This window comes from Leptodactylus fuscus, chromosome 7 (genome assembly GCF_031893055.1).
Source record: "Leptodactylus fuscus isolate aLepFus1 chromosome 7, aLepFus1.hap2, whole genome shotgun sequence".
Classification (NCBI taxonomy): Eukaryota; Metazoa; Chordata; class Amphibia; order Anura; family Leptodactylidae; genus Leptodactylus; species Leptodactylus fuscus.
In genome coordinates this window covers 35491988-36645420 of record NC_134271.1, presented here as the reverse complement: position 1 = coordinate 36645420, position 1153433 = coordinate 35491988, and the positions used below count along the sequence as shown (strand labels likewise).

Sequence of the window (1153433 nt, the reverse complement as noted above, 5' to 3'; positions counted from 1 at the left end):
ACGTTGCCTGGTCTGATGAGTCTCGATTTCTGCTGCGACATTCGGATGGTAGGGTCAGAATTTGGCGTCAACAACATGAAAGCATGGATCCATCCTGCCTTGTATCAACGGTTCAGGCTGGTGTTGGTGGTGTCATGGTGTGGGGAATATTTTCTTGGCACTCTTTGGGCCCCTTGGTACCAATTGAGCATCGTTGCAACGCCAAAGCCTACCTGAGTATTGTTGCTGACCATGTCCATCCCTTTATGACCACAATGTACCCAACATCTGATGGCTACTTTCAGCAGGATAATGCGCCATGTCATAAAGCTGTAATCATCTCAGACTGGTTTCTTGAACATGACAATGAGTTCACTGTACTCCAATGGCCTCCACAGTCACCAGATCTCAATCCAATAGAGCATCTTTGGGATGTGGTGGAACGGGAGATTCGCATCATGGATGTGCAGCCGACAAATCTGCAGCAACTGTGTGATGCCATCATGTCAATATGGACCAAAATCTCTGAGGAATGCTTCCAGCACCTTGTTGAATCTATGCCATGAAGAATTGAGGCAGTTCTGAAGGCAAAAGGGGGTCCAACCCGTTACTAGCATGGTGTACCTAATAAAGTGGCCGGTGAGTGTATATGGTGTATATGGTGAGGAGAGGGAGAGAGAGAGAGTGAGAGAGGGAGAGAAAGAAAGAGAGAGAAAGAGAGAGAGAGAGAGACAGACAATGAATGAGAGACAATGAATGAGAGACAATGAATGAGAGACAATGAATGAGAGACAATGAATGAGAGACAATGAATGAGAGAGAATAAATGAGAGAGAGAATGAATGTATATAATAAATAAGAAAGACAAGCCAAATGAATCTTCATAATGCAGATGATGTCATCCTATAGGAGACTGCACTACAATTATCTGCTACATGACTGCCAAACAACCACAAAAATGGCAGAAAACACATCTAATTACATATGCAAAAATCCAGCCAATCAGCATGACGGGTTTAGAGTTAGGGTGAATACTTAGCATTGATTGGACACTCTACTTGTCCAAAAAGATGGCTACTTAAGCTTATGGAGATTGTCATGACTAAGTAAAAAGCCACAGAATAAGTGTGTAGAAATATCTACGGTGCTAATGGGGAGAGGAGAGAGACCCCCTCCCCCGGGAGGCGGCTTCCCTGTAGAACAGCAATAGTACACCTTCCAGCTCTTCCAGGTGTTGGGAAATTGAGCCAGGCCTTTATTCTGACTGTTAGTTTGCAGCAGCAATGGATGGACAATATCCTGATTTGCTGTACTGTACCTTATGAGGTATTTACCTATCTCTGGATGGGGGAGGGGGATTGCAGGTTGAACAGGATGGACATGCAGTGTGTCTCTTTTGATGCCTGCATTTCTGCGACATTTTGGGAAAATCCCTCAATGTTGAGACTCTATGCACACAGTGCAATTCAAGGCAAGTAGGTGTTGAGAAGAGGGGGGGGGGGGGGGGAAACGGAGAAAAACGACAACTCCGAAGAATCTCAATATTGTAGGTGATGTCAGCATTATGCGTACATGCCTATTGTCACTTATATATGCTGTTGTCTCTCCTTTGTGGTCTGCACATACAGTAGGAGTCAGCTGCTAAGGGAGAGTTGGCTACAGAAACCCAAGATGGCAGCCCCCAGCGAAAATTGAGGCGAAATTGCATAGGTAGAAGACTGAGAGTGTCACAATAAAACTGACTTTAACTCTGGGAGATGCCTTACTAGATTTCTGCTGCCAGCCCGCTGGTTGCTAGGTAGCTTTACTGTGATGCTGCTCAGTGTTCCAACATATGCAAATTAATCTTACTTATCTGTGGGGCTGGCAGCTAGAATTTCAGCAACAAACCTAAGGACTATGCAAGCTTATTGCATGAGCCCTATCTCGTATGGCTGCCGTAAGAGTTGAATGGCTCCTTCTAGATTTATACTCATGCATGACAGCAAAAAACAAGGTTGAAAATAAATGAGAGAGAATGAATGAGAGAAAGAGAGAATGAATATAATAATTAAAAAAGACAAGACAAATGAATCTTCATAATGTAGGTGATGAGTCTACATTACAATTATCTGCTACATGACTGCCAAACAACCACAAAAATGGTAGAAAACACATCTAATTACATATGCAAAAATCCAGCCAATCAGCATGAAGGATATAGGTGTAAGCAGAATGCTTAGCATTGATTGGGCGCTCCATTTGTCAGTCAAAGATCAGCCCTCAAAAGAAAGAAAATTTAGGCTCCATTCACACTGAGTAACGCTGGCGTTTTTTGTACTTATTTTGGCACATAGCGCCACGTAAACGCCGCGTTTGCGCTGTACAATGCAACTGCAAAATAGCGCGGCACAAACGCGGCGTTTACGCGGCGTTATGTGCCACAATAAGCACAAAAACCGCCAGCGTTACTCAGTGTGAATGGAGCCTTAAGCTTAGGGAGAAATAATGTCAACATTTCTAAATCTTTCCCAAAGAAGAATTAAAAATGTCATCCTTTATGAGACTGCACTACAATTATCTGCTACATGACTGCCAAAAGACCATAAAAATGTCAGGAAACACATCTAATTACATATGCAAAAATCCAGCCAATCAGCATGAAGGGTTTAGGGTTAGGGTAAATACTTAGCATTGATTGGACACTCTACTTGTCCAAAAAGATGGCTACTTAAGCTTATGGAGATTGTCATGACTAAGTAAAAAGCCACAGAATAAGTGTGTAGAAATATCTACGGTGCTAATGGGGAGAGGAGAGAGACCCCCTCCCCCAGGAGGCGGCTTCCCTGTAGAACAGCAATAGTACACCTTCCAGCTCTTCCAGGTGTTGGGAAGTTGAGCCAGGCCTTTATTCTGACTGTCAGTTTGCACTTCTTAGGGCCTTTTTAAACTCTGTGTTTGATACAATACAATACAATACAGTACAATACACAGAGCGCCCCCTGACTACTATTAGACAGTCATTAGTAACAGCAATTGCAGGCAAGTCTGAATACAAACAATGTGTAGAGTATTGATCCATCTACTGACACTGACCTCCCCCTCCTTCTAATACACAGATATCAGGACACTGTCCTCTCCCCTCCTCCTAACACACAGATATCAGGACACTGTCTTCTCCCCTCCTCTAGACCACACATACATACACACTCACACACAAACACACACACATTCTCCATCCTGCATCTCACACTTTTTTATTCCAAAGGACTTCTTTTTTTAAGCAGTGTTTGTCTACTTGGGACCTTATCCTAAGACTGCTTTTGGACGGGCCACTTCACCCATCCTGTTTTTGTCATACAACTTTGGATGACGGTGCATGCACACAACCTCACACACTATGCTGTACACTGTATGGCATTCGGCCAATCAATGCTGGTCAATGCATTCCTATGTGAAAAAGTCAGCTCCTGCATTATTAGTGGCGTAATACAGGGACCTGGGCATGTTAGATGCCCCAGGCATGCTTCCCCTGCTGTCCCAGTTGCATTCCAGAGGTGTTGTCAATCATCATTTGCTGAGGTTTCATAGTGAACTTGGTGACCCTCCTGAGTCTTTTTGGATAGAAATAATTTGTTTTTGCACTGCCATATTGTCATGTCATTGTGTGTGTGTGTGTGTGTGTGTGTGAGTATATATGAATGTATATGTATGAGTGTGTAGGTAACTGTTGCAGCTTTTAGAAATCGCAGCACTTATTCCTACGGAAACACCTACAGGGTCCCTATAGGTATAATGGAAGCAGAAAGTCCTCAGAGCAAACCTCTGTGGAGATTCTGCAAAAAGCGCTGCAGGAAAAACTGATGTGTTGCCGCCGGGGGTTTTCCTGCAGCACTTTTTTGCTGCAGGACGCTGTGTTAGGTCTTATCCTTATAGTGTGATGTACAGTATATTGAGATGTTAAAGAGGACCTTTCACCTCCTGGGGCACATGCGGTTTTATATACCGCTAGAAAGCCGACAGTGTGCTGAATTCAGCGCACTATTGGCTTTCCCATTCAGTCAGGAATGTTCATCTTCCCAGCAGCACCTATTGCACTGTACTGTGAGATCGGAGAGGAACGCTCCCTTCCCTCCTGATAATGCTCATCCATGGACGTGTACTGGGAGGAGGTAGCATTCCTCACCGCTCAGCGTCATCACTAGGTGGTAAGCAAAGCCCCCTCACACAGTACAGCGCAATAGACGCTACTGTGAGGAAGGGCGTTACTGATTGACTGTCAGAAACGCCCTTCTGACAGTGAAGAGCTATGGTACCGGCACCGATAGCTCCTCACCCGGGGCACAGAACGGGAAAGCTGCACTGAATTCAGCACACTGTCGGCTTTCTAGCGGTGTATTAAACCGCATGTGCCCCAAATGGTGAAAGGTCCTCTTTAAGGATTAGGCACAACAGTGAGACGCAGTGCTTTTCATTGAGCTTTTGTCCCCAGCACCTCGTTGTCTCCTGCCTGTGTCTGTTCGGTCTCATGGCCTTATTTCTGGAAATCCTGTATCTAATTGGTTTCAGTGGTCCCATGAGGTGCAGGACTCCCAGCAAGGAGGTACTGGCACGAGACTAAATGGACACTGGAGGCTGACAATGGAGCAATGGGGACAGGTGAAGGCACTTTTTATTTATTTTTTATTTTACATCTCCCGCCAGGCGCATGGGTTGATCCAATTCTTGGACAAATCTTTAAAGGGTTTATCCATCTTTATGATATTGGTGGTCTGTCCTTAGGATAGGCCATCAATATTACATCTGTGATGATACAACAGCCAGGACCTCTGCAGATCATCTCTTCCAGGACAGTGTGGCTACAGGTAATGGTAACATTTCTAGGAGCTGCGCTGTTCACTTTCCATACAGAGTGTAGCAGTAGGTTTAGGTAGTATATTGTTGCACATTGTATAGCGGGTGACCAACATGGCTCCCGAGATGGTATTACCTTTAGCTGCCCTATCTCGGTATCGCTGGTCTGCAGGGTCCTGGTGGTGGCCCCCTAGAAACAATTCCACTGGTGGGCCCTAGACACCCCAGTCCGACAATGTATACAATATTTGTTAGCCCATATTGCCATGTGAAAGAGTCCTATGACTGTTTCCTATCTGAGTTTACTTTTTGTACAACAAGGCTCAAAAGAGAGATGTAAAGTATAATATTAGTTTATTTATTAAAGCATAAATAACTTTTTTTTGTATTTTTTGCGTAGGGCATTTGTTAACATTTATTGATATATTGCCTCTGTAGTTTTCTCTTATAAATGCTCTAAGGAAAATAAGATAAGAGATAAGATAAGATAATCCTTTAATAGTCCCACAGTGGGGAAATTTCAGCATGTTACAGCAGCATAGTAATACAGATACAGGATAATACACAGTAATATATTACAGACGTAGATACACATATACTGAGAAGAGAAGATATACTAGGAGTCCATAGCAGCTAAGGAACAGAAGAGAAAGAAGGAAGACTTCATAGTCATAATCATTAGTTTTCTGTGTGGAGAGATCTTCGATTGGACTGATGTAAATTATACAGCCTGATCGCGGTTGGAATGAAAGACTTGCGATTGGGTGAAGCAGACGGTCAATTACAGTGCTGCCAAGTCCCATCAAGGTCCTATACATGGGGTGGGATTTGTTCTCCCGCATGGAAGTAACCTTCTGTCCTTCTTTCACCCACCACCTGTACTGGGTCCAGGGGGCTCCCCAGGACAGAGCTGGCCCTTCTGATCAGCCTGTCAAGTCTATTTCTGTCCCTGGTTGATACACTGCTCCCCCAGCAGGCCACCGAAAAAGATGGCTGAATCAACCACAGAGTTGAAGAAGGCCCTAAGAAGTGGCCCCTGGACTCCGGATACCCTCAGCCTCCTGAGCAGGTAGAGCCTGCTGTGGCCCTTTATGTGCAGCACCTCCAGGTGATCAGCCCAGTCTAGTTAATTGTTGAGGAGCACAATCAGTGGCGGATCCAGGGCCCTGGGCAATTGATTTTGGCGGGGCCCTACGCGCAGCGCGCCGCAGCAAATTAGGCCCCGCCCACTTTTATGCTGACTCCGCCCATTCTCATTAATTTCTCATGTGATTCCACACAGTATAATCCTCCTACAGTCACCCCTAAATTATATGTCCCCCCTCCATCTCTCCCCATTTTCATATACACCCTTCATCTTTCATGTCCCCCCCTCTATCTCTGTCCCCAGTTTCATGCCATTCTCCCCCTTTATCTGCCCAGTTTCATGTCCCCCCCGTCTCTGCCCCAGTGTCATGCCGTTCTCCCCCCTTCATCTGCCCCAATGTCATGCCATTCTCCCCCCCTTCATCTGCCGCAGTATCATGCCATTCTCCCCCCCTTTATCTGCCCCAGTGTCATGCCATCCCCCCCTTCATCTGCCCCAGTATCATGCCATTCTCCCCCCTTCATCTGCCTCAGTGTCATGCCGTTCTCCCCCCCTTCATTTGCCCCAGTGTCATGCCGTTCTCTCCCCCTTCATTTGCCCCAGTGTCATGCCGTTCTCTCCCCCTTCATTTGCCCCAGTGTCATGCCGTTCTCGCCCCTTCATCTGCCCCAGTGTCATGCTGTTCTCCCCCCTCCATCCACCCCAGTGTCATGCTATTCTCCCCCTTCATCTGCCTCAGTGTCATGCCGTTCTCCCCCTCCATTTGCCCCAGTGTCATGCCGTTCTCCCCCCTTCATCTGCCCCAGTGTCATGCTGTTCTCCCCCCTCCATCTGCCCCAGTGTCATGCCGTTCTCCCCCCCTTCATCTGCCCCAGTGTCATGCTGTTCTCCCCCCTCCATCTGCCCCAGTGTCATGCCGTCCCCCCCTCCATCTGCCCTAGTGTCATGCTGTTCTCCCCCCCTCCATCTGCCCCAGTGTCATGCTGTTTTCCCCCCCTCCATCTGCCCTAGTGTCATGCTGTTCTCCCCCCCTCCATCTGCCCCAGTGTCATGCTGTTTTCCCCCCCTCCATCTGCCCCAGTGTCATGCTGTTCCCCCCTCCCCTTCATTTGCCCCCCAGTTTCTTTGGGCCCCCTCCATCTCTGTCCCCAGTTTCATGCCGTTCTCTCCCCACCCCCTTCATCTTCCCCAGTGTCATGCCGTTCCCCCCCTCCCCTTCATTTTCCCCCCAGTTTCATGGGCCCCCTTCATTATGTTCCACCGTAATATTTAATACAAAACAAACACTTACACTCACCTTCTATCACTCACCTTCCATCGTTCCCCCGATGTTCCTCTCTCTGCTCTCTCACTCCAGTCACATACGCGATGCAGGAGCTGTGACCTCAGCTCCTGCTTAGCTGCGGCCCGGCTTGCGTGTGTAAGCGTGATGTGATGACGTCATCGCGCCTACACACGCAAGCCGGGCCGGAGCTTTAAAGCAGGAGCTGAGCTCACAGCTCCTGCTTTAATCGCGTATATATTCAGCTCATCGGCGGACGGACGCCGGAAATCGTGACAGGCAAGTGCCGGGGGCCCCCAGAGGCTCTGTGGGCCCCGGCACTTGCCCGACTATGCCGAGGCTGACCGGGACCATTTTGTTAGGGCCGGGCCACGGGGCCCAGCTAAGCGTGGGGCCCAGGGCGGTTGCCCGGCTCGCCCGGCTCTGGATCCGCCCCTGAGCACAACCAGGTGCTTATAGGTCCTGACTATCTCAATACATGTTCCTTGGATCTCCACCGGGGTCGGAGCACTTCTCCGTTTACTAAAGTCCACCACCATCTCCTTGGTTTTCCCAGCATTAATCCTGAGGTGATTCTGCTGGCACCATTCAACAAAATCCCGGTTTAAGTCTCTCTATTCCCTATCGTTGCCATCAGTGATAAGGCCGACTATAGCAGAGTCATTGGAGTACTTCTATAAGTGACAGCTGGATGATTTGTGCCTAAAGTCAGCAGTGTACAGTGTGAAGAGAAACGGGGCAAGAACTGTACCTTGTGGTGCCCTCATACTACAGATCACAGTGTCAGACACACACTCCTGGGCTCTCACATACTGAGGGCGGGTTGTCAGGTAGTCTAGGATCTAGTTGGACAGGTGATGGTCCACACCACCAAGGTTCAGCTTCTCCCTCAGTAGAAAATCTGTATTTAGCATGTGATTTAGATGCTGAATAAGGCTGTTACTTAGCCTACATCTTCTCTTCATGTCTGCTCTGTACCTACATATACAGATGTGGCGTAACTAGGAAATGACCCCAAGGCAAACATTTGACATGGAGCCCCACCTGACCCCTTCCTCTTGCACAAACTGCATTCCTGTACACACTATTGTGCCCAATAATGGCCCCTACACCATATCTCCCAAACATACCTCTTCCCACACACAGTATAAATCTCCTACAGTCACCCATAAATTATATGTCCCGCCTCCATCTCTCTCCCAGTTTCATATACCCCCCTTCACATACACCCCCTAAATTGACATGCACTTCACCCATCCTGTTTTTTTTCATGCAATTTTGGATGACCATGCATGCACACAACCTCATCTTTTGCTGCCATGCATGACTATAACACTTGAAGCCATTAGCTATAGGCCTGTTGCAGTAAGTTTGCCTGTTTGCAGCTAAAATCCAAGATGGCAGCCTCCAGAGAAAGGTAAGGTTGATTTGCATAGAATAGAACACTGAGCAGCATCACAGTAAAGTTACCTAGCAACCAGAGGGCTGGCAGCAGAAATCTAAGATGACAGATCCCAGAGATGAAGTCAGTCTTATTGTGACACGCTCAGAGTTCTATTTATGCAACTTAGTCTCAATTTTCTCTGCCATCTTGGGTTTCCCTTGCACTGAACTCTCCCTTAGCAACTTGCTTCTATGTGCAGACCACAAAAGGGAGACAGCACCATACAAAAGTGACAATTCGCATGTGCACATGGTGCTGACATCACCTACAATATTGAGATTTTTTTGTCTTGTCATTTTTTGTCGTTTATTTTTATTCTCTCTTCTCAACACGTACCTGCTTGAATTCCACTATTTTCACTTTGTCTAAACCTTGAAGGATTTTCGTAAAATGTTCAAAAAAATAATAGGGTGGGAATGGCATTTCTAAAAATGATTTACAATTCTAACTTGATTTACAGTCTCACTGCAACATAGTTTCTAAGGCTCCAAAAGAGACACACTGCAAGTCCATTCTGTTAAACCTTATATATTACCCTGCAATCCTCCCCCCGCTCCAGAGAATGATACAAACCTCATAAGTTACAGTGCAAGTCAATTATCCATCTTTCTCTGCTCCAAACTACAGTCAGAATAAAGGCCTGGATCAACTTTCTAACACCAAATATCTATTAACCCCTTCCCGCCGATGGCATTTTTTGATTTTCGTTTTTCGTTTTTGACTCCCCTCCTTCTAAACCCCATAACTTTTTTATTTCTCCGCTCCCAGAGCCATATGAGGTCTTAATTTTTGCAGGACAAATTTTTCTTCATGATGCTACCATTAATTATTCTATATAATGTACTGGAAAGCAGGAAAAAAATTCAGAATGGGGTGGATTTGAAGAAAAAATGCATTTCTGCGACTTTCTTACGGGCTTTGGTTTTACGGCGTTCACTGTGCAGCCAAAATGACACGTCCCCTATATTCTGTGTTTCGGTATGGTTCCAGGGATACCAAATTTATATGGTTTTATTTACATTTTGACCCCTAAAAAAAATTCCAAAACTGTTAAAAAATGTTTTTTCTAAAAGTCGCCATATTCCGACGGCCGTAACTTTTTTATACGTAAGTGTACGGGGATGCATAGGGCGTCTTTTTTGCGGGGTCGGGTGTACGTTTTAGTTCTACCATTTTCGGGAAATGTTATTGCTTTGATCACTTTTTATTCAAATTTTTATCAGAATCAAAACAGTGAAAAAACGGCGGTTTGGCACTTTCGACTATTTTTCCCGCTACGGCGTTTACCGAACAGGAAAAATATTTTTATAGATTTGTAGAGCGGGCGATTTCGGATGCGGGGATACCTAACTGAGCTTTACTAGTGGGGTATTCTTATGTTATACCCCTTGAACATAACCAGGAAGTTTATTGGGCTGTGACCCAGGCATTTACCATTGTCCAGGTCGCAGCGCCAAAAAAAAAGTCGCACCAAACACTTACAACATATACATATACATAAAGTCGCAAATAAAGTTTACATTTCATCCAATCCCTGTCCTGTCTATACCTGAGCTTTCTACAGTAAAATACGTCTCTAGTGATATCCGTTACACGCTAAAATAATAGTAATAACGATTATCACTAGAGATGAACGTATACATTGCTAAAATTATTATAGGGGGGTGGAAAATAACATTTTTAAGTAAAGTCCTATGGCGCATTTCTGCGATTTTGGCGATTCTTTAACACCCGCCCCTGTAAATATATACATGTATGATATGTATGAACTCCTCACATATTGCAGTTTTATGTACAGTACATTATGTTTGCAGAAAGGGATTGCTTGAGCCGCACTTTAGTGGCAAATTTGAATTTTTGCGCAATTTTTGCTAGTAATCTCTGTTTGTAGCAAAGTTGAATGAAGGTGGTTGTATATATGAACTATTAAATTGTGTTTTTATATACGGTATGCTGTGTACTCTGAAAAAAGTTAGATTTTGGTATCACAGTCACAGTTTGGTAGGTGCAGTATAGCTTTTTAACATATTAGTGAACAACAGCAAAATCCTGCTTGTCTTCTGTATTTGTGTTTTAGGGAGTCCGAGCTCTTGTTGTAGTTGATGTTTGCGGTACATATAGTGTATATACACATTGTATACACCATAAGCTATTATTTTAAAAGTATTTTGTATATGAATGTGATATTGAACATGAGTTTTAGGTGCAAATATATTTTTTAGCGTATTTTTTCAAAAAATTATTTGTGTTGGTCGCAAAGTTGCATGAAGGTGGATGTGGCTATCGATGACCCATTAAGATATTTGTAATCTTCAGGTTGTCTACTTTAAAAAAATATATAGGGTTTAGGGGTTCACTTACTTTTCATGGTGTGTAATCCCTACATTTTATAGGATGATACTTTTTTAACATTTATAGCTTCAAAGCAGATTTTTGTTCCTTCCAGTTCTAGCGATTTTCTGAAGACACGTGCATGCAGGTTCAGGCCATAGTGATATGTATGAACTCTGCACATGTTGAATTCTTATTTTTAGGAGGTTTGGTGCATTTAATTTTTTGTTTAGTTTCCGCTTTTAACAACTGATATACATTTATTTGCATTTTTTCATAAAACATTCACTTTAAATCAAAATTGCATGAATGTGCCTGTTCGTATACAGTACCAAGTGGCATTCTGACAATGCTGCAGGTGTCTACTTTAAGAAAATATATAGGTATGGGGGGGTTGGATGCTTTTTTAATGTTGCAATTTAGGTTTGATTTGTTCATCTCAAAACTGTGAAAATTGCTCTGGCTACTGGAGGTGCAAAATTTCCAGAGACCCTTGGCAGTGAAAAGGTTAAGCAATGTTTGTCTACTTGGGACCTTACGCTAAGACTGCTTTTGGACGGGCCACTTCACCCATCCTGTTTTTGTCATACAACTTTGGATGACGGTGCATGTACACAACCTCATCTTTTTCTGTCATGCATATTACATTCTGATTCATAACAGTAGCAAAATTACAGTTATGAGGGAGCAACAAAAATAATGTTATCGTTGGGGGTCACCACAAGATAAGGAACTTAAAGGGTCACGGGTACAGGAAGGTTGAGAACCACTGCTCTAGACCATCTAAGTAAAGTTACACTCACAGGTGACTTTTGTTTTGTTTGTAGCAACTCTTCCTTCTTTATTCTTCTTAGTTTTCCATGTTGACTTCTCCTATCTTGCCCTAGGAACTGAGTGTGTAGGTTAGGGTGGCAGAGTGGAAGCAAAAAGTTGTGTTTGTAATATCACCACACATCCTCATATCCACTGGGCACGAAATGTAAGGAAACTGCAGCCTGCAACTATTTATCATTGCATAGAATTCTTCTAGCCAGCAGGTTGTGTGCCGTGTCATGCCATATTCTGACTGGTGTAATGCGATGATGTCATCATGTCAGCCAATATGGGAGAAAGTAGAGGTGGCATAACATTTCTTGTGGGAATAAGGATAGGTAGGTACTGTAAACTGTAATGGAGGGAATTATCTAAATAGCATATTAACATGGGACAGTTTATATATAGGGCACTCTTTAATGGCAGCACATTATATTTACCACTATATCATATACACTCACCGGCCACTTTATTAGGTACACCATGCTAGTAACGGGTTGGACCCCCTTTTGCCTTCAGAACTGCCTCAATTCTTCGTGGCATAGATTCAACAAGGTGTTGGAAGCATTCCTCAGAGATTTTGGTCCATATTGACATGATGGCATCACACAGTTGCCGCAGATTTGTCGGCTGCACATCCATGATGTGAATCTCCCGTTCCACCACATCCCAAAGATGCTCTATTGGATTGAGATCTGGTGACTGTGGAGGCCATTGGAGTACAGTGAACTCATTGTCATGTTCAAGAAACCAGTCTGAGATGATTCCAGCTTTATGACATGACGCATTATCCTGCTGAAAGTAGCCATCAGATGTTGGGTACATTGTGGTCATAAAGGGATGGACATGGTCAGCAACAATACTCAGGTAGGCTTTGGCGTTGCAACGATGCTCAATTGGTACCAAGGGGCCCAAAGAGTGCCAAGAAAATATTCCCCACACCATGACACCACCACCACCAGCCTGAACCGTTGATACAAGGCAGGATGGATCCATGCTTTCATGTTGTTGACGCCAAATTCTGACCCTACCATCCGAATGTCGCAGCAGAAATCGAGACTCATCAGACCAGGCAACATTTTTCCAATCTTCAATTGTCCAATTTCGATGAGCTTGTGCAAATTGTTGCCTCAGTTTCCTGTTCTTAGCTGAAAGGAGTGGCACCCGGTGTGGTCTTCTGCTGCTGTAGCCCATCTGCCTCAAAGTTCGACGTACTGTGCGTTCAGAGATGCTCTTCTGGCTACCTTGGTTGTAACGGGTGGCTATTTGAGTCACTGTTGCCTTTCTATCAGCTCGAACCAGTCTGGCCATTCTCCTCTGACCTCTGGCATCAACAACGCATTTCCGCCCACAGAACTGCCGCTCACTGGATGTTTTTTCTTTTTCGGACCATTCTCTGTAAACCCTAGAGATGGTTGTGCGTGAAAATCCCAGTAGATCAGCAGTTTCTGAAATACTCAGACCAGCCCTTCTGGCACCAACAACCACGCCACGTTCAAAGGCACTCAAATCACCTTTCTTCCCCATACTGATGCTCGGTTTGAACTGCAGGAGATTGTCTTGACCATGTCTACATGCCTAAATGCACTGAGTTGCCGCCATGTGATTGGCTGATTAGAAATTAAGTGTTAACGAGTAGTTGGACAGGTGTACCTAATAAAGTGGCCGGTGAGTGTATGAATCAATTTTATCGAGGTAGCACTATACTGCATAAGTTATATGGGACGTATATGGGAAAATGTTTCTATGGTGATTCACCTTAATGGAGAAAATAAGTACACAATGCTTGTGATTAAAGGGCACAAACTGTATTAGAATGTTCATTATGAGACACTTTATACATGTGACAAACTGGTGCTATTAGTTGGGTGTAACAGAACACACTCTGCAGTAGATATTTCCTGCTGGGGTTTACCAGTAGCAACAGGACACCCTGGATAAACCTGAGTAGTAGCATATTCTTCCTTGACTCTGTCTATAAAGTGACAAATGCTTTAGCATAGTCTCAATCCATTCCTGCCTTACAGCAATTTGTCACACAGTTTGACAATGGCTTAGTACACACTTCACATATAAGACAAATAGAGATGAGCGAACACTAAAATGTTCGAGGTTCGAAATTCGATTCGAACAGCCGCTCACTGTTCGAGTGTTCGAATGGGTTTCGAACCCCATTATAGTCTATGGGGAACATAAACTCGTTAAGGGGGAAACCCAAATTCGTGTCTGGAGGGTCACCAAGTCCACTATGACACCCCAGGAAATGATACCAACACCCTGGAATGACACTGGGACAGCAGGGGAAGCATGTCTGGGGGCATAAAAGTCACTTTATTTCATGGAAATCCCTGTCAGTTTGCGATTTTCGCAAGCTAACTTTTCCCCATAGAAATGCATTGGCCAGTGCTGATTGGCCAGAGTACGGAACTCGACCAATCAGCGCTGGCTCTGCTGGAGGAGGCGGAGTCTAAGATAGCTCCACACCAGTCTCCATTCAGGTCCGACCTTAGACTCCGCCTCCTCCGGCAGAGCCAGCGCTGATTGGCCGAAGGCTGGCCAATGCATTCCTATGCGAATGCAGACTTAGCAGTGCTGAGTCAGTTTTGCTCAACTACACATCTGATGCACACTCGGCACTGCTACATCAGATGTAGCAATCTGATGTAGCAGAGCCGAGGGTGCACTAGAACCCCTGTGCAAACTCAGTTCACGCTAATAGAATGCATTGGCCAGCGCTGATTGGCCAATGCATTCTATTAGCCCGATGAAGTAGAGCTGAATGTGTGTGCTAAGCACACACATTCAGCACTGCTTCATCAAGCCAATACAATGCATTAGCCAGTGCTGATTGGCCAGAGTACGGAATTCGGCCAATCAGCGCTGGCCAATGCATTCTATTAGCCCGATGAAGTAGAGCTGAATGTGTGTGCTAAGCACACACATTCAGCACTGCTTCATCAAGCCAATACAATGCATTAGCCAGTGCTGATTGGCCAGAGTACGGAATTCGGCCAATCAGCGCTGGCTCTGCTGGAGGAGGCGGAGTCTAAGGTCGCTCCACACCAGTCTCCATTCAGGTCCGACCTTAGACTCCGCCTCCTCCGGCAGAGCCAGCGCTGATTGGCCGAAGGCTGGCCAATGCATTCCTATGCGAATGCAGACTTAGCAGTGCTGAGTCAGTTTTGCTCAACTACACATCTGATGCACACTCGGCACTGCTACATCAGATGTAGCAATCTGATGTAGCAGAGCCGAGGGTGCACTAGAACCCCTGTGCAAACTCAGTTCACGCTAATAGAATGCATTGGCCAGCGCTGATTGGCCAATGCATTCTATTAGCCCGATGAAGTAGAGCTGAATGTGTGTGCTAAGCACACACATTCAGCACTGCTTCATCAAGCCAATACAATGCATTAGCCAGTGCTGATTGGCCAGAGTACGGAATTCGGCCAATCAGCGCTGGCTCTGCTGGAGGAGGCGGAGTCTAAGGTCGGACCTGAATGGAGACTGGTGTGGAGCGATCTTAGACTCCGCCTCCTCCAGCAGAGCCAGCGCTGATTGGCCGAATTCCGTACTCTGGCCAATCAGCACTGGCTAATGCATTGTATTGGCGTGATGAAGCAGTGCTGAATGTGTGTGCTTAGCACACACATTCAGCTCTACTTCATCGGGCTAATAGAATGCATTGGCCAGCGCTGATTGGCCGAATTCCGTACTCTGGCCAATCAGTGCTGGCCAATGCATTCTATTAGCTTGATGAAGCAGAGTGTGCACAAGGGTTCAAGCGCACCCTCGGCTCTGATGTAGCAGAGCCGAGGCTGCACAAGGGTTCAAGCGCACCCTCGGCTCTGATGTAGGAGAGCCGAGGGTGCACTTGAACCCTTGTGCAGCCTCGGCTCTGCTACATCAGAGCCGAGGGTGCGCTTGAACCCTTGTGCACACTCTGCTTCATCAAGCTAATAGAATGCATTGGCCAGCGCTGATTGGCCAATGTATTCTATTAGCCTGATGAAGTAGAGCTGAATGTGTGTGCTAAGCACACACATTCAGCTCTACTTCATCGGGCTAATAGAATGCATTGGCCAGCGCTGATTGGCCAGAGTACGGAACTCGACCAATCAGCGCTGGCTCTGCTGGAGGAGGCGGAGTCTAAGATCGCTCCACACCAGTCTCCATTCAGGTCCGACCTTAGACTCCGCCTCCTCCAGCAGAGCCAGCGCTGATTGGCCGAATTCCGTACTCTGGCCAATCAGCACTGGCTAATGCATTGTATTGGCGTGATGAAGCAGTGCTGAATGAGTGTGCTTAGCACACACATTCAGCTCTACTTCATCGGGCTAATAGAATGCATTGGCCAATCAGCGCTGGCCAATGCATTCTATTAGCGTGAACTGAGTTTGCACAGGGGTTCTAGTGCACCCTCGGCTCTGCTACATCAGATTGCTACATCTGATGTAGCAGTGCCGAGTGTGCATCAGATGTGTAGTTGAGCAAAACTGACTCAGCACTGCTAAGTCTCTGCATTCGCATAGGAATGCATTGGCCAGCCTTCGGCCAATCAGCGCTGGCTCTGCCGGAGGAGGCGGAGTCTAAGGTCGGACCTGAATGGAGACTGGTGTGGAGCGATCTTAGACTCCGCCTCCTCCAGCAGAGCCAGCGCTGATTGGTCGAGTTCCGTACTCTGGCCAATCAGCGCTGGCCAATGCATTCTATTAGCCCGATGAAGTAGAGCTGAATGTGTGTGCTTAGCACACACATTCAGCTCTACTTCATCAGGCTAATAGAATACATTGGCCAATCAGCGCTGGCCAATGCATTCTATTAGCTTGATGAAGCAGAGTGTGCACAAGGGTTCAAGCGCACCCTCGGCTCTGATGTAGCAGAGCTGAGGGTGCACAAGGGTTCAAGTGCACCCTCGGCTCTCCTACATCAGAGCCGAGGGTGCGCTTGAACCCTTGTGCAGCCTCGGCTCTGCTACATCAGAGCCGAGGGTGCGCTTGAACCCTTGTGCACACTCTGCTTCATCAAGCTAATAGAATGCATTGGCCAGCACTGATTGGCCAGAGTACGGAATTCGGCCAATCAGCGCTGGCCAATGCATCCCTATGGGAAAAAGTTTATCTCACAAAAATCACAATTACACACCCGATAGAGCCCCAAAAAGTTATTTTTAATAACATTCCCCCCTAAATAAAGGTTATCCCTAGCTATCCCTGCCTGTACAGCTATCCCTGTCTCATAGTCACAAAGTTCACATTCTCATATGACTCGGATTTGAAATCCACTATTCGTCTAAAATGGAGGTCACCTGATTTCGGCAGCCAATGACTTTTTCCAATTTTTTTCAATGCCCCCAGTGTCGTAGTTCCTGTCCCACCTCCCCTGCGCTGTTATTGGTGCAAAAAAGGCGCCAGGGAAGGTGGGAGGGGAATCGAATTTTGGCGCACTTTACCACGTGGTGTTCGATTCGATTCGAACATGGCGAACACCCTGATATCCGATCGAACATGTGTTCGATAGAACACTGTTCGCTCATCTCTAAAGACAAAGTGTCTCACACTTTTCTCCATGAAAAGTCTACGGACCTCTAATGCTGGGGTGACATTTGTGTTTGAGTGTCAGTATGACACTCCATCCTCCATTCTGCATAAAATAGGCAAAGAGAAAAGTACTGCAAAGAGGCAACTGGGCGGAAACCCAGCAGACTCCATTATAGTCTAGGGGTTTCCGTGTGTAAATGCTTTTTAAGCAGATAGGCTTTCCGTGTCCCCAAGCAGACCGGAAGAACCCGAACCCGAATGCTAGTGTGAACCTACAGAAAGGTGCATTTTAGTATTAGCCCTGCAGTGTTAGCAGTAAATAGAGATGGATACTGGTACTAGATATTGGTAACAGCAATAGCTATAGTATACTTCAAATCTATTCCCATGAAACCTTGCATAAAAAAACAACAAAAACATAGATCAACACTGTGACACAGAGTCTTAGCTAGACACTGTTGAATGGCTCTTGTTTTTTATGTGATAAAATTACATAAAAACCACAATAATATAACATGCTGCAGGAAGACAGGCTACATATGTACATCGTACTTGGTGATACAACCACTACAACAGGGAAGATATATCCAATTTTAAGGTAAGTTGGATGACATACACATAATCACAGGGCTAAAGGGTAACCCACATCAATAATTCAAGGATATAAACAGTCATGGCCGTAAGTGTTGGTACACTTGACATTTTTTGTCCAGAAAATTAAGTATTTCTCCCAGAAAATTATTGCAATTACACATGTTTTGCTGAAGACATGTTTATTTCCTTTGTGTGTATTGGAACAACACAAAAAAAACAGGAAAAAAAAAAGGAAAATTAGACATAATTTCACACAAAACTGAGCTGGATAAAATTGTTGGCACATTTTCAAAATTGTGAGTAAATAACTTTATTTTACGAAAGCGATGGGATGGTCGTTCAAACTCACCTATGGGTAATACCTAAACCAGATAAAAAGGAGAGAAGTTGACTCAATATTTCCGTTGTGTGTCTTTGTGCACCACACAGAATCATGGAGAACAGAAAGAGGAGATGTAAACATTTAGAACCCATGGCACTGTAACTAATCTTCCTGGATGTGGACAAAAAAAAAAAAATGATGAAAGGATATTCTGGATAGTGGATAAGCAGCTCCAATTAAGTTGTACAGAAATTCAAGTTGTGCTTCAGGCTCAGGATACATCAGTGTCAGCACAAACATCCATCCATCCATCCATCCATCGACATTTGAATGCAGTGAAACACTATGGCAGGAGACCCAGGAGGAACCCACTGCTGACACAGAGACATAAAAAAGCTAAAATGTACTTGAGTAAGCCAAATCCTTTTGGGAAAATGTCTTGTGGACAGATAAGACCAAGATAGAGCTTTTTTTTTTTATAAAACACATCATTTTACTGTTAGCCGGTCGCTACATTGGCTGCCTATTCATTATAGAATAAAATATAAAGTTATCACCCTCATCCACAAGGCTCTCCATAATGCTTCACCTCCCTACATTTCCTCCCTCATCTTTGTCTACTGCCCAACCCGTGTTCTCTCGTTCACTCAATGACCTAACACTTACATCCTCTATTATCAGAACCTCCCACGCTCGTATACAAGACTTCTCCCGAGCTGCACCACTTCTCTGGAATACTCTACCCCAGACAATCAGATTAACTCCCAATTTCTACAGTTTCAAATGTAAACTAAAGACACATCTTTTCAGACAAGTGTATCACAATTTCTAACGTAAACCCTTCCGTACTATAATTAGAATCCCCAAAATTTAACCCTTCTCTGTCCCCGCTCCCACATTTCCCCATTTGATATGATGTCATCTCATGCTAACTTTATAGGTCCAAGCTCCATCCACATGTCAAAGGACACGACTAGTGATGGCTCATAAAGTTTTATGTTTGTGTAATGACAGTAACCTCTATTACAAAATTGTCTGAGCAATGCCGCCCCTGCTATCTCTTGTGTCACCCCCTCTACCTCATAGATTGTAAGCTCTTGCGAGCTGGGCCCTCAGTCCCATTGAGTGAAATGACTTTCTTTGTAATGCATCTTTCTGTCTGTATTTGAACCCTACAAATTGTACAGCGCTGCGGAATATGTTGGCGCTGTATAAATAACATTTATTATTATTATTACTGTTTACCAAAAACATAATGAGGCCTCAGAAAAAAATAAAATAGTACCAACAGTCAAATATGCAGGAGATTTAGAGATGTTTTAGGGTTGTTTTACTGCCTCTGGCACTGGGTGCCTTGACTGTGAGCAAGGCATTATGAAATGTAAAGATTACCAAAGGATTTTGGATCTCAATATAGGACCCAGTGCCAGAAAGCTAGGTTTGCCTCCTTGGTTATAGTTCTTTGGATCTTCCAACAGTATAATGGCCCCAAACATTTTTCAAAAAGAACCCAGAAATGGATGGAAACAAGTTCTGAAGGGGCCAGTAACGAGTCTGGATCTAAATCCCATTGAGAGATCTTAAAATTGTTGTTGGGAGAAGGCACCCTTCATATATGACAGGCCAGGAGAAGGCTGCAAAAGAAGAGTGGTCCAAAATTCCAGTTGACAGGTGTAAGAAGCTTGTTGATGGTTATAAGAAGGGATTAATTTCAGTTATTTTTTCCAAAGGATATGCAACCAAATATTAAGTTGAGGGTGCCAGTAATTTTGTTGGACCCATTTTTGGAGTTTTGCATGAAATTGTATAATTTTTTAAAACTTTTTTATGTATTGTTCTAATACTCACAAAGGAAATAAACATGTGCAAAAAAAAAATATTGTAATTGCAATAATGTTCTGGGAGAAATACTTCATTCTCTGGAAAATTGTCAGTGGTGCCAACACTTATGGCAATGACTGTATATGGTGGAGGGGAAGACTGACAGGTTTTATCATGATTCAACCCTCTCACAAGGGTAAATACACAAACTGCAGATATGTTGTAAAACTTTCCATGATTGTCCAGTTCATCTGAAACACCAAAGGTTGTTTTTCAGTATTAGAAACTTTATATTATTTAATTATATAAATTTATATAATATTTATAAAATTTAATTCTTATTTTTTGCGCTATTGTTTACAGAAATTGTATTAATAAATCCATTATAATATACTATATGTTTTTCACTTATCTTTAGTCCCCTGTGCAGCTGGTTGAGTGTTCTATAATAACTCAAGGTCTCTGATAGAGGGTTTAAAAAAGACTTATAAACATGACTGTCAGATAACAAGCTGTCATCTGATTGGTGGTTTGATACTATATAAGCCTGACAAATGTATTGCAATGCCACAGTCCCACAGTGAATCAGAATGGCATTCCTTTGGCTTCTTTCGTGCCTTGCCCTGCTTGGGGGCACTTTTGGTAAGTTGGATAATACCATTATTATAACATTTTATTATGCATAGGAACTTGTTAGAGAATTTTTTTTAAAAAATTTTTTTTTATATTTAGGCTGTGGTGTGCCAAGTATTAGGCCTGTTGTTACCGGTTATGCCAGAATCGTGAATGGTGAGAATGCAGTATCTGGTTCCTGGCCATGGCAAGTGTCACTCCAGGTACTGTAAAAGCTTTCAACATATTTTAAGCATGTTTATTCATATGAGATTATACATCAGCAACAGAAGCAATATGAAGAGCTTACTATGGTGAATTAAACATGACCACAGAATTAGTAACTTAGTTATAAAACTCTAAAAAAATAAAAACAATAAATAAAAATTATATATAACGATGGTCACAGGAAGATTCATTCCTCACATTCGGATTTTTGGAGATTGTAGCATGTTTACTTTGTTTTATTTAATGTCGTTGTAAATTGAAAGGTATAGTCTAGACAAAATTGACTAAAATTATGTTATGCATAGTAAATAGCCTGAGGAGTAATTGCTGTAACCCAATTTCACACGAACGTCGTACAAAACAACAGTGCAAAATGTGCACGGAGACAAAATTAGGACATAGACTATTTTCACGGTCTATTAAAACGGTCATGTGGGTATCCCCCATTTTCTTAGGAAGTAATTCACACAAAATAGAAAAGTCATTTGACTATTAGACAGAGGAGGGGATTTATTAAGACTACCATTAGTTTTAGGCAGTTTTAGCGAATCCATTCCACACATAGCAGAAAAAAAAACGCACATAGGAAATGCTGCGGTTTCCAAAACCATTGCGTTTTTTATTTACTGTGTATAAATGGCGTTTTAAAAACTTCTTGTACTGTATTTTGCACATTTCAGTTCAGCCATGTTCAAACAAAGCCTAAAGGGTTCTAGTTAGATAATAACGCAAAATGTAAGTTTCCAAGGGTATTAACAGGCGAAGTAGTGACTGGTATGGTTACACCCCACAGGACAGCACTGGATTCCACTTCTGTGGTGGTTCCCTGATCAACAGTCTCTGGGTTGTCACTGCTGCTCACTGTGGTGTCACGTAAGTATATACTGTATAATTGTGTAGTAAAGCTCATCTAAAATGGGTTTTATGTGTTTAGGTCCCCAGAAGTTATCAACTATGACCCCCTACAAATTGTCAGAATAAATGTGCCAAACGTTGTGCCATTTTACTACCCTTTCAGTTGTACATCACGTCACCTATTATACATAATGAGCATGCAGATGCAATAGACAATCCAGTTCTCACTGAAGTTAACTGGATGGGAACAATCACTAACTAGTGATTTATCACAAGTACAACCATAGAAACTTTGCTGTATCTCCCCAGCCTGATATAGCTGAAGGCTATTTATCAGAAAACAATTACCATTCTGATGGAATGACTATGTTTTTTTGTGTTTTTTTTTAATAAAAGAATCTTCTATGTATGTAAATGGAGGAAAAGTACAACAATGGGCCATATTTACTAAGCCCCTATGCCCAAAAGGCAGTGTAAAAAACTTTTTAAACTGCACTTGTGACATAAATTGTCTCAAATTTAGTTTTTACTTCACTTTCACCACTTTCCAAAAAGGGGACATGGCTAGTGAATGATGTGGGCAGGCCACAGGCTACAACAGTTTCGTCATCATTTATGTCAGTTTTCTGTCTCAATCTTACACCAGCTCTGAGGTCTGGGCCTCATCATAAATCCTCCACCGGAGCAGGGATCATTAAGACCTACATACAATATGGCAGTCTTGATATATCATTGATTGATGGTAGACAGTGTTAAATTGTTTTCATGGATTATGTTAGACGTTAAAGTACAGTAGAATTTGTCATTGCCGTATAACTCAAGAAATCTTACTAAAGGAGCTAAAATGCTTGCACGTGTTTCACATACAGAACATCCCACCGTGTCATTCTGGGTGAATACGACCGTTCTTCCAACGCTGAGCCAATTCAGACTAAAACTATTTCCAGGGTAAGTAGAAAGAATGGAAATATGTCCTTAAGACTGCCCATTTTGTCTCATAAATACCATTTTCTAAACAGTGATTTTCTAACAGGTCTTCAGACACCCCAACTACAGCTCCTTTACCATTGTAAATGATATCACTCTTCTGAAGCTCACCAGCGCTGCTACCTTCAACGAGCGTGTGGCTCCCGTGTGCCTCGCTGCCTCTAGTGATGTATTCAATGGAGGAGAGAGATGTGTGACCACTGGATGGGGCTACGTAAATGCTGCATGTAGGTTTTTACAATTGTAGGAAGTAGGCATATTGGAAATTATGGATAATTGTGTAGTTTTCATTTGCAAGAAGACAAAAGCATTATTGACAACATAAAAGCATTTTTTTTCATTACACTTTTTATTTTTAAAATCATCTTTTTACTTTTCTTAGCACAAATAACTCCAAGCAAACTGCAGCAGGTCGCTCTGCCTCTTCTGACCACTGCTGACTGTCAGAGATACTGGGGAACCAGAATCCAGAGCACCATGATCTGCGCTGGAGCATCTGGAGCCTCCTCCTGCATGGTAGGTTATACATTGCTGGGACACTAGGTTGACCTTGTTTACCTGTGGCTTCTGCGCGCATTCGGTGACAGAAAAAATCTGCTTGCAGGAGTCTTCTCTCTGCATACTTTAAGCAGAATATAGGACGCAGTCCTCGAATGGTCACACAACACTGTATAACCGCAGCCTTAGGCTGTTTAAACATGTCTGTATTGACCACTTTTTTTCAGGCTGTATGTATGGCATTTTTAGGGGAGAATACCTATTGTTATATAGCATCTAAAATACAATGCTAAAGAACTTTCCCAGAACTAGAATGCACTTATGTTTATGTTTTGTACATTTGTACATTGTACATTTTATTTTGCATTATGTGATGTATAATATGTTGTTTACTGCTGTACATATGCTGATGACTTATTGCTCTGTATATATAACATTTTCTGGAGGAGGACAGCAAGATGCTGTATTGTTGGCTGTGCCTTTTTTGTGCCATCTACACAAAATACGACACCTGACATGACCTTATGCATTGTAGTCACACTGGGCAGGAAAGTTCCCATTTAAAGAGGACCTTTCATCAGATCGAGCACATGCAGTTTTATATACTGCTGGAAAGCTGACAGTGCGCTGAATTCAGTGCACTGTCGGCTTTCCTGATCTGTGCCCAGTGTAAAGCGCTATCGGTCCCGGTACATGAAACGATGGAGGGACTTTACCAAGGCATCTATATTAGTTTGCTGGAGCAGATGGATGTAGATATGGCACATCTTTGGCAAACATTCTTTTCTTGCGGCAAACATGTTCTATATTATTGGTTCTGCACCCTGCTCCCACTTTTTGTGAAAATGGGAAAGGGGAAGTGGAGATCAATGGAGACCAGAAACCTGGTGTGAGGTATATCAGAACGCTTCTTAATAATTCAGGCTCATTTAACACCAGTGGGGTATGGATTACAAATAGCGTACAGAATGCCAGTCTTTGTGAAATCCCCCCAATATTTTGCTGACATGTTCTTTTCATTGTTCTTTAGGGTGACTCCGGTGGACCTCTCGTATGCCAGAGAAATGGAGCTTGGACCTTGGTTGGTATTGTGTCCTGGGGAAGTTCTTCCTGTTCTACTACTACTCCCGCTGTATATGCTCGTGTGACAGCTCTTAGATCCTGGTTGGACCAAACTGTTGCAGCTAACTAAATGGATTTTCATGTGTAATACCAAATAATAAAGTTACTACAACAAGATTATATTTTGTATCATTTTATTGTGTGTTTTGCAACATGTAGTCAAGAAAGAAATATATGAGTATATATGATTGTGAGAAAGTGACAGGCAAAGTGCTGGAGTCCCGCTATATCAGCCTCAGATTCTTGACTTATGTGTGGTCTACTGCATGCCTGGAATAGGTTTCAGCCCCAGGTGTGGGTCGTAAGGCTTATTACTGGCTCATAAAAGGTTGCTGAGCCTACATTTTAGGGCAGATCCAGGAATTAAAGAAGTGGCTGGGTCTGTCCTGTAACCGACTCCAGTGAGACCAAATTGTGCTTGTTTTTTCATGTTGCTGGTAGTAAGCCACACATATGGTTAGGTTGTTACTTTGGTTTAGTTAGTCGCTCAGATGAGCAGGAATTTGATTTGTTTTTGCCTGGAGTTAAGGCTGTAGTTTGTTTTTGCTCATTTGTGCATGAAGTGAAGGTTTATTTTCCTGTTTTTCTAAATAAACCTGTTTGATGCATATATTGTATCCCTGTCTTGACTGGGTCTGCCCCACTGTTTCTACGAACTATACCTTCCCTACATATGTGGCGGATGCGGTGCGGGCATACCAAGTTACGCAGTCTTAAAGAGACATACATCTATTTTTTCCCCCTCTCCTATGTCCTGGGTGAAACCTGAAGGAGAGATTAAAAAGGAAACCACCACATGGAGGACTTTGTAAAATAGTTTGAGCAGGTGTTAGGGAATTGCTAGGGCAGCAATTCCCCAGAAGCTGCTGAAACCCTGGAGAAAGGGGCACAAGAGACAGTGAGCCCTAAGCTGAAGCCCCCACTGTCCCTTCCTCTTGCCTGGCCCTATCCTAAGCGGCAACTTGGAGACGATCCCTACCTATATACATGGCACACAAAACGCAGACAATACAATAACAACAAAGGGAGGTCAGCTAGCCAGGGGTCAGTAACAGTTGAGCAATGAAGTGTCAAAATCGGAATCCAAAAGAATAGTCAATAGGGAAAGCCAGAGGTCAAGAATCAGAATAACAGCAAGAGAAAAAGCCAGCACGCACAAGGCAATAGCAAGCACCAGTGTGAATGTGAGCCAAGCATAAATAGGGAGGAAGAATCCACCCTGGAGTTAATAGGTAGACAGGCTGACAATCACACGGCAAGACCAAAATTAACCACTTCATGAACAGCGGCAAACAAGGGCAGAAGACGGGTGTGGTGGAAATTCAATCACAGAACTAGAGCCATGTTCACACAGTGCAACCAAAGACTTTAAGCAAGGATCCAAACTGCACACACCTCCTGCACCGCTGCATGCGAGCAGAGGGTGGCGCAGTGACCCGAACAGGCAGAGACGTTACAGCAGGTCATCCTACAGCAGCAAGCTCTGGCACAGCAGCAAAAATCCCTGATGGAAGCCAAGAGGCAACAGCAGCAAGCGCAAGCACAGCAGTAGGAGGTGAACTTGCGGCTTATGGAGATGCTGACACAGCTCAGCAAGGCTCTGGTCTACCAGACGATGGCAATAGAGAGTACTGGTGTAAGAGAGACCCAGGCTGCTGCCTGAGATGTAATTTAGAGGACCCTGCAAAAGATGACATCCACAGACGACGTGGAGGCATATCTTCGGGTCTTTGAGTGAGTTACCGAGCAAGAGAAGTTGCTGAGAGATCAGTGGGCCGATGTGGTAGCACCTTTTCTGGGGAACCTCAGATCACCTACTATGACCTAATATGACCTCTGTGAACAGGAGGCTAAGGACTACACTATACTGAGAGGTGAGATCTTGGCATGTCTTGGTGTCAACATGTATGTATGTGCTGAAAGATGATGGAGAAAGTGGTACTTGACAAATACAGTAGGTCACTGCCATCTAAGATTCAGCGCTGGGTTGGACAAGCAGGACCTACAACAGCTGACCAGTTGGTGTGTTTGATGAAACGATACCGAGCCACCGAGGAGTTACTACAGGCGTCTCCAGGATCTACTAATCCCAAGGCAAGTAAGACTGCACCTACTACTGTGGGGGCTTAGAAAGGTTGTGAGGGGAGGACGCTCGGGGGGAAAAGGCAGCTAGGACTAAGTGTTAAGCCCAGATCTCAGAATGGAGACTCATACTTCGTCAGGTGTTGGCAGTGCCATGAACCGGGTCAAACTGTAGCAGTTCAAGGTGGTTGTCCTTATTTGCCCAACCCGCTTGTTTGGCAGAAACAACAGATATGTACTGTGACTGTAGCAGAGCACGCTGTACTGGCTCTCCTGGACTCTGGGATCCTGGTAATCCTTGTGTACATGATTTGGCCGACCTTGCACTGTACAATGGACAAACTGTTGGGGTCTTGTGTATATATGGTGAAACTAGAGAGTATCCTGTTACAGAGGTCACTATAAGAACTACCACTGGCGTCGCCCACTGTAAAATGGGCGTGGTTTTATCTATTCATATATTTTCATCTATTTTGGGATATGTTGAAAAAGCAGAGTTTACCATATCCTAAAAATGTCAATGTTAATGATTAGAGATGAGCGAATACCGTTCGATCAAGTAGGTATTCGATCAAATATTACAGTATTCGACATATTCGATTCCGATAGAATACCACGCAGTAAACACAGTAAAAATGTGTATCCCCTCCCACCTTCCCTGGTGCTTTTTTGCACCAATAACTGTGCAAGGAAGGTGGCACAGGAAGTAGGAAAACGTAGGCATTGAAAAAAAATAAGAAAAAGTCATTGCCTGGCTAAATCAGATGACCTTGGGTTTATAAGAATAGAGGCAGCCATATTTGTGTCAGATGCAGTTTTGTGAGATAGGGAGAGATATCATTGTGAGGGTCAGATAGCGATTTTTGCTTTTGCTAGGCAGGAAAACTGAAAACCAAAAGCTCTTTTCAGAGTTAAACTGCAGGAAGAGAGTATACACCTCCAACATGTCAAAATTTCACAAAAGCCCTTTTTTAGGGCTCAAATTCCCTACCACTGGTATACATTCTAACTGTCCCATAGGGGTGTGAAGAAAGCTGTATACTGTCATCACCTGTACATATCTGAAAATGCATCAGGGTAGCACCAAGAGATGGGGATGTGGAAATCCAGCTGGGGACCCAGGCCGCAGTCGAGCTACTGTGGATCCAATGGCTACTGGAGAGGGGTAGCCAGCAGTGTGCTCATCCACAACGTCCCGAGCACCAGGAATCAGTGTTACAGTGGATAGCGGATATTGCTTCCAGTGGCATTTGCACCAGCCATTCAGCCACTATCTCCAGTAACACAAGAGTCTGCCTCTCCTGGCAATGTAGTGATTGTGGACCCGCAACCAGCATGTTCTGTCCTCAGTGCTAATGACGAGACACAGTTCCATGTTTCTGTGCCAGCTCACAAGTTCCTCGTCCTCCTCCTTCTCCTCCACCACCACCACCATCACCGTTGAAAACCAATTAAAATCACCCCATTAAGGCTCACCCCAAGGGCCTTACAAATAATTTTTTAGGGCTCACCTCAAGGGCCTGAAAAATAATTTTTTAGGGCTCACCCCAAGAGCCTGAAAAATATTTTTTTTGGGCTCACCCCAAGGGCCTGAAATTTTTTTTTTTTTTACGGCTCACCCCAAAGGCCAAAAACTAAAACTCTGCTGGTAAAAGGCTCAACTCACCCCAAGGGCCAAAAACACTGTTGGTTAAAGGCTCAATTCACCCCAAGGGCCAACAAAGTAAAACACTGCTGCTGCAAGGCTCAACTCACCCCTAGGGCCAAAAACTAAAACACTGCTGGTACAAGCTTGAACTCGCCCAAGGGCCAAAAACTAAAACACTGCTGGTTAAAGGGGTTCTACCATTAAAACCTTTTTTTTTGTGGATAAGACGTCAGAATAGCCTTTAGAAAGGTTATTCGTCTCTTACCTTTAGACGTGGTCTCCACTGCACCATTCCTTAGAAATACAGTTTTTTACCGGTATGCAAATGAGTTCTCTTGCAGCGATGGGGGTGGGCCCCAGCGCTCAAACAGCAATGGGGGCGTCCCCACCACCGCCAGAAGTGTCTCCAAGTGCCGCCTCCTTCTTCGTCCGCAGCGTCATCTTCAATGTCTTCTTCCGGCGCAGGCTCATAACTTCTAGGCCTTGGGCAGAGCAAACTGCGCAGGCACACAGGTCTTGGGAAAATGTCCGCTTGCACAGTATTGTTAGCAGCCATTTTCCCGTGGCCTGTGCGCCTATGCCGTCTGCTCTGCTAGAAGTTACGAGCCTGCGCCGGAAGAAGACATTGAAGATGATGCTGCGGACGAAGAAGGAGACAGTGCTGGAGACACTTTTCTGGGGGGGTTGTAATGGTAGAATCCCTTTAAAAGCTCATCTCACCCAAAGGGCCAAAAACACTGCTGGTTAACGGCTCAATTCACCTTAAGGGCCAAAAACACTGCTGCTACAAGGCTTAACTCACCCAAAAGGCCAATAACTAAAACTGTGCTGCTACAAGGCTCAACTCACCCAAAGGGCCAATAACTAAAACTCTGCTGCTACAAGGCTCAACTCACCAAAAGGGCTAAAATCACTGCTGGTTAAAGGCTCAATTCACCTTAAGGGCCAAAAACACTGCTGCTACAAGGCTCAACTCACCCAAAGGGCCAGTGACTAAAACTGTGCTGCTACAAGGCTCAACTCACCCAAAGGGCCAATAACTAAAACTCTGCTGCTACAAGGCTCAACTCACCAAAATGGCTAAAACCACTGCTGGTTAAAGGCTCAATTCACCTTAAGGGCCAAAAACACTGCTGCTACAAGTCTCAACTCACCCAAAGGGCCAATAACTAAAACTCTGCTGCTACAAGGCTCAACTCACCAAAATGGCTAAAACCACTGCTGGTTAAAGGCTCAATTCACCTTAAGGGCCAAAAACACTGCTGCTACAAGGCTCAACTCACCCAAAGGGCCAAAGAAACAAATTCTCCCAGAAGCTTTGTCGCTTGTCAACATGTGATTTGGCAAATTTCAGTCTGGCTTTTTTATCATTTGTTTTCAACAATGGCTCCTCTTTGGTAGTCTCCCAGAAAGTCCACTTAGGCTCAAACAATGACGAATGATGTTCCTTGAACTTGAAGTTCACCTTTAATCTCTTTAGAAGTTTTTCTGCGCTCTTTTGTTACTATTCATGTTATCTGCCTCTTTGATTTGTCATCAATTTTCCTCCTGCAGCCACATCCTGGGAGGTTGGTTACAGTCCCATGGATCTTAAATTTCCAAATAATATGTGCAACTGTAGTCACAGGAACATCAAGCTGCTTTGAGATGGTCTTATAACCTTTACCATAAACATGTGTGTCTATAATTTTCTTTCTAAGCTGCTGAGACAACTCTTTCCTTTGCTTCCTCTGGTCCATGTTGAATGTGGTACACACCATGTCACCAAACAGCACAGTGAGTATCTGTAACCCTATATACAGGCCCACTGACTGATTCCAAGATCGTAGACACCTTTGATAGTGGGTAATGTCCCTTTGGTCACATTATTTTCAGGGTTAACATAATTTCTGTCCAGGCTTGTTTCATGAGTTTTATTTGTTATTTTAAAATGTGTTGAAGTATGGTTGAAAAGCAATGTCTAACTTTAATTTGCTCATTTCCATAAATTGTATTTATTTATTATTACTTTTATCAGATTCAATTTATTTCTGTGACCATTGTAGGTTTGTCTTTCATTAAACGAGGGGTGCCAACAATTTTGTTCACACGTGTAGATGACTGTTTATCTTTTGTCCAATCCTGCACAAGTCTAGACAATTCCCATAGACTTCAGGGCTCCAGTCAATTGCAACCTATGTCCATGAAACTGATGTATCCCACAATGCTGTTAACAGGTCAAAGGAGAAGCTCAAACAAGAAGGCAGCACTCATAATCATGTACATAAGCAGATTCTAAAAACTGTACAATCAGAAAAAACAGATTAGAAAAAAGTGAAATAGTTCATCTTGTCTTAACAAATACATTCATTATCCAATAATTGTCCACCATTTACATAATGTTTTATTGGCTAATACATAATTATGAAATTCGTTTCCATAGTCCAGAAACTTTCTATTCATCCACATTAACATTAATTTGCCATTTCCTACCCAAGTTATCAGTTTCCCCAAATCCCACTGTGATGCTGTATTGCACTATTCTCCTCTGGGTTGACTACAGAGCTTAGTATCAACTGCAAATTTTGAGATTATCCACTGTAAACCCATTACTAGGTCATTCATACAAAAAATATTACAATAAAGTAGGTGCCACGAAGAATATGCATGGGCTGCGCCATATTGGATTTGACTGTTGTCCTCCACAATGTGAATGGTTGCTATTAGAGATGAGCGAACACTGTTCGGATCAGCCGATCCGAACAGCACGCTCCCATAGAAATGAATGCAAGCACCTGGCACACAGACTTTGCCGGCGGCCGCTTAACCCCCCGCGTACGGGCCGCTTCCATTCATTTCTATGGGAGCGTGCTGTTCAGAACGACTGTTCCGAACAGTGTTCGCTCATCTCTAGTTGCTATCATAGTTGGGAATCTATCAAAGACTCCCAGGCAAGACATAAGTAGAAATAGCATTTTTGATGATAAGGATAGTGTAATCTCCAGGGATATACGTACCAAAAATCTTATAACCTCAAAGTTAGTGAAGTCTGTAAGTAAATGCCGGAAACTTCTAGGAAAATGACTTTGCCAGTAGTCATGGGTCTAATATGACAATAAAATGTTAATATGTTTTTAGTAAAGTTCAACAAGGTATGTAAGCTTGATATAAAGTAAAACAAAAAACAACAAAAAACATATAAGAGCAATGCACATGATACCTTCTTTAACTTGCTGTACTAAATATAACTTTAATCTTTTTCTTTTTTTACTTGAATTACAATATCTATCTAAGTGTTTACTTTTGTCCCTGGGATTTTGATGTAGCTCATTTTCACCTGCTTTCTTCCTAACTATTCTCACAAATTTTTCACTCTACAATGTTTACTATATGTTGCAATCTCCAACAGATGTAGATTGATCTCTTCATAGTCACTTAGCTGCAGTATTGTTACCCACATGGATCATTTGCATTTGTAAATTGTTTATCATGCAAATGTAAGCGATCTTAATGCTCATAAAATATGCCTTTATTTATAAAACAAGATTTCATAAATTAATAGTGCAGGAGTATTTCAGAAATCTGCAACAAATTCTATTAAATAACACAATTTCTTTTCCATTTAGCATTTTGTTTTCTATATCCTTTCCTTCATTCAGACTCTTATCTCTATTTATAGCCTCACACACAGAAGTATATGGAGAATAGAGATGAGGACCCTTTGGGTTGGGTTTATCGGTTTGAGCCTAAAGTACAGTTCGGGTCTGAATCAGGTCATTTCAAATTAGTAGTGCAGATTTCTTTAAAACATTGTGCGTAGCAATCTGAGGACTCCTAGAGCTCTATTTAACCTCTCTCTAGCTCTTTAACCCTTTCCCAACATCCAGCGTACTATTAAAGATGGCGCCCACTCTGCTGCAGAGCGGCCAGCATAGCTACTGGGTTTCCAATGTAATCTGCTAATGCCTGTAACCTCGCTAATGTCTGTGATCAGAGTGCATTTTGTTTGTGGGCAGTGCACATCACTGTGACCCTCCAAAGTAAAAAAATGGAACCTGGGGCTGGTCCCCACCTACCCTGTACTTTTACCATGGCATGCTGGTTCCCATGCTGAGAGATCTCGGGAGCCAACCTGTTCCTATGACAGACAATAGCCATATAAAAGCTCCCAGGCTTGTCATAGGGATATTCCTATTGAGGCTGGTCATACACCAGCTTCAATAGTAATGTAGTGGATCTCCAAAAGCCTGCAATACAGTTGTATTGCATTCTATGGGACTTGCAATCAAACAATTGCAGATTCAGGGGCCAATATGGTAGCTCAGTGGCTAGCACTGCAGCCCTGCCGGGCTGGAGTGCTGGGTTCGAATCCTGCCAGGAACAACATCTACAAGGAGTTTGTATGCTCTCCCTGTGTTTTCGTGGATTTCCTCCCATACTCCAAAGACATGCTAATAGGAAAAAATGTACATTGTGAACCCTATATGGGGCTCAGAATCTACATAAAAAAAAACTATTGCAGGTTCAAGTCCCGCTAGAGGGGCTAATAAAATAGTACCATTATGGCAGATGCTGTGTGCCCAGCAGCCACCATAGCCGCCAGATGTCTACTGTATTATACAGTAGACACTCAGCGCTAATGCCCATGATCGGTGCCCGCACCGATCGTGGGCATTAACCCCTTTCGATACCTCGATCAAAGCTGACCGAGGCACCATTTTCCTGGCAGCACTTGGGCAGCGCCATTTTTCCTGTGATCCCAGGCACCCAGAGTAATCTCCGGGGTCGGCATCACGTTGCTATGACAGCCGGGAGCCTCATGAAGGCTCTCTGGCCTGTCATTCTATCGGTATTTTTCAATGCATTATTGTACATTGTACAATGTACAATGTTTCAATGTATTGTAATACATTGCATTAGTGATCAGACCCCCTGGGGTTCAAGAACCCTAGTGGTTCTAACAAATACAAAAAAAAGTTTAATAAAAAGTGATACTAGATATCCCTGTGTCTGAAAACTCCCGGTCTACTAATCTCTAAAAATATTTTTCCCGTACGGTAAGGGCTAGTTCACACGTGAACTGCCCGCGCGGGTTTTGACACAGAGAGAGACGCGGCGAGCCGCGTCTCTCTCTTGTCAAAACCCGCCGCGACCATCGCTGTCGCGGCTTAACCCTCTGCTGTTGGCTCAAATGAATGAGCCGACATAGGAGGGAGCTGCCGGGGGCGGAAGCCGCGCGGCTGAGCCTGCGCGGCTTCCGCCTGAAGAAAGGACATGTCCTTTCTTTTCTCCGCTAGCAGCAGCCCGCCGCTAGCGGAGAACAGAAGCCCGGCGGTCTCCATAGACCACCATTATAAGGGGAGGTTTTGGACACGAAATCCGCTGTCAAAAACCTCCCCTTATACTCACGTGTGAACTAGCCCTAAATGCTGTAGCAGGAAGAAAAGTCAAAACTGCCAAGCTGCCGTTTTGCCTCTGATAAAAATTTGAATAAAAAGTGATCAAAGAAATAGCAGTTCCCCAAAATGGTATAACTAAAAAGTACACTTGGTCCCGCAAAAAAAATAGACCCTATGCATCCCCGTACACTGAAGTATAAAAAGTTACAGGTGTCAGAAGATGGCTACTTTTAGAAAAAAAAAATTTAACACAGTTTTGGATTTTTGTTAAGGGGTTAACATGTAAATAAAACCATATAAATTTGGTATCCCTGGATTGTACCGAAACATAGAATACAGGTGACATGTCATTTTGACTGCGTAGTGAATCCCTTAAAACCAAAGCCCGTAAGAAAGTCACACAAATGCACTTTTTCTTCAAATCCACCCCATTCTGAATTTTTTTCCAGCTTCCCAGTACATTCTACAGGATAATTAATGGTGGCATCATGAAGAAAAATTTGTCCCACAAACATTAAGACCTCATATGGCTCTGGGAGCGGAGAAATAAAAAAGTTGTGGGGTTTGAAAGGAGGAGATTCAAAAACAAAAAGCGAAAATCAAAAATGTCCTGGGCGGGAAGGGGTTAAATATTATTCTTTTAGAAAGTAAAGAAATGGTGCAAAAATTATCTATTTTTGGGACATAGCAACAAATTTGGCAATAAAAGCAGTACAGTTTTGAACATGATGGTTGGACAGGCAGACTGCGGTACTGGCATTATCCCCATTGTCAGCAATGGAAGATCTATTCATTGGCATTAGTTGAAGCTATGTAACACTGATCCTTGCCTTTCTACAAATGAATTGTTTTCCACATTTACTGTTGGATGTAAAAGTCCTGAGGTGTGACCGGTTGATGCTGCAGATGAAATTTCTGTTACCTAATGCAGGGTCGGCGTTAGGAAGGGCAAACTGGGCAATTGCCCAGGGCCCCAGCAGCTTAAGGGGCCCCCTGGCTCCAGCACTGCACCACCATAAACTGAGCCAGGCTATGAACGATGGTCCGGACTGTCAGATTGACAATCAGAATGGACGGTGACAGAGCTAGGGCGGCAGCTATGGAGTGCTGATAAAACTTTATTTACTTTCCCTTTGTAGTAGCAGCTCAGCTGCTGAACAGAGATTCGGGGGATTGGCTTCCTGGCTGTGTTATTTGTAATTCCGCCTCCAGCCCAGCAGGGGGCGCAGGAGCAGTCCTGACCTGCATATTACATACTTAGACTGAGGCAGGAGACACTGGCTGTGTGCTCTCATCTTGTACAGTACAGTAAGAACAACATGAAATGGCAGCTATAAGCTTTACAGACAGAGAATACAAGTCAGTCTGCTACAGCCAAGTGTAAGGCTGGGTTCACACGGAGTTACGTCCCGCGAGATTTGGCACGTAGACGCCGCGTGACCCTTTGCGTGCTGTACACGCTCCCATTCATTTCAATGGGAGCGGGGAGCGTATGCGCCACGCTAGTTTGCGGCCGTGAATAAATGCACGGCCGCAAACTAGCGTGGCGCATACGCTCCCCGCTCCCATTGAAATGAATGGGAGCGTGTACGGCACGCAAAGGGTCACGCGGCGTCTACGTGCCAAATCTCGCGGGACGTAACTCCGTGTGAACCCGGCCTAACAGATAAAGGGGTTTTCCCCCTAAAGCAAGTTATCCCTTATACATAGAATAGGGGATAACTTGCAGGTCAGTGGGGATCACTGAATGGAGCAATGATTCTGGGCAGCACATGTGGCTTCATTCATTTCAATGGGAGTGCCAAAGATAGCACTGCACTTCAGCATACTGCCAACCATCACTCCATTCAGCATTCTCCTGATCAGTGGGGATCAGATCCCCACTGACCTGCAAGTTATCCCCTATTCTATGTATAGGAGATGAAAAGAACCCTTTTAAAGAGGACCTTTCACCTCCTGGGGCACATGCGGTTTTATGTACCGCTAGACAGCCAACAGTGTGCTGAATTGAGCGCACTATCGGCTTTCAAGTTCTGTGCCCCTGGTGAAGAGCTATTGGTGCTGGTACTGTAGCTCTTCACTGTTAGAAAGGCATTTCATACAGTCAGTCAGGAACGCCCCTCCTCACAGTAGCATCTATTGCACTGTACTGTGAGAGCGATGAGGAACGCCTCCTCCCCTCCTGATAGTACTCGTCCATAGATGAGTACTGGGGCGGTGTTCCTCACCATTCTGCGTCATTGCCGGACAGTAAGCGGCGCCCCCTCTCACAGTACAGCACTATAGACACTACTGTGAGGAAGGCCATTCCTGACTGACTGTTAGAAATGCCCTTCTGACAGTGAAGAGCTACGGTATCAGCACCGATATCTCTTCACCAGGGGCACAGAAAGGGAATTCTGATTGTCCACTTTCCAGTGGTGTATTAAACCGCATGTGCCCCAGGAGATGAAAGGACCTCTTTAAGTAATAATTGCAATGTGATGTCCCCTGCACATAAAGAGGACCTTTCACCGATTTGGGCACAGGCAGTTCTATATACTGGTGGAAACCTATACGCATTAACCCCATAGACTATAAAGGGATCTGTGTGTTTTCCATGTGGTGTGCGCACAAATCATGTGGAGAGAAAAGTATTGTATAGTATTCCACTCCTTGGAATTTAGGGCCCCACTTGTAAACTTGCCCAGAGCCCCACTTTGTCTAAAACCGGCCCTGAATATAGGCCAGGGAAGGTGGGCTTCCAGTGTGGCTCGTCCTGCTTCTCTGGTGTCTTCTAGAAATGAATCATCCCAGATCCCTTCAGAGGCTGATTGGCCTCAGCAGTCACATGCCCCCTGAGGCCGATTAGCATCATCATAAAGTGACCCCTGGATGTCACAGGTAGCGACATCATGTGTCCTTCAGCTGCTGATTGGTCTCAGTGGTCACATGCGGTGGGGCCATCCGCCAGAAGACAACAATGGAACGTGCCACACTGGGAGGCACCAGTGAAAGGTGAGGATATTTTCTTCAATTATATATCAAAGATCTTGAGTAAGGCTTCTTGCTTTCCAACATTATTTCCACCTTGGATGTCTTACTTTTTTTAAGCCACTTTCTCAATTTTTGAACTTGGTACATTTCCTGATTTTTCTTTTCTTTTTTTTACCAAACCTGTTGCAACTGTAATTCCCAAAATGAGATAATTTTTGGAGCACTTGTAAAAGCCATTACTTCATCTAATACAGCCACCACGTGTAAAATAAATAAATAAATAAATGAGCAGACAGACTTCTTCTCCTAAATTTTTAGAGCATTTTTAATTTTAATAGCAGTGTGTGGTTAAACAAGCTGTTTCACATGTATGTTATTAGACATATATGTTATTTTCTTTATGAAACTATTTTTACTGTGTTTGCCAGGGTCATAGCTCGGAAAGCCTTGGCTCTACAGCAAACTCCCCTGACCACCGCACAACATAGCACCCCATTAAGTGGCTCTCACACAGTAAATTGCCTCATTTACACACAGTATAATATCTCCCAGTGGACCCTTCATCTAATATAGGTTCCCACAGTGCCCCCTCCACACAGTATAATGTCTCATAGTGACCTCCATACAGTATAATGTCCCATAGTGGCTCCTCCACACAGTATAATATGTCTCAGTGTTCCCTGCATACAGTATAATGTTCCATAATGGCCTTCACATATTATAATATCATCAATGGCCCATCTACTCTGTATAATATCCCATAGTGTATTCCATACAGTATAATGTCCGAAAGTGGCTCCACCATACAGTATAATGTCCCACAGTGACCTTCATACAGTATAATGTCCGACAGTGACCCCTTCACACTGTAGAATGCCAAATTGTGTGTTTGTTATGAATTAAGTAAAGATTTCAGGTTTTTTCATGTCTTCAATTGTTACTCACCTCTCCTCGACTCTAGCTTGGCTCTTCAGGTCTCTTCAATGATATCTCACCTAATGGGCCTCTGCAGTCTTTGACATCATTGCCAGAGCCCAGGAGAGGTAAGTAACACTATTTTTTTTTAATGTTTACTCCCTTTGGGGATCCATTCATTATATATTATATTCTGAAGAGACCCCAGAGAATAATGATAGCAATTTTGTTTTGAACTTATTCAGTTCGAATGATACCAATTGGGCAAACAGTGCAAGAGAATCTCGTGAGGTTTGCCCAACAAATACTCCAAGTGCTGCCGTCTTACTTACTGATCCCTGCTCCTGCCCATGGCAACCTTCCTGTCTTCCATCAGGTTAAGAGACGTAGTTAAAAACGAGAGTTTTTAACCATCATAATGCACTGGAAGGTAGTCATGGCAAGGATGCTTTATATAATAAGTAGAGATGAGCGAACAGTGAAATATTCGATATTCGTTTCGAATAGCCCCTCTATATTCGACTATTCGAACGAATATCGAACCCCATTATAGTCTATGGGGAAAAACCTTTTGTTTCAGGGGAAACCACAATTCGACTCAGGAGAGTCACCAAGTCCACTATGACACCTCAGCAAATGATAACACCTCTGGAATGCAACTGGGACAGCAGGGAAAGCATGCCTGGGGGCATCTAACATGCCCAAGTCCCTATATTACGCCACTAATAATGTGGGAGCTGACTTTTTCCCATAGGAATGCATTGCCCAGCGTTGATTGGCCAAATGCCATACAGAGTACAGCATTTGGCCAATCAACGCTGGTTCTGTCGGAGGCTCGTCTGTGAGGAGGCAGAGTCTAAGATCGGTCTACAGCAGTCTCCATTGTGGTCTGATCTCAGGTATAGCAGAGCTGACACAGCTCTTCTACATCTCAGGTGTAGCAGAGCTGTGCGCTCAACACTGCTACATTTGAGATCGGACTACAATGGAGACTGCTGTGGACCGATCTTAGACTCCGCCTCCTCACAGACGTGCCTCTGGCAGAACCAGCGTTGATTGGGCGAATGCTGTACACTGTATGGCATTCGGCCAATCAACGCTGGTCAATGCATTCCTATGAGAAAAAGTCAGCTCCCGCGTAACGCAAGCTGACAGGGATCCCGACTAGCATATAATGGGCTGCCACGAGATAAAGCCCCAAAGAGCTGTTTGAGTAACATTCCTACCTAAATAAAGCTAATTCCTAGTTAACCCTGCCAGTACATCTATCCCTGTCTCACAATCACATAGTTCACAGTCTCATATGAACCGAATCTGAAATCCACCATTCGTATAAAGTGGAGGTCACCTGATTTAGTGAGCCAAATACGTTTTCCAATTTTTTTTCAATGTCTACGTTTTCCTACTTCCTATCCCACTTCCCCTGCACAGTTATTGGTGCAAAAAAAGCACCAGGGAAGGTGGGAGGAAATACAAATTTTTAGTATGTTTGCCGCGTGGTATTCGATTGGAATCGAATATCTCGAACAGCCTGATATTCGATTGAATACAAATTCGATCAAACACTGTTCGCTCATCTCTAATAATAAGAAAACTTATGGCACAGAATTGGCTGGACAAAAAAATGTCCAACAGTGAAAGACTTTGCCAATAGAATAAATTGTCTGCTGTGTCTGGAAAAGAGGGTATACGGTACATAAAAAGTGGGGTCATTCCTAAATTTGAGATGTTGGGACTTTGGGAACTGGTTTCCAGGGAACTATTGAGGTATAGATGAGATTATAAAGGAAAATGAATCATGGCTTAGGAAAAAGAAGACTGGTGGTGATTAGTTACAGTCTTCTTACCTTTTATGACTATATGCACTGAGATTATTGGTCAAGCTGCTACAATCTTCTAAACTGGTATCCAACAATATGACCAGATCTACAGCATAACATTTTATTTTTGCTACCAAGAAAGAAACAAGAAGAAGACTATAGAAAATAGAAACAATAGAAATCTCAAGACACCTTTTATTCTTGGATGGGGTCTTAGATGGGGTTTGGGGGGAGGGGAGAAAGGCCTTTTGTGTTTGTGGGGTTTTACAGGGGATTGTTTACAGTACCTTTAATAAAAACACCCGACCACATACACATTTGCTAGAACCTCTATGTATAGTGGAAAAAAAGTGGTGCTGGCCTTCCTAACTATTAAGCCTGAATGCAATCATTTTCAAGGAAACTTGAAAGGAAATATGCCGCGTATTAAAAATTAGAATCTAAATTTTCAAATTTAACTTAAAAATTGTGACATAGAAATTCCAGATATCAGTTTTATTCTTAGAAAATATTATTTTTGTACTGGCAAATGTCCAACTTAAAAAGATAAGGGTCATTCTTAGAACACTGAAGCTTGTGATATAGAACTATTTGTTCAGCTTTCTTGGTAAATTTTAACCAGTCATGAAGCAAATCCATATCTGGCCGCTTACGTTCCTTTACTATATAAGTTCTTAATGTGAAAACAGAAATCATTCACCATGGCTTTCCTTCCGCTTGTCTTCTGTTTGGCTTTGGCCACTGCAGCTCATGGTAAATTTCACGATTTTCATTGTATGACTGAATCTATTATCTGTTATCAAGGGTATTACATGTAAATCATTATTTTTGTATTATGAGTAAGCACTAAAAAAAATTTAGTCTGTACAAGGATAGACACACTGCATGTGCAGAAGGTCCTGGGGGGCTACGTATCTGATGTGTGGGCCTAGTCAAGCAGTCCTATAGGATCTCTCTATGAATCAAAATATATGTTTCACGATAATTCTGCTTATATATTTTATACATTAATGCATTCTCATGATTACATGTATGTATATTTGATAAATATTATCTAAGAATTTACATACATATGTGGACACTTCACATGGATAGAGGAATGTTTACCAAAACCAGTGTTTCAGATATTGGTTTTAGTTTAAGGTTCGCTTTAAAAATTTACAAATGTATTATAAGGCATAGGCCTGGTAGTAAGTTTATTGCATTTTTTACTGGCAAGGAACAAGGGGCTAGGCCTACTACTGTTGCACAAAGGGTCCTCTGCTACCTATCTCTGTACCTGACACAATTCTAATTGCATAAAAACAACCTGAAAAAAGAAGAATTCTAGGGTTATAAATTACAAAGGATTATAAATATGTATATCTTCTCTTCTCAGCATATGTGTGCCTAGGTCTGTAATATATTACTGTGTATTATCCTGTATCTGTATTCCTATGCTGCTGTAACATGCTGAAATTTCCCCACTGTGGGACTATTAAAGGATTATCTTATCTTATATCAAAATCCTTGTTCTTATCAGGCTGCGGGGTTCCCAGTATTGCCCCTGTTGTCACTGGTTATGCTAGGATAGTCAATGGCGAGGAAGCAGTTCCAGGATCTTGGCCCTGGCAAGTTTCTCTTCAGGTAACAATACATATTAATGTAGTATTTATGGAGCTTTTGGTGGGGTTTATGGTAAATAAATTTTCTGTGGTACACAAACTATATAACTTATTGCCTACCTTGCCTGCATAGCATGCATTATTCGGAGCAACTGGAGGAGGATTTCAATGTACGTGATCCTTTATTTTCATGGGAAATGAGCTAATGCTAAGGGTATAAGATAACATCTTAGTCCCCTGTCCCCAATGAGAACATGTACATGCTTAGCTCCATGTGTTCTTTGCATAGATTTAACTTGGAATATGTCCTGTACTATTGTTTTATATGATACAGGACAACACTGGATGGCATTATTGTGGTGGTTCCCTCATTAGTGAGAAATGGGTGGTAACAGCAGCTCACTGCAGTGTTTCGTAAGTATACTTGTTCATATGAGCCATAAATTATTTCTTTTGTCATAAAGTGGTATTTTATGCGAAAGGCACAAGTATCATTAAAAAAAATACTCTTGATAAAAATCATGAAACCTCAAGTCTATTAGAGCAGAATCCATGCTTAGAGTAACATCATACAGAATTTCATACACATGCTGCAATAACCCAATTCAGTATCAAATGGACAATATCACATGTATAATATTTACTTATCAAGCTAGGGCTACATGGGACAAATGTGCTACATAATTTACACAATATTAGGAAAAAGATGTAAGGAGGTGGTACTAGCGCCGATGTAGAGGTAATGCAAGAGTCGCTGGTGGTTATCAAATTGTGCTTTACTGTCATAGCTGGTCATGATCTGAGGAATGCACTCGTCCATTGATAAAACGCATAACCAGGACTGGGATTAAAGCACCATTTGATGACCCCACAGCCATTCGTGCATTACTTTTTCTGGCATCACCTCCCATGTTATTTATTTTTTTTTTTCTGTTTCCTGTTGTGTCCCTGCAGACGTTTTTCAAGATCTATTATTTTTTTTCATTTCTCAGTAAATAAAGTTGTTGGTGCTTATTTTTTGCAGAATGTTTTTTTTATTTTGCCATTGTTTATGTGTTACGGCACCCAATATGTTTTTTTTTTTTTGTTTGTTTGTTTTTTGTTTTGGGTCACCTGCAAGTTTTTCTGCAGGTAAAACTTACAGAAATAATTGATATGATGCAGATTTAAAACTCGCAATGTAATTCACTTTGTGCTGCATGTTATATTCATGTTATATGTTATATTTATTTGATATATTTTAGGTGTTTACATTTTATTCACCATGTGCTACATTTCAGCAGCTAAGGCCTGGTTCACATCTGCGTTCGGTATTCCATTCTGAACAGAATACCGAACACATTGATAAGCAGTGAGCAATGAAAGCACACGGATCCCATAGACTATAATGGGATCCGTGTGTTTTCCACATGGTGTCCGCATTGAACATGCAGAGAGAGAAGTATTTCATGAACTACTTTCCTCTCCGCATGACTCATGTGGACACCCCTCAGAAAACACATGGACCCCATTATAGTCTATGAGGTCCGTGTGCTTTCATTGCTCACTGCTTGTCAATGTGTTCAGTATTCTGTTCGGGGTGTGTGTGTGTCTCCATGCGGAATGCCGAACACAGATGTGAATCAGGCATAAACTGTTTTGAACCATCCCCATGTATCCCTGGCTTAAAGGTTTATTTCGTAATATAAGAATTTGACAAATTGGTTATGTGATGTATTTCGCTGTTATCTGTAGTGCAACTGACCGCGTTGTTGTTGGAGAACATGACAGAAGTTCATCAGCTGAACCAATCCAATCTCTGGCAGTAGGACAGGTGAGTTTACATTTCGTTTTATTTCGTTTTAATTAATTAATTAATTCAATACAATTTCTATATATTTAGGGAGCAGTAGAAGTAATCTAGTTAAATCATTGTATTAATTTGGCTATATGCACTCTTGAGTCATGGTTTCTGTTTAGAAACATATCTGTGAACAGCAATATTAGTAATTTAGTAATTTACTATAGTAATATTTAGCATCACTTTTTGATTCACAGTAAAGCATAATAATTTGGTATTATTTTAACTAATAAGATATTAATTCTAAATAAATTTTCTCTTTTTAAGGTTTTTACTCATCCCAGTTGGGATCCCAACACTATCAATAATGACATCGCCTTGGTAAAACTTGCCACACCAGCTGTTCTTGGCAGGACTGTATCCCCAGTGTGCTTAGCTCACCACGGTGAAGTATATGATGATGGCCGCATCTGTGTTACAAGTGGATGGGGAAAGACAAGATGGTTTGGTGAGTTAATAGATTTATTTAATCAAAATTGTATGTCGGTGGGAAGCAGCATAGTAATTATACCTCTAGGAGTTCCTCTCCCTGTATAAGGTGCAGGTAAATAAATTCAGCAAACATATGGACTGAGTTTCAGGGCTGAAGCCCAGAAGGGGCTGTTTATATGGAATTTCTCTCCATTTTCGTCTACCCCCAGCAGAATGCTGGTGCACATCATCGCCATTCCATCGCAACTAGACGTGTGATGGACCTAATCAGCAAGGAGTCTTGAGCTTTCCACAACAAGGACACTTATTTGTTCACCAACCTGCTGCAATCTCTGCCTACCATTGAAAACAACAAGAGGCAAAATCTGGGAGCATCAAATTCCTATGTTCACTGGCAAATACTCTGCTGAGCTGGTGCTACGGTGATCGTACCTTTCCAGTTCAACTGATTATTGGCAGCACATCCCTGGATATACAGGAATGGTAGAGAATTTTTTTTAATGTACAACAGATCAGTTTTCTGGCAGATAAGACATATGAGTCTATCAGATCAAGTGGCCATTTATACACACCTATTGATCTGTATACTGACCTGATTAGCCTGATTATAAATGAAGTAAATTGGGAAATTAAGTAAATTCCTATTGTTAACTATAAATTATTATCATTTAGTTGAATGACAAAGCAAAATATGATTTTGTAACATTGCTTAATATATATATATATTTTTTAACAGCACTTAGCACCCCCAGCAAACTGCAGCAGACTGCTCTGCCCGTATTGTCCAATGAACACTGTAAGACCTACTGGGGTAGTAACATCAGTGATCTCATGGTCTGCGCTGGAGCTGCTGGATCATCTTCCTGCATGGTTTGTATTATCAGATCAACAAATTCTTGCTTGTTTTTAGGCTATAATGCTAGGAATGGGAAACATGTTTCTCTACCATATATGGAAAAGTTACAATAAGTGGGTGAAGGATATTTACATTTAGAACTACATTTAGTTTCAAAGGAAATGTCTCATGTCATATATTTAATAATAGTATCAAATATTCGATGTCATGAGATACAAGATAAATAGATTAGATACACTCATGAAAATGGCTAAAATACTATGAAACATACCTTAAACCACATGTATTAAAGTGGTATTTCCATCTTGGCATTTATGGCTATGCAATCTGCATATATCTTGAGAACAGGCTGCAAGTGAATGGAGAGAGGCTGAACAAGTATAAGTCTCTCAATTCACTTGTACTGGAGTTCTGAAAATAGCTGAGCAGGCAACCCAGAGGTGAGACCTACATCTATAAGAATTATGGGAACAGACAAGCAGTGATGTTCTGTGCTGTCTCCGTATCTAATGGGGATGCAGCAGTAGCTAAAGGGCTCTGGACTCTGAAGGGACCCCAAAGGGCCCTCTGTTACATAAAATATACCCCTATTCTAAATGGCACAAGATGGGTAAGGGCCTAATTATACAGATTCTGCAGTGGGGCCCTAAGACCTTAAAATGCTACTCTGCCCACCTCTGACATAATAGTATGTCACGGGGTGTGAAGTGGTTGATTTAGTATTTAAGAAGCAAATAAACAATAAAAACTTCCAATACAAATTAAAAAAAAATCATAATTGTTTGCATATACGTCTTATAAATATGAAGTCTTTGATATGAATACTAAATTATATTATTTCCAATACAGGGTGATTCTGGTGGACCCCTTGTGTGCCAAAGAAATGGTGCTTGGACACTGGTTGGTATTGTGTCTTGGGGAAGCAGCACATGCTCAACATCTACTCCAGGTGTCTACGCTCGTGTCACTGAGCTTCGTAGCTGGGTGGACCAGATTGTTGCTTCCAATTAATGTAACAAAGCAATTATTCTTAGAAAAATAAATAAATATTTTTTGTTTATATGCCTTGACTATTTCTTTTGTATGTTATTCTCAAAGTGTTACGGTCACAATGTGTCTATAGGCATACAATAGATAAATCGCATCACTTATATCTGATTGGACGGTAGACATTCAAATATACAACAGTACTCTAACAAAAGTTTCTGAATGTCATTGGAAAAGTCAGGCTATGTAGGGCCACCATTATCCTCAATTTTTTAAAGAAGCATTCGGTTTCATTTAGGAACCTCTCACTTAAGTGCAGAAGATGTATGAAATGTCAGTCTTGATAAAGTCACCCCACTGATTGTTTCAGCATCCAATGGACAAATTGGGTTAAATTTGGGTAAATATAAAATTATATCTGGATACTAATAATTCATTTGCATGCAACATGTACTATATGGATAAAGGTATTGGGGAACCATAGGCATTAATATGATGTTGGTTGCCCGTTTTACAGCTAAAACAGCTTCCACTCTTCTGACCTTCTACAAGATTTTGGAGTGTGTCTCTGCTGATATAAGACTTGCATGCAACTGCCTGTACATAGAAACCTATGACATGAAACACCCAGTACATAGTCTTTGTGCTGACATTTATACCCACGCTGGTTTGGAACGCTGATATTATTGAGCCCGCAGAGCAACAATGACTTTTATGCAGTGTGGGGGAATTTATTCAGACTGGTGATTCTTAAGCCAGTCTTAATTCATTCCCCAACAGGCACAAGATGAGCCAGAATTACTACAAGACTCTTAGTAACTCTAGTGGAATGTAGCAGTGCACCATCTCAAGTCTCCGGCTTGCGTATATTTTTGGTGTAACTCATGTCAGTTTTCTTGTGTATTTAGGTGTGCTTGATCTCAAGTCTATGACTGGCCAGTGTTTTGGTGTGAGTTATAGTAAATTTGGAAGCGGATATTGTCCCTGCCTGTCTAGATACCTCTTCTGTCCAAACAAATGGCAAGCAGGGGAAAGGAGTTGAGATGCACTGGTGTGCCAAAAACGCACCAAGCTGAGGTCCATTGTGAATACCACTCACAGTTTTTAACTCATTTTATTGAATAAAACAATACTAAAGTACAGACTCAGAACAAAATAATACAAGTGTACACAGCTGTGACAAACAGCATATGTTCAGACAGTTGAGAGGCAGTAAATATGAGGAATAATCTTACAAACTGACTTTTTGTGCCATCCTACTGCATGATCAAATTCAGCAAGCACTTTAAGGCGGGGGCCTCACGTAGCATAAACGCTGCAATTTGGGAATTAACTGCAAAGTAGATAGGATTCTGGTAAATCCCATTCACACATTGCAGAAATTAAACCACAGCGGAAATGCTGAAATATTAAAAACGCTCGCATTATTGCAAATCGCAACATGTCAGTTATACCTATGGAAATGCTGACAGTTTCTGTATAGGTGTAATGGAAGCAGAAAGTCCACAGAGGAAAACTCTGCAGACTTCTGTGGAAAGTGATGCGGAAAAAAGTGATTTTGTGTTTCCACTGCATTTTTTTTTCCACATTGCTTTATGGCTGCAGCCTGCTATGTGGGGCCTCAGCGTAAAAGGAGCCTAATGTATGTAAAGGCAGACTACATTGCTAAGGTAATGGGAATGAATCAAATAGCTAGACTTAATGAAAAAGAGTTGTCATTACTTTTGTCCATATAGTGTATGATCAGTTCACTACATGATCACTAATGTTCCAATAGCATTTAAGACGCACAGACTGCCAGCCATCAAAGGAAATGAGAAAGGAGATAAAACAAGTTTAACCAGTCTTAGTGTAGTGAGTGTGACCTGCAAGCCCACTTGGCTTATGTGACCCACCCTCAAAGTTTCCTGAGCCTAGGTGCAACTGCTGGCTCCTTGGTTCCTGCTGCCCCTGTGATGTCACAGGCCACAAGAAAATGGCCACTTACTTACTGTGTAAGCGGCCATTCTTCTTGTGGCCGCAAGCAGGTGTAGTGGGCTTTGCCTGAGACTCGAGGCCTAGAAGTTTGAACCCTGGTCCGAAAGAAGACGCGTAGAGAGGCCATTCCTGAAGAAGATGGAGGCGGTGCTGAAGATTTCTCTCGCAGCATTGGGGATGCCCCCAGTGCTGTGAGAGAACTCATTTGCATACCGTCAAAAGCCGGGATTTCTACCGAACGGCGGCACAGAGAAGACTTCTAAAGTTAGGAGAAGAATAGCCTTTCTAAAGGCTATTCCTACGTGTGAACAACAAAATCCCTTTAATGTGCCCTCCTAATTCCCCACACACTTTATTGTCCATCCCATAGGATATTGGCCCCCATTATTGACCCCATAAAACATAATATGCCCCACAGCAGGCCCCCTGAAGGTTTGAAGAAGAAAAGCAAGGCTGCAGTGGGCAGATTTCTGTAAGTTAATAGAGGCTGTTAAAGAAGCAGCAGTGGCACAGGGTTAACCTAGTGATTCACCATGGTTGACCAGTCCGAGCTTGAATAGAAAAGTTGAGCTTAGTACCTCTCTTAAGCACCTGCTCATTTTTGAGATCTTCACACACCGGTATGATGGGAATAGTGGTGTGGGGCTTTCTAAATATGGAGTTAGCCCAATATTTTGCAAGGTTAAAATGGCAAACATGTCCCTATTTGTAAATAGAAGTTAGAATCTACATTTCCATATGCAACTTCACAGTTGCTACATGGAAACTCCTGATAATAGTCTCAGTGTGTTTTTAGTTGTAGCCTAGCAGATGTCAAATGTAGAAAGAGCTCATATATAAAGGTCAATGTTAGACATTGAAGGTTGTGTGAATTCAAACTATTTGTTCACCTTTCCATGTAAATTTTAACCAATTGATAAGCAAATATATATATTACAGCTTATATTCTGGAGAAAGTCTTGTCGTCACTATGGGTTTCCTTCTGCTTGTCTCCTGTTTGGCTTTGGCCAGCGCAGCTTATGGTAAATTCAACTGTTATTTTTCCACTAGTGATTGTATGACTAGAATATAATAAATGTATCATTCTTTTTGTATCATCAGTAAGCACTAAAACAATGCATATTTTATATTTATTAGCATAAACAAAACTAGAAAACTAAAATAAAACTACGGTTGAAATGTTTCAAGCGTTATAAAATAAACTTATTTGAATATTTTATAACTTAAATTTTCTTATACTTATCAGGCTGCGGAATTCCCACTATCACCCCAGTTGTCACTGGTTATGCCAGAATAGTCAATGGTGAAGAGGCAGTTCCCGGATCTTGGCCCTGGCAAGTCTCTCTTCAGGTAACAACAAGTTAAAGCAAATGCCCCAAGTTGCAGAAATGCAGCTTTTTTGTTGCAGATTTTGCATTATTTTTTTGAGCCAAAGTCAAGGAATGGGAAATATATAGGAAACTCTTATATTTATTCCTTTTGATCAATCCACACCTGGCTTTGACTCCAAAAAAAATGCAGCAAAATCTGCAATATGAAAAGCTGCATTTCTGCAACCTGGGGACTTTGGTATTTGGAATTTAGTGTCTCTTCCCGACTGTATTATTCTGCTAAATAAAAGCATATTTTATGGGAACAAATCATTTTGGGGATGTCACTTCTAAAGTGCCATAATTTTATAATGTTCCATCCATATAGCTGAAGGGGGGCTTAGTTGTTTTGCAAGATGAATGATAGTTTCTGGGAAATGTTGGAGTACATATATATATATATATATATATATATATATATATATATATTAACTTTTATACATTGCTCAACTTAACAACCTATAACATTACAGTTAAATATGTTTTTTATGATTATGGTAATACCATATATGTGTCTTTTTTCAACTTGTTTGAAAAATAAAATTGTTTTTTATTTTAACTCTATTATTATTATTATTATTATTATTATTATTATTATTATTACTCAGTATAGTTAGTATACTTAGGTAATACGGACTCCCTGTTGAGTGTATATGCATGCTTGGTTGAATGTGTTCACTGGATAGAGAAATAACCTGTAACAGTTCCTATATTTTTGCCTTATATGTTACAGGAGCCCAGTGGATGGCATTTTTGTGGTGGCTCCCTTATTAGCAGCAGCTGGGTGGTAACAGCAGCTCACTGCAGTGTTTCGTAAGTATATTACTTCGAAAATAAGTTTTTATTTATTATAATTTATTTAATGTATAGGTCACAAATATCACTAGCTCAAAAACCCTTGAGAAGGTGATTTATAAGATCAAAATATAATCTTATTAATTTTATCCAACCACACCTAATGTTGCCTAAAGACATATTTTATGTTGCTTAATTTAAAGCGTACCTCCAGTTATAAACAACTTACATAAATAAATAGAACAGGTGAATATTTTTCAAGAAGCGTTACTTTCTACATATTAGTTTTTTAAGAGGAGAAAATGAGGAAAAGGCTGCTAGAAAAGACACTCAAATATTTGCTGCTGCACTCTGCTCTCTTTTAACACTACTATGCTTGTAGGCTATAACAGGCTTAGGTTATGTTCACACAGACTTGTTTGCAGGCGGATTTTGATGCTGAATCTGCCTCAAAATTCGCCTGCAAAAACGCCTCCCATTCATTTCAATGGGAGTCACTCGCAGTTTTTTTCCGCTAGTGATTTTTTTCAGCTAGTAGAAAAAAATGTGACATGCCCTATTTTCTCATGGATTCCGCAGCTGAGTCAGCAGCGTCTGCGGCTCGAGACTCCCTCCTAATTAGGCTAATTCGTCCGGGCCTAATCAGGAGCGGAATTCCGCGAAGTTGCAGCTAGCCATGCAAAAAAGCCGGCAGCGGATAGGGAACTTTTCAGTGAACTTACTCTAACAGTGCTTAACTTGCCAGCAGCTACCTTCTTCATATAGCTCTGTGTGTAAGGATGGACATGTAAGTAATAGTCATACAGAATTCAACTCTATTGAAAATGCAAGAATCCAGGCACATGCTGCAAAAACAACTCAGATATACAGTACTGAGTAAATATAAAGTATTAGTGATAAAAAAAATTTGTAACATATCTGTCGGGTATAAATGTATACAGATGTATGTAAATGTATGTCATGTTACAGAAACGTGATAAGATTACATCAGTAAGTTTCATTTAGCTTTCCTGCCTCCCCCCAACTAGTTATAATATTAAGGGGCAATAGGGCAAGCTTTATGTCTAAGAAGGAAATTGGTTGCTTTACTGTGGGGTATAACTTATACAATTTAGAACTTCTGAACTGGACAATATGACATGTATTAAAGTGAAATTCCCTTATAAAGTTTATTTGTAGACATGAGCGAGTAGTACTCAATCGAGTAGGCATTCGATCGAATATTACGGTATTCGAAATATTCATATATTTGATTCCCCTCCCACCTTCCCTGGCGCTTTTTTTTTTTACACCAATAACTATGCAGGGGAGGTGGGACAGGAACTAGGGCAAAGAAGGCATTGAAAAAAAAACGTATACAGTCATTGGCTGGCTAAATCAGGTGACCTCCACTTTATAAGAATAGTGGGTGTCAGTTTCAGTTCAGATGCAACTGTGAAGTAGACAGGGATAGATGTGCTGCTAGGGTTAGCTAGGAATTAGAATTATTTAGGCAGGAATCTGACACAAAAACTCTTATAAGAGCTAAACTTAGATCTACCATTGCTTGAAGATTGTATATACACCATCTGTATATACAATCTATTTGCAAGTAATTTTCCCAAAAGCCCTTGTTAGGGCTGCAATTCCGTACCACCTTGTCCCCCAATCTACCTTTCCCATCTCCTGTCCTATACCTGTTGTAAGCCTATAAATGTCAGTCATTTGGGGTGATTAATTTAGTTTCAGTAACTCCATGTGCCTCACATTAATAGCAGTTAACCCCATCATGTCCCTCATATTAACCGCTGTGTGCCCCATATAAGGGTTACTAATATGTGAGACACATGGGGATACTAATGAAGGACCTTAATTATAAAGATACCTAATTATTACCTCCATATGTCCCACATATCAGTAACTCTTATGTGAGGGACACAGAGAGTTATTGTGAGGGACATGATGGGGTTAACTGCTATTACTATGATCCCCATGGAGTTACTAAGCTGCAATGCGCATGACCAGACTTTATATCTGCAATAGTGGATTTCCCCCCTTCGGCTTATACTCGAGTCAATAATTTTTGCCATTTTTTTGTGGTGAAATTAAGGGTCTCGTCTTATATTTGGGTCGGCTTATACTCCAGTATGTATGGTACGTGTTTTAAGCTCAGTATATACTTCTAACATACAGAGGTATTTGGGCGCTATATACCTTCCCCATCTCCAGTTATATACATGTTTTAAGCTCAGTATATACTTCTAACATACAGAGGTATTTGAGCGCTATATACCATGCCCATCTCCTGTTATATACTACAAATGCATAAGGCTAGCATAAAGTGACGAGGACGGGGGCATGGAAATGCAGCTGGGGGCCAAAGCCCTAGTCAAGCTACTGTAGATCAACTGCCTACTGGTGAGGGGAAGCCAGCATTGTGCTCATCCACAATCCCTAGCTTGATGGCAACGTTAAGCAGGGTGCATGATACAATGCTGACAAGGCCCGAGCACCAGGAACAGGTATTACAATGGCTAGCAGATAATGCTTCCAGCTGCATTTCCACCAGCCACTACCTCCAGTCATGTTCCTAGCCAAGAGTCTGCCCCTCCTTCCTCCCAATATGCCCAATCTTCCCAGCAGAGTCATCCCACCCTTGCCCCCACCCAGCAGCTGTTTTTGGGCCTAAAACTCTACTGCTACAAGGCTCAACTCACCTCAAGGGCCTCAATCTCTGCTGGTACAAGGCTCAACTTACCTCAAGGGCCTAAAACTATGCTGCTACAAGGCTCACCTCACCCCAAGGGCCTGAAGCTATGTTTGGGAGGGCTCACCCCAAGGGCTTGAAAAGTAATTTTATTATGGCTTAGCTTAAAGAGGACCTTTCATGGGTTTGCGCACAGGCAGTTGTATATACTGCTGGAAAGCCGACAGTGCACTGAATTCAGCGCACTGTCGGATTTTCCGATCTTTGCCCCGGGTAAAGAGCTAGCGGTAGCGGTACAGTAGCTCTTTACAGTCAGAAGGGCGTTCCTGACAGTCTGTCAGGAGTGTCCTTCTCCACAGCAGCGCCTATCCTCCCTGCTCACACTGTACAGCGCGATAGGCGCTGCTGTGGAGAAGGACACTCCTGACAGACTGTCAGGAACGCCCTTCTGACTGTATAGAGCTACTGTACCGGTAACGCTAGCTCTTTACCCGGGGCAAAGATCGGAAAATCCGACAGTGCGCTGAATTCAGTGCACTGTCGGCTTTCCAGCAGTATATAGAACTGCCTGTGCCCAAACCTATGAAAGGTACTCTTTAAGGGCCTCTAACTTAATTTGGAAGGGTTCACCTCAAGGGCCACAAAAGTAATTTTTGGAGCTCTCACCACATCACACACACACATAAACAATAACAATTAACCCCTTCCCGCCGATGGCATTTTTTGATTTTCGTTTTTCGTTTTTGACTCCCCTCCTTCTAAACCCCATAACTTTTTTATTTCTCCGCTCCCAGAGCCATATGAGGTCTTAGTTTTGGTGGGACAATTTTTTCTTCATGATTCTACCATTAATTATTCTATATAATGTACTGGGAAGCAGGAAAAAAAATTCAGAATGGGGTGGATTTGAAGAAAAAATGCATTTTTGCGAATTTCTTAGGGGCTTTGGTTTTACGGCGTTCACTGTGCAGCCAAAATGACATGTCCCCTATATTCTTTGTTTCGGTATGGTTCCAGGGATACCAAATTTATATGCTTTTATTTACATTTTGACCCCTAAAAAAAATTCCAAAACTGTGTTAAAAAATTTTTTTTCTAAAAGTCGCCATATTCCGACCGCCGTAACTTTTTTATACGTAAGTGTACGGGGATGCATAGGGCGTCTTTTTTTGCGGGGCCGGGTGTACTTTTTAGTTCTACCATTTTCAGGAAATGTTATTGCTTTGATCACTTTTTATTCAAATTTTTATCAGAATCAAAACAGTGAAAAAACGGCGGTTTGGCACTTTCGACTATTTTTCCCGCTACGGCGTTTACCGAACAGGAAAAATATTTTTATAGATTTGTAGAGCGGGCGATTTTGGACGCGGGGATACCTAACATGTATATGTTTCACAGTTTTTAACTACTTTTATATTTGTTCTAGGGAAAGGGGGGGTGATTTGAACTTTTAATTCTTTTTATATTTTTTTATATTTTTTTTTAACTTTTTTTTTTTTTTTTTTTTTTGCATTTATTAGACCCCCTAGGGGTGTTGAACCCCAGGGGGTCTGATCACTAATGCAATGCATTACAATGCTAATGCATTGCAATGCATTGCAAAAAAGCATCCTTTCTTTTGCAGGCTGCATAGACCAGCCTGCAAAAGAGAGGCTTTGCAGACAAGCCTGGGAGCCTGTACAAGGCTCCCGGCTGTCATGGCAACGGGACGTCAGCCCTGGAGCATGCTCCAGGAGCCGGCGATCCCGGCCAAAATGGCGGCGCCCATCCGGGGACTGATCAGAGGCATTAGAGCCGGTTGTCTACTGCTTAAAGCAGTAGACACCCGGCGGCTATGGCGGCCGCCCGGCTCCCGGGCGGTCGCCATAGTTACAGACCCGACATGCGCCGTACTGTTACGGCGCATGTCGGGAAGGGGTTAAGGGTGGGTACTGTTTGATTTTCCCCTTGCCTATGCCATCTGTGGTTGTCATGGGCAACGTGATTTAAAGTGGTGCATGCTAATGTTTCTTTAGCTAAAAATTTGTCATTCTTTCCATACTAATGTAAAGGAAAGAAGGCTTCCAAGTATTTTCTCACTTTCCATAGAGGTTATATTGCGTTTGAAAAGTGTCTAGTTGATAGGCTGTGATAGTGGGGTAATCCTGGGACTTGGGCGTGTTAGATGCCCCCAGACATGCTTCCCCTGCTGTCCTAGTTGCATTCCAGAGGTGTTGGCATCATTTCCTGAGGTGTCATTGTGGACTTGGTGACTCCAATTGGTCAAATTTTGATTTCCCTGAAACAAGCATTTTTTCCCATAGACTATAATGGAATTCGATATTCGATTGAATAGTCGAATATTGAGGACTACTCGAATCGAATTTGGAGTTTTCGAATATTTCACTACTCGCACATTTCTATTTATTTGTTATAATTTAATACAATTATTTGACAAGTTAGTTACATGATGTGTTTTGGTGTTATCTGTAGTACAAGTCACCGTGTTGTCCTTGGAGAACATGACAGAAGTTCATCTGCTGAATCAATCCAATCTCTGGCAATTGGACAGGTAAGTTTTCACTCTATTTTCAGTATTGGACTGGGGTGCTTAGGACCCACTAGTTACATTCACTCTGGGGGCCCACTATATAACCACATGCCAATATTACTTGTAGTGTTGCCAACCTACATTTTTTTCTTCCAGTATTAGATCCTTGCTAGTCCTTGCTTCTGATTGTTAGTGTTCTGAGGTTCTCTCCGTAGCCTGCTGCCCAAACTAGGGCCCTTTTAGCACCTTGAGCCAGGAGTATATACCCACACAGCAAACAGCAAAGTTTCTATGGCTCTAAACTGGAGTTTTCCTCAATAACAATTATAATGATCTAAATAAGCAAGTACACTTACCTCTGGACAGCACAGATAACACTACAGCCCAAAAGACCCCACTGACTTCCAATCAGGTCTGTTGGTGTGATATGTATGATTTTGATGGGAAATAAAGGGCTACATGCATCACTATTGGTCTTCTCAAATTTGATGGAATATGAAATGGGGACTCATAATGCAAGTGTGAACAGTGACTGATTTTTCTCCTCAATTTTTTTGATCGACAATAAAATATAACAGTTTGGCACTATGTTAACTAATCAGTAGAAAAAATACAGGAATTTTAAATAAATGTTCTTTTTTAAGGTTTTTACTCACCCAAATTGGGATCCTAATGCCATCAATAATGACATTGCTTTGATAAAACTCGCCACTCCAGCTGTTCTTGGCAGCACTGTATCCCCAGTGTGCTTAGCTCACCGCGGTGAAGTATATGATGATGGCCGCATCTGTGTTACAAGTGGTTGGGGAAAGACAAGATGGTCAGGTGAGTCAGTTTATTGTAAATGTGGGAATAAATATGATTGCCAATATATCATAAAAATACCATGAAAAGCCACCCAAATGAATGAAAATAAGTAATCAAAAATGCTTGTATTAATGTATGCTCATATTTACAGCAAAAGGACAAAAAAATTACTTGTTTACTCAGTACTTTATTTTCTGCACAGCACTTAACACCCCCAACCAATTGCAGCAGACTGCTCTGCCCGTATTGTCCAATGAACAATGTAAGACCTACTGGGGTAGTAACATCAGTGATCTCATGGTCTGCGCTGGAGCTGCTGGATCATCTTCCTGCATGGTTTGTATTATCAGATCAACAAATTCCTGCTTGTTTTTAGGTTATAATTAGAGATGAGCGAACAGTGTTCTATCGAACACATGTTCGATCGGATATCAGGGTGTTCGCCATGTTCGAATCGAATCGAACACCGCGTGGTAAAGTGCGCCAAAATTCGATTCCCCTCCCACCTTCCCTGGCGCCTTTTTTGCACCAATAACAGCGCAGGGGAGGTGGGACAGGAACTACGACACCGGGGGCATTGAAAAAAATTGGAAAAAGTCATTGGCTGCCGAAATCAGGTGACCTCCATTTTAGACAAATAGTGGATTTCAAATCCGGGTCATATGAGAATGTGAACTTTGTGACTATGAGACAGGGATAGCTGTACAGGCAGGGATAGCTAGGGATAACCTTTATTTAGGGGGGAATGTTATTAAAAATAACTTTTTGGGGCTCTATCGGGTGTGTAATTGTGATTTTTGTGAGATAAACTTTTTCCCATAGGGATGCATTGGCCAGCGCTGATTGGCCGAATTCCGTACTTTGGCCAATCAGCGCTGGCTCTGCTGGAGGAGGCGGAGTCTAAGATCGCTCCACACCAGTCTCCATTCTGGTCCGACCTTAGACTCCGCCTCCTCCAGCAGAGCCAGCGCTGATTGGCCGAATTCCGTACTCTGGCCAATCAGTGCTGGCCAATGCATTCTATTGGCGTGATGAAGCAGTGCTGAATGTGTGTGTTTAGCTCAACTACATCGGTGGAGTAGTTGAGCTAAGCACACAGATTCAGCTCTGCTTCAATCAGCGCTGGCCAATGCATTCTATTAGCTTGATGAAGCAGAGTGTGTACAAGGGTTCAAGCGCACCCTCGGCTCTGATGTAGCAGAGCCGAGGCTGCACAAGGGTTCAAGCGCACCCTCGGCTCTGATGTAGCAGAGCCGAGGGTGCACTTGAACCCTTGTGCACCCTCGGCTCTGCTACATCAGAGCCGAGGGTGCGCTTGAACCCTTGTGCAGCCTCGGCTCTGCTACATCAGAGCCGAGGGTGCGCTTGAACCCTTGTGCACACTCTGCTTCATCAAGCTAATAGAATGCATTGGCCAGCGCTGATTGAAGCAGAGCTGAATCTGTGTGCTTAGCTCAACTACTCCACCGGTGTAGTTGAGCTAAACACACACATTCAGCACTGCTTCATCACGCCAATACAATGCATTAGCCAGTGCTGATTGGCCAGAGTACGGAATTCGGCCAATCAGTGCTGGCTCAGCTGGAGGAGGCGGAGTCTAAGGTCGGACCTGAATGGAGACTGGTGTGGAGCGATCTTAGACTCTGCCTCCTCCAGCAGAGCCAGCGCTGATTGGTCGAGTTCCGTACTCTGGCCAATCAGCGCTGGCCAATGCATTCTATTTGCCCGATGAAGTAGAGCTGAATGTGTGTGCTTAGCACACACATTCAGCTCTACTTCATCGGGCTAATAGAATGCATTGGCCAATCTGCGCTGGCCAATGCATTCTATTAGCGTGAACTGAGTTTGCACAGGGGTTCTAGTGCACCCTCGGCTCTGCTACATCAGATTGCTACATCTGATGTAGCAGTGCCGAGTGTGCATCAGATGTGTAGTTGAGCAGAACTGGCTCAGCACTGCTAAGTCTCTGCATTCGCATAGGAATGCATTGGCCAGCCTTCGGCCAATCAGCGCTGGCTCTGCCGGAGGAGGCGGAGTCTAAGGTCGGACCTGAATGGAGACTGGTGTGGAGCGATCTTAGACTCCGCCTCCTCCAGCAGAGCCAGCGCTGATTGGTCGAGTTCCGTACTCTGGCCAATCAGCACTGGCCAATGCATTTCTATGGGGAAAAGTTAGCTTGCGAAAATCTTGCAAACTGACAGGGATTTCCATGAAATAAAGTGACTTTTATGCCCCCAGACATGCTTCCCCTGCTGTCCCAGTGTCATTCCAGGGTGTTGGTATCATTTCCTGGGGTGTCATAGTGGACTTGGTGACCCTCCAGACACGAATTTGGGTTTCCCCCTTAACGAGTATATGTTCCCCATAGACTATAATGGGGTTCGAAACCCATTCGAACACTCGAACAGTGAGCGGCTGTTCAAATCGAATTTCGAACCTCGAACATTTTAGTGTTCGCTCATCTCTAGTTATAATGCTAGGGATGGGAAACATGTTTCTCTACCATATATGGAATAGTTACAATAAGTGGGTGAAGAAGATTTACATTTAGTACTACCGTATTTTTCGGACTATAAGACGCACTGGACTATAAGACGCACCTAGGTTTTAGAGGAGGAAAATAGGGAAAAAAAAAATTTGAAGCAAAAAATGGTAAAATATTTAATATATGGGAGTTGTAGTTTTGCACCAGCTGCAAGGCCACATTGACAGGTGACCCTGCAGCTGTACGGGGATGCATAGAGTGTTTTTTTTTTTTGCGGGGCCAGCTGTACTTTTTAGTTATACCATTTTGGGGAATATCTATTGCTTAGATCACCTTGTATTGAAAAAAACCCGGTGGTTTATGATATATGATTTTCTACTTTTATATATATTCTAGGGACAGGAGGTGATTTAGAACTTTTATTTATTTCATATTTTTATTATATATTTTTAAAGCTTTTTTTTTTTTTTTTTTTTTTTTTACTATTTTATTCCCCCCCGGGGGCTTGAACCTGCGGTCACTTGATTGCAAGTCCCATAGACGGCAATACAACTGTATTGCCGTCTATGGGACAATCTGTCTATTAGTATTACGGCTGGTCATAGACCCAGCCGCAATACTAATATAGCAGTGACAGGCCTGGGAGTGTTTTTTTTGCGGGGTCAGAAGTACTTTTTAGTTATACCATTTGGGGAATATCTATTGCTTAGATCACCTTGTATTGAAAAAAAAACCCGGTGGTTTATGATATATATATATATATATATATATATATATATATATATATATATATATTTTTTTTTTTCTAGGGACAGGAGGTGATTTAGAACTTTAATTTATATTTTTAAAGCTTTTTTTTTTTTTTTTTACTATTTTATTCCCCCCCGGGAGCTTGAGCCTGCGGTCGCTTGATTGCAAGTCCCATAGACGGCAATACAACTGTATTGCCGTCTATGGGACATTCTGTCTATTAGTATTACGGCTGGTCATAATACAGCAGTGACAGGCCTGGGAGCCTCATTAGGCTCCCGGCTCTCACCCGAACAGGTCGGCTCCTGCGATATCGCCGCGCAGGAGCCGGCCTGCAACTTCACAGGTACGGGGCCGGTGGGGACCGGCCCTGGGGGAGAAGGGGCCACCGATACTGACCCGGCATCCGCTGTACTAGAGAGGCGGATGCCGGGGAGGGATAGACGCTGGCACAGGAGCCGGGCCTGAGACATCGCTACGCTCCACTGTCCTGCATGACGCCAGCGGCGGGGGGACGGAGGAGCGGAATAGCATCACTCCTCCTGCTGCTGGCTTCATGCAGGGCAGAGGAGCGCAGCGATGTCTCAGGCCCCGGCATCTATCCCTTGCCGGCATCCGTCTCTCTAGTACAGCGGATGCCAGGCGCCACATTCGGACTATAAGACGCACTCTTCTTTTCCCCCCAAATTTGGGGGAAAAAAAGTGCGTCTTATAGTCCGAAAAATACGGTAATTTAGTTTCAAAGGAAATGTCTCATGTCATATATTTAATATTAGTATCATTTATTCAATGTTACAAGATAAATAGGTTAGATACACTCATGAAAATGGCTAAAGTACTATGAAACATACTTTAAACGACGTGTATTAAAGTGGTATTTCCATCTTGGCATTTATGGCTATGCAATCTGCATATATCTGCACTTCAGATAACTCAAAGCGATGGGGTACCAAGGAGTTATGTTCATTATATCAACCCACATTATCAATCAGAAAGTATATTTTCCATTCCTATTCTGTTATCAAAGCTAAATCCTAAGTCATTTTACAGAAAAAAAGTAAAAGTAAACTTTTTTCCCTGTTTATTAACCCCCCACAAAATAGGTATCCCCACATCTGCAACAACCCCTAAAATAAAATCAATATGTAATTCACTCTACATAATATACAACATAAACCTTAAAATTCAGACTCCTCAATTCATGTTTTCTGATCATCTGACCATTCAAAAACAGAAAGCAATAAAAACTGATAAAAAATACCCCTCCAAAAAATACCCCACAAAATTCTCTCTAAAAGCTACATTGAAATACAATGTAAAAAGTTATGAAAATAGGAATACAGAGAAGGATAAAATATTACTGGTTGATGGTTAAAATGTGCTAGATTGCTAAAGGATTAAAATGCACATAAGGTATCAGACTGCCAGTAATATTTATTTGAGCCATAAAATCAAAATGCGCAAAAAATACGGAAATGCGGAAAAAAGGGACATTTTTGAGTTTATCCCATCTCAGTAAATCACTTCCATGATGTGAATAACTGCACCTAAGTCCCAACCCAGAGGGTGGGACTTATGGAAACAGACAAGCAGTGCTGTTCTTTGCTGTCTCCGTATCTAATGGGGATGCAGCAGTAGCGAAAGGGCTCTGGACTCTGAAGAGACCCAAATGGACCTCTGTTACATAAAATATACCCCTATTCTAAATGGCACAAGATAGGTAAGGGCCTAATTATACAGATTCTGCAGTGGGGCCCCAAGACCTTAAAATGCTACTCTGCCCACCTCTTACATAATAGTACATCATGAGGGTGTGAAGTGGTTGATATAGTATTTAAGAAGCAAATAAACAATAAAAACTTCCAATACAAATTTTTTAAAAACCATATTCGTTTGCATGTACGTCTTATAAATATGAAGTCTTTGAATATGAATGCAGACCAAAAATCAATCAACTAATTTATTATATTATTTCCAATACAGGGTGATTCTGGTGGACCCCTTGTGTGCCAAAGAAATGGTGCTTGGACACTGGTTGGTATTGTGTCTTGGGGAAGCAGCAGATGCTCAACATCTACTCCAGGTGTCTACGCTCGTGTCACTGAGCTTCGTAGCTGGGTGGACCAGATTGTTGCTTCCAATTAATGTAACAAAGAAATTATTCTTATAAAAATAAATAAATATGTTTTGTTTATATGCCATGAATATTTCTTTTGTATGCTATTCTCAAAGTGTTATGGTCACAATGTGTGTTACAGTCACAGAGTATGAAATGTCAGTATTTATAAATTCACCCCATTGATTGTTTCAGCATCCAATGGACAAATTGGGTTAAATTTGGGTAAATGTAAAATTATATCTGGATATAATAATCTGCATGCAACATGTACTATGGATAAAGGTATTGGGGAACCATAGGCATTAATATGATGTTGGTTGCCCATTTTACAGCTAAGGGAGGGTTCACACGGTGTAACGTGCCGCGTGATGTGGCACGTCTACGCCGCGGGAGCTTTTGCGGGCCGTACACGCTTCCATTTCACAAAATCACGGCCCCAAAATAGCGCGGCGTATACGATCCCCGCTCCCATTGAAATCAATTGGAGCATGTACGGTCCGCAAAAGCTCCCGTGGCGTAGACGTGCCACATCACGCGTGCCGTGTGAACCCTCCCTAAAACCGCTTCCTACAAGATCTTGGAGTGTGTCTCTGGTGATATAAGGCTTGCATGTACATAGAAACCTATGACATTAAACACCCAGTACATAGTCTTTGTGCTGATATTAATAACTGAAGGGGTTTGAAACTCTGACATTATTCAGACTGGTGATTCTTAAGACAGTCTAAATATTATATATATATATATATATATATATATATATATATATATATATATATAATTTTTTGTGAAAAACATAGAACAACAAAGTAACGAAAAGCAAACAACAACACATCAAAAAGTAGTGGAGCATGCATCACCAAAGAGTCCGGAAATGCATACACAGCACAAAAACATTAGTACAGGTGTAGGGGAAAGGGGGACGGGAAGGAGTCAGAGACAAATAATTCAAATACAATTCACATCCCAGGGTGACCATATGTAAGAACAGCATGTAGGGTGGAAGAAGTTTGGTGGTCGCGCAGAGTCTTAGCAAGAAGGGTATGAACCTTATTGACCCTTTCATAATAGCTTTGACGACTATACAGGAGAAGGCGTTGGGTAGCCTGAGTATCCAGATCTCTCAAATCCACCCTAGCCGCTACAAGGCAGCGAAGGATGGAGACAGAAGGGGCGTGACCTAAACTATCTGATAAGGACTGAATCTGAGATACCAAGGCCTTCTCCCTAGCTATCCTATCCTTTTTAAGTCGAGTGGCCAAGGCAATGCAGTGGCCCATCATGACCACGTTGTGGGCCTCCCATAGAGTGGAATCAGAAGAAACCGAGCCCACATTATTAACAAAATATTCCTGAAGCTGAGTACGCAGGGTGGCACTAGAGGTCAGAGAGTGGAGGACAGATTCATTTAAACGCCAGTGACATCTCTTGGAAGTACCTGGGGCGGAGGACAGCAAGAGTAAGACAGGGGCATGATCGGACCAAGATATAGGGCCAATTTTCACATCAGTTAAAAGCCTAAGAGTCAAGGTGTCACCAAAGAAATAATCGATCCTGGAATGCGTTTTATGGAGATGGGAGTAAAACGTATAAGACTGAGCTGTGGGGTTATAGACAAGCCAAAGGTTTTATAAGGCAAAGGAATAAGGGCATTCGGGGCACCAGCCGATAGAGTCAGCTTATCGCAATGTTCAGAAAAAACATGGAAGTAGTGACGGGCAAAATTAAAGTTACCAGTGTGATCAAAATGAGTTTCCTGCAGGAAAGCTACATCCACCCGGAGGGACCAAAGCTCACGGAGCACCATACACCTTTTAGTGTTGGAGCCCAGACCCTTGACATTCAGCGTGACACACTTAGCCATGGGGAAGTAAAATAGGAAATACCTGCAAATGAACAGTGATGGGAACAAAGGCAGATCTCACCCAACCCAGAAAAAGCAAGTATGGCCATGGGAACCAGCAGCAGGAGTCAATGTACTCTGTAATTAAGGGGAGAGGAGGGGGAGTAGGAAAGGCATAATATACATGAGCAAAAAATAAACATAACTACAAAAATGAACGATGAATGTATCAAGGACAGGACTAACTCTCCTGCCCAGGGGCAAAATGCAAAGACTGAAACAGACCATAGCATAACAACCAAAAGGGTCCAATACCAAGACCCACAACTGAATAAAGTCCCTATAATATGGAGGCGGGGAGAGACCGTCAGTAGACGGACCAGTGACATGCTGCAGAGAGAATTGGTAACAGAGAGAGCAGAGAGGAAATGGGGGGTGGGGTGGAGCGGATAGCTCCCAGTCAGCCAAATCCGGATGAGGGGCAGCAATGTCCAACGTAGAGCAAAAAGACTGTAAGTCTGAAAAAGAGCACAAAGTAACAGAATGGCCATTAGATCTAGCGGTCAAGGCAAAGGAGAAACCCCACCGATACAGGATCAGGAGTTGAAGTAGTGGCCGTAGGAGGCGTCGTTTCTGCAAAGTAATCCAAGAGAGATCCTGGAAGAGCTGGATCTTAGCACCGTCAAAGTCAATTTCTCTCATAGCTCTGGCCTTAGACAGAATAGCTTCCCTGAGAGCAAAATAATGCACGCAACAAAGGACATCTCTTGGAGAAGGCCCCGTCCCATTAGGTTGCAAAGCTCTATGTGCACGGTCCAGTTTGATTTTATGGGTGGGGGGCTCCTGGAGAACAGAATTAAAGATTGCCTCAAGGGTAACATCAGGGAGTCTCTTAATTCTAATATTGTTCTGCTTGCCTCTGTTTTTATCCCATTTTATTGAATAAAACAATACTAAAGTACAGACTCAAAAAAATACAAGTGTACACAGCTGTGATAAAAAGCATATGTTCAGACATTTGAGTGGCAGTAAATATGAGGATTAAAATCTTACAAACTGACTTTTTGTGCCATCCTACTGCATGATCGAATTCAGTAAGTTCTCTATGGCGGGGGCCCCACATAGCACAAGCGCTGCAATTTGGGAATTAACTGCAAAGTAGATAGGATTCTGGCAAATCCCATTCACACATTGCAGAAAATAAACCACAGTGGAAATGCTGCAATTTGAAAAAACGCTCACATTTTTTTTTTTTTAATGTAGATTGTGAGCCCCACCTAGAGCTCACAATGTACATTTTCCCTATCAGTATGTCTTTTGGAATATGGGATGGAAATCCATGCAAACACGGGGAGAACATACAAACTCCTTGCATATGGTTTTATGCCCTTGGCGGGATGATATTTTTGCAAATCACAACATGTCAGTTATACCTATGGAAGTGCTAGCAGTTTCTGTATAAGTATAAAGGAAGCAGAAGGTCCACAGAGAAAAACTCTGCAGACTTTCTGTGGAAAGCGATGCGGAAAAAACTATGATGCGTTTCCGCTGCATTTTCTTTTCCGCTGCGTTTTGCTTTTTGGCTGTGGCCTGCTATGCGGGGCCTCAGCCTAAAAGGAGCCTAATGTATGTAGCTGTGACTAAGAAAGGACTTCCTTTGGAAAAGCGTCAGCTATTAGCTTGATCTATTACTATGGATATACCATCTCTGTCTGTGACCATCCCAACATTGCATTTTAATGTATTGAATTAATAAAAGAAATATTTTAACTGAGAGGGTTCGCTGGATTTCGCTTTTACTACAAGTCTTTGATGTGTGAACACATTCCTATTCAGAGGATTTTTTTCTGGAGATTCGCGCGTCTAATCCTACTACTTGGAAAGTAAGTGTTCCTTTCTACATATACTTTTCATTGAAAGTGAATATTTTGAATTATATTAGTGGGCTGTGTTTTCCTTTCCCTAACCCTAGTTGTTTAATTTTGTCAACTGGTTACAGATTGGCCACTTCATTCTACTGTAATGTGACTGCTTACCACAGTTATCCCATTTGCAAATGAAACAGCAGTACAAGGTATATCCAAGCTGCAATCCAAGCACCAGTGTCAAGTCTGAGAACATGAATCAAGTTTCATATACTTTATATGTATGATGTGTTTTGGAAATACTAATTTTTCCTACAACTCTGAGACAAAGGACTTTGAATCCAAAATGGAGCTTAGTTCTTGTTTGCCATGCCTCATGGTGGAATTCTTTAGGTCAGAGGAGGTGGTGCCCAGCTGGATGTCAGAGGTCTGAAGCCAATGAGAGATGGACAACACTCAGGAATTCCAAAGGATGCATTAACCCCTCCTTTCTTTGTCTCTAAAGTGTGTGTACTTTCAATAAAGAGCCAGTAATGCGGAGGTGGGCGAAGAGCATGGCTGGTTTGATACGGAACTCTGTGTCTGTCTCATTATTAGCGATTTGTGCACAAACATGCTCATTTAATTTGGACTGACTGATTGATCCATGATATAGTCAATATTTTGGCTTTAACACCAGTGCCACTAGTTTTACATCTCCACAGATGGTCCAATTGTAGTTGTTGTACTTGATGTGTTCCAACAGCAGTTCCATGTTCTCGTATGTTTTTTTTCTTGTGTGCACCAAAGCCAACGGGTATCGAAGGATGAAAACTACCTGTGTGTAACAACACAGCCTTAAAACTTAAAGGGGTTGTCCCATGAAAAGCATCCTATCTATACTGCTAGTTTATGTGGATTTAAGACTTTTCCTAAATACCTGGCTTTATCAAAACTGCTTTGTTTGGCCACTATCTTAATTTATTCACTTCATTGTTGACACTGTGTTTCTATGGCCCCTGGGCTTATCTGCTCACTTCCCAAGTGAAGTAGCTGCCTGCTCTCAGGGGGGGAGGGAGGGGCTGACAAGCAATAGAGTTCCTCAGATAAGGGAGGGGGGAGGTGAGAGCTCCGGGATTACTGTGCTGTCTGCTCTTCAGCTTTTCCACTTATCAGCCGGTTTAATTTAATTTGGCTGATAAGGGCTGAGATAAGGAGTCCCTTACCTCTGTATGTAATGCAAGCTGACTCAAATCCAGCTCTGCTACATCAGCTTCTACATCAGCTTCATACTGTGGTAATGCATTTACAACCAATCCCTCATTACTGACTACAAACATAGCAGAGCAAGTGAAACCACGCCCACCAATGTGCCAAGAAATCCAGGAAGTGAAGAGAGCACAGAGCCCTGCAGGCTGCAGAACAAGAGTTATGGGTATACCCCTTTAAGACTGATGAGTCAATAAAGAGATGCCACTGATTTGGTTAATGCACACAACCCAAAACTGCAAATAACCATTCATTGTCTGTGCAGAAACAAAGATTGTCAGCTTGTTCAAAACACTGCATTAAGTCACCTTGGCGGTTTCAAAAGACAGAAATTTTTATACCAGGTGACAGCAAATGCTATCCTTGAAATCAGTAACTCTGCATTTGATTTGAACAATGTTGTTGTCGTTACTCATCTCTGACCTATGGACTATGGACTATCTTCATCGGCTGCCTGCTCTAGGCTCCATGTCTCTGATGCCTTTGGTACTGGAAGAGTGTCATCATGTGGCACTGGTGTCATAGCTGAAGGCAGATTGGGATATTCAATGCATTTTTTATTTTTAGTAGAAAAACCAGAATCATCGGTGAGACAAGCAACAGTCGGTCACATGATCCTTCAGTTTGGACAGCAAATGGCATTGACTTGTGAAAACCTCTCAGCTAAATCAACAGCACATCTTGCAGAACAGATGTGAGGAGCCTAGGATTTTTTGATCACCAATCTTGCATCCAAAGTACAGCTCATAGGCTTTCATGATAAGAGCTGCTAATGTGCGTCTTTGAAGCTTAAGCTTGTACTCACCCCAAATGTAACAGAAAGTCCTGTGACTGTTCTGATCCTGACAAGACATTTTATTTATACCAGATTGTACTGGAAAAGTTTATAGCTGCTTATATTTGAAATAACTTGCAGAATCTTTGCAAGCAGATATTACAGCCTCTGCAGGCAGCGACCAGACATGTGTAGATGTGTGTAGTCTATAACAGTTCCACTGAAGTTTTGCAACTTCAATGAAGTGCAAGGAACTCATGCCTTTGCTTGCCATAAATTACATAACACCATAGCACATATATTATGGGTAGAGATGAGCGAACAGTGTTCTATAGAACACATGTTCGATCGGATATTAGGCTGTTCGGCATGTTCGAATCGAATCGAACACCGCGTGGTAAAGTGCGCCATTACTCGATTCCCCTCCCACCTTCCCTGGCGCCTTTTTTGCTCCAATAACAGCGCAGGGTAGGTGGGACAGGAACTACGACACCGGTGACGTCGAAAAAAGTAGGAAAAACCCATTGGCTGCCGAAAACATGTGACCTCTGATTTAAAAGAACAGCGCCGCCCAGGTTCGCGTCATTCTGAGCTTGCAATTCACGGGGGACGGAAGTTTCCGTCCAGTTAGCTAGGGCTTAGATTCTGGTAGGCAGGGACAGGCTAGGATAGGAAGGAGAAGACAACCAACAGCCAAGAGCTAAATTCCAGGGAGAAGCTTGTCAGTGTAACGTGGTACTGACGGGCTCAATCGCCGCAAGCCAGCTTTCCCAGGATCCTGAATGGAATACACTGACAGTGTATTCCCATATACCCTATATATACCCCCGATCCACGTTCCAACGGTGTGCCCCCCCACCTTCACCCCAGAAATACACTGGAAGTCCTCTAGCAATAGAATTGGGGCTATATACACCCACTATTTTTGCTACTTCCATATAGTGCCATTGTCTGACTGGGAATTCAAAGACTATATTGGGGTTACGTGCACCCACAATTTTTGCTACTGGTATATAGTGCCATTTTCTGACTGGGAATTCAAAGACTATATTGGGGTTACATGCACCCACAATTTTTGCTACTGGTATATAGTGCCATTTTCTGACTGGGAATTCAAAGAATATATTGGGGTTACGTTCACCCACAATTTTTGCTACTGGTATATAGTGCCATTTTCTGACTGGGAATTCAAAGACTATATTGGGGTTACGTGCACCCACAATTGTTGCTACTGGTATATAGTGCCATTTTCTGACTGGGAATTCAAAGACTATATTGGGGTTACGTGCACCCACAATTTTTGCTACTGGTATATAGTGCCATTGTCTGACTGGGAATTCAAAGAATATATTGGGGTTACGTGCACCCACAATTTTTGCTACTGGTATATAGTGCCATTTTCTGACTGGGAATTCAAAGACTATATTGGGGTTACGTGCACCCACAATTTTTGCTACTGGTATATAGTGCCATTTTCTGACTGGGAATTCAAAGACTATATTGGGGTTACGTGCACCCACAATTTTTGCTACTGGTATATAGTGCCATTTTCTGACTGGGAATTCAAAGACTATATTGGGGTTACGTGCACCCACAATTTTTGCTACTGGTATATAGTGCCATTTTCTGACTGGGAATTCAAAGAATATATTGGGGTTACGTGCACCCACAATTTTTCCTACTGGTATATAGTGCCATTTTCTGACTGGGAATTCAAAGACTATATTGGGGTTACGTGCACCCACAATTTTTGCTACTGGTATATAGTGCCATTTTCTGACTGGGAATTCAAAGAATATATTGGGGTTACGTGCACCCACAATTTTTGCCACTGGTATATAGTGCCATTTTCTGACTGGGAATTCAAAGACTATATTGGGGTTACGTGCACCCACAATTTTTGCTACTGGTATATAGTGCCATTTTCTGACTGGGAATTCAAAGAATATATTGGGGTTACGTGCACCCACAATTTTTGCTACTGGTATATAGTGCCATTTTCTGACTGGGAATTCAAAGACTATATTGGGGTTACGTGCACCCACAATTTTTGCTACTGGTATATAGTGCCATTTTCTGACTGGGAATTCAAAGAATATATTGGGGTTACGTGCACCCACAATTTTTGCTACTGGTATATAGTGCCATTTTCTGACTGGGAATTCAAAGACTATATTGGGGTTACGTGCACCCACAATTTTTGCTACTGGTATATAGTGCCATTTTCTGACTGGGAATTCAAAGAATATATTGGGGTTACTTGCACCCACAATTTTTGCTACTGGTATATAGTGCCATTGTCTGACTGGGAATTCAAAGACTATATTGGGGTTACGTGCACCCACAATTTTTGCTACTGGTATATAGTGCCATTTTATGACTGGGAATTCAAAGACTATATTGGGGTTACGTGCACCCACAATTTTTGCTACTGATATATAGTGCCATTTTCTGACTGGGAATTCAAAGAATATATTGGGGTTACGTGCACCCACAAGTATTGCTACTGGTATATAGTGCCATTTTCTGACTGGGAATTCAAAGACTATATTGGGGTTACGTGCACCCACAATTTTTGCTACTGGTATATAGTGCCATTTTCTGACTGGGAATTCAAAGACTATATTGGGGTTACGTGCACCCACAATTTTTGCTACTGGTATATAGTGCCATTTTCTGACTGGGAATTCAAAGAATATATTGGGGTTACGTGCACCCACAATTTTTGCTACTGGTATATAGTGCCATTTTCTGACTGGGAATTCAAAGACTATATTGGGGTTACGTGCACCCACAATTGTTGCTACTGGTATATAGTGCCATTTTCTGACTGGGAATTCAAAGACTATATTGGGGTTACGTGCACCCACAATTTTTGGTACTGGTATATAGTGCCATTTTCTGACTGGGAATTCAAAGACTATATTGGGGTTACGTGCACCCACAATTTTTGATACTGGTATATAGTGCCATTTTCTGACTGGGAATTCAAAGAATATATTGGGGTTACGTGCACCCACAATTTTTGCTACTGGTATATAGTGCCATTTTCTGACTGGGAATTCAAAGACTATATTGGAGTTACGTGCACCCACAATTTTTGCTACTGGTATATAGTGCCATTTTCTGACTGGGAATTCAAAGAATATATTGGGGTTACGTGCACCCACAATTTTTGCTACTGGTATATAGTGCCATTTTCTGACTGGGAATTCAAAGACTATATTGGGGTTACGTGCACCCACAATTTTTGCTACTGGTATATAGTGCCATTTTCTGACTGGGAATTCAAAGAATATATTGGGGTTACGTGCACCCACAATTTTTGCTACTGGTATATAGTGCCATTTTCTGACTGGGAATTCAAAGACTATATTGGGGTTACGTGCACCCACAATTTTTGCTACTGGTATATAGTGCCATTTTCTGACTGGGAATTCAAAGACTATATTGGGGTTACGTGCACCCACAATTTTTGCTACTGGTATATAGTGCCATTTTCTGACTGGGAATTCAAAGAATATATTGGGGTTACTTGCACCCACAATTTTTGCTACTGGTATATAGTGCCATTGTCTGACTGGGAATTCAAAGAATATACTGGGGTTACGTGCACCCACAATTTTTGCTACTGGTATATAGTGCCATTTTCTGACTGGGAATTCAAAGAATATATTGGGGTTACGTGCACCCACAATTTTTGCTACTGGTATATAGTGCCATTTTCTGACTGGGAATTCAAAGAATATATTGAGGTTACGTGCACCCACGATTTTTGCTACTGGTGTATAGTGCCATTTTCTGACTGGGAATTCAAAGACTATATTGGAGTTACGTGCACCCACAATTTTTGCTACTGGTATATAGTGCCATTTTTTGACTGGGAATTCAAAGACTATATTGGGGTTACGTGCACCCACAATTTTTGCTACTGGTATATAGTGCCATTGTCTGACTGGGAATTCAAAGAATATATTGGGCCTACATATACCCTCAATTCTTTCTACTGCCATATAGTGCCAGTTTCTGAGTGGAAATTCCCCAAATAATTTGGGGATACATTCACCCTACATCTCAGGCTCTTTCCATATTCACCCAGGTTGTCAGTGCTGCACCAGCTCGTTCCCATACAGCTCGGCCCAAAAAAAAACATTACCTATATAGAGGATTTTGACAATGAAGACAACATGTTCTAAATCTAATCTGTCTGCAACTTTGTTGACTTTATTAACAGCTATAGAAGCTTTAGCCAGGTTGTGACGGTGTGTAACTCCAACAACACTAAGTGGGATACACATTAATAGTCAGTCTATGTACGCTAAACGCATCACTTAAGTAATTTTTTGTTCCTCTCCCCTAATATAAGAAAGGAACAGACATTAGACCTAGATCGTGGTTCGAGGCTTGTAAAAATCCTGTATTATTTGTTCTCCATGATGTGAAGTATGCGTTAGACTCTTGAAAAGCAACCCAACATGAAGTCAGCCATGTGTGCCAGTGTGTTACTTGGCATGCCTTTGCTGGCCCCAACTGTAAGGGTCACTCTCCATTTCCTCCATTTTCCACTCCCCTTCACACCATTTGTGGTGAAACAATGGGATGCACTGAAGTGCACCCTCTAGCCTCGTGTGGGACAGGGACATCAGATTCCACTCCTTTCCCCTCGTCTTCCTCCGCCAGCCAACGGTACGAAGATGAGAGGAGTGTGCTCTGAATGTTTTCTGCCTAGCAGAGGCTAGTTCTCACTTACGAAAATGGCCCCACTTTGACCTGTATATCAGGCACAATGGTGTAGGTTTCAAAGAAACATGGCACCAACAAGTTGAAAACGTGGGTCATGTGTGGAACGTGTTTGAGTCTGGCAAGCTCCAGATCTGCTACCAGGTTCCAGCCATTATCACAGGCGCAAAAATGCCAGGCCCCAGGTGTAGCAGGGAAAAAAAAATGCCATCTCAGCCAGGATGGCATCCCTGACCTCGGAGGCACTGTGCTGTCTGTCCCCCAAGCTGATGAGCTTGAGCACGGCCTGCTGACATCTCCCCACGCCAGTATTTATACAGCATTTGCCGCTAGTAGCTGGGGTGGAGGTTGCAGCGTAGTAGGGTTTCAGTCTACTCCTGCCATGAATTTTGGCCTGGGAGAGGAGATAGGCCACCCCAGTTTGCACCCAGGGACCAGACTCCACCACATTCACCCTGCCTGTCATTAAAGATAAGCATTGCAGCATCCCTGACCACAGGCGCTTGTCCATGTGTCGGTGGTCAAGTGGACCTTGCAGCAAAGCGCAGAACTCTGGACCCGACTGATGTTATGGGACACATGCAGGTGCAAGTCAGGGACAGCACACCAAGAGAAGTAGTAACGGCTAGGCCCAGCATAGGGAGGTGCCCCAGCTGCCATCTGCTGATGGAAGGCCTGGGTATCCAGAAGCATAAACAAGCACCAACATCTCCAGGGCCAGCAGTTTATCGATGAGGCTGTTAAAGGCTTGGGCATGGGGGTGGGTTGTGTTGTACTTCTGCCTGCAATGAAAAGCTTGGGAGATGTGGAGTGGCTCGGAAGAGGCGCATGATGGTGCAGGCCAATAGGGCGCATGAGGGTGAACTCCCCAATGTGTCAGAGACAGATGTGTAGGTGTCCTTGCATCATATACTTGCACCATACTTGGCTTTGGAATTTAATTTTGTGCCAAAAAGTGGTTAAGACAGCGATCCCTCAGCTAATCCCGTTACACTGTCTATTGACAACTCCAGCACTGAAGTTACCAATCTCTTGAAGTGGACCACCACTTCTGAGATCCAAAAGGAAGTAGGCAAGAGATGTGCAGTGCAGAAAAAAAGATGAGAAAATAAGTGCACAGAGCACATAGGGATCGGAGAGGACAGAGCTGGGGTCGGCCAGGTATTCCCACAACATGTGACTATACTTGTCCTTCCTGGTGACACTAGGCCCCTGAGTGGCAGTAATTTGTCCAGGGGGGCCATTAACATGTCCCAGACCTAGGAATAAGTCTTCCAACAGGGTAGAGTTTTGCATGCCTTTGCTTCTACACACTGTTTTTGCTGCTTAGCTTCCCTCCACATCTACACTGCTTTCGCCCCTAAACATCACCCCAGTTTATGCCTTTGGTCCCACCCAGGTTTTTTGTTGAATTATCTTCCCTCCACATCTACAATGCTTTAGCCCCTAAACATCACCCCAGTTTATGCCTTTGCTTCTACCCAGGTTTTTTGTTGATTTAGCTTCCCTCTACATCTACACTGCTTAGACATCACCCCTGTCCATGTGGGGTCGGTGGCCTCGTCATCCACCAACTCCTCTTCCAATTGCGCACTGTCCCCTTACTGCAAACCGCACATGACCACAGCTTTCCCTGATGGCAACTGTGTCTCATCATCCTCAAACGTCGGTGGCGGGTCCACAACCACAAAATTGGAAGGAAATGGCGGATGCTGCAGTATTTCTAACACCTGTTCCTGGTGCTCGGGCCTGGTCTGTGTTGTACCCTGCACCCTGCTTAACGCAGCTACCATATCCAGAGTTGTGATGAGCGCATGCTAATGTTTCATGTCCACTGCAATGGATGGGATAGGATTTCACATAAGTCTGCCACCCATGGCCACTCATGGTTGAGCAACTGAGGGAGCTGAATTTGACGAATCCTAGGGTTTTGCAGTTGGAACTCCATCAAAGGTCTGTGCTGCTCACACACTCTGCACAAGAGATGATATGTTTAGTTCCAGCAGTGTGGAGACGTAGCACAACAGCCATTGTTCGGGCAGATACCGGCGTTGTAGGAGTGCATAAAGGCTAGTGGCGGCAACTATAGACTTTCAAAACTATCCGCACAAGCACTTTCACCAGTAGCTCAGGAACATTGGGGTATTTTTAAAAAAAAGATTAGCAGCAATGAGTTAAAAACGTGGCCCAGGCATGGAACATGTTGCGGGCTGCCAAGCTACAGAGCCGATCCCAGGTTACGGCCATTATCACACATGACAACATGCCTGGGCCCAGGTGCAGTGGCCAAAACGACATTGCCGTCTCATCGAGGATGGCATGACTCACTTTGTAGGCAGTGTGCTGTCTGTCCCCCAAGCTGATGAGCTTCAGCACGGCCTGCTGACGTCTCCCCACACCAGTGTTGCAGCGTTTCCAGCTCGTAGCTGGGGTCCACTTAACGGCAGAGGAGGAGGAGGAGGGTGGTGTTTCAGCCCTCCTCCCAGGAATGTTGTGTGGGGACAAGTCAGTCCACCACGGTAGTTTGCCCAGGGGGTGCCATTAGCGTGTCCCATACCTAGGGAAAATTCTTGAAACAAGGGAGAGTTTTACATCTTTGCCCTTGCTGCCTCTGGACATCCCTTTGCCTCTAGCCACCTTTTTTCCCTGCTTAGCTTGCCTCCACATCCACACTGCTTTTGTCCCTAGACATCACCCCAGCCCATGCCTCAGCTTTTACCCCCAGTTTTTTCTGCTTAGCTTGCCTTCACATCCACACTGCTTTTGCCCCTAGACATCATCCCTATCCATGCCTCTGCCTCTAGCCATAACTCTGCCACCCCTGGAAACTCATGGTGCAGAAACTTTGGGAGCTGACTTTGAGGAACCCTTGGGTTTTGTAGATGGAACTCCATCAAAGGTCTGTGCAGCTCACACACTCTGGTCAAGATATGGTATGTAGCGTTTCAGCGTGTGTGGACATCAGACAGATGTAGGCCTTGCTGGAGTGTTTTGAGGCTAGCAGCGGCTCCTGTACACTTGCAAAAGTGGGCGAACAAGCGCCGCATTTTCACCAGTAGCTTCGGTACATTTGGGTATGTTTTCAAAAAATGTTGCACCACTAAGTTAGACGTGGGCCAAACATGGAACGTGTTGGAGGCTGGCAAGCTCCAGAGCCGCTACCAGGTTCCAGCCATTATCACAGGCGCAAAAATGCCAGGCCCCAGGTGTAGCAGGGAAAAAAACATTGCCATCTCAGCCAGGATGGCATCCCTGACCTCGGAGGCAGTGTTCTGTCCGTCCCCCAAGCTGATGAGCTTCAGCACTGCCTGCTGACGTCTCCCCACGCCAGTGTTTTAGCTTTTGCCGCTAGTAGCTGGGGTGGAGGTAGGCGCAAATATGCCAGGCCCCAGGTGTAGCAGGGAAAAAAAAATGCCATCTCAGCCAGGATGGCATCCCTGACCTCGGAGGCACTGTGCTGTCTGTCCCCCAAGCTGATGAGCTTCAGCACGGCCTGCTGATGTCTTCCCACGCCAGTGTTTTAGCGTTTGCCGCTAGTAGCTGGGGTGGAGGTTGCAGCGTCGTAGGGTTTCAGTCTACTCCTGCCATGAATTTTGGCCTGGGAGAGGAGATAGGGTACCTCAGTTTGCACCCCGGGACCAGACTCCACCACATTCACCCTGCCTGTCCTTAAAGATAAGCAGCATCCCTGACCACAGGCGCTTGTCCAAGTGTCAAGTGGACCTTGCAGCAAAGCGCGGAACTAAGGGCCCATCAGATGTTGAGTGACACGTGCTGGTGCAAGGCGGGGACGCCACACCGGGAGAAGTTGTGACGGCTAGGGATGGCATAGCGAGGTGCCACAGTTGCCATCAGGTTCGGGAAGGCCGGAGTTTCAACAAGCCGGAATGCCAACATCTCCTGGGCCAGCAGTTTAGCGATGTTGGCGTTCAAGGCTTGCCTGGGTGGGTGGTTAGCGGTGTATTTCTGCCGGCGCTCCAATGTCTGAGAGATGGTGGGTTGTTGTAAAGAAGCACCTGATGGTGCCTTTGATGGTGCAGGAGAAGGAGATAAGACAGGAACAGGGGAGGATGAGGGAGAAGTCAACAAAGTGGCGGAGGCAGATGAAGTGATGTCCTGGCTCGTCCTCTGGAGTGCATCGCCAGCACTGTGAACAGAGGCAGTGGCATGAACGGCGGGCGACGTTTGTCCTGCCGTTGCTGCCTGCCACTGATTCCAGTGCTTGGATTCCAAATGAAGGTGCATTGAAGTGGTGGACAGGTTGCTCTTCTCAGAGCCCCTACTCGATTTCGAGAGGCAAATTGTGCAGACGACACTATATCTGTCCTCGGCGCATTCCTTGAAAAAACTCCACACCTTCGAGAAACGTGCCCTCGAGGCAGGAGTTTTTCGGGGCTGGGTACAAACTGGAACATCTTGGGAGATTCCGGGTGTGGCCTGGCTTCGCCTAAGCTGCTGACGTCTGCCTCTAGCTACCCTTTTTGGTGCTGCACCTGCCTCAACATCCACACTATTTTCCCAGCTTGACATCCGCCTTGTCCAGGTGGGGTCAGTGTCCTCGTCGTCCACCACCTCCTCTTCCAACTCCTGTCTCACCTCCTACTTCCTGCACAATGCGCATGTCAACTGGCTGCCCTGACAGCAACTGCGTCTCATCGTCGTCGATGAGGGTGGGTTGCTGTTCATCCGCCACCAAATCGACCGGAGATGGAGGAGACTCTAGTGTTTGAGCATCTGGACACAGATACTCGTCTGTTAGGTCCGTGGAATCGCAAAATGGAGGGGCAGGTTTCGGTACAGTCAAAGGAAGGGAGAACAGCTCTGGGGAGAAGGGACAGTTGGGGTTATTGTTCTGGGAAGATTGGGAATTTTGGGTGAAAGGAGGACAAGACTGTTGGCTAAGAGGAGGAGAGGAGGTAGAGGCTGACTGGCTGGTGGACAATGTGCTTTAAGCGTTATCCGACAGCCATTGCAAGACCTGTTCCTGGTTCTCAGGCCTACTAAGGTTTGTACCATTCAGCCTAGTTAATGTGGAACTTTTGTGCAAAGCGCAGAACTTAGGGCCCGCCTGATGTTAAGGGACACACGCTGGTACAAGGCTCAACTCACCCTAAAGGCCAAAAACACTGCTGGTGCAAGGCTCTACTCATGCCAAGGGCCTCAATCTCTGCTGGTAGCTCAGCTTAAGGTCCTGTAACTTTGTTTGGAAGGGCTCATGTTAAGGGCTATAAAAGTGAATTTTGGAAGGTCTTACCACATCACACACACACACACACACACACACACACTCAAAATGACAGTTAAGGGTGAGGGCTTTTGGATTTCCCATTGTCTATTCCATCCGTGGTTGTCATGGGGAATGTGATTTAAAGGGGTGGTTGTTACTGTTTGTTGAGCTTAAATTGGGGTTTGTGTCCATCCATTTGGGGAGTAAAGAAGGTTTCCAGGTATTTTCCCACTTTGATAGAGGTTTTTTGGAATTTGTAAAGTGTGTAGTTGTTAGGCTGTGATGTTGGGGTAATAGAGGGTCTTTGGTGTGTTAGATGCCCCCAGACATGCTTCCCCTGCTGTCCCAGTGTCATTCCGGAGGTGTTGGCATCATTTCCTGGGGTGTCATAGTGGACTTGGTGACCCTCCTGAGACGGATTTGGGTTTCCCCCTTAACGAGTATATGTTCCCCATAGACTATAATGGGGTTCGAAACCCATTCGAACACTCAAACAGTGAGCGGCTGTTCGAATCGGATTTCGAACCTCAAACATTTTAGTGTTCGCTCATCTCTAATTATGGGTAATACTTAAATAGTCTGGAAAAAAAAAAAAAGGTAAAATAGAAGATATCTGAAAAATGGTTCATTACAGGAACATTTTGAGGTGATTTTCATGATCAGCAGTTCAAATTACAAAAGAAACACTCAAAAGTGTTCAGGAAACAAAATCTTCGTTGCCCAGTTTTACAGGCCATTTCTCAGTATGTCAGACAGACAGGTGACATGCATGCACAGGGAAAAGTCATAGGCCTAGATGTTTCTGGCTCAGGCATAGTTCGCAGCTGAGTGAGGGAGTGTGGCAACAGGGATCAGTTACAGAGGCCTGAGCTCCTAGTGTCAGCTAGTGGTCGTGTCTTGACCAGGAACTCAACGGTTGAAGACTAGAGATGAGCGAACAGCGTTCGATCGAGTACATGCTCAATCGGACATCACGCTGTTCACAATATTCGATTCAATACGAACACCGTGTTGCAAATGCACTTAAAGTTCAATTCCCTTCCCACCTTCCCTGACACTTTTTCTGCACCAATAACAGCGCAGGGGAGGTGGGACAGGAACTATGACAACGGAAGTCATGAAAAAACTAGGAAAAAGCCATTGACTGCCGAGGACATGTGACCTCTGATTCAAACGAACAGGCAGCATCACCTCTGATTCATGTACGGCTTGCACTGAGTTACAGAGAGACATCTGCTGAGGGCTAGTTAGGTTTTAGATTCTGCTAGGCAGGAATAGCAAAGAAGAAGAACCACAACAGAGCTACACTAAAGGAAGAAGCTCAAACAAGCTTGGCACAGTGTCTACCCACAAACGCTAAAGTGGAATTCACAGCAATTAAGCCAGGCTTTATCTGCGCAACCCAGCTTTCTGCTTCATCCAGGTTGTCACGGTGTGTACCCCCCCCAAAAAATCAGTGGGATATACATTCTAATTCTCAGGCTATAGACCAGGGGTAGGGAACGTATGGCTCTCCAGCTGTTGCAAAACTACAACTCCCAGCATGCATACTGGCTCTGCTGTTCTGGGAACTCCCATGGAAGTGAATGGAGCATGCTGGGAGTTGTAGTTTCACAGCAGCTGGAGAGCCAAAGGTTCCCTACCCCTGCTATAGACGCTTCATCCAGGTTGTCACGGTGTGTACCCACAAAAAAATCAGTGGGATATACATTGTAATTCTTAGGCTATAGACGCATCATCCAGGTTGTCACGGTGTGTACCCACAAATAAATCAGTGGGATATACATTCTAATTCTCAGGCCATATACGCTTCATCCAGGTTGTCATGGTGTGTACCCACCAAACCATCAAAACCATCTAAAAATGCGCAAGGCTACCGGTAAGGGACATGGACGAGGCCGTGGGCGAGGCGTGGGAATGCTGCTGGGGAGCAAGGTCACGGTGAAGCCACAGCGCATTCCGTGCCTACTCCTCAGGGGCAGCAAGCATTGCGCTTCTCCACAGTCCCTGGCTTGCTGGCCACATTAAGTAGGCCCGAGCACCAGGAACATGTGTTACAATGGCTGGCGGATAATGCTTCCACCACATTATCCACCAGTAAGTCAGCCTCTATCTCAACTCCTCCTCCTACACAACATTCTAGTCAGCCTTCATCCCAAAAAGCCCAATCTTCCCAGCAGAGTAATCCCAACTTTCCTCCCAGGAGCTGTTCTCTGGTCCTTTAACTGTCCCTCTCCCTGTCTCTTCATTTTCCGATTTCACGGAGCTACCAGACGACTTTCTGTGTCCAAATGCTGGAGTCTCCTCAATCTCCTGTTGATTTTGTGGTGGTTGACCAGCAACCCACCCTCAGTGACAATGACGAGACACAGTTTCCATCAGGGCAGCCTGTTGCCATGTGTGGTGTGCAGGAGAAGGAGGCATGAGAGCAATTGGCATAGTAGGTGGTGGACGACGAGGACACTGACCCGACCTGGACAGGGGGGATGTCAAGTACCAAAGCAGGTAGCTAGAGGTAGAGGCATGTCCAGAGGCAGAGGTTAGCTGCTTCGCCGAAGCCAGGCTATACCCAGAATGGCCCAAGATGTTACCTATCATAGCCAGCCCAGAAAAACTCCCCCATCGAGGGCACGTTCCTCGATGGTGTGGAGATTTTTCAAGGAATGCGCGGAGGACAAATATAGAGCGGTTTGCACAATTTGCCACTCAAAACTGAGTAGGGGCTCTGAAAAGAGCAACGTTTTGACCACTTCCATGTGCCGTCATTTGGAATCCAAGCACTGGACTCAGTGGGAGAGAGCAAACACAGGACAATCATCGTCCGGCGTTGCCGCCACTGCCTCTCCCACTGCCACTGCCACTGTTGCCAGTGCTGGCGCTGCAGTCCAGAGCACCAGCCAGGACACCGCAAAATCTGGCTCTGCCACTTTGGGAACTTCTCACTCATCCTCCTCTGTTCCTGTCTCAGCTCCTTCTCCTGCACCATCATGCACCTCCTCCCAGCAATGGGTGAATGTTGTTGAGGCTGGGACTGGGTCACAAACTGTACATCGTCTCCCCGCCTATCATTCCTGGCAGGGGCTCTGAAACAACACCCTCCTCCGCCGCCGTTAAATTGACTCCAGCTACGAGCTGGAAACGTTGCAGCACTGGCGTGGGGAGACGTCAGCAGGCCGTGCTGAAGCTCATCAGCTTGGGGGACAGACAGCACACTGCCTTCAAGGTGAGACAGCAATGCAATATGGTTTGAGCTGCTGCACCTGGGCCCAGGAATGGTCGTGTCTGATAACGGCAGGAATCTGGTAGCAGCTCTGGAGCTTGCCAGCCTCCAACATGTTCCATGCCTGGCCCACGTCTTTAACCTAGTGGTGCAACGTTTTTTAAAGACATACCCAAATGTGCACGAGCTACTGGTGATAGTGCTGCGCTTGTGCACCCAATTTCGCAAGTCTACAGTAGCCGCTGCTAGCCTCAAAAAACTCCAGCAACGCCTACATCTGCCTGAACACCGGCTGTTGTGCGACGTCCCCACACGCTGGAACTCAGCATATCATATGTTGAGCAGAGTGGTTGAGCAGCAGAAACCTTTGATGGAGTACCATCTCCAAAACCCTAAGGTGCCACAAAGTCAGCTCCCTCAGTTTCTCAACCATGAGTGGCCATGGATGGGAGACCTATATGAAATCATACGGATGTTTGAGGAGTCCACCAAGAGGGTCAGCTGTGACGACACACTAGTGAGCGTAATAATCCCGCTCTTGCATCTTGTGATGCAAGAATCCCTCCGTTACAGCAGGAGAGTAGTTCCACACACCTGAACGCTTCACAGCATTTAATGACGGAGGAGGAGGAGGGTGAAAACATGGCAGATGATATGATTGTGACACAGGAGGCTACCTGGGAAGTTCAATGCGTCCCATTCTTGCAGCGCGGATGGGGTGAAAGGGAGGAGGAGGAAGATGAGAAAATGGAGAGTGACCTTTCCGGTTGGGGCAGCGAAGTCATGCCAAGTAACACTCTGGCACACATGGCTGACTTCATGTTGGGATGCTTTTCAAGTGACAAGCGCATAGTCAAAATAATGGAGAGCAAACAATACTGGATATTTGCAATCCTTGACCCCCGGTATAAAAATAACATCTCGTCTTTTATTAGAGGGGAGGGCCATTCACATTAATGATTGCCACAAGCAATTGGTGCAGAACATGATGGAGATGTTTCCATCAAGTGTCGTTGGTGGCAGAAAGGACAGTTCCTCCATGAGGTGAACAAGTGCCGTCCAGTCCACACCCACAAGGGGTAGACTGTCTAAGCTCTGGGACACGTTAATGGCACCCCCTCGCCAAACTCTCGCCACTGAGGGGTCTAGTGTCACCAGGCGGGAATACCTGTCCTACCACAGCCCTGTCCTCTCCAATCCCTCTGTGCCCTACACGTATTGGGTGTCGAAGTTGGACCTGTGGCTTGAACTTGCCCTATACACCTTGGAGGTGCTGTCCTGTCCTGCCGCCAGCATGCTATCTGAAAGGGTCTTCAGTGCAGACGGTGGTATCATCACGGATAAGCACAGCCGGCTGTCAGCTGAGAGTGCCGACCGGCTGACTTTCATCAAAATGAACAGCCACTGGATAGACCCATTATTTTCGTGCCCACCAGTGTCAAGCACCCCAACATGAATTGTCATGTCTGTGCTCAACCTCTACAATTCCTCTTCATATTCCTCCACCATCTGCGTTGCACAATTCTGATCCTTCTAGGCTCAATCCATGCTGATTTCCCCAAACTCTGCTGGTTAGAGGCTAAATCCACCCTGATTTCCCTAAACTCTGCTCGTTAGAGTCTCAATCCACCCTGATTTCCCCAAACTCTGCTGGTTAGAGGCTCAATCCACCCTGATTTCCCCAAACTCTGCTGGTTAGAGGCTCAATCCACCCTGATTTCCCCAAACTCTGCTGGTTAGAGGCTCAATCCACCCTGATTTCCCCAAACTCTGCTGGTTAGAGGCTCCACAACAAAAAAAAGTGCAAAAGACTAAGCTAGCCCAAGGCTCAACTCCATTGAAGGTGCAATGTTTAGATCGGTTCTTTCCAAACCAAGGGTGATACCTTTCGGAAAGATCTGATGCATCCCAAAACTAAGTGGGATACACTCAAATTGTCAGCCTATATACCCTATATACGCTTAATTCAGGTTTCACCGGTGTGTACCCACCCAAAACTAACTGTGATACACATTATTTGTCAGCCTATTTTCAGGCTTAATCCAGGTTTTAACTGTGTTTTACCCACCCAAAACTAAGTGGGAGACACATTATTTGCCAGACTATTGGCAGACTTAATCCAGGTTTTAACGGTGTTTTACCCACCCAAAACTAAGTGGGAGACACATTATTTGCCAGACTATTGGCAGGTGTAATCCAGGTTATAACTGTGTGGTTTAGAGAAGCCATGATTACTTAATTCTGGGAAGAATATGCAAATGTGTTGAGGCTGGGACTGGGTCACAAACTGTGCCGGTGTACCTCCTCTCCCCACCTAACATTCCTGGCAGGGTCTCTGAAACTACAATATTCTCCTCTTCCTCCTCCTCCGCCGCCATTAAATCAACCACAACTACAAGCTGAAATCGTAACAGCACTGGCGTGGGTAGATGTCAGCAGGTCGTGCTGAAGCTCAGCAGCTTGGGGGCATGACAACACACTGCCTCCGAGGTGAGGGATGCTCACTAAGTGTAAGGCTCCACTCACAGAAAGGGTCTAATACTCTGCTGCTGCAAGGATCCACTCACAGGAAGAGCCTAATACTCTGCTGGCGCAAGGCTCCACTCACAAAAAGGTGCAAAACTCTGCTGCTGCAAGGATCCACTCAAAGAAAGGGCCTAACACTCTGCCGGGGCAAGGCTCCACTCAAAGAAATGTGCAATCCTGGTTGAACTTGTAAAGTGTGTAGTTGTTAGGCTGTGATAGTGGAGTAATACAGGGACTTGGGCATGTTAGATGCTCCCAGGCATGCTTCCCCTGCTGTCCCAGTTGCATTCCAGAGGTGTTGTCATCATTTTCTGAGGTGTCATAGTGGACTTGGTGACTCTCCTGAGTCGAATAGTGGTTTCCCCCTTAACGAGTATTTTTCCCCATAGACTATAATGGGGTTCAATATTCGATCGAACAGACGAGTATTGAGCAACTGCTGGAATCGAACTTCGAACATTTCACTGTTCGCTCATCTTTATTTAAGACTAGTTGTCATCCACTTCATCCCAAGTCACATCAGACACCCCCAGTCAGTCAGTTGCCATGGACCGGGAACAGGCCCTGTGGATGTCCCTCAAGTGTCCTGAACCTGCCTCTGTCTTTTCTATTCCCTCAGCTAGAGAATTACTCTATGCTGTGGGCTCAGATCCACTATACTGTGAGGATGAGCTACTACTGGACAGTCAGCAGTTAGTGCCGAGCCAAGAGGAAGAGACATCCAGCATTTTGGTGTCATTTTGTTGAGCCTCCTCTCCCCCCAGGTGAGCTTTACAGGTAGAGGTATGTTTTATGAAATTCTATGTGTTATTTTTCTACCAATTTATGTTTATTTGAGCTGCATGTTTTCTACCTTCTATCTATTAGGACATAGGTAGTTTGTATGCCATTTGATCTATGGTTTGGACACCTCTTATTGACTTTTTTTGTACTATAATTGCAGTTTGTGTCTATTGACATATTGTATATAATCAGTTTTTTTTTAATGATATGGCTAATTATTTAGTTTTGCTATGGATTATTTTTACTATATCCTTTTATTTGTGTATAAAAACCGATATTTTGCATTGCAAAATATCAGCAGTTCTATTGCAGGCTACATAGAGTAGCCTGCAGTGGACCAAAGAGAATGACAGGCCTGGGAGCCTTCACAAGGCTCCCGGGTGTCTTAGCAACAGAACGCTGGGCCTGGAGCTTGGTCCAGGTGCCAGCAATCACTGGAAAAATGGTGGCTCCCACACGCCACCAGTAAAATGGCGCCTCAGACAGTTTTAACTGAGGTGCCACAGGGGTTAATACAGCAGCAAGACAGCAAGACCAAACACAGAATGGGACAGTGGGAACACATGAGTATTTTTCATATTTTTTCATTTTCCTGGCCACCACAGGGGTCACTTCAGTTCATGGATATCCCTCTTTAACCCCTTCCCAACATGCGCCGTAATAGTACGGCGTGTGTCGGGTCTGTAACTATGGCGACCGCCCGGGAGCCGGGCGGCCGTCATAGCCGCCGGGTGTCTACTGCTTTAAGCAGTAGACAACCGACTCTAATGCCTCCGATCGGTCCCCGGACCGATCGGAGGCATTAACCCCTCCGGCGCTGCTGTCAAAGGAGCCGGAGGCGCCATTTTCCCGGCGGCGCATGGGCGCCGCCATTTTGGCAGGGATCGCCGGCTCCTGGAGCATGCTCCAGGGCCGACGTCATGTTGCCATGACAGCTGGGAGCCTTGTTAAAGGCTCCCAGCCGGTCTGCAAATTCTCTCTTTTGCAGGCTGGTGTATACAGCCTGCAAAAGAGATGATGATTTTTTGCAATGCATTGCAATGCATTAGCATTGTAATGCATTGCATTAGTGATCAGACCCCCTGGGGTTCAACACCCCTAGGGGGTCTAATAAATGCAAAAAAAAAAAAAAAGTAAAAAAAAAAATATAAAAAAATATAAAAAGTATTAAAAGTTCAAATCACCCCCCTTTTCCTAGAACAAATATAAAAGTAGTTAAAAACTGTGAAACATATACATGTTAGGTATCCCCGCGTCCGAAATCGCCCGCTCTACAAATCTATAAAAATATTTTTCCTGTTCGGTAAACGCCGTAGCAGGAAAAATAGTCAAAAGTGCATAACCGCCGTTTTTTCACTGTTTTAATTCTGATAAAAATTTGAATAAAAAGTGATCAAAGCAATAACATGTCTCGAAAATGGTAGAACTAAAAAGTACACCCGGCCCCGCAAAAAAAAAACGCCCTATGCATCCCCGTACACCTATGTATAAAAAAGTTACGGCCGTCAGAATATGGCGACTTTTAGAAAAAACATTTTTTAACACCGTTTTGGAATTTTTTTTAGGGGTCAAAATGTAAATAAAATCATATAAATTTGGTATCCCTGGAACCGTACCGAAACACAGAATATAGGGGACATGTCATTTTGGCTGCACAGTGAACGCCGTAAAACCAAAGCCCGTAAGAAAGTCGCAGAAATGCATTTTTTCTTCAAATCCACCCCATTCTGAATTTTTTTCCTGCTTCCCAGTACATTATATAGAATAATTAATGGTGGCATCATGAAGAAAAAATTGTCCTGCAAAAATTAAGACCTCATATGACTCTGGGAGCGAAGAAATAAAAAAGTTATGGGGTTTAGAAGGAGGGGAGTCAAAAACGAAAAACGAAAATCAAAAAATGCCATCGGCGGGAAGAGGTTAAAGTGCCCTCCTAATACCCCGCACACTGTACTGTCCATCCCACAGGATATTGGCCCCCATTATTTCCACCATAAAATATAATGGTCCCATCACGGGTCCCTCATACAATGGCCACATCACTGGTCTCCATACAGTATGGTGTGGAGCAGGGACTGGGCAGCAGACAGGTAAGTACTTACTACTTATGCCGCACAACTTGTAGGCTACAGGCTTAATGTGTCAAGTTGAAGAGTGGTAGACCAGATAGCATGTGGCTTCCTGCTCTATCAGAAGCAGAACCATGTATATGCACATTTCTCCCCAATTCTGCAATTCAGTTGTATTTTTAACAACTGGATTGGCAGAACTGGAGACAACCGACTGCATCCTTCACTTATCAATCCCAGCTCCTGCCCACAGCCTGCCCTGCTTCCCACTTCATCCTTCAATATGCCCTGTGCACCTCACACCAAATTGCGACACAATGATGTAATATGCCCCACAGAAGGCCCCCTGAAGGTTTGAAGAAGAAATGCAAGGCTGCAGTGCGCAGACTTCTGTAAGTTAATAGGGGCTGTTAAAAAAGCAGCAGTGACACAGGGTTAACCTGGTGATTTGACCAGTCCGAGCTTGAATAGAAAAGTTGAGCTTAGTACCTCTCTTAAGCACCTGCTCATTTTTGAGATCTTCACATACTGGTATGATGGGAATAGTGGTGTGGGGCTTTCTAAATATGGAGTTAGCCCAATATTTTGCAAGGTTAGAATGGCAAACATGTCCCTATTTGTAAATAGAAGTTAGAATCTACATTTCCATATGCAACTTCACAGTTGCTACATGGAAACTCCTGATAATAGTCCCAGTGTGTTTTAGTTGTAGCCTAGCAGATGTCAAATGTAGAACGAGCTAATATATAAAGGTCAATGTTAGAACATTGAAGGTTGTGTGAATTCAAACTATTTGTTCACGTTTCCATGTAAATTTTAACCAATTGATAAGCAAATATATATATTACAGCTTATGTTTTGGAGAAAATCTTGTCGTCACTATGGGTTTCCTTCTGCTTGTCTCCTGTTTGGCTTTGGCCAGCGCAGCTTATGGTAAATTCAACTGTTATTTTTCAGCTAGTGATTGTATGACTAGAATATAATAAATGTATCTTTCTTTTTGTATCATCAGTAAACACTAAAACAATGCAGATTTTATATTTATTAGCGTAAACATGAAGCTGATAAAAAGAAATCTACGGTTGAAATGTTTGAAGTGTTAGAAAATAAACATATTTGAATGATTTTATAATTTAAATTTTCTTATACTTATCAGGCTGCGGAATTCCCACTATCACCCCAGTTGTCACTGGTTATGCCAGAATAGTCAATGGTGAAGAGGCAGTTCCTGGATCTTGGCCCTGGCAAGTCTCTCTTCAGGTAACAACAAGTTAAAGCAAATGCCCCACATTGCAGAAATGCAGTTTTTTTTTTTTTTTTTTTTTTTGTAGATTTTCAGGTTTTTTTGAACCAAAGCCAAGGAATGGGAAATATATAGGAAGCTCATATATTTCTCCCTTTTGATCAATCCACACCTGGCTTTGGCTTAAAAAAAAAAACAAACAAAAAAAAACCCCACAGCAAAATCTGCAATATCAAAAGCTGCATTTCTGCAATGGATTTTGATATTTGGAATTTAGTGTCTCTTCCCGACTGTATTATTCTGCTAAATAAAAGCATATTTTATGGAAACAAATCATTTTGGGGATGTCACTTCCAAAGAGCCATAATTTTAAAATTTTCCATCCATGTAGCTGAAGGGGAGCTTGGTTGTTTTGCAAGATAAATTAGAGTTTCTGGGAAATTTTGACTTTGACTTTTTTTGACTTTTATACACTGTTCAACTTGACAATCTATAAAATTACAGTTAACTATGTTTTTTATGATTATGGTAATACCATATCTGTGTCTTTTTTCAACATGTTTGCAAAATAAAATACTTTTTTATTTTAACTCTATTATTATTATTTTCTTTCTTTTTTTATAATTGCTACTCAGTATAGTTAGTACAGTCTAATAGACAATTTAGCCATGGTGGGCCTGGGTCCTTTTGCCCCCCCCCCCCCCCACACACACACCTGTCTAAACACTTAAGTAATACGGACTCCCTGTTGAGTGTATATGCATGCTTGGTTGAATATGTTCACTGGATAGAGAAATAACCTGTAACAGTTCCTATATTTTTGCTTTATATGTTACAGGAGCCCAGTGGATGGCATTTTTGTGGTGGCTCCCTTATTAGCAGCAGCTGGGTGGTAACAGCAGCTCACTGCAGTGTTTCGTAAGTATATTACTTCGAAAATAAGTTTTAACTTATTATATCTTGTTATTTAATGTGTAGGTCACAAATACCACTAGCTCAAAAACCTTTGAGAAGGTGATCTATAAGATCAAAATATAATCTTATTAATTTTATCCAACCACACATAATGTTGCCCAAAGACATACCGTATTTTTCGGACTATAATACGCACTTTTTTTCCCCCAAATTTGGGGGGAAAAGAAGGGTGCGTCTTATAGTCTGAATGTGGCGCCTGCACCCGCCGTAATAGAGAGGCGAATGCCGGCAAGGGATAGACGCTGGGTCCTGAGACATCGCTGCGCTCCTCTGCCCTACATGAAGCCAGCGGCGGGAGGAGTGATGCTATTCCGCTCCTCTGTCCCCCCGCCGCTGGCTTCATGCAGGGCAGAGGAGCACAGCGATGTCTCAGGCCCCGGCACCTGTGCTGGCGTCTATCCCTCACCGGCATCCGCCTCTCTAGTACAGTGGATGCCGGGTCAGTATCGGTGGCCCCTTCTCCCCCGGGTCCGGGTTGAGAGGCTCCCGGGCACTGTTTACCCTCCCGGTACGTTGCGACATTAATTGGCAGGATTTGCAGTTTGTAAACTCACTGTCAGTCTCAGCAAACAGAGAGCACAGTCACTACACCGACATATGAAGATTCCCAAGAACATGCGGAAGATTCGCCTGTAAGAGAAGCATGGTGCCAACTTATAGGACACTCGTACCTGTGAAGTTGCAGGCCAGCTCCTGCGCGGCGATATCGCAGGAGCCGACCTGTTCGGGTGACAGCCGGGAGCCTAATGAGGCTCCCAGGCCTGTCACTGCTATATTAGTATTGCGGCTGGGTCTATGACCAGCCGTAATACTAATAGACAGAATGTCCCATAGACGGCAATACAGTTGTATTGCCGTCTATGGGACTTGCAATCAAGTGACCGCAGGCTCAAGCCCCCGGGGGGGAATAAAATAGTAAAAAAAAAAAAAAGCTTTAAAAATATATAATAAAAATATGAAATAAATAAAAGTTCTAAATCACTTCCTGTCCCTAGAATATATATATAAAAGTAGAAAATCATATGTCATAAACCACCGTTTTTTTTTTCAATACAAGGTGATCTAAGCAATAGATATTCCCCAAAATGGTATAACTAAAAAGTACTTCTGGCCCCGCAAAAAAAACACACTCTATGCGTCCCCGTACAGCTGCAGGGTCACCTGTCAATGTGGCCTTGCAGCTGTTGCAAAACTACAACTCCCATATATTAAATATTTTACCATTTTTTGCTTCAAAATTTTTTTTCCCTATTTTTTTACATATTAGTTTATGAAGAAGAGAAAATGAGGAAAAGGCTGCTAGAAAAGACACTCAAATAATTGCTGCTGCTCTCTTTTAACACTACTATGATTGTAGATAACAGGCTCAGGATATATTCACAAGGAGTTGTTTGCAGGCGGATTTTGATGTGGAATATGCCTCAAAATTTGCCTGCAAAAATGCCTCCCATTTATTACAATGGGAGTCACTCACAGTTTTTTTCCACTAGTGATTTTTTTCACCTAGCGGTAAAAAATGCAACATACCCTACACGGATTCCGCGGCTGAGTCGGCAGCAACTTCTGCAGCTTGAGACTCCCTCCTAATTAGGTTCATTCGTCCTGGCCTAATCAGGAGCTAGCCTTGTGAAAAAGCCGGCGTCAGAAAGTGAACTCTTCAGTGAACTTACCCTAACAGTACTTAGCTTGCCAGCAGCTACCTTCTTCTTATAGTTCTGTGTGTAAGGCTGGATATGTAAGTAATTAGTCATATAGAATTCAACTCTACTGAAAATGCAAGAATCCAGGCACATGCTGCAAAAACAACTCAGATATACAGTACTGAGTAAATATAAAGTATTAGTGATATAAACTTTTGTAACATATCCGTTGGGTATAAATGTATACAGATGTATGTAAATGTATCTTAAAAGGAATTTCTTCCAAGGAAAACCAGCAATCTTCAGTTATATAAAAATCGGCATTGCTTTATTCTTTACAGATTGTTTTTTTTTAAAAAAAACATGTACAAAAATTTTTTTTAGTGCTTCCAAAAACGACACACATGACACACATAGCATAGTATGACTCACATAAAGCGTAGAGGAGCGCTGGAACTGACGCGTTTCGGTACCGTGTGTACCTTAGTCTTAGTAAATGTATGTCATGTTACAGAAATGTGATAAAATTACATCAATAAGTTTCATTTAGCTTTCCTGCCTCCCCCCCCCTCACTAGTTCTTATAATATTAAGGGTGCATTAGGGCAAGCTTTATGTCAAAGTACTCCAGTGATGGAAATATCTAGCTAGATAAGAAGGAAATTGGGTGCCTTACTGTGGGGTATAACTTATAACATCTGAACTGGACAATATCACATGTGAAATTCCCTTATAAAGTTTATTTGTTATAATATAATACAATTATTTGACAAGTTAGTTACATGATGTGTTTTGGTGTTATCTGTAGTACAAGTCACCGTGTTGTCCTTGGAGAACATGACAGAAGTTCATCTGCTGAATCAATCCAATCTCTGGCAGTTGGACGGGTACGTTTTCATTCTATTTTCAGTATTGGACTGGGGTGCTTAGGACCCACTAGTTACATTCACTCTGGGGGCCCACTATATAACCACATGCCAATATTACTTGTAGTGTTGCCAACCTACATTTTTTTCTTCCAGTATTAGATCCTTGCTAGTCCTTGCTTCTGATTGTTAGTGTTCTGAGGTTTTCTCCGTAGACTGCTGCCCAAACTAGGGCCCTTTTAGCTCCTTCAGCCAGGAGTATATACCCACACAGCAAACAGCAAAGTTTCTATGGCTCTAAACTGGAGTTTTCCTCAATAAAAATTATAATGATTTTAATAAGCAAGTACACTTACCTCTGGGCAGCCCAGATAACACTACAGCCCAAAAGACCCCACTGACTTCCAATCAGGTCTGTTGGTTTATATTGTGATATGTATAATTTTGATGGGAAATAAAGGGCTACATGTAGCACTATTCGTCTTGTCAAATCTGATAGACTAGGGTATTGGGACTCAGTAAAATATAACAATTTGTCACTGTTTTAAGTAATCAGTAGAAAAAATACAGGAATTTTAAATAAATGTTCTCTTTTTTTAAGGTTTTTACTCACCCAAATTGGGATCCTAATGCCATCAATAATGACATTGCTTTGATAAAACTCGCCATTCCAGCTGTTCTTGGCAGCACTGTATCCCCAGTGTGCTTAGCTCACCACGGTGAAGTATATGATGATGGCCGCATCTGTGTTACAAGTGGATGGGGAAAGACAAGATGGTCCGGTGAGTGAATCTCCCTATCTTATAAAAATGAATTCTTGTCTGTCTGTCTGTCTGTCTGTCCGTCTGTCTGTACTCTAATGCGAACCAAACGACTGGACCGATCTTCACCAAATTTGGTACAGAGATACTTCAGGTATCCGGGAAGGTTTAAGACGAGACTCCAACTCGCTTGGACATACCGTTGCTGAGATACAGCATTCCAAACACAGTGCCCCCCCCCCCTTAGCCAATACAAACCTGCAAGTCTTTCACTCATATTCCAACTGCAATACACACAGTCACTCCACATGCACAATACAACACTGATATCCAAACTGAGATACACGTATCAGAGGATTAGATACACAGATCAGCACACAGTATCACACGCCAGAGGATTAGATACACTGGTCTGCACACAGTCCCACACACCAGAGGAATAAATACGCATTTCTGCACACAGTTCCTCACACTGAAGGATTTGATACGTGCATCTGCACACGGTTTCACATGCCGAAGGATTAGATACAGGCGTCTACACACAGTTCCACACTCCAGAGGATTAGATACGTGCGTCTGCACACATTTGTACACGCCATAGGATTAGATACACGCGTCTGCACACAGTTCCACATTCCAGAGGATTAGATATGCGCGTCTACACATAGTTCCACACGCCAAAGGATTAGATACGCGCCTCTTCACACAATACCACACAAGGGAGGATTAGATACGTGTGTGTGCACACAGTACCACACTTTGGAGGATTAGATACATGCCTCTGCACACAGTACCACAAGCCAGAGAATTAGATACGCGTCTCAGCACACAGTATCACACGGGGGAGGATTAGATATGCACGTCTGCACACAGTACCATACGGGGGAGGATTAGATACGCGCGTCTACACACAGTACCACATGCCATAGGATTAGATATGCGCATCTGCACACAGTACCACATGCCGGGGGATTTGATACACGCGTCTACACACAGTTCCACACGCCGTAGGATTAGATACGCGCCTCTTCACACAATACCACACAGGGGAGGATTAGATACACGTGTCTTCACACAGTTGTACATGCCATAGGATTAGATACACGCGTCTACACACAGTACCACATGCCATAGGACTAGATACACGCGTCTGCACACAGTTCCACATTCCAGAGGATTAGATATGCGCGTCTGCACACAGTTCCACATTCCAGAGGATTAGATACGCACGTCTGCACACAGTTGTACATGCCATAGGATTAGATACACGCGTCTGCACACAGTACCACATGCAGTAGGATTAGATACGCGCGTCTACACATAGTTCCACACGCCAAAGGATTAGATACGCGCCTCTTCACACAATACCACACAGGGGAGGATTAGATACGTGTGTGCACACAGTACCACACTTTGGAGGATTAGATACATGCCTCTGCACACAGTACCACAAGCCAGAGAATTAGATACACGTCTCAGCACACAGTATCACACGGGGGAGGATTAGATATGCACGTCTGCACACAGTACCACACAGGGGAGGATTAGATACACGCGTCTACACACAGTACCACATGCCATAGGATTAGATATGCGCATCTGCACACAGTACCACATGCCGGGGGATTGGATACACGCGTCTACACACAGTTCCACACGACGTAGGATTAGATACGCGCCTCTTCACACAATACCATACTGGGGAGGATTAGATACACGTGTCTTCACACAGTTGTACACGCCATAGGATTAGATACACGCGTCTGCACACAGTACCACATGCCATAGGATTAGATACGCGCGTCTACACACAGTACCACATGCCGAAGGATTAGATACAAGCATCTACACACAGTTCCACACTCCAGAGGATTAGATACACAGATCAGCACACAGTATCACACGCCAGAGGATTAGATACATGGGTCTCCACACAGTCCCACACACCAGAGGATTAAATACGCATTTCTGCACACAGTTCCACACACTGAAGGATTTGATACGTGCGTCTTCACACGGTTCCACACGACGAAGGATTAGATACAGGCATCTACACACAGTTCCACACTCCAGAGGATTAGATACGTGCATTTGCACACATTTGTACACGCCATAGGATTAGATACACGCGTCTGCACAGAGTACCACATGCCGTAGGATTAGATACACGCGTCTACACACAGTTCCACATTCCAGAGGATTAGATACGCGCGTCTGCACACAGTTGTACACGCCGTAGGATTAGATACGCACGTCTGCACACAGTACCACATGCCGTAGGATTAGATACCCACGTCTACACACAGTTCCACATGCCGTAGGATTAGATACGCACCTCTTCACACAATACCGCACAGGGGAGGATTAGATACGTGCATCTGCACACAGTACCACACGCCAGAGTATTAGATACGTGCATCTGCACACAGTACCGCAAGCCAGAGTCATTAGATATGCACGTCTGCACACAGTTTCACTTACTGGAGGATTAGATACGCGCCTCTTCACACAATACCACACGGGGAGGATTAGATATGTGCATCTGCACAAAGTACCACACCAACAAGGATTGGATACTTGCATCTAAACACAGTACTACACGGGGAAGGATTAGATACAGCTTTACTCCAGGTATCCATAACAACTGATCACAGGTTTTTCACTGACATCCAAAATGAGATACACATAATCACATGACGCTTATGGACATACACACAAACAACATACAAAATACATCAGTGCAAAACTGGACAATTCTTATGGGGCCACTACACAAACATAAAATGTAATATACCCGTGCGAAGCCGGGTCCTCCCTCTAGTTTATTATAAATGTGGGAAAAAATACCATTGCTAATCTCCCTATATTATAAAAATGAATTTCTGTCTGTCTGTGTGTCTGTCCGTCTGTTCTCTAATGCGAACCAAACGACTGGACCGATCTTCACCAAATTTGGTACAGAGATACTTCAGGTACCCGGGAAGGTTTAAGACGAGACTCCAACTCACTCGGACGTACCGTTGCTGAGATACAGCATTCCAAACACAATGCCCCCCCCTTAGCCAATACAAACCTGCAAGACTTTCACTCATATTCCAACTGCAATACACACGGTCTCTCCACATGCACAATACAACACTGATATCCAAACTGAGATACACACATCAGAGGATTAGATACACAGATCAGCACACAGTATCACACGCCAGAGGATTAGATACATGGGTCTGCACACAGTCCCACACACCAGAGGATTAAATACGCAATTCTGCACACAGTTCCACACACTGAAGGATTTGATATGTGCATTTGCACACGGTTCCACATGCCGAAGGATTAGATACAGGCGTCTACACACAGTTCCACACTCCAGAGGATTAGATACGCGCGTCTGTACATAGTTGTACACGCCATAGGATTAGATACACGCGTCTGCACACAGTACCACATGCAGTAGGATTAGATACGCGCATCTACACATAGTTCCACACGCCGAAGGATTAGATACGTGCCTCTTCACACAATACCACACAAGTGAGGATTAGATACGTGTGTCTGCACACAGTACCACACTTTGGAGGATTAGATACATGCTTCAGCACACAGTACCACAAGCCAGAGAATTAGATACACGTCTCAGCACACAGTATCACACGGGGGAGGATTAGATACGCACGTCTGCACACAGTACCACACGGGGGAGGATTAGATACGCGCGTCTACACACAGTACCACATGCCATAGGATTAGATACGCGTGTCTGCACACAGTACCACATGTCGGGGGATTGGATACGTGCGTCTACACACAGTTCCACACGCCGTAGGATTAGATACGCGCCTCTTTACACAATACCACAAAGGGGAGGATTAGATACACGTGTCTTCACACAGTTGTATACGCCATAGGATTAGATACACGCGTCTGCACACAGTACCACATGCCGTAGGATTAGATACGCGCCTTTTCACACAATACCACACAGGGGAGGATTAGATGCGTGCATCTGCACACAGTACCACACGACCGAGGGTTAGATGTGCGCGTCTGCACACAGTTACACATGCTGAAGGATTAGATACGTGTGTCTGCTCTAAGTACCACACGGGGGATGATTAGATACGCACATCTGCACACAGTTCAACACGCTGTAGGATTAGATACGCATGTCTTCACATAGTACCACCGCCAGAGGATTAGATACGCGTTTCTACACACAGTATCACATGGGGAAGGATTAGATATGCGCACATGCACACAGTACCACACGCCAAAGGATTGGATATGCACATCAGCACACAGTTCCATACGCCGGAGGATTAGATACACACGTCTGCACACTGTACCACATGCCGTAGTATTAGATACGTGCGTCTGCACACAGTTTCACACGCCAAAGGATTAGATATGCGCGTCTGCACACAGTACTATACGCCGGGGGATTGGATACATGCGTCTGCACACAATACCACAGGCCAGAGGATTGGATACGTGCATCTGAACACAGTTCCACACACCAGAGGATTAGATAAGCAGGTCTGCACACAGTACCACATGCCATAGGATTAGATACGTGCGTCTGCTTACAGATCCACATGCCAGAGGAATAAATACATGCATCTTCACACAGTTGTACACGCCATAGGATTAGATACACATGTCTGCATACAGTTCCACACGCCGTAGGATTAAATACGCACCTCTTCACACAATACCACACAGGGGAGGATTAGATATGTGCATCTGAACACAGTACCACACTTTGGAGGATTAGATACAGGCCTCTGCACACAGTACCACATGCCAGAGAAGTAGATACGCGTCTCAGCACACAGTACCACACGCCAGAGTATTAGATACGCGCATTTGCACACAGTACCACACGGGGGAGGATTAGATACACGCGTCTACACACAGTACCACATGCCATAGGATTAGATACGCGTGTCTGCACACAGTACCACATGTCGGGGGATTGGATACGTGCATCTACACACAGTTCCACACGCCGTAGGATTAGATACGCGCCTCTTCACACAATACCACAAAGGGGAGGATTAGATACACGTGTCTTCACACAGTTGTATACGCCATAGAATTAGATACACGCATCTGCACACAGTACCACATGCCGTAGGATTAGATACGCGCCTTTTCACACAATACCACACAGGGGAGGATTAGATGTGTGCATCTGCACACTTACCACACGACCGAGGGTTAGATGTGCGCGTCTGCACACAGTTACACATGCTGAAGGATTAGATACGTGTGTCTGCTCTAAGTACCACACGGGGGATGATTAGATACGCACATCTGCACACAGTTCAACACGCTGTAGGATTAGATACGCATGTCTTCACATAGTACCACCGCCAGAGGATTAGACATGCATTTCTACACACAGTATCACATGGGGAAGGATTAGATATGCGCACATGCACACAGTACCACACGCCAAAGGATTGGATATGCACATCAGCACACAGTTCCATACGCCGGAGGATTAGATACACACGTCTGCACACTGTACCACATGCCGTAGCATTAGATACGTGCGTCTGCACACAGTTTCACACGCCAAAGGATTAGATATGCGCGTCTGCACACAGTACTATACGCCGGGGGATTGGATACATGCGTCTGCACACAATACCACAGGCCAGAGGATTGGATACGTGCATCTGAACACAGTTCCACACACCAGAGGATTAGATAAGCAGGTCTGCACACAGTACCACATGCCATAGGATTAGATACGTGCGTCTGCTTACAGATCCACACGCCAGAGGAATAAATACATGCATCTTCACACGGTTGTACACGCCATAGGATTAGATACACATGTCTGCATACAGTTCCACACGCCGTAGGATTAGATACGCGCCTCTTCACACAATACCACACAGGGGAGGATTAGATACGTGCATCTGAACACAGTACCACACTTTGGAGGATTAGATACAGGCCTCTGCACACAGTACCACATGCCAGAGAAGTAGATACGCGTCTCAGCACACAGTACCACACGCCAGAGTATTAGATACGCTCATTTGCACACAGTACCACACGCCAGAGTCATTAGATACGCGCGTCTGCACACAGTTTCACTTACTGGAGGATTGGATACGCGCCTCTTCACACAATATCACACGGGGAGGATTAGATACGTGCATCTGCACAAAGTACCACACCAACAAGGATTGGATACTTGCATCTAAACACAGTACTACACGGGGAAGGATTAGATACAGCTTTACTCCAGGTATCCATAACAACTGATCACAGGTTTTTCACTGACATCCAAAATGAGATACACATAATCACATGACGCTCATGGACACACACACAACATACAAAATACACCAGTGCAAAATTGGACAATTCTTATGGGGCCACTACACAAACATAAAATGTAATATACCCGTGCGAAGCCGGGTCCTCCCTCTAGTATATCATAAAAATACCATGAAAAGCTACCAAAATGCATCAAAATAAGTAATAAAAAAATGCTTGTACTTTAAAAAAATCTATAGTAAGGAGCTTGTAGGGAATGTCCACAATGGGTTTCCCTTTCTCAAAATATGGAAAATAGTTCACAGATTGTTGCAGATATTGTATGTAATGGTTTTGACTTAGATTTCACCCTATGTATAGCAAAGTGTAAAATCCACAGTGAAAATAAACAGTGAATAGAAATGCTGTAAGTTTAATATTTACATCATAGGTCACTGATATATAGGGAGTTACCTTCCACACAGTGACAAAAGAGCAACAGTTATCCCTTGTCCTTCATATATCACTTGCATATTCATATTACAACATTCTTAGCAGACCCTGCATGGTCTATAAAACTGTGCACACGTATGCAGTATACATATTTATTTAGTATACTTAGTATATTTAGTATTTAATAAGTACATCTATTTATTAGAGATGAGCGAGTATATTCGATCGAATACCTCCGCTGCATAGTAGATTTTCAGTTAATTCAATGTACTGTAGTTTTCGGACTATAAGACGCACCTAGGTTTTAGAGGAGGAAAATAGGGATAAAAAATTTTGAAGCAAAAAATGGTAAAATATTTAATATATGGGAGTTGTAGTTTTGCAACAACTGTAAGGCCACATTGACAGGTGACCCTGCAGCTGTACGGGGATGCATAGAGTGTTTTTTTTTTTTGCGGGGCCAGAAGTACTTTTTAGTTATACCATTTTGGGGAATATCTATTGCTTAGATCACCTTGTATTGAAAAAAAAAACCCGGTGGTTTATGATATATGATTTTCTACTTTTATATATATTCTAGGGACAGGAGGTGATTTAGAACTTTTATTTATTTCATATTTTTATTATATATTTTTAAAGCTTTTTTTTTTTTTTTTTTTTTTTAACTATTTTATTCCCCCCCGGGGGCTTGAACCTGCGGTCACTTGATTGCAAGTCCCATAGACGGCAACTGTATTGCCGTCTATGGGACAATCTGTCTATTAGTATTACGGCTGGTCATAGACCCAGCCGCAATACTAATATAGCAGTGACAGGCCTGGGAGCCTCATTAGGCTACCGGCTGTCACCCGAACAGGTCGGCTCTTGCGTTATCGCCGCGCAGGAGCCGGCCTGCAACTTCACAGGTACGGGGCCGGTCCCCAGAAGGGGAGAAGGGGCCACCGATACTGACCCGGCATCCGCTGTACTAGAGAGGCGGATGCCGGCAAGGGATAGACGCTGGCACAGGTGCCGGGGCCTGAGACATCGCTGCGCTCCTCTGCCCTGCATGAAGCCAGCGGCGGGGGGATGGAGGAGCGAAATAGCATCACTCCTCCCGCTGCTGGCTTCATTCAGGGCAGAGGAACGTAGCGATGTCTCAGGCCCCGGCGTCTATCCCTTGCCGGCATCCGCCTCTCTATTACGGTGGGTGCCAGGTGCCACATTCGGACTATAAGACGCACCCTTCTTTTCCCCCCAAATTTGGAGGAAAAAAAGTGTGTCTTATAGTCCGAAAAATACGGTATTAATGTATGCTCATATTTACAGCAAAAGGACAAAACAAACTATTACTTGTTTACTCAGTACTTTATTTTCTACACAGCACTTAACACCCCCAGCAAACTGCAGCAGACTGCTGTGCCCGTATTGTCTAATGCACAATGTAAGAACTACTGGGGTAGTAACATCAGTGACCTCATGGTCTGCGCTGGAGCTGCTGGATCATCTTCCTGCATGGTTTGTATTATCAGATCAACAAATTATATATATGTATACAAATATATATATGTATGTGTATGTATATATATATATATATATATATATATATATATATATATATATATATACACTCACCGGCCACTTTATTAGGTACACCATGCTAGTAACGGGTTGGACCCCCTTTTGCCTTCAGAACTGCCTCAATTCTTCGTGGCATAGATTCAACAAGGTGCTGGAAGCATTCCTCAGAGATTTTGGTCCATATTGACATGATGGCATCACACAGTTGCCGCAGATTTGTCGGCTGCACATCCATGATGCGAATCTCCCGTTCCACCACATCCCAAAGATGCTCTATTGGATTGAGATCTGGTGACTGTGGAGGCCATTGGAGTACAGTGAACTCATTGTCATGTTCAAGAAACCAGTCTGAGATGATTCCAGCGTTATGACATGGCGCATTATCCTGCTGAAAGTAGCCATCAGATGTTGGGTACATTGTGGTCATAAAGGGATGGACATGGTCAGCAACAATACTCAGGTAGGCTTTGGCGTTGCAACGATGCTCAATTGGTACCAAGGGGCCCAAAGAGTGCCAAGAAAATATTCCCCACACCATGACACCACCACCACCAGCCTGAACCGTTGATACAAGGCAGGATGGATCCATGCTTTCATGTTGTTGACGCCAAATTCTGACCCTACCATCCGAATGTCGCAGCAGAAATCGAGACTCATCAGACCAGGCAACGTTTTTCCAATCTTCAATTGTCCAATTTCGATGAGCTTGTGCAAATTGTAGCCTCAGTTTCCTGTTCTTAGCTGAAAGGAGTGGCACCCGGTGTGGTCTTCTGCTGCTGTAGCCCATCTGCCTCAAAGTTCGACGTACTGTGCGTTCAGAGATGCTCTTCTGGCTACCTTGGTTGTAACGGGTGGCTATTTGAGTCACTGTTGCCTTTCTATCAGCTCGAACCAGTCTGGCCATTCTCCTCTGACCTCTGGCATCAACAACGCATTTCCGCCCACAGAACTGCCGCTCACTGGATGTTTTTTCTTTTTCGGACCATTCTCTGTAAACCCTAGAGATGGTTGTGCGTGAAAATCCCAGTAGCTCAGCAGTTTCTGAAATACTCAGACCAGCCCTTCTGGCACCAACAACCATGCCACGTTCAAAGGCACTCAAATCACCTTTCTTCCCCATACTGATGCTCGGTTTGAACTGCAGGAGATTGTCTTGACCATGTCTACATGCCTAAATGCACTGAGTTGCCGCCATGTGATTGGCTGATTAGAAATTAAGTGTTAACGAGCAGTTGGACAGGTGTACCTAATAAAGTGGCCGGTGAGTGTATATATATATATATATATATATATATATATATATATATATATATATTTTTTTTTTTTTTTTTAAAAGGTCTATTTTATTATGTTTATATTTTTTATATTACTATTATATTTTTTCCTTTACAGGGTGATTCTGGTGGACCCCTTGTGTGCCAAAGAAATGGTGCTTGGACACTGGTTGGTATTGTGTCCTGGGGAAGCAGCACATGCTCAACATCTACTCCAGCTGTCTATGCCCGTGTCACTGAGCTTCGTAGTTGGGTGGATCAGACTGTTGCTTCCAACTAAAGGAACAAAACTCAATCATTTCTTAAAAAAAATAAAATACTTTTGTTTGCATTTCAGGATTATTTTTCATCATTCTTTTTCAAAATGTTACTCTCAGTACTTTTCAGTAGTCATCCAATAGACAGACGATATCACTCTTATGATTAGACAGTAGAGACAGATATTTCAATGTTTTGGGAGATATATGTGACTGCAGATACACTATTATTGTACTTGAAGAAAAATAATCTGGCCAGCAACCGGGTATAATACAGAGTAAAATCCAAAAGTATTTATTTATCTATCTCATATTAAGATCCATGATGAAAGGGGCTTAAACAGAATAATACCTATGTATTTCATACACAATTTGTGTCTTTAGTCATGGCATGGCCTGTTAGTTGTGATCACATCAATCATGGATTAGGCTAAATGCACATCTGTGGCGGAGTCTTGGTGGAAAGAAAAGTCCTGTAAGGAGGACTTTTCTCTCCGCCACTTTCACATGAAGATGGTGGCCACCCGACAGCCACCATTACAGTCAATGGGGTCTGCCGTTGTCAACGGGTAACATCTGTTTTAGCAGCCTGCTCCCTGGAATCCTGCAGGTTCCCTGGCGCACCCAAACGATGGAGAACCCGGGGCACATGTAAACCTAGCCTAAGTAGGTTATTCTGACTGGAGTGATATAGGAAAATCAAATATGTACACAGATTAAAACCAGTGGTAATGTCATGTAATGCTCTAATATCTTATACAGTCATCCAATCATCGTATACGTATTATATTTACAGGTGACTATTAGACTATTGAAGCAATATGCAAAATTAAACAAGATTATTTTATCAGTTTAATTCTGAATAAGTAGCTGACAGAGGCAAATTCTAATAATGCAGATTAATATTTAAACCCTGGAGGATTCTATAACCTCCCGATTTAATAGGGTGCATCTGATCTCTTTCTATGCCTAAACTTTGAGGGACTTAAAAGGGTTGGTCACTTTCAGACCAATATTAAGAGACAAATTTCATTGTTTGTATATTAAAAGTTGTACAATTTTCCAACACACTTTTTGTATCAATTCCTCAAAGTTTTCTAGATCTCTGCCTTCTGTCATTCATTCTGCTTACCTCTAGAGGATGAAATTCTGACTATGGTCATGTGATATACGGTCCATGGTCATGTGATGAACACATAGGTGTACAGCTCGTTATAGTCACAGCACAGTAATCAGACATTAGTATGGTAACGAGCTGCGTACCTGTGTGCTCATCACATGACCATGGGTCGTAAATCACATGACCATGGTCAGAGTTTTATCCACTAGAAGTAACAGAATGAATGACAGCAAGCCGAAATCTAGAAAACCATGAGGAATTGATACAGAAAGTACATTGGAAAATTGTATATCTTTTTATTATACAAACAATAACATTTATCTCTTAATATTAGTCGGAAAGTGGTCAATCCCTTTAACCCTAAAATTATGTTCAGAGATGAAATGGCATGGTACATGTGAAATATTCCAGGCATTAAGATAAGATGTAAATATACCTCAAATAATTCAGAACACAAAATTGTAATCTTCTTGATGTACAGCCAGTGTATATTTTTTGCACACACAGTATATGTGATTATACTGTATATTTTAAAAAAAATTGGAGCAATTTATTATCCTAGATATGCTTAGAGTGATGTGGCTCATCTTTGGCATAAGTCCTTTTGGCACAAGTTGCGCCACAATCCTGTTCAGCCCTCACTCGTCCCTTTCTGTGAAAGTGGGTAGAGTGAGGCAGACAGCGGGGCAGACGGGAATAGGGGCGCATTAGCCTGGCATATTTATTTTTAAAAAGTAGAGAAGAAGATGAACAGCGGCACATAACCAGACTTCACCGCTTCTTTATTAGGATCAAATAAAAACAGGCATACCAGGGACAAAGTGAGCAGCAGTGACGGCCGTTTTAATGCAGCAAGCGCTTCTACAGGTAAGGGTTGGTTCACACTAGCGCTTGTATTCCGTCCGCAAGGAGTCCGCATGAAGACCCCCCCGAAAGGAATACCAACGCTAATGCAAGAGCTGTGCAGTTAAGCACATGGAGCCCATAGACTATAATGGGCTCCGTGTGCTTGCTGCGCACTGCCCACACAGTTCATTCATGTGGGCAGTGAGCGGCAAGCACACGGAGCCCATTATAATTTATGGGCTCCATGTGCTTTGCAAGCACATCGCTAGCAATTGCGATTGCATTCCGTCCGGGGGGGGGGGGGGTGTCTCCATGCGGACTCCTTGTGGACGGAATACAAGCGCTAGTGTGAACCAACCCTTACCTGTAGAAGCACTTGCTGCATTAAAACGGCCGTCACTGCTGCTCACTTTGTTCCTGTATACCTGTTTTTATGTTATTATTTGATCCCAATAAAGAAGCAGTGAAGTGTAGTTGTGTGCCGCTGTTCATCTTCTTTCTCTGTGGATAGTTGGACTATATTAATTTCAGCGTGCCTCTGGACTATCTTCTGCAGCATTAAAGCAACAGCACCAGCTAAGTATCCTGTTTATTGACATTGTGCAGTTTTGTAGTGCCCACATTCCATATTTTCTTTTTTTTTTAATGTTATTAAAAAAGAGTTAGAGAAGGAAACATAAAGTTCCTGACTGGTGTAATTTTCCATATTGATGCATGGAGACAAGCTCATGATTTTTTAAGAGGCTGAAGCTTAGGAGTTTGGAGGCTTGATAATTCAGGCATAGGGCCCAAGTGGAACCTTTATTAAGACTGCCGTAGGGAATGAGTTTTAAAATTTCCCCCCAGTGTTCTTTATGACATTCTAAAAACAATTGATTCAGAAATTTTCTGTATTTGCATCCTGGTCGTCAGATGCAATATTGGAGATGTTCTTCATGGATGTACCCCATACCTATTAAATTACTTTTGGTAAAGCTGGATCCTTTTAAATGTATCTGACTTACAAAGAATGCTTGAAAGCATACTGCCTACAGATGGTGGTATGCTCTATATAACTTCAGATCCAGATCCCAAAATATGATATGGTGTACTATCATCAAAGAATATGGGGAGAAATTTAGTAGCGATATTCTGGATCTGATTGAGGCCCGGTTCACATCTGCATTCGGTATTCCGTTCGGGGAGTCCGCTTGGGGACCACCAGATGGAATATCGAACGCATTGACAAGTGTTGAGCAATTAAAGCACATGGGGTCTGTGTGCTTTTACAGAGCAGCGTTTGCAATTGCGTTTGTATGCCATTCGGGGGGTCTCCGCGTGGACTCTCTGCGGACGGAATACAAAAGCAGCTGTGAATCACCCCTAAGACTAACATCCTCAATTATCAGAACCTACCACTCCAATCTGCAAGATTTTTCCCAAGCTGCACCAGTTCTCTGGAATGAGCAGCCCTGGACAGTCAGGTTAACTCCCCACTTCTACAGCTTCAAGTGTATCCTAAACATGCATTTTATCAAATATTCTACTCTAACAATTCTGCATTTATGCTCTTCAAACTAACCATCCACTGTTCACGCTCCCCTTTCCTCAAATTGGTCATATAACTTTATTTCTCTGTGTAATTAAATGTAACCTTTTTCATATAAATGGAAGGACCAATGTATAAGCAGTTCTACATCATACATTGTAAGCTTTCTCGAGTCCCAAGTTCTATTGTGTGAATTGCTTTTTAACCCTGTAATTTCTCATTTTATCTGGATTTGAACTCTATGCTTTGTAATGTTCTGTGGAAATTGATGACCCTATATAAATAAAAATGAATTATTATCATCACTTCCGGTTAGGACCAAAAAATTTTGATCCGAAAGAAAACCTGTGGGCGAACCTCACAAATATTCCCAAAATTAATTTTGTAAAGTTCAGCTTTTCCTATTGATCTCTCATCATTTTAAACTGACTGATGGGTTCTAACCATCGCAGTCCCTTCGGGGTACTATAAATCCATTCAGAGAAAATCTCTTTGCGGGAATATAGCACAATATTCCAATACAAGACCTACTTTGTCATCAGACTTAATTTCCAACCTGGACACTGAGGATACATGTTCAGTATTAGTTATGAAGCCAAGTGGGGCTTAATCGGAATACAGATTTCTGACACATTTGAATTCTTGAGAAATATTCACCAGTTCACACACAAGTTGAAATCGGCTGCAAGTATTACTTAGTAAGGATAAGGAGACCTTAAAATTGGCCTCTCTGACCTGGAAGAGATTAGAACGTTCATTCACTTAATACAGAGCAGCCATTCCCAACTGATGTACCAATGCACTTAAGAGGGCTATACCTGTAGATTATAGAATATGTACGACAGCCGGAGACTGAGTCAGGTCCCTGTAAACCCTGTTAAGTTTTTGAGAACTGCTGAGCATTATGTACAATTTCAAAAGTTGCAAATAGGTTTTTTTTAAAAAAAATTCTGCACCAAATGCTTTCAAAGAAACCTAAGGCTGACTTCAGACGGGGTTTTTTGGTCTGGAATTTGACGTGGAGGCCGCCTAAGGTTCCAGACCAAAAAACTGCTAGCCGCACCTCCATGGCGGTGCAGTGCACTGGCATCCAGTCGCAGCATTCCGGATTAGGCCCAAATGAATGGGCCTAGTTGGGAGGGAGGCGTGCCAAAAATCCGCCTGAAGAAAGGGCATGTCGCTTCTTTTTCCCAAACTGCTTGCGGAATAAGGAAATGACCAACTCCCATTGATTTCAATAGGAGCCATTTTTTTAAAAAACCCCGTCTGAACTCAGCCAAAGGGTATAATTTGGAAAGAACACTGATGATGATAAACCTCAAAACAGATGTTTGTGGATGAGAACCTCTCCCTATTTAAAGAGTTATTCTGGCTTGGCTACTATACCCAGGTTATGCCTTCTGTCACAGGACAGAGTCGCAATAGCCAATATTCTGGCGTGGCTACTATACCTAGATTATGCCCTTAGGTTTCTTTGAAAAACAGGTTGTAAAACAGCGCAATTTCCTAGTGCTGCTGTTGAAACCAAGAAGAAGGGAAGACAGAGACAATGAGACTTAAACTCGACCCAGCCCCTGTCCCTGCCGAGTTGTCTGAACTGTTCTAGGCGACAGGCATATATAAGTGTCACACGGAGCAAACAGACAGGAGAAAACAACAAAGAAGCAAAGTCTGCAAGCAAGGGTCAAAGCCAGAGAGACAAAGTGATACAACATCGTAATCCAAAAGAGTAGTCACAAGGGAAGCCAAGCAGTCGCTTCAGGTCGCCTCATGGGAGGTGCGGCGCTGCCTGTATATGACCAGCACCTGCCCCAGACTTGATTGGTAGACCGGCTATAAATCACACAGGCAAGGCTAAGGGTAAGTTCACACAGAGATTTTTGGTCAGGATTTTGAGGTCGTATCCTCCGAACTAGGCCCATTCATTGGGCCTAATCTGGAGCGGAGTGCGCGGCTGGATGCCGGTTCACCGGCTTTCAGTCGCAGATACCCGCCTCAGGTTCGGAACAAAAAAATTAGTTTGAACTTACCCTAAGTTCAACTATACAATGAACATAGGGAAACAAAGTTTAGGAGATGGGTGTGGTGGAAATTCTATTATAGAGGAGAGGTACTAGAGCAGTATTCAGACAAAGCAACAAAAAACTCTAAGCAAAAAAATCAAATTGAACACCCCTCCTGCACTGCAGTCTGCGAGCAAAGGGTGGCGCAAAGACCTGAACTGACAGAGACATTACACATGTATTAATCAATAGGGAGATATCTTCCTATAAGTGCACAAGAAGCAAATCCATCTTTTTCACTAATGAGACATATTAACATGTTCTGAGTATAATTTCACATTCACTCTGTATAGTCAAACTGTCATCCAAAGTGATTTTTCGCCCTCTAGTGACCAATAACACCATTACTGTTTTCATATAGACAGCACTATATCTTATACAATGGTTCCATCTACTGGCTAATTTCAATAATGCGGATAAACGCAGATACTCAGCTGGAATGCATCATCAGGGCATGAGACTGACACTTGGACTAGGTGTACTAAAAACACTATTGGATCTGTATGAACAAACTATGGCATCATTTACTGATAGTTTTGGTAACCAAGATCTGGATAGATCCATTTGTCAGTTACCCTTTAATATGACAGTTTAGTTTATTGTCTTTGCAAGTTATTTATTTGGTTGTCCCATTTTGTGGCTCAGTCTATACATTATGACTTACAGTTACTGTGAAAATGAAGTATGGTTTATATCCTGAATGTATGAGTTTAATGATTTCATTAAATGTCTCTTTTAGGGTAATTCCCTAATTTTCTGAGTTAGCTTTTTAAGCCATTTTATAAATTATTTGTCACATTAGCAGTGAAATTCTTCATTGCATTTTTTTTTTATCTCTATCCTTACTATGTGCAATATATCTCTAAATGTCCTTAATGTTTCATTCTCAAACTACTTTGAAGTCTTATTCAAATGAGGCAGTTTACTGGTGGTGGGCCTTTAGCTCCCTGGAACACTGCATTTGCTATTCAGACCCCTACCATCACCTCCTTGTCCAGGTTCCTCCATCACCCATCCTGTTAAAGAAGCAAGAGCAGTGCTCCCAGTGCTGAAGGCCCGCCTCTAGCGCTCCAACTGCCTAATTTGCATAAGACTTCAAAATTGTTTTCTCCAAATCTACAAAAGCACCATATACTGTATATGTTGTTTATCACTGAAATGTGCTTTGTAATGACTTTACAAGAGTAAATATGCTTGGGGGAGGTGGTACACACTCATCAAATAAAAAAAAGGAAAAAACCCAAATGGTATACCATATCGCATTTTGTACTTGAATTCTGGACTCCGTCCCACAGTTTCACTTGGATGAATAGTGAGACTCCTCTCTACCTCTCTTTTTAATGGCCTTGATAGCTTAAAATACAGATGTGTCATTCCTTACCTTTCCTCTTGTGTAGTCACTAAATGTGATTCCAGCTGTTTAAGGCCGGGTTCACACGATGACTTTTGGCACGTAATGTGCCACGTAGACGCCGCGGGAGCTTTTGCAGGCCATATACGCTCCCATTGTTTTCAATGGGAGCCGGTACCGTATACGCGGTGCTATTTTGCGGCCGTGTTTTTGCGGTGGCCGCAAAATAGCGCCGCATAAACGGTACGGGCTTCCATTGAAAACAATGGGAGCGTATACGGCCCGCAAAAGCTCCCGCAGCGTCTACGTGGCACATTATGTGGCAAAAGACATTGTGTGAACCCGGCCTAAAGGGGTTGTCCCATCACAAGGATCCTATCTATACTGCTTGTTAATGTGGATGTAAGACTTTTCCTAAATACACTGCTTCAGCAAAACTGCTTTGTTTGTCCACTATCTTACTTTATTCAATTCATTGTTGACACAGCCCTTGACTTATCTGCCCAAAAGTCAAGTGATGTATCTGCTGCTCTCAGGGGGGAGGGAGGAGGGGCTAAATGCACGGGAGCCAGCCTGTGTTTCTAGCTATTCCTGTGTCTACACCATGTGACCTACCTCCCTGCTCTCAGATAGGAGAGAGGAGCTGCTTTCATTTCTGAACTTAACACACCAACGTTTCCTCGTATATCAACACCAAAAAGCCACAAAAGTAGCACTCAAACACCACAACAACCAAAGATATGTGGCCATAAATAATTGAACAGTAATAGGTAAAATACAAAATATTTATTTAGTCATATATCATAAAATGACAGCAGATGGTAAAGAACATGATCCGGACAACACAACACCAGAGAAATATACAAGGCAGGTGAGAATATAGATAGATATCATGCATAATATATCATAGAATGTATAATTGCAGACACAGTAGGCATGACAGGTACACAAATTCAAATCTATACACACACAAAGTCAAACAGTAAAATACTGGACAGATGGATGTGGAATAGATGAATAGTAAATGAATATGTAGCTAGTTCCAAAGACAACCAGCTGGACATGTACCTAACTCCTTCAATAGTTTATCCACAACAAGTAACAGAAAGTAGATAATACCAAATGGTATCTAAGCCAAATAACAAGGAGTGAATACAGGTACACACTATATCTTTTTAAATAACATGCCCATAAGCCGTATTAGAGTATACATGCCTAGTCAATAAAGAGCCAGCAACAACCATAGATCCAAAAGTATTAAGGGGTTAAGTACCTGTAGCCATATCTGCAACACTGCAACACCTGCCCTGAAAGAGATGCACCACAAATGCGGGTACCCGGAGGGTCGCCTCAACGCGTTTCGCCAGACGGCTTCCTCAGGAGGCATAACCATACTCCATACACGCAGGGTATATATAGAGGGGAGAAGGAGGAGGGGCCGATCGTGCGTCCGATCGTGCGTCCAAGCAGGTGTGTGAGCACGCCAGCATACGTGATACTGTCGCACGAGCCGGGCTGCGCATGCGCACATGATCGGCACAGTCAAAGACGTGCCGATCATGTGACACAGAGGCACATGACCGGGTCATACGAGAGCAGCGCACGCACGCTGCGCGGCTCACCTGAAAGGACACCAAAAGAGATGGTAGTAATATATGTATGTGCATATAGATGTAACAATGCAATGGGAACGTAGCAGTTCATTTCTGAACTTGTCTTCTGTTCTCCCAGTTATCAGGCTAGCTAATTCAATTGTGTTCATTATGGCAGAGACAGGCAGTCTCTGTATGTAACACAGAATGGAGTTGCTCCTGCCTGTACTTCATAGTCCAATATTGTGCATATAGTGTTTTTTGAGGACTTTTGATGACATCACAGGCCCTTCAGCCACCCCATAGGATCACACTATGTGGTGGGTGGAGCTACACACTAATTTGGGGGTAGAGGTAAACGGCAGGTTGCATTTGAAACCCTTCCCACCAAATGATGCAAGAAACCAGGAAGAAAGAAGATTTTACAGCAGTGAAGACTGGTGAGTATGTGACGTGGGAATACCCCTTTAATGTTATGTGATGCCATGCTGATGCAACATATTGGAACGGTTGGCTAGATATGTTGTCAACCATCTCTGGTTAATAGATCATTTTACTAGCAACAATTGAAGTAGAAGAAATAAGGAAAAAGTGTGCAGTGTACTTGATCACTCCTTATTAGAGATGAGCGAACACTAAAATGTTCGAGGTTCGAAATTCGATTCGAACAGCCGCTCAATGTTCGTGTGTTCGAACGGGTTTCGAACCCCATTATAGTCTATGGGGAACAGATACTCGTTAAGGGGGAAACCCAAATCCGTGTCTGGAGGGTCACCAAGTCCACTATGACACCCCAGGAAATGATGCCAACACCTCTGGAATGACACTGGGACAGCAGGGGAAGCATGTCTGGGGGCATCTAACACACCAAAGACCCTCTATTACAGCATCACATCACAGCCGAACAACTACACACTTTACACACTCAATACCACCTCTCTGACAGTAGGAAAACACCTTGAAACATGTGTATTTGGCACTTGCAGTGAGGAGAGCTTGTCACCAGCAGTGAATTTGGCCCTTGTAGTAAGTTGAGGTTGGCACCAACATTTGTTTTGAAAATCAGGGTGGATTGAGCCTCTAACCAGCAGAGTTTGGGCAAATTCATGGTGGAGGGAGCCTCTAAAAACCCCAGTTTGGACCAATTCATGGTGGATTGAGCCTCTAACCAGCAGAGTTTGGGCAAATTCATGGTGGAGGGAGCCTCTAAAAACCCCAGTTTGGACCAATTCATGGTGGAGGGAGCCTCTAAACAGCCCAGTTTGGGCAAATTCATGGTGGAGGGAGCCTCTAAACAGCCCAGTTTGGGCAAATTCATGGTGGAGGGAGCCTCTAACCAGCCCAGTTTGGGCAAATTCATGGTGGAGGGAGCCTCTAACCAGCCCAGTTTGCACCAATTCATGGTGGAGGGAGCCTCTAACCAGCCCAGTTTGGACCAATTCATGGTGGAGGGAGCCTCTAACCAGCCCAGTTTGGACCAATTCATGGTGGAGGGAGCCTCTAAAAAACCCAGTTTGGACCAATTCATGGTGGAGGGAGCCTCTAACCAGCCCAGTTTGGACCAATTCATGATGGAGGGAGCCTCTAAAAAACCCAGTTTGGGCAAATTCATGGTGGAGGGAGCCTCTAAAAACCCAGTTTGGACCAATTCATGGTGGAGGGAGCCTCTAACCAGCCCAGTTTGGACCAATTCATGGTGGAGGGAGCCTCTAACCAGCCCAGTTTGGACAAATTCATGGTGGAGGGAGCCTCTAACCAGCCCAGTTTGGACCAATTCATGGTGGAGGGAGCCTCTAACCAGCCCAGTTTGGACCAATTCATGGTGGAGGGAGCCTCTAACCAGCCCAGTTTGGACCAATTCATGGTGGAGGGAGCCTCTAAAAAACCCAGTTTGAACCAATTCATGGTGGAGGGAGCCTCTAACCAGCCCAGTTTGGACCAATTCATGATGGAGGGAGCCTCTAAACAGCCCAGTTTGGGCAAATTCATGGTGGAGGGAGCCTCTAAAAACCCGTTTGGACCAATTCATGGTGGAGGGAGCCTCTAAACAGCCCAGTTTGGGCAAATTCATGGTGGAAGGAGCCTCTAAACAGCCCAGTTTGGGCAAATTCATGGTGGAGGGAGCCTCTAACCAGCCCAGTTTGGGCAAATTCATGGTGGAGGGAGCCTCTAACCAGCCCAGTTTGCACCAATTCATGGTGGAGGGAGCCTCTAACCAGCCCAGTTTGGACCAATTCATGGTGGAGGGAGCCTCTAACCAGCCCAGTTTGGACCAATTCATGGTGGAGGGAGCCTCTAAAAAACCCAGTTTGGACCAATTCATGGTGGAGGGAGCCTCTAACCAGCCCAGTTTGGACCAATTCATGATGGAGGGAGCCTCTAAAAAACCCAGTTTGGGCAAATTCATGGTGGAGGGAGCCTCTAAAAACCCAGTTTGGACCAATTCATGGTGGAGGGAGCCTCTAACCAGCCCAGTTTGGACCAATTCATGGTGGAGGGAGCCTCTAACTAGCCCAGTTTGGGCAAATTCATGGTGGAGGGAGCCTCTAACCAGCCCAGTTTGGACCAATTCATGGTGGAGGGAGCCTCTAACCAGCCCAGTTTGGACCAATTCATGGTGGAGGGAGCCTCTAACCAGCCCAGTTTGGACCAATTCATGGTGGAGGGAGCCTCTAAAAAACCCAGTTTGGACCAATTCATGGTGGAGGGAGCCTCTAACCAGCCCAGTTTGGACCAATTCATGATGGAGGGAGCCTCTAAACAGCCCAGTTTGGGCAAATTCATGGTGGAGGGAGCCTCTAACCAGCCCAGTTTGGACCAATTCATGGTGGAGGGAGCCTCTAACCAGCCCAGTTTGGGCAAATTCATGGTGGAGGGAGTCTCTAAAAAACCCAGTTTGGACCAATTCATGGTGGAGGGAGCCTCTAAACAGCCCAGTTTGGGCAAATTCATGGTGGAGGGAGCCTCTAACCAGCCCAGTTTGGGCAAATTCATGGTGGAGGGAGCCTCTAACCAGCCCAGTTTGGGCAAATTCATGGTGGAGGGAGCCTCTAAAAACCCCAGTTTGGACCAATTCATGGTAGAGGGAGCCTCTAAACAGCCCAGTTTGGACCAATTCATGGTGGAGGGAGCCTCTAACCAGCAGAGTTGTGGGAAAGCAGGGTGGAGGGAGCCTCTAACCAGCAGAGTTGGTGGAAATCAGGGTGGAGGGAGCCTCTAACTAGCAGAGTTGTGGGAAAGCAGGGTGGAGGGAGCCTCTAACCAGCAGAGTTGGTGGAAATCAGGGTGGAGGGAGCCTCTAACCATCAGAGTTGTGGGAAAGCAGGGTGGAGGGAGCCTCTAACCAGCAGAGTTGTGGGAAAGCAGGGTGGAGGGAGCCTCTAACCAGCAGAGTTGGTGGAAATCAGGGTGGAGGGAGCCTCTAACCAGCAGAGTTGTGGGAAAGCAGGGTGGAGGGAGCCTCTAACCAGCAGAGTTGGTGGAAATCAGGGTGGAGGGAGCCTCTAACCAGCAGAGTTGTGGGAAAGCAGGGTGGAGGGAGCCTCTAACCAGCAGAGTTGTGGGAAAGCAGGGTGGAGGGAGCCTCTAACCAGCAGTGTTGTGGGAAAGCAGGGTGGAGGGAGCCTCTAACCAGCAGAGTTGGTGGAAATCAGGGTGGAGGGAGCCTCTAACCAGCAGAGTTGGGGGAAATCAGGGTGGAGGGAGCCTAGTATTAGCAGAATTGTGCAACGCTTATGGTGGATGAGTATGAGGATGCGGAGGAATTGGAGAGGTTGAGTACAGACATGGAGTTTCATGTTGGGGTGCTTTACACAGGTGGGCACAAAAATGAAGGCTCTATCCAGTGGTGGTTCATTTTTATCAAAGTGAGCCGGTCGGCACTCTCAGCTGACAGACGGGTGCGCTTGTCAGTGATGATGCCACCGGCTGCACTGAACACCCTCTCAGATAGGAAGCTGGCGGCAGGACAGGACAGCACCTCCAAGGCATATAGGGCAAGTTCAAGCCACAGGTCCAACTTCGAAACCCAATACGTGTAGGGCGCAGAGGGGTCGGAGAGGACAGGGCTGTGGTCGGAAAGGTATTCCCGCAACATGCGCCTATACTTCTCACGCCTGGTGACACTAGGACCCTCCGTGGCGGCACTTTGGCGAGGGGGTGCCATCAAGGTGTCCCAGACCTTAGACAGTGTGCCCCTCGTTTGTGTGGACCGGTGAGAACTTGGTCGCCTACTGGAGGAACTGCCCTCCCTGCCGCCAACGTCACATGCTGGAAACATCTCCATCATATTCTGCACCAATTGCCTGTGGCAAGCATTGATGCGATTGGCCCTCCCCTCTACCGGAATAAAAGACGAGATGTTGTTTTTATACCGGGGGTCAAGGATAGCAAAGATCCAGTACTGGTTGTCCTCCATGATTTTGACAATACGCTTGTCGGTTGTAAAGCACCCCAACATGAACTCAGCCATGTCTGCCACAGTGTTAGTTGGCATGACTCCTCTGGCCCCACCGGAAAGTTCAATCTCCATTTCCTCCTCATCCTCCATGTCTACCCATCCGCGCTGCAACAATGGGACGATTCGAAGTTGCCCGGAAGCCTCCTGTATCACCATCACATCATCGGACAACTCTTCTTCCTCCTCCTCCTCCTCCTCCATTAAACGCGATGAAGCGGACAGATGTGTGGACCTACTCTCCAGCTGTGACGGATCGGATGCTATCCCTGACTCCTCTGTGTGATCTGAGTTATCCCTGATGTCAATCAGGGATTCTCTCAGAACACACAAGAGCGGGATTGTAAGGCTCACCATCGCATCCTCAGAGCTCACCCTCCTTGTGGACTCCTCAAAGACCCGTAGGATGTCACAAAGGTCTCTCATCCATGGCCACTCATGGATGTGAAACTGAGGCAGCTGACTTTGTGGCACCCTAGGGTTTTGTAGCTGGTATTCCATCAAAGGTCTCTGCTGCTCAACCACTCTATTCAACATCTGAAACGTTGAGTTCCAGCGTGTGGGGACGTCGCACAAAAGCCGGTGTTGTGGCACATGCAGGCGTTGCTGGAGAGATTTTAAGCTAGCAGCGGCTACTGTCGACTTGCCAAAGTGGGCGCACATGCGCCGCACTTTCACCAGTAGCTCTGGAACATTGGGGTAGCTCTTTAGGAAACGTTGCACCACTAGGTTGAAGACGTGGGCCAGGCATGGAACATGTTGGAGTCCGGCAAGCTCCAGAGCTGCTACCAGGTTCCGGCCGTTATCACAAACGACCATGCCTGGGCCCAGGTGCAGCGGTTCAAACCATATTGCCGTCTCATCGAGGAGGGCATCCCTCACCTCAGAGGCAGTGTGCTGTCTGTCCCCCAAGCTGATCAGCTTCAGCACAGCCTGCTGACGTCTACCAACGCCAGTGCTGCAACGTTTCCAACTCGTAGCTGGGGTCAATCTAACAGCGGAGGAGGAGGCGGTGGCGGAGGAGGAGGAGGAGGGGGGTGTTCTTCTCGTGTCCCTGCCAGGAATGTTAGGCGGGGAGACGAGGTACACCGGGCCAGTTTGGGAAGCAGTCCCAGCCTCAACTACATTCACCCAGTGTGCCGTCAGTGAAATGTAGTGTCCCTGTCCGCATGCACTTGTCCACGCGTCGGTGGTCAAGTGGACCTTTGTGCAAAGCGCGGAACTAAGGGCCCGCCTGATGTTGAGTGACACGTGCTGGTGCAAGGCGGGGACGGCACACCGGGAGAAGTAGTGACGGCTAGGGACGGCATAGCGAGGTGCCGCAGTTGCCATCAGGTCCAAGAAGGCGGGAGTTTCAACAAGCCGGAATGCCAACATCTCCTGGGCCAGCAGTTTAGGGATGTTGGCGTTCAAGGCTTGCGCGTGTGGGTGGTTAGCAGTGTATTTCTGCCGCCGCTCCAATGTCTGAGAGATGGTGGGTTGTTGTAAAGAAGCGCCTGATGGTGCCTTTGATGGTGCAGGAGAAGGAGATAAGACAGGAACAGGGGAGGATGAGGAAGAAGTCAACAAAGTGGCGGAGGCAGATGAAGTGGTGTCCTGGCTCGTCCTCTGGAGTGCATCGCCAGCACAGTCAGCAGTGGCAGTGGCAGAGGCAGAGGCAGTGGCAGTGGCGTGAACGGCAGGCGGCCTTTGTCCTGCCGTTGCTGCCTGCCACTGATTCCAGTGCTTGGATTCCAAATGACGGCGCATTGAAGTGGTGGACAGGTTGCTCTTCTCAGAGCCCCTAATCAATTTCGAGAGGCAAATTGTGCAGACAACACTATATCTGTCCTCGGCGCATTCCTTGAAAAAACTCCACACCTTCGAGAAACGTGCCCTCGAGGTGGGAGTTTTTCAGGGCTGGGTACGAACTGGAACATCTTGGGAGATTCCGGGTGTGGCCTGGCTTCGCCTAAGCTGCTGACCTCTGCCTCTGCCTCTAGCTACCCTTTTTGGTGCTGCACCTGCCTCAACATCCACACTACTTTCCCCGCTTGACATCCCCCCTGTCCAGGTCGGGTCAGTGTCCTCATCATCCACCACTTCCTCTTCCAACTCCTGTCTCATCTCCTCCTCCCACACAATGCGCCGGTCAACTGGATGCCCTGACGGCAACTGCGTCACATCATCGTCGATGAGGGTGGGTTGCTGGTCATCCACCACCAAATCGAACGGAGATGGAGGAGACTCTAGTGTTTGAGCATCTGGACACAGATGCTCCTCTGTTAGGTTCGTGGAATCGTGACGTGGAGGGGCAGGTTGAGGGACAATGAAAGGAGCGGAGAACAGCTCTGGGGAGCAGGGACAGTTGGGGTTATTGTTCTGTGAAGCTTGGGAATTTTGGGAGGAAGGAGGACAAGACTGTTGGGTAATAGGAGGAGAGGAGGCAGAGTCTGACTGGCTGCTGGACAATGTGCTGTAAGCGTTCTCTGACAGCCATTGCAAGACCTGTTCCTGGTTCTCGGGCCTACTAAGGTTTGTACCCTGCAGTTTAGTTAATGTGGCAAGCAACCCTGGCACTGTGGAGTGGCGCAATGCTTGCTGCCCCACAGGAGTAGGCACGGGACGCCCTGTGGCTTCACTGCTACCTTGCTCCCCAGAACCATTCCCCCGACCTCGCCCACGGCCTCGTCCACATCCCTTTCCGGGAGCCTTGCGCATTTTAAATTCCCAGTTAGAAACTGGCACTATATACCAGTAGCAAAAATTGTGGGTGCACGTAACCCCAATATATTCTTTGAATTACCAGTCAGAAACTGGCACTATATGGCAGTAGCAAGAAATGAGGGTATTTGTAACCCCAATATATTCTTTGAATTCCCAGTCAGACAATGGCACTATATACCAGTAGCAAGAAATGAGGGTATTTATAACCCCAATATATTCTTTGAATTACCAGTCAGAAACTGGCACTATATACCAGTAGCAAGAAATGAGGGTATTTGTAACCCCAATATATTCTTTGAATTCCCAGTCAGACAGTGGCACTATATACCAGTAGCAAAAATTGTGGGTGCACGTAACCCCAATATATTCTTTGAATTACCAGTCAGAAACTGGCACTATATGGCAGTAGCAAGAAATGAGGGTATTTATAACCCCAATATATTCTTTGAATTACCAGTCAGAAACTGGCACTATATGGCAGTAGCAAGAAATGAGGGTATTTGTAACCCCAATATATTCTTTGAATTCCCAGTCAGACAATGGCACTTTATACCAGTAGCAAGAAATGAGGGTATTTATAACCCCAATATATTCTTTGAATTCCCAGTCAGAAACTGGCACTATATACCAGTAGCAAGAAATGAGGGTATTTGTAACCCCAATATATTCTTTGAATTCCCAGTCAGACAATGGCACTATATGGCAGTAGCAAGAAATGAGGGTATTTATAACCCCAATATATTCTTTGAATTACCAGTCAGAAACTGGCACTATATACCAGTAGCAAGAAATGAGGGTATTTGTAACCCCAATATATTCTTTGAATTCCCAGTCAGACAATGGCACTATATACCAGTAGCAAAAATTGTGGGTGCACGTAACCCCAATATATTCTTTGAATTACCAGTCAGAAACTGGCACTATATGGCAGTAGCAAGAAATGAGGGTATTTATAACCCCAATATATTCTTTGAATTACCAGTCAGAAACTGGCACTATATGGCAGTAGCAAGAAATGAGGGTATTTGTAACCCCAATATATTCTTTGAATTCCCAGTCAGACAATGGCACTATATACCAGTAGCAAGAAATGAGGGTATTTATAACCCCAATATATTCTTTGAATTCCCAGTCAGAAACTGGCACTATATACCAGTAGCAAGAAATGAGGGTATTTGTAACCCCAATATATTCTTTGAATTCCCAGTCAGACAATGGCACTATATGGCAGTAGCAAGAAATGAGGGTATTTATAACCCCAATATATTCTTTGAATTACCAGTCAGAAACTGGCACTATATACCAGTAGCAAGAAATGAGGGTATTTGTAACCCCAATATATTCTTTGAATTCCCAGTCAGACAATGGCACTATATACCAGTAGCAAAAATTGTGGGTGCACGTAACCCCAATATATTCTTTGAATTACCAGTCAGAAACTGGCACTATATGGCAGTAGCAAGAAATGAGGGTATTTATAACCCCAATATATTCTTTGAATTACCAGTCAGAAACTGGCACTATATGGCAGTAGCAAGAAATGAGGGTATTTGTAACCCCAATATATTCTTTGAATTCCCAGTCAGACAATGGCACTATATACCAGTAGCAAGAAATGAGGGTATTTATAACCCCAATATATTCTTTGAATTCCCAGTCAGACAATGGCACTATATACCAGTAGCAAAAATTGTGGGTGCACGTAACCCCAATATATTCTTTGAATTACCAGTCAGAAACTGGCACTATATGGCAGTAGCAAGAAATGAGGGTATTTATAACCCCAATATATTCTTTGAATTACCAGTCAGAAACTGGCACTATATGGCAGTAGCAAGAAATGAGGGTATTTGTAACCCCAATATATTCTTTGAATTCCCAGTCAGACAATGGCACTATATACCAGTAGCAAGAAATGAGGGTATTTATAACCCCAATATATTCTTTGAATTCCCAGTCAGACAATGGCACTATATGGCAGTAGCAAGAAATGAGGGTATTTAAAACCCCAATATATTCTTTAAATTCCCAGTCAGACAATGGCACTATATACCAGTAGCAAGAAATGAGGGTATTTATAACCCCAATATATTCTTTGAATTCCCAGTCAGACAATGGCACTATATACCAGTAGAAAGAAATGAGGGTATTTATAACCCCAATATATTCTTTGAATTACCAGTCAGAAACTGGCACTATATACCAATAGCAAGAAATGAGGGTATTTGTAACCCCAATATATTCTTTGAATTCCCAGTCAGACAATGGCACTATATACTAGTAGCAAGAAATGAGGGTATTTGTAACCCCAATATATTCTTTGAATTCCCAGTCAGACAATAGCACTATATACCAGTAGCAAGAAATGAGGGTATTTGTAACCCCAATATATTCTTTGAATTCCCAGTCAGACAATGGCACTATATGGCAGTAGCAAGAAATGAGGGTATTTGTAACCCCAATATATTCTTTGAATTCCCAGTCAGACAATGGCACTATATGGCAGTAGCAAGAAATGAGGGTATTTGTAACCCCAATATATTCTTTGAATTCCCAGTCAGACAATGGCACTATATACCAGTAGCAAGAAATGAGGGTATTTATAACCCCAATATATTCTTTGAATTCCCAGTCAGAAACTGGCACTATATACCAGTAGCAAGAAATGAGGGTATTTGTAACCCCAATATATTCCTTGAATTCCCAGTCAGACAATGGCACTATATACCAGTAGCAAAAATTGTGGGTGCACGTAACCCCAATATATTCTTTGAATTACCAGTCAGAAACTGGCACTATATGGCAGTAGCAAGAAATGAGGGTATTTATAACCCCAATATATTCTTTGAATTCCCAGTCAGACAATGGCACTATATACCAGTAGCAAAAATTGTGGGTGCACGTAACCCCAATATATTCTTTAAATTACCAGTCAGAAACTGGCACTATATGGCAGTAGCAAGAAATGAGGGTATTTATAACCCCAATATATTCTTTGAATTACCAGTCAGAAACTGGCACTATATGGCAGTAGCAAGAAATGAGGGTATTTGTAACCCCAATATATTCTTTGAATTCCCAGTCAGACAATGGCACTATATACCAGTAGCAAGAAATGAGGGTATTTATAACCCCAATATATTCTTTGAATTCCCAGTCAGACAATGGCACTATATACCAGTAGCAAAAATTGTGGGTGCACGTAACCCCAATATATTCTTTAAATTACCAGTCAGAAACTGGCACTATATGGCAGTAGCAAGAAATGAGGGTATTTATAACCCCAATATATTCTTTGAATTACCAGTCAGAAACTGGCACTATATGGCAGTAGCAAGAAATGAGGGTATTTGTAACCCCAATATATTCTTTGAATTCCCAGTCAGACAATGGCACTATATACCAGTAGCAAGAAATGAGGGTATTTATAACCCCAATATATTCTTTGAATTCCCAGTCAGACAATGGCACTATATGGCAGTAGCAAGAAATGAGGGTATTTATAACCCCAATATATTCTTTGAATTACCAGTCAGAAACTGGCACTATATGGCAGTAGCAAGAAATGAGGGTATTTGTAACCCCAATATATTCTTTGAATTCCCAGTCAGACAATGGCACTATATACCAGTAGCAAGAAATGAGGGTATTTATAACCCCAATATATTCTTTGAATTCCCAGTCAGACAATGGCACTATATGGCAGTAGCAAGAAATGAGGGTATTTAAAACCCCAATATATTCTTTAAATTCCCAGTCAGACAATGGCACTATATACCAGTAGCAAGAAATGAGGGTATTTATAACCCCAATATATTCTTTGAATTCCCAGTCAGACAATGGCACTATATACCAGTAGAAAGAAATGAGGGTATTTATAACCCCAATATATTCTTTGAATTACCAGTCAGAAACTGGCACTATATACCAGTAGCAAGAAATGAGGGTATTTGTAACCCCAATATATTCTTTGAATTCCCAGTCAGACAATGGCACTATATACTAGTAGCAAGAAATGAGGGTATTTGTAACCCCAATATATTCTTTGAATTCCCAGTCAGACAATAGCACTATATACCAGTAGCAAGAAATGAGGGTATTTGTAACCCCAATATATTCTTTGAATTCCCAGTCAGACAATGGCACTATATGGCAGTAGCAAGAAATGAGGGTATTTGTAACCCCAATATATTCTTTGAATTCCCAGTCAGACAATGGCACTATATGGCAGTAGCAAGAAATGAGGGTATTTGTAACCCCAATATATTCTTTGAATTCCCAGTCAGACAATGGCACTATATGGCAGTAGCAAGAAATGAGGGTATTTGTAACCCCAATATATTCTTTGAATTCCCAGTCAGACAATGGCACTATATACCAGTAGCAAAAATTGTGGGTGCACGTAACCCCAATATATTCTTTGAATTCCCAGTCAGACAATGGCACTATATACCAGTAGCAAGAAATGAGGGTATTTATAACCCCAATATATTCTTTGAATTCCCAGTCAGACAATGGCACTATATACCAGTAGCAAGAAATGAGGGTATTTGTAACCCCAATATATTCTTTGAATTCCCAGTCAGACAATGGCACTATATACCAGTAGCAAAAATTGTGGGTGCACGTAACCCCAATATATTCTTTGAATTACCAGTCAGAAACTGGCACTATATGGCAGTAGCAAGAAATGAGGGTATTTGTAACCCCAATATATTCTTTGAATTCCCAGTCAGACAATAGCACTATATACCAGTAGCAAGAAATGAGGGTATTTGTAACCCCAATATATTCTTTGAATTCCCAGTCAGACAATGGCACTATATGGCAGTAGCAAGAAATGAGGGTATTTGTAACCCCAATATATTCTTTGAATTCCCAGTCAGACAATGGCACTATATGGCAGTAGCAAGAAATGAGGGTATTTGTAACCCCAATATATTCTTTGAATTCCCAGTCAGACAATGGCACTATATACCAGTAGCAAGAAATGAGGGTATTTATAACCCCAATATATTCTTTGAATTCCCAGTCAGAAACTGGCACTATATACCAGTAGCAAGAAATGAGGGTATTTGTAACCCCAATATATTCTTTGAATTCCCAGTCAGACAATGGCACTATATGGCAGTAGCAAGAAATGAGGGTATTTATAACCCCAATATATTCTTTGAATTACCAGTCAGAAACTGGCACTATATACCAGTAGCAAGAAATGAGGGTATTTGTAACCCCAATATATTCTTTGAATTCCCAGTCAGACAATGGCACTATATACCAGTAGCAAAAATTGTGGGTGCACGTAACCCCAATATATTCTTTGAATTACCAGTCAGAAACTGGCACTATATGGCAGTAGCAAGAAATGAGGGTATTTATAACCCCAATATATTCTTTGAATTACCAGTCAGAAACTGGCACTATATGGCAGTAGCAAGAAATGAGGGAATTTGTAACCCCAATATATTCTTTGAATTCCCAGTCAGACAATGGCACTATATACCAGTAGCAAGAAATGAGGGTATTTATAACCCCAATATATTCTTTGAATTCCCAGTCAGACAATGGCACTATATACCAGTAGCAAAAATTGTGGGTGCACGTAACCCCAATATATTCTTTAAATTACCAGTCAGAAACTGGCACTATATGGCAGTAGCAAGAAATGAGGGTATTTATAACCCCAATATATTCTTTGAATTACCAGTCAGAAACTGGCACTATATGGCAGTAGCAAGAAATGAGGGTATTTGTAACCCCAATATATTCTTTGAATTCCCAGTCAGACAATGGCACTATATACCAGTAGCAAGAAATGAGGGTATTTATAACCCCAATATATTCTTTGAATTCCCAGTCAGACAATGGCACTATATGGCAGTAGCAAGAAATGAGGGTATTTAAAACCCCAATATATTCTTTGAATTCCCAGTCAGACAATGGCACTATATACCAGTAGCAAGAAATGAGGGTATTTATAACCCCAATATATTCTTTGAATTCCCAGTCAGACAATGGCACTATATACCAGTAGAAAGAAATGAGGGTATTTATAACCCCAATATATTCTTTGAATTACCAGTCAGAAACTGGCACTATATACCAGTAGCAAGAAATGAGGGTATTTGTAACCCCAATATATTCTTTGAATTCCCAGTCAGACAATGGCACTATATACTAGTAGCAAGAAATGAGGGTATTTGTAACCCCAATATATTCTTTGAATTCCCAGTCAGACAATGGCACTATATACCAGTAGCAAGAAATGAGGGTATTTGTAACCCCAATATATTCTTTGAATTCCCAGTCAGACAATGGCACTATATGGCAGTAGCAAGAAATGAGGGTATTTGTAACCCCAATATATTCTTTGAATTCCCAGTCAGACAATGGCACTATATGGCAGTAGCAAGAAATGAGGGTATTTGTAACCCCAATATATTCTTTGAATTCCCAGTCAGACAATGGCACTATATACCAGTAGCAAAAATTGTGGGTGCACGTAACCCCAATATATTCTTTGAATTCCCAGTCAGACAATGGCACTATATACCAGTAGCAAGAAATGAGGGTATTTATAACCCCAATATATTCTTTGAATTCCCAGTCAGACAATGGCACTATATACCAGTAGCAAGAAATGAGGGTATTTGTAACCCCAATATATTCTTTGAATTCCCAGTCAGACAATGGCACTATATACCAGTAGCAAAAATTGTGGGTGCACGTAACCCCAATATATTCTTTGAATTACCAGTCAGAAACTGGCACTATATGGCAGTAGCAAGAAATGAGGGTATTTGTAACCCCAATATATTCTTTGAATTCCCAGTCAGACAATGGCACTATATACCAGTAGCAAGAAATGAGGGTATTTATAACCCCAATATATTCTTTGAATTACCAGTCAGAAACTGGCACTATATACCAGTAGCAAGAAATGAGGGTATTTTCTAACCCCAATATATTCTTTGAATTCCCAGTCAGACAATGGCACTATATACCAGTAGTAAGAAATGAGGGTATTTGTAACCCCAATATATTCTTTGAATTCCCAGTCAGACAATGGCACTATATACCAGTAGCAAGAAATGAGGGTATTTATAACCCCAATATATTCTTTGAATTCCCAGTCAGACAATGGCACTATATACCAGTAGCAAGAAATGAGGGTATTTATAACCCCAATATATTCTTTGAATTCCCAGTCAGACAATGGCACTATATACCAGTAGCAAGAAATGAGGGTATTTGTAACCCCAATATATTCTTTGAATTCCCAGTCAGACAATGGCACTATATACCAGTAGCAAGAAATGAGGGTATTTGTAACCCCAATATATTCTTTGAATTCCCAGTCAGACAATGGCACTATATACTAGTAGCAAGAAATGAGGGTATTTTTAACCCCAATATATTCTTTGAATTACCAGTCAGAAACTGGCACTATATACCAGTAGCAAGAAATGAGGGTATTTATAACCCCAATATATTCTTTGAATTCCCAGTCAGACAATGGCACTATATACCAGTAGCAAGAAATGAGGGTATTTGTAACCCCAATATATTCTTTGAATTCCCAGTCAGACAATGGCACTATATACCAGTAGCAAAAATTGTGGGTGCACGTAACCCCAATATATTCTTTGAATTACCAGTCAGAAACTGGCACTATATGGCAGTAGCAAGAAATGAGGGTATTTGTAACCCCAATATATTCTTTGAATTCCCAGTCAGACAATGGCACTATATACCAGTAGCAAGAAATGAGGGTATTTATAACCCCAATATATTCTTTGAATTCCCAGTCAGACAATGGCACTATATACCAGTAGCAAGAAATGAGGGTATTTATAACCCCAATATATTCTTTGAATTACCAGTCAGAAACTGGCACTATATACCAGTAGCAAGAAATGAGGGTATTTGTAACCCCAATATATTCTTTGAATTCCCAGTCAGACAATGGCACTATATACCAGTAGCAAGAAATGAGGGTATTTATAACCCCAATATATTCTTTGAATTCCCAGTCAGACAATGGCACTATATACCAGTAGCAAGAAATGAGGGTATTTATAACCCCAATATATTCTTTGAATTCCCAGTCAGACAATGGCACTATATGGCAGTAGCAAGAAATGAGGGTATTTAAAACCCCAATATATTCTTTGAATTCCCAGTTAGACAATGGCACTATATACCAGTAGCAAGAAATGAGGGTATTTGTAACCCCAATATATTCTTTGAATTCCCAGTCAGACAATGGCACTATATACCAGTAGCAAGAAATGAGGGTATTTATAACCCCAATATATTCTTTGAATTACCAGTCAGAAACTGGCACTATATACCAGTAGCAAGAAATGAGGGTATTTGTAACCCCAATATATTCTTTGAATTCCCAGTCAGACAATGGTACTATATACCAGTAGCAAGAAATGAGGGTATTTGTAACCCCAATATATTCTTTGAATTCCCAGTCAGACAATGGCACTATATACCAGTAGCAAGAAATGAGGGTATTTGTAACCCCAATATATTCTTTGAATTCCCAGTCAGACAATGGCACTATATGGCAGTAGCAAGAAATGAGGGTATTTGTAACCCCAATATATTCTTTGAATTCCCAGTCAGACAATGGCACTATATACCAGTAGCAAGAAATGAGGGTATTTGTAACCCCAATATATTCTTTGAATTCCCAGTCAGACAATGGCACTATATACCAGTAGCAAAAATTGTGGGTGCACGTAACCCCAATATATTCTTTGAATTCCCAGTAAGACAATAGCATTATATACCAGTAGCAAGAAATGAGGGTATTTATAACCCCAATATATTCTTTGAATTCCCAGTCAGACAATGGCACTATATACCAGTAGCAAGAAATGAGGGTATTTGTAACCCCAATATATTCTTTGAATTCCCAGTCAGACAATGGCACTATATACCAGTAGCAAGAAATGAGGGTATTTATAACCCCAATATATTCTTTGAATTCCCAGTCAGACAATGGCACTATATACCAGTAGCAAGAAATGAGGGTATTTATAACCCCAATATATTCTTTGAATTCCCAGTCAGACAATGGCACTATATGGCAGTAACAAGAAATGAGGGTATTTAAAACCCCAATATATTCTTTGAATTCCCAGTCAGACAATGGCACTATATACCAGTAGCAAGAAATGAGGGTATTTGTAACCCCAATATATTCTTTGAATTCCCAGTCAGACAATGGCACTATATACCAGTAGCAAGAAATGAGGGTATTTATAACCCCAATATATTCTTTGAATTACCAGTCAGAAACTGGCACTATATACCAGTAGCAAGAAATGAGGGTATTTGTAACCCCAATATATTCTTTGAATTCCCAGTCAGACAATGGTACTATATACCAGTAGCAAGAAATGAGGGTATTTGTAACCCCAATATATTCTTTGAATTCCCAGTCAGACAATGGCACTATATACCAGTAGCAAGAAATGAGGGTATTTGTAACCCCAATATATTCTTTGAATTCCCAGTCAGACAACGGCACTATATGGCAGTAGCAAGAAATGAGGGTATTTGTAACCCCAATATATTCTTTGAATTCCCAGTCAGACAATGGCACTATATACCAGTAGCAAGAAATGAGGGTATTTGTAACCCCAATATATTCTTTGAATTCCCAGTCAGACAATGGCACTATATACCAGTAGCAAAAATTGTGGGTGCACGTAACCCCAATATATTCTTTGAATTCCCAGTCAGACAATAGCATTATATACCAGTAGCAAGAAATGAGGGTATTTATAACCCCAATATATTCTTTGAATTCCCAGTCAGACAATGGCACTATATACCAGTAGCAAGAAATGAGGGTATTTGTAACCCCAATATATTCTTTGAATTCCCAGTCAGACAATGGCACTATATACCAGTAGCAAAAATTGTGGGTGCACGTAACCCCAATATATTCTTTGAATTACCAGTCAGAAACTGGCACTATATGGCAGTAGCAAGAAATGAGGGTATTTGTAACCCCAATATATTCTTTGAATTCCCAGTCAGACAATGGCACTATATACCAGTAGCAAGAAATGAGGGTATTTATAACCCCAATATATTCTTTGAATTACCAGTCAGAAACTGGCACTACATACCAGTAGCAAGAAATGAGGGTATTTATAATCCCAATATATTCTTTGAATTACCAGTCAGAAACTGGCACTATATGGCAGTAGCAAGAAATGAGGGTATTTTCTAACCCCAATATATTCTTTGAATTCCCAGTCAGACAATGGCACTATATACCAGTAGTAAGAAATGAGGGTATTTGTAACCCCAATATATTCTTTGAATTCCCATTCAGACAATGGCACTATATACCAGTAGCAAAAAATGAGGGTATTTATAACCCCAATATATTCTTTGAATTCCCAGTCAGACAATGGCACTATATACCAGTAGCAAGAAATGAGGGTATTTATAACCCCAATATATTCTTTGAATTCCCAGTCAGACAATGGCACTATATACCAGTAGCAAGAAATGAGGGTATTTGTAACCCCAATATATTCTTTGAATTCCCAGTCAGACAATGGCACTATATACCAGTAGCAAGAAATGAGGGTATTTGTAACCCCAATATATTCTTTGAATTCCCAGTCAGACAATGGCACTATATACTAGTAGCAAGAAATGAGGGTATTTTTAACCCCAATATATTCTTTGAATTACCAGTCAGAAACTGGCACTATATACCAGTAGCAAGAAATGAGGGTATTTATAACCCCAATATATTCTTTGAATTCCTAGTCAGACAATGGCACTATATACCAGTAGCAAGAAATGAGGGTATTTGTAACCCCAATATATTCTTTGAATTCCCAGTCAGACAATGGCACTATATACCAGTAGCAAAAATTGTGGGTGCACGTAACCCCAATATATTCTTTGAATTACCAGTCAGAAACTGGCACTATATGGCAGTAGCAAGAAATGAGGGTATTTGTAACCCCAATATATTCTTTGAATTCCCAGTCAGACAATGGCACTATATACCAGTAGCAAGAAATGAGGGTATTTATAACCCCAATATATTCTTTGAATTCCCAGTCAGACAATGGCACTATATACCAGTAGCAAGAAATGAGGGTATTTATAACCCCAATATATTCTTTGAATTACCAGTCAGAAACTGGCACTATATACCAGTAGCAAGAAATGAGGGTATTTGTAACCCCAATATATTCTTTGAATTCCCAGTCAGACAATGGCACTATATACCAGTAGCAAGAAATGAGGGTATTTATAACCCCAATATATTCTTTGAATTCCCAGTCAGACAATGGCACTATATACCAGTAGCAAGAAATGAGGGTATTTATAACCCCAATATATTCTTTGAATTCCCAGTCAGACAATGGCACTATATGGCAGTAGCAAGAAATGAGGGTATTTAAAACCCCAATATATTCTTTGAATTCCCAGTCAGACAATGGTACTATATACCAGTAGCAAGAAATGAGGGTATTTGTAACCCCAATATATTTTTTGAATTCCCAGTCAGACAATGGCACTATATACCAGTAGCAAGAAATGAGGGTATTTGTAACCCCAATATATTCTTTGAATTCCCAGTCAGACAATGGCACTATATGGCAGTAGCAAGAAATGAGGGTATTTGTAACCCCAATATATTCTTTGAATTCCCAGTCAGACAATGGCACTATATACCAGTAGCAAGAAATGAGGGTATTTGTAACCCCAATATATTCTTTGAATTCCCAGTCAGACAATGGCACTATATACCAGTAGCAAAAATTGTGGGTGCACGTAACCCCAATATATTCTTTGAATTTCCAGTAATACAATAGCATTATATACCAGTAGCAAGAAATGAGGGTATTTATAACCCCAATATATTCTTTGAATTCCCAGTCAGACAATGGCACTATATACCAGTAGCAAGAAATGAGGGTATTTGTAACCCCAATATATTCTTTGAATTCCCAGTCAGACAATGGCACTATATACCAGTAGCAAGAAATGAGGGTATTTATAACCCCAATATATTCTTTGAATTCCCAGTCAGACAATGGCACTATATACCAGTAGCAAGAAATGAGGGTATTTATAACCCCAATATATTCTTTGAATTCCCAGTCAGACAATGGCACTATATGGCAGTAACAAGAAATGAGGGTATTTAAAACCCCAATATATTCTTTGAATTCCCAGTCAGACAATGGCACTATATACCAGTAGCAAGAAATGAGGGTATTTGTAACCCCAATATATTCTTTGAATTCCCAGTCAGACAATGGCACTATATACCAGTAGCAAGAAATGAGGGTATTTATAACCCCAATATATTCTTTGAATTACCAGTCAGAAACTGGCACTATATACCAGTAGCAAGAAATGAGGGTATTTGTAACCCCAATATATTCTTTGAATTCCCAGTCAGACAATGGTACTATATACCAGTAGCAAGAAATGAGGGTATTTGTAACCCCAATATATTCTTTGAATTCCCAGTCAGACAATGGCACTATATACCAGTAGCAAGAAATGAGGGTATTTGTAACCCCAATATATTCTTTGAATTCCCAGTCAGACAATGGCACTATATGGCAGTAGCAAGAAATGAGGGTATTTGTAACCCCAATATATTCTTTGAATTCCCAGTCAGACAATGGCACTATATACCAGTAGCAAGAAATGAGGGTATTTGTAACCCCAATATATTCTTTGAATTCCCTGTCAGACAATGGCAATATATGCCAGTAGCAAGAAATGAGGGTATTTGTAACCCCAATATATTCTTTGAATTCCCAGTCAGACAATGGCACTATATACCAGTAGCAAAAATTGTCGGTGCACGTAACCCCAATATATTCTTTGAATTACCAGTCAGAAACTGGCACTATATGGCAGTAGCAAGAAATGAGGGTATTTGTAACCCCAATATATTCTTTGAATTCCCAGTCAGACAATGGCACTATATACCAGTAGCAAGAAATGAGGGTATTTATAACCCCAATATATTCTTTGAATTACCAGTCAGAAACTGGCACTACATACCAGTAGCAAGAAATGAGGGTATTTATAATCCCAATATATTCTTTGAATTACCAGTCAGAAACTGGCACTATATGGCAGTAGCAAGAAATGAGGGTATTTTCTAACCCCAATATATTCTTTGAATTCCCAGTCAGACAATGGCACTATATACCAGTAGTAAGAAATGAGGGTATTTGTAACCCCAATATATTCTTTGAATTCCCAGTCAGACAATGGCACTATATACCAGTAGCAAGAAATGAGGGTATTTATAACCCCAATATATTCTTTGAATTCCCAGTCAGACAATGGCACTATATACCAGTAGCAAGAAATGAGGGTATTTATAACCCCAATATATTCTTTGAATTCCCAGTCAGACAATGGCACTATATACCAGTAGCAAGAAATGAGGGTATTTGTAACCCCAATATATTCTTTGAATTCCCAGTCAGACAATGGCACTATATACCAGTAGCAAGAAATGAGGGTATTTGTAACCCCAATATATTCTTTGAATTCCCAGTCAGACAATGGCACTATATACTAGTAGCAAGAAATGAGGGTATTTTTAACCCCAATATATTCTTTGAATTACCAGTCAGAAACTGGCACTATATACCAGTAGCAAGAAATGAGGGTATTTATAACCCCAATATATTCTTTGAATTCCCAGTCAGACAATGGCACTATATACCAGTAGCAAGAAATGAGGGTATTTGTAACCCCAATATATTCTTTGAATTCCCAGTCAGACAATGGCACTATATACCAGTAGCAAAAATTGTGGGTGCACGTAACCCCAATATATTCTTTGAATTACCAGTCAGAAACTGGCACTATATGGCAGTAGCAAGAAATGAGGGTATTTGTAACCCCAATATATTCTTTGAATTCCCAGTCAGACAATGGCACTATATACCAGTAGCAAGAAATGAGGGTATTTATAACCCCAATATATTCTTTGAATTCCCAGTCAGACAATGGCACTATATACCAGTAGCAAGAAATGAGGGTATTTATAACCCCAATATATTCTTTGAATTACCAGTCAGAAACTGGCACTATATACCAGTAGCAAGAAATGAGGGTATTTGTAACCCCAATATATTCTTTGAATTCCCAGTCAGACAATGGCACTATATACCAGTAGCAAGAAATGAGGGTATTTATAACCCCAATATATTCTTTGAATTCCCAGTCAGACAATGGCACTATATACCAGTAGCAAGAAATGAGGGTATTTATAACCCCAATATATTCTTTGAATTCCCAGTCAGACAATGGCACTATATGGCAGTAGCAAGAAATGAGGGTATTTAAAACCCCAATATATTCTTTGAATTCCCAGTTAGACAATGGCACTATATACCAGTAGCAAGAAATGAGGGTATTTGTAACCCCAATATATTCTTTGAATTCCCAGTCAGACAATGGCACTATATACCAGTAGCAAGAAATGAGGGTATTTATAACCCCAATATATTCTTTGAATTACCAGTCAGAAACTGGCACTATATACCAGTAGCAAGAAATGAGGGTATTTGTAACCCCAATATATTCTTTGAATTCCCAGTCAGACAATGGTACTATATACCAGTAGCAAGAAATGAGGGTATTTGTAACCCCAATATATTCTTTGAATTCCCAGTCAGACAATGGCACTATATACCAGTAGCAAGAAATGAGGGTATTTGTAACCCCAATATATTCTTTGAATTCCCAGTCAGACAATGGCACTATATGGCAGTTGCAAGAAATGAGGGTATTTGTAACCCCAATATATTCTTTGAATTCCCAGTCAGACAATGGCACTATATACCAGTAGCAAGAAATGAGGGTATTTGTAACCCCAATATATTCTTTGAATTCCCAGTCAGACAATGGCACTATATACCAGTAGCAAAAATTGTGGGTGCACGTAACCCCAATATATTCTTTGAATTCCCAGTAAGACAATAGCATTATATACCAGTAGCAAGAAATGAGGGTATTTATAACCCCAATATATTCTTTGAATTCCCAGTCAGACAATGGCACTATATACCAGTAGCAAGAAATGAGGGTATTTGTAACCCCAATATATTCTTTGAATTCCCAGTCAGACAATGGCACTATATACCAGTAGCAAGAAATGAGGGTATTTATAACCCCAATATATTCTTTGAATTCCCAGTCAGACAATGGCACTATATACCAGTAGCAAGAAATGAGGGTATTTATAACCCCAATATATTCTTTGAATTCCCAGTCAGACAATGGCACTATATGGCAGTAACAAGAAATGAGGGTATTTAAAACCCCAATATATTCTTTGAATTCCCAGTCAGACAATGGCACTATATACCAGTAGCAAGAAATGAGGGTATTTGTAACCCCAATATATTCTTTGAATTCCCAGTCAGACAATGGCACTATATACCAGTAGCAAGAAATGAGGGTATTTATAACCCCAATATATTCTTTGAATTACCAGTCAGAAACTGGCACTATATACCAGTAGCAAGAAATGAGGGTATTTGTAACCCCAATATATTCTTTGAATTCCCAGTCAGACAATGGTACTATATACCAGTAGCAAGAAATGAGGGTATTTGTAACCCCAATATATTCTTTGAATTCCCAGTCAGACAATGGCACTATATACCAGTAGCAAGAAATGAGGGTATTTGTAACCCCAATATATTCTTTGAATTCCCAGTCAGACAATGGCACTATATGGCAGTAGCAAGAAATGAGGGTATTTGTAACCCCAATATATTCTTTGAATTCCCAGTCAGACAATGGCACTATATACCAGTAGCAAGAAATGAGGGTATTTGTAACCCCAATATATTCTTTGAATTCCCTGTCAGACAATGGCAATATATGCCAGTAGCAAGAAATGAGGGTATTTGTAACCCCAATATATTCTTTGAATTCCCAGTCAGACAATGGCACTATATACCAGTAGCAAAAATTGTCGGTGCACGTAACCCCAATATATTCTTTGAATTACCAGTCAGAAACTGGCACTATATGGCAGTAGCAAGAAATGAGGGTATTTGTAACCCCAATATATTCTTTGAATTCCCAGTCAGACAATGGCACTATATACCAGTAGCAAGAAATGAGGGTATTTATAACCCCAATATATTCTTTGAATTACCAGTCAGAAACTGGCACTACATACCAGTAGCAAGAAATGAGGGTATTTATAATCCCAATATATTCTTTGAATTACCAGTCAGAAACTGGCACTATATGGCAGTAGCAAGAAATGAGGGTATTTTCTAACCCCAATATATTCTTTGAATTCCCAGTCAGACAATGGCACTATATACCAGTAGTAAGAAATGAGGGTATTTGTAACCCCAATATATTCTTTGAATTCCCAGTCAGACAATGGCACTATATACCAGTAGCAAGAAATGAGGGTATTTATAACCCCAATATATTCTTTGAATTCCCAGTCAGACAATGGCACTATATACCAGTAGCAAGAAATGAGGGTATTTATAACCCCAATATATTCTTTGAATTCCCAGTCAGACAATGGCACTATATACCAGTAGCAAGAAATGAGGGTATTTGTAACCCCAATATATTCTTTGAATTCCCAGTCAGACAATGGCACTATATACCAGTAGCAAGAAATGAGGGTATTTGTAACCCCAATATATTCTTTGAATTCCCAGTCAGACAATGGCACTATATACTAGTAGCAAGAAATGAGGGTATTTTTAACCCCAATATATTCTTTGAATTACCAGTCAGAAACTGGCACTATATACCAGTAGCAAGAAATGAGGGTATTTATAACCCCAATATATTCTTTGAATTCCCAGTCAGACAATGGCACTATATACCAGTAGCAAGAAATGAGGGTATTTGTAACCCCAATATATTCTTTGAATTCCCAGTCAGACAATGGCACTATATACCAGTAGCAAAAATTGTGGGTGCACGTAACCCCAATATATTCTTTGAATTACCAGTCAGAAACTGGCACTATATGGCAGTAGCAAGAAATGAGGGTATTTGTAACCCCAATATATTCTTTGAATTCCCAGTCAGACAATGGCACTATATACCAGTAGCAAGAAATGAGGGTATTTATAACCCCAATATATTCTTTGAATTCCCAGTCAGACAATGGCACTATATACCAGTAGCAAGAAATGAGGGTATTTATAACCCCAATATATTCTTTGAATTACCAGTCAGAAACTGGCACTATATACCAGTAGCAAGAAATGAGGGTATTTGTAACCCCAATATATTCTTTGAATTCCCAGTCAGACAATGGCACTATATACCAGTAGCAAGAAATGAGGGTATTTATAACCCCAATATATTCTTTGAATTCCCAGTCAGACAATGGCACTATATGGCAGTAGCAAGAAATGAGGGTATTTAAAACCCCAATATATTCTTTGAATTCCCAGTTAGACAATGGCACTATATACCAGTAGCAAGAAATGAGGGTATTTGTAACCCCAATATATTCTTTGAATTCCCAGTCAGACAATGGCACTATATACCAGTAGCAAGAAATGAGGGTATTTATAACCCCAATATATTCTTTGAATTACCAGTCAGAAACTGGCACTATATACCAGTAGCAAGAAATGAGGGTATTTGTAACCCCAATATATTCTTTGAATTCCCAGTCAGACAATGGTACTATATACCAGTAGCAAGAAATGAGGGTATTTGTAACCCCAATATATTCTTTGAATTCCCAGTCAGACAATGGCACTATATACCAGTAGCAAGAAATGAGGGTATTTGTAACCCCAATATATTCTTTGAATTCCCAGTCAGACAATGGCACTATATGGCAGTTGCAAGAAATGAGGGTATTTGTAACCCCAATATATTCTTTGAATTCCCAGTCAGACAATGGCACTATATACCAGTAGCAAGAAATGAGGGTATTTGTAACCCCAATATATTCTTTGAATTCCCAGTCAGACAATGGCACTATATACCAGTAGCAAAAATTGTGGGTGCACGTAACCCCAATATATTCTTTGAATTCCCAGTAAGACAATAGCATTATATACCAGTAGCAAGAAATGAGGGTATTTATAACCCCAATATATTCTTTGAATTCCCAGTCAGACAATGGCACTATATACCAGTAGCAAGAAATGAGGGTATTTGTAACCCCAATATATTCTTTGAATTCCCAGTCAGACAATGGCACTATATACCAGTAGCAAGAAATGAGGGTATTTATAACCCCAATATATTCTTTGAATTCCCAGTCAGACAATGGCACTATATACCAGTAGCAAGAAATGAGGGTATTTATAACCCCAATAAATTCTTTGAATTCCCAGTCAGACAATGGCACTATATGGCAGTAACAAGAAATGAGGGTATTTAAAACCCCAATATATTCTTTGAATTCCCAGTCAGACAATGGCACTATATACCAGTAGCAAGAAATGAGGGTATTTGTAACCCCAATATATTCTTTGAATTCCCAGTCAGACAATGGCACTATATACCAGTAGCAAGAAATGAGGGTATTTATAACCCCAATATATTCTTTGAATTACCAGTCAGAAACTGGCACTATATACCAGTAGCAAGAAATGAGGGTATTTGTAACCCCAATATATTCTTTGAATTCCCAGTCAGACAATGGTACTATATACCAGTAGCAAGAAATGAGGGTATTTGTAACCCCAATATATTCTTTGAATTCCCAGTCAGACAATGGCACTATATACCAGTAGCAAGAAATGAGGGTATTTGTAACCCCAATATATTCTTTGAATTCCCAGTCAGACAACGGCACTATATGGCAGTAGCAAGAAATGAGGGTATTTGTAACCCCAATATATTCTTTGAATTCCCAGTCAGACAATGGCACTATATACCAGTAGCAAGAAATGAGGGTATTTGTAACCCCAATATATTCTTTGAATTCCCAGTCAGACAATGGCACTATATACCAGTAGCAAAAATTGTGGGTGCACGTAACCCCAATATATTCTTTGAATTCCCAGTCAGACAATAGCATTATATACCAGTAGCAAGAAATGAGGGTATTTATAACCCCAATATATTCTTTGAATTCCCAGTCAGACAATGGCACTATATACCAGTAGCAAGAAATGAGGGTATTTGTAACCCCAATATATTCTTTGAATTCCCAGTCAGACAATGGCACTATATACCAGTAGCAAAAATTGTGGGTGCACGTAACCCCAATATATTCTTTGAATTACCAGTCAGAAACTGGCACTATATGGCAGTAGCAAGAAATGAGGGTATTTGTAACCCCAATATATTCTTTGAATTCCCAGTCAGACAATGGCACTATATACCAGTAGCAAGAAATGAGGGTATTTATAACCCCAATATATTCTTTGAATTACCAGTCAGAAACTGGCACTACATACCAGTAGCAAGAAATGAGAGTATTTATAATCCCAATATATTCTTTGAATTACCAGTCAGAAACTGGCACTATATGGCAGTAGCAAGAAATGAGGGTATTTTCTAACCCCAATATATTCTTTGAATTCCCAGTCAGACAATGGCACTATATACCAGTAGTAAGAAATGAGGGTATTTGTAACCCCAATATATTCTTTGAATTCCCAGTCAGACAATGGCACTATATACCAGTAGCAAGAAATGAGGGTATTTATAACCCCAATATATTCTTTGAATTCCCAGTCAGACAATGGCACTATATACCAGTAGCAAGAAATGAGGGTATTTATAACCCCAATATATTCTTTGAATTACCAGTCAGACAATGGCACTATATACCAGTAGCAAGAAATGAGGGTATTTGTAACCCCAATATATTCTTTGAATTCCCAGTCAGACAATGGCACTATATACCAGTAGCAAGAAATGAGGGTATTTGTAACCCCAATATATTCTTTGAATTCCCAGTCAGACAATGGCACTATATACTAGTAGCAAGAAATGAGGGTATTTTTAACCCCAATATATTCTTTGAATTACCAGTCAGAAACTGGCACTATATACCAGTAGCAAGAAATGAGGGTATTTATAACCCCAATATATTCTTTGAATTCCCAGTCAGACAATGGCACTATATACCAGTAGCAAGAAATGAGGGTATTTGTAACCCCAATATATTCTTTGAATTCCCAGTCAGACAATGGCACTATATACCAGTAGCAAAAATTGTGGGTGCACGTAACCCCAATATATTCTTTGAATTACCAGTCAGAAACTGGCACTATATGGCAGTAGCAAGAAATGAGGGTATTTGTAACCCCAATATATTCTTTGAATTCCCAGTCAGACAATGGCACTATATACCAGTAGCAAGAAATGAGGGTATTTATAACCCCAATATATTCTTTGAATTCCCAGTCAGACAATGGCACTATATACCAGTAGCAAGAAATGAGGGTATTTATAACCCCAATATATTCTTTGAATTACCAGTCAGAAACTGGCACTATATACCAGTAGCAAGAAATGAGGGTATTTGTAACCCCAATATATTCTTTGAATTCCCAGTCAGACAATGGCACTATATACCAGTAGCAAGAAATGAGGGTATTTATAACCCCAATATATTCTTTGAATTCCCAGTCAGACAATGGCACTATATACCAGTAGCAAGAAATGAGGGTATTTATAACCCCAATATATTCTTTGAATTCCCAGTCAGACAATGGCACTATATGGCAGTAGCAAGAAATGAGGGTATTTAAAACCCCAATATATTCTTTGAATTCCCAGTCAGACAATGGCACTATATACCAGTAGCAAGAAATGAGGGTATTTGTAACCCCAATATATTCTTTGAATTCCCAGTCAGACAATGGCACTATATACCAGTAGCAAGAAATGAGGGTATTTATAACCCCAATATATTCTTTGAATTACCAGTCAGAAACTGGCACTATATACCAGTAGCAAGAAATGAGGGTATTTGTAACCCCAATATATTCTTTGAATTCCCAGTCAGACAATGGTACTATATACCAGTAGCAAGAAATGAGGGTATTTGTAACCCCAATATATTCTTTGAATTCCCAGTCAGACAATGGCACTATATACCAGTAGCAAGAAATGAGGGTATTTGTAACCCCAATATATTCTTTGAATTCCCAGTCAGACAATGGCACTATATGGCAGTAGCAAGAAATGAGGGTATTTGTAACCCCAATATATTCTTTGAATTCCCAGTCAGACAATGGCACTATATACCAGTAGCAAGAAATGAGGGTATTTGTAACCCCAATATATTCTTTGAATTCCCAGTCAGACAATGGCACTATATACCAGTAGCAAAAATTGTGGGTGCACGTAACCCCAATATATTCTTTGAATTCCCAGTAATACAATAGCATTATATACCAGTAGCAAGAAATGAGGGTATTTATAACCCCAATATATTCTTTGAATTCCCAGTCAGACAATGGCACTATATACCAGTAGCAAGAAATGAGGGTATTTGTAACCCCAATATATTCTTTGAATTCCCAGTCAGACAATGGCACTATATACCAGTAGCAAGAAATGAGGGTATTTATAACCCCAATATATTCTTTGAATTCCCAGTCAGACAATGGCACTATATACCAGTAGCAAGAAATGAGGGTATTTATAACCCCAATATATTCTTTGAATTCCCAGTCAGACAATGGCACTATATGGCAGTAACAAGAAATGAGGGTATTTAAAACCCCAATATATTCTTTGAATTCCCAGTCAGACAATGGCACTATATACCAGTAGCAAGAAATGAGGGTATTTGTAACCCCAATATATTCTTTGAATTCCCAGTCAGACAATGGCACTATATACCAGTAGCAAGAAATGAGGGTATTTATAACCCCAATATATTCTTTGAATTACCAGTCAGAAACTGGCACTATATACCAGTAGCAAGAAATGAGGGTATTTGTAACCCCAATATATTCTTTGAATTCCCAGTCAGACAATGGTACTATATACCAGTAGCAAGAAATGAGGGTATTTGTAACCCCAATATATTCTTTGAATTCCCAGTCAGACAATGGCACTATATACCAGTAGCAAGAAATGAGGGTATTTGTAACCCCAATATATTCTTTGAATTCCCAGTCAGACAATGGCACTATATGGCAGTAGCAAGAAATGAGGGTATTTGTAACCCCAATATATTCTTTGAATTCCCAGTCAGACAATGGCACTATATACCAGTAGCAAGAAATGAGGGTATTTGTAACCCCAATATATTCTTTGAATTCCCAGTCAGACAATGGCACTATATACCAGTAGCAAAAATTGTGGGTGCACGTAACCCCAATATATTCTTTGAATTCCCAGTCAGACAATAGCATTATATACCAGTAGCAAGAAATGAGGGTATTTATAACCCCAATATATTCTTTGAATTCCCAGTCAGACAATGGCACTATATACCAGTAGCAAGAAATGAGGGTATTTGTAACCCCAATATATTCTTTGAATTCCCAGTCAGACAATGGCACTATATACCAGTAGCAAAAATTGTGGGTGCACGTAACCCCAATATATTCTTTGAATTACCAGTCAGAAACTGGCACTATATGGCAGTAGCAAGAAATGAGGGTATTTGTAACCCCAATATATTCTTTGAATTCCCAGTCAGACAATGGCACTATATACCAGTAGCAAGAAATGAGGGTATTTATAACCCCAATATATTCTTTGAATTCCCAGTCAGAAACTGGCACTATATACCAGTAGCAAGAAATGAGGGTATTTATAATCCCAATATATTCTTTGAATTACCAGTCAGAAACTGGCACTATATGGCAGTAGCAAGAAATGAGGGTATTTTCTAACCCCAATATATTCTTTGAATTCCCAGTCAGACAATGGCACTATATACCAGTAGCAAGAAATGAGGGTATTTGTAACCCCAATATATTCTTTGAATTCCCAGTCAGACAATGGCACTATATACCAGTAGCAAGAAATGAGGGTATTTATAACCCCAATATATTCTTTGAATTCCCAGTCTGACAATGGCACTATATACCAGTAGCAAGAAATGAGGGTATTTATAACCCCAATATATTCTTTGAATTACCAGTCAGAAACTGGCACTATATACCAGTAGCAAGAAATGAGGGTATTTGTAACCCCAATATATTCTTTGAATTCCCAGTCAGACAATGGCACTATATACCAGTAGCAAGAAATGAGGGTATTTATAACCCCAATATATTCTTTGAATTACCAGTCAGAAACTGGCACTATATACCAGTAGCAAGAAATGAGGGTATTTGTAACCCCAATATATTCTTTGAATTCCCAGTCAGACAATGGTACTATATACCAGTAGCAAGAAATGAGGGTATTTATAACCCCAATATATTCTTTGAATTCCCAGTCAGACAATGGCACTATATGGCAGTAGCAAAAATAGTGGGTGTATATAGCCCCAATTCTATTGCTAGGGGACTTGCAGGGTATTTCTGGGGTGAAGGTGGGGGGGCACACAGTTGGAACGGGTATCGGGGGTATATATCGGGTATACGGGAATACACTGTCAGTGTATTCCATTCAGGATCCGCGGAAAGCTGGGTTGCGGCGATTGAGCCCGTCAGTGCCACGTTACACTGACAAGCTTCTCCCTGGAATTTAGCTCTTATAAGAGCTGTTGGTTGTCTTCTCCTTCCTATCCTAGCCTGTCCCTGCCTACCCAGAATCTAAGCCCTAGCTAACTGGACGGAAACCTCCGTCCCCGGTGAATTGCAAGCTCAGAATGACGCGAAGCTGGGCGTCGCTGTTCTTTTAAATTAGAGGTCACATGTTTTCGGCAGCCAATGGGTTTTGCCTACTTTTTTCAACGTCACCGGTGTCGTAGTTCCTGTCCCACCTACCCTGCGCTGTTATTGGAGCAAAAAAGGCGCCAGGGAAGGTGGGAGGGGAATCGAGTAATGGCGCACTTTACCACGCGGTGTTCGATTCGATTCGAACATGCCAAACAGCCTAATATCCGATCGAACATGAGTTCGATAGAACACTGTTCGCTCATCTCTACTCCTTATTCTCCTCTCCGTCTATCCTCGTGCTCCTGCAGGTTTCTCCATGCTGGCCTACCACAGCTGGATTTTCTGAAAGCTCCTCTGCTGCCCTCCTCACTGCCTAAATTCTGGACATGATCTTACAAACATGATTTAGCAGGAGTAGAAAAATCTGATGGAAGAATTTATGGTTATCATGAAGAAGACCTCTCTTTCCAGGATTTTAACTGACACACAATCCCAAGACTTGTTTTACAGGATTTTACACAATTGTCCTATCCCATTCAGGTCAGGGGTCTTGTGGCGGTATGTACACATTTCAGGTCATAGACATTGTGGGGGCGCACAGCTATACAAATTGTTTTACAAGATTATCCATACTATCCAACCCATTTAAATCACTGTGCTGATAATCCAGCTGCACAGAGGGTACTTTAGCACATGTCCGACATGTTGAAAGCCCCTCTACATGATGAAGACTGAAGGAATAGCAGGGGACACCGATCAATGCTTGTAAAAGCAATATTTTCAGATACAATTTTTTAAAAGCAATTGTGAAAAGTAGTAGTCATCTAAGTAGTGATTTAATGATTTCATTCGTGGGACTACTGTTTTAAGTCTGTTTCTGTTATGTAATATTATAAATAAATCTGTTCCTTTAGCATTTAAAGGGAACCTGTGACAATGAACATGCTGCAGACAGTATGTTATAGAGCAGGGGGAGCTAAGCAGGCTGATATATAGTTTGTAGGAAGTGATTCAGTATAACTTGTCATTTATTCTTTTATTTCTCTGTTCATTGTTGGGATCACCCACTGGACTCAATTACTCCATCCAAACATGGAATGAACAGAGAAATACATTAATAAAAGACAAGTTATACAGAATCTCTTCCTACAATACTAAATATCAATTTGCTCGGCTTCTCCTGCTCTATAACATGATACCTGATGGCATTTTCCTAGTGCAGGTTCCTTTTAAGCATTCTTTTTGTCATAGCTACTTTTTCTTACTGTTACTACATCATATTATACCTATAAGTCTAGATTTTTATAAGCTTATAGGCAGGACTATAAGAAATCTGGACCACAACAACCAATATTTTACTCAAAGGATATGGAATATAAGTGTCATTTTTACACTGACCTCACTGTTGTCCAAAAGGGAAATGAAGAGGCATCCTCCTCCCATATTCATCATCTTTTACACCAGTTTGCTGGCATACATGATACCATCTTCATAGTTGGTGTCGATTTCATAGATTTCAGTGTTGGTGCACGGCAGGTTGGATGCACATGATTTAAAGGGGTTTTCCGGACAATTTTTTTTTTTTTTTAAATGTCTGTTAGTGCTATTAAGGGGTTAATAAATGCACCCATATACCTTTAGCAGTGTATTAAGTGATTTCTGGGTGTCTCTAGGAGTTCTTGGTATCTCCTGTATTTCTTATTTCTTATGGTAGAGTTGGAAGGGACCTCAAGGGCCATCGGGTCCAACCCCCTGCGAGTGCAGGTTTTCCTAAATCATCCCAGCTATATGTTTATCCAGATTCCGCTTGAAGATTTCCATTGATGGAGCGCCCACCACCTCTCGTGGCAGCCTATTCCACTCTCTCACTACCCTCACTGTCAGAAAGTTTTTCCTAATGTCTAATCTGTATCTCTTTCCCTTTAGTTTCATCCCATTGCTTCTTGTACTTCCTTGTGCTAATGAGAATAGGGTAGATCCCTCTGCACCGTGACTACCTTTCAGATATTTGTAGACTGCTATTAAATCTCCCCTCAGCCTTCTCTTCTGCAAACTAAACAATCCCAGTTCTTTTAGCCGCTCCTCATAGGACATGGTTTGCAGACCTTCCACCATTTTGGTTGCTCTTCTCTGGACTTGCTCCAATATATCGATGTCTTTCTTGAATTGAGGCGCCCAGAACTGTACACAGTATTCCAGGTGTGGTCTGACCAGGGAAGAGTACAGCGGAATAATGACCTCTCTTGATCTAGATTCAATGCTTGTCTTAATACAACCCAGAATTTTATTAGCCTTTTTTGAAGCAGCACTGCACTGTTGGCTCATGTTGAATTTGTGATCTACTATTATGCCCAAGTCCTTTTCCCCTATGCTATCACTTAGTTCTATTCCTCCCATACTATATGTGTTTTTTACATTTCTGTTACCCAGATGTAGAACTTTGCATTTGTCCCTGTTAAATACCATTTTGTTCGCCTCAGCCCATTGTTCCAGTGTGTCTAAGTCCTTTTGAATACACTCTCTCTCCTCTCTAGTTTTGGCTATTCCTCCTATCTTCGTATCATCTGCAAATTTTATGAGTTCCCCAATAATTCCATCGCCCAGATCATTTATAAAGTTATTAAAAAGTACTGGGCCCAGAACAGAGCCCTGCGGCACCCCGCTTTTGACTTTCTTCCGGTTCTATGTGTAGCCATTTAGTATTACTCGTTGTGCCCGATCATTAAGCCAGTTGTGAATCCACCTAACTGATTTTTTGTCAAAGCCATACTTAATCATTTTTTTTAATAAGAAGGTTATGTGATACTTTATCAAATGCCTTACTGAAGTCAAGCTATACTATGTCCACGGCATTCCCTTGGTCCAACCATTCAGTGATTTTGTTGTAGAAGGAAATCAGGTTAGTCTGACAAGATTTATTGGTCATAAAGCCGTGCTGGCTCTGGTTAATTAATGCCTTCCCATCCAGGTACCGAAGTAAATGTTCCTTGACAATTTGCTCAAAGATTTTTCCTGCTATCGAGGTCAGACTTACCGGCCTGTAATTTCCTGGATCGTCCCTTTTCCCCTTTTTGTAGATGGGGACAACATTTGCCCTTTTCCAATCTAAAGGGACCACTCCTGTTTCCCATGACTTACCGAAGATTATAGCAAGGGGTTCTGTTATTTCCTCTGCTATCTCTTTCAGGACTCTAGGGTGTAAATCATCTGGTCCTGGGGACTTGGTTTCCTGTAACTTGGCTAAGTGCTCTCTTACCAGACCTTTGCTTATAGTCAGCTTGGAGTCCTCCTTCCCCTCATCTCCATCACCATTAATGTCGATATTTCCATTAGTTTCTTGGGAGAAGACGGATACAAAATATGAATTTAGTAGCTCCACCTGCTGTTCCACCATGTTAACTGTTTCTCCTTTGTCATTCTTCAGGATTCCAATGGTCTCCTTCACTTTTCTTTTGCTTGTAACATATCCCCAAAATCCTTTTACCTTACTCTTTGCCTCTTTTGCAAGCTTCAATTCGTGTTCAGCCTTAGCTCCTTTGATGCTTGTCTTGCAGAGTCTGCAGACTGTTGTGTACTCTTCCTTAGGTATAGTTCCCATCTTCCACTTTTTGTATGTTTCCTTTTTCCTTTTTAGCAGGTTATGTAATTTTTTTGGTTATCCATCCTGATATTTTTAGGTGCTTCCCATTTTTCTTCCTTCTAGGTATTGTTAGTTCCTGTGCTTTAATGATTTCCCTACGGAAGATTTCCCACCCTTCATGTGCATTTTTGTGCTTAAGAATTTTGCACCATGGAATTCTGCTAACCCTTGCCTTCAGGCTCTTGAAGTCTGCCCTGCTAAAGTCGAGCCTTGAAGTCTGTGTCTTCTCAGGTCTTCTTCTTCTTGCAACCCCAAACTCAAGTATAGCATGATTGCTGAATCCCAGTGTCCCTGATACCCGTAGTCCCTTAACCATATGCTCTTTGTTGGTTAGGACTAGGTCCAAAATGGATGTTCCTCTCGTGTTTTCTTCTACTAGCTGGGCAATGAAGTTGTCTGCTAGAGAGGATAAAAATTTGATGGAGCCTTTACTCTTGGCTGTGTGGGTTTCCCAATGAATGTCAGGGTAATTGAAGTCTCCCATGATCACTATTTCATGTTTCTTTGAGAGCGTGGTCATTTGCTGTGAAAAAATCTCATCCATGTCTTCTGTCTGTCCTGGTGGTCTGTAATAAACGCCTAGTATGATGTCCTTATCATTGTTTTTCCCTTGAATTACTACCCAAATAATTTCCAGTAGATTATCATTCTGTAAAACTGTAATTTCTGTGGAGATGTGTTCTTTTTTAACATACAATGCAACTCCACCCCCTCTTTTATTAGTTCTATTCTTTTTGAATAAGTTGTATCCTTCCATCTGTATGTTCCAATCATGCATGTCGTTCCACCAGGTTTCTGTGATGCCGATGACGTCATAGTTTTCCTTGTGTATCATCAGCTCTAGTTCTCCTTGTTTGTTTCCCATGCTTTGTGCGTTTGTGTAAAAACATTTCAGATTGTGCTCTGTTGTATCCTTTTTCGTAATTTCCTTCTGAGTATCCTGTCTTGGGTCCTCTTTACCACATCTAGTAACCTTGTTTAGTATGTCTTTTAGCTGCATGTTCTTGTCTTTCTTTTTTCTTCCCATCCCCTCTTCTTATAGTTAAAGCCCTTCTGATGAGTGTTATGTAACTTCTTCACTAACCCCTCTGACCTTACTCCCATCTTCTTCCTCACTCCCCTCCCCCTTTGATTTTAGACGGGAAGGTGTACAGGTCTTGCGGTTACAAAAACACCCAAATATGTCGGATGTCAGGTGTTTAAATATGGTAGCCACTTGGGAGTCAAGCGACCACAATAGCTGCTGAGTCTCTGCTGTTTTATACAGCAGAGATCCAGCGCTAATGCCCACAATCGGTGCCTGCACTGATCATGGGCATTAACCCTTCAGGTTCCAGACTAAAAAACTCCATGTGAGCTTTCCTTTAGAGGGCACAGTTCAACCTTAAACATATTAGATGTTGAGTATCAATTCTCCTAATTTATCCAATCCCTGTAGTAATCCAATCCCTGCTAAGCATGCCCAAGTGATCACTGGTGGCCCAAATACAGGTGGCCCAAATACAGGCCTCAGCAGTGATCCCTGGGCCGAAGGTCAATGTAATTAAAAAAAAAAAAAATTATACCTCCCCTGAGTCTCCAACTATTATACTCTGGGGTCTGCAAAAAATCATCCTCTCTCTTTCCGGGGACCGATCGGAGGCATTAGAGCCGGTTGTCTACTGCTTAAAGCAGTAGACACCCGGCGGCTATGGCGGCCGCCCGGCTCCCGGGTGGTCGCCATAGTTACAGACCCGACATGCACCGTACTATTACGGAGCATGTCGGGAAGGGGGTTAAATAGTGGGGGTAGTTGGAAAGGGGGAATAAATTATGGCAGCTGAAGCAGGACATGAATTTGGGGGCAACTAGAGGCAAACAGATCCCCCTCCAGCTACTCCCATGGTTTAATGTCCTCCTCCAGTGACCCTCATTTTTTAACGTCCCCTGCAGTTGTCCTAATTTAAATGTCCCTCTTAATCCCCCGTTTAATTGCCATCTTCATCTGTTCCCAGTTTAATATCCCCCTTCATCTGCCCCCCAGTTTAATGTCCCCCCACCATCTCTGTCCCCAGTTTCATGCCCCCCTCCATCTCTGCCCCCAGTATAATGTCCCCCCTCCATCGCTGCCCCCAGTATAATGTCCCCCTCCATCTCTGCCCCTAGTTTCATGTCCCCCCTACATCTTTGCCCCTAGTATAATGTTCCCCTTCCATCTCTGCCCCCAGTATAATGTTCCCCTTCCATCTCTGCCACTCAGTTTAATGTTCCCCTTCCATCTCTGCCCCAAGTATAACGTTCCCCTTCCATCTCTGCCCCCAGTATAATAGCGTTCCTCTTCCTTCTCTGAGTTGATACCGCGGCATACATCCCGCCGACCGAGACTGCAGGACATGACCCTGAATCCAGGATTGTCCCGCAGAATCCGGGACGGTTGGGACGTATATTGCTGATATCATTCAGGAGGCTGAAAGAGGTGCCCTGCACCAGACATTGCAGGGGAACCCAGGATAGGTGAGTTTAACTGTTCGCTATATTTACATACCTCCCCTGGATCTCCAGTTATAACAGTGGTTCATGGGTGGGGAACGTAAAAAAAGTTAGAACATTTTTGGAGAATTCCTAATGAACCTACCAACTTAACTTATGAACCATTTTCCTCATCCCTACCTAATCCCCTCTATTTTTGCTAGGCCTGATCGGTTTCTTGCAGATTTTATTGGAATCCTATTAGTCAATATCATAGCTATATGAGTTGCAGCAGTAGAAAGTGCAGAGAGCAATACTTCATCTATAGAAGCATAAAGAAAGGCTCAGGGATCAGCTGTCTCCCATATGTACATTTTGGCATCATTTATATTTCCCTTTCCTCTCTCTATCTAGGTTCAGATCTCCATGAAGCCTTGTTCATAACATGTCTGTGCACACAAGCATCATTTCCATCCCCGTCAGTGCCCCCCACACAGTAATTATACCCCCTTCTTTGACACATCCTCCCCCACAACATCCCACCATGATTATATATGCTGCTAACTAACTGTTACTTTTTCCAGTAAAGAGTTAATTTTATCTTTTATGACAAGCTGTGAAAAGCTGTGTATCATAAACCTTCCTCACGCCTTTCACTCTAGTGCACCAGAGGGCGTCAGTAATAAAATTATCATGCACAGACTACTAGTGGGCAAAGAAAATCAGAAAGGAGATCACAGATGTTTAGTCAATCTTAGTGTGGTCAGGGTGACCCATGGTCCCTTCTGGCTTCGGGGCAGAGGTCATCACAGCTGTGACCACTGTCACTTCCAGTGGCGTAACTAGGAATGGTGGGGCCCCGTGGCGAACTTTTGACATGCCCCCCACTCCCGAAGATCTCGACCGAGCCCCTCCTACGTATTCCTGTGTGCTCTATTATGCTCCATAGTGGCCCCTGCACACAGTATTGTGCCCATAGTGGCCCCTGCACACAGTATTATGCACATAGTGGCTCCTGCACACAGTATTATGCCCATAGCGGCTCCTGCACACACTATTATGTTCCTTAGAGGTCCCTGCACACAGTATTATGTCGCATAGTGGCCCCTGCACACAGTATTATGTCCATAGTGGCCCCTGCACACACTATTATGTCCCTTAGAGGCCCCAGCACACAGTATTATGTCCCATAGTGGCCCCTGCACACAGTATTATGTCCATAATGGCCCCTGCACACAGTATTATGTTCCTTAGAGGCCCCTGCACACAGTTATACGATAGAAGAAAATGATTGCTTCTTACCATGTGTCCGTAGCTTGACGGAGTGCTAGACCGGCCTCTGGACTAACAAGGATCCTTAACAACAGGTAAGTATGAAGAACAATGGTCTATGGGACTCCGCTGCTACAAAAAATCTTCTTTATTTAATCCATGTTAAAAACGACATACAAAACGTTCAGAAAGCGGTGAAGAAAGGACACATAGTGCTGTAAAAATCGCTTACGCGTTTCGGGGTAGAGAGACCCCTTAATCATAGCATAACAAACGTACTGGTCTAACCCAGTTATATAGGAAGACCACTCACCAACACATACCACAAATACATTAATTAGTGTAATGGTTCACTGCTGTGGCTTCAAAAACCTGTTTCCAATAAAGTTTGTTGAAGTCTGTGTCTTTGTTTAATAAACTTGTTGAAAACTTCTTGATTTTTATTTTTATATTGTTGATCAATGCTTTTCTATATCCGTAATAAAATAAATTAAATTAAATCCAATTATGTCCGTTTATAATGTTTGTCAATATCTACCATCTTCCTATTGAACAAGCTTGTTTTTTTATTTTTTTTATTTTTTTAAAGAAGCAATTACTACGCTTGTAATTATGAATGGATCTATTTCGGTTGCGCTCCCTTGATCACGTGATGTTACCGGACCAATTAAAAACTACTACGCGGGTGGATCTATCAATGCCGACATTTCTCAATGAAGAAATGCATTATAACTTAGTTTACATGGTCATGTGGCACTTTTCAGATAGTCATAAAAGCACCTCTTATATATAAGCATACCCCTCCATATCGACACCATAATTTAGTATATCGGGATGTGTTAACTCTATATTGAAGAGAGTATATGAGGGGGTAGACGTATCCTCCATAACCAGGTGCATGAATAGAGGAACAAGGTAAGTGTTAATCCAAATATAAATACATGAATAAGAATAAGATTAAGGTAAATGAATAAATAAATACATAAGTAAGAGCTATCTTACAAGAAACATGAAATAGTGCTTCCGATGTAAGTTCCTATATATCATATAATGCAGCAATAAATTAGCTACGTGTGTTATGGCTATACATACACTATTTGTAGATAGATTATCATTATATTATGTATTAGATAGCTTTCACTAAAAATAATAAGCTGACTTTATGAAGAAAAATCTTTTAATAAATAAAAGAAAGGTCTGTTCTAACATTCATTCCTTGTGGACTTCTGCTGTTGAATTGGAGGATGAACCAAGCTTCTCTTTTAAACAAGAGGGCTTTAATGTCCCCTCCTCTAATGGATGTTTTGACCTCCTCCAAACCAAAAAGACGTAGTGTATGTATACTGCCCTTATGGTGAATAGCAAAATGTCTGGATACTCCAGACATGTTAGTGTTTTCCTCTTTATTAGCATCCCTAATGTGTTCCAAGATTCTAGTTTTTAAAGTCCTGGACGTACAACCAATGTAGTCTAATTTGCAGGTAATGCACTTTATACAATAGATCACGTTAGAGGTGTTACAGTTGATATGAGTTTTAACTTTATAGGAAAAATTCCCAACAAAACTAGATATTTCTTTTGCAGTAATGCAAAGACTGCATATTCTACATTTCGGAGACATACATTTGCTAAAACCGGATATTACAGTAAATTCGGAGATGCCAGAAACTACAGTTGATGGTAGGCAACTTGGTGAAAGCATATTTCCTAGAGTAGTTGCTTTTTTAGACACAAATTTGACCCCATTTTTTAATACTTCTTTGGTAATAGGGTCTACTTCCAAAATGGGTAAATTTCTCTTAATTATATCAGTGATATCCTTGAATTGTGGACTGAATTTTGTAGAAAAAACCAAATTGTCGTTACTGTTCTTACCTATAGCGTTCACCTGATTACTTACTGTATCATTTTTAGTGCCAAACAATAGTTCATCTCTATCTCTCTGCACACTGTATCATGTCCCATAATGGCCCCTGCATACACTATTATATCCCTTAGAGGCCCCTGCACACAGTACTATGTCCCTTAGAGGCCCCTGCACACAGTATCATGTCCCATAATGGCCCCTGCATACACTATTATGTCCCTTAGAGGCCCCTGCACACACTATTATGTCCCTTAGAGGCAATAATGGAGGTAATAATAAAGTATCTTCATTACTATTACCCCCATATGTCTCACATATCAGTAACTCTTATGGTGAGGCACACAGGGGTTAATGTGAGGGACATGAGGGGTTAACTGCCATTGATATGAGGCACATGGAGTTACTAAAACACAAGTAATCCCCCCAAATGCCTGATATTAATAAGTACAGTAACCCCAGTACGTATCTGTGTATCTTCAGTTTCATTTTCCTAGAGCAGCTTCTTCCTCTTCTTCTCTTGCAGGACGGCAGGGATAAGCCCCGCCTCCTCTCATTGGTGGGCAGAGGACAGGCAGAGAAAGGGAGGGGGGAGAGAGGGGGAGCGCCCTGAAGCACTGACAGGAGCCAGACCTGCAGCTCCTGTGTGTCAGCCGTTGCTGCAGCTTCGGGGCCCCCTGTTGGTGGAAAGTATTCCACCAACAGGGGGCCCCAATCATTATACTCGGGGGTCTGAAAAGACCTCCGAGAATAATGATAGCAGCGGTAGCAGCTGTCACCGGGCCCCTAATGTCCCGGGCCCTGTGGCAGCTGCTACCGCTGCTATGGTGGTAGTTACGCCACTGAATATAGAACAGTATGGAAATGGTAAAATGAATGAAAGGAAAAGTAAAAGGAGGGTGTTTAGGATACTAGTCACATAGAAACCTGGCGCGTTTCCCCAGAGCATACAGATTACCTTGGTACATCAGAGGTATATGAGTGATAAAGATATTTTTAGTTGGTGTGTTGGGAGCAATAACAGATTCTATGCTCCATACTAGTGCTCTAGCCCTGTAACCCTGAATCCCTGCAGATTCAGCTGATATATAAATGGATATATCGGAACGCTGTGATAATAGTGTACATTTATTTCATATAGAGCCTATCAGATTGGCAAGTAAGCAGGGTAAAGTGGAGTGCTGTAATAACAGCATTTATTTGTCTCGAACTATATTTCCAATGTTATAACGTGCTTGTTAGGAGCTATATGATTACATTGAGGCACTGTGATAGCTATATATATATATATATATATATATATATATATATATATATATATATACATATATATATATATACACACTCACCGGCCACTTTATTAGGTACACCATGCTAGTAACGGGTTGGACCCCCTTTTGCCTTCAGAACTGCCTCAATTCTTCGTGGCATAGATTCAACAAGGTGTTGGAAGCATTCCTCAGAGATTTTGGTCCATATTGACATGATGGCATCACACAGTTGCCGCAGATTTGTCGGCTGCACATCCATGATGCGAATCTCCTGTTCCACCACATCCCAAAGATGCTCTATTGGATTGAGATCTGGTGACTGTGGAGGCCATTGGAGTACAGTGAACTCATTGTCATGTTCAAGAAACCAGTCTGAGATGATTCCAGCTTTATGACATGGCGCATTATCCTGCTGAAAGTAGCCATCAGATGTTGGGTACATTGTGGTCATAAAGGGATGGACATGGTCAGCAACAATACTCAGGTAGGCTTTGGCGTTGCAACGATGCTCAATTGGTACCAAGGGGCCCAAAGAGTGCCAAGAAAATATTCCCCACACCATGACACCACCACCACCAGCCTGAACCGTTGATACAAGGCAGGATGGATCCATTCTTTCATGTTGTTGACGCCAAATTCTGACCCTACCATCCGAATGTCGCAGCAGAAATCGAGACTCATCAGACCAGGCAACGTTTTTCCAATCTTCAATTGTCCAATTTCGATGAGCTTGTGCAAATTGTAGCCTCAGTTTCCTGTTCTTAGCTGAAAGGAGTGGCACCCGGTGTGGTCTTCTGCTGCTGTAGCCCATCTGCCTCAAAGTTCGACGTACTGTGCGTTCAGAGATGCTCTTCTGGCTACCTTGGTTGTAACGGGTGGCTATTTGAGTCACTGTTGCCTTTCTATCAGCACGAACCAGTCTGGCCATTCTCCTCTGACCTCTGGCATCAACAATGCATTTCCGCCCACAGAACTGCCGCTCACTGGATGTTTTTTTCTTTTTCGGACCATTCTCTGTAAACCCTAGAGATGGTTGTGCGTGAAAATCCCAGTAGATCAGCAGTTTCTGAAATACTCAGACCAGCCCTTCTGGCACCAACAACCATGCCACGTTCAAAGGCACTCAAATCACCTTTCTTCCCCATACTGATGCTCGGTTTGAACTGCAGGAGATTGTCTTGACCATGTCTACATGCCTAAATGCACTGAGTTGCTGCCATGTGATTGGCTGATTAGAAATTAAGTGTTAACGAGCAGTTGGACAAGTGTACCTAATAAAGTGGCCGGTGAGTGTATATATAGCATATTATCTCATAGCAGTAGCCCAAAAAGAAACTGGCAAGGTAGCAGGGTATGTAGGGTGCTGTAACAACAGTGTTTATCCAACCCCCTCCCCCATTCCCAGTATTCTGCCTCAGGTTCCAATCCAAAAACCGGGTAGCTGCGACTGAAAGCCACTGCACCGTCATCCAGCTGTGCACTCTCCTCCGGATTAGGCCCAATGAATGGGCCTTGTCTGGAGTAGGGTGCATCTCGCTTCTTTTTTCCCGGGAGCCGGAACAAAGACCTGAGCAGCTCCCATTGATTTCAATAGGAGCCGTCTTTTTGGTCAAGGTTTTGAGGCAGATACGGCCTGGAAACAATGACCAAAAAACTCAGTGTGAACTTACCCTAACAGCCATAATCCATACATCAGCTATCAGGTATAGGGGTAAGTGGAGCGCTGTGATATTAGTGTTTATTGAACTCTCACTATTGCCCCCTTCTACCTGCCTATCGGTAGCTACTAGAGATGAGCGAATACCGTTCGATTAAGTAGGTATTCAATAGAATATTACAGTATTCGAGATATTCGATTCTGATCGAATACCGCGCGGTAAACTCAGTAAAAATTCGAATCCCCTCCCACCTTACCTGGCCCTTTTTTGCACCAATAACTGTGCAGGGAAGGTGAGACAGGAAGCAGGAAAACGTAGGCATCTAAAAAAATAAGAAAAAGTCATTGGCTGGCTAAATCAGGTGACCTCGGATTTATAAGAATAGTGGCAGCCATATTTGTGTCAGATGCGGTTTGGAGTTAGATAGAGAGAGACGTTGTGCTGACGGCTAGAGAGGATTTAGGTTTGGATAGGCAGGAAAAATTAACACCAACAGCTCTTTTCAGGGCTAAACTACTTCAACAGTGTATATACACCACTAGTATATATAATAATCTCCAGAAATTTCACAAAAGCTGAAATTCTCCACCACTGATATACACTATATACCTGTCCCATAGGGGGTGAGAAGAAGGCTGTATAATGTCATCCGGTATATAGGTCAGTATATATGCCCAATATATCTACCCGCTGTGTACACAAAAAAAAAATTGTATACAATCCATCAGTTTATGGACTCACTCACTCACTCACTCACTCACTCACTCACTTCTGTATACTGTCATACGGTATATACGCCAGTATATATCCTCAATATATCTACCCTCTTTGTATACAAAAAAAAAAAAAAAATGTATACAATCCATCAGTTTGTGAACTCACTCACTCATTCCTGTATACTGTCATCCGGTATATATGGCAGTATAATACACTCACTACATCTACCCTCTTTGTATACAAAATAATTTAACATTTGTATACATCTCAAGATGCGCAAGGCTAGCGCAAAGGGACGAGGCCAGAGGCGTAGAAATGCGGCTTGGGAGCAGTCAAGCTACAGCGCATCCAATGGCTACTGGTGAGGGGCAGCCAGCATCGAGCTTCTCCACAATCCCTGGCCTGATGGCTACATTAAGCAGGGTGCAAGGTACAACACTGACCAGGCCCGAGCACCAGGAACAGGTGTTACAGTGGCTAGCGGATAACGCTTCCAGCAGATTTTCCACCAGCCAGTCAGCCACTACCTCCAGTCGTCTTCCTAGCCAAGAGTCTTCCCCTCCTTCCTCCCAACATGCCCAATCTTCCCAGCAGAGTCATGCCACCTTTGCCCCCTCCCAGGTACTGTTTTCGGGTCCTGTTGCCATCTCGCACTCTGTTCAACCACTTCCCGAATCCCAGGAGCTAACAGACGACTTTCTGTGTCCTACTGCCAAACACTGGAGCATCCACCATCTCCTGGTGATTTTGTGGTTGTGGTCCCGCAACCCATCATCAGTGATGATGACGAGACACAATTGCCATCAGGGCAGGCTGTTGTCATGTGCGGTGTGCAGGAGGAAGAGCAGATTGAGGAATTGGAAGAGGAGGTGGTGGACGACAAGGCGACCGACCCGACCTGGGTGATTTCTAACGGGGAAAGCAGCGTAGATCTGGAGGCAAGTTTAGCACCAAAAAAGGTGGTTCCAGGCAGAGGCATGTCCAGAGGCAGAGGACAGCTGCTTCACAGAAGCCAGGCCAGACCCAGCAAGGCCCAAGATGTTCCCTGTCCTAGTCACTCGAGAAAAACTCCCCCATCCAGGCCACGTTCCTCGATGGTGTGGAGATTTTTCAATGTATGCATGGAGGATAAATTTAGTGTGGTTTGCACACTGCACAACTCCAAACTGAGTAGGGACTCTGAAAAGAGCAACCTTACCACCTCAGGCATGCGCCGTCATTTGGAAGGCAAGCACTGGACTCAATGGGAGAGAGAAAATGCAGTACAATCGTCGTCCACTGCCTCTTCCACTGTGTCCAGTGCTGTCGCTGCAGTCCAGACCACCAGCCAGGACACCTCCACATCTGCCTCTGTCACTTTGGGGACTTCACCTTCATCCTCCCCTTTTCCTGCCTCTGCTCCTTCTCCTACACCATCATGCGCCTCTTCCCAGCAACCCACCATCACCAGGCAAAAATATAGCGGAACCCACCCATATGCCCAAGCCTTAAACAGGCACATCTCCAAACTGCTGGCCCTGGAGATGTTGCCATTCAGGCTTGTGGAGACTCAGACCTGATGGCAGCTGCGGCACCTCGCTATGCCGTCACTAATTTTCCCGGTGTGCCGTCCCCGCCTTGCACCAGTATGTGTCGCGGAACATCAGGCATGCCCTTAGTTCCGCACTTTGCACTAAGGTCCACTTGACCACCGACGCGTGGACAAGTGCATGTGGACAGGGACGCTACATATCACTCACGGCACACTGGGTGAATGTAGTGGAGGCTGGGACCGGATGAAGTGGCAGATGAGATCATTGTCACACATGAGGCTAGCGGGGAAGTTCAGTGCGTCCCATTGCTTCAGCGCGGATGGGGCAAAGGGGAGGAGGAAGAGGAGGAAATGGAGAGTGACCCTTCCAGTGGGGGAAGAGAAGTCATGCCAACTAACATTCTGGTACACATGGCTAACTTCATGTTGGGCTGCTTTTCCAGTAACAAACGCATTGTTAAAATCCTGGAGAGCAACCAGTACTGGATTTTTGCAATCCTCGACCCCCGGTATAAAAATAATATATCGTCTTTCATTCCGGTAGAGAGAAGGGCCAATCAAATTCATTATTGCCACAAGCAACTTGTGCAAAATATGATGTAAATGTTTCCATCAACCCTTGTTGGCGGCAGAGAGGATAGTTCCTCCAAGACGCTAACAACTGCCAACCGGTCCACACCCAGCAGGGGCACACTCTCCAAGGTCTGGGACACCTTAATGGCTCCAGCTCTCCAGATCCTCCTCCTCCTCCTCCACCATCACAGTTGAAAAACAAAATTTAAAATCACCCCATTAAGGCTCACCTCAAGGGCCTAATATTATGCTCCGAAAAAACTCTGCTGTTGAAAGACTCACCCAAAGGGCCAAAAACTAAAACTCTGCTGGTTAAAGGCTCAACTCACCTCAAGGGCCAAAAACACTGCTGGTAAAAGGCTCAACTCACCCAAAGGGCAAAAAACTAAAACTCTGCTGGTTAAAGGCTCAACTCACCTCAAGGGCCAAAAACACTGCTGGTGCAAGGCTCAATTCTCCCAAAGGGCCAAAAACTAAAACTCTGCTGGTAAAAGGCTCAACTCACCTCAAGGGCCAAAAACATTGCTGGTACAAGGCTCAACTCACCCAAAGGGCTCCATATGCAGCCTCTCTAACTCTCCATCCACGCTCTTTGACCACAACCTGCTGACATTCTCTGCCCTCTCCTCTCCTTTAGACCCCCGACCTCTAAACCAACACGCCCCCGCAGGAACCTCAAGCGTCTTGACATCCGCACGCTCTCAGACTCACTCCTACCACTCGCTGACATATCCAGGACACAGATACCGCTGCTGCCTTCTATAATACCACCATCACCTCAGCCCTTGACTCTGTGGCCCCCTTCACAACCACTAGAGCCCGACCAATCAATAGGCAACCCTGGCACATTGACCTAACTAAAAGACTGAGACGTGCTGCGCGGGTTGCAGAGCGCCTCTGGAAGAAAAGCCACTTCCAGGAAGACTTCCTCAGTTACAAGGAAGCAGTTCTCGTATTCAAGAACGCACTCACCTCCGCAAAGCAGAACTACTTCAACGCACTCATATCTGCACTCTCTCGCAATCCCAAACAGCTATTCACCACCTTCAACTCCCTCCTCCATCCTCCTGTGCCCCCTCCAACATCTCAGTTGACGACTTTGCCTCTTACTTCAAAACTAAAATCGACACCATCAGAGACAGTCTCACCCTACTCCCACGACAACACCTCTACCAAACTACTCACTGCTCCTCATCCCTGACCTGTTTCTCCACTATCACTGATGAAAAACTCTCCTCCTTAATCTCTAAATCCCACCTCACCTCCTGCGCACTTGACCCGATCCAGTCACATCTCATCCTCAAACTCACTGAAGTCATTACTCCAGCCCTAACCCATCTCTTCAACCTATACCTAGCCAATGGATCCTTCCCCTCCGCCTTCAAACATGCCACAGTCACACCCATACTTAAGAAATCGTCCCTCGACCCGTCCTCTCCAGCCAACTACCGTCCTATCTCACTGCTCCCATACAACTCAAAACTGCTTGAGCAACACGTCCACTCAGAACTCTCCTCCTATCGCTCGTCCAACCTGCTCTTTGACAGACTACAGTCAGGCTTCAGACCCCGTCACTCTACTGAAACTGCCCTAACAAAAGTCAATAATGACCTGCTAACCACCAAAGCCAAGCGTCATTACTCTGTCTACCTCCTCCTTGACCTCTCCTCTGCCTTTGACACAGTCGACCACTCGCTCCAGTTAGAAATTCTCTCTTCCCTTGGTATCTCAGACCTGGCCCATTCCTGAATCTCCTCATACCTCACCGACCGCACATTCAGCGTCTCCCACTTGCACACCACCTCCTCACCACGCCCTCTTTCTGTAGGTGTCCCCCAAGGTTCTGTCCTAGGACCCCTCCTGTTCTCCATCTACACCCTTGCCCTGGGCCAACTCATAGAATCTCATGGTTTCCAGTACCATTGCTATGCTGATGACACCCAAATATACATCTCTGGACCAGACATTACCTCTCTGCTGGCCAGAGTTCCAGATTGTTTAACGACTATAGCCTCCTTCCTCTCCTCCCGCTTTCTCAAACTCAATATGGAGAAAACGGAGTTCAGCATCTTTACCCCACCCCTTATGGACCCTCCACGTGACCCATCTATCAAATTCAACGGAACCACACTTACCTCTGTCCCACAGGCCCGATGCCTTGGACCCCGACCTATCCTTCAAGTCACACATTCAAACCCTCAACACTTCCTGCTGCCTCCGATTCAAGAACATCCACCGAATCCGCTCCTTCCTCACCCCTGAAACGACTAAGAGGCTCGTCCAGGCCCTCATAGCTCTCATCCTCCGTCCGGAATGACCGTAATCGGCTGTGATCAGGCTGTCCGTCCTGGTCCTTTACTCCCGAAACAGTGGAGTCCGCATCAGAAGCTTCACTTGAGCTCTGGTAATCGCGTTCTCTTCAGGTAACGCCAGGTGCTCTGTACCAGAGTCTCCCCCAGATGAGCTCCCCTGGACAGGGAGGCATCTGTGGTCAACAGGGTCTAGGTAAACCTGACCGAGGACCTGCCATTGCGAAGATGGGTCTGCCGGGCCAATCATGGCCGGGCACTGATGGTTTACTGGATAGGCTCTTTTAGTCCCTAGGGACAGGGATTCCGGACTCGCAGCTTCTTCATATAGAGAAGGTGCCTCCAGGTAGGAGAGTCCCTGGTGAATCCCCGGAACTGGATTAGATTTGATGGAATCGTAAAAAATCCTAACGGGTCTTCCTTGATCCTGGCTCAGAGAAGCCTTCTGTCCCATTAAAGGGCTCCCCAGCCTTACTAGGGGGCTGGGGGAAGACCCGTGAATACTACTCCCCTGGAAATAGGGGGGGCTGAAGTTCTGCCGTCTGGGAGGGTGGAAACTTGAGGACAAGGTTTTCCATCTGGGTGTTCGTCCCTTTGATCTAAGGTCCTGGGCCGAGCTATGAGAGATCCTGCGAGTATACCTGGCCTGAAGGTCCCCTAAGGAAACCGCATCCCATGGCGGAAGCGGTCTAGGTCGAAGGTGAACCTGAGTCCTTCGCCCAAGATTCTGGAAACCAAGAAGCCTGGAGAGAGATCCTTCTGAACGGGTACTCAAAGATGAAGTTGTTTGGGGCCCTAAAAAGGGCAAGATGTTCTCTCGGCCGGTGGAGCCTTGATGTAGCAAATGACCTTGGGACCTTTGCATCGGGGCCCTAGATGGACGGGCCCGATTTCTCCCAGGATGGCAGACCACTGATGGGTCAGGGATCCTTCTTATGATCGCGGAACGTGCCGCGTCCTCTACCTCTGCCCTGGGGAGTGGAGCGTCCACGCCCCCTGAAGCCTCTGGTGGAGGAACCTCGGCCCCGAAAGGCAGTTCTTCTCCTTTCAGGCGGCTGCGGCAGATTTTTGGTTTTAGTGTCCGCCAGATCCTCCATGATCTTGTCCAGGGCCTTGCCAAAGAGCCTACCTGGCTCAAAGGGCAGGGTACAAAGCCCTAGTCTGGAGGCGTTGTCCACCCTCCATGGTTTAACCCACAACGGTCGCCTGGCCACAGTGGTGAGGGCCATAGATTTGGAGGCGAGTTTTAGTTGCGACCTGGAGGATTCAGCCAAGTGGTCCACCAATAAATTAATATCGGTCATAGCCGATAGGAGGTTGTCCCGATGGACCCCCGTGTCTATATCCCTAGCAAGGGAAGATAGTTCGGCCTGTAGGGCAGAGACCACTTCATTAGCCGATATGGCCACGGAGGCCTGTGACGAGGCGACAGAATATGTCCGCCTCAGGGACCCCTCTACGCGGCGGTCCAACGGGTCCTGCAGGCTTGAGCCGTCCTCGGCTGGCAGGACTGTCCGGCGGGATAGTTTGGCAACTGCCACGTCAACTTTTGGCGGTGGTCCACAGGCACCCTGCTGGGACTCTGACATAGGGAAGAGTGCCCTGAACCTAGCGGAAGGTGTAAATGCTTTCTCGGGACGCTTCCACTCGCCTTCCATTACCTGGACCAGGTCAGTATTAGCTTTAGAGGACTTCGCCCTCCTGCTTGGCCCTTCCCCTGCCTCCCGATCACATGATCTGAGGACTCTGAAAAGTCTGCCCATCTTCTCGAGGGGAAACATTTCCTTCTCCACCTCCACAGGGTCCTCCTCAGAGGACTCAACCTCCCCAATATGAAGCCTCTCAAGAGGCGGGAGGGAGGGCTCCGAAGCCTCCAGCCGGGGCCTCTTGGCGAGGTGGGAAATGGTCTTGTCCACCTTTCTCATGGACTGGGACACGAAGTCCTTAACCCAGGAGACCATCTCTCTGATCGGGGTAGCCTCAGAGGGAGGCGCTCTGCATCCCTGGCAGTACCTGTATTCACAGGCATCAGGGAGGGGGATTTTACATCGGGCACAAGACAAATGTCTCCTCTTCGCTGTGGTTTTCTTCTGAGGGAGGGTCGAGGATGATGAGGAGGACATACTAAAGGGAGGAAGGAAAAGAGACAAGTACCCAAGGAGTATAAAAAAAAAATCCGGACCTCAGTTACAGCCCCAGCCCACTCTCCCCTCCACCAACCTTGATAGCACGAACTAGCAGTTCCAGCTCTTGAGATTTTGAATCCTGAGGTAGCAATGCTCCAGAAGTACCTGTAACCGAAGTGACAGGCACCATCTTGTGGTGGAGGGGGGTTTAAATAGGCCGGCTGGGGGAGGGACAGGGGGCGGAGCCACACCCCCGCCATCTGGGTCCGAGCTACTTCCTCTTATAATCCTCATAAAAACTCACCCCCCCCCTCCCCGAGCACTAGGGGGGGGGAAGGGCTACATCACCAGCAGTGGCTTACCTGCTGATCTTCACTGTCTTCTGACAGCCGCGGCATCTAACTCTGGTCGCGCGGCCTGCGCATGCGTGGTTTCCCCGGAAACGGTCCCTGGCTCGGGCGGAACCCGGGAACCAAAAACTAGTTCCCAGGCCCTGCCAGCAGACGAACGTTCCTACCTGCCGGCTCCTGCTGTATCCAGACGTCCGCGATGCCGCCGCACTCACGCTTCAGCGGGGGACCCGGACCGGAGCAGGGGGAGAGACCTCATCAGGACCACGCAGCAAGGTAAAAACTTAGGGGGGGAGAGGGGACCCCTGTAAGAGGCCAGAGCACCTCTCCCCCCATCCACCTGTCCTGTCCCACAGGACAGAAAAAAACACAAAGGGGAGTTGGTCCTCTGACCTCTTATAGGGGTTGATTGCTGTTAGGTAATTAAATATTCCACCTGTCCTAACAGCTCATAGGCTCAGGATTACCCCAGTTGTGCTGCTGTTCGGCATAGGGGGAATGGAGATTTATACGAGTTAGGAAGTACTGCCATATATTTCCATTATCACTGCCGTTATAGGTGTGGTCCTGGCCTTAAAGAGGAAAGAATAGCCTCTTTCTCACACAAGTGTTTTGGGAAGAGATACAGCTAATACACATTCATTATTCTAGACTACAAGTGTAATAATCCAGAAATCTTTGCAATATGAAATCCTGGAACAGAAATCTCGCCATAATTTGCAAATGGAAGAATAAGATTTAGTGTTGCCATTTATTTTTATCCGTTCTCCAATTTGATTGGATGTCCCGAAAAAAAATATGTAAATTTATGCAAAGTAGGGCTGCTGTACATGGGATAGTAATTGGGGATTATAACTGTAATAGATGAACAGGAGGATATAATGAGATTGGTAAATAGATTGATTTTTGATCATTCTTTTATGGTGACACTGGGGTTGGGGAAAGTCCTAGCATAACATGCCAAAATAAATCTTCACTGGTGATCTCTTATGGATTCATGGAAACATATGTGTATATAATTTAAAGAATATTTAGAATTCAATATGGGGACAGCTGCAAAGGGTATGGTATGAGATACCATTCTAAATGGGTTATTGAGTGAATGTGAATATGAATTGCATACACCAAAAATCTCATATACACTAAAAGAGAATGAAGGAGGAAAGAGGAGGCAAGGAAAGGAGTGAATGATTCAGAAATGGAGTATCAGTTAAGGAAGGATATGGTTTTCAATGGAGTGATGGATATTTATAAGGAGGCGCTGTCTCAAAGGGTGGAGAATAGAGATGAGCGAACACTGTTCGGAACAGCCGATCCGAACAGCACGCTCCCATAGAAATGAAAGGAAAGCACCTGTGACGCCGGCCGGCCACCGGCAAAGTCAGCATCACAGGTGCTTCCATTCATTTCTATGGGAGCGTGCTGTTCGGATCGGCTGATCCGAACAGTGTTCGCTCGTCTCTAGTGGAGAACAACGCAAGGTTTCTAAATAAATAAGTTATTATAAAGGTGATATGCCTAAGAGGTTCTTAAGCAATATATTGCAGGGAGAGAATGGGAACTCCAGTTATTCAGGTGGGAGGGTAAACATTACATATAAAGTAGAAGAAACAATGATGGAATTTTAAAAACCATAAAACACCAATATCTCAAAATTTCAGGGGAATTAAATGATATCTACAGGATTTGCCACTACAATTCGTCTCACAGGAACAAGTATTGGATGCAAAGATTATGATAGAAAAGATGATGGGAGTAATTAAGGGTTCCCCTAACTTAAAATCTGCTGATCCAGATTCTCTCCCCTTTGAAGTATATTAAGTATGAAAACGTAATTTCTCCGCTCCTTGTAAAAATCTTCAGTGAGGCTTCACATAATAGACTCTCCTTGCCTCCATAAGAGACTCTTGTTGTTTTGCTAAGACAGATAATTTCTGATCAATTTCTTTGTTAAATTCAAATGCTGAATTCTATGTATGGCCCTGACTAGCACAGCACCTGGAAAAGGCTGTCTTGCATTTAAGATTAGTGCAGACAAGGTTGACCATAACTAATACTTGTTGGCTGTTTCGTATTACAGAATTTGGGGAGAGGGCGTTTTTTTTGGGTGGGTTTATAAGGGTTTATCTTTGTTACATATTTCTTATACCATGTATGTTTCAAATAATTGCCCATTTTGGGTTGAAAAAATGGTTTTGGATTATGGAACGTTTGGTTTGGAAGTTGTTTGAAGAGGTTAATGATTTAGGACAAAGCTAAATTTGCTAATGCTACCTGAATAAGGAGAGCTTCCCAACCTAGATTCTAGGGCTTATTACTATGTGGTTAGATGGAAAAAAAAAAAATGTCATGTTAAACAGGTTTTCCAGGGAGTTCAATTCCAGGTCTCATTCCCTCCAGCTCTCTGTGTCAAGTAGTATTAAATGAATATGAGGTTTGTAGACAGTAAAGCCAGTCCTCATATATACCACTGAATGCAGATAGATGGGAAGAGTAGAGAACGAGGCATCTAGTGCTGATTCTGATCACATGACCTAATGCCATAATCAACCCAGAAGCTCAATGTTCAACCTATAAAGGACCCTGGGCAGTATATATGTAGCAGAGACTCTCTGGAAAAACAACATTTCAGAGGGAATCAGTGTTATGTTTTAGAGACAGGATTACTTAAAGATGACCATTGACCACCTCTGCCAACTGCTGCTCTTCGCATCATTCAATAGGCACTGCTGCACTGATTCCAGCACAGTTGGAAGTTTTTATCTAGACCCCCTTTTCAGTTTTGGCACCTGATTTGCTATTTAGGTTTTGTACTAGGTACCGGTGGGTGGTATCAGATAGTAGCAAGAAGGGGTGGGTAGGTCTCTGATTCACACCCCTGCTCCTGCCTGACAATGTCCAGCAGACAGTATAGAGCCTTATCTAGCACCAAAACTAACTGCACTGAATACATGGAAACAGTGGGAGCTAGAGAAAAAAAAATTCAACTGTATTGGAATTAGGGAAGCAACACTGAGAACTGTAGTTGGAGGAATTGGTGTAAGGTTCTCTTTAAGGGCATGAAATATGGTGGATCAGTAATGGTCATGGGAATATGTAAGGCTTGAGAAAAAAAACTACAAAAATATGTGTAAGATGCATTATTTATGTGTGCAATTTATGGTGAGATTTTTTTCTGTTAATAATATATAACTATATGTGTATAGCATATGGCTCCTTCATTTATGTTTAATACGATCATGTGCATGAGTCCCTACTTGTGATATAAACACAGTTGTAAACTTTTAAAAATTTTGGTTTTGTCATAGGTGGTCAAGGGGTGGGGAAGCAGAACGTTTGCACAAGAGCCAATGAGCATTTAGCTGATAGCTTATGCAGCATCCTGGAGTAGCTGCTATTTATGTGTGTGTCTTTTGTGCCTCCAGGTTATGTTGTTATGTCCTATCTTATATATTCTTTGTTAAATATGATTGTTATGCAGCTTTCCCTGCTATTTTTTTCCCCCTTGTAGGCCACTGGGTGCGGTTGTGGGAAGACAATAGTCTTTCCTGTGACTGTTACAGGCCTGTCTAAAGTTAACAGCTACCCTGCACAGCTCAGGCAGAGCAGACTGAGTTGTGTAGAGGGAAGAGACGGAATAGACTGTAACAGCCGCCAGTACAGTCTCTAGGAGGATTTCTTCATGCCCCAGGTTCATCCAGAGACAGTCCTGAGTCAGGGAATTCAATTGTGCATCTCTGAGAGACGTTTGCCAGCCATGCCAGGAGGAGCAACAAAGTATCCTGCTCAGGCCTAGTCTCCAGCTAACCCGATCCCTGTCAGGACTCCTTGCTCTGCTACGACCCCCAATGGGAGTGGCACAAGAGGAGGAGTAGTGGAGGACTATTATTAGAGAGCCTGTAACATCCCTGGGCAGCCTCCTATGACCAAGGCAGAGAGATTGAACTGCAACTATTATCCCCATCTGCAAGCTGCTGGTTTACTGATTGTTCCATTTAATTAACATTTATCTGGTTTTCACTGCAACCTGGACTCCTGAGTCATGCCTGCATTACCATCATGACCCTACTGGACACCATCTCACCGGCTCAGAGAAAATTGGTCATCTCTCTAAACTAGAAGTGCCCCGGATTTAGTACTACTACTACTACTACTACTACTACTACTACTACTACTACTACCACTACCACTACCACCACTACCACCACCACCACCATCCAGTAGTGCTGCCGGACCCTCCTTGACTGTGTCCGGCCCTGGAGTGGGATTGGGGTGTATGAGGAGTGTGCTCGGCCTTGCAGGTGGCACAGCCTATGCCACTACTACTCCCATTCTCCAGTCTCCTCCACTGGCTTGCAGCACTTATAAAAGTAGTTTCTTTATCATCATACTCTTTATCTTCATACAATTTTAAGTGCTTTGTCTGTTACATTTATCGGATACGTTTTTTTGTAAGTAATGTAGGTTTAGATTTTACGTTTTTGTACTTACTTCCCATTGTGAGTGAATAGCATATACATACATATCACATATATATATATATATATATATATATATATATATATAAAACCTTCTTGGAAATTAACAGTTTTTATTTTGCTGAAAGGGTCCTATATCTTGCATCCGATATCAAAAGTAATTACCTTATGAAGGTCGCTATTTCCCGATCTTTCCACATTTGAGATTTGATCTGCAATGTTAGTTCTAAGATCTAACAGAGCACCATTTCTAGAAGAGGCCTCTACCAACTATCGTGAGCAATTTTCCTACAGTAGATTGAGGAAATTTCTTCACTTGGCTGTTCTACTAAAAACACTTTTCACTCTATATCAGTACAGCTTAAATCCCCTAAAATGATTAACCTTTCCTTTTGTGTAGTTTGTTCCATTTTCTTCCGAAGTGCAACCTCAGACAACTCATCTATGCTAGGGGATTTAAAACATATTCCAGTAATGACAGTGGGGGAGAACTAATACAGATGTAGCCTTCCTTAAGATCAAGTCTGGTGTGTTGCCATCACGATATCTTGCCCCAGAAGTCGTAGCAGAAGTGGCTGGTCAATTCAAATAAATTGCTGGGCAGCGCTGGCCTCCTGCACAGTCTCCTCACAAGCGACAACCAGCTTCTCGATGGTCGGTGAGGAATCATTACAAATCTCTTTAGGCATTCCTGAAACCTGTTTTGAAAGAATTTTTAGAATCACTAAAAGGCAGAGAAAGCACACGGCAGTTCCAGTTACAGATCCTTTTTAGTGATAGAACATTTAGAATTTTATCTGTAACATCCCCCAATAATTCAATTCTGGGAACCTTTAGGCTTTAGGGGTTTATCACTAGAGATGAGCGAACACTATTCGGAACAAATGAATGGAAGCGGCCGGTCGCTTAACTCCCCCGCGTGCCAGCTACGTCCATTCATTTCCATGGGAGCGTGTTATTCGAAACGGCTGTTTCGAATAGTGTTCGCTCATCTCTATTTATCACCATTTGAGAACATTTCTACTGTTATCTGAGCCTTTTAAATTAACTGACAGATTGTTTTTTTAGTGAAAAAAATTTATTTTTTATAGATAAGTGTTGTAGATGGTGATCCTTTATAGTATTGTTATATTGCCTAATAGGATCCCGAGGCACTGATCTCTCAGTAAAGAGGCTGTGGCTTATTGAGCATATGAACACTACATCCACTGGTGGGTTTGCTAGGCACATTTAGCCATCTTGACCTGTAACAGAACCCTACCACTCAGACAACCTGCAGGCCAATCAATGGAATGGTTACTGGACCCAATTTATGATTGACTCTCTATTTAAGTATGCTAAGCACTATCGCTGTGCCAGTTATTGAATACTGCATGCTGGTGTGCTATAATAGTAATATTAAACTATGTCTATTTCTATTTTCTGATCCTATTTTGTAGATAAAGACAAACTAACACCCAATGTACACTCTACATAAATAATATTTGTGTTCACGGAGATCTCGGTATTGTTTTAAAGCAAGAATATTGGCTTTAAAATAAGATCAAGATCATGTCAGTAGCCTACCTGGAATATGAAATATCACTGGTTAAAGTGGAGCTGCATATACTCGCAGTCTCATTTTAACCAAAGTGTAGCTAACAGGGTTCAGGAAAAGGAGAAGGATTTTATTATTCTCCTGTCCCTGTCACTTCAGATGACTCAAGGGGAGTACCATGGACTTTTGCATATGATATCACCGCCTCCATTATCAATCAAAAGCATACTTACCATTTAACTCCAGTCAATACTGACCATTGTTTTACATAAAAAAAAGTCTTTGATCTGTGGCAGAGATTCCAGAACATCCAGCATCTTCTTCCTTCTTAGAAGAAGGATTCTGGCAAAAAGAGATCAGACAAATTTCTTGCTGACAGTGGAACATCCTTAGGAAAAGAATGGGCAATGCTTCTGAATTATACAGTCATCCATGTTGGAGAGGTTTGGAGGTTTACAAGAGGTTTGGAGGTTTACAAGAGAAGGCTTGAATATCTCCTATTGTCTATTCTGATGATGAAAAGAAAGTGGCTTTGAAAGTGAGAAATGTTATAGTTACATAGTGGATGAGGTTGGCTGAAGACACAGGTCCATCAAGTCCAACCTATATCCCTATAGTGTTGATCCAGAACAAGGCAAAAAAAAAAAAATCCTTCCTGACTCCAATCAGCAACTAGCAATCAGTATAAAACCCTGGATCAACATGTCTTTACCAAAATCTAAAAACCATAACCTGTAATATTTTTCAAACCAAAAAGGCATCCAGGTCCTCTTTGAACATGCACAATGAATCCACCATCACCACTTCCATAGCCTTCTACTGCTCTTATAGGAAAGAATCCCCATCTGTGTTGCTGGTAAAACTTTCTTTCCTCCAGACATAGAGGATGTCCCCTTGTCACTGTCACTGGCCTAGGAGTAAAAAGATCATTAGAAAGTTGTTGTTTTTTAATGTCCCTTCATTTGTACATTGTTATTAGGTTTCCATAGACATCTTTTTTCTAAACTGAAAAACCCCAAGTTTGTTAATCCTTCACCATACTACAATCCATCCACTCCACTAATAGTTTGGTCACTCTGTTCCAGTTATGTCTGTCATGTATACTTGAACAAAAATTGTACGCAATAGTCTATGTGTGTCAGTACAAGGCAATATCTCGAAGCAGTTCAAAGGGAGGACTAGAAAATACTGAAAAAACTAAGTTCAGCTTTAAGGAAAAAAAACATAGAATGGATCAAGGGATGTAACTTGGAAGCCCCTTTAATAATTTTTTTTAATTAGAGAGTGATCAGCCAGTTTCGACTCTAGGAAAGCACTTAGTGCTGCCACATGAATTATATCTAACCATCTAACTTAACTGAAGTAACAAGAATAGAGGTTAATTAATACATTTTATTTCCACTTTAATACAACTAGAAACTGACTCACATACATCTCTCTGGTAGTATCCACAAGTCTCTCCAGTATCCTCCCTACTTTAGTGTCCAGGTTGTGAGGTTCTAGGAAGCCTTCACTTCTCCTCCAAACTAGGTACTTCTTTTTTTTTTTTCTTTTCAATGTAGATTGTGAGCCCCACATAGAGCTCACAATGTACATTTTTCCCTATCAGTATGTCTTTGGAATATGGGATGGAAATCCATGCAAACACGGGAGAACATACAAACTCCAAGCAGATGGTTTTATGCCCTTGGCAGGATTTGAACACCAGGACTCCAGCGCTGCAAGGCTGCAGTGCTAACCACTGAGCCACCGTGTGGCCCTCTAAACTACCTACTTCTGTCCCTTCATTGAGCCTGACAGCAATTCTTCCCTGTTTCAGCAAGTGGCTCTGAAATGATACCAACACTCATCCCTCAGGGGGCTGCATGGTCTCTCAGCAAGGTCTGACTTGTGTTACAGCCAGGACTAAACTAAACTAACTGACTCTGGAGACTTTCATGCTCCCTCCCTTAGCCTGAATAGGCCTAGTCCTCATTCAAACAAAGGGGTATAACAAGCCATAGTGGAATACACCATAATTTAGGAAGAAACACATATGGGAAGCTGCAAAACATATAAAAATACAATGCAAACAGAGTATATACAGACACACTAGCACAGAAACAATAAAACAATGAGAAAACAATTTAGCAATGTTCACTGGGATGCTGCATATTCAGTCCATGGAGTGACTTTCTACTAAATTTGTGCCATACTTGTGAGAAGGCAGAACTGAAGAGGGAGGGAGAGAAGAGCAACAGAACAAATACTAAGGTGTGTCTCAGACTACCTCCGACTCCCTGTAGGCACTGTAGCTAAGCTGTAATCATTATTGTAAGGCCTGGTTCACATCTGTGCATGGGTTTCCATTCAGGGAGTCTGCTTGAGGACCTCCCCAAACAGAAACATAATCAGCATAAAAAAGCCTGAGGGCCAGTTCACACGGAATTAACGCGCGTTCATTCTGGCACGTATACACGTGTAGTGCCGCACCTCTAATGAGGCGACGTGAGGCGGCCGCTTCGGGCGGCACATGGGAGGGGGGCGGCGCATGGGCGGCTTTTTTTTTTTCTTTTATTACTTTTTTTTTTTTTTTACTTTGAACCAGCGCAGGAGAGTTGCTTCTCTCTGCGCTGGTTCAGACATCTGCGTAGACGGCGTCACTAGGCCGCTAGACACGCTGATACGTACTCAGACGTCTAGGTATCAGCGTGGGCGGCGTCACACGTGATGACGCTCGCTGATACCTAGACGTCTGAGTACATATCAGTGCGCGTAGGCGGCCTAGTGTCGCCGCCTACGCAGACGTCAGCCTGCAGGAGAAGAGGATCGCGGAGGCGGCGGGAGCAACAACAAGATCGGTAAGTATAAAACTTCTTTTTTTGTTTTATAATAGGCCGCTACCTGCTGGAGTATCTCCAGCAGGTAGCGGCCTATTTACCTACCTCCCCAGACCTGCTCACTGCCGCCCCCGCTTCCCCTTGTACTATAGGCCGCGGAGGCCGGCAGTAAGTAGGCCCGGGCAGGCCGCGATCCCACTACCGCCATTACTATACCCGGGGGTCTTTTCAGACCTCCGAGTATAATAATCGGAGCCCCAGGGGAGGTGAGGGGACATAATAAACAATGTTACTTACCTCTCCGGGATCCGATGTTACTCCTAGCAGGCTTCGGGCCTATATGGTAATGCCCAGACGTCACATGGTCTGGAATATTACCATATAGGCCCAAAGCCTGCCCTAGTAGTACCACATAGGCCCGAAGCCTGTGCTAGTAGTAATAGCCTGTTACTGCTAACACAGGCTTTGGCCTGTATGGTACTGCTAGGGCAGGCTTTGGGCCTATATGGTAATATCCCAGACCACGTGATGTCTGCGCATTACCATATAGGCCCGAAGCCTGCTAGCATTAAAGAGGACCTTTCATGGGTTTGGGCACAGACAGTTTTATATACCGCTGGAAAGCTGACAATGCGCTGAATTCAGTGCACTGTTGGCTTTCCCGATCTGTGCCCTGGGTGAAGAACTATTGGTGCCGGTACCGTAGCTCTTCACAGTCAGAAGGGCGTTCCTGACAGTCTGTCAGGAATGTCCTTCTTCCCAGCAGCGCCTATATCGCTGTACTGTGTGAGGGGGAGGAACGCTCCCTCCCCTCCTGATAGTGCTCTTCTATGGACGAGTACTGTGAGCAGAGGGAGGGGGCTCACACAGCACAGCACTATAGGCGCTGCTGGGAAGAAGGACGTTCCTGACAGACTGTCAGGAACACCCTTCTGACTGTGAAGAGTTACGGTACCGGCACCAATAGCTCTTCACCCGTAGCACAGATCGGGAAAGCCAACAGTGCACTGAATTCAGCGCACTGTCAGCTTTCCAGCAGTATATAGAACTGCCTGTGCCCCACATCATGAAAGGTCCTCTTTAACATCGGGTCCCGAAGAGGTGAGTAACAGTGTTTATTATGTTCCCTCATCTCCCCTGGGGCTCCGATTATTATACTCGGGGGTCTGAAAAGACCCCTGAGTATAATAATAGTTCATGGGTGTGCAACTGTGGGGCATAATAGAGCTTGAAGGTTCCACTGTGGCCCCTGTATGACCTCTGTGTGACCTCTGTGTGACCTCTATTATGCCCCACAGCAGCCCCCCTGCAACCTCTATTGTGCCACTGTGGGGTATAATATAGGCTGCAGGGGCCGCTGTGGGATATATATATATATATGTGTGTGTATATATACATATATAGGGGTTGGGTGCGTGGAGAATTGAGGAGTCAAAGATATCTATGTTTCAAACTTTACAGAGTCAAGTCACAGCTGAAAGAAGTGGTCATGGCGGTCCAAAGGGAAGAGACTGGAAATGTGGGGAGACGTTTCCTGTGAGTATTACTGCATTGTATTTATTGTAATGTCGTCGTCCCCCACTGTCTTTGGCTGACGATCAAAAGATGAACATCACCGACCCCCCCCCCCCCCCCGCCTCAGGCAGCAGAGAGGCTAGGTTCACCACTGTACACGTGTCAGAATGAGAGCGCTCAAAACAGATCACATTCATTTTAATGGGTTGTTACGGGCGTATAACAGCGTGATTTTGCGCACGTAATTTTGTGAACTGGCCCTTAGGTAACCCATGGACCCCATAGACCATAATGGGGTCTGTGTGGTTTCCGCTCAGTTGTCATACTTGCAGGACTTTCCTTTCTGTATTTTTCATGCAGAGAGGAGAACGGAATGGCCCAAACGCAGATGTGAACCGGGCCTAAGTGAGCTACAAAAGCAGCAAAGGGGCAAGTTTTGAAGATAATAAATAGCAGGTAGGTGTAAGCGTCTCCTGTAGGAACTGACTTACACATAATATTTGAGCTCCTGAATGGACAGTCACTTCAATGTGCTGCTTCATTAGGAGCTTTGGAGCAGAGACATCCTGCTGGCTACTGTTGCCTAGGAGACATATTGCAAGGCTTTGTCTGCTGCTGGAACTTTACTGTCAGATGCAGAAGTGAGAAGAACAGGTGTCTGCTTCTAGAGCTCAGAAAGAAGAAAGACTTAGGAATGGAGGAACAGTTTAAAGTGAATGTCTAGCCTTGGTTTGCTAATCTAACTAGATCCAATATTCAACATTTCTTAACAAACCTTTTAAGGATTCAGAGCCCCATATTTTAACCCCAAATCTCATAATTCTCAAGTTAAATAAAATTCTAGCTGCCTGAACCCATCACTAAGAGTAACCTCTAGGTTACTGCTAGAGAAGAGCAAAGTTTTTAAAAATTTGATTCTGCCGCTTTGCTGGATTTCACTAAAAATTTGCTTCTATGTGAATTAATTTGCGGCAAATTGCATTAAAAAAAACAGCTATTTTCTGGCTGCAGAGAGCCTGTGTAGTGGTGTAGGACACTGTGCCTTGCAGTAACACACATAGGGAGTCTAGTATGGTAGTGAAACACTACAGTGAGTCAGTATGATACACACATGACAGACTTCACTCTTAAGGGTGCATTCACACGATGTATTTTGGCTCGTAATCTGGCACGTCTACGCCGCGGGAGCTTTTGCGGGCCGTATACGCCCCCATTGATTTCAATGGGAGCCGGGATCGTATTTAGGTAAATGACTGTACCTAAAATGGCGGAGGGTTTTTATAGGGCTGTGACATCATAGGGCTGGCTGACTGCTGATTAGCTGTATGCTTGGCATTATGGGTGATCCCGCGTTCCCAGAGTTCCTTGCCCCTGCGAACCAGTTTCTTGGTGAACTGAAGATTTCCTGAAATTTGGATCGAATTCCACTTCATCAGCTTTGATTCGCTCATCTCTAGTTACTGTATACTGTTTATACACTGATATCAATGCCGTAAGTGGCAGCTACAGGCAATAAAAATGAGAATAAAAAACTAGGGTTTTTAAGGTATATTTTGCCTTTTGATTTCATACTATGTCAGTAAAGCAGAGGTTTTTGATTTAATGGCTGTTAGGATACAGATGAAGTACATAGTACATAGAGATGAGCGAACAGCGTTCGATCGAGTACATGTTCGATTGGACATCACGCTGTTTGCAATGTTCGATTCGATACGAACACTGCGTTGAAAATGCACTTAAAGTTCGATTCCCCTCCCACCTCCCCTGCGCTGTTATTGGTGCAGAAAAAGCGCAGGGAAGGTGGGACAGGAACTATAACAACGGAGGCATTGCTTCCCCTGCTGTCCCAGTTGCATTCCAGAGGTGTTGGCATCATTTCCTGAGGTGTCATAGTGGACTTGGTGACCCTCCTGAGTCGAACATTGGTTTCCTCCTAAACAAGTATTTTTCCCCATAGACTATAATGGGGTTCGATGTTCGATCGAACAGTCGAGTATTGAGTGGCTACTCGAATCGAACTTCAAACATTTCACTGTTCGCTCATCTCTAATAGTAACATATGTGAAGGATTACTGTACTTAAGAACTGTATGGAGTCCTTTACTTAAATCCCACATGTAAATTAATAGACTATTCTAAGTGGTTGCACTCTCACCAAGTGTCTATTCACACTACAGGGTTTCATGGCCGCATGCCATCCATTTTGTAAGAAATGAATGGATCTATTCACATGACTGCTTTATCTAATGGTCCATGTTTCCAATCTGTGAAAAAAAATAGAACATGTCATATATCAGCCCCTTTTCATGAACCATTCAAATCAATGGAGCCGTGAAAAAATTGGCATCACTCTGAAGTCATCCAAGTATCTTATGATTTGCCAGGAGACCTGGGGAAGGAGATGGTGCCCTTGTGTTTGTGTAGATTTCCTCCCACACTCTAAAGGCATGCACATAGGGAATTCAGATTGTGAGCACTAATCAGAATGCCAAACCAACAAGGTTTTGGTAATGGAAATTTTTTGTTTTTGTTTTTTTTGTTTGTTTTATTTAGTTTCTGTCATGCCAACAGTGTGCATATGGCAAGTGGCATTTATATATTGTGAAATCAAATTTATGGCAGAGTATCAGTGTGTTTTGTATTAAAAAATGGGAGAAATGGCTTTTAAAAAGGCCAAACGTTATCCCTTTTGGAGAGAAGATACTACACCAACAAAATTGTACGAATAGTCCCATTTCACATATCAACATGTCAGATAATTAATAAAAAAAAAAGAATATGGAGAGAGGAATGGTTGGGTGGAACCATAAGAAATGACCACTGCATCTCGATAATCTTTGTGTATGCCAGCATTGGCAACATACTTAATTGTTGATATAACTGCATCATTGTTACACACTGGCACAGATTTACTAATAGCTGGACAATGTAAATTTAGGGAGTCTAAAAATATGTCCGATTTATCACCGTTTCTAATTCTGTGTCTGTAGACTGCCTAATCTACATTTATACTACCTTTTTGTTGGCTTACTTTAAGCCAGAATTTAAAGACAACTTTTGATTTTCTGATAAACTTTGCAGTATACTTTATTAACAGATTGTGTCTCCTCTCTGTGATGTTCTGCATCTCTTTATTCTTCTCGGTGTCTGTGTATTAACAACTGTTCCTCTCACTGAGAGAGGGTCACTTCAAACTGTTATACCTTGGACATTATAAACCGTGGAAACATGGTTTTGAACACAGTCGAGATTAGGACAACTCTATTATATAGAGATAGAGATGGTGCGATATTGTGGGGAAGGTAGCTCAGTAGAAGCAGTGGTGCGGACCCAAACAGTGAAGTCAGGGACACAAAATATGCAGCAAAAAAACAGTTTATTTAGAAAAACAGGAAAATAAATAAACCTTCACTTCAGGCACAAAATGAGCAAAACAAAATACAGCAAAAATAAAACAAAATACCCAAAAACACACGTGGTAACCAAAAGTCGTATAAAATTATTCAACTTTATTATTACAAAATATCAAACAATCATATCGTATTATATGGTACTTGAATGTAAACATACAGTGTAAAGGTCACAAAACTTTAACCATCAATGGAAGGCTGTTCATGATATTTTGAAACGTCGTTGGAATGTATTGCTTACTGACCATGACCTTGCACGCAACTTATCTTCATTTCCACAGATCACACGGCGTCGTGGCGACAATTTACGTGATTTGCTTACCACCAGCCATTATGTCCCCCCCAACTCCCAAATATATTTTTGGGAGCCGTGGAGCTATTGTCCACCGTGGGGTACATTTAGTTGCGGTAATTGCATGCATTGTATATCCTTCTGTGCTCTAATCTTACTAACTCTAGAGGGGATAGACAATATAAGATTGTGCATTACATTTCATGTAACACCGAGTCAGTGAACTATTTTGCCACTTGCCCATGTGGATTAATTTATGTGGGAATGACCAGTCGAGCTTTTAAAGTTTGGATATTGGAACGTCAACAAGATTATAGCAGCACAAAATGTTAGTTTGAAAAATTACAACCCACACCACGTCACTTTCATGAATATCACTCGTGATCCACATAGATTGTGATTCAGAAGCATCTATTGGGTTCATCTAGGTAGTAAAGGGGGTCATATCTTTGAAAAAAGAGACACGTTGGATTGTTGAACTTGACACGGTGCCACCTCTTGGCCTCAATGCGGCAGTGAGCTTCAACCCTTTTTGGTAATTATGCGCCCTTTTTAGGTGGTTTTTGTGTTTATTTATCATTATTTTTTTTGTTTTTCATAGCTAGGATGTCTTCCATATTTTGTCACCTACGTGATTGCTTGATGTCCTTGCCTTCTCAGTTGGAGATTTCTTCTAAGGGTCCATTCACATGGAGTAACTTGCCGCGTGATGTGGCAAATATATGGCGTGTGAGACTTTGAGCAAAATCATGGCCGCAAAATAACACGGCGTATACGATCCAGGCACCCATTGAAATCAATGGGAGCGTATACGGCGCTCAAAGCCTCACACGCCATATATGTGCCACATCATGCGGCACGTTACTCCATGTGAATGGACCCTTACATGCTGCAATTGTTTATTTCGTTGTTAATTCTGTATGCTACAGCTTTTGTGTTCGTGCTCCATGTCTTGTTTTATTTACCGTTATTTTCATTGGCACATATTACGTGTTTATCATATATATATTTTTGTACACTTTGTCATTTATTTATTCATCCATGATCTGTATAATTAGTGTCATTGTTTGGTTCACTTATTATGTCATGTTGTTTTTTATATTTTTATATCTGTTGCTTCACTTATTTATATATTCATTGTTGTTTTTGTTTTTGTTTTTTTGCTTTTATTTGTGTTTGTTCATTGTCTTCACTGTCTTTTGTTTTGTGTTGCAATTTTTTACACTTTGTTTAATTTTTTAAAAACATTTATTTATTTATTTTTTTGCATTGTCACTTTGCACTTATTCACTCTATTGCACTCATGCACTGCACATGTTTTGTGTGCATTATTGTCTTGTATTATTTATATATTTTTTGTTTATTTCTTGTGGCATACATGGTTCCATTTTATGTTTCCTTGACTGTTATTTGTTATTCAGAGCTGTGCTCTCCCCCTTCCCCTCTTCTTCTCTCTCTCCTCGTTCCCCCCCCCCCCCCTTTTACTTGTCCTCCTTTGCCTCTTCCCCGTTCCCTCCTCACCTCTGCTGTTTTCTGGCAGAGTTTGTGCCTCTCTTGGACTGCCGTTTCCTGAGAGGTCCTGTCTCTGTGTTAACTGTTTAGTTTTGATTTATTGGGCCTTGCTGTTTCTTTGGGCCCTTTTTGTCCTGTTCTTATACCGTTTGTTTGCTGTTGCAATTTACTGTCCTTTTGTTTGTTCTGTGTTTAATAAATAAAGAATTAATTAAAAAAAAAAAAAAATACATGTGTAAAATGTCATTGAAGTCAATGGGAGTCTTATTTTACACGTGTATTTTTTACATGTGTATTTTGCCAAAATACACGCGCGTTTACTCTGTGTGAAGGGGCCCTTACTACACAGAAATGTTAATCTAACTATACGTCTGGCAGCCACACGAACATAACAAGCACAATATTGTCTCACCGGATTCAGGGTTACAGGGCAGACCCAGACGCCTCCCCTCACTCCATGGATCTGCATTAGAATACAGGATCTGGTGGCAAGGACTCACACCTGGAACTGAGGCCTATTCAGGACCTGCACTTGGCCACACATAAGTTAAAAACCTAGAAGAGATATAGCGTGATTCCAGCACTCTGCCTGTCACCTTCAGGTTTTATATATATATATATATATATATATATCCCTACCCAAACTATGTTTTTAGCAAGTGATCTCTCTGGAAATAACATAAATGGCGCTACAATCTTGGCGTCATATGACTTCAGAGCTATATCTGTTTGAAGTGACTTACCCTTACCCACATTTTCTTTGCACAGTCAGTACTCCATACAGTACTCCATCTCTCAATACGTATGCAAGGGAGAAAATAAAGAGAGGCAAGATTTCACAGAAAGGAGCCCAAATTTGTTAATAAAGTGAATTGTATTTACAGAAATACTGCCAGAAAATAAAAAATTGTCGGAAAGTTAAGTTGCACTTGAAGCCATGCTTACTTTTTCTGAGAAACCATATCCATTTATCCAGCAAAATAATTCAGCATAAACACGCCATGTTTACACCAGTGTCTACTCATAACTTTATTAGTATATCTGAGCCACTGTGTTTTATTTCCTGGTATTCAGCTACAAAGAAACTATGCAGTTTAAAAAAAAGTTTGACTTGTTCAATCACAACTATTTATACTTGTAAATATAAAACAGCCTTATTTGTCAGAATGTGGTGACTCTCAGAAATTTTTATTTATTTAAAATGTTTGTAAAGGTTTTAAAACATAGCAAAGACCCGATGAAATATGTGTTGTTTTTACTTTTGTGTTGCAATACTGGGGTTTTGATTCATGTGTCAGCACAGCTCCTGTGTAATCTGTATGGTAATTTCAATCCACAAGACAAAGTACAGGTGGTCAAATAAGTCAATATTTTAATGACTTTTAAATTATTATTTTTTTCTTGTGTGCTAAGATATGAAGGCAAACAAGAAAAAAGATTGCACGTAAAAAGATACACATCATAAAAATATACAGAATAAAGTCGTTTATTAAACGCACATAAATATATTAAAATAAAAAACAACAAAAAAAAATGATAAGAGACAACACAAGAGTCTGGATGATCTTAACATGCAACATTATTATGTGTTTCTTACTCCTCTTTCTGGCCCTTCTCATGAGCCCCCAATTACAGCTGCCATATTATACAGTATGGCCCTCCTTCAGGCCTTTTTTACAGCTGTTATTCTCTCCATCTGGACGTTCCTACCAGGGCCGTTTTAACATATTGGTGGACCCTGTGCAAGTGTTTCATAAGTGGGACCTCCCTATCACCACCTCCTAGAAATACCTGACCTGCACAAATTCGAATGCTCCCTTGATGGCCAAACATAGTGTAATGCCACTTAGAGACCCCATAATTCCCCTCATAATGTCACCTTCCAGGTTGTTCCCTCATTTTCACGTCCCCCTCACAGGTTCATATCCCACAACCCCCTGGTTGCACCCACATTGTGAATTACTCCCCCCCCCCCCCAAGGTGCCCTCTCACTGTCCCCCCTCCAGTTTTCCCCCACAGTATTGTGTCCTCCCAATTTGCCCCCACAGTATCATATCCTCCCAATTTGCCCCCACAGTATCATATCCTCCCAGGTTGCCCCCACAGTATCATATCCTCCCAGGTTGCCCCCACAGTATCATGTCCTTCCAGGTTGCCCCCACAGTATCATGTCCTCATAGGTTGCCCCAACAGTATTATGTCTCCCCAGGTTGCTCTCACAGTATGTCCCCCTCCAGGTTACCCCGACAGTATCATGTTACTCCACAGTAAGGCTCACACAGAATGTCACCTACAGTGTCATGTCCACCTTAGGTTGCCCCCACAGTATGTCCTCTCACCCCCCAGATTGCTTCCACAGTTTCATGACTTTAACTGTATATAAGCAAAGAAAAAAACAATCATTAATTCTCGCCTTTCCCCATCCCCCCATCCCCTCTGGTCCCAGAGTCTTCAAGGAGTGACAGGTGTGATGTACTGTAAGTGACATCATTACATTGTGCTTCTTGCTTCCAGGACTCCGGTTGCAAATACAGTGGCCGGGTGGTGAAGCAGGGTACAGATGGCTCCCTACTTCATCACAGGTTTCAACTCATCAGTGTCCTTTAGATGCCGATGAGTTGGTGCAGACCAGACCCACTGCCTTGGACAGTGAGACAGAAAATGCAGGACTATCCCGCTTCCCAAAGGGGGCCCCTCTACCATAAGGCCTGGTGCAAGTGCACCATTGGCGCTATGGTTAAAGCAACCCTGCTTCCTACATGTATACCAGCACACATTCTGGGCAACATAACATTAGTCATTCTGAACCACAACCCAAATGATATTCTAGACCAGGGGTCCTCAAACTTTTTAAACAGTGGGCCGGAGGCAGAGCAGGTCGCACAGACATCGGGAGCGTTGCCCTCCAATAGGTAAAGTGAAGTGCGCTCTATGGCCTGGCCCGAGCTCCCCAGGAGCTTCATTGTAAATGCACGCCTGCCGGCGTTGTTGGCGGGGCCAGACAGAAGTGCTTGGCGGGCTGCATGTGGCCTGCGGGCCGCAGTTTGAGGACCCCTGTTCTAGACCTTATTTTGAGTGCAACTAGCTCATCCCTGAAGCTTTATGATCTTAAATTGTTATTTTTGTATTTTGTTTGTTACATTTGTAAATGTTTCTTTTTCTTTCTTTCCTTTTTTACTTTAAGAGAGTTGATGGGAGTGGTGGTGTAGATAGAATTTCTTTTTTGCATCAGTCATGATTAAAGAGAAGCAAATCGTTTTTTCATAATTAAACAGGTTTGTTACAATTTTTTCAAATATTTAAGGTTCCTCTGAGTCCAAAATGTTTGGTGACCCCCCGCCATACAGACTACCGAACGCATTAGCAAGCGGTATGAAGTGAGGTATAACAGTCCGTGGAGTCTCATCTTCCTCTTGTTTGGTGACAGCTGGACACGTATTGGGCAGCGATCTCCACAGTGGCCTCTTCTTCTCCCAGTAGGATGTAGAGATTCCTCTTCTCGTCTGCAGATATGAAGTCTGGGATGTGGGCAGAGAGTCTTTGCTAGTAGATGGCCCTCACAGCTGAGTATTTGGTGCAGTGTAGCAGGAAGTGGGTCTCATCTTCTAGGGCCCCCAGGTCACAGTGCTGGCACAGTCTGTTCTCCCGTGGCTTGTACATTTGCCTGTGTTGCCCCATATCCATCTCCAGGTTGTGGGCTCTCAGTCTATACCGGCTCAGGGTCTGTCTGTGTTTGGGGTGGCGTATTCTCTCCAGGTAGGTGGCCATGGTGTAGTCCCTTTGTAGGGACAGAATATTGAGATGATAAGGATTAGGTCCAACAGCAAGACACAGCTAAAAAACACAGTGGAAAAAAATAGCAGTGAATCTCAATGTATTTTTTCCAGTGTTTTTCATTGAGCTTTAGATGCATTTTCCTGGCACTATCTCCCGATTGCGCAGCTGAAAGTAACCGCCCATGTTTTTTGAGACCGAATGGTCACTGGCAGCGGACAACGGAGCGCCAGGGACTAGAGATCAGCGAGTAGGGAAATATTCGATATTCGTTTCGAGTAGCCCCTCAATATTCGACTATTCGACCGAATATCGAATCCCATTATAGTCTATGGGGAAAAAATGCTTGTTTCAGGGGAAACCACAATTCGACTAAGTAGAGTCACCAATTCCACAATGACACTCCAGGAAATGATGCCAACACCTCTGCAGTGCAACTGGGACAGCAGGGGAAGCATGCCTGGGTGCATGTAACACGCCCAAGTCCCAGGATTGCCCCACTATCACAGCCTATCAACTAGGGTTGAGGGGATATCATCACTCCATAGGAAGAGACCACCATATAGGTGTGTGGAGTCTTATTAAGCCATGAGCGCTCCACTGCAAAGGAACATGGGAAGAATATGCAAATCTGACTTCCATGATGTAATTAGGATGCCAGTGCCTCAAGTATACCCACCAATAGAGGGTGCTGACTGAGAATGTGCAAGTCTATCTTCCATGATGTAATTAGGAAGACAGTCTCAGTCAAGCAAGCCTATAGAGGGCGCTCCTTTTAACATAATGCCGACCTTCTCAGAGGCATTTGTTTGCAATGATGTTGAGATTTAACATCATTTGAGATGTTGGCGTTTCTGCTTGTGGAGACTCAGGCCTGATGGCAGCTGCAGCACCTCGCTATACTGCACCTAGCCGTCACTATCTCTCCTGGTGTAGCGTCCCCATAACATCAGGCGGGCCCTGAGTTTCGCAGTTTGCTCTAAGGTCCACTTGACCACCAACACCTGGACAAGCGTATGTGGACAGGGACGCTGCATCTCTGTAATGACAGGCTGGGTGAATGTAGTGGAGGCTGTGACCGGGTCACAAACTGGGGCGGCCTATCTCCTCTCCCCACCCAAGATTCCTGGCAAGGGTTCTCACAAAGCCTCCTCCGCCGTAACATCAACCCCAGCTGCGAGCTGGAAACGTTGCAGCACTGGTGTTTGGAGACGTCAGCAGGTCATGCTGAAGCTCATCAGCTTGGCCGACAGAAAACACACTGCCCCCGAAGTGAGGAATGCCATCCTAGATGAAACAGAAATGTCTTTCTCGCCGATGCACCTGGGCCCAGGCATGGTCATGTGTGATAATGGCCTGAAATTGGTAGCGGCTCTGGAGCTCACATGGCCCACGTTTTCAACTTGTTGGTGCAAAGGTTTTTAAAAACCTACCCCATTGTGCCTGATATACTGGTGAAAGTTCGGCCATTTTCGTAAGTCTAAAGTAGCCACTGCTAGCCAGAAAACATTCAGAGCACACTCCTGGCATCTTCTCACCGTTGGATGATGGAAGAAGAGGAGAAGGATTAAGTGGTATTTGATGTCACTGTCCCACACAAGGCTAGCGGGGAAGTTCAGTGCATCCCATTGCTTCAGCGCGGATGGTGTGAAGGGGAGTTGAAAGTGGAGGAAATGGAGAGTGACCCTTCCTGTGGAGGCAGCAAAGTCATGCCAAGTAACACTCTGGCAAACATGGCTGACTTCATGTTGGGCTGCTTTTCCAGAGACAAAGGCATTGTTCACATCATGGAGAGCAACCAACGCTGGATTTTTGCAATCCTCGACCCCCGGTATAAAAATAACATCTCGTCTTTCGTTCTGGTAGGGGAGAGGAACAATCGCATAAATGATTGCCACAAGCACCTGGTGCAGAATATGATGGAAATGTTTCCGTCAACCCTCGATGGCGGCAGAGAGGAGATTTCCTCCAAGAGGCTAACAATTGCCATCAGGTCCACAACCACCAGGGGAACACTCTACAAGGTGTGGGACACATTAATGCCCCCCCCCCAGCCAAACTACTGCCACTGAGGGGCCTAGTGTCACCAGGAGGGAAAGGTATAGGCGCATGTTGCGTGAGTACCTGGCCAACCACAGTCCTGTCCTCTCCGATCCCTCTGCGCCTTACACGTATTGGGTGTAGAAGTTGGAACTGTGGCCCTTGGGGTGAGTGGAGGCTTCCCCCAGCTGAGGTTTGGGTGAGTTTGGCAAGGGGGTGCAAGTACGCCCCCCAGTTAGCCTTTTTGATGGCATAGAGTGTACACAATGAACCCCAACTGTCACTTGCTGAGCCACTCTTCTACCTATAACATCATGATAGAACCTGCATGTCTATGCTTTCTTTTGAGTTAGGGGGCGTTCACACTACCGTCAGTGTCCGACAGGTAGTGTCCGCTCCTATTGTCCGTTCAAAATCTCGCACGGACATTAGGAGCGGACACTAGCTGTGTCCGTGGCACTTTTCATTCATTTAAATGGCGATCGGGTGCGTTCTTTTGCGCTCCGTGCCTGTCCTTAGCAGTCCATTTGTAAAGATGTCCGACTTTTCAAGCGGACAGAAAAACCTACATGTCGGAGCGGACACTACCTGTCGGACACTGACGGTAGTGTGAACGCTCCCTTATTGATAGATTGGGGCACCTGCATTTTAAGTTTATGACCCATTCTGTTGCTTCAGTCCACAAGCAGAGATCTTTTTTTGTGCCAATTCAGCCCTGCCACCCCCAGTAGTAATTCTTTCACCAGTGTTTAGAGTGTCAGGCCCAGTCTGTTGCTTCAGCCCACAAGCAGAGATTTTTTTTTGTGTGCCCCTTTGTGCCAATTCAGCCCTGCCACACCCAGTAGTAATTCTTTCACCCCTATCTTGAAGTTGTGACTTGCCCCAGCAGCGTTTAGAGTGTCAGGCCCATTCTGTTGCTTCAGCCCAGGTATATACTGTATACCAGTGGTACGGAATTTCAGCCCTAAAAAGTTGTTTTGAGAAATTTCTGCAGGATGAGCCAATAAGCTGATGGTGTTTATAGACTCAGTGCTGCTGTTTTCAGAATATTTCCTGCCTAGCAGAAACTAAAATTTCTCTCTGACCCTCAGCACAATGTCTCTCCCTATCTCTCCAAGCCACAAATGACACAAGCATGGCTGACAGTATTCTTATAAATCCGAGGTCACCTGATTTCACAGCCAATTACTTTTTCCTATTTTTTTTCAATGTCTACATTTTCCTCTTTCTTGTCCCACCTCCCCTGCACAGTTATTGGTGCAAAAAAAGCACCAGTGAAGGTGGGAGGGGATACAAATTTTTACTGCGTATGCCGCATTCGAAATCGGATATGTCAAATAGCCTGATATTTGATCGAATACCTACTCGATCGAACGGTGTTCGCTCATCTCTACCAGGGACAGATGAGTATTCTCTTTTATTTATTTGTTTTTTATTTTACACCTCCCACCCAGCACGAGTTGCTCCAATTCCTGGACAACCACTTTAAAGGATTTATCCATGTTTCTAATATTGATGGCCTGTCCTTACGATAGGATTTCAGTATTACATCTGCGATGATACAACAGCCAGGACCTCTGCAGATCAGCTTTTCCAGGATAGAGCAGCTACAGGTAATGGTAACATTTCTAGTAGCCATGCTGTTCACTTGCCATACAAGGTGTAGCAGTGGGTTTAGGTAGTGCACATGGCATAGTGGGTGAGCAGCATGGCTCCTGACATGTTTGTTACCTTTATCCATCATGTCTCGGTACCACTGATCTGCATGGTCGTGGCAGTGGGCCCCTAGAAACAATTCCATTGGTGGGCCCTAGACACCCGGGCGGTTGATGTTATTTGTTTAGCATGCTGTAGCTGTTATAAATTCAGGGATCATTTAAGCTAGTAAAGTGACACAGATGATCATAAATCTGACAAGATCGGTGGCCTCGCCATCTTTTAGGAAATCGTCAAAGTTACCATAAGAAAGACACCTGCAACATTTTTGTTATAAATGGTGTTTAAAAAGTCACAAACTCAAGTATTGCACTTTTTTAACGCTCAAAAGTGGCGTAGAAATAAAGTTTTCATGTTTTATCTGTCTCATCATATCTTGCGGAGTGCTAGGATTACCAAAAAGGTTATGTTTGACTACTGATTTTGCTTATTCAAAAGGTTAATCTTGACGGAAATCCAACCACATGGCTATATGTCATGTGATTCTAAAAATGTCAGTTCTATTGATTCTTTACCAGATCAAACAAAAGACAAAAAAGGTCATAGATATAGGATTTTATAATTAACCAATATGTGAAAAAGCAGAGAAGTCATGCCCCAAAGAGCAGGAATTAAAGGGATTGTCCAGTGACTTTTAATTTGTTCTGGCCATGTCATGACCCCCGAGTCATGTGATCTGAGGCACCTTTAGCCTCCGGGGTCACTCCGTCTCCTTAGAGACCCAGGCTGCTTTGGATCACATGACCTGGGAGTCGTGGCTGGAACCCTCAATTCCATCAGCTGCAAAAACCTGGGACAAGTAAGTAAATTAACAATCCCTAGACAACCCCTTTAAACAAGTGAGCTGCACTGTTCTGTTGTTAAGGTCTTTAGAGGTGAATTGGAGATTTGGAATGAGCATAGCACAGCTAAGGTATACCGCTCTACAGCTCCATAGCAACTGAAAAAGCATACCTCAACTGTGTTAGGTCTGGTTCACATTTGCATTTGGTATTCCATTTGGGGAGTCCGTTGGGGGACCCCACGAATGGGATATTGAATGCATTAAAAAGTGGTTAGCTTGGTATGGGATCCACGACAATATGATATAGAGGACTTTTTAGGATAAATCATCCATAATTCTTTTTAAACTTCAAATGTTAGAGTCTATTAAGATGTTAGAGAAAAAGGAGCTGAACACATGAATATATATATATATATATATATATATATATATATATATATATATATATATAGTTTATTTACTGTAACAGCCAAGCACTACTACTTTAAGGCCTGGTTCACATCTACGTTTGGTATTACATTCAGGGAGTCCACTTGGGGATCCCCCCCCCCCCCCGAAATGGAATACTGAACGCATTAAAAAACAGTTAGCTAAGTAACCACACGGACCCCACAGGCTATAATGGGGTCCATATTTTTTCCGTGCAGTGTCTGCATGAAACATTATAGTCTATTGGGTCAGTGGGATTGCTTAGCTGTTTTTTAATGCGTTCGGTATTCCGTTTCGGGGGGTCCCCAAGCGGACTCCCTGAATGGAATACGAAACGCAGATGTGAATTGGGCCTTAAAGTAGTAGTGCTTGGCTATTACAGTAAACAAACTCTCTCTCTCTCTCTCTCTCTCTCTCTCTCTCTCTCTATATATATATATATATATATATATATTATATATATATATATATATATACAGTCCTATGAAAAAGTTTGGGCCCCCCTATTAATCATTTTTAGTTCTAAATATTTTGGTGTTTGCAGCAGCCGTTTCAGTTTGATATATCTAATAACTGATGGACACAGTAATATTTCAGGATTGAAATAAGGTTTATTGTACTAACAGAAAATGTGCAATATGCATTAAACCAAAATTTGACCGGTGCAAAAGTATGGGCACCTCAACAGAAAAGTGACATTAATATTTAGTAGATCCTCCTTTTGCAAAGATAACGGCCTCTAGTCGCTTCCTGTAGCTTTTAATCAGTTCCTGGATCATTGATGAAGGTATTTTGGACCATTCCTCTTTACAAAACAATTCAAGTTCAGTTAAGTTTGATGGTCTCCGAGCATGGACAGCCCGCGCTGAAATGATCTGAAAACAAAGATTGTTCAACATAGTTGTTCAGGGGAAGGATTCAAAAAGTTGTCTCAGAGATTTAACCTGTCAGTTTCCACTGTGAGGAACATAGTAAGGAAATGGAAGACCACAGGGACAGTTCTTGTTAAGCCCAGAAGTGGCAGGCCAAGAAAAATATCAGAAAGGCAGAGAAGAAGAATGGTGAGAACAGTCAAGGACAATCCACAGACCACCTCCAAAGAGCTGCAGCATCATCTTGCTGCAGATGGTGTCACTGTGCATCGGTCAATAATACAGCGCACTTTGCACAAGGAGAAGCTGTATGGGAGAGTGATGAGAAAGAAGCCGTTTCTGCAAGCACGCCATAAACAGAGTGGCCTGAGGTATGCAAAAGCACATTTGGACAAGCCAGTTTCATTTTGGAAGAAGGTCCTGTGGACTGATGAAACAAAGATTGAGTTGTTTGGTCATACAAAAAGGCGTTATGCATGGCGTCCAAAAAAAACAGCATTCCAAGAAAAACACTTGATACCCACTGTAAAATTTGGTGGAGGTTCCATCATGCTTTGGGGCTGTGTGGCCAATGCCGACACCGGGAATCTTGTTAAAGTTGAGGGTCGCATGGATTCCACTCAGTATCAGCAGATTCTTGAGAGTAATGTTCAAGAATCAGTGACAAAGTTGAAGTTACGCCGGGGATGGAAATTTCAGCAAGACAATGATCCAAAACACCGCTCCAAATTGACTCAGGCATTCATGCGGAGGAACAATTACAATGTTCTGGAATGGCCATCCCAGTCTCCAGACCTGAATATCATTGAACATCTGTGGGATGATTTGAAGCGGGCTGTCCATGCTCGGTGACCATCAAACTGAACTGAACTGGAATTGTTTTGTAAAGAGGAATGGTCCAAAATACCTTCATCCAGGATCCAGGAACTGAATAAAAGCTACAGGAAGCGACTAGAGGCAAAAGGAGGATCTACTAAATATCAATGCCACTTTTCTGTTGAGGTGCCCATACTTTTGAATCGGTCAAATTTTGGTTTAATGCATATTGCACATTTTCTGTTAGTACAATAAACCTCATTTCAATCCTGAAATATTACTGTGTCTTTCAGTTATTAGATATATCAAACTGAAATGGCTGTTGCAAACACCAAAATATTTAGAACTAAAAATGATTAAGATTAATAGATTAAACTTTTTCATAGGACTGTATATATGTGCATGTGCTCAGCTCTTTTCTCTCTAACATCTTAATAGACCAGTGGTTCTCAACCTTTCTAATGCCGTGACCCCACAAAACAGTTCCTCATATTGCGGTGACCCCAAACAAAAAAAAATATTTTTCACATACAGTCTGCATACCTCCCAACTTTCGAACAACAGAAAGAGGGACAAAATGTGCGCACCCTGGCAAATTTAGCTCTGCCCATTTTTATATTAAACTCTGCCTATTCTCATTCATTTTTCATGTGCTTCCACACAGTATAATCCTCCTACAGTCACCCGTAAATGATATGTCCCCCCTCCATCTCTCCCCCAGTTTCATATACACCCTTCATCTGCCCCCGTTTCATGTCCCCCCGTCTCTGCCCACAGTTTCATGCCATTCTCCCCCCTTCATCTGCCCCAGTGTCATGCCGTTCTCCCCCCCCATCTGCCCCAGTATCATGCCGTTCTCCTCCCCCTTCATCTACCCCCAGTTTCATGGGCCCCCTTCATTATGTTCCACCTTAATGTTTAGCACAAAATAAAAACCACTTATACTCACCTTCCAACGTTCCCCCGCCGCTCTCTCCGCAGTCTCACTCACTCACATAGTTGTAGGCGTGATGTGACATCATCACATTGCGCCTACAAATGCAGAAGCCAGAGCACAGCGTTAAAGCAGGAGCTGAGATGTGACAGCTCTTGCTTTAATCGCCTATGTATTCAGCTCATCGGCGTCCGTAGGATGCCGATGAGTTGAAATTGGGACATACCTCCTGCCCTGCTGCAAACGGTAACGCGGCTTCTCAGTGACTAAAGCCATCAGAAATATGTATTTTCCAATGGTTTCGGCGACCCCTGTGTTTTGGTCATTTGACCCCCGCCGGGGTCGCGACCCACAGGTTGAGAACCGCAGTAATAGACTCTACTATTTGAAGTTTAAAAAGATTTATGGATGATTTATCCTAAAAAGGTCCTCTATAATCATATTGTCATGGATCCAATACCAAGCATCCACATAAATAACCACACCACCGCAACAGAAACATGAAGACTGGAACTGACTTTTCCATGTTCCATTCTCTGTATCAGAAACTGAAAACAAATAATCGATTGGGATGCCAGGTGGCAGTTACACAACAACTGATCTTGATGATTTATTATTATGATAATATGAAGCTTGCAGAATAATCGACAATTATTGGTCTATACCAGAATAGAATGGAGCATACGCTATACGGTAATACTCACCAGTCTGCTGTGTTCTCCCCACTGCTATTTCCTTAAACTAAAACAGAAAACAAAGCCTGAAGCTGATGATGCCAAACTTTGTGTAGTCAGCTGTTGGCATTACTGGGATTTATATCCTGTTTAGTAGCAGCAAGGAGAACATCTAACTAATCGGTTGTTGTCTCCATGTTTTTAAGACCTTTAGTACACAACAAAAAAAACTGCCTTAAAGGGGTTGGCTACTTTCAGACCAATATTGAGATACAAATGTTTTTGTTTGTCTAATAAAAAGTTGTACAATTTTGCAATATACTTTCTGTATCAAATTCTAATGGTGAACACAGCTTTCACAGATTTTATTAACATTAGGACGTTAAATTGAAAAATTACTTTTTACCCAATAAAATGTCATTTTATCCTTGAATTTTTCACAAAGGAGAAAAGGTGCCCCAAAATTTAATAGGTAATTTCTCCTGAGTACAGAAATACCACTCATGAGGTTATAAACAGGGCCGGCGTCAGTGCACGGCGTAGTCGGGCAAGTGCCGGGGCCCACAGAGCCTCTGGAGGCCCCCCGGCACTTGCCCGCCCCAGCACTTGCCTGTCCCGATTTCAGCTCATCGGCGTCCGACGGAGCTGAATAGGCGACAGCTGTGACAGCTCAGCTGTGACAGCTCAGCTCCTGCTTTAATGCTGCGGTGTGTGTAGTCGCGATGTGATGACGTCAACTATGCCTACAACTATGTAAATGGCGTGAGAGCAGAGAGAGGAGTGGTGGGAGAGTGATGGAAGGTGAGTGTAAGTGTTTGTTTTTTGTGTTAATCATTAAGGTGGAACATAATGAAGGGGCCCATGAAACTGGGGGGCAAATGAAGAGGAGGGGGGGAACGGCATGACACTGGGGCAATGAAGGGGGGGGACAGCATGACACTGGGGCAGATGAGGGGGGGAGACCGGCATGACACTGGGGCAGATGAATGGGGGGAACGGCATGACACTGGGGCAGATGAGGGGGGGGAGAATGGCATGACACTGGGGCAGAGGAAGGGAGGGGAGAATGGCATGACACTGGGGCAGATGAGGGGGGGAGAACGACATGACACTGGGGCAGATGAGAGGGGGGAGAATGGCATGACACTGGGGCAGATGAAGGGAGGGAAGAATGGCATGACACTGGGGCAGATGAAGGGGGGGAGAACGGCATGACACTGGGGCAGATGAGGGGTGGAGAACGGCATGACACTGGGGCAGAGACGGGGGGACATGAAACTGTGGGAAGATGAAGGGGGAAGAACGGCATGAAACTGGGGACAGAGATGGAGGGTGGACATGAAACTGGGGGCAGAGGAAGGGTGTATATGAAACTGGGGGAGAGATGGAGGGGGGCATATAATTTATGGGTGACTGTAGGAGGATTACACTGTGTGGGAGCACACGAAAAATGAATGAGAATAGGTGGAGTCAACATAAAAGTGGGCAGAGCTAAATTTGCTGCGGTGCGCAGAGCACGCCGCATATTTTATCCCTATTTCTACTCTTCAAAAGTTGGGAGGTATGGCGTTGGTGATGCCACACTCACTTCATCTACGCGCGTATTACATTGAAAGAAATAGGCAAAAAAGCCTCCCATTCATTTCAATGGGTAGCGCGCGTATGCCAGCACGCCGGCACCCATTCAAATCAATGGGAGCTGCTTGTTACGCGCTCATTCTGAACAAATTTTACGTTCAGAATGAGTGGAACATAACATCATGTGAATGCTCCCTTAGATGTTGTGTTTTGATCAATGCTAGAACAAGGTGATAGCTGTACATTAGAACTAACACCCCTTCTGGAAGCCACTAAATCAGTGCTGTAATTGTACAGCGGTTTGCTATATCACTAAGGACTTAATAGATGTATTTTCTAATTATCTCCAGAAAAAGAGACATACATACATAATTTTCATATATAAATTATTATTTTTTACAGGCTTGCATAATGAGGTAATTGATATTGTAGCCCAAAAATATTATTAAAAAAAATTATAAAATCATAGAACTAGAGGAAAAATTGCCTCAAAAACAAAGAAAGCCAATAAAAAAATATCGACAATATTTTTTAAAATGGTTTGGGGGCAAAAATACATAAGCTCACAAACCACATCAAGGGTCTTCATTGTCTTACGTTTCCCTACACTAATCCAAAGAAACTAGAACTAACTAAAGAGGAAGCAAAGGCAGGAACCGTAGGCTGTCCAATGGTATAACAATACAAAATAACGGTTACGATCCTGATACCTGATGCCATGGAAACAACTGCCTCAGATGTCATAAAGTAGTCCACATACATATTCCGAATTGCAAGGCCTACAAACAACCCCCAATGGCATATGGCTCAAAGCAACAGAAGAGGAAGAAGAAGGAAACTCCTCTTTATCAAGATCAAAAGGTGAGATTATGCATGTTCATGATATTGTGGAGACAAACAAAGACTTGGATGAAAAAGTCCATGTTCTCTATATACATCCACATGGCAGAATGAAACACCTTCCACTTGTTTCAAGGATTCTGAATGCCCACTCAATATGTGGGCGTTCCTTGGTGAGCTGGTAGTTGAATCCGCACCTCCAGTTGTCCAATCCTTGTCTGGAAAAATGATGCAAAACATTGGCAAACATTGTCAGCCACAATCACAAAAGATGCACATGGTCCAGAACAACTTGCAGGGTTCAGGTAGCAACAGCTGGTTGTTAAGAGGCCACTGACCCACTATGAAAGATGCCAGTCCCATAGACTCTAATATCCATAGTCACAAACTGGTAATTGCAGTCAGCCAAGGTGACTACATGCATGGCAGAAGCCAAACGGTCAATTATACAGAATGGAAGTACTAGCATCCAAACAAGCAGTCGGAGACTAGATAAAGCAGACACGGAAAAGTAGCATCCAAACAGTGAAGTTGGAAGGACTAGTGTACAAAACATAGTTCAAACATAGCAGACCAAAGATCAAGCATCCACAATCATGACTCCAACATGAGGCATAAGCAGAACTCAAATAACGTACATGAGTCCGAACAGATCCTGAACAGATAACTCAAAGATTGCAAAGGGTGAGGCTACAGAGGAAGACTTTTATAAACACAGGCAGACCGGGATTGGCAGAAGGAGGCTTAGCATGTGAACACACTGATCCTTAAAGTGTACCTCCAGATATAAAATACTTTTCATAAATGAATAGGACAAGTGAAAATAAGAAACTTTTGTAATATATCTTATTAAGGAGATCTGTTTCACTTAATAAGGCTGTTCTCCTGCTCCTTATCTTCAATATGACTCCCTGTCGCAGTAGCCACAGTTGAGACAAAGCCCCTAAGCCAGTGGGATCACCACCTACTTCATTGTAAGATAAAACAGCTCTAACAACATCCTGTAGGTACATTGACAAGTCACTATTACAGAAACCCTCACATGGTTAAGGGGATATCGTCACTCCTTAGGGAGAGACCACCATATAGGTGTGTGGAGATTTATTAAGCCTTTAGCACTCCACTTTGCAAGGGACCATGGGAAGAATATGCAAATCTGTCTTCCATGATGTAATTAGGAGGTCAGGTGCCTCAGTGTTGCAAACCAATAGAGGGCGCTCACTGGAATGTGCAAGCCTGTCTTCCCTAATGTAATTAGGAAGACAGAATCTCAGTGATATAGCCCAATAAAGGCCGCTCCCTTTAACATCATGCTCGACCTTCCAAGAGGCCTTTTTTTTGCAATGATGCTGGGATTATTACCAGTTATAGTCTCTCAACCGAGGATGGCCGTTTCGATGTTATTGCATCTCGTCAGCCCGGTGTAGAGAAGATTAACCTGGTAGAGGTGAGATGCTTAGACAGGGTTAAGGGGATATCCTCACACCTTAGGGAGAGACCACCATATAGGTCTGTGGAGACTTATTAGGACATTAAGACAATAAGTCTCCACACACCTATATGGTGGTCCTCTGTCCTGGATATTGAGGATGAACAAAGCCTCGTCTCCTATCATCTGTTTGTTCCCACATAATAACGCTGCTCCAAGTTCTAATGTCCTGGATTTGGTTCCTGCTGAACTTTTGCATTAGGGCCCATGAACCTATAGCTACACCCCTGTAAAGGGTCATTGGTAAAGCTCTCTTTATACTAATTGTCAGATTTACAAAATCTATATTTTAATACATAAACCTGAAAAATCACCATTATGTTAGTCAGAAGGGCAAAACTAAATTGGTAATATTCTTACTTTGTTTATATCAGAAATATGCACAAAAAGTCAGATAGACCTCAGTTCTCTCGACATTTGGCTTATGGCTGTGTAGACCTTGAAAGATGTTTTTACCTGCACTTAAAACTGATTTTTTATTTTTTATTTTTTTCATTTTGATTTGACCTGAGTCACATTTGGTTTAATTCATTCATCCCCCAGAATTAAATGTGAATTATGACTATTGATGTTCATGTAAAATGTTCATGTACATAATAATAGATATATAGAAAATACTTCTAAACACTGCTGGCAATTACTTGCTAATATTTCACATTATGGAGTATCGTGAGGAGGACGGTATCTAGATTTCACTCATGTGCTAAATTATGAGAGGAGGAATGGTGAAAACAGCAATCTCACAACCCCCCTAGGAACCTCAGATATCTACTTATGTGAAGATAAGGTTGTGGCAGCATTGAAAGAGCTCAAAAGGGTCCTTGACCAGTGAGTGCACCTGGGAACAGAACTGGACTGGTAGTCCACCATGGAGTTGCATTAAGTCATGAGATGGACACACGAGAAGAAGGGACACTTTCTACCTGAGAAGACGTTTGTCTTGTTACTATCATCATCTACAGTAGACTACCCTACTGACTTGCAGGGGTTACCAAAATTGTGGTTTGGTGAGGATGCAGGAACAGGAACTCTGGTGTTGTTTGGGATTATGAGCTAACGTCACTTGAATTACAGTTCTTTGGGAGAGTCGCTGCAATACATGCCTTGACCATTATTACAAGCATGCCTTGAACATTGTGGATGAAGAAGAAGAAGAAGTATTACCTGGGCCATGAAAAACAAAGAATAGACAACCGCCATGTCTTTGGGAGATGCAGAAGAGGTGAGTATTTTCATGAAAGGTTCTGACCATGAAACAAAGAGACAGAGATGTGATTGGTACGAGGGGCTGTTGAGGTGATCAAGTAGCAAAGTGACCAAAAAGGGCCTTTTTATACAGTATTCACTGTGTTGGATCAGTTATGCAGTACTTTTATAGTAAGGGTGGTTATGAATGTAGTAATACCTAATTTATATAGTATTTTTTAAGGTTTGGATAATTGTATACAATATAAATCCTTTTTTTAAAAAAAATAAAATGTTTCTGCATCTCCATTTTATAGCCAATTTCTTAATAATTCCAGTACCTAAGCAAGGTTAAGGGCATCAAATATATACATATATATGTATAAGCAAGCATGACTTATATTGGTAATGTGGGTCATAATGGATGTGTCAATACCAAATATACAGTATATTGTTTCTTCTTTTATACATAATTTAGCATCTTACATGGTAAAAGTTAGAGATGAGCGAACAGTAAAATATTCAATATTTGTTATTCGTTTCGAATAGCCGCTCAATATTCGACTATTCGAATGAATATTGAACCCCATTATAGTCTATGGGGAAAAATGCTTAGTTTCAGGGGAACCCACCATTCGACTCAGGAGGGTCACCAAGTCCACTATGACACCCCAGGAAATGATGACAACATCCCTGCAATGCAACTGGGACAGCAGGGGAAGCATGTCTGGGGGCATCTAACAAGCCCAAGTCACAGTTTTACCCCAACATCACAGCCTATCAACTACACACTTTCCACATTAAAAAAAAAACCACTATGAAAGTGGAAAAATACCTGGAAACCTTCTTTCCTCCCAAATTGGATGGACAGAAACCCAAACTTAAAGCTAAAGAAAAATTAACAAGAACCCCTTTAAATCACGTTGCCCATGACAACCACAGATGGAATAGGCAATGGGAAATCCAAAAGCCCCCACCCTTAACTGTCATTGTGGATGTGTGTGTGTGTGTGATGTGGTAAGACCTTAAACAATTAACTTTTCTGTCCCTTAATGTGAGCCCTTCCAAATTAAGTTACAGGCCCTTAAGCTGAGCTACCAGCAGAGATTGAGGCCCTTCAGGTGACTTCAGCCTTTTACCTGCAGAGTTTTAGCCCTTTAACTTAGTTAAGCCTTGCACCAGCAGAGATTTGTTGGTCCTTTGGGTGAGTTGAGCCTTTAAACAGCAGAGATTTAGTTTTTGGCCCTTGGAGTGAGTACAGTCTGGCTGGACTGAATTGCTCTGTATCCCCATTAGGTGTTTGGGGGGACACTGTCTGTAAAGCTGGGTTGAGCGTATATCGCTGGACTGAATTGCTCCGTATCCCTGATTTGGGGAGACACCCTGTTGAAATCTTGACTCCTCTCCCTGCAGTGTATAGCTCTGAAAAGAGCTGTTGTTCTGTTTTTCCCTGCCTACTAGAAGCTAATCCTCTCTAGCCCTCAGCAGATCATTCTTTCTCCCTATTTCTCACCACAAATGACACAAAGACGGCGCTGGCTATTCATATAAATGGGAGGTCACATGTTTTTGGCAACCAATGGGTTTTTTCAATTTTTTTCAATGCCTCTGTTGTAGTTCCTGTCCCACCTCCCCTGCACAGTTAATGGTGCAAAAAAAAAAGCACCAGGGAAGGTGAGAGGGGATACGAATTCTTATTGCATATGCCGCGTGGTATTCTATTGCAAATGAATACCTCGAACGGCCTGATATTTGATTGAATACCTATTCGATCGAACGGTGTTCGCTCATTTCTAGTAAAGGTGTGTTTTTTTTTCTTTTTACTCATGTTCTGCTGTGTATTAAGGTCCATTCACACGTTGTAAACGTGCCACGTGATGTGGCACGTATACGGCGTGTGAGACTTTGCGCGCCGTAAATGCTCCCATTGATTTCAATGGGAGAGAGGATCGTATACGCCGCGTTATTTTGCGGCCGTGATTTTGCGCAAAATCACTGCCGCAAAATAACACGGCGTATACGATCCAGGCTCCCATTGAAATCAATGGGACCTTTTACGGCGTGCAAAGTCTCCCATGCCGTATACGTGCCACATCACGCAGCACTTTATTCCCTGTGAACTTACCCTTAGGGTTGTAATAAAAGCTTATTGTCAGGATAGTATATCGTGCCTCCAGTAGGTTCTACACAGTTAATATCTTGAGTGTTTCAGGTCTTGATCAAGTGGTCCATGCAGGGGATTTAACTATTCTGAAGCCCTGAAGCCACCTGGCAAAATGGCTCAGGTTCTGGCGCGATTCCGCGCGGAATTCACACAGTGTCTGCACAAATTCCTTGAGGGATTGCCGCCACAATCCACGTGGTTAGGAGATACTTTTTAACCACGCGGATTATGGTGGCAATCCCACATGGCATTTGCGCAGTCACCGGGTGACTTTCCACGCGGAGTCACACCATTTTGTCCCATGTGAAAGATCCCTTAGTTGCTGCAGTCTCTACTGACCAAGATATCTAAAGGATGATCTAAAACAAGCAGCTTTTCTGCAATGTGGGGCCTTATGGGGGTTTCTCATGTCACCATTTCACCAGCTTACCAGCTCTCTTCTCTTCTGACTTCCTCTTTCCTCCGACAAGATGGTGGACGAGCTCGAGAATTGTTGATTGGAAGACAAGGAGAGACAAAACTTCCAAGCTTTTCTTTAACATGTGTTATGATTTCTATTCACCCGGTATATACTGCTGTCCGTGGTTTGGCACAGGAACAAGATAATGATTTTTTTCTGATTATACGGCACGGGTTCTGTGTGGTGGTCACTAAGGAGTCATGGGCTGGGTTAGGGGAATAGCTTAACACAAATAAATCTGAAATAACGTGCACCACTAGACTTCGTCCTCTTTGTGTCCACACATCACAGTTAACCCCTTGTCAACATCCAATATAATAGTACAGGGAGACTGGCACTTTAAATATGTTAAATATGGCACATGCACAAGAGAACCCTGCGAAAAGGGTTAATGCCCATCATCAGTGTACGCGGGCATTAAACCTTCAGATGCTAAAAAAGATGCTTTTTACAGCTCCATACACAGAAATATGAATTAAAAAAAAAAAGTTCCAGGTGCCAGAATATGGTATCTCAAAGATTTTTTAGTAAGGTGTTAAAACATAGCAAAAACTAAATAAATTTGGTTTTGATGTGATTGTAGCGACTCGCAAAGTATAGCTAACATAACATTTTGGCTGCAAGGTGAATGATGTATTAACAAAACTCATATGAAAATAGTGCTGATGCACTTTTTGTCTAATTCCACTCCATTCTGAAATTTTTCAGTACATTGATGGGTATTGATGAGAGCAGAAAAATGTGAAATATAAAGCATTACTTGCCTCTTCCCAGTGGGATCCAGTCCTCTCCATCAGTCTCTGGTTCTGCCACTAAAGTAATGACCTCAGTGACCCCTTCTGTGCTCACAGGAACTAGTCGCTGGCCTCAGCATTCCTGTATGGTAGTTACTTACATCATCACTGCAGTGTTGGAACCAGAGACTGGTGGAGAGGACCAGAGGTGAGTAAGAGGTTTTATACAATCTATTGTAGCCAATTTTTTTTTACCCTGAAAAAACTCTGTGTTAAGCCATACCCCAAACCATGTAACCTTTCTACCATTAGGGTGAGTTCACACGGAGTAAAGTGCCGCGTGATGTGACACGTATACGCCGAGTGAGATTTTGCGGGCCGTATATGCTCCCATTTATTTCAATGGGAGCCGGGATCGTATACGCGGCGCTATTTTGCGTATATGGCCTGCAAAATCTCATGCGGCGTATATGTGCCACATCACGCGGCACTTTACTCCGTGTGAACTCACCCTAACAGTGAACCAGAGGTTTTCAATATAAGGGAATTGTACCAAGTTCTGAAAATATACTCTATCAATATGACAGGGAATACTGTCATGATTGGTGGAGACCTGACTGTTGGGATCCCACAGATCTTAAGAACTGAGGGGCTGAAAACTGGCCCCTGGACCAATCAGCTGTACTGAGCCACTTCCAGCACTCATCCTATGCACTATTTAGGGCAATGTTCCCTATATGGTGACAGGACATGGTCACTGCAGCTCACCCCACAGTTAAGTCAGTTTCCAGCCCTGTATAGCGTATAGGATGATTACTGGAGGTGGTTCAGTATTGCTGATCGGTCCAGGTATCTGCTATCAGCCCCAAATGATCAGGAATTTATGGCCTATCCTGAGAATAAGCCATATAAATCTTAAGTCTGAACAACCCTTTTAACATATAGCACCCATAAAGCAAAGCAGTTGGTATTTTGGTAATATCAAGTTAATCTATTTTCAAATTTCTGAAATAGTGATCTCCAAAATGGAAGTCTCATGTTTTGAGCTCTCCACAGGAGACGTTGAGTGCTTTGGGGTATGGGGGAGTATATGTGCAATTCCATTTAACTCCATGGGACTGCTATCTCTGACCAGTCCCATGGAGTTGAATGGAAGTGTACAGTACATGTGCACTCTATTCAACCCCCCTAGTTCTAATGACTGTTTTGGGTCCCCACAGTCAGATCCCCATCGACCTTACAGCTATATTGATATTACTGGAATACCCCTTTAATAAACAACAGTCTTACCCCCATTTTGCCATTCACTTTGTTATCCAGCGATGACCACAACATGATACGTTTTCTGTGCTTATTCCTTACTTTACGTCAAGGGTGGTTACCCTTCTTTCATATATGTTGTGCATCACTTTTTTTTTACCGTTAAAAAAACCCTAATGAAATGCATTATTACATAACCTATTATAGTATATTGGCATTCAGGAGACTTGTACCAGAAATTTTTGTGACTAAAAGTCAGTTCTATTCATCTAAATGGGACTGATTCACCACCAAGCACGAGAATTTCTGCTGTCCCATTCAGTTGGAGGGTACAGTCACAGAAATGTATGCAACACATCTACTAATGTGAATATACAACTAGGCCAAGGCCATGTATTCAACAAACAGCAGGATAAAAACTGCATTTTACAATTCCTGCAAAGTGAATGAGATTTCATTACATTTCATGGATATTGCTGGATAAACTGCAGTGGGGAACACAGCACTTAAAAAAATGGCAAATATTTCAAACTCAGCAAAATTGTGCTGCAGGTTTTGAACCCACAGCATTCCAGGTATCGCTTCACCCACTGCTTTAACCTTTACAATGCAAAAGTTTATATAGTAGTTACAGGGAAACATGTAGGTGAGCCATAGAAACTCTCTTAGGCTGGGGCCCCACGTGTGTAAAGACCACGGAAAACAATGCGGCATTTTACAGTCCCCGAAAAGTGGATGAGATTGTTGCTAATACACACAGTCATGGTCTATAAGGGGGTGTTCATACTACCATTGGTGTCCGCTCTGCAGTGTCCGTGGCTATTGTCCGTACAAGATTTTATCAACGGACACTAGCTGGTTCGTTTGTAATTTCCATTCTTTTCAATGGGATTTTCTCTTGTGTCCTTTAGTGTCCATTTGTATCCATGTCCTTTTTTTCAAGAGGACGAAAAAATACTATATGCAGGACTTTTCTATCCATTTGAAAAAATCGACAAAAAGTGTCCGTTTTTTTAACATTGAGTTCTATGCACAACGGACATATAATGGACAGTAACTGATAGCCATCAGTTACTGTCCATTATGATAGGTGTCCGCTTTTTTTTTTTTTTTTAACGTACACCTTCTGAGCGGACACCAATTGTAGTATGAACCCTACCTTAGCTAGCATGTCAATTATACATACGGAAATGCCGGCGGTTTCCTTGTAGGTATAATTGAAGCAGAAAGCCCACAGAGGAAACCGCTTCATGGGACCTTAGTCTAAATGCCATGTTTTTTTTCACTGTTGCAACTTGCAGAAAAACATGACATACAATTTGCCTGCAAATAATTCTGCAACATATATGCCCCATGTGACCCTGGCTAGGGTAGGGCTTCATGATGCTGCATTTTTTGGTGCAGATTTTGCTGTGGTTTTTTTGAGCCCAAACCATGAGTGTACTGAGCAGAAGGTAGAAGTATAAGAACTTCCTATATATATTCCATTCCTTTTGCAGCCATTTTTGGCTTTTACAACTTTTCCACAACGTGGGGCCTCAGCCTCAAGTAGCATCTTTCTGGGTGTTTTTGACACTTTTTGCTTTAAGAAAAAAAAAAGAAAAATCACAAATGTTAATTGTGAGTCTGTGAGGCTTCAAGCATAGGTTTTCTGTGACTTTTTTGTTGCTATTGTGCATATTTATAGTTTTTCTACAAATACGGTTCTAGGTGTGATACTTTTTCATAGATTTCTTAGATGTCATAGGAAGAAATAGTCTGATAGAAAATCCAAGAATGAAAGATCAAAAATGATACCTAAAAAAATACTTGTGAGGCACACTTTGGTTAAAAAAAGCATTTTTTCAAGCTAAGAATGCGGAAACGCATTGAGATTTTTTCCCGCAATGTTCTTCATTACGTTCTTGCAGAGTTTTCCTCGGCAGACTTTCTCTCCTGATTATATCTATATGGAATATGCCAGTGTTTACACATACTGCAATTTACAAAAATGTTTTGCACTGTGCGGATTGGATTTACCAGAATCCCATTCACTTTGCAGGTATTGTAAAATGCAGCATGAAAAAATTGCCAGACCCAGAACACATTGGGGCCAAGTAATCATGAGAACATTTTTTTATACCACTTCTCTCTTAGTGGAATGTGCTAGCACAAAACATTTTGTGACTTTTTAACCCTTTCCTGCCGATGGCATTTTTTTATTTTCGTTTTTTGTTTTTGACTCCCCTCCTTCTAAACCCCATAACTTTTTTATTTCTCTGCTCCCAGAGCCATATGAGGTCTTAATTTTTGCGGGACAAATTTTTCTTCATGATGACACCATTAATTATTCTATATAATGTACTGGGAAGCAGGAAAAAAATTCTGAATGGGGTGGATTTGAAGAAAAAATGCATTTCTGCGACTTTCTTACGGGCTTTGGTTTTACGGTGTTCACTGTGCAGCCAAAATGACATGTACCCTGTATTCTGTGTTTCGGTACGGTTACAGGGATACCAAATTTATATGGTTTTATTTACATTTTGACCCCTTTAAAAAATCCAAAACTGTGTTAAAAAAATTTTTTTTCTAAAAGTTGCCATATTCCGACAGCCGTAACTTTTTTATACGTCAGTGTACGGGGATGCATAGGGCGTCTTTTTTTGCGAGGCCGGGTGTACTTTTTAATTCTACCATTTTCGGGAAATGCTATTGCTTTGATCACTTTTTATTAAAATTTTTATCAGAATCAAAACAGTGAAAAAACGGCGGTTTGGCACTTTTGACTATTTTTCCCGCTACGGCGTTTACCAAACAGGAAAAATATTTTTATAGATTTGTAGAGCGGGCGATTTCAGACACAGTGATACCTAACATGTATGTGTTTCACAGTTTTTTAACTACTTTTATATGTGTTCTAGGGAAAGGGGGGTGATTTGAATTTTTAATACTTTTTTTTTTTTTTTTGTATTTATTAGACCCCTTAGGGGTGTTGAACCCCAGGGGGTCTGATCACTAATGCAATGCATTACAATGCTAATGCATTGCAATGGATTGCAAAAAATCATCCTTTCTTTTGCAGGCTGCATAGGCCAGCCTGCAAAAGAAAGAGCTTGCAGACAAGCCTGGGAGCCTTGTAAAGGCTCCCGGCTATCATGCCAACATGATGTCGGCCCTGGAGCATGCTCCAGGAGCTGGCGATCACCGGCAAAATGGCGGCGCCTATGCGCCGCCGGGAAAATGGCGCCTCCGGCGCCTTTGACCATGCTGCCGGAAGGGTTAATGCCTTAGAGGCATTAGAGCCAGTTGTCTACTGATTAAAGCAGTAGACACCCGGCGGCTATGGCGGTCGCCATAGTTACACACCCGCCATGCGCCGTACTATTACGGTGGATGTCGGGAAGGGGTTAAACAGCCACATAAAGTGAATTAGGTGTACAACTGTTCCATCCAAACCGTGCCCATATAAGTCACTAGGGAAAAAAAAAATTAAAACTGGTGCACATCACAATATAAATTAAGCACCAACCAAAACAGACACCAAATAAGAGAAAGTGGCGCAAATACTGTGTTTGAAAAACATGATAAAAATTCCAAGAAAACAAAAAAGTGCAATGTCTCTAAGGCTATTCATAATTCCTTATTAAATAACTGTAACATCAATTTTTCAGAAATAAATATGAAATTCATTATGTGTGTTAAAGGGGTTGTCCCATCTCAAGGATCCTATCTATACTGGTAGCTTATGTAAATGAAGACTTTTCCTAAATATATTGTTTTAGAAGTGCTGCTTTGTTTGACTGCTACTGTTTACACATCGTTGTCTTAACCACAGAGCTGTGAGATAGGACAAGTGACGTCATTTACTCACTGCTCTTGCCAGCAGGACAATCAGTTCAGCTAATTACAGTTTGTTGATAAAGTCTGTTATCTCTCTATGTAAACACACAGATAACACTGAGTCCCTTCTGTACAAGTATCTGCATAATATCTGATCTGCATAAGTATTGTCCCCTTCAGGAAGTGAGAAGAAGAGATAGCAGGCAAACTGCTGAAACAGTGAGACGGGAAAACCCCTTTAAGTCTGAAAAAACACAATACTGTGTGTAAGTGAAGACTTAGAAGCAAAGTAACACATATTTGTATTTTAGAAATGTTCCTCTTTTGCTGAGATTCTGTACCTTGCATTAAAAGTGACACAATGGATCTTCTGAATTTCCACCTTAAAACAGCACATTAAATTTTTGATAAACATACAAAACATTTTCCGGTCATATATAATCTGTTTAATTGTAAATAATACATTTTTTAAAGTGCACCTTGAAAGTAGAACTGTTGTCAGATGTATTCATACAGTGTTCTTTGGAGACATTATTAAACCATGCTTTTGCTTAGGTATAGCATTTTAAGTGACACTACCCAAGAACTTCCAAGAACTTCATGAATTGTTCTTTAATATATAATTATCTGAATTTCTTCTCTTATCCAGCTGAGTGGTGTAGAAATATAGACACATGAATCCAAAAATCTGTACTAGCCCCCGAACTATAATGTTTTGTTTATAGTAATGCTCTCCTCATATTGAGAAGAGACCCCTATGGTTTCTGGCCTGGGTGTGACTGCACCTTTATGCACCTCCTCAAGTTACATCCCTGGTCACATATGGCAAACCTCTAAAAAAATCAGTTCCATTTATCTGAATGGGGTTGTTTCTGCAACACATACATTGATATCTGCCTGCATCATTCAGATGAATGGGACAGACACAGGAAGTTTTACGACATTCTTGTTGCGTGTGAATAGCAAAAAATAAAGGCCCAAATGTCCATCATTTGTCTCCTTGTAGATATATTACCGTATTTTCTTTGCAAGTTTCCTTATCCACCATTCTTGCCTTGTAGATCTGTTAGATAAAGGCTGCTATGTATGAGTGCTCTGTACACAATTCTTTTATTGCTTGGCATTTGGTACCTTTTTCCTTTTTTCAGAAATTGAAACAAATTTTCTTCACTGTTTCATCCATTTGTTCTTGAATTTGATATAAATTTAACCCTAAGTTCACACATGTTTGTGGCAAGCCCTCAGTGATATTCCAAGAAAGTTTCCCAAAATAAATTCTATGAAATACAGCATTGTATACATTTTGTCGTGATGGGCATCACTATGTTGTGAATCTAGTTGGTTAGTCATTGCAATTTGTGTATTTAAGGGAAATGTTATTGTCTGGTTTTCTAAATCTCGGCTTGCTGTCATTTATTCGACTGACTTCGAGCGGATAAAAATAAATCCATGACCTTGTGGCACATGCTCTTCTGTGTCCATCAAATGACCATAGACTGTTCTTCACATGACCATGGACTGTTCATCACATGACCATAGACTGTTCATCACATGACCATGGACTGTTCATCACATGACCATAGACTGTTCATCACATGACTACGGACTGTTCATCACATGACCACGGACTGTTCATCACATGACTATAGACATCATCACATGACCGTGGACTGATTTTTTTCCACTGGAAGTATACAATGAATAACAGCAAGCAGAGATCTAGAAAACCGTGAGACGCTGACAAAGAAAGTATATTAGAAAATGTTAAAACTTTCCATTATACAAACAATAACATTTGTCTCTCACAACCCATATAATATACTCTTTAAAGTTGCTCCAACGCTGAAGCTTCCCTTTAATGTAGACTATATTTTAACTATACTAGTGGGGTATTCTGCACTTCTATTATGTTTTATACTTCTTATCACTAAAGAATTTTTTAACTAGTTGGAGAACTTCTTTAAGTGAAGTTTAGTTATATAACTTACCATACTGTTTTACCATCACTTAAAGAAGTTCTCCAAGAATAGAGTGGATTAAAAAAAACTGAAAGCAACATTGCTAACCTGACAAATACACTGCTGCTGCCATTCTGGTGCATAGCGGGTCCCCTGTTACAATCTACTTCCTAGTCACAGGAAATGACACACAGGAAATGACACACAGGAAATGACACCTTATTGACTGCATCAGGGTGCTAACTTAGCAAATCTTTCCTGAGATTTCCTGTGTGTCTCGATGGGACCAGAATAGAGATTAGGAGGCACATGGTAAATGAAGGAATGCAGCAGCAGAGTACCACTAAGGAGAGAAATGCTTAGTTGACATTTTTAACCAATTTAATCGCCCTTTTATCAAAAAACTTTTATCCCAGTTGATAAATCCTTTGCATTAAAAACAATAGAATCCGGATTACCTAATACTTTATTTCCGATATCTTCTCTCTTTCAAAGACATAGCGGCCCCAACTGCTTCACGTCCATTCGTTGCACGAAATTGGACTAGGTATTGAAATCTTGCAGCAGGATACAGAGACATTGCACTAGTTTTATGTAAAGGTTTGGGATCTTTGTGGCTCTGTACTGATCAAGAAATGTGTTTCAATAATTCAATTATTTCAAAGGAGCAGGATTCTGGTTTTCATCTGAATTATGAAATCAATGTTAGCCTGGAGTCTTGTATACTCTATGGAGGATTTCGCTTCCCAGTGCAAGCTATGATCAACAGCTTTTTATCACTGTACTCAGTAGCTGGGAGGAAGCCTGTGTATACACATACTGTGCCAGCTCACTGAACTAATTTCAGCTTGTTTAAGTAAAAACAAGAAATCAAGATTAAAACTGAGAATTGCCCAAACACTTGAAAAAATAACAACTATGTTTTATATTATTAATAAATTAATTTAATGAATTTCCAAGTAAAAACTATACTGCAAAATATGAGAAAGAGAATTCCATCATAAAATATAATATCACTGGATTTGTTTTTTGCAATTTCTATTCTTTTATACAGTATGTTTTTCAGCAGTTTAATCTATTTAGTCTTCTGTAAGGAATGAACTTTCCGTGTGCCTATGGCTTTGTCTCCCACTGCAAGATTCCAAAACGTTATACCCAATATGGATTATGGATTGGTAAACAGAAGGAATTTATTGTGTTACTTGGGGCCTATTAACTGGTGGAATATATTGATTTATCTAAGATTGTTGGCATTAGACTCAGACTTGTCCCATTTAATATGCAGAATGTCAAAATATGGAAAACCTCCATTAATATAATATTAATGGTTATTGTTATCATTATTATTCAGTGGTGTATAATCTGAATTAAATTGCATGTGAAGAATTGAAAGTACTATGAGTATAATCTGAATTGAATGTAGAGAACGATGGTACTATACTGAAGTATAGGCTAAACCTCTTCATGAACAGTCTCAACACTCTTATACAAGGCCGTAACATTTGCTTTATTGATATTCTGATACTCTCTTTGCCCCAGTAGCCCAAACCCCTTATTACAAGTCCATTTTATTTCAAGGGGTATGTGGAGAAAGCCTGGGGTGATAAAATGGGTTTTGATTTCTTGAGGGGGTGTGGGGCAGTAGATTGAGTCCACGAAGAAGTCAAACGCACGGCTCAGCGTTCAAAAAACCAAGACAACACCACACAAACCAGAATAGAAATAACCTTGATCTTTAGGAGGGCATAGAGGAATTTGAGGGGCAATGAGGATAAGGGAGGGGAGAGCATAACCAAGGCCAGTCCTTTTAGCCCTCTATCAAATTTTTTTAATGAGTCTTTGTCTCTAAAAGTGGTTTTCTGAACACACTTCCATCCTCTCCCCTCAATGGCTCCATGTTGTTAAAAGATTATAGTTGAATATTATTGACCATCTCTCCTAATTTCAGCATTTTTGTCCATGGAAGGAGATCTCCATACTACATTCCCTTTCTCAGTACTACCATACTTTGACAGGAACCAAGTTTTTGGATCTTTTATTATTTTTATATATTTCCAGGAGTTGCCAACATAAAAGATCAGTGAATCTTGGCTTTTTTCCTTAAAACAGGAGGAGGAAGAGATGAGCAGGAATGAGCAAGAGATGTATTTCCTGTTTAAGGTTAAAGTAAAAAGTTTAGCTGAGAGACTGGGCACAGGATTTTTTCAATAGATGGTCAGATCATGGTCAATTAGTAGAAGACTGGTTGGTGTTCATCCACTGCTAGATGATTTTGAGAAACAGTGGATATGTCCATGAATGCTTCCTTGGTTACTGTAGATACAGTACAGTAGGTTGACTAATTTTGACATTCAAATGGCTGACCAAAGGTTAATGTCTGGATAACCCTTAACTGGGTTTTTAACAGTTGGCAGTTGTTTAAGCATTTGAATAGTTGATTAAGGTGACAGCCAACTGTTGACCTGGGGCTTAGTCACTTTTGCTTAGTCAATGATTGGTCACAGCATGGGGTCAGTCTGGTATCTCCATTAAATGGCTGGTTAGATGTTGCCCAACCATACTCCCATATTTGGGAGAGTCCATTTTATACTTTCACACATAATACTCCTTGTCCTTATTTTTCTTACTCTTACCAACTGTTTTAGTGGCAGGTGCTGTCTTTTCTTTAACCACAGCACCATTACTCTGTGCTGAGTTGCTGATGTAGTTCCGGGTTTGGTCCACCTGGTAAGACCCTTCATCCCTGTTCCTGTACTTGTACATTGCGTAGAGGAGAATGAGGATGCAAAGAGCAGCTGCTGCCACGATTCCCACAACCATTCCTGTTGTGCTGCTGGACTCCCTGATAACTTCCACTGCTCCAGGGGACCCTTTCTCCCCTGAGCCTGTAGGATTTGCTGTAGGGAAATTATGGAAATTAGGGGAAGAAGTTATAGATGGAAACCTCTGTTTGTTCAGCTTATCCAGCTGGAAAGAGGTAGGAATATGGGGAAATTGGTCTATATTAGGTTTTGGGTGCTCCCTGTTATTCATTTTGCCGGCGGGGATGTTCCGGACAAGATCTGGGGATGTGGTGGAGGTGAGAAGGTCATAAGGGGAGGAGGTTGAACCTCCTGCCCTGGTATTTGGCCGAGAACCTGGAGGTCTCCGTGCTGCACTATCTGGTCTGGATAGCAAGGTTCTATCGGTTACCAATGGAAAACTGGTATAGAAGTCCTCGTCATCAGTAGGAGGGAAACTCGATTCAAATACCTCCCCTGAGGCATAACCAGAGACCTCTATCCCCTCCTCGCAATCACTATCTTCTTGCTCAGAAGGGCATGGTGGCCTCAAGTTGGAAGGAACACTCAAGGAATCTTTGGTGGTGTCCAATGTGAGGACAGTTCGGTAGGTGGGGGGAGGAGGTACAAAGGGGGATCGGGTGGCAATGGGAGGGGTATCTAAGGAATCTTCGGTTATTATGGGTAATATTAACTCCCCTCCTGTAAACAAGACAAAAAAACAGAGAAAACAGCAAAGAATATTGTGTGAATAAAAACCTCAGAATATAAACATACAGTCAAGACAATGCTAACTTCTAACTCTAACATAATATCTAAAATTACTAGATGGCTCTAAATCAACCCAGAAATGCTCTTCCATATAAAATAAACTATCTAAGCTATATATAGTAATATTATTTTAATTCTATGTAATACACAACTGAATAGTAATTATTTAATAGCTAAGTTTCCTATGTGCCCTGCTTATTTGTAACAATTTCTTGTAATTTGTACATATTTCTTATATACTATTTTTATGCTATATATAGTTTTAAAATCATAACTGATATGTAGCCTCATGATTCAAACAACCCAACATTTTATATTAATATGCTAAATCTATTAATATGCTTAAACTATTTTATGACATTAATTTTTATCTATCTTTGAAACTCTTTATCAATTTTCTTTTCTTAAATTACTTAAAACTATGCGGTTTCCATAGTTCTCAGACAACTCCATATTTTTCTACGTTAATTTTGAGACAAATTCTCTTATTTATAAATTTATTTTATTTTTAAATATCATTTTTCATTCCATAATTTTTCGATGTCAGTTTAACCTGATGTATATTCTACTCCCCGATGAAATATTTTTCCTAATTTTTTTTGCCATAAATACCTAGTTTAACACCCATTTTTATTTCTAAAGTGAACACTAGCTGTCCTGTCTAATATACCTCCCACAGTTTAAGTTTAACATTCTTCCCAATTATCTACTATCTGTTTATTTCAGCTGCTCTGTGCTCAGCAAATAAAATTGATTCAGAATATTTAGACAACTTACATCAAACAATTGGCCACATGTGATTTTAGCATGAAGACAAAAAAAAATTACAAAAGAAACTGTGAAACCTCTGGGTAAAAAAAAACACTTTCTTGTTTAATTTACTTTACTGTTTCACGGTCACTTTATAGTTTAAAAATTTCACTTATTTTACTCAAACATCATATATAAAATATGTTTATTAATAATCGATTTGAATGTTTTCGGCCTAGCATAGCTTAGTGAGCGTACCTCTATAAGATATGCTGACCTTTAAAAGACTTTTAAAAAAAGGAATTATGACCATGAACAATCAAATTATATAGAGATTATGTTACAAAAAAGATGAAAAGAAAAATAAAAGCAAAGCAAAAATAAAAGGAAATTATTGAATAGGGGCAAGGGAGACAGAAATACCCCAGAATATAAAGCTGGCCTTCAATACAAAAACAACTTGCTTTGTATAACAATTATAAAACAGTTCATTAAACTTCAGCAATGTTTGGAAGTGTTTCTTTATATAAGTAGTTAGATATATCTATTACTTTATATATAACTTACCACACGCTATCCCCAAAGCAATATTAAACATTAAATATTACACTTTAAAGATACAAGAAAGGGGATAAGTGTCTGGTGGGTGTTGAACTGCTGGGATCCCCGCCAGTCTTGAGAATAGGATCCTATTGACCTCCCATGACCTCCCATCTTAATGCTACAGGGCCACTCAATTTACTTCTATAGGCATGTCAGAGATAACTAGCATTCTCATAGAGTTGGTTGGTTCTCTACTGCAGTCCCATAGAAATAAATAGAGCAGCAGAGTTACATAGGCACTCTATACAGACTCCATACGGACCCCATTCTCATGACTGGTAAGAGTTAGCAGCCATACACCTCGATTAGACACTTATCCTCTATCCTGTGGGTGAACTTGGAAAAACCCATTTAAATGGTAACTAATTTTTCAGACAACTAAGGCTCAGTAAATAGACTAAGTGATTCTGAACTGAAATGTAATGCACTTAAAAATGTGGCTGTGTCCTGCCTGAAAAAGACTCTCTTAAGTTCCTGCCACTGTGTCTCCTTTCTTGATCATTGAATGATCAAACTGTATTACTAAGAAAGTACCATTTTTATTAACCAGAAGGCTCAAGACAGTAACACAGTGAGTGGAGGAGAGAAGTGCAGGTCTATGTTTCCAGTCTGTATATGTCTATGAATATTCCCTGCCTGTATACTGCTCAGTGAAGTCTATGGCTTCTTACAGAGCCCACAGCTGTACAGAAATGAGTGCAAGAAGAGTCTTCCTAATACTATATATATATATATATATATATATATATATATATATATATATATACTATATACTTCTGATTAGCTGTTTGTGTTACTGATTATTGATAAGATATTAGTCATAGATATCTTAGCACAATAAGGACAGCTGCTTGCTTTCTCTTGTTCTGTCTCAGGGATCATTTTAGCTGGGCCATAACCTAGATTTGCATGCCAGTGTCCCTGGATCTCCTAGGTCATGTTTTTATTTTTGGCTGTTCTCAGTTGTTTGCTATTTTAGTTACTCCTGGCAGAAATACATGTAAAGAAACCAATAGTAGTAACAATAGAAAGGGTCAGCCTGCTCTGTGTTGTACATGCCCCCTGTCTTTAGGAGAAATGTAAAATGTGCTGCAGCCATAATGGGGCTATTAGCAGCAGAAAAACTAATAGGATACCACGTTTAAATAATAGGTTGCTCAGCAAGACCCTGAACATATTTCAGCTTTTTATTAAATCACACCAACACCCTTTCCCTTGTACATGAAAATCCTTTTCTCTAATAATTAAAATTCAGTTCAGTATACTTCTAGATCCATGTGAAGAAATAATTACACTTTAATTGAAATACAAAAGTTAGGCCTTGGAGTTGTACAAGCTCAGGCCACTGAGGTCACTTTGCATTTATTAATAATACATACCATAGTACAAATATGCACTGATGGTTGATCATGGAGTATTGTAGGTATAACTAGTAAAGTATAATTAGTTCCAATATGAATTATTACTAGAGATGAGCGAGTAGTATACGATCAAGTAGGTATTCGATCGAATACTACGGTATTCGAAATACTCATACTCGATCGAGTACCACTCGCTATTCGAATGGAAAAGTTTGATGCAGAACCAGCATTGATTGGCCGAATGCTATACAGTCAGCCAATCAACGCTGGTTCTTCTCCTACCTTTAGAATTCTTCTCCATGCAGCTTCCCCGCGGCGTCTTCTGGCTCTGAATTCACTCTGCCAGGCATCGGGCCTGGGCAGAGCCGACTGCGCATGCCCGCTTGTAGAGCCGGAAGACGCCACAGGGATGCTGCACGGGGAAGACTTCTCAGAGGATCCAGCCCGACCCTCACTCATGGACTTGGTAAGTGTAATTTGATCGAACGTTGCCTACCCCTGAAACGTGCATTTCCCCCCCCATAGAGTATAATAGGGTTCAATATTCGATTCGAGTAGTCGAATATTGAGGGGCTACTCGAAACGAATATCGAACCTCGAACATTTTACTGTTCGCTCATCTTTAATTATTACATTTTGTGTTTCACTACACAAAATATTCTATATATACATACAGTATATAGTAAAACTAATTCCTAATGGAGATCTGCAAACCACATTGATATGAGTTAGGTTTAACCCCAAATATCCCAAATTGCAATTTTATTTTTTTTAACAAATTCAAACATTTTGGGATTTGTCTTGGGTTAACTAAAATTGGCATGGTGAAATGCATTGCTATAAATTAATATAACTTGAGGACTCTTTAGACCTAAGACTATACTAGGTGTAGGCCCAGGGGAGGTATCTGATGCGCTCCTTGTGATGTCACACACCTGGGGGTCACTGATGAGGCCTGTGATTGGGTCACAGCATTCATATGGGCATGCACATGTCATCACTGAGGGTCAATCACAGATGTCCCAAGCATATGACATCACCAGGAGACTGAGAGGAAGCTTCAAAATAAGAAATGTAAGTATCAATGTTTTTTTTATATATGGGTCTCCATGTATTATAATCTGGCGTCTGAAGAGGCCCCCAAGTATAATAAATTCACTTCTGATTATATCCCAATAAGTATGAATTGAAACAATCTGAAAGATTGCTTCGTCCAAATCAAAGACAAAATGAATCTTCAGATGTTCGCCCTTCTCTAACATCTAGCACATAACTATTTCCTGTAATTGGTTGCACATCCACTTTTTTGATAACTGCACATGCACTTGACCCGGAATATGCATTTTAACACTGTAAGAAAGTATTCCTATAGGACTATATGACACTGCCCGTGCTCATATGAGGTCATGTGTTTGCAATATCGTGGCCACAAGTGATACAATAATGTTAACTTTTTTGAATAACCTTTCCCTACTTACTAATAATGCAGGTAGTGTATTGCATGGAAATTAAAGCTATTTCTAGTGTGTATGCCACCATGAAGCCCTGAACTAAAGTAAATATCTCTTACATGGGCTACTAAATACAGCCTCAGGGCTCGTTCACATCTGCGCCCCGCTCTCCGTTCTGCAGGTTTCCGTTTCCTGCATAAAACAGAGGCAGGATACGGAAACCTGCAGGACTCTTTCTCACCCATTCATTTGAATGGGTGAGAAAGATGTCCGGCCGTGAGCGGCGGTGAGCGTTTTATGCTGTCCGCCGTGAAACCGGGTTTTTTAATCCGGACACAGAGTCGGATATGCAGTACTCTGTGTCCGGATTTAAAAAACCCGGGTTCCCGGCGGAGAGCATAAAACGCTCACCGCCGCTCATGGCTGGACCCGGTCTGTGGTTTCCGTCTTCTTGCATGCAGACGACGGAAAGCTCAGAACGGAGAGTAGAACGCAGGTGTGAACCTAGTGTTAGATGCTCAAACAATGAAACAGAGGGGAGAATAGACTAAAGGTAAAATATGTCATGTTCATACAGGCATCCCGCATAAGAAACTAATACATTTTGTCTTGTAGATAATAGACTAGCAATGGCCATAGCCTAGAGACTGTTATTAGGCCTCAAGGTCAGGGACCATTCTGCAGCGTGGCTTAATTTCAGTGTCAAATAAATTATTTTATGAAAAACGGCTTTTCTAAGAGTTAGGCCTGGGACCTGCTGTGGTCACTGCAATGTGGATGGGATTCACATTGCAGAAAAAAATGCTGCCATTTCTAAAGCCAATTAGAAAGTTTGCAGAGGAAACCTGCAGTGATTTTATGCTGTGGCCTACTAAGTGAGGCCTTAGCCTTAAAGTGACTAAACTTTTGATTTTCTGCAAGTATTTATGACTATAATATATTTTATAATTTACTTTATTAAAGGGGCTCTATCACTGGGAAAAGTCATTTTTAACTAATCACATCCTTGCATAGGCTTTATAAAGGCTATTCCACACTTACCTTTAGGCTGTTATTCACACAGAGTAACGCCAGGCGTTTTTTGTGTGTTTTTTGCACATAGCGCCGCGTTAACGCCGGGCAACGCCACCACAAAATAGCGCGGCGTTAACGCGGTGCTACGCGGCGTTAACGCGGCGCTATGTGCAAAAAGCACACAAAAAACGCCTGGCGTTACTCTGTGTGAATACAGCCGTAGTATGTAGATTGCCTCAGTGGTTTCTGAATAAGTCTGTTTTTATTCATATGCTAATTGACTGGTGCACGATACATCGTGCACCTCTTTGCTATTGTTCCCTATGGGAGACTGCTGCTAATGATGACGATGACTCAGCTTCCTGTTTGCATAGAGATAATAGGAGAGACGAGTGCTGCTAGGAACTTCCTGTGCTGGCTGGAAGCTCATTAGCATATGAATAAAAACGGAGTGTGGAATAGCATTTATAAAGCCTATGCAAGGATGTGATTATTTAAAAATGACTTTTACCAGTTATAGAGCCCCTTTAATGTATTCTGGCTGTTTTTGGTGAAATTCTGCACTGAAATACACTCTCTGTCCCTGCTTCTCTATTGGCATTAAATATAACCAGTTGTAAACACAGTCAGGATATAGAACTGCATGTAAGTATATGTAGTTTGTGCTTCCAACTGGTGATATATCTAGAAATAATACAGGTAAAACTGAGAATCTCTTCTTTCACATGGCACCAGAAGCATATCAATATTATAATGTATCGCTCAATATGAACATAATTAATAGTTCACTCTCAGGAAATCCCTTTAAAGGGGTTTTACATCAATAGAAAACCACAATTTTCATAAAAACATTGCCACACTTCTCTACAGGCTGGGATGAATGGACCTCAGATGCAATATTACAAACAACTAGTGTTGGTGTTTTATTTCAATCCTGTACAACCCCTGTAAAGGAGACCATTCACCAATATCACCAACTTTAATTCTTTACATTCTTTAATAGGTTCCAACTCATCTGATTATAGTTCAGTTGGACAAATGTTCTAGTCCCCACCATTCCTGAGCAATTAGCACTGTGTTAATTCACTCAGCTGAGTGGGCGGGAGCAAACACCCCGACATTGCCCAGCTGACAGTAGAGTCTGATCAGCATATCTGTGCCGAAACCAAAAGAAATGACTACCTGGGAACAATAGGGACTAGAGAAAAACTGTGCAGGTTGGTGAAGGTGGTAAAAAGTCCTTTTTAACTGATGAGATACAATATCATGCCAACTCTTCTACGCACTGCTTTTGCCGTTGATAGTTTACTGCCATCTGGTCATATGTGTCTGTGTTTTGGTTATTCTACAAGTATGCACTCTTAGGGGGCATTCACACGGAAGAAAATGGGGAGGAATTTGTTGTAGAATTTCAACAGAAAAAGGAACCCATTGAAGTCAATGGGAGGTTTTTTTTAGTGCTGAAATTCCACACCAAATTCTTCACCGTTTTCACACTTCACACGGAGTAAACGCGCGTGTATTTTTGTAAAATACATGTGTAAAAATACACGTGTAAAAATAAGACTCCCATTGACTTCAATGACATTTTACAGGCGTATTTTTACACATGTAAAAAATATCATTGAAGTCAATGGGAGTCTCATTTTTACACGTGTATTTTGCAAAAATACACACGCGTTTACTCCGTGTGAAGGCTCCCCTAGGTATCAGACATTACTATGTGTTACTACATTGCCAGCACTACTATGAGGACACTGTTTTGAGGATAGTTATACATAAATTATCATAGGTGTTACTACTGTACACGTAGCCAACTACTCTGTTCATCCTTTTGTATGGGACAAGTCTAACCTACGTATTAACTATATAAATTGTTGCTTCAAATGATAATTTGTTTATTGAAAAAAAAAACCCAAAGGTTTATAAACAGTCTTTAGAAGATTTTCAGAATGAAAACTTCTACTTATTACAAATGTATTTTCCTATATGAAATTAACTCTATGCTGAACCATCTAATAATGGTAATACCAAATATCTGCCTTTATGACCATACACGTGTTTGCATCTTTTTTTAATAAACATGAATTGCTTGTATTTTGAGCTAAAACATATTCCTCATTGAGTTTTTTTTTTTAATTGTTGCATCATTTAACAAAATAAATGTAGCACACATACAGAATGTCAGAGATGGGCTACAGAACTATTGGAAAGCTCATCTGGTCGATTTTGCATTGAGTTGCTTGCTATTTAGTGGAATACATCCAAACAACCGATAGCACAAAATACATTCAATTCAATGAAAAAAAAAAAATGCAAATATTGCTTTTTAGTAAATTGTGGGTACCAAAGTGCCAGCCTGTTCATCCTATAACTGCACATATGAGCCAGACCCGTTGCTAAGTCTGTATCAAAAATTAATAAGAAATAAGTGAAGCTTGAAAGAAAAACCCATGTTCTAAATATTTGTCAGAAACTCTAATTTTGAGTGTTTTTATCATTTTAATCTCACCTACATTGCTTGCACTGCTTCTGCACAATATCTTAACAGTCCCAACACATATTATCCTATCTTTATTGCCCGCCCTGATATGACTGCATGCTAGAGCTACTCTGTAACTATGACATTAATCAATGTACCCTAAATTCACCCGTACAGCTGAAATATATCATATATTGTATTGTATAGCTAACACATCAGATCCCTGAATTCTTCCTCCATTAGCTGTCTGCCTATCTAATATTTCAGCTATTTTATTGAGTTGATCTATGTGCTACATTGCCCTATTTTCATATTTTGTATGATTCAAGGGAATTCCCTCTAAGTAATTTTTGGTGGGTATTGGATTAAGTCTTACCAGTGTTGGGCTCGCATTCTTCCAAATCTTCATCATCGCTGGGACATTCAGCTGAGGCTACAAGTAGATCATCAGAATTCTGAAGGAAACAAATAGGAAATCGTTTTATTATTCCTATCTTTGAAAAGGAGAGCCATCGCATTACTTCACTGACATCATTTGTGACAGATATCACTAGTTTTCCAGTAGTCGCTTGTTTGCGCCAAATCTATTGAAGCTGTATTTACATCTCAGAACTTTATGACACATACAAACCAATATATATGGGTCTGCCATGGTATGGCTATAGGGGGTGCAGCAACAGCAGCTGCTACCATATCCTGAACCCTGAGGGGGCCCAAAGGTCCCTTTACCATTTAAAATATGCCAATATTCTGGTGCAAAGCTTATGTCCCTGGTCGCAGGAAATGTTTGATAGCTGTGAGACCCATCTTTGGAACCCACATCTGTTTTGAAAACCAAGTTTTTACTACCATTCGTCTTGCAACTATTGTGAGCTAAGAAGTAGGAAGGCTACACTATTCTCAGAATTCCCATAGAGGTGAATGGAGAGAGTCACATATGCATAGACATCTCTCTTTAAAAAGAAGTGCCAACCTCGACATGCCTATAGAGTGGGGTATTCCTTTAACCAAAACATATACAGTTGGGTATGCTGTAATTTGCATACAGCTGATTCGCCTCTTGCCGTTAGACGTGATCTCCGCGGCGCCGTTCCTTAGAAATCCCGGTTTTTATCCATATGCTAATAAGTTCTCTCGCAGCAATAGGAGCGGGCCCCAGTGCTCAAACGGTGATGGGGGCGTCCCCACTGCTGCCCGAGAACTCTGTCCAGCGATGCTTCCTTCTTCAGCTGCATACTCCCCTTCTCCCCTCCCCGTCTTCCTTTTGTGTCACCTCCGACGCCTGCGCAATCGGCTCTGCAGCGAGACACTAGTAGAGCCGACTGCGCATGCCGCCCGGCGGCCATATTTTCGAGGCCACAATTGCGAAGTCTTTGCCGAACAGAGCGTACTGCGCATGCTCAGTAAGGTCTATACAGACCCTCTGAAGCCTGGATGACTTCACTCGTGTGTCAAAGACCTTGTATAGACCCTGTACAGACCTTACTGAGCATGTGCAGTACGCTCTGTTCAGCGCAGACTTCGAGGAGCGTACTGCGCGTGTGCGCAATTGCGGCCTCGAAAATATGGCCGCCGGCTGGCATGCGCAGTCGGCTCTACTATTGTCTCTCTGGCAGAGCCGACTGCGCAGGCGTCGGCGCTCACGCAGAAGGAAGACGACAGAGAAGGGGAGGATGCAGCTGAAGAAGGAGGCTTGGCTGGAGAGCGTTCTCGGGCAGCAGTGGGGACGCCCCCATCACCATTTGAGCGCTGAGGCCCACCCCCATTGCTGCGAGAGAACTCATTAGCATACCGCTAAAAACCTAAGGAACGGCGCCGCGGAGACCACGTCTAAAGGTAAGAGTCGAATAGCCTTTCTAAAGGCTATTCCGACGTCTAAAGCAGAAAAAATAGCTATTTAGTAGTAGAATCCCTTTAAATTCTGCAGAAAACATGTATATTCATTTCCTTCGTTCCGTTTTTTTTTTGGCTGGCAGGTTGCTGGGGCAGAACTTTTTTAAGTGGTCATGGCTATTGCTCCTGAGCTCCCATAGCAGACAGATCAGTGGAGAAAGATTCCTGTTGCAACCAGTTGCCTTACAGTAAAAAGAGATGGGGAACAGCAGCGGAAAACAATGTTAATTTCCTGGGACACAGACAGAAAACGTATTTATATTTTTTAAAGAACAGGAGGATTGATGATGGATATAGCTGAAATCTATTGCAATACTAAATGCTTTTTCTACATTGGTATTCCTTAGGAAAATCCTGTTCGCACAATGCAGTTTGAGATTACAGATTTTGAGGGCGGGTTGTGGTGTAATAAAACTGTGATGTGTCCTAGTTTTTCACCTGCTAGAATAAAACTAATGCAATAAAAACTGTTAGTAGAACTGCAATTGTGGTGTTAGGGCATGGTTCTGTAATTTCTTTTTCTATCTGCTGCTAAGCAGCAGGAATAAACATTACATTTATCAAAAATGTCTAAGGAAAATATCAACCAATCGCAGCACAACTTCACTTTTTCCAGGAAAGTTCAATAAATGAAAGCGGAGCTCTGTCGCTATTACAAACAATATCTCCTATTTGTATCGGACGTCTTTCTCCATGCCTTCAATGTCCTCATTGAGGATCATGACATGCCTGCAGACTATATATCACATCTCAGATCACATCACATTTTTTTTCAAAAAAAGGAAAGATCAGTTGTATTGCGCCAATTTCCACCCTATTTCTCTCCTAAATGTTGAAGCCAAACTCTTTGCTGAAATCAAAACCTCTAGAATCACCCCCACCTTCAACAATGAATACACCAACACAAGGTTGGATTTTACCATCTCGGGAGGCGAGGGACAAGCTTGGACATGTTTTGCCACGCTTGTACCAAAGTCCTACAAATGCTTCTACTCTCCACTGAAGCCGAAAAAGCTTTTGACTGGGTTGACTAGGAGTTCCTTGCTCAGTCCTGGAAACATATAGGATTCGGCTGCTCCATGCTTTCATGGGTTATGTCCCTCTACTCAACCCTTACAGTCATGTTTAGGATCAATGGGTTCCTTTATTCCCCATTTACTATCCCAGATGGTACCCCACAGGGATGTCCAATCTCCCTACTTCTTTTTATCCTCTCCTTAGAACCATTCCTCTGTCTTAAATCCTAAATATCTCTTGCCCCTCAATCAACATATTGTTTTTCTTACTTAAAGGGGCTCTATCAGCAAAATCATGCTGATAGAGCCCCACATATGCGTGCATAGCCTTTAAAAAGGCTATTCAGGCACCGTAAAAGTTATATTAAACTACCCCCCCCCCCGTTTTAAAATAATACCCTAAAAAAGAATGTGATCTACTTACCGAAAGTGCACGCTGGGCGGGCATTCAGGGTGTGTTTTCATCTTCATCCCCGCCTCTTCTTCCTCCGATGTCCTCCGGTCCCGTCTTCCTCCAGCGCTCGCGAACGGACGTTGATAAAAAAAAAATAGCCTGGGCGATGCGCAGTAGCCGTAGTAGAAGCCGCATGCTACTGCGCATGCGCCCAGGCTATTTTTTTTATATCAGTGTCCGTTCATGAGCACCGGAGGAGGACGGGACCGGAGGACATTGGAGGAAGAAGAGGCGGGGATGAAGATGAAGACACACCCTGAATGCCCGCCCAGGGTGCACGATCCGTAAGTAGAGCACATTCTTTTTTAGGTTATTATTTTAAAACGGGGGGGGGGGGGTAGTTTAATATAACTTTTACGGTGCCTGAATAGCCTTTTTAAAGGCTATGCACACATATGTGGGGCTCTATCAGCATGATTTTGCTGATAGAGCCCTTTAAGCCCATAACTAGTTCCAAGTTCCTTGAGTACAGCCGCGTCTCTATTTTTGAAATCAACTACAAAAAAAGTTTTTCTTGAAATTGGCTACATCGATCACAAAACAAAAGGTATGTCTACAATAGCCTTTCTAAAGATTACATGAAGATAGGTTTAGTTAAAAATGTAAAATCCCAATGATAGAATCCCTTTAAAAAAAAAAAATAATAATTTTCATTATTTGATTAATAATGAAATGTATGATGGCTTGTTTTTTTCTAGAACAAAATGTATTAACTAATGGAATCATTTAATATTCTGTACAAAGTTGAAGCTGGAAAAATTCAACCATTATTCTGCGAGTCCATACAGTCACCATGATGTTACAGTGGATATCAAAGTGATAAACAATATTCTTTCATTATATTTGTCACTTTTGTGTGAAGAAGACCAGGTTTGAAGTCTTATACAAAGGAGACAGTTGGTGCACTAGGGGAGACACTGCTCTAGCGACTCAGACCCCTACAATCTCATGCCTGGACCACCCCACGCAGTGAGGGCTGAACTGCCCACTGTTATAACATCACCCATTCTACTTAAGCAATAACAGCAGTGATCTCAGGGCTGAAACCCAACTGCCTTTTTTCATGAGACTTCAAACTTGTTTTTCTCCAAATCTACAAAAATAGAGAAAAATGGTGCCACACACTCAATTCTGTTTGTGGTGCTATGTGGTAGGTTTCTCCAAACCAATCAGGATCAAGAAAAGGACCACAACACACACAAATATTTGTGGTGATCATGAAGAGCAGCTTATTGCTTCAAGAGAACTTCAACATTTGGAAGACATTCACCAGTGAAACAATCCACCAGTGAAACAATCCACCAGAACATATACCTAGGGAGCGCATCTTTGCCTTAATCTATTTTACACATATCATCAGATTTGGCTTAAAAAAGGTCTGTCAGAGACCAAAAAGTTGCCTCCCTGATCTGACTACTACCTAAACTAGTGGACCTTCCAAATGTTGAACCTCTGTTGAGCCAATAAACTGCACTTCATAAGTTCAATGAATAATCGTGTGTGTTGGGGCTTTCTTCTGGATACAAATCTACAAAAGTGACACTCTGTAATGCAGTCTTAACAGTTGTATATGATTGGGGGAGTTGAAAGACTCATTTTTGTTGACACGTGTCTCCTCCAGACAAAGCCGATAATGAAACGCTTGTGGAGGCGCGTGCCTGGTGTGAGTCTTTGCTTGCACTATTGTGACTCCTAGCCTTAGCTGGGTTCACCGACTTGTATGGACCTTTATTGAGGCATGTCTAGGAATTTATAAGTGTTTGACAGCTAAATTCTTCATTCTAGGTTATATATTATTGATGCGACCATACCTACCCAGGGTTACTTCTTTCTTGGGTGTTCCTTACTCCTATATATATGATTGTGGATTTTTTTGTACTTTATGAATTCCAATGAAGATGCGATATACATTTTTTATTATCCCGTGTGCTTTCACGTTATTGGTGTTGTTTTGCATTAAATTCGGCCTTAGGCAAGGTTTTATATGAAACTAGCATTGACATGCCTGGGAGCCCTTGGATGATTTTTTCAAAGTTTTGGATTTTCCTTAAGGTGTTAAAACATAACTAAAGTTATATAAGTTTTGCTTTTTGTGTAATCATACCAACCTGCAGAAAATGCTAAAATGTGATTTTGGATGCAAAATAAATGCCACAAAAATAAAACCTACAACAAAATTATGCAAATGTAGTTTTTTTGTAACTTCACCCAATGCTGAATATTTTTCCAGCTTACCAGTACATCTTATAGAATATTCAATGTTACCATTATGGAGTATTGCTTACAGCTCTGTGAATGGGGAAAAAAAGTTATGACTTTTGGAAGGTAGGGAGCAACAAAAGTGAAACATAGCTGGATGACCTCATCTATAGTTATGGTGCAGGAAAGTCAAAACTTAATAAATCCCCCCCTATTATTCTTTTCTGATCAAATCAGCGTGTATGAAACTCTCAGAATTTGGCTGCCAGGGTGCTACATGTATAGTCTGTATCATATAGAGACGATGTATCAATCGATGTATCAATAGTCTGTATCATATAGAGAGATGTATCAATCGATGTATCAATAGTCTGTATCATATAGAGAGATGTATCAATCGATGTATCAATAGTCCGTATCATATAGAGAGATGTATCAATCACCATCTGATTCTATTTGTTCTAAGATAAGGACATCAATTTTATTCCTTTTACCTTGCTGACTATTAGGTCCATTCACTTTATTTGATACCTATTTTATTTCCATAACCAAATAATAGATATGTATTCTGAAAAGAGATATTCTCTGCAGCCATATTTTGCAAATAAACTCAGAAAATTGCAGCAAGCCTTACTGATGTCTATGGAAATTTTGCTTTTACAGATAATTATGCCTCTTGGGCGCAGTTCATCCTTAATAAGTACAAGTAAAAAAAATATGTACACAAATTTGTTGCAGTGAAGACCAATATTGTCTGAAATATCCAGTCAAAAATAATTGTCTAAAAAGGTATTAATGAAAGGAAACCATAAAGAAAAGCATCTCTGCATGCAAAGAAAATGATCATTGCTGCAATAACTTCCCTGGAGAGTCAGGGTTTATAACCTAAAGTGTTTGGAAGTCTTATTAAGAAGGCATTTGTTTCCTGCCTGTAGACATGGCCAACAATGAATAACACCTGAAAGTACCATAGCAGCTGTGAGTCAGGGCCATAAGACATAGAAGATAAGGTAATAGGCCCGGGATCAGCAACCCCTTATACATACATATATACACTGCTCAAAAAAATACAAGGAACACTCATATATAACACATAACACATCCTAGATCTGAATGGATGAAATATTCTCACTGAATACTTTGTTTTGTACAAAGTTGAATGTGATGCCAAACAAAATCACACAAAAATCTTCAATAAAATCTAATTTATTAACCAATGGAGTCCTGGATTCAGAGTCACCCCCAAAATTAAAGTGGAAAAACACACTCTAGGCTGAAACAACTGTGATGTAATGTCCTTAAAACATGTCAAAATGAGGCTCAGTAGTGTGTGTGGCCTCCACGTGCCTGTATGACCTCCTTATAACAACTGGGCATGCTCCTGATAAGGTTGCGGATGGTCTCCTGAGGGATCTCCTCCCAGACCTGGACTAATCTCCTCCCAGACCAGACCAGTCTGTGATGCAACGTAACCTGCTGGAGGCACTAACAGGAGACAGGCCAGTACACCATAAGATCTATATGACATAAGAGCACCAGCAACAGTGCTTACATTTGCTTCATTATGTATTTGTTTCATGTTGTTCATGAAAATGCTCATGATCCAATATTATACAATTTTTAATTCAGCTAATGCACAATTTTTAGGTATAGTATAGCTACCGTCATCTCAGGTCCTACAGTGGAGGCAGAGAGAATGTTCGCAGTCACGGTCAGGGTACCGGGTGAGTGTGGGACCTAAGAAGTAGCCTATTGTTCCTTCCTAGTGAATATCTAGGTATGTATGAAATCTGACCTAAATCCGTTCAGCCGTTTGGCTGTGATTGAGGAACAAACATCCAAACATCCAAACACACAAACCCACAAACATCCAAACTCACAAACTGGATATCCCACTATTATTCTATATAGATCCATTTCAAGTACAATGGGCATTGTAGTAAGCATTTCCTAGTTTGTAAATTACCTGCAGATTCTCTATGTATACTCAACATAGCAAAACCAGGAAGGAAGGAAAAGTCTTCCCACGGTGCAGTCTTCGACTGCAGTGCTTCGTGCCAACTAGTAAACTTCATTTGTGCGCAAACAATACATCTACATGCGAATATTAGGTGCCACTCATTCACAAATTCCAAAAATGTCATACTGAAATGTATTTTTCAGTAATCGCTTGCTGCCTAACCCTTGTTTCTGATTGTTTCTATCCTGGGATCCTGTCGGTAGCCGGCTGTCTGGCTCTTGCATTACACCAGGTCCCTCTTAAAGGAGAACATGATGGACTGACGCCTTCTCTGTATGCAGTGTAAACATTTTACTGCCAGTTGTCACCGATACCAGAGTAAAATCATTAGGTTACAGATAAGTTTATGTATCATCTGCTCTTTTCATGTTTGATCACTAACAGGGAATCTTTGTCAAGTATAAATCTATATTTTTCCATCACTGCAATGAATGGAGAGGTTTCCCAAGTTTTAGATTCTATCGGATCTATATTGCCAGATGTACTATCTCTCCAATAGTTGTGCATTTATAGCTACCCTGTGTCCACAATGTTGATAATCTGCCTATTTGAGATCATACTTGCATTTATGCAGTATACTGGGCATTGATATAAATGGCAATGAGACTTTTCATTTGAACAATCCTTAGATTAAGGCTTCACATAGACTTTGCTTGAGCAAGAGATACATCCCTGTAAACTCATTGCTAGCAATATTACGACAATTAACCTCATAGTCTTAACACAAGAGGAGGTTTCTACAGCACAGGAGTACCGGCACAAACAGGAACCATCTGGATTTTATGGGATAAAGATGCTTGCATCTGCACCCTTGTATACAGAACTCAGCAGTATCAACATATACTGTAAAATATCTGTGTCATGGCAAACACAGGAATTGCTCTCAATAGGACATGATCACAGGTTCTATCATTCATCCTTAAGTATAGACATTGTTCTAGAGATCTCTAGGAGGGGCCTCACTAAAGGGATTTTCTGGGAAAAAAAAAAAAATATTTGTAAAAAAGGTCTGTTATTGCTATCAATGGGTTAATAAGTGCACCCAAATACCTTAAACAGTGTTTTGAGTAGTTTCTAGCTTTCTCTGGGAGCTCCTGGTGTCATCTGCATTTGTTTACATGTGAAGTTAATAATAATAATAATAATAAAAAATTTTATTTATATAGCGCCAACATATTCCGCAGCGCTGTACAATTTGTAGGGTTCAAATACAGACAGAAAGATACATTACAAAGAAAATCATTTCACACAATGGGACTGAGGGCCCTGCTCGCAAGAGCTTACAATCTATAAGGTAGAGGGGATGACACAAGAGGTAGCAGGGGCGGCATTGCTTATGCAGAGGTCAGACACTTTTGTAATAGAGGTGATTGTCATATCATGTGGGGAAATGTGGGAGCGGGGACAGAGGAGGTTTAAGGGTTTATGTTAGACATTGTGATAGGCTTGTCTGAAAAGATGTGTCTTTAGTTTGCGTTTGAAACTATAGAAATTGGGAGTTAATCTGATTGTCTGGGGTAGAGCATTCCAGAGAAGTGGTGCAGCTCGGGAGAAGCGTGGGAGGTTCTGATAATAGAGGATGTAAGTGTTAGGTCATTGAGTAAACGTAGAACACGGGTTGGGCGGTAGACAGAGATGAGGGAGGAAATGTAGGGAGGTGCGGCATTATGGAGAGCCTTGTGGATGAGGGTGATAACTTTATATTTTATTCTATAATGCATAGGCAGCCAATGTAACGACTGGCACAGACCAGAGGCATCGCTGCAGCGTCTAGCCTGATAGATGAGCCTGGCCGCTGCATTCAGAATAGATTGTAGAGGGGAGAGTTTAGTGAGGGGAAGGAGTTACAGTAGTCAAGGCAAGAATTAATCAGAGAAACAATAAGTGTCTTTAGTGTATCTCTGGTAAGGAAAGGGCGTATTCTGGAGATGTTTTTGAGGTGGAGGTGGCATGAACGTGCGAGTGATTCAATATGCGGGGTGAAGGAAAGGTCTGCGTCAAACATGACCCCGAGGCAGCGGGCCTGCTGCCTAGGAGTTATAGTGTTATAGTAAGGCCTGAGACTACAATGGATATATCAGGGACAGATCCTGATATATAGTAGTCCTGTAGTCGTATCCTACAACTACCATGATGCATTGCAGTTCACTTAGATCCCCTATCTCACTTCCTCCCTCACCCCCCCCCCCCCCCCATTTCCTTAGCTAGGCTGTGAACTACTAGTCCTACCTAGCTAACTAACTCAGTTCCCCAACCAATCATACTTACCTGTCTTCTCATCCTGGAGATGACATTCGTCAGTGCCCACACCTGGGTGTCAGAGCTGGCGACTGCACAATAGAACGCTGGCAGAAGCGAAGAGAAGCAGCGGGCCAATCATGCATGTGCAATAGAACGCTGCTTCTCTTCACTTCTGCCGACGTTCTATGGCGCAGGTGCCGACTCCCTTGCGAAGTAAGCGACGCCCAGCAGAAGAAGAGGACATGAGCATTGATGAGTATGATGGGGACGGAGGAGGAGGGGGGAGAGAGGACCAGCAGGACTGGTGACCTCCCATATCCGGAAACAGCAAAACAGAATGTCATCAGGAAATCAGAAAATGGCAGTTATGGAGATACATTTCTCATGCCATGTCTTAGTACTTGCACCTTCAGTACAAAAAAAGGCAGAAAATCCGAATAACATGTTAATATGTGGATCTATGTTATTGCCGTGTAGACAAATCAAGCTGCCAGTATATCCTGCATTTAGCTGAAGAGCTTTGCATCTTAGCAGCCCACACACCTGGAAATAAACAGCACCTATTACAGATTGTTAGGAATCAGGGACCCTCAATTATAACCATAGGAGGTAATGCAAATCAGCTGTCATTGAATAGGATTCTATCAAATGAAATTATTCCTACAGAGAGGAAGAGACAAAAATAGATTCTGACAGCTTGAAAAGTATCACTAAAGTATATCACTTAGGCCAAACTTGGTTTATATTACATTTATCTATGATATTACAGTATTAAGAAAATGATAAAGGCTTTGTGTATATGCTTGTAAAGGAGCCCTTAGATGGTGTGTGCTGGCTGCAACTGTCATGTGTGACTTGCCGACACACCTGTACTCTGTCAGCTGAAACAGCAGCAACAGTACAGGTGCGGCCCAGCAATTGGCAATGAGCACATGCAGCCTGGCAATTAGCAGCCGCATGTCCTTACCCATAACTACCAGGCTGCAATTGTAATGTTACTATTGATTCAAATGGAAGACGACAGGTGCCCCTCAGCAACAGCACATGGCAAATGCAGCTGTAATACACTGTCTATGAGCACTCTAAAGCTATATTCACCCAGGTGAATGGGGGCTAGTCACATGACAATTATTTTGACAGTCCGCTAGGTCGTGTTCTATTCTTCTCTATTTTCTCAGATTCCTACATACACTATATATATTTATATATGAGGAATCTGTGAAAAAGGCTGCCACTCTGGTTCTAAATGGATGTTTTTCAAGGCCATTTTGCACTTGTACTCTGTAAATGTAGACTAAAGCTTTCCACAATTTGGTTAAGGACTTATATATTGTAGTGCACCACGCTCTCCTGGTTCTCCTCTTATCTCTCAGACTGCACTTTCAGTGTATCATTTTCAGGCTCTGTTTCTTCCTCTCTTCCCCACTCAATGACCTAAGACTAACGTGTTATTATCAGAACCTCTCACGCTCATATACAAGACTTCTCCCGAGCTGCACCACTTCTCTGGAATGCTCTATCCTGGACAATCAGATTAACTTCCAATTTCTACAGCTTCAAGCATAAACTAAAGACACATCTTTTTAGACAGGCCTATCACAATAACTAATGTAGACGCTTCCATTCCGCAGTTAGAATCCCTAAAACAAACCCTCCTCTGTACCTGCTCCCACATTACCCCACACAATGTGATGACATTTCAGGCTAACTTTATATGTCCAGCACCATCTGCATTTTAAAGGACACGAATGGTGATGGCTCATACAATTTTCTGTTTGTGTAATGACAGTAACCTCTATTACAAAATTGTCTGACCACTGTATAAGCAATGCTACCTCCGATGCCACCCCTGCTACCTCTTGTGTCACCCCCTCTACCTCACAGATTGTAAGCTCTTGTGAGCAGGGCGCTCAGTCCCATTGAGTAAAGTGACTATTTCTTTGTAAGGTATCTTTTTTGACTGCACATGAACCCTATAAAATTGTACAGCGCTGTGGAATATGTTGGCGCTATATAAATAAAATTTATTATTATTATAATTACTACTACTACTACTACTACTAATAATAATAATAATAATAATAATAATAATTTTATACAAAGCTGTATTATATTATACACATTTTGGGATACCAATGCAGCAAGAGCCAACTTAAAGGGATCCTATCATAGAAACACTTTTTTATTAGTAACATGTCAGAATAGCCTTAAGAAAGGCTATTCTTCTCCTACCTTTCTTTGTCTTCTCCGTGCCGCTGCCGTGGCAGACTGCGCATGCCCACAGGCCACGAGAAAATGACTACTTACACAGTATTGTAAGCGGCCATTTTCTCGGGTCCTGTGGGCATGTGCTGTCTGCTCTGCCCAAGGCCTAGAAGTCGGAAACCTACGCCGGAAGAAGAGGATGAAGAGGACTTTGCTGATGAAGATGGAGGCAGCGCTGGAGAGAGTTCTCTCGCAGCATTGGGGATGCCCCCAGTGCTGTTTGAGCACTGGGGCCCAACCCCAGTGCTGCGAGAGAACTCATTTGCAAACAAGAACCTACGGAACGGCAGCTCGGAGAAGACAATAAAAGGTAGGAGAAGAATAGCCTTTCTTAAGGCTATTCCGACATGTTACTCATGAAAAAAAGGGTTTCTATGATAGGATCCCTTTAAGGAAAAACATTTAGATGAAAGCGCACGGCAGGATGACACATCCAGGCAGAAGGCTATCACAGAACTTCAAGTCACAGACCTATGCATAGAGGTGATGCAAACAAAGGCCCAACCAATCCATACGTTGCTCAGTTTAATAATAGTTTCACAAAGGATCAAAGCTCATTTCATGAAAGATTGATTCATATTTCAGTGGGAAACATCAAGAATCTAAGGGTTGTCGATTTATGGCATAGTTCTGTTCATAACTCATTATTCTCTTCTATTGTGAGGATTTTACTGTACACTGGAAGTACTGCACACCCACTGTTTGTAACTAAAAGGGTCACAGTGGTCGCAGCTAAGTGCAGAATCCAAGGGGGCCCAAAGGTGAACCTCACAACACTAGGGATGGTTAAACTTCATTGATTTCCTTTCCTATTTCATTTGATCGACTGCAATCTATGCATTGTAAATGTATGACCCTGATACTGTTTAGGGAGTTGGAGACCTGTAAGGGAGGCTATAGGACAAAATTGGGCATGTCTGCTATATGGATGGCAATGAAGGGAAGCTTGAGTACAGACATGTTGTGAAAAAGTCTTCATGGCAGTCTGAGACCAGATAGAGAAGAAACGGGAAACGTAAATGCTTATAAAATTATGGAGAACAGCCAACGGGTGTGAGGGAAGCTGCGACGGGGACCCAAAACAAGCCAGGAGCCTTTACTTACACTCAGGTGTACAACTCCAATGGAAGGCTGCAGTACATTCAACAGTACATTCAACATAGAGCACCCAATCCATATAAATCCCATAGTCAAAACAAACTTATAATGTTGTTTAGAAAGAGTCAATGAAGGAGAATAGGATGTGCGTAGGATTTTTTATTTTCTAGCAGAATTCAACTAAAGGTTGAGAAATATGTATAGCCTAATCAAAATGCACATTTATATTGGTCATTTTATACAGTAAAACACAATTTAAGGAGAACAAAAGACAGCGCTAAGCACTTCTAATACATTACAAATATTATTGGCAAGTTTACAAGTTTAATATCTGGAGCAGCAATAGTACAGCTAGGGATTTAGGAATTATATAGATGTATTCCATCATCATATGGAAGATTTTAAAGGGCTTTGAAACTAGTTCAGAAGCTATATTTAAAATGCTATTTGTCATTTTACATTTTCTTTATCCGTTAACATAACTATATAAATCAAAGCAATAAGAAATTGTGACATTAGATAAATATGTGATACAAATATGTTACATATTCATGCTATGGGATTTATCTGATGGCAAAAATCATGTGGACTAGGCCTATAAGTTATGTATAATATTCATTTAAAAAAGCCTATGACAAGGCCATACAAATGAAAAAATATAGCAAATGTATGTTGTATGCAAATCCGCCTTTCTGTATGGGAACAATTTGATACCCCCATAACTTGCTGCAGTACATTTCCAATGAAATCACCCCTTTGTAGGTTTTAATAATTCTTATTCCTCTGCTGTTAGTGTCTCACTATATTGGTGACCACACACTCTAATCATTATCCCTTGCTGTTAGGGGCTCACTATAGTGGTAACCACACGCTCTAATCCTTATCCTCTGCAGTTAGTGTTTCACTATATTGGTGACCACACACTCTAATTCTTATCCCTCTGCTGTTAGTGACTCACTATAATGATAACCACACACTGTAATCCTTACCCCTCAGTAGTTAGTGACCTACTATAGTGATGACCACACACTTTAATACTTACCCCTTTGCCATTAGTGGCTCACTATAGTGGTGAACTGACACTCTAATCCTTATTCCTCTACTGTTAGTGACTCACTATTGGGGTGACCACACACTTTAATCCTTATTCCCCGAATGTTACTGGATCACTATATTGGTGACCGCACACTCTAATCCTTATCCCTCTGCTGTTAGTGGATCACTATAGTGGTGACCACAGACTAATCCTTATCCATTGCTGTTAGTGGCTCACTATATTGGTGACCACACACTAATCCTTATTCCCTTGCTGTTAATGCCTCACTATAATGGTCACCAAACACTCTTTACATGGAATAGAGAAAACATCTGTGATTACTGGCATTTAGGTCAGTAGCTATTCTATGCAGAGCAGAGGATCACCCTTAACTCCACCACAATGATAGATAATAAACTTAAAAATAAAAAATGCACTGCAGTAAGGTGGCAAAGATTTAGTGTTTTGCACTACTAACTCAGTTTAATTCACACAAATTTCTAGTGAAAGTGATTTCATTGCACAATAATACTTTTATCATTGAATACACAAAGCCATATCATCAACCAGAAATCATAGATTATTTGTAATATAGTCCAAAAATTGAGAAATCAGTCCAATATGTGATTAACTAATACATGCTCCTTTACAGACCCTCATTGATCTTGAAGGGGTAGCGTAGGAACATGATATATAAATCTGGACATACAGCAGAGAGAAGCTCATTAACCAACCCATGAAATGTTACTTAAATCCCCTACAAGCTTCCTACCAGGAAAATATGTAACAAACCTACTGAACTTTTTTATGTTGAGAGTATTTTGGTATCTTTAAATATTCTAAAAGCTCACCATAACTAACCTCATGTATTGTTAAAGGGAATTAAGTTTGTTTATAGAAAGTATACTTATCTCCTTATGAATTTCTTTATTTATTAAAGAAAGGAAACAAGTTTATTTAGAGATGAGCGATTAGTACTCGATCGAGTAGGCATTCGATCGAATACTACGGTATTCGAAATACTCGTATTCGATCGAGTACCACTCGCTATTCGAATGTAAAAGTTCGATGCAGAACCAGCATTGATTGGCTGAATGCTATACAGTCGGCCAATCAACGCTGGTTCTTCTCCTACCTTTAGAAGTCTTCTCCGTGCAGCTTCCCCATGGCGTCTTCTGGCTCTTCATTCACTCTGCAAGGCATCGGGCCTGGGCAGAGCCGACTGTGCATGTCCGCTTGTAGTGCGGACCCGATGCTTGGCAGAGTGAATTCAGAGCCGGAAGATGCCGTGGGGACGCTGCAGGAGAAGACTGCTTGGAGGATCCAGCCCGACCCTCACTCGTGGACTTGGTAAGTATAATTTGATTGAACGTTGCCTACCCCTGAAACGAGCATTCCCCCCCCCCCCATAGACTATAATAGGGTTCAATATTCGATTCGAGTAGTCGAATATTGAGGGACTACTCGGAACAAATATCGAACCTCGAACATTTTACTGTTCGCTCATTTCTAATCTCTATTAATGATATTGGTCAGATATTTGGGATTGTATTCATAGTTATACACGTGGTAGTCCAATGTGAATTAGCTGAATTAAAGGCCATATCAGTTACCTACGGAAGTGGTGTAGTGCTATCTTTTTGGTAGATGTTTAGGGGGTCCTGCAAGACAGGCTAATATGGTGGTGTACACATTAGTAGCAGGATTCATCTAGATATCTATTTATGACTCATATACCGGAATATCCTTGGCATTTTGCTATTTTCTCTCTGCAGTCCCATAATACGGTGATAATTGTTGTTCTGTAGAGGAGATCGCTTATTATCGTCACAGGCAGGATTACAATGAATGTATCATCTATTTATAAATATAGATATAGATAAATATGTGGATATGGATAAAACAAGATTCCAAATCAACAGGTGATGGGAACGGCTCATACCTCCTTACCCTTGTACAATGTCCTCTGAATGACCTCACAGATCATGCATAAAACACCAATATAAAAATTGTCATTGTTGCCCATAGCAACCAATGACAGCACAACATTCATTTCATATTCTTCTGCCATGATTGGCTGCTATGGCAGCAAATAATGTCTTTCTTTTTGATAGTGTGCATAAATGTTCCCCATTTCCAAACTACACGTTCAAGTGGTCCATATTCAGAGGCAGAATTAGGGTACCATGGGCCCCAGGCTGCTCAGAAAGCCCACTTCACACCAAAGATCCCTGTGACAGAATAAAGACCCATAGCAGCTATACACACAGTATAATGTCCCACAGTGGCCCCTCCACACAGTATAATGTCCCACAGTGGCCCCTCCACACAGTATAATGTCCCACAGTGGCCCCTCCACACAGTATAATGTCCCACAGTGGCCCCTCCACACAGTATAATGTCCCACAGTGGCCCCTCCAAACAGTATCATGTTCGACAGTGGCCCCTCCACACAGTATAATGTCCCACAGTGGCCCCTCCACACAGTATCATGTCCCACAGTGGCCCCTCCACACAGTATAATGTCCCACAGTGGCCCCTCCACACAGTATCATGTCCCACAGTGGCCCCTCCACACAGTATAATGTCCCACAGTGGCCCCTCCACACAGTATAATGTCCCACAGTGGCCCCTCCACACAGTATAATGTCCCACAGTGGCCCCTCCACACAGTATAATGTCCCACAGTGGCCCCTCCACACAGTATAATGTCCCACAGTGGCCCCTCCAAACAGTATCATGTTCGACAGTGACCCTTCCACATAGTATAGTGTGCCATAATGACACAAACATAGGAATGACCAAACAGGTTCTCAATACGAATTTTCCAAAATTTTCAGGTTTGGCCATACACAAAATTTGTGGGGTTCATCACCCACAAACTACTTTTATGTTCTGGGCTCTGTTCAAACACCAGAGTATAACAAGCAGAGGCCTAGAGAAGGTGAGCAAACATAACAAACCGTGTTCTCTCCCCTGCACTCTGGCGCATACTCTTCGGGCATCTTCTGGCCTCCAGAATTCCTCAGCAGTCCCTGATGTTATTCAGGAGGCCAGGAGAGGACCAAAGAGGATGCAAGGGGAGTAACACTGTTTATGTTTACTCTTCTTCTCTGGACATCCGCATACTTTACTTTGGTATCCAAAGAGACCCCAGAGTATAACAATGCAGTTCAGGTTTGGATGTGTTCAGTCCAAACGAAACTGCTAGCCGAACCTCGTGAATATTCATGAGACAAATTTTTAAAGAATTAATGGGGTTTTTCAAGCCTTTTTCATTTGACCTATCCTTAGATTCATCATCAACTGAAGATCTGTTTGAAGAGACCATAGGATTTAGGTAAGCACTGCAACCTCTTCGCAGAAAACCATGCACAGTGCCATACATTTGTATAGTATTTATGCTTGGTACTGCAGTTCAGTCCATTCACTTGATCTTGTGGATGTAGGTTTGCTCAAATCTTTCTGCCTCTTCATGTAATCCCAATCAGACTTGATGGTTTTGAAATTAAGGCTCTGAGGGCACAATATCATCATTTCCAGGGCTAATCCTCCAATGACACTGAGCAGTGAAGAACGCCCCCTCCCCCTCCTGACAGTATTCTTCCATAGACTAGTAGGGGGGGAGGGCATTCCTCACCACTCATCGTCATTGGCTTTTTAGCGGTATATAAAACCATAGGTGCCCAAGGACCTGAAAGGTCCTCTTTAACTATTACTTAAAAGACAGAAGTAAAATAGTTAAGTAAACAAGTTACAATATGGAGACAAATAGTAATATCTAATTACAAAATCAGCCCTATTAGAATTGTCAGGCAGTAAATAACTGCTCCTTGTAATCTAACCAGCTGGAGACCTACAAAGAGACCACAAACCAACACAATCTTCTTAAAACTCACTTTATATTTAACATCTTGGTCATAGGATTATTCCCATTACTGAACACTGCCTCCCATTGTCTCTCTGACCTTTACAAGACATTGAAATATTTGTTTCTATGGATTTAGAAGCATTACAAAAATAAAAATGTTTTGATGTCTCTATTTCATTACAAAGATGGATAGACTGTAATAGGCTTAAAATGTAAACATGACATGATGCATCAATAGTAAATCAATAGTGATTCTTCCATATGGTCAATATTTTCTGTGACGATGTTTAAAAATCCCCATTTGCCACATTTAATAGGGTACAAAACATGTATTCCACTAGAAGGGTCTCCAATAAAGCAATCGATAATTGTGTTACATAAGGCTTGTATAATGGCCTACACACGTCATTATTGTATTATTCACTGCTACCTTCTGACTCTTTAAGACATCTGACTCACTTGCATGTTTTATCACATATGAAGGAAATGCCCTTGATCAACTACAAGTCTAAAAATAAAGTCTACCAAAATCTGGGAAACAAGATGGATTTTTACCCATGTAACATGCAAATTACACATACCCCTAAAATCAAAACATTGGAAGGGCAACTGTAAGGGAATTTCTAGGACAGCAATTCCCAGTAACTGTTTAAACCCTGGGAGGGGCACAAGAGACAGTGAGCCCTAAGCTGAAGCCCCCAACTTTCCCTTCCTATTGCCAGACCCTATCCTAGGTAATAGGCGGCAACCACGAAGACAGTCCCTCCCTGAATATGTGAAACACAAAATGCAGGCAAGACGAACAACAACAATGGGATGTTAGCTAGCCAAGGGTCAGTAACAGTTGAGCGATGCAGTGCCAAATCGGAGTCCAAAGAATTGCCAGTAGGGAAAGCCAGAGGTCAAGGATAATAGTGTAAGCAAACAGGGACAGTAAAGAGCAAGTATGCACACAGCAATAGCAAGCACTGGTGTGAATGGGAGCCAAGGCTATATAGGGAGGAAGAACCCACCCATGGAGTTGACAGGAAGGCAGGCTATCAATCACCGGCAAGACAAAACTAACCAGTTAATGGACAGAGGCAACAAGGGCAGAAGACAGGTGTGGTGCAATCACAGAACTAGAGCAGAGTTCACACAGTGCGACCAAAAACTTTAAGCCAAGACCCAAACTGCACCCGAGCACACGAGCAGAGGGTAGTGCAGTGACCCGAACAGGCAGAGATTTTACAGCAACAATTTAAGATTATTTACTTATAAGTAAGACACAGATATGTCTACCCTTATCTTTAGCTTGAATGGTTAAGAACTCATGAAACCATCCATGCAACATCCCAACTTGAAAGACTGCAATTCACAGTACAAGAATGGGTGGCCACATATAGACACATATAAGATATCACTTTATTTATTACCACAATATTATTTTAAAAAGCTAGTCATCTCATAGAAAAAATGTATGTGCATGTACAGCCAAGAGGAAAGGTAAGGAAGGACATATATGTATATTACTTTGTAACACAATAAGGCCTAAGAGCTAAAGCTGTGGAAAAGTAACCTTGTCTTAAATAATATGGTCCTCTACTGACCAGAGATGAGCAAACCTCTTTTTGTTTCAGGTTCCAGGTTTGTTTCAAGTCATTCCATTTGCTTTTAATATTTAGAACACTCCAAAATTTTCCCTTTTGGGAGGAAAAGGCGCCTGTCCAGGGTTTTAAGACACACTGCGGTTATGTTGCAAAAGGAAATGGTTTTGTAGAAAAATTTGTTTGTTTTCATGACTTGTAAGTGTTGCAGGCTTGTTGCTATTCAGGAGATAAGTTTCTGGCAGTAAGCCTATTGAGTTTTTTTTTTTTTTTTTTTTTAATGGCAACACTGTGGCAGCAACATTATGGTTTAGAGAATGTGATGGACCATGTCCAGTGCCAGCAATGGTGGTAATTGTTTAGGAGTAGCAGGCAGCATCAGCAGTACAGGGAGACGGTGGCACCACTATTCAGTGACATCAGCTGGAGCAGTGTGAAAATCCTCACAGATATGTGTCTGATTTATTTTGACAAAAGTCATTTTTATCACATTATCTGTGGACAGTTTTGTCTTACGTGTTATAACACCACCAGCAACACTGAACACCCTTCAGCCATTGAGGCCAGACAAGATAAAACTCCCATGGAAAACTGAGCCAACTCCTTCCACTGTTCTAACTTATTAGACCAGTTATTTGCTGCAATTCAGGTGCACTCTAGGTACTACTGTACCTGTTGGTGCAGCCAGTGGGTGTCAGTTGCCTGTTGTGGCTTTGAAATGAAAAAATTACGGTCAAAATACTGTACTGGTTGCTATCGCTGCTGCTTTTACTTGACGCTTGTAGTTGTGGCACTGAGTTTGCCAATCATCAACCAACTTGCGCTGTGTTCTTTTTTTTTAAAAAGCGACAACTAAACTGCTCCCCTTATTGGTCAGTATGGCTGTTAGACTAGGGCCACATAGTGACTTTGACCATGTTAGTGAATGTTAGTGAATGGAGTCATATTGTATAAGCCCTCACGGGCAGGGCCCTCTACCCCACTGTGCCAGTCGGTCACTGTTAGTATTATATCTACCTGTATATTCTGTGTACTGTATGTAACCCCCAAATGTAAAGCACCATGGAATTAATGGTGCTATATAAATAAACAATAATAATAATAATAATAATTGTGATCCGAGGGTCCTACGACCACTGCAAAAGATTAAACAATGTTCAATATGCCGCGTTCATGGCACCCTGGGGTGCACTGATCCGTTTTTTTTTATGGCCATCACTTGAATGAAAATCCATTTTAGTGGCTATTAAAAATGGACTAATTGACTTCAATGTGAGCTATTTTTGTCAAAATGGACAAAAATGGAACATGACTATCAACATGTCCACATCCTATTACTTTTGTGTTTGAACTTGAACTTTTGTCTCTTTTCAACTGAACTAACAATGCAACTATGTAATAATGTACTCGGTACTAGTTATAGACTTCCCAACATGATTGCTAGATCAAATCTCGGTTTAGCTAGGATTTACTTTTTCTAGGTCTTTAATAGCATATAAATATTTCTGTATTTATTGGCTAAAGCTGTTCCTTTTAGATGTCCTACTCTGCAAAGCATACACAATGCACATAATAATGGTAATAATGAAGAAAATAACAGTTCTGGTATCTTAAATAACACTTAGAATTATATATTATTTTTGTAGACATATCTAGAGTTGCATTTTTAAGATGTTCTCCTTTTTAGACAGTCTTCCCATGTGCCTTATTAGATACCTATCTTGAGCTACTAGAATCCTTCATCCTTCAGTTTACGAAAGGGCTCCCAGGCCAAACAACCATTTTACAACTCCAGGCAATACTTTATCTACTCTCTGTAGCTGCGAAGTTTCACTTACCTGAAATGTTTTTTTTACCTAAACCCCTCCACTTACACACTTTTATTAACTAGGGGTACTGTATGCCAAAAGCATTTCTTTTTTGCATACATTGGGCCATATACTGTACTGTATGAATTGGCATACTATTGTCACAATTGCATTGAAATATATATGTAACCAAACATTTTTAAAGGTGTTAAAGAAAATCAGGTGAATCCTATGTCTTGGTAGGTACTATAAGAACCTTAATCCATTTTGCTAATTAGGTGGCAAGTTCCATAGTTGTGGTTCTATTTCTGGCAAGTGCTCCAGGACTCACTTCAAAGCCCTGCTTAAATAACTCACTTGTGCACTGTGTCGCTGAAATATTGCACATGTAGCATATACTGTATATATATATATATATATATATATATATATATATATATATATATATATACAGTATAGACCAAAAGTTTGGATACACCCTCTCATCCAAAGAGTTTTCTGTATTTTCATGACTATAAAAATTGTAGATTCACACTGAAGGCATAAAAAAACTTTGAAAGTGTCCCCAAGTGCAGTTGCAAAAACCATCAAGCGCTTCCAAGAAACTGGCTCACATGAGGACCGCCCCAGGAAAGACCAAGAGTCACCTCTGCTGTGGAGGATAAGTTTATCCGAGTCACCAGCCTCAGAAATCGCAGGTTAACAGCAGCTCAGATTAGAGACCAGGTCAATGCCACACAGAGTTCTAGCAGCAGATACATCTCTACAACAACTGTTAAGAGGAGACTTTGTGCAGCAGGCAACAAGCAGAAGAGACTTGTTTGGGCTAAAGAACACAAGGAGTGGACATTAGACCAGTAGAAATCTGTGCTTTGGTCTGATGAGTCTAAATTTGAGATTTTTGGTTCCAACCACCGTGTCTTTGTGCGATGCAGAAAAGGTGAACAGATGGACTCTACATGCCTGGTTCCCACCATGAAGCATGGAGGAGGAGGTGTGATGGTGTGGAGGTGATTTGCTGGTGACACTGTTGGGGATTTATTCAAAATTGAAGGCATACTGAACCAGCATGGCTACCACAGCATCTTGCAGCGGCATGCTATTCCATCCAATTTGTGTTTAGTTGGACAATCTTTTATTTTTCAACAGGACAATGACCCCAAACACACCTCCAGGCTGTTTGATCAAGAAGTAGAGTGATGGGATGCTACGCCAGATGACCTGGCCTTCACAGTCACCAGACCTGAACTCAATCGAGATGGTTTGGGGTGAGCTGGACCCTAGAGTGAAGGCAAAAGGGCCAACAAGTGCTAAGCATCTCTAGGAACTCCTTCAAGACTGTTGGAAGACCATTTCAGGTGACTACCTCTTGAAGCTCATCATGAGAATGCCAAGAGTGTGCAAAGCAGGAATCAAAGAAAAAGGTGTCTACTTTGAAGAAGCTAGAATATAAGACAAATTTTCAGTTGTTTCACACTTTTTTGTTAAGTATATAATTCCACATGTTAATTCATAGTTTTGATGCCTTCAGTGTGAATCTGCAATTGTCATAGTCATGAAAATACAGAAAACTTTTGGTCTGTACTATATATATATATATATATATATATATATATATATATATATATATATATATATAGTAGTTTCAAGTGGCAAAAAAAGCTACATTTGAGGAAGCACCCCTCGAAGCTAGCTATAGTAATCACTGAGGTTGCAGCTGCGACCGGACTCCAAAGCCACAGGACCCACAGGCCTCCATGCACCACATTATTGTTATGTGTCATTAATGGCTATCCTGCTAAATAGACAGAATACTAGACTGCTGTAACTTAACCATTATATGGCATATCAGCAGCAAGTTTATTAGACGGCGGCTTTTGATGTATTTGGTAGGGCAGGTTACTTTTCGCCTAGGCAGCAGAAAGGCTAGCTCCACCCTTGGATGTTAGGCAGGGCTCTAAAGCAAGAATGGAGTTATCCTCGTGGCTTTTGCCACTTGACTGGCATAAAGGAGTACATGGTTTCCTTCACTGTAAGTTTTTCAGGTTTAGGACATAGTTGAGCTTTCTTAGGATTAATGATCTATTGCAGATCAGAATTGCTTTCTTTAGCTTATTTTCCCTGTTTACTATGATTTGGAATGACTACAGGATTTCAGTGATTCTTCTCTTCAAAGCCTAGTCCCTTAGTAACATTGCAGCAGAATAACATTGTTATTTCCATAGAATTTGATTACTGCATAGGACTTCATCTATCAAACCTCTGCCTGAGAAACAATAGTCTAGCGCCCAATATTGCATATGATCTTTGCAATTGCCATCCATTTTGGTTTCGTATTTCATGAATACTTGTGACTATGGGACATATAATAGCTTCTGTGCTCTTCGAAAAGCTAATAGTGATTTTTTTTTCTGCTGCAATGTTGCATGGCATACATCACGTGTAACTACTTTATTTGTATAAAGTGATCTAAGATTCATTTAGAAATGTCCTGCTGCTGGCGATTTAGTACTAAATTAGCAATGTTAACATTTCGGAATGGATAGCTTTTGCTACGTTTCATGCTTGTTATCATAACAAGTAGCAAATATTTAATTGTTACATGAAAATGGAGATTATGTCACCTCGGGCAGGCAGAAAGTCTAGTCACAATGTAATAAAAGAAAAAAAAAATCACTAACTATTAATGATGAGAGTACACAATTATGAAACTGAACAAATTAAATATGCATCTAAAACAAATGTATAAAACAAGTGAAACCAACAGGAAAGCAGAGTTCTTTATTTATATCAGATTAAGTGAGCCCCGAGAACTGTATTATAGAACGGCCTATAATTAACACTTATTTAATGGAATTGCAATAAACAAAACCACAGTGGAAAATGGAATATGACAATATTTATAGCATAAAATAGTAATAAACTCATAATAATAGCTCTGTACAAAGGGCTTGTTATTTTTCAGCAGATTTCCAGTAACTAGAACAAAAACACACATGCAACACACAGCATACACAATGTTTATAAAAATCCTGTGTCTTACCATTCTTGTCATGCTGTTAAGCAGTATATTCATTTCCACTTAAATCCAAATAGAAAGAGACGCTGACTACTGATGTTACTACTGAACCAAGCATTTACTGTTCTGCCCATTGTTATAAAATAAGTCTAACCATATATCTATAAATTATATCAGGTCAAGCGTACAGGGCAAAGCTGTAATATACTTCACAGCCTATACTATCTATATGCTGTATAAAGAGAACACAGCCAAAAATCTACATTGATGGTCTAACCTAAGCTATTGATAGTGTGAACTCCAAAAACTCTTTAAGGACTCTATCCTGAATCACTCATCTTCTTTGAACAAATGATGGATGAAAAAAAAAAAACTTTAGTGTTTAAATAGTATTTTTATGGTTTTATCTTTTTTCGATTTAAGCGAAAATCTGCAGCAAATTACCCTACAATACATGTACTGTATGTGGAATCCCAAGGAAATGCAATAGATGTATGATAGCTATGGGTCCCACGTCTGAGAGTCACAGGCATCTTTAGATCGGCGGTCCTCTGACCTCTGTCATGTCTGGTGACTAGGGTTGAGCCGATCTTGAGATTTCAAGATCGATTTTAAAATCCGATTTCCGATCATTTTCCAGCCGATCTCGATCCTGATCGCGATCGTGAAATTTGCTCGATCGCCGATCGGAATCCGATCCTTTCCGAACCCGATCCTCAACCCTAGTCAATGCTTCTCTATGGGAAAAGTCACTTTTAGGGTTTAGCCGATCTTGAGATAACCTCCAATCTCGATCCCGCTGGAAAAGATCGAGTCGGAATTCCGATCGTGATCGTGAAATTTACTCGATCGCCGATCGAAATCCGATCTTTTCCGATCCCGATCGCTCAACCCTACTGGTGACTGATGGCCATCCCATCTTGCTGGAGAATGTAGTAGTGACTATATGTGTTCATAGCTTTCTCTATTGACTTCTATGGAAGCCATTTGTATATAGGCCAGCCTCTTCATAACTCTGTAGGATGTTCCTGTGCCAGAATGGAAATCTACGCCAGGTAGGAACTGGCATAGCTTTCCATTCTAACTCTCTCCAGCATACTGGCATGAGTTATAATAATTCAGTATAATAAACCATCCCAATTCCTGCTCCACCTACATCTTCACAATGTGGCAGGTGAGGCGTGGATCAGGGCTTGTGTTGAATGTTTGGCGCAAGAAAGGTCCTTGCCCCAAACGTACTTCTCAATATTATCCCTCTATGCCAGAAAGCTGCTGTAGAGCGAATGATGAATTCACCCTATTGTGTGTCTAAGATAACACCCAGGTGTCACAATGTGGTCAGAGTGTCTTACTCCTTCTTGCTTTGTAAGCAGAAATCCCTGGCTCAGAGAGCAAAGATCACCTTTCTCCAAAGCAATGGACAGGCTACTGACAGGGTGGTAAGACTAGTACAATGCAAAGCACAGGCTAGATAGCAAGCTATTTCTTATAAAAATTGTATGAGCGCAGCTTTAGAAATATGAAAATGGGTCGTATCACTGGACGGGAGCTGAAAAGATGGCCCGTAGAATGAATTTTAGTGGTAGGTCTTTATTGGTGGAAATTTTATATATGCAAAAAAATGAAACTACTGTATATACTCAAGTATAAGCCGAATTTTTCAGCACAGTTTTTGTGCTGAAAAAGCCCCCCTCAGCTTATACTCGAGTCAAGCAGAAAAAAAAAACATAATTTTTTTTGGCGGGGTCTATGACCAGCCACCATAGTAATGTATAGAATCTCCCATAAAATAGTGAGAAAAAAAAAAGAAGCTTTAAAAATAATATAATACAAAAATAAAGTAAATAAAAGTTGTAAATCACTCCTTTCCCTACAATACATGTATAAGTAGAACATTACTGTAAAACACACATTACACATTAGGTATCCCTGTGTCTGAAAGTGCCTGGTCCACTGAATATATCTCCAGTGCTCCTGTCGGGAAGGGGTTAATAGGAGCACTGCAGATACCCTATATTCAGCCAGACTGAATTCCAAGTGGGTGAAGAAAAAAACAGTCCTCAAGCTCAGGGAAGGGGCAGACAGACAACCAAAACACCCCTCCCCTTCCCCAGCAACTACTGCACCCAAAAACTCTGATCATTTTAATTTTTGAAATTTTCCAGTAGCTGCTGCATTTTCCCCCTCGGCTTATACTCAAGTCAATAAGTTTTCCCAATTTTTGGTGGTAAAATTAGGGGCCTCGGCTTATATTCGGGTCGGCTTATACTCGAGTATATACGGTACTCTATTTTTCCAAAATTATTTTAATATGCTGGATAAGAATTAGTTTTAAACTCCATGATTATATAATGGCATCTCGTCCAGTTATTAAACTTTAGTTTCTCATACACTCGTTGCTTTGTAGGAAAAAATTGATGGGAGTATCTCTTAACCTTAGAAGAAGATGCCATCCCAGTCAGTTTAGAAAGTTGAAAAGTAATATCATTATTTTACTTTAGCCAGGGGCCAAGAGCAATTGCACTTTGCTTCAAAGATTAAAAAAATGCCTGTTTAAACCTTGTCTGACACCCCTCCGAGCCACACACTTGATAACCTACAGACTACATTGATTTCACTTATTCAGGGGAATTCACGCTATTACAATACCATGTTTGGACTTGCTAATCCCATCAGAAATTATTTCAATGTAACAGATGCCACGCTGTGATCAATCACAACATACTGTGTTTCGAAAGCATCAGTAGCCATAGAGAACAGATATTTGGTAGCATTTTTCACACTGAATAAAACAAGCCCTTTGCCATGGATGCTTCAGTCTAACTTTTTTTTCACTTACTAACGAATCAAAAGAGGCTTAATCCAATGGGCTCCATGTTAAATTAAGAAGATTAACTGGGATATTTAATTAACAGGATTTACTTAGATAATATGGTTACCTGTCTGCTGAGATAAAGGAACCTACTGTAGTTGCCAAGAGTCACAGATCTGGCATATCTGTCCTGACATACAGTGACTGTCCTGTTGTCCACTCACATGTTCTAAAAAGAGCAGGGTGGACCAACCAAACACGAAACAAACCCGGTATCTGAGCCATTACTAGTTTACTATAATGCTATCACTTAAGGGCTTTACAGTATGGGGATTGTATGACAATTTCTCTCTTCACATTCCTGTTATTCTTGCCTTTTATGGACTGATACATTGGTGTACATACATGAGGGTAACCTGTATCTTTAGATAAGTAAGCATAGAGCGCCCATGTCTTGTAGTGTTCTACTTCCTCCCTTTCGCATTGCTCTCAGGCCATTGTCGGCCATTCATGGGAAAAAAAACCTGAAATGTCATTTTATAGGAGGTGAAAGCTAGACTTCATATATTTCTATTAAATGAAAAACATTTTAGTCTACTGTTAGACTAACACGTCAAATATGTGAAGATCTGGCAACCAAGGATAGATCATACCATACCCCATTATCTTCCGCTCAGATAGCCCACGTCTAATATATTACCCATACATACTGCTTTCATCTCATATTCATTCTGAAAGCTCAAGCAAAGTTCCGCTGACCTCTTCCTTTTTCCTCTGCTCCTCTATTCTGGTTGTGTCCAAGGCGGTCTATTACGTTACCCATGTCGTCCTCTAACAAGGGCTATTACCTCATTTCACTAGGGTTACATTTTGACCTTCAATGTAAATTGTCTCGTCTATGAAAATATAATCTGAGACCAGGTTATTATTCTGGTGATTTATTTCACTTACATGCAAAATGAATGTCTTATTCTCTTGAGTACCTTTGTATCTGTATGACAATGCAATGCACTTTATTATATACAGTATTAGAGATGAGTTATCTGATTTGGAACAAACCAGATTTGACTTGAATTTACCAGTTTGTTTGTTTGTTTTTTTTTTAAACAAAACCGAAACTTTTGCACTTTGTCTCGAACAAAAATGGCTTCTACCACATGTAACATGAAGTAGAAGAATAGAGGAGGATCACGTGATCTCTGTGACCTAGATGAGCTTCTGGCAACACTTGAAAGCATGCATTCATGAGTGATAGGTAGATTGTGCTGATATATCAGTATATAGGATACACAGGAAGAACCATATTGTGATACTGCAATCTAGGGAAAAGACATGTTATCACTGTATGATCCGAAGCAATTACTGCTAATACATTGGCTATACTGCAAAAACACCAAATCTCATTTTAAGTCTTTTTGCAATAGAGTATTTTTTAAATACAGTATCAGATCTACCATTAGTGTTCCTGCCATGTGATCTGTGAGTGTTCACTGAATATCTTACATTTTTTTGACAGTCAGTGCGAAATCTCATTTTGTTAGGTTTTTGGAGGATTGCTATTTTATTTATTTATTTATTTATTTTAACAATGTCAGATCTGCTATTAGTGTTACTTCACTGTTACCTATCTGAATGTCCACAGAACGTATTACATTGAGAGTCATTCCTTTCAGTGCAAAATCTAGTTTTGTTAAGCCTTTTTTTTTTTTTTTTTTTTTTTGAATAGTGTTTTTTGTTCTAAATACTGAAAAACTTCCATTATCAATACACAATTCCAAACTAACTCATTAGTCAAGGATTGTTTGACCTGGTTACCTTTTTAGGACTAAACTCTTCCTTTTGTCACACAACACAAAAACCCTGCCATTATCACTGCAAAATCCCAGCTTACTCATGCAGTGTGTTCTAGACTAGCAATTAAAGGCCAAGGTACTCTTTCAATGATAAATCTGATTTCTCTCCTAATTTTCTTCAAATAAAGGGTTTTTTGGTAATAAAAAAAGAAACAAAAACAAATATACATACTGTCAGAATCGTCGTCAATCACTAGTAACATTAAGTCATAAAGTAAAATAACTAGAAAAAAATAGGGCAGGAGACATGCTAAAGGAGGAGGAGAAAAGATTTGTTTTAACAGTAAAACTGTTGGTGGCAACAGTAACACAACTTGTGATGTTGGCAAGTGCCTCCAACCACAGGGCTGTTGTATTTTCTGACAAACTGTACTTCCTGATACTAAACATGAAGTTATTGATAACTTTTCTCACTCATCTTATTCACAGCAGGATAGGAGACCTGACAGCAATAAAACTCAAGTGTTGATTCAGGGTTCTGTGTGTTCCTCTTCCTCCTCTGCTGTTGTATCATGCTGTATTACTGCACTGCCAATCATATACACTGACACAGATGCCATTCTCTAGTAGTCATGTGGCATCTGCTAGGACAGATATTACACCTAGCCCATGAACAAGCAAACAGATCAAGTTGAAATCAGAGGAAGAAAGTGGTGGCAGCTGCTATAGTAACAATTCAACCCAATGTGCAACATAAAAATCATCTGCCTGCTTGGGTGATGGTGGTGATGATGGCAGTGGTGGTGCAGCTGCTGCTGTGTCACTTAAGCAGCTTCCAATGATGGCATGTGCTCAGTCTAGATGGAGAATACCTAGCCACCATTAATTCACCAGGAAAGGTGTACCTGCTTGATATCGTCATGTGGGCATTTCTTTGGATGTGTCAATGTAGGAAGGGTGCATGCCACCATCGCCACTGAAGCAGCAGTTATGGGCAGGGACAATACATAGCTTTGATGGCTCACTGGGTCAAAGTTTTAATGGCAGCAGCCACCATCCAAAACACAGCAAGACCAGGTGCTAATACTGACACCACCCTGTGGGTGTATGTTCAGTACCAACGCTAAGAGGGACCCATCTGACTCCAGTTCTTCCTTACTGGACAATTTCCTGCCACCAACTTCAACAAAGCAAGCCATTGCTTCCACTCCTCCTCCCTTATTTCATGGCTGTAAGGTGAAGCACACATGGTGTGGCACATGCTTGAGCATTTGCTTGAGTGGCAGAAGTCGATGAATGATTATTGAATGCAGCAAATCTCAGGAACAATGTGTTACTTTGAAGATCCTCCAATAAAGGCTCATGAGAAAAAAGTGTCGACTTCTGAGAGCTCTTTGAGGAGGCTCAAGTCATTAAATGTGTCAGGAGCAAGGAAAACTGCAACATCAGTGATGTCATCTCCTTGATATATATCTTACAGAAAACACAGTCATGCAATCAAGGTTGCAAGAAAAATAAAAACTTCTACCTTATGGTCACTGGATGAAATGAAGGAAGAAGGAAGACATTCCTTTGGGTGCAGAAGGGGGGCCCTTGATTTTTCCCAGCCGGGGAGGAGGCTAAACCTTACCTTATTTTATTTTCTTGAAATTTTGCAAATTGTCACTCTGCAAATGTTATGTTGCTGTAGTATTTGCTCCCATACAGGGATAATAGATAGGACAGTGACATTCCAGGTTTTCTATATCCTAAGTTTTTTTCTCATCAAAAGAAGATATTCAATTTTATCAGCTGGCAGGCCAGGCACACTAACCATGTGCCAGAAATATTTCTTGAAATTTGGTAAATTGTCAATCTGGCAATGCTATGTTTCTGTGGCATTCTCGTCCTTTAGGCTAAGGCACCACAAGGCATCACGCAGAAAAAGAGCACTGTGGGACCGTGGCTGCAACACATCACAGCACTTTAGACAGAAAGTTTTCAGACGTTTCCTTTGCGGACTTTTTGTTTCAATTATAGCTATGGGGAAACCACTGGCGTTTCCGTAGGTATAATTGACATGCTGTGATTTCCAAAACCATGCTGGATTCCCATCCACTATTCTTTGACTGTAAAACACAGCTATTTTTTTGCCATGCAGGGCTCCGGCCTTAAAGAGGTTGCATGCTGGACAGCCCAGGTTTTCTTCTGGCTCCCAAGTGTTGCTCACATCAGGGTACATATTCCAGCATTTTCAACTAACAGGCAAGGCACACTATATTTTTCTTGAAACTCTATAAATTCTCATAAAGGTATGATTGGTAAGTCACTCCTGTTTTTCTTTTGGCTCTTGTTCTCATCATAGAAGATATTCCAGCTTTATATTTGGCAGGCCAAGCACGGACAGCGTGCCAGAATTTTTTATTGAAATTTTGTAAATTATTAAATTGTTCAATTGTAAATTTTTCAATTGTAAATTGCCCCAATAATGCCCATTTTTAATGGCTGTTTTGCATCCATTCCCTTCAATTTTTCCATTTCTGATGACAGACTGTCACCCATTTTTGCATTAGTGAAAAAATGGATGAATTTCTTTTGATACTCATTACTGACCCAACCCGTTGATATATTTACAGATGTAAAATGGACATCTGTTTTACATTAGTTGATCCATTGATTTCTACTGGGTCTGTGTGCCAGTGAAAATGCACAAACATAGAGCATGTCAGTTTTTTTGACGGCCGGTAAAAAAACTATCAGTCAATAAAACAGACATGTGAATGGAGACTTTGAAATTCTACCGTGGAGATTTTGTGTTTGTATTTTGAATTATTATTGTATTATCTATACTACTGTAACACAGTGAATTTCCCCATGGTGGGACTATTAAAGGAGTATCTATCTATCTATCTATCTATCTATCTATCTCCTATCTATCTATCTCCTATCTATCTATCTCCTATCTATCTATCTATCTATCTATCATCTCTATCATCTATCTATCTATCTATCTATCTATCTATCTATCTATCTATCTCCTATCTATCTATCTATCTATCTCCTATCTATCTATCTATCTATCTATCTATCTCCTATCCATCTATCTATCTATCTCCTATCTATCTATCTATCTATCTATCTATCTATCTATCTCCTATCTATCTATCTATCTATCTATCTATCTATCTATCTCCTATCCATCTATCTATCTATCTCCTATCTATCTATCTATCTATCTATCTATCTATCTATCTATCTATCTATCTATCTCCTATCTATCTATCTATCTATCTATCTATCTATCTATCTATCATCTCTATCATCTATCTATCTATCTATCTATCTATCTCCTATCTATCTATCTATCTATCTATCTATCTATCTATCTATCTATCTATCTCTCTATCTATATTAACGTGTTCTCAAAACGACCATGTGACAGACTTTGCAAGGACGGCTATCAAACGGCTGTTTTTCACTGTTATGTGAATAGGCCCTAAACCCTTTAGTTTTTTCACTATAATCACGTGTGTGTATCAAAAACTCATAAAAAGCATGTCCCAAAAAATGGCTAATTTTTAAGCATTTTAACTGTTAAAACATGTACAGGAAAGTGGCAGCGCAGGGTATCAAACTAACAGTTTGTATCCACTGCCTACCATCCGTTTTTCCATAGACATACATGCCACTGTCACGTCGATGGTCCACTTTGGCTGTTGTTTGTAACAAATTTATTTATTTAAATGTAGATTGTGAGCCCCACATAGAGCTCACAATGTACGTTTTTCCCTATCAGTATGGCTTTGGAATATGGGATGGAAAGCCATACAAACACGGGGAAAACATACAAACTCCTTGCAGATGTTTTTTTGTCCTTGGCGGGATTTGAACACCAAGACTCCAGCACTGCAAGGCTGCAGTGCTAACCACTGAGCCACCATGTGGCCTTGTAAAAAATTTATTTGACCAGGTTTAGACCGAACCACTAAACCTGAAATGAAACAAATCTTTAGAGGTTCGCCCATCTCTATACAGTGTATATTGCATTTCATTGAATATTATAATATTGCAATTACCCATTTATATGCAACATTTTTTCTTAAAAAAAAATAAACATAGAACAAATAAAAAGTAGGATAATTGTATTGTCTTTATTGGATTCTCATCTGGAGGTCGGTTTAAATTTTCTATTTAAATATCCACCCTGATGTACCATCCTAATAATAGTTCTTAGTTTATAGATTACATCAGAGCAAAGATTTATTGGATAAGGCTTCAATTCCAACAAATCGTATCTAATCTAATACCTCGAGACATGTATGTCTATGGAACACACATATAACCATTTTAGATGTTAATTTGTGGTTTATAGTGTGGCCAAGTTTCAATGAATACAATTAATAATGTAATTCCAGCTCCTCTGCTATTATGAACATTGTCTGATGGAAGTAATTCATTAGGCTAATGCAATAACCTAGTAAAATGCTAGACTGTTAAACAATGCTCACGTGGCTAGTGATGGCAATGCTACTGACACATAATCCCGGCCTGAAAGGAATATTTCATTGATATTTGACTCGAAAGCTAAATCTAGTAACATTTGCAAGGCTTAGGAGATAAATATCAAAGGGTTAACCAAAGATTTCAACGGCATTGAGCTTGAGAAAAGAGGAAAAAAAATAAATACATCTCAATTCTCAGCGGCTTCTCCCAACCCGGGTAATTACTGCGCCATCACCATGGCAACCCCTAGACGGCTCTGTCAGCATTTTGTGCTGGGATTAGGATGTGACCTGAGGGGGGGAACAGATTCTGCATATCAAAAGACCACGAGCGAGCGGGAGGAGGGAAGAGAGCAGGAGACCGAGTGTGGGGGTAGAACATCTTGTTAGAGGGACTCTAACTGCGTAGGTAAGGGAGCTTAGAAAAATAAAAACACGATGACAAAGATCACAGACATTATGTCAGGAGGACGTTGTGGGAAAATCCCACTGTCACAAAAACGGGGGAGATTATCACTCCAAAATGATCCAGATTACCCAGCAAGAATCCCTCCCTTATGTATAAGACTTTTTGAGTGTTTTTTATTTCTTCAATGTCAAATCAAGATCACGTTGTGGATCTATTTTATGAGGCTCTATATTATTATATACTGCACTTTACTGCTTCATAATTCACATTTCGGAATTCTGCAATGGGATTAAACCAAAGAAATCAAAGTCAAATTCTTTCGAAAAAATATATCCGTTTCATCAGGAATTACATTACCGTGGTCTATGTCAAAGATTGCACTGTGATTCTGCTGCTGACTTCCCCAGATTATGTATTTTGTAATAGCTCTGTGTGTTCTAACATCGGTTCCCTGGTGTGCTTGTGTGTTGTCTTACTCCTCAGAGAGAAATGCCAGCATGTGCTCTGTCAAGGATTCATATAAAGGCATCTGAATGACACATTTGTTACACTGAGCTTTTAGATGTTTACTTTCAGTGATCGGTCTACCGATCCATTTTCTTCCTAACGTTGTACCGTAAGATAATACCCCCGGTGCCTTACAAGGATTTTTATCTCCATTCTTCAATTACAACATTCTAACATGCTCAGTATAAACCAATCTTAATAAAATTCTTCAACTAGAAATTTTGTTTAGGGTTATTCCATAGTCACCTTAAACAAAAGTTTTTGTTCATAAACATTTTCACTTTTTAATACAAATGAGTAAAAAACGTGGCCTTTCCACAACAGATAAAGAGTGTTTTAATACCCACAGAGGATGTCTGACTTAGAAAAAACATGTTCATATACCCCATAGAGCGGTAAACATAAAAAATACCCTATATACCCCATAGAGAGGTAAAGATAATGTGCTGTGTGTGACAATACATAGAACAACCCATAGACGGACACCGTGTAATACTTAATTTTCCCTGTAGTAATGCCGAAAGGAAATTGAACACTTACAGCCAGGTTTTTCACAGATTACTACTGATCCTGGAGACCCAAGAGGGGAAAACTTTGTTACTAGCTTATAGTCTTTGGCTCTAAAGCAGACAAATCCTTTAAAATGATTGTATCACCAAAAAGCTAAAGAATTCTTGATTTTTTTTGTCATTTTACATGCCACTATCAATATTTAAAAGAAAGTACTAAATATTATCACTATGGCCACTAAGCCAAATAATAGACTACCACTTGCCAATTCTGTACAAGTTTTCTTTGCAGCAGTCACCTCATTTACTACTCATTCACTCAATGTCGTTTACAATGCAGAGGAGAAGCTCAGGCAGCGCCGCACCTCCCATGAGGCGACCTGAAGCGACGCTCCAGGCGGCGCTATGTCAGGGCCTCAGGGAGGGCGGTATTTTTGATTACATAACACATTACATAGCACCGAGCGGTGGATTGGGGAGGCCACTGAAGCAGCGCTGCTCCAGCAGCCTCCCCTCACGTTCAGGCAGAGAGCAGGTTCACTCACTGCCTGCTCTCTGCCTGCAAACACCGCTAAGCCCCACCCCCTTTGCTTCGCTCTGCCCACTTGCGCTCTGCCACGCCCCTTCCGCTCCGCCCGGGGCTTTTTCTGTAGTTCGCCTCGGGCGGCGAAAGGGGCAAGTTCACCCCTGAGCTCAGGCAAGATAGTAATCCGCATAATCATAACAGAATAAAAAAAATCAGTAAATAAAAACTTATTAGAAAAAAGTGATATATTTTATTATCTGGTTTTCAACAGATAAATAAATAGAGAAACATGCTTTTCTTCCACAGCATGTGAAAAGAGATTTCTAAAGCCAGGCATGTGTTGTGGAATTATGGTATATCTTAATTTGCCCATAAATTTAATATAAAATAAGATAATCCTTTAATTTCAAAGGTTTCTTCAAATCTTCACTTACACTCTGAAAATATTTTTAGAAATGTTTAGTGTAAAAAGTTAGCTAACGTTAATAAAGGAATAAGTGTGGAGATAAGTGCAGTTATACACTTTCTGATGTCTACGACATTGTATTAAAAAGGTATCACGACTTAGCCAACAAGTACCAACAAATTTTCCATTCTGTTTCCCAGTAAACAGACATCCATGCCGGCAACTAACTAACATAGATTTCAGAGTCTTCTCACAAACATCCTGAGATGCAGCACATTTATTAAGAGACATGCCACTTAATAAGTCTGACTCATCTCATGCCAGCACAACAAATAATTCAGGCAATTCTTAATACATGGGTCCCAATGGTCCCTGGAGAAGAAGTACAGAAAATAGCTCTCCTCCAGAAGGAACACAACAAAATAGAGGTAGTTATAATCTCAAACTCAAAGAGATACGAAAAAAGTCAAAGCAACCAGGTACAAAAACTGTAAAAATAAATCTGAAAGTCTACTGTACTTATAGAAGTCTATGGTTTAACTAATATCCATAGGGTTCAAAACCCTACAATGAATCAAAAATGGCTGACAAGGTTACCACGTGTTATCGTGTAACTGTGTTATCATTTTTGAAATTTTTCATAAGAAATTTGAACCACACTTATTTCAGGAATATGTGGACTTATGTGCCCATATTATGGTTCTGAGGACAGCCTTATACCCTGTCTACCAATAAGTATTTGGACACCAGTGGTAGAATAGAAAAACATTTATTCATATTGAATAGTTGGTAGAACCCAGCAGATGCTTCCTTATGGATGGTGTTGATCACCACAATACTCCCGGATGCCTGTTGAAACTCCTGGTGTATGGGTGAGGTTTCTCTGGCCAGCACTTGTTGGTCTCTATCTCCCAGTTTCGGGAGTCTGCTGACTCTGGGCACATTCCAACAATCACCCTTCTCCTTCCTCTTTGTAATCACATAGGCCACTGTCTATTCTGGGTTATTCAGTTTCCTTGCTATGTCCCTTAAGGTTCGACCATTTCTGTGGTACCCCACAATTACCCCTTTCTCGAAATTGGACAACTCTGCACTTTGTGGCATCTTGCATGCGACTAATGCCAATTTAACGGTAGAAGGAGTGACGTCCATCACGACCGCAGATATCTTCATTTGCATGGGTGTCCAAATATTTATTGGTAGACAGTATATTTGATATGCTACGTATATCACAGGAAACTTTTCTAAAAAATCACTTCAAAATTAATATCTATAAAATTGTGAAAAAACAAGCTAAGTCATCAGACTGAATGATATAATATAGATCATATGAAACAGAGCTTAACACATATCCTGAGATATCGCAAACCATATGTTCTCCGGCAAAAATGTAGGAGTATTATTACTGAGGTATTATTCTAATGTGCCTCAGTATGCTAAGAGTGTCAAGAATAAGGACTCTTCATTGAGAAAATAGAAATTCCTTCTATCCCAAGATATTCCAAAATATAAATATACGACTTACTTTCATGCGATGAAGCTTATCCGGTGCCCACACTAATGTGAAAGTACACTGCGTGGGAGTAAATCTGTGTCATTAAGTTTGGGGAGAATTTGAGGTTAGGTTCTAAGTACTGAGGTGCATACAATGCACGTGTAAGCGTGTGTCCATGTAAGCGATCATGGAGCTGCCATGCCACTAATGTCCTTTAATTAGAGTGGGGCTAACTCTATTCTGCGCCTACTTTTAGAGTGAAGCCAAGTTTTTGAGAAGGGAACCTGTTACCTGTATTTTATACACAAAACTGCCAGCGCCATATTATTCTTCTCCTCTCTTTACATAAATGCTCTCATGCAATTTAGCAGAAAAATTCATAGCGTAAAAAACAAACTTCATGCCATAGGCAAAATTACTCTTCGGTAGTAGAGATGAGCGAGTAGTGTTCGATTGAGTAGGTGTTCGATCGAATACTACGGTAATTGAAATACTCGTATTCGATCGAACTCTGCTAGCTGTTCGAAGTTTAAGGTTCGATGCAGAACCAGTGTTTATTGGCAGAATGCTATACATTGCCAATCAACGCTGGTTCTTTTCTTACCTTTAGAAGTCTTCTCCGTGCAGCGTCCCCGCGGCGTCTTCTGGCTGGAATTCAATCTGCCTAGGCATCCGGCTCTGCTCAGGCGTCGGGCCGGGCAGAGCCGACCACGCATGCGCAGTCGGCTCTGCCTAGGCCCCGATGCCTAGGCAGAGTGAATTTCAGCCGGAAGAAGACGTGATTACGCTGCGCCGGGAGAAGACTTCAAGGAGAAACCAGCCCGACCGTCACTCGTGGACTTGGTAAGTATAATTTTATCGAATTTTGCGTACCCCTGAAACAAGCATTTCCCCCCATAGACCATAATGGGGTTCGAAATCCGTTCGAACAGTCGAACAGTGTGCGGCTGTTGGAATCGGATTTCGAACCTCGGACATTTTAGTGTTCGCTCATCTCTATTCGGTAGTTATCTGAATGGGCCATACATGTGAATAGTCATGGTCACCTTGCCATAATCATATTCAATGAGACGCAGCTGAGGATTCAAAGACGGCCTTATGTCAGCAGACCACTTCTATAATGTTGTTCATGCACTGGAGATTCCTTGCTTCTGGCCTCACGCAGTGAAGATGGCAGTACTAGCCCCAGCTTTATCTGTACACTTCACATGGATAGGGAGAAAGGAATGATGGCTGAGTGGCAGCTCCATCACCTACTAACAACCCAGGACACTAAGGTTAAAGGCACAAGTGCAAGATTTCAGGAGCGATTCATCAATGATGCCTCAGTGGCCTTGATTTTGTAAGGAGATGAAGGGTTAACCTCCTTGATAAGCAACTGTAGGTGGGGATTTGTAAATGGATATGCATGGAGTTCCTGCCAAAGTGTGGTTCTCAACTATTACTTTTGTTTGTTTTTGTTTTTTATGTAATTTTTGGAGTGTGAATGTGAGTCATATGTTGATTAAAAGTTAAGTTTTAAGGATTTTTGATATCAATTCGCATAGTGCTGGATTTTTTATTCTTTTCTTTTGGAACAGCACTTATTAACAGATGCAGGGAGAAGCAGGACCCTTGTTTTGACAAAGTGCCCATTATCTGAGTTGTTCCGACATAGCTAAATAGGAGGTGTTGTGACCTGGCACCCATTACATGCCCTGCCATTAACAGCTAACCACCGTTGCCTTCATTGAAAGTGGTATTTTGAATGAGAAACTTGGAGTGCTACAGACTGGTACCATATCGTCTTTAAGGACAAATCCAGATTCAATTTGGAATTTGATGACTGTGAGATTTGAGCATGGAGGCCTCATGGTTCAATCCTGCCTTTGCTATGGAGTAACACACATCCCCAATTGCTGATCTTGGGAGCCTTAACATATGACAGTCAGTCAACCCTATCATGGGCCCGGGACACCACCAGCTCAGCAATATGTGCAGGATATCCTGTGGACATGTTTTGTGTCTCATGGCAGGGATTCCAGCTGGAATTTTTCTGCTAGATAATGCTTAACCACATACACTAGGTTTTTCCTAGGTTTCCGCAACATTTACTTGGACTGCACAGTTACCAAATTCCTTGCCAATCAAGTATTTATGTTACCAGCTAGTATGCCATATTCAGCAACCTACATGTGTGCAAGATCTACAGGTCCAGCTGCAATATCTGTGAGCAAATGTGTCACAGGATACCATATGGAAGCTGTATGCCTCCATGCCCAACTGTATCTCATTTTGTATTCAGGATCGAAGTTGCCCAACAGAGTACTAGATTCTCCTTTCAATTGTCCATTAATCCTAATGACCTTATTCTTTTTCTTTAGTATTGTCATCACTTATATATATCTTCACGCATAGAAGATTTCATTCAACACCAAAAACTCTTCCTTGGAACGTTATTTTTTTAACTTTTATGGCACCGAGTGTATACAGAATATATTACAGTAAATACACACTTCTCATCATTGAAACTGCATCCCTAAGAAAGACAAGCTGTAAGGTTGTCTCCATTCTGTGTCATGTGGGAGGGGCATAAAAGACAGATTGAAAGTTTTTTAACCACATGAAACGTCAAAAATGGAATCAAGTGGTATGGAATGAATGTGCGATACCTCCTGTTTGTCAAAGTGCTAGTTATTTCCACTTTTCACAAATTGAGAGTGACAGAATCCATGAAATGAGAGACCTTGGTTAAGCCTTCCGGCAGATCATTACGCGCCTTGGCCAAGATGTCAGCACTGTAGCGCTGTCTAATGTTTTGTGTCCTGACAAACTGGAATGACAGCAAGAGGTGTGTGGAGGCAAACCTGTGCAGGGATGGATGATCTGATTCAAGGAATGGCGTGTAGTGACCCATTCAGTACTGCACGTGAAATTGGACTTGTCTCCCTATGAGAACATCTGCAATGTCAAGGAGAAAGCAGCCAATCTTGATGATTTTTGTTCCTAAATGCAATATGGCATAACATTCCTCAGACTACCATTATTAACTTCATTTATAGTATACCGTGCATGTAAGTGCGTGTCTTTCTGTGCATGGCACTCATACTCGATACAGAATATATCAAGATGATTTGGATCATTTTTTCTGTGTTTTGTCATTTGCAAATTATCAATATGTCTATTGAATCCTGTAATTTCAGTCATTCCAAGAGTTTCCCATCTCGTTGCCATTTCAATGTTGAGGAGTGTAGATATAAATATATACACACAGATATACCCTTGTCGCACTCTTTCTTGGCTTTACATACTGTATCCTTAAATATGTGACATGATTTTGTAATGCTTGGTCACAAGACGCATTGGTTATATTTGTCTGTGCTTTGACAGATTGTGATGTGAGAGCCTGTTGAGGGGTTTAATATTATGTCAAGCACCGATAGCGCTTCACCGGGGGCACAGAACATGAAAGCCGATAGTGTATTACACCGCATGTGCCCCAGGTGGTGAAAGGTCCTCTTTAATAAAATGTTGGTGTTAAGGTTTAAAGGTGGACAAATCTTTTACGGGGGGGGGGGGGGGGGGGGAGGAGTTTAAATTGACTTACCTGATCCAGCAGATGATGATGGAGTCAGTCAGACAGCCAGTCATAGCATAGGTAATTAACTACCTGTGAGATCGGGGAAGGAGGGAGGGGCAGAGTGATTCAGGAATCGGAGTGCGGGGTCCAATCATGTGAACCCCGGGGTTGTGATGAGGTTGGACCCTCAGGGTTCATTATCATCATTGGCCAAATCAGGTAATTCAATTTGTACTTCCTGGACAGCCCCTTTAATTACTATACATACTTTATTCCCCCTTTAGTGAAAGACTTATAAGCAAGGTGGTGACACTAATAGTGTTTTATTCAGAAGCTTTCAGGAATGAGCAAAGAAAAAAATGCAAACAGTATTGTGAAGAAGGAAATCTCAGCATAACACAGATTTTCCTAGAAATATCAAGTACAGAACAGTATGATTGCAAAGAAATTTACAGCAATTTAGTGAATACTTGAGATTTTAAGATGTTATTTGCTGGGACAAGCATGTTCCTTAGTAACAGGTCATCTTTCTATTACATGTTTAAATAGAAAAGAAAAAAAGTGAGGCCTTCATGGCTACTAAACTGGGTGAAAATGAAACAGTTATATAAAGCACCACTGGCATTGAGCGGGGCATTGGCAATAGAAAGCATCAGTGCAATTGTGGGTCAGAATAGGGGCTCATTTAGGACCCCGTTAGGTGTACAGGGACCTATTAAACCATACATGTAATCTACAGATTTAGCAAAGTTTAACTTGACTATCTTATAGTTCAGTAAATCTGCAATTTTACCAAGACATAACATGTTGGCCAATATCCTATATTCAAGCAATATAAGGCCTTAGTACCACTATATTAAGGATTGTGCTCCTCCTCCTCCTTCTTATTCACCGCCTCCAGCGTTGTCCTTCCCGGCGGATTCTATTGAAATTTCGCGCGTGCAAAATTTCAATAGAAACCGCTGGGAAGGACAACGCTGGAGGCGGTAAATAAGAAGGAGGAAGAGGAGTTTTGAAGCACAAGCAAGAGGGTGCACGGAACGCCCACCGTGCACAGAGAGACTGATTTGCATAACCATTTCAAAGGTAATTATCAAAAACGGGGGAGGTCTTTTTAAAAACGACTAGCAGCACTTTTTAAAGACTAATCAGGCATACCTTTATCTCAAAACCCTAAAATCCAATGATAGAGCCCCTTTAAGGTAAAACCCCTTTAGGCTAAGGCCACATGTAGTGAGCCGCAGCTAAAAAACACTGCATTCTCATCAAAACCAGTTTTGCCACAGACAGATACAAAACGCTCATGGGTACTCACTTTTCAAACCCATTCATTTGAATGGGTTTCAAAACTGACCTCTGGGTTTCTGTCCCCTGTCCAGTATCTCAAGGCAGAAGATGGAAACCCAGTATGATTGCCTAAAGTGCGCACGGGCACAGGTGTGAACCTGCCCTAAGGTGTCTTTATTAGGAGGCCAGATGTCCTTTTTATTTATACCATTTCGGAGAATGTCTGATGCTTTGATCGCTTTTTATTCCAATTTTTATGGGAGGTGAGATAGCAGAAAAATGGTGGTTTGCGCTTTTGATTATATTTCCCACTACGGCTTTCTCCCTATGGGAACAATATGTTTTTTAGCTCTGGCATTTTTGGACATATTATTTATTTCATTATTTTATTTCAAATCTAAGGAATTTGGATTTTTATTTATTTGTATATTGTAACTAGAGATATGCAAACCAGTTTGTAATAATCCAGAATTTGTGAACTGTCACAACTGACTGCAGTCACGTGAAACATGGGGAAGAACAGCATAGGAGAGCATCATATGATCTGACTGTCACCTTGAAGGTCTTCACAGCCACTTGGCCAATAGGTGATGGAGAGGTTACAGTGATGATGTCATAGGCACTATATAAGATTATCCACATAGACTAGCCATTAGCAGGAAAAGAGGACAAACAGATCTCAGCTCAGTCAGTATGATCTACAGTCATTCATTCAGTCAGTCTTTGAGTACCAATTTATACCACTTTTTGCCGTTTTACCTGTGTTTTTACATTAAGTCTGTGTGACCTGGAGGCAGTCCTCTCAGTCCAATCACTTTTTGTTAACCTCAGCCTGCTGTGCATTTGTGTGACCTACATCCAGTCCTTTGAGGGCAAATTGAAATCACTTTATTACCACTGTATTTTTTTTCCATACAGTCTGTCTGACCCACAGCCACCCTGTTTAGGCTGCATTTACCAGAAAATGTTGCATACTGTCCACACAGTAATTTATTGCAGTCAAGTGCCAGTTGTGCAGACCATATTTAACAGTAAATTTTGGATACTATCCACATAGTAATTTCTTGCAGTTACGTGCCAACATAGGCCACATTGAACAGAATTTTTTGGACACTGCCCACAAAGTAATTGCTTACAGTTATGTGACATTTAGCAGGACATTGTGAATACTGTCCACACAGTAATTTCTTGTTATTACATGCTAGTTGTGTAGAGCACATTTACCAAAAAATTTTGGAGACTGTCCACACAGTAATTTTTTGCAGTTAAGTGCCAGTTGTGTTGTGCACATTTAACGAGACATTTTGGATAATGTGCACAGTCATTTTTTGCAGTTGCACGCCAATGTAAGCCACATAAAAAAAAAAACAACTGATATTTGCCACACAGTAATTTCTTGCAGTTATAAGACATTTAGCAGAGATATTGGATACTGTCTGTACGAATATTTTTTGAATCTATGTGCCAGTTGTGTAAAGAATATTTAATAGGAAATTATGGATACCATATACACTGTAATTTCTTGCATTTATGTGCTAATGTAGGTCACATTAATCAGAACATTTTGGATAGAATCTGCACAGTAATTTTTTTTATAGTTATGTGCCAATTGTGTAGGACTCATGTAACAGGACATTTTACTTCCACATAGTCATTTCTTGCACAGTTACATGTGACATTAAACAGACAAGTTTTAGTACTATATCCGCGCTGTAATTTCTTAGTAGTTACATGATGTTTAACATGAAATTTTTGATACTGTCCACACAGTAATTTTTTGCAGTTAAGTGCCAGTTTTATAAGCCTCAGTTACCAGAAAATTTTGGATACCATCTGTCTGGTACTTTGACACATTTGCATGCCAGTTGTGTAGAATAAATTTTACAGAAATTTTTGAAAAGCTTTCACAATGCAATTTCCTGAAATGATGTATCACTGTAGGCTACAGTAACATAGTAATTGTTATCGTAATTTCTACACTCAGGCTGATGAGAAGAATGTTCCTCCTAGTCCTATTTTTCCTTATCTTGATGGAATAAATAATCCTTTTGATGTGAAGGAGACAGAGTTGGAAGACATGATATGCTCATCGTGGTCATAAGTCTGAAAAGGGTGCTAGGAAATACGATCTTAGACAACATCAAAAAAACTTCCCTGGTCCAGACCTAAGGCAGGCTTAACTGGTGGTACTATTATGGCTCTGTGCAGTCACCTCAAGTGTGCCCCCTAAAAGGTATTATCCCCCCCCCATACAGATTATAGGCCCCCCCCCCAAAGGTAATTAAGTAATAGAATTACTTATATGGGGGGACAATTACTTGTGGGGGGATGTGACTCCCCCACATAAGTAATACTATTGTTACTTATGTGTGTGGGGGGGGCAATGTTACTGTAATTGTGCCCCCCACCCCCAGATAGTAATCCACTGTTGAACTGTATAGGGCAGGGAGTCCCCTGTCTACTTTAAAGTTCTGCAGGACCCAGGATGAGAATAAAGGTACACACCGGCTGGTTACAAGGGCGGGTTTTGGGTGCCGCATTGGTCATTACTAGAAGATACAGTAGCCTGCAAACTAGGAATAAGAAAAAATTACTCCACTACCATTATGCCCCTCCCCCCAAATAACTACGCTTTTGATATAATACGTATACAAGGTACAATTGTCATGTTTTGTTCTGTGAATGTATAATTGTGTTTTTGTTTTTGTAAGCCACTTTTTCGCTTTTCAACCAAGCACGCCACCGTTTTTTCTGTTACAGAATAGCATCTGTTACACCTGCAAGTCCCCAAAACAGGATCATGTTTGGAGTTTCATGCTACGTGTGCATGAAAACACGGGCAGACACCTCCCTCCCCAATGGGCTAATTTTTAGAAATTAAAAAAGTGCCAGTGCAATGTGTAGTTAATCAGGACTCGTTCACATCTGCGCCCCGGTCTCCGTTCTGCAGGTTTCCGTTTCTTGCACAAAACAGAGGCAGGAGACGGAAACCTGCAGGACTCTTTCTCACCCATTCATTTGAATGGGTGAGAAAGATGTCCGTCCGTGAGCGGCGGTGAGCGTTTTATGCTCTCCACCATGAAACCAGGTTTTATAATCCGGACACAGAGTCGGACATGCAGTACTCTGTGTCTGGATTTAAAAAAAACAGTTTCGCGGCGGAGAGTATAAAACGCTCACCGCCGCTCACAGCCGGACTCGGTCTGTGGTTTCCGTCTTCTTGCATGCAGAAGACGGAAAGCACAGAACGGAGAGTAGAACGCAGGTGTAAACCTAGCGTTACTGCATGTCCGACTCTGTGTCCGGATTAAAAAACCCGGTTTCACGGCGGAGAGCATAAAACGCTCACAGCCGCTCACGGCCGGACAGCTTTCTCACCCATTCAAATGAATGGGTGAGAAAGAGTCCTGCAGGTTTCCGTCTCCTGCTCTGTTTTGTGCAGGAAACGGAAACTTGCAGAACGGAGACCGGGGCACAGATGTGAACGAGCCCTAAGCTGTTTATGTGTACGGGCTCCATCTGCTTTCCCATAGACGTGTATGTCACTGTCACTGGTTTCCCATCAATAATTGTGACTACACATCCTTGTTGCTAGCTTGCTGGGCTTTTGGGTTTTTAGTTCTGACTCCTGATTAGTAAGAGGTCTAAGGGGGGGGGGGGGGGGGGCTGGAGGATGTGACTGTTAGGATTAGAGGAACATGATGAGTGGTGAATCAAAAGAATTGGGGATTATAGTGAGGGGCCATGTCTAAATTTGAGTAGGAAAAGAGAAGAATTTTGAGGGAGGTGTGTGGAGATATCCTGGGGACACATGAGGAGTATGGTAAAAATAATATATATTTGCTTTTATCAGTCTATATTCTATAAATGTGACATACACCCCGAACAGCTATAACCCATAAGCACACAGAAGTGTTTCACATTCACTACACAGCATGTGGGCTTTCAAATGCCAGGACTGAATTTCAGCCCCAGTTCAGCTCTGATCACTGGAGAAGCAAAGTGGACGAGCGCAGGGAAGTGTACAGGAAATTCTCAGTATCAATAGGATCTGTCATATATTTACTTCAATAAAACAGTCTGCTACATAAATAGTAGACATAGAGGATTTCTTGTAGTCATGCTAGTTATAATTTTATCCCACTTATAAAAATAATTGTTATTATTATTATTAGTAGAAGTAGTAATAATAATAATAATATTATTAATAATAATAATTAGAGATGAGCGAACACTAAAATGTTCGAGGTTCGAAATTCGATTCGAACAGCCGCTCAATGTTCGTGTGTTCGAACGGGTTTCGAACCCCATTATAGTCTATGGGGAACAGATACTCGTTAAGGGGGAAACCCAAATCCGTGTCTGGAGGGTCACCAAGTCCACTATGACACCCCAGGAAATGATGCCAACACCTCTGGAATGACACTGGGACAGCAGGGGAAGCATGTCTGGGGGCATCTAACACACCAAAGACCCTCTATTACCCCAACATCACAGCCTAACAACTACACACTTTACACACTCAATACCACCTCTCTGACAGTAGGAAAACACCTTGAAACATGTGTATTTGGCACTTGCAGTGAGGAGAGCTTGTCACCAGCAGTGAATTTGGCCCTTGTAGTAAGTTGAGGTTGGCACCAACATTTGTTTTGAAAATCAGGGTGGATTGAGCCTCTAACCAGCAGAGTTTGGGCAAATTCATGGTGGAGGGAGCCTCTAAAAACCCCAGTTTGGACCAATTCATGGTGGAGGGAGCCTCTAACCAGCCCAGTTTGGGCAAATTCATGGTGGAGGGAGCCTCTAAAAAACCCAGTTTGGACCAATTCATGGTGGAGGGAGCCTCTAACCAGCCCAGTTTGGGCAAATTCATGGTGGAGGGAGCCTCTAACCAGCCCAGTTTGGACCAATTAATGGTGGAGGGAGCCTCTAACCAGCCCAGTTTGGACCAATTAATGGTGGAGGGAGCCTCTAACCACCCCAGTTTGGACCAATTCATGGTGGAGGGAGCCTCTAAACAGCCCAGTTTGGGCAAATTCATGGTGGAGGGAGCCTCTAAAAAACCCAGTTTGGACCAATTCATGGTGGAGGGAGCCTCTAACCAGCCCAGTTTGGACCAATTAATGGTGGAGGGAGCCTCTAAACAGCCAAGTTTGGACCAATTCATGGTGGAGGGAGCCTCTAAAAACCCCAGTTTGGACCAATTCATGGTGGAGGGAGCCTCTAACCAGCCCAGTTTGGGCAAATTCATGGTGGAGGGAGCCTCTAAACAGCCCAGTTTGGGCAAATTCATGGTGGAGGGAGCCTCTAACCAGCCCAGTTTGGACCAATTAATGGTGGAGGGAGCCTCTAACCAGCCCAGTTTGGACCAATTAATGGTGGAGGGAGCCTCTAACCAGCCCAGTTTGGACCAATTAATGGTGGAGGGAGCCTCTAACCACCCCAGTTTGGACCAATTCATGGTGGAGGGAGCCTCTAACCAGCCCAGTTTGGACCAATTCATGGTGGAGGGAGCCTCTAAAAAACCCAGTTTGGACCAATTCATGGTGGAGGGAGCCTCTAAACAGCCCAGTTTGGGCAAATTCATGGTGGAGGGAGCCTCTAAAAAACCCAGTTTGGACCAATTCATGGTGGAGGGAGCCTCTAACCAGCCCAGTTTGGACCAATTAATGGTGGAGGGAGCCTCTAAACAGCCAAGTTTGGACCAATTCATGGTGGAGGGAGCCTCTAAAAACCCCAGTTTGGACCAATTCATGGTGGAGGGAGCCTCTAACCAGCCCAGTTTGGACCAATTAATGGTGGAGGGAGCCTCTAACCAGCCCAGTTTGGACCAATTAATGGTGGAGGGAGCCTCTAACCACCCCAGTTTGGACCAATTCATGGTGGAGGGAGCCTCTAAACAGCCAAGTTTGGACCAATTCATGGTGAAGGGAGCCTCTAAAAACCCGTTTGGACCAATTCATGGTGGAGGGAGCCTCTAACCAGCCCAGTTTGGGCAAATTCATGGTGGAGGGAGCCTCTAAACAGCCCAGTTTGGGCAAATTCATGGTGGAGGGAGCCTCTAACCAGCCCAGTTTGGACCAATTAATGGTGGAGGGAGCCTCTAACCAGCCCAGTTTGGACCAATTAATGGTGGAGGGAGCCTCTAACCACCCCAGTTTGGACCAATTCATGGTGGAGGGAGCCTCTAAACAGCCAAGTTTGGACCAATTCATGGTGGAGGGAGCCTCTAACCAGCCCAGTTTGGACCAATTAATGGTGGAGGGAGCCTCTAAACAGCCAAGTTTTGGGAAATTCATGGTGGAGGGAGCCTCTAACCAGCCCAGTTTGGACCAATTCATGGTGGAGGGAGCCTCTAAACAGCCCAGTTTGGGCAAATTCATGGTGGAGGGAGCCTCTAAAAAACCCAGTTTGGACCAATTCATGGTGGAGGGAGCCTCTAACCAGCCCAGTTTGGACCAATTAATGGTGGAGGGAGCCTCTAACCAGCCCAGTTTGGACCAATTAATGGTGGAGGGAGCCTCTAAACAGCCAAGTTTTGGGAAATTCATGGTGGAGGGAGCCTCTAACCAGCCCAGTTTGGACCAATTCATGGTGGAGGGAGCCTCTAAACAGCCCAGTTTGGGCAAATTCATGGTGGAGGGAGCCTCTAAAAAACCCAGTTTGGACCAATTCATGGTGGAGGGAGCCTCTAACCAGCCCAGTTTGGACCAATTAATGGTGGAGGGAGCCTCTAACCAGCCCAGTTTGGACCAATTAATGGTGGAGGGAGCCTCTAACCACCCCAGTTTGGACCAATTCATGGTGGAGGGAGCCTCTAAACAGCCAAGTTTGGACCAATTCATGGTGGAGGGAGCCTCTAAAAACCCCAGTTTGGACCAATTCATGGTGGAGGGAGCCTCTAACCAGCCCAGTTTGGGCAAATTCATGGTGGAGGGAGCCTCTAAACAGCCCAGTTTGGGCAAATTCATGGTGGAGGGAGCCTCTAAAAAACCCAGTTTGGACCAATTCATGGTGGAGGGAGCCTCTAACCAGCCCAGTTTGGACCAATTAATGGTGGAGGGAGCCTCTAAACAGCCAAGTTTGGACCAATTCATGGTGGAGGGAGCCTCTAAAAACCCCAGTTTGGACCAATTCATGGTGGAGGGAGCCTCTAACCAGCCCAGTTTGGGCAAATTCATGGTGGAGGGAGCCTCTAAACAGCCCAGTTTGGGCAAATTCATGGTGGAGGGAGCCTCTAACCAGCCCAGTTTGGACCAATTAATGGTGGAGGGAGCCTCTAACCAGCCCAGTTTGGACCAATTAATGGTGGAGGGAGCCTCTAACCAGCCCAGTTTGGACCAATTAATGGTGGAGGGAGCCTCTAACCAGCCCAGTTTGGACCAATTAATGGTGGAGGGAGCCTCTAACCAGCCCAGTTTGGACCAATTAATGGTGGAGGGAGCCTCTAACCACCCCAGTTTGGACCAATTCATGGTGGAGGGAGCCTCTAACCAGCCCAGTTTGGACCAATTCATGGTGGAGGGAGCCTCTAAAAAACCCAGTTTGGACCAATTCATGGTGGAGGGAGCCTCTAAACAGCCCAGTTTGGGCAAATTCATGGTGGAGGGAGCCTCTAAAAAACCCAGTTTGGACCAATTCATGGTGGAGGGAGCCTCTAACCAGCCCAGTTTGGACCAATTAATGGTGGAGGGAGCCTCTAAACAGCCAAGTTTGGACCAATTCATGGTGGAGGGAGCCTCTAAAAACCCCAGTTTGGACCAATTCATGGTGGAGGGAGCCTCTAACCAGCCCAGTTTGGACCAATTAATGGTGGAGGGAGCCTCTAACCAGCCCAGTTTGGACCAATTCATGGTGGAGGGAGCCTCTAACCACCCCAGTTTGGACCAATTCATGGTGGAGGGAGCCTCTAAACAGCCAAGTTTGGACCAATTCATGGTGAAGGGAGCCTCTAAAAACCCGTTTGGACCAATTCATGGTGGAGGGAGCCTCTAACCAGCCCAGTTTGGGCAAATTCATGGTGGAGGGAGCCTCTAAACAGCCCAGTTTGGGCAAATTCATGGTGGAGGGAGCCTCTAACCAGCCCAGTTTGGACCAATTAATGGTGGAGGGAGCCTCTAACCAGCCCAGTTTGGACCAATTAATGGTGGAGGGAGCCTCTAACCACCCCAGTTTGGACCAATTCATGGTGGAGGGAGCCTCTAAACAGCCAAGTTTGGACCAATTCATGGTGGAGGGAGCCTCTAAAAACCCCAGTTTGGACCAATTCATGGTGGAGGGAGCCTCTAACCAGCCCAGTTTGGACCAATTAATGGTGGAGGGAGCCTCTAAACAGCCAAGTTTTGGGAAATTCATGGTGGAGGGAGCCTCTAACCAGCCCAGTTTGGACCAATTCATGGTGGAGGGAGCCTCTAAACAGCCCAGTTTGGGCAAATTCATGGTGGAGGGAGCCTCTAAAAAACCCAGTTTGGACCAATTCATGGTGGAGGGAGCCTCTAACCAGCCCAGTTTGGACCAATTAATGGTGGAGGGAGCCTCTAACCAGCCCAGTTTGGACCAATTAATGGTGGAGGGAGCCTCTAACCACCCCAGTTTGGACCAATTCATGGTGGAGGGAGCCTCTAAACAGCCAAGTTTGGACCAATTCATGGTGGAGGGAGCCTCTAAAAACCCCAGTTTGGACCAATTCATGGTGGAGGGAGCCTCTAACCAGCCCAGTTTGGGCAAATTCATGGTGGAGGGAGCCTCTAAACAGCCCAGTTTGGGCAAATTCATGGTGGAGGGAGCCTCTAACCAGCCCAGTTTGGACCAATTAATGGTGGAGGGAGCCTCTAAAAAACCCAGTTTGGACCAATTAATGGTGGAGGGAGCCTCTAACCAGCCCAGTTTGGACCAATTAATGGTGGAGGGAGCCTCTAACCACCCCAGTTTGGACCAATTCATGGTGGAGGGAGCCTCTAACCAGCCCAGTTTGGACCAATTCATGGTGGAGGGAGCCTCTAAAAAACCCAGTTTGGACCAATTCATGGTGGAGGGAGCCTCTAAACAGCCCAGTTTGGGCAAATTCATGGTGGAGGGAGCCTCTAAACAGCCCAGTTTAGGCAAATTCATGGTGGAGGGAGCCTCTAACCAGCCCAGTTTGGACCAATTAATGGTGGAGGGAGCCTCTAACCACCCCAGTTTGGACCAATTCATGGTGGAGGGAGCCTCTAACCAGCCCAGTTTGGACCAATTCATGGTGGAGGGAGCCTCTAAAAAACCCAGTTTGGACCAATTCATGGTGGAGGGAGCCTCTAAACAGCCCAGTTTGGGCAAATTCATGGTGGAGGGAGCCTCTAAACAGCCCAGTTTGGGCAAATTCATGGTGGAAGGAGCCTCTAACCAGCAGAGTTGTGGGAAAGCAGGGTGGAGGGAGCCTCTAACCAGCAGAGTTGGTGGAAATCAGGGTGGAGGGAGCCTCTAACCAGCAGAGTTGGGGGAAATCATGTTGGAGGGAGCCTAGTATTAGCAGAATTGTGCAACGCTTATGGTGGATGAGTATGAGGATGCGGAGGAATTGGAGAGGTTGAGTACAGACATGGAGTTTCATGTTGGGGTGCTTTACACAGGTGGGCACAAAAATGAAGGCTCTATCCAGTGGTGGTTCATTTTTATCAAAGTGAGCCGGTCGGCACTCTCAGCTGACAGACGGGTGCGCTTGTCAGTGATGATGCCACCGGCTGCACTGAACACCCTCTCAGATAGGACGCTGGCGGCAGGACAGGACAGCACCTCCAAGGCATATAGGGCAAGTTCAAGCCACAGGTCCAACTTCGACACCCAATACGTGTAGGGCGCAGAGGGGTCGGAGAGGACAGGGCTGTGGTCGGAAAGGTATTCCCGCAACATGCGCCTATACTTCTCACGCCTGGTGACACTAGGACCCTCCGTGGCGGCACTTTGGCGAGGGGGTGCCATCAAGGTGTCCCAGACCTTAGACAGTGTGCCCCTCGTTTGTGTGGACCGGTGAGAACTTGGTTGCCTACTGGAGGAACTGCCCTCCCTGCCGCCAACGTCACATGCTGGAAACATCTCCATCATATTCTGCACCAATTGCCTGTGGCAAGCATTGATGCGATTGGCCCTCCCCTCTACCGGAATAAAAGACGAGATGTTGTTTTTATACCGGGGGTCAAGGATAGCAAAGATCCAGTACTGGTTGTCCTCCATGATTTTGACAATACGCTTGTCGGTTGTAAAGCACCCCAACATGAACTCAGCCATGTCTGCCACAGTGTTAGTTGGCATGACTCCTCTGGCCCCACCGGAAAGTTCAATCTCCATTTCCTCCTCATCCTCCATGTCTACCCATCCGCGCTGCAACAATGGGACGATTCGAAGTTGCCCGGAAGCCTCCTGTATCACCATCACATCATCGGACAACTCTTCTTCCTCCTCCTCCTCCTCCTCCTCCTCTATTAAACGCAGTGAAGCGGACAGATGTGTGGACCTACTCTCCAGCTGTGACGGATCGGATGCTATCCCTAACTCCTCTGTGTGATCTGAGTTATCCCTGATGTCAATCAGGGATTCTCTCAGAACACACAAGAGCGGGATTGTAAGGCTCACCATCGCATCCTCAGAGCTCACCCTCCTTGTGGACTCCTCAAAGACCCGTAGGATGTCACAAAGGTCTCTCATCCATGGCCACTCATGGATGTGAAACTGAGGCAGCTGACTTTGTGGCACCCTAGGGTTTTGTAGCTGGTATTCCATCAAAGGTCTCTGCTGCTCAACCACTCTATTCAACATCTGAAACGTTGAGTTCCAGCGTGTGGGGACGTCGCACAAAAGCCGGTGTTGTGGCACATGCAGGCGTTGCTGGAGAGATTTTAAGCTAGCAGCGGCTACTGTCGACTTGCGAAAGTGGGCGCACATGCGCCGCACTTTCACCAGTAGCTCTGGAACATTGGGGTAGCTCTTTAGGAAACGTTGCACCACTAGGTTGAAGACGTGGGCCAGGCATGGAACATGTTGGAGTCCGGCAAGCTCCAGAGCTGCTACCAGGTTCCGGCCGTTATCACAAACGACCATGCCTGGGCCCAGGTGCAGCGGCTCAAACCATATTGCCGTCTCATCGAGGAGGGCATCCCTCACCTCGGAGGCAGTGTGCTGTCTGTCCCCCAAGCTGATCAGCTTCAGCACAGCCTGCTGACGTCTACCAACGCCAGTGCTGCAACGTTTCCAACTCGTAGCTGGGGTCAATCTAACAGCGGAGGAGGAGGCGGTGGCGGAGGAGGAGGCGGTGGCGGAGGAGGAGGCGGTAGAGGAGGAGGAGGAGGGGGGTGTTCTTCTCGTGTCCCTGCCAGGAATGTTAGGCGGGGAGACGAGGTACACCGGGCCAGTTTGGGAAGCAGTCCCAGCCTCAACTACATTCACCCAGTGTGCCGTCAGTGAAATGTAGCGTCCCTGTCCGCATGCACTTGTCCACGCGTCGGTGGTCAAGTGGACCTTTGTGCAAAGCGCGGAACTAAGGGCCCGCCTGATGTTGAGTGACACGTGCTGGTGCAAGGCGGGGACGGCACACCGGGAGAAGTAGTGACGGCTAGGGACGGCATAGCGAGGTGCCGCAGTTGCCATCAGGTCCAGGAAGGCGGGAGTTTCAACAAGCCGGAACGCCAACATCTCCTGGGCCAGCAGTTTAGCGATGTTGGCGTTCAAGGCTTGCGCGTGTGGGTGGTTAGCAGTGTATTTCTGCCGCCGCTCCAATGTCTGAGAGATGGTGGGTTGTTGTAAAGAAACGCCTGATGGTGCCTTTGATGGTGCAGGAGAAGGAGATAAGACAGGACCAGGGGAGGATGAGGTAGAAGTCAACAAAGTGGCGGAGGCAGATGAAGTGGTGTCCTGGCTCGTCCTCTGGAGTGCATCGCCAGCACAGTCAGCAGTGGCAGTGGCAGAGGCAGAGGCAGTGGCAGAGGCAGTGGCAGTGGCGTGAACGGCAGGCGGCCTTTGTCCTGCCGTTGCTGCCTGCCACTGATTCCAGTGCTTGGATTCCAAATGACGGCGCATTGAAGTGGTGGACAGGTTGCTCTTCTCAGAGCCCCTAATCAATTTCGAGAGGCAAATTGTGCAGACAACACTATATCTGTCCTCGGCGCATTCCTTGAAAAAACTCCACACCTTCGAGAAACGTGCCCTCGAGGTGGGAGTTTTTCGGGGCTGGGTACGAACTGGAACATCTTGGGAGATTCCGGGTGTGGCCTGGCTTCGCCTAAGCTGCTGACCTCTGCCTCTGCCTCTAGCTACCCTTTTTGGTGCTGCACCTGCCTCAACATCCACACTACTTTCCCCGCTTGACATCCCCCCTGTCCAGGTCGGGTCAGTGTCCTCATCATCCACCACTTCCTCTTCCAACTCCTGTCTCATCTCCTCCTCCCGCACAATGCGCCGGTCAACTGGATGCCCTGACGGCAACTGCGTCACATCATCGTCGATGAGGGTGGGTTGCTGGTCATCCACCACCAAATCGAACGGAGATGGAGGAGACTCTAGTGTTTGAGCATCTGGACACAGATGCTCCTCTGTTAGGTTCGTGGAATCGTGACGTGGAGAGGCAGGTTGAGGGACAATGAAAGGAGCGGAGAACAGCTCTGGGGAGCAGGGACAGTTTGGGTTATTGTTCTGTAAAGCTTCGGAATTTTGGGAGGAAGGAAGACAAGACTGTTGGGTAATAGGAGGAGAGGAGGCAGAGTCTGACTGGCTGCTGGACAATGTGCTGTAAGCGTTCTCTGACAGCCATTGCAAGACCTGTTCCTGGTTCTCGGGCCTACTAAGGTTTGTACCCTGCAGTTTAGTTAATGTGGCAAGCAACCCTGGCACTGTGGAGTGGCGCAATGCTTGCTGCCCCACAGGAGTAGGCACGGGACGCCCTGTGGCTTCACTGCTACCTTGCTCCCCAGAACCATTCCCCCGACCTCGCCCACGGCCTCGTCCACGTCCCTTTCCGGGAGCCTTGCGCATTTTGAATTCCTAGTTAGAAATTGGCACTGTATACCAGTAGTAAAAATTGTGGGTGCACGTAACCCCAATATATTCTTTGAATTCCCAGTCAGACACTGGCACTATATGGCAGTAGCAAGAAATGAGGGTATTTGTATTCCCAATATACTCTTTGAATTCCCAGTCAGACAATGGCACTGTATACCAGTAGTAAAAATTGTGGGTGCACGTAACCCCAATATATTCTTTGAATTACCAGTCAGAAACTGGCACTATATGGCAGTAGCAAGAAATGAGGGTATTTATAACCCCAATATATTCTTTGAATTCCCAGTCAGACAATGGCACTGTATACCAGTAGTAAAAATTGTGGGTGCACGTAACCCCAATATATTCTTTGAATTCCCAGTCAGAAACTGGCACTATATGGCAGTAGCAAGAAATGAGGGTATTTGTATTCCCAATATACTCTTTGAATTCCCAGTCAGACAATGGCACTGTATACCAGTAGTAAAAATTGTGGGTGCACGTAACCCCAATATATTCTTTGAATTACCAGTCAGAAACTGGCACTATATGGCAGTAGCAAGAAATGAGGGTATTTATAACCCCAATATATTCTTTGAATTCCCAGTCAGACAATGGCACTGTATACCAGTAGTAAAAATTGTGGGTGCACGTAACCCCAATATATTCTTTGAATTCCCAGTCAGAAACTGGCACTATATGGCAGTAGCAAGAAATGAGGGTATTTGTATTCCCAATATACTCTTTGAATTCCCAGTCAGACAATGGCACTGTATACCAGTAGTAAAAATTGTGGGTGCACGTAACCCCAATATATTCTTTGAATTACCAGTCAGAAACTGGCACTATATGGCAGTAGCAAGAAATGAGGGTATTTATAACCCCAATATATTCTTTGAATTCCCAGTCAGACAATGGCACTGTATACCAGTAGTAAAAATTGTGGGTGCACGTAACCCCAATATATTCTTTGAATTACCAGTCAGAAACTGGCACTATATGGCAGTAGCAAGAAATGAGGGTATTTGTATTCCCAATATACTCTTTGAATTCCCAGTCAGACAATGGCACTGTATACCAGTAGTAAAAATTGTGGGTGCACGTAACCCCAATATATTCTTTGAATTACCAGTCAGAAACTGGCACTATATGGCAGTAGCAAGAAATGAGGGTATTTATAACCCCAATATATTCTTTGAATTCCCAGTCAGACAATGGCACTGTATACCAGTAGTAAAAATTGTGGGTGCACGTAACCCCAATATATTCTTTGAATTCCCAGTCAGAAACTGGCACTATATGGCAGTAGCAAGAAATGAGGGTATTTGTATTCCCAATATACTCTTTGAATTCCCAGTCAGACAATGGCACTGTATACCAGTAGTAAAAATTGTGGGTGCACGTAACCCCAATATATTCTTTGAATTACCAGTCAGAAACTGGCACTATATGGCAGTAGCAAGAAATGAGGGTATTTATAACCCCAATATATTCTTTGAATTCCCAGTCAGACAATGGCACTGTATACCAGTAGTAAAAATTGTGGGTGCACGTAACCCCAATATATTCTTTGAATTCCCAGTCAGAAACTGGCACTATATGGCAGTAGCAAGAAATGAGGGTATTTGTATTCCCAATATACTCTTTGAATTCCCAGTCAGACAATGGCACTGTATACCAGTAGTAAAAATTGTGGGTGCACGTAACCCCAATATATTCTTTGAATTACCAGTCAGAAACTGGCACTATATGGCAGTAGCAAGAAATGAGGGTATTTATAACCCCAATATATTCTTTGAATTCCCAGTCAGACAATGGCACTGTATACCAGTAGTAAAAATTGTGGGTGCACGTAACCCCAATATATTCTTTGAATTACCAGTCAGAAACTGGCACTATATGGCAGTAGCAAGAAATGAGGGTATTTATAACCCCAATATATTCTTTGAATTCCCAGTCAGACAATGGCACTGTATACCAGTAGTAAAAATTGTGGGTGCACGTAACCCCAATATATTCTTTGAATTACCAGTCAGAAACTGGCACTATATGGCAGTAGCAAGAAATGAGGGTATTTATAACCCCAATATATTCTTTGAATTCCCAGTCAGACAATGGCACTGTATACCAGTAGTAAAAATTGTGGGTGCACGTAACCCCAATATATTCTTTGAATTCCCAGTCAGACACTGGCACTATATGGCAGTAGCAAGAAATGAGGGTATTTGTATTCCCAATATATTCTTTGAATTCCCAGTCAGACAATGGCACTGTATACCAGTAGTAAAAATTGTGGGTGCACGTAACCCCAATATATTCTTTGAATTACCAGTCAGACACTGGCACTATATGGCAGTAGCAAGAAATGAGGGTATTTGTATTCCCAATATATTCTTTGAATTCCCAGTCAGACAATGGCACTGTATACCAGTAGTAAAAATTGTGGGTGCACGTAACCCCAATATATTCTTTGAATTCCCAGTCAGACACTGGCACTATATGGCAGTAGCAAGAAATGAGGGTATTTGTATTCCCAATATATTCTTTGAATTCCCAGTCAGACAATGGCACTGTATACCAGTAGTAAAAATTGTGGGTGCACGTAACCCCAATATATTCTTTGAATTACCAGTCAGAAACTGGCACTATATGGCAGTAGCAAGAAATGAGGGTATTTGTATTCCCAATATATTCTTTGAATTCCCAGTCAGACAATGGCACTGTATACCAGTAGTAAAAATTGTGGGTGCACGTAACCCCAATATATTCTTTGAATTCCCAGTCAGACACTGGCACTATATGGCAGTAGCAAGAAATGAGGGTATTTGTATTCCCAATATATTCTTTGAATTCCCAGTCAGACAATGGCACTGTATACCAGTAGTAAAAATAGTGGGTGTATATAGCCCCAATTCTATTGCTAGGGGACTTGCAGGGTATTTCTGGGGTGAAGGTGGGGGGGCACACCGTTGGAACGGGTATCGGGGTATATATCGGGTATACGGGAATACACTGACAGTGTATTCCATTCAGGATCCTGGGAAAGCTGGGTTGCGGCGATTGAGCCCGTCAGTGCCACGTTACACTGACAAGCTTCTCCCTGGAATTTAGCTCTTATAAGAGCTGTTGGTTGTCTTCTCCTTCCTATCCTAGCCTGTCCCTGCCTACCCAGAATCTAAGCCCTAGCTAGCTGGACGGAAACCTCCGTCCTCGGTGAATTGCAAGCTCAGAATGACGCGAACCTGGGCGGCGCTGTTCTTTTAAATTAGAGGTCACATGTTTTCGGCAGCCAATGGGTTTTGCCTACTTTTTTCAACGTCACCGGTGTCGTAGTTCCTGTCCCACCTACCCTGCGCTGTTATTGGAGCAAAAAAGGCGCCAGGGAAGGTGGGAGGGGAATCGAGTAATGGCGCACTTTACCACGCGGTGTTCGATTCGATTCGAACATGCCGAACAGCCTAATATCCGATCGAACATGAGTTCGATAGAACACTGTTCGCTCATCTCTAATAATAATAATAATAATAATAACTCTTGTAAGCAGGGTCCTCACTCCTATTATTTGAATTGATTTAATACACTGTACTGTTTCACTTTGTCTGTACATGCCGTACAGTGCTATGATCTATAAAGTGCTGCGGAATAAGGTGGTGCTATATAAATATAAAATAGTCATGATAATATATTAATATCTTTTATGCAATATCATTGTAAACAGGTCACAAATTGATGATAAATGTGGAGTTGTGGTTTTGTAGAATCATAACAATTTACAGTTTGTCCTCCACTTTCTGAACACGTTCTTGAACTATTCAGAATTAGAGATGAGCGAACACTAAAATGTTCGAGGTTCGAAATTCGATTCGAACAGCCGCTCACTGTTTGAGTGTTCGAATGGGTTTCGAACCCCATTATAGTCTATGGGGAACATAAACTCGTTAAGGGGGAAACCCAAATTCGTGTCTGGAGGGTCACCAAGTCCACTATGACACCCCAGGAAATGATACCAACACCCTGGAATGACACTGGGACAGCAGGGGAAGCATGTCTGGGGGCATAAAAGTCACTTTATTTCATGGAAATCCCTGTCAGTTTGCGATTTTCGCAAGCTAACTTTTCCCCATAGAAATGCATTGGCCAGTGCTGATTGGCCAGAGTACGGAACTCGACCAATCAGCGCTGGCTCTGCTGGAGGAGGCGGAGTCTAAGATCGCTCCACACCAGTCTCCATTCAGGTCCGACCTTAGACTCCGCCTCCTCCAGCAGAGCCAGCGCTGATTGGCCGAATTCCGTACTCTGGCCAATCAGCGCTGGCCAATGCATTCTATTAGCACGATGAAGTAGAGCTGAATGTGTGTGCTAAGCACACACATTCAGCACTGCTTCATCACGCCAATACAATGCATTAGCCAGTGCTGATTGGCCAGAGTACGGAATTCGGCCAATCAGCGCTGGCCAATGCATTCTATTAGCCCGATGAAGTAGAGCTGAATGTGTGTGCTTCATCACGCCAATACAATGCATTAGCCAGTGCTGATTGGCCAGAGTACGGAACTCAACCAATCAGCGCTGGCTCTGCTGGAGGAGGCGGAGTCTAAGATCGCTCCACACCAGTCTCCATTCAGGTCCGACCTTAGACTCCGCCTCCTCCGGCAGAGCCAGCGCTGATTGGCCGAAGGCTGGCCAATGCATTCCTATGCGAATGCAGAGACTTAGCAGTGCTGAGTCAGTTTTGCTCAACTACACATCTGATGCACACTCGGCACTGCTACATCAGATGTAGCAATCTGATGTAGCAGAGCCGAGGGTGCACTAGAACCCCTGTGCAAACTCAGTTCACGCTAATAGAATGCATTGGCCAGCGCTGATTGGCCAATGCATTCTATTAGCCCGATGAAGTAGAGCTGAATGTGTGTGCTAAGCACACACATTCAGCACTGCTTCATCACGCCAATACAATGCATTAGCCAGTGCTGATTGGCCAGAGTACGGAATTCGGCCAATCAGCGCTGGCCAATGCATTCTATTAGCCCGATGAAGTAGAGCTGAATGTGTGTGCTAAGCACACACATTCAGCACTGCTTCATCACGCCAATACAATGCATTAGCCAGTGCTGATTGGCCAGAGTACGGAATTCGGCCAATCAGCGCTGGCTCTGCTGGAGGAGGCGGAGTCTAAGGTCGGACCTGAATGGAGACTGGTGTGGAGCGATCTTAGACTCCGCCTCCTCCAGCAGAGCCAGCGCTGATTGGCCGAATTCCGTACTCTGGCCAATCAGCACTGGCTAATGCATTGTATTGGCGTGATGAAGCAGTGCTGAATGTGTGTGCTTAGCACACACATTCAGCTCTACTTCATCGGGCTAATAGAATGCATTGGCCAGTGCTGATTGGCCAGAGTACGGAATTCGGCCAATCAGCGCTGGCCAATGCATTCTATTAGCCCGATGAAGCAGTGCTGAATGTGTGTGCTTAGCACACACATTCAGCTCTACTTCATCGGGCTAATAGAATGCATTGGCCAATCAGCGCTGGCCAATGCATTCTATTAGCGTGAACTGAGTTTGCACAGGGGTTCTAGTGCACCCTCGGCTCTGCTACATCAGATTGCTACATCTGATGTAGCAGTGCCGAGTGTGCATCAGATGTGTAGTTGAGCAAAACTGACTCAGCACTGCTAAGTCTCTGCATTCGCATAGGAATGCATTGGCCAGCCTTCGGCCAATCAGCGCTGGCTCTGCCGGAGGAGGCGGAGTCTAAGGTCGGACCTGAATGGAGACTGGTGTGGAGCGATCTTAGACTCCGCCTCCTCCAGCAGAGCCAGCGCTGATTGGTCGAGTTCCGTACTCTGGCCAATCAGCACTGGCTAATGCATTGTATTGGCGTGATGAAGCAGTGCTGAATGTGTGTGCTTAGCACACACATTCAGCTCTACTTCATCGGGCTAATAGAATGCATTGGCCAGCGCTGATTGGCCGAATTCTGTACTCTGGCCAATCAGCACTGGCTAATGCATTGTATTGGCGTGATGAAGCAGTGCTGAATGAGTGTGCTTAGCACACACATTCAGCTCTACTTCATCAGGCTAATAGAATACATTGGCCAATCAGCGCTGGCCAATGCATTCTATTAGCTTGATGAAGCAGAGTGTGCACAAGGGTTCAAGCGCACCCTCGGCTCTGATGTAGCAGAGCTGAGGGTGCACAAGGGTTCAAGTGCACCCTCGGCTCTCCTACATCAGAGCCGAGGGTGCGCTTGAACCCTTGTGCAGCCTCGGCTCTGCTACATCAGAGCCGAGGGTGCGCTTGAACCCTTGTGCACACTCTGCTTCATCAAGCTAATAGAATGCATTGGCCAGCGCTGATTGGCCAGAGTACGGAATTCGGCCAATCAGCGCTGGCCAATGCATCCCTATGGGAAAAAGTTTATCTCACAAAAATCACAATTACACACCCGATAGAGCCCCAAAAAGTTATTTTTAATAACATTCCCCCCTAAATAAAGGTTATCCCTAGCTATCCCTGCCTGTACAGCTATCCCTGTCTCTTAGTCACAAAGTTCACATTCTCATATGACCCGGATTTGAAATCCACTATTCGTCTAAAATGGAGGTCACCTGATTTCGGCAGCCAATGACTTTTTCCAATTTTTTTCAATGCCCCCGGTGTCGTAGTTCCTGTCCCACCTCCCCTGCGCTGTTATTGGTGCAAAAAAGGCGCCAGGGAAGGTGGGAGGGGAATCGAATTTTGGCGCACTTTACCACGCGGTGTTCGATTCGATTCGAACATGGCGAACACCCTGATATCCGATCGAACATGTGTTCGATAGAACACTGTTCGCTCATCTCTATTCAGAATACTTGACTTCTATGATATTGGTATTGCAAAATTCATAAATCTCAAGGACAATGTAAACATAAAAAAATGAATAGAGAATGTCTGAGATAATAGAAAATATATAGTATATTACTGAAATGAGACCAAAGATAAAGAAACTCTGCTTCAGTTCTGAGATAATTTATCTGTAATAAACTATTTTAACCACATGGTGTCAGCAGTGAGTACTTTCTCAAAGAAGAAAAAAATGACAGTAGAAGTGGCCATGTTTAATAAATGAAAACAGCAAATTAGTAGATTATGCAAGCTAATATCAGAGCCTCTGTGTCATGTGTAATACTTCTGCCAACCTTACGCTACGTTCGCATCTGCACTTTCGTTTTCATTCTTCTGGTCTATTGGACAAATAGACAAAAATGGATTCTGACTATGACGGACGAGAAGTGAGCCCCAGGGACTGCATTGACTATAATGGGGGCCATTGGGTGTCTGTTTTTTTTAATTAAAATCTCTGGAGAAAAAAGTCAGGCTTGCAAGCACTTGCTGGCTTACCTGCACCGGAAAGCCACCCAGTGCAGATGTGAACATAGCCTAAATGACATGCATATTGAATATAAACAGGTTCTCTTTAATTGTATCATATTTGTTGCTGTTATTGTGGAATTGGTGTTATTGCACACAAGTATGATAACATAAAGGGGATTGTAGGGGACTAAAGGGTTATAGGCTGGACTTGATGGACTGATGTCTTCATCCAACCTCATCTACTACGTAACTATGTAAATGATTACTACTAAGCTATTTTGTGAAATTACCAAACAAGTGACAGATGGAGGGGCTAATGCCAAAACTCTTGGATGCCCAGGGCACTGATGGGGTCAATGTCAGAATCCATGGTTGTCTATGGCAGTGAGGAGGTTAACGTGAGAGTACCTAGTGGTTTAGGACATTGAATTGGTTAAAGGGATTGTACCATTAAAACCTCTTTTTTTGTGGATAAGATGTCTGACTAGCCTTTAGAAAGGCTATTCGACTCTTACCTTTAGATGTGATCTCCGTTGCTCCGTTCCTTAGAAATTACCGTTTTTACCGGTATGCAAATTAGTTCTCTCACAGCGATGGGGGCGGGCACAGCGCTGAAAATGCGATGGGGGCGTCCCCACTGCAGCTTGAGAACATGATCCTGCGACGCCTCTATCTTCGGCTGGATCCTCCCCTTCTCTGTCGTCTTCCTCCTGCGTCACCTCCGACGCCTGCGCAGTTGGCTCTGCCAGTGAGACACCTGCATAGCCGAGTGCGAATGCCGGCTGGCGGCCATTTTTGGGAGGCCGCTCCTGCATTGAACTACAAGAGCAAGAGCGGCCTCCCAAAAACGGTTGCCGGCCGGCATGCGCAGTTGGCTCCACTAGAGCCAACTGTACAGGCGTTGGAGGTGACGCAGGAGGAAGACGACAGAGAAGGGGAGGATCCAGCCGAAGATAGAGGCGTCGCAGGATCGTGTTCTCGAGCAGCAGTGGGGACGCCCCCATCGCATTTTCAGCGCTGGGGCCCGCCCCCATCGCTGCCAGAGAACTAATTTACATACCGGTAAAAAACGGTATTTCTAAGGAACGGCGCGGCGGAGATCACATCTAAAGGTAAGAGATGAATAGCCTTTCTAAAGGCTATTCTGACATCTTATCCACAAAAAAAGAGGTTTTAATGGTAGAATCCCTTTAATGTAAGGATCTCTGGTGGTTCAGGGCAGTGATTGGTTCAATGTAAGTATCCGTGTTATCTATGGGATTCGAATGGCAAGCACTGAAGGGATCAATGTAAGGATCCCTGGAGATATAATGGCAGTGAAAGGATTAAGTTTTGTTGGTGGTCTAGGGCGGCTAACCTTCAATATCCCTAATAGGGGGCAGCGCAAAGATGAATGCTATATAACTGTGTTCCAAAACTGACCTCTTCAGGCTTCTGAATCATAGAGATAAGTGCAGTGAATAGAGAGAACTATGCAGCTGCAGCTGTACAGCTCCACAGTTTTTTCTATCATCAGGCAGTGACATTCAGAAGTGTTCTGGACAATGAAAAAGTAGGCGAGTAAGCCTGTGGTTAGGGGACCCTGTAGATCCAGGCACAAGTGCACCCATCTCTGACCACTATAGATACTCCACATATTCTAAGATTAAATAAAAAATAAATAATAAGGACAAATCTATTTACTATTTCTACAAGGATTATGTATGTTAGTTAAAGATCAGTGAAGTCTGCTAATTAATGGATTATCCTTAGGACAGGTCATTATTTTTGGATTGGTAAAAAATTGACACTTGGGTCCTGCGCTGATCAGCTGTTTTTAGCAGCGTGCACAGAGCCCCACTCATCTCACATAAGGAAAGGTCATTAATTGTCAGTCTAGGACAACCCCTTAAAGGGGTTTTCTGGGCAAAACATATATATATATATATATATATATATATATATATTTTTTTTTAAGTATGTCTATTAGTGTTATTAATGAGTTAATAAATGAGCCCATATACCTATGTAACTTCCACACTAATCTGTCTCTCCTTACTCACCCCTCCTTCCTCACTCCCTCTCCTTCCTCTCTGCCTCCCTTCCATACACTTTCTCCCTGTCTCTCTAGCTATTCCGCCCTTCCCTAACTACTTAGCCCATCCCCCGACCCATGTTATATACTTACCCTCCACATTAAGGCCCACTTATGGTGCCCAGTTTTAAATATAAGGATCCCTTTATAAGAGATCTAACAAAAACTTTATGTTAAGGCTAAGGCCCCATTTAGTGAGCCACAGCCAAAAAGCACTGCAGAAAAAATAGTGGCAGACGTTTGTCCCTTTTATACCTATACAAAAAACCATTAGCATTTCCATAGGTATAATTGACATGCTGTGATTTACAAAAATGTCTTTTTCCCTGCAATTTGTGGATGAACCCCATCCACTTTGCAGATACTGAAAACACAGTGTTTTACAGTACAGGGGGCCTTGGCCTAAAGGCGTTTTCTGAGCTAAAATTATAGGTAGGTCATGATATATTGTACTAGTGCGAGTCTGACAATTAACACCCATCAGCTGTTCTCAGCAAGTGATCCACTGTGAATAGAGCAGGAAGCAGACAGCTCTGATCACTGAAGCTTAGCTCCAGGTCAAGTGAATAGGAACTGATCTGCAATAACCTGGTGTGACCACTACACAGAGAAGGTTTATCCACTGCTGAGAACAGATGATCAGTTGGAATTGTAGGTGTGGAGCCCCCACTGATCTAATATTGATCCTTTGTTCTGCTCAGACATCATATCAGTTTTTAGATTTTTTCTTTATGCTCCTTTATCGATTCCATAACTCCTTTACACAACATCACATGGACAGCTAGAGACTAAGCCATCTCTGTCTGCACAAGGGACAGTGATTATCCTTCTCTCTATAGTCTACTATATAATTTAAGAGCCAAATATATATATATATATATATATATATATATATATATATATATATATGAACGTAAGTGTTACTTCAGTATATTTCATACATCTTTTAAATATCTCATTCCTGTGTTGATGTATCAAGCTACAAGTCTGCTTCCAAGAAGAAGAACATCTGTAGACGTGTCAATAAATTCTTCCTGTGTTGTGTAGGTCTCAGTTATTATTCGGTCACTGGGCTTTAGAATGAAGTTTATTTCTTACATTCACTAAGAATAAAATAAAGGTGGAAGTGACCTGTGACTGTTTGCTATGAAGCCTTATGCCTGGGAGTGATATCATGTGGACACAGATTCAGAAGTCCTTTTCATTGGCAAAGAGTAATTTAGCCTTTGATTGCTAATAAAAGAAACAAATCCATCAAAAAACTCTTTATGTTTTTGAAATATACCAAAAGGGGTTTTACTGTAACTCCCCTAGTATTTCTCCTTGAACACCGGTCATGCTGTAGTATAGCCAGATACAGTAATGGAATGAAGGCAGACATTTACATTACAGAATAATGAGGGGGCAAAAGTATAATATCTACTCTGTTCTAAGCCGTCTTTTTATGACCTTTCCTATCTTATAAATGGATGTCCTAAATAACCAAGCATAATGCACATACATGACAGCTCAAATACATATGTTTGCTTAATTCTTTTAGCTTGATATTGATATAAATTGCATACCATCACCCAGAATAGGATGCACCATATGGCTTTAGAATGCTTAATTGACTTTATAAGTAGATTTATTTGAAAAAAATATGGTTTCCTACAACATCTGTCTTTATCGGGATTTACCACTTCTCTGTCCTCAGACCTGTCATTAAAGTATGGTTAGTTTCAAATTTCCATATCCCAGAATCACCATAAAGCAGTATTTTCGAAGATATCAATATAGTCATTTTGAAGATAATTATATATAGAGAACCTTTTTAAGCAACAGACAGGCATTATTAATATATATATATATATATATATATATATATATATATATATATATATATATGAAGATGTTGCAAACAGGACTACATTATGGGGGTGGGGCAAGAGAGGCAAATTCCAAGGAGCCTCAAACACTCCACCCCCTTAGACACTAACAGAAACAAGTTATCAACACATTATATAGCAAGTATCAATCAATATCCCTTTGTTATTATGGAGGCCCGCACCAAACCTTAATCCAACCCTGGTTGAATTGGTCCAAGGCATGCATGGTTTCCTTTTTATTGCATGTCACATTTAGCTTACCTGTGTGATGCTGTCTCTCATAGTTGGGGATCTCCCTTTCCTTGTGGTTGTGGTGGCCATAGTCGTAGTTGTCTCCATTATAGTGGTAGACATGTCAGCCAATAGTGTAGTGGCTGTAGTCTCTGTGGTCATGACTGATGGAACTTCACCAACAAGCATTAGATTGCCTTCTGTCCTGACATTGGGGTCACTTTCTGCAGCGAGGGACAGCACTTTTAAGCCATTGTAATACAAGCCCGATATCTGACCCTGGAATGGACGTCCCTGGTCCTTTCCTCCAACCTTGATGACCGCCTGGCTGTTGAAGATGGTGAGCTGCCGACCTAGTGAGCAACAGGAAAGAAGTTTTATCCAGTTACATTAATAAGACATACTAAGATACTATATGCTATTGTACAGACAGAACAGTCTTACAGATAATAAGTCTTACAGCTGATAAATAATGAGCACTGCACAGTTACAAGACATAGGCACACCATAGGAATAGGAAACATTTTTCTTTTCAATGGTTTCTGATAGATTTTTCTCATTGAATCTATAGTGAACACAAGTTATATGTTTTAGTTGGTGAATGTAAATGTAAGTAAAAAATATTCAATAGCAGCTAGTACCCGCCATTCCTTGGACCTGGAAATCCATTCAGGTCCCCACCATTTTCAAATGGTTTCAAGGAATTTACCACTTCCATCATATGGAAAGCTAGATGTCTGAACATAGGCCATCATCCTACAGAACACATAGATTATGGCAGTCCTGGGTCGCTTTTCACTTGCCATTCTACTTAGTTATTCCCTGATGTGGTATGTAACTCAGTGACGTTGGGTGATATGTACCTTGTGTTTTGGGTGTGGTCTCCTCCCTATATCAGGGCATCATATAACCTTGAGATTTCCCCTTCCCAGGTTGGGCACAGAGAAACAAAATTATCCTTCCTTACCATTCTCCTCAATTTTGCCTACCATCTACCTTCTACCTCTTTAGTTACATTTTGTTTGTTAATCAGTTTTTTTTTTGTTTTTTTTTAAGTCCACCATTAATGCAATGACTGCTTCTGCTTTGGTGATTCTCTATAGTCTGGATTTGTGCACTAATACAGAATATTCATATGAAGCTGCAGCTGCTCCCAGTCACAACTGTGTCTTCAACCGATGATATCTCTGGAAATAATACAGCTAGAACTGCCATTGTGCTATATTATAGGTGAGAAAGTCTTCTTTTATAGGACACCAAAAACATGTTTCTGGTGTCCATGCCCAATATATAACTCTCCACTCTTATTCTTCCTCCACTACACACAAGTCTGTACGCTATACACAGTAAGAAGCTGAGGACAGCTCTCAAAAGAGAAGCAAGGGGAAGAGTAAATGAATACAGAATTTCACAAAAAAGAGGCAAACTTTGTTACTAAAGTATTAATGGCACAAAAGTTTTTCAAAAGTTTAGTTGCACTTTAAGGCTCATCTAGTCTCTGCGCTATATTCCTTACTAGAGATGAGCGAACACTAAAATGTTCGAGGTTCGAAATTCGATTCGAACAGCCGCTCACTGTTCGAGTGTTCGAATGGGTTTCGAACCCCATTATAGTCTATGGGGAACATAAACTCGTTAAGGGGGAAACCCAAATTCGTGTCTGGAGGGTCACCAAGTCCACTATGACACCCCAGGAAATGATACCAACACCCTGGAATGACACTGGGACAGCAGGGGAAGCATGTCTGGGGGCATAAAAGTCACTTTATTTCATGGAAATCCCTGTCAGTTTGCGATTTTCGCAAGCTAACTTTTCCCCATAGAAATGCATTGGCCAGTGCTGATTGGCCAGAGTACGGAACTCGACCAATCAGCGCTGGCTCTGCTGGAGGAGGCGGAGTCTAAGATAGCTCCACACCAGTCTCCATTCAGGTCCGACCTTAGACTCCGCCTCCTCCGGCAGAGCCAGCGCTGATTGGCCGAAGGCTGGCCAATGCATTCCTATGCGAATGCAGACTTAGCAGTGCTGAGTCAGTTTTGATCAACTACACATCTGATGCACACTCGGCACTGCTACATCAGATGTAGCAATCTGATGTAGCAGAGCCGAGGGTGCACTAGAACCCCTGTGCAAACTCAGTTCACGCTAATAGAATGCATTGGCCAGCGCTGATTGGCCAATGCATTCTATTAGCCCGATGAAGTAGAGCTGAATGTGTGTGCTAAGCACACTCATTCAGCACTGCTTCATCACGCCAATACAATGCATTAGCCAGTGCTGATTGGCCAGAGTACGGAATTCGGCCAATCAGCGCTGGCCAATGCATTCTATTAGCCCGATGAAGTAGAGCTGAATGTGTGTGCTAAGCACACACCTTCAGCACTGCTTCATCACGCCAATACAATGCATTAGCCAGTGCTGATTGGCCAGAGTACGGAATTCGGCCAATCAGCGCTGGCTCTGCTGGAGGAGGCGGAGTCTAAGATCGCTCCACACCAGTCTCCATTCAGGTCCGACCTTAGACTCCGCCTCCTCCGGCAGAGCCAGCGCTGATTGGCCGAAGGCTGGCCAATGCATTCCTATGCGAATGCAGACTTAGCAGTGCTGAGTCAGTTTTGCTCAACTACACATCTGATGCACACTCGGCACTGCTACATCAGATGTAGCAATCTGATGTAGCAGAGCCGAGGGTGCACTAGAACCCCTGTGCAAACTCAGTTCACGCTAATAGAATGCATTGGCCAGCGCTGATTGGCCAATGCATTCTATTAGCCCGATGAAGTAGAGCTGAATGTGTGTGCTAAGCACACACATTCAGCACTGCTTCATCACGCCAATACAATGCATTAGCCAGTGCTGATTGGCCAGAGTACGGAATTCGGCCAATCAGCGCTGGCTCTGCTGGAGGAGGCGGAGTCTAAGGTCGGACCTGAATGGAGACTGGTGTGGAGCGATCTTAGACTCCGCCTCCTCCAGCAGAGCCAGCGCTGATTGGCCGAATTCCGTACTCTGGCCAATCAGCGCTGGCCAATGCATTCTATTAGCTTGATGAAGCAGAGTGTGCACAAGGGTTCAAGCGCACCCTCGGCTCTGATGTAGCAGAGCTGAGGCTGCACAAGGGTTCAAGCGCACCCTCGGCTCTGATGTAGGAGAGCCGAGGGTGCACTTGAACCCTTGTGCACCCTCAGCTCTGCTACATCAGAGCCGAGGGTGCGCTTGAACCCTTGTGCACACTCTGCTTCATCAAGCTAATAGAATGCATTGGCCAGCGCTGATTGGCCAATGTATTCTATTAGCCTGATGAAGTAGAGCTGAATGTGTGTGCTAAGCACACACATTCAGCTCTACTTCATCGGGCTAATAGAATGCATTGGCCAGCGCTGATTGGCCAGAGTACGGAACTCGACCAATCAGCGCTGGCTCTGCTGGAGGAGGCGGAGTCTAAGATCGCTCCACACCAGTCTCCATTCAGGTCCGACCTTAGACTCCGCCTCCTCCAGCAGAGCCAGCGCTGATTGGCCGAATTCCGTACTCTGGCCAATCAGCACTGGCTAATGCATTGTATTGGCGTGATGAAGCAGTGCTGAATGTGTGTGCTTAGCACACACATTCAGCTCTACTTCATCGGGCTAATAGAATGCATTGGCCAATCAGCGCTGGCCAATGCATTCTATTAGCGTGAACTGAGTTTGCACAGGGGTTCTAGTGCACCCTCGGCTCTGCTACATCAGATTGCTACATCTGATGTAGCAGTGCCGAGTGTGCATCAGATGTGTAGTTTAGCAAAACTGACTCAGCACTGCTAAGTCTGCATTCGCATAGGAATGCATTGGCCAGCCTTCGGCCAATCAGCGCTGGCTCTGCCGGAGGAGGCGGAGTCTAAGGTCGGACCTGAATGGAGACTGGTGTGGAGCGATCTTAGACTCCGCCTCCTCCAGCAGAGCCAGCGCTGATTGGTCGAGTTCCGTACTCTGGCCAATCAGCGCTGGCCAATGCATTCTATTAGCCCGATGAAGTAGAGCTGAATGTGTGTGCTTAGCACACACATTCAGCTCTACTTCATCAGGCTAATAGAATACATTGGCCAATCAGCGCTGGCCAATGCATTCTATTAGCTTGATGAAGCAGAGTGTGCACAAGGGTTCAAGCGCACCCTCGGCTCTGATGTAGCAGAGCTGAGGGTGCACAAGGGTTCAAGTGCACCCTCGGCTCTCCTACATCAGAGCCGAGGGTGCGCTTGAACCCTTGTGCAGCCTCGGCTCTGCTACATCAGAGCCGAGGGTGCGCTTGAACCCTTGTGCACACTCTGCTTCATCAAGCTAATAGAATGCATTGGCCAGCACTGATTGGCCAGAGTACGGAATTCGGCCAATCAGCGCTGGCCAATGCATCCCTATGGGAAAAAGTTTATCTCACAAAAATCACAATTACACACCCGATAGAGCCCCAAAAAGTTATTTTTAATAACATTCCCCCCTAAATAAAGGTTATCCCTAGCTATCCCTGCCTGTACAGCTATCCCTGTCTCATAGTCACAAAGTTCACATTCTCATATGACCCGGATTTGAAATCCACTATTCGTCTAAAATGGAGGTCACCTGATTTCGGCAGCCAATGACTTTTTCCAATTTTTTTCAATGTCCCCGGTGTCGTAGTTCCTGTCCCACCTCCCCTGCGCTGTTATTGGTGCAAAAAAGGCGCCAGGGAAGGTGGGAGGGGAATCGAATTTTGGCGCACTTTACCACGTGGTGTTCGATTCGATTCGAACATGGCGAACACCCTGATATCCGATCGAACATGTGTTCGATAGAACACTGTTCGCTCATCTCTATTCCTTACAAATCTCTGGTTTCTAATTGCCATAATAATTGGCCATAAAGAATATTATCACAAAACAATAAAACTCTAATCTTTATCAATTATAACACTACAAGAATTATCGTTATGTGCCTCATGGTCGTCGGTTATAATATCTCGCCATGCGCCATTGATTTTCGTTGGACCTGATTGTGTTCTCTACCTTTCTGCTCTTCACAGTGAATCTGCCTGGAATGCCAAGTAGTTCTCCTGGCCAATGAGACTACGGGCAAGGTATTTAAATCTAACAACAATTTCACTAAAACAAGCAAACCCTATATGCCCTATACCTTCATCTATACCCCTTTTGCCAGTATTTGGCCAGTTGTTTGTACTCACTAGGCAGTTTGCCAACTTACAGACTATTCATTGCTACCAGCAACCAATGGCTCTTAAACATTTCCCTCCCTGGTTTATGTACATTATAGACAATGTGTTACAAGCAAGTATATGTACTTTATAAAATGCCTACATATATGATATAATGCCTAGCATTCTTTTTCGTTTCATTTCGGGCTTAGCCTAGAGATTCTAGCTGAACAAGTCATAATATGAGATGAGCAGCTATTAACAATATAATATCACAAAGTAGTATCTTACCACAAGCTAATATGCTACCTGTTTTGTATGTGCACCTCTCCAGTGCTAGTATTGCCAATTGTAGCCTCTTAAGGGTTTTGCTAGTATGCTACAATATTGTATTCAATTGGTTTAATGAGAATTTGGAGTCCTTAAACAAATTATAGCTAAATTAAGGGTGAACAAATCTCTATATTCATGTTCTGGGCTGCAGGTTTTTCACTTGTATAATTTTAGACTTTACTTTATTTGGGTTTGTGTTGGGAAATGTGAACAGATTAGATTATTTGATTCATTTCCTTCCAGTTTTAGGCATTCTATGGTGTCTGTGTTTTACACACAGCCTGTAACATATACTGTACACTTTCCATAGACTTAAAGGGGTTGTCCCATCTCAAGGATCCTATCTATACTGCTAGCTTATGTGTATTTATGACTTTTCCTAAATACATTGCTTCAGCAAAACTGCTTTGTTTGGCTGCTATCTGAGATTATTAGACAATACTAAAGAGGATAATGAGGGTTGCTCCCATTAATATTAACAAAAAAAGAAAAAAAATGGTCTACCTCTAGTCTAATTTATGCATCATCGTAGTATATACCATATAGGTGATGGGAAACATATTACCGTATTTTTCGGACTATAAGACGCACTTTTTTTCCTCCCAATATGGGAGGAAAATGTGTGTGCGTCTTATAGTCCGAATGCAGCGTGCGCAGCGTCTGTGTCCCGTCTGTGCGAATGAAAAGAAGAGCAGCACGGTGCCTGCCTGCTCTGCCCCTCCTTCCCTGTCTGTGTCGCGTGTTTGCAGGAGCGAGATATGAGAGGCAGGGAAGTAGGGGCGGGCCAGACAGGTGAAGGAAGCGTGGTTTCAAGCTTGCCGAGAAAACCACGCCTCCTTCTCCCGTCTGGCCCGCCCCTCCTTCACTGCCTCTCAGATCTGGCTCCGGCAATGAAACCACACAGACAGGGAAGGAGGGGCGGGCCAAACGGGAGGAGGAGGCGTGGTTTTCTCGGCAAGCTTGAAACCACGCCTCCTTCACCCGTCTGGCCCGCCCCTATTTCCCTGCCTGTGTGGCATCATTGCAGAAGCGACATCTGAGAGGCAGTGAAGGAGGGACGAGCCAGACAGGTGAAAGAGGTGTGTTTTCAAGTTTGCTTAGAAAACCACACCTCCTTCACTCGTCTGGCCCGCCCCTTTTTCTCTTCTTACATAGCTTCACTGCAGGGTGTCTCTTTCCATCCATGGATGAGATTAGATAGAATAGATAGATAGACAGACAGACAGACAGACAGACAGACAGACAGACAGACAGATAGATAGATAGATAGATAGATAGATAGATAGATAGATAGATAGATAGGATAGATTAGATAGATAGGATAGATTAGATAGATAGATATGTTCAAATCACCCCCATAGCCCTACAATACATATAAAACAAAAACATTACTGTGAAACACATACACATTTGGTATCCCTGTGTCCGAAAGCCCCCGGTTCTATTTACATTGGTGAAATATTATATTATTAGGTTATTAAATATTTCACCAATTTTTTTTCCTTAAAATTTTTTTTTTCCCTATTTTCCTCCTCTAAAACCTTAGTGCGTCTTATGGTCCGGTGCGTCTTATAGTCCGAAAAATACGGTATCTTAGAATAAATGGGACGAGTTACACATTGGTGCAACAAATAGAGTGGATGAGGAATTTCATTTCTACCAACCATGCACCTTGAGCAGATTGGGCCTGTATATTTATCCTACACCCACTATTACACTATTTTAATATAAATATTTATTAAAAGTTATATTTTAGCTCATACATTTTTTTTGTTTTGTTGTATCTGAGATTATTCACTTCATTGTTTACACTGTGTTTCCATAACCACAGACATGGGGATGATCTTATCTCTCTGCCCAGGACAAGTGATGTAGCTCCCTGCTCTCAGGGAAGGGAGGGGGAGCTGAGTGCTCGTAGCGAGCTTGTATTTCTGAGCTGTTAATCTCCCTCTTCCAGTTATCAGTTGGCTAATTGAATTTTGCTGATAAGGGCTGAGACGGAGTTCATTACCTCTGTATGTAAACACAGAAATAAAACCGAGTTTATTGCAAGCTGACTCTTGGTCCTGTATTGTGTACGTTTGGGATTCTCATCACCTATCAAATCCAGCTCTGCTACATCAGCTTCATATTGTGCATCTCCCAGTGATACTGTGCTAATTTATTTACAACCATTCCTCATTACTGACTGCAAACATACACTGCTATGAAGAGAGCTAGCAGAGCAAGTGAAACCCCATCCACCAATTTACCGAGACAACCAAGAAGTGAACTGAGCATACAGCCTGCAAGGTGGTGAGTCGGTGAGTTGGGTATACCCCTTTAACTACCTGAAAACCAACACATGCTAAAGTCATTGGCAAGTGTACCAAGTGAATGAAATTGCAGGACCTATAGATAAATTGTACAGTCCAATTTAGCACTTTCTATGTGCAACTTAGTAACAGTTCTGTTACAGGGGTCTGCAAGTAAATCTACTGCATTATTATGACTATTAAAATAATGATATTCAAAACATATTTATTATTAATCTAGCTAAGATTACGCTTTATATAGCTGACTTCTGCTACCAATTCTTTTACTTTTACTCTTGTCAGCACAATGCCAATCCATCTGTGAGCTGGCAAGTTGATTTATTTGAGGCGTAGTGTTACAACCTTTTAAATGGGGTTATCCTTAGCCACCAGCCGGCCTCAGATTACTAACCTTTACGGTTCAAAACTAAATTGGCATTGAGTAGATAGCAGGGACACGGACGCTTGGCAGTCCTCGAGCGGAAGATTCTTACCTTTTCACTATACACAGAGATTAAATAACATGTTCAGCTCTATATTACAATATATGAGACAGTGAAACTATATCCTTTACCTGTTGGTAAGAATACCATATGCCTGCTGTTATTTATCAATATTGTTTGTATGCAAGACCATCTCCTCACTTTTTGTTAAGCAATGCAGGCTTGTACATTTGTATTATGCTTTTTGTAATATTTCCTATTATTCTGTGGCATTACTGTCTCAAACATAGTCATGAAAAAGTATGAGCCTAAATGATAGTAGAATAAACTTTCTATTTAGCGTTTTTTTAAGAAACGATATCAACCTATTTATGATATGAATTTATAATATGAATATTTACAGATATGAAGTTCTTTGGTAAAGTAGAGCTCTGGACATACAGAGGTATGCACAGCTTCACAGCTCTGTATTCAGGAACCATAGGCACTCTTCTGGTCTCCATATTGTTGCCCCAGTAGTGCAATGTATAAAAGATATATTCTCCCCTAGAAATAATACGTATAGTTTCTACTTTGTCATATAAGAAAGGCTGCCAAACATTTTGCCTACGTTACTTAGTAAATCGGAGGCATACACAGATAAAGTAGGGCCCCAAAGAACTTTATGAGCTCTGTATTATGGCTCAGAGGTTTATATCGAGACATAATATGGAACACAAATTACATTTTTCATGTAATAATTATTATGAAAATTCCAGTAAAAAAAAATAAAAATCAGTTTTTACCATTTGTAAATAGCTTTGCTCTTATACACAAGTTGTTGCATAACTTGTCTTAGACAAGTCTTGTCTTTTGTAGGATGAATTTAATATTCATTGGAAATCATAAAAAAATGGGTTATCAGGACTATGATTGAGAAGCATTGATCTGTTTAATTCTTCTAGATGACGATATCACTATTACATGCACTATACAGTATGTACTAGATGGGTCACATTCAGCACCCCAGCTGTTTCCAGCACCATGGGAGATGTAGTTCATCAGCAGCTGGCACGTTGCAGATTGCCTCACATTGACTTAATGCAGCATTTGATTTAAATGAAATATGTTCTCATTCAAGTGGAATAATAATTCTCTGGACAATAACTGAGCAAATATTATCAGGCCATTTTAACGGCACGTTTAAAGTATGGAGCACAGAGCCGAATGCAGAGTCATTTCACATTCGCTGAAAGATTGGCTTCAAAATTAGCTTTCTTTTTATTACTATTTTATTACTGTTATAAATTATTATCCGTCTTTTTCCATTTTTGATCACCCAATAACATGATGAAACATTTGGTCATACAATGTCAAAGCTTTTCTTCCAACTATGAGTGAGACATCAAGTAAAGATGCCGTGCATACATGATGTATGGTATGTATATACACAGATATATAGTATATATCTTTAACCACTCCTTTACTTCTTTTAGCAGTGAAACTAAACAAACGCCCACATAAATCACTGAACCACCTTCTGTCTCTGTCCATTTTACTCGTCCTAGCTTGCTGGGGACATCTCTCCTAACCCCGGCCCTCCTTATTTCACTAATAGAGATGAGCGATTACTGTTCGGATCAACCGATCCGAACAGCACACACGCATTGAAATGAATGGACGTAGCCGGCACGCGGGGGGTTAAGCGGCCGACCGGCGTCAAAGCGGAAGTACCAGGTGCTTCCATTCATTTCAATGTGTGCGTGCTGTTCGGATCGGCTGATCCGAACAGTACTCGCTCATCTCTATTCACTAATTCTTCTTCTTCCTGCACACATAGAAGGCCTACAAACCTCATCAATATTTACCATGTTCCTTCCCCTCACCTCTCCCCTGTCTCTTTTAATGCTCTCTCTGGAACGCCCGCTCAGTGTGTAACAAACTAGAATATACAGTATTAATGACCTATTCCTTAGTAAATCCCTCAGCCTGCTTGCCCTTACTGAAACTTGGATCCAGCAGTCAGATACGGCCTCCCCTGCTACTCTGTCTCATGGTGACCTATCTACCTAGGTACCTACCTCTAGGCTTGACAATGGGCAGGGTGGTGGGGTAGGCTTACTTCTGTCACTACAGTGCATTTTTCAGTCCATTCCTCCAGTACCGTCACTCACATTCTCCTCATTTGAAGTCCATGCTATCAGACTTTTCCGCCTACTCTCCTTACATGTAGCCACGATCTACCGTCCACCTGGCTCACCCTACCAATTTTTGGACCACTTTGCTTCTTGGCTTCCCCAGTTTTTATCCAGTGAAATTCCTACTCTCATCATGGGTGACTAACATACCTATTGACACCCCTGTGACCCCAGTTGCCTCACAGTTTCTCTCAATAACCACTTCTCTTGGTCTTTCACAATGTTCTTCTTCTGCCACACATGTAGGTGGAAACACGATTGATCTCATCTTCCATCGACTCCTCACAGTTTCTAAATTTACCAACTCTGCTCTGACCCTCTCTGATCATAACCTTCTATCTCTCACCATCAGTGCTCTCTCCCCTTCACAAGATACCCCTACCATCACACATATAGGAATTTGCGTGCTATCGACACCCAACACCTCTCAGATATTTTACAGTCCTCTCTACTCAGACCTTTCCTTCATCCCTCATATTGAATCACTCGCACGTTCATGTCACCTCCACCTCAAAAACATCTCCAGAATATGCCCGCTCCTTACCAGAGATATATTAAAGACAATTATTGTTTCTCTGATTAATTCTCGCCTTGATTACTGTAACTCCTTACTAATCGGTCTTCCCCTTACTAAACTCTCCCCTCTACAATCTATTCTGAATGCAGCAGCCAGGTTTATCTATCAGTCTAGACGCTACAGCGATGCCTCGGGTCTGTGCCAGTCGCTACATTGGCTGCCTATTCATTATAGAATAAAATATAAAGTTATCACCCTTATCCACAAGGCTCTCCATAATGCCGCACCTCCCTACATTTCCTCCCTCATCTCTGTCTACCACCGAACCCGTGCTCTCCGCTCACCTAACACTTACATCCTATATTATCAGAACTTCCCATGCTGGTATACAAGACTTCTCCCGCGTTGCACCACTTCTCTGGAATGCTCCACCCCGGGCAATCATATTAACTACTAATTTCTACAGTTTCAAACGCAAATCTAAAGACACATCTTTTCAGACAGGCCTATCACAATGTCTAACGTAAACCCTTTCGTACTATAATTAGAATCCCCCAAATTTAACCTTCCTCTGTCCCTGCTCCCACATTACCCCACATCATACCTCCCAACCGTCCCGATTTCCGCGGGACAGTCACAATTTGGGTGACATGTCCCGCGGTCCCGGTTGGAGGGAGGTATGTCCCGATTTCAACTCAGATCTGCGTCCAGAGGACGCAGATCTGAGTTGAACACATATGCGGCTGAAGCAAGGAGCTGACACAGGTCAGCTCCTCGCTTCGCCGCTGCCCGCCTCTCTCCCTGACACATGCGGCTGAAGCTGCTCGCGTGCTCGCTTCACCGCTGCGTCTCTCTCTCTCTCGCTGACACATGCAGCTGAAGCGAGGAGCTGACCTGTGTCAGCTCCTCGCTTCGCCGCTGCCGCCGGCTCCTGGCTTGTAGACGCGATGTACAAGCCAGGAGCCGGCGGCAGCGGCGAAGCGAGGAGCTGACACAGGTCAGCTCCTCGCTTCAGCCGCATGTGTCAGCGAGAGAGACACGCAGCGGCGAAGCGAGCACGCGAGCAGCTTCAGCCGCATGTGTCAGCGAGAGAGGCGGGCAGAGAGCGGCGAGGGAGCGGAGGAGAAGGTAAGTTTAATGTGGAGGTGGAACGTCACACTGGGGGCAGAGATGGAGAGGACGGCATGACAGTGGGGGCAGAGATGTGGAGATATGAATCTGGGGGCAGAGATGGAGAGGACATGAATCTGGGGGCAGAGATGGAGGGACATGAATCTGGGGTCAGAGATGGAGGACATGAATCTGAGGTCAGAGATGGAGGGACAGGAATCTGGGGGCAGAGATGTGGGACATGAATCTGGGGGCAGAGATGGAGAGGACATGAATCTGGGGGCAGAGATGGAGGGACATGAATCTGGGGGAAGAGATGGAGGGACATGAATCTGGGGGCAGAGATGGAGGGACAGGAATCTGGGGGCAGAGATGTGGGACATGAATCTGGGGGCAGAGATGGGGGACATGAATCTGGGGGCAGAGATGGAGAGGACATGAATCTGGGGGAAGAGATGGAGAGGACATGAATCTGGGGGCAGAGATGGAGGGACATGAATCTGGGGGCAGAGATGGAGGGACATGAATCTGGGGGCAGAGATTGAAGAGGGACATGAAACTGGGGGCAGAGATGGAGGGACATGAATCTGGGGGCAGAGATGGAGGGACAGGAATCTGGGGGCAGAGATGTGGGACATGAATCTGAGGGCAGAGATGGGGGACATGAATCTGGGGGCAGAGATGGAGAGGACATGAATCTGGGGGCAGAGATGGAGAGGACATGAATCTGGGGGCAGAGATGGAGAGGACATGAATCTGGGGGCAGAGATGGAGAGGACATGAATCTGGGGGCAGAGATGGAGGGACATGAATCTGGGGGCAGAGATGGAGGGACATGAAACTGGGGGCAGATGAAGGGTGTATATGAAACGGGGAGAGATAGAGGGGGGACATATAATTTACGGGTGACTGTAGGAGGATTATACTGTGTGCGGGCACATGAAAAATTAACGAGTGGGCGGAGTCAACACAAAAGTGGGCGGGGCTAAATTTGCCGTGGCGCGCTACGCGCGCCGCACATTTTGTCCCTCTTTCAGTTCTTCAAAAGTTGGGAGGTATGCCCCACATGATATGATGCCATTTCAGGCTATCTTTATGTCCAAGCTCCATCCACATGTTAAAGGACACGACTGGTGACGGCTCATAAAGTTTTATGTTTGTGTAATGACAGTAACCTCTATTACAACATTGTCTGACCTCTGTATAAGCAATGCCGCCCCTGCTACCTCTTGTGTCACCCCCTCTACCTCATAGATTGTAAGCTCTTGCGAGCAGGGCCCTCAGTCCTGGTGTGTGAAATTACTTTCTTTGTAATGTATCTTTCTGTCTGTATTTGAACCCTACAAATTGTACATATATATATATACACTGTATATGTGTGCATAAGGCAGCACTCTAGAAAAGATCCAGAAAGAGTGAAGTGGAACTACTCAAAGTGTAAGCAATTTTTTTTTCTTGAGCTGATCTTTGCATGGTAAACTACCCTAATTTTCACTGGATGTTTTTTTGAGTCGCATTTTTGGAATCAGACCCTTTCCACAAGGGTTTCTCCCTCCTCTTCTATTTTACTTGTAGCTACATGTGATATGCGGGCTGGTTGACTGTAGTAAAGTCACTCTCCATAAGGCTAAGGCTTCATAAGACTTTGCTGCAGTTTTTTGAGCCAAAATCCAGACCTGATTTAACAGAAGGGAAACAAATAAGCACATAAGTGCTTCCTTATACCTTTAACCATTCCTATTCAGGTCACTCATGACTTTTGCTCAAAAAAAAAAAAAACACAGCAAAATCTGCAACAAAAAAAAGCAACTTTTTCGCAATGTGGAGACTTAGCCTAACACAGGTAACAAACTAGAATAATGTAAGAGCCCTCCTTAGGTAGAGCAACCTGGGAAATCGGGACTGGTTCAGATCATGTGACGCTGGGTCAGAACCCTCAGGTCCAGCTATATAAAATCACTGGAGGAAAGGAAGATTTAATTCCCAGGACAGAAATCTGGCTACGATGCTACACGGTAAATTGTGTGCAGTACCCTGAGCTCCTTTGTGGACTGCATACGCTGCTCAATAGCAATAATTATAATAGTCCTTGAAGAAGTATTTATGTAGACCCAGTCTACAGGCCTATTGTGGTTTTCTTATAGACTTTTTATGTAATAAATATCTGTGGATGACAATTTTATAATTGCCTATAGAAAGTTACAAACTATGCCCTTAATCTCCAGCATTATTGACTGTGTCTCATGTAAAGGAACTTACCAGTTCATAAAATCCATTGTTCCCTATAAATAGTAGGGTTTGAGGTGAATTATTTATGCATTTTTAATTTTATGAGCTTCAGAACTGGCAAATATGTTGCTGAAGTAGTGAGTTCTTCCGCTTCTGCATCTGTTGTTCTATGAGCATCAAAAAATCATTTTACCCCTCAACTTAAAGATGTCCCGATGGTTGTCTTTACTTTGAAAATGATTAAGTAAAAGGCAAGATGGTGACAGCAGGTTGCACATTATGAGAATGACTGCCATGTGTGTCTTTCTCTTGTACAACTGTTACTAAGTGGCAATACTCCCAGTCAAATAGCAGACAGAGCAAGAATCTGTTATCTAACCTTTAGAAGTTCCAGCAAAGGAACTGTCATATGGCTTTATTATACCTATTTATTCATGCATTTTCTGCATTAGATTTACCAGATTGCTTTCTGTGCAGCAGTACATGAACATATGTATACTATGCATATCTATGAATCACACACCTTATATTATCTGACGTTACAGTTCATACTGTTAGAATTCTAAGTTTTAAAAACTAGCACATTATTCATATGAGGCTTTTTTTCTGCTTAGGAAGTAATGAAGTAATGTACCCTAGTCTAGATAAAGTATATTTGCTTACAAATGACCCGTCTTCACTAGAGATGATCGAGTAGTACTCGATCGAGTAGGTATTCGATCGAATACTACGGTATTCGAAATACTCGTACTTGATCGAGTACCACTCGCTATTCAAATGGAAAAGTTCGATGCAGAACCAGCATTGATTGGCTGAATGCTATACAGTCGGCCAACCAACGCTGGTTCTTCTACCTTTAGAAGTCTTCTCCGTGCAGCTTCCCCGCAGCGTCTTCTGGCTCTGAATTCACTCTGCGGACTCTGCGGACATGCACAGTTGGCTCTGCCAAGGCCCGATGCCTGGCAGAGTGAATTCAGAGCCGGAAGATGCCGTGGGGACACTGCACGGAGAAGACTTCTCGGAGGATCCAGCCCGACTCTCACTCGTGGACTTGGTAAGTATAATTTGATCGAATGTTGCCTACCCCTGATACGAGCATTTTCCCCCCATAGACTGTAATAGGGTTCGATATTCGATTCGAGTAGTTGAATATTTAGGGGCTACTCGAAACGAATATCGAACCTCGAACATTTTACTGTTCGCTCATCTCTAGTCTTCACCTTATCAATTCATGTTGTGTTGTTCCTCTAATATTCCAACAATTTATTTATGGCTAAAATGGCAGTTGGGCATCCCCTGTTGGGGACCCTGCACACTCTCGCACTGTCCAGTCACTGTCACTCCCTTTTATCAAGCTGTATTATAACATTGAGGTTTTTTTAGGAGAAATAAAAAGAAATGATACAATGCAGAGTTAGAAGAGAATTTTCTCTACAATTATTTTGCAGTGAATAAATTTGCCCCTTCCTTTTGAAAATGAGCTTGTGTTCAATACAATGTTATTGAATAACTTGCTGACAGCTTTATTGTGGAGTTATGTGCTCCCCTCTAGAGCACTGACCTCCTTTCTGCTCCTCTAATTCACACAAATGTTTCCTATATGAGCAGGATGTCAAACTCACAATGTAAGTCTGTGAGAGTCTCGACCTGACTCCCTCAGACCTGCATTGAAAGGAAATGCTGGGTCAGGGTCATTTAACAATAGACAGTGTAAATTTAGACAGGCAGTCTGAGAATACACCAGATATATCACTGTGGTTGATGTCTGATGATAAATGTGGTGTATCTTTAGACTGCCTAGTCTACGTATATGCTATCTTTTGGATGGCTTACTTTGACAAAACATTTTCCAACACTATTTTGCTACATTTGTTTACACTGAGGTGCAGTTAAGCCAAACTTCCTTTTTCTTAAAGAGGACCTTTCACCATTTTGCCCACAGGCGGTTCTATATACTGCCGGAAAGCTGACAGTGCGCTGAGTTCAGCGCACTGTCGGCTTTCCCGATCTGGGCCCAGTGTGAAGAGCTTACGGTCCCGGTACCGTAGCTCTTCTATGGTCAGAAGGGCGTTTCTGACAGTTAGCCAGAGACGTCCTTCTTCACAGCACAGCCAATCGCGCTGTGAAATCAATGGGAGCGTGTACGGCCCGCAAAAGATCCCGCGGCGTACACGTGCCACATCACGCGGCACGTTACACCGTGTGAACTCTCCCTAAAGCTGGAAGTAAGTTACTTAGCATTACTCTATCCTCAGGCTCATTTTGAAATGTAGGGGAAAAAGTTTTTTTTTTATTTTTTTTTACTGTGCTTATTTAATGCTGATGCAGAATTTTAAAACCATCTAAGGATAGCAAGAAGACAATCGCAGTCTTTTAAAGGTTTGCAATATCGTATTCAATTTTAGAAACTGGAGCTAATTTAAAAAAAAGAAAATATAAATGGTGTAAAGCTGTGAAACTACAACTCCCAGCATGCTCCATTCACTTCCATGGGAGTTCCAAGAACAGCAGAGCAAGTATGCATGCTGGGAGTTGTAGTTTTGCAACAGCTGGAGAGCCGAACGTTCCCTACCCCTGGTGTAAAGCATACAAGGAGCACTTGGGACACAGAGGTCATGTGACACATCACAGCTGCCTCCATCACTGTGCTACAATTGTTTACATGCTATCCAGTCCTGCAACACATGCAGCAGATCAGACAAGGGAAGCACATTTTACAGTTGCAGAAATGTGTTATTTTTGGTTGCGGGCACATGATGAAAAAAAAAGTGCTGCTTTTTACAGTATCAGCAAAGTAAATGATATTTTGTTTAATCCCATCCACATACAGTGGGGGGCGAAAAAGCTGCAGAAAATTTTGCTTTCAAAATTGCATATGGTTTTGAAAAATGTGGCATGTTAATTTTATCTGCAAATCACAAACATTTTCCCTATATATTTAATATGGGAAGAAATACGCAGAGAAATCCACAGCAGATATTCAATGCCAAATGCTGCAGGAGAAAAATGCAGCATATTTTTGCAGTTTTTTTCATAGTGTTTTTTAGCTGCATTTTTCTACTTGGGGCATTAGGCTATGGCCCCATGAGATGTCCCACATCAAAAAAGCGCTGCAGGAATAAACACGATGGCAAAGCGTCACGCTTTAGACAGAAAGTTTGCAGAGTTTTCCTCTGCAGACTTTCTGTTACAATTACACCTATAGGAAACCGCCGGCATTTCCATAGGTATAATTGACATACTGCGATTTCCAAAAACGCAACGCTTTTGGAAATCGTGGCGTGTCCGCACAACTGTTTTTCCCGCAAAGTGGGCATGGGATTTGCTAGAATCCCATCCACTTTGCATTTACTGTAAAACACAGCGATTTTTACAGCGTGGCATTCTGACCCATTGGGCCCTGGCCTAAGGGTATGTTTCCAAATTCAGGTTTTCTGATGTAGTTTTTGAAGTTAAAACCAAGAGTTTGCTATAAAGAGAGAGAGTATAAAATAACAGATGGTAATTCTCCTATTTATTTTTACTGGTGATGGTTTCAATAACCTGATGTAGAAACACATCCTTAAAGCAAAGAGATTTTTAGATTTACGTTAGAGATGATAAATCCTGATTATTATAATAATAATTATTATTATTCTTCCAACCACCAATCATCAGTTAGGAGATTATCAGTTAATAATATGCCTCACTGCAGTTCCCTGAAGAATGGCCTTTATCAAACCAAGCAAAATCTTGTGTTTATCAGCCAGATCACTTTCAGATTTAATGGAACCTGTTAATGTTATCAGAAAATGACCAGACAAGATACAGTAATATTAGGTTCTATTACAACTCTTATTTCTATCAGACTAGTAATGAGATAATGATCCTATTGATTTAACAAGATTATCATCTGGCATTATATCCTTTCTTGTGCACACACATGCTGCGGGATCTGGCCAATTGCCTGGTATCATCTGTATCATTCCAGTGCCTGGGAATTTGGCTTGACAACTCTTTGGGGGTGGGGAATTAATGTCTTTTCATTTTTTACTGTCAAAAAAGGTTTATTATGAATAATGTTTAGAGAATTTGTATGCCGCGATTGTGAATATTTAGGTCAAGGAGAACAACCGACCCTTTCTGTTTCATGCCTGTTTGTTAGAAAAGTTGTCAGTTGTTATTCACACATCAGTGTTTGGTCAGTGATTTGTTGTATGCCAAAATCAGGAGCTGACCTGTAAGTAAGACCCCAGATGACAGTATTAGGAAGGCTGTTTTCTCTTCTGCTGACAACCACTCACCATCTTAGTATAATAGAAAAATAGAAGTGAATGTAATTGAGTTGCGATACTGGACTCGACCAATGACTATTGAGCCCTGTCTAACCTCATATCAGTCACAGGCTCCATGCTAACCCCTACCCACTGCCTAAAGTAAATCAGAACTGGACCATGGAGGAAAGAAATAAAGTTGTCTGTTCTGATGAATGATTCTTTTACATTGCATGCATAGCCAGATGCAAATGTGCCAATTACTTGCAGAGATGATACCATGGGTATACAATAAGCCAGTTGTAGCTGTAGGTAATGGTTTGCTGGTAACCCTTGAAGCCTGGCACTCATGAGATGCTACTAAATACTGTTTGGCTGTCACCAGATAATTTGGCAATGCTATTTACACCATCTGCATCTATGCCAACCAATGGAACTTTTTGTGGGAACTCTTTTTTATGGACAATAAATGTATGGCTGCTAGGCATGTAGAAGTGTACCAGATATGGCATACGGAAGTTGATAACTCATGTGCGTCTCCTTCTTGGAGGAAGGCTGTATATGATAGCTGTTACATATATTATACCACATATAACCTGAATGACATTAAATATACATTGTAGCAGAGTGACTGCTACTGTAACAGCAAGTTAAAAGTATACATAGTTACATTTTAGATGAGGTTGGATGAAGACATCAGTCCATCAAGTCCAACCTATAATCCTACAATCCCCAACAGTAGAAGTCAGTATTGTAGTTCTTAGCTGTGCTCCCTATGGATTACAGAGACATTATGACCAGAAGCAGTCAAGCCCAAGGCATGAGCACCTAGGACAGGATTTATAAACATATTTGACTTTCCTCTGGGCTCTACAATCTACATCGATTAGGAGGAGTTAAATATATAAGGGCTAAATCAAATTCTTTTTCACTGTATATGCACTACTACTGTCTGTACTTCTGGTCTGATACTGTGTAATAATGGATAGCAGTCATAGTGGAACCGAGCACAGAATTCTAAAGGACAGATGACATGAGATGAAAGCTTAGGAGTAGGGGCCCTGTTCACCCTCATCCTTAATCTCCACATGAAGCACATACCATGTTTTTCCAAAAATAGGTCACTCCCCAAAAGTAAGGCATGTTTTTTTTTTTTTTTTTGTTGAATTGCCTAATATAATGCACCTCCCGAAAATAAAGCGTCCCCAAAAATCATTGCAGCCGGCTGAACACTGTGCACGATGTTCCGTGTGCACACGGGCTTTCATCTCTGTACCTGTGCCTACCATCAAGGCACGGGGAACGGTGGTTTTAACTGCCCATCTTAAATATTGAGGAAGTGAACTATTATGCTCGTAAAAAACCTATGAGGGTGCCGTGTCTTGTGAGAGATTATTGAGAGGCGCGGTATACCTATATGTCTGTAGACGAAACAGAGGGTCTGCAGACTCTAGTAGTCATTTAGTCTCCTGATGAACTCCTTAGTAGAGGAGAGAAACGCGTTGAGACAGGACTGTTAAATGTGAACGGAGACCTAGATCTATTTTTATATAGGATCTCCGCTAGCAATTACTTTTAGCTATCACTTTGACTAAATATTTAATTGGAGGAATGGGTCAACAAAGGAGTATGCGCTACTAAGTTAGCCATATTAAATCCATTTCCACCATATATGGACAGCATTGTATGGAAACTGTCTTCTTTTAGATATCAGTAAAGACATCTGTTTATTGGTTGCTAAATTAGGGATTATACAATTTCTTCCAGTTTAGCAAAATATATACCCTATCATCGTTGGTATAAGGAGTTAGATATATCTTGAAAATTACTTTTGTTTTCTGGGTGAACAGGTGGGAAAAATAAATGAGACAACAATCTTCACCTCTTAGGATTAATACCCAGTATCTCTAACTCAATAGAATGTAGGGTATAGAGTTTCTTTATTTTATTTAATTGTCTGATACCCGGGGTAATATTTTATTAAATTAATAATAAAAGTTATATTTTATGCCTTTTTTTTGGAGAACACAGTTTGCATACAGTTAGGGCCAGAAATATTTGGACAGTGACACAATTTTCGCGAGTTCGGCTCTGCATGCCACCACATTGGTTTTGAAATGAAACCTCTACAACAGAATTCAAGTGCAGATTGTAACGTTTAATTTGAAGGGTTGAACAAAAATATCTGATAGAAAATGTAGGAATTGTACACATTTCTTTACAAACACTCCACATTTTAGGAGCTCAAAAGTAATTGGACAAATAAACATAACCCAAACAAAATATTTTTATTTTCAATATTTTGTTGCGAATCCTTTGGAGGCAATCACTGCCTTAAGTCTGGAACCCATGGACATCACCAGACGCTGGGTTTCCTCCTTCTTAATGCTTTGCCAGGCCTTTACAGCCGCAGCCTTCAGGTCTTGCTTGTTTGTGGGTCTTTCCGCCTTAAGTCTGGATTTGAGCAAGTGAAATGCATGCTCAATTGGGTTAAGATCTGGTGATTGACTTGGCCATTGCAGAATGTTTCACTTTTTTGCACTCATGAACTCCTGGGTAGCTTTGGCTGTATGCTTGGGGTCATTGTCCATCTGTACTATGAAGCGCCGTCCGATCAACTTGGCAGCATTTGGCTGAATCTGGCCTGAAAGTATATCCCGGTACACTTCAGAATTCATCCGGCTACTCTTGTCTGCTGTTATGTCATCAATAAACACAAGTGACCCAGTGCCATTGAAAGCCATGCATGCCCATGCCATCACGTTGCCTCCACCATGTTTTACAGAGGATGTGGTGTGCCTTGAATCATGTGCCATTCCCTTTCTTCTCCAAACTTTTTTCTTCCAATCATTCTGGTACAGGTTGATCTTTGTCTCATCTGTCCATAGAATACTTTTCCAGAACTGAGCTGGCTTCTTGAGGTGTTTTTCAGCAAATTTAACTCTGGCCTGTCTATTTTTGGAATTGATGAATGGTTTGCATCTAGATGTGAACCCTTTGTATTTACTTTCATGGAGTCTTCTCTTTACTGTTGACTTAGAGACAGATACATCTACTTCACTGAGAGTGTTCTGGACTTCAGTTGATGTTGTGAACGGGTTCTTCTTGACCAAAGAAAGTATGCGGCGATCATCTACCACTGTTGTCATCCGTGGACGCCCAGGCCTTTTTGAGTTCCCAAGCTCACCAGTCAATTCCTTTTTTCTTAGAATGTACCCGACTGTTGATTTTGCTACTCCAAGCATGTCTGCTATCTCTCTGATGGATTTTTTCTTTTTTTTCAGCCTCAGGATGTTCTGATTCACCTCAATTGAGAGTTCCTTTGACCGCATGTTGTCTGGTCACAGCAACAGCTTCCAAAATGCAAAACCACACACCTGGAATCAACCCCAGACCTTTTAACTACTTCATTGATTACAGGTTTACGAGGGAGACGCCTTCAGAGTTAATTGCAGCCCTTAGAGTCCATTGTCCAATTACTTTTGGTCCCTTGAAAAAGAGGAGGCTATGCATTACAGAGCTATGATTCCTAAACCCTTTCTCCGATTTGGATGTGGAAACTCTCATAATGCAGCTGGGAGTGTGCACTTTCAGCCCATATTATATATATAATTGTATTTCTGAACATGTTTTAGTAAACAGCTAAAATAACAAAACTTGTGTCACTGTCCAAATATTTCTGGCCCTAACTGTAGGTATGCCGGCTGCTGCCTCTGCTGTTGTATCCACTGTTCTGGCTGCTGTAGGATGAGCTAGGAGGTGCCTGCTGTGCATATGCTGCGGGGAGTTCACTCTCCCAGCTCATCCCAGAGGCAGAGGCAGCAGCCGGAATACAGCAGAGACAGCAGCCGGCTTTATTGTGCACACGGAGCACAGAGCACAGCGTGCCCATGAAGTGAGGCTCTCCAGTGCAATCTCCGGAAGCCTCGCTAAGCCCCGCCCACAACTTCCATGACAAACAGCTGCACCAGCGCTGCTACGAAGATAGAGAAGGTAAGTAGGATACCTTCCCCTCCCCCCACGCTACCTACAACCGACAGTCATGCCGGCGCTCCACTAAGGAAATGCCGGCATGATTAATGGTTGTCAGCCACTCCATAATAAGACATCCCCAGAAAATAAGACAGGTCCTATATTTAGGGTGAGAATTTATTATAAGACACTGTGTTATTTTTGGGGAAACACAGTAGCTGCATATTCATTGCTGGGGGGGCCCAGCCAAGTAAGTTAATGAAGAGCTGTTTCTCACTGGGGCCCCCACCCACCTAAACTTATTTAATCACAATACCAGGCTATATGAATGGATGTGTGGGGACCGGACAGCAACCTCTTTCATTAGAATAATCTTACAATCCAAAAATTGTTCAACAATGGTTTATGAAACATGAAAAAGAGTTTGAGGTGTTGATTTGACCTATATATTCCTCAGATCTTAATCCATTTGAAGATTTGGGAGAAGTGCTGGAAAAACAAGTGTAATCCATAGAGGCCACACCTTGCAATTTACAGGACTTAAAGGGATTGTACTACCAAAAAATTACTTCTAATCTACTGATATGGTTTTAAAGAGCCTTTTCTGACATACTGAACTTTTTTTTTTTGTAGGAAGGGTGTGTCCTATACCATTTAAAAAGGTTCACTTTATGTCCCCCTCTGTGTTGAGAGAGTTTGTATCTCCAAATATGTCAGTGTAACTGTCCCCTCTCTGTATGTTCTCTGTGTTAGTGGCATGGTTGAAGAAGAGCTAAAGGGGTAGAAGTTAGGGAGCATTCACACTACCGTGTGTGTCCGACAGCTAGTGTCCGCAGCTAATATCCGTTCAAAATCTTGTGCGGACATTAGCAGCGGACACTAGCTGTGTCCGTGACATATTGCATTGATTTAAATGGACATCGGGTGCGTTCTTTTACTGTCCGTGGGTGTCCTTAACTGTCCGTTCCCAAAGATGTCCGACTTTTCAAGCGAACAGCAAAAACCTACATGTTGGGTTTTGCTGTCCGCTTGAAAAGTCGGACATCTTTGGGAACGGACAGTTAAAGACAGACACGGACTGTAAAAGAATGCACCCGATGTCCATTTAAATCAATGCAATATGTCACGGACACAGCTAGTGTCCGCTGCTAATGTCCGCACAAGATTTTGAATGGACATCAGCAGCGGACACTAGCTGTCGGACACCGACGGTAGTGTGAACGCCACCTTAGAGGATTAAGTTATGGGGAGCCAGTAGCGGCTGGTGAGGAGCCATCTTCAGGTGTGTCAGAGAGAACTGAATCCCTGAGTGAAATTGACTGCGGCATGTGGGAATACCTCAATTTTTGCCTGAGATTCTGATAACATGTGGAAGGAGAACAGTAGAGCTGTGCTCGCAATGTCCGTAGATCCAGGTTGGCCTTTTGCAAGGTTGAGTACCCTGAATTGGTTTGTACACTTCAAGTTCAAGTGTCTGACAGTATTCACACAGATACTGCAGTGTCCTGGGTGCCTTTTTTCCAGGCAGCAAGATAGTGCTAATACACAAAAAAGGTACTATGGCGCTAACCGCCCCTACGACAGCGGACATGTGGTTTAAGTGCTTGTGGTAAAGGACCTGCTGCTAATGTCTTGCAGCCAGACACATACAGAATTCTCCTTCAGTATAAGCCTCAGAGCCGGTCAGAGCTGTTTTGGTGGCATAGGAAGGCCCTACATAATATCATGTTTTAATGTTATGGCTGATCGGGGTGTTGATAAAATTCCTAGTTACGCAGTTTAAGTGGCTGAGAATGTATAGGACACCATAAAAGAAAACCCATTCCACATTTTGCATTCAGGTAATAATAATGCATCATGTGCCAATGGTAAAGAAACATGGGACACATAACAGAAATTGGAAAGGAGAAAATGCTGCAAGATATGCAAATTAAAGCCATTATTTGAGATTTCACGCATCTGTGTTAATGAAGCATGTTGTGTAAGATGTGCATCCACTACATAAAAGCCTGCGCCGTCTTTATATCATTAAAAGGAGAATAATCTGAGACATACCGTAGGTAGGGTACGGAAAAAGACTAATACTATAAAGCAAAAAAGTATTAGATTCTTCTCTCTTTTCCTGTAAAATAAAACTGAAATACAAATTTTACCTTTTCAAAGCTCTTTGAAATGTATTTATTAATAGCTTTGTAGAGGGCTTACAGAGTAAAATTTCAATATTTGCAGAAGATATTAAGCTCTGCAGCGTAATTAATAAAGAGAAGGATAATATTGCAGAGGGATTTATAGAAGTTGGAGGCTCGGGTGGAGAAATGGCAAATGATGTTTAATGTGGAAAAATATAAGGTTATGCACTCGTAGCAGAAAAAAATCACTTTACAATTACTGTATGTTTAAGGGTTATAGTATTGATGGCCTAGCTGTAGTACAGGCCATCAATATTAGATCTACGGGGTCCAGCACCGGGGACCCCCACAGCTCACCTGTAATAAGACATCGTAGTTCTCAGTAGTGTGTACATACTGCACTGCAGTATCTATGTATACTCGCCTCTGCAGTTTGTAGGCTTGTGGAATGTAAATAGTACTGAGAGCCATGCTGTACAATACAGGTAATCTGCAAGAGTCCAGGGGTCCTAAGGATAGGTTATAAATACTAGAAATCGGATAAGCCCTTTAAATCAGTGGGAAGCCCTACAACTGAAAGGGATATTAGTGAACTTTAGCAACCAGTGTCAGGCAGCAGCCTGAAAGCCAACCAAAATTATAGGACTGAGATGTATAACTAAAAATAATATTGCTTTGTGTAGTTTTAGGCACTTGTGTATAAGAACAATGGTGTAGAAGTAGGAGTTATTTAGTATGGACAGAATAGAGTCTTTGGCTCCATTGACACTGAGTTTTTTGGCAAGGATTTTGGCACTGAATCCGTGTCAGAATCCACGTGGAAAAAAACGCCTCTCCATATAGTTCTATAGGTTCCGCTAGATCTTTTTACGCTAGCGTATTTTTTTCCACTAGCAGAAAAGAGCTTCCTTCAGGTGGATTCCATGTGGAGTTGGCAAAAACCGTGTGGAAAAACCATTAGTGGTTTTATCAAAGTCCATACGCTGTGCTGGAGGAAAAAAACATTTCCTAATTCCTGATGCAGATTTTTTTTGCTCGCCAAAAAACCCAGGGTGTGTGGACCCTTAGGGTGCATTCACGGAGGAAAATGGTGAGGAATTTCACGTGGAATTTCAGCGCTGAAAAAAAAGCCTCCCATGGACTTCAATGGGTTCCTTTTTTCAGCACTGAAATTCCACACTAAGTTCCTCACCATTTTCCTCCATGTGAATGGACCCTTAGAACTACTAAATATAAGTATATATTTAGTAGTTCTATATTTTATTGGTTTATAGGTTGATAATGTTTGCGCATTGCAGCAAGTAACCTCTAAGGGTCCATTCACACAGAGTAACGTGCCACGTGATCTGCCACATATACAGCGTGTGAGACTTTGAGCGACATAAAAGCTCCCATTGATTTCAATGGGAGCCTGGATCGTATACGCCACATTATTTTGCGGCCGTGATTTTGAAATCTATGGAGCTCTCAAAGTCTCACACGCCGTATCGTATACGTGCCAGATCACGCGGCACGTTACTCTGTGTGAATGGACCCTTAGAGGTTACTTGCTTCAATGCGCAAACATTATCAACCTATAAACCAATAAAATATAGAACTACTAAATATATACTTTCACCATACGTTTTGTTATGTACGCTGTAAGAGAAAGTAATTCTGCTTCAGGATATTTCTAAAGAATTTTAACAGGGGACTGATTACATTTCTTTCACACTTGAACAGAATAGATTGTTCTTTTTAGTCTTTAGGCCATTTTCTTTTTTTAGAACCTTATTACTACAAAGTACTAAATATACATTAAGTGTGAGCTTGTAATACAGTTATAAGGATACAACAGATGTCAACAACTGGTGGCTTGTGTCTTGTGTTTTGGAGCTGTTTTTATACATACACATATGGAAAACACTAGTCATTCCACACCGAAAAGTAACCTGCTGCATTTTTCAAAATATTGCTTTTCCGCTAATTATATCCACAGATTAAAAAAAAATCTCATTCACTTTGATGGTAATGTAAAATACTGTGTTGGAAGCCGCCAAAAACGCTGCATTTAAACAATGTGCGGCCTTACTTTAGGATATGTTTTCTGGATTTTTTTGGAAGAGTTATTTGAAGCCAAAACCAGGATTGTATTGTATTGAGAGAGATACTATGAAGGACAGATGGGATGTCTCTATTTTTCAAACCAGTCCTTGTTTTAGCTGCATCAGAAAACTGAATGTGGAAACATACTCTAATAACAAGCTGTTTTTCTCTGTAGGGGACTTTCTAGCCTTAGGACTAGTTCAGTTTGAAGTCGTATTCTACATAGACTGGAGAGCAAGGAGGAAAGAGGGGGAAGCTATAAGACTTGCAAGATCTGCAGCTCAGTTCTTTATCTGGACATATTAGAACATTTTATTAAATTAATGATTTACTAATAAGTTACTAAATTATTAGGAAGGAGAGGCCTGCAGCACAAAGAGCTTGAAGTGTTAAGGTGGTATTTTAAAGTGCTATACATAAGGATCTAAAAATACTATGATGTTTTTGCGTTCCAGTAAAAGTAGGCTTTAAAGAGAGTCTGTCAGCAGGAATAATTACATAAATCTAATCACGGTACCTTCTAGGGCTTCTGATGCTCTTTCCAAGTATGCCTGTGTTATTTGGGGCTGCTGCTCAGTTGCTGAGAATTTCGGGTGTTGTATAATTCTTCTAATAATTGACAAGGGTTTTAGGGGTGTTTACTCTGCAGTGTGGACTTCTATGGGTATGTTCACACAGAGTTTTTTTGCAGGTGGATTTTTGGATTTTCCGCCTACAAAAAAGACTCCCATTCACTTCAATGGGAGCTGCTTGCTTTTTTTTATTGCTAGCCACTCGAGACTCCCTCCTGATTAGGCCCATTCATTCAGGCCTAATCAGAAATGGGATGCCGCGACGTAATGCCAATGCACTGCATTTCACTGTTTTCCTGGTGACAGACTCCCTTTAAGATTTTCCTTTATGTTTCCTCCGCTCCTGTTGTAATTTTGGTTATTTTATAATACCTATATATTATTATTATATTACATATTTAATTATGTATATATAAAATCTATAATATATATATATATATATATATATATATATATATATATATATATATGTCATATTATACTATATAATTTCTGTAAATTGTTGTCCATTTGACTAGGTTGATAGTTATTGCATATCTGGAAAGAACTGCTATTATTATTGAGAAATGACAGAACCAAACTTTGGATACTCTTTTCATTTTACTAAATTAAAATGTTATATTTTTGGTGGTAAGCCAAAATATAAATAGAGTTTGTATTCATCTTAGTACAGTATGTAAGGCTTATTACTAAGAATATCATCTAATTGTTTGCTTCTGTTCCATGTTCCCCCAATGGTTCTTTATGAAGATTTTGCTTGTGTTGCTCATTGTCTAAAGGAATCTGTAGCCAGACACTGTACTACTTATGGATACCAAGTTAAAGAGCTTCATCTTAGAAGACATAGTTTGGGTTTCTCAAAGATGGTTTGCTCAGCTCCCTTGTGTGTGTTCTTAGCAAACATTTGGCAGCAAGGTATATATGACATGCGCTTGTCTATTTCATTGAGTAGACAGAGCAGGCCAAATAGCCATAGAAGTGGAACATGCAGTAGAACATTGGACAGAAATAAGTTGCAATAACAATTTTTATATAATTTTTAGTATTAGGCTGGGTTCACACTACCATTGGCTTCCGTTCAGAAGTTGTCTGTCTAACCCACCCTCCCAAAAAAAACCCCAAAAAACGGACACCTATCATAATGGACACAAACTGATGGCTATCTGATGGTTACTGTCTGTTAGAAGTTTGTTAAAAACAGACTTCAATGTTAAAAAAATAACATTACAATTTTTTTGTCCACTTGAAAAAATGGACATGTGTGTAAATGGACACTAACAGACACAGGACAAAATCCCATTGAAATGAATGGAAATTTCAGATGAACCAGCAAGTGTTCGTTGCTAAAATCTACAGACAATAGCCATGGACACTGCTGACAGAATCCAACGGTAGTGTGAACGCCCTCTTAGAAGGTATATTCAGCTATGTATATATTTATTATGTTATTGGAGGTATACTTTACATACTGTAAAAATATATTGGTAGCTAGACATATTTCAAAATTCTTAAACATAATAGCTCTATTTAACTCGGCACTGTAACAGACAGCAGGCTAGCTCTATATACGGTGTTCTCTGAATAGCGGGTCATGTATAAAAGGGTCTGAGCAAGGTCATCAAACCCTAGCTAGGAAATGAAAATAAATTCAGACCAGAACAAGAAAATCTCTTTCCTTCCCTATACATTGCATTAACTCCTGTGGCTCCCAATACATTGAATTAAAGAGGACCTTTCACATCCTTGGGGCACATGCAGTGTAATACACCACTAGAATGCAGACAATGCACTAAATTTAGCGCACTATTGGCTTTCCCATTCTGTGCCCCCAGTGAAGAGCTATTGGTGCCAGTATCATAACTCTTCGTTTCTGTCTATTGCGCTGTGCTGTGAGAGGGAGCGTTGCTTACCACCCAGCGATGACGCTGAGCGGTGAGGAACACCTCCCCTACTAGTGCAGAACCCAACAAGAGGCGAGGCACTCTTAGACCTAATTTTAACAAATGAACCTGACACACTGTCAAAAGTGGAGGTTGGAGGACATCTGGGTAATAGTGACCATAACATAATAAGTTTTCTTGTACACAAGTATTAAATGCCTTCTCTACAGTGTTTACAAAAGAAAATCCATTGGTCAGCAACATGATTAGGGGTAATGTTAACCCTCAATTAAATGTCACCCGTTTAACCCAAGAAGAAGTGTGGTGGCGCCTGCAAAACACTAAAATAGAGAAATTACCAGGTCCAGATGGAATACACCCCCGAGTTCTGAGGGAATTAATCACGGTGATAGACCCTTATATTTAATATTTAAGAATTCAGTAATGACTGGGTCTGTTCCACAGGATTGGCGCATAGCTAATGTGGTGCCAATTTTCAAAAAAGGGTGTAAAAGTGAAACTATAGGCCAGTAAATTTGACTTCTGTGTTGGGAAAGATATTTGAGGGCTTTTTAAGAGATGCTATCCTGGAGTATCTCAATGTAAATAATCTTATAACACCCAATCAGCATGGGTTTATGAGGAATCAGTCCTGTCAGACTAATCTGATCAGCTTCTATGAGGAGGTCAGTTCAAGACTGGACATGGGTAATGCAGTAGACGTGGTGTATCTGGACATGGGTAATGCAGTAGACGTGGTGTACCTGGACATGGGTAATGCAGTAGATGTGGTGTACCTGGACTTTTCAAAGGCTTTTGATACTGTTCCACATAAACAGTTGGTATGCAGCATGAGAATGTTGGGACTGGGGGAAAACATATGCATTTGGGTTAGCAACTGGCTCACTGATAGGAAACAGAGGGTACTTGTTAATGGTAAATATTCAGACTGGGCCACAGTCACCAGTGGGGGGCCACAGGGGTCAGTATTAGGTCCTCTCTTGTTTAATATCTTTATTAATGACCTGGTAGAGGGTTTACAAAGCAGGGCGTCCATATTTGCAGATGATACTAAACTTCGTAAGGTAATCAATAATGAGGAGGATAGTGGACTAATACAGGGGATCTAAGGAAACTGGAAGCATGGGCGGAGACTTGGCAAATGGTTTAATGTTGACAAATGTAAGGTAATGCACTTTGATCGACGTAATAAAATATATGATTATGTACTTAAAAGTAAATTACTGGGTAAGACTGCTAATGAAAAAGACTTAGGGATTTCGGTGGACAGCAAGCTTACCTTTAGTGACCAGTGTCAGGCAGCTGCTGCCAAGGCAAATAAAATTATGGGATGCATCAAAAGAGGTCTAGATTCTCATGACAAGGACATAGTTATGCCTCTATACAAATCACACGGCCACACTTAGAATATTGTGCGCAATTTTGGGCCCCAATATACAAGAAAGACATAAGTGAACTTGAAAAAGTTCAACCAAAATTATTAGGGGAATGGGTGGATTGGAGTACAACGATAGATTAACAAACTTGGGGTTATTCAGTTTAGATAAAAGATGTCTACAGGGAGATCTAATAACAATGTACAAATACATGAAGGGACAATACAAAGAACTTTCTAAGGATATTTTTACTCCTAGGCCAGTGACAGTGACAAGAGGACATCCTCTACGTCTGGAGGAGAGAAGGTTTCACCAGAAACATAGAAGGGGATTCTTCACAGTAAGAGCAGCGAGGCTCTGGAACTCTCTGCCCCAGGAAGTGGTGATGGTGGATTCATTAAACAAGTTCAAAGAGGGCCTGGATGCCTTTCTTGAAGAGCAAAATATAACAGGTTATGGACTCTAGATTTTAAGGACACGTTGATCCAGGGTTTTTATACTGACTGCCAGATTTGGAGTCGGGATGGAATTTTTCCCCCTGAAATGGGGCAATTGGCACGAGCCTCATGGGGTTTTCTGCCTTCCTCTGGATCAACACTGTAGGGATTGTAGGGTTATAGGTTGGACTTGATGGACTGATGTCTTTATCCAACCTCATCTACTATGTAACTATGTACTCCTGATAGTACTCGCCCATATTACACTGCATGTGCCCGAGGACGTGAAAAGTCATCTTTAACCTCTTTATCCCCTATATATTGTACTAGCTCCTGGGCCCATATATTCATTGTATTAACTCCTGTGTATCCCAATACATTGAATTATCCACTTTATCCCCTATATTTTGTATTAGTTCCTGGGTCCATCTATATATTGTATTAACTCCTGTGTCCCTAGCTTCTAAACCTCCTTTCCATGACTACACCCGGATATTTGAACTTCAAGTTAAGGTGTTTGCCAATTGTATTAATCCTTAAACCCAGCGGAAGGCTTTACTAATAGCCCCTAACTCTTTATATACATTGTATTCACCCCATAATGTCACTTGTGGCTGCACTATCTTCAATGTTTTCCTGTATGGTAGAAAAATATTCACTAACTTCTACATATACTCCATCTAATCTCCTACTATCTACACTTGTCCCCGCTCCTCCTGTGACTGCAGTCTTGCAGTTTCTTAGTTGGGGGTCAGGAAGATCACACACAGATAATGCACTGCTTAAGAAATTATCTCTAGAGCCTTCTGTAGGAAAAGGGCTTCTACCTATGCTCAATGCTCATATCACTGCTGTTTAGACACACACAGACTGCTATGGGCCATCCCTGTTATCTATTTAATGGACTGCCAGGATCCTGGGTGAAAACTGTCAAGGTAACTATGTGAGTTGACCTCGCCATCCGTGTAGGTCACTTTCTAGTAGAAATACATTAAGTGAACACCATAACTCTGAAGCCTCTCAGCTACTTCTTCTGATGTAGTCAGCTGTGTTGTAATTTTCTCTGTCACACCGGGTGTAACCACATAACATTAGCTCTGCATTGGGGCCAATTCAAAATTTTGGCACTAATTTCTGTTATGACCCCTGTGCCATCAAATTAAAAACAATGTTTCTTTTAAGTCTCTAGCCATGTAGACATAGATCTATAGATGAGTTCAGTACAGCTAAGCCTATTTGTAAAGTTGCTTTATTTTTTTTATTTTATTTTTTATTTTTATTTTATTTTTTTTTTTTTTTACAACTGACTGCATAGCCCTTAAATATAGATTATTTTCATGTTCTTCCAACTGGTACAATAAATATTCTGCCATATGCCTCTGTCCATTCCACCATATAATATCCTACAGTATTTCTAGACGTTTATTGAAAGGGTAGTTGCGTCAATAGATTCCTAAGAGCTATTTGGTACATAAAGGCCTGATTTATTACTATAGTGGAGACAGATGCATGACATACTGCGACAAATCAAAGTGAATAATTATCACATTCTAGTATCTGTGATAGATAAAAATTACAACAGATGTATAACTAATTCATTATAGAAACACGGAGTTGGCAGGACTGGTTGCATGTTAAAATATTGAACAGACTATTCCTCCCCTGGGATCTGCTCTCTTCCAGAGTTCAAATACTTTCTTTAAGGAGTTGTCTAGTTTTTTTTTCTAATAGACTTTGACTGAATGAAGTCGGACCATCAGAATGGAAGCAACGGTGCTGGAACTGGCAGGTCCATAGCACTTCTTTTTTTTTATATTAAAACACACTGGACACTTGAAAAAAGAAGCAGAACTAGTGTCGTAACTAAAGTCTTGTGGGCCCCGATGCAATCTTTTGTCCAAGGCCCTCAAGCACATCCCTACAGCGAATTCTTGATAGTGATGGTTACGGATGGAAGTTTAATCAGTCTCAGGGTAAGTTCAGATGGGTAGCCACAACTGAAAGCCGGTGCACTGCACAGGCATCCAGCCGCGAACTCAGCTAAGGATTAGGCCCAATGAATGGGCCTAGTCCAGAGGAGCGTGTGTCTTCAAGCCGAATCGGAGGCGAAACAGCCTGAAGAATGAGCATCTCGCTTCTTTTTCCGGGAGCCGGTTTGATTTCAATGGGAGCCATCTTTTTGGTCAGGGTTTTGAGGTGGATACGGCCTCAAAATCATGACCAAAATACTCTGTGTAAACTTACCCTTAGTGTGATTAGGGTAATCTGTGCATCTCCTTAGCTTATGGGCCAGATGGAAGCTGCAATCTCAATACTGATGCCAATGATTATGGGCCCCTAAGGTTCCTGGGCCCCGGTGCGACTGCACCCTCTAAACCCCCTCAAGTTACGCCCTTGTGCAAAACTCAAATAACCATTTTTCCAACTCCTGGTCCTCTATGACAACGCCTTAGTTTACACTAGCATTTGGGGATTCTATTCCACATTCTGCTTATAATATGCAGAAAGAAAAATCCTGTAAGTATTATAATTGATGAAGTCTAGGGGTTTCCATGAGTAACCCCCTTTTAAGCGAATAGGGTTTTCCATTCCAGGTCCCCAAGTGGACCTGTTGAACGGAAACCTGAACGCTAGTGTGAACCGAGCATTAGAAACAAAAAGAATCCATCAAAATAATAGATAATCCCCACTCCATCAGCTGTTATTATTGGAGGTTTTATCTGGTTACACATTTCCTCTGCAGTGGCCACTGCATATCACATGTGCTATTTACATGGTGCTCTTATAAAAGGGCCAAATCTGAAAAAGTGGGAGACTCTCTTGCTTAGCTGGTCTTCACTAATGGTGCAACCCTTGTATGTCAACCATTAGCCCTCATGTGAAGAGACCATCTCTAAATAAAGGATATTAAAAGTGAAAACATATTGAGGGATAATTTATCAAACATTTTTAGAAGTGAAACTGTTAAACAGATCTCCATAGAAGAACCTCAAGTGCTGGATCTAGCAAGTAAAGCATATCTTTTAATAAACAATTATTGTATTTGTAGATAGCTATATTGGGGCTATATAGTCACCTCCTAAAACAGGCAATAGGAGTTCATAGTTGATTAATAAACCAATGCATTACTAATTATGGAGTCACATTTATTGTATAATGTATTTTCTGCAGCAACTGCTTCAATTTTCCAGCACAGGGTGATTGATATCTATTATATAATAGGTTTTTCTTGCCTTTATGTTATTCCCCGCCTTGAGACTTAAGTGATTCCTGCGACTTTGACTCTAAACATTTCTAGCTGCTGCTTGTGGTACTTGACCATGGATAGACTGGCTTATTTCTCCTGTTGTGTGACACAGCTCGGCAATCGCCCTGGTTTGCATAAAGCTGTATCCAGGAAACAAATATTATTGTAATAGAAAGTAAGGCTCTGAAGCATTAAAGGAATCCGGGAAGATAAGACATTAATGTATTTAGGTGAATGCTTCAGCATGAATTTTAAAGGCAATGAATTTAATTATTGCATGATGGTTCAATAACATTTAGTGATAAATAACACAGTAATTTGCAAAAAAAAACTTGATTAAAAATTATTATATAACATTAGTATATAATGTTATATTGACATAGTGGACACCCATAGCATAAGCTTGGCATTGGCACTGCTATTTTTCTGAACGACCCTACAGTACTATGTGTTTAGTTTAATCGAATGCAAAATGGATTTGCTACAAAACCCATGGCAGAAAACCAAGCCTGACCCTCTGTCAGATAGTTTATAATGTTGTGGATTAACTCCGTTCATTGGGGCTAATCCGTGTCTGACTACCCGCCACAGTTTCTGTTCAGAGTTTGTTTCAATAAATGATATGTCCTAAATTTTCTTTCAATGAAACCAATTTTTTTTTCAATGAAAACTACTAGAAAATTTCTATTCATAGATCCCAATAGGACATATGGATGTCATTGTCACTCACTCAAGATGTCCTCCCTTAGTCTGATCAAAAACACAAAAACATCTGTTATTTCTACCAGAAATTTAGGAATAAAGTGATATCTGGGTGTTACCAGTTGGAGATGCGGCCCACCAGGGTACAGTCAGTGCTGACAGTACCACATTGTACAGACAACCACTCTTTATTACAGGGGAATGGTAATACCCAGTGGTCAGTTTTTTCCCAAAATGTCAAGGAGGAATAGAAAAGGATTGACGCAACATACAGTTATGGGAAATAATGTGTTAGTGCTTTACAAGTAATATTTCATAATTTCAAAAGTATGCACTAAAACAGTGAATTTACTGGTGTGAACTTGATCTAATAGGTATACTGGCATTCTGTATTTCCAAATAATTTGTATGCAATCTCTCTTTTCAGGCCTCCAAGATTTTGGAATCTAAATTTTGTCGTCGATTCCACAAGAGAGTCTCAGGAGTCTGCACTTCTTCGGATGGTACAATGGTATGACTGCTTCAGTGGTAGGTCTACAACTGCATCTGGCACATCCAATTGTGTTCGCCTGTATTCATAATTTAAAATGTCTCCCCTCTTAAGATTATTGCAGCAAGATAGCAAATCACTAGAAGGGCTGCAATTCACTACATAAAAACTGGGTGACCACACAAAGACAAATATAGGATATCGCTTGGTGATACAAAATCTCAAAACAATATTGTCTTGAAAGGCCATACATCTTGTTATCTACATTGTCAGCTTACAGCTATTCCCACACAAAAGGAAAAGAAACAATATTATCTACTCATAGGCAAGCAGTTTTAGACTTTGTTGTTGGCTTCTAGATTGGAATAAAACCAATGTATTGCTGTTAGCAATTTGTAATATATATTTTATTATTGATAATAATCAGCCTTATTGGGGCCAGCCCTACAGTAGCAATAGATACTGAAATATTCCATATAAATAAGTCATTCAATTTAAGCTGAATCTTCCTTTTATTTAAGAATCTGTTTTTATTAAAGTGAATTCTGGTCCAAAAGGCTTGCCAAAAAAATCACACATAAAGACATCTGTTTAATCATATGTTGACATCCGGCTTGAAGAACATCCTTTTCACTTGCTATGAGGAAGTGCTATCCAAGATATATTTGGAAAGTAAAGTCTTCTTAAACAACTGTGGCAATTTAGCAAAACCTTAAGTATAAGGTGTTATACATTATAATGATCCAGACTTGTTGCTAAAGTTATATACAGTAATCCTTGTTCGTAAGGAAAATATGAAAGATATGAAATATCATCCACTGAACAAACTAAGAGACTGATTTATAAGTGGTTATATTTTGAGTCTTTGATTTTTTTTTTTTGATTTTTTTTTATGTAGATTGTGATGCCAATATAGGGCAATTTACATTTTTCCCTATCAGTATGACTTTGGAGTAGGGGAGGAAATCCACACAAACACAGGGAGAACATACAGACTCCTTGTAGATGTTATCCTTGGCAGGAACCCAGGACTCCAGTGCTGCAAGGAGGTAGTGCTAACCACTGAGCCACCATGTTGCCCTGACAACCCCATCAATTCACCTCAGTTATGCTCTCTGCTGTCTGTTGGGCAGTCCCAGTCTCTCTGCTTGAGACCAGGACTGTCACCTGTGCTGAAATCAGTGGAGTAATGTCTTTTGAAGGGTGCAATGCGTTGGAGTTGGTGGAGGTAGTGAAAGATCCCTTTTTGTTCGCAAGGCCTTCTGTATCTGAGAACCCCAGTGATCACTGATTGTTTATGTAGGGACCTTGCTCAAAAAGGCTAAGTGTTCAAATGCCGTATAGCAGAAACAAAACATTACAAAATTTGCGCTGGAACTACATCATATAACTACATAACATATGGACATCCAAGGTGCTTCCGTGAGAGAGGTGCTCACTTATAGATCTATCTTCTGGCTTATAGGTTATCCAGAGAGTTCTGAATTTTGGCTTTTCATCTATAAACTCAAAATTGACATATAGGTATTAGAGATGAGCGAACACTAAAATGTCCAAGGTTCAAATCCGATTCGAACAGCCGCACGCTGTTCGACTGTTCAAACAGATTTTGAACCCCATTATAGTCTATGGGGGGAAATGCCCGCGCATGCGCAGTCGGCTCTGCCTAGGCGGGATGCCTAGGCAGAGTGAATTCCAGCCGGAAGATGCCGCGGGGATGCTGCACGGAGAAGACTTCTAAAGGTAAGAGAAGAACCAGCATTGATTGCTTTCTGCCAATCAACGCTGGTTCTGCATCGAACCTTAAACTTCGAACAGCTAGTAGTGTTCGATCGAGTCCGAGTATTTTGAATACCGTGGTATTCGATCGAACACCTACTCGATCGAACACTACTCGCTCATCTCTAATAGGTATACATCTACTTTATGGAGACATTGTGACGAAGAATAGAACCAAGGTGAAGTAATTGTACATTGTACTGGATTCAGGCTGAAGTGACATCACTGTGATTGCTTCTATTTTCCAAACAATTTATAGAGTTAATCTCTGTATTCTTACAGACTGCAAGATGGAACATTGAATAAAGATTTTCCAATACGATACAATTTTGCGTTTAGTTGCGTAAACAAATATATGAAGCGTAAACACGACCTGCAACACTCGCCTAGAAGCTAGTAGATTTTATCTGAGCTTAATACAGTCCAGTTTGTACACACTAAACTCATAGACTAATAAACCAGCATCTAGCTGCTTCTGTAGGCCCAGTACTGTATGTACTGGAAAAGTGAGAAGTAGGCAGTGGACTGTTAAAAAAAAACACGAAGATGTGAGTAATCTTCACAGCATAAAAACTGAAAATTCCGTTTGGATGAATAAAACACTACAATGCTAAAAAAAAAGTTGCCATTTATGATCCTATATTGTGTTACTTTCTTTATCCAACCTTATAAATTAAGCACTTTTCAATATCCATTTTCACAAAATCATTTATATTCTACTATCAATCATCCTATCATTTGGAGAATGAACATCAAACTAAGGTTGAAGTGTATATTGTATAACGTTATGTAAATTATACTGATAACCTATCCAAAGAATGGGTCTTCAATATCTTGATATTAATATCTAGAAAACATCTTTCATAGTACAGGAACATTAGAGGGGTATCTATCAAACCTCTTGTTATTTTCTTGTAATATTGCACCTTTTTTGTCTGGGGACAATGGACGTGTTTTATCAGTAGTAACATTTTCCAATGTATTTATGATGTGCACCTTTTTAATAAAAAAAAAAAGATGCAAAAAAGGGGCAACTGAACTCCTGTATATGGGCACCTACTCTGATAAAAACCCATGTTCACAGGAAAGATGGCTCTTCAGCTTCATTCAAAGATCAGGCTACAGATCTATAGAAGCCTATGGAGAGTGAAGGGGTGGAAAGGGAAGGAGAAGAAACAAAGATAGGGATACATACAGAAATATGAACATCTAAATAATCTAATAACCTTTTTCCTATATTATTCTAGTGCTGACTTTACAGTAAGACTGATCATTATTTCTACATTATGTCTTTCATGCTTCTACTTCTAGCTGTGTGATACAGAAAGTTACGGTAGTTTACAAAGACTTAAGTAACATTTCTGTGTCTTAACCTGTCTCTCACTTTCATATATGCATATATGGGGAGCTGTAACCTGATCCTTCAGTGAAATTAAAGAACTCTTCTCCCTAAATATGGATTCCATCATTGAATTCCAAGTGACTTAAGCATTGGCGGCAGCCGGCACACAAAGAGTTATAAGTCAGAATCAGGAGTGCGTGGTCACTGGAGTATCTGAGAGCTGTGCTTAACAATGAGGAGAAATTTCATGCTATTTGGAACCTGTGGGATGCGTCCTGGACTACCCAACCTCTTTGACCTGATAACAACTGGACTTTCCCTTTCCCTGTTGATGTTTTTCTCTTGTCTTTTCTGCCCTTGTGTTTTCCTGTCTAGTCTTTCCCCTTCTTGTCACTGTCTGTTTTCTTTGTCTGGATTGTTTCCTTATGACCTTTATTACCTGATATTGTTTATTGGTGTATTGTACTGCTACCTTATTTGCATTTTTTCTTGGAACAATAAAGCTTTATCGTCCTTGTTATTTCTCTTTATTGATAAAATCCTTTAAATAAACATTAAAGAAAAAAGAATTCCAAGTAACTTAATTAAGAAAGAACAAGAAATAGGCCTGTTTAGTGGAGAAAGTGGCATTTGTCTCAAAATATATAGCAACATTTCTTATCTGTCCTTGTGCTATTGGTCTATAGAAAGCGGTTTATAATTTAAGAAACACTCTAAAGTAAAATTACTAATTACTGGAATATAATGGTAAAAGCTTCATTTTGATGTACATAAGATTTCTATAATCGGGAATATAACAAAACAGATAAATCAGCTAAAACAGATAAATCCCAGAACTGTTCTAATAATTTGTAACATGTTAGATTATATATAGCAGTGACAGAATCACGTTTGCGAGAAGTCTTGTGGTGCAGCAAAGAAATATAAGCTAGTAGTGAAAGCTGTTATTAGTAAAACAGTAAAGTACACAAATATGTTTTAATATTGAAGTCATGTCTCAATAAAACATCATATAAATATACATAGAATGTATTCAGGCTATAATGTTAAAGAACACACAAAGCAATTGTTCATCACAAAATAGAACTTACACAAAACTCTTCACCCAACAAATGTTGAAAAGAGGGAGAGAGTTATGACGCTCCGCATCAGGGAAATCTGGTTGCCTGAAAATTGTTCCCCAAGAAAAGTAAACATAAAGCTCTACAAGAATGTCTTGAGGAGCTATAGAATAGAAATACATAATCATTGTCTGTCTCTGATGTCTTTAGACAACACTACAGGTGCTTGAGTCAGGGACTGAGATGCTTGCAGATTCCCTGGTTAATGCCTCTGGTGTTTCCTCCTTCTGCAGTAGCACAATCCTCATATTTGCCTCGAAAGATTCTTCGATGCTACTGCAGAAGTAGTGAATACTCTACAACCCAATGATCTGAAACCTGTCCAATGATACATGAACTAAGGGCTTCAGAATGATTGTGTAATTATCTTATATTCACATATATTATACATGTACCATTGCATTGTTTTCACATACAAATGAGGTATACATTCTCACAACCACACACAAATATGTGCAAGGGGAGCAGCCTTATCATTAGTCTTACCCAATGACTGACCGAACCTCTAATCATACAATCTACAAGTCTATCGCCCATTAAATCCATATACCTTACACAATATACCCGGTGTCAAGGAACCCTAACGGTATGATGTCTTCATCTGGCATCAATAAAAATATCCTGCACTAATTTCCTTACCTAACACACAAAACATTCTTATGAAAAGCCCTGCACTGTTTGCTATACAATAATTCCAATGTACTTACTATTTAGTACACAAATAACACATTACTCACAATCGTACTTCATCCTTTATATGCTCATTGCTTTGCTTGTGTCTGTCTCCTGAAGCAGCATGATTCCTTGCGCAATTTTCAATTTCCTGATACTTAAATAAGAGAAATCTAAAACATGTCTGTGTCGTGTGAAGAAGCAGTGCATTGTATAGCAAATAAAACTCTCAATGACCACTTTTGCATATGTCGCTACAAGTTTGGAATGTGTGGTCATTGCTTGGCAACCTAAATTTGGCGTAGCCTGCAGAATAAAATAAAACAAGTGTGGGGGCTGCAATAAAGAAAAAAACAGATTTTGCAAACCAATGAAATATTTGTGTGAATGTGATAACTGCTGCTGTTTTAGACCTTAGTAATCCAAGATAAGGGGAAAAATTTTAAAAAGTTGATATCTCAGCTGATGTCTTGGACGCCAATGGACCAGATAGCCAAGAACAATCCCAAATGTGTGGAAAAGGCCTATTATAAAGTTTTGCCCATGGTAATGTACTAGCCAGGCACTGAAATATATTTCTCCGTTTCCACACTTCAGGCCTTTGAAGTTCATATTTATTTAACACGATTAATTTAAATGCAAATGATATGTTATAAAGAAGCTCAGTAACCATTCCAAGACGAAGACTGCAGCGCGACATGGTTTCCAAGGCGCTGTAATGCATGCTAGGCTTAGACACAAAAGCTGAGCCGCAAGCTTTAAATGGAAGTTATTTTAGAAAGTTGGCATCTATGTTACATACGGTATATACTTAAAACATTTATAAACATGGCAGCTTCATTGCTGGCGCTCGCAAAGACCCACTCAGCATTTCTCAGTCAGAAACCGAGCCAAGTGTTTCCACCAGGGAGAAAGCTACCAGATAAATGGACGAGCTTCTTACTGTAAATGTAGGAATATTTTATGTACTGTAGGTTATCATATTCATCTGCAGTTCAATGAACTTGCCATGTATACTACCGATGCACTTTTGTCGTAGCCCTAATAGTGTTTTTTGGGTAACAGAGGCATTAACTTTGCTTTCACGTCACCAGTAACCACTCATACATATCATACCTCTTAACAGACAAAGCAGAGGAATCCGCAGCACCAAGACAATGCTTTCTACAGTTTGCTTTTTCGTTATTTTTCACCCTGGTTATTAATGGTTGTCTTACCCCAATTTTCATCCTTCCAGGCAGAAAATGTTAAAGGGACTTCACATCCTTGAATCGGTATTGCTCCCGTTTCCTGCCTTTTGTTGGCACCACCTCCCCCCACCGGTCTATTATTGAAACAGGTTTATGAATGAATTTATTTTTTAACCCTCTGTAGTTAGCGTTACTGTTCTATTTACCAATTGGGATTGGGAGTAGTTCATAAAGCAATAATTATTGGTTAGTGTATTATTTAGTAATTGGTTAAGAATTCTCAATTATTATTTTAAGCTTTGGTTAGTCTTTTTTTTATTTAGGTTGTTGTTTTTAGTTTTAGCTGTTAAATTCCTCCATTTTTGCCTTTAAAATCGTGGATTTTTTTTTTCCTGGAATTCTGTTGATGTTTCATTTTCTTGTTCAGTTTTATAGTTCCGTTTTCTTGTTCAGATTCTATTAATATGTCAAAATAGGAGTCATGTTAAATGAGGAGCACTAAAGTGAAGAGGAGGTGTTTCTTCAATATGCTATATTATTGCATCAAGGGATAGTTTCTACAACAGACCACTTCCACCACACATCGCTAGCTATTAAGTGGTTCTCGGAGCTGTCCTCTTCCGTAGTTCCCATGGAGATTTATTGGAGATAAAAGCAGTAATCACTTCTACATAGATAACGGAACATAGTAAAGGACAAATTATAAATATATATGGCATAAGGTGTATGGAGTGCATTACTGTAATTATAGTGACGCTCGTAACACTTGCCTAACCCTGGCTGCTTCTTAGCTTGTAATTTTTAATGTTTTTTTTTAATATGCAATGCACTATGAGCAACTTAACAAGCGCAGCACGTAAAGGGCAAAAGAAAACTTGTAGAAAAAGATCATGGATCAAAGGACAGACGAAAAGGCAAACGTAATTTTCTCGGTGACCTCTTATATATCATATCAGAGGTTGGATTCCAATTATTCAGGTGATACTGACAATTAGGAAAGGTGATCTCTGTCGATCAGAACACATTTAATAGCATTGGAATAAAGAGAATATAATCAAAGATTAGCATGCTAGTCTAACATCTTGTTTTATGGCTGTGGCCCATAGCTCTAATATTAGGAGTCTTCCATCTGTACACATGCTCTAGTTGTAAAATAGCAAGAGCATATTTATATGGAAAAACATTCATTTTCTTATACAATGGGGCAGATTTATGAAGACTGGTGTTACTAACAACATCCTTCATAGGCCCGAGCGGAGAATGCACCTCATATATGACAAGGCGTATACCTACCCATAAATAAGGAGCACCCTGGGGGAAATGTACAATAACATGTAGCTTGTGTACATTTCTACATCATTTACACCAGATTTTTGATGCAAATGGTGATAAATCTGGCATGGCTGATGGTCCCACCTCCTGCACACTTTGTGGAAAAGTGGTGAAGGTGGCACAAGGTCAGAAAAGTGGTGTATAAGGGATAACAAATCTGGGCCGATATGTTTTTAACTTATAATATTTGAATTCAATGTTACTACTTGTATATTCATATATATATATATATATATATATATATATATATATATATATATAAATTGAAAGTGTTTCATTAAACACTATTCTGTTCCTTATATTCAAAATAAGTCCAACATTTTGTGCTGACCCCAATGGAAGCAGAAGAAAATCTCCATAGACTTTGCTCCTCCTAGTGGAGACAGCATGAGAATCCACTAAATTTGGGTCATGAAGGGGAAGAGATCAGCATTGGGCCCACTTAACCCACAAGCCCCCATAGCAGCTGCATGGTCTGAGTACATGGTAGGTATGCCACTGAAGGCTTATACTTTTCCAACACAAAGCTCCAAAAGAACCTATACTCACTTGATGAATCCTCCATCACTTCAGAGTCTTCTCCAGTTGTCCCACAGGTCTTTGGGAATCTTCCTGATACAGTGCTTTTTTTCACCATCTACCCACATGATCACTCTAGCCAATCACTGACCTCAGTAGTCTCGTGCCAGATTTTCCAGCATCACCAATGAGGTTAGTGATTAGCTTCTGTGACCACATAGGTAGACCACTGATGCAGGAAAATTAGTGAACCCCAGCAGAAAACACAAAAGCGTGAGTAGAGGTTCTTTTGTAATTTTATGGAATTTCCTCCCTGTAGGCAATTTGCTCATAATCTCAGAAAACCCTGGTTAAAATCTGATCTGGCCGCCTGCATTCACCATACTACATACTAAGATATCATTGAGGTCAATGTATAAGCAGTATGCTGCAGGCTCCTGTATCCCCCTAGTGATACATTCTGAAATTCAGATTGGTTTCTTTTAACTCTATTTTTATGCAGGGGATTCAGAGTTCTGTAAGATACATCAGAGATTCAACCACTATAAAGATATATGAAGAAATAAGTCAGCACAATGCTGCCAATGTTGGACTTAAATGTTGGACTTAAAAACCACTTGGTGTTAAAAGTGAGATGTCCGCTTAGAAGTTGTTGGCATGAATGGTTGCTAGTTCTAAGACATTCTGAACATATCATTTTATGCTTATCATAAGTGTAAAGACTGCTGGTTCCAGCTTCTATAATAGCTACGGATTAAAGCATGTTATCCTCATTGCTTTAACGTACCTGCACTCAATGCACATATGCCATATAAGAATATATTTTTCTAATTCCCTTGCCCCCCAAAATTGCACATATGTAGATTTGTAACCATGTACGTGTTACATAAATTATCTTGTAGAATATGAGCAATAACTTGAACATATCTATACAAGTTATATATAAGATGTTGTTCAGACCTAAATGTTGTTCCTTTCCAATCAGTTTACTTCTTTAGCTCGGTGGTTGCAAACATATCAGCAATACTGCTCAGTACTAAGTGAATAGCTGAAAGTGCTATTCTCATATGTTTCTGTCTAGAACAAGGATGCATAAAATAATCTGTTATCAATGACATTATTGAATCCACTTTTCAGTGTAGAGGTGCTCATACACTTTAGATAGCTGTTGGCTGAACACTTGACTGAGCATGTTGGGAAGTGTTTTCATTTGGAAGCGGTGTATAAGACACTGCCATACTTCTGCTCAAGAACAAAGGGTTGGGCATAATGAAATTCATCTCAGCCAATTCTTCTTTACTTCTTTTGTTAGTGAGGCGGAGAGAGCTTCAGGACATTACTATTCATATAAGATTAGTAGGTTCAGTGACATCTTAAAGGAACAATAAACCCAAAAATGAAAGCTAAAATTACTGAATATACAGTATGTAGTAGCCCTAGTTTGACGAATAATTAGTACTAGTTTGAAGAATGGACCTTAAGATTCTGACACATACAGTTTTATATAAATCCTGCCCGGTTGCGTAACTAAGTTCTTTTGGGCCCAATGCAATCTTTTTTCCGGGGCCCCCTACCTCATCCCTACAGCGAATTCTTGACAGTGATGGTTACAAGTGCTAAGGAGTTTAATCAATCTTAGTGTGGTTAGGGTAATCTGTGGGTCTCCTTGGTCTATGGGCTAGAAGGAAGCTGCAATCTCAATACTGATGCCAGTGCTTATGGGCCCCCTAAGGCTCCTGAGCCCAGGGTGACTGCACCCTCTGCACCCCTTCAAGTTACACCCCTAATCCTGCCAAGAACCAAGGTGGAAATCTTTTTCTGTGTTGGTCTATCTTCATCAAGGGGCAAGGTTTAGCCAAAGGGGCAGGGCTTAATGAGAATTTGTACAACTGCAGATAGGGCACAATAGGGAGGCTCCTTATTTTAACAACAGTCATATGATTGTGAGGAGGAGGAGGACAAGGAAGAGGGGTGGGCATGTCAGAGCTCATCGGACATTCAGAAGAGATTTATTTATATATTTCTCAGTTTTAATTGTAATATGAGACAAAATAGACAAAATAGAACCAAGGAAAAGATTAATGAAGAAAGGGCTAAAATTTTATTTCTTTACTATGCATTTTTTGGGGGGCGGGGGGGTATTGTTCCTTTAAGACTCATCTTTCGTGCATCGCTGAGAAATAGAAATGTTAGAAATTCTTAGAGAAATCAAGTGATTTTTTTCTATAAAGAGTTAATACTAGTAAAGGAATGTTCTTCACGGGTTTTATTTTTTATCAGACCCAGAATATTACTATGTTACATTCTTAAATGTTTGTCATGAACATCAGCAGAATTCCATACCCCTAGTCCGTTTTTTTTTTTGTTTTGTTTTTTTCATTTTTGGAGGATTTCATTGTTTATTTTCAGCAAAGGGTTAAAAATCATTAATTCAATTTCCTGCATTTGAGGTCATTAATATTAGTCCCTTTAACGTTTTTTTTATTCGTAGGTTTAAAATCTTTAGATTCTCTCTCACTCTTTCCTAGGATTTTCATTTTTATACCAATGACGCAAGTAAGAAAAATGTTTATCAGCTGTTTAGCAGAAATTATTAGATGATTAAATTTAGGTTAGACTTCAATTTGTACACGTATATATAAATGTCATAGGATTTATATATAAGTATACCTTAAATTTAGGTGTTCAAGGATTGAGAAGGAAAAGAGAATTCATTGCATTCTGTCAATAACATCACATTAGAAAAAGATTTGGAAAGATGAAAGAAATGAATGTAAAGAAAAATGCAGAAAGTGAGAACACATCATAAACCAAGTGACTCTGCGAAATCGGAAATGATCATGGTCTTAGCATCTGGCACACTGGCCACTGTACTGTAGTGAATCATGTATACATATTCTAGGTGCCTAGCATTAGTATTTTAGCTTATAACTTATTGATGTGATGCGGCCTTGCCATGTATACAGTTTTAGGGACAGACTGCTTGGAATAGAACTATTAGATATTAGTCTATTGCCTACTAGTGTCAGAAGCAGGTTAGTACAGCTGGTACTGCTATCGGGGCTTATTGATATAGAAAAACTGGCATCCTGGTTATCTTCTTGCATTGACAAATAAACAGGTGCTCTACATTGCCTTGTTCCAGAATGCTAGACAACATGGCTGCATTGGGTGCTGAAATCTCTGAATAGTCCTGATCTGTGACTTTCCCATTTATATGCTATATCTCAATTGGGTTCATATCAAAGACCACTTATAGCAGTTGAACTACTGAAGTGGGTATGTGGTAAACGTTTTGGTACGTCTTTAAGAGATCCCTTGCTGAAGGACACGACACACATTTCTCCAGGAGTTGCTGACTATCTTATGTGTAGGGGGACTCTCTCAGACATAATTTAGAAGGAGGCAGGATGAGTCAGGCATGATAAATCTTATTATACTCAATCCTTTGTGCTGTCAGGAAATAAGCTACTGCCAGATATATATCTGTGTGTGTTTGTGTCATCATTATTGTTAGCAGATTGAGCTAATAGTTTCTTAATTGTGTCCTTCAGAGAAGGGAATTGGCAGACTCATAGCCTATTGTCTCCAGACTCATACATATATATATATATATATATATATATATATATATATATATATATATATATTGATATATAATTATTGAGTATAATTTCAGTGTATAGCTTATATCCTCAACAATACCAAGGCCAGGAATCTAAATATAAAATATCAACGCCTCCTCCAATGTCTACCATCATTGTAACATGTTGTTACTAATACTGCAGAAATGTCCATTGATATGATTGCTTTTCTAGAAGTTTAACCTTAGTACATGCAGTATGTTCTAATCTTTACCGCAGGCGAGTTCTGGCCATAACCCGTACCATAGAGATTCACTATAAACTGCTGTGATCAGCTCAGGTTATACAATCAGTTAATTCAATAGCAACACTAACGTGTATTTCCACCACAGTGCACAGAGTCTATTTACTAGGGAGCAAAAGCTTATATGTTCAGCACTTTCAATAGAATGTTTCTGTTTGATAAATAGACCATCTGACATATGCAAACAAAGCTGTATGATTCAGCAAAACTAATATTCACGGCTTTACACATTCCAGAATTCTGCAAATTGAACTAGGAAATGAATTCAGAAATGTGTAAAAAAAAAAACAACCAAGCATAGAAGGTGACCTTAAGCTCAACAGCCTGAACATCCAATGTACACATCTCTAGCCTTCTACACTTGATATGTGCCACAGGACATGCGTATCATTACTAGAAGGAGATATAGAACGTTTTTGCAAATATTCTATCTATAGATCAACTTTTTATTTTGTCTTCTCCTCTTAAAGACCTCAAACAGGAACATGTTCTATCCCATTAAACGGTATGCTTTCCACGGGATCAAATGTTACTGGAAGGTAGAATGTCAGTCCTGCAGAATGTCATTTCAATGAGTAAAGAACTTAATGATATCAGAAACTGGTACAATGAGATATTTAACTTTACATGCCAGAGGGAACATCAGCTTGCCAAGTGGACTCATGTATATGAGCACTAAAAGGTTACAGTATCTTCCCTGCCTGGTAAGGTTGTACACAAACTGCTTGTCAGACCTAATAATCATTAGGCCTACTTGTCATTGACATTGATTCATAAACCTCTGGGAAAAGTTCATTTTCTTCAGTATCATGTATCATCATCTTTGAAGACTATCACTAACTAAAACTTAAAGACATTCATGGAACTTTCATATCTGAATGTGGTCTCTTTTGCCCATCACCCCTTATTTCTTCTACCTATTTTATGGGAACATGTTTTACCATCTCAGTCATTAATGGCAGATCCACAGAACATGACATAAATGTCTTACAGATATGGGTCCATCCTCTGGGACCAATACCTATTTAGAAACTGTGGGTTGGATCCCAGATGCTGAGGCTGCTGTGAAAGGAGAGGCGGCCATGTATGCACATCTCTCTTCATTTATATTTCCTTGGCATTTTCAAAAACAGTTTCTGTTGGAAATCCCATAAAAGAGAATGGAAATATCTTTGTATACACAGGCACCTTTGCCATAAATGTGTGAAATGTGAAAACCCCTTTAAAGCCCTATCAAGTATGTGATCATTTGGTATCGAAGAACGCCCCCTTGGCAGTAGAAGCCAGTGATAATGGACAGAGACTGGCCAGTTGGTAGTACACTGGTATTGATAGTCGACCATCCGCACTTACGTCTCTGTAACAGGGATGGCTGCCGGCAAACACAGTGAGGGACACAACAGGGCAGTTACTCTCTAAAGGTATATTCCTCTTTTCATGCTTCCTTTTGCCTTACTGAAAGGGATCTTAAGTCTGAAAGAAGAGGCGCTATCCTGTACACTACATAAAAGTGAACAAGAAATAATATGGTAGTCTTTCAGATACCAATTATTTGATTATTAGACAACCTTGGGTACCTCAACCTGCAAACAGCATACACTAAAATAATCATATCAGCATGTAACACAATTAAAAAAGTCCAGGACAGACTGAGACATAACAAGGCGAATTTCCTATTAAGAAATGCGCCAGTATTTGTATATGCTTTACACCGCATTGTTTTAGACACTTTGTGGGAGTTTCAGCACCTTGCACAACAGGTAAGCAGGACTTATCAAAAGGGGCATGGTTTACTGGGAAAGGGGATACCACGTTGGACCTTTTTATATTAACTAAGTCTACTTGTACAGTAGATGGTATGAACTTAGTTTAGACAGTCTAATAATGTGCATAGGTCATTGCGATAAATCTCCTGCATTTAAAAAAAAAAAAGTCTTGGCCATACTCATGAATTCCATGCATTTTATTAGCCAGCTCACTGGGACAATATAAGAATATTATGAAATTTGGGTTTTGGTTCTAGCAATCCATGATGTTTCATACTGCTAGAAAAATGATACCTTCTTCTTTTAGTAAGTCTATGATGTGAATACCAAAACTTGAAGAGTATTTAACTGGATGCTAGAAATGAAGTTTAACTATGGCGCTAGGGGATGGCCTAAAATGTTCTCTAAAATCTGTAAATCTTTAGGATAATTACATAATGCTAATATACAAAGGCGTATAGTAGGGGGAATTTATCAAGTGCCGTAATTTCACAGTCAGATTGCTGAAGGCATTCATGTTATTATTGGCGACCAATTTATCAAAATGTCACAAAATATTGATGATTAGTTTTGTATTTTTACATATTTAGTGATGTTTCTCCATTTTTAACTCCATCCACCTACTGGATTGAGGTTGCATAAAAATGTTGCAAAATTGGCCAAGCACTGCAAGCAGCAAGCTATGCCACTTTCCACTGAACTTTTATAAACTCAAGTGCATGGTGCAAATGGCGCCAATTTCTGGCACACATGCTTAACAAATGTGTCTCCCAGTAGTATGGCATAAAATGCAGCACAAAAAGGAGCCCACACATTGATAACTGCAGGCTATCAGTGTCATATATACAAGAGTGGGGGCCCCATAGCAATCAATGACTAAGCTCTATTTTTCCTTGGTGCAGGGGTAAACCTGCCCTTTCCGCCACCCCCTCCCCCCCCAGGAGGAGGGGGCGGAGCGGAGGGGTGTGGTGGAGCGAAGGGGTGGGGCTTAGCGGCATTCGCAAGCAGAGAGCAGGCAGGAAGAGGACCTGCTCTCTGCCAGAGCGTGAGGGGAGGCCGCTGGAGCAGCGCTGCTCCAGCGGCCTCCCCAATCCACCGCTCAGTGCTAAGCCAGTCCAGGACAGCTTGCCCTGGACTGGCTTAGGTAAGCAAAAATTCCATCCTCCCTGGGGCCCTGGCATAGCGCCGCCTGAAGCGGTTGCTTCAGGTCGCCTCATGGGAGGTGCGGCGCTGCCTGGGTGCCATAGCCTCCACATGGTCTGTCGTTAGGTAATAAACTAGAAAGTTTCTACAAATCGTTTTTTTTCTACTTGTTCCACTTTGTAGTTTTATTCCTTTTTAATTTGATGTTGTGAATCAAGCTATAATAAATATACCTCAGTCTTTTCTAAAATACTCAACTTTGCATATGTCAGATAAAACTATAAGCCCATTCCAAAATTGTCTTAACATTCCTGAGAATATGATATAGCCTCTACAATATTGAATATCATAACTGCCCCATTATTCTTGTAGTGTCTAGTCTAAGTGTGAAAACTGCAGTCTTAAAGATGGATTCAGCCGGATGAAATATCACTGAAAAACCAAAAAAAAAAAAAAATAGTAAAAAGTAAATGTTACAATGAATGTAAATGTCTTCAATGGACGTTGAAATGTGAATTTACTAGCATCTACAACATTGGTTCTTAGAACTGAATTATGACAAAAGAGTGGACAAAAATAACACAGAGCAAAGGGAAAAGAAGACAACTTTTCTGATAATGTTTAGGTGATCTAGATATAATTTGCCAGTTTTATTATGAAGAATTCTCTTCACCTTCTCACTCCACCATTTTTTAAACCAACCTCCCAATCCCCCACAGAAATTACCTTTGTCTAGCAGCCATTCGTCTACAACACGACCCAGGCGGTAGGGGATGCGCTGACGGGCAAGCGCCAATCTTTCACTATCTGGGTTCCCTTTATAGAGTTTTAATAAAAGAACATTAGATGCATTAGAATCTGAAAGGCGAAAGATTAGAGGTTAACAGTTCATGGAACAGTTACAATAGTTAGAAAATGGTTAAGAGAGATTTATAAAGATTAGTCCCATTATGCCCCCATTTACTAAAACCACTGCAACAGGTCAATATAAATAGTATGGATTGCAAAATCTGGGAAACCAACTATAGATTGTACTACTTACATACTCATTTCCAAGGTTTATAGCCTTATACTGTAGGTTATAACACTATCATACCACCTCTAATCTACATAGGGTTGTCTGTCCCCTTGACTAGATGGGATCAGTACATTCGGTAACAACATACGAAAGACCAATTGGTAGATCGATACCTATTACTTTGCCATAACAGAATTTACTAATAAATGCCTTTAGATTTCCAGTTATTGTTCTTCATTATAATCATATTTACTCTTGTTGATTTCATTCATAGTCTTTCAAGAAGATCTAGGTCTTCCAAGGAATTATAGAAGATTACATTTTACCAAACTTATGGGGAGTTTGCAAGCCAGTTATTAGGGTATGTCCTTATATAAACGCAACGAAACAATAACCCTAATATTTCAGAGGTTACTATAAAACATAACAGTGAATGAGTACAGAAATAATGGAGGTTTGTCATTTCTGACGGATATCAATGCTATTGGGGAAAACAAAGAAAACACAAGGTAAGTAAGCTTACATGACTATGATAGAGTAGAGGGATCAAGCATTATGTTGAGTAGTTCAAAACACCTATGGACTTAAATCCTGGATTTATGGACACAGGGAAATGAATGACATGCTGGATATACACACGTAGACAAAATTGTTGGTACCCCTCGTTTAATGAAAGAAAGCCCCACAATGGTCACAGAAATAAACTGAATCAGACAAAAGTAATAATAAATAAGAATTGTTGACAAGCCACAAAGCTTCTGGGAGAATATCCTATGGACGGATGAGAGAAAAATCTAACTTTTTGGTAAGACACATCAGCTCTATGTTCACAGATGAAAACATGAAACATATGTTGAAAAGAACACTGTCCCTACTGTGAAACATGGAGGAGGTTCTGTTATGTTCTGGGGCTGCTTTGCTGCATCTGGCACAAGGTGTCTTGAATCTGTGCAGGGTACAATGAAATCTCAAGACTATCAAGGGATTCTAGAAAGAAATGAGCTGCCCAGTGTCAAAATGTTTGGTCTCAGTCACAGATCATAGGTCTTACAACAGGATAATGACCCAAATCATACAACTAAAAACACCTAAGAATGGCTATTCTGAAGTGGCCATCTATGAGCCCTGACCTAAATCCTATTGAGCATCTTTGGAAGGAGCTGACACATGCTGTCTGGAAAAGGCACCTGTCAAACCCGAGACAACTGGAGCAGTTTGCTCATGAGGAGTGGCCCAAAATACCTGTTGAGAGTCTCATTGACAGTTACAGGAATCATTTGATTGCAGGGATTGCCTCAAAAAGTTGTGCAACAAAATATTAAGTTAAGGGAGCCATCATTTCTGTCCAGGCCTGTTTCATGAGGTTTATTTTTTTTATTTTTTTTTTATTTTTATTCTATTGAAGCGAAAAGCAATATCTGACTTTCATTTGTTCATTTTCATAAAATGTTTATGTATTATTACTTTTGTCAGATTCAAGTTATTTGTGTGACCATTGTGGGTTTTTCTTTCATTAAACGAGGGGGAATAACAATTTTGTCCACATGTGTATGCAAGACTCTAGCCATAAAGATGAGAGGCAATAATCTGGCGCTTTAACATCATATCTTGCTAAACTTTAAGAAGTGCAAATAAACAACCAGTTTACCATTGCTGAAAGGTTTAGAAATCTTCATGCAGAAGCAAAAAAATAGCCAGATAAAAATTGCAGATGTCACTTAGAATAGAGCCAATTATTTTCACTCTTCACAATGTGCAGTTTACAAATCAATTTCTCAGCCATTAATAGATATTCACTGATATGGAGACAAATTACTTTGCCAATGCTGAGCAAATGCACAGGTAATAAACACTGAAAGACAGTTATCAAAACGGGTGCAAGGAGAAGGCAGAGCATTTGTTATCAGTATCCAATAAGATTCCAGAAAATGACAAAAGCAATGGGATTGGCTGCTACCTTTCCACTTTGTGCTGGTTTTGATAAATATCCTCCATAGTGAATATTTTGCAAGCCGTAAAGTCAATACATTTCTTCATATTTCCATAGAATGACTAATATTTGGAGCCTGAACTAGAGCGGAGTCCATGCTATAGAGTCAGTAGCACAGAGAAGAACCAGCTTATTCAAGGAAACAAACATGTATGGCAGATACTGAGTACACTTTTCCCAAATCTTGCATTCCAATTATATTCTCCTATAGAATTGATATGGTTGCAATGAGGGCAGAATGGATTAAAAGCTAGGCTCTAGTTAGTTTAGTTTAGAAATTGGTTAAAGGGATAGTAGGGATAGTTTAGACTCAAATTACCAGTAGATTTTAGAACTAGGTTTATCAGTACTTATTGTTAAGTCATATTTTCTCATTATTTATTCAGTCAAGATTCAACATACACCTTAGAGAAAAAAAACAATTTCTTAGATGCTTTTATTGACCCTTTATTATAAAACTATGGCTTATACAAGGAGCAATAGAGAAGACAGCTTAATGAGAGGAGAAAACTGATCCAATGTTTCCTTTGTAAGATCTCAGTGCAGGTAATTCTGATTCGGTTAGCTGAAAGAGTCTTATAAGACCATAAAAGATTTCATCTACATGTGTATAAACCATGACTGGCATGTAAATTCTATGACTCTGGTATATTAATATGACAAGATTCTTGTCTGGGACTTTTTAATATGGAATAGGGGAAAGGCGTGAAAGAAACCGGAGCCGACTTAAAGAATGGGACAAAACAGTACCAAATAGAGGAAGGGGTAGGAAGCCCGGGGTAGGAGGGAACCTTTCCCCACCTCATGCACTTAGAGTAGATGGGATTGAGGATTATCTAGGTATGGAAACTATATGTCCAAACTGTGCTTTGTGCTTGCATTTGGTTGTTTTCTGGTGCATCCATTGGTAACTGTGAAGTCTACCACGCTAAACCTGATTCACCAGTATTTTCTTGTAAGATACAGACTTGTGAGAATATTATTCTGTAATTCTATATACTTATATGGCAGTCATAATTTAAACCAATAATTGGCATTTAGAGTGCAGGGTGACCATCATATAACAACAAAGAAAGGAAGGGAAAAAGCTTTAAAGAAAAGATTCCCAGTCTACAACAGAACATGGACCCTCAGGGAAGGGACTTTTCATGCACATTATTTGTACTATGGTTCCTCACCTGCAGGATACCTTTCATTGACTGGCCAGCTGTCCACCTGCAAGGTAGCATTACCCCCACTACGGGTAAATCGCACCACATGATACTTCCCATCGCTCACCAGAGCTCCCGGCTCTTCGATAGTTATATCATCTGTACCCACGTTAAATATCACCCCCACCGTGCCCTGGTCCTAGAGAAAAAAAGACAGAGAAATAAATTAAATTATTGGGCAATAAATGAAACCTGCTACATTGTGCAGCTTAATACAGAGTTAGCTTCCACTTGAGCAAAATAAAACATATTCTATAGAAATTCATTCAACAGAGCAGCTAGAAAATACTTCATGAACATTTCAATAATTTAAGGCTATGGCTGTCAACTCTAATGTCGGGTGAAACAAAGTTAAGAGCTGTTTCCACAATTATCTTAAATATAAGGTAGATCTATGATTCAATGCAGCATTGAATAGCGTTCACCATCCACTCTTACTGACAGAATCAACATCTCAAGTAAATCAGCTTATAGTTTGCACAGAATACATGTGTTGCATTTTGTTTTTATAAAATTTGCAAAATATATTTTATAAATGCAGTTAGAAAAAAATAAAGGCATTATGTGGAAACAAATTTCATTTTGGAGCTAGATATCAAATATATTTACCCCCTTTTCCCTATTTTGCACATGTGCACTATACTTTGTCACACAGTTCCTGCACATGTGTGTCCATCACATGATCATGGACCGTCCATCACATGACCATGGACAGTATATCACATGACCATGGACAGTATATCACATGACCATGGACAATATATCACATGACCTTCGACTGATTTTTATCCTCTGGAAGTAAACAATGAATCACAGCAAGCAGAGATTTAGAAAACCATAAAGAATTGATATCTGAAAACTGTACAACTTTCATTATATAAACAACTAGTAGAATACATGCGGCTTCGCTCACGAAAAATATGTTAAATTGTTGCTTATGCCATCTAAAATCATCCGTTTCTTTTCAAGCTGCGAGTCACTTTGTTTACTTGTTTCAGCTCTTTGACACAATTTTGCGCTCTTAGCTTTTGGATGAACTTGCCCAATAGGGGGTCGTTTTTTTGGGCGGCATTTTAAAAAAACAGTCCTTAGTATTATGAGCCTTTAGTATTCACCTGACACTGATAAGAGATGTAATAGGATGAATAGTAATACAGAGCAGCCCTCACACAGTATTACTATCACATCTCAGTATAAGGAAAATGTTCATTCTTGTACCGTGTTAGCCAGTGGGTTGGAAATATAAAAGAAACAAAAAAACTTAATAGTCTTCAGTAGTTGATACCTTTTTAATTGCTAACTCATAATGATGACAAATTACTGATCTTTCGGAACCTCTTGGGTCCTTTATCAAAGTAAATTTAAAACATTTCTGAAGGATGCATATATATATATATATATACAGAGAAGGCACAACGGGTGTTAGAATTCCAGGAGGAAGGGGGGGGGGGTCTGTTCGTAATTGGTAGAGACAATGTAAACACACCTGTAAGTGTTTACATTGTCTCTACCAATTACTAACAACCCCCCCCCCCCCTTCCTCCTGGAATTCTAACACCTGTTGTGCCTTCTCTGTATATATATATGCATCCTTCAGAAATGTTTTATATTTACTTTGATAAAGGACCCAAGAGGTTCCGAAAGATCAGTAATTTGTCATCATTATGAGTTAGCCATTAAAAAGGTATCAACTACTGAAGACTATCAAGTTTTTTTGTTTCTTTTATATCATATCTCAGTAATGAAATCGGCCTCACAGGCAGGCTTGTGTAGTCGCCCATAACAACCAATTAGAGCCCAGCTTTCACTTTACCTCAGCAGCTTCAGTGATGAAAGCTCCTGTATAGTAAGCAATAATGACAATCTTACTATCAAGTAGTTTACGACTGACCAATATTGCTGCTCAGTAAGGCTGCTTGCACACTACAGTATTTTTCAGTTGTCTCCGGGCCTTGGATTCTACATCTCCATAGACTTCTACGGAACCTGCAAAATTCACAGCTTTGTGCACAAAGAAGTCTATGGAACAACCAAATCCATGGCTCGGAGGCCCGAGAAAAAGGATACCAGACATGTTTTGTCAGTGCATGCGTGTTTGTGTGTGTGTGCATACATGTGATCCATGTGTATGTATGCACATGTGTGGTCCTTGTATATGTATGCGTGTATGGTCCGTGTATATGTATGTGTGTATGTGCGCATGTGATCCATGTGTTTGTGTGTCCGCAATCCAAGTGTCAATGCATGCGGTAGTTGTGTGTAAGTATGCATGTGCTCTGTCTGTCCGTGTGCGTAGGGTGCACCCATCTGAGTGCGTTTGCATGAGTGCATGCATATGTGTGTGTGTTGTGTATGTGGTATTTGTGGGGTGGTATTTGTGTTGTGTGTCTAGAGTGGTCTGGTGTTTGTGTAGTATATTGAGGCATGTTTGTGGTGTTGTGCTTGTGGGTTGGTGTATGTGTGCTGTCTGTGTGATCTTTATATGGTGTTTGTGAAACATTTGTGTGTTGTGTGTGGTGGTGTGGCCCCTTTAGCAGCGACTCTTTGGCGCCGTCGCTTTAATCTGTCCTTGTCAGTCACAACTGTTGTTTTCCCCTCAGTACTTTTATCTTCATATTACCCCATTATATGTATAGGGCCTAACTTCGGGGGCCCTAATCTCATGACGGTGGTAGGCTAGCGAGATGTAACTTGCTCAGTATTCTGTTCCTGTGGGTGGAGAGGGGGTGTGCCAAATTTTACCCAAATTGGGTGAGAACTGTGGATTTGTATAGAGCAGGCTACTACAGATTTTGAGTTTTATATATATAGATAACATTTATTTGCTGAAATTGGACAACCTCTTTAATAACATGACTGTAAGAAGGGAACGAAGAGATAAGGCGTTCTGAGTCAGTTATTAATGTGAGTGTGCTGTCATTAATGTGAGTGCGCTGTCATCAATGTGAGTGTGCTGTCATTAATGTGAGTCTGCTGTCATCAATGTGAGTGTGCTGTCATCAATGTGAGTGTGCTGTCATCAATGTGAGTGTGCTGTCATCAATGTGAGTGTGCTGTCATTAATGTGAGTGTGCTGTCATTAATGTGAGTGTGCTGTCATTAATGTGAGTGTGCTGTCATTAATGTGAGTGTGCTGTCATTAATGTGAGTGTGCTGTCATTAATGTGAGTGTGCTGTCATCAATATGAGTGTGCTGTCATCATTGTGAGTGCGCGGTCATCAATTTGAGAGTGCTGTCATCAATGTGAGTGTGTGTCATTAATGTGAGTGTGCTGTCATTAATGTGAGTGTGTGTCATTAATGTCAGTCTGCTGTCATCATTCATGACAATAGCACTGACCATTTTCCAGTATATGAAATATTTGGAAGTATGAATGCAAATATTTTCAGAATGTAAATGTAGTCCTGACCCAGTGATACTTTCATCCTTAAGCCCAATTTGTGCCCTGGGCATTGAAATCAATGGATATCAGTTGAACAAGCAGCCTGTGCCACATATCTAGAATTAAATCTTACATGAAAGAAGTAAAAAATTGGCTAATTAGGGAAAGTAATATTTTCTACACATCAATTTAAGATAAATACTTAAATCATGAACAAGTCAAGGAAAAGCTGATTCCATCCAAAATGCAGCACTGATGAACAAACTTTCAAGAGTACTGAATGTGATTTTGTAAAACATGGATTTTATCAAAAGGATGATTTTCTTGAGACAATTTTTCATAAACTGCAGATGTGCTTGAAATTTTAGAGTAAATACATTTAGATTTTTGTGAAATGATTTGTAAATGTGAGATATATGTTGTAACCATGAATTAAGTCTTCCAAATGGGAAACAATGCTGGCACCAGAATGCGCTATGAAAAGAAGGCAAGCTGGCAGACGCTTATAAAGCTCTCCGCAATGTTCTGTGTATTCTGGCATTTACACTCATGTTACATTGACATGTATCATCTATCTAAATATTGTTTCAGACCATGTACAACTCTACATGGCAATTGTATAACCTGAAAGCAGTTGCCTATTTCAATAGAATAATGCACCCTGCCTCACTGTAGATATTGTTCTGGCATCTGTGTTATTAGGTAGAAAAACATGTCTGATCCATGTAGGCCCTAGCTTGCAATTTATTTGCCTTACATTCTATAGACCCCTTTGTATATTTTTTATTTGTGTTCTACATGCAAAATTAGGAAACTTTTTTTTTACAATTTTGTACATTGTAGAGTATGCGCATACTCTTCATGTAGTTGGTTACCCTGTTGAATATGACATAAACAGACATGGCACCATTCTTTGCTTTGTCCACTCTCTTTGCTATCCCATCTTTTCTCTTAGTGTTAGAGATAGCAGAAGGGAGGGGGAGAAGGCTGCGAAGATGGTTGAGAATGCAGAGGGAATAAGGCATCCAAGTGATTAGGGAGAGCGAATCACAAAGGATGTAGATACTGTAGGTAGAAATACACACACATAACATAGCTTGCAGGAGGAGAAGGGCCAATCACATAGGCTGTGCACAAGTGTATGAGAGAGATAGGGAGCCACAAACCTCCTCAGCATCAAAGTCTTTCAGAACAGGAAAGTAGAGAAGGACATAGGCAATAGAAGGAGGAATCAGAAACGTCTCAAAGTAACAGTAGGTTGCAAACAGCTTATCACAATACAGCATGTGTAGGGAAATATTTTAATATATAGATGTACTGGGATGACATCTCCTGTAGATGCAGAACGATCAGAATCTTATTTCTTCATGGTCTGCTTTCTCAGCATCACCGTGGGAGCTTCAGTTATCAATCCTCATGCAGGTTCGTGCTGCTGATAGAATCTTGTACGTATTCCCATGTCAAGACCTAACTCAAGACATGAGCGATTCGGCCTCCTTTTGAAAACAATGGGAGGCAGAATTGTGGCGGAATCTGCAGCTGATTTGGGGGCCTAAGACAGACTTTCTTTTAGACAGTTCAATATGTCCGCCTCAATGCACCCAATTCTTTCCTAGTTTTTGATAACATTGCAATTCATGGTCACACTACCATTTGTACAAAAATGATCTCCCTTTTTGAGGAAACAATATAGGAAAACTCAAAGTGATTTCATCCTCAGTCGGTAAATGCTGAGAACGTGTGATTGTTATGGCATAACAAAAGTCAGCCATGTTATGTCACACTGGCACAGAATATGATAGAGAACAAACATCATATCTATTATTGATCTATATAATGTTATACAGTCCTAAAAACGACAAAGCTTATTTTGTGCACAACATGCATTTTTTTTTTTACTTTGTTGTGGCTCAAGATATATGGTGAAATAACAGCAGAAACATCTCAGTGGCTAATATTCCATTATACTCTACCTTTTTGTAAACCTATGATAACATCCTGACATGTCAGGTATTGTGGCAGAAAACTTATACTTTATTTTACCTATTTTAGTACTTTAAAAAAAATTTTAAAAAAATGTGTCCTGTTGTTTATTATAGAAATAATACAAATATTATATAAAATGTATTCATTTTTGTGGCAGTATGCAATAATGTACACTTTTCTGTAATATGTAAAATATGTAAAATAATAATTAGAGATGAGCGAACAGTAAAATGTTCGAGGTTCGATTTTCGTTTTGAGTAGCCCCTCAATATTCGACTACTCGAATCGAATATCGAACCCTATTATAGTCTATGGGGGGAAAATGCTCGTTTCAGGGGTAGGCAACGTCCGATCAAATTGAACTTACCAAGTCCACAAGTGAAGGTCGGGCTGGATTCTCTGAGAAGTCTACTTCGTGCAGCGTTCCCGCGGCGTCTTCCAGTTCTGAATTCACTCTGCCAGGCATCGGGCCTGGGCAGAGCCAACTACGCATGCCTGCACTACAAGAAAATGGCTGCTTACAGTCAAAGCAGTCGGCTCTGCCCAGGCCCGATGCCTGGCAGAGTGAATTCAGAGCCGGAAAACGCCGCGGGGACACTGCACGGAGAAGACTTCTAAAGGTAGGAGAAGAACCAGCGTTGATTGGCCGACTGTATAGCATTCAGCCAATCAACGCTGGTTCTGCATCAAATTTTTCCATTCGAATAGCGAGTAGTATTCGATCGAGTACGAGTATTTCGAATACCGTAGTATTCGATCAAATACCTACTCGATCGAATACTACTCGCTCATCTCTAATAATAATTATCAATCGCCCCAAGTTACCCCGAGCATGTCCACGTTTGGCCTGTAACACCTATATTCCAATGAGACCCTTCCAATACTGTTCCTATAAATTTTACTAGCAATGTTGGCAGGCTTATATTACAGAAGCGGGAATTATTTACTAGCATGATTAAAGTGGAGAAAGAAAATTGCATCATTATTCACCTATTATCAAGGGATATTTGAAGAAAAAAAACATTGAAAAGCAGAAAATCTACCTTTATTAAATATAATTTAGCTAGAAAAAAAAACTTTGGACCAATATTTTGCAGTTGATATAAAGTATAGTTCAGGGATATCCATTTTCTTATTTGTTTCCATGGTTAGAGTCGACATGTATGAGGACATTTAGTCTAAGTACAATCTGTTGGTCGTAGTTCTGCTCCCGCAATGATATTCCTGCTCTTAATGTCGGTAGTTAACATAAGCGATTTCATGGCTTTTTTTGTTTTTGTCAGGGCTTTCATTACAATATTAATTCTTCTTGGATTCCAGTGCCGGGATACACATGCTACATTTAATTGTGCGTCACTGCAGTCTGCCATTATAATTTTATGTAGTAATACTCCCTTGCATCCATAAAATATGAAAGGCGACCTGTACATATCTACCATCAGCAGATTCTCAGCACCGTGTTTAATATTCATTTCCATAGCTACCTCAGTAAAGTGCCTGACTTCTCTCCTTATAGTCATTTCCTGTAGTAGGTCACCGCACTATTTATAGAAGGACTGAGGTGAAGTTGTTATTTTCTCGCCGAGAACCATTATTTTGTCCTGCCTTATCGCTAATATACCTCCGATCTTTCAGTGCACTTCAGTATTCCCAGCAATGTTATGAGTCCAATGTAGTGTTTATTATCTGGTGTTATATATAAGATGTGAGCACATATAGACACAGGCAACTAGGACAAAGAGATGACCTTGAGCTCTTCCATTACCACAAGCCTGTCTTCAGAGGGTCCACTAAATCTTGTATGCACTATTTATGCTAGGTTCACACCTGCGTTCGGCACTCCGTTCTGTGGTTTCCGTCTTCTGCATGCCAGAAGACGGAAACCACAGACCGGGTCCGGCCGTGAGCGGCGGTGAGCGTTTTATGCTCACCGCTGCAAAACCGTTTTTTTAAATGCAGACACAGAGTACTGCATGTCCGACTCTGTGTCCGGATTATAAAACACGGTTTCACGGCGGAGAGCATAAAACGCTCACCGCCGCTCACGGCCGGACGGCTTTCTCACCCATTCAAATGAATGGGTGAGAAAGAGTCCTGCAGGTTTCCGTATCCTGCCTCTGTTTTGTGCAGGAAATGGAAAACTGCAGAACGGAGTGCGGGGCGCAGATGTGAACGAGCCCTTATCTGGATGTGGTATGTGCTATCCGTGTATGTTCAGCAGAAATAGAAGAGGAATTTGAGTTGGACCTCTATCTCAAATTCCTCTTCATTTTCCTCACCTCCCGCTTCCTGCCAAGGCTTAGGGGGTGTTCACACATAGAAATTTGATGTTGATTTGGGGGCGGATTCAGTGCCCAAAATCAGTGGCAGATTCTGCCAAGATTCTGCCTCCCATTGTTTTCAATATGAGGCAGGACACTGAAAAAATAACCAATCTGCTTGATGTTTCCGAGGATGCCGCAAATGATTTAGCTGCGTAGTCTGCGGCTCGAGAATTCGGCTGATTAGGCCTGTTCATCTGGGTCTAATCAGTTGTGGGAATCCAAAACGCAATGCCAATGCTCTGCATTGACAGTCTGGTGCGGGGACCTGGCGGCTGGAAAATGAAGAGGAATTCCTATTCAGTTTCTGGTATGTGAACAGTCCTTACACTTTCTGATGAATCAGTGGACTAGCTGGCACCACGGAATCTGCAGATTCATTTTTCAGCGTCCTGCTTTGGTTTCTGCCTCCCATTGGGCAGCTCTACATCAAAATCAATGACAAATTCTTCCAAGTGAGCATACCCTAAGCGCTAGTCTACACAGGGAAAGAGGGGGGTGGATGTTGACGCAGAATCCGCCTCGAAATCCTCCCCCTCACAATAGAAGTCAATGTAGACCATTAGCTTTTTTTTTCCCACTAGTGGTGTGTTCCCGCTTGCGGAAAAAAGAAACGAGCTGACCTTTCTTCAAAACACAGCCCCCATTCTTTTCAATGGGAGTCAGTACCAGATTTTATCTCTAGTTGATTTTTTTTTAAGAAAATCAACATGACCTATCTCCAGGAGGATTCCACCTCAAAAAACCAATTGAGGGACCTTTCACACGGGGCTGTTTATGGCACCGAATTTACCGTGCGTAAAAAACAGCTTCCCATCGATTTCAATGGGTGCTGCTCGCTTTTTTTCTACGCACGGAATTTATAGAAAGGCAAAATTTACCACGCAGTAAATTCCGCACATAGAAAAAATGAGCGGCATGCATTGAAATCAATGGGACACTTTTTTTTATGCGCGGTAAATTCAGCGCCATTTTGCCCCATGTAAAAGGGCCTTGAGGCAGAAAAAAATGTGACTCTGTTTTTTATGTGGTTTTTGTAAAAACTGTAAGTAGTTTTTAAAGGGAAGTTTACAGGTCCATATAGTGTGCTGGAACAAAAAAACGCAGCAAAAACCATGATGAAAAAACATGACAAAGAGGTTGCCTAAAGAGGTTGCAACTGGGCCTCTAGATCCTGCACACTTGTAGTTTGTCAAAGCTGGCATCCCAGTTGGTCTTGTAAATGTTCAATTGGCTATAAACCTGCGTACAAGGCAGGCCAAGGAAGTGCTGCAATTTGGCAGAGATATTCCTGCAAAACCCTTGCTGACTGGGGGCGAGCATTATCTTGCTAAAAAATGCCAGTTGGAAGCCCTGCCATGAGAAGCAACACATGAGGCCAGAGGATATTGTGCACATATTACTAAATTGTTAGTGTCCATCATATCACTACTAGGAGTGACTCACTGTTATATGTAATAGCTTAACAGAATATCACACAAGCAGTTTTGGCAGTGCGTCGCTCCACAGCAAACACAGAATGGGGGCCTCCATAATTGAACCCAACTGTCCTCAGATCCCAAACAGAACCTGGATTTGTCACTTAAGATAATTTAGTACCATCTGCAGCAGTCCAGGTTTTTTATTCACAACACCACTGCACATGGGAGCCATGACGCCAAATGTTTTTCTGGTGAGTGTCTGGGAATGGTTCAGGAAGAGACAGGGATTCAATGTGCCAACTGTGTCTGCAGAATGGAAAGGAAACTGTGGAAGTTGCTTGTGCTTGTAAGCAGAGTAAGGGATACTTTCTTCCAGAAGTCTGTGCATGTCATGTAACCACCTCTCCTAACACCTCCTAACAGATAGCTCAGAATGGCGTTGATGATGGGCAACTTGTCAAAACAACCATCTTGCTTATCTCACCCTCTCAAAGTCTGTCAAGTGGGCAAAATCTCCTGGAGTGCATTGTAGAGGCATGGTTTTGCATATCTCAAGAGGTATCCTACCCAGAAGTAGCTTCTGAGAGCCTTTTTATAGGGCACTGGCGGAAGAACTTTTATGCTCTTTTATAGCAAGACCCAGTGTCAAATCCAACCAAATCTGTAATCATTCACATATCTTCTGACATGAAATATCTAAACTGTATGGTGAGTTTTGCAGGAATCCAACATTTCTATCTCGGTGCGTTATTATTATTTTTTTTTGTCAATTACTCTATATATTTTATATCTTTAAACTGTGTATTGTAATTTAACAATGCAATATAGAAATAAATATGCTTTGTACACGATTTATTCCCTCCTGCCAACAACAATAGACTGTGTTAGGTTCTGAAACTGTATATTACCAAGCTTGAAATCCCTGTAAACAAAGTAGAACATATTACTTTAATCAGGGACACAATATAAAATAAAATTAAAAGCTTTTTTTTTTTTCTCATTGAAATTTCTTCTTCTTTCAAAATGAATATTGTTTTCCATGTATTGTCATTGGTTCAATACTTCATTCAATGTAGCATTTCATTTTTTTTCCCACTTCCAAATATCACCATTTTGTTCAATATTCCAGATATAATGCATAATGTTTAGTAACTTGGTAGCGCCAAGCATTACAAACCATATCTTTTAGGCATACCATCAAGTTCAGTTGGGGAATCAAACAAAGAATTGGTGGATGAGTGACTTGTATCATCCATGATAGCACTAAAGTCTTCCAGGAGACTACCATATGGAAGTCCAACAAAAGAAAGAATTTATCAGGATCCAAAAAAATCTTATCTTTATTGACTCCAATACATAAACAATACTGGACACTGGAATGGCATATTCATATAACCAGTGATCTGTTACTATTTAGACAGGATACTCCAATTAAAGGGTGTCTATCTCCACCGAACCAACTTATATGTGGTTGTAGGGGCCATTGCTTACATACTAGTATATAAGCTTATCAATTTTGCTGCAGACAAATGTTACTTTTATTCCATATGCAAATGAGCTTTTTGGATCCCACCTAGTGCTGTTTAGGGGCAGCACTAGGTGGGATCCATAAAAGGAAACAGCTGCATGTATAGTGATGTCAATAAAGACAAAGTTTATTTGGACGCTGGCAAATTCTTAAATTTTTGGACATTGCGGAATATGGAATGACAACAGGACATATTTGCCAATGTATGCCTGAACTGCCCACACTGCGGCTATTCTTCGATATGAAACTAGAACAGCTTACAGCTATGAGACAATATAAATATGTACCAAAGGCAGTGGTCTATTCTGTTGTCTGTTCCGCATCAACAATGCAGTGTTATTCTGTATCATTTTCGACAAGCCAGTCTACAACACTTGAAATGAAAAGGCTTAAAGCTGGTTCCATAGATAATGGACATGTGAACTGTTCTCTGTTGCTCTATGCACATGTTAAGTTTCCATATCAGGAAAACAAACGATTCTTAAATTCCAGGTCTTGGATTATTCTGATATTAAATTTATTCTTCCTTATTTTTTGCTGCCTAAGCTGTTGACAAGCAAAGTGAAGGTTTATGGCGAGGCAAGTAGGTGGTCGATTTGCTCAACTATTTACAAGCTGTGGGTGTGAAGGACAAATGGTTCTAGGTGTTTGTTGGGTTGAGAATTTTTTTAAAATTTTTTATAACAGCTCTGGTCTAGAAAGCAAACATTTTTATTTAACTACATTGTTTCAATAATGAACCATCGAAACATATGAGAGCCCTTGTAAAGGTAAGAATGGCAGCTGTTAGGCAAGCAGTATAATATAATTTATGTTCATTATTCCTTCTATATTCACCAATACTAATTCCTTTCTATTAAACAGGGTCTGTCATCAGGTCTGAAAAGTCCAATGACTTACATCATCTGATAGGTGCTGTCACCCTGAGCATTTTGGCATTTCATTCATCTGAATCCGTTCAGCCATTTTAGTCTTGATGCCAAATAGGGTATACGAGCCAAGTGAGTGGGCAGAAACACTAAAGGGCTTATATCTTTGGAATGGCTGAATGGATTTGTATAAACAAAAGACCAAAACGCTCAGGCTGACTGGGCCTATTATATGATGTATGTTGTTGAGCTTTTCAGATCTGATGACAAGTACTTTTTAAGTACAACGGTCCTGTTTGGCTTGTTTTCTAACAACTTAAATATATGTTGATTTTTATGTAAAACCTGCATAGATATTAGTTGTTTATTCATAAAAAAAATATCATTTACACACATTTCATTTTTATATTAGTAATATTTTATTATATTATTTATTATTTTATTTTATTTTATTATATTATAATATATTCATTAACTGTATAATTCTCTATTTTCTTACCACAATCCTACCAGTGTGTTAGTGTCAGCTAAATGGCTTAATGATTTATTTATCACAACTTTGTATACCGGCTTGCCCTTGACGTGTTATGTGTTAGGAGTATTTAGCAGCTTGAGGTTCCTCAGTGTCTACATCAAGACTTAATTGTCATTTGACATATTTACTTGCTGTTGGATTCTTAATAACATCAAGGCTTCAGACAATTCATCAATCAAACCTGAAGAGTAGACATGTGGAACTTGTTCATCAGTTTACTTACACGTCTCCAACAAAATCCTTGTCGTTTAATTGACAGATAAGACATAAAATCTCCAGCAAGGACTTAAGTATGATACTATTATGTTTATCACTATAACATTTTAGTGACTAGTAAAATGGCTGTTTAGAAGAAAATCAGTTGTTTCTCCAGACAGATGGAATGATACAGTAACTTTAAAGAATTGCCATCTTCATACTGTGGAGATAGTTGCAGTTCTCAGGCAGATGGGTTTTTGATACCTGTCTTCTTGTCACTGATGAAAGATCAGTTGGATATTGCAGATGTAAGAATTTAGATGCTGCTGAGATAACGTACAAAAATCTCAGCTACTCCATAGCAACGATACAAAGTGAGACTGGTGAAGCGGAATAGAAGACTAAACTACTGTTGCAACATTGTTGCAAGAAGCCATTTAAGGTCAAGGTGAGAGTAGCAGTATTGACAGGTAGTCAATGCTATTTTTATTTTATTATAGTATTTTAAGCAATGAGAACCCATAGAACATATATATATATATATATATATATATATATATATATATATATATATACACATGTATAGGAATTATATTAACAGCTCACATTTTTATGCTGTACTTTATATGCATTGTAGTTTTGACATACTGGTTGATAAACCAATATCTAGTCATTAAACTAGTATAATATTCTTAGATCTGAGAATTGATACGTGATTCAATTATTTCTGATATTAGCCAGACAAATTTTTCTTTGAGACTTTAATGTTTTCATCCAGAAAAAAACTGTCTCTTTAGTTCCACCAAATGGAGGCAACTACTAGAGATGAGCGAAACGGTTTGGATCAAACGAGATTTTACATGAATTTTCCAAAGTTTTGGGTTCAACCCGAACCAGACACTAGAAGTGAAATTATTATATCCTGTGGTCTCTTCAAACCGCAGATTATAATATGTGAACAAGGGGAGATGTAAAAGTAGCATACAGTTATACTCGCCTTCCTTTACCTCTTCTGGGCCTGCTCACAGCGTTCAGCAATATCTCAGGGTCCTATTCTGGCCTCCTGAGTGACATCATGTGCCCCAGGGTCACTACTGAGACCCAATGAAGGGCACGTGATGTCACCCAGGCAGCCAGAAGAGGCCAAAACAGGACCCAGAAAAGGAAACTGGAAGATGCAAGGAGGCCCAGAAGAGATGAAGGAAGGTAAGTAAAACTGTTTTATAATTTTTTACACATCCCCGGGGTCTCCACCTACTATACTCTGGGGGATGAAGAGACTTCAGAGTTGAACAATTTCACACTTTCACTTTGTAACAAACTTCTTCGGCCAAAACTGAATCAAGTACCTAGTAGCTTCCCTATAATTTAATGTGCGGCCCTTTAATATATAGGCCAAGTAACATGACCTATAAGCCAAACTGGAATTTTCTCCATAAGGAAAAACACCCATATGCAGGCAACTGTTTGGGGATCTTATTGCTTTTACAACACACACGGTTCAACCTCTTCTACATGGTAGATGTCAGACATGGAAAAGAATTTAGCAATGACAAGTTATAAACACTAGGCTAGCTGAGACACTCATGTAGAGGATTTCACAGCTCAGGAACTAGTGGTGAAATCTTACTTTAAATGCTGTAATAGAAATTATAGCAAAAAATTCTGGAGCATAACAATTTTTTGCATGTAAAGCCATCTTTTGTAGCCTATACAATCATGTTTTGCAACAAACCCATCTCATAAGTGAATAAAATTCAATAGTGGTTGAAACCCTAGCAGTTATTGACCGTGGTTCTCAACATTACTAATACCGCGACCCTTTAATACAGTTTATCACGTTGTAGTGACCCTCAACCATAAAATTACTTTTGTTTCTACTTCATAACTGTGATTTTGCTACTGTTATGAATAAATATGCAGGATCCTATAGTATATCCTATAGTAGGCCCCCTTATATATAATGGTCCCACCTTATAATAGTGCTCCTTAAATATAATAATTCCTCTCCTATAGTAGTGACCCCTTATATATAACAGTCTCAGCTTATAATAGGGCTCCTTATTAGAGATGAGCAAACACTAAAATGTTCGAGGTTCGAAATCTGATTCGAACAGCCGCACACTGTTCGACTGTTCGAACGGGTTTCGAACCCCATTATAGTCTATAGGGGGAAATGCACGTTTCCGGGGTAGGCAACATTCGATCAAATTCTACTTACCAAGTCCATGAGTGAGGGTCGGGCTGGATTCTTCTCCCTGCGCAGCGTCCCTGCATCCTCTTCTGGCCTTGAATTCACTCTGCTAGGCATCGGGCCTACTCAGAGCTGATTGCGCATGCGCAGGCATGCGCAGTCGGCTCTACCCAGGCCCGATGCCTAAGCAGAGTGAATTCAGAGCCGGAAAAGGACGCGGGAATGCTGCGTAGGGAGAAGACTTCTAAAGGTAAGAGAAGAACCAGCGTTGATTGGCAATGTATAGCATTCAGCCAATCAACGCTGGTTCTGCATTGAACTTGTGCTCAGCTTACCGCGCTCCCATTATGACTGGAGCAGCCAAAGACTTTCCCTGTAGTAGTGGCACAGTTGGCACAATGCAGTGATGTCATGACACCACCTATCTTGTGACGTCCTGTGTGCTACCAGTGTTCTTCTATGGCAGAGCAGATACCTTTCAGCTCCCTGCTCTGTCAAAGAATTAAACAGTATTAGTGTGCACAGCATGCCAATACAGCTGTGGGTTTTCCAGAAGCCCCTTTGGGGATGAGGGCCCTGGGCAATTGCCCAGTTTGCCCAACCTAACACCAGCTCTGGTGGGGAAATGGATAGAAGAGCGGTGTTTAGGTTCCTAAGACCATCGTAAATATGTGCTTTCCGATGGTCTTAGGCAACCCTTGTGAAAGGATCGTTTAACCCCAATGGCATAACGAACCACAGGTTCAGAACTGCTGCCTTAGATGGACCTTCAATACAGAAATCCTTGTTGTTCTACTTACCTAAAAGCAAATTGTATCACTTCCTTTTGTTTATGTGTGTGTGACCATGTGGAGCTTTGATTTCACTTATATCTTATCTAGTTCCCTTGACAACCAGAGTGAAAGTTTATTCAAGAGCAATGATACTTTCAAAGAAATAATAGTCTTTACATTCGGAAGACCTCAATTTCCCAATGGCTTCTAGAAAGGTGTGTCACACTGAATGGTTGGTGATTTTAAAGCTAATTTTGTATTGGACAAAGGAAATATTATATATATATATATATATATATATATATATATATATATATATATATGTTACAATCTGTTCCAACTAAGTTTCAGCTATTGAAGCTCCATCCGTGTGTTGGCCAGATTTACTGGCCTGAACAGTATAGCGGGAGAGGGACTCTTACCAACACAGTTATCTATGATGCATGAAGTCCCTGCCTCTCAGCGCCATACTATCCCATACTATAATATAAAAGCAGTATCAGACAGTAGTTCACTGGGATGCAGAGACTACCAGCATTGTAGATAACTATTATACTAGGAGTCTTTCTCCCAGCATACTGTTCAGGCCAACACACAAACGGTCATGTGAATGTTGGGTTACTCATTATCCTCAAACACAAAGAGGAAATCTGGTATCGAGGTTTTTCTGTCAGTATACTTTCAATCATTTTCAATGTTCTCCCCTATGGAACGTGCATGTCAAATGTATGTCGCACATCAATGATGCTGTTAAGATTGAAATGGGAATATAGTGCAGAGAGCTTCTAACTTTTTCAATAAAAGAAATTCTATTCTATACACTCATAATTGTAAAAAGAACAAATGCTTTTTATAGTAAAAACACATGGCCTGCTGAGCGTCGCCTGCCCTTGGATTGTAACGTCACTGGTTTCCTCTGTTGAGGAATTACTTTGGAACATGAAATAAATGTACAGTAGAACTTTTTTGGTGTCAAATTTTCTTTCACAAATGAATTGTCAAAGAGAAGAGATTAAATAGGGGTGTTGGCATGGGTGGGGTTAACTCTATGAGATTTCTGAATTCAGTAGTTAGCAGAAACTGTAAGTAGATTGAGGCTGGGGCCCCGCGTTGTAAAAAAAGCAACATTTTGGCTTTGGCGAAAATGCTATGATAAAAAATATAGGGTTTTACAATATCTGCAAAGTGAATGTGATTCTGGCTATTCCCATCCACACATTGCAGGGAAAAAAAACCACTCAAAATCTGCAGAGGAAAACTTTGCAGAAAAATGCTGTGGAAAAAAAGCGCAGTGCATTTCCACCACAGTTTTTTCCGCAGGTTTTTTTTTTCGCAATAATTCACTGCATAGGGCCTTTCAGGAGCAGACCAAACTTCAGATGGAGATGGTTATGTAACATTGCTCTTTATTTAAAGAACTTTTAATACAAGGTGATAATGTCACAAATGATTGTCAAAACATTCCCCATGGTTGTGCTGTGTAAATATAAGCAGCCAGTGAACGATCAGGGACAATTCGCTTATTCATCATTGACTGCATTCTTTATGCTGCCCTAAAAACTTGCTTGTCGGCAGTACATCAATTCATGCAAACAGGCATTTGTCTTCCATTTGTAATGGAAACAGCAGGAGAAGAGGGAAGACAAGCGATCGCACAACTGACAATAGTTATTGTAATATACAGTATAAAAGCAATTCTTGAAAACGTTAGCAACTTGCTATTATCAGGACTCAGCACTCATTGTAGTAATTTGTCTTTCCAAGTAAAAGGATCCTAACAGCTGAAGAGCTATTATTTGTTTTCTCAGCTTCTATAATGTTATAAAATACTGTAGATCTGAGGTTGAAGAAGGATATTTTTCTGTCTCTAAATCCTGGCTATAAATCATTTTTATTTCTGGTAACAAAGTTTATAGGGTAAAATTAGTTCACCAATCCTAGACAGGTTAGGATATGTAAATAGAAGGGATAGGGTGGGAAAATCCTAACCAAAAGGTACATATAAAATAGAATTCTTTATTGATATAATTAAAAGAATGTAGAAAAAATTAGGGTCACTTGACCACAAAACATACAGACACACAAAGGATCACAAATGGAAAAGGGTTAAATAACAACCACCCTTTCCATTCAGCATAGATCGACCCTACTAAGATAGAACCCACCAACAATACGTAGACAAGTGGGTTCTATTCCCCCAAGGGACATCAGCCAACAGAGCCTTGAGATAAATAAATATTCAGGGCATTAGGATGATGACTCCCTGACCCTAAGACACCACAACCTGTGCATAGAATATGTGATGGTGTCTTAATAGCTGGACAAAAGTCCTACCTAGCAGAGTCTATGAAACTGCTAAATTCTATCATCTGACACGTTTCTACAACTGATTAACTGTCAGAAAGAGGTATTTAGAATAGGGGAGGATAATCTGGCATTCTAAGGGTTAATTTCTAGAGACCCACTTGTGCAGACCCTCCCGCTCCCCCTTGGCTATGATTAGGGCCGGGTATTTTAGAGAAACAATTTTCACCGGTTAGAAAAAAATGTGCATTCTTCTATTGCTTATATTATATTGCTTAGATGAGCGAGTAGTGAAATATTTGATATTCGATATTCGTTTCGAGTAGCCCCTCAATATTTGACTATTCGACCGAATATTGAATCCCATTATAGTCTATGGGGAAAAAATGCTCATTTCAGGGGAAACCCAAATTCGACTAAGAGAGTCACGAAGTCCACAATGACACCTCAGGAAATTATGCCAACAACTCTGGAATGCAACTGGGATAGCAGAGGAAGCATGCCTGGGGGAATCTAACATGCCCAAGTCCCTGTGTTGCACACCTAATGAACTAACACTGGTGTGGTTGGGGGGGTTTATATTCTTTATTCACCTTATCTGTAATCATAAGGGACATGCATCAATATGGAGAGTAGGACCTCCCTTCTTCTTGCTATCTGAGGTGCACTACAATAAGTGTCCTTACATACTATCTAGTAGTTATACATTAGCATCAAGTTCTCAGTCATTCCTAACATCAGTGACTGTATCAACATATACTGAACAATACAATATGAGAATATAACAACAACATGGCTGCAGCAATTAATCACTGTACCTGTAATCATAAGGGACATGCATCAATATGGAGAGTAGGACCTCCCTTCTTCTTGCTATCTGAGGTGCACTACAATAAGTGTCCCACCAGAAACACACCTCTGAGATACATGGTCCCACTCTAGTGTCAGATTACAGGACCTGTAAACTGCTAGTCTGACACTAGGTAATATCCAAATTTTTGTGTGGTGGATCTTTCTCTATATATATCTCACACCTGTATTACCCCAATATCACAGCCTATCAACTAGACACTTTCCAAACTCAATAGAACCTCTATGAAAGTCGAAAAATACTTGGAAACCTTCTTTCCTCCACAATAGTATGGACAGAAATACAAATTTAAAGCTAAATAAACATTAACAAGCACCCCTTTAAATCATGTTACCCATGACAACCACAGATGGCATAGGCACTGGTAAATCCAACAACCCCCACCCTTAACTGTCTTTGTGTATGTGTATTTGTGTGTGTGTATGTGTGTGTGTGTGTGATGTGGTGAGACCTTCAAAAATTCACTTTTCTGGCCCTTAATGTGAGCCCTTCCAAATTAAGTTAGAGTCCCTTAAGCTAAACTACCAGCAGAGATTGAGGCCCTTCAGGTGACTTCAGCCTTTTACCAGCAGAGTTTTTTGCCCTTTGGGTGAGTTGAGCCTTGCAGCAGCAGAGTGTTAGCCCCTTTAAAATTGATAGCCCCTAAAATGGTGGTTCCAAAACCATCACTCTCATTGTGTGGGATTGATGCAGTGGATTGGACATTGATGTTGATTTTGATTGTGAAATTGATAACATTTTGACATTAAAGGGGTTGGCCACTTTCAGACCAATATTGACAAACAAATATACAATAAAAAGATACACAATTTTCCAATATACTTTCTGTATCAATTCCTTACAGTTTTCTAGATCTCTGCTTGCTGTCATTCATTCTGTTACTTCTAGAAGATAAAACTCTGACCATGGTCATGTGATTTACGGTCCATGGTCATGTGATGAGCACACAGGTGCGGCTCGTTATAGTCACAGCACAATAATCAGACATGTGCCTGGTAATCAGTTGTGCACCTGTGTGCTCATCACATGACCATGGACCGTAAATCACATGACCATGGTCAGAGTTTTATCCTCTAGAAGTAACAGAATGAATGACAGCAAGCAGAGATCTAGAAAACCATGAGGAATTGATACAGAAAGTATATTGGAAAATTGTATATCTTTTTATTGTACATTTGTTTGTCAATATTGGTCTGAAAGTGGCCAACTCCTTTAAGTCCTGGCGGTAACTTTTATTTAGAGGACCACAAAGGTGGGGAATTGGCTGCAACCACTACTAATGGTCCTCTAATATCGGACTCTACCTTACCTCTACAGGGTTCTGATCAGGTGTTAATAGTCCAAACAACATGCTCCAGTACTTTAGTTGTAGATCAGAAACCACTTTGCCTTCCGACACCAGATTTAACCAAGGTTCATCATCATCATCATCATCATCATCCTGCTGAGATGGAGCTACTAAAGGAAACCTTGCCTTCCAAGTCATGTTCTGTAGCTGTGACTGAACACAGAGTCATTTGGAGTAGAGCCTTGCACCAGCAGTGTTTTACTTTTTGGCCCTTGGGGTGAATAGAGTCTTGCACCAGCAGTGTTTTATTTTTTTGGCTCTTGAGGTGAGTAGAGCCTTGCACCAGCAGTGTTTTACTTTTTGGCCCTTGGGGTGAGTAGAGTCTTGCACCAGCAGTGTTTTATTTTTTTGGCCCTTGAGGTGAGTAGAGCCTTGCACCAGCAGTGTTTTATTTTTTGGCCCTTGGGGTGAGTAGGGCCTTGCACCAGCAGTGTTTTTGGCCCTTTTGGTGAGTTGAGCCTTTAAGAAGCAGAATTTTAGTTTTTGGCCTTTGGGGTGAGCCCTAAAACATTAATTTTCAGGCCCTTGGGGTGAGCCCTAAAAAATTATTTTTCAGGCCCTTGGGGTGAGCCCTAAAACATTAATGTTTTTTTTTTTTTAAACTATTTGTTAACGGTGAAGGTGGTGGTGTTGTAGGAGGAGGATGAGGAACTTGTGTGCTGGCACAGACACATGAAACTGTGTCTCGTCAGTACTGTGGATAGGACATGCTGGTTGCGGGTCCATAATATCTGCTATCCACCCTAGCATAGGTTCCTGGTGCTCAGGTTTCATCAGCGGGGTACCCTGCACCCTGCTTGATGTTGTGGCAATGCTGGCTGCCCCTCTCCAGTAGATAATTGGATCTGCAGTTTAGCTACTGTGGCCTGGATCCCCAGCTGGATTTCCTCGTCCACGTCACCGTCCTCGTCCCCTTGTGCTAATGACGAGGGGCACTGCTGGCAGCCCCTCTCCAGTACCTGGACTGTGGACTGGATCCCTAGCTGAATTTCCACGTCCCCGTCCCTTGATGTTACCCTGACACATCTTTGGCAGGTTCAGTGTATGTGTAAACTGTTCCTGCAGTGTAGCTCTGAAAAGAGCTGTTGATTGTAATTTTTCCTGCCTAGCAGTGTCTAAACTCTATCTCACCCTCAATACAATGTCTCTCCCTATCTCACCAAAATGCATCTCACACGAATATGGCTGACACTATTCTTATAAATCTGAGGTCATTAGATTTAGCCAGCCAATGACTTTTTCCTATTTTTTTTTTTTTTATGCCTACGCTTTCCTGCTTCCTGTGCCACCTTCCTTGCACAGTTATTGGTGCAAAAAAGCGCCAGGGAAGGTGGGAGGGGGATATGAATTTTTACTGCGTTTACCGTGTGGTATTCAATTGGAATCGAATATCTCGAATACCTTAATATTCGATCGAATACCTACTTGATCGAACGGTATTCGCTCATCTCTACTTATTATTATTATTATTATTATTATTGTCTTATAGCATAGAAGATCCCTGATCGCAGTATCATAAAACATTAGTGACTGGACACTGGATGGAGCCATTTTTTGTGAAACAATTCTACGGTTTGATTTCAACTATTATAAGGTAGGTATTTTATGTTCCTAGACATCGCTGTATAAGCATATAACCATTCTCAGGATCCCTTTGCTACATGTTTATCTCTTTTAATTACACTTCCGCACAATGCAAGTTTTTAGTTGATGGATGGATATGAAACACTCAGAGCATTCATGCACTTAAGCCAAATTTAACAAGGGATGATCTTTTTTTTGCCAGTGGCAATGTAAATTTTTACATCCCCACAAATAGTGACATCTTGGCACACACACCCTTACTTGCTCCAAGGCAAAAATGCTAAAATTTAGTGTTTTCTTCAAGGCAGATTACTTTTATATTGCCAGAAAATATACAAATTATCAAAGTATTTTTTCATTGCTAATACTGGAAGCTAATTTGCTATATAATTTGCTAGATGGAAAAATTCACATTAATTTTCATTTATTATGAAAATCATGAAAGATAGTTAAAATTCATTTGTACTGTGATTCATACCCAAATCCCAACTGCTTATTACATATCACTGTATTTCAAGTTAATAAGGCAATTATTGCAACATTTACATAAACACTTAGGGGGTGATTCATTAAGGGGTGAAGTAATGAGTATGATTAAATTCTGCACTTGAACTATACACAGCCTCAATCTCTCCCACGATATAGGGCACAAATACATGAATTCTAAAATAAAGATAAATCTCCACGTATAGTGCCACTAAACAGTATGATAAACTGCTTCCCCAGACCTTCTGACCTTTAATAATATAGGTAGTTTGACTGACACTACATAAGTAGTCACTCCCATTACCAACTATTCTATTATAATCACAACCATAATCATGACGGTCAGACATGAAATTCTGTCTGGACATCCCCTTCCATTTAATCAAAGCCTCTTCAATCATGTGTTAGTACAAGGACTTTGACTTTGCTGTAATTGTACTTTCTTTACCAGAGGTGTTCTGGTCAGAGACATCTATCACCTATACACCAAATAGGTTATAAACGCCAGATCAATGGGGCTTTACCAATGGGACTGCCACCACAATGTGGGCCTCATTCCCCCAGCCCCAAGGCTTGGATCCTTCATTCTGATGATCAATTGGGTCCCAGTTCCCGGGGTTGGATGCCTACCAAACCAGTAGTAATCACTTATCCAGTCGATAAAAGGCAAAATGCTTTGAGTTTGAATACCCTTTTAAAGAAACACTTCAGGCTTGAGCCCAATGTGGCGTAAAAATCCTTGGTTTGGCCACAGTGGAAACGCTGCAGCAAAAAATGCAATGTTTTACAAAGTTGAGGGATCCACACATTGCAGAAAAATACCCGTATTTGGAAATCACTGGCAGTTTCCATATAAGCTTAATTGAAGCAGGAAAACTCTGCGGACTTCCTGTGAAAAGTGCTGTGGGAAATAACACAACGTGACTCCACCTGACCCATCTATCATAGTAAATGGAACCCCACTTCCCCCTGTCCCACAGGCCTGATGCCTTGGGGTTACCCTGGACTCTGACCTATCCTTCAAGTCACACGTTCAAACCCTCAACACCTCTTGCCGCCTCCAGCTCAAGAACATCCATCGAATCCACTCCTTCCTCACCCCTGAAACTACCAAGATGCTCGTCCATGCCCTCATAATCTCCCGCTTAGACTACTGCAACACGCTCTTCCATGGACTCCCAGCAAACACCCTCGCCCCCCTCCAGTCCACCTTAAACTGCGCTGCCCGCTTATTTCACCTCACCCCCCAATTTTCATCGGCTGCTCCCCTCTGCCAGTCCCTCCACCGGCTACCCATAGCCCATCGAATTGAGTTCAAGCTATTAATGTTAACATTCAAAGTGATCCACAACCTGGCCGCTCCATATATCTCCCGCTACCTGCCCACACGTAACCTCAGATCCTCCAACGACCTCCTACTCCACTCTTCTCTCATCCACTCCTCACACAACCGCCTCCAAGATTTCTCCCGTGCATCCCCCATACTCTGGAACTCCCTACCAAGACACATAAGACTGATCCCTACAATCACAGGATTCAAGAAGGCCCTGAAGACTCACCTATTCAGGAAGGCCTACAACCTCCAATAACACTATCACCGCACCGCCATCTGAACTGTCTCCCCCCCTTTCCTTCTGTCTCTACCCCTTCCCCTATAGATTGAAAGCCCTCGCGGGCAGGGCCCTCTACCCCACCGTGCCAGTCGATCACTGTTAGTATTATATCTACCTGTATATTCTGTGTATTGTATGTAACCCCCAAATGTAAAGCACCATGGAATTAATGGTGCTATATAAATAAATAAATAAATAAATAATAATAATAATAGTAATAATAATAATAATAACAACTAGAGATGAGCGAACACTAAAATGTTCGAGGTTCGAAATTCGATTCGAACAGCCGCTCAATGTTCGTGTGTTCGAACGGGTTTCGAACCCCATTATAGTCTATGGGGAACAGATACTCGTTAAGGGGGAAACCCAAATCCGTGTCTGGAGGGTCACCAAGTCCACTATGACACCCCAGGAAATGATGCCAACACCTCTGGAATGACACTGGGACAGCAGGGGAAGCATGTCTGGGGGCATCTAACACACCAAAGACCCTCTATTACCCCAACATCACAGCCTAACAACTACACACTTTACACACTCAATACCACCTCTCTGACAGTAGGAAAACACCTTGAAACATGTGTATTTGGCACTTGCAGTGAGGAGAGCTTGTCACCAGCAGTGAATTTGGCCCTTGTAGTAAGTTGAGGTTGGCACCAACATTTGTTTTGAAAATCAGGGTGGATTGAGCCTCTAACCAGCAGAGTTTGGGCAAATTCATGGTGGAGGGAGCCTCTAAACACCCCAGTTTGGGCAAATTCATGGTGGAGGGAGCCTCTAAAAACCCCAGTTTGGACCAATTCATGGTGGAGGGAGCCTCTAACCAGCCCAGTGTGGGCAAATTCATGGTGGAGGGAGCCTCTAAAAAACCCAGTTTGGACCAATTCATGGTGGAGGGAGCCTCTAACCAGCCCAGTTTGGGCAAATTCATGGTGGAGGGAGCCTCTAAAAAACCCAGTTTGGACCAATTCATGGTGGAGGGAGCCTCTAACCAGCCCAGTTTGGACCAATTAATGGTGGAGGGAGCCTCTAAAAAACCCAGTTTGGACCAATTCATGGTGGAGGGAGCCTCTAACCAGCCCAGTTTGGGCAAATTCATGGTGGAGGGAGCCTCTAAACAGCCCAGTTTGGGCAAATTCATGGTGGAGGGAGCCTCTAAACAGCCCAGTTTGGGCAAATTCATGGTGGAGGGAGCCTCTAACCAGCCCAGTTTGGACCAATTAATGGTGGAGGGAGCCTCTAACCAGCCCAGTTTGGGCAAATTCATGGTGGAGGGAGCCTCTAAACAGCCCAGTTTGGACCAATTCATGGTGGAGGGAGCCTCTAAAAAACCCAGTTTGGACCAATTCATGGTGGAGGGAGCCTCTAAACAGCCCAGTTTGGGCAAATTCATGGTGGAGGGAGCCTCTAACCAGCCCAGTTTGGACCAATTCATGGTGGAGGGAGCCTCTAACCAGCCCAGTTTGGGCAAATTCATGGTGGAGGGAGCCTCTAAACAGCCCAGTTTGGACCAATTCATGGTGGAGGGAGCCTCTAAACAGCCCAGTTTGGGCAAATTCATGGTGGAGGGAGCCTCTAACCAGCCCAGTTTGGACCAATTCATGGTGGAGGGAGCCTCTAAACAGCCAAGTTTTGGGAAATTCATGGTGGAGGGAGCCTCTAACCAGCCCAGTTTGGACCAATTCATGGTGGAGGGAGCCTCTAAACAGCCCAGTTTGGGCAAATTCATGGTGGAGGGAGCCTCTAAAAAACCCAGTTTGGACCAATTCATGGTGGAGGGAGCCTCTAACCAGCCCAGTTTGGACCAATTAATGGTGGAGGGAGCCTCTAAACAGCCAAGTTTGGACCAATTCATGGTGGAGGGAGCCTCTAAAAACCCCAGTTTGGACCAATTCATGGTGGAGGGAGCCTCTAAAAAACCCAGTTTGGACCGATTCATGGTGGAGGGAGCCTCTAACCAGCCCAGTTTGGACCAATTAATGGTGGAGGGAGCCTCTAAACAGCCAAGTTTGGACCAATTCATGGTGGAGGGAGCCTCTAAAAACCCCAGTTTGGACCAATTCATGGTGGAGGGAGCCTCTAACCAGCCCAGTTTGGGCAAATTCATGGTGGAGGGAGCCTCTAAACAGCCCAGTTTGGGCACATTCATGGTGGAGGGAGCCTCTAACCAGCCCAGTTTGGACCAATTAATGGTGGAGGGAGCCGCTAAACAGCCCAGTTTGGACCAATTCATGGTGGAGGGAGCCTCTAAAACCCCAGTTTGGACCAATTCATGGTGGAGGGAGCCTCTAAAAAACCCAGTTTGGACCAATTCATGGTGGAGGGAGCCTCTAACCAGCCCAGTTTGGACCAATTAATGGTGGAGGGAGCCTCTAAACAGCCAAGTTTGGACCAATTCATGGTGGAGGGAGCCTCTAAAAACCCCAGTTTGGACCAATTCATGGTGGAGGGAGCCTCTAACCAGCCCAGTTTGGGCAAATTCATGGTGGAGGGAGCCTCTAAACAGCCCAGTTTGGGCAAATTCATGGTGGAGGGAGCCTCTAACCAGCCCAGTTTGGACCAATTAATGGTGGAGGGAGCCGCTAACCAGCCCAGTTTGGACCAATTAATGGTGGAGGGAGCCTCTAAACAGCCAAGTTTGGACCAATTAATGGTGGAGGGAGCCGCTAAACAGCCCAGTTTGGACCAATTCATGGTGGAGGGAGCCTCTAAAAACCCCAGTTTGGACCAATTCATGGTGGAGGGAGCCTCTAAAAAACCCAGTTTGGACCAATTCATGGTGGAGGGAGCCTCTAACCAGCCCAGTTTGGACCAATTAATGGTGGAGGGAGCCTCTAAACAGCCAAGTTTGGACCAATTAATGGTGGAGGGAGCCGCTAAACAGCCCAGTTTGGACCAATTCATGGTGGAGGGAGCCTCTAACCAGCCCAGTTTGGACCAATTAATGGTGGAGGGAGCCTCTAAACAGCCATGTTTGGACCAATTAATGGTGGAGGGAGCCGCTAAACAGCCCAGTTTGGACCAATTCATGGTGGAGGGAGCCTCTAAAAACCCCAGTTTGGACCAATTCACGGTGGAGGGAGCCTCTAAACAGCCCAGTTTGGGCAAATTCATGGTGGAGGGAGCCTCTAACCAGCAGAGTTGGTGGAAATCAGGGTGGAGGGAGCCTCTAACCAGCAGAGTTGGGGGAAATCAGGGTGGAGGGAGCCTAGTATTAGCAGAATTGTGCAATGCTTATGGTGGATGAGTATGAGGATGCGGAGGAATTGGAGAGGTTGAGTACAGACATGGAGTTTCATGTTGGGGTGCTTTACACAGGTGGGCACAAAAATGACGGCTCTACCCAGTGGTGGTTCATTTTTATCAAAGTGAGCCGGTCGGCACTCTCAGCTGACAGACGGGTGCGCTTGTCAGTGATGATGCCACCGGCTGCACTGAACACCCTCTCAGATAGGACGCTGGCGGCAGGACAGGACAGCACCTCCAAGGCATATAGGGCAAGTTCAAGCCACAGGTCCAACTTCGACACCCAATACGTGTAGGGCGCAGAGGGGTCGGAGAGGACAGGGCTGTGGTCGGAAAGGTATTCCCGCAACATGCGCCTATACTTCTCACGCCTGGTGACACTAGGACCCTCCGTGGCGGCACTTTGGCGAGGGGGTGCCATCAAGGTGTCCCAGACCTTAGACAGTGTGCCCCTCGTTTGTGTGGACCGGTGAGAACTTGGTTGCCTACTGGAGGAACTGCCCTCCCTGCCGCCAACGTCACATGCAGGAAACATCTCCATCATATTCTGCACCAATTGCCTGTGGCAAGCATTGATGCGATTGGCCCTCCCCTCTACCGGAATAAAAGACGAGATGTTGTTTTTATACCGGGGGTCAAGGATAGCAAAGATCCAGTACTGGTTGTCCTCCATGATTTTGACAATACGCTTGTCGGTTGTAAAGCACCCCAACATGAACTCAGCCATGTCTGCCACAGTGTTAGTTGGCATGACTCCTCTGGCCCCACCGGAAAGTTCAATCTCCATTTCCTCCTCATCCTCCATGTCTACCCATCCGCGCTGCAACAATGGGACGATTCGAAGTTGCCCGGAAGCCTCCTGTATCACCATCACATCATCGGACAACTCTTCTTCCTCCTCCTCCTCCTCCTCCTCCTCCTCCATTAAACGCAGTGAAGCGGACAGATGTGTGGACCTACTCTCCAGCTGTGACGGATCGGATGCTATCCCTAACTCCTCTGTGTGATCTGAGTTATCCCTGATGTCAATCAGGGATTCTCTCAGAACACACAAGAGCGGGATTGTAAGGCTCACCATCGCATCCTCAGAGCTCACCCTCCTTGTGGACTCCTCAAAGACCCGTAGGATGTCACAAAGGTCTCTCATCCATGGCCACTCATGGATGTGAAACTGAGGCAGCTGACTTTGTGGCACCCTAGGGTTTTGTAGCTGGTATTCCATCAAAGGTCTCTGCTGCTCAACCACTCTATTCAACATCTGAAACGTTGAGTTCCAGCGTGTGGGGACGTCGCACAAAAGCCGGTGTTGTGGCACATGCAGGCGTTGCTGGAGAGATTTTAAGCTAGCAGCGGCTACTGTCGACTTGCGAAAGTGGGCGCACATGCGCCGCACTTTCACCAGTAGCTCTGGAACATTGGGGTAGCTCTTTAGGAAACGTTGCACCACTAGGTTGAAGACGTGGGCCAGGCATGGAACATGTTGGAGTCCGGCAAGCTCCAGAGCTGCTACCAGGTTCCGGCCGTTATCACAAACGACCATGCCTGGGCCCAGGTGCAGCGGCTCAAACCATATTGCCGTCTCATCGAGGAGGGCATCCCTCACCTCGGAGGCAGTGTGCTGTCTGTCCCCCAAGCTGATCAGCTTCAGCACAGCCTGCTGACGTCTACCAACGCCAGTGCTGCAACGTTTCCAACTCGTAGCTGGGGTCAATCTAACAGCGGAGGAGGAGGCGGTGGCGGAGGAGGAGGCGGTGGCGGAGGAGGAGGCGGTAGAGGAGGAGGAGGAGGGGGGTATTCTTCTCGTGTCCCTGCCAGGAATGTTAGGCGGGGAGACGAGGTACACCGGGCCAGTTTGGGAAGCAGTCCCAGCCTCAACTACATTCACCCAGTGTGCCGTCAGTGAAATGTAGCGTCCCTGTCCGCATGCACTTGTCCACGCGTCGGTGGTCAAGTGGACCTGTGTGCAAAGCGCCGAACTAAGGGCCCGCCTCATGTTGAGTGACACGTGCTGGTGCAAGGCGGGGACGGCACACCGGGAGAAGTAGTGACGGCTAGGGACGGCATAGCGAGGTGCCGCAGTTGCCATCAGGTCCAGGAAGGCGGGAGTTTCAACAAGCCGGAACGCCAACATCTCCTGGGCCAGCAGTTTAGCGATGTTGGCGTTCAAGGCTTGCGCGTGTGGGTGGTTAGCAGTGTATTTCTGCCGCCGCTCCAATGTCTGAGAGATGGTGGGTTGTTGTAAAGAAACGCCTGATGGTGCCTTTGATGGTGCAGGAGAAGGAGATAAGACAGGACCAGGGGAGGATGAGGTAGAAGTCAACAAAGTGGCGGAGGCAGATGAAGTGGTGTCCTGGCTCGTCCTCTGGAGTGCATCGCCAGCACAGTCAGCAGTGGCAGTGGCAGAGGCAGAGGCAGTGGCAGAGGCAGTGGCAGTGGCGTGAACGGCAGGCGGCCTTTGTCCTGCCGTTGCTGCCTGCCACTGATTCCAGTGCTTGGATTCCAAATGACGGCGCATTGAAGTGGTGGACAGGTTGCTCTTCTCAGAGCCCCTAATCAATTTCGAGAGGCAAATTGTGCAGACAACACTATATCTGTCCTCGGCGCATTCCTTGAAAAAACTCCACACCTTCGAGAAACGTGCCCTCGAGGTGGGAGTTTTTCGGGGCTGGGTACGAACTGGAACATCTTGGGAGATTCCGGGTGTGGCCTGGCTTCGCCTAAGCTGCTGACCTCTGCCTCTGCCTCTAGCTACCCTTTTTGGTGCTGCACCTGCCTCAACATCCACACTACTTTCCCCGCTTGACATCCCCCCTGTCCAGGTCGGGTCAGTGTCCTCATCATCCACCACTTCCTCTTCCAACTCCTGTCTCATCTCCTCCTCCCGCACAATGCGCCGGTCAACTGGATGCCCTGACGGCAACTGCGTCACATCATCGTCGATGAGGGTGGGTTGCTGGTCATCCACCACCAAATCGAACGGAGATGGAGGAGACTCTAGTGTTTGAGCATCTGGACACAGATGCTCCTCTGTTAGGTTCGTGGAATCGTGACGTGGAGAGGCAGGTTGAGGGACAATGAAAGGAGCGGAGAACAGCTCTGGGGAGCAGGGACAGTTTGGGTTATTGTTCTGTAAAGCTTCGGAATTTTGGGAGGAAGGAAGACAAGACTGTTGGGTAATAGGAGGAGAGGAGGCAGAGTCTGACTGGCTGCTGGACAATGTGCTGTAAGCGTTCTCTGACAGCCATTGCAAGACCTGTTCCTGGTTCTCGGGCCTACTAAGGTTTGTACCCTGCAGTTTAGTTAATGTGGCAAGCAACCCTGGCACTGTGGAGTGGCGCAATGCTTGCTGCCCCACAGGAGTAGGCACGGGACGCCCTGTGGCTTCACTGCTACCTTGCTCCCCAGAACCATTCCCCCGACCTCGCCCACGGCCTCGTCCACGTCCCTTTCCGGGAGCCTTGCGCATTTTGAATTCCTAGTTAGAAATTGGCACTGTATACCAGTAGTAAAAATTGTGGGTGCACGTAACCCCAATATATTCTTTGAATTCCCAGTCAGACACTGGCACTATATGGCAGTAGCAAGAAATGAGGGTATTTGTATTCCCAATATATTCTTTGAATTCCCAGTCAGACAATGGCACTGTATACCAGTAGTAAAAATTGTGGGTGCACGTAACCCCAATATATTCTTTGAATTACCAGTCAGAAACTGGCACTATATGGCAGTAGAAAGAAATGAGGGTATTTGTATTCCCAATATATTCTTTGAATTCCCAGTCAGACAATGGCACTGTATACCAGTAGTAAAAATTGTGGGTGCACGTAACCCCAATATATTCTTTGAATTCCCAGTCAGACACTGGCACTATATGGCAGTAGCAAGAAATGAGGGTATTTGTATTCCCAATATATTCTTTGAATTCCCAGTCAGACAATGGCACTGTATACCAGTAGTAAAAATTGTGGGTGCACGTAACCACAATATATTCTTTGAATTACCAGTCAGAAACTGGCACTATATGGCAGTAGCAAGAAATGAGGGTATTTGTATTCCCAATATATTCTTTGAATTCCCAGTCAGACAATGGCACTGTATACCAGTAGTAAAAATTGTGGGTGCACGTAATCCCAATATATTCTTTGAATTCCCAGTCAGACACTGGCACTATATGGCAGTAGCAAGAAATGAGGGTATTTGTATTCCCAATATATTCTTTGAATTCCCAGTCAGACAATGGCACTGTATACCAGTAGTAAAAATTGTGGGTGCACGTAACCCCAATATATTCTTTGAATTACCAGTCAGAAACTGGCACTATATGGCAGTAGCAAGAAATGAGGGTATTTATAACCCCAATATATTCTTTGAATTCCCAGTCAGACAATGGCACTGTATACCAGTAGTAAAAATTGTGGGTGCACGTAACCCCAATATATTCTTTGAATTCCCAGTCAGAAACTGGCACTATATGGCAGTAGCAAGAAATGAGGGTATTTGTATTCCCAATATATTCTTTGAATTCCCAGTCAGACAATGGCACTGTATACCAGTAGTAAAAATTGTGGGTGCACGTAACCACAATATATTCTTTGAATTCCCAGTCAGACACTGGCACTATATGGCAGTAGCAAGAAATGAGGGTATTTGTATTCCCAATATATTCTTTGAATTCCCAGTCAGACAATGGCACTGTATACCAGTAGTAAAAATTGTGGGTGCACGTAACCCCAATATATTCTTTGAATTACCAGTCAGAAACTGGCACTATATGGCAGTAGCAAGAAATGAGGGTATTTGTATTCCCAATATATTCTTTGAATTCCCAGTCAGACAATGGCACTGTATACCAGTAGTAAAAATTGTGGGTGCACGTAACCACAATATATTCTTTGAATTACCAGTCAGAAACTGGCACTATATGGCAGTAGCAAGAAATGAGGGTATTTATAACCCCAATATATTCTTTGAATTCCCAGTCAGACAATGGCACTGTATACCAGTAGTAAAAATTGTGGGTGCACGTAACCCCAATATATTCTTTGAATTACCAGTCAGAAACTGGCACTATATGGCAGTAGCAAGAAATGAGGGTATTTATAACCCCAATATATTCTTTAAATTCCCAGTCAGACAATGGCACTGTATACCAGTAGTAAAAATTATGGGTGCACGTAACCCCAATATATTCTTTGAATTACCAGTCAGAAACTGGCACTATATGGCAGTAGCAAGAAATGAGGGTATTTGTATTCCCAATATATTCTTTGAATTCCCAGTCAGACAATGGCACTGTATACCAGTAGTAAAAATTGTGGGTGCACGTAACCCCAATATATTCTTTGAATTACCAGTCAGAAACTGGCACTATATGGCAGTAGCAAGAAATGAGGGTATTTGTATTCCCAATATATTCTTTGAATTCCCAGTCAGACAATGGCACTGTATACCAGTAGTAAAAATTGTGGGTGCACGTAACCCCAATATATTCTTTGAATTACCAGTCAGAAACTGGCACTATATGGCAGTAGCAAGAAATGAGGGTATTTGTATTCCCAATATATTCTTTGAATTCCCAGTCAGACAATGGCACTGTATACCAGTAGTAAAAATTGTGGGTGCACGTAACCACAATATATTCTTTGAATTACCAGTCAGAAACTGGCACTATATGGCAGTAGCAAGAAATGAGGGTATTTGTATTCCCAATATATTCTTTGAATTCCCAGTCAGACAATGGCACTGTATACCAGTAGTAAAAATTGTGGGTGCACGTAACCCCAATATATTCTTTGAATTACCAGTCAGAAACTGGCACTATATGGCAGTAGCAAGAAATGAGGGTATTTATAACCCCAATATATTCTTTGAATTCCCAGTCAGACAATGGCACTGTATACCAGTAGTAAAAATTGTGGGTGCACGTAACCCCAATATATTCTTTGAATTACCAGTCAGAAACTGGCACTATATGGCAGTAGCAAGAAATGAGGGTATTTATAACCCCAATATATTCTTTGAATTCCCAGTCAGACAATGGCACTGTATACCAGTAGTAAAAATTGTGGGTGCACGTAACCCCAATATATTCTTTGAATTACCAGTCAGAAACTGGCACTATATGGCAGTAGCAAGAAATGAGGGTATTTGTATTTCCAATATATTCTTTGAATTCCCAGTCAGACAATGGCACTGTATACCAGTAGTAAAAATTGTGGGTGCACGTAACCACAATATATTCTGTGAATTACCAGTCAGAAACTGGCACTATATGGCAGTAGCAAGAAATGAGGGTATTTGTATTCCCAATATATTCTTTGAATTCCCAGTCAGACAATGGCACTGTATACCAGTAGTAAAAATTGTGGGTGCACGTAACCCCAATATATTCTTTGAATTACCAGTCAGAAACTGGCACTATATGGCAGTAGCAAGAAATGAGGGTATTTATAACCCCAATATATTCTTTGAATTCCCAGTCAGACAATGGCACTGTATACCAGTAGTAAAAATTGTGGGTGTATATAGCCCCAATTCTATTGCTAGGGGACTTGCAGGGTATTTCTGGGGTGAAGGTGGGGGGGCACACCGTTGGAACGGGTATCGGGGTATATATCGGGTATACGGGAATACACTGACAGTGTATTCCATTCAGGATCCTGGGAAAGCTGGGTTGCGGCGATTGAGCCCGTCAGTGCCACGTTACACTGACAAGCTTCTCACTGGAATTTAGCTCTTATAAGAGCTGTTGGTTGTCTTCTCCTTCCTATCCTAGCCTGTCCCTGCCTACCCAGAATCTAAGCCCTAGCTAGCTGGACGGAAACCTCCGTCCTCGGTGAATTGCAAGCTCAGAATGACGCGAACCTGGGCGGCGCTGTTCTTTTAAATTAGAGGTCACATGTTTTCGGCAGCCAATGGGTTTTGCCTACTTTTCTCAACGTCACCGGTGTCGTAGTTCCTGTCCCACCTACCCTGCGCTGTTATTGGAGCAAAAAAGGCGCCAGGGAAGGTGGGAGGGGAATCGAGTAATGGCGCACTTTACCACGCGGTGTTCGATTCGATTCGAACATGCCGAACAGCCTAATATCCGATCGAACATGAGTTCGATAGAACACTGTTCGCTCATCTCTAATAACAACGTGTTTCCACTGCAGTTTTGTTTTTGTTTTTTGCAGCGATTTTGGCTGCAGCCCTTCATGTAGGGCCTTAGCCTGAAAGAACTTTTGCTAGAACTGTGTAGAAAACTGGTTATTCCCATGTAAAAAGTTTACATTTAGAAAATCTTATTTGCATATGTTTATGCTAATGAAAACAGAAAGATTAGACTTAAGAGCAGAAAAATCCTATCTCTTCTAACTGCCTTTCACTACATTTTCCTATCACTATCTCCTATATCAGTAAATCACAGTCCATAACCTAAGCTCCCCTAAACCCTAAGCAGCTACCTAAGCTTCAGGTAGGAATAAGTTGGGTAGAAAGCTTTAGACTGGAGCTTTTTTTTGTTGCAGATTTTGCTGAGTTTTTCGGAGCCGAAACTAAGAATGACTACAAAAGGAATGGGAAATATATAGGAAGTTCTTATACTTCTTCCTTCTGCTTAATCCACTCCTAGCTTTGGTTCAAAAAACAGCAAGAAAATCTGCAACAAAAAAAGCTGCGTGTGGCTTTAGCCTTAAGCTGAGAGGCTGAAGGGATGTCAGCTGTTTTATCTATATAAATGTTTTTATGGATTCCATATAATATTAGCACATTAAAGTTATGGCGCAATTTGATACACAATAAAAGTATTATTAATATAAAAAAGTATGTAAATGTTCTTACTATGTGAAGCTGCAAATAGTCTCCCAAACCAGAAGCACTGTCCACCCGAAGTAACACTGCATCCTTTTGCTGCGTGGTGAAGCCAACTGCAAGCCGATCAGCTCTTGTACTTGGCCGATCATTTGGAGGCCAGGTGTATGTTATGAGCGCTCCCCCTTTTCCAAATATATATGTGGTACCAGCTGAAAGAGAAGAGGTTAGAAGCTGAGAGTCCATCCATTACTGAGCTAATAGAAAACAAACATTTGCATTCATTAACAATATGTTTAGTAAAGAGTACAATGCGCAATTCCAAAGCAATAAATTAATAAAACAAAAAACGTAAATGGTTTCACAATGTTCTGCAATTACACATGTAATATCCAAAATTCACTTAGTTAGCAACCAGAATGATAAGTCTCTCTAAGCACAATCTACATGAACCTGGAGATAGCGTTGACTGCAAGACATTAAACATTTGTAACCACTAGCAAAGTAAAAGTCCAAAAAATACTTAATATAAATTAACCCACAAATCCTTGTTCCAAGTCTTCCTTGCCATACTGTGCAAATGTAAGCAGAGCGTATCTCTGGCATGAGTTATAATAAAAATCTATGCCTGTTCCTAAGCAATGTACATTTCCATACTGGTGCTGGGACGTGCAGGATCCATTATTCTAGAGAGATAGATGCATGGGAGAATTCATACAGGTCTCACATTTCCCATTATAATAGTAAAGTTAGCAATACCATGATTTCTTATTGAACCTTTGCAGACTACAATTCAAAACACATCTCCTGAATAGTGCACATAGACACATATGAAACAGACATCTGGTGACTGAATGTCACTTAGCCTTCTTTCTTTAAAGGGATTCTATCATTAGAATCCTGTTTTAAGCCAAACTCAGGTTGGAAGAGCCTTAAGAAAGGCTATTCTTCCCCTACCTTAGATGCCTTCTCCTCGCTGTCGTTCTATAGATATCCTGGTTTTCTTCCATATGCTAATTAGTTCTCTCACAGTACTGGGGGCGGACCCTAGTACTCAAACAGCACTGGGGGCGTCCCCTGTGCTGCAAGAAAACTATCCAGCACTGCCTTCTTTTTGTTCACCGCCTCTTCTTCCCTGTCCCGTCACGTCTTCTTCAAAAAGAGATGAATGCGCATGTCCGTCACCATTTTCCTGTGGCCGAACGGGAGTGTCGACATGAAAATGGCCAATGGACATGCGCAGTGGGCTCAGTCAGCCATTTCCCTGTGGCCGAACAGTGGCGGTGAACAAGAAGAAGCGGTGCTGGATATTTTTCTCGCAGCACAGGGGACACCCCCAGTGTTGTGAGAAGACTCATTAACATATGGACAAAAATCGGGATATCTAAGGAATGTGTGGAGAAGACATCTAAATTTAGGGAAAGAATAGCCTTTCTTAAGGCTATTCCAACGTGGTTTTAGCTTAAAACTGGATTCTAAAAATAGAATCCCTTTAAAGTTGTTCATCTTGTACCAGACATCTTGGCAAACGTTGAACTGAGTGGTAAGGTAAGGAAAGGCACAATCATATCAAGTTGAATACAGCTCACATGATACAAAATGTTGATATCCAAGGTCTTTTTAATATGAATACAAAAAAAATAAGATATCCAAAGCACTTGAGGTCACTTGGGTATTCACACAAAATTAAAATTCTGTATCATACTGCCATAAGGATTGTGACCTTAAGTACGAGAGTCTATGGCTGCTATTGAGACACATAGGTAGGAATTTGACTATTTATCAATGTATAAATGGTTTTCTTTCTTAAATAAAAGTTATCAGTCATTTCTTGCACTGCTTTGATCCGAAGCCGGGAATCACGTTGCCTTTGTGTAAATTTCACAAATGCATGCTGTTTCAGTATGAACATTATACTATTACCCACTCAACATAAATGCCTTCAGAACATGACATAACAATACAGGGTTGCCTTTTATGTTTCTAATTTGTAAGATTTTTTTTTTTTTACAAAGGTTGATCTTAAAAAGCTGAATCACTGGAACAATTATAAGGAGCATTCATGAGTCATAACAGCAGAGAAACTACTACATTTCTCCAAATCAAGATTTCCTGAACCGGCCTCAATGAAATCTGACAAATTAGGTCACAATTGTCCAATAATGAACAACACTCAGGGGAGAACCAGAGCAAGTCTCTAGCTGTACTGTTCCTATTTTTATAGACTAGTTACTCTCCGCTAGTGACAGGAATAGCATGTGTCTTTATACTACATCACCACACTGTAGGACTTGAAGAATATTTTTGGTATTTTAGCAAGAGTTGTCTTTGAACCATGTATCTTGTTTATTAAGATGCATTGATGCATCCTGTTAAAGGAATATTTTTGGCAAAGACAGACACGAAACCCATAATGTAAGGGACCCAAAATCATCAAAAAGACATACTGATAGGGAACTTAGATTGTGAGCCCTATATGGGACAGTGACTGTCAATGTCTGTAAAGCGATGCGGAATATGATGGCGCTATATAAGTAAGCACAATAATAATAATAATAATAATTTACTTTTGCAAATAAAAAAAAGAGGAAAGTCATCCAAGGCCCACAAATCTCTATTGTTGGAGGCTCAACAAGCACCATCCTATTCTGTTAATAGGACAACATGGTGGGATGAACCAGCATCAGGAATGGGTTCCATTTTTCACTTATTATGGGCTCCATGCTCATCTATATCCACCGCGGTTGAGATGTGGATTTGATTATTCCAAATGTATTGGGCAACCATAGAGCTCACTTGAATTATTTCTCAGTTATATTCATCGTGAAACATTCTGTAAGCTACCACTTTTCCTGAAGATCCTTACTGTGCATCTACACACTGATACAAGGACTTTGTGACACTCTATTTGCTTAATTCATCTAAATCCTTAATCCTACTAAAATGGAAGTCTTAACAGCCACCAACAGGGACTAAATCAGGAAATAAAGCATCATGGTCCTATCATTTGACAAACAACCAGATTGCAGCAAATCTAATTATGAACTCTCCGGTGACTACTTCTCTTCCTCCTGACATGAATATTTGGTATCAGAATAAGGAATATTTTAGTATTAAGATATTAATATTGATGTTCTATATTAAAATATGCGTGTTATACTGCATTGGTGCGTTTTTATTTTCAGGAGCATGGTACTTCAAATATGATTTCCCATTATCAGGCTTAACATAAAATAGAAATTATTAAAATATACTCAGAACCCCTGTATAATATTAGCAGGGGCTTTGACTAGAGTTGTCACCAGCAGGTAAAGCACTGATACAGCCAGTATGCAGAAGACTGGTGCCAATAAATGTCCATAACTAACAATCATACATGCGCACATAGCAATGACTATGGATTGCACTTTTTGCTGCAAAAAATGTGATGAGGCTGCAACTCAAGATACACTTGAGAGCAGGAGTTGTTGAGGGACCTTCAAGACATTGTCACATGTTAATACTGTACCTTGTCACATGCTTAAGTCAGGGGGGTTGAAACAAGGCTTTACAACACCTAAATAGTTGGATATATAAGGCTCCATGTAGCGTACATGTTGTGATTTTGCCTGGTCGGAAATGTTTTACATTGCATTATTACAATGGTCACTAATGATTAGAGATGAGCGAACACTAAAATGTTCAAGGTTCGAAATCTGATTCGAACAGCCGCTCACTGTTCGACTGTTCGAACGGGTTTCGAACCCCATTATAGTCTATGGGGGGAAATGCTCGTTTCAGGGGTAGGCAACATTCGATCAAATTCTACTTACCAAGTCCATGAGTGAGGGTCAGGCTGGATTCTTCTCCCTGCGCAGCGTCCCCGCGTCCTCTTCCAGCCTTGAATTCACTCTGCTAGGCATCGGGCCTTGGCAGAGCCGACTGCGCAAGCCCACGCCCGCGCGGACATGCGCAGTCGGCTCTGCCCAAGCCCGATGCCTAAGCAGAGTGAATGCAGAGCCGGAAGAGGACGCGGGAACGCTGCGCAGGGAGAAGACTTCTAAAGGTAAGAGAAGAACCAGCGTTGATTGGCAATGTATAGCATTCTGCCAATCAATGCTGGTTCTGCATCAAATCTTAACTTCGAACAGCTAGTAGTATTCGATCGAGTACGAGTATTTCGAATACCGTAGTATTCGATCCAACACCTACTCGATCGAGTACTACTCGCTCATCTCTACTAATGATCACTAATTCTGTGTAAAGCTGCAACCCTAACAAACTCCTTTTTTTCTCATATTAACCCGGCTGGAATTTTATAATAAGAAAGGTAACATCCCTAGCTGTGAACTATGCACAGCAGATATCAGGTCATCATTCCTAAATCTGTAGCGTAAGGTGGAATAATACCCAGATCTGCTAGACAAACCGACACTAAAAATAATTCCTACAGTGCGTCCCTGGGGTAGTCATAAAGCGGCCGTCACAGTAGAGCAGGTAAAGAACAGTTAGGATTTTCCCTCAAACATATAATGAGTATTTTCTTGTCTAATTCATGTTCCTTCTACATCAATATCAATATCAATATTGCATAGAAATAGGACTGGATGAAAGAATCAGAAATGACTGAAAATCAATTTTGCCCAAAAAAGGATTAGCACACAAGGATGGTGCTCACACATTACCGATGATATTGATTCCTGTTAAACAGCAACAAACAAACCTAAACGTCATACCCCTCCCTCATTCTGCTGCTTGAGACCTGCACGTCTACATTGTCCCTACAGCAAGACACATTGGTTTTGCCTCTGCCTACGCATCCACCGCTCCATCCAGCTGTGGGAACACTATAAACAGATGTTACAAGGCTCCACAGAGATTATACTCTGAAAAGTGAGTGGGTGAATACAAATTAACCTTACATGTTCCACAACAGTGCAACAATCCTACATGCACTAACACATTATAGGTCACAATCCAGGGAATCTGCAGTCAGGCAGACATTATCATTCCACCATCATACACGGCCATGTCCTGCAGTCCCACTTCTGCAGTGCTGTGAGATGCCAGACATTAGAATAAGGCATTATGTTAACATGCAGCTCCCGGCTTATGTTTGCTTACCATAATTAAGAGATTGGTTTTACTGCTTTCTGTAGTGTCTTAATAAGGGAGCTGACAAGGTTAGATGAATGCGTTCTATGTTTATCACCTAAACAGCAGTATGAGCTTTAAGAGCTCATTTTGCCAAAACTAAGACTATCAGGCTGGGACAGATTAATGGAACGCAAGAATACAGCCATAGATCAATAACCACAGTTGCTATAGTAATGCCATTTATGTTCTATCTGCACCCTAGCACTGTAGTTCTACACATTGCTGATTTATAATACACAAGTCCATTCTAAAAACATTTATCTTAAACCCACAAAGTTGTATTCATCTATACAAAGCCGGCAGAATTGTTACTTCTTTCCCTTTTCTGGATAATAGTTTTTGCTAACCTCCCTACCTAATAGAATTCTCCCCAGTTAATTAGTGGCCCCCGTTGTGAGCACAGTGATGTAGGGAAGAGAGGGAAGAGAAGCTCGCCTTTAATTAAAAAATGATAACGAGCTCTAATTTTGCATGGAGAAATGGGGGAGGAGGTGGGAGGAGAAAATGAGAGGAAGAAAATGCAAAAAAGGCAGAAATCGCGGAAGAGAGAAAAAATAAAGGAAAACAGCAAGACAAGAAAGGCAGAAGAATAAAGAATTCAAGAGTTAATGACCTCTAGTACGAGAATAAAAAAGTGGAATAACACAAAATAGTGACCGATAAAGTGGTTCTTAAAAGGGTTGTTCCATTCTTAGAAAATGATGCCGTATTGTTAAGATATGTCATCTTACGACAAGTGAAGATTTGACGTCTGAGACCCCTACTGATTCAGAGACGGCAAGGACTGCAATGTTTGTACAGTGATTCATCCCTTTCACTGATTTACCTTGCATAGCGGACCCCAGGCCACCCCCTGTGTAGGGGAACTGCATCATAGTTCTATTCAAGGACTAGCTGCAGTTCCCTCTTAGAATAGGGAACAATAATAAATCAGAGTTTCAGTCTCTTCATTCTCTAAATCGGTGGGCGTCCTAGACGGCAGATCTCCACCGCTACGGCCAATGGTTATTACAGTAAGAACTGGCAAAATGAACAGCATAATGCAGACAAAACTCAAATTTCTGGACACTAGCGATTATAGAATAATATCATTGTTTTTGCAAACATTTTACAAAGTGAGTGTGCAAGACATTTAGTAGGAAATCGCTGGCACGAGGGTATTAGTACAGGCGTCACAGAGTCTACTATAATGCACGGGATTTTGGCACCCTAAAGATTCTAAACTGCCCTTGTAAACATCCCTGTAAAGAACAACTTGATCAGAAGGCAACCTCTCTAATGCATTTCACAGTATGTGCGGTCTTCAGAGAGAGTCAGATTGTGGCAGTGTAATGTATAGACATACTGTAGTAATGGCATTGTGGCCACATACACTTGGAAGTCCAAGTATTATAAACCTAGAAGACAGGCCACCAGGGATGTGTTATAGCCGCTGAGCGGAGAGATTCATTTCTTACAGCGTAATGCTGCACCTCCTTTGTATTACCAAACAGAGTCTTTCCCTGGGCAAGGTGAGTTTTCTAGGGGACCTAGGGTGTGCATTGGCTTCACTGGTTGGAACGCTACACAAAGGAGTGCTGATCTGTGCAAAGCTATTCAGTTATTCATACAGCAGATGTAGATCTGATCACAAGGACAACACTATCAGCATGCCCTGGGATCGAATGTTACGATATGATTGCATGTATAGACATGTAAGCAATAAAAAGGCTGCAGTGCTCATCTACCAAGGCCCCATCAGCCATATAAATTGGACTGCCATTGATTCAATACTGATGGGCTATCATATGGAGAGGCCACCAATATTGTAAGCCTGGAAATCCAAATCTATTAATACAATGCATGTAAATTAAACAAGACCCCATATAAGATAAGATAATCCTTTATTATTCCCACCATGGGGAAATTCAGTGTATTACAGCAACTTAGATAATACAATAATAATAGAAAATACAAATATAAAAGCTCCACGGTAGAGGCATTACAGTGACAGCAGGTACAGATAAAAAGATAAAGGTAAAAAATTGTAGAATAGAAGGGATATCGTAACTTTCAGCTCTCTGTATGGAATGATCTCCGCTTAGCTCGGTGTTGGTTGTACAGCCTAACCGCAATGGGGAGGAAGGACCTCCAATAACGCTCCTTCTCACACTTGAGGTTAAGCAGTCGGTCACTGACATTACTGGCCAGTGCTATCATGGTCACATACATGGGATGGGAGTTATTTTCCAGCATGGAGTTCACCACAGACAGCATCCTTCTGTCACCTACCACCTGTACTGGGCCCAGGGGGCTCCCCAGGACAGAGCTGACCCTTCTAATCAACCTGTCAAGTCTATTCTTATCTGTAGCTGGTATGCTACTCCCCCAACAGGCCACTCTGAAGAAGATAGCTGATTCCACTACAAAGTTGAAAAAGGCCCTAAGAAGTGCCCCCTGGAGTCCAAAGGCCCTCAGCCTCCTGAGCAGGTACAGCCTGCTGTGGCCCTTTCTGTACAGTGCATCTATGTGATCAGCCCAGTCCAGCTTATTATTGAGGAGCACACCCAGGTACTTATAGGTCTTGACTATCTCAATGCCCATGCCCTCCCTAGATGTTAACTGGTTTTGGAGCACTTCTCCGCTTACTAAAGTCCACCATCACCTCATTGGTCTTCCCAGCATTAATCCTGAGGTGGTTCCAGTGGCACCAATCCAACCAATATAAACATAGTTAAAAAATCTGAGGCTTGCCTAACCATAGATTTCTTTTGGGATTGCCAGGGATTTCCCACATTGTACAAAATGAACACAATTTGTTGCATTTTACTATTTACATCCAACTACAAAAGAATTTGTTTGCAAACAGGTTTAATCCATGAAACCCAAATCTGACTATGATAACTAATAGAGATGCTGAATCAGAAATAAATGTGCTAATCTTTGCAGCCCAGGACTACTAAAAACACCATAAAGGGAATCTGTCAGGTCCAAAATATTTCCCAAACCAATAATTGTGCTATGTAGAGGCTTTTAATAGGAACAGAAATGTTCCTTTGTGGCCACAAACCAAAGAAGCAATGCAGAGATTATCATCTTTTTATGGATATTAACATCGGCCTTCAAGTGCACCGAGGGTGGTCCAGATTTACCAGGTTTCCCTACAGGCAGTTGCAAATCTTTTGACTCCTCTGAAATTTGTGCCCACTGTTGTTCTTTTGTCTTTGTGGCGACAAAGACACTATTGTTGGTTTGGAGGGCATTTTGTACCTTAGACTCCTGTAAAAACACTAATATATGAAATTGTAACTTTGGTTAATTTTAAATTCTATAATAAATTTTGGAATCACTTTTATTGATATTAAAATATCTTGAAAAAATAAGTCATGATTAATTGGATATAACAATCTGTCTATAACAGGAGATACAAGATGAAAGAAGGTCACATTTCGTGACTTTAGGTACTATGCCTTTATCATTAGTTTAACCTCTTTGGCTATTGCAGAAAACATGATGGAGCTATCGAAAATTTCTATTTAGCCTTTGCTTATCTCCAGTGAGTTATTCTGTGCCTGCTCATTGAACTGCGTCAGCTGCAGAATTTACCAGCCCACAGACCCTCTAAGGATTGCTTCGGCACACCCATACAAATTAGTCAGCAAAGTTTCAACATATTACATTTCCCGGTCCCTTGGAAACTGAGCACTGTACAGGCAAATAATGTTACAGAACAGAAGTATCTGCTTTTACAATAATGGTAATATTATGAAAATTTAATAAAAACTGCCATGGTCATAATGCTGTATTATAGCGATTATATTTCTATATACAGTGTACAATGTGTACATGCATTTCTGTAGTGTATTTAAAACCTTTAGACGATGCGCTCTTAAGGTAGTTTCTGGGTCAGAACAGGACAAGGAACACAACATGTTATAAAACTCTATAACTGCAGTTAGTACTTCTGTAATGTCTTCAAAGGCTGTAATGCTTTATCCTTTATAGAATTGCTTTTCTCTAAGAGCTTTAGCCTGTACTTGGCTGAACCTGGATCTAACTGTTTCATTATATATGGATATATGGTGAGTGTGCAAACAAACTGTAGTGGGTGTATACACTGTGTGCATCACTCTTAATACTGTGTATAGTAACTATGCAGACTATTACAGTATATAATGTGCATTGTACTAGTCAGTCTGCATATTGTATGTAGCGAATATACTGCATTTAGTAAGTATGTGATTACTGAAGGTTTACTGAATACATTCAGTAAATATATAGACTGCATTATATTCAATGTGTGGGGTATTAGAAGGTATATTACATGTAGTGTGGACTGAGAATCAGATTTGATGGTCTGGCAGGGGATGGTGGGGGATCAGTTAATGTATATAAAGTTTTAAGCTATAATTAATGTACATGAAATAAGCAATGAATAGGCTTTCTTTCTTTTAAAGGGATTGTATCATTGGGAAAACTAATTTTTAACTAAGCACATACTTGCATAGCTTTTAGAAAGGCTATTCTACACATACCTTTTATATGTAAATCCCCTCTGTCATTTTTGAATGAGTCCACTTTTATTCATATGCAAATTAGCCTCCAGAGAGCAGGGAGGCTGCTGCTGCTGCTGATGATGATGACTCATCAGTAGAGATGAGCAAATACTATTCGAAACGGCCGTTTCGAATAGCACGCTCCCATAGAAATGAATGGACACAGCCGGTGCGCAGGGGGTTAAGCAGCCGGATGCCAGTGCCGGCTGCGTGATAGCTGCATCCATTCATTCCTATCCATTCGAATAGTATTCGCTCATATCTACTCATCAGCCTTCCCTGCTCTCACACACAGCAGACAGTGCTCACTGAGACTTCTGGTACACACTGGAGGCTAATTATGAATAAGAGCGGGCTCATTCAAAAACGACTGAGGGGATTTTCTAAAGGCTATACAAGTATATGTTTTGTTAAAAATGAGTTTTCCCAATGATAGAAACCCTTTAATGTTACTCTTGTAAAATGTGCTTAAAGGGGTTGTCTAGGAAACAGGAAAACTACCCACGGCAGGTGTAACACAAAAAAATAATAATACATGTCCTGGTGCTCTATCGTCTGTTTTAGGCTAAGACCCCATGTTTTCTTCTTTTATTAAATCTATAGGGAAAATGCAAGCATTTCCGCAAGTAAAATTGATATGCGACATTTTTGTAAACACAGCTTTTCCGCAGTTCTTTCTTTTCCGGAAAGTGTGAATGGGATTAGCCAGGATCTCACTCACTTTGCTGGTACTGTAAAATGCAGCATTTCTTTCTGCTGCGTTTATGCAATGTGGGTCCTTAGATTTAAGAAGTAGGAGAACACAAGGTACATGAAGTGAAAAGGCAGACATTCCTGTATATACAGATGAAACAGCACTTTGCTCCTCATTTTTACAATTTCATTATATTAGGCAATTGCCGTATCAAATAATTATTATAATTAATATATTCTGAAAGGTACGTATACAATGAAGCACACATTACAATTTAATAAATTAATACAACTGCATAGAGATTAAAAGTGTGTTATCTTGTAATGGCTTGCAGTTTTCGACAACTTCCTTTGTGTAAATGTGCTGTACATTTTCTGCCTCTGTCATCAAAGGTAGCAATTAGGACACCTGCACTTGAGTTATTAGCAGAAATGAAGGGGGAGGGGGGCTTTAATACGTGGGTGTTTAGCTGATACATGAGTTGACGCGAGGCGTGTTGCTAACAGAAAGATATGTAAACCAAACTGTAGAAATATAAAAATATACTACATACATAATATATCTTAATAGGAACCTTCTAAGGAGAAACAATGAATATTGTATATTTAACACGGGGCTGCACGGACACTAACAAGCTAATAAATCTGTATATAGTTACAGCACTTACAGTAAATGTGAACAACCAGCTATTGATGGGAAAAGAATATGTAAAGAAGTCCTCCTTGGGAAAAGGTAGCACACTAACCCATTCATTTCTATGGGCCTGTACATATGGCCATGAATTACCTGGTCGTGTGTGTGGGTCAATAGTCCAGGCTGCAAAATATAGAACAGGACCTATTCCTGTATTCCTATATTGGTTCTATGGCTCCTATTCATTTAAAGAAAGGAGGTGAGGACGAGAGGTCTATGCCAGACGACACAAAGGGGACATCCGTGTGTCCCCCGTGTGCTGCCCGTGTCTTTAACTCATGGTCGTGTGCTACCGGCCTTATGCCACTTTTGAAAGATACCTCGTTCTTAATTTTCCACAAAGTAAAATGTATTTGCACATTCTTCTCCCAGAATACTTGGCAGGACATGTATGGTCCAATAAGTCCCTGTACACTGAAAGGAAATGTTGTGAAAACGCTGCATTTTACAGTACCTGCAAAGTGGATGGGATTCTGTATAATCCCATCTACACATTGCAGAAAAAAATCTGCAGCTGAAATTAATTTATTTACTAAATTTATATTGTCTCCACATGTTTAGGTAAATTTCATTAATTTGCCTCCCATTATATATAAAATGCCAGTATACTTCCTACAAAATTTGCAACGGTGAGGAAAAGATAAGAAAAATTATTGTAGATTTTCAATGGGGGCATAGACTGGTGTAACCCTATACAAAATGTAACAGTATATACATTGTAAGATCATGTTTTAAAAATAAAAAATAAAAAATCCGAAACGCAGCTTTTTTTGTTGCAGATTTTTTTGTGTTTTTTTGAACCAAAGTCAGGAGTGGATTGAGCAGAAGGGAGAAGTATATTTCCTATATATTTCCTATTCCTTTTGTAGCCTTTCTTGACTTTGGCTCAAAAAAATGCAGTAAAATCTGCAGCAAAAAAAGTTGCATTTCTGCAACGTGGGGTCCCGGCTTTATAAGAATTTTACTATTTAGTTAAACATTTATGTCAATAAAAAATGCATAAACGTTGGCTGTCCATAGTATTACATGATTTGTCTTTCCTAGGCAATGTATGTCCAAGAGGAAGTCTTTTATGAAGGAGTTTTATTCTGTTTACGTCTATACTGGGCTGTACGTTCCGGCATCACTCCTACTTCTTCCTGTCAGTGTACTCAGCCATTAAGAGCAGTAAGTATCAGCTGGCAGAAGGATGAACAGATCTGCAGAAGAATCCTCTGCTCAGCATTAAACAGAAGTAAACAAGAATCATTCTGTGTCCCTATAACACTGCCTCCATCCTACACGTCATGGCTTGCAGCATTGCTTCTGGCTACAGAGTGTAATGGGGTCCACAATGTAAACAGTGCTGCAAGTAAAATATGTAGAAAAAAAAATGCTAACTATACAGTAGTAGGCCTATCCAAAATATAACCTATCTATGTACTGGTGAGATTATATTAGCTATAGGAAAGATAAAGAGTACAAAAGCATATAAAAAAAAATTATAAGGAGAAGCTTATAAACTTTATCTGTATAGCCTTGAGGAAAGAAGGGAATGGGAAGACACAACTGATCCCTTTAAGTATTTTAAAGGTATAAATAAGATTCAGGAAGGAAGTGTTTTTAATAATAAAAAAGTAAGCCCAAGAACAATTGGGAAGAATCTGAAAATAGTTGGGGGAAAGGGTGGTAGAGTAGTTGAGCCTTGGAACAAACTTCCAGCAGATGTAGTAGGGAACTCTACAGTAAGTGAATATGAGCACGTCTGGGGTAAACATGTCTATCCTAAGATAAAGTGGACCAGATGGACCAGATGGTCTTTTCTTTCCATCGGTCTTCTGCTTTATGTTTATGTCTTATGTTTATATACCCCAGCTTTCCCCTTGTCCTATTTTATATCATCTTACAACTGAAATCAAGAAATATATAAAGAGATTTTGTCATGTCCTCCTCACTGTCCCGTATCTGGCTGTAAGTCAACAAGCTGGTGAAGGAATTTCCCTGCTGAGCTTTGTCTTACAATATTAAGTCCTTCCTAGTTTGATACCCCCACCCCCACCCTCCTGTCAGACAGCAGCTGCTTTGATATTTATATCATTTTATTTCTGTTTCCTTTTGTGAAGCCAAGTTTTGTCATGTAGCCCATGTCTTTTGAACCTGTAGCTATTCCAAAATTTGACACACTCTCAAACACAGAATTACATATGGTGAGATGTTCCCTTTAAGCATTGTTAACAAATATCATACACAAAACAAAGTTTTTCTGAGGTCACTAGCCCATTATCACATTTGGGTACCCTTCTTTCATAGCAGAGACTCACTAATATGCTATAGTCCTTGCTTTAGCATTAAAGGGATTTTTCCCATCTCAGGGTTTCACCTGCTCTCTTATCTCCTCTTGCTTTCACTTCCTGGTTTTGGCAAAAAGCTGGCGGACAGGCTTACATGTAGAGATGATAGAGATAACTGATGAACTCACTCTTCTTGCCCTTCTCAGGGCTCAGGAGCTAGGTGCACGCTTAAGAGCTAACAGAGGGCTCTACAAACTGTCCATTATAGTGAAGAGCAGAGAATAGAGATGGCAGTAATAGGGACAAGCTCACCAACCCGGCTGCTGATAGATGGCAAAGGTGGTCTGAAACCTGGATAGATAAAACAATGTATTGGGTGAAACACCTCAGTTAGCTTAAACTACAACTTTAAAGATGATCCTGGAGATGGGAATACCCATTTAATGTACATGAATGACGACTTTTTTAAATGTTTCCATCCTTCACAAGAAATAAGCTTACAATTTCCCACCACAAAATCAGCCACTCTTTAATAAAAGTGGTATTACAGATCTTAAAAATTGCTGACTTATCCCTATACATATAGAAGTTTTGGAATATCCCTTTAATCCCTTCCTGACATCCGTTATAATAGTAAGATGGATGCTGGGTACATAAACATGCCTGCTGTTATACACTCAGGGACTTGGCAGCAGTGCCTGCAATCAGAGACATCACTGATTGCAGGCACTTAACCCCTTACATACTGTGATCAGATGCAACCAAACACATATTACACAAGCATAGGCATTCCCACATCACAAAATCCTTGAATATACCAATATCAAATGATTTATCCTGTATGATAAGCGCTGTAGCAAGAAAAAATAAATCTAAACGCATGAAACATTGTGCATTCGCTTTCTCAGCTCCCCAAAAATTTGAATAAAAAGTGATCTAAATGTCACTCATTCCCCAAAATGGTATCACTAAAAACGGCATCTTGGTCCATGGAAAACCGTGTGAATCGCACATACTGCAATGAATGTTCTTTGGATTCTGTATAATGTCATTTTTCAGTTTTTAAGCACACACAGGATTTATTTTACTCATTGTATTTGGACATACAGGATTTGTATCAATTGATGCAAGCTGCCATGTATTTAATCCATTTTTATTTAGTCACCAGACTGCTAACATTGTTATATTATTAGAGTTGGGTATGTGTGGCATGTGAAATAGGACAAGGTATCAGCATAGAAATTATTGATAGACAAATCTGATATTGATTGCTCGGAAGCTTTTTAAAGGAGATAGAAAATAGCCTTACTCCAACCACTTCCCAAGCGTCCCAAGTGCTTAGCCAGTGATTTACCACATCCTATAATTTGCCTTTCTCGCTACCTTTTTGTCTTTCTCTTCAAGGCGTAACATGTATTAATAGTGACTGCCGTATTGGATGCCTTTAGAAGAATATCTCCTTGTATTTGTAAGATGTTTTCCATTTTCCAGCATTAAGTCTAATAAGTACCCATAATACAGTAGTTATGTCTTAATTTCTGATCTTAAAAAATAATGATTAGCGAAATAAGGTGTAATCTTTCTAATTAGCTTTATGATTGTATAGACATATATTCTGGGCTCTTACAAAGGTTTGTAGAAGCTATGTGTCATTGCCAAGAATGACCTTCATTATTCAAAGGATTCCTTCCTGAGAAGGCTGCAGACATCGCTGTGGTGGGAGGTGATGATGTCAATATCTGCTGTAATAGATGATTGGATGCCTGGCGTACACAGGATATATTAATAATTAATACTGCCAGGGTTACCGCTGCACTGCTGCTTTGTATAAGTGGCTGTATTTATATGGTCGCCATCTCTATCATTTTTATATCTTTTTAATTTTGTTTTTGAATAATTCATTAGCCTCTATAATGTGTAAATTGGACGGATAGTTTAATTTGGAAACTTAGTTTCATTGCTAAAGCCAAATGCTGAGCATATACAAGAGACTATTGTTCAGTCAACCATCTAATGTATATGAGGTCATCCTGACGCTAGGTTCACACCTGCGTTCGGGTCTCCATTCTGTGGTTTCCGTCTTCTGCATGCAAGAAGACAGAAACCACAGACCGGGTCTGGCCATGAGCGGTGGTGAGCTTTTTATGCTCTCCGCGGCAAAACCGTTTTTTTTAAATCTAGACACAGAGTACTGCATGTCCGACTCTGTGTCCGGATTTTTAAAAAATGGTTTCGCCGCGGAGAGCATAAAATGCTCACCGCCACCGCTCACGGCCGGACAGCTTTCAAACCTATTCAAATGAATGGGTGAGAAAGAGTCCTGCAAGTTTCCGTCTCCTGCCTCTGTTTTGTGCAGGAAACGGAAACCTGCAGAACGGACACCGGGCGCAGATGTGAACGAGCCCTGATTCTGTCCTAATTGTAGATGTTGGATAAGGATAAAACTATTGGATTTCAAGGGACATAAGCCATCACTAGTGAAGTCAGGCAGAGGCTTATTACCCTCTTCCATTCAGTACACATACAGCTGACGCTAGATTCACATTAGCAATGCCTTTCCATCTGTCGGGGAACCCAAAAAATGGAGAAGTGGACTACTATAACAGCAGTAGCACACAGAGTCCAAAGAACCCCATTTACTGTAATGGGGTCTGTTGGTTGTCCATTGTTTTTAAACTGAAAATGGAGGAGGAAAAAGCCCGCTGTGCTGGCTTTTTTCCTTTGGTGATTTTTGGCGGACACTGTGATGGCGTCTCCAATGGGGACTCTGGCATACATATGTATGCATGTATATGTAGCCTGAGCATGCATGGGTATAGGAGTTGCTGTTGACCATACACTTCCCTTGCCGTGGCTACTCATATCAATGGTCGAATCAAACATGGAGGGCTGAAATACTGTATATCAGAGTTAGAGGTGCTGTTTGTCACTGGGTCACGGGTTGTTTTTGTTAAACAATTCCTTATAGTATGAAGATTGTTTATTGCAAACTATATCATTCTATATGTAATACAAGTTTACCAAAACTAAACTAAATCCATCCAGGATTGCAAATAGCTTACATACATGTTTATTAATTTACATAACATATGTCCTATTATCTGTGTCCCCGATTCACTAAGAAACCTTTTTTTTTTCTTTTTTTAAACTATAATTTATATTTAAATTTTGAAACACAATAAATAACATTGACAAAGAAACCTTTTAATGATACTGAGCATGATCAACATACAAAGCTCTTGGTTTACTGGGTCCGTACTATTTACTTTACAAGAAATCTTTCTTATTTGCTGTAATCTGCATGGAGAATTGTGCATCACGTCATTTAGACATGTACTTGAAGAAATCAATGGACACCTCACTTTGTTACTGGCACAATAAAGATAGCGGAGTATGCAGTCTCCCTAACACATTTATTTCAGAGTAATTTGCTTTAAATCTATAGACAAACTCATTTTTCTCTGTAATAGGTCTTTTGTATGGATTCTTAAGTCCTGTGGACACAAAGGCACAAGAGTGAGTGGATACAGTTGAAATTCCCATTTACGCGAGTACAGTACATAGTAGTTATTCTATGCGCTGAAGGATATTCAAAGGTGTTCTGTCATATGAAAAGGTCAAGTGGCGCAAGTACAGTAAGTTTTTATGTTAAACATATTTTTTATATATTATAAAATTGTCCTGAAATTCTGATTCCCGGTTGTCTGCTTTTGTCCTCTTTGCAGGACTTTTCTCTCCGACTATTTTTTGGTATTTTGTCAACCGAACCTTAGAAAAATGCCTTTAGGCTAAGGTTCCACGTCGCTGGCTGCAAAAATCACTGCAGTAAATACCACGGCGGAAATGCATTGCGGTTTTCCCCACATCGCTTTTCACAGAAGGTCTGCAGAGTTTTCCTATGTGGACCTTCTGCTCCTTTTATAACAATGCAGAAAACAGCAACGTTTCTGTAGGTAGAATTGACATGATGTGATTTCCAAAACCGCAATGATTTTGGAAATTGCAGTATTTCCAATGCATTTTTTTTTCTGAAATACGTGGATGGGATTTGCTAGAATTCACTTTTCAGGAACTGAAAAACGATGAAGTTTTTGCTGCAACGTTTACAATAAGTGGAGCACCAGTCTTAAATGGGTTGTCTGGCTTAGGAAACTCCTTTTAACCATTTCACTGCAGGACCCCATTTTATTTATATGAGCAACATATATTGCTTCATTGCCTTATTAGGATAAGTTCACACGGCGGAAAACTTTACCGCCGTGTGGCTTTTTTGTGTGGTTAGCAGCGACAGGATGCTGATACAGTGCATTGCAACCCGCTCCTGGTTAGGCCCAAATGCATGGGCCTAAGCAGGAGGGTGTCTCAAGCCACGGATGCCACAGCTGACTTAGTTGCAGAATCCACGGGAAGATAGGTCATGTTCCTTCTTTTTCCCACTAGCTTAAAAAATTCGCTAGCTGGAAAAAACTGCTAGAGACTGCCATTGAAATGAATGGGAGTCGGTTTTGCAGGAAGATTTTGAGGCGGATTCTGCGTCAAAATCCACCTACAAAAATCTCAGCGTAAACATACCCTTATACTGCTGCAGGAGAACACTTGCTGCCAGGTTCTCTCACAGGTTGTGGCTGGTTGACTAAGATACATATTTAGTATAAGTTAAGTTAAAAACCTGTGTTTGTTCTGACAGTCAACATTAATCTTAAATATAAAAAAAATAAAGTTTTGTTAGTTTTAACAATGTAAAGTAATGCCATCTATCTAGTATTTTCAGTCTCTATATCACTCCATCATCCATGTACTACTCATTTAAAGATGATAGATAATATAGCTGCAGGTTATCTGTGATATACACAGTAGAATGGAGAGACATTTTTCGATGTATTACTTTTCATTGGTCAATGGCTGATTACCTTAATATAACATTATTAGAGCAGAAAGAGAGGTGAAAAGGACAAGAATGAAGGGAAGATATGCCGAAGTATATGAGCTATAACGTAAAAGATGATATTTCGCTGAGTTTCCCAATGAGCACAATAGGGGTAATGACAGTGGCATTTTAATTTCCAGTGAACTAGGAGACTGGTTATGCCCTATGGTGTTCTAATAAATCTCTATATTCTTTCTAATTACATATATACCGTATATAATATATATCATAAAAATACAGCTTAATTGGCCAATTATAGAGCCTTTTTCGCTGCAATGCACATGAATACTCACATGATGTTAATTCAGGATTCCTATTATACAGGTCCTTTTGACATGTAAGTGGTTATGATGCAACCCCACTAAATGACTGCCCTTTCACAAAGCTAAAATGTGCCTGATAGATTTCATTACCTTTAGAAACCTAGCGATGTCCAAGTTGGGAACTGAAGATGAACCTGACTATGTCAAACATTATATAGAAACTCTGAATGTCTAGCTTAAAATAATTAAGAAGTTGGGGAAGATTAATGCTTAGATATGCCCACTTTCCCTCTAAGCCATGATTGATTGTCAAGCAAAATGCAAAAGCTATGTAAGGGAGCCTTCACATGGAGTAAACGCACGTGTATTTTTGCAAAATACACGTGTAAAAAGAAGACTCCCATTGACTTCAATGATATTTTTTACACGTGCAAAAATACGCCTGTAAAATGTCATTGAAGTCAATAGGAGTCTTATTTTTACATGTGTATTTTGCAAAAATACATGCGCGTTTCCTCCGTGTGAAGGCTCCCTTAAGGGCCCCCTCACACTACGGATACGCTGACTGATTCTGAACGTTAAAACACGTTCAGAATCAGCATGTATAAAGCAGATCCCATTCATTTCAATGGGAGCCGGCATACGAGCGTTCCCCATTGAAATGAATGGGCTGCTTTTTTCTCTACGAGCGCTCCCATTGAAGTGAATGGGAAGCACTCGCGTGTACAGCTCACTCGGCTCAGCCGAGTGTGAAGGGGCCCTAAGGCAGAAATGTGGTGATTTTGTGACATTTTTGTCGCTGTTTTTGGAAAAAATGCAGCATTTTATATTCTCAGCAAAATGGATGTGTACACAAGGTGGAAATGCTATGTTCAGCTGCATTATGGACACTGCCCATTACCAGCAAAGTGGAAGAAATTTTCTATTTCTTAATCTTATTCACACATTGCTGAAAAAATCAGCACCTGAAAATGCGTTTTTTTTTTTTTTTTTTGCACTTTAAACCTCACAGACTAACCTGGGAGCAAAAGACATTGCGATAGATTTTGTATTCATTGTGGGAACCCTCAATATCACAGTGAAAATGCAGGTAGAATAAAGTTCAGCTTCAAAGTATAAATCAAAAGAGGAAAAGAGAAATTTTGGATGAATAAGTAAAATATGTAGAGAGAAAATATTTATGCAAACCAAAGCAAAAATGCAACTATAAACGCAAGAATTTGGTGAAATTTTATCCCTTTTTTTTTTATCTGCAACTGGTTTTTTTTTAGGCTGAAGCCCCATGTTACGGAAATGCAGCTTTTTTTGTTGCAGATTTTACTGCGTTTTTTGAAGTGGATTGAGTAGAAGGTAGAAGTATAAGAACTTGATATATATTTCCCATTCCTTTTGTAATTCCTTTTTCCCATTCCATTGTAAAAAAAAATGCGTTTCCGCAATGTGGAAATCATCTTAATAAATATGGTAGATGCCATAAGCTGATTTCCATGGGCTGCTATATTCTTATGTCTGAAGGAATTGTACTGTCTCTATCTCCTACCTCTATTGTTTCTTCCAAAAAAAAAAAACATACACAGGTGGAGTTACAGATGGTGAACTTAGAATCCGACTGGACGGTGTCACGGCAGAGGTCAATGTTATTTATCATCTCACTGATCTATATATTTCATTAAGAAGCTGTTCAAAGACTCTACACATTTATCACGGAAACCATAAAGCAAAAATAACTTATTTTATTATTATGAAAGATAAGCAACGTTTCTCTATACAGAATACTGAGGTTCATTGGATTGAAAACTGAAAATTCTTGTGATCACACGTAATTGAACATATTGGAAAATGTATCCATATTTGGCATATAAACTTATAATAACCATGCCTTCATTGCTGTTTTACCCTCCTCCCCCCTTTTTTAGGGGTGGGGCCACTTAGATTTTGATCAGAAATTAAAGGGTGGAATTATGCATATCACCTATTATACTACGGCATTATCATTCTCATTTCCTTTTTTCTCCTTTGTTAATGTGTGAAGACTAAATGTAGCTCAGCATCTACAAACCTCACACTACACTAAAAAGCTGCGATATTTTATAAAGGTGACACCATTGTCATCATTCATTTGGGATTACATATTGTTATTTATAGGGCAAAGAGCGTTATGGTACAACACTAAAACTGCTGGAAGAAGGTCAGGTTTGGGGGTAAAATCTCCACTCTCCAATATCTAATAATAGGGAAGAAAAGGGGAAAGTCTAATCTCAACAAAGCCTTTTTGAAGTTAACCTGGCCCATTTTCTGCTGATTTTCACAAGACCTCAGTAGATCAGCTGTTTATGTTGAGCAGAGTTAGTTATACATTTGCTGTACATCTCTAATAGGACATATAGAATGTGTCAGAAAAATACTGACTTCGAGGCCGGGGCACCACGGGTCGGAAACAGCGCGGGAAAAATCACTGCGTTTGACAGTACAGGCAAAGCGGTTGGGATTCTAGCAAATCCCATGCCCACTCTGCGGAAAAACCGCAGTGAGGACATGACGCGATTTCCAAAACCAGCATGATTTCGGAAATCGCAGCATGTTAATTGTATCTACAGAAATGCCAACAGTTTCTCCATAGATATAGTTGTAACAGAAAGTTCGTGGAGGAAAACTCTGCAAACCTTCTGTTTAAAGCGCTGCGGGAAGAACCACGATGCGTTCCCACAGCGCTTTAGCTCCGTGTATCGTTCTGTAGGGCCTTAGCCTAAGTCTGAGGCCCCATGTTGCAGAAACGCAGCTTTTTTGTTGCGGTTTTTTGAGCCAAAACCAGAAGTGGATTAAGCTAAAGGTAGAAGCATAAGAACTTCCTATATATTTCCCATTCCTTTTGTAGTTACTCTTGGCTTTGGCTCATAAAACCGCAACAAAATCTGTAACAAAAAAAGTTGCGTTTCTGCAACATGGGGCCTTAGCCTAAAGCATACCTCCAATAATAAAGCCACCTTTCATAAATACATCAATATTACAGGTGAATATAAGGAACTCTGTAATATATGTTATTAAAGAAATAGCTGTATGTTTCCTTCTGTACTTATTGGGCTATCTTCTTTCACTTCTATTCACTCTGTTATCCATGTTCAGTCTATGGAGAGGGGAGGGGAGGAGAAGGCTGCTGCCAGCTGCTTCATATTTGCCTCCTTTGTTGCAGTGCTAGCGCTACCTTCATCTTCAAAGACTTAGCAGCGTCAAAAGTGTTTCAGAGCTTGGCAGCTACAGTTAGTTGTGTGACTTTTCCAGCAGCTTCATACCTTCCTTTCTCTCTCTATAGCCTTAAAGAAAAATTAAGAAAAATGTATTCTTTGCTGAGATACTACAAGCTCAAACCTTCACTGAACTACCCAGTGATTTCTATGAAGCGATTTCTGTCAAAATCACAGAGAAGTAGCCTTTATTGTAACAATGAGAACCCTGAGCCTCACAGAAATAGGAAAGGGTCATGTTATCCGCAATATCTCACAGTAATGCAGCCTCAGGGTTCGGGCCTGTCACCACTAGCTATTATATTCACATTTTTATTTACTTGAAAGGATCTTTTTATTTTCTTCAGTCTCAGTTAAAAAAAAGGAAACACATTTACAGTACCTTATATCTAACTGAATGAATGAGACATTCGATCCAAGGAAATTGGTTGACTGTCCTTGTGGGGTCAGGAAATTTTAGTTTTCCCATTGAGTCAGAATTGACCACATTTGCCTAGGGGGTTTTGTTTTGCCTTTCCCTAGATCAAATACCCAGGTCTGAGAAATACTGAGTTTGAGTGGCATATCTTTTTTATACTATGGCACCAATAAAACATATTGGATTAGTGATATTATATTGCTATGTACTTTATACACAAGAATATAACATATACACAATTTTTATAACATTATGATATTGGTAATAGAAGTCCTTTTATTCATATTGAAATAGTATATGTGTAACATCTCTGCCTGTTCGGGTCATTGCACCACCTTCTGCTCGCGTGCTGCGGTGCAGGAGGCGTGTGCAGTTTGGTTCTTGGCTTAAAGTTTTTGGTCGCACTGTGTGAACATGGCTCTAGTGCTGTGATTGTATTTGCACCACATCTGTCTTCTGCCCTTGTTTGCCTCTGTTCTTGAAGTGTTAATTCATGTGATTGACTGCCTGCTTTCCTGTCAACAACAGGGGCGGGTTCTTCCTCCCTATTTAGTCTTGACTCTCATTCACACCAGTGCTTGCTATTGCCTTGTGCATACTTGCTCCTTACTGTTACTATTTCTGCTTGAACGACTCAGTTATAAAGTCTTTTAATCATGATGTGGATTTAATTGCCAAATCAGTATTTCTGTCCCAAAATGGAACAGATTCCTTTTGGGACAGAAATACTGATTTGGCAATTAAATCCACATCATGATTAAAAGACTTTATAACTGAGTCGTTCATGATGTTAAGGATGCTGCCCTCTATAGGGTGGTGTACACAGTGCACTCTGTTCTCCTAATTCCATCCAGGAGAATAGATTTGCATATTTTTTACTCATAATTCCTAGCGCAGCAGGAATGACTTGTAAGTCTCCGTACTGCCTATGTAGGCAAACACTCTCCCTGATGTGGACGAGTGTCCCAAAACCCTATTTCTGCTTGCATTCTTATCCTTGACCTCCGGCTTTCTTCACTGACTAGTCTTTGGACTCTTGGCACTGCATCGCTCGACTGTTACTGACCCTTGGCTAGCTGACCTCTCTTTGTTGTTGTCTGTCTTGTCTGCGTTTTGTGTCTCACATATCCAGGAAGGGACTGTCTTCGCGGTTGCCGCCTATTACGTAGGATAGGGCCTGGCAATAGGAAGGGTCAGTTGGGGGCTTCAGCTTAGGGCTCACTGTCTCTTGTGTCCCATATATATATATATATATATATATATATATATATATATATAGTGGGGAAGTTAGCTCAGTAGAAGCAGTGATGTGGACCCAAACAAGACAGGTACACAAAATATGCAGCAAACTGATTTATTTAGAAAAAAACTGGAGAATAAAATAAATAAGCCTTGACTTCAGGCACAAAATGAGCAAAACAAAATACAGTCTTAACTTCAGGCAACAATAAAATAAAAAAACCTGCTCGTCTGCGCAACTAATTAAACAGAACTGATAACCTAACTATACGTGTAGCTTACTTCCAACCACACGAACAAAACAAAACAAGCGCAATCTAGACTCAGGGTTACAGGACAGAACCATACATCTCCTTTCACCTCATGGAACTGCACATAATGCAGGAGCTGCAGCCTTTTTCTGGATCTACACCTGGGCCAAGGCCTGCTCCAGATTCGCCCTGGACCACACAAACGTCAGAAATCTGGGACTGCCATCACCTTCTCACTATATATATATATATATATATATATATATATATATATATATATAAGTTTCTGGTTAAGGTCTCTTGATAATAAGTTGATCACAAACTATCCCCATGCTATGACCCTCAGCTGTAATATGTTTAGGAATCTAACAGTAAAGTTTAATTTTCCTTTAGTGCCACCACCTACCTTGTGTGTTACCCAGCGCCGCACCTCCCATGAGGCGACCTGAAGCGACCGCTTCAGGCGGCGCTATGCCAGGGCCACGGGGAGGGCGACATTTTTGCTGACCTAAGCCAGTCCAGGGCAAGCTGTCCTGGACTGGGTTAGGGTCACCGTCACTGAGCGGTGGATTGGGGAGGCCGCTGGAGAAGTGCTGCTCCAGCGGCCACCCCTCACGCTCAGGCAGAGAGCAGGTTCTCTCCCTGCCTGCTCTCTGCCTGCTAAAGACGCTCGCTCCGCCATGCCCCCTCTGTACAGTCCCGCCCCTTCTCCTTCCACTCGGCCCCGCCTGCTCCTCCGGGGGGGGGGAAGGGGCAGCTTTCTGACATCTGCTTCAGGCGGCAGAAAGCCATGGTTCACCCCTGGTGTTACCTGCCTTAACATTTGACACCACCAAGCATGCTTCTACCAATAGGGTGTGTATAATGCATGTGTAAGTGCTCAGCTCCTTTCAATAAGGGTAACATGGAGCATATTAATATAATCTGGGTTATGCTATGTTAAACCAAAGTATTTCTCCCCCTTCTTTTCTGGCAGCTTTGACGGATCCATTCCAAGTATTCACCATGAGAGACAAAATCCTTTGCGAATTTTGTAGCCAATATCCGGTCTGTACATTCATCACTGCTCTTTTTGTCTGTACATTCTTTTCTATGAATTCCATGTTAGCGCTCAGGCACTCCATGTCATTTGCTCAAGCCTTCATTTTCTCTTTCTCCCTTTCTCTGTCCTGGTTTTATCAGCGTGGGAAGCTGAAAATGTGTCTGTACTAATTTTATCAGCAGCAACAGAGACAAAAAACCCAGGGAGGGAGAAAGGAAAAGACAATACAATGCGGAAAGAGAGCGAGAGAGGGAGGAGAGGAAAGATATCTACACACGCTCTACATTGTACATATTCAAAAGTGGATATATTTTAATATCTGAATAGAGCTGGTATATCGTAAGACCATATATTACATTAGCCATGTGGGTCGCACTTTATAAGGCCATATATTACACTGGCCATGTGGGTAACACTTTCTAAGACCATATATTACAATAGGAACATTGGAGTGTAAATAATAAGGCCATTGCTTATGCTGTGAATATTGGAATGTACATTATCAAGGCATATGTTAACATTGTAACACAGGAGGATGCAGTGTCTCAGAACAAGATGTTAATGTTCTATTTAAAAGGTCATTATGTCACCATATTGTCTCTTATATTGTCAGGTGGTGATCTCTAATGTCAGCCATTCTATTTGTGTGCTGTATATTGTATTGTATTGAATTACTTAGCATACAGTTAGCATTGTCTGCAGCAGTGTAGAGGTTAACTAGCTTTGCACCTTGTTTTAACTTTCCAAACCAACATGTTTTGCAAACCCACATGTTTTAGCATCTTGCAACTTCAGTCACATGTTTTGCTTTCAGCCTATAGGAGCACAAGCTGCTTCTAGGGCGAGCAGAGACTTGTCCCCAATCCAGCCCCTGCGTTCACAGAAAGAGGTGACTGCAGAATGGAGTCTAAGCCTGGCTTCCAACCAGTCCACATGTCTGCCAGCATTGCTCCAGGCTGGTCAGAACCTCACATGGGCTACATACAGCTACCAGTCCATCCCAACTACTGAATTCCTGCCAGTCCACGCCTTGGAGATCATCTTAAAATCTAATCCTATTCTATTGGCCTAAATCAGAGGAATAACCTGTTGGATAAAGAAGTCCTCTGCCTGGATCTACGCTTCTCATGGGTTCCCCAGCTGGATCCAACCTAAGTGGCTTCCACGTCGCTGATTCATGGCTTTAGCACCCTGCTATAGGGCATTGCTCTAGCACCTATTCTGTAAGTACTCTCTTGCACCACATTGCACAGTATAGCCAAGCTGTGTTGAATCTCCCAAGGTAGAGCTAAAACTGCACTGGACTGTATATAAATTCACTATTACCTACCCCAAATCTGTATACCTGCTATTCCAGTGGATATGGGACTGTGACTGAAGTGCTGCAATTACTTGTGATAACTGTAAAAGCTATACTGCTATTTGCTACTAAAGAGACTGATATCTGTACTTTGAATGCACAAGAGATTTTTCAAGTAAAGTTCTTCAAAACCGTTGTTCCTGGATTCTTTGTCACAGAAATCATTCCAGCATGTACACTGTAGAAAAGTAACAGCTAAAGTGAAAGGAAAGGTCCATGTATGTGACAGGGGAACAGGGTTGTATAGCACTCAGGCCTGTGACACAACCGTGACTACTACCCCATCAGCCCTGGACTATCACTGCCATCGTGCACCCCCTTGCCCACTACAAGGATACATTCTAAAATAATTTGATACTGTATGTGTTGGACCATATATTATAAAATAATGTGCTCAGTTTTGCTGTATAGTGTACAATTTAACATGACATATATACTAGAGATACTGGAATGAACATTATATACAGGGTTGCACCTAAGCTCCTGCCTGAGGTGAAAAGTGAACTAGAGCCGCCCACATAATATCAACCCAACCATCCGCTGACTAAGAGTAGATACTGAGAATTACACCCAGCATATAATGCAGCAGAAGTGGTACTGTGCATATACAGACGGCACATATATATATTCACAGCATGCACATACACTCACAAAACACATATACACTCACAGCTTATATGTACAGCAATTATATACTCACAGCATGTATATGCACTCATAGCACAGATATACACTCACAGTATATATACACAGCACACACACTCAGCACTTGCAATTATACACTCACCGGCCACTTTATTAGGTACACCATGCTAGTAACGGGTTGGACCCCCTTTTGCCTTCAGAACTGCCTCAATTCTTCGTGGCATAGATTCAACAAGGTGCTGGAAGCATTCCTCAGAGATTTTGGTCCATATTGACATGATGGCATCACACAGTTGCCGCAGATTTGTCGGCTGCACATCCATGATGCGAATCTCCCGTTCCACCACATCCCAAAGATGCTCTATTGGATTGAGATCTGGTGACTGTGGAGGCCATTGGAGTACAGTGAACTCATTGTCATGTTCAAGAAACCAGTCTGAGATGATTCCAGCTTTATGACATGGCACATTATCCTGCTGAAAGTAGCCATCAGATGTTGGGTACATTGTGGTCATAAAGGGATGGACATGGTCAGCAACAATACTCAGGTAGGCTTTGGCGTTGCAACGATGCTCAATTGGTACCAAGGGGCCCAAAGAGTGCCAAGAAAATATTCCCCACACCATGACACCACCACCACCAGCCTGAACCGTTGATACAAGGCAGGATGGATCCATGCTTTCATGTTGTTGACGCCAAATTCTGACCCTACCATCCGAATGTCGCAGCAGAAATCGAGACTCATCAGACCAGGCAACGTTTTTCCAATCTTCAATTGTCCAATTTCGATGAGCTTGTGCAAATTGTAGCCTCAGTTTCCTGTTCTTAGCTGAAAGGAGTGGCACCCGGTGTGGTCTTCTGCTGCTGTAGCCCATCTGCCTCAAAGTTCGACGTACTATGCGTTCAGAGATGCTCTTCTGGCTACCTTGGTTGTAACGGGTGGCTATTTGAGTCACTGTTGTCTTTCTATCAGCTCGAACCAGTCTGGCCATTCTCCTCTGACCTCTGGCATCAACAACGCATTTCCGCCCACAGAACTGCCGCTCACTGGATGTTTTTTCTTTTTCGGACCATTCTCTGTAAACCCTAGAGATGGTTGTGCGTGAAAATCCCAGTAGATCAGCAGTTTCTGAAATACTCAGACCAGCCCTTCTGGCACTAACAACCATGCCACGTTCAAAGGCACTCAAATCACATTTCTTCCCCATACTGATGCTCGGTTTGAACTGCAGGAGATTGTCTTGACCATGTCTACATGCCTAAATGCACTGAGTTGCCGCCATGTGATTGGCTGATTAGAAATTAAGTGTTAACGAGCAGTTGGACAGGTGTACCTAATAAAGTGGCCGGTGAGTGTAGACTACAACTTATACAAATGTGTTATGGTATGAATTATATTTTAGCAGCAGAATTTGGAAGTTTTCTTGCATCTATTTTAGCCCTTTTTTAAGAGAAAAAAATCAGCTTATGGCTAAGGCCCCACATTGCGGAAACACTGCTTTTTTTGTTGCAGATTTTGCTGCGTTTTTTTTTTTTAGCCAAAGCCAGAAGTGGATTGATCAGAAGGGAGAAGTATAAGAACTTCCTATATATTTCCCATTCCTTTTGTAGGCTTTCTTGGCTTTGGCTGAAAAAAATACAGCAAAATCTGCAACAAAAAAAGCTGCATTTCCGCAACATGGGGCCTCAGCATAAACACTACTATAGAGTTCTTTTCATTTCAATGGTAGTTGGAGATGGAGCAGTATCTGCTAGTAAAAAAAAAATCTGCCATTATTTTTCATCAAAATGAATGGGAAACAGATTGCAGGCATTCTTTAAGGCTAAGGCCCCACATTGTGGAAAAGCTGCTTTTTTTTGTTGCATATTTTGTTGTAGATTAAGCAGAAGGTAGAAGTACAAGAACTTCCTATATATTTCCCATTTCTTCACACAATCTGGGACCGCCAGTCCACTCCACCGTTTGGACCAGGCTAAAGTGTTGCGAGCAATTCATAGGGGCTTCGAAGCCCAGAATTTGTTAAAGGTCTGCCCCACCACAGAGAAAAAGTGCGACGGCAGAATCCCAGGGACTGTCTGAAAGAGGTACAACAATCGAAGGAGAACATTCATTTTCAACAAGTTGATGCATCCCAGCCACAAGAGACCTATGGCGTCCCAGCACTCAAGATCAGCCCGCAGGGTACGTAACAGCTCCCATTCCTTTTGTAGCCATTCTTGGCTTTGGCTCAAAAAACCACAACAAAATCTGCAGCAAAAAAGCTGTGTTTCCGCAACATGAAACCTCAGCTTAATAGTCTCTTTGGAGAAACACAGTAGATGAATTAGGCTACAGTAAGTGAAAATTCCAGTACATTGGAAGTGTTTCAGAAAACTTTTGCCCGCTCAGGAAAGGTTCATTGGTTAATGGGGAGCATGTTTGTTAAAGAGGATCTTTCACCACTTTTGGGCACATGCAGTGTTATATACTGCTGGAAAGCTGACAGTGCGCTGAATTCAGCGCACTGTCGGCTTTCCCGATCTGTGCCCGCTGTAAAGAGCTTACGGTGCCGGTACCGTAGTGCTCTATGGTCAGAAGGGCGTTTCTGACCATTAGCCAGAGACGTCCTTCTGCCTCGCGGCGCCTATCCCGCTGTGCTATGTGAGCGGGGAGGAACGCCCCCTCCCTCTGCTCACACAGCTCGTCCATAGACGAGCATTATCAGGAGCGGGAGGGGGCGTTCCTCCCCGCTGCACAGCGCGATAGGCGCCGCGAGGCAGAAGGACGTCTCTGGCTAATGGTCAGAAACGCCCTTCTGACCATAGAGCACTACGGTACCGGCACCGTAAGCTCTTTACAGCGGGCACAGATCGGGAAAGCTGACAGTGCGCTGAATTCAGCGCACTGTCAGCTTTCCAGCAGTATATAACACTGCATGTGCCCAAAAATGGTGAAAGGTCCTCTTTAAGGAACAGGACAAGATGCCCAAAATTATGTCAAAACTAGAGATGAGTGAGTAGTACTCGATCGAGTAGGTATTCGATTGAATACTACGGTATTCAAAATACTCGTACTCGATCGAGTACCACTCGCTATTCAAATGGAAAAGTTCGATGCAGAACCTGCATTGATTGTCCGAATGCTATACAGTCGGCCAATCAACGCTGGTTTTTCTCCTACCTTTAGAAGTCTTCTCTGTGCAGCTTCCCCGCGGCGTCTTCCGGCTCTGAATTCACTCTGCCAGGCATCAGGCCTGGGCAGAGCCGACTGCGCATGCCTGCTTGTAGTGCGGACATGCGCAGTCGGCTCTGCCCAGGCCCGATGCCTGGCAGAGTGAATTCAGAGCCGGAAGACGCCGCGGGGACGCTGCACGAAGAAGACTTCTCGGAGGATCCAGCCCGACCCTCACTCGTGGACTTGGTAAGTATAATTTGATCGAATGTTGCCTACCCCTGAAACGAGCATTTTCCCCCCATAGACTATAATAGGGTTCGATATTCGGTTCGAGTAGTCGAATATTGAGGGGCTACTTGAAATGAATATCGAACCTCGAACATTTTACTGTTCGCTCATCTCTAGTCACAACCAATAAGTAAAACAGCCTCTAAAGATACACCAAATGTAACATCCAGAATGAGCCACTGTGATAAGTCTGCTACATCTAGTCTAGTTCTAATCTGTCTACATTTATGACAATATTAATAAATCTGTCCCAATGTCTAATAATAAAAAGGAATGCTGAAAAGGAAATAAAGCAGTAAGATGAGGAAATATTCAGTTATCCAATATTCATGACTTGGTGCAGTTTTCAGGAGACCTTTACGACTCCCTCTGGGACTAAATCTTCCTTGCTATCTGTCATTCCCCTCCTTGCCATATAAAAACCTCCTGTGTACTTTCTCCTTCTGTCTTCACCAGACTGTGTCTCACGTATCCTTACATCACGTACTATGTGTCCTTCAAGCTTTTCTTCTCTCCCACCCTTATATTTGTGCTCTTACCATGACAGAGTTTCACTATCAGCTACACTGTAAGCCTTTGCCCCTAGTCTAATCTTTAACGGTTCCCATTTTCTATTTTTTTTTTCATTTCTTTACTCCATATATTATTTTCCTGTCTTCTTATCTCATCATATCATAAAGTGATATTCTGCTGCTGTTTCAGAATCATAAGATCCATATCATATTAACAGTGTAACACAACGGTATTTCTAGGTGTGTGAGAAGCCGACATCGACATATAGCTTATAATACAGCTTCATAAACTGAACCACAGTACAGTACATGCTAAGGTTAATATAGGACTATGTATGTATTGAATATTTGTAATCTCTCAAATATTCTACAAAAGCAGCATAGTCACTTATCTGATATTTCAGTGAACTGTATTAAGGAAGTAGCAAATTAGAAAAGAAATAAAAATAAAATAAAAAATGCAAATATGTTCTTTGTATATAAGAATGAGAGATTAATGTAGATGAGCGATGTATCTCACATATTCACCATCTTCCATCATCATTATTTATTGCCATAGTAACAGGTATGTCCTATGTCATATATAACAAATTATTTTCCTGCTATGAGATTATTTGCTGCGTTTGCAGTTTCCATTTTAACGGAAAGTGCGCCAACAGAAAAACAACTGGTGAAAGTACAACATTTGTCTAGATGTCCTAAACTGACACAACCATCTTAGGGAGAGCTCAAGAAAAGAAGAAAAATGGGAGGGTTGAAATTATAAAAAAAATAAAATAATAATAATAAATTTTATTGATATAGCGCCAACATATTCCGCAGCACTGTACAAATTGTATGGCTGTATGTGGGTGATCATTACATGATGGTCAGGTCTATGGACATAGAGTCTCACAGCATTGACAGAAGATAAATCAGCTCTTAATTAGTTATTATCCCATGACAGACGGAGTATTACCGAGAAGGATGCTTAGAAATCGTGCGGTTCTTGGTATGACAAAACTGTTATCTCCTCCAACACACCAGATAACAGGTCCACAGAGGCTTCCTGCTGTACATACAACAAAATGATCCCACAAAAACACCACAGGATTACCTTATAATTAAAAAAAAAAAGACTACAAACATGGCGATACACGGACTGGTAATTAAATGTCAATGACCATCTTTTTTGTGTTCGCTAAAGTGCTGCTTCTCTGCTTCAGTTGTTTAGGGCTTTGTTTGCCATTGTGAAATTAAAAGCTGTATATTAGAAATTGTTCCCATCCTCCAGATCATTCCTGATCATAAATTGCAGAGAAACGCATAAGGTTCTGTATTTTGGTTGACTGACCTCATGCCGCTTTATTCATCCTATCTATCTTTGCCAAGTTGTATCTCATGTAATCCAGTGATTACAATAATCTGTGCCCTACCGATATATTCTATACCACTTCACTCTCACTATACTTCGAATAACTCTTCTACATAGATTAGATATAACATGGTTTGCAGGGCCTATAAGATTGTGGCCAAGATTGACAGATCCTTATTAATGTCATGGATCTTTGTCTATACATAGCTAGCTTTATTTGACCAATTACCTTTCTATATATTATACCAAGTTCAATCAGATATGGCAGGTCCATGTAAAAAAAACAACCAAGCCCCAGGTCCCTAATAAAACTAAAACTGAAGGAACTGTCTATAAGTAGTATCTTGAGATTTCAATATTGTTCGACAATTGGAATTGTAGATGTTTAATTTTCAGTAAAAAATTGTGAAATAATTTACAAACAAATAATAACAACTACATGATTATAAGTATTATAGTATTATATGATTTTGAAGGCATTATATATATATATATATATATAATATATTATATTATTATTATATATTATACTATATAGTATATATAGTATATTATATATATTATATTATATTATACAGTATCCAAATATATATATTTGGATACTGTAATAAATTATTGTCATATAAAAAATAGATTATCATTTCTTAAGAAAAGTAAATTGATGTCTACCGTTGTCACATGGACATAAACAACAGACACACAGCATCAAAAAGGGGATGATTAGGATTCTTGAGCCTGCAATGTGAAGCACTTGAAGCTGTCATGTGTATGGCTTCTGCCCCATTAATCTGTTCTCCTGGTCAGGCTAGCCTGTGAAGAGGCACTTAGTGAAGAAATATGATCCCTGCTGGCCTCAAAGACAAGTAAAAAAGGGCAGTGGGAGCTCGCCTTCTGAACGCCAGTATGCATTCTGTATTATATGAAATGCACTACAAGGTTTGCTTATACAGACAGTTGAAGATGTGACATTATATACAGCTAGGTGTTCCTTGGATCTCAAACCCAGTCCGAACCTTCTGTATGGAAGATGGGAAATTTTACTAAACATACAGCTATCACTTTCCTGTAGCAGTTTACAGAAATTTACAGTCACTGTCCAACGTAGGGCTTACAATCTATTTTCCCTGCTTGTATGGCTGTGGAGTGTGGAAGTAAACCTGTGTAAACAAATGGAGAACATACAAACTCTTTGCAGATGTCCTAGGATCAAGGACTCTAGTGCAGCAAGGCCTCAGTGCTAACTCCATACTCTGTACATTGTACTGGCAGATATCACTATATACCAATACTTTATTCATGTAAAGGAATATACTATTGAAGCTTTTGTTCAGAGAAATTCTCTCAATGAGAATAGTTGGGACTCGGAGTCAACTCTTAGGGTCTCTGCCTTTCATATACAAGGACCTGGGACAGAGTTAATAAAAACAAGATATATAGTTACATAGTTGATGAGGTTGGATAAAGACATCAGTACATCAAGTCCAACCTATAACCATACAATCCCTACAGTGTTGACCCATGGGAAGGCAAAAACCCCATGAGGCTCATGGGGAAAAAATTCCTTCCCGACTCCAAATCTGGCAGCCAGTATAAAAACCCTGGATCAACGTGTCCTTAAAATCTAGTGGGATCTCCAAGCAACATCTTCCTTAGTATTCAGTGCAATAATGTCACTGTGCAGAGAATAGTAATGAAGTGGCTGGCCGCCAGGTTAGGGGGTCAGAAAATTGGGAGACTCCCGGTAGAAACGGTGAGTTGACATGTCTGTATCTTTTGAGTGGTTTAGTCCAGTCATTGTAGACTTGTATGGTCAAGTGTAGACAATATATAGCACTCACATGAATTAGCCATAAAATGTACAATAATTACCTTTAATATGAGAGAAAAGGGAGCGTTCAACGAGCTCACTTTCATTCATTTCAGACAGCACATTACTTCTCATCCCTTCCTTTCTAATCTTGTCATTATTGACTGATGTGTTACCTGAAGACCTTTTTCACAAGCTTGAAGTAAGTGGAGTCTACCGTCATTTACCTCATGTCATGTCCGTTCTTCTTAATATTTGATCTTTATGTTTGTCCTCATCCATCTATAGAATGGTCCTAATATTTTATCAGGGGTTCTACGGAGACCGCTACCATAATTATAAGATGATAGTTGAGTTATCTGTTACAGATTTTGCCATTTGTGAGCTTTGAGTTACTCTCAGTATCTTGTTCTCACTATTTCCTTTATTCCTTATTCACCGTGGTACTATTCACTTGACTCAAGGGGCAAGGAAACAATACCTGATATATATTCTCATTAGATGGCTGCTGAGACAATACCAATACTTAAATGAAGCCGAATCTAAGTTTCTTTCCCCATTACAGACTATGAATTCCCTGAACACGGGAACATGTCAGGTTGCTGATAGATAGCGTTAGCTTATTATTTAATTTAAGCTCTATTGGCCATTTATCACTTTTCCTTGCCGTTATACTATACATTCTATTTTTGTCAGGACAGGCCTATATCTGGAATTCTCTGTGAACCAATATTTCATGACAATATTCAGGTCCCCATAATTGGCACAATTTAAAGTAAATGATAAAATATTTGGTTTTTATAAATACCTTGTGAAAAAAATAAATTTGGACTCAACTACAGTTTAATGAATAGAACATTCATCCTTACAGACAATCCAGTCAATAGCCAGTTATTAGAGGATGCCATTTATAGCTCTATGGTGCTCAGCTAAGGAATCACACTATTCTGAAGACACAAATAATTAAGAAGAAAAATAACCCTTCAGCATTGCATAAGGTTCTATAAAAAGTCACTTCTTACCAAAACACTTAAGACTGTATGTCTCACAGCCTGCTATAGTATAGCCCATGGAGGCCACAGCCAAAGTCTTACAACATACAGACCGGGTAAAAGGTTACCAAAGCATAAGACAGAAGAGGACCTCCATTTCGTCTTCAACGGTAGAATGGTTTTGTTGGAGTTAGTGAGTGGCTGAAGGAAGTCACTATATAGTCCATAAAGGACTGTCAGTTCTGCTAGTACCATATACTCATCAAGCCAAGCCCAGAGGTTTCTTTTTTGGCCATGTGGCTACAAGGGCATTACATGAGTAGATTTTACTGAAATTGTAAATTAATATGTGAATCTCATTATCTGTGTAGATAAGTATGGATTGTATGCTTATAGAGTGGCTGTCTACTCCTTTTAACCTAATTCCAGTCTTGGGTAGAAGACTTAAAGGGGTCGTCCAGGATGTACATTTTTTTTTATATGCGGTCAAGGGAGGTGAAAAAAACCCCCCAAAAAACCATACTCACCTGTTTTTGGTCCTCCGATGTCTCCCAACGCGGTTCGGTCATGCTGCTCCAGTGTCATCTTCCAGGAGAAGTCCTTGCTGCACATGACTTCAGAAGCCAATAAGTGGCCTCAGCAGCCTAAGAGAAAGGTATGGGAAGTCCCATGCAGTGGGGACTTTGGCCAAAACAAGACAACGGAACAGCAGGACTGGCCCACTTTGGGAGACACCAGAGCACCGGGGAGAAGTGAGTATGAGCTTTTAAAAAAATTTTCATCTTCCCCTCCCTCATATAAAAACAGTATTTTTCCAGACAATCCATTGAAATACTTTTACAATCTCACTTTTATGTCCCTGGACTAAAATCAAACCCCTGAAAAGAACTCAGGTACATAATGAAAGTCAGTTTAAAAGCCCTGTAACTGCTCCAGATTTTCTCATCCTGCCTCACATCAGACCCTTAGTATTGACTGACAGCTTGTCTCCCCTCCACATGTGCAGTATAGTCACTGATACTGATGCCCATGAAAAGTACTGTTCATGTAAATCTCAGGATTGTACCTGACATGTGAGTGATTTTAATTCAGAACAATTGACATTGGAAAGTTCTGAACCTGATCAAGAACAATGGGGTGATACAGGGCAGGGTTTAGTAAGAAGACGACTCCAGTGACCACTTGTAAATGTATTTGCATAGCGCATCAAAGTTCAATTTGTCTGCAATTGGCCCTGTCCACAACAAGGTAAACTTGTGAATCTTCATTACACGACATTTAGTTAGCAAGTTTACCAATGGCCCAGTTCATCCTTATTTGCACATGACACTATCAACCACATTGTCAGTTTGTTAGTGAATAAAACTACTAATAAATAGTACTCTTGATTATGAGGATACAAGACTGGACAAATACAAGAGAAATCTGTTCAGCCTCTGTTGACATTGTCACATTTTAGTGTTATTCTAACATATGAGAAAAATGACACCGGGAGTCTAATGTATGGCTCAGTGAAGCAAGATGCACATTGGATGATGAATTCTCCCATGTTTCTCACTTGACAAAGGCATTAGTTAAAGGGTCAAAGCATTGCATGGGTCAGAATAAGATCTATATGTTAAGTGAATGTGGCTTGCTGCTCATCTCCTTTCAGCATATATGCATTCTGCTTTAATACTGATGTTTTGGTAAAGTCTGTTTTAAGTGATTCATAGGTTATTCCCATCTTGACAAATTGCTGCCAAGATTGGAATATCTGCTTCCCATTCCAGCCCCTAGGACAGGACTTGCTTAAGTGCTGCTTCATGCTGTTCCTGTAACTCCCTTAAAGGGATTCTATTATTAAAATCCCGTTTTAAGCTAAACCCACATTGGAATAGCCTTAAAAAAGGCTATTCTTCCCCTACTTTTAGATGTCTTCTCAGTGCCACTGTTCCTTAGATATCTCAGTTTTCGTTCATATGCTAATTTGTTTTCTCGCAGCACTGGGGGTGTCCCCTGTGCTGCGAGAAAACTATCCAGCGCCACCTTCTTCTTGTTCACCGCCTCCGCCTCTACTTTCCTGTTCAGCCACAGGAAAATGACCGAATGCGCCCAATGCGTATGTCCGTCGGCCATTTTCCTGTGGCTTCTCCCGTTTGGCCACAGGAAAATGCCAGCTTACATGCGCAGTCGGCGCTTTTTGAAGAAGACATGACAGGACAAGAAAGAAGAGGCGGAGGAGGCGAACAAGAAGAAGGCGGTGCTGAATAGTTTTTTCGCAGCACCGGGGACACCCCAGTGCTCTTTGAGTGCTGCGGACCGCCCCCAGTGCTGCGAGAGAACTAATTAGTATATGGACGAAAACCGGGTGTGGAGAAGACATCTAAAGGTAGGGGAAGAATATCCTTTCTTAAGGCTAATCCGATGTGGGTTTAGCCTAAAACGGGATTCTATTGATAGAATCCCTTTATGGAGTATTAGAGTTTTAGAGACAGCACAACTGAGCTACACTGTTTCTGTAGCTTCACAGTTATGGAAAATTTGCTCTGCTGTTTCCGTAGCCCCCATTCTCCTCTAAGGGAGTTACAGGAAGATCATAGAGCAGCACGGCTTAGAAGAAGGTATTCCCATCCTGGCAGCAATTTTCCAAGATAGAATAACCTTTAAAAGTAGGTGCTCACATATATTTACTTCATTTCACACAAAATTTAGAATCTTGATGAGTAACCCGCTATCCGCTAAGAACCCAATGATAATTAGATTAGCAAAAATGGAGGAAAAATGCAGCCCAACTCAACTTTACCTTTGTTCAGATTTGGTCAGGGACTTTAACTTCATATAAAAACAATTAATACAATATCTCAACGTGCTATCAATACCCTTGGCTAGCTGCAACTCACAGCATAACCAACATCATAACATAATTACCCGTACACAAATAGACATCTTGTGACAGGTCATCTTGTGATAACCAAGCCAAGACAAAAGGTAAGGAAGGATATATCTATAGATTCTATCAATGATGAATATATGGCTTTACAGAATCATTTCTTCTTCCTTAGAAAGCGGTTTTGTAGTTTGTAGATGTTCTCTTTGGCTGGGCATGTCCAAATACATGTATCAGTAAACACTTTTACTAAACTCAACATGGTTTCATGACAAGCTATCACAAGGTGATACGCACACTATCCTATTTGTGTCTATGCATGATCACCCCATTGTGTGTGTGGAAGGTGGGTGTGAATTGCAGCCTCCCAAGACGTTTATTAGCATGTAGTGATATTGTGCTGAACCAGCTAAGTGTAGACACATCCATGTGTATCAAAATGCAATTTCACCCTTACACAGAGATGCAAATATCCGTTAATTAAAAAAAACAAACATGAATTCCTTATTTATTAATGATTATCCTGTGTAAACGCTGTTTAATTCAATGTGCAATTCACATGTTTGTCTACAAAGCCGCTCTTCAATGCATTGTGTGGCTGTCCTCAAGGAGTAGTTAGCTAGGTGAAGAGTTCACACAGCATGAAGACATCTCTGTGATTTACACCACACTTTGAGAAATGCTTTTTCTATATTAATTATAATATACAGGGTTGTGGTATTGCATAATGTTAGACGGAATGAACCTGATCAGTACCTAGGGGATCTGCTTTTATTTATTTGCTGTATCCCTGTCCATGGTGCTTAATCTCCTAGCAGTATGCTGAGAAGATTGCTCTGCTCCACGCACAGGGAGAACATATGATTTTGTAGAAATTGCACTGATACCAATGCCTGTTATCACCTTGTTTGCACCTTATGAAGAGAGTTGCACTTGAGGCACTTCTAGCTATATAACCCATATTAAGCATAAATAAATTCTGAGATTGTTCTTTGTAAGCCTATAATAATGTGGTATAAAATACAGAACAGAAGATATGGAACGGTCACTTTTATTGATAATCTAATGGTCACTGTCAAGCAGGAAAATGAGAGAAGGGTTTATTAATGCAAACATTAAAGACAGGGGTCTGTGGAAAACCCGATACAATAGCTAGAAGTGAAGAAAATAGAAATTATTGAACTAGGTGAATTGCTGAATGGAATATCAAACAAACCCTGTAATCTACTCTATTTACAAAGAATGCAATCGAATTCTTATGGAAGCTCGTCTGTTTAGGCTGCTAAAGAATGTATCTATTTAAGCAATAAAGAAATAGCACAGTAAATGAGCTACAATCTAGACAAAGCATAATCCATAATGATATACTTGATATGGTGTTAGAAGGTGAAAGGTGGAAGTCTTGGCATGCCTATAGCTGAGAAGGGAACAATGGCTGTATTTACCAGGCTGAGAGATACATAAAAGAGGCAAAACTGAAATAATCTGCAGAACATCATATTCCTTTCATATTCCTTGGTTCAGCCGTTAAGTATGTGCCTTGTGTCCCCAAACAATGGTGAATTAATTTTTTTTTTTTTTTACCTTTTCACTGTCATTAAAAACGGACCCTTCGGCTCTGACGGGGGCCATGTGATGTCAAAATGGAGAAAGATAGAATTGATAGAAATGACTATTCCCTCTATGCCAGTGTTCTGATAAAGAGGGATGATATTGAGGTGCATGTTTAGCACAAGCCCCGATGCATGCCTCGTCCACCACACTATGTGAATAAATTTATTATAACATTCTGGGGTGAGTTATAATGGAAATCTATGCCAGTTGCAAACTAATGTAGATTTCCATTCTGGTGCAGGGACATCCAATAGATTTATGAAAGTGTTGCAGCCTCTTCAGATATCTCCCTTTCCCTGGGTCAGTTGGAAAACAAAATAAATTTGACCCAATATGTCTACAATGTTCACAGACCTGTAAAACTGACTGTCAAAAAGCAGACATGAATAGGCTCATTCACTCTCTGCATGACAGATGTACAGAAGACAGTTTTCCATTGTCGTGTGAATGAGCCCTATATAATGGGTTTTTTAAAATAATTTTATTGATGATTGAGTCCTGCGGCACAATATGCCAAACTCATGAACCATTATTACCAGTAAAGTAGGGCAGCTTAATACTATCCAGGACTCTCTCTAGGAGACTATGGTCCTGCATCACACTGCTATGAGTATTCTGTCCCTTATTTAAGAAGGTGCTCTGGATTCACAATATTCATGGCATAAGTAGCCTATTGGCCTCTGTTCTGCTCAAAGTTTCCTTTTTACTTTATGGGATAGATCATTCAGTAAAGAAAAACATCTAATATTTATATATATTAACATGCATGATGTATTCTACCCTGTTTTATAAGGCACAACATGAACACAACATAGGTACATGACCTTACCCATGAACAAAGAATGTAATGTGAAAAGAAACTTTGGTGCAAGTGGAGAACAACTCCTTGATATGAGGCTACACAATGCACCATTTGCTGGCATACTGGGAAAATACAGGACTCGGTATGGGACTGTGAAGTTTCCTGCAGAGCTTTGATCCTTGCATGAGGCCTTGAGAAGAAATGCGTCTTGATTTCCTTCTCCCGCTGCTGCTCAAACCCCACTTCACTCGGCCAGTCTCTCCACCAGCTATCCACTTCATTGCATTGTGAGACTGTAACTATGTATTGTAACAGTGCTTTATATTAATATAGTATTGGGTTGTTACTATATTATTATTGTATTAGTTATGTATGGAACATAACCTGTAATAATAATAATATTGCTTGATTTGCAGGAATAGAAATCAGATCTCAAATCTTCAGGCACATTATAAAAGCATCATGAGTGGTCTTGAAATTCTGTTCTATTAGCCACTAAAAAATGATCCATCTGCTTATACTTTTATTTCCTGTTATAACCAGATGGCGTTCTAATGCGGGACACATAGAAAAATGCAGACTGCTGGGATGCATTGTTTGCAGTTCAGCCCTGCAGAATTAATTTTTCATAAGCATCATGCATTTACAAAGAAGTCTGCTCACCTTCCCAAGGGCGATGTTCATACTAAAAGCAGTGTACCCAGGTAAATGTGTCAGATTCTCAGCAGGCTTGGACTGATTTACTAGACTACATTACTTTATCCTGCAGCACTATTAGAAAATCCTTGCTTTTTAGTTCTTATAAAAATTAGTATTGTCATAATCGTTGTTGGAAAGTGCTTTCACTGTGATAATATGCGAGATGTTTGTGGCACTAAAGAGAAATAAGTGGGCACCAGTCAGGTCACTTGTCACTTAAGTGGCCTCTCGGAATAATTTAATGAGGATCTCACATAATTTACAACCATTAATATCTGCTTTCCAATTAACAACACTTACTTCCTATACACATGATAGTGGATAAATATTTGATCAGAAAAATGGGGGTCCTTGAGAGGGGACTTGGGGAATCTCCATTCTTAGTATTGCTCGGGGTCATGGTTGTTGGATTCCCAGCAATCAGATACTCTCTATCCCAAGGTTAGGGGATAAGTGTTGTAAGTTGGAAACCCCTTTAAGAGTACAATTCACTTTACATTGAAAAGCATTCTTAACTATCCATATAACTGTATTGTACACTGGTTTTACCGATACACTGGTTTTACTTTTTCAATGAGCGTATGCCATAGGGATACATAGGGATAGTCCAAAGACCAGACAACATACTATATTGTTTGAATACAAAATGAACCCAGCCGTAGAAATTTTTGACATGACACTAAAGTATTACTACATTTTGTAACTTTTCCATGTAGACGAAGGAAACTAATTGTTGTGAATTATTCTGAAGCTGAAGTACTGTAACTATTGTAAGGTGCGAACAGGCAACCAACAACCTGGGTTGATGGCATTATGGCTACTTCCCATGGGCTCATCTCATCTGAGCAGGCACCAACATGGTTAACACATCGCTGTTTCTGTGCGTTCTTCTCCAAACTGCTACCAAGATATAGACCTTCAGTGTCACCTGACGTCTATCACAGGCAATGATGGACACACATGACACTCGACTCCTCACTCCTGTCTCTTCTCTCTCCTCAATAGATGTTGAAATATAGTGTATAGAACTCTTCAATGCCATTACAGTTGACAGATCAGAGATAACAGTTTGTTAGGATTAGCTTTACCAAATTCCAGGCCACAGTGGCAAACAACTTCTATAGATATGGGGGATGAAATGCCCACCACTGGAGAACCTGTCCTATCACTTGTTAGAGTCTTGATGGTGTATTGGTTCACAGAACCGATTAGGGTCTCTATGGCAATGAGTCTGCTCCATTAAACAAGCTTGTATGTCTCCACAAGGGTCCCTCAAGATGTCTTTCTCACTTACAAGATCTGCTGCAATCGGGGGGACAGGAAAGGGCCCTTAAAAATTGAGCCATTGCTGACCTTGATAACCTGGGAGACCCATGATGTAAATGGATCCCACCACAGATCAGCAACGAAAAAACTTCTCCAGTGATGCACATCATTGCTAAAGGTTTTCTCCACATATAGGCAGTCTCCAGTAAACACCAGAATGCACAATGACCTGCACACATATAAAGTGACACCTCACATGTAACACAACACATAATTAAATGCAAATAATTTACAGAGCAAAAGACAATGAAGCAGCTATAAATGTTCTTATATGCTAAACCTCTGCACTGAACCTTATTAGTGCCGTGTCGCCGTTATAGCTGTATGCACAATCTGACCAGGGACTTAACTCCTCCATGCACCTGACTCCTAAACCATGAGATACAGCCAATCAGGAAGCTTCAAAGCAGCAATAGAAACCCTGAAAGCAAAAGCCTGCAGAACCTTCTACGCCACCAGAAGACAACTGTACCACCTCAAGCCACCGGTGAGGGTCTGGCTGAAGATATTTGACGCAGTCATCACTCTGATCCTTCTCTATGGCAGTGAGGTTTGGGGCCCAGCCACCTACCCAGACCAGCCAAAATGGGACTCTAGCCCAACAGAAACCTTCCACCTGGAGTTCTGCAAATACCTCCTCCATGTCCATCGCACCACCTCCAACATGGCCTGCAGGGCAGAGCTAGGTAGACTCACCCTATGGCTCACCATACAGAAGAGGGCGCTAGCTTTCCAGGCGCACATCCAAGGGAGTAACCCTGACTCCTACCACCACCAAGCATGGCTAAGCCACAGAGACCTCAGCAAACCCAGCACCCCCCAACCAAATAACAGCCAACCACCAAACCAAAAACACCAACAGATGATAACCAAGGCCGAAATAAAGGCGACCACAGAGGAAAACAGAGAGCAGTACATAGAAGAATGGAGAAATGAAATAAATAACTCCAAGAAACTCACTGTGTACCAATCCCTACAAAGGGACTACACCATGGCCCTCTACCTGAAGAGAATACCCCACCCCAAACACAGACAAGCAATGAGCTGGTACAGACTGAGCGCCCACAATCTAGAGATGGAGACGGGGCGGCACAGGCAGACGTACAAGCCACGGGAGAACAGACTGTGCTAGCACTGTGACCAGGGGGACCTAGAAGATGAGACCCACTTCCTACTACACTGCACCAAATACTCAGCTGTGATTGCCGTCTACTACCAAAGACTCTCTGCCCATATCCCAGACTTCACATCTGCAGATGAGAAGAGGAAACAGTACATCCTATTGGGAGAAGAAGAGGCCACTGTGGAGATTGCTGCCCAATACGTGTCCAGCTGTCACCAAACAAGAGGAAGATGAGACGCATGGACTATCAAACCACCCATCCCACATGGACTATTAAACCCCCCTAAGCCCCCCCATCACCTATCTACCCCATACCCACCGACACCCAAACACCCCAAACAAGAACGAGGAGACCCTAAAGACACTCAAACCCCCAACCCACAAACCCCGTACCCATCCCCCTCCACCACCTCCAACCTTCTTTCTGCTTTGGCAACACCAATCATTCTATTCTATGGTAATGCTAATAAAGCTCATTTGTATCTTGTATAGCCAATTATTCAAGGTATACATTTGCACCACTACATTATCATCAACCAAAAAGCAATGAGGGTATACATCTCAATTAATCACTGTATATACATTACTATATAATTCCTCTATGAATCAATTTTTTAAGATAAAGGTAAACTATGTTTCACATAACATAGTGAAATATTTATTGACTATTGCCTGGTATTTATTATCAGCAATATGGTTTTGCGGTTTTGCGCCACTAACAAGAACTAAGAAATAATCAATATGGCGTTTATCATCGCCTTAGGATCGCCTCTTTACCCTTAGGCTGCTCATAGACAGTGCGTTCTGGAATTGCACGTATCCACTAATTCCTGGGCTGCACCTGCACTTGACATTGTTTCTAAATAGAAAGTACAAGACAAGTACATCCTGTCAACGCATGACAGATGTGGCTGGGATGTCCTCGGCTTCTACTGCAGATTTTGTTCAGATTTTTTGTGTCTGTATTCAACCACGAGCGGATTGAATCTAAACTTGGATTTGGTTACAAAAATAGAAAGAAAAAACCTGAACAAGCTTGAATACGGCAACCCAGCTTTAGGCTACATGAATACGACCTTGTGCATTTGACAGGGCCAGGGTTGAAAGGAACAGATAACACATGGTGATCATGTGGCCTCTGTGGACTCATTCACTTTCTTCAGTGAGCCCATGTTGCAATATGGACAAATGTAGAACCTGTCCTGAGTTTTTCCTAGGTTCACAACCCCATACATGCATCCATGATAATACACGGGTGTGTGTATAGGGCCATAACAATATAATGGGTCAATGTGCTTAGCACACTGACAAGACACACTTTTGACAATGCTTCTTCGCCTAAAGCTGCCCTCGCACGATTCATTTCTGCATTAAGTCTTCTGATGTAGTTTTCATGTTAAAACTGGGAGTGGATTAAAAAAAGAGGAGGAGTATTATCTGGTTCCTTCCATCTATGAAACACATCTGATTTCAGTGTTAATGCTGCAACAGAAAAACGTGCAGAAACAATGCAATCATATGAGGGCCCGTATAAATGTAGTGGCTGCTGCATGTGGACGAAACCTGCCCACATGAGACTGCCAATGCTTGTTCTATTATATGGGTGCTTCCTGTATAATCATACTATCATTGGCAGCTGCATGCGGAAGATGCTTTGTTCACATGTGTCTGCCACTATGTTGGAAGTGACCCAAAGGGCAGCTTGAGAAAATACTTAAATAGCAATTATACGATATAAGGAAAAAAAATGTTTTCATCAGCAATTGGACTGACCCAAATCTACTGCAGTGCTGTCCAGGGAGTATTTTCTGTTGATAACACATGAACGGTTACATTGTAGATAGCATGAGCTCATAAAGTAATATTATTCAAGTAATAATATGATGTGTATCCAAAGATGGAGCTTTGCTTTAATACGGCAAAAATATCATTCACAAAATTGCAACTGTTTACATTAAAGAATCTTTTCACTTATATTTTACTAAGCAATGCTTATACTGGGCAGCAAAACATAGCTGGCGTCATTTAGTGTATGCAAACAACATCAGCCTGCTGCATTCTGCATTATACATGTCTTGCTGGGAGCTGTCATAATGGCCTTGTGAAAGACAAACATGACAATCCTCTGTAGACTGTTGCAGTTTCAATAAAGACCCTGAACCTTTGCACCTATGCCTTGGAGGTTGGCTGTGTGCTATCATTTGGTTATTAACTGTGAAGAAGCTGGCTGTATAGTAACAGTATATGCTAACCAAGCTCACAAAGATGGATACAATGCTGTACTAAATGGCTCTGTCAAAACGGTTATCAGCAAATTTTCCCATTTCCAATGAAACATGAAACTAAATTATTATGTGTCAAAATATTTACCCCAGCTGTATGACTAAAAGCATCCAAAGTGTCTAGGCCTGTATGTGACATGTGGGTGTGCCTTAGGCCGCCCATCTGTCACATGCCTTTATACAGTAGTTCTATCCTCTTAAGTAGCAGAGGGTCCCAGGAGCCCAGTTAGATGCGACTACTTCTACGGTTATTGTTTGTGCCGTTTACGCCAAGGGTTGAAAGAAAAGACCTTACCAGCCCCTGTTTATCTATAGAAGGCCAAAAGCCACTTGAAAATTGCCTTACCCTGCTGGCATTCTGACAGAACCCTGGACCCAGTGCCCCAGGGCAAGCAGCGGTAGGTCCCAAAGATAAAATATCCCACTAATCTAAATGGCATAAAGTACGTAGTGGCCCCATTACAAACTTTGCACAAGGGCTCAGGAACTTCAAGTTGGGCCTCTGCCTGGATCACCGTCCTATGTTAATACCGGTAGCCCTGTATGTTGTTTTTTATAAAGTAGAAGTCTAATCCTTTATTACAGAACATCTAAAACATTTTGCAGCCTATGCCTTGCCATTTACTGTGAGAGCAGCCCCCTTTCCTGTCCTTGAGTCAGCCATGATGGAAATGGAGCTAGTAAAGCTATGGAGCAACAGTCAGCGCCTTCATCACGTCACTAACACACAGAGTAGAAGAAAACATCATAGGCTAGCAGAAGAAGATCCATGAGATGGCATTGAAATAGGACCATCCATGAAGTTTTCAGAATTAACCTTCAAAAAATTACATGAAATGCTGTTGGTTGCAGTAAAACTAAGCAGGGATTCTGATATGTATATGATATGATATGTTCTGTTATGTACTGGAAAACTGCATTTTGTATGTGATGACAACTTTTTCTCAGGAGACTTGTGTCAGGTTACATTCTGATATCTATATTCCACATAATTTATCATATAGGGTTTACTAGGCAAATGTTTGGTTTCCTAACCTTACTCTGTATGTAAATACATAGAAGTGACTTGTTGCCCATACCCATTCCACCGATAGCCACAACCTAGTTGTTTCTCCTAGCAATGCCACTGGTCTCTATGATCATGTATCCTTGTAGTAAGGATAAAGGTCATTCTGACATTTTATTGTTTTTATAGCATAATTTTGTAATTTAGTATATAACATTGTGACAATATCTTTACCATATTTGTTTTTGGGAAAGAGGAAGTATCAAGTTTCAAAATATATTCTAGAATGAGTTTTCATTAAAAAATAGTATAAATACGAAGGGGTCTCTTGGGTTATGGATATTGATGAACTATCCTTAGAGTAGGCCATCAATATCAGATTAGTAGGAGTATCGGGTATGAGGCCAGCTGTTCTCAGCAGCCACTGGCGCCTTACGCTAATACGGAGAATGGGGCCAAAAGCACAGCTCTAGGAAATGATGCTCCAGAACTAGTAAAGAGGTTATACCATAAATTAAACCGACAGGATACAGGACAAGTGTCTGGTTGGTAAGGGCCTGACCACAGATCTCAAGAATGGTGGTCTCAAGTCCTACCAGATCAATGGATCATGAAAACTGCCAATTCTACTGGCAACGACTTCCGCAGTCCCCTAGAGAAGAATGGAGCTTCACTGTTTATGTACACCTGATGGTCCATTCAGTTGGGTAGGCTCAGTATCCCCAATTCTCATGATTGCTGGAGGACAGAGCCATCAGACCTTAATTGACCATGGAAAGTTTTATAACCAAAGCTGAATATTATATTAAAAGCTGAAACATCTGAAACATAAACAATACAGTTTAGAATTGCATTATGGGGATTTTAATGGCACTTTATACGCCTTACTAAAGGCATGGAATTTGTAATAAATGTAGAGTGTTTTGCAGCAATCTATGCACCAGAACAACAAATCGGTCCCATATATGAGCTGATATAGACTTCCCTATATTTTATACCAGTCTTGTATTAAATATAGTAAATCTGTTGGGCTGCTTGAGGCCCTGCCAACATTCTGCCCACTTTTGGAAAAAATTTACACCTTTTCTTTTGGCACAGTGAATAGAGCAATTCCTCTCAATGACTTCCATCAGGATGATCTGTGTCCATTCCAAACCAGGAGCCATGACACTGAAGACATGACACTGAAGCCATGACAATGAAGCCAAGACACTGAAGCCATGACACAGAAGCCAAGACACTGAAGCCATGACACTGAAGCCATGACACAGAAGCCAAGACACTGAAGCCATGACACTGAAGCCATGACACAGAAGCCAAGACACTGAAGCCATGACACAGAAGCCAAGACACTGAAGCCAAGACACTGAAGCCATGACACAGAAGCCAAGACACTGAAGCCATGACACTGAAGCCATGACACTGGAGCCATGACACTGGAGCCAAGACACTGGAGCCAAAACACTGGAGCCATGACACTGAAGCCATGACACTGGAGCCATGACACTGAAGGCATGACACCGGAAGCATGACACTAGATCCATGACACTGAAGCCTTGACACTGAAGCCATGACACTGGAGCCATGACACTGGAGCCATGACACTGAAGCCATGGCACTGGAGCCATGACACTGAAGCCATGACACTGGAGCCATAACACTGAAGGCATGACACCGGAAGCATGACACTGGAGCCATGACCACTGAAGCCATGACACTGGAGCTATGACACTGAAGCCATGACACTGGAGCCATGACACTGGAGCCAAAACACTGGAGCCATGACACTGAAGCCATGACACTGGAGCCATGACACTGAAGGCATGACACCGAAAGCATGACACTGGAGCCATGACACTGAAGGCATGACACTGGAGCCATGACACTGAAGCCATGACACTGAAGGCATGACACTGGAGCCATGACACCGGAGCCATAACACTGAAGGCATGACACCGGAAGCATGACACTGGAGCCATGACCACTGAAGCCATGACACTGGAGCTATGACACTGAAGCCATGACACTGGAGCCATGACACTGGAGCCAAAACACTGGAGCCATGACACTGAAGCCATGACACTGGAGCCATGACACTGAAGGCATGACACCGGAAGCATGACACTGGAGCCATGACACTGAAGCCATGACACTGAAGGCATGACACTGGAGCCATGACACTGAAGCCATGACACTGGAGCCATGACACTGGAGCCATGATACTGAATCCATGACACTGGAGCCATGACACTGGAGTCACCATAGCTAATTGTCATTTGGGACTACAATTGTCAAAACTGTATAAATATAATTTTTACATGGCTTTTGAAATCATTAGATATGTAGATACCTCAGTGGTCTTGTGTATGCACTAAATATTTCATTTGTCTGATATACAGCAAGCTATATTTTTAGTTTTAGCCATTGCAAAGTTTAAACTATGTAATGGTAATACATGTATAATTCCTGCACTTGGCCATTTATAAAATTCCTATAGTTCTTTGGCAAGATGATATGTATAATGTGACAAAATACCATAATGCTATGCTAGCATCAAATAAATATGCTTTATATAACCAGCCTGAATTGAGCATGCTCCTAGTCCTTCTCTCAAAATCAATAACTATTCCACTCATATGGATGCCATGTAGAGTATAAAATTGTTAATGTATAATTATTTGTGTAATATATATATCTATATATATATATATATATATATATATATATATATATATATATATAAACGTTCATCAGCTCTGCGTCTCCATGTAAAAAAAAATGTCCTAGTTCTAATCGGGTTATTTGGTTAGAGAATATAGACAGGTGCACACCAAGAGTTTTCTGCTCACATATCATGTGACAGACATCATTTCACTGTCATCTCCATAGGATGGATTGGAAGAGGACAAAGATCTAAAGGAGTTTATTAGGACCAACATCTTGGTCCAGATAGAAATAATTACAGTTATGAATTTGGCACAGAAATCACATTTGCATAAATCTCTAGAAAGCCCCTTCTAAATACAGACAATGCAGTAATCCCTTATAATATCTGTTTCAAAGACAGAAGTATTTAGCATAAGATTCAGAACTGAATGTATCCATTTTAAAATGGACACCAGGGAACATGGATCCATCTTAAATAGACTTTACATTTGTAGTACCATGACATTACCTTCGCTGTTCTCCCAAAATAAAAGCACTAAGAGATCCTGAAATATATTGCATTAAACCATCATTTTAACACACTCAATGCACATCATAGCCATAACCTGTAATAGGATAAGAACAGCAATACACAGAAGCTAAATATCAGTCACAAAATCTGTATCTAAAGATAAGACATATCAGCTGTAAGCTGGACATGATTCCTGCTAAAATGCAGAACAACCTCCCGTATACAAATCATAGCAGCCTGACACTGCAAAAACCTTGTATTACATTATTTAGTCTAAAAGAACTGATGTTACAGTCGCCCAATTAATCCTCCCCGTCTCCTGTTCAGTGGCCCTTACATCAAACCCATGTTCCCAGCATTGTATAAGGGACATAACAGCAACACAGTACCAGTGAGGCTTCTAATATTGAGAATATGCTTTAATTTTGGAGAAAAGGGAATGGTCACAATAAAATACTCACCATGTCCCACTCTTGTTAAGAATGGGGTCCTGTTAATGGCGATAGGGACTGTTCCATGCTTGTTATGGAAATGGTGCACATGGTGAGTGGTACTGAGGCTGGATGATACCCGTGCTGTGTCCGAGACCCTGGCCAGTGTAAGAAGGCCAAGGGGCAAAAGGGTCCGAACCCAGTGGCCGAAACTGGCCATGACCCCCAGGGGGCTGTCCGATGCTCCTCTGGGGGCCAGGGGAAAGGGCAAGCACAAGCCTTTCCTTTCCCAAATCAGCATGTCATGCTGACCCCCATTGCCTGTCTCAGACTATCTCCCCCTCTGGTACCCAAATGAGGAGGTAGAATTCTTCTGTCTGGGAAGAAAATGAAGGGTATTACATCTGTGGGCTTTAGCCTCCTCCAGCATCCATTGATTCCCTACAATATCCAGACTAAAAAGGTTGCACAAGTAAAAGCAAAAATGAATAGAATTGATTAAAAAATCCTTTATGTTTGGGGGGATCCCCCCCCCAAAGGCTTCCAAAAAATCAGTCCGTCTTCTTGTGTTAGCAGAAATCCAAAAAATGACAAAGCAGAGGGATAGAGAAGTACCCTGGTTTATTTCAGAAAGCCCTCAGTGTGGATAAATCTCATCCGGTAAAGCTGTAGAGAATTCAACATCATGGACAGCGAAAGAGAGAAATGGAGGAGGAAAGGAGGATTGTGGCATAGAGAAAAAACAGATTCACCACACAAATATTCCGTTTCAGATGCTCCTGTGTTTTTTTCCGAGAAGGTCTACTAGAATTCCTCACCCCCAGCCAGAAAATGCACTCTATCCAAGCCCTATATGCATTTCTTCACCCAAAAAATAAAAACAAAGGAGGATTATAAAAAAAAACGAGATAAGAATAATCAACAGCAGAGGAAAGAGAGAGAGAGATCTGCCTGTGTGTGCTGCAGAGAGAAAGAGGAAGGAGGGAGGGAGGGAGGGAGGAAAGAGGGGGGAGGGGTGAGAGAGATGAGAAGAGAGAGAAGGTGGGGGGAGAGCGAGAAAGGGAGAGAGAGAAAAAGAGAGAGATACAGAGGTAAGAGAAAGAAGAACACATAGCACCGAATGAGACAGGCCAGAGACAGGTGCATGCATGGGGACACCGAATAGGAAGAGCCAGCAAAACGTAGGCGACAAAGAAAAAGGGGGAGTCACAGGGCAGACGATGACACCAACCCAAACAGAGTGGGAAGCAGAGAGTGGGAATATAGAGTTGAATGGGGAGAATGGGTAGAAGATATAGAGACAAGGATGAACAGGTGGAGGATGCAGCACAGAGAAGATGAACAACACAGCAAAATGACATAGGTCGAAACACTATAAAACACTGCCATATAGAGCAGAATAATGGGCAGAGGATTCCAGATGACAGCAAGGTGAGAAGGAGCAATCTGTGACTGCATGAGCTAAGAACATAATTGGAGAAGGAGGGATTTTACCAAATATAAACACAGTGGCAATATACACAAGTGAACCGATGAATGGAGCTCATAGAGGTTTATATAATCAGACCCTATACGAATTTAGGGTTTATAGAAGTACAATAAAAACAAGGAGAAACTGCCAAAAGTGAACAGATAGTGTAAGGCTAAAATAATGACTGATAGTGGAGAAAGTGATAAATCCAATATTTCCTCAACACACTCTCACCTGGAAGACACTAAATAATGCAGCGGGATATATTTTAGGAGGAGGAGAGAAATTATCACCCTGTGATCCTTCACACCAATACCCTCCTCCATCAGCACCAAGAAAATGTTTCCTCCTACGCAATTATTCTATAGATACACCCTTATAAAATTAGAGCGAAAAGGTGGAGGTAGAAGAGAGGGAGGCTTAAAGAATGTATACTCGGTAAAGGCAAGAAACATATAATGGGTATAAATAGACTATCATGTTATGGCGATAGGTGGAAGGGGAACATATAGTTAAACCGATTGAAATGGAAAGAAAACTGATTGAGTCATAGAAGGACTATCAGACGTGTTACCATGGAATGGTGGTGGAGAACAGGAATATAGTCACGGCAAAACTAAAAAACGTGGGAATGTTAACGTAAATTATCAGCGCCAGAGGCAAAATCGTAATGTATAGGATGTATAGAAAATATCCCTTATTCCCAATACATTAATAACACCCACGAATATAAGAATAAAAGATGAAGAAGACGATGAAAAAAGGCTAGTTTATGGCTCTTATTATCATCGTTATTAGTTATGATCAAGATGGTGACTCAAATTTCAGATAAAAATGTCCCTGGTATTGATAGAAAATTCTTTATTGAAATATTCTGAGAAAGGCAATTTAGCCAGATTCTCAGCGCAGCTTTAAATCTTGTAGACCATTGCCACCATTTTACGTTGAGGGACGAATATTGAATAAAAATGTCTAGTTAAACAGCACTGTTCACATGAGAATAAAAGTAAAAAATATATGCTTCCATTCTCATCTTTTTATTTCTATTTGAAATCAGTTTTATAAAAACTACATTATTGGAAAGGAAAATAATCAAACAATTTCTGATATAAACAGTTTGTTAAAAAATTTAATAATAACTATAATAATTAACATTTATATGGTATCTGTAAGTTTTCTTTCCTTCCTTCATGTTAACTTTCTATTTGGTCCTAATGTGTATGGAAGTAGATAGATAGATAGATAGATAGATAGATAGATAGATAGGAGATAGATAGATAGATAGGAGATAGATAGATGATAGATAGATAGATAGATAGATAGATAGATGATAGATAGATAGATAGATAGATAGATAGATAGATAGATAGGAGATAGATAGATAGATAGATAGATAGATAGGAGATGATAGATAGATAGATAGATAGATAGATAGATAGATAGATAGATAGATAGACAGGCATATACTATAGACAGGAAAGTGTTATAACTGTAAAGCAGCTTATTGTGGATACTCAGTTATGATACCACTGTATTACAGGTCCCTTTGATAAAGCTGGAATGATACAGATGTGTCACAAGTTAAATACATACTAGCCAACCCATCGACAGGCTGCAATTATCATTACACATGATTGGGAGGCTACATATAGATAAATACACTATATAAATGCATATGATATTTATCTGAAGGTTAAATGGTCAGTAACTTTTTAGATATCTCAGTCTCATTTAATAGAGTATGTGATTCTGGGCAAAATGTAATATACTTTATTTTAACATTGCTGTTTTCTGCCTGAAAACCTCTTTAAAGTTTATTTTGCTTCTATCTCCTTCCTTGCTAGTTACTCCCTATTCCTAGGGCAAGTGCAGAGGCATAGCTATAGAGGTTCCAAAGGAGTTTCTACAAAATTGTGAGTAATTGTCCCATATAGGGCTCACAATTTATATTCCTTATCAGTATATCTTTGAAGTGAGGGAGGAAATCCAAGCAAGCAAGGGGAAAACATAAAAACTCCTGCCTGATGTTTTCCTTGGTCAGATTTGATACAATGATTTGAAGGGGTCTCATTACTGGTTTTGCATTGGGGTCCAGGCATTATGCCTCTGGTAAGTCAGTCCATAAAACTCCAAAAGCTAAAGACAGGAACACAGGAGGTGGAAGTCAGAGGGACAGGTCTCTTTTCACAGCCTTTCCAGTCTTCCCAGCCTGTACATCGTACAGACGGGTGACTGAAGTTTGTCACAGCTAACAGTGAGTGTAAGGAAAGTCTATGTACTTCTGACTAGCTGCTTGTGTTACTGCTGATGGGATGTTAGCCATAGATGATAAGCAGCTTTCCTGACTGTGCTCTAATTTCGCTTTTTCTGTGTCCTATAGTCGGTTCACTTCAGATTTTCCCATCTATTTGTTTGTAAAGCTACATGTAAAGAATCCAGTAATAGTAATATTGGATGGGGGGGGGGGGGTGGACCGACTGGCCTGCACTGCATATGCAACCTGCCTAAGAAAGAAATGCAAAAGGTGCTGCAGCCATAATTGGACAGAACTGATATGACATCATATATAAAGATATATACAGCCAGATTGCCCAACAAGATCCTGTGTTTCAACTTTTGTTGAAAACTAGGAAACTCTTCAAGAACTCTAATGTCCCATATAAATCATTCAATACTTTGACAAGCTATCAAAGCCCTAGAAAGACCCAAAACAAACACTGGGCAGCCACACATTGGATATCACTTTGTGATCATGGAAATGTATTGTCTTCAAATGTCTAGCCAAGAGAAAAGGTAAGACACTTTTGTAGGTAAATGGGGACACTCACTTCAGGGACCGTCTGATCTCTTCCGTGACCTCAGCTCATTGGAGATGGAAAATAAGCTGTATTATGGAAAACAAAAGCTGCCATAGCAGTACAATATAGCATGTCAGTGAAAGCCATGAGAGGAGCATGATATACCATTGCCGAGTAATCCCTAATGTAGATGTGACCCCATCCCTTATCATCTCAGTCCCTATTTCTCCATTCCTTATTTCCCACTTCTTTTAGCAATGCTAATGTGTATTTGGTCTTGCCAATAAAGCTTCGTTGCGATCACCTGAAGCTTTATTGGCAAAGACTTTTCAATGAGACTTGTCATGTTATGTGATAATACAGTATATCGTGTTGCAGAAAGTTATTAGTGTAAAGTTATCCAATGGCTAAAGCCAATGGATCACACATAATATGATAAAAAATTAACATGTCAGTATTAAAAAAATAGAAAAAGTATGGCATCTTGGGCTAATAAAGTCCTTTATTTTTCTGTTTTTAGAGTGCACACTAAACACATTTATTACTAATTCACATACAACATGAGGAAAAGCACAATTATAGTAAATGCTTCAGGAGGGAAAATAGTATTTTTAGTTGTCAAATATTGGTAACATTTTAATTTCAATGTTAACCAGAGATGTTTCAATGTTAATACGGAGACTTAAACTGGGATTTTGTTGAATGGTGCCAGCAGAACCCCCTCAGGATTAATGCTGGGAAGACCAAGGAGATGGTGGTGGACTTTAGTAAACGGAGAAGTGCTCCGACCCCAGTGGAGATCCAAGGGTCATGCATTGAGATAATCAAGACCTATAAGTATCTGGGTTTGCTTCTCAATAACAAACTGGACTGGGCTGATCACCTGGACCTTTGGAGTCCAAGGGCCACTTCTTAGGGCCTTTTTCAACTCTGTGGTTGCTTCAGCCATCTTTTTCGGTGTGGCCTGCTGAGAGAGCTGTATATCAACCAGGGACAGAAACAGACTTGACAGGCTAATCAGAAGAGCCAGTTCTGTCCTGGGGAGCCCCCTGGACCCAGTACAGGTCGTGGGTGACAGAAGCATACTGTCAGTGGTTGGCTCCATGCGGGAGAATAAATCCCACCCCATGTATGAGACCTTGCCGGCACTTGGTAGCAATGTCAGTGACCGACTGCTGCACCCCAAGTGTGAGAAGGAGCGCTATCGGAGATTCTTCCTCCTAACCGTGGTCAAGTTACATAACCTACATCTGACCAAGTGAGACCACTCCGCACAGAGAAGTAAATGACTCTGAAGTCTTCCTTCTTTCTTTTTCTTCCTTAGCTGCTATGGATTCCTAGTATTTTTTTTTCTATTCTCAGCTTATGTGTGTCTATTTCTGTAATGTATTACTGTTATCCTGTATCTGTATTATCCATGCTGCTGTAAAACACTGACATTTCCCCAAGGTGGGACTATTAAAGGATTATCTTATTTCTTATCTTATCTTATAAATGCACTCTAATGCTATCAATGCAAATTAAAATGTGTTCATTTTGAGATGTTGGTATACAGGATAGGTATCTCAATGTGGAAATCATGGAAAACATTGTAAAATTCTACTTTCAACAAAAATGTTTATGAAGATAAAATATAAAATTATTAAACTATTATTAAAATATAATATAATTTATTAGAGGGGTTTTCTATTTTTCCTAGAACAGGTTATCAATTCCAGACTCCTTAAACCCCCCATCAAAGCAAATGGTAGAGAGCTCTTGTACTAGTCACGACAACTATAGCCTGATATAATCAGCTGATGGGTGGGTTTGACAAGATTAATGCCAGGGCCCCACATTGTGAAAACACCACATTTTACAGTACCTGCAAAGTGGGAGGGGTTCTGGCTAAACCCATCCAAACATTGTAAAAAAAATATCTGCAGTGGAAATGTTGCGATTTCAAAAAACATTGCGTTTTGTAAATCGCAGCATGTCAATTATACCTATGGAAATGCTGGTGTTTTTGGTCTATGTATGATTGGGACAGAAATTCTGCGTAGGAAAACTTTTCGGACTTTCTGTGAAAAGCCGTGCAGAAAAAAACTGCAATGCGTTTCTGCCGTGGTCTTCTCCTTAGTACTTTTTGACAAGGCCTTAACCTTAATGCCTGAAAAATTCTTTTAATACTTGCTAGTTTTATGCTGAAATGTTCAATCTAATGGTATTACCTTGTCCCTCTCTGCCACAGACAGACACGATAAAACAAGTCACCTTCTCTGACCTTAGTGAAGTAAGGGGGTAAGATGCAAGCAATAAAAAACTCAATTAAATCACATTTACCAAACAATGTCCATCTTTTGAGCACAGGTTTTATGATTTTAAGCCTTTATCTACTATGAATATGTGGCCAGGACACACTAATTCTCTTTATAAGACTCCTATCAGATTCATCGGCATGGCGTGGAAAGGGTTACATTAGCCATTGATCACTGAAGTGTTTGTAGTACTGTATAATCAGACCAATAGAGTTGTCTGTCTTGTGATTCATGCCTATGAAGCTGCATATGCAATCAATGTCTTTGTGCTTTCCACAAGCATTGCTTTTATGAAAACAGGAATATCCTAAAATCGCAGCATTTTGTACGGTCTAATCTACCAGTAAATGTTTTGCAAGTGTATGCAGATCCTATCTCTGAAAGCAACACTCACATTTATCACATATAAAACAAAATAATAAAAAATAGGTGTGCATGTTTACATCTGAATCGTAATGCTTGGTACTGCTGCAATGAACTTCTAAGTCTGTTACTCCAACGATATTGTGTGGATGATAAGGCCAAATTTGCCTTTGAAATATAGTGCTTTATTATTGTTTTTATCTTGTAGTGGGTACACAAAGAGGGCACACATGCCCTGAATATAGATGAGATCTCACAACACTGAACTGCTGATAATACTATGCTTTGAGGTAGGTACCAAGATTAAGGATAGGTCATCCATATGTACAGTACTGTGCAAAAGTTTGAGTTGGTCTTTTTCTAATGACATTTTGGCTGTATTTTTGAGGTCAAATAAATTAGAAGCCACTGAAATGCCCCCTTGTTGCTACGAAGTGCCTTCTGTTATATCCACATTTGAAGAAGTATTGAGAAATGGACCGTAGACGCAGCGGTCAGCCAATTTCCATATTTGCCTAAAACGTATGCACATTACTATATGTTACAAAAAACACCTTTAAAGGGGTTGCCCAAGGCTAGATATTGGTGGACTATCCTTAGGATAAGTCACCAATATCACATTGGTGGGGATGTGACACCCAACACCCTGGTCGGTCAGCTTCTGTTGGATCTGCACAAATTACAGAGGTACAGGCAGCTCTTTACACTGCTTAATGGCTAAGCTGAGCAGCAATAGCACAGCATAGCCATTATACCGTGCTTGGGCTGTCTGCATATTACTCTGTGCATGGGCTGTCTGCATGTTACACCGTGCATGGACTGTCTGCATCCTGTTTCATACCCTGTGCAAGTTCAGGGAGCACAGCAGGTCATCATGGGGCACCAGGTGTTGGACACCCACCACCCTCATATTGATAACCTGGATAGGCCGTCTATATCTAATTCGGAATAGCCTTTTTAAATCTAAGCTATTATTTTTTTATATTTTTTTTAGGTCCCCATTAATTCCATGGTGTTGTACATTAGAAAAGGGTTTATATGCCATATATACTCGAGTATGAGCCAACCCGAATATGAGCTGAGGCCCCTAATTTTACCACAGAAAACTGGGAAAACTTATTGACTCGAGTATAAGCCTGGGGGGGGGGGGGGGGCTTATACTCACCATTGCAGATAAAAAGTCTGGTCATGTGCAGTGCAGCTTAGTAACTCCATGTGCCTCATAGTAATAGCAGTTAACCCCATCATGTCCCTCACATTAACCCCTTGTGTGCCTCACATAAGAGTTACTGATATGTGGGACATATGGATGTAATAATGAGGTATCTTCATAATTAAGGTCCTTTATTAGTACCCCCAAGTGTCTCACATATTAGTAACCCTTATATGGGGCACAAAGGGTTTAATATGAGGGACATGATGGAGTTGCTCAAACTAAATTAATAACCTCAAATGCCTGACATTAATAGGCATAGTACTTGTGTTTTACTTTCCCTTTACTGTAGCTTCCTCTCCTCCATACAACAGACATCTTCTATAAGACACAATGAATCCTGGCCACTGACTTACCGTATTTTTCGGACTATAAGACGCACCTAGGTTTTAGAGGAGGAAAATAGGGAAAAAAAATTTTGAAGCAAAAACTGGTAAAATATTTAATATATGGGAGTTGTAGTTTTGCAACAGCTGCAAGGCCACATTGACAGGTGACCCTGCAGCTGTACGGGGATGCATAGAGCGTTTTTTTTGCGGGGCCAGCTGTACTTTTTAGTTATACCATTTTGGGGGATATCTATTGCTTAGATCACCTTGTATTGAAAAAAAAAAACAGGAGGTGATTTAGAACTTTTATTTATTTCATATTTTTAAAGCTTTTTTTTTTTTTTTTTTACTATTTTATTCCCCCCCCCCGGGGCTTGAACCTGCGGTCACTTGATCGCAAGTCCCATAGACGGCAACTGTATTGCCGTCTATGGGACATTCTGTATATTAGTATTACGGCTGGTCATAGAGACCAGCCGCAATACTAATATAGCCGTGACAGGCCGGGGAGCCTCATTAGGCTCCCGGCTGTCACCCGAACAGGTCGGCTCCTGCGATATCGCCGCGCAGGAGCCGGCCTGCAACTTTACAGGTACGGGGCCGGTGGGGACCGGCCCCGGGGGAGAAGGGGCCACCGATACTGACCCGGCATCCGCTGTACTAGAGAGGCGGATGCCGGGGAGGGATAGACGCCGGGGCCTGAGACATCGCTACGATCCTCTGCCCTGCATGAAGCCAGCGGCGGGGGCACGAAGGAGCCCCTGCCGCTGCTGGCTTCATTCAGGGCAGAGGAGCGCAGCGATGTCTCAGGCCCCGGCACCTGTAATGGCGTCTATCACTTGCCGGCTTCCGTCTCTCTATTACAGCGGATGCCAGGCGCCACCTTCAGACTATAAGACGCACCCTTCTTTTCCCCCAAAATTTTTGGGAAAAAAAGTGCGTCTTATAGTCCGAAAAATACGGTATCTGCAGATTTACATTCTAGTGGCTACAGGACCTTTGATGACATCACAGTCACATGACCTACATGACAAGCCAATCACAGAGCAGTAGCACTAAAGGACCTCCCCCTTCATTTGATTAATGCGGGTCCTTGCAAGTCTTTGTGCTCCATGGACCCTGACTAGAGTATAAGCTGAAGGGGGCTTTTTCAACATAAAAACTGTGCTGGAAAAGTCGGCTTATACTCGAGTATATACGGTAATACAAAAGCAAGTGCAGTAGACAAACTTAGTGACTAACTGGTAGAGTAGGAAAGAGGACCCGTTCAGCAGATCCGTATTTTTAGTAGCAAAAATGGACACAAGTATGCATCTGATTTTACTTTAAAAAACAGATCCCTTTGTTCAACAGGGGCATGAATACTGGTGTATATGGTGCTATTATTATATTATGGGGTTCCTCAGACTATAATAAGCTGAGGTCTAGGACATACTCACCTCTCCTGGGGTTTCAGTGACCCTGGGGCACATGATGTCATCCAGGGGCCAGAAGAGCCAGAAGAATATGCCAGGAGACTGTCTGACGCCCAGAAGAACTGACTACTATTGTATTTTATTTTGCCTCACCTCCCCTGAGCATCAGCTTATTATACTTTGCAATCTGACCCCATAGTATACATTTCCAGGTTAGTATGCCAAGCTTTTCTGTCCATTAAATGCAACGGATTATAATGTCATGGAGGTAAAACAAGTCAAAAGCATGCACTTTTGACATCCATTTTCCCATCTGGCCATTTGCTTTTCTGTGTCAAAACAAATCTACTCAGTAGACATAAAAATGTGATAGTTATGTTGTTAACCAAATTAATTGAACCTGTTATTCTTTAAAGCAGCCATATTAATTACATCAACCTAATATTTATTTTACAGGTTTTTTTTGTAGGGTCTTGCTGGGCAGTCTGTTCTATGGCTGTATATGCCATCATACATGGTGTCCTATATGTTTTTCTACTGCTAAAAATCTAATTATGACTTAAGTACAGTTGACATTTCTGTCTCAGGCTGTGAGCATGCACAATAAAAGCAGACTGCTCCCCCTCCCCTATCCATTGCAGATACTGTTCTACCATACCGCCAGGAGTAACTATACAACTGCAAACAAATATCTGAAAAGAGCACAAGGTACCATAATATAGGGGATCCAGGACACTGGATTATGAATATAGGGCAAATATATGCAACCAAGCAAATAAAACAGAAGAAAAAAACAAGCTATGAGCACAGTTAGTAAAGCTGCTTGCTGTTTGTGAATAGTGTCCCATCTCTAACCACACAAGCAGCCAGCAGTACATACAAGAACACAGAAGACTTTTCTCACATTGTAAGCTGTGAGATTTGCGGATTCCTTTTGCACACAGTAAATGTTTTCAGACTTGTCTGTGCAGGCTGAGAGCAGAATGGCCCCCTCCCATCTCCATTCACTGTGTATAGAGAGAAAAGAACCCCTACGTTCACTGATGCTAGGTTCACACTAGTACTCAGGCAGCGTTTTATTTGGATATAATTTCTTTCAGGTCCCCATGTGGTCCCGAAGGAAGGAAACCTGACTCTAGTGTGAACCTAGGGTGAGATAAGCAAGACAGAACAGAATATATCTAGGTTTGGACTTCTTTAGTAACAAAAGAGTGAACAGTAAATTAGCTAGAAGAGTGACACCTAGTGGCCTAGTGAAGCTTCTTCAGACAGAAAGCAGTCATGTTAAAGTGTTGTACATTTATATTATATTACTTGCTGTATGAAATGAAACTAGGTTGTCTGAAAAGTTAGTGACCATTTAAACATTAGCAGTATTTTATTCATATGTTGCACGTATTCAATGGTTGACACAAATGTTCTCACTGTTACAGAAATAGCATATGACTTTGTGTTAATGTGATACAAAATAATGCTGTTTTTATAAAAGCCGTTAAAAGGGAACCGGGCAATGTGTGACACTAACTATACTCACCCTGGAGCTGTTCTTCAATGAAGCCAGAGGAGCACACCAAAGCTTGAGTGCACATGCACAGTGAAACTGGAGTGTACATCCCCAACTTCAGTGCACATCCCCCTCTTCAGTGCACATCCCCAGATTCAGTGCACATCCCCTGCTTCAGTGCACATCCCCAGCTCCAGTGTACATACACAGTGAAACTGGAGTGTACATCCCCAACTTCAGTGTACATCCCCAACTTCAGTGTACATCCCCAACTTCAGTGCACATCCCCAGCTTCATTGCACATCCCCAGCTTCAGTGCACATACACAGTAAAACTGGAGTGTACATCCCCAGCTTCAGTGTACATCCCCAGCTTCAGTGCACATCCCCAGCTTCATTGCACATCCCCAACATCAGTGCACACCCCAGCCTCAAGGCACATCCCCAGCTTCAGTGCACATCCCCAGCTTCAGTGCAGAACTGTACAAGCACTGGGAGCACCAGAGATGAGTCTAATGAGAATCATTTCTAGGTAAGTAAAATGTGCTTTGTTTAATGTGGGCACAGATGGCTTTATAACAAGGTGCTTTGGGACATTAAACCCCTGCTTTATAATGACCTGTCCTATTCCCTGGAGAAACTGCATAGGGGATGGCTTCCTGGCGGTCACTTTTAAAACCCATTACTTTGAATGGGTTTTAAAAGCAAACTGGCAATGTCCATATGCAGTCTCTCCGCAGGAAAATCGTCTTTTTTGGCCGGATACAAAGTCGGACATGCAGGGCTTTGTGTCCGGCCAAAACTAATGGTTTTCTCGCGGAGAGGCTACATACGGACACTGGCGGTTTGCTTTTAAAACCCATTGAATGAATATAAAAAAACAAATAAATGGGAAGCTGTTCCCTATGGAGTTTCTCCGGGGCTTAGGACAGAAACCTGGCGGACTGACACAGGACACACAGGGGCGCAAGTGTGATTGCCCCCTAACTTGTTACCCATACAGTATCTAGGAATATCCAGTAAGGAAAACAAATAAGGAAGGATACATCTGTATGTGCAGGAATGGCTTCTAAGCCAAGCAGCCACATTGCAGTGGAGTTTAGATGGAATATTGGTCGCTGCCATGTATTGTTGTTTGACAGTTTCTGGGTATAACAAAACTTGTCATGTCCAGCTTCTTTTTAAGGCAGACAGAGAAATGTTACAGATACCAAATATTCCACTGATGTTTATTATTTGTTAATAACTTTAATATGTAATTTGGACTATTAACTTTAGTTACTGAAGTATCCATAACCTACTAGATGGCATTTAGCTATTGGGATGAGGTGGGGGCTTATACCACTGACCTTACATTTCAAGCTAATGTGTTTTAAATATTGAAAATACTTCCATTTCTTTAAAAGAAATGAATCTTACAGTATATGTACAGAAAAGGTAGGGACTGTGACAAGTGGTATCCTGCTATGACGGTTTGTTTGTTTCTGCTACCATTCAGACACCCTGGAAGTCATAGATATAACACAGCAGGACAGTTTTAATGTACACTATTAACAAAGTTGCATTTTTAGATGCAATGGATCAATAATGTGAAGGTGAACACAGTCCTTAAATTAAAATAAAATAAGTAAACCAGAGAGATCTAGAGAAATATTGACGAACAACATAAGAGATTTCTCTGCCAAATCGTTCGTGCAGAGACCTGGGATTGAAAAGTTACATTCTCGCTGCCAACAAGACATATTCACTTTGAGGGTACGCACACTATTGAATCCACTTTCATGGTTGGCAGCGAAGAAAGACATCAAAATTTCCAGAGAGTGAATATAATATTAGAATTAGACAAATTTTTAGAATTTACTGTTCTCCGTTGCTTCTGTGGGTTGATCTCTCCTGACATTGGCCTCATTAATATTACACACTGATAATAATTAACATTTTTAATTTTTAGATTCACGTAATAAACTCATATCCAAAGTGTATTGCTTGAGAAACATACTGAAAAGGTTAACCGGCGCTGTTGTCTTGTGTGGTATATCTGATGAGTATAACCTTTTATCTGTTGTCTCTTTGCTCTCTTCGTACTCATTGCCAGCAGTTACCTCTCTCATTACTTTTCTCATCGCTCTCCATTATGTTTCTCCTTGACCCTCTCCACAATTGATTTATTTTACATTTACATTGTGCCTCAATTTTACCTTATTGAGATGAAAAAGCTTTCTATAGCAAGAACATAAGTGAAATATCTTATTTTATATGAAAAGGACAGGCAAAGATAAATTGTAAGTATACTCCACATTTTCCGAAAATATTCTTGACACTGAAGGAAAATTCTAGGCCGCTGTTTACTTTTTCATACTAATTAAATTCTCTTACATTTGCAGGTTCTTATTCTTGTCCATGCGGAACAGTACAATAATAGTGATGTTACTGTCGAATCATTTGGTTTAGATTTTAGGACCATAGCAAAATGGATTGGATTATGATGAGCACTTTGATGGCCCATAAACCTCTACTCGGTAGATGAGATAGAAGAAGATGGGAGTACAAAATTTTGGAGCTCAGTTGATAGGATGAAAAAAGAGATTAGAAAGCTATAGAAACACGTTTTTGGACTGAACAAGTCCCTTCATCAGCCAGTTACCAATGGCCTGGCAAAAAGGCTGAAGTCCAATAAATAGTTTTGGGTTAAATTGGCTGTAATTTCCGCACATCGACTTATAGTAGATTCAGCACTTGGTATCTCTTTATTCATATCCTCCACCAATGCTTATCTCTAGCTAAAAGACCATCTCGAGCTGCTGTACCAAATTGTACTGTACCTTCTATTATTACTGTTCCTTGAGTTTCGCCTCTTAGAACAAGGAGAGTAATTAGAATCTCATCTTCAGACAACCTGCTTTTGATTTTATAACTCTATGGGGCACCTCTTTTGTGTGCTCTTTTACGTAAACTTTCTTCAATAAACATTCTCAGAGTATGTGACACACCAACACTACCCACTCAATAGGCAAAGACAATAAACACAGCAGAAGTCAATTCCAAGAATACAAAGAATTTGTGAATTTTGAATGGTTGCTCCATTCTGAGACATGGAATGAATGAGTCTTAGAAATGCTTACTGTAACATTTTAATATTGCTTGTGCTTTGGTTTTTGGTCTTTGCTGTAACCAGATACAGCTGCATTGTTAAGAGTTGTGGTTTATTGGCTACTGATGGACCCCCACAACCAATACGGCTCATTTTTTCGGACTGTTATACCCCAAATCAGCCCCCCCCCATACTCTCCCCCTCGACTCCAACTCCCCACCACCACCACCACTTTACTAGCTTTGGCAATGCCAAATATCTATTCGGACGTGCCAATAAAGCCTATTTGATTTGATTTTGTTCTCCTGACTGGTAAAGGAACCGACACATCACATCTTTACCATTCACCCATTCCTGAAGATCAGCCATTATGTTGAAGGAATTCTGTCTGATCCAAAATACCTTTGTGTCCATAAATCAATAAAGCAGTGCAGATATAATCATCTTTTTATGATATTATGGCTATGTAAATCCATAAGGTCTGCAAATACATAGGTAAATTGGGCAACATAGGGTAGAGTATAGGGAATTATTCAACTAAGGTCAACCCTGGACATGGCGACAGTAAAAGTCCTGTATGTACCTTTTTGGCAGTTTTGTTGTTAGCCTATGGAAAACTAAACCATATTGTGGTCTTTGCAGGAATCCTAAGGGTATGTTCACACAGAGTTTTTTGCAGGCGGATTTTGATGCAGCCCTCAAAATCCACCTGCAAAAAAGGCTCCCATTCAGTTTAAGGGAGCCTTCACACGGAGTAACGTGCCACGTGATCTGGCACATGTACGGCGTGTGAGAGTTTGTGCGCCATAAAAGCTCCCATCGATTTCAATGGGAGTTAGGATCGTATACGCCGCGTTATTTTGTGGCCGCAAAATCACGGCCACAAAATAACACGGTGTATACAATCCTAACTCCCATTGAAATCAATGGGAGCTTTTGCGGCGCACAAACTCTCACACGCCGTATACGTGCCAGATTACGCGGCACGTTACTCTGTGTGAAGGCAGCCAAATGGGAGCCGCTGGCTTTTTTTCTACTAGAATTTTTTTTCAGCTAGTGGGAAAAAGAAGTGACATGTCCTGTCTTGCCACGGATTTCGCGGATGAGTCAGTTGTGGTTTCCGCAGCTCGAGACTCACTCCTGAATAGGCTCATTCATTTGGGCCTAATCAGGAGCAAGATGCCGCAACGGGATGCACTTCTAGCCATGCAGAGAAAAGGTTTCTGCCGCGTGAACATACCCTAAAACTATCTCCTGTTCCTCAACTTACTATGGCATATATATATATATATATATATATATATATATATATATATATATATATATATTACAAAATGTGCAATCTGTTATTTTATGCTGAATAATAGTAATGAAGAAAGATGATATTATATTAAATACATCTTCACTATGACATCAAATATTCTTTTTTGGATGATCAGCGTGAAAATATAAAATAAACATGTATAGTGAGGGACGGGGGTGTAGTTTATTTTTATAAACCCTGTCTTTAGTAAAAGGACCATTTCAGTTGAACGTTTGCAGTTACAAACTTTCCGAATCTTAATCTTAATAAGAGAATTTGCCAGACATAATGTTAACACTCAGTGTTCTATGTTGTCATGACATAACGATAATGGAAAAATGAAAGGCATCTAAAAATTGCTCACAACAGTTCAAAATGTGGCAAGAAATATATTTCCTGCAAGATGTAAATATATACAATGCATTGCAACCAAGCATGAACAGTTTCAAGTGTGGAAAAGTTTAATCTTACAAGCTAGCTAGGAAGCCAACAAAATAGCTTTTCATCCGTGCAGACAGGTTTAAGAGGCGCACCAATCCACTTTGTAAGCACAGCTGCAGCCATTGCATCACTTGATAACTAATCACTTAGTTAGGTTACGTGAATTCATGGGAAGCCGCGCTGTAGCTTTTCTGTGCCGCAATAAAAATATATGTCCTTATCCGCAACGTAGAGAAAAGATCAGCAAAAGAAATCATTTATTGTTAACAATTGCATTTATAAGTAGAATGCATTGGTTTATTTTTAATTCACTTATTTTGTTATATTATGCGACTGAATGTACTGAACAACAATTTCCCAATAAACATCCCTTATCCAAACCATTATTTCCATTAGGTTGAGCATATATGATGCAGGTAACAGTATATGTGAATTGGCCACCATAGATGGGCATGGTTTTGAGTGCAGCGAGGATACAGCCAGTACAACTTTGTATGTGTTCACCCTTAGTGCTTTCCATTAAGGCTCTCAGCCTTGACACTTTACGATTTACTCCAAATTCTCCATAGCCTGTGAAAGCTATACTTTCTAGGAACACTCACTGATTTCTTCTGTTAAAGGGGCATTCCTATTTGTTGATTTTTTTTTACTTTCCTTGGAAACTGCTGGCCTCCTCTTTTGGGACTGCAGTATCAGTCCAATCGAAGAGCGGTCCGCACAGAGAACTAAATGATCCTGAAGTCTTCTTTCTTTTTTTCTTTAGCTGCTATGACTCGTAGTATTTTTCTCCAGTATATCAACCAGGGACAGAAATAGACTTGACACGCAGATCAGGAGGGCCAGCTCTGTCCTGGGGAGCCCCCTGGGCCCAGTACAGGTGGTGGGTGGCAGAAGGATACTGTCCGTGGTGACCTCCATGCGGGAGGACAAATCCCACCCCATGTATGGGACCTTGATGGGACTTGGCAGCACTGTAAGTGACCGTCTGCTTCACCCCAAGTGTGAGAAGGAGCGCTATCACAGGTCCTTCCTTCCAACCGCGACCAGGCTGTATAATCTACATCAGTCCAAGCGAAGATCACTCCGCACAGAGAACTAATGATTATGACGATGACCATGAAGTCTTCCTTCGTTCTCTTCCGTTCCTTATCTGCTATGGACTCCTAGTATATCTTCTCTTCTCAGCATATGTGTATCTACATCTGTATTGTATTACTGTGTATTATCCTGTATCTGTATTACTATGCTGCTGTAACATACTGAAATTTCCCCACTGTGGGACTATTAAAGGATTATCTTATCTAATCTATCTGCTATTCTGAGCTTATGTGTGTCTCCTTCTGTAATATATTACTGTTATTATCCTGTATCCGTATTAACATGCTGCTGTAACACACTGAAATTTCCCCATGGTGGGACTATTAATGGATTCTTATATAATCTTATTTCCTAGTTTGTTGACTTGGTGATGTCATTGCACTACTCGCCTGGACAAGCACATGCCTCTGATGCTGTAGTTTTTGTTTCTGTGCTCAGAAGTTCTTTTTAGACGGCTGCAGGACTCCTGCACATGCCCTGGAGTCATCCATAGAATATAACTGGTATGGAGCGAGGAGGCCGGGCAGACAGGAAGCATGTGTGCACTAAGAACAGATCCCGGCCACCCATTTCTTAAATGCATCAAGCGTCCAAGTGCAGTCATAGCTCCTATTTAGAGCCTTGCCCATAACCATATGCAACAAGCAGTAAATAACAGAAAACATTATCTGGAGAATGGGGGAGCTGCAAAAAATGAAGGTATTTGAGAAGATGTTTATTATAACAAATCTAGTGGATGGGATTTGGTTACCTCTTATTGCCAAAACAATTTTTTTGTTTTGCATTTGTTTCCTTGCATTCTAAAAGTCACATATTAATCTTACAATTATGGCAAGACGAAATTCACTGAAATACATATTTTTTCCTTGGTTTAATACATTAAAAAAACATGAAAAAAACTAAATTTGGACTACCATATTGTGACATGCATGACTTTTTTATATTTCCATGTACAGAGCTGTGTAGGATGCTTTTTTGTGAATAAATATGTAGCTATTATTGATACTATTTTGCAGAGTTTATGATATTTAAGTCACTTTTTTTATTTTAAAGAAGTGAAACGGAAAAGAAACAGCAATTTGGCAATCCCAATTTTTTCCCCCTGCTATTGTGTTTACCATATCTGATAAATCCTTTTACATTTTTATAATCCAGCCATGTTGTAACATGAAGATGTCTCATGTGTTTCTCTAGATCACTTACATCATAGTTTGCTATTCTACTGTATTGCAGTCTGTGGTAAAATTGCTGCATTGCTATAGAGCTCTGCCATAAGCAATGTTATCATAGTAGGCCTGGGAGCCTTCAGAATACAAACAGCTGCCTGAGCAACCAAATGGCTCCCGTGATCTCATTCTACAGGCGCCGTTTGGAGCCCCTAAACTAAATTTGAAACAAAAAAAAAAACCTCTTTAGATGGCAGTAGTCACATCTGACCACAAAATGGGTGTAAGGGGTAAAGCGTCTGAGATTAGAGTGGTCCCTGACTGCAGGCAATGCTGGGGGTCTCTGTTGTGTGAAACTCTAGTCTCTGAGATTATGGTGTCAGCGTCATGGTTTAATACCAGACATCCGCTGTAATAGTATGGCAGGAAGGGATTATTGGAAACATCTCCTTAACCCTGTTCTGTAGAAAGTTGTGTAATATCTTCTTTGCAATTTTTTGAGTATTAGGGCCACAAAGTATGAACATTTCACTACTTGCCTTCTCCTGTCCGAAAAGCTTCACACATTTTAAGTATTCACATTTTTAATACAAACATTGTCAAAATTCAGTCAATTGAAGGTTTTGGGGACCTTACTGAGAAGGGGACAGAGCACAATGGTGTCAGTTGCCATTGCTAGAATGTGTCTTGGTCTGGTTAACGCCCTGGAAAGCTCCTTATCCATGGTCCTCCACTATACCTGAGTATTACTACAACACTGGACTTCTGTATTTCCACCAGACTATACATCTATACCTATAAATCTATACAGGGCCACTTTTAAAACAATACTACTACTATGGCCCTATGATGTCTAGTCACAACACTAATAAAAGGGGTCTGCTGTAGTTTTAAGGTTCGTGTAGTTCTAAAGTTCGTAAGTTCTAAGCATAGTATGCTCAGTTCCCTTAAAACTACATGAGCGTACGGCGCATGCGCCGTACGCTCGCAAAATGCCACTGATAAAAATGGCGCCGAAGCCTGCGCATTTGCGCTCCAGAGGGAAGCGCTACTACGAAGGCACGGGATTTCAAGCAATCCAGCCGGAAGAAGACGAGGACGAAGCTGCAAAAGAGCTGGTACCAGAGGGCGTCGCTGCAAGAAGAATGAAAAGGTATGCCAGAAGATGACGTTGGATCGTGCATGACCGCCCACCGTGCACGTTCGGGTATGATTTACATATATCTTTTTATAGTTTTATTTTAAAACGGGATCGGGGTTTAAAATAAGATTACCGATGCCTGAATAGCCTTTTTAAAGGCTATTCACACATATGTGGGGCTCTATCAGCATCATTTTGCTAATAGAGCCCCGTTAAGTAGTTAATGTTTCTGCCTCCCCTCTCAGAGCTTTCACCACCTTATCATCTGTTGTCTACCTTCACAGTACTCCAACTACCTTATGCACACCCTCCCCTGTGTTACCATCTTTTATTTTCCATGTCCCCAGCCATCCTTTGCACAACTTCTGGCAGTATGGATCTTATACATCCCCAATCACTTTCAACTTCCATTTACTCGTAACCCCCTACACTAAGAAAACCCTTTTATAGAATCCCGGCACCTCTGATCACTACCTCCTATCCCATATCTGCTACAGTACCCCCTTCACGTCCCCTATTGTCATATATATCATATCCCTCACAGAACTACAGGCAACTTTTGAACAGTAATGTCTCCTCTGCAGGTCTCAGAGACCCCGTCCACCAATTCCTGTCCACTGAATTCTCACATATATTTAGTGGAGACATGGTTGAATTGTATGGCCAATACAGTGGAGAACAGGGTCAGGTAATAATGATATTTAGCTGAGAATCCATTTTACTGGTGGACCTTAGACTTAGACATCCATTGTTTTACGAGAAGTGCAGACAAACCAGGCACTGGTGCTTACTTTTATGAGCAGTAGACATAATCTGCTTTACTTGAGGAGCAATACATTTACATTTACCAATTCTCCAGAGATTCATACATCATTTCTTTTCTTTTTTCTTTGCATGAGTCTGTCTGCAAGTCCTGCCATATCTTTACTAGCTTTCTAGATGAGATAAAAACATCATCTACTTGGTTATTTTGTTCATTACCAATTGTCTCAGAAATGAAGGATTATATTTTAATGTCACAGTGAAAAGACATAACGAAATTCTATATATGCTAATTTTATATTTTAATTGTTCTTTAAGGGACAGACCAACAGGTTTTTGGATGAGGATTAGTCACAGCACCATGGAGGCGCAGATAACATGAGCAATATAATGCTCAGCTGTTTAATCATAAGAATGTAAAAGTTGTGTATCAATGTGAAAAGCATAGGCTGTACTTACTATAAGAGTAGGAGGAAGAGGGGGGGGGGGTCACAAAGCAATCATCACTTTCAGAAAAGTATGCAAGCGCTGTTGGATCAATTACCTGGATCAAATTAACACTCGCCCCTATAGTTTATAACTTTCAAGGCCAATAGCAAGTGCAGAAGCTACCTGACAATTGGGGAGGGGGAGGAAATGTGTTTGTCTTTAACCGTAGGGCAGCATGTGTACTTTCTATTGCTTTACATGTGAAAGTCTAATTGCAATTAGCACATAGCATATATAGCTGAATGCACTGTGTAAAGACAGCATTACATTCAATTCAAGTGACTGGCGGCTAGTCACATGACCGTAATTTTGGTGGTTCGTTGCAACTTGTTTAAATAAAAAATATATCTCTTTTAGATTAAGGCCCCATGTATTGAGTCACAACAAAAAATTGATGTGGGAAGGACCGCGGCGGAAATGCATGAAGAAAAAGTGAAAAGAACTTCAGTTATACCTATAGGGAAAATGTCAGTGTTATCTGTACGTTTAGTGGACAGGCTGCAATTTCCAAAAATGCAACGGTGTTGGAAATTGAAGCATTTCCGTTGCATTACTAAAATCTCATCAACTTTGCAGGGACTGTAAAATGCCATGGCCAGACTGCGGTGGAAACGCCACATGGGCTGTGGCCTGGGAAAAAAACACGGCAATGTGTTGCCACCACGGTTTTTCCCGCATCACTTTTGGGGCCTTAGCACATGGGAACCGGAATGGCATATTTTGGCCCTGATTGTGATGCGGGAAGCCGCATCAGAATTGGACCAAGATGCACCTGCCACGACAGTTGCGGCTTCCGACTGTCGCGGCTTCCCCCTCTGGAGTAGACTCAAATGAATGGGCCTAGTCCGGAGGGTGCTGCCGCGAGGCAGACTCCGGGGCTGAATCAGCCGCAGAATCCGCCTGAAGAAAGGGCAGCTCACTTCTTTTTTCTGTGAGCGGGAACATGCCGCTCACACAAAAAAGTAAGCTAGTGGTCTACATAGACCTCTATTGTGAGGGGGCGGATTATGATGTGGATTCAGCGCCAAAATCCGACCCTTTGGCCCCGTGTGAACGAGCCCTTAAGGTAATTTATTGTAGTTCCTCTAACATGTTTATATTTCAAGACAAATTTATCAATTTATCCTACTCAGACCTGATTTTTACATTGACTGTTAAAGGGTTGTCTCCACCTTGGCAAAATACTGCCACATAGGGAATAAGTGGCTGTAAATTCTGACCACCAGGTTAGGACTTGTGGATTCAGACATACAGAGCTGCTATAAGCTGTTTCTGTAACCTCCTTAGAGGCAAAATAAATGTACAGAAAAAGAGAAGCCCAAGTAAAAATGAGCAAAACAATTCATAACAAACTAAATTCTATCAAAATTTTTCAAAAGTTTTGAATTCATTTGAATGTAAAACCTTTGGGAGTCATTTACACAAATCAACTAAATAGTCATGGCCATGTTGAATGCAGAGAAGCAGAAGGAAGAAGGATCACATGACCTGGAGAATTTTGGGATGCTTCCCCATAATGCATCACAAGAAACCTCTCAGCCAATCATGGGACATTATGGTCATGACGTTGTGTGGATAGAGGCATGAGATATAGGCTAGAGGATCAGAACTCAGCCATATAAAGAAAGAAAAATCACAGAACACAGGTGCAGAAAGATAATAGTGTGTAAAGAGAATAGATAGATAGAATTCCCACATTTTAGCAAGAGAACTTCAGCATCAGGCAGGAGCAAGGGACGGAGACGGACAGCGGCCATTACAGCATGTCAGAGTACTGCTGCATCAGTTTTCACATTCAATCTGTTGCAAACTCAAGTGACAATTTAGTGTCACCCCAAATTAGTGTATTATTCTAGAACAGTTATTACACCACCGTATATAATTATTTATACTACATTTCATTGTTTATCTATGAAAAAAATAAACTGGCCTATTGCACCAGAGCAACATTTATGAGACTACTATTAAACGTTATTTATACTGCAATTTAGTTATTGCAAATGCTACAGTAAACTGAAGTATTTGACCAGCGTAGCTGTTATATTGCCATAGTCATACTCCAATTCAGTGTTTAGTTATGAATAATTAGTATAGAATTATTATGTATTACTAAGAATTATTATTAGAATAAATAGCAAATTGGTATATTGCACCAGAACCACAGTTATTATACCACCAACAGTAATTCCATTTCCATATTTAGTTAAAAAAATTTTTTTTACAGTAAACTGTCTTATTGTATCATAGTAATAGTTATTACCGCTCCTTTGCTAACTATTTATACTGAATATCAGTGTTTTATTATGAAAAATTCTTCAGTAAAATAGGCGTATTGTCTGCGCCAAACCTAAAGTTACAGTACACACCTCATTAATAAAACTGAAGTGTGACAATTTAGTGGGGTACGTGGCACACATTTATGTGCATTTATTACAGCCACAATCGATGTGTTGTGTTTTGTACCACAATACCCTTTCTTTTCCCCATGAATTCTCAATTCAATCTGTCCGACAATTTCCTGATACATGGCACAAATTTAGTTGTATAAAGTGCCAGCCAAAATTGATGTATTCTCTGCTGTGTTTTCACCACCACTTTGGTTAAGTCTGTGTCCAAGTAAATTTTTTAGCTAAATTGGAATTAAAATTGAAATCCTCCTCCACTGGCTTCCCAGTGCTGACAGTATGCCACGCTATCTATTGACTAAATGATCTCTTCTGGTGGCCCAAGGAATGAATTATATTGAAATTTAAACCCTTTCTATCCTCCCGTTCCCGACCAATGCTGAAGTGATAGCATGCCACACTGCCTACTGGCTAAATGACTTCTTCCAGTGTCCCAGAGCATCATCCTCTCCCTCCCAAACCAGTGCTGACATGACAGCGCGTCACCGCCACACTGTCTACTGAGCTGAATAAATTCATTCTTTCATTGCCCCAGAGCCTGATTTTGTGAAGCAAATTTCCATTGAAAATCTCTCTCCTCCTCCTGATCCAGTGCCAAATTTACAGTGTATGACACTGCTTGCTCAGCTGACTAAATGATTTCCACTGTCCCAGAGCATGATGTGACAATTTTTTTAAAAATAAACTTTCATTGAAATTTAAATATTCAGAACTTAACTTCTTACAACACAATACAGCAATGCAATATTATCTTGACAAGCTGGTCATCTTGAGACACGCATAACTAGACATGTGCAGCCAAGTGGAAAGGTAATGAAGGACACATCTATATCTATGTGTAATGATATCTAGAGCACTGTATACATAGCAGACGATTTGATGCTAATGTAATCCTGTAGTTCAGAGGAAGTCAGTCTCACGAGCGAGACTTACTTCTGGTTTACAAAAAGCTGCAGTACTTCTTATATTCTTTTAGAATAATCTTTCTCTGTGGCCAAATATTTTCTGTTCTTACAATGCTAATATTCTTATATCTTAAGTATGTACATTTTTTTTGTTGGAGAAAGTGAACTGTTATAGAGTATTATCATTATTATTAGAGATGAGCGAGTAGTATTCGATCGAGTAGGTATTCGATCGAATATTACGGTATTCGAAATACTCGTACTCGATCGAGTACCACTCGCTATTCGAATGGAAAAGTTTGATGCAGAACCAGCATTGATTGCCCGAATGCTATACAGTCAGCCAATCAACGCTGGTTCTTCTCCTACCTTTAGAAGTCTTCTCCGTGCAGCTTCCCCACGGCGTCTGCCGGCTCTGAATTCACTCTGCCAGGCATCGGTCCTGGGCAGAGACGACTGAGCATGCCCGCACTACATTTTCTTGTAGTGCGGGCATGCGCAGTCGGCTCTGCCCAGGCCCGATGCCTGGCAGAGTGAATTCAGAGCCGGAAGATGCCGTGGGGACGCTGCACGGAGAAGACTTCGCGGAGGATCCAGCCCGACCCTCACTCGTGCACTTGGTAAGTATAATTTGATCGAATGTTGCCTACCCCTGAAACGAGCATTTTCCCCCATAGACTATAATAGGATTCGATATTCTATTCGAGTAGTCAAATATTGAGCGGCTACTCGAAACGAATTTCGAATATCGAACATTTTACTGTTTGCTCATCTCTAATTATTATCAGTATTATTATGTATCCAATTACATGTGTATAAGAATATTTTCTAGTTTGTGTTAAACTGGGAATTCAGCTGCTGATACCTATTGGGATAGATGTATGAATACTGTCTACATTGCAAAGAGTGCAAACTGAGACAAATATATATACATCACTATCTGTCCAACACTGAATGACTGATATGAAATGTCCCAAAACCTTTTATAAATCAGCCCAAAAGAAAGAACTTTCTATAAAAGTGATCAATGGCATGCAGTTTGTGCAGGAGCAGATGAGATCTATTATCATGTATTAAAAGGCTTCTTTTTTTGGGGGGGGATAAAAAATACCAGATGGAAAATGCTATAATGCCAGACATTCATTGGCAGTAAAGTTATGGTAAAATTTTGCCATCCCAATTCCTAGGATAGGTTATTAAATAACCTAAAAAAATGGATCTTAATAGTAAGAAGTGAAAACATTTTGGAGTGAATACACAAGAAATCTCCATTATCTGGGGAGGACTGGGTTAGGGTTATTCTACTGTATATGTTTTACTACACTAGTATCATTATTCTATTTAAAACAATCTACAGACACTGGCATACAATCCTGCTCCATATTATATTAGAAAGACACAGAAATCTGCTCTTATTTTACCAGTCTTCCAGAAGAAGAGTCGCACAGATCATCACTAAACCCCTAAGCTGACACATCCTTGCAAGCTAAACAAAACTGCTGTTTCTCAAAAGCCATTCAAATAATGACTTAGTTCCATTGTCTGCCTGCTTGGCCTCACAGAGCATTGCTATGTCCTTTCAAAGTACGGTATTGTTTAACCCCTGAAAGGGTGACCTGTGCCATTTCTGCCAATTCCCCGTGCAGTATAATTTTACTAGACTATCGTATTATTTCTGTCATTTACCACATCACTGCTGATGCTACAGCTACGAGGAACATTACCCTGTCCTTATCACTATCCTGAAACATGTAACTTACATTCATTTTCATACTGTATAGTAAGTCACATAATCCTTCCTTGGGGCGGAATGATCACTATTCTATAATGTACTAGGTAGCTGAGCTGCTTCCCTATATAAGACAGGACACCTCTTCATCTCTAGTGCCAATCTCACTTGTATTGTCTCCGTTTCTCTCTCTTCCTATCCTCACATCCTTCTCCCACCATATGTTCTACTCTGTTCTCGACTCTATTTTAGTCTCTTTTGCCTTCCCCCTCCAATTTTCTGACGCATGACTTACATTAGCATAGCAAATTGTCATCACACCTACCCGAAAATCACAATGTATAAACAATTGTATATATTTATATGTACACATTGTACACCGTCCAGCCAATAACGCTATAAGGCAATGATGAGCCAACTGTACTAGGAAAGGGTTCTTATTCTTGAGTTGAGGATTGATGAGTTATAATGCACGCTACTTTTACACCTTTTTAAAGGATGGTTTATGCCCAATAAACCAATAAAAGAGTCGGGCAGGAGTTGGCAATAGATGTAGAAGGACCTTTGTAAAATTGCCTAAAAAAAGCAAACTTTTACCACACATTCAAATGAGCTTGCTATTGACCAGTGAGCCGTTCTGATCCAGGCACGTCCTAAAACTCAGTAGGCCCTGGCCGATGCCTACGCCCTGGCATTGTCCTAAATCACTGTTTGGCATAGATCTCCTCCTCTAGCTGTGTAAGCTTGGCATACACAGACCTCTCCCTGCTGTGGATAATGGTCTCAGTGATGTCCTTATTATGCTCCACCTGGGATCACACAGCGCGGGCAAGAAACCCCTTATTTATGACCCCTATCCAAAGCTGCAGAAAACATCTGACAGGCTTGAAAAACAAATTTGATAGAGTGTTTGTCTCATATAATATTTTCAATGACATTTCATCCTAAATCTCATCTCCCAATTTTTCAATCACAAATCACGACAATTAGAAAGGTTTCCAAAAACTCTCTAGAAATACCTCTTATAGGTAAATCTATACAATCTCTCCTTTTTTGCAGTCAGTTGCTGGAAGCAATTCCTAAATTGAAAAATTAAAAAATAAATAAATAAAAATCTTCAATTTCCCTGCTCTTCCAGGGCATGATCTCAAAAAATTAGTGAAATACTTGTAAAGGCTTTCATGAATTCCTATGGAGATCACTCCTATATACAGTATACAGGAAGGAAAGGCTGCCAAAGTTGAAAGTGTATATAGGATTCCATGGGGGAAAGGCAGATGAAGATTTACATACATGGCTGCCATAATGTTGAATAATTTGCCATCTCTGTCTAAACAGCAAGACACAAAAGATTAATGATTTATAGCTGGAAGTGAAATCCACCTGCTTACAAGTTGAAATGGAACATACACAAACTATTACCCTGTATTCACACAAAAAACAGCCGTGTGACCTCCGTTTTTTTAAGGGCTGGCACATAGCCGTATTCATTTCAATGTCTGTTATGTAAAAGCTGCTTTTTTTAGTCGATTGGTCCCTTTTGTATATCTAGATGGCGCAGACAGTAGAGATTGGAGGGGCACCTGTAAAGCAATGCAGATTAGCTAATGGGACTATAACTTGTTTTATTTTTAACTTTTCCTTTATTTAGATCCGCTGGGGGATCCAAAAAACAGGGGGCCAGATCACTAAAACAGCGGTTACATGCGGACTCTGGAAGACCCTATTGACTACAACGGAGTCTGCTGGTTGTCCACCATTTTCATACTGAAGCGTCAGAGAGAAGAGTCCTCAAATTCAGAATCTAGATCAATAGCTATATGCCACATGACTCGGTTTCAGAGAGATGGACAGCACATTCCAGTCTCAGAGACATCCAAGAGTAAATGGACCTTCGAACGTTCTTCAAAAATTTGCTCAAGACTTTCATTTTGGGGGTATTCATCAATCTCCAAACAATGAAGAAAATAAAAATAATGGTAAGACTAATTAGCTTTGTTTTGTAATGTCTGGAGAACAACAGCAAAATTACTTTGCATTATTTGATGAGCGTTTCCGTCATACAGATCCATGAAGATGCCTCAAAGATGTAGTCACAACATGCATTTCAGAAGAGAAACGCCTGTCATTGTATACAAAAATCATTTGCATACTCCGCTCTTGATACGGTAATGTAAATGGTGTATGAAAGCATTCCACAAGGAAATACACTTGTGCTCAATACAGATTGTGATGTAGACTGCTTTTTGACTGAATAACTACATGCAGTTTTTAATTGCAGCAATGAGCAGTGTATTTCTACTAAGCCAGTAAATTACAGATTTAAACCTTAAAGAGGTTGTCCTAGCTAAACAGAATTTTATAAATAGGCCAGCGGAGGTGAAAAAAACCCCAAAACAAAACATACTCACCTGTCCCCGATGCTCTGGTGTATGGTATAAATATGAGATCAACATTATTATGTTTATTTTATAGTAATATGCAAATTGGTAAGAAGATGAAGGCAACTATTTACATGTTTTGGTTTGTTTTCTCCTCAATATTTAGCTGTGCAGGAATTATAACTAACTCTGTGCCTATTTGTAGGAATAAGCCGTCCCGAGACGATAAGTGATATCACGGTACAAAATATATGAATATTTTTATTTTAGTTCAGACAAGTTCTTTTTGATTTAATTGACATTTGTTTTGTTCTGTCTGGAGCTCCAGTGTGACGTTGCATGTTTGTATGGAAGGTTCAGAAAAGTGAATGGGCCCATATATGTGTGTCAGTTATATGTACGTGTTACATGTGTCTGCTATGTGTACATGTTCTGTTTGTCCATGTCTGTATTGTTACATTTTCAGTCTCCACAGCAAGCAGATATTGAATGCTGATAACCACAGAGGGTGGTGACAAGTAGATATGAAAGGGAGGCATAAAAGTTCTTTCCATTGTTGAATACATATATGTGTGTTCTGGTGTAAATGAGATGTACTTGATATACCATGTACATGTATTATGTACTCAGTGTGTATTGGTGCGTATGTGTTTCAAATATATCACATGGGCTTTACACTTGTAAACATAGTATAAACAAGTAAATATCAGCAAGTTGTAGTAAAAATCTTATGTTCATTTTGTTTGTTTAATACAAAACATATACAAAAGGATGAGCAGACCAAGATATAAAAGGCCAGAACTATGATTGAGATTAGGTTAGAATACAGGAACATATGAGGGGAATCTGGTAAAGTCCGGCAGTAGACATTAGGTCACTGAAGTACCTAAATATGAATTCCTGTATTCAGCCATCTCAAAATGGGGGAATGTTAGAGTCAAATCCTCCATCTTTGTATTTTGTCAGTCATCTTATAACCTTTCACACATAAACTGTGTAAGTAAGTCGCAGCTGGCTATTTGTATATCTTATCTTCATGGTATATGGAGGTCACTGAGACTCATTTAGCACCAACATGACATCTTATCTCTGTTTACATGATATATGCATATAGACATAGTGTGAGCTGCTAGTTCACACATAAGTGTTTTTGAAGCTTTCTTTGTTTAAGGACAAAGTACAAAGTCCATTAAGCTGTAATGATATGCAAAATACATAAGGCCTCAGCCAATAGTCATGTGCCAGGTTTATCTTATAACCAATTATTTTATGCCAACTATGTTAGAATAGTCCAACCTGCTCTTGTCTGTATTGTATTTAAACCACCTTTGTGCACCATTAAATTAGAACTCACTTGATACACCATCAGTTGTGTGTGTGTGGCTTCTCCAGACCTGATAATGGGCGTAATTACTTCAGGCCTGATATTTAATTTGGAACTCAGCAACATACTCTATCATGGGGACCCCTTAATGTCCCTAACACCATCCTGCAGCTCAGCTATCTTCATGCTCTGAAATGTCTCGCTGGCTGTGACCTTCCCAATTCCAATTGGCCTCAGCGGTCTGATGTGGTGGGTGCTTCCGCCAGAAGATAACATCAGAGCTGCAGAACCGGAATGTGCAGGGAGTGTCCAGAGCACTGGGGACAGGTGAGTATGTTTTTTGGTTTTTTTTTTACCAAATAAAATTTTAGCCTGGACAATCGACAACCCCGTTGTGATCCCCATCTGCTTTTGACTTCAAAATCTGGTTATAAAAATAGTGAAAGTGTAAAAGAACTGAGTCTGTGTTCTGCTGTTGCTGTATCTGCATGCAGCCACCAATAATCACATTATTATATAGGTAAACACCACATGGGGCCAGGTTTTCCTCCGCATGCGGCTGCTGTGACATTAGAATGCAGTGTAATGCCAGACTTGCACATTTGTTTCGTAATACAAGGCTATACAGTTTCATATGTACATCAAAGGTTATGCTTTAGCTGAGCAGAACTATACGCTGCAGAAACTAAAGAAAAAATGTAGAGATATTCTGAGACGGAACAATTATTAACCACAATGGTCACTTCACACATAGACCTGAAATTATCTATAGAAGATAAAAGAATACAATGTTAAATTGTGATTTCTATTTCTATTCACCTCAGACATGCCAACACGGCACACACATGATGACAGCGATAATGGCATGTGACATACCATGTTCTGGAAGGCCAGTGACAATAGGAAGCGGCTCCTTCTGCAGAAGATAAATCGCTTCTAAGAAAACAGACAAAGAATGATTCAAAGGTGATTCAGCCTAGGCCTTTCACTCCCATTGTGCACATCAGAAAGGTGTCTATGTGAATAATCTGGAGTAATCAGGCTTCTGGGCTTTAGCTGCGGTTGTTTCCATGCTGAGTAGGCCAGAACTACATTCACAGTCTGCTCCGGGAAACTGTTTTTAGTAACTTTTTAGAAAACATAAAATTTATCACCAAGTGCTGCTCCACCCAAAAAATAGCACACCAGACTTCTTCAAAACTAAAAATACTATATAATTTGTAAAATCATATAAAACATGTAGCTAGTACATTTGTGTACTAGGCATCATCTGCACTGCCAATATGGCTATAGTCATAGGTTAAAAACTGCTGCAATATTAAGACTGGCATATCGTAAGCCATTTCTAATAAATGGCCCAACTGGTGCAAAGAAGGAGAGATTACATGAGGAGAGGACATGATACTGGGAGGACATGATACTGGGAGGACATGATACTGGGAGGACATGATACTGAGAGGACATGAATACTGAGAGGACATGATACTGAGAGGACATGATACTGGGAGGACATGATACTGGGAGGACATGATACTGAGAGGACATGATACTGAGAGGACATGATACTGAGAGGACATGATAGTGGGAGGACATGATACTGGGAGGACATGATACTGAGAGGACATGATACTGAGAGGACATGATACTGAGAGGACATGATACTGAGAGGACATGATACTGAGAGGACATGATACTGGGAGGACATGATACTGAGAGGACATGATACTGAGAGGACATGATACTGAGAGGACATGATACTGGGAGGACATGATACTGGGAGGACATGATAGTGGGAGGACATGATACTGAGAGGACATGATACTGAGAGGACATGATACTGGGAGGACATGATACTGGGAGGACATGATAGTGGGAGGACATGATACTGAGAGGACATGATAGTGGGAGGACATGATACTGGGAGGACATGATACTGGGAGGACATGATACTGAGAGGACATGAATACTGAGAGGACATGATACTGGGAGGACATCATACTGAGAAGACATGATACTGGGAGGACATGATACTGGGAGGACATGATACTGAGAGGACATGATACTGGGAGGACATGATACTGGGAGGACATGATACTGGGAGGACATGATACTGGGCGGACATGATACTGAGAGGACATGATACTGGGAGGACATGATACTGGGAGGACATGATACTGGGAGGACATGATACTTTCGGTCCACAGAATATTATTCTAAAAGTCTTGGGGATTATCAAGATGGATTTTGGCAATTTTGAGATGGGCCTTTGTGTTCTTTTTTGGTCAGTTTTACACCTTGGAACTCTTCTTTGAATACTATTTTTGCCCAGTCTCTTTCTTGGTGTTGAATAATGGACACTGACCTTAGCTTAGGCAAGTGTGCCCTGTAGTGCTTTAGATGCTTATCTGGGTTCTTTTGTAACCTCCTGGATGAGTCGTCAATGCTTTCTTGGAGTAATTTACGGTAGGCCAGCCACTCCTTGGATGGTTTACCATTGTTCCATGTTTTCTCCATGTGTGCTTCACTGGAGTTCTAGAGCCTTAGGAATGGCTTTGTAACCTTTTCCAGACTGATAGATTTCAATGACTTTGTTTCTCATCAGTTCATGAATTTCTTCAGATTGAGGGCATATGACATCTTTGAGCCTACTTCATGTTATCAGATAGGTTCTATTTAAAGAGGGCCTTTCAGGTCCTGGGGCACATGCAATTTTACATATCGCTAGAAAACCGACAGTAAGCTGAATTCAGCGTAATGTCGGTTTTTCCGTTATGTGCCCCGGGGGAAGCAATATTGGTACATTAACAATACCTCTTCACTGTCAGAAGGGCATGTCTAACAGTCTGGGAGGAACGTCCCTCCTGATAGTCTGTCCATAGCGCTATACTTTCCTTACAGCCCAGCAATAACACTGAGCAGTGAGGAACATCCCCCCAGTACTAGTCTATGGACGAGTACTGTCAGGAGTAGGGGGGCATTCCTCAAGGCTAAGCATCATTGCTGGGCTGTAAGGAATGCCCCTTCTGACAGTATAGTGCTATGGACAGACTATCAGGAGGGGTGTTCCTTATAGACTGTCAGAAACGCCCTTCTGACAGTGAAGCACTATCAGTAAATGCACTGATATCTCTTCCCCCAGGGCACCATAACAGGAAAGCCAACAGTGTACTCAATTCAGTGCACTGTCGGCTTTCTAATGGTATATAAAATCGTGTGTATCCAAGGACATGAAAGGTCCTCTTTAAGTGATTTCTTGATTCTACAAGTATGCCAGTAATCAGGCCTGGGTGTGGTTAGTGAAAGTGAATTCAGACTTCCAAAAGATGTTGTTAATTACATTTTGTTAATTACATTTAATTCTTGGGGGGCAGCCCATTATTTTTTCACATAGGGCCATTAAATCAATGTGGCATAGCCGTTATCCCTTAATAACTGAAATTATCATTTAAAAAAACTACTTTCTGTATACAGTCAGGTTTGATAATCTAAAAAAATCCCCATTTAATTGTGAAAAATATTCCAAAATAAAATAAATACTTTTTCACAGCACTATATATATATATATATATATATATATATATATATATATATATATATATAACAATAGATGAGATACCACACCAGGAAAAGTATAAGCTTTGGTCTGCTGTTTATTGAATATATATATGGAAAATCTGGAGAAATCCATTTGCACAAGGAAAAAGGTCAACAGACAATATAGGATGTTCATGATCTATGGGCCCTCAGGCGGCACTGCATTAAAAACAGGCATGAACTGGTAATGCAAATTACAGCATGGGCTCAGGAATACTTCCAGAAATCATTGTCTGTGAACACAGTTTGCAGTGCAATCCACAAATGCAAAGAAGAAGCCATATATCAACATAGGAGACAATGGAGAGGTACCATCCAGCTTGTTATCTGCACACAGAGCCAAGCCTTCATCTCTGGTGATCTTGGATGGGTTGTATTAGTGCCTATGATATGGGCAGCTTACACATCATGAAAGGCTCTATCAATGCAGAGCAGGATATACAGGTTTTAGAACAACATGCTGCCAGTCTTCTTCAGGGATGGCCTTGCATATTTCAGCAAGACACATATTGCATCCATCACAATTCACAACAGCATGGCTTCAAGAGTTTGAGAGCTTAAAGGGGCTCTCTCAGCAAAATTATGCTGTATGAGCCCCACATATGCCTGAATATCCTTTAAAAAGGCCATTCAGGCACCGCTAATCTTATTTTAAATCCCCCCATTTTAAAATAATACCCTAAAAATGAATATGCAAATGACACTAAACCGTGCACAGTGGGTGGTCATGCACTGTCTGACGTCATCTTGCTGTCACGCCTTCCTCTTCTTTCTTCTTCCAGTGACGTCCTCCTGTCCTGGCTCTTCCACGTCTTGATCTTCAGTTCTTCTTGAATGAAAAAGTTTGCTAGTGTGCTGTGCATGCGCAGTACGCTCGCGTAGTTCTAAGGGTTACTTTGGACTACTACAAAAATGGCCCCGGAGCGTGCACAATAGTGCTCTGGAGGGAGCAATACTGCACACACGAGGGATTTGAACCAAACCCGCCGGAAAAACAGAAGATCAAGGCGGGGAAGAGCCAGGACAGGAGGACGTCCCTGGAAGAAGAAAGAAGAGGAAGGTGTGCAAGCAAGATGACGTTGGACAGTGCACGACCACCCACCGTGCACAGGTAAGTATCATTTGCATATTCGTTTTTAGGCTATTATTAGCCTTTTTAAAGGCTATTCAGGCATATGTGGGGCTCATACAGCATAATTTTGCTGATAGAGCCCCTTTAACTGTCCTACTTCCTGTCCAGGACTTTCACCATGATAAAGCATTTGGTGCATTAGGAAATTAAAAACTCTGAAAAAAGACCCAGGACTACTGAGCAGCTAGAACATTCCTCTCCCAAAACTTCATCAATTGGTCTCTTCCCTTCCCAGGCGTTTACCGGCTGTTGCAAAACAAAGAGGGAGGGCTACAAAATGGTAGACTAGACCCTATCGCAATCTTTGTTGCTGCCATTACTTTCTAAATTAGTTACATTTTTGAAATGCAAAATATTTGTCCTATATTCTATTGTGAATAAAAGAAGGTTATGTGAGATTATCAATCATTTGGAAGTGGGGGATATACAGTATATACACACACATATATATATATATATATATATATATATATATATACTGTATATATATATATATATATATATATATATACTATGTATACTCTGTATATATGAATACATACAGTATATAGATATGTAGTATACACACACATATATTCAAATAAAACAGACTTAATCTAATCTTCTGCAACTGGTTAAACTGTTGCAGCACGATAATTTAGTGCAGACAACAACAAAAACCAATGAAAAATAATTGGAAAACATTTTTTTGATGACTTTTCATTGTTCGTTTTTTTTGTTGTCTTCTGTTATAAGATATCACACTGTAGCGGTTTAACCGATTGCAGAAGTTCAGGATATATATATATATATATATATATATATATATATATATAGATAGATATATAATTTGCTTATTTGTGTATGTATCGTGTGAGTGTATATTTATGTGTGTCTTGGCTGGTTTCACATACTGTACAGATTTTAGTTGTATATTCAGTATTTTTTGAATGTTTAAGGGTATATGGAAGATTCTGTTATCGACATTTTTGCAACTTTACTTCTAGTCATCTTAATGGAGCTTGCAGAAATCCATATGCAGGCCTCCAAGACAACTGTATTCAGATGAATGAAACTGATTTTCAGTAGCAGAAATTACTGCACAAAAATCTGTCTCGTGTCACTGCACCCTTAGAGCACTGCAGACATCTGCTTGACGAATCAGTCAAAGATATACAGAAAAATGGTATATAGCTGGTAAATATGTACAGCTGAGGATAGTTAGTGTTCATTTTACAGATAAGGGTTTTCCTAATAATTGGGTGGTTCCAATGTATACTACACAAACCAGTGCAAGGATATATACAATCAATCAATCAATCAATCAATCAATCAAAAATGCTTTATTGGCACGTCCGAATAGGTATTTGGCATTGCCAAAGCTAGTAAAGTGGGTGGGTGGGGGGGGGAGTTGGGTTGGGTGGGTGGTGGGTGGGTGGTGGGTATGGGTGGGGGGGGTTCGGTTATAACAGTCCATGGAGTCTCATCTTCCTCTTCGTTGGTGACTGCTATATGGGGAGGTGGGGGTGGGTGGGGCGGGTGTATTGGGATAAATATAACAGTCCATGGAGTCTCATCTTCCTCTGGTTTGGTGACAGCTGGACACGTATTGGGCAGCGATCTCCACAGTGGCCTCTTCTTCTCCCAGTAGGATGTAGAGTTTCCTCTTCTCGTCTGCAGATATGAAGTCTGGGATGTGGGCAGAGAGTCTTTGGTAGTAGACGGCCCTCACAGCTGAGTATTTGGTGCAGTGTAGCAGGAAGTGGGTCTCGTCTTCTAGGGCCCCCTGGTCACAGTGCTGGCACAGTCTGTTCTCCCGTGGCTTGTACGTCTGCCTGTATCGCCCCGTCTCTATCTCTAGGTTGTGGGCGCTCAGTCTGTATCGGCTCAGGGTCTGTCTGTGCTTGTGGTGGCGTATTCTCTCCAGGTAGGTGGCCATGGTGTAGTCCCTTTGTAGGGATTGGTACACGGTGAGTTTCTTGGAGTTATTTATTTCGTTTCTCCATTCTTCAATGTACCGCTCTCTGTTTGCCTCTGTGGTCGCCTTTATTTCGGCCTTGGTTATCATCTGTTGGAGTTTTTGGTTTGGTGGTTGGCTGCTGTTTGGTTGTTGAATGTCTGGTTTGCTCAGGTGGCTTAGCCATGCTTGGTGGTGGTAGGAGTCAGGCTTGCTCCCCTGGATGTGTGCCTGGAAAGCTAGCGCCCTCTTCTGTATGGTGAGCCATAGGGGGAGTCTGCCTAGCTCTGCCCTGCAGGCCATGTTGGTGGTGTTGCGATGGACATGTAGCAGGTATTTGCAGAACTCCAGGTGGAAGTTCTCTGTTGGGCTGGAATCCCACCTTGACTGGTCTGGGTAGGTGGCTGGGCCCCAAACCTCACTGCCATAGAGAAGGATCGGGGAGATGACAGCGTCAAATATCTTCATCCAGACCCTCACCGGTGGTTTGAGGTGGTACAGTTGTCTTCTGATGGCGTAGAAGGTTCTGCAGGCTTTTGCTTTCAGGGTTTCTATTGCTGCTTTGAAGCTTCCTGATTGGCTGAGCTCCAGCCCCAGGTAGGTGTAGCTGTTGGTTTTCTCCAGTGTGGAGCCGTTCAGTGTGAATTGTGAGGTGGTGGAGGCTTTATTGTGGCCCTTCTTCTGGAATACCATGACTTTGGTCTTCTTCTGGTTGATGGGTAGGGCCCATGTGGTGCTGAATTTTTCCAGCACTGACAGGCTTTCTTGGAGGTCTTTCTCGGTGGGGGCCAGGAGTAGGAGGTCATCGGCGTATAGCAGGAACTTCACCTCTCGATTGTTCAGGGTGAGGCCTGGGGTTGGTGAGGCCTCCAGGGCTGTAGCCAGTTCATTGATATAGATGTTGAAGAGCGTTGGGCTCAGGCTACAGCCTTGTCTGACCCCTCGGGCCTGTTGGAAGTATGCTGTCCTTTTCCCATTCACCTTCACACTGCACTGGTTTCCGGTGTAGGAGCTCTTGATGACGTCGTACGTTCTTCCTCCTATTCCACTCTCTAGGAGTTTTAGGAGTAGGCCTGGGTGCCATACTGAATCAAACGCCTTCTTAAAGTCCACGAAGCAGGCGAATATCTTGCCTCTTCTGGTGTTGTGGACGTGCGTCTTGATGAGGCTGTGCAGGGTGTAGATATGGTCTGTGGTGCGGTGGTTTGGCATGAACCCTGCTTGGCTCTTGCTGAGGACCCCTGTTCACTAATCGGTCATAACATTAAGGTAAGGTCAATAACATAGATTTTCATGTTAGTACCTACCATAATCACATTTAATGAAAGGATAACCGTTTATGGACATCAAAAGCTCATTCATGTTTTTAGGAAGTAAAGCTGTTAACTATAGATTTACTCCAATAGATAACAGATGATATTTTACTCCCTAATTCCCGCTCCTGCCCAGACACTCCTTGACTTTGGCCCCAGGGAACGCCATACTGTACATTCCAATGCCAAACAAGCTCTGTCATTCTGACATTGTTCAGAATTCACATGTTCTAGAGGAGACAAACTTGGACAGCATGAAGGATCAATGACCTATTGGACTAATGCAGTCTTGCTGGGCAGTATGATAGCCTTTGAGAGCTATGACAGTGTTGTGTAATTGGATTGTGATGGTTTGTGTTGACACTGTTTACTGCGCTAGGCTTGGGGTGTGATGTCCAATTTCACTTGCCTTACAAAATAGATCACTATGCCATTCTTCCAGTCAGATAACCTGTCCATGCAGAGGTTCACTCCTGTGCTCCACTTACTGTCATTCCAGTTTACCATTGTTCACCCGTTTCTTTCAATTTGCTGAACATTTGCTTTCAATCTGGATTCTATGCCACAGACCGGAGCTAGGTGCTTGGAACGTTCATCATTTAAGGATCTTAGCGACAACTGCTACTTGCAGCTTTTCCTTTTAGGTGTTGCCATTTCAATGTTGAGGAGTGTAGGAAAGTATAGTACATAGATCTTTGTAATGATTTTGTTTTTTTACACCTAGGCCTATACCCATGACTAGAGAGCATCCTCTACATCTAGAGTAAGGATGGAGTAACTGTCATCATTATTGAAAGAGCAGCAAGACATTCGAACTCTCTGCCATAGGATATTGTGATGGTTGGTACGTTGCACAAATATGAAAATATCATATGTTATGGGAACTTGATTTTTGGGATGTTAGATTGATCATGCTAGGAATGTTTTTTCTCCACCACTATGGTTGGCCTCCCTGGGGGGACTTGCATTATGATAGGGTTGTAGATTGGACTTGATGGACCTTTGCCGTTATTTAACATTAACAGATATGTAACTATGTAAGGTTTATGGTAGTGCTATAGTTACTGTTTTCGAAGACCACATGTTAGTGTACAGCTCTGATTCACTACATCTGCTGCCACACCATCAGAATTAGCGGCCAGAATTTATCAATTCCTCTACTCCATATTTTGGTACTGTGGCAAACGTTTGGCACAAAGCCCTTTCTTGTGACAGGTTTTCTGGGGTGAGTTATAATGGAAATCTACACCAGTTCCTAACTGCCATAGACCTCCATTCTGAAAGAGGGGAGTGTGTCTGATTTATGAAGAGGGTGGAGGCGCTGTACCCATAAACGTCTTAATAAATCTGTCCCATTGAGTGAGGAGAGCTTGCCAGGGAGCAGAATAGATAACAGGAAGAGAAGAGGATATAGGATATACAACAGAGCACTAAACACTAGGAGCATGTTCATATAACGGCACGCTAGACTGGCTTACAGAGATATATCAGCTACAGATTGCACATTGGTATGTCATAAATCATAATGCATTTAAATGATTTCCATACATTTTTTAAAGATCAGAAAAACCCTTTAAGCTTAAGATAAAGGATAATTGATCTTGATAAATGAACCCCTTCCCACTCACCATCATAATAGCACGGTGTCTGCACAAGAGCTGCTGGACTTGGACATAACTCTGATATTGGCCGACTAACCCTTTCAATACCATGATCAATAAATGCTTAGAGGGGGCTTCCTTCTCTCACTTCCTCTCTTACGCTTACCCTTTCCCTGCAATACAATTCCGAGGTGCCAATGGGTTGCCAATGCAGTTGGAGGCCACAATCATTGCACTATATTGTACAAGAAAGCAGGTAAATACTTATTTAGATAAATATTATTGTTACAAATTACTTATTTCCCCATTTTTACTGAAAAAAATACCAAGTTTGTTGCTTTTGGTCATGTTGCCTCTACAGAAAAAGAATACTATTTTTGTGGTCACCGCTAATTTCTGTCCATGGACGTGTCAGTCTTTCTGTGTAAGTTGTCTGACCTCGAGTGCACCAAACAGTCCGCTTGTATATTAAATAACAGCTTAACATCTCAGTAGCGACATTGCACTTTGACACAAAAAAGATATGTCCACTATGTCACTGTAAGTAGTTAAAGAGGAGATATTGATGGCAGTAAGATGTCCTTTAATAACAACTAAACATTATAAGCAGGAGTGAACCTACCTTTTTTGCCGCCTGAGGTGGACGACAGAAAGAGGAACGAAGGGGGTGGGGCAGAGCGGCGTTAGCAGGCAGAGAGCAGGCAGGGAGAGGACCTGCTCTCTGCCTGAGCGTGAGGGCAGGCTGCTGGAGCAGCGCTGCGTCCACAGGGCCTCCCCAATCCACCGCTCGGTGACGGTGACGCTAAGCCAGTCCAGGACAGCTTGTCCTGGACTGGCTTAGGTAAGCAAAAATGCCGCCCTCCCCGGGGCCCTGACATAACGCCGCCTGAAGCAGTCGATCCAGGTCGCCTCATGGGAGGTGCGGGGCTGTGTATATGTACTCCTTAATAAGTACCTAATAAAAAAGCACTTATATGGCTATGTTGACTCAGAAATAAAGAATATAGTGCTGAAGTGATGAAAAAAACACATGAAAGCTATCCCTACACTACCTCTAGTGGTAATATAAGATTGTACCATATTATTACATTATGTATCAGTAATTCATTCTTTTGTCTTTGCTGTTATTCAAAATGAACCTTCATTGTTTCCTAATAGTGGCAGTGTGTGATAGACTCTTAGCAATGAAAAGCCTGGGAGTCTTCAATAGGCAGCCAGCTGTCATGATAACTGATCAAGTCCAATATGGTGGCGCACATGCACCAATGCGGTTTAGGTGCCTTGGTCACGAAAAAAAAGCGCAACAAAATTTGCAACAAAAAATAGCAGCTTTTATGCAACGTGAGGCGTCAACCTGAAGTAGACTTATCAGACGAGTCTAAGAAGTCCCTGTTATAGCATTGCTCAATATTAAGGCTCTAACTATATTCACAGCGACGGGGACAGTCACAGAAATTCCAAACCTGTTATATTTTCTCACAAGCGACAAGCAACTTTTTCTTGCTGCCAAATAACAGCCCTAAATGTTGTGTGACAATAACTCACTTCTGTGCCAGGTATCCTAGCCTAAAGGTTTGGACAGATTGATAGCCATGTAAGAAGGAAAAGACAGACACAAATATATATTGCAGGTGGGTTACCACCGACAATGTATGGAGTCATGACTTACCATATGAGTTAGCAAAGAGTGACGCATTTTATTCACATCTAAGCAATCTGAAAACTGCTGCATTAATCAATGGAAATGTATCACTGGGTATTACACAAGCCATTTATAAAATTACCCGCTGTACGGATTATTCTAGGCTAAGTGCCTTATTACAGCAAATATTTTTGCACCACATAGTTCAGGATTTGGGCAGTTCTTTCTACTTATTATTATGCATAATGATTCATTTCGCCTATAATATCAGATGTTGCTTCTTTACTTATCTATTTATCTAGTATACATTATTATGCAAAGAAGATGAAATCTGTTCACAAGGCATCCAGCAATGTATCTCTGCGAATTAAAAGAAAATCTATAGAATCTAATTAGATATTTGGATCTAGGAGAAGCCACAATTTCACCTTGCTGGACATGATTTACTGGCAGACTACTAATGAATTACCAGCCTGGATCCAGAGGAAAAAAGCGCACAGATGGTTAGTAACTACACAGTTGTTTTTTGCCTATAATAAAAATAAGAACAACATGGTTGCCCCTCTGGATACAGATGTGTGGCTTTGTAACCCCAATTTGCAATCTTCTTCATAAGAGACATGTTTATTTAGCTAATTTGTGAATTATTATTCTCCTGAACTACGTAAAAAGCCTTGACTAAATATAAATCCTTGTCTTTCCGATGAGTGACAAGCATGGACCATCTACAGGGGTTGTTATCCTGTTATTCACAGCAGCAAATCTCACGACACAGCATTTTAGGTTAAAAGATAAAAGACACCGAAAGAATCAAAATAACCCCCCACTAGGCAGCCGGGGCCACATGTGGCCCGCAGAAGAAACAATCAAGTTGACTTGGTAGTTTATTAAAAACTTTGACTTCTCTTAGGAGTCTTTGTACTTGGTTCACCAACCATATAGAGGTGCCATGGCTGTCTATAGGGCACCTAAAGGTCTGATATGATGAAGAGTGAAATATCTCCTAAAATATCACACCTACAGCATGATGCATTTTGGAAAAAGATCAAAACATACAAAATGCCAATAAAAAGAAAAGACAAAATGTTGCATTTGCTGGGGAATCCATATCTGCTATCGACTACCAGCAAACATTTGGCTATTGTGTTTTTTAATTATTACAACACCATGCAAAGCTGACCTAAACACTGTGTGTGAATTCAGCCTTGCCCTGCCAGAAGTTTTGAGTTTTAGAGATTGAGTCTGGGTTTAAAGGGATTCTACCATTAAACTACCTTTTTTTCTAATGAACACCTCGGAATAGCCTTAAGAAAGGCTATTCGTCTCCTACCTTTAGACGTGGTCTCCGCCGCGCTGTTCCGTAGAAATACCGGTTTTAACCGGTATGCAAATGAGCTCTCTGCAGCAATTAGGGCGGGACCCAGCGCTGAAACACCGATGAGCGCGTCCCCATTGCTGCCCAGAGCTCTTTCCTGCGCCGCCTCCTTCTTCTGCAGCAACTCCGCCTCTTCTGGCTTTTCTTGCTCTTGTAGTTCTATACAGGAGCATAGAGAGGCCATTTTGGGGTAGCCGCTCTTGCAGTTCAATACAGGAGTCGGCGGCCATTTTGGGGTGGCCTCTCTATGCTCCTGTATAGAACTACAAGAGCAAGAGAAGCCAGAAGAGTTGGAGTTGCTGCAGAAGAAGGAGGCGGCACAGGAAAGAGCTCTTGGGCAGCAATGGGGATGCGCTCATCAGCCTTTCAGCACTGGGGCCTGCCCTCATTGCTGCAGAGAGCTCATTTGCATACCGGTTAAAACCGGTATTTCTAAGGAACGGCACGGCGGAGACCACGTCTAAAGGTAGGAGATGAATAGCCTTTCTTAAGGCTATTCCGACGTGTTCATTAGAAAAAAAGGTAGTTTAATGGTAGATTCCCTTTAAAGACCCCCCCATCAATATTAGTGTTATGTTCATGTGACACATCAGAAACAAATAAATATTTCAATTATATGAATTTCTAATTTTTTAAGTCAGATATGACTAATAAGAATACACGTTATGCATATGCTTTTTTGTTGTACATATGAAAATGGGAACAGGCATCATATTTTTAGATCACTTGCCTTGACAGTGTTGCCCAATTTGTTGACCTGGTCATATATAATTCATGCGGCATCCTCTCTGCAGTCCGTACTTGTTGGACCAGATTTTATAATGGGCAGGGCTGCCACCACATTGACCCATATCTTTTATTATGCCATTATAAACGTGCCCTTATATATTATATAGATTGTGGAAGAGAAAACAAAGTAATAATTTAAAGGGAATAATTAAACTTTACTATACTCCAACCACCTAAGCAGGAAAACAAAACATCGAGCTGTCTGTGGCCATAAAGCATTAAAATCTACTATAGATAGTCAATAAAGTGTTTGTAGAAGATCTTCTTATCGTGTTGGTGAAACAGATCTCCCAGTAGCCCATGAATAAATTAGAAGCAAAGTGAATCCCCAGTGGCCTGCTGCTAGAAAAATGCCTTCACATACAAAATAAATGTCTTCTAAATTTAAAGCGGAACAGCCTCAGTGCACAGCTGCATGTTAAACAGGTGTGCGACAAACAACGGTAAACCTTTTCCACGTTCCTGTCTCCTCTGGTTTGTACTCTCTCTTTATCCACATCTGTTCTGTAGCTATGAATATTCATCGGTGGTAATCTATGTCCATGTGTTACTAAGGATCGGCTCAGATTTGATGTTACCTAATACTTTGGCTTATACAGAATTACAGAAATATCCGATTATAATAACTAATAATGGAATTAATATCTGAATTATTTTTAACACCTTATGATATCATGGAAAAAAGAAGGAAAAGAAAAGTAAACAAGACAATATGCATATACATCCTAATATTTAGAGAGGCTCATGGGTTATAAAGCTGAAGTGTGACACAAGTAAATAAAAACCACATTTTTGTCTACTTTCTACTTTGTTGTGCTACTGTATTTTGGATCTGTTTATAAGAGGAACTTTTGCCAAACTCCCTGGGCATGCAACCAATTTTGAATGGTGCTGGGGTGGACTGCGTTGTTTACTAGATATAGATAGACAGACAGACAGACAAATAGATAGATAGATAGATAGATAGATAGAGCATTTTACGGTTCCAAACAAGTCATATTCTCTGTGGACATTCTTCCTTATGTTATAGCAAAGCACCAATAGCCCTATGGGCTCCTTGTGGCTACAAACACCCCATGTGCACACAGCCCTGCCGTATGCATAAGGCTACAGTCAAACCTTCATCCTATTATGGGTTAGTTTTTCAAAATATGAATCAATCCCATATGTAGCAAATCATTAAAGGGATTCTATGATTAGGGCCCGTTCATACAGTGGAAACCTTTTCTACCGTGTGAGTTCTCTGCGCGGTTAGCCACAACGGGATGCCGATGCAGTGCATTGGTATCCCGTCACTGGATCCCGCTCATGATAGGCCTGAATGAATGGGCCTAATCGGGGGTGAGTCTCGAGCCGTGGACGCCGCAGCTGAGTCAGCTAAGGAATCCGTGGGAAGATTGGGAATTGCTCGCTTTTTTTTTCCCGCCAGCGATTTTTTTCTGCTAGCAGGAAAAAAAAAACGAGCAACTCCCTTTGAAATGAATGGGAGTCATTTTTGCAGTCGGATTTTGAGGCAGATTCTGCCCACACTCACTGCCCACGCTCTCCTAAGCCACAACAAGCCCCGCCTACTCCTATTATGTCTAACACTAGCCTAGGGAGGTAGGGGCGCACACGGCGCTCTGAAGGCATGTCAATGAGACAGGACCGGACCAAGAAGAACGGAGAGTGGCAGCAGATCTGTGCAGGTAAGCGGACACCAGGGGGGCTAAGTAGCCGGGGGATTTTTATTTTTTTTTAATCACTACACAGCGTGGGGTCCAAAAATTGAATAACATGGCCATACCAAGCTATGGTTGGGTTTCTGACAAATGCCAGACCATACAAAATTTCTTCATTGATGGTCATATCAATTGGTGAACCAATTAAAATAAAATATTGTTACCACTGAATGGGGAGAGAAAAACTTTAAACTTACCAAAATGTTTAATTATTTATATTTGAAGACATGTTTTACTTTTAATTGTCTGCAAATTACAATATGGTGATGTTCATGGGAAAACCCTTAACCACCTATTTTGCTAATTATACTCAATACTGAAAATTAGCTATTTTGTAAATCGCTATAATGTGTGAAAAATTTGTATCAACATCCCCACATGCTGTTTATTGCCTGTTTTATTTGTCTGAGGAACAAATTGTCCATATGCTGAAGTGTTACCCCTCTCTTGTAATGGCGTTTCTACTTCTCTTCTATAATGTGGCTTTGATGCTGTACTGCAATTTTGCTAAGACTAAACTGTTCTCACTATGTCAGTAAAGAACATGCAGATTGCAATAAGTTATGTCAAGTCTCTGGTAATGGGAGTTGCATTATGTAAAAAACGGCAAATTTGTATCCATCATCTTTTTCCTTACTTTCTAATGTGTTTTTTGTAGCATGTTACTTTTGCATACTGTACTTCGGATCGTCTCCAGTAACAGTCTTCAATAAGATGGAGGCGAAGATGAAATTGTCACCACTGCCGGACATCTCATGGAAGCTAGCCAATAGCAAAGAGTTCTGCTAATTTACAGGCATCACTTTAAGATGTTAGTGCTCATGTCTGAAGAGCCACGTGAAAAATCTTCTGTCTAAAACAGTGAAGACTTCATGCACTGTGACCAATCTCATTTCATGGACATTACACTATCCATCAACTGGAACTGTGCCCAGTCCAGTATCATGGATAAGATACTGACACTATACAACGCTGCAGACAATATACTTAATTTGTTAAAAGTCTATATCTGAAGAATGGACATTAGTTGAATGGGATCTAAGAGCAGAATCCAGCATATCAACCCAGCCACAGATAGATAGGTCAGGGTCACTTAAAACAGTGATTTATCCTTGTGAATGGTGCCTTTATTGCTGAGAAATCGCTGCTTTTGTCTATAGCAATAGCAAATGAACTCTTTCAAGCCATAAGGAGGATGTCTCCACCTACTTCCATGGAACAACAACAATGTCCTCCTTGCACCAAAATTTCATTTGCATATTGACAAAAATATATCTGAGATGACGATTCACAAGGGGAAAATATTGTTTGGTTCAGATGGATCTAAGTTAGCTATCTGCAGGGTTGGTTTGACCTGCTGGGTTCTGGTTACAGACCCCCTTTATAGGTGTTGTCCCACTGTATCATGTAGCCACAGAACAGGCAATAAGTGATCCATACAAGACCATAACTTATTATAACTAACATTCCTGTATCCATAGAGGGAGCGTTTCATTTGTAAATGAGCTATTATATATATAACAAGTACTGTTTCTTTCTCTGTTTTGTTCTACATAGTCTTACACTACCCAGGTGGTTTAGACACTATGCATTAATGATTGGACTCTCAGCATCTGGAGTCCATGCATTTTTAATTCTTGGTATGTTAGATGTTTTAATTGTTTTAATGTATCTGCAGGATTCATCTTGAGGGAGTCTAGTATTGCTTTGTCTTGTCATTATGACTGCAACAATCTGTAATAAAAACGTAAAAAGAACAGAAACAAGAATACTGCACCAAATCTAATGTTCCAAAATTACCCCCAGCACTTGTGTGTTTAATGTTTAATATATGGAGTTAAACTACCCGGACACTTTAAAGCTGACTTATGCATTATTATAAGACAGTATATTACTGGTCAATGGTGAAGCTGCTGGTCATCTGCATGTGGACGCGACTGCAAACAAACAGACCTTGCTGTAGGTATACAGGATCATGGTATCATGAGGGCTGGCCTCTCAGCCTAAGGGTCTTCTTTTTCGTCTAAAAAGTAGACCAATACAACAACCAAGATGCTGACTGTACCCGCTTCACAATTTGCCCTACTAGAAGTAGTTACTATCAGTGTGGACTGACTACAACAGGATGAGAAATGGGAACCAAATAAGCAGCATAACAACACACAATAGATATAAAGAATCTGCAGTAGTCAGAACAGACAGCCGAGCCTAGAAGCATCATGGAATAGGTTCGTAAAAAAAAAAAAGACAATTCCAAATCATGACTAAAGACATCAATGGCAACGCATGGCTCAACATGAGTGGTAAAGCACTTAAAAACTGTATGAATTGAGGCTCTTAGATGAGGCCATACTGCATTTGACAGTCCCAACACAGTAAATGGGATTTTGTTTAATTTCATCCAAACGCTGCAGAAAAAACAAAAAGAAACACCATATTTTATTCTGCAGTATTTTTAGCAGTATTTTCCTACATGTGGCCTTAACCTTGGGACGGTACTGCCCACCTATAAAGGCCCATGTTGAAACAAAGCTTTTTGTTGTTGTTGTTGTTGTTGCTGCTGCAGGTTTTTTTTTTTAGCCAAATCCAGGAGTGGATTGAGCAGGCATATGTATAAGAACTTACTATATATTCCCCATTCCTTTCTTAGCCATTCTTGGCTTTGGCTCAAAAAAAGCAGCAAAATCTGCAACAAAAAAAAGCCATGTTTCCACAACGTAGGGCCTCAGAATAATGGAGAGTGATCACACATGGGAAGCAAGTTTTCTATTCTGAGAACAAGGATTGAGCCTCCAGTGTATATGCCATAAAGTACCGTACATACTCGAGTATAAGCCGACCCGAATATAAGCCGACCCCCCTTATTTTACCACAAAAAACTGGGAAAACTTATTGACTCGAGTATAAGCCGAGGGGGGGAAATTCACCAGCTACTGGAAAATTTCAAAAATTAAAATGGTCGGAGTTTTTGGGTGCAGTAGGTACTGGGGAAGGGGAGGGGGTGTTTTGGTTGTCTGTCTGCCCCTTCCCTGAGCTTGAGGACTGGGTTTTTTTTTCCCCCACTTGGAATTCAGCCTTGCTGAATATAGGGTTAATAATGACCTATTAACCCCTTCCCGACGGTACAGGAGCACTGCAGATCCCCTATTTTTTAGTAGACCGGGCACTTTCAGACACAGGGGTACCTAATGTGTATGTCTATCACAGTAATTTTCTACTTTTATATGTATTCTAGGGAAAGGAGTGATTTGGAACTTTTATTAAAAATTTTTTTTTTTTTTTTTGCTTGACTCGAATATAAGCCGAGGGGGGCTTTTTCAGCACAAAAACTGTGCTGAAAAACTCGGCTTATGTTCGAGTATATACGGTAACTGCTGTAGAAAACGACAATAATAATAATAATACAATAAATAATAAGGATTATGGTTTGGGAAGAAGCATAAAGCAGCCAAGCAGAGTACGAACCAATCCCAGAATAACAGCACATATAGGAGCCTTATAATGAATACCTCATCTTACATAGGGGTTGGTGATACATTGCCAAGATAAAATAGCTCTAATAAGCAAATAGGATATAAGCGAGGGAATGTGGCTATTATTGTATCCGATTCATATACTTGTATCTCTGACAGTCACATTATAGACTAACATATATAAGTCTTATTGAATAATTGCAGTTGCTTCTTAGCGCCATTGCACAGTTAGCGACTAGTTGCCATGTTCATCATTTGCTGATCATTCATTGCTTGTTCTGAATATTTAAGCAGTATATTCTCACGTAATGATGTCCTAAGAGAAAACCTACTTTTACAGAATAAGAATCAAACTGGATCCTTGTACCCTGCACCTCACTCTCAAAATTCTGTTCTAAGACTCCAGCTAGTTTACCAGTGGGATAGTCAGTTCTGAACTGCCAGTTTCCAATAGTTTCCTACCTAGACACTTTGAATGATATCCGCTGTGCATGTGAAGTTGATGTGGATTGTGATATGGGGTCTGTGATGTTGTATGGCCTCTGAGCAATCACAGCAATGCACTTATCAGCAAACCTCTGATACGCAGCAGGCTCAGAAAATTGATTGCCGCGTTCATGGAAAATTATGCAAGAGTGCCGGCTAACTGGACGCCATGCTGCGTAGTCCACATATCGTTTCACCACAGTCACAAGGTTTTTTACTGCTTATTCATTTTAGGTAGATGGGATTTAGGTTTATTTAGTTGTATTAATAAAATCTAAGCACCACTGCTACACTGAGGAAATATACAATGAGAGTGCTCACAGCTGTCTTTTAGCTGGACCATATACATATATTTTTAATTGAATAAGAAGCAGATGGTTGGAGCCAAAGGCATGCATATGTGATGTAAGCTAAAACTAAACACTTTCAAATTTGCTTGTATAAACCCAGATGACTGATGGATTAAAGGGTGGCATGAGAATAGAACAAAGAGTCTGCGTCTTGCTCTCAAACAGTGACACTTGTATCCAGGGGCTCCAGTTGTCATTGCAATCAACCAGAATAAGTTATGGAACCAGCAGGGTCAATGAACTATCCCATTAAATATGGCTAATGATCACAAAGTGCAAGTACCGAGTATTAAAATATATTCCTGTGTGATATACAGATACTGTACTAGCAGAAATGCAGGTGTAGTACAGCCTCAGTTCAATGAAGTGAGCAATAATTAGGCATGGGGGTGCCAAGAGTCAGGCCACCTCCTATCTGATATTGGTTACCTATCCTAAGGATATGTTGTCAATATGCTGATCTTCTTTAAGACTGAGGTCCTTTCAAATGAAATAGCGGGAGTGCGAAGACTCAGACCACCTCCTTTCCAATAGAGGTAACCTGTCTTAAGGATATGTTGCCAATATGCTGATCTTCTTTAAGGCTGAGGTCCTTTCAAATGAAATAGCGGGAGTGCGAAGACTCAGACCACCTCCTTTCCGATAGAGGTGACCTGTCTTAAGGATATGCTGTCAATACGCTGATCTTCTCTAACGCTGAGGTCCTTTCATACTGAAGAGTGAGAGTGTGAAGAGTCAGACCACCTCCTATCTGATATTGATGGCCTTTCCTATGGATAGGTTGTCAATATTCTAATTTTCTTTAAGTCTGTGTTCACTTTCTTATATTCTATCTCTATTTTGGCTAAAAAATAAAAAATAAAAAAAAATCTACACCAAAAAACACAGATTTTCCTCTCAACATGTGGCCTTAGCCTAAACTAGAGAAAGCAGGTAGACCACTTTGTTTTTACCGGTAATTCAAATGTCTCACAGATTCACCGTACATTCTGCCTTACATGTTATAATATAGAGGGGAATTTAGACCAGCATTTTTTACATCAGTCTTCATGAAGTCCCCAGCTGGCGCTGAATGCGACTGTATTAAGGATTATAGTAGCTATAACAGCTCTTCCCACTGTCTCAAAATGGGGCAAGTGGAGCAAGAGAAGGAACAATGTGGCGCATCTTTCATTCAAAAAGGGTTTGTGTGCCAAAGATTTGTCACATTTACACCGATATACACCAGAAAACTGGCAGTGTTGGATTAGTAAAGTCCCCCAATAAAGTCCATAAACAAAGGACAATACTTGCAATGACCTGGCATGACAAATAACAATACTGGCAATGAGCTCAAGAGGTATACTGCTGAACATGTCTTCCCACACTTTAATTGGGATAGAATATAAATGGCTGTAGAGTAAATGTGTGTGTGTGTCTGTGTTTGTGTGAGTGTGTGTGTCTATGCGTGTGTGTGTGCTCTATGTGTGTCTGTGTATGTGTGTGCATCTGTGTGTGTATGTGTACTGTATGTATGTGTGTATATGTTTGTTTGTATATGTATGTATGTATGTGTATGTGTGTGTGTGCCCGCTTGTATATCGTGACTGTGGGGCTATAATAGCTTCTCTACCACATAACGAAACACTAGTATTATAAAAAAAAACAAAAAACTTGAGAGTCTTCAGTACTACTGAAGACTCTCAAGTTTTTTGTTTTTTTTATATTTCCTACCCACTGGCTAATACGATACAAAAACAAACATTTTAGTATTATAAATGGCACAAGAAGAGTTGAAGCCCTGTTACAGATTTTGCAGGTTTTGAAAAAATGTGTTCTGTCTACAGATTTGTGCAAATTGTTAATTATATAGGAATCCTGAGTGTGCATATTTCTGGGAACTAAGAAGGGCACCAAGAAGTATATGTGAGTATAGTCAGTTTGGCACCATTGTAAATAAGCAGTCTTATTGGACCAGAGATGTACTTTTGGAACAATTCTTACCATGTACACGAATTTAACTTCTCGACACTCACATTCTAAGAATCCCCAACTACTACTGCACCATCTTTGTTCTTTGTCCTTGATACTGCTAAATATTTGTATTAATTTTTTTCTTTATAATTTCAGTGCCATTTATGTAAGTATCTGCTGCTACGTTTTGTAACCATTTAGAATAACTCTGGTTACAATTCATAAAGTGGAATATAAAGGTTTTCAAACATTTGGTCTTTATAGTCATCACATTTGTCTTTTAAACCGTAGAACATAAGAGCGCATTAAATTGGAGGAAAGCCCTGAGAGAAATGAGTTGAGAACGCTCCACATTCTTCCGCCTCTGCACACTATCAGTACAGAAGTGGCTCCATTCCTCCAGCAGATGTCTCCAGAGTGCTCATTTTTATACACTTTACCTAAACTACTTTGGAGAATTGAGCTGGAATTTCAGGAGGATCGGAGGGGTTTAGTTGCTGGATTACATAAAATGTGTGCAGACAGGTGATTCCCTGTGTATAAATCCCACCGCCGGGATGGACTGACTAGTATTGCTGTGCTAGGTTTCGGTGCTGCACTGGGTATTTTTTAATGATACAACAATATTAATGTAGTAAATAGTATAAAGCTAGAATTCAGTATAATATATTGATCTCATTTTCTCATTTTCTACCATGCTGTGGTGTGATATGTCACAATATTATAGAAACCCACAGTATACAATACACCATTCACCAAATGAATAAATACAACTACAACAGTAAAGAAGCGTCCGTCTCTTCTCCACATTATCAACCAGATGGCTATACCAAGGGCTATAATACAGAGAGAGCAGGCGTACCCAGGCCCTGAGCAGAGCAGGCCAAAAGGCTTGTGTATATAAAACATACTAACATTATAACTGACCCGTGAAAGAGTCAGGGCCCTTTTCACACACTTTGCATTTGGGATCAAATTATTATTATTATTATTTATTATTACAGCACCATTAGTTTCATGGTTCTGTACATTTGAGGATTTACATACAATACACAAAATACACATTGCAAGTACTATACTGACAGTGCCCAACTAGAACAGGGGCCAAGAGGGGGTGGGGCAGGGCTTTGGTTATATGGAGGCGGGGTTATAGGCGGGCTCCCACTGAGTGGAAGGGAAGGCTCCCTGCCAGGATGCTCTGTGGGGCAGGGCGGCATGACACGAGCATCTGAGTGGACATAACAAATGGCTGGACACTGAGGCTGGATACTTCACGCTAGGCCACATTACTATGGTAACATCTATCGTAAAGTCTCGGGTAGTGTGGCATCCTTAGCAGCTACAGAATGCAGTGCGAAGTATCCAGGTAAGACTGAGGCCAGCCTGCTGCCCTGCCCCACGGACTGGCAAAAAACCAATTGCCCTGGACCAGTGGTTGGGGACCCCTTATAAGTAAGGAAAATTTAAAAACATCCATTGAAGTTCAGGAAAACTAATATTCATCCAAAAGGATGGCCAAAAGACAACACGTTTGGTTTTCTGCGATTGTGGTGTTGCAGTCACAGGATACCATGCGTTACATGTGTGACAACATGAAGAAACATTGTAAATTTTCATTGTGTGATTTCTGTACAACATTTTATCACTAGACATATATCGCTGTGTACCCTTAGCCCTGTATGACTACATAGAAAACATCTCAGAAGAATGTAACTTCAATATGGCTTGCAGTCCTTGACCTTTCTTATGATAAATGCATCACATACAAAAGTATCAAGACAAGGGGAAGATTTACCATGAGGGGAAGATTTAAAGCCAGTTTTTCCGGTATTGCTGAAATTTTCTCCCTATTTATAAAATGTCTAACACTTTCACACCACTTGTTTACTGGAGCGAGAGTATATCCAGTTTTGCATTACCTCTACTCTACTCTGCAACTTTTTGGCCAGAATTCTCGAATGCAATATTTGATCAATTCCCTCAATACGATCTTTCAGACTCCCTCTGGAATGCCTTATAGGATGTGGGAGGGCCAGGATCAACATCCCATATGAAACGTGGACTATTTTAATATGTAATGGCCTTCCTTTTTATTTTAACCTCTTCCATGCCTATAGCTAATTTGTTTTGCGAACCCTTTTCATTCCAAGCTGATTTATAAAAGCTAATATACTTACAAAGGCATATATGCTGGCTGGTAAAAGATTAGTTCGCTAAAAGTAGATTCTTTAACTTGTTCCTGTGACCATTATAGATATTTGTTTATTTTTTTAAAATATAGATTGTGAGCCCCATATAGGGATCACAATGTACTTTTTTTTTCATGTAAGGATGCATTCGTGCAGAGTAAATGTGTGAATGCACCCTAAGTATGTTTTTTTTTTAGAATGGGGGGAAATCCACACAAACACGGGGAGAACATACAAACTCTATGTGGATGTTGTTCCTGGTGGGATTTGAACCCAGGACTCCAGCACTGCAAGGCTGCAGTTTTAACCACTGAGTCACCATGTTACCCACTCAATATAGATGTTTGTTTAATGCAACTCAAAGATTTAATGCAGAGGCAGCATTGGCATACCAGTACGTTGTTTGTGGAAATATTGAAGTTATACAATGTAAGGTCCATTATAATTTATACCCATACATTATAAATAAGTCCATTCCACTGCTTATTATATTGTGGCATTTCCCAATGAACTTTCCTGGTCCAGCTAAAGAGAATACAGATGTGTCTTTCCTTTTAGCTTGACATATCGACATGTGTATTAGGAGATGACAGATATTAAGTTGTCTAGCCCATATATGTGTGGCCACCCAGTGGTTGTGTTGTGTATTCCGGCCTATCATTTGCATTGATTTGTAGAGATGAGCGAACACTAAAATGTTCGAGGTTCGAAATTCGATTCGAACAGCCGCTCACTGTTCGTGTGTTCGAATGGGTTTCGAACCCCATTATAGTCTATGGGGAACATAAACTCGTTAAGGGGGAAACCCAAATTCGTGTCTGGAGGGTCACCAAGTCCACTATGACACCCCAGGAAATGATACCAACACCCTGGAATGACACTGGGACAGCAGGGGAAGCATGTCTGGGGGCATAAAAGTCACTTTATTTAATGGAAATCCCTGTCAGTTTGCGATTTTCGCAAGCTAACTTTTCCCCATAGAAATGCATTGGCCAGTGCTGATTGGCCAGAGTACGGAACTCGACCAATCAGCGCTGGCTCTGCTGGAGGAGGCGGAGTCTAAGATCGCTCCACACCAGTCTCCATTCAGGTCCGACCTTAGACTCCGCCTCCTCCGGCAGAGCCAGCGCTGATTGGCCGAAGGCTGGCCAATGCATTCCTATGCGAATGCAGAGACTTAGCAGTGCTGAGTCAGTTTTGCTCAACTACACATCTGATGCACACTCGGCACTGCTACATCAGATGTAGCAATCTGATGTAGCAGAGCCGAGGGTGCACTAGAACCCCTGTGCAAACTCAGTTCACGCTAATAGAATGCATTGGCCAGCGCTGATTGGCCAATGCATTCTATTAGCCCGATGAAGTAGAGCTGAATGTGTGTGCTAAGCACACACATTCAGCACTGCTTCATCACGCCAATACAATGCATTAGCCAGTGCTGATTGGCCAGAGTACGGAATTCGGCCAATCAGCGCTGGCCAATGCATTCTATTAGCCCGATGAAGTAGAGCTGAATGTGTGTGCTAAGCACACACATTCAGCACTGCTTCATCACGCCAATACAATGCATTAGCCAGTGCTGATTGGCCAGAGTACGGAATTCGGCCAATCAGCGCTGGCTCTGCTGGAGGAGGCGGAGTCTAAGATCGCTCCACACCAGTCTCCATTCAGGTCCGACCTTAGACTCCGCCTCCTCCAGCAGAGCCAGCGCTGATTGGCCGAATTCCGTACTCTGGCCAATCAGCACTGGCTAATGCATTGTATTGGCGTGATGAAGCAGTGCTGAATGTGTGTGCTTAGCACACACATTCAGCTCTACTTCATCGGGCTAATAGAATGCATTGGGCAATCAGCGCTGGCCAATGCATTCTATTAGCTTGATGAAGCAGAGTGTGCACAAGGGTTCAAGCGCACCCTCGGCTCTGATGTAGCAGAGCCGAGGGTGCGCTTGAACCCTTGTGCAGCCTCGGCTCTGCTACATCAGAGCCGAGGGTGCGCTTGAACCCTTGTGCACACTCTGCTTCATCAAGCTAATAGAATGCATTGGCCAGCACTGATTGGCCAGAGTACGGAATTCGGCCAATCAGCGCTGGCCAATGCATCCCTATGGGAAAAAGTTTATCTCACAAAAATCACAATTACACACCCGATAGAGCCCCAAAAAGTTATTTTTAATAACATTCCCCCCTAAATAAAGGTTATCCCTAGCTATCCCTGCCTGTACAGCTATCCCTGTCTCATAGTCACAAAGTTCACATTCTCATATGACCCGGATTTGAAATCCACTATTCGTCTAAAATGGAGGTCACCTGATTTCGGCAGCCAATGACTTTTTCCAATTTTTTTCAATGCCCCCGGTGTCGTAGTTCCTGTCCCACCTCCCCTGCGCTGTTATTGGTGCAAAAAAGGCGCCAGGGAAGGTGGGAGGGGAATCGAATTTTGGCGCACTTTACCACGCGGTGTTCGATTCGATTCGAACATGGCGAACACCCTGATATCCGATCAAACATGTGTTCGATAGAACACTGTTCGCTCATCTCTATTGATTTGGTTTCATGAGAAACTGGAATTTTTTTGTCAATAATGTTTTATTGAATTTTTAAAATGACAACAATGAACATATATATCGTTGATAACAGAAACTGGAATTTTTAAGCAAATATGAGCTAAGGTAAGGATGGACGCATTTATATGTACAGGCTTGTAAAACACTATATTGCATAACAGCAGGACAGACTTTACTGCATCCTCAAATAAACCTTTACATAACTGGTATCCAAATGGAAATGTTTTCCAGTTACATACAAAGCTGTATAATGATTCACAGTGTTAATAAACCTATAGAAAAAAGCTGACCTGCACCTCTACATTAAGTCGTAATTAAGAGGCCTAATTAGCTGTGACAAAGAGTTCTTTGTGGTATTGGCATTAATAAATGCATATTAATGAACGATCCGTATTAAAGAAATATACTTCAAACAACATATAAAAAGGATGTAGCACAGGTCACCATGGTAACTTTACAAAAGTAGCAACAAAAAGGGAAATCCGCACTAATTCTCCATGTAACAACTTTCTATTCCAAAATCTTTGCCATATATCTTAGAATTCCATTGTAGGTGTCAAATTTACAAGATAATTTTGTATTATATTGCCGCAATGCTTTAGTTTTTACAGTAAAGCCAAATAACTGTCTAAGGCTAAGGCCTCACGGGCCGTATTCGCAGCACTAAAGCGCTGCGGGAAGAACCGCTGCGTGAACGATTGCGGTTCTTTCCGCAGCGCTTTTAAGAGAAAGTTCACAAAGTTTTACTCTGCTGACTTCCTCTTAACATTATATGTACAGGAAAGCCGCGGGCGTTTCCGTAGAAATAATTGACATGCTGCGATTTGCAAAGCTGCAATGGCTTTGCAAAGCGCAGCGTGTCCGCGCTGTGAACTTTTCCGCAAAGTGGGGATGTGATTCGCATGAATCCCATCCACTTTGCCTGCACAGTACAACACCACAAATTGCGCAAATCGCGGCGTTTCCGGTCCGTGGGGCCCGGCCTAAAGGAAATTACCGGTGTATAGTTTCCATAAGCCCCAATCACAGGCAACTTTCATTTTACCAAAGCAGTTTAAGTAATGAGTCATGACTATAGATGAGCGAGTAGTAAGGTATTCGAGTAGGTATTCGATCGAATACTACGGTATTCGAAGTACTCGTACTCGATCGAGTACCACTCGCTATTCCAATGGAAAAGTTCGATGCAGAACTAGCATTGATTGGCCGAATGCTATACAGTCAACCAATCAATGCTGGTTCTTCTCCTACCTTTAGAAGTCTTCTTCGTGCAGCTTCCCTGCGGCATCTTCCGGCTCTGAATTCACTCTGCCAGGCATCGGGCCTGGGCAGAGTCGACTGCGCATGCCCGCTTGTAGTGCGGGCATGCGTAGTCGGCTCTGCCCATGCCCGATGCCTGGCAGAGTGAATTCAGAGCCGGAAGACGCCACGGGGACGCTGCAAGGAGAAGACTGCTCAGAGGATCCAGCCCGACCCTCACTCGTGGACTTGGTAAGTATAATTTGATCGAACGTTGCCTACCCCTGAAACGAGCATTTTCCCCCCATAGACTATAATAGGGTTCGATATTCGATTCGAGTAGTCGAATATTGAGGGGCTACTCGAAACGAATATCGAATCTCGAACATTTTACTGTTCGCTCACCTCTAGTCATGACATCTTTCTTTTAGATGTTATTCATAAATGTGGTCCTCAAAGGGGTATTCCCACAAACATAACCATATTTCAATTTGTAGATAATTAAAAATTAATAGTTATATTTTGCAAATATAATAATTAAAAATTTAGCAGTTTTAATGATTTTCTGTGACCATCTAAGGCTGGGTTCACATCTGGGCCAGAGTGTTCACTGGAGGCTCCATAGCACAAAGCACTGAAAATCGGTGGAGAGAAAAGTCTGGCATGGAGGACTTTTTTTCAGCGAAACTTTCAGTGTTGAAACATCCCACAGACCCCATTATAGGAATGGGGTACTCTGGTCTCCATGGGTAACTGCTGTTTTAATGGTCCAGTTCTCTGCCATTCAGATCTCACAGAAGACAACAGAGGCCATGATGCTAGTGTAAATCTAGCGTCAGTGGTGACAGTCTTTTGTATTGTTAGGTTGCTAGTGGATACAACCATGAATATAGAAACTTTCTATGAGAAAGCTCTAAGAGACTGATCAGAGACCCAGTCCATAATCTTGGCCGAGTGCATGTTCCTGCACAAAATGATAACCCCAGACACATTAAGGAAATACTAGGTCATAGAAAGATCCTGAAATAGTTTTTTACACTTAGGGCGAGTTCACACTGATTTTACGGGTGCGCATTCTGGCATATATACATGTTTCAGAATGTGAGCGCTCAAAACAAATTCCATTCATTTCAATGCATCATTATGGGCGTATAATGCGCGTAATTTTGCACGCATTATTTTGCGGGCGCAAAATTACGCGCGTTATACGCCCATAAGATACATTGAAATGAATGGGATCTGTTTTGAGCGCTCACATTCTGACACGTGTATACGTGCCAGAATGCACGCCCATAAACTCCGTGTCAACTCGCCCTTACATTTGTAAAAATGTTTAATTTTCAATTGTCAACAAATTTAATTATGATTATGTTTGTGGGAGATCCCATTATCACAGCTCGAGCAGAGAGGTAGGGCAGTCAAGGAAATTGCCCATGTTATAAAAAAAAGTACCCTACTTAAAACTTAGAGATTTTCCCTCAATTTTATTCTGCAAAATTAGTAGCGCATATAAAAAAACATGCTGTATGATGAATGGCAACAAATTTACATTTTAAAAGCAATGTCTGATTTGATATATATGGTTGTTGTAACACAGAAAAAGTTAATGAAATTTAGTAAATACGTTCTAGGCACCTCAAAATGGTGTAATTAAAAAGTGCATCTCATCCCACAAAATAAAAACCCTTATATAGCTATATCACCAGAAAATAAAAAATATATAGCTTAAAATGCCACATCTTTAGTACATAACTGGTTGCGGCAAGGAGGGAAATGCGTAAGATATGTGAGCATACATCAGGCTACACCCCAGAGTTTAAGAAAGTAAAAACACCAGAACTGACCCCTCACCCCACTCATAGGAGATAATGGGAAAATAGCCTGGGATTTGGCGTACCCATCAACTCCACACAGTTTACATATTCACTTCAGGGAAAATGCTCAATACACCTCTTCATAAATTCCTTCAATATAATTTTAAATATCGGGTCTCTTTTTCTGGGATTTAACTTTACTGGCACCTTAGGAGTTCTGCAAACATGACATAGCCCCCCAAAAAAACCACACCACCTAAATCCAGACTCTGAAAAACAAACAGCACTACTTCTTTTGTGGCCTGCTTTGTGCAAGATTTCATTGCACAATATGGTGTGTCCAGCTTGCAAATGCTCCAAAAGCTGTTGTAACTGGAACAACTGCTTAACAGTATTTGGGGGGTGTGTCTCTGCTGACACAAGGTGGCTACAAAATGTTTGGCACCGGGCCACATGGTGGCTCAGTGGTTAGCACTGCAGCCTTGCAACGCTGGAGTCCTGGTGTTCAAATCCTGCCAAGGGCATAAAACCATCTGCAAGGAGTTTGTATGTGCTCCCTGTGTTTGCATGGAATTCCATCCCTTATTCCAAAGACATACTGATAGGGAAAAATGTACATTGTGAGCTCTATGTGGTGCTCACAAGCTACAGAAGAAAATATATATATATATATATATATATATATATATATATATATATATATATATATTTGGCACTGACATGGAATCTGACTGAAAAAAATGCAGCTGCATGTTCAACATTTGGGGAGTAAAATTTCTCACTGCATCCCTTTATAGACTCCAGTACTATTCCAGAAAAATTATTTCAGTAAAATTTGCTCTCCAAAAGCCAAATAGGGCTCTTTCCATGCCATGTGCCCCAACCGCAGTTTACCACAGCATATGGGGTATTGCTGTACTCAGGAGAAATTGTATGATGAACTGTGGGTCACTTTTTCTCTTTTAACTCTTTATGAAGATGATAAATTGTGGAATTTTATTTGAATATTTCATTTTCACCTCCCAATGATAACACCTTCTGTGAAAAACCTATAGGAACACAATGCTCACGGCAAAACCTTGATAAATTCTTTGAGGGGGTGAGTTTCCAAAATGGAGTCACTTTATGGGGGTTTCCACTAATTTGGCAACTCAAGGGCTTTACAAATGCTATTAAGCCTGAAACTGATCACAGCAAAATCTGTCTTCCCTTTTGCGTCTTACCATGAGACTATATCATCAGTTTATATTCACATATGGGGTACTATGGTAGTCGAGAGAACCTGCATAACATATTGTGGAATGCCTTTGATCCCTTGTGAGTATGTGAACTCTAGGGCTACATGAATGAATTAGTAAAAGACATTCAAATGTGTAAATATCACCTCCATTTTGTTTTAATTCATGTGAAAGGCTTAAAGGGTTAACAAACTTCCAATATGCTGTTTTGACTGATGTAAGGGGTGCAGTATTGAAAATGGGATGATTTATTGGGGTTTCTAATACAGAGGACTTTCAAATCCCCTGAATTAGTCCTTTGAAAAATGGGTTTTGGAAATATTTAGAAAATTTGGAAAGTGCAGTTATAAGCCTTACAATGTCCAAAAAAAAGTTACAGTATGTTGAAAGTTTGATGCCAACACAAAACAGAAATATGATAAATTAGATTTGTGAACTAATTTGAGCGATAAGACTATCTCTATGAAAAGCAGATAATTTTAAACTTTTTAAATTACATATTTTTCAAAGTTTTCACCAAATTTTCTATTTTTACATAATTAAAACCCAAAATATATCAACCAAAATTTACAATTAACACAAAGTACAATGTGTTACGAAAAAACTGTCTCGAGATCACTTTAGTGAGTTAAAATGTTCCAAAGTTAATATTGCATAAAATTACATGTCAGATTTGAAAAATGGAGCTTTGTTAGGAATCAAAACTGGCAGCAACGGGAAGGGGTTAAAGGCAATATACATAATTAGGAACTTATATATTGGGAAGAGTTTGCTATTCCATCTACACCGGAAAACTGACATAGATGGGAACAGTTGAGCCCTTTTTTTTTTGTTACAAAGATACTCCATTTCCCTTTTTTCTATGCCCCACTCATTACTTTTTACTAAAGTGGGTAGAACAGGGTGGAGACTAAGGTGGGTCAGGATTGGGACACCTTGACAGAACAAATTTACTTTTACCTTATGCTACTGAGATAACATGAGGTGAGCCCCCGCGTTGCAGAAACACAGCTTTTTTGTTGCAGATTTTGCTGAGGTTTTCTTGAGCCAAAGCCAGGGGAGGATTGAGAAGAAGGGAGAAGTATAAGTACTTACTCTACATTTCCCATTCCAATTCTAGTCACTCTTGGCTTTGGGTCCAAAAACCTCAGCAAAATCTGCAACAAAAAAGCTGCATTTCTGCAACTTGGGGCCTCAGCCTTAGGGTCCATTCCCATGGAGTTTTTTGGTGAGGATTTTGGTGCTGAATCCATGTCAGAATCCACATGGAAAAAAAAAAACGCTTCCCCATAGTGTTCTATGGGTTCCGCTAGCTTTTTTGTTTCCACTAGCAGAAAAAAAGCTTCCTTCAGGTGGATTCCGCCTACAAAATCTAACGCAGTCAATGAGAGGCGGATAATCCATGTTGAATTGGCAAAAAAATTCATGGAAAAACCGCTATCGTTTTTTTCAAGGTCCATACACTGTACTGGAGAAAAAAAAAACATTTCCTAATTCCTGAAGCATATTTTTTCCTCGCCAAAAATCTCAGTGTGAATGGACCCTTAATCTACACCAGCTCCTGACTTGTATAGATTTCATTTCTGGAGCCCAGTAGAAGCGACTTGCACCAGCAGGGGAATTTTGGCATACAAAACCTGATCTTAATAAATTCCCACCATTACTTAAATCGAGATATATGTTGTAAATATGTTTAAACATTTTCTGGTTGCATTTCTTCTAACTTTCTACAGTATGTGACTAAATCTACATTTAGAAACAATCCTGAAATATTGCAGTTTTCACGCTGACTACTGAGCCTCACAGTAGGCTCACATTTCTTTCCCAGCAGTCATCTCATTATCATCACAAGCTATATTACAATGAAAGGTAACACCTCTGTTAGACCTCATTCACAGACACTGTTTTTGAAGCATGCTCAAACTATACTAAAAAAAAAAAAACACTGTGCATTTCAATCATTAATATATAGTGATTTTTTAGTTATATTGGTTGTGTTTTTTCCATTGGTAACATTTACAACTTTTCTTTCTTGTGGTTTTCAAATTTCAAGAGAAGCATATAAGAAAATGCCTGGAAAAATACATATATTACCAAGTCTGACAAAAACACCATGTTTGTGAATCCAGTCTAATAAGCTGGAGGCCTTATTCATTTATTTTTAATCTTCAAAGTGTCACATCTGCCACTGAAGTCAGGGTGGAAATAGACATAGGTAAATAGTAACACTAGAGCAGATGGTTACCTGGAGGATTTGGGTTATAACTGCTGAAAATGTGTTAAAGAAGATGTAGAAAAGGCTGGTTGCCAGTGAGTCCAGAAAGAAAGTTAGATTAAGGCCAGGGGTGGGCAATTAATTTTCCCATGGGGCCGCATAAGAAATTGAAACTATGCTAGAGGGCCGCGTCACGGCAAATTTAGCTCCACCCACTTCTACGTTGACTCCACCCATTCCCAATCAAATTTCCATGTGCCCCCACAAAGTATAATCCTCCTACAGTCACCCGTACATTATATGACTCCACATTGTAATGTTCCCTTCCAACTGCCCCACAGTATTAGGTCCCTCTCCTGGTGCCCCAGTATAAACTGGTGGAAACTAGAGGGGACACGAAACTGAAGCAGCTGGAGGGGGACATTAAACAGTGGGGGTAGTTGGAGGAGGGCAATAAATTGACAGCTGGAGCGGGACATGAAACTGGGGGCAACTAGAGGGGGACATTAAAATCGGGAAGCAGACATTAAACCGTAAGGGTAGCTGGAGGGTGACATTAAACTGGGGGCAACTAGAGGCAGTCAGATCCCCCTCCAGCTACCTCCATGGTTTAATGTCCCCCCCCAGTCTAAGCGCCCTCTTCATCTACCCCCAGTTTCATGTCCCCCCTTCCTCCATTTCTCCCTCAGTTTCATATCCCCCTTTATTTTCCCCATTTCATGTCCCCCCTCCATCTCTCCCCCAGTTTCATGTCCCCCCTCCATCTCTCCCCCAGTTTCATGTCCCCCCTCCATCTGCCATCTCTGCCCTAGTATAACATTCCCCTTCCATCTCTGCCTCTAGGTTGCTGAGACACACACATACAGATAGACACATATAGACACACACACACATATATATAGACAGACACATAGACAGACAGACAGACATAGACAGACACATATATAGACACACACACATATAGACATACACACAGACACACACATAGACAGACACACATATAGACAGACACACATATAGACAGACACATATAGACAGACACACATATAGACACACACACACATATAGACACACACACATATAGACACACACATATAGACACACACACATATAGACACACACACATATAGACACACACACATAGACAGACACACATATAGACACACACACATATAGACAGACACACATATAGACACACACACATACAGACACACATATAGACACACACACACACACTCTCTCTCTCCCCCCCGCAGCTCACCTTACATCTCTCAGTACTTTATGACACGCTCCACATCTCCATCTTCGGCCGGCACTAAGGCACGCCCCCTAGACACGCCCCCCTAGACAGAGCTGTGCGGGCCGGACTGAATCAGTCAGAGGGCCGGATGTGGCCCGGGGGCCGGGCTTTGCCCAGGTCTGATTAAGGCTAAGGCCCCACGTTGCGCAACTTTTTTTTTTTTTGTTGCAGATTTTGCTGTGGTTTTTTGAGCCAAAGCCAGAAGTGGATTGAGCAGTGGGTAAAAGTATAAGAACTTCCTCTATATTTCCTATTCCTTTTGTAGCCATTCTTGGCTTTGGCTCAAAAAAATGCTGCAAAATCTGCAACAAAAAAGCTGCATTTCCACAACATGAGGCCTTAGCCTAAAAGTACCCAAAAGACTATAAAAAAATAGCCACTTGCTCATGTGGGGGGCTGTAGAGACCTGCTGGTTTTTATTTCCCCATGTCTTGACACTTAGGAGATGTCTACTCAGATGGGTATCTACTTTGAATAGTGAGGGGTTGTGCATGTATTTCCATATACTGTATTTCTAGTGTTTTGAGAAACACCAGAAACTAAAGACCACCTGGGATCCATGGAGAATCTGAATCAAATTGGCATGTGATTGGAAGGACGTAAATAGGACTTTTGTAAAAAAAAAAAATAAAAAAAATTTGCTCACGTTATACTGTGTTAATTATATTTTCATCCTAAGAACCCCCCTAAATATATTTTTTAATGTCTCACTGTAAGACTTGGACATTTCTTGAAAAATTAACCATACACAAGTTACTTTTTGGACGAGTATTATACTTCTGGATTGAGATGGATGTAAATTCAGTAACTTCTTTATACATTAGAAATAAAGAATATGAACTGAGCAGTCATTGGAGTGCAGGTTATTTTAAGTCAGAAAAGAGTAAAACATAGAGCAAGCAAGAAAATAGCTGTGCTACTGAGATAACATAAAACAGATACAAGTCTAGAAATGTACGGTAATTGTACGGAAATTAGGACAAAACAAGTGAGACTTTTCATTGCGCGGCAGTCCAGGACTTCATATCTACATTTGAGAGAATCAGGTTTGATACAGATAAATCTGAGAACATTACACATAAAAGAAAATTGTGAAACTTATAAAAGTCTCCCAAGGTGCATACCCACTTTTTTAATGGTAAATGAAACATGAGCATTTTCAACAAATCCGATATCTTAGTAAATGAAAGAAGATTCCAATTTTATTAATTTCACCAACCCTACTAATCTTTGAGCTATCCGACTAAATTCAGTTGCATCCAGTGATAGTTACTGTGTTTAAGATTAGACGTACTGTATGTCGCCTAACCGTGACCATCTACTGTGTGTGAAGATCTCATGATTCTCTCCTGTATGTGTATGGGGGAATTGGGAGGTATTTCGGGTGTATGGCCAGGTATCTCAGGCAGCCTTAGTGACTACTTTCCATTGTGAATTAAGTTATTTGATCATGTAGACCGGCCCGATGTTGCATGTAGATAGTTAATAGAGATGAGCGAACACTAAAATGTTCGAGGTTCGAAATTCGATTCGAACAGCCGCTCAATGTTCGTGTGTTCGAACGGGTTTCGAACCCCATTATAGTCTATGGGGAACAGATACTCGTTAAGGGGGAAACCCAAATCCGTGTCTGGAGGGTCACCAAGTCCACTATGACACCCCAGGAAATGATGCCAACACCTCTGGAATGACACTGGGACAGCAGGGGAAGCATGTCTGGGGGCATCTAACACACCAAAGACCCTCTATTACCCCAACATCACAGCCTAACAACTACACACTTTACACACTCAATACCACCTCTCTGACAGTAGGAAAACACCTTGAAACATGTGTATTTGGCACTTGCAGTGAGGAGAGCTTGTCACCAGCAGTGAATTTGGCCCTTGTAGTAAGTTGAGGTTGGCACCAACATTTGTTTTGAAAATCAGGGTGGATTGAGCCTCTAACCAGCAGAGTTTGGGCAAATTCATGGTGGAGGGAGCCTCTAAAAACCCCAGTTTGGACCAATTCATGGTGGAGGGAGCCTCTAACCAGCCCAGTTTGGGCAAATTCATGGTGGAGGGAGCCTCTAAAAAACCCAGTTTGGACCAATTCATGGTGGAGGGAGCCTCTAACCAGCCCAGTTTGGGCAAATTCATGGTGGAGGGAGCCTCTAACCAGCCCAGTTTGGACCAATTAATGGTGGAGGGAGCCTCTAACCAGCCCAGTTTGGACCAATTAATGGTGGAGGGAGCCTCTAACCACCCCAGTTTGGACCAATTCATGGTGGAGGGAGCCTCTAAACAGCCCAGTTTGGGCAAATTCATGGTGGAGGGAGCCTCTAAAAAACCCAGTTTGGACCAATTCATGGTGGAGGGAGCCTCTAACCAGCCCAGTTTGGACCAATTAATGGTGGAGGGAGCCTCTAAACAGCCAAGTTTGGACCAATTCATGGTGGAGGGAGCCTCTAAAAACCCCAGTTTGGACCAATTCATGGTGGAGGGAGCCTCTAACCAGCCCAGTTTGGGCAAATTCATGGTGGAGGGAGCCTCTAAACAGCCCAGTTTGGGCAAATTCATGGTGGAGGGAGCCTCTAACCAGCCCAGTTTGGACCAATTAATGGTGGAGGGAGCCTCTAACCAGCCCAGTTTGGACCAATTAATGGTGGAGGGAGCCTCTAACCACCCCAGTTTGGACCAATTCATGGTGGAGGGAGCCTCTAACCAGCCCAGTTTGGACCAATTCATGGTGGAGGGAGCCTCTAAAAAACCCAGTTTGGACCAATTCATGGTGGAGGGAGCCTCTAAACAGCCCAGTTTGGGCAAATTCATGGTGGAGGGAGCCTCTAAAAACCCCAGTTTGGACCAATTCATGGTGGAGGGAGCCTCTAACCAGCCCAGTTTGGGCAAATTCATGGTGGAGGGAGCCTCTAAAAAACCCAGTTTGGACCAATTCATGGTGGAGGGAGCCTCTAACCAGCCCAGTTTGGGCAAATTCATGGTGGAGGGAGCCTCTAACCAGCCCAGTTTGGACCAATTAATGGTGGAGGGAGCCTCTAACCAGCCCAGTTTGGACCAATTAATGGTGGAGGGAGCCTCTAACCACCCCAGTTTGGACCAATTCATGGTGGAGGGAGCCTCTAAACAGCCCAGTTTGGGCAAATTCATGGTGGAGGGAGCCTCTAAAAAACCCAGTTTGGACCAATTCATGGTGGAGGGAGCCTCTAACCAGCCCAGTTTGGACCAATTAATGGTGGAGGGAGCCTCTAAACAGCCAAGTTTGGACCAATTCATGGTGGAGGGAGCCTCTAAAAACCCCAGTTTGGACCAATTCATGGTGGAGGGAGCCTCTAACCAGCCCAGTTTGGGCAAATTCATGGTGGAGGGAGCCTCTAAACAGCCCAGTTTGGGCAAATTCATGGTGGAGGGAGCCTCTAACCAGCCCAGTTTGGACCAATTAATGGTGGAGGGAGCCTCTAACCAGCCCAGTTTGGACCAATTAATGGTGGAGGGAGCCTCTAACCAGCCCAGTTTGGACCAATTAATGGTGGAGGGAGCCTCTAACCACCCCAGTTTGGACCAATTCATGGTGGAGGGAGCCTCTAACCAGCCCAGTTTGGACCAATTCATGGTGGAGGGAGCCTCTAAAAAACCCAGTTTGGACCAATTCATGGTGGAGGGAGCCTCTAAACAGCCCAGTTTGGGCAAATTCATGGTGGAGGGAGCCTCTAAAAAACCCAGTTTGGACCAATTCATGGTGGAGGGAGCCTCTAACCAGCCCAGTTTGGACCAATTAATGGTGGAGGGAGCCTCTAAACAGCCAAGTTTGGACCAATTCATGGTGGAGGGAGCCTCTAAAAACCCCAGTTTGGACCAATTCATGGTGGAGGGAGCCTCTAACCAGCCCAGTTTGGACCAATTAATGGTGGAGGGAGCCTCTAACCAGCCCAGTTTGGACCAATTAATGGTGGAGGGAGCCTCTAACCACCCCAGTTTGGACCAATTCATGGTGGAGGGAGCCTCTAAACAGCCCAGTTTGGACCAATTCATGGTGGAGGGAGCCTCTAAAAAACCCAGTTTGGACCAATTCATGGTGGAGGGAGCCTCTAACCAGCCCAGTTTGGACCAATTAATGGTGGAGGGAGCCTCTAAACAGCCAAGTTTGGACCAATTCATGGTGGAGGGAGCCTCTAAAAACCCCAGTTTGGACCAATTCATGGTGGAGGGAGCCTCTAACCAGCCCAGTTTGGACCAATTAATGGTGGAGGGAGCCTCTAACCAGCCCAGTTTGGACCAATTAATGGTGGAGGGAGCCTCTAACCACCCCAGTTTGGACCAATTCATGGTGGAGGGAGCCTCTAAACAGCCCAGTTTGGGTAAATTCATGGTGGATGGAGCCTCTAAAAAACCCAGTTTGGACCAATTCATGGTGGAGGGAGCCTCTAACCAGCCCAGTTTGGACCAATTAATGGTGGAGGGAGCCTCTAAACAGCCAAGTTTGGACCAATTCATGGTGGAGGGAGCCTCTAAAAACCCCAGTTTGGACCAATTCATGGTGGAGGGAGCCTCTAACCAGCCCAGTTTGGGCAAATTCATGGTGGAGGGAGCCTCTAAACAGCCCAGTTTGGGCAAATTCATGGTGGAGGGAGCCTCTAACCAGCCCAGTTTGGACCAATTAATGGTGGAGGGAGCCTCTAACCAGCCCAGTTTGGACCAATTCATGGTGGAGGGAGCCTCTAACCAGCCCAGTTTGGACCAATTAATGGTGGAGGGAGCCTCTAACCACCCCAGTTTGGACCAATTCATGGTGGAGGGAGCCTCTAACCAGCCCAGTTTGGACCAATTCATGGTGGAGGGAGCCTCTAAAAAACCCAGTTTGGACCAATTCATGGTGGAGGGAGCCTCTAAACAGCCCAGTTTGGGCAAATTCATGGTGGAGGGAGCCTCTAAAAAACCCAGTTTGGACCAATTCATGGTGGAGGGAGCCTCTAACCAGCCCAGTTTGGACCAATTAATGGTGGAGGGAGCCTCTAAACAGCCAAGTTTGGACCAATTCATGGTGGAGGGAGCCTCTAAAAACCCCAGTTTGGACCAATTCATGGTGGAGGGAGCCTCTAACCAGCCCAGTTTGGACCAATTAATGGTGGAGGGAGCCTCTAACCAGCCCAGTTTGGACCAATTAATGGTGGAGGGAGCCTCTAACCACCCCAGTTTGGACCAATTCATGGTGGAGGGAGCCTCTAAACAGCCAAGTTTGGACCAATTCATGGTGAAGGGAGCCTCTAAAAACCCGTTTGGACCAATTCATGGTGGAGGGAGCCTCTAACCAGCCCAGTTTGGGCAAATTCATGGTGGAGGGAGCCTCTAAACAGCCAAGTTTGGGCAAATTCATGGTGGAGGGAGCCTCTAACCAGCCCAGTTTGGACCAATTAATGGTGGAGGGAGCCTCTAACCAGCCCAGTCTGGACCAATTAATGGTGGAGGGAGCCTCTAACCACCCCAGTTTGGACCAATTCATGGTGGAGGGAGCCTCTAAACAGCCAAGTTTGGACCAATTCATGGTGGAGGGAGCCTCTAAAAACCCCAGTTTGGACCAATTCATGGTGGAGGGAGCCTCTAACCAGCCCAGTTTGGACCAATTAATGGTGGAGGGAGCCTCTAAACAGCCAAGTTTTGGGAAATTCATGGTGGAGGGAGCCTCTAACCAGCCCAGTTTGGACCAATTCATGGTGGAGGGAGCCTCTAAACAGCCCAGTTTGGGCAAATTCATGGTGGAGGGAGCCTCTAAAAAACCCAGTTTGGACCAATTCATGGTGGAGGGAGCCTCTAACCAGCCCAGTTTGGACCAATTAATGGTGGAGGGAGCCTCTAACCAGCCCAGTTTGGACCAATTAATGGTGGAGGGAGCCTCTAACCACCCCAGTTTGGACCAATTCATGGTGGAGGGAGCCTCTAAACAGCCAAGTTTGGACCAATTCATGGTGGAGGGAGCCTCTAAAAACCCCAGTTTGGACCAATTCATGGTGGAGGGAGCCTCTAACCAGCCCAGTTTGGGCAAATTCATGGTGGAGGGAGCCTCTAAACAGCCCAGTTTGGGCAAATTCATGGTGGAGGGAGCCTCTAAAAAACCCAGTTTGGACCAATTCATGGTGGAGGGAGCCTCTAAACAGCCAAGTTTGGACCAATTCATGGTGAAGGGAGCCTCTAAAAACCCGTTTGGACCAATTCATGGTGGAGGGAGCCTCTAACCAGCCCAGTTTGGGCAAATTCATGGTGGAGGGAGCCTCTAAACAGCCCAGTTTGGGCAAATTCATGGTGGAGGGAGCCTCTAACCAGCCCAGTTTGGACCAATTAATGGTGGAGGGAGCCTCTAACCAGCCCAGTTTGGACCAATTAATGGTGGAGGGAGCCTCTAACCACCCCAGTTTGGACCAATTCATGGTGGAGGGAGCCTCTAAACAGCCAAGTTTGGACCAATTCATGGTGGAGGGAGCCTCTAAAAACCCCAGTTTGGACCAATTCATGGTGGAGGGAGCCTCTAACCAGCCCAGTTTGGACCAATTAATGGTGGAGGGAGCCTCTGAACAGCCAAGTTTTGGGAAATTCATGGTGGAGGGAGCCTCTAACCAGCCCAGTTTGGACCAATTCATGGTGGAGGGAGCCTCTAAACAGCCCAGTTTGGGCAAATTCATGGTGGAGGGAGCCTCTAAAAAACCCAGTTTGGACCAATTCATGGTGGAGGGAGCCTCTAACCAGCCCAGTTTGGACCAATTAATGGTGGAGGGAGCCTCTAACCAGCCCAGTTTGGACCAATTAATGGTGGAGGGAGCCTCTAACCACCCCAGTTTGGACCAATTCATGGTGGAGGGAGCCTCTAAACAGCCAAGTTTGGACCAATTCATGGTGGAGGGAGCCTCTAACCAGCCCAGTTTGGGCAAATTCATGGTGGAGGGAGCCTCTAAACAGCCCAGTTTGGGCAAATTCATGGTGGAGGGAGCCTCTAAAAAACCCAGTTTGGACCAATTCATGGTGGAGGGAGCCTCTAACCAGCCCAGTTTGGACCAATTAATGGTGGAGGGAGCCTCTAAACAGCCAAGTTTGGACCAATTCATGGTGGAGGGAGCCTCTAAAAACCCCAGTTTGGACCAATTCATGGTGGAGGGAGCCTCTAACCAGCCCAGTTTGGGCAAATTCATGGTGGAGGGAGCCTCTAAACAGCCCAGTTTGGGCAAATTCATGGTGGAGGGAGCCTCTAACCAGCCCAGTTTGGACCAATTAATGGTGGAGGGAGCCTCTAACCAGCCCAGTTTGGACCAATTAATGGTGGAGGGAGCCTCTAACCAGCCCAGTTTGGACCAATTAATGGTGGAGGGAGCCTCTAACCACCCCAGTTTGGATCAATTCATGGTGGAGGGAGCCTCTAACCAGCCCAGTTTGGACCAATTCATGGTGGAGGGAGCCTCTAAAAAACCCAGTTTGGACCAATTCATGGTGGAGGGAGCCTCTAAACAGCCCAGTTTGGGCAAATTCATGGTGGAGGGAGCCTCTAAACAGCCCAGTTTGGGCAAATTCATGGTGGAGGGAGCCTCTAACCAGCCCAGTTTGGACCAATTAATGGTGGAGGGAGCCTCTAACCAGCCCAGTTTGGACCAATTCATGGTGGAGGGAGCCTCTAAACAGCCCAGTTTTGGCAAATTCATGGTGGAAGGAGCCTCTAACCAGCAGAGTTGTGGGAAAGCAGGGTGGAGGGAGCCTCTAACCAGCAGAGTTGGTGGAAATCAGGGTGGAGGGAGCCTCTAACCAGCAGAGTTGGGGGAAATCATGTTGGAGGGAGCCTAGTATTAGCAGAATTGTGCAACGCTTATGGTGGATGAGTATGAGGATGCGGAGGAATTGGAGAGGTTGAGTACAGACATGGAGTTTCATGTTGGGGTGCTTTACACAGGTGGGCACAAAAATGAAGGCTCTATCCAGTGGTGGTTCATTTTTATCAAAGTGAGCCGGTCGGCACTCTCAGCTGACAGACGGGTGCGCTTGTCAGTGATGATGCCACCGGCTGCACTGAACACCCTCTCAGATAGGACGCTGGCGGCAGGACAGGACAGCACCTCCAAGGCATATAGGGCAAGTTCAAGCCACAGGTCCAACTTCGACACCCAATACGTGTAGGGCGCAGAGGGGTCGGAGAGGACAGGGCTGTGGTCGGAAAGGTATTCCCGCAACATGCGCCTATACTTCTCACGCCTGGTGACACTAGGACCCTCCGTGGCGGCACTTTGGCGAGGGGGTGCCATCAAGGTGTCCCAGACCTTAGACAGTGTGCCCCTCGTTTGTGTGGACCGGTGAGAACTTGGTTGCCTACTGGAGGAACTGCCCTCCCTGCCGCCAACGTCACATGCTGGAAACATCTCCATCATATTCTGCACCAATTGCCTGTGGCAAGCATTGATGCGATTGGCCCTCCCCTCTACCGGAATAAAAGACGAGATGTTGTTTTTATACCGGGGGTCAAGGATAGCAAAGATCCAGTACTGGTTGTCCTCCATGATTTTGACAATACGCTTGTCGGTTGTAAAGCACCCCAACATGAACTCAGCCATGTCTGCCACAGTGTTAGTTGGCATGACTCCTCTGGCCCCACCGGAAAGTTCAATCTCCATTTCCTCCTCATCCTCCATGTCTACCCATCCGCGCTGCAACAATGGGACGATTCGAAGTTGCCCGGAAGCCTCCTGTATCACCATCACATCATCGGACAACTCTTCTTCCTCCTCCTCCTCCTCCTCCTCCTCCATTAAACGCAGTGAAGCGGACAGATGTGTGGACCTACTCTCCAGCTGTGACGGATCGGATGCTATCCCTAACTCCTCTGTGTGATCTGAGTTATCCCTGATGTCAATCAGGGATTCTCTCAGAACACACAAGAGCGGGATTGTAAGGCTCACCATCGCATCCTCAGAGCTCACCCTCCTTGTGGACTCCTCAAAGACCCGTAGGATGTCACAAAGGTCTCTCATCCATGGCCACTCATGGATGTGAAACTGAGGCAGCTGACTTTGTGGCACCCTAGGGTTTTGTAGCTGGTATTCCATCAAAGGTCTCTGCTGCTCAACCACTCTATTCAACATCTGAAACGTTGAGTTCCAGCGTGTGGGGACGTCGCACAAAAGCCGGTGTTGTGGCACATGCAGGCGTTGCTGGAGAGATTTTAAGCTAGCAGCAGCTACTGTCGACTTGCGAAAGTGGGCGCACATGCGCCGCACTTTCACCAGTAGCTCTGGAACATTGGGGTAGCTCTTTAGGAAACGTTGCACCACTAGGTTGAAGACGTGGGCCAGGCATGGAACATGTTGGAGTCCGGCAAGCTCCAGAGCTGCTACCAGGTTCCGGCCGTTATCACAAACGACCATGCCTGGGCCCAGGTGCAGCGGCTCAAACCATATTGCCGTCTCATCGAGGAGGGCATCCCTCACCTCGGAGGCAGTGTGCTGTCTGTCCCCCAAGCTGATCAGCTTCAGCACAGCCTGCTGACGTCTACCAACGCCAGTGCTGCAACGTTTCCAACTCGTAGCTGGGGTCAATCTAACAGCGGAGGAGGAGGCGGTGGCGGAGGAGGAGGCGGTAGAGGAGGAGGAGGAGGGGGGTGTTCTTCTCGTGTCCCTGCCAGGAATGTTAGGCGGGGAGACGAGGTACACCGGGCCAGTTTGGGAAGCAGTCCCAGCCTCAACTACATTCACCCAGTGTGCCGTCAGTGAAATGTAGCGTCCCTGTCCGCATGCACTTGTCCACGCGTCGGTGGTCAAGTGGACCTTTGTGCAAAGCGCGGAACTAAGGGCCCGCCTGATGTTGAGTGACACGTGCTGGTGCAAGGCGGGGACGGCACACCGGGAGAAGTAGTGACGGCTAGGGACGGCATAGCGAGGTGCCGCAGTTGCCATCAGGTCCAGGAAGGCGGGAGTTTCAACAAGCCGGAACGCCAACATCTCCTGGGCCAGCAGTTTAGCGATGTTGGCGTTCAAGGCTTGCGCGTGTGGGTGGTTAGCAGTGTATTTCTGCCGCCGCTCCAATGTCTGAGAGATGGTGGGTTGTTGTAAAGAAACGCCTGATGGTGCCTTTGATGGTGCAGGAGAAGGAGATAAGACAGGACCAGGGGAGGATGAGGTAGAAGTCAACAAAGTGGCGGAGGCAGATGAAGTGGTGTCCTGGCTCGTCCTCTGGAGTGCATCGCCAGCACAGTCAGCAGTGGCAGTGGCAGAGGCAGAGGCAGTGGCAGAGGCAGTGGCAGTGGCGTGAACGGCAGGCGGCCTTTGTCCTGCCGTTGCTGCCTGCCACTGATTCCAGTGCTTGGATTCCAAATGACGGCGCATTGAAGTGGTGGACAGGTTGCTCTTCTCAGAGCCCCTAATCAATTTCGAGAGGCAAATTGTGCAGACAACACTATATCTGTCCTCGGCGCATTCCTTGAAAAAACTCCACACCTTCGAGAAACGTGCCCTCGAGGTGGGAGTTTTTCGGGGCTGGGTACGAACTGGAACATCTTGGGAGATTCCGGGTGTGGCCTGGCTTCGCCTAAGCTGCTGACCTCTGCCTCTGCCTCTAGCTACCCTTTTTGGTGCTGCACCTGCCTCAACATCCACACTACTTTCCCCGCTTGACATCCCCCCTGTCCAGGTCGGGTCAGTGTCCTCATCATCCACCACTTCCTCTTCCAACTCCTGTCTCATCTCCTCCTCCCGCACAATGCGCCGGTCAACTGGATGCCCTGACGGCAACTGCGTCACATCATCGTCGATGAGGGTGGGTTGCTGGTCATCCACCACCAAATCGAACGGAGATGGAGGAGACTCTAGTGTTTGAGCATCTGGACACAGATGCTCCTCTGTTAGGTTCGTGGAATCGTGACGTGGAGAGGCAGGTTGAGGGACAATGAAAGGAGCGGAGAACAGCTCTGGGGAGCAGGGACAGTTTGGGTTATTGTTCTGTAAAGCTTCGGAATTTTGGGAGGAAGGAAGACAAGACTGTTGGGTAATAGGAGGAGAGGAGGCAGAGTCTGACTGGCTGCTGGACAATGTGCTGTAAGCGTTCTCTGACAGCCATTGCAAGACCTGTTCCTGGTTCTCGGGCCTACTAAGGTTTGTACCCTGCAGTTTAGTTAATGTGGCAAGCAACCCTGGCACTGTGGAGTGGCGCAATGCTTGCTGCCCCACAGGAGTAGGCACGGGACGCCCTGTGGCTTCACTGCTACCTTGCTCCCCAGAACCATTCCCCCGACCTCGCCCACGGCCTCGTCCACGTCCCTTTCCGGGAGCCTTGCGCATTTTGAATTCCTAGTTAGAAATTGGCACTGTATACCAGTAGTAAAAATTGTGGGTGCACGTAACCCCAATATATTCTTTGAATTCCCAGTCAGACACTGGCACTATATGGCAGTAGCAAGAAATGAGGGTATTTGTATTCCCAATATACTCTTTAAATTCCCAGTCAGACAATGGCACTGTATACCAGTAGTAAAAATTGTGGGTGCACGTAACCCCAATATATTCTTTGAATTCCCAGTCAGAAACTGGCACTATATGGCAGTAGCAAGAAATGAGGGTATTTGTATTCCCAATATACTCTTTGAATTCCCAGTCAGACAATGGCACTGTATACCAGTAGTAAAAATTGTGGGTGCACGTAACCCCAATATATTCTTTGAATTACCAGTCAGAAACTGGCACTATATGGCAGTAGCAAGAAATGAGGGTATTTATAACCCCAATATATTCTTTGAATTCCCAGTCAGACAATGGCACTGTATACCAGTAGTAAAAATTGTGGGTGCACGTAACCCCAATATATTCTTTGAATTCCCAGTCAGAAACTGGCACTATATGGCAGTAGCAAGAAATGAGGGTATTTATAACCCCAATATATTCTTTGAATTCCCAGTCAGACAATGGCACTGTATACCAGTAGTAAAAATTGTGGGTGCACGTAACCCCAATATATTCTTTGAATTCCCAGTCAGAAACTGGCACTATATGGCAGTAGCAAGAAATGAGGGTATTTGTATTCCCAATATACTCTTTGAATTCCCAGTCAGACAATGGCACTGTATACCAGTAGTAAAAATTGTGGGTGCACGTAACCCCAATATATTCTTTGAATTACCAGTCAGAAACTGGCACTATATGGCAGTAGCAAGAAATGAGGGTATTTATAACCCCAATATATTCTTTGAATTCCCAGTCAGACAATGGCACTGTATACCAGTAGTAAAAATTGTGGGTGCACGTAACCCCAATATATTCTTTGAATTCCCAGTCAGAAACTGGCACTATATGGCAGTAGCAAGAAATGAGGGTATTTGTATTCCCAATATACTCTTTGAATTCCCAGTCAGACAATGGCACTGTATACCAGTAGTAAAAATTGTGGGTGCACGTAACCCCAATATATTCTTTGAATTACCAGTCAGAAACTGGCACTATATGGCAGTAGCAAGAAATGAGGGTATTTATAACCCCAATATATTCTTTGAATTCCCAGTCAGACAATGGCACTGTATACCAGTAGTAAAAATTGTGGGTGCACGTAACCCCAATATATTCTTTGAATTCCCAGTCAGAAACTGGCACTATATGGCAGTAGCAAGAAATGAGGGTATTTGTATTCCCAATATACTCTTTGAATTCCCAGTCAGACAATGGCACTGTATACCAGTAGTAAAAATTGTGGGTGCACGTAACCCCAATATATTCTTTGAATTACCAGTCAGAAACTGGCACTATATGGCAGTAGCAAGAAATGAGGGTATTTATAACCCCAATATATTCTTTGAATTCCCGGTCAGACAATGGCACTGTATACCAGTAGTAAAAATTGTGGGTGCACGTAACCCCAATATATTCTTTGAATTCCCAGTCAGAAACTGGCACTATATGGCAGTAGCAAGAAATGAGGGTATTTGTATTCCCAATATACTCTTTGAATTCCCAGTCAGACAATGGCACTGTATACCAGTAGTAAAAATTGTGGGTGCACGTAACCCCAATATATTCTTTGAATTACCAGTCAGAAACTGGCACTATATGGCAGTAGCAAGAAATGAGGGTATTTATAACCCCAATATATTCTTTGAATTCCCAGTCAGACAATGGCACTGTATACCAGTAGTAAAAATTGTGGGTGCACGTAACCCCAATATATTCTTTGAATTCCCAGTCAGAAACTGGCACTATATGGCAGTAGCAAGAAATGAGGGTATTTGTATTCCCAATATACTCTTTGAATTCCCAGTCAGACAATGGCACTGTATACCAGTAGTAAAAATTGTGGGTGCACGTAACCCCAATATATTCTTTGAATTACCAGTCAGAAACTGGCACTATATGGCAGTAGCAAGAAATGAGGGTATTTATAACCCCAATATATTCTTTGAATTCCCAGTCAGACAATGGCACTGTATACCAGTAGTAAAAATTGTGGGTGCACGTAACCCCAATATATTCTTTGAATTCCCAGTCAGAAACTGGCACTATATGGCAGTAGCAAGAAATGAGGGTATTTGTATTCCCAATATACTCTTTGAATTCCCAGTCAGACAATGGCACTGTATACCAGTAGTAAAAATTGTGGGTGCACGTAACCCCAATATATTCTTTGAATTACCAGTCAGAAACTGGCACTATATGGCAGTAGCAAGAAATGAGGGTATTTATAACCCCAATATATTCTTTGAATTCCCAGTCAGACAATGGCACTGTATACCAGTAGTAAAAATTGTGGGTGCACGTAACCCCAATATATTCTTTGAATTACCAGTCAGAAACTGGCACTATATGGCAGTAGCAAGAAATGAGGGTATTTGTATTCCCAATATACTCTTTGAATTCCCAGTCAGACAATGGCACTGTATACCAGTAGTAAAAATTGTGGGTGCACGTAACCCCAATATATTCTTTGAATTACCAGTCAGAAACTGGCACTATATGGCAGTAGCAAGAAATGAGGGTATTTATAACCCCAATATATTCTTTGAATTCCCAGTCAGACAATGGCACTGTATACCAGTAGTAAAAATTGTGGGTGCACGTAACCCCAATATATTCTTTGAATTCCCAGTCAGACACTGGCACTATATGGCAGTAGCAAGAAATGAGGGTATTTGTATTCCCAATATATTCTTTGAATTCCCAGTCAGACAATGGCACTGTATACCAGTAGTAAAAATTGTGGGTGCACGTAACCCCAATATATTCTTTGAATTCCCAGTCAGACACTGGCACTATATGGCAGTAGCAAGAAATGAGGGTATTTGTATTCCCAATATATTCTTTGAATTCCCAGTCAGACAATGGCACTGTATACCAGTAGTAAAAATTGTGGATGCACGTAACCCCAATATATTCTTTGAATTACCAGTCAGAAACTGGCACTATATGGCAGTAGCAAGAAATGAGGGTATTTGTATTCCCAATATATTCTTTGAATTCCCAGTCAGACAATGGCACTGTATACCAGTAGTAAAAATTGTGGGTGCACGTAACCCCAATATATTCTTTGAATTCCCAGTCAGACACTGGCACTATATGGCAGTAGCAAGAAATGAGGGTATTTGTATTCCCAATATATTCTTTGAATTCCCAGTCAGACAATGGCACTGTATACCAGTAGTAAAAATTGTGGGTGTATATAGCCCCAATTCTATTGCTAGGGGACTTGCAGGGTATTTCTGGGGTGAAGGTGGGGGGGCACACCGTTGGAACGGGTATCGGGGTATATATCGGGTATACGGGAATACACTGACAGTGTATTCCATTCAGGATCCTGGGAAAGCTGGGTTGCGGCGATTGAGCCCGTCAGTGCCACGTTACACTGACAAGCTTCTCCCTGGAATTTAGCTCTTACAAGAGCTGTTGTGGTTGTCTTCTCCTTCCTATCCTAGCCTGTCCCTGCCTACCCAGAATCTAAGCCCTAGCTAGCTGGACGGAAACCTCCGTCCTCGGTGAATTGCAAGCTCAGAATGACGCGAACCTGGGCGGCGCTGTTCTTTTAAATTAGAGGTCACATGTATTCGGCAGCCAATGGGTTTTGCCTACTTTTTTCAACGTCACCGGTGTCGTAGTTCCTGTCCCACCTACCCTGCGCTGTTATTGGAGCAAAAAAGGCGCCAGGGAAGGTGGGAGGGGAATCGAGTAATGGCGCACTTTACCACGCGGTGTTCGATTCGATTCGAACATGCCGAACAGCCTAATATCCGATCGAACATGAGTTCGATAGAACACTGTTCGCTCATCTCTAATAGTTAACTGAAGTTTTCTAACACAGGAATGAAAGGAATCCAATTGTTAAATGTTAGAATAGAATTGCAGCATGTAAACGCAGCCTCACACCACTTTCCTTGTCACAATTTTTACATTACACCTTTAACATACAATTGCTAGGATGTGCAAAATGTTGTACTTACCACTTATTAGCGATTGCTCATATAATTCACTATTATACCATAACGAATAAGTTACATTCATTTTTATTGAAGGTGTATTCCACAGAATATGCCAAAAATGTAACGGATGTGGGTCCAGCCTCTGGGACCTGCACCTAAGCTGAAGATTGGGGCTGTATTCAATGCAGCTGCAGTAGCTTTGTAACTCTGAGGTCTTATAGGTGGCAGCCACATCTATAATACGTTCCTGGCATATCCATTGAATGTTAATGTCTGAGATAGGATTACTTTTAGGCTGAGGCTCCACGTTGCGGAGATGAAAATGCTGTAAAATCTGTAACAAAAAGCTTCGTTTCCACAACATGAGGCTTTAGCCTTAACGTAAGAAAGGACTAGTGCAACATAAACATCGTGTAAATAGTTCTAGAAACCAAAGACATAAAGCTGCTAAATTGTATTAAAGCTATACGGTCTGTTCCATCCCTATATACATAACATGTAGTGTATTTTAGTCTAGTTTAGCAACTGCATTCAGCATAAATGACTTCAATATCGCTAAACACATTTGTCGAATATGCCTGTGGAATTTTATTAAATGTAGTTATTTATTTATTTATTTTTTTTTATTTTATTTTTTTTGGGGGGGGAGTTTTGACAGTTTGGGTATATATTGCAATGGTTGCTGGTTAAAACAAACTTCCAAATATAAAACAATGAATGGTACAGGTGGATATAAGACACTTCATAATATATTTTATTAAATAAATATGTTTCCTTTTCAACTCATCAGACTAAATTTCTTTTAAGAAGAACTCTATGTAGAGGGGAGGGGGAGGCTGAAAGAAAAGACACAAATAGCAGCAACTGCCAAGCTCTGTTACATCGTGAGTCACCACAAATATGGAGACAGACTCTACGTAAATAAAGAGACTGAGTAAAGTCAAGGAGGAAGAGAACGTCCTGATAAGCGGATAAGACAACATATTTATCTAATAAGATATACTACTCAGTTTCTTATACTAAAGAGAAATCAAACATTCCAATTAATATATCTTTTGCTTATTTATTGAGTGCAATATTTCAGACTTATGGCCTTTTTTCAAACACTAGTCACACCGAGACACCCTGAGGTACAGTTGGCACAGTGGATAGTGGTGAAAAAATAGAACCAAAATGTCCATAAGAAATTAAACTGCATTTACTGAACTCAATAAATGAGCAAAAGATTTATTCATGCATATGGTGCAAACCCAGTCACAGGCCTCTGCCATTACTCGGGGCACATGACGTCAGACACAGGCTAGAAGAGGCCTGAAGAGGATGTCGGGTTACCGTCGGGAGCCCATGAAAGATGAGTATAACTGTTTGTTGTTTTTACTCACCTTCCCTGGGACCGCATATATTTGGATGCTACCTATTTGATTACTCCAACTTGAAGTAACTGATATTTTACTCAGGGCTTGTTCACATCTGCGCCCAGATGTCCGTTCTGCAGGTTTCCTTTTCCTGCATAAAACAGAGCAGGAGACGGAAACCTGCAGGAGTCTTTCTCACCCATTCATTTGAATGGGTGAGAAAGATGTCCGGCCGTGAGCGGCGGTGAACGTTTTGCGCTCTCCACCGCGAAACCGGGTTTTTTAATCCGGACACAGAGTCGGACATGCAGTACTCTGTGTCCGGATTAAAAAAATCCGGTTTCGCGGCGGAGAGCATAAAACGCTCACCGCCGCTCACGGCCGGACCCGGTCTGTGCTTTCCGTCTTCTGGCATGCTGAAGACGGAAAGCACAGAACGGAGAGTAGAACGCAGGTGTGAACCTAGCGTCATTGTTACTTGTGTCGTGACTGACCACCGCTTCTGCCTCCAGGGCACGGATGCTGAAGAATGCTACAGCACCCTCTGTAGGAAAAGTGGAGGCGGGACAGCAGTGTGGAGTGGTGAGTAAAATATCGTCCGCCACATGTTGGAATAATCCAATAGCTAGCGGGCAATTTAAGAAAAGCTCCGAGCCCCCCCTCAGTTTATGCCAGGAGGCCGAGGTTAGCGCATGGAGTGCCTAGGGCTCTGCAGTCTTCATAATGCTTAACTTTTATTTTGTAATCTGCTCCTGAAAAACGGGCGGCAAGGACAATTTTTCTTTTAGTCAGTTTAATACATATAACCCATTACTGAGTTTATTTTTATCATCTGCACAGATGACACCTCCACAACAGTTCACGTGGATTTCTCTAGGTTTCTCTAAGTGTCTTACTAAAATATTACTTGCTAATATATCGTCTTTGCAGGTTTTGTTAGTTTAACAGCTTGTCGTGATTACATTAATGATTGTTAATTAACAGTAGTATGTTTAACTAGACTGAAGTCAATAAGCAGATGTAACTGAAGATGAATCGGTGACTCAGGGAAGAGCCACACAGGGCATCACTGACACAGCCATGAAACTATGGAGACATGCGGCTATTGTGGTTTAGAAATGCATTGCTAATAGACTACATGAATTTGACGTAAATCAGCTGTTTTATCCACAGGCGGCCACTTATTCGATGTATAAAGTGACAGCAGATGCACTCTGTCGCTGTTTTCACAGTATTATAGCCACATTAGTGACGCCCTTGTGACCCCACCCACACAGAATACCTGACAATATATCTCATTGTATGCACTGGTTGAGAATGGAACCTGTTATACAAACTAAGATGAGATTTTATATAAAATATACCAGTTTATGTGTCTGTAATTTTTGTATGTATCTTAGCAGACTTACGATCATTGCAGACGGGTCCTCCATAGGAGGTCATAGTGCAGTCACATATGAAGCCATCCCACTGTTGTAGACATACACCAAGATTACCACAAGACTCCTCTGAGCATGTGGTGCTGGGACCTGCAAGCAAAATAGACAGATGGTATTCTTATTAAGAATGCTGTAGTTTCTTGTATTATCACTATGATTTCTCAAGTGGAATGTACCTTCAATGCATATTGTATACAATACATTTTATTATTCTTCGCTTTACCAGGATTGTTAATGGGGCCACTAAACTAATGTTGATGAATTACACTTTTATAAGCCTTCTTGATAAAGTAAGGTTGCTTTTAGAAATATATTACACATTGGCAAGCCCTATTCCTACATCTGTGGTGTTAGCAAGGCTGTGTAGGACAGCTATACTAGAACTGTGCTGCCATGCATACGGGACCCACGTGACCATCACATCACTCACTGCATAACCACTGCAGTGTGAAAAACAGTACCCCCTTGTAATATACTGTATATAACCAACACAGGCTGTAACAGGACTAATGTATGATATCTAGACAGAGATCTAGATATAGATCCATAGCCCTTTATATTGAACATTCATAGAATGACTCAAGACTAGAGATGAGCGAGTAGTATTTGATTGAGTAGGTATTCGATCGAATACTACGGTATTCAAAATACTCGTACTCGATCGAGTACCACTCGCTATTCGAATGTAAAAGTTCGATGCAGAACCAGCATTGATTGGCCGAATGCTATACAGTCCGCCAATCAACGCTGGTTCTTCTCCTACCTTTAGAAGTCTTCTCCGTGCAGCGTCTCTGCGCCATCTTCCGGCTCTGAATTCACTGTGCCAGGCATCAGGCCTGGGCAGAGCCGACTGCGCATGTCCGCTTGTAGTGCGTGCATGCGCAGTCGGCTCTGCCCAGGCCCGATGCCCGGTAGAGTGAATTCAGAGCCGGAAGATGGTGCGAGGACGCTGCACGGAGAAAACTTCTCGGAGGATCCAGCCCGACCCTCACTCGTGGACTTGGTAAGTATAATTTGATTGAATGTTGCCTACCCCTGAAACGAGCATTTTCCCCCCATAGATTATAATAGGGTTTGATATTCGATTTGAGTAGTCGAATATTGAGGGGCTACTCGAAACGAATATCGAACCTCGAACATTTTACTGTTCGCTCATCTCTACTCAAGATCTATTAATAAATCTATACAGTAGTTATTTCAACATCTATGCACGTCTTTTTTTGTCACTTCTAAAAGTAAAACCTGATGGCATATGTCCGCACCGAATATATAACTAGACTGAACATTATGTATTAATTTGTATATCATGTGAATTTATACATTAATTAGTTTATCCCATCGCTGTGCAAGAAAGCAGAGGATGCCAAGAAGGAAGGCTACAAAGGGTGTCCAAAGTGTGACTTGCTCTGCACTGTCCTCCTTTGTCCTTCCTACTTGATAGATAGACATCTATCAAGGGTATCAGTGGCGGATCCAGGTTTTGCGGGGCTCTGGGCAATTGACTTTGACGGGGCCCTACTTACTGGGGGGTCTCGCACTTCTAACCTGTACTTCCCAACTGTTGAAGACTAGAAAGAGGGAACAAAACGTGCGGCGCGCGCAGCGCGCTGCAGCAAATTGGGCCCCGCCCACTTTTATGTTGACTCCACCCATTCTCATTCAATTTTCATGTGATTCCACACAGTATAATCCTCCTACAGTCACCCGTAAATTATATCTCCCCCCCATTTTCATATACACCCTTCATCTACCCCTAGTTTCATGTCCCCCCCCTCTATCTCTGTCCCCAGTTTCATGCCATTCTCCCCCTTTATCTGCCCACAGTTTCATTTCCCCCCCGTCTCTGCCCCAGTGTCATGCCGTTCTCCCCCCTTCATCTGCCCCGGTGTCATGCCGTTCCCCCCCCTTCATCTGCCCCAATGTCATGCCATCCCCCCCCCTTCATCTGCCCTAGTGTCATGCCGTTCTCCCCCTCCATCTGCCCCAGTGTCATGCTGTTCTCCCCCCCTCCATCTGCCCCAGTGTCATGCTGTTCTCCCCACCTCCATCTGCCCCAGTGTCATGCCGTTCTCCCCCCTCCATCTGCCCCAGTGTCATGCCGTTCTCCCCCCTCCATCTGCCCAAGTGTCATGCCGTTCTCCCCCCTCCATCTGCCCCAGTGTCATGCTGTTCTCTCCCCCTCTATCTGCCCCAGTGTCATGCCATTCTCCCCCCTCCATCTGCCCCAGTGTCATGCCATTCTCCCCCCTCCATCTGCCCCAGTGTCATGCCATTCTCCCCCCTCTATCTGCCCCAGTGTCATGCTGTTCTTCTCCCCTTCATCTGCCCCAGTGCCATGCCATTCTCCCCCCTCCATCTGCGCTAGTGTCATTCTGTTCTTCCCCCCTTCATCTGCCCCAGTGTCATGCCATTCTCCCCCCTCCATCTGCCCCAGTGTCATGCTGTTCTCTCCCCCTCTATCTGCCCCAGTGTCATGCCATTCTCCCCCCTCCATCTGCCCCAGTGTCATGCTGTTCTCCCCCCTTCATCTGCCCCAGTGTCATGCCGTTCTCCCCCCTCCATCTGCCCCAGTGTCATGCCATTCTCCCCCCTCCATCTGCCCCAGTGTCATGCCATTCTCCCACCTTCATCTGCCCTAGTGTCATGCCGTTCTCCCCCCTCCATCTGCCCCAGTGTCATGCTGTTCTCCCCCCTTCATCTGCCCCAGTGTCATGCCATTCTCCCCCCTCCATCTGCCCCAGTGTCATGCCATTCTCCCCCCTCCATCTGCCCCAGTGTCATGCCATTCTCCCACCTTCATCTGCCCTAGTGTCATGCTGTTCTTCCCCCTCCATCTGCCCCAGTGCCATGCCATTCTCCCCCCTTCATCTGCCCCAGTGTCATGCCGTTCTCCCCCTCCATCTGCCAAAGTGTCATGCCGTTCTCCCCCTCCATCTGCCCCAGTGCCATGCCGTTCTCCCCCTCCATCTGCCCCAGTGTCATGCCGTTCTCACTCACACACACTCACACACACACTCACCATTCCTCGTTCCCTCGCAGCTCTCTCCCTCAGACACATATTGTAGCCGCGATGTGATGACGTCATCACATCGCGGCTACAAATGCCGGAGGACGGAGCTCAGCGTTAAAGCCGGAGCTGAGCTGTGACAGCTTCGGCTTTAAACGCCTATGTATTTCATCTCATCGGCGGTAGGATACATAGGCGTTTAAAGCAGGAGCTGTGAGCTCAGCTCCTGCTTTAACTCTGAGCTCTGTTGGAGTCGGGACATGCCGACCGGGACCATTTTGTTAGGTCCCAGCCGCGCCGCGGGGCCCCGCTAAGCGCAGGGCCCCGGGCGATTGCCCGGCTCGCCCGGCCCTGGATCCGCCCCTGAAGGGTATCTTAGAAAAGGGTGGCAAGACAGACCAAATAGATGTATAGTGGGTTAAATGATCATCTGGTGATCATTTGCAGCCATACACATTTTAGTCATACATGTTACAGTTGTAGAAATTTACCTGCATATGTTAATTGAAACTGGCAATAGACTAAACATATTTTTTTTGTAAAAATTCTTTCAAGAAAAAACTGTTTGCTGAAAATTTCCAACACTGCCAACTTCCATAACAGCCAGGGAAAGAAATAGACTTGACAAGCTGATTAGAAGGGCCAGCTCTGTCCTGGGGAGCCCCCTGGACCCAGTACAGGTGGTGGGTGACAGAAGGATACAGTCTGTGGTGAGCTCCATGCTGGAGAACAACTCTTATCCCATGTATGAGACCGTGACAGCATTGGGCAGTACTGTCAGTGACCGACTGCTTCACCCCAAGAGTGAGAAGGAGCGATATCAGAGATCCTTCCCCCAAACCACAGTCAGGCTGTATAATCAACATCAGGCTAAGCGATGATCACTCTGCACAGAGACCTAAATGATCCTGAAGTTTTCTTTTCTTTTTAGTTGCTATGACTCCTAGTATCATTTCTATTTGCTATTCTAAGCTTGTATGTGTTCTTTCTTGTAATATATTATTGCATTATCCATGCTGGTGTAACACACCGAATTACAATTAAAGGATTATCTTACCTTATCTTATCTTATGATGGTTTATTGTTAAATTTCACATGACGAAAACATGTAATATTTGGAAGCATTTGCTTTCACCAACTTTAGTACATGGGCACTTTAAGGGGCCGGATATATCTAAAGGCTTCCTCAGATGAAAATCTGGTACTGGGCCAAAGAAAATATATATGTAACAAGACTAGTTGTGATTCCTTCTGTATCTGACTCTTACTTACATTAGCTATTTGCAGTTACAAAGATCTATGTTCAAAGCCGTTTTTGAGAAGCCCTGAAACCAATGAATATTACATCCATTTTTAATGTCAGATTTGCACAGGAATGCAGTATTTAATTAATACTAAATTTGGCATTATTAATTTTAACAGAAACACAGTAATATTTAATTATTAGAGATGAGCGAACACTAAAATGTTCGAGGTTCGAAATTCGATTCGAACAGCCGCGCAATGTTCGTGTGTTCGAACGGGTTTCGTACCCCATTATAGTCTATGGGGAACAGATACTCGTTAAGGGGGAAACCCAAATCCGTGTCTGGAGGGTCACCAAGTCCACTATGACACCCCAGGAAATGATGCCAACACCTCTGGAATGACACTGGGACAGCAGGGGAAGCATGTCTGGGGGCATCTAACACACCAAAGACCCTCTATTACCCCAACATCACAGCCTAACAACTACACACTTTACACACTCAATACCACCTCTCTGACAGTAGGAAAACACCTTGAAACATGTGTATTTGGCACTTGCAGTGAGGAGAGCTTGTCACCAGCAGTGAATTTGGCCCTTGTAGTAAGTTGAGGTTGGCACCAACATTTGTTTTGAAAATCAGGGTGGATTGAGCCTCTAACCAGCAGAGTTTGGGCAAATTCATGGTGGAGGGAGCCTCTAAACAGCCCAGTTTGGGCAAATTCATGGTGGAGGGAGCCTCTAAACAGCCCAGTTTGGACCAATTCATGGTGGAGGGAGCCTCTAAAAACCCCAGTTTGGACCAATTCATGGTGGATGGAGCCTCTAAACAGCCCAGTTTGGGCAAATTCATGGTGGAGGGAGCCTCTAAAAACCCCAGTTTGGACCAATTCATGGTGGAGGGAGCCTCTAAAAACCCCAGTTTGGACCAATTCATGGTGGAGGGAGCCTCTAAAAACCCCAGTTTGGACCAATTCATGATGGAGGGAGCCTCTAAACAGCCCAGTTTGGGCAAATTCATGGTGGAGGGAGCCTCTAAAAACCCCCAGTTTGGACCAATTCATGGTGGAGGGAGCCTCTAAAAACCCCAGTTTGGACCAATTCATGGTGGAGGGAGCCTCTAAACAGCCCAGTTTGGGCAAATTCATGGTGGAGGGAGCCTCTAAAAACCCCAGTTTGGACCAATTCATGGTGGAGGGAGCCTCTAAAAACCCCAGTTTGGACCAATTCATGGTGGAGGGAGCCTCTAAACAGCCCAGTTTGGGCCAATTCATGGTGGAGGGAGCCTCTAAAAACCCCCAGTTTGGACCAATTCATGGTGGAGGGAGCCTCTAAAAACCCCAGTTTGGACCAATTCATGGTGGAGGGAGCCTCTAAACAGCTCAGTTTGGGCAAATTCATGGTGGAGGGAGCCTCTAAACAGCCCAGTTTGGGCAAATTCATGGTGGAGGGAGCCTCTAACCAGCCCAGTTTGGGCAAATTCATGGTGGAGGGAGCCTCTAAACAGCCCAGTTTGGGCAAATTCATGGTGGAGGGAGCCTCTAAAAACCCCAGTTTGGACCAATTCATGGTGGAGGGAGCCTCTAAAAACCCCAGTTTGGACCAATTCATGGTGGAGGGAGCCTCTAAACAGCCCAGTTTGGACCAATTCATGGTGGAGGGAGCCTCTAAAAACCCCAGTTTGGACCAATTCATGGTGGAGGGAGCCTCTAAACAGCCCAGTTTGGGCAAATTCATGGTGGAGGGAGCCTCTAAACAGCCCAGTTTGGGCAAATTCATGGTGGAGGGAGCCTCTAACCAGCCCAGTTTGGACCAATTCATGGTGGAGGGAGCCTCTAAAAACCCCAGTTTGGACCAATTCATGGTGGAGGGAGCCTATAAACAGCCCAGTTTGGACCAATTCATGGTGGAGGGAGCCTCTAAAAACCCCAGTTTGGACCAATTCATGGTGGAGGGAGCCTCTAAACAGCCCAGTTTGGGCAAATTCATGGTGGAGGGAGCCTCTAAACAGCCCAGTTTGGGCAAATTCATGGTGGAGGGAGCCTCTAACCAGCCCAGTTTGGACCAATTCATGGTGGAGGGAGCCTCTAAAAACCCCAGTTTGGACCAATTCATGGTGGAGGGAGCCTCTAAACAGCCCAGTTTGGGCAAATTCATGGTGGAGGGAGCCTCTAACCAGCCCAGTTTGGACCAATTCATGGTGGAGGGAGCCTCTAAAAACCCCAGTTTGGACCAATTCATGGTGGAGGGAGCCTCTAAACAGCCCAGTTTGGACCAATTCATGGTGGAGGGAGCCTCTAAAAACCCCAGTTTGGACCAATTCATGGTGGAGGGAGCCTCTAAACAGCCCAGTTTGGACCAATTCATGGTGGAGGGAGCCTCTAACCAGCAGAGTTGGTGGAAATCAGGGTGGAGGGAGCCTCTAACCAGCAGAGTTGTGGGAAAGCAGGGTGGAGGGAGCCTCTAACCAGCAGAGTTGGTGGAAATCAGGGTGGAGGGAGCCTCTAACCAGCAGAGTTGTGGGAAAGCAGGGTGGAGGGAGCCTCTAACCAGTAGAGTTGTGGGAAAGCAGGGTGGAGGGAGCCTCTAACCAGCAGAGTTGTGGGAAAGCAGGGTGGAGGGAGCCTCTAACCAGCAGAGTTGGTGGAAATCAGGGTGGAGGGAGCCTCTAACCAGCAGAGTTGTGGGAAAGCAGGGTGGAGGGAGCCTCTAACCAGCAGAGTTGGTGGAAATCAGGGTGGAGGGAGCCTCTAACCAGCAGAGTTGTGGGAAAGCAGGGTGGAGGGAGCCTCTAACCAGTAGAGTTGTGGGAAAGCAGGGTGGAGGGAGCCTCTAACCAGCAGAGTTGTGGGAAAGCAGGGTGGAGGGAGCCTCTAACCAGCAGAGTTGGTGGAAATCAGGGTGGAGGGAGCCTCTAACCAGCAGAGTTGGGGGAAATCAGGGTGGAGGGAGCCTAGTATTAGCAGAATTGTGCAACGCTTATGGTGGATGAGTATGAGGATGCGGAGGAATTGGAGAGGTTGAGTACAGACATGGAGTTTCATGTTGGGGTGCTTTACACAGGTGGGCACAAAAATGAAGGCTCTATCCAGTGATGGTTCATTTTTATCAAAGTGAGCCGGTCGGCACTCTCAGCTGACAGACGGGTGCGCTTGTCAGTGATGATGCCACCGGCTGCACTGAACACCCTCTCAAATAGGACGCTGGCGGCAGGACAGGACAGCACCTCCAAGGCATATAGGGCAAGTTCAAGCCACAGGTCCAACTTCGACACCCAATACGTGTAGGGCGCAGAGGGGTCGGAGAGGACAGGGCTGTGGTCGGAAAGGTATTCCTGCAACATGCGCCTATACTTCTCACGCCTGGTGACACTAGGACCCTCCGTGGCGGCACTTTGGCGAGGGGGTGCCATCAAGGTGTCCCAGACCTTAGACAGTGTGCCCCTCGTTTGTGTGGACCGGTGAGAACTTGGTTGCCTACTGGAGGAACTGCCCTCCCTGCCGCCAACGTCACATGCTGGAAACATCTCCATCATATTCCACACCAATTGCCTGTGGCAAGCATTGATGCGATTGGCCCTCCCCTCTACCGGAATAAAAGACGAGATGTTGTTTTTATACCGGGGGTCAAGGATAGCAAAGATCCAGTACTGGTTGTCCTCCATGATTTTGACAATACGCTTGTCGGTTGTAAAGCACCCCAACATGAACTCAGCCATGTCTGCCACAGTGTTAGTTGGCATGACTCCTCTGGCCCCACCGGAAAGTTCAATCTCCATTTCCTCCTCATCCTCCATGTCTACCCATCCGCGCTGCAACAATGGGACGATTCGAAGTTGCCCGGAAGCCTCCTGTATCACCATCACATCATCGGACAACTCTTCTTCCTCCTCCTCCTCCTCCTCCTCCATTAAACGCGATGAAGCGGACAGATGTGTGGACCTACTCTCCAGCTGTGACGGATCGGATGCTATCCCTAACTCCTCTGTGTGATCTGAGTTATCCCTGATGTCAATCAGGGATTCTCTCAGAACACACAAGAGCGGGATTGTAAGGCTCACCATCGCATCCTCAGAGCTCACCCTCCTTGTGGACTCCTCAAAGACCCGTAGGATGTCACAAAGGTCTCTCATCCATGGCCACTCATGGATGTGAAACTGAGGCAGCTGACTTTGTGGCACCCTAGGGTTTTGTAGCTGGTATTCCATCAAAGGTCTCTGCTGCTCAACCACTCTATTCAACATCTGAAACGTTGAGTTCCAGCGTGTGGGGACGTCGCACAAAAGCCGGTGTTGTGGCACATGCAGGCGTTGCTGGAGAGATTTTAAGCTAGCAGCGGCTACTGTCGACTTGCGAAAGTGGGCGCACATGCGCCGCACTTTCACCAGTAGCTCTGGAACATTGGGGTAGCTCTTTAGGAAACGTTGCACCACTAGGTTGAAGACGTGGGCCAGGTATGGAACATGTTGGAGTCCGGCAAGCTCCAGAGCTGCTACCAGGTTCCGGCCGTTATCACAAACGACCATGCCTGGGCCCAGGTGCAGCGGCTCAAACCATATTGCCGTCTCATCGAGGAGGGCATCCCTCACCTCGGAGGCAGTGTGCTGTCTGTCCCCCAAGCTGATCAGCTTCAGCACAGCCTGCTGACGTCTACCAACGCCAGTGCTGCAACGTTTCCAACTCGTAGCTGGGGTCAATCTAACAGCGGAGGAGGAGGCGGTGGCGGAGGAGGAGGCGGTAGAGGAGGAGGAGGAGGAGGAGGGGGGTGTTCTTCTCGTGTCCCTGCCAGGAATGTTAGGCGGGGAGACGAGGTACACCGGGCCAGTTTGGGAAGCAGTCCCAGCCTCAACTACATTCACCCAGTGTGCCGTCAGTGAAATGTAGCGTCCCTGTCCGCATGCACTTGTCCACGCGTCGGTGGTCAAGTGGACCTTTGTGCAAAGCGCGGAACTAAGGGCCCGCCTGATGTTGAGTGACACGTGCTGGTGCAAGGCAGGGACGGCACACCGGGAGAAGTTGTGACGGCTAGGGACGGCATAGCGAGGTGCCGCAGTTGCCATCAGGTCCAGGAAGGCGGGAGTTTCAACAAGCCGGAACGCCAACATCTCCTGGGCCAGCAGTTTAGCGATGTTGGCGTTCAAGGCTTGCGCGTGTGGGTGGTTAGCAGTGTATTTCTGCCGCCGCTCCAATGTCTGAGAGATGGTGGGTTGTTGTAAAGAAGCGCCTGATGGTGCCTTTGATGGTGCAGGAGAAGGAGATAAGACAGGAACAGGGGAGGATGAGGGAGAAGTCAACAAAGTGGCGGAGGCAGATGAAGTGGTGTCCTGGCTCGTCCTCTGGAGTGCATCGCCAGCACAGTCAGCAGTGGCAGTGGCAGAGGCAGTGGCAGAGGCAGTGGCAGTGGCGTGAACGGCAGGCGGCCTTTGTCCTGCCGTTGCTGCCTGCCACTGATTCCAGTGCTTGGATTCCAAATGACGGCGCATTGAAGTGGTGGACAGGTTGCTCTTCTCAGAGCCCCTAATCAATTTCGAGAGGCAAATTGTGCAGACAACACTATATCTGTCCTCGGCGCATTCCTTGAAAAAACTCCACACCTTCGAGAAACGTGCCCTCGAGGTGGGAGTTTTTCGGGGCTGGGTACGAACTGGAACATCTTGGGAGATTCCGGGTGTGGCCTGGCTTCGCCTAAGCTGCTGACCTCTGCCTCTGCCTCTAGCTACCCTTTTTGGTGCTGCACCTGCCTCAACATCCACACTACTTTCCCCGCTTGACATCCCCCCTGTCCAGGTCGGGTCAGTGTCCTCATCATCCACCACTTCCTCTTCCAACTCCTGTCTCATCTCCTCCTCCCGCACAATGCGCCGGTCAACTGGATGCCCTGACGGCAACTGCGTCACATCATCGTCGATGAGGGTGGGTTGCTGGTCATCCACCACCAAATCGAACGGAGATGGAGGAGACTCTAGTGTTTGAGCATCTGGACACAGATGCTCCTCTGTTAGGTTCGTGGAATCGTGACGTGGAGAGGCAGGTTGAGGGACAATGAAAGGAGCGGAGAACAGCTCTGGGGAGCAGGGACAGTTGGGGTTATTGTTCTGTGAAGCTTGGGAATTTTGGGAGGAAGGAGGACAAGACTGTTGGGTAATAGGAGGAGAGGAGGCAGAGTCTGACTGGCTGCTGGACAATGTGCTGTAAGCATTCTCTGACAGCCATTGCAAGACCTGTTCCTGGTTCTCGGGCCTACTAAGGTTTGTACCCTGCAGTTTAGTTAATGTGGCAAGCAACCCTGGCACTGTGGAGTGGTGCAATGCTTGCTGCCCCACAGGAGTAGGCACGGGACGCCCTGTGGCTTCACTGCTACCTTGCTCCCCAGAACCATTCCCCCGACCTCGCCCACGGCCTCGTCCACGTCCCTTTCCGGGAGCCTTGCGCATTTTGAATTCCCAGTTAGAAATTGGCACTATATACCAGTAGCAAAAATTGTGGGTGCACGTAACCCCAATATATTCTTTGAATTCCCAGTCAGACAATGGCACTATATACCAGTAGCAAGAAATGAGGGTATTTATAACCCCAATATATTCTTTGAATTCCCAGTCAGACAATGGCACTATATGGCAGTAGCAAGAAATGAGGGTATTTGTAACCCCAATATATTCTTTGAATTCCCAGTCAGACAATGGCACTATATACCAGTAGCAAGAAATGAGGGTATTTGTAACCCCAATATATTCTTTGAATTCCCAGTCAGACAATGGCACTATATACCAGTAGCAAAAATTGTGGGTGCACGTAACCCCAATATATTCTTTGAATTACCAGTCCCATTATTGGGTTATTTCACTGGAATCCTGTCTTAAGACAGGCTTGCACATTCCAGTGAGCGCCCTCTATTGGTTTGCAACAATGAGGCAGCAACTGTCTTCCTAATTACATCATGGAAGGCGGATTTGCATATTCTTCCCATAGTTCCTTGCAAAGTGGAGTGCTAAAGGCTTAACAAGTCTCCACACACCTATATGGTGGTCTCTCCCTAAGGAGTGACAATATCCCCCGAACCCTGTCTAAGCCTCTCACCTCTACCAGGTTATCGTCCTCTCCACATCGGGCTGATGAGATCCAACCAGATCGAAACAGCTGTCCTCGATTGAGAGACTATAACCTGGTAATAATCCCAGCGTCATTGCTAAACAAAGGCCTCTTGGAAGGTCGGGCATGAGGCTAAAGGGAGCAGCCATTATTGGGTTATTTCACTGGAATCCTGTCTTAAGACAGGCTTGCACATTCCAGTGAGCGCCCTCTATTGGTTTGCAACAATGAGGCAGCAACTGTCTTCCTAATTACATCATGGAAGGTGGATTTGCATATTCTTCCCATAGTTCCTTGCAAAGTGGAGTGCTAAAGGCTTAACAAGTCTCCACACACCTATATGGTGGTCTCTCCCTAAGGAGTGACAATATCCCCCGAACCCAGTCAGACAATGGCACTATATACCAGTAGCAAAAATTGTGGGTGCACGTAACCCCAATATATTCTTTGAATTACCAGTCAGAAACTGGCACTATATGGCAGTAGCAAGAAATGAGGGTATTTGTAACCCCAATATATTCTTTGAATTCCCAGTCAGACAATGGCACTATATACCAGTAGCAAGAAATGAGGGTATTTATAACCCCAATATATTCTTTGAATTCCCAGTCAGACAATGGCACTATATACCAGTAGCAAGAAATGAGGGTATTTATAACCCCAATATATTCTTTGAATTACCAGTCAGAAACTGGCACTATATGGCAGTAGCAAGAAATGAGGGTATTTGTAACCCCAATATATTCTTTGAATTCCCAGTCAGACAATGGCACTATATACCAGTAGCAAGAAATGAGGGTATTTGTAACCCCAATATATTCTTTGAATTCCCAGTCAGACAATGGCACTATATACCAGTAGCAAAAATTGTGGGTGCACGTAACCCCAATATATTCTTTGAATTACCAGTCAGAAACTGGCACTATATGGCAGTAGCAAGAAATGAGGGTATTTGTAACCCCAATATATTCTTTGAATTCCCAGTCAGACAATGGCACTATATACCAGTAGCAAAAATTGTGGGTGCACGTAACCCCAATATATTCTTTGAATTACCAGTCAGAAACTGGCACTATATGGCAGTAGCAAGAAATGAGGGTATTTGTAACCCCAATATATTCTTTGAATTCCCAGTCAGACAATGGCACTATATACCAGTAGCAAAAAATGAGGGTATTTATAACCCCAATATATTCTTTGAATTCCCAGTCAGACAATGGCACTATATACCAGTAGCAAGAAATGAGGGTATATGTAACCCCAATATATTCTTTGAATTCCCAGTCAGACAATGGCACTATATACCAGTAGCAAGAAATGAGGGTATATGTAACCCCAATATATTCTTTGAATTCCCAGTCAGACAATGGCACTATATACCAGTAGCAAAAATTGTGGGTGCACGTAACCCCAATATATTCTTTGAATTACCAGTCAGAAACTGGCACTATATGGCAGTAGCAAGAAATGAGGGTATTTGTAACCCCAATATATTCTTTGAATTCCCAGTCAGACAATGGCACTATATACCAGTAGCAAAAATTGTGGGTGCAGGTAACCCCAATATATTCTTTGAATTCCCAGTGAGACAATGGCACTATATACCAGTAGCAAAAATTGTGGGTGCACGTAACCCCAATATATTCTTTGAATTCCCAGTCAGACAATGGCACTATATACCAGTAGCAAAAATAGTGGGTGTATATAGCCCCAATTCTATTGCTAGGGGACTTGCAGGGTATTTCTGAGGTGAAGGTGGGGGGGCACACCGTTGGAACGGGGATTTGGGGTGTATATATGGGGTATACGGGAATACACTGTCAGTGTGTTCCATTCAGGATCCTGGGAAAGCTGGGTTGCGGCGATTGAGCCCGTCAGTGCCACGTTACACTGACAAGCTTCTCCCTGGAATTGAAGTTATATGTAAGCCCAATATATTCTTTGAATTCCCATTGAGACAATGGCACTATATGGCAGTAGCAAAAATAGTGGGTGTATATAGCCCCAATTCTATTGCTAGGGGACTTGCAGGGTATTTCTGGGGTGAAGGTGGGGGGGCACACCGTTGGAACGGGTATCGGGGGTATATATCGGGTATACGGGAATACACTGTCAGTGTATTCCATTCAGGATCCGCGGAAAGCTGGGTTGCGGCGATTGAGCCCGTCAGTGCCACGTTACACTGACAAGCTTCTCCCTGGAATTTAGCTCTTATAAGAGCTGTTGGTTGTCTTCTCCTTCCTATCCTAGCCTGTCCCTGCCTACCCAGAATCTAACCCCTAGCTAACTGGACGGAAACCTCCGTCCCCGGTGAATTGCAAGCTCAGAATGACGCGAAGCTGGGCGTCGCTGTTCTTTTAAATTAGAGGTCACATGTTTTCGGCAGCCAATGGGTTTTGCCTACTTTTTTCAACGTCACCGGTGTCGTAGTTCCTGTCCCACCTACCCTGCGCTGTTATTGGAGCAAAAAAGGTGCCAGGGAAGGTGGGAGGGGAATCGAGTAATGGCGCACTTTACCACGCGGTGTTCGATTCGATTCGAACATGCCGAACAGCCTAATATCCGATCGAACATGAGTTCGATAGAACACTGTTCGCTCATCTCTATTAATTATGTGAATCTTTTTGCTCTGATTTTTATGTATATATGTGATTTCATCACTATGAATGAATATGCTTTGTTTTAGCCATACTTCAAGTACTTGGACATCTTATAGTAGCAGAGTACTGTAATGTGCAAGGTGAATGGACACTATCACAACAGGATTTGCAATTTTGCTAAAAATTTTTTAGTAACTCTGGAGAAAAATTCATAGAGTAAACAGATTGGAACAATTCAAAGTGAAGAAGCAAGCTTCTTTTATTCTTGGTAAAGTGATTAAACAAATAAAATTAAGAACAAGTCTCCCTCACAGGCTTCAGCCATCTACCTTGTGGGAGGGAAGACTCCCTCTCCCTTGCACATAGCTTGTTGTTCTTCTTGAGTAGCTGTCAGCACTAAAGCCACCAATGTGATCCACACCTGAGGCACATCTATCTAGACTCAAGCCTGTGGTTTGGGCTACTCTAAGCTCTGGAGTTTAGTCTCCTCTGAAATAGCTTTCCCAATCTCTAAGCCACACTCAGGTCTATGGCTTTTTGTACTCAAACTGATCCTTGTTCACCAAAATGCAGGTCTCCAGCTCACCATACAGCTTCTCCTTCCTACATTGGTCATAAATTTATACCTTATAGACCACTACAATGGCATCCAGCAATCTACAATCCAGCATACCCCCCTTCTTACAGCTCTGGGGTCTCCTCTCTACTCCAGAGGTCCATCACGCTAGACATGTACTACTACACGTGCACGCAGAAAAAACGCCATTCCCTTTCTCTACCAGAAATCTCTCCTTATTATGGTCCATTAAAAGACAAGCTTGTCTTGGGCCCCCAATAGACATAGAGCAGACCAATCCCCACCCCAACAATCTGGCCTAGGCACACTTTCTCACTACGAGCCTAGGAAGCAGGCACAACATTGACACCTAATGTCAACAGGTAAGACTACAAACTATAGAACATTGCCTATCAAATGCATATACACTCCTGCACATAAGTGAATAACTTGTGGGTGAGGGATCACCTTTTTTTAGAACATGCCAGGTGGGAAACCACGCAATGACTCAGCAACAACAGTTCACGCAGCAGCATACAAATATACAACACAGTTAAAGTGATAGTGTTACATCATACACTGCTATATATATATATACAGTGGGTACATAAAGACCTCTTTAAATTCTCCACTCTTTGTTTCATTGCAGCCATTTTCTAAAATAAAAAAATGTCATTTTATTTCTCATTAATGTACACTCAGCACCCAATCTTGATAGAAAAACACAGAAATGTAGATATTGTTTGCAAATTTATTAAAAAAAATAAAAACTAAAATATCACTTGGTCATAAGTATTCAAGACCCTTTGCTATTTAACTCACATGCTGTCCATTTCTTTCTGATCCTCCTTGAGATGGTTCTACTCCTTCATTGGAGTCCAGCTGTGTTTAATTAAACTGATTGGACTTGATTAGGAAAGGCATACATCTGTCTATATACAGTAAGACCTCACAGAGCATGTCAGAGCAAATGACAATCGTGAGGCCAAAGGAACTGCCCAAGGAGCTCAGAGACAGAATTGCAAAGCACAGATCTGGCTAAGGTTACAAAATAATTTCTGCAGCACTTAAGGTTCCTAAGAGCACAGTGGCCTCCATAATCCTTAAATGGAAGAAGTTTGGGAGGACCAGAACTCTTCCTAGACCTGGCCGTCCAGCCAAACTGAGCAATCGTAAGAGAAGAGCCTGGTGAGAGAGGTAAAAAAGAACCCAAAGATCACTGTGGCTGAGCTCCAGAGATGCAGTAGGGAGATGGGAGAAAGTTCCACAAGGTCAACTATCACTGCAGCCCTCCATGAGTCGGGGTTTTATGGCAGAGTGGCCCGAAGCAAGCCTCTCCTCAGTGCAAGACATATGAAAGCCCACACAGAGTTTGCCAAAATATACATGAAGGACTCCCAGACTATGAGAAATAAGAGTCTCTGGTCTGATGAGAAAAATATTGAACTTTCTGGTGTTAATTCTAAGCGGTATGTGTGGAAAAAAACAGGCTCTACTCATCACCTGCCCAATACAATCCCAGCAGTGAAACATGGTGGTGGCAGTATTATGCTATGGGGGTGTTTTTCAGCTGAAGGGACAGGACGATTGGTTACAAAAGAAGGAAAGATGAATGTGGCCAAGTACCGAGATACCCTGGAAGAAAATCTCTTCCAGAGTGCTCTGGACCTCAGACTGAACCGATGGTTCACTTTCCAACAAGACAATGACCCTAAGCACACAGCTTAAATAACAAAAGAGTGGCTTTGGAACAACTCTGTGACCATTCTTGACTGGCCCAGCCAGAGATGGCTGTCCACCAACGTTCACCATCCAACCTGAAGGAACTGGAGAGGATCTGCAAGGAAGAATGGTAGAGAATCCCAAAACCCAGACGCATGGCTGTACTAGCTCAAAAGGGTTCAAATACTCAATACTGAAAGGGTCTGGTCAAAGGATCTGGATACTTATGACCATGTGATATTTCAGCTTTTCTTTTTTAACCCCTTAGCGACCCTTGACGTAACTGTACGTCATGGGTCGCATGGGGATGTATGGAGCGAGCTCACACGCTGAGCTCGCTCCATACAGGGCAGATGCCGGCTGTATAATACAGCCAGGACCTGCCACTAACAGCAGCGGTCGGTGCCCGAGCCGATCGCTGCTGTTAACCCTTTACACACTGCGGTCAAACGTGACCGCAGTGTGTAAACGGCGCCGGCGGCACGGGCGCCGCCATGTTTCGCCGATCGCGAAAGTCTATAATAGATCTAGTCTCTGCACTTGATCTATTAGACGATGCCAGAGGCATCGTCTAATAGAAGTGCTGGGATTTTGCTATTCACTGCAATACTGTAGTATTGCAGTGAATAGTATGAGCGATCAGACCCCCTAGGTTTCAAGGTACCTAAGGGGTCTGATCATAAATGTAACAGAAGAAAAAAAAAGTTTTTAAAAGTATTAAAAAAATAAAAAAAATATAAAAGTTCAAATCACCCCCCTTTCCCTAGATTAGCTATAAAAGTAAATAAAGAACATTAAACATAAACATATTAGGTATCCCCACGCTCCAAAATGCCCGAACTATTAGAATATTAAAACATTTATCCCGTACTGCGAACGGCGTAGCGGCAAAAAAAATAAAAACAGCCAAAAAGAGTTTTTTTCAACACTTTGCCTCCTATAAAAAATTGAATAAAAAGTGATCAAACCATCGGATCTTTCCCCAAATGGTATCAATAGAAACGTCATCTTGTCCTGCACAAAAAGACACCACAACCAGCTCCATACATGGAAATATGAAAAAGTTACAGGTGTTAGAACATGATGACACAATTTTTTTTTCTATTTTGCAAAGTTTATCATTTTTTTTAAAGTATCAAAACATTTCAAATACTATATAAATGTGGTATCACCGCGTTCGTACTGACACGTAGAACACAGGTAACATGTCATTTGTACCAAACAGTGAATGCTGTAAAAATTAAACCCATAAGAAAATGGCACAAATGCATTTTTACTCCAATTGCACCTCATTCTGAATTTTTTTCCAGCTTCCCAGTACATTGCACAGCATATTGAATGGTGCCATTACAAAGTACAATTTGTCCCACAAACAATAACCCATCATGTGACTCTGTGAACTGAAAAATGAAAAAGTTATGGCTCTTGAAATGTGAGGAGGGAAAAACGAAAATGCGAAACCAAAAAATGGCCTGGTCCTTAAGGGGTTAATAAATTTGCAAGAATATCTACATTTGTTTTTTTCTGTCAAGATAGGAGTTAAGTGTACATTAATGAGAAATAAAATGAACTTTTTTGATTTGGAATAATTTGTTGTATTTTGGGCACCTGTGGGGACTGAGGGGCTTTAAAAAGGGGGCAACTAGAGTAACAAATCAAAATGATCAAAACTAGAGTTATTTAGTTTTAGAAAATGACGACTGAGGGTTAAAATATATCTATGAATAAATATGTTAAATGTTAGTACATAGATATCTGGATGCCTTTATTGAGAATAGCAATACTACAGGTTGTTATTCATTTTGATATTGGGATGTTGATCTAATGATTTATTATGATTGCAAGATTGGGAATCAGGAAGGAATGTTTTCCTAAATTGAGAACTTTGGCTTCTACCATTTGGAGTTTTTACCTTCTTCATGAGCAACTCTGCACAATCATAGGATGAGCTATAAGAACAGCATGCTGACTGTATGACAATGATAGGCCACATCACTCACCATAGCACTGCAGCTGCATTAAACAGCTGATCAGCAGGGGTGCTAAGGGTCAATGTAATATTGATGGCCTATCCTATCTAATGAATACTAATGCACAGCTAAATCACAAAAAATTAAAAATGAATGAATATTGTAGCAGGAAAGGGGGGGCACCAACTTAATAGTTAAGGATTCTCAACAAGAACTTATTACTGATATTTCAAATTACATTACTATGGTAGTTCTTATCTGTTCATGTAGTTATCTGGAAAAACACTGCACTTGTCTATTACATTGTATCTGCTGCAGCAAGGTTTTATCTGCAATAGTCCCCTGTTGAGATCAATCTCATTTTGTATATGTAATCTGATCCTATCTTTGCTGAAACTGACTGCAGTGGTTGTCTGAATAACCACATACAACGTTTTCCTTCAGTTCCTTCATATACCGTCTCATTACAAATCAATAAAGATATTCCTCTAACTTCTGTACAAGCCTGAGCTTACAGAGAGCAGTAAAAGCACCAACCAACAAATGGCTGGACAATTAAGGCTTGGTTCACATCTACGCGCAGGTTTCTATTTGGAGGACCTGCTTGGGGACCCCTCGAACGGAAACCTAATCCACATAAAAAAACAGTTACCTTAGTAAACACGTAGACCCCATTAGGGTCTATGTGGCTTCCGTTTGTTTTCTGCTCGAAAAAAGCGAAAAATGCGGAGAGAAAAGCGTTGCTTGCCGCACTTTTCTCTCCGCATTTTTGCTGCGGAGAGGTTAATGAAATGCCTGTACGGAGACCGGGCGCAGATGTTAACCCGAGCCATATAAATTAATCCATTAATATGAGTATAAGGAAAATGTTTGTCCTCGTACCGTGTTAGCCAGTGGGTAGGAAATATAAAAAAACAAAGAACTTGATAGTCTTCAGTAGTTGATACCTTTTTAATGGCTAACTAATAGAGATGAGCGAACACTAAAATGTTCGAGGTTCGAAATCCGATTCCAACAGCTGCACACTGTTTGACTGTTCGAACAGGTTTCGAACCCCATTATAGTCTATGGGGGGAAATGCTCGTTTCAGGGGTACGCAACATTCGATCAAATTCTACTTACCAAGTCCATGAGTGAGAGTCGGGCTGGATTCTTCCCCCGCGTCCTCTTCCGGCCTTACAGTGTAAGCAGCCATTTTCTTGTAGCGCGGACATGTGCAGTCGGCTCTGCCCAGGCCTGATGCCTAAGCAGAGTAAATGCAGAGCCGGAAGAGGACGCGGGGGCGCTGCGCAGGGAGAAGACTTCTAAGAGAAGAACTAACGTTGATTGGCAATGTATAGCATTCTGCCAATCAACGCTGGTTCTGCATCGAATCTTAACTTCGAACAGCTAGTAGTATTTGATCGAGTACGAGTATTTCGAATACAGTAGTATTCGATCGAATACCTTCTCGATCAAATACTACTCGCTCATCTCTACTAACTAATAATGATGACAGATTACAACGTTTCGGAACTCTAGGCTCCTTTCTCAAGTAAATTTACTTGAGAAAGGAGCCTAGAGTTCCGAAACGTTGTAATCTGTCATCATTATTAGTTAGCCATTAAAAAGGTATCAACTACTGAAGACTATCAAGTTCTTTGTTTTTTTATATTTCCATTAATATGAAGCAGAGTTTCCATATTACCACAGAAACAGAAGAATGTCCCTGACTTACTATAATACTGTTTTTTATGTTAGGAATTACCATTCAGATTACTGTTGAATACTATGATTTTTACGATGGTGGATTTACATCACATTGGTCAGGTCTGTGACATTAAACCGCCATCATTTCCAGAATTTAAAGACTCCACATAATATTCACAGCTATAGGGCACTGCTTATAGGTTCCTGTTTCTGTGAATTAACTTTATAGTAAGAGAAATCTATGGAGCACTATCTAGATCATGGTTATCTCCTCACATTATGTCATACAGCAAGATCATTTTTTACTATATTTCCCTATTAAAGTTTACAGTCGTAGTGACATGTGGGAATTTTTTATTGGTTATGGTCCTATTACTAAACTAAATGCACAGACATGCTCAGCTGAGTGATGTACCTGCTCAATTATGATTGGTTCTTCACCGCTCTCCTAGGAGAGTCAAGCAAGTTGCATAAAGGATCACGAAAAGTCTTGGAGTCTGTACACCGGGCACCGGGGTGCAGCAAAGCAGTTTCTAAAATGTTACACTTTATGCTGAAGCTAACAGTTATTACATCTGTCTCTATAAATGTATGGTTGTCATTGATTGGTTTACCAAGTCACATTAAGTAAAATTGTCCCTATAATTCAATATGTTTAGGACTGCACACTGAATTTAGACATCAGGCAGTGCTGGTCTCTTCCCTTCCCGCAGCATAGATAATTCAATAATAATACAAATACAAAAGCTCCATGGTAGAGGCCTTACAGTGATAGTAGGTACAGATAAAAGATGAATAAGCTAAAGAAGATAGTAGGAGGGATATCACAACTTAAGGATCTTTCAGTGTGACCAGGGACGTAACTTGAGGGGGTGCAGAGTGTGCAGTTGCACTGGGGCCCAGGAGCCTTAGGTGGCCCATAAGCACTGGCATCAGTACTGAGATTGCAGCTTCCATCTGGTCCATAAATCAAGGAGACTCACAGATTACCCTAACCACACTAAGGTGGATTAAACTCCTTAGCTCTTTTAACTATCACTATCAAGAATTCACCGTAGGGATGAGGTAGGGGGCCCCGGACAAAAGATTGCACCGGGGCCAACAAGTCTGTAGTTACATCACTGAGTGTGACTATAGTTAACTCTCCTCCTTGTGTAATTTGGAAGTAGCAAAACTGGTCAAAGGACCTGGGGAGTAGACAAAAGTTGTTCATTATTGCACTATATAGTGAACAGAGGCAGGGTCAGTGCTGCAGCTTCTATTGGACCCAGCGATCAAGTGATCCCTGGGTGTCCCCTGGTTTAGGCATAGGTTAAGGATGGACCACAGTGTGCTTTCTCTAAATTGTAGAAAGTGTATACATAATATATCACAGATTTCCACTCTTTGTACTTTACAGCCCCATGACGCGTGACATTAGAAAACAAGGTCTTCTGTTATTCCTTTGGATGTGGTATTGCAGTTAAGCTACAAGTTGAATAGAAACGACCTATAAAACCAGACATAGCTGGCCATAGGCTGACCATTCACATTAGACAACCGATTGATACATTATATTATATATATTTCAGACAGTTGACGATCAAGCAAAATTGGCAGGTTTAGCTAATATCCTTCTAATATGTATGGGCAGGGGTAGACAAAAGTGGTACTGCTTGTAGAAAAACAGCCTCTTCTAAATTGTGTTTCAATTCCATTCTGAAATGACTTTACATGAATGGCATCTACTAAAATGATTTGCTGCTTTATTTTGCATTGACTTCTGTACCCATTTTTGCTATTATAATAATGTTACATTGTATCATGTGAGGCAGCAGGTCCAGTTGAGGGCGTTTTCACACCTGCGCTTGTTGTCCAGTTTGTGCATTCCACAGGGTTTCTGTCTTCTGCCCCGACGAAACTGGACAGGGGACGGAAACCCAGCGGTCAGTTTGCAAACCCATTCACTTGAATGGGTTTGCAGAGGTGACCGCCCGTGTGTGTCTTTTGCCTGTCCGCAGGGAAACCGTTTTTTTACAAAATGTTTTGCATGTCTGACTTTGTGTCCGGCTAAAAAAAAGGTTTCCCTGCAGACAGGTGGAAGATGCACATGGGCGGTCACCTTTGCAAACCAATCCAAGACAGCAGGTCCAATTACAGACAGCTACTTCCTCCCCTTATGAACTATAACTTGCAGTTATTTGTGGTATTTTTTGTTTTCTATACCTGATCTTTATATATGTGATGAAGTGTCCCAACCATTGCAACACACATAGGGGTAGAATTACTAAGGATGGATTCACACAGAGTAACGCCAGGCGTTTTTTGTGTGCTTTTTGCACATAGCGCCGCGTTAACGCCGCGTATACGCCGCGTTAATGCCAGTCAACGCCACCGCAAAATAGCGCGGCGTTAACGCGGCGCTATGTGCAAAAAGCACACAAAAAAACCCTGGCGTTACTCTGTGTGAATACAGCCTAATAGTGTCTAAGTTCTAGTGCAAAGTTAAACTGTGCTAGATTTATAAAAGTCTCTGTTGCTGTTTGCTGTCTGGCATGTTGTTAAAATGTCTAGTCTAAAATTACAAAACTAGTCAGTTGGCCTAAAAAATGCTAGTGCATTTTTGGCGCACAGTGTCATGGTGCCATGCGCCAAAGTCCATGCCCCTTTTCATACAAGTTGTAAAAAGTGTCTAAAACACTTGAGAAATGCGGCACACAGCATATTAGACAGTTTTTTGGTGCAAACTGTCCCAGAATTCTGGCGCATTTTGCTAGTTAAATCTCATGCATATTATAGAAATAAACAAGTGAACTCATCTTCAAAAATCCATGGTCTTTGATTTTCTGATCTACTAGGCAACACTTATTTCTATGTACCCAGCTGTCCCAGTATAATTGATACATCTACTAAAATGATATAGTTTAGTACTGATAGGGAAATTAGATTGTGAGCCCATATGGGACAGTGCATGCTCAAATAAAACACAGAGACAGGGCCAAGCGGCACATGTGTAGCACCCAATGGTGAATAGAAATATAAACGTGTGGGTGTAAGAATACCAATCACCTTATAGGGTTGTGAAAACAGTCACAAGCACCATAGATAGGCACTGGTACTGATTTTATAGAGCGTCCCTCTCTAGGTGAATGACAGAAGCTGGTAGCTCGACACCCTAGGGTGTTTGATAGATGCACTGGAAGGACCGACAACCTGTGGCTGGGGTTGTAGCTGAAGGAACCGTGCTCCACCAAGACTTGTATCCAAGAAAACAACTTTATTTAACGAAAAACAATCACACGATGAGGGGTACAGCACTTTATCAAGTGTGTACAGCAAAAGGATTAAGTGCTGTTTTTATCCCTCTGATGTACACACTTGATAAAGGGGTGCTGTACCCCAAAATGCGTTGTGTGATTGCTTTTCGTTAAAGTCGCTTTCTTAGATACAAGTCTTGGTGGAGCGCAGTTCCTTCAGCTACAACCCCAGCCACGGGTTGTCGGTTCTTCCAGTGCATTTATATGGGACAGTGACTGACAATGTATGTAAAGCGCTGCGGAATAGGATGGCACTATACATGTAAGCAAAAAATAAATAAATAAATAGTTTAAGACTAGAAATGTTTCATTCTTACCATCACAGCCTCTATCAACAGGGCCTACTCGATGGAGAGCATCAGTCAAGAGATCAGGGAGACGACCATTGAGATCCACAGAGGCAAGACAGCCCTGAAAACCATCTCTAGATGCAACCAGCTTCGGAAGAGTGGCATACATATTTCTAGGCAGTCCACCAATATATAGTTCACCTGGATTTGAGAATGCAGACAGGGAGAAAGGACAAATTGAATTTAAAAAAAAAATCGAAGAGAGAGTATAGGAGAAAGAAATGTTTTAACAGTCGTTCTAAGGCCTGGTTCACATCTGCATTCGGGTTTCTGTTCGGGGAGACCACTTGGGGACCCTCCAAACGGAAACCTATATGCATTAAAAAGCATTACCGAAGGAAACCCATGGATTCTATAGACTATAATGGGGTCCGTGTGGTTTCCGCACGAAACATGTGGAGAGAAAAATCCTATAAGCAGCACTTTTCTCTCCGCATGTTTTATGCGGAAACCACACGGAACCCATTAAAGTCTAAGGGGTCCACAGGTTTCCTTAGGTAACCGCTTTTTAATGCATATAGGTTTCCGTTCAGTGGGGTCCCCAAGCAGACAGATGTGAACATGCCTCAAGCAAATAATATGTGCTAAAATGTTACAACACTGTCATCAGTACGGAGATATTAGATAGACTAACAAGATACCAGGGAACATTTACATTACACTGTAAATAAGTACAATGGAACGAGCAGAAAGCACCAAAATGTCAGGAAACTAGACTGTAACATATTGGGGTATTTCCCCCAAAATGCATAAGATTTGATAGGCAGATACCACCAAATAATAAACTTGGGGTGCAACTCGGCACAAGTCAACTAATGTAAGCAGAAAGGTACATACGTAACAAACAAAGCAAAGCGTGCAGACTCAAGGAATTATAAAAAATATACAAAATATTTTATTGTCACATATTGCATAAAACACTTACAGCCGTTTATAAGAGAATACAAGGCCATATACAAATGATAGAATACATGCCACTGCTGATCTATAGGGCATAAAGGTGAGAGATATAACATACAGTAGATGAGGTCCTAACCTCATTTCCACTCCCTCTGGATGATGTGATACGTGTGTGGCCACATTGCTTCATTCCCCCATCTCTTACTATAAACAGAAGCCGCTACCTGTCGTGCAGTACACGTAGGTTTTCTTCCTCCTGTATTCGTATTTATTCGCTGTCTGTGGTAGCGGCTTATTACAGCCAATCCTTTAATCTAGTCTATAAGAACTCTGACACTGCCTTCACTTTATATCACATTTATATGATTTAAATTGTGTATCTTTGTAGATCTACTTTATACTGATATTTCTCTTATTATAGCCAACTTGCTTTGAATATTCCATTTACATGGATAATCCGGCTTTAGCAAATATACATAAAAGATATGATAGAAAGGAAAAATATAAATGTGTAATGTGTAAATCCATGACAGACACATAAATAGACATATACTGTATAACTGTACATGCATTAATGGATAGATTCTGGAGCTAGCGACAACCTTCTGCCCTTCAATCTTTTTATTTTTTTATTTACCGTATATACTCAAGTATAAGCCGACCCAAATATAAGCCGAGCCCCCTAATTTTACCACAAAAAAATGGGAAAACTTATTGACTCAAGTATAAGCCTAGGGGGGAAATGCAGCAGCTACTGGAAATTTTCAAAAATTAAAATGGTCGGAGTTTTTGGGTGCAGTAGATGCAGGGAAAGGAGATGTGGAGGGGGTGTTTTGGTTGTCTGTCTGCCCATTCCCTGAACTTGAGGACTATTATTTTTTCCCCCACTTAGAATTCAGCCTGGCTGACTATAGGGTATCTGCAGTGCTACTATTAACCCCTTCCCGACGGAACAGGAGCACTGCAGATACCTTATATTCAGTGGTCCGGGCACTTTCAGACACAGGGATACCTAATGTGTATGTGTTTCATAGTAATTTTCTACTTTTATATGTATTCTAGGGAAAGTAGAAAATGTACAACTTTCTTTTAAATTTTTGTTTTAAAGCTTCTTTTTTCCCCCACTATTTTATGGGAGATTCTATACATTGATATAGCGGCTGGTAATAGACCCCCCACCCTAAAAAAAATATATATTTTTTTTTTGTTGACTCGAGTATAAGCCGAGGGGGGCTTTTTCAGCACAAAAACTGTGCTGAAAAATTTGGCTTATACTCGAGTATATACGGTAGATTAATTTTTGGGTACATTTATGGAGTATTTTTTAGCGGAGCACCTTTGTATATCTTTCTGTGGCATGCAGTTTTCTGGGATATTGTAGGCTAAGGACAGGTTCACAACTGCGCCCGGTCTCCAACTTTCACGTTTCTTTCTTCTGCCCGAAAAACTGGACAGGAGACAGAAAACAGCAGTCAGTTTTCAAACCCATTCATTTGAATGGGTTTGCAAAGTGTCCACCTGTGAGCGCCCGTGAGCGTCTTCTGGTCTCTGCGGCGAAAATAGTTTTTTTGTAACCGGACAGAAGGTTGGACATGCAGGACTTTGTGTCCAGATAAAAAGAAAAAGGGTTTCGCCGCGGAGACTAGAAGACGCTCACTGGCGCTCATGGGCGGACACTGACAGCCGAGTTTCTTGTCGGCAGAAGACGGAAACCCACAAAGCGGAGACCAGGCTCAGATGTGAACCCGCCCTTATTATTGTTTGTATTTGGGCTTATATTCCCTTTTTTTTTTTTTTTTTTTAAGTTTTTAAAGTTTATCAGCCCCAAAATGTCTCCCAAACCAATTTGAGCCTTTGCTGAGAGTAAAAAGATACCTTAGTGACTTGAAACATAGTCAAATACATACTCAGTACTGTTATGGTTTTGAAGGCATTTTGAACCTGACAGACTCCTTTTAAGTGTTTTATGCAATATGTGTGATTAGAAGATTTTGGACATTGGATGTGCAGTTTTTGCTCTGGTTTTTACGTGTGTACCAGTATTGCTTACATTTACCAAAAGGGTATTCCCATCTACAGGATATACCATAAATGTTTGCTAAATGTGGATAGTACATGTGGTAACTTCACCTGTATCAACAAGAGCGTCCCCCCCCCAACCTACTTAGATGGCCAACAGCTGTCACACACAGGGAAAGAATGAATGGAGAGGTATTAGCCTATGTACTCGACTTTCTCCATTTACTACTATGAGGGTTGTGGAAGCAGTCAAGCAATGAAATAGATGAAGATAAAACTGAATTACTTAAATGACTTCATTACGTCTTTAAAGCCAACTTCGTTCAATTACCATAAAGTTTAATATATGAGATTTTATAAGGTCATTCATTATTGCTTTTGATATCAAAAGGTTAAAGTCAAATGATACTAAGACATGTCACATATTAAAAAGTAGGAAAGGGCTATCGGGAAGCATTTGTCTACTGCCATTGTGAATAAAGTATCAAGCGGTGAGAAAAAAATGTGAAAGATTTCTATTTTTTGGATACTTTGATGAAATACAGTTAACCCTCTCTTCCTTATCCCCTCCGCATGTCAATCACATCTCGTATTGTACATGTGATATGCACAGAAGGAAACATTATCAAATAGAAAGATATGTATAAATAGAAAAATCATTCTGTATTATCCATGGATTCTCAAAATGCAGAGGGTTAATGGTGATGACAATAGTCTTCTTTCACAGTTTCCCATTAGATGTATAATCCTAAAAGCTGTGGTCCTTGTGGTAGAAGTGGCTCTTATTGAACTATCTACATTCCCGTGAGATGGGATTATCTGGTCCTTTAGTAGAGTCTCTGACACTACATCTGTACTGAGACCATTGCATCCATGGGAATGACGCTTCCCTTATTCATCAGCTCATACAGCAATGGGTATAGCTGAGGTTTTATTATAGGACTCTATAGGACTCTATTGGGTAAGTAGGAAAGGGAATTCTAGTTTACCCATGTTGATCTAGACTTCCTAGATATGAATAAATATAAATGAGTATTGAAAATACTGTGAATTGTAAACTCACTGTTACAGAAACATGGCTGAGATAGAAATAGATCATTGTAGTAACAAAATGTATTGACTATTTCTCTCAGGTTCAATAATGAATTGTAATTTTTTGAGACAAAGCCATAGGGCTCGTTCACACGGGGCAAGAGGGGGTCGGATTTTGGCGCTGAATCCACGTCATAATCCCCCCCCCCTCACAATAGCGGTGTATATAGACCGCTAGCTTACTTTTTTCCGTAAGCGGCATGTTGCCCCTCACAGAAAAAAGAAGCGAGCTGCCCTTTCTTCAGGAGGATTCTGCGGCTGATTTAGCCCCAGCGTCCACTTCTCAGCAGCACCCTCCAGACTGGGCCCATTCATTTGGGCCTACTCCGGAGTGGGAAGTCGCGACAGTTGGAAGCCGCGACAGTCGTGGCAGGCGCATTTTGGCCCTCTTCTGATGTGGCTGCCCGCGTCAGAATCAGGACCAAAATCTGCCTGTGTGAACTAACCCTAACTAATAAGAATGTCAAAGTCTAGTTTAGACTATAGTTTGAGAACTACACTTACAGTTTTATAGTTTTGCTAGATCCATACATAATCTATTGGGATATTTGAAATATTTAGGACCTGGTCACGTAATGTTTTTACAAATGCTATAATAGATATAGATAGATATAATGTCACTGTACAGCAAGATACCTGCTTTTGCACATTTTATAGACCTTCTGCACATGCTCAGGCTATGTACAATGACTGTAAAGTGTTGTTTGGAGAAAGTTCAACCATCTCAAGTATCACACTGAGACACAGTCACAGAAATGCTCCTCATGAGCCCCCTCCATCTACTTTCACTCCTTCCTGCTAATATGTTAGACCTGAAGGGCCTCATACAGGCAGCCCTGAAGGACAATGGATACGAGGAAAATCCAAAGAATGAGAATTCCAAAAAATATCAAAGTTTTCTTTTACCTCATCTTGATAAAAAATGCAACAATTCAGCTATGCAGGACCTTTTTAAAGCAATGACGTGACAAGTGGAGGCATAGCTTCAATATATAAAGGTGTTTTGCAGGGAAAAAAACCACCCTGCTCTCGATAAGCTTTATTACTAATACATAAGCAGGTTGTCTTGATCCTCAATGATTACTTTTGCAGAGTACAGCAGGGTGTCACAAGTCTTATTTCAGTTTCTTCCCTGCTGACGTTCTGACTCTTGTTAACATGAATGATTTTGCTTTATTATATGAACCTGTAGCAGGACTAGAGCTGAGTCAGTGATGTCACATAGAGCAGCGGAGGCAGCATGTCCAAGCTTCCATCATATCGCTGCTCTCTGATCTGAGCAGCATGTCCAGGCTTCCATCATATCGCTGCTCTCTGATCTGGAGGAGCATGTCCAGGCTTCCATTATACTGCTACTCTATGCTCTGGAGGAGTATGTCCAGGCTTCTATCATACTGCTGGTCTCTGCTCTGGAGGAGCATGTGCAGACTTCCATCATACTGCTAGTCTCTGATTTGGAGGAGTATGTCCAGGCTTCCATCATACTGCTGCTCTCTGATCTGCAGGAGTATGTCCAGGCTTCCATCATACCACTGCTCTCTGATCTGTAGGATCAAGTCAGGCTTACATCATACTGCTGCCTTCTGATCTGGAGGAACATGTCCAGACTGTTATGTCAGTCCAGGTAGCTGCAACGGGGCTAAGGGATAGCAGTAGGGAATCTCGCCCTGCACTACTCCCACTAGCTATCCCGGTCCCTGCCTCACGGGTGTGGGTCGGCTGTACTCAGGCTAAGCCTGACCCCGACAGCTCCTCTCTCACTGATACCGTAGGCCTAGAGGGAAGTGGGAGAAGGAATGCCCTATAAGACCTCTAGGGACTGGAGACTAAAGGGGGTCACCCCTAACGAACAAGTGAAGCTGCTACTGACAGGGACTGACAAGGGTGTGCGCTGACTAACAACACAAGCAGCACACAGGAAACATGTGGGAAAGGATTCCCCCAAACCAATATGGGAAGGAACCATACACTAGGAAACAAACACAGGGAAACTGAGTAGAAATCAAAGGATAAGGCAATTCACTCACACAGTCAATTATACACAGAGGAAGGATTGGTGAACACAGAAGGGAAAACACACAAACCAACTTGTTCACCCAAACCTCCCAAAAATCAACCACGGAACTTCCTCTATCCCAGAACACCACCTACTCCTCCTGCTAAGGCCTAGCTCTGTAAAAGCGACACTCAGCACAGAACCATGGGAGGTATGGGTTTAAATACAGAGTAGAGACCACTCCTCCCAGGTGCAAATGGGAGGACAGACTAATCAACCAGGAGATAAAGCTGCCTACCAGCAGTGCGCGCATGCAAGTCAGAAGGTGTGCACCAATACTCACGACAGGACAACCCCGCAGCGCCAGGATGCCACCCCAGACACCGCGCAGCCAAAAACTCCCCAGGTAAGAAAAATAGAAATTAAAGAACCTAAATACTCCTAACACAGACTCCCATCATACCGCTGCTCTCTGATCTGGAGAAGCATGTCCAGGCTTCCATCATACTACTGCCTTCTGATCTGGAGAAGCATTTCCAGACTTCCATCATACCACTGCCATGTCCAGGTTTCCATCATAAAGCTTACTTCTGATCTGGAGGTGCATGTCCAGACTTTCATCATACTGCTGCTCTCTGCTCTGTAGGAGCATGTCCAGGCTTCCATCATACTTCTGCTCTCTGATCTGGAGGAGTATGTCCAGGCTTCCTTCATACTGCTGCTCTCTGATCTGGAGGAGTATGTCCAGGCTTCCTTCATACTGCTGCTCTCTGATCTGGAGTAGCATGTTCAGGCTTCCATGATACTGTTGCTCTCTGATCTCGAGGAGCTCCTTTTCATTGAGTAAAGCTTTCCAGTGAAGGGAATTAGCTAGTAAGCTTTATTTTTTTTAATACCTGCATAAGCCCTTTAAACCTTCAGAGAGCTAACCAAACCACACCTTTATTTATCACCAGTGCACCAGATCTCCTGTGGAAGTGGGAACTGGTTACATTGGTTGCATCTGTCCACCTTGCTCCTGCAGTATGAGGCTGTATGCCCAATCCTTTCCCTGCTATAGTTCTCTCCCCTTTTAACCACACTGTGTTTTTTGGTTGGGCCCTGAAAGAGCATTCATTGCACAACCTGCAGTGCTGTGTAGTACACTGTGCTAGGAGCGGTACCCTGCTAGAGAAACCATGATATATCCCACTATATGCCTATACATGGGGATATTTCAGGTATGCAAGTGACTGTATAACATACTGTGAACAAGGCATTACAGAAGGTCTCTTCACTTGTTGCTAATTAATCTGCACGGCACCAATGTAGTATACAAATTCCCCAATAGCATTGGCTTTTTATTAACAAAAAATTTACTATTTTTAGAACACAGAAGTGAGCCGCTATGAAGTAGTTATCTTGTCAGACAGTAAACATTGCGCATTTTCAGTAATCTACAATGAAGAGTAGAATGTGTACGCACTTTTACGGTTTTAACTTATTTATGACCTTCGATGTAGCTGAAATGGGATGAAAGAAGTTCCGCTGTTTTGACATCAAGAATAGTGATGTCTTCTGCAGCCAACGCCATGCTGTAAACAGTACACAGAGTGTACGAAAAGACTTCTTAAGAAACCTATTTTAAGAACATCAATTACCATAGTTGCCAACTAAGATATCAAAGGATGGGTTTTCAAATATTGTACTTACTAACAAATATCTTGGGAAGTAATTAGGGAACAAGTAAATCTCTGCCAAGCCTGAGTTACTTATAAGTTGCATACATGAGGAATGTCGAATGTTTGACATAATAGAAATATCCAGATTCAGGTATTTGATACACTATTTATATAAATCTAAAATTCTAGGATCATAGATTTTCACAATGGACAAAAAAAATCTTCAACAGAGAAGGTGGGCCTACCTTTAACATCAGCTATTTTTAAGTTATACATCCTATATTAATTTTTAACTATTTTTTTACTTCTACATGGCAGACATAGAATAAAATGGTTACGTTCTGTCTGTTTAGCCACCACTAGGGGGAATTTTTTGAATACTATTTTTAACCCACTATAACCGTGGCCTATTTTGGACTTCAAAACGTGACACTTTCTTTTATTTCAGTTTTCCCACTCCACATTTCAAAGTTCATCATTTTTCTATTGCTCCATCATCATACGTTGTAAATGGGAGTTTGTGTTTTACAAGATGAGTTATATTTTTGATGCCAGTATGTAGGAGTTTCATCTTGTTTAGAGTTGTGTTATGTTAGACTATGGGAAGACTGTGTGCAAAGGCGTCACTTCTTTCATTGTTTATAGGTTTTATTTTTCATGAAGCTTTTTAAAATAATTTTTATTAGAAATATATTAACATGACAATGTCACACCACTGCACTACACATAGTCCAATAACACAGGACAACAAAGATTTTGCTTCCTCAACCCTTTTGAGTGTTTCTTATGTCATTTGAGCTGCTGATCATGAAAATCTCCTCGAAATTTTCCTGTCACATACCGTTTTTCATATATATATATATATATATATATATATATATATATAATCCATATTATCCACAATATATGTGTTGTGCTGTTATATATTTTATAGGCAAGCAAAGGCATGAGTTCGTTGCATTTCATTGAAGTTTCAATACGTCATTGGAACTATTAGACTACGCACACGTCTGGTCGTTGCCTACAGATGCTGTACATATCTGCTTGCAAAGATTCTGCAAGTTATTTCAAATATAATCTACTCCAGTACAATCTGCTGTAGCTAAAATGTCTTGTCAGTGTCAGAACAGTCACAGGACTTTCTGTTACATTTGAGGGGAGTACAAGCTTAAGCCATAAAGATGCACAATGACTCCTCTTATCATGAAAGCCTATGAGCTGTACTTTGGATACAAGATTGGTGATCAAGGAAAATCCTGGACTCCTCTGTTATGAAAGATGTGCTGTTGATCTGGCTGAGAGGTTCTCACAAGTCAGTACCGTTTGTTGTCCCAATGATATGGTGGCAACTGAAAGATCATCTGACCGATCGTTGTTTCTGTCTCACCAATGTCTCTGGTTCCTCTTGTGGAAATAAAAAATGCATTGAATTTCCCAATCTGTCTTCAGCTATGATACCAGTGCCACATGATAACACTCTTCCAGCGCCAAAGCCACCAGAGACATGGACTTAGAGGAGGCAGCCAATGAAGATGTTGCAGTCCATAGGTCAGAGATGAGGAACGACACTGATTCAGACTTTGAGCCATATATGTCTGGTGAGCCTCATTCAGCCAGAACTGAATGACTTGGTCCAGGAATTATGTTTGTGAAAAGCAAATGCAAAGTTTCTGATTTCAAGGATGGCATTTGCTGTCATGTGGTATAAAAGTTTCTGTCTTTTGAAACTGCCAAGATGACTTAACACAGTGTTCTGAACAAGAAGACAACCTGTGTTTCAGCACAGACAATGATGGGTTGTTAACAGCTTTAGGTTGTGTGCATGAGCCGAATCAGTGGCATCTCTTTATTGATTCGTCAGTGTTAAGTCTCAAGGTTGTCTTTTTACACAATGGTAATGTTCATCCTTCAGTACCTGTTGGTTCTGGTGCACACATGAAAGAAACATATGAAAACATAGAACTGTTGTTGAAACACATCAAGGACAGCAACTACAACTGGACCATCTGTGGAGATGTAAAAGTTGTGGCACTGTACCAAGTACTACTGTTTCATTTGTGAATGGGACAACCGTGCTAAGCAGTCACATTACAGTTGAAGGAAGTGGCCAATCCATAACCAGTTGACTCCTGGGCAGAAAAATGTTGCACATAGGGGCAACACGGTGGCTCAGTGGTTAGCACTGTAGCCTTGCAGCGCTGGAGTCCTGGGTTCAAATCCTGCCAGGAACAACATCTGCAAGGAGTTTGTATGTTCTCCCTGTGTTTGCGTGGATTTCCTCCCATTCTACAAACACATACTGATAGGAAAAAAAAAGTACATTGCAATCCCTACATGGGGCTCACAATCTACAAAAAGAAAAATGTTGCACATAAAGCACTTGTGGACCCAGCAATGATATTTCTACCTCCAATTTTTTCCAGCAAATCTTGTTGCACTCAGTGACGAACATGGCGAACGGTTTCATCACGATATTGCCATGATGGAAAAAGCATTATCAAGGCTACTGGAATCCATCAATGCTGTCTAGCTGATTATTGCTGACTATTGCTAGACACTAATACAAGATGCACCAGACATTGAGTACAAAAGAAGATAAGCAGCAAAACACTTTTCATTCATCTGACCTAATAAGTGGTAACATTTACACGCATCATAGTCACTAACACTTAATCTCATGTTTCTCAAAATTTCTACATGTTACAGACTATCCAAAATTATATTTCTGCTTAGCTTTAATGGGTTTATAATAATCACCTGAAATTTTCAAGGAAACAAAACTTTTGTAAAAATTTGTGGTCCAGTGTTATCTCAACCCACATAAGCTACCCTCCTATTAACCCAAACCCAACACTGTCATTACATAGGGGGGATGTTGCAAAAATAATGACCAAGGTCACTGGTACATAAGGTAAAAATACTTTCTTTTATTTATTTTATTTATTTTTATTTTTTTGTTTTTTATTTTTTTTTAGTAGAGTTCACCATATGGATTAAATTACTGTACTTTAAGTTACTCTTACGTTAGTCTACTAGGATCCCCTTTATAATATGGCTAGCACCCAGCAGCCATCGCACTAGCACAACTTATGCATAGCTTTTGCAATATAATATTTCAGCATGGAATGGGAAGGGAAGGAAAGAGTAAAAGTTAAATGAATAAGGATAAGAAATGAATATACTGTAAGTACAAATGCATGAAGAAAAATAATAAAACATTTATTGTTGTCAATGTTTATTCTCACCCTTTAGGTCAAGATTGCTGGCCCCTGTGGAGTGCTGTGTGACTGTTCTTCCATCAATTCTTAGCGTGTGCGCATTTCCTGGATCTCTGGAGACAGCAACACTGTGCCATTGGTTATCATTCAATGGTCGCTCTGAATTGCCTTTCATCAAGGAAGGCCCATTGCCAAGGTCAAAGACATAATGTATATACCTAGAAGATGCAAATAAGCACGCATATAAATCTACTGTGTAACAGTTCATGGTTATATATAAATAGACTTTAATGTTGTTTTAATGTAACATGTTTGACTTTCATTGGAATAGATCAGAACATGATATTGAAGTCCCTTGAAATTTCAGTAGAAGCAGTCTACAACTTTTTTATTGTAACAATTAGAGATGAGCGAGTACTATTCGAAACGCAGCCAGAACACAGGGGGTTAAGCGGCCGGCCGCCGGCAAAGTCAGCGCGCCGGCCGCTTCCATTCATTCCTATGGGTGCATGCTATTCGAAAAGGCCATTTCGAATAGTACTCGCTCATCTCTAGTAACAATGCAGCACATAAAAAAGAATGTGTTCATTTCTCGTGTCATGCTTCTTAAGAAATCTTCACTTTTGTGAACAAATTACACTCGACTATTAAATATAAAGTAATGGATCTGCCAACACATCCTTTCATATTCTGAGGATTAAAAAAAAGTGCAAAACTTGTGGCATAGGTCTCAACTGTTTAACCAGTATTGTTAGCAAAAAAGGATAATTTGTTTTAAGACAAAACTAAAATATAATGCGACTAAACCATCAGCTGTTCCTTGCAGCCCCATCCCACTGAAATGCCCCTCTGTTGCCCATCTACACTTGCCCCTCTTTTCCATATGACTGTGCCATTTGGCCAAAATTCTCTCTCCTTTCTCTGTATCTCTGTATATGCTATGGGTTTTTTTTTCCCAAATTTTAGTAATTGAGCTTGTTGTATTGACAGTTCCATTGCCTCGCTATCCCTGACAGAACACATTTATATAGAAGTAACAATTTCCGGCACTTAATGGTTTTAACTAATAGAAGTTTACTAAATAGTGTAATCCAAGTTTATAAAAGACACACTGTGTGACACTTTGGTCCAAAATTTTTCTCAGACAACCTGTGTACAATAAAGTGGAAAATAAAGAGCTTCAATATATTGTGTATAATCAATGGTGTAACTAGGAATACTGGGGCCGCAAGGCGAATATTTGACATTGGGCCCCTCCCACCCCATTTTTGACCACCCATGAACAATTATTATACTATGGGGTCTTTTCAGACCCCAGAGTATAATGATCAGAGACCCAGGGGAGAAAACAAACATAAAAAACAATGTTACTTATCTCTAATTGGCTCTGGCGTACTCCCCACTGATTTTGGCCATATTCAGTGTTGGAACAGATGTCATCTGACCCAGGCCAGCGTCTCGATGCATAATGACGCTGTCCTGGGTCACGTTCACCAAACAGTCCCAAAGCCTGCTGGAGCCCAGGAGAAGTAAATAAGAGTATTTTTATGTTATCTCATAACATAACAACGAGCATTATACTCTGTGCTCTGAATACAGGTTGTGCACAGAGACAGAAAAAATACTTCTGTGTCTCTGTGCACGCTGCAGGCTGCTCCTCCTCCCCCATTCCTGTTTCACTACTGCTTCCCGAGACAGGAGGGGGGGGCACTTTAAAGTCCTGTATCTCAGGACTCGTTTGGGCTATAATTTTAGACTCATTTTAAAGATGAAAATCTCATTTTTAAAACGATACCAAGTTCTTCATAATAGCCCTTACAGATTTTTAGTGAATTGCTGTTAAAAACGCTGTCAGGAATTGAGATCTTCAATGAGATCTCAATCCCCAAAAGCATTTTCAACAGTGAATAGCTTTGGCACAGTAGGGGTTAACCTGAAGACGTTGGTATCATTGTAAAGTGATCCAAATAACACCTACAATATACTAGCATTACATGTAAGACAAGCAAGAATATATACAAAAGTAAGAAACTGAATATTAATGGAACAGGTATATTGCCTATGTCATACATGGACTAAACAAAAATGTATCATCCATATTGTATACACAAATCATAGAACAAGTAAAGCAGAAATATCCCATTAAATAAGCAGGTATCTCTAAAATAGAGTAGGAGCCGGCCCAAGTTTCTATACAAGTATGTACATAAGTAGAGAGGCATTGGCTAATCGGACTGCCAGAAGTATATAGGACACTAGGAAAAAGAGAAAATGGCAAAATACTACTGTCAGGAAAGGATGGTATGGTGTGCAATGAAGAGGCATTGCGGTACTATAAAAAGTCTATCTCCTTGGTGAGGTACCAAGAGAAAAAGGAGACATGTCAGATGTCATGTGATCTTGTGAAATCTAGCTATATTGACCTGGTCCCTCTTGTCATGCCCCAAGTACAGCCATGTCATAAGAGAGGGGAAAGGGGGAAAGGAATGGAAAAAGCACACATTATAGGCATGCCACCCCTCTTTACATAGGACTGAGCTGTAGTATGGCCATGTGACCAATGGACATGATGTCACTTCCTGCGAAGGGAAATGGCGCTCAATACAACCACTTTACGTTCAGACTGTGGAAATAATAGGCAGTTTTAGTAAATCTACCCAATATTTTTGGGCCATTGGTTGAAAAGACCTGTCCTCATGACAGTAATGTCATTGAAGCAACAGTGTTTGGTGGCATTTCGCCATGCCACTGTAACTATTATACTGTATATTCACTTTCAGCGACTATCTGATGTGATTAGACCGTATTTCATGCTTATTTTCCCAATCAAAATTCATAGATATAATCAACGTTAAAATGTGCCAACATAAGAGCCACCGTGCAGTCCTTATACAGAACGTGTGTAACGATACATAGCTAACATGGTTACTACAAGTGGTAATGATTTAGCATGTCGTACTGTATTATGTGCCTTAGTGTATGAGTGGGGAGAGAAGAACCGGATACTGATGTAATGGCACTACCAGAAGCTGGTGATAATAGAGCTCCAATGTATCACAGTGTCAGCCTACTTTATGTATGCAAAGCTGCAAATTACAGAGACCTAAAAGTGCTACTGAAAGGAGAAAACAGAAAAATGCTTTTAAATTATACAGAAAAAGATGGTTATAATTACTAAGTGGAGGAGTAAGACATTCACATACTGTATAATGCATCAACCATTTTGTTTTAGGACTGCACAGTGCTATGTAATATACATGCTCTGTGGGCGCTTAATTCCTGGTGGAATTGCTCTTTAGCACTGCAGGATGTGAGCCGCGAGTATGTTACATGAAATATCAGTCACCTGCCCTGGATTTGCAGAAGTATGGCCTGGATCTGGGTCTGGATTTACATGTGACAACCCCATCCTCATTTTTGTGTTGCCAGTATAGTTTTAAAGTGTATAGGGAAGAGGAACTCCCAAGTTAGACAAAAATTCTTCCCTGCTATATTTTTTAAGGCTGTGGATTATGCGGTTGTGGCCACAGACACGACTAGCAGACTGAACCAGAGAACTCGTGTGCTTAGAAGTATATCTTATCATAGCTAACACTAGATATTATACATTCTCTACTGCTGATTCTTCTATTGATCTGCAAAAAAGTTACGTTGTAATAGCGTCTGTAAGACCTGGAACAACTGCTTTATTCATAGATTTCTGTTGCACCAAAGGAACCTGTCTGACTTACCGCTGTGTAAATCATCAATTGCACACTATGACAGAGAAGGATTTGGTTTGTATCATTACTTTATATTGTTCTGAAATTAGGCCCCTTCCAGAATCCAAGCACTGAAATAGCATTTACAGTTATTTATACCAGCCCGATCCTGTCCTTATACATGCATATTCACTACAGCAATTTATGAATATATTTGGGAATATCAAGTTTGTAGCTTACATTGTACTGTAAGACTGACAACGTGATATGTAATAGGATCAGCACAACAGTCCCCAAACCTCCTGTTGGGGAAATAAGAATATAAAACAGGTTGGGGTTTAAGCTGTAATACCCTGTTTCCATAAAATAAGTGGAACCATCAGTTGTCTATCTCCATGTCTTAAAGGGGCTCTATCAGCAAAATCATGCTGATGAGCCCCACATATGCATGAATAGGCTATTCAGGCACCGTAAATGTTATATTAAACTACCCCCCCCCCCCCCCCCGTTTTAAAATAATACCCTATAAAAGAATGTGATCAACTTACCCATCGTGCACCGTGGGCGGGCATTCAGGGTCCGCCGTCTTCTTCATCCACGCCTCCTCTTCCTGCGATGTCCTCGGGTCCCATCTTCCTCCGGCGCTCGCAAACTGACATTGCTAAAAAAAATGGCTTGGGCGCATGCGCAGTAGCCGTAGTAGAAGCCGCATGCTACTGTGCATGCGCCCAGGCCATTTTTTTTTAGCAATGTCAGTTCGCGAGCGCCGGAGGAAGACGGGACCCAAGGACATCGCAGGAAGAGGAGGCGTGGATGAAGAAGATGGCGAACCCTGAATGCCCGCCCACCATGCACGATGGGTAAGTTGATCACATTCTTTTTTAGGGTATTATTTTAAAACGGGGGGGGGGGGTAGTTTAATATAACTTTAGCGGTGCCTGAATAGCCTTTTTAAAGGCTATTCACGCATATGTGGGGCTCTATCAGCATGATTTTGCTGATAGAGCCCCTTAAGAGTAAGAACTAAAACCATATTTGTCACATAGTTCTCTTAGGTCCGTGTCCATGTTAAGGGGACTGTCTTATCTGGACAACTCCTTTTCTATATTAAGATTTGATGAAAAGTAAATTCAAGTGAAATATAAGGTTCTGCTGTCTCCTTCAGATATGGGCATATGTACTAATGGAACAACACCTACAAGATACAGTATATGGCTATGTACTGTAGCTGTTACATAAATGTTAATGGTATATTATAAACTGCCAAAAATCTGTTATACTTTGTGGTTATGTGGCAGTTTTTGAAACAAATTGTCACAAAAATAGTGACAAAACCGCCATGTGTAGCATATATGCAGGGGGTTCTAAGAGTTCATTCCACTGTCAAGGGGCCTCATATTGTGTGGGGTCACCAAGGATGCATAACGTCGGCATGTACTACAAAAGGGCATCAGAATGAGTGGAGGCACTAAGAGGACACTGGACTGTGCAAGGGCACTAAGGGGCATTGTACTTTGTGGAAGGCACTAAGGGGGCATTATACTGTGCGGGTATATTAAAGGGACAATGTACTGTGTGGGCACTAAGTGGACATTATACTATGTAGGAAGTCTAAAAGGGGCATGATACTGTGTGTCCATACTAGGAGTGTATCATATTGTGTAGGGGCACTAAGAATACATAATGTTGTGAATATTTCAAAATTTACATGAGCTACTAGGGGAATATTATATTGTGCAGGGCAACTAAGGGGTCATTGTACTGTGTCGGCACTAAGTGGGCATTATACTATGTGGGGGCACAAGAGTGACATTATACTACATGAGGGCACAAGACAACATACAAAAGCTCAGAATAGACAATAAGAAAAAATAGTACATTCATAACAAAAAGAAATTGTTAGTCCATTTAGTTCTCTGTGGTGAGTGATCTACACTTAGCCTGATGTTGATTATAGAGCCTGACCGCACTTGGGAGGAAGAACCTCCGATAGTGCTCCTTCTCACACTTGAGGTGAAGCAGTCGGTCACTGACAGTACTGTCCACTGCGATCACGGTCTCATACATGGGATGGGAGTTATTCTCCAGCATGGAGCTCACCACGGACAGTATGAGTTGATAGTTGATAGTTATTATTTTCAAGGGCACCCTTGTCATTTATGTTGGTGACATTTGAGGGCCACTGTGGTTTTGGTGACACTCTTAATGGATTAGTAAAAGTTATGCTGTTCAACTTTTTGGGTTTTGTGTTTAAATGAATTTCGCGTTCTAGGGTCTGAACATATGTTGCTTCAAAGGCTGGAGTCTGAAGTAATTAAGAGTCTGGTAATGTGGAAGCTGGGATTGGCTGCAGAACCAAAAGACCACTGGGCACTAAGTAGATATTATATTGTATAGGAACACTAAGTGGGTATTATATGTGTGGGAGTCCTAGGGGATAATTATGCTGTTTGATGGCACTTAGAGTTCCTAATGTATGGGACGTACTAATTGGGCATAATGCTGAGTAAGTATTTAATGGGCATTATAATGTTTGGGGGCACTATACAGTGTTATGGTATTATACTGTGTGGATCTATTAAGGGTGCACTGTACTGTCGGAGAGACAGAAGGGGACATCATACTATGAAAGGCACTGAGGGGCATCTTACTTTGTGTTAGGCACAAAGGGGTCATTATTAGAGATGAGTGAACACTAAAATATTCGGGATTCGAAATCCGATTCGAACAGCCGCACACTGTTCGACTGTTCGAACGGGTTTCAAACCCCATTATAGTCTATGGGGGGAAATGCTTGTTTCAGGGGTACGCAACATTCAATCAAATTCTACTTACCAAGTCCATGAGTGAGGGTCGGGCTGGATTCTTCTCTCTGCGCAGCGTCCCCGTGTCCTCTTCCGGCCTTGAATTCACTCTGCTAGGCATCGGGCCTGGGCAGAGCCGACTGTGCATGCCCGCACTACAAGCGGCCATGCGCAGTCGGCTCTGCGCAGGCTCGATGCCTGGCAGAGTGAATTCAGAGCTGGAAGAGGACACGGGGACGCTGTGCAGGGAGAAGACTTCTAAAGGTAAGAGAAGAACCAGCGTTGATTGGCAATGTATAGCATTCTGCCAATCAAAGCTGTTCTGCATCGAATCTTAACTTCGAACAGCTAGTAGTACGCGATCGAGTACAAGTATTTCGAATACCGTAGTATTCGATTGAATACCTACTCGATCAAGTACTACTCGTTCATCTCTAGTTATTATAATATGTGGAGTATTAAGTGCGTATCATACTGTGTTGGGACACTAAGGGGACATTATACTTTGTGGAGTCAAGAAGGTGTCATACTCTGTGGGACACATTAATGGAGCATCATACTGTGTAAGAGGCACCAAGGTTACATTGCTGTGTGGAGTCAGTAGGAGGGCATTATACTGTGAAAGGGTCCATTCACACGCAGTAAACGCGCGCGTATTTTGGCAAAATACGCGTGTAAAAAATACACATGTAAAAATAAGACTCCCATTGACTTCAATGACATTTTTTTACACGTGTAAAAAAACGCATCAAAAAACACATCAAAATACACGTGTAAAATGTCATTAAAGTCAATGGGAGTCTTATTTTTACACGTGTATTTTTTACACGTGTATTTTGCCAAATGAGCGCACGTTTACTCTGTGTGAATGGACCCTAAAGCTGTATCCCATGTTGTGGAACTAAGGTGGTATCATACTATGTGGGAGGCCATAAGGGAACATTATATTGTGATAGAACTCTAAAGGGGCATTATGCTCTATGGGTGCATTAAAGAATCAATATAATATGTAAGAGGCACTAAGTTGACATTATAGTTGGTGGATGCATTATGGGGGCACTGAACACGATTTTAGTTGGATAAAGGAAACTGGGCAGGTTTAGAGGCATGGTTGATATCCCACAAGCAAAGCAGGAACTGGGTTTTGTATTCTGGGATACTAATCTGAAGTCTGTATTAATTAAGAGGTTTGCCTTGGCCTTGAATTAATTTAGCAGTCTATGGTCTATGGTATGACTTCATTTTGGTCTGAACTTATTTGTGTTGCTATGGAAGCTGGGTCGGCTGCACAAGCGAAAGCCCATAGGCAGTCATTAGGAAAAATTGCCAAAGAAGTCTGGGTCAGACGGAGAAGAAAAGGAAAGAGAATTACAACAAAGACGAGTGTCACCTATGTGTCACTGGATTTATAGTGGATCACTTCTCCTGACATGTCTGTTATAGTAAATCCTTGTATGCCACAAAATGTCTCTGTGTAGTCTAGGCCTAATAGATAACTTAGAGTTACTATTCTCCATAGTCCATACACAGTCTCATATGGTCAGCAATGTTTGAACGCCGTCAATACGTAGGGGCAAAGCCCCTTGAAAAGGAGAATGTCAACTTCCAGTTATCAAGCAGTGACAGTGGAGAAGAGGTGGGAAATTTTGGGATATGGCCTAGGACCTAAGGTCTACTTAATGTGCCAATTGTTAATTGCCATTTGTTATAATTGATTTCGTGAATAATATAATATGTATATTGCTTTTATATAGGCTCAGTCTATTCTATCACATAATAATGAGACCCATTTGGTGACAACCCCATTAGGAATTCATGTTGGAGCCAATCACTTGTCACTATTGTTTTTTTCTTAGAGTTTGCTTTATAACCTATTAGACTTAGCTGATGGTACAGTATATCCTGTGCATAATGGAACCTAATAAACCCTAGTCCAAAACAAATGACATGCATTTCAAAATTGTGTTGATCTCTCCCAAAATATATATTGCATTTCACAGACCGTTTTAGCTGGAGACAAGCATTCTCCATTTCCTTATACATCCAATATTCAGATGTATTTTACCTATACGAAATAAATTCCATTTTAATTGAACCTGACACTTTTCCTTCGATATGCAAATTGCACTGTGGGTAACAGAACAAATGAGGACACATGAACAGGCTTTTACAGAGATATATTATAAATAGAGCTTACTATATCCATACTCCATCTGCGGTAATTCTATACTTGTTACTGACTTAGCCACAGATTTCAACCCATACATTGAAAAGAATGAAGTCTAAGGCTAATATTTTCATACTGATTATTTTGCTATTTGTGGGTAGGCTTTCAAAAACTGCCAACCACATGTTAATCTGCACCACAAATGTATAGCAACTTTGTCAGAACTTACTCTTAAACTAATGTATATGTGAAGCTTCTTTATATGAATACATTAAAGTTATAAAGGCTAAGGCCCCATGTAGTGGACTGCAGCCAAAAAGCGCTAAAATGGAAACACCACTTCAAACAAGGATTTCTCTGGGAATAAGATGGCTAAACCAGTGGGAATTGAAGTGCATCCTGAAGATGAACTGTTGAATGACATAGCCACCCAGTGATCCAGTTTACAGGAGAGCCATTTTGTTATAGCTATGTGTATGTCCCAACTCTATATGCCTTACTGTCCCCGATAACTTGCTGCACAATAATGTCTTATCACAGAGGACAACAAAAGTCATCGAGAAGAGTTGAGGAAACGTTGAGCCATAATGTTGTTAGCATGCTGTTAAACTTTGCTGCATCTGTTCATCAATAGATGAATTTAACCTTAAAAATATTACCACTTCTCAATACTAAATAAAGGATCAATACTAGAGATGAGTGAGTAGTACTCGATCGAGTAGGTATTAGATCGAATACTACGGTATTCAAAATACTCGTACTCGATCGAGTACCACTCGCTATTCGAATGGAAAAGTTCGATGCAGATCCAGCATTGATTGGCCGAATGCTATACAGTCGGCCAATCAACGCTGGTTCTTCTCCTACCTTTAGAAATCTTCTCCGTGCAGCTTCCCCGCGGCGTCTTCCGGCTCTGAATTCACTCTGCCAGGCATCGGGCCTGGGCAGAGCCGACTGCGCATGCGCATGCGCAGTCGGCTCTGCCAGGCCTGATGCCTGGCAGAGTGAATTCACAGCTGGAAGACACCACAGGGATGCTGCACAGAGAAGACTGCACGGAGGATCCAGCCCGACCCTCACTTGTGGACTTGGTAAGTATAATTTGATCGAACGTTGCCTACCCATGAAACGAGCATTTTCCCCCCATAGACTATAATGGGGTTCGATATTCGATTCGAGTAGTCGAATATTGAGGGGCTACTCGAAACGAATATCGAATCTCGAACATTTTACTGTTCGCTCATCTCTAATCAATTCTAATACTAAGTCGTAGCCCGAAATTTTTACTATTTTTTACTTATTTATAGTTATTTTATTACATTACAGTCCTTTTATTTTGTCCCTCAGTTCCTCTGACCCCCAATAAAACATTTTAAAAATGAAGTTATTCTCAAAAGTAACTTCTCTACACTTTGGATCCAATTTGCATTTTTCATCATTTTTATGTAATCACAAAATACTACAATTTCCAGTGGGAGAAGGTAGCCCTCACATGATAACAGGAGGGGATTGTTCAGGGCATTTCTAATATGCACCCAGGATTCTAGGCTGGTGTATTCTTCGCTAACATTGGACCACACAAATTGAAGGTTTTTCTGCCATCGTATTTTTCTTACAATTAAGACAAAAGAGTGAAGAGCAACAAGATGACATTTGTCTTATGCTGAGAATTGTATGACAAAATGTAAATGCTACAGTGGTGTTAAACGCTTAGCTATAGAGCCGAATGTACAATAGATCATATGTTGTTAAAATGTTATCCTTTCTTAAGCTTTTATCCTTTTATAAAGTGGTTTTGAAATGAATCCCTGTGAAAGAATGACACAATCATAGTTATCCTGTTCCTCACAGTATGATTGTCTATGAATGTTGAGTTGTGAGACATTGCCTACATCAATTTGTAGCTTTGCTCCATTACTTCACTCTGTACATGTGAACGTTGAGATTTTTTGCATACTGGCATCATTATATTGATTTCCATTCATTATCTGTCTGTGTTGAGACTGGTGGATAACCAATGTGATACTAAAGGGACAATAATGGTGATAATGTAGATTAGGCAGTCTATGTCCAAGAGTTGGTCAGTGGGAAGCTATCAACCTCAGTCTCTCACTTATCATAAGCAGCAGCTCATGATTATCTCTGACACATCATCGAAAGAATCCAAACTCCTTGATTTATTTGCCCTTCCGCATAAAGAATCAAAAAGTACTTGTGTGTTGTGTATTTGTAAGGGAATTGTTAGAGCAGCAATTCCCCAGTAGCTGATGGTGAACCCTGGGGGGAGGGGCACAACATACAGTGATCCCTAAGCTGGAATCCCCCACCCTCACCCCCCGCTGTCCCTTCCTGCTTGCTGGTCCTATTCTAAGCAATAGACGACAACTGGTCGATGGGCCCTATCTATATATGTGAAAACACAGAACGCAGACAAGACAAACAACAACAAAGGGAGGTCAGCCAGTCAAGGGGTAGGTAACAGTCAAGCAATGCAGTACAGAATTAAAATCCAAGAGAACAGTCAAAGGGTAAGAATAAGAATACAAGTAACAAACACCAAGAGAAATGCCGGCACGCACGAGGCAATAGCAAGCACTAATGTGAATGTGAGCAAACGATAAATAGGAAGGAAGAACCCACCCCAGACCTGAAAGGAAGATAGGCTGTCAATCACACAGGCAAGGATAATATTAACTATAGAGGGGCAGCGTGAAGCCAAGGTGAAGGAGATGGGTGTGGTGGTAAATCAATTACAGAGGTGGGGGAATAGAACAGAGTTCAGACAGAGAAAACAAAATCCTAAGCAAGAAATCAAATCTAAACATGCCTCCTGTGGCACAGCGTGCGAGTGGAAGGCGTAGAAGTTCGAATGGGTGCGGATGTAACAATATTCAGTAGTTGGCAAATCCTGAAAAATATTCCCCATTTAATCCAGAGTGAGGGGACAGGTATACTAGTGTTATCTTCCACCTACACATTTCAAACAGCCAAAAATGTTGAAAATTTAATAAGAATAATTTACTTTTTCCCATAAAATTGTTTGACTTCCCTTTTGACTTCAGCCATTTTTGGTGGGACCACATACTATAACCTGTTCTGTATACACCACAGAATATATATACTTTTATATCAGAGCCAGATTCAAATGTACATTGAATTTATGTAATAAAATAAACTAACACTGCACATACACTTTCAGTAGCTGTCAGTCCAACGCTTATTTGGTTGACAGCAATTCCTCCAGACTTTCCCAAGCACACTAGTTTTGATCAATCATCTATGTGTTCTGAACAAGAATAGGAGTAAGCAAATGATAGACACCTCTGGCGACATCTTGTCCATGCCGCGGCGTACAATAGGGTTTGTTATAGTCTAAACTGCCACATATTTGTATCTGTGAAGACACAGAACACAGACTGTGTATAGCAACCCCTGAGATGTGAAGATAATGAACACAAGAGAAAGGAAATAGTAGAATTAAAAGCCATTAAGCAAAATCCATTTTCTAAATAGCTTCAATATTTAACTTAAGGAAGTTTAATGTACCATTCATGTTATCAATTCAGACTGGCATACAGTCGCTGTTGAACGTGGGTAGGACAATGATTCAGCAAGCACAAGGTCAGATGGAATCCATTGTATCTGGAAATGTATTCCCACATTAATACACAATTGTCCTAGTTACAGAATTCATTTTCTTAATACAAATTCACCGTGCGTATGTTAGAACGTGGACAGGTTTATTGTGCTTGTGCATCCTTTGCTATGGTGTTGAAGGCTGTGTAGCTTTTCCAATTTTAACATGTTTAACCATTTCTATAATTACAAATGTAACACTGGCCGTAGTGGTCGACTGAATTCCTAGACCTAATACATGTTGCTATAACTACCGAGCACATCTAAAAATTGGTGAATAATCTCCCTGCTTGAGTGTATCGATAAACTCACTTCTCAACAAGCCAATCTCCATTACATGGGGGTAAAGCATTGGTTACCTGGAGGGCGGCCATTCCTTATTGTCCAGACTGTGTAATTAATTGCCTTGAGCGCATTTTCTCTGAGAGGTAGAGGCACCTGGTGTATGTGTGTGTCTATGTATATATATATAAATATATATATATATATATATATATATATATATATATATATATAGTACGTATATATTTATATATGTTTATGTATAACCATTTATACGTCTGAAGTTCAGCATAGTCTTAATGCATTCTTCAGCTTATCACGATAGGTAACACTGAAAATCTCACATGTAGACTCATGAAGATTGTTATTGAAAACTTAAATAATAGCAGTTATGTGTGTGAATATGTGAGGACATTGATGTATTTGGTAATTTGAGTCTGCTTAGGGTCTCTATGACAACACTGGATTGAAAGAAATCAGAAGGGTACATACTGTCATCATGCCGAATCTCTTGGTAATGTCGCTTTGGGCTTCTTATTTCAAGAAGTTATATTTGAGCATTAAGGTTCATTTGCATACTTCTCTTCCTACGAAGCTCTGCCTGAGAAATACATCCCTATATACAGTAGACCTCCAAACTACATTTGAGGCATCTCATGCAGCCAGTAACCATGATCTATATTGATGAAGGGCAAGACCCCAGGTAGGGTTTGCCTGGTAGGGCTTCATTTTAAGTCATAATTTTTCTAGTTATTTTTATTTTTGTTTACAAACATTTGTAATGGCCTAAGATGTTATATGAATTGTAACTATGGAGGATCATGACTGCGAGCTTTCTCTACTCCTCTGCTACAGTCACCCAGTTTTTGGTTCCAGCCAATCACCTCTATTCCTACAATATCTAAGGACAATCACCTATAAGAAAGTACCTGAACAATAAGGATCTTATTTTCCTAGGTCTTGTGATGCTGTTTTCTGTTTCTGCCTACCCACGTGCCAACCTCTGCCAGTTCATATGACCTGATACCTTTGCAGTAGTCTCCTCATTTAAATCCCAGCTAAGACAGGATTTTAATAGAAGATAACACAAAATAACACGCAGCATTGCATCCACTGCTGACAATGTCAGATGTAATCTATGGCCAGAGAATCCTCAATTAGTTCACTCTGGACCATTCGTGTAAATAAAGTCTTGTGGGCCTCGGTGCAAACTTTTGTCTAAGGTCCCCTACCCCCTCCCTACAGCAAATTCTTGATAGTGACTATTATGGGGCCCCCACACTGTATTATATGCTCGACATTGGCCCCCCAAACAGTATTCTATGCTCCACAGTGGCCCCCATACAGCATTATATGCTCCACAGTGCTCCCCCACAGAGTATAATATGCTCTACAGTGGCAGCACACTCAATATAATATGCTCCTCACAGTGGCCCCACACAGTATTATATGCTTCCCACAGTGGCCTCAACCCTGTATTATATGCTCCCCTCAGTGGATCCAACCCTGTATTATATGCTCCCCTCAGTGGCCTCCACTCATATTATATGCTCTCCACAGTGGCCCCCGCCCAGTATTATATGTTCCCCACAGTTTGGCCCCACCCGGTATTGTATGCTCCATAGTGGGCCCCACCCAGTATTATATGCTTCACAGTGGCCCCAGACAATATTATATGCTCCACAGTGAACCACACACAGTATCATATGCTCCTAACAGCCCCCTCTGCTTCGGTGCTATTATTATACACTGGGGTCTCCTCAAACCCCAAAGTATAATAATTGGAGGCCCAGGTAAGGTCTAAAAATAACAAACACTCACCTTGCCTCACCTTTCACACTTTGCCTCACCTTTCCTGGGCATCCTAGCTCCAACTGCTATCTTCAGATACTTCAGCCCTCTTCAGACATCACTACTGAGGCCTCAGCATGGCCTTAGTCACATGAAGGGAGAGCCCTGGAGAGGACGCTGAGCCCAGGAGAGGTGAGTATATATATTTACTATTTTCAGTCACCTTCCCTTGGCTGTCATCTAAATGCCAAGGCCCTTTTCCAATAACAGTATATATAGCGGTCAGGGAACCAGGCTTTCCCCAACTGCTATCATAATGGTCCAGGGCCCCAGCCATCTCCAGCTGGCTGCGGCCCCATAACCCGCCAGGATTAGTTGTACCCCCTGCAACCGCGATTGTTATGCCACTGCTCCGGACTAGACTTGCCACCTATGACCATAATAATGTCATAAGGCATCTTTCTAAATGCTGTTAACAGAATAAGAAGAGCTCAGGCAAGATGGCAGTCCAATTAATCATGTATATTAAATAGATTTTTTAAAAAGCTAAATATATATACATTTTAATTTTAATAAATAAATGTAAAAATAGTGATAAGTTCCTTTAAAAAGCCATTTAAAGAAACAAGTTAAGTTTGCTGCAGCTGTTCATTAGCAAGTTAACATTTGTGAAGAACACCTCGGAGGCCTCAGAGACACATTCTTGAGGCAGGGTTACCATCCTAGAACAATTGATAACCAAATCACCAGGGCCACCAGAATACCAAGATCGGAATTATTGAGATACAATATCAAACAAGAGAACAATCGAGTGCCCCTGGTTGTCACATATAACCCCCACCTGGAGGCGCTGAGAGGTATCACACGCAAATTACATCCACTACTACAAAAAGACAACCGTCTAACATCCATATTTCCGGACCCCCTTCTCCTGTGCTACAGACAGCCACCAAACCTCAGGAATATGATGGTCCGTAGCTCATTATCATCCCCAACCAACACAGGAACATTCCCATGTGGAAATAAGAGGTGCAAAACCTGCCCCCACATACTGACCACTGACAGGATAGAGATACCAAACTCGAACAGGGAATATAACATTCCAGGTACCTTCACCTTCAGCACTTCCAATGTAGTGTATTTAATTATGTGCACCAAGTGTCCCACTGATAATCTGTATGTTGGAGAGACCGGACAGCAGCTTAGACTGCGGATGAACTCACATCGCCATACAATTAGAGAACAAAGAACTGACCTTCCTGTGTCTAAACATTTCTGCAGGGGGGATCACAACATCACCAATGACATGAAAATTCTGGTTTTGAGAGGGAATTTCAGATCAAAGAGAGAAAGGCGCATACATGAGTATAAATTCATGACACTGGTTCAGACATTTGAGTGTGGACTTAATGCATCACAGGGGTTCATGTCTTTTTACAGTGTGAACTGATAAGGACCTGTAAGTGTTTACATTGTCTCCACCAATTACCACATTGTCTCTACCAAATGTCTTTACCAAGTGCTTACATTGTCTCACCAATTACTAACAACCAACCCCGCCCTCCTCCTGAAATCTAACACCCTTTGTGCCTGCTCTGTATATATATATATATATATATATATATATATATATATATATATATATATATGCATCCTTCAAAAATGTTTTTAAATTTGCTTTGAGAAAGGAGCCTAGCGTTCCGAAACGTCAGCCATTTGTCATCATTATGAGTTAGCCATTAAAAAGGTATCAACTACTGAAGATTACCAAGTTTTTTTACATTTGTACATCAGTAATACTAAAAGACTAAAGTGTTACCTGACAAGCTACATGGATTATGCTGGCCATGCTACTGGATACGTCATCAATCAATAAGTCATATGTAAATGAAATACTTAGTATACAATGTCACTCACCCTTTCACCAGCTCCACAGCAATAAAATCAGGCCCCTGGCCTCCATTGTAAAGTAGGAGTCCATCTGGGTGTCGTCCTCGAAACATGAACAGAAGATGCATAGACGCATACGCTTGAAGCCGCGGAAGTGCGAGGTACGCTGGTCCCGACCGAAAAACTACAGGATCAGCTAGCAGAGGGCGTAGACCACCAGCACGAGCATTGAGTTCACAACGTCTGCCTAATTCACCATCCTGACATAAGTCAAGATATGGGGCACCATTGTAACGGAGAGCTGTTAAGTGACCCAAGAAGTTTGAAGGTGGAGCTGAAAGGAAACGGCGTTCAGTCATTATGCCTGTTTCCAGATGGTGAAGCTCTAGTCGAGTATGGTCACCAGCCATATGTCCTACAACAGCAAGAAATGTAAAAGTTAATATATTCTATGTGAAAAAAACAAACAGTTCATATAAAATATATGTTGAACATACAATATAATTATGTGCGTTCATAATAAGAGAAACACTTGCCCTAGTATTCATGAAGGGACTATTAAACTATATAGCGTAACAGAATATTTAGAGTTATGGACTTAATGGAGCATAACATATTGCAAATGTAAGGTTTTTCCTTGGCAACTAACCATGATTACAAACATATAATGTTATGGTTCAATAGATATGTGAGGGCAGTCTAGTAATTATTAGAAGTCAGCAGAATGCATATGGGATTGCCGCTATCATTTCATAATTTCCCTGTATTATGAAGGAATTATGTTAACACGAAAGGTTAGGTCAACGCAAATAAACTGACCTAAAGGTTTTCCACTGTTATTATGATGAAATTGCTAGGCATTCTACAGTAGGAAGAAAATATTTATTGTTGACTCAATGGAAGGACTATCTATCTATCTATTCTCCTAATGACATATTAGGAGAACGCGTGGGTTCTCTTTAAGGCTAAGTGCTGTGAAAAAGACCGCAGTGGAAATGCATTGTGTTTTTTCTGCAGCGTTTTTCACAGAATCTGTAGAGTTTTCCTCTGCAGACTTTCTGTCCATCAACGTTTCGATAGGTATAACTGACGTGCTCCAATGTACAAAATAGCAGTGTTCTCTGAAATCGCAGCATTAAAGGGGCTCTATCAGCAAAATCATGCTGATAGAGCCCTACATATGCCTGAATAGCCTTTAAAAAGGCTATTCAGGCACCATAAATGTTATATTAAACTACCCCCCCCCCCGTTTTAAAATAAAACCCTAAAAAAGAATATGATCTACTTACGCATCGTGCATGCTGGGCGGGCATTCAGGGTGCGCCGTCTTCTTCATCCACGCCTCCTCTTCCTCCGATATCCTCGGGTCCCGTCCTCCTCCGGCGCTCGTGAACTGACATTGATATAAAAAAATGGCCTGGGCGCATGCGCAGTAGCATGTGGCTTCTACTACGACTACTGCGCATGCGCCCAGGCCATTTTTTTTTTATCAATGTCAGTTCGCGAGCGCCGGAGGAGGACGGGACCCGAGGACATTGGAGGAAGAAGAGGCGTGGATAAAGAAGATGGCGCACCCTGAATGCCCGCCCACCATGCACGATGCGTAAGTAGATTATATTCTTTTTTAGGGTTTTATTTTAAAACGGGGGGGGTAGTTTAATATAACATTTACGGTGCCTGAATAGCCTTTTTAAAGGCTATCCACGCATATGTGGGGCTCTATCAGCATGATTTTGCTGATAGAGCCCCTCTAACACCTTTCTCCGCAATGTGTACATGGGATTAGCCATAATCCTATCCACATAGCATAGTACTGTAATATGTGGTGTTTTCGAACATGAGGCCCTTGCATAAAGGAGATTTTGCAATTCCCCTCTCGACTGCAGAACAGCATTAGGAAACAGGGCCGGCGTCAGCGCACGGCATAGTCGGGCAAGTGCCGGGGCCCACAGAGCCTCTGGGGGCCCCCTGGCACTTGCCTGTCACAATTTCAGCTCATCGGCGTCCGTCCGCCGATGAGCTGGAATACATACGCGATGCAGGAGCTGTGAGATCAGCTCCTGCTTTAAAGCTCCGGCCCGGCTTGCGTGTGTAGGCGCGATGACGTCATCGCATCACGCCTACACACGCAAGCCGGTCCGGAGCTAAGCAGGAGCTGATCTCACAGCTCCTGCATCGCGTATGTGATTGGAGGGAGAGAGAGAGGAGCGTCGGGGGAACGATGGAAGGTGAGTGATAGAAGGTGAGTGTAAGTGTTTGTTTTGTATTACATATTAAGGTGAAACATGATGAAGGGGGCCCATGAAACTAGGGGGCAAATGAAGGGGAGGGGGGAACGGCATGACACTGGAGAAGATGAAGGGGGTGGGGAGAGAACGGCATGAAACTGGGGACAGAGATGGAGGGGGCCCAAAGAAACTGGGGGGCAAATGAAGGGGAGGGGGGAACAGCATGACACTGGGGCAGATGGAGGGGGGGAGAACAGCATGACACTGGGGCAGATGGAGGGGGTGGGGAGAGAACGGCATGGAACTGGGCACAGAGATGGAGGGGGCCCAATGAAACTGAAGGGGAGGGGGGGAACGGCATGACACTGGGGCAGAGACGGGGGACATGAAACTGTGGGCAGATGAAGGGGGAGAACGTGATGAAACTGGGGACAGAGGTGGAGGGGGGACATGAAACTGGGGGCAGAGGACGGGTGTATATGAAACTGGGGAGAGATGGAGGGGGGGCATATAATTTACGGGTGACTGTAGGAGGATTATACTGTGTGGGAGCACATAATAAATGAATGAGAATGGGTGGAATCAACATAAAAGTGGGTGGAGCTAAATTTGCAGCGGCGCGCAGAGCACATTTTGCCCCTCTTTCTACTCTTTAAAAGATTGGGAGGTATGGCGTTGGTGACATCACTTGCTTCATCTGCAACACACAGTGTCTCGACTCCCCCATCTCCTTTACAAGGGGGCCCACTGAGGCTCTGTCGCCCAAGGGCCCATAAAAACCTGGAGCCGGCCCTGTTAGGAAAGGTAAGGATACAACCTTTGAAACCCTCATTTGTAGGATAAACAAAGGGAACCAGGTCTCTGCAATGTTTTTCTGTATAGCGGTGTTCCCATGCTCCCACTGTGCAGGGAAGTGTGAATGGGGACATAGTTTCCAATATAGGGCTTTACAATGAAGTGAATTATTGTGAGGTAGCTGCAAAACTTAAAAGGGATGTCTAGGAATTTGACAACTCACAGATTGGCCTCAGCAGTCACGTGCAACACAGGACTTCTGGCAGCAACTCCATGGCTCGCACAGGACAGACTCTGGTGTGCCGGGGATAGGTGAGCAGGGTTTTTTTTAATTATTTGACCCTCCCTGGCCTCCTCTGTGATTTGTATGATTCTTGTACAACTCCTTTAACTAGTTATTTTGAGAATCAGTCGGGGTCCAATTGGTCAGGCCTCCATTAGATGATAACTAGGGTTGAGCCGATCCTGACTTTTCAGGATCAATTTTAAAATCCGATTTCCGATCATTTTTCATTCTAACCCGATCTCGATCCCAATTCCGATCCCAATGCAAGTCAATGGGATTTTTTTATTAATCGGAGATCGGATTTTAAAAGCAATCCTATTCACTATACAGCATGGAATCTAACAATTGTTAAAATCCACGCTGTGTAGTGAATCACTAAGTAGCCAGAGGATTTTTTTTTTAATCCTCTGGCTACTTACCTCTAGAGATGGCTGCTCCGCTGCTTCTCCATCTTCTTGTCCTCGCTGCCGCTCCAGCTGCAGCCTTCTTCTCCCTTCGCTGCCCCCTCCCTGCCAGGTTAGGAGAGTGTGGGCGGGTTAGGAGAGTGTGGGTGGGTACTGGGAGGGGAGACGTGACATAGGAGGTAAGTAGCTACTAGAGATGCTACTTTAGTCTCCCATTAGAATGAATGGAGGCAGCCAGCGCGCAGGGGGTTAAGGCTGTGTGCCGGCTGCTTCCATTCATTCCTATGGAACCACAGCGGAGCCTTCACACTGAGTATACGCTATATACTCAGTGTGAAGGCATTGTGGGAAATACTACTACTACTACTATCTCGATCCTACCTAAAAAGATTGTGTTCGGAATTCCGATCGCGATCGTGAAATTTTCTCGATCACCGATCGGAATCCGATTTTTTCCGAACACGATCGCTCAACCCTAATGATGACATATCTTAATGGTAAGAACTAAGTTCTAATGGCACAATATATTAGAGATTAACTTACTATGTGTCCTTTGTAGTATGTGCAGGTACAGTAAGTGAGAAAACTGCTGCAGGGTTATTTGAAGCTCTATTAGTATGATTGTTTATATATTTCTTTTATGTATTATTTTGCTTTACAACGCAGAAAGCAATAAACGAAAAATATAGAAAAATCTATTACTTACCTTCTACAGTGACATTGTCCACACTGAGCTGCAGGTATTTTCCTCTGCGGAGTACTCGTACTGTGTGCCATTCATTGTCATTTAGCTTTTGGCCAGCAAACAAAGTCTCTGGGCCCTTACCTGTAATGAGCAGGGGTGCAGTGTAAAGCTGTGCAATAATGTTTTCAGAAACACATACCTATATCTTAAAGTGATGCAAAGTGCAACAAATAAACATGTAAAATCTAATATGTTCTATTTTATCCATTCCAATTAAAATAAAAAAAAATTGCAATTACTCAAAAACCTTCTATACTACTGATATGTAAGAAAAATAGGCATGAAAAAAGCAGAGGATAAAGTAGTTCCTGATATTTTCTAATACCCTGTTCGAAATATTGCCCTTTAGAGGCACTAAAATAGGTGATCTTAAAGAGGACCTTTCATCAGATCGGGCCATGCAGTTTTATATACTGCTGGAAAGCTGACAGTTGGCTTTCCCGATCTGTGCCCGGTGTAAAGCTCTATTGGTCCCGGTACCGTAGCGCTTTACAGTCAGAAGGGTGTTTCTGACACTTAGCCAGGGACGCCCTTCTGCCCATCAGCGCCTATCGCGCTGTACTGTGGAGCAGGGAGGAACGCCCCATCCCTCTCCTGATAATACTCGTCTATGGCGATAGGAGCTGCTGGGCAGAAGGGCATCCCTGGCTAACTGTCAGAAACGCCCTTCTGACACTAAAGCGCTACGGTCCCGGGACCGATAGCGCTTTACACCGGGCACAGATCGGGAAAGCCGATAGTGCACTGAATTCAGCGCACTGTCAGCTTTCCAGCAGTATATAGAACTGCATGTGCCCGATCTGATGAAAGGTCCTCTTTAAGAAGACACTTAACATGTTTTTGAAAATATATATTTGCCAGGAGACTGAGGAAGGGGGCAAGGAGTAGAGTCCCCATCATACATATTAAGTGGTCAATGCCATCTTAAACGTATAACCACCTTAAATTATAGCCCAGTCGGCAGTCCCTTTTATGCATGATGCAAACTTTCCCCTCTTTACTGATACGTGACCTCTGTATCCGCAAACTCCAATGTGGCACATATTACATACTAGCCCTGCTATGGGAATTTTTTTTTTTTGTTCATTGAGGAAAACCCCCTTCTTATTATTGACATTCACCACTCAAGGTGACCTCACTAAGGTACCCTTAGCATGAGTGAAGCTGAAGAACCTTTTTTTTTTTTTTAATTGAACCTGACTACAAAGAAGATTGTTTGTTGTCAGTATTCATTAGTTAGGATGAGGATTCTCTATGCACATAGCAAATACACCCAAGAAAGTAAAAAGACTACGGAGTAAGTGATTTTGTTTTTTCAGGATTAGAAAAAAGTCTACTTTTTCCAGAAATAGCCCTACTGATGTCCATGGGCTGTGTCTAGTATAGCAAGCTAGCATCATTCAGTAGCCATTGTTTCTGGAAAATATTGGTTTACCCCCTACTAAAGGGGTTATATTTACATAGTTACATAGTTACATAGTAGATGAGGTTGGATAAAGACATTAGTCCATCAAGTCCAACCTATAACCCTACAATTCCTACAGTGTTGATCCAGGAGAAGGCAAAAAACTCCATGAGGCTCATGCCAATTGCCCTATTTCAGGGGAAAAAAATTCCTTCCCGAATCCAAATCTGGCATTCAGTATGAAAACCCTGGATCAACGTGTCCTTAAAATCTAGAGTCCATGCAGGCAAAATTTTTGTATTTTAAATAATCCAGGGAAGGTGAGAAAAACAAAAATCATACTCACCTTTCCTGGTGGCTCCCAGTGCGGTCCAGCCCTGCTGGTGCATTGCTATCTTCCAGCAGAAGTCCCCACCACCACATGTGACTACTGAGGTCAATCAGTGGCTTCGGTGAAAGGAATCTTGGACATCACAGCCAGCAAACAGCCCAGCAGAAGGACTGGACCGCGCTGGGCTGAGCGCGGGTGAGTATGATTTTCTTTTTCATCTCCTTTGACATATTTAAAAAATATTTTTTTCCAAAGACAACCTCTTTAATCTGAGACAACCCTTTTATTTCTATATATTGCCTAAAGGTAAATGTACACAGTATCTGTGTGTTCAGTCCTGATAACTGATTAAATAGGAATTAATAGGAACTATATCATTTGTGAGACTTGACAAAAATAAATAAAAATTAGAAGAAACAGAAATAAAACTAAACATATACGTAAAAACAGTATTGCAATATGTATTTAGCAATATTTGTGTTTGCTAGTTAAAAGGGATCCACGGACCAACGAAAAATAATATGCATATAAGATATTAAAAAAAACAACAGATATAACACAAAGACATTGATAAAAAAAAATGATTCCAAACAGAATACAAAAAAAAAATCATAAAGAGAGCATTTTGAAGATACAGTAAGTAACAGAAAGAAAGCAAGAGGAGAAAGTGTAGAGAAGACAGGAAAGAAGGTGAAGAGCAGAACAAGTTTGTTAGAAAGCATAGTCAGAGCAAAGATACAGCTTGAGACTTACTGGGCCCGCATACTATCCGTAAACAGTCTGAGGGGAAGAGAAAGAGACAGCTTGGGTTATCCTTCAGATCTTTCTGCAGACAGAACAATTCAGCACCCACATATTCCGGGGACGCACATGTGTCTCAGGGGCCATTTCATAACTGACACTATAACTTTCACTATGTAAAAAACACTTCTAAATATTTTAATGTAAGAAATGCTAAAAATTCTAAAATGCTTATTACTACTACTACTACTACTACTACTACTACTACTACTATTACTAATAATAATAATAATAATAATAATAATAATAATAATAATAATAATAATACTTTATATGTATGCATTATGATCTACACACAAAAGGGACAAACTATCCGTGCCCTAGTATGGATCATTTTTACAGTGATAAACCCACTGGGACTTATGTATAGAAACCGTTGCAAACAAAAGAAGAGTCGTTGCGAATAGCTTCTTCTCTCATTGCTTTGTATGTTTCTAAACTAAGCTGGGAATCGAAAACTGGAATTGGACTATGGGCAACACTTTCAGTTTTTGTTAGCACTAGTTTCCATACTTGAATCCTTTACTTCCTATTACTCAGATTTCGCGGTAACACACATACTTGTCCTTCATGAAATGGCCACCTTGCAAACTACAGCCAACAGCAGACATGAAAGGGGGTGGTCCCACCATGTTCACCCTCTAAGCTCTTACTTTTAGGCTGAAAGGTCATTTCAGAACATGCCACGTTCTGGTTACTAACCAATCTACCACAGAACTTAGAGGTGGGACCTATACTCCCCCATTCTGTCTCCTTCAGAAACAACCCAGCCCGTCTCCTAACAGGGAGAGAAGGAATTGATCTGGGGCTGATGGCTGTGGTCACCACATGTCGTCAACCGCGACGGAAAAGGGGACATGGACAAAAAAGAGGCAGAACCAGGCCCCACTTACATCTCTTTTTCTGAAGTAAGAAAGAACATGAAGAATGTAAATGAATTGGTATATAATCTTATTAGAGAAAGTCAGTGGTTCGGTGAAGGTGAGAATATGACATACTGTAATAATAGGAAAATAAAAAAAATTATATCGCCATGGGATTTAAAACTATTCTTTTTATAACTGTGTGCAGTCATTATCTGAGCTCAGCCATTTTTGCCCTACATTTTAGCTGTCAGCCATAGCAGCACTTTTTCTGTCACCCCAGGAGAATCGGGAAACACATAGCAGAGAAATCTTTGTAAGTATCGGATCTCATTGCCCTTAGCTCAGCATGGAACACCCCCTTTCCACTTATTTTTGGACTTTTGTTCCTGCTAACAATTCGGCAATGTGAGTTGTGAAAATTTATTAAATTCCTTATTTCATTCCAATAGACAGTGACTTTAAAGTAATTTTGGCTGTTCTAACCAATTGGGTGTTGCAGAAATGCACAGGTTGCACATATGTCGTACATTACCTACAGGGTGCTACTTCTCCCATATCTTCTACACTGTCTCTGTAGTAAAAAAAGGTTTCCTCTACACTAAGTACTCCTTCTGCATTTTAATTTATGTAGAACTTTAAGACCAAGGACCTGCATTGCGGAAACAGTATTTTTGGCTGAGATTTTGGTTATTCTCAACCACAGGAAAAAAAAGGTTGCAGAGGGCCAAGGCCCCACATTGCGGAAACACAGCTTTTTTTGTTGCAGATTGTTTGCAGGTTTTTGAGCCAAAGCCAGGAGTGGATTGAGCAGAAGGGGGAAGTATAAGAACTTCCTATATATATCCCATTCCTTTTATAGCCATTCTTGGCTTTGGCTCAAAAACTGCATCAAAATCTACAACAAAAAAGCTACTTTTTCAAAAAAATCATGAGTTTCCCCTATAGATTTACTAGGGGAAGGAATAAAACAGAGAAAAGTGTGGCAAAAACTCAATGAAAAACTACAATTTTTTTCCACTGCGTTTTTTTAACTGCATTTTACTACATGGGGCCTAAACTTCAGAATAGATTTTAGGAAAAGGAACTTAATGGCTAACATGCCTAATGTGCAAATGTATGAAGTAATAACAAACAATGACATAGTGACACATAAGAACAATGGTCTGGAACTGAATTGTTAAAGATTACTGTAAATGAAGACACATAGTCTAGCCAGTTTACAGATGTAGCAAAGCTAAAGTTGCTATTAAAGGGGATCTGCCAGCTTTATATGCTTCCTACCATAACAACAGCATATTATTTCTGTAGGTCCATATTGCTTGTACCTAACATGGCAAAAAAAAAAAAAAAAAATGGAGTCCTTAAAAAATTACACTGGACACATAGAACAAAATGTTTGGCCTTTTCGTATGCTAGTTGTGATCAATTGCACACCAAAATTATTAAGGGGCTCATATCTTCAGTGTATTCCTTAGGCTTCTCTAGTAGTCAACTGGACATTATTTGATCATTTTTTGGCTAACAGTTGTACTGCCCCATGGTTGCAATAATCTGCCATTACAGACCGTATAAGATGCTTTTTCTTTCAGGCCCGCGGAAACACTCGATAACATAATGAAGTGTGCTTAATGGCAATCCCAAGTAACTTTATCACCATCTAATATGGTGACAGCCGTCCTCACATGTATTTATAGTTTTACAATGAATCACTTGCTTTTGTTAATTGAATATTATTTTTCAGCTTTGTCTGATAACAAATGACTGCTCAGGAAATGAATTAGAAAATGAGAATAGAGGAAGCACAATAGGAATAATATGAGAATTAATGGGTGATTGTCTATGAAGAGTACAGTGGGGCAGGGCTTTGTCACTCTGAAATGTCCACTCCATGCCTGACAGACCAGATGTGTCTGAAGGTTTTCAGCAAAGCAAACACTGAGAGGATATTAACAAAAGTAATTTACTAATATAACACCATTCAATCATGCTTGAATTCATAAAGCATGGTGGACTGGTAAGATGGCGAAAGTCACAGAGACAAAGGATTGTATAATGAAGTAGAGTCATCCCAAAAAGTCACAATAATATATCATTTTTAGTCACTATTTTTAAGAGGAGAAATATTCTTATTCCAGGCTACGCACTGTGATTCACCATGTCAAGCTCGATAAATAACATAATGCATTTGTAATTGACATCAAATCCAACATGAATGCATTATGTAGAATAAGAAAACAAGGTCTACCACTGATCCTGCTCTGTGTATACACTGGAAATGAAGGACCTGCACATGTAATTTCGGTGTAGAATACCATTATGGTGAGTAAACGTCACAGTCATTGACCAATGTAATGTCTCCAACACACACAATTGCTCCAGAATTCACTTGTTTGACATTGATCAAATCTTTTATGATGGTCTGATGACAAGATAACCCTTCATAGAAACATCAGCTAGGGCAAAAAGCTAACAATCTCAAAGGCGATCAAAATTACAAAAGAAACCCCAAACAACTATTGTTACTTATAAATGAATGATTTTTGAATAGTGACAACCCAATAGACTGGAACCCGATTTTATAAATGTATCTTTACATGTAACGAAAAGAGACTTTAGGATTATAATGTGCAAAACTGTTACAAAATATAATAAGATGGTTATATATGACTGCCTGTATATATACCTAGACATATCATTTACCTACCTAGAAAACCTCTTCTCTAACTAAGGATCCCCTGGCAAACTGCTGATCACATTGGGTCCAGCACCTAGCAATGAACTGTCACTATAGAAGAAAACTATGACAGCTGCAGACGCAATGCTTTGTTTGCAGTGACTCTCCTCTCTGGTTAGTCGAGGGACGTCTCAAGTATGAGACCCTACTCTCTCTCCTAATGGGACAACTCCTTTAATTGGGGAGCCTTTTATTACATGAGCTTTTGATCAGAGCTCTGGAGTCAGTGGGCCAAAGCATCATCTTCAACTTCTTAAAAATCCTTACTCCGACACGGGATTTCAACTTTGACTCTTTCCTCAAAGGCTGACAGCCATGGGCAGACAGTGGTAGGCAAAAGTTCTCTAATTCAGTAAAGAAGTCATTGATTGTGATGATAACACAAGAGAAGGAGTGTCATAACCCTCAAGGAATGCATCTAATTAATTATACAATATTAATAAATTGTATAATTTAGTAACTCACCATATTTCCATTGTAAAGCATGGACAATGACAAGACCTGGTTCAGCTGGTTTCCACATGTGCCTGTTACCATCCCCCCAGCTAGGACAGCATGGCTCAACATGCGGCATGGAAGAGAAACCTACATGGAAATGTGGACTTCTTCGTTCAAGGAGATGATTTCTGGCGTCAATTGCTGATGTGTGAAGATGCTACAGCTGACTGGTATTTCTTTCTATTACTGTGGACACGTGGGACACTGTTACAACCTGGGAACCTACCATCACCTACCTACCCCAGGAGTTATGGAAGCTTGGCAAGAGAGCAGCACCATGTATACCTGGATGGTTTCTGACTTCCTTGGGGCAGTAGAACACAGTGGTAAGGAGGAGGAGGAGGGCTTGTGATGAAGGACATTTGGGGCATTTTTTGTGGTTAAAAGGACAATAGTGCTGATGCAAGATACCGAACTATCAGCTGTGAGCAGGAGATCTCACTACCTACCAAAGAACTACCACATGTTATCATGATAGCTGCATATGTCCCTCACCTCTGCAAAAATTTCTGCTTTGTTATATCCACATGCTGTGACCCCCCCTCCTCGTGTCCTACAACCAAGTCGGCTGTATTAGTATTATTATTATAATTATTATTATTAACATCAATCTGCACAGAGAACTAAATGATCCTGCAGTGTGTCTGTGTTTCTTTCCTATTTAGTTGCTATGATTCCTAGGATTTCTCTATCTGCCATGAGCTTCTATGTGTTTCTCTCCTGTTATATACTACTGTACCATCTATGAAACTGTATCACTGAAATTTCCCCATTGTGGGACTATTAAAGGAATATCTTATCTTATCTTATTATTTTGGACTTCACCCAAAACTGACCTGACTCTACGTCTCCGACTCCAAAGATCTGCATTATTTATCTTAGCTAACTTAGTTTCCCAGGTTTCAGAAAATCTGCTACAGAACAAACCGCACAATCCAGAAAAACAATCCCACAACTGCAAACGCACAACTAGGTAAATATTTATCTGCACGCTAAATGGCGACTCCTTTCTTGGAAACGTAATGTAGAAAGAAATGATTATCTTGTGACAATGTTCTTCAACAAAAGAAAGCTCTTCACCCTCTTCTATTATTCTATTCCAAGGAGCTTCATCTTTAAGCTGACAGCGTTTACACACCAATGATTAAGTCTTAAATAGAGATAGATGTCTCCTGAGATGAAGCTCAGAAAAGCTGCCTGTTAAATACTCCCCAATGCATGAAAAGGCGGATAAAGTCAAAGTGGCTAAGAAGAAGTAGAAATGATATGTAAATGAGACTGATATTTGACCACTTAAATCACTTCTTTTTACTGCTGTGTTGTGTTGTAAATCAATAATTTGTCTCTGTGACTCTAGCCATTGACCTAACAAGGTCATTTATTTTCTTGGAAAAACTTGGGATAGATACCTAGGTTTACTGTGAGCTTTACTTTGCCCCCATCAAGTTCTAGTCGTAATGTATCTGCAGACTCTTTGGAGGTAGTTGCCAGAAGAAGTCCGTAAGCTCGCTGGGACATAAAACGTAAAGAGACATCTTCTGCTTCTGTGTGAGTGACACCTGGGAGCAGGACCTTGAGGTACATGCTGCCATCATAGCTCAGGACTGCCGCTTCTGTAAAGAAGAGTACAAGAAATGAATGAGACAAGGAATACTCAGAATTTCACAAAGTCAGAGGGGGTGAAAATAGCAGTTGGGTTGTGAGGAGTCATTATTTCGAGAGAAAAACTAATTTAGGCCGGGGACCCATGTAGCAAAAATGCAGGAAGTTGGCCGCGGTGGAGATACCACATCAAAAAAACGCTGCGTATTACAATACCCGCAAAGTGGATGAGATTCGGGCTGATCCCATTCACACATTGCAGAAAAAATTTGCAGTGGAAATGCTTTTATTTAAAAAAAAACTGTTGTGTTTTTGTAAATCGCAGCGTGTCAATTATACTTACAGAAATGCTGGCGTTTTCCATATAGGTATAATAGAGACAGAAAGTCCACAGAGTAAAACTCTAAAGACTTTCAGTGGCTAACAGGATAAGTTTCTGCCACAGTCTTTTCTGCATTGATTTTTAGCTCGCTTACATTGATCATTGATCAGGTTGGAGATGTACCCATTATAGTGTATAGCCATAGAAACCAGAGGCTTGGTAAGAACCTGAACAAGCTGGTTAACGTACGTATTGAGCAACATATCCGTACAAGAAATGGTTTATTGTGGGGTTTATTGAACCCGTCATAAGTTTATTGGATATCGATTTCACCAATGTTTTTGGTGTTTTGTTTTTAAGGTATTCAATAACAGCCATATAAAAAAACTTCATTATGTCAATCAGTAATACGGAATTTAGGCTCCGTTCCCACGGATTAATGCGCCACGCATTCAGACACGTATACATGTTTCAGAGTGTGAGCGCTCAAAACAGATCCCATTCACTTCAATGTGTACCGGCTGACGAGCGCTACCCATTGAAATCAATGGAAGGCTTTTTAACCCATTGATTTCAATGTGTAGCGCGCGTGAGCAAGCACATAATGAAGTGAATGGGATCTGTTTTGAGCGCTCACACTCTGACACGTGTATACGTGTCTGAATGTGTGGCGCGTTAATCCGTGGGAACGGAGCCTAAATCTGAAAGGTTTTGGTTTGTAGACAACCTAGTTTTAGGCTAAGGTCCCCATGTAGTGAACCACAGCACAAAAAAAAAAAAATGTGGCGGAGAAGACTGCAGCAGAACTCATTGAGTTTTTTTCCGCAGTTTTTATCACAGAAAGTCTGTGGCGTTTTCCTCTGCAGACTTTCTGTCTCTATTATACCTATATGAAAAACACCAACATTTCCGTAGGTAAATTTGACATGCTGCAGTTTACAAAAACTCTACGACATTACAATGCATTTTTTAAAACAAATAGTACAGCACAGATATGACTTATAAGTACAACATGTAGTTGTTTCAGTCTTGTTAGTTGTCACCAGTGTTCTCTATAGACTGGGAAACTATTACCTTAAAACGTGACTCTGATAATACATATTTTATGTTTTCATATGTTTAATTTCACCGCAATGTGTTGGTGATGATAAAGAATGTTTATAGTGATGTATTCTTGAGATACTATAAATTGTAAGGTTATAACTCACCTCTCTCACATGTGTCCCCAAGGTATCCTGTCCCCACACAGTCACAGATAAACCGGTTCCAGCCTTCCCTACATTGCCCTCCATTTCTACATGGGGATGTTGTACAGTGGCGCTGGGTTTCTCGAGTACAGAAAGGCGCCACACCTTCACCCCGTGATAACTCAGCTAGTCTTCGAATGTCTCTACTTTTGCCATCAACAAAAAGGTCCCGTATGCAACCTACAAATCCCAAGCCCAGGGAAGCTGTCCAGACTTCAGGAGGGAGCTGAAGATCTTCTCTTGGTTCAGGAAGACCTCCTAGGTACATTTCTCCATCGAGGTCAAGAATTTCACTATCACCACCAACTTGGAAGGGTGTGTTTCTACTATTAACAGAGATAGAACCTGTGGAGAACAAAAGAAACTGTCATTTGTATAGTTAATTTTATTAAAACTAAAAGTACTAAATAAACATATATAGTGCACATACAATATACACGTACATATACAGTACACAGCAGATATAACATTACTCATGTTGAACTGTATGTTTTGGACTACATAGTGTTTCCATTGAAGTAGTCATAATGCAGCAGCATTTTAGAATCTACATTTTGGCACCAAGTACTGGTTCAACCAAGGGTGTATAGATTCTTAGAAAGCTTCTTATACGTCAGCTGATGTCCATTCATGGGGTCTGCATGGCAGACACAATACGGATAATAAAATGGGGCCACTTTGTGGCTATCTCAATGAAAAGTTTTATTAAAGAGGATTATCACAAAAGGTTCTCAAACTTTTTGCAAGACAATTTTTGTAATAACAGAATTTGTCCCTAAGCTGTTATGAATGTAATTTAAAGGTGATTCAATATGGCTGCACTTCCTGTGGTCAATATAGTTCTATTAGAGATGAGCGAGTAGTATTCGATCGAGTAGCTATTCGATCGAATACTACGGTATTCAAAATACTCGTACTCGATCGAGTACCACTCGCTATTTGAATGGAAAAGTTCGATGCAGAACCAGCATTGATTGGCCGAATGTTATACAGTCGGCCAATCAACGCTGGTTCTTCTCCTATCTTTAGAAGTCTTCTCCGTGCAGCTTCCCCGCAGCGTCTTCCAGCTCTGAATTCACTCTGCCAGGCATTGGGCCTGTGCAGAGCCGACTGCGCATGTCCGCTTGTAGTGCGGGCATGCGCAGTTGGCTCTGCCAGGGCCCGATGCCTGGCAGAGTGAATTCAGAGCCGGAAGATGCCGTGGGGACGCTGCAAGGAGAAGACTGCTCGGAGGATCCAGCCCGACCCTCACTTGTGGACTTGGTAAGTATAATTTGATCGAACGTTGCCTACCCCTGAAACGAGCATTTTCCCCCCGTAGACTATAATAGGGTTCGATATTCGATTCGAGTAGTCGAATATTGTGGGGCTACTCGAAACGAATATCGAATCTCGAACATTTTACTGTTCGCTCATCTCTAATCTCTATATAACACAAGCATAATCAGTAGTGTAACTTACTAGTGTTCATTGTTCACACTTACAGAATAATATAGCATTATCTGCCACTGCAGAGAGCAGCACACTCAAACACATATTCACTGCAGTTGCCCAAAGAGTCTTTCCTCTGACTATAGACTAGTATGAGTGTCGTATATTCTGGCATCACCTATGAGGGCAGTGATTATCTTCAATGGCGACATTACTGTACAGCATGCCAATGCTGCAGAAAATTCAACACATAATAAACCTTGGTGGGGATGCTGCACTAGTGGGATTTATCACATGACTAACGGTTCTTTTTTTATTTTAAGGCATTTCCATGTTTTAATTTTTTTTAGATCACAAAAAAAAATAATTTAATCCTGTTTAACTAGGCTTTCCTTTAATTGAGGCAACACATTATTCTGCTGCTTTAGCTTTGTTATTTATATTCTCTATAGGCAGATTGGCTTATAGACACCCCAGGGACATTCTCTTCTTGCTATACTCCTGTTGTATCATAATTTTTGCATCTGCCCCAGAAGAAAGTGTAAATCATGTATTTACACAGGAGGAATAAATAGATGATTTTCCTTACAATGGAGTTAGAAGTTTGTTCCCAAAGAAAGAAACTATACCTTTAAATATGTTTCCTTTTACCCAGTGACCAACTAATATATCAGATAAGAATATAACTTTGAAAGCAACTTATTTTAGTCCACACTTTGCATGGAGTTGGATAATTTTATTCATTTAAAGGGGTTTCTCAGTACATAAGAATTAAAAAAGGCTCTATGGAGGTTTTACTATAACAAAAGGTTACTCACCTCTCCATAATTCCCACTGCTCCTGCCTGGGTCCATGGTGTGTCCCAAAACACAGGAGATCCTTGCTTTAGTCAATCATTGGCTGAGGCAGTGGGGTCACTGCCTCAGCCAATGATTGACCTCAGCCAGTGATACCTTAGAGAGAAAATCTACGAGCATTTCCTTGGACAGTGTCTTAACTGGGGCAATATGAGAGTAAGTGGTGAGTAATAATTGTTAAATTAGTGCCCCCACAAATAGCCCTCGTTTTAGCTTTTATGCACTAGAAAACATTCCAAACATTCTGGTATAACACAAACCTTTTCTGCCATCTCTTTGTATGTCAACATGGCACCACTCTCCATCATTGACTTTTTTGTGACTTGCTTTCACTTTAATTCCTCCAGAACCAAGATCAAGCAAAAGGTATAGTGTTCCCTCAAGTAACTCCACTGCAAAGTAATCCGCTTTTGGTGGTCTTTCTGGCCTTCCAGTGGCTACTGATCCTGGAACAGCTGCTGATGGCCCACCACCAGTGCGTGGTCTTCCCTGACTGAAAAGTAGAAGACCATTGGGCTCTGTGGTCCTAAAGTCAAAAGATATCGATCCGGCTTTCTTAGTCTCCCATCGAGGAAGGCGCAAAAATGCTTCAGGAACTTGAAATGTTACAGGATCCAAGGAAGGAACATTTTCACAACGGAAGAGGAGATCACCACTAAGACGCATCTTTGGGTCACCATCGGCAGCAAGGCGGGACAGTTCTAGTTTAAAGTCATTATTTTTGTACACAACCTAGTTTAAGAAAGAGGGAAAAATATAAGTTTATACTAAATGTTAAAAAGTGTAGCCGGAGGAAGTAATTCTACAGTTTATCATTATGTTACCTGTAATCTCTGCTCTCCCCCCTCCAAACCACTACCTACACTATATGGATGTCACTGTAAACAGATCACATCACAAATACAATGGAGCCACTAGATCCGTAACTCAAGAACAAAGTGAAGGGGTTGGGAAAGTCTTACAGTCCAGTACACGGAAACAGATTAAGGCTTTGTGTTCCCCGTTATACTTCCACTTAGGTCAGTATCATAGGCATGTTTATTTTATTTATCGTGCCACATATCTAAAGGTAATGATAGATGTAGTAATGATAGATGCCCAATCTCTTAATGCAAAGTTCTGCAACTTTCTATTCTACTAAGTGAATTAATTCTTCACCATTTCCAATATTTCTGCTTACTTTGTGTAAGTAAGAACATTCATATGTATATCAGGAGGTCAAAAACTTCACCCCAGAATAGACCAGAGTTCTCTCTTTATTAGCAAATTTGGGAACAGGATATGACCCGGAAAAGGTTTGAGTCTCTGGATATAAACAGGTTTCCCGTTCGCTAAAAACAATCAGAAATCCTCAAAATATTGAGAAATGGAAGCAGAATGAACTGTAGCTCTATACTATAACCACACTATTCTAGTCTGCTTCTTTAGTATTCTAGAGTTCTTGTTTTTAGTTGCTGAGCTTTTTGAAGGCTGGTTAAGAGTCCTTTACAGTAAGGAGTGGGACGTAGTCCTTATAACTCTTATATGGAGTGCATTCAATGATATTAAATGTATATTATTTTGCCTTACTTTGTCTATCTGCATTAGTTGAGACTAGTTAAAACATATCTGTCCATTTCTGTATGGATATAATTTATGACATTGTTCTTATAGAACATCTATTGGAGATGAATATTGTCCAGCATACATAAGTACACTTTATAAATATTCTAAAGTGTGGATCACGACCCCATAGGGATAATTGTAAAGAGGTGGAGGAGGGAAGAGAAGAGGGTTTAGATATTTTGCATGCATCACTCAGCTTGTTTTAATAAATATGCTGCAGTCCTATAACCAATATGATACTTGTTGGGGAGTCCTGTGACTCAAGCAGTCCATTAGTGGCCTCCTTTGAATAATACTGATGCAACACTGCACATATACCAGTTTTCCTTGTTATGTGACGCATGTACAGTGCCACACCAGTAGTATTTAATGGAGGAAGCTGATGGATGGTTGGATCATAGGACCCTAAATCAGCAGCCATATTGGGACTGCAGTACAGCATCGCCACACAGCATAGCAAGAATACAAGTTAAACAAATTTGCAGCTAAGAGATGAATTCAAATCATTGGCCCTGGTTATGGCATGACTAGTTAGAAGTGAGTTCTTTTATGTTCTGATTCCAGAAAGGAACTTGCTTTCCATAAGGGAACTTACAGCTATTAAAGAGTAACCAGCCCCCAATGACTAGTAAAGGCTAGACACATTGTTATCGCATATATTTTTATGGTACCCACTGGTTTTGGTTAAAATGATCACTGATTTTTGATTTTATAGGGACTTTTATTATTCAAATGAGGTTAAGAACAGCAGTGGAGTGTCACAAACAAAAATCTCCAAACGTGGGTGACACGTTCAGTAAGGGTACACTTGCACCATGACAGTCATAATGGTTTTAGCTAGAGAGCTAAAAAGGTAGATTCAAATGTTCTTGCCCCAAAAGACTGATCCTTTTTAGAGATGAGCGAACACTGTTCGGATCAGCCGATCCAAACAGCACGCACCCATAGAAATGAATGGAAGCACCTGTGATGCCAGCCGGCCGCCGGCAAAGTCAGCGTCACAGGTGCTGCCATTCATTTCTATGGGTGCGTGCTGTTCGGATCGGCTGATCCGAACAGTGTTCGCTCATCTCTAATCCTTTTAGCTGCCCATAAGTCACAGACTATAAACACAATAATTTAATAACTTCAATCTTGTTGACTAACTTACATTGCTGCATGAATACTTGTCAAAGAACTAGAGTACCAACCATGTCAACTCCTGTGACTCAATCAGGATTAGACTGGACACTAGACATTGTCTGGTTTCACAATGATAGACATATCCAATCATACTTACATCCTTTAGGCAGCCCATAAAGTTATTACTGACTGGAGATCCTGGGAGATCCGCCGTGTTGGGACTGCCACCAATATAAAAGAAGTCATCACTCCCCAGCATGGTGTAATCCTCTTGAGTGTACCCAGTTGAAGTCAGAATCCCGTCAACTGAAATGGTGACCTGGAAGTTGATTTGGATGGGTGCAAAGAGGAAAGACAGAAAGAGGAAGCCAAGAGGCAGAGAAAGTTGGAAAGAATGGATCAAGAAAAGAGACAGATCCAAAGGAAGAAAGTGGGGAAAAGGGAGAGGAGGGTAAAAAGACAAAAGTTAGGTGAAGGCAAAAAAGCTGCTGATGTCTCACCATTTTCATGTCTGTTCTGTCTCTGAGGCAAGACCAGCTCTTCACCATAAGTGGGAAGAAAGGATATAGAGAGATTGATAACATACTGAAAGAGTTTGAGAATTAGAGAAAAATCCAGTTGGGAAGAAACATTTGGACCAAGAAAAATAGGTCTCAGATAAGGATGGGTAAAGGGGTAAATAAAAAAGTAGGGAGGGAATGGGGAAGTCGGCGTAAAAGAGAAGTGTGTGTTTTTGTGGGAATCCAGTGTATAGGGCAGAGGTATTTGTTTGATAAGCTCCACAGAAGATGTATGGCTGAAGTTGGGATTATTGGAACATCTAGGCTCCTTTTACTTATGACATTAGGCATACACCCTTGTTCCTTATGTCCAACCTTTAGCTTTTTCCTATATTGTACCCTCTATTTTTATTTATTATATTACATAATTTATTAATTTTAGTACCTTTAATGTTATTAGCTACGCTATATGTATATATTATTTGTCTAGACTTTTTTTTAATACTCAATTTTTTCTTCATTTAGTGGGAACCTAAAGCTAAGTGGGTCTCTATACAATTTGCTGTTTTAGTTTCTTTCCTGAAACCAAGTTCTACTCAAGAGTTTTATTTAATATAGTATAACGATCAATAGTCCATATCATCGGCCCTTAACATATTACTAATAAATAATTATTAATGACCAATAATCTATATTATCTACTTAGTTCCAATCAATTCAGTTTATTTTTAATTAAAATTTTAAGAGCAAATAGTAGTAGTAATTTTTTATGCAAAAATTGGGACATTTCAAAAAGGCTGGAACAGGGCTGAAATCTAGTTGGGCCAAAGCAGGGAAGACTCGGCGTAAATTACACCAAAAGTCTAAGCCTACAAATTGAATTTTTTGTCACATGGTATTCCCCATGGTGCACCAAATTATTAAAATCACAGAGTAATTTAATAATTTTGGAGCATTTTGTGATAATTGACTTGTGGATTAAGACCGGCGCATCCGGATCTTAAAGTGGACCTTTCACTGATTTGAGCACAGGCAGTTCTATATACTGCTGGAAAGCTGACTGGGCAATTCGGCTTTCCCAATCTGTGCCCCGGGTAAAGAGCTATCGGTCAGAAGGGTCAGAAGGGTGTTCCTGAAGGGTGTTCCTGACAGTCAGTCAGGTACGTCCTTCTTCACAGCAGTGCCTATCAGTACAGTGTGAGCGGGGAGGAATGCCATCTCCCCACCTGATAATACTTGTCTATGGACGAGCACTGTGAGCAGAGGGAGGGGGCGTTCCTCCCCACTCACACTGTACAGTGCGATAGGCGCTGCTGTAAAGAAGGACGTACCTGGCTGACTGTCAGGAACACCCTTCTGATTTTAAAGAGCTACGGTACCAGGACCGAAAATTCTTTACCCGGGGCACAGATCGGGAAAGCCGACAGTGCGCTGAATTCAGCGCACTGTCAGCTTTCCAGCAGTATATAGAACTGCCTGTGCCCAAGTCGGTGAAAGGTCCTCTTTAATAAATCAGCCTCAGTGTTTCCAGGCCCACAACATTATTTTCCATCCAGTTGATTGTGGGTTATATAATAAGTGAAATGATTGATTTGTGGGCCTCAGACACTTGTTACTATGGAAACACAATATATTTGTGGAAACACAATATATTTTATATATATATATATATATATATATATATATATATATATATATATTTATTTAATATTTATATTTTAATAGTTGTGTCCCCAAAGTTCACTTAAATGTTGGTAATTAAATGTAAAATGTATAATATATAAAGTTTTTCATTGCTTGACCGGAAGCACTGGGACTTTATAATTAACAGAAAAAATGCAAATGTTGCAAATTCTATGATTGAGATTTAGTAAAACTAAGTGCTAGTTCACACGGGGATTAGCGCCGCGCATTTTGGCCCTGATTTTGAGGCGGGAAACCAAAATGTGCCTGCCGTGACTGTTGGAAGCTTCCCGCTCCAGAGTAGGCCCAAATGAATGGGCCTTGTCCAGTGGGTGCTGCCGTGAGATGGACGCCGCTGCTGAATCAGACACGGAATCCGCCTGAAGAAGGGACAGCTCGCTTCTTTTTTCCGTGAGCGGGAACATACCTCTCACGGAAAAAAGGAAGCTAGCGATCTACATAGACCTCTATTTTGAGGGGGCGGATTCTGACATGGATTCAGCGCCAAAATCCGCCCCCTCTTGCCCCGTGTGAACGAGCCCTAACAAAAAACGTTAACTGTTGCCCATAGCAAGTAACCACCATGTCTTATTACATATAGTTTTCTTAAAATATTAATATGGTGCTATGACTGGTTGCTATGAGTAACAAAGACAGTAGGAGACATTCATCAAGACTGCCATATGTATGCCAATCTCAATTATTCCTCATAAAGCAGATACATCCTACAGCCAGCCCATAGCTTATAGGTTCTAGGTATCACTTATGAGAGAGAACTAGTGTAAATGATAAATCTGGCAGGGCTGATATGGCTCGCAACAGTGCACATGAGCCTCAAAGGGGGAAAGGGTGGTATAGAAAGCCATTTGCCAATTTTTTTGTCACAAGTGAAGTTAGGATAGTCCCAAACTTTTTATAAAGTGTAAAATTGATTCTGGATGTCAAAATGTTGCAATGTTTATGTTTTTGCTTAATAAAATAATTTATAATAATTCATTAATTCATTTTGTTTTGCTCTATAAGAACATTGTCCTTTCTAGGGCTCTTCAAGGAGTTGGCTGATAAAAATGATTCCTTCTACACTTGAGTTGTGATACTCCCCAAGGTCTTCTACTTCCCGGTTCCTCTCGACATGAAGAAAAAGATTCTCTGCCACACAATAGCTAAGGTGGATCTCCATTGTGGCCAGGTCATTGACTGAGCAGTTATTTTCTGTGTGCTAGGAGTGACCAGAAAGTAGAGACCAGCAGGGGGCCTAGGAAGCATTTCTTCTTATATTCTAGTTTGTTTGTTTTTTTATCCGTCTTTTCTAAATATTTTATTGACTGAATAACCTCTCTAAATATAGTCACAGAAATAAATGCCAGAAGCACTGAAATTTAGCAATTGTGGCTGAAATAAATGGCAGAAGCGCAGAGCATTTATATATTTATATAGACGTCAGACTAAACCACTACTGCTTAACAGGGTTTTAAAGATTTTCCTTTTTTGCTATTTATGAATTACAGTAATTTAGCTCCTAAATTTAGTGGGTGACTGTAAAGCGCTGCTGAATGTATATCGAATCGCAAAGTAAAGATAGGTTCACATCACATGGGGGTGCTATGTTTGGCTCTATTAACAGTTAATGTGTCCTCAGACCATCATTAGCCAAATGTATACATAAAAGAGAGTACTTTGTCATACACTCGGCCAGTTAACATCAGTAATCTTCTGCTTCATGTTTACATTTTTTGAAGCAACTACTATATATATATATATATATATATATATATATATATATATATATTATATATATATAATATATATATATATATATATATATATATATATATATATATATATATATATATATATATATCCTGGATAGAGTACACAGTCTCACCAAACATAGTGCCCAAACATAATGTTCACCTAGCCTGATAACAAAGATTATGGATTTATACGTAATAGCTTTGTATATATATATATATTTTTTTTTTTAAAAAAATTATTTATGTTTTGTATATCATAATAAACGGAGTTAGGATTAATACCATATTCTTCTTTTTTGCAACATTTTCTTGGTAACTATGAAAAATATCCTGGAAAAACCTGAAGAAATTTATATTATAAGTCTTATAAGATAAGGAACTTAAAAAAGTTGGAACCTGGTGCAGTTTTGTAAATTAGAGAACCACATGAAAAATTTAAGATGAATGCACGTAAAAACTGGGGACGATCTACCAAAGCGAGCGATTTAAGTCATTAGATAAACCAATAGATTTATTGTGGTGTGAATTATTGGGACAAGCTCCTGTATATTATTTAGTTGTCTTCTCTATTACACCATATAAATAAACTTGCTATACTACTTTTCCATTCCCAGTCATGCACCCCTAATAATATGGGAGGTATAGTAGTGTTGTTTTTTTTTTTTTTTTGGTGGTTATTCCTGTGTTGTGGATGGCCTAGGGTGACTTCTTCCAGCACACCCAGCTCATATATGGATAAGAACCTGTTCACAGCTTTGTTTCATTTATGTGTTGCTTTGCAGCCACTGTTAGTAACACATGGACATGCAGTTAGCAGATAAAGTAACACTGTGCTGGTGTTTTCATTTGAAGTAGCAGCTATAACCCGGGATAACATAAGATTACTAGTAACACAATTATATACATGTCATAAATCACACCTTTTGTTCACTTTCACCACCTCATTCTCTCATTACCAAATGTTCGTGCTATTATGAAAAAAAACATATAACAAATTTTACTGGGCTCCATTATCACAGAAATGTATTACATTGGCACTACCCTATAGCAACAGACTACATGCCAGCCAAGTTGCATGACTGCGCTGCAATAACAGGCACTAGCCAAGAACAGACCTTTGTTTCTGGCCTTCGAAAACCATTTTCAAAGGTTTAAAGTACTTCTAAAGCATTTATATATTAGGATTTATTGATGTATGCCTTTAAAGTGCCCAAAATATTCACACTATGTAAAAATATTCATGTCTGATCTCAGGGAACTGTGCCATGTTACACCATCTCAGAACATATCCAGCAAACCCAGTCCGTACAGACTGAATATATGAGCAAGTGCTGTATAAACAACCACCCACCATCCAATAGCAGTTGCCAAGATCAGATATGATCAATAAATATTAAAGCGATCCCCGAGTTCACACTTATGGTACGATTCATACTTATGGAAAGCCGCAATGGAATGACGAGGCTCTGTAATTTTAATTCCTCATTTTCTGCTATGTGAGCCTACCCTTAGGATAGGTTTACACATAAGAATTTGCCATAGATTTGGGGGCAGAATCTGCGGCAGTCAGCGCCGCACCTCCCATGAGGCGACCTGAAGTGACCGCTTCAGGCGGTGCTATGCCGGGGCCCCGGGGGAGGGCAGCATTTTTGCTGACCTAAGCCAGTCCAGGACAAGCTGTCCTGGACTGGCTTAGCGTCACCATCTCGGCAGCCCGGCACGGGAAGCGAGCGGTGGATTGGGGCGGCCCTGTGGACGCAGCGTTGCTCCAGCGGCCGCCCCTCACACTTAGCAGAGAGCAGGTCCTCTCCCTGCCTGCTCTCTGCCTGCTAACGACGCTCGCTCCGCCCCCTCCGCTCAGCCCTGCCTCCTTCGCTCAGCCCCGCCCCCTCCGCTTTCTGACGTCCGCCTCAGGCGGCACAAACCCTAAGTTCACCCCTGGCGGCAGTTTCCACCTCCTATTGTTTTCCAAAAGAAGCAGAGATGGCAGTAGGATGCTGAAAATATCACGTCAAGGGGATTAGGCCCATTGAATTCTTAAATTTCCCCCGCCGTATTTGGCTGCTGGATTCCTGCGACAGAAAGCTGATGCCTTGCAAAAAATGGGAGGCAGATTCAGAGCAGTATGTGCTGTAGATTCGAGGGTGGAATCAGCCCACAAATTTGCATTCAATTCCCATCTACCTGAAACATACATGTATTGGTTTACAGGCCTGCCAGAAGCTAGTTTGCTGCACTGTGAATCTAATAGTACAAGCTACCAGTGGTGCCAGTTCTCTATCAGCAATATGTCAATTTATTCAGCAGCATACTAATAGCGATTACCCAATAAATCCTATTTCGGCTAAAGCTCCACATAGAGAACCGAAGCTAAAAAAAACACTCCGACAAAAAGTGCAGTGGAAACACATTGCGTTTCTTCTGATATCTGTAAACTTGCCACTAGCTTTTTAGACCACCCTATGCATAATGTGCTTTGTTAGTCTGAAACACTTACTCCACTCTCAGCTGGTCCATCCAAGAGCAGAGGGAATGTCTCGTGCTACCTTATACACAATTCTGCATTTATTGTGACTTATTGTGAAGCACACACAATTTCTATAGTGGAAATCCATGAAGAAGACACATGTACGTATGGTGAATAGGATGAGTGGCAAAAACATTAGAAAAGCTGGACCAAAAAGAGTCTGATATCAAATGTGCGGGACGAGGCTTTATAAATATTACATTTTCCCTGAGACATCTTTCTTATTGTGTAACTTGACATATACAGTATTTTTCTTGCATTTTTTTGTAAATGAAATATTATACATTTCTTTACATGCTCACCGCTCAAATATAAATGCCCTATGAAAACTACAGATTTACTTTTGCATAGCGATTTATGGGCTTAATCTGAACACATTTTATTATCAATTAAATTTTACAAATGTTGTGTGAACTTTAGCAGTTTAACCCGTGTCCTTATGTCTAATATTTAAAGAGGACCTTTCATGTTCTGGGGCACATCAATTCAGAGCACTGTTGACTTTCCCGTTATGTGCCCCGAGGCAAGAGACATTGGTGCCATTACTGATATCTCTTCACTGTCAGAAGGGCGTTCCTGACAGTCTAACTGGGCTATGAGGAACACCCCTCCAACAGTACTGTCTGTAGCCCTGTATTGTCAGAGGGGGCGTTCCTTACTGACCAGTGATGACGCTAAGTGGTGAAGAACGCCCCCCCCCCCCAAGTGCTAATCTATAGACGGGTACAGTCAGATGGATCAGGTGTTCCTCACAGCTTAGCGTCATAGCTGAGCATTAAGGAATGCCCCCTCTGACTGTATGGAGCTATAGACGGGTACTGTCAGGAGGGGCATTCCTCAGAGCCAGAACTGTCAGAAACGCCCATCTAACAGTGAAGCGATATTGGCACATCATGGGAAAGCTGACAGTGTGCTGAATTCAGCTTTCTAGCAGTATATAAAACCATGTATACCCGAGGGCATGAAAAGTCTTCTTTAAGTGCAATGAGCAGGCCAGAGTCTACAAGGGTTCCGTGTTCAGGTTTTAAAACCCAAGACACTTCTACACCTCACTGCACTTAAGTGCTATTTGCATATTTTCAAAAATATCTTAAGGAGGTTCTCTGTCTATTTTTTTTTAATGGGTCAAAATGGCTTAAAAAATTGACACTCACTGATCCCTCTCCATTCCTGTTCCAAAACTTTCCCCTATCAGTCCCTCTGTGTAACTACTTAGACAATCACTTGGCTTGAGACTATTTTCTAAGATAGTGTATACAGTCACTGGTGAAGGAGAGAGAGAGAGAGAGAGAGAGAGAGAGCGAGAGAGAGAGAGAGCGAGAGAGAGAGAGAGCGAGAGAGAGAGAGAGAGAGAGTGAGAGAGAGAGAGCGAGAGAGAGAGCGAGAGAGAGAGCGAGAGAGAGAGAGAGAGAGAGAGAGAGAGAGAGAGAGAGAGAGAGAGAGAGATGAGGCTTTCTCAGAAACACCTATTACCTAACAAAAAGCAACTTCTGCAGGGCTGAACTAAATCTGTCCATGTATTGGATGGCCCGTAATATAAAAATACTGGCGCCGTGGAAATGTTTGGCTCTTTGGGGATTTCTGCCATTAGACTAACACAAATCACTGGGCCAGCTTCAATAAGAGAAGGATTTGTCTCCAGGCGGAAGACAGAGGATGAGGAATAGCTGCTCTTGTAGATGTAAATGTAAAGCACCATGGAATTAATGGTGCTATATAAATAAACAATAATAATAATAATAATAATAATATTAATAATAAACTTTGCTGTGTTTTTTGAGCCACAGACATGTACGGATTTAGCAGAAGGGAGCAGTATACGAATTCGCTTCATATTCCCATTTCCTTTTGACGTCATTCTTGGCTTTGGCTCAAGAGCAAACAGCGAAATCTGCAGCAAAAAAGCTCCTTTTCAGCAATGTGTACTGAGCCTTAAGGTATGAAGCTTGTGCCTGATACTGCAGGTTTCGTGATCACAGCTATTTGGGTATATTCTGACTGACATGCTTTGGACTGTGCTGGTTTAACCCTTTACTATTACGTGATGCTTTTAATGGATGTCATTCTTGGAACGTACTGTACTCTGCAAAGCAGCACTTGTGTAACTTGAGAACATTTGACATTGATACTCTGTCACTTATAATACACTACTGGGGCACGGATATTACAACACCTCAAGGCAGCTGAATTATAAATACATCTATGAAGCCAAGAGAAAGGTTTGATTTGTAGTGAAGTTGAACGTAACGTATGACACAAAGAAAAACGCTGCAATATATTTTATCATTTGATTTATGGGGAATGTTTCAGAAACAAAAGAATTTTCAAAAAAAAAAAAAAAAGGGAAAAATTTCAAATTACTGCACAAGTAAAAAGCAAGAAAAATTGTTTTCAAGAAAATAATGGCGAGTTCACTGACCGGCACATAAATTATCTCCATGGCAACTGTGTATAATGTGCATTCGGGGCCAAGGTTATAAGAATGATCTTGGAGGAGGAAGGAAACCTGCACCCCTTCCTCCGTCTGTATATTACTCCCCTATGAAACCTCATATTTATAGTCTTTAGTAGCGCTGCATAAACCAAGCTGTTAAACCTAACATATACATTCATATATTCTAATGATGTATACTAATTAAATTTAGACTCGTTTTCTGTGATGATATCAACAATTAGTATTGTTATTGCTAATAAATAATACGATGATGGAATACACATTTACCATTTTTATGTTTTTAAATTTGCTACTAGTTGTACTTGCTATCGGCCACCAGATGGTGCTGTTTGTTGTTTTTTTTTCTTATATACAGCAGACCTTATGAATTTTGCTGACTACTGATGACTGCATGTGAATGCTTCTCTCACAAACCAATGAAAATGTATATATATGTGTCAGTTTAGTGTTATGTAGCATGAAAGAAATCATTAGGAAACATAAGACGACAGTAACCATCTAGGTTAATGGTTTGTCTCGATAACACAGTACCTAAAGACTCGTATGTAAACAGAGTGATGGTTGCTGATAAATGCAGACTGTAGGGATGAATGATTTGTTCATCCCAGTATAGTATCCATGGTCTGGTTCATTTGAATGCAGCAAGAGGAGTGGGAATGAAAAGGAATGAAGGCTATTAGGATCGCTTGTTCCTAATCATTGCCTGCTGGGTCAGCACATGTAAGGCCGGGGCCCACGTGGCATGGTTTTTCCCGCAGCGCTTTTGTCCTATGGCTCATTGCATGGGGCCTTAGCCTAAAGAGGTCTTGAGAGTAGAAGAAAGTCAGAAGGGTTTGGTGAGATATTTGTCAACCATAAGAGTGTTCCCCTGACAGCTAGCTACAATGTGTGGTCAGATATACTGACCAGAGTGAAAAATGTCATGCAAGATGTCAGGATTTTTTATGGTCATATAGTCATATGTTATATTCAAGAACCATCTATGACAGTATGATCCACTTTAAAAAAAAAAAAAAAATCGACTGTCGTATTGTCGTCCTTTGACATCCTTCTGCACTGACACCTAGATGCTCGGCAATTGCCAATAAACAGCACGGATTATTAGGCATGGTTCACATTTGCGTTCGGTATTCCATTCCAGTATGCTTGGGGACCCTGCAAACAAAAACCTATACGCATTAAAAAGTGGTCAGCTAAGAAACCACACAGAGCCCATAGACTATAATGAGGTCCATGTGGTTTCCGCTCAGTGTCCACACTTTACTCTCGTGTGGACGCCGCATAGAAAACACACAGACCCCATTATAGTCTATAGGGTCTGTGTGGTTTCATAGCTAACTGCTTTTTAATGCGTATAGGTTTCTATTTGGAAGGTCCCCAATCGGATTTTCCAAATGGAATATCGAACAGAGATGTGAACCAGGCCTTAGACCAGGGGTAGGGAACGTACGGCTCTCCAGCTGTTGCAAAACTACAACTCCCAGCATGCATATTTGCTCTGCTGTCCTTGGAACTCCCATGGAAGTGAATGGAGCATGTTGGGAGTTGTAGTTTCACAGCAGCTGGAGAGCCGAAGGTTCCCTACCCCTGCCTTAGACTGTAATGGTATTAGAGTGTACTTGTACTGTTTGCTTACCCCAGTAGTCCATGTAAATGCTGGGTTTCTGTGAAATGAGATACACTCCTACCTAAAGCTGTCACTTGCCATAGGCGCAGTAACATGGGTCACTAGGAAAGCCGCAGTCTCCTGACCGGAAAACCACTGTGTTCTAAGGCAATGATCTGCTCAGTCAGCATAACATTAAAGAGAAAGGCTAATGTTGTTCTTCTGTAAAACCAGAGCGATTACGTTGTTAAAACAGTAGGCTCATCCTGTACTGACAGGGGAAAAGTGTTCCCCATTCAATTTAACATGAAGCTGACTGAGCACATAATCACTACAGAATGTCGAGGTTTTGTGATCAGAAAATTACAATTTTTCAAATCTCTCTAAAGAGAATTCCCAGGGTCAGCCGAAAAATCCAGCAAGCTTACTTCTGGCTCTCATCTGAGAGGTCACCTCCTTAAAAACAGCACAGGTCTCACCAAGCTGCTTATGTGACATGGCGTATTAATGTGACATCACATAGGGCTTTAAAGTAGCAATTAAAAAATCTCCAGCAACCCTCTAGCAGTGCAGTGTAGTATCCGTACATTATCTACCATTTCATTTTGGGCTCTAGTGTCATATATGATCCCCCAGTCTGATCACCAATCCTAAGCTAGCTCTTAAACAATATGTCGGTCTCTTCTGCGAGGCTGTCCTCCTGTCGACTACAAGATCATATTATTACCTGTAAAATACCGCCTTGCAACTCTCAAACACTTCCCCTGTTCACCTTTATCCACCCTCTGCATTCTGCTATACAGTATGTCTGCTGCTGAAGGCAGATTTATGAAGACTTTGTGTTATGAACACCAGTCTTCATAGAACCTGAACTGGTGGCAGATGTGCCTCAAAAATGACAAGGTGCATGTCTCCTCATATATGAGGTCCACATCATTTACACCAGATTTCTGGCACAAATGATAATAAAGCTGGCAAAGCTGAGGACCTTGCATGCCCTCACCATATCCCCTTTTTAGGAAAATGGTGAGGGCGCTACATAAAATTGACATATAAAGCATAATAAATCTTAACCATTGTTACTACTGCATGTAAGAACCCAGAAGAGCAATAATATAGCCGGTCAGTCCTTAGAGTTATAAAATTCCCCTGACTCACACTGACTGTATATACCACCTGCCTGTGCAGTGTGCAGAATCTCCTGTGTATCTTAATTGATTCAGCTTCTAGGATGCTTTCCCTGACTCCTGCATGAAAGAGCTGACAGGGAGACACCGATCATAATCAGGACACAAAGCAGACGGGCTGAAGCTGCATCACATACCATAGGAATAGCTAGAGAGTCTATTATTTCAGATAGGAGAGAGAAGTTCTATGTTTCATCTATCACTTGGTGCCCTGGGATAAAACTGACTATAGCCCACTGGAAAGTGCAATGAGATGAGATCTTATGCTCTCTGACCCAAACAAGTGTGATGCATTATGGGAAATGTAGACTACATTAGGGGAACCCTTAGATTCAACTGCAATAGCACAGAGGTGCAGTTTTGGGGGCCACACAGTGGCTCAGTGGTTAAGCAGTGCAGCCTTGCAGCGGCTGGAGTCCTAGTGTTCAAATCTCACCAAGGGCAGAAAACCATCTGCAAGGAGTTTGTATGTTCTCCCCATATTTGCATGGATTTCCATCCCATATTCCAAAGACATACTGATAGGGAAAAAAATGTACATTGAGAGCTCTATGTGGGGCTCATAATCTGAAGATTATACCTAAAACCCTTTCCATTATTCTCTAATAATAATAGCCTTGCGCACTCTATAGGCAAAAATATTTATAGAGACCTAATCCAATGTGTCCAATTTAAGACTTGGCTTATTTTTTTACTATTCTGACAAATTTATCAAAATGTCTCACACTCACAAAGCATTTTCGGCACATTTTTTATGCCAGGTTAGAAGTGGAGCGTACTTGCAAAAAAAGTGTCCCACTTTTTAAAAAATCTAAAATCTTGCTAATAAATATACCCACATTGACAGATGGTTTTGAAAAAAACGTGCCATAGGTGCAAATCACTGATAAATTTTGGACAAGGTGTAAAAAAAAGCCCAAACACCAGTGAAATATGTCACAATTCAGGCGCAAAATTAATAATCAATTGGCCCCTATGGCTGAAAAACTATTTTTTTTAACATATTTCAATGCAAATAAAGGAATGTACATAGCCTAAGTGAACTATTAAGTGTACTGACATGAAGTGAAATTGTCCATGAATCAATTATGCATTGCTTTAGTAACATGGCGTATAAGATTGTGCAATGATCTCCAAGCACAAACCATGCAGATAGATGTAGTTTTACAACAGCAGAGAAGCCACAGGGTAGAGGCCATTGCTATAGACTGCCTGTACACTATATACACATTTACATTTGGACCCAATTGTTGTGCCGTAGGTTTATTTTAATTGGTGCCATATATTGTGTTCAGATTTCACAGAATCTATGGGAAGATCCTATTAAAGGTCCATATTGCTAAGCTATTTAAAGCAAATGCCACATCCCATTCACTAGATAAATGTCAACAGAAGGCTTATATGGCACATTTAGTATGCAAGGTGCTCACATAGGGAGAGGATGGCACCTTGGAAAGCAAAGGAAGCTTGTAGGCATGAAAATATTAGCTTCTGGATTTGCTGTACAGGCACATACAATAATTATACTATGTCCTTACATCCAATATATTGCTTTACGCTGTCCTGGTCTTGTATTTAAAGGAAACCTCTCAGATAGGAAAGCTATCTGTGGTCAGCGTGATATAGCACAGGAGGAGCTGAACATACTGATCTTTAGCTTTGAGGGAAAAGATTAATTATAACTTTTTATCCTCTTTTTGCTTAACAGTCCCATGGGCAGCCCTTCTAAGTGATGTGCAGATGTCTCAGTCACACAGGGGATGCCCTAGATCACTGAGTAGATTTCAGGGATATAAATGGACCGATCCTATCATGTTTTCTAAAGTTATAGAGGTACATACTTATTATCAAATGTCGCACATTGTCAATTGATAGGGGGGGGGGGGTGTGATTTATTAAGCAAAATGTGCCCGAATTCTGCCGAGCATGCTGTATGCCAAATTGATCAAGTGTTTTAGAAATTTTTGGGACACTTTTCTGATATAAAAATCAGCATGGCCTTAAATGGAATAGGCATGGCTTTATAGGAAAGGAGCCTGACCTAACCTGCACCTCTGTGCTTCAAAAATATACCGCAAATGCACCAAGAACTTTTAAGACAACTAAACTAAGACTAAACAGTCTAACCTCTTGTTCACGTCTGCGTTGGTATTCCGGGGGAGTCTGCATGGAGACCCCCTGAATGGACTACCGAACGCATTTGTAAGCGGCGTGCAGTGAAAGCACACGGATCTCCATAGACTATAATGGGGTCCGTGTGCTTGCCAGCAGATCTTCGCAAGGAACATGCGGACAGGAAAGTAGTTCACAATCTACTTTACTGTCCGCATGATTCGTGCTGGCAGCGCAGCAAGTACACGGACGTCATTATAGTCTATGGGGTCCGTGTGCTTTCACTGGCTTGCAAATGCGTTTGGTAGTCCATTGGGGGGGGTCTCATGGTCCCAGATGTGAACCAACCCTAAGAATACACCAGATGTATCAAACAGCATCGGAAACTTTGATAGATCTGGTGCAGTTTAGGATTGTCTAGTCTGAGTTTCCTCTTTCTAGCTTTTAGACAGTATTAGTAAATCTGGGCCAGTGTTTGCAATACACTGGAAAATGCTACTTGTGACATTTTTCAGTTCAGCACAAAAACTTTGTATTTCTGCTTATTATTACATAGAAGGCAATGGAATGATAGATGAAAAACACAGATGTGACAGGTGGCAAGTAATGTCATCCATCACTTTTATTTATTACAGTACTTTATCTGCCCTGCCGTACATTATAGCATAGTTTGAAGTGATCAGAAAGTGGAGGACGGATAATGCTGACAATGATGGCGGTGTCTTTTCACAACACAGCTCTAAAAACTGCAAAAAATGCTTTTATCTGAAGAATATTTCCATCATTTTTATCTGCCTCTTTCTTTGAGGCTTTCAAAAAGAAGAAATGAGCGGGATACTAGAGAGATGCGTGTGAATGGGCCCCATCATGTGCAACCTGAAGTACCTCCCTTTCCATTGGTGCCCCCCTGTAATCTTTCCATTTCAACAGAATGAAGTTCTAAATGCTTTAAAGCATAGAAAGTCATTGTGAATTATCCTAAGTAGACACAGTGGGCGGGGAGCGGCTTCGGCCTACTCACATTATTCCTGACCCACCATGAATGTAAGGATACATAGAAAATATACTTCTTTAAGAAAGTATGTGTGCTTTAACTATAGTCCATAACCCACATACAATCTGACCTGGTCACAAACATGACTGTCCTGCTGTCCTTAACCACCTACCCATCTTACAACTTTCTTGACTTGATACTGTCTTCTGTTTGATACTGGTTGGGTGACTGTTCCATACAACTTTAATGATATATAATACGAGGGGCTGGATAGATTTAGTACTATGTCTATATTGTATCCTTCCATCTATTGCAGCTCTTACAGCTCCTCTGCTTTTGTCCCATTGATTGCTCTTTTGGTTTTCTTTACTTGTTATATTTTAAGTTCTCCAACTCCCTAGTCATAAAGGCAGATGACAGCAGTATGAAACATGAACTTCAGAGCTTACAGAAGATGCGTCACCTTTATTTTTAGCTAATTCTTACCAAATGCTCATAAATATTCTTTTTTGCGTTTATTTTTTCTAAGTTAAAATGGTGTGGGGGGGGGGCTGCTATCTTGCCTGAGTTTGTAATAGAATACAGAGATATGACTTTCAGCACCTTCATGAACCATAAGAACCTGTAGAGTGAAGATTTACTTCAATAGGTGAGCATTCTTGTCGATTTTGTGACCTGTGCAGAGGTCATTGGACTGGAAGGGCGGCAGGTAAGCTGTGATCATCGCTTATTGTCAGTTGTAAATCCTCTGCTGTCTATATATAGGTGCTACATTTATTGTAATGCTGCCTGTACTGATAGTTCCATAACTGTTCAAAAGTGATATATATATAGTACAGAAAGTTTCAGCAAATTCTGAGACACAGTAAAAGCCGCAGAATCTCAGGATTTAAAAAGAAAAAGTTTCAGATAAAAAACTTTAAACAGGTCAGTTTCCAAAGATATATTGAAAGGGAATACTATGTTTTAATGCTTTAAGAACTAAGCAGAAGGGGGCCTTGTTTTTTTTTCCTGGGTGAGTTGTATCTACTATGTGAGTCCCTCTGGAGAACACTTACCGGTATGTTAGAATTTAATTTCTATACATTTTTGCCTAGACCAAAATGATTTAATTTACTCTGGACTCAATGATTCTCATTTGTTGTGGGTCATTCCACCTATGACAAAAATTTTATTTTCCATTTGGTATATCAGATTGTGTAGGGAAACGCCTAAGGGCTTGTTCACATCTGCGCCCGGTCTCCGTTCTGCAGGTTTCCGTTTCCTGCACAAAACAGAGGCAGGAGACGGAAACCTGCAGGACTCTTTCATACCCATTCATTTGAATGGGTTTGAAAGGTGTCCGGCCCTGAGCGTTTTAGGCTCTCCGCCGCGCAACCGGTCTTTTTAAACCGGACACAGAGTCAGACATGCAGTACTCTGTGTCCAATTTTTAAAAAACGGTTTTGCAGCGGAGAGCATAAAACGCTCACTGACGCTCACGGCCGGACCCGATCTGACAGGTTTCTGTCTTCTACATGCAGAAGACGGAAACAACAGAACGGACTGCTGAACACTAGTGTGAACTTAGCGTTACTGACAAGGGCAATGGTAAGACCCAGTTGTCAATTTATTGACAAATTTCAGGCAGAGTGTCAATATTTCCACATGTATATACCGATTGTGTATAGATGCATATATATAGTGAGTGTAAGAATGTACATTGTTTAAATATATGCCCTTTGGGGAGTTTTATGTTTCTAAATCCCTTCTTGAATTTTTGTTCGTCTTCCTCCTTAAGACGGCATATTACTGTTTGACTTTCCATTGTCCTACAGTAATTGCAGGGGAAGCATGTGAAAATCCCAAGTCTAAATGAGTTTCATTGGCATGCTTTACTATATTTACTCAAACCACATCCCAAATATCTTTGTGTCCAGCAGTCTGCACTTCACTGGGAAATGGAGATTTAATAGAAGGTAAAAGTCTTGCTGTGTCACTTGAACATTTTCTGTTTATCACGGGCATCTACCTGTTTAGGGACAGTCAGCAACTACCATAGATAACTGAATTCTATCTACAGATGCTGCCAACTTTGGGAGGGTGAACTACAAATCTAATACATACTGGGGCTACAACCTCTATCCAAAGCATATTCAGCAGGTAAGATGAAAGTCCAAGCTTAATATTGTATATGTATAAGTATCTGAGTCTAAACCAAACACCGGCCAGGTTTTTTGTACTAGGTGTTTGGTGGTTACATAGTATACAGCACAGCAATAAATATGTGATTTGGGTAGTATATCAATGCATGCAATGCAAAATGGTATTTTTAAAAGTACTTTTAGATACAGTCTCTCAAGCATCACACCAAGCATACCATATTTGAATAGAAGCGAACTCAAAAGGGTATTACGGTTTCAAAAATAAAGTTTTTTGAATAGGTAAAAGCTGTGATTTCTCTGTATATAATTTCTATATGAATTTCACAATTGTCAAGCTCTCTGCTTACATTCATTTATTGGGAAATTTCTCTTCCCATCAGAGACAACTCCTTGCAGAATGGGCTCCTTGGATAATCACTTGTGCCACTAGCACCCACCATTGGTATCCCTGGCATACCATTGATTTTGCTTAAGAAAGTTTCAGCCTGATAGGAAATTTCCCTGCTTACTAACATTACATGGTGGGCCTGGGTCTGCTAGCATTGGAGATGCTGCTAAGAAGCGGCATAGTGTTGAGACCTCATCTTTAAAACAACCCCTTTAAGTCGATGAAAATGCGCCCCGCCATGTGATAGATACACAATTGAATGGCTCATTACAAGGCACAGCATTGATATTTGTACTGTAACTATAAGAAGCCAAGCAGCTGTGTCTCATCGCATGGCCTGGACAGATCCTCATCCACTGGGCGTATACAATAAATGAAATGACTGCAAGCGGAGAACTTGAAAATATCGTATAATTCGAATTAACAACCTATATTGTACTAAAGCCATAATATCCTTTTCACACATATTAAACAAAAAAAGAGTATTTCCTAATAGAACAAATCATGGTAATTACATCTGTTCTGTGAATTATTGGACTTAAATATATGGGATGAGATCATATATTTATTTTATTATCGACATTTGAGAAATAGCTGCCATATAGTCGCTGCATTACAAATCCCTTGTGATTCTATAGGAATGAGACCCACGTTAATAAAGATGTATACACCAGCACAGTGTCCTTCCAAAGTCTCCCCATAATTGGAAAGGATTACGGTTACAGGTTAGAGTTAGGAAGGGGGAGAAGCTTTGCGGTAAAAGGACGGGGGTGATAGTTAGGGAGGTACAGGGAGAGATGTATAGTATTAGTGAGAAGTTAGTGGACCCCCTCAGAGGAACAGACCAGACACAAAAATGTTGATTAGTAAACAAGTCATTAATTAGATTTCAGTTTATTAGTAATCAAACCTTAAGTTAAACATGTCACAGATCACAAGAGAGGGGACATGCAGGAGGGGGGTAGGATCATGCACTTAATACCTCCATGGACAAACAGACGCAAGAGATCTGTGACCAGGGAGGTATTAAATTGTCAGGCATGCAGTTAATGAAGTTAATGGAGGTCGGGGGAGGTCCATTCACTGCATGCTGAAGCCCCATGCTGGTTGAGAAACAGCGGCCAGGTGCATTAAAACAGTACAAATGAGTGAGATAGAGTCAGGTAGAGAGAAGAAAAAATGAGATGATAATATTACTATATATGAGAAACCTATGAATGTGAAATGTCTAATTTGTGAAGAGCTGCTAGAAAATATAGAAAATAAAAAAATAAAATGGACATGACAAGTAAATGGAAGAGATGTGTAGAAATTTACTGTAATAACAATGAAGATAGACTAAAAAACAAGATGGTGAAATGATTGTCTTATATAATGATTCATATAGAAGAGAAAGAAGATATTAGAGCATATGGGAAGGGCAAGGGGTTATGTTAGTGAGGTTAGAAGAGGGGTTAATGTGAAGGGAATGGCTTGTGTTAAATCATGCATTTGTTACAGCCCCCTCCCACTTATAGCATGCATTGTCTAAGAAGGAGGGTGATCTATAATGGCAGCCTATAGAGAAACAGCAAAAGAGAGGATGGGTTAGAAAAAGATGGCTTTAGGGGTCAGTGCAAAATATCTGGGTGACAAATCTGAGCAGAATGAGAAAACGACTGTTTATCTGAGGACCCACACCCCATATCCTACATGAAAGGCTGCCATGAGAGACCCCACCCTCCAACATCAGCCCATCCAGTAATACTGTAAGCAGTGTTTAATGCTGGGAGATTATGTGCATGAGTCAGTGAGGTTATTGAGAGAAAGGAGAAGAGCAATAAGGAAGAGGAGTGGAGAAAGGGAAGCAGCGGAGTGGAAACTAAAAATATACAAAATGAGACATGAAAAACAAAATAAAAAAACTACTGAAAACGAACATAGAACCCTATAGTGAAATACACTCTCTAGCCGTGCACTTGGTGCTTCTCCATTTGCTGCAGTTTCCATGCAATTCCAGTATGCAAAATCACCACATGATGTCACTCCAACCCTTAATCCAAACCGAAGCCTCCCTAGTGCACACTTGGATCGACCAATGGTAGATACTAGTCATTTATATACATATAATGGTATCCAGAAAGAATGCATACAATAACCCTTTATTACTCCCAACACAGCAAATTTACTGTTCATTTCCCCATATATTTGATCTTGGCTATGCAACAGCATAAAACAAATAACCTATCTCCAGAAATGGCTAGTAACTACGAAACACACAATACACCCAATACTGTGCACTGATAGTAACATAAATCCTGGCCATATATGCATGTAATGAAGCTTTTCTGCAACTCTACGCTACGCCACATGGTGTCACTACCTAGACAGCGATGTAAGCTTGGATTCAATGCTTCCATATACAGTGTGCAACGCATGATATTAGCCACATGGGGACACCATATCTCTACCAAGCTTCATACAACAGAAACCTCAGCCTACTACTGAAGTGACCAGTGGGTCGCCATCAGTCACCGACACCCACGATAACTATTAGTAGAAAATAGTAAGCAAATTCTCTTTATGTTCATAAGAGCATGTAATGTCTCCAAAAGGCACTGAATACAGAAATATAACACAGCCGCTCTCTTGTTAATCTAGACATTGTGCCACAAAGGGGATGGAATCTTAAAGGATTTTCCTAATATTATTTATTACTGAACGTACACTGTATCTTTGACATGGCCTTTGCTTTTTAGATTATAGATCTTTACATAAGCAGATACCCCTCGCCTTATATTACCCTACAACATATAAAATAATGAGAAACAGAAATATGAATAACGTTCAAATGGATTAAAATCTAAATTTACGATATAAAAAAAAAAATAACAGAAGGCACATGATAGTGAAAGATATAAAAATAATAAGATCATGATATTCTTTGCAAGAGAGGCAATAAGGATTTTGTAAAGAATAGAGTTTGAGGGTGGGAGGTGAAAGGGTACAGTGGTTGAGGGTCTTTTGGTATTTGAGCTGTGAACGGAACAGAAGACAGGAGCTGGAATAAACCCCAGGGGTACAATTGGAGTGATATCTACCAGGTAATGGAGTTTGTTTACCAGAGCATGTCCGATGCCTGCATGCTTTATCACGAGTGGAAAGAGAATAAAAAAAAAAAATAAAAATAAAAAAAAGATATAATACACATGGGGAGAAGGAAGGAGAGCTCCCCCTTCCCTTCATCCTCCAAGTTTCCCCCCGTCCCATCATTCACCTATCCACTTTAAGCTAATACAGGCTAGCATTAGAAAAAGGGAGGGTATAGCTCGACATTCCAGCTGGAAAATATCTTTAAAAAATTGGACGTGGGAACAAGTGAGAGAATTGAGGACAGAGGGGAGTGGAGCGAAAAGAATGAGGACTAAGGGATCTAGATTCAGAAATATTTAATATGGAAGGCTAAAAAGAAAGGTAAAAAGATAAAACGTAAGTGACAACGGACGTCTTCGCTTGTATTTGATTTAAAATATCACCATTTCAGGGTATAAATAATTCAGGCTATATAGAAGAGAAGGCAATTGTTATTGTCAAGCACTGAAACATTTACAATATCCTTATATGCAAAGGTTAAAAGCAAAACTACACATATATACATACACTGCGATCCAACGGGATGTGATATACTATTATACTAGTTCTATCATGTAATAACAGGATTTAATATCCAACGGGATGTGCTGTACTATTATACTATTTCTATCATGTAATAACAGGATTTAGTACTCAGGGGGATGTAAAATGGTTTATAAAATAAGAAAAAAAAACTTGGCTGCTTTCTTCCAGGAAAATTCTCCTTCTTTTCAATGGTCTGGACCTGAATACCAAGCCCAAAATCCAAGCAACAGTGATACAGAGCAGCCATGTTTTCTTAAGCGCATACAGTGTTGAAGTGAGAGAAGAGAACGAGTCTCAGAATACTCTGCAGATATTTCAGGGTTAATATTGTAAGAGCTACAGCACTCCAAGGATCTGTATTATGGCCATTTTGGCTTTTTGGTCAATCTCACAAGAAGATTCAGTGTAGACAGTGAAAAGAAGCTTTCCCTGTTCACTAGGATAATGGAGAAGAAGAAATAATGGGAGAATTAACCCATATTAATCTAGTTTTCTGGTGTAGATGAGTATAAATGTGGTGCACCCGGGGGATATAGCCCCTTCATGCGCCAATGATGCGCCATATTGTTGGTTTGGAACTCCTCTCGCCACTTTTACAAGCATGGCAGGGAGCCAGGATGGGAATACTTTGGCCGAACAAATTTAGAAATTTCCTGACTAGCATCAGTTTCAGTTCTAAAGCACGGGAATGAGTCTGAATTATTAAGATGCCGGAGCTTCTTAATAATTTAGGTGCATCTTGTGCCAGCTGGAGACTTCATTAAGACTGGCGTACAGAACTGTAGTCTTAATAAATTCTCCCCAATATGTGTATTACAAAAGTCATAATTTCTGATAATAGAGGTGTTTGCATTTCATTATCTATGAGGAATGAAAAATATGTCTTAAACCATCAATCTGAAGTGCCTGAGACAAAGAGCTGAGACAAAGACATTGTTGGCATATAGATAGGTGATACCATCAAACACCAAACTCATGGCGCATTGATAGCAGATCCCAGAAATATGTTATCAATGTCCAAAAGGAGAGCGAACACTGTTCGGATCAGCCGATCCGAACAGCACGCACCCATAGAAATGAATGGAAGCACCTGCGACGCCGGCCTGCCGCCGGCAAAGTCAGCGTCACAGGTGCTTCCATTCATTTCTATGGGTGCGTGCTGTTCGGATCGGCTGATCCGAACAGTGTTCGCTCATCTCTAAAGAGAACCCCTTTAAATATAAGATACATGAATGGTTTAAGAGTGTTTCAGAATTTTTTATCACCATTACTTTTCTTCTCTTTTCTCAGAAAAACAATGTTTATTTAATACTCATCCTATTGGGTGAGACTAAGTATAAAAATAATGACTCTTCAATTTCTTGTGTGACTTGCTAATGTCTGTATTATGGACTCCCATGTGCTATAATTGGTTTGGTTAGATTGAATAGGTTCCATACACATAATAGGCGAAATGTAAACTTAATCTCACCATGTATACCTGTAGTCAAAATATAAATTTTTAGCAAATCAACATTTCTTTGTCAATGTAGATTTCAGAATAACGTATCAATTTAAGCAGATAATGAAAATAATGGCAATTAAAACAATATGGCTATTAAAATGACACATACAAACATATAGATGTAAAGGATAGATATATAGATAGGTAGAACGATAAAAAGAACAACTCTGAAAGAAAATTTGAAATACAAACTTTATATGAAAAGTTAAAATTTAAAAATGCCAAAAAGTTTGAGAAGAGCAGGGGTTAAAATAATAATAAAAAAAATCCACGTCAGTATACTGCCACTATAGCAGCACCACTCTGCTGGTTCCTGCCGGTGTCTACATACTTCCTGCAGAGATCATGTGACATACACAAGTCTACTGTAGCCAATCACTGGTCTCGGTGTCCATGTCCTGTACATGTTACTATTACCAGTAAGGAAGTATAGACCAGTGGGGACAAATAAAACAACAGAGCTGGAGCTGCAGTGAGCAGGTGAGCAGAGGTTTTCTATTTTAACCCATTCTCCCTTTACTTATCTACTTGGAACTTTGCATTTGTGCCATACAACAGATATGTGGAAACCCTTCAAATAATTATTTTTGGCATACAAATCTAAGTAAAATAATTGTGACCAATAAACAAAATGGGCTCCATTTCTTTTACGTTGATGGCAACTTGTCTAGGGTGATGATAGGGTCAAAATGCACCCCAAGTAAGTTACCAAAAATAAATCCTCTTTTTATATACTTTATAGTCTTTTACATTGCCATGTGTAAGGGTGCATATGGTGCAGTTGTATTGGAGCCAGAACAGGTTGAAGATAGTTCTTCTTCTAAGAGGAGAACATAACAATGAATGACATCTAATAGTTTTGGGGCCCCTTTCTTGATTTTGCTCTGCATCAGGGGCTTCAAGTTACTTTTCTGACCATGTAAGTTGACTATAGTGCAATCCTGAAGTGATAGTAAGAATTATATGACCCTATTACTAGTCATTAAAACTTATAATGTTACAGTGGAACACTTTATGACAGTGTAGCTAATGAAATTATTCCAAAGCAAAGAAACCTTCAAACCATACCTGCCGCAGATTCCTGGTGACACGGACGTCATGCCAGCTGTTGTCGTTGAACTTGCCGTTGACGGGTTCCACTAGGGCTTCAAAGGCTCCAGATCCAAGGTTGATGACCAACCACACGGCACCACTCTTCAACGAAAGGTTGACATAATCTGCAGACTTTCCTGTATGAAGCATCAATCCATTACGCTGGAGGGTTTTAAAAGAGAGGGTAATTTCATCTGCGCTGCTCTGGATTGGGCTGTGGGACAAGTCATAACAGAAGAACTCATTTCCTCGGAATGTAGCTGCATATTCTTCTTTCCCTAGAAAGCATGGAATAGGAATGTGGAGGAAGTAAATACAAGAAAGCATAAAACAGTGAAAGTGTAAAGCTGTAATAATCATTATAAACTAGTTTTAAAAAAATGGTAAATTGACAAAGCAAAATAAAATGAGGAAAAAGTTAAAATTCACGATGACTTATTAGAGAGCTCGATAGAGAGAAGATACAGATAATAAATGCTATAAACATAAGAAAGGACCAACAAAACAGGAAAGAAGAATTCAGGAAGAAATAGAAGTACGCGGCTAACAAAAAGCAATTGAATTATTGTACTTTGCTGGTCATCATGCAAGAAAGCAGCATCTAATCCAATGACAGTACTGTAAGTGAAGCTCCAGAAATGGCCAATGCTCTTTCCAAGATAATCTTATCGTTCCTCTACCAACACATAACAATCACACATTCACAACTCATTATTCACACCTTTGTGTTTTAGCGGTTACCGTTCTAGAAGTGCCAATAGAGTTGAAAGTTCAATGGATAGATGTCTCTTTATATGTGGATCCATCTCAACTTTCTAGACGGTGTATAAGTGGTGAATTATGGAGAAACAAATCTAGAAGTCTGATAATGAATTTCCGTAGGATACTAAAACTAACCAATGGAAATGCAGGGGCAGGTTATAAATTATACTCTTCATTGCAGATGTTTACATGCAAAATATAACCTTTCAATGACATATTTTGAGTTATGGATAGATACTGGGATTTTTGAGTACAAAAGTGGCATATATCATGAAGGAACACTCTTCAATTATTCTAGATTCGGTCATGTGCTCTCTGTCATAGAAGGCCTCTCTATCTGAACTATATCTAAAAATTAAGGAAGGCCCACTGCGCACAACGAACTCTAGTTGTCAAGCATTGGATTCCAAAATGTCAAGATTCTGATTGACAATAGAAAGTACAAGATGGTTGGTGTCATGTAAAAAGGGCAGTGATGATGAGACATGGAGGGAATCACACTTCCTACTGATACATGGGGCCATATTTGGTTTTAGTATACCTCCACACCCCATCGCCTCAGATCACCTAGAGCCATGCCCCAAATTGTAATAAAATAAAAACTAACAATACATAAATTATCTAGTCTTGCAAAGGATTGAATATTTTTGGGGAAGAGGTAAAGGGCTTCATTCAGAAAGATTAGACTATTGATTTCCCTTTGAAACCAAAAATACTTGTGTTCCAATTTTTCATGGAGAACCGACCATCGTAATCGCAAAACATTGACTATTTCGCAGTGCCTCCAGCTGTTTGTCCCTTCCACGCAGGATGTTATTACCCAGACTAAGTATTTCCTCAGGCTGGAAACTAAACATTCAAAGAAAATTGGAGAACTTTTATGCCAGTTTTTGAATATTTGGAAGCAAACAGAATTTACAAAACTGTTCTGTTATTCTACCTGGTATCTGAGCTCAGATATAGCAGTTTCACAAGATTCATTGCATTTTTATGATCTATAGAGGGGAGGGGAGGGAAGGGAAGGGAAGGAGGAGGTTCTAGATCATTTATTGTATGCTATTGTTTTTAATTACTGTTTCTTTTGTCTCAGTTTTTTATATGAATATAAATCTCTATATGTCCCTGTTAACTGATTGATATTATTTCTATATTATCTTGTTCTATGTTTCTGATAAAATGCAAATAATTTTATATTTGCATCTTATCTTCTCAAGTTTGTAAATGGGCAATGCATTTTTGTATGCTGACACTGTAGGAAGAGAATTATGAAACAGTCTACATGAAAAGGGGTCTTTATTGCCCACTCACCAATCACAGCACGGTTCCCACTTCAATTCATAGTTGAGCTGTTATTGATCTATAACCCCCTTGTTCATTTATATTTCCGCAGGGAACTCTGATTATCCCCAAAACTCCAAAAATAATAAATTAAACTTTACACTTGAAATAACTGTTGGCCATGAATGTTTATTTAAAATGAAAGGGGGTAAAGACTCAGGGGACATCTTATCTTTCCTGGAAACAATGGATCGAGCACATTGAATTTCAATCCAGACACTCAAGAGCGGGCCAAGATAAGGCCCCCGTGCATAAAATATATGGGCTCTCCTACAACTCATCTATCAATAATTCTGAGCTAGCTAAGTTCTTTACATGCATACCAATAACTAGTAGGAGGCTGCTGTTGGTGGGCCGTGGACCCCCTTACTTCCTGGGCCACTGCACAGCCACACAGGTTGTATATAACATATGACCACCCCAGCAGAAACATTCATGCACATGAGATGGTCAGTCAATATTGCTGAAATTAGAAAATTGTGATTATTGCTATCTCAGGTACCGTATTTTTCGGACTATAAGACGCACTTTTTTTCCCCAAAATTTGGGGGGGGGGGAGGGTGCGTCTAATAGTCCGAATGTGGCCACCAATAGAGACCCGGCATCCGCTGTAATAGAAAGGTGGATGCTGGGGAGGGTTAGACGCCGGCACAGGTGCCGGGGCCTGCGACATCGCTATGCTCTTGCCCTGCAGGAAGCCAGCAGCGGCAGGAGCGATGCTGCTATTCCGGGGGAGGGGCGGAGAAGCAGAATACTTTAAAGTAACTGTAACTAGGACCTGCTAATCCCACTCTAGATTAATGCCCATTGACTGATCATCTAATGTGTATGGGGCTTCCTAATCAACCTTCATTGGCAGTTGTTTGAACCAGCCCAATTATTTCCTTTAGTGGAGATAAGCCTCCTTCCAAGTTGTCTGGTAGCATCTTGCTTCCCTCTCCCTACATGCTGACTTGGTTGAACCAGGCATGGGGGGGTCTTCAGGGAAAATAGCTATGACCGATTGAACAGCAGACAAAAAGCTATTTAAAATAAAAACACTCCAGTAAAATCGCATTTTTTCCATCATTGCACCCCTCACCCAACTGTCTTTTACACTATAGTTTATTTTATCTATACTGCACATAACCCTGTAATACAGCTTTTCTTCTGGTCCTAGCACCATTTTAGTTTTATATTTCTCCTTCTCTATGGTCTGCTATCAATCCCATCATTCCTAAGATCATCACATGGGAAGCTAAAGACGGTGCCATCTCTGAATAGCTCAGGACAATGCTTTCTTCCCTCTATAGTTTTCTAAATAATATAATAGACTATAAAGGTCTATTAAGATGGTGGAAAATGAAGAGGAATTGAGGCAGACTTAGATTCCTCTTCATTTTCCGTCCCTTTGACTTTTTGGTCTTCTGCTTTGGTCTGCGTTGATCAGCAACTCTGTAGTCATTACCAGTGGAAGTTAGTGATAGAAGTTGACCTCCGCTTGTGAACAGCCTATGTGGAACAATTTTTTCAGTAAGTGAAAGTCTGACTACCTGAAGCTATGTTCACACTAGTGTCACATGTCCGTTGTTCTGATCTGTTGAAGGGAACAGGAAAGAATAACTGGAATGCTTTTGTAATGTTTATGGCAAACCTATTTCTTAAACATCTCCATTGGGAATAAAAAAATAGTATTGATTTGCTTTAAACTTATCCAATCCATTATTTCTCAGAGATAATTAATTTTCTTCTTGTGCATATTCTAGGAACAATATAAAAAAATATATAGCTGCCATGAATGGGTATCTTTAGTGCAAAAACAAGATACAACAGTGTGAACTGGGCATGAACTCTGATGAGCAAGTTTATGTGGTTTTATTTGTAAAATAAATTGGCCCATATTTACTAAGAGTATATTCACATGGCGGAATCCAGATTCTGCCGTGTGAACTCCGCATAGCTATCCAAAATGGGATGCCGATGCAGTGCACCAACACTCAGTCGTGGTATTCCACTCCTGATTATACCTGAATGAATGGGCCTAATCAGGAGGGAGTCTCGTGCTGTGGACGTCACTGCTGTCTCAGCTGCGGAATCCGTGGGAAGAAGGGGCATCTCACTTCTTTTTCCCGCTAGCGGGGAAAAAAGCAAGCATTCATTTGAACGGGAGCCTTTTTTGTAGGCGGATTCCACGTAAAAATACGACTGCAAAAATCTCCGTGTGAACACACTCTTAGGCTGCTGGTCCTTGAAAGTGACCAAAAATGCATAATAATGCTTAATAATTGTGATGCATCTTGCAGGTAGAGAAAAAATTAAGACAGGTGTGAGAAATGTCAGTCTTAATAAATACCCATAATTTGGATGCCATATTCAGGTATGATTGAGGACATGATCCCACCCAAAGTTTAGTCAAGTTGTCCTTGCTGTCTGGTACCGTAGGTCTTTTTACATAAATGGGTCAAAGAAGGTGAAGAGACACCCAAGTCTAGAAGCCAAAAAGGAAAGTAGACAATTAAGGCTGGTGCCCCACGTTGCAGAAACGCAGCTTTTTTTGTTGCAGATTTGTCACAGTTTTTTGGGCCAAAGCCAAGAGTGGTTATAAAAGGAATGGGAAATATATAGGAAGTGCCTATACTTCTCCCTTCTGCTCAATCCACTCCTGGGTTTGGCTCAAAAAGCCAAAATCTGCAAAAAAAATAGCTGCATTTCCTCAATATGGGACTTTCGCTCAACACTGCTTCTGCCATATTTTGTAAGCAGGATGTTCTGCTGTTGCTTACAGGGGCTCTATCAGCAAAATTATGCTCTTTAGGAACATACGTCAGCTTGCCTAGGCTTTGGTCTCAGCTCTAGAATTTGCATATGAATAAAACAGCAATTTACATGAAAGTGGGGCTTCAAAGTAGAGTAATCTCTAATACCGGTATATTGTGCTTAGATATTTAGCAAATTTACTGCTGACAGACTCCCTTTTACAGCCAGGCATAGGTAGGGCTCCACAATACACCATATAACTAGAGATGAGCGAGTACTGTTCGGATCAGCCGATCCGAACAGCACGCTCGCATAGAAATGAATGGACGTAGCCGGCACGTGGGGGGTTAAGCGGCCGGCCGCCGTCAAAGCAGAAGTACCAGGTGCATCCATTCATTTCTATGGAGCGTGCTGTTCGGATCGGCTGATCCGAACTGTACTCGCTCATCTCTACATATAACCGTCTTGATTCACATGTGGGATAGTGTAGTGTGCGGCAACCAAACACCAATCGAATGCACTTTTGCTACATGGCCCACTACCACGATGTATGAACCTAGCCTAAAATCCATTTATATATAAATTAAAGAGAGAAGTTTCGCTGTGTGCAATGTTCTCCAAGGAGATGGGCATTAATAAGGATGTTATTTAGTCGTCTTTCGTAATTCCTTTAGAGACTAAAGTGTTTGTTCGTGGCGCACCCGGCTTTCTCCTGTACATTACTCTTAACTGTGTTAGTGGTATAAATTAATCAACCAGGCCTATGCAAAGTGGTGTCCTGGTACCTGCAATGTATAACTGCTATTGATATGGGAAGGTTATATAGTCTGAAACGTGTAGCCCTAGTAAGGATATTCGGTTTCCACTGTAGTTAATATCTCATCTGCTTTGCTGGTTAATGATTTCCTGAAGGACCTGAGTGGTTTTATAGTTCTTTTTTAACAAATATCACTAAATTAATTGAGAACATGCCATGTTCCTATCTCATAATACACTGTCTATTACAATTTGGTCTATAGACTCTGATTCCTGAAATCACAGCTGTGAAGAGCGATGCTGTTTACTTTTGCTCGAATGTAAGAGATGTCCACTGGGATCTATGGGATTTTTATTTCCTTGTGTAAAATGGATAATCGATGCAGTGAGTGGGAAGTCTACAGTGTTCCTCTTATTATATGTATTGTATGTTCAGTAAGCTTTTCTAGGTCCATGTATGGTTAGTTTAGCAGTATTTAGCCCCATTGGTTATAATAAAGGTCTGCACAATTTGAGGCTTGAGCGGCCATAACCCTAATTATGTTCGTGATTTCACCCAAGTTTGACATTAACCTGTCATGTACCTGAAAGAGTTCAGATCCAATGTTAGTGTGAAAAAATCTCCTGTTGCCTAAAACTGTAGAGCCCTTCTTACTAGAGATGAGCGAGTAGTATTCGATCAAGTAGGTATTCGAACGAATACTACGGTATTCAAAATACTCGTACTCGATCGAATACTACTCCTATTCGCAGTAAAGATTCGATTCAGAACCAGCATTGATTGGCCGAATGCTATACAGTGTACAATGAAGACTGCTGTGGTCCGATCTTAGACTCCGCCTCGTCACAGACGAGCCTCCGGCAGAATCGGTGTTGATTGGCCAAATGCTGTACACTGTATAGCGTTCGGCAAATCAACGCTGGTCAATGCATTCCTATGAGAAAAAGTCAGCTTCCGCATAACCACAAGCTGCTAGCTCTCCCGACTAGCAAAGATGAGCCTGCTGCAGAACCAGCAATGATTGGCCGAATGCTATACAGTGTATAGCATTTGGCCAATCAATGCTGGTTCTGCTGGACAAGTAAGGGCCGGTTCACATTAGCGCTTGCCTCATGTCCAGAAGGAGTCTGCAGGAGGACCCCCCCCCCCTCCGAATGGAATATCAGCGCAGCTGCAAGCGCTGTGCAGTTAAAGCGCACGGACCCCATAGACTATAATGGAGTCCATGTGCTTGCTGCACACTACCCGCACAAATCATTCGTGTGGGCAGTGTGCTGCAAGCACACGGACCCCATTATAGTCTATGGGGTCCGTGCGCTTTAACTGCACAGCGCTCCTCCTCAACACTCCTCAACTGCAATCCACTCCTCCTCGTTACTCGTGGACTTGGTGACTCTCCTTTAGTCGAATAGTGGTTTCCCCTGAAACAAGCATTTTTTCCCATAGACTATAATGGGATTCGAGTAGTCGAATATTGAGGCTCTACTCGAAACGAATCTCGAATATTTCACTACTCGCTCATCTCTACTTCTTACGATAGCTTTTGGTTATTTATCACCAATGTGACATTAGTGGAAGACGTGCAGAGCTGGGATCACCGGAGCAGGAGTCGTCCAGTAACGTTCACGTTGTTCTATAGTCACAGCTGTGGAAGGAGAAATGCATTGAATGTTTGTTACTATAGCAACTGCCTCTACCGCCTGCAACCGGCTGCATAAATCCTAGATGCGGAATTAAGTCTCATGCATCCCGTCCCATGATACAAGGCACATTCCTCGGCCTGGCCTCTCTTATGTAATGAAGCTCTCGGAGACATAAATATTACTAGCTGCTTATGCTTTCGTGTTGCGCTCTATGGCATCCGGTAGGGCAGTCTAACATAATCTAACGTTCCCTCTTTAATTCCAGATGTAATTAAATTAGATCTTATCACATTTTCAATGACACTTTCTATTGTTCACCGTGCTGCATTTATCCAGTCTCTTCATATTCTCAATGAATAATAATCTAATAGCGAAAAATAAAGTCAAGGACATACGTGCCACATGCAGATACTATCATGCCTATAGCATACGATGGAGCAAAGAAGATAAAATATCACAGCGCACACTAAAAATAGAAGTATGCATTACACAAATCATTCGCACTTATGGCTGTTCTAGGAAGCAAAGCTAACATGAAAACCCCCCATTGTGACACCCTCCCCCATGGTGTCAATCCAAGTGGCACATGCATAAACAAATAAATCATTTCATACATAGCATCACATGGAAGTCATATTTACATGAATGTAGAAAGATGTAAGTAGCGCTGTGCACAACATGCATGACATCTGGTGACAAACCTTCTCGCAAACCCATATACACTGCTACAAGCATCCGTAATAGGAGGGCCTATAAACTGTATGTGAAATGAATGGAACAAAACCTCTATCTGGTGCACAGTGCAAGGAATTTCCTTTTCATTGAAAATCCCTTAACAAGACTTGTATTATTTATTTCATCTATATGTATCTAACAATGTTTAATGGGGTAGGTCAGAAGAAAACCTAGAAATATAGGGTTATAGGCTCACCACACATCTAACAAGGTCTACTAAATCAAGTGTTTCTCCTAGACATCCCATTTCAGCTAATGGGGTTTTTGTGAATTGCAACCTGTCACAGATCTGGCTAGCATGTCACCTTAATGTATTTAGTTGGTTTCATGAGAAACAAAACCTGAGCTAGGGTAAGTGTGACTACATCTATATATGCTGAGCTGCCATCATAAATTCCCAGGAGCCATGTCTTTGCAAAACATTGATCCTATATTGTATATGTTATATGGAAACTATATTGTGTAGCACTGGAGATACAGCTCATTCTGGGCATAAGAATTGAAATGGACAAGGCTCATACACTCAACTGAGTGTATACAACTTTTCTTTAGAATAAGGTTTATGGATAACTGACTCCTGTGTTGTTTCTTCTATATAAAGGCATTGTAATACAAATAAACTATGGGGGGGGGTGTATTTTTTTTTTTTTTTTTTTTTTTTAAGTTTTAAAATGGTGTAAAGTAATCAAATAAGTCCATCCCAACAGTCTTGGTTGCTTATGTGTTCCCTATGTCCCCCACTGATCTGTAATTCCTGGTCTCTCTTGACATACAGGAAATGATCTTACAGCCAATTGCTGGCACTTATAGTGATCCTGTTTGTTATAAGAGTCCAGGAAATAGAGAACAGCAGTCCCGGAAAACACCAAAATGCTATAGACAAAGTCACTGACTTATTTTATTACTTCATAACATTCTTTTTCACTTAAATTGACTGTACAACCCCTTTAGCAAAAAATACCTTTATTTGTTAGGGTAAGTTCAAACGGGGTTTTTTGGTCCGGAACCTGAGTGGAGGCCGCCTCGGCTTCCAGACCAAAAAATGGGTAGCCACTAGAGATGAGCGAGTAGTACTCGATCGAGTAGGTATTCGATCAAATACTATGGTATTTGAAATACTCGTACTCGATCAAGTACCACTCGCTATTCGAATGTAAAAGTTCGATGCAGAACCAGCATTGATTGGCCGAATGCTATACAGTCATCCAATCAACGCTGGTTCTTCTCCTACCTTTAGACCTTTAGAAGTCTTCTCCGTGCAGCGTCCCCGCGACGTCTTCTGGCTCTTCATTCACTCTGCCAGGCATCGGGCCTGGGCAGAGCCGACTGCGCATGTCCGCTTGTAGTGCGGACATGCGCAGTCGGCTCTGCTCAGGCCCGATGCCTGGCAGAGTGAATGAAGAGCCGGAAGACGCCGCGGGGACGCTGCAAGGAGAAGACTGCTCGGAGGATCCAGCCCGACCCTCACTCGTGGACTTGGTAAGTATAATTTGATCGAACATTGCCTACCCCTGAAACGAGCATTTTCCCCCCATAGACTATAATAGGGTTCGATGTTCGATTCGAGTAGTCAAATATTGAGGGGCTACTCGAAACGAATATCGAACCTCGAACATTTTACTGTTCGCTCATCTCTAGTAGCCACGAATGAATGCCAGTGCACTGCAGCGGCATCCAGTCGCACACTCCGCTCCGGATTAGGCCTAATGGATGGGCCTAGTCAGGAGGAGGGAGTGTCTTCAGGCCAAGTCGCGAGGCGAATCGGCCTGAAGAATGAGCATGTTGCTTCTTTTTTTCCGGAAGCCAGAAGAAACGGCTCCCGAAAAAAAGAACTGACCGGCCCCCATTGAAATCAATAGGAGCCGTTTTTTTGGTCAGGATTTTGAGGCGGATATGACCTCAAAATCCTGATCAAAAAAACCCATGTGAACTTACCCTAAGTATGCACTAAGGGGTGTGGATCTCTGCACACATTCTCATCATCCATTTCAATAGGTTATTGAGCCAACTTAGTCTGGGTCCTCTGTTTCCATCGACCCCCGGTTTATCCATATGGTTGTCTTTTTACGATATAGATATATATATATATATATATATATATATATATATATATATATATATATACACACAAATCTTGGCACTATATGGTATATGTATACGGCATGTCAGTTTAACTACATTTTTGTTGAAGATCTTGTAATGTGTACCATGACCACAAAGTCTCACTGGGCAGATGAGACAATACTGCACAGTACTACCAGAATCATCAGCATATGAGTGGGATTTAGTTTTGAGAGCTGTGACAACTGCTCAAGAGAAAGCTGTAACTCAGATAGGGTGTGGCACTGGCTAGAGAGGGGCTGGAAGTCAGGATCACCCAGGTAAACTGGTTCTCCAAATGGCAAGGGCACACTCTGGGTGTATCAAACTGCTAATTTGAATACAGATTAAGGTCAGGGCTCCAGGATGCTTAAACGCCTGAGCGGAAACACTGCAGAAAAAAATGCGGCATTTTACAGCCACTGCAAGGTGAATGGAATTCTAGCAAATCCCATCCACACCTTGTGGAAACTACGCACAGCAAACATTTTGCAATTTCCAGCCGGTTTTGGAAATCACAGTATGTCAATTATACTTACAGAAATGCCGGTGGTTTCCCTGTAGGTATAATTCAAGCAGAAAGCACTAGGGGAAAATCCAGGATTCGTTGCTGCCACAGTTTTTCCCACTGCACGTTGTGCTACAGTCCGCTACGAGGAGCATTAGTTATAAAGTTTATATTGTCATTATCCTCTATGCATACTATCCCAGCAAAAATGTGTATATATAATGTGTGTAACAGCCCCTATAACACTCTGGGAACAGTTGAATAGGCATTTGGGAGTTGATAGTAAAGGAGTTATCCAACTTTTTAAAATTTGTGGACCATCCTTAACCCCATCCCAATGCAGCCATATTTCCATTTTAGTTTTTTACTCTCTTCCTCTCAAAAGCCATAACTTTTTTATTTTTCCATAGAGGTTTTTTACTGCTTAAGTTTTGTGGAACAAATGGTAATTAACAAAACCTCCATTTGTGCAACTTTCTGATGGGCTTCTTTTTTTAAAGCGTTCACTGTGTAACCACAATGACGCCACCGGTATTCTATGGGTCGGTACAATTACGGGGATATTTATCATGTTTTAACTCATTGAATGAATCCACAACATACATGTAAATTTTTTATAGTTCTACTTAAGGGGCTGCATAAAGTGTTTGGAGGGGGGGGGCACTTTTTATTTATAAAGTTCTGGTAAATAAAAAAAATGGCGTTCGGATCAGCAAAAAACGTCACATTTTATATTATCTGCAAAGTGGATGGAATTCTGGTTAAACCCATCCACACACTGCAGAAAAAAATCAGCATCAGTAATGCTGTGCTTTTAAAAATGCATGCGTGTTTGTAAATCGCAGCATGACAAGTATACCTACAGAAAAACTGGATTTTCCCATATAGGCAGAGGCAGAAAGTCTATTGTGAAAAACGCTGCAGAAAAAGAATGCAATGCGTTTCTGTCGCGTTTTTTTGGCTATGGTTCACTATGTGGGGCCTTAGTCTTACACTGCTTATTTATGTTTATTTATTTGTATATGTAATCTAGAGAAAGGGGGCTGATTTATACTTTTAATATTTTTTTATTACTTTATAATGCTTTAGAATTTTTAAGGGAAGAAAACTGATAACAAAAATGACAATTTGGCTATTTAGATTTTTTTTTGCTATGGAGTCAGCTGTATGGAAAAAATATTTTCACGTGTTTGTACAAAGGGCGCTTTGGACATGGGGATGCATAGTTTGGTTATGTTTCTCAATCTTTTTTGAAAAAGGGGGTGATTTCAATTTTTAAAAACTTTATTACTTTTTTTTTTCTTTTAAACTCCACTAATGACTTGAATCAGTATTGCAGTCTCTGAGCAAATCACTATAAGCCTACAGAGGCCTGACAAAGGCAAACCTCAATAGGCATATAATGAACACAGGCCGGGGAGCCTTTACAAGGCTCCCAGCTGTCATGATAACCAGGCGGCTCTCACAATCTCATGGCACGAGAGCTGGACTGGACCGGGGAAGGAAGGAGATGGCGGCTGCATTATAGGTATGTATACTTTTTTAAAAAAATTTGTAGGTCAAAATAAAAGTGTTAATACCCGCCAGCTCCTGAGCGGCTATCATATTTAAACACCCAACTTCAAGAGAGGTTTAACTTTTTAGATACTTAACCCTTTAGGCTAAATTCACACGCAATTCTGCATGTGCATATTCTGTCGCGGCAACGGGATGCTGTTGCAGTGCGTGGCATCCCGTCGCAGCTTTCCGCTCCGGATTAGGCCCAAATAAATGGGTCTAGTTCGGAGGATGCTGCCGTGAGATGGACGCCACAGCTGAATCAGCCGCGGATTCCGCCTGAAGAATGGGCAGCTCGCTTCTTTTTTCCACTAGTGGCAATATGCCGCTAGCGGAAAAAAGAACGCTAGCGGTCTCCTTAGACCACCTTTATGAGGGAACGGATTATGACGTGGATTCTACGCCAAAATGAGTGAACGTGGCCTAAATACTATCATGGTGTCAATCATACACCACTATCATACACATATCATTATGATAGACACTGTGATAGTACTTAAGGGTTAAGGGCCTTGAACCCCAGGGGGTCTGGTGCAACCTGTATTAGAAGTCTATAGCAGACAAGCTTGGAACCTTCAATAGTCTCTCAACTATTATATTAATGGATTGGCGGTTCATGCTAAATTGACAGCAACCAAAATAGTGCATCCATCACTGCTAGTGGACATTGCCACTGGGTTTCTGCTGTATAATACAGCAGAGACCTGGCGGCTATGGTGGCTGCTCAGTTCCTGAGTGACCACCATATTTAAGTACCCAACATCCACCATAGTACAGCGGATGGTTAAAGGGATTCTGCCATTAAAATCGAATTTTTTGTTGCTGACACGTAGGAATAGCTTTAAGAAAGGCTATTCTTCTCCTACTTTTAGATGTCTTCTCCGCGCCGCCGTTCGGTATAAATCCCGTTTTTCGTCAGTATGCAAATGAGTCCCCAATGCTGCGAGAGACCTCTCCAGCACCGCCTCCATCTTCTTCAGGAACGGCCTCTTCACATGCCGTAAGAAGACATGTGAAGAGGCCATTCCTGAAGAATATGGAGGCGGCACTGGCACGCTCCCAGTGCTGCGAGATAACTCATTTGCATACTGACGAAAAACGGGATTTATACCGAACGGCGGCATGGCCTTCTGTCTTGTTTTCATTGGGTATTGGCACTGCAGTGCTCGGGATCCCATATATTTAAAAGAAGCTGTTCTAGATATTATAATTAGAGATGAGCGAGTAGTGAAATATTTGAGATTCGATATTCGTTTCGAGTAGAGCCTCAATACTCGACTACTCGATCGAATATCAAATCCCATTACAGTCTATGGGAAAAAATGCTCATTTCAGGGGAAACCACCATTCGACTAAAGGAGAGTCACCAAGTCCACGAGTAGCAGGAGGAGAGTTTTTAGGAGGAGCGAAGTGCAGTTGCGCTGATATTCCATTCGGGGGGGGGGTCCTCCTGCAGACTCCTTCCGGACGGGAAGCAAGTGCTAAAGTAAACTTACTCATCCTGCAGAACCAGCATTGGTTGGCCAAATGCTATACAGTGTATAGCATTCGGCCAATCAACGCTGGTTCTGCAGCAGGCTCTTCTTTGCTAGTCGGGAGAGCTGGCAGCTTGCGTAATGCGGGAACTGACTTTTTCTCATAGAAATGCATTGACCAGCGTTGATTGGCAGTGTACAGCATTCAGCCAATCAACGTTAGTTCTGCCAGAGGCTCGTCTGTGACGAGACAGAGTCTAAGATCGGACCACAGCATTCTCCATTGTGGTCCGATCTTAGACTCCGCCTCGTCACAGACGAGCCTCTGACAGAACCAGTGTTGATTGGCCGAATGCTGTACACTGTATAGCATTCGGCCAATCAACGCTGGTCAATGCATTCCTATGAGAAAAAGTCAGCTCCCACATAACCGAAAGCTGCCAGCTCTTCCGACTAGCAAAGAAAAGCCTGCTGCAGAACCAGCGTTGATTGGCCGAATGCTATACACTGTATATATAGGAGTAGTATTCGAACAAGTATGAGTATTTCGAATACCGTAGTATTCAATCAAGTACCTACTCGATCGAATACTACTCGCTCATCTCTAATTATAATAAGTATGTTCAATGCTAAGCATAAACCTCCAATTGACTGAAGATCATCTTACAGGGAGTCTATTATTTCTCCATTAATTACATTAAGCCACTCCCATAGTGCTGTAGATACTGTTAACAGAATAAAAATGAGAATCTTGGAGGGGGAGTTTTCTTCTATTACTGAGCACTGCTGTATCATCACTTAACACGCCCATCCTGCCATCAGCTCCCCCCCCTGGGCAGTTTGAGGATCAACTGACGCGGAGGATAAAATCACACTACCCAGGGAATGCAGGATGGGCATGTTTAGAGATGATGCAGCAGTGCTCAGTAATAGAAGAAAACTCCCCTGTGCTCCAAGATCCTCATTTTATAAAAGTGCTTTTTCTACGCATCTCTGGGGCTCTGAAACTTAAGAAAGGTATGGTTTTTATTCTGCTAGAATCTGCAGCACTATGGGAGCTGTTTACAGGATGTCCGGAAAGTAAGCACAAAATGAAAGGATGGACTTTAGCCGGTATGTAAAGCGTTTTTTATTAACGAACATGTGACCGGAAATGCACCGTGGTGGCACTGCAGGTAGACTAACACAGTACATTTCTACAGGATGATTTGACGGTGTTGCTTGAAGATGTGCCTTTGAATATGAGGGAAAAGATATGGCTCCAGCAGGATGGAGCACCTCCCCATTTTGGTTGCATCGTCTGTGAACACATCAACAACCAATGACCGAATTGATGGATTGGACGTTGCGAACCTGTGCTGTGGCCCCTTCGCTCGCCGGATTTGACCCCACTTGATTTTTTTCTTGAGGGGACGTCAAGTCCATTGTGTACACAACACCTGTGCCAACCCGCAAAGAACCCGTGAACCTCATCTAGGCTGCGTTTGTCGCGATGAGGGCCATGCCAGGAATCTGTGAACGGGTGCCTCAGTCCATCTCCCAGCGTTACACTGCTTGCATCGAGACAGGCGGACAACATTTCAAGCAATTCTTGTAAATAAGTAACAGTGATTAAACAGATTTCCCATTAAAGTGCTTTCTCTTCTTCTTTTCTCCTTTCACATGGCGCAGCGAGGGATAGGAAACCGACATTTCTGTCTACCTGCACCATCACAATGGTACATTTCCGGTCACATGTTCATTAATAAAAAACGCTTCATATACCGACTAAAATCCACCCTTTCATTTTTTGGTACTTACTTTCCGGACACCCTGTATAGTAGCTGAGGGCAATGATAGACTCCCTTTAAGTATAGGCCTTCCAGTTTGCCATCAGGAAATTCAAAAGAAAACCAGCCAAAGTGTTTGATGATCATCATATCCTTCGATAGTTGATTAGATGCCTGGAAAGGCGGTTTTTAGAAACAGCAAATCAGGCTCAAGTGTAAACATCAGGAGCATGTGCAGGAATTTAACAAGCAGCATTATAGCTGCAGAATAGAAAATACTGTCAATCAAGTGCACAGGGACAGGTATTCAAACCTGAAGATGGAACCCCTGGAGCATCTGACCCCATTGCATTTTTGCCTCATTTGCATATTTCTAAAAAGCTTTTTTTAAGGTATGTTTTTATACACTAGACCAGGGGTGCTCACACTTTTTCAGCGTGTGAGCTACTTTATTAGCTGACCAAGGCAAAATATCTACTAGGCAGGGGTGAACCATGTCTTTCTGCCGCCTGAGGCGGACGTCAGAAAGCCGCCCCCCCCCCTCCCCGGAGGAGGGGGCGGTGCAGAGGGGCAGGGATGAACTGAAGGGGCGGGGCCACACGGAGGGGGCGGGGCGAGCATCTTTAGCAGGCAGGGAGAGGACCTGCTCTCTGCCTGAGCGTGAGGGGCGGCCGCTGGAGCAGCACTGCTCCAGCGGCCTCCCCAATCCACCGCTCAGTGACGGTGACCCTAAGCCAGTTCAGGACAGCTTGTCCTGGAATGGCTTAGGGCAGCAAAAATGCCGCCCTCCCCGTGGCCCTAGGCATGGCGCCACCTGAAGCGGTCGCTTCAGGTCGCCTCATGGGAGGTGCGGCGCTGCTACTAGGGCAGGGCCGGGGCGGGCATGTGGGTGGGCATATGGGCGGGACTGACGGGTTTGTGGGCGGGGAGGGCATGCCTGTGGGCTGGGTCGGGCATGTGGGCGGGGCCAGGCGGATCATGACAGCAGGAGACAGTGGCGTTCTGTGGCTGCCCAGGGATCCCCGCTGTCTGCTTGTTCACAGCGCAGGCTGACAGTTATCTCTGGACACTGGCAGGCTGGGGCCGCGACAGCCCCGCCTGCCAGTGGCCAGAGATGACTCTCAGCCTGCACTGTGAACAAGCAGACACCGGGGATCCCTGCATCCCGCGATCGACCCATACGTCCTTTGCAATCTACCAGTAGATCGCGATCGACGTATTGGGCACCCCTGCACTAGACTCGCTAAAGGTATGGATAATGGTACTCAGGATAATGTCCCCTAAAATCCTCTGTGGCAGGTTTGATATAGAGTTTTCTGATGACAGACTCCTTTTAAGTCTCCCTGTTTTTCACACATGTATTATCAAAGGTCTACTTATGGGGCTGTGATGAGCCCAGGGCAAAACTATATAATGGATATCATCCATGTGCTGTCCATGCCGATTTACCAGAGACTTGGCACATTTGTGTGTATGGAGACTAAAAGTCTATATATAATTTCATTTCCTTAACCGTTTTCTGCTACAACCATTTTTTTTTTTATTATTTACATTTTTTACTCCCTGCCTCCCAAAAGCCTTATCTTTTCTATTGTTCTATTCACATTGCGCATTTGTTTTTTTAATGGAAGTTGTATTTTCTAATGTACCATTTAAAGAGGTTGTCTGGGCAAAATAAATATTTTTAAAATGGGGGAGGTGAATAATTGGTCCTGGTGTTGTGGTGTGCTCCCAGCGCGGTCAGGTACTTCTGCTGGGCTGTCTTCTCAACAGAAAATTGCTCGCCGACTGTGATGTCCCAAATCCCTATCACTGAAGCCACTGATTGGGGAATTCTGGTGGAAGACAACATAGGACTGACAGGACTGGACCATGTAGGGAGGCACTGGAGCACTGGGAAAGGTAAGTATGATTTAAAAAAAAACAAAAACTTTCATTCCCCCCTCCCCCCATTTAAAATATAATCTTTTTGCCTGGACTACCCCTGGAGTAATATTCCATACAATGTATTGGAAAGTCGGAAAAAAATTATTAATGGGGGGACTTTTTCATACCTTTTTTGTCAATTTTTTGTGAGGAAAAGCAACGGAAATACTTTTATATTCTTACAGTTCGGGCATTTTTAGATGATGGAAATGCCTTTTAATTTTTTTGTTGTTGTAAATGGGAAAAAGAGGGTTGTATCTTAATCTTATTCTTTTATTTCTTTATATATTATATTATATATTATATATTCTTTATATTTTTTTTTTCAATCCTTTTAACTTTATCTTTAGCCCACCTATAGAGTTTCAACATGCGATCCTTAGATGCTTATAACAGATTAAATATGTGCATAATATAACATAAATAATGCTTAAAGGGATGTTCTGACTCAATATTTAATAGTTCTGCTGAAGGATCCTTAAACAGAACAAACCATTACTCACTTCGATCCGGGACTCCGTTTCCAGTGCCAACAGCGCCATTCGTCTGTATGGCGGTCCCCTGTCTGTTTGTGCCAGCGGACAAGCTGCAGGCAATCACAGGCATCAGCAGTAACCTCTTCACAAAAAGCACATTCCATCTGAGGCCTGTGATTGGCTGCAGTGATCCCCTACCACTGTTAATATCAGCCTGGGAACCTGTATACAGCACAACAAGTTGCCAGCGCTGGAAATGGAGACAGTTGACTAATGCTGCCTCAGCAGTAATAAATAATATAACTATCAGTGGCAACAACACTTTAATCCTTCATCTGCAGACCCACAGGTCAGTCACTGAGGACTAAACGGGAAAGGGATTATTCACTGTTAAAGCAATTTTTTTTATTTGTAAAATGTGGAAAGAGGGATGTTTCTAATTTTGATTTCTTATATACATTTATAAATATTTTTAACTTTATTTTCAGCCCACCTAGACAGTTTGAAGATTCCATATGGTATTGCCTGAAATACTTTTATTCAAAAGGCAGGCCCGGGAGTCTTTTGATAGTTCCTGCCTGTCATACCAACTGATCAACCCCACAATCTCAATGAGAGGGGTCAGTCACCAGAAGCACAAAATGACCTCTCAGATGCTGTAATTACAAATGGCCATGGCGACTGAGAGGTTAAATGTGCCCAATTATGGACACTGTTGACATGTCTGCTATATAAAACCGAATGCATATCAGCCATGTGTAAAGACCCCACCGGCATCCTATATGTAAAGTGACTCTTCTACTCATGGGGTTTTTTGCCTTCCCCTGGATCAACACTGTAGGGATTGTAGGGTTATAGGTTGGACTTGATGGACTAATGTCTTTATCCAACCTCATTTATTATACAGTATAACTATGTATGTGGCATCCTATGTGTAAAGTGACATTTAACATCTCTCTAATTGATATATATCATACATGTTTCTAGTAGTAGCAGAAAGTCAACAGCCCTTAAGCTTACCACAGTGCCTTTTTACCCTAGCTAAGGGTGCTTTCACATGGAGGAAAATGGTGAGGAATTTGGTGTGGAATTTCAGCGCTGAAAAAAAGCCTCACATAGATTTCAATGGGATCCTCAATGTGAGGCTTTTTTTCAGCGCTAAAATTTCACACCAAATTCCTCACCATTTTCCTCCGTGTGAATGGACCCTAATAGAAAGGGTCTTCCAATGTTTACTACCTAGGGCATATGGAAAGGGTGTGACAAAAGCAGATGTTTCACCAGTGATATAGAAGGGGATTCTTCACAGTAAGAACAGCGAGGCTCTGGAACTCTCCGCCCCAGGAAGTGGTGATGGTGGATTCACTGAACAAGTTCAAAGTGGGCCTGGATGCCTTTCTTGAAGAGAAAAATATAACAGGTTATGGTCTCTAGATTTTAAGGACACGTTGATCCAGGGTTTTTATACTGACTGCCAGATTGGAGTCGGGAAGGATTTTTTTCCCCTGAAATAGGGCAATTGGCACGAGCCTCATGGGGTTTTTTGCCTTCCCCTGGATCAACACTGTAGAGGATTGTAGGGTTATAGGTTGGACTTGATGGACTGATGTCTTCATCCAACCTCATCTACTATGTAACTATGTAACGATGTGACTAGGGCATATGTATGTAGTGTTCACACAATAATCTACAGATCCCTTTAACAATCAACATTATATTAAACTTGGGAATGTTTGTCCAAAAAGTGTATTTCATAAGCTCACCTTTGATCTACTTGTGTTATTAGGGTAAATTAGTATTTTTCTACACATATGAGCCTCATAGCGCAGCTAAAAATCAGCAATGCTGTTATATTCAGCCAGATGGATTCTTTCTTTTTTTTTTTTTTTTACAATAGTTAATGGTGATAAATGTTCCACTATTTATTTGCTGTTAATCTCAAACATGAGGCTCAATCTCAGGTTTGGTTGTAATCAGAATTTTTTCTGTAGAGGACCTTCCACCACCTCTACCAAATCCAGCTCTTAGCGTCTAAGTTGGCGGAGGTGGTAAAAATACCTGCCTTAGTACTAAATTCAGATGGATCGTCCGCTGTTAATTTCATTAGTTGCTCCCAATTCTTCAGTGATCGGCCCTTTTGAAGCAGGTGCTCTGATGCTAAATTCAATGGGTCAATGGGCTGGATCATAGCGGGGCTGATAGTTGCCAGTGGCATAGCTCTACTATGATTTTTTGTTTGTTTTTTACCATTGCCCACCAATGTTTTTATTATCCCTGTACTGGGACATGTAGGGGGGTGTGGGGGTGCTTTGGGGCATACTATTGTCCTGAGGGATAGAAAACTCGACCCAACCAGTGTAAGTCTACCATGCTCTGAGCATTGGCTAAGGAAGCAGCATGGTGGACACACAGCTTTAACATTACAAATCCATCTTACGTAAACCAGATTACATACCAGTCAAATGAAACGTATCCGATTCTTCTTAGAACATAGTGTAATTCATTAAGGATTTTATTTTACATCTTACAGTATTTTGTTTCTTTTTATTAATCTCCATTTGTGTCCCTTGCTGTCTCTATGATAATTTAATTACCTTTGCAAATTTTTAATTGATATCATACCCACAGAAACAATGCAATTTCCTTTTTTTCAGAAAGTTTTTGAATGTATTACTTGTTGAAGTTCTCCTAGCACGCTGTACATACTCTCACGCTTACAGTAAACCTGAAAACCGTAATAATTCACCAGAGACAGTAATGTTCAGTGACAAAGTGTAATCATACAGTGTGCCAGACACAATGATATTCTAAAACTGATGCCAAGTCAGGACAATGAGATTGTGTTTGAGAATAAATGCCCAGTGGTAGACAGAAAAATAAACAGCGGAATAGAGAATGTAGATTTTGGTATTTGCAGAATCTACATACATAGACATATAATAATGACACACTTGCACTTAGCAGAATATCTGTTTACATACATCTGATCAATGAAGATCTTGATAAACCTCCATTGCACACACATTTACTATTTGCCTCCTTTGTCCTATATATCTCCCATGTCCTTGAGCTGACCCTGTATATATTTATTGCCATTGTATCATATCCTTGCTCTCTATTTCCCTCCCCACTCTCTACAGTCTCTCTTCCACCTCCCGCTATCTCATTCTCTCCTTTGCTTCCTCCTATTCTCTCATTAGTCAGTGTACAGGGAGTATTTATCATGCTATTACAACATTGATTATTTTAATGAATGAGAGGTCAGAGGTCAGGTCATCGCTATAAAACTAGTCGGTGACTTTAAAGCCTAGAAATAATTTCATTGTGGGTTTAAAGGGCAAAAAGATTGTAAGTGATTCAGAACATCTCAACCATCTCAGCAATTTCTTAATCGCTAGCAAGGAAGTCGTACACATTGAATGCATAGACTCAACCGCTTCAAATACAGAAATGCACAATACAGACATGTATTTCATTATATTTTACACAGAACATACATGTGCTTCACACCATAGAGGTCAGACATTGGGTTTCATCAGTACAGTGTAGAACACAGGTGCAGTGATACAGATATGGGATCATTGACCTGATACCGCTTAATGTGATCCCAAACCAGCTGACGCTGCTCAGTGCTATAAAACAAACCAAGCAGAACTGCTGTAAGATCAATGGGAAATCAAAGCACAACATTTGGAGCCACTTTGCAAATGTAGCAAGGGTGAGTTTGCCATTTGGCGTTATGTATTTTGGATTTCACAGTAGTCTAGCTAAGTATGTTCTTATCGAAATGGAGAATCTTAGTAATAAAAAAAATGCTAAAGATACTTCCTGGGACTTTAATATTGATTACCTATCTTTAGCTTAATATCAGATAGATGGGGGTTTGGGCCCCTTCACACGGCGTAAGCGCTCGGCTCATTCTGAGCGGTACACGCGAGGGCTTCTAAACACTTCCCATTCACTTCAATGGGAGTGCACGTAAAGCCGGCTTTACGAGCACTCCCATTGAAGTGAATGGGAAGTGTTTAGAAGCGCTCGCATGTACGATTTGGATTGAGCCGAGCGCTTACGCCGTGTGAAGGGTCCCTTTGACTCCTGGCACTCTCACCTGTGCCGCAGCGCTCTAGAAGCTGGCACAGCTCTGTATTTACAAAGGGATCCTAGATTCTTCATTCAGCTGACTGACCGGAGTGTTGGTAGTCAGACTCCCATTAATAAAAGGCCCCGTTCACACGGGGCAAGAGGGGGTGGATTTTGGCGCGGAATCCACTTAATAATCCGCCTCCTCACAATGGTGGTCTATGTAGACTGCTAGCGTTCTTGTTTCCGCTAGCAGCATGTTGCCGCTAGCAGAAAAAAGAAACAAGCTGCCCTTTCTTCAGGGGGATTCTGCAGCTGAATCAGCCACGGTGTCAGCCTCACAACAGCACCCTCCGGACTAGGCCCAATCCGGAGCAGATAGCCGCGACGGGATCCCGTTGCGGAAGCCGCAACGGAATATGACACTTGGAATTCCCGTGTCAACACAACCTTATAATGATGACCCATCCCAAGGTTTTATTCACACAATTGGGGAAAAATATATGGGGGAAAACAGTTGTGGCGCATCTTTAGTGCACAGCCCCCTAGTGCACCCTGCTCACTACTTGTTATGTAAGTGGATGGAGTGGAGCGGAGATGCCTTAGGCCCATTGTAACAGATCCATCAATAGACTGATCGGATGTGTGAAAACTGCTGCTCCATGGATACAAAATACTCATGAAAATGAAAAAGATGTTTCATCTGCTGTATGTCTAAACAATCTATTGGGTTATGGAAAAGTTGCTCCAAATGTAGCTCTCTCCTGGAACAATCCCACTGTTTATTCTGTCCCATGCATATCTTGTTCACTGAGTAAAGCCAACATGGTCCATTAAAGCATATAGAGGAGCAAAGACAACTGTTAATCCACTGAAGCTTATCCTAATATACTAGATTTATGACAAACGCTAGTAGAAACAAGAGTATTGTGTTGTACCAGAGAGTGTGACTGTGGACACATAGACATAGTACACAAAGCACATGACAAAAAGCTAGACACTACTACTAGCACAAACATATAATTTGAAGACGTGTTAGGAGTCGGCCTAGTCATCTGCAGACCTTGTTGGCACACAGCTGACCACAGACAACCTCTATCTTGTACTGTTTGTGAGCTATTTGCAGTAACCGTAGCGTTTGCTCCATGACTGCACCACATAGATGGTTGTCAGTGATCATACATTATAGAAAACGGATGACATTGACCTGATGATGGACAGTTAAATAGACAAGGAATACATACATGCTCACATACACATATACACGATATTCTCAGACCTGCATGTGTACAATATGTCCTAAAAGAAGAGCTAGCAGAACATGCAAGTAGCAGCATATGATGAAGAAACCAGTGACAGGTGAGTGCATGGGAATAAGATCACACTTTTCTCGCAGCATGCAGAGTGGAAAATGAAGGATGACAGAGACACAGTGAACCAATGCTAGTAAGTGTTCTACATAATCCGCACCCAAGACAGTAAGATCAGAAGACAGATGTAAGGCAGGCTAGAATATGAAAGCAAGTGAAAAAAAAGTGACCCTTCCTTTCATGTGAAGAATGTTTGACATTGTTTTAGTAAGTAACATGTCTTGTCATATTTTTATCTGAGCCTCTATATAGGAGATTTTTTATTACTACAGTAAATGTGTAAATAAAACCACTTAATAAAGTGAATAGTACAGTTATTTCTATCTCCATTAGGCGTGGTAGGATAGAGTCATTCCCACTTCAGACTGAAGAGGGCTCCACTACTGGGAATATCTGATATCTACTGGAAAACGGATTATTTACTGCTTTCCCCTTAGAATAATGAAGTATAAGATGGAAACTTTTGTTTCCAATAGGTATATGTAAGTAGAGCAGGATCTTTGTCTAAATTAGGTAATATTAAATGGTAGACCACCTGCTTTTACCATAAAATATGATAAGGTGTCTACTTCTTAATCCTATGTCTTAGGTCCAATACTCTGTGCAGAATAATTTCTTAATAACTTGTTACTTTGGCTGCAGCCCTGTTGCTTGTTTGTTTTTTACTTGCAGTGCCTAATGTCCCCCATAAACATACAGTAGATTTAAGATATAAGATGAGGGATACCTACAGTCACCACTACAGGTGCTTAAAAGCTTACTGCCTACTGAGTTATTATTGAAGAAACGCGCCTTCTTCCCTTCCCTGGTTGGTAATGTACATGTTGCAGTGGTGTTGTGCCCAATTTTATTAACATCAAATTTATTTTGGAAATCTAAGCTCGATTCCCTGCTGCCACTCCATCAGGTGACTGATTTAGCAATTCAGCTGTAGGGGCCGAAAGTCAGTCTCTTTATGTATTGCTATGAGAGCCACACTGAAGAATAAATACTGAGACTGACATTCAGTCCCTGCGGCAGGCACTCTAGGCATTGACAAGTCTGAGTGGTGGTCACCCGATGGAGAGGCAGCCAGGAATACAGCAAATACGTCATAAATCAAGAGGCTGGTAATTGGGTACATCACTGTTATAACACATGAATTACAAATGGGGAGGTGGTCCTGTGGCTTTAGGTTTAATGTATAAGCACACCCTAAGCTCCTAAGGTGCCCCGGTGAGCAGTATTATAATTGTTTAACCTATGCTTAGTTTGGGGAGTTTAGTATAAAGAAAATGAAACCCCAACCTTAAAATGTATCAAGAAATATGGTTATGGGTTAGTTGTTCTTTTTTCTTTTCATTCACATTTTAAGCTTAAATATATATATATATATATATATATATATATATATATATATATATGTGTATATATATATATATATATATATATATATATATATATATATATATATATATATATAGTATTTATTTATTTATTTATTTTTAATTATTAATATACAGACCTGTGACAACTTTTGTTATCAGATAGATTTCTATAAATATGGGCATCTATTAGAGGGATATTAACATGCTATTGTATCCACCAGGCATCCTCCTAAGCTCACACATTAGCTTGCTGGATGTCAAACAGGCCCTTTTTAATTTATTACCCAAGAGGGATCATATCATTAGAATCATCTATTAAACCCCTTTCATTTACGAGTACAGGTATGTATAAAGTCTGTGGACCACATTTTATTTCTTTATTTTTTATTGTTATTGGTGTCCTGAGAGATGTTATTTTAAGCATCCTATGTACATAGAACTTTTATTGTGCTATATAACCACTGTATAGCAAGTTACACCCTTCAGGCCTCATTCACACATCTGCATCCACAGACATGTGAGGCCCATGCTATTCACACCCACCCATTTCATTTGTGGATGATCTGCGTTTCGCATCTATGAAAGGCAAGATCAACTTTTCTTTTTCATTTTCTGTACTTTGTATGTCTGGGCTCATAGACTTTCATTGTTGTGATGCATCCACATCAGTGAAAAAGAAAGGATGAGCTTCCATTGTTTTTCACAAACCTAAGGCCTATGAGACAATATGGCATTTCCTTAAATTTCCATGAAGTTATAAAAACAAATTATAATTAATTTGTTGCTCTTTCTAATACCAATAATGGATTTTAAAGAAACCCAAAATATAAAAGATATTTTGCTTGTATTTTTGTATTTAAATTTTATATTCATACCTTTGTATTTAAAATGTTTAAATTGTTTCCAGCCACATTGTTTATGTGTGTATATTATGTCTAAATCATTATTAGCCTAATAAAATGTTACAGTCTCTATGTATGTAGAGCTAAAAATTATTATTATTATTAATAACAATAATTATAATTATTATTGAAATTATTATAATTAATAATTAAGGATAATAATTAATTATTATCATTAATTAAACTTATTAAAATTAGGGTGCAAGTTATCTTTCTTCTTACCAAAACAGTAAAAAATATTTTATTTGTATTTTTTTAAAATTATAGTTTATATTTATACATTTGTATAATTTTTTTTTTTAGTTTTGCTTCCAGCCACAGAGCAGGAAATAAATTGTTTTGTCTAACTCATTATTAACCTAATAAAATGGTTTGGTGTCTATATATGTAGGGCTAGAAAAAGTAACATTAAATTAGAGATGAGCGAACACTGTTCGGATCAGCCGATCCCATAGAAATGAATGGAAGCACCTGTGACGCTGACTTTGCCGGTGGCTGGCCGGTGTCACAGGTGCTTCCATTCATTTCTATGGGAGCGTGCTGTTCGGATCAGCTGATCCAAACAATGTTCGCTCATCTCTAAACATTATTATAATTCTTAATTTTTCACTGTACAGAATCACAGTGCAGTTCATCTTACTTCTCTCTTCTTACTCCTCATAGAATGTAAGCTCTTGTGAGCAGAGCCCTCGCTACTTTTGTTTGATATATTCATTTCTTACCATTCAATAGTTCATTATCACACTGTAATTTCTCATATTGTCTATTCATGTGTCCTCTGATTTGTACATTGCTACGGAATATGTTGGCGATATATATGTAAAGATTATTATTATTATTATTATTAATACTTTCTGTATTGTGTTATCTGTTCTTTTATAAATTGTTTCTCGGAGATTGGTCACGTTCAATGTCTGCCTTCCTGCTCCCTTGCAAGGCAACAAATAAGAAAGAAGAAGGAAGGAAGGCAGATTGGATGATGGAAGTTCTGTGGAGAGTCAGGAGATCAAGGTAAATGAAGGAAGGGAGAGAGTTAGCAAGGATTGGAGAAAAGAAGGTAGGAAGAGAGAGCAGCAAAGAGAAGAGAATAGACAATAGGACGTAAAATCCAAAAGAATACACTCGCAGCCTGTCTCTTTCCCCAGTGTTATACATGATAGTGGAATGTGATTGAAACCAATGATGCATGAGACACATATGAAGGAAAGATAAAGAATATGAAAGACAGAAGATGAGATATTGAAAGAAGAGATAAAGACTGCATGAAGGGTTGAAAAATAAATCAAGGAATAGGGAAAGAAAAAAAAAGTGGATTAAATCCGTACCTTGGTTGCTTAACGTCAGATGTGCTGGAACTTCGGATTTTGGGGATGGGTTAAAAATCAGAACAGAGTGGGAGTGGGGAGGGGGATAGAGGAAGAAAGAAAGAAAAAAAACGAATAAACGACAAGTTTAGAGAAACGTCACAAAAAGAAATTAAAAATTATAAAAGAAGTTTTCTGAGGATTTTGTTTTAAATGCCACAATTTAAAAGTTTGGGTTCAAGGGGATGAATTTTATATTTTTTTTTTAATTTGTGACAGGCATCTCACCCCAATTATGGGTAGGATGGGAAAATGGGTAAGGGTGAGGAGTGGATATAGATAGGGATCAGCGAAAGGAGAGGGGGAGATGCCAAAAAAACAGAAATAAAAGAGAGAGATATGGAATTTTTGGCTTTGGTTTCATTGAAAAAAGAAAAAGCATTTGGAAGAAGGGGGTAGGGAAAAATAAAATATAATAAAAATATACAAAAAAAGATAAAACCAAGTAAAAAAAAAAAGCAAATATAAAACCTTAAAACAAAATAAAAAAAAAAAGAGCCAAATGCTTTTTCTTTATATATATTCATATATATACAGTAGGATGGAAACACACATAGAAAATATACAACGTAAGGCAAAGAAAGCCGAGTGTTGTATGCAATAGTGTAACAGCTACTGTCAAAAGATACATTATGCGTTACTTTAACAATAGACAGAAATAAAGTAAGGAGGAAGAAGAGATCCTGAATGTTTGTTTCATATAAGTGCACACTTGACATATTCACATCATAACACTGTGCAATGCACTGTCAATAAAAAACAATTGTCAGTGACAGATTTCTTAAAATCACTATCATTAGACATATATAAAACAGCAATAATAATCGGAAATGTATACCATTTACAAAATATGCACAGAATATATGATATATTTAACTGTGTGATAGATAAATGCAGCAATAAGAAATAAATACAATAACTTTTGAATAAATTGACACTGAAATATCCTTGTATATTCATATATATTCTGGGAAATCACTGTTATCTTTACATATACATAGAAACATAAATATATATATATATATATATATATATATATATATATATATATGTCAATACAATAGAAAGCATATAGTAGAAGCACAAACTTACCCAATGATAAACCAAATCAGTAAAAACAAAAACAAAAAAATAGATAATTGTGTTTTTTGTGCCAATTTTCCAGAATTAGAGTATAAAAACCACTTTTTGTCCAGAAACTGCGCAAATTTGATCATGGGTTGTGTCCTGTATCGCAGCTAAGCCCCAATCATTTGAACCAGACACAACCTATAGGCAAGAGAGGAGCTGTGGATTTACTTCAAGATTATTCTTCTTTTTACAGTACTTGGACTGCAGTACTTTGCCCCAGTTGAACAAAACTTAAGACCAAAACAAACAAAACATAGTAATGATATGTCTACAAAGAGAAAGCTAAGATCCTTTTCAAACTACCCTCCGAAGAAACTCCGGATAGACTTTACTTTGTAGTCTTTCTACTTCATTAGACATCTCAATGTATTATTAAAGGCTACTACAACACAGAATGTTTCAGTTCTCTCGTAGTCACTCCCAGCCATCTTGAAGTATATATCCTTATTTATGATACCAGGAATGCGGTGACAGTGATGGTGGATTATCCGGTATATTATTTTATAGTTTATTACATTATTTTTATGGTAATGTGAAGACTGAACCAAATTGTTGTACAGCTTGAAATTCAGTTTGCAGATTACTTGTTTATCTACAAGGCACGTGTATGGTATCTTGCATTGACATACCCTTTAGGCCTAGTGATAACATAGAAAAGTGAAATACTGTATGTTAAATGAGTGAACACAGGGGCAGAAATACCACCTAGGCAATTGCACAGGGGCCCAGAGGGAAGAAAGCAGTGGCCCACAATCAGGAGATCAGGCAATGTTATGGAACAAGTGAAGAGTATATGGAAATAATATACTCTTCAGTTTCTACCTTGTCAGTGCACAACAGGGTACAGGTTGGCTAGGTAAGATGGGAAAGAACCTTAACAAAGTTGTCTGAAAATGTATGATTAAGATAAGATAAGATAATCCTTTAGTAGTCCCACCATGGGGATTTTTTTTTTTTGTAAATGTAGATTGTGAGCCCCATATAGGGATTACAATGTACATGTTTTTTCCATTTTAAGTATGTTTTTTGTACAATCGGAGGAAATCAACGCAAACACAGGGAGAGCATACAAACTGCTTGCAGATGTCGTTCCTGGCGGGATTCAAACACCCAGGACTCCAGCGCTGCAAGGCTGCAGTGCTAACCACTGAGCCACCATGTTGCCCCCAACCATGGGGAAATTCAGTGTGATACAGCATCATGGATAGTACAGCAGTATATAGCAAGAGGGAACACATACAAGCTCATAGTAAACAGAGAGATAATAGGAGTCATAGCAACTAAAAAAGAAAGAAAAAACTTCAGGATCATTTAGTTCTCTGTGCGAAGTGATGTTCATAAAACAGCCTGACCGCGGTTGGAGGATATGAGGAGGGGGGCAAATCATGTACACATAACAGGCAGAATCAGCTTTTTGCAGAGGTGAGGGACATATGCAGCTATCACGATAACATGTGATAGTTCCTTTGGTAGGATCTCATGCTTACAGCTGATAGTTCGATATCTTGCACCAGCACATTATACAACTTGTTTCTGTGTTTGAATGCTATGTGTTCCTAATGTATCAGTGCTGTATAGGCATCATGTCTCTAATATGGGATTATATCTTTGAGCAGCTTTGTTGTCATTGAAGGAAAGGGACCCGCACAAGCATCTTCCACTGTGATCCTTTCCCCTGAGTGTCCACTTATGGTATAATTATATAAGACACAAAGGTCGCAAAGGCTCTGATTCTCTAGAGTGAGATGAGTCCAAAGAAAAAAGTCTGTTTAGCATGAGTAGACATATTGACAACTGACATACAATATTTAAGGGCCCCGTTACAGATCTTGCAAATATCACCTCTTTGCTAGATCTTATCTCTGGAGCAATTAGCAGGAATGTTTAAGCTTTACTGCATTGCAGCTACAGGCATTGATTCAATCAGATATGTCCCTGCTCAGTGAGAGGGCGAGGATGGGGAGGGCTGTGTCACAGTGATTAGCTGCCATTGAACCAAGAGGGAGAAAATTACAGAACCCTTACACATGTTTCATTACTTACTTAATCTTTTGGGTATACCTGTCGCTATATGTGTGGCATGAGATAACAAGCTTTTCAAAACTACATGATTTTTCTATACTGGGTCACAAGATTTGTATCCTATCTGTGTCTATGTGTGGGCATCCAGTGACTGTGTTTTGGCTGCAGCCTGTCAGGGGTGCCGTTAGCACCTTGTTATATTGTGTTCAACTAGTTTAAAGTGAAACTGGAGTCTTAAATCAAATCAAAGTTAACATAAGGGGTCAATACTCCAGTATTTACAAACACCGACCTATGACTAAGAGATCAAGATTTTGGTCCCATGACAATGAATTATGACCTATTATTGCTCTATAAATTTAAAATCTTAGATTACAAGAGGAAGACAACATATAGTTACTTCACCTATGAATTCTGTTACAAATCTCAGTACTGCTGTTGCTTTAAGGTTGCCGTACAGACATATGAAGCTTTCTGCAGCTATCAGAGCTCTGAGATGCTGAACCAATCGCCAGAAGAGAAGGGATATTGAGTCCGATTTGAACTCTCCATGTGCCTGCTATTAGTTAATTGTTACTAGTTCATACCTCTTTGTTTGCTCTACTACTGACCTTGTCTAGTTTCCCAGATACTTGGTTATTTTCTGATTTTGGCTTTGACTGTGAACTCTCGGATTGCCCTCAACCTGGACACATTTATTCCACTCTCCTGCTAAGATCTGCAGTGTGAGTATTTACTGTGTGTTCTGTCTTGATTTCACTTGGTAATGTGTCTATTTCTCACACTAATAAACCTATTTAAACCAAATTTAGCTCAAGTCCAACTAGCTTTGTGGTGGGGAATTGGTGAAAACATTTGGTGTGCCTTAGATCTATCTCTCAGTGCTTTGTGAGTTTTAGATAGTTCTCTGTTACCTGCCAGTTCCTGCATTTTTGGAGGCAAATTCAGTATTTAGAGTCACTGTCAAGCTGTTATTGTGAAGGCACATTTTAACAACCAAGAATAAAATGCACTAAAATTGCCATCACTGTTCGTACCTTGATCTGGGCATAGCATAAAAGCAGCTACCTATAAAATATGCAGCGGCCCCAATTTCCACCATCAAGTGAAGTTACAGGACTTAATAAACATCTGAAGTCTGGGGCATATTGTAAGGAGATACCATGTATAATATAAATTATCTTTACATTACGCTAAATGAACATCCGCAATAAAATTTTTATAGGTTATTATACTGTACTGGCATGCAATAAAGTTATAAAGCCTACAGCTGTGTGATTTAACAGTCAAATAAATGCTGAAGTGTATTATATAGCATAACCATAGCAATGGGACTATATTAAATTGGCTATCTTTACGTTTAGGACTTCTAATTAACAGGTACTTGGATTTATGGGATACGGAGTAACTGAAACTATAAACTGGTAAATTAGAGAACAGGGCAGAGAGTTGCTTCTGTAACTCTATCATTATTTCGTATATGACATGCTGAGATTCCTTTAATTATGTCAACAACAGTCTTAGATCATCTGACCTTAGGCGCTATGTCAGTGAGAAAACATACATAAAACACTGACATTCTAGAATATCATTTATATGTAACACAATACTATTACTTCTGCAAATTGAACCCTGATATGAAAACCACATAACTGATAATATAGATCACATTTATCCTAGCCACAAGAAATTTTTCAGATCAGATATTAGTCTGTATGAGTAAGTAAGATATTATAATATGCACTGCACAAAATCATAGCTAGCCTGGCGAAGAGTCCAGAAATAGGTTTTGCACTAGAGATGTATAAAAAAACCTTCAGAATTATTAAATTATAACTATTAGAGATGAGCGAGTAGTACTTGATCGAGTAGGTATTCGATCGAATACTACGGTATTCGAAGTACTCGATCGAGTACCACTCGCTGTTCAAATTACACTTACCAAGTCCACGAGTGAGGGTCAGGCTGGATCCTCCGAGAAGTCTTCTCCGTGCAGCTTCCCCGTGGCGTCTTCCGGCTCTTCATTCACTCTGCCAGGCATCAGGCCTGGGGGCAGAGCCGACTGCGCAAGTCCGCTTGTAGTGTGGGCATGCGCAGTCGGCTCTGCCCAGACCCGATGCCTGGCAGAGTGAATTCAGAGCCAGAAGATGCCGCGCGGACGCTGCACAGAGAAGACTTCTTGGAGGATCCAGCCCGACCCTCACTCATGGACTTGGTAAGTATAATTTGATCGAATGTTGCCTACCCCTGAAACGAGCATTTTCCCCCCATAGACTATAATAGGGTTCAATATTCAATTTGAATAGTCGATAGTTTGATAGTCGAATATTGAGGAGCTACTCGAAACGAATATCGAACCTTGAACATATTACTGTTCGTTCATCTCTAATAACTATCCTTTAAGTCATCTTCTTATATCATAACATTGTATCGCATAGCTTGAAGCACCATGGCCTCGCTCCATCTCATGGCATAGTCTGAATGTCCTCTTATATTTTATAGGAGGGGGCAACCTATAGCAATGTCAGTAGAGGTTACCAATCATCACCAATTAGTCCCACCAGGCCGTGCCCGTTTTATCAGGGTAATAATTAGCAGATTTATAAGCAGACGCCATTTATTCCCTCCTCTATAAATACCTAGTTGAAGAGCATAGCTGCTTATCACATGGTAATACTTCATATTACTTGGCGTCATACTAAAAGAATCTAATTGAATTATTTTATTCGCTGTTGGATAACGTAAGATTTATGTTGTTACCATGAATTAAGGGTTCAATTCCTCTGCAGCTCCTCTGCAGTAGAGAAAACACATTGCGTTTGCAAAGATATTTCATTTTCCATTAAAGAAATTGTGGCAAACATGGACATAGCCTTTTATTTCAATTATAAAGGACAAAAAAGGCTGCAGCGTTTCTTTGCCAAGCTTTCAAGTAACAAATCCCATCAGATGGTCTAGTTAAAGGATTGCAGGTCACATATTCATTAGGACCATAAAAGAGAAAAGGTCATTAATTTCTCCACTGAGATTCATCATGCTGGTCTTTACGTGGGCATCTTTGTTAGGATGAGAATGATCAAATACCGTTGGTATAAAATACTTTATTGTTTATGCACATTGCTGTACATGCATTTTCTCCTCTCATAGCTGGCATAACTATTCAATTATAGCTTTAATTATTAGCAAATGATAAAAAAATATTTAACTAGTTCTTCATGACTTATGATAGTTTTAGTGCCAGAAATATCATTACTAGAGATGAGCAAACAGTAAAATGTTCGAGATTCGATATTCGTTTTGAAGAGCCCCTCAATATTTGACTACTCGTATCGAATATCAAACCCTATTATAGTTTATGGGGGGAAAATGCTCATTTCAGGGGTAGGCAACATTCGATCAAATTATACTTACCAAGTCCACAAGTGAGGGTCGGGCTGGATCCTCCGAGAAGTCTTCTCCGTGCAGCGTCCCCACGGCATCTTCCGGCTCTGAATTCACTCTGACAGGCATCGGGCCTGGGCAGAGCCGACTGCGCATGTCTGCACTACAAGTGGGCATGCGCAGTCGGCTCTGCCCAGGCCCGATGCCTGGCAGAGTGAATTCAGAGCCGGAAGACAACGCAGGGAAGCTGCACGGAGAAGACTTCTAAAGGTAGGAGAAGAACCAGCGTTGATTGGCCGACTGTATAGCATTCGACCAATCAATGCTGGTTCTGCATCGAACTTTTCCATTCGAATAGCGAGTGGTACTCGATCGAGTATGAGTATTTCGAATACCGTAGTATTCGATCGAATACCTACTCGATCGAATACTACTCGCTCATCTCTAATCATTACAAGCTGACGGAAGAGAGTAGCTATGGGGTGTGCAGTCCTTGTGCCTTAAGGGTCCAAAAGCCTCTCTACTAAGAGCACAAATGACACATGGTAGGTGGGTACCTGTATCTGGAACAGATTATAAACGGAGTAATTCTAAAACCCTTAAATTATAATTTTTCCCTTAATAAGTCTATGTAAGGCCTGTTTTGTGGCCAGAATTTCAAAGTCGACATAGACAGAATTAAATGAATCTTTAGTTAAAGTAATAGGACCCGCCAGAATCACTTTCTTGTGTCATTTTCCAGTTAGAAGGATTGCAAAGTTAATATGCTGCCGCAATCCTTCAATTCAATCATTTGCAGAAAACAGGGTCACATCTTTTAGTCGATCAAAAAGACATATTTTGAGTAGGAGGAAAATTCAATCCTTTGTTAAAAAAGAAAGTTATATGTTCATTTTACAATTTGAATGCAGTTAAATCAAAAGTCTGAAATCCTCGATCCGGTAGTCCAATATCTGTAAATCTTTCTTCAAGCTTTGTGGATTTATAGCCTTTTGTTTTGTATTGGTTGACTAGGTAGATATTGTATTGGAATGAGTGATGGTCACCTTTGTATTCCCACTGTTCCCTATTTCTCAAGTTTATAGTGGTACATGTCCGACAAAATGGTGAACAATATTTATTGCCCCTGGCCTTGTTCTTTGCATTTTTACCTAATTCTGTACTATTAGAATTGCAAATATTTGTCCCTTCGTATACATCGTTGTATTATTTAGATCATCATTTAACATTCAACTTCATAATAGAGAAATTTCACAACATCAAACTACTTTATGGTGACATACTGTGTGTGCAACATTTATTGAAGGAAAACTCAGAAGACTGTTTCCGCAAACTTACAATTTTTCCAACTTCTGATGATATGGAGGGAAGTGAAGAATGAAGGTTCGCGGAAAAGTTCAAAATTGGGAATTTATATCAAAATGCCATCAGTATACTTTCTGAACTATTATCAGTTTGTTGTTTTTTTTTTTGTAATACTTTCTCCAAGGCTTTTGAATATTTTGGACTTCAAAGCGTTGTGATTGGAGAAGAGATTGAAACATCTACATATGAGGAATGTCAAGAAATTAAAGGGATATTCATGAAACGGCAACTTGTCCTTTACTATATTCATAGCATAGTTAATAATTGATAGGGATCTGATTTTTGGGGCTACAGTTGATCCCAAAAACCTTGGTTTCCTGTTTCCCTGTGTGAATGTGGTGGTAGTCACGAATACACACTGACAATCTGTTCAACTTTATGGTCTGGGGAAGAAAAACCAACTGTGCTCAGCTATCTCAAGCACACATATCCCCTCTGTATAGGCAGGAACCCACTGTCATTATGGGAACATCCCTTCAATTTTGAATACTAAAGTATACTGTACATTCTTGAGATAAGGTTAAGGTATCCTTCTTTGAACTTGATGGCGTACACCTTTGTTCAACCGTAGTGTGTAAAGTAGAAGGTATTCAGATCTACCATGATTGGAGCTCTGCATCACATCCCTTTGTCTGCCCCTGCCTGACACCATCCACCTGAGCATACAAAGTCTAAGTATTGCATTTATTGCTCAGGAATGTTGACGGCTACAGAATATTTACCAACCGTAATTGGGATCACTTGAGCATATGCTAAGAACTGAAGTTGGCGGAGATGGTGAAAGGTCCTCTTTAAATAAGTAAAGTGCTACTGTTACTTACTGAAACCCTAAACTGTGGGGGAAGGAAAATCAAGTAAAGTATCTTGGCTTCATCTGATCATAGAAGAAATGCAGTTTGGCTGTTTAATCACTGACGGTCCTCTGTATTCTTGCCCTGCTCTGATATCCGTGATTAGTGCAGGGAATGAAAGGAGAGATGAATGTGGTGAGCACAACATGCTCGGCTTCCTCTCAAGGAGATAAGTTATAGAAAAGAGTCTGGAGAAATAAACACCAGGAATTACCACTAGGGAAACAGGCTAGTCCTCAACTAACCTGGACCACCTAAGAAATGGGCAGCAAAAGGGAGTTAGATGTTAACCCTTTCATTATACCACTGGAATTAATGTCTTAACTCTATATCTCCAAACAGTTGAATCCCAAATTGTGGGACAAATCTAGTCTCACCCCCAATCTGTTTATGAATATCATTACTAGGTGGGCAGATGATTATGAGAGAAGATGGAGGAGCACTGGAAAATGGCGGCAAGGGACACCTCAGGGCCTATGGTTTACTTCATTCTTCACCGTGAAACAGAGAGTTCATTTGTGCATACTGGTTTGCACCTTACAGGTTCTTTCAGTGTGTTGCATATACTCATACTAAATGGCATTTTGATAAATACAAGTATTAGGTTTCTATCAGTGTCAGTGAGCGATCCCATTCTGTTTGCAGAGAGACACTATAATCACAGCCGTCAATCAGACTAGCAGTTTTGTGCCACAAGCAGATTAATTTTATAGGTGTTTATATAGCTGGTGATCTGAAATTTATGTTCTATTTTAAAAGATTCTCTCCTTAACATGGGAAACTTGCAGATTTTCCAAATTTAGAAATCTAGCATTAAATATGGAAATTATTTTTAACATGCTAAAAAAAATGCTAAGTTCCCAACAGTCAGTATTTAGTTTATTGCGCATGTTTTTGAGCAAGTTTTTATTTGGTTTAGAACTGACTTTTTGTATATGAATTTAATTGTAAATTCTAAATTTCTAAACTATACAAAAAGGTTTGGCTACTAATCAGGCTGATAAGGCCTGATAAGGCCTAACTATATGAAAAATGTATATGTATAAAATATATAAAATATACATTGTATTCTGTATTTGCATTATTCACCCACGTCAACAAATCTGCTAACATTGGAATGAATATATTATTTCTTCTGTATACTGTATAACAGGGTACTACTCTTTGACACACCATAGTATCAAATAGAAACAAGGAGGATACTCTTCTACCTCTAGCACTATCCCAGTTGATAATCGCCCATAAAATCTTCTGAATGTTAGAGGGTCTACAGTCTATCATTGTGGTGTGAATAGAAAAGTCAGATCTCTAGAGTGGAGCTGACTTCAGGAAGAGCAGAGACTTAATAGTCTGTTTCATATCCTAAAGAATTTGCTCCTTCCTCTACAATCACACAATGCTCACCCCAGAAACAGTAAAGAGATATGTGCCTTTGTAGATTTCATGCACAGTCTTTGGTAGCTATAAAGTATAGCACAAAGCTGCCACATACTCATGTATCTCTTGAGGAAGGAAAGTTACAATGCAACCATCAGGAAGCTGTTCAGTATTGATCTCCACTGAATTCATGGCCTAATAACTTGGGTGTTATCTAATAAACACAGATTTAAGCTTCCACATTGCTATCACATATCAAGTGATCAGTAATTATGGATGATTAATGTTGCAATAAATTGAGCAAAGGAGTTAATCATTTGATGGAAATGCATCACTTTCTATGAAATTTGTAGATATTTGTTTAAAGAATTGTCCATTAATAATAGGGCTAATCCACTTTTGGCATAGTGAATAAACTTTGTAATGCACACAGCTGTGTACATAGATTTTACTACATGTAGTTCATTTATGGACATCTATACGCGATACAAATATAGCGCTACATACCCTATTAACCATTGTAACATATATTACAATGTTTGTGGACTCGCTGTACTGAAGTTAAATTACTGGAGTAAATCATATTCCTAAGATCTCAGGAAAACCTTACAAATAATTATTAAGTTTAAGTATTTGATGTCCCCTTGAGGTGAGGTTTTAATATTCCATTCAGTGATTTATCTTTAGCTCTCTTCATAACATGGGAAGTAACTGCTAGGGTAGCAGACACAAAAGCTACTATGGGCCTGCTATGTGACCTTATTCCTCCCATTGTTTACACAGCATTGCTATAACCACAGACCTGGGAAACAGGACACGTGACATCACTTACTCAGTGCCAGCAGGACAATCATTCAGCTAATTGCACTTTGCTGATAAAGCCAAGTCTCTTATCTCTCTATGTAAACACATAGATAACACAGAGTCCATTCTGTACAAGCTTGTGCATATTATCTGATCTGTATAAGTGTTGTGAGCCTTCTCCGGCCCGTTTAGCAAGAGAGAGGGGAAGGGAGGAGAAATACAGAAAATGAGATGAAGAGAATTACAGGCAGAGCTGAAACAGTGAGATGGGAAAATCCCCTTAACTATGGAGTCCTGTCTTCACATAGCGATAGCTAAGTTAATCATAACTATGGATGATGGAAGAATTGGAAAACTCAACACTCCTCCATTTCTTTACTGGGACATCATCACTATTTGTATTATCCCTATCCCTATTATCCCTTGTGAGAGAGTGATGGGTGTGGTCTGGGTAGACAGGTATATTCCAGCCAGGCACCTAAAGGGTGTATGGTAAGGATTCACACCAGGGAGGTCAGCTGACTTATCAGGCCCTAATAACAGTCTGAGTGTGAAGACTAGCAGTGTGGCACCATAATGACAGAGTTGAACTGTCCAGACCGGACCTCCAAAGCAGGTACTGTGTCACCCGTTGTTGTTGCCAAGGTGGGAGACTGGTAGCCAGTCTCCTGTATAGTCAGGGAAAAGTCTCCTTACGTTTGTTAGTTTTCTCAGCCAAAAAGGATTTTGTTTTTTGTTTATCCTGTGGCTTTGCAAAAGCAGTGTATGCGTTACATGTGAATAAAGCCTGAACTTGTGTGCAATCCAGTGTCTGTGTCCCTGTTTCCTGCACTGCTACAAGCATCTACCTGAGCGATTCCCCACACCCTATATTATCATTGTGTTTGCTATCCCAATGCTGTGATATCACTGTATGCATTATCCTGGTACTGTGACATAACCGTATGCATTATCCCTGTACTGGATATCACTATATTTATTATCTCTATAGTGGACATCACTGTTGGCATTATCTTGGAACTGTGACATCTCTTTGTGCATTATTACTGTCCTTCGGCATCAGTGTGCATTATGTGTTATACACTTTTCAAGTTCTGAACTTGCTCCTTAGGTTGTACATGGTAAAGTGTGGCCCCATTTCAAGTATTACTATGGGGCTCCTGTATTTCTTGTTATGCCCCTTTTTCATGAGCATACTTGGTAACAAGTGTGAGAGATACATTAAACGATAGTCCCTGGACTATTGCTCAAACTTCCATTTTTATGTTATTTAATGGCCACTGTAAATGTTAAGAGTTTGATACCAAATATCTGTCTATAATTTTCTGGGTTTTTTTTTTATTTCAATCAAATATCGTAATAAAATGTACTACTAATCTTCCATTTGCATTTAGATTTGCATATTTAGATTTTGTTGCTCTTGTTTCATATACATTAATCTATAATGGGATTTTTATTACTAGGGTTAGGAAAAGTCATCAATAAAAGGTTTCTGGGGATCCTACAGCCGGCAGCCCCCCACCAATTATCACAGTGCATGGAGCTGGAAGCAGATGTGAATGAGAGCTGAGAAGTCATAGTGCCACTACTCCAGTGGTCTCCATACAACGTGAACTGTATATACAGTGCTGCTTACTGACGATAATTTATTTGTTTTCTTTTCATCTTACCATATAAATGATGTTTCTATTTGCTCTCCTACTACAAATTCATTCAGTTCAGTGTTATACTCTACTATGTGGGTAGAAACTATAATACTGTTACGTGATAGTTATAGTTCCAGAAAATAATCTTAAAAATACAATAAAAATGACACTTAACAATTTACCTTATGCTAACCATATCCATACTGAGATATAAAACCATCAAAATATTCTACTAGAAAATAGGGATCTTTTTAGTTTCTAGATCATTGGTGATCACTTTAGGTGATAATGAGTCTGCACCTTAATAGGTATTCTAGGGCTTATCCCTATTATCTACTATACATGCGTTCTTCAAAACAGCCCTATGCAACTTAGGTCTGTAAAAAGGGTATTTACCTCCCCAATACATTTCCTTTGATAAGAATAATCTTGGGGTTGTCAGACTGTGAGAACCAGATATGTGTCACCAGTGGTTGTTTTTACTATTGTCCCATCCTGTTGGACCTTTTCAACTATAACTTTACAAGTTATGGACTCTAGATTTTAAGGACACGTTGATCCAGGGTTTTTATACTGACTGCCAGGTTGGAGTTGGGAAGGAAATTTTTTGTCTGAAATGGGGAAATTGGCACGAGCCTCATGGGGTTTTTTGCCCTCCTCTGGATCAACACTGTAGGGTTATAGGTTGGACTTGATGGACTGATGTCTTCATCCAACCTCATCAACTATGTAACTATGTAACTTTACCTTGGTATAGATGGGCTAAAATCCAATAGTGTAACTCCCAGACAAAGGTAACACCAAAACATTTGGTTATATGTTGTCATATTTTATTTGGTTATGGGTATGTATTTGTCTAGCGGTTTTTCTACTATATTACTATTATGAATAGATCTGTTCTTTCACCCATACCCCAGGTTATAGTACAGGATTAATTTCTTTAGTAATTTCCCCATGGAATAAATACGTACACCGTTTAGTACTTGTAGTGAACATTTCCTTTTACTTACTTACTAACATTTTTTTTTTACTTGTTCTTCTACCGGTGTTTGACACTACTATTGCGCACTGTATGATCCATTGTTTGATTATATTAAATGTATTGTTTTTAATTATATTAATAAAGCTATTTCTTAATGTAGTGTAATATTGTGTTGTCTACCTTCCTATGTGCTGTATGCCTTATCTCGGAGGTGCCAGGTTAGACAAATGCAACCTAAGCAAATAATAATACTTGCTTATAAAGTGCTAACATATTCCACATAACTCTGTAATACAGAGTTCAGGGTACAATGATATATAATATAAGGACATTAGAGAATTGCCTTTGTCAAGTCAATCTTTTAAGGTTCTACTTTCTTTGCTTTCTTCAAGGTTACTTGTATAAACAGATGTTATATTTTGTCTGTCTTATATGCTTAAGATTGTCTGATCAATATCCCGAGTTGTCAGTGCCATATAGGAAGGTGTTGCACTATTCAATCGCTTCCCACAGTTTAACAGATACCCCACCTTGCTCCTAAGTGAGACATGTTTTTTTATTCCATTTGTCTATAGCTGTCTATGTCTTGCTTTACTACTCCTTATGTACATTGTACATCTTGTTTTGAGCCTACTTTCTTACTTCTCTAAAAATCCAACAGAAACAGAATAAAAGAATTGTATCACATATATTAAAGCACAGCACATGTCAACCTTAGGGCATTTGTATCACGTTCTTACAGTAGAGCAATTCTCCAGCGTCAGACAATAAGTAACCATTTATTCAGTAAAGAAAGATTAGCGCAGCCACTTGGTAATTACCGTTGGATCGATGGCTCGCAATGCTTTGATTCACAGCAAGATTTGACACCGAGACACCACGCAGATCTGTGTGCATTCCATAAACACTTTCCATTAAATATGTATGTAGTATTTGACAGATTAAGGACAATAGTGAACCAGCACTAGTGTCCTACTACTAAATTGTAATCCTAAAACAGGATATCAGGTTTGGATATCTATAGGCAAGATTCCACATTAGTCCAGTGTGAATGCAGGAAAAGGACAACAATAAGTGATAAAACAATAAATTACGATATCATCTGTAAAGGTTGGTGACTATTGCCTTGCCTGTGATAATGAAGCTTCTTCCCACCACCAGCAGAGATCATCCTAAGAGTAACATCCACCAGACCCTCAGGATTCATTTTTTACGCCACTAATTGTACAATGGATTGCATAATTTGCAATCCAATCAGGAAATATATTGGCCCACCTACATCATTTCGCTTCAATTGGATGTAGCAGCTCTGGCCATACAGTTTCTGTTCCCTTTGAATGATAAACTGGCAGTGAATAATATATATGTGTCTTAAGAACATTTTTGTCTTTTTGATATTTTTTTTAAAAGCACATAAAAGGCTATATGTTTCTTTAAACTTTCTACCTTAGGTTTGTTAAATGTCTTGGACTGTTTATTTTCTACAGCTTGCATGCATTCTAATACATAGCAAACTGCAAAATGCCATTCACTATCCAATTCACATGACTGGCTGTCTGACAGATGAGTGTCTTCTCTCCTCTCATGAATGACCTTGTAAGCTGATGTATTATCAAAGCAAAGTGGAACTTTGGTCACTTATCACATTCGGCTGTATTATTTTACATCACTTCACACAGAGAACTAAATGATCCTGCAGTGTGTCTGTGTTTTTTCTTTTTATTTGCTATGATTCCTAGGATTTCTCTATCTGCCATGAGCTTGTATGTGTTTTCTCTCTTGTTATATACTACTGTACCATCTATGAAACTGTATCACTGACATTTCCCCATTGTGGGGCTATTAAAGGATTATCTTATCTTATCCACAGGACAAGTGTATGACAGCTAGGGGTGCCACTGTGGGGACATCCACTGAAGTCATTTTATAGAGTCAACAAATATATCTAAGCACTGTACCACAACAGTCCCAAAGAGATCAAATGAAGTAGTAGTCCCCCACAGCCTTCATTTGATTTGTCCTATTTCTGTTTTGCAATTGTGGTGAATCTTTCAGGAAAAGGAACAAAAAGTTTAGGTTGTGTAGATCTTCACTTCGAGGGAAGCCAAGATTATTTTATACTTTGCCATATGTTCCTGTCCTCACTTTCTGCATGTGACAATGCCACCTCGTAGGAAGCAGATACTAACACCTTTATTCAGATATAATCTTTTAATAAAGTCCAATAAGGTCCTTGTTCACACAGCGACAAACAGAACAACCCTGATTATTATAACTAAAATACAAGACTAAAATCTCAAATAGCTAGGCAAATACATACATATCTGAACATCAAGTAAGTTTCAACTTTAACTAGTCATCTCTGTTACAGGAAAAGTAATACTTTGCTAACCTAAGGAAAGAGTATTGTACTGAAAGCAGATAAATCTGTCATATAGAAGAGCACTAATATTCCAAACCATTCACAATAGTTAGGTGCTAAATTACCAAAGCAATGACAATGGCAGAAATTTGTAATGTGCTTTTCTCACGGGAACTCAAAGTGCAGGGAATATTGTGGAGTAGGGGAGTTAGTGGCTGCCGTACAGGCGCTCATCCCCAACACCCGAGAGCAACAGTAAAATCATTTATTATTAATATGTATTTTTTGAGTGTGTGCCTTTTTTTCAATAATGTAAACCAAATGTGTGTAACTGTATGTAAATGAAGCAGATGTCATGTACACATGTACAGTACTAAGCTAGGTTCACACTAAAATATACAGTACCTGGCAAAATCCCAACATCATTGCAAACAAAGGCCTCTGAGAAGGTCGGTATGATGTTAAAGGGAGCGCCCTCTATTGGTTTGCTTGACTGTGACTCTGTCTTCCTAATTACATCATGGAAGACAGACTTGCACATTCTCAGTCAGCGCCCTCTATTGGTGTGCATTCTTGAGGCACTGGCATCCTAATTACATCATGGAAGTCGGATTTGCATATTCTTCCCATGTTCCTTTGCACAGTGGAGCGCTCATGGCTTAATAAGACTCCACATACCTAAATGGTGGTTCTCTCCCTATGGAGTGACGATATCCCCCCAACTAAAATAGTAGTTACTATAATGGAGTCTGTCACGTGTTCATTGTTTTTAAGCTGAATGTGGTACATCAAAAAGCAATGAGGGTAATAAAGGAAAAAGAAACAGTAAAATCTCTGTTTCAGGATTTCTGCCCCTTGTTAGTACAGAGTAGGGTACTGGTTAACTAGGTGAGAGACCATTGAGGTGGATCAGGAGGAATACTGTTTATTAGAGATGAGCAAGTAGTATGGTAGGTATTCGATCGAATACTACGGTATTCAAAATACTCGTACTCGATCGAGTACCACTCGCTATTCGAATGGAAAAGTTTGATGCAGAACCAGCATTCATTGGCTGAATGCTATACAGTCGGCCAATCAACGCTGGTTCTTCTCCTACCTTTAGAAGTCTTCTCCGTGAAGCTTCCCCACGGCATCTTCTGGCTCTGAATTCACTCTGCCAGGCATCGGGCCTGTGCAGAGCCGACTGCGCATGTCCGCTTGTAGTGCGGGCATGCGCAGTTGGCTCTGCCAGGGCCCGATGCCTGGCAGAGTGAATTCAGAGCCGGAAGATGCCGCGGGGTAGCTGCACAGAGAAGACTGCTCGGAGGATCCAGCCCGACCCTGACTCATGGACTTGGTAAGTGTAATTTGATCAAATGTTGCCTACCCCTGAAACGAGCATTTCCCCCCCCCATAGACTATAATAGGGTTCGATATTCGATTTGAGTAGTCGAATATTGTGGGGCTACTCAAAACGAATATCGAACCTCGAACATTTTACTGTTCACTCATCTCTACTGTTTATCCTTGTGGACACCACTATGTAGACATAGATTAAATTTGGGGGGAATGGCGATTATCAGCCCAATTGTTCCCTGTAACAAAGCATGATCAATATGCAAAAGCTGGAGGGGAGAACTTCCTAAAAATATTGCCACTGACATTCAAAATGTTCTAACAGTTTGTGCCCAATTTTTTCCTCCTCTCTCCAAAGGCCATATATAAGTATATGTTGTTAATTGTGGTATTATAAACTGAATTATATGGTGTTTTATAAATCTATATAGTAAAAAGGGAAAATGACAGTGTAAGAAAAAAATCATGTAAGGCTTGAGCTTTAAATGACTACATAAAGATCAAGTACAGGAGTGTATATCTCTGCCAGCTCCAGGGCACAAGAACGAGTGTCTGCATTGGGGAGCAGGTCTGACGCGGAACATAAAAAGCTTCATGCTGTACATTTTTTTCAGAGAAGTAGCAGGAATATGATTATTTCATGGCCTAAAAAAATATTTACTCATACCACATGGGGAATGCCTACTATACTGTGCCAGGGGTAGTGCAATAATTGCAGCATCAAAGTGCATACTGCTCTCACAGATCCGTCCTCAAGCCTCTGGACTTCCTTTCTGACATTTGTCCTCCATTTTCATTGTGATGCTACACAAAAGTATGATATAATGCTCTAGGCCTAGTCTTAAGTCAGGGTCTTTTCGAGCCTTAAGGAATAGACCTTGCCTACTCACCACCTACTTCATGCTCATAAGTGTTCTATATCCAGAGGTCCACCAGCAAACCCCCCCCCCCCCCCCCACAAACCACGTGCCAAAGGGAACATTCATTTCATTCAAAAAGACCAATAACTATTCAGGATTACTTGACTTCCATCTTAGACTTGCAACACAACTATATGGTGCAGGTATTAGAGACGTTTGTACCATAGCGGTACTTGTGTCTCAAGACACCAGACACCTGATTCATTTTAACATATTGTTACACACAGTTCACTTTTTTACATGTCACAATTACATTGCAACAACTTCTTGAAGCGCAATTAAGTGGCAAATATGACAGATAAATTACTGTTATGTTCTTGAAATACCAATTTGTTAATGTGTGATTTCACAAGTGACATTAAATCACTGCTCGAGATCATATGTTCAGCTCCCTGATTAAAGAGACAAGAAATAGCGTTTCTATTTGTTATAGGTAGGTAGAGAGATAGATAGATAGATAGATAGATAGATAGATAGATAGATAGGAGATAGATAGGTAGATGATGGATAGATAGATAGATAGATAGATAGATAGATAGATAGATAGATAGATATGATAGATAGATAGATAGATAGATAGATAGATAGATAGATAGATGATAGATAGATAGATAGATATGATAGATGGATAGATAGATAGAATAGATAGATAGATAGATAGATAGATAGATATGATAGGTAGATAGAATAAATAGATAGATAGATAGATAGATAGATAGATAGATAGATAGGAGATAGATAGATAGATAGGAGATAGATAGATAGATAGATAGATAGATAGATAGATAGATAGATAGACAAACAGATAGATAGATAGATAGATAGATAGATAGATAGATAGATAGATAGATAGGAGATAGACAGATAGATAGATAGATAGATAGATAGATAGGAGATAGATAGATAGGAGATAGATAGATAGATAGATAGATAGATAGATAGATAGATAGATAGATAGATAGACACAGAGAGGAATAACCATATGGCTTCTCAAAGTTCAAACAACACTTGATACCTAGGTGATAATAAAGAGGAAGGCTACAAATTCCCCTATTACTCAACTATATTCAGTATTGAAGGGAACTTCTTTCACAAACCCCAGACAATAATTCCCATATGTCAGGTTACCATGATTTATTGATATTTTAAGTTTATCTTCCAACGCCATAAATCATTAGAAAAATAATCGGCTTTTTACCACTATAGGTAAGATATTCCATAGTTTGACTCTAACTGTAAAGAACCCTTCCCTATATCGATGGTTGACTCACCCTACTCTATACGTCAAGAAATGTTAATAGTTCAGTACAGTATTTTTTGTAGTTTGGAAGCCCGTAGCTGGAGTCCGAGGGCTATTCTGTTAAAGCAATGTATATACTATTTAGTATTTAGTAATCACTCTCCGGGTCTCTCTTAAATGGCGGTATAATATAGGCAGAGGTTGCCGGCATATTGCCTTCGTCCCACAATCAGTCATTCTATTTCCTAAAGTTCTATTTTGACTCTCAGCAGAGGCTGACCTCCAGTAGGTTGGAAAATTGTTAAAAGCTTCTTTCAAAATGTGAAAATTAAATTTTTCGATGAGTTTATCTTTTAAGACAGATGTTGTATATGCCTTATATAGCTTTTTTTGGTCTTCATAACTCTTCTTTAAGCTCCCTCTAATAAATACGAAGCATATTGCTGTATAAATTAGGTAAAACTCAGGTATAGAAGGTTTGCCTGGTTGCTATAAAAAAAAACAAAAAAAAAAACAAAAAACAATGTACTGGTGGTATGTATACAGAAACATCTTGGACGGGCAACGTTATCTGGTCTTGTAGAAATGCAACAACTAAGAGTTAAGAGAAGTGGAAATAATACCACTTAGTCACAGATCACTACATTTTGTTGGTAAATTTATTGCAACAAGCTGACACAGGAATTGAACCAGGCGTTCAGGCTTTGGACTATGTGTCAAAGTCAGCAAAGTTACCAGCTGAGCTACGGAACAGCTAATTAAAATATCCAGAATCCGCGACATCTAAGAATGATCAAGGCTCGTAGGCTTGTTATGTCACATCAATGGACATTCTATAAGTAGCCTACTGTACTTATTATTGTACTGTACTGTACTTATATTGTTGTAGTACATAAGTACGGCAGCATTTATGAGGCCGACAATGCAACGTTATTGTTTCATCCTTTATATTACAAGGATACAATTTCTTGGCTAGCAGTTCCTCTTAGACCATAATGCATATATCCAGGGAGTTGAACAATAGCTGCAAGTATGTCTCTGGATGTACAATAAAGCTTCTACATCTCAATGTCAGTTTTATTGAATTCTATTCAAAAGCAATTAGGAAAAGTTAATTCTAGTCAACATATTACTAGACGTCCCGCCTTTTCTCATATTTAACCTTATTAAAAAAAAAAAGAAGAAAAACTGGTGCCTTATATGTCATGTAACAGAATAAGGGCCCCTTCACACGTCGTAAGCGCTCGGCTCATTCCGAGCCGTACACGCGAGCGCTTCTAAACACTTCCCATTCACTTCAATGGGAGCGCTCGTAAAGCCGGCTTTACGCGCACTCCCATTGAAGTGAATGGGAAGTGTTTAGAAGCGCTCGCGTGTACGGCTCCGAATGAGCCGAGCGCTTACGCCGTGTGAAGAGGCCCTAAAGGCTTGTATCTGTTTGTAAAGTATACATGGATATGGCCACTTACATGTTCGATATCTCTATAGGCATAGATGTTTTAAAGGGAATATATCATCAGTTGTTTTATTTAAATCTAAAAACAGATAAATATATATATAAAAAAATATACAACTTTTTATAACCTGTTTTTGTTTTCTGATTGTAGATATTTTTATTCCATTGTCTGTACATGATTATGGGAGTTGCCACCGAGCCTGAGTTTCTTCACTGCAATTAGTGATATGCTTTACAGCAGTCTCATGACCATCGGTAGCAAAAGGCTTTGGATATATTTTCTAGACAAATTTTGTAGGGAGCAGATAATCTGTGATGGAAATCAAACTCCTGCAGAATTATTTTTATTATTATTAGGCTTGATGGCCAGAGTAAAAAATTTAGGATTTAAAGGGATTCTACCATTAAAAATAATTTTTCTGTGGCTATCACGTCGGAATAGCCTTTAGAAAGGCTATTTGTCTCTTACCTTTAGATGGGATCTCCGCCGCGCCGTTCGTTAGTAATACCGGTTTTTACCGGTACGTAAATTAGTTCTCTGGCAGCGATGGGGGCGGGCCCCAGTGCTGAAAATGCGATGAGGGCGTCCCCACCGCTGCCCAAGAACAAGATTCTTCACCAACTCTATCTTCTGCTGGATCCTCCCCTTCTTTCTTTGTCTTTCTTCGGTGGCTTCACCTCTGTCGGCTCTGACACTAGTAGAGCCGACCGCACATGCGCGGCCATAGTTCCGAGGCCGCAATTGCGCGCATGCGCAGTCGGCTCTACTAGTGTCTCAGTGGCAGAGCCAACTGCGCAGGCATCAGAAGAAAGATGAAGAAAGAAGGGGAGGATCCAGCAGAAGATAGAGGCGGCACAGGATCATGTTCTCGGGCAGCGGTGGGGACACCCTCATCGCATTTTCAGCACTGGGGCCCGCCCCCATCGCTGCCAGAGAACTAATTTACATACCGGTAAAACCGGTATTACTAAGGAACGGCGCGGCGGAGATCCCATCTAAAGGTAAGAGACGAATAGCCTTTCTAAAGGCTATTCCAACGTGATAGCCACAGAAAAAAAGATTTTTAATGGTAGAATCCCTTTAATACTTTAAAAAAAAAAGATAGACATAGACATGGAAAGTTTGAAAAAAAAAAAACCTAATTCTTAAAAATGTAAAATAAAGCTTGGCATAAGAAATAGGTTTTTTTTCTAGTAACATATTCCCTTTAAAAATGTCTCTGAAAGTCAAGCGGAAAAGAGGAAGGAAGCAGCCTTGGGTATAGATATGAGACCCCTGATTTTTTTAGGTGCCATATTAACAATTTAGGACTTACAATTGGAGCCTAATGTTATTGGAGGTCCTTGAAATTTCTTTATTCAAATGTGATTTACCATGGTGACAACAACTCTGACCCAGTTCCCTATGCTTACGTCTCTTAACTTTCGTGAAAGGACATATTTGAAATAAGTTTAATTCATAGAGATATCAAATGTGTAAAAAAAACCTTCCAAAGATCTAAAGAATGTTCCTTTTTTCATCTATTACAATACTTTGGCTTGTGATGGAGACTTTTTTTATCCGTTACAGAGTTAATCAAAAGCAATGCATTTTCTTCCCACATTATTAATTATATGACATCATTATTGATGACAGGATTCCTAGGTATATAATAATCACGTGTCTATAGATGAGCGGAAAATATGGCCGTACAAGAATATGGTTACTATATTCTCAAGAGTAAAGGTTTTGTGTAATGAGCTGCTCCGCAGATTTATTGCTGCTCAGCACAGATTTTATAGGTTGTTAAACAAAGCTTAAAAATCATAACATTATCTAGGGCAATTATGGGGAAAAGAAAAAGAAAAAAAGAAATTAGCAGAGGAAGTATTTATATTTATCTCTTAAAGCAGCAAGAGTAGTGAATTGCAATGAGGGATATCAGAGCTAATTCACTACAACCACACCCAATATTCAGGGTACTCGGACGGTGGTTCCATTCTGAAGGTGCATTCACATGGAGGAAAATGGTGAGGAATTTGGGGTGGAATTTCAGCACTGAAAAAAAAGCCTCCCATTGACTTCAATGGGTTCCCATTGAAGTCAACGGGAGGATTTTTTTTCAGCGCTGAAATTCCACCCCAAATTCCTCACCATTTTCCTCCATGTGAATAGATCCTAAACCGTGGTCACAAGTTGCCTGAACCCATAATATTCAGACCGGGACCAGTGTCCTGTTCTAGCTGGATTTAGATATAACAATACTTATACATCCTCTTCTCAACTCTATCTAGTGCTTTGTACCAAGAGTGTCCAAGTGAACATATTCCACATATACCTTAAATCACATGATTTTATGTTATTTAGCGAACAGTAAGTAAATACTGAATATAGAAGAAGAGTTTCTTAACAGTAGTGAAAACAATTTTGATAGACGTTCTTCTACGCACTTCTACAATTATAACTATGTTCTTGCAAGTGATCATCCATTTACTATAAGGTGTCTTTAAAAACTGGATCCTTAATTTTGCTGAAAAAAAACCAAATTAGATCAATGGAAATTGAAAACATTACTGAATCCAGTAAACCTTCTTGTATTGAAGAGGGGCAAGAGTTGGAAATAGTGCTCCCCAAATGGGTACTTATGGTCTACCTAGTATGAGTGCATTTGGATAAGAAGGGCAACTGTGTCTCATTAGGGAGAGAAGATACAGGGACATATCACACCTTGCATGCCATGCTAAGAATTCTGGGTAAAGGATATGCAAATTAGTCCTCTTTGGTGAGATGAGGTATTTTGGAAGTTAGCGTCCGATTGATCAATACATGGTTTTCACAAAAAAAAGCCTAACAGCATAATCTAGGAATAATAGCCAAGAATAGTCATCAATAACCACAGAGTAATATCTGAAACAAGGGTCATTGTGAAGGTCCAGTCTTTTCATGATGGATACAACATGCTTTATTTTGTATCCGTTGAGTTAAGAAAATACTAAAGTGGCAAAAAGATTACACAGTGTTATAAAATGAGCGGCATATAATCCAAGTCTTGACATAAACTCACCTGAGTATTTTTTAGTCCAGAGCGAAAATCTTGCCGCCAATGCTAATCTTTTCTGATGCTAGTTAAACAGGCTTGAGTAACATTAACATAGGCTAGGAGAATAAAGCATTACTAAACGGAAGTGGCTGAAAGGTATATACCATACATGTATACATGCTACGTATACGTATGCTTCCGATCATACATGTATACATGCTACGTATACGTAAGCTTCCGATTATACATGTATACACGATATGTACACGTATGCTTCCGATCATACATGTATACATGATACGTATATGTAAGCTTCCGATCATACATGTATACATGATACGTACACGTATGCTTCCGATCATACATGTATACACGATACGTACACGTATGCTTCCGATCATACATGTATACATGATACGTACACGTATGCTTCCGAGTCTCTGTTTCGAGTCTGTTACAATGAAAAAGTCCTGCAGGCCGACTTTTCATCCAGCGATTTCAGTAAAAAAAATGGACATCCAACAGACCCCATTATAACTAAGGGAGTCACGTAGGATCTGTTTATGTTGGTCATTTTGTGGGATCTGTTGTTGTCTGTTTATCCATTCTGCTGGTCTTGTGATGGGCCAACACAACAGATGGGACAGCGCAGATGTGAACGTAGCATAACATGTCACATTGTATATTACTATACCACAATAAATATATATAAACGTCACCTAGTGAATATTGAGGTACAGCATTGACAAGCTTCTCTGACGAATATATTGCATCTGTTTATGTGAGACCGCTTCTCAAAGAGAACACGGGCAGCTGTTTTGCACCGTAAACCCTACTTGAATTACATTCATGGATATCTTGTACATAGAAGACATGCACGGCTATCTATCTGCCATACTGAAAGCCATTTCTTCCCGTGTGGACAAGAACAACCATTTTTATTGTCCAATGAAGAGCATATGAAAGTCACAGAGAATCTGACTCTTATCTGTAAAACACAGCATAGAGACAGCAAACAGAGAGACCCCGAGGGAGGTGAAGGAGCGAGGTGGAAAAGGGAGAGGAAGATCTGGTGAGCCATTGGGGTGTAGAATAAAAAAGAATGAATCAGGGCAGTAAAAGTGCAGAGGCAGGATGGGAAGAAAAGAGTTTACAATGAAATGGAAAGGGATAATAAGTCTTTACAAAGATAGAAGGTTTTGGTATAAAGTCCATTTATTTCTTCACCTCCCCACCTTACTGAAATAGCATAAGGAGCCTGTTATTTGAATGAAGGGCAGTGAAATATGTAGAGATTATATAGTACAACCAGACTACTGCCGGTGACCAGGTCAAAAGCTACAGGTTCAACTTCACAAGCAAGAAGTCTTTATATGTGACTCTGCACAGTGACAGGTTCGAGGTCTGGTGTAATGTCACCTGTCGTGAGACAATAAACCTAAAGGAAATTTCCAGAAAAGATGCTGAAACTGAAGACTATAGGAAGAAAATGCTAAAAGTCACACTTCACCTTGAACCCAATTTATAAAGAGAATTGTGTAATAAAGAGTTCTTCTGCTTATCTAATATCTATAAGTATTGCTTACTGACCACGGCATGGGAATAAAGTCATCAAATTGTAGGGATTGTAGGGTTATAGTTTGGACTTGATGGACTGATGTCTTCATCCAACCTCATCTACTATGTAACTATGGAAATTTTTGGACGTTTCCATGTAAGGTTCTGTCTTCAGAATCACTGCATTAAAGGTCCTCATACACGTTACACCATTGTTGACCAAGCCTGACATTTTTGCCAGAATCAATCATCTAATATGTATTAGGTCTTCCAACTCTTTCCCAACAGATGATGTCAGGCGTCAAAGCTCAATCCTTTTGTATTGACACCAGAGACTTATGTTGTATATACATTACAATAAGTAGTGATAGCTAGCTCAGGCGACACCAGAAATACAATGTGATCTCTAGTCCTATATTCCCTAGTGCTGCTGCATTTTCTGCATTTGTAACATTGCCATGATATTTTGTACCTGTTCACATTGGGATGTGCTGTCTGAATTTTCTCTATGCTTATTGGACGTGTACTCCTTTCAATTGTACAGGCCTATTTAATTGGAATAGAGTATACCTTTCAGTGTCCCATCTTTCCCACCATTTTGGAGTAGAGTATAAGTCTGAATCCTATTTGCCCATCACATTTGTAGACCTATTCTGGGTCCAATAGAGGTATGTTTACTTAGTCTAGGGCCCCATGGCATTTGTAATATTGCAATGGTAGCTTGTACCTGTTCACATTGGGATGTGCTGTCTGGATTTTCTGTTTGCTTAATTCAGGCAGTAGATATTTAAGATATATGGCAACCTCCCATCTGTCTCAATGCTATATTCATTCTGTTACCAATAATCCCTGATACATGTGCTGTCTAAAAATGAATTTAAGATATATAAGACCATGTCAGCCATGTGGCTCTTTTGTATTTCCTATAGATATTAATGGAGAGTAAACATTAATGAGACTTTTCTGCCTGTAATTGTGACTAAATTCACCAATTTCGGGGGATATTGACGGCCCCTCACAGTGCTGGTGTGTAGAGCCAACATGACTTCACTGGATACCCTTCTGTACAGTATAACGTATAGATATGTTATGTTTCCATTCCAAATAGAGGCCATAGAGCTATTACACCATTAATGAACAGTATGTGGCTAGGATATAACCTTCATTCTGTTTTTGTTCCCCAAAACTTCACCTCTTGAGTTGAATTTGTATCTGAGATCTTATTCCACCCCTCCTCTCATCTCTTCCACTCCTTTCACTGCATATTTTAACTTTATTCCATCTCACTCCCAAAAATGCTAATTTTATTCCCGTGAGTACTCTCTGTTCCTTTTAGTGTTCTAGGTACCAGTCTTTCTTCCATTCAACCACTTTTTTTTTTCCTTTTTCTGTCATGCTCATCCCTCCTTATTTCCCTTTCTCCTAAACATCTCTTGATTTCCAGTCCTGTGCTCTCCCATTAAAGTCTAATTAACATAATTTGCATAATGCTTGCTCATTATTATGTTCAGAGGAGTCAGGTGACAGAGAGAGCAAGATAATAGGGAGGGGGGTGAGCAGAGAAGAGGAGAGAAGGGAAGGGTGGTTGATAGAGCAAGTGAATGGTTGGAAGAAGAACCTGAGAAAGAGACGGGGAGGGGAGGAAATGAAATTTACACAGTGATACCTAACCCTTTCCATCACAGATCCCTGTGGAGTATCATATGATATTAGTTAAACAAGCAGCTACTCACCTTCAATCACACGATCCTCTGCATGAAAACAGGGAGAGAAAAAAAGACAAATGTGACAATTACTAAAGGAGATAAGAGAGCAGAAAATCACAATGATAGAAAGACACAGAGAGTGCCGCTGCACATTTTATTATTTCCCAGTCTTGTGTATTACTCATTTCTTTTTTTCGTTTCCATTATTCCTGGATTGTACTTTCAGCAATGTTTTACAGATCTGTGCATGCTTCCTTTCTCCATCACTTCCCCTCTACTATCTGCTTTCCATCCACACTCCGTCCCTCTCTATCTCTCAGTTCTGTTTTGCTATTGTGACCTTCATCCTCCTCCTTGCCCCTGGACTACCACCACCTCAGGCTAATGTTCATCCAGCCAGCTGAGCCCCCTGGAGGAGGCCTCCCCCCCTTCAATGGATATGAATAGACCAGTAGACCCCAGGCTGAGAGTCAGTGTCACTGCTGGTGACATCCACAAGGGACCACAAGGAGGGAGGGGGATTGCGAAAGTGATTGAGATGAAGGAAAACAGAGAGTCTCTGTGGAAGAGAGGGCTAAAAAGCAAGATGATGAAAGAGAAGAGAGAGTGCAATGTTGCACAGATAGAGAGATAGAGAAGGCATAAAAATAGAATAATGGCGACATAGCGGGAGCAAGGAGGAGGGCTACCAGTCAAGCAGTTGTCTGAAAGAAGACTCAGTGGAAAGGGTTGTGATAGCCAGCATGCTGGGAGCATTTATGTATTCTCAATTTATCTCAACTTCTTAGGTTTCTCAGATTTCAGAACGTTCTTAGTGAACTCAAGTCAAAATAAAAAAAATTGTACAATGACAATCTAACCACTGCACGATAATGTATATCCAAATCCCTAGGATTGTGGCTGGTCCAAGCCATTTAAAGTATAAACAATCCCTTCTCCTGAGACGTTCCCTAACAAAAAATAAAGGAATGGAAATGTCAACTTTATTTATTTGTGATATGTATATAGATATTTGTAGCAGTTGGAGATTTTTTTTTTTTTTTGCTCCATATCACCTCATAGACAAAGAGTTAAATGATATAATTTTGTCGGCTTGCTGCAGCCACTAGGGAGAGACTGGGATCTGAGTGTAATGTATAAATGCAGTAAACTCCTCTAGTGCAGGGAGCTAGAATGGTATACATTTAAAGGAACACCCCAGGCAAAAAAATACTGGCACTTTACTAATCCTTCTACATATAGAAAATGGCTAGAAATGCAGCCCCCTATTTAAAACAGTGGGCAGAGCAGGGGGAAATCTAGGTGGGCTGGGAACACCAGATTTACTACAACTCAAGCCAATCCCCATGTTTGCCACCAGTCAATTAGTAATGTCACATATGCCAGCCACTAATATACCCTCATTTATACATGGCAGACTGCAGTCTTCTGACACATGCATATTAAAAGACAGTAACTCAACCAAAATTTAACTTAAAGGGATCCTATCATTAGGATCCTAGAAGTTTGAAGCCACCGCCAGAAGAAGACATGAAGAGAGCCCAGTCCTGAAGAAGATGGAGGCAGCACTGGAGAGTTTTCTCGCAGCATTGGGGACACCCCCTGTGCTGTTTGAGCATTGGGCCCTGCCCAGTGTGCGAGAGAACTGATTTGCATACTGACGAAAACAGGGATTTCTACAGAATGGCGACACAGAGAAGATATCTAAAGGTAGGAGAAGAATAGCCTTATAGCCTTTCTTAAGGTTATTCCTACTTGTTAGGGGCAAAAAAATGAGTTTTAATGATAGAATCCCTTTAAAGCTGGCAAGATATACCCATAGCTTACATGACTTAACAATATGGGCCATCAAAGTCCGAAAATTTTTTATAGAAACTAGTGAGATGATTCAGGCTACTACATGCTCCCAAGTCCTGGGATGGCTCCTGCTAAGCCTTAGGAATTGGTTTTGTGTGGCAATGACTAAGGTCTTAACACAAGGAAACACATCCTTCCTCCAGAACACAAAAGCACATAAGGCATAAAATAACAGAAGATGACTGCCTATAAATAACAGCAGCAGCATATCTAACAAGGCCAAATAAAGAGTCTGCACTGTTAAAGGTTACCATATCTCAAATAAATATAAAAATCCTGCAACAATGAAGCAACTACAAAAACATTGCATGCAGAACCAATGCAGGTGCACACTCACATCCCTGATCCATTTCAATTGTAGCAATTCTATAATACTGCGATATAGTTTCCTAGTGACTATTGTGTTCTTAAAGAGGACCTCTCACCTCCTGGGGCACATGCGGTGTAATACACCGCTAGAAAGCTGACCCATTCTGTGCCCCCCATGAAGAGCTATCAGTGCTGGTACCACCCGTCCTCACAGCAGCGTCTATAGCGCGGTACTGTGAGAACAGTGAGGAACGCCTCCCTCCGCTCCTGATAGTACTCGTCCATAGTACGGGGGGCGCGTTCCTCACTGCTCAGCAACATCGCTGGGCGGTAAACAACACCCCCTCTCACAGTACAGCACAATAGACACTACTGTGAGGAGGGGCATTCCAGACAGACTGTCAGAAATGCCCTACTGACAGTGAAGAGCTACAGTACTGGCACCGATAGCTCTTCACCAGGGGCACAGAACGGGAAAGCCGGGAAAGTGCACTGAATTTAGGGCACTGTTGGCTTTCTAGCGGTGTATTACGCCACATGTGTCCTAGGAGGTGAAAGGTTCTCTTTAAGGACTGGCTGTCATTTGGAGCCATAGTTTGGCTAGTGTATATAGTAAATGTTTCATTTGCCATACTTATACTTGCACAACACAATGCAGATGTCTATAAATGTTATCATTTCACAATAGACATTCTGGACAGGAGCCTAAGAACTAAGGACTGCTGTTCTCCTTTTCAGCGGTATGGGGTAAATGGGGAAGGTTTGTGGACAATTACAACATTCTTATTCACTGCAGCAGACTTTTACTTTCATCCTGAGCCTGAGAACGTTTTTTCCACCATGGATGTCGTACTGACACTTATTACAACATAATATCCTGGGGCAAAGGCAGTATCGTGGGACAAAGGCAGTATCCTGTGCAGCACCAGGTAAACAAAGACCAGGGACCTGAATATAGACCCTCTACTGAGTCCCTGGTCAAACAGACAGGTAAGAATATAGTATTTGTTATTTTAAGCCTTGCTATGCAACTAAAAATAAGACTTTGAACACTCCTTTAATGCAAAAGCTCACCACATGGCTTCCACAAGAAGGAAATACAAAAAAACAGAGTTTTTACTAGTGTTTCCTAATTATAACTATAATCTTATGGTAAAATGTGTCATACAATTACATTTTGCAAAAGCAAGGTATACACATTTATTATTTTCTCAACTTGCTCTCATAATTTTCCACTGTATGGGAGTAAATAGTAGAAATGAACAGTTTTGGATTTTTTTTTTTCTGAGTTAGTAATTACAGTTGTGTCCCATTCCCTTGTACACGTATTACAATGTGCTGTGGCCCCTTCAAACTGCTGAATGGAAGGAGTGCCAAGAATCTGACCCCCACTAAAATACTGGAAAAAACTTTTTATACAACATTGAGGGGAATTTACTAACCCATGTAAACGGTTTTCTGTTTTGTCTGTTTTGGGTGTAAATGTGGCGCATCTTTGGCGCGTGGCCCTTTCTTGAACCAAAAATACACCTCATTGTTTCTGCACCCCACTTCCAATTTTTTTTTTTTTTTTAAAAAGTGGCCAAAGCAAGGCCAGAGATCAAGAAAGGCTGGTGAAGAAACACATCAGCCTGAGAAATTTTCTATAATTTTTGCAAGAAAGGTGGTATGAGTTATATATCAGATCTTTGCGAGTTCCTGACTGGTGCAGATTTTAATTATGGCAAACAGGATTGCACCTAAATTATGAGGCCAGAGGTAAAGGACCACCCCTAGTGCACCAACTGCCTCATTTAGGCAAAATCATGGCTGCAAAATAATGTGGCGTATATGATCCTAACTCCCATTGAAATCAATGGGAGCGCTTACGGTGCGCAAAGTCTCACACGCCATATACATGCCACATCACGCGGCACGTTACTCCGTGTGAACGCACCCTTAAATAAGAATTCTGACTTTAAAAAAAAATAAATCTACAAAAATTACATTCATAACAATGGTATGATACTTATTACTGTAATGTGCTCCATAATGAGGTGATGAGTATTGAATAAGCTTGGGTGATAAACCCTTAATAAATTCCACCCACAGTTTTTTGTTGTATTTCTAAGCACACGGTTGCACGATTTACCTGGGCCTAATCCTGGCATGTACATGGCCTTTGCTATTTATAGGTGTTTGATCCACAAAAAAAGGAAAAAATGATGTAATACTTCATATAAAGTAACGTTATTATTTATTATTAAACAATATTTGTGCTTTTTATGTTTTGCAATCGCGATATCTAAAAATTTGTGTGAATTTATGGTGAACAACCAAAATCAATGAGAATCTTACTTAGAATAGAACAAACCTAAGCAATGTTAAAGCCATAAAATCAGAAGGTTAGTAAGCAGGGAGTAGTATACACAATGAACTTATGTAAATATGCAAAAATAACAATAAATTCTTTGGAGAACACCTTTACAATTACAGGGTGAAAGGGCCACCAAATGTGAACAGCGGCATATACTCCATAGCAATTTTTACCATGTGCGATACAGTACAATTGTTAGTATTGTTCTCTTTATTGTTCTTTATCCTTTTGCAGTGATAAAGAAGGGAAATTGCAGGAATAAAAAACACAGGCTAGGTTGATACTCTAACCAAGGACGAGCCTTTAATAAGAAGCCTGTATTCTGCTGAAGCCACTATACTGTTTTAATAGTCACTTACTGTATATACTTACTGTATATTATAGAATATTTGTAATTGCATGTCTCTTACATATAAACATAAGTTTATGAAACCTTCTTGAAGGCAAATGTCATTCTTGGAAAAGGTATAAAATTGAAATGCAATGCAAATTTGAACTGAATATAATGTTTAGCAATTTTTGAAGAATGTAACATTTATCTTAATATACTTATCTGCCTAAAATCACTTAGTCATGTTTTCCTTTAGAAGAAATGATCATTTTGTATTTTAAAACTTTATATACTAGACTCAGTGACACTATCCAATGTGAGGATTAACAACTCCAAAGGGTACAACGCTCACCTTCAGAGCAGTTTTCTCCATGGTATCCAGTGTCCCGACAGTCACATCGTACATCCCCCTCCGCATCATCTCTGCATCTTCCTCCATTGAGACAGGGGTTTGCTCCTCTACAAGAATGGACCCTTTCCCGATCTTCCCCCCTCTCTTCCTCTTCTTCTGTTCCTCCTACTCCTTGACTGGCCAGTAGCTGAGCTGGCCTTCCCCCCAATCTGAGACCTTCCAATTCACCAAGAAAAGGTGGCTCATATTTGGCCCCACCCAAAGTTAGAGCTGATAAACGTAGATCAGATGGGAGACCACCAACAAAAAGGTCACTACGAAGAATCATTTCTCTACGCTTTGAACGGACTTCAGCTGCTTCTCTTTCTCCATCTACAGCCAACCAGCCTTCCCGGCCATTACCTCCAATTACTATACCATGCCAGAGCCCATCTGATACCACCCGAGGTAAACGCACAACTGCAGGCTCTGAACAAGAGATAGAAAACCTCAAACGTGGTCTTCCTCCATCAAGAGCTAACTCAAGGAAATCACAGTCACCTTCGTCATCTTGATAAAGGAGTAAGCCACGGCTGGCATTTGTTCGAAGCCGGAAGGTTAAATCTTCTCCCCACCCTCCATTACCACTAGCTAATGTAGGACGAGAGTAGCGAACCCACTGACCAGGGGCCCCATAGAATTGGAGGGAAAAGGAACAAAGGGGAAGGGAGAGGAGGGAAGACAGGCAAATAATGGACCACATGGAGAGAGAATGAAGAGAAATTAAATGTGAGAATATAGGAGAGGTGGAAAATAGAGTTTGGGCATGAGTACAAAGGTTAGTGGAAAAACAAAGCCATAGTAATTTTAAGGAAGACAAATAATGAATCAAAAATAATGCAAAAGAATAAATATTTAAAAGGAAGATATAACGAAAGTATAAGTAGATTTACAAAATCCGGATATGAAAAACAGGAATATATAAAAACACAAACTAATAAGGAGAAACAAAGAAGGAATTGAAAAGTTATAGATAGGGAAAAGGAGACAAGGAAGGGAAAGGTTTAATGGGAAGGACGGAAGGGGAAAGAATCAAGGGGGAAATTATCTTTACATTCCTGTCCTCACTGTTGTTCTATTGGAAGAGATAAGTGCAGTCTGGATACCCTAATGACAGAAAGACCCCCCTCTCCTCTTACATCAGCACTATATGATTCTATATCTGTAAAAAAAAAAAAAGAAATCTAACAAAAATATATCCCCTTTCCCTTCTCTTTCTGGTAGTCAATAGGAATGAAATGTCTCATTGAGATAGGAGCACTGTTAGGATGATGTCTCAGGCACAGTGGTGTTCTTGACTGCTGCAAAAAAAGAGAAAGAATTGTTATTAATAAAACATATGTAATCTGTTACAAAAATGTCACAATGATTTGATACTATGATTTCAGTCGTACCCATGTACTAAGAGGTAATTTCATATACAGTAAGTATACAGGTGTATATCAGGGGCTAAGACAGAACTCTGGATCTCTGCCCCAATTCCAAATTCTAAAATTAGTTATGTACAGAGTGGCCCAGATTTGCTACTGTGGTTACAACTAAACATTGGCATTAATATGGCGTATCTTTGGCGCTTCTCAGGAGCCGTACGACAGCCCGTCTAGACAGTGTAAAAATAGGTTGAAAAATAGGCATGTGGTTTATCATCCACCATCAGCCACTGTGATAAATCTGGGAATATTCAGACTGTCTAAGTATTAGTAAATCTGATCCTATGTTATTACATTTGTGAAACAACCACTTAGCCAGAATATTACTATGTCCAGTCATTTCATTACGCTTAATATTAGACTATCAATGAGCGTGTGTTGGGAATGCTTAACACTTTGCTTGCCATTTGAAAACATTATGGTTCGTGTGCTTAATCTGTTGCTGAAATGTGATACTTTTTTTTTTTCTCTGTGATTCACTCATTTGCTTCCACTGGGAATAACCCCTCCCATGACACACACAAAAAAAACCAACATTAATTCCCATCCATCCTTCTCACCCCCCTCCGTGATCTCTCTTTAAGTAACTGACAGAAAAGTAATTTGTATACAGACTCCAATCTTCATCTCCTTAAATGCGAAAGCGCTAATTATTTCAAAAAGAACAGCATGCCGAATATTATAGACGAAGGAGGGAGACGAGAGGGTTGGGGGTGGCAGAAGGGAGAGAACTGCAAAGATGATGAAATAGAAAGAGCAAGGATGCTAGAAGACGAAAACAGCCAAATGAAATGTCTAAACTGACATCAAATGCTTTTCAGCAATTTGCTTCTACTGAAATACACATTGCAGCGAATCTCTATTTCTGTCTGACCTTACTATCTACTGACCTATATGGCTGGGTGTAACTATAGGGGGTGAAGAGGTTGCAATTACACTAAAGTTCTGAAGCCTGAAAGCTCCCTGTTCTATATGGGAAGCCTAGTACTAGAATATACAGATTCCGCCTTCTACCTCTTCAAAAATAACTCAAACGACCCTCCATCAGAATGGAAAGCTACACCAGTTATGAACGAGCGTAGATTTCCATTACTATTCACACGCGAATGCTGTCATGAGTTAACAAATCTGTCAGGGCCACCCTGATGCCCATCCTGCCCAAATTTGCACAATGTGGTAAGTGTGGCACAGATCGGGCCTTGTAGTGGAAATGTGGGGAAACAAAGTGCCATGTGCCGAATGTGCGACACAATATCATCTCTCTACACCCTAAAACTGGTGTTGAAGGATTGAGGTAGCACGCTGTTAAAGATCTTGCACTGGGGCCCAGTACGTCTGTGTTTAATTATTACATAGTGACGCTAAGCCAGTGGTTCTTAACCACGGTTCGATCAAACCCTAGGCCCTGTGCACGGTTCATTTTGTGCACCAATAAAAAAACATATACCTATGTCTTGAGTTTGGAAAAAAATCATATTTGATTTATCACTAAAGAAGGGTTCGGTGAATGTGCATATGAAACTGGTGGGTTCGGTACCTCAAACAAGGTTAAGAACCACTGCGCTAAGTTCACACTAGCTTTCACTTGGCGACCAAATGAACGGAAACCTAATCCACTTAAAAAAGCTGCTACCCAGGGATCCCATAGATTATAATGGGGTTTGCCAGGTTTGCGCCCAATTTCTTCCCAAAAAGGGTGAGGAGAGAAAAGTCCTGCTTGACAGTGTAAACTTAGGGTCAGTACACAGAGTTTTTTGCAGAAGGATTTTGAGGCAGAATCCACCTCAAAATCTGCCTCAAAAATGCCTCTGGGGGCATTCACAGGGAGTAATGCGGCACTGATTCTGGCACGATAACTCACGTAAGAATTAGCACTGCAAAACACAATCCCATTGACTTCCGTTTAATGCACGTAACACATTGAAATCAATGGGTTATAAAGCCTTCCATTGATTTCAATTTTTTACGCGTGTCAAACTGAACCCATTGAAGTCAATGGGATTCTGTTTTGCAGCGCTGATTCTTACGTGAGTTATCGTGCCAGAATCAGCGCCGCATTACTCTGTGCCCCCTCCCATTCAATTCAATAGAAGTCAGAAGCGAATTTTTTTTTCCTCTAGTTCATTTCTTCAGCTTGAAAGAATGGATTATAGCCTATCTTCAGATGGATTCCACTTTGAAAAACCCATTGAAATGAATGGGGAAAAAATGCAATAGATTTTTTAACACTGTTTTTGATGTGGTTTTTGCAAAATCTGCATAAGAAATTGCCAGCGTTTGTGAAACTCACAGGTATCCAGTGGGCTGGAGAAAAATAGCATAAAAAAATGCGACAAACAACGTGTGAAAAACCATATCATGCAAAAAAAGCATTAAAAAACCCTTTTCCTAATTCCTGAAGCAGATTTTTTCAACCTGCAAAACACTTTGTGTGAACATACCCTTAAGGCTTGTTCACACGGCGGAAACCACAACAGTCAATCAGGCCCAGTGACTATTAAGATTTTGGGCAAAGGAAGAATTTAGGATATGGCTATACAAGCCTGATACATTGAAGATTTTCCACTGTGGAAATGGTGCTGTTTTTGACGCATATGGTTTGCTGCAGATTTCATCTTATACATTTATAAAGAGTCAAATCCACAGAGAAAATTCACAGCATATATTAATATGCAGCGGGATTAAAATCCACACTGCACGTCATTTTACGCTACAGTATTTTACCTGCAAAGGTGCGGATAAGATATTGTAAAATGTCATACATTATGATAGTACTCTAACATGAAGAAGATGCAGTGAAAATCAGCCATGTGATGGGTGGTCTTTTTAGCGGACGTCATACGGCAGCACTAATTTCACTTTAATTCACATGACAGATATATTGACATATCGTTGTAACACAGTGTAACAGTATATGGATCTCTCCATACACTGTAATATATGAGGAATCCATGAAAACGGAGCAAAATGGCCGTGGAAAATGTCCATTTTTCATGGTCGTCTTTACTGATACATTGAGTTTCATTGATGTGATACATCAGCATCAGTGAAAAAGATAACATGAATAAACAAATAGAAATGAATGAGTAAATGTGACGTTCATGAAAAAAATGGACACCACATGTACATGTGAATAAGGCCCAATGTGGTGGAAAATGCAGAGCACCTTCTACGTGTCAAAATATCTTATTAAAAAAGTCTGCATCCAAATAAAGTTACATTTCTTGATGTCAGCTAAAAACAGCAGCTCTTCACTAAATTTCATGCTTCATTCTGTTTCTTTTGTTTGACTACATTAATAACAGAACACAAAGAACTGCAGGTAAATATAGAAAAAGAAGAGGAACAATACATACATCTGTTAAAAAAAAAAAAAAAAAAACTGAGATGGAAGTGGTAGATATCTGCTGCTCAGTTGGCCTCAGTTGGCCTCAATGACACTGCGCTCTCCTGGTTCTCCTCTTATCTCTCTGACCGCACTTTCAGTGTATCATTTGCGGGCTCTGTTTCCTCCCCTCTTTCCCTTGCTGTTGGGGTTCCTCAGGGGTCAGTCCTAGGCCCCCTGCTCTTTTCTCTGTACACAGCCCCCACTGGACAAACCATCGCCAGATTTGGCTTCAGGTACCATCTTTATGCTGATGACACCCAATTATACACATCTTCCCGGGACATCACCCCTGCACTCATACAGAAGACCAGTGACTGTCTCTCTGCTGTCTCTAATATCATGTCCTCACTCTATCTGAAACTAAATCTCTCCAAGACTGAACTACTACTGTTTCCACCATCTAACAGATCTGTCCCTGATACATCCATTGTAGTCTCAGGCCTTACTATAACTCCTAGGCAGCAGGCCCGCTGCCTCGGGGTCATGTTTGACGCAGACCTTTCCTTCACCCCTCATGTTGAATCACTCGCACGTTCATGTCACCTCCGCCTCAAAAATATCTCCAGAATACGCCCTTTCCTTACCAGAGATACACTAAAGACACTTATTGTTTCTCTGATTCATTATCGCCTTGACTACTGTAACTCCTTACTAACTGGTCTTCCCCTCACTAAACTCTCCCCTCTACAATCTATTCTGAATGCAGCGGCCAGGCTCATCTATGAGTCTAGACGCTACAGCGATGCCTCTGGTCTGTGCCAGTCACTACACTGGCTGCCTATTCATTATAGAATAAAATATAAAGTTATCACCCTCATCCACAAGGCTCTCCATAATGCCGCACCTCCATACATTTCCTCCCTCATCTCTGTCTACCGCCCAACCCGTGTTCTCCGTTCACTCAATGACCTAACACTTACATCCTCTATTATCAGAACCTCCCACGCTCGTATACAAGACTTCTCCTGAGCTGCACCACTTCTCTGGAATGCTCTATCCCAGACAGTCAGATTAACTCCCAATTTCTATAGTTTCAAACGCAAACTAAAGACGTATCTTTTCAGACAAGCCTATCACAATTTCTAACATTCCACATTTCCCCACATGATATGATGTCATCTCATGCTAACTTCATAGGTCCAAGCTCCATCCACATGTTAAAGGACACGACTAGTGACGGCTCATAAAGTTTTATGTTTGTGTAATGACAGTCACCTTTATTATGAAAGTGTCTGACCTCTGCATAAGCAATGCCGCCCCTGCTACCTCTTATGTCACCCCCTCTACCTCATAGATTGTAAGCTCTTGCGAGCAGGGCCCTCAGTCCCATTGTGTGAAATGACTGTATTTGAACCCTACAAATTGTACAGCGCTGCGGAATATGTTGGTCCTATATAAATAAAATTTTTTATTATTATTATTATTCTAACACAAACCTGTGAGCGGATTTACATTCTTCAGGCCTGCTTGGTTACCCGGGGACGCCAGAGACTATAATGGAGTCCAATGGGTTTCCGCTGGGTTTCACCCCGAAAAATGTAGAGAGAAAAGTCCTGCTTGCACATTTTTTACGCAGATTCGGGGATGGAAAACCCGAACATACAGCAGGTACAGGTGTGAACCTAGCCTTAGGTAGGGGCTCCACATGATGTAAACGCCACGGTTTTGGGATGTGACCCAAAGTGACAAGGAGTGCATACTTAAAGTATAAATTAAAACAAGGAAAACTGCAATGCTTTTAGATCTTTCCAGGACTCTGTTGTTTTTCTAATGTATGCTTGCAGTGTGCGATAAATACCTCTACCACTTGGCACAAGTAAAAGATACTTCTGTCAGTCACATGGCTAACACTTGTCTACACTGGTGTTTCTCAAACGTTTCAAGTAAAATGCCCCCTGATGAGATCACGTCCCAACTGAGAACCCCCAACGTTAATAAGATAAGGCTTTGTTTGGAGCCTCTGTTATGGCCCCCTCAGTGCCCCCATATGTAATGGTCTCCACACTCAATGTCCCCATCAGTGCCCAATCATGCAGTATAATGGCTCCCAAACTCATAATGTCGCCATCAGTACCCTCACATGTAGTATAATGGCCCTCACACTCAGAACGGTGCCCCACATATAGTATAATGGCCCTCACCCTAACAGCATACTCATATTCAAGGAGTGAGTGGTAAGAAGCTTTCTCTCTGCTTTGGGGCTTTCTCTGATGTCAGCACTTGATGCTACCATGGCAATACCCTGGGGTTATGCATACTTTGTGTTGAGAGCCACTGGTCTACACAACTGGACACCTGTGGTTACCATATAAGCTAAAGAAAGGATTGACTGAGGTGGCAGTGAACAAGCCAATAATAGGAGTTGTGACAATAGGTGATGCTGCTAGTAGGGGCGAGTCAAAGGTTATGTTATTCAACCCAGTCAGTGTGTATCTTATTATTGCAAAATATAAGTTTCTCATGCTATCATTGGGGTATATTTTGCTATAACAAAGTTACCTGCTGAAAGTCTCTTCATTCACAGCTATTATCTTCAGTGTTTGGTTACATAAAGCCAGCCCCGCACCTCTAATGAGGCGAGGTGAGGCGGCGGCCTCAGGTGGCGGACCGGAGGGGGACGGCAGCCCGGGTGATTTTTTTTTTTACTTTCTTTTCTTTGAACCAGCGCAAGGAAAGCTGCCACTGCCGCTCTCCTTGCGCTGGTTCCGACATCTATGCATCAGCATAGGTGGCATCATCACACTCCCTAGGCTGAGACGCAGCATACTGCCGGGAGAAGAGGATGCGGCGGCAGTGGGACAGCGCTCATGTCGGTAAGTATAATAACTTTAGTTTTGTTTTATAATAGGCCGCTACTTGCTGGAGTGATGACGCCGCCTGCGCTGATACGTAAATAATCTCCAATAAAAGGACCTGTTTTCGATCAGTGAGCGCCACCAATATTCTTTCTTCTTTCTCCATTGTCGTTCCCGGGTTCCTTTTGGTTTACCGGTGGATATAAGGCGTGCTGCCCCCTCCATCTGCTCTTTCAGCCCATTATGGCAAAGCTCTAAACGTGGTTGTGAACGCAATTGTCACAACCGGAGCAGGTGAGAAGCCATCTGGTCTATTAATCTTTTTTTGTCTATATATTAGATCGTTATACAAAAATACTATACTATTATTGGTTTGCTCGGTGTCATTTTGTGTTCTCTTTGCGTGCGCTGATTCATAGACATCTGACTGCTGAGAGAAGAGGATCGCGGAGGCAGTGGGAGCAGCAGCAGCAGCAGCAAGATCGGTAAGTATAATAAGTTTATTTTTATTTTATAATAGGCCGTTACCTGCTGGAGTATCTCCAGAAGGTAGCGGCCTATTTACCAACCTCCCCGGACCTGCTCACTGCCGCCCCCGCTTCCTCTTGTACTATAGGCCGCGGAGGGCGGTAGTGAGTAGGCCCGGGCCTGGCCGTGATCCCACTTCCGCTATTATTATACTCGTGGGTCTTTTCAGACCCCCGAGAATAATAATTAGAGCCCCAGGGGAGGTGAGAGAACATAATAAACAATGTTACTTACCTCTCCGGGATCCGATGTTAATCCTAGGAGGCTTCCAGCCTATATGTTAATGTCCCAGACCTCACGTGGTCTGGGATATTACCATATAGGCCCAAAGCCTGTGCTTGCAGTACCATATAGGCCTGAATCCTGTGCTAGTAGTAATAGCCTGTTACTGCTAGCACAGGCTTTGGGCCTGTATTGAAACAGGCTGTTACTGCTAGCACAGGCTCTGGGCCTGTATGGCACTGCTAGCACAGGCTTTGGGCCTATATAGTAATATCCCAGACCACGTGACGTCTGGGCATTACCATATAGGCCCAAAGCCTGCTTGGATTAATATTGGATCCCGGAGAGGTGAGTAACAGTGTTTATTATGTTCTCTCAACTCCCCTGGGGCTCTGATTATTATACTTGGGGGTCTGAAAAGACCCCTGAGTATAATAATAGTTCATGCAGCTGTGGGGCATAATAGAGCTTGAAGGGTCCACTGTGGTCCTTTAACCTCTATTATGCCCCACAGTCTATTGTGCCACTGTGGGGCATAATATAGGCTGCAGGGGCCGCTGTGGGATATATAGGGGTTTGGTTCCTTGAGAAGTGAGGAGGCAAAGATGTCTGTGTTTCAAACTTTACAGGTGAAGGTGTAGTATTGGCTACTGGACCACAGACCTTGGGAGGACCCCATAACACATTAAATATAACACTATCTAAATGGCACAGGGTAAAGAGGGGCACCATTACATATTTTGTATCTGGGTCCTAGAGCTTCCAGCTTCTATCTATAGGGAGCCACCGTTCAAAGCTGGAGCTAGGAGAACATATGTGAACATTACTGTCCACACGTAGAAAAATGGTAGTAATCCAAACAGGAAGGCAAATGACTGATCAACAATCTGAACTACCAAAGCCTGCACAAGATGAGAAACATTCATTTTGCAAATGCAAATAATATTGTGAGCATATCATCGAAAATGGAGCTGAACACCGTGTTCTCAGAGCAGGCACAATTTTGACACTATTTTGGGTCACTCTCATGGCTTTTGCTCATGTGTACATCTCCAAGAAAACTACTATAAACACTTAACACTTTAGTGCACAGTTAGCTGAGGATAATCGCTGTTGGAGATTTTTCAGCTTATAAATGGTAGTCATGCCCCATAATCACCCAGTTTTAGGCTCAAGTTGATCAAATCATTTAGCAAATGTATGTCCCTGCTTTTACAATTAAGTTGGAGATGGTGGCATGTACTCTTGGAACTACACGCCATGCAAAGGACAATCTGGCAACACATCTGTTCACAAAAGTGGACTCTTTATTTCCAATGAAATGGCTACAGCACCAACAAATTTGTAGATTTGAGGAACCGTCTTAAAACAAACTTGGAACTCCCTGCAAAGTTTCAACCTTAGCATGCACCTGATATCGAGTACAACTGACAAGCTGGCTGTTCCATCACTTGCTCATTCTGACCTCATTGGTAGTCATGGCTGATATTATCCCCACCCCCCACCTAACTTCCCATTGTACCCTGCTACCTCTACCCTCTAATTTCATATCCACGACCCTATGATGTTATCTTACTGCTGATTCAAATCATTTCATAGTGTATCTGTTTCACTGTCTTGTCTATGATCTCTGACTTAGAATGAGATCAATGTAATGGCTTTGTTATGTAAAATAAAGAAATAATAATAAAAAAAAAAAAAAAAAAAAAAATAATATTATGTTTATATCACTCATTGTAGTTAGGTTTTTACTTTACATGGATTGTAATATATTCATCAGAAGGACCCAATAGAATTGCCATATTACAATGTTGTCAGTTAATGGAATCAAAAAGATAATTTTCACAAAAAAAAAATACTTATTCAATCTCTATACATTATACTACAAGATAAATAACTTGACTTTTAACAAAGCTGAAAGTCACATGTACTGTATGGCGAAAGGGGCTCAGACTAATCTAAAAAGAAACTAGAGCGTTCCCTGTTTTACTTAGGAACATAAATACACGATACACTGTAAGAAGTGGAATTTATTTTCTATACAGAACTCCAATGTTGTAACTTGTTTTCTGCATTTTATCTATAATCTTTCGTCTTAACACATAGTATAAGCTCAGGCTTCTTGAATTAGTACTCTGGAATTTCAATTTACGAAAAGGAGCTCATTGGGCATTATGTATGAAAATGTCATTGAAATGGAATAAATCAACTAAGATAAAATATGTTGGAACGATGACATTCTTCACATTTTCAATAGAGTCTCTTATATAAACTTATTTTAAGCTCTGTGACTCATGCAATATTTTATGTACTGGGGAGAACTGACACATCTGTCAAAGGAACCTCATCCTTGGATGTTATACACCATGTTGAAACAAATGTGATTATGGCTTATTAAAGGAACATGTTTAGGAACCGTGCACAGCTCTGTAGAAAACCTATATGGCAAAGAGTCTATATGTGTCCTACTAAACGCATCCATATTGGGCAGTACGCTTCTTACCTAGAGATCACAGAACACAGGTATATTCAATCCGTCTGATGTAGTAGCTCCTTTGTTTTTCCCTGCAGCTGTTTATGTTTCATTACGCAGAATATTTGTAAAGAAACTATTCTAGAAATATGTAATTTAGTGAATTTGTAACACAAATATAATATTGATAAAAGTTCCAGTTCAGAGCTCCACTTAAATAATAACCATCAAAATGTATTATTTTTTCGATGCAGTAATGCTAGAATTGTAATTTGGTGAATTGTTTCATACTGCCCCTCTGTCTTATAGGGCAGGAAAACCTGAACCGCACTAGAAGCAAAAAATTTAAAAAGTACATTTTCCATCTATTTCTTTTAATTATAAACTTGTATTACTTGTCTTTGATCGAATTTAGTTAACCTGCATATGGGTATAAAAGCTGTACCTGTAGGAACACCACCAGAGCCCACTACTGACTGACAGCCGCACCCTGACTGTCAATGGAAATGGGAATGCAGACATCCATCATCAGAGCGATTTAATGCCTTAGGTGTCACATGCAAAAAAAACATGCTATTAAAGGTGTTTGATAATGGAAGGCCTCCCTCTGTCGGCCTATTGATGTCATCCAATTTGATCCCACTCTCAGGACCACACCAAATCATACATGGCCTCTCTCCTCAATAGAAGGATAGAGACCCAACAGTATCTCCAGTTACCCACAATATCCAAGGAAAGGTGACCATCCAGTCGCCCAGATCATATGATGTAGTCACAAGAGTATAACTGGTTGGCAGCTTGTAAGAAAGCTCACTACAAGGCCCCACTATAGCAATAAAATTCATTTATTGATACTGTTGAGACAACAGTACTGACCAATCATCCGCTCACTGACAAAGGATGTCTTTAACTCTTTGTGCATAATGCCAAAAATCTCCCCTTTCTCCTTTATCTGCTGCCTGGAGAATTTCTAGGCTTCTGCCATCTCAGAGAGTAGGCACTCTCAGTCAGAAAATAAGAGAGGTTCCTAGCACACTGCGGAGGATATTTCTATCTATATCACTCCTAGTGTTAGGACAGGCTGGGGCCTCCGCTGTGCTGCACAGAGAAGCCCAACCCGGTCCCTGTCCAGCGCCAGTGTCGGCCTGTTCGAGCACTGGGGTAGGCCAGAAGCCTTCGCTTGAGCATGCGGAGGTTCCAGTTTCCCCTTAGCACTGGGACTTGCACTTCCGGGGTCAGGAGAGTCAACGGCGGACCTGAGGCTATTTAGGCCTTATTTTTATGTTGGCCCATCGCTGGTTATTTGTTTTTCCCCACGGTATCAGCTCGCCAGCAACGAGCCTCTCCTGCTTCCCTGTCACCTGTACCTGTCTCCTACCTCCTGCCTCCTCTCCCTGCTCTTGGATTCCTGGAATGTTTGACCTGGCTTGCTTTACAGACCTCTCCTCCATGATCCTCATTTGGCACCTTCCTGACCTCCTGTGTATGACCTTTGGCTTCCACCTGACCTCCCTTTTGGATAATGATTTGGCTACTCTGTTGACCTTCTTTCCTGACTTCACTTCTGCCTCTTCCTACTGCTACCACGTGACCTCCAGTTACCAACCTGGCTTCCTTGACCACGGATTTGCTCCTCGGGTACCTGGGTGTATTCCCTGAATTACCCTCCTGTTCATCTGCTACTCCAATCCTGCCTGCCCTCTTGGACTTCGCTCTAAGGATAGTGTCTGGCTCCTTCTGGGTCCTCTTACTTGTGCTTTGCTGTGTGTGCGTCGCTCTCTGGGCAGTTGCAGATCCGGGCCTCGGACTATTATCAAGTCCAACTCCACCATCAGGAGCTCTGGTGAAGAACTCCGGGACCTGGTTCTGCTCCATTTAGGAGAGCGTAGCACACCAGGACTGTTTTTGGCCTCAGTGCTTGGGGGTTCTAGTTGCCTAGGACTTACTGAGTTATTTGTTGCATCAGGTTCCTAAAACCTAGGCGTAGAGTGTTCTTTGGACTTCTTGATGTTTGCTGTTGTTTGGCCCAAGTATTCATTGCTATTGTTTCATGGATGATATTTGACATTTTGTTCTCTTGTGACTAAATATTACTAGTCCTTGGCTATGGATCCAAAACATATGACCACTGCTATTCATGCCCATTACCACTCACTAGATGTATGTCTAGCTGCCCTCTAGCACCAGGGGGCCCCCTATAAATTCTGAAAGTATTCACTTGGAGCAACAAAACACATCAAACAACTATGCAGAAATCTTGCCCTACTTCAGCACTCACCTCCAGGAGTTAGTTATGTAGAGAATGAAAAAATTGGTGGGTCATGTGTTTAGATCACTATATACAGATACAAAAGCATGATCTTTACATTGATTCCCAAAAACTTCCGATACACATTTATCTCCCATACCTGTAATAACAAAGGTAGAATCTCACACCTCTGTGTGTTCCCATACCAGTGACACATGGAATATTTATAATGGGGGATAACAATTCCTACTTCCAAAATGTTGGCCTATAGATCCATCATCAGGTTACCACTAGAGATGAGCGAACAGTGTTCTATCGAACACATGTTCGATCGGATATCAGGGTGTTCGCCATGTTCGAATCGAATCGAACACCACGTGGTAAAGTGCGCCAAAATTCGATTCCCCTCCCACCTTCCCTGGCGCCTTTTTTGCACCAATAACAGCGCAGGGGAGGTGGGACAGGAACTACGACACCGGGGGCATTGAAAAAAATTGGAAAAAGTCATTGGCTGCCGAAATCAGGTGACCTCCATTTTAGATGAATAGTGGATTTCAAATCCGGGTCATATGAGAATGTGAACTTTGTGACTATGAGACAGGGATAGCTGTACAGGCAGGGATAGCTAGGGATAACCTTTATTTAGGGGGGAATGTTATTAAAAATAACTTTTTGGGGCTCTATCGGGTGTGTAATTGTGATTTTTGTGAGATAAACTTTTTCCCATAGGGATGCATTGGCCAGCGCTGATTGGCCGAATTCCGTACTCTGGCCAATCAGTGCTGGCCAATGCATTCTATTAGCTTGATGAAGCAGAGTGTGCACAAGGGTTCAAGCGCACCCTCGGCTCTGATGTAGCAGAGCCGAGGCTGCACAAGGGTTCAAGCGCACCCTCGGCTCTGATGTAGGAGAGCCGAGGGTGCACTTGAACCCTTGTGCACCCTCAGCTCTGCTACATCAGAGCCGAGGGTGCGCTTGAACCCTTGTGCACACTCTGCTTCATCAAGCTAATAGAATGCATTGGCCAGCGCTGATTGGCCAATGTATTCTATTAGCCTGATGAAGTAGAGCTGAATGTGTGTGCTAAGCACACACATTCAGCTCTACTTCATCGGGCTAATAGAATGCATTAGCCAGTGCTGATTGGCCAGAGTACGGAACTCGACCAATCAGCGCTGGCTCTGCTGGAGGAGGCGGAGTCTAAGATCGCTCCACACCAGTCTCCATTCAGGTCCGACCTTAGACTCCGCCTCCTCCAGCAGAGCCAGCGCTGATTGGCCGAATTCCGTACTCTGGCCAATCAGCACTGGCTAATGCATTGTATTGGCGTGATGAAGCAGTGCTGAATGTGTGTGCTTAGCACACACATTCAGCTCTACTTCATCGGGCTAATAGAATGCATTGGCCAATCAGCGCTGGCCAATGCATTCTATTAGCGTGAACTGAGTTTGCACAGGGGTTCTAGTGCACCCTCGGCTCTGCTACATCAGATTGCTACATCTGATGTAGCAGTGCCGAGTGTGCATCAGATGTGTAGTTGAGCAAAACTGACTCAGCACTGCTAAGTCTGCATTCGCATAGGAATGCATTGGCCAGCCTTCGGCCAATCAGCGCTGGCTCTGCCGGAGGAGGCGGAGTCTAAGGTCGGACCTGAATGGAGACTGGTGTGGAGCTATCTTAGACTCCGCCTCCTCCAGCAGAGCCAGCGCTGATTGGTCGAGTTCCGTAGTCTGGCCAATCAGCACTGGCCAATGCATTTCTATGGGGAAAAGTTAGCTTGCGAAAATCGCAAACTGACAGGGATTTCCATGAAATAAAGTGACTTTTATGCCCCCAGACATGCTTCCCCTGCTGTCCCAGTGTCATTCCAGGGTGTTGGTATCATTTCCTGGGGTGTCATAGTGGACTTGGTGACCCTCCAGACACGAATTTGGGTTTCCCCCTTAACGAGTTTATGTTCCCCATAGACTATAATGGGGTTCGAAACCCATTCGAACACTCGAACAGTGAGCGGCTGTTCGAATCGAATTTCGAACCTCGAACATTTTAGTGTTCGCTCATCTCTAGTTACCACCTTAACCACCTTAAATAATGTACTAGACATCAGGATAGATAGGAGTTGTGCCTCCTGGATCCCAAGAAAATCTAGGGCAAATGACAAAGTGCTCCCTGCCTTCCTGGATCTTACAGACTCAGAAATGCATAGAGGGAAGTGAAGGCAAAGAATACATTCATTTGTCCCATTTGTACCAGATAGGGTCAAGAACTGGGTAAATAATGAATGAGAAAAACAATACTGGACCGCTCCATTAATGGGAATAAAAGTGTAGAATTGTATTCCTGGGACCAGCATACTTTTCAATAGAAGGCCAGGAAGGTGGTTTTTTTTCTGCTCTCAATCTATTTGGTTTAATGGTTAGAAAAGTTTGTACCCAAAAACCTATTCACATACATATCGCATGGTTAGCTTTATACAAAATATGCTTTTTTATGATTTGATCCCTATTTCACTAAACTTATAGCTTATATCATCTCTTTGCATACTTTATCACAAGCCATTCTATACAGTATATAGCTATGTATAGCACATACATGTTTGTAACAAAAAACAAAGTCGATTATCTACAGCCTGAATGTTCACTAAGTAAAAGCCTCAATTTTTTACTTGCAACCACAGGTCTCAACTAGTGAGGGAGCACAAAGAGGGACAACACGTGGAATGGCGACAAAGTGTTTAGCAGCGTTGGGTTGGTAAGTGCCATTTATTTTAACTCTCATCACCTTTCTAGTAAAAATAGACTTGTTTAACCCCTTTTTCATTTACCTTACAAACTCAATCCTATTCTTTGTGTGCCTATTGAAACTCGATGGAATACTTGTCACCAATATACAAATGGACATGACTGCAAAAAACTTACCCAGTTATTACAGTTAGTTTATGGCATTTATGTGATACAATAAATAGGATGGGCTTTCAGCCATCTTTAATACCCCTGAGGAAGCTGCCACGAGGAGCGGCAATGCAAGTGGGGCTCTTTGTCCTAGTCACCGCCTTTTCCCCCTGAACCTGTCATCTGGTCGATATTTTGTTATTACTAAGACAAGCCCTATACTTTGCTTTGAGTCTGGAATGCACAATTTGTAATTGTCTGTAAATTGATGTTATGAAACAATTGTTTTATTGTATTCATTGCATTTTTTGCTGGTATTTGTTGTGCATACAGTGGGGCAAAAAAGTATTTAGTCAGTCAGCAAGTTCCACCACTTAAAAAGATGAGAGGCGTCTGTAATTTACATCATAGATAGACCTCATAGATGAGAGACAAAATGAGAAAACAAATCCAGAAAATCACATTGTCTGATTTTGTAAGAATTTATTTGCAAATTATGGTGGAAAATAAGTATTTGGTCAGTAACAAAATTTCATCTCAATACTTTGTTATATATCCTTTGTTGGCAATGACAGAGGTCAAACGTTTTCTGTAAGTCTTCACAAGGTTGGCACACACTGTTGTTGGTATGTTGGCCCATTCCTCCATGCAGATCTCCTCTAGAGCAGTGATGTTTTGGGGCTGTCGCTTGGCAACACGGATTTTCAACTCCCTCCAAAGGTTTTCTATAGGGTTGAGATCTGGAGACTGGCTAGGCCACTCCAGGACCTTGAAATGCTTCTTACAAAGCCACTCCTTCGTTGCCCTGGCGGTGTGCTTTGGATCATTGTCATGTTGAAAGACCCAGCCATGTTTCATCTTCAATGCCCTTGCTGATGGAAGGAGGTTTGCACTCAAAATCTCACGATACATGGCCCCATTCATTCTTTCATGTACCCGGATCAGTCGTCCTGGCCCCTTTGCAGAGAAACAGCCCCAAAGCATGATGTTTCCACCCCCATGCTTTACAGTAGGTATGGTGTTTGATGGATGCAACTCAGTATTCTTTTTCCTCCAAACACGTAAAGTGGTGTTTCTACCAAACAGTTCCAGTTTGGTTTCATCAGACCATAGGACATTCTCCCAATACTCTTCTGGATCATCCAAATGCTCTCTAGCAAACTTCAGACGGGCCCGGACATGTACTGGCTTAAGCAGTGGGACACGTCTGGCACTGCAGGATCTGAGTCCCTGGCGGCGTAGTGTGTTACTGATGGTAGGCTTTGTTACATTGGTCCCAGCTCTCTGCAGTTCATTCACTAGGTCCCCCCGCGTGGTTCTTGGATTTTTGCTCACCGTTCTTGTGATTATTTTGACCCCACGGGGTGAGATTTTGCGTGGCGCCCCAGATCGAGGGAGATTATCAGTGGTCTTGTATGTCTTCCATTTTCTAATTATTGCTCCCACAGTTGATTTCTTCAATCCAAGCTGGTTGCCTATTGCAGATTCAGTCTTCCTAGCCTGGTGCAGGGCTACAATTTTGTTTCTGGTGTCCTTTGACAGCTCTTTGGTCTTCACCATAGTGGAGTTTGGAGTCTGACTGTTTGAGGGTGTGCACAGGTGTCTTTTTATAGTGATAACAAGTTTAAACAGGTGCCATTACTACAGGTAATGAGTGGAGGAAAGAGGAGACTCTTAAAGAAGAAGTTACAGATCTGTGAGAGCCAGAAATCTTGATTGCTTGTAGGTGACCAAATACTTATTTTCCACCATAATTTGCAAATTCTTACAAAATCAGACAATGTGATTTTCTGGATTTGTTTTCTCATTTTGTCTCTCATCTATGAGGTCTACCTATGATGTAAATTACAGACGCCTCTCATCTTTTTAAGTGGTGGAACTTGCACTATTGGTGACTGACTAAATACTTTTTTGCCCCACTGTATGTGCACTTTTGGCCAGCTGGTATATAATTTAGATATATACTTGAAATATATTTATAGAATTTTACACATTCTTAATGGATTGTTATTTATATACTATATAATGAAAATGACACCAGGGGCGTAACTTGAGGGGGTGCAGAGTGTGCAGTTTCCTTAGGGGTCCCATAAGGACTGGCATCAGTATTGAGATTGCAGCTTCCATCTTGCCATAACCACACTAAGGTGGATTAAACTCCATAGCACCCGTAATCATCACTATCATGAATTCGCTGTAGGGTTGAGGTAAAAAGTCCCAGACAGAAGATTGCATCGGGCCCACAAGACTTTAGTTACGCCACTGCCTGACACACTACATAGGACTCTAATAAGAAGGGGTAGAGTGCATTATTGTTACTGGCTGGTTTGGTTTCAATATTATTGGTCAACCCTGTTCACTGTTTTAATTTATTTTAGAATTATTTCGTTGTTGTGCTACAATAAAAAAATATATTTTTTGATAATTTTGGATGTGCATTTCTTTCATATTGTCTTTTTCTAATTTTGATTCTTATTCCTGTGTGTCCAATGTGTTTACAGCCTTCCAACTAGTATATTAGGGGATAGTGGTGCCCATCTTTTCTAAGTTTACAACTCAGCCTTCACACAGCCATTATTTACGTCATGTATATAAGACCTTTCAACAGGCTTCAATGGACTGACACGGCCATTTTTCAAGGACGTTAGGCACATGAATAACAGCACTGTCATGTGAATAAGGCCTTATTCGCCCAAAGCCCCTGACCAGTGGCGTAACTAAAGTCTTGTGGTTCCCAGTGCAATCTTTTGTCCGGGGCCCCCTACCTCATACCTACAGTGAATTCTTGATAGTGATAGTTACGGGAGCTAAGGAGTTTAATCCACCTTAGTGTGGTTAGGGTGATCTGTGGGTCTCCTTGGTTTATAGGCCATTGGTTGCTACTGTTATGACTTTCAGGATACGTTTTTTAATATGGTATTTGTTTGCAGAGTGAAGCTCATATTCTACTGTAGGTAGCAGAGAGTAAGGTATAAACCAGTATACACTATTCTCAGGCAATACATTTACACTCTTACCCTGTATAAGGTAAAGGTGCAGAACCAGAGCGATCCTCCAGTATCTCCACAAGGTAAGTATTGTCCAATTTCATCTTCAACATTTTAAATATTAATTAAACAGCTTTTAATTTCGAGCTTGATGCAAATTAGACACTGACTTATTTATAGTCTCCTTCCTCTCATTGGTGGATGGTTTTAATTAGCTTTCACAAGCTAATTATCCAATCAAATTAAAACAGCACCTGTTCTGATTCTTGATTACAGATCTGAATAGTAGAGGGGATCCCCCAGCATCCTAAAGTGTGCACAGGATCCAGGACTACAAAGCCCAGGATGCATTTTACATGCAGCATCTGTTACCTTTAACATACAGATCTAAATGCATTGCAAATAGAGATTACAGACAGTGGCGTAACTAGGAATGGCGGGGCCCCATGGGGAACTTTTGACATCCCCCCCCCCCCCGACGAACACCGACGCCGAAGACCTCGACCGACCCCTCCTCCGCATTTCTGTGTGCTCTATTATGCCCCTAGTGGCCCCTGCACACAGTATTATGTCCATTAATGCACCCTGCACACAGTATTATGCCCCATAGTGGCTCCTGTACATGGTATTATGTCCCTTAGTGGCTCCTGCACACAGTATTATGTCCGTCAGTGGCCCCTGAGCATAGTATTATGTCCCTTAATGGCCCCTTCACACAGTATTGTGCTCCATAGTGGCCCCTGCACACAGTATTATGTCCCTTAGTGGCCCCTGCACACAGTATTATGTCCCTCAGTGGCCACTGCACACAGTATTATGTCCCTCAGTGGCCCCTGCACACAGTATTATGTCCCTTATTGGCCCCTGCACACTGTATTATGTCCCTCAGTGGCCACTGCACACAGTATTATGTCCCTCAGTGGCCCCTGCACACAGTATTATGTCCCTTATTGGCCCCTGCACACAGTATTATGTCCCTCAGTGGCCACTGCACACAGTATTATGTCCCTTAGTGGCCCCTGCACACACTATTATGTCCCATAGCCGCCCCTGCACTCAGTTTTATTCTCCACTGTGGACACGCATAGACAATTATTATACTCTGGGGTCTTTTCAGACCCCAGAGTATAATAATTGGAGACCCAGGGGGAATAAAAACATAAAAAACCACTGTTACTTACCTGTCCCCTGTCTCTGATGCAGTCCTCTGCTGTCATCCTTCTTCAATGACGTCAGACGTCACATGACCCAGGACGCAGGTCGGGTTCATGTGATGTCAGAGACGTCAGACAACTAGGCCTGAAGCCTGCCCGGATCGTGGAGAGGTACGTAACAGTGTTTTTTATGTTTCTTACCTCTCTCCAGCCTCCGATCATTATACTCGGGGGTTTGCAAAGACCCCCGAGTATAATGATAGTCTTTGTGGGGCCCACGGTGTCACTTACCTTCCCGGCCCAGCCAGGATCAGTATGTAGATAGGGCCTGTCTAAGTTAACGGCCTATTAAGAAAAAAATGCAGCGGTAGTGGCTGTCGTCGGGCCCCCTAATGTCCCGGGCCCTGCGGCAGTCGCTACCACTGCTACCATGGTAGTTACGCCACTGATTACAGATCAGATACTGCCTAATAAGATCTAATGTGACTCCTGATAAAAAAAAGGTTAGAGAATCCTGCTCAGAGAACACTATTTGTAGCAGAACAAATGAAATAAGCCCTCCAATACTCTCCATTCTTATGCTCTTTCTGAAAGGATTAGTTCATGGCACATTGATGCTTTCCTTACAGCAAATCCATTACTAACTGATTCCTCTGTCATCCCCCCCAAACATTTTTTTTAGCTTAAAGGGGTATTCCATCAACATAATCATATCTATTCTTGTAGATAATTAAAAGTTAAACATTTTTGAAAATATAAGTAGTTAAAAATTTTGCAGAGTTTTAAAGATTTTCTCCCACTATCTTAGTGGTAACAGTCTGTTGTTTTGATCGGGTGCCAATGGATACGACCACAAATCTGGAAACTTTCTATGGTCTGGGACTTGTCAGGAACTCACTCATGAATTTCTTATTGTATCTGGGTTATCATGAAGGGACACTACATGTATCAGAAGATATCCCGGCCACATTACGGAACTCATGGTCGGTATTCTGTCATTAGAAAGGTCCTGCATTCATGGTCATTTCCACTGGCAACCGATCAGTACAACAACTGACTACAACATATATAGAGAAAATCTTTAAAACTCTGCAAAATATTTAATTACTTATATTTGCAAAAATGTTTAACTTTTAATTATCTACAAATTTAAAAAAAATGGTTATGCCCCTTTAAGTGGCAATGTTACTGTTTTGGTTACAACCATCGAGGTAAAGGGAGATAAAATGTGGCAAGTTTTGGCTCAGACAAGAGTATTCTTTTAACAGAAAAGTCTGATTTAAATACAAAAAATGTGCAAATTTAGACAATTTAGGGAATTTATTAAGATTGGCATTTCCTATACCTGCCTTAATTGAGGAGCTGGCGTAGATCTCAAGTATACAGTAACTGGCATGTCTATTCCCCTAAGGGCCAAAAGTAAACCAAATAATGTAGAAGGAAATTGGTCTTGACAGTCTAAAGATGCGCCAGAGTTATCATCTAACCTCACCAATTGTGATACATCTTTGCATAAAAAAAGAACTCTTTTAAGGGGCCATACAGTGGCTCAGTGCTTAGCACTGCAGCCTTGCAGCGCTGGTGTTCAAATCCCACCAAGGGCAAAAAAACTTCTGCAAGGAGTTTGTATGTTCTCCCCGTGTTTGCACGGATTTCCATCCCATATTCCAAAGACATACTGATAGGGAAAAAATGTACTTTGTGAGCTCTATGTGGGGCTCATAATCTACATTAAAAAAAAAAAGAACTCTTTTACTCTTTTTATAATGTAAGTTAAAGGGGTTGTCCAAGACCCATGGGTAAAGGATACTGATGACCTATCCATAGGATGGGTCACCAGTATAAGATGGGTGGGGGTCTGCCACCTTCAGCAGAGCTTCTTCCATTCAAAGAACTTGTTAGGCTGGGTTCACATCTGCTCACCGGCCTCCGCTTTCAGGTTTCCATCTTCTGCCAACAGAATATGGAAATCTGGCAGACGGAGTCTGGCCATGAGCGCCTGTGAGTGTTTTGTGCTAAAAGCACACGTGTAAAATGTACAGAATATACGGAGCGTAAACTCCGTGTGAAGGGGCCCTTACGTGCACTAAACGGAACCCATTGAAGTAAATGGATTTCTGTTTTGCAGCGCTGATCCTTACATGAGTTATTGTGCAAGAATCAGCGCCGCATTACATCGTGTGCATGCACCATAAGACTAAGGCCCTAAATAGCGAAACACAGTTTAGGTTTCCACGTTGCTTACTAGCAGCAAAAAACACTGCTTACTACTAGTGTTGAGCGATCGTGTTCGGAAAAGATCGGATTCTGATCGGCGATCGAGAAAATTTCATTCTGAGCGGAGTGTATACTCAGTGTGAAGGTTCTGCTAAGGTTCCATAGGAATGAATGGAAGCAGCCGGCCCCCAGCCTTAACCCCCTGCGTGCTGGCTGCGTCCATTCATTCTAATGGGAGACTAGCTAACATCTCTAGTAGCTACTTACCTGCAGAGATGGCTGGTCCGGTGTTCTCGTTCTTCTTCACCTCGCTGCCCCCGCCTCCCAGGTTAGTGTTAAAGAGCTAGAAAGAAGGCAGAGCTTGTGGCTTAGAAGAGTGTGGGCAGGTACAGGGCGGGGAGACATGACATCTCCCCTCCCAGTATCCGCCCACACTCTCTTAAACCGCCCACACTCTCTTAACCTGGGAGGCGGGGGCAGCGAGTTGAAGAAGAATGAGAACACCGGGCACCGGACAGCCACCTCTGCAGGTAAGTGGACACCAGGGGGGAGTAAGTAGCCAGAGGATTAAAAAAAAATCACTACACAGCGTGGATTCTAACAATTAAAGCGTTCAATTGTTAGATTCCATGCTGTATAGTGAATAGGATTGTTTTTAAAATCTGATCTCCGATTAGTAAAAAAAATCCCATTGACTTGCATTGGGATCGGAATTGGGATCGAGATTGGGTTCGAATGAAAAATGTTCGGAAATCGGACTTCAAAATCCATCCTGAAAAGTCAAGATCGGCTCAACCCTACTTACTACTCTACTTGCAGTGGAGTTCTGGCTAATCCCATCCATACATTGCAGAAAAATCTGTAACGGAAGTGCTCCGATTTCAAAAATGCTTCTCAGTTATACCTATGGAAATGATGGCGGTTTCCATATAAGTATAACAGAGGCAAAAAGTCTGCAGATAAAAACTAAAATTTTTCTACTGTGGCTCGCTACGTGTGGCCTTAGCCTAATACCACTGCGGTAAAAAAAACATATGTGGATGAGATTAAGAAAATCTCATTTATTTTGCAACTACTGTAAGACACAGGATTTTTTTTCCGCAACGTTTCCACTATGTTTCCACAATGGGAATTTGGTGAACTACATGTTGCAGACTGCCAGTATACAGTCCTATGAAAAAGTTTGGGCACCCCTATTAATCTTAATCATTTTTAGTTGTAAATATTTTGGTGTTTGCAGCAGCCATTTCAGTTTGATATATCTAATAACTGATGGACACAGTAATATTTCAGGATTGAAATGAGGTTTATTGTACTAACAGAAAATGTGCAATATGCATTAAACCAAAATTTGACCGATGCAAAAGTATGGGCACCTCAACAGAAAAGTGACATTAATATTTAGTAGATCCTCCTTTTGCAAAGATAACAGCCTCTAGTTGCTTCCTGTAGCTTTTAATCAGTTCCTGGATCCTGGATGAAGGTATTTTGGACCATTCCTCTTTACAAAACAATTCAAGTTCAGTTAAGTTTGATGGTCGCCGAGCATGGACAGCCCGCTCTCAAATGATCTGAAAACAAAGATTGTTCAACATAGTTGTTCAGGGGAAACATACAAAAAGTTGTCTCAGAGATTTAACCTGTCCGTTTCCACTGTGTGGAACACAGTAAGGAAATGGAAGAGCACAGGGACAGTTCTTGTTAAGCCCAGAAGTGGCAGGCCAAGAAAAATATCAGAAAAGCAGAGAAGAAGAATGGTGAGAACAGTCAAGGACAATCCACAGACCACCTCCAAAGAGCTGCAGCATCATCTTGCTGCAGATGGTGTCACTGTGCATTGGTCAACAATACAGCACACTTTGCACAAGGAGAAGCTGTATGGGAGAGTGATGAGAAAGAAGCCGCTTCTGCAAGCATGCCACAAACAGAGTCGCCTGAGGTATGCAAAAGGACATTTGGACAAGCCAGCTTCATTTTGGAAGAAGGTCCTGTGGACTGATGAAACAAAGATTGAGTTGTTTGGTCATACAAAAAGGTGTTATGCATGGTGTCCAAAAAAAACAGCATTCCAAGAAAAACACTTGATACCCACTGTAAAATTTGGTGGAGGTTCCATCATACTTTGGGGCCGGGAATCTTGTTAAAGTTGAGGGTCGCATGGATTCCACTCAGTATCAGTAGATTCTTGAGAATAATGTTCAAGAATCAGTGACGAAGTTGAAGTTACGCCGGGCATGGATATTTCAGCAAGACAATGATCCAAAACACCGCTCCAAATCCTCAGGCATTCATGCAGAGGAACAATTACAATGTTCTGGAATGGCCATCCCAGTCCACAGACCTGAATATCATTGAACATCTGTGGGATGATTGGAAGCGGGCTGTCCATGTTCAGCGACCATCAAACTTAACTGAACTTGAATTGTTTTGTAAAGAGGAATGGTCCAAAATACCTTCATCCAGGATCCAGGAACTGATTAAAAGCTACAGGAAGCGACTAGAGGCTGTTATCTTTGCAAAAGGAGGATCTAGTAAATATTAATGTCACTTTTCTGTTGAGGTGCCCATACTATTGCACCGGTCAAATTTTAATTTAATGCATATTGCACATTTTCTGTTAGTACAATAAACCTTATTTCAATCCTGAAATATTACTGTGTCCATCAGTTATTAGATATATCAAACTGAAATGGCTGTTGCAAATTCCAAAATATTTAGAACTAAAAATGATTAAGATTAATAGGGGTGCCCAAACTTTTTAATTTGACTGTATTGCCTATCCCCATAAAGCATGTGTTATGGGTAACATAAAACAATGCCTCTTGTTTTTATGGCACAGGATCTTCACAAATATGGCATTTGACCCAAGAAGGGGCATAAATTGATTTCTAAATGTGTTGCAGAAAATCAGTGCTGGAATACAAGCAAAGAAGCAATGCAGAGAAAAATGAGGTCAGGAATGCAGTCAGTGAATACAGCGAACATTTGATGAATATTTGCATGCTCAAGAGCTATAATGTACCTCAAATTAGTACACAAAAATGTGAAGTATCTTCAGTCTCTTCTAAATGTAGAAAATGAAATTGTAATCCCTTTGGAAGGTTGTGTGAATACAGCAATAATGTATAGAATCATGTATCTGTTCCTCTAAATTATAAGAATCAAGAAGGATTTCTGTGATATAAGGAGTTGACAAACATGGGGAAATGTGAGCTATTGTACATATGGGAGCAGGTGAAGTTATGGTATTCTCAGGTCTGGCAAACAAAATAAAAGGAGTTGTAGAGCTAAAAGAAAAAAATATAAATATTTTTGCCGCACTGTGTGATGTTAGAGGATGTATCCAGCATACAAATCGCCTCCCAAAATGTCAGCTCTCAACAAATAATCAATAGGATGCACAACAACAAAAACTCGGTCCAGAAAAAAGTATTCTTCTGTATGGTCACCTCCAGAGAAAGCCTGTGATAGCTCCCTAATACTATGGCATTATGACATTATGTGTATCGGTGATCAGTGATAGGGAATCTATATACCTGTATGAATTTTATGTGTGCAGCGATGTCACCTGCTTCACGTTGGTGTGATATATATTGTTACCTACACTGACATCAACACTAGTCAGATTTCTATGCCGATTGCAGACAGACTTCTAGACTGTTCTAATTATGCCCTGATCAGTGGCGTAACTACCTGGGTAGCAGGGATGGCGGCTGCCACAGTGCCCGGGACATTAGGGGCCCCGTGACAGCCACTACCGCTGTGTATTTTTTTTTCTTAATAGGCCTTTACCGGCTGGAGTATCAATCCTGGCAGGGGCCGAGATCGGTAAGTGATGCCATGGGCCCCTCAAACACTATTATTATACTCAGGGTCTTTTCAGAATAATGATTGGAGGCCCGGGAGAGGTAAGTGAACATAAAAAACTGTGTTACTTACCTTTCCACGCTCCTGGCACTCTTGGGCCTACTACTGTGAGGTCCCTGATGTCGCATGACTGGGGCGGCGACAGCCAATACCGCTGAGTTTTTTGTTTGTTTCCTCCCTTGGGTCTTCGACAACAAGTGATTATGAAGATAATCTTGTTTCCCTTAGTCCTAACAGCGGCACAATGTGGGGTATTTCTGCCCCTGTGTGCTGGTAGGACAGGCGGATTTTTAATTAGCCAATCAAAAAGCGTGGCTGGCCCTATAAGAGGGCACAAGAACCTCCCCTCTGCGTGTCAATACAAAAGTACCTCCATATTTATACACAGTTTTATACATAAGATATGATTCCCAGGGTGGGAAATCTTGTGCCGCTGTTAGGACTAAGGGAAACAAGATTATCTTCATAATCACTTGTTCCCTGTCGTCCGTACCAGCGGCACAATGTGGGGATATAGCAAGTAGGCCCCAAGATGGGTGGGATTATTCCATGACTGAGCTTAAAATGGTCTGGGCAAAGGCAGAGGAATCTGCCACCCGGTCCTTCAGGCGGTAATGCCGAATGAAGGTGGACTCAGATGCCCAGGAGGCAGCTGCACATATTTGATCTAAAGACAACGCACTCCTCTCAGCTCGAGAGGTGGACACTGCCCTGGTTGAGTGGGCATGAAGAAAAGATGGGGCCGGCAGCCCTTGGGCGGTATAGGCGACCTTTATAGTCTCGGAAACCCAGCGGGATATCGTAGCTTTGGCGGCTTTGGTGCCCTTGTTTTTCCCCGTATAGCTAATTAGCAGGTTTTCGGCCTGCCTAAAAGGGCGAGTGCGCTGCAGGTAAATTTGCAGGCATCTGACTACATCCAGCTTGTGCCATCTTTCCTCTTCAGGTGAAGAGGGGGAAGGACAAAATACTGAAAGGGAAATTGTTTGGTTCCTATTAACAGCGGATGGTATCTTGGGACGAAACCCTGGGAGGAACCTAAGCTGCACATGGTCCGAAAAGAAAATAGTATATGGCTCTTCAGCAGATAAGGCCTGTAGCTCACTAACTCTTTTGGCAGTTGTAACTGCCAATAGCAGTGCCATTTTGCCGGTCAGTAACTTAAGGGAGACATCCTCCAGGGGTTCGAATGGTTGGTCACAAAGAGCGTTCAGGACCGGAATAAGGTCCCATTGGTGGACAGGGGTGTTCACCACCGGTCTCAGCCTAGTTGCTCCTTTAATAAAGGTGCTCACTAAAGGATCCTGAGACAAACGCCTCCCCAGATAGGCGGACAGGGCCGCTACGTGTACCTTGAGTGTGGCCGCAGCAAGACCTCTGTCTAGTCCGTCTTGAAGGAAGTCCAGGATCGCCTCCGTCGGGGGATCAGTGGAGTCCACTTGATGCTGCAGACACCAGGCATTAAAGATGTTACCAATTCGACGGTAATTCCTGTTAGTCGAATCCGCTCTGGCGCTGGATAGGGTCTTCAAGACGGCTTGTGACAGTCCTCTATTCCTCAATAGGGACTGGTCAACCTCCAGGCTGTCAGGTTGAGTCTCCTCAGATCCTGGCATCTCAGCTCTCCTTGGGTTACCAGGTCTGGGAGAGGGGGAAGCCTCCAATATATGCCCTGACTCATTTGTATGAGCTGAGCAAACCAAGCCCTTTTTGGCCAGAACGGGATTATGGCTATTCCCGAGGCTTGGTCCTGTCTTATTTTGATCAATACCTTCGGTATGATTGGAATTGGAGGGAATATGTAAAACAGCCTGAACCTCCATGGGATGGACAGGGCATCCACTGCCAAGGGATTGTCCTCCTGGTATAGAGAGCAGAAGGTCCCTACCTTGGCATTGAGTCGGGTAGCCATTAGATCGACCTCCGGGAGACCCCATCTCTGGACGATCTGTTGGAATACGTCTGGATTGAGAGACCATTCTCCTGATACGGTAATACCCCGACTCAGATGATCCGCTACTATGTTCAGGGAGCCCTTTATGTGAACAGCGGATAACTGGACCAGATTCTTCTCTGCCCAGGTGAATATGAGATTCGTCTCTCTCAGTAAGGTTGGTGACCTGGTGCCCCCTTGTTTGTTTATGTAGACTACCACCGTCATGTTGTCTGACCTGATCTTGACAGACTTGCCTTTCAATTCCGGGGCAAAGTGTACTAGGGCCAGGTACACTGCTCTGAGTTCCTTGAGATTGGATGACCCCAGCTCCGGACATCTCCATCGTCCTTGTACAGTCTTGTCCTGGCAATGGGCTCCCCATCCCCACTGGGATGCATCTGTTGTCAACAGGGTCCACAATGTCGGGACCGTGGACCTTCCGTCTTTCAGGTGTATCCACCATCTGAGGGAAAGACGGGTAGCGGGAGAAAAGCAGATCTTCTTGTGCAGTCCCCGTGGAGACCTGTTCCAGGTTCTCAACACTTCCATCTGCAGGGGACGCAAATGCCATAAAGCCCAAGGGACTGCTCTGGCTGAGGATGACATTAGGCCGAGGACTCTCATGGCGGTGCGAATAGTTACCCGCCGGGTGTGTAATAGAAAACGTGCACTGGCCTGGATCCTTTCCTTCCTTGGGCTGGAGAGGAAGATCTGCATCGCTTCTGAATCCACTATGAACCCGAGGAATTTCCTCCGTGTGGATGGAACGATTTCGGACTTCTCCCAGTTGATGATCCATCCTAACTCTTGTAGGAAGCTGATGGCAAGGTTGAGCTGCTGGAGGAGAGCAGCAGGAGACTGAGCTTTCAGTAGCCAGTCGTCTAGGTAAGGAACGATGAAGAGACCCTGCAATCTGAGGGCCGCGGCGACCGGAGCGATCACCTTGGTAAATACCAGGGGGGCGGATGTAATGCCGAATGGCAGAGCTGTGAATTGAAAGTGCTCCCTGTGGCCGGCCATAGAAACGGCAATCCTGAGGAATTTCCTGTGGGAGTGAGCAATAGAGACATGAAGGTAGGCGTCCTTCAGGTCGAGGGTGACCATCACATCTCCTGGCTGGAGAAAAGCAGTCACGGAATCCACGGTTTCCATACGAAATGACCTCTTCCTGATAAAGCGATTGAGGTACCTCAGGTCTATTATCATTCTCCAGCCCCCGGTGACTTTGGGGACCAGAAAGACGGGGGAGTAAACTCCCCGACCGAGGTCTGAGGCTGGGACCTTCTCTAGGGCGCCTTTCACAACATACTCGGCGACCGAGGCCTCTAGACTGGCCTGTTGAGAAGGTGGAAGGGTTCTGGTGGCAACGAACCGATCTGGAGGTGGAAGCTGAAAATTGATAAGATACCCGTGCTGTATAATTCTTAACACCCATGGATCTTGAATATGGGTGACCCATGCTCTGAAGAAAGCGGAAAGACGTCCTCCCACAGGAAGGGGGGCCACAGGGAGCTGCCCCGCGTCAAAACTCCGGCTTCCTCTTGGTGTCTTCCCTGGAAGCACCTCGTCCAGTTCCCCTAGGGCGATATCTGGAACGCCTTTGCTGAGCCGGGCGTCTATAGTTGGAGGCCGAACCTCTGCCTCTAGAGGGGGCACGTCTGCCCCTGAAAGCTTGAGGTAAGGACTTCCCCTTACCTTCTGCTAATCCTTCCATGATGGTATCCAAGCCTCGGCCAAACACTCTTCCTGGCTCAAAGGGGAGAGCACAGAGAGCAGCCTTGGATGCGAAGTCTGCACGCCAAGGCTTTAGCCACAGGGGTCTACGGGCCGCAGTAGACAACGCCATCGATTTGGCTGAAATTTTTAATTGATGGCGGGAAGACTCCGCCAAAAAATCTGCAGCCCTATGAACATTCTTCATGGAAGCCAAGATGTCATCCCTGTCCACGCCGGAATCAATATCCCGCTCCAAGGTAGCTAGGCGGCTACGTAGAAAATCGCCCACAGTGGTAGAGGCTATGGCTACTGAAGCTTGGGCAGAGGAAGCAGAGTAAACCTTCTTCAATGTGGCGTCAGCCCTACGATCCAGAGGATCCTGAAGATTTGATCCATCTTCAAGGGGCACCAGGGTTCTACGAGACAACTTCGCCACGGCTAGATCCACCTTCGGGGGAGGCCCCCAGGAATCCCATTGAGCCGAATCCATAGGGAACAAGGTCTTAAAGATCCTGGAAAGGGAGTGTCCCTTCTCTGGCTGTTTCCACTGCTGCCCCATAAGGTCGGTCAGCGTGGCGTCCGCATGGAAGGCAATATGTCCCCCAGAGGCAGACGTAGAGGCTTCCCCGTCAACATCTCGGCCCACTGTAGACCGGATGGACTTCAGCAGCCTGCCTGTTTGTTCATAGTGGAACACAGGTCTGCTGGAAACTACTGAGTCGTCCTCGGAGGAATCATCCTCTGCCACCCGTAGATGTTCCAGGGGAGGGAGGGACGAGGAACGATGCTCAGTGCATGGTCTCTTGGTGAGCTGAGACAAGGTAGACTGTATGCCTTTAAGGGAATTATCCTGCAAAAAAATAAAAGGAGAGTACAAGCAAGGGAATTACATTTACCTGAGCGATGCCCAAACTCACCATCTCCTTGACCCAGGCCATCATATCTCTGGGAGAGGGCTCCTCTGGTGGAGGGCCTCTGCAACCGCGACAACGGGCCCATTCGTAGCCTAAAAATAATAGGCGGGTTATAGGACCAGTAGTACCCCAGAGAGGATGACCCTTTAAGCCGCTACCTACAATCAGGGAGCGGTGTGTCACAGTCAAAACAGGAAAGATGCTTCCTTTTAGCAGTAGCTTTCCTCCTAAAATCCCCCGGAGGGGTAGTAGAGGATGACATATCCTACAGAGAGAACAGACCATGCAAACCTTTGTACCAAGACATGTCAAGAATAAAAAGGGTAGATCTTACCAGGTCAGAAGACCGGATAGCAAGGTGACATCCAACAAGTTGGTAGAAACAGCAGTAGAAGCAACAGGAGCTTTAGGGTTACACAATACCCAGCCTTCAGCGCCACTAGGAAGCCGAAGGTAACTGCTAGCCGGCCGGCCTGACCTTTAACCCGGCCGGCCGGAAATGGGCGGAGCTACAGCTCCAAAAGTCTAACCCAAACAGGGTTAGAAAGGCAAGATTCCCCCCCCTCAGCAAGCCCCAACAAGGGCACCTACCTCAGCCTCCTAAGGCCAATTCCTGGCCCAAAACGCGGCCAGAGCCCTGCCGGAGCCTGGAGACCGCCGGCGCCAGTACTAGCAATGGCGCCGCCGTACTTCCAGCTTCCCAACCGGAAGTGCGCACCCGGCCAGCGGTCGCCGCGAAACATCGCCGGGAACTCTTAGTTCCGGCTGCCGCTCCATAGCTAATACAGCCACCGCATCAGCGAAGTGGCCGGAGGACGGGGATGCGGCGTAAGATGAAACAGACAGGTTCACCGGCAGCAGCAGAAGGCAGCCTAGGAGAAGAGAAGGTAGGAAGGAGGACGGAGGAAGGAGGGGGGGGGAGGGGGGGGTAAGCCACTTACAGGCTAATAACATTAATTCCCTCAACAGGGCCAGAAGATAGACCTTCAATCAAGAAGGGCCCTGGAGTAAGAAGCTAAGAAATGTGCTCAAAGGGTAAGTAACCCTAATGAGCCCAATAAGAGGACACAAGTCCTCCACCTGTCCTCTGTCCACACAGGACAGAAAAAAACACGCAGAGGGGAGGTTCTTGTGCCCTCTTATAGGGCCAGCCACGCTTTTTGATTGGCTAATTAAAAATCCGCCTGTCCTACCAGCACACAGGGGCAGAAATACCCCACATTGTGCCGCTGGTACGGACGACAGGGAACCATTGTTAATGGGTGTCCACAGTGGGCATAATACTGTGTGCAAAGGACACTATGAGGCATAATACTGTGTGCAGAGGCCACTATGGGGCATAATACTGTGTGCAGGGGCCACTATGAGGCATAATACTGTGTGCAGGGCCACTATGGGGCATAATACTGTGTGCAGGGGTTTATTTTGGGGCATAATACTGTGTGCAGGGGCCACTATGGGGCATAATACTGTGTGCAGGAGCCACTATAGGGCATAATACTGTGTGCTGGGGCCACTATGGGGCATAATACTGTGTGCTGGGGCCACTATGGGGCATAATACTGTGTGCAGGGACCACTATGGTGCATAATACTGTGTGCAGGGGCCACTATGGGGCATAATATAGAGTGCAGGAATGTGTGTGTGGGGGGGTCAGTTGTTGAGGTCTTCGCGTCGGTCGTGGGAAGGGGGGCCATGTCAAAAGTTCGCCATGAGGCCCTGCCGTTCCTGCCGTTACGCCACTGGCCCTGATTAATGTTACATAGTAGCTACATGTGATTATAAATGTATCTGCTACTTATACTGTGTATGTATCTATACTATGTATGTATCTATGTATACTATGTATACTATATATCTGCCTACTGTTATAGTATCCTATACCTGATTGCCATTTGATTTCAGTGCAATATCTAATATTTCATTATGCACTTTATAATACATATTAGGGAGACACTAATCCATAGCATTTAGCCTTGTATTAGTAGGATATTTATCTATTACATACGATTTGTCTCTGTAGCCCCATACATACGTGTTGAATGGGTTTGTCTGTTTATGGCAATTTAACATCTGCCCTGCTCTATTATTTTAGATTTTACATATATATTTTTGTGAATATACTAGTTTTCTATCAATAAATATTATATTTTTATAGATAATAAAATACTTTTTGTCTGGACCTTCTTATTGTGGTGCAGGTTAGGAGCTTCATATGGGCATATTTACAATCCATATTACATCTGTTTCTTGCAGAAAGGAATCCATTGCTAATAAGAACCTATGGTGTTATTCACAACTCCGCTTTTTTCCCATCTGCTTTTTGAAACATGCTCTAGTTTTAGGGTGAGACCCCACATTGCAGAAACGCAGCTTTTTTGTTGCAGATTTTGTTGCAGTTTTTTTTTAGCTAAAACCAAGATTGTCTATAAATGTCTGCTCAATCCACTCCTGGCTTTGGCTCAAAAACCACAACAAAATCTGCAACAAAAAAAGCTGCATTTCTGCAATGTGGGGCTTTAACCTTATACAGGGACTTAAATACTCCCATTATAGTGTATAAGAGAGCTTAAAAATACAGATGCATCATATTCTATGTTTCTTCAGTGATGGATCAGTATTTCACTTGTATTTACATTCATTGATATTAATATATTGGCAAAAAAAATGATCTGAACAGAAAATAAAATCAATTAATGTAAATAGATAGTACTGTATTCCCTGAAGATGCCAGGAAATGGTGAAACATGTCAGGGGGCTCCAGGTTATTCTTTTTTAATAGTGTCCTACCCTAATTGGATGTTTACTTGTTTCAGTGCATGACCGCAGCTGCACCGAAACTTCAATTCCAAATACTAAGGGTGAATTTTCATGGAGTAACGCTCCGCTCATTCTAAGATGTAAACACGTGTCAGAGTGACCGCTGTAAAACAGAATCCCATTAACTTCAATGGGTGCCAGTCTTACGAGCACTACACATTGAAATCAATGGGTTTAAAAGCCTCCCATTGATTTCAATGTTTAGTGCGCGTAAGACCGGCACCCATTGAAGTCAATGGGATTCTGTTTTACAGCGGTCACTCTGACACGTGTTTACGTGTCAGAATGAGTGGAGCGTTACTCCATGTGAATGCACCCTCACAATGACACAGCGAGGAATGTTTTCTGTATCTCTACGGTACACTACAGTATAGCGTATATATATATATATATATATATATATATATATATATATATATATATATATATATATACATTTATATACATGTATATGAGTGGAGCCGGTCCAATTTACAAATGCTCTCATAGATGTTTTTAGTATACTATAATAAGCAATGATATTTTATGATATGTGGAATTTGGGTAATTGTTGCCTGTGGGCAGTTGTTTTAATTGTACTTAGTAACTACCCTACCAAATCATGGACCTTTTGTTGGTATAATAAATGTAAATACAGATGAAATACTGAAGCAATATCAAAGGAATAATGAAGAGTCTTGTTCCTTAATACATCCGTATTCTGAATCCATAATATAGGCATATAACAATATGCCCATATATGAAATGTTGCTCCGGGACCACCATGTACAAAAAAAACCCCTTAGTTTACAAAGGTTGGTTGGAGCTTTGATATGTCCTCATTTAAAAAAAATTAATTTCTACAGCATAAGATTTATGAACATACAAGGTACTTCTACCCTCATCTACTGTATCTATTCCCTCTGGCCTCAAAGATTGCAAGCCCTTGTAGGCAAGGCCCTCTATCCAACTCTACCAGCTGGTCACTCTTAAGCTAAGGCCCTACTGGGCAGAAACCACGGCGTGAACGCATTGCAGTTCTTCCCGCAGCTCTTTCAAAAAAAGTTCACAGAGTTTTCATCCACAGACTTTCTGTTACAATTATATCTATAGGAAAGCCGCCGGCGTTTCTGTAGATATAATTGACATGCTGCGATTTTCAAAAACGTGATTTTTTCTGCAAATTGGGCACATGAATCCCATCCACTTTGCAAGTACTGTAAAACTCCGCAATTTTTACTGCGGGGTTTCTGCTGCGGTCAAATCACGTCGTTTCTGGCCAGTGGGGCCCCCCGCCTTCTGCTAGGTTCACACTAGCTCTGGATCTCTGTTGTTCGGGTCCATTGGTACTGAACAGTAGAGAGACAGACTAAAAAAGCCGTTACACAGAGCGCCAAGCGGACCTCATTGACTTTAATGGGGTCCATCGAGTGTTCATTGTTTTGAAGCTTCAACGGAGACTCCAACGGAGATGTGAACATAGCCTTAGTACTGTATTTGTTTTAACCCACAAATGTACGGCACTATGGAATCAATGGTGCACTAAAAATAAAATATTATATTGATAGTGGAGGCAGATATAACCACATCCAGTACATGGGCTTCGTTCACACTTCCACCTGGTGTCCGTCCATCGTGAATTTGCCTTAATATCAGAAAAACAGATTGGGAACAGTTTGCAAAAAGTCTGTTTAAAAGCCCATTCACTTCAATGGGTTCTTAAAGCAATCCACAGTTGTGTGTTAGCAGTCTCTCCGCCGTGAAACCGCTCTTTTAGATGGAGACCAAAGTCAGACATGCAGGACTTTGTTTCCGTCCAAAAGAAAAGCGGATTAATGGCGGAAAGGCTTCAAACGGACAACTGCGGATTGCTTTAAAAACCCATTGAAGTGAATGGATTTTTAAACAGACCATTTGCAAACTGATCCCAATCCCAAAGTGAATCCCATTCACACATTGCAGAAAAATATGTACAGTGGAAATGCTGCGATTTCTAAAACTGTTGCGTGGTTTCCCTATAGGTAAATTGAAAGCAGAAAGGTTTTCCCTACAGACTTTCTGTGAAAAGCACTGTGGGAAGAATCGCGATGCGTTGCTGCCATAGTTTTTCCATAGAGCTTTATTGCTCTGGCCCGCTATGTGGAGCTTTCAGCCTAAAAATCTGTTTCTTTTACTTTTTATTTTATCAGCAAAATCATCAATAAAAAAGAAGTGGACACAATATGGAACCTCAGAACCTCCATGGCGTATACTGCGTGTACTCTCCTTCTTTGCCTTCTGCCACTGTTTACACCCTTCTTTTACCCCGTAACTGCTACGTCCATACTTTGCTGTAATATACGTTTTCTAACCGAAGATTACTAAATTGTGCACCCATTACCACTCTCTTCTGACCTGGATCAATGTCCTGAGATTTCAATAGCTACATCAATTATATTTTGTGGCATGTGAGAACTGGCACTGTGTACGGGACTGGGGCTGTTATGAGGTTTCCAATATTCTATGTTACGAAGATTTATTTTACTTCCAAATTCCTCATTCCTTGTTAGCAATTGATAACACAGACACACTACATTGGCATTTACTCAGGTATTACTGTGCATGCAACCATTGATCCCCATGGATTGTCTCAAGCTGTAATAATTCAATGCACGCTAACATATCTGTGGTTGGTGACAAGACTCTGCAGAGATATTACTAATTCATGTTCGGCATCACGCTTCTGATATTCATGAATGTACAGTATATTGATTTGATCTATATTTATATTTCCCATATTCTTGAACCCTCTTACATCTTCAAAGTTCAGATTAATTATTAGATTCATTGTCGTATTGCAATTCACGATAGACTCTGCTTAATTGTATATTTAATAAAGACTATATACATTTACACAGAATTGACTGCAGAAGATCCAGTAGTTTAAAGTGAACAGGTGAATATAAGGATGTCTCTCTATCTTCACTCAGAATGTTAATTTATATAGAATCTGTTTTCATAATCAGTCACACACAGAAGCTTATGGAGAAGGGAAGAGTAGACTGTTGGATTTCCTGCCTTATTCTGTGCATTGACTCCATAGACTTCTATGTAATTGTCCGGGTTCTCTATACGGCTGCTGCACCTTTAACGTTACCTGGAAATCCTGGGAAGATTTTTCAGTTCCAGAGGTTTCCTGGCTTGGTCCAGTTAGCTGCAGAGGAGGTCTATAAAAGGCCACGCCCTCCTGACTTATATGTGGACTATTAGCTTAGTTTGTCATCTGCTAGTTTGCTACCTTAATTTGCTCCCGACTTTATATTCTTACTACTATACTGACCTCTGACTACATTCTTGGATTCCTCTCTGTCTGGTGATTTGGTTCTGGTATTCCCATTTGGTTATGAGTTGTGATTTGAAGATTATTCTCTGTTTTCTGACCCTGTGAGTAGTGTGTGGTTTCGCTGTTTGGTTCTTGCTCCAGTTCATCTATTTGGAGTACACTTTTCTGTTTTAGTGACAATTTCAGTCTCCAAATTCAGCTAAAGTCCATCTCATTTTGCAAGAAGCTCTGGTGAAGGCATCTGGGGCCGATCTTGGCTCGCAGAGATGTGTTGCATTTAGCTAGCATATTCTACTGCTCACAGTTGTCAGCCCATTTCTGCTGCTGCTCTCCTAAAGCCTGTTCTTAACCAACCTTGTTATTGTGGCCTTGCATCGGAATCCTAAGGCTCCGTTCTCACGAAGTAACGCGCCGCTCATTTAGACAAGTATACACGTGTCAAAGCGCGGCGCTTCAAAACAGATCCCATTGATTTCAATAGGTGCCAGCTTAAGCGCGTAACACATTGAAATCAATGGATTACAAAGCCTCCCATTGATTTCAATGTGTAGTGCGCGTAAGTCGGCACCCATTGAAATCAATGGGATCTGTTTTGAATTGCCGTGGATGCAAAATACATTGCACCTTTTCCCACAGCACTTTCCACAGAAAGCTTGCAACACTTTTGGAAATCACAGCAGTTTCTGCATTTATTTTTCAACAATGTGTAGATGTGATTTGCTAGAATTCTATCTGCTTTGTAGGGACTGTAAAATGCCTCGGTGAAGCCCAGGCCTAGGCCGGAGCCCACGGAACTTAAACGCGTAGACGCTGCGCCTGTACAGTGCAGGCAAAGTGGAAAAGCCATTGTGGCTTTGCAAATCGCAGCATGTCAATTATATCTACGGAAACGCCGGCGGCTTTCCCTTAGATATAATGTTAAGAGAAAGTCCGCAGAGGAAAACTCTGAACTTTCTCTTAAAAGCGCTGCGGAAAGAACCGCAATGCGTTCACGCAGCGGTTCTTTCCACAGCGCTTTAGCGCTGCGATTCCGGCCCATGGGTTCTTAGCCTTAGATAGGTTTTTTCCTTCTCCCGGCTCTATTTTTGATTCTCAATTATCCCTGAGCTAGTGTGTGGGGACTAGCTGCTATATTGTCTTCCATTGACAGCAGGTGGTCTAAGCAAGAGGATCTGATCTCTAACTTGCACACTATCAATGAGGCAGCTAATTGGCCTCAGTGGTCACATGTGACGAGGGTTTCTGCCGGCACTAGAGCCCAGGGGCAGGTATAATTTTTTTTTTTAATGTTTCACCTTCCCTACACTCCTGGATTCTTGGACAACTCCTTTAACAAGTGTTTGAAAAACTATGCCAATTTTTAGTTAAACTTGCTTTTTGCCACCATCATGGCCAGATGTAGGGTGATGGATTACTAATAAACATTTGACCATATCTTATAAAATATCTGTCTAATATCATAGCATATTTGTTTCACACAATGGTTCTTCTGATCTTAAACCTTAGACAAAAGGAACATTGCTAAACCCATGACACAATTTTTTTTTAAATTGTAGTTTTTATTAAAGATTTTGTATACATAACAAACAAGGAAGTCAGGTATTATCAAATCATCAAACAGTCAAGAAAAGGGTGTTTAAAAAGGAAAGGGAAGAAGTGGGGGAAGGGAGGAGTCAGAGACCTTGAAGGATACAATAAGGGTAAGTTCACACAGGGTTTTTTGGTGAGGGATTTGAGGCCGTAATCGACTCAAAATCCTGACCAAAAAGATAGCTCCCATTGAAACCAATGGGAGCCACTCAGGAGCTTTTTCCTGAGATGTTCATTCTTCAGGCCGAGTCGCCTCCACCCTCCAGACTAGGCCCATTCAATTGTGCCTAATCCAGAGCGGAGCACACGGCTGGATGCCGGTACAGTGCACCGGCTTTCAGTCGCAGCGACCTGGCTTTTGAATCAGAACCTGAGGCAGTTTGCGCCTCAGGTTCTGATCCAAAAAACTCAGTATGCTCTTACGCTAAGAGTCCCAGGGAGACAACACCGCCTGGAAGGCATCCAAAGTATGGTTGAGCGATGCAGTGAGGAATTCCATGCTGCACACAGATTTCATTCTGGCTATAAGATCAGAGTCTAGAGGGGGAGAGCGCCGCTTGTAGTGAAGAGCTGTAATGGTCTTAGTGGCTGTGCAAAGATAAAGGAACAGCTTCGAAGTCTGCTTCCCCAATAGTGTAGGGGTGAAGTTAAGCAAATAAACAAAGGGGTCTAACGGAATACACTGGAGGAAAAGGGCACCAGTAATAGACTGGATAGCAGACCAAAAAGGGCGGATACACGAGCAGTCCCAAAAGATGTGATACAATGACCCAATTTCTGTCTGCCACCGCCAGCACTGAGGAGAGATACTAGGGTTCAGGGAGTGCAGCAAAGCCGGGGTGTGGCACCAGTGCATTAGGGGTTTGTACTGGGTTTCACGAAATGAGATGCAGGTAGATGAGCTAGCCACGCGGGACCATATAATCTGCCACTGACCAGGCAAGATCTGCCTATCCAGGGCCACAGACCCCATGACACAATTTTTGAATTTTTACTCCATTTATTTAAGGAACAAAGTTATCCAACATGATATTCCTGCATTTACTCAATCAACTAATTAACCAAATTGAATTGATAATTATATTTCCCTGATTGAACACAGTCACACTTGATTGCAGCCAGCACTATTGAATCCAAGCCTTACTAACCTTACCCCTCGTTCACATCTGCATTGGTATTCCGTCTGGGGGAGTCCACATGGGGACCCCCCGGACGGAATATCAAATGCTGCGCAGTAAAAGCACACGGACCCCATAGACTATAATGGGGTCTGTGTGCTTGCCGCGAGCTGGCCGCATGAATCATGTGTACAGGAAAGTAGATTGTGAACTCCTTTCCTGTCCGCATGATCCCTGCAGAGCTCTGGCGGCGAACACATGGACCTCATTATAGTCTATGGGGTCCGTGTGCTTTCACTGGCACACCGCTTGCAGTTACGTTCAGTATTCCATTCGGGGAGGGGTCCTCATGTGGAATCCAAACACAGATGTGAACAAGGCCTTACTTGTTGCAGGTTTAGGAGTTCTGCGGACTGTTTGGACTCTGACTAGTTTACATGGCGCTTTTTCAATGAACAACTTCAAGTTTGCAGTTATGCGTAGCAAATGTCCACTGTGCCAGTATGCAGCAGTGAGCCCAGAGCAAAGCTCATGACAAGCCCTGTGTTTTCTGGCTCGGGATCGCTGAGAGAAGTGAATGGGACAATGGAGGTACAGACAGTACATGGATATCATTCTTGTGCCATCCATGCTGTTCAACCATAAACTGGCTACATACACAAGGTCCCCTATGGATTATGATTACATTTATTTCCAAAAGAGTGGGAAAAAAGGTGAAATATATCAGTCCATATGGTGACAAAACAAGGGGGTATAAAGGCACAAAAATGTGCAACTGTATTCCAAAGCATGGGCAGCGTACAGAATCTGACAGCATTGAAATCCCGATTTCTATTAGGTGAATCTTTCTTGCAAGGGCTCCTTTCTCATAAATTAGGCAAAAATATTGTCAAGGCAAAAAAAAGCACCAAATGAAAAAAACGCACAATAAAATTGCACAATTGATAAATAATCCCCATTGTGTACTCTGAGCTACAGTGTGATGAATTAATCTCCAAATTGAGTAGGCAGGTACATGGCAATGTAGATTGTCTGCCTTTCTATAACATATATTTGTAAGTATAAATAAAATCAACTTTTTTCCTTTTACCAGCTGTAGGTGACTGTCCTATGTTGCCATATTTCTCTTAAGAGAAATCCCACTCATGATTAGGCCTGGATGAATGGGCCTAATCAGGAGGGAGCCTTGACCCGCAGACCCCAAAACTGAATCAGCTGCGGAAAACGCAGCAAGATAGAGCAGGATACTTCTTTTTTCTGTGTTCTGCTGCGATCGCTCCCTCCCATGGAAAACAATGAGAGGCGGATTCCAGGAATCCACCACTATATCTGTGGCAAATTCATCCTTGTGAACAGGCTTATGGCCTCAAGCACATTGCAGTGATAAATCGCCATGTGATGGCTATTTTGTTTAACAGCCATCAGACGGCTGTTCTTGAACAATACAAGTCTATGGGAGCATTCATACAGAGTAACGCTGATTCTGGCACGATAACTCACGTAAGAATTAGAGATGAGCACGTAGTGTTCGATCGAATACTACGGTATTCGAAATACTCGTACTCGATCGAACACTACTAGCTGTTCGAAGTTTAAGGTTTGATGCAGAACCAGCGTTGATTGGCCCGAATGCTATACATTCTGCCAATCAACGCTGGTTCTTCTCTTACCTTTAGAAGTTTTCTCCGTGCAGTGTCCCCGCGGCGTCGGCTCTGCTCAGTCGGCTCTGCTCAGGCGTCGGGCCGGGCAGAGCCGACTGCGCATGCGCAGTCGGCTCTGCCTAGGCCCCGATGCCTAGGCAGAGTGAATTCCAGCCGGAAGACGCCGCGGGGGCGCTGTGCCGGGAGAAGACTTCAAGTAGAATCCAGCCCGACCGTCACTCGTGGACTTGGTAAGTATAATGTTATCGAATTTTGCGTACCCCTGAAACGAGCATTTCCCCCCATAGACTATAATGGGGTTCAAAATCCGTTCGAACAGTTGAACAGTGTGCGGCTGTTCGAATCGGATTTCGAACCTCGGACATTTTAGTGTTTGCTCATCTCTAGTAAGAATCATCGCTAATAAAAAGACTCCCATTGACTTCAATGAGTTTCGTTTTCCGTGCCGAACACATTGAAATCATTGGGAGGCTTTATAATAACCCATTGATTTCAATGTGTTCCATGCAGAAAACGAAACCCATTGAAGTCAATGGGAGTCCTTTTATCAGCGCTGATTCTTACGCAAGTTATCGTGCCAGAATCAGTGCCGCATTACTCCATGTGAATGCCCCCTATGAGTGTTTTCCCACGTCCACCCTGAATAATGTTTGTCAAAAAAAAGTCAATACAAGTCAATGGATGTGTTTTTGGCTGTCATTAATATGTATTTGCAGTGAAGTGAGAGACAGTGAAAACCAAGCAGTAACTTGGGTTAAAAAAAGACCAACAAAACTCATCCATTATTTTAAAAATGGATAACAAATGGATGTTAAAAAAAAACATTCAGATGATCTTGAAACAGACAAAAAGTATGTGACAGAGACAGAAAATATCAGTTTCATGCATTTTTACTTGCTGTTTTTTACAACGTTCACATACATGCAGCCTGAAGAAATGTTCTCGTTTCTAGTAGACCCCTGTCTACCGTGTAGCATTGATATTTTCTAATCTGGAAGAAGGCTACAGGGTTATATCTTAATGGTACCATGCTGGACTACATCTAATGCATTGAAAAACTTTTATTATTTTATTTTTGTGAGTAAGGAAATGGAAAAAACTGTTTTGTGCTGCTTCTATAACATTCACAATGTGAGATAACTTGGACTGAGTTGATGTTTTTATAGGACCATTTAAAACTTCACCTTTTTGATCACTTTTATGCTATTTTTTGTGAGGCTAGATGAACAAAAGATTCAATTCCATGTGAGTCTAAGAGGTTGGACACCCACCAATCAGAAAGTTATCCCATATGCTATATACAGTACACATGTGGACAAAATTGTTGGTACCTCTCGTTTAATGAACGAAAAACCCACAATTGTCACAGAAATAACTTGAATCTGACAAAAGTAATAATAAATAAAAATTGTTGACAAGCCACAAAGCTTCTGGGAGAATGTCCTATGGATGGATGAGACAAAAATCAAACTTTTTGGCAAGCTCTATGTTCACAGATGGAAAAATGAAGCATATCTTGAAAAGAACACTGTCCCTACTGTGAAACATGGAGGAGGCTCTGTTATGTTCTGGGGCTGCTTTGCTGCATCTGGCACAGGGTGTCTTGAATCTGTGCAGGGCACAATGAAATCTCAAGACTATCAAGGGATTCTAAAGAGAAATGTGCTGCCCAGTGTCAGAAAGCTTGGTCTCAGTCGCAGATCATGGGTCTTGCAACCAGATAATGACCCAAAACACACAGCTAAAAACACCCAAGAATGGCTAAGAGGAAAACATTGGAGTATTCTGAAGTGGCCTTCTATGAGCCCTGGCCTAAATCCTATTGAGCATCTTTGGAAGGAGATGAAACATGGTGTCTGGAAAAGGCACCTGTCAAACCCGAGACAACTGGAGCAGTTTGCTCATGAGGAGTGGCCCAAAATACCTGCTGAGAGGTGCAGAAGTCTCATTGACAGTTACAGGAATCGTTTGATCAACAAAGTTAGGACATGGAGGACACTTTGTTATGTTCTGTGGCTGCTTTGCTGCATCTGGCACAGGGTGTTTTGAATCTGTGCAGGGTACAATGAAATCTCATGTGTATATTTAATCCCAAGCTTGTATATGTCGAAGACTGAAAAGTAAAACTGCAAAACAGACACGTTTCATGTGGAAAAACATTGCTCAATGAAGTGTACCTTAGAGAGTCACATGAATATCGCTGCTTAAGGTAGTATGTGAGAAAAGATGATTTTTAGTACATTAGCCGGTACTTGCGATAGTGTTAAAATCCAAAATGCTAGAAATATATAGATACAAAATGGATCTTCAAAACCAGAATATAACAGACTGGTAAAGTAAAAAATGAGAGTTACTTACCAGATATGTCAGACAGATGTGAAGGTGTTGGATGCTCAGTGTTCTGATTCTTATAATGCATGGATGACTTCTAGGCTCTCAATATGTTTGTCCACCCCTGCAGGAAATCAAGATGAAATCACATTAGCACATTAGAATCACAGAACCAGTTGGAAGTAGGAATAGTAGAGACATAATACAGAAAATTCTGACATCGAATGCGGGTTTCAAACACGGAATGCAATTTAAATAGAAAAGTTATTAAAATGACCAATAATGCACCAATGTACCAAAAAAAGTCAATTAAGGGCTGCAGGGAATTATAAAATCTGAAGCGCCTTATACCTGAATCACACAAGGAAACTACGCTACAGATCTCCATCACTGAAGGGATTATATCATGAAAGTATTGCAGTTTTTTCAATAGCTGGAATATTAACATTTTAATTTCAAACACATAGAGCCTTGTGCTTAGAAATTGTTCTAAGAAGAAAGTGTCGGTAATGCCCATGGCAAACAGTCAGCGCACTCTTTCATTTGTTTCAATATATGCTCTGGGAATCTGACTGGCAGCGATAGATTTCATAGTGTCTATATGACAAACCTGCCAATAGTAAAGACGTTTGCAAATAATCTAGTCAATATGCAAACCCTTACAAACATGTCACCTGGAACGCTTTCATTTCCATCATAGAAATTGATAACCCTTCGTGTTTATTTGACTCTTCTTCACTTCTGCAAAATTACATATTAACAGCAGTCAGTTTTAATAAATATAATGGGGCTGCTTTATTAAGACTGGCGTACAGCACACCAGTCTTGATTAGAGATGAGCGAACACTGTTCGGATCAGCCGATCCGAATAGCACGCTCCCATAGAAATGAATGGAAGCACCTGTGACGCCGGCCGGCCGCCGGCAAAGTCATCTCTAGTCTTGATGAATGGCCACGCCTGGGGCGAGCTGTGCCAAAATACATCTCTTTTTAATTTTATCACATCTCAGGTGTCCCATGTGAAAGAAATGGAATTCTTTACCGGATTGTGGCTGGTGTAGATGTCAGCCATTATTCGTACCACTTTTCCATGGTAGTAACTTGATATTTGTCATGATGTGGAGCTTTATCCTCTTCTCACCCACTTTTAAGAAAAGTGGCAACTGTGCTGCAAATGGGGAAAAGTCACAAACTTTGCACCTTTTAAGATGCCTTATATTCCAGAAAACTGGTGTACAAGGCATGATAAATTGGCCCCATAACATATATTATAAGCTTGTCTTGAAATGTTGTCACAAATAATAGCAGAACTAACTCCTATGAGTTAAAAGCCAATTGTCTTTATTCTAAATCCTTTCCAACTTCAGATATGACGAATAGAATAAACTCCATGAACTTTCTCTTCAAAGTACTGCGGAAAGAACCGCAATGTGATCAAGCAGCGGTTCTTTCCGTAGCGCTTTGAAGAGAAAGTTCACAGAGTTTTCCTCTGCGGACTTTCTCTTAACATTATATCTACGGGAAAGCCGCCAGCGTTTCCGTAGATATAATTGACATGCTGCGATTTGCAAAGCCGCAACGGCTTTGCAAATCTCAGCGTGTCAGCGCTGCGATTTTTTCCACAAAGTGGGCATGGGATTCGCATAAATCCCATCCCCTTTGCTTGCACTGTAAAACTCCGTGCGGGCAAATCACGGCGTTTACGTCCCGTGGGTCGCCCGGCCTTACACAGTATTTCTGTATGAGAGCTATTTTTTGTGTGGTGAAGTGTAATTTTCAGTGGCATCATTTTGCAGTACATGAAAAAATATAACAGAGGATGTTGTGGTACCAAACTCAAACTAAATACACAAGGGGTTCCCTATACAAGGCTCCATAGTCGTCCCTTGCTAGTAGTCAATCCTTGGGACAAGAGTGGAGCAAACTGGTGGGGCCACAATTAAAGTGCAGGGTCAATGCCTCCAGTTATGGTGAGAGAGATTCATTTAAGGACCCCTTAACACGGAGTAAACGCGTGTGTATTTTGGCAAAATACACGTGTAAAAATACACGTGTAAAAATCAGACTCCCATTGACTTCAATGGCATTTTCTTTTACACGTGTAAAAAAACACGTCAAATGACACGTCAAAATACACATCAAAATACACGTCAAAATACACGTGTAAAATGTCATTGAAGTCAATGGGAGTCTTATTGTTACACGTGTATTTTTACACGTGTATTTTGCCAAAATACACACGCGTTTACTCCGTGTGAAGGGGCCCTAATTCACCTCTACCTTCCACACCATTCCCAGCAGTATTCCAATGTCTAGCCTGTTAATCAAATGCAGAAGTACGTGCAGGGAGAGGAGGTAACATCTCCATAGGACAAGCACAGTCACATTATCTAACTAGAGCACCCCTTAGGAGTATGTAGAAAGGTTGGTCAATCCATAGAGCTACAGCTCTCCTAGTAATAGACTCCAGACTCAGTACTCTTAATGAACAGCTAGCATGTCACCCCATGAACAGTACATGAAAGATGTAGTGATTAGAGATGAGTGAGTAGTACTCGATCGATTAGGTAATACTACGGTATTTGAAATACTCGTACTCGATCGAGTACCACTCGCTGTTCGAATGTAAAAGTTCGATGCAGAACCAGCATTGATTGGCCGAATGCTATACAGTCCGCCAATCAACGCTGGTTCTTCTCCTACCTTTAGAAGTCTTCTCCGTGCAGCTTCCCCGCGGCGTCTTCCAGCTCTGAATTCACTCTGCCAGGCATTGGTCCTGGGCAGAGTCGACTGCGCATGTCCACTTGTAGTGCAGGCATGCGCAGTCGGCTCTGCCCAGGCCCGATGCCTGGCAGAGTGAATGAAGAGCCGGAAGACGCCGCGGGGACGCTGCAAGGAGAAGACTGCTCAGAGGATCCAGCCCGACCCTCACTCGTGGACTTGGTAAGTATAATTTGATTGAACGTTGCCTACCCCTGAAACGAGCATTTCCCCCCCATAGACTATAATAGGGTTCGATATTCGATTCGAGTAGTCGAATATTGATGGTCTACTCGAAACGAATATCAAACCTCGAACATTTTACTGTTCGCTCATCGCTAGTAGTGATGTCCCACGTCCTTCGCTAAGCTGCTGATTGGCCTCAGCGTTCACGTGTGACAGAGACTTACACTAGAGGAAAACATGAGGCAGTAGGACCAGACCACACTGGGAGTCACTGGGGACAGAAGAATGTGTTTTGTTTTTTTTCACCTTTCCTAAAATAAATAAATATACAGTCCTATGAAAAAGTTTGGGCACCCCTATTAATCTTAATCATTTTTAGTTCTAAATATTTTGGTGTTTGCAACAGCCATTTCAGTTTGATATATCTAATAACTGATAGACACAGTAATATTTCAGGATTGAAATGAGGTTTATTGTACTAACAGAAAATGTGCAATATGCATTAAACCAAAATTTGACCAGTGCAAAAGTATAGGCACCTCAACAGAAAAGTGGCATTAATATTTAGTAGATCCTCCTTTTGCAAAGATAACAGCCTCTAGTCGCTTCCTGTAGATTTTAATCAGTTCCTGGATCCTGGATAAAGGTATTTTGGACAAACAATTCAAGTTCAGTTAAGTTAGATGGTCGCCGAGCATGGACAGCCCGCTTCAAATCATCCCACAGATGTTCAATGATATTCAGGTCTGGGGACTGGGATGGCCATTCCAGAACATTGTAATTGTTCCTCTGCATGAATGCCTGAGGATTTGGAGCGGTGTTTTGGATCATTGTCTTGCTGAAATATCCATCCCCGGCGTAACTTCAACTTCGTCACTGATTCTTGAACATTATTCTCAAGAATCTGCTGATACTGAGTGGAATCCATGCGACTCTCAACTTTAACAAGATTCCCGATGCTGGCATTGGCCACACAGCCCCAAAGCATGATGGAACCTCCACCAAATTTTACAGTGGGTAGCATGTGTTTTTCTTGGAATGCTGTTTCTTTTTGGACGCCATGCATAACGCCTTTTTTTTATAACCAAACAACTCAATTTTTGTTTCCAAAATGAAGCTGCCTTGTCCAAATGTGCTTTTTCATACCTCAGGCAACTCTATTTGTGGCGTACGTGCAGAAACGGCTTCTTTCTCATCACTCTCCCATACAGCTTCTATTTGTGCAAAGTGCGCTGTATAGTTGACCGATGCACAGTGACACCATCTTTAGCAAGATGATGCTGCAGCTCTTTGGAGGTGGTCTGTGGATTGTCCTTGACTGTTCTCACCATTCTTCTTCTCTGCCTTTCTGATATTTTTCTTGGCCTGCCACTTCTGGGCTTAACAAGAACTGTCCCTGTGGTCTTCCATTTCCTTACTATGTTCCTCACAGTGGAAACTGACAGGTTAAATCTCTGAGACAACTTTTTGTATCCTTCCCCTGAACAACTATGTTGAACAATCTTTGTTTTCAGATCATTTGAGAGTTGTTTTGAGTAGCCCATGATGCCACTCTTCAGAGGAGATTCAAATAGGAGATCAACTTGCAATTGGCCACCTTAAATACCTTTTCTTATGATTGGATACATCTGGCTATGAAGTTCAAAGCTCACTGAGGTTACAAAACCAATTTTGTGCTTCAGTAAGTCAGTAAAAAGTAGTTAGGGGAATTCAAATCAATAAAATGATAAGGGTGCCCATACTTTTGCACCGGTCAAATTTTGGTTTAATGCATATTGCACATTTTCTGTTAGTACAATAAACCTCATTTCAATCCTGAAATATTACTGTGTCCATCAGTTATTAGATATATCAAACTGAAATGGCTGTTGCAAACACCAAAATATTTAGAACAAAAAATGATTAAGATTAATAGGGGTGCCCAAACTTTTTCATAGGACTGTATCTATTCTAAACAAGCCCTTTAAGTTTAATAATAGAGATGAGCGAGTACTTTTCGGATCAGCTGATCCGAACAGCTCGCTGGCATAGAAATGAATGGACATAGCCGGCACGCGGGGTGTTAAGACGCCTGCCGCCGTCAAAGCGGAAGTACCAGGTGCATCCATTCATTTCTATGGAGCGTGCTGTTCGGATTGGCTGATCCGAACAGTACTCGCTCATCTCTATTTAATAACTGAAAAGATTGGGGAAAAAAAACTGGAATCCAACAGGTTTTAAATTTTGCGTTGTACACCATGCTGCAGGTCACTATGATTATGGCAATACCATATTTTTTATATTTTTTATACTGTTTTTACGTAATAAAAAATCAAAAGGAGAGCTATATGAGGGTTGTTGTTTTTTTTTTGTTTTTTTTTCCAGGTTGAGCTTTAGTTGGTGTTGGTACCGTTTTGGGGTAAATACAGCATTTTTATGAAGGTGGTTGTTATAGGCCAAAGAATAAAAGGCATTAAACGCCTACAATTACAGTGATTTTGAATCCTGGCTTGCAGCAGGGTATCAGCTATATGTGACAGCTGACATCCAGTGCTAATGGCCATCACTGTGTTGTAAAATGTAGGTCATGGAGTGGTGAGATGTTAATAAACAATAGTGTGTTATGATGGTCTCTCAAAGCAAATATCAGAAATAGCAGGAGCTGGCTGACAACAGAGAGCAGTAGAACAAGCTGTTTAATCTTGCACAAAGCTAAGAGATGGGTCCTGAGCACTCAAATGATTTTACCAATGCCAGCTGTGAAGCCAGATGGACTTGTGCTGAATTTGGAGCTCAAGTATCACCATAAAAATATACATTTCACAAACTGAATTCTAACCAAACCCACAATAAATTTACAAGGCAGATCATAACCAGGATGAATCACAGGAGTGAACATGTCCAAGGCAAAAGTCAGTCCAAGAGCCAGTAATTGTAACAGCCAAAATCTGGAAACAAGCAGATTTCTAGTAACAAGCCAAAGGTCGGTCAGTGAGGTAATGTCAGAGCCAAAATCAGAAGGCAAGTGTATTTCCATTAGTAAGCCAAAGGTCAATATAGAACAATCCCGCACAAGCGATCAGGAAATAGAAGCCACACTAGGTATAACCAAATAGCAGGCACCTAGATGAGCAGGAACAGGGTTTAAATATCCCTCCTCAGCTGCTAATTGGATCAGTTTAGGACAGCACTGAAAACTGCAGAAGTTTCACAGGTTGGCACAGAAACCTTAAAGTAATAACAGCTAAACTGAGATTCCTGACATAGTGTTTATATAGCAAACCTGGCAAGACTGAACTGTGCTCTGTGTTCTCAAAACAGCCTTGACAATACCCAAACTCTGCCATAAATATTTATTTCACCTGCTGCCACAATTAGTTCTTTCCATTGCTAAGATAGTAATTTAACGTTTACAACCATTTTGTCTACACATTCAGTTGTTACGTTTTAACAGATGCCACAGCCATTACCAAAAAAACTACAGCTGGAACGTTACTGTAAGCTCACTGCTGCTGGAACTAAACTCACAGACCCATTCCAGCCACTAAACAATGTATTGCGTGGTGCTACTTCAGGTGCACTGCAGCTGATGTAAACAGCAGATTAGTGGGGTTTCCAGAGTCAGATCCTTGCTATGGATGACTTATCCTAAGGATCAGTCATCATACACTGTATAATCCTGGACAGCCTATTTATGTTTAATCACTGTTTATTGAGGTTTTTGAAAATAAAAACATGAAAAGGAAAGTCAGAACAGAGGCATCAAATAAGGCAGTAGGAGGCACGCAGGCCACCCAATTGTGGATAAGTCACAGAGGAACGGTTGTGGTACAGGGCTGTCAACGCCCACAACAGAGAACCTATGAATGGGTGGCACAATAACAACATGGGGAAATACGTAATTGGGAGGTGATGGCAGGGAAAGCTACAGAACAGAAAGAGAAGTCCAGCTGTTAAAGGCCATCATAGTGCTACCCACGTACAAGGAGAAAAAGACAATTGCTGAATGGAAAGGGGAACATGGGGATACCACGGGTGTACAGAAATACATGAGAGCGCAGCAAGACCAGGATGGGGAAGGGCACACTGGTGCTACACTGCACCAAATACTCAGCTATGAGGGCCGTCTACAACCAAAGATTCTCTGCCCACATCCCAGACTTCACATCCACAGATGAGAAGAGGAAACTCTACATCCTACTGGGAGAAGAGGAGTCCACTGTAAAGATCACTGCCCAATATTTGTCCAGCTGACACCAAAGAAGAGGAAGATGAGACAGCACAGACTATCAAACCACCCATCCCCCATGGACAATTTAACCCCCCACCCACCAACAAAAGACCGTTAAGTCCCTCCCATCACCCATCTACCCCACACCCACCGATACCCACAAGCTCCAAATAAAAACGATGAGACCCCAAGGACACTCAAACACCCAACCCGATACCCACAAGCCTCAAACAAGAACGATGAGACCCCAAGTACACTTGAACCCCCATACTCCTCCCCTTCCCGCTAACCATTCTTTGCTTTGGCAACACCAAACTTTTTTTCTTTGGTAATGCTAATAAAGCTCTTTTGATTGATTGATTGATTGATTGATTGATTGATTGGAAAGAAAAGGGGAGGGGAAATTAGGGATTTGGCAGAAAGGAACGACCGAACTCCCTACGGTAAGAGGAGCAAGGCAACTCCAATTTAGCTAAGGAATGAAGAGAACTAAGAAGTCTCCTGGAACCTCACCCACGGCCGCCAGAGACACTCAAATTTAGAAGGGTCAGGCAAGTTCTCAGCCACCAGGGCCTCCATTGTCCTAGTTAGGAGAAGCTCGTATTGGAACTCAACCAGGGTGAGCACTGAACAGCCTATTTCATTGTAATGCAGTATGAAAAGAAAATACTCTGTTTAGAGTTGTTGACTTTTTTTAATTCACCTGTATATGGGATCTTCAGCAACTATGTGAGCAACGCACTATCCAAACTGTGAATGAATCATCTCCTTCTCTTTCACAGCAGGAAATCCAAGAACAGTTTCAGATAGGAATCAGCAGCTGAATGGTATTCAGCCATGATATCTATATTTGTGATATCTGTTCCTGTTATAGGGTCAGGAAGCATAGTGCCTTCATCTTGGTCTTCACTGCAATGTACTGTAATAAGTTAAACTAGATTGGATGTGCTTTTCTAACCTTTCCAACTACAATATGTTATTATATTGCTTTTACTCATTTGTTACACAAATCTTCATATTATAACCATGTACTTGCATTTCAGAAACATTATCTGATGGTGCTTATGAAAACTGAGCTTTTTGTTGATTATTAGAATTGAGCCTGTTGTCATTGGTCGTAAATAGAAAAAACTCAATTATTAAAATTTTGTATAAATTTGGCGTTAAGTAAGTGCCACTGTAGTCAGCAGGTCCAACTAGTTTCTTACAAGAATGTGACCATGGCTGATGAGTACCAAAGGCAGAAGACACAGAAAATAGTACCCCAGCAACTTCATGTTATCAGTCTGTGACTAGGCAAATAGGTGTTTATTGTATTTGTATATGACATATCTTGTTTTTATAGCAGAATCCATTTACTATTGTAGGATTTGTACATCAAACTTTAGTAAACCAAAAAAAAAAATGTTGCAACACTATCTGGGTACTCTGTTGGACTCTACTTTCTGGTCCCTTTCAAAACTTAAGAATAAAGCCTTTAGACAATCAGTGACTTATTGGCCAAAAGGAAATTCCTGGAAGTAACATCCAATAAGGAACCCGGTAGCGTTTGGACAGGAGTGGTAAGGGATCCTCTTCCAGATTATATTATCCTATGTATTACAAAGATCAACTTCTTTGCCTCTATTATATCCTGTTCTCAGATTGGGTTGGAAAAATTTCCTAATAGATTTGTTAAGGACCTCCACCAAAATCCCCAGAGCGTCTCTTTTGACCTTTCTTGATGACCTTGTCCACTATATATTACATGGCATTGAGACTGTGCAATGTAACACAAGTGTACTTTTGCACAGACTCACCCCTATAGAAACTGGAATTTATGCTGCACAAATGTGAAGTAATGGGCAGCACAGTGGTTCAGTGGTTAGCACTACAGCCTTGCAGCGCTGGGATCATGGGTTCAAATACTGTCACTGACAACACCTACAAAGAGATGATAGGGAATGTAGATAGTGAGCCCTATATGGGACAGTGATCACAATGTCTGTAAAAACATTATGGAATATGATTGCATCTATACAAGTAAGAAAAGTGAAACATTGGGCAATATAAAAATCTAATATGGGATGAAGCAAGGAGACAGTCAGGGTGTAAGGCAGTGTTGATCCTGCACGATAACTCGAGTCAGAATCAGTGCTGTAAACAGAATTCCATTGACTTCAATGGGTCCCGTTTAGCGCGCGTAACACATTGAAATTAATAGGAGGCTTTTTAACCCATTGATTTCAATGTGTTACACGCGCTAAATGGAACTCATTGAAGTCAATGGGATTCTGTCTTGCAGCGCTGATTCTGACGTGAGTTTACGTGTCAGAATCAACGCCGCGTTATATCGTGTGAATGCACCCTCAGAGTGCTGGAGTCCAGATATGTCAGCCCCAAGTTTCTGGCATATGTATGGTCCATGGCGGATCTGGAGTAGGCCTCAGCCCAGGTGTAGATCCTTGGCTTATTCCTTGACCATAAAAGGCTGCAGCTCTTGCAATGCAATTCCATGAGGTGAAAGGTGGTGTATGGGTCTGACCTGAATCCGATGAGACTATATTGTGCCTGTTTTGTTCATGTGGCTAGAAGAAAGCCACACATATAGTTAGGTTATCCGTTCTGTTTGGTTAGTTGCTCAGACGAGCAGGTACTTTTTTTTTTGCCTGAAGTTAATGCTGTATTTTGTTTTGCTCCTTTTGTGCCTGAACTCATGGTTTATTTATTTTCCTGTTTTTGGGGTTTTTTTTAAGTGTCCTTTTAAGGCTGTATTCACACAGAGTAACGCCGGGCGTTTTTTGTGTGTTTTTTGCACATAGTGCCGCGTTTACGCCGCGTAGTGCCGCGTTAACGCCGCGCTATTTAGCGGTGGCGTTGCCCGGCGTTAACGCGGCGTATACGCGGCGTAAACGCGGCGCTATGTGCAAAAAACACACAAAAAACGCCTGGCGTTACTCTGTGTGAATACAGCCTAAGGCTCTAACATGAGGTTTTCTACATAGGGAAAACTTGAGAGTCAGACATGACATGTGGACAATATTTTAATTACATGAACACAGATCATTGCAGTCAGAAGAGATAGGAATATAATTCCTTCTGACGATACAGTCACAGTTCTGTTCTGGTGCTGGTATGCCAAGTACAAGTGACATCCATCCAGTGGCATTTATGGAATTTGTTTATAACATAGATTTGTGATTTCATTTGAAAATGTATTAAAAGTTGAAGCACATCTAACTTTTTGGATGACTTTTCAGGATGAATTTCCAGGAGTAACAGGAAATGAGTAGCTGTTTTCACCTTTATTTCTTCCATTAAAAACCACTTGTAACATCCAAGTGATACTTATACTCCATGGACATTACCAGTGGTTTTTAATGGGAGGAATAAAAGTGAAATTTTATCAGCCATGATTGGTTTACAGTGGTGGACACTCATTTTCTAAGATATGTGGTTTCATCTAACTTGGATGGTCATGTGCATGGAACTAGACTTGGAGAGAAAGCAGAACATAGGATGCGCTGACTTATTCCTTTATAATATAGAAGTAACACGATTTATGACTATATATGACTTGTATCTTAAATTTTTTTAAATATTTCCCCATCTGTATGTTCTAGGTCTAAGGTAGGGTTCATACTACCATTGGATTCTGTTATGATAGTGTAAAAAAAAAAAAACCCAGACACCTGTCAAAACAGACAATAACGGACGCTAATTGATGCTAACTGATGTTAATGTGTCCGTTTACTTTAACTGATCCATTTAATGGGTCAATAATAAAAAATGGACACCTTAGCAACAGTTAGTGTCTACTGCTGTCAGTTAGTGTCCTTTGTTTTTTTGTTTGTTTCTGCTTTCTGAGCATACGCAGAAAAAACGGACAGTAAAAAATGGACACTTAAGGACATCTGTCCGTTACCCATAGAGTTTAATGTTAAAAAATAATGGACACCTGACATCCGTCATGAAACCGTTTTTCTTAACGGACACAAACATCCTGCATGTAGGATTTTTTGTCCACGAAAAAATAAAAACGGACATGTGACAGATTAGGTATAAACGGACGTTAGTGGATACTAATGGACATAAAATAAAATCCCATTGAAATGAATGGAAAATTTTACAGATTTATAATGGTTCAGCTAGTGTTCATTGTTAAAATCTTATAGCGGACGACACTACTGACGGTCACCAACAGTAGTATGAGAATCCTCTAATTCTCATGATTCTGTGACCTAGGGGGGTAGCGAAGACAAGCTGTCATCTTGTCTACTATAAAGACCAGCTAGAAAAACAGTATTCTGCTCCCTAACTCTCTTTCACTCATTGAAAAGCAGCAGCAGTATTGTTCATTTTCAGGGGGTTATTTGTGGGTTGCAGAATGGTGGGGACTTTGTGTAGATGAGTAAAATGAGCCAAAGAGACAAGTCACAGATGGCGCAAGTGGTCAGTAGGGTCAGGATAGTAAAGATGGGAAGTGTGAAAATTTCTACTCATCATCACCTATTATTCACTAAATAGTGGTAGTATCTACCACTATAGGGTCACTGTATAGTGATAATATAGCTATAATTGAGTTGAGAGCCCACTTGGATGTGGTTGCCCAACCCCCCTCCTTTCCCAGTGCTGGACTCCTAGCCTATGATATCTACGTGAAACAACTTATTATGTATTTGTTCTATTCTGTATCTGTAACCAGGTAGTTGAAACAATGACGAGCAAAGAAATTGGTCTTTCTGTTCTTTTTTTAAGAAAGTTTTAGGATAGCAATGTAAAGCAAATTTGATCAGAACCTGTGAGATTTCCACAGGTTCACACCTTTACAACAGATATAACTATGCAAAAAGTGACAAGATTGTAACATTGTGTTAGTCTGAAATCTGAATTATTCAGTTAGAAAAACCTCTATCTATCTATCTATCTATCTACCTATCTATTTTAATATGTGAAATAATGTGTTGTACTTATCAACACAAAGCCTTGGCATCCAAAATATAAAATGTCCTTGCATTTAGATACATGGGAAAACAAGAAAGTTGTAGCGCACAAAAGGTGACACAAGGCTACATGTTAGACAAACATTAAACTGACCTCACAACACTGACATGGTATGTTGAAACCATTTCTACAAAATGCCATTAGTACATGACAGATATAAATATATTTTATTAGAACATGTTTTACTTGTTTGTTCTTTATATACATCTCCATTTCGAATATAATTTTCCAGGGTCAGTGAGGCACAGAATGAGATGTACCAAGGCTAAGCGGATACTGTAAGAGAAAATTAGCTATTGTGCATAGATAGTGTCTACAAATACACTATAAATTATGACGGCTGAATAATAAAACATCCATCATTTGTTATTATAGTATTCTATTAAAATCTAGACTTAGTGACTCCCTTCCTGCGAAACAATTTTAACACTGACCATAAACCTTAGATGTGTATTAACTGAACCTGGTGATTTTGACAGGTTTGGTATGGTGGTCCCTGACTTCAGACATCAGGACAGATGAGGTGCTGAGCCAACTTGAGAGTAAATGTATATTGGAATACTGGATGAGATGTTATTATAGCAGATCGATGTGTTGCGTCAAGTCATCCTCTTTTTGGAATAGTTTGTTATTGTTATGGAATTTTAATGTATGCTATTCCCAGGTAGAGGTATTCACTAAAATGTCCTTCAGATTAGATCTGAATTCCATAAATTGCTACCTATTATCCAACAATCTTGGAATATGGAGTCTAAGGTACTCCCAATGTTTTCTCCAGAGCCCACTGAAAGACAGGATGGGCTTGGCTACTCTGGACCCAGGTCACTAAGTCTAGACAAGTATAAGACAACAGGTGAAATTGCAGATATAAAGAACAAGATCACCTTTAGTTTCCTTAGTACTAAGAGTAATAAGATGAGATTGTACCATTAGTGTAAGAAGTTGGCAAAATGAGTGCAGAGTCAGAGTCCAAGACAAAGTCGAATCCAAGAAGTCACAACCGAATCCAATCAGAGGTCGAGGGGGTTAACCAGGAGAACAAAGCCATAAAGCTGAACCAAGAGATTAGTAGTAAATATGTTTTCTCTAACAGAGTAAAGAGCCCAGCTGCATAAGACAATCACAGGCACAAGGCTGAGCCCTGGGTTTGCATCTTACAGTTCTGAGAGGTTTTGCAGAACCGAGCAGAGGTGGTCGTGGAATCCATAAGACGGTAACTGCAAACAGGAGCAAACTAGCATGCTCGTTTCCTGACATCTATCTTAGCGGGGATTTATTCCCGTAAATACCGCTCAGTCCTTCTAAAACATGCTTAAAAACTGCTAGAAATCAGCTATAAAAGTTCTACAAATCCTACTGTTTCTCTGCACATGTTGAGCTCTTGTTTTTAGGAGGTTTGGTACATATAACTTTTTGTTTGGTTTCCACTTTTAGCAACTAATATACATTTATTTGCATTTTTTCATAAAACATTCACTTTAAGTCAAAATTGCATGAAGGTGCCTGTTCGTATACAGTACCAAGTGGCATTCTGACAATGTTGCAGGTGTCTACTTTAAGAAAATATATAGAAAATATATAGGTATGGGGGGTTAGTATGATTTCTTAATGTTGAAATTTAGGTTTGATTTGTTCATCTCAAAACTGTGAAAATTGTTCTGGCTACCGGAGGTTCAAAATTTCCAGAGACCCCTGGCAGTGAATGTGAAAATCACATGGAAAATAGCGTAAGCAAAAAAATTCTTAATCCCCTAGAAACCTAAAGAAAAGTTTTTTGAGTGCTAATTTTTTTTTTATTTTCTGTAGTATAAAGGCTTATTTCTTGACAGACAAATTGTACTTCATAGTGGCACCATGTAATATTCCTTTTAATGTACTGCAAAGCTGAAAATAAAACAGAACGAGGTGGAATTTGGAAAAAAAACACTATTGTGCCATTTTCTTTTTGTTTTTTATGGCGATTATCATGCAACATGTTACTTATACTTTGTGGGTCAGTATATACAGCAGTACCAAATTTCTACAGTTCATTTCATTTTAATACCTTTTAAAAAGATGTATCACATTGCGAAAAAAAATTTTTGTCTCTTATGTGATCTGGCGTATGGTGTTGTGTAGATGAGCGAACAGTAAAATGTTCGAGATTCGATATCGAACCCTATTATAGTCTATGGGGGAAAATGCTCATTTCAGGGGTAGGCAACGTTCGATCAAATTACACTTACCAAGTCCACAAGTGAGGGTCGGGCTGGATCCTCCCTGCAGTCTTCTCCTTGCAGCGTCCCCGTGGCATCTTCCGGCTCTTCATTCACTCTGCCAGGCATCGGGCCTGGGCAGAGCCAACTGCGTATGTCCGCACTACAAGCAGGCATGCGCAGTCGGCTCTGCCCAGGCCTGATGCCTGGCAGAGTGAATTCAGAGCCGGAAGATGCCGCGGGGAAGCTGCACGGAGAAGACTTCTAAAGGTAGGAGAAGAACCAGCGTTGATTGGCCGACTGTATAGCATTCGGCCAATCAATGCTGGTTCTGCATCGAACTTTTCCATTCGAATAGCGAGTGGTACTCGATCGAGCACGAGTATTTCGAATACCGTAGTATTCGATCGAATACCTACTCGATCGAATACTACTCGCTCATCTCTTGTGTTGTGCAATGTAAGGTCTTTTTTTGAGCGGTAAGTTGTACTTTTTATTGACACCATTTTAGGGAATGCGTTAAGTACTTTCATCATTTAATTGTATGGGCATTTTCAGATGTAGAAATACCTTTTGCATTTACGTTCATTTATATATGTAATCTAGGAGAAGGGGTGATTAGAATTTATATATATATATATATATATATATATATATATATATAATTATATATTTTTTTAAACTTTAAAATTTTTTACAGCCCCACCTAAGGGCCTTTCCTTTAACTTAAGCACTTAAAGAGGACCTTTCACCACTTTTGGGCACAGGCAGTGTTATATACTGCCGGAAAGCTGAAAGTGCGCTGAATTCAGCGCACTGTCGGCTTTCCCAATCTGTGCCCGGTGTAAAGAGCTTACGGTGCCGGTACCGTAGTGCTCTATGGTCAGAAGGGCGTTTCTGACAGTCAGTCAGAGATGTCCTCCTGCCTCGCGGCGCCTATCGCGCTGTGCTGTGGAGCAGGGAGGAACTCCCCCCTCCCTCCCTGATAATACTCGTCTATGGACGAGCTGTGTGAGCAGAGGGAGGGGGCGTTCCTCCCCACTCACACTGTACAGCGCGATAGGCGCCGCGCGGCAGAAGGACGTCTCTGACTGACTGTCAGAAACGCCCTTCTGACCATAGAGCACTACGGTACTGGCACCGTAAGCTCTTTACACCGGGCACAGATCGGGAAAGCCGACAGTGCGCTGAATTCAGCGCACTGTCAGCTTTCCGGCAGTATATAACACTGCATGTGCCCAAAAGTGGTGAAAGGTCCTCTTTAAGCAACTTGCTGTATAAAACCCACTTCCAATGTAGTTACCCTGTAATGGGCTTGTTAAGGGGTTAAAATATGTTTAGTTATTTTATAACAGATTTTAAAAGTTTTTGTAATTTCTACAAGTTTTTTGAAAAACTTTCAGGTTAAGACCGCACGTAGCAAGCCAAAAGCCAAAGAGAACTGAAGAAAAGACCACAGCGCATTTCACAAAAAGTCCTCAGGGTTTTCCTCTGCAGACTTTCTATCTCTATAGCCAGCATTTTCGTAGGAATAATTGACATGCTGTGATTTACAAAAACGTTTTTTAAAATCGCAGCATTTCCGCTGCGGATATGTTTCTGCTTATGCCTAGCAAAAATTTTGACAAAACTTTTGAGTCTTTCATTGACTTCTACTGAAACAAGGGCTGATTCCTTGACAAAAATTGACGTAAATTTTTTTTCCTCACCTGGTTTAGAAAAACCTCATGGGAAAAACTAAAAATCTCATGTATCAAACAGATAGGTTTCCCATTGAAGTGAATGGGAGACTTCTTACAAGCCTTTTTCATGTGGATTTTGGCCTACCAGCAACCAGCTACATAAGTTTCAGCTATCGTTTGCACCAGCTTTCAGACATAAATTATAGGAAATTTGTTGGGCCGAGGTATCCCTAGTGTGACCTCCCTTCTTACTCTTTATGAAAAGTGGCAAAAAGGGACCATAATAAAAAACTTTTCTTTGCAGAAAAATCAGTAGATGTGGCAAAAATTTGCAACTTTTTTATACCATGCAAAACAGAAAACTGGTGTAAAATGCATGATAAATCAATCCCTTTGAGTTTTTGTTGCTTCTTTATTGGAATATTTCGCTGCAGTTTTTTGAACAAAAGACAGAAGTGGATTTAAAGGGAATGTGAAACATAAGAGAGTCAATGGCTCCAGATTTTATTTACTTTTTTGCGTCTTCAATCTCTTTATTAGGAGTATGAATAATATTTTAAGTATTGTACTCAAATGTTCTGAAGCCTAAGGCCCCACGTAAGGGGATACAGCAAAAAAGTGCTGCAGGAAAAAATGCGGTGGAAATGCATCATGTTTTTTCCCGCATTGTTTTTCACCGGAAAGTTTGCAGAGTTTTCCTCGGTGGACTTTCTGGTTCAAATATACCTATAGGGAAACCACCGGTGCTTCCGTGGACATGCTGTGATTTCCAAAAACTCCACGATTTTGGAAACGGCAGCATTTCCACTACATGTATATATATATATATATATTTTTTTTGTGTAGATTGTGAGCCCCATATAGGGATCACAATGTACATTTTTTTCCTATCAGTATGTAGAATGGGAGGAAATCCACACAAACACGGGGAGAACATACAAACTCCTTGCAGATGTTATTACTGGCAGAATTTGAACACAGGACTCCAGTGCTGCTAACCACTGAGCCACCGTGTTGCCCCTCAGCACACGTATATTTCTGCAATGTGTGGATTCTCTAGAATTCCATCCACTTTGCAGGGACTGTAAAAAGCTGCATTTTTTTTCCGCAGTGTTTACACTGCAGACAAACCGCGGCATTTGTGCCATGTGGGGCCTGCCCGAAAACAAGAAAATAAGCATAGGCACGATAATTCTCATTCAGGACAAAAAAAAACATACCAAGTAAAATCGTACTATTGTTTATAAAGTACAACATGGTAATTTAACATTGCTAAATCACCAGTATTGTGATAATACGATAATCTACAGAGTTGTTTGTGAAAGAGCGGGTAATGGGGTAACAGAGCAGCCTTTTAGCTGCATATGTCCAAGATTTTGTAAGATGAAACTTTTCAGAGCTGCTTCATATCCAAAAAATTGTTAAAAGTTTTAAGTGGTTAAAATAGACACATTAAGGTTGTTTAACTGAAGATGACCATTGCAACTTGAAACCACAACTACTTTAAATACTAGCAATTAGTCCCAAAATTTCCAAAATGTTAAAAAAGCATATAAATAATGCAAATACAGAGTGAATTTCTGGAACCTAGCGAAATGCTGTGTTTTTAGGATATGAGCATCTTTGGGGTGCTGTACAATACATGCAATGTAGACTAAACATAAAACAGACCTCTTTCACTGGTGCCCAAAGGCACACATCATATTGGCACAAGCAGAGAGTAGTACAGTATGTGTAGTATCTATAATATAGGTAAAGAGAAGTACAGTACATTTGAAGGGAGTCTACTGCCTCCTTAGGGTCCATTCACATGGAGGAAAATGTTGAGGAATTTGGTGTGGAATTTTCCACGCTGAAAAAAAAGCCTCCAATTGATTTCAATGGGTTCTGCTGGGTTTTTTTTCCAATAGTGGAAAATTCCACAGCACAAGTAGAAGGTAGTAAGTCCATGTAGCATTACAATGCACTGCAGAACTATTACTACTACTAGACAACCAATTAGCATGTGCACAACACTGGCTGATTGACTCTGGAATATAAAATGAATATACATTCACTTGACCCCCCCATTTGATGATGGAAATATTCTAACCTAGTCATTTTGTAGAGAGAAAATCTTTCAAAGCATTTGTCGCCATGGATTCTCCACAATGTAAATCAATTAGATGCTCTATGAATCTCAAACCCTGAAAATGATTTGATTCTTCACTTTCTACCATTGTACTCTTTACTTTGATGGTATATTACATATAACTATAACAACTATATAATTATTTTATATGTTTCCCAAGAGCTTATCCTTTTCCCCTTTACTCCTCTACACAGCTGGCTGCAGCAGGAGCCTCCCCCCCACTACTTGGTGTGCAATAGGAAATAATAAAATGTTAAATTCAACCATAAAATGCCATCTAAAGTAAGTGAGCAGTAGGAAGGTAACATCTGTATCCTGTGAAAGATCTATTAGACTGATTGGTTTGAGAACATACAAGTATCTTGCCATCATTGCAGACAAGTGTATCTCGGTTTATCATATATTTCTAAATTTAGTACCCCTATCTTATCAGTAGATTTGTCCACAGTAAACCTCCCCATGTACACAGGGATGTGCTGCTGGTATTAATGAAACTATAAGGGAAGTTACAATCATACTAATGTACAGTCACAATGATTGTTCCATGTCAATGGAATTACTAAGAATCAAGTCACTTGCTAAGAACTTGGTGTATATTATGGGCATAAAATCTACATGTAAAATAACCTTTACATACTCCTATTGCCTACCTAAAAAGGATATGTGAAATGAAAACAAATTGTCCATAGGGTCCTAGTGAGTGACCCATTCTGACAAAATCAAGACGTCTTTGCATTTCATCTGACTTTCTGCTATGTTATACTATTTCAGTGGCCGCTGTATGGGTACATGTCTGACTGGTGGTGGCTTTTCTCAATATAATCCCCCGTGTGCCAGGAGCTGATCACAGCAGTGACCACATACTAAAAAAGTGTTCTCTGATGAGACAATCCTTATATAGATACTGCAGAAGATGTAGTCCACAAAGTGCATATATCATGGTAGATCCAATACACAGAATTAGGTGCCAAGTTGAAGTCCCAAGAGAGAACTGAGTAACAAGCATATTCCCAAATATAATATTATCTCGACAGACTCTGACAATATGTCATTAGGAGTACACTGGCTGCCATAAAGGACTGAAATCTGCCTGTATTCGGCTGATGTTGCTTACAGGCCAATGGTGATAAATTAAACACAGGGAACATCAAAAACACAGGGCACATTGTTATCAAAGGGGTTGTCCAAGATTTTGGAAAAAGTGGCCAAGAGCAAGTAACATTATAAAATTAAAATCCCTACACTCTCTTGACCTATTACTTGCCTTTTCAGTGGCGCCTGCTAGGGTCTGCTGACTGGTCCTAAAGTCCAAAAGTCATTTGAGGGAATTTAACCTGATGGAAATTTTTATAAATTTATTTTACTTCAGTCAATGCAGTGACCAAACTTATCAAATGTTGCATAATGTTTGATAAATTTGCTACATTAACACTGCTCTGATATGTTAATCCCCTTTGTACACTCCCCCTTACATAAATGAGATGGCAACCAAATTTGATGTACAGACAGCTAGATAGGCAAATTGTGCTCATTTCCCACCAATTTTTCAACAATAGTGTGAGTGGTATAAAAATACTAAATATTGCAAAAAGTTAACATTAAAAATGTATAAAATTTGATAAATTTCCCCATTGGCCTTAGCAGTCACGTAATACATAGATTCTAGCATCACTTCTGGCTGCAGTGGTCATAATAAAAGCACTGCAGGATACATTTGCAATTATACTTTCTGATGGGTAGATACGTTCTGTAGTGGGGCCACATGGTGGCTCAGTGGTTAGCACTGCAGCCTTGCATCGCTCGGTCCTGGTGTTCAAATCCCGCCAAGGGCAAAAAAACATCTGCAAAGAGTTTGTATGTTCTCCCCATGTTTGCATGGATCTTCCAAAAAAAACATACTAATAGGGAAAAAAATGTACATTGTGAGCCCACATATGGGCACATTATAAAAAAAAAAAAAAAGTAGGTTTTGTACAGAAAGATTGTTGAACTTTCTAGTGGGTCCAATATAACCTATGACTGTTTTCATCCCGGTTCTCATGACTATGTCTAGGAACATGAATGTATTTGTTTTTTAAAAATGTATTTATTTGCAGGCAGTATAAATCTCGGTGCTAGATACCTTTCATACATGATATCCTGCATTATCTATACATCTAGTTCAGGCTATGCTCTGACGTCATCCATCATGCCTACAGACTACAAAAGAAAAGGCACCACTGTATATATGTTATTGAATGTAGCCAAAAGAAGCGGTAAAAACAAGGTAGGCTAGGTTCACATCTGTGCCATACTCTCCATCGTTTGTATCCGCAGGTGGACCTGAACAATGGAGAGCCAGCTGTTACCTGTGGATATCGGTGGACCCTCATTAACTCTATTGGGGTCTGCTGGGTGTCCACCATTTGAATGAGTCGGAGAGAAATGGCCTCCTTGAAGAACTGTTTTGTCTGTTTCTGACATTTTCTATGGCTTGAGTCTCCGGCACAGATGTGAATTTAGCCTTTACAAAAGTAGTTTGTTTCCATTTCACGATAAAATAAAAGTTTAGCGCTCCTTTAAGAACGAACAGTTGGAGTTTATTTCTTTTTTTTATACATTCATTTTGGACAGATGTTTATAGTTTCAGGTTTACAATGTAAAAATGAAGCAATTCTATCATGAATGAATTTGACTTAGGGCTGTCTTAAGTTAGACATTGTTCACTCTGCTATTAAAAGATAGCCATCTCCATTATTAATAATTAGTTAATATTCTCGTCTATAACCCTGATAGTCTGAGCTAAGCCAATTAACTAAACTGTGCAAGTGATAGCTCCAATTCCTGCCGTTGTCTTGCATGATTCGTGGTAACGTATGCTACCAGAAAATATTGCCTATTTTATAACACGCTGCCTAAAGGATACCATCTAAACCATCTGTAAAAAACCCTTTGTATCTTAACACAGTTGCACAATAAATTATATAGTAAAGCTCGACATCCAGACACAATGCTGCAGACTTTAAAAGCATTTGACAAGCAGCACAAAAATGTATGACTAACATGTATAAAATGTTTTACAGTTAAAGGGATCATTGCTGAAGAGGCCATAGTACAAAGCAAATGTTAGAAACTGAATAATAACTGTACAAATACAATTTACAGAAAAACTGCAGTGAAAGTACTCAAGGCAATAAAAAAGCACATCAGGTTACATATAATATAGTCTATGTGTATATCTATTGTATCAATGCATACTCCATTTAAATCATGCCCATTGCCTATTTGATGCCATTAACCTGAGCTACTTTCCATCTAAATAAAACAACCCTAGAAGGTAGAAGGCGACTTCTGTGCTGATCTTCCCCTTCTTCCTTCCTTAGACATGTCTGCATTAATGATTATTGGTAATTTCAGATGGTGCAATAGCAGCGCTGAAACAAGTGTGACTGTTATACCCCAAACCACCCACCCCACCCCATATAGCGGTCACCAACTAAGAGGAAGAGGAGACTCCACGGACTGTTATACCCCAAATCAACCACCCCATCCCCCCATACCCACCACTCACCCCCCCCACACACACACACACTTTACTAGCTTTGGCAATGCCAAATATCTATTCGGACGTGCCAATAAAGCTTGTTTGATTTGATTTGATTTGAATGATGGTGACCGCAGAAGCTTAGTCATGTAGGGCAATGTAGCAATTACTACTGGGGTATTGGTGCCTAAGGGAGCCCAAAGACTCATCCATCACATAAGAAGGCACTAGTATTATAAAAGAAACATGGTAATGGGACACATACACACAAAGGTCCAGGAGCTTCAAGTGTTGTATCTAGTTGACCACACTGGTCTCGAAAAGAGACTCCAGACTTTCCCTAGAGTCTTTCCTGGAGAAAGGAATGAGGGCATCATTATCTAATATCTTTCATTTTTATATCTACATTTTATTGCATTTTCACTGTTCATTTAATTACGTTATATTATCTGCTATTACAAACAGCTATAAATGTAATATTATTCATCACAGTATAGCGTTTGAAATAAAAAAAAGTCTGTCCTGTAGTTCTTTCTCCTTTAATTTTCATCTAGTCTTAAGATGTATCTAAGAGCTACCTGAATATCTCATCTTAATACCTATAACCCCGTTTTCTAATTTTCAATTACTACTAGTTAATATCAAATGAGGTATACCGAGACTAATAATCAAAATTTCTTGGTTGTTCATTGTGTAATCCAACAACTTACTTTATTACTTGTTTCCTTCCTCTTCTAGCTTTGTTACGTAGCATATTATGGTGCCAAAACCTGCAGTGGTCTCCCTTCTCATCATGTGCGTTTAAGCCACTTTTGATGCATCTCATGATAGCATTGGATTAGGAAGCAGCGTCCTACCACTGGTTCCCATATTTTAATGTGCAAGTCCAGGGGAAAGTATTATGGAGATAGAACCGTGGGGGGGCCTAAGATGCCAGATGGTCTCTCTCTCCCTAGTCACTGTCGTTTTGACACCAACACCTCTTACCATGTCTAGGATAGAAAAATGATGAGGGGGATAAACCTTTGTGGTAATTGGTAGAAGTTTCCCCTCAGGCACTCCCAAGTTTTGGGGTACTCTTGATGTTAGGTGCAATTAAGACACATGAGAGTGAAAGTTGAACAGACATTGCTCACAACTTTTTTTTTTTTTTTTTTTTAATGTAGATTGTGAGCCTCATATAGGGCTCACAATGTACTTTTTTCCCCCCATCAGTATGTCTTTATAGTATGGGAAGAAATCCACGCAAAAACAGGGAGGACATACAAACTCCTTGCAGATGTTGTTCCTGGTGGGATTTGAACCTAGGACTGCAGCATTGCAAGGCTACAGTGCCAACCACGCTCACAACTTAGTTACTTAGACAAATCTTCCAGTCACAAGTAACATGGAGGCAAATCTCTTGGGCATACAATAGCCACTCACATGACGCTCTACGACCACAGATAAGTATGAGGACTGCTCTTCACCCCAAACTCCAAAACCCTTTTCCCGAACTCTACTTTGGTCAATGCTTTCAGCCACCTATTACCAATACCTCAGATAGTTATTTCTTGACTGATAGGCAGTGGGGATGATCCAAACAGCAGCAACAAGATTTATTCTTCAAGTTTTTTAGTCCAAATTAGCGGGGCAACCTGTCTCAAGTTTCTGACAAAACTGCCACTAAATTGCAGCTCTGAGCTATTCTCAAAGAAGTCTGAACACTTCTCCAGCTACCTGCACATTAAGGGTGCATTCACACTGAGTAAACGCTAGCTTATTTTGTAGAGTAAAATTACACTTGTAAATTTTGCTATCCCATTGACTTCAATGATATTTTTTTACAAGTGTAAAAATACGCCTGTAAAAAATACGCCTGTAAAAAATACGCCTGTAAAAATACGCCTGTAAAATGTCATTGAAGTCAATGGGATAGCAAAATTTACAAGTGTAATTTTATTCTACAAAATAAGCTAGCGTTTACGCAGTGTGAATGCACCCTAAGGGTGCGTTCACATGATGTAAAATGGAGCGCAAGCTGGCATGTATACGCGTGTCAGCATTTTGCGCGCTCAAAAAGATCCATTTGATTTCAATGGGAGTTATAAGCGTATACGTCGCATTATGTAAAATGTGCTGTAAGAAAGTGTCACATAATTTTCCAACCCTTATAGTGAATAACCCTTTACTTACTATAAGGCTAAGGCCCCATGTAGCGGGCAAAAAAGTGATGCAGGAACAACTATGGCAGACGGAGACTGCCTTGGTGTATTTATCTTGTATATCTTACATGATCCTTATTAAACCAAGTTGAACGGCTTGTTATTTGAAAAGCAAAGTCCGTCTACTTCAATCTTTCATTTACGAATGCAGTTGACAGTAGAGCAGAAATAACCCGTGTATCACATGAACCATAAATTTGTTACAGAAGTTTCCAGGGATTTTTAAAAATGGCTTATGAACACGAAGTGATAAAATAATAAAAACCATTACTTGACCTTTAAATGCCCGACTGGTTTTGCAGTGATGATGTCGCATACATCTTTCGTATTACCGCTGTAGCCAATCATTGGCCTCAAGTGCCGTACATGCCAATGTGGCAACTGACTCTGGTGACTTGTCTGAAGGGGTCATATTAAAGACGTAAGTGATGTCACAGCTGAAGAACCAATTAGGAGCTATGGAGGTCAAAGCTGTCATGCTGGAACAGCTGAATGTTCAAAGGGCAAATAATGTTTTTTCATTATTTTATATAATTTCCTGTCCAAAAAATCCTAGAGAATCGATTTTATCTGGCTGTTCACCATTGCTCAAAACACAAAAACCTGAGTATGTATTCTTCATCTCTTATCAATATTGTTGAGCATTACAACCTTTCCAACTTCAGAGCATCCCTTTAAAATATATGATCTGGAGTCTCTTTACAGCAGCTATAAGATAACTCCAGCAAAAAGAGAGAGTCCATAAGTGTAACAAACAATGGTCTGTCTATAGCAGATCAGACCCCACTAATCTTTTATCAATTAGCTATCCTAAGGAAAGATTATCAATTATTAAGCTTAGAAAATCTCTTTGTGGAGGTCCCTTGTTGCAGAAAAACAGCTTTTTTTGTTGCAGATTTTGCTGTGGTTTTTTTTGGCCAAAGCAAGGAGTGAGCAGAAGATAGAAGTATAAGAACTTCCTATATAATTCCCACGAGCCTCTGCCTGTGACTTCATCTGCGTGTTGTTGGCATTGATGATCGCCTATATTTAGGAAATTCCTGCTGTCGATAGTTTGCCTGCTCCAACGTTTTGGCAGCTGTCTTGCTGCTGAACTTGTTCCTCACGCCGTGCTTGTTCTGGCATCTCAGCAGCTCGCTGGGACGCCATATAATGAGCATGTTGTTGGCATCAATGATCCCCCTTTGAGCTCCGCTTGAGGAGAACTCTGTGACTTTTGGCTACCTTCATAGCTTCCATTGTTTTAGAATTTGGCGACAAATTAGATTTTCTTTTTCCCGGCATGTTTAAAATTAGCAAACTGACACTTTGGATTAAAGATCTTTTCCTATCCAGTGTGTCAGCATGCTGCCTGGAGCAGATCAGATAATATGCAAATGTATGTACACAATGGACTGAGGGTTAGCTGAGTGTTTACACAGAGAGATGACAGACCTGGCTTTATCAGCAATCTCAGATAAGCTCCTGAAAATAGCAGTTTAATATAGTATGTGAACATAAATTCATAACAGTCGTGAAGCCATGTGTTAGGTACCTGATGCAACAAACAGCTCTGTAAGGTCCTGGACAACTAGAATCCCCAAGTGCTTAGGCAAAAACAGTCCTGGGTGTGCTACGTTCTCCTAACAGGAGAAGAACCAGGTCCCGGAGTTCTTGACCAGAGCTACTGATGATGGAGTTCGGGGGCCCAGATCCGCAACTGCCCAGAGAGTGACACACACCCAGCAAACCCCAAGTAGGAGGACCCAGAAATACTCAGACGCTAACCTTGGAGTGAAGTCTGGAAGAGCAGGATACTTCAATAAGGCAGGAGTGCAGGAAGGTAATCCAGGGAAAGCACACGTAAACCAAAGGAGCAAATTCATAGTCAAGCAAGCTGAGTCATTAACTGGAGGTCACGTGGTAGCAGAGGGAAGAGACAGAAGCAAAGTCAGGAGAGCCAGGTCATACACAGGAGGTCAGGAAGGTGCAAAATCAGGATCACAGAGAGAAGGTCTGTAAAGTAAGCCAGGCCATACACATCCAGGGAATCCAAGTACAGGGACAGGAGGCAGGATACAGGTGACAGGGAGCAAGGAAGAAAACAGGAGAGGCTCATCGCTAGAGAGCTGATACCGTGGGGTAAACAAATAACCAGCGGCGGGTCAGAACCAGAATGAGGCTTAAATAGCCTCAGGCCTGCCACTGACCCCCATGCCCCCGGAAGTGTCGCTTCTGGCGCTAGGGGGAAACCTAGCCTCCAGACTCATCCTGGTGCTCCTCGAACCACGCACATACACTACGAGTTTTATGACACGTCATATTGTCCTGCTGGTAGATGCCATCATCCTGAGGAAAAACTATTTGCATGTAGGGGTGAACATGGTCTGCAAGGATAGATGCATACTTGTGTTAATCCATCGTGCCTTCCACAATGATGAGTGCACCCAGATGGCTGATGACACTTGCCTTCTGCGATTGGTTATTTAGGCGGCGGTCACATTAATATGACTGGACTGTGTACTTTCTTACAGAGTGTTTCACTTTATTTTCCTCTATAAACTCAGTTGAAGACATCCAGTGAGTAAGCTTTTGGCTCAGGTCCCTTAACTACCCCGCTCCTGGTTATTTTTGAGAAGGCCAACAATCATAGTTTGTATGTTTTCTTTTATCACTCCATATAAATAACTGTTACAAACTGAAGTTGATTCATATTCATTCTTCATGTATATTTAAAATCCCCGAACTTCCTTTTCTATTTTCAGTTTAATATTTCATAAATGTAACAGTATTACAGCCCAGGGCAGAATGTATACATTAACACCACTAATTAGCCCATAAATTAGGATGCAATGCTTACTGCTTCTTTTTGGAACAACACACATGCACATTTGAGAGATATCTGGAAGCTTATTTTGCAAGACACACTTTTCTCATATTGTAGCAGCTTATTCTTATCTTTTGTGTGTTCTCTGTCTCACTTATCTACGTTTATAGGCCTTGGTATTAAATCCTTGCCTTGACATTAAAAGGACATCCTCTTTGTAATTATTCATTAATGTTTTTTTGACATTGTAATAAAATGATAAGTGTTGATGTATGAAAATGAAAGCCTTCAATCTCCCGACAAGGGTTTCTAAGTGCGATTTTCATCATCTAAACAGCGCTGGCAGTCCCTTTGTTTATGTTCAGAGGCCTGGCAAAGCAGTAGTGTTTGTTATTCAGCTGTCACGTGAGTCTTCCTGAAGCTTCCATTCCTTCGTGTCTCACATCCTTTGCAGCTCTGCTCCATTACAATCCTATAAAAGTGCCTTAGCAAAAGAGGACTTTGTAGTATTTGCACAGCAATACGCTTGTGAAATTCTCTAAATTCTAGGGTACATAAAATGCACAAAAAGGAAAAACATATGGTAATAAAAAAAAAACATTTCAAGGAAACCAAAGGGACAGCCCCTAAAGATCTAGGGCTTCAGGATATCTATGCAAATGAGATAATCTGGCCCCAAGTCATGTGCAAACATTGCCGAGTGTATTGTATAAGGGGAAATACAGGCAATACTTAATAAAAGAAAGCTTGAGATTATTCAGATACAGTATTTTAGCAGCACATATCTAAAATCTATGCTTAAACTTCCACAGACCAGTACTCTGCAGCACAAACCCAAAGATAGAGGTCCAGTATATAGAAGTTGGACCTCCATCCTTGGGTGTACTACATAAATATTTGTATTGGACTTAAAGGGGTTTTCCAGGCAGAACATCTTTATTTTTTTCTAGACAGGTCTGTTAGTGCTAGTAATGAGTTAATAAGTACACCCATATACCTTTAGCAGTGCCTGGAGTGATTTCTGGGTGTTTCTGGGAGCTGCTAGCATCCTCTGCATTTGTTTACAAATATGCTGCTTCCTGTGTACCTTCCACACTAGTGCGCTCTCACTCTGTTCCACCACCCCTCCCTGTCTCCCCAGCTAAGCTCTCCCATTCACTAATAGCCCCTCCCCCTGTCTCACTAGCTAATCTATCCCGCCTATTACTAGCCACCCTTCACTTTCTCCCCAGTCTTCTTAGCTAAGCTATCATGCCCACTACTAGCTATTCCCCATCGCACTACTAGAAAAGAGGAAGAGGGAAGGAGCCGATCCCGGACACATGAAGGTTTGGTAAGTATTGATGGGGATTGGGGGGGAATGGAGTAATGGTGATGTTCCGTTTTGAAAGTGGTGAAATGGAACGTCACCGGATTATCAGAAAGTGTCCCTGGGGCCGTCACATGACCACTCCAGGGATATGGGTAGTTATAGATTTTTTTTTTTTTTTAATTAAAGTTAGGTGGGGGAGGGGGGTTAGTTTAGCGTTTCTTTGTTTATCCTGGACAACCCCTTTAATACAATAAATTCTTATATAATGAATACAGAAATACATATTATTATTATCAGTATATTTTATAGTCACAAACTTATTAGAAAATTCTACTTGCGGCTCTAATATCAATGCTACGTATATCAGTCATATTTTAATTAGGAACCAATTAATCAAATAGTAAAAAGAGCATAAAATAAAAAAAACCCACACAGATAAGCACCCTCAGTCAAAAGCAACCCAAATTCCCGGTGCCTTGAGGCAGTGAAGCTAAATGCTGTGATTAGTAGTGTGTCCAATAATGTACTCCTTCTAGAGGTCTCTGTGTGCCTTATCCAGGATTCTAATCCTCTTAGACTTTGGCAGTGTGAAGTTATGATAAGAGTTATATACATACAGTGCAGAGCTCACAATGTTCAAAAAAGAAACAAATCTGTCAAGTCCATCATTATATTCTCTTTCTATTTCACAGGAAGGCTAAACAACAAAACCCCACTGTGGATAAATGACTATTGGCACCATGGAGAGAAAACAACCTTAATGGCTTCTTAAACGGTATTCTAATGAAATGCCGCACAAGCAACGCCTTCTCACAATCGCTATTACTTGTAACTGGTCAACATATCTTTGTTTTCCTAAAATGATGCAGATATCTCTCCCAGATTTACAACATCAAGAAAGTTGAATGCAAAACCAGCTTCATAATTTGCATGGCTGAAAGGGGGTCAGATTGTTACCATGACCTAGGGCAGCATCACATCTGGGTACCTCCAGTTATGTATGAAAGAAAGCTGTTTCTTTAATGACCAAGCCCATAGTTACACAAAAAGTGTAAAAGACACTTACATGTTTCCAACCAGTATGCTATTGTCAAATGCTTAAAGAGGACCTTTCATGTCCTCATGGATGTGTGGTATTATATACTGCTAGAAAGTTGGCAATGCAATTAATTCAGTGCACTGTTGACTTTCCCAGTATGTGCACCAGTGCTAGAGATATCAGTGATGTTAATTTCGGCACCGATATCTCCCCACTGTCAGAAGGGCGAGCCTTAGGGCTAGTTCACACGTGAGTATAAGGGGAGGTTTTTGACAGCGGATTTCGCGTCCAAAACCTCCCCTTATAATGGTGGTCTATGGAGACCGCCGGGCTTCTTTTCTCCGCTAGCAGCGGGCTGCTGCTAGCAGAGAAAAGAAGCGACATGCTCTTTCTTCAGGCGGAAGCCGCGCGGGCTGCACCGCATGGCTTCCGTCCGGCTGCAGCACCCTCCATGTTGGCTCATTCATTTGAGCCGACAGCGGAGGTGAAAGCCGCAACCGCGATGGTCGCGGCGGGCGGGTTTTGACAAGAGAGAGACGCGGCTCGCCGCGTCTCTCTCTGTGTCAAAACCCGCGCGGGCAGTTCACGTGTGAACTAGCCCTTACAGCTCAGCATCATCGCTGGGCTGTGAGGAATACCCCTTGACATTACTATTCCATAGACTTTTACTGTCAAAAGGGGCGTTTCTTAACACTGATTGTAAGGCCCACCCTTCTGACAGTGGAAAGATATTGGTGCCGAAATTAATGTCACCAATATCTCCAGCACCAGGACACATACCAGAAAGCCGACTGAATTCAGCGCACTGTTGGTTTTCTAGCAGTATATAATACCACACATCAATGAGGACATGTAATATCCTCTTTAAGAATCTTTCTATAGTGTTTGTTAATCTTGTTTTAATAAATATAAATACATTTTTTACTAGGTTTTTTGGATGTGTGTTGGATTGTAGCCGTTTCGCTGAAGCCTGTCTACTGGACACAAGAGCAGCATTTATTCATCCCTGCACTGTCCAGGACTATGGTATTTCATATACGTGGTAAACTAACTTGCCCTCCCTGCTTACATTTGTAAAGCTGCCACCTACCTTGCAATGAAAGCTTCAGGCTATGCAGCTGTACCCTTTACATTCATATTAACACAGTTTATTAGGCTGAAAAATAACATAAGTCCATGCAAATTATTATATACTACTGCAATGTTCATCCAGATTAAGGCAAATTAAAAAAAAAAAAAAAAAAAAAAAAACAGTCGACAAAAGTAAATTTTCCTTATGTTAGGCGAAAGACATTCCTTCCTGACTTTGTATATGGCAATCTAAATTAAATGTGGGCTCAATGACCCACTGACAGTAATATAATAACTAGTGGCGTAACTAGGGAATGGCGGGGCCCCGTGGCAAACTTTTGACATGCCCCCCCCCCCCAACCGACACCGACGACCTTCGACCGACCCCCTCCTCCGCACTCTATTATGTCCCTTAGTAAGCCCTGCACACAGTATTATGTCCCTTAGTGGCCCCTGCACACAGAATTATGTCCCTTAGTGGCCCCTGCACACAGTATTATGTCCCATAGTGGCCCCTGCACACAGTATTATCCCCCATAGTGGCCCCTGCACACAGTATTATGTCCCATAGTGGCCCCTGCACACAGTATTATGTCCCATAGTGGCCCCTGCACACAGTATTATCCCCCATAGTGGCCCCTGCACACAGTATTAGAGCCCATAGTGGTCCCTGCACACAGTATTATGTCCCATAGTGGCCCCTGCACACAGTATTATGTCCCATAGTGGCCCCTGCACACAGTGTTATCCCCCATAGTGGCCCCTGCACACAGTATTATGTCCCATAGTGGCCCCTGCATACAGCGTTATCCCCCATAGTGGCCCCTGCACACAGTATAATAGCCCATAGTGGACACCCATAAATAATTGTTATACTCTGGGGTCTTTTCAGACCCCAGATTATAATAATCGGAGACCCAGGGAATAAAAACATAAAAAATTACTGTTTCTTACCTGTCCCCCGGCTCCTACCCTGTCTTCTCCGCTGCCGTCCTTCTCCTATGACGTCGGACGTCACATCACCCGGGAAGCAGGCCGGGTTCATGTGATGTCAGAGACGTCAAACAAGTAGGAAGGAGGCCTGGCAGGATCATGGAGAGGTAAGTAACAGTGTTTGTTACGTTCCCTTACCTCTCCCAGTCCGCTGATCATTATACCCGGGCCCTGTGGCAGCTGCCTCTGCTGCTATGGCGGTAGTTACGCCCCTGATAATAACCATAACTTTCTAATATTCTTACATTTTAAAAATACATCTAGATCCTCTTTGAACTCTTCTGGAGCACCCATAATAATAATCCTTCCATAATAATAACTTTCATAGTCTCACTGCTCTTACAGTAAAGAACCCCATTCTGTGGTGCTGGAGAAACCTTCTTTCCCATAGACATAAAGGATGCCCTTTTTTGTACAGTAAATACAGTTCTGGGTTAATATAGATCATAGAAGAGATTTCTGTATTGACCTGTTAATATTTTGTAACACTGAATAACCCTAAAATTATCTCTCTGGGTGCTATAGCCCACACAATACATTCGTATTAGTGCATTACTTTGATGTCCAAAACTGGGCACGGCATTGCAGTCTTGACTAATGATGTGCTAAGTAGTTAAACAATGTTCTCATTATGCAACTGTATTTGCCTTGGCAGCAGCTGCCTGGCACTGGCTGCTACAGTAAAGTTTACAGTCAACTGAAAGTCCTTTCCATGTCACACAGTGTTTTCTCAGTTGGTACATTCCTCTATGTCCTTGTGAATTGTATGGCCCTCCCCTATCTGCAGGACTGCACTGCTAATGAGGTGAGGTGAGGCGGCCGCCTCAGGAGGCAATTTCGGAGGGGCAGCAGTTTCACCATAGGCCACTACCTGCTAAAGTATCCTCAGCAGGTAGCGGCCTATTTACCCTTCTCCCTGGGCCTGCTATTGGCCGCCATTTTCCAATTTCCTCTTCTGCTATAGGGAGCGAAAGCGGCAGTGAGCAAGCCTGGGCCTGCGAACCCCAACAACTACTACTATTATTATACGCCGAGGTCTTTTTGGACCCCGGAGTTTAATAATCAGAGACCCAGGGGAGGTGAGGGAACATAATAAACACCATTACTCACCTCTCCTAGATCAATGATACTCCTAGCAGGCTTCGGGCCTAAATAGTAATGTCCTAGACGTCACATAGACCTCACAATATCTTGGACTTTAGCATAAAGGCCTGAAGCCTGAAGGAGTAACACAGGATCCAGGAAAGGTGAGTTAGTAACACTGTTTATTATGTTTCTTCACCTCCCCTGAGTCTCTGATTATTATACTCAGGGGTCAGAAAAGACCCCAGAGTATAATAATAGTTCATGGGTGGGCTACTATGGGGCATAATAGGGGTTGGGTAGGCAACTGTGGGGCATAATAGTTGGGTGGGCAACTGTAGGGCATAATAGAGGTTGCAGGGTCCTCATCGGTCCCTGCAACCACTATTATGCCCCACAGCAACCCCTTCAAAAGCTATTATGCCCCACAGTGGCACCCTGCAACCTCTATGCCCCACAGGGCTCTCCAACTGACTACTTATATTACAGATATGCCAACAGTGTCCCATATAGGGCTCACAATCGAAATTCCCCATCTGTATGTCTTATGGGAGGAGTATGGGAAGAAACCCACACAATAATGGGGAGATCATACAAGCTTCATGTAGATGTTGTCCTTGGCTGGATTTGAACCAGGCAAGGCAACAGTGCTAACCATTGAGCCACCATGCTGCCCTTTACTTCACCCAATCTAGTTCTCTGTCCTTCTTATATACAGGTGCCCAAAATTACAGTATATAAAAAGGACAATCATTATTATACACAGGTGCCAAAAATTGTGCACAATTTTCTATGTGCAGTCTGAGACGCTCTCCATTACATTTTACACTCACAACTACAGTACAGTGTGCATGAAGCCTGAATAGTGATCTGTATAGCGGAGAAATGATGGTCTTGTCATGAGCATCAATGCCTCTTTTGATGGATCTCATGATTTCATTTACCTTGGCAGCAGTTGCCTGACTTGGGTTGCTAAATTTCAGTTTACTGTCCACCAATACTCTCAAGTCTTTTTTTCCATTTTACCCAGTATTTTACTATTTAATATCAAATTCTGTTTGTTGTTTCCTTGGCCCAAACGCACTGCCTTACATTTATACACATTGAACATTTGCCTCCAGCTTCCTAAAATCCCTCTGTAATATGATATTTTCCTTCTCTCTGTTGATTGCTTTGCAGAATTTAGTATCCTCTGTAAATATCAAAATCTACTTTTTAAGCTTTTTCCGGGTTTTTAACAAACATTAAAGAGAGTAGGACCCAATACTGACCCATGCGGACCCCTGGTGGTAACTGTGTCCCAATCTGAGTATGTGCAAAAATAACCGCCCCCCATTTTCTGTCACTGAGTTAGAAATAAAAAATTGTTCTCCCAACCAATACTCCTTAGGGCCCTTATTAATGCCATTGAGTCCTTGCAGTATGAGAATAATTTTACAACGTGGTAAACCACCAAGTGTTTTAAGAAAGAGGTCAACGAAGTGGAACAACCACCTAGTAAGAGAGCCTACTTCTGATACGGTAGACCTCTGTAGAGGATATTTCTCATCTTTGTCAATTTTTGTCAGAAGTTTAAGAATTGGGGTTAGGGGGATACTGAACAGTGAAAAAGTTCTATTCATTTTTAAGAATACTTATTTGGTAGGCTGAATTTCTTAAGAATTATGAGGGGATCTATTATTCATTCTTGTCTTAGTTTACATGCGTTGAGTTTCCTTCAGGTGAGTAATCCTTTCACGAGCTGTAAGGGCCCCTTCACACTACGGATACGCTGCCTGATTCTGAACGTTAAAACACGGTCAGAATCAGCGCGTATAAAGCAGATCCCATTCATTTCAATGGGAGCCGGCATACGAGCGCTCCCCATCGAAATGAATGGGCTGCTTTTCACTCTACGAGCGCTCCCATTGAAGTGAATGGGAAGCGCTTGCGTGTATGGCTCGGACTGAGCTCTTCACACGGCAAGCCGTACATGTGAGCGCTTCCGATTCACTTCAATGGGAGCGCTCGTAGAGTGAAAAGCAGCCCATTCATTTCAATGGGGAGCGCTCGTATGCCGGCTCCCATTGAAATGAATGGGATCTGCTTTATACGCACTAATTCTGACCGTGTTTTAAGGTTCAGAATCAGGCAGAGTATCCGTAATGTGAAGGGGCCCTAACTCCCATCTCTACCCCGTGTCTGCTGATCTTTTCACCAGTTTGTTGCTGCTTCTTTTATTTCCATTTATTCCCCATTTTACCTTGAGGAAGATGTTTAGAACAAGGTGATAGAGTGTTCGTATGATGTGAATGGAAATGTCTACTTCTGCAGCCACACTTGTTGGTTGTGCTGTCCCTTATTCACTTTCATGCTTTGTACTTGTAGTGATGCATTATTACTATGGAGAAGATCATCTATTGTCGTGCCAGCTTATGAAGAATAGAAATTAGATCTCAAAATGGCTCAAAGACATCTGCTTATGTGTTACATAGAAAGAGGGTTATTTCATATTTGGAAAACAAGTGTTGACTGATTATTGGTTCTTCTGTGTTTTTTGGATTTGTCATTGTTAATTCACAATCTCCTTCATCAAGCAAACTCTTCAGTACCCCAATTGTACTTCTACAGGTTTGAAGGACTTCCACTTAAGTGTCTTAGCTCTAAAGGGGAAGAGAAAGGTTTGCTTCAATCCAGGAAATCTCTTAAAAGGCACGTATGAGATAGCAGTACTCGAGGAGACCCATATGTTAGATATTCTTCCAGCATCAAAGACATTGAGGTAATATCAAGTTATTCAAAAGGACAGGGAGTGTAATGTACCATATGTACAGAGATATTTGTCATTTAATGGTGGAATTAAATCTAGTATAGAGTCTTTTTTTGTTATAATCGCAAATTCCAATTTAGAATGGGCCCACCAGAATAAAGGTTCTGAAGCCTGCCATACAACTGTGCAGAACATGTGAATGTCTATGAGAAATAGACTCTTGAGGATCCTCTGGGAGTTTGGTGGGCCAATCCAACACAGCTTACGGAGGGGTGAGAAGGATCAAAATTCTTCATTGAGAATCCTTTCTCCACATTCTATTTGATATTACTGCTACTTGCCACTGTCCCTAGTGGTGAAGCGCAGGCTCTTGAATAACCTTGTTCCTAGATGGTTTGGCTTCTTTGGGGATTGAGCATGTCCTTATTTTTTGAGTTTAAAGGAGTTGGCCACTTTCAGACCAATATTGACAAACAAATATACAATAAAAAGATATACATTTTTCCAATATACTTTCTGTATCAATTCCTCACAGTTTTCCAGATTTCGGATTGCTGTCATTCATTCTGTTACTTCTAGAGGATAAAACTCTGACCATGGTCATGTGATTTACAGTCCATGGTCATGTGATGAGTACACAGGTGTCACAGCACAATAATCAGACAGCTGCCTGGTAATCAGCTGTGCACCTGTGTGCTCATCACATGACCATGGACTGTAAATCACATGACCATGGTCAGAGTTTTATCCTCTAGAAGTAACAGAATGAATGACAGCAAGCCGAAATCTGGAAAACCGTGAGGAATTGATACAGAAAGTATATTGGAAAATTATATATCTTTTTATTGTATTGTTTGACAATATTGGTCTGAAAGTGGCCAACCCCTTTAATGAATTTTTAATTGAGTCACTATGTTTTTTAGGGTTTTGTTTAACTGGTGCATCAGAAGAGTATATTTTTATCTGCCAGGAGTAAACACTGTGATACCTTTTTAATTATTCAGATTTCTTTTTTTCTATATAATTTTTTAAATCTGTTTGAAAAATCTTAGATGTAGCCTAGTGTTAAAGATGAATTCCAACTCCTCAACATTTGTTCTATTTTATAAGGTAGAAGATCGTTTTGATGCTCAAGGAGTATCTAAGGAATGGGTAGCAAAGTCCCAGTTCAAAGAATATTTTTTTTCTTTGTCTTCTGATAAGAAGGAAATTTCCTTTTTAGGTGATGTAAAATAGGAATAGTATCGTAGCACTTTTACACTACACACAAATGTATTAATTCAACATGAAACCTTTTTAGTTACACATTTCGGTGGATGACCGCTCCCTTATCATTCTTGTATTTAGGAAATATGGTCGTGGACAACAGCAGAGAAAAAAGGAGGAGTAAATAACCAACGAAAATATGGGTTGATTCATCAGAGGGAAGAATTGCAAAACTTCTGAAGCTTTACTCATTGTTTTGCTCTCTGCTATCATATTCTTTTCATCTAAAAAAAAAAAGTATAGCTAAGAGCACTGGTATTAGTATTCCTTAAAATGCATTACTAGCTTGTCTATGTAATTCATGTACCAAACGTCTTCTAACTTCAGATGTTATATTTATTCAGAATTGTATATGTATGTTGAGGCAACAAGGATTCTGCTTCAATTTATTTTATTTTTCCAAATTACACACAAAGCTGCATAGAACCATAAGCTACCTGGCAGTATAGTGTACAGTTTGTCTGCTGTTGGTAAATGAATGTGCTTTCATGGATATAGTGGCGCCTTGTAGTAAGTAATCCATGCTTAATCACTTTGGTATCTCACTAAGATGATAAAATACGTTTTCCATGATTTCAGTTTCTTCACTATGGGGTACAGAGGAACAAGGCAAGGGTAACAAAGTATAATTTCAGACAGGGCTCACTAGTGTGCAAACAGAAAAACTAATATATACATTGATTAACCCCTTCACACCACAGCCATTTTTCAATTTTTGTTTTTTACTTCCCACCCTCCAGTTGTCAAAATGTTTTTATTTTTCCATTCACAGGGATGGAATTAGAGAAAATCTGGCTTTCCATGACTTTCTTATGGGCTTGGTTGTTACAGTGTTCACTGTACAGCAATAATCATATGTAACCTGTATTTTGTGTGTTGGTACAATTACTGTGATATCACATTTATTTAGCCTAGAGCATCCTGTAATAGACCTTATAGAATGACAAGCCTCATAGTCTTCAATAGTCTCCTGGCTGCAATGACAATGGATTGCCACCTTCAGCTTTCCTTCTGAGGGGCAACGATCCACCCCAAAATGGTGCCTCAGTCATGTTTGACTGAGGCATTAAGGGGGTTTAAAAGGGTTGTCCAGGATAAACTGAGAATTAACCCCTAAACTAACCCCCCCCCACACACCTAACTTCTAATTTACTTCAATTTAAAAAAAATCTGTAATTACCCATATCCCTGGAGCGGTCATGTGACCATCCCAGGGACACTTTCTGATAATCCAGTGACGTTCGGTTTCACCACTTCCAAAACAGAATGTCACCATTACTCTTTTTTTCTCTCCTTTATCCACATCAATACTTACCAATCTTTCCTGTGTCCGGGACAGCTCCTCCTCTCTACCTTTCTTCTAGCAGTCAGCAGAATAGGTTAGCTAAGGAGACAAGGGGAGGGTGGGAGCAGCTAGTAATGGGCGGGAGTACTAGTTTTAGTGAGATAGGGAGGGTGGGAGGGGCTAGGCTTAGTGTGACAGGTAGGGAGGGAGAGGCTAAGCTAATGAGACAGGGAGGGGTTTGTAACGGAGTGAGACAGGAGGGAGGAGCTAAGTTAGAGGGAACTAGTGTTGCAGCTACATAGGAAGCTGCACAGCAGAGAACTAATACCTCATAAACCAGAGGATGCATTAGCAACCAGAGACACCCAAAAATCACTCAAAACACTACTGACGTTATATGAGTGTACTTATTGCTAGCACTAACCCATAGCTAGCACTAACAGACTTTTCTAGAAAAGATTTTCTGCCCAGAAACCCCTTTAATGCTCTGAATGCACCGATCAAGGGATTGCCACTGGATTTCCGCTGTGCAGTACTGTATTTAAATACCTGACATTTGCCGTAATAGATGTTGGGAAAGGGTTAAAAAGAAACTGTACACAATACATATGCAGAGTAATAATTGATAAGTTAAAATCAATTTAACACTCAGCTAATAGAAACTACAGTATATAGTAGAAATAATCACCTTGCTATATTCTTGTAGAAGGAAGCTAATGGGCATATCCCTCAGCTACACGGTCCACGTGGTGAGAGGACCCATAACATAACTGCTATTTGACTGCTATATAGTTGATATGTACATGTATTGTTGAGTTAATTAATATAATTAGTACATGGCTGTTATTAGTAGTATTAGTAGTATTCAGCAGAACAGAAATATAAATACAAGGAATAGATTATCGCAATGAAAATAAAGAAACCAAGTCGAACAAAAAATTTAGAAATATTAGAAAGTACCAATTTTGATACATTTGCCCATTTGTCTCTTATCTAGAAAACAAATGGTCTGAGTATTCCAGACCTTAAAAAGTATTAATGATTTCTGAAAACTTTTTTTTAAAATGAGGTATTTAGTTGGCAGACATTAATATTTGGAAGCGTCTTATTATGTCACTTTAGCTCCAACAATGAATAGTTTCCAAAGACAGAAGCCTCATCCAGGTGACATCCAGTACGGTATTGTTTTTTTATTGAAATTTCAGTCTCAATTAATAATGCATTTCTGTCTCTTGAACCTAATAAAGGACAATATTTCCCAGAAAGGCATTGTTAATTTAGACTGAAATTTCAATACAAAACAGTATTTATTGTGACTCTAGATTTATTAGTTATCTTCCGTACCTACAGTAGAAGGTGAATGCTATCAGGGCTAAAGCTAACACTTCTAGTCTTTACATTCACTGTTACTATTTCTGATCTTCTCTCTCTTCTATCTATATCTATAGGGCATTTATCTAGTATTCCTAAATCTTCACAGATGAGCCTTTTGACCTGTTTCTTCATACGTATATACTAAACATATACTTACAATTTGGTGCACCGTTCTCTTTTTTTATTTTAGCCCTGGTTATATGATGGTCATTCAATCAGAAATATTAACATTTTAGTTGCAGAGCTCACTGTTAAACCTATCATTTTCTTTCTATTTTTATGATTTACAATATATTTTTCAGGCATGCCTCTCTTATTTGTGTGATTGCAGTGATCCTATGGTATAAGTACCGACGTGCTCTCTTTAGATCCTGGTATGATGTGTCTTTAATGCATAGACTTATGCTTGTGATTATTGTTATGTCAGTTATCTTGAATGATTTATATTCTAAAGATGTAATGAATACCGGATTTAAGAAATGACAGATGACTAAATAGAAGCTTGGCTCTTTGTATCTACCTTGCATCCATTTATATATAGTAATACATGGTACAGTATCTTTTCTCAATTCATTATTATTATTATTAATATATAGAGAGAGAGTGAGAGAGAGAGAGGGTGTGAACCTAGAGGGCGCTGTAGAGTGACAAAAAAAGAGTTGAAAAGGACCTTGACCACACCCATACCAGAGAAAAGGGCTCAACTCCAGAGGGAGTGCACACAGCAGGAGAGTGCTGCTGGTGACCTGCAGGAGCAGGTGGACTGGACTAGTTGGAGACAGGAGGTCTGTCCCAAGAGAACTGGAATCCAAAAGGGACTTGGTTAAACTCAGTGTGAGCCAGACTGCTGACAAGAGGCCTCAGTAAAGAATCTTGCCCTTGGTAGATTAGACAGGGTCAAGAAGTAATCACAGAAGTTCAATCACCATCCAAATAAATGTATCATCACATAAACATATACACCTGGGTTCAAGACGTGAGGTAGCACCCTGTGTGTGGGCTAGGCTGTTTTGTTATTCTTCGTTCCTGTTACAAGCTGAATAAAGCCACTTATCTTGGATCCGACTACTGGATCTGTTGTTTATTTGGCACCCAGCGCCACCAACACCTCTGTTGAGTCCAGGAAGCTGCTACCTTTAATGCTAAACTACCCCCAATTGTCACTATATATATATATATATATATATATATATATATATATATTGTATATATACTAACACAATAAGATTTTTTTTCTTTAAAAGGGTTGTTTATAAATGAATCATGTACAAAAATACATAAAATATAAAGATTTAGTTTTCAGTAGTTGATACCTTTTTCATGGCTAACAAAAATGATGACAGATTGCAAGCTTTCAAGACAACTAGGCCTCTTCATCATGCAAGGTAGGACACAATTTCTGAAAGCATGCATATTTATAGACAAAAAGGACATAGGAATCAAGTGTTCGGTGCTTCCTGCTGAGAGAGCGGCAACTCTCCTTCTTCTTCCTGAGGATGCTGAGCAAACAGCGGCCATCTTACATTAGTGAAGTTGGTGTTTGGGTTAGGCATTGAAGCCAGAGCTCTCACCCACACCAAATTTATTGCAGGCTTGCATCCATACAGCTGGGAATTCTAGAACTGTGTCTCACAGTTACCCTGTCAATGGCAGATGGCTGGAGCAAGGTCTATTCCTGTGACTGCAGGGGGATAGGAGAGTCATCTCAGGCGTGTGCTCCTTACACCCTGGCCATTACCTTAAAGTAGCTACTAAAATTTCACCCTGGTGCCAGGTACTGCTCAGCAACACTGGGGAAGAGAACACCCTATCAGAGACAGTTAACTCCGCCAAGACCTCACTGGTCTTGAAGTGTACGAAACAACAATCTTCAATTGAAGATTTAGCAAATTAAATTCAGAAAAAAAAGCCACTAAGCATTAAGGTAAAGAATATTTTGACATACCACCCGAGTTATGCTCAGATTTTTTTTAACATATTTTGACACACCGAGACCATAAGGTTGGCCATCACTGGTGTATACCTTTATTTACTTGGGTACAATTGCAACCCCTTTATCTTATTTGTAGATAAAGTTGATATCATTAGACAAACTCATTATTTATTGTAATAAAAATGAAAAGTAGCCAACAATATCAACACTAATATCATATGATTGTAATCCCTTTCACTGTTATATGTTTTCATATTCACCTCCCACTTATTTGCATGTATATGTACCAAGGAACTGATAAAATCGGAGAAGAGTTTAAAGGCTATCTATTGATACAAAACAAAATTCTCAATCACTCATTGGGTGCAAATATGTGTGTATAGGATGTGGCGTTGCTAGAAATATGCGCAACCTGCAGATTTGAGATATTTTCTTCCTCTCTTCATCAGTTCTGTAAATGTTAATTTTCTCTTTTCATGCTTGTTGAGTGGGTGGGCTATTCCTGGTGTGATGTCAGAGCTGTGCTGTGCTAAATCAATCTGATGTCTCCCATCTGTTTCCCCCTTTCCTATCGTGTTCTTGCTGTTTCACATACAGTTTCAAGCAGAGGTTGTACCATGACCTCCTCCTCCTTCCTCCCCTCTCATAGCACACAATGTGGAAGAAATCAGCTTCCTTCTCCTCTCCTGTCTGTGTAGTATTTAATTTTTAATCCAGACAGTTTATACTTGGGATTATTGTTATGTCATTATCGTGAATGATTTATATTCTAAACACCAAACTAACAGAATGATAGTCTTGGCAAAATCCAAGTCTTTATGACAATTTACAGAGAAGCTGCAGAATCTGCAGACCTAATAGGAAAAAATCAGGCTGTTGGGTAAGAAAGCGGTCATTTCACTGTCAACTGTCTGTGGTGACCTCCATGCGGGAGAACAAATCCCACCCCATGTATGGGACCCTGATGGGACTTGGCAGCACTGTAAGTGACCGTCTGCTTCACCCCAAGTGTGAGAAGGAGCGCTATCGCAAGTCCTTCCTTCCAACCGCGACCAGGCTGTATAATCTACATCAGACCAAGCGAAGATCACTCCGCACAGAGAACTAATGATTATGACTATGACCATGAGGTCTTCCTCTTTCTCTTCCGTTTTTCCTTAGCTGCTATGGACTCCTAGTATATCTTCTCTCAGCTTATGTGTGTCTACGTCTGTAATATATTACTGTGTATTATCCTGTATCTGTATTACTATGCTGCTGTAACATGCTGAAATTTCCCCAATGTGGGACTATTAAAGGATTATCTTATCTTATCTTCACCCTATGTATAGATATAAATACATAAATACAATGGTTGCTAAAGTAACATTGGTTTTAGGTTACAAAATTAATAACATACAAGGGTCTATCTGCAGTCATTATAACTTAAGGGGTTTCCTGGGCAAATAGGCATTTTCTAAAAAGGTCTGTTATTGCTATTAGTGCACCCAAATACCTTTAGTAGTGTTGTGAGTGATTTTTGGGTTTCTCTGTGAGCTCCTAGCATCTTCTGCAATTGTTACATGGGCATCTTCCTGTTCAGTTTTCCTACTACTTCCATGATGCTTTGGGCCACTCAGAGGTGACTCACACCACCTCCCTCTCTCCCTCACCCACCCTTTCTCACTCCCCCTCCCTGTTTCCCTAGCTAGCGCATTCGCTACTAACCCTTTCTAACTAACTCAGCCTCCCCACCCTATCATACTTATCTGTCTTCCAGTCTGGACCTTTTGGGCACAGAACATCACATCCTTATGGTCTTCCTTCCTGCTGTGCATGCCGGCACTCCGTGTCTATTGTGCAGGCATGGGTGGCCCACACCCAGAAGCAAGTGACATCCCGTGCCCAGAAGGTCCGGCCTAGAAGACAGGTAAGTATGATTGGAGAGGAGGGTTTATATAGGTGACTTTCCCGTTTCCAGAAACGGGGAAACAGAACATCACTGGAAAATCGGTATATGTGCCTGGGGCGGCGTGATCTACGTAAATATAGATTTTTGATACACTAAGTAATTATAGAAGGTAAGGGGATGGTTATTTAGCTTAGATTAGAGAGACAACCCCTTTAGACCCCATTTAACATGAAATGCCACAAGCAGTCCAAATTTACATCAGAAGGAATTGGCTGGCATATCTATTCAACCAGGATTGGCATTTTCCTGGTAAAACACAGATATAACCTGTCTACAGTACCGTACAATATTGTAGCAGTATATTACATGTTTTGTACTGCTCGTGTGTGTTGTACAGGACCCTGAAGAAACTCCTGCCCTTACTATAGAAAGTGATTTACAGCAACATTTGGCTTTTAATGTAAGGATTTACCTTATCTGTGTTAGTTATCTATATCTTGCCTTTTACCCTAATTGTTTCATTTATTATTTGACATGCTGGATCTTCAGAAACAATTACTGGTTTTCCATAAAGTTATGGTTCTAAATGTAGAATTTCTTCCACTGCCCCTGGCTTTCCCAGAATGAACCAATATTGTAACTTTTAATATTATAAGTTAATATAACAACAATTGTTGTTACTGGTTAAAATAATGACTTTTGCACTTAAAATATTGAGAGAGAAGACTGTGACACCATTTCAATAGGAATTTTCAAATAAAGCCATTAATAAATGTGCAGATTTTTTTGACCATTGTACACAGCCTTCATTAACAATAGTTAAATTATCATATAATGAGTATGGCTGTGAACTGTATTATAGTAGTATTAACAGGAAATTAATAATTAGGGCTTTAGCTGCTTCTTTATAACAGATTCATGGGGTTCCAGTGTTAATGGTTTGGTCACCCACAGTGCTTTTGGAACATCGGTGTCCTATCTGTTAGTGTGAATTCTTTTCCTTGGATTCTGTAAAAGATGTAGATTAAGAACACTAAACTAAACTGAAGGATTCAATCAGACTAGAAAAGCTGGTGAAATAAGCCTGAATTACAATGCCAATGTGGTGCTCATCAAACTAACACTGTTTTTGGATTTCTAGCAAAGTGTCCTAAAAAGAGAAATGACATGTATTCACTCATCTCTAGTAAGGAATATGTAATTACGTTGTGAAATTCATTGTTGGAGTGCCAAACAATTATTCTCCTTCTAGTTCCACCAATAAATTACCTGGAATATATCTCTGCAATGTCAGAACACTAGTTTTTCTAAACCTGCCAGCATGACTATCCTGCCCTCCTTCTAGTGGGGATTGGATGTTCTTGCCAAGGAAGAAAAAAAAATCTGTATGGATACACTGTAGCGCCTACAACTTACGACACACTGTATGTATGAAGCTGGGAAGGATTAATACATGGCATAGAATAGTACATATGTCAACTAAATGAGCAAATACACAACTCAATAAATGAACTTTCACACTACTGCTACTACAGTCCATTGCTCTGCTCCATCATACAACGGACTTTAAAGGGGTATTCCCACATCGCATATTCACCAGTCTTCACTGCTGTAAAATCTTCTTTCTTCCTGGTTTCTTGCATCATTTGGTGGGCGGGGTTTCACATGCAACCTGCCATTTAGCCCCGCCCCCAAATTAGCATTTAGCTCCGCTCACCGTATAGCGTGATCCTATGGGGTGGCTGAAGGGCCTGTGATGTCATCAATGGTCCTTAAACACTATATGCACAATATTGGACTATGAAGTACAGGCAGGAGCAACTCCATTCTGTGTTACATACAGAGACTGCCTGTCTCTGCCATAATGAACACAATTGAATTAGCTAGCCTGATAACTGGGAGAACAGAAGACGTTCAAAAATGAAAGCAGCTCCTCTCCCCTATCTGATTGCAGGACCTAGGTCACGTGGTGTAGACACAGGAATAGCTAGAAACACAGGCTCGCTCCCGTGCACTTAGTCCCTCCTCCCTCCCCTCTGAGAGCAGCAGATACATCACTTGACTTTTGAGCAGATAAGTCAAGGGCTGTGTCAACAATGAATTGAATAAAGTAAGATAGTGGAGAAACAAAGCAGTTTTGCTGAAGCAGTGTATTTAGGAAAAGTCTTACATCCACATTAACAAGCAGAACAGATAGGATCCTTGTGATGGGACAACCCCTTTAACAGCGATAGAGTGCTGGATGCAGATGAAGCCTCCTCCACTGGCGTCAGTTCCCATTCACGGTAAAGTAAAAGATATCATGGAAGTTTCTTCCTCCGTGTTTAGTTACTTGTCTGCATGCCAATTTTTTCTTACATTACAAAAGTAAACCAACATGATGGAAGTAAGCGTCTGTCATTTTTTTTTTTACATTACAGTGCATGCAGATGTTAAAGTAACAAATAAGAGAAACAGACTGTAATGGTAGTATGAAAGCACCCTAAACCTACAGGATATAGAGACTGACAGAAGGAAAGCCCTTCCCATAACAGTTTCTAAACTATGAAGGTGGAAGACAGAGAACATTGGGAGAAAGAAACTATTAAAGATTGTGATTGTGGCAGAGAGTGCATTAAGGTAGGTCAAACGTATTCTGAGAAGGTGCGCTTTTTTTAGTTCTTTTTGAAAATTTGGAGAATAGATTCTGATATCTCTTGGGTATTATATGTCAAATAAGGAGAGTTGTATAGGAGATTCATGGAGTCAAGAATGTGAGGAGATGTGTGCAGAGATGAATACAGGAACCAGGTTGTGGATTGCCTTATATGACATTCTGAACGGTATAGACTATTTAATGACTAACTGGTACAGAACCAGGAGAATTACAGAAACATTTCAGTAAGGTACTACTTTATTGTGAGTGCACAGGTAACTTAGGCGCAACCAGGCAATTTATAGAAATATAGAAGTTCTAATAACCTGCAGCCCAATGGACAATCGAAGATAACATGGTGATATTATGTCACCTCATGCCAAATCACAACTCTTTGCCAACTCTAAAAATACTATATAATATTACCAGAGGAGACATTTCTAAAATGTCTCATATAATGACAATTGTTCCCAAATGCTTTACTGTAAGGAATACAGAATTATAGAAGACATTCCTGAAAGTCCGATCCATTATGCAAAATCTCATACCGGTGAGCGCCCGTGAGAATCTTCTGCTCTCTGCGGCGAAACGTTTTTGTTTTTAACCGGACACAAAGTCAGGCATGCATTTTAAAAAAAATGGTTTCACCGCGGTGAGCAGAAGACGCTCACGGGCGCTCACGGGCGGACACTGAATGCAGGTTTCCATCTTCTGCTGACAGAAAACGGAAACCTGCATAACAAAGATTTCAGCGCTGGTGTGAACCTGCCCTTACTTGTATAGCACCATCATATTCAGCAGCACTTTTCAGTGTCAGTCACCGTCACAATCTACATTCCCTGTCAGTATGTATTTGGAGTTTGCCTGTGACATCATATGGACAATATGAACAATATGGTCTGTAGTATTAATCATGAGTGTCTTAACTTATCACTATCTGTTCTTTGAAAACATTCATTCAGACAAACCCCCTTGAGAAATATAATTCTGTCTATACAGAGAGTAGTTTGGATTTCTTTCCCATGTTTATATATGGCACATTAAGAAGAGGTTGTCCCTACCTGGTCTTCTTCTGTTAGTCATTACATGTGGGGTAGCTTTTGAGTTTTATCGCTATGAAAGATTCTATTGAATGAGATTAATAATATCACAATGACAGCTAAGTTTACCAAAAAATTGCTACAATTAGAAACTGAAAACAGATACATTGCATTGCAATTTGAGATGAAAACATCACTCTGTAGTAGATACCAGTGATGACTTAGTCTTTGTGAAAGTGCATAACCATGAAGGGATGATTATATATTTTCTAAATGGAATCTTTTTGCTTAAAGCACTTTACTATTCCTTTCTCTTTTATACATTTGAAGGAAATAAGTCATCTTTCAAGAGTGTGTAATCTTACATAAACCTTTTTGTAATTGTAACTCACAAGGTTTTTAGTAAAATATTTTAACAAATCATAAAAGAATCCATAGATGTCACTTCATAAAAGCATAAAATACATTAGTGTACAAGAAAAGGCAAAAGCAGATTAACTATAAAAACAAAGTGATGTTCATTGGTTGGCATTTACATTGATATGCACTTTGACCTTCCAAATGGCAAGCTAAGAAAATTTTGTATGTATTACTATACATATGTACTAAGAAAGCGCACCCCTTTGTCGGATCTTAGGGAGCCTTCACATGATGTAACGCTGCGCTCATTCTGATCGTAAAAACACGTTCAGAATGAGCGCGTAAAAAGCAGCTCCCATTGACTTGAATGGGAGCCGGCATACGTGCGCTCCCCATTGAAATCAATGGGAGGCTTTTTTTCCCTATGCTTTCAATGTATTACGCGCGTATCACATTGAAAGCAATAGGGAAAAAAGCCTCCCATTGATTTCAATGGGGAGCGCACGTATGCCTGCTACCATTCAAGTCAATGGGAGCTGCTTTTTACACGCTCATTCTGAATGTGATTTACGATCAGAATGAGCGCAGCGTTACATCATGTGAAGGCTCCCTTAGCGTAGTAAGGCAGCGTGCCTATGTAGTCATAGAGGTCAGGGGTAAACTGCGTCTATGTACCCCTGACCTCTATGACTACATAGGCACGCTGCCTTAATACACTAAGATCTGATGAAGAAGTGTGTTTTCCTAGAGCGTTGAAACCCTGAAACACGTTATCTGTTCAATAAAAACTTGTTACTTTACATCCTTTGCCTGGTCTGAGTCCTTGAGGAGTGCGCCACCTGGATTTTGTAACTGTCTATTCAGTTCTCACACCATTGTTTGTCCACTGACGTCTTCTGGCCTGTGTTACTAGTTGGTGTCCTGCAACCCTCACATTAGTCTACCTGCCATTGTCAGCCTAAACACCATTTCCCATATCAATGGTAAGTGTGGATACCATAAAGATCTGGAGATCAGATTGGTAACCCACAGGAGACACTGTTGATATGATTCCTACAAGGAGTGCATCCTGTTTTTTTGCTCCGAATACAATATTCATATATTTTTATAATGTCATTGAAAAGCAGTATGTATGGGATTATATGTATGTAAGAATTTATGTATGCAGGCCCCGGCAGCTAAGACACTCCCCGGCATCCGCCGGTCTATTACAGCAGATGCCGGGGAGTGTCTTAGCTGCTGGGGCCTGCAGATTGCCGCGCTACTGCCGCTGAAGAAAACCAGCAGTGGCAGTAGCGCGGCCATGCTGCAAACCCACTCCTCCACCGCAGGTCCCGACAGTCAGTTAGCCCCCCCCCCCCCCCCCGGCCTCATACCTTTAGTGATGCAGGCCGGCTCCTACACGGCGAGGCCGCAGGAGCCGACCTGTTCCGATGACAGCCGGGAGCCTAATGAAAGCTCCGAGGCCTGTCATAGATATATATTACTATCGCGGCTGGTCTATGACCCTCCGCGATAGTAATGTATAGAATCTCCCATAGACGGCAATACACTTGTATTGCCATCTATGGGACTTGCAATCAAATGATTGCAGGTTCAAGTCCTCTAGGCGGGGGATATTAAAATAGTAAAAAAAAAAAAAAAAAAAAACACTTAAAAAAATATAATAAAAAATAAAATAAATAAAAGTTCACCTCCTTTCCCTAGAATACATATAAAAGTATAACATTACTGTGAAACATATACATTAGGTATCCCTGTGTCTGAAAATGCCCGGTCTACACCTGGCCCCACAAAAAAAACGCCCTATACATCCCTGTACAGCTGCAGGGTCACCTGTCAATGTGGCCTTGCAGCTGTTCCAAAACTACAACTCCCATATATTAAATATTTTACCATTTTTTGCCTGAACATTTTTTTCCCCTATTTTTCTCCTCTAAAACCTGGGTGCGTCTTATAGTCCAGTGCGTCTTATAGTCCGAAAAATACGGTAAACATATCATGTGTGCCAGACATGACCTTCCTATCCTGCATGAAAAAGATGGTGTCTGCCCCCATTGTTGTCTCCCCCCTCCCTCCCCCTAAACAAAATAGTCTATGATAATATTTCGATCACAGTCATACTTTGGTTTTTAATGCATTTGCAAAACACTGTTCTTGGTAGTTTGGACTGTTTGTTCAGAAATTTATGCATGAGTTTAATTTTACTGTTCATTGCACATTGCCGAGTTCCAGAGAAAGTGCACATCAAGTTCTTGTTAATTGTAGGGCAAAGTATACCAAAGAGGCAAAAAGTCAGCAAATGTTGGTTTGCAGGATTCAGAGAATAATGTAGGGTTTGTAATAGAGAAGCCATGAATGAGCAATATTTAAATTACCCCCTTTTTTTTACTTTTTACGTTTATTTATAACTATTAACACTAATGCTTATCAAGAACAAAAACAGTTATAAAAAAATTCTATAATTTATCATAGAATTTTTCATAAATAGAGGGACTTTTACAAGAATGGTGAAAATGGGTGAAAAAATGTCTAAAAATCATTCAAAAAATAGACATGTAAAATGTTTCTGCCATTACAAAAGAAAGCCTTCGAGTTTTTACATCTAGGTTGGTATAAGGCAGCGATTCCTTGTACTCCCTATATCAACTTGCGGTCATTTAAGTCACCCCTTTGTATAAATGGCAACCAGCCATTAAATCCACTGGGCGTGCATGAATGGGCCATTTTCTATCCCACTCATAAACATTCTCTACAAGTATGTCCTATTATCTTTGGTTACCTCTCATGATCATAATTCATCACTAGCCACTTAATGATAATTTGCATCCATGCCAAAGACAATAATGTTGCATCCCAGCATCCAGTCATCAAATTATATGATCTAGCTGTGTAATAGCTCTCCATTCATTAAACAAGGGAATTAGCTACATGGTAATTAATAGAAACTTGTTTGTGTAATGTAAAAAGTGCAGCTTACATATCAAGTAATGAAGTACCGTCCTAAAAACATGGTATAAACAAATCCGCTACCATATAGTCTCAAAATGACCAGGTGTGAGGTCTTTTATATATATATTGTGAGAATGCTGGAGTCTCAGTATATCTCTTCCAGGTGTCTGACATATATGTGGTCTAGTGTGGGTCTTGAATAAGCCTCAGCCCCAGATGTGGGTCATAGGCTAGTTACTGGGCCATAAAAGGTTGCAGACCCTGCACTTCAGGGCAGATCATGGGAGAGAGAGGAGGTGTCTGGTTCCGTCCTGAAACACTGAGAGTCTGGTGAGACTGTACTGTGCTACTTTGTTTTGTTTGTGTGGTTGGTAGTAAGCTACATGTATAGTTAGTTTTCTACTGCTCAGACGAGCAGGGTTTTGTTTGCTGTTTTGCCAGAAGTTAAGGCTGTATTTTATTTTTGCTTATGCTGTGCCTGACGTGAAGATTTATTTTTTTTTTTTGCTGTTTATCTAAATAAACCTGTTTGCACCAGACATCATGTTCCTGTCTCTGATTGTTTGGGTCCGCACTTGTGCTGCTGATGAGCTGCCTTTCCGACAATATGTTGTGTAATCTGATATGCTTAGATTGTCCTATAGCATCAAACCAATATGTACAAAAAAATAAGATATATAATTGTTAATTCATTAATACCAATGTTAAATATATAAGTATATCTAGAAGCCAATACAAAGACCCATCTGGATAGCTGTAGACAATTTGTCCTCAAAGGCAAACAATGTACTGATCATTAAATAGATGTCTGTGCCTCTGCTCTCACCAAGTCTGAGAGGGGATCACCTGATTTTTTTTATAGCGACCCCTATGAACTCTTCTTTCTTTAGCAGCAGCTTCCAGGCTGCATCCATGCCTTCTGTAAGGCCACAGAAATCAATGTGTCGTACTTCTTCCTTGGTCATTGAACAAAAAATACTGATACTGCTGGGTTTAACAATTTGTAGTAGAGCAAGCTGAATGAATATTTTGTTACTCAGAAACTCGGAAACCAAAGCCGTGACATGTTCACTCCCACTGTCCTTCAGTAGATACAGCGGGCAGTCTGTGAGCATCCAACCAACAATGGAGAGTGAATACAAAGCTCCTCCAAAGCAAACATTGTGGGATCCCCAATAAGTGAATGCTTGTTGGAGCGAAAGAAATTCACACAGAATTTTTAGTTTTGCCAGAATTATTATTTAAGGTCCCTAAGCTTTGCAGGCCTGAGCATCTTTATGTGCCAATTTGTTCTTCTAGTTCTGGGCAGCAGGAACATTATTCTTTCTAATACATTAGTGGTAGTTTGTAACCTTAATAGCAGCCTGCCATCTAAATGTCTAAAATTTGCCCTAAGAAAAAATATGACTCCAACTGATCCAAGCACTTGCTGCAGCCTGAAACGGAGTTCTGCATCAGTGGTTCGGATGTTAAAGTCTCCTTCCAGTGCCAGTCCTGTTAACTATTACAGCATCTGTGTCCGGCTTGTGGTCCGACTGAGAATATATGTCTGAGTTCTGTTTATTTCTAACTGCGTTATTACATTCCCTTGACTGTTTGTAGATCTATGTAAGTCATCTAAATATATATCTATCCAGCAAATTTTTCAAAACTTAAAGGGGTTATCCAGGAAAAAGTGGACAACCCTTTTAAAGTTTAGATCTGCTGGGGGCAGTGAAAAAAATTAAAATAAAATGCATATTCACCTGTCTCCGTTGCTCTGGTTTTCTCACGTGCCTCCCGATTCATTTGCTCCTGCGGTGTCTTTCGGTGTTGTCCTCAGTAGCCACGTGACCACTGAAGCCAATCAGCGAAAGGCCTGAATGTCAGTACCTGTGACATCACGGGTCTGCTTCCTGAGGTCTGCTGAGGCCAATCAGCGGCTTCAGCACAATTCCCGGAAGAGACCCAAGAGAGTAAATGAACCAGGAGACGCAGGAGGACAATGGAGCAACGGAGACAGGTGAGAATGTTTTTTTTTTTTTTTTTTTTTTTTGCTGCCCCCAACAGATTTAAGCTTTAAAAGTTTAGCCTGGACAACTCCTCTAAGTAACTTTTCTAATAATATTTACTACAATTCTTACCAATTGATACTCTTCATTATAGTGACTCGTTCAAGAGAAATATATAAAGTTTACAAAATCTTGGTTATTTCAGTTGAAAGGGAAACTCCATAGATATATTATCTATCTATCTATCTATCTATCTATCTATCAAGCCGATGGCCAGCAAAATAATGGAGGGGTTGTACATCTCGCCCAGACTACTCAGGTGTACAAGATGAGAGAAAGTCCAGGGATTACTTATTCTCAGCAGACAGCTTTTTGTCTGCTGAGCATTTTGTTACAAGCTCAGTATTGGGCTGGATTTTTTGTGTCATTCCACACCCCTCCAGTCCACACATTGTGGAGGTTTCTGCAGCGGGTCAGCTGCTTTGGATTGTCCTCATCAGTGAGGTTTAAAAGGTCAGCTCCAGCAGAAAGACTTTGGATAGAGCTGGGCTGCAGGGCCAGCTGGAAGGTCACACTGTGGGAACGGTGTCTAGTACCATTCAATTTTGCTATTGAATCTGCTATTATAGGTGAGGTAACCTATTGATTTGTTTAGTTAGAGGCTAGCCGGGCAGGTATTTATTTCATATTGTTTATTTTTCTTTTTTTGTTGCTGCACTGTTTCTTATGAAGTAAAATTAAAACTCTACCTTTTTGGACTAAAAATCTGGACTTGTGTGTCTATGCCATCCCACCTAGCAACCTCAGACCCTGACTATATATATATATATATATATATATATATATATATATATATATATATATATATCATATTGTGGGTAACAACACAGACCCTACATAACCTTGCAGAACACTTTTAGTTGAAGGACTATTCCTTATATTCTTTCCTCTATTTATATAACAATATAACGTATTGGTTAAAGAAAACATCCCCACCAGCAGCAACCACCTAAGCTGTGGTGTTCACCTTACCTTACAATAGAAAACATTAGGCCTGGGTAGACTGCATTAGTGGCAATCTATAAGTGAAGGAGGAATGTATTTTGTGTGTTCCTGCATCTTGTCTTATAAGTGGCTTCCTACATTGTGCTGAATATAAAACCGTACTAAGAGAGTAGCCAGGTGAGATATAACTCAAGTACCTCAATGACTTGTTTCGCCAGGGGAAGGATCGTTCCGGCTATGACTCAGTGTTACATATCAGCACACATAGTAATTAATTGTTCATTCATTTTTGTACAAGTGATGGAGGAGGATGCTAGAGGGCCTGGAAAGTAAAGCAGGCAAAGAAACATAGGGACATCTGGTACCAGTAGAGTGAGAACATTTTATTCTCTTAAACTCTCTAGTATTACAAATTACAAGATGGTTCCAATTGAAATGTTTTTTTCTAACACAAAGGATTTTAATGATGGTTTGTCAATTAATGTTGTAACTACAACTGTGGTTTTAGCGAATGATAGCGGCGTATTAGACAAATATCTTGCGTTCCGTTTAATGTCATCTCCCTCAGTAATGAAAGTGATACCTAGCTAATGACATTGAATACATCTTGAAAGGGCCAGGTGTGCAGTCATTCACAATCTCTCCTGTCTCCTGGAACTATAATCAGGCCCAGGCGCTCAATAACTGAGATTTCTCATCACCGAACTGATTTACTAGTCCTAATATTGCAATTATTTTTAACAGCTCTCAAATCCATTTCCTAGAAGGTAGGACGGCAGCACTAATTGTTTGCTAACTATTTCTGTCACATCCATCTAGGCTACATAAAACAGATGTATCAGGAGGTCACTCCGAATATGTTTTGCTGTACTACATAATGGAACGCTGGCTACACATGGTACAATATTTTGGCACAGTGCTAGTCTTATCTGGAATCAGGAGAAGCCTGTGGGATTCTAAAAATGTGTGTGCTAGGTTAGAGTAGGGAAGATGAAATCCTCTACACCAGGGGTGCTCACATTTTTTCAGCATGTGAGCTACTTTATAAACTAACCAAGGCAAAAGATCTACTACCCACTTTTTGTGGGCGGGGCCAGGCTGGGGCTGTGGGTGGGCCTGGGGCGGGCCTGTGGGCAGACAGGGGCGTGTCTGTGGGCAGCCCCGCCTGCCAGTGTCCTGAGATGACTCTCAGCCTGCACTGTGAACAAGCAGACACCGGGGATCCCTGGCTGCATCCGTGATCGACCCATACGTCTTTTGCGATCGACCGGTAGATCGCAATCTATGTATTGGGAACCCCTGCTCTACACTATATACTTTAAGGCTAAGGGTCCATTCACACGGAGGAAAATGGCACAGTAGTCAGGAGAGTACTAGTAAATATGTGGAGCCTAGACATTCACTTTGTTACTATTTTTTTCTTTCTCTTCTAGATTTTTCTGTTGTTTTGGAAACTTTGGGATAAGGACATCAGTGATTTGCAAAGTTTTAAGTCAATTTATTCTAATCATCAATTACATTTACCCAATTCATTGAGTATCCATGTAAACCATGCTGCGTCTATACTTGCCATGTTTTATTTTGCAGGTACAAATGCAGCACAACATTTAGCAGTAATCCTCATACAACAAATATCTGACTGGTGAATCCTCTATTATGCTGTGTGGAATTGTGCTAAGGTTGTTCACTTAACTTTTCATTTGGATGCAAACAACACTTTTTATTTTTAGCCTTAGTCAAGTGTAGATTGTGCAGACGTATAAGTGCTCCTATCATACTTCCCATTCCTTCTGTTGCCATTACTGGGTTTAGCTTAAAAAAAAAAAAAGAAAAAAAAAAAAAGAAATGTGTTGCAAGCGCGGAAACCGAATGTAAACCATGTAGACCCAATTTTAATCAATGGAGTTCACGGGTTTCCTAAGGTATCCGCTCTTTTATACGGATTAGGTTTCCATTCTGCAGATCCCCAAGTGGACCCCCTGAATGGAAACCCGTGTGCAGATGAAAACAAAGCCTTACACTCATATGAGTAGGTTCTGTTGTCATAATAAAAGGATGTTCTTTTGGTAAATATACTGAACCTGAGAGTACCTCAACTCCATGATAAGCAGTTATAATAATGTCATAGAACCATATATTCTTCAAAAGATAATTTCATGTGGATGTAATACAACAAATTCTGTTCAATTATCTGAACTGTCTCCAAATCTATAGCTAGATAAGTAAGCACAATGTCCATAGGTTTTATATGAACCAGAGTTACGTGGTAGGCGTGAAGTGAGTGTAGTGAGCTTGCAGAAAACAAATGGTGAAAAGGTCCCTGGTCATGCAGAAAGCGATCAAAGGCGGGGGCCCCAATACACAGCGTTTAGGCCACAGCAAAAAGTTTACAGTGTCAGCAAAGTGGTTGGGATTCTGAATAATCTCATCCACACATTGCAGAAAAAATCCACAGCGGAAATGCTGCATTTTCAAAAACTGCAGCATGTCTGTGGACTTACCTATACAGAAGCCGCCAGCATTTCCATAGTTATAGTTGACATACTGCAGTTTGCAAAAACATGACTGTTTTGTAATTCACAACGTGTCCACTGTTGATATTTTTCTCCAATGTCTGGATAGGTTTAGACAGAATCCTTCCTATCTACTTTGCGAGCACTGTAACACGCTGTGGTTTTTGCTGTGGCTTTTCTGCTATGTGGGGCCCCGCCGGGCCTAATGTAGTAATTTTGTATGGACAAGGCTACACTTTTGATGAAATTAGATGGAAAACCAGAATAAACCTCACCAGTAGAGCTACTGCCAAACTTTTGAGGAGGTATCTACACTACAAAATCAGACTGGTAATGACATGAATGAGAAGGTGCACAACAGCTGGTGGTGATAGAAGAATGTCCAATTCATTTTTATTGAAGACCCATCCCAAATAACACATGAAAATCATCTGTATCTACATAAACTGAAATATTTGAACACGGCTTGAAATTGAGTGCAAAGACTGTTTGTTGCAGACCAACAGAATTTGGTCTAAATGAGAGAATTCCACAAATAAAGCCATTTTTATCATTCAAACAAGTATTGAAAAGATTACAGCAGGTTAAAAACTATTGTTAACCGGACCGAGGATCAATGAGATGGAATTACCTGGAATGATGAGACTAAAATCTACATATCTGGTAGTGACGGCACAAAGTACTGTACTTAAGGAGAAGAACAGAAAAAGATTTGCATCCACGTCACATTACATCTACCATGATGCCTTCAGTTATTATTATGATCTTGGGCAGTGGTGTAACTAGGAATGGCGGGGCCCCATGGTGAACATTTGACATAGGCCCTCCCAACTGACAACGATGCCGAAGACCTCAACCAACCCCCTCCTACGCATTCCTGCGCGCTCTATTATGTCCCTTAGTGGCCCCTGCACACAGTATTATGTCCCTTAGTTGCCCCTGCACACAGTGTTATGTCCCTTAGTGGCCCCTGCACTCAGTAGTATGCTCCACTGTGGACACCCATAAACAATTATTATACTCTGGGGTCTTTTCACACCCCAGAGTATAATAATCGGAGACCCGGGGGAATAAAAACATAAAAAAACTACTGTTGTTTACCTGTCCCCCGGCTCCTACACTGTTGGCCTCCGCTGTCGTCCTTCTTGAATGACGTCGACGTCACATGACCCAGGATGCAGGCTGGGTTTATGTGATGTCAGAGACGTCAGACAGCTAGGCCTGCCCGGATCGTGGAGAGGTAAGTAACAGTGTTTTTTCAGGTTTCTTACCTCTCCCGGGCCTCCGATCATTATACTCGGGGGTCTGCAAAGAACCCCGAGTATAATGATAGTGTTTGTGGGGCCCGTGGTGTCACTTACCGATCCAGGCCCAGCCAGGATCAGTAAGTAAATAGGGCCCGTAACGGCCTATTAAACGGCCTATTAAAAAAAACCGCAGCAGTAGCGGCTGTCACCGGGCCCCCTAATGTCCCGGGCCCTGTGGCAGCTGCTACCACTGCTAATACAGTAGTTACGCCACTGATCTTGGAATGTATGACAGCAAAAGGTTTTGGCAGAATTTTTGCGATCAATGAGACTGTAAATGCCAAAAAATACATAAATGTAATACTAGAGCCCAAACTGAGGCCTTCTGCACCTGATCTTTTGCAATATAATGAAGCTTCTATATTTCAGCAGGATTTCGCTCCATGTTGCTGCTGTGTGCAAAAAATAATTTCAGGATAATCACAGAAAGGCCTAGAAGCCGTGACCTTAACCCCGCTGAAAAATCTATGGAGCTGATATAATTTGTTAGCCATAAGCAACCAAGGAATAACACATAATTTATAGATGCAATATTGCAATCCTTGTTTCACATTATTATACCTGAAAAAAATGTAAAAAATTATTTATCTGTCCCTGGTCATTGAAGATGACAAACCCAGGCGTTCCGACCATGTCAAGACCTCTGGGTCACGTGATCTGAAGGGGCAATTAGGTAACTACCCATATTATGGAGTCTGACTGACATAGTAACACCAGCCCTGATAGCATAGATAATTAATTACCTATTAAATTGGTCGAGGAGGGGGCGGAGCGACTCAAGAGACTGAACTCTGCTTGCGATCACATGATCTGGGGGCAGTGACATGGCTGGTCTATTATCTACAATAACCCAGGACAACCTCTTTAAGGATAAAGGTTTCACAACTAAGTACTCATTTTACATGGTGAAAAGATTTTAATATTTTTTTTATTCTGTGTTTTACTTCTCTTGTCTCTAACAGATCTTCTACTAAGAATTCTTTTATGGCACACGTATTCAATTGTATAGGCATTCAACTTCATATACCTGAGGCTTAAAAGGTTTTGCCCATTTCATTTTTACATTTTTATTAAAATCCAATCCTTAGGAAAGGTCATTCATAAGAAATCAGGAGAGTCCAACACCCAAGACCCCCCGCTGATCAGCTATTTGAAGGGGCCATGGAATTTGTGCGAGCACTATGACCTCTTCCCTGTTCCATTAACCCATAGGGAAAGAAAAGACAAGGTATGATTAAATCACACAGTCACTATGAAACAGCTATAAAATCTCCTAGCCTTTCCTCTACTCATCTTCTTCATTCCCTTGGTTCTTTTTCATCTCATGTTACAGTTAAAGGGGCTCTGTCATTGGGAAAACTAATTTTTAACTAAGGATATACTTGCATAGCCTTTAGAAAGGCTATTCCACACATATCTTTTGTATGTAAATCCCCTCAGTCATTTTGAATGAGCCCCCTTTTATTAATATGCTAATTAGCCAGCAAAGAGCATCGGAAGTCTCAGTGAGCACTGTCTGCTGTGTGTGAGAGCAGGGAGGCTGCTGTTGCTGCTAATGACTCATCAGCCTTCCCTGCTCTCACACTCACATAGCACACAGTGCTCACTGAGACTTCTGGTGCTCGTTGCTGGCTAATTAGCATATGAATAAAAGTGGGCTCATTTAAAAAAGAATAAGATTAACATACATAAGGTAATAGACTTTCTAAAGGCTATGCAAGTATATGCTTAGTTAAAAATGAGTTTTGTCAATGATAGAATCCCTTTAAAACTACGAAATATATAAATCTCTATCGGTTCTAGGAACTCAGCTATGTTTCTCCTCATCCTCTTGGCAGTCATATGACTGTAATACAAGTGATGGCTACTTTACCCTGTCTACAATAGGAAAAAGGCTCAATAAGGTGTCGGCCCTTTGAGTAAGGCCTAAGTCGTTGGCCAAACATGGAGCAGCCCAGAAGGAGATTCTGTCTTTGTTACCATCATGAAGAACATTCTCCATACTGACCATAGTTATGGCTTGTATTTCTTCAATACTATTAGTATTAATTTTTGAGTTTACACTTGATCATAGTCTAACATTTAGCACTAAGACCCCACATTGCGGAAAGGCTGCTTTTTGTTGCTGATTTTGTTGCAGTTTTCTGAGCCAAAGCCAAGGGTGGCTTCAACAGGAATAGGAAATATATGGGAAACATTTATATATGTCTCCTTCTGCTATATTCAGTCCTGGCTTTGGCTCCAAAAAAACCAGAGCAACATATGCAACAAAAAAGCAGCTTTTCCCCAATATGGGGCCTTAGTCTAAGAGACAAAGAGCAAACAAGCTCATGGTCCTTAAACCCAGTCTTGCTATTTCTAAGGATGATAAAGCAGTTTGATGACTATGTTGTTCCCCTTTAATACTATATATTAATATTACAATTTGTACAAACACCAGAAACCTTTCACTGTAAAAACTAAGCATTAGCAGCGATAGAAGGAAAAAGACAAATATGGTTTCACGTCACTGCATCTTGTTTGTATTGGGATATCATCCATTTAAATTTAGTGGATGTCATTCTAAAATTTTCTTGCACTCAACAATGATTTTTCAATATGTGTATAAATATTATTAATCCTTATATAGTCTTAGCATATTATGAGACCTTGGGCCAATTCTTGCTTCCCTGTGTTTGTTGTCTGTGGTACACTACTGTATATAATCCCAGGAGTGATCCATCTCTATATTCTATATTTGCATTTAATATATGAAGAATTATGGTCTCTGCTGTCCTATGTATTCCTCCACCAATATGAGATTAACACAGATCAAGTGCAGTTTTATTGAAGACTAGGTGTACAGTGAAAATTCAGATGCGCAGTTGCCCCTGGTCAATCAATCCTCTTAATCGGAACGTTGCAGACTTTTTACTATCAAAGAGAAGAATCAATCTTCATTCCTCCTGGAAGCCACACAACCAGCAAAGAAGCACACTGTGACATTAGAGGAGAATTGCTACTATCATGACCTCAACAAATACGGGATTGTGCTAGTAGACAGCAGGCAAGAGATGCTGCAAAGTGGGTCATGTACTTGTTTTGTGACTAGAGGACTTAATATCTCCCCAGACCTTGATGTGGCAGCAGGGATTCTTTGTAGAAGATTACATTAGTATGCTAGAGTTAAATATTTAATCTATTCAATATTATTTATGTAAATGTATACGCACGTTTTCTATTTCTATATACAGTACAGCCCACATAAAGTGTCTAAAATAGTAATAGCCCATGTGTACGATGCCAATTGTATTTGCCACCTCTAAATGCAGATAAATGTGTTTTAACAGTATTCACATGTATACTCATTCATCACTTACCATCATAAAGTGCTACTTTAAACACTTGCACCGTCTATTGTATTGTTACTGTGCTATTCATAATATTGAAATGCACACAAGTAACATTTTCCATGTACAGCTTCAGTTATTTGCTGATAAAAATGGTTATTTTCTGATAAAATACTCTTGCTATTGTGTATTAAATAGTTTGTCTGGTTGGAACAAACCAGCCTTGTATTGTGGGACCCCCTGAATCTATTGCGGTCTCACTGCTGGGCACCCTTATGATCAGCTGTGGGACCACAAAGATGCCTGCAATAAACATGGCTGTCTTTTCAGAATCACAAATGATCAAAAAAGAAAAAAGGTCTCTGCCAATATTCTCTTCAGTACTGGATTCTGAGGAGCCTTAAGTAACAGATTGTCTGGTGCCTTAATGGGGTTGTGCCACTATGGCCACCTATAACTTATAACTGTTCAATCGCTGGGGGCCAGATCGTCGGGTGCCCCAGTGATCAGGAGGACAGGGGACCGATAGTCCACAGGACAGGGAATGGGTGGCCATAGCGGCACAACCCCTTTAACCCTTTCAGGACCAAGCATCGTTAATGCCCCAATGCTCAGCCCAAATTTAGCACTTTGGTATACATTACTTTACACAGCAATATCTTTTTAATGGCTTTGCATCCCAGCTATTTTTCCTATATGTTTTCAGGACACATAAGGCTTGAAATACACTCACCGGCCACTTTATTAGGTACACCTGTCCAACTGCTCGTTAACACTTAATTTCTAATCAGCCAATCACATGGCGGCAACTCAGTGCATTTAGGCATGTAGACATGGTCAAGACAATCTCCTGCAGTTCAAACCGAGCATCAGTATGGGGAAGAAAGGTGATTTGAGTGCCTTTGAACGTGGCATGGTTGTTGGTGCCAGAAGGGCTGGTCTGAGTATTTCAGAAACTGCTGATCTACTGGGATTTTCACGCACAACCATCTCTAGGGTTTACAGAGAATGGTCCGAAAAAGAAAAAACATCCAGTGAGCGGCAGTTCTGTGGGCGGAAATGCGTTGTTGATGCCAGAGGTCAGAGGAGAATGGCCAGACTGGTTCGAGCTGATAGAAAGGCAACAGTGACTCAAATAGCCACCCGTTACAACCAAGGTAGCCAGAAGAGCATCTCTGAACGCACAGTACATCGAACTTTGAGGCAGATGGGCTACAGCAGCAGAAGACCACACCGGGTGCCACTCCTTTCAGCTAAGAAAAGGAAACTGAGGCTACAATTTGCACAAGCTCATCGAAATTGGACAAACTGAAGATTGGAAAAACGTTGCCTGGTCTGATGAGTCTCGATTTCTGCTGCGACATTCGGATGTTCGGACATTCAGAATTTGGCGTCAACAACATGAAAGCATGGATCCATCCTGCCTTGTATCAACGGTTCAGGCTGGTGGTGGTGGTGTCATGGTGTGGGGAATATTTTCTTGGCACTCTTTGGGCCCCTTGGTACCAATTGAGCATCGTTGCAATGCCAAAGCCTACCTGAGTATTGTTGCTGACCATGTCCATCCCTTTATGACCACAATGTACCCAACATCTGATGGCTACTTTCAGCAGGATAATGCGCCATGTCATAAAGCTGGAATCATCTCAGACTGGTTTCTTGAACATGACAATGAGTTCACTGTACTCCAATGGCCTCCACAGTCACCAGATCTCAATCCAATAGAGCATCTTTGGGATGTGGTGGAACGGGAGATTCGCATCATGGATGTGCAGCCGACAAATCTGCGGCAACTATGTGATGCCATCATGTCAATATGGACCAAAATCTCTGAGGAATGCTTCCAGCACCTTGTTGAATCTATGCCACGAAGAAGTGAGGCAGTTCTGAAGGCAAAAGGGGGTCCAACCCGTTACTAGCATGGTGTACCTAATAAAGTGGCCGGTGAGTGTAAGTACCTTATTTGTTAAATAAGTTAAATATATTTTTTGCTAGAAGTAGAAAATGGTATAAAATGTAAAAAAATATGTAAATTTTGCTTCTTTTGTCTAAAACAAAATTGTTTTTACATATACTATTGCATATAAACAGATTCAAATTTGCTTTCTTAGCTCTTCTGATTACAGGGGCTACACATTTATATAGTTTTTCAACAAAAAAAAAATTAGGTTTTATATGATTTTCTATCCAGCATAGCTTGGATAGAAATTAACCTGCAGTTTAGTATAGTAGATGACTGTAAACTGCTTGTGTTATCTCTAGCTAGGTTCCCTGCTGAGGAAGAGCAAACATCCAGGAAGTTGGTGATGGGGTTGGGTGGCAGGGGAGCAAATTCTGCTGGAAAGTCTCTTTCACTTTACTATGATCATTATAAAGAGTTACATTTTGTAGATAAAAGTGTTGATAAAAGTCCTAAAATCTTCCCTTATCACAGTGTAACTCTGGGACAGTAACTTCATCCTGGATATTCCAGCACTTATCACACTTACAGGATCAGTTGTAAGTCCCAGGTGTGTGACTTTTATTAACGTGAGAGCAGCATTGGGGATCAGATAAAGCGACATAAATAGGCAGAGTAGCAATGTCTAGGGGTTAAGGCCCTATTATGGCGATATGGTAAGCAATTTTGCTCATATGAGCGTTTGTTCCCAATAATGGGCCTATCTAACAGCAGTGACAAACACCCGATGAATGAGCGTTTGCTCCTATGTTGGGTGATCTGCTGATTTGGACAGGAAACAAAATCGTTGTCCACCGGCAGCACATCGGTCTGTTTAACAAATGCTGTGCTACCGATAATGAAAGTATATGCACAGGGAACAATCGCCTTACAATGATCCATTACTAAAATCAAGATAATGTATCATGATTATTTTTTATTTATTAAAAACAGATAGTAAAATTTACTTATTTAGTACTTTTTTCTAATCCGTTTTTGGCTTTGGACTGTAGTTTTTGATTTGCTCCATTTATAAGGCTTGCGAGTTATAAGACTCCTTCATAGATTCTGTCAATAAGGGAAAACAAAATAACGTATCAAGCTGTTCTATTTTGTCCAGTACAATGACAGACACCATGATAGACCAAACAGGCCAGATTATAGTCAACGGGGTCTGCAGACTCATTTGTGTCCGTTATATGATGGATACAGCACTAAGATATCTTACATTGTTCTGCTGCTATAAAGGAGAAGCTGCTTTCTTTCAAAAATAGTATCAGACCTGTCCCCAGGTTGTGTGTGCTATTACAACTTAGCTTTACTCACTTCAATGGGACCGAGGTGTAAATCCATGGACAAGTGAGGCATTATTTGTATATTCACTTCTGCATCAATGGACGACAGATAACCTCAGTGGACCCCAATGGACCCTAGAATGGGATCCATTAGAGGCATCAATCAATGGTGTCCAACAGGCGCCAATGCGGAGAAGGATCTCAACATTAGCTGTTTCGTACAATAAATAAGTATTATATAACCTCCTCCATACTATGTTATTGTGCTCTTTTTGTGAAACCACAGCAAGTGCTAGTTTTTGCATTAACTTTCCTATTTACAACACCAAAGTGAAACTTCTCCTGGCCTTCTGATACATTTCCACAGTAGAAAAAGCATATTTTTGGAATAAGCGAATGTTTTAGTTTACTAAGTGGTTGTCTGCAGGCAATAAGACACAGCAACAGCATAAACTAAAGCTATGAGAGTGACACTGATAGAAATAGAAGGGCCCTTTGTTGGTAGAAAGTCACTAATCGAAATTTTGAGTATGTTTTTTTCCATCTTTAGCGTGAAACAGCCAGCCAGGAGGAAGTTATTATTCTCTATCTCCCCCACACAATCATAGAAGAAATAAATGAGACTTCTCCCCCTTGCATTATGACAGAGTGAGAAAGAACTGTGTCTGTTCCTCCCACAACAATATGGCAGTGACATACAATGGGTCTGTGAATCTGTCCAAATTTTCTTCATGCGCTGCTTTTGTGCTTTAGCAAACGCTTTGTACAGAGCTACCTTTCATTTACTTTACTGACATCCCTGCATATGCTAATGTAATTCTTCCTATGTCAGTTACTGCTAATGCCACATTTTGACCATTACTGTATAAAGAAAAGGTAAATGTGCAATGAATGTGTTCACTACATTGTATGTCTTGCCGTATATTTATGACAACCTATAGTAAGCTGTCTACATTGTTTTTAGGCTGATGTACTATATAGTATTCATGTATTATGACTCATCAGAACAGCATGGACCATAATGTCGGCTCAACCATTGCAAATGAATTTCAGTGCATGATGTGTGTTGGTCTGCTATATGAAATGTACTTATAGTACAGAAGAGAAATCCTGAAGAAGGCACAGACATTGCAAGATGTTCAAAATGACAAGCAGCTCTTACATGGTATAATACCCCCCTAAGGAACATAGCCAACATGTTTCAGCGATACACATGAGGCTTCTTTACTGGAACACAGCCAAATAAGGGTTGTTTTCTAAGACCATTATATATTGATCCATGCATTACAGCTTTTTGTGCATGTGGATAAAAGTATCTAGGTTCTCTAGACTTCTCATTCACATACTTACTTCATGTATTCCTGGATCATCATTTATGTCGATTGTGTTTCATACTTTCATTAATAGGCTCTTAGATATAGCAATCACTTTATTTTTCTTTAATAATTTGATCTTACTTTTATGTCCCTATGTAGTTGAATACTCTATTACAGACATCCCCACTTTCCCCCCTATCATGATTTTTACACATTTTCACTGGTAAAAACCTTGATTTAATTTTTACATCTCTTTATTTTATTATTTTTCTATATTTTTATTCCTTTTATATTCTATCTTATTATTCTAGTTTATATGTTTTATATAGTATTTGACACATTACTGCACTGTCGTTCTTTGATAGGATACATATACTGTCCGCTAGTAACAATTGTTAATAGTGTTATCTATTAACAACTGTTAACCTCAAATAATAGCAAGATGCTATCACCAAAAAAATAACAAATCCTTTCACCACCTCCCAGATCTCTACACCAATGCAAAATCTGTAATGGAACCGTGCTTTACCCTCTGCCATATAGAATAGTTTTATATTTTATGTATAAGGGGCCCCCCCTCAGAGTCTCACCCCCTATAACTGTGCCCCTGCATCCTACACCAACCCCATCTCTTTACATTCTTCAATAGCTGACGCTACACTATTACCCCCTATAGCTGCACCCCTGCCTCCTCCACCAACACCATCTCTTTACATTCTTCATTAGATGACACTACACTATTACCCCCTATATCTGCATCCCTGCCTCCTCCACCAACACCATCTCTTTACATTCTTCAATAGATGGCGCTACGTTATTACCCCCTATAGCTGCACCCCTGCCTCCTACACCAACCCCATCTCTTTACATTCTTCAGTAGCTGACGCTACACTATTACCCCCTATAGCTGCACCCCTGCCTCCTCCACCAACACCATCTCTTTACATTCTTCATTAGATGACACTACACTATTACCCCCTATAGCTGCACCCCTGCCTCCTCCACCAACACCATCTCTTTACATTCTTCATTAGATGACACTACACTATTACCCCCTATATCTGCATCCCTGCCTCCTCCACCAACACCATCTCTTTACATTCTTCAATAGATGACACTACGTTATTACCCCCTATATCTGCATCCCTGCCTCCTCCACCAACACCATCTCTTTACATTCTTCAATAGATGACACTACGTTATTACCCCCTATAGCTGCACCCCTGCCTCCTACACCAACCCCATCTCTTTACATTCTTCAATAGCTGACGCTACACTATTACCCCCTATAGCTGTGCCCCTGCCTCCTCCACCAACACCATCTCTTTACATTCTTCATTAGATGACACTACACTATTACCCCCTATAGCTGCGCCCCTGCCTCCTCCACCAACACCATCTCTTTACATTCTTCATTAGATGACACTACACTATTACCCCCTATAGCTGCGCCCCTGCCTCATCCCCCAACCCCATCTCTTTACATTCTTCATTAGATGACGCTACACTATTACCCCATATAGCTGCGCCCCTGCCTCCTCCACCAACCCCATCTCTTTACATTCTTCATTAGATGACGCTACACTGTTACCCCCTATAGCTGCACCCCTGCATCCTCCACCAACACCATCTCTTTACATTCTTCAATAGCTGACGCTACACTATTACCCCCTATATCTGCATCCCTGCCTCCTCCACCAACCCTATCTCTTTACATTCTTCAATAGATGACGCTATACTATTACCCCCTATAGCTGCGTCCCTGCCTCCTCCACCAACACCATCTCTTTACATTCTTCATTAGATGACGCTACACTATTACCCCCTATAGCTGCTCCCCTGCCTCCTCCACCAACACCATCTCTTTACATTCTTCAATAGCTGACGCTACACTATTACCCCCTATATCTGCATCCCTGCCTCCTCCACCAACCCTATCTCTTTACATTCTTCAATAGATGACGCTATACTATTACCCCCTATAGCTGCTCCCCTGCCTCCTCCACCAACACCATCTCTTTACATTCTTCATTAGATGACGCTACACTATTACCCCCTATAGCTGCTCCCCTGCCTCCTCCACCAACACCATCTCTTTATATTCTTCAATAGATGACGCTACGTTATTACCCCCTATAGCTGCACCCCTGCCTCCTCCACCAACACCATCTCTTTACATTCTTCAATAGATGACGCTACACTATTACCCCCTATAGCTGCGCCCCTGCCTCCTCCACCAACCCCATTTCTTTACATTCTTCATTAGATGACACTACACTATTACCCCCTATAGCTGCACCCCTGCCTCCTCCACCAACACCATCTCCACTCACCCCCTATAGCTGCGCCCCTGCCTCCTCCACCAACCCCATCTCTTTACATTCTTCAATAGATGACGCTACACTATTACCCCCTATAGCTGCACCCCTGCCTCCTCCACCAACCCACCCCATCTCTTTACATTCTTCAATAGATGACGCTACACTATTACCCCCTATAGCTGCACCCCTGCCTCCTCCGCCAACCCCATCTCTTTACTTTCTTCAATAGATGACGCTACACTATTTCCGCTCACCCCCTATAACTGCGCCCCTGCATCCTCCACCAACCCCATCTCTTTACATTCTTCAATAGACGACGCTACACTATTACCCCCTATAGCTGCGCCCCTGCCTCCTCCACCAACCCACCCCATCTCTTTACATTCTTCAATAGATGACGCTACACTATTACCCCCTATAGCTGCACCCCTGCCTCCTACACCAACCCCATCTCTTTACATTCTTCATTAGATGACGCTACACTATTACCCCCTATAGCTGCGCCCCTGCCTCCTCCACCAACCCACCCCATCTCTTTACATTCTTCAATAGATGACGCTACACTATTACCCCCTATAGCTGCACCCCTGCCTCCTACACCAACCCCATCTTGTTACATTCTTCAATAGATGACGCTACACTATTTCCGCTCACCCCCTATAACTGCGCCCCTGCCTCCTCCACCAACCCCATCTTGTTACATTCTTCAATAGATGACGCTACACTATTTCCGCTCACCCCCTATAACTGCGCCCCTGCATCCTACACCAACCCCATCTTGTTACATTCTTCAATAGATGACACTACACTATTTCCGCTCACCCCCCTATAGCTGCGCCCCTGCCACCTCCACATAATGCTACACTATTTCCAAAGTTAGTATTTTTTTCTCTAGCCTCCATCATCCACAACTACCATTGCTGTTAGTTTCAGCACCCAATATGCTACACAGGCTCTCTACTGTCAGGTAAGTGGTCAAAACAAGTCATTCCCAGCATGTCACAATAATACTTATTTGCATATATAAATATGTAATATATAGAGTGTTCCTTTAATGGCGAAAGCACAAATTATATGAAAATACAATCATAAATGTTGGAATTATAGGAATGAAGCAGTAAATGTACATCGTACAAAAGCTAAAAAGGCCCATTTACTTGTAAAGACTAAGCTCATTCCATGGTGTTGTCACAGATTTCCTTTGTTATTTCATTGCTGTATTTCTTTGATGATGTCAGGGACTGTTAGGCTGGCAACCATTGTAATTGTATACTATATAGCCTGCCAAGAGGGACATTATTTCCTTTCACAGACTCTAATCCCAAGCAAACTTGCCAGCACTCTGGTGCCCTCCTAACCCCACACCACATATATCAGACAATGTGGAACATCAGAGTGCGAAACCCATATGCATATAATTGATGCCTTTCATCTTTTCAGACACAAGCACTCCAGAAAAAACATTGATCAGGTTTGCTTAAGTTACTATAATAAAGTCTGACAATGGAGAGGTATCATTCCTTGAGGAATTAGAATTTTAACACCAAGGATATGGAAAACACATATATACACCATAGACACCCTAAGACCAGTCATCACTCATAAAATAGCTAGAGTATACAGCCCTGGCCTTGGATTAGGATTATATTCTATGTAAGAAAAGGTATGATTTCATTGATTTTAATGAGGAAAGGAAAATTGTTCCTTAGGACTCATTCACACATTTTTTTTACGTACATGTGTTGTCAGTTTCCCACTGACAGCACACAGACATTTTGGTTTTATGGGCATGTAATGTCAGTGGTTCATTATTTTTTCATGTCAGTGACAAGCAGATCAACCACTTTTAGGAAAATTATATATACCTTCAATATTCTTTCTATTGAGTTTGGTCCCAAATCCATAACGTTAAACGGGTGTCCATCATCCATAAAACAGGCAGTGAAATCAATTTGTCTATAAAAAATATGGACTGAATACATACATGAAAAAAGATGTGTGAATAAGTCCTTCGCCCTACATACTCTCAGCATAAACAGTCTGTGACTATGCCGCCCCACACGCAGTGTCATACCTACAGCAGAATTACCGTATATACTTGAGTATAAGCCGACCCGAATATAAGCCGAGGCCCCTAATTTTACCACAAAAAACTGGGAAAACTTATTGACTCGAGTATAAGCCGAGGGGGGGAAATGCAGCAACTACTGGAAATTTTCAAAAATTAAAATGGTCGGAGTTTTTGGGTGCAGTAGTTGCTGGGTGCTGGGAAAGGGGAGGAGGTGTTTTGGTTGTCTGTCTGCCCCTTCCATGGGGTTGAGGACTGTTTTTCCTTCCCCCACTTGGAATTCAGTCTGGCTGAATACCTGCTGTATCTGCAGTGCTCCTATTAACCCCTTCCTGATGGAATAGGAGCACTGCAGATACCCTATATTCAGTAGACCGGGCACTTTCAGACACAGGGATACCTAATTTGTATGTGTTTTGCAGTAATTTTCTACTTTTGTATGTATTCTAGGGAAAGGACTGATTTAGAACTTTTATTTTTTTTATTTTTTTTATTTTTTTGCACAAAAACTGGGCTGAAAAATTCGGCTTATACTCGAGTATATACGAGTTTTAACAATTTGTACTACATTACTCTTCTGTGGGATCAGACTAAACAGGCTAGTCTTTACCCCCCATAAATAACAATTGTGCTGATGATCCTCTCATACGGTAGGAGGTAACCACTGCACAACATAACCCCATTTCTTGGAGATATTCACATCCAGTTATCTAGCTATCACAATTTGGCCCTTGATACTTGGATCTTTTTGCTTGATTTTATTTTTTCCCTACAGTGAGGAAATTGTCATCTGCCTCATAAATTTTTCTGTCTTCCTATGGATCAACAAGGTAAGATTATACTTGAACGAGGTTTCACTTGATGGACCAGTCTTTCCTTTTTCTGCCTGATCAACTGCAGCATGTGGCTGTCACTTCAAATGTGATTTTATTGTTCTGGCTGATGGATGTAAAATTTAAGAGCGGTTTTTGAAGATAACCAAAATGTACCCAAAGTGAGGAATTGTGATAAAAGACAAAAGAACCTATACTCACTCAATTAATAACCATCACTTCAGTCCTCCCCATCAGGCATTCTGAAGTGATACATACACACTTAAAGAGGACCTTTCACAACCTCCAGCAATTCAAGATCTGTTAATAGGCACTGTTCCTCTGATTCCAGAACAGTTGGAAATTTTCTCTAGCCCCCACCATTCCCGAGCAATCAATGCTGTTAGCTTTGGTACCTGATGTGCTATTTAGGATCTGTGCTGTCAGAAGGGGCAGTGCCAGGCAGGGGGGAATTATTCTGAGCTCTAATAAGAGACAGCCAGTGTCAGAGCTCAGAATCACACCCCTTGCCTGCTCCTGCCTGACACCGCCCTTTTAACATTAACATCTAACTAACAGCATTGATTGCTTGGAAACAGTGGCAGCTACAGAAAAAATTCCAACTGAGCCAGAACCAGTGGAGCAGCAGCTATTAAATGATGCAGAAAGCAGAACTTGTTGGAGTTGGTGAAAGGTCCTCTCTAACAACTTCAGCCAATCTCGGCAATATTGTGCTGTTCAACACTGTGGCCAGTGATTGGCTGTAGGGATAATGTTGGGTATACAGTAATATCATCTCTGCAGACAAGTAAATAAAAACTAGTGAGGAGGTCTAGAGCAGCAATGCTGCAGAAGCAAGGGATTAAAGGGAATTATACAGATTGATGACTTATTCTTACATAGAATTTAATCCTAATCCAAGGCCACTGCAGGCTGCCCAGTTGAAGTCTATAGGACAGCGCTGTAGTACCTACACTAGTCGCTACAGTTTTACAGCAAGTGAGCAGCATCTCAGATCTAAGGATAGGCCAATAATATTAGAAACCAAATAACCCCTTTCAAAAATAGATGTCTGTTTAAAATATATCACTCTATTACAATTTCTTACTTTTGGCAAATTTTTGATTGTCTTAAAAACCCCTTTAGACAGAGGCCCACGTAGCGGAAACATAGCTTCTTTTGTTGCAGATTTTGCTGCGTTTTTTTGAGCCAAACCTAGGAGTGACTACAAAAGGTATGGGAAATATATAGGAAGTTCTTATACTTCTACCTTCTGCAAAATCCACTTCTGACTCTGGCTCAAAAAAACGCAACAAAATCTGTAAGAAAAGAAGCTGCGTTTCCGTAACGCCTGAACCTTAAAGCAATGTTATATATTAGTGAACTATGCTCTCCAATATATTATACACTTTCCAGCATGTATATCTTTATTTTTCATATATAAATAAAAGCAGTACAATCACAATAGAGACTAGAAGAAATTCTGCATTTATCTAAATCAACCCACCATCAAAGAATATAAGATGTAAAAGCAAACACAAACACAGATCTTACTTGTAATTTATAACTAGGGATACAACTAAGTACACCATACTGATCCCTATGTGCAACAGATAACTAAACACATACAGTATTTTTTTTACATCAGGGTCCCTTCAGCCCATGTAAGTGAATAGAATCACATTGTGACCCCAAGGGTGCTGTGACTGAAACTTCTAGTCGCAATAAACATCTGTCAGCACTCAATGTTTTTGCTAGTAGAAGTTGCACTAGTAGCGCCCTGGGGTTGCAATGAGACTCCGTTTGCTTACATTATTAAAGCAATGACAGGGCGAACTTTAGTCACATGAAAGGAGTTGTAGCTAAGTCACAATGTAGTAATCCTTGACTTAGGGGAGTGAAGGCGAACGTTTTCGAGACCAAGTGCTCAAACTGCAATCCAAAACCCATTAATTTATTGCAAAGTGCCAACACAACGATTTAACCTTAATACTGTGCAGAACCACAAATATGGACAATTATGGACCTGCAAACTACGGACGTGTAAATGGGGCTTTACAGAACTTTCGATAATACAAGACTGTGTGCTGAAAGGCAACAGTTTGCATTTGGCACAATTTTGAACAATTAATGTTCAATATTTACATTGCATATCATCTGTTTTATAGTGACCGTGCAATGCTGTCACTTGTCTGCTTTAAAACTGATACTGCGTGATATAATTAATGAGAGGCCCCACAATCTACAATTTGCTCCCCAGTGGCCGCCACACAGTACAATCTGCTCCACAGTGATTCCCACACAGTACAATCTTCTGCAAAGTGGCCCCCACACAGGATAATCTGATGGGTGCCCATGGAGAATGCCATAGGTTCGCCACCACGGACCTAGGGTATGTTCCATTTCAACCCCTCTACCCCATAGCTTTTACTTGCTGACTAGATCTAGATGAATGGGGCTATTCAATGGAGTAGCTCTTGCCATGGACTTTAGGACTGAATCAGCGGCAGAATCCATGGCAAGATCATGCAGGGCACTTATATTTTTAGTGTCTTTCATTAAACCAGTGTGAGATAGATGGAGGGAGGAACTTGGTGCTGATTTTGAGGCAGAATCTGTATAAAAATCAAGGCCAAATTCTCCCAAACAGCATGACTGTAAACTACTAACAAGGAGTAAACTGATAATTGATAACAAATAGTAAACAAATAACAATAACTGCTGTAAAAGTAATAGAAAATATTGGTAGTGTGCATAGCTGCATGACAGGGACCACTACAGAGCCACTATATGTGCCCGCACGTCTCTATTATTGCTTATTTCCAGTAGTATTGATGACATAACAGACTTGTCAGGTCACTATGCCTATGTTCTTTTAAGGCAAATTTGGCCCATACCCAGATTAATACTATTTATGAAACAATAAAGTGAATCTGTGGGGCTAAAATGCCTTTCAAACTAATAGTGGCATTTCAAATAGTGGCATAATAATCTGTCAAATTAGGCCGCCCCTATTGCACATGCATGAAAAGAGGACTGTCTCTTTACTCTTTGCGTCACCAATGTGTGGCCATAAAGATATGAAAACCCCTACATAATACTATAATTAGGTTAGGAGAAATTTTGGACGTGTTAGCCTCCCTTCAAAGGGGTTGCCCACCATGAACAATCCATGACGACACACTGTTAAAGCCCTCAAAATCCTGCAGCAAGTGTTTTTATCTTCTGTAGAGCTATCACAGGAAAGAAAAATCATGAAAAAAATCCCATTACCCACTTCCTGCCCTGTACAGTACACTTCCTGGTGGCAATCGGTGCAAAGTTAACTCCTATGGGTGCATTCACATGGAGGAAAATGGCGCTGAATTTAGTGTGAAATCCGCATCAGAATCAGTGCTAAAAAAAAAGCCTCCCATTGACTTCAATGGGAGGCTTTTTTCAGTGCTGAATCTGACGCGGATTCCACACCAAATTCAGTGCCATTTTCCTCCGTGTGAGGAATGCTACAGTCGATAGCAATGCAATTGTGGATTGCCTATCGGTTTCAACAGTAGTTATACTGACAGGCAGTGTTACATACAGTAATACAATGCCATACACAGAAACAATGTCAAGTTCCCGAGTGGGACTCAATAGAATGTAAAAAATAAATAAAATGAACCCCTTCTCAATGTTAGCCCAGATGTGGAGTTTTTAAAGCTGGCACTCTCTCAGCTCCTTTAATAGACCAGAGACCCTGTAGAAGTGATCGGAGACAACCTTGATTATAGAATATTAACACAAGTTACTAAATTGTCATATTCTCACAAATATAATCATGAATGTGCTCCGTACACAGCAGTATGAATAACATATAGAAAGTTTTAGATGTACTAATAGATGTACTATTATGGCAATGCCTGAAATCAAAGCACCAGACAACTAAACTCAAGGCTAAACTCAAGACTAAGACTAAACTGAAGACTAAAGACTTAAGACTAAACTCAAGACTAAGACTAAACTCAAGTCTAGGACAACCTTTATAATTAAAAAAAATAGTTATACATTATATATATACCTAAAATGTCATTAATTAAAAATACAAATCATACCGCAAAAAAAAAGACCTCGTATGGCTATATCAAAGGAAAAAGAAGTTATGGCTTTAAAAATATGGAAATAAAAGACACAAAAAAATTGTGGCATATGTAAGGCTCAAAAGAGCTCCATCCTTAAGAGATGAATAATCAATGGGCCGACATATACTGCATGCACATTCTGGATTCTCCAGAGCAAGGGATATTTTTAGTAGCCATGCTTTGCTGTGGCTAGTAGATAAGCGTCCTCCTAAGCACAGAATCGTCCTCTATCTACTCAGAAATTCCAAGAAGGTTAATTGAAAATAGGGTTTCCAGACATCCCCTGTAAAGGGCTGCAAATATGCTTATATTATAAAATTCCCCCTACTAACATGTTTTTCTAGTTGGTCTTTATCAACAATCTAATAAAAATAATGTAGGAGGTATGGCTCAGCCTTGGGGTATAAACACGATGTGGGCAGTCACAATATTAATTCACAATGTCTATCAGAGAACCAAGTACAAGTGCGGGCCTGGGGACACAGAAATGTTTCCAATAATGAATCAGGGATTGTTTTGCTTGGTTTTAATTATTTATGCTACAATTTGTAATGTATAGTGTATGTTATATTGTATGGCTTACCAAGGTCAATCAAGTATGCGACAAGCAGGTCTTTAATTGAATAGCATGGGATTGGATGACACTCGTGTCCTCACTTTCTTTCAATTACTCTCTTTATGCCGCTCTCATTCCTCTCCTATTAACAAAAGTCATTGATCCAGCTACGTACTGATTGCTTTTTATGGAAATAAATACATAGAAGCACTGGCTGATGACATGAAATTTCTGAATATTTAACATATAGTAAGAAACCTTGTTATGTTGGGGACCTAATATTAGATCAATAAAGCTTTGGTATATTTCTGGACTTATGAATGAACAAGAACATGCCTTTTGTGCTTCGGATACAGTCAGTACAAAAACATAGATTCTTGATGTTTACAAGGTTGGTTCAGGTTGGTGTATAACACTCTTTTTACATTGTTAGTCCCACCTGTCACTTGGAAACTCATCTATGAGCTAGACTGTAGACCCTGTGAGAGAGGTAACCCTCATCACTCCTCTTATGGTTCACTGTTTGGGGTTCTTTTCTCCCTATCCTCAATGTAGTGTTTTCTGTCCAGCGGGTTGCTGCGAGCAGGGTTGTACCGAGCACATGCGGCATTATTTATTTCCTAATGGGGAGAGAAGCTCTGCATCGGTCAGACCCCGACTCTAGCCAGACATGGAAGGTTGGAAATCAGGGACTGTGTATTTCTGACAGTGTGTGAAGACATAGGAACCCAATGCAAGGTAACCAATAAGAGACAAAACTGAGCCAGAGGCAGAGCAGGCTACATAGTCTATTGTAAGACTACAATGTAAATATGTATGTTATATGTATATCTTACTGAGTATCTTATTCAGGAGCCCCTATTACCAACAAGAAGCTCAAGTCATCCACATATTACATAATCAGCAATACATATAAATGGTTTCCAGCCAACAATATATTTTCCCTCAACACCCCCTGCCGCCTCCAGCTCAAGAACATCCATAGAATCTGCTCCTTCCTCACCCCTGAAACTACCAAGATGCTCGTCCATGCCCTCATAATCTCCCACCTAGACTACTGCAATACCCTTCTCCATGGACTCCCAGCTAACACCCTCGCCCCCCTCCAGTCCACCTTAAACTGCGCTGCCCGCTTAATTCACCTCACCCCCCGATCTTCATCGGCTGCTCCCCTCTGCCAGTCCCTCCACTGGCTACCAATAGCCCAGCGAATTGAGTTCAAGCTACTAACACTAACATACAAAGTGATCCACAACCCGTCCCCTCCATATATCTCTGAACTAATCTCCCGCTACCTGCCCACACGTAACCTCAGATCTTCCAACGACCTCCTACTCTGCTCTGCTCTCATCCACTCCTCACACAACCACCTTGAAGACTTCTCCTGTGCATCCCCCCATACTCTGGAACTCCTTACCAAGACACATAAGACTGACCCCCACAATCACAGGCTTCAAGAAGGCCCTGAAGACTCACCTATTCAGGAAGGCCTACAACCTCCAATAACACTATCACCTCACTGCCATCTGTACAGTCTCCTCCTCTCCTTCTGTCTCTACCCCCCTTCCCTCATAGATTGTAAGCCCTCGCGGGCAGTGCCCCCTACCCCACTGCGCCAGTCGGTCACTGTTAGTATTATATCTACCTGTATATTCTGTGTATTGTATGTAACCCCCAAATGTAAAGCACCATGGAATTAATGGTGCTATATATATAAATAAATAAACAATAATAATATTAATAAAAAAAATTATAATTTCCCTGTCACAACTGTGTATTTGGCTGAACACTGTCCCCTTTAAGATCCCGTGGAAGATAGGCCTGTAGAACAGAGATAGTTTTGCTTCAAATGTTACTAAATATTTATGTAACCACTTCCGGACCGCCCATAGACTATATACGTCCGGGAAGTGGTTGCCTAGTTCTGCCAGGACGTACCTGTACGTCCATCAGAACACAGCAGCTGCACGGAGATCGTGTAGCTGCTTTCAATAGGAGCCGGCTGTAACTTCAGCCGGAGCTCCCAGAGAGAAGACAGGGCAGATTTATTACCTCCCCTGAATTCTCCATCGCTGTGTATACAGTGCTCAATGAGTAAATAAAATAATAATAAAAAATAAATAAATAATACGCTAATAAAACACCGTTATTAAAGGTTATAGCCCCGCCCCCGACGACACCATACAAAATAAAAATTACCGTAACGGAGAGGAAAAACTATTTTATAAAGTTTTTCAGTGACACTTTGTGTTATTAAATTAAAAAAAAAATTATAAATTGAAAACCAGACACAATTTCCCTCCTATTTTGTTTATATTTTCCTGGATATAAAAAAAATTAAAACACATTTGAAAATAAAAATAACATAAAAATAAAGCCCTATGTGTCCCCGAAAAAAGAAGCAAAAATTAGTTGACTAAGACATACGAGGAAAATTTTACAGACCTCAAAACCGCACATACATAATAAACCTAAAATGTGTCTGGTCCTGGACCACAAATTGGCCTGGTACTGAAGTGGTTAAATAACACAAAATAATCAATAAAGGTGTTGGCCACATTCTACCAAATATTGTTCACCAATGTCCTAGGGGCACAGTCATTGCAGCCATTCTTTGTCTACTCATCTGATCAACAGGAGGCCTTGAGCTTGAAAGCCTGGGATAATAAATGAGGGGTTGTCTATATAAGCCACAGTGACCGTTTGGGCCCCGACTGCACCCGCTATTTTATACCCTTGATGATCAATGTCTGCAGCATCGACAGACTGTAACCATTCTGTACATCCAAATTAGAAACATACAAACCTCACGTATGATAAAATGAAAAGGTAATATGTAAAGAGAAAAGTAAAGTACAATGAATTAACCCTCTATATTATATTACAGTCTGGATTTGAGACTAATAATTTTTCATTTGTTTCATTTAAGAAAACAGCATGCAATGTAATGAGAAGTCATGTAGATGGCCTTTATGAAATTAGCTGAATTAATGTTTTGGTGACAAAGATTTTGTTTATTCTCATTCTCACCGCCTTACAACTGAGTCAGCTAAAGAGCTGTTACCCACACAAGCAGAGGGCGGTTTTTCTAAGTTAAAAAAATGAGAATAATAATATAAATTTTATGACCCAGTACAAACTAATAATTTTACATAAACTTAATTACTTTATGCATTTCATAAAACCGTGGATATTCCATAAATATTCTCCCCTATATGAGACTATCCAGAACTATGCTTACACTTTATATGCCCACTAAGACATGATGATGTATATACGGAAAATATGTTAAGTGACCTGGCGTTACAAAATATTTTTGCACGGACAAGTACTGTGTATACTCGAATATAAGCTGAATTTTTCAGCCCAGTTTTTGTGCTGAAAAAGCCCCCCTCGGTTTATACTCGAGTCAGCAAAAAATAAAAATAAAATATATATATATATATATATATATATATATATATATATATATATATATATATTTTCTAGGAGGGTGAGGGGGGTCTATGACCAGCCACAATATCAATGTATAAAATCTCCCATAAAATAGTGCAAAATAAATAAATACATAAATAAAATAAAAGTTCTTAATCCCTCCTTTCCCTAGAATACATATAAAAGTAGAAAATGACTGTGAAACACAAACACATTAGGCATCCCTGTGTCTGAAAGTGCCCGGTCTACTGAATATGGGGGATCTGCAGTGCTCCTGTTCCGTCGGGAAGGGGTTAATAGGAGCACTGCAGATACCCTATATTCAGCCAGGCTGAATTTTAAGTGGGGGAAGAAAAAACAGTCCTCAAGCTCAGGGAAGGGGCAGACAGACAATCAAAACACCCCCTCCCCTTCCCCAGCACCTACTGCACCCAAAAACTCCGACCATTTTAATTTTTGAAATTTTCCAGTATCTGCTGCATTCCCCCCCCCCCCCCCCCCCTAGGCTTATACTCGAGTCAATAAGTTTTCCCAGGTTTTTGTGGTAAAATTATGGGGCTCGGCTTATATTCGGGTCAGCTTATACTCGAGTATATATGGTACATTTAAGGCTGAGGCCTCACATTGTGGAAACGCAACTTTTTGTTGCAGATTTTGAAGCAGTTTTTGCACCAAAGCCAAGAAGGGCTACAAAAGTAATGGGAAATATATACTATAGAAGTTCTTATACTTTTGCCTATTGCTTAATCCATTCCTGGCTTTAGCTCAAAAAACCACAGCAAAATTTGCAACAAAAAAAGCTGTGTTTCCGCATACATGGGGCTTCAGCCTAAATAATACTTATACACTAAAAGGGATATAAGAAATTTTAAACCATTTCAGTCACTTCAGGTTTAATATGTATAAAACAGCTGTAAAAAGACCCCAAATGCAGATGACTGAATCACCAGATATGTCATCAGTATCTGATCTCTGGGGGTCCTACATCCAGACCCAGTACAGATCAGCTGCTTCAGAGGAAGGGTAGCAGTCTGTATAAATACTAGGAGCAGTACAATGAAGTGGATGAGGTTGCAGCTCTGATCCTATTACTTGTTTCGTTCCCTGTCCACTTTACAAGTGACTGTTGCAATAGCTGACCTGTGCAGTATCCAGGTGAAAAATACATTCAGGGCCAGGAAATCCCTCTCAATTACTTGATTTTGCAGTACTTTTTTAGTTTGTTTACTTGGGTATACTGGTCATATAGGGAATCAGGACCCACAATTTTTCTAAGTGTTCCTCTAGAATGGGTTCGCCTCCTGTACTCCGACCTATCCAAGGAAAGGGCAGACAAACTTCCCAATCCTAGAATGCAGTGATGTTGCAGCCAAGAAATACAATTTACTCACAGGCACGTTGTTACTAGCATTTACTCAGGTAGATGATATACGGCACAACACAGCTTAAAGTCAGTTGCTCAGCAGTAGAAAACAGTCAGGAGTCAAAATCCACAGTTCACTTCTCTCGGCACGAGAACAATGATTCCATGGCGGACACAGCGATCGCCAAGTTCTCACAGGAGTTTGCACTCAACGCTCACAGTAACCAGTTTTCACTCTCACAGCAGATTTGGCACGCTTGCCTGCGGATCAGTGGGCTCAGCTCCAGAATTGGACCACATGGATGGAATGCCGGACGGATAGCAGCAGAGATCTGGACAGTAGATCCGAACTGTTCTTTTATGTTTAAAGGGGTTTTCCAGGCAAAAAATCATTTTTAACAAAGGTCTGTTAGTGCTACTGATCAGTTAATACATACACCCATATACCTTTAGCAGTTATTGGAGTAATTTCTGAGTGTCTCTGGTTGCTGCTGCATCTTCTGTGTTTGTTTACATGCTGTTTGCAGCTTCCTGTGTAAGCTGCTGCACTAAGGGTATGTTCACACGGAGGTAAAAGTCATGGAAACCTTTTCTGCCGTGTGAACATATCGCGCAGCTAGCCGTAACGGGATGCCAATGCAGCATAGGCATTCCGTCATGGAAATCTGCTCCTGATTAGGCCCAAATAAATGGGCCTAAACAGGAGCGTTTGTCGAGCTGCAGATGCTACGGCTGAATCAGCCACCTAATCCGTGGCAAGATACGGCATTTCGCTTCTTTTTTTCCGCTACTAGCTAGCCGGAAAAATAAGCGGTTGGCTCCCATTGAATTCAATGGGAGTCATTTTTGCAGGTGGATTTTGAGGTGGATTCTGTATCAAAATCCACCTGCAAAAAACTCCATGTGAACTAGTCCTAACTCTCTGTCACTCAGCCCCCCTCTTCCTCTCACTCCGTTACCAAAACCCTGCGTCTCACTAGCCTAATCCCTCCCACCCTGCCTCCCACTAAGCCTTGCCCCTGACACTCTCACTGACTAGCAATGCCACCCATTTACTAGCCCCTCCCACCCTCGCTAGCTCACTAAATCTATTAATCCCGCCCATTACTAGCCCCTCCCACTCTCCCCGTCTTTCTGGCTAACCTATTCCGCCCATTGCTAGAAAACAGGAAGAGGGGGAGGACCCATTCCCCGGACACAGGAAGGCTTGGTAAGTATTGCAGGGGATAGGGTAGGGGGAAGAATGATGGTGATGTTCTGTTTTGAAAGTGGTAAAACGAACTTCACCAAATTATGAGAAAGTATCCATGGAGCAGTCACATGACCGCTCCAGGGATATGGGTAATTAAAGATTTTTTTTAAATTGATGTAAATTTGAAATTGGGGAGGGGAGGGAGATTAGTTTAGGGGTTAATTATCAGTCTATCCTGGACAACCTCTCTAATGGTTTCTGTCTGATGTGACTAGAAGACTAGGTTTTGTATGTTGAATCAACGTGACTTCTTTTTTATAGGAAACTCCAGATCAAGGTGGACACAATGATTCTGCAGCAAAAGACTAAAAATTAAACTGACGGTGCAATAAATCATCAGCCTAATGAAAAAATGCAACTCATAAAATGTACAGTAATACACAAAACTCAATACACAGTTATGTAGGTCAATCTTGGGTAAGAACCTAAATAAGTTGTTTACCTAATTTCATTTTCTGGACGTTGGTGACTCCTACCACCCAATAGTAACATGACTACAGTCAGTGATTTCCTGGCTTGGTGCCTCGTCCAGCCCTCATCACTGTGTTGCTCAAACCCAACAACACTCCCTAGTCCTGCCCCAATACACAAGAATTGCCCGCTCAGCCAATTATTGGCCATAGCGGTGATCCACCTTCATGGCACTATAACCACTATGAGTCACAATGCAAGAAAGTAAGCTGTGGCAACACTGCTCAGAAAGCCCCATGATCCTTTGGCTCCAATCCTTTTTTATTTTTTTGGAAGACTGAATGGTTGACCAATGACTATAAAAAGATGAATATGCAGCCCATGGACCCAATAGGAGATATAGTGATATAACATTAGAACCACAGCACTATCAATGTTTCAAGCGAGAAAACTCTTTAACTAAGTGTCATGAATAAAAATCTGGAACTACATAAATCATTGCCTACTATATATAATAATAATTTCATGTTATATAATATTACTTTTATTTAAGCGATGTTACATCTGTAGTATTACAACTGTAAAGCTTTAGGCTTGATTTTATTTCATCACTACATGTACCAACAACCCAATTACATCCATGCTGGGTGAGTAAATAAGAGAACAAAATATTCTGCACTTCTGTTCTCTGAGTTCTCAATCCACTTGTCAACAAATTACTCGGAGATTAATAGGTTTCAATGGAATTATCTTTAAAGTTATGAGCTAAGCCTTACAAACCTTATAGGGGTGGCCCAGTCAATTAAAATATTTTTTAAAGGAAGTCTATCACCTAAGCCATCCATTTTAAACTACTGCCACAGTAATATAGGCGTACAAAATGCAAGTTCAGGCATACCTCTTATATGCAGATTATCTCACCAGGCTTCTCGTAATAACCATTTTTAACATTATGCAAATGAAGCTCCAGGAGCACAGGGGGCCTTCACTGTCCTCCCAGAGCACAGCTGGCCCATTGCCAAGGTATGCCTGGACTTGTATTTTGTACACCCACATTACGGTGGCAGTAGTTTAAAAGTATTTTAATTGACTGGGCCACCCCTAAAAGGTCCAATTCCCTTTAAAAGGCCCAAAATTGTCTAAAATAATTAAATAAGTGATATTCCTGTTACAGTCCCCACACCAATCCCATCCCTATCCTTCCTGGAACCTCCTTCAGACTCCACATCAGACAATGGAGATTGATGCAGCAAGGGATCTAGGAAACAATAAGGGAGTAGGACTTATTATTTTACACCCTTTTGAGACTTTATAAACAAAAATGTCAATTGCCCCTTTAACCAGTTTACAAACTATCTTTCACACTTCTATGGTCATTTGGTTGACACGAGACTGCAGCAGAAAAGTTACCAGGGGCAAGCATATCACAGAGAGGGAACCAAAACCAAGTTACCAGGGGCAAGCATATCACAGAGAGGGAACCAAAACCAAGTTACCAGGGGCAAGAATATCACAGAGTGGGAACCAAGACCAAGTTACCAGGGGCAAGAATATCACAGAGTGGGAACCAAAACCAAGTTACCAGGGGCAAGCATATCCCAGAGTGGGAACCAAAACCAAGTTACCAGGGGCAAGCATATCCCAGAGTGGGAACCAAAACCAAGTTACCAGGGGCAAGCATATCCCAGAGTGGGAACCAAAACCAAGTTACCAGGGGCAAGCATATCCCAGAGTGGGAACCAAAACCAAGTTACCAGGGGCAAGCATATCCCAGAGTGGGAACCAAAACCAAGTTACCAGGGGCAAGCATATCCCAGAGTGGGAACCAAAACCAAGTTACCAGGGGCAAGCATATCCCAGAGTGGGAACCAAAACCAAGTTACCAGGGGCAAGCATATCCCAGAGTGGGAACCAAAACCAAGTTACCAGGGGCAAGCATATCCCAGAGTGGGAACCAAAACCAAGTTACCGGGGGCAAGCATATTACAGAGAGGGAACAAAAACCAAGTTACCAGGGGCAAGCATATTACAGAGTGGGAACCAAAACCAAGTTACCAGGGGCAAGCATATCCCAGAGTGGGAACCAAAACCATGTTACCAGGGGCATGCATATCCCAGAGTGGGAACCAAAACCAAGTTACCAGGGGCATGCATATCCCAGAGTGGGAACCAAAACCATGTTACCAGGGGCATGCATATCCCAGAGTGGGAACCAAAACCAAGTTACCAGGGGCAAGCATATCCCAGAGTGGGAACCAAAACCAAGTTACCAGGGGCAAGCATATCACAGAGTGGGAACAAAAACCAAGTTACCAGGGGCATGCATATCACAGAGAGGGAACAAAAACCAAGTTACCAGGGGCATGCATATCACAGAGAGGGAACAAAAACCAAGTTACCAGGGGCATGCATATCACAGAGTGGGAACCAAAACCATGTTACCAGGGGCATGCATATCACAGAGTGGGAACCAAAACCAAGGTGGCCACATCATTTACAGGATTTCACCTTGTCATGGGTTCTACAGACAAAAGTGTGTAAATAAGTGATCATAAAAAGGACATAAGATGAAAAAAGGAGCAAGACTTCCTCTTTCAGGTGGTTAGAGATATGGTAGTGATAACCAGATATCCAGATGTGGTTTACATTTTATTTTTTGCTCCATAACATTATGTACAATCTGGGTAGTTGCCAAGTCTAATGATATGGTTAGTTACATAATGCTCTATATGATACCATGAGATTTTAGTTTTCGGATTAGTAGTACTTACATCTGGTTCGCCTATGTTTCAAATTCAGCTCTTGGACCGATTGAATCTTTTATGCAAACAGGCAATGTGCTGCCAGCTATACGCAGACTCAACAAACGATCATTGTATGGTTGTTAATTCTCATACTTGAAATTATTGCTCCATTGAAATGTACTAAACAAGCTGCCATTGTCACTGTCAGATCTTGTAGTGTAAAAGGACCCTAAGCCTATGAGTCAGTGTGATCAGTGCGATTCTCTCCAGGTAATTTCCTTTTTCTGTGGCCTCGATAACTCGGTCTTGTTAATCAGTTTTGCAGATTGCAATAACCCTCTCTGGGTATATGTATTCCCAGGTAAAGAATTATGCACTGAAGGTCTCTGCCTAGGAATGGAAAAACATTGAAGACAGGTTTGTATCTGAATAATTTATATGCAGCAAGCAAAAGAACTCAGGAACAAAAAACCAAACATCCCTAATTTACCTAGACGGATTGATCTGAGATTGACAATTCTTAATTGCCCATTTTCAGGAGATTCTATTTGTGAATAAATCCTAATGACAAAAATGAAGTTCTTAACTCCAAACATTACTAATATAAGAACCAGAATTATATGTTCCTTTCGACCTTCATGCCATAGGTGCTTTCTTCCTCCTTCCGACTCCATTACAAGCAAATAACTAAAATTATACAACAAATTGTACACCATTTATCCAAAGTATCTTCATTTTATTAGAATATATTACCCTTACTGTGCCGTATGTGCTTATCCAGGTGTATCTGTAAATCTACCTAAACTAATGTGACACTATAGAAATGATGTGCTAAAGGGCCTTTTCTTGAAGTTGTTACAAAAACCTTGTCTTAGTTTTTGTATCTGCTTAAAAAGTCATCTGTCTTGCTAAGGAATCTTTATCAGAGCAAATAAGAAATGTTCTGACTGTGTTGACTTATCCCTTTGCCGCCAGTTGTCTAGAAGCACAGCCGATGCCGAAACTAATATAACTATAGAGGTTGGGAGTCACTGTCTCTTATTAAAAGGGCTTTCACCGGCTATTTGGTAATGTGTCCAGCGCAAGGGACTTCTATAAAACAACACAAGGAGATAAGTCCCAGTTTTCTCCCATGCTGCTTACATAGATTGTAAGCCCTCACGGGCAGGGCCCTCTACCCCACTGTGCCAGTCGGTCACTGTTAGTATTATATTTACCTGTATATTTTGTGTATTGTACGTAACCCCCAAATGTAAAGCACCATGGAATTAATGATTCTATATAAATAAACAATAATAATAATAATAATAATAATAATAATAATTGTCAGGCTCTGTACCTCCCTGCTGCTGCAGTGATGTAGCCATCTTGTTATTGGCATGCCTGTATACAGCACATGGCCTCAGTGGCATATATCAGTAATCAGCTGCAGTGGGGATGTATACTGACAGGTCCATGTATAATGCATACAGGTGACTTTGAGTTCAGCAGCCTAGTGATCGAAGTAACAGGCAAGAAAACAGGCAAATGTGGCTTTGTTTAATAGAGATTCCTTGCCCTGGGCCCATTTTTAAAGGGGGTCTACCCACCTCCCCTAAGCATTCTCAACTGCTTCCGTTGAATTACATAGGACATTACAGTGATAAACAACATACCTTGTAGATGTGGAGAAAATCAATTTTGAAGTCATATGCAAATTAGGTATTTGGCGTAGTGGGGGCAGGCCTTCAGCCTTGGGAGCACTGCTCTTGTTGGACAAGTAGGGTGATGTCACAGTAGTGGGAGGAGTAACTCTCACTGCACAGGGTGGCACAAGAAGGACATGGCAGAGGCAAGAAAAGTGCTCCAGAGAGCACCCAACCATAGAACGACCATAAAACGTCAAGGTTGTTTTCTCCAGGTATACAAAAGTGACACATACAGTATAACAAAGCATGTTGTTTATCACTATAATGTGCTCTAGAACATGGTGGTGATAGTTGTATGTGCTTGCGGGAGGTGATAAACTCTCTGTAAATAACTAGGACAACCACCTTGAGGAGACTAGCTTGGTATTGACACTTGTTAACAATGCTCCATGGAAAAAATATGCAAATTATCTCTCTCGGAGAATAGGATAGCTATCTTGTGTGTCTATGTACGGTTCTTTAACAATCCTGCGAACTTGACTACTATTGTCGTACACCGAGATTGGAAGATTAACAGCAAAGCTTCCAGTAAAAGCGTTATATGAAGTAACCCTTGTCATATGTACAGTACGTAAAATAGATAAAGGTCATCCCTGTGATATGATCACATGATAAATCCTCTATGACCTCTTGCTTTGTAAACACTTTGTGAAGAGTCTGTATCACTCCTGCATACGGGTATACAGGGTGAGAGGCCGCAAATGAGGCCATGTACATTTACATATGAAAATAAGTGCTTGAGGCTTATATGGAGATTTCATATTATTAACAATACTTCTGCATGAGATGGAAATTTTATAGTTTATAATGGAGGTAGACATTTTACTCGCTATATTACTATGCACAAATATTACTAACCTGAAGCGCAGCATAATGGATGCAGAAGATGAATGTTACAAACAGAGGTGAGAAATGTTTGGGGATCGTTTCCAATCTGTAGCAATGGTTTCAGGCCAGCACTTACAGACATGTGTCCCTGCATCTTTTATCAAATGGTTATGTTTAAACACAATGTTATAACACCGTCTGTATTTTTCTTTAGGATTGTTATGTAAATGCTGCTTGCCTATACAGAAAATTAGTTTATCACAGTTTTCAGACAGTTATCTGAGTATAAAGTGTTATAGAAAACCATTGTGGATGGATTGTAAACATTAGCCGCTCCATTTTTAGAAATGAAAAATGTATAATAGCGCTAGTATATATTTATCAATACAATCATCTGCTGTAACCACTAAGAAAGTGGCTTGTATTTGATTCCTTTAAAACGACTTTCTCTCTGAAAGTATCGTGAATAACATATATATTTACCCTTAACCTGTAAAAGCATAGGTTTGCATTCTAGCTCGATTACACAAGCTATACACCAAGACCGAGAGGATGGCGCCATTATAGAGGCACAAGGAACTGCAGGCGGGATGTAAAAGACACAAGAAGGGTTTATACAGAAATGAAACATGGCGTTTTATTTAATGTGGTGTACCATTCTACTGGCACAATACTCTGGTTTACATGTACATTTATAAAGATGGCCCCGTAGCAAAAATCAAAGTTGCCCCCCATAGTTAAGGGTGCGCCTGGGAAGAAATGTTTTATGTTATCTGCTATGATAAAGTTATCTTATGTTACATATATATTGTATTTATGTGTTTAGAGGATTGTTAGACTACAGCTATTGCTCAGTTAGACACTGTGGACTTTTCTGCTGGACTTGTATTGGGCGTTTATGCAGTCAGTAGGCTTTATATCTCCCTATACAGTCACCATTAGACAACTATAACAACCTGGTATGCTACACTTTACACCAGTTGAATGGATGGTGGACCAATCACCACATTCATCTATTCAAGCTCTTAACATCTGTGAATAGATGCGTCTTTGCTGATTCCAGCACAGCTGGAATTTTTTCTCTAGCTCCCGCCATCTCCAGGCAACAAGCACAGTTAGTTGAAACCTGATGTGCTATTTAAGCTCTGTAATGTCAGAAGGGTGTCAGGCAGGGGGTGTGATTCTCAGCTCTAATAAGAGGCAGCTAATGTCAGAACTCAGAATCACATCCCTTGTCTGCTCCTGCCTGACAGTACAGAGACTAAATATCAGGGACCAAAACTGAAAGCATTGATTGCTCAGGAATGGTGGGGGCTACAGGAAAAAATTCCAACTGTGCTGTAATCATTGGAGTAGCAGCTATTAGCCACACTATCTCTAGATAGCTGATCTTTGGGAGTCTCGACTATTGGACCTTTGCAGATCTAATATTGATGACTCATCCTAAGAATGGTCCATCATATTAGACAATGGATAACCCATTTAACTTTTTCTTTTCTTTTTTTTATGTAGATTGTGAGCCCCATATAGGGCTCACAATTTACATTTTTCCCTATCAGTATGTCTTTTTTTGGAATATGGGATGGAAATCCATGCAAACACGGGGAGAACATACAAACTCCTTGCAGATGGTTTGGATAACCCCTTTAACTGTTGGTTAAAATACAAGTGTATATCATGGATTTTCCTCCTAAAAAGTATCATCTTAAAGTGAACCTATTTGCTCCTTTTCATCCCCAATCCACACTTTATACCTACAAGAACTCATATGTTGTCCACCAGTTTCTTATCCACAAATATATTTTCTCTATGTAATCTGTACTTTTATTCTGTATGCAGTGTTATGTAGGTCTGGAGACCAAAGCAGAGTAGTAAAACTCTCCATTCCCCAACCAATCCCTCATGACCGACATCCCTAGTCCAGCAATTGAACTGACGTTAGCAGGACTGAGGAATTACCGTAGAGGGGCCAGGATTAGGTAAAGAGAGCCCGGCTACTTTGGTTAGCTCTTTGACCAATAAGATCTAATTTACAGAATAAAAGTTACTTTTCTGCAGATAGTGGCAGAAGATATTTTATAGACACGGAGAGACAATACATGAGAAATACTAAGTAAGAGCGGTCCAATAATATGATGTGAGGCATCGTGATCTTTATAAACGTGCATCAGCGGGTTATGTCGCAGTGTGTATCAAATATTCTTTATACCGTTTTTGCTGTGTAAATAAATGTTGCTGAGCATTATAGTTTGTGTGTATTGGTCCGCTCTATACATTCACACTGGGCACTAACAAAGCCAAGGACAATTACCCTCTCCGACCTGCAAGTTCTAGCATGAATGCTAAAAGCCTTGCAGGGACTTGTAATCATTTAGAAATATCACAAATGCGGAGGAATGGCAATGTTTCTAATGTTTGTGGGAAGTACAGCCCATAGCAGCGACTATGACTAGTGTTTTTGTCACTGAGTATAAGAAATTGTAATCCTCATATGTGTAATCAGTAATACATATGCTAGATAGTATCAGTACATTGTAGTGAAGGAAACATGGAGGTATGATGTAAACCCACCTAGTAGGCATCTAGTCATCAATCCTCAATTATTCTGTTCATAATCACACAAATGACTAATATTACGCTGCACATCATCAGACTATTGGCTTTTCTCACCTTTATGTTCGCCCTCACAAGATGACACTGAAATGAAAATAGGTACCAAGTTGTGGGAAGAGGGAAAAAAGACCAATTTACAGGGGCCACATGCTGGCTCAGTGGTTAGCATTGCAGCCTTGCAGTGCTGGAGTCCTGGTGTTCAAATCCCACCAAGGGCATATATCCATCTGCAAGGAGTTTGTATGTTCTCCCCGTGTTTGCATGGATTTCCATCCCATGTTCCAAAGACGTACTGCTAGGGAAAAAATGTACATTGTGAGCTCTATGTGAGGCTCATAATCTACATTAAAAAAAAAAGATCACTTTACATAGCTGTAAAAATAACAATGGTTTGAACTTCAATTTTACAACTCACTAAATTATGCAACTATGTAAGTGTAGTCTCAATAAAAGGAGAATATAAGAATCCCATGTCAGAGGGGATACTGGTATGTGTCCTTCCAGTAGAAGTTATGTGGGGCATAATATTTTGTACTCAGTTCATCACATAAGCAAATTTAGTAATATACACCCCAGTACCCCATCACTTTGAAAAGGTCATAGCTGTGTTTATAACTAATTGACCAATAATCCCGGGTAGCTGTCATTGTCCTAATTGATATGAGCTAAGGGCTAGCGACGATATATTGATACCAGACGCGAAGGTTGGTATTAACTCCTCTCTTAACAGAGGAATGTGTGCTGACGCACTATATATTAAAAACACGGGGGGTTAAATAGTAGCAGAGAAAGGAAGTGATATAACAACAATGTAAGTTTTCATATTCATTCCTGATTGGTATGATACATCTCAATCAAACAGAAAAAGTTTAAGCAGCTGCTCCCGGTCCTGCGTGGTAACCTTGGGGAGCTGTCTTCTGACAGCAAGCCAAACATTTGTTTTTCTTGCACCCATCCTGGATACAGGCTCCATCTTATCAAATAACATTATACCAGTTTCAAGCATAAGCAACTATATCTAGCATTCGGCTTTTAAGGATAACAATGTTTTTCATACATTACATGATTATAACCTTCACAACTTCACATATCTCGCCTCCTCTACTCATGCTCTGATTCAGGGTCAAGGGCCTGAATGTGCTATGCTCCTGCCGTATGAAGACAGAAGTCCATCAAGTCCAACCTATACCAATACATGGTTGATCCAAACAACGGCAAAAAACCTCATAAAGCTGATAAAAGATGCCAATTGTCTCATGTCAGTGGGAAAAAGAATTCCTTCCTGACTCCAAATCTGGCAATCATTATAAAAATGGTGTAGTCAGTATACTGGTGAAAAATGTTACTCTCCACATAACTCCTATAGAAGATTTCCTTGATCATTCTTCAGAATTACTACACAGATTGGTGTGGAACAGCTTTGGGATGAACTAGAATGGAGACTGAAAGCCGGGACCTCTCATCCAACATCAGTGTCAAGTCACAGACACACTCAAAAGTCTGGTAGCAAGCCTTGCCAGAATAATGGAAGCTGTTTTAGCTGCAAGCGGTGGAACCCACTCAACATGAATGCCTATAAATTTAGAATGGGGTGTCATAAAAGCTCCTATGGATCCCAAAACGTTTGTCCAAATTGTGTATGTGTCTGTTCAATGGGGGTCTGGATGTGCAAGTACAATTTAAACAATTCTTGAAATTATGATATAGCCCCCACAGAGCCCTGATCTCAACCTCATCCAGTATATGTGGGATTACATGTAGATACAGAATATGAACAAGCCTATATATACAGAAGATCTGTGGGTGGTTCTCCAAGATGTATTGAAAATCCTTCAAAAACTGCAAGTGTATCTAAAAGAATTGATGCAAAGGGCTGTCACACCAAACATTGACGGGGATTCAGATTTCTCTTTTGTTCGGTCACTTAATTTTGTTAATTGACAAAATCGAACTATTAGCACTTCTATTTCTTACTTTACCTGCCTGTACAATATTGTATATATAGGTTGTGTTGTGTTAGACCTGCCATTTCACTATGCATTTTTACAAGTCGATTTGTAGCCTGAACATTAATTTCCAAAACTTAAAAAATGATGACGTAACTTATACATATACATATATTTTCTATACAATACCTGGGCAATGCTGACTGAGGAGTAAGCAGCACAGAACAATTACAAGTATACACCACTAATAATATCTTGTCTTCCATCCCCCAAGTCAATCATCTTTACATCTAGTAAACAACATTGCCATCCAGTTCCTGTATATGATATTTACTGTCAGCAATATACTCAAATAAATATAGCTCAGTATGTATCATGCACATTTAATGCACGTTCTGTAAAAGCTGTGCTGCATTTGTATTCATCACTACTATGTAATTTTCCTCGTAACTATCTTGCTGTTTCTTGACCCTGCACTTATTTCCACTTTTACCAATTCTCTCTTTCCCCTATGCCACCCTGCAGCATTCCCAGCTCCATCTGTATAAATGTATCAGTATCTCTTCTCTAGCGCTACACAGACAGCTCTCATTTACATTCAGTCCATTTCCAAACACTTGTAACGTGATGTGAAAATGGTTTACATTATAATCCATCATAATTAATTGCAAATGTTCTCTCTTTGGGGTAAAAATCAGTGGGTTGTAATTATGGAAAATAAATACTGCTGGACAACTCAGGACAAAGAGAGTCTGCCACCACCAAAACTGCACTTAAACCACTTATAGGCTATTGTAGGGCTGGGTAGTGGTGTAGTGGACATACATTTCTAGTGTCAACGGGAAATCTTACTGCTGAGAAAATCTACTTTTCTTCCATAAATACAAATGAGTTGTTGGAGCACTTGAGTGAAAGAATTTTTGTTGAGTTTTTAAAAAGTTTCCATGTTATATACAGATAATTTTCTGATAACACATGCCCTTTAAGAGCAAATATATATATATATATATATATATATATATATATATATATATATAAACAATCCGGTCTGTCAGCAACTTGTATGGATGGAAAATGTCCTTTTATTGGAAAAAGCAGTACACCACGTATCGGTCCACACTGGGACCTTTCTCAAGTGCAAATAAACACATCTACTCCATTGTAATTTATATAAGAAACCACCAATCCCCGCCCTTGTAACAGAGGGCCAATCATTAGTTTCTTATAATCATCAAATTCTATATACAACATGCATTTTCATTAAAATCACATAAAACGGTATAAATATGAACATACATAACATATACAATATAGTGCATCAAACCATGGTTAGAACCACATATGATCTAGCAAAGGATGTAACATGTTACAAGGGCGGGGATTGGTGGTTTGTTATATAAATTACACTGGAGTAGATGTGTTTATTTGCACTTGAGAAAGGTCCCAGTGTGGACCGATACGTGCTGTACTGCTTTTTCCAATAAAAGGACATTTTCCATCCATACAAGTTGCTGACAGACCGGATTGTTTATTCTATTGCAAACCCTTTTGCCTGGAGAGGGGTTTCTGCCGTGCAATTTGTGGTGCAAGTTCTGCTGCAACTATTTTTCTTTGAAGTGTGTATGTATATATATATATATATATATATATATATATATATATATATATACGTTTTATTAAAGATTTCATAGTTAAAGTTGCTTGAAATTGTATCAACCAAACCGCAAGCGGACTCCCCGAACGGAATACCGAACACAGATGTGAACCAGGCCTAAGGCGTGATATCATCCGGAGCTGGAAGAAGCTAGAGGAAGACGCCAGATGCCCATCAGTACCTGTATTCTTATTTTCACTCACCTCCCCCAGCCCTCTGCTTATCATAGTCAGGGGCCTGAGGAGAACCCAGAGTATAATTATAGCACATTAGGTAAAGAAAAACTGGGAGGAACAAACCTCACAAATATTTGTGCCCTCTATTGATGTCCCTGTTAAACAAAACATGATCTGTTTATATATTACATATTTGCAACTATGTTTACTATTAAAAAAAAATTGTTACATGGACAGCTGAACAGAGAGCAAAAACATAATGTGAATGGCCCCTAACACAGGATGATGACTGCGCAAATGTTCATTCACAATCATTGTCCAGTGTAAACATGTCCACTGATCAAACAACATGCTTGAATATACTTCTTTGTCCTCATATGGATGAGTTGTTTTTTGTTTTCCTTTTTGACGGCATAGAATTCATCATTTTTTGGCAGCACATTCCCGTGTGTAAACAGGCGACATGCTGCCAATGAGAATGTAGCTATGTGTGGGGGGAGGGGATAACAAGGATCGCACCAATGATTGTCTATTCTAACTGCTCATTAAAAAGTGAACATAAAGGAAATAAGGAACGATCAAGAGTTGCTTCCGTCTACAGCTCGCATGCAAACCTATGTATCTCCATGGTAACAGACTACGGAAGAAGATTTTGTAGATTCAGCCTGCAGTCATACTTTTGTTAGCCTACTGAATGTCTGTTACCAAAAAGTAGGATTTTCTGTAGATAAAAGAGAGCATGGCTGTAGGATTAGATTATAGTGATATTTCCATATTCTGTTACCATACATTTGCATAGAAGCTGTAATATAGTTTTATGAAAACAATTTGCAAAGTGACATTATTTTTGCAGTTTAGATACAAAACGGTAACAAACTATAAATCAAGGCTTTAGCATAATGGCTTCATTCCTAATGCTGTATGCATCGGAACAATAACTAATTTACTTGTGCAGGTGGACATAGGGTTTAACAATTGGATTGTGGCCGCTGATAGACATGGACTGTACAATGTGTGGGCATAGTACTGTACATATTGTGGCTTTTAATATAAATCTAACCTACTATAGCACTGTTTCAGATAAGCACCATATGTACAGTATAGCATTCCCAAAAGACGTTTAACTGGGAGAAAATATCTATAAATACATTTCTCCTGCTAGTTTATCTTTCATGTAATATTCTGCCTGAAGAGCTCCAATCTTTTGTTAGTGTAGGATCATCCTAGGGATGAGATTTAGCATCTACGGTATCACTTCCCACAGTTTTACATTTCTATCATTCTGCCCATATGTTCCTAACGCTTTATAAAATGGTCTTCATTATAAACAATAAAACTGTAAGGCTATTACAAACTGGGTGTGATTTCTGAATAATATGACAGACTTTTTATTTAGAAGGGATAGCCGGGTATATGATACTATATATGCATATTATAAGCAATTGGACATTAAGGCAATAAGAAAACTTAAAGAGACCTTTCATGTCCTCGTGCACAGGCGGTTTTATATAACACTAGAAAGCCAACAGTGAATTCAGCACAGTCAGCTTTCCTGTTATGTGCCCCAGGGCTGGAGATACTGGTGCTATTAGTTTCGGCACCGATCTCTGCCCACCGTCAGAAGGGCGTTCCTGACAGACTAGCTGGACTGTGAAGACCGCCCCCCTGACTTGTACTCGTCCATAAGTCTGTACTGTCAGAGAGGGCGCTCCTTACCACCCAGAGATGGTGCTGAGCTGTGAGGAACGTCCCCCCAGTACTAGTCTATGATTAGCTAGATTGTCAGGAATGCCCTTCTGACAGTGGGCACAGATCGATGCCAAAACTAAGGGCACCGGTATCTCCAGCTCAGGGGCATATAACAAGAAAGCCAACAGTGTGCAGTTTTGCAGGGTTTTTTCAGCTAGCAGGAAGAGGAAGCGGCATGCTGTATCTTCAAGCGAATTCCATGGGTCACTCAGCTGCAGCGTCTGCGGCTCGAGACGTACTCCTGATTAGGCCCATTCATCTGGGCCTAATCAGGAGCGGAATGCCGCAACGGGATGCTAGCCGCACGGAAAAGTCGCACGGTGGAAAAGGTTTCTGCCGTGTGAACTTACCCTTAGGAAACCTTTTTTTGCTGTCTTACATGATGCGCTTTTTGATACATTTTTTGTTGCTGTTTTTCGCGGACCTGGAAACTTCACTTTACATAACCGCATAAAAAAATCGTATCAAAAACCCCCGTTGTGTTTTTTCCACCTCCCATTGATTTCAATGGGTATTTCAAGGAGGGATTGGTATGATGATAGGTCATATCGCCTTTTTTTTCCTCTAGCTGAAAAAAACAGCTAGAGACAAAATCTGCTACTGACTCCCATTGAAATGAATGGGAAGCGTTTTTTGAGGCAGAATCTGCCTCAAAATCCTCCTGTAAAAAACTGTGCATGAACATACCCTGTCATAACTGTCTTTTCCGCATTAGTCCCCTACAGCGTGACAACTGTCTATCTAGTAGAGACAATGTCGCCCTCATGTATCGCCCCGCAAGACCCACAAGTCATCCTGGCACCGCAGTCCATAGGACCATCGTCAATTTGGATGCCTCAGGATACCAGACCTGCTTCAAGATGACAGATTTTTATTCCTTTTGGAATAGAAATATTAATTTGGCAATAAACCCTGCATCATGTCAGTAGGCTTATTAACTGAGTCATGCATGATGTTAAGGGGGCTACCCCTAGAGGCCAACATACAGAGGCACTGTTCTCCTAATTACATCCTGGAGAATAGATTTGCATATTTTTTACCCAGCATCCCTAGTGGAGCAGGAATGACTTGTAAGTCTCCATACTGCCTAAGTAGGCACACACTCTCCCTAATGTGTATGATTATCCCCTGACCCTGGTCTATAGTCTCTCACTCTGCCAAATCAGTATCTCTGTGCTATGCTGACGAGGTCCAAAAGACCGAAACAGCGCTGTCCATAGCTGGGATTCTGTTCTTCTTGGATAGAAATACTAATTTGGCAATAAACCCCACATCATGTCAGTAGGCTTATTAACTGAGTCATGCATGATGTTAAGGAGGCTGCGCCTAGATGGAAGCATACAGAGGAACTGTTCTCCTTTGCATATTTTTTACAAAGATTTTTACTGAATATACAGTAAATTAATGGACATTAAGCAAATATTACTAATGTTCTCTTTAAACCTAGGCCCATAACCACAACAAGGAGGCATCTTCTACATCAGGAGGAATAAAGGGGTCACCATTGTCATAAACAGGGCTTCCATACAGTAACAGCACTGAGACTATGCAACTCACTTCTACAGGATATTGCAAAGGTTGATATCTTACACAAGTCCAAGAGGGGCTGAATGAGAAGATGAGCCAGGGATTTATTCCAATTGTATATTAGGAATTCTTAGGAATTCAAATCCCTCTGGATTAGCTTGGTACGTATAGGTTGTACTTGTATGATAGATAGATAGATAGATAGATAGATAGATAGGTGATAGATAGGAGATAGAGAGATAGATAGATAGATAGATAGATAGGAGACAGATAGATAGATAGATAGATAGATAGATAGATAGATAGATAGATAGATAGATCCATAACACAGGGAAGCAGTACTGTAAAATAATTCAAAGATGATAACCTTGGTCCTAGGTCCTTTTCAGCAATGAAACAGACTCAAAGCACGCCAATGATTACACATGAATACTTGGTTTATTCATTGATGTTCAGCACAATATATATAATATATACTAATATATGCAGTAATATATAATCCTATCTATGCCTGTACATAATAAATATTCAGTTCTTAGAAAAACCCTACTACTTGAAAGAATACCTTTGCAGCATCTTGGATTGTGTCATGTTATTTTTAAATCATGTTTTAACCTATAGAAATATTTTTCTTTGCCAAGTCAAGTTGATGGTGGTTGAGGGTACTTGGGGGTATTGCATATTGCACTTGAGTCTCAGTCTTTGTGTAAGTGTTTTGATGCTTTATGTGCAATAAAGATGTATTTAAACAGAAAAAAAACTCTTGAAATTTCCCTATATATTACAGTCAGCTTTTTAACCTCAAATTCCGTAATTTCTTTACTACTAAAGGACTTGATTTATACAACATTGTATCTAACATATCTAACATAAATGTGGTTCAATCTACTCTGCAAACTGGGGAAAAAAACATTGTATGTGTAGTAAATAATGGCTGTAACTTTCAGGCTTTCTATACCCATCGACATCTAACACGAGATGCTTCACATATATATGGCCAGCTAAGCTGGTTCGTTCTTCCTACACCCGATACAAGGACACTAGATAAGGAGGCTAACTGTAGCCTAATCGCTGGTCAGTGGAGTAGAAGGCTGTTTTGCAGATGAGCTTTGGCTTACTTACCTATTTTGCGTCACTCACTAAGGCGTTAGTTATTATACTTATTCGAGCTTGTCAAGTTATTTAATCCTTAATATAACTTTCAAGTTGCAATGTCCTTCTGATTGGTCTGTCATCTCTATCCGTCTGGCCTATTACTACAGTGGCGGTATTACTTTATTTTGAGTAGTGAGTTTACACCTGTAACATGTTATATCCCTTTAGCTGGTACAATGTGTACTTGACTTACTCTTCTTTAAAAGTCTAACAAAGAGTAAAATTTATTAATACAATAAATAGGCTACCACAAGTTAAGCCTGGTTCACATAAAGTGAGGTTTTGGTGCAGTTTTTGATATAAGGCTTTAGCAAAACTGAGAAACAGATCCAAAAAAAAAAGAATAAAAGTATAATGAAAAGACATGAACTAACAGGCCCACATAGTGGCTCAGTGGTTAGCGCTACAGCCTTGCAGTGCTGGAGTCCTTGGTTCAAATCCCACCAAGGGCAAAAAACCATCTTCAAGGAGTTTGTATATTCTCCCTGTGTTTGCATAGATTTTCATTCCAAAGACATACTCATAGGAAAAATGTACATTGTGAGCCCTATGTGGTTTTTTTTTTTTAAATGTAGATTGTGAGCCCCACATAGAGCTCACAATGTACATTTTTCCCTATCAGTATGTCTTTTTTGGAATATGGGATGGAAATCCATGCAAACACGGGGAGAACATACAAACTCCTTGCAGATGTTTTTTTGTCCTTGGTGGGATTTGAACACCAGGACTCCAGCGCTGCAAGGCTGCAGTGCTAACCACTGAACCACCATGTGGCCCCCTTGTGAGCCCTATGTGTGGCTTGCAATCTACATAAAAAAAACCCATAAAATAAGCTTCATTTTTGGACTCAATTCCAGTTTCAGCGAACAATCTTAATAATATTATAAAGGTGAAAGTATGTGTGTTTGGATGTTTGTGTGTTTGGATGTTTGGATGTTTGGATGTTTGTTCCTCAATCACGCAAAAATGCCTTCACCGATTTGCGTGAAATTTTCACAAAACATAGTTCCTAGGCAGGATTGAACGATAGGCTACTTTTCGTTCCACTCACGCATATACATTTTGCCCAGGACACCCCCAAACCCCAAACTCACAGCATGAGCTCTACAATCCCACACATTTTTGACCACTCACATAAGCCACACACTCCCTATTGGCCTCTCAAGCCTAGCCCCTAACCCCACACTACAACATGTCAATACACTTGCCCACTTACACCCTCACCTTCATCTCCGTCCAGGGGGAAACCTCTTCAACGCTCTGGATCAGCCATCTTACGCTCCCCGACTCCGCCCACTACTTGCTCTTGCTACGCGCATGCACATCTTCCCCCTCTATACAACGTCTTTCTGCACGCCACCATTTTGTGGACACTGTTCGCACAAAATCCTCTGCAGGCCGACACACTCCTCAACGCTGGTGGGAGCCTTCCCGCACCTCCCCAGCCCTCCACGGCTAACACATGGCCTTCCCGAGTCTCCACCACCCCTTCGGCCCCAGGACACTGCCTACCCGTCCTTCCACAGGCCCTCCAGGGCAAGGAGACTGGTAAGTCGCCATTCCGCCAGCGGCTACGCACTTCTCTCCTCACAGCTCCGCAGTATCGTTCTAACACTTCACTGCCTCTGCAGGCCGACACACTCCCCGACGCTGCTGGGAGCCTTCACCCACCTCCACAAGCCCTCCACGGCAAGGACACTGCCTTAACAACCCTCCTCAGGCCCTCCACGCCAAGGACACCTTGAAAAATCACAAATCTTTGTAAACGGACAATTAAGGACAGACACTAACAGTAAAGGACACTACAAGATGTCCCATTTACAATAATGCAAATTGTAACAGACACAGCTAGGCCTGCGCTGACGCTGTGTCGCGCAAACCAGGAACCCTGCCGCGGACCACGTCACAGGTACTAGGGGTGGAAGGGGGCACCTTCCTGGGGTGCCAAAGGGCCACGGGGTAGGTGGAAGGAGTTACCACAAGGTGAAGCAGGTAGGGAGAACGGGGGGTGGCGGCTGCCAGGAAGGAGAGGAGATAAACAGTTCCAGCGGGCCGCACGGGGTAGGTAACAGGGCCCAGAGTAGGTAACACGGAAGAAGGGGGCATGCTGTTAGGGGGGGAAGTCGCCACGTTCCTGGGTCGCAAAGGGGCACGGGGTAGCTGGAAGGAGTGACCACAAGGGGAAGCGGGTAGGGAGAAAGGGGGGTGGCGGGCGCCAGTAAGGAGAGGAGGTAAACAGTTTAAGAGGGCCGCAAGGTTCGCACAGAGGGTCCATGGACCCTCGGAGGTAGGAAGGACCCCCTGCGGACACAACAAAAAGGAACAAGTCTGCGCTTCCAGCCAGGTGCGTCACGCAGACAGTCAAGGTTCCGCGGACGAAGTCGCGGGTAAAAGCTAGTAAATAAATAAATAAAAAAATCTGAAAAAAACCTGTGAGAATGGCCTTATGCACATAGCAATGAATGAGGTGCAGTGACATTGGATATGAATGGCCGGCTATGAAAGGCTATTCTGTTTGTATTGATGGGAATAGACATAGCTAGACTGCTGGCCTCATTACATCTTTTGGGAAAAAGGAATGAACTCATTCACGCCGCTGGCTATGTAATAAAATGGCTTGGGGTCTACTTTATAGATGGCGTCAAAATGAAGGCTATTAAACAGTTATACAGATACAAAAAGAAAAAAAAAAACAGGAACTGTCTACCTAAATAGTAATTTTAGGAAAATATTTATATATTATCTGAATTAAGATACAAGATGCACACCCATGAAATACAAACTATACAGCAATACATAAGTGTACACAGAAAAACTATATAGATCCAAGTTACACATCTGGGGGGTTTTTAAACTTTTTATGCCTTTGGTTTTGGAAAGAAGAAAGGGTCTTTGGGCCAAGTTCAAAATCTGGAGTGAAGTCCCAGCCTGGAAAATATCTGTCGCAGACTAATGCCTTCCTATTGATAGAGATGGGATCTAGAAATGTCATCATCTATCTATTCTAACATGATATTATACCAGTCTGTATACAGAAATATATTTGCATATCACTAGATCACAGAGATATCACTATGTTTTGCAAAGTGTAACAAATGTAACCAAGATCTGTCACAATACAGACATGCTGTAGATTTATGGCCAATTCTTAGAATAGGTTATCAATGTGAGATTGGCTGAGGTCTGACACTTGCACCTCCATGATCAGCTAATATCTACACAATGTAGAGTCGGAAGCAGATAGATCTATATACTGTTTAGTAGCCTTGAACATGGTGTAGAGAGCTATCTACTTCTGGCTCCACACACTGTATAGATGCAGTTGATAGTGGAGTTGTCGCTTATCGGACACCCATTGATCTGATATTGATGACCTATCCAAAGAATAGGCTGCCAGTATATAGTCTTTGAAAACACTCTAAAAATCTGCCCACATATTTGTTGATCCACAGGCAGAGGTTTTTAAGAATTTAAGTAGCTTGAACTTTTATCGAGGAATATGGGTATTGTGATATTAGATCTGAGAGGAGAAGGTCCAACACCCGGGACTCCTGCAGATCAGCTGCACTGAGACAGCATGGCCCCCGGAAACAAGCTGCAATGGTTCAGTGATGCAGTACCTAAAGCCATTGCTACTGTTTGTTGGGTGAGTGGGCAGTGTGGTTCATGGCATGTAGATATTAGTGGGAGCTGGGCTGTCCTGGATACCAAGGACCGCCACAGATCTTATACTGATGACTTATCCAAAAGACAGGGCAGGAAGTGAATAACCCCTTTAAATGTAGCACATCTGAACATGGCTTAAATTCTTAGTATGCTAATCATTTTGTTATTTTGGGTCCTTATGAAGTGTGAATTTCCTCTAAAAAGTAAATATTAGAGATGACCTCACCACTCAACCATACACAACCTTAAAGGGGTCATGAGTTAGTTTGAACTCCGGGGTCCATCATCATCCGATTGCCAGACCAGATAAGGTGATTCAAACTCCTTGGACAACCCCTTTAAGGTGGTGTGTGGTTGGGTGGTGGGGTCATCTCTAATATTTCTTTTTTATGGGAAATGCAGAATACTTTATACATGAACATCTATTATAGCAGCTCTATGACAATGACAAACAGAAATCAGAATGAAAACCAATACCTGCCCTAAACACTGACAGTAACTACAGCGGAAGCTGTAAAAGTGAAAGGGGCTTCAAAGATGAATATCAGAGGCATATTTAGGAACTGTAGAACTTGATCAGGTTTATGGCCAATTTACTGCTGACAGACTCCCTTTAATAAATACTATAATATAAAGCACGCTAGAGAGTGAGTTTAAATATATATTACAGTGTTCACAGAGATCATATCACTTCTATCTACCCTTGTACCAAAAACCTGAAAAACTGCAGAGTGCCCGCTTTACTCATCTGTTGTTCTACCTGCAGCAGGACAGAGAAAACGCTTTTACACCTAATTACTTCTTTATTTCTTCCCTATCCTTTCTGCTAAAGTTCATGTTTGTGAGCTACTACACGGATAAAGATCTTCACCTAGGGGTGTCTGAAAGCTGAACAATTCAAAACAAGCTTTTAGTCTTAGTAGTGTTTAGCCTAACCTAGAAAACCAGAATGTTACAGATGTAGCAGGATTTAACTTCACACTTAACTCATTAACAACACTTTGGCACAGACTGTTATGTCGAGTATGTCAATGACTTTTCAACAACTTTGTTATTAAGATATCACGATGCAGCAAGTTATCAAACCGCAGAAAGTCAAATTTAACTTTGTTACATCTGTACCATGTATGTAGCATGTTCTATCAAAAATTATCTGTTTCATGTGTACTGAGCTGACCTTGCTGCCATGATGGGAATAAAAGCTCCTAAATCCTGACCCCTAGGGCTGGAATCAGGGAAACAGACAAGTAGTTCCTGTAAATCCCATACAGTACAATAGGAGCTACAGAAAAAGAACAGCATATTTATCCATCCTGTTTTCGTAAGTGTGAAGGCACAAAAACAGTGCTCAGCAGAACGATATTATTTCGGTAGCTCCCATTCTGTCTATGGGAGTTATAAGAACAGTGTAGAGCAGCACCGCCTTAAAGGGGCTCTATCATTAGATTATCAACATTTGAGATAAACATATGCATCTGCCAGCGTCATACCTGCCTCACACCCACCTCTGTTGCTTGAGCTCTAAGTCCTCCTCCACAAGAAAATGGCGCTCGGGCACGCGTACTGTGCATGCACAAGATTTCAATTTGCTACCGCTGAGAATACACACACTGAAGGAGGTTACTCGCAGGGAGGAGGAGGAGGACTTAGAGCTCAAGCAAGAGGTGGGCGTGAGGCAGGTATGACGCTGTGAGGGTGCACGGAACGCCCGGGGTGCATGGAGGGACTCATTAGCATATTCATTTTACCGGTAAATCATAAAAACAGGGGGGTCTTTCCTAAAACGATCAGCAGCACCTGAATAGCCTTTTTAAAGGCTATTCAGGCATGTGAATATCTCAAATGCCGAAAATCTAATAATAGAGCCCCTTTAAGTCTATCTAGGGGTTTGGATGGGAGAATTTTGGCACAGTGTAGTATGAAATAAGTGGTTAAATCACCGTCCTTGAAACCAGTGCAGATATATACAGGTGAAATTGCTAAAATGCTTCAGATCCCTTGATTTCAATGCACATTTTCTATTAATATATGAGTGCATATAAATGTGAAAATTAAATTAAAATGAAATACCCTTTCTGCATAAAAAATAAAACGTCTGCATTGTTTATTATGGGACAATAAAGGAGCTATCCCTTTTTCTTTCCTACCTACCTATCAAATAATCCCTGGCATTTATATACAGACATGCTCTTATTTACCTTTCCTCTTGACTGGAGATGTCCAGATGTGTGTTCTAAGATTATTGGCTTTTCAAGACAATGTTGGTTCACAATATTATTATGTGTCACAAATGTATAGCTCATTACCAGGCAGAAGTCTGATTACTGTGCTGTGACTATAATGAGCTGTGTACCTGTGTATATAGCACATGACCATGGACTATATATCACATGACCATGGACTGTATATCACATGACCATGGACTGTATATCACATGGCCATGGTGTTAAGATTCAAACACAGCACCCAGCAATTTAGTGAGTTCCAGCACCAGACACACAGAAAAAATGGCAAAACAGCACTGAGTGTCCAGTGCACGCCGAACTGCACCAAACCCGGCCCTCCAGAGATGGACTTTAAGCTTCTGTTGGGCAAGTCTGCGACAGGTCAGAGAGCACAGGACGCACAGTGCACCACAAGTTTCAGCAGACCCAGAAACTGAAATCATTTACCAAAAAAATGTTCAGAGGTGGGATGATGGTCTGAAGATGCAGATGGTGGAAAATGGTGGTAACCAAGAGTTGGCAGCAGTATACTATTAGAGTAGTTGTCCAATCCAAGTTGTCAACAGGAGGTCAGCACAGTACAAAGGAGTAATCCAGGAGAGATGTCAAGCAAGCTGGGTCAGTACAGAGGAGCAGAGAAGTACCAAGTCGAAATCAAGGAGCAGGAGTCTAAAGGCAAGCCGTAGGTTGTAGCAGGAGAGAGTGGAGGTACAAGGTCAGGAGCCAAGAGTAGAGTCAGAGACGAAACCAAGAAGTCAGACAGATAATACACAGACACAGTAGGAGAGCTAACTTTCAGTAAGACCAAATGGTGAGCGGGAGTGGAAGGGAAGGTTAAATAGATTCCAACAGGTGCGCAGAATAACCCCTCACCGGAAGACGAGAAGGCCCCATTTCATGCTAGGAGAATGCCGGCAACCTACACATAGCCGCTTCAAAGGTTCCGCCACCACTCCTAACACATGGATTGCATATCACATGACCATAGATTGATTATTATCTACATTAATGAATGACAGCAAGCAGATTGAGAAAACTGTGAGGAATTGATACAGAATGTATTTTGGAAAATTTTATAACTTTTCATTATACAATTCATAACATTGATCTGTCAATATTGGTCTGAAACTGAAACCTTTAGCTAGGTTACGGTTGAACACATAGGGACTGATTTAACACAGACTGTGTGCCAGATAACTGGTACATAAGCAATGAAAAATGTCACAATTTGTTTTGCAAAAGTCAGAATTTTTGCACAAAAGTTGCATCTCTATTATAAAAAAAGTCAGTTTGATAAAACAGTCCAATAATTCTACTGCCAATGATGCCAATTGAAATCCTTTTTTGAGCTGTCTTTCCATCTCCTAGCAGGACATTGTAGAGATGAAGCATAGTGCCAACCTGGACAGCAGAGCAGGAACTGAGCATGCATGTCCTCCATAGAGAAGATGTACATAGGTATCAGGAAGAAAAACTCATGGCTGCTAATACTGCCTCCAATGCAAGTTATTGCACTACTTAAAAGTAATGCATTTATATAATAAACGTACTTATTATAAAAAGTTATTTAACGTTCTATACTTTTTAACCATTTTAAAAACGACTTCTTTTTGTTGCTCCTACTAAACTTATTGTTGAATTATCGCTATCTAGCGTAATATGTGTCCCTATAGGTAGAAGATAGATATACACGCTTAATATAGATATATTGTATATTCATCTCTTCAGTAAACATCATTTTCTAAACTAGTATTGGCATATAACATGACAATAGAAGTGCCGCAACCGCATGATAAAAAACACCGTGCTGCCTCAATGGTGAAATAGATTTTACTATATATGCGTCCAGTGGCAATATTACATCAATCAATATTCCAATTGTAAAACTGTAAATACTGCAGCCCAGATAACATTTATTAGAACTCCTAGTAGACGAAATACCGTATATACTCGAGTATAAGCCGACCCGAATATAAGCCGAAGTCCCTAATTTTACCACAAAAACTGGGAAAACTTATTGACTCGAGTATAAGCCAAGGGGGGGAAATGCAGCAGCTACTGGAAAATTTCAAAAATTAAAATGGTCAGAGTTTTTGGGTGCAGTTGCCGGGTTCTGGGGAAGGGGAGGGGGTGTTTTGGTTGTCTATCTGCCCCTTCCCTGAGCTTGAGGACTGGGTTTTTTTTCCCCCACTTGGAATTCAGCCTGGTTGACTATAGGGTATCTGTAGTGCTCCTATTAACCCCTTCCTGACGGAACAGGAGCACTGCAGATCCCCTATATTCAGTAGACCGGGCACTCTCAGACACATGATACCTAATGTGTATGTGTTTCACAGTCATTTTCTACTTTTATATGTATTCTAGGGAAAGGAGTGATTTAGAACTTTTATTTATTTTATTTTTTTTATATTTTTAAAGCTTTTTTTCACTATTTTATGGGAGATTCTATACATTCATACATTACTATTGCGGCTGGTCATAGACAAACATTTTTTTTATTTATTTTTTTTTGCTTGACTCGAGTATAAGCCGAGGGGAGCTTTTTCAGCACAAAAACTGTGCCGACAAATTCGGCTTATACTCAAGTATGTACGGTAACAAAATCCTCTGTATAAGTGCTATCATACTCTACTACATTCACTTCCTTTCCTTTAGTTTAAAGAAGATGCTTACTTTGTACATCAGTTTTTTTTAGAACAGTCCTCTAAGCGGATCATACCTTAAGATCATACCTTATCCTTTTGTTGAAACTCTATTGTTCTGCACTTATTTGTCATGAAACCATCTGAAAGTGTCCATTTCTCTGCAACACCCACTACAGGGAAAAGAAGGCATTACCCTATCCCTATTATGTTAGAGCCTGGGACCGCCGAAGAAATCTCCGGGAGTCTGACGGGCCAGTCAGACTATGACTTATACGACCGTGGGCTAGGTCAGTGTGCTATCTGGGTTTTTTGCAGTTGGTGGAGATGGTGAAAGGTCCTCCTTATATAGGAGCAGAGCTGCTTCAGGTTCTGTCCATTGCTGTAGCTTCTAGCAGGATCAGTTGATCAGTATGGGGCCTGATTACATTCTGATACATACCTAACCTAGGCCATCAGTATGGAAAGTGCCTGGAGGACCCAAAAAAACACTTTTATAAATCAGAGGACTGAATGGGGAAACTATCCACCCTTATATTCACTCTGTCAGAGATTCTAAGTCTTTAGTTGCAAAGAGTAAGACATAGTGCAGAACCAGTTTAGTATAACTGTGAACCAATGCCTTCTGCAAGGGACAACTGTGCCAAGATGATATAAAGAAGGCTGATTCTAGCAAAAGAGGACCTTTAACACTGTCAACACCAATAAGGCAGCGTGAGAGTGTAAAAGTACAACTGCCAACTGGTAGCACCTAGTTGTCGCCTTATAAACTTCCTGTAGGAACAACAGGGGGATGACACAATGCAGATTCTGATTGTAAATGGTCTGGAATTATTATATTGTCATATATGAGGAACAGGAATATTTATTAATACAGATAGTACAGCAGAGTATACTAGTTACACTACAATGTATAGGTCGTCCCTCAAACACCCTTTCGAATAACGGTTTATATTATTTCTTAACAAGGTAGATTTGTCTCATTTCTTTATTTGTTGGGTTTCATTTATATGCATGACTTCTGTGTACTTTACATACTTTATTACGCATTATCACTGCCTGAAATGTTCAAGGTAAAAAAATACCGTAAAGGAAAATACATGGGAGACAATGTATTACTGAAGCCAATCTGTGAGGTGTATGCAACTCGGGATTGGAGCCACTGAAAACTGAGGTGCATTTCTTTAAATGCTCCATCATTATATCTTGATCTCAGTACAATAATTTTGTAACACAAAATAATAAAAATCATCTTTCTTGAGTCTACGTAGAACATTGCAAGGCTCAACTGTAGCTGCCAGGAGTCATCTTTTTAATATTAGTGCATACTGCCATCTTGCTTTGTTAGCATCTTCTCTGTGGCGGCAAAATTGCTCCCAGTGACAAAGTATCTGAATGGCTGCCTTAGTTTTACATCTTAAATAGAAATTGTCAATAGGTCGGGCCCTTGTGTATTCAGGGACTTTGCAGATACCATCCAAGGGCATTAGAGGGGATGTCCGGGCAAAACTTTTAAAGTGTAAATCTGCTAGGGACAGTGAAAAATATTATAAAAATGCATACTCACCTGTCCCTGATGCTCCGGTGTCCTCACGCGCCACCTGCTTCATCTGCTCTCCGGGACTTTTCCGCTGTTGTGCCTCAGTGGTCACATGACTGCTAAGGCCAATCAGCCGCATCAGCAAAAGGACCCATGATGTCACAAGCAGTGATCTTCAGGTCCTTCACTGTGGTCAGGTGACCGCTGAGGCCTATCAGCGGCTTCAGCACAACGCCGGAAGTTGCCGAACAGAGCAGATGAACCAAGAGGCATGGGAGGACATCGGAGCAACGAGAACAGGAAAGTATGCATTTTTAAAAAAAAATTCACTTCCCCCAGCTTATTTAAACTTATTTAAACCTGGACAACCCCTTTAAGTAAATGCAACATATAAGATGTTTTAGATGTTTAATCAAACTAGTGTTAATTTATTCTATGCATATCAGTGGCCTTATCCAAAAATATGTTTGATTTAGTTTAGCATTGATGACCCATCCTTAGGTACAGGTCAACAATGTCAGATCAGTCACTTGTCACCAGTCATTTGTTTGAGGAGGCCAAAGGGTTCAGAAGAATGGCACAGCATCTTCAATGCATAGCAAGCATAGCACATTGCAATCACATCATTTCATTTGAATGGAACAGACCTGCCAAAAAGCCATGTTACCGAGGAATATGACATTGGCCTGGGAGAAGAAGACGCATTTGCCTGAGCACTGCAACCTCTTCGAACAACTGATCTAGTGGGGTGTTGGTTTTGGACCTCCTCAAATTTAATATTGATTACCTGAGGATAGATCTTCAATAGAAGACACCGCGATTGGTGGGAAACTAAAGTGTGATTTATTTTTTACTATATTATTAACTTCTCTGCCCATCAGGGAAGAATGAGCAGAGTATATGCTAAGAGCAGTGTCAGTGTCCTGTACTTGTGTAAAAAAATCTGAAAATCTGTTAATATAGTGAGATGGTGTTTAGTCTGGAAAGTGGAAGTCTTGAAGAACTAACCACAATTTTTTAAGATTCATGAAATCCTTCTGCCTCTTAGGTAATTCCAGACAGACTGGACTGAAGTTCCAGCCAAGGACAACATTTTTATGGAGTTTATATGTTTGACCCAGCGCTGCACCTCCCATGAGGCGACCTGAAGTGACCGCTTCAGGCGGCGTTATGCCAGGGCCTCGGGAGGGCGGCATTTTTGCTGACCTAAGCCAGTCCAGGACAAGCTGTCCTGGACTGGCTTAGCGTCACCATGTCTGCAGCCCGACACGGGAAGCGAGCGGTGTATTGGGGCGGCCCTTCTGGACGCAGCGCTGCTCCAGCGGCCGCCCCTCACACTCAGGCAGAGAGCAGGTATTCTCCCTGCCTGCTCTCTGTCTGCGAACGCTGCTCGCTCCGCTCGACCACGCCCCCTTTCCACTCGACCCTGCCCCCTTCCACTCGACCCCGCCCCGCAGCTCCGCCCCTCCTCTGGGGGGGAAGTGCTTTCTGACGCCGCTTCAGGCGGCAGAAAGCCCAGGTTCACCACTGGTTTGACCAATGTTTTCGTGGACTTCCACACTCCAAGGAATATACTGTTAGGGAATTGAGATTGTGAGCCCTACTTGGGACACTAATAATAATATCTCTGTAAAAGTGCTGCAAATTATGACGGTAATATAAGTACACAAAATAAATACACCTGTCTAAAATATTTGCACAGTACTGTAGAATGGATAACAAACATTTGCACTGCCACACTGGTATTTGTATGTTGGATTCTTTTTGCAATGTCTAAGATCTGTACCACACTGCATACATCTTATATTGTGGTCAGATTACTGATACTCATCATAGGCTGCGTTGCTGTTCTGCCATTTCCACCGTAATGTTTCTAATGTCTGTGCCATTTATACCTGTGGCTCTCTTTTATCTCTATTGGACTTGGTTCCCACTACCTTATACATGCATAAAAACCATTACATGAAAAAATCCGGCTCACTTCTTCAGTGATCTCTGCTAAGCCTACTGCCCAGAACATTTGGAGCATTACACGGCTTCACTGTTATAAATGGGGCAAAACATTACAATCCAAATTGGCCAATTTTTGTTCCTTCCTGAGTATTTGCTACTTAAGAAATTTCATTCCTTCAAATGATTTTCTGCATGATTTTTCTTCCTACCAGTCCTACCATGCACCACTGCTTTGGCATCTGGTTTTATTGAACCAGACTTTCTGATTCCAGATTTTAACATTTCCGTGTAGCCCGGGCATCTGTAATAAGAGTTACTTTCATAAATTGCTTCTGCCTTCACCATAATACCAAGGAAATGCAACCTTCTTAAGATGAATGTCAGTGTGTTTGGTGGTTAATGAAATCCTCTGCTCTTAACATTTTGTGCAAGACAACATTATATGCAAATCCAGCCTCAAGGTCATTTATTAATATAATGGTTTTGTGATTTCCCTTTCTTATCCACAGATTTTTTTTTTCTTTTTCACAAGACTAAGTGTTTCTATATGGCTGCACCATCATTTTGTAAGATGATTGGTTCCTATCTATAACATGAAAATATCTGTGGTCATGACGGTCAGACTCAAAAGATAAAAGGCTGCAGCCCAAATCCTGAAAAAGGCTTTTTTCCACTCGTTACGGCTGTCAGGATTAAATCATCTTTTTCAGGTTCACATTGCTTTTTTATGGTGCGTTTAACTAGAGTCTGAGATACACTATCAGTCTTCATCTCAGGATCACCCATGTCATCCTCCTTGGAGGACGGTAGGGATAGAACAATGCAACAAAGCCTATCACGTCGCTGCCATATTCACAGCAGGGGAAAGGCATATTGATATTAGAATAAATTAGTAAGGTGAGGGTGGCATGTGACGGGCAAGGCATGGAGGCCGCAAGTAAGTAAGAGATACAATAGAAGCAGCACAATTCCCAGAAGGCTTGTGAGAAACTCCCGTTCACTATCACTGCACCTTTGGGCATATGCATTTCAATGGGTAAGAGAAGTTTTACATCTGAGAGTTGTTGCTATGTTAAAAGGGTAGACATGAATGGAAGCAAAAGGAACAGAGGACAGGAGCTAGCAGTGGAACTGTTTGATATTATTATTTTTCTTGCTGGCATTGTGAGATGATAGATTTAGCACCTTTGAGGTTCTGGGTATTATTATGATGGCCCTAGTGTGAGTCTGTCAGTTTTAGAGGTGCGTACTACCAGCGTATTGTAGCGTATAATATTTGGTGTCTATAGTTGCATATAACTTCTGACAGCAAAAGCCGTACTTATTACTAAGCAAGCCTTCCCTGTCACCATCTATGTAGAGCCAGTCAGTATATACAGATACAATGGCAATAGATCTGAGGTTTATGAGGGTTCAGTATAAATCATTGATAGCTCTTTCACACCTTATTATATGGCTGCGGCTGACACCACGGATCTGAACTTAACTTGTCATTTTAGCAGCAGGACTTACAAGTACAGTATTCACGGTATCCTATAGTCCAAACTGGGAAGGGTAAAGGGACTGTATGAGGACACATCTAATACCATCTTTCAATCTGCTTGTTAGATGTTAATATTAAGGTCTTATTCACACAGACTTGCTGCTTTTATTATAAGTATATGGAAAACACCAGCACTTCTGCATGTATAGTTGACATGCTGCAATTTGCAAAAACTCTTGCATTTCTGAAATCGCAGCATTTCCGCAGCAGATTTTCTTCTGCAATGTGAGAATGGGATTAGCCAAAATCTCATCCACTTTGCAGATAATATAAAATAAGATAAGATAATCCTTTAAGGGCTAGTTCACACGGAGCATGGTATGGCGTATTTTGGTCCTGATAGTGATGCGGGAAGCCGCGTCAGACTAGGGACAAAATGTGCCTGCCACGACTGTCGTGGCTTCCCGCTCTGGAGTAGGCCCAAATGGATGGGCCTAGTCTGGAGGGTGCTGCCAAGAGGCGGATGCCGGGGCTGAATCAGCTGCAGAATCCACATGAAGAAAGGGAAGCTCGCTTCTTTTTTCCGTGAGCAGGAACATGCTGCTCATGGAAAAAAGTAAGCTAGCAGTCTACATACCGTAGATCTCTATTGTTAGGGGGCGGATTCTGACGTGGAGTCTGCGCCCAAATCCGCCCCCTCTTGCCCCGTGTGAACGAGCCCTAACAGTCCCACCATGGGCAAATTCAGTGTGTTACAGCAGCATAGATAATACAAGAAAACATAACAAGGTCACATAAAACACCACGTCCAAAACGCTGTATTTTCACAAGCAATTATACACAAATCGGACAGGAACATATCCAACTTGTTCAGTTTTTTTTGGGGGGGGGGTTGGAAGACAGTCAGATTATTCCAAAAAATTCTATGGTATTTTTAACCCTTGAACAGCCAACAGGTTCTAGGTAATTGACAGAAAGGATTTGGTGAATTAAATCCAGGAGATGGAAAGTAGTGCTTATTTCCAATGCTTAGTCATTGGACTGAATGTCATTGAAATGCTGAAAATGCAAAGGCTATCTCAGATTTATGAATGCGATAAATCTAAGCAGATATGATTTTCAGTAGAAAATTGTGTATATATCTGGGCCTGGGACATGACATATATGTGTATGAACGCAGTGGCTCATATTTCATATTTTCCTCTGATTTTGCACTAATCCAAGTTTACAGCAATTGCTAGGCCATATAGGCTGACCATATCTCTGCCTAATAATCAATCTCAGGCTGAGGCCATTTATCTCCCTCCCACGCCAACGGGTACAGGATCTAAATTTATCAGTTTCATCTCAGTGCATTAAGACAGCAAAAGTTATATTAACCTTCAAATGTTTACGTTTGTGTAAAATGCTCCGCACTTTAATAGAGCTCCTCGACAAATCAATAGAAATTGTTGGAAATGTTGTCATAAAAATGATATTTGTTTCTAAAAATTCCTCTAGAATGACATTTCCATCTAATGTTACTGGCAGGGTCACAATTTGTGTGAGGTGTCACCAGATAGAAGGGATAAGGGAGGCGGTTTATTACATTTTTTTATCTGTTTGAGACTGTTGCTTAATATGCTGACACTTGTGTAACAGCAATAACTACTTGCTGTAGGGCAGACTGTCAGCCCTCCTGGGCCACAGCTAGGTCTGTTTATTATGTTAACACATACTCCAACATGTTGTTTAATCACGGACAAAAGCAAGCAGATGCCTAAGGGGTGGCTCCGCTTTAGGGACAAAGCTAAATTATACAATATTAAGCATATTTTCTCCAACTTCCACATTTCTACATATATATTCCCATTTTCAATGTTCAGTAATTTAGTCATAAATCAACAACCTCTAAGTACAGTAACATAACCCCCAAATGAGCATGTATTGGGTACTATATTATTTTAACTTACAAATAAATATCTACAGTATACATGTCAAACAGTAGTTTGCATAGGACAGGTCGTCAATACATGGGGTCCTACTCCCTGTACCCCCACTGATCAGCTGTTTGAAGGTACTATGGAAAGCCCCTTTATTATATTAGACACACAGCAATACATGCACTTACAGCGCAACTTACTACATCTCTATCCCATTTAGGGTAATGGTATAAGGCTACTTGTAGTACCAGGCACAGCCACTAGAGAATGTATGTTGTTGTGCCTGATAGTGAAAAGCCTGCAGTGTATGGCTAAGTTCTTTGGTCTTTTTAAATTGTTGATCAGTGGGGGTGCTGGGAGTTGGTTACCTACCAATTTAATATTGACTTTCACTGGTAAAGTCCTAAAAAGCATTTTCATTAGCAAAGCATTAGAAATCCCCTACGGAGTCAACCTTGACCAAGAAAAGCACAGCTCAGGAAAATAAGCTACAACCAGTAGTACAGCCATTTTTCCAAAGTCCCAGGAGCTGTTTTTCAAGTCAGGCAGTATTTCGCCTGTGTTATTGGGCGTTCACACTACCGTCAGTGTCCGACAGGTAGTGTCCGCTCCTAGTGTCCGTTCAAAATCTCGCACGGACATTAGGAGCGGACACTAGTTGTGTCCGTGACGCTTGTCATTCATTTAAATGGCGATCAAGTGCGTTCTTTTGCACTTCGTGCCTGTCCTTCACTATCCTTATGTAAAGATGTCCGACTTTTCAAGTGGACAGAAAAACCCGACATGTAGGTTTTTTCTGTCCGCTTGAAAAGTCGGACATCTTTACATAAGGACAGTGAAGGAAGGGCACAGAGTGCAAAAGAACGTACCCAATCACCATTTAAATGAATGACAAGTGTCACGGACACAACTAGTGTCCGCTCCTAATGTCCATGCGAGATTTTGAACGGACACTAAGAGCGAATACTACCTGTCGGACACTGACGGTAGTGTGAACGTGAGTAGCCTACATGACAAAAATGTGACACCATGTCCTGTGGCGTCTCCATTGAGCACATCTGGGGCGTCATTGTTTGGTATTGTAAAGGGAGCCGCCAGCAGCCAATCTTGATGTTTTGTGTGCCCAAGTGCATAACATTCTCCAGACAACCATTAATAATTTCACTGATACTATGCCAAGGCATAGAAATGGATATATTTCTGTATGTGGCACTGATATTCTATATAGTAAGATCTTTTGAATATATTTTATTTTTCATTAAGAAGTCTATAGATCCTGTGATTTCTATAGACTTTTCCTACTTGGTGTTGCCATTTCAATGCTGAGGAGCCTAAGCAGAGCACTTTCTCATAGTAATAACAATCTGATTCCATTCAAAGATTTTATTTTTTCTACAGCAAATTATAAAATGGTCATTAATCGGGTTGCTATGGGTAACTGCTCCACTATGTGAATGCGCTAGTTTCTTTGCATGAGTTCCTTTGGCAAATCAGGGTGATAAGTGTCATCTGGTTTCCATGTCATTACTATCACAATGTTGTGATGGCCAGTCAACAAATACGATCAAGCACTCAGGTCATTGCTGAACCATGAAAGATGGGTTGTCAACGCAAAAATCTTCTGGCTCAAGTATTCAGATTTGCACATTACGGATATGAACAGACATGCAAAAGAGATTTACATTTCACAATAGTTAAAGGGGCTAATCTTTTTGCAATGTGCTGTGTGTGCAATACTTTAATTTTCCTTTTTTCGGTTATTTCGGTAAGTCTTGCGTACAAATATTTTCCTATCACAAATGTTTTTGCATGACATTAAAGGGGTTATAAGACTTGGGCTAGTTTTGGTGTAAAGTGAAAATAACATGAGGTTTGGGGAGGGACACTTCAAAAGACTATGTCTAGAGAAATTATAAATTGTAGAAACTTGCTTTTGGTGTCATATGAAAGAAGAAATCCGAATAACTGGGATATTTATATGCAGCTGGATCCTCTACTGAGATGAGACTCTCTTCTTTCATATGACACCAAAAACAAGTGGCTACAATTTATGATGGCTAAGATATTGCCATTTGAAGTGGCCATCCCAAACCTCATTTCTCTTCACTTCACACAATCCTGTACTCTGTTCCCAATGAGAAAATGATAAACATGGGACAGCTCTCAATAAAGAAGAATTGGAAAGAATGAAAAGAAAATGCAGGGTTTCACAGAAAGGAGCCAAAAATTGTTAACACCGAATGATACAAAATTTACAGGGTGTTTTTGTCCTCAGCTTTCAGTTCCCATTTAAAAACAATGGCCACCCGACGGACTCCATTATCGTCAATGCGGTTAATCTGGCATCCATTATTTTAGTGGTCCAACTGTGCATTGTTCTAGTCCAATGTGACTGTAGCATGTAGCATGTGAATGTAGCATCAATTTAGCCAAGAGATTTCATAGGTGATTATCAATATTGAGAACTATTATTCGCTTTGAGACAGTTGTAAGGTGGTAGAAGCATGGTTTTAGGTGGGTGACTTATACTGGGCTCTCATTCATGATGGACTGAGAGTATGTTTTAATGTGCACTGTGAAGTATAATACTTTGTACTTGTATTGCTGCACTTGTTTTCATGTCTCATTGCTGCAATTTGCTTTGAATCATACTGCTGTGTGCAATGATTCTCCTCAATGGGCCGAACCCAGTTGTACCAATTATCTGTGTTTCTTCCTGTCACTCAAGGTACAGCCATTGCCTGCTGCAACCTGATGATCTATAGTCTGGCCAGACTGGAAAGTCTTCCTATAAAATGAGGTTTTCTCAAGCCTTTTAGGGTTTTCCATCCGAAACTCAATTGTGACTATTGTGGCCAACTATCAGTGTAGTGTGCTTCTGTGTCTGTCCAGAGTTGGAGCTCTAACTGTACCCCTAAGTCAGTGTAGCAAGCCCTAGCATGTGCCTTCACGCCTGCACAGAGCTCTCTTCTCTCTGTCAATTTCAGTATAAAAACGGCAGAAACTCAACGGACATCTGGTGGATGCCATTATAGTCTATGGGGTCTGTGTGTTTCCATAAGTAACTGCTGTTGTAGCAGACAGACTCTCGGTCGTTCAGGTCCCCCAGTGGACGCAAATGACAGAGAGCCTAGCACAGGTGTGAAGCTAGCCTAAGAAACTGCTGTCACATTTGAGCCGCTGTTATTAACTCCTGTTATGAATGAATAATTACTGTTAACCCCTTTTGTGCCCCACAACTGCTACCTTATTAAACTCCAAATGAGAACAAGATATAGGGAAGTATGTGTGTTGTTTCACCTAAATTTCATAGTATAGGGATCCATATGCCTTGCCTTTGAGTAGGATAGCATAAGGTGGATTCCTTCACCAAACCATGGGCACCTCAGGAACTCCTTTCCCCCTTACAGAGACTTACAAAGATGCAGTAATGCCCCACAGAAGTCTTTGGGTGTTCCATTATGCACATAATACAATTTGGAGGTTATATACCATATATATATATATATATATATATATATATATATACAACAGTGTGTATGAGTTTTAATCTGGCTTGATAAATAAAGAGACTTCACTAAATCCAAAGTATATTCATCAAAATGTGAATGAGTTAAAGAAAAGAGAGTTTAATTAAAAAAGATCTCCTGAATGTCTATGACAAGTGTCAGTCCTTTTATGCATACTGTTTCTGCGCCTATACCTCTACATCCTGGGGATAGACTATTAATATACTGTCACTTATACTGTATTCTCTAGAATAAGCTAAGAGACCATAACTCAATGAGTCTCAGCTGAGAGCCCCTTCATATAATAGCTGTGTGACAGGAGTTGTGCGATCATCAGCAATAGTTGTAATAGGAGTTTCTGATCCCCATGTGGTATAATCCATGCCATTTCATTATATAGGACCTGTTCTGGAAAATATTACTTTTGGTTGAGTGTCCCTTTAAGTATATTAGAAAGTTATCTTCTCACATGTCTTTGAGGCAACACTAACATCAATAAATGTTCTCCATCACAGGGTTTCCCTAATGGCTCATTTACACAAGCACAACTTTAGAGAGTTATGTATTCTGATGAGATCAAATCCTATTTTTGCCAAAAATATGAACAGGATTTGAACCTCAGTTATGTTTAGCGATAGTTAGTGATTACTAAAAAAAAAAAAAAAAAAAAAAAAAAAATAAATCTTCTCTATTTAGAATCGTGACATTAATGGTAATGGAAGACAACACACAGAAGTAAAGCCATTAAAAATCGCATTATATACATGGGGTGTAGATCCAAATGCAGGTATCTGGACCCGTGCCAGGTTTTCTGTGTATTTAATTAATACATATTTTATATGAACCGGTGCCCATTATCTCCACTCTCTGGCATAATAACTACCAATGTGTCTGACTCAAAGACGAAGCAGTAAGCAGGTAATATCTGCTAATAGAAACAAAGCATAATGAGCGGAAATCGAGCCATTCTCTATTATAAGAATTATAAAAACAAGTAAAAACACATATAGATCCTCACACTGCTGCTATAATGTATCATTCCTAGTATAGATGCATAGTAGTCTGGTTCATAACTTCTTGTTGATATGTGGGGTTCTGCTGACAAATGCCCTTTAATGTTTTTTTTGTAAATAATATCTTATTGAATTTTTAAAATGACAGCAATAACATATAGCGTTGATAACAAAGTGTGGCATTACAGACGCAGATAAAACATTTAAAAGTGTTTGTAAATAACTGCAGATTGAGCAATGAAAGACACAACGGGAAATGGAACGTGGGGATAGGAAGGGAAAGACAATGAGTGCTAGGGGAAGGAGTCAAAGGGTCTCAATAAGAAAAATATCCTAATCAACCAGGAGGTTCCCACTGTTGTGCCCAGGTGGGGTCTTTCGAGAAGGAATACCATTGAGCCAACATAGAGCTGAAGTTATGGTAAGTGTGAAGTTAAAAGTGGGAGAGTTCCTCCATACAGGCTACTTGAGAGACTTTCCGTTGAAATTGAGGTATTGTGGGAGGGGATTCGGATGCCCAGTATAAGTGGATCAAAGACTTGGCAATACATAGAAGTTGAAGCCAGAGTTGCTTGGGAGACCTAGGGGGGAGGGTGGGCCATACATTCAAAAATATGCCAGCTGGGGTCAGGGGAGAGTCCACAAACCTGGTTCAGAACCCGCTGAACGAGCGACCAGTAGGGGGATATCTTTTCGCATTCTCACCACATACAGTATGCAAATAGAAGCCTGGGGCCTTATGGCATTGCCAACACAAAGGGGAAGCCTCAGGATAGAAGTTATGGATTACAATGGGCGTTTTATATCACCTGGTAATCAATTTAAAGTTCAATTCTTGCAAGTGTACACATCTACAAGGGCCCATGGAGTGTTTGAGGACAAAGGATCTTTCTTCAGGGGTGAGGGACATTTGAAGTTCTGCCTCCTATTTTTGCACATATGAAGGAAGCTCGGTGCCCAGTTCACGCAGAAGGTTGGCGTAAAGAGTAGACAGAGGTCTTGGCGTACTTTGCTTCCAGAGTAGAAGCCGCTCTAGCCATGAAATAGTGCGAGTGCGAGATCCCCGCCTCAGTGCTCCCAGGTATAGTGCCTTAATAGATTGATAGGTTAGAAAGTTAATCTGGAAGGAGAGGGGGTGTTGTGTGAACTCAGGGTAAGAAGGGAAAGCCCCATCAATTAGTATGGAGTCATAAGGTAGCTGCCCAACATGTTTCGGCACAATTGGAGCAGAGTCCAAAAACTTTGATTCTGATAGGATAACGTCTTGAATGGACATGAGAGAGGAGAGTCCTGGCAGTAGAGAAAGTAGTCGCCACACCCACTGCCATGAGTCATAGACTGCTGATGTTAATACATTAGGAGCGAGGACGTGCTTAGTCGTGTGGTGGGGGAGCCATAATATTGCTGTAAGGGGGAGATCTATAGTGGCTTCCTCCACTGGCACATGCAACTTCGGATTCTCCCTCTGGAACCAGTCAAGGGTCCTCGCAAGTTGTGCTGCATGATAATATGTTTTGATATCTGGTAGTCCAATAGCACCCAACCTCCTAGGTCTGGTAAGAGTGTGGAACGCCACTCTACGGTGTGAGTTATGCCAGACAAACTTTGAAAACAGTTTGCATAGGGAGAAGAAGAAAGCTAGGGGAAGAGGTAGAGGGAGGATTTGAAATAGGTATAATATTTTGGGCAGGACCATCATCTTCCCTTTAATGTTTTTAACTTATAATGTTTTTTGTATTTTGTAAAATGTTAAATTTTGTATCTATGAAAAAGAGTAGATAATATAATGTAAAATGTAAGAAGTATAGAATAGAAAGTGTATAATTTAGTATGTAGTATAGAATATAGTCTACAATGTAGTATGAACTATAGATAATATAATTTTCTCTGAACCATGTGGCATAGAGTCTATAATGTATTATTTTACAGTGTATAATTTATTTTATTGTATAGATTATAATCTATATGTTGAATTACACTATGTGTAGTGTCATATAGATAATATAGTACATACAGTGTACTGTATAGTATAGTATACATTATATAGTGTTGCGCAGATTATATAATATATACTTTACAGTGTAATGAAAATGACAGTATATAGTATATACTTTACCTTGATATATACGGTGTATAATGTTATTGACTATAATTTAGAACATAGCAAAGAGTATATAGTGTATGATTTAGACTGTAGTATATGTTGCAATGACCAGACAGTACATGATTCTATGATGTCGGCATTTTCATGTAGATTACAGAACAGTCAGAAGTCAGTTCTTTTGTCTTAAGAGACGGTTACATTAACAGCGAACTCTGAGAACTGTTACAAGTTGCGAAGAAGATCAATGCTATGTTGATGCTCAGTGACTTGATGTTCAGATCTACTTCTTTACATGTTTGTTATGATCTCTTCCTTTGAGCAAGTACAATTCATCAAAATGTATGGCCTAGTGATGTAAAGAAAAAGAACCGCAAAGGTATTTGCTGATGGGATATCAAGTTCTTGTCACGCAGGATGCTGATGGCTCTGATCACCCTTAACTATGGCCGATTTTCTGAGAAATACAGTAGGATGGGCACAGTAATATGCAGCTATTACATGTACTGTTTCCGCCTGAGGGATTACTGAACTGCATCATTTGTAAGAGACGTTTTCCTTCAGAATATCTGTGTAGGTAAACAGTTCCCATACAGAATAACATTATGTTCACATCACAAACCATGCAGGGTAAAGGAAGATCCACCTACCGCTATGAAATATTAGTCTGTGGCCCTATTCAGTGTTCGAACATAGAAAAAACAAGCAGAGACGATTGTTAGATGACTCTTAAAGGGGTTTTCCAAGATGGGCAAATATTGTCCAAGGTTGGGAGCAGATAAAATAATAAAATTACTATTACTTACTAGAGATGAGCGAACACTAAAATGTTCGAGGTTCGAAATTCGATTCGAACAGCCGCTCACTGTTCGAGTGTTCGAATGGGTTTCGAACCCCATTATAGTCTATGGGGAACATAAACTCGTTAAGGGGGAAACCCAAATTCGTGTCTGGAGGGTCACCAAGTCCACTATGACACCCCAGGAAATGATACCAACACCCTGGAATGACACTGGGACAGCAGGGGAAGCATGTCTGGGGGCATAAAAGTCACTTTATTTCATGGAAATCGCTGTCAGTTTGCGATTTTCGCAAGCTAACTTTTCCCCATAGAAATGCATTGGCCAGTGCTGATTGGCCAGAGTACGGAACTCGACCAATCAGCGCTGGCTCTGCTGGAGGAGGCGGAGTCTAAGATCGCTCCACACCAGTCTCCATTCAGGTCCGACCTTAGACTCCGCCTCCTCCGGCAGAGCCAGCGCTGATTGGCCGAAGGCTGGCCAATGCATTCCTATGCGAATGCAGAGACTTAGCAGTGCTGAGTCAGTTTTGCTCAACTACACATCTGATGCACACTCGGCACTGCTACATCAGATGTAGCAATCTGATGTAGCAGAGCCGAGGGTGCACTAGAACCCCTGTGCAAACTCAGTTCACGCTAATAGAATGCATTGGCCAGCGCTGATTGGCCAATGCATTCTATTAGCCCGATGAAGTAGAGCTGAATGTGTGTGTTAAGCACACACATTCAGCACTGCTTCATCACGCCAATACAATGCATTAGCCAGTGCTGATTGGCCAGAGTACGGAATTCGGCCAATCAGCGCTGGCTCTGCTGGAGGAGGCGGAGTCTAAGGTCGGACCTGAATGGAGACTGGTGTGGAGCGATCTTAGACTCCGCCTCCTCCAGCAGAGCCAGCGCTGATTGGCCGAATTCCGTACTCTGGCCAATCAGCGCTGGCCAATGCATTCTATTAGCCCGATGAAGTAGAGCTGAATGTGTGTGCTTAGCACACACATTCAGCTCTACTTCATCGGGCTAATAGAATGCATTGGCCAATCAGCGCTGGCCAATGCATTCTATTAGCTTGATGAAGCAGAGTGTGCACAAGGGTTCAAGCGCACCCTCGGCTCTGATGTAGCAGAGCCGAGGGTGCACAAGGGTTCAAGTGCACCCTCGGCTCTCCTACATCAGAGCCGAGGGTGCGCTTGAACCCTTGTGCAGCCTCAGCTCTGCTACATCAGAGCCGAGGGTGCGCTTGAACCCTTGTGCACACTCTGCTTCATCAAGCTAATAGAATGCATTGGCCAGCACTGATTGGCCAGAGTACGGAATTCGGCCAATCAGCGCTGGCCAATGCATCCCTATGGGAAAAAGTTTATCTCACAAAAATCACAATTACACACCCGATAGAGCCCCAAAAAGTTATTTTTAATAACATTCCCCCCTAAATAAAGGTTATCCCTAGCTATCCCTGCCTGTACAGCTATCCCTGTCTCATAGTCACAAAGTTCACATTCTCATATGACCCGGATTTGAAATCCACTATTCGTCTAAAATGGAGGTCACCTGATTTCGGCAGCCAATGACTTTTTCCAATTTTTTTCAATGCCCCCAGTGTTGTAGTTCCTGTCCCACCTCCCCTGCGCTGTTATTGGTGCAAAAAAGGCGCCAGGGAAGGTGGGAGGGGAATCAAATTTTGGCGCACTTTACCACGCGGTGTTCGATTCGATTCGAACATGGCGAACACCCTGATATCCGATTGAACATGTGTTCGATAGAACACTGTTCGCTCATCTCTATTACTTACCTGTTTTTTTCCCCCGCTGTTCTAGTGCCGGCATTCCAGTCCTACCCGCTGGTCTCTATTTACTTGGCTACATCATTCAGAGTGCCCATGCCATATTCCTGCTGAAACTAGTGAGTGGCTGTGACTGCAACAGGCACATGGATATACTGCTATATCAAAGTAAAGAAATTGGAAGGTGGAATTGAAGCAGCAAATTTAAAAGGGGTTTTCGAGCCCTAAATGGATTTTTCATACTGATAATCTATCCATCAATATGTGATCTGTGGGTGTCCAACACCCAGACCCTGCACAGATCAGCTGTAACAGCAGCCACCAGAAATTGATGCAATGGATGGGGAGCTTGTGAAGTCTGCTCCTATTCAAGTGACAGGGGTATAGCAGTTTCCTAGAACCACTGTTATGTAGTGGATTGGGTTCAGTGCTCCTCCTATTACTTGACTGCACGTACCCCCTCCACTGCAGCAGCTTCTGGTGCCTAGAGGCTGCCAGAACAGCTGATCTGTGTGGGGTTCAGGTGTCGGACCCCCAGATCTCCGACACTGATGACCTATTTTAATGAGATTTAAAGTGTACAGAGCAAGAATGAAATGGGGTGTATTAGACCTAACCTCACTAGGAGAATGCAAGCAAAGTCCATAATACATTTTACCATCCTGATACTTTGTTCCCTGGGAGATAAATCACTGGTGACAGGTTCCCTTTTAATCATTAAAATGGAATTTGCAACTTATCTTTCCTAAAATCTATGATCAGTAAATGTGCAACACGTCTATCCCCAGTGCTATGTATCTGGATTATATCCTTTAGGTTCCTGCTCTCTACAGCAGTTTTTTTTGTAACACACAAAGTGGAAAGAATGGATGAAACGATCACCACAGCCACCCTTGACATTGCTTAAGAGATCTTGCATCATCGTTTGCATTACTCATATATGTTATGTATTTCTGCTTTGCTTGGAAGCAAACCTAGGTAATGAAAACATTGAGCTAAGTCTTGAGATTTATCAGCATTTGTTATGTATACTTACACCTCTACACATATTGTCAAACCTAATACATATTCCTGTTACTATAAGCATTGGCGTCATCCCACAAACGGAATGACAAAGTCTCACTGGGCAACTATAGGGAATTTATGCTGTTATAAAAGATCAGCCACCTATATACACTATATGTGTCAATAATAGTGAGAATCCGGGATTTAGCATCACTTATATAAGTGTATGAGAGTATGAATGAATGACATGCACAGATGAATGTACACCACTACTCCACTTATACAAAATGTCATGACACATAACTAATTCATTGGATTAAACTGTTACAACAATTTTGCATATTCCTCCTGGAAAACAACGCAGGCTAGCTATCCATACGGAATTGTTTTGCAAAATGTTTGTTGTATAGTAGAGCACTGAAGACTTTTGTGACGTGATCCTTGTTATGGACTAAATGGCTACTGGCTGGTGTAAATGTCAGAACCACAAAAATTGCAGATGGTCCCAGAGACGTGCAGAATGTGGATGATGCCTCACCTCATCATAGAGGGGGACTTTTTCACCAAAATAGGTTATCCAGACTGGAAAAGTCCTTTAAAATAGTAGCAGGCGATGTTATACAATAACAAAAGAAGCCGTACTTACCTGTTGAATTCTGTACAATTCCAGCACCACTGTGACATTACTCCCTGCCAGTCTCTGTTTACTGGGCAGCAGCGATGACATCACATCGACAACGACCTCTGCAGCCAATCACTGACCGCAGCAGTGACTGCCTCAGCCAGTGATTGATTTAGGGGAATTTCTTGGGTGTTCAGAAGAACTGGAAAATAGAAACCAGTGGATAACCTGGGCATGGTCACAATAGAAGCAATGAGGTATTTAATCTTTCATTGTTTTAACCCAAGTGTCTGAAATTTAAAAAAAAAAAAAAAAATCCTAAAAGACAACCCCATTAGAGATGAGCAAGTAGTATTCGATCGAATACCTCGCTGCCATAGGAATGCGTGTAAGTGGCCGAACACCAAGGGGTTAAGTGCATTGAATCTATGGCAGCGTGCTATTCGATCGAGTACTGTACTGTTCAAAAACCCCATTAGATCAAACAGAGCTTTTTCAGAAACTTCACTAGGCATAACACTACTAATTCTTACACCCTAGCCTTGTATCATGCAGGCTACAAGAGCTGAACTATGTATACAATTATATGCCAGTGGTACAGAACTCTTGACAAGCTCCATACAGCTTTCTCTCAGGTCCACCTGCTATGCTGGCACTGTGACCAGGAAGTTGGTTCCCTGTTGCGTATTTGGTTGGTTGAAGTGCCAACCTATGACTTAGCTTTGTTGGGAAGTCATCCAATTGAACAATATGTGGCATGTGCTGTTGTTCAGCAACCTTTCCTTTCCCAAGAATCAACTTTCTGGCCATACTTCTGGGCCCCAAGTTAAAATAGAATTTAAGAGATGTAACAAATCTTTATCAGACCGAGGAATCCAGAGGTCCAGTCCCGGGCCATGTGGGTTGAAACCCTTAAACATATCATGAGCATGGAGGAAATTAAGGATGATGGATAACTCGACACCTTCCACACAATATGGACTCCATGGATAACTTTTAGATCTTCTATAAGCTTTGACTCCTGGTAACTATTGGGTGTAAACCTAACCAGTATCCAATCCAAATGCTCCACTTGATGGATGATTGGCCCCAAATTTCCCCTCCCCATTTTCTCATTACCATCCTATCCTGTTTTCTTCACCTTTACTGATGAGCTCTGTTTCTTTTCTCTCCCTCTCTTAGGATATTTGGCTTACTTGGATTTATTATTTGTATCTACTATGTTGTTTTCAATGTAAAAAATGTCTATACAACTTGTCATGAGCTTTACATTCTCCCCGAGAAACAGGACAGATACTGTTACTGTCTATGACAGCATTATGTATTGTGCACATTTTCAATAAAACCTGTTTAACCATGCCACAGCGCATAAGTTTTGCTTTCCTCAGTCCTCAGTTTATTTTATATAAGACATCAGTTATCATATATGGTAGAATGAAACCAAATGGGTCCCACTTTAGTACATGGATCAAAAATAGCAGCTTTTAATGGTGAAAAATCTTCCTTAACATTCACCTGTGATGTTACCAAACATTCAGTAACAGCAAATAAATCTATTGTACCTAACCATTTGTAACATATAATTGTTCCCAAGTGTTGCATAATAGGAGCGGACCCCCCACCCCCATCCAGGGCTTCATACCGTTACTAAAGAACAAGTTAGAAGAGACTGAGAATGAAACAGACTTTGCTCCAGTCATAGAATTGTCTGTCCTATTGTCTATTGTGAATGCATGACTATTATTACCATTATTATTATTCCTTTTGTAATATACTGTTGGTATGAACTAATCTGCCATTAGTTCTTTACTAGTTTAAACCTAATTTTCATATCTATGTGAAAATAAGCTCAATAAGCCATCCCTTATATTAAGAAGGGGTCTACAGTAATATAAAGGGGGCTTACAAAGATGTAGGGGAGAGTCTTCTGTTTACATTGGCATCAGTATAGCATGATCTCTCCCTACAGCCAATAGCTTACACTAGGATATGGACCCTGTATCTGCTCCTTGTTCACACTCAGATAACCAAATTCCATTTTAAAAGTTATGCACCAAGCCCTAACTTGAAAGAGAGTCTATCATTGCATAAATGGATTTTTTACTGACCCCACATTGGAATATCTTATATAAAGGCTATTTTACTTTTACCTTTATTTCTCTTCAGTTATGTTCCACTGATTTGGGCAGAGCCGAGAGCGCAGCGTGGGATTTCGATCCCAAAAAAGAGAACGTAAGCTACTGACACAGCGAAGATGACTGTAGAAGAACCAGGGGATAGAAGAGAGAGGAGGAGATGCAGGGATGACGAAGCTGTGCTCTGAACACAGGGGTGTCATTAATAGAAGAGAGAGGCAGAGATGCAGAGATAACGAAGCTGTGCTCTGAACACAGGGATGTCATTAACAGAAGAGAGAGGTGGAGTTAAGGGGATGACAAAGCTATGCTCTGAGCATCATTTGGGGAACGCCCCCTGTGCTCTATGAGCATCATTTGCATAAACTTATAAAACTGCACAATTCAAAACTTGTGGCGCAGAACAGAAGAGAAATAAAGGTAGGAGTAGAATAACCTTTATAAAGGCTATTCCAACATGGAGTCAGTAAAAAATCAATTTCTGCAATGATAGACTCCCTTTAAAACCACCTGATTAATATTTTGTAGGTTCCCCTTGTTTGTCCAAAACAACTCTGACACAATGCAACATGGATCTCACAAGACTTCTGAAGGTGTCCTGTGGTATCTAGTATTAAGATGGTAGCAGCAGATCCTTTAAGTCCTGTAAATTGACAGGGTAGGTCCTTCATACAGATGGGCTAACCTACCAAGACTTATTTCTGGTTCAGGTGGCTCGGGTCCCTTATTTTATTTGGGTGAAACAAGCTCGGATAGAACCAAAAATGAAATTCTTGTACTCTGGGGGCCCTTTAGAAGAGTAAAAAAAAAAAAAAAATTATATTCACCTGACCTCTCAGTGACATCATAAGCCTGGACATCACCGGAGAGCACCGGACGCTGTGAGAAGGCCCAAAAAACAGTGAAGGGAAGTGAATATAAATGTTTTGGTTTTTTTTCCTCAACTCCACTTGGCCTCCGCTTGTTATATTCCGTGGTAGCAGCAGCCATTTTACTTAGTTCAAGATAAATTCCCAATGGTTATGTTTTGTTAAAAACTGAACAATTTGGGATATACTGGTTGAACCCCGCTCATGGAAAAGGATCACTCATCTCTAATCCTTCAGGAAAGATTTGTTTTTTCTATGAGATAGATCAGATAGATTTGAGGAGTTTGGGTGACCAGGTCAACACCATGAATGCTTTATTATGTTCGGTAAACCATTCCTGAATAATCTTTGGAATATGGCAGGAAACATTATTGTTAAGGCATTAGGAAACATCATTGCCAAGAAGTGTGCTTGGTCTGTACCAAGGTAGGTGGTATGTGCTAGGACCCAAGGTTTTCCCAGCAGAACATTGCACAGAGCATTTGGTGCCCTCACTTCTCCATGTATATAATGCAGACACACCTGGATGTTTTAACACCTTTCTATCGTAGCCAAAATGTATTTTTTCAGAAATTCATACTACAGTAGTTCATCTGTATGGCTGGACCAAACCAGATAGTCTTCACTACCACTTGCCTCAATCAGTCTCAGTCCTCTCAATATCCTTCCTTGCACCAATTTTGGTAGATACCAACCACTACATGCCAGCCCTTGTCAACGTTTTTAGATTCTTACACTTGCCTATTTTTCCTCCTTACAAAACAGCAACTTCCAGAACTGCCTGTGCACCCCTCAACAGGAGTCATTGAAATCGAATGTTTGGACTGATGACTAGATAGATAGATGGATGGATGGATGGATGGATGGATGGATGGATGGATGGATGGATAGATAGATAGATAGATAGATAGATAGATAGATGACATTTTGTCACAATTCTTTATTGCCACACTTCTTTTAGTTAAAATTTGGAATAGAATTAAAAAAAACAAGCATTAAATAAATGCCAGACAAGAACTGTGCCAAACATGGAAGTGTTATTACATAAGTGTATCCAAATAGCACTGTCTAATACTTATTACTAAGTACAGTTATCTATACATGGTTTTATTATGTCATTATAAATATTCAGCAGTATTTGCATGAAAACCGAGTAAGAGAAAATGTGATTATCTGAATGAAATCCTTTATTTATCCCTAGTCAATGACATTAAAATCAAAGTTAAGAAATAATCATTGAAACCAGATACTTCTTATATTATTTGCATAAAACCAGACCAACCACCAAAAGCTGTAATAAACATAAAAAAGCATTCACATGAATAATAAATTACAATTTCATTCCTTAAAGCAACAATGCTTTATTTTCTACATACTAAATCAATGACAACAGAATTGGGACACAACTATAGCTGGGTTGGGTGCTGTTATGTTAGAAGCATAAACATCATTATGCTATCTGTGGTTGTACATAGACTACAGGCAACCTACTATGTTCGTAGAGCAATGATGCCGTCCCAGAGAGTAAAACGACATCTCTGTTACATCTGTATGTTGTGGATATTTATTTATTCCAGATCACTTCAATAGAATACAGTTGTCCAGGGCACCAGACTATTAGACTACTGTGATATAAGTAAACCGATAAATAGTGATCATGAGAGTTATTATTAACCAGTATGAGCAGTGATCATTGCAGCTGGTGGTATGGGCTCTCTTACATACTGATGGATTTGGGTGAATTTGGGTCAACTCCACTTTCATTCTAGCCTCTGATTCTTTCCTTCATGCAGTGGATTCAGTGACCGCCATGTTCAGATTTAGTAAATCTTGTACCCCCTACTGCGAACTCGATCGGTAACTTACATGTCCAGCCCCACCATTTGCGGCATAAACATGTACCTTCCTGCCTACCGGTATGTCTACTATTTATTATAGATACTACTTACACACACTATTTTTCCAGCTTATGCCTAAATGTTGCTGTTTACGTAAGAAAATCAAGAAAGTTTAAGTCTAGTTACAATGGATTAATAAAGCTATACAATGAATGTACCGTATATACTCGAGTATAAGCCGAATTTTTCAGCACAGTTTTTGTGCTTAAGAAGCCCCCCTCGGCTTATACTCGAGTCAAGCAATGACCAGACGCAATATTAATGTATAGAATCTCCCATAAAATAGTGGGGGGGGGAGAAGCTTTAAAAGTTCTAAATTGCTCCTTTCCCTACAATACATATAAAAGTAGAAAATTACTGTGATACGCATACACATTAGGGGTTAATAGGAGCACTGCAGATCCCCTATAGTCAGCCAGGCTGAATTCCAAGTGGAGGGAAAAAAACAGTCCTCAGGCTCAGGAAGGGGCAGACAGACAACCAAAACACCCCCTCCCCTTCCCCAGCACCCAGCAACTACTGCACCCAAAAACTCCAACCATATTAATTTTTGAAATGTTCCAGTAGCTGCTTATATTGCTGCTAGTATCGGCTTATATTCGGGTCGGCTTATACTCGAGTATATACGGTATACAATGCCTTTGTATTTGGACACCAAATGTGGTGCATTACCGCCGAGCATCTGCATATAATAGTAATCTTGTACCTGCTACATATAGGAGAAGCTTTTTCCTCACTATCCTTCCCAGCTGTAGTCTTCTGTAGGAATGTATCATCAGATCATAAAGGACAATCCTTTTACTAACAGGTTTTTATTTTCTCGTAGTAGATTTTATTATTCTGTTATGTACGTGATAATAAGGATCATTTTGCCTGAGCTATTGCTAACAGTACCTCGAGGTATGGTTTCCTGCAGCCTCATTGACCATCATCAACAATAGACAGGAATGTTGTAGACAAGCTCTGTGACCTGTGCAAAGGTCATTTTACAGGGACAGGAAGGAGATGAGCTGTGGCCATCACCTACTGTGAATGGTGTGATCCTGTATTATGCATATATAGAGTAGGTATTGCCTGCCTGCGATGATAATGAGATGACAGAACAGAGAAGTGTCAGCCTACTGTGTCGGGATCAGGATTTAGGAATAGAATGGAAAAACATTAAAACATGTATTTTACATAAAGTCTTGATTTAAACAAATAGATAACTTTAAGGCACAAGCCAGAATTAGAGATGAGCGAGTAGTACTCGATCGAGTAGGTATTCGATCGAATACTACGGTATTCGAAATACTCGTACTCGATCAAGTACCACTCGCTATTTGAATGTAAACGTTCGATGCAGAACCAGCATTGATTGGCCGAATGCTATACAGTCGGCCAATCAACGCTGGTTCTTCTCCTACCTTTAGAAGTCTTCTCCGTGCAGCTTCCCCGTGGCGTCTTCCGGCTCTGAATTCACTCTGCCAGGCATCGGGCCTGGGCAGAGCCGACTGCGCATGCCTGCTTGTAGTGCGGGCCCAATGCCTGGCAGAGTGAATGAAGAGCCAAAAGACGCCGCGGGGACGCTGCAAGGAGAAGAATGCTAGGAGGATCCAGCCCGACCCTCACTCGTGGACTTGGTAAGTATAATTTGATCGAACGTTGCCTACCCCTGAAACGAGCATTTTCCCCCCATAGACTATAATAGGGTTCGATATTCGATTCGAGTAGTCAAATATTGAGGGGCTACTCGAAACGAATATCGAACCTTGAACATTTTACTGTTCGCTCATCTCTAGCCAGAATAATATGTTGCATACATTTTCTTTGCGGTTAACCTCAACCAGTGACATTCTATTAACAATTTCAGGTAGTGCATGGTTAGCAAACAATGAGGAACAAAAATCCTAAAGGTCAAGGAAACACTAAAGGAAGAAAATAACTCCGGGCCCTTCTGGTTGAAAAAAACTGTGCCAAAATAGAGCCCCATTTCTGATCTTTGCTATGAGGCCTTCTCTATCCTATTTACACTACAGAGAAGAGAGGGATTCATCATTTTAACATATTAATAATTTATATCACATACCTCCAGAAACAATCAAAAAGGAGCTTTTTTAAGGCTCCATATGAAGCTTGTTATTAAAGGGAGTCTATCACCAGCCCAGCTATATTCACCTGCCTCCACTGTGTGACATCGCACATTACAGTGATAAACAACCTACCTTTTGTTATGTGTGTCACTTTTATAGATATTGATGAAAACAAATTTGATGTTTTATGGAAATGAGGCAGTTGGTGCACTGGGGGCGGGACCTTCAGCTCCCTGGAGCACTGCTTGCTACTCAGCCCCTACCAATTCCTGCCTGCACCCCCCTGAATGCCAACCCCTAATGCACCAACTGCCTCATTGGCATCAATTTTTAGACTTGTTTTCCTCCAAAAGTGACAAATATAAGATATAAGATATGTTGTTGATCACTGCAATGTGCTCTGTAATACGGTGGTAGCAGTTAAGTATGAATGAAGGAGGTAGTAGATTCCCTTTAATGGAAATTTGTCATTGGAAATTAGGACCCTAACCTGCCAACAACCTAATATCCCTAAAGATGCAGGCTCCCAGTAATGTCCTTCTACTTTCTCCCACGTTTGGTATCATAAAGAAAAGACTTTGAATGTTGCACTGTATATCCATACCTGAATATAGCTCAGCCATAGGGATAGAGACACGCTATATATATTACGTTGACCCTCAGTCAGGGTATGTCATCACGAGGTTACATACACTAGCATTGGCTTCAGCTGCACACTACATATGCCCTGGATGCCTCCACCGGGGGCAGCTTATGAGGACATGCCTGGACTGGAGGACATCACTCAAGCCAGGAGCAAGACTGACCAACCATGACTATATACAAAGTTCAATTATATTTCTTAGTAACCTGTCACCATCTTGGGTAACAGTTTTGTGGTGGTTTATGCAGCCTTATTCATCATGAAAGATTGACTTTAAAGAATGGAAATAAAGATAACAGAACAGAAGAAAGGATTTTGCAGAAGAAACAAATTTTGCAAACTGTGTGATTTGCTGTCTTTATACTATGGCTCGTGAACATTGGCTACAATACAGTCCTTGATCTGAAAAAATCTAAATGTTATATAAAACAACTAAATCAATGAGGCTTCAGATATTGAGTCTATAACTTGCAGTGCAGACACCAAGTGCAGATATCAAGTAGAGAACTTAGCATGAGGTCATCTTCTGGCCTCATTGACATCGAACCTATTGACACGCAAAGCTTTCAATCTACTCAGTAGGGGGGTCCGTAAGGTTGACTTTTGTGTAATTTGGTTCTCAACTGAGTGGCAGGCCTGGCGTGTGTGTAGTCATGTCTAAGCTATAAAATCTGCTGTCTGACTGATGTTACGGCTTAATGTACATTTGCACCATTGATCAATGCTAGTAAATACCCCTTAACTATTAAACACAACACTGAGATTCCTTTCCATTATTGACCAAGATAAGTTTATTACATTGCAAACACTGGCCCTGCAACAGCTCATAATGATGTTATACAAGATCTACCATTTTATATGCAATATAAATCACAATGACATAAAATGTCAAATAAATACACCATGTCTATAGTGTCTCATTATTTTTCTGTTTGATTCCACAGCATGGGCAGAATCCCCTTTCGTTTCTGAGCAATAATGAATGGGTGACCTTGAAATGGAAAAAGGCCAAAAAGGACAGAGATAATCTATAATGAATCTCAAGTTCACATCTACCATGTAAATAGTGTGACGCCAAAGCACCGAAAACCAAAGACCCGGGTAGATGTGCAGCTCTTTCCGGGAAATCCTTGTTGGAAATCCTTTCACGAAACACTAAACACAGAAAATGGACAAAAAAAAAAAAAATACACCCCAAAGCTTCATCGCTTTTTGTGTGGAGATACATATTGAGATTTGGTTGATTTTTTTGGTGCATTTTTGAACCAAAGCAATGGGTGGAATCAGAAAGATGTATGAGTAGTAATCGCTACCAGGCCCTTGTGCCTGAGTTGAACCAAATGCACTACAACATAAGATGACACCGTTATTATACATAGCACATGGGCACCCCATTGCAGATTTTGGACTGATTGCCCAGATGCTTCAAGTTATGTCTCTGGCAGGAAGGAGACGTATAAGTTCTTCCTTTATATTCAGCATTCATTATGAATCGACTCCTGGTTTTGGCTCAAAAATCTCAGTAAAGCAACAAAAACTCAACATGTGTCTTCAGCTTCAAAATGGCAAGGATTGTGGGGATTCAATGCAGTAAGTAGATACAGTAAGGCAAAGCGACAACGATGTAGAAATGTTTTGGAGTGACTGCCAAGACAAAAACCAAAAGTACAGGAGCATCTGCAGAGAAATTGCCTGTAGCGCTGGAACATGGTACAATTGTTACCTGTATTGTGACAAGTAGTGTTGTCTAAGCTAGGGCAATGATCTGTATAAATAACCACAACTGGCCTTATGTACCTTACATTGTCCTTTGGACATTGGAATATATGTATAATATATATTTATAACCATTATAATGTCATTAAAACAGATAGCATAACATCCTGCCTAGAGACATATTTACTATGTGCACATCTTTACCTTTTTTGTACTAGAAGGTAAATCACATTACTGTACGTCATTATTATACCATCTGTCACCAGGTTAATACTGCCTATCTGAGGGCAGAGACTCTTATGTTTAAACATGCCATAAAATCATTGTTAGCTGTATTAGTACCCGAATACGGGAGTCCCCTCAATGCTGTGTCAGTCAATGCTGATTGACAGATTTCTCCCTATGCACTTATAGGGAGAAAGCTGTCAATCAGTGGCAGGAGGATAGACTGAGCCTGTGACTCATGCATAGAGTGTTTAGGATAGAGAAGCATAAACCTTTTGGCAAATTCTCTTTATTTCTGCATAAACCAGCGGTTTTCTCCATTATAGCCTTGCATTCTTTTTTAACGCTATTTCCATAAAACCTTTGACCTTTGCTTCATGACCAAACACTTATTCTTTCAGTTCTGATGTGATCATGTTGGATTCACAAATATTAAAACAATTCACGGACATTAAATAAAAAATCTATTCCACGCACATCAGTGTGGTCTAATGAAAATCTATGAAGAACTGTATAAAATGTCAAAATATGACAGTGGCAGAAAAACTCTGAAATAGCAGAGAAGATCATAGTAGCTGCAGAAGGAACAAGGAGGTGCTGGTGGTAATGAAAGACTTATTTGTTTTATAGGTAAGTTGAAGAAGTTGTGAAGGACTTTATTTTGTAAATGACTACCTTTACTACCACCAGTGTCTTCTTATTCTTTCAGGAGTGCCCACCGTTCTCCTGGCCAATTCCTCATGGTCAGTGGCGTAACTAAAGTCTTGTGGGCCCCGATGCAATCTTTTGTCCGGGGACCCCTACCTCATCCCTACAGCGAATTCTTGATAGTGATAGTAACAAGTGCTAAGGAATTTAAAGGGGCTCTATCATTGGGAACACTCATTTTTAACTAAGCACATACTTGCATAGCCTTTAGAAAGGCTATTCCACTCATACCTTTTGTATGTAAATCGCCTCAGTAGTTTTTGAATGAGCCCGGTTTTATTCATGTGCTAATTAGGCCTCAGCATGCACCCCGGAAGTCTCAGGGAGCAACGTCTGCTATTCTCTGCTATGTGTGAGAGCCGGGAGATGAGTCAACAGCAGCAGCCTGTTCTGTACACATAGCAGACAGTGCTCAATGAGACTTCCGGTGCAAGCTGAAGCCTAATTAGCATGGGTAAAAACGGGCTCATTCAAAACCGACTGAGGCGATTTACATAGAAAAGGTAAGTGTGGAATAACCTTTCTAAAGGCTATGCAAGTATGTGCTTAGTTAAAAATGACTTTTCCCAATGATAGAGCCCCTTTAATCAACCTTAGGGTGGTTAGGGTTATCTGTAAGTCTCCTTGACTTATGGGACAGATGGAAAATGCAATCTCAATACTGATGCCAGTGCTTATGGGCCCCCGGTGCAACCGCAACCCTCTGTACTCCCTCAAGTTCCGCCCCTGCTCATGGCTTTGTCTTCACCTCTTGGCACTGGGAGCTGGCAGAAACTGGGCAATCCTACTGCTATTACGCAGTGTTGTCCCTGACCGGCACTACCCCACCAAGTAAGCACACCTACGTGAGCCATGGGCCATTGCAGGCCCACCCACACCTTTTATACTCCACTATGGAGTGCCAATCTGTATTTTTGTATTTTCCTATAACCTGAAAACATTTGGATGAAAACACATTGCTCAAATAAGATCTCTTTAGGATATGGGCTAGAATGTGCAATGATCACGTAAAGCCAAGAGAGTTTCTCACTGACCTTTAAAAATGGAAAAATAAATTGTGCATATTGGAAATATTTCAAAACACAACAATTTTATCTAAATTTGTGAAATGCCTTGTAAATATCAAACTAAAGCTGTAGAAAGAAATAATGGATCTGTAGGTTCCAGTACTCCACAAAACAATCTGTAGTACAGATTATTGCAAAGAAATGATAAGATAATTGCTTATAGTTCTGCAGTTCAGATATCCACAAAAGCATTTTTAATGTTCCCAGGACATTAGCCAATCAAACTTGGCTGATGTCCTAGGTGTGACTGTCTGTCCCCCTCCCCCGCCAATTGCTGCAAGCAATAGGAGTAAAATGACAGTGAAGCTCCAATTTAATATGGCTACAAAAGTCGAATGTTCACGCATCATTCACACTAAGATAATCACACTCATTGATACAGTCATGGCCACTAGAAGTCACACTCATTAATATGTGTTCTCCTTGACACTCACATTCAGCTAACAAGGATGAAAAAGCAAGGCACTGGAGAAATGGTAGCGCTCCGTGTAATATGGCATCTGGAATCGCCACTACTAATGCTGGCGGAGAGGTGGCAGCTTGGAAAGGCAATGCCAGGGCAAGACAGCTGGGGGCCTGTGGTGAAAGTCACAGCGCACTGGAGCAAATCTACAGCCCCACTATTGGGGCACCAGCTGACCAAGGCAGATGTATGGGAGTAATGAATCATGCCATGCAAATTTCTCTAAATAGTCTGCCCATACAAATGGGAAATGGAACATGTAATACATCATTTATGTAATAACAATAATAATAATGGCGCTGAGGGACCTTAGTGAGCAATAGTTTTGCATTGCTTTCTATGAGAAATCCTGAATGAGATGGACATGTGTCTATGTACCTATGTCTGGATTGTCTCCATTGCTTGATTTATGCACATTCTACACAAATATACAGAGATGAAAGGTCATGAGAAATACACATGAAGGGTCTGACACGTCTTCACGGATTCTTTATACACGACCTCCACCTACATAATATTTACTATGACTGCCTATAGATGTACCAGAATTGTCTTCCCCACCTGCGCCTCCTTTCACCCCCCCATCCATCCTCCTCTCCAACATCTGCTTTTCCCTACACAAATCTCCTTTCCTTTCTCTTCCTCCACTCTTTCTCCTATGTCTGTTTCTCCCTGTTTGTCTGTCTCTCCCCTCCCCCTCTCCCCTCTCTTCTCCCATTCCGTATGTTTCTATGTTTCTCCCTCTCCCTGTCTCTACCAGTGCCGCCTCCCCCTATAAACTGCACCAAAGGCTGTCAAACATCACAGCTGCAACATTTCCATGCCCTGGTGTCACAGCAAATGTAATAAATAAACCAATTTATCTGATTTCGATTCTAATGACAGAAAACCTCATTAATCATTGGCTATTTTATAACACGTAAAAGTGTCAGAATTCACCTTTTATAGACACATAATCTACTGCAATTCCATAAATAAACACCCCCCCAGCTTTCAACCAAAATACAAATGAATCCATTTCTTGCTACATATTGCTGTATATGCCATTTCTATCCTAATATAATTGTTTATGTAGCCTGCAAGGAGGCTCCCCCTGTGTACACAGCATTGCAAACCACAATCCCATTCACTCATATTGCTATTTGAGGCATAGAAAAGCAGGAGAACAACTGAAATGACTGTGCTATGCTGGGCTTCTGCATTGTCCTTATGCTAAGTGCACAGATGAGAAATGTCAATTCCCCAGAATTAAATGCAAAAATAAAAGAAAAACAAGACATACAATGCTTTTCCAGCCCCCATGTATAATATGGTTTAGATGGAAGAGTAAATACATTCAGAATGAGATATATCAGCCAATACAGATAAACACCTTGGTTCTACAGAGCGTGGCATTGGGAGGCATTCACGCCTGTGGATATATACTTGACCTTCTTATATTCCTTTATTGCATAAAATGCAACAGTTGCACTTATTCTGTTTTGGCCGACCAATAATCTGCAATTTCCCGTTTTCATAAATACAGGTCAGGACATGACTGGTGCTTCCCTCCTCTACATTCCCATACATTCATCAATACTAGGACTGTTCTAGAGATAAGCAATGCTGTAGGAAGTCAGGCAACTTTACCCTACTAACTCCCATAAAATGAAAGAGCTCTGGAGAGAAATCCCCTGCAATGCACTGGCCTGTCCTCAAAGGAGTCAATAGATTTTCCATCTTAGTCTTACTTCTTCTGCTACTATAAAGCTGGTGTTTCCCAGCTCCATGTAGCCATTGCTCTGGCTAGCTGTATTCAGAATTTATGACAGAGCTAATGCATTGTATCACACCATATTATCCTGTATTTATTGTTAAGCAAAGGAAACACAGACACAGCCTGTCTACATATTTGTGATCGATGACTAAACAGCACACATATGTCCTCTAGGTAGGTAGGTAGATGTATGTATTGTACTCGGATTTGTGTGTGTGTGTGCATTGTACCTTTAAAGGGAATATGTGACTGCCTGATAGGGGTCTCATACATTTTAACAGCAAAGCACATTACACATCATTGGCTGTGTTTTTTTGGTGTGTTTTTTTACCACCTACCTTAACATAATTTAACCCCAAATTCCATTTCCCTCCCCCCCACATGGTGCATAACCCTCACAGAAGCCATATCAAATCACTTTCCATGGAAAGGTTTTACATATGTTGCATTTTCCTAGAATTCACCCGATGTCCCTTCAAATATTCATATTGAGGAAGCAAAGCCAGTGATTTGGTGTGAACCTGCAGAAGGGAGTCCTATGGTGCAAAGGTATAATCCTGCATAGTGTCTCACAATAAGTCAATATGTTCCCATTATCATCTGTACCCAATCTGTTTTCTAGCCTTCTCATGACTTCAATATGTTCATCCATATGCAAGATCATCACATTGTGTTATTTTATCAACTTTGCTCAATTCTGACCCTTCAGCAGGGGTTAATCATTGACTACACCCTGTATAAGGTCTATATGTTAGGATCTACCATAGCAACCATACTAAACCTTGACATTTCCATGCTGCCCAATCTACCTGCAGGGTGTATAGCTATTACCCCTGACCATCTGTAATCCTCCAGGCGACATGACACATTTCATCTTACAGATCTTTCATACAACACTGTAGAAATGTTCAGGCTCTGATGCATTTGGCCTAGCCACAAGCACTGCAGACAGGCTGTCCCTGCTCCATCCCTAGTCTCCAGAGCAACACAGCCAAGGTAATACACAGTCTACCTAATAACAATGGTTTCCAGCAAATATCCCCTGAATCATGAATCTTGCAAGGCTACAACATCTGGATGTCCATGCATTGCTGCATCCTCCCTGCATGCTCTGCCCCTACCCCCAGTCAGTACCTGGTCCAGAGAAGGACTGCAGTCTGGCAGGGATGGATCCTGTAGAAGTATGTGCAGGCCCATAGATGGCTCACAATAGGCGATGCTGCTGCCTCTCTGTATCACAGCAATGGAGACTATGCCAGCATCAGGACCAGCTCAGGCCACGCCCACTACAGGTCTTCCTGACGCCTCTCGCCTCTGATTGGTTGGAGACTTATGGCTGCTCCTTTTCAGCACCAGAGACAGAGGCAGCAGAGGAGTGAGGAGGGGGCTGTGAGTGACAGCTCAGGGGGCCTATGGGAGGGGGCCAAGGGGCTGGGGAGACGGTGAGTGAGTGCAAGGGGAGAGAGAAAAGGGAGGGAGAGAGAGATAGCAGGAAACAAGGAGAAGGTATAAAGATAGAAAGACAAACACAGGCAGCAAGACATCTCCTAGTGCCCTGGCAGCTGCCACTCAGGCCTGGCACAGACCTCTCCCCTGCCCACCTCTGCCTTCTATACACATTGTCTATGCTGCTCACCTTCTGCCTTCAGTCTATATGTGTGTTGTGTGTCTCCATGTCATAGTATGGGGAATTCAGGCGGGAATGCCTCTCAGCAGCCTCAGCTTATTCTCCCAGTCTTCCCTCTCTCCCTCTTCTCTTCCCTCTCTCTTCTTTATTCCCCTCTCCCTCTTTCCCCTCACTCTCTTCCGCTCTCCCTCTTTACTCTCTCCTTTCTCCTTCCATCTTCCTCTCTTCTCTTTGCTCTCTCTCTCTCTCTCCTTCTTTCCTCTCTCCCTCTCCTTTCCTGCATCTGTTCCTTGTTCTCTCTGCCTGGGCCACTCTCTTCCCCCAAACACTTAGCAATCTGTTCCTTCCTCACACAGAATGCCTCCCATATTGTCACTGTCACAATTACACAGTACATTGAATTCTCACACTGTCACCAAGGCAGCCAGTGTCCTCTGTCCTCTGAGACCCTGTAACCTGTCCCATGACAGATCCAGACACCTGCCAGTAATACTGTAACATCTAGTATCATCTGTGGAAGATGGAGAGAGAAAGGAGCAGGGAGAGAAAAGGCAGAGCCTGTGCCAGAAGGGAAACAGATAGAGAAAGAAGGAAGGAAAGAGAAAGAAAGAAAGAAAGAAAGAAAGAAAGAAAGAAAGAAAGAAAGAAAGAAAGAAAGAAAGAAAGAAAGAAAGAAAGAAAGAAAATAGTTGCAAAAAGACAGACAAATAAGAATGTTTCAAAAAAAGATAGATACATAATAGATACAAATACATATATTCAATAGATAGAGAGATAGATATTCTATACATAGATAAAATGACATTGATAGAAAGATAATAGATAAATAGAGAGATAGTCGATAGATAATACATGATCGATAAGATGAGATCATAGATAGGTAGATAAATATGAGATACATATTAGATATAAATGGATTTGCACAGATACATATAATAGATAGATATTAGATGGATTTATATATATATATATAATATATATATATATGTGTGTGTGTGTGTATATATATATATATATATATATATATGAATGATAGATCTTAGATTTAGATAGATAGATAGATAGATAGATAGATAGATATGAATAATTCATATGGATACCTGTTACAGATAGATGAGCAGCTAGATAGATAGATAGCTATGATAGGTCGATAATAGCTTAGATAGATAGAAAGATAGATAGATAAATAGTAGCTATTAAAAATACATAACTTCTCATTTCTTTTGTGGCAGTGTTGAGGAGAGACAGGAGGGGAACAGAGTGAGGATGGGGAGAGAAGGGCTGAGTAGAAGGCAGGTAATGCACACAATGAGGAAAGGCATTATACAGTGACCAAATCCATCAAATGCACAGACAGGCCGAGTGAAAATGAAATATTGATCATTAAATGACAATAATTCCCTTATCAGTGTTAAACAGTAACATGCTCACTGGCAGCACAGATATTTCTCTGCATGAGAACTAAAAGGTATGGGAAGTGCTGGCCATGTAGCCAGTCCTGTGTGTGCATACACTGCAGGCGTGAGGGAGAGGAAGAGGCTGAGGGACACATAGATGGATGCAGTGGGGAGGAGAGAAAGTGCTAAGGAGGGAGGTAGGAGACTTGTCAGCTGCTGGACATGATAAGACCAGGATTGTGACTCAGAGTGACAAAGCGAAGAACCGGTGTATTGATCCATGAGGGAATGTCTGTCAGGGAGAGAAAATGAGGGAGGGAAAGAGGGAGCGAGTGGTGGTGGTGAGGGGAGAAAATGAGAAAAATAACAGGCTGGGCATATGTACGAAGGGTACAGGGGCATAAAGGATAGGCGGATGAGATAATGCCCACTCCACACCAAAGCACCATGAATCTGGATTATAATTAAGATGGTACTGCCCCCCAATGGACACATTTATAAATACTCTTTACAGTAATGTTTGTAGACTCTGCCACTTTATATATTTAGTCATTTTCCTCTGTGATTATTAATACACAATAAGAAAAAGTCTTTCCGTTTATGGTATCTAAAGGGGTCTTCTGAGCCCTGCTCAATGAACGCTGTAGAGGATGTATTTATTTAAAGGGCTTGTGTACTTTGGACAGAGCATTTGGGGCCAATAGTGGGGGGAGGTCCTCTAATCGTGTCCCTAACTATCATGCAGAATTTGGGGGTCACTGCAACAAACAGCTCTAACTGTGAAGAACCTATCATATGTGTGCGTCACATCAATTTCACTGAGCACTGTGTGTTGCTGCTTTGGATTCTCTATGTAATACAAACAGTATATAGACATAGGGCATGTTAGGGGACGTTCACACTACCGTCGGTGTCCAACAGATAGTGTGCGATGCTAATGTCGGTTTTTGCTGTCCGCTTGAAAAATCGGACATCTTTGTGAACAGACACTTAAGGACAGACACGGACAGTAAAAGAACTCATCCGATGTCCCCTTAAATCAATGCAAAATGTAACGGACACAGATTTTGCGCGGACATTAGCATCAGACATTAGCTGTCGGACACCGACGGTAGTGTGAACGTCCCCTAAGAAGGTAGACTACTAATAATGTATATATATTTGCCAACAAGGAAGGCAAGACTACCAAACACTAGAGATGAGCGAACACTGTTCGGATCAGCCGATCCGAACAGCACGCTCCCATAGAAATGAATGTAAGCACCTGTGACGCCGGCCGGCCGCCGGCAAAGTCAGCATCACAGGTGCTTCCATTCATTTCTATGGGAGCGTGCTGTTCGGATCGGCTGATCCGAACAGTGTTCGCTCATCTCTACCAAACACCAATTGATAAAAATATAACCAAAGTTTAATTATATGAATATTTTAAACCACAAAACAGAATTGAAAAAAAGAAGAAAGAAAGGAAAAAACACATCCAAGTAAACCAGCATACAGGTAAGTGTAGCATGCAATATTGTCCATCACATAAAAAAAGTAAATAGTATTCAACATTAGAAAAAAACTACATATGTGCTGACACAAATGTAACTGAAATGTGGTATCTAGTTTGAATGTAAATTACACCCCTATAGTGACCAAAAGAGTATCAAATAGCTGCCATAATTTTTCCATGTAGAACACTGGAAAAAAGCTCAGGAAGATTCTCTATGTAGTTTTCAGGCTTTGCCATGAGCTATGAGAGGTGTAAGAAGCAGAAGCATGCCAGAACACCAGAATATTTACCTATCATATATATTCTATAAGGGTATGTTATATTAATGCAAGGAGTCCCCTGATCACTGGCTCTAGTGACATCCACAGCATTAGATGCAGGACGCTGAGCACAAATTCTCTTTACACAGAAATATCTTTCAAACCACCAAGAAATGATCAGCGGTTTGTAAAATCGTTCGGTATATAATGGATATTTTCCATCAGACCGATCATTGCTGAGCAATTTTCTCTCCCAGGAGGACAGTGACAGCGATGCCTTGTGATGATTTTCACGATAATTGTGCACTAGGCGGATATATCTACTACTGTAAGTGTCACTATTTAGCAATATTGATAGTTTACACAGGTGTAATCTAAAAAAAAATGCCTAGTGTATTTTTCCCCTCACTTAGTAAGGCTCTGTTCACCTCTGCATTAGAGGTTTTTCTGTCAAAATAACAGATGCCTTGGCGGAATCCAACAGAGGCCATTAGATGTCAATGCTGGATCTGCAAGTGTCGTGGCTTTCATGAATAGAAACAGAATCCTAAACTGAGAAGTTCTTAATCAGAAACTGCCATATTTATAGCCAAACATGATCAAACAATATAAATACAATTGTCCTGTTAGCAGAATATGTATGGTCACTCAATACAGGAAAATCCTGAGTCCTTTCTTTTAGTTCATTGAGAGAGATCTATGAAGTTTGGCGTTATAAACATGGCTGGCGGAGGGTGCGCCTTATATATAACAAGCATGCCTCCTCAGAAATTAGGTGCCCCCTCTGCCAGGCCGTGCACCTGGAAAAAAAGGAGCAATGGCCCCATCCCTTTCACACCCCATTTTCGCAAAAGTGCCAAATGTGTTGCACAAAATGAAAAGTCACAAATTTTTTTTGGCAAAAACCTGATTTGTGCAAATAAACTGTGACTCTTTATGCCTTGTAGGTACATATATTCAATTGTAGGAGATCAACTATAGAAAGGACTGGCTGAAGCAAAAAAACTTGCCTACATGTACAGGACATTTATTCTGTTTGAGGCTCCACACTGCAGAAACGTTGCTTTCGTTTTTGCAGATTTTGTTTTGGTTTTCTGAGCCAAAGCTGAGAATGGCTACAAAAGGAAAGGGAAATATATAGGAAGCTCTTAGGGCTAGTTCACACGGGGCACGGTATGGCGTATTTTGGTCCTTATTTTGACGCAGGAAGCCGCATCAGAATAAGGCCAAAATGCGCCTGTCACGATTGTCACGGCTTACGACAGTCGCGGCTTCCCACTCCAGAGTAGGCCCAAATGAATGGGCCTAGTCCGGAGGGTACTGCCATGAGGCGGATGCCGGGGCTGAATCAGCAGCGGAATCCACCTGAAGAAAGGGCAGCTCGCTTTTTTTTTCATGGGCATGTTCCCGCTCACAGAAAAAAGTAAGCTAGCAGTCTACATAGACCTCTATTGTGAGGGGGCGGATTCTGACCTGGATTCAGCACCAAAATCCACCCCCTTTTGCCCCGTGTGAACGAGCCCTTAGGCTATGTTCACAAGGCAGAAAAATGGAGGAATTCCTCTTCATTTTCCGCCACCAGCATTTTTGCCACAGTCTAACTGCGACTGGATGGCGATGTAGTGCATCAGCATTCTGTCGCGGCATCCCATTCCTGATTAGGCCCGGATGAATGGGAGGGAGGGAGTCTCGAGCTGTGGAACCCGCGGCTGAACCAGCGGCAGAATCCACAGCGAGATCGAGCAGGATGTTTTTTTTTTTTTCCACGTCTTGCTGCGATCTCTGCCTCCCATTAAAAATAGTGGGAGGCAGATTCCGGGAGGAATCAGCTCCCGAATCGGGGACGAAATCCACCCCCAAAATCTGCGGCAAATTCTTCTGTGTGAACACAGCCTTATATTTCTACAATGAAGGTGATATCCAGCACCACCAGTTCTAAAATCACCTTTTTATTGTATATTAAAAAGTATTCTTTAAGTTGTAATGAAATTTCCCATTGAATAAGGAATGCGTCATGTGACAAGAATGCTCCCAAATTACTACTAAGTGGTATAAACTTAAAGTATCTTTAGAAAACACTAGACCTGCTGGGGGCTGTGATGTTTACACGGCACAATCTGTGCTACTCACTTGCAGTACTATCTCATTGATGTTTATGTAACACCTACACTTGCCGTCACTGTTTGTACAGTAAGCTGTCTCACTACAGGTGTTTTGCTGGGGTCCCAGGTGTCGAACCCTACTGATAAAACATTGATTTCCTATCCTAATTTAGGATTTTCATAGATTGCACTGGCAGTCAAAACAATCAGGTTGCTTGAGAATACACTACAACAATGTAGAATGTAAGCAGATTACATATATGGATATTCTGACTGACATCTGATCGATGTTTCTGAGTGATTTTGATGACACTGGGTTGTTGAGGGTTAAATTTCAAAAATAAAATTGTTTATGAGGGTCATTGTAGGTAGCCCCAAGGTTGTCATTCACAGTGCAGGAATGGTCTGGGCATCAAGATGACTACTAGATGTTGTTTCTTCACACAAAATATTAATGATAAGAACGAGACCCAATTTGAAGGTGATTTATGAGATTTGCAGAAGTATTCAGCATAATGTTACACCTACTCACAGAAAGCAGTACTCAGTCATTTCTGGGAGAAGCTGACAGCTTCTGCCAGATAACAAAACATAAAGGGAGTGAATGTGCAGCCCTCTGTAGTTACATGTGAAACAGAATGCCGTCTACACGAGGAGCGACTCTCCCTACTAGTATTTTACAATTACCTACAGAAAACACAGGCTATTCAGGGGATTCCAAGCTCTAGGACCACAGGCGAAATCTCGAAAAGGACCCCACAAATGTCTCCTACTATGTGACAGATTGTTGGCATTGATCTTTCAGAGCACATAGTATGACAAGCCCACTCTGCTGTTACCGTTTATATGTGGCATGTTTATTGCAGAAATATCTGAATGGGGCTGTTTCTGAAGCTTCTGCTCCCTGTGAATGAGTTTTTGCAAACGCCATTGGAACGACATGAAATGCTGCTAGAACTGTCTCTGCAGAGCCCACATTTATACTGTAACCTGCACCTGTACTTTTACCAACAAAAACATCAAAAGAGCCACAAACCACAGAGAAAATGACTGCACTTCACTAACCCGTTCACATTTTGGCAAAATACACGTGTAAAAAATACACGTGTGCAAATAAGACTCCCATTGACTTCAATGACATTATTTTACACGTGTAAAAAACACGTTAAAATACACGTGTAAAATGTCACTGAAGTCAATGGGAGTCTTATTTTTACACATGTATTCTTTACACGTGTATTTTGACAAAATGAGCGCGCATTTACTCCGTGTGAACGGGCCCTTAATAACACCGCACTTCTGACTGTATCTGTCAAATACTAAAGTGGCCAAACCATATCACAAGTGGGATATAGCAGATTCAAGATCTATTCACATATACAGTACATCAGTATGATACATGTATATATATATATATATATATATATATATATATATATATATATTTATTTATTTATTTTTTCTTTTTCTCTTTTTTCTTGTAGTCATAAAAATAATTGCCCACTAAATGGTAAAAAATGATAAAGCTATCATATAAATTTTTATTATTGTTTTACATAGACTGTTCATAGGTAAAAAATATTGTTTGTGAAATAGTATAATGAAAATATTTCTTGTCCTATTAAAGCTATGATAGAACTTGTGTCTGAAAGCGGCGGCATGTGTAGAATACTTATATACTGAGCGGTTCATTGTATTCCTGCAAGTTGAAGTAGTGCTCAAAAAATAAAACTCCCAATGTTCATTGAGATCTTAATGGCCATCTCATTTGCAGTTACTAGAGACTATGCCTACTATAGTAATGTGATGTGACCCTCTTGCAGGCATGGGGCACTACATTAACATGGACCTCACACGGTTGCTTTGTTTTTTGATGCAAACAGCAACTTTCAACGGTCTATATTGTTAGCGGTGCTAACTAGGGGTGGGGGCTTCAACCACCATGGGATGTCCCCCTAGAGTCTGTCCATACCTTGTAGGGGTTTTCCTATGAACATAACCAGAATTAAATTTGTAGACAATTAAAAGTTAAACATCTTGCAAATAAAAGTAATTAAAAATTTTGCGGAGTTTAACAATTTTCTCTCCCCATCTTAGTGGTGAAAGAAAAGCGCTACTACCGAGTGGAGACCACACGGACGCCACTATTATAGTCTATGGAGTCCACAGGTTTCCTAAGGTAACCGCTTTTTTATGCGGGTTAGGTTTCCATTCGGACCCCCTGAATGGAAACCTGGAACGCAGATGTGAACTGGGCCATAGAGAAAATCATTACAATTCTGCAAAATTTTGAAATAGTTATATTTACAAAAATGTTTAACTTTTAATTGTCTTCAAATTTAAATATGCAAATTTAAATATGGTTATTATCCTGGGAAAACACTTTTTAGTGCATATGTGCATCACAGAGGGACTCCCCCTTTACCAGGATGGAATCCCCCATCAAGAAATTGGTGCCCCTGCTGCCTAGAGCTCCAGCTTCACAGTGAGCACACAACACAGATCTGAGTAGTGGATAACAGCTATTGTGACTGACAAACACAATCATATTTAAAGGGACTCTGTCAGCACAAAAATCAGTATCTATACCTTGTAGGTCATCTCCTACACTTTCCAAAGATACCTTTATTATTTGGCATTGCAGCTCCATTGTCATGAAAATCAGAAACTGTGAGGACGAGTCACCCTGCTCATGGACTCTCTAGTGCCCTCACAACCACAGAATACTTTCCTATTGGCACCTTCTGCCAAGCTTTGACCTTCTACTGTATGTTCTGTCCCCAGTACTTCCTGTCCCTAGAAGCCAGCTGCCCACTTTCCGTGTCCTACAATACAGATTACACTATTATCACCTCTGAAACCTACATTTATCTTCAGAGAATTGTTTTTTGTTTATTTGCGGCTTAACAGACAATTCATAGAAATATTATCATAATGTGAAATCCATCAACAGAAAGAACACAGAAGACAGCGCTAACAAACATGGCAACGCCTGAGAATCTGGAATTATGCATATCCATATGTATTATCAGAGCACTCCCATAGCTGAAGGCAGCGAATGCAACATTAACAATATATTAGAGCTTTTCTGTTTATGTCATTCCCTACCACAGACTCTCTGGTTAGAACACATTTATCCAAAGCATTGTCAAAATCAATTAGAATTCTGAAGAGCAGATGCAACAAGAATTCCAGCAACCTGCAAATTTCTAAAGGGAAACTCAAAAGAAACACAGAACAAATGCTGGTTTGTAATGTCATCTGTCTAATTTTCTGCTCCTAGTTTTTCACCTAAGTGCATTTATAAAATGAAAGAAAAGTGAAGGGCGCATTGACTCGCAGTTTTTGATTACGGTCTTTGGTGGATTAGAGTTTTCCATTGGCAAATGAAAGGTCCTGCTTATGTTAAAGGAGTTTCGAGCTGGAACATGCAATAACGTCTGTTAAAAAATTTGTGCCATTTCGGATGAAACATATTATTATATTAATACTGAATAGTTTCTGTTCTAAAAAAATATAATGTTAGATGAAAGAATCCTGATATATGTAACAAAGCTTTTAAGGGGTTTGTGCAGAAAATATTATATTGATCCTTAAGGATAGGTCTTATACAAGGGAATGGGAGAACAGTAATGATAACAGAGATAGCTCCTTCTGTATGGGAGCCAGCCGGACAGAACAGCTTATAGGCGGGGGTCAGAAACTGCCAATCTGATATCTGTGCTAAGCATTGGTGTCGCTAAAGGTTCAATATGGAGGGCAAACATTTCCATGTGGGCCCCCAACTAAGGCACAGTGATACCATCATTATACAGTGACAGATCCCAGGTCTAAACAGGGCCCTATAGACTATTTAAGTGAATACAGCACAGAAAACATTTAGCGGCTTACAGGTGACGTCTCTAACTGATCCTTCACAATTCCCAACTATTCCATCTGGACCACCATGACCAATCCTTCCAGCTGTGACTTGTCTTTGTAAAGTTTGCAACACAGACATCTTTAGTTCATTTTTCAAGACACCCAACTCACATTATTCTCACCTACGTAAAGTTCTCGTCCTGTTCCTACCCCCAATTATAAAGTATATAATATATTCCCCTCTTGGGGATGAATAATATCTCTTTAAATGAGTAATCCCCACTCATCTGTTATCTCTTGAGGATACATTATCAATAACACTGGGCAATACTTTTAGTGACCGACTGCTTCACCCTAAGTGTGAGAAGGAGCGCTATAGGAAGTCTTTCCTCCGCGCTGCAGTCAGGCTGTACAACCAACACCGAGCTAAGCGGAGATCACTTCATACAGAGAACTAAAAGAGCTTTACATTGTGATTTCCCTCCTACTACCTTTTTCTTTTACCTTTATCTTGTATTTTTAAGCTGTACCTACTGTCTCTGCAATTCCTCTACCTTGTAGCTTTTGTATTTGTATATTGGATTATCTATGCTGCTGTAACACACTGACCCGGAGGACGGCGACCCGAATGCTAATGTGAACCTAGTCTGATCATTCATTTCCTAACTGTCTTTATATGGACAACAGGGTTAAATTCTGTTACTGACCATCAAATATACATTCCTTGAGTTTTGTGTTGGATTACAGATTACAGCCCCTCATCCCACCCAAAGCTAGTATAAAGATCCATGTTATGTTACATAGGCTTAGCTCACATCTGCACCATAGTCTCTATACAAACTCTGTTTCAATGTCTGCTGACAAAAAAGTTTTATACGGTGGACTTATTCCTCTGCTGGATACCCAATGGACTTTATTATAGTTGTTCAGGCTCTGTGTGTAACCACTATTACGATGCTACTGTGTTATACAGGTTTACCTGGTCCTCCAACGAACCAGAACAACCAGTAGGCAAACACTAGTGTGAATCTAGAAACACATGGCACAATAACCCTAAACAGGACGTTTGTGTCCTAAAGGTGCAATGCTGTGACAGCACCATGGGAGAGAATGCATGTGTCATGCTTCACCCCCTCAGGACCTGCATCCTCCACTCACTAGCTATTAATAATAAATCAAGTAAATTCGACGAACATTTATGAGGTTCGGCCCTCCACTTTGGTGCTATTATAATACTCTGGGGTATCCTCAAACCCCAGAGTATAATAAGCAGAGGCCCAAGGAAAGTGACTAAAAATAACCAACACTTATACTTACCTTGCCTCACTTCTCCTGGGCATCCTTACTCCGTCTGACTATCTTCAGCATCTTCTTCAGTCCTCTTCTGGCTTGTGACTGAGATCACATGCCTCAGGCGTCAGTGCTTGGGCTAGTGAGTGAGTGTAATAATGTTATTGCGCCCCACGTGACTGCTGAGGCCCAATCAAAGGCCATAGCAGTGACGTCTGGGTTCAAGAACTCAGTCACAGGCCAGAAGAGCCCCGTAGAGGATGCCAGGAATTGTCAGAATCCCAGGAGAGGGGATTATAAGTATTTCTGGGCTATTTTACATTAACAATAAGTATAGTGATTAGGGACCCCTCCGGGCCAAATCACAGTCGCAACTCCTGCTGGTTGTGGCAAATTCGACCCCCAAACGGTCATGTGGGGTGCAGGGCTTCTGGGACCGATTCTCAGCATATGACCAAAGGGACTGGACCAGGAACAGGTGACAATGTTTTGTGTTTTTCTTAGCTTTTTTGTTGCACCTGTTCAATTCCTGAACAATCCCTTTAATTATATTTTTGCCAACTGAATTGTCAGGGATTATTTTTGGTGTGAAGAAATTACTTTTTATTCATGACATTTTCGGGAACAAAATGCTTTTTGATCACTTTGTATAAAGAATTTTTGGTTGTAGACAAACAACAAGCAGCAATTCTGGAACCTTTTCTTAAGCTATTCAACTGACATTACAGTTATATTGCTCTTGTCAGTACGGAAGTAGCAATACTCAATACGTGTGTTATTTTGTTATTATTTATTAAACACGAAGGCAGGATGGGAGATTAATGTCTATGATTTATACTAGGTTCACACCTTTGTTCGGGTTTCCATTCGGGAAACGGAAACATAATTTGCTTTAAAAAGTGGTTACCCATGGACCCCATAGACTATAATGGGGTCTGCCAGGTTTCCATCCAGTTTCTGCCTGAAAAAGGCGAAAAATGCTCTCCACATCTTTTAAGAGGAAAGGGGAATGGAATCCCCGAACGAAGTTCTAGCGCTGGTGTGAACCCAGCCTTAACTGTGTTTTTTTTAAAAAAAAAAAAACAACAAAAAACCCCCCCTATTTATTTATTTAATTAATTGATACTATTTTTGTTCCCCTGGGGGACTTTAACTTGTGATCTTCTGATTGCTTTTATAATACATTGCACTGCCTATGTAATACATTATACTGTCTGTCATATTTTGGCACAGCCTAACAGTATTGTACATAGGCAGTCCTAGGGACCTTCATTAGACCCTTGGCTAATGAAGGTCCTATATGGCTCCTATATAAATGCACCCCTAGCCGCTGCCTAAATTAGTACTGTATATAGTCCTGTGTAAAGTGTCTACTAAAGTACACTATAAAGGCAATCAGTCACGAAACACATTAAGGGGGCATTCACACGATGCATCGCAGCGCTGATTCTGACACGATAACTCGCATAAGAATCAGTGCTGAAAAGCAGAATCCCATTGAGTTCAATGGGTTCCATTTAATGCTCGTAACACATTGAAATCAATGGGAGGCTTTTTAACCCATTGATTTCAATGTGTTATATGCATTAAACGGAACCCATTGAACTCAATGGGATTCTGTTTTGCAGCGCTGATTCTTACGCGAGTTATCGTACCTCGCATGCTCATTCCTCCTAACTAGACTCATTCATTGAGCCTAATCCAGAGCGGAGTGCACGACTGGATGCCGGTGCTGTGACTGCACTGGCATCCATTCACTGCTACCCATATTTTGGACCGGAACCTGAAGTGGCCTCCATGAACCCGGCCTAATAGTGTATCGATTAAAAAAACATACGTCCATCCAGTTCGGTCTATCTTTTTCTGCAATATTGATAAAGAAAAAGGCAAAAAAAACTAAACACAAGATAGAAACCAATTTTCTTCATTTAAAGGGAAAAATCCTTCCTGACCATAATCTGGTAAACAAAATAGATCCCTGTATCAACACCCTCAACATCATACCTTAGAAACAAAGGGAAATAAGCAGGGCAGTCATGGACTTTGAGTGCTGTCCCTGGTGGCATCTTCCAGCCTAAACTCTAATTGCGTCCTGAGTATGCAGATAAGGTTGAGTACAATGGTTAGGGATATGCTACTGAAGACCATAAAGAGGACATTTTACTATATGACATATTGTACTACTGTAATGACAGACAATTATGCTGTACCCCACCTAGAGATACACAGCCATGATAAACAATAACCCACCCATCAAACAGCTGCAAATTAAGTGTTATGGTTGATTTCCTGGAGCCAATGTCAGCAAAAGCAGAATTTGGATAATAACAGAGAGTAGTAAATAAGTTATTTAAATCCAATACACTGCTGGGAGACAGGCCCAGACACCCAAACGCCAGAGCTGAAAAGCCAGATGAACTCTGAGGGTCGAGGTTATCACAACCAGAAACCATACAGGAAATAAACAATCCACTAACTGAAACCAAAACCAGAACCCGCAATTAACTGACAGGGCCGACCTGAAACAGAAGAATAAATGTCCAGGCAAATGGTAAATAGCAGAGGCAGAATTAGAAGACAAAACAGATATCCAATACAAAGCCAAGGTTCGCTTCCAAGCAGGTATTTCAAAAGCAAACTAATAACTAGAAGGGTTAGTTCATAGGGTTAGCTTTTTCGCGCGGCTAGCCATGACAGGATGCCAATGCAGTACATCAACATCCCGTTGTGGCATCCCACTCCTGATTAGGCCTGGATGAATATGCCTAATAAGAAGGGAGACTCGAGCCACACACCGTGCGGCTGACTCAACTGCGGAATTCGCGCAAAGATAGGGAATGTCACATTTTTTTCTGCTAGCTGGAAAAAATTGCTAACGGAAAAAAACTGTGTGACTCCCATTGAAATGAATGGGAGGCATTTTTGCAGGCGAAAAACTCAGTGGCAACAAGCCGAGGGTCTTAAAGGAATTCTACCAATGTGGCCCTTACACAGCATAAGGCCCCCACAGTAAAATCTGGAAAAAAAATAATAATAATAATCACCTTATCCTATTCCCCCAGTCTTTGCTCCAGCCAGCTTGGGGCAAGCGGACGTAAAGTAGTGAGAGCAGACTATTGTACACAACTGTATTTGTATCCAGAGAACACAGATAGAGTTGAAGCCAGGACATACCTCCTACTGCCTATGACAGCACACAAAATCTGGAACAGTAAGGAGGAATGCATTAGACATCATTACAGTCCATATTAAAATTGACAACAAAATGACAGTATGCATAACAAAATGTCAGTGGGGTCAGTGGGGAACCTCAGGATCTGTTTGTTTCCATTATTTAACAGATCAGGATCTCTCTTATTAGGCTTAATTATGATTTCTAGTTTTGCAATACTTTAACGGAACAGGAAAAAACTAAATCTAGTGCAGAAGTCAACTTACACTAACAAGTTATGATTCTTTATTTTATAAATTAACTAGAGGGAGGACCCGGCTTCGCACGGGTATATTACATTTTATGTTTGTGTAGTGGCCCCATAAGAATTGTCCAATTTTGCACTGGTGTATTTTGTATGTTGTTTGTGTGTATGTCCATAAGCGTCATGTGATTATGTGTATCTCATTTTGGATGTCAGTGAAAAACCTGTGATCAGTTGTTATGGATACCTGGAGTAAAGCTGTATCTAATCCTTCCCCGTGTAGTACTGTGTTTAGATGCAAGTATCCAATCCTTGTTGGTGTGGTACTGTGTGCAGATGCACATATCTAATCCTCCCCGTGTGGTATTGTGTGAAGAGGCGCGTATCTAATCCTACGGCATGTGGAACTGTGTGTAGACGTGGGTATCTAATCCTACGACATGTGGTACTGTGTGCAGACGCGCGTATCTAATCCTACGGAATTTGGTACTGTGTGCAGACACGCTTATCTAATCCTCTGGCGTGTGGTACTGTATGCAGACGCGCGTATTTAATCCTCCCCTGTGTGGTATTGTGTGAAGAGTCGCGTATCTAATCCTACGGCATGTGGAACTGTGTGTAGACGCACGTATCTAATCCTACGGCATGTGGTACTGTGTGCAAACACGCGTATCTAATCCTACGGCATGTGGTACTGTGTGTAGACGCGCATATCTAATCCTACGGCATGTGGTACTGTGTGTAGACGCGCGTATCTAATCCTATGGCATGTGGTACTGTGTGCAGACGCGCGTATATCAAATCCTATGGCGTATACAACTGTGTGAAGACATGTGTATCTAATCCTCCCCTGTGTGGTATTGTGTGAAGAGGCACATATCCAATCCCCCGGCATGTGGTACTGTGTGCAGACGCGCGTATGTAATCCTACGGCATGGTGGTACTGTGTGTAGACGCGCATATCTAATCCTCCCCCGTGTGATACTGTGTGCAGACGCGCGTTTATCTAATCCTCCCCCGTGTGATACTGTGTGCTGAGACACGTATCTAATTCTCTGGCTTGTGGTACTGTGTGCAGAGGCATGTATCTAATCCTCCAAAGTGTGATACTGTGTGCACACACACGTATCTAATCCTCCCCTGTGTGGTGTTGTGTGAAGAGGCACGTATCTAATCCTTCGGCGTGTGGAACTATGTGTAGACGCGCGTATCTAATCCTACTACATGTGGTACTGTGTGCAGACGTGTGTATCTAATCCTATGGTGTGTACAACTGTATGCAGATGCGCGTATCTAATCCTCTGGAGTGTGGTACTGTGTGTAGACGCGTGTATCTAATCCTACGGCATGTGGTACTCTGTGCAGACGTGTGTATCTAATCCTATGGTGTGTACAAATGTGTGCAGACGCGCGTATCTAATCCTCTGGAGTGTGGAACTGTGTGTAGACGTGCGTATCTAATCCTACGACATGGCGTGTACAACTCTGTGAAGACACGTGTATCTAATCCTCCCCTGTGTGATATTGTGTGAAGAGGCGCGTGTCTAATCCTACGACATGTGGAACTGTGTGCAGACACGCGTATCTAATCCTACGGCATGTGGTACTGTGTGTAGATGCGCGTATCTAATCCTACGGCATGTGGTACTGTGTGTAGACGCGCGTATCTAATCCTACGGCATGTGGTACTGTGTGCAGACGCCTGTATCTAATCCTATGGCGTGTACAACTGTGTGAAGACACGTGTATCTAATCCGCCCCTGTGTGGTATTGTGTGAAGAGGCGCATATCTAATCCTACGGCGTGTGGAACTGTGTGTAGATGCGCGTATCCAATCCCCCGGCATGTGGTACTGTGTGCAGATGCGCGTATCTAATCCTATGGCATGTGGTACTGTGTATAGATGCGCGTATCTAATCCTCCCCTGTGTGGTACTGTGTGCTGAGACGCGTATCTAATTCTCTGGCTTGTGGTATTGTGTGCAGAGGCATGTATCTAATCCTCCAAAGTGTGATACTGTGTGCACACACACGTATCTAATTCTCCCCTGTGTGGTATTGTGTGAAGAGGCGCGTATCTAATCCTTTGGCGTGTGGAACTATGTGTAGACGCGCGTATATAATCCTACTGCATGTGGTACTGTGTGCAGACGCGTGTATCTAATCCTATGGCGTGTACAACTGTGTGCAGATGCGTGTATCTAATCCTCTGGAGTGTGTCTGTAGATGCCTGTATCTAATCCCCCGGCGTGTGGTACTTTGTGCAGACACGTGTATCTAATCCTTCGGCATGTGGAACTGTGTGCAGAAGCGCGTATTTAATCCTCTGGTTTGTGGGACTGTGTGCAGACACGTGTATCTAATCCTCTGGCGTGTGATACTGTGTGCTGATCTGTGTATCTAATCCTCTGATGCGTGTATCTCAGTTTGGATATCAGTGTTGGGTTGTGTATGTGGAGTGACCATGTGTATTGCAGTTGGAATATGAGTGAAAGACTTTCAGGTTTGTATTGGCTAAGGGGGGGGGGCATTGTGTTTGGAATGCTGTATCTCAGCAACGGTACGTCCGAGCGAGTTGGAGTCTCGTCTTAAACCTTCCCGGATACCTGAAGTATCTCTGTGCCAAATTTGGTGAAGATCGGTCCAGTCGTTTGGTTCGCATTAGAGCACAGACAGACAGACAGACAGACAGACAGACAGACGGACGGACAGACAGACAGACAGAAATTCATTTTTATAATATAGGGAGATAAAAAAAATAATAAAACACTATAAACCATTAACCATGACTGACCATTTAATAAATTGCATACAATTATTTTCTACTGTCATGATAAGCTTTTCATGTGATCAGTAAAGTCTCTACCAGGGATGGGGTGTGTTACATATATAGCCAAGTTTAAAGAGGACCTTTCACCGCCTCCACTCATTCAAGTTCTTAGCATCTGGTAATAGGTGTAGCTAGCAGGCAGGACAGAGGAGGCAGCTGCCACGGGCCCAATGACTCTGTGGGGCCCACCCCACGACTGCCATTAATGCTTTACTTTTAACTCTGCAGACACCGATCTAGTTAAAACTCATCCTGTCTTGTAAACAGCAAGCCACTTCAGGCCTGCGGTTTACAAGACACCAAGACGAGACAGAACATATTTGCTCTTAGCACAGGTCAGCGCTATGCCATACTAGCATCGCGCCTCCTGCGCCGAGGCGCAGACGTCCTATAGAGCATAGAGCGCAGGGCCAAGAAGGGGAGACGGCGGATCCGTTCACCAAAGGATGGTAGGTAGGTGCTGTTGAGGGTGTTTTAATAGCATAAGGGGTTGTTAGGAGGGGGAAATATAAGGGAGGATTCATTAGGGGGCATTATGACAATAGGGGTTCATTTATGTAAGGGCTATTAAGGGGCATTACAAGGGGGAAGGTCATTTATATAAGGGGTCATTAGGGGTGCAGTATTTTGTCAGGGGCATAATATAAGGGAGCAATTCATTTAATTAAGGTGGCACTTGGGCTTTACTAAGACTATGTTCCCCGACAGCAGGCCACAGTAACAAAGCGCTGAAGGAAAGACCGTGGTGGTAACGAATCGCGGTTCTTCTTACAGCGCTTTTCACAGAGTCTGTAGACGTTTCTTCTGCAGACTTTCTGCTTCCATTATATCTATAGAGAAACTGCTAGCATTTCCGTAGGTATAAATGACATGCTGCGATTTCCAAAACCGCAGCAGTTTTGGAAATCGCAGTATATCCACTGAGCTTAGTTTTCCGTAGTGAGTGGATGGAATTCACTAGAATCCCATCCACTTTTCAGGAACTGTAAAATGCAGCATTTGTTCTGCGGTTTTTACATCGTGGCCACACCACAGCATTTATGCCACGTGCGTCCCTGGCCTTAGGGAGTTATCCAGCTCATTTTTATTGATGATCTCTCCTCAGAATAAATTATCAATATGAGATAAGTGATTCCACTCTGATCAGCAGTATGAAGCGGTCATGGTGCCTGTTTATATCATAAGAAGAAATATCCTTGTACTGTGTTAGCCAGTGGATATGAAATTAAAGAAATTTTTTGAGAGAAGTCCTCAGTAGTTGATACCTTTTTTAATGGCTAACTTAAAACGTTTTTTGATGACATATCGAGCTTTCGAGACTCTATAGAGGTCTCTTCATCAGGATGGTATAACACAATTTCTGAAGGTAGGCATATATATATACAGAGGAGTGGGGTGTTAGATGCAAAATAGATAGAAAACAGAACATGTAAATAAACAGTTTAAAAAACATATATATCAATTCACAGGAAAGTTCTCTGGGTTTATAGCTTCTTTGATCAGTGAGTGTTGTCTAGTGGTTATAAAAGGTCATAAAACCCTGTGCCTGATTTAACCCGTTTTGGAGAGTGTTGAAGGTCGTCATGAGTTTAATCTCCCATATGCAGCAATCCTTTCTGTTTCTAAAATTCCCTCTTAGTACCAGGATCTTCATATCCTGGGTCATATTATGATTTTCATTGCAGAAGTGCTTTGGCACAGGGAGGTCCATTCTCTGTTCTCTAATCGTATGTCTGTGTGAGTTCATCCTCATCCTAAGTGACTGTCCTGTCTCACCTACATACAGGCCCCCAGGACACTTAGTACACAATATCAAATACACTACATTAGGTGTCCTGCAGGTGAAGTTACCTGGGATCTTGTAGTGTTGATCAGAGTTCGGGATCTTTATTTTGTCCGTAGTCAGTATGTGAGTGCAGGTTTTACACCTCTTCTGTCCACATGGAAATGTTCCTGTGTAAGTTGGAGGTGACAGTGAGCTGCTAACAACCATATTCCTGAGGTTTGGTGGCTGTCTGTAGCACAGGAGAGGGGGGTCTGTAAATATGGATTTTAGACGGTTGTCTTTTTGTAGTAGTGGATGTAGTTTGCGTTTGATACCTCTTAGTGTCTCCAGGTGTGGGTTATATGTGACAACCAGGGGCACCCGATTGTTTTCCTTTTTGGTATTGAATTTTAATAACTCCGATCTTGGTTTTCTCGTGGCCCTGTTAATTTGGTTTTCAACTGTTCTTGGATGGTAACCCTGCCTCAAGAATGTGTTTTTGAGGCCCCCAATGTGCTTGTCTCTGTTCACAGGGTCTGAACATATGCGATGGTATCTGATGGCCTGGCTGTAGATAATGGAGTTCTTTATGTGTTTGGGATGAAAGCTATCCCATCTTAGGTAGGTAGGGTGGTCAATCGGCTTCCGATACAGTGATGTCTCAATTTTGTTGTCCTGTATCTTGATGACTGTGTCTAGGAAGTTTATTTCTGAGAAGGAGTGATTGAGCATCAGGTTGATGGTGGGATGGAACTGGTTGAATTGTTCATGGAAGGTTTTCAGCTGTTGTTCAGACCCAGTCCAAATGATTAGGATATCGTCAATGAAGCAATAGTAGGCCAGAGGCCTGGTAGTGCAGGTGGATAGGAAGTCATTCTCAAGCTTGGCCATGAAGAGATTAGCTTACTGTGGCGCCATTTTGCTCCCCATTGCGGTGCCGGTCTGCTGTAGATAGATGCAGTCACCAAAAGAGAAGTAATTGTGGGTGAGGATGAATTTTGTGAGTTTCACCACAGCTTCAGCATTCATACCTTGTTTTTCCATAAAAAACTGGCAGGTGTTTACACCGTCCTGGTGTGGGATGTTGGAGTACAATGATTCTACATCCATGGTGGCCAGGATGGTTCCATCTGGAAGGGGACCTATAGTGGATAGTTTATTTAATAGGTCTGTAGTATCCTGAAGGTAGCTGGCTGTATCCTTCACTAAAGGTTTGAGGATGCCCTCCACCCATCCAGAAAACTGTTCACTGAGAGTCCCAACACATGAAATGATCGGTCTCCCTGGGTTCCCAGGTTTGTGCAGTTTTGGAAGCATATAAAATGTCCCCGTCCTTGGACTTGCTGGTATGAGGCCGCTTAGGCTTATTGCTCCATCAGATAGGCCGGAGATCACCTTTTTTAGTTTTTTGGAGTACTCCACTGTGGGGTCTGAATCCAATTTGGAGTAGTAGTGTGTGTCAGTCAGTTGTCTGTGTGCTTCCTGTATGTAGTCTGATGTGTTCATCATGACTATTGCACCACCTTTGTCCGCTGGTTTAATGATGATGTCTTTGTTAGTTCTCAGGGATTGTATGGCCCTTCTTTCCTGGGTACTGATGTTAGACCACATGATGTAATTCCAGCCTTGTCACATAGATATAGGACGAGGCTGTAGTTACATGACATGGCCGCTATGAGATGAATGACACTGTGTAAACAGAGAAGGGGTCACGGCACTTACACATTCAAACCGCTGATCCTGGGGGTCCTGGGTATTGGAACCCCACTACTTTTTTTTACTTTTTAATAAGGAAACACATGGAGCATTAATAATAAGGGGCACTATTTAAAGGGAGAACACAGGGAAGTTATTAAATTAAAGATGCACTTGGGGTAGTATTCATTATGAGTGGTTATATTATATATGTGATAATTGGGGGAAGCAGCAGGATGGGTGTGCAGGTGAGAACAATGTGGGTCGGGTGCCTGGAAAAGTAAGGAGCCAGAGATGTCTGTGCTGCAAACCTTACAAAGATTGAAAGAAGTGCTCATGGCCATACCTCCTAACTGTCCCAAATTCTGCGGGACATTCCCGGATTCTGGGTTGTGTCCCACCATCAAGGTCGGCGGGAGGTATGTCCCAGTTTCAACTCATCTGTGTCCAGTCAACGCGGAGTTGAATGAAGCAGGAGCTGTCGGCAGCACCGCTGTACTCTAGCCCCCGGAGCTGTAGGCGCAATGTGATAATGTCACTTCGTGACTGAGTGACAGGGGAGAGAGGAAAGGTGAGTGTCAGTTTGTTTTATGTTAAACTTTGAGGGCAAATTTGAGGGGGAACATGATGAAGGGGGCACATGACACTAGGGGCAGATGGAGGAGGACATTAAACTGGTGGCAGTTGAAGGGGGGACATGAAACTGGAGGCAGAGATGGAGGGGGAACATTAAACTAGGGGCAGATAAAGGGGGGGCATGAAATTGGAGGAAGAGATGGAGGAGGGACAATAAATTGGGGGTAGAGATGGAGGGGGAACAATAAATTTGGGGCAGATGAAGGGGGGCATTAAACTGAGCAGATGAAGGGGGACATGAAACTGTGAAGAGATGGAAAAGGGCAATTAAACTGCAGGGCAGATTGAGGGACATTAAACTGGGGACAATTGGAGGGGGACATTAAACAATAGGGGTCAATGGAGGAAGACATAAAACCGTTGGAGTAGCTGGAAGAGGACCTATCTGCCTCTAGTTGCCCCAAGTTTAATGTCCCACTGCAGCTGCCATAAATTTATTTTCTCCCTCCAACTACCCCCACTGTTGATTGTCACCCTCCAGCTACCCCAATTTCAGGTCCCCCTCTAGTTTCCCCCAGTTTAAACTGGGATACCAGGAGAGGTACTTAATATTGTAGGGCAGCTGGAAGGGAACAATATAATATGGGGGTATATAATGTATGGGTGACTGTAGGAGCATTATACTGTGTGACGGCACATGGAAAATTGGATGAGAATGGACGGAGTCAATATAGAAGTGGGTAGAGCTAAACTTGCCCATTTTGTATCTCTTTCTGTTCTTTGAAAGTTGGGAGGTATGGTTATTAGAGATGAGCGAACAGTGTTCTATCGAACTCATGTTCGATCGGATATTAGGCTGTTCGGCATGTTCGAATCGAATCGAACACCGCGTGGTAAAGTGCGCCATTACTCGATTCCCCTCCCACCTTCCCTGGCGCCTTTTTTGCTCCAATAACAGCGCAGGGTAGGTGGGACAGGAACTACGACACCGGTGACGTTGAAAAAAGTAGGCAAAACCCATTGGCTGCCGAAAACATGTGACCTCTAATTTAAAAGAACAGCGCCGCCCAGCTTCGCGTCATTCTGAGCTTGCAATTCACCGAGGACGGAGGTTTCCGTCCAGTTAGCTAGGGGTTAGATTCTGGGTAGGCAGGGACAGGCTAGGATAGGAAGGAGAAGACAACCAACAGCTCTTATAAGAGCTAAATTCCAGGGAGAAGCTTGTCAGTGTAACGTGGCACTGACGGGCTCAATCGCCGCAACCCAGCTTTCCCAGGATCCTGAATGGAATACACTGTCAGTGTATTCCCGTATACCCGATATATACCCCCGATACCCGTTCCAACGGTGTGCCCCCCCACCTTCACCCCAGAAATACCCTGCAAGTCCCCTAGCAATAGAATTGGGGCTATATACACCCACTATTTTTGCTACTGCCATATAGTGCCATTGTCTCACTGGGAATTCAAAGAATATATTGGGCTTACATATAACTTCAATTCCAGGGAGAAGCTTGTCAGTGTAACGTGGCACTGACGGGCTCAATCGCCGCAACCCAGCTTTCCCAGGATCCTGAATGGAACACACTGACAGTGTATTCCCGTATACCCCATATATACACCCCAAATCCCCGTTCCAACGGTGTGCCCCCCCCACCTTCACCTCAGAAATACCCTGCAAGTCCCCTAGCAATAGAATTGGGGCTATATACACCCACAATTTTTGCTACTGGTATACAGTGCCATTGTCTCACTGGGAATTCAAAGAATATATGGGGGTTATGTGCACCCACAATTTTTAATACTGCTATACAGTGCCATTGTCTGACTGGGAATTCAAAGAATATATGGGGGTTATGTGCACCCACAATTTTTAATACTGGTATATAGTGCCATTGTCTGACTGGGAATTCAAAGAATATATGGGGGTTACGTGCACCCACAATTTTTAATACTGGGATACAGTGCCATTGTCTGACTGGGAATTCAAAGAATATATGGGGGTTACGTGCACCCACAATTTTTAATACTGCTATACAGTGCCATTGTCTGACTGGGAATTCAAAGAATATATGGGGGTTATGTGCACCCACAATTTTTACTACTGGTATACAGTGCCATTGTCTAACTGGGAATTCAAAGAATATATTGGGGTGACGTGCACCCACAATTTTTGCTACTGCTATACAGTTCCATTGTCTCACTGGGAATTCAAAGAATATATGGGGGTTATGTGCACCCACAATTTTTAATACTGGTATACAGTGCCATTGTCTGACTGGGAATTCAAAGAATATATGGGGGTTATGTGCACCCACAATTTTTAATACTGGTATACAGTGCCATTGTCTGACTGGGAATTCAAAGAATATATGGGGGTTATGTGCACCCACAATTTTTACTACTGGTATACAGTGCCATTGTCTAACTGGGAATTCAAAGAATATATTGGGGTGACGTGCACCCACAATTTTTACTACTGGTATACAGTGCCATTGTCTGACTGGGAATTCAAAGAATATATGGGGGTTACGTGCACCCACAATTTTTAATACTGGTATACAGTGCCATTGTCTGACTGGGAATTCAAAGAATATATGGGGGTTATGTGCACCCACAATTTTTAATACTGGTATACAGTGCCATTGTCTGACTGGGAATTCAAAGAATATATGGGGGTTATGTGCACCCACAATTTTTAATACTGGTATACAGTGCCATTGTCTGACTGGGAATTCAAAGAATATATGGGGGTTATGTGCACCCACAATTTTTACTACTGGTATACAGTGCCATTGTCTAACTGGGAATTCAAAGAATATATTGGGGTGACGTGCACCCACAATTTTTACTACTGGTATACAGTGCCATTGTCTGACTGGGAATTCAAAGAATATATGGGGGTTACGTGCACCCACAATTTTTAATACTGGTATACAGTGCCATTGTCTGACTGGGAATTCAAAGAATATATGGGGGTTATGTGCACCCACAATTTTTAATACTGGTATACAGTGCCATTGTCTGACTGGGAATTCAAAGAATATATGGGGGTTATGTGCACCCACAATTTTTAATACTGGTATACAGTGCCATTGTCTGACTGGGAATTCAAAGAATATATGGGGGTTATGTGCACCCACAATTTTTACTACTGGTATACAGTGCCATTGTCTAACTGGGAATTCAAAGAATATATTGGGGTGACGTGCACCCACAATTTTTACTACTGGTATACAGTGCCATTGTCTGACTGGGAATTCAAAGAATATATGGGGGTTATGTGCACCCACAATTTTTAATACTGGTATATAGTGCCATTGTCTGACTGGGAATTCAAAGAATATATGGGGGTTACATGCACCCACAATTTTTAATACTGGTATACAGTGCCATTGTCTGACTGGGAATTCAAAGAATATATGGGGGTTATGTGCACCCACAATTTTTAATACTGGTATACAGTGCCATTGTCTGACTGGGAATTCAAAGAATATATGGGGGTTATGTGCACCCACAATTTTTACTACTGGTATACAGTGCCATTGTCTAACTGGGAATTCAAAGAATATATTGGGGTGACGTGCACCCACAATTTTTACTACTGGTATACAGTGCCATTGTCTGACTGGGAATTCAAAGAATATATGGGGGTTACGTGCACCCACAATTTTTAATACTGGTATACAGTGCCATTGTCTGACTGGGAATTCAAAGAATATATGGGGGTTATGTGCACCCACAATTTTTAATACTGGTATACAGTGCCATTGTCTGACTGGGAATTCAAAGAATATATGGGGGTTATGTGCACCCACAATTTTTAATACTGGTATACAGTGCCATTGTCTGACTGGGAATTCAAAGAATATATGGGGGTTATGTGCACCCACAATTTTTACTACTGGTATACAGTGCCATTGTCTAACTGGGAATTCAAAGAATATATTGGGGTGACGTGCACCCACAATTTTTGCTACTGCTATACAGTTCCATTGTCTGACTGGGAATTCAAAGAATATATGGGGGTTATGTGCACCCACAATTTTTACTACTGGTATACAGTGCCATTGTCTAACTGGGAATTCAAAGAATATATGGGGGTTATGTGCACCCACAATTTTTACTACTGGTATACAGTGCCATTGTCTAACTGGGAATTCAAAGAATATATTGGGGTGACGTGCACCCACAATTTTTACTACTGGTATACAGTGCCATTGTCTGACTGGGAATTCAAAGAATATATGGGGGTTATGTGCACCCACAATTTTTACTACTGGTATACAGTGCCATTGTCTAACTGGGAATTCAAAGAATATATTGGGGTGACGTGCACCCACAATTTTTACTACTGGTATACAGTGCCATTGTCTAACTGGGAATTCAAAGAATATATGGGGGTTATGTGCACCCACAATTTTTACTACTGGTATACAGTGCCATTGTCTAACTGGGAATTCAAAGAATATATTGGGGTGACGTGCACCCACAATTTTTACTACTGGTATACAGTGCCATTGTCTGACTGGGAATTCAAAGAATATATGGGGGTTATGTGCACCCACAATTTTTACTACTGGTATACAGTGCCATTGTCTAACTGGGAATTCAAAGAATATATTGGGGTGACGTGCACCCACAATTTTTACTACTGGTATACAGTGCCATTGTCTGACTGGGAATTCAAAGAATATATGGGGGTTATGTGCACCCACAATTTTTAATACTGGTATATAGTGCCATTGTCTGACTGGGAATTCAAAGAATATATGGGGGTTACGTGCACCCACAATTTTTAATACTGCTATACAGTGCCATTGTCTGACTGGGAATTCAAAGAATATATGGGGGTTATGTGCACCCACAATTTTTAATACTGGTATACAGTGCCATTGTCTCACTGGGAATTCCACAAATAATTTGGGGATTCATTCACCCTACATCTCAGGCTCTTGCCATATTCACCCAGGTTGTCAGTGCTGCACCAGCTCGTTCCCAGACAGCTCGGCCCGAAAAACGCGTTACCTATATAGAGGATTTGGACAATGAAGACAACATGTTCTAAATCTAATGTCTGCACCTTCTCCAGAATTAAAATAAAGGCAGCGTTTAACTTTCAAATAGCACTGCACAAAGGAAGAGCTTATCAGCTTGTCTCATGACATGCTACTGAAAAGTTTCATTTGTGTATCTTAATGTAAATATAGTTGTATAAGCTTTTTGGGTTTTAGGCACTGCCAAGTTATTTATTACCACCCACTCCCTTATAATGATGATGACGCCAAAGTCACTGTGGGTGTTCAGAGCTCACAGCTTTGGGTGACATTTGTCTTGCTCTCTGTCGGTACCAGCTGTCTTTTTGGATACCGTAAAGTTATGTTGACTTTATTAACAGCTATAGAAGCTTTAGCCAGGTTGTGACGGTGTGTAACCCTAACAACACTAAGTGGGATACACATTAATAGTCAGTCTATGTACGCTAAACGTATCACTGAAGTAATTTTTTTTCCCTCTCCCCTAATATAAGAAAGGAACAGACATTAGACCTAGACCGGGGTTCGAGGCTTGAAAAAATCCAGTATTATTTGTTCTTCATGATGTGAAATATGTGTTGAAAAGCAACCCAAGATGAAGTCAGCCATGTGTGCCAGTGTGTTACTTGGCATGCCTTTGCTGGCCCCAACTGTAAGGGTCACTCTCCATTTCCTCCATTTTCCACTCCCCTTCACACCATTTGTGGTGAAGCAATGGGATGCACTGAAGTGCACCCTCTAGCCTCGTGTGGGATAGGGACATCAGATGCCACTCCAACCCCCTCGTCTTCCTCCGCCAGCCAACGGTGCGAAGATGAGAGGAGTGTGCTCTGAATGTTTTCTGCCTAGCAGAGGCTAGTTCTCACTTACGAAAATGGCCCCACTTTGACCTGTATATCAGGCACAATGGTGTAGGTTTCAAAGAAACATGGCACCAACAAGTTGGAAAACGTGGGCCATGCGTGGACCGTGTTTGAGTCTGGCAAGCTCCAGATCTGCTACCAGGTTCCAGCCATTATCACAGGTGCAAAAATGCCAGGCCCCAGGTGTAGCAGGGAAAAAAAAATGCCATCTCAGCCAGGATGGCATCCCTGACCTCGGAGGCACTGTGCTGTCTGTCCCCCAAGCTGATCAGTTTCAGCACGGCCTACTGACATCTCCCCATGCCAGTGTTACAGTGTTTTCCGCTAGTAGCTGGGGTGGAGGTTGCAGCTTCGTAGGGTTTCAGTCTACTCCTGCCATGAATTTTGGCCTGGGAGAGGAGATAGGCCACCCCAGTTTGCACCCGGGGAACAGACTCCACCACATTCACCCTGCCTGTCATTAAAGATAAGCACTGCAGCATCCCTGACCACAGGCGCTTGTCCATGTGTCGGTGGTCAAGTGGACCTTGCAGCAAAGCGCAGAGCTCTGGGCCCGACTGATGTTATGGGACACATGCAGGCGCAAGGCAGAGACAGCACACCAAGAGAAGTAGTAACGGCTAGGCCCAGCATAGGGAGGTGCCCCAGCTGCCATCTGCTGACGGAAGGCCTGGGTCTCCAGAAGCATAAACAAACACCAACATCTCCAGGGCCAGCAGTTTATCGATGAGGCTGTTACAGGCTTGGGCATGGGGGTGGGTTGTATTGTACTTCTGCCTGCAATGAAAAGCTTGGGAAATGTGGAGTGGCTGGGAAGAGGCGCATGATGGTGCAGGCCAAAAGGGCGCATGAGGGTGAACTCCCCAATGTGTCAGAGATAGGTGTGTAGGTGTCCTTGCATCATATACTTGCACCATATTTGGCTTTGGAAGTTAATTTTGTGCCAAAAAGTGGTTAAGACAGCGATCCCTCAGCTACTCCCGTTACACTGTCTATTGAAGTTACCATCTGTGGAAGTGGACCACCATTTCTAAGATCCCAAAGGAAGCAGGCAAGAGATGTGCAGTTCAGAAAAAAAGATGAGAAAATAAGTTTAGGCTGTAGAGCACAGAGGGATCGGAGAGGACAGAGCTGGTGTCGGCCAGGTATTCCCACAACATGCGCCTATACTTGTCCCTCCTGGTGACACTAGGCCCCTGAGTGGCAGTAATTTGTCCAGGGGGGCCATTAACGTGTTCCAGACCTAGGAATAAGTCTTCCAACAGGGTAGAGTTTTGCATGCCTTTGCTTCTACCCACTGTTTTTGCTGCTTAGCTTCCCTCCACATCTACTCTGCTTTCACCCCTAAACATCACCCCAGTTTATGCCTTTGCTTCTACCCAGGTTTTTTGTTGATTTAGCTTCCCTCTACATCTACACTGCTTTAGCCCCTAGACATCACCCCTGTCCATGTGGGGTCGGTGGCCTCGTCATCCACCAACTCCTCTTCCAATTGCGCACTGCCCCCTTACTGCAAACCGCACATGACCACAGCTTGCCTTGATGGCAACTGTGTCTCATGATCCCCACTTAGGTCCAGACAAGTCGGTGGCAGGTCCAAAACCCCAAAATTGGAAGGAAATGGCAGATGCTGCAGTATTTCTAACACCTGTTCCTGGTGCTCGGGCCTGGTCTGTGTTGTACCCTGCACCCTGCTTAACGCATCTGCCATATCCGAAGTTGTGCTGAGCGCATGCTAATGTTTCGTGTCCAGTGCAATGGATGGGATGGGATTTCACATAAGTCTGCCACCCATGGCCACTCATGGTTGAGCAACTGAGGGAGTTGACTTTGACGAACCCGAGGGTTTTGGAGTTGGAACTACATCAAAGGTCTGTGCTGCTCACACACTCTGCTCAACACATGATATGTTTAGTGCCAGCAGTGTGGAGACGTCGCACAACAGCCGTTGTTCCAGCAGGTACAGGCGTTGTAGGAGTGCATAGAGGCTAGCAGCGGCAACTATACACTTTAAAAACTATCCGCACAAGCGCCACACTTTCACCAGTAGCTCAGGAACATTGGGGTACCTTTTTCAAAAGATTAGCAGCAATGAGTTAAAAACGTGGCCCAGGCATGGAATATGTTGCAGGCTGCCAAGCTACAGAGCCAATCCCAGGTTACGGCCATTATCACACATGACAACATGCCTGGGCCCAGGTGCAGTGGCAAAAACCACATTGCCGTCTCATCGAGGATGGCATGACTCACTTTGTAGGCAGTGTGCTGTCTGGCCCCCAAGCTGATGAGCTTCAGCACGGCCCGCTGACGTCTCCCCACACCAGTGTTGCAGCGTTTCCAGCTCGTAGCTGGGGTCAATTTAACAGCGGAGGAGGGTGGTGTTTCAGCCCTCCTCCCAGGAATGTTGTGTGGGGAGACAAGTCAGGCCACCACATTTTGCGACCCGGTCCACGCCTCAACTACATTCAACCACTGTGCCCAAATTGAAAGGTAGCGTCCCTGTCCGCATGCACTTGTCCATTCGTAACTGGTCACATGGAACTTTAGGGCTAAGCGCTGAATTTAGGGACCGCCTCATGTTTGGGGGAAAGTGCTGGTGTGGACGGCACAGTGCGGTGGCGCAGTAGACACTCTGCCCAAAAAGGGCAGAGTGTCCCCCAGCCGGGATTCCAACATCTCCTGGGCCAGATTTCTTGAGATGAGGCCGTTGAAGCCTTGGGCATGTGGGTGGGTTGCGCTGTACTTTAGCATGAAATGAAAGGCTTGGGAGATGGGGAGTTGCTGGGAAGAGGCGCATGATGGCGCGGGCAAAAGGAGAAATGGCAGGAAAAGGTGAGGATAAGGGTGAACTCCCCAAAGTGTCAGAGGCAGATGTGGAGGTGTCCTGGCTCCTGGTCTGGACTGCAGCGCCAGCCCTGTCAACAGTGGAAGAGGCAGTGGCCGCCAGGCCAAACGACGATTATCCTGCGCTTGCTCTCACCCACTGAGCCCAGGGCTTGCCTTCCAAATGATGGCACCCGCAAGAGGTGGTGAGATTCCTCTCCGCAGATCTCCAAACCATCTTGGACTTGCAAATTGCACTAAATTTGTCATGTAACTGACATGTATATGATGAGTCTATCCATTGTCTGTTCATTTTGGTGAAAGTCAGCCTGTCAGCTGACAGACAGCTGTGCTTGTCAGTGATGATGTCACCGGCTGCTTGTACCCCCAGTTTTTGCTGCTTAGCTTGCCTCCACATCCACACTGCTTTTGCCCCTACACATCACCCCTATCCATGCCTGTGCCTCTAGCCATAAGTCTGCCACCCATGGAAACTCATGGTGCAGAAAGTGAGGGAGCTGACTCTGAGGAACCCTTGGGTTTTGTAGCTGGTACTCCATCAAAGGTCTCTGCTGCTCACACACCCTGCTGAACATACGGTATCTAGGGTTAGAGCGTGTGGTGACCTCGCACAACAGTAGGTGCTTCAGGCAGATGTAGGCCTTGCTGGAGTGTATTGCGGCTAGCTCCAGGTACTGTAGACTTGGGAAAGTGGGTGTCCAAGTGCCGCACTTTCACCCTTAGCTCAGCTAATTTGGGGTATGTTTTTAAAGATCATTGCACCACTACATTGAACATGTGGGCCAGGCATGGAACGTGTTGGAGGCTGGCAAGCTCCAGAGCCCTCCAACAAGCTAAAAAACCTGGCCCCAGGGGCAGCGGGGATAAACAAATTGCCATCTCATCCAGGATGGCATCCCTGACCTCAGAGGCAGTGTGCTGTCCGTCTCCCAAGCTGATGAGCTTCAGCCCAGCCTGCTGACGTCTCCCCACACCAGTGTTGCAGCGTTTTCAGCTCGTAGCTGGGGTAAATCTAACAGCGGAGGAGGAGGAGGGTGGTGTTTCAGCCCTCCTCCCAGGAATGTTTTGTGGGGAAACAAGTCAGGAAAATTCTTGAAACGGGAGAGTTTTGCATCTTTGCCCTTGCTGCCTATGGACATCCCTTTGCCTCTAGCCACCATTTTCCCTGCTTTGCTTGCCTCCAAATCCACACTGCTTTTGCCCCTAGACATCACCCCAGTCCATGCCTTAGCTTGTACCCCCAGTTTTTCCTGCTTAGCTTGCCTCCACATCCACACTGCTTTTGCCCCTAGACATCACCCCAGTCCATGCCTTAGCTTGTATCCCCAGTTTTTCCTGCTTAGCTTGCCTCCACATCCACACTGCTTTTGCCCCTAGACATCACCCCAGTCCATGCCTTAGCTTGTACCCCCAGTTTTTCCTGCTTAGCTTGCCTCCACATCCACACTGCTTTTGCCCCTAGACATCATCCCTATCCATGCCTCTTCCCCTAGCCATAACTCTGCCACCCCTGGAAACTCATGGTGCAGAAACTTTGGTTGCTGACTTTGAGGAACCCTTGGGTTTTGTAGATGGAACTCCATCAAAGGTCTGTGCAGCTCACACACCCTGCTCAAGATATGGTATTGTAGGGTTTCAGCGTGTGTGAATGACGGACAACAGCCTGTGTTTGGACAGATGTAGGCCTTGCTAGAGTGTTTTTAGGCTAGCAGCGACTCCTGTGCACTTGCAAAAGTGGGCGCACAAGCGCCGCATTTTCAACAGTAGCTTCGGTACATTTGGGTATGTTTTTAAAAAACTTTGCACCACTAGGTTAGACGTGGGCCAAACATGGAACGTGTTGGAGGCTGGCAAGCTCCAGAGCCGCTACCAGGTTCCAGCCATTATCACAGGCGTAAAAATGCCAGGCCCCAGGTGTAGCAGGGAAAAAAAAATGCCATCTCAGCCAGGATGGCATCCCTGACCTCGGAGGCACTGTGCTGTCTGTCCCCCAAGCTGATGAGCTTCAGCACCGCCTGCTGACGTCTCCCCACACCAGTGTTTTAGCGTTTGCCGCTAGTAGCTGTGGTGGAGGTTGCAGCGTCGTAGGGTTTCAGTCTACTCCTGCCATGAATTTTGGCCTGGGAGAGGAGATAGGCCACCCCAGTTTGCACCCGGGGAACAGACTCCACCACATTCACCCTGCCTGTCATTAAAGATAAGCACTGCAGCATCCCTGACCACAGGCGCTTGTCCAAGTGTCGGTGGTCAAGTGGACCTTGCAGCAAAGCGCGGAACTAAGGGCCCACCTGATGTTGAGTGACACGTGCTGGTGCAAGGCGGGGACGCCACACCGGGAGAAGTTGAGACGGCTAGGGACGGCATAGTGAGGTGCCACAGTTGCCATCAGGTCCGGGAAGGCGGGAGTTTCAACAAGCCGGAACGCCAACCTCTCCTGGGCCAGCAGTTTAGCGATGTTGGCGTTCTAGGCTTGCGTGGGTGGGTGGTTAGCGGTGTATTTCTGCCGGCGCTCCAATGTCTGAGAGATGGTGGGTTGTTGTAAAGAAGCGCCTGATGGTGCCTTTGATGGTGCAGGAGAAGGAGATAAGACAGAAACAGGGGAGGATGAGGGAGAAGTCAACAAAGTGGCGGAGGCAGATGAAGTGATGTCCTGGCTCGTCCTCTGGAGTGCATCGCCAGCACTGTGAGCAGAGGCAGTGGCATGAACGGCGGGCGACGTTTGTCCTGCCGTTGCTGCCTGCCACTGATTCCATTGCTTGGATTCCAAATGACGGTGCATTGAAGTGGTGGACAGGTTGCTCTTCTCAGGGCCCCTACTCGATTTCGAGAGGCAAATTGTGTAGACGACACTATATCTGTCCTCGGCGCATTCCTTGAAAAAACTCTACACCTTCAAGAAACGTGCCCTCGATGGGGGAGTTTTTCTGGGCTGGGTACAAAAGGGAACATCTTCGGACATTCCGGGTCTGGCCTGGCTTCGGCAAAGCAGCTGACCTCTGCCTCTGGACATGTCTCTGCCTCTAGCTACCCTTTTTGGTGCTGCACCTGCCTCAACATCCACACTACTTTCCCAGCTTGACATCTGCCTTGTCCAGGTGGGGTCGGTGTCCTCGTCGTCCACCACCTCCTCTTCCAACTCCTGTCTCGCCTCCTCCTCCTGCACAATGCGCATGTCAACTGGCTGCCCTGACAGCAACTGCGTCTCATCGTCGTCGATGAGGGTGGGTTGCTGGTCATCCGCCACCAAATCGACCGGAGATGGAATGGAGGAGACTCTAGTGTTTGAGCATCTGGACACAGATACTCGTCTGTTAGGTCCGTGGAATCGCGAAATGGAGGGGCAGGTTGCGGTACAGTCAAAGGAAGGGAGAACAGCTCTGGGGAGCAGGGACAGTTGGGGTTATTGTTCTGAGAAGATTGGGAATTTTGGGTGGAAGGAGGACAAGACTGTTGGGTAAGAGGAGGTAGAGGCTGACTGGCTGGTGGACAATGTGCTTTAAGCGTTATCCGACAGCCATTGCAAGACCTGTTCCTGGTTCTCGGGCCTACTAATCTTTGTACCATTCAGCCTAGTTAATGTGGAACTTTTGTGCAAAGCGCAGAACTTAGGGCCCGCCTGATGTTAAGGGACACACGCTGGTACAAGGCTCAACTCACCCTAAGTGCCAAAAACACTGCTGGTGCAAGGCTCTACTCATGCCAAGGGCCTCAATCTCTGCTGGTAGCTCAGCTTAAGGTCATGTAACTTTGTTTGGAAGGGCTCATGTTAAGGGCTAGAAAAGTGAATTTTAGAAGGTCTTACCACATCACACACACACACACACACACACACACACACACACTCAAAATGACAGTTAAGGGTGAGGGCTTTTGGAATTCCCATTGCCTATTCCATTTGTGGTTGTCATGGGGAACGTGATTTAAAGGGGTGGTTGTTACTGTTTGTTGAGCTTAAATTGGGGTTTGTGTCCATCCATTTGGGGAGTAAAGAAGGTTTCCAGGTATTTTCCCACTTTGATAGAGGTTTTTTTGAATGTGGAAAGTGTGTAGTTGTTAGGCAGTGATGTTGGGGTAATAGAGGGTCTTTGGTGTGTTAGATGCCCCCAGACATGCTTCCCCTGCTGTCCCAGTGTCATTCCAGAGGTGTTGGCATCATTTCCTGGGGTGTCATAGTGGACTTGGTGACCCTCCAGACACGGATTTGGGTTTCCCCCTTAACGAGTATCTGTTCCCCATAGACTATAATGGGGTTCGAAACCCGTTCGAACACACGAACATTGAGCGGCTGTTCGAATCGAATTTCGAACCTCGAACATTTTAGTGTTCGCTCATCTCTAATGGTTATGGCAGTCCAAATGTAAGGGAAATGGAAATGTGAATGATTAGTCAACTCCCACCTATCTAAAAACAATCCCCTGTTCTTGTTCCATCGAGATGCAGCAGCCAAAGGTGGCCAGGATTTTAGAAACATCCAAGCTGTCTGTGCTGCGCAGTTTCATTACCTAGTATACTATAGATGTGAGTGGTAAACAAGACCAATTAAATGCAGTTGTAGCTTCATTTTTCACGTGGCTATTTCTAGCAAATGAAAGTAAGGCATGTACATTTAGAAATGCAAGCTGCACTTTGTGGACTAGATGTACATAAGGGGGAATTCTGGGAGCTCATTTCCTGTGGTAAATGAACTTTCCAGATGTCATGAGAATGTTCTCATAAATTGTAAAAAGGTTTAGATGTAGAAGCTTATGCTCTGAGTTATTTTTCTCTGTAAAATCCTAGTTTCTTACTTGTTATTCACCCTTCTCTATAACACATTTTGCAACTTTCACACTGAAACCTATGTTTATGAAAATTTACTTCTTAATATCAAAACATTTCGTGAGAAATAAATAGCTGAATTTTAACTAGAACACATCCTACTTCACAGTTTTCTGTTTTTTTAACAGCATCTAGCGGGGAAATGCTTATGTATTTTACTGCGATATAACAATCTGTACTTGTTGTACTTCAGGGCCCCTCAAGCTTACTCTACTTAGACATTATCTAGTGAAGCGTGGTGACGACAAGGTCACGCCAGAACCAGCCAGTTTTAAGTCATCTGAACCACAGAGGAGTTTGGGTAAATTCAGCTGCAAATGGTGGAAATTCATAATTAGAGATGAGCGAACAGTGTTCTATCGAACTCATGTTCGATCGGATATTAGGCTGTTCGGCATGTTCGAATCGAATCGAACACCGCGTGGTAAAGTGCGCCATTACTCGATTCCCCTCCCACCTTCCCTGGCGCCTTTTTTGCTCCAATAACAGCGCAGGGTAGGTGGGACAGGAACTACGACACCGGTGACGTTGAAAAAAGTAGGCAAAACCCATTGGATGCCGAAAACATGCGACCTCTAATTTAAAAGAACAGCGCCGCCCAGGTTCGCGTCATTCTGAGCTTGCAATTCACCGAGGACGGAGGTTTCCGTCCAGCTAGCTAGGGCTTAGATTCTGGGTAGGCAGGGACAGGCTAGGATAGGAAGGAGAAGACAACCAACAGCTCTTGTAAGAGCTAAATTCCAGGGAGAAGCTTGTCAGTGTAACGTGGCACTGACGGGCTCAATCGCCGCAACCCAGCTTTCCCAGGATCCTGAATGGAATACACTGTCAGTGTATTCCCGTATACCCGATATATACCCCGATACCCGTTCCAACGGTGTGCCCCCCCACCTTCACCCCAGAAATACCCTGCAAGTCCCCTAGCAATAGAATTGGGGCTATATACACCCACAATTTTTACTACTGGTATACAGTGCCATTGTCTGACTGGGAATTCAAAGAATATATTGGGAATACAAATACCCTCATTTCTTGCTACTGCCATATAGTGCCAGTTTCTGACTGGTAATTCAAAGAATATATTGGGGTTACGTGCACCCACAATTTTTACTACTGGTATACAGTGCCATTGTCTGACTGGGAATTCAAAGAATATATTGGGAATACAAATACCCTCATTTCTTGCTACTGCCATATAGTGCCAGTGTCTGACTGGGAATTCAAAGAATATATTGGGGTTACGTGCACCCACAATTTTTACTACTGGTATACAGTGCCATTGTCTGACTGGGAATTCAAAGAATATATTGGGAATACAAATACCCTCATTTCTTGCTACTGCCATATAGTGCCAGTGTCTGACTGGGAATTCAAAGAATATATTGGGGTTACGTGCACCCACAATTTTTACTACTGGTATACAGTGCCATTGTCTGACTGGGAATTCAAAGAATATATTGGGAATACAAATACCCTCATTTCTTGCTACTGCCATATAGTGCCAGTGTCTGACTGGTAATTCAAAGAATATATTGGGGTTACGTGCACCCACAATTTTTACTACTGGTATACAGTGCCATTGTCTGACTGGGAATTCAAAGAATATATTGGGAATACAAATACCCTCATTTCTTGCTACTGCCATATAGTGCCAGTGTCTGACTGGGAATTCAAAGAATATATTGGGGTTACGTGCACCCACAATTTTTACTACTGGTATACAGTGCCATTGTCTGACTGGGAATTCAAAGAATATATTGGGGTTATAAATACCCTCATTTCTTGCTACTGCCATATAGTGCCAGTTTCTGACTGGTAATTCAAAGAATATATTGGGGTTACGTGCACCCACAATTTTTACTACTGGTATACAGTGCCATTGTCTGACTGGGAATTCAAAGAGTATATTGGGAATACAAATACCCTCATTTCTTGCTACTGCCATATAGTGCCAGTTTCTGACTGGTAATTCAAAGAATATATTGGGGTTACGTGCACCCACAATTTTTACTACTGGTATACAGTGCCATTGTCTGACTGGGAATTCAAAGAATATATTGGGGTTATAAATACCCTCATTTCTTGCTACTGCCATATAGTGCCAGTTTCTGACTGGTAATTCAAAGAATATATTGGGGTTACGTGCACCCACAATTTTTACTACTGGTATACAGTGCCATTGTCTGACTGGGAATTCAAAGAATATATTGGGGTTATAAATACCCTCATTTCTTGCTACTGCCATATAGTGCCAGTTTCTGACTGGTAATTCAAAGAATATATTGGGGTTACGTGCACCCACAATTTTTACTACTGGTATACAGTGCCATTGTCTGACTGGGAATTCAAAGAGTATATTGGGAATACAAATACCCTCATTTCTTGCTACTGCCATATAGTGCCAGTTTCTGACTGGGAATTCAAAGAATATATTGGGGTTACGTGCACCCACAATTTTTACTACTGGTATACAGTGCCATTGTCTGACTGGGAATTCAAAGAATATATTGGGGTTATAAATACCCTCATTTCTTGCTACTGCCATATAGTGCCAGTTTCTGACTGGTAATTCAAAGAATATATTGGGGTTACGTGCACCCACAATTTTTACTACTGGTATACAGTGCCATTGTCTGACTGGGAATTCAAAGAGTATATTGGGAATACAAATACCCTCATTTCTTGCTACTGCCATATAGTGCCAGTTTCTGACTGGGAATTCAAAGAATATATTGGGGTTACGTGCACCCACAATTTTTACTACTGGTATACAGTGCCATTGTCTGACTGGGAATTCAAAGAATATATTGGGGTTATAAATACCCTCATTTCTTGCTACTGCCATATAGTGCCAGTTTCTGACTGGTAATTCAAAGAATATATTGGGGTTACGTGCACCCACAATTTTTACTACTGGTATACAGTGCCATTGTCTGACTGGGAATTCAAAGAGTATATTGGGAATACAAATACCCTCATTTCTTGCTACTGCCATATAGTGCCAGTTTCTGACTGGGAATTCAAAGAATATATTGGGGTTACGTGCACCCACAATTTTTACTACTGGTATACAGTGCCATTGTCTGACTGGGAATTCAAAGAATATATTGGGGTTATAAATACCCTCATTTCTTGCTACTGCCATATAGTGCCAGTTTCTGACTGGTAATTCAAAGAATATATTGGGGTTACGTGCACCCACAATTTTTACTACTGGTATACAGTGCCATTGTCTGACTGGGAATTCAAAGAGTATATTGGGAATACAAATACCCTCATTTCTTGCTACTGCCATATAGTGCCAGTTTCTGACTGGTAATTCAAGGAATATATTGGGGTTACGTGCACCCACAATTTTTACTACTGGTATACAGTGCCATTATCTGACTGGGAATTCAAAGAATATATTGGGGTTATAAATACCCTCATTTCTTGCTACTGCCATATAGTGCCAGTTTCTGACTGGTAATTCAAAGAATATATTGGGGTTACGTGCACCCACAATTTTTACTACTGGTATACAGTGCCATTGTCTGACTGGGAATTCAAAGAGTATATTGGGAATACAAATACCCTCATTTCTTGCTACTGCCATATAGTGCCAGTTTCTGACTGGGAATTCAAAGAATATATTGGGGTTACGTGCACCCACAATTTTTACTACTGGTATACAGTGCCATTGTCTGACTGGGAATTCAAAGAATATATTGGGGTTATAAATACCCTCATTTCTTGCTACTGCCATATAGTGCCAGTTTCTGACTGGTAATTCAAAGAATATATTGGGGTTACGTGCACCCACAATTTTTACTACTGGTATACAGTGCCATTGTCTGACTGGGAATTCAAAGAGTATATTGGGAATACAAATACCCTCATTTCTTGCTACTGCCATATAGTGCCAGTTTCTGACTGGGAATTCAAAGAATATATTGGGGTTACGTGCACCCACAATTTTTACTACTGGTATACAGTGCCATTGTCTGACTGGGAATTCAAAGAATATATTGGGGTTATAAATACCCTCATTTCTTGCTACTGCCATATAGTGCCAGTTTCTGACTGGTAATTCAAAGAATATATTGGGGTTACGTGCACCCACAATTTTTACTACTGGTATACAGTGCCATTGTCTGACTGGGAATTCAAAGAATATATTGGGGTTATAAATACCCTCATTTCTTGCTACTGCCATATAGTGCCAGTTTCTGACTGGTAATTCAAAGAATATATTGGGGTTACGTGCACCCACAATTTTTACTACTGGTATACAGTGCCATTGTCTGACTGGGAATTCAAAGAATATATTGGGGTTATAAATACCCTCATTTCTTGCTACTGCCATATAGTGCCAGTTTCTGACTGGTAATTCAAAGAATATATTGGGGTTACGTGCACCCACAATTTTTACTACTGGTATACAGTGCCATTGTCTGACTGGGAATTCAAAGAGTATATTGGGAATACAAATACCCTCATTTCTTGCTACTGCCATATAGTGCCAGTTTCTGACTGGGAATTCAAAGAATATATTGGGGTTACGTGCACCCACAATTTTTACTACTGGTATACAGTGCCATTGTCTGACTGGGAATTCAAAGAATATATTGGGGTTATAAATACCCTCATTTCTTGCTACTGCCATATAGTGCCAGTTTCTGACTGGTAATTCAAAGAATATATTGGGGTTACGTGCACCCACAATTTTTACTACTGGTATACAGTGCCATTGTCTGACTGGGAATTCAAAGAGTATATTGGGAATACAAATACCCTCATTTCTTGCTACTGCCATATAGTGCCAGTTTCTGACTGGGAATTCAAAGAATATATTGGGGTTACGTGCACCCACAATTTTTACTACTGGTATACAGTGCCATTGTCTGACTGGGAATTCAAAGAATATATTGGGGTTATAAATACCCTCATTTCTTGCTACTGCCATATAGTGCCAGTTTCTGACTGGTAATTCAAAGAATATATTGGGGTTACGTGCACCCACAATTTTTACTACTGGTATACAGTGCCATTGTCTGACTGGGAATTCAAAGAGTATATTGGGAATACAAATACCCTCATTTCTTGCTACTGCCATATAGTGCCAGTGTCTGACTGGGAATTCAAAGAATATATTGGGGTTACGTGCACCCACAATTTTTACTACTGGTATACAGTGCCAATTTCTAACTAGGAATTCAAAATGCGCAAGGCTCCCGGAAAGGGACGTGGACGAGGCCGTGGGCGAGGTCGGGGGAATGGTTCTGGGGAGCAAGGTAGCAGTGAAGCCACAGGGCGTCCCGTGCCTACTCCTGTGGGGCAGCAAGCATTGCGCCACTCCACAGTGCCAGGGTTGCTTGCCACATTAACTAAACTGCAGGGTACAAACCTTAGTAGGCCCGAGAACCAGGAACAGGTCTTGCAATGGCTGTCAGAGAACGCTTACAGCACATTGTCCAGCAGCCAGTCAGACTCTGCCTCCTCTCCTCCTATTACCCAACAGTCTTGTCTTCCTTCCTCCCAAAATTCCGAAGCTTTACAGAACAATAACCCAAACTGTCCCTGCTCCCCAGAGCTGTTCTCCGCTCCTTTCATTGTCCCTCAACCTGCCTCTCCACGTCACGATTCCACGAACCTAACAGAGGAGCATCTGTGTCCAGATGCTCAAACACTAGAGTCTCCTCCATCTCCGTTCGATTTGGTGGTGGATGACCAGCAACCCACCCTCATCGACGATGATGTGACGCAGTTGCCGTCAGGGCATCCAGTTGACCGGCGCATTGTGCGGGAGGAGGAGATGAGACAGGAGTTGGAAGAGGAAGTGGTGGATGATGAGGACACTGACCCGACCTGGACAGGGGGGATGTCAAGCGGGGAAAGTAGTGTGGATGTTGAGGCAGGTGCAGCACCAAAAAGGGTAGCTAGAGGCAGAGGCAGAGGTCAGCAGCTTAGGCGAAGCCAGGCCACACCCGGAATCTCCCAAGATGTTCCAGTTCGTACCCAGCCCCGAAAAACTCCCACCTCGAGGGCACGTTTCTCGAAGGTGTGGAGTTTTTTCAAGGAATGCGCCGAGGACAGATATAGTGTTGTCTGCACAATTTGCCTCTCGAAATTGATTAGGGGCTCTGAGAAGAGCAACCTGTCCACCACTTCAATGCGCCGTCATTTGGAATCCAAGCACTGGAATCAGTGGCAGGCAGCAACGGCAGGACAAAGGCCGCCTGCCGTTCACGCCACTGCCACTGCCTCTGCCACTGCCTCTGCCTCTGCCACTGCCACTGCTGACTGTGCTGGCGATGCACTCCAGAGGACGAGCCAGGACACCACTTCATCTGCCTCCGCCACTTTGTTGACTTCTACCTCATCCTCCCCTGGTCCTGTCTTATCTCCTTCTCCTGCACCATCAAAGGCACCATCAGGCGTTTCTTTACAACAACCCACCATCTCTCAGACATTGGAGCGGCGGCAGAAATACACTGCTAACCACCCACACGCGCAAGCCTTGAACGCCAACATCGCTAAACTGCTGGCCCAGGAGATGTTGGCGTTCCGGCTTGTTGAAACTCCCGCCTTCCTGGACCTGATGGCAACTGCGGCACCTCGCTATGCCGTCCCTAGCCGTCACTACTTCTCCCGGTGTGCCGTCCCCGCCTTGCACCAGCACGTGTCACTCAACATCAGGCGGGCCCTTAGTTCCGCGCTATGCACAAAGGTCCACTTGACCACCGACGCGTGGACAAGTGCATGCGGACAGGGACGCTACATTTCACTGACGGCACACTGGGTGAATGTAGTTGAGGCTGGGACTGCTTCCCAAACTGGCCCGGTGTACCTCGTCTCCCCGCCTAACATTCCTGGCAGGGACACGAGAAGAACACCCCCCTCCTCCTCCTCCTCTACCGCCTCCTCCTCCGCCACCGCCTCCTCCTCCGCCACCGCCTCCTCCTCCGCTGTTAGATTGACCCCAGCTACGAGTTGGAAACGTTGCAGCACTGGCGTTGGTAGACGTCAGCAGGCTGTGCTGAAGCTGATCAGCTTGGGGGACAGACAGCACACTGCCTCCGAGGTGAGGGATGCCCTCCTCGATGAGACGGCAATATGGTTTGAGCCGCTGCACCTGGGCCCAGGCATGGTCGTTTGTGATAACGGCCGGAACCTGGTAGCAGCTCTGGAGCTTGCCGGACTCCAACATGTTCCATGCCTGGCCCACGTCTTCAACCTAGTGGTGCAACGTTTCCTAAAGAGCTACCCCAATGTTCCAGAGCTACTGGTGAAAGTGCGGCGCATGTGCGCCCACTTTCGCAAGTCGACAGTAGCCGCTGCTAGCTTAAAATCTCTCCAGCAACGCCTGCATGTGCCACAACACCGGCTTTTGTGCGACGTCCCCACACGCTGGAACTCAACGTTTCAGATGTTGAATAGAGTGGTTGAGCAGCAGAGACCTTTGATGGAATACCAGCTACAAAACCCTAGGGTGCCACAAAGTCAGCTGCCTCAGTTTCACATCCATGAGTGGCCATGGATGAGAGACCTTTGTGACATCCTACGGGTCTTTGAGGAGTCCACAAGGAGGGTGAGCTCTGAGGATGCGATGGTGAGCCTTACAATCCCGCTCTTGTGTGTTCTGAGAGAATCCCTGATTGACATCAGGGATAACTCAGATCACACAGAGGAGTTAGGGATAGCATCCGATCCGTCACAGCTGGAGAGTAGGTCCACACATCTGTCCGCTTCACTGCGTTTAATGGAGGAGGAGGAGGAGGAGGAGGAGGAGGAGGAGGAAGAAGAGTTGTCCGATGATGTGATGGTGATACAGGAGGCTTCCGGGCAACTTCGAATCGTCCCATTGTTGCAGCGCGGATGGGTAGACATGGAGGATGAGGAGGAAATGGAGATTGAACTTTCCGGTGGGGCCAGAGGAGTCATGCCAACTAACACTGTGGCAGACATGGCTGAGTTCATGTTGGGGTGCTTTACAACCGACAAGCGTATTGTCAAAATCATGGAGGACAACCAGTACTGGATCTTTGCTATCCTTGACCCCCGGTATAAAAACAACATCTCGTCTTTTATTCCGGTAGAGGGGAGGGCCAATCGCATCAATGCTTGCCACAGGCAATTGGTGCAGAATATGATGGAGATGTTTCCAGCATGTGACGTTGGCGGCAGGGAGGGCAGTTCCTCCAGTAGGCAACCAAGTTCTCACCGGTCCACACAAACGAGGGGCACACTGTCTAAGGTCTGGGACACCTTGATGGCACCCCCTCGCCAAAGTGCCGCCACGGAGGGTCCTAGTGTCACCAGGCGTGAGAAGTATAGGCGCATGTTGCGGGAATACCTTTCCGACCACAGCCCTGTCCTCTCCGACCCCTCTGCGCCCTACACGTATTGGGTGTCGAAGTTGGACCTGTGGCTTGAACTTGCCCTATATGCCTTGGAGGTGCTGTCCTGTCCTGCCGCCAGCGTCCTATCTGAGAGGGTGTTCAGTGCAGCCGGTGGCATCATCACTGACAAGCGCACCCGTCTGTCAGCTGAGAGTGCCGACCGGCTCACTTTGATAAAAATGAACCACCACTGGATAGAGCCTTCATTTTTGTGCCCACCTGTGTAAAGCACCCCAACATGAAACTCCATGTCTGTACTCAACCTCTCCAATTCCTCCGCATCCTCATACTCATCCACCATAAGCGTTGCACAATTCTGCTAATACTAGGCTCCCTCCAACATGATTTCCCCCAACTCTGCTGGTTAGAGGCTCCCTCCACCCTGATTTCCACCAACTCTGCTGGTTAGAGGCTCCCTCCACCCTGCTTTCCCACAACTCTGCTGGTTAGAGGCTCCTTCCACCATGAATTTGCCCAAACTGGGCTGTTTAGAGGCTCCCTCCACCATGAATTGGTCCAAACTGGGCTGGTTAGAGGCTCCCTCCACCATTAATTGGTCCAAACTGGGCTGGTTAGAGGCTCCCTCCACCATGAATTTGCCCAAACTGGGCTGTTTAGAGGCTCCCTCCACCATGAATTTGCCCAAACTGGGCTGTTTAGAGGCTCCCTCCACCATGAATTGGTCCAAACTGGGTTTTTTAGAGGCTCCCTCCACCATGAATTGGTCCAAACTGGGCTGGTTAGAGGCTCCCTCCACCATGAATTGGTTCAAACTGGGGTGGTTAGAGGCTCCCTCCACCATTAATTGGTCCAAACTGGGCTGGTTAGAGGCTCCCTCCACCATTAATTGGTCCAAAATGGGCTGGTTAGAGGCTCCCTCCACCATGAATTTGCCCAAACTGGGCTGTTTAGAGGCTCCCTCCACCATGAATTGGTCCAAACTGGGTTTTTTAGAGGCTCCCTCCACCATGAATTGGTCCAAACTGGGCTGGTTAGAGGCTCCCTCCACCATGAATTGGTCCAAACTGGGGTGGTTAGAGGCTCCCTCCACCATGAATTGGTCCAAACTGGGTTTTTTAGAGGCTCCCTCCACCATGAATTTGCCCAAACTGGGCTGTTTAGAGGCTCCCTCCACCATGAATTGGTCCAAACTGGGCTGGTTAGAGGCTCCCTCCACCATGAATTTCCCAAAACTTGGCTGTTTAGAGGCTCCCTCCACCATTAATTGGTCCAAACTGGGCTGGTTAGAGGCTCCCTCCACCATGAATTGGTCCAAACTGGGGTTTTTAGAGGCTCCCTCCACCATGAATTGGTCCAAACTTGGCTGTTTAGAGGCTCCCTCCACCATGAATTGGTCCAAACTGGGGTGGTTAGAGGCTCCCTCCACCATTAATTGGTCCAAACTGGGCTGGTTAGAGGCTCCCTCCACCATTAATTGGTCCAAACTGGGCTGGTTAGAGGCTCCCTCCACCATGAATTTGCCCAAACTGGGCTGTTTAGAGGCTCCCTCCACCATGAATTTGCCCAAACTGGGCTGGTTAGAGGCTCCCTCCACCATGAATTGGTCCAAACGGGTTTTTAGAGGCTCCCTTCACCATGAATTGGTCCAAACTTGGCTGTTTAGAGGCTCCCTCCACCATGAATTGGTCCAAACTGGGTTTTTTAGAGGCTCTCTCCACCATGAATTTGCCCAAACTGGGCTGTTTAGAGGCTCCCTCCACCATGAATTTGCCCAAACTGGGCTGGTTAGAGGCTCCCTCCACCATGAATTGGTCCAAACTGGGGTTTTTAGAGGCTCCCTCCACCATGAATTGGTCCAAACTTGGCTGTTTAGAGGCTCCCTCCACCATGAATTGGTCCAAACTGGGGTGGTTAGAGGCTCCCTCCACCATTAATTGGTCCAAACTGGGCTGGTTAGAGGCTCCCTCCACCATTAATTGGTCCAAACTGGGCTGGTTAGAGGCTCCCTCCACCATGAATTGGTCCAAACTGGGTTTTTTAGAGGCTCCCTCCACCATGAATTTGCCCAAACTGGGCTGTTTAGAGGCTCCCTCCACCATGAATTGGTCCAAACTGGGCTGGTTAGAGGCTCCTTCCACCATGAATTTCCCAAAACTTGGCTGTTTAGAGGCTCCCTCCACCATTAATTGGTCCAAACTGGGCTGGTTAGAGGCTCCCTCCACCATGAATTGGTCCAAACTGGGGTTTTTAGAGGCTCCCTCCACCATGAATTGGTCCAAACTTGGCTGTTTAGAGGCTCCCTCCACCATGAATTGGTCCAAACTGGGGTGGTTAGAGGCTCCCTCCACCATTAATTGGTCCAAACTGGGCTGGTTAGAGGCTCCCTCCACCATTAATTGGTCCAAACTGGGCTGGTTAGAGGCTCCCTCCACCATGAATTTGCCCAAACTGGGCTGTTTAGAGGCTCCCTCCACCATGAATTTGCCCAAACTGGGCTGGTTAGAGGCTCCCTTCACCATGAATTGGTCCAAACTTGGCTGTTTAGAGGCTCCCTCCACCATGAATTGGTCCAAACTGGGGTGGTTAGAGGCTCCCTCCACCATTAATTGGTCCAAACTGGGCTGGTTAGAGGCTCCCTCCACCATTAATTGGTCCAAACTGGGCTGGTTAGAGGCTCCCTCCACCATGAATTGGTCCAAACTGGGGTTTTTAGAGGCTCCCTCCACCATGAATTGGTCCAAACTTGGCTGTTTAGAGGCTCCCTCCACCATTAATTGGTCCAAACTGGGCTGGTTAGAGGCTCCCTCCACCATGAATTGGTCCAAACTGGGTTTTTTAGAGGCTCCCTCCACCATGAATTTGCCCAAACTGGGCTGTTTAGAGGCTCCCTCCACCATGAATTGGTCCAAACTGGGTTTTTTAGAGGCTCCCTCCACCATGAATTGGTCCAAACTGGGCTGGTTAGAGGCTCCCTCCACCATGAATTGGTCCAAACTGGGGTGGTTAGAGGCTCCCTCCACCATTAATTGGTCCAAACTGGGCTGGTTAGAGGCTCCCTCCACCATTAATTGGTCCAAACTGGGCTGGTTAGAGGCTCCCTCCACCATTAATTGGTCCAAACTGGGCTGGTTAGAGGCTCCCTCCACCATGAATTTGCCCAAACTGGGCTGTTTAGAGGCTCCCTCCACCATGAATTTGCCCAAACTGGGCTGGTTAGAGGCTCCCTCCACCATGAATTGGTCCAAACTGGGGTTTTTAGAGGCTCCCTCCACCATGAATTGGTCCAAACTTGGCTGTTTAGAGGCTCCCTCCACCATTAATTGGTCCAAACTGGGCTGGTTAGAGGCTCCCTCCACCATGAATTGGTCCAAACTGGGTTTTTTAGAGGCTCCCTCCACCATGAATTTGCCCAAACTGGGCTGTTTAGAGGCTCCCTCCACCATGAATTGGTCCAAACTGGGGTGGTTAGAGGCTCCCTCCACCATTAATTGGTCCAAACTGGGCTGGTTAGAGGCTCCCTCCACCATTAATTGGTCCAAACTGGGCTGGTTAGAGGCTCCCTCCACCATGAATTTGCCCAAACTGGGCTGGTTAGAGGCTCCCTCCACCATGAATTGGTCCAAACTGGGTTTTTTAGAGGCTCCCTCCACCATGAATTTGCCCAAACTGGGCTGGTTAGAGGCTCCCTCCACCATGAATTGGTCCAAACTGGGGTTTTTAGAGGCTCCCTCCACCATGAATTGGTCCAAACTTGGCTGTTTAGAGGCTCCCTCCACCATGAATTGGTCCAAACTGGGGTGGTTAGAGGCTCCCTCCACCATTAATTGGTCCAAACTGGGCTGGTTAGAGGCTCCCTCCACCATTAATTGGTCCAAACTGGGCTGGTTAGAGGCTCCCTCCACCATGAATTGGTCCAAACTGGGTTTTTTAGAGGCTCCCTCCACCATGAATTTGCCCAAACTGGGCTGTTTAGAGGCTCCCTCCACCATGAATTGGTCCAAACTGGGCTGGTTAGAGGCTCCCTCCACCATGAATTTCCCAAAACTTGGCTGTTTAGAGGCTCCCTCCACCATTAATTGGTCCAAACTGGGCTGGTTAGAGGCTCCCTCCACCATGAATTGGTCCAAACTGGGGTTTTTAGAGGCTCCCTCCACCATGAATTGGTCCAAACTTGGCTGTTTAGAGGCTCCCTCCACCATGAATTGGTCCAAACTGGGGTGGTTAGAGGCTCCCTCCACCATTAATTGGTCCAAACTGGGCTGGTTAGAGGCTCCCTCCACCATTAATTGGTCCAAACTGGGCTGGTTAGAGGCTCCCTCCACCATGAATTTGCCCAAACTGGGCTGTTTAGAGGCTCCCTCCACCATGAATTTGCCCAAACTGGGCTGGTTAGAGGCTCCCTCCACCATGAATTGGTCCAAACGGGTTTTTAGAGGCTCCCTTCACCATGAATTGGTCCAAACTTGGCTGTTTAGAGGCTCCCTCCACCATGAATTGGTCCAAACTGGGGTGGTTAGAGGCTCCCTCCACCATTAATTGGTCCAAACTGGGCTGGTTAGAGGCTCCCTCCACCATTAATTGGTCCAAACTGGGCTGGTTAGAGGCTCCCTCCACCATGAATTGGTCCAAACTGGGGTTTTTAGAGGCTCCCTCCACCATGAATTGGTCCAAACTTGGCTGTTTAGAGGCTCCCTCCACCATTAATTGGTCCAAACTGGGCTGGTTAGAGGCTCCCTCCACCATGAATTGGTCCAAACTGGGTTTTTTAGAGGCTCCCTCCACCATGAATTTGCCCAAACTGGGCTGTTTAGAGGCTCCCTCCACCATGAATTGGTCCAAACTGGGTTTTTTAGAGGCTCCCTCCACCATGAATTGGTCCAAACTGGGCTGGTTAGAGGCTCCCTCCACCATGAATTGGTCCAAACTGGGGTGGTTAGAGGCTCCCTCCACCATTAATTGGTCCAAACTGGGCTGGTTAGAGGCTCCCTCCACCATTAATTGGTCCAAACTGGGCTGGTTAGAGGCTCCCTCCACCATTAATTGGTCCAAACTGGGCTGGTTAGAGGCTCCCTCCACCATGAATTTGCCCAAACTGGGCTGTTTAGAGGCTCCCTCCACCATGAATTTGCCCAAACTGGGCTGGTTAGAGGCTCCCTCCACCATGAATTGGTCCAAACTGGGGTTTTTAGAGGCTCCCTCCACCATGAATTGGTCCAAACTTGGCTGTTTAGAGGCTCCCTCCACCATTAATTGGTCCAAACTGGGCTGGTTAGAGGCTCCCTCCACCATGAATTGGTCCAAACTGGGTTTTTTAGAGGCTCCCTCCACCATGAATTTGCCCAAACTGGGCTGTTTAGAGGCTCCCTCCACCATGAATTGGTCCAAACTGGGGTGGTTAGAGGCTCTCTCCACCATTAATTGGTCCAAACTGGGCTGGTTAGAGGCTCCCTCCACCATTAATTGGTCCAAACTGGGCTGGTTAGAGGCTCCCTCCACCATGAATTTGCCCAAACTGGGCTGGTTAGAGGCTCCCTCCACCATGAATTGGTCCAAACTGGGTTTTTTAGAGGCTCCCTCCACCATGAATTTGCCCAAACTGGGCTGGTTAGAGGCTCCCTCCACCATGAATTGGTCCAAACTGGGGTTTTTAGAGGCTCCCTCCACCATGAATTTGCCCAAACTCTGCTGGTTAGAGGCTCAATCCACCCTGATTTTCAAAACAAATGTTGGTGCCAACCTCAACTTACTACAAGGGCCAAATTCACTGCTGGTGACAAGCTCTCCTCACTGCAAGTGCCAAATACACATGTTTCAAGGTGTTTTCCTACTGTCAGAGAGGTGGTATTGAGTGTGTAAAGTGTGTAGTTGTTAGGCTGTGATGTTGGGGTAATAGAGGGTCTTTGGTGTGTTAGATGCCCCCAGACATGCTTCCCCTGCTGTCCCAGTGTCATTCCAGAGGTGTTGGCATCATTTCCTGGGGTGTCATAGTGGACTTGGTGACCCTCCAGACACGGATTTGGGTTTCCCCCTTAACGAGTATCTGTTCCCCATAGACTATAATGGGGTTCGAAACCCGTTCGAACACACGAACATTGAGCGGCTGTTCGAATCGAATTTCGAACCTCGAACATTTTAGTGTTCGCTCATCTCTATTCATAATGTGATTTATTAAATATGCTGGAACAGCTCTAAAGTGCGGTTTTTAAGTGGGGTTGGAGATCTCAACCACTGCAGGTCCTCCTGGTTTGGTTGCACCAAAATGACTGTAGGCTAAATATTTTATCCAAGCATATTACTGTGGATCACTGTGGGCTTCCCTGTGCACTAAACACTATTGTCAGGATACGGAGTCGCCGCGGTCTCCTTGCTGCGCGGCATCTCCCTGGGAGACGTGTTAGGAGTTCTATTGGGTGTGCTTAGGTCATTAATGGTTAATCTTTTCCTTGCCTTCAGTCTCCATGTCATTAGCCATCAGGTGTGTTTTTCTGCTGCTATTTAAACCCCACCCAGCCATGGATCCTTGCCAGCCATTCACTTTGGGTTTCCTGGTTCCCCTGCTCAGTCTGATTCCCTGTCTGTTTGTATTCGGTCTGTTCCTTGGTTGTATACCCGGCTTGTATTTTTGACTATCCCTTGTCTTTTGATTCGGTACCTTTATTATATCTCCTGGCTCGACCTCTTGCTCGTCTGACCTCGCCTTCTCTTCTGTGTCTTGCTGGGACTTGTGGTCCTCCCTGGTTCCATGCTGTTTAGTCTTTTGTTTTGCATTGCATTTACAGTGTGCTTTCTGTTTAGGTGTGACCCCGTGACTCCAGTCCCTAGGACTTTCAGGGCCTCCTCTCCCCTTATCCTAGCCGCCAGACCCCTGTCCAACTGGGCAATTACAAATCCATAAAATTGAGTATTGTCTTTTTACGGATTGAAGACTTTCACATAATTATAAGTTGTCTCTGTTCCTCTTCAACCCTTTTATGCTAGGGTTTTCAACAGGAGGGTATATTTACAGCCATTCCCCAGGACAAGAATCCTCTTTGTCCAATGATCAAAGTCCTTAGCTCCCCAGCAAATCCTCTCTATCCGCTGACCTTGACTCAGAAGGCATTCTTGATCGACTCATTTCACAGGGCTGACTCAGATCTACTGCTATTGCAAAACTTGAAGCGGGTCCCTCTGTTTGTGCATGTATACAGAACCACACTTTTTTCTACTGTCTGATAAAAATAACTCATCCCGTGGCACAACACTCAGTGCCCCAACACTGCCCACCTATGCCTGGGTAAGGCTCTGCCTGGACACTTGCTGACGCTGGCCATTACCTTTCTACCTTCAATTTCCTGATAGGCAAGAACACTGTGAATGTTAGGGGGCATTCACACTACTGTTGGTGACTGTCAGCAGTGTCTGTAGCTACTGCCCGTTACAAGATTTTAGCAACGGACACTAGCTGAACCATCAGTAATCCGTTAAAATTAGTGTCCTTTAGTGTCCATTTACACCCAATCTGACAGAGGTCCATCTTTTTTTTTCAGCGGACAAAAAATCCTACATGCAGGACTTTGGTGTCCATTTGAAGAAATGGATTTTTGACAGATGGCAAGTGTCCGTTCTTTTTTAACATTGTAGTCTATGGGCAACGGACTTAGAATGGACAGTAACTGACAGCTGTACACAAAGAACAGTCCACAGCCAAAAGCTCACAATGGCACAAAAAATCTCCACATGCAGGGATAGCGTCTACCGGGCATAGACATACACATAAGAAAAACCAAGAAAAAGTGTATCCAGCACGATGGAGTATTTCAATTTAAAACATAACCTTTAATATTGTAGCAAAGACGGTCTATAAAAATATCAATCACAAGACTACACAAAAATCTTTTCACAAGACACCGAGCATACTAAAAAAACATGTCCCAAACAAAAAATAAATGCAACAGCCCAAATCAGTAGCAAAAAGGTAACAAAAGGTTAAGTACAAATCCACTCACTTGATCCCGTTGCTGGTATAACGTGGGTTAATGGATGCAATGCAATCGGTGCTCGGAGATATCGGAGTAAGGAGGCAACCCCGAAACATGTAGGCTCTTGTAACCCCTACTGCTGCACATTAAGTTTTTATATGTGAAATAAAAGCTACGTTTTATGATACATGGATGGCTGATCGTTCATGCTGGACCTTGCTACTTTTCATTCATACTAAAAAACATGTACTTTTTTCCACAAGGACATACCGGACTGACGAGACATTAACACAACATGCTGACCCACTGACGCGTTTCAGGGCTAAACCCCTTAGTCATAGCGACAGCTATCAGTTACTGTCCGTTATTTTGTCCCCGTTTTTTTCTGCGCATGCTCAGAAAGCAGAAACAAAAGAAAATGGACAGAATAAAAAAAACGGACACTAACTGACAGTAACTGATGTTAGTATGTCCGTTTTTTGATTTTTTTTAATCGATCCATTAAATGGATCAGTTAAAAAAATGGACACATTAACATCAGTTAGCATCAATTAGCGTCCGTTAATGTCTTTTATGGTAGGTGTCCATTGTTTGTTTGTTTTTTAACAGACAACTTCATAACAGAATTCAACGGTAGTATGAACCCTACCTTATGCGGTGATTCAGTTTACAGTGGCCCACCAAACACAAAAAGAAAGGGGGGCAAATAAAGTAATACATAAAGGATGGTAAGAGTTACTTCCACTACACTCACTAGTTTAAGTAAATATGTGCAGGATTGACAATGCCTACAGAAGAAGAGAAGGAGATAAGGCTAGAGATTTAGATTAATGCCCCTCACTTTCAGCATAACACACATATAAACCTCTATTAAGTTATGAAGCTCTTCAAACTCTTCTTGGAATCGATATAAATATTAATTGTAACAGATTTGAGTCATTATGTATGCATTACACAGGGAAATAATAAAACACAAGACTGCCAGGTTAAACCTTTTCTAATGGAGCGGACGTCCTCCTTTCTAGAACATTCAAGCCTTATATCTAAACCTCTAAACTCATCACTATTGTTTCACTTGGATTCTAGCCATTTTGTTATATTACACCTTGAAGCATACATTGCATCAAACAAAATCACTTTCTGCATGTGCAAACCTTTTAGAATGTTCCAGTAAAACATATAACCAACATATAACATATAACCATACACACACAAAAACGAAAAGAAATGATGAAGAACTAGTACACCCTGGACATGTCTGTGTGTACAGTACTGTTAGAGTCTAATAGGTTCTTACCAAGCAGACCGAGGCATAGACTGATGTCATCAGATGAGATGGGTCAAAGAATGAAAAGACACACAATCCAAGTGTATAGTACACAAGGGTCAGAGCTCTGCGAAGAGCCCGCCCCTGAGTAGTTTATTTTATAGTATGTCAATACAATAAATCAATTCATCATAGTAATGGCATAATTCTGGCTTATAATATGCTTATGGATATGATTTCATACAAATTCTAAGTAAAAGGGATGCGGGATAAAGGGTATTTCCGAGACTGACTGATTCCACAATTGTCTTTGACCACAAGCTATACTCCCTCTTCCCAGTCACCCCTAACACACATCCTCTGATTCTGTATAAATGTGATAAACGTCTAAGAAAAGATATGTGTCTTAGGTTATGGAACAACAACTTATTTTGCTCATCTACTGAGAGTACAAAAGTTCATATAAAGGTAACATACGATCCAAAATGGAGTCACTACTGTTGAGCTCGAGCAAGCTAACTATAAGATTACTCTAACAACTCCCCTCTTTTATCATTTTTATACAGGATCCACAGCTCAAATTCCTAGCTCCCTTCTCACTGGATAGCAAAGAAGAACCACCCTACCTACTCAAAGTGTGTGAATACTAATTCCACAGATTGAGGGATGCCAGCATCCATCCGGATGGTCCCAACACCTCTATCCAACTAGCTTAGTCCCTAAATGTTGTGTGTGAAGCCTGTACAAAAAGGAACAATAGGGGAGTAGGCACTTTTTACTTGCTTTAGGGCGTTGCATGTATCTATTGTTCAAATATATGTATATATTCCTATCAAGGTTATATGTGGCAGGAGTTATATTCAGTCCATTCACAGAGAGGTTTCAAAGTCAGTCCCACAATAGATGCAATTGGTGATGTCTTCCAAAGCTTCCTTTCCACAACAGGTGCAGGTATACTTTCGAGTTGTCAACATCACCATAGCTTGAGTGTTGGAACTCTCTACTGTGGTCAGGTTAATCTTTGGTTTTCCTGCAAAACAATATCTCTTTAATATGTTGTTGCAAAACATAAAGGCAAGCTTTAACACAATATACAACATTAACAACAGGAGACATCCTTGGAGCACAAAGTGAAGGATACCAGATATCCAGCCGGATAACCCCTTGAACCAGTTAAGGGGATTCAACCAGGAGAGCCAACTTGGCCAGGAACTCTCCCTCTCCAACTGTGCATTTCTGAATTGCTCTTTAAATTTCCTCGCTTCATGCAAGTCATAGGCAATTCTCAAAACCCCCTTCTCATCTATGTAATGACAACAAGTGGGTCCTACAATCTGACACAAACCTCCCTGTGCGGCTGTTAAGTAATCCAACACCATGGCATGTTGGTTAGTGACAAGAACTAACTGCTTCAAATATACAGTATTTACTTCTACTGCGTCAAACAAATAACTGGTTATATTGTCAAATAATTCTCCGAGATTTTCTATTCTGTGAGCATTTCTCAATATTCCAAAATAGTAACCTATCACTGGTATAAAAGTAACTGAAGTGTCCTGCCAGGTGGTATATAACAACTTATGATGGTGTTCTGGCAGTGGTGGTATCTCTGGAATCTCTGGTGCGACCATGGGGGCTTCCCAATCTCCCTTTCCATCAGTCTCATCAACCTCTCTCTTTATAAGAGTGTGCTCTGGCATGTGGTGATATGGGATATCTTCTGACTTCCATGTCCATGTGGCTGGTTCCAATCTAGCCAGGGTACATGTTCCCCCTATGCCTTCCGGCAGCCATTTATAGGCTTGATCACCACACACGATGTACACATCTTTTGGCAGGTTAAACTGCATACTGAACTTATCTGTATCTGCTACGAAAATTCATCTCAATGGATACTGGTTTGGGAATTGAATCCACTTTCCTCAAGATACCATGTTAAAATATAACCTTAAATAGATTAATCACTAGATGAATAGAAAATCAGAATTTTTTTTTTTTCCGTATATTTCCTGATCCTTTCCCCTGACTGATCCAAATTCATGGAACTAGGAGGTGGTGGACTGACCTTTTCCCGACATATTCAGAGATTCTCATGTGTTTATTTAGTGTTGGCAGAGACTAAGTCTTGACATGTTTTAATGTCATGTTTGAGAAGTATTTAACATTCTTCTTCCTAGTTCATCACAGATCTTATAGCAACGTAAACCGAGTAAGCAGGTCAATGGAGCGTCCAATACTCAGTATGAGTATGATGATAATAAGGCAGGTCCTATACTGCTCCGTGGCATGGCATGGGAAACAGGGTAGAATGAGGCCCCCCCCCATTGACATCATTTGGGGACGTGGGAAAAGCAGAAGGAATTCGCATCTCACCGAATCCTCTCAAATACGTTACTTTATTGAATCTTCATGAAAAGGATAGTACACACATATACAATGTGAACAGATAGAAAAAAGTGCTTAAAACAAGTCACTGACGCGTTTCGGGGGCATCATGCCCCTTAGTCGTAGCATGCCCCTTAGTCATAGCTACGACTAAGGGGCATGATGGCCCCGAAATGCGTCAGCGACTTGTTTTAAGCACTTTTTTTCTATCTGTTCACCTTGTAACGTATTTGAAAGGATTCGGTGAGATGCGAACGTCTTCTGCTTTTCCCACATGCTCGAATGGTTTGTGAAGTCCCAAGGCTTGGTTCTGCACCCCGTTTTGCCTCCACTTATATGTGGTAAGTGATAAATCACAGACTTTATTCTTTGATCATTTGGGGACGGAGGGCACACTGATGACACTCAGATATCAGCATTTCTCTATTAAATTATCCCCCCTCTTCCGCAGCCTGCACACTGACTCATATGCATGTATATGTATATGTCTGTAGTAATATAATAGTTTCTTTACTGCTTCTGGTAGCAAGGATGAAGAAAAATTCGCAGTGCAAAATTCCAGCAAAGACTTCTTCCATAAAATTTAACTTTTAATAAAGATGCAATTAAAAATCACAAAATTCTTCAGTAAGCATTTTTACATAGAATTATACATGGACTTATGCAGTGAGCCACATGGGTGACTAGCTAGCTTACGCGTTTCGGAATAAAGATTCCTTAGTCGTAGCCTAACGTGAGTTTGGATACATCTTTTGTTAAATACCTGCAAGTTGAACCTGAACTTCCCCTCCCCCCTCCCTTCTATATAGCAAGGATGAAGACAGAGAACTACAGACCATAGGTATCATGATTATTTGGAATAGACACTATGGTTAGGCCCAGTAGATGTGTGAATTCAACATTGATCATATGTGTGGATTTATGGGACAAAAGCGATTGGAGGGAAGCATAGGATTGCTGTAGAATGAGCCCCTTATGCGGAGTTGGGAAATGACAGAAGTGACTATGAGGCGGGAGCTATATGTAACTTGTACAGATCCAAGAAGTCTAGAATTTCAGAGCCAGGTGTAAGTACAAATAGTAAGCACAGCATATAATATACTGTACAAGTGTGGGGCAGCTCCAAAGAGAAGACTATGTGCACCTCTGTGTTCCCTTTAGCTGACACTATTCCGTACAGATTCGTGGACTGGTATCTGCCTAGTACGGTAAATCCATTTTCTCCCCTCCGATTCCCATCCACTTTTGGTTTCTATGGCAACTGGAATGGAGCAATGACATCACCATAAGTGGCCATTGGGATCCTCCTGCCTCTCTGACTCTCACCTGAGTCTTAGGTTAATGTTTCCACTGCTTACATTATTTCTCTATGTTGTATTGTAGTTACAGACGTTCACTGACTCTCACCCCTGCTGTTTTCCTTCTGATTTACACTTGGCACCTTTGACCGACACTGACTGCCCATCTGCTACTGACCCGCTAACCAGGGGAGTCAATACTGGAATAAAAGATGGAGAACAAGAAGATACTACAGGCTGGCTAACAATGTAAGCAACAAAAAGCTCAAACAAAAATTCCAGACATATCTAACTATCTGTCTATCTATCTATCTATCTATCTATCTATCTATCTATCTATCTGTCTGTCTGTCTGTCTGTCTGTCTGTCTGTCTGTCTGTCTGTCTGTCTGTCTATCTATCTGTCTATCTATCTATCTATCTATCTATAAAACTCCAATCCTGTAGTCGTCTGCTCTATACAAATCCACAGTTCTCGCCTGATTTGGGTGAAATTTGGCACACCCTCTCTCCACGCACAGGAGCAGAATACTGCGCACATTACATCTTTCTAGTGTCCCCCCATCATAAAATTTGGGCCCCCGAAGTTAGGCCCTATACATATAATGGGGAAATGTGAAATGTGTACTATACAGGAGCTTTCATCACTGAAGCTGCTGAGGTAAAGCGAAAGCTGAGCTCTGATTGGTTGCTATGGGCAACTCCACAAGTCTGCCTGTGAGGCGGCTCCTTCAGGTCATAGTAATACTGTGAGGGCGGCTCTGTATAGTAATACAGTAATACAGTAATTCATCCCATTACATCTCTTATCAGTGAACAGGCCCTAAGGTAGCTGAGACATCAGAGCAACGGGAATGTTGTCTTCACAAGAACTGGATAAGGCAGGCTGAAGCAAAGGAATACGGAAACTTCTGAACAAAAGGATGAACGTTCTGAAAATGACTGTATACGACATATGCAATGGGGCTGCCTGGTCTAGCAACACCATACATGTCCATCGATTCACTCATGGAGAGTGAACAAGCCATAATATATCCATTGGAGTCCCTGAATTCTTTGGAGCCTCCTAGAATGCCACCGCATACACTCACTTTATAAATAGGAGCCACAATAATTTTGCTTCAGACCCTTGACCTACCAAAAATATGTAACAGAAGGGGCAACACGGTGGCTCAGCAGTTATCCTTGCAGTGCTGGAGTCCTGGGTTCGAATCCCCCGCCAGGATCAACATCTGTAAGGAGTTTGTATGTTCTCCCTGTGTTTGTGTGTATTTCCTTCCATTCTACAAAGACATACTGATAGGAAGAAAAAATGTACATTGTGATCCCTATATGGGGCTCACAATCTGCATTAAAAAAAAAAAAAAAAGTATAACGGCACAAAATTGTGCATTAAGAGTCTTCATGCCTAATGTTATTGATGCCACTATTTCTATGGGAAACTCTAAGGGTACATTTATACAGAGGAAAATGGCGCTGAATTGGGTGTGGAATCCGCGTCAGATTCAGCACTGAAAAAAAAGCCTCCCATTGACTTTAATGGGGTCCATTTTTCTCCATGTGAATGCAGCCTTAGGCTAAGACCCAACGGGCGTGAACGCATCATGGTTCTTCCTGCAGAGCTTTGAACAGAAAGTTCATGAAGTTTTCCTCCACAGACTTTCTCTTTACAATTATATCTACAGTAAAGCCACCGGCGTTTCCGTAGATATAATTGACATGCTGCGATTTTCAAAACTGCGACAGTTTTGGAAATTGTAGCATGTCCACGCTGCAAATATTTTCCGCAAGGTGGGCACGATATTCGCATGAATCCCATCCACTTTGAAAGAACTGTAAAACGCTTTGATTTTTCCTGTGGGGGGGAAATTACGGTGTTTCCGGTCCGTGTGTCCCCAGCCCTAGGGAGTAGAGATGAGCGAACACTAAAATGTTCGAGGTTCGAAATTCGATTCGAACAGCCGGTCAATGTTCGTGTGTTCGAACGGGTTTCGAACCCCATTATAGTCTATGGGGAACAGATACTCGTTAAGGGGGAAACCCAAATCCGTGTCTGGAGGGTCACCAAGTCCACTATGACACCCCAGGAAATGATGCCAACACCTCTGGAATGACACTGGGACAGCAGGGGAAGCATGTCTGGGGGCATCTAACACACCAAAGACCCTCTATTACCCCAACATCACAGCCTAACAACTACACACTTTACACACTCAATACCACCTCTCTGACAGTAGGAAAACACCTTGAAACATGTGTATTTGGCACTTGCAGTGAGGAGAGCTTGTCACCAGCAGTGAATTTGGCCCTTGTAGTAAGTTGAGGTTGGCACCAACATTTGTTTTGAAAATCAGGGTGGATTGAGCCTCTAACCAGCAGAGTTTGGGCAAATTCATGGTGGAGGGAGCCTCTAAAAACCCCAGTTTGGACCAATTCATGGTGGAGGGAGCCTCTAACCAGCCCAGTTTGGGCAAATTCATGGTGGAGGGAGCCTCTAAAAAACCCAGTTTGGACCAATTCATGGTGGAGGGAGCCTCTAACCAGCCCAGTTTGGGCAAATTCATGGTGGAGGGAGCCTCTAACCAGCCCAGTTTGGACCAATTAATGGTGGAGGGAGCCTCTAACCAGCCCAGTTTGGACCAATTAATGGTGGAGGGAGCCTCTAACCACCCCAGTTTGGACCAATTCATGGTGGAGGGAGCCTCTAACCAGCCCAGTTTGGACCAATTCATGGTGGAGGGAGCCTCTAAAAAACCCAGTTTGGACCAATTCATGGTGGAGGGAGCCTCTAAACAGCCCAGTTTGGGCAAATTCATGGTGGAGGGAGCCTCTAAAAAACCCAGTTTGGACCAATTCATGGTGGAGGGAGCCTCTAACCAGCCCAGTTTGGACCAATTAATGGTGGAGGGAGCCTCTAACCAGCCCAGTTTGGACCAATTCATGGTGGAGGGAGCCTCTAAAAAACCCAGTTTGGACCAATTCATGGTGGAGGGAGCCTCTAAACAGCCCAGTTTGGGCAAATTCATGGTGGAGGGAGCCTCTAAAAAACCCAGTTTGGACCAATTCATGGTGGAGGGAGCCTCTAACCAGCCCAGTTTGGACCAATTAATGGTGGAGGGAGCCTCTAAACAGCCAAGTTTGGACCAATTCATGGTGGAGGGAGCCTCTAAAAACCCCAGTTTGGACCAATTCATGGTGGAGGGAGCCTCTAACCAGCCCAGTTTGGACCAATTAATGGTGGAGGGAGCCTCTAACCACCCCAGTTTGGACCAATTCATGGTGGAGGGAGCCTCTAAAAACCCCAGTTTGGACCAATTCATGGTGGAGGGAGCCTCTAACCAGCCCAGTTTGGGCAAATTCATGGTGGAGGGAGCCTCTAAACAGCCCAGTTTGGGCAAATTCATGGTGGAGGGAGCCTCTAACCAGCCCAGTTTGGACCAATTAATGGTGGAGGGAGCCTCTAACCAGCCCAGTTTGGACCAATTAATGGTGGAGGGAGCCTCTAACCACCCCAGTTTGGACCAATTCATGGTGGAGGGAGCCTCTAAAAACCCCAGTTTGGACCAATTCATGGTGGAGGGAGCCTCTAAAAACCCCAGTTTGGACCAATTCATGGTGGAGGGAGCCTCTAACCAGCCCAGTTTGGGCAAATTCATGGTGGAGGGAGCCTCTAAACAGCCCAGTTTGGGCAAATTCATGGTGGAGGGAGCCTCTAACCAGCCCAGTTTGGACCAATTAATGGTGGAGGGAGCCTCTAACCAGCCCAGTTTGGACCAATTAATGGTGGAGGGAGCCTCTAACCACCCCAGTTTGGACCAATTCATGGTGGAGGGAGCCTCTAACCAGCCCAGTTTGGGCAAATTCATGGTGGAGGGAGCCTCTAAACAGCCCAGTTTGGGCAAATTCATGGTGGAGGGAGCCTCTAACCAGCCCAGTTTGGACCAATTAATGGTGGAGGGAGCCTCTAACCAGCCCAGTTTGGACCAATTAATGGTGGAGGGAGCCTCTAACCAGCCCAGTTTGGACCAATTAATGGTGGAGGGAGCCTCTAACCACCCCAGTTTGGACCAATTCATGGTGGAGGGAGCCTCTAACCAGCCCAGTTTGGGCAAATTCATGGTGGAGGGAGCCTCTAACCAGCCCAGTTTGGACCAATTAATGGTGGAGGGAGCCTCTAACCAGCCCAGTTTGGACCAATTAATGGTGGAGGGAGCCTCTAACCACCCCAGTTTGGACCAATTCATGGTGGAGGGAGCCTCTAACCAGCCCAGTTTGGACCAATTCATGGTGGAGGGAGCCTCTAAAAAACCCAGTTTGGACCAATTCATGGTGGAGGGAGCCTCTAAACAGCCCAGTTTGGGCAAATTCATGGTGGAGGGAGCCTCTAAAAAACCCAGTTTGGACCAATTCATGGTGGAGGGAGCCTCTAACCAGCCCAGTTTGGACCAATTAATGGTGGAGGGAGCCTCTAAACAGCCAAGTTTGGACCAATTCATGGTGGAGGGAGCCTCTAAAAACCCCAGTTTGGACCAATTCATGGTGGAGGGAGCCTCTAACCAGCCCAGTTTGGACCAATTAATGGTGGAGGGAGCCTCTAACCAGCCCAGTTTGGACCAATTAATGGTGGAGGGAGCCTCTAACCACCCCAGTTTGGACCAATTCATGGTGGAGGGAGCCTCTAAACAGCCAAGTTTGGACCAATTCATGGTGAAGGGAGCCTCTAAAAACCCGTTTGGACCAATTCATGGTGGAGGGAGCCTCTAACCAGCCCAGTTTGGGCAAATTCATGGTGGAGGGAGCCTCTAAACAGCCCAGTTTGGGCAAATTCATGGTGGAGGGAGCCTCTAACCAGCCCAGTTTGGACCAATTAATGGTGGAGGGAGCCTCTAACCAGCCCAGTTTGGACCAATTCATGGTGAAGGGAGCCTCTAAACAGCCAAGTTTTGGGAAATTCATGGTGGAGGGAGCCTCTAACCAGCCCAGTTTGGACCAATTCATGGTGGAGGGAGCCTCTAAAAAACCCAGTTTGGACCAATTCATGGTGGAGGGAGCCTCTAAACAGCCCAGTTTGGGCAAATTCATGGTGGAGGGAGCCTCTAACCAGCCCAGTTTGGGCAAATTCATGGTGGAGGGAGCCTCTAACCAGCCCAGTTTGGACCAATTAATGGTGGAGGGAGCCTCTAACCAGCCCAGTTTGGACCAATTAATGGTGGAGGGAGCCTCTAACCAGCCCAGTTTGGACCAATTCATGGTGGAGGGAGCCTCTAACCAGCCCAGTTTGGACCAATTAATGGTGGAGGGAGCCTCTAAACAGCCAAGTTTTGGGAAATTCATGGTGGAGGGAGCCTCTAACCAGCCCAGTTTGGACCAATTAATGGTGGAGGGAGCCTCTAACCAGCCCAGTTTGGACCAATTCATGGTGGAGGGAGCCTCTAAACAGCCCAGTTTGGGCAAATTCATGGTGGAAGGAGCCTCTAACCAGCAGAGTTGTGGGAAAGCAGGGTGGAGGGAGCCTCTAACCAGCAGAGTTGGTGGAAATCAGGGTGGAGGGAGCCTCTAACCAGCAGAGTTGGGGGAAATCATGTTGGAGGGAGCCTAGTATTAGCAGAATTGTGCAACGCTTATGGTGGATGAGTATGAGGATGCGGAGGAATTGGAGAGGTTGAGTACAGACATGGAGTTTCATGTTGGGGTGCTTTACACAGGTGGGCACAAAAATGACGGCTCTACCCAGTGGTGGTTCATTTTTATCAAAGTGAGCCGGTCGGCACTCTCAGCTGACAGACGGGTGCGCTTGTCAGTGATGATGCCACCGGCTGCACTGAACACCCTCTCAGATAGGACGCTGGCGGCAGGACAGGACAGCACCTCCAAGGCATATAGGGCAAGTTCAAGCCACAGGTCCAACTTCGACACCCAATACGTGTAGGGCGCAGAGGGGTCGGAGAGGACAGGGCTGTGGTCGGAAAGGTATTCCCGCAACATGCGCCTATACTTCTCACGCCTGGTGACACTAGGACCCTCCGTGGCGGCACTTTGGCGAGGGGGTGCCATCAAGGTGTCCCAGACCTTAGACAGTGTGCCCCTCGTTTGTGTGGACCGGTGAGAACTTGGTTGCCTACTGGAGGAACTGCCCTCCCTGCCGCCACTGTCACATGCTGGAAACATCTCCATCATATTCTGCACCAATTGCCTGTGGCAAGCATTGATGCGATTGGCCCTCCCCTCTACCGGAATAAAAGACGAGATGTTGTTTTTATACCGGGGGTCAAGGATAGCAAAGATCCAGTACTGGTTGTCCTCCATGATTTTGACAATACGCTTGTCGGTTGTAAAGCACCCCAACATGAACTCAGCCATGTCTGCCACAGTGTTAGTTGGCATGACTCCTCTGGCCCCACCGGAAAGTTCAATCTCCATTTCCTCCTCATCCTCCATGTCTACCCATCCGCGCTGCAACAATGGGACGATTCGAAGTTGCCCGGAAGCCTCCTGTATCACCATCACATCATCGGACAACTCTTCTTCCTCCTCCTCCTCCTCCTCCTCCTCCTCCATTAAACGCAGTGAAGCGGACAGATGTGTGGACCTACTCTCCAGCTGTGACGGATCGGATGCTATCCCTAACTCCTCTGTGTGATCTGAGTTATCCCTGATGTCAATCAGGGATTCTCTCAGAACACACAAGAGCGGGATTGTAAGGCTCACCATCGCATCCTCAGAGCTCACCCTCCTTGTGGACTCCTCAAAGACCCGTAGGATGTCACAAAGGTCTCTCATCCATGGCCACTCATGGATGTGAAACTGAGGCAGCTGACTTTGTGGCACCCTAGGGTTTTGTAGCTGGTATTCCATCAAAGGTCTCTGCTGCTCAACCACTCTATTCAACATCTGAAACGTTGAGTTCCAGCGTGTGGGGACGTCGCACAAAAGCCGGTGTTGTGGCACATGCAGGCGTTGCTGGAGAGATTTTAAGCTAGCAGCGGCTACTGTCGACTTGCGAAAGTGGGCGCACATGCGCCGCACTTTCACCAGTAGCTCTGGAACATTGGGGTAGCTCTTTAGGAAACGTTGCACCACTAGGTTGAAGACGTGGGCCAGGCATGGAACATGTTGGAGTCCGGCAAGCTCCAGAGCTGCTACCAGGTTCCGGCCGTTATCACAAACGACCATGCCTGGGCCCAGGTGCAGCGGCTCAAACCATATTGCCGTCTCATCGAGGAGGGCATCCCTCACCTCGGAGGCAGTGTGCTGTCTGTCCCCCAAGCTGATCAGCTTCAGCACAGCCTGCTGACGTCTACCAACGCCAGTGCTGCAACGTTTCCAACTCGTAGCTGGGGTCAATCTAACAGCGGAGGAGGAGGCGGTGGCGGAGGAGGAGGCGGTGGCGGAGGAGGAGGCGGTAGAGGAGGAGGAGGAGGGGGGTGTTCTTCTCGTGTCCCTGCCAGGAATGTTAGGCGGGGAGACGAGGTACACCGGGCCAGTTTGGGAAGCAGTCCCAGCCTCAACTACATTCACCCAGTGTGCCATCAGTGAAATGTAGCGTCCCTGTCCGCATGCACTTGTCCACGCGTCGGTGGTCAAGTGGACCTTTGTGCAAAGCGCGGAACTAAGGGCCCGCCTGATGTTGAGTGACACGTGCTGGTGCAAGGCGGGGACGGCACACCGGGAGAAGTAGTGACGGCTAGGGACGGCATAGCGAGGTGCCGCAGTTGCCATCAGGTCCAGGAAGGCGGGAGTTTCAACAAGCCGGAACGCCAACATCTCCTGGGCCAGCAGTTTAGCGATGTTGGCGTTCAAGGCTTGCGCGTGTGGGTGGTTAGCAGTGTATTTCTGCCGCCGCTCCAATGTCTGAGAGATGGTGGGTTGTTGTAAAGAAACGCCTGATGGTGCCTTTGATGGTGCAGGAGAAGGAGATAAGACAGGACCAGGGGAGGATGAGGTAGAAGTCAACAAAGTGGCGGAGGCAGATGAAGTGGTGTCCTGGCTCGTCCTCTGGAGTGCATCGCCAGCACAGTCAGCAGTGGCAGTGGCAGAGGCAGAGGCAGTGGCAGTGGCGTGAACGGCAGGCGGCCTTTGTCCTGCCGTTGCTGCCTGCCACTGATTCCAGTGCTTGGATTCCAAATGACGGCGCATTGAAGTGGTGGACAGGTTGCTCTTCTCAGAGCCCCTAATCAATTTCGAGAGGCAAATTGTGCAGACAACACTATATCTGTCCTCGGCGCATTCCTTGAAAAAACTCCACACCTTCGAGAAACGTGCCCTCGAGGTGGGAGTTTTTCGGGGCTGGGTACGAACTGGAACATCTTGGGAGATTCCGGGTGTGGCCTGGCTTCGCCTAAGCTGCTGACCTCTGCCTCTGCCTCTAGCTACCCTTTTTGGTGCTGCACCTGCCTCAACATCCACACTACTTTCCCCGCTTGACATCCCCCCTGTCCAGGTCGGGTCAGTGTCCTCATCATCCACCACTTCCTCTTCCAACTCCTGTCTCATCTCCTCCTCCCGCACAATGCGCCAGTCAACTGGATGCCCTGACGGCAACTGCGTCACATCATCGTCGATGAGGGTGGGTTGCTGGTCATCCACCACCAAATCGAACGGAGATGGAGGAGACTCTAGTGTTTGAGCATCTGGACACAGATGCTCCTCTGTTAGGTTCGTGGAATCGTGACGTGGAGAGGCAGGTTGAGGGACAATGAAAGGAGCGGAGAACAGCTCTGGGGAGCAGGGACAGTTTGGGTTATTGTTCTGTAAAGCTTCGGAATTTTGGGAGGAAGGAAGACAAGACTGTTGGGTAATAGGAGGAGAGGAGGCAGAGTCTGACTGGCTGCTGGACAATGTGCTGTAAGCGTTCTCTGACAGCCATTGCAAGACCTGTTCCTAGTTCTCGGGCCTACTAAGGTTTGTACCCTGCAGTTTAGTTAATGTGGCAAGCAACCCTGGCACTGTGGAGTGGCGCAATGCTTGCTGCCCCACAGGAGTAGGCACGGGACGCCCTGTGGCTTCACTGCTACCTTGCTCCCCAGAACCATTCCCCCGACCTCGCCCACGGCCTCGTCCACGTCCCTTTCCGGGAGCCTTGCGCATTTTGAATTCCTAGTTAGAAATTGGCACTGTATACCAGTAGTAAAAATTGTGGGTGCACGTAACCCCAATATATTCTTTGAATTCCCAGTCAGACACTGGCACTATATGGCAGTAGCAAGAAATGAGGGTATTTGTATTCCCAATATATTCTTTGAATTCCCAGTCAGACAATGGCACTGTATACCAGTAGTAAAAATTGTGGGTGCACGTAACCCCAATATATTCTTTGAATTCCCAGTCAGACACTGGCACTATATGGCAGTAGCAAGAAATGAGGGTATTTGTATTCCCAATATATTCTTTGAATTCCCAGTCAGACAATGGCACTGTATACCAGTAGTAAAAATTGTGGGTGCACGTAACCCCAATATATTCTTTGAATTACCAGTCAGACACTGGCACTATATGGCAGTAGCAAGAAATGAGGGTATTTGTATTCCCAATATATTCTTTGAATTCCCAGTCAGACAATGGCACTGTATACCAGTAGTAAAAATTGTGGGTGCACGTAACCCCAATATATTCTTTGAATTCCCAGTCAGACACTGGCACTATATGGCAGTAGCAAGAAATGAGGGTATTTGTATTCCCAATATATTCTTTGAATTCCCAGTCAGACAATGGCACTGTATACCAGTAGTAAAAATTGTGGGTGCACGTAACCCCAATATATTCTTTGAATTCCCAGTCAGACACTGGCACTATATGGCAGTAGCAAGAAATGAGGGTATTTGTATTCCCAATATATTCTTTGAATTCCCAGTCAGACAATGGCACTGTATACCAGTAGTAAAAATTGTGGGTGCACGTAACCCCAATATATTCTTTGAATTCCCAGTCAGACACTGGCACTATATGGCAGTAGCAAGAAATGAGGGTATTTGTATTCCCAATATATTCTTTGAATTCCCAGTCAGACAATGGCACTGTATACCAGTAGTAAAAATTGTGGGTGCACGTAACCCCAATATATTCTTTGAATTCCCAGTCAGACACTGGCACTATATGGCAGTAGCAAGAAATGAGGGTATTTGTATTCCCAATATATTCTTTGAATTCCCAGTCAGACAATGGCACTGTATACCAGTAGTAAAAATTGTGGGTGCACGTAACCCCAATATATTCTTTGAATTACCAGTCAGAAACTGGCACTATATGGCAGTAGCAAGAAATGAGGGTATTTGTATTCCCAATATATTCTTTGAATTCCCAGTCAGACAATGGCACTGTATACCAGTAGTAAAAATTGTGGGTGTATATAGCCCCAATTCTATTGCTAGGGGACTTGCAGGGTATTTCTGGGGTGAAGGTGGGGGGGCACACCGTTGGAACGGGTATCGGGGTATATATCGGGTATACGGGAATACACTGACAGTGTATTCCATTCAGGATCCTGGGAAAGCTGGGTTGCGGCGATTGAGCCCGTCAGTGCCACGTTACACTGACAAGCTTCTCCCTGGAATTTAGCTCTTACAAGAGCTGTTGGTTGTCTTCTCCTTCCTATCCTAGCCTGTCCCTGCCTACCCAGAATCTAAGCCCTAGCTAGCTGGACGGAAACCTCCGTCCTCGGTGAATTGCAAGCTCAGAATGACGCGAAGCTGGGCGTCGCTGTTCTTTTAAATTAGAGGTCACATGTTTTCGGCAGCCAATGGGTTTTGCCTACTTTTTTCAACGTCACCGGTGTCGTAGTTCCTGTCCCACCTACCCTGCGCTGTTATTGGAGCAAAAAAGGCGCCAGGGAAGGTGGGAGGGGAATCGAGTAATGGCGCACTTTACCACGCGGTGTTCGATTCGATTCGAACATGCCGAACAGCCTAATATCCGATCGAACATGAGTTCGATAGAACACTGTTCGCTCATCTCTACTAGGGAGCAAATGTTTTCATTCCGCGTATTCCTTTGATACCAAGCGACATGCCCTTCCCAATCCGACTTGCATTTGCTATGACTATAAACAAAGCACAAGGTCAATCACTTAAAGTAGCCGGCATTAATTTGGAGAGCCTGTGTTTCTCACACGGACAGTTGTACGTTGCTTGCTCTAGAGTAGGTAACCCCAAAATCTTTTCATATACAGGTATGCACCTGAAGGTAAAACCAGAAACATTGTGTACCAAACAGCACCACAATAGAGAGTTGTATAACTGTAAAGCAATGTTACTCTTTGGTCCGTGAACTACCTATAGATTACACTGGAGGGAGGGGGAAGGGCTGCACTATGTTGTTAAAATTGTTTGTGTAAGGGGCATAAATTTAAATTTTTGATTAAAAAATAGTTCAAGAAAAAGAATTAATAGTTTATACTACATAATATGTATTGAACATTTAAAATCAATGAAAATGTCAAATTAGTAAAAATAAAAAAAATTGTGAAATTCCAAAATAATAAAAATTTAAAGTGGAAAAAAAGATTTAGTGTAGCTCTGAGAATGTCAATTTCAGTGTGACACTGAAAATTTTACTTTAGCAAAACCAACAATTTAACATATTTTTCGCGAGCGAAGCCGCGAGCAATCTACTAGTAGTGAAATAATACAAATTTATTCAAATACCTCGGTTAAGTACACCAATATCATCCACAAGTTATATATATATATATATATATATATATATATATATATATATATATATATATATATATATATACAGTCCTATGAAAAAGTTTGGGCACCCCTATTAATCTTAATCATTTTTTGTTCTAAATATTTTGGTGTTTGCAACAGCCATTTCAGTTTGATATATCTAATAACTGATGGACACAGTAATATTTCAGGATTGAAATGAGGTTTATTGTACTAACAGAAAATGTGCAATATGCATTAAACCAAAATTTGACCGGTGCAAAAGTATGGGCACCCTTATCATTTTATTGATTTGAATTCCCCTAACTACTTTTTACTGACTTACTGAAGCACAAAATTGGTTTTGTAACCTCAGTGAGCTTTGAACTTCATAGCCAGATGTATCCAATCATAAGAAAAGGTATTTAAGGTGGCCAATTGCAAGTTGATCTCCTATTTGAATCTCCTCTGAAGAGTGGCATCATGGGCTACTCAAAACAACTCTCAAATGATCTGAAAACAAAGATTGTTCAACATAGTTGTTCAGGGGAAGGATACAAAAAGTCGTCTCAGAGATTTAACCTGTCAGTTTCCACTGTGAGGAACATAGTAAGGAAATGGAAGACCACAGGGACAGTTCTTGTTAAGCCCAGAAGTGGCAGGCCAAGAAAAATATCAGAAAGGCAGAGAAGAAGAATGGTGAGAACAGTCAAGGACAATCCACAGACCACCTCCAAAGAGCTGCAGCATCATCTTGCTGCAGATGGTGTCACTGTGCATCGGTCAACTATACAGCGCACTTTGCACAAATAGAAGCTGTATGGGAGAGTGATGAGAAAGAAGCCGTTTCTGCACGTACGCCACAAATAGAGTTGCCTGAGGTATGAAAAAGCACATTTGGACAAGGCAGCTTCATTTTGGAAACAAAAATTGAGTTGTTTGGTTATAAAAAAAAGGCGTTATGCATGGCGTCCAAAAAGAAACAGCATTCCAAGAAAAACACATGCTACCCACTGTAAAATTTGGTGGAGGTTCCATCATGCTTTGGGGCTGTGTGGCCAATGCCGGCATCGGGAATCTTGTTAAAGTTGAGGGTCGCATGGATTCCACTCAGTATCAGCAGATTCTTGAGAATAATGTTCAAGAATCAGTGACGAAGTTGAAGTTACGCCGGGGATGGATATTTCAGCAAGACAATGATCCAAAACACCGCTCCAAATCCTCAGGCATTCATGCAGAGGAACAATTACAATGTTCTGGAATGGCCATCCCAGTCCCCAGACCTGAATATCATTGAACATCTGTGGGATGATTTGAAGCGGGCTGTCCATGCTCGGCGACCATCTAACTTAACTGAACTTGAATTGTTTGTCCAAAATACCTTTATCCAGGATCCAGGAACTGATTAAAAGCTACAGGAAGCGACTAGAGGCTGTTATCTTTGCAAAAGGAGGATGTACTAAATATTAATGTCACTTTTCTGTTGAGGTGCCCATACTTTTGCACCGGTCAAATTTTGGTTTAATGCATATTGCACATTTTCTGTTAGTACAATAAACCTCATTTCAATCCTGAAATATTACTGTGTCCATCAGTTATTAGATATATCAAACTGAAATGGCTGTTATAAACACCAAAATATTTAGAACTAAAAATGATTAAGATTAATAGGGGTGCCCAAACTTTTTCATAGGACTGTATATATAAATATATATATATATATATATATATATATATATATATATATATATACTGTATATATATATTACAGAATGGAGGGGGAGGTCTAGAGTCCCAGAACTGGAAATTTCACCATAAATGGGGTACATGTAAGGGGGTAATATCCAAAAGAGTGTAGAAGTAGAATAATGCAATAAATAAATATAGAAAAGTCACATGTTAGTCCATTTGTGGTGGAATTTCCAGTATTGGGAGACTAGTCCTTCCCCTCCTTTGTATCTATTATGTATTTATCACTTGTAGATGATATTGGTGTTTTTAACCGAGGTATTATATTAATATATGAGTGGAATTTTTGTTTTATTCCATTCAGTTCCATGTTTTGTCTCTGTTATTAGCCCATTTTTGGTGGCATGTAGGAATAAGAAATAGCAGGCTGGGGAAACAGAATACAAGGCAGCAAAAAGCTAAAGAATATACGCTTTTGTCCATTAAGTGATTAGCTATTACTTCAATGTAATATTTTGGCTGGAATAACTGTTTAATTGTAATTTTAGAATATTTAATTAAACATTTCAATCCCATCATTCTTTTGGATTAAACACAATTTTCAAGTTAATATTGTCTAGGAGGAGCTTTGATCTGCGATCATCACTTTCTCAGCCTTTTGTTTGACCTGACTAGCCGTGTGCAGGAAGTAAACAATGGGGCAGATTTACTGTAGAAAATGTACCAGGATTCTTGTCCTCATTGCCAGGTCTGACAGCAGAAGGAACAGAAGGAAGAGATTTAGCAAGAGTTCTAGACAACTTATTGAGGACCATAGTCTTAAGTAGGAAAACATGAATATATGGAAAGAGATGAAATACCGAAAAGAAAAAAAACACAGCGCCAAGTGCCAATGGTATAGCATTGTTAAGGCAATCAAATGTAGCCGATAAAATGTAAAGGTTCTCATCTTGTACAGTTGTGATGAACTTACTGGAAGGCGGTCTCTTTGAGCAGCTGGGTACCTCTACGTGGTACGAATCTCACGTCGCAAAGATCCAATAGTGGCAATATGATATACCAAAAAAAAACACTGGAGGTACCAGCGCTGGTCCAGTCAAGTACTTTTATTAAGGTTATGCAAAAAAAGTCCTTTTTCAAGTGTATAAAAATTACATCTAAAAATCATTCACGTATTTAAAGGCATAAAACAAACAATAAACTGTTGGTAATCCCGCCCCTTACATCACAGGGGGACGGGGCAAAGGTCAAATAAACAGAATCATGCACTTTGTGCACAGGTTTGGCATCCATGGATGGAAAGAGACACCCTGCAGTGAAGCTATGCAAGAAGAGAAAAAGGGGCGGGCCAGATGGGTGAAGGAGGTGTGGTTTTCTCAGCAAGCTTGAAACCACGCCTCCTTCACCTGTCTGGCCCGCCCCTATTTCCGTGCCTCTCATATCTCGCTCCTGCAATGACGCGACACAGACAGGGAAGGAGGGGCAGACCAGGCAGACACCGCGCTGCTCTCCTTTTGATTCGCACAGACATGACGCACGCTGCATTCGGACTATAAGACGCACACACATTTTCCTCCCATATTGGGAGGAAAAAAAGTGCGTCTTATAGTCCGAAAAATACGGTAATTTCCCACAAAACTTCAAAAATGGGTTGCACAAAATTACTGCCACTCTCAACTTAATATTTCGTTGTACATCCTTTGGACAAAAATAACTGAAATCAATCGCTTCCTATAAGTATCAAGAAGCTTCTTAAACTAAAATGGAATTTTACATCCCCTCTTTTTTCACAAACTGCTCCCGATCTCTCATATTTAAAGGGTGCCTTCTCCCAACAGCAATTTTAAGATCTCTCCACAGGTATTCAATGGGATTTAAATCTCATTGCTGGCCACTTCAGAACTCTCCAGTACTTTGTATTCCTCCATTTCTGGGTGCTTTTTGAAGTATGTTTGGGGTCATTGTGCTTCTGGAAGACTCATAAACTATTACGCAAACCTAGCTTTCTGCCACTAGGCCCTACATTGAGACCCAAAATCCTTTGGTAATCTTCAGATTTCATGATGCCTTGCACACAGTCAAGGGCACCCAATGCACGAGGCAGCAAAACAACCCCAAAACATCTTTAAACCTCCAACATATTTGACAGTTTGTACTATATTCTTTTCTTTTAAAAGCCTCATCATTTTAGGTAAATAGTAGAATGATGTGCAGTACCAAAATGCTCTATCTTGGTCTTATTTCCCCACACGGTCTCATTCTCCAAAAGGGCTTTGACTTCCTATGCCATAGTGTTCCATTTCATTCAAATGTCGATGGATAAGTCATGTTGACACTGATGCACCCTGAGCCTGCAGCACAGCTTGAATTTCTTTGGAACTTGTTTGGAGCTGCTTATCCACCATCCATATAACCTTACATCAATTTTTCTCTTCCACCCACATCCAGGGAGATTAGCTACAGTGCCATGGGTTGGAAACTTCTTGATTATATTGGGTACAGTGGACAAAGGAACATCAAGATCTCTGGAGATTGACCTGTAACCTTGAGATTATTGATAATTTTTCACAATTTTGGTTCTCAACCCCTCAAACAGTTCTCGTCTACTCTTTCTGTTCTCCATGTTTAGTGTGACACACACAGACACACAATGCAAAGACTGAATCAACTTCTCTTTTATATCTGGTTTCAGGTGTGATTTTTATTTTGCCCACACCTGTTGCTTGACACATGTTAGTTTGAATGAGCATCACATGCTTGAAACAAAGTTATTTACCCACAATTTTGAAAGGGTGCCATCAATACTGTCCAGCCCATTTTTGGAGTTTATGTCCAATTTGCCTTTTTTTCCGTTTTTGTACTGTTGCAATACACACAGAGGAAATAAACATGTGTATAAGAAAACATGGAGAACCAGGGTGACAGTGGTCATAAGTTGCCAACATAACAGAAAGTTCCTACTTAGCTCAAGCATGACATGAAAACTGTATATATGCTGTATTCTCTCTGCCCATCTGTTCACTCCTCCCACTTCCCCTCTCCATACACTTCTATAGATCTAATCTGAGTCATGTGACGTGTAGTCATGAGAGATATGGTAGAATTGTCAGCGAGGAAGTCAATTTAGCGAAGGAAAAGGGAGTAAGGGAACACCTGATCAGAGAAGAAAGAAGCAATTTCTCTTTTAATATACATTACAAAGTTTCATATACACATACTAATCATTTATAAATAGTCTGTTCTAAAGTTAGTAACAATTGTCAAGATCTGTGTATTAGGTCACAGGGTCACAAGCTACATCAAAGTTAGGCTGTCACTTTGAGCATAAGATTCAAATAAAACACAAACCTGACTTTCTAGACACTGACTAATATATATTAGTATATAATTATATATATATAATATATATTCAGGTTACCTCACTTAAACGGGATTTAAACAACTTAGCACTCAAAAACGGGAGCAACCTCACAGGTTTTATACACATAGTGTGATCCCAATAGTAGGTCTGAAATTTAAATTTGTGTCTATACCAAAAAAAAAACATGTATCAACCTGATGAAGGCAGGCGTGCCAAAACGCGCGCGTCGGATGAGAGCCGGTGTTCACCTGTAGTTTTCTCCATATGGGTAAGCTTTAACCCATATGTGGTATTCCTTTATCTATGTATACATGGCTATGTCTATGTACTGTATATTTACAACATTTTATCATTGTAGTGCTTTCAGCTATAAATGTGCACACATATAGTATAATATACCTTCCATTCTTACACACATATTGTGCAATATACCTTCCATTGTTTTTGGTCAGTCTTGCTATGTGTATGTATAATGTGAACAGATTATGCACTGATCGTGATATTTTCTCCATACTTGTTGGTGGTATATATATTTTAATATCATTGTAAATAGTGGACCACTATGTTATTGGTGACCTATACCATATATGATATAATAAGAGATACAATTGGGATACTACTTTGGTGTTTGCCGTACTCTTGTTTGTACTGTTGCTACGTCACTCGCGTCTTATATGTACATGTTTTAATTGCAATAATAAAATTTATATGTTTTTACTCAATAACTGTCATGGTGTATTGACATAGACTTGTCCGTATACCTGTGTCTTTTTGTATTGAAACCTCACTTAAACATAAGTTTCTTGAATCACAATCTCATGGGTCAGGGTGTTAACAGCAAGCACAAAGTGCAGGCTCTCTGACTCTGTCTGCCGGGAGTGCCGGACCTTGTATACCTGATTAATTACAACAGCTCAGTATAGTCAAAGTCTTCCATACGATGAGTACAGGAGGAAAAGAAAGGGCAGGTCCCACTGTCAAACCTATCCGCCATTCTATAAAAAATCTGGTGCAACAAAGAAACACAACAAAGAACACTCATCAAACTAGATTTGCTAAGAAACCCAACTTTCCCAGATTCTTCATCTCACCCACCTCAATAAACTGGGTGATGTATACCTCCTACAGGACCTTTCCAGCAATCCTGTCAAGGAGGGCACCAACTAGCCATATTTCTGTATTTAGATACAGAGTAAGGGTAGTGAACTAAACTTCCCCTGAGTGAAGGAACGCCTAGCTATAGCTCTGCATTAACAATATGTTTTAATAAACTATCAATTTTTAAGAAGCTATTAGAATACTACGGCCGAGTGGCAATTGTCAAGTATTTTTGTGTCCTTATACTTGGCATTGACATGCAATAGTGGTCACCCAAAATGATTGTTCAGATAACAGATTTCTTCCATGACTGCTTATAAACATATCTCCTGGGCTCAGTTATTTCCAATTACACAATCTGTATAGGTAGAGCATCACCTAATAGGTTCACACTAGTGTCGCTTCTCTGTTTTTCGAGCCCTTCAGGTGCACACGGAGCTTGGTGGACCCCATTATCTATAATGGGGCGGTCGGGCGTCTTCCATAGCCTAAGAGATTGTAAAAGTTTAATTGGCAACCTGGATAAGGCCTCTAGTAGATGACAATGACATTTCTGACTGGCCGTTTTGCATCCATTTTCTTTCCATTTAGTTCTATTTTTCAGTTTTTGATGGCTGAGTGTCATCAGTTTTGCATCAGTTTTTATCAGTGAAAAAAGGATGCATTTCATCTTTTTTTACCTAACCCACTGATCCATTTTTAATAGAGCTATATTCATATTTAGAGATGAGCGAACACTGTTCGGATCAGCCGTTCCGAAGAGCACGCTCCCATAGAAATGAATGGAAGCACCTGGCACGTACACTTTGCCGGCGGTCTGTCGCCGTGCCAGGTGCTTCCATTCATTTCTATGGGAGCGTGCTGGTCGGAACAGCTGATCCGAAAAGTGTTCGCTCATCCCTATTCATATTCTTTTTTATCGCAGGGCTGGTCTGATCACTAATGCAATGCATTACAATGCGAGTGCATTGCAAAATACCGGCATTTCTATTGCAGGCTACATAGAGTAGCCTGCAATATAAATAAAGTATAGACAGGCCTGGGAACCTTCACATGGCTCCTGGCTGTCATGAAAATGGGACACGGCTCTGGAGCTTCTCCTGGGTGCTGGTGATCCCTGGCAAAATGGTGGTGCCCACGTGATGCCAGTACAATGGCGCCTCAGTCAGCTTTGACCAAGGCGCCAGAAAGGTTAATGTCCGCGATTGGTGCAGGCACTGATCGCGGTCATTAGCGTTGGGTGTTTGTTGTATAAAACAGCAGACACCCGGCAGCTATGGCGGCCACCATCTTTAACTGTACTAGTATGGCGGATGTCGGGAAAGGATTAAAGCTACTGAAGAATCTGCTTATTATCTGCAGATTAATATTAATGTTTATAATCAATGTTGGTAAAACAGCAACTGCTTAATACTTTACTGTCTTTAACTGTCTTTAATTAATACCATATAATCACCTACTGGGAAAGTCTTATTAGCAGTTCTGGTATTTTTCTCCCTTTCCTTTTATTTTTTATATTCATCATTTTATTAGAGATTTATGTGAAGTCAGATAAACATTAATTAAAAATAAATAATAATCAAGTAATGGGTTAATAGAGGTGGTAAACTGTGCCAGTTAATGCCTAACTGAATAGCAAAAACCAGACTATGATGTTGGCGGAGTAAACGTTCTCTCTCACTAGTACAATTGCTCGGCTTCACAGGGCTCTATTTTGTTTCTTTGTGTGTTTGTGGTTAAAAACTTTGCTTGCTACTGACATGAATGAAAGATGATTGGGTGGTTGTGAAATCCAGTAGTGCTATATACGTGTATACGTCACAGATCTGATGAAAGGATTTGATGTTTATTCCCCAAAACATGTTATCTTGAGACATTTAATAAAGCAGCCTATACATGGAATCAGTTGGTCTGCCACTGTTGCGGTCTTTGGAGGGGTAGGTATCCTGGAGCACGTGGGTTCACATTTCTCATATTTGTGAATACGTTGAGAACAGCGAGTCCTAGACAGCTGAAAACCTTCAGAAGTCCCTGATTTATTTACGTGCCAAATTTGGTACACATTGGTCCAGCTGTTTGGTCGTGCATAAAGAACAGGCAACACAAATGTATTTTTATATATAAAGATAAACTAGATAAAAGAAAGGACTGAGACTAAACTGATCTGTACATTTATTATATGAGTGATTTGACAAGTACATCTCTTTTCATATTTATACAGGTTTTGGCAATATCTGTATTTCATCTGAAACACTTTGGAGTGTCATTGGAGTCTTCTGTCCCATAATAAATCAGAGTACATTGGGAGAGTTGTGATATTTCCTTTAGCGATGAGCAGATAAGACAACAGCTCCTTGCGAATGTCTTGCTGCAATGACTTGAATGAACGTCCAACTTAAATTTTCAGCTTCCTAAAGTATAAAATATAGAGAAAGCGCCATCAATGTAATGTCAATTGATTTATAACAGGTACGATAGAAAAACTATTGCATCAGGTATATATATATATACACAAACACACACAAACACACACATACATACATACATACATACATACACAGTATGTATACTTATAATCTGCAACATTAACATAATCTCTTAACACAAATACTCGCACATACTATTAATGTGTTACTGTAACAAACATTTGTGTTGTGATAGAGCTGTGCTGATGCATTCTGGGTACACAACAAGTATAAATGTAAAGCACCAACACAGAACATTAGCGACCATATAAAACACATGTACAGGTTTTAACAACTATTAGGATTAGGTTTGCCTCAGAAAAATGTGCAATGACCACCACGATGAGATGGACGTACTGTACCTACAATATACATTATAAAGTTTTCCTCTGAACTCCATCTACTATGTGTGACTCATACAGACGAAATCAAGAAGATGACATAAAGCATCTGAGCCCTGTACACCAGACAGATTATTGTCGCATAGCACCAATATAAAGTGTCCGCCTTCTTTAGTGTAACAGCAGATGAGAAGGTCCTTATCTCTATTCTCATTTTGTACAGCAATTCTGTCTAATGCTGTGAGATTCACCTAGTGACTTCTAGAAAGGACAGAAACATTAGAAGTGCTGCAAAAGCAAAATGTATTCATGTCACTGAGCCTCCTTGTGTACAATGGACGGCATGCAGTGAGTGAAGCCATGCTCGTCACTAGTCTTATTTCATTCATAGTTCTATGCCTAAAGAGTTATTACAATATGGTTGGTATCATGACCAACAATTTTAACGTCACCTGAAAGAAACATTTATTGCATGGGGATATTAACCTTGAAAGTGAATTTGGTGCTAATAATTTTCTTAACATATCTTTCTAGAAGTCTGAGCTCCATTTTTCTGATATATTTGGTGTCCGGAAAGTAAGTACACAAAATGAAAGGGAGGACTGTAGCCGGTATATGAAGTGTTTATTAATGAACATGTGACCGGAAATGCACCATGACGGCGCTGCAGGTAGACCGACCTGTGCTGTGGCCCCCTCGCTCACCGGATTTGACCCCACTTGATTTTTTTCTTCTGGGGACATGTCAAGTGCGTTGCGTATACAACGCCTGTGCCAAACCGCAAAGAGCTCGTGAACCGCATCCAGGCTGCATTCGTCGCAGTGAGGGCTATGCCAGGAGTCTGTGAACGGGTGCGTCAATCTATCTCCCGGTGTTGCACTGCTTGCGTCGAGACAGGTGGCAGCACTTCGAACAATTCTTGTAAATAAGTTACAGTGATTAAACTGATTTCCCATTAAAGCGCCTTCTCTTCTTCGTTTCTCCTTTCACATGGCGCAGCGAGGGATAGAAAACCGACATCTCTGTCTACCTGAACCACCGCAATGGTGCATTTTTGGTCGCATGTCCATTAATAAAAAACGCTTCATATACCGGCTACAGTCCTCCCTGTCATTTTGTGCACTTACTCTCCGGACACCCTGTATAGCTCTAAATATGCAGCATAGACATGATTTAATAAAAGTAAGACTATTATTAGTAAGCAGACTTATGAAGGTTTTATACCACCCTTTAGTTTACTGTAAGTTACTTTGTGCCAGAATTTTTTGACACAATTTTGGTGTGTTTAAGTCACACCCCCTTTTAGAGACCCCACACCAGATGCTTAGCAAATTGAAAAATTTAGATGTGCCACATTGCACCAACTTTACGCCTAGTTGGAACCACAATAGCAAATCTTGGCCACCGATTTTAAACTATAGAAGCCACTGTGTGCTGTTTTATTACACAGTGTAATGCGCAATCAGTGTGCAGTAAGATGCTAAGCTCCCTCTAGTGGTGGCTGCAGGCTGCTAGCATCTTATAGGTTTTTTTTACGTTTTGTTTTTTTTTAAACTACATTATGCCTGCAGAGGATTCTAAGCTTTCTATTAAAAAAAAAAATAAAAAAAAATAAGCTCACAAAGGATTACAAATTCCTTGGATAAAAAATAGCATTCAAGGGTGGGCTATTTGCAATACAGGTTCTGTGCAATAAATATAGGCAGCTATGAACTTGTAAAAGAAGCTTTTGTTACCGCCCAATAAAACAAAAAGCGTTTCAGCAGAAAATGATGTTTTTTATAGACAACACAGTCTACAAACATAAAAATGCTGTGTATGTTACATATTTTAACGTATTTTGCAACATCACAGAAAAATGTTACCAACTATACTGTTACCTTTAAGGGTTTTCACACCACATATTGATTTACATTTACAGTGTATTAATGAGGACATGTGGATACAGTAGGTACAGTATGCATAGGTCTATATCTATGTATAAGATATGTGCAGTGTGCGGTGTGAATCTGTGTGCGGATGTGGAAGTTGTACCAGCTTTACCATTCTTATTTTATCCATAGTAATATAATTATATTATTTTCAGAACCATTATCAATATAAACCTACGTTCCAATGACACTCCCCTATTATCTACTACTAATATCATTAGATTTCCTTGTCAATAGTTTTACTTACTTTTCTGGTTATAAATGATCATCAAAAACGCCATCATCCTCCACCTGCGGATCTTCTTCCTTCAGCTCTAAACCACAAAAAAAAAAATCTTTGAGTGATTAGCTGCTCCGGAATACATTCTTATATAATGAGTTTATACTCAGGAACAATAATATATCATGCCGTAGTCAAGGTTAACAAAGGTTAAAGGGGTTTTCCAGTTTTATGTCAGTAAAGTGTTTACTGCATCAGGAAAGGTTATGTAGCTGACTTCTAGAAGGCTGGATTTATACACAGCCATTTCTAGTTGTTACAGATACAACCAGCAGACGTATACCGCTGGGTCAATGCACAAATTGCCCTCATTTATCAAAGCTATCCAACAGCAAGAATGTCCGTGTTGCCCAGAGCAACCAATCACAGTTCACGTGTTATATTTCCAGAATGGTTCACAACATGAAAGCTGACATCTGATTGACTGTGTTGCTCTTAACAGCCAATCTTAAGGGTATATTACACATATAGGCAGATATTACCGATGTTCAGGACTATTATCGGCAAGTGGTGCTCCTAGGAATGCTTCTGTGGAGAACTCTGCTGATCAGCAGATTAATAAGGGAACATTGGCTGGTCGGCCAATTGCATCTATTATGCAGGATAAAGGATGTAGGCTATTGGCGGCACGTCACCATGAGTGATAAGAGCAAGGCTACTAATAATCTGTGCGGCCGAATGGTGGAGAAACGATTGCAGTAGATCATTCAGATCACTTCTCCCCGTCCAGTTTGCATCAGTCTGTGTAATTAGGTTGTACAAATTGTAGCAGCGAGTGTCGGTATTGCAGCGCTGTCCCTTTGAAATCTACCCACACTCACTACTACAGCTTGTACAGCTAGTGAGCAGCTCACAGTATGTAAACAATATAGAGAGAAGCGCTGTGTCTATACTGGTGATCTGCTGGGGTCCTGGGTGTCGTACACTTGCTGATCTAATATTGATAGCCTGTCCTAAGGACTAAGCTAGATACAGCAGTTTATATCCACCACAGTATCTAAAAGGAGTTTGTCCTGTCACACCCATCAGTCTAAAGCTGGTTGCACACGACTGACACCCATGTGCTGCCCACATATTCAGGAAGGCCTACAACCCGCAATAACACTACTGTCACCACACCACCATCCGAACAGTCTCCCCCCTCTCCTTCTGTCTCTATCCCCCTTCCCTCATAGACTGTAAGCCCTCACAGACCGGGCCCTCTATCCCGCTGTGCCAGTTGGTCATTGTTAGTATTATATTTGTTTGTATACATTGTGTACTGTATGTAAACCCCCAAATGTGCTATATAAATAAACAATAATAATAATAATAATAATAATAATAATAATAATAATAATAATAATAATACACCTTGCGTGCTTCCGCGACCCCTTTCATTTAATGAATAGGAAGCCACGGAAAAAGGGCCACAAAATTGGACAGAAATAGGACCTGTTCCATATTTTGTGACCTGGAGTGTTGACCCGCACACACGAACATGTAATTCATGGTCATGTGGACGGGCCCATAGAAATGAATGGGTCAGTGTACTATCCAGGAAAACCTGGATAGCACAATGGCCATTCATACGGTCATGTGCAAAGGTAATATTAGGTTCTATGTCCGTGTAAAATACCCTAAGCCTACAATTACATGACTGTGGGTGTAAACAGCTGTAAAAAATGGACATTTTTTCCATTTTTGCACTCGAGGGGAGGCTGTGTACAGATCTTTGAAAACGAACAAAAATGGAGCATGACATAACAACAGATTGTCAAAATATCGGTCATGTGAATAGCTCCCATTCACCGACAGTGAAATAAATGTGACCGTGTGACGGCCGTTAAAAACATGGCCAATATTCAATGTCGTGTGAATATAGGCTAAGGGTTAATTCACATGCGACAAATTTGTAGCAAAAATTACTCTGACTAAAAATCAGTGACATCCATTGATAAATTAGGCAGTCGTAGAAATTTCTGCCTCACAGGTGAACTTACCCTGATATAGCATATGAACAAGGGTCACCCTGACAAAGCCATTACGTCTGACGCAGCTTTGGCGGAACACACTGCACAACAAGGATTTAAAGTGGCCATACACGGTAAACTCCTAAGCGGTTTTGTCATTTAACAAAAACACCGCAATCAATTGTTCACAATTGTTGACGGCAGAATTTTGTCTGCCAAAAAACTGTCCACTGTGTTGGAAATTTCAGTCATCAGTCAGCTGAAAATAAAAGTGTCTAGCACAAATAAACAAGAAAACAGCATCAAAGTCACTGAATGGGCACAAGGAAAATTCATGCAAAGTGCTTGTGTTTGTCCTTACAAAACCAGGTCAGAAGTCAGATTTTAGCCAGGCCACATCTGCTTAGTGTCAGGAATTATTACCTCCTGGTACTCTACTTTCCTCTACAGTACTCCTAAGGCTAAGGCCCCATGTAGAGAGCTGCAGCCAAAAAATGCTGCAGGAAAGAGCACTGTGGAAATACATTGCATTTTTTTACACAGCGTTTTCCACAGGCGTTCTACCTCTATTATACTTATACGGAAAACTCCAGTGTTTCAACAGGTATAACTGACATGCTGCTATTTTGATTCTCGCTGCAGATTTTTTTTCTGCAATGTGTGAATGGGATTAGCCAGAATCCCATCCACCTTGCAGGTAATGCATCTATTGCCACAATGTTTCTGGCGCAGACAAAATGCTGCATTTTCACAACTTGGGGCTCCAGGAAAACAACACAGTGTTTTACAGTCACTGCAAAGTGGATGGGACTCTAGCAAATCCCAAACCACACTTTGTGGAAAAATATGAGCAGCAGACATGCTAGGATTTCCAAAACTGCTGCGTCTTTGGAAATCGCAGCATGTCAATTCTACCTATGGAAACACCGGTAGTTTCCCTATAGGCATAATGGAAGCAGAAATGGTTTCCTATGAAATTGATGAGTATGTGTGTATGAGAGAGATGGAAGTTGCTGAAACAAATCCTGTACACATGCTACAAATACACTGTATATACTTGAGTATAAGCCGACCCGAATATAAGTCGAGGCCCCTAATTTTACTACAAAAAACTGGGAAAACTTATTGACTGGAGTATAAGCCGAGGGGGGAGAGAAATGCAGCAGCTACTGGGAAATTTCAAAAATTAAAATGGTCAGAGTTTTTGGGTGCAGTAGTTGCTGAGAAAGGGGAGGGGGTGTTTTGGTTGTCTGTCTGCCCCTTCCCTGAGCTTGAGGACTGGGGTTTTTCCTTCAAGTGGAATTCAGCCTGGCTGAATATAGGGGATCTGCAGTGCTGCTATTAACCCCTTCCCGACTGAACAGGAGCACTGCAGATACCCTATATTTAGTAGACCGGGCACTTTCAGACACAGGGATATCTAATGTGTATGCGTTTCACAGTCATTTTCTACTTTTGTATGTATATACTCGAGTATATACGGTAATATGTACAGTAATTAAAAATCATGTAATAGAAGTATAATTTGATTATCAAGTATAAAAAGGCTTTCTTTCATATGTGATCCTTTAGTTAAGAAAAAAAAAAAAACACTTACCTTTACTTTATTTTTACAAGAAGCTTCTGCTATGGAGTGCAGTGTCCATATAATGTTAATGACAATGACAAACATTTCTAAGGCGCTTTTCTCACACAATGGACTCAAAACACACAGGGTGCATTGTGGAGTAAGGGAGTCATTGTCTACCATACAGGCGATCATCCCCAATACGCACAAGGGCCAGTCATTTTATAGGAGATCACTAAGAGATGAGTGAATCTCCTGAAACTCGTTTTGGGTCTGATTCAGAAAAACTGCCCTTAGATTCAATTCAGGCAGAATAAATTTGTTCTAAATCAGAAGTGAGTCAAAATCTTTTGATGGTTCCTAGGACTGTAATCAAACTCTTTTAAGCCCTTTACACAGTGATGTTTAGAGGTGTTGGTCTCCACTCCTGGATTTGGCTTACAAACGTGGATTTATTTCACTGAGCCAGACAGAAATATCACCTTCCTGAGTTTCACCCCAGTCTCATGACCCCAAACACAGACCCTTGTATGGGTCCATAGAGTATAATGGATCAGTGTGCTTAGCTATGAAAAATACAACCAGCGCATTGAGAATACCTCTGGCCCCATGCACACAATGGTAAAAAATGTTATGGCTTTTTCTTTTCCGATTTTTAGAATGAAAGTAAGTAGGTCCATATATGTCAGTTTTTGGGGTTTTTTAACTGACAGTGAATAATGTCAAAGTTAAAGAGGTTGGCCACTTTCACACCAAAATTGAGAGATCAATGTTAGTGTTTGTATAATACAAATTTCCAATTTCCAATTGTACAACTGTTTATTATACAAAAATGGCCAATCCCTTTAAAAATGGATGGTTTGGGTCAAAATAATGCTTGCTATTTGAATAAATAAAGACAACTGAGTACCTTATATGTGTTCAGACCATTGTTTTCAGTCCTCATGTTTATAAGCAGCTGCTTTACTTTCTGACTTAGCAGCTCTTCCCAGTATACATTCGACCTCCTATCAGTTTTCAGCCAGATCTCTGCCCGGCTCACTGATTGCATCATCATCATATCATTTACACATGTACATGTGTGCCATAACACTGTGGCATATCTATGAAGACTGGCAGTACTCACACCAGTCTTCATGCTACAAGCTGGCATGCATTTTTCCCAGATTTATTCCTGGTACCTTGTCCCGCCCCCCCCCCCCACCCCTCTCCCCCAATGGCCCGTGTCCCTTCCTGTTAAGAGAGCATTGAATGTAATTATATTAAAGCCCCTTGAGTCCCCCTTGGCTCAAAGCCTCCCCCCCAATCTGTCACCCTAGCATCATCCTATTTTTTACATACTTACAAAAAAAATTTAAAAAAATTCCCAGAAAACTCATTTAAAAACTGACACACAACCAGAAAACTGGTGGAAAATTACTGACACATTGATGGGAAAATAGGTGTTAAAAACTGACAGTTTCATCCATTTCTAATGACTGTTGGCCTAAGGGTCCTTCACACAGTAGAATCTGCTCCTGATTTCCAGACAGATTCCCAAATCTGCACCAGATTCCATAATGATTCTGTCTCCCATAGTTTTCAATGAAAGGCAGAGGCCAAAGCAGAATGCTGAAAAAATAAGTATCCTGCTCCATCTTGCTGAAAATTCCAGACCAGACCAGACCCCCTGTAGATTTTCCCCATTCATTTAAATCTAATCAGCAGAGGAAAGGCGAGGTGGAACAACATAGCTGTACTTTGGAATTCCAATGCAGTGAACCTGGGCCCAGAAAATGAAGAGGAACTTGAAGCGGACGTCTGCCTCAGATTCCTCTTCATTTTCCGAAGTATGAACAGGCCCAAGAATGAAACATGAGGTGACTAAAGGCTGTACTGATGTGTAAACTGGCTCCCTGTAAAACCCTTGTGGGTCCCCTAACTCCCCCACTCAACGTTTCCATTTCTCTGTGAGAAAAGCGCATTATAAATGATTGTCATGGTCATTGACTGCAGCATATCTTAAAAAGTATATGAAGATTAAAGTGTGGCATATTAGAAATAGCAGAGTCAGCTCGGTGACCTACCTGGTGGCAATGAGGATCTCTTGAACGATCTTGGAAGAGTGAAGGAAAATTGCCGGCCCTGGTGAGAACTTTCTCGCTTCTCACTGACACTTTTAGATCTCTTCTTGCACTCTACAGAAAGCCGGTCCTTACAGTGCTTGTGACAAGTGACCCCACAGGCTGCAAAACAAACATTTTAATGTATTAAGTATGAAGTTAAAGCTGAAAAATGTTAACTGTTCTGTAAGTGTTTTGGTTGATGATTTTGTAATATAACACTATACAGTACATGGCAATGTGACATTATGGGGCTGATTTATCAAAATTGGAGTTTTCCACTCTGGAGTTGACAATTCCTGGCCTGCCGGAGTTTGTGCCCAATTTATGATGAGGTGCCCACTTTATATAATTCATCAATATCAGATTGAGATGGTGGCGGGTTGTTGGACCACCAATCATCTGATATTGATGACCTATTATAAGCCATCAATGTCTATTTTTAGACAACTTCCAAGAATTGGTTGTATAAGTGTATCTCTTAAAAAATATTGCTGCAATGAATGTGCAGTATGACTTAAGGAAATTACAGGCCCAAAGCTTCAGGCTGCACTACTGAAAGATTCTGATTATGACAATTTCTGTTCAGATTTTTGGAAGACGCAGTGTTCATATTATATGTTTAGACACACATATCTTCTGTTATTCAAGCTATGTCATGTGTAATTGTTTACTTGAATCTACACAGGGATTCCACGACAACTGTGCATCTCACATATATCAGAAGGAGACATATCTTGAATCTTGGGATATTGTATTGTAGGTCCTCTCCATATGTCAGCATAGGAGATTATATATGTATATTATATATAAATGTACCTATATAATTCATATGTAGCATGTGCTGCATTTAACACAATGCTATGCAGTGTCCTGTAAGCCACAAGGTTGGGCCTTAATGGATCAAAATGTATTGCACAGATGCTTGAGTAAACCAAAATCCAGGGAATTTGGAGGCTGTTCCTGAAGACTTTTTCAGCATGGCAGGGAATATTGAGCGTTGCAAGTGCCATTAGGGAATACTGTGTCTATTGAGGGGTGTACTTGGTCTGCAGGCCACAATCTTCTATTGCGCCATGATCCAGTCCTGATGCTCACATGCTTACTGATGGCACCTTTAGTAGCAGACATTGGTTGGATTTGGCACATCAAGTGGTTTGTGGCTACACAACCCTGTACACACCTTTCTACAAGAGCCAGAATTAAAGGGGTATTCCCATGATGCTTGTTCACTAACCTGCAGGCTGTTGTGCTCTCTTCACTTCCTGCTTTTCTCCGCACATAGGTGGGCGGAGTTTCACTTGCGCGGGATTGGTTGTAAATGAATTACCACAGTGTGAAGCTGATGTAGCAGAGCTGGATATGAGTCAGCTTGCATTACATACAGAGGTAACGGACTCTCTATCTCAGCCCTTATCAGCCAAATTCAATTAAACTGACTGCTCCCAGCCCCTCCCTCCCCCCTGAGAGCAGGCAGCTACATCACTTGACAAATGAGCAGATAATCCCATGGGCCATAGAAACGGAGTGTAAACAATGAAGTGAATAAATTAAGATAGCGGCCAAACAAAGCAGTTTTGATAAAGCAGTGTATTTAGGAAAAGTATTAAATCCACATAAACTAGCAGTATAGATAGGATCCTTGTGATGGGACAACCCCTTTAACTGTGTCATTAGTCTGGGCCACAGCAGCCCTATTGTTTCATCAGAGTAGACACTTGCTGGCTTTTGCATTAATGAATCTTGGCCTCTCAGGTATGTTTTGATCACTGAATGGAGGGACTTGCTGTGCTAGGAGATTCTGTGACTTGGTCATCCAGTCATCACAATTTGACCCTTTTCGAGTTACTCAAATCCTTAGGCTTTTCCAGTATTCCTGCTTCCATATTCCAACTTGTAACAAGACTATTCATCAGCTGCCTCATATACTCTACGTCTTGAGTTAATCTATGTTAGTTACTTAACATGTGAGTCATTTTAAAGTGGTTTAAAAAAAAAAAACTACCATTAATAACATGTTGAATTCCTCAAGGCTCTAGCCTGGTCCCTATGGATCTGCAGTGATGACATCACATACATAATTCACGTGACTACTGCAGCCAATCACTGTGCCTGTCTACAAAGAACACTGCTGAGGTCAGTCACCTTAATGATGTGACATCATCACTGCTGGACCTGCAGTGGCAACTACATCCGGGCGCTGGACGTGCAGGAGATTTAACAGGGAATTAGGCTTCACTTTATATCATTTTCAGACAACTCCTCTGAGGATATGGCTGGATTGGAGTTATCATTATTTAGTCCTGCTACATAAACTAGGAATGATATGATATACTAAATTTTACATAATAATATGATTATTTTTAATACTATTCAATTTTGTCCTATCATATCTTTCAAGTGTGGCAGGACATATTGTTCAAATACCGTACAAGCAGTTATCCAGTGATGTGCTGGCAAGCCATAAGTGAACAGATCATTATTGGTATTCAATAGGGTAATTACGTATTAGAATACAGATCACCCATATGAATAATCACCTTAATATATTCTGAATCAATCTTTTATTACTGGACCTCTATAAATATAACTGACTTTTATGTAAAGATGAATTTTGTTTTGTGCTACTAATGTATGTGGGGTGAAATACTCTACATTTTAATAGTATGGATAGAAAGGTGAGGGGAAGCTTAAAGCTCCAGAGCTTCAGTGTACTAGGTGTCATTTATAGTACTGGGGACTAAGAGCACCAGTGCCAAATTGCTACTGCTACCTCTGCTCCCACTGTAGCAGAGGTGCAAGTGGACTATCTTGCAAGGGTTATGTTTGCTGCCCTAGCCCTGTATTTAAAGGGGCTCTATCATTGGGAAAACTCATTTTTAACTAAACATATACCTGCATAGCCTTTAGAAAGACTATTCCACATATACCTTTTGTATGTTAATCCCCTCAGTCCTTTTTGAACGAACCCACTTTTATTCAGCACTGTCTGCTGTGTGTAGGAGCAGGTTGGTTGCTGCTGGTGACTCATCAGACTTCCCTGCTCTCTCTCACACACACACACACACACACACACACACACACACACACACACACACCAGAGAGTTCTCACTGAGACTTATGGCTTTTTTGGAAGCTAATTAGTATATGAATAAAAGTGGACTTATTCAAAAAGGACTGTGGGGATTAACATACAAAAGGTATGTGTGGAATAGCCTTTCTAAAGGCTATGCAAGTATACACCTAGTTAAAAATGGGTTTTTCCCAATGATAGAGCTCCTTTAGGCAAATTAACCATTCTATATGTGACTTACTCTTTCCCCATGCCCGATTCGGTTTCATGCCTCAGTTAAAATTGAGAATTACATAAAGAAATATTCTCTGGGGGAGATTTATCAATCAAAATGCACAAGAATTATGATGTAAGTTGTGTAAAACAAAACCCTAACATTTACAATAATTGGGCGTTCATACTTGCGCCAGCGTTTGACCGCCGGGGAAACCATTTTTATTTGCACGGACACAGAGTTGGACGTGCAGGACTTTGTGCCGTGCAAAAAACGGTTTCCCGCGAAGAGGTTGCATACAGACACCGGTGGTTTGCTTTAAAATCCCATTAAAACTGACCGCCAGGAAGCCGTCCTCTATGTAGTTTCCCCGAGGAACTGGACGGAGACCTGGCAGGTGGACACGGGTGCAAGTGTGAATGCTCCCTAAACATGTTTTAGGCTGAGGCCCCACGTTGTGAAAACACAGCTTTTTATGTTGCAGATTTTGCTGCAGTTTTTTGAGCCACAGCTAAGAATGGCTACAAAAGGAAAGGGAAATATACAGAAGTCTACTTTCTGCTCAATCCACACCAGGCTTTGGCAAAAAAAAAAGCGCAGCTAAATTCGCAACATGAAAAGCTTCAATTCCATAACACGGGGCCTCAGCCTTTTAGATCCTTTATATAAAATGGCTTGTCAGGAAAGGAGGCACAGCCCAAGTTTCTTCACCATGCACAAATAACTTTTAATCAAACTAATAAGTGGCGTAATGTTAGACTAAATTTCATAATACCCCAGATTTATCGAACACCATCAGATACAGTGATAAATCTGGTGTAGTTTATTGCTGTCTAGTTTAATTTGCACTAAAACTAGAACTTTTAGTAAATCTGTCCCTCTGTACCCTTCCACGATTCTAAAAATCCTACAGACTGTAATACAAATGAACCTACCTCCAGTGGGATATATAAATGGATAAATCATTCTCTAGCCAGAGATGGAGCAGACCAGCAGGAGATTGAAGGTCCCTTTACCCAGCCTGGTGCAGGTGCTGATGAGTACGGTCAATGATTTAATGCTTTGAAAGGCCCATTGCACCAGTCTTTTATATTATATTGGCAATATATCCCCGTTTCCTTTACTGACTTATCTGCAGCTCTTTAGGCCAATTATATGAACAATTGTTCATGATAACTGACCAAATAATAGGGACACGTGAAGGGGCTTATTTGCTCCCTACAGAATTTCGAGAAGACTATTTATATTCTGCAGAACACGCTGCTGACTGACAGACTGGAAGTCATGTTTCTTATTTTCTTTTAGCAACAAATTCTAGATTTAGTGTTCTTTAAATATGTAATAGTGAGGCCACTAGGTCTCATGGATATGTATATCTATGGGGAGAAGCAAGCAACCAGGTTTTTTGCATAGTCAGCAGACTGGATGCCTTATGTCGGACTATATCATCCTCTAAACGCAGAATGTTCTTAGGGCTTCTAGAAGGGAAATCAGTGAGACATTTAGAGCCCATCATGGCACAGCAGCTCTGCCTGTGAAATAGTGCACAGACCTGTACAATGGATGAAATGCACATAATGTGAAGATAGATTACTGTCAGTAATTAGAATACCTATGGTAGCCGAAGACTGGGGAAATACCTTTAGCATGGCCTATAAATACTAGAGATGCAAAAAACAAAATTATATTGGGAAGAAAAAAAAAATCTGTAAAGCTGATGTGAAAAATGAATTATGTCAATAAATGTGAGAAGAAACATATTTTATGTCGAGCACTAGATGATCTGATGACAGATAGGAACATTAATTCTTACCTCGACATTTCAGTCCTTTCTTATATATTCCGAGTATCTGCAAGAGAAAGGTTTAATAATAAAAAATAACAGTTCATAGCAGTTCAATACACTCATTGACAAAAAAACACACACCAAGATAGACATGTTGGATTGCTGCAAAACTCGACATGAATGTATGTTTCATATAGATAATGTTTACAGGTGTGGTCTGATTAACCCTTAGGAGACGCAGACATTTTTCTTTTTCTTTTTTTGTCCCGCTAAGGGGCTTGAACATGTGATCTTTAGATCACCTGTGCCATAGACTGCAATAGTGCCATATAGCAGTCTATGACAGATTCTTTATGTAACAATTGAAGCCAGCTGCACATCGGCTTCAGTAGTTGCAATACTATGGAAGCGCTGAGAGCCTTCAGAAGGCTCCAGGCTGTCATAGTAACGGGACACCTCCTGCGATTGCGCCGCCGGGTGGAGCCGTCCCGTTACCTAGAACAATACTGAAAGCAAAACTAACCACTCAGATGCCATGGTTGCATTTGACCACTGTATTTGAGTGGTTAAATGCCTGTGATCAGAGTCATCTCTGATCATGGGCAATGCTGCCGGGGCCCTGCTGTGTGAAACCCGGCAGCTAGTGCGGCCGCTGTGTTTCAGAGCGGCCACCATGTTTTTTCAGCGCACCAGGATGTTACTGTATAAGGGTTAAACACTGGATCTTGCCATTGGGGGGCGTGATATCCTTTACTTCTTCACTTGCTGCCCTATAAACAGGCTTTCAGAAGCTACTTTTAGGTGGTGTGCCTCTTGGGAGATCCTTGACTGCTAGACATGCCTTTACAATGCACTCAAAGACATTTTACTCAGTTGACTAAGAGGGGGTTGCATGGGTGGACTGGGATAAGAAGGACGGCCATTTCAACAACTTGTCTGATATTAGGGCAGTTCTGATTGAACGATTAATAGTTGTTGGGAGCAGTGAGAGCACTCACATGGCAACTAGGCTCAAGAAAGCCCAGACAGACCACCAGTAGATCGCTTGATCAGCCTACAGGCACAAGCAGTTAACACAATTTCTTTGACCACCAATCAGATACAAGTGGCACCTAATACTCAGACACTGTAAGGAATTTGCCACGAATGTCTCTACCAGATTGCACTTTCCACTCTGGCGTGCCTGGCCTTCACAAATTACATTGCCCCTTTACTGCTCCCTGAACAGTATTGGCCCCCACACTGTATATTTTCCACTTTAATGACCTCCACAAAGTATATTGCCTAATATCCAGACATTTTTCAGCATCAGGACATAGCATAAGGCACCTTATGGAAGCTGAAGTGGAGGAAGCCATTGTCAGGACTGGGGATGAGTAAGTGAATATTGGCCATTATCTGCTCAATAATCCACCACTGGTCATATGCCTACAGTGCTGGACAGACGTTTATATGGCTGCAGGCATTTCTGATTTAGCATCATAAGTGATTCTTATTCTTTGCTTATTTTAATATTACACTGAGATCAGGAGAAACATTAAAAATAAATCAAGCAATATATTTTTTAATTTTGGTACGGGCTTTGATGACTGGTGATGCCTAGGAATCACTATGTTCTGGTGAAGCTGGTAAAAAATGTTTGAGAAGCCCTGTTATAGTCTATAAAATATAGATATCTACATTAAGTAACTTTTTTTCAACCTTTTCCTAATAACTGGCTCACAAATCTGCGTTCTATGGCCATAGAACTACAGGAGCGTACCGTGCATGCTTGCATAAGCGGCCACAAAAAAATGTCTGCCTACATGTGAAGTCGGCTCTGCCCAAGGTCCGCTGGCAGAGCCGACTTACGCATGCGTTGAATTTTGACCCCCTGCGCTGGAAGAAGACGCGTGAAGAGGCCGTTGCTGACAAAGATGGAGGCAGCACTGGAGAGAGTTCTCTTGCAGCATTGGGGACTCCCCCGGTGCTGTTTGAGCGCTGAGGCCCGCCCCAGAGCTGCGAGAGAACTCATTTGCATACCGGCAAAAACAGGGATTTAAAGCAAACGGCAGCGCGGAGAAGACATCTAAAGGTAGGAGAAGAAGAGCTTTTCTTAAGGCTATTCTGACGTGTTACTGAGAAAAAAGGCGTTTGAATGATAAGATCCCTTTAAAGGGTTGCAAATACAGACCACATTTCAGTTCTCCCTTAGAATTTGTGAGTTAAGTGGGAACTATCAACCTAGAACATTACATAGAACTGCTACTTAAAAAACTATTGTCAATATCTTTCATCTACAAAAAAGAAAGCAGATAGGACTCTATCAGCGCTAGACAATGATTTGGTAACTTACAAAAGTATAATTGAATTAGTTACACTTAGTAGTACATGAATTAGTTATACTATGCCTTCTTTATAGTTAGACATAGATCACTTTTACTTTAGATAACTAGTTCTGTGAAAAGAAAATGTTCGTTGTTGTACCGTGTTAGCCAGTGGGTTGGAAATATAAAAAAAAACACGAAAACTTGGTAATCTTCAGTAGTTGATACCTTTTTAATGGCTAACTCATAATGATGACAAATGGCTAACGTTTCGAAGCGCAAGGCTCCTTTGTCAAAGCAAATTTAAAAACATTTTTGAAGGATGCATATATATATATATATATATATATATATATATATATATATATATATATATACACAGAGCAGGCACAAAGGGTGTTAGATTTCAGGAGGAGGGGGGGGTTGTTAGTAGTTGGTGAGACAATGTAAGCAATTGGTGGAGACATTTGGTCGAGACAATGTGGTAATTGGTGGAGACAATATAAACACTTACAGGTCCTTGTCAGATCACACACTACTGTAAAAAGACATGAACCCCTGTGATGCATTAATCCCACACTCTAGTGTCTGAAACAATGTCATGAATTTATATTCATGTATGCGTCTTTCTCTCTTAGATCTGAAATTCCCTCTCAAAATTAGAATTTTCATGTCATTGGTAATGTTGTGGTCCCCCCTGCAAAAATGTTTTGACACGGGAAGGTCAGATCTTTGTTCTTTAATAGTATGGCGATGTGAGTTCATGCGCAGTCTAAGTTGCTGTCCGGTCTCTCCAACATACAGATTATCAGTGGAGCATTTGGTACACATAATTAAATACACTACATTGGATGTGCTGCAGGTGCTGTCATCATTATGAGTTAGCCATTAAAAAGGTATCAACTACTGAAGATTACCAAGTTTTCGTGTTTTTTTTTATAGTTCTGTGAATACATATACACATGTAGCAGAGTTGAAATGGTGTTGGGCACTTTCCAACCAATATTGAGAGACCAGGATTATTGTTCGTATATGAAAAAGTTATTCAATTGCCAAATATACTTTCTGTATCAATTCCTCACAGTTTTCTAGATCTCTGCTTGCAGTCATCCATTCTGCTTACTCTCATTGGATAAAAATCAGTCTATGGTCATGTGATATACAGTCCATGGTCATGTGATATACAGTCCATGGTCATGTGATATACAGTCCATGGTCATGTGATGGACACACAGGTACACAGCTTGTTATAGTCAGACATCTGTATGGTAATGAACTGAGTACCTGTGTGCTCATCATATGAATATGGACTATATACTGTATCATATGAATATGGACTATACATCACATGACCATGGACAGTATATAACATGACCGTGGTCAGAATTTTATCCACTGGGAGTAAGTAAAATGAATGACAGCGAGCAAAGATCTCGAAAACTGTGAAAAATTGATACAGAAAGTATACTGGAAAATTTTTAAAACTTTTCTTTATACAAACAATAACCTTTTTCTCTCAACATTGGTCTGAGAGTGGCCATTCTCTTTAATCCGAATTTCTGCAACTGGTTATCACAGAAGACAACAAAAACCAATAAAAAAAATAATTGAAAAAAAGTTTTTCCTATTATACTTTTCATTGGTTTCTGTTGTCTTCTGTGATAAGATATCACGCTGCAGCAGTTTGGGTTAACTCTGCCACATCTGTAAATTTGAGTCCTACAGAGCTGTAGTATCTTTCTAGTTCTCATAATCGGACCTGACACTTGAATACACTGACATCGTATGAAAGAAAAGGAGTGCATTATAAAAGGTTCTCTAGATGAAAACTTATAGTTTCACATACAGGGGGTTTCTAAGTGAGTTGTCATTACATTATCGTTCTCGCTGACATATCTTACACCAGAGACACACACCAGATTTCCGCAGTGCTGACATGACACAGGCCGAAGGAATGTCCTCTCACAGAAATTATGGATAAATCCCATTTTACAATCCAACACTGAGCTGGCTTTCATGAAATATGAAGTCATCTCCTGTTTACTGATTTTTCCATCCCTGCACACAAGGACACAAAAGATAAAGCATTATTGTACAATGGAAGCTGAGGCCTGCACAGAAGTTTTACATTTATCTAAATATATGAGAATACAAAGCAAAGCAGCAAAACACAACAGTCTACAGAATTTGGGTAAAAATAAACGCTCAGCGCTACACTTACTAGCAGAACCACACATCTTATTTCACAGAAACACATTTGTTAAGGGCACAGAAAAAGCCTGTAATGTCACTATCTGAGCTGAGATGAAAAGGGACAACAAAATCTAGATGTTAATATAAACTAATATACTAATGGCATCAGAAGAGAGAAACACATTGTTTATAGAAATATCAATGTATAAGACGATATGTTAATTGCTAAGGCTGGGTTCACACTAGTGCTTGGTCTCCGCTGGGGGTTTCCTTCCCTCTTTCCACTTGAAAAATGCAAAAAAAAAAATTTGTTTCCGCATTTTTCAGGCAGAAACAGGGTGAAAGCCTGGCGGACCCTATTATAGTCCATGAGGTTTGTGGGTTTCCACAGCTAACCTCTTTTTAAGCGGATTAGGATTCAGTTCTTCAGATCCCCAAGCAACTCTGAAGAACAGAATGCTGAATGCTAGTGTGAACCTGGCTTAAGAAAGTTTGCACGATAAGAGATAAATGATAGATAATAATAATAATAACAATAATAAAAAATAATGTTATTTATATAGCGCCAACATATTCCGCAGCGCTGTACAATTTGTAGGGTTCAAATACAGACAGATACATTACAAAAAAAGTCATTTCACACAATGGGACTGAGGCCCTGCTCGCAAGAGCTTACAATCTATGAGGTAGAGGGGGTGACACAAGAGGTAGCAGGGGCGGCATTGCTTATACAGAGGTCGGACAATGTTGTAATAGAGATTACTGGTCATTACACAAACATAAAACTTTATGAGCCGTCACTAGTCGTGTCCTTTAACATGTGGATGGAGCTTGGACCTATAAAGTTAGCCTGAGATGGCATCATATCATGTGGGGTAATGTGGGAGAACAGAGGAGGGTTAAATTTGGGGGATTCTAATTATAGTATGGAAGGGTTTACATTAGAAATTGTGATAGGCCTGTCTGAAAACATGTGTCTTTAGTTTGCGTTTGAAGCTGTAGAAATTGGGAGTTCATCTGATTGTCCGGGATAGAGCATTCCAGAGAAGTGGTGCAACTCGGGAGAAGTCTTGTATATGAGCATGGGAGGTTCTGATAACAGAGGATGTAAGTGTTAGGTCATAGAGTGAACGGACAGTGCGGGTTGGGCGGTAGACAGAGATGAAGGAGGAAATGTAGGGAGGTGCAACATCGTGGAGAGCCTTGCGGATGATGGGTCTGAGTCAAACATAACCCTGAGGCAGCGGGCCTGCTGCCTAGGAGTTTTATTAAGTCCTGAGACTGCAATGGATATATCAGGCACAGATCTAGATCTGATAATTAGATAGATAGATAGATAGATAGATAGATAGATAGATAGAATATGGTACCAATCCTTTAAATGGTCGCCAAAACTCAGTATATCAACCCACCCCAAAGATTGATTTAGATGACCCTATCGTATCTAACAGTGTTTTTCACTAGTGAATCTATACCTCCATTGCGGACATATCACTGTTTTTTGTCAATATGCAAATTTGGAAGCCCTTTGGAAGCCCTTAACCCCTATTGCTATTGCTCTATAGAGGTAAGTAGCAACTATGCTCATTTGTATATTGACAAAAACAGTGACATCTTGAGAACGATGGCAGTAAGGGAAAAAAGTCATTTGATTCAGGTGACTCTACCCTATCTGCGGGGCTGGGCTGATTTGCTGGATTCTGATGAACAACTCGCTTTAAGGTATGAAGGTAGTATTTGAAAATGAAATCTGAAAAAGGACGAGACGTGCCACTTTGTGAAGGGCAGGGCTTAAACGTGACAAATAAACAGTAACATTAACTATATGTTGTGCTATCATTCAGATTGTACTGGAATTCACATTTGACTCAAGTACAAGGATGATTGATACTAAACAGCCTATGGCTGAGGCCACGCATATTGTTATGTTAGCTGCGCATTTTTTGTACATCATTACAGTGATAAACAACTTACCTTTGTTAAGTACTGTAGGTCATATTTGTAAACAAACAACATTGAAGTCTTATGCAAATTAAGCAGTTGATGAACTGGGGGCGGGTTACATGCCCGTGGCCACAAGAAAAATGGTCACTTACACAGAAAGTAAGCGGCCATTTTCTTGTGGCCTGTGGGCATGCGCAGTCGGCTATGCCCGAGGCCTAGAAGTTTGACCACCAGCGCCGGAAGAAGATGCGTGAAGAGGCCGTTCCTGAAGAAGATGGAGGCAGCGCTGGAGAGTTCTCTCGCAGCATTGGGGATGCCCCCAGTGCTGTTTGAGTGCTGGGGCCCGCCCCTACTGCTGCGAGAGAACTCATTTGCATACCGCCGAAAACCAGGATTTATACCGAACTGCGGCATGGAGAAGACAACTAAAGGTAGGAGAAGAATAGCCTGTCTTAAGGCTATTCCTAAGTATTAGTCACAAAAAATTGTGTTTTAATGATAGGATCCCTTTAAGCTAGTGCTTCTATTTGGACCTTTTAACCAAGTAATATAGGCTAAGTAAAGCATGACATGTATTACATTAGCCCTTTTACAGCTGTACATCATTATCCTGCATCTACATTCCAACTCTCCAACACAGGTCACCTTTTCCATAGACTGGTCTTGTTTAGATTTGTTTTACTTCTCCAACCATTTTTCTTCCATAGAAAAAATGAATTCACTTACTGATTTTGGTCTATCTCATCAAAGGCACATAGGTAAGGAAAGTTGCTCCGAACACTGCAGAACTCTTCTTGAGAGATGTGCCCATCACCATCTTCATCAAAGAGTCGAAATACAGACTGTGGGAAGAAGATAAGTAGTTTTGAAGGTCATAGGAAATCATGTAAAAAAAAAACTTTAAAAAAATACAGCTCTTTACAAGGTTACAGGATCCAAAACTGTGTTTTTATTTTTTTCTAGGTTTACCTTCTACATTGGCTGCCCTTAGGGCAGTACAGATGGTACTTTCGTCAGAGGCTTGATAGAAAACAAACAAACCAACAAACAAACCATTTCTGTTTGCTAGCAGTGCTTGCCTCAGACAGATTTATATTACTAGTATTAAAGGGATGTCTGGGAATTTCAGAACACAGGTAGGAGGATGCTGCAAAAGGTGCATCAGTTAAAAGGAAAAAAAAAATCATACTCATGGCATCCAGTGTCCACCACCGCTGTGCAGTCCAGCATGTGTTGTGCCTCCGTTGGTGGTAGTTCTGCATAACCCATGAATGATGACCTTACCGATTCCTTTCCAATAGCCGCTGATAGACCTTAATGGTCATGTGCAGCACAGGACTGTCGCTGACAAAGGCGTGGTGTGTGCTGGACGAGACTCCTCCCTCCTGAATTTCCTGGAAACCCACTTTAAGGCTGAGGCCCCACATTACGGAAATTCAGCTGTTTTTGTTGCAGTTTATGTTGCGGTGTTTTGAGCCAAAGCTAAGAATGGCTACAAAAGGAATGGGAAATATACAAGAAGCTCTTTTACTTCTTCATTCTGTTCAATCCACTCTTGGCTTTACCTCAAAAATCCACAACAAAACCTGCAACAAAAAAACGCTGCATTTTCGCAACGTGGGGCCTCAGCCTGAGGCTTATTCACACGTCCATTTTGAGAACTCATTATATCCAATGTGTCCATTTACCTGTCTGTTATTTCACGATCTGTTTTTCATGTCCGTCAAAAAAATGACATGCACTACAGTTCCATTTATATGGGGGAATGGGACCCTTGTTCTTGTGATTGGTCAGACCTCTACTTACTCAACAAGTTATCCCGTATCCCGGTTAACTTTTTCTAACCAAAATAACCCTTAAAAATCAATAGCGAAAAAAAATAAATTTCAGTGAGTTCCTTCTCACACCAGCAGACAACCAACATTCTATAATTTGTACATGGTGGCATTTGATGCCTTGAAAAAAAAAAATAATAATAATTGCTGCTTTAAAGAAAAGAAAAACAAACAAACATATTTTTCAGCATCTATTTAACATAAATAAAAATATTCTTTAACCCTTTAAATAATCCAAGGTGCGCATTAACCAGTTTACTGACCTAGAACAAAACAAATAATATGAACCACATTACTGTCAAATCACTACATTTTATATTTATTACTAACACTTAGGGCTGGACAATTTTGCCTAAAAACAAAATCTATATTTTTCCAAGCTCATGGGCAATTATTGATCTTAATCTCAATTCTTTTGTCTTTGCTTAAAGAACTTTAAAAAAAAAGTTCAGCGAGCTGACACAGTGAGAAAGACTCAGATGTGCTTGATGCTAGATTCTTTATCCTGCCATCCAACTATTGACTATCATGAAGAAAAAGTTGAACACAGCTTGCAGTGGGAGGAGAAAGTCTGTAAGGCCGGGGCCCCACGGGACGTAAACGCCGCGATTTGCCCGCAGCGGAGACGCTGCGGGAAAAATCTCTCCGTTGTGCGGTGCAGGCAAAGTGGATGGGATTCATGCGAATTCCATCCCCACTTTGCGGAAAAGATCACAGCGCGGACATGCTGTGATTTGCAAAGCCGTTGCGGCTTTGCAAATCGCCGCATGTCAATTATATCTACGGAAACGCCGGTGGTTTTCCCGTAGAATTAATGTTAAGAGAAAGTCCGCAGAGGAAAACTCTGTGAACTTTCTCTTAAAAGCGCTGCGGAAAGAACCGCAATGCATTCACACAGCGATTGTTCCCGCAGCGCTTTAGTGCTGCGGATACGGCCCATGGGGCCTTAGCCTAAAGGATGATCAGACTCTGGGGCAGAGCTAACATTCTCATTGAAATCACAATTGTGCTTCTAAGAAATACTTACCCAGCCCTACGGACATCAATAAAGATTCAGTCCCTAATATCCTGGACCTACATTGTGTATTGTTTTATACAATTGCCCATGCAGTATTTTCTATAATAAGCTGCACTCTGGCTGTACGTATAGACTCCAAAGCCTGTGAATACAGTAAGCCTGAGCAGTATACAATTTCAGATTAAATAAGGTAACATTAATAGTAAGTAAAAATGTGAAAATTACTTGGACAGGACAAAACTGCATTACCTTGCAACTTTGTTACAAAGTAGATAGCAGTCAGGAAGACAGCCCAAGGAAATGAATGAAAAGGCCCCTTGATCCTAAGAATTGGCCATCAATATTCTGACCCTGGAAAACCCTTTTAAAATACCTAATAAAACGTGCACCTACTTTTATATCACTAAATAATTGCTGTAGAGAAACAAAACAGTATCACTATACAGTATCATGGAAAATCACATCAATACTAACAAATATAATAACATCTATAAAATAAACATCTATACCACAGGACAGTCTTATAAAGAAAAGAGGATAAAGTGACAGTAAGTTTTATACTTTTGTAAAGCACTTTATTGCATATTTGCAGTGTTTTATATCGAGGACTGTAACATTTCCATGGTTGTTCCATTACTCCATTCTTGTGGTTGCAATTTAGTTACTATTCAGTAGACAAATGTCTTTTTTTGCTTTCACCAGCTCCAGTAACTCCAACTCTTTGTACCCTACAATAGGCGCCTCTCTACCAATTTCAGCTCCATTACAGTCAGTGATGTTAGTTTCAGCACCTAATACTCTAATTAGGCTTTCTACTGTCAGGTGGGCGGTCCCAGATTATCTGCTCACCCTAAGACCACCCACCTGACAGTAGAGAGCCTAATTAAGATATTGGGTGCTGAAACAAACTGCACCAATTGTTTAGGAATAGAGATGAGCGAACAGTGTTCTATCGAACTCATGTTCGATCGGATATTAGGCTGTTCGGCATGTTCGAATCGAATCGAACACCGCGAGGTAAAGTGCGCCATTACTCGATTCCCCTCCCACCTTCCCTGGCGCCTTTTTTGCTCCAATAACAGCACAGGGTAGGTGGGACAGGAACTACGACACCGGTGACGTTGAAAAACGTAGGCAAAACCCATTGGCTGCCGAAAACATGTGACCTCTAATTTAAAAGAACAGCGCCGCCCAGCTTCGCGTCATTCTGAGCTTGCAATTCACCGAGGACGGAGGTTTCCGTCCAGTTAGCTAGGGGTTAGATTCTGGGTAGGCAGGGACAGGCTAGGATAGGAAGGAGAAGACAACCAACAGCTCTTATAAGAGCTAAATTCCAGGGAGAAGCTTGTCAGTGTAACGTGGCACTGACGGGCTCAATCGCCGCAACCCAGCTTTCCCAGGATCCTGAATGGAATACACTGTCAGTGTATTCCCGTATACCCGATATATACCCCTGATACCCGTTCCAACGGTGTGCCCCCCCACCTTCACCCCAGAAATACCCTGCAAGTCCCCTAGCAATAGAATTGGGGCTATATACACCCACTATTTTTGCTACTGCCATATAGTGCCATTGTCTCACTGGGAATTCAAAGAATATATTGGGCTTACATATAACTTCAATTCCAGGGAGAAGCTTGTCAGTGTAACGTGGCACTGACGGGCTCAATCGCCGCAACCCAGCTTTCCCAGGATCCTGAATGGAACACACTGACAGTGTATTCCCGTATACCCCATATATACACCCCAAATCCCCGTTCCAACGGTGTGCCCCCCCACCTTCACCTCAGAAATACCCTGCAAGTCCCCTAGCAATAGAATTGGGGCTATATACACCCACAATTTTTGCTACTGGTATATAGTGCCATTGTCTGACTGGGAATTCAAAGAATATATTGGGGTGACGTGCACCCACAATTTTTGCTACTGCTATACAGTGCCATTGTCTCACTGGGAATTCAAAGAATATATGGGGGTTATGTGCACCCACAATTTTTAATACTGGTATACAGTGCCATTGTCTGACTGGGAATTCAAAGAATATATGGGGGTTATGTGCACCCACAATTTTTAATACTGCTATACAGTTCCTTTGTCTCACTGGGAATTCAAAGAATATATGGGGGTTATGTGCACCCACAATTTTTAATACTGGTATACAGTGCCATTGTCTGACTGGGAATTCAAAGAATATATTGGGGTTATGTGCACCCACAATTTTTACTACTGGTATATAGTGCCATTGTCTGACTGGGAATTCAAAGAATATATGGGGGTTATGTGCACCCACAATTTTTAATACTGCTATACAGTTCCTTTGTCTCACTGGGAATTCAAAGAATATATGGGGGTTATGTGCACCCACAATTTTTAATACTGGTATACAGTGCCATTGTCTGACTGGGAATTCAAAGAATATATGGGGGTTATGTGCACCCACAATTTTTAATACTGGTATACAGTGCCATTGTCTGACTGGGAATTCAAAGAATATATTGGGGTTATGTGCACCCACAATTTTTACTACTGGTATATAGTGCCATTGTCTGACTGGGAATTCAAAGAATATATGGGGGTTATGTGCACCCACAATTTTTAATACTGGTATACAGTGCCATTGTCTGACTGGGAATTCAAAGAATATATTGGGGTTACGTGCACCCACAATTTTTAATACTGCTATACAGTTCCTTTGTCTCACTGGGAATTCAAAGAATATATGGGGGTTATGTGCACCCACAATTTTTAATACTGGTATATAGTGCCATTGTCTGACTGGGAATTCAAAGAATATATTGGGGTTATGTGCACCCACAATTTTTACTACTGGTATATAGTGCCATTGTCTGACTGGGAATTCAAAGAATATATGGGGGTTATGTGCACCCACAATTTTTACTACTGGTATACAGTGCCATTGTCTGACTGGGAATTCAAAGAATATATTGGGGTGACGTGCACCCACAATTTTTGCTACTGCTATACAGTTCCATTGTCTCACTGGGAATTCAAAGAATATATGGGGGTTATGTGCACCCACAATTTTTAATACTGGTATACAGTGCCATTGTCTGACTGGGAATTCAAAGAATATATGGGGGTTATGTGCACCCACAATTTTTAATACTGGTATACAGTGCCATTGTCTGACTGGGAATTCAAAGAATATATTGGGGTTATGTGCACCCACAATTTTTACTACTGGTATACAGTGCCATTGTCTGACTGGGAATTCAAAGAATATATGGGGGTTACGTGCACCCACAATTTTTGCTACTGCTATACAGTTCCATTGTCTCACTGGGAATTCAAAGAATATATGGGGGTTATGTGCACCCACAATTTTTAATACTGGTATACAGTGCCATTGTCTGACTGGGAATTCAAAGAATATATGGGGGTTATGTGCACCCACAATTTTTAATACTGGTATACAGTGCCATTGTCTGACTGGGAATTCAAAGAATATATGGGGGTTATGTGCACCCACAATTTTTAATACTGGTATATAGTGCCATTGTCTGACTGGGAATTCAAAGAATATATGGGGGTTACGTGCACCCACAATTTTTGCTACTGCTATACAGTTCCATTGTCTCACTGGGAATTCAAAGAATATATGGGGGTTATGTGCACCCACAATTTTTAATACTGGTATACAGTGCCATTGTCTGACTGGGAATTCAAAGAATATATGGGGGTTATGTGCACCCACAATTTTTAATACTGGTATACAGTGCCATTGTCTGACTGGGAATTCAAAGAATATATGGGGGTTATGTGCACCCACAATTTTTAATACTGGTATACAGTGCCATTGTCTGACTGGGAATTCAAAGAATATATGGGGGTTATGTGCACCCACAATTTTTAATACTGCTATACAGTTCCTTTGTCTCACTGGGAATTCAAAGAATATATGGGGGTTATGTGCACCCACAATTTTTAATACTGGTATACAGTGCCATTGTCTGACTGGGAATTCAAAGAATATATGGGGGTTATGTGCACCCACAATTTTTAATACTGGTATACAGTGCCATTGTCTGACTGGGAATTCAAAGAATATATGGGGGTTACGTGCACCCACAATTTTTAATACTGCTATACAGTTCCTTTGTCTCACTGGGAATTCAAAGAATATATGGGGGTTATGTGCACCCACAATTTTTAATACTGGTATACAGTGCCATTGTCTGACTGGGAATTCAAAGAATATATGGGGGTTATGTGCACCCACAATTTTTAATACTGGTATACAGTGCCATTGTCTGACTGGGAATTCAAAGAATATATTGGGGTTATGTGCACCCACAATTTTTACTACTGGTATATAGTGCCATTGTCTGACTGGGAATTCAAAGAATATATGGGGGTTATGTGCACCCACAATTTTTAATACTGGTATACAGTGCCATTGTCTCACTGGGAATTCCACAAATAATTTGGGGATTCATTCACCCTACATCTCAGGCTCTTGCCATATTCACCCAGGTTGTCAGTGCTGCACCAGCTCGTTCCCAGACAGCTCGGCCCGAAAAACACGTTACCTATATAGAGGATTTGGACAATGAAGACAACATGTTCTAAATCTAATGTCTGCACCTTCTCCAGAATTAAAATAAAGGCAGCGTTTAACTTTCAAATAGCACTGCACAAAGGAAGAGCTTATCAGCTTGTCTCATGACATGCTACTGAAAAGTTTCATTTGTGTATCTTAATGTAAATATAGTTGTATAAGCTTTTTGGGTTTTAGGCACTGCCAAGTTATTTATTACCACCCGCTCCCTTATAATGATGATGACGCCAAAGTCACTGTGGGTGTTCAGAGCTCACAGCTTTGGGTGACATTTGTCTTGCTCTCTGTCGGTACCAGCTGTCTTTTTGGATACCGTAAAGTTATGTTGACTTTATTAACAGCTATAGAAGCTTTAGCCAGGTTGTGACGGTGTGTAACCCTAACAACACTAAGTGGGATACACATTAATAGTCAGTCTATGTACGCTAAACGTATCACTGAAGTAATTTTTTTTCCCTCTCCCCTAATATAAGAAAGGAACAGACATTAGACCTAGACCGGGGTTCGAGGCTTGAAAAAATCCAGTATTATTTGTTCTTCATGATGTGAAATATGTGTTGAAAAGCAACCCAAGATGAAGTCAGCCATGTGTGCCAGTGTGTTACTTGGCATGCCTTTGCTGGCCCCAACTGTAAGGGTCACTCTCCATTTCCTCCATTTTCCACTCCCCTTCACACCATTTGTGGTGAAGCAATGGGATGCACTGAAGTGCACCCTCTAGCCTCGTGTGGGATAGGGACATCAGATGCCACTCCAACCCCCTCGTCTTCCTCCGCCAGCCAACGGTGCGAAGATGAGAGGAGTGTGCTCTGAATGTTTTCTGCCTAGCAGAGGCTAGTTCTCACTTACGAAAATGGCCCCACTTTGACCTGTATATCAGGCACAATGGTGTAGGTTTCAAAGAAACATGGCACCAACAAGTTGGAAAACGTGGGCCATGCGTGGACCGTGTTTGAGTCTGGCAAGCTCCAGATCTGCTACCAGGTTCCAGCCATTATCACAGGCGCAAAAATGCCAGGCCCCAGGTGTAGCAGGGAAAAAAAAATGCCATCTCAGCCAGGATGGCATCCCTGACCTCGGAGGCACTGTGCTGTCTGTCCCCCAAGCTGATCAGTTTCAGCACGGCCTACTGACATCTCCCCATGCCAGTGTTACAGTGTTTTCCGCTAGTAGCTGGGGTGGAGGTTGCAGCTTCGTAGGGTTTCAGTCTACTCCTGCCATGAATTTTGGCCTGGGAGAGGAGATAGGCCACCCCAGTTTGCACCCGGGGAACAGACTCCACCACATTCACCCTGCCTGTCATTAAAGATAAGCACTGCAGCATCCCTGACCACAGGCGCTTGTCCATGTGTCGGTGGTCAAGTGGACCTTGCAGCAAAGCGCAGAGCTCTGGGCCCGACTGATGTTATGGGACACATGCAGGCGCAAGGCAGAGACAGCACACCAAGAGAAGTAGTAACGGCTAGGCCCAGCATAGGGAGGTGCCCCAGCTGCCATCTGCTGACGGAAGGCCTGGGTCTCCAGAAGCATAAACAAACACCAACATCTCCAGGGCCAGCAGTTTATCGATGAGGCTGTTACAGGCTTGGGCATGGGGGTGGGTTGTATTGTACTTCTGCCTGCAATGAAAAGCTTGGGAAATGTGGAGTGGCTGGGAAGAGGCGCATGATGGTGCAGGCCAAAAGGGCGCATGAGGGTGAACTCCCCAATGTGTCAGAGATAGGTGTGTAGGTGTCCTTGCATCATATACTTGCACCATATTTGGCTTTGGAAGTTAATTTTGTGCCAAAAAGTGGTTAAGACAGCGATCCCTCAGCTACTCCCGTTACACTGTCTATTGAAGTTACCATCTGTGGAAGTGGACCACCATTTCTAAGATCCCAAAGGAAGCAGGCAAGAGATGTGCAGTTCAGAAAAAAAGATGAGAAAATAAGTTTAGGCTGTAGAGCACAGAGGGATCGGAGAGGACAGAGCTGGTGTCGGCCAGGTATTCCCACAACATGCGCCTATACTTGTCCCTCCTGGTGACACTAGGCCCCTGAGTGGCAGTAATTTGTCCAGGGGGGCCATTAACGTGTTCCAGACCTAGGAATAAGTCTTCCAACAGGGTAGAGTTTTGCATGCCTTTGCTTCTACCCACTGTTTTTGCTGCTTAGCTTCCCTCCACATCTACTCTGCTTTCACCCCTAAACATCACCCCAGTTTATGCCTTTGCTTCTACCCAGGTTTTTGTTGATTTAGCTTCCCTCTACATCTACACTGCTTTAGCCCCTAGACATCACCCCTGTCCATGTGGGGTCGGTGGCCTCGTCATCCACCAACTCCTCTTCCAATTGCGCACTGCCCCCTTACTGCAAACCGCACATGACCACAGCTTGCCTTGATGGCAACTGTGTCTCATGATCCCCACTTAGGTCCAGACAAGTCGGTGGCGGGTCCAAAACCCCAAAATTGGAAGGAAATGGCAGATGCTGCAGTATTTCTAACACCTGTTCCTGGTGCTCGGGCCTGGTCTGTGTTGTACCCTGCACCCTGCTTAACGCATCTGCCATATCCGAAGTTGTGCTGAGCGCATGCTAATGTTTCGTGTCCAGTGCAATGGATGGGATGGGATTTCACATAAGTCTGCCACCCATGGCCACTCATGGTTGAGCAACTGAGGGAGTTGACTTTGACGAACCCGAGGGTTTTGGAGTTGGAACTACATCAAAGGTCTGTGCTGCTCACACACTCTGCTCAACACATGATATGTTTAGTGCCAGCAGTGTGGAGACGTCGCACAACAGCCGTTGTTCCAGCAGGTACAGGCGTTGTAGGAGTGCATAGAGGCTAGCAGCGGCAACTATACACTTTAAAAACTATCCGCACAAGCGCCACACTTTCACCAGTAGCTCAGGAACATTGGGGTACCTTTTTCAAAAGATTAGCAGCAATGAGTTAAAAACGTGGCCCAGGCATGGAATATGTTGCAGGCTGCCAAGCTACAGAGCCAATCCCAGGTTACGGCCATTATCACACATGACAACATGCCTGGGCCCAGGTGCAGTGGCAAAAACCACATTGCCGTCTCATCGAGGATGGCATGACTCACTTTGTAGGCAGTGTGCTGTCTGGCCCCCAAGCTGATGAGCTTCAGCACGGCCCGCTGACGTCTCCCCACACCAGTGTTGCAGCGTTTCCAGCTCGTAGCTGGGGTCAATTTAACAGCGGAGGAGGGTGGTGTTTCAGCCCTCCTCCCAGGAATGTTGTGTGGGGAGACAAGTCAGGCCACCACATTTTGCGACCCGGTCCACGCCTCAACTACATTCAACCACTGTGCCCAAATTGAAAGGTAGCGTCCCTGTCCGCATGCACTTGTCCATTCGTAACTGGTCACATGGAACTTTAGGGCTAAGCGCTGAATTTAGGGACCGCCTCATGTTTGGGGGAAAGTGCTGGTGTGGACGGCACAGTGCGGTGGCGCAGTAGACACTCTGCCCAAAAAGGGCAGAGTGTCCCCCAGCCGGGATTCCAACATCTCCTGGGCCAGATTTCTTGAGATGAGGCCGTTGAAGCCTTGGGCATGTGGGTGGGTTGCGCTGTACTTTAGCATGAAATGAAAGGCTTGGGAGATGGGGAGTTGCTGGGAAGAGGCGCATGATGGCGCGGGCAAAAGGAGAAATGGCAGGAAAAGGTGAGGATAAGGGTGAACTCCCCAAAGTGTCAGAGGCAGATGTGGAGGTGTCCTGGCTCCTGGTCTGGACTGCAGCGCCAGCCCTGTCAACAGTGGAAGAGGCAGTGGCCGCCAGGCCAAACGACGATTATCCTGCGCTTGCTCTCACCCACTGAGCCCAGGGCTTGCCTTCCAAATGATGGCACCCGCAAGAGGTGGTGAGATTCCTCTCCGCAGATCTCCAAACCATCTTGGACTTGCAAATTGCACTAAATTTGTCATGTAACTGACATGTATATGATGAGTCTATCCATTGTCTGTTCATTTTGGTGAAAGTCAGCCTGTCAGCTGACAGACAGCTGTGCTTGTCAGTGATGATGTCACCGGCTGCTTGTACCCCCAGTTTTTGCTGCTTAGCTTGCCTCCACATCCACACTGCTTTTGCCCCTACACATCACCCCTATCCATGCCTGTGCCTCTAGCCATAAGTCTGCCACCCATGGAAACTCATGGTGCAGAAAGTGAGGGAGCTGACTCTGAGGAACCCTTGGGTTTTGTAGCTGGTACTCCATCAAAGGTCTCTGCTGCTCACACACCCTGCTGAACATACGGTATCTAGGGTTAGAGCGTGTGGTGACCTCGCACAACAGTAGGTGCTTCAGGCAGATGTAGGCCTTGCTGGAGTGTATTGCGGCTAGCTCCAGGTACTGTAGACTTGGGAAAGTGGGTGTCCAAGTGCCGCACTTTCACCCTTAGCTCAGCTAATTTGGGGTATGTTTTTAAAAATCATTGCACCACTACATTGAACATGTGGGCCAGGCATGGAACGTGTTGGAGGCTGGCAAGCTCCAGAGCCCTCCAACAAGCTAAAAAACCTGGCCCCAGGGGCAGCGGGGATAAACAAATTGCCATCTCATCCAGGATGGCATCCCTGACCTCAGAGGCAGTGTGCTGTCCGTCTCCCAAGCTGATGAGCTTCAGCCCAGCCTGCTGACGTCTCCCCACACCAGTGTTGCAGCGTTTTCAGCTCGTAGCTGGGGTAAATCTAACAGCGGAGGAGGAGGAGGGTGGTGTTTCAGCCCTCCTCCCAGGAATGTTTTGTGGGGAAACAAGTCAGGAAAATTCTTGAAACGGGAGAGTTTTGCATCTTTGCCCTTGCTGCCTATGGACATCCCTTTGCCTCTAGCCACCATTTTCCCTGCTTTGCTTGCCTCCACATCCACACTGCTTTTGCCCCTAGACATCACCCCAGTCCATGCCTTAGCTTGTACCCCCAGTTTTTCCTGCTTAGCTTGCCTCCACATCCACACTGCTTTTGCCCCTAGACATCACCCCAGTCCATGCCTTAGCTTGTACCCCCAGTTTTTCCTGCTTAGCTTGCCTCCACATCCACACTGCTTTTGCCCCTAGACATCACCCCAGTCCATGCCTTAGCTTGTACCCCCAGTTTTTCCTGCTTAGCTTGCCTCCACATCCACACTGCTTTTGCCCCTAGACATCACCCCAGTCCATGCCTTAGCTTGTATCCCCAGTTTTTCCTGCTTAGCTTGCCTCCACATCCACACTGCTTTTGCCCCTAGACATCACCCCAGTCCATGCCTTAGCTTGTACCCCCAGTTTTTCCTGCTTAGCTTGCCTCCACATCCACACTGCTTTTGCCCCTAGACATCATCCCTATCCATGCCTCTTCCCCTAGCCATAACTCTGCCACCCCTGGAAACTCATGGTGCAGAAACTTTGGTTGCTGACTTTGAGGAACCCTTGGGTTTTGTAGATGGAACTCCATCAAAGGTCTGTGCAGCTCACACACCCTGCTCAAGATATGGTATTGTAGGGTTTCAGCGTGTGTGAATGACGGACAACAGCCTGTGTTTGGACAGATGTAGGCCTTGCTAGAGTGTTTTTAGGCTAGCAGCGACTCCTGTGCACTTGCAAAAGTGGGCGCACAAGCGCCGCATTTTCAACAGTAGCTTCGGTACATTTGGGTATGTTTTTAAAAAACTTTGCACCACTAGGTTAGACGTGGGCCAAACATGGAACGTGTTGGAGGCTGGCAAGCTCCAGAGCCGCTACCAGGTTCCAGCCATTATCACAGGCGTAAAAATGCCAGGCCCCAGGTGTAGCAGGGAAAAAAAAATGCCATCTCAGCCAGGATGGCATCCCTGACCTCGGAGGCACTGTGCTGTCTGTCCCCCAAGCTGATGAGCTTCAGCACCGCCTGCTGACGTCTCCCCACACCAGTGTTTTAGCGTTTGCCGCTAGTAGCTGTGGTGGAGGTTGCAGCGTCGTAGGGTTTCAGTCTACTCCTGCCATGAATTTTGGCCTGGGAGAGGAGATAGGCCACCCCAGTTTGCACCCGGGGAACAGACTCCACCACATTCACCCTGCCTGTCATTAAAGATAAGCACTGCAGCATCCCTGACCACAGGCGCTTGTCCAAGTGTCGGTGGTCAAGTGGACCTTGCAGCAAAGCGCGGAACTAAGGGCCCACCTGATGTTGAGTGACACGTGCTGGTGCAAGGCGGGGACGCCACACCGGGAGAAGTTGAGACGGCTAGGGACGGCATAGTGAGGTGCCACAGTTGCCATCAGGTCCGGGAAGGCTGGAGTTTCAACAAGCCGGAACGCCAACCTCTCCTGGGCCAGCAGTTTAGCGATGTTGGCGTTCTAGGCTTGCGTGGGTGGGTGGTTAGCGGTGTATTTCTGCCGGCGCTCCAATGTCTGAGAGATGGTGGGTTGTTGTAAAGAAGCGCCTGATGGTGCCTTTGATGGTGCAGGAGAAGGAGATAAGACAGAAACAGGGGAGGATGAGGGAGAAGTCAACAAAGTGGCGGAGGCAGATGAAGTGATGTCCTGGCTCGTCCTCTGGAGTGCATCGCCAGCACTGTGAGCAGAGGCAGTGGCATGAACGGCGGGCGACGTTTGTCCTGCCGTTGCTGCCTGCCACTGATTCCATTGCTTGGATTCCAAATGACGGTGCATTGAAGTGGTGGACAGGTTGCTCTTCTCAGGGCCCCTACTCGATTTCGAGAGGCAAATTGTGTAGACGACACTATATCTGTCCTCGGCGCATTCCTTGAAAAAACTCTACACCTTCAAGAAACGTGCCCTCGATGGGGGAGTTTTTCTGGGCTGGGTACAAAAGGGAACATCTTCGGACATTCCGGGTCTGGCCTGGCTTCGGCAAAGCAGCTGACCTCTGCCTCTGGACATGTCTCTGCCTCTAGCTACCCTTTTTGGTGCTGCACCTGCCTCAACATCCACACTACTTTCCCAGCTTGACATCTGCCTTGTCCAGGTGGGGTCGGTGTCCTCGTCGTCCACCACCTCCTCTTCCAACTCCTGTCTCGCCTCCTCCTCCTGCACAATGCGCATGTCAACTGGCTGCCCTGACAGCAACTGCGTCTCATCGTCGTCGATGAGGGTGGGTTGCTGGTCATCCGCCACCAAATCGACCGGAGATGGAATGGAGGAGACTCTAGTGTTTGAGCATCTGGACACAGATACTCGTCTGTTAGGTCCGTGGAATCGCGAAATGGAGGGGCAGGTTGCGGTACAGTCAAAGGAAGGGAGAACAGCTCTGGGGAGCAGGGACAGTTGGGGTTATTGTTCTGAGAAGATTGGGAATTTTGGGTGGAAGGAGGACAAGACTGTTGGGTAAGAGGAGGTAGAGGCTGACTGGCTGGTGGACAATGTGCTTTAAGCGTTATCCGACAGCCATTGCAAGACCTGTTCCTGGTTCTCGGGCCTACTAATCTTTGTACCATTCAGCCTAGTTAATGTGGAACTTTTGTGCAAAGCGCAGAACTTAGGGCCCGCCTGATGTTAAGGGACACACGCTGGTACAAGGCTCAACTCACCCTAAGTGCCAAAAACACTGCTGGTGCAAGGCTCTACTCATGCCAAGGGCCTCAATCTCTGCTGGTAGCTCAGCTTAAGGTCATGTAACTTTGTTTGGAAGGGCTCATGTTAAGGGCTAGAAAAGTGAATTTTGGAAGGTCTTACCACATCACACACACACACACACACACACACACACACACTCAAAATGACAGTTAAGGGTGAGGGCTTTTGGAATTCCCATTGCCTATTCCATTTGTGGTTGTCATGGGGAACGTGATTTAAAGGGGTGGTTGTTACTGTTTGTTGAGCTTAAATTGGGGTTTGTGTCCATCCATTTGGGGAGTAAAGAAGGTTTCCAGGTATTTTCCCACTTTGATAGAGGTTTTTTTGAATGTGGAAAGTGTGTAGTTGTTAGGCAGTGATGTTGGGGTAATAGAGGGTCTTTGGTGTGTTAGATGCCCCCAGGCATGCTTCCCCTGCTGTCCCAGTGTCATTCCAGAGGTGTTGGCATCATTTCCTGGGGTGTCATAGTGGACTTGGTGACCCTCCAGACACGGATTTGGGTTTCCCCCTTAACGAGTATCTGTTCCCCATAGACTATAATGGGGTTCGAAACCCGTTCGAACACACGAACATTGAGCGGCTGTTCGAATCGAATTTCGAACCTCGAACATTTTAGTGTTCGCTCATCTCTATTTAGGAACTGTAATGGCTAGAGAAAAAAAAATCCCAACTGTGCCTGAACCAGTTGTCTATTGGAGGATGCAAAGAACTGGAGTTGGAGGAGGTGGTAAAAGGTCCTCTTTAAGGCTAAGGCCCTATGGGATGACCCACAGCTATAAAGTGCTGTGGGGTAAAACTACGTTGAGAACGCATCACGGTTCTTCCCGCAGCACTTTAAACAGAAAGTTTGCAGAGTTTTCCTCCACGGACTTTCCGTTACAATTATTTCTACGGGAAAGCTGCCGGCATTTCCGTAGATATAATTCATATGCTGTTATTTCCAAAACTGCGCTGACTGGCTTTGTCCATGTCGCTGTTTTTATCACAAAGTGGGCATGGGATTCGCAAGAATCCCAGCCATTTTGCAGTTAATGTAAAATGCTGCAATTTCCGGCCGTGGGGCCCCCGGCCTAAAAGGTGTCTGTCACCAGAACCCAGCATATCAACCCTACTCTATATTAGGTTATAGCTACCTGAATCAAATTGAGTTTTCCCCTTGTGAATTGGTGCTTAGATTTCTAAGATATCTCAGTTTTTGTCAATATGCAAATTAAATCTGTGGAGCAATGAGATTGGAGCAGCATCAAATCCCTCATCGTTCCAAATAGTTCATTTACATATTAACAAAAAGACAATATGTCGGCAACAGAGGCAGCAATTCACAAAGATCAGGTGGATTCAAGTGGATCTAACGTAATCTGTGGGGCTGGGCTCATATACTGGGCTCTGGTGACAGGCTCACTTTAAGGGTGAGTTCACACGGAGTAAGGCCGGGTTCACACGGAGTATTTTGGCTCGTGATTTGGTACGTAGACGCTGCGGGAGCTTTTGCAGGCCGTGTACGCTCCCATTGTTTTCAATGGGAGCTGGTACCGTATACGCGGCCGCAAAATAGCGCCGCGTATACGGTATTGGCTCCCATTGAAAACAATGGGAGCGTATACGGCCCGCAAAAGCTCCCACGGCGTCTACGTAACAAATCATGAGCCAAAATACTCCGTGTGAACCCGGCCTAAAGTGCCACGTGATGTGTCACGTATACGCCGCGTGAGATTTTGCGGGCCGTACACGCTCCCATTGATTTCAATACACTTTACTCCGTGTGAACTCGCCCTAAGGCTGCCTTCACACGATGGAAACGCGAGCTGATTTTATCAAAATACACGTGTAAAAATCAGACTCCCATTGACTTCAATGCCTTTTTTTACACGTGTAAAAAAAGCACAAAAAATGCGCAAAAAACACGCGTTTTTTGCATGTTTTTACACTTGTAAAAATGGCATTGAAGTCAATGGGAGTCTGATTTTTACACGTGTATTTTGATAAAATCAGCTCGCGTTTCCATCGTGTGAAGGCAGCCTAAAGACCATTATTACAGCATTCCCTATGCTGTAAAAATGACATGTTGCAGTACAATTATGCAGATATCAAATATCTAGTGTTTTATTATGTGAAGGGAGGATATCATAGCTTGCGTTTAATGGAAATATAAAAGTTATGTTTTACCGGGACCCAATATCTACTGCTGAATCTATCTGTACTTTGCATTTTTCGTCTGTCAGTCCTGCGGAAAGGGTCTGTTTCTGCTTGGTTTGGCTTCTCCAACAATTGCTACTAATTGCTGAACTTTTACCTGCTTTTTGTTAATTTTTCTAAAGTGGTAAAGTGTAACAAAAATACTATATATCTGATAACTGCATAATTGTACTGCAAAAAAAAAAAAAAAGAATATAGCTAAAATTAAACGTCTTTGAAGAAAGAAATTTGCTTTGCATATTACGGCATCCCAGTGGACACTGCTAAATGTTTTATTTGTTTTGTGCTTTTTTTTAATGTGCCATTATATTGTGTATATTATTTTATGTCTATTGTCTTATAACTTCATAAGGTTTACAACTCCCTGTTTTATGACTATTCCACTGTGGAGCTGGCACCCCTCTCAGAGGGATTTGGTTCATCCCAGCCAATCTGTGTCCAAAACTTGGGGGAGGAAATGAGGTCTCCAGAAGTCAGGTAAGGGGAGTCCTTGCTGTGGTGCAGGTTACACCTTGCTGAGAGACCCATGCAGTCCCTGAAGGAAATGTTAGTTTCCTTTCAAAGGCAGTGCCTGGAGGCCATTGCTACAGGCCTGAGAAGTGCTGTCAAAGACCCCTGACGAGAGAGAAGTGCCATTTGAAGGAGAAGTTGTGGTTTTCAGAGCCTCCCACCCAGGACCCTGTAACATACAGGGATCCTTGGAACTTCATCATATCAGCCTCCATACACATAGTGCAAACAGCCTTCAAGGTACTGGATCAATCAGGTGAGGAGGATCTCGGGTGAAGCGCGCACAAAATCCAACAACAGTAATCCCGATTTGTTCTTCAGAGAGAAGAGACAGAGAGAGAAGAGACAGAGAGAGAAGAGACAGAGAGAGGAGAGGAGATAGAGTATAGACTTCTAAGTACCATCTATTCCTGGGCATCCCCTACCAGCCACCCACAGTCGAGTTCCAAACTACTACTCCCATCTGGAAAGCTGCATTGGTTCCTTCCTACTTCAGTGACATCTTTGGTTCAACCTGTCTCACGGCTGTCTCCTGAGTCCTTCCTGCTATGAACATCAGGGTCCTTCCAAACATCATCACACAGCTCAGGAAAGGAGAGGACTAGAGATGAGCGAGTAGTATTCAATCGAATACCTCCCCGCCATAGGTTTCTGTGTAAGCGGCTGAACACCAAGGGGTTAAGCACATCAAATATTTGATGCACTTAACCCCTTGGTGTCCAGCCGCTTACACAGAAACCTATGGCGGGGAGGTATTTGATCGAATACTACTCGCTCATCTCTAGTGAGGACCCCTCTCCAACTTGAAGTGCTCAGGGGGTGGTACTACTACCATCAGGTACACCACAGGCACTCTCAACACTGCCCTAGGGAGGAGAGTTGTTGGAGTTTGATTGAGTATCTTCGGCCAACCAATGACATCACAGCTACTACTACTCCTATCTACTGGTTTCCTCCATTGGTTTGCAGCAATATTGCTGCGTCCACGGAGGATAAATAGTGTAATATTTTTGGACAAATAATACCAATTATGTTTAGATTTTCTTTATGAAAAAAGGGGATGTTTGGAATGTTCTAATATGTTTTTTATATCTCTAAAAGCTTTTCTTCTGGGTTTTTTTTTTTGAGCATTGCAGTGTATTGTGCCTGTGACGCCTCCTACTAAGTGGGAATTATTCTTTAAGAATCAGAATCATGTAGTTAAATATGTTGTATTCTTTAATTTCCATATCATTTATACACTACCTCCTTATTTTGTATGAAGATATCAACATACCTATACTTCTATAAAAACATTTATTCAATTTGTACTAAAATCAATGAAACGGTGGTACAGCCCAGACGTCCTATAGATGCTTTATTACCGTCAAGGTCGTAACATTAATCTAAATTTACCTGACTATTATGGAGGAAGTATTATGGATAGCAAAGTAAGTACAAACTGGAGAATGTCTTAGAGAGCATATAAGCAGATGGTAAAGAAGGGGTTCAAACAAAGCTGAATGGTGGCCTTCCTAAACTATGGAAAACAGCTTCTCTGTGGAGCTGTGAACCTACAAAACTTTACAATGTATTGTATTGTTCTCCATAGAAAGACTTACATTATCATAGACCTTAAAGTAAGTTTAGGTGATTTTGCCTGAAAATAACATTTACATTTTTGAAAGCTTATGTAAGATTCTCAATTTGTAATTTTTCCATGGCTTCCAATGGCACTGGGTCACTAGTGTTTATTGATGATGTGACAGATAAATTCAGAAGTGTACCGGATATACTTCCTGCTCAGACCCAACCAAATACAGCAAGGTAGATTGGACAGCGCTTCACGGTACAGATGGACCTAAAACATACTGCGAAAGCAAGGCAAAGAAGTGGAATATTCTACAATGGCTGAATCAATCACCAGATCTCAACTTGATAAAGAATACATTCCACTTTCCTAAGGGGGCATTCACACAGAGTAATTTGGAATGGATTCTGAAGCGGAAAAAAAGGCTCCCATTGACTTCAATGGGTTCCGTTTTCCGCGTGGAACCCATTGAAATCAATGTGAGGCTTTTTTCCCATTGAGTTCAATGGGTTCCGCGTGGAAAACGGAACCCATTGAAGTCAATGGAAGGCTTTATTTCTGCGTGGATTGTGACATGAGGTTTCCATCAGAATCCGCGCCAAATTACTCCATGTGAATGCCCCCTAAGACAAAACTTAAGGCAAAAAGACCCACAAACAAGCAATTACTGATGACAGCTGCAAAGCATCAAAAAGGAGGAAGGGAAAGCTGAGTCGGCCGGCAGTAGTGAGGATCGGTAAGTAAAACAGGGCCAGTTACCTGCTGGAGACCCGCCATCGGTAGTTCCGCCACTGTTACCACCTGTAGACCTCACTCTCCTTCCTCCCTTACTGGATATTATGCCAATACCAGCACTGTGCAATGTTATGTATCTACTAGTCACAGTTATATTGAGATTTGTTTATCTGAACTTTGTATCTAGCTCATATGATTCTGTATGTCTAACCATTACCTTACAACCGTGGGGAAGTAGTAGTCTGAGAGATTTTGAAGGGGAAACAGTGGCATGCTTTATTCTGTATTTGAGTAGAAAGTGAAGAGGAAGGTCATATGAGCAATTTAATTTTTCTGGAGTGAAATTCAATTTCCACATCTCACTCTGGGTTTATCTTCAGGTGACAAAGTGAAGTTTACGGTGTTTTGTATTCTGGTATGTCATATACACCCTGATCAGCTCTAAGCATTGTGGCTCAGTGTTTAGTATTGTTGAAATGCAGCGCTGAGTTCCTGTGTCAAATCCGACCAAGGGCAACATCTGCATCTTGTATGCACTCTATATGTGTGTGTGGGTTTCCTCTGGGTAGTCTGGTTTGCTCCTACATGCCAAAAATATATACTGATAGGTTAATTGACTTCCTGTAAATACTGTTACATATGTTCTATGTAACCCATCAACACACAAAAGTATTTCACATTCATCTCACAGCAATTGGGTTTGGTGCTTTCGCTCGTGGTCACTTTGAGCTGTATCTCATCATAGGATTTCAATGATTTTTACATCAGTTCAAAGGCTGAACTTCTAACTCCTATTCAATAGCTCCCAAATATGCAAGTTATCTCATAACTGAAATATGTAACAATTATGTCCATAGACATAAATGTTTCATCAGGAACATAGAAGGGGATTCTTCACAGTAAGAACAGCGAGACTATCGAACTCTCTGCCCCAAGAAGTGGTGATGGCGGATTCATTGAGCAAGTTCAAAGAGGGCCTGGATGCCTTTCTTGAAAAAAAAAATATTTTAAGGACACGTTGATCCAAGGTTTTTATACTGACTGTCAGATTGGAGTCGGGAAGGAATTTTTTTCCCCTGAAATAGGGCAATTGGCACGAGCCTCATGGGGTTTTTTGCCTTCCTCTGGATCAACACTCTAGGGGATTGTAGGGTTATAACATGATGGACTGATGTCTTCATCCAACCTCATTTACTATGTAACAAGTTCTATTTCTTTGCAGTTATGTTCACCAAACATTACTCGTTTACTTACCTCAACCATTTTCTCTATGTGTTGGCACAACAGAGCCTGGTCTGGTTTTGCTTTTAAGGAAGCCCATTCCTCCAAAGGAGGTGACGGGGATTGAGGTGATTTGATATTAGCTTGCTGAAAGAGATAAAAAGTAATTTGATATAATAGTATGACCACTGGGTGTCTGCAAACCCATTATTTATACATTGTGAAATCTATTATATACATATAATAGTATAAATATAGAGGTTACCGAATTTACCATATAGATATAACTTAAATATCCTATGCCAATGTGAAAGACTATCCTGGCTTCAGTCCTAAATGTACATCTGAGACAGAAACTGTGTTCACATATATTTTAATGACACAAAAAGCTGTAAACTGCACATTCTGTCACTTCATCTTTTGGATGCCCAATCTGAGAGGAGGATAAGATAAAGGGAGAGAAACAAAAGTGTTTTTGGCTGTTACGGAAACGCAGCAGAAAAACCCCCCGCTGTGTTTTATAGTCCCAGTAAGATGAATGAGATCTTATTTAATCTTCTCCAGACATTGTGATAAAAAAATACCCCCCCCAAAAAAAAAAAAAAATAAATAAATAAAAACAGGAAAGCCGAGCTTTGGAAAAACACAGAATGTTAACTTTTACCTACAAAAATGCTGCATTTCCCCCATAGAATTTATATAGGGAAGTCAATGAAAAACTCAGCAAAAAAACTTCTGAAAAGTGCAAGCATTTTTGCTGCGTTTTTTTTGCTTTAACCTTAAGCCAGGGCCTCACGAGTTGAAAATGCTGCAATTTGCCCGTGGTGGAAACACCGCGGGAAAAATCGCGGTGTTTTACAGTAAGAGCAAAGTGGATGGGATTCGAATGAATTCCATGCCCAATTGCAGTAAAAACTGCAGACATGCCAAGATTTCCAAAACCGGCGTGGTTTTGAAAATCGCAGCATGTCAATTAAATCTACAGAAACGTCTGCAGTTTCCCCATAGATATAATTGTAATAAGTGTCCGGAAAGGAAAGCATTGCAAACATTCTGTTTAAGTGTTGCAGGAAAAACCGTGCTGCTTTATTGCCGCGGGTCATACCGTGGGGCCTTAGCCTAAAGGGGTTATCTAATTTCTAGTACTGATGGCCTTTCTTTCTGCAGACATCTGACACCCAGGACCCCCACAGATCATCTCTACAGAAACACAATGCGTTTCTACCAGTTTTTTAGCAGCTTTTTTTTTTTTTCTGTGCTTTGCTATGCAGGGCCTTAGCCTCAGCAGGACTCCTTAAAGAGGTAGTGAGAGTCTCGCTCACCCCGTCCCCAATATAGTGACTGAAACCCTTCTGACACAGTGCAAGCTTCTAACCCTCCTGTGTGGATGGGCTTAGCACAACTCTCACTGTCTCTCCTGTGAGTCCTGTCAGGATTTACTCTGCTTTATATTCCTTTTCCGAATCATAGACAAACATATATTACCGAGCTCAGTTTTTCTCCATGTCATATATCGCTCTCACATAGAGCAGCAGAAATCACCAAATATATTCACTTTAAGATTTAGGGTTCAGAAGACATACCACCCACAGCAAGAGAAAAACAAATCCAGTCAAAGTACAGCATGCAGAAAAATTGCAGTTATGAAACCGAGGAATGCACATCCATAAGATGTGGCGCTGGCAAACGCCGCAAGTGTCTGAATATTTTCCCAACTAAACAGACTATAACACAATACAATGCGTTGATCCAAAGATCTATCCAAGTGCCAGCATGGGATCAACGTGGAATTTTCTCCTTTTAAGACAAGCTGAACTAAGCTTTGTATTCTCTTTTTTATCTTTCAGTGGATCAAATAGTGGATTTCTTTCTGGATGAAAGATTATACCTGACAGACGTATGTCTTTTTAACCCAAAGTACTGTCATTACGGCTGTACAGACGGTTTGTTTGCTTCTTGTTTTCATGCAGAACTGCTGAGATTTTTACACTATATGTATTGTTTCTGTCACGGTGATGTGATACAGATTATATAGAAAAGTCTACATGTTCACGCTGAATGCTTTGTGCTAGTGTATCTTACAGAAAAAGAATACAGATTGTCTGTCTCCTGTACATTTGGCAAATTGATGCATACCACCTCAGTATATATGTGCAAGGCTCAGATTGCAGACCAAGATACCAAGGAAGGTTCTTATTCTATAGACAAGTAGAAATCTGCACGCATAACTGCATGATTTTAATAGGAAATTAAAATAAAGTATATTTTAGTCACATACTCTTCCCCTCAGCCTTCAAACATGACACTGTCACTCCTATACTTAAACCGTTCCTCCACTCGTCCTCCCCAGCCTACTATCTTCCCATCTCACTGCTCCCGTACGCCTCAAAACTGCTTGAGCAACATGTCCACTCAGAACTCTCCTCCATCTCTCATCCAATCAAACAAAAGTCACCAATGACCTTCTAACTGCCAAAACCAAGCGCCATTACTCTGTCCTCCTCCTCCTTGACCTCTCCTCTGCCTTTGACACAGTTGACCACTCCCTCCTGTTAGAAATTTTCTCATCCCTTGGTATCTCAGACCTAATCCTTTCCTGGATCTCCTCAAACCTCACATTCAGCGTCTCGCACACCACCTCCTCACCACGCCCTCTCTCCATAGGTGTCCCCCAAGGCTCTGTCCTAGGACCCCTCCTGTTCTCCTTCTACACCCTTGCCCTGAGCCAACTCATAGAATCTCATGGTTTTCAATAACATTGCTATGCTGATGACACCCAAATATACATCTCTGGACCAGACATTACCTCCCTGCTGGCCAGAGTTCCAGACTGTTTAGCAGCTGTAGCCTCCTTCCTCTCCTCCCGCTTTCTCAAACTCAACATGGAGAAAACAGAGTTTATCATCTTCACCCCACCCCATATGGCCCCTCCACCTGACCCATCTATCAAAGTTAACAGAACCACAATTACCCCTGTTTCACAGGCCCGATGCCTTGGGGTATCCCTGGACTCCGACCTATCCTTCAAGTCACACATTCAAACCCTCAACACTTCCTGCCGCCTCCAACTCAAAAACATCCACTGAATCCGCTCCTTCCTCACCCCTGAAACTACTAAGACGCTCTTTTAATTCACCTCTCCCCCCGATCTTCATCAGCTGCTCCCCTCTGCCAGTCCCTCCTCTGGCTACCCATAGCCCAGCAAATTAAATTCAAGCTACTAACGCTAACATACAAAGCCATCCACAACCTGTCCCCTCCATATATCTCTGAACTAATCTCCCACTATCTGCCCACACGTAACCTCAGATCCTCCAATGACCTCCTACTCCGCTCTGCCCTCATCCGCTCCTCACACAACCATCTCCAAGACTTCTCTCGTGCATCCCCCATACTCTGGAACTCCTTACCACGACACATAAGACTGACCCCCACAATCACAGGCTTCAAAAAGGCCCTGAAGACTCACCTATTCAGGAAGGCCTACAACCTCCAATAACACTATCACCGCACCACCATCTAAACTGTCTCCCCCTCTCCTTATGTCTATACCCCCCTTCCCTCATAGATTGTAAGCCCTCGCGGGCAGGGCCCTCTACCCCACTGTGCCAGCCGATCACTGTTAGTATTATATCTACCTGTATATTTTGTGTATTGTATGTAACCCCCAAATGTAAAGCACCATGGAATTAATGGTGCTATATAAATAAACAATAATAATAATAATAATAACATCCTACACTTTCATCCTAGTGGTCTATCCTATGCCTTTGATGGCTCCTAGCACAAACTATTTCAGTATATAGTACATATTGGAGCATACGGTGAGCATACTATCAGAATGATGCCATATAAGGCCTCATGTCATATAGCCATAATGGAGATGACCTATATTGTCACTATTACAGCTGTAACATCCGGACCTATCATGGTTGAATTGAATCTATTCTATTTCCCTGAACCTCTGGCTGTATCAGCAATATGGTTACTAAAATACAGCCTCATTCTGGCTTAAAACAATCACAGAGACAATGAAATAATGGTAATCCTTATTCCCACATCATAGGTCTCCAACATTTTGTTCATTGTGAACTGGATTCAATTGTGACTGGTGGTCGAGAACATTCAATCCAACAAAATTACATTTGGAGAACTAAATTAGTAAATTGTATATATCTGCATATATTTCACTGTTTTACAAATACAATAAATATTTATTAAAAATACATAATACAACAACAGTTGTCACAAGTAATTCATATAAAATAAAAAGGAGGAACAACCCCAGAAAGGTATAAATAATAATAATCATATCCCCTGACGAAGCCTGTGCGAGGCGAAACGCGCGTCGGGTGTCCAGGTCCTGTGGGTAGGCATAGGCTACTTTTTATTCATTATTTATTTCCTGCTTGGTTCTTTGTGGGCAACAGTATATTGGTTACACTGGTGGATCCCTTATTATGTATTATGATGCATTGTGGTGTTTCTTTTGGGGTATATTATAATAATTATCTAGCACTGTGTGTTTTCACATATATTTTGCACTGAGTGTTCATTTGTGTATTTTTTATTACCACATTTTACCATGTCTGGTTACTTTACTTAATGCCTTACCAGTATATACTTGCCACCCACCACCTGGTTATTATTATTTATACCTTTCTGGGGTTGTTCCTCCTTTTTATTTTATATGAATTACTTGTGACAACTGTTGTTGTATTATGTATTTTTAATAAATATTTATTGTATTTGTAAACCATCCTGTCTGTTCTAGACAATATTTTTTATTCCATTTATTTGGATGTGTATTTTATGTTTAGCCTTTTTTGCATATATTTCTGTTATATATTTCACTGTAATGACACTAGTAGTATTACATAATACCATGTAGATAGGCATTGCTAAGAGATTCATATACATATACTATATTGCCAGTACTGTCATATTGTAACCATAATTAAAGTCTTCCATGGTGAGCTACACAGATTGGGTTCACAAGCTACTGGTTGGGGGCCGCTGGCCTACTTCTTACCGATGTGCGTGCCCTTGGTTCTCTTTGAAGAGACAGCTGGTAAATCTCTTCCTCTGACCGGTACTGATCCAGTGAAACCTACAAAAGTCGAGAAAACGCATGAACCAAATCAAAAAGATCAAATATTTTATTCTAAAGAAAAGTTTCATTATTTGTTACTGAGCTCATTAATAAAATCTGCCATCAGTTTTGTGTGTTTCACTCCTATACTTTCTCCAGATAAGTGATACTGTGATCAAGTTCTGTGTTTCAGTCGTTGCCAATGACGCCTTTGCCAAGGGAAAATAGCAAACAGCAGGCTTAATTTATTACGTGCCAACAATTATTAACCAATACATTGAAAATACAATTTTTTCATATTTAGTTTTGGGGTGGCAACCACAATCTGTCACGTCTTAAAGTTTATTAATGATTCATTCATTTAAAGGGGAAGTGTTTTTCCCAAAGAAAAATATTTGGTGAAATTTCCTGCGTTCTGTGTATACAGTGTCTACAACCAAGTTTACTTCGCCTTGTCTGGTTTTAACTTAGTGTTGTCATTTCACTGCAAACATATTCTTATCAGCAGGCTTGATACGAAATGAAAATGAAATTGCAGGGTATATAAACAGCATTTAATTACTCAATTACAACATTTCAAGAACTATCAGTGTCTGACACATGGGAGATATAAATGAGAAGATAAGTGAGACACAAGGCAGATACAGTATGCTGCATCATCCAGCTCCTGAGTGATCACTGGAACAATATATAATTAGAATTGTCCTTAGCCATAGGGAAGTGATAGAACCCTATTAAAAGAGGTTGTGCGTTCTAAACAACCGCAAGATATTTTCTCCTTTTAAGGCATGTTAAGACAAAATGTTTCCCCTTTCTATTAATAAAGGTAAAGACCACAGGAGTCCTCAGAAATCGATGGTTGATACAGTGAAGCCATACACTTATAGAGAAAGTGAGTACGCTGTGGATGACTGCCTAATAACCGCTTATCGAGGGGGCTCCCATCAGCTGGATGCCGACAATCAGCTCCTTATAGGGAAACCCATTTGTGAAAAGTGATGAGAAAAGGATCATTTGAGCTAGTGACCCATAGAGCGAAGCTGGAAATAATCCTGGGCTTGAGATATACTAGTGCTAATAAGGTTTATCACAGAAACAGCGCTTCCTGAAGAAGAGGTAGTAAAATGTGAAGGGACAAATCAAGTGTGACCTACCACCGCCGGTGCCCATAAAAGAAGCTACAACATCCAAAACATTGCACTGCATTTGTGGTGGTGATCAGACAATAAGGAAAATGAAAATTCATACTTTATAGTAGGTTCTCAATAATGTCGCCTCTCTATTGTGGACAGACCGCTAAAATAGAAGACCCATTGACTATAATGGGGTCCCTCATGTATCCGCTGTTTTTAAAGTAAAAAGTCCTCTGTGCAACAAGACTGTAAACTAGTCTTTAGGTAATACAGTCTTTACCTTTGGGAAAATATATTTCCTTGGCAGAGGAGTAACAGGGGCATGTTCCTCACTCATAGAAGAAGTATTTCTGTCTACTCATGTGTACTTAAGGAGCAACAATTATAAATACTAAATCCCTAGTATGTTAAGACTTCATGCACACATCATAGAGAGAGCTGTTTTGATGTACTTGCATCTCATCAGCTTGGAGCAGAAAGGACTGATCAGGCAGAGGTGAGAGGCTTAGACAGGGTTGAGGGGATATTGTCACTCAGTAGGGAGAGAACCACCATATAGGTGTGCGGAGTCTTATTAAGCCATGAGTGCTCCACTGCAAAGGAACATGGGAAGAATATGCAAATCTGACTTCCATGATGTAATTAGGATGCCAGTGAAAATCCCAATATCATTGCAAACAAAGGCCTCTGAGAAGGTCGGCATGATGTTAAAGGGAGCGCCCTCTATAGGATTGCTTGACTGAGACTCTGTCTTCCTAAATTACATCATGGAAGATAGACTTGCACATTCTCAGTCAGCGCCCTCTATTGGTGTGCATACTTGAGGCACTGGCATCCTAATTACATCATGGAAGTCAGATTTGCATATTCTTCCCATGTTCCTTTGCAGTGGAGCGCTCATGGCTTAATTAGACTCCACACACCTAAATGGTGGAGTTTTTTTTTTTTTTTTTGCTGACTCGAGTATAAGCCGAGGCGGGCTTTTTCAGCTCAAAAACTGTGCTGAAAAATTTGGCTTATACTCGAGTATATACGGTAACCAAACTCTAGCAATATATTTTATAACTTATTAAATAAACTCACCGTTAACAAATTCAGAAGATCATGATTTGCTTTCACTGGGGGTTCCAACCTCTGGGCTTCTGTTAGCTCACGAACCACTTTATAGACCTGACGCATTTTGGACAAATTAATAGCACCTCTGGCCTTGTCTGTCCAGTCAGATAGTGCTACGTGCAAAGCCATTAGGTCTTTTAAGTGTACTCCCAAAGCAGGAAAACGAAAACCTTCACAAAGTGCAAACCTGCGTCTGTATCTTGAATAGTTATCTGAAGAGGTAAGGAGCTCCAAAAGGGAATCATACACCTTGTAATGAAATAAAAATAAAACGGATTATTTAATAAGGGGCAGGTAACATTTCCTAGTTATATATTCTATATCAAATATTATGCATGTTAAATACCAGACATCCTTAACTGATGGATCACAGTCCAAACCTGGACCATAAACTGGATCTGTAGGATAGAGAGGAGATGTAGGGCCTGCAGCAGAACTCTCTTTTCTTGCAACGGATCGTCACTTCACTTCTAAGTATCAGCACTTGTCCCTTCTGCTTACAAAGCAGCACATTTATACTTGCATAGCCATGTTTCTGTGTGCACAGGAATGTATCTGCTAATCCTGTGTAGGCTGCAGGGACTACTGCTGACCCCGGCTGCCACTACTGTGATTCATCAGTACAAGAAGGACAGAGGGACAGCAGTTGGCGTATCAGTCTGTCCTCAACTCACTGTCATTATGCTGAAATAAGGAGTTCTGATGTGTGTCCCTTACACCTAACTTGTGCCCTACTAATCGAAACAGCAGGGATTCAGGCTCCCTGCTGCTGCATAGCATCAATGTCCTTCCTAACCACGCAAGGTAAGAATAAAAAAGGTCATGGGCCACTATGTACAATGGAAAGAAAACATGAATTCAATGATTTGGACATTTCATATAGCCATATAGACATAGAACATATATCAGAAGTTGAAAGTTAGACATTTATCATTTTACTGCATACGAAAAAATGAACTCATTTAGAAATTGCGGGCAGCAACAACATATCTGAAAAAGTTGGGACAAAGTAAACAAAAGGCTAGAAAAGTATGTTATATTAATACAAAAAAGCTGAAGGGTTAATTTTCAAGTCTCGTGTTAAAAAAAAAGCATGTTAGTGCAAACATGTTCTGAAGTTCACAAATTTGTGAAAAACTACATCTAAAATTGTGGTAAAATTTCAGAAAACTGTTCCTTAGCTTAAAGCTTAAAACTTATATTAGTACATAATATCATCAGGATTCAGAGAATCTGGAAAAATCCATGTGCACAATGCCATGGGTTCTTGTGATCTACTGGCCCCCAGGTGGCACTACATCAAGAACAGATATGAACTGTTAATGCATATAACTGCATGGGCTCAGAAATTCTTCCAGAAATAATTGTCTGTAAACACAATTCACCGTACAATCCACAAATGTAAGTTAAAGCTGTATTATCCAAAGAAGAAGCCATTAAATAACACAATTCAGAATGGTAAAATGGACAACTGTTCTGTGGTCAAGTGAATCAAAACTTTACATTATTTAAGGAAACCATGGATGCCTTGTCCTGTGGATGCAAGTGGAGAGGGATCATTCAGCTTGTTATCAGTACACAGTTCAAAGGCCTTCAACTCTGATGGCAGTGCCTATGGCATGGGCAGCTTAATCATGGAAGGTGTTATCAATGCTGAGCAGTATACATAGGTTTTAGAAAAACATACGCTCCCTTATGAACGTCATCTGTTTCAGGGAAGGCCTTGCACATTTCAGCAAAGCAATGCTAAACTATATAATGCATCCTATCACAACAGCGCGGTTTTGTAGAAGATGAGTGCGGGCGATGACCAGACCTGCCTTTAGTCCTGACCTTTCACCAACATTTGGTGCCTTATGAAACAAAAATCCAGCAAGGAAGGCCCAGGACTGCTGAGCAGCTAGAATCCTATGTCATCTCCCAAAACTTCAGCAATGGGTCTCCTCACTTCCCAGATGATTACAGACTGTTGTAAACATCTACACAATAGTATACATGGCCCTGTCTCAACCTTTTTAGATGTGTTGCTGCCATCAATTTTTAAAGGAGTTAATTTTTTTCAAATTCTTTCAACTTCTGATATGTGTTCTATAATCTATTGTGAATAAAATCTAGGAGCTTGCCAAATCATTGCAGTCTTCATATCTTGCACAGCATCTTAACTTTTTATGGAATTGGGGTTGTAACTAACATATTATTAACAACAGGCTGAAATTTCTCTTTGTATCAGAATCACAATGACAGGAAACCGATGGGATTTTGATGGTGATTAGGAATATTGAATATTCTTCCATATGTATTTCTAGGTTAAAAAACAAATCATCTTTCTTCTCATGGTTGCATGGTCCAATGTGATGGTGGTGTTCATCCAAAAGATGTTTAATTGGATTCAGGTCATGTGACTGATAGGGTCACTGAACAACTCACACTCAGTTATTGTCTATCCACTTTGCCAGCAGCTAGGATCAATGCTTTAGGTCATTATCCATGTAATTAATTCCCAATGATATCGCAGAAATAAGACAGTATAGTCTACTCTGCATTATTCTTAAACATTGTTGTCACCATTTGCTACAGAAGAGTTTTAAAGAGCTGAACAAAAAAGAGATGTAACAAATGTTGAGAGTAGGCTTGCTAGCATCTGAAGTTGACTTCATTGTAATCTCCGATTAACTTTTAGCCAAAATTAATTAGTCAAAATTAATTTCTTGTGTTTCAAGAAGAAACAGAACAGAGACCAGCAGGGTATCCAGACCACAGAGGATTGGTGTGGAGAGAGTCACTGATTTAACTATAGAGGTTGTAGCTGAGACTAGGCCCAGCAGCCAAGGGGTCCATAGGCCCCTCTCACTACAATGAAGTTGGATAGACTTCTTTGATTTCATTTCTGATATCCTTCAACGCCTGGCATCATAAATTTATTAACCCTGTGATTTGGTGAACTGGGCACCGACAGAGGATGGGAATGATGTGAATAAGACTGCATGGCAGTCTGGGCCCGGACAACGAAGGAAAGGGAAATGGAAATGCTTCTAAAATATACAGTTGGAACATAGCAGAGTTGTGAGTAGATGTTTTGCAGGGAATGTTTAGTACCCACCTTTGTCGTCTCTGCACTGACATGTGATTGAGTTTCTTTCAGACGTGAGATGGAACTGTGGCTGAGGCCCCCAACAACAGACATAAGTGTATTGAAGTTTTGGAGTTCAAGAAGCCTCTGTAGAAAGAAAATTTACAATGACGTTTTAGGAATTAATCGTGATAAAACAGCAACTTACACTTCATTCATCACAGCATTTACAACATATTTATGAACAGCATGCACCAAAAAGAAAATAAAAATACAAGCTAGACACTTTTGAAAAATGTGCCCCAGTATGGGCGAGGTTTAGAAGTGTCTAACTTTTCGACACATTTATGAAACAGAACAGCGCCATATATTTGTCTCCTCAATAAGTGAGAGATGATTTGTGTCTGCTTATATTGTACTAAGAATTGTACGGGTTTTGATGTGTGTACGCCAAATATTTGTTTCTTACATCCTGCAAGTTAAGATTTTTTTCTATAGATTTTGTCTGCATGTTTTGCGCCAAATGTTTGTCTTTATATTTTTGGAGCTTCCAGAAACACTCCATATTTATGAATGTCCATACGGCGTTCGATGATTGATAAATACGTCTAAAACTAGGAACGGGAATTGAAATTTTAGACAGTGCAAAGTTTGACAGTATTGATAAATGTACCCCATTGTATATTATCGATACAGTTGCATAATGATACATTAGAAAGCAATCCATCCAATTTCCATGGAGCTGAAGGAGTCACTACTGAGACACATACCTCTGCCACCTGAACAAACTGCTTGATCACTGCTGCTCTTTGTTGTGGAGTAGGTTTGCTGAGAACCATAAGTTGGATCCACTGAGATACGCCATTGAATAGAGCAATGAATCTTTCTAACACAGGGTTTCCAACAGTGCAGCCATGAAGGACAAAGCTGTGATAATCTTGAAACTGGAAAGTAAGACATAGGCACCAGTTATCATCATAAATAGCTTAAAACTGCGGAATAATATCCCTAGTGAACAGTAATTAGATGTATATATACACTTTATAGATACTGAAGCCCTCTTAAAAAATGCAAAACAGAACACGATTTCTTGCCACAGAAACACATCTCTCATCTGGGACAATTGCTCTGCAGAATGATAGACCATTTACAGGAAGATACCTGAAGGATACTTCAATGACAACTGAAAATAAAACAGGATCATTCCGTTCTGCAGTTATAATGACATGCATTTACTGTTGACATTTGTAACATGCAACAGGTTGTGATCCCTCTGTTCTGTCAAACTGATTTGACTTAGGACCATCTGACACCTCCTAAGGTTATAATTACATGACCAAGGGGGCAGGTCATGGGAGCCCGTTGTATAGCAGGATGCACTCGGATGACAACCAAGTGCTTTCCATCCCCCATTGACATCAAATATGGGGTTCAGTTTGGCTCCGATGTCTTGGAGCAACATAGGACCTGCTCTATTTTTGTTACAGAACGGAGCATCTGCCACTTCAGCCTGCACACTCAGCACACTGTCGGCTTTTTACAGCGGTATATAACACCGCATGTGCCCAAATCCATGAGAGGTCCTCTTTAAAGGAGAATGTGTAGCCAAAAAATGAACTATTGTTTAAAGAGGACTATTCTGGGCTTTTCTCCATGGGAGAGCTGGAGAGTGACCCATCTCGGTCAAATAGAAATAAATTGGCATTCTAAGGGCCTTTGACCAGAATCCAGCTGAGTTTGGGTTGCCACAACACCAATTTTAAGAATATCTGTAGTTGTGCAATGCTATCAATGCACAGGCATGGGTAGCTTCCCTGCTGTTCAGGTACATGACGTGATTGCCTACCCGTCAGAGGTTGGCTCAACCAGAGGCACTATTCAATATCGATATAACAGGATATTTTTGAAGCCTTTCCCCCATCAGTGGGAAATCTACATGTTAAAAAGACCTTGGGCCCATAACTAATGAGCAATGGCTGGATGTTGTGGAACTTACCTGTCAAATCTAGTTACTCCACAGAGCATATAAGACACTGGCCTTACTCTAGAAGATAGGAGTGAGAGGTGGCTCTTGTTGTCCCATATGGATGCTCAGCTCCTACATTTTGGGAAGGCAGGAGCCTTGCTAGATATAGGAAGGGAGTTCTGGAAGGCATCCGACAAGTCTATGAGATTGAGATTCCTGCAGAGCTCAAGAATTTTCTATTGGGGATATTATAATTGGAGACCAACAATATCGCTCTGGAGATAAAACAAATCCTCTATCAGGTGTGGAAAACTATTGCAGCCTGATGGATCTAAGCTAACCTGCCTGCCATAAGGGAACGCATTTCTAAGATGAACTCCATAACCAGGCTGGAGTAGCAGGTATATCGCAAACGCACAAGTACCTTCTAGGTTTCAGGCCATATGGGGAAGATGACTAGTACCAAATCAGGTTTACCAAATCAGGCTGTACTGCATACAAGTCTCCTATACTGTATATGTTCTATCATAATCTACTTGCCAGTGACCTTCCCTAAAACTAGACATGGTATTTATTTTTGTTACATAGGTCTGATTTCTTTACTACAACACCTCTGTACGGCTGAGCCATTCTGCACCTTATTTAAGAGTTGGTCTGTGGTGGCCACATGGTGGGAGGGGAAGGTTGGTGGTTTGGAAGGGATCAGCAATGTCTTAATCTATTTTGTAATAATTCACTTTGTATATCTGTTTTTAACTGTGGTGCCGTATTCAGACTTGCATATGTTTTGTTGAAAATGTCAACAAAAATATCTGATAAGAAAAAAAATTGCACAGTTGGAATGAAGAGCTATCGGTGCCGGTACCGTAGCTCTTCACTGTCAGAAGGGCGTTCCTGACACTGTTCTGATGATACTCGTCTATGGACGAGTACTGTGAGCAGAGGGAGGGGGTGTTCCTCCCCGCTCACACTGTACAGCGCTATTGGCGCTACTGTGAAGAAGGACGTTCCTGACAAAGTGTCAGGAACGCCCTTCTGACTGTGAAGAGCTACGGTACCGGCACCAATAGCTCTTCACCCGGGGCACAGTGCGCGGGAAAGCCGACAGTGAGCTGAATTCAGTTGCACTTTCGCCAGTCAGGACTTAAGATTGGCATTCACAATGTCAGTCTTAATAAATTCCCCCAATTGTCTTTAACCAAGAAAAAAAAAAAAAACTGCCCTCAGGAATGATCATTTCATTTACGAATTCACCTGGAATATTCTAGTTTCTACTTAGTTCACCTTTTGTGATTGAAAAGGGAAATGTCCTGAATTTACTGTCCAATGGGTAGCAAACTTAAATCAAAAATAAATGAGTAAAAACAGAAATGATAAGTTATAGAAGATTTCTTATATAATGTATAACGTAAGAAAACTTTTCTACTACGGAAAATCTATGTAAGGAAATTTGACATTTAAAAAGATTCTGCAGAAAAACACGAATGCCATGTGTCTTAGCAACTAGCATATTGCTGCAGCAAACAGAAGGCTAAGCAAGGAGAATAGGCAGCTTGATGAAAAAATAAGGATTGCGGAAAGCACCATTGCTATTCTGTATGACCCTGTACAGGTCAGACTGCTCATTTTAAGACGTTGAAAATAAAAAAAAAACTGAAATCCTTGTGATATAAATATTTATGATTTGCCAAATTCCTCAAAAAAATCTTGGACAATACCCAAACTTTATAGGATAATGTTCTGTGTGGAAAGGTGATTGAACCATAATGTCCTAATAGTATTTTACAGAAAGAAAAACACGTGGCCCAACGGTATATGGAAGGAAACTTGTGTACATTCCAAAAACCCGCTGCACAGAGTCTTAAAAAAAGTGACCGTTGCTCCCAACAAAAATGTATGTATTGTTAAATGACCATCTTAAAACTTTAAAAGGAATAAGCCCCTTTTATGGGGCTCTCATCCCTCATCCTTCACACAAATACATAAATGGAGTTATAAATTTGTAAGTCCCTTCTTGTACTAACCATCACAAACTTTACTTTAAAGTTTTCTATAGATGATACTACACTCCATACATTCTATTTAAAGTATCTTCACAATGCTGGAGTGGCTGAGGACTAATAGGCACCATCTTACATATTTTTAGGGAAAGTCCATTGCTTCAACAACTTTGGAAATAGATAAATGACCCAATGAGTAAATTAAAAATACTTTCAAATCCTATCCCCCCTGAACTGACTCTTTTGGGACTGGGTATTGATCAAGTCCCCAACTCACACAGAACAGTATTACCGTAAATACTCGAGTAGAAGCCGAATATTTCAGCACCGTTTTTGTGCTGAAGAAGCCCCACTCGGCTTATACTCAAGTCAAGCAAAAAAAAAAAAAAAAATTATTATTTTTTTTTATTTTTTTTATTTAGGGGGTCTACGACCAGCCACACTAGTAATGTATAGAATCTCCCATAAAATAGTTAAAAAAGAAAAAAAAAAAAAGCTTTAAAAAAATATATAATAAAAAAAATAAAGTAAATAAAAGTTCTAAGTCACTTCTTTCCCTAGAATACATATAAAAGTAGAAAATGACTGTGACACACATACACATTAGGTATCCCTGTATCTGAAAGTGCCTGGTCTACTGAATATAGGGTATTTGCAGTGCTCCTGTTCCGTTGGGAAGGGATTAATAGGAGCACTGCAGATACCCTATATTCAGCCAGACTGAATTCCAAGTGGGGAAAAAAAACCTCAGTCCTCAAGCTCAGGAAAGGGGCAGACAGACAACCAAAACACCCCCTCCCCTTTCCCAGCACCTACTGCACCCAAAAACTCCGACCATTTTAATTTTTGAAATTTTCCAGTAGCTGCTGCATTTCCCCCCCCCCCCCCCTCAGCTTATACTCAAGTCAATAAGTTTTCCCAGTTTTATGTGGCAAAATTAGGGGCCTCGGCTTATATTCGGGTCGGCTAATACTCGAGTTTATACGGTATGTCAACTCTTTCAACTATTATATACAACTGGAAACCTGATACTATTCCCACTCTGACCCCTTTCATAGAAAAAACCAACATGAACTAATATGTGAATATAGATGCTCGCAACCAATATAAACTACAAGGATTGGCATTGCTGGAAATCATCCAACTCAGCTTCGTCTCTCCCATTCTAAATCCACTAACACTTCTATGATAACACTAGTTCCACTGTTATGATCCTAGATAATCTCCCTACCTGGTCCCCTTCCCCCAATGTTATATTATGATTAGACATACTGTTAAAATGTGTTCAAAATCCACCTGTTTTGGTATTGGCAATTCTCTCTTCATATCTAAGATAATGTCACTATTTCTTTGTAATGTATCTGTCTGTAAGTGAACTCTACAAATTGTACAGTGCTGCGGATTATGTTTTGCCGATATATAAATAAAAGGTATTATTATTATTATTATTATTATTATTATTATTATTATTAATGTCTATTTTTAAATCAGCAATTGACCTCACCGGAAAAAACGCATTGTTAAATCTCTTGCATTTACATGCTGCCAATATTTATCCCTATGTTTCCCCTTATTATTTTCTGTATCCTTGCACACTTGTATAACCGCAAAAATTATTGCAATAGAAAAAAAGTGACTGTTGACACGTAGGACAATTTGCAACAACTAAAGGAATCTAAAATCGAATGATGGAGGGGGGATAGAATAAATAAAAATTTGTGAATATTCAAGTTTTAACACAGGTGTCATGGTTTTTATTTGAATTTTTACTGTTCTGTTGATTCCCGCTACAGGCTGCAAAGGGCTGCAGTTGGGTTGGCAAGTCACATGACGGCCAGACTGGTCTTTCTGACTTGGATCACCCACAAGTCAAGACTCGGACAGAGGAGAAGTGGGTAAGGTGGGCATATACTTTTTTTTTTTTTTATACAACTGTAATTTTTATTGAAAATTTTAAAAGTTTTTAACATAACAAAAAAAGCAAAGTATGTCAAGCAGAGGAAATAAACTGAGGGGAGAGGCCTAAACTGCCACATCCCATTAAGATATAACCACAATACATAATCAAACCAGAACAAAAAAGATAAGGGAAGAAAGACACACAGGAACAAGAGGGAAGGGAAGGGATGAGGGAGAAAATACCTAGAGTCAGAGGCCACGTAGAGTGTCCCAGGGAGACCAAATAGAGTGGAAGGCATCTAGGGTGTTGTTGAGACTAGCTGTCAAGAATTTGAGGCTCCTCACGTCCTTGATACGGGCCAAGAGCTCAGTACCAGAGGAAAGGTTCACACTCCTCCAATGCTTAGCAATGAGAGTCTTAGTCGCCGTACAGAGATGAAGGAATAGCCTGGAAGTCCACACACAAGACCAGACAATCTGCCACTGTCCCTGGGAAATGGCCACACCCACTGCCTCCTCCCATTTGACCATATAACGGTGCCGAACAAGAGAACCAGTCGCCTGAGAGGCAAGAAGCTGGTACATAGAGGAGATGATGCCACTTGTAGATGTACCAGCACTGAAAATCTTTTCAAAAAGCTGGGGGAAGGGAAACCTTGGAGGAGCCATGGAGAAAGCAGACAAAAGGGCATATACTTTTGAGGTGCTGCTGCATGCCCCAATCACTAGCTAAAAATGCTAACTGTAGCCTAAGCTGCATCAGAACCTAGAACCTTATCACTTTTTTTTATATATACCTCTGAACAAAAATGCTGTGGCCAGAAAAAAATTAGGAGTTAATGCACAAAAAACATATCCAAGTTAAAGCAATTTCTTATAGAAGACTTATATCTTATGTCAAGTAACCATATTTTGCTTGATTATCTGCAATTGGTTAAACTGCTCCAGCATATCATATTATCACTCTCATCCTGGTAAAGGAAGTACCAATTTCTCACACCAAAAGATGTAAAGTGCCTTTCAATTGCAGTAGGTTGGAAATAGTGGCCTTTAGAAATTTGGAAAAAGAAAAGGACATCATAATAAAACCTTCTGACAAAAGGGCAATGTAGTAGTGATTGAAACCACGGACTACAGAAAACTATGTGAAAGCCTGCTACAGGAAAGACAAAGTTATTTGATCTATGAAATGACCCTACAGCTCAGCTAATTGAGCGGAGAAGGGTTACCCTACATGTAGGCTTTAGTTGTATGCTTGAAAAATCGGACATCTTTGTGAACGGACAGACACGGACTGTAAAAGAACGCACATGATGTCCCATTAAATCAATGCAAAATGTAACAGACACAGTTAGTGTCCGATGCTAATGTCCATGCAAGATTTTGCGCGGACATTAGCATCAGGCACTAGCTGTCGGACACCGACAGTAGTGTGAACGCCCCCTTAATGATTAAAGATCTGACTATCTGCAAGACACAGGGCATAATCTATTGGGCCATCTGTGATAGTGGACTTGAATACGTGGGGAAGACTAAGTGAGAGTTTCGCAAACTTATTGAGGAACATTTGAGGGATGTGACACATGGACGAGACACCCCCTTTGCACACTATGTCAATCAAGTTCACAATGGTAGGCTATCTTTTCTGAAATTCATTGCTATTGACAAGATCCTGCATGAAGCAAGGGTGGGAACTGGGATAGAGAAATTATATCTAGGGAAGCCAGATGAAGGGGCTTGAGTGAGCAGCTTTCATATGGTTGGTTCATTTAGATACAGACCTTTTTTGAATCCCAATTTCACTAACCCCTTTATAGTTTTGCCTCTCTACTGTACTTTCCTACCCCATATTTATCAATATATACATCTATCAGTTTCTATTAATGCTGATATTCCCCTTGGACCTATTGCAGGTCCTTCCTTCCAACCGTGACCAGGCTGTATAATCTACATCAGACCAAGCGAAGATCACTCCGCACGGAGAACGAATGATTATGACGATGACTATGAAGTCTTCCTTCTTTCTCTTCCGTTCCTTAGCTGCTATGGACTCCTAGTATATCTTCTCAGCATGTGTGTGTCTACGTCTATTATATTACTGTGTATTATCCTGTATCTGTATTACTATGCTGCTGTAACACACTGAAATTTCCCCACTGTTGAATTATTAGAGGATTATCTTATCTTATTCTTGTTAATTCATATAGATTCTGATTACTGACCTATAATCCCTCACTGCCATTTACCCTTAAACCTCTCAATCCGATATGCTCACCTCATTAATAATATAGAGGATTCAGCCCTTATAGAGGAACAGTTCCCTTTAACTAGGAAGGAGTGCTTTGCTCAATATACTACTCCGTAGCAGGGACAAAACTTTAAACAGGCTTACATTGTCAATGGCGGCATCCCAGGCTCCTGAGGATTGGTCTTTCCCCCCACACTGACGTATCTGGTGAGTCACCTGTATTTCACCTTGGTAGACGTGCCCCGTAGAGTGCATAGAAAATTGGCGGCAGCATTCTCTGCTCTTGCGTTCACGCCATCGGAACATACACATGTGCATTATTGTATTTCATTCCACGCTGTTGATTTACTGTCTGGTTCTTGACTGACAGGGGAGATTCGCCAGTAGGAATTGAAGGGGCAGACTAACACTGTGTATTTGACAATTAAGTGGTGGATGAGTTTATTAACACTATTGCTTTATTTGTTTCACTAATAAGAGTATCAAGCATTGGCATTTCTTTGTCTTGTCGCTATTATAGATCCCCTCATGAATTACGGTTAAATACGGAAAGAAACGCATCAGAATTTTTAGGCAACGATAGTGTAACAGGGGGAGAAATTGGTACTGGAGGAGTTTTTTGGGGGAGATACTCAGGTTGCAAGCCAGTGCTATAATAGGGATTATACCCAATTCCCTGTGGATACTTCACCCATGATCTGCTAACTGTGATCCGGGTCTCTTTTCTCTCGCATATGCTTGACTTTTACTCAATATTAGTAAGATTGATCTAATTCAGGAAGTACCTAGAATTGATTTACGTTTCGTGCATATTGTCTGATTCTATTGATATTGTTGACCACCGAGATCTTTAAAATGAGATAGATTAAAAGTTACGTTTTAATTTTTTTTTTTTTCACTGCTTTTGGAATAGTTTATATTCGCCAATTTCTAATCTGGTTGCATTGACTATTTATAACCAATATTACTCTTGAGATCATAAAGGGAGTCTATCACTGCCCCCGGCTACTGCAGTGCATCGGCATTCCGTCGCGGCATCCTGCCCGGATGAATGGTCCTAATCAGGAGGGAGTCTCGCTTTTTTTCCCCTAAAAAAAAACGCAAGTGACTTGGGAGATGGGAGTCTCGGCTTGAGGTGGATTCGGTGTCAAAATCCACCTGCAAAAAAACTCAGCGTGAACTGACCCTTATAGTCTATGGCAGGGGTGCTCACACTTTTTCTGCATGTGAGCTACTTTAGAATCTGACAAAAGATCTACCACCCACTTTTTGTGGGCGTGCCGGGGCGTGCCTGTGGGCGGACGTGTCTGTGGGCGTGGTCGGGCATGTAGGCGGGGCCGGGCGGAGCGCAAGTGCAGGAGATAGCCGTTCTTTGACCGCCCAGGGCTCCCCGATGTCTGCTTCTTCACAGCGCAGACTGAGAGTTATCTTCGAACACTGGCAGGCCGGGGCTGCGGCGGCCCCGCCTGCAAGTGTCCAGAGATGACTTTCAGCTTGTGCTGTGAACAAACAGCACCCCGGCTCCCTCCATCCCCTGGAGCTGCTGCTGCCCGGCCTGCAAGTGTCTGGGGATCCCTGGCTGCAGCCTGCGATCGACCCATATGTTCATTGCGATCGACCGGTAGATCGCGATCGATGTATTGGGCACCCCTGGTCTATGGTGTCCACGGGTAACCAGTTTTTAAGCAGATTAGGTTTCCGTTCTTCGGGTCCCTAAGCAGACCCAAAGAACAAAATGCCAAACGCTAAGTGCGAACCTATCGTCAAGTTGTATAGGAATACACTCCTAAGATATCCAAAGGTGAATAACAACAACTAGTTGTAAATGTATTCATACATTTCCAGCAGAAATAACATAGGAAAACAACAATTCCTAAATATGATCCAGAATTTTTATATTATGTCAAATACAGATATTTATTAAAATAGACATGACAGGCCCTTAAGAGCGTGAGTAGATCTCAGTATCTGGTTTTGCTTGCAGTGTACTAGGACTGTGAATAGCTTTAGCAGTTATTACTATAGTAAATCAATAGAACAGGAGAAAATGTTAAGCACGGAAAATGTCCTATAACAACGCAAGCTTTAAGAAAGAAAAAACTAAACAGCTTGCAATTGACTACAGTTGGTTATTTTGTTAAACAGATTGTTCAAGTAAGCTGTTTACACATGGTGTACATTCCATGAAAAATCTGATTAGTACAGAAACATGAAATGATAGCTTGAGATAAAATAAAAGAAAATGTGTTTCTGTCTGGGCAAATACATCCTGTCCTACATGCTGTGTACACCGCAACGGTGCATTATTGTCGTATATTGAACTCTTCCAGTAATGCATACAATAAAAATAGCTATAACAAAAAAAACGCATAACCACAAGGAAAATGTCCAATTGAGAAATAAAATCCGAGTAAAATCTCATGCCCATTATTAATATTACTGGTGTATGTATTACTAGTATTATCAGCATGTTATTTCGACATGTATAATTATTTCTAATCTTTTATTTCATATTATTATTATTAATGCAGTAGTTCTTTCAAGGGATTTTTCAGAAAAAGCTGGAGGAATAACACTACATCTCCATATTAAATGACTTGGTGTCCTGCATTTATCAGCAGTTCCACCTCTAATTGTCATTTTTTTCCTGAGTTTTTGGGGTAAAGACTTGGTGGAATAATATTTCCCATACACAATACATGTAAAGAAGATCCTGCACCCTCTCTGTAGCACGCCATCAAAAGCAGCAGCAGCATGGAGAACATTATACAGCAGTATACAAGCAGTCTTGTATTGGACTAAAATAAAAAAATAACATACTAGAAGCTGCAGCACCATTATTGTCTGTGTTTCTTGCTTCCTCCAGTGGCTCACTCTATCTAGCTGCCCCTCTCCATAGACTTCTATGGGCAGCATGCTGCTTGATCCCTGAGCTTGCCTCACCTCTCAAGACCGAGCCTATCAAAAAGTTAGTTACGTTACCTTGTACTATTAAGACAAAGGTTTTTTTTACAGTACAGTGTCTATTTAAAAGTAAAAACAATGAACAGTCACATCCAAGCTACAACCCATATCAATTAGTGACACATTTGTAGAATTACATAGTAAAAGAGTTACCGAATCCTTTCTTCTTCCCCTTTCTCCTAAATATAGAGATGGCGTATTTTGTACATCCTGTGCATTCATAATTATCTAAATGGCCTTCAGGAAAGATTACAAGATGTGACTCTCAATGCTGTCAGAGCCAAGAAATTGCACTTCCGACTACCAACCCATCTTTTACCTTTATTTTCCTCCAATTTTATATTTTAACAACAGCATTTCCTTTCCATTATTTTTTGTGAAAAAAAGGGTAACAGCTCTGAAAAAGGTTTGGTTTTGGGACGTCAAGCCACTAGCCATAAGATTTATATAAATGTGCTTACTCAGGTAAAATGCCTATGGTCTGTGTTGACAGTCAAATTAGATATGTCTGGGATTCAATGCAAAAATGTAGGATCTCCAGCCTCTAAGCACTGTCATAAAGTCATATGCTCCACACGGTCTACTAGATCATAGGGCTAATTGCATTAACAGTAGTCTGGAAAATTCATCTGAATAAAATATGTTCTGTATTTGTCAACTCACATAACTATCTGAATAAATCAGGACACAGCCATCGCACATTAGTACATGAAAGATGTTATTTAAAAAAAAAACCTTCATGCAATTTTAGAAAGTGTTTAACTAATGGGGGTTTCCTAATTGGGACACCACTTCCCTTTAGTTGGAGGTGGGAGCAGCATAACAGCCTCAGAAGTCCTATAGAAAGCATACTGTATATACTCGAGTATAAGCCGACCCGAATATAAGCCAAGGCCCCTAATTTTGCCACAAAAAACTGGCAAAACTTATTGACTCGAGTATAAGCCGAGGGGGGGAAATGCAGCAGCTACTGGAAAATTTCAAAAATTAAAATGGTCAGAGTTTTTGGGTGCAGTAGATGCTGAGGAAGGGGAGGGGGTGTTTGGTCGTCTGTCTGCCCCTTCCCTGAGCTTGAGGACTGGTTTTTTTTCCCCACTTGGAATTCAGTCTGGCTGAATATAGGGTATCTGCAGTGTTCCTATTAACCCCTTCCTGACAGAAAAAGGAGCACTGCAAATCCCCTATATTCAGTGGACCGGGCACTTTCAGACACAGGGATACCTAATGTGTATGTGTATCACAGTCATTTTCTACTTTTATATGTATTCTAGGGAAAGGAGGGATTTAGAACTTTTATTTACTTTATTTTTTTTATATATATATATATATATATATATATATATATATATATATATTTTTTTTTTTTTTAAAGCTTCTTTTTTTTCACTATTTTATGGGAAATTCCATACATTACTATTGTGGCTGGTCATAGACACCCCCTCCCAAAAAATAAAAAAAAATATATATATTTTTTTTTTGAAAAATCGCAACCTTTACAGTAATGGCAAAGTAGATGGGATTCTAGCGAATTCCATACCCACTTTTATTGCTGCGGGACATCCCGTGGAGCCTTAGTCTAATGGTATGTTTACACAGAGTTTTTAGCAGGATGATTTTGAGGCTGAATCTGCCTCAAAAACACCTCCCATTTATTCCAATGGGAGTTAGTAGCAGTTAATTTTCTGTAGTTGATTGTTTCAGCTAGATAAAAGAAAAAGTGCCATGACCAATTTTCAAATGAAACTTCAGAAAAGATAAAAAACAGATTACGCCGAGCAACACATAGCGTAATATTGTATGGTAACATCAGGAAAGCAGTGGTATAATATAAGGAGTGGGGTACACCCAGCGCCGCACCTCCCATGAGGCGCTGTCCTGGACTGGCTTAGCACCGAGCGGTGGATTGGGGAGGCCACTGGTGCCTGCTCTCTGCCTGCGAACGCCGCTAAGGCCCGCCCCTCCCCTTAGCCCTGCCTCTCCGCTCCGCCCCCTGGGGGGGGCGGATTTCTGTCGTTCGCCTCGGGCGACGAAAGGGGCAGGTTCACCCCTGGGTACACCTTACACAAGTGTCAATAAGAACACCATAAATAGGGTGGATCCACAATGGACAGGTAGAGAGTCTGTGCAACAGATACAATGAACTTAGTTGAAAGTGTTTTGGTTGTACTCTCAGCTGATTTAGTTGTGATAAGTCACAACTACTATACGTGCCTATCACACCAATGAAGGAAGCTGCAGAATCTTTCTGTGTAAGGATCTCAGGAGTCCGGGCGATGTAAGTATCTGTTGTAAGGAATGGAGTGGAGGCTCCAAAAAATGAGAGAACATATCTGTGCTTTCCAGAAGAATGAACTTTATTTGTGCCATGAGCCTCAAAGCGCGGATTTAATCTCTCATTCTTTGGAGCCTCCACTCCATTCCTTACAACGGCTATCTTAAGATGGAGTCCGCCTTGAAACACCCATTGAAATCAATGGGAGGCGGAAAAAAATGTGATGCGTTTTGGGGTTGTTTTTTTTTTACATGGTATTTGCAAAAAAAAAAGAATCAAAAAACACAAGGGAAGTTTCCTGGTCCATACAGTGCACTGGAGCAAAAAAAATAAATAAAAAAAATACGCATGAAACGGCAACAAAAAACACAAATGAAAACCACAGCATGTAAAAAAAAAAAGTTTCCTAATTCCTGAAGCAGATTATTCTGCAAAAAAAACTCAGTGTGAACATACCATAAAGCCCATCAGGCTTCCTAAAGAGAAGGAGTCCTGATTCACTATGATCCACAGATGTCAATCGCTGCCCAGATACAATGAATTAAGATAAGATAATCCTTTAATAGTCCCACAGTGGGGAAATTTCAGAAAAAATTCAGGTCCCTCCGAGATTTGAACTCAGATCGCCAGATTCAGAGTCCAGAGTGCTAACCATTACACCATGGAACCTCCCATATTATTATAATTAGGCTGTGGGATCACATTAAAGCACACGGTGAGTAGCCCAGAGATATAGACTTCAATAGCACGACTTCCCCAAAAGGTACATAAGAAACTGCAAAACCTGAGAACTAAGCTAGAATAAGGAAACAAGAGTGGGACTACACTGAAGCATGTTCCTCTGCAAGGAAGTCCAGAAAACCCACCAAAAATCAGGTGGTTTTTGCTGCAGCTCACCAGTAGTTTTATCTCTGCAGGCTGCAAGGAAGGAAAGGGATAGTGCATGAAGAAGCTCATAGATTGTAAGCTCTTACGCTCATAAATACCTCTTGTGTCACCCCCTCTACCTCATAGATTGTAAGATCTTGCGAGCAGGGCCCTCAGTCCCATTGTGTGAAATTACTTTCTTTGTAATGTATCTTTTTGTCTGTATTTGAACCCTACAAATTGTACAGCGCTGCGGAATATGTTGGCGCTATATAAATAAAATGTATTTTTTATTATTATTATTATGAAGCTGAAATGTCAGCTTATAGCCTATAGGCTGGGTGAGACGCACAGCTACAACTATTACATGTTCTCTGATAAAGAATGAAATCAGACTGATACAAATCTGTGATATGCAATACAACTTTTGTCTTAGATATAACTTAAAATGTATACCTCTGCCTTTGGTTGCGAACCATTTTATCGCTATATGATTTGCCGCACAACTGGAGAGAAATTTAGTTAGGGTCTGTCTTTCTTTTGTAAGAGATGTTCTGGTTTGGCTTTAATCCCAGACATATCACTTTCGTAGAAAACCAGGCATTGATCTATAGGGAGCTGCCTTCCAAAAGCTGGCACTAGAGATTTCCTTTTTTCAATTAAGGAGAATGCATTTGCATATCCTTTTCCCATTTCCTGAAATTAATGACACCTACATCTTCAGCACTGGGGTGCATACTGGCAAAGGTGACCATGTGCTGAATACAGAGGACATGAAAGGTCTTCTTTGGGGGAGTTCACACGGAGTTACGTGCCGCGTGATGTGGCACGTAGACGCCGCGGGACCCTTTGCGGGCCGTACACGCTCCCATTGATTTCAATGGGAGCGGGGATCGTATGCGCCGTGCTAGTTTGCGGCCGTGCATTTATTCATCACGCGGCACATAACTCCGTGTGAACTCCCCCTTTAAGAGATGTCCCCTACTTCTCACTGTGTACAGTGTACAAGCCTGTATTATAATGTAGGGAAAATGATGTGGAGGGAGGGTCACTTCACACGGATGGTCACTATACAACTAAGAAAAGTAATTCTGGTGTTAGATGAAAAAAGAAATTTTAATGTTTCAGCTTATCTTTTACCCTTTCAGAAATATTACCGGGTGAAAATACAGTTGGGATTGTGAAATGTATCTGCAGCTGAAGAATTTTTGACCTCCTCTTCCCCCAGAATACACAGTAGCAAAAAAGGCATTTGTGCCCAAAATGCTAAAAATAAAATTTTCCCTGACATACCTCTACAGATAAAAATGGTTGGCAGAAAATGTTGATGCAAACACATCTAAATCGGAACTGCTATCATATTCTGGTGTCTCTTCAGACCCCAGAGTAAAATAAGCAAAGACCCAGTGAAAGTGATTAAAAAAAAAAACTGTGTTACTCTCCTGTCCTGGGCCCTGGCATGTCACCCTGTGGTCTTCAGTACTTCTGAATGACTTCAGCAACTGCTGAGGCCTGTGATTGGACCTCAGCTGGTCATGTGGCATCATGAAACACAGTTGCAAGTGTCACAACATTATATGACCCATGTGATGTTAGTTAGAAGCCCCGAAAACAGCAGGGAATCCCGCTGGAGCCCAAGAGAGTTGAGTAACACTGTTTTTTTAATGACTAATCACCTCCCTCGGGCCCTGCGGTTGAACATGTTCAGTTGGAACAAAAGCACCGGACAAACCTAATGAGAAGAATCTCAAAAGGTTCACTCAACACATACTCATACTGTAAAACGGGTGTAATGCAAAAGGGGCATGACCGAAATAATCACCATTAATTGTACATCAACATAAAATGCCCAGTTAATTGCAATTTTGATTTAGGTCATAATTATCAAGCCCTATTAAGAGGCTTCAATCTTGGTGCACCTTGAAAGGCTAATTCACTAGAATTAAAATATTTCCCAGTCCGGACTAGCGTTGATTTCAGGTATAACTCACAAGAGTATTATGCCGTGAGTTACAATAACTCTGTGTACCCAAAATGTTTCTGCCCCATCCAGCCCTGACCCCAGCCCTGCTCCACCCACTTTTCTCAAAAGTGGTGAGCAAGTTGGAAAATGGTGAAAGTGCCATATTTGCAGCAAATTCTTTCCTACAAATGTGCCACTTGTGTCATAAAAAATTATATTAAAATCATAGTAAAGATCCTCCAAACACCTTACCAAGATCTTGGAAAATGAGTGAAATTCTAGATGCGTCAAATGTTCTGCCAGTTCAGCTGGATCCAAGTGATCAAACAACAAAGATGTTTTCCTTATTCTGCCACCGCCTTGTCCTCGCTGAGTTACTTGTCTTTTCCAGCCATAAGACGGGCTGTAAAACACAATGAAATTATTAAGTAACACAGAATGTAGCCTTCACAAAGTCTCACAATAATATAGAGATTTCTCAAAAAGTAGAACTACATGAGATATCTATATCTTTTATTTCACTAGGAATCATACAGGCAAGGAGAAGGACCCTAACCTACAAAAGTACCATATATGTAGAATTCATATCTTGTTATATAGTATCTTTTTTGCAGCACACAAAAGAATGTACAAAAATGGTATGCTATCCACACTAAGTGATATGCCTACACTCACATTGCTATCATTCTATTCCATCACCAGTTCAGAACTGCCTAAATTCTTATGTTTGAATCTGTCATCATTCACCAATGGAACTAGTTTTTCGCTAAAACAATACACACAAGATGGAAAAAAGATTCGGTCTTTGATTTAGCATTAAAGTGAAAGATGACAGAAGCAAACGAAGTGTGATCCATCTGCATCTATCACTCTGTCAACCTATCAGTCTGTTGTTCTGATCCTATGACAGATCAGAACAAGGGCATTATGAATGTAGCCCAAGCAAGTTGCCCTCAAATTTAAAGCTAAAATTAAGGGGCAAAAGATATGATTCTGTCTGAAGACAGAATCAACATTTTTTCCACTAGAAACCTAGAATATAAGACAACAAATAATGGGTTTTGAGATAGAATTCTGGGCCCCGTGCAACTGCTTTTTGCCCAGGAAAGAAAATCACTGGTAACCACAGTGTTATCTTTACATCAGAGGTTAGCACACAAGCAGATAGAGCAGTACTAGAAGTATAAGAACATATCTACGAGTATTTCTATCTCTAGGATCTTAAATTGTTGCTTAAACTAACTTAACTGATTTACTCCATAGGTTGCTTTATCTATTCTGCTGCATTTGTCAGATACAGTTGAATAGTTGCTCTCGGTGTCTTCAGCTCATTGTCTACATTTCAGACCACCTTTGCTAACTCGCAGCAGTGGTTGGGCTGGTGACATCAGTCCCTGTTTCTCTTTACTGTGTTTGTCGACTAATGGAGCATTTTTTTCAACTCTGCAAAGTCACCTCAACTGCTGAGCTCTGATAAAGAGCAGAACAATGCTTGGTCAGTAACTATGTTAACTCTGTATGTAAATCCACAGATAATTGTGCAGTTTAGACTAGAAAGAAGCTATACTCAATCCAGTGAGTTACCCCTCCTAACAGCATGGATAACTGTATTGCTAGGAGTCCCTCTCCTGGCATTCTATTATGGTAAATCCAGCCAACACACGGACAGATGTGAATGCAGGGTAATGCAGCTAAAAAATGCTACATGAAAAAAAGCAATGAAATACACATTGCTTTTTTTTCCACTTCGTTTTTCCTTCCCTTATTAATTCTATAGGACTATAGCCTATACTATAGTCTGAAAATAAGACTGTTCCATGGACCTTGCATTCATGGTACGATTAGCTGATGCTATCTCTCAATACTGAATTTGACTACCCACTAAGTCATCTGTCTTTCCCCTACCCACCTTCCCCTAAACCCACTCCCATGTTGACGGTTTTGTTATTGCTGTACCCCAATACCCTGTGATTAGCTTTTTAAATCTCCTTTAATGGTTTTGTACAGCTAAACATGCTGCATAAATTGACAAGCTATGGGTTGAAAATCTACAGTTCAGTTCAATTTGTGTTGCTGGTTTACGTTGCATCACGTGGATGAGATTTAGTCGTCCGCAGAGGTTAACCCGCTGTGACTATATCCTGTGTGGACATACCCTAACAGTGACATTGCGTTAATTCTCTTTTTTGTAAAACCGCTTACAGTAAATGTGTTCAATTTTGCAATAGTTTAACAAATACTTTCGACAGAAAAACACCTAAGGTATATATAAGATGTAAAGAAAGAAACCTGAAACTAACTGCATTGGACTAGACGACATAATCACAGTATGTAAAATATTCACATATACAAGTAATTGTGAATACATAACATATAAATACAATAGTAGATTTACCCGTATGGATACATGACAGTATGGCTAGCAGTCTCTTCTGTCAAGAAAGAAATTCCTTTCCACTCAGTGATCTCCCTGCCTTGAATCAAAGATCCATGTGTTTCAGAAGAAAATCAATTACACCGTATCAGAAAGATTATTTTTAGTTGTTTTTTGTATCTTTATGCTTTATGGTGGTAAAAGAGATTTATTGATAGGGGACATTAAATATTTCCAAACCAGGAGTGGAAACAATCACATTAAAATAGGCAGTGTCTCATAATGATGTCATTCCTATGTGAAAAATATGGACATCCTGAGGATTTCGGGTTTTATTAGAGTATATCAAATTTGGTTTTATTGTTATTAAGTTTCATTTACTTGCCAGTGTACCAGTATAGCCCTGAGGCGGAAGGGGTAAGAATGCAAAGGCATTGCCACACAATCATATTTATCAATAGGTTAAGGACATCCTGAGAATCTCATATTGTCTTAGTGTTTAGCAATTAATTTTATTATTAGGTTTAATATACAACTCCCTGACAACGGGAGGAGGAGGGGCTGTTCAAATTGAATGAAATTTTCTATCTGAATGCAATGATGATATATGTAAGTGACTGCTATATTAGAACAAAAGGATAATTTTATTGGGGAAAACTACAATTCAGAAGAGTCTCTAGTACCATGTTGGGCTGCCTGCTCGATTGACAATAAATCTACAGACAGGACAGGCCAAGAAATTGTTGCAATTATCTAGAACTCCTTGCTATGTCTTGCGTCTTGCTGAGCGTCACCTTGCTGTAAAATGCCAGTTGGAAGTCACAGGATGTCCTGCACCTAATGCTGAGATGTGTCCCTCATACCCATAGGGGTGATTGACTATATCTCAAATCACACCAGCAGTTGGGGCAGTGTGCCGCACCACAGCAGTGGCGGGGTGATGTGATCACCAAGTTGCCTCCCTTACTCGAACCACTATTAAAGAAGATGATGGTGGCTAGCTGTAAATGGCAGGACACATAATGTGTGCTGTGACACCAAATTTCCTTCTGTTAAGCACTTGGAAATGGTCCAGTCAAAGACTGGAGTGTGCATGGAAGGGACCACCCGTGTTTGATGTTGGACAAGAAAACATTGGGAGAGCTCATTTGCATACTGAAGAAAACCAGGAGTTGTACCGAACGTGGCACGGAGAAGACATCTAAAGGTAGGTAAAGAATAGCCTCTCTTAAGGCTATTCCTACGTGTTAGGAAGAAAAAAAAATGGGATTCCAATGATTGGATCCCTTTAATGCGGATAGGGGAAAAGAATGGCCTGAAAGCAGGTGTGAACCTGGCCTAAGTCAAAATGTCCAGCCTGCTGTCCAATAATACACCTCTTCTCAAAGAGTGTTACCTGGGCAAAATATCTTCGAGTGCAGAGAAATGTCTAATACTCACCAATCTGTCTTTCCCAAGAAGTACACTGCCCAAAAGAAGCCTCAGAGTTTTTTTTAATATATATATATTTTTTTTTTTATAGAGCAACTCTTTTGGCAAGAGCCAGTGTCTAATCAGACCAAACTTGTAATCATGTACATTTCTGCTGAATACAAGTATTCCTTAGCGACACGGCATTAAAAATGTATAAAGAGAAAGCTAAATTGTGTAAAAGACAAAAAGGCAGCAAAGATTGAGGCCGAGAGAATAATTGCCAAGGAAAGTAAAAACAATCCTAAATTTTTTTCAACTACATAAATATTGAGAAACTAAAAATTGACAAGAAATAATGTGACTGTAATGCTGCAGGAGGATGAGGAAAAGGTAGATCTAATGAAGGGGCTTCTTCACTGCATTTACACAGGAAAACCCAATGACCAAAGACATGATTGGGAGCAATGTAAATGTCACCCATTAAATGTCACCCATTTAACCCATTAGTATGTGCACCACGGCCACCTTCAAATACTAGAATAGACAAATGACCAGCTACAGATGATATACAACCCCAAATTCTAAGGGAAATATTCACCATGATAGACAGACCCTTAACATTTACGGATTCAATAATGACTGCGTCTCTTCCTCAGGATTGGGGCATCATATGATGGACCAATATTCATAAAGGAGACTATGGCAAAATATGTCTAAGTGGGTTAATAAATGTATTATGGATAGAGATGAGCGAACAGTGTTCTATCGAACTCATGTTCGATCGGATATTAGGCTGTTCGGCATGTTCGAATCGAATCGAACACCGCGTGGTAAAGTGCGCCATTACTCGATTCCCCTCCCACCTTCCCTGGCGCCTTTTTTGCTCCAATAACAGCGCAGGGTAGGTGGGACAGGAACTACGACACCGGTGACGTTGAGAAAAGTAGGCAAAACCCATTGGCTGCCGAAAACATGTGACCTCTAATTTAAAAGAACAGCGCCGCCCAGGTTCGCGTCATTCTGAGCTTGCAATTCACCGAGGACGGAGGTTTCCGTCCAGCTAGCTAGGGCTTAGATTCTGGGTAGGCAGGGACAGGCTAGGATAGGAAGGAGAAGACAACCAACAGCTCTTGTAAGAGCTAAATTCCAGGGAGAAGCTTGTCAGTGTAAAGTGGCACTGACGGGCTCAATCGCCGCAACCCAGCTTTCCCAGGATCCTGAATGGAATACACTGTCAGTGTATTCCCGTATACCCGATATATACCCCGATACCCGTTCCAACGGTGTGCCCCCCCACCTTCACCCCAGAAATACCCTGCAAGTCCCCTAGCAATAGAATTGGGGCTATATACACCCACAATTTTTACTACTGGTATACAGTGCCATTGTCTGACTGGGAATTCAAAGAATATATTGGGAATACAAATACCCTCATTTCTTGCTACTGCCATATAGTGCCAGTGTCTGACTGGTAATTCAAAGAATATATTGGGGTTACGTGCACCCACAATTTTTACTACTGGTATACAGTGCCATTGTCTGACTGGGAATTCAAAGAATATATTGGGAATACAAATACCCTCATTTCTTGCTACTGCCATATAGTGCCAGTGTCTGACTGGGAATTCAAAGAATATATTGGGGTTACGTGCACCCACAATTTTTACTACTGGTATACAGTGCCATTGTCTGACTGGGAATTCAAAGAATATATTGGGAATACAAATACCCTCATTTCTTGCTACTGCCATATAGTGCCAGTGTCTGACTGGGAATTCAAAGAATATATTGGGGTTACGTGCACCCACAATTTTTACTACTGGTATACAGTGCCATTGTCTGACTGGGAATTCAAAGAATATATTGGGAATACAAATACCCTCATTTCTTGCTACTGCCATATAGTGCCAGTGTCTGACTGGGAATTCAAAGAATATATTGGGAATACAAATACCCTCATTTCTTGCTACTGCCATATAGTGCCAGTTTCTGACTGGTAATTCAAAGAATATATTGGGGTTACGTGCACCCACAATTTTTACTACTGGTATACAGTGCCATTGTCTGACTGGGAATTCAAAGAATATATTGGGGTTATAAATACCCTCATTTCTTGCTACTGCCATATAGTGCCAGTTTCTGACTGGTAATTCAAAGAATATATTGGGGTTACGTGCACCCACAATTTTTACTACTGGTATACAGTGCCATTGTCTGACTGGGAATTCAAAGAATATATTGGGGTTATAAATACCCTCATTTCTTGCTACTGCCATATAGTGCCAGTTTCTGACTGGTAATTCAAAGAATATATTGTGGTTACGTGCACCCACAATTTTTACTACTGGTATACAGTGCCATTGTCTGACTGGGAATTCAAAGAATATATTGGGAATACAAATAGCCTCATTTCTTGCTACTGCCATATAGTGCCAGTGTCTGACTGGGAATTCAAAGAATATATTGGGGTTACGTGCACCCACAATTTTTACTACTGGTATACAGTGCCATTGTCTGACTGGGAATTCAAAGAATATATTGGGAATACAAATACCCTCATTTCTTGCTACTGCCATATAGTGCCAGTGTCTGACTGGGAATTCAAAGAATATATTGGGGTTACGTGCACCCACAATTTTTACTACTGGTATACAGTGCCATTGTCTGACTGGGAATTCAAAGAATATATTGGGAATACAAATACCCTCATTTCTTGCTACTGCCATATAGTGCCAGTGTCTGACTGGGAATTCAAAGAATATATTGGGGTTACGTGCACCCACAATTTTTACTACTGGTATACAGTGCCATTGTCTGACTGGGAATTCAAAGAATATATTGGGAATACAAATACCCTCATTTCTTGCTACTGCCATATAGTGCCAGTGTCTGACTGGGAATTCAAAGAATATATTGGGGTTACGTGCACCCACAATTTTTACTACTGGTATACAGTGCCATTGTCTGACTGGGAATTCAAAGAATATATTGGGAATACAAATACCCTCATTTCTTGCTACTGCCATATAGTGCCAGTGTCTGACTGGGAATTCAAAGAATATATTGGGGTTACGTGCACCCACAATTTTTACTACTGGTATACAGTGCCATTGTCTGACTGGGAATTCAAAGAATATATTGGGAATACAAATACCCTCATTTCTTGCTACTGCCATATAGTGCCAGTGTCTGACTGGGAATTCAAAGAATATATTGGGGTTACGTGCACCCACAATTTTTACTACTGGTATACAGTGCCATTGTCTGACTGGGAATTCAAAGAATATATTGGGAATACAAATACCCTCATTTCTTGCTACTGCCATATAGTGCCAGTGTCTGACTGGGAATTCAAAGAATATATTGGGAATACAAATACCCTCATTTCTTGCTACTGCCATATAGTGCCAGTTTCTGACTGGTAATTCAAAGAATATATTGGGGTTACGTGCACCCACAATTTTTACTACTGGTATACAGTGCCATTGTCTGACTGGGAATTCAAAGAATATATTGGGGTTATAAATACCCTCATTTCTTGCTACTGCCATATAGTGCCAGTTTCTGACTGGTAATTCAAAGAATATATTGTGGTTACGTGCACCCACAATTTTTACTACTGGTATACAGTGCCATTGTCTGACTGGGAATTCAAAGAATATATTGGGAATACAAATACCCTCATTTCTTGCTACTGCCATATAGTGCCAGTGTCTGACTGGGAATTCAAAGAATATATTGGGAATACAAATACCCTAATTTCTTGCTACTGCCATATAGTGCCAGTTTCTGACTGGTAATTCAAAGAATATATTGGGGTTACGTGCACCCACAATTTTTACTACTGGTATACAGTGCCATTGTCTGACTGGGAATTCAAAGAATATATTGGGAATACAAATACCCTCATTTCTTGCTACTGCCATATAGTGCCAGTGTCTGACTGGTAATTCAAAGAATATATTGGGGTTACGTGCACCCACAATTTTTACTACTGGTATACAGTGCCATTGTCTGACTGGGAATTCAAAGAATATATTGGGAATACAAATACCCTCATTTCTTGCTACTGCCATATAGTGCCAGTGTCTGACTGGGAATTCAAAGAATATATTGGGGTTACGTGCACCCACAATTTTTACTACTGGTATACAGTGCCATTGTCTGACTGGGAATTCAAAGAATATATTGGGAATACAAATACCCTCATTTCTTGCTACTGCCATATAGTGCCAGTGTCTGACTGGGAATTCAAAGAATATATTGGGGTTACGTGCACCCACAATTTTTACTACTGGTATACAGTGCCAATTTCTAACTAGGAATTCAAAATGCGCAAGGCTCCCGGAAAGGGACGTGGACGAGGCCGTGGGCGAGGTCGGGGGAATGGTTCTGGGGAGCAAGGTAGCAGTGAAGCCACAGGGCGTCCCGTGCCTACTCCTGTGGGGCAGCAAGCATTGCGCCACTCCACAGTGCCAGGGTTGCTTGCCACATTAACTAAACTGCAGGGTACAAACCTTAGTAGGCCCGAGAACCAGGAACAGGTCTTGCAATGGCTGTCAGAGAACGCTTACAGCACATTGTCCAGCAGCCAGTCAGACTCTGCCTCCTCTCCTCCTATTACCCAACAGTCTTGTCTTCCTTCCTCCCAAAATTCCGAAGCTTTACAGAACAATAACCCAAACTGTCCCTGCTCCCCAGAGCTGTTCTCCGCTCCTTTCATTGTCCCTCAACCTGCCTCTCCACGTCACGATTCCACGAACCTAACAGAGGAGCATCTGTGTCCAGATGCTCAAACACTAGAGTCTCCTCCATCTCCGTTCGATTTGGTGGTGGATGACCAGCAACCCACCCTCATCGACGATGATGTGACGCAGTTGCCGTCAGGGCATCCAGTTGACCGGCGCATTGTGCGGGAGGAGGAAATGAGACAGGAGTTGGAAGAGGAAGTGGTGGATGATGAGGACACTGACCCGACCTGGACAGGGGGGATGTCAAGCGGGGAAAGTAGTGTGGATGTTGAGGCAGGTGCAGCACCAAAAAGGGTAGCTAGAGGCAGAGGTAGAGGTCAGCAGCTTAGGCGAAGCCAGGCCACACCCGGAATCTCCCAAGATGTTCCAGTTCGTACCCAGCCCCGAAAAACTCCCACCTCGAGGGCACGTTTCTCGAAGGTGTGGAGTTTTTTCAAGGAATGCGCCGAGGACAGATATAGTGTTGTCTGAGAAGAGCAACCTGTCCACCACTTCAATGCGCCGTCATTTGGAATCCAAGCACTGGAATCAGTGGCAGGCAGCAACGGCAGGACAAAGGCCGCCTGCCGTTCACGCCACTGCCACTGCCTCTGCCACTGCCTCTGCCTCTGCCACTGCTGACTGTGCTGGCGATGCACTCCAGAGGACGAGCCAGGACACCACTTCATCTGCCTCCGCCACTTTGTTGACTTCTACCTCATCCTCCCCTGGTCCTGTCTTATCTCCTTCTCCTGCACCATCAAAGGCACCATCAGGCGTTTCTTTACAACAACCCACCATCTCTCAGACATTGGAGCGGCGGCAGAAATACACTGCTAACCACCCACACGCGCAAGCCTTGAACGCCAACATCGCTAAACTGCTGGCCCAGGAGATGTTGGCGTTCCGGCTTGTTGAAACTCCCGCCTTCCTGGACCTGATGGCAACTGCGGCACCTCGCTATGCCGTCCCTAGCCGTCACTACTTCTCCCGGTGTGCCGTCCCCGCCTTGCACCAGCACGTGTCACTCAACATCAGGCGGGCCCTTAGTTCCGCGCTTTGCACAAAGGTCCACTTGACCACCGACGCGTGGACAAGTGCATGCGGACAGGGACGCTACATTTCACTGACGGCACACTGGGTGAATGTAGTTGAGGCTGGGACTGCTTCCCAAACTGGCCCGGTGTACCTCGTCTCCCCGCCTAACATTCCTGGCAGGGACACGAGAAGAACACCCCCCTCCTCCTCCTCCTCTACCGCCTCCTCCTCCGCCACCGCCTCCTCCTCCGCCACCGCCTCCTCCTCCGCTGTTAGATTGACCCCAGCTACGAGTTGGAAACGTTGCAGCACTGGCGTTGGTAGACGTCAGCAGGCTGTGCTGAAGCTGATCAGCTTGGGGGACAGACAGCACACTGCCTCCGAGGTGAGGGATGCCCTCCTCGATGAGACGGCAATATGGTTTGAGCCGCTGCACCTGGGCCCAGGCATGGTCGTTTGTGATAACGGCCGGAACCTGGTAGCAGCTCTGGAGCTTGCCGGACTCCAACATGTTCCATGCCTGGCCCACGTCTTCAACCTAGTGGTGCAACGTTTCCTAAAGAGCTACCCCAATGTTCCAGAGCTACTGGTGAAAGTGCGGCGCATGTGCGCCCACTTTCGCAAGTCGACAGTAGCCGCTGCTAGCTTAAAATCTCTCCAGCAACGCCTGCATGTACCACAACACCGGCTTTTGTGCGACGTCCCCACACGCTGGAACTCAACGTTTCAGATGTTGAATAGAGTGGTTGAGCAGCAGAGACCTTTGATGGAATACCAGCTACAAAACCCTAGGGTGCCACAAAGTCAGCTGCCTCAGTTTCACGTCCATGAGTGGCCATGGATGAGAGACCTTTGTGACATCCTACGGGTCTTTGAGGAGTCCACAAGGAGGGTGAGCTCTGAGGATGCGATGGTGAGCCTTACAATCCCGCTCTTGTGTGTTCTGAGAGAATCCCTGATTGACATCAGGGATAACTCAGATCACACAGAGGAGTTAGGGATAGCATCCGATCCGTCACAGCTGGAGAGTAGGTCCACACATCTGTCCGCTTCACTGCGTTTAATGGAGGAGGAGGAGGAGGAGGAGGAGGAGGAAGAAGAGTTGTCCGATGATGTGATGGTGATACAGGAGGCTTCCGGGCAACTTCGAATCGTCCCATTGTTGCAGCGCGGATGGGTAGACATGGAGGATGAGGAGGAAATGGAGATTGAACTTTCCGGTGGGGCCAGAGGAGTCATGCCAACTAACACTGTGGCAGACATGGCTGAGTTCATGTTGGGGTGCTTTACAACCGACAAGCGTATTGTCAAAATCATGGAGGACAACCAGTACTGGATCTTTGCTATCCTTGACCCCCGGTATAAAAACAACATCTCGACTTTTATTCCGGTAGAGGGGAGGGCCAATCGCATCAATGCTTGCCACAGGCAATTGGTGCAGAATATGATGGAGATGTTTCCAGCATGTGACGTTGGCGGCAGGGAGGGCAGTTCCTCCAGTAGGCAACCAAGTTCTCACCGGTCCACACAAACGAGGGGCACACTGTCTAAGGTCTGGGACACCTTGATGGCACCCCCTCGCCAAAGTGCCGCCACGGAGGGTCCTAGTGTCACCAGGCGTGAGAAGTATAGGCGCATGTTGCGGGAATACCTTTCCGACCACAGCCCTGTCCTCTCCGACCCCTCTGCGCCCTACACGTATTGGGTGTCGAAGTTGGACCTGTGGCTTGAACTTGCCCTATATGCCTTGGAGGTGCTGTCCTGTCCTGCCGCCAGCGTCCTATCTGAGAGGGTGTTCAGTGCAGCCGGTGGCATCATCACTGACAAGCGCACCCGTCTGTCAGCTGAGAGTGCCGACCGGCTCACTTTGATAAAAATGAACCACCACTGGATAGAGCCTTCATTTTTGTGCCCACCTGTGTAAAGCACCCCAACATGAAACTCCATGTCTGTACTCAACCTCTCCAATTCCTCCGCATCCTCATACTCATCCACCATAAGCGTTGCACAATTCTGCTAATACTAGGCTCCCTCCAACATGATTTCCCCCAACTCTGCTGGTTAGAGGCTCCCTCCACCCTGATTTCCACCAACTCTGCTGGTTAGAGGCTCCCTCCACCCTGCTTTCCCACAACTCTGCTGGTTAGAGGCTCCCTCCACCATGAATTTGCCCAAACTGGGCTGTTTAGAGGCTCCCTCCACCATGAATTGGTCCAAACTGGGGTTTTTAGAGGCTCCCTCCACCATGAATTGGTCCAAACTTGGCTGTTTAGAGGCTCCCTCCACCATGAATTGGTCCAAACTGGGGTGGTTAGAGGCTCCCTCCACCATTAATTGGTCCAAACTGGGCTGGTTAGAGGCTCCCTCCACCATTAATTGGTCCAAACTGGGCTGGTTAGAGGCTCCCTCCACCATGAATTGGTCCAAACTGGGGTTTTTAGAGGCTCCCTCCACCATGAATTGGTCCAAACTTGGCTGTTTAGAGGCTCCCTCCACCATTAATTGGTCCAAACTGGGCTGGTTAGAGGCTCCCTCCACCATGAATTGGTCCAAACTGGGTTTTTTAGAGGCTCCCTCCACCATGAATTTGCCCAAACTGGGCTGTTTAGAGGCTCCCTCCACCATGAATTGGTCCAAACTGGGCTGGTTAGAGGCTCCCTCCACCATGAATTTCCCAAAACTTGGCTGTTTAGAGGCTCCCTCCACCATTAATTGGTCCAAACTGGGCTGGTTAGAGGCTCCCTCCACCATGAATTTGCCCAAACTGGGCTGTTTAGAGGCTCCCTCCACCATGAATTTGCCCAAACTGGGCTGTTTAGAGGCTCCCTCCACCATGAATTGGTCCAAACTGGGTTTTTTAGAGGCTCCCTCCACCATGAATTGGTCCAAACTGGGCTGTTTAGAGGCTCCCTCCACCATGAATTTGCCCAAACTGGGCTGTTTAGCGGCTCCCTCCACCATTAATTGGTCCAAACTGGGCTGGTTAGAGGCTCCCTCCACCATGAATTTGCCCAAACTGGGCTGGTTAGAGGCTCCCTCCACCATGAATTGGTCCAAACTGGGGTTTTTAGAGGCTCCCTCCACCATGAATTAGTCCAAACTTGGCTGTTTAGAGGCTCCCTCCACCATGAATTGGTCCAAACTGGGCTGGTTAGAGGCTCCCTCCACCATTAATTGGTCCAAACTGGGCTGGTTAGAGGCTCCCTCCACCATTAATTGGTCCAAACTGGGCTGGTTAGAGGCTCCCTCCACCATGAATTGGTCCAAACTGGGCTGTTTAGAGGCTCCCTCCACCATGAATTTGCCCAAACTGGGCTGGTTAGAGGCTCCCTCCACCATGAATTGGTCCAAACTGGGCTGTTTAGAGGCTCCCTCCACCATGAATTTGCCCAAACTGGGCTGTTTAGCGGCTCCCTCCACCATTAATTGGTCCAAACTGGGCTGGTTAGAGGCTCCCTCCACCATGAATTTGCCCAAACTGGGCTGGTTAGAGGCTCCCTCCACCATGAATTGGTCCAAACTGGGGGTTTTAGAGGCTCCCTCCACCATGAATTGGTCCAAACTTGGCTGTTTAGAGGCTCCCTCCACCATGAATTGGTCCAAACTGGGGTGGTTAGAGGCTCCCTCCACCATTAATTGGTCCAAACTGGGCTGGTTAGAGGCTCCCTCCACCATTAATTGGTCCAAACTGGGCTGGTTAGAGGCTCCCTCCACCATTAATTGGTCCAAACTGGGCTGGTTAGAGGCTCCCTCCACCATTAATTGGTCCAAACTGGGCTGGTTAGAGGCTCCCTCCACCATGAGTTTGCCCAAACTGGGCTGTTTAGAGGCTCCCTCCACCATGAATTTGCCCAAACTGGGCTGGTTAGAGGCTCCCTCCACCATGAATTGGTCCAAACTGGGGTTTTTAGAGGCTCCCTCCACCATGAATTGGTCCAAACTTGGCTGTTTAGAGGCTCCCTCCACCATGAATTGGTCCAAACTGGGGTGGTTAGAGGCTCCCTCCACCATTAATTGGTCCAAACTGGGCTGGTTAGAGGCTCCCTCCACCATTAATTGGTCCAAACTGGGCTGGTTAGAGGCTCCCTCCACCATGAATTTGCCCAAACTGGGCTGGTTAGAGGCTCCCTCCACCATGAATTGGTCCAAACTGGGGTTTTTAGAGGCTCCCTCCACCATGAATTGGTCCAAACTTGGCTGTTTAGAGGCTCCCTCCACCATTAATTGGTCCAAACTGGGCTGGTTAGAGGCTCCCTCCACCATGAATTGGTCCAAACTGGGTTTTTTAGAGGCTCCCTCCACCATGAATTTGCCCAAACTGGGCTGTTTAGAGGCTCCCTCCACCATGAATTGGTCCAAACTGGGCTGGTTAGAGGCTCCCTCCACCATGAATTTCCCAAAACTTGGCTGTTTAGAGGCTCCCTCCACCATTAATTGGTCCAAACTGGGCTGGTTAGAGGCTCCCTCCACCATGAATTTGCCCAAACTGGGCTGTTTAGAGGCTCCCTCCACCATGAATTTGCCCAAACTGGGCTGTTTAGAGGCTCCCTCCACCATGAATTGGTCCAAACTGGGTTTTTTAGAGGCTCCCTCCACCATGAATTGGTCCAAACTGGGCTGTTTAGAGGCTCCCTCCACCATGAATTTGCCCAAACTGGGCTGTTTAGCGGCTCCCTCCACCATTAATTGGTCCAAACTGGGCTGGTTAGAGGCTCCCTCCACCATGAATTTGCCCAAACTGGGCTGGTTAGAGGCTCCCTCCACCATGAATTGGTCCAAACTGGGGTTTTTAGAGGCTCCCTCCACCATGAATTGGTCCAAACTTGGCTGTTTAGAGGCTCCCTCCACCATGAATTGGTCCAAACTGGGGTGGTTAGAGGCTCCCTCCACCATTAATTGGTCCAAACTGGGCTGGTTAGAGGCTCCCTCCACCATTAATTGGTCCAAACTGGGCTGGTTAGAGGCTCCCTCCACCATTAATTGGTCCAAACTGGGCTGGTTAGAGGCTCCCTCCACCATTAATTGGTCCAAACTGGGCTGGTTAGAGGCTCCCTCCACCATGAATTGGTCCAAACTGGGCTGTTTAGAGGCTCCCTCCACCATGAATTTGCCCAAACTGGGCTGGTTAGAGGCTCCCTCCACCATGAATTGGTCCAAACTGGGGTTTTTAGAGGCTCCCTCCACCATGAATTGGTCCAAACTTGGCTGTTTAGAGGCTCCCTCCACCATGAATTGGTCCAAACTGGGGTGGTTAGAGGCTCCCTCCACCATTAATTGGTCCAAACTGGGCTGGTTAGAGGCTCCCTCCACCATTAATTGGTCCAAACTGGGCTGGTTAGAGGCTCCCTCCACCATGAATTTGCCCAAACTGGGCTGGTTAGAGGCTCCCTCCACCATGAATTGGTCCAAACTGGGTTTTTTAGAGGCTCCCTCCACCATGAATTTGCCCAAACTGGGCTGGTTAGAGGCTCCCTCCACCATGAATTGGTCCAAACTGGGGTTTTTAGAGGCTCCCTCCACCATGAATTTGCCCAAACTGGGGTGTTTAGAGGCTCCCTCCACCATGAATTTGCCCAAACTCTGCTGGTTAGAGGCTCAATCCACCCTGATTTTCAAAACAAATGTTGGTGCCAACCTCAACTTACTACAAGGGCCAAATTCACTGCTGGTGACAAGCTCTCCTCACTGCAAGTGCCAAATACACATGTTTCAAGGTGTTTTCCTACTGTCAGAGAGGTGGTATTGAGTGTGTAAAGTGTGTAGTTGTTAGGCTGTGATGTTGGGGTAATAGAGGGTCTTTGGTGTGTTAGATGCCCCCAGACATGCTTCCCCTGCTGTCCCAGTGTCATTCCAGAGGTGTTGGCATCATTTCCTGGGGTGTCATAGTGGACTTGGTGACCCTCCAGACACGGATTTGGGTTTCCCCCTTAACGAGTATCTGTTCCCCATAGACTATAATGGGGTTCGAAACCCGTTCGAACACACGAACATTGAGCGGCTGTTCGAATCGAATTTCGAACCTCGAACATTTTAGTGTTCGCTCATCTCTAATTATGGATAAAAAGCAGATGGTGGCGATTCATGGTACATACTCTTACTGGGTCTCAGTCACCGCTGGGGTACCACAGGGGTAAGTACTGGGTCTTCTAAAGTATTCTTATAAATTGTCTGGTAGAGGGTTTACATACAGAATCTCAATATCTGCAAATGATACAAAGCTCAGCAGTCAACACAGAAAGTGTGACATTACAGAAGGATTTGGGGAAGCTGGAAGCTTGATAAAAGAAAAGACAAATTAGTTTTAATGTGGATAAAAGCGCCAGGGCCACGATAAGTTCTAAAATTATGTATTAAATAATAAAACACTGGGTAAAATGACTGCCAATAAAGACTTGGGAGATTTTGGTTTACAATAACTGTAATTTTATCAACCAGTGTCAGGCGGCTGCTGCCAAGGTGATAAACTCATGGGATGCATCAGGAGAGGAAGAATGTGCACAACAAGGACGTAGCTTTGCCTCTATACATGTCACTGGTCAGACCACATATGGAATAATGTGCACAATTTTAGGCACCTCTGTGTAACAAAGACAAAGGTTTTTTGTCTTCCTCTTCCAGGTCAACTATGTAACTATGCTTGTGACATAACGGCATCCTGAGATTTGCAACAATCCCACATCTGTGTGGATATTTTTTTCTCAATGTGTATAGATAGATAGATAGATAGATAGATAGATAGATAGATAGATAGATAGACAGAGTATATAGATATATATTTAATAATAACGTTATGTGGAAAAAATGATGACTGCTGTGCCAGCAAATTATTCTGCAGAACCCGTATTTTTAGCTCCAGTGAGCCCACTTCCATTCACTTTTAAGAATACTCTTAAATGACATGAGCTCATTTTCTTAATCTGGATCCCAGTCATTTTCACAACAGGCAGTAAGAATGACCTTTCCACTTTAAACAGAAACAACTTGGCACTCAGTCTGCTGAAGGGTTTTTAGAAATGAGGTCTGAAGCACTTGTATATATTGTAGCAACCAGTACAACTGTGATTTTTACACGTTCATGCCACGAATTTCCAGAACTCATAACAACCATTACATACACACTCTCAATGTCTATGAGACTGCTCTCCCTGCGGTTTCCTTTGTTTTCCAGTGCCCTCTTAAGATCTCGAATCTGCTCTCCCAGTTCTGGATTTAAGTCAAACTCAGCTGGGTATTCCTCTATCCAGAACCTGCAGATACAAGAGATGAATATTGTATTATGTGACTGGGCAAGGTTACAAAGCCACGAGCAACAGATTTAATTAAGACTAATAGTAGTAAAATGTGGAGCTACCTGACAAGGTGACAGATCCGTTCTCGTTCTGCATTATCGCCAGCTTCTGAAGTAGAAATTGGTCAAGGAAAATTCATCACCATCATGAGAAATGTGTGAAATGTAACACTTTAATTACTCGAGATTTCTTTGGTGCAATTAGATTAAACATATTTTTGCTATAAAATATACATATATAGAACAACATAAATATATAAGGAAACAGATGAAATAGAATTAGATGTCTTTGTTGTGAGAAAAAATATCAATAGATATACGAAGCGGAACATAAAAGAGTGAGAGATCCAAGGAACCAGATCGTCAATTGTGGAGGCAGAATATATACTTTGAGGTTAAACTAACAGATGGCTCACTGAACCATCTGTCACTTGCCTTCTTCTGGATCAACATTTAGATGTAGCAGAGCTGAGTGTGTTAACTAAGGGGTTTTGTTTTCTTGGGACAACTGTAGAAACGGTGTTCAGTACATGACATCAAAATGATGCAACATATGTAGTGAACAGAGGTATATATTTCTTAAAGTGTACAGATTAGGGAGAAATAAAGGTACCTAAAAGAATCACACCAATGAATAATGGCATTATAATGCTTAGAATCCTTTAATGTTTAAGTATCCGCATAACTTCAGTGTGTAGGGAAATAAACATCATAGTATTGTTTTAAAAAAAAATGATAACCATAACAGGAAGGAAGGAAGGAAGGAAGGGACAGGAAGGATGGAGGGGACAGGAAGGAAGGAAGGAAGGGACAGGAAGGATGGAGGGGACAGGAAGGAAGGAAGGGACAGGAAGGATGGAGGGGACAGGAAGGAAGGAAGGAAGGAAGGAAGGAAGGAAGGAAGGGACAGGAAGGATGGAGGGGACAAAAAGGAAGGGACAGGAAGGATGGAGGGGACAGGAAGGAAGGAAGGAAGGAAGGAAGGAAGGAAGGAAGGAAGGAAGGAAGGAAGGAAGGAAGGAAGGAAGGAAGGAAGGAAAAGGAAGGATGGAGGGGACAGGAAGGAAGGGACAGGAAGGATGGAGGGGACAGGAAGGAAGGAAGGGACAGGAAGGATGGAGGGGACAGGAAGGAAGGAAGGGACAGGAAGGATGGAGGGGACAGGAAGGAAGGAAGGGACAGGAAGGAAGGAAGGAAGGAAGGAAGGAAGGAAGGAAGGAAGGAAGGAAGGAACAGGAAGGATGGAGGGGACAGGAAGGAAGGAAGGAAGGGACAGGAAGGATGGAGGGGACAGGAAGGATGGAGGGGACAGGAAGGAAGGACAGGAAGGAAAAAGAAAGAAAGAAAGAAAGAAAGAAAGAAAGAAAGAAAGAAAGAAAGAAAGAAAGAAAGCTTACAGATCGATGGGACTAACAAAGTTCTCAGAGTTACATTTTACAGACCAGTTAAAGTACCGTAATACCATAAAGATGCAATACATCTCATATTTTAAAAGGATATAGAGTAAAGAGTTTCTTGGCCAGATCGCCCGATGGGATGTACCAAGGATGCATCATAAGAAACATCTGAACCAGTTCTCGATCCTTGGGATTCCCATCTGATTCTAAAAAAGCAAACAAGATAAGATTACTTCAAAACCAATAAAATCAGTCAATGTAATTATGAAACATTTCAAGCATTATTGTCATTAAATCACCGTCCTACACAGATAAAACATTTTATAGGCTTCTGTAATATTCCTTATAAGTGAGCTCCTGATATTTCTATTAGAAAACAACCTCTGGCGTTTCCTCTCAGTATCTCTTTACTTACATGTCACGGTGCACGGTTTCACTGACAGTCCCACTACCTCACTTCCTTCCTTCCCTGTACTAAGAAGCCAGGCCATGATATTCCAGGAAGGAAGGGGCAAATGGTGCTGGAAACAAGAGTAAGGCTAAGGCCACATGTAGTGGGCCGCAGCGAAAAAGAGTTGAGGTGAAAAAAAAAGCAGCAGAAACGCATTGTTGTTTTTCTCTGCATCGCTTTTCACATAAAGTCTGCAAAGTTTTCCTCAGCTTTCATTATACCTATGGAAACCCCAGCTGTTTCCCTGTAGGTTTAGTTGACATGCTGCGCTTTCCATTTCTGCTGTGCTTATTTTTCGGCAATTTATGTATGGGATTCGTGAGAGTCCCATCCTCTTTGCAGGGACTGTAAAACACCGCTGTTTAATACACGTGGGGCCGCGGCCTAAGATAAACTACTTATTTAATAAGACAAATAATGTAGGGCACACATGTAAATCATAGTTTTCACAAAGACAGTGAAGAGAGCTGTGCAGAGGCAGATTTCTCAGCTTGTTACCAATGTCCCAATTCAGTATGTACAGTAGACACTAAATATGGGTGTTCTGTATACCCGTATATACACATTTAAAAAAAACAAAAGTGTAAGTGGCACACGTTGGGACAAATAAGCACAGAAATATGCAGCAGAATTCTGGTGTAATTTGTGCCAAAAAAAAAAAAAAAACCTTGCGTGTGCGCTTCATACTTCTATTTCTGTGTGTTTTAATGCAGGAAAAACCACAGTGGAAACGCAAACCTGCAGCGCTTTTCACAGAAAGTCCGCAGAGGAAAACTTTCTGCTTTAACTATACCGCCAGTGGTTTCCTCTGCAGACTTTCTTCTTCTATCATACCTATAGGGAAACTAGCATTTCCATAGGTATAATTGGCATTCTGCAATTTCCAAAACCACAACAGTTTATCTTTCCGCAATGTGTGGATGCTGTTTTGTACATGATTTTTCAGCCGCAGCAAAACCGCGGCGTTTACGCCATGTGGGGCTCTGCCCTTAATCTTGCTGTTCCTGTGTGCATGCAGTACATCAAGAGAATACATGTTACCTTAAAAGGATCGTCTCATGAAAATAACCACTGTTTGTAGTAAAGGCAATCTGGCCATTTTAGTAACAATGAGAATGAAAGAGTGTATACTAATGTCTGATTTTTCGATGCACAGAAAGAATGGTCAATTAGAAATACAGACATGCTCTAACTTTGCCTGTTTTGAAGAACACACCAACCCAACAGACATTAATGAATCCATTTTTAAAACGTAACTTGGATGTCAATCCATTGAGTATGTCTGATATAAAGGGACCAGTTGGTTGGGTCAAAAAAGGAAGGTTTTTTTTCACAGTTCATTAAAAATGTATGCAAAAGAGATGACACTCGGCCATCAAAAACAAATATGGAAAGGATATATAAATGTATATCCATTTTCACAGACATTAGCTTTCATGATCCGGGGCACATACAATTTTATATACTGCTGGAAAGCCGACAGTGCGCTGAATTCAGCGCACTGTCAGCTTTACCGATCTGTGCCCTGGGTAAAGAGCTTTCGATCCCGGTACCGTAGCTCTTTACAGTCAGAAGGGCGTTCCTGACAATCAGTCAGGTATGTCCTTCTTCACAGCAGTGCCTATCTCCCCTCCTGATAATACTCGTCTATGGACAAGCACTGTGAGCAGAGAGAGGGGGCGTTCTTCCCCGCTCACACTGTACAGTGCGATAGGCTGTTGTGAAAGAGGGGGGTCGGGGACCAGGGACCATAGCCAAGGAGGACGCGCGGCAGACGGTATCCCATGTAGCTAGAAAAGTGTGAAGAGAGTGAAGAGATGTGGGTTAGGGCCGGTCAATAATGAGGGGGGAATCCATGGCAGAGAAGCGAGATGGGAAGAGAGGAGGTCTGCCTCTATTGTTTATCCAAGGCCCAGAAACAACAGTCAAAGAGACGTAGCGGACCGCTGATCGGTAATATAAGAAGGGATCAGGAAGCCCAGCCCCCCCGTTAGCCTTTCAACAGGTGAGGGAATGGAACTTAATCCTGCTGTGGGAGAAGCCCCAAACAATTCTATCGAATATCGTCTGAAGGGTTCTAAAGAAGCGTCTAGGTACGGAAACCGGGAGGGCCTGAACTAGGTATAGAAACCTGGGCACAACGTCCATCTTCAAGGCATTCATACGGCCAAACCATGATAGCCCAAGAGACCCATAGGTCCGCAATGAACATATCTACTTAGACCAAGTGAGGTTCATTCTGGGAGAGGAGACCATCAACAACACTTTGATAACTCTAAATATTATTTATTTCCAGTCTATTTCTTAGTTCTGCTAATGATCCTCTCCCTAAATGCTGAAAGGCTGTTTGACCAGATATCCTGCTCCACCATATATTATGCCCTCTGGGTCTTAGGGGTGGGCGACATCTTTATCTCCAGGGTTATGGCCCTGTATCGCAACCTCACGGCTAGACTAAAGATTAATGGTACCCTCTTTTGCCTGTTTTCGATCACTAATAGTACCCGTAACGGATGCCCCTTGTTCCCCCTTTTATACATTCTAGTCATGGAGCATCTTCTCTCATCTATTATAGACAACTCAGACATAAGAGGTTTTACTATCGGAGACTCAGAGTACAAATGTTCAGCTTTCACTGATTACCTCTTATTATATATAACTAAGCCTTACACTTCATTACCCTCTATAATGGCAGAGCTTAATCATTTTGGCTCTTGGTCGAACTTTAAGGTCAATATGGCGAAGTCAGAGGCGCTGAATGTCTCCTTCCCTCATGGGGAGGCAGCTCTCCTCTGGAGTAATTACACTTTCCAATGGATGTCTTCCGCGATATGTTAATTGGGGGTGAATATCCACAGTGACTTAAATAGTTTGGCTGACCGTAATTTTCGCCCTTGCTCTCTCAGATTGCCAGGGATCTTGAATCCTGGATCTCTGGGACACACTTCTAGTCCTACACATTCATTATTGCGGGAACTCTACTCACAAGCAACCGTGGAAGTTCTGCTTTTCTCATGCTCCCATAGGATATTTCTAAATACAAGTGTTCTCTTACTAGCTTTCCCCTGCAGGCAGCGAAAAATGTACTCCCTAGGCACTGGATGCCAACAATGGAGGAGTTGCTTTTGGAAGTCATTTTTATCGAATGGAGGATCTCATTGCTCATAATGCGGCCCAACAGGAGCGCTTTATTCCAACTGGACTGCCTAAATGCTTTGGTCTCTTCTCCAAGAGTGCATCTCCCACAGGACTCAACCGCATAAACCTGCACAGGGGACTTTTCTCTCTGCCCATTCAGTATATAAATAGTGAAAACCCAGTGGACACCATTAGTAGTCTATGAGGTCTGCTGGTGTATGCTGTTTTAGTGGTCCAGGTCATTGGGGTCAGCAGACCTGAACGATGGAGACCCGTGTGCAGGTGCGAACCTAGTCTGAGCTGAAGATCCTCTTCATTTATATGATGCTTTGATATGTGTGTATACGTCACCCATAAATACATTTAGCACATATGCTTATGCTTTCCCACATTGTCCATATAATAGCAAATCAATTTTATACTTTAGCTAAATAATCGCATCACTAGCAAGATATATCCACCATGCTCTCTACTACTCTGGTGCATCAGAACGACAGTTTACAAGAAAAAGCTTCTCCAACTAAGCAGAACAATTTCACTGCAGGCTATGGAGAGTTACAGTAAATAAAATTAATGAAGGGACTAATGATATCATATCAACTCATTCTCCTCTACTTCACTTCTGATGGATCCCATCATGACACAGTCCTAAAAATCTAAGGCATACACTTACTATCTGCAGAGGAATAGGAAACAGAGCTGGGACAAGGCATGTGATGCTTTAGGCAGATAAGCTAAATTGTATTCCCTCACCCCCCTTTCCACTATAAACTCAATTAAGAATGGTAGTCAATGGGTCACTGGTCAAGAAAGGGGTTAATGGGAACATTTCTCAGTCGAGTACCTGATGTCCAGTATTTTAATAACTTCTTCAGGCAGCAGTGCTGCCATAGTCGCTAGTTCACTACTGGACTGGCAGGAGAAGACATACATGGAAATAGCTATACAGACAACAAGTAGCCACCGAGCAGTCACAAATAGGGTTGAGTGATCAGGATCGGAAAAGATCGGATTCTGATCTGCGATCGAGTAAATCTCACGATCGCAATCGGAATTCCGACCCAATCTTTTCCAGCGGGATCGGGGTCGGAGATTATTTCAAGATCAGTTCAACCCACAAGTGACTTTTTCCATAGAGAATGTGCCAGAAAATTATTCAGTGGTCAAGTAGAGTTAAAGTAAAACGTTTTTCGGTGCAGTGGAGCACCTTCATCAGACTCTTTTTGTTAGTATAGCACTGAGTGCATCGTATAGCATAATGAAGTAGTATAAGTACAGCCACTGGTCTCTCCGCTTGTGTGCCCACAGGGTCTGCTTGGAGACAATTGGTGGTCAGTGGTGAATGGACGCGGCACCAGGGAAAAGCCGTAGCGCTGTATGGAAGGGCGCTAGGGTTATCAGCTGGAAAATGATTGGAAATCAGATTTTGAAATCGATCCTGAAATATATATATATATATATATATATATATATATATATATATATATATATACACTCACCGGCCACTTTATTAGGTACACCATGCTAGTAACGGGTTGGACCCCCTTTTGCCTTCAGAACTGCCTCAATTCTTCGTGGCATAGATTCAACAAGGTGCTGGAAGCATTCCTCAGAGATTTTGGTCCATATAGACATGATGGCATCACACAGTTGCCGCAGATTTGTCGGCTGCACATCCATGATGCGAATCTCCCGTTCCACCACATCCCAAAGATGCTCTATTGGATTGAGATCTGGTGACTGTGGAGGCCATTGGAGTACAGTGAACTCATTGTCATGTTCAAGAAACCAGTCTGAGATGATTCCAGCTTTATGACATGGCGCATTATCCTGCTGAAAGTAGCCATCAGATGTTGGGTACATTGTGGTCATAAAGGGATGGACATGGTCAGCAACAATACTCAGGTAGGCTTTGGCGTTGCAACGATGTTCAATTGGTACCAAGGGGCCCAAAGAGTGCCAAGAAAATATTCCCCACACCATGCCACCACCACCACCAGCCTGAACCGTTGATACAAGGCAGGATGGATCCATGCTTTCATGTTGTTGACGCCAAATTCTGACCCTACCATCCGAATGTCGCAGCAGAAATCGAGACTCATCAGACCAGGCAACGTTTTTCCAATCTTCAATTGTCCAATTTCGATGAGCTTGTGCAAATTGTAGCCTCAGTTTCCTGTTCTTAGCTGAAAGGAGTGGCACCCGGTGTGGTCTTCTGCTGCTGTAGCCCATCTGCCTCAAAGTTCGACGTACTGTGCGTTCAGAGATGCTCTTCTGGCTACCTTGGTTGTAACGGGTGGCTATTTGAGTCACTGTTGCCTTTCTATCAGCTCGAACCAGTCTGGCCATTCTCCTCTGACCTCTGGCATCAACAACGCATTTCCGCCCACAGAACTGCCGCTCACTGGATGTTTTTTCTTTTTCGGACCATTCTCTGTAAACCCTAGAGATGGTTGTGCGTGAAAATCCCAGTAGATCAGCAGTTTCTGAAATACTCAGACCAGCCCTTCTGGCACCAACAACCATGCCACGTTCAAAGGCACTCAAATCACCTTTCTTCCCCATACTGATGCTCGGTTTGAACTGCAGGAGATTGTCTTGACCATGTCTACATGCCTAAATGCACTGAGTTGCCGCCATGTGATTGGCTGATTAGAAATTAAGTGTTAACGAGCAGTTGGACAGGTGTACCTAATAAAGTGGCCGGTGAGTGTATATATATATATATACACACACACCACACTGGCATACATTTGGCTGCAGATATATGGAAGATTCCATAAAGTGGTATGCTAGGCAATGAAGAATTTTTTATCAAATGTCGATCCACTTGCATAGTCTTTGACATCAACCTGCTACATTACGATTACAAATAGTGCAAAAGATTCCTAACATCCCCTCCCAAAATTAACAAACCCCTCATTCCGGAATAATATGGAGCCCAGACTGTATCCTAAAAATTTCAGTTCTCAGCGTAGACCCAAAACTAAATACAGACTCCAGACCAAACTCCAAAATAAGCACAGACCACAACCCTTAACCTCTTGAGGACATCACAATTTTCCATATTTCTTAATTTTTCACTTTTTTTTTTTCCATTTACAGGGTCATATGGGGGCTTACTTTTCTGAAACAAAATTGCACTTAATAATTCTGACCTGGAGAAATGTCATCAGTATGAAAATTCCATTTGGAGCCAGAAACTCCTTAACTTAATAGATACTTAGACCAGATGTCTGAAATATAGATCCAATTGCAGACCCCCTTAATAAATACCCTTGCCCAGATAATAAAAAATAGACCCCCTAGACTAATCAATGCAAGACCCTTAAATAAATACAAACTCCAAACAGAGTAGCAGAAAAAGGAACCCATTGAAGTCAATGGGAGGCTTTTTTTTCAGTGCTGAAATTTCACACCAAATTCCTTCCTCCGTGTGCATGGACCCCAACACTGTGGTATTATTTAAGGAAAGTTCAGAGTGACTGACTACTCTCATATGTATCTTCTGTGCCTACTAACTATGCTTCCAATTTTATACTAATGCATATGGAGGCTCTTCCAGATGGATTGCACAGAACTTTGCAAACATTTTTTCCAGATTCCATCAACACCATGTTTCTGGAGCGATTCTCTCCAGGAAGCATTTCTATACGTTCGTGCATATTGTACCTACAGTTCTGTATTATAATGAAACTATTGAATATGTATAAAGATGGGAGAAGATAACATTTTTATAAATAAATCTTATTTGTTGAATCTAGTGTTAGGGAGCCTTCACAAGGAGTAAACGCTCGTGTATTTTTGCAAAATAAAAAAACACTCCCATTGACTTCAATGACATTTTACAGGCATATTTTTATACGTGTGTTTTGCAAAAAATACATGCACGTTTACTCCGTGTGAAGGCTCCCTTAGGCTGAAGCACCACATTGCAGAAACGCAGCTTTTTTTGTTGCAGATTTTGATGTGTATTTTTGAGCCAAAGATAGGAGTGGATTGAGCAGAAGGGAAAAGTATAAGAACTTGCTATATATCTCCCATTCCTTTTGTAGCCATTCCTGACTTTGGCTCAAAAAAAACGCAGCAAAATCAGCAACACAAAAAAAAAAGAAAAAAGTGGGGCCTCGGCCTTAAAGCTGGATCCAGCAATTGTTTCATAGCCAAGATCTCCGAGTAACCGGAAATGTATAAGTGGCGGCTGCCATACTCACAAGTTACCTACTAAAATGTTTAACTTAAAATATCTTTTTATTTGCGTTTTATTACTCAATTGCTGAATCCACCTTCAACACTGGATCTTGCATTGCCTGTTAATCCTGCAGGCTGATCTGTGTTCACTGAGACCACTGAGACTGACAATTACTAGATTAGTCAGATGTGTTTTTTTGTTTTTTTTTTTTATTTAAGGTTGGGTTTACATTATGCTTTTTCACTGAAGAGCTGCGTGCAGTTTTTAATTACAGTAATGCCTAGCACATGTTACCATGTACTGCACCTGGAAAATAGCGACCAGGTAACCAGAAGTTTAATGGTTTGCGTTTTTTAAACAAAGAATAGTTCACTGTGCTGTTACGTAGTGAGCCGCAGCCAAAAAACGCTGCAAAAAGATTGCGGCGGAAACGCATTCCCGTAGGTACAATTGACATGGTACAATTTTCAAAAATGCACACATTTTTGAAAACACAGCTTTTCTGCTGCAGGTTTTTTTTTTTTTTTTTTTTTTGTGAGAATGGGATTAGCCAAAATCTCATCCACTTTGCATGTAATGTAAAATGCTGTGTTTTTTTTCCCAAAAGGCTGCATTTTGTAACGTGGGGCCTCGTCTTAACCACAGAGTTTTTTTTCCTTTGCAGTAAAATCTGCATATCTGTACCATAACATTTGTTAAATGGTTTAGAATAAATCCACCATTCTATTAAATTCACCGAAAATAACACAAGCACCGATACATACAATCCAGGAACTCACATACACATATTCTTATAAGTTCTTACCAAAGTTTTGAATGCATATATTTATCATTTCATCAATGGTATGGCCTTTCTCAAGATCCAAGTTATCCATTTCTGTCTTTTCATTGACCGCTTCAAAGGTGCCGTAACATGAACGCCGAGTGGTCAATCTATCGGACTAAAAAAGTAGTTATTGTTACTTGCAGTTTTTATACAAAATCCATTAAAAAAAAAAGTGTATAATACACAAAGCAAAGTGCCCTCAGCATCCCAGGTAATAGATTCTCTGTGAGCGATTGATACAAAATGTGTTAATTCTCCTTCGAAAAAGGTAAAGTGGTGTGTAAACATGCTGTGGGATGGCCCCTCCCAAATTCTGGGTAACCTCTTCCTCTGTCTGTTGTGATTTCTCTGATGTAGCTTCCTGTTTTCATAGCTTACTTCCTCTGGCAACAGAAAGCCCACACATTTTATCCCATGGGGCTTCTTGGAACATCTCAGTAGTGGTTGATAAAGACAATGACAAGTACGGTATGTTAACAGTATTAATGATGATAATGTTCCATATTCCACATTTTAGAATCACTCTAACCTAATGCTATACATGGCAGCTTTGCACCTCGTGACACCCGTGCAAACAGTGGCCTAGGTTTTACGAGGTAAGTGAGGTTCAGTGAGTCCATCAATATTAATCTATAATCCTACTGTGACAAAGTTTTTATTGGTACTTTATTTTTATTTGGGTACATTTTAATTACATTTTTTATTTAATTTTCTTGGGGGTAACTGGTCAAAAACAGCGATTTTCGCATTTTCATTTCTTTCTGTCGTGGCATTCTGGATATTGGATAAATACTTCTATATTTTGATAGTTCAGTAATTTTCAGCTTTGAGAAAATGAGTAATTTGAAATGTTACTATTTTATTTATTTTTTTTGTAAAACATCTTATATACTCAACAATAAGTGTTCAAACAATGCACTGCAATGCATCTTTATTGCAATACATTGTATATATGCTGCACTTACATTAAACCTTGACACAGGGTTTAATAAAAACTCCAAAATGATAAGTCAGGGAGCTCCTGGCTGTCTTGATAACTTATCGTTACCTGGTTTGTGTTCTAGGGGTGGTGATCTGTTCCAAAATGGCAGCTTATGCTTGGTTCACATCTACATTTGGTAATCTCCCCCCCCCCCCTAAAGGACTACAGAACACATTGGCAAGCAGTGTGCAGTGAAAGCACACGGACCCTATAGACTATAATGGGGTCTGTGTGCTTTGCGCGCGCTGCCCGCACAAGTCATGCGGACATGAAAGTAGTTCACGAAGAACATGTGGACATTGCGCGGAAAGAACATGGACCCCATTTAGTCTATGGGTCCATGTGCTCTCATAAGCTCTCCGTTTGTCAATGCGTTAGTATTCCATCTGGCAGAGTCGCCATGTGGACTCCCCGAATGGATTACCAAATGTGAACCAGGCATTAGATGTTGTGGTTGCAATTGAACACTGCTGAGCCCTCTCCATACCCCCACCAGACATTATGAAATAAATGTACATCAAAAGTTAGTAAAGGGATAAAAGCACAACATACTTTCCCAAATCCAAACACAGCAATACAAAAAAATCATTGCATCAATGCCCTATCCCTGACAGTCTAATCTTCTTGGATGTGATGTTATAATGAAACATTAGATATTATGGCACAATGCCGTTTTATAGAGTCTTCTTTTGCGCAGTTACTGACAATATTCGCATAATCAAACAAGATTGTCATTGTGAGTTAATTTAATGGAACTAGATGAGATTGAGTTTTATATACATGACTGATACTTTTGTATTGAGTATGATATCTGTAAGGTAAAAATTTAGGAACCATAATATTTATTAGAATTTCTCCTTTTTTTTCCTCATACACATAATATGCCAAAATATTACTATGTGCATACTCCCTAACTGGAGGTATTAGGAAGTGTCTTGGAGGATATGGGTTATTTAAAGAGCAGAGTAGGGAGCATTTAATATACCATGTTTCCCCGAAAATATGACTGTGTCTTATATTAAATTTTGGTCCTAAAGACATGTCTTATTTTCGGGGGATGTCTTATGTGCTTGCTGCGCAACGTCCCCTTAGCGGAGCGCCGGCATGACTGCTGGTTGTAGGTAGTGCAGGAGGTTAGGGGAGGGGGAAAGGTATGCTGCTTACCTTCCCCATCTTTGTAGCAGCGCTGGTCGTGGCAACGGAAGTGGTGGCCGGGGCTTAGCTAGGCTTCTGGAGGTTGTAACTGAGAACCTCACTTTGCGGGCATTGCAGCCGGCTGAACGCTGTGTGTGGTGCTCCGTGTGCAAAGGAAAGCCGTCTGCTGCCTCTGCTGTAATACCGTATGATGTATCCATTGTTCCTGCTGCTGTGGGATGAGCTGAGAGATTGCCCCCCCCCCCCCCCCCGCCGCATAAGATGCTTAGTGTATGCACAGCGGGCATCTCCCAGCTCATCCTACAGCAGCAGGAACAGCGAATACAACATATCGCAGCGGTGTCAGCAGCCGGCATACCTGTGCATACGGAACATCATGCACAGTGTTCAGCCGGCTGCAATGTTTTTCTTCATACAATCTTATTAATGGGTCTTATTATTGGGGGATGTCTTACTTTCGGGTGTTGCCTTATATTAGGCAATTCAACAAAACCTCATCTATGCCTTACTTTCGGGGGATGACTTATTTTCAGGGAAACACAGTATTAGCTTACCCTATATTCAAACGACATAGTGAAGTGAAAAATCAGCCATTTTTTAACAGCTGTCCCATGGCCGCATTAATTTCATTGTCTGTGGATGCTGGCTATTGACATGACAGATTATTTTATAGGTCATGCTCAATTTTTGTCCATTTTCACAGAACCCTCCATATGATGCTCAGTTGTGTAGCCTTAGGGTATGTTCACACTGTTGTCATTGAAATCCATCATTCTGATCTGTCCTAGGATCAGAGCAACAGACTGAAATACCGAGCCAGTGACTAGTGAAGATGAGGCAACCTTCATTCATTGTAAGGTAAAAAACAAGGTGGATGATTCAGGCTGAAGCTCCACGTGGCGTTTACAATCACTGTTTAGTGGACGGCATTCTAGCAAATCCCCACAGTGCGGTAAATTACGTGTAAATTATACCTACAGAAACACTGGTGGTTTTCCTATAGGTATAATTGAAGCAGAAAATCTGCAGCGGAAACCTATCTGGACTTCCTGTGAAAAGCACTACAAGAAAAAAACGTTTTTTCCTGCGGCCCTTTTTTGCTGCAGGTTTCTACCTGGGGCCTTAACCACAATCTTGTTATTCACATTACAGTGAATGGAAACGGACGCAGATGGGGGGGGGGGGGATTTTTTTGCATTGGTCATACTGTCGGTTTTTCAGCCGTTGCTCTGATTCTATGATGCTGTATGGAAAGAGTGTATACATATAGACATATGAATGTCTGAAGCAGGGGCAGAAGCCAGTTCATGTCAAGTTAATGGGGTAAAATATAACATAACGTATATCACATAGCATATTCTAAAGGACGTGAATGGTCATGAATTCTTATTAAAAAAAAAAAAAAATTATAACGTCAGTGTGAACATAGCTTAAAGAGGACCTTTCATCAGATTGGGCACAGGCAGTTCTATATAATGCTGGAAAGCCGACAGTGTGCTTCTGGAAAGCTGGAAAAGCGATCTGTGCCCCTGATAAAGCACTATTGGTCCCGGTACCGTAGCGCTTTACAGTCAGTAGGGCGTTTCTGACAATCTGTCAGGAACGTCCTTCTCCACAGTAGCGCGGGGTGAGCAGGGAGGAACGCCCCCTCCCCTCCTGATAATACTCGTCTATGGACGAGCACTGTGAGCAGAGGGAGGGGGCGTTCCTCCCCGCTCACACTGTACAGCGTGATAGGCGCTGCTATGGAGAAGGACGTTCCTGACTGACTGTCAGGAACACCCTTCTGACTGTAATCGCTACAGTACGGGCACTGATAGTGCTTTACCCGGGGCACAGATCGGGAAAGCCGATAGTGCACTGAATTCAGCGCACTGTCGGCTTTCCAGCAGTATATAGAACTGCCTGTGCCCAATCTGATGAAAGGTCCTCTTTAACACCTCTCTTCTATGGCCTGTGACCAGCACTCTACCTGCTTTTCTCACCTGATGTCCATTCTCCTTTGGTTTTGTATGCTGTTTATATACAGTATTCAGGACTGTCAGTCTAGCAGTGTGTGAACATTCAGGCTAATGATGATGAATGAGTTACTTATTGTGTCGATAACAATATTGTGAATAGAAGCAATAATTTACAGGAACAAACAAATATTAAATGCATAAATGACTATTGTAAATGTGTGCATATACTCCATCAATAACCTTTATATAGATGCATCATTTTTCACAAGGGTCAGAACTGGAGTCTCCCTAACGCCTTTATTAGTCCTCCTTATAGACATATTAGACCATGAATGCCCTGCTAAGAATTATGGGGAAAAAATATGCAAATTAGTCGTCCTTAGTGAAAAAACTAGGATTTGCTCTAGTGCCACCTTTCGGGAGGTAGCTCCCTAGACCAAGTTCCCCTTTTTCTACCAAGGAGGAATAAGTTGCATGTTCTTTTCCCAGTATTTCACAAGATTATTCTCAGGAAAATAGCAAATAAAAAATTGCATTATAAACATGACCCAATAGTATGTCAACATGAAAATCAATAAATGTTTTTGGTTTATGTCTGCTCACTCGTGGGGCTGTTGCGTGCATACGGAGAAGAAGTAAAACCTATTAGGAATGTGATGACTATTTCGGATACTAGAGTGGCTTGGACCAGTGATAATGTGGTGTGGATTGCTAACTACTAGTATTCAGGATTATTGAGAATTCTGGATCATCCTGGAATTGGGTATAAGATTGGGTTTATAATCTTGAGAGAATTGGAACAGGCAGGTGTAGGATGGATTAAGGATATTTTTGATAATCGGGGAAAAGTTAGAGATTTTTACAATGTTCAACGATTATATGGAGTAGGGCACAAAGTGCACTCTCATATAGCCAAAGTAAAGAATTTTATGGGAAAAATTGAAGGCAAAGGAGTAAATATCATAAGAACTAATCCTTTAAAGGAATCTTTAATGTCCACAGGGGTCCCAATGTCTCTGTCCAATATTTATGCGATTTTCAAGAAAAGTGAATTGGTAAAAGGGGAATTTATTTTGATAGAAGCATAGAGAAAAGAATTAGAGCTCCAAATCCCTCTGCAAGAATTATGTATGAGAGTACAGAAAGGTAATAAGGTGGTGAGAGAGTTCATCGCGGAAAGCTGGAGGGAGATGCATTGCAATATCGTAAACTGGGTATACGTATTATGATTTTAGTATCCCTCTGGCGAAGTATATCCTTGAATATAGACAACAATACCCAAAATGTGATCAGGGTAGGGCCTCTATACATAAACAATACATTGATTTTGGCCAAGTCCTAAATTGTAAAATTTTACTAAAGAAATGGAAGATATATTTAGGGCAAACTATAACAGGAATGGTCTTAACAAGCAAGTTTTTTTTTAATTTTATTATTGGGAAAATACAGCTTTGGAGAAAACGGGGCTATAGAAAATTTGGCTGTGTTAGCCAAAGAAAAGGTGATATATTGCTAAATCGCATCCAGTTCCAGTCAAAGCTAGAACTAGAGCAATGGTGGTTGGACAGTTATAGAAAATCATGAGACTGGACCTCAGTAACAATGATCATAGATGGAGACAAGATGATTATAAGGTGTTTAAGAACAAAAGTGAGCTGTTTATTAGGGGTTAGGGTTCAATTTAGAATGGAATATCCAAATATTGAGCCCCTACACTTTCTGGGTACCCTTGTCATTCTCTAGCCTCTTATATCTCTTGATATACAGAAAAGGACTGTGCAGCCAACCACTTGACGCAGCAGTGACCATGGTTATCCTTAGCTGTATGTACTACCTAAGAAGTAACACAGGGCACCAAACTAGGGGGATGGAGCCTCCAAACTCATCCTTCTATTTTGAAGAAAATTATGTCTGTGAACTGAAGATGCAAAATATAATTATAAGTAGATCCTGTGCACTTCGATAGGAGCATGCCACAAGTGGCTGGGTGTAAGGCTTGAGCAGTTTATACTCACACTGTGTCTTTAATTCTAGGTCAGGAATGATTTGTGTAATCTGGGGCACGGTGCTGAAGTTATGTTATGAGGGTCACAGTGTAAGACATACATTGTTTAGGCATATTGGGGGGCATTGGCTTTTTACAATCAGGAGGTACATTAGTGGAAATATCTTATTCAAAGAGCAGAGATGGTGAATTTTTATAATAAAGGGGCACAGTGGGGATGTTTTCCTAAATCAGGGGCACTATACTGGGACTCCAAATTATGTGAAAATAACAGAAAACAAAGGCAGAGTTCCCCTTTTTGCCATTTCTTCACACACAATGTACACCCCTACAAATTCTCAATAAATTATGTGTACCTTAAAAAGGTAAAAACTACAAAACATCTCTCAAAAAAACAAGCCTTGATATGGTTATATTAGGGGGCGTTCACACTAGCGTTGGTGTCCGATGCTAATGTCCGCGTAAAATCTTGCGCAGACATTAGCAGCAGACACTAGCTGTGTCCGTTACATTTTGCATTGATTTAATAGGACATCATGTGCGTTCTTTACAGTCCGTGCCTGTCCTTAAGTGTCCGTTCACAAAGATGTCCAACTTTTCAAGCGGACAGCTAAACCCGACATGTACGATTTAGCTGTCCGCTTGAAAAATCAGACATCTTTGTGAACAGACACTTAAGGACAGACACGGACTGTAAAGAATGCACATGATGTCCCGTTTAAATCAATGCAAAATGTAACGGACACAGCTAGTGTCCAATGCTAATGTCTGCGCAAGATTTTGCGTGGACATTAGCATCGGACACTAGCTGTCGGACACCAACGCTAGTGTAAACCCTGCCTTAGTGAAAAGATAAAAAATGTATGATTCTTGGAGGTCAATGATGAAAACAATGCTTAGACCTTAAGATCCAAAATAGGACAGACCTCATTGGAACGTATATTCAGTTTTACTTACAAAGATTCTGCACAGGGTGTCATCTAGGCTGACGCCAGCCCTGGCAGTGACATGAAAGGGAAAGGGGATAAAAGACTGGCAGGAGACCCAGGCAGCATTGGAAATGGAGAACTTAGTCAAAACTTTCTTCCCACCGAACAACCCCTTTAATGATACACCACACCAATACAAATCCTCCAAGTGCCACATTAGTATTTTGACAATAGGACTGTACAAAATCCTACTGCTCGATAAACTGTCTTACTACTAAACTGAACTCTAATAGCACCGTGGGTCTGTGGTAATGAATTCCACTGTAAAGCAGCACTGACAGCCAGGAGACGGTGTAAATAGTGTGTTGTCATCTCAGTTGTCAGCTCTGGAAAATAGAACAATAATATCTAGTCATAGAAGAGAATCACAGAACATCACTACGACCACAACACTGAATTTCTAAGCATAAGATGTCTTTCCTTTATATTTGGCATCCTGCGATGCAGTGCTGGTGTTCTGTGCCGTGAATGCTGTCTAAGCTTCTAACCTTTAACATTTACACTGAGGACATATTCTAATAAAGAAGTAGAGATACTACAATAACACGCACCATCTTGTCAGTACCAAATTTATAACTTGGAAATCTGAGACATCTTGTGACTGGGCCTCTACCATGTATGCCACAATAAAACCACATCCCTTATACAAATAATAACATACAGTAAAATATATTAATATCATATTGCTGAGGGTCCAACTCCAGAATGGAGTTGCTGCTGCCTGTACTTCATAGTCCAATATGGGTGGGCGGAGCTACATGCTCATTTGGGGCGGAGCTAAATAGCAGGTTGCATGTGAAACCCCACCCACCAAATAATGCAAGAAACCAGGAAGAAAGAAGATTTTACAACAGTGAAGACTGGTGAGTATGTGATGTGGGAATACCCCTTTAAGGCCAAAGACTCATGGGGCATACAGTGGCTTCAACCCTACAATATTGGCAGTGGCTAGCCTACTATGAAGTGTAATATCAGTACAATTTAGGGGATTTAAACAAATCCCATCCATGTGTTGCAGAAATAAAGCGGAAATGCAAAGTGTTTTTGTCCTTCATATGTCCATGTCACTTATTGCTGCTTGTTGGGTTTCCGTTTTCAACCTCTGCAATGCAAAAGCTTGAAGCTGGGACTCCTGCACCAAAATAGCAAACAAAAATGATTTTAGCTGGTATTTGTTGCAAGTGGATATCCACAGCCGAACCCTATTTGGCCATAGCTTAAGGTAGTTCTTTGCTTTATATTTTCAGTGCCTGTTCTATGCAGGAAAATCTGCTGCAATCCATTTTCATTCAGTCATCCCATGTGTGCTTGGCCAGTGTTCTGGCCGTATGTCACACGGAAACATTAGTTCCCGCACGCCCAGGGTAAAACTCAGGACAGTTCCTTTAGCTGTCTATTCGGAGACCTGGGCACATGTCAGGAAATCAGATGACCTATGAGCACGGGCAGCACAAGGATATCATTTTTTCACTGACCCGTTGCTGTACATGTTTGTGTGGATTTAGCCTGAAGATGCCTCTTATGGTAAATCCAGACCTGGCCATTGTGTTTGTATTTACAACCAACATTAAAACCAAAGCACAGAAGAGAGACAGCCCTATACGTGGATGTAATTGCAATTGTGAGAGTGTGAAATTCATTGATATAAACCTTGCTGACCATGAAATCTTATGTTTTTACCAATTATAGTAATTCTTATTATAACACGAGATATCATGAGCCAATATACAGTATATATTTTTCACATTCATGTTACCTTCTTACACTATTATATTTGATCAGACATGGACTGTATCTAGCAGTAATCTGACTGTTTATGGACTGTATATTGTTAGAAATGATGATACACATACTATAGGTGACTGGCTGGAAGAAGAGCTACTTTGTCTCATTGAAAACTGTCAGTGGAAAATTCTATAAAACATGAAGCATTATTTTTGGGCTGAGACCGCACATTGTAAAAAAAAGCTGCTTTTTTTGTTGGTGATTTATCAGAAGGTAGAAGAATAAGGGCTTCCTATATACTGTATTTCTTATTCCTTTTCAAGCGACTCTTGACTTTGGCTCAAAAAAACTCAGAAAAATTTGCAACAAATAAGTCTCACGTTATGCAAGGCTTCATTTCGGCCGCAGTGGACGGTGGGCGCAGTTGTGATGGACTTTTGGGGCCCTGTTTTATTAGGGACCCACAGGAGGATCCTCTGGTACTCTAGTGAACCAGTCCATCTGTGATTCCAGCCACAGATATGCAGGGCATGGATAGGTCATCAGTATGAAAATTTGATTTGGGGTCAGAAAACCCATTTAAAGCATATCTGTAAATAGTGGTGACTTTTCTGAATAAACTGTTATGTATGGCGTTGAGAGATCGGGATCAGAAAAGATCGGATTCCGATCGTCGATCGAGTAAATTTCACAATCTTTTTAGGCGGGATCGAGCTCGGAGGTTATTTCCCACAATGCTTTGCTACTGGCCAAGCATTGTGGGAAAAGCTAGCAATGTTAGCTAGGTCCCATAGGAATGAATGGATGCAGCCAGCACACAGCCTGTGCCGGCATCCGGCCGCTTAACTCCCTACGCGCCAGCTGCGTCCATTTATTCTAATGGGAGACTAGCTAACATTTCTAGTAACTAACACTTACCTGCACAGATTGCTGGTCCGTTCCCCGCTGTTCTCGCTCCTCTTCTTGCCTCGCTGCCCCCACCTCCCAGGTTAGTGTTACAGACCTAGGAAGAAGGCGGGGCATGTGGCTTAGGAGAGTGTGGGCAGGTACTGGGAGGGGAAACGTGAGTGATGCGAGGCTAGAAGAGGACCGAGAACAGCAGAGACTGGACCAGCGGCAGCGGATCTGTGCAGGTAAGTGGACACCATGGGGGACTAAGTAGCCAGAGGATTTTTTTAAATCACTAAACAGCGTGGAGTCTAACAATTAAAGCGTTCAATTTTTAGACTCCATGCTGTTTAGTGAATAGGATCATTTTTAAAATCTGATCTTCAATTATTAAAAAAATCCCATTGACTTGCATTGGGAATGGAATAGGGATCGGGATCAGGTTCGAATGGAAAATGATCAGAACTCGAATTTTAAAAACGATCCTGAAATCTCAAGATCGGCTCAACGCTAGTTCTGTATGTTGATACATAAATGATGTCACTTCCTGAGAATAAGTAAGAAGCGTTGGTTCTGAGATTTGCACAACTCGCTACAGGCACTGCCATCGTGTCTCCGCTGTAATAAACAATGTGATCACCTCTACAAAAGAGTATTTTGCCTGTTTGTTACATGATAATTTGTACATTTACACAAGCCAATTATCAGGAATTAGCTTTCCTAGGACTGCTTTTTCCCAATAATTGGCACAATATTTGCTCTGTGTAAAAGGGCATTCAATATACATCTAAACAAGCAGTTTTTTCAGTTTGCTACCTACATTATGTACCTGTCTGTCTCAATCACATGGACACCTATTTTTTTTATAGCGGAATAAACATATTATTTAAAAGTCTATAAATTTACACCCCGTTAGTACTATAAACACACCGATCTACCGCAGAGAATGAAACGATAGGAAAACTCATAGCAGCTTTAATTACATAAAGGAACACATGGCAAATTTTTTTCAGTCTCAAGTAGTTGGCAATAGATATCAAATGAAAATCTGCCTTAGTAAATGATTTCAACAGTTTTTGCCAAATTTCAGGCAACATTTTACATGAATAATTGTTTCTAAGAACAACGCCTGAATTGTTATTGCCTTATACATGTAATATGAAGTTTCAGTGGAAATCAAACTTTTATGCATTTTCGGAGGCACCAATATCACTCATAGGCTAAAGCCCCACATAGCAAGCCATGGCCAGAAAGTGTTGTGGGAAAAAATGCGGCAGAATCGCATCGCGGTTTTTCCCACAGTCCATTTCACAGAAAGTCCTCTGCAGACTATATACCTATATGGAAAACACCAGCATTTCAGTAAGTATAACTGACATACTGCGATTTACAAAAACGCCCAGGTTCACAGCTGCGTTCAGGTAGGCGAACGGAATGGCCGGAACGTAGATATGAACCCGGGCCTTAGGCTGAGGCCGCACACTGTGGAAACATAGCATTTTTTGTTGTAGATTTTGCTGCAGTTTTTAAAGCCAAAGTCAAAAGTGGATGGCGTAGAAGGTAAAAGTATAAGAGCTTCCTATATATTTCCCATTCTTTATGTAGCCACTCTTGACTTTGACTCAAAAAACAGCAGCAAAACCTGCAACAAGAAAAGTTGCGTTTCCGCTCTGTGGGGCCTCAACTTTAAAGGGATTGCCTCATGCTCAAGACAAACTCTGTCTATATACACTAGGAAATAATGGACATCACACAAAAGGGCCCCCCTTCATAATTCAGTGCAGGAAGCCTCTCTGTCCAAGGACTGCCATGCTTCTGACTGGCCATCATGTAATGCTGCAGGTGATGTACATGGTCAGTACAATACTACCCAGCATCTCTCCATGCCCAGTGTCTGATCACACATATTGACTGTTAGGGGACGTTCACACTACCTTTGGTGACCGTCAGCATTGTCCGTAGCTATTGTCCATTACCAGATTTTATCAATGGACACTAGCTGAACCATCCGGAATCTATTAAAATTTCCATTCATTTCAATGGGACTTTATCTTGTATCTGTTAGCGTCTGATTGAGTCCGTTTACACCAAAGTCCGTTTTTTTCCAGCGGACAGAAAAATCCTACATGCAGGACTTTTCTGTTTGTAAGATAAAAATGGATGGTGAGTGTCCATTATTTTTTTTTAACATTGCAGTCTATGGCAACGGACTTATAATGGACAGTAATCGATAGCCATCCAATGTTACTGTCATATTCTTCCCATGATCCCTCACAGTGGAGCACAAATGGCTTAATAAGTCTCCACACACCTATATGGTGGTCTCTCCCTAAGGAGTGACAATCTCCCCTTAACCCTTTCTTAGTAGTGAGCCAATGCACATACAGTACATATTGTTCTTTGCAGTGCTTAAAAGCCAGTATCTAACACCTCACTGTGGTTGTATAGATGTTTGTTCATACAGACTTTGTGCTCTATAGACCTCTTTTACAATAGTTACACACAACCACAAAGCTGCAGTTATGTGCCAGGGTTAGTGCGGGTTCACATCTGCGCCCGATCTCCACTTTGTGGTTTTCCGTCTTCTGCCCGAGAAACTGCACAGGAGATGGTAACCCGGCAGTTAGTGTCCGCCCGTCTTCTGGTATCCGCGTTGAAACCATCTTTTTTAACCAGACACAAAGTCCTGCATGTCTGACTGTGTCCGGTTTAAAAAAAAATGGTTTCACCGCAGAGAGGCAGAAAACGCTCACGGGCGGACACTTTGCAAATGAACGGGTTTGAAAACTGACTGACGGTTTCCATCTCCCGTCCAGTTCTTGGGCAGAAGACAGAAACCCGCAAAGCGGAGATCGGGTGCAGGTGTGAACCCGCTCTTAAAGGAGTTTTCCAGGATATAAAAAAAAATTAATAAAGGCAGTAAACAGAAATAAAGAAGAAATCAGTACTCGCCTATGAATGTAGCACCATTCTAGTGTCGACCATCTCACACTGGGCAGAAGTGGTAATGTCCATTTGTCATTATGTGACTGCTGTAGCCAATGTAAACGTGATATAGCCACGTCCTGTTTTGCACATGTCACTGCTTTATCTAAAATGGCTTCCTACCTTTGTTCAATTTTTCAGTCTTGGAAAACTCTCTTAAATCAAGAATTTCTATCCTGTTAGATATCTCACGCTTCATATTTTTGGTGCTATTTTTCTTGGATAAATGATTGGTATTTATGGGTGTATAATAAATATTCCAAGTATCTTGGAATAAGGCTCCAAAATATTCACTGCATGCATCGCTGACTGCCTCCTTTTGATGGCACTAAAGAGTATCCAGGTAAATATGATTTAGCAATGAGCCGCACAAATACTATCGAGTGCATACAAAGGCTTATTGCATAAATTACATAAGGCTGTAGAAAAAAGCAAACGGAACAATCAGTACAATCCATTTTCCTGTAGTGCTTCTGCTACTTTCTACATTTACTGCCAAGCACTAATCCTTCACTTGAATACATTTTTTCTCTAGTGCAGAAAATTGTACATTTCAAGCCTCAGGAATACCAACTGTTTTACTACCAGATATGTAATTTAATCATATATCCCATGATCTCATGTCCAATGACGTCCTCTTAGATAACACAACACACTGTAATGTCTAAATTGTAATAATTGTAAAAAATGCTCCTGTGTTCAGATACTGCTGTTATATACTTCTTATAGTGCCCCTACTGCTCTTTTGATTTCTTTATAGAACATACACCTAATGTGTCCAGTGCTGACGAAACAGCATCTAGTGCGCCAATTCTTATTGAGTACAAGAGGATGCAGACTATAGGTTTGAGCTATTATGCGTTTGTAACCTGTGGATGTTCAGAAAGTGGATCAAAAAAGGGGCAGCACGGTGGCTCAGTGGTTAGCACTGTAGCCTTGCAGTGCTGGAGTCCTGAGTTTGAATCCTACCAGGAACAACATCTGCAAGGAGTTTGTATGTTCTCTCTGTGTTTGCCTGGATTTCCTCCCATTCTACAAAGACATTCTGATAGGAAAGAAATGTACATTGTGATCCCTATATGGAGCTCACAGTCTACATTAAAAAAAAAAGATCAAAAAAGAACTGGGACCCCATATCCTCTGAAATGTACATAAGATAAGATAAGATCCTTTAATAGTCCCACATTGGGGAAATTTCAGTATGTTACAGCAGCATAGTAATGCAGATACAGGATAATACACAGTAATATAATACGGAAGTAGACACACATATGCTGAGAAGAGAAGATATACTAGGAGTCCATAGCAGCTAAGGAACAGAAGAGAAAGAAGGAAGACTTCATAGTCATAATCATTAGTTTTCTGTGCGGAGTGATCTTTGCTTGGTCTGATGTAGATTATACAGCCTGGTAGCGGTTGGAAGGAAGGACTTGCGATAGCACTCCTTCTCACACTTGGGGTGAAGCAGACGGTCACTTACAGTGCTGCTAAGTGCCATCAAGGTCCCATACATGGGGTGGGATTTGTTCTCCCACATGGAGGTCACCACGGACAGTATCCTTCTGTCACCCACCACCTGTACTGGGTCCAGGGGGCTCCCCAGGACAGAGCTGGCCCTCCTGATCAGCCTGTCAAGTCTATTTCTGTCCCTGGTTGATATACTGCTCCCCCAGCAGGCCACACCGAAAAAGATGGCAGAAGCAACCACAGAGTTGAAAAAGGCCCTAAGAAGTGGACCCTGGACTCCAAAGGCCTTCAGCCTCCTGAGTAGGTAAAGCCTTCTGTGACCCCATATACAATATATATAAATATATATATATATATATATATATATATATATGTATATTTATACTAGCCCCTGCCCTTGACTTCGTCTGTGTATCATTGGCATCAATGATCCGCTTATATTCAGCAAATTGCTGCCGTTGATGGTTTACCTGTTCCGGCGTTTCGGCAGCTCTCAAGCTGTCCTGCTGCTGAACTTGTTCCTCACGCTGTGCCTGTGATTGTCCCGGCATCTCAGCGGCTTGCATGTTGTTGGCGTGGATGATCCGCCTGCTCTGGCCTGCCGCTGAACTCGTTCTGCGCGCTGTGCCCGAGATTGTTCCGGCATCTCAGCAGCTTGCTGGGATACCATATAATGAGTGTGTTGTTGGCGTTGATGATCCGCCTGCTCAAGCTTTTTGGCTGTTCTAAGAGCCACTTGTCGCCTAGCTTGTGCAATCTTCCTCAGCTCTGCTTGTTGACTTCTGGCTACCTTCATAGCTCTTGTTGGTTTAGAATTTTGCGACAAGTTATATTACATATATATGGAGTATGGCGTAATATACATATGGAGCTTGGGACTGTTTGTTGTAATGTTAGAATATTACGCTCTATTCTGAGTTTGCGGCTAAGGTTGAGCTTCTGGTATTTTAGTTGCTTTCTATGTTCATGTTGTTTTAATTATGTATGTCTCTTTATTTTTGCCCTTTATGTAGCTTAATATTTTTTTTTCCTTAATTTTTGGGTGTGCTCCTCAGTCTTAAGGTGCTCTTGTCTTCTTTTCAATGCATTTGGAGCACCCCATGTATCAATTAGTGGTTCCCCCCTTTCAGTATATTTTCTATCATTTCTGCTTGTGAGAATCCTATGTACTGTGTAATTGTACAGCTTAAAAAAAGACTGAACCTTCATGAGAATAGCTTTACAATCAGGCTATATATAGGCACAGCATCACACCAGTGAACACTGAGGGACATTGTCACATCTATGGTTCTATAGTCTAAAAAGCCACAGACACCTCAAGCCACAGATCTTAAAAAAGTTTCTTTGTAGACACAGCAATGTCTAATCTAGTCATGAATCACACTAGTAACAAATACACTATTCCTATTAGGCTGAATATAATAATATAACATCTATCACTAACAATTTATGAACACAGTATCTTTTTCCTTCCCCTCTTTATAAAATTGAGGAGATTTACACGCAAAATTTGTACAAACTGGTGTAAATGCATTTTTACATATTCTAGGCTAAGGTCCTACATTGTGGAAAAGCAACTTTTCTGAAAATTGGAGTTCTAGTATTCTCACACACTTGCCAACACTTCCACTTTCCTATCTAGAAGAACTTGGTGTCCAAGTGCAGCCACGTCTCCATTTGTGTGGCCATACTCCCTATGGAGTGTAACGCGCTTGTGACATGGACAAGCAAACCAGTTGGCCGTGCTCATTTTTCAAGACATAACCAAGTTTCCAAGTCACATGTTAAATACAGGAATGGGTGATCTGCCCCTCTTTTAGGAAACTGTGAGGTTGCCCCCTCTTCATAAGTCACCCAGACGGTCTGGAAGTGCTGACGGGTGTTTTATTACTTTTGACACCAATGGGTGTGGCATAGAGGGAAACAGACACGGCTGGCCAAATGAACTGCGGCTCAAGATGTGACAACGAGAAAGATCTGCTAACTTAATGTAATATTTAGACAGTTTGAACTTTTATTTGACGTTCTTAGCTCAGATTTGTCACAGTAGATGGTGCTGGTTATTAAATCTGACGCCTCTATAGACTGTTTAGACAAAGGGGGTAATTTATAAATTTATTTACACCACTTTTTCAAGTATTAATTCTAAATGTTTTTGCAAATCCCCTGCTGTCAGTTTTAACTCTGTTACTCTATACTTGCTATTTTTCAAAAACATGGGCCAGATGGGGCTTCTATGGAAGAGACACGGACTGGCCAATTTGGTATAATTATAATTTAAGAGCATCTCGCTCCAATAAGGCATGTCTCACTAAAGAACATAGTCGATCAAGACAGGCATTTATACAGTCTTGATAAATAAATCAAAAATGAATTTAAGCCAGAATTCTGTGGCAAAATTTTAGAAGACATTATTATACAGCATCTAAGCCCCTACTCTGTTTGTTAGACAGGAAGCAGCGGTCTTATTGGCTTCTGCATAGTTCAGAAAGCATGGCTATAAAATTATCCCAGAAAAGCCACAGTTTTGACATAAAATGTATTAATATTTTTGCACAAGGCCTAATTTTTGCTCTAAGCTGACATAGATTTTTATTTCTGCCACACAGATTGCCAGAAGATGTGCCCAAATTATTGGCACGGCTATAAGGGATTGCAGTGGTCATCGCTGCAACCGGTGCCCATAACAGCCCACTACAGCTGACTGTAGTCCTTTGATATACCTTGATGAATCCTAAATTGTTCTTCCCTGCTTGGTGCACTCTGTCCTTAAAGGGGTTGTCCATGGCCTAAAGTTGAAGTTGTCAGTGGTAACAATGGGTGTACCGTAACCATGTGGAGTAGGCATGATGCATATGGGGTGCAGAAGAGGTATGTGCCACAACTAATAAAGTTTGTAATATTCTAAATAAGTATAGTGATGGTAACAATGGTCAAGATGTGAGACAAATGGCTACAGTAAGTGTTCCAAAAACCTAAGGATGAGAAAGTAATCTAACTATGAGTTTGGAGAGTGATCACAGCTGTGGTCCACTAACAACCCTGTGTGAGATGAGTGTTATTGACCACTGTAGACCAGTAGGAGCTAGTGGTTACAGCCCAAACTACAGGCGCTGCCAAAAGAGGAGGGTGAAGTGTGATAGCCATGCTGTAAAAGCTTAACACAATGAGACAGAAGTCATTCATGGTAGTTAAGTCACACATGAAGAAGAGTCAGTATACTAAGATAACACATGATGATAAGTTGTAGGACGTGGGACCCCAGTGTAGGAATTTTGACCCTGTGGGAGTGGCTGAGTTCAGTGATACATTCGTATGGCCTTTATTGGGGGGGGGGGGCAGCGGTTGTGTCTGATGGAGTGACATATTTGATTTGCAGATAAGTAGGTTGTTAATGAGATTAGTAAGGTGTCAGCCCTTCTCTGTCTAGGGAAGAATCCGGCTGTGCCAGGGCCTGTGGGAGCTAGAACCACAAGATTGTAGAAATAGGGATACAGTCCTGGTCCTACTTGTGTGAAGTCAGGGTCCCAACCCTTGGCATAGATTAGATAGAGAGACTTCACAAGAAATGATGTTCAAACTTCGTGATTACTCAACTTTACCTAAATAAATCACGAAGTTTGAACATCATTTCTTGTGAGAACCACAAGATTGGGTACAAATCTCTGTGAAGATACTGGGTAGTAGGAGAAGGATACAGAATGTCTTAGTAGCCAGACATCTAGGATTTGTTTTGTACTGTGTTGTACATGCTCTTTGCTTTATAAACAGAAGAATAACATTGGCTGAGGTCAATGTTCAACTAAATTCACTGTGTCAGAGTGAGAATTTATTGGAAATTTCTGATGTGCCATCAATATCATTGAGCTAAAATAACCCCCAAGTTTTCACACCTAGTATACCAACGTTCAATTACCTCTATACTTGAAAAGCATTTGCATGATAGGCTACCTAAATACTAGGTGGTACTGATAACTAGTGACCCATGAAGGGGTACTTTTTGACAAATTGGAAACACAGCTCTGTGTAACAAACCTAACTCTTCCATTGAGCCAATGGAGGAAATGTAATAATCTCTTTACACTACTTTTCTGATCAGATTGTTTTGTACATTTGGCACAAGACCCTTTTTTGTGCTAAACATGCACCACAGCCCCCATTCTGCGCCTCTCTCATATGTTATGGGAATGCATGTCGGGATGGCTCAGCCTAAAATATTTATTATAACTCCCACCAGTTTTCTAGCGTAAGTTCTAATGTAAACTTCTGCTAGTTCCTAACTGGTGTAGATCTCCATTCAGACAAATGGGCATGCGACTTATTTATGAAGAGGCAGAAGTCATAAATCAATTGTGACTTGCTCCTTGTGTATGAAATGCCAATGGGTCAATGAAAATAATAGGATGCTACAATGCTGCAGACTCAGCTGTGAAAAAACAAACGGCTGAGAATCAGCAGTGATGTGAATATAGCCTTAGGATGCTGAATTATATAGATTCAGCCTCATTAGTGTATAACATCATAAACAAAGCTTTTGACCTGTTTATATGTGGAATATTTTATGACCTTTGAGCGTCTTCTGTCAGCAGTTTTCTTTCTGGCTACTGTATTTGAATCTGCCAAGCCAATGCACATCTTTTCCATTGTCTAATTTTTTACTGCTGTCTGCTACCTAGTTTAGGGTTACGGAGTCAGAGTTAGGACCAATTTTGGGTGGAGCCGGAGTCAGAAAAACAGCTTCAAAATAAGATAACTAATTATATTATACATATCTTAATATTGTACAATTAATTAGATGTAAAGCTTGTTGCATATTTAATTTCATAAGAATTCAGTCGCTGTCTTTTTAATGTATCAGAGGATCCTTACTGCTTCTGACTTACCCTGGATTCAGAGACAAAGTTAAACTGGTAACGATATTGGGGGTGGACCTTCTCACTTGAGGGGAGAACAGAAGAACCACGCTCGCCCGGGTAAGTCAACAAACTTTATTTGCACAACGCGTTTGGAGCCTATCTTGCTCTTTCTCAAGTGTATACAGATAACCGTCCCACAGTGGATGATGGGTGTGGGAAGGTTATCTGTATGCACTTGAGAAAGAGCAAGATAGGCTCGAAACGCGTTGTGCAAATAAAGTTTGTTGACTTACCCGGGCCTGCGCGGTTCTTCTCTTCCCCCCTCAAGTGAGAAGGTCCACCCCCAATATCGTTGCCTTGACGTCTCCCAGACGCATATCCAGCTGCCGCCCACGTTTACCTGTGCCATCCATTCCTAAGATACACTATAGAGGTGATTGTGTCTCACACAACCCCACCAGGTGAGCGGCAATTTGTTTCTGCTTACCCTGACTTTTTGATTCAAAAAATACTACACCAAGATCGGCTCGGTGCCTCTCTTCTTTTTTGCTTTAAAGTTAAACTGGTTGCACACCAGCTGCGATAATGAACGGCATGGACAACGCGCAACCAACACAAGGATGTCACCCATGTGACGCCCGTCCCTCCAGGGCCCCTTTCATTTAATGAATAGGAGTCACGGGAAACAGGACCGCAAAATCAACAGGAATAGGACTGTTCCATATTTTGCGGCCCGGACTGTCAGCCCGCACAGGTAACCGTGTAATTCATGGTCATGTGTACGGGCCCATAAAAATAAAAACCTAAATAGTACACTGACCTAGTACAGGGGGCTAATGCTGTGGAAAAATGGATAGGTCTGAGTTGGTGGTTTGGCCTACTGACTCCACAGACTTGGCTCTACTTCTACCAAGATTATGATGGTCATGAGACCACTTCTTTGCCTAAAGCTCATAAACAAATTTGCCAATTTTGTTGTCTCCCTAGTCAATTTCACGATGTCGCCTCTGCACAAGGTTTCAATGTGATGAGTATGTGCTCTGGTTAGTTCACATAAGACTCTTTACTTTCTTTGACAGGACATGTATAGGCACAACAGCTAGTATTTCTGAGTGCACTGTGGTTTGCACTTACTATAGATAGAACTCGTGTGGCCACTATGGTTACCATCTGTAGGGTCACTGAGTATGGGTATATTGGGTATATTGGGTATATACTGTTATTGAGTCACATGAAGAAGGACATGTGGAAAGTTTAGCGCATATTTCTATCAGGTCTTGTACTTTTCATTTCACATTTTGTTGAAGGGTATGTTCTACGTAAGTACTATGTTACTGGATTAATTAACTCTTTATATTACCTTTTAATCTTCCTGTGCTCAATCTATTCAAATCTTTCAAAACCATTTCATGGATTTTTGTTTTGTTTTGTTTTCTCGGAAAAGAGGGATTTTTGATTCTTAATTGAATTTATCATTTGTATTTTGTTCTATAATGTATAGGTAATGTGTCTACAAAGTGAAATATCAAATACAAGACAACAAAATATTCCCTATTCTTAAAAAATAAAATGGTTTATTGGGCAGCCAATTTTTAATTTAAAGGAGTTAATCCGAAAACAGAAGGTATTCATTGCATTACATGCTACTTCCCAGTATACATTCTACTCTTTCATTGCACCAAGTCTGAGGATTTACAGCAGTGACTGGGGTTTAGAAGTCTTCTAGTTCGACTCTACTGATAGTGTTCTGACTTCAGATCATGTGACTGACTCTGCTCTACACCTCCGACTTCTCCTTGGAGAAGAGAAAAGAGCAAACTAAAAGACTTCCAGCCCTAAGGCAGTGCTATAAAATCCACAGAATCAGTGAGATGGGAAAGTAGCATGTACAGTATACTGCAAAGTAGAACCATGTACTGCAATGAATACACTGCAAGTACTGATAGAGTACCTGCTTCTCCCATATTGGTATTCAGCTTTTTAAATTACAATCAACGTTACATTCAAATATATTCAATGCAAGGAAAACCTCAAAAATACAGAGCAATATATGTTTTTTCTTCTTGTACTGGTAATCTTTGGCACCACTCCTGAAAAGTTCACACTAAAGAGCATCACAGGGACAAAGTCACACTAGTGTCAAAAAAGGAGTAGCTGAGTCCCAAGCATCGGATGCTCTTTTCACAGTCACACATTCCCTTTAAATAGTGAAAGCTGAGTTCTGATTGGTTCCTATAGATAACAGGGAAGTTTTTCTGTTAGATATTTTTGATAATTAACACCAGGTTCACACTAACACGTATAACAGACAGGCAGACAGCTAAAATAGAGGTTACATATGGAGCCCAATGGACTACATTGATTATAAGGGGGTCTGCCAGATGTCTGTTCACGGTCCGTGGGTGACAAAAAAGCCATATATTCAGATCCAACGATTTAATGACTAACGGAGTCTCCTATGCAAAGGTAAACATAGCCTGAAAGCCCACTCTTTGTATTTCAGTCTAGTAGTAAGGCCTTATTCACATTTGCATTCGGGGGTCCACTTGGGGACCCCGCAAACAGAAACCTATACACATAAAAAAAAGCGGTTACCTAAGGAAACCCACAGACCCCATAGACTATATTGGGGTCCGTGTGGTTTCCGCACGAAACAGGTGGAGAGAAAAGTGCTTCTTGCAGGACTTTTCTTTCTGCAAGTTTTGAGTAGAAACCACACGGACCCCAATATAGTCTATGGGATCTGCGGGTTTCCTTAGGTAACTACTTTTTTTTTATGCGTATAGCGGACTCCCTGAACGGAAACCCAAACACTGATGTGAATATGGACTAACACAAAAATCTGCACAGACAACAACAGGACCTTACTGTATATTGTTTTTGAACAAATTATTACTAAAAATTGACATTATTCAACAAGTCAAAACAGCTATGTTCAAAAGGCCACAACCTTCTATAAAAGTCCCTCATAAATTGTAATCCTAATAGTAGCGGTGTTGATTCTGGATAGCTATGACTACCCTCCCCCACAGTTCCTTAGTTCACATATACTTCCCCTACAGGAACTGTCCAGGTGAAAATATCAGGTCTGCAAAACTTCCTGTTTTGTGTGGCATCATTACAGTACTGCTGTTCCCTAAAACACACATATGCTGTATATTCTGAAACACTGTTCTGTTTTTGATATGAAGAGCTTTTCACCAAGATAAACTGGCTTACACCACAGACTTTGTAGAGTTTAGCAAATAACACATAATGCTGCAATACCAAAAAGGGAAGAATGAAGATACACCTCAGCATATTTCTAACAGAGCTAGTCACAGAGTCTTCATGACATGGCCAGCTCACATTTGTCTTATAACACTGCTAGAGGCAGAGCCCTGAGCCCTGCAATAGCGCCCCCATATCAAATACAGATATACAGCATTTCCTCTAGAAAAACAGATAAATTAATGCTAAGTTTTAGACAGTGCAAGCTAATGCCCTGTTCACATCAGCTTTTGTATTCCGCATGGAGACCCACTGAATGGAATACAAACGCAATTGCAAGCACTGTGCTATAAAAGCACACGGACCCCATAGACTATAATGGGGTCCGTGTGCTTGCCGCACACTGCCCACACGAATCATTTAGGGGGTCTCCATGTGTTGTTCATGTCCGCCAGTGGATCTAAACAACAGAACCGCTAAAACAGTGCCACCATATCCGCACCTTATAAAGGCTCCATTCTTATTAGATTTTTTTTTTTTTTTTTTTTTAACATCTGTTCAGATCCATTTAACAGATGGAAATGGTGAATGGCCCTCTGCTTGCATCTGTTTTTTTTTCATCCGTTAAAGGGAGTCTGTCAGAAGGAAAACTAATGACAATACCTTCTAGGGCTGCTTCTACACTTTCCACAGATGCCTTTCTTCTTCTGAATTGCAGCTCCATTTTCATGAAAATCATTATTATATTTTATACAAATTAGTTGTAAAGGGCTGTAGGGGCATTACTTCTCCTGCTGGGACTTCTCTCTTCACTTCACAGTGGAAAATGTCATTCAAGAAAAGGAGAGAGGAGCTGGGTAACAGTTACTAGACTATCTTTAGTAGAGAGTGAAGTCCCAGCAGAAGAAGAAATGCCCCTAAAGTACTTTTCAGCCAATTTGCATAAAAATATGCAATTTTCATGAAAATGAAGCTGTAATGCAGAGTAAGAAAGGCATCTTTGGAAAGTGAAGCAGCTTAACACAATGTATCGCTCCGCTCATTTTGTCCATTTTACATGTGTAAAAATACACGTATAAAATGTAGTTAGCCATTGAGTTCAATGGCTTTTTTTTTTTTAACGGTTGTATTTTTGCGCAGATATGTTTGCACACATAATTTTGCGCATGCAAAAATACGCATGTTAAAAAAAAGCCATTGAACTCAATGGCTAACTACATTTTACACGTGTATTTTTACACGTGTAAAATGGACAAAATGAGCGGAGCATTACATCGTGTGAAGGCTCCCAAGTTTGATAACAATTTTCCTGCTGACAGACTCCCTTCAAAGGGCTCTATCAGCAAAATTATGAGCCCCACATATGCGTGAATAGCCTTTAAAAAGGCTATTCAGGCATCGGTAATCTTATTTTAAACCCTGATCCAGTTTTAAAATAAAACTATAAAAACATATATATGTAAATCATACCTGAACGTGCACAATGGGCGGTCGTGCACGATCCGACGTCATCTTCGGTTTCTCCTTCCTCTTATGCCGCGTAGAAGAGGCTCTTCTCCGCCTTTATCTTCTTTTCTTCCGGATATGAAGACATTTGGGATACTTAGAACTACAACAAAAATGGCGGCGGCGCATGCACAGTAGCGCTCCCTCCGGAGGGAGCGCTGCTGCGCATGCGTGGGATTTGAACACAACCCGCGGGAAAAACAGAAGATGAAGGCGGAAAAGAGTGAGAACAGGAGGACGTCGCTGGAAGAAGAAAGAAGAGGAAGGAGGGACCGAAGATGACTTCGGATCGTGCACGACCGCCCAGCGTGCAGGTTCAGGTATGATTTACATATATGTTTTTATAGTTTTATTTTAAAACGGGCGGGGGTGGTGGTTAAAATTAGTTAGATTAGTGGTGCATGAATAGCCTTTTTAAAGGCTATTCACGCATATGTGGGGCTCATACAGCATAATTTTGCTGATGGAGCCCCTTTAACGGATGAAAAAAAAACAGATGCAAGCAGAGGGCTACTCACTATGTAAACAGGGATCACCCATTTGCATCTGTTAAATGGATCTGGAAGGATATGGATGTAAAAAATGTGATGTGAATGGGCTCTAATACATTTACTATTTTCATTCATGTGTGTCCTTCTTCACTAAAAGGAAGTCACAAGTGAGCAACCAATCGGAAACTTCCTGTTCCCCAGCAGTAGCAATGTATATAAATATACATCAAAGTGTTTTGTTTTGTTTTCATTAAATTTCAGAACAGTAACCTCTTGTGTGGATCTGAAAAGGGTATTTGCATTTATAGCCTAGTACAAGTTGCTTATGAATGATTGGACTGCTGCCAGGCCAGAACATGTTTACAAAGACATTTCACCTTTGTGCCAACCCCACGTTCCTACATTGTTAGTACACTGCCTTCCAAATATTGGTCTGTGAATTAGAATTGGAATTATCACTTTTAGGCCCAACTGAAAACATGTTTCTATTATCCTTTGTACAAATGTCGCCTTAATCTGACATGCCACTTCTCACCTTTATACGTAGTTAAATCTTGCGGATTTATTTAGATTTCTAGTTTGATTATATACAATTATTTACACAAGGTATCTGCAGGCTGCCCATGTTACAAATACGTCTATTTCTGCCTATGAAACTCTGCTCACACATATTTTAAAATACTAGCAAATACATAGTGTAGCTAAAAAAAAATCCACTCTTTCTTTAGGATGGGCGTTTTACAGTCAGGGAAAGTTGATGCGATTCTAGTGACTCTCCTCTCCACTTTGCCGAAAAATACGCACAGTGAACTCGTTGCAATTTCCCAAAAAAAATTGCAGCATATCAACTAGGCCTTCGGAAACCCGGCGGCTTGGGACCCCACCACCTTTGGGACCCCATTCTTGGCTGCAAGTGAATGAGAGAGGGCTGCACATGCATAAGTCTCTCCACCCATTTGTACAAGACCTAGAGCGAAAAGGTATTTTTTTTAATATATATAAAAGGGATAAATGTCAAGATGGGAATATTCCTTTAACGCATACCTAACCTTTCAACAAAATTTGCATAAATTATTACTATATTTGTGTACCTTAGGAATGCTATTTCTGAACATTATGACTTATATTCTGTTCTTTTAGTAGCTTTTCCCTCAGTATGCTCCTTTTGTAATTTTCATGAGTGTAAACTAAGGGCTATGATGTCTCACATATCCTGTACAAAGAAAAGAAAACAGAGAAAATCTGCTCATCTTAGGGTCCATTCACATGGAGGAAAATGGTGAGGAATTTGGTGTGGAATTTCAGCAGTGAAAAAAAAGCCTCCCATCTACTTCAATGGGTTCCTTTTTCAAAACGAAGTCAATGGGAGGCTTTTTTTTTTCAGCAATGAAATTCCTCACCAAATTTCTCACCATTTTCCTCCGTGTGAATGGACCCTAACACTCTTGTTCTCTCACTCAGAAACATCAGCATGATCATAGCTGACATTATTGAAAATCGCTGACCATAATATATCTATACAGTGTGTGTGTGCGTGCGTGCACGCGCTGGTTTTTTTCGCTAGCGGAAAATTCCACTAGTGGAAACAAAATCTAGCAGCACCCATTGAAGTCAAATAAAGCACCAATTTCCTCCATGTAAATGGACCCTAAGGCCGGGGCCCCACGGGACGTAAACGTCGCGATTTGCCCACAGCGGAGATGCTGCAGGAAAAATCGCAGCGTTGTACAGTGCAAGCAAAGGGGATGGGATTCATGCGAATCGCATGCCCACTTTGCGGAAAAAAACGCAGTGCGGACACGCTGTGATTTGCAAAGCCATTGCGGCTTTGCAAATCACAGCATGTTGATTATATCTACGGAAACGCCGGCGGCTTTCCCGTAGATATAATGGGAAGAGAAAGTCCGCGGAGGAAAACTCAGTGAATTTTCGCTTCAAAGCGCTGCGGAAAGAACCGCTTTGCGGTTTAGCACTTTAGCGCTGTGATTACGGCCCGTGGGGCCTTAGCCTTAAAGAGGAATGGGGAATGGAATCCCCAAGTGGAGAGCGGGCGCAGGTTTGAACCTAGCCTGATTCATAGTTTGATAAACTGTTAGTGGCCATTTAAATGTAAAACATCATAGGACAGAGTTTAGGCTCATTTGACTTCTCTTCCCACTCCTGGTTGGAGAGAATGAGTGCCTGACCCACCAACGTATAGTAAAATGGGGAAAGTTAAAGTAGAAAGAAACAGCAACCATCTTTAGCTGCAACTAAAGTCCCTGGACATCTCACATAGCTGATATAGCTTATCCTGGTCTATCTTTCATCTGTCCATGGCTTTGCTATTCCACAGTTATCCACTATAGCTTCACTTCAGTATGGCTGTATACCAAGAAACTAGCGAACTTGTATAGGAAATATCTCTGTGCACATATATCTATATATCTCCCACTCCATAAATAATATGTTCTGATACCGCCTCACATGTAATCTCTGGCCCTTACTGAGACCTCCTTCTTGCTCTACTCCTATCTGCTCTTCATACAACCATTTCCAAGATTTCTCCCACGCATCAGCCATACTCTGGAACTCTCTACCAACAGACAATCCCACATGATCCAAACCTTCAAAAGCAACCTGCAAACATACTTGCAGGGTTGTTTGCATGCATGCAGGGTTTTTCTGTCCGCTTGAGAAGTCGGACATCTTCTCTTGCGGACAGGAAAGGACGGGCACGGAGTGCAAAAGAACGCACCCGATGCCCATTAAAGTGAATGACAGGTGTCACGGACACATCTAGTGTCCGCTCCTAGTGTCCGTGACAGATTAGGAGCGGACACTAGGAGCGGACACTACATGTCGGTCACCGACGGTAGTGTGAACGCCCCCTTAGGAAAGTCTACAAGCTGCAAAATCCAGGGTCCTCTCCCTCTATATCAGCTAGTGACTGCATTCCTATGCCTTGTAAATTTCCTTTTTTATTTGTTATGTAAGAAACCCCTTTTACTTCATGTATAGTGTCCTAGAATAAATGGCACTGCTAAATTATATTATTATTAGCAGTAGTATTATTATTATAAATAATAATAGCAACAACAATATTATGTTAGTCACAAGTAGAAAGGGGAGCAAGGGGCATTGGCTGTGTATAAGATCCGATTTCAGCTGTAATAAGTACGCTGCATGTACCTGTCACTAACCTATGCTTCCTTGACAAAGGTAGCATTACTCTATCCTAATGACAGGTTCCCTTAAATACATGAATTTATATTGTTAAAGAAAATGATTTCTAAAGAGAGGAAATGTAACTTCCATACTACTGATGCTCGGTCTTATGTTACAAAAAACAGTCGAGTCAGTAATCCAGAAACATTTTTATAATGAATTTACACACTATTGCTGAATTGCTTCATCTGATTCATGTGAACTGCATGCTGTCAAATTATTGCTTCCTGTTTTGGAAGCAGAAAGTCTGTAGCTCACATGATATGAATAAAATTTACTAAATAAAAAGTGTAAATCTACCAGTCAGATATGACTGGAGGTTATGGCACTGATGCTGGGTTCACACTAATGTTAGAGTATGCATAGGGACTCTAAAGAAGGAGAGCCTGAAAACGTGGTTACCTGTGGACATGGGTTTCCACCAGTTTTACACTGAAAGGAGGACTTTTCGCCAATTTTAGGCGGAATCTGCAAAGGAGTCCAACACAAATGTGAACCTATCCTCACCAGCAAGTACACACCTAAGGCCTCGTTCACATCTGCGTTGGTAATCCGTTCGGGGGAGTCCGCATGGGGAAGGGAATACCAAATGCATTGGCAAGTGGTGTGCAGTGAAAGCCTACGAACCCCATAGACCCCATCTCCGCAGGGAATATGCGGACAGGAAAGTACTTCACAATCTACTTTCCTGTCCGCATGATTCGTGCGGGCAGAGAACAAGCACACAGCCCCCATTATAGTCTATGTGGTCTGTGTGCTTTCACTGCACACTGCTCGCCAATGTGTTTGGCATTCCGTTCGGGGGGATCCCCATGCAGACTCCCCCGAACGGATTACCAATGCAGATGTGAATGAGGCCTTAGGTGTGTATTTGCTGGTGAGGACCTATCCTCACATCCTTCACATTTGTGTTGGACTCCTTTACAGACACAAATCTGAACCTATCCTCACCAGCAAGTACACACCTAAGGCCTCGTTCACATCTGCGTTGGTAATCCGTTCGGGGGAGTCCGCATGGGGAACGGAATACCAAATGCATTGGCAAGCGGTGTGCAATGAAAGCATAAGGACCCCACAGACTATAATGGGGTCCAACTGCTCTCCGCGCGGTGTAGCAAGAAACATGCGGACAGAAAAGTAGATTGTGTATATAGGGTCCGTGTGCTTTCACTGCACACCGCTTGCCAATGCGTTTGGTATTCCATTCGGGGAGTTCCCATGCGGACTCCCCAAACGGATTACCAAACGCAGGTGTGAACTAAGGGTAAGTCATTACGCTACATTCACACCTGCTTCAGTGTTTCCGTTCATTTGACCCATTGCTAAACCATAAGAAAGGGAAAATAGTATATTTTTGCCCCATGTTTCTCCTATAGTTTGATGTTTTGATCTTAAAATTGTTAAGGAGAACCTAAAGGGTGCCTGAGTTTTCATGAAAAGTTGAAATATCTGCATGGTCTTGTTGGGCTGTATTTTCTATGTCTTGTCAGTCTTTCTGCTGCTGATATTCACATTATGGCTGCAGCACATTTTACATTTGTTTCTGAGGCTGGGGCATGTACAACAGAGAGCAGTCTGCCCCCTTTGTTGGTTTGTTTACATGTAATTCTGCTAACAGTAACTGTAGAATAGCAAGGAAATAGCTGAGAAAACTCCAAGTGACCATGGGAGATCCAGGGACACTGCAAATATAGGGCAAATGCATGCAGGTATGACACAGGAGAGAGCAATCTATGAGCACAGTCTGGAAAGCTGGTTGCTGTATGCGAATAATTTCTCATCTGTAATCATACAAGGCAGCCACAAGTAGATACAAGTGCACAGAAGACTTTTCTTACATTGTAAGATGGGAGATTTGCAGACTGTTCAGGCCTCTGAAAAAGCAGTTTACAGAGTGTGTGGAGGATGTGAGGAGAATCAACCCCACCCATTTGTATTCACTGCGTGAAGAGAGAAAATAACCTCCTGCTCAACTCATTGTGAACCCATCTTGCATCTACTGAGACCAAACCTCCCTAGTAACAGGAAGTGAACTGCAAATTTGCTAGAACGGGGACACCTAGTTGCGGTAAATATGGATGTGTTTTTTTAGGCAAAAAGAAGCAACATTTTTAATAAAAGTGCATTACATGTGAATTACAAGTTTCCTCAAAAGTCATTGATCATTTAAGACCTAGACAAGATATTGCTTCATGTGTGGTGTAGGGAGGAATCAGAAGGGAAATTGCGAAATGTAACCTCTAGGCTCGAATTGACACTGCCTGTACGGGATCCACAGTTTTACACACAAGCTGACTCCACAGCTTTTACAGGTTTACAGAAATTGGGTCATATACCAGCAAATATGTATACAGTCACCGCAAAGAAACTATGTAAAGACCACAGAAGTGAGACTTACAGTACATAGGCTAATCTCAATCTTAAAAATATACCTTATATTAAGAGAGAAAAGTATTTGCTGACAAACTCCAGGTAGGTAACATCTCTTTTAACCAGCAGAAATAAGCAATCTATAGTCTGTAGAAAACTTATAGACTAACTCAATAGCCACAGGATGTTATTTGTTGTCTTACTTTTGGGCGACTCCTGAGGGTATTCCTTAACTCTTACCACATTTACCTCTGCATCTATTCTGAGAGTAGGTTCCTGCATTTGGCTGTACAGCTGTGCATTCATTGGATGGTTCCCATTAGGCTCCATTCACACTAAGTTTTTTGGCGAGGATTTTGACGCTGAATCAGAATCCGCCTCCAAAAAAGCCTCACCATGGAGTTCTATGTATTCCGCTAGCTTTTTGTTTCCGCTACTGGAAAAAAAGCGACATGACCTATATTCAGTTCGGATTCCGCATGAAAAAAGCAATGGGAGTCAATGTGAGGCAGAAAAAAACCCGCTTCAAATGCCGCTAGCAGTTTTTTCCAGGTCCATACACTGTGCTGGAGATTTAAAAAAAAACATTTCCTAATTCCTGAAGCGGATTTTTTCCTCTCCAAAATTCTCACCAAAAAACTCTGTGTGCATAGACCCTTAGCAGCCAATGAATATACCAAAGCAATATATCAAAGTTTAGAAGATCACACTATGGAGTCCCACAGTGGGACTAAAACTATTATTAACCCCTTAGTGACTAGGCTTTTTTAGGCCTTAGGCTCCGTTCTCACGGAGTAACACGACGCTCATTTAGACACGTATACACGTGTCAGAGAACGGCTCTTCAAAACAGATCCCACTGATTTCAATGGATGCCGGCTTACGCACGTAACACATTGAAATCAATGGGAGGCTTTGTAACCCATTGATATCAATGTGTTACGCACGTAAGCCGCCATCCATTGAAATCAATGGGATCTGTTTTGAAGCGCCGCGCTCTGACACGTGTATACGTGTCTAAATGAGCGGTGCGTTACTCCATGACAATGGAGCCTTAGGTTTTTTAGGCCATGTCCATGCTTGGTTCTTCATTTTTTTTCATCTTCAAATCCAATTTTCTATCAGCGAAGTTATACGAGGGGCTTCTTTTTTTTACAGGATGAGTTAAATGATTTAATCGCCCCATTTTAAGATACATATTGATTACCTTTTATGTACTCTTTACTGGGGGAATACAAAAACAGCAAAAGCTATTCTGAAAGCCATAACTTTCTTATTTGTCTATAGAGCGGAGTGGGGGCTTTTTTTTTTTTTTACAGCATATATTGAATTTTTGATTGGTATCATTTTGGGTATATATGACTTTTTGATCACTTTTATTTCCATGTTTTCTTTTACATTGTCCACTATGTGGGTTAAAGGATGTCATTATTTCATTTTGTGTTTGCGTGATCACTAGGACATGCATACATCATAGTGCTAAACCTACCTCCATCCCAAGATATAAGCATGTGTCGCCATGGGTGAAGGGAATTACAAAAGTCATGACTGCGGGTTTAGAATTGTGGTAATAATGAGACTCTCTGCTGCCCCACTAAGGATAATGGAATATACCCTTATGCACTTGCCCCGCTCATAGACATGAGATTATAGTGTAGAGATGGAAATTAAACCATGGGAACTGGCACAGAAATTGGCATGTGTACAGATTTTAAAATCCCTGTAACTACTCAAAAATGAGGGGAATGTATTCAAGACTTGCAGTACTTTATTTAAGTATCAGATTTTAACTATTTAATTCCTATAATATCAGACTACATATCAAATCATTGAGCAAGCGACCCCTGTGCATACAACATTTTGGATTGTTTGCTGGCTATCCTGTAAGGTCAAATAGTACATTGGACGATTTCGAAAGGATTTTCAAGGATTTTAATATTGATGATCTATGGGGTCCATAAAGCTTCCCAGTGCATTCCCTTGCAAAGCTAGTCAAGTGAATGGGTATGAAAACTGACCGCAGGGTTTCCATCTCCTATCCAGTTTCGCTAGGCAAAAGACGGAATCCGTCCGGATTGCACAAACTGGACACCGAGCGCAGGTGTGAACCCACCCTAAAGCTGAAAGCAGTCTTTTTGAAAAAAGCATCTTTTAGGCTAAGGTCCCATATAGTGAGCAGCATGATGTTTTTTTCCCAAAGCGCTTTTCACAGAAAATCCACAGAGTTTTCCTCTGCAGTCTTTCATCTTCTATTATGCCGGCTTCAATTTACAAAAATCGACAGTTTTTGAAAGCACAGCATTTCCGCTGCAGATTTTTTTCTGCAATGTGTGAATGAAGTAATGTAAAACAGAGCAGGTGTTTCTGTGTGGCCAAAATGCTGCATTTACGCTGGGGCCCCAGCCTTGCGCAGCTTTTTTTTTCCATAATGTGTGGATGAGGTTGGGTCATTTCATTCACTTTGCCAGTACTGTAAAACACAGCATTTTTTTCACTGTTTCAGTTTATTCACAATGTGGAGCCTTATGCATATCCATACAGGGTATATATGGGGTTGAATCATCAGGAGAAGATCTAGAAGCTTTTGTATGGGCATTTGGCATTCTTTGTTTTGTGTTTTTTTTGTTTGTTTGTTTTTTTTTTAAATATTGTGCCCTCCATATGGTCATAAGTGACTTTTTGGGGGTATTTTAAATAGGATATGTCACCAAGTGCAAAATATAATATACTCATTTGATTGCTGTCGCGCTCCTGATCAATTTGGCATTTTAATTTTTAAAATCTGTCCACCCATTCAAAATATAAGGCCCTGAAATATTACATGTAAACTAGAGATCGTACCAGCCATTGTGCGGATATAAAGTATTGGTCCAAAGGATCCCATTGAAGTCAGGAAGATCATCTGGGATCTGCAGTTTGTCTTCAAGAGTTATGTCTGAAAACATTCATAAGTGACCAAAAAGCATAAGATGCAGTGGGGAATGATTTATCTAAAGTGGTGGAAGAGAACTTTCAAACACTTGTCCATAGCACCCAATCTGGATGTCATCTGTCCAGAAACCTGTCTGATAAGTTTTTATAAACCACTCCGTCAAGCATTACGTAGTAAAGTGTACCTGCTACTGGTGGATAAAACATACAAATTATCAATCCAGGAGACTGCACCGGACAACGGTCGATTTTCTACTTTCGTGATTCAGGCCATGTTTGTGACAATATTATAACCGCTAATCCTGTGGTGTGATGGCCTGAAGTAAGGATATATCTACATGTATATAAGAATGGTGAGGATATATTGTATATACTCGAGTATAAGCCGACTCGAATATAAGCCGAGGCCCCTAATTTTACTACAAAAAAACTGGGAAAACTTATTGACTCGAGTATAAGCCTAGGGGGGAAATGCAGCAGCTACTGGAAAATTTCAAAAATTAAAATGGTCGGTGTTTTTGGGTGCAGTAGTTGCTGGGGAAGGGGAGGGGGTGTTTTGGTTGTCTGTCTGCCCCTTCCCTGAGCTTGAGGACTGGGTTTTTTCTTCCCCCCAACTTGGAATTCAGCCTTGCTGTATATAGGGTATCTGCAGTGCTCCTATTAACCCCTTTCCGACGGAAGAGGAGCACTGCAGATCCTATATTCAGTAGACCGGGCACTTTCAGACACAGGGATACCTAATGTGTATGTGTTTCACAGTCATTTTCTACTTTTGCATGTATTCTAGGGAAAGGAGGGATTTAGAACTTTTATTTTTTTATTTTTTTTTTAAAGCTTCTTTTTTTCCCCCCACTATTTTATGGGAGATTATATACATTGATATTTGCGGCTGGTTATAGACCCCCCTCCTAAAACAAAAAATATATTTATTTTTTATTTTTTTGCTGACTCGAGTATAAGCCGAGGGGGGAGGGGTTTCGGCACAAAATCTGTGCTGAAAAATTCGGCTTATACTTGAGTATATACGGTAGTCCTTTGATAATGGCTGATAACAGAGATTGGGCTATGTCAGTGGGGCTACTAAGAAAGAAGAACCTGCAAGCTTCTATTGGCCAATAAGTCCAGGGAATGCACTGGGAAGCTTTATGGACCCCATAGACTATAATGGGGTCCGTGTACTTGCTGTGCACTCCCGCCTGAATAATTAATGCAGGCAGTGCGCGGCAAGCACATGGACCCCATTCTAGTTTATGGGGTCTGTGTGCTTTGACAGCACAGCGCTTGCAATTGCGATTGTATTCCGTCCGGGGGGGGTCTCCATGCGGATTCTCCCCAGACGGAATACATACGCTAGTGTGAACCAGAGGTGAGGTACTGCTGCAGAGGGGCCACATGGTGGCTCAGTGGTTAGCACTGCAGCCTTGCAGTGCTTGAGTCCTGGTGTTCAAATCCCGCCAAGGGCAAAAAAAAAAACATCTGCAAGGAGTTTGTATGTTCTCCCCGTGTTTGCGTGGACTTCCATCCCATATTCCAAAGACATACTGATAGGGAAAAATGTACATTGTGAGCTCTATGTGGGGGGCTCACAATCTACATAAAAAAAAAAAAAAAAAAAAGGTACTGCTGCAGCATAAACTGACATACTGCAAGGTGAAAAGTCCAGCGCACACCATTTTGCACCCTAAGGGAGCATTCACACGGTGTAACGTCCCGCGAGATTTGGCACGTGTACGCCGCGTGACCCTTTGCGTGCCGTACACGCTCCCATTCATTTCAATGGGAGCGGGGAGCGTATGCGCCGCGCTAGTTTGCGGCCGTGCATTTATTCACGGCCGCAAACTAGCGCGGAGCATACGCTCCCCGCTCCCATTGAAATGAATGGGAGCGTGTACGGCACGTAAAGGGTCACGCGGCGTACATGTGCCAAATCTCGCGGGACGTTACACCGTGTGAATGCTCCCTAAGTTTTCATCACACCACGTGGAAATGATGTGGAGAAATCTCATGCGCTACGCTGCTAGTGTACATCACAGCGGGTTAGCCAGTGGCAAGCATGCGGCAGCTAACCACTGGCAAGTACTGCCAGTATATCTCAGTTTTGAGGGTAGTGGATGATTCTGACACATATTACATTTAGATTTTGTTACAGATTTCACCCTATGGATTGCTGTGCAAATTCAGACAGAGATCATATGCTGCTGATTTAAAGGGGGTGTGCAGGAATAGGAGTAGTCTGTGGGATGGCAAGTGGAGCTGTAAAGTAAAGGGTCCATTCACACGAAGTAAACGCACACTCATTTTGGCAAAATACACGTGTAAAGAATTTTGACACAGAGTAAACGCGTGTGTATTTTGGCAAAATACACGTGTGAAAAATACACGTGTAAAAATAAGACTCCCATTGACTTCAATGACATTTTTACACGTGTATTTTGACGTGTTTTTTTTACTTGTGTAAAATGTCATTGAAGTGAATGGGAGTCTTATTTTTACATGTGTATTTTTTTTACACGTGTATTTTGCCAAAATGAGCGTGCGTTTACTCCGTGTGAATGGACCCGAATAGAAAAAAAAGTAGACTCACCTGTGTCTGGTGCTCTGTTCTCTGTCACTGGTGCCCTTTCACACTTGTAAGGGTACATTCACACAGTTTTTTGGCGAGGATTTTGGCGCTGAATCCGTATCAGAATCCACGTGGGAAAAAACGCCTCCCCAATGGGTTCCACTAACTTTTTTTTTCCGCTAGCGGACCATTTTCCTTCGTGTGAATGGACCCTTAGGCTGAGTTCACACTGAGTTTTTTGGTCTGCCTCAAAATCCTCCTCCAAAAAACGCCTCACCATACAGTCCTATGTAATCCGCTTGTAGTTGTTTTCCGCTAGTGGTATTTTCTGGTAGCGGAAAAAGGAATCGACACGTCCATTCTTCAGGCGGATTCCGCCTGAAAAAATCAATGCAGGACTGTATGGTGAGGCGTTTTTTGGAGGAGGAATTTGAGTCAGTTTCCTGACCAAATAACTCTGTGTGAACACAGCCTTAGGGCTCGTGCACACGGAGTTAACGCAAGCGTATTTTAGCATAATACACATGTATAGAATACATGTGTAAAAATAACACTTCCATTGACTTCAATTAAATCTTTTACACGTGTAAAAAAAGCGTCACATTTTTTGTTGCGTTTTTTTACACGTGTAAAATGGGAGTCAATGGGAGTGTATTCTATACACGTGTATTATGCTAAAATACGCTCGCGTTAACTTTGTGCACCCGAGCCTTTAAGGTGCCATATTGCCGGAAGTCCTGAGCCTCAGGTAACGGCTGCGACCAATCAGTCGCCTAAACGGTCGCTGGTAAGGAATTGGTGATGTGTTAGGGCGGGTTGACACCTGTGTCTGGCTATATATATATATATATATATATATATATATATATATATATATATATATATATATGGTCTCCGCTTTTAGGTTTCCGTCTTCTTCCCAAGAAACTGGACAGGAGACGGAAATTGGCAGTTTTCAAACCCATTAATTTGATTGGGTTTGCAAAGTGACCGCCCGTGAGCATCTTCTGCCTCTCCGCTGCGAAACTGTTTTTTAACCGGACATAAAATCGGACATGCAGGACTTTGCGTCCGGTTAAAAAAAACGGTTTTGCCGCAGAGACCAGAAGACGCTCACAGGCAGACACTGACTGACGGGTTTCCGTCTTCTGACAACAGGAGCGTACACCGGGCGCAGATGTTGAACCCGCCCTCAGTGATGTCACTGAACCCTCTTCAGCCGCCATTGAGCCCACCGATTTGTCCGCAGTCATGTGAAGCTCATGACTTCAGACAATGTGGCACTGGTACAGGACACCAGTCTAAACTGACAGGTGATTATACATTTATATCTCCCCCAGCGCCCCACGGGTTGCTCCAATTTCTGGACAAACCCTTTAAGTGAGAAGAGACTCTTAAAAACAACACAAGAATTGAGTGAATCCACTAAACTTCTATGTATGAATTTTTCTAAAACTTTCCCCCACAGTGATTCCGAACCCCAAGGTCCGGTAAACATTTCAATTACAATGTCACAAGTTACAACGTTACATGGCCGGTTTCAGCTCTGCCATTCTTATACGACGCGCTGAACCCGTATAGCTATTTTCAGGCAGAACAGGTCACGTCTATTTTTCGTACCAGTGATTCCCATGAGGTCATCGCATGTCTAGAATTATATAACAAGTTAGAAAGTTCTTAAATATAAGAGAACGCAGTGCTGGAAACCGAATCTCATTCACAATATGGAATGTATGTTTGCAGATGTAGCAGAGCTAAGTCTGTCAATAACTGAATTATATCGCAATGACTCGGTCTTAGCTGTGAATTTACATAGGACTGCGGGTCAATGATGATAAGGATTAATATACACACTCAGCTCTGCTATATACTACAAGGCTGTCAGTATTTAGCATAGTATATACCAGTGATGTATATAACTGAGGTCCATGTCATAAACATAGCAGAGAACCAGCATATAACATAGGAAAGAAGTTCTAGTAATGGGGTGGACAGACAGAAGCAGCTTCTAGTCACAAGTGGCAGATAGAAGAGGAGGACTACAAGCTCCAGCATCCCCTGAGCAGAGGCATGGCTGGCAGAGCGGCACACAGATGATGGCTGCAGGCAGAGCAGCACTGCACCTACCTCAGCCCCGAGCTTGTGACAGGACTCAGCCCCTCGGTGTCACTTTTCAGCGCCCAGCCCCCCCTCCTGTGGTAGAATGTGAGTTACACTTCCTCCCTCAGCATCTGGGCAGGAAACAGCAACAGATAATGAACATATTGCGTTTAACCCCCAACAAAACAACATCCTTTTCTGGCATGTGAGGAGAGAGCCCAGTGGTGCCCAGCTGACACAGCAGCCAGGGTGCCCGGCCCAGTGACACAGTGCCATAGCGATGCTGCCAGCCAGTGAAGGCAGCAATGTCCTCCTCCTATGTCTGTACACACAGCACAAGCCCTACTAGTGCAGCTGTGACTGGAGCTCACCCAGCTCTCCCAGAGGACACTTCATAGTTCATTGTAAAATCACTGGTAGTTCTGCCATTCATTTGATGAGGAGTCTGGGAAAGCTGGGTGATGTCATGGTTGTCACTTAATACAAGTGTGATATATAGGACTTTATATTTAAAGAGGACCTTTCATCAGATGCTGGAAAGCCAACAGCGCGCTGAATTCGGCTTTCCCGAACTGTGCCCCGGGTAAAGAGCTATCAGTCCCGGTACCGTAGCGCTTTACAGTCAGAAGGGCGTTTCTGACAGTCAGTCAGGAAGGTCCTTCTCCACAGCAGCGCCTATCGCACTGTACAGTGTGAACAGGGAGGAACGCCCCCCTCCCATCCTGATAATACTCATCTATGGACGAGCACTGTGAGCAGAGGGTGGGGGCGTTCCTCTCCGCTCACACTGTACAGTGCGATAGGCGCTGCTGTGGAGAAGGACGTACCTGACTGACTGTCAGGAACGCCCTTCTGACTGTAAAGCCCTACGGTACCGGGACCGATAGCGCTTTACCCAGGGCACAGTTCGGGAAAGCTGAATTCAGCGCACTGTCGGCTTTCCAGCAGTATATAGATCTGCATGTGCCCAATCTGATGAAAGGTCTTCTTTAAAGGGACTCTATCAGCAAAACCTAAAAAAGAATGATCTACTTACGCATCGTGCACGCTGGGCGGGCATTCAGAGTGTGTCTTCTTCTTCATCCACACCTCCTCTTCCTCCGATGTCCTCGGGTCCCGTCCTCCTCCGGCGCTCGCAAACTGACACTGATATAAAAAAATGGCCGTAGTAGAAGCCGCATGCTACTTCGCATGGCCCAGGCCATTTTTTTTTTTTTTTATCAATGTCAGTTCGCGAGCGCCGGAGGAGGACGGGACCCGAGGACATCGGAGGAAGAGGAGGCGTGGATGAAGAAGACGGCGCACCCTGAATGCCTGCCCAGCGTGCACGATGCGTAAGTAGATCACATTCTTTTTTAGGGTATTATTTTAAAACGGGGGGGTAGTTTAATATAACTTTTACAGTGCCTGAATAGTCTTTTTAAAGGCTATTCACACATATGTGGGGCTCTATCAGCATGATTTTGCTGTTAGAGCCCCTTTAACATCTTTGTATTGACATTACAGTCAGTTTTTTACATGTCACCAAAATTGCATAGATTTTCATTCAGTTTTGCTGCTTCACCCCCTCCCCCTCCCATTACATTTAAAGGGGAAACCCTTAGGATTATGCCCCTTTCACACCTGTGCTCATTGTCCAGTTTGTGCAATCCGGAGGATTTCCATCTTCTGCCCCGTGAAACTGGACAGGAGATGGAAACCCGGCAGTCAGTTTGCAAGCCCAGTCACTTGGGTGTACACACACCTATGAGGGTATCCAAAGGCTGCTTCTCTGTTACACAGGATCCCTCGGTTGTTTCTTATTATTTATCACTTGAGAAAGGGGTGTGATTTCCCGAAACACTCTGACAAGGTTTGTGTATAAGGTTTGGTGTGTTCTCAATGAAGCACATTTTTATTCAAGGCGGATTTTAGCGCAGTACTTTTTTGCATAACCGATCCAGTCCTGGAGAAGTTATTGCTGTGGTCATTTAATGCAGGACTCTGTGTCCGGTTAAAAAAAAAACACGGTTTCCTCGCGGACAGGCAGAAGACGCACATGGACGGTCACCTTTGCAAAGCTAGTCAAGTGAATGGGTATGAAAACTGACCGCAGGGTTTCCATCTCCTATCCAGTTTCGCTAGGCAAAAGACGGAATCCGTCCGGATTGCACAAACTGGACACCGAGCGCAGGTGTGAACCCACCCTAAAGCTGAAAGCAGTCTTTTTGAAAAAAGCATCTTTTAGGCTAAGGTCCCATATAGTGAGCAGCATGATGTTTTTTTCCCAAAGCGCTTTTCACAGAAAATCCACAGAGTTTTCCTCTGCAGTCTTTCATCTTCTATTATGCCGGCTTCAATTTACAAAAATCGACAGTTTTTGAAAGCACAGCATTTCCGCTGCAGATTTTTTTCTGCAATGTGTGAATGAAGTAATGTAAAACAGAGCAGGTGTTTCTGTGTGGCCAAAATGCTGCATTTACGCTGGGGCCCCAGCCTTGCGCAGCTTTTTTTTTCCATAATGTGTGGATGAGGTTGGGTCATTTCATTCACTTTGCCAGTACTGTAAAACACAGCATTTTTTTCACTGTTTCAGTTTATTCACAATGTGGAGCCTTATGCATATCCATACAGGGTATATATGGGGTTGAATCATCAGGAGAAGATCTAGAAGCTTTTGTATGGGCATTTGGCATTCTTTGTTTTGTGTTTTTTTTGTTTGTTTGTTTTTTGTTTTTTTTTTAAATATTGTGCCCTCCATATGGTCATAAGTGACTTTTTGGGGGTATTTTAAATAGGATATGTCACCAAGTGCAAAATATAATATACTCATTTGATTGCTGTCGCGCTCCTGATCAATTTGGCATTTTAATTTTTAAAATCTGTCCACCCGTTCAAAATATAAGGCCCTGAAATATTACATGTAAACTAGAGATCGTACCAGCCATTGTGCGGATATAAAGTATTGGTCCAAAGGATCCCATTGAAGTCAGGAAGATCATCTGGGATCTGCAGTTTGTCTTCAAGAGTTATGTCTGAAAACATTCATAAGTGACCAAAAAGCATAAGATGCAGTGGGGAATGATTTATCTAAAGTGGTGGAAGAGAACTTTCAAACACTTGTCCATAGCACCCAATCTGGATGTCATCTGTCCAGAAACCTGTCTGATAAGTTTTTATAAACCACTCCGTCAAGCATTACGTAGTAAAGTGTACCTGCTACTGGTGGATAAAACATACAAATTATCAATCCAGGAGACTGCACCGGACAACGGTCGATTTTCTACTTTCGTGATTCAGGCCATGTTTGTGACAATATTATAACCGCTAATCCTGTGGTGTGATGGCCTGAAGTAAGGATATATCTACATGTATATAAGAATGGTGAGGATATATTGTATATACTCGAGTATAAGCCGACTCGAATATAAGCCGAGGCCCCTAATTTTACTACAAAAAAACTGGGAAAACTTATTGACTCGAGTATAAGCCTAGGGGGGAAATGCAGCAGCTACTGGAAAATTTCAAAAATTAAAATGGTCGGTGTTTTTGGGTGCAGTAGTTGCTGGGGAAGGGGAGGGGGTGTTTTGGTTGTCTGTCTGCCCCTTCCCTGAGCTTGAGGACTGGGTTTTTTCTTCCCCCCAACTTGGAATTCAGCCTTGCTGTATATAGGGTATCTGCAGTGCTCCTATTAACCCCTTTCCGACGGAAGAGGAGCACTGCAGATCCTATATTCAGTAGACCGGGCACTTTCAGACACAGGGATACCTAATGTGTATGTGTTTCACAGTCATTTTCTACTTTTGCATGTATTCTAGGGAAAGGAGGGATTTAGAACTTTTATTTTTTTATTTTTTTTTTAAAGCTTCTTTTTTTCCCCCCACTATTTTATGGGAGATTATATACATTGATATTTGCGGCTGGTTATAGACCCCCCTCCTAAAACAAAAAATATATTTATTTTTTATTTTTTTGCTGACTCGAGTATAAGCCGAGGGGGGAGGGGTTTCGGCACAAAATCTGTGCTGAAAAATTCGGCTTATACTTGAGTATATACGGTAGTCCTTTGATAATGGCTGATAACAGAGATTGGGCTATGTCAGTGGGGCTACTAAGAAAGAAGAACCTGCAAGCTTCTATTGGCCAATATGGGTCATATCAGTGCAGTCATCTGATAATGGCTGATAACTGAGAACAACAGTGAACAAGTTCTGCATTCATCTTATAAAGGTTTATGTCAGCGAGGCTATTAATAATGTTGTCCAGGAATTTCAGTGCTGAACCAGGAAGAAGGTGAAATGCACGTATACAAAATCATACTCACGTGTCCCTGGTGCTCCAGTGTCTGCCGCTACTGACCGGCCCAGCAGTGGAAGTAATGACCACTGAGGCCAATCTGTGGCCTCAGGCATTACAGGAAAGGAACCAGCAAAGGGGACAGGTGAGTATGTTTGTTTTTTATATGTTTCACCTTCCCTGGTTTCCTGGTTCAGTACTGAAATTCCTGGACAACCCCTTTAACAATGAAGGACCTACGAGCTTCTATTGGATAAGAAGGGTCATGTTATGCGACATGGAGGAAGGTCCTTGATGTGGAAGCCAGCAGTGCTGTATTTGCTTTTCTGAATATATTGAGAAACCAAGTGTAAAATCTTCAGAAGCGTCTGATTCGTCTATGTGACAAATTTGGTGTAGATTGATCCAGTCATTCGGCCATTCATGAAGAAGAGACAACAGAAAATTCTGTACGTACGAATAGCTTATTCATCAAGAGGGCGGTAGGTAATCTTTTGTTTGTCACACAGAAAATAAAGGGTTAAAGGGTTACTGCCCACTTTTGAGAATCGGAGCTAGTTTAAGCCTTCAGGGGCCATATCTTTTGAATGGGTGGACAGATTTTAGAAATAAAAATGCTGAATTATTTTGGGGCACAGCAGGAGTCAAATAATATATTCTTTATTTCTCATTCTTGTTTTTCGTCAACCTATTCCATAGCACTTTAAGACATTGTCTATCACTTTTCTATATAAGGAAAAATATACCTTTGTACTGTATTAGCCAGTGGATATGAAATATAAAAAGTCTTCAGTAGTTGATACCTTTTTTAAACTGTAATTTTTATTGAACATTTTCATAAATTGAACAAACAGAAAAAAGGAACAGTATATAAAAACAAAAAAGTACAAGACAAGGTAAAAATCCGTTGACAAATAATTCAAAGCGTGGAGTGGGGGGAGCAGGGGGAAAGGGAGGGAGAAAGACAAAGGAAGGATTCAGAGACCATGTGAGGTACAGTACGCATCCCACGATGACCATACAGCCTGAAAGGCGTCCAGCGTATGATTAAGAGAGGCAGTCAGGTATTCCACGCTGCGCACGTCCTTCATCTGGGCAATAAGGTCAAGGCCAGTACGGGAGGGAACTCCTTTTCCAATGGAGAGCAATGAGCGCCTAAGCAGACGTGCATAAGTACAGGAACAGTCTAGAGGTCTGTTTGCCTAAATGCCTAGGGGGAAGGTTAAGTAAGTAGATGAGAAGGTCCAGTGGGACAACTAGTACAAAAAGGTCATCGGAGAGGGATTTAACTTCCAGCCAAAAGGGACGAATACTCAGGCAGTCCCAGTAAACATTGCAAAGCGTACCCACATCTAACTGACAACTCCAACACTGGGAAGTGATACTAGGATTAAGGGAGTTGAGGACATGAGTAATTTGTATTGGGTCTCACAGAATGAGATGCAGGTAGAAGACTTAGCTGCACGAGACCAAAAAATTTGCCATTGTCCGGGTGAGATCTGTATGTTCAGTGCCCTGGACCACCTGGCAATGTACTTGTGGGTGATCGGGGGGTGCCCCTCAGGAGAGGAGAGAAGTCTATAGATAGTTGATATCAGGCCTGCCGTGGAGGTACCAGCCCGACACACCTTCTCGAAAGCAGTAGGCAGCAACACCCTCAAGGAGCCAAATTGGGAGGACACAAAGTGAACAATCTGCTGGTAGTGAAACCACTCTGAAGTAGGCAAACTCAGTGTAGAGGTAAAGTAGTCAAAGGGCCTAATCCCCAAGGTCAGCGGGTCTACCAGGTCTTCAACGTGGAAAAGACCTAACCGGCTCTAAGGCCGTACCATTGACGCCGTGAGCCCCAGGGAGCAGCGGATTGTACAGGAAAGAGACCATAGAGGAGCACTGGGAGGCCAAGGGAAAGAGCTTAGAGCAAGTAAGCCAAATGGCTCGTGTGAAGCAGATGGCCCCAAGAAGGCGACCGAGGTGTGTGTGCGTGTGGGGGGGGGGGGGGAGAACGGGACCACAGAAATGCATAGTTGATACCATTTTAATAGCTAACAAAAATGATGACAAATTGCAAGCTTTCAAGACTGCTCAGGCCTCTTCATCAGGCATGGTATAACCCCCATATAGGGAATCCAAATTCCCTGTCAGTATGTCTTTAGAACAGAGGTTCTCAACCTTCGACACGCCAGCTGTTGTAAAACTACAATTCCCAGCATGCATACTTACTCTGCTGTCCTTGGAACTCCCATGGAAGTCAATGGAGCATGTTGGTAGTTGTAGTTTCACAGCAGCTGGAGTGCCGAAGGTTGCTGACCCCAGCTTTATAGTGTGCAAGGAAACACATGCGAACACAGGGAGAAAGTACAATCTTCTTACAGATGTTGTCCTTGGTTTAATTCGAACTTAGGACTCTAGCACTGCAAAACAACAATGCTAATCATTAGCATGCAGTATTTTGTAGTTATTGATAGATTGTCTTTAAAGGGTGTTCCCATTGCCTGTATGTATGACACATTCAGAAATATCTTATACATGCAGGTCCAACCTCTTGGTGTATCATAACCCCATAGAAGTGAAAAGGAAGTGGTGTCCATGTGCACCTGTTTATTCACAACAGTCACAAGATGGCAGTCCCCACCCAAAGGTGGGATCTGCATGTAAAAGACATTTAACTTTACATAATTTTCTCTTTTTATTGCTGATTTACTTTGTAACTGTGTCTGATTTCTTAGCCCCCATTATATGTTTGTGTGTGTTTTTGAGGTGGGGGAAGGACAGACCCCTGACATGCAGAGCTGGTCTAGGTCTGCTAAGCCACAAGAACTATTGCCGTTACCTGGCGTGTGATTGTGGGTACGGAAGCAGGAAGCGTCGTGACCACATCCTGAACTGTATACATGGCATTTGAGTGCCAGATATACATTGATCAGGAAGGCAGGGATGCTAATAAAACGTTTCTGCCTTATTTAGGGGGAGTCAGACTACAGCTGCTCAATTTCCAGGCAGCTGCCGACTCTGCAAAAATCTTAGGCATTACAGGCAAATACACAGAAATCGGATAAATTGCAGATTGGTGAGGGTCTGACCCAGGGGCGAACCTGCCCCTTTCGCCGCCCGAGGCGAACTACAGAAAGCCGACCCCCCCCCCCCCCTGCCGGGAGGCGGGGGCGGAGCGGAGGGGGCGTGGCAGCGCTGAGGGGGCGTGGCGAAGTACAAGGGGCAGGGCTTAGCGCCGTTCGCCGGCAGAGAGCAAGCACGGAGACGACCTGCTCTCTGCCTGAGCGTGAGAGGAGGCTGCTGGAGCAGCGCTGCTCCAGTGGTCTCCCCAAACCACCGCTTGGTAACCAAAAATGCTGCCCTCCCTGAGGCCCTGGCATAGTGCTGCCTGAAGCGCTCGCTTCAGGTCGCCTCATGGGAGGTGCGGCGCTGGTCTCTGACCACGGGAATCCCACACCAATCATTAGAACAAGGGTATCTTCTCATACTTGATCTGTGAAATTATTTATTGACAATAGTTATGTAAAGCAAAGTGGTTTATATACCATGTGTAAAAATAAGAAATTATGAAATTTAGTTAGTATTAGGTTTAGGGATGTTCATATCTGCACCAAAGGCTAAGCACTTTGACCATTATCGGCATCTATAGAACAAAAATACAGTTGAAACAAATGGTAGAGGGGGAAGCCATTGGCTTCCTACTCTATCTTTCTGTAACTTGTAGGTCAAACACCTAGAACAAGATCAAGAAGCAAGAAGAGGCTCCATAATGAAAGGGTTTGTCCAGGAATTTACCACTAAACTAAACCCCCTCCCCCCGCCTAACTTCTAATTTACTTCAATTAAAAAAAAATCTATTATTGCCCATGCCTTCCTTCTAGAGTCTGATAACAATAATGTGTATTGGGATATACCCTTCCTCAGATTGTGAGACATAGCTGCAGAAGGGTATATCCTGAAACAAGCAAATAGACTGAGTATATGAATCTACTGCCATAGTACACAGGAAATAAAATATACACCAAATGGTTCCCAGAGTCTAGTTGTTCTTTTAAAATGTATGATTCCCAAAATATAATACATTTTATGTTTTAGATTATCTCATATACTGTAAATATATTTTACACTAATGGTGTAAGAGTGGGAATTAATGGGATTTTAACCATAAACATAACCATATCTCAATTGTAGCCAATTAATAGTTACATTTTTTTAGCAAATATATGTTATTAAAAATTTTACAGAGTTTTAAAGATTTTCTATAACCATATTAGTGGTGAGCTCTGTTGTTTTGATTGCCAATGGATACGACCATAAATGCAGGAACTTTCTATGGTCTGGGACTTGTCAGAAACCCATTCAAGGTTTCTTTATTGTGGACAGGTTATCTGGCAGGCACACTACATGTATGAGAAGATAACCCGGCCACAATGAGGAAATCTTATCTGATTTTTTGACCATAGAACGTTGCTGCATTTATAGTTGTATCCAATGGCAACTGACCAAGTCAACAGATCTCATCACTAAGCTGACTAGGAAACATCTTTAAAACACTGCAAAATTTTTAATCTCTTATGTGAAAAAGTATTTACTTTCAATTGTATAAGAGATTTAATTGGAGTCATGTTCATGGGATTACCGCTTTAACTGTATTGCCCCTATGGGAAAACTGTAAATAAAGGCTGGAACGTAGTCACAGGACTGTTTGTGCCCTTTAGTGTCCGTTTACAACCATGTCCGTTTTTGCAAGCTGACAAAAAAATCCTACATGCGGGACTTTTCTGTCCATTTAAAAAAAAATGTACGTAATGTAGTAAGTGTCCGTTTTTGGGGTTTTTTAACATTGAGGTCTATGGGCAATGGATATATAATGGACAGTAACGTATAGCCTTGTGTGTTATGATAGGTGTATGTTTTGTTTGTTTGTTTTTTTTAAAACACCAACGGTAGTGTGAACCCTACCTTACTTCTTTGCAGTGGCAATATTGTCCCCAAAATGGACACCGTCAACTTCTCTCTGTGAGCTCCACTTGAACCCAATAACGAAGTGGGAGTTCCTTGTAAATTTGGGACTGGATTACAGTTGAGTGAGAAATACAGGCAGATATATATATATATAATAATTTTTTTTATTTATTTTTTATTTATTTATTTTATTTTTTTAAATGTAGATTGTGAGCACCACATAGAGCTCACAATGTAAATTTTTTCCCTATCAGTATGTCTTTGGAATATGGGATGGAAATCCATGCAAACACGGGGAGAACATACAAACTCCTTGCAGATGGTTTTCTGCCCTTGGATTCCAGCGCTGCAAGGCTGCGGTGCTAACCACTGAGCCACCGTGTGGCCCCAGGCAGATATACTATCAGGGAGATGTCTGCCTGGCTCCAAATTTACTCTGCAGCAGCAAAATGATCCTAAACACACAACCAATGTCAAAGTATTATTCAGCATAAAGATGAACAAGGAGTTCTAGAAGTAGGGCTGGACGATAAACCAAATTAATTCACCCTGAAGGTGCCTGACAATTCTGTTTTTTAATACCTTAACCCAACACCTGATGTGAAAGTACAGCAGCTGGGGAGACTTTCAATATGGAATTCGTGTAAGATTAGAGGGCGGCATAGTTGAAGGGACTCGGCTGTTTCAGAGAGCAGAGACCCACCAGTAGTGTCAGTGATCAGAGACATCTCTGATTGCAGGTGATCCATTTTCAGGTGCGAGAATATTGGGATTAAATTCGAAAATCGCACATAGTCTCAAAGGAGTTGTCCAGGATAAACTTTTTTTTTTCTATTAGGCCAGGGAAAGTGTCTCCCAGCATCGTCTGGTCCTGCTGATCCAGTGTTTTGTTCCAGTGGAAGTCCCAGCCACACACAACCACTGAGATCAACCAGTGTCCTCAACAAAGGAGACATCACAGTGGGGCGGGGGGACTACTGCACCAAGGAATTCCCGGATTGGCAGGACTGAACCGCACTTGTTCATTTTTTGCTACACCTGCTTAAAATGTTTGCATAATACTGTATGTGAACAATAGCACTGAAGTTTGTGCCTTGTACTGTACTTTGAAGCAACATACAAATGAATGCAAAAAATGTATACCATTTTTATTTGTAATGGAAGTTAATGGTAGACGTAGGCAACTGAAAAAGAAGTTGAATTTTTTGAGCCTATGTTTGGTCGACTGTTTTCGAATACTGTGGTATGAATCTAGTCTAAGTGGGCAAACTCTTTGTAGACCAATGTGGAATGTGGTGCTGCAATATAAAATACATATAGAGGGTGTGGGTAACCACTATTTCCTTTACATAATGTTTTTTAACTCTACAGTGCTTCAACGGACCTCCAAACAGTGGTAAACAAAGAGAGAATACGGCACTGTAGAAGATTTTGTAGGTAAAATTATTTAAGCCAACCATTCAGCAGTGTATGTTCAATATGTGCAAGACAGGTTTTCACTCTTTAAAGGGAGTCTGTCAGCACAAAAACATCATTAAACCAGCCCCAGTACCTTATAGTGTTCGGAGCTATGAGCAAAGGGCTATAATTGTTAGTAGAATGGTTGCTTGATTTTGACACAAAACTGTTTTTTTTCCCATGCAAATGAGCTAAGAAGGTGTATTGTAGAGTAGCTGAGCATTGCAGCAAGATCTTTCTCTCAGCTACACTTGGAGCTTTACCCCACCTCCTCCCAAGCAACAAGAAGATCTTACCAAAATGCTCAGTCGCACCAGAAACCCCCCTCCCCACAATGCACTCTCAGCTCATCTGTATAGGAATAAAAAGCATCTTTTCCTCAAAATTAAGCAGCTATTGTACAAAAGCAAATTACCATATTTATCGAACTATAAGACGCACCTATGTTTTAAAGGAGGAAAACAGTGAAAAATGTGGTAAAATATTTAATATATGGGAGTTGTTGTTTTGCAACAGCTGCAATTGACAGATGGCCCTGCAGCCATATGGAGATACATAGGGCATCTTTTTTCTGTGGGGTCAGGTGTACTTTTTAGTTAAGTCATTTTAGGGAATGTCTATTGGTTTGATCACTTTTTATTCAAATCAGAGGCGAAACAGTGATAAAAACGGCAGTTCGGCACTTTTAATTTTCTTTCTTGATACGACGTTCACTGTACGGGAAAAATCTTTTTATAAGTTTGTGCACCAGGCATTTTCAGACACAGGGAAACCTAAATCTTTATGTGTTTCACTGTAATTTTCTACTTTTATTTACTTTTTATTTTAATCTGTTTTTTAAAAAATAAATAAATAAAAAATTATTAGCCCCCCCCCCCTTCCCCCGCGGCTTGAACCTGCAATCATTTGATTGCAAGTCCCATAGACTGCAAGACAACTGTACATAGTCTATGGGAGATTCTATAAACCAACCAGAATAGAATTATTTCTATGACAGGCCTGGGAACCTTCATCAGGCTACCAGCTGTCCCAGAAACAGGTCGGCTCCTGCGATCTCGCCATACAGGAGCCTGCCTGCAACTTTAGAGTACTCACTGGCCCAGGAGAAGTTTGGGAGGGGCTTACAGATAGTAATGCCTGCGATCAAAGTGGACTCTGATCACGAGCATTAGCTCCAGGTCTCCTCTGTACATTACAGCGGAAGCCCGGTGGCTATGTAGACTGCTCCTTAGCAGAGCAGCCGCCATTATGTTTATAGAGCCGGCATACACTGTAATAGCACCGCGGATGCCGGGATGGGTTTGCGGCACCTGAGCACCCTGCGGCAGGAGTGGGGTGATGTATTCGGACTATAAGGTGCACCCCTCACACACACACACAAAAAAAAGGTTTGGCTTATACTCTAAAAAATATGGTATAGTATTGTGCTTATGGCTCTGAGCACTATAAGGTACTGTGACTAATTTTTTAACATCTTTGGTGCTGACAGACTCCTCTTAAATATAGACACAAGAATGCTGCATTTCATTAACAGCAACCAGAGAAAATTCTTGAAAATTGTGATTTGAAATACAAAGTATATTAGAAATGTGTATAACTGCATTATTAGTTGCTGTACCTTGTCCAAAAAGCCCCTATATGGGGATGTATTCTTGTAGAGTCTTAAGACAACAAGGCATGGACTCCACAAGGATCCTGAAAATGTCCAGTGGTAACTAGCACCAAGATTTTAGCAGCAGATCCTTGAATGTTGGGCATTACACAATTACACACTCTCTGCCTGCTTACCTACTATAGTGCACTGCCATATATTTTCCCAATAAGCAATGGACACGCATCAGCTATTCCATGATATAAAACCACATGCAATTCATCAGACCAGGCAACCTTATTCCATTTCTCTGTGTGTTGCTCTGTGTTCTCACACCTATCATAGCCAGGATTAACTTTTGTCTGCAGCTTGTGCCACAGTAGCTCTTCTGAGACATTGGAACAGATTCTTGGGCATCAATGAGCTTGAGGTGTCCATTACCCTGTTACCAGTTTACTTCTTGGCCTAGAAATGCCTTAAGATGTTTTTAAGATGCTGTGACTTAGCCACGCAATGAGGTCCTTGCCCAACATTCCTCCCCCAATATCAACGTATCAAGACCTAACTGTTCACTTGCGGCCTCATATATACGACCGCTTGACAGGTTTAACAAGAAAATCATTCTAATTCACATCACCCGTCAGTGGTCTTTAACGTTATGACTGATCAGTATATATATATATATATATATATATATATATATATATATATACACATGTGGATATTTATAAATATATATATTTAGCATTACTCTATTCATGTTATGTTTCTTGTATCTTAACCACTATAATGCGCTTGTTCTTCTTTCAAATTCTATTTTAGTTCTCTTTTCCCTGTAATTTTTTTCTTATTTATTTTTTTTAATGTATCGTTCTGTTCTATGACGTGACTTATGCATGAATTGGTACATACCACCCAGGAGGCAATTACCACAGTTTGAAGGGGCATCAACAAGGGGGAGGAAACACTATGACTTCTCCCTCCTTCTCTGTGTGGGAAGTGACTTTATTAATAGCTCATGGGAAAGGTCAGAGCTGGAATCTGTTTCTCTGATCTTTAACTTTGTGTCTTTATGAGGCCCCAGGCTCTTGGTTGGAGATGGGTTAAATAAACTGAGCGTGGTTCCTAACCGAGAGAGGAGGACTTGGCAGAATACAGGTCAAGTGCAGAGTTGCTACAGTAAAGTGGTTGTATTGCAGAAAAGCGTGAAAGTTATAAAGATGTGATATCTGCACTTCTGCATGCAGGATGGGAAATGGTATCAATGTTTGTGTAGAATGTCATACTAATGCAAGTGATGGTGTTTGAGGCTCACAAAAAATGCGGTTAATTGATGTTCTTCAGATTGACTGAAATAGAAAAAAAAGACAGAATCGGATATACACTTTGGTCCCAAAGGAAGGGGAGGGCAGGCCTGTGGAAGAGTGATAAGGAGAAAGACAGGAGAAGGATGAGGGGAGTGGGCAGGAAGGAGCAGGATAATGCTGCCATGCGAGATGCATTACAGACACAAAGCTGGATTATACTACAACTTTATTAAATAAGACATAAGACATTTTGAAACTACTATCCAAAAATGTGTCAGCCATTAGCACACCCTTACTGTTTACACTGATGTGTTGAAGCAAAGGATGCCAAAGCTCTTGGAGCAGTTGTAGGTAATAGAAGGTCTAGAAGGCTTCTTTTGTTAAGCCCATATAAAATCTTAAGTATCCTAGCCTGGAATTATATATTAATTTTTGAATCTGGAAACATAAATGGTAGATATAAAAGTCATCTACAACCCATTACATCTTAACAAAGTGAATGCTGGAAAATTGGTGCAATTGTAACTGCAAGGCTGTCGATTAAACACAAGGATCCGGAGAGAGCAGGATACAATTCAATGTAACGGGAGTTGGCTAGAATAATTTTTGTGTGGTGTTGGATTTTTTTTTTAAATTCTTAGTAAAAATGGGTTTATTTGTGCTTTCTACATTGTGGGATAGGAAGTGATTCATTTGAGTGAGGGGCATGAAGGTATTGTATAACTTTGTAAGGCACTAGGAGACAGAGTTGAATTTATTCACGTGGAACATCGGGTGGTGGAATTTTCAAGGTGCTTGGCTCTACACCCCATATTTCACGGGCATACTGAGCAATTGTCCGGTCACTGGAGAACTTTCCTGATCCAGCAATGTTGTGAATCACCTTACGAGTCCATTCTCTGGCGTTCTGTAAAAGAGAAAGAAAGAAGCGGTAAGCAAACGCTGGGAAATAGGTGATATGTGAGTGTGTTACAGCACATTGTAAAACATTAAATTAATTATAGTTTTCGTGTAAATGTGCCTTTATCATCCCATTCTTGTACAGCTGTGCTTCAGGCTCCATCTAGCAGATAGCATTAGCATACGATGAAACCCTTGATACCTCCTAGTCAATTATTCCCTTATATTTTAATTATTGAACACCTTTAATAGGGTTTTCCTCATAAGTACAGTATAGAGATAGTGGGTCTGTGTTACATAGTGACAAGAAACTACAAATACCCATCCCACATGTTGGGATTCCATACATTTACAGAAAGGGTCTTACACTAAATACAGGGGGGGGGGGGAGCATAAGTGCTACCATTTCTGTAGTTTGGAGACTCAGCTGAATTTATTTCACAATAACATAAATTATACTAAGACTCCATATATATGGCTGTATGTGTGTACCATTCATAATCTCTAGGTATTTAGTGGCCCCATACAAACTCTGGCTAGCATTATATGATGCCACTGTGATACAGCACACTCTTTCCTGTAGGGCAAATGTAAAAGAGCATTCCATGATTTTTACTTGATTCTCACAGTACATTCACATAGTATGGTCCAATTGTAGGGTGTGGGTGTCAAAAACTTCCAAAAACCTTGAGGTTTGTCTGTAATATTTGCTATGTGCTAAAACTATTTAATGGGTAAGGTTAAATTGTCATTTCCCGTCATAATACCAATCACAGAAACTTTTTACTTATAAGCCCTAATGAATAATCTCAATTCATTCTGTGAAGTTGAATGTTCCTACTGTTTCCTATAAGCAGCCATTTCAGGTAGGGGATGTTCTATCTGTACGCTGGCCATATACATTAGATAGCTGTCTGTTGAACGCTTTTTTGCCTGACAGTTCTCTCTCCTTATTCCCCCAGATTCAGGGGATCTTGCCACTCCTTAGGGAGAGACCACCATGTAGGTGTGTGGAGTCTTATAAAGCTATTTTTGATCCACTGTGGGGGATTATGGGAAGAATATGCAAATGTGTTTCCCAGGATGTAAATAGGGATACACTGCCTCTGTATGTTGCCCTCTATTGGAAACAGAGGGCATCATACAGAGGCAGTGTTTCCTTATTTACATCCTGGGAAACACATTTGCATATTCTTCCCTTATTTCCCCATTCAGAATAAAAGGATGGGTCATGTTGTAATCCAACTGCCTGATCCTTATCTCACTTCACATCTGTCATGAGGAAGCCTGGAGGTCCACCAAGACAGTAGATGAGGTCAGCCAATCCCACAGAAATTGTCAGGTTCACCGAACATTAGTCTAGTCTATTCTAACATTTTGTGCAATAAATAAAGATCACTACTTTAGTTCCAATATTCAGAATTTTGATGATGTTCAAACTAATTCTAATACATACATATGCATGAAAGACATTAGAAGTTCTTTGGACAACCTTTCAGCTTTAGAAGCTTTAGTATAATGCATCTTTAAAGGGATCCTATCATTCACACACTATTTTTTTCTAGGTACCACATCGGAATAGTCTTAAGAAAGGCTATTCGTCTCCTACCTTTCATTGTCTTCTCTGTGCCGCCGTTTGCCTACAATCCCAGTTCTTGTCGGTAGGCAAATTAGCTCTCTTGCAGCACTGGGGGCGGGCCCCAGCTCTCAAACAGCACTGGGGCATCCCCAATGCTGCCAGAGAACTCTCTCCAGCGCCGCCTCCATCTTCGACAGCAGCGTCATCTTCAGCCTCTTCTTCTAATGGTGGCTTGCAACTTCTAGGCCTCGGGCCTTGGGCAGAGCAGACTGCGTATGCCCACAAGCCACGAGAAAATGGCCACTTACAATACTGTGCAAGCTGTGGAGAGAGTTCGCTGGAAGCATTGGGGACGCCCCCAGTGCTGTTTGAGTGCTGGGGCCCGTCCCCAGTGCTGCGAGAGAGCTAATTTGCATATCGACAAGAACCAGGATTGTAGGCGAACGGCGGCACAGAGAAGATGACGAAAGGTAGGAGACAAATAGCCTTTAAGGCTATTCCGACATGGTACCTAGAAAAAATAGTGTATGAATGATAGGATCCCTTTAAGAAATATAGCATATTATGTCCTGTTCCCCCTACAGGGGACATATGGAAGCATATCCATCTATGTGTTATCCTGCTAGTGTTATCTCTGTGCAGTGTGTGTTACTGTGACAGTCTGGACTATGACAGTTCACCTTGTAGAGAGCATTGACAGATTCTTGACATCTGATATAATCTTCATAATCTGCAAACACTTTGAACCTGAAGAGAATAACACAATATTTGTGAGCAGAGAGATAGGATGAAAGTGGAATAAGTGGAGGCAAAGGGAATAAAATATGATGAACAGAAACGACGAGAGGAAAATATGAAGTGTGAGGGAAGAGACAGACCGAAAGAAAGAGAAATTGTTACCTGTCATGATTCATCAACATGTTGACAATGTCCTTGAAGAGGTCAGGTTGTTTTGGGGAGAAATATCCTGAATTAAGCTGATCAATCACCTGCCTGAGCTCAGGAATCCTCTCATAATACGATCGAGCATTGTAGCTGTGCAGAAATCACATACATCTTATTGTTATATGAAGCATTTAGCATTCATGTGCTTATGAATAGGTTTACACATTATGTACTATTAAAAGAATCCAGCTGGTACAACACAGGGTGTTCTATGGGAAAACACAATGGGAGGAATATTTTCACATCAGTGCTACATTTTTTGGTCCACGTCAAAGAATGACTCTTCATCCAGATAGATTCACTATAATTTACACTAGGTATAAGCTGGTGTAAGTCATAGCTGAAATCTATGCTGGTCCCTGACTATTGTAAATTTCAATTCTAGCACTCGGGATTTCCGACTATATAATCCATGCAAAGTCCATGCTGTTTAATCATGGCACTGCTACATGATACATGGTTGTGTGCATGTGGCCTTATCTGTATAAGTAATGCCTACTTTACATGCAATTTCCAAATTTTGGCAAGTGAATATAAAATGCATTTTTGTGCAATTTTGGTGCACATCATGATTTGTGATCATTTTTACCACACTTAACACACATAAAAATGTACACATTAAACAATTTAATAAATGTGGGTCTATATGTATGGGCTACATCTGAAGAACAGGTTTGTCTTAAAGTGCAATATATAATCCCTTATCCCTTATTATCCATAAGTGGAATATATTACAAAAGACTGTTGACCAGTTAAATAGGTTTTTTGAACCCACACAGATCAGCTGTTACAGCAGTCTCCAGTCTGCAGTGGACAGGAAGCTCCATCTACTGTGTAGTGATGGCGCTGAGTACTGCAGATCCAGTCCTATTATCAGTTAAATAGGTTTTTTTGAACCCACACAGATCAGCTGTTACAGCAGTCTGCAGTGGACAGGAAGCTCCGTCCACTGTGTAGTGTTGGTGCCGGAGAACTGCAGATCCAGTCCTATTACTTGAATAGGAGTAGAGTGTTTCTGTGTTAGGCCGGGTTCACACGGAGTTACGTGCCGCGAGATTTGGCACGTAGACGCCGCGTGACCCTTTGCGTGCCGTACACGCTCCCATTCATTTCAATGGGAGCGGGGAGCGTATGCGCCGCGCTAGTTTGCGGCCGTGAATAAATGCACGGCCGCAAGCTAGCGCGGCGCATACGCTCCCCGCTCCCATTGAAATGAATGGGAGCGTGTACGGCACGCAAAGGGTCACGCGGCGTCTACGTGCCAAATCTCGCGGCACGTAACTCCGTGTGAACCCGGCCTTATGTCCACTGCAATGATCTCCGACACCGATCGGTGCAAGGGGTCAGAGCCTCACTGATCTGATGTGTAATGCTTGTGACTAATTTTTTTTTTTTTTTTTAAATGTAGATTGTGAGCCCACATAGAGCTCACAATGTACATTTTTCCCTATCAGTATGTCTTTGGAATATGGGATGGAAATCCATGCAAGCACGGGGAGAACATACAAACTCCTTGCAGATGTTTTTTTTTTGCCCTTGGTGGGATTTGAACACCAGGACTCCAGCGCTGCAAGGCTGCAGTGCTAACCACTGAGCCACCGTGTGGCCCCCCACTTGTGACTAATTTAGTGTTGCATTATGTATGGAAAACCCCTAAGTGGTATTGATTCCTGGTTTGTGTTATTTATACAGTTCTATAATTGTAAGTGTAGAAGCAAACCATTACATATTGCCATTGAGATGGGTCATCTCTTACCCATCACGGTCAAGACGTTCCACATCAGGAACTCTCATGCCGAAGATAAAGAGGTTATCTTCTCCAGCTTCTTCAGCCATTTCCACATTGGCTCCATCCATGGTGCCAATAGTAAGAGCCCCATTTAGCATAAACTTCATGTTTCCTGTGCCAGATGCCTCAGTGCCGGCAGTAGAGATCTGCTCAGAAAGGTCAGCAGCAGGAACCACTGATAATAAAAGTAGACAAGAAAAACAAGTTATTGACATAAAATCTCAACTCCTTTATCCAAATTCCCATAATCCTCACTATCATTAAAGCCAGAATAAGAAAGAAAGAAAGAAAGGAAAGAAAGAAAGGAAAGAAAGAAAGAAAGAAAGAAAGAAAGAAAGAAAGAAAGAAAGAAAGAAAGAAAGAAAGAAAGAAAGAAAGAAAGAAAGAAAGAAAAAGATTTGCATTCACACTACGGATACGCTGATTGATTCTGAACATTAAAACACGTTCAGAATCAGCATGTATAAAGCAGATCCCATTCATTTCAATGGGAGCTGGCATATGAGCGCTCCCCATTGAAATGAATGGGCTGCTTTTTTCTCTACCAGCGCTCCCATTGAAGTGAATGGGAAGCGCTCGCGTGTACGGTTCGGACTGAGCCGAGCGCCAGGCCCCTTCACACGGCGAGCCGTACACGCGAGCGCTTCCCATTCACTTCAATGGGAGCGCTCGTAGAGAAAAAAGCAGCCCATTCATTTCAATGGGGAATGCTCGTATGCCGGCTCCCCATTGAAATGAATGGGATCTGCTTTATACGCACTGATTCTGACTGTGTTTTAACGTTCAGAATCAGTCAGCGTATCAGTAGTGTGAATGCACCCTTAGGTGTTTTGGATAAATGATACTTGGGTCAGTTTTGGCACAGACATGTTATGCCACATTGGACATGTCTATGGTTGACAGGATTATGGACACAATCATATCAGTCAACATCTACCAGAAGGATTGATATAGCACTGCACTGCAACTGCAATCTTCTCGAACCTTAAACACACCTTTCTCTGCAAGGGAAACACGATAGTTCTCCAAGAATATGAGTTTGAGTCTGTCTCCAACTACAGGGTCATTGTTGATAACATCTCCCACAGAAGTGATCAATTTGATGATCATCTTGGCCATATGATACCCAGGAGCAGCCTATCAATGAATGACAGAGAGACCAATGATACAAGAAAGAAGAAGGAAAACTGAGAATGTAAAGGAGGAGGGAGAGAGAATAAATAAGACAATGATGGATGGAAGGAGATATACTGGATGAAAGTGAGAGCGTAAACAGAGAGATGAATAGAGATAATAAATGTACACATCTGTAATTGTGTGCTCTTTGCATTATCATATGTCAACATCTTTAGCCCTTGTTTTACTAAATATTAAGTCAATTAATAACAAGTGACAAACTCACCATTGTAGCATTTGCATATAGAAGACATAAAACATCTTAGTATTACAATTGTATAACAACATTTACAGTCATATATCTGTGCATAATGTATTTACCAGCCCTGAAACATTGGATTATCAGAAATCCCAAAATATTCCTATAAACACATATGTAAAATGCAAAGTTGCAATAATAATGATTAAATATACACTACATTTAAGGGATTAATTTCATTACCTTCATGTTAAGTAAAGCTAGTTTTTTTTTTACAATGTTGTGTATACTGGGAAAAGGCTAAAAAATGATCTAATGCCTAGGGGAACAGTCTGTTCCTACATAAAACGTGATAGTAAGAACTAAGTAAAGCAGTGGGGTCCCCTGGCAAAGACATCAACACTGGAACCTTTCCTATTTCTTATAGCCCCTGATAGTCCCTAAAATGTGGAACACGTTTCCCTGAGTAGTCAAAAAGGACTGGGAGGTATCAGCAGTGTCCTAACAAAATGTCTATATGGTACATTAAGTGGCGGCATTAACTTAAGTATCTTGCCTAGTGGGTGTTTATAGTGTAAACTATATTGTGCACCATATTGCAACCCACACTGTGCTGTGTGCTGTCATCATGACTGACCAAGTTATAATGCCGTGTTCTTATACAATACTACTCTTGGCTACATTGAACTAAACATTGGAACTATATTCAGGAATCATGTAATTCAGATACCAAATATGATTGGTTGAATGCGGCCTATCCATTTTCTGCATGTCTACTTATATTCCACCGTCAAGATATGAGACGGTTCTCACATTGCTATAGCAAGGTTGCCTGTGGTACTCTACATAAATGGTGCAGCTATGGTATAGGTAATACAGTAGAGAAGTATGCCTTAAAATATGCGACAAATTGTATATACGCACCTTTCCTCCAATCATCACTGTTCTGGGTACCCACTGCTTGCCTGGATCCTTCTTGATGCCTAGAAGATTGATATGTCAACGTTAGTCTTGTACCCTATGACCACATACGCATTACTACATACGTACTTGGTTAGTACAAGGTAGGGGAATGATGGGTTTATGGTGTCCTGATTTGGCACTTTAATATTAATATTTGTATTTTAAACTATAAAAAAAAATCCATTTTCTTTTGCTTTCACACACATATATTCATATAAGTGTTATAATGGACATCAGAATAATATAATTGCACTGGGAGGCTGCAGGTACTGAAATTCCCTGTGGCATATGTATTATCAGTTAGTCAGTACACACAGCCCACAGAATGTAAATTCTTCAGAGTCTTACTTGCCAAATACATTGTAGTGAAAAAAAAAAATAATGAGAACTTAAATCCTAGGCTGAGGTGGTGAGGATGAAGTAAAACAAAGGTAATGAAGTGCATAACACAAGACCTTAAAGGGGTTGTCCACTTTCAGACCAATATTGACAAAGAAATGTACAATAAAAAGATAAATTGTATATCTTTTCATTGTACATTTGTTTGTCAATATTGGTCTGAAAGTGGACAACCCCTTTAAGAATGTGGACCAATGCTTCAGAAGTTTATTTACCCTTCCATTGTCACATCTTAAAAAAAAAACAAAAAAAAAAAACCAGCGATTTTTCCCATCTGTATCACATTCTAAATTTTCTGCTGTTCCTATATGGGAGATCAAGCGATGTTGTGGTCCTTAGATCTTCACCATGCAGCATAAATAAGTTCTCTATTCTGTGGGTCAATATGCTTATAGTAATAATTTAGGCCGGGACCCCGTTGTTGCAAAAATGCAGCGGAAAAACTGCAATTTCAATAGCACTTACATTTTTGACAATCGCTGCTTGTTAATTATTTCTATGGAGATTTATTTATTATTATTATTATTATTTATTTATTTATTTATTTATATAGCACCATTAATTCCATGGTGCTTTACATTTGGGGGTTACATACAATACACAGAATATACAGGTAGATATAATACTAACAATGACTGACTGGCACAGTGGGGTAGGGGGCCCTGCCCGCGAGGGCTTACAATCTATGAGGGAAGGGGGTAGAGACAGAAGGAGAGGGGGAGACTGTACAGATGGCAGTGCGGTGATAGTGTTATTGGAGGTTGTAGGCCTTCCTGAATAGAATGGAGATGCTTGTGGTTGTCGCATAGGTGTAAGGGTTCCTTCACATGGAGTATACACTCACTGATTCTGAACGTGTAATAGGGAAAAAAGCATCCCATTCATTTCTATGGGGAGCGCACGTATGCCGGCTCCCATAGAAAGCAATGGGATCTGTTTTAGCGCCTCTGATTCGGAACGTGTTACACGTTCAGAATCAGTGAGTGTATACTCCGTGTGAAGGTACCCTAATAGGGACAGAAGCCCAGTATGTGGGGATACAGTCTTATATAGTTCTTTATATTATATGTTGTATTACTTTTGCACAGTTAAATAACTTTAAAAAAATTTTATTAATTTTTTTTTTACGTATTTTTAACAGTGCTGTGTGAGAGCTTCTTTTTTTTGCAGGATGAGGTGAAGTTCCTTTTGGTACCATTTTGGGTTATATGTGACTTTTTGCTTAACTTTTTTTGAGGCTATTATTTTACAGTAGAAAAACAGCTTTTAATGGAAAAAAAAAGGTTTAAATGGTCTGTCAGCACTATGAATGTTATTTAACCAGCGGCAGTACTATATAGTACTCAGAGCTGTAAGCACAGGGCTATAATTTGTATGTAGAATGGCCGCTTGATTTTGACAAAATGCATTCTTAGCTCATTAGCATAGTTATTCCTATGCTAATGAGCTAAGAATGAATTTTTTCCAAACAAATTACAGCTCACAGCTCTGAACACTACAAGGTACTAGAGCTGGTTTAATAATTTTGGTGCTGACAGGTTCCCTTTAACCACTATCTGCCTACATGAAACAGTACATCATATGCATAGGCATAACTTGAAGCTCCTGGACCATAATGCAAAATCTGTAATGGTGCCGCTATCTATCGAGTTAGAATATTGGTATATTTTGTGTGGCAGAAGAAGTCAGGGTCCAGGGCCAGATAGTGACTGATACTCATGTAACCCCTATAGCTACACCTCTGGTGATAGGGAAGGAAGTGATTGACTTTTAATCTGTATAATATTAGGGTGCAAAACAAATAATACAGTTAACAGAAGCTAAAGCAGGACACAGACATAAAGTGGAAATTATGCTAGCAAGTTACAAAATGAAAGAAGTGTGGTCTGGCCAGAAAACTAGTATAGGGTGGTGTCAATGGCGTAACTAGGAATTGCGGGGCCCCGTGGCAAACTTTTGACATGGCCCCCCCCCCCAAACTGACACCAACATCAAAGACCTCGACCGGCCCCCTCCTCCGAACTCTATTATGTCCCTTAGTGGCCCCTGCACACAGTATTATGCCCCATAGTGGCCCCTGCACACAGTATCATTCCCCAATAGTGGCCCCTGCACACAGTATTATCCCCCATAGTGGCCCCTGCACACAGTATTATCCCCCATAGTGGCCCCTGCACACAGTATTATCCCCATAGTGGCCCCTGCACACAGTATTATTCCCCATAGTGGCCCCTGCAAACGGTTTTATCCCCCATAGTGGCACCTGCACACAGTATTATGTCCCATAGTGACCCCTGCACACAGTATTATGCCCTATAGTGGCCCCTGCACATAGTATTATACCCTATAGTGGCCCCTGCACACAGTATTATGCCCTATAGTGGCCCCTGCACATAGTATTATACCCTATAGTGGCCCCTGCACACAGTATTATGTCCCATAGTGGCCCTTGCACACAGTATTATCCCCCATAGTGTCCCCTGAACACAGTATTATACCCCATAGTGGACACCCATAAACAATTATTATACTCTGGGGTCTTTTCAGACCCCAGAGTATAATAATCGGAGACCCAGGGGAATAAAAACATAAAAAATTACTGTTTCTTACCTGTCCCCCGGCTCCTACACTGTCTTCTCCGCTGCCGTCTTTCTGAAATGACGTCAGCTGTCACATGACCCAGGACGCAGGCCGGGTTCATGTGACGTCAGAGATGTCAGGAAGGAGGCCTGGCAGGATCGTGGAGAGGTAAGTAACAGTGTTTGTTATGTTCCCTTGCCTCTCCCGGGCCTCCGATCATTATACTCAGGGGTCTGCAAAGACCCCCGAGTATAATGATAGTATTTGTGGGGCCCGCGGTGTCACTTACCGATCCCGACACAGCCAGGATTGGCAAGTGAATACATGTTTGTGCACTATCTTTGATTTCTTCTTACATGAGCATATATTAATAAGGAGCTCCTTCATAATGACACGGGGGTACTCGGAGCACACTCCCTGTGTTCCAAGAAACTTCATTTGCATATCAGAAAAATCGATTTTGGGAGAAAACAGATGAATGGCTCTCTTCAGCTTAGGTATGCCTAGAATAGCCTTACTAAAGGCTATATAATGATGAGCTTATTTAAAAAATGTAAAATACCAATAATAGACTCCCTTTAATAGGTTCAGAGATGTTTCCCCATACATATGGAATAACGTCCACCCAGTCCTTGGCTCATCATAGCAGAGGATGAGAAAATTGAGCTAGGGAAGGTGAGAGCTAACAAATCATTCGGGACTCATGATGTTGCACCTAAAGTCCTACAATGCTGTAATGAGCAAATCTATGGCGTCTTTCACGGATCTATTCAATTTGAATATTCAAGTGAAAAAAGGGAACAAGGGAACTGTCCAACTACTGTCAGATTGAGCTTACATTGCACATTATGAAAGTCTTTGAACTATTGCTGCTATCCCACCTGAAAACATACGTAACTCTGTATCTCGACTGGCTGAAAGTCACATATCGTGCCATGCATGGGGTGGATGATGCTCTCATACACCGCTTACATAGAGTGTACATGCACCTGGAAGACAGGGATTCTTCAGTTTGTGTTACTTTCTTTGACTTCAGCTGTGTCTTTCACAGCATTCAGTTAATTCTGTTGGCTAAGAAGCTATGAAATATGTAAGTTGGGGAATCTTTAGTGTGCTGGGTGACAGATTACCTCACAAATAGGCTCCAACTATTCAGAATAAGGCAGTGCTTCTCAGTATTCACATGGACCAGGATTGGGGCTCCACATTGGACTGTGCTATCCCACTTACTGTTCGCCATATATACACTTGACATCAGGAAGTGAAAAGGGTAATATCCTACAAATATTTTTGGCTATTCCTCAACAACAAATTAAAATGGATACGAAACACTGAAATGATACACAAGACGGGCCAGCAGACTATTCTTCTTACTGAAGCTACGATCATTTAATGTTATAATAATAAATGCCAAAAAGGCAAACTTGTTGGATGGCCATTGGATGGTTGGGAAGTTACCCTGGTAAAGAGGACCTCAAGAAAATTCCTAGCCATCTGCAGCAACTAGGGTTGAGCGATCGGGATCGGAAAAGATCAGATCCCGATCGGCGATCGAGTAAATTTCACGATCACGATCGGGTTCTGATCCCACCTAAAAAAGACTGGGAACGGAATTCCAATACCAATTGCTCAACTTACCTGCACAGATCCCCGTTCTTCTTGCTCCTCTTCTCTCTCATAAATATGTCTTCAGAGCGCCCTGCGCGCCCCCGCCTCCCTAGACTAGTGTTAGATGCTGGGAGAAGGCGGGGCTTGTGGCTTAGAAGAGTGTGGGTGGGTACTGGGAGGGGAGACGTGAGTGATGCACTCACGTCTCCCCGCCCACACTCTCCTAAGCCACAACAAGCCCCACCAACTCCCATCATCTCTAACACTAGTCTAGGGAAGTGGGGGCGCGCACGGTGCTCTGAAGGCATGTCAATGAGAGAGGACTGGACTGAGAAGAACGGGGAGCGGCAGCGGATATGTGCAGGTAAATGGACACCAGGGGAGCTAAGTAGCCGGGGGATTTTTTTAAAACACTACACAGCGTGGAAACCAAAAATTGAAACAATTTTTGAACTCCATGCTGTGTAGTGAATAGGATCATTTTTAAAATCCTATCTTTGATAATTAAAAAAAATCCCATTGACTTGCATTAGAATCGGAATTGGGAACGGGATCGGGTTCAGATGGAAAATGATCGGAAATCGGATTTTAAAAACACTCCTGAAATTTCAAGTTCGGCTCAACCTTAGCAGCAACCTGTCATTATGAACCAATGCAAACTGGTAATGGAGTGACACAAAAACCGGAATATCCAATAAGGAGTACTCTTATGCATGTGGCCTGACGTGACCTGCAAATTTGCATTTGAGAAAGGGCCTGGGTTGGCCCGAAATGCGTCGTGCTGTTTTATCTACCTCAATAATAGTACTCCTTATTGGATATTCCGATTTTTGTGTCACTCCATTACCAGTGAGCGTGGATCTTTTTCCTGTCACGGAGCTCTGGTTCTTGTTCTCCACGCATTTCTGCTCCGGTTATCCAGTGCATTACCAGATCCGCTTCCACTCTCACTTGGATTTGTCATCCCAAAGCTACTAACGGAGTTGTGACCACTCACAACCCTATCAGGTCAGAGGCCAACTGGTCATTCCACTAGTTCTTTATATTTTTCTCCACAACCTGTAATTTACATACTGCACTCAGAGCGCTCGGTGTCTCCTCTTTCCTTTTTGCTTTCCTCACACTGTACCAATTGAGATGCCATCGACACTGGCATAGTGACCATATTACACATTACTTACATGGCCAGCTCTCGTGTCTGTTCCCTGTACTGTTCCTACTGTTTATCATACTATATGTATTTGTGTTATATACTATTACCTGTTTGTTCTAAATTTCAGGGCCACTGAATACCAAATTTCCCCTCTGGAACTAATAAGTTATTATTCTATTGGATTCTAATCACAGAAACGCAATGCATTTTATTTGTGAAGTGCAAAAAGAGGAAACGTAGGAGAGGAATAACTGTGACAACATAAGAGTAAAGTATAAAACATAAAACTTGCAATGTGGTATATTCAGGATTCTTGTAGGTTCCCAATTATTTCCGACAATTATTTCCAACAATCTTATTATAAGGAGAATTTAAGCATATAGCTCATGTATTAAGGATTCGTGGTAATTTGTGTAACTGGATCCCGTAGTCTTTTCACAAAGGCAGTTTTCATTAATCGCAATAATAATTTCAGCCAGGGAAGGCCTGAGACTTCAGTACACTTTAGTTCTTGTAACTATTAATGTATGAGCTATAACAGTTAAATGAGCGCGTGGGAAAAATTCGAGGCCTGAAGATGAAATAACTTGAAGAGGGATTTGATTAATTGTGAAGCGACATATTCTAGATAGACATGAGTTAATCGTCTTCCATTATGTCTGGATTATTTTACATCCTCACCATATGGGTAAATGATTTGTGTTGCTTTTTGAACATCTCCAGTAATGTTTGGAACCATTTTAGTAAATCATAGGTAACCTATGGTAGGTCACATACCACCTAACATGTAGGTCAAGTGTATTTTCAATGTGGATAATAAATGTCAATACATTGGGAACTCTGCTTTAAGAAATTCGCCATTGGTAGGGTAGTTATTTAATTTCAATGACTAACATTTGTAAAATGGGAAGAATATGCAAATCTGACTTCCATGATGTAATTAGGATGTCAGTGCCTCAAGTATGCACACCAATAGAGGGCGCTGACTGAGAATGTGTAAGTCTATCTTCCATGATGTAATTAGGAAGACAGAGTCTCAGTCAAACAAACCTATAGAGGGCGCTCCCTTTGACATCATGCCAACCTTCTCAGAGGCCTTTGTTTGCATGTTTGAGGCACTGACATCCTAATTACATCATGGAAGTCAGATTTGCATATTCTTCCCATGTTCCCTTGCACAGTGGAGTGCTCATGGTTTAATAAGACTCCACACACCTTAATGGTGGTTCTCTCCTTATGGAGTGACGATATCCCCTCAACCCTGTCTAAGCCTCTCACCTCTGCCAGGTCAGTCCTCTCTGCGCCAAGCTGATGAGATGCAAATACATTGAAACGGCTGTCCTTGGCTGAGAGACTGTATCTGGCATAATCCCAACATCATTGCAAACAAAGGCCTCTGAGAAGGTCGGCATGATGTTAAAGGGAGCGCCCTCTATAGGTTTGTTTGACTGAGACTCTGTCTTCCTAATTACATCATGGAAGACAGATTTGCACATTTTCAGTCAGTGCCCTCTATTGGTGTGCATACTTGAGGCACTGACATCCTAATTACATCATGGAAGTCAGATTTGCATATTCTTCCCATGTTCCTTTGCACAGTGGAGCGCTCATGGCTTAATAAGACTCCACACACCTAAATGGTGGTTCTCTCCCTATGGAGTGACGATATCCCCTTAACATTTGTAATGCAGTTTTCTCTCAGAGATTCAAAGCGCGTGGATGTAGTGCGTTGTGGAGTAGGGAAATTAGTGGCTGTCATGCAACCAACATCTCCAACACCTACAAAGGTAAATTATTTGTACAGGAAGGCAATTTACCTATCTGTATATTTTTGGTATGTGGGAGAAAACGGTAGCCCATGCAAACATGGGAAGAAAATACAAACTCCATGCAGATTTTGCATTTTCTTGGATTCAAACCTAAGATCCCAGTGCTGCAAGGTAACAGTGCTAACCACTGAGCCACCATGCAGCCAAAATTTCAAATTTCAAGTGACTAGATACTTCCATTTACATGTAGCTGGTCTGATTTGATAATATGTAAATATATCCATATACAGAGAGGTGTATCCATGTCACTATCCATATTTTAATTTTAAAAAGTACTATAATCTGCAAATTTCATTCTGGCCACTAAGTCTAATAGACTGACACTTGTTAATTCTGTAGTGACTTCTCCTTGCAGCCGTTACTTCACTTACATCACAGACAAGACACACAATTTACATTAGAAGTTAACATCTCTATAGATAACATGGAAAAACAACCATTATTGCATCCACTACTGACAATAGATGATGTCACAGTTTATCTGCTCTCATCTTGACTACTGTAACTCCTTACTAACTGGTCTTCCCCTTACTAAACTCTCCCCTCTACAATCTATTCTGAATGCAGCGGTCAGGCTCATCTATCAGTCTAGATGCTACAGCGATGCCTCGGGTCTGTGCCAGTTGTTACATTGGCTGCCTATTCATTACAGAATACAATATAAACTTATCATCCTCAACAACAAGGCTCTCCATAATACTGCACCTCCCTACATTTCCTCTCTCATCTCTATCGCCCAAATCGTACTCTCCGTTCAATCAATGACCTAAGACTTACATCCTCTATTATCAGAACATCCCTCGCTCATATACAAGACTTCTCCCGAATTGCACCACTTTTCTGGAATGCTCTACCCCGGACAATCAGATTAACTCCCAATTTCTACAGTTTCAAGTGAAAACTAAAGACACATCTTTTCAGACAGGCCTATCTGCCAAATCAGTATTCCCTCCGCTATGCTGAGGAGGTCCAAAAGACCGAAACAGCGCTGTCCATAGCTGGGAATCTGTTCCTTTTGGAATAGAAATACTAATTTGGCAATTAAATCCGCATCGTGATAGTAGACTTATTAACTGAGTCATGCATGATGTTAAGGAGGCTGCCCTCTAGAGGGCAGCATACAGAGGCACTGTTCTCCTAATTACATCCTGGAGAATAGATTTGCATATTTTTACCCAGAATCCCTAGCGGAGCAGGAATGACTTGTAAGTCTCCGTACTGTAGGCACACACTCTCGCTAATGTGTACTATTATTCCCTGACCCTGGTCTATAATCTCTCACTCTGCCAAATCAGTATCCCTGTGCTATGCTGAGGAGGTCCAAAAGACCTAAACAGCGCTGTACATAGCTGGGAATCTGTTCCTTTTGGAATAGAAATACTAATTTGGCAATTAAATCCGCATCATGATAGTAGACTTATTAACTGAGTCATGCATGATGTTAAGGAGGCTGCCCTCTAGAGGGGAGCATACAGAGGCACTGTTCTACTAATTACATCCTGGAGAATAGATTTGCATAAATGTTGTTAGTAGTACAGAGGAGAAGCACAGGTAAGATGGCAGCCCCCATAACCATGTATCTGGATTTAATAAATAAATGACAGATTCAGTGATAGTTATGCTTAAGGACAGGTATACAGTACCTATATGAAGTAAAGTTACATTTCTAACAGCTATAATAATATCTAATATTACTGAATATTGAATATACTGAATATAAACTACAATAGAAAATAAACCACCAATGTGCACTATGAGGTCTGTGTTTCCACCACTTACGGTTGAACAAGGTGATGACATGCAGGACGTTTAATAGTTGTCTCTTGTATTCATGGATTCTCTTCACGTGGACATCAAACATGGAGTTTGGATTAATCTTCACTTTGTATTCATTCTCCAAATAACGTGCAAACTTTAACTTATTTTCCTGTATGAGAGAGAGCGTAAGAATCATTCAGTTCACGGATTATAGATCTTCTTCATATACATCACTTATAGATTGTTTTTTTTCTTTAAAGACCAAATGTCTGTACATATTTCCCTCTCTGTTCCCTTTGCACCAGGGTTGTAATGAAAGCTGATGCCAGCTGGGTGAGCTGTGGTATAGAGAAACACACATGTCTGAGAGAAGCTTCACCAGTAAACGGAGGATGTGTTAATCATCATGTTATGCCTTCACAATGATTTTGTCAATTTTCTCTGATTCAGTAAAAGTGGCTCATTAAAATACCTGAGAAAATGATTAACTTGCGCTCATGTAGGAAAGTCATTAAAAATAGAATGTAATCGTTTGACACCCACATAAGTATGAAGTATGGGGAAGGGATTTGTTTCCGTACCCTAACAATAGGGGATACGGAGATTGCAGGCACAACCGGGCCCTATATACTCTACAATAATCAAGACCAATATTATCACCTTGCTTAATTATGTAACATACCAACATATACTGTACATTTACAGTGGTTTACAAATATTGTCATCACTCATTGTTCCAAGTAGGGCTCACCATCTAAATTCGCCATCAATATGCCTTTGGCGTATTGACGTACCATGCAAACACGAAGAGAACATATAAACTTCATGCAGATACAAACTGGATGCAAATCCAGGACTCCAGAGTTGAACAAGCCTGCTGTACATATATACTGTATACAGGGTGCCCGGAGAGTAAGTACACAAAATGAAAGGGAGAACTGTAGCCAGTATATGAAGTGTTTTTTTGTTCATGAACATGTGACCGTAAATGGACCGTTGTGGCGCTGCAGGTAGACAGATGTCTGTTTCCTATCCGTCGTTGTGCTATGTGAAAGAAGAAACGAAGAAGAGAAAGCTCTTTAATGGGAAATCAGTTTAATCACTGTTACTTATTTACAAGAATTGCTCCAAGGGCTGGCCACCTGCCTTGATGTAAGCAGTGCAACACCGGGAGATAGATTGACGCACCCGTTCACAGACTCCTGGCATGGCCCTCACTGCGATGAACGCAGCCTGGATGCGGTTCACGAGTTCTTCACGGGTTGGCGCTGGTGTTGCATACACAACAGACTTGACATGTCCCCACAAGAAAAAAATCAAGTGGGGTCAAATCTGGCAAGCACAGGTCCGCCGCGTCCGATCCACTGATTCGGCCATCGGTTGTTGATGTGTTCACGAACAATGCAGCCAAAATGGAGAGGTGCTCCATCCTGCTGGAGCTACATCCTTGCCCTCATGTTCAAAGACACGTCTTTGAGCAACACCAGCAAATCATCCTGCAGAAATGCACTGTGTCGGTCTATGACGCATCATATACCAGCTAAAGTCCACCCTTTCATTTTGTGTACTTACTTTCCGGACACCCTGTATTCAGCATCTGCTGTGACTATGCATAGCTGCACCTATGCAGTGTGATATCACTGTTTGTACGAGTGTAAGGTCTTAGTGCTTCAGGCTGTGCTGGTGTATAATAGGTTGGACTGGTGCATTTTACCAAGTGATTGAACAGACTGTTTAGAATCACCAGGGCATTTGTGTGAAGATATTAGACTGTGTTTGAGCAGAGTAGCACATTTTACTATGCACTCAACTGGAAACTAATGGACATTAAATTGGAAACCTCCGGTTTTCAGTGGCTTACATTTCAAATGCATATTAAAAATATGCTACTTAGATGAAATACAAAGTAAAATGTACTGCAAGAAAAAAGGACTGTATAAACTCAGACTAATCCTACACTCACGTGACTGTGGAATGTCCATCATTTGTGGCTGTTTTGCGCCAGATGGTTTACTGTTTTCACGGATCCCTCATAGATTTGAGTCTGTGGGGGGGAGGTCTGTGACTATAAATGTGAACATGCAAGAGCCTTTAAAAAAATGGCCATCAAACAGCCAATGTGGATATAGAATAAGGCCTTATACACACAACAGTGAAAAACGGACATGTGACAGACATATTAGCAACGTCCATCACGTGTCCGCTTTGACAACACATTGTATTCAGGGTGTCTATTCACATGTCCATTTTTTTTTTTTAAATGTAGATTGTGAGCCCCGTATAGGGATCACAATGTACTTTTTTTTTCCTATCAGTATGTCTTTGTAGAATGGGAGGAAATCCACACAAACATGGAGAGAACATACAAACTCCTTGCAGATGTTGTTCCTGGTGGGATTCGAACCCAGGACTCCAGCGCTGCAAGGCTGCAGTGCTAACCCCAGAGCCACCATGTTTCCCCTCATGTCCATGTTTTGACAGTCTATTACTCATGGATGGCAATAAATCTGATGAATATCTTTCTGTGAAAACGGACACAGATAGTGGCATGTGAATAAGTCCACTGAAATCATTGCTGCCACTTGTCGGTGCAAGCACTGTCATGTGCAAGAGCCCTTACTATTTTTGGGGTTTTTTTACCAACCTGCTTGACTTTTGCAATATCTCTGATTAATCCATCATCATTGACAAAGTTCAGCAATTTCTTCAGCTGGTCGAGTTTAGTGATGTAATCCTCTCCAATGCGCTGTAGAAAGAAATACAATTAGGTGCATTGCATAGTAGAGTCTTTCTGAGGCCTCCTATTAATGGCTTACAAAGCAAGAGAATTTGTAAGATGGACTCACTGTAAAGGGACTGTGTGTGATTATGGCAAGGGACGCCTGAAACAATCTGAAAAGTTTTCTACCTACATTTATTCTCCTATAAATCTGATTACTAATGTGAGCAGGTAAGGAATGGCGAATCTGGACAGCCATTCTACAACTGTGGAATCCATAGGCCTTACTATGCGTACGATGGGATTGTCAGGAATCACTTTTTAACAATTACTCAGGTGTTTAATGCAAAACAAAATTGGCTAAAATGTACACATGTTGTCCGGGGAATCCTGTTTTTTTTTTAGGGAGAGCACCAAAGGAGACTTATGGGCCATGAAGAAAAAATTGTGGAAATGAGCAATCATTATAAAACAAAAAAGGTAGCTGTGCCCCTAGTCCCACCTTTTAGAATATATCTATCCTATCAGTAAGCCTTTAATAGACTTTAGGGTATAAGTCATACCATCAGATTGATCTGCAGATAGCTGCTTCAGCGTTCCAGAGGGCTAATATGCATGTCCCCCCATATCCCCATCAATGGTCGCTCACCTAGTCAACCAGTACTTTAGTCTACACTGATAAGGCCCTGTTCACATCTATGTTCAGGAATTCCACTTGGGGACCCCCGAACGGAAACCTATACGCATTAAAAAGCAGTTGCAGGACTTTCCTCTCTGCAGAAACCACACGGACCCCATCACAGTCTATGGGGGTCCACGGGTTTCCCAGGTAACCGCTTTTTAATGCAGATAGGTTTCCATTTGGAGGGTCCCCAAGTGGACTCCCTGAACGGAAACCCGAATGCAGATGTGAATGGGGCCTTAGGACAAGTATTCCAAAACAGCTGTCTGCAGAAGGGTTTGGCTTGTTTCTAAAGATGGCACTAGAGGCACGAATTTCGTTCGAGAGCTAATTTGCACACTGTTTCAAAAGGCTATAAAACAGCCACAACAAACAGCCATGTCCACAGAACTGAGATCGCCATAGAACACTATGGTATATCTTATAGATATATATGATATAAGAAAGCTCTTCCGTACTCTCTACTATTACTTAATGCCTACAGGACTCTAGTAGACTCTGCACTCATGTTTTCAACAATCTAAAGAGTTTGGTAAAAATGTTTTCAACCTTGTTAGAATTCTCATATACTAGAATCTGTTTACTGAGCAGTCAGGATATGACGAGTCAATAATAATGTGGTAATTGTATGTCAGTCATATGGTCCAAGACACCCACAAATTCTTATTGTTACATTCAGTAGCATGCTAGTGGGTATATTGAAAGATTTATTAAGTAAGCACTGCATTTGACTATTGTTTTAGACACTTTTTCAACTTGTGAGAAAAAGGGGTACGGTTTATGGGTAAAGGTCATGACATCATGGAAAAAGTAATGTGGCTTAAGCTGCAATTCCGCGCAAAAAATTTTTGTCAAAATCTTTTAATAGGAGGTGTAAAGTTAGACTAAACATTCTAAGAATAGGACAGATGTATACAACAACATCAGACATTTTGATAAAACTGGCACAGTTTATCCTAATCTAAGTTTGCACTGTCTATCTTTTAGACAGTATGAGTAAATCTACCCTATGAAATACCTCTTACCTCTGCAATGACTTCTGCCAAGCCTGGGTTACACAACACCAACCAGCGCCGGGGAGTGATGCCATTAGTCTTGTTTTGGAACTTATGGGGGTCCATTTGATAGAAATCACGGAAACTGAAAAGATCAAAAATAAAATTAAAACAAAGAAGCAGGTTAAATAGGAACATGTGCTTTGTGCATGGAAAACATACTCACACTGTGTCTTTTATGATATCAGAGTGAATCTGAGCAACGCCATTTACTGCATGTGAGCCCACAATGCACAAATGAGCCATATTAATACGCTTAACTGAACCCTCTTCAACAAGAGACATTCTGCGCATGCGATCTACGTCTCCAGGATACAAGGAAGAGACTCGCTACATGAAGGACAGGGACAAAAGAAAGTGTGAAAATGGTAGTAGAAGAATAACATAAATAAAAGGAGATTAAAAATCAGGGTGAGAGGATGGCAAGGTAAAAAGAGAAAGAAAATACGGGATAGGAAAAGAGGGGGGGGACACAAAATAGTAAGGTCTTCACATAGACTGTACATTGAGGTGTCTCTGATTGATTTCATAGATGATCTCCAGGTGTCTTGGGAGCAAATTCTCCAGGAGATGAGCTGGCCAGCGCTCTAAAGCCTCAGGTAACACTGTGTGGTTGGTGTATGCGCATGTGCGGACAGTCACGTCCCAGGCCTAAAATACACAAGAAAAGAAGGGAACTGGTTTAAAAGGCTGATTTTTGTAGTGTCACATGAGCTGACAAGAGAATCCCTTGGCAATAGTTAAAGAGGATATCCAGGGACAGTTTAAAAATTTACTTCACCCTGTTTCTATTTGGACCGAACCTTAGATGTCCAGGCTATTTTTGACCTAGGATCAGAACCAGTACCCAAAACCCAAATCAATCCATCTCCTTCTGTCTCTCCTTTATTCGCAGGTAGTTACTTGTACTATGAGTAGTGGTAGAATTGGTCATTATGATAATAATATAATATGGACCAACCCGGAAGAGAGAGATGGACAGGTGGACTTGGGTGCTGGTTCCAATTATGTGACTCAGGGTCAGAACCAGCTGGAAATCCTGACATTCGGCACATATTGGACCCAGGGGAGTATGTTCTTAAACAATTCCTGGTTAACCCTTTTAAGAACATCATAATAGTCAAATCTAGTCATGTGGCCAACACAGACAGAAGGGACATATAGCCAACAATTTCATCCACAGAAATGCAATGAAAAGCAAAATATATTGATGAGTTAAAATGGCTCCATGTTAATGGTAAATGTTGTTCATACTTATCAATGTTCAGCCCTCTGGGCAGGCCTTTATTATAATTGCTATTACTGCAAGAACAATCTTCAATCTCTGTTACCATATCTGTATATCTCTGACTCCTTCTGGGGATGCCTGACATACTACTCAGGACGCATTTACACATGCTTCTTTTTTCTCAAGAACTGCATGCAGTTTTTAAAAATTGCAGTTATGCGTGGCACATTTCTACTATGCCAGTCAAGAGGTCTTAAATATAAACCCAGCTTAATTCATTTTTTTCCTGGTTAGTGGCAGTCATATTATGACAGTCATGTATTATCACTAGGGTTGAGCGATCGTGTTCGGAAAATATTGGATTCCGATCGGCAATCGAGAAAATTTCATGATCGCGATCGGAATTCTGAACACAATCTTTTTAGGTGGGATCGAGATCAGTGATTATTTCCCACAATGCTTTGCTACGTGCTCTCTCTTCCAAGATCTGCACCCCCGCCATAACTCTATTACATTCTATCCATTATATAGATATGACTGTCTGCATCACAAGTAATACTTCTTTATATGGTCACTAACTTCCCAGATAACTTATTTAAAAATGTGGTTTGTTTTTGCCCAAAAAGCCACTCTAAAGTTCTTGCCACTAGGTGTCTCCCTTTTTGATACCATTGACCCTTTGTCACTAGAGAAGTATGTCCTTAGCAGTTAGACATAAAGACAATGAGGTTAGGAGGGTGGGGGTTACTTTCTTCACAAGTGAATGCAGATAGGAGAGGCTGATTCTACCCACAGCCTCACACATGTTTGCAAGGTGGAAGGTGTCATACTTGCATTGTAGATGCCACAGTATAATGTAGTGGGTATCTGCATATATCTGCTCTATTTATGCAATTCAGTGTTCCTGGATCTCGTCGTATATTATGCTCATTTAGGCTTTTCCAAACTGTTTGCTTTTGTACAGTTACTCCTGACAAAACTGTTTCCAAACAAACCAAACTAGTTATAATGGAAAGGGGAGGGGGAAGACTGCTCCTTATTGTACAAGCCCAGAGCCTCAAAGTAAAATGTGCATTTAATGAGAAATTAGAAGCTGAGAAATTGATAGGACACCATGTATGTAGGCTTATACAGTCATAGAACAGACTGCCCAGCAAGACCCTGCACATTTTAAATTTTTTCATGAAAACTCAAATACCCTTTAATTCTCAGGATCCGCTCAACCTTAACCAAGTCTTGGGTAGGGGAGGAGATTGCTATACTGTAGGTAAAACTGTGCGCTTTAGCAGTTTTGGCAGTTTCTCTGGATATTCACTAGAACCAGACTTCAGTGGTATTATGTAAGCTCTATATATAAGAGTACTGATAGAATGTGGGGTGAGTAGTGGATTTACCAACCTTTAGGCTAAGGCCCCACTGGGCGGAAATGCAGCTCTAAAGCGCTGCGGGAAGAACCGTAGCATGAACGCATTGCGGTTCTTCCTACAGCGATTTTAACAGAAAGTTCACAGACTTTTCCTCCGCGGACTTTTTGTTAAATTACAGGTAGTCCTCGGGTTACGACGTTTCGTGGTTACAACTAGAGATGAGCTAAAAAGTAAAGCTCCCTCGTAACAGGAAGCTGTCAGCACTCCCGACTAGCAAGGACGAGCCTGCGGCAAATCAACGCTGGTTCTGCAGCAGGCTCATCCTTGCTAGTCGGAAGAGAGCTGGCAGCTTGCTGTTACAAGGGAGCTTACTTTTACTCATACCCTGTTTCCCCGAAAATAAGTCATCCCCCGAAAGTAAGACATAGCAGAGGTTTTGTTGAATTACCTAATATAAGGCACCCCCTGAAAGTAATACATCCCCAATAATAATAATCTTTCTGCACAAAGATTGTATGAAAAAAAAAACACTGCAGCCGGGTGAACACTGTGCACGATTTTCTGTGTGCACAGGTATGCTGGCTGCTGACGCCGCTGCAATACGTTGAATCTACTGTTCCTGCTGTTGTAGATGGGAGATGCCTGTGCATACACTAAGCATTGTATGCGGCCCCCAGCTCATCCCACAGCAGCAGGAACAGTGGATTCAACGTATGGTATCACAGCAGTGGCAGCAGCCGGCATACCTGTGCACACGGAGCACCGCACACAGTGCTCAGCCAGCTGGGATGTTTTTCTTCATACAGTCTTTGCGCAGCAAGCACATCTCAGCGTAGCGCGGTGGTGGCAGCAGCACAAAGATAAAATAAGACATCCCCTGAAAATAAGACATAGCATATCTTTAAGACCAAAATGTAATATAAGACGCTGTATTATTTTCAGGGAAACACGGTAGGAATGAATTGGCCAGCGTTGATTGGCCAGTGTACAGCATTCGGCCAATCAACGCTGGTTCTGCCGGGGGCTCGTCTGTGAGGAGGCGGAGTCTAAGATCGGACCACAGCAGTCTCCATTGTGGTCCGATATTATCTCCGCCTTCTGGCCAGCATTGATTGGCCGAATGCTGTACACTGGCCAATGCATTCCTATGAGAAAAAGTAAGCTCCTGCATAAATGCAAGCTGCCAGCTCTCCCTGTACAGTACGTGATTTAGTGTGCAGTGGCTGTACTGTACAGTATATAGTTCTGAGCCGCTGCACACTAAATCACGTTGATCCGTTCCTACGCGGCGTTGTATGGTATGTTTCCGACTTACATCAAAATTCGGTTTACGACGCCACGTAAGAACGGATCAATGTCGTAAGTTGAGGACTACCTGTATATCTAAAGGAAAGCTGCTGGCGTTTCCGTAGATATAATTGACATACTGCGGTTTTCAAAACCGTGATCGTGTCCGCGCTGCGATTTTTCCGCAAAGCGGCCATGGGATTCGCATGAAGTACAGTACTTTTTCAAGTACTGCAAAACGCCGCAATTTTTACCGCGGCATTTCTGGCCAGTGGGGCCCTGGCCTTACTTGTTGCCCACATCATATGGGTTCTGAGAACAATCCACATTGATATGTTAAAGGGAGTCTGTCAGCATTAAACTCTCTCCCAAATCAAAAATAGTTTATGTAGAGGAAGCAGTGCAGAGATATTCACCTTCATATGAATATGTAAATCAAGTCAAGCAATGAATATGTAAATCAATCTCCATTGCAGGCAGGCCCGATTTTCCATATTTGCTTACAGATAGCCACAAGATCTCTGAATGTCCTCTAAAATTGCTTCCTAATGTCACCCCTTCAGCAGCGAATGACATCCTCAGCCACTACCTGTTTATATGTACATCAAGTAAATCATGCCCTGCCCCCGATGCACTTGAGACCGATTTGCATATCCATAAAAGAATAATTATCTCTGCACGGCTTCATTAGTTGTGGTCACAAAGGTATTTTGCACTCCTATTAAAGGTCCCTACATGGTACTATTATTGGTTTGGGAGGTATTTTGGACCTGACAGACTCCCTATAAAAATGAAATAATGTAACGCAGACTTTTGTGATTATCTCACCGTACCGATACATCAACGTCACAAAAAACGAAGGCCATTAACAGTGCCGAGACAAGATCTCTGGGCCAAAATGTATTTTCACTGACGCAGCAGAAAAAATGATTATTATTTCTCAATAAACCAACTAATTAATAGTAGTAATGGCCGCCGTGGATGGGCTATAGTGTTTCTTTTCCTGGGTGTCTTCACTTGTAGGCTACACACTGTTACTAAATGTGGTGATTACTTAGAAAGGGATCATTTACAACCATCTGCTTAAAGGAACGGAGTGAAGGATATTAAATGCTGCTGATTACTTGTGTGAATTGCTGCTCGTCTTCAGATTCTTAGATCCCATATGAACTGTCACAAGAAATTTCAGTTATGAATGTCTCTGCTTATTACTTCATGTAGTTGATTTGATTAATGTAAGTAGAGGAGTTATGGAGAACATGCTGTGGAAGAAAGATCTACTGAGATGGAAAAGACAGCAGGTAGCTAATGATGACAAAAGACGATCCCCAAATAAAAGACAAAGGGGAAGAAAACGTATGGCTAAATAAAAGGCGATTTTCCGTCGTTACGGCGGTTATAAAGCACGCAGGGTTATGAACTTTTATTAAAAGGCACAAACCCCTCACCGTTCACCCATCAAATAAAAGAATTCAGGTGGCTTCATTCAATATATTTTCACCTAGCATTGTCATTCAGTTCTACCTCATAAGCAGTCCGATGAATCAATATTCTATATTAGGTTGCATTTTCACATTCCTGGCTAGTTATCCATAGAGCTGTCTGTTCTTAAAGGGATAGTAACCATAGTAACAACCATTTTGCAGACCTGATTCGGGCACCTAACATGTGTTGCATGTCCTACAGTTATACCCATTTCATGTTGCTAGAAAATAAATATTGAGATTGTGCACACGTGCACGCTGTTGTCTATCTTGTCATTATTATTCCCACCAACACTACTGGCTTTGGATTGATTCAATGTAAACACATAAGGGGAACTCTTCAATCCCTCTATGCCAGAGAGTATAGAGAAATGATACTGTGGTGGCTCTTTTTTGTGCCAAGCGTGCGCCACATTGTGAAAGGGACAGGGGCGCTTTGGCCCAACATATTCATTATATTCACGGCAGTTTTCTAGCATGAGTTCTAATGAAAATCTACACCATTTCCTAATTGGCGTAAATTTCCATAGTGGAGCAGAGATGTCTGACTGATTTATGCGTATGACACTCCGGTATATGTATTACACCAGCTTTAATAAATCTACGCCATTATGCTTATGGCAAATAAGCCTACTACAGTTAAAACAGTATAGCAAAAAACATGGACGAACTGAGACTGGACAACAAAAGAGAAAATAACAGTATATATGAAGATTTGAATCCAGTTATAAGTATTGAACTGTTTAACCCTTTCACGACATTCGCCATGCTAGTACGGCGGATGCCAAATGTTTAAAAATGGCGGACATGTTTTATACAGAAAGCACCCACCCGGCAGCAATGCCCATGATTGGTGCCCACACTGATCGCAGGCATTAACCCCTCTGGTGCCTTGGTCAAAGCTGACTGAGGCGCCATTTTATCTGCAGAGCATGTGCGCATCCATTTTCCCCGGGATCGCTGGCACCTGGAGCAAGCTGCTAGCTTCCTTGTGAATTTATGGGTTTTTTGCAGAAGCTTTGTTCAAATAATTGTGACTTTTCACAGGTTGCCTGCTGTGCGTCTTTTTTTTGTTTTGTTTTTTCGTTTTTTTGTACATGTGTAGGGATTAGCAATAGGAGATATGGCCTCCAAACCCACTGAATTTCCTACTATTTATACCAAAAATATTACAAACTATAGCCCAAATCTACACAGATTTGCTTTCCAAGTGCAAGGACTGCCAAAAGATACTTCTCATTGTTTTGCAAATCTGTAAACAGATTAAACTATTTCAGTTTTACACAAGAGGAACTCAAACTAAAAGTATGCATAAAAATGAACTGCACGCAAACATATGACAAGCTAGCGGCAGCGGTATGTAATGAATTATTATTCTAAAAGCTATTTGTCAAGGCACTTCCCCATACAATAATATCTTTGTACCTCTGTTATACACTGTGTGCAGAATTATTAGGCAAATGAGTATTTTGATCACATCATCCTTTTTATACATGTTGTCCTACTCCAAGTTGTATAGGCTTGAAAGCAAACTACCAATTATGTAAATCAGGTGATTTGCATCTTTGTAATGAGGAGGGGTGTGGTCTAATGACATCAACACCCTATATAAGGTGTGCATAATTATTAGGCAACTTCCTTTCCTTTGGATAAATGGGTCAGAAGAGAGATTTGACATACACTGAAAAGTCAAAAATTGTGCGATGTCTTGCAGAGGGATGCAGCAGTCTTTAAATTGCAAAACTTTTGAAGTGTGATCACTGAACAATCAAGCGTTTCATGGCAAATAACTAACAGGGTCGCAAGAAGCGTGTTGATAAAAAAAAAATAAGGCATAACATAACTGCCCATGAATTGAGGAAAATCAAGCGTGACGCTGCCAAGATGTCATTTGCCACCAGTTTTGCCATATTTCAGAGCTGCAACGTTACTGGAGTATCAAAAAGCACAAGGTGTGCGATACTTAGGGACGTGGCCAAGGTAAGGAAGGCTGAAAAACAACCACCTTTGAACAAGAAACAAGATAAAATGTCAAGACTAGGCCAAGAAATATCTTAAGACTGATTTTTCTAAGGTTTTATGGACTGATGAAATGAGAGTGACTCTTGATGGTCCCAGGGCTGGATCAGTAAAGGACAGAGAGCTCCACTCCGACTCAGACGCCATCAAGGTGGGGGTAGGGTACTGGTATGGGCTATCATCAAAGATTAACTTGTGGGACCTTTTCGGGTTGAGGATGGAGTGAAGCTCAACTCCCAGACCTACTGCCAGTTTCTGGAAGACACCTTCTTCAAGCAGTGGTACAGGAAGAAGTCATTATCGTTCAAGAAAAACATGATTTTCATGCAGGACAATGCTCAATCACATGGAGGTCTGAGGTCTAAAAGAAGAAAAAATAATGACATGGCCCCCTTGTTCACCTGATCTGAATCCCATAGAGAACCTGTGGTCCCTCATAAAATGTGAGATCTACAGGGAGGGAAAACAGTCCACCTCTCGGAACAAAGTCTGAGAGGCTGTGGTGGCTGCTGCACGCAATGTAGATCATAGACAGATCAAGCAACTGACAGAATCTATGGATTCTGGATATGGCTTTTGAGTGTCATCGTAAAGAAAGTTGGCTATATTGGTCACTGATTTTTTTTTTGTTTTGTTTTTGAATGTCAGAAATGTTTATTTCTAAATTTTGTGTTGTTATATTGGTTTACCTGGTGAAAATAAATAAGTGAGATGGGTATATATTTGGTTTTTATTTAGTTGCCTAATAATTCTGCACAGTAATAGTTACCTGCACAGATGTCATCCTAAGATAGCCAAATCTAAAAAAAAAAAAAAAACACTCCAACTTCCAAAAATATTAAGCTTTGATATTTCTGAGTCTTTTGGCTTGATTGAGAACATAGTTGTGGAACGATAATAAAAAGAATCCTCTCAAATACAACTTGCCTAATCATTCTGCATGCAGTGTATTATTTGTCTTTGTGTCCATAAATATGTGATTAATACGATAAAGAGTTGGTTGTATACGTTAAACGACATGTATTCAGACACCACGTTCTATTACCTTATCCCAATCCAGTTTTTCAATATCCACAAATATCCTCATAAGTTCAGGGATCGCCAGAGACGGGTGAGTGTCATTGAGTTGTATGGCCACCTAAAAAAATGTCATAATATAAGATCAGTGGAAAAAGTCGAAGGTTACTGAGAAAATAAATGCAGCAGTAGAAAAGGTTACCTTATCTGGAAATGCCTCAAAGGTTGTGCGGACTGCATCACGGGTCCCAAACTTAGAGGATTTGAAGCGTCTAACAATATCTTGTAGAGTGGCAGCCACAACAAAATACTCCTGCTTCAGACGTAATTCTTTACCTTCAAAGAACTACAAAAAAAAAAAAAAAGAGATTTCAATTGTTCTTGTAGTGAGAAAAATATTCAATTCAGAATAAAACAAAATCACTGCATAAGCAAATATGCAAACTGAATGTCAATCCAGTCTCGATCATACATGTAAAGAGATTGAAGGGAATTTTTTAACACATCTGCATCTTTCTTGCCACTTTTTGTGAAAATGGATAGAAGGGGCTGGAAAACATGACACTGCGGCCAGACATATTTATTATAGCTCATGCCAGTTTTCATGTGTAAGTTATACTGGTGTGGATCTCCATTCCGGAGCCTCTTCATAAATCAGGGCTGCCTTGCACCTGCTGAGGCCTTAAATAAGACTGGCATATGAAAGGCCAGACTTAGGCCGGGTTCACACTGGGTTTTTTGGAACGGATTTTGATGCGGAGACCGCCTCAGAATTCGGTCCAAAAAAAACAGCTAGCTCCATATTAGGCCCAAATGAATAGGCCTAGTCGGGAGGGAGTGTTCGCGGCAAGAAAGGGCTCAAAATCGCTGGCGGAAAAAAGAAGTGAACGGGTCCTGTTGAAGTCAATAGGAGGCGTTTTTTGAGCCGGATTCTGACGCGGATTCTTCTTCAAAAAAACCCTGTGTGAACCCAGCCTTAATAAATCTGCCCCAATAAACACTGAGCTTTGCCTACTAATATGTATAAGGTGATTCTATATGTCTAAAGTCTGTCATTTAAAGGGGCTCTATCAGCAAAATCATGCTGATAGAGACCCACACAAAGGCTATTCAGGCACCACTAAAGTTATATTAAACTACCCCCCAGTTTTAAAATAATATCCTAAAAAGGAATGTGATCAACTTACCCATCGTGCACGGTGGGCGGGCATTCAGGGTGCGCCATCTTCTTCATCCACGTCTCATCTTCCTGCGATGTCCTTGGGTCCCGTCTTCCTCCGGCGCTCGCGAACTGACATTGCTAAAAAAAAAAAATGGCGTGGGCGCATGTGCAGTAGCCGTAGTAGAAGCAGCATGCTACTGCGCATGTGCCCAGGCCATTTTTTTTTAAGCAATGTCAGTTTGCGAGCGCCGGAGGAAGACGGGACCCGAGGACATCGCAGGAAGAGGAGGCGTGGATGAAGAAGACGGCGGACCCTGAATGCTCGCCCACCGTGCACGATGGGTAAGTTGATCACATTCTTTTTTAGGGTATTATTTTAAAACTGGGGGGTAATATAACTTTAGCGGTGCCTGAATAGCCTTTTTAAAGGCTATTCACGCATACACTCACCGGCCACTTTATTAGGTACACCATGCTAGTAACAGGTTGGACCCCCTTTTGCCTTCAGAACTGCCTCAATTCTTCGTGGCATAGATTCAACAAGGTGCTGGAAGCATTCCTCAGAGATTTTGGTCCATATTGACATGATGGCATCACACAGTTACCGCAGATTTGTCGGCTGCACATCCATGATGCGAATCTCCCGTTCCACCACATCCCAAAGATGCTCTATTGGATTGAGATCTGGTGACTGTGGAGGCCATTGGAGTACAGTGAACTCATTGTCATGTTCAAGAAACCAGTCTGAGATGAGTCCAGCTTTATGACATGGCGCATTATCCTGCTGAAAGTAGCCATCAGATGTTGGGTACATTGTGGTCATAAAGGGATGGACATGGTCAGCAACAATACTCAGGTAGGCTTTGGCATTGCAACGATGCTCAATTGGTACCAAGGGGCCCAAAGAGTGCCAAGAAAATATTCCCCACACCATGACACCACCACCACCAGCCTGAACCGTTGATACAAGGCAGGATGGATCCATGCTTTCATGTTGTTGACGCCAAATTCTGACCCTACCATCCAAATGTCACAGCAGAAATCGAGACTCATCAGACCAGGCAACGTTTTTCCAATCTTCAATTGTCCAATTTCGATGAGCTTGTGCAAATTGTAGCCTCAGTTTCCTGTTCTTAGCTGAAAGGAGTGGCACCCGGTGTGGTCTTCTGCTGCTGTAGCCCATCTGCCTCAAAGTTCGACGTACTGTGCGTTCAGAGATGCTCTTCTGGCTACCTTGGTTGTAACGGGTGGCTATTTGAGTCACTGTTGTCTTTCTATCAGCTCGAACCAGTCTGGCCATTCTCCTCTGACCTCTGGCATCAACAACGCATTTCCGCCCACAGAACTGCCGCTCACTGGATGTTTTTTCTTTTTCGGACCATTCTCTGTAAACCCTAGAGATGGTTGTGCGTGAAAATCCCAGTAGATCAGCAGTTTCTGAAATACTCAGACCAGCCCTTCTGGCACCAACAACCATGCCACGTTCAAAGGCACTCAAATCACCTTTCTTCCCCATACTGATGCTCGGTTTGAACTGCAGGAGATTGTCTTGACCATGTCTACATGCCTAAATGCACTGAGTTGCCGCCATGTGATTGGCTGATTAGAAATTAAGTGTTAACGAGCAGTTGGACAGGTGTACCTAATAAAGTGGCCGGTGAGTGTATGTGGGGCTCTATCAGCATGATTTTGCTGACAGAGTCCCTTTAATTATTTCAGGACTTCCGGTATTAAAAGTATTCGCAGGATAACTCTAACTTTTTTTCCTATTAATTTTTTCCAAATTCTTTGATGTCCTGACAGTTTTCAAGCCATGTAGGAATTTGTGAATATTGCTGAATTTGGTGATTAAGATATAATAGCGTCACTTGCAGATTCAGGCTTTGGCCTCTAACTGGAAGTGATTATATTGCAATATTTATTTGTTCAGATGTTCATCTACGTAAAAGGATTTTTAAGCGTTGAAATGAATTTCCATGAGCTGTAAACATTTGTTTTGTCATCAGGGATACTTACATTATCATTGGCAATTCTCAATTGAGGTAACAGTGGTCACTATACCGTAATGACTTCTAGTACTTTACTATGAACAAAGCAATTTTGGACTCTGCCTTTAAGCAGATAGAATCAATGTGTGATGCATGTCACGCTCTAGGGAGCTTAGCTGATATATGCAGTAATGACCGTACTGGAAGAGATTGTTTCTTCCAGTTAATGCCCATGAGAAAATATGGTAACTGCAATGTATTTCAACACAGAATGTGTTTGCAACTTCATGTTAAATATAAAATATTGTATGCCAATTTGTGGATAATCGCTACTCACATTATCGTTTGGATAGAGGACACGTGAGATGTTCTCAGCAAGGTTACGATCTAATACAGCCTGGATGTAGCCACCCACATTAACTGAGAAGTAAAGAAGGGAAAAAATTTTAGATATGAATTTTTGCTTAAGCAATTTTGTCATGTTCAGGATGGAAATATTCAAAGTCAGAGTCAGTGGTAGAGAACATGTTGTAAGTAAAGAGCTTGTAAATAACTGACATAAACCACTGAAAGAAATAACCAAGGCACAGTTTAGAAGAAATGCTCTTGAAACTACAAATACCAACTCCATCTGTCAAAATGTTTCAGAAATTAAAGGGATTCTACCATTAAAACCCTTTTTTCTGTGGATAAGACATCGGAATAGCCTTTGGAAAGGCTATTCGTCTCTTACCTTTAGATGTGATCTCTGCCACGCCGTTCCTTAGAAATACCGTTTTTTACTGGTATGTAAATTAGTTCTCTCGAAGCGATGGGGGCGGGCCCCAGCACTGAAAATGCGATGAGGGCGTCCCCACTGCTGCTCGAGAACAGGATCCTGCGACACCTCCATCTTCTGCTGGATCCTCCCCATCTTTCCTCGTCTTTCTTCGGCAGCGTCACCTCCGACGCCTGCGCAGTTGGCTCTGCCAGTGAGACACTAGTAGAGCCGACTGTGCATGCATGCAATTGCGGCCTTGGAACTATGGCCGCTGGCCGGCATGCGCAGTCGGCTCTACTAGTGTCTCACTGGCAGAGCCAACTGCGTAGGCATCAGAGGTGACACCTCCAAAGAAAGATGAGGAAAGAAGGGGAGGATCCAGCAGAAAATGGAGGCGACGCAGGATCCTGTTCTCGAGCAGCAGTGGGGATGCCCTTATCGAATTTTCAGCGCTGGGGCCCGCCCCCATCGCTTCGAGAGAACTAATTTACATACTGGTAAAAACCGGTATTTCTAAGGAACAGCGCGGCCGAGATCACATCTAAAGGTAAGAGACGAATAGCCATTCTAAAGGCTATTCCGACATCTTATCCACAGTAAAAAGGTTTTTAATGGTAGAATCCCTTTAAAAAGTGATCCACCAGTCCAGATACTTCCCTGCTTAGCTTTTACATATTGGCACTGACGGTAAAGACAAATGAACAAGGAAATAAAATCCAAGTGTTTGCAGTCTCATATAATAGTCTACAATTGTAATCACTGAGGCTTTTTCTATTGCCATCTTTGTTATTTTAAGAGGACCTTTCATGTCCTTATCAAAGTAGAGTATTATATACCACTAGATTTCAGTGCACTGTTGACTTTCCCAGTATGTGCCCCTGTGCTGGAGATATCAGTGCTGTTAATTTGAGCACCAATATCTACCACTGTCAGAAGGCGTCATCGCTAGACTATGAGGAACGCCCCCCGATTGTACTCTAATATAACCTTGTACTGTCAGAGGAGGCGATCCTCACAGTTCAACGTCATTGTTGGCCGGTAAGGAACGCTGTAAGGCACACCCTTCTGCCAGTGGGGAGATATTGGTTCCTGAAGTTAACAGCACCCATATCTCCAGCATCATGGCACATACCAGGAAAGCTGACAGTGCTCTGAAATCAGTCCACTGTTGGCTTTCAAGCAGTATATAATACCACATACTGATGAGGACATGAAAGGTCCTCTTTAACTCCAGGTTAAAGGGCGCAAGTTCCCAGGCACGTCCTGATTTTATATCCCTTATGCAAAACTTCATGAAATACTCACAGTCCTTCAAGTTGAATTCATTGGGAGCTTTTGCTGACCACAGCCTCATGGTGTTGCATGTGTTATTTTTATATCCTGGAACAGGGGTGTCATATGGAAGAGCAAGAACAATCTGTAAAAAACAAGGGTGAAAGCATTTAATAGACAGAAATACAAAAAAAAAGTAGCAGTAATATTGTTTAGTGCACAAAAAAGAGAATACAAATCAATACCTAAAGCAGGTTTGGAATACAAATTTTTAACAAGTTCTGTGGGGGAGCACACAGGGTTGCACGCCCTTTTTTTGGACTTCAATGGGCTGTCAGATCACATATTGATGTCCTTTCCTATTGTTTAGTAGAATCCTATAGTGGATAACTTTCCTCACTAATGTTTCATACAGGATAATGCCCTTTAGTGCCCACACACACAGTTTAATCACCCCCCAAAATTCCTGTGAGGGAACGTTGACTATTGGTTCAAGATAGGGCAGAACAATGTTCAAATCATTGCTTTCCTGGATTTAAAGAGGACCTTTCAGCACCTTCAACAAGTCCAACTCTTTACATCAATTAATAGCTGCTGCTCTATTGATTCTGGCACAGTTGGAAATTTTCACCATTTTCAAGCAATCAAAACTGTTATCTTTGGTGTCTTATGTGCTCTTTAGGGTTTCTACTGTCACGAGGGTGGTGTCAGGCAGGACCAGACAAGGGGTGCAATTCTGAGCTAGTAATCTGCAGCGGAGTTTCCTACCAAGACTCCAATGCAAATGTGAATCCAACCTCATCCAGATCTCGTTGTTCAGGAATGGTGGGGGCTAGAGAGAAAATTCCAACTGTGCTGGAATCAGTGTAGCAGCGCTTATTAACAGGTGCTAAGCACTAGAATTAGTGGAGGTGGTGAAGGGTCGTCTTTAAAAATATTATCCTAAAAACTGACAACTGTACTTTCCTTTTTAATTCTCTTCTGCCAAAGGGCATTGCTCCACCTGTCTTATAGACTTGCCCCATAGTGATGATGTCCCACATATGGATACCAGGCAGCTTCAGCCTCAGCAGTCTCATACCCTAAGTGCAGGTATCACTACTGAGTCCAATGAATGGCTGCAGTAGTCACGTGCACATGTGCAGTAGGTCATCGCTGCAGGACAAGTCAGTGAGACTGTACCTGGGTTACGGGAGTGGCTGCACTGAATCAGTAGGGGGATTAAAGGGGGTAATTTTTTTTCTTATTTTAAAGCAGTCCTGCTTTAGGATGTTTTTGTTAACCTTGGAAACCCCATTGGAGAATGTAATGGAGAATGTAAAAGTGATATTACCGATGTATGGTCTTTAATCTCAAGCCTTTGTCTTGATTTTCTTTGTTTAAAAAAATAGATAAGATTTTCCCTCTGTATACATAAATGTGTTCACTAGTCTGTGCCTGACTGCTCAATGAACCCCAAATTATATTAGCATGATTTAAAGCATTTTGATGATATTCTGCTCACCTGGGTATCTACCCACTCTGCACCTTGCGGAGTGTGATGGACTTTACCATAGAAGTGTACAGGAATCATGTACTCTGGTCGAGCTTTTTCCCATGGATTTCCATACCTCAGCCAGTCATCTGCCTCCTCCATCTGTAATGAATGAGATGTGAGAATATTGGTAACAAATTGTCCTGCTGAATCTGGCAAATATCATACACAAAGACAGCATTGATAGTGTGAAAAGCAAAAATAAGATAAGTTGAAATTTATTTTTGTTACAAACATTGTATCTTGGCTGGAATAGGAGACAAATATATATTAATATCGATTCACACCATGGATAGGGAATTCCATCACAGCTCAGTAGTTGCGCCGTATTCTGCATGAACACAGCACAGCCATGTTATATGTGGTTTTACATAGAACTGCTGGTAAAACTCTTATATCATCTTATCATTCATTACTAATCCAACATGGATATGAAATTCCCATCTGACATATTTATATCTGAGAGATCTACAAGAAATGTTGTCTGTGTATTATGAATATTTGTTCTGTTTCAGTGCTGTTGCTGGGTAATACCGCTGGCATGCTATATGGGTTAGAATCAGGATACATTTTGGAGGCTTTCATTTACTCAGTTGCTGCTTTTGTAGTATGTCCTAGCCTTTATTTCTAGACAACTAGAGAAATCCGTAATTGACATTTCAGAAACGTGAATGTGTTTTCATGTGATGACAAGTCCACCGTTCTCCGTGACTCAGAACAGCTCTGAAAACCACCCACACAGGATATTTGGCTTCCAAAAGTTAAACAAATGGACACAAGAAAATAGTCCATCTTCTCTGGATGATAAATGATTGCACGATAAAAACAATGCAATTTTATTTATTTTTGCTAGCATCTAAAAGGTCAGACATTGTATAGGCACAAGGAATACCTGCAGCTGTATACTACAGGCTCAGTAATACAGATATACAGTACGTACCACCATATGAAATTAGGGACATCCAAGGATACTGTACAGTAGAACTCCATAGACTTTGATATTATTAGAATAGATTTGGGTTTATAATACCTCATTTTCATCTGTATTCTTACTTATATTTTTTTTTTTATTGTCTGACATCCAATAAGGTTGTCTTTAAAGCTACTGCAGGGATTGTTGCCCAGCTTTTCTACAATTCTGAATAGCAGAAATAGGATACCAAAAAGTCTAACCCCTCGTTCACATCTGCGTTGGTATTCCATTCAGGGGAGTCCACATGGGGACCCACTCGAACGCATTTGCAAGCAGTGTGCAGTGAAAGCACACGGATCCCCATAGACTATAATGGGGTCCATGTACTTGCCAATAGATCTCAGGAAACATGCGGACAGGAAAGTGCTTCACAATCTACTTTCCTGTCTGCATGTTCCGTGCAGAGATCTCGCAGAAAGCGCACAAACCCCATTATAGTCTTTGGGGATCTGTGTGCTTTCACTGCACATTGCTTGAAAATGCGTTTAGTAGTCCATTCGGGGCATCCTCATGTGGACTCCCCGAACAGATTACCAAATGCAGATATGAACGAGGGTCTGATCCAAGCTCTGCCAAAATTCATACCTCATAATAAATTAAGTTCATCTTCTGATGTCTGTTTAACAGAAATATACCCTAGCTTCTTACTAGCAATACTTAGATTTAAAAAGTCCCAATTTTTGCACAAAAATTCCAACTTGTGCAAAAAACTTTTTCTATGGCTTAAGCTGATTGCAGATGACCGTGGTGTGATTCAGTGTGCTATCCATGTATTTCACAGAGAGCACACTGACCCATTCTTTTCTACGGGCCCATACATACGACCATGATTTTCACGGTCCCATGTGCGGGCCGACAATCCGGTGGTCAGATAGAACTTGTCCTATTCTTGTCCTATTTTGTGGCCCGTTCCTCCGTAGATCCTATTCATTTAATGAAAGGAGCCGTGGAAGCAGGGCCCATGCACAGGCGACACACGGGGACATCCCTGTGTCCTTGTGTGCAGCCCGAGCTTTTAAATCACAGCAGGCCGCCTGCAGAACGGCATCTGCAACCCGCCTTATACATCAGATTTACCTTAACTGTTTCTAACTTGTTTTTGACTTTTAAACCAAAAATTCCTTTTAACTGCAGTGATAGATGCGGAATATTATACCTCATTGTAAGAGAAATGGGAGTAACGCCGGGCTTGTATCACAGCCGTACACACCGGCATTACGGCAGACTGCCGAACACTTCCCATTCACAGCGTTTACAAGCGCTCCCATTGAAGTGAATGGGAAGTGTTTGGCAGTCTGCCGAAACGCCGGCGTGTATGGCTGTGATACACGCCCGGCGTTACTCCGTGTGAATGCCCCCTTATAGAAAGTATTTTATACTTTAATTGAAAGTGGATCAAGTTTACCTCAATTGCTTGTAAAGGGAGCAGTTTCCTTACTAATACTATTTTTAAAGATATAGTGCTTGTCCAAAACTATTACAGTGAAACCAGCCATTTGAGCCTTAATGTTAACGACTCATCTTTTTGCAAACCTCTATGAGCAGAAGGTGCCCTATTGCAACTAAATATTACATTTGGAGCATTTTTTTTTTAGTGGATTTTTTTTTAAGACCACACATTGGGCTTACATGTGCTTTGAGTCCAAATTTGATGCAGGTCTGTGTTGCATCACATCACAGGTCTGGAGCAAGCAGGAAACTAGCCAGGGACATAGTGGGAGAAAACTGTCAACATTTGGCTGTGTCAGTGGAGTATTAGGCTGGGTTCACATGGGCGTTTTTTGGACTGGATTTTGACACAGAGGCCGCCTCAGACTGCAGTCCAAAAAACATACAGTCGCGGAATTCCGCTCCAGATTAGGCCCAAATGAATGGGCCTAGTCGGTATGGAGTGTTGTGCCGCGGACTCTACGGTGGATTCCGCCGTAGAATCCGCCTCAAGAAAGTGCATTTTGCTTCCGTGAGCGGTTTGTTCCTGTTCAATGGGAGGTGGTTTTTGAGATAGATTCCACGTCAAAATCCTGACCAAAAAACCCCCCGTGTGAACCCGGCTTTACAAGCACTACTGCACATCACAGGTGGAGAAGAAAGACCAACAGAGAAAGGGATGGTGCAGGCCATGAAATTACTGAATAAGGCTATGGTCCCACGTGGCGTCCTGCAGTGAAAGAGCGCTGCAGGAAAATCACGGCGGCAACACATCGTGGTTCCTCTCACATAGATTTGCACAGAAAGTTCATCGAGGTTGCCTCTGTGGACTTTCTGTTCCAATTGTACCTGTAGGGAAACCACCAGTGTTTCCATAGATATAATTGTGATGCTGCAATTTCCAAAACCATAATGGTTCTGGAAATCGTCTTGTGTCCGCAGCGCGTATTTTACAGCACAGTGGGTATGGAGATTCACTTTGCTTTGACTGTAAGATGCCGCAGTTTTTTTCTCCTGGCCTAAAGGAGTTGGCAAAATGCCACTGAGGAGTCAATTGTACATGCCAAGTGTCCTGCTCTTACTGGGATAATTCTGGAAAATTGTCCACAAAAGGGATAGGATTTATGTAAACCCCATCGTAAAATGGGCATGTCTGTGGCTTTCCAGAGGTTGTATCAGAGCCAATCTAGGAGCCAGGAATAAGAGAATCAGCTACGCTGCGAACTGAGATTTCGAGGGATTCCATGCTGGTGATGAAGAATGATGGGGCCCTCTTTAACTAGGTAATAGATATATTACAATGGAGACAAAGGAAGAGATAGAGCCACCTATGGTTATGTATGTGGGTTGGGGTAACTTGTGTACAGTACCATCACTGGTTTTTCGTCCTGGTTTGTGCCGAGTTCTAAGTAATATGCTAATGTGACTCCACAAATGTAACTTTGGGCTATTTCATCGTTTCATTTTGTGATTTGGGGGGGGGGGGGGGGGGGGGGTTATACATGTTATACACTTTGACCTGTATTCTGTATACTTTTTCTGTGAGAGGACCACCACTGTAATAGACCATTTTTCTATGCAAATTTAGATGTTCAGTTCAAAGAAATTTCATTGAATATACCAGTGTCGGTTCACTACAATTTATTGTAGAATTGTCTGTGTTTCTAGGAATCACTGGAGAGAAATCTTTCCAAATGCATAACTTATTCACGTATAAATGATATATTATCTCAATTATCAAAACTTTCTACAGCCCTATGGCTCTTATTTATTAGCATAACCACAAGATCATTGCCTTTAATGTATAAATTGCAGTGGACGGGTAAGAATTGATTGCTGATGGTTGCTATGGTTGCAATGCCGGTGCGCACCTTGGGGAACGTTACGCAAAGTGGTTCATATTAAAAATTATATCATCCATAGCAACCAATGGTATTCTCACTGTAATTTTCTTACAAAAGCAAATTTATAGAACAGGGTTTTTTTTTTTGTTTTTTTTTTTTATTGTCAACCAATTTTTAAGGATATTCTCAGTGTGTAATTTCTAATTCCTCCTCTGGTATATTTGTTTAGCTTGGATCAATAAGTATTCCACTGGCCAATCTCATGATCCTGGACACCAGTGTTATATAAGGGAAATTAAATTCCTCAGCCATGTTTACTGAATCCACAGCAAGATTGTGCAGCGATTATAAGCTGTCCGGGCATAGGCTGTACTCATAGGAAAGGTTATCAATTCTGGCTCGTGTTACCGCCTTAAATTCTTTCCAAAAAATAAAAGCATGCCTCAGCGTGTACCTGTTTGTATGTATAATATGTATGTAAAATTGGGAACTGGAATTAAAGGAAAACAGACGGCTCTGTCTTACAGTGTATTGGGGACAAGTAGGAATTTGTCTCTGATTTATGGAAGGCGTTCTGCTCCATGTTTAAATCCCATCCTCCTCAATGCTACTGCGAATGGCAGCAGGTTGGCCATGAAGAATCGGACGGTGAATAACCCACTTCAAACTTTAAAGGGGTGGTCCAGTTTCAGACCAATATTGAAAGACTGATGTTATTGTTTGTATAGTAAAAAGTTGTACAATTTTCCCTGGAAGTAAGCAGAATGAATGAATGACAGCAAGCAGAGAACTAGGGAACTTTGAGGAATTGATACAGAAAGTTTTTGGAAATTTGTACAGCATTCATCTTAATATTGATCTGAAACTGGACCACCCCTTTAAATTACTACTGCTTCTAAGGCTAAGGCCCCATGGGACGCATCACGGTTCTTCCCGCAGCGCATTAAACAGAAAGTTTGCAGTGTTTTCCTCCGCGGGCTTTCTGTTACAATTAGATCTACGAGGAAGCTGCTGGTGTTTCTTTAGATATAATTGACATGCTGCGATTTCCAAAACCGCGCTGGTTTTGGAAATCACAGCATGTCCATGCAGCGGTTTTTACCGCATAGTGGGTATGAGATTTGCAAAAATCCCATCCACATTGCAGTTACTGTGAAACGCCGTGGGTCCCCGGCCTAAAAGAGCTGATCCTTGATACAACAAGAGAAATAGACACAAAGGGGCAGATTCAATATGCCTTGTATGCCAGTTTTCTGCCCAAATGAAACCATTGAAATTTGAATAACTCTGATACAGTCAGTGATCTGCCAGTTGGTTAATGTGTACCCGTCACTTATGTGTTAGTTTCTCTTCAGAAATATGCTTTGTTTTAACCTCTGACCACCAGTATAAGGCTCTAAGAGTAACCCACTTTTATATGGAGGATGAATATATTTATATGTCTTATATGTGTTATTTAAGTTTGACAGGGGTCCCCTACACACTCCCTACAACAAATTCTTGATAGTGATGGTCACGGTTCCTGCAGGGATATCTCAGATAACATGCTCCATGGTGGCCCCCACACAGTATAATGTGCTCCATAGTGACCCGCACACACTATAATGTGCTCCACAGTGGCTTAAATAATAAATACACAATAGTATAGAGATACAATATACATTCTGCTTGATCTTCAATAGTTCCTGTACGGTATACTGTGCTCCACAGAGGCCCCAACACAGTATAATATGCTCCCAAGAGCCCCTACAGCGGCATCAGGTGAACCTTATGAAATTTGAATATTCGTGAGGTTTGGCCCTCTGATTCGGTGCTATTATTATATTCTGGTGTCTCCTCAGACCCCAGAGTATAAAAAGAGATCCAGGGAAAATGATTAAAAATAATAAACACTTATAGTCACCTTGCCTCACAGCATCTTCTTTGGTCCTCTTCTGCCGGCAACTTAGTGACGCATGCCAGACATCAATGAGCGCTGACAACATTACGCTGGCGTGCCCCATGTGTCCTCAGTCACAGGCCTGAAGAGGATGCTGTGGACTGTCAGGAGCCCAGTAGAGTTGAGTATAATTTTTTTTTTTTTTTTTTTTAGGCACCTTCCCTGGGTAGACATCTATTGGAAAGGGGCCCAACTACGTAAGGGGCATGTTTCATTCCCAATATGCATAATGGTCAGAGTACCAGACTTTCCCTGATGACTATCATGGTGTTTCAGAGCCCCAGCCATCTCTAGCTGGCTGCAGGACCTTTATCCCTCTGAGCCCGGTCATGGTTGTACCCCTGTATGACCCCCAATCATTACACCAATGTCTCTGTCTCTCTACTTCTCCTCCTCTCCTAAGATTTCATCGTAAACCTATCTACTTATGTATGTTGTATGGACCAAAATCACCTGGAGAAGAAGTAAAAATAGGAACAATACTCAAAGCGTGCCTAGTTATAGACTTTTCAGAAATGAAAATAAGAAACTGTTTTCTTCCCCACTTTCCAGACAGTTAATTTCTCCATATTTCTCCATCAAATAATTGCTGCTGTTATACTCTGTTATTCCTTGCTTTTTAACAATAGGTTGTAGATAAGAGGCTACTAGTGCACAGAATGAGGCAATAAATCAATGCTGGCAGGAAAATCTTACTCAACTCCTACCTACTGCATGGAGTTGTATGTGTGAGGTTGAATATGGAGAAGACTACGGTATATAATGTAAACAAGCGGTCAGATTGAATATAAGAAGCAGAAGAACAGCTTAATAAGAAAGGAGACAGATCACCTTAATAAGATATATTGTAAAGTTTCTTACATTTAAATGCATTCATTTATGAAAAGTTTGTTATAAGTGGAGGTATGCTTTAAGGACCCAGCCATTTTTCTTTAATATAGTATATTGCAGGGGTGCTCACACTTTTTCAGCATCTGAGCTACTTTATAACATGACCAAGTCCAAAGATCTACTACCCACTTCTTGTGGGCAGGGCCGGGATGGGCCTGTGGGTGGGGCGGGTGTGTCTGTGGGCGGGGCCAGGCGGAGCGTGAGAGCAGGAGACAGCAGCGTTCTGTGGCCGACCAGGGATCCCCGGTGTCTGCTTTTTCACAGCGCAGGCTGAGAGTTATCTCTGGACACTGGCAGGCTGGGGCTGCGGCAGCCCCGCCTGCCAGTGTCCGTAGATGACTCTCAGCCTGCGCTGTGAACAAGCAGACACCGGGGATCCCTGGCTGTATCCCGCGATCGACCCATACGTCCATTGCGATCGACCGGTAGATATTGATTTACAAAAAAAAATAGAAGTTTACTTACACTTTAAATAAGTTAATAATATATATATATATATATATATATATATTTAATAAAATATATATTTTCATTTATTTTTTAAGGTGGTTTATCATAAAAGTGGAGTTCTGAATATCATTCAGCATAAATATAATGCTCATATCTTCAGTTTCTTGAAAGATCTGGGCTGACTTGTGCAATGACAAAAAAAAAAAAAAAAACCATGTCAAAATCTGCAACAAAAAAGCAGCATTTCTGCAATGTGGGGCTTTAGTATTAGGTGAGGCAAAAACTGCTGCATTTTACAGTACCTGCAAGAAGGATGGGATTCTGGCTAATTCCATCCACACACGGCAGAAAAATATCCACAGTGGATATGTTGTGATTTCAAAAACCATTGTGTCTTTGTAAATCGCAGCATGTCAATTACACCTACAGAGACACTGGCGTTTTCTCTATAAGTGAAATTGAAGCAGAAAATCCACAGGGGAAAACTCTACGAACTTTCTGTGGAAAAAAAACAATACATTTCCACCGCTGTTTTTCTCGCAGCGCTTTTTGTCTGCGACTCGCTACATGGGACCTTAGCCTTAGTTTTTCTGCAGAAGTCCACAATACTATTGTTCTGGCTAGGAGGTTATTTCTTTTGTTCAATATGGATGCTGAGTAAAAAATATGCAAATCTATTCTCCAGGATGTAATTAGGAGAACAGTGCCTCTGTATGCCGTCCTCTAGAGAGCAGCCTCCTTAACATTATGCATGACTCAGTTAATAAGCCTAACATGATGCGGATTTAGTTGCCAAATTAGTATTTCTATTCCAAAAGGAACAGATTCCCAGCTATGGACAGCGCTGTTTCGGTCTTTTGGACCTCCTCAGCATAGCGCAGGGATACTGATTTGGCAGAGTGAGAGACTATAGACCAGGATCAGGGGATAATCATACACATCAGGGAGAGTGTGTGCCTACATAGGCGTACAGAGACTTACAAGTCATTCCTACTCCACTAGGGATTCTGGGTAAAAAATATGCAAATCTGTTCTCCTGGATGTAATTAGGAGAACAGTGCCTCTGTATGCTGGCCTCTAGAGGGCAGCCTCCTTAACATCATGCATGACTCCGCATAATTCGCATAAATCCGCATCATGTTAGGCTTATTAACTGAGTCATGCATGATGTTAAGGAGGCTGCCCTCTAGAGGGCAGCATACAGAGGCACTGTTCTCCTAATTACATCCTGGAGAATAGATTTGCATATTTTTTACCCAGAATCCCTAGCGGAGCAGAAATTACTTGTAAGTCTCTGTACGCCTATGTAGGCACACACTCTCCCTAATGTGTATGATTATCCCCTGACCTCAATATGGATACAAAGACACGACATTCTCAGTAATTTTGGTCTAAAAAAATGCGTTTTCTAACAACGTAGTTAAATTTATGTTTTTATTGGAGACTTTTAGGTAACAATACATACACGTTGTCAACTCATCTAGTACTGTTTTCCTAAACAGGGTAATCCAGACGTGATGTATACAAAATTTGTTATCGCAGTTTGCATTAGACAGTGAGCAAGTCAAAGATCTATATGGCAACATTTTGCGATGTTTGTCATAGTTTGCTTCAATGCTAGTATTATAGGTGTATATAGTTATAAATGTGCATATTATTCAGTTTGTAAACAAAAAATAAGTGTATGAGTTATATTACTTTATCATAAATTACAATTTTACACTGAATGCTCAGTAGGTCTGCACCATACAAACAAGTCAGGGGTCTATTTGTTAGTGAGCTGTGTTGCCTATGCTGTATTCAATTCAACTAGCTCAAAGTAGATAATGGTTATGTTAAACAACTGCAGCCTACCCTGTATATACACTGCTTGTACATATGCCCTATCCAAGAACTTAAAGGAATCTCACAGCTGGAGAAAGGTGAAGAAAGGTTATAGTGGCATGAGGAGGGGTAGACATCTGAGGGATCAAATCTCACCTACATTTAGGTTTTCAGTATGTGAGATTTAGTCCTTTGTTCTTTAATGTTAGGACTTTTTCAAATGGTGTGGCCAAATCGCAGATTATTGCTGCAGTTACCAATAAACCACTGTAAAATGTTGCCGTTTTCTTATTTGCTATATCAGGACGATTTGTCGTAGTTCAGACACAATTTAATGGTAATCATAGCAAGGTGACCTCATTGTGTGAATAGATCTTTAAGGCATGAATAATATAAAGGAAAACTTGCAATTTTATTCTATAAGATAGTTTATTCATACGCAGGAACAATCCTTGCAGCATATTACCATATGGTTGTGTTCTTTCTATAGTCTACTATGCTGATTATCTCTGGAATAAGATCTGAAAGACTTATCCCACATCTTTTATACTTTTTTTGAGATGGCAATATACATTAGATTTCAGATGGCTATCTTATGGCTGTCCAATCAATAATGGGATCCCACCATCAACAATCAGGAGGGCGGGTAAACGCGGCCGATCATGCCAAACACCAATATTGTAAGCCAGCTAAAGATATCCACCACTGCCAATCTTCTTTGGGCAGACTAAAGTCTGCCTCTGGTTGATAATAAACAAGTTCTTATTCCATTTCCATGCTAGTTGTCAGCTGCAATACCTGGAATTGTCCATTTTGATAGATGAAAATGTAACATGTATGGTCGGCTTTACTACCATAAGTATAATTGTCATTGATTATTGCATACTCTGTGTATCTACTGGTATCTCACTAACCTGCCAGCCATTGGCTATTTTCTGGTTGAAGATTCCAAATTCATATCGGATTCCATAACCATATGCAGCCAACCCAAGAGTGGCCATGGAGTCCAGAAAACAAGCTGAGAAAATATGGATAGTACATTAATTTACAATAATAATTCTCCACAAGTCTATTACATAATAATACTGACATAATAATATTCCAATCCCTATATATGCTTCCCGATAGCATGCAGAAATCTAAATAATACAGAATATAAACATTGGCCTTTCATTACCCAATAAGTCAGGCGGTGTTCAGCACTAATGATGAGCCGGGGGAGGGGGGGGGGGGCTCAGACTACCCCAGACCAGGCGCTAAAGCTAGAATTAACCTCTCATTCAATTCACATCAGCATTTATATTCAGTTCGAGGGAGTCCGCTTGGGGACCCCTTGAACAGAATACCAAACGCAATTGCAAGCGCTGTGCAATAAAAGCACACGGACCCAATAGACTATAATGGGGTCCGTGTGCTTGCCGCGCGCTACCCGCACGAATCATGCGGACAGGAAAGTAGATTGTGAACTACTTTCCTGTCCACATGTGCTTAGATCTGGTGGCAAGCACACAGACCCCATTATAGTCTCTGGGGTCCATGTGCTTTTACAGCACAGCGCTTGCAATTGCATTTGGTATTCTGTTCAGGGGGGAATGATGGAATACAAACACAGATGTGAACCAACCCTAAGTCACATATTACATTCTGCCCTATTGAACTAAATAGTAGCAAATGAGCGTAAGCTGAGGAAATTAACCCCTTAATAACCAGGTCTGATAAGGTCTTAATGTCTGCACACTTATTTTAACCGCCCTAATTTTTTAAAATTTTTGGACCAATGATATACACAATTTTTGCATCATTGTTTTACAACCTCAAGGGCTGAGTATTAACTCCCTGTTGTACAGTACCGTGCAAACGTCTTTAGGCAGGTGTATAAAAATGCTTCATAGGGGCCACACGGTGGCTCAGTGGTTAGCACTGCAGCCTTGCAGCACTGGAGTCCTGGTGTTCACATCCCACCAAGGGCATATAATCATCTGCAAGGAGTTTGTATGTTCTCCCCGTGTTTGCATGGATTTCCATCCCATATTCCAAAGACATACTGATAGGGAAAAATGTATATTGTGAGCTCTATGTGGGGCTCACAATCTACATTTAAAAAAAAAAAAAAAAGTAAAGAATGCTTTTAAAAATAGTAATGTTAATAGTTTATTTTTCACAATTAACAAAATGCAAAGTGCCTGAATAAAATAGAAATCTAAATCATAGTGATGTTTGGGGTAACCCCAGGAAGTGACGATAGGGTCCCTACAGAGCCCCGATTGTAACATCAGGTCTGTCTTGGATTATATGAAGGATTTAAGCAAATCTACATCCAAAGACTATCTCCAGTTAGCTTGTATTCACACGTCTACACTTTGCAGATTTGTGATGTCTGTCATAATTGCGTCATTTGCTGTCCACAGTCAATTTGTTTTTCACATCTGTGGAAAACAGGTCATCTTTTTTTTTCATTTCCCTGACAAATGGATGACACATAGATGTGATCTGTGTTTTTTTTTTTTTCAGGGACCCTTAGATCTGCGTTGATGTGATACATCAAAATGATATCTAAATAAATTCATTAAAATGAATAGCTACATTGCCCTCTGTGAAAAGTGTGGATGGCAAGATTATGTGAAATAAGGATGTGTGAATAAGTCCTTAGTAGAGATGAGCGAACACTAAAATGTTCGAGGTTCGAAATTCGAATCGAACAGCCGCTCACTGTTCGTGTGTTCGAACGGGTTTCGAACCCCATTATAGTCTATGGGGAACATATACTCGTTAAGGGGGAAACCCAAATCCGTGTCTGGAGGGTCACCAAGTCCACTATGACACCACAGGAAATGATGCCAACACCTCTGGAATGACACTGGGACAGCAGGGGAAGCATGTCTGGGGGCATCTAACACACCAAAGACCCTCTATTACCCCAACATCACAGCCTAACAACTACACACTTTACACACTCAATACCACCTCTCTGACAGTAGGAAAACACCTTGAAACATGTGTATTTGGCACTTGCAGTGAGGAGAGCTTGTCACCAGCAGTGAATTTGGCCCTTGTAGTAAGTTGAGGTTGGCACCAACATTTGTTTTGAAAATCAGGGTGGATTGAGCCTCTAACCAGCAGAGTTTGGGCAAATTCATGGTGGAGGGAGCCTCTAAACACCCCAGTTTGAACCAATTCATGGTGGAGGGAGCCTCTAAAAACCCTAGTTTGGACCAATTCATGATGGAGGGAGCCTCTAAACAGCCCAGTTTGGACCAATTCATGGTGGAGGGAGCCTCTAAACAGCCCAGTTTGGACCAATTCATGGTGGAGGGAGCCTCTAAAAACCCCAGTTTGGGCAAATTCATGGTGGAGGGAGCCTCTAAAAACCCCAGTTTGGACCAATTCATGGTGGAGGGAGCCTCTAAAAACCCCAGTTTGGACCAATTCATGGTGGAGGGAGCCTCTAAAAAACCCAGTTTGGACCAATTCATGGTGGAGGGAGCCTCTAAACAGCCCAGTTTGGGCAAATTCATGGTGGAGGGAGCCTCTAAAAACCCCAGTTTGGACCAATTCATGGTGGAGGGAGCCTCTAAAAACCCCAGTTTGGACCAATTCATGGTGGAGGGAGCCTCTAAAAAACCCAGTTTGGACCAATTCATGGTGGAGGGAGCCTCTAAAAAACCCAGTTTGGACCAATTCATGGTGGAGGGAGCCTCTAACCAGCCCAGTTTGGACCAATTCATGGTGGAGGGAGCCTCTAAAAACCCCAGTTTGGACCAATTCATGGTGGAGGGAGCCTCTAAACAGCCCAGTTTGGACCAATTCATGGTGGAGGGAGCCTCTAAAAACCCCAATTTGGACCAATTCATGGTGGAGGGAGCCTCTAACCAGCCCAGTTTGGACCAATTCATGGTGGAGGGAGCCTCTAACCAGCCCAGTTTGGGCAAATTCATGGTGGAGGGAGCCTCTAAAAACCCCAATTTGGACCAATTCATGGTGGAGGGAGCCTCTAAACAGCCCAGTTTGGGCAAATTCATGGTGGAGGGAGCCTCTAGAAAACCCCAGATTGGACCAATTCATGGTGGAGGGAGCCTCTAAAAAACCCAGTTTGGACCAATTCATGGTGGAGGGAGCCTCTAACCAGCCCAGTTTGGACCAATTCATGGTGGAGGGAGCCTCTAAAAACCCCAGTTTGGACCAATTCATGGTGGAGGGAGCCTCTAAACAGCCCAGTTTGGACCAATTCATGGTGGAGGGAGCCTCTAAAAACCCCAATTTGGACCAATTCATGGTGGAGGGAGCCTCTAACCAGCCCAGTTTGGACCAATTCATGGTGGAGGGAGCCTCTAACCAGCCCAGTTTGGGCAAATTCATGGTGGAGGGAACCTCTAAAAACCCCAATTTGGACCAATTCATGGTGGAGGGAGCCTCTAAACAGCCCAGTTTGGGCAAATTCATGGTGGAGGGAGCCTCTAAAAACCCCAGTTTGGACCAATTCATGGTGGAGGGAGCCTCTAAAAACCCCAGTTTGGACCAATTCATGGTGGAGGGAGCCTCTAAAAAACCCAGTTTGGACCAATTCATGGTGGAGGGAGCCTCTAAACAGCCCAGTTTGGGCAAATTCATGGTGGAGGGAGCCTCTAAAAACCCCAGTTTGGACCAATTCATGGTGGAGGGAGCCTCTAAAAACCCCAGTTTGGACCAATTCATGGTGGAGGGAGCCTCTAAAAACCCCAGTTTGGACCAATTCATGGTGGAGGGAGCCTCTAAAAAACCCAGTTTGGACCAATTCATGGTGGAGGGAGCCTCTAACCAGCCCAGTTTGGACCAATTCATGGTGGAGGGAGCCTCTAAACAGCCCAGTTTGGGCAAATTCAGGGTGGAGGGAGCCTCTAACCAGCCCAGTTTGGACCAATTCATGGTGGAGGGAGCCTCTAAAAACCCCAGTTTGGACCAATTCATGGTGGAGGGAGCCTCTAAAAACCCCAGTTTGGACCAATTCATGGTGGAGGGAGCCTCTAAAAACCCCAGTTTGGACCAATTCATGCTGGAGGGAGCCTCTAAACAGCCCAGTTTGGGCAAATTCATGGTGGAGGGAGCCTCTAAAAACCCCAGTTTGGACCAATTCATGGTGGAGGGAGCCTCTAAAAACCCCAATTTGGACCAATTCATGGTGGAGGGAGCCTCTAAACAGCCCAGTTTGGACAAATTCATGGTGGAGGGAGCCTCTAAAAACCCCAGTTTGGACCAATTCATGGTGGAGGGAGCCTCTAAAAAACCCAGTTTGGACCAATTCATGGTGGAGGGAGCCTCTAAAAAACCCAGTTTGGACCAATTCATGGTGGAGGGAGCCTCTAACCAGCCCAGTTTGGGCAAATTCATGGTGGAGGGAGCCTCTAACCAGCAGAGTTGTGGGAAAGCAGGGTGGAGGGAGCCTCTAACCAGCAGAGTTGGTGGAAATCAGGGTGGAGGGAGCCTCTAACCAGCAGAGTTGGGGGAAATCATGTTGGAGGGAGCCTAGTATTAGCAGAATTGTGCAACGCTTATGGTGGATGAGTATGAGAATGCGGAGGAATTGGAGAGGTTGAGTACAGACATGGAGTTTCATGTTGTGGTGCTTTACACAGGTGGGCACAAAAATGAAGGCTCTATCCAGTGGTAGTTCATTTTTATCAAAGTGAGCCGGTCGGCACTCTCAGCTGACAGACGGGTGCGCTTGTCAGTGATGATGCCACCGGCTGCACTGAACACCCTCTCAGATAGGACGCTGGCGGCAGGACAGGACAGCACCTCCAAGGCATATAGGGCAAGTTCAAGCCACAGGTCCAACTTCGACACCCAATACGTGTAGGGCGCAGAGGGGTCGGAGAGGACAGGGCTGTGGTCGGAAAGGTATTCCCGCAACATGCGCCTATACTTCTCACGCCTGGTGACACTAGGACCCTCTGTGGCGGCACTTTGGCGAGGGGGTGCCATCAAGGTGTCCCAGACCTTAGACAGTGTGCCCCTCGTTTGTGTGGACCGGTGAGAACTTGGTCGCCTACTGGAGGAACTGTCCTCCCTGCCGCCAACGTCACATGCTGGAAACATCTCCATCATATTCTGCACCAATTGCCTGTGGCAAGCATTGATGCGATTGGCCCTCCCCTCTACCGGAATAAAAGACGAGATGTTGTTTTTATACCGGGGGTCAAGGATAGCAAAGATCCAGTACTGGTTGTCCTCCATGATTTTGACAATACGCTTGTCGGTTGTAAAGCACCCCAACATGAACTCAGCCATGTCTGCCACAGTGTTAGTTGGCATGACTCCTCTGGCCCCACCGGAAAGTTCAATCTCCATTTCCTCCTCATCCTCCATGTCTACCCATCCGCGCTGCAACAATGGGACGATTCGAAGTTGCCCGGAAGCCTCCTGTATCACCATCACATCATCGGACAACTCTTCTTCCTCCTCCTCCTCCTCCTCCATTAAACGCGATGAAGCGGACAGATGTGTGGACCTACTCTCCAGCTGTGACGGATCGGATGCTATCCCTGACTCCTCTGTGTGATCTGAGTTATCCCTGATGTCAATCAGGGATTCTCTCAGAACACACAAGAGCGGGATTGTAAGGCTCACCATCGCATCCTCAGAGCTCACCCTCCTTGTGGACTCCTCAAACACCCGTAGGATGTCACAAAGGTCTCTCATCCATGGCCACTCATGGATGAGAAACTGAGGCAGCTGACTTTGTGGCACCCTAGGGTTTTGTAGCTGGTATTCCATCAAAGGTCTCTGCTGCTCAACCACTCTATTCAACATCTGAAACGTTGAGTTCCAGCGTGTGGGGACGTCGCACAAAAGCCGGTGTTGTGGCACATGCAGGCGTTGCTGGAGAGATTTTAAGCTAGCAGCGGCTACTGTCGACTTGCGAAAGTGGGCGCACATGCGCCGCACTTTCACCAGTAGCTCTGGAACATTGGGGTAGCTCTTTAGGAAACGTTGCACCACTAGGTTGAAGACGTGGGCCAGGCATGGAACATGTTGGAGTCCGGCAAGCTCCAGAGCTGCTACCAGGTTCCGGCTGTTATCACAAACGACCATGCCTGGGCCCAGGTGCAGCGGCTCAAACCATATTGCCGTCTCATCGAGGAGGGCATCCCTCACCTCGGAGGCAGTGTGCTGTCTGTCCCCCAAGCTGATCAGCTTCAGCACAGCCTGCTGACGTCTACCAACGCCAGTGCTGCAACGTTTCCAACTCGTAGCTGGGGTCAATCTAACAGCGGAGGAGGAGGCGGTGGCGGAGGAGGAGGCGGTGGCGGAGGAGGAGGCGGTAGAGGAGGAGGAGGAGGGGGGTGTTCTTCTCGTGTCCCTGCCAGGAATGTTAGGCGGGGAGACGAGGTACACCGGGCCAGTTTGGGAAGCAGTCCCAGCCTCAACTACATTCACCCAGTGTGCCGTCAGTGAAATGTAGCGTCCCTGTCCGCATGCACTTGTCCACGCGTCGGTGGTCAAGTGGACCTTTGTGCAAAGCGCGGAACTAAGGGCCCGCCTGATGTTGAGTGACACGTGCTGGTGCAAGGCGGGGACGGCACACCGGGAGAAGTAGTGACGGCTAGGGACGGCATAGCGAGGTGCCGCAGTTGCCATCAGGTCCAGGAAGGCGGGAGTTTCAACAAGCCGGAACGCCAACATCTCCTGGGCCAGCAGTTTAGCGATGTTGGCGTTCAAGGCTTGCGCGTGTGGGTGGTTAGCAGTGTATTTCTGCCGCCGCTCCAATGTCTGAGAGATGGTGGGTTGTTGTAAAGAAGCGCCTGATGGTGCCTTTGATGGTGCAGGAGAAGGAGATAAGACAGGAACAGGGGAGGATGAGGGAGAAGTCAACAAAGTGGCGGAGGCAGATGAAGTGGTGTCCTGGCTCGTCCTCTGGAGTGCATCGCCAGCACAGTCAGCAGTGGCAGTGGCAGAGGCAGAGGCAGTGGCAGAGGCAGTGGCAGTGGCGTGAACGGCAGGCGGCCTTTGTCCTGCCGTTGCTGCCTGCCACTGATTCCAGTGCTTGGATTCCAAATGACGGCGCATTGAAGTGGTGGACAGGTTGCTCTTCTCAGAGCCCCTAATCAATTTCGAGAGGCAAATTGTGCAGACAACACTATATCTGTCCTCGGCGCATTCCTTGAAAAAACTCCACACCTTCGAGAAACGTGCCCTCGAGGTGGGAGTTTTTCGGGGCTGGGTACGAACTGGAACATCTTGGGAGATTCCGGGTGTGGCCTGGCTTCGCCTAAGCTGCTGACCTCTGCCTCTGCCTCTAGCTACCCTTTTTGGTGCTGCACTTGCCTCAACATCCACACTACTTTCCCCGCTTGACATCCCCCCTGTCCAGGTCGGGTCAGTGTCCTCATCATCCACCACTTCCTCTTCCAACTCCTGTCTCATCTCCTCCTCCCGCACAATGCGCCGGTCAACTGGATGCCCTGACGGCAACTGCATCACATCATCGTCGATGAGGGTGGGTTGCTGGTCATCCACCACCAAATCGAACGGAGATGGAGGAGACTCTAGTGTTTGAGCATCTGGACACAGATGCTCCTCTGTTAGGTTCGTGGAATCGTGACGTGGAGAGGCAGGTTGAGGGACAATGAAAGGAGCGGAGAACAGCTCTGGGGAGCAGGGACAGTTGGGGTTATTGTTCTATGAAGCTTGGGAATTTTGGGAGGAAGGAGGACAAGACTGTTGGGTAATAGGAGGAGAGGAGGCAGAGTCTGACTGGCTGCTGGACAATGTGCTGTAAGCGTTCTCTGACAGCCATTGCAAGACCTGTTCCTGGTTCTCGGGCCTACTAAGGTTTGTACCCTGCAGTTTAGTTAATGTGGCAAGCAACCCTGGCACTGTGGAGTGGCGCAATGCTTGCTGCCCCACAGGAGTAGGCACGGGACGCCCTGTGGCTTCACTGCTACCTTGCTCCCCAGAACCATTCCCCCGACCTCGCCCACGGCCTCGTCCACATCCCTTTCCGGGAGCCTTTTGAATTCCCAGTTAGAAATTGGCACTATATACCAGTAGCAAAAATTGTGGGTGCACGTAACCCCAATATATTCTTTGAATTCCCAGTCAGAAACTGGCACTATATGGCAGTAGCAAGAAATGAGGGTATTTATAACCCCAATATATTCTTTGAATTCCCAGTCAGACAATGGCACTGTATACCAGTAGTAAAAATTGTGGGTGCACGTAACCCCAATATATTCTTTGAATTACCAGTCAGAAACTGGCACTATATGGCAGTAGCAAGAAATGAGGGTATTTGTAACCCCAATATATTCTTTGAATTCCCAGTCAGAAACTGGCACTGTATACCAGTAGTAAAAATTGTGGGTGCACGTAACCCCAATATATTCTTTGAATTCCCAGTCAGACAATGGCACTATATACCAGTAGCAAGAAATGAGGGTATTTATAACCCCAATATATTCTTTGAATTCCCAGTCAGACAATGGCACTGTATACCAGTAGTAAAAATTGTGGGTGCACGTAACCCCAATATATTCTTTGAATTCCCAGTCAGAAACTGGCACTATATGGCAGTAGCAATAAATGAGGGTATTTATAACCCCAATATATTCTTTGAATTCCCAGTCAGACAATGGCACTGTATACCAGTAGTAAAAATTGTGGGTGCACGTAACCCCAATATATTCTTTGAATTACCAGTCAGAAACTGGCACTATATGGCAGTAGCAAGAAATGAGGGTATTTGTAACCCCAATATATTCTTTGAATTCCCAGTCAGAAACTGGCACTGTATACCAGTAGTAAAAATTGTGGGTGCACGTAACCCCAATATATTCTTTGAATTCCCAGTCAGAAACTGGCACTATATGGCAGTAGCAAGAAATGAGGGTATTTATAACCCCAATATATTCTTTGAATTCCCAGTCAGAAACTGGCACTGTATACCAGTAGTAAAAATTGTGGGTGCACGTAACCCCAATATATTCTTTGAATTCCCAGTCAGACAATGGCACTATATGGCAGTAGCAAAAATAGTGGGTGTATATAGCCCCAATTCTATTGCTAGGGGACTTGCAGGGTATTTCTGGGGTGAAGGTGGGGGGGCACACCGTTGGAACGGGTATCGGGGGTATATATCGGGTATACGGGAATACACTGACAGTGTATTCCATTCAGGATCCTGGGAAAGCTGGGTTGCGGCGATTGAGCCCGTCAGTGCCGCGTTACACTGACAAGCTTCTCCCTGGAATTTAGCTCTTATAAGAGCTGTTGGTTGTCTTCTCCTTCCTATCCTAGCCTGTCCCTGCCTACCCAGAATCTAAGCCCTAGCTAGCTGGACGGAAACCTCCGTCCTCGGTGAATTGCAAGCTCAGAATGACGCGAACCTGGGCGGCGCTGTTCTTTTAAATTAGAGGTCACATGTTTTCGGCAGCCAATGGGTTTTGCCTACTTTTTTCGACGTCACCGGTGTCGTAGTTCCTGTCCCACCTACCCTTCGCTGTTATTGGAGCAAAAAAGGCGCCAGGGAAGGTGGGAGGGGAATCGAGTAATGGCGCACTTTACCACGCGGTGTTCGATTCGATTCGAACATGCCGAACAGCCTAATATCCGATCGAACATGAGTTCGATAGAACACTGTTCGCTCATCTCTAGTCCTTAGTTCTCCAAGATGTATGAAATGGACTCCCTGTTTTGCTCCTTCAAAAACTGTCTGCAAGTATATATTCTGAGCTTTGCCAAGGGTTTTGCTAGTAAACTATCAGGGTTACATCTTCATTACCCTTTTTTCAATTCATCAGCTACTGGAGAGCAAAGGGCAGTATGGTTGTATTCACATGTGGCAGATTTGTTGTAGAAATTAATTACATACATTTAAATATGGATGTTTTTTACAACATGCACATGGATTTCTGCAGGCCCTTTTAACAAGAACGAGAAAGTCTCTGAACTTATGCAACAAATCTTTCACTTATAAGTATATATTAAAGGGGTTTTGCAGGCTAAATATATTGAAAACATATCCTAAAGATCTTTTAAGATCTGACACCCTGAACCCACATTGATCTGCTGTCCTCAGCAGCTAATAAACAGAGAACATAGCAGGAAGAAGACAGCTCAGTTCTCTATGTAGTGGAGTCACTATAGCCAGTGGCATCTTCTGGGCCCCGATTCAGATTTTTGTCCAGGGCCCCCTCCCAACAGCAAATTCTTGATAGTGATGGTTATAGAGCCCTACACAGTATAATATGCTTGACAGTGGCCCCCACACAGCATTATATGCTCCCCACAGTGAGCCCCACCCAATATTGCATGCTCACAACAGTCCCACTCTGATTCGGTGCTATCATTATTATTATTTTTTAATGTAGATTGTGAGCTCCATATAGGGATCACAATGTACATTTTTTCCCTATCAGAATGTCTGTGTAGAATGGGAGGAAATCCACGCAAACATGGGGAGAACATACAAACTCCTTGCAGATGTTGTTCCTGGCGGGATTCGAACCCAGGACTCCAGCGCTGCAAGGCTGCAGTGCTAACCACTGAGCCACCGTGTTGCCCTAAGTGCTATTATTATAGTCCGGGGTCTCCTCAGGCCCCAAAGTATAATAATCGGAGGCCCGTGAAAGGTGATTTAAAAATAACAGACACTCATACTTAATCACAGGTCTCAGTCACATGATGGAAGAGCAACATAGAGAACGCTGAGGCCAGGAGAGGTGAGTATATATATTTATTATTTTTAGTTACTGAAAAGGGGCCTGGTGGTATTCCAGGGCCCCTTTTCATTAACAGTATGTATAGCGGTCAGGGAACCTGGTTTTCCCCGACCACTATAGTGGTCCAGAGCAACAGCCATCTGCAGCTGGTCGCAGGCCTCATACCTCGCCTGATGTGAATCCAGCCTTAGGTCTCACTCAAATAAATGGTAGTTGATCTGCAGTACCTGATCTGTCCACTACAAAGAACAGAGTTTCCTACTCCATTCTGAAAACAGCTGATCAAGGGGGTGTCAGGCCCCCAATAATCTGATACTACTGATATCTCCAAAGGAGAGGTCATCAGTATTTTTAGCTTGGAATACATCTTTAATCATAAGTACCGGTGCAAAATAGTACTTACCTGCCAGTCTTCCTAGACCACCATTTCCCAGACCTGCATCTTCCTCAACCTCCTCAAGCTCTTCCATGTCCAGTCCAAGCTAAACAGAAATTGGGAGACATTTTTCTAGCTATATATCGGTATATGTGTATGTATAGTGTGTGTATATATATATATATATATATATATATATATATATATATATATATATATGACCACTCATAAATACATCTGCAGCGCTGTTTTATTAACAGGCATTTTTTACCATTAGACAGTCATGCTGCAATGCAGACTAAATTGGTACGAGACCTCCTGGGACTCGACACTGTAATACAGCTGAGATATTATATACATTATGTTAGGGTATAAAGAATACAGATTGGTTTAATCTCGATATGTACCTGATATGTAGCTTCATCACAGGCATTTTCAAGACCCAGATTTACCATAGTATTCTGGAGCGTGCGACCCATATAAAACTCCAAGGAGAGGTAGTAAATTCTCTGCAAACAAAATAAGAAGTAAAGTGTAATAGCAGATACTTATTGAACTTACCAAGGTGAATAAGACTATTATATGCAATATGCAAAAAGTAAACCTGGTTGGCTCGGAGATGCGTCAGGATAACACCTATGTGTAGTGCATAAGGAGCAGACACAACACTAGCGAATATATATATATATATATATATATATATATATATATATATATATATATATATATATACCGTATATAGTAAATCCCCACACCTTCTGAATATAGCTGTCAGAGACCCGCCTAAGGTTTTAGTAACTGAAATGTTTCTACACCCTATAAATACTCTGACATGGGGAATGGTAGCATTTAATTAGCATTTATTTCGGTGCGGTATAGCAGAGGAAACTTGTAAGAAAAGATTACACATTTGATGTTTTATATAGGAAGACGTCGAGTTGCCAGGTCCTCTTTAGCGCCCTTTGATGATCAAACTTAAGGCATGTACAGGACCAGTACCAATCGATAAGATCTCTTCACTGCCAATGAAGTACATATAAGCCAAAAATAGAAAAGGCAGAACCAGTTCTAGAGGTAGGAATAAAAAAAATCATTAAGGTGCATGACATAGGAAGGAGCAAGTCATGTTGCACACAGAGCCCGGGCCCAGCCTTCTGTACTGAGAATCCTACCGCGATGTCTGTAAACGTAGCACCGACAGACAGCATAAATTGTTTTGTTCAGTTAAACCGTTGCCTGGCTTATGCAGTCATTGCTTAATCCCACTTCCCTGTTTGTCATCACACACAAAGCTCTGATCAAACCGGAGTGTGAAAAGGATGAATTACCCTGACAAGTGATTTTAAGACTTAAGACTTGCTTGGTATATTCAGCCTTCTAAGACCTCTTGTAAGATTCACTTAATTCAGTCACAGCAAATCTGGGGATCTGAGGCCTATGTGATTAACTATGATTGGAGCGCTCGTGGCATAGTAGCTGCGCCCTGCACAGTTTTCTATAAGATGGCCATCAATGTCATTAACCTCGACATTTCCTTACCAAAATACTGGGCTTATTAGTCAGATGACGCTTTTCAGAACGTCACGTTATTAAATACCAAAAACATAGATGTCTCACAAGTTGTCGTTTTTTTTCAACTTTAAAGGGAGTCTGTGACCTCCCCCAAGTATCTATAACTGCTACCACTGTACAAGGGTACCTGTCAATGGTAAACAACATACAGATGTAGCATGTGGTAACATGACTTATTGGGTTGCTGAAGTGACCCATATATCAATGTGTTGAGAGTCTTAGCATGGAACTGCCTGTCAATTCAAATGAATTGGCGGCCAGTGTGATCCCCTGCCCTTCCCATAGCCTCCCTGTAGTATACAATAAAGGAAATCATTCTGAAGCTACATAAAATCACAGCAGAGCTCCCACTGTGGACGTACTATGCTATATCCCTGTGATTTGACACAATGATGTGACAGTACAGGAAGAATAACAACACTGATGACAGTGATTTAAAAAAAATCTCATTGCGGAGCTGCCACCGCTATTGCACTATATATAAGGCACTTTGGCCATCTCAGTTTAGCAGCACAGTAGGTGCTCTTACACTAAACTGAGATGAACCAATCATTGACTATAATAGCAGCAGCGGCTCTCCTGTGATTGGTCCATCTGAATTTAGTTCCAGAGCAGGTGCTTTGCTTATAAATTTGAATGGGCCAATCACAGAAGAGTAGGTGGGCGCTATTGATTGCAATATTGGAAGTGGCTCTTCTGTGATTGGTCCATTTCGCCATCTTTGATGCTATGGCCAATGCGTCTATTCATAGCGGCAGAAGTTCTGCTACGACTAATTTGTTTTTTTAACTTGTTAGAGCTCAATTTCAGAGGCAGATCTCACTAACGTGATGTGCTAGTTATGTTAGGGAGTGCTACATTTGTACGTCATTTTTGTAGATATGGAGAAAAACAACTTTGAAATGATATGCAAATGAGGCAGTTGGTGCACTGGGGGCGATCCTTCTGGTTAGTTAGAATTGGTGATATCACAGTACCGCTGGCAGGACAGGGTAGGTATCTGAGTGGTAGAGCAGTTCTCCAGGGAGCTGAAGGCCTGTACCCAGTGCACCAACTGCTTTATTTGCAGATTTCAAAGGTGTTTATCTCCTAATCTACAAAACTAACATATGTAAGAGAGATATGTTGTTTATCATGGCAATGGACTCTGTAACTCAATGGTGCCAGTTTAATATGCTTGGTGGAGGTGCTAGACTCACTTTAAGACATTATAGAGGTATTTTTATATTATGGCTTAGGGCAGTTCCAATTGAAATGGTTGTTCCACATTTAATCAATGGATGTCAGCCAAGACGAAACCTATATATATATTTTTTTATTGGAATACTTAAAGGGATTTTCCAGGACTTTAATATTAATGACCTATAAGATCCATCCAGTAGCCTCCCACCTATGACTTCTAGATCAGCTGTTGGAAGAGGCAGTGGTACTCCAGTGACAGCTGTGGGGTCTCTTCATTACCAAGCACAATAACTTACATTCTGTAGTGGCTAGAGATGAGCGAGTAGCATTCGATCGAATACCTCCCCGCCATAGGGATGCATGTAAGCGGCCGAATGCCAAGGGGTTAAACGCATTGAATATTCGAAGCGCTTAACCCCTTTGTGTTCGGCCGCTTACACACATACCTATGGCGGGGAGGTATTCGATCGAATGCTACTCGCTCATCTCTAGTGGCTATACTTGGTATTACATATAGCGCTAATTGATTATTATAGTGCCCCCAGGTGTTCTCTTAATTCCTTATTACAACATGGACATTGGATACACTAGCACAGTAACTCAGTCTCATCACTTGGATGCTTGATGTTGTCAGAGGAGTATGAATGACACCAGAGGGCGTCATAGCAATTAAGCAACTACATTTACACAATGGAGCTGAAAGTGATTCTCTTCGTATACAGATGTAGCAGTGCGCTATTGGTTAAACTGCTGCAAAAACTAATGAAAAGTCATTGAAAAATGTTTTTCCATTGACTTTTCAATGGCTTTGTTTTGTCTTTTGTGAGAAGATATCAGGCTGCAGCAGTTTAACCAATCGCAGAAGTTCGAGTTAGCTTTGTTACATCTAAAACTATCTATCTATCTATCTATCTATCTATCTATCTATCTATCTATCTATCTATCTATCTATCCATTCTTTGGACAATCTTGTAAAGCAGGTATTATATTGTCCTTCAGCACCACCACAGTAGAAATTGCAGTTGAGTTATCTGCCCAAATAGCGGCCACAGCAAAAATGGGTTTTAACTCTTTATAATCTGGAGAAATACTGTGACTTTAGTACAATTATTGTGCATTGTGCATATGTACATCTTTTGTACTGCATATATTTGGAAATTATTCTGTTCTCTTACATATTATATTATATGTCCTGTGAAAGGATAGGAAAGAAAACAAATTGTGGTCATTGTGGTCCAGGGATCGGTTTAAAGGGATTGTCTAGAAACAGCGCCACTCTTGTCCACAGGCTGTGCATGGTATTGCAGCCCAGTACCATTTACTTCAATAGGGCTGAGCTGCAATATCAGATACCATCCCTGGACAGATGTGATGCTTTTTCTGCAAGAAAAGAAGCCCAGATAACCCTTTGTATGTTTCAACCAATCTTTGTATGTTTCACAACTCACCTTAGGATCATGTTCATAGTAGTGTTGCTGTGTTCTGATCCACCGACCCACCAGATGATCGCGCACTGTGTGTGCGAGGGCAAAATAGTAGTCACGGGTATTGGCCACATTACGATCCTTCACAAGGGTAAAGTGTAAGTGACGGTTAAAGTTCTTCTTTAGCTCAGAAACATTTTCAGCTCCAGCCAAACCCCGGACACTGATCTGCTTTCTCTTCTCCTGGTCAGTAAGCGGTCTAGACATGGTAGAAGTAAAGAGTGGAGGAAAATAGGAGAGTGAGGAAAGAAGGAATGGTGCTGGTGCAGAGAAGAGTGGAGATGTAGACTTCTAAGTGCCTCACTGACTCAACTCATCCCTTCCAAAAAGCACACCCTTGCTCAGCCCCTCCTACAAAACAAAATAGCCAAAGGGCTGGGCCGCAGGAGGCAGGATTTACAGAAGGTTAAGAGGTGGTGGGAGGCAAATGGATTGAGTATACGTGCAAGGTTAGTCAAATGTACTTGTTCCACTAATGCATTTCACATTCTTGACATGATCTGTAAAGGTGAAGGTTACAACAAGTGTTAGGTTCCAGGTTTAGGCATTAGATACATTGTGACGGAAGAGAAAAGTAGCAAAACTCATAGCATAGACAAGTTTTCTAGTAGTGGCCAACAGATGGGTTAATATGGTTACAGGAGATCGTATTTAGTCTGTCCCTCTGGTGTTTAAATATAGTGGTGACCTTCAGCTAGTAGGATATATGTATTACAGGGCAGAGAGCAGGGGTGATGCCGAAGACATTACCATTTAACTCTCAGTTGCCCAGGACTATGTGAAAAATTCTATTTGCAGCAAAGACTTGATCCATAATTGAAACCGGTTTTGCAACTAAAAAAAAAAAAAAATTAACCACGAATCTGCCAAAAAGCACAAGAGTAGATTAGAGATGTACAGTATCACCTATGTAGTGCCAGCCCAGCACCGAATTACATTTGTACTTCTGCCATCAGCAACTACCTAGAACATCATTTAACTATGTTCCAACAAGAACCAACCACAATCAATAAGTTTAATTGCAAAGCCGCTTTGCTTCCCCTCTTACAATACATTTACAGTGCTCTATACTCTTTTAACTCTTTTAGTACCCAATTCTAGGTAGAGGTTGCTGTGACCGACTTGGTATGCAGACCATTTGGCTTTCCAAAGGTCACTGAGAGGAGAGAAGTGACACCTTGTATGGGAGGGATCAAGGCAATGAAGAGACTACAGCTGTTGTGAGAGATGGGGAGATGGGAGACATTGCAACATACAGCCATGTATTTTAGAGTGAGTGACCAAATGAATGACATTCGGGAGAATGAGAGGAGAAAACCAAAGCGATTGCCAGTGCGAAAATTTAACAAACGTATATTTAAGTTACGAAGAGCAGCATTGTGAGTGCAGTAGGCATACGTGACATGACAGCTGCTCTGGCCAATGTGGCATAGACTATAAATACTCTACACGGATGGAAGTGAGAGATCGGGATGCCTATGAGTGACAGGTGAAGCTGCACCAACGAAAGGTCAGAGGTGACTCCTGGGACAAAACAACTATAGCCTCCAATCAGGACATGTTTTCTGCATCATCTAGAAACAGACAGTCAACTATGAAAATATATGACAAAGCTTTCTCAGCAACACATCTTAGTATATGCAAACCGTACGAAAATGACCTGCAGAATGGGTACCAGAGCCTAAAAGATATGTGCAGTCTGCACATTATGCTTGGCTGATTCCACAGATTTGTATTACATTGATACTAATAGTTACAGCACAACCACGCACACCCTGTACTTCTCTTTTTCCTCTATGAGATATGTTTTGTTTGTGCTTTTTTTTTATTCTTTCTTTGTTTTTAGCAGTCATTGGAATCATGTAATCACATTGTTCTCTTGGGGAAGATGTTGACTTTCCCACTATATCATGTGGAAGTCTGTTCTACTGCTTATTAAATAGAAAAAAATCCTTTCGGATATAGTTCCTGATCTTTTTCCCTTCACATTTGAGTTTATTGTGCCTTCTTCATGAGCTTACTGTGGCATTTCTGTTCCAGGCAATATTGTTTATTGCAGTGGTTTCCAATATTTTTAGGTGATGTACCCCCTAAATGAGTACCCTCAAAGTGGCGATCACTTATAAATGGTAATAAAATAAGGCTTTGTTTGGAGCCGTCATTGACAATTATGAAATAGCCCTCTCAGTGCCACCACATGTAGTATAATGGCCCCCTCATTATAGAATGTCCACATCAGTGTCCTCATACTCAGTATAATGGCCCCTTCAGTGCTCCCACATGTAGTATAGTGGCTCTCACAATTCAGTGCCCGATATGTAATATAATGACCCTCAATGTCCCACATGTAATATAATGGCCTCCACATGTAAAATAGTGACACCCCATAGTGTTCCCCCCCCCCCATATATAGTACGCAAGCTCAGTGATGTTTAAGGAGTGAGTGGTAAGCTGCATTCATTACTTACCACTGGGCCTCAGGCTGTTAAGAAAGTCCCCCCCCTCCCCATTAATATGAAGGATCCCTGTAACAGAATAATGTACCATATTGTCCCTCCGTACACATAGTAGCCCTCTATGTTGTATAATGTCAACAGCCCTTTATACAGTATAATATCCTATAGTGTGCCCCACACAACATAATTTTCTATAGTGGCCCGTCATACAGTATACGTGATATTCCATAGTGGCCCCCATACAGAATAATGTCCCATAGTGTTCCCTCCATTCAATCGGCTCCTCCATACAGTATAATGTCCCATAGTGACCCTACACACAAGATTATGTCCCTGAGTATCCTCTACATTAAAAAACTTTTTAAAAAATCCCACATACATAGGGATTTTCTCTTAATTTCAGGTTGGGTGGAGGATCCAGCACTGCTCCGCACGCTCTTTTGGCCTCCAGAGATAACATTAGGTCATAGTATAAGTATGACCAGTGAGGCCCAATTGTATGGGTCTTTATATCGTGTGACCACTGAGATTTGATACACCTGAGATGTGACACCTGTGATTAGATACCTAATGTAATCTCTGGAGTCCAGAATATCACTAGGAGCAGCGCTGTAACACTGTTTTCTATGTTCATTCCGCTAATTATACTTTGAGGGTCTGAAGAGACCCCAGTGTATAATAGTAGCTTGTATGTGGCAAACCCCAGCAATTACCATGGCACATACCTCTGGGGTTACTTTGATGTGTCCCTAGGGGTACTTGTACAGTGCCATGAAACCATTGGTTTATTGTTTAGTGAAATGTTATGAAAATGTCTAATATGTTTTGTGTATCACTTTCTGACTGTTTTTAACATCCTTTGCTGTCAGTGAATGGTCATCACTGAGAATGAAAATCTTATCCCGAGATGACTATGTTTGGTGCACAAGACTGCTCTGATATCAATATTATAGCTATCCGTACTATTTATCTGATCATCACGTGACAGGAGCATTCTATGTAAGTGGACATGGCTCCCATTCACTGATTTGACCAGGCAAGCATTACAGCAGTACTGAGTGTTACCATTGCTCCAAAGAGCTAAATTGCATATTGAAGGAAATTGCAGTATAACAGTAACAAAGGCTCCAATTCACACGGTAAAGACACGTTTTGATTCAGGTAGCCCTAACCTATCTATCTGCGGGGCTAGATTGATAAGCTGAGTTCTGGTGATGGCTCCTCTCTGTTGCAACCACAACAGACACAGCAGTTGGACAGTTTATTCTCAGTGCGGAGGTCTGCATGTCTGTAGAGAAGATGGACTTTAAAGACTATTATAGGCATACCTTCCAAATAATCCTGGATTCAGTGGGACAGTCCTGGATTCTGGGTCCTGTCCAGCAGTCCCACTCAGTGGGAGGTAGGTCCTGGATTCAACTCGTCTGTGTTCAGAGAGGACACAGATGAGTTGAATGCAGTAGTGAAACAGGAGTGGACAGCTCCTGCCTCACCATTGTGCTCCGGTAGCTGTAAGCATAATGTGATGACATCACTCACATCGTGCCTGCAGCTCCCAGAACACTCCCGAAGCAGTGACCTAAGACAGAGCAGCAGGGGAGCAAGAAGAGGTGAGTATCAGTGTTTTTTTCTGTCACACTTTAGGAGTTGAAGAGGGACATTAAACTGTGGGGGAAGATGGAGGCAGATTAATGTCCACCTCCAGTTGCCGCAGTTTAATGTCCCCCACCAGCTAACCCCATAGTTTAAAGTCTCTCCCCAGCTGCCCCAGTTTAAACTGGCAGCAACTAGAGGGGGACATTAAACTGGAGCAGCTGGAAGGGGACATTAAACTGTAGGGTCAATTTGAGGAGAACATTATAATGTGGGGGCATATAATATTTGGGAGACTGTAGGAGCATTATATTGTGTAGGGAGCACAAAGGGGCGGAGTCAATTTAGAAGTGGGTGGAGTTAAATTTACAGCACCGCACATTTTATCCCTCTTTGCTTCCTTTAAAAGTTAGGAGGTACGTCTCTAATTCATTTACAGCTAGTACTTTGATCTCAGAGAATCTCAGCTCTCTTATGATACCAGATCCATTTTTCTAGTTGATATAAAACTGGAGATACAGCCATTTGAAGTGACCAGCCCTCCATTGGTAAATGCTTCAGCTCTGCATATTTACAATACAAATGTGTATGGACTTTCCCTAGTAACTGCTCCATTATAGGGTTCCTACAGAGAATGTTACAACCTGTTTTATAATATAAAGCAATTTAAATAGGATAATAATAGTTATACTTTACACTGCAGCAAATTTTTATGCGTCTAATGCTGAATGATATATCTGGCACATGTTTAGACTGTGACTTTAACATCATGTCCGACCTTCTCAGAGGACTTTGTTGCAATGATGTGGGATTTTACCAAGTACAGTCTCTAAGCTGAGGACAGCTGTTTTTGACTTGGCAGAGGTGAGAGGCTTCTAGACAGGGTTAAGGGGATATCGTCATGCCTTAGGGAGAGACCACCATGTAGGTGTGTGGAGTCTTATTAAGCCATAGATGCTCTAATCAGATCGAAACAGCTGTCCTTGGCTGAGAGACTGTACTTGGTAAAATCCCACATCATTGCAACAAAGGCCTCTGGGAAGGTCGGGCATGATGTTAAAGGGAGCGCCCTCTATTGGGCTGCATGACTGAAGCACTGTCTTCCTAATTACATCATGGAAGACAGATTTGCATATTCTTCCCATGATCCCTCACAGTGGAGCGCCTATGGCTTAATAAGACTCCACACACCTACATGGTGGTCTCTCCCTAAGAAGTGACGATATCCCCTTAATCTTGTATATTGTGTGAGTATTGCATGTTTGTATGTATATACAGTATGCTATAGTAATGTGTATGTGTGAGTGTATGTATACATGTGTGTATATATAGTATTCATATATTTATATAAGTATATATATGATATATATGGTATATAAATGTATATGTGTGAGTATATATGGTATATGTATAAGGCCTGGTTCACATCTGCGTTTGGTAATCCATTCGGGGACTCCACATGGGGACCTGCCCCGAACAGACTACCGAACGCATTAGCAAGCGGTGTGCAGTGAAAGCATACAGAGCCAATAAACTATAATGGGGTCCGTGTGCTTTCCACGCGGTGTCCACACGAGTCATGCGGAGAGGAAAGTAGTTTGTGAAGTACTTTTCTGTCCGCATGTTCCGAGCAGACACTGCGCGGAAAGCACACGGACCCCATTATAATGTATGTGGTCTGTGTGCTTTCACTGCACACCGCTTACTAATTCGTTTGGTAGTCCATTCAGGGCAGGTCCCCATGCGGACTCCCCGAATGGATTACCAAACGCAGATGTGAACCAAGCCTGAGTGTGTAGGTATATAGTGTGTGCAATCCTATCCACACATTGCAGAAAAATACACGCGGCAGACACACTACAATTTCAAAAACTGTTGCAGTTTTGGAAATCGCATCATGAGGAAACCTCTGTGAAATTTCTGCAATAAACGCTGTGGGAAAAACTGCACGGCGTTGCCGCCGTGGTTTTTCCCGCAGTGCTTTTTTGCTGCAGGATGCTGTGCTATCCTTATAGTGTGATCTACAATATATTGAAGTAATAAGGATTAGGCCCAGCAGTGAGACGCAGCTAAAAAAAAAAAACCTGTGGAAAAAAATAGCGGTGAATCCCATTGTATTTTTCTACAGTGTTTTTAAGGGTCCATTCACCCGGAGGAAAATGGTGAAAAATTTGGTGTGGAAAATTCTGCTAGTGGAAAAAAGCTAGCGGCACCCATTGAAGTCAATAGGAGACTTTTTTTTTCAGTGCTGAAAATTCAGCACCAAATAAAGTGCCATTTTCCTCCGTGTGAATGGACTCTCATTGAGGTTTTGATACATTTTCCCTGTACTTTCTCTTGATTGCGCAGCTGAAAGTAACCAGCGCATGAATTTTAGAGTTTGCGGCTGTTCCACTTTTTTTTCTTTGTCCTACAATGTGTGGATGAGGTAAATTTGATTAAATTTCATTCACTTTGCTGGTTCTGTAAAACACTTAATTTTTTTTCTGTAGTAGCCAAAGAATTTGTGTTTCTGCAATGTGAGGTTTCAGATATTTATGGCCTATCCTGAGCATAGCCCATAAAAAAGATTAACCCTGGACAACCTCTTTAATATACATTACACAGTTTAACGTCCCCCTTCCGCAAATGATGTTCGTCCCATCACTGTTCCTACACAATATAATGGCCCCATCACTGTTCCCCATACATTATGGGGGACTAGTGAAGTGGCCATAAAAAAATTTGGCCTAAACAACCCCTTAAAAGAAATTCAAATCTGAAAAAAGTCCTCAGCACAGAGAGTATTTATAAAAAAAAAAAATCACAATTTTTATTTAATAAATTTAAAAATCATCAATAAATGGTACCAGACACAAAAAAGAAAAAAGAGGGTAAGTGAAAAAGAAAATAAACTCACATTAAACGTGCTTGCGGCATTCAAAAAGCCTACGCGTTTCGGGACATCCGTCCCTTACTCATGGCGCCATGAGTAAGGGACGGATGAAAATGGTGAAATGGAACGTCACCAGATTATCAGAAAAGTGTGACTAACCCCACCGCCCCAGGGATATGGGTAAATATAGATTTTTTTAAACTAAGTAAATTAGAAGTTAGGTGGGGGGAGGGGTTTAGTTTAGTGTTTAATTTTTGTTTTACCCCAGACAACCACTTTAAGGAGCAACACACGCGATGTAAGTGACGTCACTACATCGCGCTTCCTGCTCCCAGAACACCTGGAGCAAAGAAGGTGGCGGGATGTTGAAGCAGGGAGTGGACGACTGCCTACTTCATTACTGGCTTAAACTCATCAGTGTTCCCCCGGATCGCAAGGACCCATTGCCCTGGACAGCGGGACAACAAATGCAGTACTATCCTGCTATCCAAAAGGACCTCTGCTACCATAGGGCCCCTGTGCAAGTACGCCCTACCTTCCTTCATCTGTTCCTGTCCGCCATTTTTTAATAAAATGCTTTTTAATGATATGCAAATTCAGCTCACGGAGCACGGGGGTCGCGAACCCTGTGATCCGAGCATTGCATCATCTTGGCCTGCATTCCGCCCCCTCCTGATCTTAGGTACATCTCCTTCTTTGAAAATGAATCCTCTTCACTGCACTTTCTTCATGAACGAGTGTACTGCATAGGCGTAGTACGCCAGAGTAGTTCTACGGAGCGCTGAGCACACTGAGCATGCTCCTTTGAACTATGCAATAGCTTGTATCTTGTATTATCCAAATACTGTAGATGCTAGATAATGAAATTTAGGGATTAAATTCGTGCACCAAAAAATGGAGTTGCCCTGGCCAGTGGCATTTCACTTGCACATGAAAGAAATATGAAAGAAGTTAATTTGCAGTTACATCATCTGTGATATTCTTTTAGGGAAACCTACTTCTACACATTTTGGAAATATATACCATTTCATTGCTATCATGAGCTCCCTTGATGGGTTTTAAAATGTTTAAATTATATTATCTATATTTTAAAAAAATTCCTAAAAATCCTTCTGTTGTGACTCTGGTCATTAAGCTACATAATATGCTTTGCAGCTTCCACCTCACTTATCAACATACGGATGTTCATAGTTATCATGTACATGGAGATTCAACATAGAATCTAGCAGTCACAATACATGATTTTATAGCTTGTCTACTTCTCCTCTATGCAATTATCTCTACACAGGTTCCAGAGCAAGCCAAGAAATTTATTTAGGATTGTTTATATAGATATTAACATGGAAAATTAAAATCAACATAATCATAAATTCCTAAACATATCGCACAAATTAAACCATAGGTAATTTCTTGGCAATTTTTTTCCCTTTAAATAGAGAATAAAAAGTTCCTTCTTTCTGTCCTATGGATGCTTCCATTTAGGAGATCTCTCAGTCCAAGATTGTTAAAAAAAAAAAAAAAAGAGTCAGTCTGCTTACCAATAAAATGAGATACAGTTGAGCATAGAGACATACAGGTTCTCTATGACTGTGGTTCTTAAAGATAACCTTTCATGTCCTTGGGCACATGTGGTGTAATACACCAATAGAAAGCCTACAGGCTTTCACGTTCTGTGTCCCCGGTGAAGAGCTATCAGTGCCGGTACCGAGGCTCTTCAGTGTCAGAAGGGTGTTTCTGACCGTCTGTAAGGAACGCCCTTTCTCACAGTACTATCCGTAGCTCAGTACTGCAGGGGGAGGGGCGTTCCATACCGCCCAGTGATAACGCTGAGTGGTGAGGAAACCCCACCCACGAGTACTGGTCTATGGATAGCTCTTCAGCACCGATAGCTCTTCAGCAGGGGCGGAAAAGCCAACAGTGCGCTGAATTCAGCGCACTGTCGGCTTTCTAGTGGTGTATTACACCACATGTGCCCGAGGACAGGAAAGGCCCTCTTTAACCTTTTCAAGTGAAGTATATTCTAGTGAGAAAACATCCCATCCGAGTACCCCTAAAGTACCAATCACTTATAAATGTTAATAAAATAAGACTTTGTTCGAAACCTTAGTTAACAATTATGTAATGGCCCCATATGTAGTATTATGGCCTCCTCAGTGCCTCCACACGTAGTACAATAGCCTCTTCAGTGCCCCCACATGAAGTATAATGGTCCTCATGGTTTAGTGCCCCACATGTAATATAATAGCCTACACATGTAAAATAATGACCCGCACAACGCTCCCCACAGTTTTCCAATGGTCAGTGATGTTTAAGGAGTGAGTGGTATTCATTACTTACTACTACAGATTAAGGGTACCATGGCCCTTAGCAGTCCCATATCGGTTCCTCAACAGTATAATGTCCCATATCGTCTTTCAACACAGTATAATATCCTATAGTGACCCCTCCATACAATATAAAGTCCCATAGTGTCTCCTCCATACAGTGTAATGTCCCCAGGTGGCCCCTACATTAATTGAAGTGACTATTTCTTTGTAATGTATCTTTTTGTCTATACTTGAACTCTACAAATTGTACAGTGCTGCAGAATATGTTGGCGCTATATAAATAAAATGTATTATTATTATATTATAAAAAAAAAAAACACATAAAATCCCATTGTCAGATTCCAAACAAAACCTGGATTGTCAGCAAAAGAACATGCAAGTCCAATCTGTAGCAATCCAGGTTTCTCATTCATGACTCCACTACAATCAAAGAAAACAGTGTCTAGTGGTCCATGGCAGGACAAATAATGGGGGAAGTGATACCAAATTTCCTTGTGCTAAGTGCCTAAAAATGATCATGGCAGAGACAGAGGTGTGTAATGAAGGTGCCACCGATGCCTGGTTGGTGGAAAACGAAACTTTGAGAGTTGGTCATGCTTGTCGGCAGATCAATCGTTCCTAAGTACTGGTGGTCTACCTAGGGCATCCACAGACTATTTGCCATATGTGCAGGCCCTCACGTTTTTTAATAGAGCAGTGGGGCAAGCACTTTTAGACCCATTCTCTGTCTGAGACATAACTGCATTCTGAGTTTTACAGCAATCCAACATTTCTAGGTGCATTCTTGGGTTATTTATTGTATTCCCATGAGTGTAACTCTAAGCCAAAGCAGGTGATAGACCCTGCTGGCAACCTGAAGCTTGACATTCAACAACTCTATAAAGAACTTGACAACAAAGAGCTTGACCGGACCAGCTCATGCAAGCAATAAATACTCATCTTTAGAACTTGGCCTCTGCATCTATAGCTCTACCGCAGACTACAACCTTACCCCCAGCACCCATAGTCACACACTAGTGTCATTCACCAAACATTACTGCCAGGTTTTGATGGGGACTCCAAGGCATGGTAGAGCATTCCTGAACCAATGCACCATCCACCTTGACCACCATGTCATAGTGATTTAGTGTTTGGAAAGGCTATGATTTCACATGGTCTAACCCTTTGTGAACCCTTCACCCTTTGTGAAATCATAATGACTACCAAGAATCTGCAAACGTCTTGGCCACTTCCCTTTTAGTCTTTGGAAATCCATGTTGGACTTCAACTGCTTTCGCTCTTCTGCACCTTAGCAAAGCAACCTTGGGGCAATATGCTATATAGTTCTGAATTTTATTCCCTGGTCACGCAGTACCATCAATGTACTGTACACTTGGAGATGCTGCTCTTTGTTGCTTCTGTCAATGGACGACAACCAATTCAAATCATCATGTAAACTCTTAAACTTCAAGTAGGGGCCTGCATTCTTAGATTTCTCTTTATGTTCTGTATGATTACACTGTGTAACAGAGTTTTTGTCCTTGTTCATTAAATGTTATTTCCTAACAGTACATAGGTTGGCATTACAGAAAATACAAATTATTATTAATCAACTTTGTTTTTATGACCAGGGCATCGAAAACAATAAAAATGTCTCATATTAGTAAAAATAATGACTATATTGAGCTGTCTAGCTTCATAATATACAACAAATAAAATGTCATAGAAAAATAGTGTCTTATTCAGTGCTGTAAGAGTTGAGATATTAAACTTAAAAGTGTGTTTGCTTTTTAGCTTTACGATTATGCTATAAGTCACTTTCTCGAACAAGTCCCCAAATGTAATCTCCCATCATGTTTTCACTGGTCCGCAACTTGAACACTTTCATCCAGAAGGTTCCACTGCTTCAGTCTAGATGTCAGTAGCTCAGCATTGGACTCCGATATCTTGTATCAAGTCGTTGAGATCCTTTTGATTGGGGTAGTTCTCCGTTTCTTCTACTGACACTATAGACTGGATCAGTTACATCTTCTTGTTCAAAATCTGATGTGCCACTTTCCTCTGATGATGGCTGATTTCTTTCCGGAGGTGCAGGTATAGGGAGCTCAGTGCAGTGTGGTACTGGAGCAATTGATGATGGGATATCAGGATATGTCACAGCAGGAGCATTCTTGCTACTCCAACCTTTGGAAGGATCGACCATGCAAAAGTAGCAGTTGGTTGAGTGGTTGGTAGGTTCTCGCCTATTCAGTTGCTGCACTTGCTCTCACACTATATCGCTATCCACTATCGCACTATAACTGCAATTACAGTAAGTACTACTGTCCAGAAGACGTGCTTATATAGTAAACAGACAGATGTCTAGAATATTGTACCGACATCTAGAAATGGCTAGAATGATGTAGACGTTAGAAGTTTTCAGAACAGTCTAGAATATTTCACCAACATCTAGAGATATAATATACTTGTTAATTAAAATATATGATTTTAAAATATTGATGTCCTGGTACCAAAAGCAAAGTTTATGAGTTGAAATTAGCATTTAATATTCTTTTCAGATCTAAATAATCAGAAAATAACATTATTAAAACAAAGACAAAACAAAAATAAAAATTTGTTACATAGTGTTATATAAACCCCTTGGTCTTGGGGTTGCCCTGGCAAGTTCTTTCTTGAAACACTGATAAAATTCTTTGATGGGAACCTCTTTGCCATTTGAGTTGTCTTCTTGAAGTTTGTCCCACTTCCCCATCATCCAACCCACAAACTTAACCATTACTTAGTATGCCTTTTATGCTGATGCCTTTAGCAAGAAAGAGCTTCCAAAAAGTGGTGATAGAATTCCTCTTTTCAATGCGTGGGGGGCTTGTTTGTAAATTCCTTTCCCAAAATTCCTAGCAGGGCATGCATGGTTTAATAATTCCCTGTACTACCTCAAGGTGGTGTCTCCCTAAAGAGACACAGTACCCCTTCTGATTCCCGCTAAGAAAAATTACACCATTGGAGCTTAGAAGTTGCTGGCTGTTAAAGAGGACCTTTCATCACTTGGGGCACATGCGATTTTATATACCGCTAGAAAGCCGACAGTGCGCTGAATTCAGGCTTTCCTCCCTGCTCACACAGTACAGCGCTATAGGCAGGGGTGAACCTACCTCTTTTGCCGCCCGAGGCGGATGACAGAAAGCCGCCCCCCCCCCTCCCCCGGAGAAGGGGCGGGATGGAGCGAAGGTGGCGGGGTGGAGCAAAGGGGGGCATGGTGGACCGGCGTTAGCAGGCAGGGAGTGGACCTGCTCTCTGCCTGAGCGTGAGGGGAGGCCGCTGGAGCAGCGCTGCATCCACAGGGCCTCCCCAATCCACCGCTCGCTTCCCGTGCCGGGCTGCCAAGACGGTGACGCTAAGCCAGTCCAGGACAGCTTGTCCTGGACTGGTTTAGGTAAGCAAAAATGCCGACGCCCCCGGGCCCTGGCATAGCGCCGCCTGAAGCGGTCGCTTCAAGTCGCCTCATGGGAGGTGCGGCGCTGGCTATAGGCTCTTCTGACAGTGAAGAGCTATGGTACCGGCACTGATAACTCTTCACCTGGGGCACAGATCATGAAAGCCGACAGTGCGCTGAATTCAGTGCACTGTTGGCTTTCTAGCGGTATATAAAACTGCATGTGCCCCAAGTGATGAAAGGTCCTCTTTAAGTTGACTCTGGAACAATGGAGATATTGCATTATGCTACACTATTGCCCTGCAGACAAGAACATTGAGGCTGATGTGCTTTCCTGTTCCTTCAACTCTTCTGACAAAGTGCAGAAACCGCAACACATCATTGATCTGTCCAGCATTATCTCCAATGACACCAGTTCTTGTGAAAGACATTCTTTTTGCAACTTAAGGAAACAAAGGAAACAAGTGTTATTTTGAGGACATTATGCCAAATATTCAAGTCATTCTGTGTCCTGTAAATCTCTAGTTGTGTCTAGCAAGCTTGCGTCTGCCACTTCTGGTATTCCTGAGTAGGTTTCTGCCAGTAACAACTAAGCCAAAAATAAATCCACCAGATCCAAGCCAGCTGGACTTCTTTTCTGTAATCGTCTTGTCAGTGCCTTCGTGAAAAATATTTTTTGCTTACATGGTTCAGTTCTATGTACTGTCTCAGAGCATTGTGTGCACTTCACCTCAAAATTGTGGAGAGCACTCGGGTTTTTTGGACAGTAGGTTGGACTTCTTTTCAACAAGTTATTTGCAGTCCGATGGATGAACAAGTCAATCAGATCAAATCAAAAATATCTCCGCCATTTCGTCTTTTCACAACCTGATAACCAAGTACATCACATTCCTTGGGCAGGATTCTTACACAACAATCACTTTGGAAGGTGCACTGGTTCCTCTTCATTTCTCATTTTCTACAACCAGCACCATTGACTATCACTTCCAGTAACTATTTTCTCTGAAGTTCCAGCCACCAACTACATGTATGAGAACTCCATGTATGGAAGTGGTTGTGGTCACAGAGGGTATGACCAGGCCCCCAGGAAAGCTTGAGTCCCCCAATGCTATACATATTGTTAATGGAAAGTGGCCCGATGTGATGTTTATACTTGTCGCCAGGGAAAGTAATTAAACATTACAGATACTCTCCTCTCCTGGAACGGTTCCCTCCTCTATGAGGTCACACGACCCAGCGGTGTCCTCTGTGGTACGTAACCACAGTGTCAGACAGAAGAAAACTGGACGGTGGGAGGATGCCCAGGAGAGGTGAGGCAAGGTGAGTATAAATGTTTTTTTTATTTCCCATTTTCTCCCTGAGTCTCTGATTATTATACTTCACAATCTGAGGCAATACCAATCGAATTTCATGAGGTTTGCCTGAAGCGGCTCAAGGAGGACCCTTGCGAACATTTTATGCTGTTTGGGACCAATGTGGGAAGCAAATTATACTGTGTGTGGCTACTGCGGAACATAAGTTATTGTACTGTGTGGTGGCCACTGTGGAGCATATTATACTGTGTATAATAATAGCATTGAAACTAACTAGAGTGCCGAACCTCATGAATATTCATTGAATTTCGTTGGTTTTGCCTGAAGTAGCTCAAGGTGGACTCTTGGGAACAATTTATACTGTTTGGAGGCTCTGTGGAGCATAGTATGCTGTATGAGAGCCACTGTGGAGTATAGTATACTGTGTGTTGGCCACTGTGGAGCATTTTATACTGTGTGGGGGCCACTGTGGAGCATATTATAATGTGTTGAGGGCCACTGTGGAGAATATTTTACTGTAGGGAGCTCTGAGGAACATACTAAACTGTGTGGGCCACTGTGGAACATATTATACTGTGTGTAGGCCACTGTGGAGCAAATTATATTGTGTGGGGCCACTCTGGAGCATATTAAGCTTTGTGAAGTCATTACGGAGCATATGCGCTGCTCACTCACTTATCATATTCTTGATTATGCAGTTGCAGGTACTATAGTTGTATCCCTTTCAAGTATCTGAGATACCACTGCAGCACCTAGAACTGTCGCTAGCAAGATTACGCTGTAGGGAGGGGGCTTCTGTAAAAGTTTGCACTGGGGCCCAAAGAAGCAATTAGTCAAGCTTCTACTTGCATGGACATATATGTCCATATAAATTTCCTCTCTGGCTTTTTGGTCAGCATGACGTATTAAAAAGAATCAGTCCTTTCTTGTGTCATCACTCAAAGCTCTGATCCTCAATAGATATTCCCAGTGTTCTAGTGCCACATCTGTTCCTGCTCTTATAGGACCTGAGAACATAGATGTGGGGGTTAATTGCAAACTGTTTGGGCTTTGTCTCGGACTCTTCGTCTCAAACTAAAATGGCGACCCCAACCCTGGTGTACTTCCACGCAGTTTATACATTCCTTTCCTGCCGCAGTCAGTTTGGACCTAAAGATATAGTGATTTTTTAGGTTTCTGTCATCACATTGTACAAGATATATATATATATATATATATATATATATATATATATATATATATATATATATATAATTTTTTTTTATTTTTTTTTGCAGGATGAGATGCATTTTGTTATGACAACATTTTGGGGTACCTATAACTTATTGACTAAATTTTATTAACTTTTTCTTGGGAGGTATGAAAAACAAACATCAATTCTGGCATTTCTTTTTACCTTTTAAATTTTTTGCCATTCTACATACAGTTACACTAAGATACCTAATGTATATTGGTTTTTTATATGTTATTTTATATTTTTATATTTTATATAATTTTGCGTCGCTATTTTCTGAGAGGTGTAACATTTTTAGTTTTTTCTGCTGACAGAGTTTATTTTTTTGTGGGATGAGATTTTATTGTTTTGGTGTACATATGATTTTTTGATCACTTTTTATTCCGTATTTTTGGGAGAAAAGGTGGTGAAGAATCAAGTTTGCGCAGTTACAGGAAGTCAGCCTATGCCTAGACTGACTTTCCCACTTACGGGCAGGATCAACCAGATATGCAGCTCTGGTAGCCCAGGGTCACTGATTAGACTTCGGGCTCACCAAAATACATATTGCCACCCCTTGAACACGCCATGTCCGGGTACTGTAAAAAATACAACTCAACCTCCAGAAAACAAGCCCTCATATGCAGTGGCGTAACTAGGAATGGCGGGCCCCTCGGCGAACTTTTGACATCCCCCCCCCCCCCGACCGACACCGACGACCTCGACCGACCCCCTCCTACGCATTCTTGCATGCTCTATTATGCCCCATAGTGGCCCCTTCACACAGTATTATCCCCCATAGTGGCCCCTGCATACAGTATTATGTCCCTTAGTGGCCCCTGTTCAGAGTATTGTCCCCCATAGTGGCCCCTCCACACAGTATTATCCCCCATAGTGGCCCCTGCACGCAGTATTATGTCCCACTGTGGACACCCATAAACAATTTTTATACCTTGGGGTCTTTTCAGACCCCAGAGTATAATAATTGGAGACCCAGGGGGAGAAAAACATTTAAAAAAACCTCTGTTACTCACCTATCTCTCATCTCCTACGCTGTCGGCCTCTGAAGTAGTCGATCTTGAATGACGTCAGACGTCACATGACCCAGGACGCAGGCCGGGGTCATGAGACGTGAGACGACTAGACCGAAGTCTGCACGGATCGTGGAGAGGTAAGTAACAGTGTTTTTTATGTTTCTTACCTCTCCCGGTCCGCCAATCATTATACTCGGGGGGTCCAAAAAGATCCCCGAGTATAATGATAGCAGCGGTAGCGGCTGTCACCGGGCCCCTAATGTCCCATAGTTATGCCACTGCTCATATGGCTATGTTGACAGAAAAATAGAAAGCAACAGTTCTTGGAAGGTTGAAATTAAAAAAAAATTTAAAAGGATCCGATCACTCAGACATGATTTTTTCTAAGTACCATGTCGGAATAGCCTTAAGAAAGGCTATTCTTCTCCTACCTTTCATCGGCTTCTCCACGCCGCCATTTGCCTACAATCCCAGTTTTTCTCGGTATGCAAATTAGCTCTCTCGCAGTACTGGGGGCGGGCCCCAGCGCTCAGACAGCACTGGGGGCGTTCCCAATGCTACGAGAGAACTCTCTCCAGCGCCGCCTGCATCTTCGTCAGCAGTGTCCTTTTCAGCGTCTTCTTCCAGCGGTGGAATGGCCATTTACAATACTGTGCAAGCGGCCATTTTCCTGTGGCCTGTGGGCATGCGCAGTCTGCTCTGCCCAAGGCCCAAGGCCTAGAAGTTACAAGCTACCGCCGGAAGAAGACGCTGAAATGGACGCTGCCTACGAAAATGGAGGTGGCACTGGAGAGAGTTCTCTCGCAGCATTGGGGATGCACCCAGTGCTGTCTGAGCGCTGGGGCCCGCCCCCAGTGTTACGAGATAGCTAATTTGCATACCGAGAAAAAACAGGATTGTAGACCAACGGCGGCGTGGAGAAGCCGATGAAAGGTAGGAGAAGAATAACCTTTATAAGGCTATTCCGATGTGGTACTTAGAAAAAAATCATGTGTGAGCGATAGGATCCCTTTAAATAATGCTACTTATGGGGTTAAAAGGATAGCTTAAAAAGCAATGTCTTCTATTTAGTATTTATAAAGAAGATATGTCACAAAAAGTATTTATACTATATCCATAGGATAGGGGATACTTGATCGGTGGGGGTCGAACCTCTGAGACCCCTCTGATCCCAAGAATGGGGGTCCTTTACTCCGCTGCATAGACGTGCTGACTAAAGGCATGATAGGTGGTGGATAGCGATCCCATTAATTTCAATGAAAGCATCAGAGATAACCAAATGCTGTGCTTCGAATAGTTCTGGTTGAAGTGAATAGGAGTGCCGTCCACCACCAGCTAGGGCCAGTTCACATGAGGTTAACGCGCGCGCATTCTGGCACGTATACACGTGTCAGAATGTGAGTGGCCGCAAAATTAGGCGCGTTATACGTCCGTAAAGACCCATTGAAGTCAATGGGATCTGTTTTGAGCGCTCACATTCTGACACGTGTATACGTGCCAGAATGCGTGCACGTTAACCCCATGTGAACTGGCCCTTATGTCTACAATAAGCCTGGCTGCAGTCAGGGTGCACAGCAGGGGAGAGAGGACCTCTACCATTTTTGGGATCGATGGGTGTCTTAGAGGTTAGATAGAGGATAAATACTTTTCATGCCATAACCCCTTTAATAAAGCCATTCTCCCATCACCTGTCCTTTTGCTACTAGATACTGAAAGCCAAGCACATGTCACCACCTACAGGTTGCTAATATGTATTGCACAATGTGATAATATTACTACATCACAAAGGCACTTGAACACCAAACCATCCAACCAGATAGTTATTGTCACCATATTGTTATCCTTAGGATAGGTCATCGTTATTTTTAGTCTGGAAAACCAGTTTAAGTATAATCAATTGGAAAATAACTGGAAAATAAATAATTTATGAACACTTCAAACATTCTCAAGACGTGGACTAATAATAAGATATATTTGGAGAGGTTTTATATGCAGAGGTTTGTGTTTTAACCCCTTCACCACTGGGGAGATTAACCCCTTGTTGACATCCACCCTTCATGTACGAAGGATGACAAGTCTTTAGAGATGGTGCCCGCTCAGGAATCTCATAAGTTGGGCGCTGTTGCTGCATAATAGTATAACAAATACTATATTGCAGCAATGACTTTGCTGCGGCGTCCATGATAAAGACGACTCAGATCATGGACCATTAATGCCTTGTTTTCTGTGGTCAGAAGTGCCCATGGCATCTGAGTGGTTACTTGTAGTTTGACTTTCAGTTTCTGCAACGGAACGCTGCTCTGTCAGGGAGATTGCAGAAGCTGTTCTGTTGCCATGGCAGTCAGTCGGGCGCCTTCTGAAGGTTGCCAGGCCTGCCAGTGTTAGTGTCAGGCAATGACCCCTGCAGAATATCAAACAAACAATAGACCGACCATTCATTTCCAATTGACAGAAACTGCTCGATAAACTGCATCAAAACTGCCTTTTTTTTTTTTGCATTTTGGTAAAAATTATTCACTAGGGGTACTCGAGTCTGAAAAGATTGGGAAACAGTGCCATGGACTGCAGATCAGTCCTATTACAGCTGATGATATAAGCAATCTAAGGAATTAATACATTTTTGCGCAGATTTGGTTCACACATATACTACAACTTGCCCTGCAAAAAAGACCAACTACACACCCTAAAATATGGCAATGCTTCAAAAAAAATTTTCAAAGTTTTATTTTTGAAATTTAAATAAATTTGGTACTGTAGTAAAGGCACTGATCCAAAGAATAAAGATAATTTGTCATTTCTACTGTACAGAGAATGCCATAAAAACAATACCCATAATAAAATGATCATTATTTTCCCCAATTCTACCCCATTTTTTGGTTGTTATTTTTAATCACTTCCCCGGGCCTCTGATGAGACCCCAGAGTGGAGGCCACTATGGAGCATATTATACTGTGTGGGACCACTGTGGAGCATATTATACTGTGTGGGACCACTGTGGAGCATATTATACTGTGTGGGACCACTGTGGAGCATATTATACTGTGTGGGGCCACTGTGGTGCATATTATACTGCGTGGAGGCCACTATGGAGCATATTATACTGTGTGGGGCCACTGTGCTGCATATTATACTGCGTGGAGGCCACTATGGAGAATATTATACTGTGTGGGACCACTGTGGAGCATATTATAATGCGTGGGGCCCCTTCACTATTAACATCACACTCCATCTGTTTTATAGCATCTGAGAACTACCTCTATTATTACAGGCTGTAATAACAATGTGTGGTGATTATAAACAGATACTGTTCAAAGTAAAAAGTGAAGGAGTTACAGCCGCAAGCAAAACCATCACAGTACTTTCAAAGAGTTGATCAGCAGGGGCCTGGGTATTAGTCCTCCACTGATCTTAGACTGTTAGGACCCTGCAGATCAGCTGTTTCTCACAGCATGCAACTCCCAGTATTGTTTACATCCTGGGCGCTATGCTGCTCACTCACTGTATTCTTGATAACTGCAGTTGTGGGTACTATAGTTGTATCCCTTTCAAGTATCTGAGATATCACTGCAGCACCCGTAATCATCACTATCAAGAATATGTTGTAGAGAGGGGGCAGAAGGCCCCGGACAAAAGTTTACACCAGGGCCCACAAGACTTTAGTTACATCACTGCCCATACCTAAATATTTTCTGATAAAGTACTATGTCTCATATTTTGTATCAAAGTATAACATTTTGTTAAAATGTTTTAAAATTCCTGTTTGTGATTAAAAATATGAGACAGCACCTGAAACATACAACAACTCCTACAATAAAGAACAATAGAAGTAGATTTGGTGCAAGTCACTTATGCCTATGTCTAAATGACATAGCTATTAAAAAAAAATCACTAAAAGTACTAAAATGTCAAGGATCCTGATATTACTAATAATTTCAGCCAGTCAACAAAAGTCCTCACTAGGGTTGGGTGATATGATCTAAAAATAAAATCCCACAATGTGTTATGCAATCCCAAATTCGGCAACATATGGATGTAAACTGATTGTACATCATTACCTACATAATGTAGGGATTAGCAGAATGGAGGAGTCCCTGATCCATCTCAAAGGGAGACATAAGTCCAGACATAAGTCTCCCTTTGAGATGGCTCAGGGACTCCTCCATTGCAATACACTGTTCTGAGGTGTATGCCTTTGCAAATTCAGTACTAAAATGATCTATGACTGGCCTGATTATAAAGAGGTGGTCAAATGTGGGGTCAATGTGGAACAGAAATTTCAGGATCGCTTCAAAGCATGTTTTGTTCATGGCGAAACCGAATAATAGTATTTGGTCCAGAATATCTGTACCCCAACACTGCCTAATCTCTGGCTTTTTTGTTATCTCCATACATTGGCGTAACTAAAGACTCTGATACAAAATTTGACTGGGGACCCCTACACTCTCTCTACTGCAAATTCTTGATAGTGACAGTTATGGGTGCTGCAGCAGTATATCAGATACTTGAAAGGGTTACAATTGTAGGACTCACAACTGCGGTTATCAGGAATATGGTGAGTAGAGCAGTAAACAACACTGAGAGCTTTGTGTAATGGGAAACAGCTGATCCATGGGGTCCTAACAGTCTAAGAGATTTAACCCCTTCCCGACATCTGCCGTACTAGTAATAGTTCCCAACATAGGCCAAACTGTGTGATTGTACTGGGCTCTATGGTAGCGGGGATCTCCTTGGGTCAGTGGGACAGTTCAGCATTTAGCAGTGGATCACAGCCGCCCTGGTATGTCCAGACTTCAACTCATCTGTATCCTCCAGGTGTAGATGAGTTGGATACAATGGTGAAGCAAGGAAATATCCACTGTCTTCTTCACCATTCCTGGTGTCTAGGCACTAGGTGGTGATGTCACTTAAATCTTGCAGTTGCCAGGGGAAGTAGTTAATGTCTGAGGGGCCAATTGGAGAGAGGTTAATGTGTGATGGACCACTGAGGAGCATTATAAGGGCTAGTTCACACGTTGGGAGCCCGCGGGGGTTTTGACAAGGGGCAAGCCGCATCTCTCTCTGGTCAAAACCCGCCTGCCACAACCATCGCGGTCGCCAGTGCGCCGCGGCTTCCGCCTGAAGAAAGGACATGTTGCTTTTTTTCTCCGCTAGCAGCAGCCTGCCGCTAGCGGAAAAAAGAAGCCCGGCGGTCTGCATAGACCATCATTGTAAAGGGGCGGATTTTGAAGCGAAATCCGCTGTCAAAATCCGCCCCTTTGTTCACATGTGAACTAGCCCTAATTTGGGGGGGGGGGGGACCTTTCCACAGGGCCTACCATTGTAATAAAATGGACCTTTTTCCAGAGAGCAATGAAACCTGGATCCTAAACTTCAGTAGGAGGGCAGGATGATCAGTAGAAATAATCACCCTATCCTCCAGGATAACAGTGAAGAGACATTTAATGGATAAAACTCTAATCTCTCCCATTCTCCTGGCTGTAGTAGTGGCTAAAGGGAAGGCCAACTTTAAGAGAAGGAGGGAGTTGATCCATTGGTTCAAAGTGGGCTGCTACCAAGGCATTAAGTACTAAATGTAGATCCCAGGGGGAATCCTAGATCTAATAGAGAGAGACAGTGTACCAGCTGCTTTAATAAATCTCTTTACCCAGGGGTGATCACCTAGACCAGGGGTCGGGAACCCCTGGCACGCGTGCAACTCTTGGCATGCGTGGCATATCTGGCTGGCATGGCAGGAGCTGCAGAAGAGGAGTCCCTTCAGAGCTCTCTGGCCACCAATGAGAGGAGAGAAGTGAGCTCAGGGGCGGAGCTTATCACTACCCAGCTCCAGGTCCTGCCTGCAGTGAGAGCTCCTGCCCTGTGTCCTGCACACAAGAGACGGAGCAGAGCAGTGTGAAGGAAGCGCAGAACAAAGTGAGAGTAAAAAAAGAAAACACCAGATACATGCTGTACTATGCCTATTACTATTCCTATTAATGTCAGGCATTTGGAGTTATTAATTTATTTTTAGTAACTCCATGTGCCTGACATTAATAGCAATAGCAACCCCCTCATGCCTCATACATTAACCCCTTTGTGCGTCACATAAGGGTTACTGATATATAAGACATATGGAGGTAATAATAAAAGACCTCAAAGATGAAGATACTTAATTATTACCTCCATGTCTCTCACATATACCGTAAGTAATTCTTATGTGAAGTACACGGGGGTTAATGTGAGGGACATGATGGGGTTAATGGCTATTAATATGAGACAAATGGAATTACTAAATTGTAATGCACTTGACCAGACTTTTTTATCCTCAATTGTGGATAATATTGTGGACTATTATATTTTAATGGACCCGTACACACAGCTGTTGATTTTTGTGGCCATGTCTCTGGGCCAAAATTGAAGAGCTGCAAATGATGGTGCAGGTCCTATATGTGTCCTATAGCTGTCCTATATGTGTCTGCATTTGCAGCCCTGTCAATTCATTTGTCATGTATAAAGATTAGCAAGAACTAGAGATGAGCGAACAGTGAAATATTCGATATTCGTTTCGAATAGCCCCTCAATATTCGACTATTCAAATGAATATCGAATCCCATTATAGTCTATGGGGAAGAAATGCTCCTTTCAGGGGAAACCACTATTCGACAAAGGAGGGTCACCAAGTCCACTATCACACCTCAGCAAATTATGACAACACCTCTGGAATGCAACTGGGACAGCAGGGGAAGCAAGTCTGGGGGCATCTAACACAACCAAGTCACAGTTTTACCCCACTATCACACTACACACTTTTCACTCTCCATACAACCTCTATGGAAAGTGGAAAAATACCTGGAAACCTTCTTTCCTCCCCAATTGTATGGACAGAGACCCAAATTTTAAGCTAAAGAAACATTACCAAGCACCCCTTTAAATCATGTTGCCCATGACAACCACAGATGGAATAGGCAATGGGAAATCTAACAGTACCCACCCTTAACTGTCATTGTGGATTGAGCCTCTATCCAGCAGAGTTTGGAGGAATCAGGGTGGATTGAGCCTAGAAGGAGCAGAATTGTGCAACACTTATGGTGGAGGAGTATGAGGAGGCGGAGGAATTGTAGAGGTTGAGCACACACATGAAACTTCATGTCGGGGTGCTTGACACTGGTGGACATGAAAATGATGGGTCTATCTAGTGGCTGTTCATTTTGATGAAAGTCATCCGGTCAGCACTGTCAGCTGACAGCCGGCTGCTCTTATCCGTGATAATGCCACTGGCTGTGCTGAAGACTATTTCCGATAGCACGCTGGCGGCAGGGCAGGAAAGGACCTCCAAGGCGTACAGCGCAAGTTCCAGCCACAAATGCAACTTGGAGACCCAATAAGTGTAGGGTGCAGAGGGATCGGAGAGGACAGGGCTGTGGTCGGCCAGGTACTCCCGCAACATGCGCCTATACTTGTCCCTCCTGGTGACACTAGGCCCCTCAGTGGTGGTAGTTTGGCGAGGGGGTGCCATTAACGTGTCCCAGACCTTGGAGAGTGTGCCCCTGGTGGGTGTGGACCAGATTGCAGTTGTTATCCTCTCTGCCGCCAACGAGAGTTGATGGAAACATCTCCATCATATTTTGCACCAGTTGCTTGTGGCAATCATTAATTCGATTGGGCCTCCCCTCTATCGGAATAAAAGTAGAGATATTATTTTTATACCGGGGGTCGAGGATTGCAAAAATCCAATATTGGTTGCTCTCCAGGATTCTGACAATGAGTTTGTCACTTGAAAAGTACCCCAACATGAATTCAGCCATGTGTGCCAGAGTGTTACTTGGCATGACTTCGCTGCCCCCACTGGAATGGTCACTCTCCATTTCTTCCTCTTCCTCCTCCTCCATTTTGCCCCATCCGCACTGCAGCAATGGGACGCACTGAACTTCCCCGCTAGCTTCCTGTGTGACAATGAGATCATCTGCCACTTCGTCATCCTCCTCTTCCTCCGTCAATATACGCTGTGAACTGGACAGGAGTATGCACTGACTATCCTGCTGGGATGGTTCTGCTCATATGCCCAACTCCTCAGCGTAAAATGCGTTCTCCCTGATGGCGATGAGGGATTCTCGCATCACACACAGGAGCAGGATTGTTACACTCACTAGTGTGTCATCACAGCTGACCCTCTTGGTGGACTCCTCAAAGACACGCAAGATCTCACATAAGCCTGCCATCCATGGCCACTCATGGTGCAGAAACTGCGGGAGCTGACTCTGAGGAACCCTTGGGTTTTGGAGATGGTACTCTATCAAGGGTCTCTGCTGCTTACACACTCTGCTCAACATGTGGTACGTCGATTTCCAGCGTGTGGGGACGTCGCACAACAGTCGGTGTTCTGGCAGATGGAGGCGTTGCTGGAGTGTTTTGAGGCTAGCAGAGGCTACTGTAGACTTGCAAAAGTGGGCGCACAAGCGCCGCACTTTCACCAGTAGCTCGGCTAAATTGGGGCACGTTTTTAAAAACCGTTGCACCACTAAATTGAAAACGTGGGCCAGGCATGGAACGTGCTGGAGGTTGGCAAGCTCCAGAGCCGCTACCAGGTTCCGGGCGTTATCAGACACGACCATGCCTGGGCCCAATTGCAGAGGCGAAAACCATATTGACGTCTCATCGAGGAGGGCATCCCTCACCTCGGAGGCATTGTGCTGTCTGTCCTCCAAGCTGATGAGCTTCAGCACGGCCTGCTGACTTCTCCCCACGCCAGTGCTGCAGCGTTTCCAGCAGGTAACTGGGGTCGATGTGACGGCGGAGGAGGAGGGTGGTGGTTCAGAGCCCCTGCCAGGAATGTTGGGCGAGACAAGGTAGACCGCTTCAGTTTGTGACCTGGCCCCAGCCTCAACTACATTCACCTAGTGTGCCGTCAGTGAAATGTAGAGTCCCTGTCCGCATGCACTTGACCACGCGTCGGTGGTCAAGTGGACCTTTGTGCAAAGCTTAGGGCCCGTCTAATGTTGCGTGACACATGCTGGTGCAAGGCAGGGACAGCACTCCGGGAGAAGTAGTGACAGCTAGGGACAGCATAGCGAGATGCCGCACTTGCCATCAGGCCACCGAAGGCCTGAATTTCCACAAGCCGGAATGGCAACATCTCCTGGGCCAGGAGTTTGGAGATGTGCCCGTTTAGGGCTTGTGCATGTGGGTGGGTAGCGCTGTACTTTTGCCTGCGCTCAAACGTCTGGGAGATGGTGGGTTGCTGGGAAGAGCCACATGATGGTGTAGGAGAAGGAGCTGACGCAGGAAAAGGGGAGGAAAAAGGCGGTGGAGGCAGATGTGGAGGTGTCCTGGCTGGTGGTCTGGATTGCAGCTCTGGCTGGTGGTCTGGATTGCAGCGCCAGCACTGGCAACAGTGGGAGAGGCAGTGGCGACAACGACGGACGACGATTGTCCTGCGTTTGCTCTCTCCCACTGAGCCCAGTGCTTGCATTCCAAATGACGGTGCATGGCAGTGGTCATAAGGTTGCTCTTTTCAGAGCCCCTACTCAGTTTCGAGTTGCAAAGTGTGCAAAACTATATTTGTCCTCCGCATATACATTGAAAAATCTCCACACCACCGAAGACCGTGGCTTCAATGGGGGAGTTTTTCTAGGCTGACTAGAATAGGGAACATCTTGGGCCTTGCTGGCTGTGGCCTGGCTTCGGTGAAGCAGCTGTCCTCTGCCTCTCGACATGCCTCTGCCTCTAGCCACCCTCTTTGGTGCTGCACTTCCCTCCACATCGACACTGCTTTCTCCGCTTGACATCCCCCCTGTCCAGGTAGGGTCAGTGTCCTCGTCGTCCACCACCTCCTCTTCCAGTTCCTCTGTCGGCTCCTCCTCCTGCACACCGACCATGGCAACAGGCTTCCCTGATGGCAACTGTGTCTCGTCATTGTCACTGAAGGTGGGTTGCTGGTCAACAACAACTAAATCAACAGAAGATGGCGAATGCTCTAGTGTTTGGGCAACAGGACACAGAAACTCATCTGTTAGCTCCTGGGATTCGGGAAGTGGTGGGACAGAGAGAGGGACAGTGAAAGGACCCGAAAACAGCTTCTGGGAGGTGAGAAAGGTGGGATTACTCTGCTGGGAAGATTGGGCATGTTTTGAGGAAGGAGGACCAAACTGTTGGGTAGGAGGAGGAGTTGAGGTAGAGGCTGTCTGGCTGGTGGAGAATGTGCTGGAAGCATTATCCGCTAGCCATTGTAACACCTGTTCCTGGTGCTCGGGCCTGGTTAGTGTTGTACCCTGCACCCTACTTAATGTGGCCATCAATGTGTCCCCATCCTCGACCCTTTGCGCTAGCGTTTTTGGGGGTACACACCGACGAAAAGCTGGATTGAGCATATATAGCCTGACTTAATTGCTGTGTATCCCAGTTAGGTGTTTGGGGATATACAGCAACGAAAAGCTGGATTGAGCGTATATAGCCTGACTGAATTGCTGTGTATCCCACTTAGGTGTTTGGGGGTACACACCGAGGAAAAGCTGGATTGAGCGTATATATCCTGACTGAATTGCTGTGTATCCCACTTAGGTGTTTGGGGGTACACACCGTGGAAAGCTGGATTGAGCGTATTGTCTACATTGTCGTAGTTCCTGTCCCACCTCCCTTGCACAGTTATTGGTGCAAAAGAAGTGCCAGGGAAGGTGGGAGGGGATACGAATTTTTACAGCATTTGCCGCGTGGTATTCTATTCTAATCGAATATATTGAATAGCCTGATATTCGATCGAATACCTATTCGATTGAATGCTATTCGCTCATCTCTAGTGAGTACTATTTGAAACTCCTGTTTCGAATAGCACGCACCCATAGGAATGAATGGACGCAGCCGGCACGCAAGGGGTTAAGCGGCCAGCCACCGGCAAAGTCTGTGTCCCGGCCGCTTCCATTCATTCCTATGGGTGCGTGCTATCTCTTTCTTTCTATCCGTTTCGAATAGTACTCGCTCATCTCTAGTCATGTATGAGTCAGTGAAAACTACAACCGTGCCATTTTTTGTGTGGGAGGCTTGAGGTGCAGCACATGACATGTGAAACACGGTCTGTATGTCAGCCAGATTCACCAGCATGAACTTCATGCTGAGAGTAGGACTCCTGGCAGTATAGCATACCTCCCAACCGTCCCGATTTCCGCGGGACAGTCACGATTTGGGTGATATGTCCCGCGGTCCCGGTTGGAGGGAGGTATGTCCCGATTTCAACTCAGATCTGCGTCCAGAGGAAGCTCCTTCCTTCAGCCGCCTGTGTCAGCGAGAGAGGCGCGCAGAGAGCGGCGAGGGAGCGGAGGAGAAGGTAAGTTTAATGTGGAGGTGGAACGTGAATCTGGGGGCAGATGAAGGAGAGGACGGCATGACACTGGGGGCAGATGAAGGAGGGGACGGCATGACACTGGGGGCAGATGAAGGAGGGGACGGCATGACACTGGGGGCAGATGAAGGAGGGGACGGCATGACACTGGGGGCAGATGAAGGAGGGGACGGCATGACACTGGGGGCAGAGATTGAGAGGACGGCATGACACTGGGGGCAGAGATGTGGGGACATGAATCTGGGGGCAGAGATGGAGAGGACATGAATCTGGGGGAAGAGATGGGGAGACATGAATCTGGGGGCAGAGATGGAAGGGGGACATGAAACTGGGGGCAGATGAAGGGTGTATATGAAACTGGGGGAGAGATAGAGGGGGGACATATAATTTACGGGTGACTGTAGGAGGATTATATTGTGTGCGGGCACATGAAAAATTAACGAGTGGGCGGAGTCAACACAAACGTGGGTGGGGCTAAATTTGCCGCGGCGCGCTACACGCGCCGCACATTTTGTCCCTCTTTCGGTTCTTCAAAAGTTGGGAGGTATGGTATAGTTATCTATGATGCTAGGAATCCCAGTCTCCCAGCAACATACTGCTCCGTATCAATTACAGTACAGGACAGTATGTCGCTGGTTGTGTGCTGCTCCTCTAAGGGCCTGTTCCCACGATGTAATGCGGCACTCATTCTGACACGTAAACACGTGTCAGAGTCAGCGCTTCAAAACAGAATCCCATTGACTTCAATGGGTTCCAGTTAATGCGCATAGCACATTGAAATCAATAGATTGAAAAGCCTCCCATTGATTTTAATGAGTAGCACGCATAAGACTGAACCCATTGAAGTCAATGGGATTCTGTTTTGAAGCGCTGACTCTGACACGGGTTTACCTGTCAGAATGAGCACCGCGTTACATTGTGGGAATGGGCCCTAAGGCTGAGGCCCCATGTTGTGGAATGCAGCATATTTGTTGCAGATTTTGCAGCAACTTTTTGAACCAAAGCCAAGAATGGCTACAAAAAGAATGGGAAATATCTAGGAACCTTCTTATATGTCTCCTTTCTGCTCAATCCACCCCTGGCATTGGTTCAGAAGAACGCAGCAAAATCTGCAACAACAACAAAAAAGCTGCATTTCTGCAATGTGGGGCCACAGCCTTAGGTGGCATTCACACGGAGTAACGCAGTGCTGATTCTGCCACGATAACAGCGATGATAAAAAGACTCCCATTGACTTTAATGGGTTCCGTTTAATGCGCATAACACATTGAAATAAATGGGAGTCTTTTTATCAGTGCTGATTCTGCCGCGAGTTATCGAGGCAGAATCAGCACTGCGTTACTCCTTGTGAATGCCTCTTTAGGCCAGGGCCCCACTGGGCGTAAACGCCGCGATTTGACCGCAGCGGAGACGCTGCAGGAAAAATCGCGGCGTTTTACAGTGAAAGCAAAGGGGATGTGATTCATGCGAATCCCATGCCCACTTTGCGGAAAAAAACGCAGTGCGGACACGCTGCGATTTGCAAAGCTGATGTGGATTTGCAAATCGCAGCATGTCAATTATATCTAAGGAAATACCGCTGGCTTTCCCGTAGATATAATGTTAAGAGAAAGTCCGCGGAGGAAAACTGTTCACGCAGCGGTTCTTTCCGCAGCACTTTAGCGTTGCGTTTACGCCCAGCGGGGCCTTAGCCTTATGGTGTTTCTTTCCAGGTGGTGACACATTGTGTACCTAGATGCGGCTATAGCCAAATCTAGTCCCCAGGTAACAGTGCTGACACTTTGGTATAAGTGTGACACCTATACATTCCTGTTACCGCACTGCAAGGAATTAAATGTAGCTGAAATTAATCTATGTTTCACTTACAGAAAAGTGAAGGTACTGGCGGCTGGGGAATAGATGCTGCATCCAGGTACATTGCGTGTCTCCCCCTGCATGGCAGCATAGGTCTCAATTTGTATAAATAAAATTAAATACCCAATACTTATAAATAAATAATTAAACTTAGAATTGAAATAAAACACAAGACAACCAAAATTAATTTGTGGATGTTATTTGGCCACGGTGTTTATTAAGGTAATTACATAACAATAAATAATTCATCAATAAATAAATAATTAAAATTACTCATAAATAATTTAAAAACAACCAAATCCATAAATTAAACTTCTCAATAAAAGCAAAGTCCAATCAGCATAAAGTGATCGACTAACCCCCTTCAACAAACACCACGACAACATTTTCAAACATAGCTTTTTCCTTGGGAGGGAGGGCGGGGACTTGATTGAAGATCGTCTTCCCGAATGGCCAAAGCAGCTGATTGAGCCGATATTTATTTTCAAAATTCCCGCCATAAAACTGTCAAGAACCAATCAGCTGACGAGACCTAAACAGCTGATTTTTGACCACACCCCTTTCGAAGTTTCTAGAAGGTCTCGTCAGCTGACTGGAGTTCACCTTTACCCCAGATTCAGCTGCCTTAGGTGAATTCAAAAAAGTGCGGGAAGATTAACCCTTCCTGTGCTGGTCAATAATATAAATTACTTCCCTGAGGAGAAATATTAGATTTTATTACATAAAGTTATCTAGTTATGCTGGAACCATGCTACCATGTGTCCCCTAGAGCCATACAGCTCTGCGGGGCCCCTGCAGGTGTTACCTCTCTCTGCTACCAGTCGCATATATTTACCACTAATTGCGGATTTCACATGTACTTACATTGCTTCTAATGGAAAACAACATGTGTATCCAGGCAAATAGTGGTAAACATATGTGGCTGAGAGCACAGTATGGCAGCACCTCTATGTTTCAGTTTGTGCTATATGACTTTAGTATACAGGTCGCCAGCCTTACAGTTTTTGACCGGCACTCATCTTTGATTTTTTAATTCAAATCGGCACGCCTAACAATAAAGGTTGCCTACCCCTGACCTAGGCTAAGAAACTAAGAAACCTGTACTATTAACCTACTAGGCCTACATTTTGGCCTCTCTTAAAGGGGTTGTCCCATCACAAGCATCCTATCTATACTGCTTGTTAATGTGGATGTAAGACTTTTCCTAAATTCACTGCTTCAGCAAAACTGCTTTGTTTGGGCTAAGTGCACGGGAGCGAGCCTGTGTTTCTAGCTATTCCTGTGTCTACACCACGTGACCTAGCTTCCTGCTCTCAGATAGAGGAGAGGAGCTGCTTTCATTTCTTCTGTTCTCCCAGTTATCTGGCTAGTTAATTCAATTGTGTTCATTATGGCAGAGACAGGCAGTCTCTGTATGTTACACAGAATGGAGTTGCTGCTGCCTGTACTTCATAGTCCAATATGGGTGGGTGGAGCTATATGCTAATTTGGGGGCAGAGCTAAACGGCAGGTTGCATGTAAAACCCCGCCCACCAAATGATGCAAGAAACCAGAAAGAAAGAAGATTTTACAGCAGTGAAGACTGGTGAGTATGCGACGTGGGAATACTCCTTTAATGCCACTTTCTTCCTGGCTGTCAAGAGATTTAATCTTTAGCTCACTAAGTCTGTATGGTGAGAAGAGAGGAAACAAGGCTGGGAATGAGTTTAGGATCAGCCTTAAAAAGGTGCACTGGCAACTGGGATTCTGGCAAGACTTCTGTATATCTGCCACTCCAGATTGTTCAGGGCTGAAATAACCCACTAAATGGAGTTTGACTCAAGAAGAAAGTCGTCCAAATAGGGAACAATGACTACTTCCCTTTCCTTGATATAAGCCATATTCTCCACCATCATCTTTGTAAAAACCTTTGGGCCTGGAAGGTCCTAAAGGGAAGAGCCTTAAACTGAAAATGGCCTACAGAGTCTCCCATGACGATAGCTATCCTTAGGAACTTCGCATGGATAGGAATAGGCATCATGCAGATCCACAGTGGCCAGGAAACAACTGGTAAAAACAATGTTTGCCACATAGGCGGCTGATTCTATTCTGAATCTTTTGTAACCGAGTTAACGGTTTTAGATTTATGTTGGTACAAATGTACAATTCGGCTTCGTTACAAAATAAAGTAACAACCTTTTTCTCTTTTCCTCTGTCTTTTTGAATCTGCTCAAAGATCTGTGATCAGGAACCGCTCATAAAAAAAGAAAATTTACTTTTAAACCCTCTGACAGTGGACAAAAGCAAAAGATTTTTTTCCTTTTCTTGAACAAAGATTGAGAGATTATCACCTACCAGGCCCCTGGTATCATAATGTGGACTGATTTTTGAGGCATCAAGCTTCTGATAGAAATTTAACCCCTTATTCTTTTTTTTTTAACCTTTTCAACTGCCCTCTTTCTTTGTTCTGAATGGGCATTACTTACTATGAAAAGGCTTTCTCTGAGAGGGTCGGGAGAAAGAGCGTAACCCTTTCTTTCTGTCATAAGTTTTTTTTCACTTAGAGCCATAAAAACCTCACCCTGATATAGTAAAGTGCACACAGTCTAGATTTTGAACCTAAATCTTCATTACTAAAACCCTTCAGCCACTAAGCCAGTGGTTCTTAACCAGGGTTCAATGGAACCCTAGGCCATATGCACGGTTCATTTTGTGTACCAGTAAAAAAACCATATACCTATTAGAGATGAGCGAACAGTGTTCTATCGAACACATGTTCGATCGGATATCAGGCTGTTCGATGTGTTCAATTCGAATCGAACATCACGTGGCAAACTCCCAAAAAATTTGATTCCCCTCCCACCTTCCCTGGTGCTTTTTTTGCACCAATAACAGCGCAGGGGAGGTGGGACAGGAACTACGACACTGGAGGCATCGAAAAAAATCGGAAAAAAGTCATTGGCTGCCGAAATCAGGTGACCCCCATTTTAGACGAATAGTGGATTTCAGATCCGGGTCATATGAGACTGTGAACTTTGTGACTATGAGACAGGGATAGCTGTACAGGCAGGGATAGCTAGGGATAACCTTTATTTAGGTAGGAATGTTATTAAAAATAACTTTTTGGGGCTCTATCGGGTGTGTAATTGTGATTTTTGTGAGATAAACTTTTTCCCATAGGAATGCATTGGCCAGCGCTGATTCGCCAGAGTTCATAATTCGGCCAATCAGCGCTGGCTCTGCTGGAGGAGGCGGAGTCTAAGATCGCTCCACACCAGTCTCCATTCTGGTCCGACCTTAGACTCCGCCTCCTCCAGCAGAGCCAGCGCTGATTGGCCGAATTATGTACTCTGGCCAATCAGTGCTGGCCAATGCATTCTATTGGCGTGATGAAGCAGAGCTGAATGTGTGTGCTTAGCTCAACTACGCGTTCAGTGCACAGCCAGCTCTGCTATGCCGGAGATTGAACTCTCAACTACGCCGGTGAAGTAGCCAAGAGTTCAGTGCACGGCCAGCTCTGCTATGCCGGAGATTGAACTCTCAACTACGCCGGTGGCGTAGCCGAGAGTTCAGTGCACAGCCAGCTCTGCTATGCCGGAGATTGAGCAGAGTTGGCCGTGCGCTCCAGTGGTGTAGCAGAGCCGAGGGTGCAGAAGGATTCAAGTGCACCCTCGGCTCTGATGTAGCAGAACCGAGGGTGCAGAAGGATTCAAGTGCACCCTCGGCTCTGATGTAGCAGCGCCGAGGGTGCAGAAGGATTCAAGTGCACCCTCGGCTCTGATGTAGCAGCGCCGAGGGTGCAGAAGGATTCAAGTGCACCCTCGGCTCTGATGTAGCAGCGCCGAGGGTGCAGAAGGATTTAAGTTCACCCTCGGCTCTGATGTAGCAGAGCCGAGGGTGCAGAAGGATTCAAGTGCACCCTCGGCTCTGATGTAGCAGCGACGAGGGTGAAGAAGGATTCAAGTGCACCCTTGGCTCTGATGTAGCAGAGCCGAGGGTGCAGAAGGATTCAAGTGCATCCTCGGAGATGTAGCCGTGACAGCATCAGCATGGCTACATCTCCGGACGGAGTGTGCGCTCTAACCCTTGTGCACACACAGCTCTGCTACATCAGAGCCGAGGGTGCACTTGAACCCTTCTGCACCCTCGGCTCTGCTACACCACCGGAGCGCATGGCCAACTCTGCTCAATCTCCGGCATAGCAGAGCTGGCCGTGCACTGAACTCTTGGCTACACCACCGGTGTAGTTGAGAGTTCAATCTCCGGCATAGCAGAGCTGGCCGTGCACTGAACTCTTGGCTACACCACCGGTGTAGTTGAGAGTTCAATCTCCGGCATAGCAGAGCTGGCCGTGCACTGAACTCCTGGCTACACCACTGGCGTAGTTGAGCTCAGCACACAGATTCAGCTCTGCTTCATCACGCCAATAGAATGCATTGGCCAGCGCTGATTGGCCAGTTTACAGAATTCGGCCAATCAACGCTGGCTCTGTCGGAGGAGGCGGAGTCTAAGGTCGGACCTGAATGGAGACTGGTGTGGAGCGATCTTAGACTCCGCCTCCTCCGGCAGAGCCAGCGCTGATTGGCCAAATTCTGTAAACTGGCCAATCAGCGCTGGCCAATGCATTCCTATTGGAAAAAGTTAGCTTGCGAAAATTGCAAGCTGACAGGGATTTCCATGTAACAAAGTGACTTATATGCCCCCAGACATGCTTCCCCTGCTGTCCCAGTGTCATTCCAGGGTGTTGGCATCATTTCCTGGGGTGTCATAGTGGACTTGGTGACCCTCCAGAGACGGATTTGGGTTTCCCCCTTAACGAGTATATGTTCCCCATAGACTATAATGGGCTTCGAAACCCGTTCGAACAGTCGAACAGTGAGCGACTGTTCGAATCGGATTTCGAACTTCGAACATTTTGGTGTTCGCTCATCTCTAATACCTATGTCTTGAATTTGGAAATAAATCATATTTGATTTATCACTAAAGAAGGGTTCGGTGAATGTGCATATGAAACTGGTGGGTTCGGTACCTCAAACAAGGTTAAGAACCACTGCGCTAAGCCCTACAAGGAGAATTAGAAAGGGCTGCTGTCTTAGCCTAAGGCAGTCTGCTGAAGCATCAGCT

The 1153433-nt window shown here is 42.0% G+C and overlaps 7 protein-coding genes across 20 annotated transcripts; 4 read left to right on the top strand and 3 right to left on the bottom strand.

Annotated features, from left to right (window-relative positions):
* The first annotated feature begins 20636 nt into the window (after positions 1-20636).
* LOC142212597 (chymotrypsinogen A-like) lies at positions 20637-24468 on the top strand. Its single transcript, XM_075280561.1, has 7 exons — positions 20637-20688; positions 20779-20882; positions 21680-21759; positions 22611-22689; positions 22775-22955; positions 23111-23244; positions 24257-24468. Exons 1-7 carry the CDS (start codon positions 20637-20639, stop codon positions 24416-24418), a joined length of 792 nt encoding a protein of 263 aa, XP_075136662.1. The 3' UTR covers positions 24419-24468.
* A 15400-nt stretch (positions 24469-39868) lies between these two features.
* Positions 39869-44910, top strand: LOC142212596 (chymotrypsin B-like). The gene is made up of 7 exons (XM_075280560.1): positions 39869-39920; positions 40690-40793; positions 41106-41185; positions 42506-42584; positions 42879-43059; positions 43780-43913; positions 44749-44910. The coding sequence occupies exons 1-7, from the start codon at positions 39869-39871 to the stop codon at positions 44908-44910; spliced, it is 792 nt and encodes a 263-aa protein (XP_075136661.1).
* A 2923-nt stretch (positions 44911-47833) lies between these two features.
* Positions 47834-60431, top strand: LOC142212595 (chymotrypsin B-like). Its single transcript, XM_075280559.1, has 7 exons — positions 47834-47885; positions 48110-48213; positions 48967-49046; positions 54187-54265; positions 54889-55069; positions 55254-55387; positions 60270-60431. Exons 1-7 carry the CDS (start codon positions 47834-47836, stop codon positions 60429-60431), a joined length of 792 nt encoding a protein of 263 aa, XP_075136660.1.
* Positions 60432-85582: 25151 nt separating this feature from the next.
* On the top strand, positions 85583-100028 carry LOC142212594 (chymotrypsin B-like). Its single transcript, XM_075280558.1, has 7 exons — positions 85583-85634; positions 85858-85961; positions 86783-86862; positions 89367-89445; positions 90026-90206; positions 98278-98411; positions 99867-100028. Exons 1-7 carry the CDS (start codon positions 85583-85585, stop codon positions 100026-100028), a joined length of 792 nt encoding a protein of 263 aa, XP_075136659.1.
* A 103767-nt stretch (positions 100029-203795) lies between these two features.
* Positions 203796-835395, bottom strand: NRXN2 (neurexin 2). Of its 14 annotated transcripts, none has more exons than XM_075281756.1 (23): positions 835257-835395; positions 697561-697657; positions 653911-655250; positions 648733-648750; positions 621509-621538; positions 594659-594960; positions 591531-591554; positions 571237-571398; positions 568613-569084; positions 566026-566409; positions 564303-564506; positions 558748-558774; positions 556220-556339; positions 551828-552215; positions 535557-535747; positions 524611-524784; positions 501090-501209; positions 369243-369424; positions 334726-334897; positions 331266-331355; positions 280384-280706; positions 213901-213979; positions 203796-205794 (listed from the first exon to the last, which is right to left on the bottom strand). In XM_075281756.1, exons 3-23 carry the CDS (start codon positions 654650-654652, stop codon positions 204905-204907), a joined length of 5094 nt encoding a protein of 1697 aa, XP_075137857.1. In that variant the 5' UTR covers positions 654653-655250; positions 697561-697657; positions 835257-835395; the 3' UTR covers positions 203796-204904. The 14 variants fall into 14 exon arrangements, with proteins under 14 accessions (XP_075137857.1, XP_075137864.1, XP_075137861.1 ...); XM_075281763.1 differs by having other exon boundaries at positions 203796-205209; XM_075281760.1 differs by lacking the exon at positions 331266-331355.
* A 75803-nt stretch (positions 835396-911198) lies between these two features.
* On the bottom strand, positions 911199-1043467 carry RASGRP2 (RAS guanyl releasing protein 2). The gene is made up of 17 exons (XM_075281797.1): positions 1043275-1043467; positions 1005836-1005971; positions 997353-997455; positions 995916-995966; positions 995680-995811; positions 979262-979412; positions 963601-963774; positions 962861-962977; positions 959728-960009; positions 957452-957529; positions 952453-952566; positions 931924-932039; positions 928977-929118; positions 924782-924818; positions 919646-919804; positions 914028-914094; positions 911199-911454 (listed from the first exon to the last, which is right to left on the bottom strand). The coding sequence occupies exons 2-16, from the start codon at positions 1005903-1005905 to the stop codon at positions 914036-914038; spliced, it is 1785 nt and encodes a 594-aa protein (XP_075137898.1). The 5' UTR covers positions 1005906-1005971; positions 1043275-1043467; the 3' UTR covers positions 911199-911454; positions 914028-914035.
* Positions 1043468-1057043: 13576 nt separating this feature from the next.
* On the bottom strand, positions 1057044-1119272 carry PYGM (glycogen phosphorylase, muscle associated). Its single transcript, XM_075281785.1, has 20 exons — positions 1118910-1119272; positions 1115115-1115216; positions 1114735-1114813; positions 1103550-1103653; positions 1093257-1093388; positions 1091786-1091897; positions 1090058-1090140; positions 1086773-1086916; positions 1086599-1086691; positions 1078673-1078819; positions 1078335-1078498; positions 1078139-1078253; positions 1076357-1076458; positions 1073734-1073881; positions 1064347-1064405; positions 1063043-1063184; positions 1062015-1062222; positions 1060214-1060348; positions 1059994-1060060; positions 1057044-1057741 (listed from the first exon to the last, which is right to left on the bottom strand). Exons 1-20 carry the CDS (start codon positions 1119150-1119152, stop codon positions 1057589-1057591), a joined length of 2532 nt encoding a protein of 843 aa, XP_075137886.1. The 5' UTR covers positions 1119153-1119272; the 3' UTR covers positions 1057044-1057588.
* Positions 1119273-1153433: the final 34161 nt, after the last annotated feature.

Excerpts from the sequence above, each read along its gene's own strand:
- LOC142212597 (XM_075280561.1), top strand. The coding sequence starts at position 20,637 with ATGGCATTCCTTTGGCTTCTTTCGTGCCTTGCCCTGCTTGGGGGCACT. Across the intron at positions 22,956-23,110 it reads GGGCTACGTAAATGCTGCAT|CACAAATAACTCCAAGCAAA; the intron begins GTAGGTTTTTAC and ends TACTTTTCTTAG. Across the intron at positions 23,245-24,256 it reads CTGGAGCCTCCTCCTGCATG|GGTGACTCCGGTGGACCTCT; the intron begins GTAGGTTATACA and ends ATTGTTCTTTAG.
- LOC142212596 (XM_075280560.1), top strand. The coding sequence starts at position 39,869 with ATGGCTTTCCTTCCGCTTGTCTTCTGTTTGGCTTTGGCCACTGCAGCT. Across the intron at positions 40,794-41,105 it reads CCTGGCAAGTTTCTCTTCAG|GACAACACTGGATGGCATTA; the intron begins GTAACAATACAT and ends TATATGATACAG. Across the intron at positions 42,585-42,878 it reads AATCTCTGGCAGTAGGACAG|GTTTTTACTCATCCCAGTTG; the intron begins GTGAGTTTACAT and ends TCTCTTTTTAAG.
- LOC142212595 (XM_075280559.1), top strand. The coding sequence starts at position 47,834 with ATGGGTTTCCTTCTGCTTGTCTCCTGTTTGGCTTTGGCCAGCGCAGCT. Across the intron at positions 48,214-48,966 it reads CCTGGCAAGTCTCTCTTCAG|GAGCCCAGTGGATGGCATTT; the intron begins GTAACAACAAGT and ends TATATGTTACAG. Across the intron at positions 49,047-54,186 it reads GCAGCTCACTGCAGTGTTTC|TACAAGTCACCGTGTTGTCC; the intron begins GTAAGTATATTA and ends TGTTATCTGTAG.
- LOC142212594 (XM_075280558.1), top strand. The coding sequence starts at position 85,583 with ATGGGTTTCCTTCTGCTTGTCTCCTGTTTGGCTTTGGCCAGCGCAGCT. Across the intron at positions 90,207-98,277 it reads GGGAAAGACAAGATGGTCCG|CACTTAACACCCCCAGCAAA; the intron begins GTGAGTGAATCT and ends TTTTCTACACAG. Across the intron at positions 98,412-99,866 it reads CTGGATCATCTTCCTGCATG|GGTGATTCTGGTGGACCCCT; the intron begins GTTTGTATTATC and ends TTTCCTTTACAG.
- NRXN2 (XM_075281756.1), bottom strand. The coding sequence starts at position 654,652 with ATGTGGTCCATTATTTGCCTGTCTTCCCTCCTCTCCCTTCCCCTTTGT. Across the intron at positions 331,356-334,725 it reads CAATGAAAGGTATCCTGCAG|GGAACCCAGATAGTGAAAGA; the intron begins GTGAGGAACCAT and ends AACTCTATAAAG. Across the intron at positions 205,795-213,900 it reads AGAATGCGAGCCCAACACTG|GAGGGGAGTTAATATTACCC; the intron begins GTAAGACTTAAT and ends TCTTGTTTACAG.
- RASGRP2 (XM_075281797.1), bottom strand. The coding sequence starts at position 1,005,905 with ATGGATAACTTGGATCTTGAGAAAGGCCATACCATTGATGAAATGATA. Across the intron at positions 963,775-979,261 it reads ACTCATTTTCCAAGATCTTG|TTTCAAGATTATCACAGCTT; the intron begins GTAAGGTGTTTG and ends CTTACTTTCCAG. Across the intron at positions 929,119-931,923 it reads GATGAGATAGACCAAAATCA|GGATGGAAAAATCAGTAAAC; the intron begins GTAAGTGAATTC and ends CCTTGTGTGCAG.
- PYGM (XM_075281785.1), bottom strand. The coding sequence starts at position 1,119,152 with ATGTCTAGACCGCTTACTGACCAGGAGAAGAGAAAGCAGATCAGTGTC. Across the intron at positions 1,115,217-1,118,909 it reads ACTATGAACATGATCCTAAG|AGAATTTACTACCTCTCCTT; the intron begins GTGAGTTGTGAA and ends TTTTGTTTGCAG. Across the intron at positions 1,093,389-1,103,549 it reads AAATAGCCAATGGCTGGCAG|ATGGAGGAGGCAGATGACTG; the intron begins GTTAGTGAGATA and ends CATTCATTACAG.